The sequence below is a fragment of the Rhea pennata genome, chromosome 2 (genome assembly GCF_028389875.1).
Source record: "Rhea pennata isolate bPtePen1 chromosome 2, bPtePen1.pri, whole genome shotgun sequence".
In the NCBI taxonomy this organism is placed as follows: domain Eukaryota; kingdom Metazoa; phylum Chordata; class Aves; order Rheiformes; family Rheidae; genus Rhea; species Rhea pennata.
The window spans coordinates 1,093,587-2,230,045 of NC_084664.1; the positions used below are offsets into that span (position 1 = coordinate 1,093,587).

A 1,136,459-nucleotide genomic window follows, 5' to 3' on the forward strand; every position below is an offset into this window, starting at 1 on the left:
GCAGCTAGAACCGGCTGCGGACGCCGGGCTCCTTCCCGCTGGCTTTGCGCCGCGTGTTGCGCCCGCCCCGGCTTTTCCGCTGGCCGGACAGCCCGCCGCGGGACTCGTGCCCGAGGGTGGCCACCCTCGGCGCGCCCAGCACCGCCCAGGTTTGCTCCTCTGCCTGCCGTTCGTCCTCCTGCTCGTCTGTGAAACTCGGGGCTTCGGGAGAAGCCGGGAGTGAAACAGCCGTGCTGCTGTTCTTGTATTCTGCTGGATTAAAAAGGTGAAGCACGTTTCCTTGGTAGTGTTTACCTTTCGGAGGGTGCCGGAATTGTAAACCTCAGTTCTTCCCTTGCTTACGTTGCTCACTTACTGCTCACATACCACGCAGTCGGCTTGGCTTTGCCTCTTTGCAGTTCCCACCAGCAAATACTCGTGCTCTAAACCAGTACTGGCCACTCTCAGTGTTTTTAATTTTTTTTTTTTTTTGGCTGGTCATTAGGATTTTAATGTATTATGTTTACCTTCTACAGTAAGTGAGCCTGAGCTTCGGTCTGTAACTGCCCCGTCCCATGGAGCGAGACGGGGCTCAGTGGCATCGCGGGTCCCTGTGCACCTCAGAAATGTCAGTGTTGCAGTTCAGAGTTACGCTGGCTGGAACGCTAAATACTCTGCTTCACCACTTCACCCTGGCCGCTTCCAAGCGGCGCGAAGCAGCGGGGCACGAGAGCGCGGCGGGTGGCCGCCGGCTTCGCGTGTTGCCGCGCGGTTTCCGCGCGGCCCGTGTGTGGCTGGGCAGCGCGAGGTGGGCCTTGGTGGGCACCAGCCCGCCGGGCACGCTGCGATTTTACGGCCGTGGCTCTTCCAGACGCTGTGCGCTCAGCGGTCCTGAGCCGTTCGGTCGCCAGCTGCTATCGGTAGTAATACTGAATCGGTGATCACATCGGTCGGAGACGTTGGCAAGGAGTCACTCGTCATCCTGGAAGGTGATGTTGCCCTAGAAACTGGTGCGAGGGACTGCACAGAAACAATGGTGTTAGACTGAAAAAAGAACGAAAGAAAGGAAAAAGCAAAGGCATTGGAAAGGAGAAGCAATAGCTTCAGGAGCAAGGCAAAAATAGAAACACTAGGCTGATTCATCTGCTGAGGCTGGAAGCTTGCAGATTGGGTGCTAGGGCATGACGTGCTGATGTAGTGATCTCGGGCTGCTCCGGTTATTGGCACCGTCTCGGCCTGTGCGATCGTGTGTTTTACCTGCTGAAGTGGGTGTGATGCTCTGCAGCTTCTTCAGCACGTAGGTACCTCTTCCCTGGGAAAAGGCTTGCTTTCAGAGGTGCAGTATAAGCATCCAGCTGTACCTAAGCAGCTGGGGTAAACGACTGCAGAAGCATTTAATGTTTGTGCTGAAGTACACGCTGCACGCTCAGCCTCCTTGGCAGGCTGGCTTGTCCTTACTTTTAAGCAAATGCAGGATTTAGTAATGGCAAGAGGATGTGAATAGATGAAATACAGGCCTAACCAGACCTTCCTCCTTGTGAAATACGCTGCTGTCTTGGCCCTGAAAGGTTGCGAGGGGCTTCAGGCAATGGGCAGCGCTCTGCGTCCAGAAGGTGCACGGGCGTCTGACTCGCAGCGGCTTACAGTTGCTGTCCTCCAACACCGTCTCGGAAAGAAAGACGGCGGAGAGCCAAAAGAACTGTGAAACCCCAGATTGGATCTTTGAAGAGTGTTGCATCTTCCTCAAAGTTGAACGAAGGGTAGAAACGGTGGCTGGGCTTCCTTTCAGGGAGTTTCTTACTTGCCCTCGTAATCCAACTACTCCTCAGTGTGGGCCCTTCCCCGCTGGTATTCTCATAATCCCTCCCGATCCTCCTCTTTTCTGAACATCCTCCCGTTCTTTCCTGCTTATCTTTCGTTGATGAATGCTTCGTTCCTTATAATGACTTAGAAAATTAAAGCATACCCAGAGTCTAGAGGAGCGCCGGGCTGCCGCTCGGGCGTGCTGTGCCTCGGCGAGCTCTGCTCTCGCCGAGAGCTTAGCAGGACGGCGGCGGCGTGGTGTCGGAGGCAAAACGTTAGGAGGTTTCAAGGAGAAAATTGGGAAGGGGAGGGGAGGGGAGGCCAGGGCGCGGGAATTGCGGATGCGTGTCTTGGGTGCCGTCCCGCGTGTCGGATGGCGCTGGCCGGAGGCGCTCGGCGTACGCGCTCGGTGTACGCACCGCTGCTGCTCTTCCGAGGCCTTCGGTGCTGGAGGGCTGCAGAGGCGGTGACGGCTGAGCGCGCTCCTGCTCCTGAACAGCCCAGCACTGAGCGTGGTGCCGGGCCGTGAAGCGTCAGCCCCTAAATCAGTGTGGTTTTGTTGCTCTGACTTCTAAAACTGACAGCTATTTGCCTTAAAAAAATATATACATTATTCAAAACTGTCCTTCGATTGCTTCAGGCGACTCTGTAGCTTGCCCTAGCTGGGGCAGGGCAGAAAGTTATCTCTTGCAGCTTGAGACTTGCTGCTTAAGTCGTGTTTGGGAGCTGCCTGAGCGATAAAGGAGTAACAGCAATCACGTGGGATCAGATGGCTTCGAGCTCTGCCATTCTGGGGACCAAACTAAATACTGGCGGAATGAGCAAATGCTTGCAGACCTCAGTTCTCCCATCGGCTATGGGAGCAAAGGTGAGCGCTGAGCTAAGGTCCCATGTTCCACTAGCAAGACACCTACGAATATTTAAAGCACAAAAAATTATTGAGGCCTTTGGAGAAGTGAGGCTTGTGGGTGGAAATGTTCTGGTTAATTAGAGGGTGTCATGAAAGATTTGTATAATTTACAGTCCCTTAGTCATTGTTTTTAAATATAGCAACTTCTTAAACCAAGAACTTAAATACAAGCAGATAAATGTGTGGATTGTAGCATTTCTCAGCAGCAGGTTAAATTCTGGGGGCGTACTGTAGCTTGTGTGTCTCTGGGTATAAAAATATATTTATGCTCAGTTAAACTACAATAGGAAGTTGTTTCACTGCTTTCTAACCATAAGGACAAAATTTTCTCGTGGGCTGGAGTATGATGTCTGCAAGGCGGTGTAGCCCTGGCCGGAAGAGGAGAGCTGGCCGTAGTCAAGGATAACCTGTGTCAGGCATTTAAGATGAAAACAGCTCTACAGTTTGTAGCTAATGCAGTAGTATCAGTCCGGACGCCAGCGAGTGAGCAGTGGGGAGCAATCGGCTGCTCTTTAACCAGGGGGGCAACGTCCGAAGTGCGAGTGTCGGGTAGGAGAGCGTTGCCGCGGGCGCTGGAGGCAGGGGCTTCGCACGCTCATCGCCCGTCGAGACCCGTCCCGAGCAGCGCGACACGAACTGCCTGCTGCGTGTGGGATTTGTGCAATAGAAGTTGTGGAATAGAATAGAATATTATGTGGAATGGAATGGAATTCGGAATAGAAGGTGTGGATTTTGTGCAATAGAAAATCAGTTCAAAAATACTGCTCATGCTTAAAAAAAAAAAGGCAAAAATAAAGGTGACAGTGTTGAGAACTCGAGACCACCGCAGGCTTCTCCCCCCGCGCCTTCAGCGTTGTCCGCGTGCTCACGCAGCTTCTGGCCTGCGAGCGCGGCGGTGCTGCTGCTCGCTGCCGCCCCGCCGAGAGCGCCCTGCGCTCGGCGCTGGCCGCCCCGGGCGGGGGGCCGCTTTCAGCGCCGCGTTGTCCTTGTTTAGCGAGGAGGAGAGCGCGCAAGCTGCCTCCCGAGCGCGCTTAGGAAGTGGGTAATGGGCAGGAGTTAATACTTGCGAATGAACTAGCCGTGATACAGAGAGAAAGGAGACTGCGTGACTGCAGAAAGGCACGATTGCCTAAAACGGCTCCTCTGGGGGGAGACCACGTCACCGGGGCTTTCTGGAACCGCCCCGCGAGCATCCAGATCTGTCACAAAACGTGTTCCTCCCTTGGCCGGGGGATAAAAGCCGCCGTTTCCCAGGGCTGCTCGCTCGCTCGCGCGCGGCGGGCGGCCGGCAGGCAGGGGGTGGGGAGGAGGGGGCCGCGCCGGCGGCGCGGGGGCCGCGTGTCGTCACGGCCGGCGCGGCGGGCTGCCGCGGCGGCGGCGGCGGCGGCTCCGCCGGCGGCACTCGGCGACGTCTCCGGCCGGCGAGCAGCCGGCGCCGCGCTCCGGGTGCAGCCCGCCGAGCCGCATGGAGTCCCCGAAGGACTTCGGCGCGGCCGCGTTCGAGTGGCAGCTCGGCGGCGGCGGCCTGAGCGGCGGCGCGGGGGGGCCGCTGAAGGACGGGCTCGTGAAGAACGCCGGCTTCACCGACGAGGACAAGCTCTGCTTCTTTGAAGGGAAACTAGACAAAGAGCTGAAAACAGCTCAGAAAGACAGACGGGAGGCTGAGGGGCAAGGCATGAAGCACCCGGCAGGCGCGGGTCACCTTGAGAGCTGGCCTGCGCTCCCCGCGGCGCTCCCCGCGGCCGGAGGGCGCCTGGCGAACCCCAAGGCCACGGATTTCGCCCCGGGCCAGGCAGCGGCCGAAGACCCTCGTCGCGGGCCGGGCAAGGATGAAGCCATCACCGACCAGGAGAAGGCGGCCGGGAAGGGCGGCGCGGGGGGCAAGAGCCCGGCGGCCCCGAACCCGCCCGGCGCGGCCGCGTCGGAGGGCGGCCCCGGCCGAGCGCGGCCGGAGCGGGAGAGCGGCGCCGGCAGTCCCGGCTGCCAGCCCGACGGCCGCTTCCCTCCTCGCCTGCCGGCGCCCGAGCTGCCCACCACCACGGTGGAGCTCGCGCAAGACGACTCCAGGGGCGGTTCGTGGAGCGGCGCCCCCGAGGCGGAGGACGAGCCGGGCAGAGGCGCCCAGCAGCGGAAGGCGATGCGCCGCGCCATGTCCGAGTGCTCCCGCCTGTCCGTGCCCCTCGCCCTCCACCTGGCCGACGAGTACCCGCAGCCGGCGCTCCGCGAGGACGTGGCCACCGGCCTGCTGGCCCCCAACAGCAGCCTGACGCGGGGCTCCGGCCCCGGCGCCCCCGGGAAGAGGGCGGCCGCCGCCGCGTCGGAGCAGCAGCCGCCCAAGCGCGGAGAGGAGGCGGCCGCCGGCAGAGAGCCGGGCGCCGCGGGCTCCCGTCACGGCGTGCCGGAGCAAATCCCCGAGACCGGCAGCCGCGACGGAGGGAGGGAGGAGGCGGCGGCGAGGGGGGAGAGCAGGAATGCCGCCGAGGGCGCCGCGAGCCCCGGCTCTCCGAAGAGCCGCGGCGCCGAGATGGAAGCCGGCAAAACCGCTCCGCCGGAAAGGAAGGACGTCGTGGTCGGCGCCGGGCAGGGCGCTCCGTCTCCCCGGCCAGGGGACCTGCCGTGCGATGGTACGTGGCCGGTTTTCACCTCCGGAATGGGGCGGGGGGGGGGGGGACCAGAAAATAATTGCGCTTCCCGCAGCGCCAGCTGCGAGTCGTGCGCTGGGTGCCGGCGCCGGTGTTTTGTTGCGTCGGGAGCGCTGCGGGGCCTGAGGTCAGTCGTCCGCGAGGAGAGCGGTTAATCTTTGCTGCGGGCTGCAGCAGGACATCCCTGTCCTCCTCCAGCAGCATCTACCTGCTTTTGCCTGGACGTGGGGCCGGGGGGGCCGGGGGCTTGGTCTTTGTCGCCCGGCTCAGCGGGGGCGCTTTGCACGGGAAGAGCCGAGCGAACGCGGCGGGGAACAAGCCCAAAAGCCCCGCACGGGCGTTTTCGCGTTCAGCGACTCCTCCCGGAGCTGTCCGGTCTGCTCGTCCTGCGGCGGAGTAACGTGGAGCTGGAAAACGGCAGCGTCCCGGGAGGGGCGAAGAGGCGGCGGGGCGCGGGGCCGCGCTGCTCCCCCGGGGCTCGGCAGCCCTCGCCCGGGCCGCCCCGCGGCGTGCGGCGGGTGCTGCCCTCCGCTCGCGCCGGCCGAGAGCCGTCTCCTGCGGCTCGGTGGCGTGCTGGTGACACCCGATGGCCGGTCAGTCGGATCCCCGTGGTACGTCACGGTTTTCTTCCTAGCTACCGACAGTGGCTTTTGACAGCATCCTGCTCTGTCCCGCGTGTCTCACCTTTCCCCGAGGGTTTCCCTGAGATGCTCCGGTTCGGGAGACTCGCGGCCGGGGCCCTCGGCGGCGGGGCGCGGGGGCCGCCGTGCCCGCCCTCGGCCGCGCCGCGTTCTTCGCGGTCCGCTCGGCTCAGCGGCCGTAAGCGGCTCTGGCAGCCGGGAGGCGAGGAAGCGTCGGTTGTGGCGGCAGCGCGTCCTGGGTGGCAGACACCGGCCCGCTGGGGCCTCCGCGGAGGTGTCAGGTCCCTTCGCGCCAGCAGCAGGCATCGACTGGCCTGTCCGTAGGCGTCAGGGCAGTTCAGAGAGCTCCTTGGTAGGAGCCAGATTTGGGGGGGACACCTGGACATTTGTTTGCTTGGGGGAAAACGGGGGTGCGTGCTGCTGTGTTGGCCGGTTCTCCGTTCGGTGCGTAGCCTGCAAGTTTGATCGTGCCTCTTGACAGCTTAAACATGACGTGAGTAGCAGCGACGTAGGAAGCATCCAGCACATTGAGGGGAAAAGCCCGGAAAAGAAGAAATCTCACATTTAGGCGCACCTTCTGGTGTTGGGGCGTTTCCGTGGTGCCGGGGTTGGCAGCTCCCGCTCCGGCACCGAGGCGCGTTCGCGGCGCGGCGGGAGCCCCGGCGAGGCGTGCCGTGCCGTGCCGTGCTGTGCCGTGCCGTCAGCAAGGCGCTGAGCGCTTTGCGCAGCGAGGAGCCGTGTCCGGCCGGGTCTCCGGACTGTGTGTTGCTTAAGAGCAACCCCGTCAAAGCTCAGATAAGCAGCGGGGTTTGAAATTTTGCTCTTGCGATCTTTAAGTTTGTAGCGCTTGTGACAGTACGTCTGCCCGGGAGCTGATACGGTAACGACCGCGCTGGCAGGCAGCTCAGGTGCTTCCCTAGGCAAGCGAAAATAATTCTCCAAAACAAACCACCGGGAAAGGGTCAGGTTTGGGTGGCTGGTTCTGCTGCCTGCAGTGCCACGGCAAGAAACATAGCCTGGGCTTATTCAGTACGAGAAGCAAATATGGTAGCAGAAGCAATAAAATGTTTTCCTTGCTTGGGGTATGTCTACTTTAGTAAGAATTTTTGAAATGCAAAAGAAAACAGGCAAAAAGTCCTTGAATGTTCCTGAAATGCTTTCAGACTTTGTGACGAGCTTTTCCTTCCTCTCACCCGTTCGTGGGCGGAGAGGCAGTTGCAGTGAAAGTAAGTCAACCAGTCAGTCGGTCTTGGCTCTAAGTATAGAACTGAGCTAAATCTGTCCTTTGCATTTTATTTACAGCTAAATTACTCGTTCACATCCTAATCGACTTCCTCCTTTTCAGTCTTGATAGTCACCTTGCAAGTCTCCTTTCCCGTCCCAAGGCAGTACGTCCAAAACATGACAGCCAACAGTATCTATTTTATCTGATATAAATGTGTCTATTCCTCAGTTTTGCTGCTAGTTCTGTCTGGTGTGAACTTAGCCCTTGCATCAGGGCTCAGCAGTTCTTGTCACTTGACCCTTTCTTTCATCTTAAATAGTCTTGGAATAATTGTCCAACCTAATTTTAATTATTTGAGAAGCATCTAACTTCTGCCAGTGCAAACGTAGATCTCTTTGGTCCTGTTCAGCCAGAGATTTTCTTTTCTAAACCTCTTCCTCCTGTTTTTAAGGTGATGCAGAGCTTCAATACTTCATTCAGATAGTTGGATATTAGTTTGATTGCACAATTAGTTAAATTTCAGTCTGAAAATTTGCAAGAAAGAGCACCTGTTCAGATTTCTTGTGTACCCACAACAGGCATCCGCAGTAAAGAAACCGTAGCTGCAAACTAAAACCGATCAGAAGTGAACGGCAGACCCCGCCGGTGCCTTGTTTCACCAGTAACGGCTGCAGTGGCTCAGCAGAGCAGGCACCGGCGTTGTTTCCTGCCCGGAACAACAGATTTCGTTCATGTTCACGGTCTGCGTAAGCTGCTGCGTACCCTGTAGCACTACCTGGATTTGTCCGCTCCAGTGGCATCATTTATATAAGCTACATAAACTCACTGCTGCCTTTACATTCAGCCTGTTTCTCGGTTTCTTTAAACTTCCTTCAACTTGAAATATTTTCTGTTTTGAAGCACTGGGAGTTCCAGGCACCGCTGGACCAAACTCGGTCGGGACTGTCGCCTCCCGAATACCTGTTAGCTTAGGATGGCGTCCCTGAGCTGTCCTGGCTTTCTGACTCTTGCTTCTTTGGAAGCCTGTAAGCAGTGTGTGCAAGCCCGCGTCATTTCTGGCTCTCCCGCTGCTGCTGTTCGCAGCAGCCTGTTTCGTTCTCCTGTATTTTAGATCAAGGGAGAATCTCCGACTTCACGCGCTGATGAGCAAGGTTGCCACAGCCTGTCACCTGAGGTTTGAATAGGGATTAGTATGTGATTGGGAAGTGCCAGCCTGACTACACAGTAATGAAGTAATGATGCTTGTTGAAGTAAGGATGCTAGCACGGATGGTTACTAACAGGGTTCCTTGCCAGGCAAGATAATGTTTTTAATTAGAAGGAAGAGAAACCAAGGGTTGCAGGGTGCGAGGAGGAGGAGGAACAGAAGGGACCAGTGATAAATGGGACCCGAGAGCGATGGGGGACAGCTCGGTGAACGTTCTTGCTTGGTGTGCGCGTGTTCAGCCTGAGACGTAAAACAGACACTAGACCTTCCAGGGGCTGAGCTTGATGCTAGCAGTGCTGCGATGCCGTTGGGTAACTCAGGTGTGCTCCTTGCTCTGTCACCCGGGTGTGCTCCTGCGGAAGGAGCAAAAACCGGCGGGCACTGGAGACAGGAGACCAGGGAGCAGACGCCTGAACGTGCTCCGGAGCGGAGGTCGGAGAGGAGCCGGGCTGTGCTCAGAGCAGCGGCTCGCAGCGGGTGCCTATGCCTTCCCCTTCGAGCAAGGAACCAGCGGTACCTGGCTGTGCGCTCCCGCTGCCAGGGGTCCGTGTTCGGGACAGAAGGGAGCCGCGGTGTTGTGCTTACGGGGACCGCAGTAACCCTGCGGACGCCCTTGGCCAGCGGCAGCACTGCGCGAGCGCTTGGCTGCGGCAGGGCCTGGCCGCCAAATGCTCCGGGTCTTCCTCGTGCTGCCTGGCCCCAAGGCCAGCCTGAAATCCGGGATCCAGCCCTGCTGCTTCCCTTGTCCCCAGGTTGTCTGCCTTGATGTCCCTCCGGAGACCTCTCCTGAGCTCACGCTGTGTTCTTCCTTCTGTTCTTGCTTTGACTTGAGGTGTTGTATGCTGGGGAGGAGGATCCCCTCGCCTGGATTTTTCAGCAGAATTGACAAAATACAGAGCTGCTTGTTGGCTTTATGAACACTTCCACCTTTACCAATAGAAAGGGAAAGCTAATGATTTTTATTAGTTTTTCTTTACATCCAGCATCAAGTTTTTAGCACAGTGTAATAAACAGAATATATGTTAGTCACTCTAAATAGTCACTCTGATGTCAGGCTACGTCATGTCAGGAAACATGGCAAGATCAGGCTTTGTAGAGGAACAGGGTCTTCTGATTTAGTGCTTGCTTCGAGAGAAAAAACAGAGCGCCTCAACAGATCAGCCTGGGTTTGTCAGATGGAGGCGAAGAGGACATCTGCTTTATTCCCTGATTCTCAATAACGAGTCAAGATGTGCAAGTTGATTGAGTTACATTGTGTGCCAGCTAAAATGCTTAGCTATTCTGTATTTGGGTCAAGAAGGAGATGTTTTATTTAGCCTTTTCTTGAGGGGGAAAGGTTTAAGGCTTGTATTTCTACTTAAACTGAGGCTTGTTGTATTTGTAGATACTTTTATGTTAAGAGTCTTGGACGAAGAGGCTTTAATTGATGTTGATTTTGTGATGAAACAGCTCCTTCTGGAGGATGATGGATGAGCAAGTAAGAGCTCGTGCCTCTCTGCAGCATTTTTGTGACAAAAGCAGTATCTGACATGGTCCAGTTTTGTTTCTGAAATTGTTTACGTTTAAGAGGGAGAGTAAAGATGGTCATTGCCTTATTGCTTAATCTCACTCTCTTAGTGGATTTTCAGTTGATGACTCTAATCCCTATGAGAATTATGGAGCTGTTTGAGTGAATGATGCTTTAGTTCAGCTTAGCCCATGAATATCCCTCGCTGGGCTGCGGGCGACGAGAGAGCATGTGGCCTCATTCACAAGCACAAGTCCACCTCATGCTGAAGCACGTGAATGAGCCAACCTCAATTGGCGAAGAGATGCAGGACAGGTGAAATAAATAGACCCCATAAAATGGGAGCTCATACCCTGCCGAGTGTGAGGAGATAAGAAGATTTAGGTGATGAAATCTTGAGGACCCACTGACGTGCTCCGTTACCTAGTCAATAAAGGTGATAAAAAGGAGAATAGGACATGAGATTCTTAAAAACCTTCCAAGTGCACAGTATGTAATTGCTTCTCTGCTTTATGTTCACTTCAGCGTTTGAGCTTTTGCTTACCTCAGTAGTTCAGCCAGGCTCCTCCAGCTGCTGAAGCATTTCAGCTGAAAATAGAAATACTTGCTTTCAGCTTCTTAAGATGAGCTTAACATATGCTGCTATGTTGGAGTCTTCCTCTGCTCCTTTGACCTGGAGAATGAATTTGGGGGAATACTTACTCTTGGATAAGCTGCTGTGTGATATTTGAGAAATAGGGACACATCGGTGTGTTCTGTGCAGATTCCATGTTGATGAAGCGGTGCAGTGCCACGGTCTAGAGAAACCCCTGCTGGTACTTTCTTTTGCAGGAGAGTGAGGTTTTTCTTTTTGCTCTTAATAGTCAGGAGCACTGTATGAAGTTGCTCTGTTGATGTTCTGCAGACAGATGGTTAATTGGGGGTGGTGGGAGCCTCAGGAGGTTATCTAGCCCAACTCCTCGTTCAGAGCAGGTCCAACTAGACCCTCAGGGTCTTGGACAGTGTAATTTTCCAATGTAAGGAAAAACCTTTTCAGCGTGAGGGAGGTCAAACACTGGAACAGAGGTCCAAAAAGGCTGCACGATTTCCAGCCTTGGAGACACTCAGACCTTGAATGGACAAGGTCTTAGGACAAACCTGATGTAGCTGAACCTGGGTTTGATTGAGAGGTTGGGCCAGATAACCTCCGGAGGCCCCCGCTGCACCCAATTAACCGTGTGTCTTCAAGCCAGGCGATTGCTGAAGTCTCAGCGTAGCCCTGTGCCATAGGTATAACTGCATTTGACTAATGACTTCAAGCCTAAAATGATGAAGCATTCGTTATCTCAGCTTTCAATATGTGGGTTTGCAAACTTCCTTTGTGTTAGCTCGAAAGAATGGCACAGCAGTTTGTATCGTCCTACCTTCCCTGCTCGCGTTGTGTCCTCTCCTCAGCTTCATTCAGAAGTCTGAAGCTGAATGTCACCTCGGGTGTCATTTTTCTGTTGCCTAGTTGTTACATTTTCAAACAGATTCAGCATGCTTTTTCCCTGCTTGTTGCTGCTTTTGAGGACAAAGCTCCTGTTAGCACCTGCAAAACTCCTTCAGAATGTTGAACTTGATTTGTCTAGCTCCTTAATCTTTCCAAAAGGTACCCACGAGTCTAGATTGCAGAGCTTAAAATCAACCAAGCCCTACATCGTAATATATTAATTTCTTCTTGTGATAACTAACCTGCTGTTAGCTACCATAGAGGATCTGGCAGCATGTATGAAGAATGAGGCTGAGGATGAAATATGCTAAAATCTTCTCAGACACCTGGGTTCATGAGTAATTAAGCTTTTTATTATTACCAAAAATCAGGGTTAATCAAGAATTGTACAGAGAAGCTAAAATAGCTTCTGAGTTTCTTTGCTCTGAATATATAAAGATGGGCTAGGTGAAATACACAGCGTTGTGCTTCCCTGGAAGGATATAATATTAGGAGATGGAAAGAAAATGGCTTTGTCAACTTTGTTAGCTTAGCTACCTTCGTATCAGCTGGTAGATCAATGAAAAGTTGACTTGTTTTAAAACACAACATTCAGAAAACTGTTGTATGTGTACCTGAAGTCGAGTAATTTAAGCACCAAAAACGCGGGAGTCTCAAAGTTGTGCAGGCACTGGTAAGTTGGTCCTCTTGCGCTCGATCTGGTGTCCCCGCTGTTCGTGGATGGCCACCACACTTTATTTGCATCAGTGTGTTCAAACTTGGCTGTTGGAGGCAGAATTACAAATTTCCTCAGCAGTCTTTTTTTATGGCTTACCCTGATAATATAAGGACAAGCAAACAGTTGTCTTCCATCACTGTTACGATCTAAAGGAATAGTATTGGAGTTGATGCCTGGACTATGATTTTATGTTTCTGATCAATTCAGGATGTCAGTTTGGGCGCAGATTATCTTTTTACTAATTATTCTGGAAACTCAATGGTATTTAACGGATAAAGTTTTGCTCCCACTGACTTCATGTTTTCTGAGCATCCCATGGCCTCATTTGCTGGGTCCTTCATCCAGTCATGACAAATATCTGGTTTCTGATGATAAAATTATTCAAAAATAGGCTTTATAACTTGTTGGCCCCAGTGTGCCTTTGCCAAACGTAGCATCTGTGCTGTGGCTTCTGTGCCTAGGCTCAGCCGTGCGTCACCGCAGCTTAGAGATGGCCTCGGAGCAGGAGTGGCTTGACCAGCCTGCCACCATGGAAGCACCCTGGTAAGAGCATCGTGTGCAGGGGAGCCCGGCTGCTCCCTTGGCGCCCGTGGGTCTCAGCTCCCAGCTCCATCACCCCCAGCTTGCCGGGAGCCACCTGGCACCGCAGGCAGGACCGGGGAGGCTCTCAGCAGTTCCCAGCAAGGATGGTCTCACCTGAGACTTCAACCAGCGACTGAGTGTGTAAGCTGTGTTTTCAGTGGGATTATAACGTGAGTGGATTTTTATAAGAGGAAGGCACTTCCCTGGGAAGAGACGCTGTGCCAGCCGGTGCCAGGCTCCTTCTGAAGTGGATGAGAACGAAACCTAGTCAAAGAGAAGGCTGCAAATATCTTTGTGCAGGACAATTATTTTTCCTTAGCTCTTTTTTTGGAACTGGCCTGTTCTGCTAAGGTCACCTGGAGGCAGAGAGGTCCCACGAAGCTGAAGCACTGAGGCAGAGCCTGCAATGCAGCACGGCGGTGTTCGCCGGGCCCCCTCGTCCCCGCGGCTGCCGTGCAGAGCGTGTCTGAAGTGTCCTCAGCATCACCGTAGAGGGAACCCTAAGCACCGTGCATCAAGTTTGCTCTTTCATAGTTGTCTATAAAACCTCAGAGAGAAACCTGGAGTTTGGGGCTGGCTGGTTCAGCTGTTACTGTGGATGCACTTGGTGTCTTTGTACCTAGATTTGAGTCGTTTCTTCCAGTGTTGCTCTTGGAAATTGGGAAACAGGTGCATCAGGGTATTTTAACTGACAAATGCGAAAAATTTGCTTTCCTCATTAAAAACATGCTTATTGAGTGACAGGCGACGAGCACGGTGGCGGTGCGGGACAGCGCTCTCCGTTTGCCGTTGCGGTGAGCAGCGGCAGGGGCCCGTGGCTCATCTCGGGGTGATGCCCTTCAGCCTCTCCGCGGAAGCTGTCAGCGTGGAGTGTCCTTTTCGCTCTCCTTCAGGCCCCCGCCGTCTTCCCCCCGGGAGTAACCGGGTTCCCGAGGCCGAGGCAGCTGAGCCGAGCTGTTTGGCCGCCGGCGAGCGCTGGGCGAGCGGGAGCCGCTGCGCTGGAGGCACGGCTCTGGGCAGGTCAGGATAGCGATTGCTCTTTCGGCTGGGACCAAACGTCCTTGAAATACCTTTTGGAGGTTTGTTGACATGCTTGGAGGAACAAGCAAACTGAAAAGTCTCCTAAATAATTCTTGCAGCCTAATGAACAAAATTGATTGAAATTTGGCAGCTTTTCCTAATATTCCTTGTAAGTAGCAAATCTTCCCTGGCAGTTCTCCGCTCTGCATGGGAGAGCGAAGCCTCGTAATTAAACGATGAGTGAAAGCAAATGTCCTGACGAGCGCATTGGGTGGTTACTTAAATTGCTGTAGCACAAAACAAGACTATCCCTCTCTAATCCCTGGGGGTTATGTCCCCTGGCCGAGCAGAGGCTATAATAAATGCAACCTGAACAACGGTCCTGTCAACAGTGCCCCAGGAAATAGCTAAGTTCTCTACTCGAATATCCTGGGTTCATAATTATTACGTATTTTATTTATTTATTTACAAATATAACTTAACCTACACGTGGGTTATCCTGCCACGTGGCTCAGTCAGCTTGGTGATGCTGCGTTTCTTTTTTCTGTAAAAATACCTATTTGTTTTATGGAACCTAGGTAGTTTTTTACAGCACCTTTTAAGCCACTTTCATTTCATTTGCGTGATAGTGGAAGTCGTTCCCTTTGAAGGTTTCCCATATTGTAGTCTGTGTTTAATTAACCTGAAATTATGTGCAATGCCATCTCGTTACTTCAGAAGCATGTGAGCTGCCGGAGACGGCAAACTGTCGAGCTCGGGTTTTCTGAGAAGCTGCGTTAGGCTTCCTGAGCAGACCCACATCGATGCACACGTGCTCGGACGCCGTCCTCAAGCGAGAGGTGTAACGTTGCTGCTGAATTAGCTGAAATAATAGTAACGATTGGCTGCAGATGAAAGGTAGCTTCTACTTGATCCAAAGTCACCTTGATAGCTACAGTATCTGAGAGGAGGGGGTTCACGGTGAATCTCTAGGCACGGGAAGCAAAGAGCAGCAAACGCACAGACATGCACTGTTCACAAACAGGAGCTCTTGGCCACAGTCGCTTCTTCTAGTATTGCTGTAGATAAAATCAACAAACTAAACGAGGGAGAAAGTAAAGGCTGATCAAAACTCAGTGGAGAAAACTAGTCTGGAGGAGCCAATACAGATTAGCTGCAAAAGACGGACTGTCTAGATGCACGTGAAAGATCCTTGATTCTTAAGAATTTTGCATTAAAACAATATTGTCTAGCCCTGGCCCCTGGCCGAGCAGAGGCTATAATAAATGCAACCTGAACAACGGTCCTGTCAATGGTGCCCCAGGAAATAGCTAAGTTCTCTACCTGGATATCCTGGGTTCATAATTATTACGTATTTTATTTATTTATTTACAAATATAACTTAACCTACACGTGGGTTATCCTGCCATGTGGCTCAGTCAGCTTGGTGATGCTACGTTAAATTTCAGCGCTTGTTAAATTTAATGCTCTGTGACACTTAATATCATTTGGAAGCTGAGTGACTAGATAGAAGCTAAGACAACAGAAGGAAAAAAAATGCTAAAATTTATTATGGAGTCAAAAAATAAAAAGGAGGGGGGGAGAAAGAAAAGCAAAAAGCCCCAAGCACTGTGTGGTTGAGCATCCCCAAAATGGCAGAAGACACCAATTTATTTTGCTGGCTTCAGCAGAGGAATTTCTACCACAACTGGAATATTCTTTGAGACTCTCCCTTGAAGACTGACAAGCAAGAAAAAGTGAAATATAAATAGTAATCTTCAAAAGAGGTGGAAAACAACCTCTTTACTGTTGGAATTGCTACGCTATTGTCTGCGGGGCCCTTATCATGCGCTGCAGCATGACAAGCCTGTAGTGTTGTTATAAAAAGAAACATCCAATACAGATGCTCTTTATTTTAATCCCCAGATGACAAGGGGAAAATGAATACGCTTGTGATGGGTTGTTTGCGCCGTTTCCTTCGTACAATGCAAATAGCACAGGAATTGCAACAGAAAACAGCTCATAGCAAGTAGAGTTGTACAGTAACACCGCTGAGTTTCTGGGGAAGCTGGTGGTGCCTCTTAGGCATCTCACAGTGCGAAGAACCGTGACGGTTCTGTCGTTGGTCCTCAGGTGTCCTAAAGTTTTAGTGAAGTTGCTTCTAAATTGATGTTTCGTTATGTTGTTTATCTTGGTGGAGGACGTTATTTGTTCTCTTGCTGAAGGCTTTGCAATGCTTTAGAGTCTGTTGAATGTAGATGGTGGCTACCATCTACCATCAGAGCAAAGCAGGGGTGGTGGCTGCAGTGCTCCTATTAAGAGGAGAACATGTATATTCAGTTTTCCTGACTCATCGTAAAAACGTTTGGTGACGATGACAAAAATGAGCAATTGCAAAAATTGCAGTTGCGACAATCTGGCAGTCTTTGACTCTTGTAGCAGATGTACTTGCAGCTTTGGGCGCTGTGAAACTCTGTGTACAGCAGCATGACCTGTGCCGATTTCCATACGAACAAGTTGCAGTGTTGGAATGTTTCCGTATGACTCCTTTCCTTTTCAACCTTTCCTGGTGTTCGTCTAGCTCCTTTGGCTGCTGGGAATGTTCCTCATTCATGGTGGTACTTTACCGTTCATGGTAAAGTGTGGTCACGGGCAGTTGCTGTAGACTGAGATATGGGAGAAGAAAGGTCAAGAAGAAGCGGCAGTAACAAAAGAATAGATCCAAGGAGGGTTAGCTTGAAAATGTCCTACCTCAGGATAATGGTCAGAGTACAAAAGCTGAAGGAAGGCAGAACTTAAACATTAACACTCTGCCAACTTGATTTTTTAAGAACTTGAAAGATGGGAAAGTTTCTATGTTCATTAAAACAGATGTTTTCTGCATCTGCTGTCTCTTTTCTCACTGTGGCGTAATTGAAGTAATTGGATGCTGATGGCATCTGGATGACCTTGTGTTGGCGTGCCCCAGCGTAGCAGAAATCCTCCTTCTTGTACATGTTCTGACTCTTGGAGACTTTTCCAGAAACAGCCAACCTGTAACTGTCTCACTTCTGTCTTCTCCTGTTACTATGTTAAAAAAAAAAAAAGAAAAGAAAAAGAAAAGACCCCACCAAAACAGAAGAGCCTAAGCTTAAGAAATCGTCTTTCTTTATTTTGCCAGCAAAACCAGAAGAGACCAAACCGGCTGAAGTGGTGACAGGGAATGATATCACCACACCTCCAAACAAGGAGCTTCCCCCAAGCCCTGAGAAGAAAGCAAAGGTAGGCCCCGCTTCGTGGTCAGGCGCTCCCTTCCGTGGTTTTAATTTGCCAGCTTTTCCGCTGCTTAAGCCATGGTGACCCACGTTCTGTTTTCTGAGCTGCCACTTAGGAGCCGCTTTGCCCAAACGGAGGCGTTCGGTCGCAAAGATGGGGTGCTGGGGCAGGCTCCTGGCGCCCGGCCCCTGGAGTCCTGGCGCTTGCAGTCCTGGGCGCCTGTCCTGGGAAGCCGTGCCCTGCTCGTGGGACTGGGTGCCAGGAACACCCGATTACTGGTCCCGGCTGTACCAGCGACTCCTTCGGTTGCTTTGGCTGTCGCTGGAGTAACCCTTGTTCCGATTGGACTGAATGGCAAAAATCAGCCCTCTACTGCAGCTTCGCTTTGGATTTCCTTTTGCACTCAGAAAACAGAAAGCTAATTATTTTTTTTTCATTTGATTTTAAATATCATTTTTATGTTCTTACAGCTTGATCTTTTGGTTTACAATGCACTGTGTTTTGTTGTATTTTTTTTTTTTTTTTTTTGCTTTTGTACTGGATTTTGCTTTTTGAAAAAACGTAAAGCCTGCAGCATCCACACCATCAGCAAAGCCTGCCGCACCGAAAGCCAGGCCTCTGTCCGCTACCAGCCCCAAGCGGCCAGCCTCTGCTACGCCTGGCCAAAACAAAAAACCCACCAGCCCTACTGCAGGTCCCACTACGGCCGCCACTCCTAAGCGCCCGGCCACCACTACCACACGTCCCGCCACCTTAACTCCAAAGGAGGCTAAACCAAAGGTAAGAGACCATTTGCTTTTGCGTGGGAGCGCCGAGAACTTTTCACATTAACTTCCCAACCGTTTTACCCACAAATTAAAACGTAACTCTAGTGCTAATCATGGGAAAATAAGGTCGAGAACCTGATTCACTGTTATGAGAGCTACATCAGCTTCCCATAACCCTGTTGCAGCTTCAAGTCCCAAACGTTCAATTTTATGTGTCATCACAGAGGAGAGAATTAAACTTGACTGATTACCATGATTTTCCTTGTGAACTGCCACAAGGTAAACAGGGCGTTCTTTCCTTTTCTTGCTCCCTACTACAAAAGGGAGAATACAGATTTTTTAATAGATATATATATATATATACATACACAGATATATGTATATGCATACATATATATATATATAGAGAGAGAGAGAGAGAGAGAGAGATTGCAAACTTAGAGTAACTGCTAAAACCAGGGAAGAGTATGGGAAAACTGCATGGAGAGCTTCAGTATTGGTGGTTAGCACTCCATTTCTGGAAGAAAACAAACAAATAATATTGGTCAGATCAGTCTGATCAATTTTAAACACTATGGAAATGTTATAAAAAAGTTTTTGCCTGGAAACAGATTGAGCTGAATTTCAAAAATCTAGTGAATTTTCTGCTTTCATTCAGATTGATAGCTGAAATTATTCTACCTTTTTTTTACATCTGTTCTAAATGCATTTGACTACTTAAAATCTAATCTGTATGTTTATATCGCTTGAGTTTGAAGACGTTTCTGTTCATCATCCTTTGCACACAAGTTATCATATGCTAGTGGCATTCAGACTGGAAGGGAATGTTAACATCAGCTTCAGAAGTCTTCAGCTGATGTTTACGTGCCAGCGTTTGTACTACACTTTACACTTAAGGAACTGTATTTGAATGTGTGTATTAAAAAATACATATATATGAAAACACAGGCAGAAATCCATAGGTGTTAGGACAAAGTCAGCATATCTTTTTATGGAAATGCTGGCCCTTGGGTAGGTAATACTGAGCATGCTGTCCTGAGCTAAATTCCGAACAGACAGAGTGCACTGACTGGGCTGTTTTCAAGATAAATCAAAATGGCACAGATCTGTGGACTTTTTCGTGAACAAGTGTTTTCTGTTTTATTTAAGTTTTTGCATCTTTCTAAATTCCCCCCCCCCCTTTTTTTTGAGGTGATCAGTCTCATCTCATTTGTCTTCAAGTACTGAACTTCTAGGTTAAGCCAGGCACTGGATTGAGCAGTGTCCATGGTTCATTTTCCATTAGGAAAACTATTTCATGTTTGTCCCTGATGGGTCACTTGTTCATAAACTGTTTGATCTCTTATGTCCTGGGTGCTTTAAAAAATGCCTTTCTAACTTAGAAAATATTTTTCCTTGTGAAAGAAGGAACTCACTTCAAAAGTATTCCCAGAGGACGGATTTTGCCCCATGCACATCTGTAAATGGACTCTGCACATTAACTCTGGAGCAGATACAGATGAAGTCTTGTATTCAGCAGGATCTGCATTCTGTGTCCTGCGCTAAATATGATCAGCCACTTCTGCATAACTTAATTATATGTATATATTTTTTTATCTTTTGCATTATGTTGTTTCAACAGCACCTGGCTTATGTGCTAAAGAATTTAAACAATTTTACCTTTTCTATTAGAAAAATAAATTAATTTTATTTCTGACTTCTTGCTGGCAAACAGATTGACGTATACAAGTGAAGTATTGGCTTTAATGCAGCCTGTTCCTTTCCAGGTTACAGATGCAAAGAGCCCAGATAAGCGGACCTCACTGTCAAAGCCACCATCGTCTGTGACACCTCGAACTGCCGTCAAGACCAGCCCGGCTACTCCCAGGACAACTGCGGCATCTCCGGTCGCTGCAGCATCTGCTCTGAAAAACACTGCTGCGTCTCCACCGAAGAGGCCAACATGTAAGTGCTTGCTTTTCTCTTTCTGCTGCACATTTTTGTGCAAGTAGCACGTGCAGTTCTCAGGAAAGTATTTATGTATCACTTATTCCAGTGCATCTGAGCACTTGTTCCTGTGTCACTGTGGGGGAGTCACTGTGTTGCCATCTCCCTGTGGCCCCATCAGCTTGTTAAAGTCAGTCTCCCAATAAACAATCTTACAGATCTGCAGATCAAAACAGAACAAAACCTTGCAGTGTAGCCCCGTATGAGAAGACCAAGCTGCTCTGCAGCAGTAGTGCTGGGAGGTGTAAGCTGGCCTCTTTGTCAGAAGTTGATTGGAGGCATGATAATAGTTGAAATAACCTTTTTAATACAGCATAAGACAAGATCCTGTGTCAGGGCACAGAAACTGTAGGTTAGACTTCTTTTCTCCATAGGGTTTCCGCTTCCAAAAAGCAAGCCTGAATGATCTTGAAAGCCAGCTTGGATTACCAGCTGAACATGAGGTCTTGCTACAGCTCTGTGAGATTCAAGGCTAATGTACTTACTGGACATACTTGATTTAAGAATAAGGGAGCTACTGAGTCTGTACTTTGTAATAATAATAGTTAGAATAAGCTCTTGAAAACGATTTAAAACTTGGGGAAAACAAACCTACAGAATTAGACTTAAAGCATTCAATCTAGGTTACCCAAAAGAAAGTTGAACTGATATGGAGAAAATGCTTAAAAGTGTGTCACTTGCTGTTATAGCAGAAAAACAGCTGCTGATAAAGGCAGAATTGGAAATGAAGATGGTTAGCCATTGCAGCAGTTAATCTGGAAAAATGGTACACTTTGTTTTGGTACATTGCTAACTGGAATGGAAGTGTACTAGCTCACCTGTAAAGTTCTCCATACTGTAACTGTGAAATGAAATTCTCTAGGTTTTAGGCCTTAAAATAATTGTGCTTGCTGTTTATTTGATAGCAATTTCCACGTTTAGACCTGAAGTAAAGCCAGATTTAAATAACATTCAGGTGAGAAGACACTGGCTTGTATTTTAGATAACCTAGATTGTTTATGGGATTGAGCCATACCTTTATTTTCTGTCAGTTATTGTTATCATTAAGAAAACGTTTGCACTCAGGAGCAGCTTAGGGGAGCTTGAAGCAGAGTAGAGGGGCTCGGTTGCAGAATGGACACAAGTCTCACTTTCGATGCCATTGAAGCAGAGGACTTTTGACTGGACTCGTGTGCTGTGCTTGTTTGGTCGAAATACCCTTTCGCTTCACAAAGATGAATTTCCTTAGCTACCTGTAGCGGTAATGGAAACTTCTTAGAAATGGCTCCTAAAATGGATGCAGATAGCAGCTTTCATGAAGAAAGAGCTTCTTCACCTTCTTTTTGTAGCTGGAGAAAACCTTTTGGTTTTCCCCTCATGACTAATGCAGGAAGAATTTGGAGCGGAAACCACCTTCACTTTATCGGAAAGCTGTGCTGGCCCCTGCTCAGGGCACAGTTGCTGAAGAAGGCGCTTCCCATTTCTTTTACACAACCAGTGTGAAACATGAGCGTGAAAACACTATTTGCAGTCCCCATAATGGGGTTTAAGATATTTAATTTCTGATAAAAATGTAATTACATATTCTCAAGTCTTTTTACTGACTATATCTCATTAATCAATTATTAAAATTTGCCAGTAAGCATGCAGTAAGACTGATGCGTATTAGTTGTTCTATTCTAAGGGTCCCAAAGCACAAATTCATAACCTGTCTTTCCTAAGACAATAGTGTCTGTGTTTTAATGATGTTGAAATGTATTTGGCCAGATATATATCCCTTACTTTATGCTTTAGAGGAAAATATAATTAGTCCTGTACTGAGGAAGTGTATTGCACTTCCCAAGAGCCATGCACCTTAACTGATCCTGTGGACCTTCTTGTGCAATTCGTTCTGTGTAGTGCTCCATACAAACTGTAGCCTAGAATGCTTAACACATTTTAATGAGTTCAATTAAGTTAATTTCTCTTTCCAAAATTGAGCCCAAACAAAGGAGAAAGAAGTGTTTTCTGATGACATTTGAAAAGAGATGGAGTTAACGATGCAGAGATCCGAGAAGGTTGTTCCAAATGGCAAGATGCAGAGGGGAAGAGGCTTCTCCATCAACCGCCTGGGACATTGGCAAAGGGTGGTGAGGGAATAGGGTGGACAGTGGAGATGAGGTCAGCTGGTGAAATCCCATCAGCAGTTAGAGCACTTTTGTCTGGCTCTGGAAATGCGGAGGGGAGTCCTGAATGGCAGGAGAGGAGTCTTGTTTTGAAGAGGAGAAAGAAAGGGTGCGAAAGAGACTGAACAGTCTTCTAAACTGTCTGGAGTTGTGGAGGCTGTGAAGCCTGAAGGGGAACCAAAATGACTCAAACATTAACAAATTCAGATTAGGTGGTAGAGATGTAACTTCAGTCAGACACATAGATGTATGTGATGGAGAGCTGGTTCTCTTCTGATCTATGTATCATTGGCGATTCAGTTTCTCTGACCACCTACCACTGAGCCAGCTAATGTTCCTGGCTAAAGATGATGTTAAGACGTCTGCTCGTTCTTTCCATGTGTCAAAAGCAGCTCTGCTACTTTCTTGAGGTTGGCTCAAGTGTTTAGTCATTCCTGCTGTTTTACAATGTGTGTATAGTGGCTTGTTTTGAAGTTACCTGGTTTTATTTTTCCAGGTATTAGATCTTAATCACTTGTTTTACTAGATGACAGTCGTGAGCTGCATAGTGTTTTATTTTTCTCTCCCTGGGGAATTGACTTGTACCTTTTTATAAGATCACTTCTCTTTTTGACCAGTAGCTTTGTCATTCTCAAGATTTTCGGCATCACACACCAATGACATTAAAATGTTCCAGCATTTGACTCCCCACTGACATGAACAGAAATAACTACATCTCTTCTATATCTAAGTACCATATTAGTCCTTCTACCTTTATAAAAGCTAAGTACATTCCATCCATGCAATCAGTTTTCTCAACTAACAGTCTCATACAATAAGATTAGATTTGTTTGACAGGACCTATTTTTCAAGTGATTGGTATTAATTATATACCTGTCCTTAAAGACTAATTAATTCATCCCAGATCAACTTCTGTTTCATCTCATTAGCTAGTATCTCGTCAGAGGTGTTTAATTGAATGCTCTTGGTGAAGACTAGGTGGAATGCTCCAGACTGATTTGGCCTGTCATCTGTCTCTTTTTTGCTCTTTTCTGTATTGGCATTTTGTAAGTACCCTTCCAACTACTTGAATTTACCTAAAAATCTAAGAGAGTTGGAACTTATATTTTGGAAGGCAAGGATCTTGAGCATCGTTTTAGGACTCTCAGGTAGAAGTTATCTGCATGTGGATCTTTTATTTCTTTTCTTCCTTTTTTTTAATCAGTCATCAGTATCCTTTTTATCAATTTTCTGTAATCCATGATTTCTAACTTAATGAGTTTTCTGTAGCCATTTGGTTTTTGTTCTCAATGTCGCCTTCATTTGGCTGTTGAAGTGAAACAAATTTTAGCCCAAGTTCTCCATCACTGATAGTCCAAATGCTGCAATTTCATTATCAAGTGACCTATTTAGAAGTAAGGTTCTGTTTTTATTTTCTTTAGGCCATGCTTTTTCCTTGGTCACTTTTTGTATGTGGTTTTCTTCTGCTTTGCAAAGTATAAATTTATTCCTGCTTTAGACTGTCCCGTGCCTAGGTGGAATGTAATCAGATCGCTATTGCTAGTGTTTACCTAAAGGTGTATATTCAGTTTAGTGATGTTTAGTTTTATACAATTACAACAGAGACCAAAATATGTGCAATAACTTCCATGTGAGAAAAGTCAGCATTGGGTTAGAGTCGATCTAGCAATGGTATGCAGGTTATAAATGGACAAATGTGGTTTTGCTTTTGCAGTTTGGTAAAGAAAGGCTGTAAAATGTTTTACGAAATGTAATTGGGGCAGAATTAAAACAGCATTAGAGGAAGTGCTTTCAGATACAGAAAGTTGTTTTAAGAAAAAACAAGATGCAAATCTATGCCCGAGCTGTGTTGCAGCATCTTCTTAGCCTTCCTTTTGCCTAGAATTGATGCTTTTGCTGGAAGACACGAGCAAGTATCGCTGTTGTGATGTGGAGGCGTTCAGCCAGGTGCTCAGACAGAGCAGTCCGCCCTGGAGATGCTTTCTCTCAAAGAGCTTTTTAGAAATGGGTATCTTGGGTCCAGAGGAGCATCAGTATGTAAGGAGCTGGGGAGAGCCTGTGCTGGCCCTGCGGGGAAGCTGTGCCCGGGGCTGGGCAAACTCAGGGCCGGGCAAACTCGTGCTCTCTGAAGTGCTGATCAAACTGCTCATCGTGACACCGTGTCTTTTGTATTGGGCAGCTATTAAGACTGATGCAAAGCCGGCAGATGCCAAGAAGACAGCTACAAAGTCGCCATCAGGTAATTTTGTTCAGTTTCTGTCTAAATCAAATCCTGTTGTGTGTGGGTGTGTTTACTGGAAAGGCCGCTGTATGTCTTTAGGAGTCCAGGGAAGTTTGCGTTAGTGCCATCTGATCAGTCTTTTTCCCTCCCTCCACCTATCACTGATCATTGTAGCAGACGTGAGCCGCCCTAAGAGTGCTCCTGGAAACGCCGTGAAAAGTGGCGCCACCACTCCTTCCACTGCCACCTCAAGCACGCCCGCCCTACCTGGCGTGGCCACCAGTCGTCCCAAACCCAAGCCTGCTGCAGCCAAACCCACCACAACCTCGAGTGCAACAGCGGATGCTAAAAAACCTGCTGCAGCCAAACCCACCACAACCTCAAGCACAACAGCGGATGCTAAAAAACCAGCTGCTAAGGCCCCAACTAAACCCAGCACCGTTTCCAAGCCACCTCGCCCAACCAGCAGTGTTTCTGCTCCGGATCTGAAAAACGTACGTTCCAAAATTGGATCAACAGATAATATTAAGCATCAGCCTGGTGGAGGAAAGGTAAGTCTTTTCCGTCTCGAAAACCATGTGTGTTTTGAAACCATAGCTCTTAAGCATTATGGGTGCTCTTTGCTAATTTTGGTGGCTGTGTAATCACCGCTCTTCTCGTATTTATACTCTGCAGAGCTCCTCTTTGGGTTCTTGGTGTGTGCACAAGGCATTAACAAGGCAGTGATACTAGTGTGCAGAAGGAATCCACCTTAAGAGCCTTCATAGGGTTTCCTGGCATATGTACAGAAATCCAAAGCTGTGGTTCAGTTTCCCTGCCGTGTATTCCAGTGGAGAAACTAGTTAGTATTGAAAGCTCAAACCTTCTCTGTATTCCAAAACTTTGCCTGGAAATAGAGGAATTGAGCCTGCTGAAGGGTGTTGAATGTCAAATAATGCACTGCAGTGCAGGAAACCTGGATTCAGGCAAGTCCCCCGTGCCTAGGAGCCAGGGCTCTGCCCAACCCATCAGGCCTACAGCCAAAATGGAGCCGGTCTGCCTCTGCTGCTCTGGGATGATAACCTCTGGTGGCCACAAGAAAGGGAGACAATAACAGTGAAGGAGCTGTAGGATGGGGAAGAACATGTACACAGATGTAACTTGAGGCTCTTGATCAGTAATGGGCTTAAATTACTATTTCATTATGAATATTTACCATGTAAATGATAAAGGTTTGGGGATGTACCTGTAGCACTCCTATGAGGATTTGAAGTCATCTTGTAGGTCATAATATGGTACTTAGAGCTGAGAAGTCTAGAAGACAAACTTCTACTCTTCAAAGCAGAGAGCTTCTGGAAATGATGAACCAAATCTACTGAAAGATTTTTGAAGCTGGAGGAGGGTGACCCTTTCAAATACTATATAGCGCAACTTGAAAATAAATTGAAGCTCACAAATCCTTCAGCCATCTGGTCAAAACAAACACTTGAAATTGTCCTGTTTTAAACTGTGTTAGGGCTCTGAAGGATTGCAGAGCTTTTCAGCTTCCGGGTTGACTGTGCCAGTTTAAGGCAAATTATATTTATTTCTACTGTCCTTTATTCTGTAAATTTTTTTAATAGAAGTGATAAAACTTAACAACTATACATTTGAAGAAAAGTGTTGCCTTTTTCATAGTCTTCAAAGTTGTCTTACGTATGCTGGGATGTGTAAGAGTATGAGAATACCTTAGGACTGCTGGGGGTCTTTAGTTTACTGTTCTGTTTCTGGTAGGTTAGTGGAATATAGCATTTATGCTGGTCCAGGAAAATTCAGGTTCTTCTGCACTTATCTGGATCTAGATTAGAATGGATGTTCTCAGGTAGCTGCTGAGTTTTTCTAAAACCTGTAATTTTCATTCAATTTTCTGCTTTACTCACTTAATTAGGTTCACCTGCGTTTGTTGGGGTTTTTTTTTTAATAAAAGAAAGAAAAAGAAAAACAGCTGGTGATCTCAAAGCCTGAGTCAGATCAGTGTGTGGGTGAGAAACCAGAAACGGAAGCCGAGTGTATCTGCATCCAGCAGAGCACTTGGAGCGCAGAGGCGAAGGAAATCAGCCAGGAGATACGTTGGTCGCCAAGAACTGTGTAGCATCTTCAGCATGAAGAAAAGAGTCAGACACTGCTGTTGGGTTATTAAAAGATTGGGTTTATTATTTTGTTTTCCCGTGGGATATAGTATACTGTGTTCACAAGGAGACCTGCCACTGTGACAGTGGGAAGTGGTGACGTACTTGATGAAGGGCACCTACAAGCTTGTTGAGAAACGAAGAGCTTTCCCTCGTTACCGACGTAGGGACCGCAGAGCGCCCACTGCACGTCCGGGTGCAGCTGCTTCCCTTCCCCTCCCACGTCAGTCCTCCCTGGGCACGGGATCATACCTTGCCCGAGAGCTGGAGCCCGTGCGAAGTTATCCCGGGCTTGCCTGCTCCGCTGAGGTTGCCTGGGTGGCTTGTGCTCCATGCTTTCCTGCCCGCACTTCTGCTCTTTCTGGTTGAAATCATCCGTTTGTCTCCATCTAGGGGAAAGTAGAGAAAAAGCCAGACTCAACCGGTGCTGCGCGAAAGCCTGAACCCAATGCGGTCTCTAAAATGCCTCCTACTAAAACAGCTGTAACAAAAGAGGGTACCCCAAAGCAGCCCAATGGGAAAGTGAGTTTATTTCAGACTTTTATCTGTGGAAGATGAAGGAAAACATTTCCATTTTGAGTCACTTTCCCTTCTCTTTGCTCTTCTGCTTTCTTCTATCAGTGTCACTGTCCCTTGCACAGACACTTTTCCGTTTTTCTTGTAAACCCTACGATGCTCTCGGTTAAACACGTGTCGAGAGGCATCCTGGGTGATCCCCACTGTAGACAGTCTTTTCAATCAATGCCTGCCGTGAATGCTTTCAAAGCAGAGTCCTCCGTTTTCACTTTGAGACTTCATACATGACACGAGCTGGTAACAAGGGGGAGGGTTTTAGTTCAGCACTGCCTATTTCCGTTAAGGTTGCAGAACATTAACAGCTTAATTTTCCCAGCAATTTTCCCAGCGTAGCTGCATCGATGCTCTTGAAGTGCACATGGCAGAGGGTCCCCATTAGTTTACTCTGACGCTCTGTCGTGACGTCGTACTTCAGTACGTGAGCCAAGGGCTGTGGATGGGAAGCGAGGAGGCAGTGGCCGTAATGCTGGTGGAGCTCGGATATTATCAGGTAGAGCCCGTTAATCTGCACCTTAGAGAAGTCAGCAAGCCAGTGTAAAACCACACGGCAAGAGTGCGTTTCGGAACGGCTGTTGCACTGAATCCAGCCCTTCTAAACAGGCAAAGTAGCTTTTGGAAACCTGTTTAAAGTGAGGGAGTTCTGGTGGTTCCTTTTGAGCTTTGAATTGTCACCTCTTTTTAGAAATATGCCAGGATACAGCTTCTGCCACGTTCTGTGCTGTGTTAAATAACTCCTAGACTAAGCACTTGTTGTAACTAACCTTGTGTAGTAATGGACCTGTTGCTCTCGCTCAGTTACCACCTTTGCGAGTGAAAGCCAGCTCATTTAGCAGAGTCCTCTTGTATTTTTGAAAAAGTCAGAATCAGTTTAAAGGAGAAGCAGTGCATCCATTTAATTAACATTAGAGTAGTTCTGATAAAATTTGACTGGAGGTTTTACAGCCTTCAACAGAGAAGCTGTTTCTCACTCTGGGCTATGCTGTCCAGAGGTTTTGGAAGACATTACCAAAGACTGGAGTCAATCCAGACAAATGGAAATAGTTTAAAACGCGGAGAATAACCAATTAATCGGTTTGTTAGAAGCAGCGACTCCGCGGTTTCGGACCCATGCAGGGAAGGAGGCAGCTGAGCCAGTTCAGTGCTTGAACGCATGGCTCGGTGGGCCCTGGGGATGCTCCCACCAGAGGTCTCCTAGGAGGCTTCATGTGGGAACCACCAGCGCACACCAGACTGGTCCTTCAGGCAGGCGGGTGCTCGGGGAGCGCTAGCCGGGGTGTGGATGAGTGCTCGTTCACCGTAGTGCTTATGCTCTTGCACTAACACTGTCTGTGCAGCCTCTTGTCTCGTTCACTTTTTTTCTCACTCTCCTCCTCTATTGCTTTCACACCTAATACTGGCGTTGGGTCGAGTTTAACACACCTCCTTGTTTATCCATGTTAGAGCATCCGCTCCAGCCTGCCATATGACAGTTCTAACCAGTCCTCTTCCCTTGTGTTGTTTTCCCGTTCTGTAACGTTCCAGGTCCAGATAGTCTCCAAAAAAGCGAACTACAGCCATGTTCAGTCCAAGTGTGGGTCCAAGGACAATATTAAGCATGTCCCTGGAGGTGGGAATGTAAGTATGGGCTCTGGGCAAGCTGTCTTTCCACTAACTCCTTTTCTTGTACTACACTTTTATTTGTGGGTCTTAATACTGTGTTTCAGGCAGACAGGTATGGCAGGATCACAGGGCTGCTGAAAGGGCCGTAGGCTGGAGAGTGCTTTTCCAGGAGATGCTAGGTTGAATCTTTGGGTGTGTTTCGTTTCATTGTAGTAGCAGTGCACCTGACCTATTTCTCATGTGGCATCTGTGGTATTCATTGACCAAATGTGTGGTGTGCCCTGACCTCTGGAGTTCGTTCACCCTGAATTCCCTTTGTAGATGGAGGCACTTCATCAGTCCTCTGACCTGCTTTACATGTCTGATTTTAGGATGAAATGAATTGTGCCCTAGAAGTACCCATTACTCTTTACTGGCTAATAGAGCAAGCCTGAGGTCAGATTAATTTCCCTTCTTGTTCCATAAGAAGGGACACATTGAAAAAGGAGGAGGCAAATACTCTGGGACTTAATCTTTGAGCTGTGATTGATTTCTAAATTTAAAAGCTACTAGTGTCTCTGGTAACAGAGTTGAGCTTATTAAGACAGAGGGCTAATCCTTGATGTTTGTGGACCTGATCTGGAGTATTATACCCTGAGTCTTTCAAATGAAGGTAGATAGTAAAGGTTTTGAAAACATTGTGGTAGCTTGGCAGGCTTGTTTCCCTGTTGACACAATCCGTACTACTTTAGCGAATCTATGCTAGCCTGTTTGTACTAGTGACAGGTTGTAGAAGTACAAGTCTAGGATGATTTCAAAAAGGCAATGGAGTACTGAAGTGCAAGGGAGTTCTTCCATGCTGTTTATACGTGCGCGGCGACCAAAAGGAGAGCTGTCCAGCTAGCACATCTTCAGTGCTTTCCCTGTGCCCAGGGCACAAGAGCCAGTGTCGATGAGCTTCCTCGTGTCCTCGCTTTACGTCACGTTGGAGGCAGTTGGTGCCTTCTGCCTGTTCCCCTGGCTGGGCACGGTGGCAGGATTAGACCCTAACAAAAAAGGAAGAGCAGGTCCTTGCACCGCTGCTTCTCCAATGACCCCGGCAGGTCATTTGCATCTTCAGTCTGCAGATGCTCAATTTCTGGGGCTAGACTTGCCGTCACTCAGCAAGTTCTGTTAGCCGTGTCGTCCGGAGGGTGCGACTGCTGCGTGGGACGTGACTGTGGCACAAACTGCTGCGGCCGCTCTTCCTGGGAAATGTGTGTGTACTTGCCTAGCTGGCTGAATCTTTACATGACCAAATCTTGCTGAAATCCTTGCAAGAGGCTACCAAAGACTTTCTGGAGATTTTAACAAACTTGTTCTTTACAGATTGGTTGCAGCTTTTCTCCTGAGATGTTGAAGGGCAGAAGTTGCAATCATACATGCAATGGTCGCTTAAACTAGGCTTCGCTTCCTATTGGGAGTTGTTGGCTTACGACTGTCTGTGCTGTCCTTCTTGCCTTCCAGTGCGCTGGTACCCACCAGCGGTGGGATATTTACCGTTTGTACTTGATACCTCTGTGACTTACCTAAAGTTTACAGGGATGCGTGTGTATGTGCATGGAGCTTCTGCAGAAGCGCTCAGGCAGGAGAAATCTCTGCTTTGCAACACAGAAAGCAAAGCTGCGGCTGAGACTGTGTGAATTGGGTACCCTCATGATACAGTTTCTCTAGCTATACACATCTGTTCTAATGCATATTTCACTTCATTTTGTCACCCACATTTGGTTCAGACTGTTTATAGATAATCCCTGTTTTGTGGCAGAAGTCTCTTTGGCTGTGCTGTTAAAGAGCAGCTGTTGCAACTGAAGTGCTTGTGCCCTTAAAGGAGTTTTATAATCCACTTTATTTTTGCCATTCTTATGTTGTACAACCTTCTAACGGGCAAGGGGTCTCACGTGTACATTTCCTTTTTGGGGGCAGGAAAATGTACAGAAACGTGCTCTACATATGGGAGATGTTTTTCTTGTTATATTAACTACATTGATGAATTATTATTTCTTCTAATAGTTCGCCAAACCTGTCCCTTCCTCTTTGCATTTTGCTGTTCTTCTGTCCTGTCTTGGGGACATTTCCAACTCTAGGGGACAGGTGTCTGTGCCTGCTTTCTTTTTCTCTTCTTCCACACTCTCTTCTTACTGTTGCAGTTTTTCTCCTTGCTCCACTGCTTATGCTTTTTTCTTTAAGAATAAAGTGCGTGTTATTTTCAGGTTTCAAATGCCCCCAAAGCAGCTTCAGACAGTCGTTCTCAGCTATCCAACGCCCCCAAACCCAGCCCAGGCAGTACCAATGTGAGTAGAAGAGACACAGTGGCCAATCTGGCATCCTATAACAGCGTTTTCCTTTTATTCATTTTTATATCCACTCCATTGCTTTGGGGCACTGTAATGTTAGTGTCCTCTTCCAAAATGTTTTCTTGTTCAATAGTCACTTCTGAAAGATTTGCTGATGTTTTATTCCTGAAGCACCCTGCTGATGGGGATGTCTGGAAAGTCCATCATTCCAGGCTGTGGCTTCAGTAAAGGCTTTTAGGAATCATATGGACAAGAGATTTGGTTAGCAAGAAGTTCTGATTCAGCTGCAGGGTTGCTCTGGCAGAAGAGATTGACATCCTACCCAAGTGAACTAATTGGTGCTCGTCAGGTAAATTCCATATGGACATCCGTTTTGTCTTCTGTACATGGAGATAACTTCTCCCTCCTTCCCTCCAAGACACCTAAGAAGACATGTTCAAAAGCAGTAGATGTTGTTGCTACTTCCATTATATTTGATAGAAATATTTGACACAAACATCATTAGATTCCCTGGGCAAAAGCCTTTGTTGCACTTTATTTTTCCCCTCTCACTGTAAAGAAAATAACAGTAAGGATTTGAACAAGGTGATTTGGAATTTACATATGTTTCTCTACCCTGTGGCATTACTTGGGTTGTGAATGGTCAGAGATAGAAAACCTAAAAAGAAGTGAGGATCACACTTCCTGTCTGAACCTCTCTGACTTTTAAGTCTAAACGTTCTGGCACTTGAGTCTTAGTATCTGGCCCTGTAAAGGCAAGGTCAAACATTTAAATCAATCTGCCATTGCAGGCTAAACAAAACTTGTGTTGGAAATCATGCAAGCAATACACTTCTGTGCAGGTCTGTTTAGTTCCCCAGGTGAAATCACGCAGTCGTAACTGAGTCCGTCCACCCCGGCTGGTGACTAACGTTGCTACATTTTGAATGCACTTCTGTGAAACTAAACTCAGTTTTAGTCCAGTTCCAAGCAAACAATACTCTTATTATAAAAACTCTAGCAACTCTATTGGCAACCTCTAATGAAATCAAATGTAGTGGCTGTGATCTCACCTTCTCGGTGCGTCTGCCTTCTCCGAGTCAGGGTACAAAATGCATTAGCATGGAACTACGTAGCAGGAGGTTGAGCTATATTTGCCTGCTCTTGTGATTCTGAACAAACGAGATGTGAGAGCTTTGACTCTTCACTCTTCCCAAGTACAGGCAGGATTTATGCTTCCTGAGGAAAAATGTATTACAAATTATCGTGCTAATTCTCAGTAAGCTTTTAGAGTAGTTTGGAAGGGAAAGAACTCTTGCCGCATTCAAAAAGAATGAATTCCATTTTCTCTGAAAGAGAATCTGTAGCAGAACTTTGAGGCTAGCTGATGGGTGCAAACATGGGAGAGGCGATCCTCTTACTAGGAAAAAACTTGGGTTTTTTTCCTGCAAAAATGGTGGTACTAAGCATTTCCACCTGGCATTTCACAGCTTAGCGAAACAAGAATTGACCCTTAGGTTTCTGAAACTCAGCTTCCTGAGGAGTTTAAAAATACCAGAAGTAAGCCTCTATACAATGTACTTAGGCTGGGTGTCAGGGCTAAAATCTTTTTTTTTTTTTGAGGAAAAAGCATAAAATCTATGACATTGTGGCTTTGGCTTTGTCCTCAGAGATAACACCTTTCTCCAAATTCAAGCTGTTGTCCACAAACACCATGCTGGAACATTTGGCTGATTATTAGCTTGAAAGAAAATCACTTACTGAGTCACGAATATCATGATTTCAAGATTGCATCATTCTGTATTTTTCATAGAAGGTTTTCTGTACCAGTATCAAGTCACTGGTAGGATGAAATTAAATAATACTAGGACATAGTGTCCTCACTCTGAGTGTTTTGGCTCTGAGAAACAGCAAGGATAGCTTGTGAAAGCAGTTTGTTCCATCTGGGCATGATGACTCTACCTCATCTCCTATCCTTAGCTAGGAAGGACCATTGTGAGGAGGCTGCAAATGTATCTTAACAAATTACGCTTGGGTCAGTCCGCATCTTGCTTAAGGATGGTAGAGAGAAAAGGCTGGAGCTGATGGTGTGTCTATGACCCTATGGCACAAGAGTGTCTCTCTGAGTAGAAGCATGAGATGACATCTCTCCTGGTAACCATCTGAAGCTGCTCTGGCAGTGGTCTATATCTTCAGAGGCAGAGCTAGCCCTAGGCAGAAACAGTCTGGGGCACATGGCAATGGAATTGGTTTTTTGGTCCCTCTTCCAATGCTTTTGTATTCCGTGGCTGTGCCAGGAACTCAAGACTCTTGTTTCTGGTCACTATTCATCTCTGCTGGCTTTATCTGGTCTCATTTCTGTCCGTTCACATTAACCACATTTGGCTGGTGGAGGTCTTTAAATATTACTAAAGTCTACTATAACATTAGGCATACAGTGACCAGGAAATTAATAGGAAAAATTTATTCAGTGGAAAAGGGGCACAAGTTCACAACGTATGACCTGATATTTGAGGTGGCCTGTTGGCCTCGAGGTTCATAGGAAATGTTTCCTTGCATTGAGTTGTTTCCTTTTGTCTCTTTAGGTGCAGATACAGAACAAGAAAGTTGACCTTTCCAAAGTGTCCTCCAAGTGTGGCTCTAAAGCAAATATCAAGCATAAACCAGGTAGAAATTTTATCATCTTCTAATGATTTGTCTGTGTGTATTGCAAGTCACTTTAATATTATCCTGGATAGTAACTGGAATAGTTTAAAGGATTTGTTGCTTTCAGAGGGTGCTTCAAAGAGAACTGTCTAGATTGTTAGCAATGCCTAGTGGTTTCATGGATGGAAGAGGGGATTAGGAGATGTGGGGTTTCATCCCGGCTGAGAAGATAAACTATTGCTTTGATTCAGTTCTTCCTCCTCACTTGAAAAAAAAAAAAGTCAATACGTAGCATGACTCCATTACAGGAGCCTGGAAGCTTCATTCATACTTAAAGGCTTAGCAGCTCTGTCAATGTTGACACCGACACTGTGGAAGGTTAAAGAAACTTCCTTGCATTTCTTCAGAGTAAATACAAGGGACTTTCTAGCCTATAGTTCCGTATCAATTATTGTCTTAGGTAAAACACTTTCAGCTCTTTAATGACACATTGTGGAATGAGTATGCAGGAATTCATTGCTCCCTGCAGAGAACATAGCAATTATTCTGCATGAATTTCTGTGAATCTCAGGTTTTCTAACCAAGCAATGACCATCCCTTGGCTCAGCTGGAGCATAGGCAAGTCTGGAGTTCATGGTATTTTGGCTGTTGGTGGCTTGGCTAAATGATACTTTTGTAGGACCCTGAAGTATGGTCAGTTTACTGGTTTTTGCTGGTTGGTCTGTATCTGAGGGCACTTGCTCTGCACAGGGAAAGTCCTGGTGTTCAAACACTCATGCATGAGTGACAAAGTTCACTGGCCACAGCTGAAAACAAATACTACAGGCTTGTCTTTGCTTCTAGAAGGCTCCTGTACACGCTCTGTCGTCCTGTTAGGTTGAAAGCAGTTCAACCTTGTGCATAGAGCACCGTGGTTCAGTGCCTCGAAAACGCACTCCCGCTTTGAGAGCACAGTGCCAGAAACATGACCCTCCATTTATTCAGTACTCTCTAATAACAAGCCGTGCATGACAACAACTGCTCTTATCCAGGGCTGATTAAAGCAGAATAATCCATCCAGAATTATCTAGTGTCAGATGTTGTTTAGCTGCTTTTGTGTGACTGAAGCATTGGGCTTCCATCATCAGCCGTGTAAAGCTTCTGAAGTGCCTGAGGACTTCTTGTATTTAATGTTGTCACTGAGAAGCAAAGCTGTGTTCAGTAATATTTAAATGGCTTTATGAGAAAAGTATTAGAATATAGACTACACATAACCTCTTACTTGTTAACAGGACCTACAGTGCTCCAAATCCAGGAAAATCTTGCTAGAAATCTCCAGTAGTTCGTCTGACCTTCTTTAGGTTCTCCTGAAGAAATCACTAGGGTCCATCCAGGTTTCTCCCTGCAAGCACTGCTGCCTCCTGAGTAGCTCAAGCAGTGGCACATGGGTCTACATCTTGCATTGGTCAGGGAGACAGCTGTCAGTCAACCAACTGCCATGATGGAGTGGGAGTGGGAATGGGTAACGAGCAAAGGAACACAGTTAATGAAAAGGAGTGGGATCTACTAACACTAGCAACTGCTCAAGTGGCTTGAGCTACTAGAGAACTTGGCAGAGGATGCAGATACGAGTGGACAGTTGGTATGAAGCATCATAAATGCACTGATGTGAGATTGGGTTGAACTAGCATTTCACACCTCTGCAGGAGACAGATTTGGAAGCAGATCTAGTAAGACAGTTGGCTTGTATCTATCTTCCAGCTTGTCTGTCCTGACATGTGCCATTTCCTACCTGACGGCACCTCCAGGGCTTTGCTGTGCACCCCTGCTTGCTTGTACTGTGTCTTAGCCTACACAGACAGAGATCACTAGCTTTGACCTTGCCAGTTTTTAGGCTGGAGAGAGGCTGGACACAATGTGTTGGCTGCATCCCTCCTCCAAAATAAACAGGAATCCCAGGGGTGCCTTTGCGGTGTTGCAGGGAAGGGGAACAGATGTCAAATGTGACTGTTTCAGATTTGGTAGTAAGTTTGCCCCTATTCAATCTTGTTCTAGGAGGAGGAGATGTCAAAATTGAGAACCAGAAGCTGAACTTCAAGGAGAAGGCCCAGGCAAAAGTGGGTTCTCTGGATAACGTGGGACACTTGCCAGCAGGAGGAACAGTGAAGGTGCGTGCAGCAAGCGTGGGTTCATCGGGGCAAGGTTTCGATTTGCTGCTTCTCCTTGTCCTGTTGTTGATGTATTCCAGTCCCCCCTCAGCCTTTTACAGCCGTGTACTTATTATTTCTGTGGGCTCTGTCATGAACCTCAGGAATAAATAAGAGCTGAAGAGAGCCACGAACCACTTTGGTGGCCTGCCTGAACGTGCTCCCTGCTGTGTGTTACTTGGAGGCCTCATGCTGCCCATTTGCATCCTTCCTCTAAGAATCTGAGACCAGGGATTGCTCTGTAAGCTACAAGTTCAGTAGAGGAACTGCATGGCCTGCGGGCGCCTCTTCTCCCCTCTGCTGCCCTGGTAAAGCTGCTGAGATCAAGGTGCTCTGTGCTAGGAGACGGCACCTTGGGGCTGTCAGAAGCACTTTTCAGCCAGTAACAGTCCCTCGCGAGTAACGTCAGCTGCTGCCCAGCCAGGGCCCCTCTGCGCGCGGGTGGGAAAGGATGGCTGCTTTGCAGCCGGTGTGATTCAGCGCTTCTCCCCGTGAGAACATCGTAACTCAAACTGCCCCCAGCCTCCGTTCTGTGAACTGCAGGTCTCGCTGCGCCAGTGAGACATCTGCTCTTTAAGGGAGGGAAATTACCTCCGCTCGAATAACCTAATGATGAATGCGGAGGGCCGACCGATCACGCCACATGCTGATTAGAGCAGTGATGGAGATTATGTTTAGACAGTCGCTAGCACTGGGGCTTTTATTTGCAATACTGCTGCTTCTGAACTGGCTGGTAGCACACTGGGAGCTGGGAAAACTGCCTTGTTCCTGCATGAGAACTGCAAAACTGTGGCTTAGTCTTTGCCCGCAGTGGGATAAGAGTGAGGAAAAGAAACCTCTCCTAAAGGTTTTGAGTTCCCGGGGTTGTCTCAGTGCTGCTTTGTGTGAGCGCTTCTGTGTTGTGGAAGGGCCTGGAGTTCAGCTGGGGTGAGCCATTGTGGTAGGTGCTGCGTGAACTGGAAAGAAATCATCCCCATCCTAAAGAGCCGGTCACGCGGCAGAACTCCCCAGAGTGTTTAGTTTGTTTAATCATCCTGATTAAAATGAGGCAGGAGGTGACAGTTACTTGTTGGGGACGCATCAGGACTCTCCTGTCTTGAATTGTTTGTGTAAAATTCAGCCCTGCAAATCTGAGCTCAGCATGTGAAAGGCTGAAGGTAGCTATGAAAGTAGCTGCTGAGTTGGGAGGCACAGGCAACGCGCCGTAACTCTGTCCGGCTCTTCTGGGTTACTGGAGCGTTTGGTCCATGGCAGTTACACTGGTGCTATTTGCTGATAACTGGGATTTTCATTGAGGTTATTTGTTTGGAACGAGTCTGATTTCACCCCGTCTCCATGGTACAAAGAAAGAGTCTCGGTCCATGGCATTCTCATCCGACATGTTTTGTTGGCTCTGAAATCTCACCTAGTAATACAGAGGTTAAACCATGTCCCGGTGGCATCCTGCAGATCTTGGCTGTCCTCCGTGACTTGCTGGACGTGAGGGCATCTTCCAAGTTTCTGTAGAAGCACCAGGAGATCAGTGTTAGCCGTTCACGGGCTAGAAGGGAGGCCAGAAGCTGCTGCTTGCTGAGGCCACAGCAAGTAGGTGTGGAGCCACCATGCGCCGCTGGCTTGCGTTGCTACCTAGGCCACGAGGAGAGGACCTGAGCTAGTCTGAGCGGCGAGTGCAGCCCACGCGGTGGATAAGACTTTGGGTCAGGTTGGGAGCGGAGCCGCTGCGGGCCTGGGCGAGCCGCCCCGTGCTGTGCTCCTCCCCTGGCGCCAGGGCACGGCGGGCGCCCCTTCCGGCGGCAGGACGGGTCTTTCCCAGCAGCTCAGGCTGGCGGTGGGGGGCCGAGGGGCTGCCCGTCCGCTACTGACCGTGCGCGTTGTGCCCTCGCAGGCGGAGGGGAGCGAGGAGCCGGCGCAGCTGCCGCCGGCCCCGCAGAGCGCCGAGGCGCCGGCGGCCCGGGCGGGCGCCGCTCCGTGGGAGAACGGCGTGGGGCCGGCAGCGCCCGTCGCGGCGAGCGGGGCCGACCCGCGGGACACGCAGGCCTTCGAGGCTCGGATCCAAGAGACAAGTAAGTGCCGGGGCCGGGCCCGCGGGCGCCGCGCCGGGGAGCGAGCGCCCCGTCGAAGCGCCGGCTGCAGGGCTTTGTGCCTCTCTCCTCTTTTTTTTTTAATTCAGAAAATTGCCTTTTATTTTCCAGGCATCTAACGATGACATTCTGGTGTCGTCTTCCGTCCCCCTCCTCCCCTGCCCTCTCCCCCCCGCCCCTCCTGCCCTTGTGTCGCTGCAGATTGAGTCTCCCGAGGCGCCGTTCCGTGCGAGGGCCGAGGCTCGGACGGACCACGGAGCGGACGCCGCCGTCTCCGACCCCCCCTCCTTCCCAAGCAGCGCTTCCCCCCGCGCCGCCCGGCGCCCGGCCCCGGCCGCCGCCGCGCTCCCCCGCGGCGAGCGGGGCCGGCGTCCCGCTCGGGGGCTCCCCTCCCGCTCCCGGCCGGCTCCCGCGGCGTTTCGGGGCTCGCGGCCGGCCCGGGGCCACCTGGGGAGCGGACGGGGGATAAGCTGTGATCCCCCCTCTCTCTTTTTTTTTTCTTTATCTTCTCCTCCTCGCCGCTTGAGTTTCTGCTGACCCTGTTTGACGGTGATATATATTCTACACGCACGTTAGGGCTCTTTTAACCGTTGGCTTTGACCTTTTCTCCCTTGTGGCGATGTGGTGATAACTTACCGTGCTGCAAACCCACGCGAGGATCCTCCCGCGCCCCCGTCCCTGGTCGTAGGAGAGTAGCCGCGTTAACCGCTGCCGCGCTGCTGGCTTCTCACTGACATATCCAGCAATCGTAACTCTTCTTTTGTCGTCGTTGTTGTTGTTTTGTTTTGTTTTGTTTTTTAATATTTTAAAATGATGGAGCAAATTCATGGGATTAAGCCATGTGTGATGTGAGAGGCGCAGGGATGTGTTGAAGGAAACCTGGCTGTAGCAGAGCAGAGGAAGCCGGTGGCGCCGGGAGGAGTGCGGGCAGCTCGGCGAGCCCGCGGCGCTTTATTTATTTGCCGGGGCCCGGCGGGTGCCTCGGCCGGGGCTCCAGGAAAAAGGCAGGAGGCCGCTGCGCGCGCTGGAGCCGCCGGCTGCCGCACGCCGGCGCTTTTCTCGAAGGCCGAGGTGTCGGGTGTCCGCGCCGGGCGGCGCGGCTCTGGCGCGGGAGGAGGTTTACCTGCCGTCCGGGCTCGGGGCTCCTCGTTTCGCGTTGCGAAGGACACTAAAGAAATGAAATGTAAATAAAAAAGAAAAGAAAAAAAAAAAGAAAAAAGCGTTCTTGGGTCGTCAAACTAATTTAAAGCAAAAAGCCGAGTAACGAAACACTGGGATCAAACGGACGTGTGCTAAGGCGGGGCGGCTCGAAGGAGGGGCAGGGGGAAGCCTGCAGCTTCTCCTGCTTGCGGGAATGTTTCTTTTGGGAAGCCGACAGAGACACGATAACCCGGAATCTGTATTTACACACAAAGATTCTTATTGCACTTGTATTTTTTATATTAAAGTTTGCATGATTTCTAATAAAATGCATTAAAATGTACTAGTTTGCATCCAAGTCGTCTGCTAGTTTCATAAGTGCTTTTTTTTTTTTTTTTTTTTTCCTCCGAATACAAATTTGAATAAGCAATGCAGATTTGCACCTGAAAGGGGCGGTCATATATACCCCCAAATCCTCCCGCTTCTTCCCTTCCTCCTCCTCTTCCTCCTGCTCCCTGGCCTTCCCTGCCACTCCCGGGATATATCACTGCCCCTTGGCCACCGCTTGCGCTTGTTGCTGAATTTGAAGCACCAGCTCGAGCTTCTCCGGTTGCTGATGGGGTTGGTTGGTTTTTTTCTTTTCTTTTTTTTTTTTCCTTCCCCCCACTCAAGCACTTGAATTGAGGGGAAGTTTGGATGAGCAGGAACCGGAGAGCAGGTTCCTCCCCAGGGAAGGTCCCAGACTTTGCTTCGGGAAACAGAAAGGGACGGTGCCGCAGTGGCTCTGGTGTCGCTCTCGGGTGACCAAAGAGACAGTGGGAGCCGAGCTGTCGCCTTCTCCCTGCGTTTCTGCCTGGGAGCCGAAACGCCTGGAGAAGGGCAGTTCCCCGCGCACCTCCTGGGGCCGCGGCGGGAGGGAGAGCGGCAACGTTGCACTTCAGCTTCTGCGAGTGCAAAAAAAAAAAAAAAAAAAAAAAAAAAAGAGATCGAAAGCAAGAAAAGAAAAAGAAAAAAAAAAAAGCAAGCGACCTCCTGCAGGCAGCTTTGCAGAGGGGCCGGAGCGCCACCGGCCCCTGGCTTTGCCCAGCTGCCGCAGTTTGGCTCGGGGCGAAGCATCCTTGCTTCTGTGCCACGTTCTCTAACACTTGTTGTGCCTGTGTTTAGCTGACGTGAACTAAATCCAGATGCACTAGTTTGCTGTGGTTTTTCTAGGACAGTCTCAGTTTTAATAAGGATTTTTTTTTCCTTTTTTTTTTTTTTTTTTTTTGATTGTGTTTTAAGGAAGCAGCTGTATATATATATTGCTAGCCTGGGAAGTGATTGATGCGTGGCGAAAATGGCTTTAGTTTCCGATGCGGAGCAGTAGGAGCGAGCCGGCAATGGCCGAGACCTCACTTGGCCGGCACGGCCGGGCGCTGCCAGGGCCGCGGGAGCGGCGCGAGGCTGCCGGAGCCCTGCGGCTCCTCGCGGAGCGGTGGCAAATATGAGACTTCGGGGCTTTTTTTTTTTTTTTTTTTTTTTTTTTTTTAACTGTACAGCGGAGCACGGCAGCGCAGCGGGGCCACAGGAGCGGGCGGCTCGGCTGGCCCTCGCACCTCGGGGACCCTCCGCGGACTGAATGTAGTTTCCCCACGCGGGTGCGCGAGCGGGGCCCTCGCGCAGTCGCGGCCTGGTGTGTTTCTTTTTTTTCTCTCTTTTTTTTTCTTTTTTTTTCTTTTTCCCCTGGCAGATTTTCTAGTTTCCCTGGGCGGGGGCAGCAGCACAGCTTGGGCTGCCACCTCCCCGCCTGCCTCAGCCCCCCTGCCAGCGGAGGGGGCGGCTGCCCCTGCCCGCCGTGGGGCCGGCGCGAGGCGCGTGTGACGCGGTCGCGCCGGGTGACGTCCTGTTATCGCCGCGCTCGTGTCGGAGGATTGAGGCGCAGAGGCCCCGGCCCCTCTGGGTGCGGAGCCGGCCCGCGCGGGACCCCCCGGGGCCCCAGAGCGGCACCATCGCAGTCTGGGTTTTGCCTCTGCCTTTCTGTTTCACCTGCCTCTTCGGGGCTGTAGGACTGTCCCCCTTAGCTCAAAAAAAGAAAAAGAAAAAAAAAATCCCTGATGTGATGTTGTGATTCTTCCTCCTGTAAAGGGTTGAAATAAATAAAGCTTCTAGATGTTCCTCCTCCGCCTGGGCGTGAGTTTGTGGGGAGCTTGGGGCTGGGGGGGTGGTTTGGCAAGCAGAGGGGGCTGTTGGACACCCGGCCACGGGCTGCATCGATGAAGATGGGGGGGGGGGGGGGGGAACCAACTGTGGCCAGTTCCCTGGGGGCTCATGGTGGTGCTGGGCCTGCAGCCGGCGGGTGCTGGGGCCTGAGGTGGCTCCCGGCCCTGCCTCTGCCCCCCCCTTGGGTCAGCTGAGCCCAGGTGGGGTTTTAAACACCTCCCTCCCCCCAAAGCAGCCCCGAGCCGGCCCCGACCTCCGCAAAGGCCGAAGCAGCATCTTGCGCCCGTTGGGGAGCCCCCCGGACGCACGGGGGCAGCTGCTCCCTTGGCCGCTGCCGGCAACGCGGCTCAGGCCGCGCTCGGCACTGCACAGCCAAGTCCTCGCCCCCCCCTCTGGCAGCAGGGCCGTGGGGCAGGAGGCAGCCCCGGGGCACCTCCCTGCCCTCCCCTTGCTCCCCGCCTCACTCAGCCCTGCTTCTCCCAGCCCCAGGAAAAGCAATAAAACAAGCTTCAGCCTTTGCTCAAATAAAAAAAAAAAAAAAAAAAAGAGGAAGGGGGAAAAAGAAAAAAAGAGGCCAGAGGCGGTTACTACTCTATCCCTTTTTATTGTCTTTAATCTATGTTGTAAAAAGATCCAGTATCACATAACAGCCACTGAAGTATCCCAATATCACACTAGTTCTGAACCATTTAGACAATAGCTTAGTCTTTTTTTTTTCCTTTTTTTTTTTTTTTTTAACCTGCTGGAAAGGGGGAGGGGGGAAAAAAAATCAGAACAAAACCAAAACCCATACTGCCCCTTATACAGGCCAAAAGAAACAAACACTGGTCAAATAATAGTGACAACCTCAAGCAAGCGAAATGAAGATGAGAAGTTTTGAGTGACCACAGGCTGCAGGACGCCGCCGGGCGCCGTCTCTGCCGCCCTGAGTGCGGCCGCGGGGCGCCCGGCCCCGCCACTGGCCCCGCGCTCCCGCGTCCCTCCCTGCCACGGCGCCGCAGCCCGCGGCACCTAAATTAAACTGTCGTGGAGCTCGACCAGGAGAGCGACGCTGCAGCGGCCGCCGCGGGGCAGGAGCCCGCGCTGGGGCAGCTCCGCTGCGCGCGGGCGCCCGCGGCCTCGCTCGGCCCCTCCGCGGGCCGGCCGCGAGCTGCCCCGCTGCTGCCGTCGCCCTCGCCCTGCTTTCACATACAAAGAGCGTACGAAACGGTGAATAAAAACAACCGCGCGCCCGTCCCGCGCCCGCCTTCGGCCCCGCTGCTGGCGAAAGCGGCCGCGGCGGCAGCTCCCGCGGGCGCCCAGCTCCGCGCAGCGCCTGCGCCCCGAGGGGCAGCTCCGCGCCGCTGCGCCGCCTGCGCCCCAAGCGCTGGGGCCTCTCCCGGCCGCCGCGGCCCCGGCTCCCGCGCGCTTTGCCAACAGTACCGAAGCCTCACAACAGCCCTGTGAGGTAGGTCGCTGTCTTAATTTGACAGGGGATCCAAGGCCAAGCTGGGATTGAACTCCCGCTCTCTCCTTGAGCGCTGTGCCTGTCCCACTCCTCCTTCCACAGAAATATGGTCCCTGTTCATAGAAAACAAAGGATTTGGTGCCTATGCTCCTGGCCTCCTGCAGGAGAAAGCACTCACAGGCAGACTGGCATCTACAATCGCGTCCTGTGTTGCACAAGTTACAGGGATCCGGCCTCCTTGACGTAGGGAGAACAAGAAATAATAATAAAAAAAATAACAACGCAAGAGGACAAAAGTACAGGCAGATTAGGAAGGACAAGTCACATCTCATACTCGTAACGCCACGACTGCGCTCGCGCTGGGGGCGGCAGGGCCCTGCTGGGAGGCTCAGAGATCCCGCGTGGAGCAGTGTGTCCGGCGCCGCCGACGGTCCCACGGCGCCCGGTGCAGGGAGAATTAAAGACGACAAAAATCAGCGCCCAGCCCCGGAGTGGCCGGATCCCCGCTCTGCCTGGCCCTGGCCTCCGGAGCAGGCACAGCCACAAGCCGAGACTTCCATCCTCCTCTTGAGCGGAGAGCGGCTCTCCTGCCAGAGCTGCTCCGGCCCAGCCCTGTGGGGATGGGGCAGAGGACGGCAAGCGGCAGCTGTGTCCTTGCTTTCCAGTTCAGGGAGTGACGGTTCGAGCAGAGGAAGCAGCGTCCACGAAGCTCGCGGCAGGGTAAAATCGGCACTTTCAGTCCATTCCAGGCGGTGCTGCGCTGGTTCTTCCTATGCGGTGACCATGCACGGAGCCAACAGCAGGAGATTCAGACAACATTAATCTTCTAGGATGGAGAGAGATGACTTCACAAGGGATAAATAGAACTTTATTTAAATAAACATTTGTGAACATCTTTATACAAAATACAAGTCCCCACACAATCCTCCAGCTCTGCTTAAGCACCAAAGCTGCCAGGAGGGCCTTTGAGCAGATCCACCAGGATGTCGAGCAGCTGGCTGTGCTGGTGGTGCAGGTCCCCAGGGATGGCTGCCATCTCGTAGCACAGGCACGTCTCCACCATCTTGGAGAGCGACACGCGGAAATCACGCAGGAGGCGGATGGTGTAGGAGTCTCCCTCCAGCACCAGGAGATCACTGTCTGTCAGGGACACTGTTGCTCGCCAGCCATCATCTTAGTGGGAAGAAGAGAGCAGATGAGAAGCAGGAAGACTGCTGACCTGTTCCAGCCTCTGCTGTCCACTCAACTCTCTCCAGCACCATTTCAAGGAGCGATGTAGGTCCACCTCACACTCATTTTAGCTCAGATTCTGGATGCTCAGCTGGGTCAGAGAAGTCCCCACGAGGGCCAGCTAAGCGCTCTGACCCATCACATTGCGGTCCTCCCACTGTTTCCCCACATGAGACAACTCTGCACAGCCTGTCTGAGCTCTAGGGCTACAGCCTGACTGCAGCTTTGCCAAAACCCAAGACCTAAAGCAACATGTCCCTGGGAAGAGGAGCTCACTCCTCCACACACACCAGTTTCCTCCCCAGCCACAGCTGAATACTAGCCCAGTTCCTCATTCCCCAAGTACGAGTCTCCAGGCACAAGTCTGCTTGCTCAGTCTGCCTTTGGCTTGGTTGCCTTATCTCATTTGGAGATCTAAGGCCAAGAGCAGCTCACAAATCATTCCTTCTGTGGCCCCATTACAGCAGCACCCGGTTCAAAGCAAGAGGCTTGGAAAGCAGTTGGCCAAGGAGCAAGAGGCAAAACTATCTGAACTGATCAGAGGTAGCCAACGCGGAGCCCCTTGGACTGATGCGCTTCTGCAGGAACAGGGCACCCAGGGCACCAGCAGCTCCTCAGTGATGGGAGGGCACTGAGGGGAGAAGCCCGCAGCAGCGCAAAGGGAGATGGAGGCAGACACGTTAACCCTGCAGGTGCTGTAAACACTCACCTCGGACATGGATATCCGTGTCAGTCATGAGCAGTACAGCCAGCGGGTGGACCTGGGAGGAGTCCCGTACAAACACCCCACCGTTGGACTTCACCGCCATGAAGTACGTTAGCCAGCGGCTGTACAGTTTGGATGCTTCCCTGCACAGGGGAACAGGTTCATCAACCACAGGCAGAGAACTGTCATACTTAGGTACCAGCACGACTGTGAAAGGCAGCACCAAGGGTGCTGGTTCACCACCCTCCCACATTCACAGCCACACACAGATCACTCACCTGTTGATGGTTGACTTGTGGAGCAGAACGGTGCCAGCCTTTGTCCGATACGCATAGCTGTTGGGTTTGAACTTCCCCTGACGGGTCACTTTGCCTTGTCTCACCTGAAACAAGGACATCTCAGCAAATCCCCACGTATCTGGTAGGCACAGCCCACAAGCAGCCAGCCAAGGTTTCCCTGCAGCTGTGCCTCTCGACCACGTACGTGTGAGGGGGAAAAAATGCCCTTGTACTTCCAACAGCACCACTGGGTTAGCAGCATACGTATGTGGGGAATGACTCGAGCTGGCAGTCAAATGCCATGCAAGGGGCAGCAAACAGGAGGAGAGATGTGACCTCAATAGCCACAGACCAAGTGACGTGAGCCCAAGCACAGATGCGCGCAGGCAAGGACAGCGCAGGAGCAGCAGGCGGAAGAGCATACCGCAAGAGGAGCATGAGACTCCTGTCACAGGCCCCTTTTCACTACACACTTCCTTGCACTACCTGCAGTGACAGCAAGCCCAGGACAGTAGCTGTAGCGTGGGATGCCAGTACCTGGATGAGGTTGGGGTAGAGCCCAGCCATAAGGACTCCTTTGACCAGTTCTTCCTCTTCACTGTACTGGTTACACACAGATGAGGGCATGGTACAGTCAGATGGGGATGACACCAGGAAGGCTTCATAGAGGTTCTCAGAGAACTGCTTGACAAGGCCTGTGGGGAACAGACAGTCCCAGAGAGAGAGAGAGATTTGTACTTTACTTTATTTTACTGAAAATGAAGTGATCTTGGCAGGGAGGCACCAGCTCTGGCCTCAGAGGCCCTAGGACAAGTGACCTTTGCTGCCTGGGGCTGCCCTGGGAGCCAGAGCTACCTCTGCATTCTCTAGCTCCGACGCACCACCTCTATCCCATTACCTTACTGCACTTTTCCCAGGTGCTTCAGCCTTTTTGGGGGACAGAAGGGAGAAGCAAGCCTATGAGACTCACCATTGATGAACCGAAGGCTGGGGCCATAGAGATAATAGTCCTGCAGGTAGTTATCTCTGGCACGACTGTCTCTGCGTCTCAGCACTTCCTCCCAGCCTGCCACAGCTCTGACAAATGCCAGGTGATCACTCCCACTCTCTCGGCTCAGAACAGCCTTGGCCTAGGAGACAGAGACATGTAAGACAAATTAAAGTCCCTTCCCTACCCCCTTTCTACCTTCCTTCAGGAGAGGCTCTTCACCTTGTCCACCTCCGCACGGTTTTGCAGGCTGCTGCTGAAGGGGTCCCGAGTGAGGCAGGAAACGATGACGAGCAGAGGATGGAGGCAGCGGTAGATGGATGCCAAGACGATGGCTTTTGCCAGCCGAGGGTCCGTAGAGATCTGGGCAAGGCGTTTGCCTAGAGTGGTGAGGGCTTCTCGCTGGTCCAGCACTCCTGCAAAAGAGTCGCCCGCACAGGCGCATCCATCAGCTCTGAGCAGGGCCAAACGGGTGGTGGCCAGTGGCCTCAGGCAGCTGCCAGGAGAACTCTCCTGCTGGCTTGGAAGATCCGGCATCAGAAGAGGCACGCAGCACAGGTGCCTGCAATAACCACCCAGAACCATGCAGGGCTAACTGACCTGAGGCCTCTCTGAAAAGGCTGTAACAGCCAGACGACAGTCACCAAGACCCCAGCTATGAACTCCAAGTCACAGCTTTCCTTCCCTGCCTATCTTTAAAATGCAAAGTGCAGAGTTTTCCCCACTCCCTGAGCACAGTAGTGTGGCAAATAAAAAGGCACCACAACATGGGCAGTTGCAAAGTCCCTGTCAGCTGCCATCCCTATCTGTAGGCGGGGAAGCAGCCCTGCCCAGTCCGTCCCATACGATCCTGTGTCAACTCCTGCTTCCCATGTTAGGACAGCAAACACATTCCCCTCACTCTTGCCCCCAGGACAAAGCATTAGCTCACCAATCTCCTGCAGCAAGATCACTGCTTCATCCACAGCTTTAATGTCAGGGCTGTCCAGAGCTTTGGAGAGAAATTCAACTGCCTGCAACACACAGTGGAAAAAATAAGACGTTTCCCAAACAGGTGGGAGGGAGAGCCCTCAGGAGCCCACTACCCTGCACCAGGGCTACAGACTGCAACATCATTTCTTCCTTTATTTGGCTACAGGTATATGAACTCAGTCCACTCTATTCTTGCACAGAATCTTTTAGACATAGTCCGTGACCCTGGTGATCTGTACGCTTCCTGGGCTTAACTTCCCTCGATAACACTGCGGTTTACAAAAGCAAGAGCTAGAGTCATCAACATCTTGGATTTTTCCTAACTAAATCTGTGGTTAGATCACATCTGTGGAACTGGCAGCAGGCAGGCTGCATCCTGCTGCTTCAGTCCACTGCAGCCTTGTAAGCTTCTGCTTACCGTTTTCTCTGGCATGTGGATCTTGGCCTGAACCACCAGGTTCTCCAGTGGAGTGCGTAGGATCTCTGGGACCTGGTAAGTTGGCATCTTGTCCAGGCGGCTGCGAGGGAAGAGGTGATAGGCAAATCCCGACTGACAGCGGCCAGCACGCCCTCGCCTCTGTACGACATTTGACTTGGACACCCACACTGTTTCCAGGCAGGACACCTAGGAAAAGGAGTGTTAGATGTGAAAGCTCTCACAGCTGTCTAGCCTGCTTAAACTGGAGCTTTACATCCGGTCCAGGGACCCTGGAAACTTCTTGTGACCAACGAACCATCCTACTGAAGGATTAGCAAAACCCTTCCCGTTCTCCTGAATCCTGCAGTGCCAGTCTCTAGCAACAGCAGCACGAAGGCCTAAATGCAGGAGTGAGTCCCTGATGCCATCTGCTGGACACCTGCCTTGTCTCGAGTCACAGTGCTCACCAGGGCCCTGAGCACACAGTCCTGCTCCAAGCTGCCTGCCAGATGTGGTCCTGACCTCCCCCATGCTAATACTGCCTCCTGCCTTCTGCTACCGACAGGCGCTGTGGTCTCTGCTGTGAACTGCACGGGGAAATAAAACTGGGTTAAAACTGGGAACATATAAAAAGGGAGTTTTTAAAGTAGATCTTTCCTGAAGTGTGAATCACCACCGGGCCATGTAAAAAGATGTTCTAGAGGGGAAGGGAAACAGTAGCAGTAAATAGCCAGGATCTCTTCTAAGAGCAACAGTGGCACAGCTGCCTCGAGTTGCCAAGAAAGCACACTCAGGAAAGCCCTCCTAGGGCCCAGCAACACTAGAAACATGGCCTGGGAGCACCGCCCTCAGCTAATGAGCACTCCAAGCCCTGGTCTCTGCCTAGAAAACTAAGACATTGGGGCCAAAATGGCTTCAAACAACAGCAGTACCTAGTAAGGCAGAGCTGTCCTGCGGGACTCAACATGCTTTGGTTAGAAAGAGGCTTATGATGAGGACTGTAAAAAAAGGCAGAAAGCAAATGAAAAAGCTACAAAAGTTAGCACACAGAGAAGTTGGAAGTAACAAGATTTGCCTCAAGTTCCTTGGAAGACATCAGACTTCTGCCTGTGCAGCAAAAGCTGATAAGGAATCTGGCAGGGAACTGGCTAAACACAAACACTTCTCAAATAATCAGTCAGGAGCTCAGTCCACCAACGGGGACAAGGTCCTAGCACCTCAGGAGTCAAACAGGAAATGGCTCTGAATACACCATCCCATTAATGACTTCTCAAATGTTGCTCTAAAAATAACTCTCAGCTCCAGCATGTCCTAAATGCACTTAGCACAGGCAAGAAGGCATCGGTACCTTGGTCTTTAGATCATAGCGTTCCTCTTTGTGTGTGCCACTGTCCACCACATGGACAATGTCATTGATAGTGATGGAGGTCTCAGCGATGTTGGTGGCCAGGACAATCTTTCTGACACCAGGTGGAGGCCGCTGGAAGATGTTTTGTTGGTCCATCATGGGGATGTTGGAGTGCACTAGCAGATAAGGATAAAGTCAGTCCTGCCCTGCTGAGCTCCTTCACAACAACAGTACAGGACAGAGATACTCAGCTCCCCCGTACCATCCCTCCCATCTTTAGAAATGGAGGGCAGGGGTAGAGGTACCACTTGTAATACTGATTACTAGTGGTTACCTGACTCCTGCCTGACAGATCCCATGAAAAACTTCCACACATCACATAGAAAGGCCTCTTTCCAGTTGCTCTGACCTATGGCTCAATACTAGCAGGAGCTCTGACTTTCTCCTGCCCCACAGAGGCAAATGACACCACCAGAATATCCCTGGGCTCCAAGCAGAAATCCCACTCCCTTCCACAGTCCAGTTCTGCAGCTCCTCCTCTTCAAAAGGCCTGTGGGGCAGGGGAATTGGGCATCCCCATTGTCATTCGGTCTCTCTTGGTCAAGAATGGTTACTAACCAATGGGCCTAACCCTTTTATACCCCATATTTTCTGTATAACAGATCAGTGATGCAGGAGAAATTCCTGCTGGTAATGGTGATGTCCCTGTACACCAGCAAGGGAGCACAAGAACAAACATACAGTTTTCTGGAGAGAGCACCAGCATTTATTTGCAGCTGAGCTGTTCAAAGCTGTGCTCCTGGCTAGCCCTATTTGACATAAGGTAGGGAAGTCTGCTAATAAAAAAATAATAAATAAAAATTCACAAGCCTTGGAAAGTAATACTGGCCTTTTGTTTTAAATTTCCTCTTCAGATACAAAAAATTAAATTCACTAATCTAAGCTGAGCTATGAAGTACATCTCTATCCCACAACTGTACACCTCCTTCAAACAAAACAAATCTTTTCTATGTAGGTTCAGCACACAGCTACAGCAATGCACAATTTAGCAACTTCCTCCTCGCCTAATTTTGAATTGCTAGAGGCAGACAGAAAGTCAGGGGGTTTTTTGGTTACATACATTTTAGGATGGTCTCTACTATGAGTTGTGTTTTACATGCACAATTATGTGCATGTAAATATGCAACAAGCAGATACATCAGAACATACAAACTAGCTCTGCAACTGAGTGCAATAGCTGAAGGAGTCCATCAAGTCATTTGACCCAACCATTCTCCTGAATTCTGTGGAGAAAAGGGCTGGCACTGCCACCTCACCTGGTAAGACAAGGTACCGGCTGTTCTGAGAACCAAGCATCTCCAGCAGGCGCTGCTGCACCCCTTTGATTTCCTGCCAACCAGGAAGAAAACAGAGGATCCCGCCTACAACAGATCAAGAGCAAGACAAGTGACCCAGAAATGCAGGCACTCTTCCCCAGCCACAGACACTGAAATTGCTTCTACTGCACAGAAGGAAAACTCCAGGGTACCTATTATTTCTCCAAGTCCACAGCAACCTTTAGCCTAAAAGGCTCAAAGAAAGGACTAGCAGATTCCGAGTCCCTGGTACCCCCTGCCAACTGACCACTAATGAAACCTGCATCATACTTCATACTTATTGTGAACAGATGGCCAGATACAGCCATTACGGGAACTCAGACCCAAGGAAATGTCTGGACAGATTTCATACCTGCTGTACTGTGTCCACTTCTGCAAGCTGGTTAAGGCAAGAGTTTTATGCCAGAAATAAACCAGGATTCCTGTACTTTGAGAGTGAATAACTTCTCTTGGCTTTGAAGCATTTAAAACTCTTAGAAGTCACATGAGAATCAATCCTTCATCACAAAAATATCATCTCCTAGGGAAAGATGTTTGTGGGTATAGGCCTCAAACAGAGAAAAATAACCAAAGGTTCTGCCTGTTGCGCAGCAGAAGGTTACAGGGTGCTGGTACACAGACAACATTTGCACTTCATCCCAAGAACAGCTGTAAATCAGAGACACTAAGACTTTGAGACACTTACCAGCCCAGAAACCAGCATGCAATCAGATGTTTCCAGACATCTGTCCAAACTCCAGAAAAAAACAAGTGTGTACAGCTGTTTTAAGCACTGTTCACCTCAGCCTCCAGCTGAGGCAGAAGGACTCAGAAAATGTTGTCTTAGCCAAAGACTGAGAGCTAGGTCCTACCACACTGCTCAAGAGCACTCAGCTCAACAGGAACTCAAAGTGGCCTTGCAGAAGTCAACTGAACTCATATCTTCTCTACAAAGGTCTGGGTTCTGCAGCTATCTCTTTTTTCTCAGCAAAAGGAAAAAGGGAGGGGGCAATGCAGCACCTACCTGGTTCTCCATGAGCGTCAATCTGGAGTACAAGGTCAGTGATCAGATCAAGGTCAAGGACACACTCATCATCAGATTGCTAGATAACACAGGAAGACACATGCAGATAAATGAGAGGCAATCTAGCAGACAGCAGAAAGGGACACAGCTTCCCAAAGCATTTTCTGGAGAGATCAAATGCCTACTTGGACTAACTCCCCATTGCAGGAGCCATGAACCTAAGAGGCCTGGTTCTAGCTCCATCTGCAACCTGCTCTGGTCACAACTGCTGTCAGCTTCCTCTGTTGAGCAGTGAGAATACGGTCCCTTTCCTGTTCTCCAGACTTAGAAGCTACCTGAGGTTTGTGCACCTCTACTGAACAGCCTCTAACAAGTAACAAGAAGTTAAAATGAAACTTTTGGGGACAAAATCATGCTCTATGTGCCTAGGACTTCAAATCCACTCAGCACAGAACAGCAGCTTTTGTATCTCTCAGTCAGAACATACACATCAGGCCAGCAGAAAAAAAAGAGTAGAAAAAAAAACTTGGCACAACATAAACGGGAAGATTGTCCTTAAGGCAAATGGATACCGTCAGTGAGTCTGCAGAAAATATAGAACTGGGAAGAGAGGCTGAAACACCAGATGGGTACGCTGCCATTCAGAGGCACCTTGACAGCTGCAGAGATGAGCCAATGGGTATCTCATGAAGTTCAAAGGTAAGTGCAACGTCCTGCACTTGGGGAGGAATAACCCCATGCACCAGCAGTACACCCATGAGGCCAAGAAGGCCAATGGTATCCATGGCTGCGTTAGAAAGAGCGTTGTCAGCAGGTCAAGGGTGGTGATCCCTCCGCTCCATGCAGTGTTGGTGAGGCCACATCTGGAATGCCAGGTGCTGGGCTCCCCAGAATAAGACAGACATGGACCTGCTAGAGTCCAGTGAAGGACCACTAAGATGATTAAGAGACCGCAGCATCTGTCATATGAGGAGAAGCTGAGAGCGCTGACTGTTCAGCCTGGAGAAGAGAAAGCTCAGGGGAGATCTTATCAATGTGTATAAATATCTGATGGGGGGGGGTATAAAGAAGACTGAGCAAAACTCTTCTCAGTGGTGCCCAGTGACAGGACAAGAGGCAATGCAGAAAAATTAAAGATACAGGAAATTCTGTTTGAACATAAGATTTTTTTTTCCTCTGGGTGGTCAAATACTGGAGCAGGTTGCCTAGAGAGGCTGTGGAGTCCCCATCCTTGGGAAACATTTTAAACCTGACTGGACACAGTCCTGAGCAACCTGCTCTAACTGCACCTGCTTTGAGCAGGGAGGTTGGCCTGGACAACCTCTAGACATTCTTGCCAACCTCAAAAATTCTGTGACCTGTAACTGGAGGAAGATTACCCACAGCAAAGAGTAGAAGTTTGGGAGAGCACTTTGCAGAGGAACAGTTTGCGGCAGTAAGACTAGTTGCAAAAACCAGACACGAACAAGAGACATGCAAGTCTGCACATATATGTATATACACATGCATAGCAAGCCATTAGCTTACTCAAACGCAAACTTCATATTAAAGAGGAACAAAAGTAACTTAGACCCAAATCTGAAATCATCTTTATCCATAATTTAGTTAAAATACATGGGATTCTACTAAACCAATTTCAGCTGATCAGTTTGAATTGGAACTAAACCTAAGCACACAGAGCCCCAAAACTATAGGAAAGAGGGACCAATTCCAGTCCCAACCTCTCCCCTGATGAGGCACTCCCTCATCCAAAGGGGAACAGCTTAAACATCATGCTGCATACCTTGATCTCATAGTGCCGGTGTCGGTGTCGGCCCAGCTTGGCCAGAATCTCCTCCAGGTAGTACTCCTTCACTGGATACATGAAGCCTGGCACCTTGACCACAGGGCAATCCCCAAAGTAGTGCGAGAAGCGCTGGTTGTCTCCTGTCGCGCTCATCAAAACCAGGCGCAGGTCAGGGTTGAGCTTCTGGATGCCTTTCAGCAGGATGAGCAGGAAATCCGTGTTGACATCTCGCTCATGGACCTCATCAACTACAACGTGGCTGACACCCTCCAGGCTGGGATTCCCCTGCAGCTTCCGCAGCAGGATGCCCACCGTGCAGAAGAGCAGAGCGCCTCCCCTGGCAGGTGGCTTACTTTCCAGTCGCACCTGGTAGCCCACATTCTTCCTCATGTTGGTTCCCAATTCTTGTGCCACGCGCTGGGCGACCGAGATGGCGCTGATCCTCCTTGGCTGGGTGATCACTACATTGCAGCGAGCGCCACGACCCTCCAGGATATAGTGCTCCAGCAGGAGCTGAGGGATCCGTGTGGTTTTCCCACAGCCTGTGTCTCCTGCTATTACCACTACAGGGTTCTGCTCAATGGCTGATAGTATGGTGTCCTTGTGAGGATCCACTGGCAGTGGGTGACTCTCCTGCCACGAGGCTCCTCTCCTCTTCCAGAGGGCCAGGAGATTCTGACTAAGGCGCACTTCCTCGGCTTCCAACATAGGAATATACGTCTTCCCTGTGATTGCATCACTTATCGCACCAGACTCTTTGCTTAAGTTCATCATGTCATCAGCAATCCGAGGCCTGGATTCCCTGATGTCCACTGGATACTGAGAGAGACAGAGAAAGTTGGCAGGGACAAAAGGTTTAGGTAACAGTCCTCAGAAGGACAGAAAAAAACAAGTGCCTGAAAAGGACTCAGCCAAAATGGCTTTGCAGTGACCTCAAACCTTTGTCAAAGTCACCCTCAGATTTTAGGCAACTTAGCCTCTTAATCTTCCACTTGAAATGACCTTAATTCAGGACCTAATTTGGGCAGTTCTCTGCATTTTCCTCACTGCATCCCCTGAAGTTTGCAGTCTATTCTGTCAGAGATTTTAGAGCCCATACCTGAACTGACAGGTGCAAAACAATAACTTAAGCTTTCCAGGTCAGTGGCTACACCATATGGCAAGTGATGCAACAGTCTCTCAAAGACAACTTTTGGCAACTATCAAATAACACCACCACCCTTCTCTCTCTCAAGAAGTCAAGACATGCAACTTGCACAAAACATAAGTGTTCAGCTAAGCCAGAAATATTCCATCTTGGCACAAGAAAAAGAATTCCACATCCCACAGGAACTAAAAAAAGAACAATAGGTCAGGAATTGACTAAAACACAAATGAAAGTGTTAGCCCAGATGTTCACAGGATTAAAAGTTCTGCTACAAATCAGTTCTTTCAGATTCAGTCTTATTCAGAGTAAAAAACCAAGCCTTCCATGCACTGCGCAAGAGATTATTTCATCATTCACGTTTCATTATTCTCACTGATTTCAGTAAGCTACACATCTTGGTACCCTAGCTACGCTCAATCTCATCTCAGTAACTCTAACTCCTTCTTTCACAGCAAATGCTCCTAAGGAACCTTATCTTGGTGCTGCTTCCCATGCTCACTCATTCACCCCTGGCTTTCCCCACTCCAGAAAGAGAGATCTCCTGGGTGAAAGCACTGCCAGGTGGCCAAGGACTGTAAGGAGAGCTGCACCCAGCACTAACATACAATGGCTGCAAGAGGCACTCCCACAGGAAACCTGCAAGTACTGGCATCTGATCATTGTAAAACAATAAGGTGGAACTAGATTTTTATGAAAACAGTTCCTTCTGCAAGAGGCAGTAGTCATCAGCCTATCAAGCAGGCTGTAGGCAAGTCAAAACTACACTCCCCAATACCCCCAGGGGCCAAGCAACACAGACAAGCGTTCTGGACACAAACACTGAGGGCTCACGGCCCAGAAAGGGTCCCCTTTCCACAAGGGTCAGTAAAGATTGATCAATTTTGTGGGAAACTGCAGCCTTACATGATTCAGATAGTTCTCAATCTTGCGCAAGGTGGCTTCAGGGACTTTGATGTGGCAGGGTTTCCTCTGGTTCTCACCAAGCTCTCGAAGGGAAGTCATGTTGTACATAGCATGGCTGAGTGGGTTGTTGTTTTTGTCCACTAAGCCAAGGCTCTGCAAAGAAAAGAGGCAGGTGAGTATCAGACATTGGACTGCTGCAGATGAAGTGCTGATATACAGAAAATAGAGGCATAGAAAAGGACTGGAATTCTCGCACTTCCAGAGCCAAACTATACACAAGTCATGCTTTCCCACAGCACAGTTCAGATGGGCCAACTCCCTTCCCTGTTAATTCTCTTGCTTTAGTTCTGCTATGTTGTGACAATTCAGCAATAAACCCTATGCTGTTTTCTTGTACTTCTCTCTGCTGCCACAGTCTGCAGCAAAGCTAAAGCAGCAGTGTGGCTGGACCAGACCTCCCTACAGGAACAGGAAGATCACCTGTCTTATCAGGCAGCAGTGAGGTGGCCAAGAGATTACTTCCAGGGTGAGCCTTAAGCACACTTTGCTGAGGACACAAACAAGCACAGCAGTCTTTGAGGGGTCATCATGGCTTAGACACTAGAGGGATACAGTAACAGTTTGGACTGGATCCTGAGGTTCAGCAGTACAGGTCTGTTAAGCACGATGTCAAAGACCAGACAGGTTCAGGCATTAGCCCATTAGGGCTCAAACATGTTAAGTCTGCTGCAAGCAGCATTTATTCATAGACCAACAGGAAACGGGACACAGGAATCATGTACACTTACCTTAAGCTTCTGACATGCCAGTGCTGCTGCTTTGTTTTCTGCCTCCACCTTGCGACGGCCCTTGGCAGCAAAAGTCATTGGACAGGGCCAGCGAAGCGTGAGCTTGCAGATCTTGGTCTTGGTGCCTACTGTACGGAACTGCATGTATTCCTAAAAGGCATAAAAAACAACATTAGGTTTGTGGAGGGGAGTCTGCTTATGTAGGCAGATACTTTCAGATATGTCCCAATATTTCTAAGTAGAGTTTAAATTGGAACGCTCTGCACTAGAACAGGTTTACTGCACTAAATACCACTCCAAGCCCCAGCTCACAAGGCACAGGCTAAGCAGAAGTGAGAGGACACAGGCTGCTGTGCGAAGAACGTCACTGAGAACGTACGGGGTGGAGCAGTTAATGTTTGTTAAGCACATGAGGTCTGGAAAGGAGATGGGTGACACATACCAAGGAGGAGAATCACCGGATACTGGCAAGAATTGAGTTCTGGAAAGATTCTGTCAGCAGAGAAATTATACATTTGTCTGAGCAACACAAAAATGTGTTTCTAGTTTGTTGCAGACGTTAGGGGAAATACAAACTTAATCACCTTAAAAAATATACTCCTTCATTCACACAAAAGTTCCTCTATTGCTCTGCCCCAGGTAACAATATTTCTGGTGTTTGAGACTGCCTCAGTTCCCACACAGGAGTCTTTTTACTGCTCTTCAGGCTATTTTTTCTTGGTCTAGTTTTAACCTCCCTCTTCTCCCTGATTCTCAGCTGCCCAAAAGAGCAACCAGAGAGATTCCAGTTGGAGTCTGATCCTCATTCCCGGACGGCCCCTAGAGGAGCCAGTCAAAGAGCATCTTACCTTGACTGTGGAGGAAGAGGTTGCAATCTGAATCACTTGGGCCAGAAGGTTTTTGGGAAGCGGGAACTGTGTCAGAGCACGGATGGCAGTGTTGTCATCTGTCATTTCAATGGAACTCCCTCCCCTGCTAAATGGAAAGTAAGAACAGTTCATATATAAATACCCGTTCTGTCCATCTCCATGCTCAGATCTATCTCCCTTCAGTCTGCTGCCAGGGTCCAAAATGGGGCAATTAAAAGCACAGATTACTTAGGTCATCTGAAAATTCAAGCCTTATCTTGCTACTAAAACCTGTCAGTCACAGAATAATTACCCAGTCCAGTAAAGCCACCTACTAAAAAGCAATCCCACGTTTACACTAGCACAACAAACCAGAGAGCATCAACAGCTTTTACTGATTTTTCACAAGGCACAAAAAGCACCTCTAAATATATAATAGATCAGTAACGACTTGGTTATTATTCTTGCCTATTAAAAAAAAAAATCTTCTATTTGTGCCCATAAAAAATAAGTCAAGCAAGCCACTACAGTAATGGGAAGGGATAGACTTAATACGGCCCCTGAAACTGATTTAAAAAGGGACTGATAAATGCATGCGTGAGGCTTCCAGAGATGGAAATCCTTCCAGGCTCAGACAAATAAGGAAGGCAATAGACAAGTATGCTGCAGTCTATCCAAAGAGCAAGACTCCAGAGATGAAGCCTCTGCATTCCCTTGCGATGATAACCTGGTACAAGGGCAGGGTGCCCCACTATTGCTCACACAAGCACTGGCACAGCAGTCAGTGCTTGTCCCATCCACGGGGCAATGGTCCCATGTCAGAAGCTGCAGTTCAGCTCGGAGGAACTACAGGGATGCATCATCTGTGAAGAAGAATCCATCTTCATTACCACCCTGCATTAGTAGCTATCAGACCAGACTTACCTCGCATCTCTGCCCGGAGTTCGGGCATCTTGATGTGCCATAGGTAGATAATCAGAAACATCAATTGCTTCTTCTTCCAGCTCCCCTTCCTCCAGTTCCCCTTCCTCCAGCTCTCCTTCCTCCAGCTCTTCTCTCCTCATTGCTTTAGGCATCCTGCCTTGCTCCATGGGCTGGATGGAATCATCTGGCTCCATGCGTCGCCAGCAGGTCGACAAGTCCGCAAGAGAAGGTCCGGATTTGGAGCGCCACTTGCCCTCAGAGCACCACCTCTCATCAGGACAGCCAAGCTGGTCAGCCAGAAGCCGGTATTTTGCAGCATCAAACAGTTCATTTCTGGGCCCCAGCAAACCCCAGCCCTAAAATAGAGAAGGGCAGTGTTAGACAGCTGCAGAACAGAGACGGAACTAGGCATCTCTGCAGGAAAAACACACACCTGGTAAAGAAGAGAAATAGAGAAACCATTTTTTCATATCCCACAGACTAGGAGAGAAAGAAAATAAATCTGTTCACTAACTTCACTCAGCACATAGTTGTTTGGTACCATGTATCCTGTTACAAAGGAAAGACCAGGATCTACCGGTATTTTACAAAGTACGTTTTGAAGTTCTGAAACCTGCCTCAGAGCATGAAACGTCTCTTTTTGGAAAGCCTAAGTCTGAAAAACTATAATTTGGGATAACCTGAGATGCAAATTCTGTGAATGTTTCTTCTCTTTTTGTAAAGATAGTTGTTTGCATACGGAGTAACAAGAACTCCTAACCTAATAGTTCTTGAAACAGAAGAGTTCCTAATTACTGCTGGTCTACTACCTGCACTCAGGACTAAACACCTCCATGTAGCTTCGGACATAGCTAGAGTACAACACACGATGTCTCACCAAACCATTGCAAATAATTAAAACTTACATCCCGAAGCCTCTCAACAGTCCCATATTTGATAAGACTGTATTATTTTGTTTTGCAGGAGTGCTTAAGACAGCAGCAATTTGCTTTGCTAGCCACTACAGTCTAAGTGGCTCTATTTAGACAATCTCTGCCCCAGTTAGACACTACCATTTTTCTTGAATTGACGACCATTTACTTAAAGCAGCATCCACAGCTAGTTTGATAGCTAAGATTGCACAAGGCCTCCTATTATGAGGGCTTCTGTTGGTTACAGCTTCGTTCAGCAAGGCATCTGAGTTAAAATTTTTCAATGTTTAATCTCTACTTGCAGCTTTTTTGTTTTTCTATTTCTAAACAGAAAGTAGAGTTTAGCCATTTACTGAAAACTGGCAAAAGCATTTTTAAAATGTTGATAGGATTTTTTTTTTTGTTCTTCTAGACTCTCGAAGAAAGCAGAAAATAAGGCTTTCATTGCACACTGAATAGTGAGGATAAAACAAAAATATATTTTCAGTGAATGCTAACCGATATTTTCAGTGAATGCTAACTGAATGAGCACCATGCTTCAGATGAAATTAAGTCAATCTGTGGAACAAGCTTTGCTAATCTTGCAATTAAAGAAACTATCCTAAACACAGAGGTCAGCTGAAGAAACTGCTTACTTTAAGGCTGCATTGACTTCTGAAGGCTTAACAGCTACATTTTTAATGTAGCTTTTTTCATCTATAAACAGATCAAAAAAAATATCTTATTGCCAGAGCACCTGTGGCACTCTTTTTAGGCTCTTTACCAGGAAGTTATGACTGTTTGTACCTTACAGGTGAGAAAACAAAATTGCAAGAAGCAAACTCATTTGCTCAAGCTTATACAGCAAGTCAGCTGCAGAGCTGAGGACAGAACTGTATCTTATTCCCAATAGCTGCTATATAATACCGTCTCTTAAACAGCAGCCTTTATAATCTTGCTGTACTTGTTTGATACTGGTTGCACATATATATTGACCATTTCCAGTCATAAACAAGCGGCAGATTAGTGAAGTTTTAAAGCAGGCGCATTTAATTGCCACTCTTTGGTTTAATTGCAGGGGAAATGAGTGCAGAGCTAGAAGCTATTACACTTGCAAAGACATTCAGGGGAATGACAGAAAGGGCAAGTAAGTTAGTGAATAATGGCACCAAACACACTGGAGGAACGATCTACATCTCACCCCAGATGCTGAGACTAAGACAAAGGGATGGAGTGCCTCTTCAGCAAGTTTGCTGATGATACCAAGCTGGGAGGAGTGGCTGACACACCTGAGGGCTGTGCTGCCTTTCAGAGAGACCTGGACAGGCTGGAGAGCTGGGCAGAGAGGAACCTCCTGAGGTTCAACAGGGGCAAGTGCAGAGTCCTGCACCTAGGGAGAAATAACCCCAGGTACCAATACAAGCTGGGGGCTGACCTGCTGGAGAGCAGCTCTGCAGAGAAGGTCCTGGGAGTGCTGGTGGACGACAGGTTGACCATGCACCAGTAACGTGCCCCTGTGGCCAAGAAAGCCAATGGTCTCCTGGGCTGCATTGGGAAGAGTGTTGCCAGCAGGTGGAGGGAGGTGATCCTGCCCCTCTCCTCAGCCCTGGGGAGGCCTCATCTCGAGTCCTGTGTCCAGTTCTGGGCTCCCCAGAGCAAGAGAGACATGGAGGTACTGGAGAGAGTCCAGCGTAAGATGATCAGAGGACTGGAGCATCTACCCTATGAGGAACGGCCATGAAAACTGGGCCTGTTTAGTCCTGAGAAGACTGAGGGGGGATCTTATCAATGTCTATAAGTACCTAAAGAGAGGATGTCAAGAGGATGGGGACAAACTCTTTTCAATAGTCCCAAGCGACAGGACAAGAGGCAACAGGCACAAACTGAATCAAAGAAAGTTAAAGTTTTGCGTGAATATGAGGAGGAATTTCTTTACTATGAGAGTGACAGAGCACTGGAACAGGTCGCCCCGTTGTGGAGAGGTTGTGGAGTCTCCTTCTCTGGATATATTCAAAGCCTGGATGCAATCCTGTGCAATGCGCTCTAGATGATCCTGCTTGAGCAGGAAGGCTGGACTAGATGATCTCCAGAGGTCCCTTCCAACCTTACCCATTCTGTGATTCTGCGATTTCTTGCCTGGCTGGGGAAGTAAGTGGGCCTTAATGTCAAACTGATTTAGACAGCTGAAGACTTCACTCTTTATGCCTAATTATCAGATACACCAACTGAGAAAGTGAACAGGTAAAAAGCAGCATAAACAAAGTCATACCACCACAAAGAATAGGCCTGCACACGCGAAGGCTTGTTTCTTCAAGCCAGGGAAGAAGAGCAGAAGCTCACCTTGAAGAGCTGACATGCAGCAGCTGCTGCCTGCCTTTCAGCATCAATCTTCTTGGTCCCATAGCCTTCCACTTCCACATTCTTCGGCCACTTTATATGCAGAGTGACTTTCTGAAAAGCAAAGATAACCAGTAAGCTGAGACAATACACAACCTACTGTCTTCTCTACCAGGAGCATGGTCACTTCAAACATCTGAGTTCCAGGAAAAGAAAAGAGTATGAATAAAAATCCCAAACATTGCTCATTCAGTGGCTTTGTGATGAGGCTTTACAAAAGGCTCCATTTCAGTAACACAGAAAAAAAGGCCTGAAAAAAGGGATATGAGGTGCCCAGTCACATAGAAGCTGCATGGCAGAGCCAGGCCCAGAAAGCAGGCTGACTTTCAGCACAGTGCCACGTACTCTGGGCCAGAGCTTCCCTGACTGCAGGGTGTCACCTCAGAGAAATCAACTACCAAGAGCTCATTACAAAACAATTTAGTTTCAGAGTAACCGTTCCCATGTGCGCTGCACCCTACCAGACCATGCCTGAGTAGCAACATGCACTCTCCAACATGTTTACAGTTGCAATGGCAAGCAAATCTCTCTAAATGCTCCCTTACTGTAGTTCCAATTTGGAGCATACTGCACCACAATCACACAGGCAGGCACTGTACTCATCTGGCACAAGAGTCCCCAGCCTTCAGTTTGCACTGAGCTGCACAATGCAAGCTATTAACAGAACTAACATAACTATTAACAGTTCCATCAGAGCTCCTCTTACACCAGTTCAGTTGGCTCAAAGCAGCTGAAAACCTGCAGAAGCACAGAGCTGTGAAAGCTGAAACCTACCTCCTTTTAAAAAAAATCCTCCAAATCAAGAACTTGTTCTACTCCTGTCCCTGCAGATGCTGTTACTGAGTTTCTATAAGGCTCAAAGCAGGGAAATGCCTAAGGAATTCTCTCCTGTTTCTGCAGCAAAGATGAAAGATGGCATTTAGGTCTGCTGGGAAAACCCCACCTATAACGCTAGAGAAAAGGCTGACTTTCCAACTGCCTACATCTGGCTGGCTGGCTGCCATTTGCATCTCATCTTACCATAGGAAATTGCTACGTATTTTGCCTAGGGGCCCTGCACGAAAAAGGACAAACCTGCTGAGAAGAAAAGATGTCTCGCGGAGGCCGCCAAATTACTTGGTGCTCACAAAAAAGCCTCATCTCCTTCCCAACGAGGGTTTCTCCAGTCTGTGTCACCTGCCCTTTCATCCCCATACAATTCTTTTCCCTATTCCCCCCCCAACTCTCCTTTTCTCCAAGAGTGCCTCTATTTTTTATCTTATTTATTTATTTTTAAGAAATCTGAAGCTACTCTCAATGTTAATCTACATAAGTGCTAGCAAGAATTTCAGGAAACTGCACTACTGCTTGAGAAAAGCAAGGAAAACAAAAAAGGCAAATAATTAAGGAACTTTAAAGCAACCACTACTAACGTATTGCCTAAAACCCAGAGATGTGTAAAAGGATGTGGTAACAAGAACTGTCTGGGAACTTTTAGACAGAATGTTATTGGAAAATGTTAATCCATCAGAACTGAAGCTTTTCCTGGAATGTATGTTACAGTTAACCTTCAGCTGGAAAGGGTTTTCTGCTCTAGAATGGAACGTCTGGGGCTGGAGAGGTGGTGCGATAAAAGGAGGCAAGCCACTGAACGCAGAGCAGCCAGCAGTCAAGACACTCTGCTCAATTCGTAGCACAGATTTAGATCAAGGCCTCTGACATCCTACTAAATGCTCAAACAACTTGGCAAACTGGCTGCCTGGAGAAGAAAAAAAAAACAAAACAAAAAAGGTCTGTATTTCATTCTGCGTTGAAGTAGCATTAGAAGCCTCCCCCCGTTCCCTTCCCCACCCCTTTCTTGTTTTCTGATTTTTTTTGTTTCCTCAGGTACTTCTAGCATTTGTTCTTTTAGAATCTAGGCCTAAGGTCTAAAAAAATTGCACTTAAATTTTTAATATTTTAAGGTAATGAGGTACATAGACCAACACACTTGAGAGCAGACTGTGTGTTCTTCTGCTGAGAGAAACCACTCACAGCAAGCTACTTAGAAGGATGATTTTTTTTCCTCCCCTCTACAAACAAAAGGAAAGGGACAGAACCTAAAATGACATACTTATTAGTGCGTAAAATAAAGAGAAAATCAGAGAAAGGGGAAAATCTTCTGTTTAAAGGATTATCACACAATATGAATTTGGAATTATAACTCTGCTGCAGTTTTCTATATCAAAAGTTACATTCAGGTTTGGCAGTATTCTTGACTCATTTTCTACTCTGTGTAGAATATACCCACCCAGCACCCAGTTACAATATAATTACCTTTTTTCTTGGCCCATTTGTATGAATGTATACCAGTTTGTCCCTTGCATGAGAGATACCCAGGGCTCGTCCAATCACACTGTTGAGCAAGTTTTTTGGCTGTGGAAATTCCTTTAACAAGTCTCTGGAATCTGAAAAAACAACAGAAGAACTAAATGCCTTATAATTCTTGTGCAGTCCTGTTCAAAGGCATGTTATAACACCTGCTTCATTGCAGCTCTGTGAGCAGTAATATCGCTAAGTTACAGATAGAAAAGCAAGCAGAAGTATTAAGTGGTTCACCCAAAATGTCTCCAGGCATCAGCAAAATAGTATAGAGGAGCGTAAAATCTCCCAAGCTCCAAAAGCAAGACGACATTGCATTTCCAAAACGGCCAACAATACTGTATCTCCCATGCTTTTCCCGAAATACAGACCTTATTTGTTTCTACCTCTTTCAAAAGTCTGCATATGTTCCAGTCAGACTGCTTGAGTTCTGGAGTTCCTGGTTCCATGATTCAGTGACTCTAACAAATAGCAGCTTGAAAAGGCTTTTTTTTTAAACACAGTATCAACAGAAAAAACTTGCAGACTAAAAATATCCGATTGAATCTGACTACAGACTCAGCACAGAATTCAAAGTCCAGATTAATGCATGGAGATAGTGCTGCTTTCTAACTACGGAGATGGAAGTGGTTGCTTGTCATCCCTTGATATCAAAAAGCCAAATGAGCAATAACCATTGTGAACAGATTTTAGTACTTTCATCCCCCCCCCCCAACCAAGCATATCACCTCAGGGTCAAACCAACGGTCCTGAGAACAGAGAAGCTTCAAACAACATACAAGCTCCACATTAGATCCAGATATTGGGGATAAAGTTAAATAGCACCTTGGCATTTCCTACTTCATCTCTAGTCCCTTCTCTCTGAATTTTTTGTGATGGCTTGCAGAAAAGGACGAAATATGGGTTTGTATCAAATTGTTTAGAGAACTCCTTGGAAATAAGTCTGCCAATGCAGTCTTCAGAGATAAACCAGCCCAAGTATGAAGTGAAGAAGCAGTGCCTGAGGAAGCAGATACTGACAGCAGGAAGGTTCCCCTGTCCTGACAGATGAGAAATGCTGTTCAGGCTATGGCACATGCAGGAAGGGGATATTACCGATCAGCTGAAAGTGCTCCAAAATAAATAAATGAATTGCATTGTCCCCAGACAGAGTAATGCCATCCCATCTCTTGTTCAAACCTCCTCCCCAGTGCCAACCCCAGAAGTTTTACCAGGCAAGGAAGCTGCTCTAACTCACTCTCATATACATAATCTTCTTATCTGGCATAACAGGAGAGAGCTCTTACTTTAAGCAGCAGCCCAAGTGAGATCAGATTCAATTTAATGTGGTAACAATTATGGACAGTCACACTACACAGCTGAGCAGATCTAACAGCTCACCATTGCAGAAAGTGGCAGGTGCCACCACCTCCAGGCTCTAACACCATCACTGCTTCAGCTCTGGCACAGACCTGATCATACAGAGAGACGATTTACCACCCTAATCTGAGACACCTAACTCAGAAAAACAGAGCACAGTGCTTTTTTCTTGGGCTATGGAGGTAAATCAGCTCACTGCACAGTCATGCGGGTACCCAACACCAATGCAAGGGAATAGACAAGAGGAGTGGGATCAGCTATTCTGGCAGCAGCAAGCTCAGCTAAACCAGTTCAAGTGATCCTGCATTCAGCTAAGATCACAAACAAATCTTTCCCAGATGGTCAGAACTTCATTTATCACCTTCTTGCAAACCATCAATGGGTTTTGCAACTTCTGCTTAGAAGGCTTCTGACTCTCCAGTAGTGTTTGGGGGGAAGTTTCAGTAACTAGTAACAGGTAAGCAACGCATGATGATCTACGCTGCTAGAATCTGGATATCAAATTGAGCTACCAAAGCCGAGGAGGAGAAATGACCCATTTCAACACTTGAGTATCACCAATATCACCAATGTTTTGCTGAAAAACTCTGATTTCAGAGTTGCTACAATGAAGGTATATAGTAACTGGCTCCAGAAAGGAAGAAAGCATTTAAGAGAAAGGTTTTGTAATACAGACATTTTCAAGAGAGATTCTCAAAGAAGTTACTCAGCTAGGGAAGATGGAAGTTACCAGGAAGCATCATGAGTGTTCATCAGAAAATCAAACAATACATAAATCACAAGGGTTTTAGAGGAGGTGAAAGACTTCTGTTGTACCACTGCAGGCACAACATTTGTCACACTGTAGGTAACTGGGTGTCAGAAAGCAAAGAGCCCCACATTGCTGATCATATTACTCTCTCTAGACAAAACCAGCATTCTGCTCCAGAGTTCAGACCAAAAAACCTCCAACCAAACAAATAATAATAAAAAAAAACACTGCTAACACATAGGTTTGAAAGCTCTTCTGCCAAACCACAGAGCCAACAGAATCTCAAAAAAAAATGCTTTCAGAAGCCAAATGGACCAGATCTGCAAAGAATCTGGATTCTTTAACATACACAGACAGATAGTGAAATACAACCACCACAGCTTGTGATAAGGATGCCAAGAGCAGAATATCATCTGAAGATGGTACAACTGTAATCCAACAATTTCGACTGGCAGCTGAAAGTGGCTCAGTTTGGTGTTGCTTTTCAATCCACTATTTAGGGCAGAGAGCACCAAAATGAACAGACAGAAACTTCTACCTGCTCAAGGTCCTTTGACTACACCAATGTGCAGAAGACCATGGAACACACAACGGGCTTTTCAGCACTCACAGGCATGATGCATGGCAGCCAGACACAGTATCTGTCATTATAAAGAATAATAAAACACTCACATGTTGTTGTTTCTGACAAACGCTTGGGCAAAGTCTTGGACAATATACAGGGGAACACAGCAGGAACTCATGAATCTTCCATTCACTGCCCAGGAGAAAATGGCCTCAGTCTAACAAAGAACTACGAGCCAATTTTTAGTAATTACACAGTAAATGTGATGTACCTACCTACTCATACAGCAAGCACCACTATATGCAGACTTTGACCTGATCAAGAAAGCTGGAAAAGTGACTAAGGTTTTGGCACCTTCCACAGTTCTATTCCATTCCACATTGCTGGGATGCATGGAGGGAGGAGTAGGAAGACAATTCTCAAACAACCTATTAAATTCACGTAATAAATGAGAAATAAAAAAGAACTCTGAAAGCAGCATGTGCTATTCGGCTTTTAATTGCCTCCCCTTTCAAAAGCAATACCCTGAGAAATCTTCTGATAAGAAACAGGCAGAGGTAAGAAGTACCTTCTTTCTTAAACACCCGTAAAAATGCAAATATTGAACAACAGAGTCAATTTCTTAAATTCTAAGGTGATTTTACAGTCAAGTCTAAATATTTAATCCATTCTAGAGAAAAGAATAAGATCTCTGAATAACAAAGCCCAGTTCTGTCTCTGAATTACCAGCCGAGACACAATGTATTCTTCACAGCTGACAAAGCCATATTCAGCAGTAGCATCTGACGTATCAACAGCAACCCCAAGGCTTGATGGATTACCCTCAGTCCATTCTTACCCTGATTTTAAGAGCTGAAAGGATCTTATCTTGCATGAAGCCGTGCCTCACTAGTAATTTTTAAAGAAACAATCCTAAATTGCAGAACCGAATTTGCAGAATGTTTCCTTTCCTGTCAGATTGTATTTCTTGGCAACTTCATCCGAAGAATTTCTTAGTTCTCTGATGCTGAGAATGGATGTTTGGGTAAGAATTATATTAATGGTAGTTACAGCCCTGCAGAGGGAGCGAGTAGAACCCAATATTCCCCAAATAAAATAAACATGATTTTCCCTCCCAATCCCTTTCAAGCCAGAACTGTAAGCAATCTCTATGCTTAGCTCCAAGATCAAGAAGGAATATTAAAAGCTTATCTTGAATAGCAGACAATTCAGAGTGCGGTTATCAAGATCAGCCAATCTAGTGATTTCTGCTCTTCAAAGTCAGTGAGTGCCTGACTTTATTGTGAAAGTCAATGACAATTCCAAACAACTTGGGGGTGAGAAGGGGAACAGCTACTTCTATTAACCCCCAGAAATCTGACGAGTAAAAACACCATCAAGTCCGAAAAAAGGACAAAGAAAATGGCCTGCAGTCTTGCTTAAGAAAGACAGAAGAGCATTAGATCAACTTCAGCAGCTCCTATCTTCCCTCAAATCCTCTTCCCTGGAGATACAACAAACAAGCACCCCTGCAGAAGCTACAAAAGAGCAGCCAGGACCACATTATTAAATGCAAAACTCATCAAGATATAGGTCTCCACTGTAATAAATCTACTTCAGAGAATAATGTTTCTAATGCCTCAAAAATTCACAAGGAAGAAAGCCTTGTAGCTCCATAATCCTCATTTCATAAGGAGTTAGCCCAGGCATGTTTTACTGGGAGAAGAGAAAGAGAGAGAGTCAGTCTACCTGGCAGCTCATTTTAGAGTACACAAAAACATTTTTCCTTTTTTAAATGTCATCAAGGAACCCTATAAAAGCTCTTAAAAGTATAAACGTTAGTAGAAAAGCACATAGCTCTTGCCTAAACAAGAACAAACTTAAAAATAAATAAAACTGACAAGACTTCTTCAAACGCAAGTGAGATTATCACACCAGACAACTAAAATGACTTATGTCAAATCTTCATCCTTGGGGTTATTCAAAACTTGACTGGACACAGCCCTAATCAACCCAATTCAGACTGGCACTGCTCTGAGCAGAGGTTTAGACCAGATGTTGTCCAAAGGTCCACTCCAACCTAAATTCTTCTGTAACTCTACAGGTGGGCAAATTCAACCACCCGTGGACAAAGATTCCCTAGAGCAAAACATAGGTCAAGCTCACACAAATCTCAATGCGAGAAGTGCCCCAGACCTGACAGAGGAGGCAGAGAAGCTTATCTTCATCCCAGACTCTGCTCCAATATCCTACCACCAAGCTCAATGACAGCAAACCTTGGATGTAAATATCTATATCTACATAACTGCAATTTTTTAAGGTGGCCTCAGACAAGAGTTGATTTTTCAACATATGTAGTGGATCCAAGGCCAGTAACAAAAGTAATCAAAAGAGGCTACCTAACAGGACATCGGCTTACGAATCATCGGCTTTGTACATAAGTTCTTACTGTAACTTTTACGGTCTCCAAAGGCAGAGCAGACTTCCAAGAAGACCCTAAGGACACTCTACTCACTAACCTGAACGAACCTTTTGCTACAGCCGAACTTTCGCCAGAAGAGCCTTGCATGGACAATCCACAGTACAGAAATCGGAAGGATGAGGTCAATCCTAGCAGCCTCTCCCACACATTCCTCGCGCGGCTGCCGGGGCTCCGGGTGATGTCACAGAATGCATCAACCCGCTGCGGCAGAGCCGCAGTGCCGGACCATGCTGCGAGCCTCCGGACCGGATCCACCGATGAAAGCACGCTCTCAGAAAAGGTAACCGAGGCGCGGAGATAAAGTATTCAAGCACTCTCGGAAAATGCTTGCTAGAAAAAGTGCTATCTGAAGAAGGAAGTATAAAAGAGGAAAAAATCAAAGTTTACTACCTTTCTTAGCAATCACCTGAATCAGCTCGTTAAGCAGTAATTTGGGGTGCGTTGGAATTTACTTTAAAAGCAAGTGAATTTGCATCTGCACAGATTAACACAATAGTAGAAGACTACTGTGACTCTGAACTACAGGTTAAAGCACAGCAAGGCTTCTGAAAGGAAAACAGGACTCAGATCCCGAAGAGTTCAGAAACCACAGGAAAAAGAGAGAGAGGGGAAGAGGAAAAAAAAAAAAGTGGAGGACAGAGCACAGAACATGGAAGGAAAAAAAAAGTTTTTATGTCATACAGAAACCAAACTTTTAGGTGGAAGATGACAGCCTGACAAACAAAGCTCGCACTAGAGCCAGTTATTTTAGAATGGAAGAAAGCAGTAGCCCAAGCCATAGTCCAGAAACAGTAAGCACCAGCACAAAACTACACATGCCTTCCTAAGCTACAAGCGTTCCTCACGCTTCAAAAGCTAACCAAAGACAAGCACCGAAACACAACCTCACAACGCGTTTGCACATGCTCTTTCAAAGAAGCAGCAGCGATTCCTTTTTGAGCACAAGGGCATCAACCCTTCCGCTGTCGCGACTCGGCGCCCTTCCCGGCGCAACCAGCTCTTCTGCGCTGAAGGGCCGATGCCCAGCGAAGCCTTCAGGGCTTCACCATCCTCGACTGGGTTGCGAACACGGGCAATGGGAGAGTTTCTGCCAGTGACAGCTTTCACCGTGCACCTTCGCTCCGCGGGCAGCCCGAAGCCGCCGGGCCGCAGAGCGCCGCCGCCCCGCGCCCAGCGCGCCGCGGGCTCCGCGCCAGCGGGACCGGCCTCCGCCGGCGGCCGCTCGCCGGGCGCGCTCGGTGCCGCGGGATTTGGGGCAAAAGCTCTGGTTTCGCCTCTCCGCCGCGACCTTGAGGCCGCGGCGCCCGTTACCGGAGGGGCCGGCGCGCCGCTAACAAAGGGCGCCGCGGCGGCCGGCACCGGCCCTTTACCTGCGGCGGCGGCGGCGGCGGGCGGCTCCTCTCCCGCGCCGCGCATCCCGGCGCCGCCGCCCGCCCGCCCGCCCGCAGCGCCAGGAGGCCGCCGGCGGCGCGGGGAGCGAAGGGGCGGGACGGGGCGGGACGGGAGCCGACCCGCGCGGCGCGCACACGCTGCCTCCTCGCGGCCCGGGCCGCGGGGCTCGCTCCTCCCTTCCGCTGCGTGCGCTGCCCGCCGAGCGCCGCCGCGGCCTCCCGTCCGCCGCCCCCCCCCGGCTCACCCATCACCATGGCGCCCTCCTCCTCCTCCTCCTCGGCGCCCGGCTCCTCCGGCCGCGCCTCGTCGGCCCACTCCGGCAGCCGGGTGCAGAGCCCGCGCGCCTCCGGCGCTGCCCGGTAGCTGCGGCAGAGGCGCAGCGGCGCCGAGGAGCCGCACGCCGCGGCCGCCTGCAGCAGCAGCCCCAGCGCCGCCATCTTGCGACTGTGCCCGGCGCCGGGCTCCTGGCCGGGCAGCGACGACGACGGCGCGGCGGCAAGAGCGGCCCGCGCCCGCCGCAGCAGCGCCCCCGCGGCGCGGCGCAGGCCCGGAGGACCGGCCTGGAGGACCGGCGCGGCGGCAGCCGCTCTCCGCTCCGTCCCGGCCCCGGGACGCGGCGCCGCCGCCGCCGCCCCGCGCCCGCCGCCCCCCAAGCGCCTTTTCTTCCTCCTCCTCACGCCAGCCGCAGAGGCGATTTTCACGGGGCTTCCCCTCGCCTGCAGCTTCGCCCCCGCGCACAGAGGGGGCTCGCGCGCCTGCAGGCAAAGCCGATCTCGGGGCGCTTTTAGCAGAAAGCGCTGCAAACCCGCCGCAGCGGGGGGGATCCGGGGCCGGCGGGGCTGCCCGCTCGGCCGCAGCGGCACCCGCCGCAGCGGGGGGGATCCGGGGCCGGCGGGGGCCGGCGGGGCTGCCCGCTCGGCCGCAGCGGCACCCGCAGCCCGCGCACGCACGCCGACAGCGCGCGTTCAAGCCTGCCCCTAAGCGAAGCCTCTCGGCGGTGCACTGCCCCGCTCTAAGGTTTGGGATAAACCTCAGGACTCCTGAAATCCTTCGCGCAGCCGGGCGGCGCTTCGCCTGCCCCAAGCCAGACCCGGGCGCTCCGCGCCTCCAGCGCGGCCACGCGTGCGGGGCGCAGCCCCCGGCGCTGCGGAGCGGCTCCGCGGGAGCCTCGTTTGTGTGAAAAGCTGGGCTGTTTTAAAGCAATTAGAATATATATACACCATCCACTTCCGACTAGCATTAAGCTGCGAGAACGTCGCTGTTGGGGTAAATAAGCTATTCCCTGACTAACAGGTTGTGTGTAAGCCGAAGTTTTACGTGGTCACTTAAACATCGCGACGAAAGAAGAGTGAGGTCTTTTCTATATCAGAAAGAGAAGTCTCCAAGAAACCACAAAGATTAGCTAGCATAATTAGATAAGTTCTATGAAGTATATTCCACAAGAAGAGCTTTGAGAAGTTAAAAGTTAGCAAACTAAATCCTGTATAGGGGGAAAAAAAATCTTTGGAAGCAAACACTTGCACGAACACTTGAAAAATCTTCCTATATACATAATATTTGCCTTTTTCAATATATGCACCTTTTAGTACCTCTGTTGTCTCTGTACAGATATTTTTTGACTAAAACAAAACCAAACCAAAAGTCTTGAAGCAGCACCAGAAAAACCACAAGACAAATGCAGACATGTCTTTGAGAAAGGCAAAAATTATTCCAGCACTAAAATGACAAAGACTTAGATTACAAATATTAAGAGCATCCCTACACTAAAAAGGAAAACAATCTTACAAGACCAGTTGCCAATTTAAGGAAATGAATTGTATGTAAATCTTTGATAACATGTTGCATGAACTCTTACTTTCAAGAAAAAAATCCAATTGGTTTGTAAACAAAAGCTTCAAAGACGACTAAAATTAAAGTGTGGCTAGAGGTAATAGGTAAACATCAATATGCCCTTCTAAAAGATGCATCTGTTGTGAAACTACTTAACTCAATACAGTAACTTGTTTATTTAGCATTTTTCCCAAGACTGAGAGGAGGTAAGAGGCTATCCAATTGGGGGGGGGGGGGAAGCACAGCTACTAAGCTGTTTCAAGTTATGAACATCAGTGAAGAAACAGAAGTGATAACAAGAGCTTGAAGATGATGAAAACCATGGTTGTAGACCACAATGGTTAAAAGCAAAACAAACAAAAGCAGATAAATAAAGCACACATCTCTGGAAAACTCTTAGAAACACACAGTCAATGGGAAGGAGGTATCTGGGAGAAGATGATGCTGAAAGTCAGTGTGGTGATGCATACACAGTTAGACATGAGTAGGGCTAGTGGTTTGTCTCCGTAATTTATAAAAAATGATTTTTTGAAGGAAAAAAATAGGTAAGACTCAATTTATTAAAAAATTCCAAAAGTTGCAGGTTGCATAATTTTAATCCAAATATATTTCTTTTGCAGTGATGAGGGTTAAACAGCATATAAATAATAACTTAAGGCCACTTTTTTCCAGGCTTTGCCAATTCAGGCGCACTTCAGTGAGCTGTGGTAATCTCATTTTTACCCAAACCTTTGCAGAAGTAGCAGCGCTACACAGAAGCCTATTAACAAACTACAGTAGTTTAAAGATTTTCTTTCCCCCCCAAAGCAGAAGTGGTGCAGCACCCAAAGTCCCGAACCTAGTCTGGCTGTGACAAACCACTAGCCCTTGCAGGAGAAGTTCTCAGCTTCCCATCCAGACTACATTTTAACTGGCAGGTCAGAGGCTTTTTATTCCCAACTAAAATTGCTCTACACCTAATTAACACCCTGGACATATAAAGCATGTTTTGTTGTTGTTGTTGTTTTAAATATGGAACCCACAAGTCTGGTGACTCACTTCAGTAGCATGGCAGCAGTACAAGAATGGCTGGTGCACTGTTGTGCTTCCCAAGCACTGAGGCAGAAGCACGACTTTGCCAAAAAGGGACGTAGCGATCCCTCACTGTTTCAGCCATATCTGGAACATTTCATTCACTTCTAGGCATCTATTTTAAGGCCAAGTAACAGAGTTCAGAAAAGGATGTTAAAAAAAAAAACACAAACAAAAAACAAACAAGCAAGCAAAAAAAAAAAAATCCAACCAAACAGCAACCCCCCCAAAATCTACCAATGGTCAGTGACTGGAGGGACTTATTAAGAAAAATCTCAGAGGATCTAATAAAGAGGTTGGCAAAGCAATGACAGGAAAAGAGGACATGATAACAGATGACAAATATTTGAAGTATGCAAACACAAAGGAGAAAGCACTTGCTGAAGTGGTACAAAAGGATACAGCTATGTGTAGGAGGATGAAATTAAAGGGGAGGGGAACTACTTAAACCAGACTATTTAAAGCAAAACAATAGGGAGCAAATCTACCTTGTCATTAAGTTAGATCAGATGACACAACAGGTCCTTTCCCCTTTCTGAGCTCTACTGTTTGCCCCAAATTATCTCTTGTACTCAATGTAACAATGCTTTTATGCAACACTTATTCACCTGGTACACTAACCAAGACTGAATTGAGTTACATTGATTGTAACAACTGTAGCTTTACACATAAAATTAAGGGGCAAATTTTGAATGCAGCGTTCCTCTCGGAGATGAAGAATGTCTCACAAACATAAAATTTGGCATCACCTGTTACATAGCTATCACTAGTGCACGTATACTCATTTTTATATCCACTTCCTTTTGTCTCTAATGCATTGTGAATGAAGTCTGACAAATAAAGACGGTTGTAGAACAAACCTTTCGTTCACCTAGCATAGAAAAAGATAGTGCTATTTCTTAGAAATCTGTTTTCTTCATCAGTCTGCTAAAGTATTAAATCTCTGGACAAAACAACAAAAAATAGTAGTTGATTTAAAGATTCTCTCAGGTCCTTACCTTTAAGGGAATCCAACGAGAACATCTCCATTACAGCAAAAAGGTTTGATTCCTAGGAAAGCAAGAGGTAGCAAAAAGAAACAGGAAGTTAGAATTAGTATTTTCTTCATGATGTTTGAAGTGTTTAGTATTTCTGAAACTAACTGTCTTTAGACACACAAGACAAAGCTGAAAGCTCGCAACCACACTTCAGTTTGGGTGTTCATATCCTGCCAAGTTTCATTTGAATCCTGCAGGTATTATTTGCTAGTGTATTACAACTGGCTGCTCTACATCCAAAGGCAGGAAGCATATTCTCAAAGAGGAGTTTGTAGGTTTTAGAAATCCTTTTTTTTTCCATGAAGATAATGATTTAGGCACATTGTTTTTTAATCCTTTTAAATCAAAATGCCACATGTAGGTAGACCAATGGCATTATTCACCCCTTCCTTAAAACAAACTAAGAAAGATGCACATTTCTTTCCTGAAATCAAGTTAAACTTTCTATTTTTTAATAGCTTTCATTCAAATAAGAAAAAAATTAAAAAAAAGAAGACTGCTTTTGGGGTGTCTTAGCTGGCATGCCAAATATTTAATACACTTCAGGCATTTTTGATAATATAGTTACAGGGATTTTATAACAAGTTTGAAGCAGAGCTGCGAGGGTCCTTGTTTAGACAAAACTAGTATTAACTATCCATGTTAATGGCTACTGCAATGCATAAAAATAATGTCCTACAACTATTCTGCTTCCCAGTGATTCAATTTACTTTCACTGAAACTAATGACAAAATTACTGTTTACTTCAGTGACAGCAAACAGGACCTAAAACAGCACCAGTTTCAGAACACAACTGCGTGGAAATGACACCTCATTCAGTAAGTCAGTTCCCTGCAGTTACACAGGAACAAACCTCAGTTTTGCTACAAATTTATACTTTGTCTTTTTTAATGATTAAATAAATAAAAATGCCATTATTCAACTTGTTTAAAAATAAAAAAAATACATGCTGTAGTAATTAACACAAGATGTCTAAGGAAAACCTTCTTAGTACTAATAACTCACTGCATTGCACAAAGTTAGCAAGCTCTGTTGGGCAGTCAAGTGTGACTCTTGAGGCTGAAGTATTCAACTGTGGACCTAAGTTAAGGGAGTAATGCAGATTCAAAGGGCAAAGAGTGGACCACATAGCAGTCTTCTGCCACCTTCATGTAGGGACCATCTCAGTCCAAGCACAAACCGTATCACAAAGTGGCTGAGTTAGGCAGGGACCTTTGGAGACGATCTGGTCCACCCCCCTGCTCAAGCAGGGTCAACTTCAGCGGGTTACCCAGGCCCTGTTCAGTTGAGTTTTGAATATCTCCAGGGATGGAGACTCCATAACCTCTCTGAGTCACCTGTTCGTAATCGTAAAGTCAGTAGTATTTCTGCTAAACTATGGGACTCCACTCTTACTCCAACACAAAAGAACAAGTCTTTGAACACTTTGAAGTCATTGGAGAGAGACAAATCTTAGTATGACATGGAATATTGCAATATATTCTTAGATCTAAGTCATAGAGGTATCTGCAATATCTTCTTCCTCCCAAACTTTTAAACATGACAAAAACTGGCAAGCTGTTTGCTTGTAAGCAAACTAAGTGTATTCTCATGAACACAGGGAAGTTAGTGTACAACGTTTTCTGGAGTAATGTACCATTCATGCAGATAAACAGGCAAGGTTTACCTACATAGCACAAATTAGCGGAAAGAGGACAAAGAACATTTCACCTAAAGTGGGATGGGCAGAAGGGCACTGAGCCCAGAAGATCGAAAAATAAATGCAAGGCAAAAAAGTAGAAGAAAGGAGCCTTTTCTGTTCAAGGCCAAAGGAAAATAAAAAGGAACTACAACGATGAACTTGCAAGATTAACAAGAACCCCACTGGCAAGAAAATTCTAACAAAGCCATTATTTATAACAGTGCCTACATATCCCCAAATGAGATGGGGACTCTCACTGTGTAATCAATAGTAAGAAACAGCTCCTAGAGAGAAGGCCTAGAGTCAGATTGGATGGGAGCAAGAGGAAGGAGAATAAAAGCATAGACAGATAAAACAACCCAAGTGAGGTCCACAAAAAGAATCCTGCTCCTGCTGCCCCACTGATGAGGGACCCCTACTAAATAAAAGAGAGGAGCCAGAGTACTCATAACATCTAGTATGCACACAGTCAAGGCAGAGAGAAGACTTTGGATAGACATGCTTGGCTTTAAGGTCATCAAGAGATCACTGCCTGCTGCATAATCACTGGAGTAGTCAGCACCAGATCTAGCACAGCAGATCTTGAATCAAAAGTTGTTGGTTTTAGCACAGAAAGTAGCCACGTGGAAATACCGAATTTTGGATATTGACATTGCTGAAGGCATTTATACCAAAGATGATGTCCTATTATGGCAGCTGCTTCACCATTCACCAAAATTAATAGGATATTTGGAAAACATTGAAAGACGACGACTTTGGATGATCCATAACGTATTTGTTTAGGCCCTGAGGACAGCAGAGAAACATGGGGCCTTATAGGACACTGGTTTCACAGAGAACAGATGTATGACAACACAAGACTCTCGTTAGGAAAGTTGCTGATACATTTGGAATGAGAACTAACTGTGCAGGATGATGCAGGCAGGATGCAGAGCACTTTTATGCCTCATGTTTGGCAAAGTACTGAAATGCCAGGCAGCAAGAGATATTCATTATTTGTTTGCAATAGATTTCATGCCATTGCTGCAAAGGCAAAGAACGAAACCACCGAGTGTGGCACTGGAAATTATTATATAAATTCTTGAAGGCCCAGGAATTAGGTCTTCCTTTAAAAAACAAAAACAAAAAACAACAACAACAAAAAAAAAACCCACTTCTTTGATCCACTGGAAAACATATACACACATATGAGGAAAAAGCACCTCCCCAAGAAAAAGCTACATCAAGACAAAGAGATCACCTTAGAATTTCTGGTTATTGTCTAGCGTAATCAGAAGAAATAAAGCTGTGATCTTCCAGTGATGTATGAAGAGGTATAGCCCCAAATGGTTAGCCAGGAGAACAAAGGAGGAACCACACTGTCTTACTACGCATCTTCCAGTCTCAGGGCTCTCCATCACCTACACCGGGATCCATTCAGAGATAAGCAGGCTCACTTTCTGCCATTTGGGCCAAAAGAACAGTGGATCTTTGCAAGAAATCTCTCTTTATCAATCCTGATTTGGCAGGATTCCTGTTGCTGAACTCCGACCAGCTGGAAAAGGGGACGAAGAAAGTCCTAGAGGAAGGACTCAGAATAGGGTTTCCCTTGGGCTCCCGGGCACCCTCTAAATGGGCATCCCAGAGTCGCAGCTCCAACGACGACGGGGGAAAAAACAAAAAAGTGACAGTAACAACAGCACAGCGGGAAGCGGAGGAGGGAGACACGAAACTCGGCGAAGGGCTGCAGCCGCGCCAGGGAGCCGCTCCGCTCCGCCGCCGCGGCCGCCCGGGCGGCGCGGCCCGGGGAGCTGGGGAGAAGCGCAGCCCCCGGGCCGGTGTCCCGGGCGGGGCTCGGCCCCTCCGGCCGCGGCTTCCCGCTCCGGCGGCTGCTCGCGGCCGCCGGCGCCCGGCTGCCCGCGGCGGCCTCAGCATCCCGGCGCGGCCGCACAGGCCCCGCACGGCCGCTGCCGCCCGCGGGCCGGGCCCCCCCGCCCGCGCCGCTCCATCCCCGGGGCGGGTACCGCGCCCCGGCCGGCGGCCTCGCCCTCCGCCGCCGCCGCCCCGGGGCTCCGCGCCGCTCGGCCCCGCCGCCGCCGCCGCCCCCCCTTCCCGGCCCCCGGCTCGCAGCCATCCTCCCCGCTCCTTCCCCCTTCTCCCGCCGCTCGGCCGCGGCCGCCCCAGGCCTCGGCCCCGCGCCCCGCGCCGCGGCCCCGCGCCGCCGCGCGCGCGGCCCGCGCCTCCCCCGCCCGGCGCGGCGCCGGCCCCGGCTCCGCCGCCACCGACCTCCTCACAACTCTCTGGCGCCGGTCCGCCGCCGCTCGCACTACAACTCCCAGGAGCCTCCGCGGTCTGCTTCCGGGGCGCCCCTGCTCGCTGCGCCGTCTCTTCCGCCTCGCTCCCCCGGATATGAAACCTCGCACTCGCTCCCTTCCCCACCCCCCGCTCTCTCTTTCCTCCCCACGAGCCAGGCTTCGGCGGGAAGAGCGCGGCGGGGGGCGGGGCCTGTCGCCGCGGCAACGGCTGGCGCCAATGGGCGGCGCGGCGCGGCGCGGCGCGGCGCAGGTGGGCGCTGCGGCCGCCATTACGGGCGGTGGCCGCGGCGGTGGCGGCGCTGTGGCGGCGCGCCCGCGCCTCGGCTCGGCGCTTGCTAAAGACTCAGATGAGAAGAACCTATTGTAATAGTCTGGATGTGCTGATTTGCTGTCATATTGTTGGTCCTCTGGTAATACGAGCTTGTATAACAAGGCAAACGTTGAAAACAAGACTGAAAATTATGGAAAATGGCAGTGTTTTCAGTTCTGTGTGGTAATTTAACACTAAACCCAACACGGTTTTGATCCCGGCTTTGGCAGCTGCTGGCTTGCATGTGCAGCTCTTTGCTCATTTTCTGGCCATTTTCTGTTCACTCTTTCATCCACATACATTTACAACAAATTTTCCAAACTACTAATCCCAATAAAAGTTCTGTTTCTGAGCGACTGAAATGACATTTTAAAATATTCTTACTACCTGGAAGCTTTCTTCCCAGAGAAGTTTTGGGATGTCTGAAATACTTAAAATTACCCAAATTCTCCATTTTGTACTGTGGTCTGCAGGCCCTAGCTCTGTTAACATTAGTCGTGCAAAGGACAGGAGATAAAATACAATGCAAAGGAAGTCGCTTGAAAGAGTCAAAGTGGATTTTCCCCAAAATTTATCTGCCTGTCTTTAGAGCAGTAAGACCAGCACTATAGGCTGAAGAGTACATGTGGGACGGGAGGAAGCAATGAAGTATATTGAAAAGTCGCACCTGTAGCAGAGGATTAGGTATCTCTAGCTATTGCACCTCTGCTCTTGGTGGATGTATTCCTCAGCACTGTTCAGAAGATGAAGGATGAAGTCCAGTTAAGTGTGTAGACTGGAGGACGGCAGGAAGGTTAATCTGTAATCTTCATCACCCTGTAGTGTTTACAGACGGACTAGGCAAGAAGAGAAAGTGTTGATAAGGGGAACAACTTATGCCATTAGGACAAGCTTAGCTTAAAAACCCTGCACAATCATTCAAAAGTCATCTGGTAAATAAGTAATGCAATTAGTTTCAGCAGGCTTAGAATGGAAAATGTTTTAATATAATGACTTTGTAAAGAATATGACATGCCATCTAAAGCACGATCATTTAATATATAGTACTCACTACTTACTGATCACAATAATTTCATATTATCTTAGTCTTTTTCACAAGTAACTTAACAGATGCTGCAAAGACTGTTTTTAGACAAGATTTAAATGCAGCTGATCTCTCCTTGTAACTTGTAGAAAGGAAGATAAAACCACAACTAATGTTTTGATTTTTCCTTTTTTGTTCGCAACTGTCTTTGTCTAATAATTTATTTCTTGTTCTGAAAAATGTATTACTGAGCTATGGTAAGAAACTTTTTTTTCCAAAGATATTTGAATATATTGGGTCATACATGTAAAAAAGAAAATCCTTAAAAATATCACATGCAGCAGAACTAACTAAAAATTTTCTTGTCTATTGCTCCCTGCTTAAAGCAAATTGAAGTAACAGTTGTTACAGCCCCTGTCTCCCTGCCCCATGTCTCCCAACCCCTAAACAAGGGGAAACAACAGCACACCCTGTTACTTCACGAAATAGCTCATGGTCCACCACTCTAATATCTTCAGTTCTTCACTTAAACACTCTTGTATTTTCCCCAGCTGCATCCTCTGAACTCCCCCTCCATTAACCTTGTTCTGTCCATGTCCCTTCCTCATCAGCTGTACAACAGGCAGCAAGTGGTGTGAAAGCTGCGGCCATCACTATGGGACTGCTGGGCCAGGTTACTTGAGCTTACACTGCCACATGCGGATGGCAGGCTGATTTTACTCTCTTCCACAAAAGAATATCTGCATTTTATGTGCTAAATTTAACTGAAATTAGTCAGCAGGTTGAAAAGGTGCTAGAGAAGATGACAGGTAGACAGCACCATCTGAGGGACAGAATTTCTTTAGGAAAAAAAAAAGACACTCCTATTTTGCATCCTTAAATTAGAATAGTCAGGTTGATGTGTTTCTCTGCCATATTAAGTTCCTCACAAATAATGGAAATAGTGTATTAAAAAAAAATCCAAAACACTAAGATTCTGTTTTGGAGATGGAAAACTGTTCAGTTCTCAGTGAGTACAAGCAATGCAGACTTCTGGTAGTTCAGGTAAAATATGCTTTTTAATTTGAATTTCCTTTCCTGGAAAACCTTTACCCAGCTGTAGCTCTCATTCAGTGAATTGAGTAGCTGATACTCTTTTTGGAATCTGTTAGGATCTAAACCTTTACTATCCAGTTATATTATGTTAGACTTTCTTGTTGGCTTGCTCATACAGTTCTGCATGTGGTCATCCTTGGCTTTATTTTCTTTTTTCTTGTAGCAGTCTTAAAGACAAAGAAACTAATACTGTGTTAATGTAATTTTATAAAACATCATCACCAGGTAAGACTGATACTTTTTCTGACACAATATCCAAAGGATGCTGAAAAACATGGTACTACAGAGGAAAGTATTTCCATTTTATTTCAAGCTTTCCTAATCTTTTTCTATACTAAAAGACTAACATTTTTTTGGGGGGGGAGCTTTGAGGATTAACTTGAAAAGTTACTGTGAGTTTTAGCTTGAGAAGTCAGCTGTCATTAATGCAATTTTTGAGCTTATAATTATTCCTAGAAAGACATGAATCTTTTCATTTTTTTTCTTCCTTGGAATGCTACCAAAAACTGCTATTAAAGGGAATAATTATTCCCTTTATTATTAAAGGGAAACTGCAGCAATTTAGTAAACAGTCAAACACAAAATAAGATTATTGAAATTAGCACAATGATGAGTTAAGGAAACCGTAGTGTGAGACTGTCTGCATAAGAAGAGGCAGAGAAGCAAGTACCAGTCTAGCTACATAGTGAGGCTCAAGAGGTCATTTGAATCAGACTGAATTCTTTCGTAACTGGAAAGGCTAGTTTCTATTGGAGCCAAAAGAAAGGAACATAAGCTAACAAGCAATGCTTAAGAAATTAGAACTTCTGAGGTGAAGGTGGAATTTAAACAATAAATTATTGAAGCTGTTAAAACCAAAAAATGATTCTAAAAATACAAGAAGCAGAAAACTGGGGGAAAAAAGTCCCTGAACCCCAAAGCCGACCAAAGGAAAAATCTGTCTGGCCTCATACATCATCTGTAATCAATATAGCAAAAAAGAAAGATAATTTTCTTAACTCCTATGTTGGGAAAGAAAATGTTAGAATTCTCTGCTGTACCTTTTAAAACTTCTAATAATCTGGATAAATGTTTGATGTCAGGAAAGAAGGTACTGGAGCAAATGGATAAATTGCATTTTAAATTAAGTCCAAGAATTGTGAAAGCAAATTGTGTGATCGAGCTGCTAAGAACAATATAAAATGCGCCTCTAAGGGAAGTTTTTACACTGGGTTAATGGCTGATAAAACATAATGTCTTAAACTTTTATAATAAACCCTATCCTTTAATTTCCAATATAACTTCATGGCTCTCATGATGAGACCTGACTGGATGTGTATAGTTTTGGGGTATTAAAGCAGTTACGCAAACTGAGGTCCCTGCTAGTCAAGAAATAATGTATGACCACTGGATTCCCCCAAAGTCTCCCATTACAGAACAGCTACATCCAATAATATCTTACTGTAATTTTATAACCAGTTCCTATTTAAGCGTTAATATTAGAAATAGATAATCTTAGTTCCATGGCAGTGGTCAGGCCCATTAAGGATCTCAGGAAAACCATCTTTTTGATCTTACTTCCTTTCTTAAATCATTTTTTTCCTCCTCTTTTTCTGCCTTGCCTCAGGCACCTTTTCGTGGTTTAGTGTTTGTTACAAAAGATAGTTTTCTCTGAATTACATGGACCTGAAAATACGACGAATAAGACACTACCTCCTCAGCTGCAGCTGCACTATAAAATAAATCTTTGGGGATAGGCTTTGCATGGCCAAATTAAACAATTGTGAACATTAAATTCTTAAATGTTGCCTTTGGCTGATTACTTTGATAAAAATATTTAATCAAATATTAAATAACATTTCTACAAACCATGTTTTTAATCTGCTACATCAATAAGGAATGCTTGCCACAAACCTCTAATAAAACACTGCAGAGTACAATAGCTAACTCAGTAACCTTTTTCAATAGAACTTCAAATAAAAGTATTACTGTCTCTTCATGAAATAACATAGAAACGCCCATCTTCTGCTGAGCATGTGTGGAAACCCTGCTTCTTCAGTTCTAAAGTTTCTTTTGGTGGTTTATATGCTTCGGCTGCTCTCTGCAACTCCTTTATGTGGTTTTCAGTTGTTTTCTGAAGAACAGATTCCTCTTCCCCAGTAGAGTCATGCTAACTTTGTTTAATTGGTATTCTGCCTAGTGTCTACAGAAAACTGTAAAAGGGTGATTCAGAAAGATTTCAGCTAGGAGAGACCAGAGGAGCTAGCAGGCCATGATGTATCTTGAAGACACTGGCCTCGGTTGTGGTCCTGTTGCTGTGCTACGTTTCCCTGAGACCTCCGCGAATGCTTCAGAGGCTAAACTGTGGCTTTGCCCAACAGGCTTGACAGACCATTTGAAATCCACTCACATAAAGAGTTACAACATTAGCTTTTTCTGCTTAAAGCTCCCGAGTTTAATATTTCCATTGTGTCTGTTATTTTGGGTTAGTATACTGAGAACTCCTGTAGCAAGAGATCTTACTTTAGCTAGTTATCTGGTCTTTGAAGGCCTGTTTGCAATTGCTGATTGCCAACCTCTTGAATTGCTGTTACAGACTGTAGTTCCTGAGTGCATCTGTTCTGCATGCCCAGACAGGATGGAAAGCCCTCAGGGAGTTGGTTGAGCCCTGACTTTTTCATGACTTGGGCTGGAAGAATTGCAAGCTGACATGCTTTTAAATTGGATTAGCATGCAAAATGGGTTGGAGGCAGAGGAACAACTAAACGGCAAAACCTGCCCTGATAAAGGGGCCATGCTGTGCTGACAGGACCAGGGCTTTGTTTTGCTCTGCCTCGGGATATGCCATGCCGGTGTGCAGCCAAGCCCAGGAAAGCGCACCGGGGACGCCAGTGAGCTGTGATGATCACGGATAGCAACACAGCGTCGGCCCGGCCTCGTTCAGTGCTCGAGAAACGTCCGCTACCGCCACGGGACAAGATGGCGCCCCACCTCACAGAAAGCAGCACCTTTCCCCCTCAGCCCCCATCATTGCCTTATATAGACTGGGGGCGGGCTAACGGCCGCGATTGGCTCGCCAGCCCGCCTTCCTTCCCTCGCCGGCACGTGCTGGCAGAATTCACCCGTTCTGATTGGCGGGGAGCGTGCGGGAGTGTTCGTTATCCAGAGAGCGCGAGCGCTGGGAGCCAACCGGCGGCAGCGGTGGCGGCAGCAAGGACCAATCAATGGCCGGTCCGGGCGGGGAAGGGGCGGGTCCGCGCTTGCGCGCCGCGGGGCGGGTGTTGCGCGGGGCGCGCCCGGCCCCTTCCTGAGGGGAGGCGGCGGCCATGGCTCCCGCGCCGCGCCCGCCGCCGCCCGCCGCCGAGCTGCCCGCGGTGCGGGCGGCGGCGGCGCAGGGCCGCCAGGCCGCGCTGCGGAGCCGGGCGCGGCGTCTGTGCCGGCGGCTGCGGGCGCTGCAGGCGCGGCAGGTGGAGCGGCACGTCCGGCAGCAGCTGGCCGGGCTGGCGCGGTACCTGGGGCGGGCGGGCGGCGGCCTGTCCCCCGCCCTGGGGCCCGACCTGCGGCTCCTGGTGGCCAGCGCCACCGCCCGCCTCCGCGCCACGCAGGGCGCCTGCGACTCCGACGCCACCGACAGCAGCAGCAGCAGCGGCGGCGGCGGCGGCTCCGGCGACGACACTGAGACGGAGGGCGAGAGCGCGGGGCGGCGGCGCCCCGCCGCGGCCTCCCCGCGGTGAGTACCGGGGAGGTGCCGCCGCCGCCCCCCGCGCCTTCTCCGCCCCCCTGGCTGCTTTTCCGAGGGGAAAGGCTGGGAAGCGGGAAGGAAACGGATGGTGGTGCCGTGCCTGTGGTCTGGCCTGGTGCTGCGACAGCGTTTGGAGCCTCGTCCCGGAGAGCAGCGCTGGGGTGGTGATGTGGTAGGAGAAAAGAGGCTTGAGACGGTTCATGGCACGTTACGGGAGAAGATGTAGTGTTGGACAAGCCTTGGCATATGCTGTATACAAATATATACTCTATTTGCATGTACTACCAATATTTTTATTATTTCTTTGCTTGTGAAGTGGTTTGTTTAAACAGCTGTTGCAGTGCCTGCCTCTTTACAGTGTAATGCTGTTGTATTCATCCTTGTTTAAGGATGTGAGCTAAACCAGGTTTGAAAGAAGTGGTGACCTTCTGTTAGACTAGCTGATGTAACTGGGGAGGAAAAAAGGACAAGGTTTGGCCCCCGTCTACTAAATGAAGGTAGAGTAGGGCTGCTTGTGGTAACATAACATTTAGTGTGTCCAGTTCTGGGCTCCCCAGTCCAAGAGAGACATGGAGCTACTGGAGAGAGTCCAGCGTAGGGCTGCAAAGATGATCAGAGGGCTGCAGCACCTGCCCTGTGAGGAACGGCTGCGAGAGCTGGGCCTCTTCAGCCTGGGGAAGAGAAGACTGAGGGGGGATCTCATCAATGTGTACAAGTACCTGAAGGGAGGGTGTCAAGGGGACGGGGACAAACTCTCTTCACTTGTCCCGTGTGACAGGACAAGAGACAATGGGCAGAAATTGAAGCACAGGAAGTTCTGCCTGACCGTGAGGGGGGATTTCTTCCCAGGGAGAGTGACAGAGCACTGGGGCAGGTTGCCCCGAGAGGTTGTGGAGTCTCCTTCTCTGGAGATCTTCAAGGCCTGCCTGGATGCAACCCTGTCTGCCATGCTGTAGGTGACCCTGCTGAGCAGGGAGGTTGGACTAGATGATCTCCAGAGGTCCCTTCCAACCTTACTGATTCTGTGATAACATGGAGAGGCTAACCAAAAGGTAACTGATTGTGGAACAAGACATCCCAAATGGGGAGAAACAAATGATAACAGGAGAAGGTCTTCATCTTTCTGAAGGAAGAAAACATTCTGCTCACCTTTCTGGAGCCCAGTGTCTGCATTGATAGTGGTCTTTTATATTATTCCAAAACCATTTTAAAGTATTTTTGAAATACTAATGTTTCTGAAATGCTCTAGTTGTTATAGATGTTACAGAATTACTGATTTCAGTGGTGGGCTGTGTGTTGCTATAAACACACAGGGTTTTCGAATGATCAGTTTTGCTTTTTTTGTGTGAAGCGACCAGTAGTCTGAAAACTAGTCTGTGCTTAGAGCAGATAAGATCTTTATCTTTTTCTTAATGTTATTTCCAAAAACTGAATTTGTGTGATGCATTTAAGAATGTAATTTGCTGCAGCTAAGCCAGCTAGCTGCTGGCAGAAGGTGGCCCCCTCTCTGCCCCAACTCTGCGCTCTCCCTTTGGCATAGCTGTGCTGGCTCCCTGGGGAGGGACTAATGGTGTGACATTGTCAGAAAACCAGGTCTGTAGAAAAATGAACAGTTCTGTCACTTTTCTCTCTCAGCAAACACCTAAACTCATGACATCCAGTTTCAAGGAGGGGCTGTTGGACTGGAGGGTGGGGGGGGGCAGGACTACCTCTTTTGACTGCTGCTAAGCTCTTGGGAACACTAAACTGTTTTCTTAGGAAAGACCTGAACCAGCAATGGTTCTTTATAGTAATTTTAGTGATTAATACAGACTGTGAAGTCAGGTGACCTTTATTTCTGCCAGCTCTATGTGCTGAGTAGTTCGATTCACGTATCGGATCCTTTATCTAAATGATGTTCAAACCTCAAGAAGTTTCATTTGTGGAGTACTCTGAGATTGCTTTTTTTTTTTTTTTTTTTTTTTTTTTTCCCTTGAGGGGAGGGGATAATGAGCCTTAGACACATATGAAGAGACATATGTTAGAGAGACCTCTTTTTCTATCTGTTCTATTGAAATAACTATTCTCTCCACCCTCAGGTGACTTATTGAGTGGAAACTGGGGTGGCTAACTTGGGGAAGGAAAAAAGGGAAAGGGAAGGAAGGGAAAGGAGATGGCATCTTCTAGATTTATGTAGCCTATATTTTGCCATTCCAGCTGCCTAGTAAATTTTAGGTGCTATGTTTTTTCTTAGTGCTGCTGTTCCTGATATAACTTATCCTTTATTTGTCACTCTGAGATGAGTAAATGTTTTACATATTAGTTGTCCTTATTCTGCTTCAGAACCTGCAGGCTATTCAGGTGGAAATCTCTGGAGTTCTGCCACACTCTTCTTTCCACAGTTGCATTCCTGTCTCTGGTGATCCTTGCAGCTTTCCTAAGCATTAGCAAATTGGAAATGAACTATTTCTCCTTCCCTCAGGATTTTGACAGCAGCATTGAAAAATGATAAGAAGTTACAGCCACTTGGAGAGGTATTAGTATGAGGATAGAGGACGCAAAAAACTGGCTGAAAGGGTGTTTCTTGGAAAAATGTACCTACCAGGTGGCCGAGAAGGCATCAGATTAGAGGGCAGCAGCCAGGAAGTTATGTCTTTGTATGGATGTTTTTCTACTTCTCTCTCTTTGTTTAAAAGAAAGGAGAAGGTAGAGAGAAGTCCAAATTTATTACTTGTCATTCAGAAATAGATCCAAAAATTCTCATGAGTTCAAGGCAGCAGCTTCATAAAGTTATAATGTACTTAGCAGTTTTTACTCCTGCTTCAGTGGTGAAGGATGGGGCTGATCTTTTTTTTCTTTTCCTTTGGCTTGTATGTCCAGAAAATATCTCTCACTGCACATCTAGAAATAGGCAAAATTTGAAGATGCATTCCACATTCAGTTGCACAAATCCATAACAACAATATAGTTTCCTTTGAATGCAATTTTGTTTGGATTTTTATAAGAACTAAAGTGCTTCAAAGGGGTGTTATGTGTTTATTTTTAGTAAAGGTATTTAAAAACATAATTGTTTTAAAATATTTTTCCTGATTTTGGCATAATTCCACTCTTTTTTTTAAAAAAAAACAAAAACAAACAAAAAACCCCCTACAACATCAATGTTTCCAGGCTATTCCATCAGGAAATACTAGGATTGTGTAACTGCGTTTTTTTTTTTTTGGTGGTGTATATTACGATGGTTTTGGTTATGTTGCCATGTTTTTCCCAAGAACCCATACTTTGTTCAGTGAATGGGATGCTGATGGCTGAAGAGGCAGCTCTTCATTATTTTCTCTTTATATCGGTCTATGGCCTTGCCATATAAACTGTGTACTTCTGAAACATGGCTGTTAGGAAATGGTTATTTCTTAATTCTGAACTACAGCAGAAACACTTCTGCTGGATTTCAGGTGAGTATTTCCAGGAAAGCTTATCTAAATAACAGCTTCAATCCAAATGATTTGAGTGCTATAAACAAATGGAAATGACAATCAGTTGGAAAATGTTAGGCATCCTTAATTAAAGGGTGAATTGGTAGCACCAGCAAATCTCCGTTCAGTTATGTGATTTATAGTGATTTGTATAATGCCCTAAGGTGCAGTATGTGTCTGCTGATGTTTTTGAGCTTGCTCTGTTAACTGTATAGTTAATGTGCTGTTATTTAAACCTTTTAAAGGCACATATGGAGTGAGTGGTATAAAGACAAGGCTTTTCAGTTTTACCAGAGTTGGAGACTTTGATTGGTTAATGCTGAGTTGATTGAATACTTCTGTGAATCTCTTAATGCTGTTTCATAATTCAGCTATATAACAGAAATACTGATTTGGAGGAGGAGTGTTTGTATTTGGAATGTGTGGCTGTTCTAGTATAGATCTATGGAAAACATGGGACAGCCCCTAGCCTGTATTGACCTTATTTGCATCTTCCTCTCTAACCAATGCAACACATCATATTATGTTATTCAGGTGAGGCAGCGGTGCTGCCCATGTCCCTCTTGGCACTGGAGCCATGGTCGGTTGAACAAACGTATCCTCTTGCATTGAGGTTTTTAACTCATGTATATGTTTTTAGCATTCTAGTAAAACAAAGACATATGATTGTTGCTATGTCATATCTAACATTTAATTGTGATGATGTCATCTGTGTGTTCTTAAGGAAAGACTCTTCAGATGTAAAATTATAATGTAACTTGCAATGTAAAATGACACAAGTGTCTAGAAATTCTCCCGTTTATTTAGGGGTGAAGCCTTGTGATACTGCATTTATTTTCTCCTTGAACAATACTTCATCGGTAGTTATGCCTCTTTCATTTCTTTTCATGCTTTGAAGCTTTATTGTTAGGCTTTTGTTTTCCCTTTTTGAGGAGAAGGAGAGGAGAAAGGAAAGGTCACAGTCCACAAACAATACACAGGCTGTCATGTACTTTCTTGCCAAAGACATTAGTTGGTAAATTCTATTTAGGACAAAGAATGGATAGTTCTGTCTTCCATTTCATTAAAAAATTTAATGGGTGCTTCGTTTTTACTTGTCTCAGAGATACTAGGCTTGGATCTTGTTTAAGAAAAAAAAAAGTTTGTTTAAGGCTTATTTTGTATATTAGAATGCTAATTTTGCATTGATGTATCTCCTAGTTAAATGGTATGCAGCAAGTCCTAACATGGACATTACTGAAGAACTCAGGCTTTCATTGTGGGGTGGAGATTATGTTCTAATTTTACCCATGCATCATTTAAGATCATTCTCATTCCCCTGAGACTAATTCCGTTTAAGAGGGCTTTATTTCTAAATGGTGAGCCTGAGATTCAAAATTTAGTGCTAATTAATATATCTGACCGAGTTTTATCAGTGTAGAGAAGCTTAGACAAATAGGAAGTGGGGTGGGGGGATACTTTGTTTTTTTTCCCCTCTGGTCTAGTTCCTTGATTATGCATATTGTGAAAAGGACTGGCTTTCTGCTTGAGGCTACTTCTTCCTCTGCTGCTTAGTGTAGCTTGAAGGATAGAAGGTGGATTGTGCATTATAGGTGTGAAATTGCAAGCTTAATGTGTTTGGATTTCTTTTGAAAACTGTAAATCTCTCAGACCTCCTGCTGTTTTGGAGGTTTTGCAGTCCCATATATCTTCTTTAAAATTAAATAATCAGTTTTTGTGTCATAGGTGCATTATTTAATCTGCTCTCATGAAGCGGCCTATCTAAAGGAATTTTTGTTCCAACTTGTTTGTTAATGCAGAAATTGGATGAAATGTTAACTTTTGATATAAGTAATGACTTCAAGACTGAATAAGTAGAAGTTTTTTTTTTTGTACACTTCGGCTTCAAATTTCAATGCGCTATCAGCTGCTTTATGTTCTGTCTGAAGCAGCAGGAATAAGAAGATTGCTATGACTTTCAGGTTAAGCTCACTTTTTTGGGGGGGAGTGGAGGGTGGATTTACACATAAGCTTGCCTTTCTGTATGCCTTTGCATGTACTCTCATGCTGACATCCACTAATCTGCTGCAACAGATACTTCAGCTTAGTTTGTCTGAGTGAGATTTTATTTTAGTTTTTGTACATTATTGTACCTCACAGAAAGACGGCCTTATCTGGATACGTTCTTGAGTTCAGATTCTGAATCTGGAAAGCATCCACAGGTTTAGTACGAGATGAATGCTGTATTTTTTTTGTCCTTTTTTAACTTCAGAGTTTGTATGCACAGTTGTCTTACAAAGTTCACTGCAGTTTGATATCCAAGATTCTGTATGTATAATACATATTGCACAAAAAGCACCGTGCAATGTACAACTATTTATAGATAATGTTTGGACCTTGTGCAACTTGCTTTCTTTGATTTGGCATAGTTTTTATTCCATGTATATGTCAGCTAATTACATAAATACAAATACTAACTTAAAAAATGAAACTGAAATTTAGTTGGAGAGCACTGACAGGAGAGTGGGGGTGTCTGGGGCTAAAATGTTCAGTTCTTTAGAGAAAGACGATAAGGAGGCACCAGCTGGTGAGTGTTCCGTCTTTGAGAGGATTTGCTTAGGAAATGAGGCCTATGCTCTCCCTTGGTACTGTTCGTAATCCCTTTTGAACTTACTCTGGCAAAAGTAGAAGTTGAAGAATAAGTTGGTATAAGTTCTATGAAAACAGCAGTTCAAACTTGTGCTCGTAATTGCAGGAAGATGGTTGTTAGTGGCTGACAAGTCAAATGTGTGCCAATTACCATACGCTAGTTTTGGACTAGTCATTGCTTGTTGGTTGTGTTGAGGGAAGGCACAGCACAGGCAAGCAGGGAGAAGGCAGGCTTATCTGATGGGAAATGGAGTCTATAGAATACAGATCGGTTAGAAGTTAACTTCATTGATTCCATTGCTTGCAGGGTAATTTCTGAGAACGTTAAGCCCTTTAAAACCTTCAGGAATTGAGTTCTTGACCTTACCATTGTTAAGAGAAAATACTATGTTCTTAAGGAATTCCTGGTATTAAGAGCAGAATTTAGACTGTTCAGGAGCATTAATACTGTTTCCACTATATGGTGTGCGTGCTTAAAATGGCATTTCTAAACTATTAGGAATATATTTACTTCTGTAATTCATCACTAAAGAGTAAATGATCCTGATTTACAGGCTAAACTTATTTCTCTGTTGCTGTATTGTAGTTCTAGTGAAGATCTGAAAGTCATCAAAGTCTTAGATATATGCAGCGGGATGCCAGTGCTTCAGATGTCAAGGTGATTGGTAGAAATGTTATGTGTTTTAGGAATTGCACAGAATATTGGTATCAGATGAAAACACAGCAAGTTTGCCTCAGAAGCACTTGAAACTTTCCTCTGAAGGCAGGTCTTTTTTTGCAATGAGAAGTGGAGGTAAGACAAAATACTGTGGTATTATCATGAGCCCAGTGATAGCTGAAAGGCCTTCAGCCTTGTCTTGGGCTCTGGTGCGTGTCAAACTGTACTGCAGTCGGAAACTTGCATCTCCTAAACAATTTTGCAGACTGTTTGTTCTTTTTGATGGACAGGTAGAAATACTTGTTAAACTTTAGCACTGCTTTAGGGGACGAAGGGCTTTGGAAACGTTTGTCCTGCATAGTGATAAATGACTTGTTAATAGTTGGTCTCTCCCCTGCCTTATGCAGCTTCTGCCTTACTTAGGAGTAGTTTCTGCCAGGTTCTGAAGTAGAATGCCTCTTCCGGTGGAGGGAAGAGCTAGTTCACGTGGGAAAGGAGAAATCACGTGAAGTTTCTAGGACTCCATAATCTGCTTCTGCATGCGTGTCATGTCATGACTGCAGTTCATTGTGCAAATGAAATTCATCTGGGATGCTCAAATGATTTACCTCCTGCTTATGTTCTTTGAGGCAAGTGATTCTACTTGGAATCACTTCATCATATCACGAGGACTGCAGTACTCACAATTATTAAAAAAAAAAAAAAAAAAAAGTTCAGAAACCTTTCGCTGAAAAATATCACCAATGAGGAAGAAAAGGTATTGGTGTTTCCTCCTGGAATGGTGGCTTACCAATTTGAACTCACTTCCAGATTGTAGGGTGCACACCTGTTTAATTACAAGATGTCGTATCCATATTCTATTTTCTTGCAATACTGTTTAGTAATCTGAATGTGTATTTTTTGGAGGCTTATATAGATGCACAAAACCTAGCTTTAAAACCCCCCCATCTCATGCATGCAGTTGCAGATGAACAGCTATTTCTGTAACCCAAGGCTTTTGCAGTTCCTTTCATTTCATTTTAAAATTAGTATTTTTAATTCATTAGATCTGGTGAACTTTAAATCATTGCCAGGAGGAAGAGAGAAAGCTTCCTGAAAAACTACAGGCAAGGTAGACATCTCCAGAAAACAAAAGTCTAGTTTTCCAAGCTCAGCAAGAAGTCAGTAACAATTACTGCATCTTTGTGAATGGCCTTGTTCATCAAAATACTTAAAGAAGAGGTAATAATTTAAGGCATTGTTTTGGCTTGTTGTCTGTTCTTTATGCAACAGATTATTTTCCGTAGGTATTTTAAGACCTTAGTAGTGGCAGGTGTGTCACTTGGGAAGAAACTGCCTGGTATTCATTGTCAGGGTCATGCCGTCAGTAAGCACATTCTCTTGTCAATACTAGTGCAAAAATAGCTAGGGGAGAAGTGAACACAGCAGTTACTGCAGATGAGGGCTTTCAGAAGGGAAAAATTTAACTTCGTGTTTTGTGTATTGCCAGAGAAACTATTAGAGCTAACTGAGTGCATGGCTCCTCTGGCTGGGTCAGGTAGCTACAGCAGTACTGTGTGAATTGTTCTGTGAAAGCTTTAGAGGTGTCTGCCTGTAGATAAGCAAAGCTTGCTTAAAATGGGTGGTTTTATGCCTTTTCTGTGGCTGCTCATCTTGGTGATCTTAGGGTTTTCTGCTATAACTCTGACTTTCTGTGAAAATATCATTCTCGTTTACATAGCTACATATGTACACAAGATGATACTGATTGGATCCACCAATATTTTCTCTGATAAATGCTGTACTGTTAGCAACAGGAATGTCCCATGCGCCGAGTCATGAACTTACTGAAGTATATATGCATGGAGTGGGTAAACTTACTACATTGACTGGAATGTTTAAATGAGCCATTTCATTCCTCTGTGTGTTTTTTCTTCTGTGAAACTAAGTGATCCAACTCCAGAAACTTACTATCTGTTAATCCTTTGAAAAATTCTTCTGCAGTTTTATCAAATGGTAGACCTATACCATTTTACTTTACATTGATGACTAAATTCAACTTCTCTGTGATTTTCTTATTTCAGTACTTGTCTGTGTGCTACTCTTGCTCCAGAGAAAGATAGAAAAATCTATTTGACAGTCATTCAAGTTTTAACTGATTGGATACTAAAATATAACAGTTGGTATCAAGGCTGTGGAAAGCTGTGATATGCCAAGGATGGTGATGTCCTCATGATGATTGTGTAATGGTGGTAGTAAATGAAATATGAATGTCACCGATTATTCATATGAGTGCTTCACAAGTTTTGGAATTTTTTTTCAGAATGCTTATGTCTGATCTAATTAGTTTTACGAATTTCCCAAGGGCAATTTGTTACTAATAACTTGCTTCTGTTATAGACTCCTTTTCATATAATAGCATTTTTCTTTTCCTAATTCTCTGTACAAATAAATTCTGAAACATATTGATAGTACAGGAACTTGGATTTCAAAACTCTAATTGCAGCATACTGTTTTTTACTTTAGGTTTTCTAGGGACTGACCTGGATTTGAGAGAATTAATAAGGTGCATCTTAAGATTTTATTTGTTTACTGTATTTGTTGCAGTTAATTCTTAAAGCAATTGGAAGGGATTAACATGTATATTCAAGATGTTAACAGAAAAAGTAAAAGTAGTATAGCAGATTCCTTGGCAAAAAGACTAAAAATGGACTTTTGTAGAGAGAAGAGTGCCTAAACAACTGCAAGCTGAACAGGTGACCTGGTATCAGTTGCTTATCAATCTCCCATATTCATCTACACTATAATATAGCCAGCTGAGATGCAAAAAGTGAGACCACTCTATCCAGCACTAAATATTCAAGGATTGTATGGATATAGACCACTTCAATTATTACTTTTTTATATATATATTACACTGTGTACTGCTACTTCTATGGCTTCTTATGCTAAAGCAGCAATTCTGAGGAAGCTTTCAGACGAAAATTAGCTTTCCGTCTTTCTATAGACATGATAGCCTTAGAATTCTTTCCTATTTTTCTTTTTCTCAGCTTTTAGACATCTTTTTTTTGTAGAGATTTGATTTTTTTTTTTTTTACTAGCTGCTTTTGAACTATGCTTGCTTTTTGTCCTATAAAATAAGACTGTACGCCTTAAGCTTTCTGATATGTTGTACTGCCAATTTGAGAACAGGTTAGATGCTCTGGTGTGTTGAGGTATTTGAAACGATGTGGTCTCACCGTGTTGTATTTGAAAAACATAAAAAGACCCTGATCTTTGGAAGAGGAAAGTTGGAAAGGACCTCTGGAGATCATCTAGTCCAACCTCCCCGCTCAGCAGGGTCACCTACAGCATGGTAGACAGGGTTGCATCCAGGTGGGCCTTGAAGTTCTTCAGAGAAGGAGACTCCACAACCTCTCTGGGCAACCTGCTCCAGTGCTCCGTCACTCTCCCTGGGAAGAGGTTCCCCCTCATGGTCAGGTGGAACTTCCTGAAAACTAAACTTTTAGTTTAGATAAAAACTGTAGTTTTTATCAACTAAACTTTTCCCGAGGAAAATCTCATTACAAAGCACTTGGTCAGTTGAATTGTTGCTTAGCTTAATTTTGGCATGAACTTGTTAACGAGAAGACTGTAGTTCGTTAATCTGCTAACTGGACTCTGAAGCTGCATCATTAGGTTGAGGCCTCTTCTGAGTTTTATCTCTGATCACGTATTGATTCCTAATGTTTTCTAGAACCTTAAAATCCAAGGTTTCTTTTTATTTGAGAAAGTTGATATTTTCTTCTAGTCAGAACTTTGTTCTTAGGTTTGATGTGTTGTTCAAAATAACACAATTTCTTGATGCATTTATTAAAATTAGAATGCTTACACTGATCACAGCAGACCCTCCACATGGATGAAAAGGAATCTCTTCACAAAGTGGTTTTAGACCAAATTGTTATTTGTTCTTTGTTCTTTAGTCATGCTATTGATATAAAGTACAGCAGATGATGGAGTGAGTGGTCCTGAACTTAAAAACAAGAGATTAAACTTGAGCACGTTTTTTTCTCTGTCTTCCTGTGCAGGCAGATTCCTGCCTGCACTAACAGATTTTGAAGTAATTTTGTGAAAATTTGTGTAACTTCTATTACACACTATTGGTGATAGCAGAAGTAGACCCTTGTAAACACCAGAGCTTCTACAAATTTCTGCATGTCAAAAGGGATGTTTGCATTAGTCGTCGTTTTTAATCGTGTGTCTCTTCCTGTTTGTATAATGGTTGGGCTGAGTTTTACAATGAGTGCAGTGGGTTGTCGTTTGTGCTGGACACGATAAAATGACGTAGTGAGATCTGTCAGCCCTCGTCTCTCGGTACTCCAAAGGTTCTGATCTGCAAGCAGAGCTGCTGTGTAGGGGGTTGATAAGGTTACTGCACAGTGCTCAAATATTAGCTGCTGAACCCGCTACAGTCTATGGTGCAGTTCTCCAAGGTAGACCTTCATTCAACTGGTAACTTTGAATGAAGACAACAGTTACTCTTAATTTAAGTACTCTAAAAAAGAAAATAAAAAAGAACCACCAATAATTCTTTCTTTATGGTATCTGGTGTTCTTCCTATTGATAGAATGATCTGCTGTTACAGCAAAGGAAATTCCCTAAAAGTCTTCCAGCTGAGATGATAAAGCATTGGGGTACTTTCCTGAAGGGCATAGGGAATTTCTGTCAGTAGAGGTTTTTAAGAATGTTAGACAAAAAGCTATGAGGAATGTCACAAAAAACATTTAGTGCTGCTCTGTGGCAAGCAACACAGGCTAGGTGTATATCCCTAGGTGTCAGGGTGGGCTTTTTTTTTGTTTAAACTTACATGGAGGAGTGAAATCTTTCTATGCTTTTCTAGAGGGAAGTGGACTGTTGCCTTGGTTTGTGATAGTCAAAATCTGCTCCTCACTTTATATATTTTGTTGCACAGTTGAACTGAATTGACCATTCCATCTTGGATAGAGGCTGGTATCAAGGCTTGTTATTGATAGTATTTGTGGGGAAAAATTCATTGGTTCTGTATTGAACTCTGAAGTGATCTAAGAACAATGCATTATATCCAGTTTCTGTGATTTTTTTGTTGTTGTTGTCGATGCAACTAATTTACTTTAATGATAAGCACAGACAAACTGTTGCTTTTCAGACATCATCATGCAGAGTGTCAATGGGCAATGGAGAGAGCAGCCATTATCTGCCGTTGGACATGGCTGCAGGCACAAATTTCCGACTTAGAATATCGAATAAGACAGCAGACAGATATCTACAAGCAACTTCGTGCTAACAAGGTAATTTCAGCCATCTGTTTTGTGACTTGGAAAGTTCCCTCGACTGGTGGTGTAGAATATATTGCTTTTGCTATAGAAATAAAAGCAGATGGAAAAGCTGTTTGAGCTAGCCCATTTCCCTAGGAGATGTTACCTGTATCTTTTGAGGGCTGTGACTTTTGTCTGTTTCACTAAGACTGAAGTAAGAGCTCCCTGAGGGAATGGGAGGTGATTTCATCAGCAGGTCATTGATGATCATCATTCCATGACGGTTTAAGACACCAAGCACCACGTGCAAATGTCAGTTTAACTTGGCAGAGCACCAGTGCACCTTGTGGATGTTGCTGCTTCATAGCAGAGGTGTACACCTTGATGCCCACTGCAAAGTGTTATTTAAAACACACTAGTCTTTAAATCTCAGGTGTGTATACAAGCCCAGTGTTTTCCTTTTAGGATGTTACCTTTAAAGTTTCTTTTGAAGTATTATGATAGAACAAGGATAGGATGGATACTTAATTCTTGAGTAGAACGATACTTACATGTGAGTGGCTAGATTTTCTGGAGAGAAATTTAAACATGGCTTTCCATCTTCAAAACCTGAAATGCTCTTTGGGATTTCCCCCTTTTAAGAACCTCTCAGCCTATGGCAGAAGCCTCTGGAAACTCTTCAGTTATCCTTTCAAGGTACTTCTGAAGTCTTGAAGTCATTGGCATGTTCCAATCTGAAATAATAAGAATCTATTTGGCTCTCAGTGCAATGCTCACTTCCTTAGACTTTGGAAAGAACAGTGTGTGAGAATTTGTACTTGTCTTCAGTTTTATTTCTCCAGTCTTTTCTGGATGAGAAATTGGCAGGTTTTTTAAGTATTGACCTTATTATATATGTGTATATTTTCCCTGGATAAATGCATGTTCCTTTTGCATCAGCTTTATAAATCAAATATATTGAGCCACTTTTTGATAAACTTAAAACTTTACATTCTGCTGGGGTATAATGTGTCCATGAGAGAACAAAAGATAGAGTAGTGTCCCTGTACCTTTTTTCCTCTTTTGTAGGTGGTCCTGCAAGATTTCAAGAGAAGGAAGCCTGCAGTCAGATAACAGTAATGCAGTTTCTACAATTCTAGGCTTTTATCTGTTTCCTCTGAGAGATCACACCACCCAGCTTATCAAACAGCCATTGGATGGTTACAGCTTTGGTGTATTTCCAGAACAGACTAATTATAAATAGCAAATACTTTCTGGAAGCGTGTCCCATTAAGGGTCCTTTGTTGTCCCTTCAATTCAAAGCATGTCTGTGCTATTTTTTTCCCCACACGTATATGACAGGAATGATTGCTAATGTGACTATTGGGATTAGTGATATGTTAGTTGTAAGCCCTAATTTCTATTGCTGTTGTTCTGTGCATACAGGAGAGTATGTTATATCTGATCAATAAAAAAAGATGAGATTTAAAAAGGAAATAAAAGCTAGCTGAACTTCAGTGACAGGGACAGCTGTCTTGTGGTGATTTTTTTTTTCTATTGGAGATTGTTTAACTTTCCTGGTTTAAAAAAAAAAAAAGTGAAGCTGCTGCTTTATGGGCAAGTCTCTCTTTTTTCAGATCTTTGAGGGGGGAAAAACATGTCTTAAACTGACTTTGCTTATGGGACCACATCTGTAATCCAGTGTGTAGTTTTGGAGTTGCCAGTACATGAAAGACATTGATGGCCATCTGCTGAACTTGCTCCAGTGTGTCAAGATGGTTGGGGCTGGACCAGATGGTGTGCAAGGAGAGACTGAAAGAACTGGGTTTGGTCCTTCTTGAGAAGGTGAAGGGGAGATCTTGCTGCCCTACTTGATGGGGAAGTATAGAGAAGATAGAGCCAGACACTTCTCAGAGGCTCATGGTGCTAGGACAAGAGGCAACGGTTATAAATTTGAACATGGAAGCTTGCTATAAGGGTGATCAAATATTAGTAAAGGTGCCCAGAGTGGTAGTGTGAGCCCCATCTTTGGGGATACTCAAGGCTTGAGCGACCTGTTTTGAGGGGAGGCTTGGACCAGATGTCCTCCAGAGTTACCTTCCAACCTAAATTATGCTGCAGCTCTATGACAGATAATAGTTCCTAAGAGTCTGAGACTTTTTATGACATTAATCTCTAAACAGCACAATAACATGCAGAGGAATATCAACTTTTCAGATGTTTTGAAACACTTTTTTAAAAGTAACTGCAACTTGTCTTATCTATTTCAGCATTTCTTCAAATGAGCTTTGGTTTATCTTGAATTTACTATTAAGTAGCTACTGTTCTCAAGCAGTTACAATGGTTATGTTCCATGCGTTTATATTCATGTCAATAAGTTGATTGTTCTATGTAATACTTTCTTCCATTCACAAGCATGTGTTTAGTCTGCACTTCATAGCACCTGTGCTAAAACTACCTGGTGATTAACCTTAACTCTCCCTGAAGGAATGCTAACTTTCCAACTACTTCCAACCTGTATCTTTTACTAGGGAGATGTTTTGCTAGTACAGGAAATAATTTTCTCTGCACTCAACAGTAGTTTAATTATCAGGAGAAATGGGTTAGTGAGTTGAGCATTGCTTATGTGCCACAAGGCATACAGTAACTAAGGTAAGGGGGAGGGGATGACGTGTCTGGAGCAGTGGAGCTTGTGGACTGCGGAGTGGCTCTCTCTCCTCAACCATTGTAAAGAAAATGCGAAACTGTGAAGGGAAAATGGTAGTCCTTATCCTGATAACCCTTACCTTTGAGCTTTACTCATTAATTACTGCCCTGCTATTCCGAATGATCCAAATTTTCTGAAGAGTATAGACTAAAACAGCAGTCACCAGTCTCTGCTGGTCTATGGCCAATGACACCAAGCAAGTACCATTCTGAGGGTGCTGATGTGCCTTGATTTTTGTTTATACTGATTTCAGTTAAACCTTCCTGTTGTGAGCAGAGTTGGAGGACCTTGTAAGCAGCATGCTAAATGTGAGCCGTGAGTATGGACAGCTCTTCTAGGAAAAACAAAAGGTGCTGATACCAGTCTATTTACACTTCCTTTTTAAACTGCTTCATTTTGGAGGTCAACACTGTTAATTCAGAATTTATCAATGTTCTATAAAAACCTGACTCCTCATTGTTTACTTCCCTGTTAGAGCATTTTCAAGAAATAATTGATTGGGTTGTGGCATCTCTGAGTGAATTTGTGTGCCACTTTTTATTCCCAGGGTCCAGTAGTCCTTGGTGGTGACCAGCAGCCTGAAGACTTGATGAAGCAGCAGGGCCGACTGCGTTCTGTGTCACTGATGACCTCCAAAAAGAATAAGTGCCTCTTGCACTCTTCATCTTCCATCACAAAATGCCCTACAGGAGATACTCTTTCCTCCCATTTCTTGCGTAATATGGAAAAGCAGGTTAGTACTCAAGAAATACCTCTTGCAGTGACAGAAGGAAAGAAGAAAGCATCCATGCATTAAAGAGCATCTTAATTTAACAGCAGTATGATTTATAGAAGCTAGTTCGTAAATCACATCATATACTTCAATTTGGGTCTCTACTATTTTAATGTTTATATTTTTTAATTTTTCTCATATATAAATACCTCAGCTGATACCAGCAAACCAGTATTTTGTATTTGACATATGATAACTGAACTTGGTTCACCCTTTGCTTTTAGAAACCTCCTGCATTTTTTGCATATCCTTAAATTCTTGCTTTAGTCAAATTGAGTGGATAAATTAGTAAGGCTTTAAAATTCCATTTTTAATAATGTTTATCTCTGGAGCTTTAGAACATGATTATAAAGGCTCAGTTTTTATGTTGTTACTTTGTATGTTCACTGAGCAGAAGCCAGTGCCACAAGGAAAAGTGTGATGCAGGAAACTTGAACTCAGTTACCCAAGAGCAGTAGCAGAAGAAGATAAATTTCACTGAAATTCTGTGTGTCCAGTATGTATGTCTAAAACAATACTTGTTATGGCAAATTGACTGATAATTTTTAAAATTTATTAAATTGCTTTTCTTAGCAAAATACATGAGACAGCTGTGGTGATAGTACAGTCATGTTCATCTCTAGGTGTAGAGGGTAGGCAGAAGTGGAAGTTAGTCATAGTCTGAGGGTGGTAAACTGCTTTGACTGTTTTACTTGAGACCTAAAACTCCAGTGAGTTGACCACATACAAATTTCTGACTTGATTTCCCCACCCACCCAAGAAATCTGAAGATCAGCTGTAGTCATTTGGTAGATGATGGGAAAGTTGGAGTAAGGAATCATGGGTTTTACTTCCAAGCAGTTTTGGTGTAGTACCAGGAATGTAGTTGATTCTGTTAAAATCATGGTTAGAACAGCGGCTTCTTGTTGGGGGAGAGCTGAAAAGGGGATGATAGGGGCTAGATGTCTGAGAATCGCCCTTGCATTTCTGGCTTGGAAAACACGTTCCCTCCCTCTGACACCAAGTATCTGATGGATTAAATGAGTAATTTCCAACTAGCTAATAAATAGTGTAGAATTGGAGAGACTTTTTCTTTGTGATCAGTGATCCTTTCATCAGCTGCAGTTTTAAGTTGAGGTTCTCTAGGGAGTATCCTTTAGAGGTCTGTGAAAGTATAAAGATAAATTAAACTGAAACTGTCTTCGCAACAGCAGCCTTCAGCTGGATGTTATGAAAACCACATTGTGCTTAGCTGCCCAGTGTGTTTTCTCTCAGTGAGTAAAGTGGAACTTGCAAGGCTACTTTGTAAGACATGAATGATTTAAACAATGGAGCATAAGAGAAATAGCAACTTGATATTGCTGAAATCAAAAAGGAGATTAGGTTTCTCTCAAAAATGCTATAGCCACTTCATAATGATTTTTTTTAAATGTATATATGCAAGGGGGATGCAGCTGTGCTGAGGTGTGTGGTTAGTTTACTCTTATTTTCTGACTTTGGAGTCTGACCTTAATTCACTTATTCATAATTTGTGTGGAACAAGCCATGGAATTCCTTATTATTGGATATTATGGATGATAAATGGTTTTAAGGTGACCAGAGAAGATAAGAAATATGCTGAGAGGTGTTGCATAAAAGGCCATTACTTTTCATTCAAAAAGTCCTGGAACAGCAAGTTGCTGGAAATTGGCAGAGTCTTTGGGGGTTCTCAACACGTTTCCCCGTATGTTTAGACCTCAGTTATTTTCCATCCTTAAGACAATTTAATGGACTAATATGTCTTGGTGCAAATCAATTTGTCTCTCTTCTTGGTGGGCAGAAGACGGGGGATGGACTGCCTGAATTGCTGTTGGCAAATTTGTAATGCCTGCAGCCATGCACTGAGGCAGTTTATGGATCGTCCTGTGTGCCATACTGTTTTCCGAAAGATTGAAAGGAATCATTTCTTTTCCCCAGTATGTTTTTGATTTCTATCTGAAACGTGGACTACAGAGTTCAAAGACTAATGTTTTGGGGTGGCTCAGAAGATTGCTCAGGTATTTAGTAATGTGTTACTGGAGTTCAGCAATCAAAGTAAACCTGAGTGCTGAAGCCAGAGAGGAATTTCCTTCAAGATCATATTGACGTGGCCTTAGGTTTTTTGGCATCTCTTGTAGTGTTGGTCTTGGCTTGCCTGCTCAATTCAAAGGCCAGTAATTTTAAGCTTTTAATCCGTGAGTTTAGGGGTCTGCAGAAGACCCTCTAAAATAAAGAAAAACAAATCTACTGTGAAGCTTACATTTACTGTTCAGGGTTTGGAAAGTGCTCGAGCCTGCAAAGGCACAAGCTGAAAACCATGGTTTAGGAATATTTTACCTTCTGATCTTAAGATATTGCTTGTGTTTTGGTATTGATAGTACTTCTGACTCATGTTCTTTGTGTTTCATATTTTTAAGGACTTCTTTTTAAGGATTAAAATGCTTGATCTCTGAAAGTTTGGAACATTCTTGGATGGTGCTAGGTAGCTTGTGGTAGGTATGCAGATCATTAGACCAAGTGACTTAACAGTTGCTTTTAGCGTTAACTTCTGTGAATCTGTGAAATGGTCAGCTGTCACAAGCTGCAGCTGTAGGGCTAGGAGACTATTTGTGTTGCAAGGGATTTAAGGGAAAAACTTTCTTTTAACCCATCTTATCATTTTGAGTAGTAACTGGAGACACTTCTTTGTGGGAAGAAAGGCAAGAGCTTGTGCTCAGTAGATTCATGATGAATGTAGAATGATTTTTTTTTTCCCACTATACAATAAAAATCGGTGTCTACTGAAAGCAAGTACAGTGAATAATTACATTCAGAACTTAGAACATAGATTGTTAATCTATGGCAAAATTAAACTATTCAATAAGAGATTAAACAAGTTAATGGAGGTTCTATCCAAGGAATGCTATGGTCCAGATACAGTCTGACTCAAATCTCTGCATAAGTTCTTTGACAAGAAGATGGGAATAAAGAGAATGGATGAGGGCAAGGGTTATTCCATAGGTGCCATGTTTTCTTGCAGTGATGGCTGCTGCTGATGTGATGGCTGCACTAGCTGACCCTTTAGTCTGACCCATTTTGACACCATGTTTTTGGAGGAAGTCTTGCCTTTTTGGTACCGTTGTCTTAGTTGGACACGTTTCCTTAGAACAACATCTATCAAAAGAAGTTGAAACTAATGGGAGTCTCAGAATGATTTTGATGGGAGCCATAAAGCTCCAGTGAGTCTTTGTTTTTGAAACTCAACTATATAATGTGGAAGATGGGACAACTATAATCCTGTAAATCCATCTGGTTTTAAGTTGGATTTTTTAGAATAAGAAAGAGAAGTTCAGTGGGTAGCTCAGTATTGCATAGCAAACATAGCAGCTATAGAAACAGGATGCAAGATCTTTCTCTTAAGTGAGAGAACATAAGTATCCTAACTTCGAGTTGATCTTTCCTTCCAATGTTTAAGGAGCATCTTGACGAAAGGAATCGTATCTGTGGAAATGAATACAAAGTCTTTACAATGGGTCATGCAGTATTTATGTAGGTGTGGTTTATTGGTTGCAATATACTTTTTAATGCATTTCTAGACAAAATATCAAAGGAAAAAAAAAAAAGAAAAACCAAAAACCCCACACTTTAACTGTAAAGAGTAGCTCAAACTGTGCTTTCTCTTTTTAAAAAAAAATTTGTAGTGGTACTGTTTTACCAGGAAGGTTATTTAATGCACAAATAGTTTGGCACAGGACAGAACATTGAGTAAGAGGGAAGGGGGAAAACATTCATATCAACACTCTTATTTTTAGTTGGACCATAATGTTTTACATGTTTTTGTTGGTTTCTGTGCTGATTCCTTATTTTAGTTCAGGGGAATAGAAGCTTGCAGGAGCAGTATTAAGTACTGTGAAAACTGATTAAAACCTCATGCTTTCTCTGTAGGTAGAAAAATTGGCTTAATGGTTCCTTTTCTCCATTGGGATAGTGGGATATCTATACCCAAAAAGGTACGATTGCACTCGGCCAAGCACTGTACCTTGTACTTCTGGTGTTTCTGCATCGGATGGTAGTGTTGGTACTACGTGCTGAAGCTCTGAAAGAGAAAGCTGCAGGATCCTGCAGTAGTTGCAGCTGTTTGGGTAAATAGGAAGTTAGTAGCTGAATTGGTGGCTAATGAAAGCTAATGAAAATCCTTGCAGCAAGAGGCAAAATGGTCTTCTAAAACAGTAATAACCTTGAAGAATTCAAGGCCAGTTTCTAACTATAAGTCTGCCTAGGAAAAACTTGAAGAGTAATAAGGTGCTCAGTATTGGCTGCATCACTGGTGCTGCGGTACTTGTGCTGCTCTCAGCTGTCTCAAGCTTTTGTTTCCTGTGAATCTCATTAACTCTTGTGTAATTTCATCTGTGCTTCTCAGAAATCAAGGTGTTTGATACACATATGTAAGCAGAAACAGATAACTTATTTATGTGGATAAGCAATGAATGTTTTGATGGCATTTCATACCACCCTGGAAGTATCATTTTTGCATTTTTATATATGTGAATGTTAATCTGAGTTAGCCAGATTAGTTGTGGAAAGTCCAGGGGATTTTTCTCCTCATTTAAAAAAAAAAAAAAAAAAAGCTTTCATAAACCTCATGTTGCTTTTCAGTTTTTAAAAGTACTTAGTTGATGCAGATAGCTGATGCTGTCCCTGGACCAAATTGTGTGTGCTTTTTGAGAAGGTGTAATTTCATCTCAATGAGGCAAAATTGTAACCTTTTACAATTTAAAGTTTCTGAAAAATTTCAAGTTAAAAAGCTTTGCCTATAAACTTGCAAGATTTTAAGCAGTAGTTGTGAATGGGAAAAGTTTCCAAAAGCTCGATACAGTCAAAGCAGGTAAGTGCAAGTACCTTACAGGTGTAGGAATTCTTTCTAGAGAGGTCCGTTCCCATCCATCCTGATGACTGTTATCCCAGTATGAAAAGGTGTATACCATAACTTTCCCCCACACAAGAATTTGTGGTGAAATACAGTAAATGTCAATTAGCATTTTAAAATCTTTAAAAAGATGAAACTCGGTCACTGTCACTTATTTTTGTATAATTTTCATATTTGCTAACCTTGCCATATATGCTTGCTTTCTTTACTTCCCTGCACCACTTTCAATTTTAAGACATCCTGTTCCTACCCAGTGACTTTCTCAGTAAATTTAAGTAGTGCATTAATAAGTAACTGTTCCTTTTCTGCAATTTCATGTTCAGAAACAATTGCTTGTGAGCCCTACAAGAGCTACCTGCTTCCCTTTTCTGCCAGTTATGCCTGGCAACAATCTCCTGGATTTAACTGCTTTCTGTTCCTGTAAAAGTCATTTGGAACTTAGGTCTGTTCACTCTGTTAAAAACAGCCTGAAAAATATGGAGGTTCTTTGAAATCACAAGTGAAGGAGTTACTGTTTTGTTCCAGATGAGTGCTAGGGGCTCAGTTACCTAAGAAATTATCCATTCTGCCTTCTCTTGCCCTCATGTCCTCCAAATCACGTTAAGCACATTTTTCCCAGTTTGCCTTAAGCTTTTTTTAGTTTGTTTTCACTCAAGCAAGAAAGGAGTATTTAAGACTATTTACACACTGTATCCTGATGAAATGCCTGTTTGAAAGCCAGCTTTGCAAGCTCCAAATTCCATTATTTGAGTAAGCAGCTGAATATTACGAGAGATTGTTGTAACATTTTCAGTGTGTCTAGTGTTAAACAAAAATGTAATCCCAGTGAGTCAGGAAATCTAGATGTCTAAAATTCTAGTACTTTTTAAAAACTGTTTTATATAGCCTTGATTGGATAACCATCTCTGTTCCATATGTGTGCTATCTAAACAAGTAAGATTTAAGGACAATAGTAAACTGTTCTATGAGTGGAAGCTGAGCACAGGAATTAATTGGCTTACCAAGGTGGTATAAAGTTTGCAGAAGACTTGGCAGTTCAGGGGTCTGAATCCTGCTCAGTACCAATATGGCAGGAACTTTACATCTTTTTCAAATCTTAGGTCAAATGGATTTAGATGTAAAGTTTCTTTTATCTGGTAAATCTTACACTTGATCAGGGATTACTTTGTTAAATAGGAAAACTCAGTTTGTATTAATCTCTTGTGTGAAAAGTGATCTTAAACTTCAGAAAAAATGCATCAAACGTCGTTCTTAGAGTTAATGAAATATCTCACATTTTAGTAAGATTCCTTTTCTCGTTAACATTTTTCCCCTTCCTCTCAACAGTGAGAAATGTGCGGTTTTCAAAATGTTCACATGCATTAATTGAATTCTTCTGTTTCTAAAAGACTTTAAAGTTCTGTTCTTCCAAAATTTGTGGCAACTTCCTTATGAACATACAACCTGTGAACATAAGTGAAAACAGTTGGCTATTGCTAGAAGCTGAAAGATGTCAGTATGGTTGTAGACTATATCTAAACACAACCTCAACCTGATTGTGTAAAGTTGTCCTGAGTGTTAGAATGACGCTGGTATGTATACAGAAGTCTGTTCTGTCCACTTTCTCCTTTGTTCATTCCACAACTAAATCTGATTTCAGGGTGCCTCATATCAGATGTTGCAAACAGTGGGAAAGTATTCCGAAGGTGCAGAAGCGCTCTCAAATAGAAGTTATTAGCTCTTTAAAAGGCATGATATCTGATGTTGTGCTCTTTCCAAAAATCCAGTCTCCATCAGTTTACAGACTTCTGACTTGTTTTGCACTTCAAAACAGGCTCAAGCACACATACTTGGAAGCTAACAGGGCTTGGAAATTTCTGTGCCTTGTATAAGCTATCTCATCAGTCCATAGTTTCTCTCATTGGAGTGACAGTTTCATAAATCAAGAGCCAAATTCAGTATAATCAGCAGTCAGGTCGCCTGTGATTTGTAATCCATAGTGTCAGCTCAACACAGCAGAGTAGTAGTCCTTGAATTTGAGAGGGTAATCTCTGTGCAGAATTGTGGCAGGGAACTTGAGAAATTGTCATCTGTGGTGCTCCCTCTGTGCAAATGCATAACATGGATGTGTTAGGGATTGGGAACAACCTGGAATTAAGGCTGCATCTCTAGAACTATAAAGATTGCGTGGTTGTCTTAGCTGTAGGGCAGGATTCTTGACAGTGTCCAGACTGCTGCATCCAACTTGTGTAGAAAAGCCTATTAAGGTCTGGAACACAGTGGGCATCTCTGTGGGAGTAGCTGGGATGATCCTTAGTTCTATGGAAATTAGCCTCTTCTGAAAAGGATGATCCCAACCAAATTGTTCTGGGAGAGGCTCTCACTAGGGATTTGGAGAGATCTGAATAGCTCAGCTAAGATCTAGGAAGAGACTGGGATGCTGCTGTGGAAAGTTAGGTAAAGACAGCTGCTCATGTCCTTTGCAGCTTGAGTTTGTGTTTACATTTTTGTCCTGGGTACGTTGGTAGACTGAGACTGGCATGCCTCCAACAAGCAGTGTGCACCACGTCCAGAGTTGTTTCTCTGCTGCCCCTGCATCCTCAGCACCTGATACCTTGCTGACGTTCCTGTTTTTCTACACACTGCACAAGCGAGTTCAGGTAAAGTAAATGCAAGTACAGGCACTGACATTTTAAAAGCAATTTGTGCTACTTTGAATTTCTACTTGAGCCAAGTTAGGCAGAGCTGCTCCTAATCTCATGTCCATCTCTGAACAAAGGCTAATGGACAGTGCATCACGTCTTGGCTAATGCACTGGAGATATAAAATCAAATGTTAGCTCAGTATAACAGATTAGTCTCTTCCAAAACTACCTGAGAGTAGGTTTGTTTATTGATCATCATAGGATGCTCTCTGCAGCCAAGACTTCAGTGGGGACTGTATACAGTGAGATCTGTGACATGTTTGAATGAAGAGGATTTTCTTGTGTTTTTTTCCTGACTTGAATGATGCATGTCACTGTCATATTATGACATGAGAGCTGTCAGTAAAATCAGTGGAGTAATCATCCAATGATCTCCTCACCTCTTCCACCTGCCCTCTTCTACTCTCTTCCCTTCCTCCTGTTGTATCTTCTAGATCTGAGTCTAAAACTAATCTGTCCATTTACCCCTTCCCTTTTGAAAATCTCCAAGTATAGCTTAGTGTCACCCACAAGCAGCCTTTTCCTTTTTAACTCCTAAAAATTGTGTGTCACCATGAATCTGTTACTGATTTCGAGCTAACCCCACTTCTAGGAGGCTAAGACTTCTCCATTCCAGGAGCATGAAGAATGTATAATCAATGCTGTCGCAGGTGCAGAAGGGAGATTCCTGTGATAAGGCTCCTTAATACAGTGTTTTTCTTCCACTTCCTCTGAGGGCTTCCTGAATAAAAGATGGACACTGGAAGATAAAGCCGTGTTCTAAAGTGATAAGTTAAATGTGTCCTAGAAGAAAATGAGGTGAAAAGACAAGACTCTTGATGGGAGGATATGGCAAAGCAAGTGCTTGGGATTGAAGAGTGGATGAGAACAAACTTAACACAGTATCATTAGGCAAGTCGAACTCCTGATTTTTATCTCCTCTCAGAAGGGAGGAAGTAGGAGCCAGTGATGACTTGTACAAGCTCTGACCACTTTCTCAGATTTCGTTTGTCCAGCTTGTAGTAGAGCTTGTTTTTCACACTGGATAAAAACCCCTACTTTCCATTACCATCGGAGAGCTCCTTATTTCTCAAGAAGGACTTCGGGGGGCAGGTTTAGCTCAGTTGCTTAGAGCGTGGTGCTGTTAATGCCAAGGTCACGGGTTCAATCCCCCTATGGGCTATGCTGAGGGTTGGACTAGATGATCTCCGGAGCTCTCTTCCAACCTTATTATTCTGTGATTCTATGATCTGCAGCAGAAGACAGGCAGGACTCCCTGGCATGCAGAATTTCTTGCTTAGTTCCTCTGGTGTGTAACATTCTTGTTATGACCCAATCTTCTGATTTCTAGCCTGTAATGTTGCGATTTCTATGCAGTTGTGTATATCTCTATGTAGTTGTAGGTACACTCTGCAAATAGATGAGTTCTGTTTTCTTTACTGTTTGCACAACCTTTTCGGTAATGCTATGCAGAATACTTGGACCATTTTTCATTAGTTTCTAGTGAGAGCAAGGGTCTACAGACTTGAACGGACTGTGGCTGGGAGACTAGATGGTCAAGGGCTGCAGGCCGTCTTCAGGAAGTGGAGGATAGGCGCAGCATAACTTCATTGCTTTCAAGGCTGCAAGTGCAATGTTGCTGCAATCAAGAATTTTGCACAGACTAGTTTGTCACACTGTGACCAGACTCTCAGGGTTCACCCCAGCAAGAGGATGAGCTGTAGGTGGTGTTGATGGTAGCTGGAATAACGTCTTGAAGTCGTGCTCCAAGGCTTCTGCTGTGTCCTCTCCTGTGATGAGGCACTGTGCAGAAAGTAATGGGCTGTATCCTGAAAATCTGGAGGTTTGCTGCCCTCTCAGCAAGGAGAGTCTGTGCTTGAAGTGGGCAGGCTTCCGCTGTGCTGGTAGGGAGGAGAACCCAGGCACTGCACTGCAGCGCCGTGTAGTAGCGGTAGTAGGTGCTGTGTGCAGTGAGCACTAGAACTCCACGTTGCATGGTCTGACCAGGTATGTTTGTGCTGCATTTCGGACAAATGTGTTGCCAGGGCATGTGGTGGATGTGAACAAAGGGGAAACTGGTTTCCGGAGACTTAGCAGGATCAGTGTAGCCTTCAGGTAGGCATGCAAACTAGTTCCTCTGTTCCTTTAAAAAATATAATTCTTTTCTACATTTTTTCTTGTGTTCAGTAGCATACAGTGCTTAAAGAGGCAAGGAGCAACAACAAAGTTCTCCACTAAAAAAGGGCAAAAAAATCTAGATTTCACCTTGCCATGGGAACAGTTTTAGAGGTGTGAGACTCAGCCAGAATGTATCAGAATAATTAGTGGAACCAAAATTACTATTTTTTTTAATTCAAGTGTTTAGATGTATTAAAACTATTTCCAATAGTGATGATTTCTTGTCAGTAGTGCTCATGTAAATGAGTTTATACTTAGCTGTTATGTTTTAGCTTGTTCACAAATGGCCACTCTAGAAAGTGGGTTTTGTGCAGTAGAGACTGTTTTTTCAATCATGTTGCCGTGAATTCTAAGCACTTCTTGTTGTGGCTGATAAATATATTTATGTTGGTGTTTTTGGAAGAAAACCTCTCTTATTTTTGTCAGCTGTATGTGTGCCTGCTGAAAGAATTCTGTGCACCTGTAAAGACACTTCCTTCGAGTGAAGAAACTGTGATGTTGATAGTGCAGCATGAGGAAAGCTGTATGACTGTGAGCTAACGCTGCTCTTGTATCTGAGTTCTTTGTTGTTGTTTAACTAACATTAATATAGGCATATGCATGCAATAAACTGAAGGTACTGAGGTTTAGTGATGTGGAAATCTGAAGTATTTTAGCCTTGACACTTCAGATATGTCCAATGAGTTTATAATTGTGTGATCCGTCAAATATTTTTAAATAATCTTAGTGTTTCGTTAGAACTTCAGAAGTTTCTATGAAATTGGTGATTTTACTACAGCATAAGCTTTATTTATCCAGTTGAGAAGGTGAAATAGCTCAAAAATTAGGGGGTCTTGTTCTAAAAATAGATTCCAGCTTATAAAACAGAGAACTGAAAGCTCTTCTGTAACTTCTTGTGACATTTCATAATGTGTTTGAAATATGCACTTAGACTAACGTTAATTGAAATTAAGTTGTTTAATTGCAAACGATTACATTGGGCCTGCTCAAGTTCAATGTTATTTGTAATTGCAAAATGTTCCTTAGATTAATCTGCTTCTGGCATTCTCCCCTACTCACACTCTTCTTAGGAAAGCTTAAGGTGATAATGGATATTGAGTTTGAGATTTTTTTTCTCTTGCAGAGCTCTGGCCTTACGCAGTCTTTAGGAAACCCTATGTGTCAAAGTCCCTCTTGTACCCCCATCAGTGGGTCTCCAGGACCCCCCAAAGCCTGCACCGCGTCACCCCGCCAAGTCAACGGAGTGTTTAACCGGTCAGTTCTCCTTTTCCTATAGTTTGATCAAAATAACTTTGTATTTAAGGCACTGGTGATAGTGGCTAAGAATATGATCTTTTAGGTAAAAGATCTTTCTGTGTACAATTCATGTTGTGAAAAATGAAAATGAGTGTGCATGCCTGTTGGGAGGGATTCCAGTAGGGAATTTCTTTTTAAGGATGAATATTAAATTAGTAGCTGTGATCTGTTTTGTAAGGGGGGGGTAAAAACAACAAAGAATGGCAAATATGTATATGTTGCATGTCGTGTAGGCAGCCTATTGGAAGGTGTTAACCTTTTTACAAATGGATGGCCAAAATGTACTTTACTTGTCTAGGTTAGGATAGGAGGAGGATGCACAGCATCCTGGTGATACAATTTTCAAATTTCTTCTAATGACTGGATTTCTCAGCTTTTTCAGTCAGCTGTGCGCAGAATGTAGAACACCTCTTTGCTTATCAGTGTTTTGTATGTGAAGTAGTAAAGCTTATTGGTCTTGGTGGTGGTGGAGAATTACCAGGAATTCAGCTTTGTGACTTTTTAATGGAGAACTGAAAGTTGATTAGGAATCTCTCTAATAAACAGTTTACTCAATGTGTGTGTGTGTGGTGGGGGAGTAATTTTTAATTAGGAACTTCCCTTCTGTTGTCTAGTGTTCTCAAATACAATCACTCATTTCACTATCATTCTGTTTCATTCTTTGGGGTGTACATCCAACGTAAGCAGTCGGTGAACGTGCATCTCTAAATCTACAAAGTAACGTTAGTGAAGTTCTGTTCTTGAAAGGAGTAGTGTGTGTTTGCTGTGTGTGAACAGGTTGAAAAACCACTGCTTTGCTTTGTCTGTCCGGAGTGATCGGTCCCGTGGTGCGAAAGCAGGAGCTAATGACCAATAGACTAATAGCTGGGAAAATAGTGGGATTTAAGGCTAATGTTAGTATTGCAAACGCTTGTCGCTTCTGCAAATTGCAGGAAACTTCACGGTGCTTTTTTAAAACAGATGTACAGGGCACTTCAGGGCTGTTCTTGGTGGCTGTGTTTGGGAACAGAGAGTACAGACTGGCCGGTGAGGCAGTTCCCCCGCTGGGCCAGCATGCCCTGTGCTCTGCAGGGAGAGCTGCCGGAGGTCGGGAGCTGGAGGGACGTGCAATTCTTGTCTGTTCTATGCAAGACTAATCCTGCCCAAAGTCAGTCTTGTCACCTGGTTCAGTTGCTTGTTGTGATGGATCAGACAAATGCTCTTTGATTGCTGGTCTTTGTGATTTGGATTTAGTTCTGTTTGATTACTAGGCAAGTGTATTATTTACTTTTACATTAATGTAATCTTATATTTAATAATTTTATTAGGAATATGCCTGTCTAAATGACTAGCTTATTCTGTCAAAGTAAAGCCTGGATCATGCAATTCAGTATCATTCACTAAGACAACGCTTGTATGCTGCTTGTTCTATTTTCAAATGAATGTCTACAGTCTTTGCAGCATTTAAAGAAAACATTCCTTAATGTTCTTCCTTTCTAGAGGAAACATTTAGGGTTAGGGCTAAAAACTTTAGTTTTTAATGCAGCTAACATCAACCTTAATGCTTGAGGTGGAACCATTTTTATGCTTCTGCGCAATAAACTTTGCGAACATTTTGTTAGTTCTTGTGAAATAATAAATTACAAAACTCCATCAGGTATGACATTTGATGTGCCAGGGTTGATGGCACGTATTGGATGGAGCTGACAGGGATGACAAACTGACCATGTGTGATTTTGAGCCGTAGTAGCTGCTCAAGCCTCCTCTGCCTGTCCAGTCTCTTGAGTTAAAGATGTCATTCAGGAGATCAGGCCCCACTGAAGACTTGATGCACGACATCTTCAGTCCGAATATAGGGAAACAGCTGCATGTATTGTGTTCGAGCAATAGGGTTTGCATCATCGCAAGACAGAAGCGATGCTAAGGATCATTATCGAAGTATAAGATGTGTATTATACTAGGAAATCCTAGAAATTATAGCTGATTTGTAATGCAAATTATATTATGGCTCATCATTGGGCTAAAACTGCTTCCAAACTGTTGCTTGTGTTAGTATGGCTGGTATGTAGGGCTACAACCTATTCTGAAATGATAATTTTTTTCAGATTTTGGGATGGCCTATTTGTATAATGCAGGCATCAGTTCTTTCAGGCTTGGGAGTTAACGTCATGTTACAATAAGCCTTCCCTCCTCATTCCCTGTCCAAGCTATCTGTGTGGAAGTTACTCTGGTTTGTAATTGCTCACATACAAAATACATACAACAATCACTAATTTGCAACATAGAGCAGGGCAACAGGGAGAATGAGACTGTTGGGGGGGGAATAGTCTCATGCAATTCTGCTGCAAATTTTTAAGGGCTTTTCCTACCTTGTTTTATATAATTAGTTTGATTTCACTTATGGAACGTGAATGTGAAGTATTTCTCACACTTTCATTTGCATTGCTGCCTTTTTTTAATTGTCAATAAAACTTCATTGTTTTCCTAGTTTGTGCAGTTATGAGGTAACTGGAGGTGTTGTATTTAGAGTTTCAAATTTGCCCTTTTTCTACAAGTACATTCCCTCATGTATGCATGTAGTTAGATAGCATTTGGCTGATAAGTATGGAACTGAAAACAAATGGATGACGTTGTAGAAGGATCTAACTTTATATGTAAATCAGCAACTTCTCAGTGAAGAATTTGGGGACAAGTGTTTTTTGTTTTAAAGCCTCATTGCCAGCCAACACCTAGGTTGGCTGTTTGGTGACATTGATTTGTGACAGCGAGTCCTACAAGCTCAGCATGGAGTTGGAATACCCAGCTAGTCCTTTTTGCTCGCATAATAAAAATACAGATTTTACATTTGTAGTTTTAGTAGAGCTTTTGCTGTTCAAACCAGAAAAATAAAATTATCACGCTTGTATAGGACTAACAAAGATAATGAATAAATGAGCTTTCCTACCGCTACTATGAATGCATGACTAAGTACAATAGGAGAAGGTCTTTTAAGAAGGTGCTATTTTTACTGTTAGTTTTGTAGAAGAGTACGCTGAGGCAATAAAATTATATCTATTCATTGAATATAACTTATGGTTATAAGTTTTTATTTTTATTTTTATATATATATAATATAAACTTTTTTATTTATATATATATATATGGTTTTATATATATATAAGGATTTTTTTATATATAAGGTTTTTTAATATATATATATGTATATGTGTATATATATACATATATATATAAACCTTATAACCATGGTGAACAGAGAAATGGAATCATATTTGGCACTGTCTAAGTTTACAATCAGCAGCTTAATTTATTGCCCGATAACAGTACTTCACTTTCTATAAAAAGATAGCAGTTAAAAGGTCTGTGTCGGAGAAAGAATGTGTGTTATTAATGGCTACTGCCTCTGCTGTGAGAATTTCCGCATTTAACTAGCGAAAATATAGCTGTTAAGATCCTTTGTTATCTATTTCCGTGCTGACAGTGAAATATGCAGAAAGTTATATACTCTTAAACAGATACAGTTTAGCAAAGACTAAAAACCTGATGAGAACAAAATGAGAAGCACTAGCTGCTGTTGTAAATACTAAGGAGGCATCAGGCAGCACAGCCACAATCACAATACAGCGATTTACCTCTCTTGCTCTGCAGTAATGACAGTTGTTTTTCATTTACTTGCAGTTTGCACACTGGCTCCTCTGGCAGCAATTCTCAGATCAGCTTGAATGCTGAAGAGATGCTTGACAAACCAAAACAGCTTAATAGCCTTGTTCCTACATCATCTGTATCGGACAATACCTGCATTGCTGCTAGAATCCGCCCTATTTGCAAATACAAGAAGCGCAAGCTTGTCCGAGCTACCTCTGTGTCTCACTTGAGCAGGAAGGTAAGTGAAGGATTTGCCTTGTAGTTATGAAACTGTGTTTACTTAGAATGCATGCTTTTATTTTTTAGCAAAAAATGTCATAACATGGGATTCTGTTCTTAATCCAAAGTTTTCTGAGCTCTTTTTTAAAGCTCATATTCTGAGATAATATGCAAAGAATGGTGTGAGTTGTCCTCTGTTTAACTGTGGTTCAGAAACTGAATTTCAGTTCTTAAAAAAATTAGGCTGCTTTTCTGAGTCATGATGACCAGAGCATATCTGAAATTTTAGTCTGGGCAGCAGCCTTCTGCCATTTATTTCTTGGAGTTGATTACACTGGAACTGTCAAAATTAAAAAAAAAAAAAAGAAAAAGAAAAAAATCTGAAAAATTAAGACTTGGGAATTTGGTATGTGACTGAGTGTAAGTGGGTTGTGGTGATTTTACTTATCACTTACACACTGAGCTACCAGACCTGATCAGATAAGCACCTGTCAAACACCCAGCTGTGAAACAGTGAGTTACTGAAGCAGATATTTAAAAGATGTTTAAGCCAGTATGTTTAAATATATTAATTATGACAAATGAAGAACATGTGGTCAGATGCATCGGTTGACAAAACAGTTCATTATGCTGCTTATACCTTATTTGTTTGCCTTTAAAACTTCAAATACTGGTTTAAGAGTAACAGAAATTAATAGGCTGCAAATTTAAGATTAAAAATTATTTCCCCAGTCCCCAGGAGGAGTGCATTTTAGCAACTATGAGGGAAAAGAATAGTTGACCTAAGACAGGGCAATTTCAGCTGTAACTTACTGATACCTCAGCCTTAGACTGAAGCCAGCCACTGTACAGAACAAGCAGCACAGCTATGAAGAGTCTTTAAGGGAAAATGAGAAAGAACAGCAGGCGGAAAGGCGTGAAGAAATTTGAAATTTTAAAAAGAAAGTGATAGAGTATTACGGCTTTACTGGAGTTGCGAAGGAAGTATTTTGGCTTGGCAATATTAATAAAAGAGTAACATAAAATTGTGTTCCTTTCATATAATTAATTATTTTGATGGAGATAAGAGATGCAAGTATATCTACTGGATAAAATAGCAATTCATCCATAGCCAAAATGAGAGAGGGCCTGTTGTACTCTTACATAGTTTTCTAACATTGACCCTAGGTCTTCATTTTATTTTTCACCCTGCGGATCTGACTTTGGTTTCAGTGAATTGAAGACTAGTGTATCTATAAAAAGCAAACTGGAAATACTGAATCTCAGCTTCAATTTCATTTATTAAATCTAAAGTGCAAAATATTTTCCTTTTTAAATGTCTGATTTTCTCCTGCCAGCCGCTGAAACCTCTAACCATGAAGTGCAGCTGTGAATGGCCCAACTCTTGCATCCTGTGTAGCTGTAAAACCTCTGTCCAGACAGTCGACCCTGATACCATGTCATTAGGAGAGCGTATAGCACTACTGGATTCTGGCTTCCATCCCATACTCTCCTTATCTCACGGTCGGTGGATTACGTCTTCATAATGTGAAACAGGATCCGTTATTTTACCGTTGCTGACCTGCTTTACTCTTCACAAACAAGCAGGTTTAAAGTGCAAATTCTAAGCACGCTTCTGGAGAATAACAGAAAACTTTCACTGAAGTTCTGCAGTGCAGCCAGAGCCTCTTCATCCTTATACAAGGGTGCAGTCTGTGGAGATCCCTGAGCCCAGCAAAGCATGCGATCTTGGCTCATGTCTGAGGCAGTTGCCATCTGTAGTTTAGTGTAGAATAGATTATTTCCTTAGAACTGTTTCTCTGTGCCTCCTCCGAGGAGCACACCTTGTAAACTTGTAGCACACCTATTGTAAGTTCCTTTTAGATCTCTGCCCTGCAGAGCTATTTGACAGACTTCAAATCTCATGCTGATTTTGACATACAGTACGTTGATTATTTCATAGACCTCTGACACTGTTTTAAATGTGAAATTGCTGAGTTTTGACAGTTACTCTGTCACTCTTCATTTAAAACTCTGGCCTTCTAGATGTGCTCTGTGGTTATTTTGTGAAGTACACTCTCTAGCACATTAGAATCTTACAGGTTCAGTATCAGTTTGTGTAACTGAAGGATGGTAGTGACTGTAGCACCTCTAGTCCCATTAACCATGGAGGAGCAAAAATGTGTATTAAGGAGTTTATGAGCAAGTTAGGGAACCCAGAGGAATACACTTTATTTTCAGTATGTGTTTATGAAAGCATATTTTAAAAAATGTTTATTAAAAGGACAAGCAAGCATAAGATCACCTCTCAGCTCCCTTAAAGCTTCTCAGATAAAGATCCAGCCAGTGCCAAGTAATGTAGCTGCACAGGATTCAAGTCATAGTGCATGAGTGAGGAAGTTTCATGGCAGAGCGTCAGGTTCTGGTTTTCAGTTTGTAACAGAGCAGAGGGCCAGGACAGAGGCTACTGTTCTGGGGACAGGCACATCCCTGATCACTCTGTATTAAGGGGGAGAGAAAGCCTGCAATATACCATGCTTTTATTTTATTTTTTTTAATTGCTCATTTCATTGTTTTGTCTAAATACTGGCAGATGTTAATTGCTATTAATATTTGTGCAGCACTTTTTTGGTATGTAAAAATAAGAAATTTGTGCTTACCAGAATAACTTGTTCTTTTTACCTTCAGGCAACCCTCTCCACTTACACTTTCAAACCTTACTGAGAGAGGATAAACTGCATAGACTACTGAGCTGTAAATTCACGACTCTGAAGATGTCCTGTTTTGGAAAGCAAGAAGATCCAGCTAGCAGCCTGCTTCCAAAGCTACACTCTTCGCTTCTGTCTGCCCCTAGTAAGTTAAGCAAGACTTTGAGATGAGGTTGTAGAATTAAATACGAGTTTTTAACCAGTACTTGAGGGCAACCAATCAAGATGCAATGGAGTAAGTGGGTCCCTTTCTTCCAACAGAATATAATCTTGAACTCTGTCCTGTAATAATGCGCAAGTGACAGTCCGGCATCTTACAAACTAGAAATTCTGACCACCTTAAAAGAACACACAAATGCTTGCTTCAGGGAGATTTAAAACAAAGAAAACCTCACCATTCTCCGTGTTTCCTTTACAGGAACAAGCTAACCAAAAAGAAGCCTTTATGATGCTTTATTTTAAAATAGCATAGGTCAGTATTTGCCTGGAAAATTCTGGCATCTTTTTTCCTCTTGTGATAGCAATTGACTACTGTTGACAGTTGCATGCTGCTTTTATTCATTTGTAAGGTCTCATTTTCTTCAGCCTATTAGACTTGAAGCTGTTAAAATGCTCTACAGAATTTTAAGATGAGTAACAGAAGTCTCAAACCAGTTTCAAGTTAGCAAGAGGAAACTGCTAAAAATATCCTAATTCTTTAATGAACTAGAGTCGGTGTTTCATTTGCTTTCCTTATTTGGCACAAAAGCATGCCTTTTACTACTTTTTAAAAAGTTATATAAAGTGCAGACTGCCAGCTAGACATTTCTGATATGGGACATAAAACTGCAGTTTGAAATACCTGACCAACCCCAACCTGCTGGAAGTAAATCATTAGCATCAGGTTGTGTGCTTGTCAGTTGAGTCCTGAGCTGCAATTTGATTTAACAAGCTTTAATCAGGTTAAACTTGTTTAAAGCTGAGGCTTCTCTTGAATGGAGGAGGATATTATCCTCTAAGAGAGTAATTCTGGAGATATCATCCTTTCCATAATCAGCTTGAAATGAAATGAGGGAGTATAGAACAGATTAGTGTTGAACAAATATAAGGAACCTGCTAGAAGATGCCTAAATAACACAACAATATAAAGTCTATTGACTGCTCCTCCTGCCTTCAGTTCCTGTTACTTTTACTGTGGGCTGTAGAATCTTGTTTTCAATAATGTTCTAGTTTAGATTGTTCTTTTCAGAGATTAACCATGGCTCCTCTCCAGTGGTGCTGTGTTTTTCCTCCAGCAAAAGATTGTTTTGCCAAAGGTCTGCCTCCTGTATGCTTGCAACTGATAATTCAGTTTGAATCCGAGTTGGGAGAGCACATAGTTTTCCTTCTTATTTTAATTAAACAAGATGGCATACCTCTTTGTGTACTGAGGCCAAATAATTTTGATCTTCTGTTGAATGTCATCACTGAAGGATTGTTTGCGTTTCAGTATGGATTAAAAGATCAGATTTTGATTTTTTTGAAATAGTTTCAGCTGCAGCATCTGTTTGACATTTAACTAATTTGCCTTTCTATACCTCCTTCCTTTTCAAATATTTAGCCAGGAAACTGCACAAAAGCTATTACGGGCACTATGTTGTGTGAGTATGGGCACCTACTATGAAGAGCATGTTCTAGTGGCTGGTGCAGTAATGCAGGATAACTTTTATATACTTCTAAGTTACTAAGAGCCTCATAGAAGAGCTAGATCTTTTAGGAAAGATGTGAATGCTGAAGCATGGAGTGGTTTGGAAGATGGCTCCATTGTGGTATCCCGCATGGAAGAACCCAGTCACAAATGGGAGAAAGTGTAAGAAATTAACTGATGGGGGGGAAGTATGTCAAACTGCTATAGGACTTTGAAGAGAAGAGTATATTTGTCTTAAAATCAGTGTGAATTGCCACTGGAGTGGTGGTTAGAAATGGGACCAGCTTGACTATTTCTACATTGAAGGAAAGATTTTCATTGTTTTGTTGTTTTGGGGGTTGTTTTAAGTAGTTGTATTTTGGACTGAAGTCTTGTTTTGGTTTAAATTTTTATTTCCCCTTCCACCTCAGTTTGGGAACTCACAACAAAAGTAACGTTCTTGAGCTAATACATTCAGTGCTGTGTAGCCCTGACTCTTCATTTGCAGCTTCTGCATTTTGCATTACACTTATTCTCTGATGTCAGTATTCTGCACAGAAGGGTTTTAGTGTACTTACGGGTAGGAACTTCACCAAACAGTCTTAAGTCTGACTTCACCTTTGTTTTCTGTTCACATTTTATTAACAGCTTCATTATTTAAAGGGGAAAGGCAGCTTGAAGGAACATGCAGTCACAGCTTTCCTGTTTCCGGTCCTCAGGCCCAAAGATACAATCCTTTGCACCACTCGCCATCCTTGTACTTGGAGACTTCAACCCCTTCTTCCAGCCAAATCCCTTTCACCAGCAGCTCAACAATGGTGAGTCAAAACAAAAGCTGTGGCAAATGAATCTGAAAAGCAGGAGTAGCCTTAGAGGCACTGGCAAGCAGTGCTCTTATCCAGCATTGCATGGGGGCTGCAGACTTGCTGGGAATTCAGCTTGTGAATGGACTACCGGGAAGTGCATTTTGAGATGTTGGTGTTTTTATTTATAAAGGGTAATAACTACTAGCTTCATTTTTTCCTGAGGCAGCACCTGGCCGACTAGGTGCCTGCAGCACTGCTTCCCCAACCAGACTGGCTGGTTGTGAATTTAATACTGTATGATTGTTTGTTTTTGTTTTAAGTGCATAGCTTTAAACATACAATGTTACAGCTTTATTTTAGCTAAAAATAATAAGAGAACTCAATTGCTGTGGACTTCCTCAGATTAAGCAGGAACATCAGTCAAGAGATGATCTTTAATTTGCTTGTTTTTCTAAAAGTGGGAGAGGATTAAAAAATATATCTTGCAATAACCACTTAGGGAACCAGGAATTATTCAATGCATATAGAAGCATATTGTCAAAGGAGACCTTGAAGGCCAGCGGTTCAGACTTACTGTATTTGACAGTATTCCCTTCCTCTTTCTGCTAATACGTCATTGTCAGGTCCAGTGCGACAGAAGCGGACCTGTCCCAGCATAGAGGCTTTCTCTAGGTTTGACCAACTCCAGGCTTGCTTTGGACTTTAGCTGTTTCTCATGGGGGTTCACACAGTAGTTATGTGGACCTTCATGGACTCCTGCAGAAGCAGGGGACAGTGAGTCCTGTGTGGAGCCTACAGTCTCTGCAACACCTGTTTCACTGCCAGCAGCTACTCAGCTTCTGTTTTTACAGCTCCTGCATTATTAATGCCTTCTTTGCTGTTCTCCCTCTCTGTACAGAAATTTTAAGTCAACTCTGAGTTGGTTGCTTGCCTTGTTAGCTTTTCTTCCTTAAGGTACAGTCTCTGCAAAAGCTTCTATGAGTCTGTGATTCTAATCAGATTTTTAAGGCTGCCTCTGAGCATTTTCCTGTGTCTGTGGAGGCTTTTATATAAAACCACATCAGTAATAAATTACACCAGACCTTTTGGCTACTAACAATTTCATTTTGGGGTTGGCAAACATTAGGAAAGTGTTGTTCCTCCTACTGAAAGTGTTGGTTTTTTTCTACTTTCAGCCCTTGTTTCGCAAGGCAAACAAGTAAAGCTCCTTGATTTTACTTAAATAATGGGAATAAAGTGAACCTTGGAGGTTGTATGATGTGACCAAAAAATCGGAAGCCAGTGGAAGTGGTATAAAAAAAATCTACTGCACTTGCTGTTACGGAGAAGTTGCTTTTCGTGATACATTCAAATATACTTTTGTACTAACATCAGTATTCTGCCTCTAAGGGATTTCTCATCATTCTGTATTACAGCAGTCCTCAAAAAGAAGAAAAGTGGAATGTTCCTATGACATCAATAACATTGTGATCCCAGCATCAATGGCAGCAGCCACTCGGGTGGAGAAGCTTCAGTACAAAGAGATTGTGACACCAAGGTATTTACAAATTGAGCTTAATGATTTTCTTGTTTAGATGACATGAGGAAATTGCTCTAGTTGTGCGTAATGAAAGCTTGTTCCTCTTGGGCTAAAATTTGAAAGGGCATGAAGTAATTAATCCCAGTGGATTAAAAAAAAAAGTGATTAGTCTTTCCTGGATTTAAATGTAAGTACCAAACAGGTCTTTTCCTTTAAGTGACATCTAGTTCTTGATTCATTCTTAGGTATTTGTCAAGCTAGCCTGGGAAATGCAGTGCTTGCCTGTAGGGGAGGTTGAGGTTTTGTTTAACTGCCAGTGCGTACGTAGTCCAAGAAGTTAACTTTTTCTCATATTGGTGTTTCCAAGAGTGGTGTTCCCCATTCTGAAGACTGAAAGAACTGTGTATTGCTGGAGGTCAAGGGCAAAGACTACTGAAGCATATGTTGAGGAATGCAGTTCTCTGCTGTTCCCTGGCTGCTCGTGTAGCAGCTAGTATTCTGGAACGGCCAGCATGCAGTGAGTCTGGTTTTATGCAATAGGCTGGAGTATTTTTGTGGAAGAAGACACACTGTAGTGGCTAATGTGCCTAATTCCAGTTATGCAGAAATGACAAAGCTCATGAAGACACCAATGAGACTGCTTTGATCACTTTTTCTGGTATCATGCTGTTGGGTGGCACAGTTCTGGGGGGAAAGAAAATTTTTTTAAAAGATCTACATATGGTGAAGTATTAGGGTATCTACTAAGAAATTTTGAGAGTAAAGTAGATATTCAGTGGTTTCAGAATTGCTTTGGCTATTTAAACCCACTTCTGAGTTTGGGACACAGTCTAGGTCCAAATGAAAGCAAAATAGAGGCCAGAGGCCCTGGGCACTGGCCAGGCCAGATGCCAGCAAAGCAGATACTATTGTGCTGACGTGGAATGTTGTTTCTTGCAGCTGGAGGATAGTACAGCTCCGGGAACTGGAGCCTTTCAGTCAAATGGATTTTGAGGTAAGAACGCTGTTTTGTCAGTTTGTCTCAGAAGCATGTAGCCACTCTAAGAATGTGCAAATGGCACTTTAACAGGTTTATAGTCAGTCTTCACTATTTCTTAAAGCCTTTCTTAAGGCCCCAGTAAGCAAAGTCAGCACATCAAATACTGTTCAGCACTGCCCACACATGCACTGCAGTTGCAGCTTAAGTCAGTGAAGGGTGTCAGAGTTGAGGATCATAGTGGGATGCCAGCTGTTACGAGTCATCTGTGTGTCACTATTGCTAGCTGCAGGCAGAACAAATATTCTAATTGTAGATGATTTAATGGCACTGGCCATTTGTATGGCTCATAGAAGCGCCTGCCTCTGTCTCTGAGAATTTAGGCTGACAAGTTCCCAATTCAGTATGTAATGAAAAATAAAAGTAAAATAAAAATGAAGTAGTGATTCCAAATGTGCATGCTGGTTCCCAAATGGTTTGAATGTGTTAGGTATTGCCTACCCGTATTCTTAGAACAGTAGTCTTACCTTGCAGGCAAGATTTCATGCTCTAAGTACTCAGACAAAAACATCTTTTCCTAGTTGGAGGATACTTCTGATGAGATGTACTTGAGTCATCACTCCAAATATGAAGAACTTGAACGAGCCCAGTGGGATTCCTGGGCACCAGCCGCTTGCCATAAGCGAGGAAGCAGGTACAGTCTTGCTAGCAGACACAGAAGACAACTTTATTTGTTCTTCATTTTAAGTTGTACAGATATCCAGATTTCAGAGGTGGTTCTTAAGTGCCTGTCACTTTTTCATATAATTAGTCTGTTATGCAACAGAAAAACACTGATAAAATAGTCTAACCAGCAGAATAGAAACATAGCATGTAGTAATGATGTTGAACAGCTTCACAGAATCAGTAAGGTTGGAAGGGACCTCTGGGGATCATCTAGTCCGACCTCTCCACTCAGCAGGGTCACCTACAGCATGGTAGACAGGGTTGCAGCTAGGTGGGCCTTGAAGATCTCCAGAGAAGGAGACTCCACAACCTCTCGGGGCAACCTGTTCCAGTGCCCTGTCACTCTCACAGGGAAGAGATTCCGACTCATGGTCAGGCAGAACTTCCTGTGCTTCAATTTCTGCCCATTGCCTCTTGGCCTGTCACACAGGGCAACTGAAGAGAGTTTGTCCCTGTCCTCTTGACACCCTCCCTTCAGGTACTTGTACACATTGATAAGATCCCCCCTCAGTCTGCTCTTCCCCAGGCTGAACAGGCCCAGCTCTCGCAGCTGTTCCTCACAGGGCAGGTGCTCCAGCCCTCTGATCATCTTTGTAGCCCTGTGCTGGACTCTCTCCAGTAGCTCCATGTCTCTCTTGTTCTGGGGAGCCCAGAACTGGCCACAGGATTCAAGATGAGGCCTCCCCAGGGCTGAGCAGAGGGGCAGGATCACCTCCCTCCACCTGATGGCAACACTCTGCCCAATGCACCCCAGGAGACCATTGGCCTTCTTGGCCACAAGGGCACATTGCTGGCTCATGCTCAACCTGTCATCCACCAGCACTCCCAGGTCTTTCTCTGCAGAGCTGCTCTCCACAAGGTCAGTCCCCAGCTTGTACTGGTGCCTAGGGTTATTTCTTCCTTGGTTCAGGACTCCACTTGCCCTTGTTGAACCTCAGGAGGTTCCTCTCTGCCCAACTCTCCAGCCTGTCCAGGTCCCTCTGAATGGCAGCACAGCCCTCAGGTGTGTCAGCCACTCCTCCCAGCTTGGTGTCATCAGCAAACTTGCTGAGGAGGCACTCTGTCCCCTCGTCCAGGTCTTGGATGAAGAAGTTGAACAGGATGGGAACCAGTACTGAGCCCTGGGGGACACCACTAGCCACAGGCCTCCACCTGGACTCCATGCCACTGATGACGACCCTCTGAGCTCTGCTTTTCAGACAGGTTGCAATCCACCTCGCTGTCCACTCGTCTAACTCACACTTCCTGAGCTTCTCTAGGAGGATGTAATGGGAGACAGTGTCAAAGGCCTTGCTGAAGTCAAGGTACACAACGTCCACTGCTCTGCCCTCATCTACCCAGCCAGTCATTCCATCACAGAAGGCTATCAGACTGGTTAAGCAGGATTTCCCTCTTGATGAATCCATACTGCCTGCTCCTGATCACCTTCTCCTCCATATGTCTGGAGATGACATGCAGAAGGAGCTGTTTCATCACCTTTTCAGGGATGGAGGTGAGGCTTGACCGGCCTATAGTTGCCTGGGTCCTCCTCCTTGCCCTTCTTGAAGACTGAGTGACACTGGCTTTCTTCCAGTCCTCAGGCACCTCTGCAGTTCTCCAGCGCTTTTCAAAGATGGAGAGCGGCCTGGCAACAACATCTGCCAGCTCCCTTGGTACCTGTGTGTGCATCCCATCCGGGCCCACGGATTTGTGGATGTCTAGCCTGCCCAGAAGGTCTCTAATCCTTCATACTAACCTTAGTCTCTTGTGTTAAGAGCTATAACTTCCTAATTCTTTTTCCAAAGTTTTTTCCTCTGGCTTTATTAATACCTCTGATAGAACCTGTTCTGTGTACCCTGCATGGAAGTTGTTTTCCATTCACTTGCTATAACTCCTTACATTTTTTGCCTATTGTCTGGAAAAGGACAATTGGTTCTACATTGGTCCAAAAGTATATATGTGCTATATGGGTGGATAAAAGTAGAATTCCTCTCTGTTTTTCCTTCAGGAGGGCACTAGTACATGTGTGTGTGTGCTTTCATTAATTTCAGAATTAATTTCAGAATTTCATATTTTTGAGATTCTGGCCTCCCTGTCAAAGTTGAAATTGTCTGAAATTTTCACAAGTTGTTGGGCAGTTGGGTGGGGAGACAAAATGACACACAACCATTGGTAATTCTCACTTTTGAAAAAAGGGTAAAATATTGCAGTAACACAGAGAAAGAATGTTGGAGTACCCCCACGTAACTTCAGTTCCAGTGGTTCTGTCTCTGGTAGCTGGTGTGTCGGGGTTTTTTTGTCCGGTTTTTACCGAGATTTTAATCTATCTTAATGCTTAATTGTTCTATTCATGCTCAGCATCAGTGAAATGGACAATTATCCAAGAAGTCAGTGAGATGCTCTTTGAAGAGATGATAGAAGAAAAGGGGCAATTCAGCCAAAGCACTAGCTGGGCAATATAATAATCTTATTGTATAGATGTGACAGTGATTTTGTTCAAACTGTTTTTCTGCTTGTTTTTCACTGTACAGTGATCTTATTTTTGTTTGAGTTTCATGTTGGAACTAACTGTGCTCCTAATATTTCTTTGATTTAGGTCCTCCAACAAAGTAGATGGTCAATGGACTGGGCAGCCTCAGCCAGCATCTCCAGTTACTGGACTTAATTGCCTTAATGATCTGTATATGCACTCTTCTACTGGCTTGCACAGTCCTGAGACTTGCAACAATTTGCAGTCTCTCTCCATAAACAGTAGGACCAGAATAGTGCTGTCCTGCAATGAAGGCGCCAGATCTTGCCCGGATACGTTAGATGAAGCAATATGGGTGAGGTTCCTCTGGGAGAGCTTTGTTTATGTCTAGTCCCCTGGGTTTTGCAGAGTTAATCACATAAAACAATGACAGTGGTCATAACAGTATGATATTGTGGCTTTGGTATGCAAAAGCAATGCTAGGAAGAGCTGAAATTTGAAAACAAGTGTGAAATAGAATTACGTACAAGCAGGTTAACTGTTAAAGTTATGTCAATGTAAATGTTAGCTGGCTTCAGCTTCTGTGTTTTTCTAAAAACAGTTAGTTACATTTATACTGGCATATAAAGTAAGCTTTATAAAAACTACATGATGAGCTTCATACTACTCAAAGGATAGTTCAGTTTGTATCTCTGCAGAGACTTGAGTTAGTTAAATGATTCAGAGTGGAATAAAGAACTTCTTTATGTCATAGTTTAAATCATTCTAAAACAATATTGACCAGGAATTTGAGATTCCTCCTGGTGAGTGGGACTGGGTCACCTACATGACAATCAATCTGTTCAGACAGTTGTCTATATCATAGGCTACTACATTTTTTTTCACAGGAGGAGTCAACTTTGTTGCAGATTAAATTCTGAAGCTACCAGAGGACTTGAACTTCCTTCTTGTCCTTATGGATGGTCCTATGAAATCTTACAAGTATGGTCTTAACACTTACTTGTATTGTCATAAGACCATACAGGTGGTGGTAATGCAGTGTGCCAGATCTGTCCTCCATATGGACTTTCAGTATCGGGGGCGCAAGATTTGCTTTGGAAGCTTGTTCTGTTAGGGAGACTATACAAACTAATGGCTATAATTAGAACTGGCAAAGCAGTAGTCTTGATACAGGTGGAAAACCTGTCTGGGGATGCTGTGAATGGCTCACAATATTTGATCTTAAAATTGGGCTCTGCTTTGGGACCCTGATAAACTTAGAGCTAGCTTTCTAGATTGAATCTGCTGCTCTTTAAGGAGATGAGGGAAGAAATAGATGGCTATTTGATTCTAGGCTTTTACTGTCAGCAACACTGAAACTCTCCCTTTTCTCTTCTTTTCACTCCACAGAACGTACAACCTTGGGAGCCTCGCACGTTTCCGCTTTCAGATGCTGCATACCAAGCTCTTCTGCAGCAGTCAAAGGAAGATAGCTGTAAACAGGCTGGTTTTCAACCATGGGTGTCTAGCCATAAACAGGGCATCAGACCAACCTCTGTAGACACTGCTACATCCAACTTCAGGGAGATGCAATTTTCGAGTACACACCTGCAAACAGATGGCAATAAAAACATGGAGGAATTCACGGTCCAGCAGTGCAACCCAGGAAAGCTTGTCAACAAAGATAAACCTGACCTGAGGGGTGTATGAAGTGGTAGATGCTCATGCTTCAGTATCAAAAGGCTGGCTGCTGAACTGGTGCAGCAGAGCAGTAGCAGGGTGGCACTGCTGGGCATGAGACTTGGTTTCGGCAGGTGATGTTCCCAGATCCAGGAGGGGTTTAGGCACCAGAGCTGGCCCTCTGAGAGGGTGGTGCTGTTCAGAAAGACCAGTCTCTGATCAGCTCTGGAAAATAAGGCTCAACTGCCTTGTCAGAAGAAGGTTAGGTGCTGCTACAGACACAGCAATACTGGGCAATACACAGGAAAAGAGTTGGGTAAAAGGAATTCCAGTGACAGAAAGGAAACAGAATTGTTTGATCTTGAACACTTGAAAGTGTACTAAAGCGTACCAGTTGTTCATCGGATGCTTAGTGCCTAGAAGCAGGCATGTGAACAGGTTTCAGGTAGTGCTCACCCCCTTGGAGATCAATTTACAAATGCCACAGAAGGTCTAAGGAAGTCTTGCTGTGAATTAGGTATGAACTGAAGGCCTGATGAGGAAGAAGGAAGGAGAAAGCCTTTCACTAGTGCTGGTTACTGTTTATTCTTAAATACATGAAAATTGGGTTCCCCTTGCCTTGCACAATTGAAGTTTTGTATCAGCTTTCTTCAAAGAAACTGCAGGTCCATTTCATAATGGTTGTCTTACAGTATTCTTGCTGTAAAAAAAATGATAGCATGAATACAACTTTTTTGCAACTTTTTCAGAATTCCTTCTCTCTTGGGAGAGAAGCTATTGTCTCAGGGATTTTAGCAACAAGCCATAGAAAAGCAATACAGCTGGGGAAAAATATTCTGTAAAAGGGATGTAAAATTGTCCACTGCTTCAAGGTGAGCAGGGCAGTAAGCTGTTGTCAGGGAATGCTCTTGAATACTGGCAGGTGTGATAGGTGTCCTGTCAGAACGTGTCAAATTCAATACTGCTGTTTAAAAGGACTTGGAACTGTATTAAGTTAACCAGGAACAGTGATATGTTCCAGCATGACTAAATCTTTCCGCTGAAAATAATTCTTAAGCAAAGAATGTTTCTCTTGTACATTCTAGAGCTTAAAAAAAAATAAAAGTTCTTATTACCAGTTTGTTATGGAATATACTTGCCTTGCTGCCTTTAAATGGGATCTGTTAAGTTTAGATTTCTGGATGTTTGATTGGTCTCATCATTCTCTAATCTCTAGAAGTGTCCTTCCTTACAAGTATTTATTTCTGTGTTGGAGTGTTCAGGGGCCATGGAAATACCACAGAACAATTGTGAAGGCAGTGTACTGGTACTGAGATTCTGATGAGTGTTTTGGTTGCTGCCAGAATATTAAATAAATGTAGAATACACTGCTGTAGTGGTGCACTACCCAAAGCCTACAAATGGGTAGCTGCAGCCTGGCAGGCAGAAGTAATTATCTCATTTGTACTGCAACATGTATGCATGGAGCAAAATTATAGACACTTCAAAAAGAAAATAAAAAGCCTAAAACTAAGTGGGCACTGCCACACATGGGTGCACGTTCTTGTTACTGCTTGAGTGGACCAAGGACTTTGCTATTTTACGTTGATTTGAAAATGTGAAAATTGGAGAAACTCACCTTCATCTTTTTTTACTTTGCTAGAGTTAAATATAGGAGTGAAGCATATAAGTATACTAAATTTTCTTTTATATAAAAGTCTGGTGTAATTTATATAGATTTTTTTTGCCTGTCACTTTTGAATTTCTGCATTGTTTTGAATGGTTGAATTCGCAGATTAGCAGAGATTCAATCAAGGCTAGAGTGCTTTAAAAAGGGGATGTGGGAAAATTGCTTCATAATGACTCAAAAGTACATTGGACTAAATGTGATTATGAAATGATAAATAAAACTTTTAAATGTACCTAGCAGTGAACACTTGCTACAGATGTGTTCATTATTGTTGATTCATCTGATTTTGTACAGCTGCCCCAGTTTGTATAGGTCTTCAGTTGGTCTGCAGTATCTGAGGATACAACTAGATGTTAGCAGTTAAAACAGCTGGTTCTTGCCAAACTTTCCATCCCCCAGATATCAAAATACGAGACATTTGGCAAGTAAGCAGACAGCCTATCCAGCCCTGTTCAGAGGGGGAGATTTCTGCAGGAGATAAGAGCAGACAGTGAAGATTTCCATTTCTTGAACTATTCAGTTTAACACTATACTAGTCTACTACCACAGACTGCTGTTACATGCCCAAGTGTAGTGGCATTTGGCTAGTTGGCTCTTGTTGCTTTTAACTATTGAAACCTGAAGGCTGGGCTATAAATCTATTAAAGATTTTACCTGTTTTAAAGGTGAGCTGGTGTCATGCCTGGTGTCATAGGTGACAGCTGGTAGCAAAAAGTAGCATGTAGTTCAAGTTAAAATACTCAGATGTTCAGTGGCCCACTGAAACTGAATTTGTCAAAGCTAACGCTGGAGATGCTTTGTGAAGATTTTGAACTTACTCACTCTCAGTCCCACTGCAGAGATTATCCTGCAAACCTAGTTGTAAGAAGCCAGATCCGTAGCTCTTTTGCCACTCGGATGACGAATAACAACATATGTACAGGTGAAGAAGCACCCTTCCTCTAAGCTGTTCTTGCTGTGGGTGTCTTCATGACCACACTTCATGTGTCAGTCTACACTCAGATTTATCCCCTTTTCTGCCGTGTGAAGTGTATTGCACTAAATAGGCAGTTAAGCTGTCTTAGTAACTTAGTAACTTGGTGAGGTTGAACTTGCCCTCTGCCCTCAAGGCAGTAAGAGCTAGGTACTAATTATGCACTGCTAACTATCGGAATTTCATTTTTGTGTATTTGCGGGTTTCTATTAGTGTACTACTTTTTGAAAGCACTTACCATACAGTATGATTGATTACCCCTGTTAAATGAACACTTCCTTCCTAAACAGATAAATTAGTCTGGCTTCACATGGATAGAGTTAGACATATTTGGCAGTTAGTATTAGTCACATTCATATGAAAAATACTGAATAACTTTGAAGTTCTACCAGGTTCTTGAGTACAGCTGAAGAGGGTGAATTGTCTTAAGTAGTTTTGGTTCTATTTAGAAGCTCTAGTTTTATAGAATTATTCTAAAATCTATTTTTAATGACATCTAATCGTCATACGCATCAAACTTACATAATTGAACTGACTCTTTTGTCTAAGCCAGACTATTTGAAGTGTTAAAACTCTGGAAGGTTAATTTAAACCAAAGTACTTCATGCATAATGGAAAGCCAAGTTCTTGGATTTGATCCCAGGTTAAAAAACATCTCCATACAGTTGTGTTCTGGCTGAGTCCTGACATCTACTTGTTACTGGTAGTTTGTCAAAAACAGTTGTCCCCTCTTTTGTTAGGGCAACTCTAGATATTAACCTTGCTCTCCCTGAGCCTGTGTTTGAATGTTAGAACATGACCCCTACAGCCAAGAATCCAGTTTACATGTGTCTGACTGCTGGCTCAGTCGAGGTGCTGATTATGCAGTGAAGAGAGGGAAGATGGCATAGTGTTCAGAGGAGTATTATTGCTCTCTCATGTTTTCAAGTGTTTGCTGTCTTTAAATGCCTGATTAGAGCTAAGTATTACCCTCAAGTCCATGGCACTGACTCCCACTGAATTTTTAATGCATCTGAGACCAGACTGGAGTATCTGTTACATGACTGCCAGATAGTAAACTTTACCTGTTCTACAAAAATGCTTTAAAATAATGACTACATTAAAGATACCTTACAGATCAAAACAGGTTTTGATCATCCACCAATGCATTCCCTAAGCAACAGAAGTCTCCCTCTGCTTACCAGGTAAGAAAGAGATTTCCTGATGTTGCTGAAGTAGTACATCCACGTACCGCAGCAGCTAAGGGGAAGATAGTCCCTCCTTTGCAAGCGGAACAGGTAGTGGGACATCCTGGGAGTCTTGGGAACTTGGGGGTGGGCAAATTCAGAGATCCACATGGATCACGCTCTTTTAAGAGTTGCCCGATTCTCAGGATCATTTTGTGTTCATCTCTTAAAAGTCTAGGTCTTTGAGGCTTGGCAATACCTCTACTTACTTTAGCTTTTTTTGCTCCTTTATCTGTACCTTCCCAAAGAAGGGTTTCCTCATGAAATCATACAGTAGGGCAGCTGCTTCTGCTCAGTTTCCCTTATCTCTTTCTGTTCTGCTAGGGAAGTGTAGATTACACAGCGGCAGCTATACCTGTCTCATTTGGGAGGGAGGGGTTCATTCATAAATTAATTTATGCTAATGTGCCAGCTCTTGCTCAGGCCAACTGCAAGCTGCTTGGCCTATTCTTTCCTTAGCCTTTTCAGTCATAAAAAACAGAATCTTAACTCATTTCTTCTCAGAGTTTTTACAAAATATTAGTGAACATAAAGTTCACTGCTGTACAATTACTTCTTCCTTCTTACCCCCCCCCCCTTTTTTTTCCTGCTCACCTTCTCATCATCAGTTCTTCCCCCTTCATCACCAGGATTCCAAGATTTGAGGAACTTGATAGCAGTTATGACTTCAGGAATTTCTGCTCTCAAAAAGCTTTTCTACTCCTTTGCAGCAACTCATCCTCCTGAAGTTGCATGAATACGGTTTTCTCTAGGCCATGCTGTGAAGCAAACTGAAGTTCAAGTGACTCAGATTGCAAAAAACACATACTTCGTCTCCCTATAACTCATCTAATGACTTGCTCTGGATTATGGTATTTTCATTATTGTTTCCCTATGTACATGTAATTCTTTCCCCTTCCAGCAGGTCAAGGGACTCTGGAAACTCCTGCCCTTTCTAGCTGAGGTGCAGTAGTGAATTAGAACTAAGAGCTATCTGTAAACTTAGGGCTCGACAGCTTATCATCCTATACATGTTTTGTCATTTTCAGCAGTTATCATAATTGTGTGATGGGGAAGATCCGTCCTCAAGCCGTTTTGAAGGCTAAGGTGTTGATTTCCTGTCTTCCATTTCCTTTTTTCCCCCCAAAACATTACTCAACCGTAGTTCTTCTCTTCTATGTGAAGCTTTAGCCAGTGAAGGAACAACACATGCAACCACAGTGCCTGAGATTTCACTAGCACTAACACTCCACCACATCCTGCAGTAGCAATTAGAGAACAAGCAGCCTGGCCTGGTGTCTGAAGGCTGAGACTCATTTCAGCTCTGCTCAGGAATGCAAGAACTGTCCTTACAGCAGTGGGTCAACTGTCTTCAGAAATACAGAAGGGAAAAAAATAACAAATATGGCTGCATCTCTGCAGCTGTCCTTCAGCTATCTGGTATGGAGGTCGGGTGCTTTGCTGTCAGCTGCCCTTAAGCTGGAGTAGCAAATACAAAAGGGTAAATGGCTCCCCACCATTTCTTTCCACAGCAAGAGAATACAAACACTAAGAGCCACATAGATTTATTTACAGTATCAGCAGAAATCTGTTGCTATAATGGTATTATCAGGAATTTCAACTGCCACCAGCTAGCATGAGATGAGTGTCAGGGTGCATTTAACCGAACAAAATGAGTTTTCCACTCTACGTATCCAACTCTTCTCTACTAGGACGACATATATCGGATCAGAAAGGAGGTCACACCTGCAGTCTCCACAGCCCAGACCTACCGGGAGTAAGGCACTACAGGAGCGCAGCGTGAGGGCAGCAGAGGCTGAACCGCGGGCAAGCAGGCACACCACCCCCGCGAGGCCTCGCGGCCGCGCTGTGAGGGAGCGGCGGCGGCAGCGGCCGCGCTGAGGTGAGGGCGCGACGCCGCGGTAACGGCCGGCGCGAGCCGCCCTCCCCCTCAGGTGACGCGGCGCCAACGGCCGGCGTGAGCCGCCCCCCCCCCCCTTCCCCCTCAGGTGACGCGGCGCCAACGGCCGGCGCGAGGCCGCCACCGCGCTACGCGCACGCGCACTCGGGGCGACGGGGCTGCGCGCGCTCGCCGAGGCTATCCGGAGAGGGCGGGGGCAGGGCGGGAGGCAGAGCAGCGGGATCCCCCCTCCCGCTCCCGCCCCAGCCGCCGCCGCGCGCGCATGCGCCGGAGGCCGGCCAAGGCGCGCAGGGCGGGAGCGGCTCTCCGCGCATGCGCCGAGGCGGCGGCGGCGGCCCCGCCGTGGGGGAGGGGCGGCTGGGCGCAGGCGCTGACCGCCGCGGCGCGCGGACGCCCAGCGGCCGCCGCGGGGGGAGGGGGGGGAGCGGAGCGGACCGGCGCGCGCGCGGCGGCGGCGGCGGCGGCGGCGGCGGGCGGCGCGCGGCGGTATTCCCGAGCATGCCCGAAGGGGCGGGGCGTGCGGGGCTCGACGCATGCGCGGAGTGAGGCGAGTGGGAGGCGCAGGGCCGCGGTGGCGGCGCTCGGCGAGGGTAACAATGGCAGCGGCGGTGGCGGCGGGCGGCGGCGGCGCGGGGCCCGGAGCCGCGGCGGCGGCGGCGGCGGCAGGCGCCGGCGCGGGGCTGGCGGCGCTCTCGGTGGCGCGGCGGAAGGACGGCGGCCCCACGGGCAAGTTCTGGGAGAGCCCGGAGACGGTGTCCCAGCTCGACTCGGTCCGCGTCTGGCTCGGGAAGCACTACAAGAAGGTGCGGCCCGGCGGCGGCTGTGGGGAGGGGGGTCGCGACGGCGGCGGCCCGTGCGGCCTAACAAAGGCGCGAGGCGGCGGTTTAACGGTCCGGCGGCGCGCGGGAAAGTTCCCTCAGGGCGGGCCGGCGAGGGGACGCCCTGCTCCGCCGCCGGCCCTTTGTCAGCCCGGAGCGGGGCCCGGCCCTGCCGCGTGGGCCCTCGCGCCCCGCCGCTTGAGGCAGCGCTGCCGGGCGGGGGGAGGGAGGGAGGGAGGCGAGCGGCTTCAGCACCGAGCCACCGACCGCTTCCCACTCGCCTGAAAAAACAAAAAATAAGAACACCCCCCCCTTGCCCATCAGAGCTGTTTTCCCCTGCCTCGCACCCGTGTTCTTACAGAGCGCGGCTGCAGCGGTAACTTTCTTGTGCAGACAAGTCGCAGAGCGGTTTGCCAGGATATTATATAGGTTTCGTTTAAGCCACACCCCTTAAGCGTTAGTGGATTAAAAAAAAAAATACCCCAAACTTCTCATACTGTTCGTAACTGCGTTTTACCAAATCTGATGCGTGTGGGAAAGCTGAACGCGTGATGGTCTGGTTATGGCTGGTTCGCCCTTTCCCAGGAGTGCCGTTGCTCGCTGTGCGTTGTCCCTGCGCTCTTGCTCTTCCACACGATTAGTTTGTTGTGTTCTGCTTCTTGTCTTTTTCTTTTTTTTTTCCAGGTGTCTTTCCTCTGTGATGGTTCTCTAGCTTTCAGTATGATTTCTTATACATAGGCCTTGAATAAATTACCTGACAGAAATTTTCCCCAAGACACATGGGGGTATCTAGACAGCCTTGCAGAAATGCTAGGAAGAGTATTAGCAAGGGCAAAGCTGAAGAGGGACATCAAGAGGAAATACTATACAAACTAAATATGTGTTATTTTTTGTATTTACTTCAGATTTAGAAGACAGTGATCTGTGTGTGTTTTGTTTTGTCTTTTTTTCCCTCTTTCTCCTCCTGTTCTGGTAGGTCTAGTTTGAGTAACCTGTGGACCAGTTTGTCTCTCGTTGCTCCACTGGAGCTGTTGATTTGATTATTTGTGCGGCGGTGCTCTGAGATGGGTGTGTGAACTGATCTGGGCTTGAAAATGAAAACAAAACATGTTTAGAACTGTGTTCTGCTGGTCTTTCTGCATATCTGTTTAGAGTGCAGCCACATATAGCCAAATCAGTGCAATGGGGGGCAGGTAATAATTTGAGTGAGCAGCTTAAACTATGTATGTTGATAAAGAAATGGTAATGTAAAACTATCTTTGGTTTGACTTTTTATTGTTTTGACTGTGCCTTTTCTACTCCTTCTAGACTTCTGAGGAGGAACACTTTCATTTTGTTTTCATGATGGAATATCTACAAGATAAGAGGTTTATTAATTCTGAAATGACTTAGAACTGGCATCTGCTGTTTTGCTGATGAGCTTTTTAAAGTCACATTATTAAAAGCATTAATAGTTAAAGCATTAACTTGTCCCTTGCTGTTGTCAGCAAAAATTATCTAGATGAGTTAGTTCTCACCTTATTATAGCCTGGCCAGGGCTCTCATCTGTAGTTCGGGGGTGGGAGCTTCATTTCATAGATCAAAGCAGAACTCTCTGTATTATAATTATTTTGTGCTTATTGATATTGCTGATTAAAAAGACTAGATGCTTATATTTATTTCTTTAAGCTCTGGAAGGTAAATAGAATTGGGCTAAGAAGAAATCCTTAGTGGCAAGTGAATTTCAAAATTTTACTGTATAAATTCCTTGAAAAGTAAGAAGAAAAACTAAAAATCCTTCTTCTGTGAAAGAGGGAAACTGATAATTATTAGTGATGTTTAAAGATGTAGCTCCAAACTCTAAATGGAATTGCTGATTCTTTTTTGAACTGTAGTTAATATATTTTAATTCTTCTTGAGAAATGCTGCTTTATATAGTGGATACATAATCTTGTTTCCTGTGATTCAGGTGGCAATTTTGCTGTAGGTTTGTCATATTTCAGAAAAGTGTTTTATGTCCATCATACACTCTTAAAAAACGATGCATATGCATCTCTGCATACCTTAACCTGTGGTATTGTGTCCAGCTCTGGAAGTGCCAAGGAAGTTGTGACCCAGTTGGAGGGGATGCAGAGAAAAGCAAGCCTCATCAAAGATCCAGAAGTCGTAGTGGGCAAGGAGAGAATGGGAGAAAGGCGATTACATGTCTTTGCCCCCTTGTCTCTAGATTGCTGTCTTCCATTCCTGTATTTGAAGACTTGTCTAATGTTCTCCATGTCTCTAGAGTATAGCTCAAAAAATAGCAGGTTTAAATAGTAGCACGAAAGACTTGCACAGAGTATTAGAAACCCTCATTAACTGTGAGGAATGACTTTCCTAGGCAGTGTGTCGACTCTCTGTCAGTAGAGATCGTTGGTTATAAATTCTGTCAGATAATGATGTGGGTAGTGTAACCCTGCTTTACTCTTAGAAGATACATTTTCCTGAGAAACAAGCTTTTGAGGTCTAGCTAAAGTGTTGACAGTGAGGAAGGCCCTTCCACTAATGTACAGAAAGATGGGGTGCATTGAGAATTTGTGTTGCAGAGGGGAGAAACAGCTGGTTGAGTAGAGGATGCTTGCAAAGGTGGAAGGAATATTGGGAATGAATAGTAGTGACAGCAAGCATACTGACAAAATTAAGTTGCATATTCCAACCTTCTGTGTCCTCCTCTGTTTTTGTATGCGTAATGTACGTAATTCTCCTTGCACTGATTCCCTGTATTGAAAAGCATAGGTGGTCCTGTCCTTCTTCCCAGGCCTTGGACTGTAATTCAGATGTTCAGGCTTCTTTCTTGTGAGTTGCAAACTGTATTTCATGCTGTGGTTTTTAAGATCTGGAGGAGTCAATCTTTCATAGCATTTGGGAAGATCAGCTCTAGTGATGTAAGTGTCCATTGTAAGTGGAAATTTGCAGTTCAAAGATGAAGGAAAAACTGAGCAATTAACTTCATATGTATTGTGTCAACGCTTAGTGATTTCTAATATTATGTATTGTTTAGGTAATCCCTTGGGCTTTAAGCAATAGATTGTTTATATTAAAATGGCTTGTTATAAAGAGGAGTTACTTTTTGTATTTAAAATATTTTCCTAAAAGATAGTGGGTTTTTTTATTCATACTGGCAAGGTTGAAGAAAATAATTTTGATCTTTGTTGTGGTCCTTGAAGACAATTCCCAGAGTGTTAAGCACATCCAGTTCTGTATGTTAGTTGGTAGAAGCTGCAGTGTCTTGTTCTATTTATTTTTAAGAGTATGCACTGCCCTCACGGGGGTAAGCCAGAAGCACAGACAAAGTGTAGGCCTTGCGTACAGACATGAAACCGTATTGCTTGGAATTCTGAGTGGTTTGTTGAGGATATGGGAAGCAGTTTTACTACAACTAAATGTTCTACGTAAAATAATAAATTTTCTGTTTCTCTTTCACCATTAATAAAGAGTGCGATGCTATTGCAAGGTGTTAGATTGTTGTCAGTGGAGCACATGTTCTGCTTTGCTGCAAGACTTAATGATGGGTATGAGATTCCTTTATGCAATTCTATTAATATGCCTCAGCGCAGAGATTGAGGAGGTATGATCCGTTTCTTGGCAGCTGTTACGAAATGGCAGCTGTTACGGCTGTAGATATCTGGTTGGAGACCACCTGCTTGTTCACTACAAGCCAGGAGCTGGATTTAGACAATTTGTAATTATCTTTCTTCTAGCTCTGACTTCTCTTGTTGATGTCTTCCTTATCAAGTATTTCTTTACCGACTGACTTTGATTTTAATCTGTGGGAGGGATTTCTGTGCATATGTTTAGAGTTCTTTTGCCTTCATGCCTTTAAGAAGGAAATAAAAGGGAGTTATAGGCTAAATCAGAGTATTTTAATGCTGGTCTTCCTTTCTCTGTTATTTAGTGATCTGAGCCTAGATGTGCTTTGATTTGGGGGAAGGAAAGGATTTAGTCTGAGTGCTACATTATAGAGCCATAATGGGGTTATTTAAGGTCAGTAACCACATCAAAACTGGATACTCAAACCTTCCCTTATGTCCATGTGACAAAGGCTTTCCCAGTGCAGTTGTTATGGCAAATCTTGCTAGTGAAGATAAAGTGTTGTCTTCTGCTAGTAGTTAATCTCTTCCTGAATGATTTGAGTTAAAGACTTTTTTTCTTCTTCTTTTTTTTTTTTCTTTTTCCCTGCTTGATGCTAGTATAGCTTAAGGATATGCATTTTTTCTTGGTATTTCTAATTGTCAGAAAATCTTTACAATATAAATAGGGCTTTGGTATTTCAGCACTTAGCTTTGGCATAAATGAATTTTTTTATCTGGCTAGTAACAAGACATAATTTCTGTCTTTTAGAATTTACCATTTAAAAATCTTTTTTGCTACAGAATCACTTTCAGCTTCTATCTACTATGGAGAGTAGTGAAAAACTACAGCTATGTGTTGCAGGTGTGTCATGACTTCCATGTTCTGTGTTCCTCCAAAAACACTATATATCAACCAGGAAGTAATCCTACTAATTTTGCTGACTTAAAGCCTATAGCAAGATCCGTTTGCCTTGCTAGTTAGGGTACAGTGAGTGAATGAGAGGAGTCCTTGTGCTTCCTTTTGGAGTTCAAAGGTTTCTGTCCTTATTGTTCAGGAGAAACCTTGGGCAAAGAAATGACTTCACCTGTCTGAAGAAATTTGCAAGATACAATGTAAAATAAAGTCGGAGATTTCTAATGTTACCTTCCTTTCTGATAGCTGGCCAGCTGTCAGTTGCCTCCTGCGAGAGGTAAAAGCGAGATCTGCATATAAGGGAGTAAATGCCTGAAAATTTTCACGCTTCTAAGAAGAGTTTCCCAAGTATGTTGTCACGTAAATGTTTTTCTTCAGAAGAACATTTTAATTAAATACAGTAAGTCCCTGCAAGAATACTACCTCTTCTGAATTCAACTTTCAGCTGAGGTATCAATACTGTGTGCATTAAGTCATTATATGTGTACAGTAGTCTGCAGCAATGCTCTTCAGCTCTTAAATCAGATGCATTGCTTACCTTTGATTGTAATGTTGTCTCAATGACTTTCACTTACAATTGCCAAACAAACAAACCAACCCCGAAACCTTGTAACCTTGCAATATTTCTGCATTGATTTTCATTTTCTGTTTTTGTTGGCTTGTTTGTGTGAAAAGTGTAGTTCTCTGGTTATCTCCTCGTGAATTATCTTCCCAAGTTCTATGGGATCCGTAAACTATAGGTTGTGAGAGCTTAACTAGAGCTAGGCTCAAAGCAGGATATAATTTTCTTTCTAGGTGGCATAAAGAAACTGTGAGATTAAGTAGACTATATGGATTGAGACGTAGACTAGTTGAATTCAAAGTTTTCTTTGGGGGGTGGTGACTTTTTTTTAATAATGGTTTTAAGTACGGAAAGGCTTTGTTCTGTTTCACAAACTGCTAATGGGAGCCATCAATACTTGCTGTCTTGTTGCATTTTATGGTTAAGTCACTTTTCCATTCAATGATTTATTCATCTAGAATACTGTATTTAGAGCAAAAATTTAAAACTTTTACACTATATTAAAAAAGCAAATGTAACAGTGCTGAGTTAATTTTTCCATGTGAAATGAGTTATAATGGTCAAGGTCTTTTCTATTCAATAATGCTCTAAAAATGAAAGTTATATAGCATGAGAGAAGATACATGAAAGAACCTTTTGCATTTTTTATCTTCCTGGAGTATGCCTCCAGTGCAATCTAAAGATGCCGTACTACAGTGTACTCTGTTTAACCGAGAAAGCATTTTTATCTGTTAAGCTCTATACACGTTTAGACAAACTGCTACAGTTATGTGAGGAGTCAGTCTTAAATAACTGGTTTTAACTTAGCTCTAGCAGCTTTGCTTTTTGGACATACTTGTGAATGTGTTCAAGACCACGGCTGTCACTAGGAGTAGGGTTATTTGATACGAAGTCTGGCACTTGATTTGCTGTGCTTTTAGTTTCACTTTTGTATGTGTTATAGAAGTGCCTTAGGTAATTATCTGATTTGCTCGCATCTTGTAGCTTCTATTTGCTTTACTGCATAATAATAAGCATGACTGAACAGAAGGGTCAAGGTTTCAATCAGATATTAACATAAGGTGACGGTGCATCTGCAGTGCATCTGTTTGTGCATTCTGGGTGTGACTGTCACTTGCATTATTTTTCTTACTGTTCTTAAAAGTAAGGAATGTTTTGTATTAACGGCTTAAAGCACTCTAGGCATTTTAGTAATCATGTTTGGTTTAGCAAACCTTAAGACCCTGACAAAAAGAGTTCCGGCAAATTTAGCAATAGGAGTTTAAGTATTATTCTGTGCCTCCCTGGTGGAGAATTCTACCACCTGTAACAAAAACAAAGGAATGAGATGCTTCCTGTTGAGCTTCAGCACCTGGTAAGCTAATACAAAGGCTTTTTTTTAAGTAAAGATGCTGAATTGGCTAGGATACCTCAGTTAGTTACGTGCTCTATTTTGCCATCCTGTCTGAGAGCAGTAATTCCAACAAAAGACTACTTAAATTGTTCTGGTGATTTAAGCGGCAGCCAACTGAGAGCTTCTAGTCCCAAAATTATGAACACAATGGTGGTTAACTGAGAGGAGCATGTAATTCCAGAAGTTTCTTAAAAACTCTTGAGAGCAAAATTATTCAGGGATGCTCTACCAGGAGAAAAGACTGAGTGACTACTGCTATTTCATATCTCTGTATTCGCTGATGTGAATTGATAGGAATTGTTAATTAGGTAAAATTGTCACAGTGGCCTGCCTTTCATTGGGGTGAGGTAAGAAAAAGCTTTGGAAAATTTACCCAGATCTGGAAATACAACTCCAAAACAGAACAGAAAATTTTATGTGCGTAGTAGTACATCTGGCAGGTCTTTGGTGGTTCATTTGGGTCACTAAGATTTAATTTCTTGGCTATGTCTATCTGCCTCTTAGCAAGTACAGAAAGAACTTGCATCTTCAGATACTTGTACTGTAAAATCATCATAGAAAAGTCATGCTTTTTATTTTTATTTTTATTTTATAGTGTATTTCACTACTTAGATGGTGCTTTAGAAGGCTTAATTTGGTTTGAATGCTATTTAAAACAACAGATTTAAACTTCTGAAGATTCTGACTCGTAGATTTTTTACGGGGCTTTGGAAGAATCTGATTTGAAGGAGAAATGAAGGCCTTATGGTTCATATGGTTACCCAGCTAATTGGCTGTAGAATAGCTAGTACTAGTGTATTCTGTAATAACAAGTAATGTTTCTAACTCAATTCTGCCATTAGAAATCTTTTGATTGGTGAGAAGATTACATTCAGGAAGTGAATATTGTAGCATTAGGAATAACTAAAACTCTGCAGCCACTCCATTTTTGTGTATTCTAAGCTATCATTCTTTGCATGAATGTGTTTTCTTACACATATTACACATACACAGAAACAGTTTAGATTGTTGCAGAACATTGCAGATGTAGTTGTCTGGGTCAGTTTTGTTTGTGTGTGCATGCTGAATAGTAACAAAAGGATACTGTTGGGATTAACCTGTAGCAGTTCACTGCAGAAGGATCTTAAGTTGCTGTAGAAGACTTTGTGTATGTGTGGGCCCGAATTAGCCCGTTACTTTATTAGGATCTGGAAATCAGACCGAAGTTGTTAGTTCGTATCTATAGAACACCAGTGGCCATGACGAACTGATGATGATTCACAAGTACTTGATACATATTTTTCAGCTATAATCTTAAAATATTTGTGCTTGATGCCCCCACCCTCAGCACAGATAGCATCCTTTTATCTTAAACTGAACTCAACAGCTGATATAGTAGCCTATGGATTTGCTAAATCAGTCTTCATGTTTTATTATCCTCTGTCCCAACTAAGCGTGTGTGTTTGTTTTGTTTTGTTTTTCAGTATGTTCAAGCAGATGCTCCTACCAATAAAACTCTGGCTGGGCTGGTAGTGCAGCTGCTGCAATTCCAGGAAGATGCCTTTGGAAAACATGTCACCAATCCTGCCTTCACAAAGCTTCCTGTGAGTATTAGAGTTAACCACTGCTATTGTAATAGCATATTTCACTGTTTATCCAGTATCTGTGCTGCTGGCGTGCTTCCAGCTGTCTGGGAGGTCTGTGCTTGTTCTGATGCTTTTGTTACTGCATTCTGTGGAATGGGTGAAACAGAATAGCTCTTTTTTGTAAGGGCAGATTTTCAATTTAATATTCGCTCCACGTTTGCAAATAACTTCATGAATATTGTTGAAAGGTTTTAATATTTAGTGCATGTTCTTTGTCAATTGGTAAATCCTAAACAGACCAACTAACATACTGTTTCTAAAGCAAACAGGTTTTAAGCAACAATTATTCAATGACAACTTAAAACCTTTAATACTGTCAAGATTTAATGTGTGTGTTGATTGCGTGTAATTACCTAGTTAGTCTGGGTTAGTTTTTCAGTCATTCAGAATATTGATAAGTTTTATTATTAAATATACAGTATACAGAAGCAATATCAACATTTTGAGGGTTGCTTATGGTATTTAAACTTCAAACTTAGTACAGCTTTACCAGTACTGTTTCTAGTAATTCTGTTCAGAGATTAGCCCTGTTGTGCTTGGAACCCTTTGTACCGTAAAGATCATGTCCAAACATGCTGGAGGTCTAAATGTCTGATAGAGGAGAAAAAGCCCCCAGAACATTGAAACTTTGAATGCTGTGTACCTGCAGATGATTGAAGAGATCCTCAAATTGTGATTTTTTGCTCACAACTACCATTATTAAAGACCCTGGATAACAGTCCCTTCTTTGATGCTGATGACTGATTTCCATGAATATGCACTGCAGTTTCCCTTAGTAGTGCAATTTATTTCAGATTAAGTGTTGCTTTTTAGAACTGCAGTTGCTGCCAAGCACAGGGATGTGACTCTCTAGGAGCAGTTGCTAATGAGAGCATCAGTCCAAGGTGGTTGTTCCTTCAGCTCACATTAGAGTCCTTCTGCTTATTTTCCATGTACTAACTGGTCTCAGACCAGCATACCTCACACTTTTTCTCTTAACTGACTATTTCAACAGCAGAGCAGTCGATCACAAAGGGAAGCTGGTCTGTTCAGTTAGTATTCAAGGTATATTTCTGACTTGTACTGAATTAAAACCACCACAGTCTATGTTTATTGAAGTAAACTTCATACAATTTATTTAGTGCTTTGAATGAATGGAATAGTTAGAGCTTGCATCCCGTAGAGTGTTGTTAATTCTTTAAGTTCCTGTTCTTGGCAAGGATGCAGCCTATTACAGGATCTGTGAATGCATTTAAAGCAAATGGAAGACTGCTATGGTGGACTTCAGTGCCTGCCTCCTAATTACTGCATTTAAATGCGTATTACCCACCTTCAGTAATTCTCAAAAACAAAGATTCTGATTAATTTTCTTAGTTTTTCAGGTTTCAAATGAAGATTGTACTAAGATACTAACCCTTTAGACAGAAAGTTATGAGACCAGCTGATCTTAATTGCCTTGTTATAACAAGACTGGAGATTTCCAGAAGGATTATGTGAAGAATTTGGTGGGTAAAAATGTTGAAGAGAAGCTGGATTACTATCAGTTACCTGTTCTACAGAACAGGTTTTGTCTAATTGCTAAAAGCTAATTCCTTTTATTAAAACTGTAGTCATTGTTACAAGCATAAGAGGGTCTTGCTGAAGTCTGCAAGACAGCTTTAAAAAGTGACCTATGTCTGAGAGAAAAATTAGCCAATATTAAACTATGAAAAAGAGTGTACAATTTTCTGTGTTTGATAATAAAATCATAATTTGCCAAAGTCACTGTGACTACTGTCAGACTTGTTCCACCTGGGGTTCCTAGATTCCTGCATTCTGTGCCAGGCCACTGGACTGCGTTTCAGAATGCCAAGGTAAAGAATTGCCCCTTCAGTGCCTGGTGGTGTAGCCTTGTCACTGAAAGATTTAATGTAGCCTCTTTGGAAGCTCTTGTGGTCATTGATTACTTAATGTGCTGTCGGGTCTTATTGCTTAAAGCGAGTGTGCTACTCACAAGACAGTCAACTTGATGAGGGAGAAGCTGTAACAATCCCCCCCCCCCCCAAAAAAAAGAAAAAACACACCTTCAAGAAACAAACCCCAAAATTTGAAGAAGGGGAGAATTGGGTAGAACAGTTATGTCAACAGATCCTAAAGCACAGATGAGGCAGGCTTTGCTGCTGTGGTGCATTCAGTTGTGCGACCTGTCTAGGATGTCAGACAGACGGTGATTCTGGATGACCGTACATATGTAGCAGCCTAACTGAGTCAACAACAACCTACATAAGTGTCACAAAAGTATTGATTGCAAGGGTGTTTTTTGGTTTTGTTAGGGTGATTTTTTTTTTTTTTTAGGGCAGTGGAGTTTGCATGCATGTACATGCATAGCTGTGTTTGAAAACCAACCCTTGTATTCAGGGAGCCAAGTAATATGTCAGTAAAATCATTCTGCATGTTAAAACATCTTGTTTCCACTCAAGCTTCTGATCAGAGACCAGCCCTTGTATTCAGGGAGCCAAGTAGTATGTCAGTAAAATCATTCTGCGTGTTAAAGCATCTTGTTTCCATTCAAGCTTTGGATCAGAGACTATCTCCAGGGTTGAATTTCTGCTCCAGCTGTAAAGGACTTTAGTTTGCTAAGAATGAAGCTGAAATATATGGAACCCAAAGTTGGCAGGTAGACATATGGCAGCTTTGAAGTTTTTTTTTTTAATTGCTATTATTTTCTATGTACAGTAGGGTGCTGAACAGATGGCACACTAGGAACAGTTCTGTTCTTGTTGAATGGTTATGCAGGATCTTTTTTCTGGTGTTGTTATACATTGGTATATCTGATACCTTGCAGAACTGCTTTGCTTTCCATTGGCAGTTCTACAGCCTAGGAAAGGTATGTTTCATGTTAGTGCCCATGCTACTGTTTTAGTTTCCTGACTGAAGAACGAATTAACAACTCAGTTACAACTCTTAGTAGAGCTAAGACTGACTAACTTGATGGTCATTTTCCTTTAAGAAATATTCCTGAAGTATAATATAACTGAGTTTAAAGAAAATGACCTGTTCTTATCTAAAAAAAAATTAGCTGCAACCTAGATCAGAAGTGTTTCTAATGTGAGAAATGAATTGGAAAGCTGTTTTGTCTGTGCTATGTCTTCATCTTTGTGTTTTCTCTAGTTGGCTCCAGCTGAAGGCAGCTCACAGAAAACTAGTGGTAACTGGAGCCGGCCATTAAACCCTGTTTCCCCAGCAGTTGTTTTGTGCATTGCACAAGTTATTTTTACTGAAATACGCAAAATAGACTAGTCCTGGGCCATATGGTTAGGACACTTACGAAAAGATACAAGTTTCACTTCCTTTTCCAGTACATAGTTGGATATTGTATGCCAGATGGAGCAACATTAGAAAAGGTTAAGTGCAGTGTGCTGCTTGGCATGGAGCTCTTTATGGAGCTGGGAGCTGTGGGTGCGCATTCCTGTACGCGGGCCTCCTGATCAGTGAGGAGGCAGAGACATCTAGGCAGAATATCCGCGTCTGTTGTGGGGACATGTTTAAATGATGTGTCCAATTCTGTCATTTCAATTCTTGCTAGAGCAGCTTGCTTTAAGCATATCTGAAGTTGTCTGGGAAATGGACCTATTTCCCTAAATACATTTTTAAGTCACCTTGATTTTATATAAAAGTTGCAAAAGCAGTTAAATGCTGCAATTAATAGAAACAAGTTATTCAGAACACTCTTAATGCATGTTTGTAAATAAGTTTTACTTCTTACAAGAAATTAAACCAACTTGAGCCATACCACAAAAAAGAAAGGTGTTTTTTTTTAGTCACATGAGGAAACAACATGTAACTACGAAGAGAAGGCCTAGTTGACAGAAACAATTTGTTGTTACTTGCTCTATCATGATAATGTATGTAGCTTCCTCTGTAACTGGTTGGTTCATGAACACTCTTGCATGTTTTCCTTCTTCCTGTTCTCAGTCATACATGTGAGAGTGGCAAAGTAAATGCATGTCAGTAGTTGGAAAGCGTGGTTAAAATAAATCTTAGTGGTAGCGTGAAACTTTTTTCTTTTTCTTTTCTTTTTTTTTTTTTTATCCCAATGTCTTCCATTTCTCACCTTACCTGACAGGAGTTTGTTTCTTCCAAGCATGTACTGACTAAAGATATTAGCAAGATAAAACCCTCTGAAAAACATTCCAATCTAAAATCTGACAAATATGTACCGTTCTTATGCAGCAAACAGCCAAACATATATTTCTAGAGAATGGACTTGGCTGGAATCAATAGGGGTTTTTTTCAGTCTTTTAGTGGTGCTATTTGAATTCCGGTTCTTGACTTCTGAGGGCATGTTTACTAATACATGGCTCAGCTGTACTCTGAATAGTAAGGTAAAGAAATGAGTTGAATTTAGCATTTTAGGGTAGATCTGCACATTTTCAGATCGTCACAAACTGAATGGTTTATTACAGTGGAGGAGGGAAGTGAATGGAAATCTTTAAACTTGGATTCCATGTTCACTGTTGCTCTTAGTTCTTCATTTCTATGGATTTGTTTTTGTCTGTTTAATACAGATGAAGACATTCTTAACTGAGTGCTAAGATTCTCGTTTTAATTTACTGCAAAATGGATGTTGAAAGGGCAGCTCTGATTTCTTTAGCTGTGAAATTTTTTAAAAAATATTCATACAAGAAAGGACTAAAAGCTTCAGATGTATCAGGTTGATATCTGCTTCATGAAGAAATCCGCTTGAATATAATCTTGTTCTTGAAGCATTTTGAAAAGAGAACGTAAAACTATGAACTGATTCTCAGAAAATTAAACTATGCATTTGATAAGTCAGATGTCTAAAACTGCCAGCTAGCAAGTGTGTCTTCACATTGATTACAGTGATTACATAAAACTGAATGTCACTGTTTTTTCTGGTTTTAGGCAAAGTGCTTCATGGATTTCAAAGCTGGAGGTACATTATGTCACATTCTTGGTGCTGCTTACAAATATAAGAATGAACAGGGCTGGTAAGTTTTTACTTTGATTTATATGCTTTTTGCATGAAATTAAACACATGAAATGCCTATGCAAACTACTTAAAGTTTAGTACTTTCTGGAAAATTGGGTAGGCAAGGGAGTTGGAGATGGGAAGAGGAGAGTTTGTTTGTTTGTTTGTTTTTTTCCCTGTTTTGCTTGTGGTAGCTTTTTTTTGAGAGACACCACTCACTCCCAGATTTAAAGATAAGGTGTCCAAGTTTGAGGCCTTGAGCCTCCAGGTTGGAAATTAGATTACAAACTTGAGACTTTTTTGCCATTTATTTGCTGTATGGCTGAACAAATTAACCAGTATTTTAGAATCTCTGCTGTTTGTAAGATGGAAATTTTTGTTCTGTTATCAAGTATGGGAATATAGTGACTACTGGGAAAATATGAAGCACAGCATAGATGCTAGTAAATATTAAGTATTCAGTTGTTTATCGGCCTTCACAAACGAGGAATGTAAATAGTGTGGAAACATTGCCCATGTAACTACTGATGCTGATATTACAACTGCTCATGTAACATCCCAGTAGTGATGACTTGTGCATTTCTAAGTTATAAGCCTCTTCCTAAGAAGGCAGTAGCATAAATTACTGTATTTGAGAACACTGGGAAAAGTTTGAAGATGAAAAGTCATTAACTAAAAGTAAGCAGTGACTTCTAGTTCAGCTGTTTAAATAGTTCCTGATCTCATGTTGCTGATAACAACATTCCTGGAATTGGATATGTTTCTGTGATCCAGAAGAGCAAATTAAAAGGCAAAAATAAAGCTTCTTTTAGTATGATTGGGTTTTGGGGGTTTTTTGTTTTTGTTTTTTGAGTTATTTATACTCACGTCAGCTAATTGGATGTATGAGGTGGAAGTAATCAAAGAGCTAATATGAGTGATTGCAGTCAGAAGTCTTTTTCCTTATTCTGACACTGCTATCATCTGGGACGTGATACCTACCTGTAACATTCTGTTTGGCATATCGTTCATGAGTGGCTTGCTACCTCTTTGCTGTAAAGATAGCGGCGTTCAATGGGACCTACTTCATGATATTTAAATATTCTGTTTTTTTCCAAACAAATTCGAATTTCATCAAAACTTGAGAGCAAAGCTCAGATGTATGTCTGCCTCCTCTCTTCTCACTCTCTTGCTGATTGCTCAAAACTAGTGGGTAGTGTCTTGTGTTTGTGCATGTGGGATGTAGAGGGAAGTAATACACAAATTTAACTCTGAGGTTCAGACTTAGAACTTGGAATGTATCCTTCACTTACTCAAATAATATGTGGTGTTTTGCCTGAAACATGATTTTTTTTTTTAATGGTATGCATTGTCACTCTTGCTTAACCTGTTTGTGAATGATCTGTCTTATAGGAGAAGTACGTTTCCTCGTCATAATAGGTATGTCTGAAAAATGCACTTATCCAGTGCACCTGGACATACCTTGTTTATCACTGCAATTCAAATAGTTGTTTGCTTAAAACCTGTTAGAGGACATCAGTTAAACCAAGAACTGGAAGAGTTAGTGCTGTTGTTCTATCCAAATAGGCTACTACAAAGTGCTGTTTTCTAATACATTGACAAGTTTCTCTTAGATTATGGGATTCAAGAGCAGGCAAAAACGTGAGGGCATGTATAGCTGTATTTGCATGTATTTGGTGTTCTTATTCAGCCTTGAAACTTTATTATGTCTACTTGAGTAACATACATTTTGAACAGATTATAAAGCTATCAAAGTATGAATACTGGGGAGAGATCACTTGATCTTGGATGTTAAAATTCTATGTATTATAGATTGTAAAATACCTTAATAATGTATTAATATATATAAAATGTCTCTCTGTTGTGCAGTGAGCTGACAGACTTTTTGATGACTTGTCCTACTGCTAGAAGTCAATATAGAATCTTCAACATGCACGACCACTATTTAGAGAGATCATAACTTTCTTTTAAGAATTGAAAGATAATTCTAATAAATGCAGCAGAATATTACCTTGTTTGGGAGGTCATTAGGGTCGGGGGAGGAATCTAACACTGCTTAAAGATAGGGACCGCTAATTGCAGAAATGGCCATTTGTTGGTAGCAAATGATCCCAGTGATGCACAACACCAGAGCATATTTATGTAGAACATCTCTTCAGCATTTTCAAAACCAAGTTGCCCGGGGAGCCTCAGAAGAAGGAAAACATGGTCTCAACTGAAGTGCTTTTGTTCTACTTAGTAGTTAGTAATGTTAATGCGATACTACAGTTGTGTGGTAATAGGTTTTATGACTAAAAATCAATCTTGCTTTGATTTACCTTCATTGTATATTTATAAACTGTAAAAATTGATTTGGTATGTTACTGGAACAAGCATGTGTTTAAAAGAAATTATCGTTAAGATACAGGCACAGGAATAAATTCTTGCGGGTTAAGTTGAGGTGTTAACTTAAAGCACATCAGTCACTCCACGTAATTACATGCGTGTTCTTTCACTGTGTCGAATGTAAAGAGTGCTTGTTACTTTATATGCTGAAATTCTTTCTGCCTGTATTGCCACTCTTGAACACTGACTCAATGTCCCAGTTAAGAACATTAGTGAAGTATTTTGGCAGCTTTTTTTCAAAACTTCTGAGGTATGGAAGTACACAAGACAGTGTCTTCTAAGAGGCAGCAACTTGATTATCTAAACAGATCTTGCTGTGGAAAAGGCAGAGTCATTACAGTTCAGGACCATTTCCATTCTGGAGGTACCTACAGTGCTGTTTACCCTCTCTAGTGATCATGAAACAGATACCTGAATTTAGCACTGATGCCAGTCATTTACCATTTCTGTCGTAATCTTTCAGGTTCTTAAGGGATGTTACTCAAATTCTTAATCTGAGTTGATTCATCCATCACTTTTTCATGTTTGGCTTTCAGATGGATGTGGCAGGATGTTTTCTGGAGAGCTTTTGTCGTTCTCCATCCCCAGTAGAAAATCTGAAATGTTTTTTTTTTTTCCCCCAGTCATTCATGATAGACACTTAGACTTGTGTTGTTAGTTGGAAATTTTTTGTTACTCTTATCAGTGAAGAACTCATTAAAGTACCCAAGTCCAGCAAAGACAACTATAAAATGTGTATGTGGATAATTAGCTACATATATCCTGTGTGTGAATTGGCTTGTTCTTAAATATATATATATATATGTGTGTAGTTTAGAAAACCACAGGGGAAAATGCATTGCTGTGTTCTTCCTGGATTAGAATCTGGGACTGATGAATAGCTGTGACTAGTAACGAGAGAAACATGAGCACTTGCTCATGTGTGATTTCCTCTGGTTGTTGAAATCCATCTTGGGCATCTGAGTGTTTTCATTTAATTATCCTGTGTGACTGTTCTGAAGTGCACAGCCCTGCTACAGGGCTTTGTTGGAGAATTTCAACCTTCATTTTGCTAATTGACAAATTGGTTGCAGTTGTTGATTTGTATTGTGATAATTTTGCTTATGAGGGCTGTCAAGTGGAGTAAAAATATACTTGAGATTGTACTTTAAGTATTATAATGAATGTTTGTATGTAGCTACCACAATCAACTGCTTTTTATGTGAAACATGAAAGCTTCTTTACTATTGAATGTTGGAAAGTTGAATTCTTTAATATTTTTAAATCATTTTCCTCAACAGGCGGAGGTTTGACCTGCAGAATCCATCCCGAATGGATCGAAATGTGGAGATGTTCATGAACATTGAGAAAACACTAGTGCAGGCAAGAAACTTGTATCCAAAAACGTGGTTTCTCTCTCTCTTATGCCCTCCCCGCACATGCTCGGGGGAAATGATTTACTAGGTAGGATAATGCATTCCCAGTGTCTCAGTCTTACTTTGGCAGCACTACCTTCAGCGTTGAGTAACTGGTTCTGGATGTACCCATTCGGTTATTGACTTTCTAGAGACTTCCAGCTTTGTAGTGGATTTGACTGTTTTTTCTGCTTGGAAGACATTCTAGACTTGTTTTATCTGAACTATGGAATTATTACCAGAAGATAACAGGTAGCAGCTGAATGGAGTCTAAATTCAAGTTAAAATGTGGGGTTTTTTTTCTTACCTGTGTGTGTGAAAAACAATATTTTCCTCTGACTCTAAAACCAAGGTTGTTCAACATGAAACTTTCTGGTGCTTGTCCAAAGTGGAAATAGGAAGAAGGACAATGAAAGCAATAGTACTTTTTTAATTAAAAAAAAATTTTGTATGTGATCAAGCACATGTTAAGCCCCAAAATAAAATGAATGGATACCTGTCACTATTCAAGCAAGAATCTGTACATCAGTACAGTGGGACAATGCTGATTTGGACTTAGATTCCATTTCATGGGAAATCTCCTAGAACATGTCCAAAATACTTTGATTTCAAAGACATGATTTTTGTTAAAGAAGTTGTGAAAGCAAAAACGTAAGAACAGCTCTACTAGGTCAAGTTCCTTTCACTATTTATGATGTTTCTGGCAGCACTAATAGCAAATTTGTAGAGGCCATAAGGAACCACAGCATAAGACAATGTAATGGGGAGATGTGCAAGCAAAATGCTGTTGTCTTAGGGGTTTCTGGAGCCAGAAATAGTGTGCCATATCACAAGTTGGTATGTATAGTTCATTTTGAGCTTTTTCAAGCCTTGGTGGTGAATATAGTGGGGTTTTTTTTGTTTTTTTGTTTTTTTTTTTTTTGTTGGGTTTTTTTTTTTTTTTGATGAAGTCACAGGTGTTGTACTGGTTTCTTACTTAACTTCCTATTCTTTGCTCTAGAACAATTGTCTGAGTAGACCAACCATCTACCTCATTCCAGATATAGAATTGAAGTTGGCTAATAAATTGAAGGACATTGTCAAACGTCACCAGGTAACTGTTGTATACAAATACTTGGTTAGTTGCCTTCAGAGTAAGATAAAAGTGGATTTGTTTGCCTTCAGCATATTGATTGCACTTGGATTGTCTGACAACACAAGACAGCAGGAACAAATCACTTAAGAGCGGAAGTTCACCATTTCCAAAATGCCCTTTTTAGTTATCTTCACACGGAGATTGAAGCATAACTCTGTTCTGAAAGTAGATTTAAAATTGCTATTGAACTGTAAAGTAGTAATCAGAATGAGTTTTGTACTGTCTCAGTGAGTTGGTTTTAGGCCCTAGCTGATTTAATGCTGCAGAAGAATGCATGCTTATTTAAAACAAAGCTTAATCTGTCCAAATCTCGGACCAAAGAAGGTAGTGTGTAATACAGCTATTCCAGATATGTGGGAACAAGCTGCGTAAAGTAATTTTGTTCTTAAAATAATCACTAATTTTTTTACTTTGCTTTTTTTGTTCCTTATGTTGAACAGAAATCTCTTGCTTATTAGATGATGAGAATATTTATGGGAGAATCAACATCTTGCTATTATAATTTAATCTACCAGTGTTTTTAAGGGCTTATTTATTACTGAATAATATGAAGGACTGACCTGCTGGAGGGCAGCTCCAGTTACACCTGGAGTACTGGTTCCAGTTTTGGGCTCCCCAGTACGAGAGAGACATGGAGTGAGTCTGGTGAAGGGCTACTAAGATGATGAAGGGACTGGAGCATCTCTCATATGAGGAAAGGTTGAGAGAGCTGGAACTGTTGAGAGAAGACTGATTGGGGGAGTGGATTTTATCAGTGCAGGAGGATATAAAGGGGACGGGGCCAGACTCTTCTCGGTGGTGCCTAGTGACAGGACAAAAGTCAGTGAGCACAAACTGAAATACAAGAAGCTCCTTCTGAACATAAGAAAAAACCTTTTTTCCTCTGTGGGTGAGTAAGCACTGGCACAAGTTACCCAGAGAGATTGTGGAGCCTCTGTTCTTGGAAATACTGAAAAGCCATCTGGACAGGGTCCTGAGCAATGTGCTCTGTATGACCCTCGTGGAGCAGGGGGGTTGGACTGGATAATCTCTAAAGGTCCCTTCCTCAAATGTTTATGATGGCTTGAACAGGCTTAATAGCTTCCCCCTCTTAAAAATGTAAATGCTCCTTTTACTTGTTTTGATGGGTAAAACCAAGTCAACTGGCTTGGAATGAGAGCTGTGAAGTGATTACATGTTATAAGCTGTGTAAGAGCAAAAGCACAGAGAAAATTAAAGAAAACAGTGATGCAAGGAAAATGACAGCTATCTTGAAAAACCTGTAAACACTCAAAGCCTTTTTGTTTTCATGTTAACATTAATAGGTTGTAAAGTCTTTTACAGAAAATATACTAGATACTTTCTGTTTTCTTAAAGCTCTTCTAAGTAATGTTAATGATACCTTTTATATGTTTTTCACTGATCTGTGAATCTGTTGGTTCTCAGACAGATACCATCTGGTGACTTTTTTGTCACAGAATGTTATTTTCATCAAAGTGCAATGCAGCACTTGTCCTACAGCTGGCCATACAATGCTCATTTATTCCCCTTTATAAATCATGGAAACTACTTATCAAGTTACTGAGCAAGATAGTCTTGTAGCCTTTTCTGTTATAATAATTCACTGCTATAGCCAAAGCAAACAGTTTCTTTTCTAGGTTAGATGTTTTCTGTATTATGATTATGAACCATAAAAAATTACACAACTATAAAATTGAATAATCAAGTGTAGCTGATAATCTTATCAGATTAAGGATACTTACTATTGCTTAAATTATGGTTATTGATTCAGTTTTTCCTTCATAAATCTAGGAATTTTTTCTATAGCCAAAGCATGGTGTATCCATGAATGTTTTAAGAGACTTTAAAGACAAAACTACCTGTCTTAAAAGAGATATGAAGAATTGAAAATAAAAATCGTCCTTAACTCTGTTTTTTGTTTTGTTTTTTTCTCTCTTTATCCTGCCTCTGAATTCTCATCGTATACTTGCATTGATACCTATGCTAGCTCATTGTCTTAAATTTTTTACCCATTGTAATCTCTTCTTTATCCTACCAATGCCTAGTAACTGGAACATGCTTCTCTAGTGTTTCCAAGTCCTAGTGGTCCTGACTGCAATCTATGCAGAGGAGTAGAATATCTCTAACCTCAATACTGTGTCTAGTGTCGTCTTTGGACATACCTAAAAGTAAAAAAGGCCTGCAAGATGTTTGTTATTTCTGTACTCTCCACTGTTGAAGATGCTATTACTGTTTCTGCTTTTCTTTATTAATATTGAGAATTTCTTCTGAGAAGAGCCAGAACAATAATTTAGAAACGGGAGAGTGAGTAATAAGTGAGGTTAGCATTTATATATATTTGGATCAAGGAAAGTATTTTGATAGAGAACTCTTCTATCTTGTAATGCCTTTAGCTTCTGCTCACATTCAGTTTAGCAGAGGTAGGAAATCAGCCTTATATTTTGCTTAAATGTATATTAAAAAAGCTCTCTGGAAGATGTATCTGTACCATTGTCTTCAGTTGAGAGTATCTAGGAAGACTTCCTCCACAACTGTAGTTACAGGGTTTTTATTTTTAATCTGATAGTAAAGCAGATCAATAAATTTCAGCTATTTATAAAGATCAGATTAGTAGATCTGCAGAGGTGTCTTTGGTTCATAGAAAATGAAGAGAGAATTTCCATTATTGTTCCTTTAACAGTTCATAGGCTCTTCATTCATGCTGGGGCTCTTTTCCTGCATTTTGAATGTTTTTAAATCTTTCTCACTCTCCAACTTTATTTTTCCCTGTTCCTCAAAGAGCATCTCCTTTAATCTCCCTTTGTGCACTTCTGTAAGCTCATGTTGGTGTAAGAACTTTTGGCTTTCAATTGTCAAGAGTTTTCTCCAGATATTTCTAGCCTAATGTGTTGCTTTTCCCTGCCCCTCATTTTTCTTTTTTATTAACTTCCCTTCTTTGATGCTGGTGTCTTCTAAATAAGTTGTTCATAGAATGTTGTTCGATGAAATTCTTCTGTTCTTGAAAAAGACTCTGGGAATATCACTCTCCATTGTCTTTGAAAAGTCATGGAGAACTGGAGAGGTGCCTGAGGACTGGAAAAAAAGCCAGTGTCACTCCAGTCTTCAAGAAGGGCAAGAAGGAGGACCCAGGCAACTATAGGCTGGTCAGCCTCACCCCCATCCCTGGAAAGGGGATGGAACAGCTCCTTCTGCATGTCATCTCCAGACATATGGAGGAAAAGAAGGTGGTCAGGAGTAGTCAGCGTGGATTCACCAAGAGGGAAATCCTGCTTAACCAATCTGACAGCCTTCTCTGATGGAATGACTGGCTGGGTAGATAAGGGGAGAGCAGTGGACGTTGTGTACCTTGACTTCAGCAAGACCTTTGACACTGTCTCCCCTTAATATCCTCCTAGAGAAGCTCAGGAAATGTGAGTTAGATGAGTGGACAGTGAGGTGGATTGTGACCTGTCTGAAAGGCAGAGCTCAGAGGGTCGTCATCAGTGGCGTGGAGTCCAGGTGGAGGCCTGTGGCTAGTGGTGTCCCCCAGGGCTCAGTACTGGTTCCCATCCTGTTCAACTTCTTCATCAATGACCTGGATGAGGGGACAGAGTGCCTCCTCAGCAAGTTTGCTGACGATACCAAGCTGGGAGGAGTGGTTGACACACCTGAGGGCTGTGCTGCCATTCAGAGGGACCTGGACAGGCTGGAGAGCTGGGCAGAGAGGAACCTCCTGAGGTTCAGCAAGGGCAAGTGCAGGGTCCTGCACCTAGGGAGAAATAACCCTGGGCACCAGTACAAGCTGGGGTCTGATCTTGTGGAGAGCAGCTCTGCAGAGAAAGACCTGGGAGTGCTGGTGTACGACAGGTTGAGCATGAGCCAGCAATGTGGCCTTGTGGCCAAGAAGGCCAATGGTCTCCTGGGGTGCATTGGGCAGAGTGTTGCCAGTAGGTGGAGGGAGGTGATCCTGCCCCTCTGCTCAGCCTTGGGGAGGCCTCATCTCGAGTCTTGTGGCCAGTTCTGGGCTCCCCAGAACAAGAGAGAGACATGGAGCTACTGGAGAGAGTCCAGCGTAGGGCTACGAAGCTGATCAGAGGGCTGGAGCATCTGCCCTATGAGGAACATCTGCGAGAGCTGGGCCTGTTCAGCCTGGGAGAAGACTGAGGGGGGGATCTTATCAGTGTGTACAAGTACCTGAAGGGAGGGTGTCAAGGGGACAGGGACAAACTTTTCAGCTGTCTCGTGACAAGACAAGAGGCAATGGGCAGAAATTGAAGCACAGGAAGTTCTACCTGACCATGAGTCGGAATCTCTTCCCTGTGAGAGTGACGGAACACTGGAACAGGCTGCCCCGAGAGGTTGTGGAGTCTCCTTCTCTGGAGATCTTCAAGGCCCGCCTGGCTGCAACCCTGTCTACCATGCTGTAGGTGACCCTGCTGAGCAGGGAGGTTGGACTAGATGATCTCCAGAGGTCCCTTCCAACCATACTGATTCTGTGATTCTATCATGTAGAGACTAGAGGTCTCTCTGCAGCGTGTGGGAGTATTGTGATGGTTTTCAGTGGGAGGGAAGTACAGAGTGTTTTTGACTGACTACCTGAAGCAGTATTATGTACTTACTTAACAGGTATCTAATTGTAGCAGAATTTAATTCTATGATGACATAAGTCCAACCAGAATATAATTACGGCCTATATTGATATTTAAAGAAATTGCTTTATATACTGTTGTTTATAGAATCTACATAATCATGAAAAGTACACTTGTTGACTCTCATAAGTCAAAAAAAAAATGTTGTCCTAAACCAACCTGAACAAAAAGTATACTCTTACTCTAATATTTGACAGACAAACAGTTGTGTGATGTTAGTGTTTCTTTTCTTTTTTTTTTTTTTTTTGCCTTTATATAGGCTTTCTTAAGTACTAAAGATGTCCTATTCAGCACAGCCACTTCTAGTTAGGTTTTTATTAATTAGTCTTTATATTACATAGATTATAATATTTAGAAATTGTTTTGGATCAAACTCTGTACTTAGTGGAAAAGATGTTAGAGATGATTTCTTATGAAAGAAATATTTACCAGTAGACTTGGATGAACTGATAGTAAAGATGTACATAGAGAAATGGAGCAGAAGGAACCAGAGAGAGGAAGGATTTGAGCTTAAAAGGGCAAGAGAAGACAAAGTAGCTTGTGAGCAGTCTCTTAAAATAATTGCCTTTTTTCTGCCACTTTTTAGAGATGATATTCTCTGTTGCATTGAAAATCAACCTTGAATATTTTTAGGTTGCATGGGCTGTGGATGAAAAAGAGGAAGTTTAAGGGAATGTTCTTATGTGTTGAAGGTTTCTCATACAGTGTTTCTTCTTTAATCTTCCCTACAGGGAACAGTAACTGAAGAGAAGTCAAAGGCTACCCACCATGTTTATCCAAGTCCTACCTCACTGGATGATGGTAAAGTTGCTTTCTGTATTTTTCAGGTGGAAGTACTTTTGTAATTAAATTCCTTTAGCATTTATGGGAGCCTTCATGTAGTGTTCTCAGCCTGCTTCTGAGAGCCACTTAAAAAGTATTTCTAGGATTAACTACTGCAAATAAATTCACCTGCTTCTATCTATATAATATTCCAATTTTATTAAATACACATCTTTCAAAAAAGTGTTAAAACACTGAATATTGTTCAGTGGTTGGATGGGAGGTTGAGACACTAGTTTGTATTGCGGAATGGAGTTTTCAGCATTATACCAAGCCGATAGATAGCCCACATAACTAATAGGCTGAAGAGGAACAAAGTTAAAGATCTAATGAAAGTTAGGGTGCTTAAAACTGAAGTTTCCATTGTGGATTCTTTCTTCCTGTTTCTTCCTTGGTGTTCCTCAGTAATTTATATTAACCCCTTATTTTTAGGTATGCAAGCCTTAAAATTGGAATTGATACCAAGTTAAGCATGGGATTTCATGAGTGAGTTGAAGTAGCACAGTGATCATTTAAGAGTGAATTTCAAATGTGTAAGAATAGGTCAAAATGTTGAGTAGTGCAGCATTTGTCTTATTGAGAAACATTACTAGGAGTCAACTGGATGTATGATATGTAGCACAGATGCTAAAATAAATGAGAATGACAGTTCCTTCTGCCATACTCTGCCTTTCCAGGTGACAGATCGTGAAAGCTGGTCTATCTACCTTGTCAAACCTTAGGCAATGATGAATGTAATAAGTGGATTTGAAAAAGTGAGATTGTTGGTGTAATTATAATGAAATCTGCCTCTATATGAACTACATAGCTTCCACAAAAGCAGTTTAACAGCTACAACAAACAGCAGAGAAACTGAGCTGTTAAGCTGTTTGATCTTAAATATATTGTCTAGTGGATTATTGTTGCTGAGTCTGAACCTCACAGACATAATATAGATTTTTCTGTTACGCCCTGGCATCTGCTCTCCACTAGATGGAAGTATTCGCTTCCATATTGGAATGATGGTGGATGATTTGTCCTCTGGTGCCTGTCTGTATATGCTCTGTACTTTTGAGAATTTAACCACTTAATTTAATTTTAACCACTTCAACTTTTTGGAAAAAAATTAAATGCAGTGGGTCCTGTCTGTCTTATATTCAGTGAGCATGTGAGTGTGCTAGGCAGAGCTCTTTTTAATCCCTGATTATACTAGGATAAGAGAACAGCCATGAATTTAAGGAGTGTAATATTACACAGATTCAAATCCTCAGGATCTTTCTCTTCTAGTCCCACTTTGGGCATTACTGTCAAACTGTTCTCTTTCTCCTCTTTCACTGTTGTATTGAGGAAACATGAATTTGATTTGGAGAAGTAGGTTGTTGCATTATCTCAGAGGTGCAGTTTAAAAACAGAATCAACTTTAAAACACCAGTCAAACTGAACTTGCACCTTATTACAACATTAGCAAAATTAACTAGAGTTGCTCAGTAGGTCTATATTAACAGTGTTGTGACAGAAGACAGTTGAAATTTAAGTCTCACTAGGCCATTGATCTCTTAGGAGTGTTTTAATACTCAGTTTCACTCTCTTCTCTCTCCCCCTGAAGTTCTTCCTTCAAAACTTTATTTTGTCTTTTTAAATACCTGTTAAGAATAGAATTTAATGGTGGGGAAACGGTCCTGTGGAATAAGTATAAATCAACAAGAGAAGTTAATGAGGTGATTCAGAACTCTGACCAGAATACGAAGAGAAGGGAGAGACTTACCAGTTCACACGAAAATATTTTGGGATAAATTTAGACTTTTCAGATACACAGTGATTAAAAATATTTGTCCCGAAGGATTTGCTTTCCATGTTATTGTTGTCTTTACTGAACATCATCTTGGAGGATTTTCTTTACCTCATTACAAATTCCAGGCCCAAGGAGACAGACTATTTCGGAGATGCGATAGGACAACATGAGTTGATAGCAAATCAAAATGTTTCCCCTTGTCAGCCAGAAACTCTGCTTTTGCTTCTGGTTTTGGGTCCATTGAGAAATGGATGGCTGTTCCAAACCTCATTGGATTTTATTCTTCAGTAAATTAGATTATCAGTATATTTTAAGAATATAACATCTGTGCAGTATACTGACAGCTCATGCATGTTTTAGATGTGGCAAAAATAATGCAGACAAATTTCTCTTACTAAACAGGTCAGGCCACTAGTTTTGCTACAATAGACTCTAACAAAGATGATTACAATAACCTTGTGGTGTTTAACTATAGGAAAGGAAAATAGTGTTTAAATTGTTTCATAGTCTGCTAAACCTGATGCTAGATCTTTTTCCCCTTTGCAGATGAGTGGTTGAGACCTGTGATGAAAAAAGACAAGCAGGTGCTGGTACACTGGGGTTTTTTTCCAGACAGGTAAAGAAAGATGGGGGAAGAGAGCATATCTCAAATCTTGCTAAAGTTTGTTGAAGGAGAAGTGTTAACTAAGACTTGTAAGTAGGTCAATCCATATACTCAAAGAAGCTGCTGCTTTGGCTTATTGAGTCTTACCTGTTCTGATATCTGTGCTCTGCACTCTGCTTCATGTGCTCCTGGTGCTCTGTGGCCATCAGTAGTGAATCTGAATTGGGGATATTCTAACTGTATGGACTACAGTGATGCTCTTGTCTTGTTCTGTGGAATACAACAGGCTTGTTTTATTGTTGACTTTTCTAAAAATTTAACTCAAGTACGCACTACTGCATTCGTTTTGTTTCTGAATGATTGTATATCAGTGTTTATATTATGAAACGAGCAGAATTGATCTTACGGAATATAACCGCTGAGTGACTTAGTATTTTTTGTAGTATCCAAGACTTTGTGAAAGATTTAAGTCAGTGGCTTTGAAACTGAAATATTCATATCTGCGTATGATACTAGCAGGTGGGTGAGGTTAGAGAAGGAATGCACTTCTCTGGAGATCCACTAACAGGGCTGCAAACTGAACCAGACCTCTGAAGTTGAAGTGAACCTTGAGTTAATAAAACTTTAAAGCCAAAAAGGTAGTCTTTAATCATCTGGTTAAACTTTGTTCAGTGAAGGAGAGAGACTTCACTCTGCAAATTGCCTTCAGTCAAGTGCAAGTGATTGCTTCAAGCATATTTGAGAAAGATGTCGTTAGTTTTCTGAAGATGTTAAAAGGTATCTTATGTACCCTTAGTAATTTAAATGTATTTATAATAATTGGTTTCTGAGCCTTGACTATGAAAACAAAAAAGACTGGAAACTCAACATTCACTTCTATTTAAACAGTCTTTTTTGAGGGATAAAAATCTGCTCTGCTGCATATGCGCAGAATTCTTGGAAGTGGTATGTATTTTTCAGTGGAAGAGAGCAAACAGCAATCACGCTTAAGTTTCTCTAATCATATTGATGAATAACTAAATATTTTTCTATCATATCAGTTACCACATTTGTAAGTTGAATCTCTGTGTGTTTATGTATGTATTTATACATATCAATGAACAGAAAAAATGTTATATACACATCCTTTCTTGTTTATGACTTGATTAAGTCACTTAATACATGCCTGGAGTTGATTACAAGGTGTTTTGGCTCTTAATGTTACTGAGTGCAGATTCTTACTGTTTGTGGATAGGCTTTTGGAGGAATAGCATGTGGAAAAGTGAATGTAAATAATAGAGAGATTCTACAGCAGTAGGTTTGCAGGAGAGGATACATACTCCTTTCTTCTAAGAGCCCACTAGGTCTCACTTTACTCCCATAAGAATGAGAACAACTTGATTAACATGAAACTGGAGTTTGAAGAGGTAACCCAGAAATTGTGTGTGTACTGTGAAATCTAAAGACTAAATGTGTAATTTCAAGCTGGAGCTGGTTTCTCTAAGATGTTTTTGCTTTTCAGAACGTTACAATAGATGCTTTGGACCCCTCAATTTCAGTGTATTTATTAAAAACAAAGCCCAAACTATTCCTTTAGCAGAAAGTAGTGATTATTCCTTTATTTAACTCTCCACTGAGTGGAGAATAACTAGCTATTCTATCCCAGTGCTATGATCAGATCATGTTAAAACTGCTGAATGAATATTCCTGCTGGTGATCTGGATGAGCAACCAATGGTACCAATTTTGTTTTCTCATGACTTTTCTCTCAGCTATGACACTTGGGTTCATGCTAATGAAATAGATGCTGAAATTGAGGATCCTCCAATTCCTGAAAAGCCATGGAAGGTAAGTCTCTCTAACAGTCACCCAAAGTTACTGTGGTATATCTCATCCTCAGGTGATACTAGTAGATGTTTTAAAGTGCTACTGAATATCAATAGCTGTATTTCTGTATATACAGAAAAGTGGAATTATATTTTTAAGGGTATAATGAAAGTGTCTAAAACATTTCTTTGGATGGGGAAATTACACTGTTGAAAAACATTTATTCTGTCAGCAAAAAGGTGATCAATGACAAGATAATTGGTGATTGTTTTGGCTCAACTTGCATGTTTTGCGTTATAGGTAACTCCTTTCCCTACTGTTGAAAAGCAGCCATCTCTGAGATGAAACCTGGTAACCCATTGTTTGGGCAGGATGGCATTATACACTGTTTAAGGAGAGGAAGTGGGAAATGTACCATAGCTTTATAATATTTTTGAAACAATTTTATCAGAGAAAATAATCTAGTTAAGAAAAACAAAGATTACCACACAGGTATTACAGGGCTTAAAACATTTTTTTTTTCCTGCAGAAAGTTCATCTGTTTGAAAGGCTCATAAATCGGTATTTTTATCCTAAGCTAGCAGGCTGCCTTGCTAATGGAGGATGTATCCACTTTCTGGGCTCTTTTTTCAGGATATAGCATGTCAAGTACATCATGCAGCCAAAGTATATGCTGATTTCAGCCTGCCTGGGTCACCGTGGATTAAGGATGTTCTTCCCTGCACGTGGCAGGGCTGAGGGAGGGGCAGTCTGGAGCTCTTACCTGTCTGCTCCGTCCTGCTGTGATGTGACTTCTGAAGACTGGCAGTTCAAGCTGTTGAAGTTCGTAAAGGCTCTATTAGAACATTTTTGTTTTCTTTCCAAAGTTCTGAAGGAAGAATTATATTTGGTAGTCTACTGTCATGTTGACATCAATGCAGTATTTTGCTTACAACTTGAAGAGATGGCTTTTAGGATTACAAATCTTAATTTAATAGAAAATTTTAGGATCTGTTTTCTTTTTTTTTGTCATGGCAGTCCTAGGTTGAGCTGACCTTTGCTTACTGCTGTGGACTAATAGCTAGTGTCATCTAGCTTTTTGTTAAACCGCTTTTGTTGTTTGTTTGTTTTTTTTTTTTTTAATGGCTGCTTCAGTGATGAGAAATTGAATCACTTCATTGTTGAAGCTGTTAAATTCCATTTAAAAAGCGTGTAAATATTTTTTTTAAACAACACTTTCCTAGAAAGTAATATCTTTAAGGGGCAGGGCAAAATCTTGCTACAGTGTAGAAGTCAAGTATTAGCTGATTTAGAAAAATAAATCTTAATTTTTCAATCTATGGTAGAATTAAAATCTTGATATTCTCTTTGAAATACTATATCGGCCACTTATTGCCAATACTTTCAGGTATTGTCAGCCAAACCTTAGCTCAGTTTTGCTGCCAAATCCTGCCCGCTCACCTCATCCCAGCTCCATGTTCGCACTGTTTTGTGAAGCTCTTGAGTTCATTTTTCTTGGCTCAGTCCTCATGTAAAAGCCAGTTTCTGCATGCTCTTACTACAGTACACAGTTCAAATTTCTTAATTTGACTAAATTTGCCAAATGCACTGAGATTGCTCACAAAAGTAGTGTGTGAAAGGCAACTGTCACTAGGGTCATAACCAACGTGAATGCCTAAGAAAATCCGCAGGAGATTTCAGAATTCCAGGGTGTCATCGCTCACTTTTCTTATTTGGAAAGATTCAGTCCGAATGAGAACGCTGTTCTTAACTGATGCCATAATGATGAAAAAAGAATCAACATTTTTCTGTCTGTAGAATGCTTGAATGCTCAAACCAACAATAGCAGCTTTATTTAGATTCTTTACATGATTTATTTTCTTTGTGGCAGAATGGTTTGTCCTTTTGACTTAGTTCATTGCAAGAAAACAATAAAAAGTAGTTATCAAACAATATTAAATTTTACTTTATTTTCCTGTTACTGAACTTACTGTTTTATACATAACACACAATGTTGTTTAGCATCTCCATTGCTGATCTGAACAGGAGAGTTAAAAGGGCAATTCAGGGCAGAAAACAATGTGATTTCTGTTCAAAAGCTATTCATTCCAGGTAGCTGTTTATGAACAGCCAGAACACGTATGCTTTTTGTATATCTATAGTACTGAAGCTCAGGAATCAATTTTTCTTGTTCAGCTGTGTAAATGAGAACTTTATTTGGAGATGGATATTTTACTAAGTCAATATAGTAAATCCTTTCTTTTCAAGGCTTTCTTTTCTTTTTGTATATTTTGTTTGTATCAGCATATACTTGCTGAGGTGGTCTGTCTTGTACTTTAAAGATCTTGGTGGTAATTGGTGGTACACTTTTAATGCAGAGCCATTGTCCTGGCTGTGAGAACTAACATCATACTTCAGAAGGCTTAAAACAACTGAGGAACAGACGCAGAGTTAGTAGACGTGTTCTGAGTGTATTCATCCTTTAGTACATTGCCTTATAGGGACCTCATCTCACTTACTATATGTGAAACCATTTTGAGATTCTCAGAACTTCAGGCATTTGTAACCAAACTGCAAGTATTTTCTTCATCCTACAAGGTCTACTGTGGAGGTGTCCCCTCCCCCCCAAAAATATATGTATTTAAAAAATAACATGTTGATACAACCATCTGTTCTTAAGGTTCATGCCAAGTGGATTTTGGACACAGACATATTCAATGAGTGGATGAATGAAGAGGATTACGAGGTAGATGAGAACAGGAAATCAGTGAGTTTTCGGCAGAGAATCTCCATGAAGAATGAAGAGGTAAGATGCTTCTCTGCTTAATGTGTGACCTGTTGATAAATTAATATTCTTTGTCTCTACATAAGTCAATTCTGGGGCCCAAAGCTGCTAAAATTAGGCTAATTGAACAGTGTCTGAGGTACTCGTGATAACACAACCTACTTTAATTTTCTTCTGGCGTGTGTCTTTTATCCAGAAGCATAAAAAAGTGTCTTTTGATCCCCTCCTGTGCCCAACATGAGATAATACCCACTCTATGCTTTCTCACAAATGAAAGCATGTGGTATGTTAAACAGAAACAATTAATTTTTGATTTCCAAATTCTCTACCAAAATACTCGTTGAAACTAATTTTTGTATCCATCTCAATGCATAGAGTTAGTTAGGACTCTGAAAACACATTCATTTTTCCTTGGAGTCAGGGTACTCACTGGGAAATCTTGATAGATGGACTAAAGTCAGAAGTTAGCATCTGAATTACACCGTTTTAAGACCACAGTTTTTAAGTAGATAGAGCAACAGCTAAGGGATGGCTATAGAAAGCTTAAGGCATTTTGCGTTAACAAATGGGAGTATTCTGGAGCTGAATGTGGTGCTCAGTGTGAAATTATTGCATTTAGCTCCTTTTGTTGTTGGATGTGTTAAGAAAGACTGTAGTCTACTGAGTTTCCATAACTGTAGTATTTGGGATGGACTAATAACTTCTCTTCTCTAACAGCCTGTGCGTAGTCCAGAGAGGAGAGACAGGAAGGCAGCAGCAAGTACAAGGAAGAGAAAGCATTCTCCCTCTCCACCTCCCACTCCAGTGGAATCAAGAAAAAAGACAGGGAAGAAAGGGTGAGTGTCTAACTCATGGAAGATGAGGCTAATTTGACTTGAAAAAGTACTTGTGGAAGGGTCTGTCTCCTTTCTCACTTGCCACACTTTAGATTGCAGTACTATAATTATTTCTGCAACAGTTTGTGTGGGGTTTTTTTGCTAGTGCAGTATGCTTGATTTCTGTATTCTGCTCTAGAAATTTATTGCTTGCAGATGGAGAATTATCTGATGCAAGTCACCACATTACCTGTGTCTCAATGATAAGATTCTCTGCGAGTAGAGCTTGTGAAGTGAAAAGTTGCACTACTGCTTCTAAAATAGTTCAGACTCATTCATTTCTGTTAGTGTGAGCACGTTAGAGTGTGTACACCCTGTAAATCACTACATTTAATTGAAAAGGGTTTTTTACCTATATAATTAGGCATTTTTAAAGCCCGCTTTTCTGATGTGACTTCGTAATGGAGCAGCATTTATTAATTACAGGTGACCTAAGATAAGGTTTTTAGTCTTTTTTTTCATTCAGTGCTGGCTTGATCTTTAAAGGCTTGCAGATGATAGAGAAAACTGTAACAGTGTTTGTGTGTAGATACAGGGGAGCATATTTTCTAAAACTAAAAATCCAAGTATTGTTTAATGTGGTAGTTTGTGGGAACCTAATAAAATAGGACTGGAAATTCATCATTAGAATTAGTTGTCTTCCTCTCCTCCCCCCCCCCCCCAAAAAAAAAAAAATGTTAAGTCTTAGTTAGACTGTATTAGCAGAGGCTTAGGTAATTGTGCCTTTGTTCCCAGAATGGCCTACTTGGCAGACTAGACCTGAGTGTTTAAGGCAACTTTTTTTTAAAGAAAAGGCGTGTATTGAAATGGTCTGTTACCTCTTCCGTTTTATGCAGCAGGTGCCCTTACTGAAACTTTAAAAAGGACAAATGTAGGTGAATGATTAATCCATTGAATCTCATTAGAATGCAAGTGCTGCCAACATATTGGAGACAATTTTGAGTTGGAATTAAGAATTTATACAGTGTTGCTTCATGGTGTTGAAACAATCGGAAAACATTGTTTATTTGAAATTGAGAGGTATTTCTGTGTTGGAATCTAATGAGAGTGCAAAAGATGCTCACTAACCTTCTCTTAAATGTTACTTCATCTTAATATTCAGAGAAGCTGTTTCTTTAACTTGGCAGCACCATTTTCTACAGCACAGTTGCTGTCATAAAAGTATTTTGACCCAATTTTTTAAACTTGATCTGATGGAGACAGAAGTCAAGATGAGAACCTTGTGACAGTTGTAACTAATAGGGACTTTGTGTATTTATCTGTTTCAGACAAGCAGCCTTGTATGGAAAAAGGAGAGGGCAGAAAGAAGAAGATGAACAAGAAGATCTTACTAAGGATATGGAGGACCCTACACCAGTTCCCAACATAGAAGAAGTAGTACTTCCCAAAAATGGTAAAATATGTCTAGACTGCATTTTTTTTTTGAATGTTAAAACAATTGCTTAAACAGTGTAGTGAAAATACACATGTATTTTATCAAAGCCTTGGAATGCTCTGTGGCTTTGGGGTAGGATGATCTGTGACCATTTAAATTTTAGAATTAGAATTTGACCACTGTGCTAAGAAGGGTAACAGATTCACCTTCTTTTGTTTGTTTTTTGAAATACATTTGGGAAAATCCATTTAAATGTTCAGTTATGCCTATTTTTAGGATTGCTCTTGCTCAATATACTGAGATCATGCCATTTTGGAGTATGGAGTCTTCTGGAGCAAAAGGATAGCGTTGTCAAATACTCAAGATAACCAGATCATATTAGTGGAAACTCTGGCAACATGCCTAATGCATTCAATTCTTAATGCTCTTCAGAAAAGTGCGTGTCTATACCGCATCTGTTAAGTAAAGAGTAGATCGAAAGTATAATATAATTTTTTTGTTTGTCCCTGACACCACACTGTTTTGGGTGCCACACTGTTTAATTTTACCTGTTTTGAACTTGCATGCAAGATGTGTAGGAATTGTTAAATATTTTGCAAGTGGGAGGAGTACAGTACTTGGTTCACTAAATGAATGAATAAAGGCTGCCATGTGTTTAGAGATGAAGTTGCGGAGAAACCAAACAAATGATCTGTTGTACTGAGACAGCATAGATCAGATGAAATGCTTTGAACTGAAAAGATATGGCCAACAAAATAACCAACTGTTTATTTGTAAAATGGTCTACCTGCTGCGTGCTAGATTTTTTGATAATTGTATCTTGTTAGGTTACTCATCAGAATTTCACTCTTTCTTTCTTTTGTAGTGAACCCAAAGAAAGACAGTGAAAACACACCTGTGAAAGGAGGAACAGTAGCAGACCTAGGTAAAAGTGTCTTATAGTAAAGTCATGTTTCAGATAGATTTCAAAATATTTATTCTGTTATCTTAAAGGACTGGAATTACAGATTCTTTTTATTTAATTATTTCAGTTTCTATATGCATGCTAGGTGAAATTACTGACTCTGTTCCCTTTCTGAGGCTCTGTTTCTCCTTAGGCATCTTTATGTAGCATAAGCTCTTTTCCAGAAGACTCCTTCCCCCTCCCCCCTGCCAAACGCTCTGCAATACTGGGAGTCAGAGTAAATCACAGGTTCCCTGAGCTTTGCTAAGCTTTTGGCATAAGAGATCTAACCTAGTCTCCCATATCCTATTATCTAAGACTATATTTAGGGCACTCGGCCAGGCAGTAATTAATTATGGATTCCCAGGTGTTGAAAATTTCTAATTATCCTTGGTCTGTATTCCAGTTCTTACCTGTTTCCTTTTCTGGGATAGTTGAGTGCCTGTGTAAAGATGGGATTGTCTTAATGATGCGCTGTTCATTTTACTTCCCTTCTCACTTCCCTCTCAAGACAAATATCCTTTCTGGTTAAGCAGTTGTATTGCTAGAAATGCTTATGAGTAATCAAATGCGTTTTATTAGTTTAATTGTCTGTTTTTACCTTTCAGATGAACAGGATGAAGAGACAGTGACAACAGGAGGAAAGGTAACAACAGCCATTCAGTGCTGAGCTTGGTAGAAATTGAGATCATCTTGATTCAGAACCTTATAGGAGTAATGTTTGATAGTATTTAAGATTAAATTGGTCACTACTAGGAATGTTTTTTGTTATTATAAAAATTCTATCCTTTTTGTAGCTTAAAAGAGATTATTATGTATTTTTAGATCTAGTATATTAAAAATGAAGATGAGGAGACATGCAAAATATTTTGCTAGATGTTTTGAAAAGTTACTCTTTCTTTAGGTTTCAGGACTCAATCTAAACCCTAGGTAGGTTTCCTGATCATTTTAATAGAAATGCCTGTGTAGCTTCTGTATTCAATTGCATTGTTTGTATGTTAGGATCTATTTTTAACAGCTTGTATATTAAGGTGGCTTCCTGATAATGCAGATGAGAAAAGATCACATCTCTTAAGAAAATCTGACTTTCTCTTCATACCAACGTATGCGTAATTTTACTAGATTTCAGCTCATACATCAGATTTGCATATGTATTTTCAGAAATGTTCTATGCCAAACAGACTCTTTTTTTCCCCTATTCATCTATTTCTCTGTTTAGAAAATGTAGTTTGAGAGGAGAAGGGTGTTGGAAGTTAAGGGGGTTAAGAGAGGAAGGACTTTTATTAGTAGCTATTGTCAGCTCACTAGAGAGATTTAGAACAATTCCTTGTTGTCTTTAGGGGAATTCAGTTGCCCAAAACAATAGTTGGTTGCTATCAAAGACCCATAAGATCTTCCTTTAGGGACTGTGTTATTTTTAAGAGTCTTTTTTATTTCCCTTGAAGTCTGGCTAGATCAGTGATTGAATTGAAGGAAAACATTAAATGTTGAGTTACCTATGGTAGGCTACAGAGATCAAATGTTACTCTTTGTTAGAATTGCACAAAGAATCTGAGCCAGTGAAAGGTTTAAAAGTTGTCACTGCACACTGTTCAGAAGAATCTCTACTGATGCATTCTTACCTTTCAGTGAGCAAGGAATGACTTCTTTAAGCTATTAATGCATGTGACCCATTCATCAGTTTTGTCTGCTTTCATCTCAGAGCATCTTATGTTTAAGGTATTAGTAGCAGTCTTCCAAGTAAACATCTGCCTTCTCTGTTACAGCTTCTGTGATCTTTTAGTCGTATTTCTAGTATAAAAGGTTTGTCCACCTTGTATAAACAATGGAGCATGTCCATACTTGGTGTCCAAGCTTACATTTAGTCCTGCAGTCTGAAGGTAAAAACATTCATCGATGAATCGTAGTCAAATACTGTGAAAGCTATTTCAGGGATTTACCCTAAACATATGTTGAAAGCCTCTCAGAAGCCTTAATACCATTCTATGGGATAATACAGCTTCTTGCTGTCTATTTTTTGGAAATGCTTTTGTCTCCTGTCATTCCCCTTCAAAAAGAGAGCAGCTCAAATTCTCAGGTGAGGATTGTTACAAAACCAGGGCTCTTCAAATAGGTGAAGGTGTCTTATACAGTCTGTATCATGTCCTGACCCTACATCTATGTCTTTATCTTTTGGGATCTGGAAGAGAACTTGTGGTGGATCTCAAGTTGCAGAAGAACATGCAGAGAACAGTGAAGGCTTCTACTGCGAAGCAACAGAAGTGAACAAAGACTTGTTCTCTGCCTGGAAATCTTACAATATTTCATTCACTGGTTTCTTCACAGCCCTGATTGCTTTTTACTGAGGTTCTAGCTGTAGTAGCTGCTCGTTTGTACGTATTAATCTTTAGACTGGTTAAGTGGAAAACTCTCTATGTAGATTGTTACTGACTCTAAGATCACTCTTCACCTTCGTATCAACTCACTGACATAACAGACTGTTTTGAATTCTGTTAAAACCAGTATCAGATGTTGTACATGGACTTAGTTTTACTTCACTGGGACAGTTCACAAGTTAGCATCATCATCTCTCTGAAGATCTCTTCATCTGAGATGCTTGCAAAATTGAATCATTTGCTGCAGGAGCTTATTCAGTATAATAGAAGAATTTCTTTATGAGGATTACCTAACGATAGTTTCTACCATCTTGAACTGTCTCCTTTCCCTAGCTGTATGTAAAATGCTTACCTAGCAGCTACAACAGCACACTACCAGTCTGCTCAGATTTTTAACTATATTTATGCTCTTGATAGTATTGAAACTTAGGAACCTCATATTCTTTTCTTCTGCACCCACCACCAAATCTTTTCCTTGCTTAACAAAACACTCCTAAACACTGCTAAAACTGTTCCTTCTGTCATCCCTTTTGAAAGGATACCTCAGTATTACCTCTGCTAGAAGAGTTGATGACTTCAGACTTTGCATTCCATATAGGATATACGGACGACATCCATCAGTCTTTATCCAGTGTGATATTGGAACTTTTACCTCAGATATATAATACCTTCCAAATTCCTTCCTAAATCCCCATGCTGAACAAAAAGGAATCTCTTTAACTATTTTAAGAGTGTTATTCTTCCACTGAACTGAACAGAGAGACCGATTCTGAAGCTGTTCATGTATCTTAAGTAGTAATCATATTTAAGTCTTTTCTGCTTAACAGGCAAGTTTGAAAACAGACTCCCACAGGCCACCTCAGAGTGCACTTACATGGATAAAAATAAATCCATTTATTGCTTAATAGTACCTTTCTTGGCTGTCTTATTTTCCAGGTTTCAAACTTTTTTTTGTCCTTGAGTAAGTAGTGTCACTGGACTTCACTGCCTTATCAAGATTTTGGGACGTGTTTACTTCACACTTACTAAGCAAGGAGACAGTAACATTAACCTCCTAGTAGAATTTGAAGTGTTAGCTTTGGCAAGTGTGTTTTTTCTCACTCAAATTAGTGAATGGTGATTAAATACCCAATGATAACTACTGCCAATGTTTAAAATATGCAAAGACATACTTGTTTGGTTAGTGCATTTAATTTTACAAATGGGAGATGAAGCATGATCTAACTGTAGTTATACACATCCTTGAGGTCTGAAAAAAATGGCTACGTTAAAGAACTTCCTATTGACTTTACACTTACTTTAAGTTTTTCAGAACACAGATTACACTTTCTCTGATCCTTGAGGCTTTTCCAGCTGACCAGAGATTGTATAAAGAAAAACCTATTCTTCCCAGGATGGAAAAATATTTAGTTTTGAATTAAGTTTTTGGTGGTTGAGAGTTGTTAGGTGTCTGTCTTTGTTCTTGCAAACTTTTAACCATTATATTCCCCCAATGGTACAGGAAGATGAAGATCCTAACAAGGGTGATCAAAGTCGATCAATTGATCCAGGTGAAGATAACGTCACAGAACAGACCAACCACATCATTATTCCAAGCTATGCATCATGGTTTGACTACAACTGGTAAGACAATAGTTTGGAATCAGAGGAAGATGTAGTCTTAGAGGTTGATTGTTTCTTATACTCAAGCTGAAAGCTGAAAAAAAGTACCTTTTGGGTCTAGCTCCCATGTTGTATTTCTTCCATTTAAAAACCTTCTTGAGCAGACTTGAGGCATTTTTCAGGTACTAGGAGTGAGGAGGAGAATTTCCAGTAGCATAGTCAGTCTTATTTTCTCAGCAATTTATGCTTTTCACAGAGTAAGAATTCTTTTCTCTTTGCTGCTTCCCTAGTTCTTGCATGATCTTCCTGTGTTGCTATCTGCTTCTGAAATCTGATGACTTTTCTAATGTTGCTTCAGATTTTGACTTTGAGGATAAGCTATTGATTATACAGAATGCTTGTTTCATTTTGGGATCTTCCTTGGAATAAGTTCATGGCTTACTATCACCATATAATTGTAGTAACCATAATATTCACTATAGATGTAAGCATTTCTGATGGATAGCTTTTCATAGTAGTGAATTAGGATGGGATCTGAGCCGTTAGGTTAAGGCTTGGTTCAGTTTCTGTCTCTGGCAAACTGTTATTTGAGTCAGTTGCTTAGGCTATGTCTGTGCATTAGCATGACTTGACAGGAGGAGTTAGATGTCTGAGCCATTACAGGCTGTGATCTCAGTGGGATCATGGAGAAGTGGTGAGAGAGCTCACATGACTAGAATGCAGTGATGGATGAACATAGGCCCTTTAGGACGCCCTGATATCTGCTAGTGGACAACATGGCAGGGAATAAGAAATCTAGGAGATTTCTGGAGTGCATTGACAAATTCCTAACATAGGTAATCCAGGAACCAATGACAAGAGACACTCTGCTGAATCTCATACTTACAAATAAGGAGAAACTGATGGGAGATGAGAAAGTTGGGGGCAGCTTTGGCTGCAGTGACTGTGAGATGTTGGAGTTTGGGATCCTGCAAGGATGGAGCAGGGCAAAAAACAAGATCACAACAGTTGACTTCAGCAGAACAGCCTTCAGCCTCTTCAGGGACCTACTTGGAAGAATCCCATGGGGCATGGCCCTGAAGAGAAGTTCAAGAGATTGGTTGATAGTTAGGGCTAAGCTCAAGAATGGTCCATTCCAATGTGCAGAAAATCAAGTAAAGGCAACAGGAGGTCTGTATAAATGAACAAGGAGCTCCTGGCAAAACTCCAGCACTAAAAGGAAGCAGGAAACAAGGACAGGTGATCCAGGAGGAATATAGAGATGTTATCGGAATGTACAGAGGTGTGGTTAGGAAAGCCAAAGCCTTTTCTGGAGCCAGATATGGTGAGAGATGTGAAGGGCAGAAAGAAAAGTTTTTACAAGTACATCAGCAGCAAAAGGAAGTCCAGGGAAAATGTGGGCGTACTCCTGTATGTGTGGCAAAGGACTTGGTGACAAAGGACATGGAAAAGAATGAGGTGCTCAGTACCTTCTTACCTTCTGTCTTTACTGGTAAGACCAGTCCTCAGGCATTTGAGACCCCTGAGCCGTGGGGAAATGCTGGAGCAACGAAAACTTTCCCTTGGTGGAGGAGAATCATGTAAAAGACCATTTAAAGGAATTGAGATGCACCTGGGAGTGCTGAGGGAGCTGGACAGTGTTGTTGCAAGGCCACTTGTGATAAACTTCTGGAAGACTGTGGCAACTGGAGGTTCCTGAGGACTAGAAGAAAGTAAATATCACTCCTATCTTCAAGAAGGGCAAGAAGGATGATCTAGGAAACTACAGACCAGTCGGCCTCACCTCAGATTCCTAGGAAGGTGGTCAGGAGCAGCTCATCCTAGAAACTGTTTCCCAAAATGTGAAGGAAAAGAAGTTGTTCCAGAGTAGTCAGCATGGATTCACTAAGGGAAATTATGCTGAACTAACCCAAGAGCCTTCTCTAATGGAGTGACTGGTTGGATAGATGAGAGGAGAGCAGCAGGAAGGCTTTTGACACACAGTCCCATAACATCCCTACAGATACATGTCTTACCAATGCATATAGATATCTGAAGGGAAGATGTAAAGAGGATGACCAGATTCTTCTCAATAGTGCCCAAAGACAGGACAAGAGACAACAGGCACGAACTGAAACACAGGTAATTCCATCAGAACACAAGAAAATGTCTTCTCTGTGAGAACTGTTGAACATTGGAAGAGCTACCCAGAGAGGTGGTAGAATCTCCATCCTTGGAGATGTTCAAAACCTGAGTGAACATGATTCTGAGTAAAAATGTAAGCAACTCGCTGTCGGTAGCAGTCCCAAGCTCCAGTTGTTTCCTTAGTATGTCCACTCATAACTAATTTAATGCAAGCTGAACGATACTTCAAATAGTCTTTGGACTACCTCTTTTGCTTTGCTTATCTGATGAAAAAATACTTGAATTTCAAAGGGTCAGGTGAGAATATTAGGATATCTAAGAAGTAACCCTTACTTTAAATGTACTTCATAGAGATGTGCACTTTAAGGGTATGTAGAGTACTCTGGAAGATTGTATTAAGTATTGGTCATCTGACTTGTGTTTACAGTATTCATGTGATCGAACGTCGTGCTCTTCCTGAATTCTTCAATGGAAAAAACAAGTCCAAGACTCCAGAAATGTAAGTCAAACATGTAAATATAGGCATAAAATGGTTCTACAAGATAGATAAAGGAAACTTCACTTTCAGGAATCTTATAGTCACTTCAGTTGTGCATGTGTTAATCCGATACTGTCTCCTGGGGCATAAAAGAAGCAAAGAGCAACTGCAGAACCACTTCCTGTAAATTGATAATGGCTGTGTTCTACTGCTCTATAGATAAAACTTGTAGATAACGAAGTAATAGCTAGTAGTAGGTATCTAGCACAAACAAAACTATTTTCCTTCAACTAATATTGAAAAAATTCTTAAATTTTTTTGTAGTATGAGACATGGTAATCTTTTGTAGACATCTGAAAAATTCTTTGATAATGTAGAAACTTATGATCCTCCTTACTTTTCTTGCTCTCTTGTGATTGCACACTGTATTTTTGAGACTCAAAATTTAAAACAGCAAGTTTGTTATAGGAGGCTGTGGGAGAGCATCAAATGGATTTTCCAGTTATATGTGGGATAAATGACTATTAGATAGTCCCCTGGGCAGCTGATAGGTAATTCTGAATGAGCAGATGAGGACCAAAGAATCATTCTCAATTTATGCAGGCTTGAGATGTAGAAAAATACTAACTTGAGAAAAATGTTAACTTGACTTTCAAAGATTAGGTAGTTTGATTTGAATCAAAGAGCTGGAGTTGTACATTGCAGAAAGAAAAAAAATTTTATATATCCACAGTAAACCATCTAGTGACTTTTAATTCTGAACTTAATAATTAAGTCTGGCTGGAATTCTCTCAGCTGAATTTAGGTCAAGGTTTGTACCTGTGTAATCTCCTTATGGAACCTGGTATCTACTGCACAGCTTTAGCAATTCTTAATTCAAAATTATACAAACATGTTTGTTTAAACTGCTTCAGGAAAACTGTCAAAATGCTGAATACAGTCTTGAAATATTGCAGGCTTTTTCATACGTAGAATGATTAACTTTTGATCTGACTAAAAGATGTTACAAGGTAAGACAGTGATTTTTCACAATGCTTATCTTTGGAATCTTACAGCTTGCCCTGCAAGCCTAGAATGTGCATTAGTAAAAGTACATCTCATTCTCTGAAAATCTTATGTTATAACAGCAAACTTCATTATTCAGAGCAATTTTGAAATGTGGATTAAAGAAAGATTGTTCAAATGCCTAGTATTGCCTTTGTGTTATTTTTATTAAAACTACAATCACAAAACGGGATTGTAAATCTGAACACCATTGTATGTCTTCAATTTGTACTGTGGAACTAGGCTAACTATATTCAGTTTATTCTGATACCAAATCTTGGGCTAGTTGCGAAGCAGACTGGGGAATTTTAATCCTTTTTTTCTTTTTTTGAATGAACTGCTAAATTAACAATTTGTGATATCCAATACATTGTGTTAATATCTGCAAAGCTATGTATTTTTCATACATAAGTTTTTCAGACGAGTTCTTCATCAGTTTCTTAGTGACATCCTATGTTGCGCAGGCAGACTGCAAGTCTGCAAGGCAGACTTCAGAGTATTTTTGTGCTTGAATCTCATCTTCTCAAGCATGACTGATATTTTGTGAGGCTTCTGATTTGAATCTTGAGGCAGAAATTAAAAACTCAACTTCAGCCTGCTGAGGAGTGTGCTGTATCAGGTCATGTAGGAAGAGTGTTGTCAGCAAGTCGAGGGAGGTGATCCTGCCCCTCTCCTCAGCCCTGGGGAGGCCTCATCTCGAGTCCTGTGTCCAGTTCTGGGCTCCCCAGTGTGAGAGAGACATGGAGCTACTGGAGAGAGTCCAGCGTAGAGCTACGAAGATGATCAGAGGGCTGGAGCACCTGCCCTATGAGGAACGGCTGTGAGAGCTGGGCCTGTTTACCCTTGAGAAGACTGAGGGGAATCTTACCAATGTGGATAAGTGCCTGAAGGGAGGGTGTCAAGAGGACAGGGACAAACTCTTTTCAGTTGTCCCATGTGACAGGCCAAGAGGCAATGGGCAAAAACTGAACCACAGGAAGTTGCGCCTGACCGTGAGGGGAAATTTCTTCCCTGTGAGAGTGACGGAGCACTGGAACAGGTTGCCCAGAGAGGTGGTGGAGTTGTCTTCTCTGGAGATATTCAGCCCTGTCTTAACATGCTGTAGGTGACCCTGCTTGAGCAGGGAGGGTTGGTGTAGATGATCTCCAGAGGTCCCTTCCAACCTCAACCATTCTGTGATGTAGGAACCACTCAGTAAAAGTTAACTAAAACCAAGACAGCAAAAGCTCGCAAGCAAATAGCCTAGTCTCACTGTGTGCTCTCAATTCACATTTATTACAAGACACTCTTTTATTGATGCTTTTTTGCTATTTAAAAGGTCAAGTGTCTAGAAATTCTCTTAATATTGAATACAGCCTGCAGGAGGTTCAGTTTGGTTTTTGGTCCAATTTGTTTTCAGTATGCTACTTTCTTAGCATTTGGGGCTTGGGATGTAGAAAGTCTCATTGATTTCAAACAGTTACACTACTTGTAAAACAGTGCATAATACAGTAACAGAATTTGCTGTATCCTTGCACTGTGAAGTTGAAGGTTAAGCTAAAGAATGGGCCCTCTTTTGTATGAAGAACCCCTAAATTGGAGAAGCATGAATTTGATCAGCAGTGTATAAATTAGAGACTAATAAAGGAAGATATGGAGTAAAAATGTTGCTTTGTGGTGCTTGTGATTGCCCAGTATGCTCATCACTAACAACAGGAGCAGAGCCACCAGAATTAAGGAGAGTGATCTTTTTATTTTTTTCCCTACCCCAACCCCTACTTACTTAGCCCTTGGTAAACCGTATGGAATAGCAGATCCAGTCTGAAGCTCTCCAGTATAAGAAGGATGTTGATAAACATGTTCCAGTGTAGGACCACCAGGATGGTCAGGGGGCTGGATGACACATCTTCTGAAGGGGAGCTGAGGGAACTGAGCTTTTTCAGCCTGGAGAAGAGAATGACTGGAGGACTTAATAGTAGCCCCCCAGTACCCACAAGGATGTTTCTGAGAGAGTGGAGCCAGGCTCTTTACTAAGGTGCGTGGCAGGAGGATGAAAAATAAGTCATAAACTGAAACAAGGCCAGCTTGAAAAGGGAATTTGTTCACTCTGAGAATGATGAAGCACTGGATTGGGAGCCCTGGGAGGCTGAGCAATGTAGAGCGTTGGCCTTTTCAAGACCTAGCTAGACAAAGCCCGAAGCAACCTGGTCTGACTTCAGTGTTGACCCTGCTTTGAGCAGGAGGTTGACATAGAGACTGCTTGAGGTCTCTTGCACACTGAATGATTCTGAAGTCTGTGGCCTTTCCTTGCCACCTCTCTATCTGTTTAAGTGGCTGAGATAACTATAATTGCATCACAGTGATTCCAAAATGTTTGATACTATGCTCGAAAAGGTCGACTACTCAGCGTCTTTTCTCTTTCAGGGTTTTTAGAACCTGGTGTTTGAGGCTGGAAACATTGAATTGTGAAGGAACACATCTTTCAGGGGTTATCAGTCTTGTTTCTAAAGTTGCAAACTTGAATAAATATTAGATAGTGTGGTCTCTTAAAACGAGTGCCCTAAAAGGGGAAGGAGGGAGTGTCACTTCAGATATAGTTGCCTTGAAGTAGCCACTACCAGTGGGTGACCTGTCCCTGAACGAAGCAAATTAGAGATTCTTCTTTTTCCAACTTCTAGGTTATTTAGAGGTGCGTTTCTGCTGTTACGTAGGGATTGTAGGGGTAGCGCGTGTTCTTGGTTTTGGGTTTTCTTTTTAATAAAGTAAAAACTTACTTCTGTGTGAATACGCCTACAGCTCCAGCATTAGGCTAGACAAAATGCGTTACTTAAAAAGCTCACGGAGGTTCATTCTTATGATAGTAATGCCTGGAGGGGTTGAGAATGTCTCAGAAGGGATTTTATCTAAATACTAGTTGACTATCTTTCTTGCTGTTAACAGGTTTTAGCTGATGGGTCAGGTCATTGTTCAGAACAGATTCCCTTCAGGATAAACTTTAGATATATTTGTGTCTTAAGCTTCTCTCTTCACTTAGTAATGTTACCTTAACTAATAAGTATTAAATTCTCCGTTCCTGCAGCTAAGACCACATTAAGGTACCCATCCTCAAGCAGGTGGCAACATAATTCTTTGCTGGAGCGTTTTTAAAATGTAGCTGCATGTTCTTCTGAGGAAGCTGCTTTTTGTTCTTGCGTAACAAAGCAATGTTCAACATGGACCCTAGACCCATAAATTTCTTCTAGGAAGTTCCACATATAATTCGATCAGAACTGCAGATGTGTGGGATTTTGGCAATAGTGTGTTCTTGCAGTGTACATCTACTTACATTTTGCCTTTGAAAGACACGACATTTCATTATCTGTGTGTTTTATGTTCTTGTGTATTGGGTGCTGGCTGCTTTTGTACACTACATATGGCATTATCCCCATCTTCAATTTGTAAAAAGAGGAGGCAGAAATCTGGTTACAGTATGCTGTCCTGAGCATGCCCTTGCATAGAAACCTCATTTGTGCTTGTTGGTAGATTGATTTTGTTCTGTCTGAAGGACAATTCTAGCAATAATTTTGATTTTTTTTTCAATTTGCACTGAGAAGAACTGGTTAATTCCAGAAACTTAAAGAAAGAGATTGAGAAGTGTTGTCTGCCACCCAAGAAATGAGCAGGATCCCAAAACATGCTTATTTGGAACTGTTACGCACTGAAGTGTGGAGCTCTTAGGTGAGGTAGTTTCCACTTTGACTGTTCCCAGCTCAGTGGGTAGGAAGTGCTACGCTAACTTCTGAAGAGTCTTTATCTCTGCTTTTCAAAGAGCTTGTCTTCTCAATTTTTGTTTTTCTCACCTTTTGTTTTTCTCCACAGCAGCTAGCTGTCTGTGGAGCGAGTCCTGGTTAGTGTTCAAGGTACAACTGTAGTTGCAGAGTGTTTTGGAGTAATGTGAAAAAGACAATCTATATTTGGCTTATTTCCACTAAGGAGTGATGCCTGTCTTTTAGAAATTTGTTACCTATGTGTAATGAGGAGGTATATATTCTGTATATTCCTGATCTTGGCAAGTAGCATGCATAAATAGTAGAGCTGCAGAAAAGGCACAAGAGTAGGTGCTTGCTTTCCTCCTTGTACAGTCAGCACTGGAATAGCAGGTGTTTCAAGGAGTTTTCTTTAACCTTCTGACACATCTGGTACTAGATTTATTTCTGCCTCTTTTGGTTGTAACTTTCAAAAGTTGTCGTGGTAGCAATTTGAGGTCTTTAATTGTGAGTTTTACTTGCCCACAACTGTTTGTGATTTTTCAATTAAAGCGTTCTTCAATGTGCTGCTAATCCGATACCAATAAAATTCTGAATAGAACAATCTGAAAGGGATGGGTAGGGCTACAGCGTAGGGCTACAAAGATGATCAGAGAGCTGGAGCATCTGCCCTATGAGGAACAGCTGTGAGAGCTGGGCCTGTTCAGCCTGGGGAAGAGCAGACTGAGGGGGGATCTTATCAATGTGTACAAGTACCTGAAGGGAGAGTGTCAAGGGGATGGGGACAAACTCTTTTCAGTTGTTCCATGTGACAGGCCAAGAGGCAATGGGCAGAAATTGAAGCACAGGCAGTTCTGCCTGACCGTGAGGGGGGATTTCTTCCCTGTGAGAGTGATGGAGCACTGGAACAGGTTGCCCCGAGAGGTTGTGGAGTCTCCTTCTCTGGAGATCTTCAAGGCCTGCCTGGCTGCAACCCTGTCTTAACATGCTGTAGGTGACCCTGCTGAGCAGAGAGGTTGGACTAGATGATCTCCAGAGGTCCCTTCCAATCTTACTGATTCTATGATATTGAATGTTTTTTTAAAAAATCTGCTTGTTGCTTATAATAGTAGCTTGTTAATATATTTTGCCCTAAAAAATTTGCTGCAAGTGTCTGCTTGTTGTTAGTATAATAGGCATTTGGAAAGGAAGTGTCCTAAAATAGATACTTAAAAATTTTAGACATCAGTGTACAGCCTTAACTATGTATCAATTGTCTTTTCTTTCAGATATCTGGCTTACCGCAACTTCATGATTGATACCTATCGCTTAAACCCTCAAGAGTACTTGACCAGCACTGCCTGCAGAAGGAACCTGACTGGAGATGTGTGTGCTGTCATGAGGTAAAAAAAAACAAACCAAACCAAACAAACAATAAAACCCCACAAACATAGGTGTCTCAGCCACCACTTTTACTTCAGCAGAAAGTGCAGCCTCATTGTAAGTGAAAATACTCCACTACGTTAAGAAACGTTTTAGCAATAATCATTGTGCTTCTGACTAGCAGACCATTTTCCCCTTTTATGATAACCAGGTTGTTTTATACTATCCTTCATTTGTGTTATTCCATTTGCTCCCTGAACTGTACTAGCAGGGTTTGGATGTTAACTCATGCAGTGATGTTTGGAGTCTGCAGTTCACTTGATATGTGGAGTTTTCCTCCCAATTTCTTATTTTGCAATTCTGTTTTGTCTGTTCCATCTGTTCTGATAGTCTTAAATTGTGAGGTGCAACAGAGCCCTAGAATTTTGGAACTTGCTAAATGTATATTCAGTGAAGAACAGTTACAGATAGATGGGAGAAGCAAAAAAAAACTGTGTGACAGCCCTCATAATTCATGTATTGTCTGGAATGGTTTCATGTTTGCAGCCTTTTTTGCTTTGCGTGAATTAAGTAATGGTTCTGTTATCTGCAACTGAAAATGTTACGTTTTGTTTTATATAATATGAAATGAAACTAGCAAGTGTGCATAAAGCTCATATAATGTAACTTATATTCCTGTTTATGATTAGTGAAGGATTATAGGAGATTCTGGACTTATATTTGACCCAGAAGCTTGTTCTTAAAACTTTGTCTTTTGCTGTTTCCTTCCTGCAAGGTCAAGTACAAGCAAGGTGTTGGTTCATGTTGTCATGTTGTTTCACAGAGTACACGCTTTTCTGGAGCAGTGGGGTCTTATTAATTACCAAGTGGATCCAGAAAGCCGTCCCATGGCAATGGGCCCTCCCCCTACTCCTCACTTCAACGTGCTTGCTGATACACCCTCTGGACTTATGCCTCTCCATATCCGCACTCCACAGGTGAGCCCCGCAGATGACACTGCTGTACATTTGCTTAAGTTCTGGAAAGTTTGTAGGTCCAGCCAGTGTCATGTAACATCTCACTAGATTTTTTTTTTTTTTTTTTTTTTTGATGAAATAGTCCCTTCTTTCTTGTCCATCGAGGTTGAAAGTTTCAGGTAATCAGATTCTCTACTCTTTCTCCCTGTGGAGAATGATCATGCACTTACTACCCTCCAAGCACTGCTAGTATTGTGTGCAAGTAATCTTACGTAAGGATGTCTCCATAGAGTCATCTTCAGCTTTTTTGTTCAGTCTGTTCTATTTAACATTGGTGTGAAAACTGAATAACTTTCAGTTCCTGACCTTCCTCTTGTAATGTTTTTTCACAGATTCCAGCTGCTCAGCAGATGTTGAGTTTCCCAGAGAAAAACAAAGAGAAGCCTACTGATCTGCAGAACTTTGGGCTTCGCACAGACATTTATTCAAAAAAGACTTTAGCAAAGGCAAGAATGTTTCGATTCCACCCTCCCTCTCACCATGTGGCTGTTACTGAGGCTTCTTTCACAACTGTCCCCCGCTAGATGACAGTGACGTACTTGTGTTGCTCTTCTATCTCTGTTCTAGATTTCTTCGGTCTTACTGTAGGACACTAAGATAGTGCACTCGTAGTTGTGCTGATTACCTGCTTTACAGAAATAAAGACATATACTTATCCCATGGTACTCAATGCTATCAGTCTTCAGACAATGAACTCTTGTTATGGTATCACATGTTGTACTTGAATGCTTCAGAATCAACAAGCTGGCAAATGATTCAATGCAGAAACTGAGGTCTTTAAGCAGGTTCTTTAACTATCCTGCTTTCTCCGTCCAAACAGGATTTCCCTGACTGAGAACTAGAGAGTTACTTGATTTCAAGAGGTGTTACAAAACCTTTGCAAGGGACTTCTTAGTATTGTTATTGCGATGTATTCTGTAGTTACATGAAGTTGTGGGATACCATTGCAGTGATGTGAGTGATTTCCATAACCTGTTGCATTTGCTCCTGCTGCTGCGTGATAATGGCACATATATCTGATAGGCTTGGAGCTATTGCAGGAATACCCATTTACTACTGCAGTGCAGTGTACTGCTGCAGTGTAGTAGTTCCTTCAGTCTAGAAGTCTGCAGTGCTCTGCTGATTGCCTCTCCTGGGCTGACATGAGGCTAATTGTACATAAATGGTTTCTGCAATTACAGCGTGTATTGTCCTAAGAGGTCATGAGATAAACTGTTGCTTTATTTTTAATAGTTGAGAGATTAGCCTTTGTTTATAAAGGCTGATTCCGTATCACATTTCAGAGTGACTTTTTCGTTTAGTTTAGAAAGGATTTATATATTCACCAAATTCATAAATCTGTTATTGGTTCTAGACTTTCTGATTCTGCTTATAAGCATCTAAACAACAAATTGGAGCTCAAACTTGAGCTAATTTACTTCCAGAAGTTTACGTTTTTTTTTTTTTTTTTTTTTTTTTTTTTACATATAGCAATTCTATTTTGTCCATTCATGCCAGCCTGTTTGAGAATTGATCAGCTGGTGGATGGATCGCTTTTATTAATGTTCTCTATGGGTTAATAATCTATTTGAAATGCAGCTTGGGATTGAATATATTATTTATCCTAAATAACCCTTTTCCTTTTGAGGTGATTTTAAAACCAAGTTATCCAGTCCAGACAATGTTCCTTCATAAGCACGTGATACCGCTTATTGCCTTTTTTTTGCCATCTAATAAATTAGGGTGTTTTTAATCTCTGAGAGGAAATTTTCTCCAGGAGTTTTATAACTTGTAGGAAATTGAAGAGTCACTCACAAGCTGTAGATTTGGGAGAGGTAAGCTTTGGAGCACGTATTTACGAAATAGATTATCTTGTTGTACTTACGTTTGCCTTTTCAGAGAACTAAGCTCATCCATTAAGACCTTTTTCATTTTCTTGAAGTATTTTGCCTAAGTTACTGACTTTAGTCAAGATTAACCTTTTTGGGGGACCCAGTGTGCACTTCTGTGCAGTCTGTCTGCCTTAGAAGTAATACTAGAGGTTTGGTGGGTGCTGTATTTTTGTTGGCGTAAGTCCTATTCTGTTGAGAAAGGTGCCCTTTAGGCTGACAGAATCCCAGAATTGCCTCAGTTGAATAATAGCACGTTCCTGACTAAGAGAAGGCGCTCTCTCCTGCACAGCGACTGATGAAGGTAGCTAGATATTCCATTATTGATTAGCTGCTGCTGTCCCTCAGTGTGAATGTAGACTGTTCTGTGGAAATTGCCATGCTCTGGACTTTGTTTCACAGTCAAGCTGACCAGAAGCCTGTTAGCATTCCTCAGCATTTTTTATTATTTAGGAAAATTTCTGCTGGCTGTATGTGCAAGCAAAGATAGCTGGAAGCAAGGAGAAAAGGATACCAAAACACTTTGGTTTAGTTTGGAATAAAGAGGAGTCACAGGTTCCCCTAGACCTTTTGAGAAGATGGGATCTGTAACAACCCTAGAAAGCTGTAGGTATATGCTTCCATGCATGATTTAGCTATGTAGTAAATCATGTGAGTCAAACTGCTATATGAGATGACCAGATATGGATTAGCTGAAGTAGTAACATTGGGAAGAGTAACTGTTAGAGTGTACTAAATCACAACAGATTCTTTCCCTTTCTTTTTTAATGTGTTTTTTTTTTTAAGTACTGTGCAAAGAAAATTGAATTTCTTAATTTTTCTCCTATTTTTGTAGAGTAAAGGTGCAAGTGCCGGAAGAGAATGGACAGAACAAGAGACATTGCTGCTATTAGAAGTAAGTTGATGATAAAAAATGAAGGCTAGGAAACTGAAACATAGGATATTACACATTTTAAAAATCTGCACATAGGTTAGTCATTTTATTTGAAGCAGAATTGAATGGCATTCCCATGCTCTTACAGAAACTGGATAAGAGAAGCAAATTTATAAGGGGAGGTGACCTCTTGAGACCAGCTGATTTAAGTGGAGGAGAGCAGTGGCTGAGTATTTAGGTATGCACGACTGCTTGTTTGTCGTCTTTATGTTTGTTTTAAACTGGTAAAAGTTTGTAGGTGTCTCTGCAAACTCTATATCATTGTTCTCAGACAGTCATGGCCAGAAGAATGCAACTACTAAGAAGAGATGGCAGTAAACCCTGTATACTGAAGGGACTACATGAAAAGTCCCTTAGAGGTTCAATTCTATCTATTTTGTATCTGCAACCCAGAACTTATGTGTTTGTGTAAACTTGAGAATGGATCTTGCAGTGCAGAGAGGTCTTTCATCACACAGGAGATGCTAACATAACGTGAAATAAATGCCCTTCAAGTGATGAGTATTCTAATAATTTAACAAGAGGTTCTAATCTTCACAGGTTCCTGGCTTATGCCATAGGGTGTATGGGAAACTGCCAATATGTATTTTTGAAATTTATTTAAAAACAAATTAGTTTTATTTTCTGTCTCTTGCCATTTAATAAGGGAAGCTTGTTACTCAGTAGTCCTATACATGAATGGGATAATGGAGCTGTGAGCTTGTACTTTTTCTTGTTGCCACATAATTGTATTTGTGTTCTTTAAGTTTTTCCCTGAGGTCCATGAGAAATAGATGTGAGACGAATCAAATCATCTTGCCACTGTAAAAATGAGGTCAAAGAACTGGTAGCACACTAGATCAGGCCTTTTCTCCAGATTGCTTAATCCAAAGCTCTTGAATGACAGGATAATTCTCAGATGTGTTGAAACTTCAGTTTTGGATGAAAACCATTAGATGAGACGCAGAGCATAAATGTGTTCTAGCCTTTTTCACTGATATCAGGCCAACATTGTGCTTTGCAGCACTTTGTCAGAAGAAAAATCTAGGTGGCCTGAAATAATGTGCCACCACTTCTGGTAAGGGAGTTGTCTACTACCTAGCTGTTCTTCTACAGGAACATTTTCTTGGTGGAAAGGTGGGCTTTCTGCCCTTTTATGTAATTCAAGGTCCTAACAAAGTGGCAACCATTTTAGATTTAATAAGCACTACTTCATGCTGTATGTTGTGTTCAGTAATTAAAAAAAATTAAAATGGGTACACTTTTCTGTGCTTCATCATAAGCAAAAGCAGCTTGTACTCATTCATAGCAACAGATAAAATTTAAGCAAAGGAAAGGCTAAGATGCAATACTAAAATCATGATTTAAATGAAGTTTTATAGTCTTTAATTTATCTTTCTGGTAGGATCAACTTCATTCATTTCAACTTCATTCATTCTCTGAGTATACTGTGCTAATTGTACTTGCCTTGGGATAGTTAGTGGTACAATACTCTTCCTCTGTTAAAAGAACTCCAGATGTTTTTGTCCTTGCAGAGAGCATAAAGAAACTGGTGTGATTGTTCTGGCTTTTTTGACTTTACCTACATCAGTAAACCCATTCCATAGTTAACGAATTTCAAGAGGAAAAGCAAGGACAACAGATTGTGACATTTTTTGATGATATTCAACTTCTAATTTTACATACGGCTTTGCTTTTTTAAGGTAGCAGAAGTACCGAATCAGCAGCATACTTCTATTCAGGCTTCATGATATGGAAGTATGTTCATTAAATAGCCAAAACTGATTTTTTTTATTTATTTATCTTAGATTGATACATACTGTTTAGCCCACATTTTTATATTGGGATGTGGAAAAATTCTGCTTATAGAGTGAAAACAGTTTAGATGTGCACTGTGCTGTTCTTGTGTGGTGCAAACATAAGATGAATATCTCAACATGCTGATTTCTTTGCTTACTAGTACTGACTTAAGTTCATTCTTTTATATATTTGTAACTTACCACGGTATATATGGAAAGAAGTAGCCTAATGAAGTAATCCAAATACATTTTTTTAATTTAAAAAAATTGCCAAAGTCTTGAGCTTGCAAACTCATTTAATGTGAGTTTAAACTAACAACTTTTATTTGTTCTTCATTCTTCTTGGATTTAACTGATGAATAAATCAGTAAAGAGAGTACATCAGTTCAAGCATAAGTAATTCAACTATAATGAGCCAGCTCTGTCCAATTAAATCCTCAGAGTAGCTTTGGGCAAATATGTGCAGTGAAGTTCCAAAGAATAAATCTTATCTAAAGTAATTACTGTCCTTCTGCCTGTTGACTGAATGACTGGGGGGCAGGAATGGGGGGGAATCCTGTTTCTCTCCCAGAATCGTCTTCCTTGACACTACTACTCTGTATCTCCATGGATTACTATCCTTGCATACTCAAGAGCATTTTCAGCTATTTATAGTAAGGACAACTACTGTGAGACTTAGTTGTATAACAAAAAAAGTAACAAGTAATGAAGGAGAATGAGCAAAACCCACTACATTGCCATTAGAAAAGAAAGCAGCTAATCTAATGTGCTAGTGTAATTAAAAATAGATAGGCAGTGACACAGAACTGGTAGCACTGAGATAAAATTGGGGAAAGCAAAATGAGTGCTGAACAGATATTTCAGCATGAGTATGACCTAGTGAACTAAGTGGTTTCTCATTGCTTGAAAACCTTGCACAGGACCAGACGGAGGTCGGGAGAGCAGCTCCGTGAGCAGCTGGGGTGTGTCAGTCCCTAGGGTATGGGGGTAGACAGCCCAGTGTGGTTTGTCCTTTGTTCATTCCCCAAGTTTTTCTTTCCATTGAGCTTTTTAAACCTTTCATATTGTCTAGCTCATTTTCTATCCATTCAGCTAACCTCTGCGGAGCGTGGTGTCCCCTTAGCCTGGTACTTGCCCATCTAATCTGTGTTTTTAGAGAAAGGCAGGTACAGGGAACTAGCAGCATCTGGAGATTTGCTGGGGTTTCTTCCTTCTTCCTGCTGAATTTAAGCAGTGACGCTTAGTTTTGAAAAAGAAACTTAAACTTCAGCCAGGTAAAGCTGAAGCACCCAGATCAGGGTACCAAAGAACTCCACCCGCTGCAGGCAGCTTGTTTTTTTTCTCTAATCTGTTCATTACCTACTGGATCTCTTAACACGCTTGTGGGTGGGTTTTCTTTTTCTTTCTTTCTTTTATTTCGTTCTTTTTTTTTTTTTTTTTTTTTAAAAAAACCTTCTTTCCTTTCAGCTAGTTTTGTTTATGTTTTTGAAAATGCTTCACAACTTGCATTTTTCCTCAGTGAACTGTCAACAGCCTAGACATGCCATAGTGCCCTGTTTAGGTAGATAAGTTTTGTTTTGGAAGAGCTCTCGTAGCTTTTCAGCTGCAAAAACACTAAAACACTTTTCATGTAGGCTGGTGAAGTCAAGATTCCTGTGGAAAAAAAACAGTATGTTTTAGAACACTGGTGTGTGGGGTCTTTTGTTTCTTCTTGTTGTATGGATTTTGATTTTTCTATTAAGCTTTTAGTACTGATAAAAGACTGGTTTAAATGTAGTCCTGCAGGCAAGTGTCTTCTGAATGCGTAAGCATTATACATCTTGTAATATGTTTTGTGGAAATATTCACTCCCTGGTTGGGAGGCTCTTATCACATGAGACAGGCTTGGTTTCTGTGTTCTACTTGCCACAATTAACTTTGAAACATCCAACATGTTAATTTTTTGTGCTTGAAGGTACTATTCAAACATGTCTCTTATACCCTCATGATCTCTGACATAGTACAGCTGAGTAGCACTCTGCTTCAAATTCTACCTTTTATTGTATGAAAAGCTATGCATGTGCAAATTTAAGCCACTCTTGCATGTTGAAGAATATTTTCCTCTTTTTTTTTTCCTGGTGCATTGGTTTGTTGCTCTTGCATTTTTCTGAACATCTGTTGGATCTGAAAACTGGACTTCGCTGTGATAGGTAGTGCATATATGTGAAATAAATACTGATCTTGCCCTAAAAAGCCTAGCATGTTAGCACATAAATGAGGTAACATAGAGTACCCTCGGGGGGAGTAGATCAGAGAATTAAAAGAATTAGCAAGACTTGGTAAGATGAGCAAATTTATTTCTTAAAGCTCTTTTTTTGTGAAAACAGTGGGAAGACAATAACTATGCAAATGCTATTGATAGATTTAAAATCTTCTGACAATTTTTTTGATAAAGTAACAACATAAAACTTGCATAATGATCCCTGCAATTTAAATTTAACTGACATCCCAGTGAGACATTCATATTTCTTCTGCAGAACAATTTTGCTACCAGGAAAATCAGGATTAAAATAGTTGTCTGATTCTAATTTATTGTTCCATCGCCAAATAACTAGTATTGAAAATCTCTTTTACATAAAGAGGTTCTCCCTGTCCTGCTTCCCCAAGTGGTTGATGTATATACAGTAACCTTCATCTTTTGCAGGCTCTAGAGATGTACAAAGACGACTGGAACAAAGTCTCGGAGCATGTTGGGAGCCGCACTCAAGATGAGTGTATTCTACATTTTCTGAGACTTCCTATTGAAGACCCGTATTTGGAGAACTCTGATGCATCTCTTGGTCCACTGGCCTACCAACCTGTACCTTTCAGCCAGTCTGGAAATCCAGTGATGAGTACTGTTGCTTTTCTGGCATCTGTGGTGGATCCTCGGGTGGCATCAGCTGCAGCAAAGGCTGCATTAGGTATGAGATTGTCTCAGTGATTTTTTTTTTTTTTTAAACCTTGTCTTCACAAGTTGGAGCTCCATGTTAGCCTGCTCTTAAAATCAACTGCTTTGCAGAGCTTCTTCTGGAAGGGTAATAAATTGGGGGAGCAGGGCGGGGAAGCATGTAGAAGACAAGTCTGCTAATGTCCAGTTTTGTGTTTGCTTGTTACTGATACTGCCAATTTGCAGACAAGTTAGAATAGCTCTTAAAAGCCCTTGAATATCTAAAGATTGCTTCCATTTCCCTTTTGTGCTCATTAACTGTTAAGTGTTTGCAAGCACCACTGAAGTAGCTGGTGTTGCCTAGATTGATGTTGTTTTAGCTACGTGTAAATGCTCAGTACTAAGCTTCCAGTTGTCCAGTTTTGCTTGTTTACGTAATCAGACAGTTACGTATGACCTCCAAGAAACTTGCCAGAATAGTTCCCGTTACTTTTTTCTCTTTTTCCATGTAAAAGGCAAGTTTCTATAACTGGAAAGAGACTGTCTCCTACCACAATTGAGAGGAAAATTCACTAGCTAATGTGAAAAGAGGGAACTTAAATATATTTGAGATTTTTGTCATGAGATCTACCTGCACATTGATTTGAGAAAATTAAAAATTCTTTTAATTTGCTATGAAATACACACAACACAACATTTTCTGTGCAATTTTTAACAGAGGAGTTTTCTCGAGTCAGAGAGGAGGTACCCCTGGAACTAGTTGAAGCTCATGTAAAGAAAGTACAGGAGGCAGCAAGAGCCTCTGGGAAGGTGGATCCAACATACGGACTGGAGAGCAGCTGCATTGCTGGAACAGGTCCAGATGAGCCAGAGAAGATCGGTAGGCTGTTTATCAAAGTGCAGAAATATGTGCAAATCAGGTTTCTTAAACATTTCCTTCTGACTCATAATAAACCGTAAGTTCACCTCCAACAGAAAACAAAGATTGTGGTAAGGAGTGGTTGGGGCAGGTCGTTCAGCCTCTGCTTGCTACAGGCTTATTAGCTCTTGACACTGAATTAATGAATTTAGGAGCAGCTTTAGTTTTGACAGTTTATTTTCCTATTGTGACTCAGTGGAAATGCCATTGCTTGGGACGCGTAGAAGTTGAGTGGGCAAGAATATCAGAGGGGAAAATTTTTATACCGATTTTGTGGATATTACAGTGGTGTTAGAGCAGATAATGCTGCCTTTCTGACATTATGGTTACAATAAAGCACACTGGATTTTATTGGCTTCTCAAGCTCTTGATGGACCTACAATATTCTTTCACTGCTTTTGGTAACTTGTGTTCCGAGTACAGTGCCCACAGTGCTTGCAGCAGAAGAGCAATGGTAGACTGGTATACAATAATGACAAGAGTCATTGTCTACTCTTGTCCATTTATACTACTACACTAACAACCTCCCATTTTAGAGTTGATTTTCAATCAAATATTATGTATGGTAATACTTCAGTAGATACTGTAGTATAAAGTCCGTTTTACTAAACTTAGTTACAAGTTTATTCAGAGCTCTGGTGAGTAAAAGCATATTATTCTGCAACTCATATATAGAGTGAAATCGCTTAGTGAAACCTCTTTCCATTTGATTCCAATTTGTGTCACAACAGAACAGTGAGTACAGAGAAGGACAGTTGTACGTACCTGCTTAGCTTTCTCAGACTTTCCTGAGTTTGGTAAAGATCTACCAGTTGGCAGTAGATCTTTTAATATCACAAACATTTTGGTGAATGTAGCGCCTATGTGTTTAAAAGCTTGTATTGCTTTGGGTAAAACTGAAGAGAATGTGCTCTGGATTGACTAAAAAAATGTGGTTTGAGCTGTACTCGTGCATCCCATACTTGACCTGCTGTCACTCTCTCTATGGACATGACCAAAGTGCCAGATTGTGTGATGGGATCATAAGGGATCTGGGGTTTTGATTCTGTTGTTCAGCTGTTGACTGCTAAGCATACAGTTGAAGGTGTGGGTCTGCTATTTGTGGTGCTCTGTTCAATGCAAAAGCACACCTTTAAATCTGATTTAAAAATACTGCTTAACTGAATAAGACGTTTTTATAAAGAAATGAATTACAGGCCACTCAGCCCTTCTGTCATCTTTTGTCGCTCCCACACTCAGTGGGGCAGAGGTGATGTGAGGCATCTCAGAGCTTTGAAACAACATGTGGAGTATGTCCCAGAACGGGAACTCCTAGCATCAGTGACATCTGGAATATCTACTTCTCTGTGTCAGTGTGGTGCAAGAGTACTGCAAAACGAAGACAGCAAAGCTATTTCAAAACTATTGAAAGGGCAAATTTTTCAGTTTTACTTTCAAATGTGCTATAAAACAAATCTAAATGTTACTCCATCTGGGGCTGGGTTAAATTTGATGGTCAATTTAAAATAAAGCTTACCATAAGTTTTTTTTTTTTTTCCTAACTATGGGTTTATTTGCTTCTCCTTTTCATGTTCTCAAAGTACAGGCTTTATTGCAGTATGTACTTTGAGCCTAATTCTTAATCCTGCTGGACGAGTGTGGAAGTTTACCATTACCACACCATTGGTAGTACCGCTGCTCTGTCAGTTAGCCCTTTCGCTAGGATAATTTGCACGCAAGTTGCAAATAGACATTTTTGAAGTGCTTGTCACTTAGTAAGGAGAGTTGGAGAACAGATGACCATAACATGATTATTTCTGAATGAGCTCTGTGGCTAGTTCTATAACTAATACTGTCCTGTTGCAGTTAATGCGATTTGTATTGGGCTGTGACTAATGGAATAAATTAGGACAACAGCAGATGGTTCTCCCTGGGGGAGCTGCTCAGCAAGAGTGAACTGGGTCACTCAACAATCTGCAGTGCCTTCCACCTCCAAAACAGCTTTGCACTGGAGGGCATGGGGGAAGAATCCATAGTTTGCACTTGCAGAGGTGTGTTTAGTAAGTTGAAGAAGTTTGTGTTATACAGCTGCTGAAACCTTGCTATGTTCTGCATTACTAGACCTGAAGTATTGTATCTAAATGTCGCCCTGGAGATCTAAAAATATCTACTTAGGGTTCCACACTGTAATTAAAGTTCATCAGTTGGTATATGTTAGAAATAAAAATTATATTATAGTGCCATAGTCTTTTGAAAACTCTTCATATTGGTGAATTATATGTAATGTGTAAGGGGGAAATATGACTTGAACAGATTGCAGGCACTTATATTAATACTAGGAGTCTTTTCTTTAAGGGATTTTTATTGTTAGCTTTTTGTGAAAGCTGCTGATGGTTCCTTTTAAACTGGTGTAGTAAAGCCATAATAGAATTAAGAGCAGACTCAAGTGGTTCAGCTTGTATGGTAAGCATGGCAAACAGTGTCAGCCAAGGTCACCTAGAGCTCCTTTTCTCAGGCTGGGAGGATTATATCACTCTTAATAATTGATCATCATTGCTGTAAAAACTGAACCTAACCTCATCTTTCTGCACTGACGTTTTTTAATATAAGATAGAGATCTGCTACTTGTGTCTGTGAAATGTGCTCTGTGGTTGTAAGGCTAACTTTTCCCCAGCATTTGGGAAGGATTGTGTTATAATTTGCTGAAGGTAAGCAGCATCCAAATACTGCAGCCTGTATTATAATGTAGCCATCTCAATGCCCTCTGGATACAAGCTGTCCAGAAAAAATTTTCTTTAAACCAGCCTTCACTCTGTTGCTGTCTATTAAACTTTAGCTAATCACTTTATCTTTGAGTCCTTCAGACTATCCAAACATTCAAGCATATAACCTACATGTGTAGGCAGGAGGTGGTTTGTGTATCTCTTTCTAGTTGATGCTGTCCTTCACTTCTGTGCCAAGCCAACTGTCAAGGTAGCACTTCTGTATGGATTTTCTGCCTCTGTAATCCTCCATATAAAATTGTAGTTGTATAAGGGAGTTGTCATGTCTCTTCAAAATCATTTTGTCTAATGGACTTTGAGGCGATTGCTCAAGACTGTGAACTGTAGAAGTTTGGTCATCAGGACAGTAGTTTCGTAATCTTTGACTTCATTACATGATAGTGCTTGGATTCTGTCCAGCCAGGTAAGGCTACTGCCCTAAGATTTCAAATTACACAAGTGTTTATAAACATTATGCATTGTAAACATAGCTAAAGTAGCGATGCTTGGTCTTAATGAACATAAGTGTTCCTTGAGTTATTCATGACTTCTCTTCAAGTCTCAGGGACATTAATCAAACATTCAGCAGGTCTTTTGATGGCTGTTTTCTTTACCACGTCTCTTACTCTTCTTTTGTCTCTGATCTGTTTGCCCATTCTGGTAGGTGGTGAGATTGAGTGATATGAATAGGTTGTCATATGTGAGCTTGTGCTTAATTTCTGGTGTTTAAGGTCAAAGAAGTTACTTGAATATGGAGATGATCAGGAGCAGCAGCAGCTTTGGCCTTCAAGGTCCTGGGAAGATGTCTCTTCTAAAAGAAATCTTTAGCTTTGTCATAAAAGCTTCTTTGTATGTGAGGGGAGCATTGTCTAACCTGACTTTCCTTTTCAAGTGGTCATCTTTGTTCTAAGCCAGGATTCTTGAGTGCCTTGAAAGTAAGTGAGATTTAGGAATCTGTTTAGCATACTTTAAATACAATGTTGTGACATCATCTAATTTCAGTATAAATTGCAGCAACAAGATGCAGTGCGGAGAAGGGATGGGTGGCCTGTAACTGTAAGGGGAAGCTAGGGACATCGAATATACTGGCATGTGACAAGGACAAGGCTTGCCTTTGCTAGCTGAAGGGTTGAATATTTGCACAGGCAGCAGACTTGAAATCAGTTCTTTATTTAGTCTGAATGGTTTAAAACCTGTCTCTTACTTTTCAAGGTATTGCCCCAGCTGTAGGTTATAGAATATGATAGGTGAAGATACGCTGCATCTATTTTCATAAAAAAAGGAATCGAGGAGAGCTAGCAAGGAGCCAAACTCTCCAGGCCAATGATTAAGCCCCAGAGAAGGAAACATACAGTACATCTCTGATCCTGATGGATTTGTGTCGGCTTTTTACTGAGTATTTGGGCTTTCTTAATCACTTCCCAAACGTGATTTCCCTTGGCTGCATTTTTGTGCACTGAATGAGGCACAAGGCACACTCTGAAGTGCCCATGCTGGAGATGGTTACTTGGGCATTCCAGCTCTTACTCTAGTATTTTGCTAAAAGTATTTCCTCTGACACTGTATAGATGCTTCAAGCTGCAACTCATCTGCGATAGCAAGCATTCAGGGACTTGCATTCTGATTTACTGACTCTGCTGCAACCATGACTTAAATGGAAGATAAATTTTAACACTTTATGGATGATTTTGTATCATGTTCTCAAATACACATACTAGAAAGGTATACATAGAAGTATATGAACAGAGGGGCAGTTATTTCTGTTCACTTTTGGCATACTGATTTCTTGTATGGTCTCCAGGGTGTGATTCAACTCTGAAGTAATGCAAACATTGCTAAAATGAACAGTCTCTGAATACTTCATTCACTTCACGTGCATCCAGGTGCCTGTGAGCTAGTTCAGCACTGTCGGATGATTGAGCCCATTAATCCTCTTGTAATAACGTGGTGCAGCATGCACAAATGCTGCCCCAGCTTTCTGGGAGCTCTGTAGCCTTCTCTGGGGAAGCTCACCTGGTTATCATGCCATACGTGTACGAGCTCTGTAAAGCACAAACAGAGGAAGCTCTGGAGCCTGTGGAGTCCTGACTTACTGTGGGAAATAAAAATTACAGTATAGATAATAGCGTAATTATCATATTCAGACCCAGGGATTTTTCCATAGCTGTGGTATTTTCCTCCCAATTAAATCTTAATGTTGAGGCCTGGTTTCTGGTAAGCTGTGTGCGTGTGTTGCCTCTGTGAAAACAAAGGAGACAAGGGTGTCACGAGGGCATCTGTAAACTATTTGCTGAGTTGAAGCTTGTGCTAGTGATTCTGTGCATATATATTTGAGGTTTTGCTTTTAGTTCTTTTCATGACAGTGGAACTTAATTATCTGCTTATGCTGCAAGTGTCTCAGCTTGCTGATGATGCTGTAAATCATTTGAGTGGAAATACTTTATAGTTTTCCTTGCTGATCTAAAGTAAGTTTAACTTCTGTTTAGAGTCACTGGGCTTCCTTAGGAGTCAGTCATAAATTCTTTGTGTGTTGGAAAACAGAGCTCCCTATTCTTGGAGGTGATACCCAGAGCAGAATAGTTTCTGCAGAGGAAAAAATAGCTTTTTAAAAGACAGACATCTCATATCACTTAAAATTGTCCAAAGACTAGATGTTTTCCAACCTATTTCACACTTGATTTGGGATTTTCTATGAATCAGGACTTCAGACTTGCTCTGTTTCTCCCTGTGGTTAAGTTTTGGGCCTTTTATACAAAATTAGAGCAATTTCTTTTATTTATTTATTTTCTTTTTTTTAATTTTTCTTACATTCTACTATATCCCAGTACTAGAAATCTTGAATTTCAGTGTTTAGTCTAAACTGCACCAGAAAAATGTGTGTATTCCAGTGCAGTATCTCAGTATCTTCCTAGTGGGAGCTCATTAGCTTTACACTCGACTAAACCAACAGCACTGCACTTGGAGTGTTCTGCTCTTTCTCTCCTTTTTTTTTTTTTTTTTTTTTTTTTTTTTTTTTTTTGTTAAAGGGGAGACTGGAGAAGAAAATATAATCTAGATTTTTTTTTTTCCCCTACAGCATTTCTAGGTCACCAGATCCTAACTCATAGCTATAACTTCTGAGAAGATGTGTCCCTAGCCTCCATGAATTGAATTATGGTGGCAAATACTTCAGATAAGTAGGTTTATCGTCTTAAAAGAAGCTAAGAGGAAAATCTTTCTTTCAGTCATATATTTAAATACATTTTTCTTGTATATGGAAGGAACTTTGTAAAAGCTTAGCTTCTGTACAGAATTACTGCTATTAAAGGAAAACTCTCTGTACATCTGTTTTGCTTCAGTGTAACACATGGGAATTACCATTAAAATGAGGATTACAGAAAATGAGCACTGTATATCAACTAATGTCTTTAGAAGCTGTCTTAGAGGTGGATCAGGGCTTTTCTCCAGCAGTTTTATGTTTGTGTGACAGCATGTGTTGTATCCCATGGTCTAAGTAAGCTCTCTGTAATTCCCCTGTATATTTAATTTACTGGAGTTTCTGTTCTTGCAGCTCTAAGATACCTGATAGGATTTTAGTCAAGGGACGAGAGATTGTTCTGACGCTTCCTTCTTACCTGTCTTTATGGAGTGGGTAGGTGCTGCAAATTGATCAGTATTTCTTGGCCTTCTAAGCAATCTGTGCAGAATGCCAGGAAGAAATAATACATTATCAAGACACTTTAATGGTGTTCTCCATCAGTCCACTTGTTGTCCTCCTGTGCCAGAGAGGCCTGTCTTTACCCCTATCATTAATTGGAACATTTATTTAAGTGTTCTTTAAAAGAATAACCTAATGAATGAACCAGCGGTCAGCAGCAAGAGACTTTTTCTAAGGATATGAATGTGTAGCTGGGAATGAAACTAATTACTGTTAAAATACTTACTTTTGTTACTAGATACGTGCATCTAGCACATGGTAGCAATATTTCTGATACAGCACTGACAGAAGGTGGGTTTCTTCCCCCGCCATCTCATTTTGGTCTCACTTGTTTGTATACTGATTAGGCTGTTATCTAATCTGCCTTTGTAGATGCCAGAGCTGGATGGGATCACTGGTCAGCAGTTACTCAAGCAGCAAGCTGTAACTTGGAGGCAGAGGGTGGTCTGGCTGTAGGTTTAGGCAGGTGTCTCTGTGATAGCTATTTGAAGCTGAATAGTCCGTGAATAAATAAGAGGTGGTTAGCTTGAAGAGCTCGTTTGAGTTCGCCAAAAAATAAATGAGAAATAGCAGGAAGCACATGGTTGGATAATGAAGCTTAAAGGATGCAGTAGATGCTGCCCACACCCTATGTCCTCTTCATTCATGGTAGTGAAGGAACTTGCCAAGTGTCCAAGTAGTTCATATAATGTTTTTAATTTCTTATGAAAGTGTAGTAAATGATGTGTGCTCTTTTGTTTTGGCCTCTGAATAGAGGAGGCCTTTTTTGGTCAGACAGCAGGTAGAGAGGGTTGTGGGTTTTTTGACTAATTCAGAGGTTGCAGTGATGCGGGTGAGTTGCCTCTGCTCTCTGGATGAATCTTGCTCTGAGCACAAGCTCGGCATGCTGCTTTTCTCTGAGGAAATACTGCATGATTTCAGAGCGCACGTGGGAGCCTTTGCTCCAAGTCAGTCTTGGCAGAGGAGGTCTCATGTGCACATCGTTTTCTGAAAGTGCAGGTCACTGTGTAAAGTGGAAGCTTCACCACCTGGAGCAGTGAAGGAAATTTTTGCAGCTCACAAAACACAATCGTTACAGCTTTACAGAGAACCCTGCACGTCTTGCAGCATATGTCAGCAAGACCTCAGACCACTGGGGGGAAGTAAGAATTGACCCAATACAATTATCTTTAGTATCAGCACTGAAGGTGCAGCTCCAACTCTGCCTTTTTTAAAGCATCTTGGAAAGCTTTTTACAGCTGGGAATGAGCAGACTGTCCTGTGGCAACACTGTCAGATGTGTTCATTCAGCCTCAGTTCTGTTTCTTATTTGTTTGGATAAGTATTTTGGATGGAAATAAAACACTATGAGCTGGTAACTTATGTTGTTTTCTTGATTTATATCTAGCCAACATTATGCTCAAATGTGATTCATGTCTTGTTTAACACCTAATTAGGAAGTTTCAGTTGGACTCTCAAGGAGAAGCTGCCATAAGGCACTCTTTCTGTGGGAAAAAGCTCCAAGTGTTTGGGTTTAACTTGGAAAATTTCATTGATCCACTCTTAAGTAAAAACTCACAAATACTGGTATTGTTACAGCTGAGGAGGAAGCAAGGGAATGAGTGGTCTGAGTCTGAGTGAGGATGTTTTCCAAGAGCATGTATCAGAACTACATCTTCAGACTAATTTCTTCAAGCTTCATTGCTTGATTAAGATTCTGTGGGGTCTGTGGCTCTGTGTGGCTCTGTTTGACTGTTGAGACTGTGACATGTAGGACAGCAAGCACTAACGCATCATGGTCGGTAACAAGATACTTTGTCCGGCGTGCTCTGTGACGCTCTCCTTTTGGTAACTCATGTGATGCAGAAGTTCTAAAGCAACTGCTTTTTAAAAACCACGTCCTCTTTCAGTGTGTTTCTGATGGGCTAAATACAGTTCTGAGTGCTCTGGCAAGAAATGTTTTGAGGAGCAGCACAAAGAGTATTAAGGTACTTATGACCCAGTTAGTCATGAAGTTTATGCAGAATAACATGCACCAAGGCTATGAAATGAGGCACTGTGCAGGACCTTGTATCAAAACCAGTGAGGATAGTGGCTAACTACCTTGAAATCCAGTGATCTGGGGAGCAGGAAATAGTGAGAGGTCCTGAACACTTAAAAACAGAGTTAGTTAACAGATTAGCTAGAACTTAAGGTTACTTTGAATAATTATTTTGAAGTCTGCTTTGGAGAATGTTAACCTGGAACCCTGGTATTTGTGTAACCCACAAAATGGAATTTAAATCTTCGGTTGACCTGCAACGCGACGGCACTTCTGGGTAGACCTTTCAGCAAAAGCAGCTCAGGGGATCTGGTGCTAAGGAGGAATTACGAGTCTGGCAGCGCTATAATTGAGGTTAATCATGTAACTGACAACCATCTACAGAAACAAATTGGCTGTATTGGGAAGAACATTTTATAATACTGTGACTTACCAATGGGAATTACTGTATGACTTGAATACTGTAGAACTGGGCATTAAGCTGTTCTTTATACAGCTAAAATGGACAGATTTGGGGGATTTCTCTCTACAGGCAAATAGGGTGTTTCTGTAGAGGATAGGTAGTTGAATGCTTTGTCCTGCTTATCAGACTGAAAAGAGAAATGTGTTATCAAGTCTAAATGTAAATTTAAATCTTTTAAGTAGAGTAGTAGCCCTTTTGATCTTCCAGGAGTTTAGTGGTATGTGCTTTCCTTAAACCATTGTTAGTGTAGAAGAAGAAATTTTAGTTAACTCTAAAATATTGAGTATAATAAAGGGATATTGTGGCAATTCTAACTACTTTATTGATTTGTATTATCAGATGGGGTTGAAGAAGAAAAAATGGAAACGGACGCAGATGGCCAACAGTCTGAAAAGGTAAGCTTGCTTTGGTACGTTGGTTCTGAAGAGCTATTTTTGACACTTAGAAATCTGGATTATTATATTTTAAAATGTCTAATTAGAAAGGAAGCATTACAGTGCTGATCAGTGTATATATCCATAGTGAACAGTGTCCACAGAGTTTCAGTTTTCATAGTACTTCATTTTCTTAAGAGTGGTTTAGTCTTCTGTCATATGGAGATGTTTCTTTTGCTGGGTTAACTGAAATGAGCCATCATAGTGCTCAGTTTTCCAGTCCTGAGGGAAAAAGTTGTACCTGGGAGAAAATGTGAAAAGGGAGCTATCAAATTAGTTGTAGAGCCTTAAACTGCATGGCATGGTTCATGGCTTTTAGTGCTCTAAAGAAAACTTCACTTGGGAGCCTTGCTTGTCTGTTCTGTGCCAAATTGCCTTTTTCAAAGTTGAATACCGTTTCCAGGTCTGACAGGGTCACCAGAAAGAGATCAGGGCTTTCCAGGAAATTTGAGTAGTTTGGGTAACTCTCAGTATTTAGTAGCTGTTTGGGGGTATGCTGTGTGGAGCTGAACAGGCGACCTGAATGAGGCTATTGTCAGTAAGAGCTGTGACGTGGCTTTGGCAACGTGAGTTATGTATTTGCAAGGGATGTCAAGGACAACAGGCAGGGCTTTTTCAAATATATCAATAGCAAGAGGAGGACTAGGGAAAATGTGGGCCCGCTACTGAATGGGCGGGGGCCCTGGTGACAAGGGATACAGAGAAGGCAGAATTACTGAATGCCGCCTTTGCTTCAGTCTTCACTGCTAAGGGCAGCCCCCATGAATCCTGCAGCCTGGATGTGAAGGAGAAAGTCCACAGAAGGGAAGGCTTTCCTTTGGTTGAGAAGGATAGGATTAGAGACCTTCTGGGCAAGCTTGACGTTCACAAATCCATGGGCCCGGATGGGATGCATGCACGGGTACTGAGGGAGCTGGTGGATGTTGTTGCCAGGCCACTCTCCATCATCTTTGAAAAGTCCTGGAGAACTGGAGAGGTGCCTGAGGACTGGAAGAAAGCCAGTGTCACTCCAGTCTTCAAGAAGGGCAAGAAGGAGGACCCAGGCAACTATACGCTGGTCAGCCTCACCCCCATCCCTGGAAAGGGGATGGAACAGCTCATTCTGGATGTCATCTCCAGACATATGAAGGAGAAGGTGATCAGAAGCAGCCAGCATGGATTCACGAAGGGGAAATCCTGCTTAACCAATCTGATAGCCTTCTCTGATGGAATGACTGGCTGGGTAGATGAGGGCAGAGCAGTGGACGTTGTGTACCTTGACTTCAGCAAGACCTTTGACACTGTCTCCCCTTAACATCCTCCTAGAGAAGCTCAGGAAGTGTGGGTTAGACGAGTGGACAGTGAGGTGGATTGCGACCTGTCTGAAAGGCAGAGCTCAGAGGGTCGTCATCAGTGGCGTGGAGTCCAGGTGGAGGCCTGTGGCTAGTGGTGTCCCCCAGGGCTCAGTACTGGTTCCCATCCTGTTCAACTTCTTCATCAATGACCTGGATGAGGGGACAGAGTGCCTCCTCAGCAAGTTTGCTGACGATACCAAGCTGGGAGGAGTGGCTGACACACCTGAGGGCTGTGCTGCCATTCAGAGGGACCTGGACAGGCTGGAGAGCTGGGCAGAGAGGAACCTCCTGAGGTTCAACAAGGGCAAGTGCAGGGTCCTGAACCGAGGAAGAAATAACCCTGGGCACCAGTACAAGCTGGGGACTGATCTTGTGGAGAGCAGCTCTGCAGAGAAAGACCTGGGAGTGCTGGTGGATGACAGGTTGACCATGAGCCAGCAATGTGGCCTTGTGGCCAAGAAGGCTGATGGTCTCCTGGGGTGCATTGGGAAGAGTCTTGCGATCAGATGGAGGGAGGTGATCCTGCCCCTCTGCTCAGCCCTGGGGAGGCCTCATCTCGAGTCCTGTGTCCAGTTCTGAGCTTCCCACGACAAGAGAGACATGGAGCTACTGGAGAGAGTCCAGCGTAGGGCTACGAAGATGATCAGAGGGCTGGAGCATCTGTCTTATGAGGAACAGCTGTGAGAGCTGGGCCTGTTCAGCCTGGGGAAGAGAAGGCTGAGGGGGGATCTTATCAATGTGTACAAGTACCTGAAGGGAGGGCATCAAGGGGACAGGGACAAAGTCTTTTCAGTTGTCCCGTGTGACAGGCCAAGAGGCAATGGGCAGAAATTGAAGCACAGGAAGTTCTGCCTGACCATGAGTCGGAATCTCTTCCCTGTGAGAGTGACAGAGCACTGGAACAGGCTGCCCCGAGAGGTTGTGGAGTCTCCTTCTCTGGAGATCTTCAAGGCCCGCCTGGCTGCAACCCTGTCTAACATGCTGTAGGTGACCCTGCTGAGCAGGGAGGTTGGACTAGATGATCTCCAGAGGTCCCTTCCAACCTTACTGATTCTATGATTCTACCTGACTGGGGGATTTGCCTGGCTGGTTAAATGAAGGTATCTGTAGCTGAGCTAGTCAGTAAGACTCCTCCTTGTCATAATATTGAGAAAGCTGATGGGCTTTAGGGCACGAATCACCTCACTGTGTGTTCAGATGCTTTTTTTAAAAAAGGCTAATTGCGCCCTGAAGTGCGTGGGGTTTTTAAACCTCGCAAGGAGTGTGGGTTGACTCTTGACTATAGGTGTGCATAGTGGATACTTTTGATGTTAGGTGTGATGCATCCTGCCAGTAGAGATCAGATTTTTAGAAATGACTTCTTACATACTGAGTCTGCCTACCAGAAGGCAATTGTCTGAGGTTTTTTTTATAACACTATTTCCACAAACAGAGTGTAGGGTATCTCTTCTCAGATAGTCTACTGTAATGGCTGTGGCTGTGATTGCTTCAGACCTAAACTGCATTTAAGAGTTAGAACACCACTTAGCTAAATAATAATGATATGAGCTTAGTGTGTCTGCAGCAGCTGGTAATTGTTGCATGCTTAGTCAGGTGACTGAAAGACCAAAAGCCTAATGGTTGCTATGTATAGTTTTGATACTGCTTTTCACTCTGTTCTTAGATGGTTCTTATGCTACTTTTCAGATAAACAGTTAAATAAAGTTAGGTAGATGTAAGTATAAAAGACTTCTTGGTCAAAGCTTAAACAAAAAATATGCTCATGTAATACGCAATTCAGCTGTAGCATTTATTACCACAAGATGCTGTTGTGACCATGAGTTCTGCAGAGTTTAGAGAAAAGATGTGGATGAATGAATGCTATATAAACGTTTTGTTAACATAGCAAACAATAGAAAGGATATAAAACTTACGTGCAAGCTATTGGAATAAAACAACAGCGTAAGGGAGCAGAACGTGTTCTCATCTACCATTTTACTTGAGGATTTCTTGTACCTGCAGGTGAAGCATCTGGTTTGGATTACCAAATCTGATAGACTGCATGGTTTAGCAGTTAGTGTGTTTACTCGGGTTTTGGTTATGAATAATTGCTATTTAAGTTCATTTTGATAACCTTCAGCCTTTTATCTCTTCGTACTAATGAACTAATTTGAAAGCTATAAACCAAGTTAGCAGTGAATGTCTTTGATAGCTCCTCATTTTTCAAACAATCCTTCATCCCATTCAGGTTGAAAACAAAGGGGAAAGTGAAATTGAGGAAGGTGATAAAATACAAGAAGGAGAAAATGAGAGAAATCCAGAAAAAGAACAAGATAGTGAAGTGACTGCTGATGCCAAGCCAGGTAATGATTTCCAGCTGTTCCTCAAGCTGTGTTAGCTTTAATAGCCTGCCTCTAAACTGGTTGGAATAGACTATAAACTTAACTATGGCAGAAATATTTCCTCTTGCATATCAGGCTGTTTCATGGTTCAGTGATAAATATTCTGGTTTATTTTTGCTGCAAAACCTCAAGCACTAAATTCTTTCCTGAACTCATTTTGGACTGCAATTGGTCTGTCATGTTTTTTATAGTGACTGGGTGAGCAAATTGTCATATTAAAGTGAGTATAAGTCATACAAATTCTTTTCTTTACTCTGTATTACCACACCATTTGATCATTTCTGATGCAAAGAGATGGGATTGCTTGTTTTTATACTTAGAACCTAATCTGCCAACTCAGTTTCCCTATGAAGTGGTGCAGAGCCTTTCCTTTGATAGACTAAAGAGAATTGCTTTTTTCTACTTAAGACATTATTCTTGCTGTTTATTTTTAACATGTTCTACTTGTACCACATAGATATATTATTTTTGCCTGGAACTTACGTTCAGTATTTTAGCTACAGGTAAAACAAGACATGTCTAGTTTTACGTACAAAAATAGGTGCAGTAGTAAGGTTGATCTGAAATGCAGCTGAAATTGTTCTGACAGAGTAAGCTGATGGTAGAAGAAGAGTAGACAGGATGGAAACTAAAAGTTTTTGAAGTTACCATTTGTTGGACCAGATCCTCTTAGGATTGCTGTATCAGCGTTTGGACTATAGCAGTACCGTAACATAGGAATGTTACAGTGTGTGGATGAATAGCTTTGCTTGACTACAGTGTGTGCAGTGGAATTGCCCTGCAAGATGTGATAACTGTTGACAAAGGGAGAATGTAAGTAACAAATTTGGGGGTAATCTCTTTCAGAAGAGAAGGAGGCAGAAGAGAACAAGGAGAATGTTGATGCAAGCAAAGACAAAGAGAATGAGGCTGGGAAGAAGAAAGTGGAACATGAAATTTCAGAAGGAAATGTAGCTACAGCTGCAGCTGCAGCTCTTGCCTCAGCTGCCACCAAAGCAAAGGTTTGTTTTATGTGAATATCCAGTTCACATTTGAACTCTTTAAAATAGTCTTTTATTCCAGTCCTGTGGGATTTGATGTTCTAATCTGTAATACCTTGAAAGAGCATAAGTGCCATCTTCCATTTCTTCAGCTTGAACTCCTAAATGAAGTTATATATAATTTATTTTAGGCTACTTCTTGTAAGCTTATGCAGTCTGACCATCCCTAAGAAATGGCCCCAAACTATGTTCATAATTTTTTGGGGAAGGCTTCTCTGCTGTCTAAGTCTGGTTGTAATGCTGAAGGCATAGGTGGCAGAAGCCGTCTGTTCTCTTTCTGGCTGTGTCCATGGGCTGTTCTGTTATGAGCTTCAGCCAATCACAGAAACCATCTGTACTGGGACTCCTTCTGTAAAAACATTGTGATGCTCAATTCCAGTGTTACGATTAGAAGTGCTGTATATCTGGTAATGAGAGTAAGACAAGAACATGTTTTTGAATTTGTATTTGTTGTCTGTAGTCTCTTAAAGAGCTGTAATTTGAATCATTGTTCTGTCCAGCAGCTTTACTTACATTATTACTAATTGCATGTTCTGCTTCATTTTGGTTTTTGCTTCCTTCTGGTATCTTTTTTTTCCAAAATCTATTTCCTCTTTACATATTTGTTGGATTCACGTTCTAATTTGGGTTTTATACTACTCTCAATTTCACTGCTGTGTTGCATGTCATCTACTTTATAGCTAGCAAAAGCAAAGCATGGATGTGATTAATTTCCTGATAGTTTTTCAGGATGTAATGGTGGACATGATGAAGTATTGCATGTGTTGTACTGACTTTTCCAGTCTAATCTCTTTCAACTCGTAAGGATTTAACTTTTTGTGTATCTCGTAAGGATAGTGTGGTGACAGGTGTTGTCATAAGATGTAGGATCCCTTCTTTGTTAAACCATGAGATTTGAAACTATTTCTTGTCAAAATTATATTTCAAGCCAGATTCTAAACTCAAAAGTTATATGGGTTCAACATTGTGTAGTACCATAGCTAGGCACCCTAGCTACATTGTATTGCTACTGAAACATTAAAACCTGGAAATCCCACTTCGCAGGCAAACTTTGGTGTTGTTATTTCAGTGAAGTGCTGAACGCTAGCTGGCTTCCTTGTGAATCGCTTTGTCTATGTGCATCCGAACCTATGGTGTTCCAAGCATCAAGGTCTCTGACAAAGAGTAACTTTCTGCTCATCAGACTTGTAGGTATTTTCAGCCAAGTCTCTTCCCCGCCCCCTTCCTCCTCCCCAAAAAAAGACATGAAATTTAATCTGTATTTTATGGAAGGCTTTGAAGAATGTTGTTCTTCCATTGGTTATGAGGACTAGAGGGAGAAGGGGTTAATGGTAGTTTTTCATTATAATATTCTAGCAGAATTGTAGCTATATATTACTGAAATTAAGTTATAATTATGATGTTCATACTTCAGGCTTGAATTCAAGTTCAGCAGAAACTTCAGCTCTTCAGGTGACCAGAGTTGCAAGTCTGTTATAAAATCGCAATAAAACAACTTTGTATCAGAGGAATATTGCAGTTAGCCTAAGAAGATACGGGGGTTAAAGGCAGACAATTGAATTCCTTCTCCTGAGATAGGACAACTCATTGGCGGGGCCACTTGCTTATCTAAAAATGATGTCTAGGGGATGTGCTCATTTAGGGGAGAGCCTTGCTAATAAGTTCCTATGTGTAGAATGGAGCAGCAATTTCATGTGCATTTTTGCAGATTCTGTACAAACACAGTTGGTATTTTTAAGCCCCCTCACTTTTCCCCAATTTTTCTCAGGTTGTTAAGTCAGTTTAAGCTCACTTTTCCTCCTTATGCAATAGTGGCATATGATGGAAAATACAAGTCTTCTCTTCTGTAGATTGGTGTTACCTTTCGTCCCATTGTGTGGTTGAACTGCAGATCTGCTGGAGCTGTTGATCCATCATTTTTCATAATTTGACCTCCTGCGTAATGCTGACCATATAACTTCTCTGAATTTCTGTTTTAAGATAGTTGAGATTAAATACGTGTTTTCTAGAAGACGCTGATATTGATATCAAAACTACAGTTGTGAATCCCCTGTAATCCTCTAATTGTTCCATGGCTGTTTATCTCTCTTTAGTCTGAAATGCTTCAAATGCTAACCATTGCGTGGCTTTCTTTTGCCTACTGAATTAAAAATCCTTTGATTATCAACTCTTCCTTTCACATGTAGGAATGCAGAAATATAAAATTCAGGAATGAAAGGGGACCCTGTTGGTCAAATCATGTTTCTTCTTTTTACTGGCAGCTACATCCTGTCGTCTTTTTACAGGCTAATCAGATTGTTAGTTTGTGAGCTGCAAAGTTAGCAATGATTTGTGCTTTCTTCTTAAGAAAGTATTGGGTAGTGTCAGGCTATAGTTATTTTGGGTCTCTGCTGGAAAACTTCTTCCTTGATGATTTCCTTTATAATATATATCTTGAGACTTGTCTAGTTGTATGCCTTGTTGACTTTATATTAATCTGATTTTGTTATTAAAATACTGTATGTTAAGAAAGGCAAAGTGACCCTCAGAAGACTCTCTATATCACGAAAGATACTTCAGTTACTAACTTCTCGTACAGATGACATTTGTTATGCTAAATGATGTTCACTGACATTAAATTCTTTTAGGTCTATGTCCATTACTTCCCTCTAAATATCACAGAAGAATTGAGGTTGCTCAAGCAGAGTCACCTAGAGCAGATTGACAAGGAATCTGTCCGGATGACTTTTGAATATCCTCCAAGGATGGAGACTCCACAATCTCTCTGGGCAACTTCTGCCAGTGCTCAGTCTTTGTGTTCAGATGGAATTATCTGTGTTTCAGTTTGTACCTGTTGTCTCTTGTCCTGTCACTGGGCACCACTGAGAAGAGTCTGGCCCCATCCTCTTTATATCCTACCTTCAGATATCTGTACGCATTGGTAGGCTTCCCCCCACCGCCCCATCTTCTCCAGGCTCAACAGCCCCAGCTTTCTTGGCCTTTCCTCATATGAGCTCCAGTCCCTTCATCATCTCAGTGGCCCTTTGCTGAACTTGCTCCAGTAGCTCCATGTCTTGTCATGGGAAGCCCAGAACTGAACCCAGCACTCCAGGTGTAGCCTCACCAGGGCTGAGTAGAAGGGCAGGATCACCTCCCTCTAACTGCTGCTAGTGTTCTGCCTCGTGCAGCCCAGGATTGGCCACCTTAGCCACAAGGACACATTGCTGGATCATGGTGATGCACTTGTTGCCCACCTATACTCCCAGGTCCTTCTCCACAGAGCCGCTTTCTAGCAGATCAGCCTGCAGCCTGTACAAGTGCATGAGGTTATTTTTCCCCAGGGACATGACTTTATACTTCCCTTTATTGAACTTCATGGGGTTCCTCTCTGCCCATCTCTCCAGCCTGTCCAGGTCCCTCTGAAGTCCAGCACAACCATCTGGTGTGTAAACCTCTTCTCTCAGTTTTGTGTCATCTGCAAATTTCCTGAAGGTGACCTGTCCCATCATCCAGGCCATTGATGAATCAATTGAATGGGATTGGATCCAGTATTGACCCTTAGGGGCACTGCTAGCTACAGACCTCCAATGGGTCTTTGTGGCACTGATCACAGCCCTGTGAGCTCGGCCGTTCAGCCAGTTTTCAGTCCACCTCACTGTCCGCTCACCCAGCCCACGCTCCCTGAGCTTTCCCGTGGGGAAGTTATGGGAGTGTGTGTCAAAAGCCTTCTTGATGCCAAGGTAGTCAACAGGTGCTGCTCTCCTCTCATCCATGCTAACTACTCCTGATCACCTTTTCCTTCATGTTTTGGGAAGTAGTTCCCAGGATGAGCTGCTCCTGATCATCTTCCCAGGGATCTGAGATGAGGTTGACTGGCCTGTAGTTCCCTAGGTCATCCTTCTTGAAGATGGGAGTGACATTTGCTTTCTTCCAGTCCTTAGGCACCTCTCTTAATCACCACGACCTTTCAAAGATGATTGAGTGGCCTTGCAACAACATTGTTTGGCTCCCTCAGCACTCCTGGTTGCATCCCATCAAGGCCCATGGGCTTGTGGATCTCCAGTTTGCTTAATTGATCTCCAACCCATTCCTCTTCCACCAAGGGAACATCTTCCTTTCTCTAGACTTTCTCCCTGCTCTCCAAGGACAGATTCCTGAGAGCCAGTTTTACCTTTGAAGACTGAAGCAAAGAAGGCATTCAGGACTTCAGCCTCTTCTGCATCCGTTGTCACAAGGGCCCCTGCCCCATTCAGCACATTTCCCCTAGTCTTCCTTGTGTTACTGATGTATTTGAAGAAGCCCTTCTTGCTGTCCTTGACATCCCTTGCCAGACTAAACTCCCAATGGGCCTTCGCCTTCCTTGCCCCGTCCCTGCTTAGTGTTCTGCCTCGTGCAATACCCCTATCTTCCTCCCAGGTTACTTGTTCCTGCCTTTCGCCTTTTGCATGCTTCCTTCTTATCTTTAAGTTTTGCCAGGAGCTCCTTGTTCATCCATACAAGTCTCCTGCCCCCTTTGCTTGGCTTCTTGCTCACTGGGATGGGCTGTCCTTGAGCTTGGAGGATGTGATCCTTGAATATCAACCGGCTTTCCTGGATGCCTCTCCCTTTTAGGATCCTATCACATAGGCACACACTAATCACTTTGCTCAGTACTTACCAAAGTGCCGTTCCAGAAGGCTGTTCAGTATGCTCTTGGATAAACTTTGGGGATCATTCTAGTTCTCTAGAACTGTACCTTATTTTAAATGAAACTTAAATTTTGAGAGCTTCATATTAGTTTCTGAAGTCTTGAATTTGTTTTCTAGATCTGCTGATTTTTTCTAAAGACTTTGATTGTTGGTGTGTTACCAGAGGTGAATGCTCTCAAATGACAAAACATGTCAGTGATGGAAACGGAACACTGTAAACTTTTGAGAGAAATCCTGTTGATAATTAGTATTACCAGGGAGTTCTACAACACTTTGTTTCTCTAACTTGATATTTCTCCAAGTTCTGAGCCAAGGTTTGGGGCACAGCTTGTTTAGTGAGTCCTCATTTGCAGCTTGAGCTGCGAGAGATCCAGCATTTTGTTTTTTCCTTGTCTCACTCTGCCTTCACCCTTTCTGCTCTGAGAAGCCAATCCGTCTTCCCCCCCAACTCTTGAATGTGCCAGTAGGGCTTTACTTAGACATTGTGGGCAGGAAACTTCATTGAATTGTTTCTCTCTCTCTTAAGCGAGAGTCTCCAAACTCTTAAGCAGTGCACATGATGGGTATTACCTCCTGCCTGTATTTTCAGTTTGAGCAGTAAGCTTGTAACAAACACTAGCAGAGGGCATCATTAACATGCTTGTCTTTCACACTTGAAAACATGAAACACTGGCGGTTCTATCCTCCCCTCTCCCAAGTGAGAAGCAGCAAGCTGTGAGCCATTTTAGGGCTGTCTCATTTTTATATAGTATTTAAACAATTAATCCTCTCTAGGCTTGTATCTAATTATCTACAGGGTAAAGCTAATGCCTCACGAGGGGTCTTTGGTTGCCTTTATCTGCAGTTCATTTTTTCACTCTTTAAATACAGCTTTGTCTTTAGCTTTCTACTGAAATAGGACTACTGAGGGACCTTGTTATAAAAGGAAGCTGGAGGTGTGGGGTTTTTTTTTTGTTTTTTTTTTTTTTTTTTTTTTTTTTTTTAGTTACCTTTAAGAAATTCCTATACCACTAGACAGGCATAGCTATGTAAAGATTTCTCTGCCAGCTCTCTCCCAGCCTGAAGTGGAACAGCTGCTCTGAGAAGGCTTACAGTCTAGTGGTATGTTTGTGAATGCAATGGAAATATGCTTAATTAGATAGGTTCTAAATTAGTTAAGCAAAAACATTTTAATGGCAAAGGCATACAAGAGTCATCTCAATGCTTCTGTGGTTCATTCTCCTATGGGAGTGTTTTGGTGAAAGCATTCTGGATGGCTTTCAGCTGACTTGGTATGACCTAACGTTTGCTCCCTTGTTTGCATTTCTTCTTAGAGTACTGTCTGTGGCATAGTGTTCAGAAGGCTTTAAGGCAAAGCTGGATCACTTACAGGGAGCGAGCATACACAATGCCTTTTGTGTTAAAATTTGACACCTATGCATGTATTAAAAACTTAATCTTCCATGGGTTTCTGGTTTTGAGCATAAGATTGATGATGTGAAGTCTTATTTTCTCTTCGGAAGTGAAATACAATGGCTAAAGCTAGATGCAGGAATACTTGATTATTCATTCCCTTAAAGCAGTCTTTGCTTTACACAAATTTCACAAAATAATCTGTATTTTACCCTCAGCACCTAGCAGCAGTGGAAGAAAGAAAGATCAAGTCCCTTGTCGCTCTTTTGGTGGAAACACAGATGAAGAAACTGGAGATAAAACTTCGTCATTTTGAGGAGTTGGAAACCATTATGGACAGAGAGAAAGAGGCAGTAAGTAGAAGAATACTTCTCTGAAATTCTGGATTAAACCCCTATATGCTAGCAGCTGGCAAACTAGCAAATTCAGCTGTTCCTCACCTTTATGCAGTTCTTCATACCTCAGCTAGAATTCTTAATTACACCATACATTACAGTGTTTGACTCCTCTTTATCTGGAATCTTCCCTGAAAGACAAGGAGCAAACAAGTTGTATTTTGGGTTTGCTTCCTAATCCTAATTCCTCTGATCTAAGCATAAGCAGAGAACTGAGCATTTATGAGGTGTCGTCATGTGAGCAATATCTGACTTAATGTTTTTTTTCCCTGTAACGGGGATGAAGTGGATGTATATCTTACTGTCTACCTAGAAGGTTGGGAAACCAGGACTGTTTGCCTCCTGACCCAGTTTAAACTGGAGATTTGTTTTCAAATATGTAGTTCAGTTTTTAGAGGGTGTTCTAAGTAGCTCTTGGAAAAATCTTCAAAATGAGATGCAGCAGCAGAAGGATGCATGCTAAAGGTTCTCCTTTTGTTATAAAGAAATTGCCTGAATTGTAGAGGGAAATATCCGCTTGAAGAGAAGGGAGAGACACAGTAATATCAAGAGCTGAATAAAAGATGATTGCTCTTAGGGAAGAGAAAAGTATCAAACAGAACAAAGCCAGATTGGCAAATCTGAAAACAGTGAAGTGATATGGAGAGTAGAGAAGAGAAGAGGATCTGGGCAGGCAAAGCAAGTGAGACATTTATTAGCTGCTGTCTTCAGTCCAGTAAAGTAGTAAGCCAGGGCACAGGTTTTGATTGAGGTCTACCCAGCTGAAAGATAGTGACCCTAAAACATATATAGTGCATCTCAAACAGGACCTAATTTATAATGTAACACTGTTAGTGGCATTTCACTCAAGACTTGTCCAAAGCTAGAATTAGATTATAATATAGAAGAGATGCTGTCTTTGCTTGTCAGCAACTGGCTCATGCACCTATTGCTGAGTGTTCTTTTCCATATAGCACAGTTTCTCTGCCTCTACTGTAAAATGGCTTGAAACTTTAATTGGACACCAGGCAAATTTGGGGTTTCTGTGTTGTTTAGCAGATTTTTGTCAATACATTGTTACTGTAGATATATTGAGAAGATGGTGACTTATGATTCCAGGGGTTTTTCCCTGTGCCCTACCATGTGATTTTAATGGAACTTCCATCCTCACCTTGGCATTAATCATGTTGATAGTTTGACAATATGTGGTCCTTTGTTGTAGCAGAATGTCAGCAAGAATTTCTTCATTGCTCAGCACCCTCAGCCGTTTCAGTGTGGTGTCTGCTTCTGATGCTGATTGACAGCTCAAGAAATGGACCTAAATATTTTGAATAGGTTCTCTGCAGAATTCTTTACTTGGGGGCTGCATTTGGTTATAGTAACAGGGTTTTTTCTATTTTGAGGCATAGGATGTTTTGCCTTTTAAGAATGTACATACAGTTTTATTTTTTCCTTCTTAAAGAAAAGAGGCAACCATGGCTTCTGATGGCTAAAACTCAAGTCTTTTTTTCCTTTTCACTGTGGATATTTAGTGTACTTAATTAAACCAAAAACTTCCTTAGTGTTATTGCACACTTTGCATGTGTCCTTATTCCTACACTGATTGTCTTGCAGCAAAGGTAAGTTGGTCCTGTATTTAAAAAAAAAAAAAAAAAAAAAAAAAAGTACTGCAGACTGGAGTGTGTTAAGTATTAGGCAAAATATCTTTGCTTCAATTTATAATTTGAAACAGTTTCAGTGCTGCTAGTTCTGTGTGTAACCTGGAATTCTATTGATAGGCACCTTTTTGACCCAGAATTTGTAATAACGGAGGAATGAATGCAGTCTTCTGTTCCTATATAGGGAGGAATTATTTGCTGAAGATGGAGTTGTAGTACAATGATTGTTGCATAGGGATACATTAAGTGCCCATAATAGTCCCTTCTAATTGTGAATCACTTTGCAACAGCACAAAAACATGCTGTTGCAAATTTGGAAAAAGATGGTCAAGAGTGTAGTATTCATGAATGTGTACCTAAAAATTGACCAATTTTGTGATCAGAAAGAAGCAGGAATATAAAGCAATATAGAAAGTAGGGTGTGGCAGTACCTCTCTGGGTCATTTGCAATAATTCTTGTGTGAACTGCCTGCCACCTACTGAATCTGTTTTCATGCATGTGCAATTGCACCATTGCTGTATGTATCTCTTCATTGTACCAGGTTCCTCCCAGTAGCGTATCGGATTGGTCAAGGACAAAGGAAGCATGGCAGCATGAATAATCACACTGCAGTCCCTACATGCTGAAAAACAGCCCCCAACAAGGACTATGTATTATTCATCAGCTCTCTCCGTATCTGGTTCTGTTGATGAATGCATGCTCTGTAAGAGAATGCCGTTTTCATCCATGTTTTGTCAGCAGTCAAATTGCTAACACAAAGTATTGATGGAGCTTTCGGATTTTTGGAGAACTTCCACAAGATGGAAGTCTCCTTGGCAACCTGCCTTTCATGGTCTGTGTTTTAAAATACTTATTTGCAAATTGAAGGAAAAACATTAAAAAAGCACCATAGATTTGTTTGTACAATTGCTTAAGAGTAACACGTACAAATGAATTGTCAAATGGCATACATTTCCTTAACCGTGACAAAGTGATCATTCATATAAATGTTCAATAGTGAAACTTAAACTCTTTTGTGTTCATTTTATCATTGCTTTCCAACTTCATGCTTCATAATTAAACAGAAAATAACTTACGCAATTTAAGCCAGCTAACACAAAATAAGTTTTTTAATAGTACTCTTATTTGTTGCCCAAATCAATGATGTTTGGATACCATGTTGTTTGAGTCTTAGGCTTAAAAATGCAGATACAGAGTAGGATCTTACCTGCAGTCACTGAGCACGTACTGTTGCATGTTCTGGTTTGATTTCTCCTTAGAAAATTTCTTTAGTGATCCTGTTCTCCCCATCCCAACATGCAGGACAATATAAAGAAGGAAGGAAGCAGCTGCTTCAAGTGCATTAAGGCTGAATGTGCTGCACAGCTCTTGTGTCATGAGGCATCATGTTTTACTGAGGCATTGTTTAAGATAAAATAAGGTGAACTTATCTGTTCAAGCTAGAAAATACTGTTCCCTTTACTGAAGCCTCTTGCATATCAGATTGAGATGGGTGTCAGTAGGATAGCCAAGATTCCGTGTTATTGTTTATAGAAATATCATTTTAAATGTTTTGATGTTTTTAACTATTATCTTCATCTTGCCTTTTTTCCCATTTCTGACATAGTTAGAACAACAGAGACAGCAGCTGCTGACAGAACGCCAGAATTTTCATATGGAGCAACTGAAATACGCTGAATTAAGGGCTCGTCAGCAAATGGAGCAGCAGCACAGTCAGAACCCACAGCAGTCTCACCAGCATTCCAGTGGGCCTGGCATGAACCCCCTTGGAGCACCAGCACATCCAGGCTTACTGCCTCATCAGCAGCCCCCTCCATACCCAATGATGCACCACCAAATGCCACCACCTCACCCACCACAACCAGGTAGGAATTGGAAGGAGAAAATCCCCTCATGTTAGTCATCACCATTTATAATAGATTAAAAGAAGAGAAAGAGATGTCACCAGATAAAAATAGACAAAGCATGAGGGGCGTTCTGTGTTATGCAGTGTTTTATAATGGTGTTTCTTATGAAATGGGAACAGTTTAGTGCTAGAATGATTAGCTTTGATTGTATTGCAGCTTCATTTTTTAATTTTTGTTCTAATACGAGATGTATGAATGGAACTTGTTGCAGACAAGCCAGACTGCATGTGTCTTGTTTCTGTGTTAGTCCAGGTAATCTTGGAATATATGGCATCACAAGTTACATTGTATTACTTTTAGGCTGTTACCAAAAAGCCAGAAAGTTATGGTAAGCCGGCTTTTCGGCATTTTACTCCTCATAACCTGATACGTTGGATAGGCAAATCCAACGTCCAGTTATGGAAGTGAAATAGCTCTGAAACTTCTGATGTCAAAATCTGTATTACAAAAGTAGGAAAACTAAAAGGAATCAAGATTTTGCTACGTACGGTATAAAAATAGCAAGGCCTATCTCCTGTTCTGCCTCCAGCATAAAGAGCCATAAATGCTTTGTGTGAACCTATTGCTGATTAAAAAAAAAAAAAAAAAAAAAAAGTTTTGCTTTACAGAGAATATAATCTCAAAAGTCTTGTGATCAGTTAGAGAATGTCTGTGAACAGTGTGTGAATAGAAAATGAGAAAGAGATCATTGTTAAAATTGAGTTGAGAAAACTCTAGATACTGAAGCTAAGCAGAGGAAGGTCTGCACAAGGATGAAGCTGTGGTGGGAAGGGGTTTAGAAGGGAAGAATAAGAAACCTGTGATGTGGTAGAAGAGATGTTCCAGGCCCAGCATAGGAAATGATGTGAGAGCAACAATAAGAGGAAAAGAGCCAGCAAGAGCAACAAAGCAAGAATGAATAAAGCACAGCAAGGAGGGAAGAATGATAGGATTTAGCCAGAGGAAGAACAGAGCTATGCTGAGTTTGAAAGCGGTGATAAAAAGGTATGTATTGTTGTTTGCTTCCTCTTTGCACAAAGGAGAATGTCTCAAATAAAGCAAACAAAAAGCCCCTAAACTCCACTTTATTTGCATTAGAGCGGTAGAGCTAATCTGTCCTGGAGAGTGCTGTGACGAACAGGTAGGGTTATGGTTCCTGATAGATTGAAAGCAAGCAGCAGAGGGGTGGGGTTCCCCACTATTTCTGAAAGCCAGTAGCTAAGAAATGAGCAGGAAGAGAGATGAGGGTCTTCAGCAGACCTGTATTTATTCCTACTTTCTTTCAGATGAAAGGAATTTCTAGCCAAACAAGGAAAAAGGATAAGAAAAAAAAATCATCTCCAGGAAAGTAAATCACCTAAGTGGACATAAGCAAGAAGAACAGAAGGCTTGTGTGTTTTTTGTTTCTCTGAATCCTTTTCAGGCTTGGTTGTGTGTCTGAGGCTCTGATTCACTACTAAGGCAGTGTTTTCAGGCTTACGATTGGAATAGCAAGAGAGGTGAACCAAATTCAGGTGAAGACTAAGGGAGGATCAGTAAATGCTAAATACTCATAGACTACTTAATATTTCTTTAATATTTGAGTGAAATTAGTGGGATTTGATAGTGGAGCAAACAAGGAAAGGAGGAAATAAGACTCTAAAATAACATCAAACTAAAGCTACTGATACAGGGAAGATAGAGGAGTAATGGAATGATAAATCTAGGTAGTTTCTGTACTCCACTAGTCTTTCATTGCAGTTAAAAATCGGTGGTTTCTTCATCAGATGAACTGTCATATTAGTGGTTTAGGTAACTTTGAAGCTGAACCAAAATCATTTCTCAAGCGGTGAGCTTCTCCCCAGCCCCTAAAAGGAGCTGGTTCTGTTGGAGATTGCAGCCCACGACTGGAGACCAAGAAACATTTACAGCTTTGTGTGTTGTTAAAATCTGATTCCCTCTGAGCTATTCTTGCAAAACAGAGTTGTGCCATAGTAATTGCCCAAAATAAGAACTTTCTAAGAGTGACACTTGTAGTATTCAGGATGTTTCAATCTAAAGATGAAAAAGTTATTTGACCCAAAGTGAAATCTTTCAAACATACAGAATTAGATGTTGGTGAATCCAGAAAAGCAAAGAAACTACAACAAACAATAAAGTAGAAAAAAAGAAATAATCATCAATTCTGCTGCAAGAATAAGTGAAAGGAAACAGAGGAGAAGGGAAAAGAGGAAAAGTGGAGAAGTAGAAACTCTTTAAAAGCAGAAAATTCTTGAGAAATTGTCTGATCCCGTTTGTTTTAAAGGATCACCCAAAGGGAGATAACAGTAAGAAACTGAAAAGCTTGTTTGTATTAGTCTTTATTGCTAAAATGCTAGGGAGATTGTCTTCATCTGACAGTTGTTTTTTTTAATGTTGAGAAGTATTTCTTAAAAATCATCAAAAAAGATGTTAGAGCAAAATAATCTGCCATTCAGTAAGTCATACATTCTGGGTAAATATAAACTGTCACTGGGCTCTAAAGTAGAAAGCAGATTCCTGACAGTGTCATTTTCAAAGCAGATTTTTAGCTTGTTTTTATTTCCTTAGACTTTTAGTTGTCTGAGTAACCTCTGTTCCTGCAACAGCAATCACTTGCTTAGTTGTGTTAAGCACTGGAGAAATTAATGTTGTAATGAAAAGCTTAAGTGAAAGGACAAGAACAAGAAGCAGGAAGCGCCTTTAGCAATTCTCTTTGGCAGACCTAATCCTAGTATGCCCCTCTGCCCTATTTTGGATTTCCCTGTCTGGCTCTACCCTTTAGTTGTGCTTGATGCCAAATGAGAATCTGAGAACTGCGTTGGTTAGAAGGGACCTCTGAAAGTCTCTAGTCCAGCCTCTGGCTCAGACCAAGTCCAGTTCGATCAGATTGCTTGGGGACTTGTCCAGTTGAGACATTAGGTGGCCATGTAACGGTGTCTCACCTTCAGAAGAAGAACATCCCCTAGGAATAAAAAATATTTCTGCCATTTATTCAAAATAACTACTTATGTTTCAGGGGAAAGCTACCAGCCCTACTGTTAGGTAACAAAGTTGCTAACAATATTTGCAGGCTCACCTTAAAACCATTTAACTGTTAGAAAGGTTTGTGACTAGCAAATGCAGTTCTTTTCCTGTGAAGATATTTACAGGAATTGTATTTAAAGGCTTCGTTACACCTGCTAAATGTAATTAAAGGGGTAACTTAAAGTAGAATAGCACCACTTGGATTGTAATGACCGTGATTGGCTAGCTGTTACAGCAACAGACACTTTTTTTTTTTAATCAGTATTCAGCTACTTGACCAAAAACATGTCTATAAAATGACCTAATTGGTTATTAGCTGAAAATCTTTTGGAAGGTCCCATATAAGTTGCTGCTGAAGAAGCTGAAAAGTTTGGACATCATGATCAGAAGCAGACAGGGCAACCCAAAGCATTCAGTAGATCGAAATTTTGTCTCCATGAAAGCCTGAGGGAAGGGCAGTTTGTAAAAGATCCATGTTGAATGCATAATATTTGGAAAAGAGCAGAAGCGCATAGTGAACTAGCAGGATTTGCAGATGACTGTGAAAATGTCAGGCATCTAATCTCACTGTGTGAATCTTCACAGTAATAAAGCATAATTCGATCAACAGACGCAAAGTAATGCCCATCGGAGGAGAAAATAAGAGTTGTCTTGTGGTTCAGAAGCTCAAACTAACTTTTTCAAAGGATCAGGGTCAGTGAGCTCCTGGGTCTGTTGCACACTTCTGGTCAAAAAGTTAATGTTGAAAGTGTAGAAAAATAACTGGTGTAGGGAATGTTTTCAAGTATATTTTGTTTTGTGACTCAGAATAATGATATTGCAGCTTGATTTGTGTATTGTGTACTGTATTAACAACTCAGTTCTGTCCCCTAGCAGTAGAATGAAGAAATGTGAAATGGAGAAATGGCATATTCAAAACAGATTAAAGGGGAAAATACCATATTGCATATCATTAGACCGGCTCTTAGTTACAAGCTGCTATTGAGGCTGAAAATGTCACAAGATTAAATGCATTGCTGTATGCACTAGGGGACTAATAAGGGTTGATTTCTCACATACTCACATCCTCTCTTCATGTAATACCTTATTACCTCTGCCCCACCACAACCACCCAGGCTGTCTGTATCCCTCTGATCCCTTGCAGAGTGTATTACATGGAGTGTGGTACCGTGTTAATTAGCCAGTACATCCCTTTCAAATTGGATTAAAGTTAGTCAATAGATCAGTTTCCACTGCTTATACTCCCTGCCATTAGAGCATGGCAGGCAGATGGACGAGGAGCAGCACTTCCAGCTCCGGCTGACCAGGTAGCGTCTGGGGCTGCCTCCCCTCATGCAGAGGCTGCAGTGGGTGCATCTTGCCTCTTACCTAGTCTGATGTTCCTTGGGCTGGATGTTTCTCTGAAAGAGAGACTTCAGAGGTGTTTTAGGAGACTGAGAATTCAAAGGCAAAAGCCTTGATCTACCATGTTTTTGGCTGATCTTTCCCAGAAAGCAGTAAGTCTGTTATCCTCACTCTTCGGTGGCAGTCCCTAACTTTGTTAGAAAACCCTGGAAATCCTCAATTTCAGTAGCAAAAGCTCCTCAGCTTCAAAGTGAGCTGACTGTGGGCAGTAGAGGATGTTATTTAATTAGAGGGTAGGAAGGGGATGGGGACAAGTTCGCTTTCCCTCTGCAGTGTTCAGAGCTGAAACTCTGAGCCCATCCTAGGTGTGCGCATGCAGTGACTTAGGGAGTCTTCAGTCCCTGGCGACAGTGCCTCTCAATTTGACCTGACTTTCTGTCTCAGCAGATTAGGTTGCTCACTGTTTGACCTCTCTTTCCCTCACAAATAAGTACGTTGTGGCAGCTTCAATCTCTCACAACGAGACAGAGCACTTGACAGGCACGAAGCTACGATCGCCAGGAATCTTCCTGGAATGCCGAAGCAGCCTGCAATTGCCTTTCATATGCACATGCACACTGTAGGTTATATATATTTTTAAAACCTCCCTCACTGTCACATCATAGTGGTCATGTTAAATCTGTGATAAATACCACTCACCTTGTATCCTGCACTCCCCTCTCCCCCCCCCCCAGTCTTAGAGACTTTTGGTAGCTAGCATTCACCCATTTGGATCTTTGCTGACTTTTCAGACAAGACTTAATGCTGAGAACTTTGATACATTTGTTCCTTAAGGTTCTGTGGTGGCATTGCAGAGTAACTCTTCTATCTGGGAAACTCTCCAGATACAGTAATACCTTTCTGTTTTCCAAATTTCTGCAGTTTGACTTGAAAATATCTGTATTATTGCTAGCACAGGGTAGTGAGAATGGTTGTCCTCCATAACAGGTACTCTTTGGGAAGATACCTCTTCCCCCCAGAAGAGTCTCTAATCTCTATTTTACTTTACCAGTAATGCTGTTTTCCAGCTTTTTTTTTTCCCCCAGACATTTGCATGCAGCCAGTGCTGCTTGGTATCCTTTGGCATGCCGGTGCTTTACCAAATGGGAGAAGCTGGGGCTCTTCATACTTCCTATTTTGAAGCTAAGCTGCTCTCTATGTTCCCCTGCTTATTTTCAGAGCAGTCACTAAATACGTGACCAGAATCCAAGTGGATGAGGGCATTTTTTTTTAGTGCTCTTAGGGAACTTGGCCCACAGTTGCTAGTACGCATCAAGATAAGCTGAGGGCCTGCGTGATGTACTTTGCCTGTTTGCTAAACTGGCCACTATTAGATTGAGTAGCTCAGTCTTAAGATTAAGGATCCTATCTCTTTGCCTGTGATGGAGGACTTCTCATCTAAATAAAATACTGGTGCTTGCTTTTAGAGAGGTGCATTTTTTTTCCCACCTGTGGGGATAAGGCTTTAGTATTTCATATTAGTGAGTTATCTGAGAATCAGATGACTCTTGCAGCCAGTTACATGCTAAAACTTCTTCATAGTGGATCATCTCTAGCTAATGTCTCCTACAGATGTTTCAGATGAGACTTTACCACAGCCAGAAAGGAATTCTGTAACCCAGTTTCTTGGACTTAAGAGAAATAAATTCAAATATGGGAACAAACCATTAGGTCCTGTGTGCTTGTTTCCTTGGAGTATTTCACAGGATATGAGTCACTTTCCTAATTGGAGTGATCTCAGATTGAACTGCGGACAACACGTGGTTTTACAAGTCAAACAGAATAACTAAGTTTGAGGTATTCCTAACGGGTGCTCCATTTTCATTTCTTTTTTTTTTAATGAAAACATAAATCCATGGACAGCAAGAGTTTCCAGAGGAAACTAAGACATTTTTGAATAGGAGGACCATTTCAATCTGAAAGGTTATGTACCTCAAGGACTGTTTTTGAGACTGACCTTATCTTCATTAGTGACTGTCACCAAAAACAGTTCTGTACTGATACAATTTGGTTAGTCAAAGCTGGAAGTCATCATCAGTAGCAGATCCAAGTAGGAAAGAGGAAGGGTATTGTAAGAATTAGAATGATAGAAATGGGATGAAGTATATGATTTCCAAGTCAAAGAACATGCATTGGAATGGAAGAGTCCCATCAGCTGTAGTTTGACTCATCAGTTGGAAAAAAGGATGAGTAAGAATTGTGTTACTTGATCATGGGATGACTCAATCATATATGTGATGTGACTGAAAGACCAGTGCAATTCTAGATTGGATCAGGTGAGTGAATTGAAGAAGATAAGTGATTAAGGGTGTTAATGTCATTGTACAAGGTACAGATGAGACACATGGAACTATGGTGTGCATGTTTGATTACAGTATTCAGAACAAATTTGCAGGGCCATAGGGTGGTTTTTGAGTGGAGCTTGAATTGACTAGCCTTACAAATGAATGTAGAGTGCATTCAACTGTTTTCTATGAACAAATCCCAACAAATCCTCCAGAGTGAGGTATTTAAGGTAAGATGGAATAGCATAGAGCAACAGTGGAGGCAAACTGAGCTATTGGAGAATGTGCTTCTAGAGAAGCCTTGAACCTAGGCAATACAAAAAGGAGTTGCAAGTGATGGAATTTGAAGTTTGATAAACAAGGGATTTGTGAAGTAATTATTTGCTGTAGGAAGAAATGCTGCTTACTTCCAGTTGTACGTTTCTAAGCAGCCTGCCTAAATTCCACAACCAGTCATTAGTTCCAAGATTAGAAAATGGGTGGTTCTAGCAGTCATTTATGTGCTCTGTAACATGGGTTACTTGATTGGATCAGTTATTTTTATGACAGAAGAGCTGTTATACATATGCAAAGAAACCAATTTATTGTTCTAAAAAAAAAAAAAAAAAAAAAAGCAACAGCTACCTTGTTGATTGGTTCTGTGATTTTTAGGGTTCTGTTGACATTGCCAGATGCCTCTCAGTTACTGTCTTGGCCTTGCCTGCATGAGTCATTTGGTCGTTAACCAGGACTCTGCTGCCTTGATGGAGACTTTGGTGGTACATTCTTTTCCCAGCATCATGTTGTATGGATCTTTCCTTACCTGCACATTCCTAGACAAACTGCAATGTATTTATTGGGTTTGTAAGTCTTGAATTAATAATAAATCCTTTTAAGAGTCACCCACTCTTACACAGATCAGTAGCAGCTTTTGCTACTGAGTTGCTGATTTGTGATCCTTTGAAACAAACCAGTGAGCTTAATATGATGGACTACTCATCTATGCCATCAGTTGCATCAATGCATACATGCACACCAGTCTTTGGCAGTTTTGGCAGAGGTGCCAGAAATTGGAGGATTTGCATAGCTAGCAGAGGTAATCCCTGCTAGAGGGTGCCAACATGTACTTGTAGAAGAATTTTGTAGGCTGGGTTTTGCTGCCGGTAGTCCTATAGATGAACCTCAAGCTTAAGGACTGTTAATACACTACTTTTACTAGGGTGGAATTTGACCTGCTTTCATAAGAAGAATGAACAATTTCCTTACCTTGGTTCTCTGTGTCTGTTCAGTAATACAACCTGCATTCCCTAAAGTGACCAAGATCAGGGCACTTTAGTGGTAACTGAGAAGAGTAAATATTCATTCAAGTATAAAGAAACTATTGGAGTTTGATAAAGGACTCACTGCTTGCTGGTCCATCTAACAGAGCTCTACAGAAGATGTGACCCATTCAGTTTGCATTAGAGAAAAATCTTGGAACACTTTAGCAGTAACTGAGAACCACCACTGGTCAAGTTTTCAAAATACAGCCATGCACAGAAGTGAAGCAGCAAGGCCCTGAGAGAAAGCTGTAGATGGAATTAGCCATTTGTAGTTTCATATTCAGCTTCATCACTTTACCTCTGGACCTTACCTAGTTTTCTGATCTTAATAGTGACTGAAAGCATAACAGTTAATTCAGTAGACCATGAACCAGATGCTAAGTGGAATGGTGGAACGTCTGAAGTGATTGATGAAGACTGAAGAGATAGTAGGAAACAAAATAATGAAAAGATCTGAAAGGAAGAAAAAGTACCTGCTTACAACTTTTCTGCGTTCAGAGGGTAGCTGGTAAAACCCAGGCTAGAATGCAGAGTGTTTTCTCCCCTTGCCTGTGTAAAGCTCCAGCCTGAACAGGACCTAGGCAGATGCCTCCAGTTGCTTGGCAGAAGAGCCAGCTGCAGAGGGTTGTTGCTGCTGACTGTGCCTTAGGAATGCTGATTTTGGGGGTTAGCCCCTGTGCATCCTGGTTACAGCAGCTGCTGGGATGGTGTGACATCTCTCCTGCTGAATCCTAGTCCAGTTTAACTTGAGGAGAGAAAGTCTTGTGCCTTTCTCTCCAGATTCATCCCTAGTGCATTGAATTGAAGTATGAAGGTGACCCTAAATGATTTTACTTTTTCTTTGTCAAGAGAAATAGTTGCCTATTCTGCTTTTGAGAGGGTGAGGATTCACAGTACACCTGTCACTTAGCTCCTGAATGCCTTATCTGTAGGAGGAATGGATGGATAGGATGATACTGCTTCTACACTCAAATGTTTCAGCTAAAGCCAAATGTCTTTTCTGTTTTTTTATACACCACTTCTAAAATACCTCTCCAGAAAGGATGTGCAGGGTTCTCATGTCAGTATTATCTCGCTGAGAATATGAAGTGACTGAATAGAAACAGTTAAATATAGCAGTTGCTCTTACTGCCTTTGTATGGTAGCACAAGATGATCAACACGGGCAGTTCTGGATAAGTCAAAATCAGAACAGAGATACTCTGACCAGACAACAGATTATCATAGTTTTAAAGAGAAATCTATCAAGTCGGACAGAATCCTGAACCTGAGGGTAGGCATTCAGAGTGGCACCTGGACATGGACAGTAGCACGTGTTTCAGGCCAGCTTATATTACGGTTGTTCCTGTCCTGCTCCTGACCTGTCGCAGCTCAGATTTTACTAGTTTGTCAAGTCTGCTCATGTTTCAGTTAGAGTGATTCTGAAATGTGCTCCATCTCCGTCTTTCCAACCAGTTGCTCTTACGTAAGTGTAAGGAAAATGCATTGCCAAGCTTTGATAATGAGCAGAGAGAAGGCTTAGATGGGCTTGTTTTGAACTAATGGCAATTAAAGGTGGAAGGTGTTGAAGTAGGGTTCAGTGGTATTCAGAAGAACAAACAAACAGGCTTGTGGAAAGTAATTTGTTCTCTGGCAGAGCGGTTGGGCCGAATTTCTTAATTAAAAGTTATGGTGCAGCTTTGCCCAAAAAAGTTTGGTGGCTTTGATGTCAATCTTTGGAAACCACTGATGAACCATCAATCAAGAGTTAGTGTTTGCTGTGAGCTGCTTTTCATCAGTGTGGCCAAGTGTGCCTGATTCTGCTGGAGTGCATGATTTCTGAGACGTGCTGAAGAGCCGAAGCTTGTCCAGAGGCTGGCTGTTGTCACAGGTGGGCTCAGTGAGAGAGGGGAGAGACCATGGGAAATTGAGACCCGTCAGCCAGACCCTTCCTTAAAGGTGAACTGCTGGTGAGTTCTCCTTCAAGTTAAATCTCTGGAAGCAGACCACGTACAAGTGGCAGGCAGTGAGCTGCTTTCTAGAATCTTTGGCCTTTTCTCTCGCTGTAAGTCTGTGGTTCGAGTTGGTTTGTGTGTCCAGATCGTTGGCTGCCTTTAGTTTTGTGTGTCGGTGCATGGATGTGATGAGATGCCAGGCAGCTTGATGACCAAAGGTGAATTGCTGTTCGCAGGCCCAAGCACCCATTTCAGATAAGTCCTTCTAATAGCTCATTTCTCCCATGTTCGACTCTACCACAACTCTTAATTTTGTTTTGACTGAACTTACTCTTCTCTCTCCTTCCTCTTGGAATTAAGACATTTAAATCAGAAAAATGCAGTTGGATGCCGATTTCACTGTGAAAAGCTGAACCTTGTAATGGGAATGGAAAGTAAAGTTCCCAATTTTTGTTACCAGCTTTGCTGCTGGTTGAAGCACGTTACTGACTTCTTGTCATGTGCTGTTGTCAGCATTTTGTGGATAACTAGAATTGCATCACGCAAGTGATACTTAAGGTGCCTAATACGAGAAACATTTTGAAATCCTTGGAGGAAGAGCAAGAGATAAGTATTAATAGATCTCCCTAATTTTTCTGTTCAAAGTGGGATTTTCAGCTAGTAAATGTCATTTCTGAATCAACCCAGAAATAGAAGTAGGAGGTAAGAATGTGCACCTTCCCCTTCAGCTGGCTGAGTAACTTTGATTTCCCCCCACCACAATTAATTTTACATAGCTTTCTGATAGTTGAAATTTTCAAAAGAATGTTCTGTAAATGCTTAAAAGCAACAGCCGAAACTAAGTGCTGCACATACCCATTATTTAAAATTTGTGTTTTAAATTGAGCTGATACTCAATTTACTCTTTCCTATTGGACTGATTTGCAATTTTAGGACTTCTTTTTTCTTTTTTGGAGATGAAGATTTTGAATTTGTTTCCTTCCAGTAAATGTTTTCCAAGAGCTGTCAGTGCTTTCTTTTTAGCCATGGTAGGTAATGAACTTGCTGGCAAGAAACTTGCAGGGAGTCCTCACAAAGAGAGGAATGCAAAGTAATGAGTGGTGAATGGTTTTGTGGTATTCATCCTTAATGTCATAATACGTGCATAATTGTGGGTTTGTGAAGTGTTAGGGTGGTAATACACAAGTGGTATTAAATGCAGATTGGGGGCTATCTTGTGTATTTTTGACTGCCATGGCAAGGTGATTGGGTTAATTGCATTTTGACAGAATATAAGCATTAACTTCAGTTTCTTTACTGTGGTTTTACTGCTGAAGGCTGTTAACACAGTTGGGAAAGGGAGAATTTCTGTGTATGTATCTTCTTGCCCTGCTGGTAGTTTTGACAGGTAGAGGATTTTAAGTTCCTTCCATTAGCAGCTGGCCTCTGTGTTACCACCTGTGAAAACCTGGCCGTGCAAAAAGCACTATGGGGCTAGAACAGTAAAGAAGAGTTAGCTAGGGAACAGCCATTCCACTGAGGTTGCTGGATAATATTGTCATGAGTTGCACTGTACTGGCTTTTTATCTGCAGAGCTTCTCCAGTGAGCTTGAGCAACTCCAGACTCCTCACAAGCACGTATTATTGAAGGTGCGTTAATACTTGAAGGTTACCAGTGCCGCCCTGCGTAACGGTTGTCCTTTCTGGTAACACGCTGAGCAGCTTGCAGCCTCTTGAGAAAGCACCTTGCATCGTACGTGCTTTATTGTAGAAAAATAATGGTGAGCCCTCCGCCGGCGGTGTCCTGCCTGCCGGGGCCCCGCGAGGCCAAGCGCGGTGCGCCCTGGCGTTCGGAGCGGTGGCGGGCGCCAGCGTGCCCGTGCCTTTACCCTCAGCCCTGAATGAGTTACGCTGGAGGGAAGTGACAGAAATACAATATGCAAGTGAAGTGGAAATTCTGCCTCCCTCCTCCCGAGACTTGATGCTAAATGAGTTATTGTGGTTAATTATTCACAGTTCTTGGCGATGGGATTGTCTGCTGCAGTGCGTGTAGGGGGAGGACACGCGGAAAGAAAGGACGTGTTTGGAGGTTGGTTAGCTATATAGATTTCCAGCTCTCCTGAAAACCAGTCGGGATGGGAAGGGGCACATCCTGTAATACTGCAGAGCTGCTCTGCAGTGAAGCTAGCAGATGCTCCCTGAAATGGTGGCGTGCTTGTTCCCATCTCTGGATTTTGAAACAATTCAGGAATAGGAGAACAAGATTTCAGAAGGATGCATCCCTGGCAGAGATCCGAGGAACGTTGCGGTGCAGTCTGCTTTTCCCCTTTCTGAAGTCCTGGCCCGAAAGGGGGAACTCCCCTCACCTGGCACTCGCTGCTTATGCAACTCTTCTCTTTGGCTGAATGGAAAATAGTGAGAGGTGATCAGGAGGATTTGAATCAACACCAAGCTTTCTGCATTGTGCCCTGTTGGCTGCTACAGTAAAACAAAAATCTTTAAGCTGTACCATTCTATTGCCTCCCAAGTTGCTGATATAGTAGAGGTAGAGGCTAATTTAATATAGGTAAATAAACATCTTGGACATCCTCTAAAAACAATTCTTAAGTTTCATTAAAACGAGAATTTGCAGCTTTCTGTTTGTTACTAGTGGAATGCTTCAGAGCACGCATTAGAAAAATGTCAAAAACATCTAACATGTAAAGGCATTTTTTTTCAGTCTGCTAAATCTCATTTTGTTGAACCTTTTGGCTTTATCTCTTCCTGCATCTGCTGGTTTTAAGCTCTCCCCCTTATGTAGGTCACACTTTCACATTTTACGCTTCAGCCACTGTCTTGAAGCTGTATCTCTTGTAAAATGAAAAAGCATATGATCTTTGTAGAAATAGCACTCCATTTTTGTCATAGTGGTACTACTGATTTCCCCATGGTTAATTCCAGTTTCGTTGGGTATTGCTTGATTACTGCTCAACTTCAGCATTTTGGAGCTCTGTTAGGTGATAGGATTGTTCCTCTGCTAGTACCTTAAGCTGATTTTAAGATAAAATTGTTGCATACTACATCAAAAAGTCAAAGAATAGACATCCAACCCTGTTCTCAAACATAGAGAAGCTTCTTAGCTTATGGGTAGCTTCAGAAAAACTGCAGTGCCACTTAAAATCTTCAAGTATTAGGAGAATAACATTTTACAGATTCTGTGAGTTGAGTATAAAGTGCTTCCCACTGGTGTTATGATATTTGGCGAGATGACACATAATTTGAATTTTAAAAAAGCAAATTATAGTTGATTTAATTTGTTTTTAACAATAATTTTAACTGTGACCATGGTTGCTATAAACATAGCAAACAGTCGCATAATCTTTCTGTTACTTTGTGTTAAGTCTCTTTTCACTGAAGGAATCTTTGACCAGTGTTAAAGCTTAAGACTTTCACATGAAGCCATTCAGTGTATAGTAACTCTGAACCAGTTTTGGGTGTTTCAGAGGAGGTTTTCCTCAGTATTGGCCACTTCCTTGGGGCCTGGATGGGATCTTTTTCTTGCAGGCCTGTAACGTTAGAAAAAAGAACCAAATTACACTTGGAGAGTTTCAGGTTTGTGTCAAGTGGCTGCTCTCAGCCTGGGGATCTGTCACTTGCCAGCTTTCTGGATCTGCTGAAACTTGGTCAGAATTAAATCATCAGGAGCTAGGTAACGTTCCTCTCGGCTGTTCCAGTTTTTACCTCTTTGTTCCCCATCAACTCTTAACTGTGCTAGTGAGTAACATCTGTCATACCTGCAGATGTCTTGCCCTTTGGTTGCAAAGCCCTCTCCATCTTTGGACTATGCTTTGTTTCCAGTCTCTTACGTTAGCACAGGTTTAGCAGCCAGCTTTAGTTGCCCTGTATCTGCTGCTGTTGGTGGTCTTGTGTTTCTGAATGCTTATAGCTATGATTGGTTTTATTTTTCCTCTTCGTTTGGGTTTTTTTGTTGTTTCTTTTGTTTTAAATAAATGTTCATTAAAACTAAGATCTGCTCAAGCCAGAGTTCTGAAGTGTAATGTTGCCCTGATGCATCAAGTACCTGCTGTTCTTGTGCTATCCCCTTGGAGAGTACCATGTTTGTGGAAGCGTGAGGATGAGGACATGGGAGGAAGCAAAGATTCCAGTGCTCATCTTGTGTGTGTGAGCTAAGCTAGATTTGGACAGGTTTCTGCTGTTAAATCTTGGTGTGCTGGCTCCATTGCTCTGTTATCTGGCAAACTTCACTTTTCACAAATAGATTGTGCAAGCATGTATATACTGGGTGAGCCCAAAGGTCCATGTGGCCCTTGTCTGACCTCACAGAAAGCAGATACTTAGGGAAGACCGTAAGAAACAGGGTAAATATTGAACAAGCCTTCCATAGTTATACTCATCCAGCTTTTGACGGTGCTTAACACTTAATATCTGTATATTCATAACCACCGCTAGAGCTAGCTCTGCACACTAGTGAGTTCCATGGTATAGTTGTAAACTCTTCAAAAGCACCTCTTTTTCTTTTTTTTTTATTTTTTTTTAACCTTCAGGAAATAATTTCTAATTCTGTGGTAAAGGAAACAAATGCTACAATATTTGTTTTCTCTGTACTTCTTATCTTAGACCTATAACAAGATTTCATCCCTCCCTCCATGTTGAAATGACTTTGACAAAAGAATGGACTTCTTCCAAAGTATCCTGATGGGAATTAATTGTATACGTAGGTGTCTATGCTGAGTCCACTTATCTGTTTAAAAAAAAATTATCTTGAGTGCACTAGGAAAAACAGAAATTTTCAGACTTACCAGGAATGGGGAACCTATCAGGGCCATGAGGAGAATGCTCAAATCGCTCCTTACCTGTGAAAGAAAACCAGCCTTTACTGTTCTCTGAGGCCCAGGGGACAAACTGTATGTGCAGAAGCAGCCACTGAAGATTAAAGCCACTTGTGGAGGACTTCTTGGTATAAGATGAAGAAGCACTGATAAATGGAGCAGAGGAATAAAATTTACTCCTAAAAAGTAACTACTTTGAGTTGGAAGTTGCCAGGACATTTTGTAAGTGAAGAGAGCAGGCTTGTTACTGAAGTGGTCAGTCAGTCTCATTTTCTTCTACATAGATTTAGATCGCTTGTGATGTGGGGAGGGAGTTCATGCCTTTTTTAATATTTCACACTAGAGCTTAGTAAAAGAAATTCAAGCTGCTGTTTCATGTGCTATGACTTCAGTGCCACAGGCCACCACACATCACCAGGCATGTCAGAAGTTCCCACGTCTATCTCATGCAAATCAGAGGAAAATCCCAACTCTTGGAGCTTGACCAACTGACGTGCAGCCATGATCTCAAACAGACTGTGCTTCAGAGCTGATCCCCATCTCTGCATGTGAATAGCAGAGGCTGAGGGAGAGTAGTTGAGTTTATATTTGCCACCACTTTGGTTTCTGCATGTAAGCAGCCTTGCAAAAGGGAGAAGAGGTGTTTGCTGCTTATCTCTCTGCTGTACTCACCTGCTAGAAGCTGAAGTTTTCTAGAAGTTGACTGCTAGTGCAGAGCTGGTTACTAAATGTCCCTCAGTAACAGATGTTGCCTAATGCTGAATTATCTTTCTCTGGGAATATGGGCAACTCTGGGACTGTTCGCAAACCCAGCCACCCATCTCTGACAACGCTGATCCTGTAGCTCTTGACTCGCTTCTAATACTAATGGGTTATCATGTCTTTAAGTCTCAGGCTCTGCCTGGCTGTAGCTTCCCGTGACAGTGTTCTTGTGTTGCCTGCCCTGTTCTGCCTTGCCCTTTCTGCCCATTCCCTGTCTCAGAGTGAGCTGGACCAAAACAGATGAGTAGCTGCCAATGGCAGTAAATTCATGCTGTCTGCTTGAATCTTCAGCTATTGGAGCATTAAGCGTTGATATGCTTGCAGGCAGGGCCGCCGTTCAGGCGGGCTGGAGGAATGGGCTGACAGAAGCATTACAAAGTTCAGCTAGGACAAATGTGAAGTCCTGCACCTGGGAAGGACTAATCCTGCACACCAGTGGAGGAGGAGGCCTGGGGTGCAGCTCTGTGGCCTGATGGGCAGCAGGCTGAGTGTGAGCCCACAGCGTGCCCTGGCAGCAGCCAAGGCCAGCAGTATCTTTGGCTGGGTGAACAGGAGCACAGCCAGCAGAGATTGCGGGAAGTGATTAGCCCCCTGCACTTGGCGTTTGGACTGCATCTATAGTTCTGGGCCCCCAGTGCAAGCAGGACATCGACCAGCCGGCGCGAGTTCAGCAGAGGGCTGCTAAGGTGGTCAGGAGCCTGGAGCACTTGTTCAAGAGGAGACTGAGGGAACTGGGCTTTGTCAGCCTGGAGAGGAGAGGCTTTGTGGGGACCTAACAGCAGCCCCACACTACCTGTGAGGAGATCATCAAGAAGACAGACCCAGGCTCTTCAGCGATGTATAGTAGGAGGACAAGAGATAAGAGCCATAAGCTGGAACAAGAGAGGTCACAGCTGGGTAGGAGGAGGCCATGAGGACAGTCAGACAGTGCAACAGGTTACCCAAGGTGGGAAGGTTTACATTCCCAGGGGTTTTCAGAGTCTGGCTGGACAAAGGCCCGAGCAACTTGGTCTCACCACAGAGCCTTGAGCTCTGCTTTTGAGCAGGAGGTTGGGCAGGAGATCTCCTGAGGTTCCTCCAATCTGAAATATTTTGTGGTTCTTGGACGCAGGTAGTGCTTTAGTGCTCTTGCTGGCTGCTTGCTCCTGAGGAGGGAAGGTGGATGGGCCATTCTGAGGGACTTCTAGCTCAGCTTGCCAACAGAGGAGAAACCACAACCAGACATCAGAGCTCTTATTGATATGTACCGGCCTTGGTGACCTTGAGTTACCTATGAAAGCATGCTACATATATTCTTAGGAAGAGTCCCACCTTTCTTTTCTTTAAGCTGTTGACTGGAGCTGTGAGGGCTCCAAGATCAGGATTCTTTGAAGCAGCTACTCACCATCACAAAGGAGGGGTTTAGCGGCTCAAATCTATGCAGCTTTTCTGGTTAACTGCTGCTGCTCTTTAATATAGAGTGATGGAAATGCCATTGGGGTGCCCTGCAGCCACTGATCAGCAACTGTGTGCGCCAGGGATAAATGTACAAAATTCTTTTCCTGTGTAAATGTTTGTGAGAAAATTCATCTTTCTGTAGGGCTTCATATCTGCTGCTCGCAGATATGCGAGTCTTACTCCCGGGATGCAGTAGCATCAAGTCTTCCCTTGGGTCTTTCATTTGCGTGACTAGGAGCTCTAGGATTATGTTCTCAGAGTCCAGTTTTCCATGGGTCCAGGTGAATTTCTGCTGAGGTGGTTCAGCCCTTCTGCCACGGAGCTGTAGGGCTGTGTAAAGCCAGGATACTGGGAGTGCTGGGTTGCTTTGCACTAGGATTGTTGCTCAGGATGAGGGACACCTGTGACCTGCCTTGCCCTTCTGCAAGGCTCTCTTGATGGTCTTTTTCAAAGAGCAAGTTATTGCCTGTAGTCCCAGGTACTTTAAACTGGACACCAGCAACCAAGTGCTTTATATACTTAAAATTTGTATTCTGGAGGAAGGTGGCTGAGTGAGCGACACTTGCACAGTTGGCCCAGGCACCAAATGCTGAGAAAGAGGAGTAAACTATTCATCCTGGGTTTGTGGCATTTTTTCCCCTTATAACTAACGGTGAGGAGTTGATCATGCATGCCTGGAGTGCTCTTCAGGCCCCTGTTTTCCCTCTCTCTGCAGAAGGACAGTGATGGAGAAGGATTCAGGATGGATGGCTGATGGGCTCCACCTCTGTGAGGGCACAGGACACGGCCTGCAGGCAGGGGTGTCTATGCAGGCTCTCCGCTGTGGGCAGCGTTTCTGGGCAGCTTTGCAGCTTGGTGCTACAGGTGCCTAATCCCATCAGTGTGACCACGCAATGGCAGGTTGCAAAGAGCAGGGATTAGTTTTGGTAACCAGAGGTTGTTTTTTAAGTGCAGATAATTATTTTTCTAGGTTAGTAATTGCCCGTCATAAAGACCTAGACCAACCCACTGTTTCCCCTTTGTCCAAGCTGTATCTCAGGCTGCTTTGTCTCATCTCCATTGTGGCTGAACTAACTTGCTTAGGCTTCTGGGCCTGGAGGGCCCCGACGGCCTCACCTCTGGGCAGAGGATGCATGCTAAGAGCTGTTACCTACCTGTCTCGGTCACAGCTTGTGAGCCAGCATGATTTCCTGAAGGGCAGGCAATGCTGCCAGGCTGCCACCAGAATTCAGGTTCCTAGCAGTCTTCAAAATTCTAGGAATGAAAGCAACATGTCAATAAAAACTCACTGAAAGCCTCCTCCTCAAAAGCTGAGCGTAAGTAAGAGTTAACAGTGTTTGCGCTGAAGTGTTGACTCGGTCCCAAATGCAGAGCTTGCCCTTTCTTGGCTTGAACTGCCAGTATGGCTGTGATGCTCTTCATATATGTTGTCAGACCCTTTTCTGTTTGAGGCTTCTGTCATCACACTTTATTTCACATAATTGCCTGGGGTTTGAGGTGGAAGGAGCTTTTCTAAAGTAAGCCATTGCAATCCATGCCTAATAGCTGCTTTCCTAACTAAGATGCTGTACCTTTATGTATGCGTCTGCACACAGAGATTCTTGTAAAACTAAATGTAATTGGATTATGCAAAATAATCTCCTCAAATAATGTTTTAAAACATCAATCAGCAATTTGTACGTGTCCAAAATTGCAGAATTCAAACAGTTCCTTATATCTACGTAGTCTAATTCTTAGCTGATGATTTCAGTTCTCCCATTAAATTAATCCATTAGACTTTGTGCCTGGTCTTCTCCATTGAGCGCACTGTTACTTTGCCATGTTCTTCCAGGGCAGTTTGTTTCCCACAGCTTCATTTAGATTGCTAACATGGGTCCCTTTACTAAGGCTTCAGTCAAAAGTGAGTTTTGACTTTGAGTGTGATCTCTGCTTATTGTGCTGGTATTCTTGAGATAAGTGCCTAGCAGTTGTTCTTGGAAGGAATGTGTTGACATTTGGGGATGAAAAGGCTTTTCCTTTGGGGTGGACTCAGGTGGTATTTGGAGCTTGTACAGAGCTGGCTCTGTAACAAAACTGTCAATTTTTTTCTCATTGCTCAGAGAACAGCTAGACTCTCTCTTTTTTTTCTCTCTCCCTCCCTTCTGATCACTTGTGTTTCAAGTGTGTTTCATTACTGTGTCTTTTTAATGCTCTTGCAGGTCAGATACCAGGGCCAGGTTCGATAATACCTGGACAGCCAATGCCAGGCCGGATGATGCCAAGTGTGTCAGCCAACATCCATCCAGCTGGTAGCGGTCCTCCTCCACCTGGCATGTCACCGATGTCGGGAAACCTAATTGGACCTCGCGTTCCTTTAGCAGCTCCAAATGGCATGTGTAAGTGCATCTCCAGCATTAAGGATTTGAATATACATAGTGTGGCTTTTCCGTTGCTTGGCTTGTTGGAAAAGTCAGTGTAGCCGAAACCCCTTTATGTGCTCTAGCAATAAGATCTGTGTATCTTGGCAGCCAAAGATTGGTACCAGAGGTATGCTTGAAGCTTTAAGTGCTTGTCTCCCCTCTAGGCATCCAAACATATTCTCATGTCCTTTATTTTATTTATAACATCCCTTTTTTATTTATAATGACTCTAAGGCTCTGTGGTCATTGTCAAAAACATCTCTCAGCTTAATCTGAAGTAATGCATGTAGGGGTTCAAGAATCAACTGTAGTTAAATCCTCAAATAGTTGATATCAGAATATAATTCAGCCTCAGCAGTACCTTAGCAGAAACATAGCATTGTGAAATTAAGAAGAGGAGGTCCTAATTAGAAAAAAAAGATATGTAGGAATGTGCCTTATGTGATGTGCATACATACACCTCTGAGAATCAAGCTGATTTATGCCAGGCCTCCCATTCTAGCCCTATCCCCCACCCTAAAAAAAGACCAAAAACCTGAAGTCTGTACTCGCTGTGTGGATGCTACTTGAATGAGCACCACTATGTGGCCAGACCCAGAAAGCAGGAAAGCTAGAATGGCTGGTGCAAGATGCTCTGTAACGGTGACTTCCTTATTTAATATGTCCATCTTGCTGGTCTCTTTCAGTGCAGTGGTCTTAGCCCCCAAGATGTTAATCTACGTAACTGTCACTGCACAGGCAGGAAGTATAATCACTGGTAGACCTCTTGCAAAAAAGTAGTTGGGAAAAACTATCCCATCATGGCTACAGCTGAAAGGGAATTGCTGAGTACTACTGACTCACTGTGTTAACTAGCATAAGCATAAAATACCTTTTCTGATGCTGTTTTTGTTCACATATGTCCTCTCTGCTCTTCTGGTGCTTTAGCTTTCCTTAGTTTTCCTTCCCTTTTTTGAACCTTTACCACTGGGAATATCTTGTCAGGTTGTATTTCTGCTTGCTATTTTTCTTTATCTTGATTTCTCTTTTTCACCCCCTACTAAACAGGTTGATCATCTTCCATTAACATCTCCTCTGTGTACATGAAAGCTGGCCTTTTTTTATCCCTTGTTTCTTTCCTCCTACTTGCTACATCTACAGATGCCTCTGCTTTAACCTATATATACTATTTGGAGCTTAAGTGCAGGCTCTGTTTATAAAGTGTATTGTTACATCTATTTTAAATGGGCAAGAGCCATAACTTAAAGGCTTGAGCGCAGGACTCGGAGAGGAGCAATGTTAATTCTCAAAGTTGCTTGATGTGAATTTTGCCAGCTATGGAGCTCCTTGAGCATCTCCTGTTATGTCAAATAGGTGTTTTTTTCCTCTCTCACAGAGTCCAAGCAGTGCTTAATGGTTGAAAAGCATAAAAAATGTGCAGTGGAGCGTCACATGGAACTTAGAGAAAGGGAAGCCACAGTGATGGCGATTTCTGGGGGCTAGCTTGAAGAAACCCAAGTGACGGTCCTTCCTGCTTCCCCCTTGGACAGCTGTGTATCCCATGCGGTTATGGACAGTCTTGTGTTGGATTCCTTTACCACCTTCAGCCCTTCCCAGTTCTGCTCAGTGTTTTCCTCTGTTGTTCTTGCAGATCCCCCTCCTGCACAGCCACCTCCACCAGCAGAAGGGGTGACCCCACCTCCAGCAGGAGCCCCACCGGCTTCAGTAGCTCCTTAAGTGGTCAAGAAAGAAGGAACTTCTACAGCAGCATAGTGGTGACCAAAAAATGAATTCCTCAGTTACCTTCTGTTCCCTTTGGAGGTTTTTGCCTCTGGTTGGCCTGCCCCTGTCGTGTATGTGTGCGTATACATACACAAGTACAAGCACATGCACAGTGTCTCCCCTCACTGCCTCCACTACTCTTAGCTTGGCAATACCTGGCATTCCTTTGGGAAACCTTTGATCAAAGGTGCCAGTAATGCCTCCATATTGCTGGCAGGAAGTCCTTTATGCTTTGGTCTGCTTGCCTTTCAGAGTGTGCTTGACTCTGGTTTTCTTTCATCTTGGTGTTTTGAGCTTTGAGTTCTCCTGGGGAGGGTAAAAAAGTTTTTAAGGTGGAGGCATTAACTGAGCTTTTAGGATGTAGCAGATGCCCTCTCCACCTGTGATTTAATGTTTTAGGTTCTCCAGGTAAAGTGAGCAAAGCATCACGATTGAATGCCAAACCAGTGATTTGGGCAGAAAAGAAAAATAAGGGCATGCTGTAGCACAGAAGGTGCAGGAATGCCAGCTATATTCATTACAGATACCTGATCATTAAGGACAGTAGCTGAGTCCTGGGGCTGCCTCACTAACTTATTAAAGAAAATATTGATCCAGTGCGAATGAAGCCAGGAGTGAATCAATTGGAATAAAACCACTCAATGGTAGGAGTTTTCTTGCTCCAGTTTTTACTTTTTCTTTTTTCTTCTTCCTTTTTTTTTTTTTTTAATCCTTTGAAGGTGGTAGTTGAATCTTCCCTCTGAGTAGTTTGGTACAGTAGCCAACTGAGGGAAAAAAAAACAAACATGATTTTTAGACCCTCTTTTTGGAGCATATACTTTTTACTTTTAAAAAATGAACAAAAAAAGTAGATAGTGATGAAGTACTAGCATAAGGGATTGGGTTGGGATGGCTGGGGTGTGAATACCAGAACTACCTCCTGCAGACAGCCGAGGTGGGCAGGATTCAGTGAACGTGGTACGCTTCTTCTGGAATTGGAGGTGAGAGAGCTGCTCAATTCACACATCACCTTCCACTCACTGACCTCCATCAGCCAATTTATCTGTGGGGCTGTGCGTAAGGGAACGAGTTCAGCAGGCAAATCCAAGAGCACTCTTTGAGACCACCAGTGCACCAGTACTGCTAATACAGACATGTTCAGTACACCAAAAACTGCTTTGTTTGCTAGTTGTTAGTGGCTGCAAAAGAATCCTTTGCCAGCTGTATGGTTCAGATTCACTGCGTCCTTCCTAGGAGAAGAGGGTTTGACAGGTTTCCTCGCCAAAGCTCTGAAGACTGCTCACTCATTTAAGGGGTGGCTTTGAGTGACCGAGTGCAAGGTGGTGTTCTAAAGCTTGACCGGGGAGATGTCTCCCAAATAATCTGGAAACTTGCAAAACCACTTAAAATAAGGTGTAAAAGAAAAAAAAGAGAAGAAAAGAAGAAAAAGATTTGCTTTGAAGAGCACTCAGGTGTTTGACTCCTCCATGTTAATGATTGAACTTCCCAGATCCTGAGAGTGTATGTGTGGAGTAACCATTTCTGGGCTGTCTGCACATCAGCTGCGTGCTCAGACGGTTGTCTACGGCCTTGTTACTTCCAGTGCATAGGAATAACGCTTTCCACTGTCAAGCTCTAAGAATCCACAGTGCCTAGCAGAGAACGGTCAGGGCCTGCCTGCCTCCCACCTCTCATGAGGAATTCATGCCTAATGTTCCTTTTCCTTCCAGGGTCTTTGGGGTGAGCATGGAATTTGGGTTCAGACCGTAGTCTGGTTTAGAATAACCTCAGGTTGTTTTTAGTGTGATCAAATATAAAGGATCCAGATGGAGACTATTTTTTACTGTACTAGTGATGATCCTACAGAGTACCTGAATTCTTGACACTGTTGTGTTTCTGTATAAATAATACATGTGCTGACTTTTTCATCTGATCCTATGTATAGGGCCGATTTTATTCCTGCAACACAGCCACCCAATTTTGTGAAATAAAAAAAAAAAAGTGTTTTTTGTACAAAACTTGTGCCGGTTTGTCTGGAGTCTGTTTTCTCTCAATCTGAATTGTGGATTGGATGAAAACTGTTAATATGACACTGGTCTACTTTGGGGCTGCATCTTAGCTACAGTGGAGTAAATACAAAGCCTAAGCTTGTTAGCCAGTGAGGTAGGCAATAGCAAAGTAATGCAGGTAAGGGAAGACCCTTTACAATGCATGCAGTGATCCACTCCTTTAGAAAATGATATTTTAGATTATAAGAGCTTAATGAATGTGAAAAAGATCAGACAGAGATTTGAGGCCTAACAGGATTGCTCCAGTTCTTGTTTTCCCACTGCCTTGCTGTGCCAACTTGGACAATTGCTCGTGCTTGCATTCCCGGTTGAATCAAACACTTGAAAGAACTGCTCTGAGGTGGCATTTTTAATAGAGGAGGGCTGGACACGCTGACCTAGCAGATCCCCACCATTCCTGTATTCCTGTGCAGGCTTCACTGTTAATTGTTTAATTCAAAGGGCTGTTCAGATCTTTTGTCCTCTCCTGCAGGGCTCCAGAGGATGCCAGGGTGGTTTGCCTTTTGATTAAACTGTGGAACTCAAAATCCAATCTGTATTGTATTCTAAATGCTGCTACTACTTAACCAAATAACTGCTCTTTCTTCTCATGAAGCATAACAACGACATATTTTCCAGAGCATCCGCTTTCTGCGTGTAACATACTGTGTGTCCTAATTACCCGATGCTCGAATGAGAGGTGCAGGAGTGAAGAGGCGTGTGGGCAGCAGGCAAGTCTTGTGGTGTTGCTTGATCCTCTTGCTGGCCTTTACGGCAGGGTGCCGGGCTCCCCCGCTCTGTGGATCCCTTCTCCCAGGTGCTGATGCCCTGTGCTGCGAAGAGCGAGGCAGGCCAAGGCGTGTCAGGTCGCCGAGCACCAACTCGGCTTCGCGAGGCGTTACACGGTTTGAGATGTATTGGCAAGAAGGGAGTCAATCATGAGAAGATGCTCTTCATCTATTCAGGTAGGGATTCCTGCCTTGCTCCTTGAGCACTGCAGCTAGCGCAAGAGGCTGGCCCTTGGCCTGCCTGGGAAAGTCTCGGGTCCTGTGCTGAAGATCCCTGCCCACTGAAGGGCCTGTCTCTCTCCTGCTTGGGGCTGGCAAAGGAAAGCAAAGAGCTTTCGTGCCTCTGTCTTCACTCCAGATAGCGCCGTATCAACCGTTACAAATGTTTGTTCCTTGTGGTCACAGCGTTCTCATTCTGTGGTCCTGCGCGTAGTTGTCATTTTTCTTCTTATCCTCTTGAAGACATTTTAACAGAATCACAGATTGGTTGAGGTTGGAAGGGACCTCTGGAGATCATCTAGTCTAACCTCCCTGCTCAAGCAGGGTCACCTAGAGCATGTTAGACAGGGCCTTGAAGATCTCCAGAGCAGGAGACTCCACAACCTCTGTGGGCAACCTGTCCCACTGCCCTGTCACCCTCACAGGGAAGGAATTCCCCCTCACGGTCAGGCGGAACTTGCTGTGGTTCAGTGTGTGCCCATTGCCTCTTGTCCTACTGCTTGGCACCACTGAAGAGAGTCCGGTCCCATCCCCTTGACACCCTCCCTTCAGGTGTTTGTAGGTACTGATAAAATTCCTCCCTCAATCTTATCTTCTCCAGGCTGAACAGACCCAGCTCTCACCTGAGGAATGCAAAGGATGGTAGATTTTAGTGTCAGATTTTGAACAATCCGTTTTTCCTGTTTGAAAGCTTTGCAGGGGTTAAAGCCTGACGATCAATAGCAACGTGGCAGAAGCCTTGGAACGAGGTTGGTTGTAGTCTTGCCGGTAGGTGTAAACGAGGTTGAGTGGAGGTCTAGGTTTAGTTTGGGACAACGCTTCCCATTTGTGGCCAGTCAGCTCCCTGACGCAGGCCCCCGCGGCCTTGCACCTGGCCCGGGTGAGCGGGCTGAGGTTTCTCGGGCGGCTGTGACAAGGAGCATTTGCAAAATCACAGCTAGAGCAGGTGGCAGGAGGTGCAAGAGAGCAAATTCGTCCCTGTTTATGGCTTCGTAATATAAACGCAATGAGCCTGAAGGTAGGTTTAAAACAGCTGCTCTTAAATGGCTCAGTTTGCTGCGAGTCTCATTAGGGTAAATGGGGACTTAGCTTGAGAGCCAAACCCCTCTGTCTTACCCCCCCCCCGAAATTGCTGTCCCTCCCGTAGCAGCAGTTCGTTGTGAAAGGGTTTTGCACCTTCGTCTTAGGAGGCCGAGACCGCTGGGGACGGCGGCTGCTTGGCGGAGCCGTGGTGCTGCCGCCGTGCTGGCGGGAGGAGAGCGGTCACCTCCCCTCCCTGCCTTGAGTTACCTCCGTGGCCCCGCAGGGCGGGGGAGTCTCCGCCGTGGCTGTATCGCGGCTGGCAACGCCAGCTTCAGCGTGGGCTTCCTAAGAAGGTGCGTGGGCTGAAGCCAAAAGAGCGTGCTGGGACCCCCACGGGCTACCCGAGCCTGGGAGCGCGCGTCGTCCCCTCGCTATTCCCCTTCCTCACTCATGAGAAACTTTTCAAATGGATTGGGCAGCTCTGGAAGCTCATTTTCAAACTGGTGCAGCCTTCGTGTGCAGCGACCAGCACAGCGCAGCTCGGGACGACCGTGACGGATGTTGCGGGTGACCTGCCGGTGGCTGGGCCGCGTCGGCTCCGCAGGAGCGGCACTGTGCGGGCTTCTCCCTCCCTCGCTCTCCCTGCCTTCAGTGCCAAGCCGGGGGGCCAGAGGGGACCGGGACTTGTGCAGCGTCCCCAGGCATGGGGCGCCCACCCCGGCCCGCAGCTCCTTCCCGGGGACTGTCAGACTTCTCAAAGCGAAGGATAAGCGGTAGCAGAGGGGTTGGACGTCCAGCACCCTTCGCATGGCTTCTTGGCACCTTCCAGGAGACTTGGAAACGGGGCCGTCGGAGCCGCGAGAACCAGCCCCGTCCCGCTGCTTCCCTGCTCCGTGTTTCGCCTGCCCTGGGCTTGGCTCCGTCTGTCTGGGCCCGCAGCCTCCTGGAGCAGCTCCTGACGGAGGGATGGAGCCAGGGCGCCTTGCAGGCGCCCGCCGTGCCCACGGGCTCAGAAAGCATCAAACACCTAAAAAGCGAACGCTGCGCTCCAGCCGCTGGATGCCAGCAGCTCCGGAAGGGAACCGGGGGATGCCGGAGGCTCCCCCCCCGCCTCTTCCCGACCCCTTTCCCAGGCCCCTCGGCCCGTCCCCTGGGAAACGGCGTGCAGGGGCGGAAGCGCCGGGAATGTTAAGCAGGTGCAGCCCTGTCGATCCCGCTTGGAGCGGGGCTCGTTGGCGGCGCCGGCCGCCCCGGAGCGCGCCAGGAGCAAGCGCCAACTCCTGCGACCGGCAACGTTTCTGCAGCCGGCTGGTGCGTCGGGCGGGACGGTGCCCGCAGGAGCGTCGCGGTCCCCTTCTGCTTGCTGCGTCACGCAGGTGATCGAGGCCGGCGCGGCGCCCAGCGGCTTCCGCGCTCCGCTTTGAGACGAGGGAGTTTGGCGTCCCGCTGCCCTGGAGCTTCGCCTGCCCGGACCCCCGGCTGGGACCTGCCCCCGGGTGTCTTTGCTGCAGCAAGGTGCCATGGCCCGGCTCCCGCTGGGCCCAGCGCCCTGCCATCGCCCACCCCCGTGGTGCCACCCATCACCACACCATCACCCAGCGCCCTGCCATCGCCCAGCCCCGTGGTGCCACCCATCACCACACCATCACCCAGCGTCCTGCCATCGCCCAGCCCCATGGTGCCACCCATCACCACACCATCACCCAGTGTCCTGCCGTCGCCCGGCCCCGTGGTGCCACCCATCACCACACCATCATCCAGCATCCTGCCGTCACCCATCACCCAGTGTCCTGCCGTCACCCATCACCCAGCGCCCTGCCGTCGCCCAACCCCGTGGTGCCACCCATCACCATGCCATCACCCTTCACCATGCTGCTACCTAGTGTCCTGCTGTTGCCCAAAATCCTGCTGTCACCCAACACAATGCTGTTACCCAGGATCCTGTCACACAGCGCCCCGCCAGCACTCTACTCTTACCCCAGTCTTTGCTGTCACCCAGTGTCCTGCTGTCACCCAGCAACCCATCATCACCCAGTGCCCCATCAGCACCCTGCTGTCACCCAGCGTCCCACCACCACCCAGCCGAGCCCGGCTCCGGGAGCAGGGGCCTGCTGTGGGGCAGGGGGCAAGGATGGTGCCCCCGGCTGGGTGCTGTTCGGGGGGCAGAGAGGGTCCCCGGTGCCAGCTGGGGATGCAGGGGTGGGGGATTCCCCCGGGACCGGTGGGGGAATCCCGGGACGGGATCCCGGTGCCGGGAGGGATCCCGGTGCTGGAGGAGGGGCGGGGACGGGTCCCCCCGGAGCCGCTGGGGAATCCCGGCATGAGTCCTGCGGGCTCCGGGGGCAGCAGGGGGCCGGGGCTGCGGGCCCCCCGGGGCTGCGGGCCCCCCGGGGCCGGGGCCGGGTCCCCGGGGCCGGCGGCCGGCGGCGGCGCGGGCGGAGCCGCTCGGCCCGGCCCCCGGCCCGGCCCGGCCCCCCGGCGCGGCGGCGGCGGCGGCGGCGGGAGCGCGGGGCGCGGGCGGAGCCGCTGCCGGTGCCGGTGCCGGTGCCGGTGCCGCTGGCGCGGCGGAGCCGGAGGGTCCGTCCATGCCGCCATGGCCCCCGCGGCTCGCCGGCCCCGCGCCGCCCTCGCGCTGCTCCTGGCGCTCGCCGCCCTCGGCCCCGCCGCGCCCGGTACGAACCGGGGGAACCGGGCGGGAGGCACCGCGGGCGGGGGGTGGGGGGGACGGAGACGGGGGCGGGGGGGGAGGCGGCCCCGGTGCCGGCTCCGGCCCGGGGCCCCGCGGCGCCGCGTCCCGTGCGCGGCTGCAGCGGCCGGAGCCCCCGCCGGGCCGGCGGCGGCGGCGGGGCGGGGGACGCGGGGGGCCGGGGAGCGCGGCGGGGCCGGGGCCGGGGCCGGGGCCGGGGCCCACCTGTGGGGCTGGAGCCTCCCGCGGGGAGCGGCAGGACGCCGCATTCCCGCCGGGGCCGGGCCGGGGGAGCAGATGCCTTTGCTGGGCCGGGGCAGGGCTGGATCGCTTGGGGGGGCCTGGATCCCTTGACGGGGCCTGGGTCCCATTGCAGGGGGGCTGAGTCCCATGGCGGCGGGGGCTGAACCCCTTGGGCGGGGCTGGATCCCATTGCAGGGGGGCTGGGACCTATGGCAGGGGGCTGGGACCCATTGCAGGGGACTGGGACCCGTTGCAGGGGGGCTGGATCCTATGGTTGTGGGCCGGGACCCATTGCAGGGGGCTGGATCCCTTTCCTGGGAGCTGGGACCCTTTGCAGGGGACTGAGACTCCTTGTGAGGGGCTGGATCCCTTGGGGGGGGCTGGGACCCGTTGCGAGGGGTTGGATCCCATTGCAGGGGGGCTGGGTCCCTTTACAGGGGGTCTGGATCCCATTGCGGGGGGCTGGATCCCTTGGGGTGGGGGCTGGGACCCGTTGCGAGGGGTTGGATCCCATTGCAGGGGGTCTGGATCCTATTGCGGGGGGCTGGATCCCTTGGGGGGGGGCTGGGTCCCCTTGCAGGCCCCCGCTTGGCTTGCCGGGGGGCAGCGTCCCGGTGGGGTGTCGCAGGGGGGCTGCACGGGCGGCTCGCACCGGGCCTGGGGCGGGGGCCGGGGGGCACCGCAGCGACGCGGGGTGGCGTCGCGGGGGCCGAGCGCGGGGCTGCCGAGCTCCCGCCGCGAACCGGCCGCGGCCACGACCGGCACGAGGCCCGTGGGAGCCGCGGGCGCCGCCTCTCCAGGCCGCGGGGCCCCTCCGGACACGTCTCTGCCTTCCCGTGCGCCCGCAGCGTCCGCCTGGGCCCCCCGAAACGCCAGCGAGGGCTGGGCGGCGACGCCGGCGAGCAGCAGCCTGCAGCGGGCCCGCGGCGCCGCCGATGCCCCGGAGCCCGCTGACAACGGCACGCGGCCCCGGGGGCCGCCGGCGGCCAGCGCGGCCCCAGCGGGCTCCCGGCTAGACCCCGCCGGGGCCGCCACCGCCGCGCCGGGGCCGCCCGAGGCGCCGGAGCCTGCGGTCGGCGTCGTGCCGGGCGCGGGAAAAGCGGCGCCGCCGGTTCCCGCGGGGCCGAGCGGCGGCAGCGGCGGTGCCGAGGCGGCGCCGTGTTTCGGCTGCGCCGGCGAGGAGCCCGGCAGCGGCGAGCCGCCACCGCCCGGCCCCGCGGGGCCCCGTGCCGCCCTCGAGGGGCTCACGGCCGCCCCGCCGCCGCCCCCCGCCGCCGGGCCGCCCCGCGACCGGGCCGTCCCAGCGCCCGGCGCCACCGCCCCGGGCACGGCCGAGCCGCCCGCGGGCCGGACAGTCGCCGAAATCCTCGACGTCGACTACTATGAGCTGCTGGCGGGGGGCGAGGGGGCGGCGGGCGGCGCGGCCACGCCGTGGGGGCTGCGCGAGCTCTACGACGACTTCACGCCCTTCGACGAGGCCGATTTCTACCCCACGACGTCCTTCTACGCCGACGGCGACGAGGAGGGCGAGGAGGGCGAGGAGGACGAGGAAGACGAGGAGGCCGAGGCCGGGGGGCTGGAGGACGAGAACGGGCTGCGGGCGCCCACCGCGGCCGGGCCCGGCGTCCCCACCGCGGGCCCCGAGCCGCGGCCCACGGGGCGCCGTGCCGCGGCCCCGCTGCCGCCCGCCGTGGCAGCGCCGGGCCCGGGGAACGGCACCGGGTGCCGCAGCGGCTACGCGCGGCACAACGGCTCCTGCCGCTCCCTGTGCGACCTCGTCCCCGGCTACTGCCACAACGGCGGCCAGTGCTACCTGGTGGAGAGCCACGGGGCCTTCTGCAGGTGAGCGCCGGCGGGGCCGCGCCGGCCCCCCCTGGCCGCCGCCGGAGCGCGGGCACGGCACGGGGGCGCCGCCGCGGCCGCCGAGGCAGTGGGGCCGCGCACCGCGGGGGTCGGGGCGCCACGGCCGCATCGCACGGGTTGGGGTGCGGCGGTCGTGCTGCTGGGGTTGAGATACGACGGTTGTGTTGCACGGGTGGATGTGTGACGGTTGCATCCATTGAGGTGTGACGGTTGTGTTGCATGGGTCGGGGTGCGACGGTTGTGTTGCACGGGTGGATGTGTGACGGTTGCACCAATTAAGGTGTGACGGTTGTGTTGCACGGGTCGGGGTGCGACGGTTGTGTTGCATGGGTGGATGTGTGACGGTTGCACCAATTGAGGTGTGATGGTTGTGTTGCACGGGTCGGGGTGCGACGGTTGTGTTGCACGGGTGGATGTGTGACGGTTGCACCAATTGAGGTGTGACGGTTGTGTTGCACGGGTCGGGGTGCGACGGTTGTGTTGCACGGGTGGATGTGTGATGGTTGCACCAATTGAGGTGCGACGGTTGTGTTGCACGGGTCGGGGTGCAACGGTTGTGTTGCACGGGTGGATGTGTGATGGTTGCACCAATTGAGGTGTGACGGTTGTGCTGCATGGGTGGGGGTGTGATAGTTGTGTTGCACAGGTTGAGTCGCGGCAGTCGTGTCGCTCGGTTTGGGGTGCGCCGGTTGTGCTGCAGGGGCTGGGGTGTGGCGGTTGCCTCGCAGGGGTTGTTGCACGGGCTGAGTCGTGGCAGCGGTGTTGCACGGGCGCGGTGGCCGTCGCGTGGTGCAGGAGCGCTGGTTGCGGTGCGCAGCTCGGCGCGTGCCGGCCGTGCCGCACGGCTCCGCAGCAGCAGCCGGGGCTCCCGGCGGCGGCGGCGGCAGCACCCGGCCTCCCCCCCCCCTTCTCCCGGCGGCGCCGCGGCAGGAATTAGGTCAGGGCCGGCGGGCGGCCCCGCGCTGATCGGATTGCGCCGGCGCCCGCCGCGGTGCCGCCGGCCGGCCGCCCTCGCCGCCCAGGTGCAACACGCAGGCGTACACGTGGCACAAGGGCCCGCGCTGCGAGGCCGTCGTCACCGACTTCCAGGTGCTGTGCGTGGCCGTGGGCTCGGCCGCCCTGGCGCTGCTGCTGCTCCTCATGCTCGCCGTGTGCTTCGCCAAGCGGCTCTACCTGCTCAAGGCCGAGAACCGCCGGCTGCGCAGGAGCAAGTGAGCGGGACGCGCCGGGCGGGACGCGGCGGCGGCGGCGGCGGCGGCGGCGGCGGGACGGGGCGGCGGGACGGGGCCGCCCCGGGGGCTTCAGCGCCGCGCTCGCCGCCGGCAGGTACCGCGGCCCCGCCGAGCTGCACAACGACAACTTCTCGCTGTCCACCATCGCCGAGGGCTCGCACCCCACCGTAAGGGCGCGCGGGGCGGGCGCCGCCGGCTCCCCGCCACCGCCGCCGCCACCGCGTCCTCTCCCGCAGGACGGCGCCAAGCCGCCGGAGCCCCCGCCGCCCGGCGGGAAGGAGGCGGGCGACGACGACGAGGAGGAGGAGGACGGAGCCTTCGGCGCGCCCGGCGCCCCGGCGTCGCCCCAGCGCCCGGGCGGCAAAGGCGAGCGGGACGGCGCCGGGGCCAACTGCCTGCCCAACAGCGCGGCGTAGCCGCCCCCCCCCCCGCATGCTTTGCTGTGTTTTGTACAGAGGAAAACGTCAAAAAAAAAAAAAAAAAAACCCCAAAATTGCAACCCTCCCTGCCCCCCCCCCAGCGCCGGGCCGGGCCGCAGCTCCCTGCGCCCCGCTTGGGTTAGGTCGAGCCTGCGATTTCTGAACCTTTGCTGTTATGCGACCGACTGACTTTTTTTGTACTTTTACCCCAGTTTTTTTGAAATACAAGTTAAGGGGGAAAAGAAAAAAAAACACAATGAAAAAAAAAAAAGATCTTGAAATAAAACTTTTTCTTTTTTTTTTTTTAAATTTATTTTTTTAACTTCTTTATTCTTTTTTAATTTAAGCCTCTTGCCGGTGCCTGCGGTCCCCGCTCCCGCGGGCGGCCGGTCCCCGTCCCCGAAACCGGCGCGGAGGGGGGAACCAGAGCGCGGCGCGGCAGCTCCAGACCGTGCGGCAGCTCGGGGAGGGAGGGGGGAAAACCCCAAATCTCCTTTTATTTTCACCGCAGCCAACGCTGCAGTAACAGGGCGAGCGATGCCGCGGTACGAGCGCGGGTAACACCGGCTCTCCCGGCGCGATCCCGCCCCAGCCTCCACCGCGGCACCGACCCGGCCCCCGGCCGCGGTCCCGGCGCCCGCCGGTGCAGGTGTCGATGCGCGGCGGGATGATGCCGCCCTCCTGGCCTGCCTCGCGCCTCCCGGGCTGGTGGGACCATCCTGGAGGCCTCCTGAGCTGTCCGGGTCACCCTTGGGTGCCACCACCACCATTGCCACTGCCACCAGCACTGCCACCGCCACTGCCACCATCACCACCATTGCCACTGCCACCACCAGCACCATCACTGCTGCCACCACCACTGCCACTGCTACCACCATCACCACTGCTGCCGCTGCCACCGTTGCCACCACCACCATCACCACTGCCCCCACCACCACGCCAGGAGGCCAGGAGCACTCTTCCACAGCGACCGAAGGTGGCCGGTCGGGTCCTTCTGGGAGGTGACCCTTCTGGGGTGGGGGGGACACGCTTCGCACCTTGGGGTTTGCCTCTGCCTTCCCCCCCCCCCCGGGTGTCTCATCGCGGGACCGTCGCTCAGGAAGGGGGGGGGGGCCGGCAGCCCGGCCGTGGGGCAGACGGGGGCTGCGGAAGGGGGCTGGCGCGGCGCCGGCGGAGCGCCGAGCCCCGGCCCGTGACGCGGGACTGTCCCCTAAGCCGGGTGCCGGCTTGCCTGGGCGGGAAGCAAATTCAAGCACATGGGCAAAAAAATATCTCTAACCAGCCAGTCGCAGCTGCGGGCTGTAAATTAGCTGTTACGGCCCCGGAAAGGCCCCGGGAGCTGCTCGGGCTCGCACGGCGGAAGCGCCAGGTTAACGCTCAGCAGCAGCCAAACGTGCAACTAAGTATCAGGAAACCCGAGGCCCCCGCAGGCGGCGGCGCTGCGCGGAGCCGGAGCCGCGGCTTGGGGAGAGGCCGGGGCCGGGCCGGGCGCCCCACGGCCGCGGGGGCTGCGGGCAGCCGGGGGCTCGGCCTGCGCCGGCCCGGCCCCGCCGGCAGCTCGCGTGGGCGCGTGTGAAATTACCCCCTCCGGTGCATGGGGGGGGGGGGGGGGAATGTAAAACTACCCTTGGGGTGTGTGCGCATGTACATGTGTGCATGTGTGTGCATGTGTGTTTACATGTGCATTCATGTGTCTGTACGTGTGCATGTGTGCACACGTGTGTGTACATGCATGTGCACGCGTGTGTACACGTGTTCGTGTATGTGCACGTGCACACGTGTGTGTACATGCATGTGCACGCGTGTGCACACGTGCTCGTGTGTGTACACGTGTGTGTACATGCATGTGCACGCGTGTGTACACGTGCTCGTGTGTGTGCACGTGTACACGTGTGTGTACATGCATGTGCACGTGTGTGTACACGTGTTCGTGTATGTGCACGTGCACACGTGTGTGTACATGCATGTGCACGCGTGCGTACACGTGTTCGTGTGTGTGCACGTGTACACGTGTGTGTACATGCATGTGCACGCGTGTGTACACGTGCTCGTGTGTGTGCACGTGTACACGTGTGTGTACATGCATGTGCACGCGTGTGTACACGTGCTCGTGTGTGTGCACGTGCACACGTGTGTGTACATGCATGTGCACGCGTGTGTACACGTGTTTGTGTATGTGCACGTGCACACGTGTGTGTACATGCATGTGCACGTGTGTGTACACGTGCTCGTGTGTGTACGTGTACACGTGTGTGTACATGCATGTGCACGTGTGTGTACACGTGTTTGTGTATGTGCACGTGTACACGTGTGTGTACATGCATGTGCACGCGTGTGTACACGTGCTCGTGTGTGTGCACGTGTACACGTGTGTGTACATGCATGTGCACGCATGTGTACACGTGTTTGTGTATGTGCACGTGCACACGTGTGTGTACATGCATGTGCACGTGTGTGCACACGTGCTCGTGTGTGTGTGTGCACGTGTGCACACGTGCGTGCACACGCGCCCCCGCGCGCCCCGCCGCGCTGCCCCCCGCCACCAGGCGGCGCCCGGCGGCTCCGCCCGGGGGGGGAAGGGGGGGGCGGGGAGCGGCCGGCGCATGCGCGCTGCCTCCGCCGGCGCCGCCTTCCCCCACGCGCACGTGCCCGCGCGCCGAGCCTTTCGGCCCTGCGCGGCTGCCGTCGGGGCCGCGGCGAGGCCCGCGGCGGCGAGATGTTCGCGGAGCTGAACGAGCTGCTGAACGCCTCCCCGCAGCGGCCGGAGCAGGTGAGGCCGCCCCAGCGCCAGCGGCGGCGCCAGGCCGGGGCAGCGGCCGGCGGCGATGGCGGCAGAGGAGGCCCGCGCCCCGGGGGGAGGGGGGGGCGCGGGCGGTGCATGCTGGGAGTTGTAGTCTGAGCCCCGCGTGGCGCCTTGCGGCGCGGTGCATGCTGGGAGTTGCAGTCTGCGCGCCGCCTGGCGCCTTGCGGCGCGGTGCATGCTGGGAGTTGTAGTCTGAGCCCTGCGTGGCGCCTTGCGGCGCGGTGCATGCTGGGAGTTGCAGTCCTCGCCCCGTTGCACGGCGGGAGGGGCGCGGGGCGTGCCGGGAGCGGCGGGAGCCGCGGCGGCGCCATGGCGGGGGCTTCGCGCGGCGACGCCCGCCTTTGCGGGGCGCCCGGGCCCTCGTCGCGCGGAGGTGTCGTCCCTCCTTCGAGGTGTCGGCGCAGACGAGTGAAAGCGCATCTGCGGCCACAGCGGATTTTGCGGGAGCCGCGTTTCCTCAGTGGCTTTCTCGCGGGCGAGGCGAGGCGAGGCGAGGCGATGCCGTGTCGGCCGGAGCAGAAGGAGCCAGCGGGAGCGGGTTTTCCTTCCCTGCCCGCCCTCCGTGCGCCTTGTTCCCTCCATCCGTCCGTGCTGCGAAAGAACCAAACCCAGGCAGTTAACCTGAAGTGACTGCCGCTGCCGTGTCCGGGCGGATCCCCGGATCCCCGGAGTGCGGATCCCCTTGTGGGGACGTTGCCCTGCAGTAACACAAGCTCGCCTAGCACCTGGGAAATCCGCACCGCGAACCCCCGGCGTGAGCGGCAGCATGAGAACGGGGCCCGCCCCGGGTGCTGCCTGCAATCGCAGTGCTGCCCGCGGCCGTGCAGGCAGGGTGGTGATGTGACAGCTGGCCGCCCCTTGCCTGTGCCATTGCTTCCGCCGTGGGTCAAACAGCCAGTGGTATCACAACAGTCTGGGGAGCAAAAGCTCAGGACGATTCAACCACGAGATCCTGAGTTTTGACTCGGCACAGGCATAACCCCGCAGAGGAGCTGAACCAAAGGCTGCTCTGTGTTGGGAAATGGCTCAAAGTTGTGTAGACTTTTTCCTTCCCACCAACCAGGGGCTTGGGCTTTCTACCACACATTCCAGATTTCCCTGCTCCAAGTTGTCTGGCAAAGGCATAGCACCAGAATATTGCTGGCTGCAGAGCAGTGTTCCCTAATACCGGGGGTGGAAGGTGGAGTTCATACGCTGCTATGTGGCGTTACGTGCTAGCAGCTGGACTGTGTTCTTAGGCTCGTGCATGTAATCACACTCTGACAAACGTCTCGCACGCGGATATCCTCACCACAGTTCGGAAAACTGCAGATCTGACACGGTGGTAAACTGCAAGTATCCTTTTGTGACTCCCACTGTGTAGTTTCTGCAGGCTGTCAGTAGCGTGTCAGCTCAACGACGCTGGTCTCAGCACTGAGCCATGCAGTGTGGGGCATCTCACTGTCCTTGCAATGGGAGCTGAGCTCCCTCCGCTGGGGGACAGGCGCCACGGGCCGTGTCGGGATACCTGAGCAGAAGTTGGTGTGTCTTGCTGCTAAAAACCATCACCCTTTTGCAAATCTTTTGTTCCCATCTTGCCATCCCCATGAATAGTTTGAGCATTTTCAAAGCACTAACAGATCTTTTCACTTCAGGGCTGGTAGGTGGATATAGCTGCTCCTTGTGTGGGTGTATCTGACATGTCACCGCTGAATGCTTGTGACACCCGCTGCTGCCTTTCCAATTGGTTTTGGCAGTTTCTAAAGAGTAGCTGCAGCTTCTGCCTTGTAGCCTGCAGGTGGAAAGAATGCAAAAACAGAACGTAGGGGGAACAGGCTGGGGGCTGGGGCGGGGGAAGGCGGATTCAGAAGGTACTGCAAGAAGTACCTTCCTTTACTTTAGCTATGTTTCATCCTGAGCAGTGACTTTCTGGGCTTGAGAAGATCATGCAGGTGGGGGAAGAGGATCAGACCGCACGTCTGTAGTGGCGGGTCAGTGGCTGCAGAATTTCTGGGTGCTGACAAAGAAGTGATGTAACCAGGACTTACCCCGCTCCTCAGCAAGAGACTTGCTCTTGTCTGGCTGGAACAGGAGGCTGCTAGCTCTCAGGACCTCAAACGTCCCAGTTGCTTCCAGTCACTATTTGTGAAGGACTGCAGGAGCGATGGCGAAAGATGTATGGACCAGTAGGAAAATGGTGTGGCTGCAGTACTCTGCAGAACTTGAAAAGCCTCACAGATTACCACTGGCTTTGCGTGCTTTCCCTCTTGCGTTGACATCCCCGTAGAGCCCTGCTTCCTGCTATTTGTGCCCCATGCCCTGCTCCGGAGTTGGTGGAGATGTCAGGGTAGTTCTCTGGCCACCAGAGTCGATGTGGGTTGCTTGGGAAGCATGGAGGATGCCTGAGTTTCCAGGAACTGTTGCCAGCCTTCCTTCCAGCAAAACCAGGTGCACGTAAATGGTTTGGACATTTCCATCCCTTGCTAGCTGGGTGTGTAGATGTTGGAAATGCACAATTCTGAGTGGTGTCTAAGCAGCTGCAGGGTGACAGCAAAGCGAGGGCTGGCAAGACTGAAGGTTTTCAAAGAGGTCTGAGGAAGCCAGGTGACGCGTGCCCGGTACTGTAACATCCTGCTGTTCCGTGCAGCATCGGCAGGAGTGAAGGGGAGAGCCTTTCGGAGAGCCAGCAGGCCAAGGTGCCCGAGACCGTCCGGATGCACCGAGCAGCCAGGGGATGCCTCCCCCCCCCAATGGACAGCTGCTGGGGGCACATCAAGGATCTGCCTTGAAGGAGGAGCACAACTCTTTGCATGTGTGCAGAGAAACACCCTGCCTGGCTTTGTGAGTCGGCTGTATTAGGATGTGTTGGAACTTACCTGTTCTGCAGACTTTACTAGTTGAGAACACAGGAGTTTGCATCCCCAAAGGGCACAGGACTGGAGTATCATTGGTGCCTGGAGCTTTTTGAACTTCCTTTGTGCACTTTCATGATTGCTGAGTGTTTTGCTTTAGTGCGTGGACAGTTGGACTCAAAGGGCTCATTCCCTCAACGTGGGGATTCCCACAGCTATCAAGTAGATTCTTTCGCAGTAGCCAAGAAATCTTTACAGCTCTCCTGGAAGTGCAGATGGTGCCAGCAGAACAAACAGCAGTGGTAAGAAAGCTCAAAAATGTGGAGTTTTGCCTGGTTATGGAAAGACCCACTGTCCTTAACCTTTCCTTCCTGTGGTTGCTTGGGAGCATCTTGGGCTGGGGTAGCTGGGACTAATGTCATGTGTGGTTTGGAGCAGGTTTGGAGCTGGCATCTTTAGAGAAGACTCTTAGGTGACTGTAGGTCTTGCTGCCAGACTGCTGTTCCCAGCAGGACATGCTGTTCTCCTCCTCAGCCTCTTCTCCTCTGTCCTGAGAAGAGCTCAAGAGTGAGCACTTCTCTCCTTGGCCTGCTGGAGACACCAGCTGACTCTGTGAACGTAGTCCTTCTACCTTATTTGTTTTAAGCTCTGAAGTTCTAGCCTGTGGGTCGTGCTTGCCCTTTCCTTGAGGGACGGGTGGCTGAGAGGCGGCTTTGTAAAGTGAGGAAAGTACCTGACACTTGGAGCTCGCTGTTTAGCTTCCACAGTAGCAAATTCAGGGTTTGCCTACCTCCCTCCAGAAGTGCTGTTCCCAGAGCTCGCCCCCAGCCTCCGGGGGACTCTGGCAGCAGGAAGTCATTTTTTTTTATCCTGCCTGAGAGCAGAGTTTAAACTCTGCCCATCCGGGCTGCTCGTTGCACAGGGCATGCACCTGCGTGGCAGCTGGCTGTCCTTCGTTTCACCTTGCACCGGGGAGGTGGTGGGGGCCACATTCGCGCTGCTGCTCCGGCGAGGCCGCTGCATGGGAGAGGGGTCTCCAGGGGGATCCAACGGGTGATCCCGTGGAAGCTAAGCCAGCGATCACTTTTGATCTTGTGCTGTGTTAGCCCAGAGGCTCGCCCAGGCTTAGCCGGAGGATGCATCTCCAGCGAGATGCTCGCCAGGGTGGTACCTCCTGGTGCTGAAAAGGCCACACAGGCCATTTTGCGGGTGGAAAGCAGCGCTCTTGGCTGAGGCTGAGCAGCTTTTCTGCACCCTGAATTCTGCTTTGCATTCCTTGCGGACGTGTTCAATACTTGCCGTTCCATTTACATGGCTTTATAACACGTTTGAGGCGTTGGGGAGTTAACTCTGATGGGTGACTTGTGAATTGCCTGTGGGTAAATTGCTTGCTGCTGCAAAGGGCTTTTCCACTCCTACCCTTCTTTTTCCTTTTAGTAGACTGAAAATGATGCATTGATAAGTTCTTTGTGATTAAAAGCAGCCCTTCTCTGATTTGTATTGATTAAAGAAAAATCTTCACTAAGCTTTTAATGGAAACAAATGCCTTGATGAGACTGGTGCTGATAACAGGCGTGCACTGATGAACTGGATTAATTTCCCGTACAATCAAAACAAGGCGTATGCTTTGTGCAGAAAGCTCTGCTCCAGTAAACACATTTTGATCATCAGCTTTTCTGCTCTGAACGTGGCATGTTTGAGGTGAGCTTGCAACGGAGGGGAGGGAGGGCTGTTCGGGGCAGGCTGGGAGCTGGGGAAATAGCTGCAGCAGAGCTGCCACTTGACATGCACGAGCAGCGTTGGCCGAGGCGATGGGAGAGCAGACGGGAGTCGGGGTTGGCTGGTGGGCAGCTGCTGCCTCCGCGCTGTCTGTGCCAGCCTGGGCAGCTCTTGGAGGAGAGGGGCAGGGAGCTCGGAGGTGCAACTTGCTCACAGCTGCCCAGGACGATGGCCTCCCATGCTGGGAGCGTGCGCGCGTGCTCTGGCTTGTAACACATGACACAGAGGCACGGGAAAGCGCAGTGCTGCTCCTTGGTGCCTTCTGCTGCATTGGGTCTTCCCAGAGTGAGGAGAAGACCCTTGGTGGCATGGAACGTGGTGTCCAGGTGGGCTCTCAGTCCAGCTGGAGGATTTAGCTGGTGGGTATGTCTTTCAGGAATGACTCAGTTCCTTGTGACACCTTCCCCTGGACCATCCAGAGGAGGTCTGTGCTGACATCGCTTTGTAAACGGGACAGGTGGCTGAGGGGCAGCTTATGGTCTATTTTTTATTACTTGCCTTCCTGCAAACCTCCCTCGTATCCTTGGATTGACTAAGGCTTTCATGGGTGCCTGCTGTGATGCCACTTAGACATGGCCCTGGCAATTCCCTTGGACCTGCCTAGTGTCCAGAAGGCGAGATGATCCGGGCTCAGCACGGTCTCTAAGGAGCCAGTACAGCTCCGGGCTAGCAGCGGGCTGTAGGGGCATCCCAGGGATGTACCTGCGTGGCCCCCAGTGGTTTTGGAGCGTAGATATGAGCGTTTCCCCTGTGGAAGTTCCCAGCAGGGGTGAATGAAAGCAGTTGCCTGCTGGACTGGGAGAAGGAGGAGTCTGTCTAGATAGTGTTCTTTTCACATCATTTCAACCAATTTGCTCTGGTTTACCAAGCCCTGGCTAGAACTGGTAGAGAAGGCTAGCGTGAGACATGCTCAGGGATGTCATGCAGACGTGTCTAAACTACAGATGGCAGCAGGGTCAGTACTGTTAATGTCCAGCTCAAATTGGCCTGTGACGGTTGTCACAGCATACAAGAGTGTAAAAGAGGTGGAAGCAGGGACAGGTGACCCAGGAGGACTGTAGAGACACTGAGCCAGCAGGGATGCCCAGAGCCCACGGGGAGTAGCTCCTATGTTAATGGCAAAAGGAAGACCAGGGAAAATATGGGCCTGCTGCTGAATGGGGTAGAAGACCTGGTGACAGGGGACGTGGAAAAGGCTGAGGTACTCCATGTCTTCATTGCCTTGGTCTTTACTGGTAGGACTGGCCCTCAGTAATCTCAGCCCTCTGAGACCAATGGATAAGTCTGGAGCAATGAAGACTTACCTTCAGTAGAAGAGGATCAGGTTAGGGAACATCCGGAGAAACTGGATGTACACGAGTCCATGGGACAAGATGGGATGCACCCGTGAGCACTGAGGGAGCTGGCTGATGCTGTTGCAAGGTCTCTCTTGATACTTGTTGAAAGGTCGTGCTGATCCACAAGGGAGGTTCTTGAGGACTGGCGGAAAGCAAATGTCACTCCTGTCTTGAAGAAGCAGGGTCTGGAAATGACCGGCCAGTCAGCCTCACCTGGGAAGGCAGTGGAGCCACTAATTCTAGAAACCATTTTCAAGCGAGGAACGTGGCTGAGAGTAGTCAGCGTGGATTTGCAAAGGGGAAATTGTGCTTAACGAGTCTAATAGCCTTCTACAATGAGTAGCTTGGTGAATGATGGGAGAGCAGTGGATGTTGTTTATGTTGGCTTTAGTAAGGCTTTCAACCTTTCAACACTGTCTCTCCTAATGTCCTTGTAGACAAACTGATGAAGGCTAGATAAGTAGACGGCAAGGTGAACTGACAGCTGGCTGAGCTGCTGGGCTCAGAGGGTTATGATCAGAGGCATAAAGTCCAGTGGGAGGCCACTCACTAGTGGTGTCACCCAAGAGTTGGTACTGGGGCCAATGCTCTTCAACATCTTCTTTAGTGACCTGGGTGAAGGGACAGAGTGCCTCCTCAGCAAGCTTGCTGATAATCCAAATCTGGGAGGGGTGGCTCCTTTACAAGAAGGCTGTGCTGCCATTCAGGGGGACCTGGACAGGCTGGAGAGGTGGTCAGAGAAGAACCTCATGAAGGTCATCAAAGGCAAGTGCAGGGTCCTGCACCTAGGGAGGAATAACCCCAGGCACCAGTATGGGCTGGGGGCTGAGCTGCTGGAGAGCAGCTCTGCAGAGAAGGACCTGGGAGTGCTGGTGGACAAGTTCACCATGATCCAGCAATGTGCTCTTGTGGCTAAGGCAGCCAATCCTGGGCTGCAAGAGGCAGAGCACTAGCAGGAGGTCGAAGGTGATTTTGCCGCTCTACTCGGCCCTGGTGAGGCTACACCTGGTGTGCTGGGTCCGGTTCTGGGCTCCACAATGTAAGAGAGACATGGAGCTACTGCAGTGAGTCCAGTGAAAGGCCACTAAGGTGATGAATGAACTGGAGCATCTCTCCTATGAGGAAAGGCTGAGGGCTGGGACTGTTCAGACTGGAGAAGAGAAGTCTTGTCAGTGTGTGTAAATAAATACCTGACGGGGGACAGTGAGGTAGACAAAGCCAGACTCTTGTTCGGTGGTGCCCAGTGACAGGATGAGAAGCAATGGGCACGGACTGAAACACAGGAAATTCACTTTAAACCTGAATCACTTCTTAGAGCTATGCCTTGGCCTTGACCTCCACAGGGCACACGACCTGAAAACGTTCAACGTCATTGAGTTATGTGCAAACTGTGAGACCAACCCATGCTTAGAGTGACTGGGACTGTGAATGTTGGTGAGCTTATAAACCAGACAGGACCTCACTTTGTGCTTTGCATCTAAAGATTTAATGCTAGCTGGGAAGGACAAACGCATTAGGGTGGCATATAGCCTGAATCAAAGTCCCATTAGGTCATGTCCTTCCTTCTCTAATACCTTCAGTGTCCCCACTAGACACCAGCCTGAGCAGATGTCTTGTCTGCCAAGATGGAGCTGGGAGCAGTTTGTGTCCTCATCTTCCTCTGTTAAAGGTTTTCTGCTTCTTTTTTTCTAGGGTAAGTTCACACTGCTGCGAGACACCAGAACGGATGGCAGCTTCCTCGTGCACCATTTCCTCTCCTTCTATCTCAGAGGTACGTGAATGGCTGGACTCTGCAAGGCAGAGGTTCACCGTTGTCCACTCCTTGGAGGTTTCTTCTGCATGAAGTGGTTGAAAGCGAGCAGAGGCTGGTTTTGCAGAGCGAGGCGTCCTGTGATTAGTGCAAGGCACTGGGGTCAGGACTTGTGGGTCCCAGCCCTGACTTGTTCTTGGGATTTGCTCCGGTTCCTTGGGCACATCCCTTGATCTCTTTTCCACTTGTTTCATCATTAGTGCAATGAACACGGTAAATCGCTTGGGCATCCGAGAGTGAAGTGTTGAGTATAACCTGCTCACTAGCCAGACGTTTTCTAATGTGATTAAAAAAATATCAGGAAAACTGACAAATAGATAAGCTGTCAGTGAGTAAGGAAACAGCGGGACTGACAAGTTGCCTAATTGCTTTTCTGCTGATGGTTTCACCCATGAATAACCTGTCAGCCCCTGTCAAGTGGGCATCTCACTGGACTGTGTCAAGTATTGGTGTGGGGAGTCCTGGGCTCCCCCGGCAGGTGCTGACGGTGTGCACCACATTTCAAAGGGACAGCCCTGCCGGGCGCTTCCTTAGGCTCTGTCCGAGTGCCTGCATGGCTCTGCCGCCGTGCCGACCTGCGGCGCTGCCCGTCTGCCCGGGAGAAATCCCCCGTCCCCTGTGGTTACGCAGCACTGTGGGATTGCTATTGCAGCTCGGTGCGTGTCCGCTTGCTTTCAGCCTCTCCTCTCCATCCTGGGTCCTGCCTGTCTACCTCTGCCCGTGTCTGCAGCACATCCATGTTGTCCAAGTGTTTGCAGCATTCGGGAGCTCCCAGATGGTTCGTGGGGCTGTTGATTTCCTGCTGCTCATGTTCTGTGTCCTGCTCCCCGGCAGGGAGAAACAAATACATGGGTTTTGTCCCTACCCCAACCATGAGGCCAGGTGGTCGCGTGCTGGCTTTTCCCAAATCACATTCTACGGAGATGTCTTTGTCAAAATGGCTCGTTCTATTTGCCTTTCCAGGCAAGGTCCTTTAACCTGTGAGAGCCAAAACGGGCACTTTTGGCCCTCCAGTGATTTCAGTAACTTGTGTCATGGTTGGCCATTGGCCTCCTTGCAGTGAGATCTGCAAACTGCCAGATGATCCCAGGACACCACGGAATGAGGCAGAAAAGGGGTCTCCTGCTCCTGTTATGCCAGCCTTTCCTTACTCTCATTCCTTTTTTTCCCCGTCTGTTTAAAAAGAGAAATCCCCAAACTGAGGAAGACCCATGGAAACGTGAAAACCGACAGCCCAGCCAAGAGCAAGCGAGGGGCTCCCATCTCGCTTCAAGGCCTTTCAAGGATTTCTGACCTGGCTGCTGTGACTTAACAACGGCAGTTTGCAAAGTTGAAATGCTAACGTGTCTTTTATCTTCTCGCGCAGCTGGCTGTAAGGTGTGCTTTGTGGCCCTGCTCCAGTCCTTCAGCCACTACAACATCGTAGCGCAGAAGCTGGTAAGTCTCTGGGTTAACAGGTTCCAGCCGGGGTAGCGTCCATCAGGTAGAAAAGAGTGAAAATGGGGAATGGAGATTGCACGTGGGTAAATTCTCCCAGATATTGGTGGGGCTGATCAGGATTGGTGCTGGGTGCCTGCAGCAGGGGTGGAGAGCATTTCTCGCCCTAAAAGGGAGGATATGGGCGAGGATGCATTGCATGGCCCTGGAGGGGGCAGGTGCAAGGGGCTGGGGAGCAGTGCTACGAGCGCCAGCGGGGGTGACACACTGATGGATGATTTAGGGCACATTTGGAAGATTCTCTGCTGATCTACTCGCTCTTGTCGCTTGGAGAAACCTTCCCAGCACTGCTCTTGCTCCGAGGTATAGACCTTCATCAGGTGCTGGTCTGCCCCGCTCCGGCAGGACCCCCGGCTCGCCTTGCTGCCCGGGAGGCCCGAGGTGCCTTTTGTCCCCTGCCCCTGGGTGATGCCGTGGGCTGAGATACCTGGCAAGTTCAGGCTGATGCAGTGAGGTACCACATGCCTCTTCTAGCCTCCAGGCCAAGCCATGAGTCCCAGGTGTCTGAGGAGCCATGACGCTGGGTACGTACTGACACGTCTCCTTCCCGTCGAGAGTCAGGCAAGGATTATGTGTGCCTTCAAGTGAGGAGATTGAGAAACAAAGTAGGCTGGGTCATTCCCAGGGGCAGCAAAGCAGCCTCAGCTCTGACCTGCATCTCCTGGCCGTCCATGAGACGTGCAGCAGACATGAAACACTCCGGCGTGAAGTCCAGATGGGCTTCCAGAGATGAGTGCTCACACTGGTCATCCCTCCACTGCTTTTGTGTGAAATCCCAGCAGCACTTCTGCTTGTAAAGACACCAAGATGCTGGAGTACCAGGTGTTATAATAACGACGTATCCCCCACTGTAAGCCTGGTTTGAGTTTTGGTGCTTGCTGAAACAACTGTTTATTTCAGTACTCAGTTTTTAACTTTTAAAAGAGGTAAGTGGTCTGAGAGCTCAGACCTAAGGAAAATAAAAACAAACTGAGCAAACGCCGTGTTTCTGGGTGAGGTTTAACTCTTCCTCTCACTCAGAAGCTCAACATACTTTTCCCCTGCCGAGCAGATTTCCCACTGCCAAGAAGGTCTGTCTCTGGGGACATGGAACGGGTCTGGCCTTCATGCTGCGGAGAGGAGGAAACCTTGGAGGAAACCTGTGGACAGGAAATGGGACAGAGCAACTGGTGCAGGCAGCAGATTCAGCTGCTAGATTTGGGATCGCCGTCTGCTCTAAAAGCAGAGGCGTGTTTGTCGGCGTGCTCCCTGGCGCGGTGAAATTTCCCAGTGCTGAGCTCGCGTGTGTGCTTTTAATAGGTGGTGGTGTCACATCTGTCCTGGGAGCGTCTGAGGAACGAGAGAACAGGAGGATTAGCTGGGGCACACGTGCAACACCGCTTGAAGCGACCTCCTGCCTGACGCTTGGGGCAGAGAGGTTACTCTGCTGGAGAGGGGCGCTGAGCAGAACAGCACTGTTTGCCCAGGGGAGCGCCGAGGGGCGACTGCGTTTGCCTCCAGCAGCGAGTTGGCCCCGTGCCTTTGGTTTCAGGTCTCTGAGTCAGTCTTACATTATAACTTCACAAGTGTCTGTGCCGTTGCTGTTGCAAATTGCTCCTAAGCTCGGAGGAGTTGGAGGTTGTGGCATCAGTTATTTATATCTGCCTGAGTTTCCGTAAGAGCTCGCCTTTGCTTTAATTCTTTGCTTAAATGAACACAGCAAGCTTAGCAAAAGTGGTTTTTGGCAGGGCACTTTTGCTCTTAGACTTGCTTATGGTCAGAATTTGCTATGTTTACAGCGAGTGGTATAGCAGTGCTGCTGTAGATCCCTCGTCAGAGACCAGCGGAGATGTCGTTTGCACAAATGCAGCAAACCCTGATTTCCAGCACTGCTCCAAGCTGAGACATGCTGCGACTTGGTGTGCTGCCTGCTCCAGCACACGGCTGGCTGCTCCCACCCCACATCCTCTTCCTCAGTGGCAACCTTCAGATCAGCTGCCTGGCTCTCCGAGTTGGCCAGGAGAATTGCAGGGCGTCAGACTGTGGTTGCTCAAGGAAAAGGCAAGTGGTGGGAAGAATCTGGCCCATGGGCAGCCCCCTGGGCTAAGTTGTCCCATCTACAGGTCACATCTCCCATGCCTAATCATTGCTAGGAGCAGGTTGCCTGCTTATGAAGGTCCAAAGAGCTTCCTAACTTAGCGATTGCTCCTGTTTCTGCTGGGGATCGGTGGTCCCAGGTCCTGAGAAGCGTTTGCAGGTCATGCACCACCGTGGCACATGGTTTCTGCTCGTGTAAAGTTGGCCCGTTTCCACTGCCAAGTGAGGTCCTATCAGTGCAGACCGTCCCCACGGGTTGCAGAACAGCTTTGTCCGGCGCACAGGGGAGACGGCGTTTGCTCGGCGCGTTTGGAGCGCCGGCAGTGCAGAGCCCAGCCGGTTCCTGGTGCTGCCTGGCCAGCAGGCGCGGGGGCATCCGCTCACTCGCACAAGGAGGGATTGAATCCGGTTTGGTGAGCCTGAATATGGTCATTTGAGGCTGGAGAGGGAGCTCTGGCCTCCCCAGAGCAACGCTGCTGAAGCCAGGCTAGTATTATACAGTCTTTACGGCAGTATTTTTTGGATCCTGTCCTTGTAGCCTCTGATGTGTGGGGATACACTGAATATATATATGTATATGATTTCTCTGCCTACACTGGCTCTGCAATACTGGCTTCACACTTTTCCTTTCCTGTGAATCCCACTCTTTTCGTGGGGATCTGTGCTGAATTTTAAGGGACAGCAGGGGCTATTAATGTTACCGGTCACGACCTTCTAGAGAACATGCTGGGCTGGAGCAACGCTAATGGTACCGGGGCAGCTTGCCAGAGCGGTGTTCCCACCCTCGCTTATACAGTGTTTGTTTTGTTTGAAAGGAGAAAAAAATCTATTTGTCCCCGGCTGGCCTCCCTCTCGCCTGCTGCCCCGTGTGCTGCTGCAGCCCGGGGGTCGCAGACCGCAGAGCGTTGCCGGTCGCTTGTTCTCCCCGGCAGTAGATGGGCGAGAGGAGACCTGGGAGAGCTGCCCGGTCACAAATTGTCGCGCTCTGTCCACGGCCGTGTTCCCGTGTTCCCGAGTTAATAACCGCCCCCTCGCGAGCTCCGTTACTCGTTCTCTCCTGCAAACATTTTGCTTTCCCTGATGACACGGTGAGCAGCGAGTGGTGGTTTTGGTTTTAAGGAACGTCGCGGCTGCCAGGCAGAGGGGAGGCGACGGTGCTAGGCCGGGCGGACGCGAGCGATTGTGCCCCGTCGCGGAGCTTTCAGCCCTGGCCGTGCCGAGCTGCGATTTCAGAGGCGTTTTCCGGGCTTGAGGGATAAGGGGCAGATTGCCAAAGACAACGTCAACGTCTGCGTGCTGCGACCATGAGGCAGCGAGAGCTTCCGGGGCTGCTCTGCAACACGGGGATGGGGTTTTAGCGTCCCTCCCCGTGACGGGCTCGCTGTCAGCGAGGCAGGTCCCCTTCGCTGACACCCTTTCCCCCCATCTCCACGCTGTCCCGGTGCTTCCTCCGCCAGCCCCGGAGGTTACAGTCAGGTGGGCGCGTGCAGGCTCTTCCCTGGAAAATAAGCAGAAGTTTTCTGGGCCCAAACTGAGCTCAGAGCAAAGTTGTTTCCTCTTCATCCCTCCAGGCATTAACTCTTGATCCAAGGGGCGGATGCTAGGACTGGTGGGATTGGGTTCTCTGCAGCAGAGAGGGCCATCTCCAGAGGTTTGGGCTGCCGCAGGAGACTGTGGTGGGGTGGCAGGGGCCAGGTCTTCATCCAGCGCTGCGTCTGGTGAACCCCTCTGCCTGGTGGCACCCTTGCTTTGAGCAACACCTTCATGCATCCCCGTTAGGAAGGCATTGGAGCTTCTTGGGAGCTGCTGGTGTGGTCACCATCCCTCCCTGAAAAGCAGGAGCGCCCACGGGACCTCGTTCCCCTGCTGTAAAACGAGACTGGGCTTGCTGGGTCCACCCAGGTCCTGCATGGCCCAGAGGGGACCCAATTTCCTGCTGTCGCCCGCGAGCGCTGCGGCCCCTCGCCTGCCTCCCTCACGGGACACGGCTTGGCCGAGGCGAGAGCCAGCCACGTGGCGCCCTTGCGTGCCCGTAGGAAAAGCGGAAAAAACCACCGGCACGTCGATGACGGAGAGGTGGATAAGGGAGAGTTCACGCGTGAGACGCCCGCTTGGCATCGCCGCGTTGAGGTGTGCCCCAGGCAGGACGGGCTGCGGGCGCGCGCCGGTCCCTCCGACGCTGTCCGCTCCGCGACGGGACCTTTTCCCCTCTCTGCAGGGCGTCAGTCTGACGGCGGCCAAGGAGCGGGGCCAGCTGGTCTTCCTGGAAGGCCTGGGGTGCTGCCTCGATGTCCTCTTTGGTGACGAGGAGGAGCGGACCGGACAGCCCCGTCCTCTTCAGTTTATAAGGTAAAACCTCAGCGTTTGGAAGAGGGGGACCTACTCGCTGGAGGGGCCGGGGGGCTCGTGGCCAAAAAGTCCCTAGTGGAGAGGCCATGATAGGGAAGACAGGAGTCCTGGCTTTCCCCGGTGGGCTCGCTGCACAACTGCTCCTCCTCCTCCTCCTCCTCCTCCTCTTGCAGCGAGAGCGCCTCCGACCTCAGAGCCCTGTTCGAGTTCGTGCGGGCGGCGCTGGCTCCGGCCGCCGGTGACGCCTGGCCGGGCCGCGTGCTGCTGGTGGACGACCTGGGCGTCCTGCTCAGCCTGGGCGCCTCGCCGGTGGCCGTGCTGGACTTCGTGCACTACTGCCGCGTGGCCGTGTGCTCCCAGCTGCAGGTAGCCGCTCGCCGCCGTGGGGATGGGGACCGGCGTTTGGATGCCCAGGGGGACGGCGAGGAAGCAGCAGGGCTCCTCTGCGCGGGGTGTCCGAGGCGAAAGGGGGCCGCCCCGTTCCCCCGTGTCGTCCCCCTAACGCTGACCTCTTGGGAAGGAGGGATGGGACGGCAGGGCTGCGAGCGCGCTGGACGGAAGCGTGCAGGAGCCTCCGGAGCGCAGCCCGGGCTTCCCCTCCGCATCGCGCCTGCGCGCGAGGGGGTTTTGGAGGCTCTGCGAAGCTCAAGCCGCGGCTCTCAGGGCGGCGGCTTCGTCCCCGGAGCACCAGGGTCCTCCGCAGCCGGTGCTGCCCTGCGGCCCAAGATGGTTGGAAGTTTCAAAGCGCGTTGTAGCGGGCAGGGAGTTCGGCAGGAGGCGAAGCGCTTGGTGGCCCGCGCGGGCTGTGGCGGAAGCTCTCGGGGCGCGTTTGTCCCGGGGCTGGTTGGCGCTGGCGAGCTCTGCGCTGCTTGCCCCAGCCGCAAAGGCTTGTGCAGCAATGGCCCTGGCTGCGCCTTTAGCCGGCGGCCCGGGTTCGTTCGGAGAGCTGCCGCTTGCACGGCCTGACCGACCAGTTCGACTGGCAGGCTCCTAGCTGAGGCTTGAGGTATTTTTAGGCTGCGGATATATATATGCAGCTATATATATATAGAGAGAGAGCAAACTGTTTCGGATCTGTGCACACACATACGTGTTTGTGTGTGTTTGGGTATCCGCTGTTCAGTTCCCCAGCGGACTTGAGCGCAGAGCCAGCTGCCGTGCGAGGGGCTGCCCAAGCAGCTTGGTTGGCGCGAGCCCCGTCCCCGATCTCCCCCGTAGCCTGAGCCGATCAGGAGCGAGGCAGGCGCTAACCGCTGCCCGGGCTCTCCCCGCCAGGGCAATGTCGTGGTGCTGGCTCACAGCGGCGACGATTCGGAAGACGAGGAAAACGAGCTGCTCGTGACTTCCCTGTGCCATCACAGCGACCTGATCCTCTGGGCGGAGGGGCTGGCCACCGGCTTCTGCAAGGACGTGCACGGGCAGGTACCGCGCGCTCGTGCCGGCCGCGCTCGGCATGCTGCGGCTAGCGCGGCAGGGACCGACGCCAGCCCTGCTGCCGTCGCCCGTGTCCCCTCCGCTGCGGGGGCGAGCGAGCTGCGTCGGTGCCGTCCTGCTGCCGGCAGCCTCTCCCATCCCCAGGAGCGGGAAAGCAGCTGCGGCACGGGGCTGCGTCCCGCACCGCAGTGGCGGCATGCGAGCATCTCGTTGTGGGGAAGCTTCTGCAAGTGTCCTGCGTGGGCATCACCGCCCAGCTGCAGCCCAACAGTCCCTTTTATGCCTTTTCCTTTGCAGCTGAAAATAATTCGGAGAGCGTCCCTGCAGCTGGGAGGGGAGCAGGACGTCCTCCAGATCTACCAGTACAAGATCCAGGACAAGAACGTCACCTTTTTTGCCAGAGGGCTGTCGGCCGCCGTCCTGTGATGCTGCGGCGCGGCGCCCCGAGAGTGGCGCGGGGCCTGGCACGAAGGGCCGGGGAGCCGGTCCCGGGGGCTGCACGTGCCACCAAAGCGCCTCCGCGAGCAGCGCAGCGGATTGACCCCGGCGGGAGGCTTAAGCCTGTGCTGAGCCGCAGGGATTAGCTCGCCTGCAGCTCGCTGCGTCCCTTTGTCCTCCCGGCCCGGCTCCCGCCAAACGGCGGCCCGGAGCAAGAGCGCGGCTTGCAGCATCGACCGTCCGAGCATGTCCGCGCGAGTGGGGGGCTACACGCCGGGGCGCTGCGCCCGGGGCCACCCCACCCTCGCGCTGGCATTCAGCGAGATGACACAGGGCGGGCGGAGGCAGGGATGGTCCCGGAGCATGTTGCAATTCCTACCTTTCTCCCAGCTCTGGCACCGAACGGATTTGTTCAACTCCCAACTTGCCCAGAATTAAAAAAACTGTATAGTGATGTGCACCTAGTCCCTCGGCTCGCTGCGCCAAGACCCAGAGCTGCCTCGCTTTGTCGCTTCCGCGCTTTGTTGCCTCGTTTGCCCCGTTTTCCCGTGAAGCCCCGTGCCCCCTGGGTCCATGCGGCGGCAGCGTGCTGCGCACGCCCACGGCCGCGGGTTCTCACACCATCTGCCAGCCTGGCTGAGGGCTCGTAGCCGCTCGGGTTGGTTAGACGGAGGTCGCAGGCGAGCAGGAACCGCCACCGTTTGCGTCGAAGCACAGAGCCGCGGGCTGCGAGGAGCTGCTCTTGGCTGGGCCCCGGGGCACGCAAGCCAGAGCAGCAGAGCAGCCGCGCGTTTCCCGGCGGTTCAAGCCTTTCCGAACCGGCAGCGCTCCGCCTGCGCGAGAGCTGGAGCGAATCCCGCAGCTCTGGCGAGCCAAGGCCGCTCAGCGCGTCCGTGGCGAACCAAGGCCTCGCACCAGAGTGACCCCGAGGGAAGCCAGCGCGGAAAGCAGAGGTCAGGCTGGAGGCGATCGATGGTGGGACGCAGCGGCCTTGCACGGGGACGGCCCGTGTCTGCGTGCTCAGGGTCACCGCTGCTCACGGCCGCTCGCTTGCAAGCCACAGCGATAACACTGCAGTTGGCGCGTGGTCACAGCTCACCGCATAAAACGGCGAGGGGGTTGGGGGGGGCCTGGCCGAAGGTTGCACCTTCTCTGGTCCCTCGGTTGGAGCATCCCATGGTCTTAGCTGGGCAGCAGCAGTTGGAGCTGAGACCCAGCAGGGAAAGGGCCACCAAGCCGGGAATGCGGGAACAGGTCCCTTGGAAAGGGAGGCAGCTGGGAGGGATGTGATGGTATGGACAGCGCTGCCTGCAGCAGGGACCACCCCGAACCGCCAGAGCCTGATGGGGGCTGGAAAAAACCCTCTCCCTGCCTGCTTCCCCACCAGATCCTCTCCTCCCAGGGCTGCTCTGCTTTCCCATACGGACCCCGGCGTGGGGACGCCTGGCCCAGCACAGCACTGCCAGCCTCGATTTGTTGCCGTTAGCTCTCGCTCCGCTCAGCCAGGCCGGGCATCACGTCTGCAGCGCTGCGCCAGCGCGGCTCTCCCGGCCGGCGAGGAAAGCCCAGCCGCTGCCTCTGCCCGGCAAATCCGGCTCCGTGGGGCCGGGTGGCCTGGTGCTGCGCCCCGCCTGTGGGGGTGCCACTGGTCCCGGTGCCCCATCCGCTCCCGTTCCCCCAGTGCCCCAGAACTGCCAGGGTCTGGTCTGCCTCCGGCCCTGCCATGCCCTCTGCGCCCAGGGCCCCCGGTGCCCGCGTCGCCCCCGGCCCCTCTCCACGTGCTCCCGCGGCCGCCGAGCCGCTTCCGCCCTCCCACGTGCGCCGCACCCCGCGCGCGGGGGGGCGTGTCCCAGCGCGGTGGGCGTGTCCTATCTCGGGGGCGTGTCCTAGCGCGGCGGGCGAATCCCAGCGCGGCCCGCGTATCCCGGCGAGGGGGCGTGTCCCGGCGCGGTGGGCGTGTCCCGGCGCGGTGGGCGTGTCCCGGCGCGGACGCGCGCGCGCGCGCGCGGGGGGGGAGGGCGCGGTGCGGGCGGCGGCGCGGCCCCTGCCCCCGCGGCGGTGGGCGTGGCCGGCGGTGGGCGCTGCGCGCGCGTGGGCCCGGCGCGGCGGCGGGGACCGAGAGCGGGAGCGGCGGCAGCGGCCGGGGAGGGGGCGGGTCGAACGGAACGGGAGGTGTGTGTGTGGGGGGGAAATAAAGGAAAACCCGCGTCGGCCCCCGGCCGGCCAGCGAGCGGAGAGGCCAAGGGTCGGAGGCGCGGAGGAGCCGCCGCGCCGCGCCGGGACCGAGCGGCGCCGCTCCCCGCCGCGCAGGTGAGAGGCCGCGGCGAGCGCGCCGGTCCCCGCCGGACCCCCCCGCCCCCGCCGCCGGCCAGGCCTAGGCGCGCGCGCGCGGCCGCTCCTCACAGCGGGGGGCGCGCGCCCTTCCCTCCCCCCCCCCCCATCGGCCGTTTAACGGTCGCTCACGCTCCCCTGTGAGGGGCCGCGCGGCGGCAGCGGCCCCCGCCCGGCCTCCCCGCCGCCGCCGCCTCTAGGCCCTTCCCCGGCTAGGCCGCCGCCGCCGGGGATGGCGGCCTCCTCGCCCGGCCGTAACCGGCAGCGGGCCAGCGCTTCCCGTGGCCCCCTCGGAGGGGGCTGCCCGGCCCGCTGCGCGGCCAGCCGAGGCGGCGGGAAGCTTCGGGCGCCCCCCGGCCTCTGTGGCCGCGGTGTGTGTGTGGAGGGTGGCCGGTGCCCTCCCGGGGGTGCCGTGCCCTGCCTTGGGTCTTCTGGGGAGGATCTGGTAACTGGCCTTGGAGCGGGGGCGGGATGTGTGTGTGCATTAAACTGCCAAGGGACCAAAGATTAATTCTACCCGCTTTACCTGGTGGGCAGAGAAGGGGGGAGTGAGCTGCTAAGGTCTATGGAGATGCTGAGACCAGCTGTGCCCTCCTCACTTGGCACCTGGAGATAACGCAGGTGCTAGGGATGGGAAGGGAAGAAAGATCGCTTGGGTGCTTCTGCAGTGGACCTAGAAAAGAGGGACCTGAGAGAAATCCCCTTTTGAGGGCCTGGAATAGCCTCTGCTGTGCTTGTAGGAGGATACAGTAGGAACAGGACAGTCGCTGCTGCTGCCTGGGAAAGCAGGGAGCAATCACCTGAGGTGCTGCTACTTTGCAGGCAAGCAGGGAGCAGAGAGCACTGCTGAGGAAAGCATGAAGGAATGCCTTTTAAAGAAGGATGGAGTGGAAAGTTTGGTGGGGATGAAGGCACTAAGCTGGTGGAAGGGGAATCAAATAGTAAAGAGAGCGAGGTAAGGAAAAGAGATAATTACCTGTGCTACAAAACCAGGGAAATAAGCTTTATAGAAAGGAAGAGAAGGTGTGTGCATGAAGGGAAAACAGAACGAAATGTGTGTAAGCTGCTCTGTTTGACAGGTCTGCTTGGCAAAATGATAGCTAGTTTACTGCCCACTTCAGAGTCTGGAACTATTTTGCTGCTTTGATTTTTATGGGGACATTGTTTTGTGACGCTGGCACGGTGCTGCGAGTATTCTTCACTCTACCCAATGATGCTGGTCTTTGAAGTTTGTCTAAAAGCTAGGAATCAACTTCCTTATGAGACTTAGTGAGCATTTTCAGATTATAAGAAATAGCAAGAAAGCGGAGCTTTCAGCTTCAGTCCTGAGGTGATGCGGTTGTGTCTTTGCATTTGGGTGCATGCAATGCTGAGAAAAGGAGTACTGTCTTAATGCCAAAGTTCCTGAATGTAACTTCCACTTATTTTTGAGAACTTTAAAAATACAAATTAAGTTCCCCTTCATGGGAGAGATGAAGATGAAAGATAAGATATGATTTCATTCTTTGTGAAATGCGTAACTGTTATGACAGCATATTAGGGTGATAAATTTAGGATTACACTAACTATTGTGTAATGCAGAAAGGAGATTAGCTGACTCAAATTTAGAAGAATGGAAAACACCCTGGGATTTTCTTTGGATGTACAGCATGTAGAAAGCTGTGCTGTTAGCCTTTGAATCCTTCTGCCAAAAATATTTCCTTTTCAATAATTCAGCTTAATTGCTGATACTAACTCTGTTCAATATTTTCGGTTAGAAAGCTTAACTTGGTAGGATGCTTTTTATTTTTCTAAACGTGACTTTAAAATAATACTACAAAAAAGCAAAGAAGAATCAGGTTTTATGTCAGGACCATTTAAATAGTGTCAGAATCTCACCAACAAAAGAAACCTGTCAAACTTTCTCTGAAGGTAGCCGTTGAAAGTTACTCAATGGTGTTTTTTCTTTCAGTGGGTTCTAGGCCTCTGTCATCAGAGCTTATGTAATTGTGCGTAGAAGAGAAGTCATTTTCTCTCTCTCTCATGAGCAAAGAATTAAAAAAAATATAACTTGATAAAAATGATTGAAAATACTTTTAACTGTCTGTAGTGGAACTTCATAGGCAGTGAATGGAAAAGGGAGTAACAGTAGTTTAGTAATTTGAGCAGGTCTTGGGAGCTGGGGATCCTTGTTTATTTTCAGTGCTGCTAACTCTGTGCAGCACTTGGGGAATTTATAGAACCTTTTTGCCTGTCTTTATAGGGAGATGCAGGCAACTTCTTCCATTTTACAATTTTTTTTTTTTTTTTTTTTTTTTTTGGTAGTATGCATTGCTGTAGTAACTAGGAGGAAGCCCCAGTGGTGAGACCACAATTCCATTGTGCCAGGTGCTGTACAAATGCAAGATGAGCAAATGATTCTTGCCCTAAGGAAGTTAGTCTCAAGCTCAAACCAGGAACAAAGGTAGGTGTGGGCTAAGCATTTGAAATGCTCCTTAGCTGTAACTCCTTGTGTCATAGTTCCTTTGAAAGACAGAGAATAGGATGGCCAAAGAAAGGCTTAGCCTGAATATTAAGCAATGTTTTTATTGGTGAAATCTTTGGCCTCCCTGCCACTTCTTATTCTTTCATGAAAATATGGCAGAAAGGCAATATTTTGCCTTGCTTTGTGCTTATACTATGTCCTATTAATTTTAAACTCCTTCCTACCTGCTATTGCATTCAAAATGTGTTGTCATCAAAGGCCTGGCTTGTCCCTGAGCAGCATCTTACCCTCTTCTCTCTGGTCTGGTCAGCACAACTAGGTGCCTTTACCTGCCCCTATACAGTATGCTAAAGGGGAAGAAGGCAAAGTCTCAAGAAACATCAGGAGATTCTGTGCTTTTACAGCTTACAGACTCTGAAACACAAGGCTGAACTAGGAGGTGGATGAACAGGGAATTAAAGGTGACTGTACTCAAGTGAATCTTTTGGTTTGTGTCCTCCAGCTAAGACACAGTCCTTATTTCAGAATGGCCACTTTCGTTTTTGCACAGTTGGAATCCCTTGGGAAAAGCAATAAAATTCCAAGGCTCCTGCCAGTAAAACAGTGAAGGGAGAGAGCAGTGGTGAATGAGGAGAGGAGGAGGGCTGCATTTCTTTAGTAAAAACTGAATTAATCGTGTATGAACCATTGTGGTAAAGATGCCATAGGAATAATAGTTGGTTTGTTCTCAAAAGACAATCTCTAAGTCAGATTTTCAGACTTGTTATCTAACAAAGTAGTTCTAGGATTTGTTTCGCTGGTGGGAAGAAAGAGCTCAGTGATTTGCTGATACTGGGTTTCTAATTGGTGATTATTATAAAGAAAAATGATTAGTTTTGCATGATGTTAGAGATGATAGAAAGCTCCCTTTAACTGTTGCTGAGAGTCCTAGCAGTTTGGTTATTCAGGTTTGCCAAATGTTGCTTCTGTAATCTAGAACCTGTTGAAAAGCAATCTCATGCAAGTGAGTCACCTTACGGATACTTGCGTTTAGCAGTACCTTGTCAGCACCCTTTACAAGCTTGAAATACTTATTTTTCATAATTAAAGCTGTTCTGTTTAAAGTCTTTCTTGAGGAAATGTTGCAACATGTGTGTTGAAGTTTACTTCCCAATCTTTTCTTTCATGGACTTCATGGTCAGAGTTGTGTTCATTGTCTCTTATTTCTGTCATTGTTTAACATCCTGTCTGTGAGAAAATACCTGTTAATTACATGGCTGACACAGGCAAAACTTAGAGCATTCGAGAACCTAGGGTGGGCATACTGCTGAAGCTCTAACATTTATGAGTTGTAGCAAGGGTCTGTGTGGAATAGAAAGTAGGCTACTTGAGACAGGTAAGGGTAGTCGTTGTCGTCCTTTTTTTTTTTTTTTTTTTTTTTTTTTTTGCCTGATGTTTTAGAAAAATATCTTAAACCCTTTTCCAAACATCTGTTAGCCCAGTGACTAAAGTACTCATCTGGGATATGGAAGACAGAAATAAGCCCTTATTCTGAAACAGGCAAACTACTATATATATATATATATATATATATATATAATATTTCCACAGAATGATTTATTCTTGAGGAAAAGATAGAGCCTTAACTAATCTGATCCAGTTCTGATTACAGCTGGTCAGGAAACTTCTAACAGGGATAGCTGCATTTTGGGGTAGGGGTGTGTTTTTAATGTGTCTGATGCTAATCTAGGCTGGCTTATTCAAAATACTTTTAAGTCTTTTGGAAACTTTCTTTTAGGAGGAAAACCACGCAGTTGGAGCTATAGTCTTGGTAAACTAAAAGCTAATCAAAGCTAGTTGCTGAATTAAATGTAAAGGACTGCAGGAGCAATGGTGAAAAGGTTGGTGATGCAAAAGGTGCTTGAAACCTGTATACTGACAATGCAAACTTCAGCAGAAGACTGCTTCAGAAGGAAGGTACCCCAAAATGCTGTTCTGCCCTGTCTCTATTGAAATCACAGCCAGAACCAGTTTCTGAATGTCTAGATTCATGAAATTACCAATGTAAGCCGTCGTCATGTCCTTGTACCGCCTGTTTCACATGTGTTTATCCTTTGCCAGAGAAGTATTTTTTTTGAATTAATCACTTCATAACCCATCACACTTTTTTTTTTTAAGTACTTGTGCATCCTTGAACTTCTGTCTCTGAAGCAGAAGTAGCGCTTAACTAATTTCACCAGTAGATCTGGTGAAGATATGTGAATTTTCTGCTTGTAACAAATATCTTGCTCGTCTAGAAAAATGACTGTGGTGGTCCTGTTTAAAAAACATTAATCTTCTGCCCAAGCTTGTAGCTGCAGAAAATATCGGAGGCACCCTCTGCATCTATGTGGGAAGAGACTGTACTTTTGGGTGATGGAGTGGTGCAGTATGTGGAAAATCTAGGAGTCTGCTAGATGTATTCATATAGATGTGATTTACCTGGGAATGGTTTCAGAAACTCACTGTATGTGTAGCACCCAAAACTGAACTAGTGGCCCAAACATAAACAATAACGCAGTGGGCTACTAAATACATTTTACGGAAGGAAATGTAGTTTATTTGCCTGTTATGTATGCTGCTTTTTCTTTTTTTAAATGTACACTTTAACTTTCCATATCTTCAAAAAAAATGGCTGAAGTAAGGATGTTAAGCATTTATTTTGGAAGAATTTCTTAACAAAGTTGTTGCAGTAGGAGGTGGTATTCAGAAATGCAGACAAGACTTTTTGAGAAATAGAACCGAAAAACATACATTTTGAATTTATGAGCTTGAATTAAGTTCTGATTTTTTTCCTCTTCTTTTTAATATGATCAGTAAATATTAATTCTGACTTGTGTCCTGCTGAATCAGGAAAATTATCTTTGGATTGAAAGGAATCCCAACTATAGGTACAGAAGCAGGGTAGAATTTGTGCTGATTTCAGATACTCATTTCACAAGATAAATGAATAATTGCAACTGGAGAGGTGTAGAGGAAAAAATTAGTGAAATTGATGGGTGTGTTTGATAGTAAATGACTGCTGTAGGTATTTCTCACTTACATGAACACTTTTCAAAAGCGAGACTGGAGCTAAATAGAAATCCCATTCTTGCCTTTCTAGTGCTAGACATGAATGCTGCTTTCGTCACTTCTGCGATATGTGGGTTGTTCAAAACTAAAGGTGTTTTCATCTTTCACTTAAAGAGCAAAATCACATAATAACCCTTGCTGGTTGGTTTTGATTAATATCTTAATGCTTCTTAAGAGATACAAAAAATTATTCTATAAATGTGTTAATAGTAAGAAGATACGGAGAGAAGAACAGAGAAGAAAACTTGCTGTTCAGTGATGTCTAGGCTGAAGTGTGTGCTATTTTCTGTGGTTGACTCTTCGAAGACCAAAGCAACCAGCTGGCTAGCAACTAATGCTAGGGACAAATCAGAATAAAAAAAGAACAGGTTAGCAAACAGTCATCCAAGTTAGAGATTTTTATCTATGTACATAAAGTAGTGACTAAGAAAAACTTGAATTCTTTAGCAGGCGTCTTTTGAGAAATGGCAAATAAGTGATGATTTGAAACACTAGAAAAGAGCACACAGTTTATATAGGTAGAAGAGGAGAGTGGAGAACAGATACTCATCTAAAATTCTGGAACAAATAACCAAGTGATTTGATAGCACCTAAAACATTATGAAGAGCAAGTAACAGCCAACTGGTTAGCAACGTGTATTCTCTTGACAATGCGAGTTTACTTCTTTCCCTGATGGCAGGCCTGCTTCTGGATACAGAAGCAAAAGCTGTTGTGTATCTAGCATTCAGTAATGATTTTGATTTTCTTTCTTTCTTTCTTTTTTTTTTCCTTAATAAGATTCTCAAGCAGGTGGATATTTTTCTTTTTTAAAAAAGGAAAGCTTAAGATATTCCCACTGTATAATGGATACAAACTGGTTAAATATACATGTGAAAAGTACCAATAGAAATGTAATCTTTGAAGCGGATGGTGGTACTGAGGGATTCCTGTGGGTGCTACATGTTTTCCTTTATGGTTTCAGTGAGAGAATACACTGTATGTATTGAAGTTGTACATGGCTTGAAGCTGGGAAGGACTATAAATATGCAATGGGACAGGATTAAAAACTGAGAAATGTCTTTGATTTCAGTCTTGCCTGAAAAATACGATGCAGTCCAAAAAGGACAAACACAAGGTTTTTGTATTTAAGCAAAAAAAATCAGCTGCAGGGATCAGAATAATTGATTAGGTAATAAGCCAGTATAAAAGGCCCATACTGAACTGGTGAACAATCATCTATGGGTAAAGGAGTAGGGGAGGCATTTTTATTATTATTATTATTTTTTGATTTAAAAACCGGAAAATAAACTGCAGGTTATGATGTAATCCTTCCGTTCCACCCAGTGCCAATAAAGCTTTCTTTGGGCACCTTGTGACCTGTTTGGTATGATACTTGAAAAATGATGTGAACCACTTGGAGAGACCCCAAAGGGGAGCAGTCAGACTTTGGAAAGCACGGTGGAGGAAAACTACGTGCACTGAGGTTTGGAGCAGAGAAGACGGGGGGGAGACTTAAGGAATTTATTCTTGCACGCATTGCTGCAGAGAGGAAGGAAGTACGCTGTTTTCCACACCCACTGCAAACAGCACAGAAGTTAGTGGTTTGCATAGGAGGAAGGGACACAGATAAGAAGTTGTGAAAAGCTATCTAAAGCTGATTATTGGAAATGGATGCTTGGGTTGGTTGAAGAGTCTCCAACCAGCTGTTTAAGAACAAGTTGGATGAACATCTGCTGGGGATAATCTGGGCCTAACTGATAGGCTTTGAGTAAGGTTCATGAATTAGGCCCCCTCCAAGTCTCTTTAGCCCTATTTGTCTGTTGTAACTGCTTGGGTGGCCTGTCTTGCTCTAGCTGCACTGCGAGACTCTTATCACTTAACCAGTCATGAATCAGGCAGTATATACTGAATAGGTGAACAGCACGCTTCCTTTCAGTTAGTTCATTTTATTGCAAACAGAATGAGTCATGAGGCACTTGACCCAGAAAAAAAAATTCTATCCTTTCATGCAAAACTATCTTATGGCCTCAAGTATTTAATAGAAATCTGTTACTGTTATACTAAAATGTATATCTTGATTTTTGCAGTTAGCATGCATCAGTGGGGTGAGGGCTGTATTTGGGAGTTACCCCCCCTCCCCTGCTAGTCCATTTTGTAACTTTTGATAAGTGACATTGAGGGTGAATCTTGACAAAATTACCAATTTATGCAATGGAATCCAGAAGTGTTCTAGATCTTTCAAATAATGAAAGAAATATAATGAATGGAAGGCCTAGGCTTTGCCAGCTAAGATGTTAAACTTCATCTTGTAGAGGCGTGTTAGAAAACAGCATTATAGTACAAAGACAAACTTACTGCAGGTCCGTGCTGCGTGTGCTGGGTGAGCTGCTTGTTTACCCTCTCTGGGAGTGTTATATAAAGCTACAGTGATATGTGGACTGGAGTGATTGCTTGTTATGGAAAGAGCTGAGCAGATGATGTATTCAAAAAGAAATACAAATGTATGCACAACTGCTTTATTCTACAGAGCTTGGTTAAGGTCTACAAGAAGCTAAACAACGCTCATATTGACTTGAAGTGTTAATTAAAATATTTCTATGGAAATGATTTTTCTCCAACCTTTAGAAGTTTTAAATATGGGTTTAAAGTGCCTGATCAGTGCATCTCTGTAAATGAGGTATATCCTAGACGAGATCAGGGATTCTCTTTGTTGGTTGTTGTTTGCAGCCCTCAAATAACTCTTCTTTAGTTGGGGTCAGGAACTTTCTCCCCCTTGCTTCCAGTGAAAGTTGATTGAATGCCTCTGTTTGCTTTGCACCTGGCCACTGAGTAGGAAGAACATACTGAAACAGGCCTGTACATCCGCAGTCAGAGGGAGAGATGGCCCGGGTTCCTTTTCTCCAGTGAATTCTCAGTGTAGCCACATTTAATGTTAATGTTTACACATTTAATGTGTAAAACACCGATAGGTAATTGCATGTGGATGTTGCATCATTCTTTTGATATTTTTGAGAGAAAGTAATTCCCTAGCTGCTCGCTGTAAAGCGGCTGCATTGATAAACAAAAAGAAGCTGATTATTCCAAAAGTGGCCATGTGATATGCGTTGCATAAGAGCAGCCACTGGGTCAGACTAAAGGTCTCTTTGGGTTGGTATCTTGTTTCTGATCGTGAGCAGTATTCGGATATAGGGGAAGAGTGTAAGACAACGACAAATGTGTGGAGATACTGGCAGCTAGTACAGTGTCTGGGAAAGTGCCTTGTGGCTCAGGGGCTTTTCAGGCTGGGGAAATGCCCTGGCTTTGCATTTAGTTCTTCATTGCTTGCTCTTCTAAAAATTTGTCCAGTTGCTTTTTTAACCTGTGTGACACCAACAGTGTCCTGGGACAAGGACTTCCACAGCTTAGCTGTGTGTTTATTTTGAACTGCCTCTTTGTGGTTGCCTTTGATTTTTGCATTGTTCTTGCACTGGAAGCAGCAGTCCTTCCCTGTTTGGTTTCCTCAGATAATCTCTGATTTTAGAAATCTGTTATGTGTTGATAAAACCTTTCCAGACTTAAACTTTTTTTTTTTTTTTTTTAACGTATTTCTTTTGTTTCTTTCATGGAAGCTGTTCCATATCTTTGATCATCCTTGCTGAACTTCTCTGTACCTATCCTCATTCTACTGTATGTGCTTTTTGAGGAGAGGGGGAAGAGGAAAAATGACCAGAACTGTGTATAGCTCTTAATGTGTGCATAGCATAGATATTAATGTAATGATTTCTGTTTTATTCTCTAGTCAGTGCTTAATACTTTCTAATATGATATGCTTTTTTGACTGCACTGAGCTAATGTTTTCAGAGAATTAATAATTAGAAGCCCAGATCATGTTCATGAATGGCAATAGCTAGTTTAGAATGCATTCCTGTGTATTGAAAATTATTTTTCCTGTGTGCATCATTTTACATTCATTGGCATTGAATTTCATTTTAACTCCATACCCAGTGACTGGAGAATATTTCTGCCAACCTTTCAGTCAGCCTGATCTTTGCTACCTTGAATAAATAACACTTTCATTTGGCTATTATGTTAGTATTATACCTTTTTTTTTTTTCTTCTTCTTTTTCCAGGTAACTTATGAATATGTGAAACAGCACAGTTCCCTGTGGGACTCTATTGATCACTTTGCTCTCTATTAAAAGAACCAGACATTCTTTCTGATATTTTATTTTTAAACTCTTGTGTAACTAACTTTTATCTATATGAAGGCCCTTCCCCCCCCCCCCCCTTACTGCATGACAGCTTAGCTTCTTTAAACATCCCTGATAAGGGGGTTTGTTGCAAACATTTTTGAAAATATTGATGCACTTTCTAAACTGTATCTCTCAACTATATGCTTCTCCTTCAGAAAAGCCTGACAGATTCATGAAGTTGACGCTTCCTCAATGTGCCATAGCTATCCATATATCCAGAAATTCAGTTTGTTAGAGTAGTTTCTGCTGCTTTCTTTAAAATATCGATGTTAATGATCTGTAGTTTCCCAGATACTCCCTAGTAAAAATTGGCAGAATACCTCCCACTTTTCAGCAGTTGTGTTGGGACTAGAAGTTAGTTGTTATAGTTTAGCTATTTCATGTTTGAGTTTCTGTGCGTGGAGTAACGCCCTCTGGTCATGGACTCCAGTTACTGTAACATTTTCTTCTGTAGCCTCTTCTATTAACAAGTCAATCTGTGATGGATCCTTATGTCCCCATAACAGAGGATTTCAGCATGGAAGTTTACTTCATCCCTAACTTCTCCTCTCTACTTAGTAAAGATGAATACAAATTTTATTTTATTTTTTTAAATATATATATATCCTGCTCATCTGTTGGCCCTACAGACCCTCTGGCAGACATCCTGCTCCTGGAATCTGAATTAGGATTTAGTATTAGTTCTTATGGTGTTTTCCAGTTGTTCCTCAGACTTCTTTTTGACCTGCTTTATAGTGTTCTTACAGTGTGCAAGAATTTAATTCTCCTCATTTTCTTTATTGGACACAAGTTCAGCTCTTTGCCAGCCTTTTGGTAAATGCTGGGTGTTTCCCTGAGCTTACAATGTAATAACTTTAAATGGTCTCTGTCATCTGCAAACATTTTGCTCTTCCAGTTCCCATTAAGGTTTCTTTTAAACACACAGTCTCTTTAATAGATAGTTCTCCCACGCACATGTGATTTTCTTTTTTTTTTTTTTCCTTCCCAGTTATGAAAAATAGTGACTTTTTATTTTGGACTTGGCTTCTGGAAGGATGTAACTTCAGTTGTCCAGTGAGGCAAAGACTGCAAAAATATAATATAGTTGTAATTCTAAAATTTATAAGTAGCCGATGCATTGGAAATGTGGAAAAATACCTGGAAATCCTCTGAATAGTTCACTGACAGACAAAACAACTGATTTCTGGAGGGCTAGCAGACTTTATCTGACTGAGAACTACTTGACGTGCTCATTACAAAGACATATTCTGGTGAAACTGAAGGAAGTAAAAGCTATGTGATAGCTCATTGTATAGTTCCTTAATATTTACAGTAACCAGTTCTTGTATTGTGCTGTCTTTGTTTCATAGTCCTTTTCAAAATGGAGTCAGTGTAATTCACTTTCCTTTAACAGGTGAGGGAGAAATGAGTCTGAAAAGGTAAACCCTCTGTCTGAAATCTGCTGTGCAACCTTGTCTTCCCAAAATTGAATTTTTGGTTCTCTCTGTACCTTTTATATTCTGTGATACTCTCTATTTCAGTAATATGTATCCTGCATACTTTCTTCTCTAAATTCGACCTTTTCCAAATTAATTTTGCATTTTTTTCCTATCATACGTCTCCATCTGTTGTATTGCATGAAAAGGATAGTAGTAATATATCTGAAATGAAGTAAATGATGCTAAAGCAAACTAGAACCATAATCTAAGAGTGATGTTATTTTACATGATGATGTTTCTTTCTATATAGTGAATTTATAGTAGAGACTATGACATTGCTAACAAGAACTGGTTTAGGTAAGAACTTAGTGGTGAGGAAGAAAAGATTGGAAAATGTGTTCTTGTGTTTGGTAATCTAATCTTATTGAATTTAATAATTAAATTTAATAAATAATTAATCTTATTAAATTTCCTTTAGCTCAATGCAAAATGAGAAGTAAACTTGGAATGGGGTTGTGGGTTTTTTCTAAATTTTGAGACTTCGTATTTTTGTAACTAACCCAAACTTCATGGCTCTACCATTTCATGCATACCAACAAGCTCTTGATTAGTGCTGTTTGCAATATTCTTTGTTTTTTTTTTTTTTTAATTTTTTTCCTTTTTGAAGGAAAGGGACATTTCATAAACTAGATTTGATGAATTACTCTTCTTAAGCAGGACTTAGTTGAGACTCTTCTCTTGTAACATGAAGATCTAAAGCATGTACTGAAAATGTGTTTGGGAGCTTGTTTTGAATGCTGATCCTTTTTGATAGCAGATTAGGTTATCTACCAGATGTTAAGATGATTTGTCTAAGTGCTTTCTTTGAGCCTTTGTGGCACACTTTCTCCTGGATATTCTGTTTGTTACTACTCAAGCATTTTGAGACATGATGAATAATTTGTAAAATGAGTGAAATATCACTTGCAGAATGGGGTCTTTTTTTCAGATAACTTCTGGATTTTTAAACTGTCAAGACATAAATGAAGACTGGAGGGAGAGGGAACGGGCAGAAGGATGAGAATGGAATGAGTAGGTAGCCCTGAATACATATAGGATGTTTTATCAAGATATGTGCAACTCCTTGATATTTATATACTGTCTTATGTTCCTGACTCTTATTTGTGTTTTATTTGGTGGAGGAAAATGGCTTGACAAGCAAGTTTAGAGCATGAGTTCCAAACATTAGACTGGCAGGAAGAGCTGTGAGGCATTTTCAGAGAAGGAAAACAAGATGGCAAAGGTGTACTGGAAACATTTACTCCTTATAGCACAAGGAGATCGACCAGGTGATCAAAAATGGTAAGCACACTAGTTCAGCTTGCTGTGAATCTTTATTCGCTGTGAAATACGGTATGGTACTACTGGGAACTTGAAGGTTTTACTGCTGTTGAAACCAGCTTGTTTCTGACTACAAGTCCTACTGGAGGAAGGTGGGATTTGAACTGGGGATGTACCTAATCGTCTTGGGTTAGATGCACGTTTTGTGTGTTGAAGTCTGGTTTAAGCACTCAATTAAAATTTTTCTCTATTTGTCTTATGTCTGGAATGGAGGGGATGTAATTTGAAATTTGATTAACTGATGACTTTTAAATTTGGGTATGAAATGTAGCCTTCTGTAAAGAACATGCGAGTCAGAACATACAGGGTGCTCTGGAGCCTTGTTTCTCGGAGAGCTTACTCAGGATTAACCTATTCGACACATTGGCCTCCACAAGGTTAGTGTATTGGTCAGGATTTTCCCATAGGAAGTATTCGCTTGCCTTTGACCTTTGTGTCCTCTCGCAGTACAAAAGACTATTCTTTCCATGGGAATGTAATTGGAGAATAGCAACTTGGTGTTAGAGCTGACTGTGTAGCAGGCCTGTGAAGGGAAATTAGTCTTGAGCCCATTTTTTTTTTCCTGTCTCTGAAGTATTCAGAAGAATGCTTCTACTTCCCACTCAGGCCCTCATTGGAGGAGAATTTAAGCTTGGTTCAGCCAGACTTGCTGAAGAAAGGGAGATTTGGGTTCCCATGATCTAGTCCTCCCTTCTTTCCCCTTCTCCCTGTTGCTGCTACTAGAATGTTGTTCAGGCTGGGATATGAGAGCTCCTGCCACAGCTGAGATCACTGATTCTCAAGGATGTTTTATTGAAGGGGTCAGGATGGTGTCAGCATCTAGCATATCAAGGATGTGAGCCACCTCTACAGACCAACAAAAGGCAAGAAAATCTGCTTTCACGTCTCTGATGTGTGAATGATCTAGAGTTTGGCCATTTCCTGTATCTCTCTTGGCAGCAGGAGACAGAATTCTTTTGATGTTGCTTGTTTTCAGGGGGACACTTACGGTGCCAATTTCTGACATTGTTAAGGTAAAACCATTTCCATAGTGAGGACTGAAGAGAGATCAAGGAGACTGAAAATCCGTTAGTAGGCTTGATACCAGTGAACGCTCCTGTTTTTCTGCTCTGTGTGCCTAGGGTATATATAGCCCAGGATATGGAATGCCTGTAGCTATAAGCAACAAGCAGGTATGAACGTGTCCCTTTGGGATGTGGAAATGCCACATAAATTCTAGCATGTGAAGGAAGTAGCATAAGAATAGGAAGGAGATCTTGTCCTCTATAGAACCTCTATTCTGTGGATCAAGGTAGTAAAATAAGGTTTTGATTTGGACTCCAATTTAATTTGGCAGTGCAATTTTGAAGTGGTCTGGCTAATTTTATCTTGAGCAGTGTCTGTCCTGCTATCTTTACTTGTATCTTGTTTTTGTATAATGGTCTGATTCTTGCTGATATCTGGGGGTGGAAGCTGCTTGGGAAGCCCATACTGAGTTGATAAATACATGGGGTGAAAAATTATTGCTAATAGTCTGTATGCCTTCCTTGCCCTTGAGTGTTGAGAGTACAGCAGTCACCTTCATTTGCTTTCTCAGCAGCAGTAGAGAACTGAGTGACCTTTGTAAATCTTAATCTTTTTAGTAAGCTCTTACTTTTCCTTTTTTCCCCCTCCCCTCAGTATTTTACATGGAAATTGCTCAGTTAAAATTCACGTTTAGGTATAGGACTGCTTTAGGCAACAAGATTGAGCAAATTACTTTACATATTGAAGTGAGAGAAAAGATACTACAGAATAGTGATTTCCCGCCTCCCCTCACCCCACTAGCAGTAGTGTGTTTTGTTCTTACGGCTATTTAATAAGACTAATTCAAGAAAGCTTTATAGAAAACCTGGCTGGAGAATGTGCTTTTAAAAATAACCGCGTTATTGTTTATAATAAAGAAAAAACTTTCCTGAACTTGAATAGCGTTGTCCCTAAGTTTACCGTAGGCTAGCATAGTTTGAGCTGCTGTTATCTACATACAAGATTTCTGCATTCCCCTACATTTCATTGCTAAAGGGAGGCCTTTTATGAAGGCTATAAAAAAAGTTTCAATTGGAACTGTAAAGAATTTGGGATATAAAACTACTTTTAAGGGAGACAGAGGCTTTTGCCTCTGGAGAAGTATTATCATTCAGTATCTACTATTATTAGTTTATTCCTTCTGTAAGAAGAAACCTTGCATCTCTTACTTTCCTGGTCAGTCTTGGGCTTTTTGGTAAGTATTTTCAGTAGAGCCAGTGGACTACAGAAATAGTAGGAGCATTTCAAGAAAGTGTAACCATGCCAAGCATGCAGAATATTATGGAGTAGCAAATTCTTTCTTCTTGTGTTTGAACCATAGTTTTATATTAGCATGATTTGGACTCTTTTTGGCCAGATACTCATCTACTAAAGAAATATTGTTCTGCATGTGTGTGTGAGTATTTCAAGTCTCGTGCCAGCAGAGGTAGGGAGGAGAAAGCTACTGTCTGTATGTGGAGGCCTTATGCTGTATTTTTAAACTTAAGCCTTAGTGACACCCATAAGACCATGTAAAGGCCTAACAAAGTGTCATATTAAAACTAATTAGATGTGTGCTTACTGAGCACCACTGAGCCTGTGGAGTGCTGGTGCAACCCGTGCTATCTGCTGTCTTTCTACGAGATGCAGGGGGACTAACCTCTAAAGAACACCTCCAGACCTGCTTGCATTTCTAAAATGGAATAAACTTTAACTTTTTTTTTATGGGTCTATGAACAGGCAGTTTAGCTATTGTCATTTCTGCTCTGTACTGGAGTTGCAGCTGAGGAAACTATTCAGCACATGCTATTATAGATACATCTGCTTCAAAATTCAAGCATTATGAAGTAATACTTGAATTACTTATAATTCATACTTATAACACTTGAATTACTTATAATTCAAGTGTTATAATGTAACACGCTTTCTAATCAGGATAATGATCAGCTGGAAAAGGAAGGCCTTGGGGTTATAAGAGTGTGGGCACTCAATGTTCTCCTTGCCTGTGTTGCATTGTGAATGAGCAGCAAGTAAATGTTCGCTCTTGTTCTTGATGAGATGATAGAAGCCCTCCTTCTAGGCTTGTATTATTATGTACGAGAACTTCTTTTGTACCCTTGGGAAACTCCTTCGCAAGTGTGTGTCTGTATGTGTGGCAGAGGTGCGCTTGTACGCCAAAAAAAGTATGATGACATAGTATCTGAAAAGTTTCACTTTCTTTAGCTATATTTCTGTTCCTGTCTGTGGCTTAGGGAATGGGCTTTAGAGGGAAACTTTGTGGTTTTTTAAACTACATGGGAGCAGGTTTAGCTCAGCAGCACAACACTAACCGACTAATGCCAAGGTTCAATCCCCGCATGGGCTACACCTCGGCATAGTGGTTGGACTAGATGATCTCCAGAGGTCCCTTCCAACCTTACCAACCCAACCAATTCTATGATCTAAGAGCAAGGCTATCTGAAAACTCCCTGGAGAAGTTAGAATACTTCTGGTGGACATGGGGATGAGGAATACCACTAGGCAGTGGGGGAAGCTGGCTCTGGCATCTCTGTGTCCACGTGGTTCAGGCACTGAGCATTTCCAGTCTGCAGTGCTGCTAGGTGAGTGTCATGGGCTGGTGTAAAATTTGCAAAACTTTAAAATTTGCTAAATGTTTTTTTTCTCTTCATCTGACCTAGTGACTTATGCTGGGCTGCTCTGTGACAACGTAGCTGTGTTGTGGTCCCCTGCTACTAAAAGAACCAGTCACAAACTAGCAAGATTTTCATGATTACATTCAGTGTGTCTCACCAGCTGAGCTATGGTGCTGCTTACGTATACACATCTGCTACACACTGATTGTGAAGTAAATGTATTCCATTCTGTTATATAATGTAATCTGCATTATTTTGCAGCAAACTACTGATTAGATGATGGCAATCTGATTGTTTTGGCAACTGCTTTTTCTGCTCTTTGTAACATGAAAATGGGGAAAAAAAATTTGTTTACAATGTGGATTAATTCACTCTTCTGTAGCTATCCAGGTGTTGTGGATTGGCTATAATCAGAAGTCCCTTTTCCGTCTGCAAAACTGCTGCAACATTGAATTTTCGGTTTGTGACAAATAAGTAGCCTTAGCGTTGTACTGGCTCTTCGGAGATCTTTGTCAATACTGCTCTGAAGAATCCATTCACCAAGGCGTGCGTGGGTAACCACAGTGCAGGGTGGTCTTCCCAGGTGTGCACGCTCGCTGCATGCTCCTGGGCTTCCTCTCCCACCCCCAAAAAACTCTGTCCCAACCAGCCCCCAGATAACATTTACCATGGGAAGAGTTACCAGCTAATTCAGCATCAGAATTGGAGATGTGTAAGGGGGGGGAGGCATCTTAAGTGAAATCATACTGATGTGTAGTTGAATTTGTGTAATCCTAGTAATAGTGATGTCTTAGACGTCCCTAAATGGAAGGAACGGCAGGAAAGTCTAAATAACTGCTTAATGTGTACTTTAATTTGGAGGTTAAGAAACCTTAAAGCCGAACTTTGCTCTTTCAAGCCTGCTGTTTGCTTTTATTTCCTGTGCTATATTCATGAACTTCACTGTATATCTGCCTTTTACAGCTGAAGTGGACTGGGTGTCTTATCTTGCTATGATTTCAGTACACATCTCTGTTGTAATAGCTTCTTTAATGTATATGCTCCAGAGAAAGAACACACTGTTGCAGAGTTATAAAGAAACGTCCTATTGCCTGCTTACTTCCAGCCAAACTTCTTTCAAGACTGGTAATCCAGGACAGTAAAATCCTTATTGGCACAAAGGAATACTCTGAATGGATTCTACTTTAACAGTTGTCCTAAAATCAGAGGTTTTGTTTTGAGCTCTGTAACCTTTGTTTGGAAATGTAACTTTGCAAATGACCTGCTCCTACTTCTAACTTTCATGTGCACTGTAGCACAATAAAGCTAATGAAGAGTTCAGGTTTAAACATGTGACCTGCTCAAAACTAAGCAAGTGTAAGTGTTCCGAAGCTAACTTTTTTTTTTCTTAACGAATGCTGATGTTTCACATCATGTGAAGCAAGTGCGTACTAAGTTTCCCTCTTTGCAATAAGTAGAAAATGTTCCCAGTCAATAACCAAAATCACTGTTAGAAGATGAGACTGGTCAAAAACATAGTCATGACTTCTTTGTCACAGAAGTAGAATACATGTGTTGTTCCCAAGTTAGTCACAGAGTAAGGATTGGAAAGGACAGTCCAATCCTGACACCCAGCCCTAAAGCAACATCGGATTTTGTTCTGTCATGTCTTTCTTGACTGCAGCACCCAAATTTTTATGGATAAGGTAGTTCAGCAATTAATTACAGGAGGGAACTGTTGCCCTGGAGACCCATATTCATCAGAAGTAGTCGTAGTTTGTTTACATCTTAACATAGAGGTGGGGAAATCAAACACCTTGTCTGAACTGTGGGAATGAAGCAGCAGGGCATTCTTCGCGTGGAGCGTGAGGAAACTGGCTCTGGAGATCCGACTGGAGGGCCGGAGGCCAGCCGCCTGTAGAAGGCGGCCGCCGGAGGAGCAGTGGTGGCCCAGCTCCAGCACTGTGCCCATCCAGACTTTGTTTGTTTTGAATGTTGCTGTAGCAATGCTGTCTCTTACTGCTGAGAATGTATCTTCACGGTGCTGTGTGATTTATGTTGCATGTGTTACATATATGCCCTTGAATTTTTGATTTTTTTTTGCTCCCCCCCCCCCAAATTTCTGTGACTGTTTACTCCTTGAAACTTTTCTCATAATTATGTTTCTTGTATTTTTAATCTTCATAAACTTTATTGCTAATGTCAATTTGGCTGATGGGAAGCATATTTTCTCTTTTGCGTTCTGCTTGCTTAGACTGGCCAGTATGAAAAAAATAGATCATCGTAAATAGTTCTTTGGCCATTGAATAGAGTTTAACCTGAAGTTAAAAGCATAGTGGCTGTACTAAGGGTTTGTCTCCCCCAGTATTCTCTCTCTCTCAACCTGAAAGTGGATGTTCAAAAAAGAATAAAAGTGATACTTCCCTCCTCCTCTAAATATTTGAGGCTACAGAGATCTTAAGCTAGATACGTATTAATAACCATTAATGTATTTCTTGCCTGTGAACCTGTCCAACTTTCTCTTCTAGTATCCCTCCTGTGCAAGAGGGTGAGGGGTTCAAAACATTAAATGAGTAGCTGGTTTTAGCCTATGTGTAGGTCTTGTATTTAATTTTCTGGAGCAGTCATTAATGGCAGCTTCCTGCAGATAAAGTAGCTTTTTTGTATGCTTTGGGTCTCTTATTTGTCCTACTCCTATCCTAAACTAGTCAGGAGAAATCTCTTTATTTCCCCTCAGGTAAAAATCTTGGATAATAGTAGCTGTGAAAAATCGTCTTGCATTCAAGTCTTTTGCTTCTTAGCACACTGTTGTGAACCACTTGTGTTTGGCCTGAGTGTGTTGTTTTTTTCTTTTAGAAAAAGGTTTCTTCTGCCCATCTTTCCCAGCAATCTGGTTTTCACTGCATTTTCGTTCATTAATGTAACCATTTGTATGGACTTTTTATATTTGTTATGTTTTGTAAAACCAAATGGCAAGTTTAAGCAGACCAGTTCCAACATCCGCTTTTCAGTTTGCACTTGGTAACCTGCCTAATCTTACAGTCAAGTCAAAATACATTTGGACAACGAGCATCTGTGTTAGCTTATTTTTACTGTGTAGTGTACTCTGGCTTAGTTTTCTGAACTATGGCTACTTATATTCCCTCCCTCTTTCCCCAGGCAAAAATAACTTTCTTTAGATTGAGCTGTAAAGCCTATTCTAATCTCTTTCCGTTGTTACTGCTGTGTTGCTAATAGTTAAAGCCCTCAAAGTGAATGTGCTTCCGTCAGTGTCCAAGAGCACTTCCCTTAAGACTGCATTGCTGACAGCTAAGCTCAAGCCCTCTTCACTAATTGGCATTTTGGCATCTCCTCAGAGTACAGCTTAATTCTTTTAGTGCTAAGCTCCTTTGCTTCCTTCCTTTCAGACAATTTGGTTCTTAGCTCCATTCTTGTGTGTTTTCTCTGACCAGCAGCTCATGGCAGCAGTGCCTGATGTCTGTTCAGCTGGTGTTCATTATGTTTGGTTATGTTTTGTCCTTTCCCACTCCTAGGTGCATGCATGTGCTTAAAAAAAAAAAGTGATCACATTGCCTGTTGGTTTAGGACAAGTGCTATGTACGTGGTGTCTTTTTGGTCTTTCTGAGGAGGTGCAAAGCTGAATGTCTTAGTAAAACAAGTTGGCAGTGCTTATTTTCCTTTTTTTTTTTTTTTTTTTTCCCTTATTAACTTTCTGGTTTTTTTCCCCCCACTTCTAGCTGGATACAGTGCCTTGCTGAAGCATTGCACATGCTGGAATCGCCTAATCCCCTGATGCGTTCCGGGATGGCAGCTAGGTGACTGTTGAGGATGACCCTGACTGAAAAACTGCGCGAGAGGATATCGCGGGCGTTCTATAACCACGGACTGCTGTGTGCTTCCTACCCCATTCCAATCATCCTCTTCACTGGTCTCTGTATCTTGGCCTGCTGGTAAGTCCTGCTAAGTACTCATTTTCCCAGGTTGTTATTGGCTTCTAAGCTGTCTTAGCAACACAAATGTACTCAGGTTTCACTGAGTGTGCTATCCCAGAAGATACCATTTTTTGACAGGGTAGGTTGTTGTCATCTTTTTGTGTAGGATAAAAGGAAGGACAGGGATGAAGTATCTTGATACAGTTTATTCAGTAAAAAATAAAAAATAAATAAGTGAAACAAGTAAAACAATAAGTAAAATAAGTAATCCCCAGCCACCTAATGGTGAACTCCAAAACCATAAATTAAATATGGGGAGGAGGAAAGTTAATCTTTCTCTCCATTCTTGCATATTCTGTTCTCCCTGAAGCTTATACTCCTCTTTTTGAGCCCTTGCCGTGGTGTGCATTCTCTACTGATTTTCCTTATGGACTCTGCATTCATCTCCAACTTGTATGCGTATTATTGTTGCAGTCAGAAATGTTACTTGGTCCTCTTAATTATTTCCAGTGAGACATTATTACTAGTGGAATTGTGAAAGCTTTTGTGTTCAGATTTGTGTGCAGACACATGCATACCTGTGTGCCTGCAGGTTCTGTCTTCAGGGTTTTAAGTCTGTCTTATTTGGTCAAAATAAAACATGCTCTGATATACTCCTGTGCTTTTAGAGGAGCTCTAATAATGTTGGAATAGATACCTTGAGTGATGCTCAAAGAAATTTTTATGTTTGTAAGACACTTCTTTCTTCACATGTGTGGTAAAAGATGCAATGTTGGAAATCCGTGAGATCGCTTCTCAAGCATATGACTCTTGAAGGCTGTAAGCAGGAATAGAAGCATTGTTCTCCTGATTTTGCACAGCTGTGTATGATTCCATCTAAAAATTATTAATAGTTTTGTTTTCAGATCTTATGTTCTAGAGAAATAGGAAGTTTCTCTAAGGTCCAAGCAAATGTGTATAAGTTCTCTTTATCTAGGCTGATGTGGTTACAAGTAGCAGCTGTATCTCTTTGACTTTGGCTCTTGCTGGATGCTGCTTTCACATGTCAAGCCTGCACTAGCCAAAGTGCAGTTTCACTATGAGTCCTTAATCACCAGGCCACAGTGCTCTTGCTTGTTAACTGCTTCTTCAGAGCTTCCAGAAAAACTTGTTTTAGTAAGATATTCAGCTTTGTACCTCCTCAGAATTAAGTGCTGTTGCTGGGGTTAATTGCAGGAATGCAAGACAACTACTTTGGTTTAAAATGTTTATCAATACATATGTTGCAGTTCAGGAGGGATCAAAGTAATTCATGTTTACTGCCCTTCCTAAATTGAGGGTTTCCCTGACAATATGAGGGAATCTGATTTAGAATGGAGAGCTGGTGCCCTCCTTCTTGGAAACCTTATGCCCACTAGGTCAAAATTGGTACCTATCCTGTATTTTGGTCTTATGTTTGGAGAAATGTGAATTAAGGTCTCTCACTAAGTTCCTGAGGCTTCAGAGTAGGTCTTTCTTGGCAGATTAGTTACTTGTAACTGTGTATTTGTGGAGGTGCCTGCATTACTCAGTGCTGGCATTTGAGGATTCTGCAATTATTGGGTAGCTTTAAACTGCTGAAGGGAGTCTAAAACATGGTCAAACATACGGTTACCTTCATAAAGTGAATAGTTTGTTTTTCTGATGAGCTCCAGTACCTCATTAGCAAAACAAATAATGGCTCTAGGAGGGAAAGGATTTTTAAAATACTGTGACATCTTCTGTGAGCAGGAGTACCTTGGCAAAAGCTGAAGTGCTATAACCAACATGGCTAAAGTTCTCCCTCTTTAGAAGTTATTTTTTGAATGTTTCACTTCCTGTTCCCATCTGCTCTGTATTAACTGGTGTTAACTAGGTGCTAATTCTAGCTTGAGAAGTAGCAGTACTAATTAGGGCAGAACTATTCTGGAGTGCAACCCTTCTATGCTTGAGCATTTCAGTGTGGTAAAACTGGACCCTTCTAGGATATATACATGGGATACTCTGAGATATTTTCAGACTGGTCGCCTTGGGATACTCCATTCAACGGGCTACCTCCCTGCTGGGTAGACCAGGCAGTGGCTGTTGGAGTTCAGCTGCTGCTGTTGCATTTTGGTGGGAGAAGGGAGAGGTTGGTGTGCGTGGGTACAGCCTTGCATTTGGAAAAGACCGTCTTGTGTCAGTGACACCGTAAAAGTGGTCCAGTAATGAAGTTTGGCTGCTGTTGCTGCAGAGGCTGCTTGGCTCACTCTGAGTAAATGCAGTTGATCCGTGGGTTTTTTATCCAGGTTAAATAATCACAGGAAGGGTGTGCATATTGGCTAATAAATAGAACTTGCCTCTAAATGCCAGATTATCCTAGACATTCTTCAGAATGGTTTCTGGCCAAAAATTACTTCTTGGAAATCTGGTTTGGGGTTGAAGTCTGTATGCTCTTTAGTCTGTCTATGAAGCTTATAAACTGGAATGTAAATTATTTTGAAAAGATGTTTTTAAGCTAGTTCACAGTCCTTTTCTACTTTCTCTAATGTAAGCTGTTGTTTCTGGTGTTTTATTAAGGTGTTAGGAGTGTTCCTCCCTTCCACCCCACTTCCTTCCTGATAAATCTGCTTCTATTTCTTCTCAGGCTGAAACTCTAAGGAGCAGTGCTATTGGGAACACGCATCCTTGATATCAATTAATTTGAGAATAACTTCTGTTTTCTTGGGTCTGCATAGTTTTGCAGTTGCAGTCCTTACATTGTTTCTGCTTTTAAAACAGAAAATAAAACTCACTGTATGCAGGTACAGTACAATGAAGCTGTATTGTCAACTATGTTGTATTCCAGGTTCCTTGACTCGTGCCAGAATTTGGATATTTTCTTGCCAGAGCTCAAATTCAGGGGGTACTCTCTGCAGTTATGAGTATCCTTACAAGTCTGAGAGATGTCTGCTTTGTGTAGAGTAGTCTGATATCTGTGGTGTGTGGCAGCATGCGGTTGTATTACCTCTGTGGCTAGCATAGCTATGCCTGTTGGAAGCTAATCTTGTAATAAATGCATAGGGGGTATGGCAGTATAGACTTGAAGCAAGATATCTGGTAACTTCGCACTATATTGCACTAGAATCTTTCAAGTGTGGAAGTCTTTTTCTCCTTTACAGTAGCGTTTTATAGCTTGGGAGAGGGGGGTGCCAAGGCCAGAAAAAAGGCTTTATTTTTATTTTTTTAAGTCAGGATGATTGAATATATAAAATAGCATAACAGGAAGACAGATGTGATTGCCTGCAGTCATTGAAGTGACTGTTAATCTAAGAGGTGAGGCAGGAAACTTTGAAGTATTGTGATAATCAGTAGAATGAGTTTTAGGCTAATGTGTTAACTTGCTTTAGGCGGGAGTTCAGTCTTGGAACTGTGTCTGTTCGAGTTCATTTATTCATTACATACTTGCCGTGTTCTCCTACTTTTTGAGGCATCTGCTATCAGCCACAGTACGAAACAGGCTATTGGACCAGATGGACCATTGGTCTGACCCAGCTCAGCTAGCTCTGAATAGACCTGTTTTAAAACTCTGCCAACCTGACTATCATCCTAGAATGCAGAAATGGCAGCTGTGGGCATGTTCAGTATGGTGCCATGTGGACTGGATACTGTCTGCAAGAGCTGCTGTACTAGTTATGGGAATCATTGGGTGCAGCGGAAACTTGACGATGGGCACGAGGTGCTGTCTGCCTTTTTTCTTCAGTCATATGGTGAGGACTCTGAATAATGATCTTTGACGCCAACTTAATGCTGGAATTTCATTTGTTTTCTGCTCTTTAGAAGTGTTCCAGTTTCTTAGGACAAATCTTACTGATTCATCTCGTCCACCTGTGAAAAGAGGGAAGTGTGATGAAATTTGGAGAAAGGGGCTGATGGAGAAAAACAAGGCCCAGTTTCAAGACAGAACTTGATTTAGGCAGTGTTTCTGTCCAAGACAAATGGTAGAAGAGACCTTCAGCTCTGGTTGGATAGTAATGCAGATCAGTGTCTGAATCAAACGGGGCTAATGAAACAGTAGGAACTACAAGTCATTCTAATAAGGAAAGAAGATAGGCAAGTGATGTGATCCAGTGGTTTCTAAATGACTGTTATTAACAAGGAAGGAGCTGTATCCTCAGTCTTGTTAAAATATTAGTCCCTGGCCCTGAACAAAAGTGCAGTAAGAAAAGATGGTAGAGCAAAAGCGAAGCGTTCTGTATTCTTCAGTCCCACGTGTGGTTAACAAATGTAGCCTATGGTTAAAGCAAGCAGATGATAGATCCTGGGAGGGTAGATTCTGAATCCTGAAATGGGGAGGGAGAGGGAGAGAGATTCTCAGAATATGTACGCACCTAGATTCAAGGAAAGCTTGTAAAACCTTACTACAAAAGAAGTTAACTCAATTTGTTCCTCCCCCCTCCCCCAGCCAGACTCCTCAGTATAACAGGACTGTTTTTGTGCGTAGATAGTCAGCACTGAAGGACCAGGTAGCACAGCCAGCTTTGCAGTAACTCTCTTGCTACAGAATATCTCCAAAGCATCAGTTATAGGTTATCTGAATGTATTTACATCCTGTCTTTAACTTTTAAGTGTTCTGTGTAGACAGTTTTTAATGTCACCTATAGATGTAATGTATCTGTTTTTATTAATGAGTTAATATTCAAACTAAAAGCAGAAAGTGCCTATGATTCTTACTCTACAGTCTTAACCTGGATTATCAGATTTCAGTTGTGTTGGCTCTTACTTTAGAGTGAAGGTTTTCTGCTGAACTAGGTGCTGATAGGCCTTGCTAGTGAACTACTTGTTTTACTATACACTCTGTTGTGGGTGGCATTCATTTTGATCATCTCATTTAAATAGATTTTTTGTTAAGAAACATTCCTGTTCTTTGCAGGGACAAACCTATTAGGCTTTAGAGGCAGTCTCTTTTTACTGGAAAATAGTAAAATACTGTATCTGATAAGTAGTCCCTCCTTCCCAACTCTGAGAAGAACAAAAGTGGGTACATATTTATAAATCAACAATCGGGATAAATTTGAAATTGTTTTATAGTTCTGAAGAATATTTTTTATTTAAAGGAGGAGTTAAAAATCCAACAGTTGACTTTATGAAGCAGGTTTGGGAGCGTTAACAGGATGAGTCTCTGAGTGTTCATTCTTTGATTGACACATTAGGTTCTGCTTCTGAAGAGTCTTAGAGCTATCTGGAACCAGAGGCCCTTACATATGTTTGTGTGTGTGTATTGTATATTTTTTTCTAAAAACATTTTACTATCTTGCAGGCTTGTGTATATTGTGTGAACCAAAGGAGCTGTGTTTCTGTCAGCCTCTTCATGTTCCAAATGCATAGAGAATGGTCTCCTGTGGAAATGAATGATGAAACTAGATGCAAGCAAGTTCTGTGTGATGAGACCTCAATTCTGCTTTTTAGCAAAAGGAAACTGGCAGCACAGAGTGGGGGGAAGAATCTTTACTTTTGCAATGCAAATTTTTGAAGGTCCTGTCCACAGGAAACAGTGCAATGCGAATGCATCATTTATTCAGAAACAGGTATTGTTTATGCACTTAGTAAGACTAAACAGTGAATTGTTGCTGCCAAGTATCTGGCCTTCTCTACCCACTGGCAGTTACTCAAAAAAAAAAAAAAAAAAAAAAAGCTCTGTTAAATGGAAACTAAACACAAAATGCATCTTGCTTTCTCCTTAAGTACAACCTAAATTTCATGGGAAAATTAATGAAGTGAACTGCAAAGTAGAATTGCTGTATTACTTCCTTGTGCTGCAGAACAAACAAGAAGACCCTTTTCATCAAATTTTGGATATCTTATTAGCAGCGAGTTTTCAGGTTGTGATATTTAACTTTGGCTGGAAATGGGCTAAAAGCTTCTTCTAAAGTGTGCAAAATGAAGGTGGTACCTATTTTAAGGTAATGTATCACTACCCGCCCTGTTATCTAAGATCCGGCAGCTCTCTACTTTCCTCTGTGTTCACCAGTAGAGGACTCTTCTGGGACACTGGAGATCTCTGCTTTGATTCTACATTTGAATGAGGAATATGCAATTTCAGGATTTGCAGTCCTGTTGGATTGCCAGCTGCCTCAGGCTGACCTGGCAGTCCTCCATCTTGGCCATCTAAGCTGTCTTGAAAATATGTAAACTAGTTGGATGAACATTTTTGCCTGAACCCATGTCATGTTTGATAACAAAAATGTGTTCTTGCTTGAATTCAGCAGTAATAACTTGTAGATGATCAATTTTTCCTCACTTTTGAGTTTGCAGAAGGGTGTCAGGATGCGCTGACTGTCTGAAAAGAATTCATTTTCAAAACCAAATTTTCTTTTTGGACTTTCCTGTTACTGTTTTAGATCCTATTTTTCTCCTCTCCTTTCCCTTCCAGTGTTAAAGAACTTTGTCAAAAAAAAAAAAAAAAACTGTAACAAAAAGAAAACTGGTTTCTATCATTCATTTTTAATTGTCCTTTCCTGCAACTCAGTATGGAGTAATTCTCCATACTTGGTAGAAGTGCACTTAAAAATGAGCCTGGCTTGCCACGTCTCAGTCCTTGCAACGTCTAGCTCCTGTGGGGAGCTAGGAAGCTTCTGACAACTCAGCAAGCAGCTCTCGGTTTGTTCTTTAAGTATCTCTTAAAGGTGCTCTAACATTGCTTTCTGAAGCAGTAGATCTAGTGAGAAAACCCAATGATATTGAGAAATTCACTCCTTTTTTTTTTCCCCATTCTTGCTCTCAGTCTGTCTTAGTTATCAATGACTAGGTGAGTCATTATTGTCTGCCTGCATAAGGCTAAATAAACTCAAGAGCTAATGTTTTAATATTTTACTGGAAGTAGTTTAGAACAAATGAATAGTAGAATGTGTGCTTTGTGTTCTTCCATCAGACATTCTTAAAACTCTTCATAAACATGAGTCCTGTGATGTAAGTAGACTGTCTCCTTTCTCTTATTTGGACATATATTTATGTTGTAGTTGGTTCAAGATCAGGGAGTTTCTGTTAAGATTCCCAAGAATAAGTCTTGTTCCTGAGCTCTGCTGCAAGACAATAGCACAAGCAATATGAACTGTATTTAGATCATGTTGTCTTATATACCTATATTTAGCTCCTATAGTCCTTATCATAACTGCAGAACAGTCTATTTTAAGATAGAGGTTAAAGTGAATTTCCTGTGTGGCCTTTCCCCTGAAGGCGGTTGCTGAAAACACGGATTGTAATAAATTGTTGCAGCTTTTTGGTATGTCAGACAACCTGCTAGGAAGTACTGCTCCTTATGGATGCATGCTAATGTCTAATCTAATGCCACAGCTGTCTGCAGCATTTGTAGTTTCAGCAGAACATACAGGGAATATCAGCAAAGACAAAAGCTCTTGCTCCCAGTGAAGATATTACCTATGAGAGTGCTGCCATGCTCACATGGTAGATACTTGCACTGCAGTACTGGCTTCATGAACAAGATTGATTGATTTGATCCTGGCTGTTAACTGAGACTTGGTACATCTTACTTTTAACAATGATCAGTATGAAAATTAATACGCATAAGCAAGTAGGAAAATGAAGAGAATTGTGTTTAATCTTGGCAGTATGGCTTTCATTGATTTAGCAGCCTGGAAGAGTAAAGGCAGCTGAAGGAGCACATCAGTGTGACTGCATAAAACTGTAGACTAGGTAGGAAAATACCTAATGCTATTTAGTATCAAGTGAGGAAAAGGTGGATTTTCTGAGTAACCTGCAAATTAGATGCTGCTTTCTTCTTCCTTGTCTAGTGCAGTGATAGATTCAAAGTACATACTGGAGGGAGCATGTAGATCTCTCTATGCAGCATTAATCCTGTTCCATATTCATGATTTAAGCAATAGAATTGAAGGGAAATGCAGAAGTTGATTTGGATGTCAACAGGTCTAGACTGAGTGCAGGGCTGAAGAGGATGGATAGGAAAAGGAATCTTGGTTACCTTGGTTACACTGACAGCCACAGTAGGGTATAGTCCTTAGCAGTGCTCACAAATCTCTAATTTTTTTTCTTCTATCAAGAACTTTCCTCTTATTCTTCCCCTCATTCTCTTTGATAGTTTCAACAAAATGCCATTAACTCTTTCCTGCATTATATGTGCATGTGCTTTTGAACTTCTTGGACAACTGTTTGAAATCCAAAAATGAAAGGGGGAACCCCTCTCCCCTGCTCATTCAGGAACAGCTGTTAAGGAGCCATGAGTTGCTGTGCTAAAATGCCTGGTATTTTGGGAAGTGGCTGATTTTCATTCATGAATGTGTTGGCACTTTAGGATGCGAGTGGTTGCTTCTTCCGCTCTACAGAGAGTTAACCTTCCCCCCTCCCCCAACTCTTTTTAAAAACAAAACAAAACAAAAAAAGCTGAATTCTCAACTGATCTCTTTCATATTAGTGAAGGTGGAGTAGCTCGTCATATCTTGTGTCTTTGCCTGAGCCCTTGTGTTAACCTTACCCAGCTGGAAGTTGTATACAGCTGCCATGTTGGGTCAGAGCAGATGGTCAGGTGTGATTCCTCCTCCTCATTGTCACCTGCCCTAATGTCTCTCCTGCCACATCACTCTTCTCTCTTATTTTGACCATTGTCTTGTTTTGTCTTGCCAGTCATTTTATCTCAGTTTGAATATTTGATCTTCTTAGTTTCCAGTACACTTTAATCTGCAGTCCCTAATGGAGATATGACGATGTAGTTTCTGTGCATTTAGAAATCCAGTGGGGATTTATCTTCTCTGAAGTAGTCTGTCGGCTCCTGTGTGAGTTTCTTTAGCCTCCTTCAGCAAGGAGTTGCTGTGAACCTGTCTCCTATTAGGTTTGTTTGATGACCCCTAGCTATTGGAAAAGATAGCCAACAGTTCATTCTTATCTTTCCTGTCTATGCCGTTCATGCTTTTATTTACATCCGTTGCATCCCCTGCAGTTGTTGTTGTTTCATTTTTGTTTTTGTTTTTCCCCGAGATGAGGAATATTAGCCATTCTGCTTAAAAAAGATTAGTTCAACTCATCACACACAAAGAAGCAATCATCAGTGGTGCATACCCCTTCTGGAATAAGTCTATGTGAAGTCAGTCATAAGCAACTCCATGGCTTAATCACTGAGTCACTGTTTTTGCACTACTTGCCTATTTTTGGGGGCCTTCTGAGTGACTTAATACTTTACTCATCATTGCAGTCACCTGCAACAGGACTCCTAGCCACAGTCATATTTTAGTTTTTCTTCTTTTTCCCTTCTTGCTGGTGATAATGTCTGATTGCTTTCTTTAGTTGAACTTTATTCATTTCCAGTTTGTTGTACAGCTTCCATAGCAAAAGGCAGAGCTATTGTGAACAGCAGATAAGTGTGTAGGAAGAAAATTTTCAGTAGTAAAGGAGTTATGCCACACCTCCACTCCAGGATCTGGCAACAGGCATCCTCTTTGGAGAAGAAATGGTATTATTCAGACATAAATATGCTGGTGGTTAAGAACCAACATGGTGGAGCGTCTGAGAGCTATCTCCAGAGACTTTTTAAAAAAAAAAAAACACAAAACAAAAAAACGATAGAAATGTTTATTTTAGTAAGTTTCTGTGGTATGTTAGCTTGTTAGCTAGCATGTTAAGGCCCTTCTTCATGCTCTCAAGCAGAGAAAGGGTACAACAGAATCCAGAACTACTTTATGTGACATGCTAAATCCTGGCAAAACATCTGTGATTATGGCCAGGTTGTCATTTGCAGACAGCTGTGTAAATTTAGGTCACTAACCTTTCCCAGCTGTTTTCCTGGCCATGTATTGGAGGCTCCCACAACTTTGCCAGTAGTTTGTGTGAACACTCCCTAATTTACTTTAGGCAAAATAGAGTGGTTAATTATATTTAGGTCTTTTCTACTGACAGTTCAGGGGCAGTAATTGCTGCCAGAGGAATGATGCCAGCTTGGACAGGCTACCTTGTGATATCTGAGCTGCAAAATACAATATATTGTCCACTTATTTTAAGCTTGGTGCTATTGCTTGTTAACATTTTGCATAATAAGTGTAGCTTCTCTGCATACTATCTTGAAGATATGTATATTATATTGAACTTAAGATTAATTCTTTTTACAGAACAAGCAATTTGGGGTAGAGAGGATATAACCTGCACACAGATACAGCTTGCAATTCTACCATTACTGGGAATGGAATTGAGCATCTAATGTATTTTCTCTCTCCTTCCATTTGGTTAATGCTCTACTGAAGTGCATAGAGATGTACAGGAAGACAGGGTCCTAATTAAGAGTAGGTTCCTCAGAGTGCTGTCTGCTCCATTAGGGAGATGTGCTCATAAAACTCATGTTGGCCTATGGTGCTAATTCTAAACAGAAAATGAGTTCCCCTTGTATAATGGGCAGAGGAGGAAAGAGTGAAGGTGCTCTGTTGAATATAAGGATGATTTTAACAGTTCAGTTTCATGTCACTTCCAAAATTTTGTCATCTCTAACCATGCCATAGACTGACAATGTTGTATAGCTGCTTTTCTTCTCCAACTTCACCTCTAATTCCAGTCAGGGTAGGTCTGCAGAGCAAGATGCAGTGGAGCTTGCCCAAGTGGTTTGGGGAAAGCCCTATTTTGGAAGAATTGGGAATATATTTGTCATTCTATGCTTGCAGGCAGCGATTTCTAGAACTGTCATCCTTATTATTAAATCACTACTTTTTTTTTCTTGTACTTTTGCCTGGAAATAGAAATTGTGATGCTCTTCAGAGAGGGCAGCTTGCTACAGGGAAGAAGAAACTTTCAGAAATATTCTTGGGCCTGAATCAGTTGTCCCAAAGTGTTACGCCGAAGTGTCCTATTTTTTTGTACAGATCATATACTTGGAGCCAGAGTAGGACTATTTGAATCTTCACAAGTTTTTACTCATACTCTGCTACTAAACATCGAGTTTTGGAGTTCAGTCACCTGCAGCATGGGACAAACTATGAGAACAGTCAAGAGTCTATGGAATTAGCAGGGACAGAAGAAAGAGCAGCTTTTCTTTGTAAAGCAAAGAAAACTGTGTTCCAGCAGTCTGACCAATGTTAATTACAGGAACAGGCTGATCATTTAAGTTTGACTTGCAGCAGGAACTTCAACTCTCTCTAGAAGTTTATATTTTGCAAATACTGGGTAGGCGGTAGGTGCGTGTTCATTGCTTATACTGTGGAATATCTGGCTAGACTGTAAGCTTTCTGAACTCTTTCATCACAGGTCTGTAGATCGTGAATTCCTGTTGTAGGAGAGCAAGTATGGTACACTTTCCTAGGATCTCTCTCTACCTCTTTCTCTTTTATCTATGTGGTCTGCACTCTTAGATTTGAAAACTGTTTTCACCCTTGCATTAATGTTTTTCAGATTTGGTCCCTTCATCCAAATCCAAATGAGAGTGTGTGTGTGTATATATTTGACTAAAACTCGTTTATTGTTGAGGAAGAAGAAAATCCAAAATGACTGTATGGGATTCATCTTTGTCATTCTGTAAATTAAAGCCATAGAGTAACAGAGGGGACCAACCTGGAGTTCAGGAGAACAAATTTTGGCCCATTCAGTCATCCTCATGGCAGGATCCAAAGGGAAACCCCCTTGGATGGTGAAGGGGTCCAGGATGGCTGGTTAATCATCAAGGCAGCCTCCTTAAAGCACAAATCTGATTCATTCCAATGTGCAGAAAGCTGAGCATGCATGGCAGAAGGCCAGCATGGATAAATAGGGAGCCACAAACTAAGCTCAAATTCAAAAAAATAAGTACCTGGAAGATGGAAGCAGGGACAGACTACCTAGGAGGAATAGAGACATTGTCTGAACATGCAAGATGGAGTAGAAAACTCGGAGCTTAGCTGGAGTTGAAACTAGTGAGGGATGTGAACAGTAACAAGAAAGGCTTGTATACGTATTAGCTTCCCCTAAGAAAGAGAAGGCTAAGGAAAACAGGTTCACTGCTTGGTGGGGCAGGGGATCTATGGATGTAGAAAAAGAGATGCTACTTCCCCCCTTTCCTCCCACTCCTCACTTTTCATTGATAAGTTCTGGCACCGGAAGTCCCTGAGTCTATTAGCAGAGTCTGTGGGAATGGAGCATAGACAGGGATACAGTTAGAGGGCATGTAAATCAATTAAACATATGCAAATCCATGAAACCAGAAAGGATGCCTCTGCTGCAGGAGCAGGCCAATTGCTCATTGCAAGGCTGTTCTCTCGTCTTTAAAAGGTCATAGAAATTGGGAGAGGGTCTACAGGCTGGTCAGCCTTGCCTCACCTTCCTGGAAGCTGGTTCCAAGTGAATGAAGGAGAAGAATGTTTTTGGGAACAGCCGGTATGGATTTACCAATGGCAAATTATGCCGGACTAATCTGATCATCTGCTGTGATGAGATGACTGGTGCTGTGGACAAGGGGAAGAGCAGAGGATCTTGTATACTTTGAGTTTAATGAGGCCTTTGACATGATTTCCTATAGCTGAATTGGTAAGATATGGACTGGATAAGGGGATGATAAGGTGGGTGGAAAATTGGCTGGATCACAGATTCAGAAGGGAGGTGATCAATGGTACAGGGTCCAACTGGCGGTTGAATATTAGTGGCATCTGCCAGGGACAGATACTGGGACCAGGCCTGGTCAACATCGCTATTAATGACCTGTGTAGTGGGACAGAGCGCACTCTCACCAAGTCTGCTGCTGATACCAAATCAGTATCAAAAGGGGAGAGCAGGCAATATGGTGGAAGGCAAGGGTGCTGGTCAGAGACTGACAGGCTGGAAGGAGCCTCCTGCAGTTCAACAGAAACAAAAAGGCAAATGCCAAGTCCTGCATCTGGGACTGCAGGACGGAGCCCCTGCAGCAGGACAGGCTGGAAAGCAGCTTTACGGCCAAGGACCTGGGAGCCTTGGTGGACAAGCTGGACACGAGTCAGTACTGCGCCCTTGCAGCAAAGGTGGCCAACGGCATCCTGGGCTGTATTTGCAAGAGTGTAAGCAGCAGGGGGAAGGAAGGGATTCTTCCTATATGTTTGGCCTTTTTGAGACCGCACCTGGAGTCCTGTGTCCGGTTTGCTGCACTACAAGAAAGACATTGGTAGCTCTCTGCTGCACTCGTTCCAGTACATCAAAGTGATTGGGGGCTGGAGCACCTAGTGAGTGAGCAGAGGCTGAGGGAACTGAGTTTGCCTGGCCTTACATAGGCCTGGGGAGATCTTACTGCTGGTCTGCAGCTGCTTAATGGGAGGGTGTAGAGAAGGTGGAGCCTGACTCCTCTCAGAAGTCTGTAGTAGAAGGATACAAGTTGCAACATGGAAGCTTCTGAGTAGATGCAAGGAAAAAAATGTTCACTATGAGGAGTCAAATATTAGAACAAATGCCCAGAGAGGCTGTGGAACCTCAGTGCTTGAAGATATTCAGAACTTACCTGGATGTGACCTGGAACAAACTGGTCTCGTTGGGCCTGATCCAAGCAGGGTTTGCACTAGAGCCCTCTGGAGGTCTTTTCCTAACTCTAATAATTCTGTGATGCCTGGCAGCCATATGGTGCTGTCCCCCTGCTCAAGGCAGTGCTAACTTCATAGTTAGGCCTAGAGCCCTGACTTTAGAATATCTCTGAAGGTTGAGAGTCCACAAACTCTCTGGGTCCTCTTACAGTGTTTGACTGTTCCTACTGTGAAGAATGTTTTCCTTGCATCTAACTAGAATTTTCCTTGCTGCAGGTTGTGTACATTGTAAACATGTGTAATGTGCAGTGGTGATGGGGGAAGAGGAGAGAGAGACAGACTTGATTAACATTTGCAAGGCCTGAGATTCTGTAGGCAAGATCACTGTTGCAAGGCCAGGATGTACAGCTTGATATTCAGGCTAGATTTAGGGATGTATGTGTCTTATTTAAGAACTGGGTCCTACACTGAATAAGCAGGATGAAAAAGGATGGCTACCTGCTCCCTGAGCAAGGCATGGATCAATGGCAGGAAGGGAGGGATGCGGTCGTATTCCTAGGAGGCAGCAATTTGTTGCTTCTGTCAGCTGAGCTTGTTTTACCCACTTCAATTTCTTTCTTCTATGGCTAGTGAAAATAGTCTTCCTCTCCGTAGCAACTAATAAGAAGGCAAAATCCTTGCATCTCAGTAGGGCTTTAGGAGGTGGAAAAACGCCACATGCAAGTGAGCCCTCTGCCAGGATTTGTGGCATTTTTGCTCTGAAAGACAGGAACTGGTTGGAACACTTGTTCAGGTGTGGGGTTGCGTGCAGGGCTAGCTGAATTTTGCTGAACTGGGAAGGGGAAACTTGTGAAATGTTTAGCATCCCAAAGTGTTCAGCGTTTCTGTCACCCTTTACTTAGTGCTATAACTGTGAGCTCTGGTGGTGTTCAGGTCTTCAAAACTGACTGTGTGGATATGATAGTCTGCTAGATGGCTGTTGTCATTTCCTTCAGCTCTGCTGTATATGGAGGCTTCCTGTTCAGCTGCAGCACTGGTGATGATTTGCTTTGGGTTATCTGGTAATGTCCTGGTCCTACACAGCAAAGCTTCAACTAGAAAAGCAGCAAGATCACTTTTGAAACACCTGCTGCACCTTTGCAGTTGCTTATGAGGCAAAACCAATACACCCCGCTACTATTCTTATAAATCTGCTGACTGTTTTAGGTTCAGTGCCTTTATTTTTAAATATGTTCTTTAAAAGATTTTTGTTCTGACTTCTTAAAACTTAGAGGTGATTGCACAGGGAAATCTACATCTGGATAAACATGCAGTATGAATCAAAGATTTATTAGTTTTCTGGAGTTGGACCAAATGTTATGTCAGTGTCAGGTATCAGTGTCAAAATCATGTAGTGAAAAAATTTCATCTTCAGTCAGCTGCTCAACTCGTTCTGCTTTATCACCTTATTGATCTTTTTAAAATTTGTTTGTCTAAGTTTCAGTCAGACATTGATGTCTTTTTTTGTTGTTGTTCTCATCAAATAATCTGTGACAAGCAGGTGCTATGCGCCTTTTAGGGTTAAAGCGGCTGCTTGCTAGAGAAGAAAGGCTGTACTGTTTCTCCAGATTGTAATCCTTGTTGAATACTTTCACCTCTGATGTATCATGACATGTTTTTTATTATTTCTTTTTCTCTTCTCTCCCACTGCACAATCATTTGAGTATCATTATGATGCTGGATTTTTGTCAAACTAATAAAGTTGTAAATCTGATGTGTCTTGCTTTTGCTTTCATCCTTCTTTATAGCTTTTTGATGTTCAATCTGAAACTTCATTTTAACTATTGCGTGTTGTCACCCTGGCCTTTGATGATTCAAGCTACAGAAACTGCATTATTTTTATACTCCCAACAGATCAGTGAAGTGGGCAAAGTACTGCATGAAAACAGTTCCAAGGCCTTTACATCTGTTCAGAGAATATTGCTGGAAAAGATGAGTTAAACTGAAAAATACGTCAGAAATTTAAGGTCTGATGGATTGTGAAGCATCAGAGAGGCAAAAGACATAAGTTATATCATCAGAAAGGGTAGAAAAATGCAGTCTCTAGTTTGCTTTGGCTCTGGCAGTTCCATCCTGTTGGTCAAATAGCTCTGTAACAGCAGTCTTGCTTTTTCCCCCAGTTCAATTCTGATGTGATTTGTAGTGACTTCAGAGAAAACTTCAGTATATCAACTTTTCAAATAGTATGAAGCATTGATCTGTAATGCTGTGTTTATTGTGGGATAGCTGCTACAAGCACCTGAAGATTGTGGTAGAAAAGTAGCAAAAAGATGAGCATTTCATACTTACTTTGGTATCTCATTGCTACTAGTAAAAGTGCTTTGGGGACCGGTGAAGTTTGTCAAATGTTGGAAGTTGCTTGACTCTCAATGAGGAAAGCTAGGTGGTTAGTACGGAGCACAGGTTGGGAAACTAGCAATCTGAATGCAGCAATATCATTTTTGTGAAGGCTATGAATAATGGAGAGAGTGCTACTAAGTAGTGCTCTAAGACAGAGATTAACTTTTAGGTGATGGAAGGTTATTGAGCCAAGTTCTGCTGTGAAGAACTTTCCTTCTTCTCCTGGGATTTTTTTTTAGTTGTCTCTTTCCAAGGGTGAAATACCAAATAACTGTTACCTAGGGGAACTTGATAAAACAGTTTCTATGAGATCTCAAGTCCTGTATTGCAGCTGTGCCTCCTGTCCTGCAAAGGCTGGTTAAGATGGAGTGGGTATACCCTGCATGGCCCATTCATTCTTTGAGCTCTTCCAGGGAAACTGCCTAAAAGCCTGGTTTAAAAAAAGAAGTGCAATTTTTCTCACTTATGTCTTTGTCTTAGTTACCCACTGCTTAAGCTGCCATTACCTGGAACAGGACCTGTGGAGTACAGCACCTCCGTGAAGGATTACTTCCCACCTTCTCCAGACCCAGGCCTCCATCAAGGGGATCTCAGTGAGCGCCCCGATTGGGTAGGTCCCCTGCATTAGGGGTTGGTGGGTGTGCTGGGTGTATGTGAGGGACGGGGCAAGATGAGGTATTGAAACATCTCTTTTGTACTACCTATGCTTTACTGTAGTGAACTGAGAACACTTCTAGTCACTTGTTAATTTGTCTGACTGCTTAGCTTAGGCAATGTTGCCAGTAATATTTCCTGTTTTAGCCTTACTCTGTCAGAAAAAAAATAATACTAGGCACTTGCAAGAATTAGAATACTGTTTAAAAACCTAGATTCTGACCAAATAGCCAGCTTTATACTTCAGAGATTGCTAACTACCTATCAGAATAGAAACTAACAGTCATTTTAGCCTGAGTTATGATTAGACTTGTGATTTGGAGGTAGCAGACAGGGCATCTGGTTCCTTAAGCCTTACAGTTTTCTCTCCTTTGGCTCTAGAAAGAATCTTTAAAATGTCAGTACAAAAATGACAATACAACTAGCAGGCTTTTTTTCTGATAGTGTAGTTAGTCTAGGCTTACTTCTTAAGGTCTCAATCAAGAGTTTCATTTGAATTTGAATTGAGGCAGCCGCAGATCCTAGCTGTATAGCTAGCTGCTACAGTGTGGTCTAGAGATTGTAGGAATGTTTGGAAAACCTAATGAATTGAGTGTAGTTTAAAGGGTTTTTATTTATTTTATTGACTGGTAAATATTGTGAAGGTAAACTAGACTTATCCTCATGTTCAGAGTAAGAGGTTAACTTTCTTTTGCATAAGCAAACTGGAATCGTGGTGCTTTCCAAGAAGGCTGATAACGTTGTCTAGGACATCAAGAAACAATTATAAAATCATCCTTTATTTCCTGCATTGTTCTTCATCCCAGGGTCTTTCTTAAGCAAAGTAGCCTGTTGGGTTAATGTTTTTGATACCGTCAGCTCTTTACTCTTTTTGTGTGTGCTCTTCTCACTAATTGAAATCACTTTCTACTGCCTTCTACCCTCCCTAGCGTAACTGAGAACTTTGTGCACTCTGCTATTAACTCAAGGTGGTGCTGGCTAATTAAATTGTCCCTTGCACTTTGCCTAGTTCAGCTGCTAAAGCACAGAAGTTCTGCCTGTCACTGTGTGTCAGTGCTGCAGTTCCTAGAGCAGAGGCCAGCAACCTACGGCACAGGGACCAAGAAGGTTTAAATGGCACACAGCAGAGCCAGCACGAGTTGGGGGAACCACAGCACTGAGAGGTGTCTAGGAGAGGCAGTGATTCCTTGTTCCTGCCTTCCGTTCCAGGACCACATTCAGCAGGTGTTGAGAGTCTCTGCCTCACACAGAAGTGCAATATACTGATAATGAAATGGTCAGTGGCATTTTAGCCCTTTGAGAAACAGATGCCTTCTCTTCTTGCTAGCTTACTACTGTCATGTTTCACCTCTAATTTGGGAAAGAAAAATATATTTTGGTAAACCGCTCCCTGAAAAGTTGCCAGGCTGTGCTCTAATTCTGCTAAACAGCTTCCTACTCACCATGTGTCTTCATTCTCCCTTTTGTTTTCCCAACAGTATGTTGGTGCTCCAGTGGCCTACATCCAGCAGATCTTTGTGAAAGCTATCGTCTCCCCCTGGCAGAAGAACTTCCTTGCTGTTGATGTATTTCGTTCACCGCTGTCCCGTGTCTTCCAGCTAGTGGAGGAGATCAGAAACCATGCCCTGAGAGACAGGTAGTTACTGTTCATTAAAGTTTGTGTGGAAGGTGGACTGACCCACCATTGCATGCACCCATATTCTTAGTAAGTCTCATTGTTAGCCTTGAAATTCTAGGAGTTTTACAGTTTAAAGGCAAATGAAAGACAGTTGTTGATAAATAATGCACATAGAGTAATTCAGCTTTTGTGTTGGAGAACTTGCCTCTTATTTAGTCACTGACAGTTGTCAGGAACCTTGTAGTCAAAGGCTTGGGCAGAGAGGTCTGGGCAGAGAGATCTGGACAGATCCTTCCAGGTTATACCTGTTATGTGTTGTATAGTGCTTTCATAAACATGCAAGCTTTGTGTTAAAACAGGTTTGTTTATTTGACCCCACCATGCCTATTGTTAAGACCTTCTAGAATTTCAGATGGTCAGGATCCTTCTCCTGAGTTTTCACTTTGACTATGTGTATAACCAGTTGATACCTGCTTGTCTGCGTACTAACACAGAGTCTCTGTAAAAATAGCTCTCCTCTGTCTCCAGGTGCTTACAGGGAAAACTCATGCTCCCCTCCCCAAACTGTTGTTTATTAAGCTCTTAACTTTGATAAGGCAGGCTTTGTATTCAGGTTGTCATCCTGGTTGGTCTTCTCTGCACTATTCTTTTTCCTATATCTTTCCTGAATACGAGAGATTAGAATTGTAAGCAGTGTTCAAACTGAAATCTCATTTGTGCCTTATTCTCCCTGGCAATGCCTTTCCTGCAATTTAGTTGGATTGCTGATCCTTTCTTTATAGTCACTCATATCAATATTGCATACTTGTCAAATAACTGATTAATGTTTTCAGGTCTCTCTCCTTCTCTTATTTCCAGCTGGTGAGCTCCCACCTTTTCTGAGCTCTTCAAGTGCATGAGCTTGCACTTTGTACTGTTAATAGAAGTGAGATTAAGTTAATTCTAGTCTTTACATCATCCAATTCAGATACTCTGTTCCATTTCTGTATTAACAATGTTTCTCTCTCTCTCTCTGTGTGTGTGTGTGATTAGCAGGTGTCCCTATGTCTTATTCCAAAGTTACAGATGGGGGAAAAAAAAAAATCTTGTTTCTCCTACCTATCTGTGAGGAGTTCCACTTCTAGTGTAGTGGTTCCTCTTTCAGCAGCCCTGTAGTCAGCTTCCTGTTAGCTAGTTCTTTACAGCCTTGCAGTTTTTGTATCAACTCCTGTCTTGAATTAAGCAAGACATTTTCTATGGAGTACTACATCAAATGCTTTCCATAGCCCAAAGAAATGAGAGCTGTTGTGCTTTCTTTGTCCAGGAAGTCAGATATTTTAAAAGAGCAATCAGATTAGTCTGGCATATTCTACCTTTGTAAATGAAGAGTGCATTTTATACACATACTTTGCCTTTGTTCTTAAATGTGTTTTCCTTCTGGTTCCAGATTTTAATCTGCTGTCAAGTTCTTGGCTCACTTTACTTTCTAAACACAATAAGGCTTCTGTATGCTCAGTGAGAATTTTCTTCCTATGCTCAGTGAGAATAATGATGATGAGAGCTGTGGCCAAACATGGAGAAAAGCTGTGAGATCGGAGTTTTTAATCATCTAGTAGGTTTCTAGTGAGCTACCTTCTTCATTCCTTGACCTCTAATTTACATGGCTAGGGAACATTTACTATTTGTTCATATGTCCTTGACAGCATTCTCCATTGCTTCATTTTTGAGGATATTTGCTTTACTACTCTACATGATGATTTGGATTTGTCATTTTGATCATTCCTTATAAGCTATCTGTCTGCTCTGTTCCTGGTCACTTTTTAGTAGTGCCATTCATGCAGTTAAATATGGAGCGCCTTCCTACCAACTCATGAAGCCTTGGCACTGACATCCTTTCTACAGTGTTTTCGGCTTATTTGCTCCTTTAGTCATATATATAATTACAAGCTAGAAACGGCTTCCTTCTGGTAGATATGTTGTTTTCTCATTAACTCCCTTTGGTATGTTGCCCTTAATGTGTTACACTGGGTAGAAGCAAAAGTAAATTTACCTAGCCCTTTGCTTCTGTTGGCTCTGTAGTCGTGTATGCATTTAGACCTAAACCTCAGAAAAATGGCTCCCGTTTCAGTGGCAGGCTTGGATAATTTGGGGACAATCTAGCTTTGAGATTAATTCATAAATGACCTCAAAGTCATTATGTATTTCTTTGTAAGTTGCTTTTATCAATATCAAATTTTATTTACTTTTGTGTGATGTAAAAAGTGCAGCTTTTTTATATTAAAGCATATTTTTATACTACAGTAGTAAAGAAATAGCTGAAGATTTTTGACAACTGCATAGGAAACAAGGTGATTATATTTTCATCAACTCTAAAATTGTTGAAACTTTGAGCAGTCATCTTTGTACAAAATCAGAAGTGATGTGAGACTTCATTTTTAGTAGTGCAGCACACACTTACTCTTTTTTAATTCCTCTCTACATCCGGAAAATGCTGGTAAGCACATTGGCTGTATGTATTTGCTTCATGAATCAGAACTTACACAAGCTCATCTGCAGTTGTAAACTGTTGTCACTGTTGCTTTTTAGAATTAGCTAAAGCCGAAATATAAAATAAGTGTTCTTGCTCTTCCTGGAGCTGTTATCAGAGGCCTCACTGCATCAGTTCCACTAGATTCTATTTCAAAAAGCTGTCTGTGCTCATAAACACTAGACAGTATTTTCTGGAGTGAGAGCTGCCATTTTTCCTCATAGCTCTCCACATAGTGACAGAATATAGATTATGGAGGGAATGATCACAAAGACTTAACTTAAATCATTGTAGGTCATGTTCCGTGTTTTCTTTCTGCAGTCACTATAAGGAAAAAATGTCGAGAAGGCTTTCCAAAAGAGGACCCTAACTGACTTGTCTTCTAGAGGATCTGCCTTCTCTTTCTGTCATCTGTGGGAGGAGCCAGAGAAAACTGGTCTCTTATATCTTAACTTACCCTTTGTTAAATATACCATTTTCATGCAAAATCCCACCAGTCATCCTTATCACATTAAGAAAAATGTTCTCTTTTGGATCAGCAGTTCCTGTTTAGCCAAATGGCATACTGCCACTTTTTGTCACTAAGCCTTCACAGCTGGATGCTGTTGTAAGCCCAAGTTGACTCTTACTTGAATTATTAGTTGATAAAGATTATGTAAGTGTGTGAAGGTGAAGATTGGAAACATAACAAGTTTGGAAACATAAGTTCCAGTTCACACCCAGTTTTGGTGTTACATCTCCGTTAATTTCTGAGCCTGTAAGGCATTTTCTCTTCCATGCAATGCAGAGGAATTCTGTAAAGATTTTGCATGGTTGCAGGTATTGAACAATTTTGTCTCTGCTAGATCCTTTAAATATTTTAGAGCACTCTGTACAACTTTCTAAACCACCACAGGGAGGCTGATATGGACTTCTGTGTAGTATCCTGTTCAGCATATGTAGAAAGAGGGATAGAGAGTAGTTAAAGGTCTCTTTAAGAAGAATTTTGTGGAGCCAGCTTCTCTGACTCAGACGGGAGGTATCTTAATGGTGGCACCTAGGATTGGTGAGTGGTGAAAGCTGTGTGGCCAGACACTATGCAGAGTGATAGCGGGATTCTGGAGCTTGCGCCTCTATTATAGCGAGTGAGAACAGTAACATGGGGATGCAGCCCTTTGAGTATTCATCTCAGCTGCTTTGCCTTTTTGGTTTTTGAGTGTTGCAACAGACACCACAGTGTTTAATCTTTGCTTACGTTTCAGTTCTGGTGTCAAAAGCTTGGAGGAGGTTTGCCTTCAGGTGACAGATCTTCTGCCGGGCCTCAAGAAACTGCGGAATCTGCTCCCTGAACATGGCTGTCTGTTACTGTCTCCAGGGAACTTCTGGCAGAATGACCGAGAGCGCTTTAACGCTGACCCGGATATCATCAAAACTATTCATCAGCATGAACCAAAGACATTGCAAACATCAGCTACTCTCAAAGGTAGGAAGCTGAAGTGCCACTGAAGTGTTGAGAAATGTACCTGCAGATTGCTTACTGTTTTGTCTTCGTTATGTCCAATGTCTAGACTGCCAGCATTACCAAGATGGGTGGCATTTTGCTGCTCAACAGCTAGGATGAAATTACAAAATATATTTAATCTCTCATTTGTAACTATTAGAACTAAGATTTGAAGTTGCGGAAAGTCAATAATTCTGTTCCATCAGTCTCCATTCTGCAGATGTAAAAATAATAACTTGCCTAAGTCTCTGTGTTCCTATTCCCCTGCATACATACTCTATTCTGTCTTTCCCTGGTGCTCTCAGAACAGCACTGGCTGTGGTGTTCAAACTGTCTTGTTGTCACAAATGAACAAATATTCATCCTGCTCCCTTTTGTGCTTTCACTGATACTTGCCTGCATATACTACAAGTGGACACCAGATTTCATAAAAATATTTTTGGTCTTTTGGTTTAAAAAAAAAAGTCTGACTGCATCTGTCATCATGTTGTTTAGTAGTTCCATAGTGTCAGGGGAAAATATTGTCCCTTTGTTTTTAAAGGAAGCGTGTGGATTTTGGGAAACCTAGAATCCAACCTGTCTGAAAAAGGGTTTTGTAACCTTAAAGTGAGTTTGTTTTAAAGGTTATTTTTTGAGCATCCAAACTGTGTTCAGACTGTAGTTTGCAGCACCTGGTGTCTCTTTGACAGCTCATTTACAAACAAGATAGAGGTCCATAATATCCTAGAAAATCCTGAGAGTGATGGTAATGTTAATCATGCGTGATTTTAAAGTCTGCATCTTAATGTAAGAGCAAAAGTTTAACAGAGAAAACATTTAATAATCTTTGCAATGCAAAGTCTTCCCAGAACCTCTGTCTCAAATCACACACAAACATACACAAAAACACATGTATGAGGATTTATTTGGATGTGTCCTTAAGGATAATGCTTATCTCCTGAAGGGCAAATTAAGTGCCCATCTGAAGTGGCTGTGCACAAATGCACATAGCATGGCAGAGCAATGTGGGCAATGTTGTGGTGGGTGTCTGCTACAGACTGCCTAATCAGGGAGGAGATGAGGAGGACAGACATCTTAAGACAACAGGAGAAAGCCTCATGTCTTCAAGAAGGAGGATTCACAGAATGCCTGGCTGGTCACCTTCTCTGCAGTCCGTTGAGAAGGCAATGGAGCAAATAATTCTGGAGACCATTAAAAAAAATATTTAGGGCAAGAAGGTGATTGAGAGTAGTCATCATGCCTGACTGACTTGGTAGCCTTCTGTGGAAGAATGACTAGCTCACTGGACAAAGGAAGATATCCTGAGGCCCCTTCCAAACTCTCTAATTTTGTGATTCTGTGACCTCTGGAGGTCATTTAGTCCAACCCTCCTTCTCAAAGCAGGGTCAGCTAGCACAGGTTACTCAGGGCTGTGGCCAGTTGGGTTTTGAGCATCTCCAAGGTTGGAAACTCCATGACCTCTATGGGCAACCTGTTCCAATGTTTGACCATCCTCACAGGAAAAAAATAAAAGGCTGCTTTTCTAATATTTAAACAGAATTTCTTGTTTCGATTTGTGCCTGTTGCCTCACATTGTGTCACTAGAGATCACTGAGATGAGGCTGGCTCAGTCTTCTTACACTCCTGCCGTCAGGTATCTATACGCACTGATAAGACTCTATCTGAGCCTTCTACTCTGCAGTCTGACCAGTCGCAACTCAGTCTCTCCTCATATGAGAGATGCTCCAATCCTTTGATCATCTCTGGCCATTTACTGGACGTGGTCCACTGTACCCATGATGTTTTTGTACTGTGGAACTCAGCACCGGACACCACACATCCAAGTGAGGCCTCACTAGTGCTGTGTAGAGGGAGAGATCACCTCCCTTGACCTGCTAGCAATGCTCTGCTAATGCAATCTGGGATGCTATAGACCTTCTTTGCCACAAGGGCCCATCGTTGACTCATGGTCAACTTGTTGTCCACCAGCACCCCAAGTTCCTTCTCTGCAGAGCTGTTTTCTTCCAAACGCAACAGTTCTGTGGTTCTGTGAAAATGCTTCATATGAGAATAGTCATGCAACATTCTTAGCAGTGAACACTCATTTCTCATCTTTTATTTCTCATCTTTGTTTGTTTGTCTGTTATCTTAACGCTGTGGGGTTTCTTTCTTTTTTTTTTTTTCCTCCAGATCTCTTGTTTGGACTTCCTGGGAAGTACAGTGGGGTGAACCTTTATAATAGGAAGCGAGTGGTATCATACACTGTGACACTAGGTCTCCAGCGTTATGATTCTAGGTAAGGAGCTTTAGCTGTGGTATTTTTGTTAGGGGTTTGTTCTTCATTTCTTCGAAATTTTGCTGTTTTCTTTACTCCAATTACTATGTTTTTCTTTATCCATTTTTTATGTTTTAGTATATTTTGCTATAGAAAAGTAGAGTGCTATTTTGGGGAGAAAACTTACTGTGTTTAATTAAGATACATTACTCAATTCTCAATTTATTTTTAGAAAAGTATATATAATACTCAAAGCTGCTAGTGGGAGTTCCTCCGATCATGGCTTCTTCTGCCCACAGAGCTGTCATAACTGAAAGCCACAGGCAAAGCCCAGTAGGTCTGTTCTGACCCAGCTTCTGGTGCATGGAGTTTGAGTGTTTTCCTTTCCAGAAAGCACTAATTCAGCTGGCACCAACTGTGAAACCCCTTTAGCAATGCTGGCAAAGTTGGCTTGAATTGAACGGGTCTGAAGAGTAAGTGCTCTGCTCTTTGCTGCATGGAATTCCCCAAGGAATGCCTAGAATGAATTTGTAGCACAGTAGTTGAAACTTGCTCTGCTGCTGCCCATGCAAGAAACCTTCAGCCTCAAGGACTGTCACGTAGCACTTTTCATTAGCTGTACATATGTAAAACTTAGAGGATGTTAGAGGCTACACATTGAGCATGTTTGGTTCCCCAGAGCCAGAATTTTTGATGATGAGCTCTTGCTTTAAATAGTTTTGCTGAGTCTTTGTAATTTTTATCATTGATTCTTCTTGGAAATACAGGTCTGTGAGATTGTCACAGATGTGATGAATGTATTTTAAGCCAGAGAAGAACAGACTTAGCAGTCAGGCCTTAGAGAAAACTGTTTTTTAAGTCTATAAAAATCCACAGAACGTCTTGCTAGTTGTCCTATACCCATTGAGCTCCTCCTTGGAATTGCATGCTGATTGTTTGGTATATCATAAGTCATATCCTTCTACTTGCTTTCCATCTCAGGTTCCTCAGCAGCCTCCGTTCTCGCCTCAAGCTGCTGCATCCCAGTCCTAACTGCACACTGCGAGAGGAGAACATCATTCATGTGCACTTCAAGGAAGAGATTGGCATAGCTGAGCTGATTCCCCTTGTCACCACCTATATTATACTCTTTGCTTACATCTACTTCTCCACACGTAGGTTTGTGGGGAGGAGCACTTCAAGGGGAGAGCAGGCTTAATAAGCTATCTGTGTGCGTGCTCGTGGAACATGTGCAAGGACTCAGGGGTGGGTTGTCTCTGCTGCTGCCTGTAAGGGAAAGGGCTCAGTCCATAGTACTGCAGTTCCCTCCCCTTTCAGCAGGAAAGGTGATGCTGAAATATTGCCATGATAGAAAACTGTCATGGAAGGAATCAACAATCCTGTTTGTTTGATTTCAATTAATCTGTTCTTTTCAGCAAGTGCTGTATTATTCCTTGTGATTTCTTCTGTGGTGGTTTCTGTCTCCTGCATGTTTAAGTGCCATAGTAATGATGTTTTCTCCACTTTGAAGAGACAAGTTCATGCTCAGAAACATCAAGTACATGTTCTGACCTTGTGGTTTTAGTCCTTACTAGCCACATTTGAGTTCCTTTCATTCATGCTTCAACAATGCTGTGTATGGAACTAGTTGGAGCCACAAACCATGGGTTTTCCTGAGGCCTAGTCCTTGCTACAGTATCTCTTTAGCAATGTACTGTCACGTCAAAAGTGTTTGGGAGCTACATTTCAGACATTGAGACTGAACTACCATTATTTCTGGGCAGCAGTATAATAAGCTATCTGCTGAAATAAGGGAGATGAAGATCCCTTTCATTTTCACCTTTTATTTATTTATTTATTTATTTATTTTTATTTTTATTTTTTCTGTAATAGAGACTTTGTCTTCTCTTTTTCAGGGAAGATCGATATGGTGAAGTCGAAATGGGGCTTGGCCCTGGCAGCAGTCGTGACAGTGCTCAGCTCTCTGCTTATGTCAGTTGGCCTGTGCACGCTTTTTGGCTTGACTCCTACTCTTAATGGAGGGTATGTTTCCAGAACTGAACCTTTTTCCAAAGAAGGACAGATGAGGGTAAAATAACTTGAAAAAGTTGTTCAGTGCCTAGTGTTTAAAAACTAGTATTTTTCAAACAAACTTCCATAATGCCATGCAAAGTTTCATTGTCAGATTCCTCCTGAGCTGAAAGGCATTGTATTTCCCTGCTTGCTAGCGAATAGACTTGACTGGGCCACAGGCTTTTTGGGGATTTGTTATTGCTTAACCATTGTCCCTCTCTGCCTAGAGCTGAAAGAATTGTTGGGACAACCTTTTATTCATAAACTAGACTTCCTGGCAGCTATGTAGGCTTCCATATTCCTTCCTCCTTCAGTGACGTGTCTCAGCATCTGAAAGGAATTATCTTTCCTCTGGCTGACTGGGGTTCATTACATATTGCTGAGGCGGATCTTGGAAAGTGGCAGAGCTGACCTGTGGTATTGTGCCTGAGAGGCTAGCTTGATGCCTTTGCACTCATCGCTGGTATTTGTCAACTCTTCTTTTGGCTGGGGTTGTGAGGTTGCTGTGTATGTTACAGTTGGTGTTTGTGACTCTTGATGTAGTTACTACAATTCATTATGTTTGTGTTAAGCAGAAAATCCCTGAGAAAGCTATAGCTAGCACCTCTCCTCCACCAAGTTCCACACACTATTCGTTTCACAATGCTTAAATTGAATTTAGGATTGATCCTTATTTTTTTTTTCCCAGACCCGTTTCCTATATAGTTAAGGAAGCATCCCTCATTTCTCTTCCCGTCTTCCTCCCTCCAGCTATGTACTGTAGAAACAATAAATGTCTGACCCATGAGGGGGACTCTTGAATGTGGCAATAGTTTACCAGGAATCAGAACTAGACAGAGGAATTTCTCTTCTAGAAGCCAAGCAGGCCTATGAACAATTGAATTCAGAAACTAAAATATTTGTTGTTGTTTTTTGTGGTGCCTGTGAGCCTTAGTTATGGATCAAGACCATGTTATGCTGCGAGCTGTACAAATAAAACAGGGTCCATTTAGAGCTGACAGGTTTGATGCAAGAAAGCAGACAATATTTGGATGCAGATATATGGGGAACTGAAGGGAACGGTGGTGGTTAATACAGTGACCAAAGGTCTCTGTAGCATCAGCCTTATCACACAGGGCTAAACCAATCCAATTATTCTTCCTATAGGCTGCTGGAAAAAAAAGAATATTCAGTCCTTATTTCTAAAAGCAGTTCTCCTGCAGAATTTTTATGCCTTAAAATGATTGCATTGACAGTTTCCTTTGGGATAAAACCTTCATACTTGCAATACTTATAAATGCCGTCTGATTAGGCGGAAGACACTTGGATTCTGTGATGGTTGGGATCTGATGTTACTGCAAGCGAGGTCTCTGACTTCTGGTGAGTTTGGACAAGGGAGCACTTTTTTAGCAGGTTATTTCTGCTTTTTTAGACAAATACAATGTGATAGTGGTAGATACTCTTTCTGATGCAAGGACTGTCATATGGAAGGATCCCACAAGGCTTGGATCTTGCTCCTTTAAGTGCTGTATTGTATAAGGACACTGAGGGAGCAAGTGAGGCACCTAGAACTCTCCATTATCCAAAAGGTGCTGGGACCTGCCTTTTTATTTCCTCAAAGCTCATGTTTGTCCTCAACAACTGTCACCCTTGGGATCATGCTGAAAAATACATAGCCTGAGTGAAATGAAAATAGTATTAATATGTGAGCAAACTGTACAGAGAATAGTTGGGATTGCAGGTACCCAAGAGATCCTTTGAACTTTGTCTGATTCCCTAATGTCTGGCAAAGCATATTGTCTTTAGTTATCTGATACCGAACTCTTCCAGACATGGGGACAGTGTTCTTGGTGTAGCATGTACCCAGCATGCTAGGATTTGGCCAGATTCAGGTTGCAGCGTCAGATTTGTCTAGTTAAACTTTGATTTGCCTGTTAAAAATTTTTATTTTACAGCAGAGCTTTCTACATGTGGGTGTGTTTCTTTTAATGGTACTTCTATTCATGATAAGCCTTTTTTCCCTCACTGATTTTTGTAAGGTACTAAAATAAACTTGTTACTTAGAGATCAGTACTCGAGTACTATAGAGATATGTCGACTAGACCGGAGTCATTAGTCGTCATCTATCTTTCTTTGATAGCTTTCACTTATCTTAAAACATACTGCAAATACTAATGAAATAAAATAAGTATAAGAGATAATGTAATTATGTGTTATTACATAATGGAATTATACATTAGTCTTTACAGAAAAGAAAACTAAGTGAAGAGGGGGGACACGATCTAACCAAGATTTAAGAAAGACTAAACAGTGAAGTTGGGAAGAATGACTGGCATTAGAAGTGGGATTCTTGTGACCTGATGGATTGTGAAAATTTGTAGACCATTCTAGAGCACAAGTCACCTCACCAACAAGTTGGCATCTTGATAAGATCAGACGAATCACAATTTAAAATTGTGATCTTGTTGACCATAAAAAAAACTTAAAATGACTAGCTCAAATGTGAACATTTACATTTTAAATGATAGAAATTGATGAGATAAATCTTTAAACCTTTCATAAGTTTGTGTGTCTCTTTACAAATATATATTTACAAGATTTGGCTCTACGGACGTTAACAAGAGTGTTTCTGTTGACTCAGTTGGATACTGCATCGTGCTGTTATGCAACACCTGCTGACACTCAAGTAGGGAGTGAAGTATAAATGTTTCAGTAGATGGACATGAGCATGGCATCTGCCCTTGCTGCTCTTCCTATTTGAAGCCCTTTCTCAATGTTTCATTATGGCAGAAAATATTACAAAGATCTCATACTATCTGCCTCAACCTGAGTGTGGACAAGTGAACTTAAGTTTTTGAGTTGTTTGCAGGAGATGAGCAGCTTGTGTTTGTCCTGCACAGACTTGTCTCATAGTCACTTAAAAAAACAAAAAAACCTGCCTCTTCAGATGACTTAATCTCATAACTTATGACTACTAGTTAATTATCTTCTGCAGTAGAAACTACTGGTTAAGTAGGACATAGTTGATGAGAGAATTATGGGTTTTATTTTCCTTATTTCTACTGCCTTCTGAAAGCTTACTGAAGCTTATCTGGAAGTGGTGCTAGATAGTAAACTTTAATGTACTTTAGAAGACTGCATCTGTGCCTGATATTTGTCACATTCTCTTTCTTTAGCCATTTCCATCCCTAAGGATTCTAAAGGGTTTTTCTCACATCGTTCTTCTGTTCTGAATTACTATTTGGAGGAGTGAGACAGAAGTTACGTGCTGAAAATAGCACTAGATAAAGGCAGAACTGAGTTGTACTTGCTAGATTTTGGATTTTTTGACATGAGCACAAAGCTGCCTGTAAGTGTCCTATGTATTTCTTTATTTTATTCACTATAGAAATTCACTTCCTCTGCACAACACCTGCATGAGATGAGGAGAGTAGTGTGCTGCACTTTGTTAGAGCTAAACTTTGCTTAGGATACCACAGCTAACATTCATGTGATGGCTTGAGTGAATAGTAGGGAAACTTTAATCACAAGTCATCAGCACATGTAAGTTAGGACCTTGAATTTATATCCCATACCAAACCACAGTGTCTTACTAACATGTGAAGGGGATTTATCCTCTGTGATTCACAAAACTATAGAATAATTGATTTTGGAAGGAATCTTTACAGATCACCTAGTCCAATCTCCCTGCTCAAGCAGGGTCCCCTAGAGCAGACTGCCCCAGACCTATCCAGATGGCTTTTGACCATCTCTAGGGATGGAAACTCTACTATCTCTCTGGGCAACCTGTTCCATCCTCACTGTAAATCCTCACTGTAAAGATGTTTTTCCATATGTTCAGATGAAGCTTCCTGTGTTTCAGTTTGTGCCCATTACCTCTCATCCTGTCACTGGGCACCACTGAAAAGAGTCTGGCTCCATTCCCTTGGCTTACTTTCTCAAGGTATTTATATGCATTGGTAAGATCCCCCTGAGCCTTTGCTTTCCAAGGCTGAACAGACTCAGACCCTTCATCATCTTAGTGGCTCTTTGCTGGACTTGTTCCAGTACCTCCACATCTCTCTTGTACTGGGGACCCTAGAACTGGACCCAGCACTCCAGGTGTGGCCTCACTACAGCTGAGCAGGGGGCAGAATCAGCTCCCTCGACCTGCTGCTAGTGCTCTGCCTCATGCCCCCCAGAATACCAGTGGCTGCCTTGGCCACAAGGGCATGCTGCTGGCTCATAGTCAACTTGTTGTCCACCAGCACTCCCAGGTGCTTCTCTGCAGAGCTCCTCTCCAGCAGGTCAGCCCCCAACCCCAACCTGTACTGGTGCATGGGGTTATTTCTACCTAGGTACAGCACCCTGCACTTGCCCTTGTTGAGCTTCATGAGGTTCCTCTCTGCCCATCTCTCCAACCTGTCCAGGTCCCTCTGAATGGCAGCACAACCTTCTGGTGTATCAGCCACCCCTCCCAGTTTTGGATCATCAGCCAGCTTGTTGAGGGTGCACTCTGTCCTTTCATCCAGGTCATCGATGAATAAATTGAACAAGACTGGATACAGCATTGATCCGTGGGGGACACAAGTTCTAAGGAAAGATCTCTCGCACTCCAACTGAATCTTCAGCAGGATTTTTCCTTTTGGTTTTCCTTCTACTCTATTACTTACCTATCCCCTCTGATCAATTTTTTTCAGACTAAAAACTGAATGAGCAGGGCTGCAGTATGATAAAAATCTATGGCTTTTAGAACAGTCTGTGCAGGATGACTTTAGAAGATATATTTTAGGATCTGTGGTAGCTCAGGTTATTTATATTAAAAGAAAAACAAATACTCTGTTATCACTGCTCTTGTATTTTCTTTTTCTTCTCTGTAGCACTAGAGCTACTTGTGGTTCATGGAACTTACCATAGTCACTCGTCTATCCACAGCATCCACACTCTCGAAGTGCTCATTCAGTTTTCTTAAAGATATCTGCAGTACTCGTATTTATATAGATAACCAAAAAGAGCATAAACTAAATTTTACTGAGCCAGTGAAATTTGCTGGCGCTCAGTAAAAGTAGCTCCAAGAGGTGTGCACTGCTCATTCTGCAGCGGCTGAGCTGCAGAACTTGAGTATTCACAGTCCCAGAAGGGTTGAGGTTGGAAGAGACCTCTGGAGATCATCTAGTCCAACCTCCTACTCAAGCATATTGGAGATGTTCAAAACGAGCCTGAATATGATCCTGTGGAGCGAAGGAGACTCCACAGCCTCTCTGGGCAACCTGTTCCAGGGCTCTGTCACCCTCACAGTGGAGTAGTTTTTCCTTATATTCAAGTGGAACTTACTGTGTTTCAGTTTGTGCCCATTGCCTCTTGTCCTATCACTTGGCAGCACTGGAGAGCCTGGCCCCAGCCTCTTTACACTGTCCCTTCGGATACTTATACACGCTGATAAAATCTTGGTGTTCTTTTCTCCAGGCTAAACAGGCACTGCTCTTGCAGCCTTTTATCTTAGAGGAGATTATCCAGTCCCCTAATTGTTTATGTAGCCCTTTGCAGGACTCTCTCCAGTAGCTCCATGTCTCTCTTGCCCTGGGGAGCCCAGAACTGGACATAGCACTCCAGGTATGACTTCACCAGGGCTGAGTAGAGGGGCAGGATCACCTCCCTTGACCTGCTGGCAACACTCTTCCTAGTGCACACCAGGATACCATTGGCCTTCTTGGCCGCAAGGGCATGCTGCTGGCTCATGGTCAACTTGTCATCCACCAGCACTCCCAGGTGCTTCTCTGCAGATCTACTCTCCAGCAGGTCAGCCTCCAGCTTGTACTGGTGCCTGGGGTTATTTTTCCCTAGGTGCAGGACTCCACACTTGCCTTTGTTGACCTTCATGAGGTTCCTCTCCGCCCAGTTCTCAAGCCTGTCCAGGTCCCTCTGAATGGCAGCACAACCCTCTGGTGTATCAGCCACTCCTGCCAGCTTGGTGTCATCAGCCAACTTGCTGAGGAGGCACTCTGTCCCCTCATCCAGGTCACTGATGAAGTTGAACAGGATGGGACCCAGTCCTGAGCCCTGGGGGACACCGCTAGCTATAGGCCTCCAACTAGACTCTGCACCACTGATGACGACCCTCTGAGCTCAGCCATTCAGCTGGTTCTCAGTCCACCTCACTGTCCTCTCGTTATCCCACGCTTCCTGAGCTTGCCTATGTGGATGTTATGGGAGACAGTATCAAAAGCTTTGCTGAAGTCAAGGTGGTCAACATCTGCTGCTCCCTCCTTGTCTACCCAGCCAGTCGTTCCGTCATAGAGGCTATCAGATTGGTTGAGCATGATTTCCCCATGTTGAATCCATGCTGGCTATTCCTGATCACCTCTTTTTCTTCCACGTGCTTAGAGGTGACATGCAGGATGAGCTGTTCCATCCCCTTTCCAAGGACAATGTTACTGCACACAGATCACTTCTAGCTACTTCTTTGTCCAGATTTGCTTGCCAAGAGTGAAAGATCATAATTCCCTCATCTCAACAAGATGGGATGTGATCCCTGGCCATCTCTGACTGCTTTCTTGATCCAGCGATACCCCTGCTACAAAAATCTGTAGATTATTACAAAGTAGGATAGCATAAAACAATAGAATTCTCTGCAAAAATGAATGCAACCAACTCCTGAGCTATTTTTCACTTTCCATGCCGTAAAACCTGCATTTTATCTGAGGAGTGGTGCCACTGGATTTCAAGTGCACTTGTGCGCCATAAAGGTAGTGGGCATGACTTTGTGTTCCTTTGTGGGTTAGGACAGCGTGACGGTGTATCTCTGGTGTAACCTCGTTGGAGTGCTAGTCATGGTGGGAAGCTGGGCCATGCAGAAGGATACTCCACACTTCCTCCACAAGCTGGACGCGTGGCTCTGCTACGAGGGAAACATTAAGGAAATGACTCGCCGTTTGTTAGCAGTGTTAAATCATCGTATTGCTTTCTCAGACAGCGCTGTCTCGCTGGCCGGTGCTGCTGGGAATTCTCTGCAGTGACCTTCGTGCGGCAGAAGAGGCTGCTTGCTCTCATGGCATGCTCCGCCGAGTCTGGGCTGAGCACTGTGGCACAGTTCACTGGCCAATGGGTTACAGCTATTTGAATCGTACCACTCTTAAATTCAGTGTTTTCATTGGTTGTGGTCCTCATCCCCTCTTTACTGGGAGCAACCAGCAGGCAGCTGTGCCTGGGGAAGGGTGAGGTTTGTTTTTCTTTTTTCTTTTTTCTTTTTTGGGAGGGTGGGTGGGAAGGCTGTAATTTGTTTTTTTGAACAGAGCTCTTACTATTCCAGCTTGCTGTTTGTTCAAGAAATCAATTGGATCGAAATAGCTGAGTTAACAGTGATTCCAGACAGGTGTTTTTCCCCAGCTGAGCTTTTATGATACAGGTTGATGACAGTTACATGAGTTCAAATTTTGTTGAAGCCAATGTTAGATGGTTGTAGGTATTCAAAAGCAGCAGTTGGGAAGGTGGTCCTTGGGGCTTATGGCAGAAAACAAGAGGGTTTCTAGAGCTCTCTAATTTAACTCTCTTTACTGTTAGTGTTTTGCCAAGGGGTGTGTATATATGCATGCACACATGCTCTCTTGATGGATCTGTACAGACCAGCACAGCACAAATTCATTATCCCATGAAAAGAAAGGGTGATTATTTTTGCCTAAGTTTAGCTGGATGGAAAACAAGAGAATTGCTATCCTTGTTTCATGCCAGAGCAATTTCCAGCATTTTTTTTCTACTTGCTGATCTGGACTGTAAGTGTTTCAAAACAGGAAAAAAAGTTTAGGGGCAAGAAATGGAGTTGAATAAAGTCACAGTGGTGACCTTGACTACTCTTACTCTTCTTGGGAATGTCCTGGAATGCATTTCCATTTCAGTGTGTATTCTTGAGTCTTGGGTAGCAATTATCCTCAGCAGGATTTAGTTTATTGATGTATAGGGCATAGGTACGTTGCATGCTGTTTTCAGTGTCAGGGTTTCTGAACAAATGGGTGTACTGGAGGATATAGCTCCGTGCAGATTGATTTTTCTTCTTTCAGCTGAGAGGCTCCTTCAAATGTATCTCCTTCACTGCTTGAGACCTTGTTTAAAGTTGTGCAACTGCTTTTGCTACAGCCCTCTTTTTAGTCTGATTTTCAATGAAGTAACAGCCTTGAATTTTTGCATTCACTAAAAAGTGATGTTAAGCAAGTGAAGCAGGGATTTCTTCCAATGGAGAGAGTCTGTCTTAATGGCAAGGCTCTGCTGGGCTTTCAGTTCTATTTGTTCTCTACCCCTCCTTAAACTAACCGTTCAGTAGAGGCAAGTCATTCAGCTTTCCTCCTGCATCAGTCACGGTCTGAAATATGTTGCACTCGCCTGTAGGTAAAGGAATTCACATTTCATTTTGGGCTGTGTTTTACTGCAGATGTTTTGGGCTGGTTTGACTCTGCCGAAGCAGCTGCAGTGTGTGGTAACTTTTGCCTGCTGGATATCTGACCCAGGCACACTGTCCCTGCTCTTCACTTGAGAAACTTTTGGAAATGTTTTGTTTAATGTAATGTTTCACTGCAGCTTAGCAGGATTTTCACTGGTGGTGCCTGGACTTGATCGCTACCTTCATGTTCTGATCTTGCTTTGCTGCCTGATCACTACTGAGTGTGTTGCAATGGTGTTCAAAGTCCTCCTTTTTGAAGGACTGCACCTCTTTGTAGCAGATGCAGTAGAGACTCTTAGAGGGGTACTGTCCCAGTCCTGGGAAGCATAAAGCTGATTTAGTGGTGGTCTACAATGGCTTTTAGTCAGAAAAACATGTTGCTTTGCAGAAATACTAACATTTGTCCAGAGCAGATGGGACGCACAGCCCTCACCTCACCATAGGTTACTGTTGTATGAGAAGGGATGTGGCTAAGAGCAATGAACAGTTTCCTGGTCTTGACTCTAGAGTGTGTTTTTTTGCTTGATTTGTGTTCTTCCATTCTTTTTCATTAATGACCTAATTTTAAATTCTGATTCTATTTCCTCTAGAGAGATATTTCCGTACTTGGTTGTAGTGATTGGCCTAGAGAATGTGTTGGTCCTCACCAAGTCTGTTGTCTCTACACCAGTAGACCTGGAAGTGAAGCTACGCATTGCCCAAGGTATACAGCCCGCTCTGGAAAAACCTTGAGAGAAAGAGAGAAAACAAGGGGTAGCCTAAGAACTTGGAGATGGGGAATGATATGAATTCTGGCCTGCACAGGAAACCAAGGCTGTGTGTTGAATTGTAATGGGAATTGTATTCTGATAGTTTTCTTTGTATTGTTCTTTTGTTAATCTCAGGAATTAATATAAGGTTATAGTTGTAGGCAGAGCTTTTTAAGACTCTTGAATGAAAGAAGTTTTAAGAAGTGTTAGTGAAAGCTGCATCCTCTTCGTATAGTTATTTAGTACCTTGCAATAATGCAGTCTGTGGGTTACATGAAGTTCTGCAGAGTTTGTGGAAAAAATATCCTCTTTAGTATAGACACGCTCTACAGTTGCATAAGGATTTGATTATGCTCAAACCATGTATAAATGCAGTTTGTAAACTGAAAAAAAAAAAGTATCTCTAAACATCAGAGCAGAAAAACTCTGGAGTAATCCCCAGTGAACACAAAAATCTATCTAGTTTTAAAAAACTCCATACAATTTCTATCCCGGCAGAAAATGTGGCTCAGAAACTCAGCAGGCTCTTAAACCTCTGAATCCCTGTACTGTACCCTTAGACTGCTTAAACTAGGACAGTTTTGTGAGCTGAGAGAGTTGTCCTGAGCTCTCTTTAAAGTTGATGATAATCTGATATAGACAGTGGAGTCTCTAGGCTATTTGATTTGCTTAAAAATAGGCATCCAAAATAGATCAGATCAATTGTAGCTTGAAAATGCCTTTTTGTCAACAGTTAGCTGTAGATGTCTAATTCTAAGAAAGAAGTCCAGCGAGGAGTCCTTAGTGCTATCCTCATGCACTAGTGAACAGCCTCCTTTGACCTATCTTTGTGTGTTCTTTCTCTAGGCTTGAGTAATGAGAGCTGGTCGATTATGAAGAACATGGCCACGGAACTTGGGATCATCTTGATTGGCTATTTCACCCTTGTCCCAGCCATCCAGGTGAGTGTGGTCGATCACAGTGGGTGGATGTGCCAGATAGAGGCTTGTAGTCACTGCAGGACTGCAGTGCACAGTATCCTTCTGTGTCGCTTCTGGTGACAGCAGTCTTGAGCTGTTAAAAAGCACATGACTGCCTCTCAGGGCGTTATGCAAGGACGTGAGGAATCTTGTGTCTGCAGCTGCAGGGGAATCTTTGATACCTGCCTTCCTTCATGGCTTCTCTCCAAGGCTCTCAGGCACTGCAGGAACTTCAGGCTTACAATGCTGCTTGGGGTATTTCGCTGCTGTAACTGAGAGAGCTCAGAGGAATGCAAAAGGGAAGTGGTATGTACTTGATGTCAAGGTAGTGACAAATGTAGGACCAAACCTGGGCCTCTCACACCTGTGCTTTAACCTTGAGTTGCTGCCTCTTGAAGAGACAGAATGCTGTTAAAGTGAAAAGTGTGCCTTTCCCCCTGAGTTAGCTTTGACTAATGTCACAGTGCTTCTAGCAGGATCTGTAGTGGAAGAAACATCTCTAAAGTGAGAACTGGATACTTACAATCAGATTTATTAAGGAAGAGGTCTTGTTTGCAGCATCCTACTCAAGCTTCAGCTCGCCCTTAAGATCAAATTTTGCTTTGTTTATCTTTAGAGTAGGCTGTTTGTTTGTCTTTCAGGGGCTGTGGACTGCATACTTTTGGTAGCTGATGCTCATCTCCTGTGCGCCTTTTTATCCTCCCTGAAAAGGAGGAGGAAGCCCTGGACAGGAGCTTGTCTTGATGCTGACTTGTGGCAGTATTTTCCTGTGTGCTCTCACACACAGCAGAACTATAGCCTGCTTATTCTGGAGCAGTGGGAGTCAGGCTTCAGCAGGGCAGCAGTTCAGATGAACTGACATATTTCTGTGCCTTTGCTGTGTCTTTAATCATAGAACTGCTGCTGACTGGTTGTGCTGCTTCCCAGTGTTGTGTGTTAGCAGTACCCCACCTCTCTCTTAGGTATGGCAGTGCCTGCAAAGTGAGGAACATGAGCATATTCAGATTGCTATGGAGGTCTTGAGAGTGTCAGACTTAATGTGCTAGGAGTGTGTCTTCCCTTGAGAGCCACTACAGAAAAGGCAATGGTGCAGGAACTAACTCTGCCACCTCTCTTGAACATAGAGACCAAAAGAGAGGGCTCCTTGGTTAATCAGGTCACTAAGTTCAGTCCGTGCCAGGCACCTGCTTGCACTTTCCTGTGGCAGTTGCTTGCACACCAGCAGAATCATCTCAGGGCCTTGTCTGAACTCTAGGCTGCCACTTGGACCTTTCGTAGTTCTGAGCAGATCCAGCAAATGGTAGGTGGTGCAGCAAGGTGACTGACTTGGAGCTTTATTGCTCAAGCAGTGTGCAAAAGTGTTATGGAAGTATCAGTAGTAACGACGTGGTAATCTAAGAATATATGCAAAATAAGTTATATGGGAAGAAAGTGGTGATTTTATTTTTCAAGGCTAGTTATAACAAACCAGGAACCTTGTCCATTTTTTGTTTTTGTTCTTGGTCTAATGAAAGATACTATCTAACTCAGCAAAACTTGCTTTCTGTGTCTTAGCACTTAACTAAACTACTTAGCAGACTGAAGTAGTGGAAAAAAACTCAAGGAAAAATGGATTTTTGTTCTCTCTGTGTATGCGTGTCTGTATATAAATATGCCATGCCCCTTCCTATGTAGTCATCTGTGGTCAAGAGGACAGGCCAGTAATTCTTTGCAGAATTGCCCATGGCTGGAGCTCTGCCCTGTATTTGTTTTCACTTTTTTTCTTTCTACATGACATGCTCTGGTTTTTCTGACTATGTTCTGACATCTTTGAACTCTGAGACAGTGCTCTTTGTCTTGAATTACTCAGCTTAATCTTTCCTCTAGTTCATCCTCACTCAAGAATTCACTGTCTTTAAGGCACTAACCTGTGTAGGCAGTCTTAATGCTCAGTAAGTGCAAAGTGACTCACCTTTTGTCACAGAGAGGCCAGGGTTACATTACAAGGTTTTGTTAGCACAGTTTTGTGAAATGAGGGTCTGGGGAATCAGCAGGCTTTTGGAGACATTTCTATTAGGACATTTCTATCAACCAGCCTTTGCTGCCATAGCAGCGTTTATGATGGTGTGAAAGGAAGGTGTTGCTGTCTTGTCAGAGACCCTCCAGTTGGCCTGTTCTGTGTCTACAGCAGAGGCTGCTGCAGTGTGGACAAGCCTTCTGGGATGTCTTTGTGACAGATTAATGCTGAGTAGATAGTACACTGTGAATTTATGCCTTAGTTTACTTCTTGTTTGTGGCTGCTGAATCTGGTAGCTGAATCAGGTTGTCCCAACCCCACGCCCTCAGTTCTAACCAGTGGTGAGGTGAGCATGTGTTCCCAGTAGGCACATACACAAACATACACAACACAAAAGCATGCATAAACACACAGTCAGCCACACAGATCAACACAGACAAACACAGAGTACTTACACAAGCACCAACAGCACGCGCAGCCTCATCTTGTTGCCTCTCTGGCTAGTTGGGATGAAGATCCAGTAGTGGGAGATGTATACATATATACAGTGTGAATCCTCCAGTAGCAGAGCTTAGACACAGTCCATCCTGAGGCTGGCCCTGGATCTTTTCTCTCCCTAGTTGCCTCCTGCACAGACACGCACGTCCAAACAGGTCTCTCAGGCGACCCCCAGACCCCACAGTCTCACCGGCAGTTGGCCTGGACCCTCAGTCTCTCTCTAGTAGACAGTTCCTCCAGTTGCCTTACGCAGAGAGACACACATGTACACCTGGCTCCCAGGCCACTTATCCTACCTGCCAGCTAGCCTGACTTAATATCTGCTAGCAATCACACACTGGCATGCGTACCTTTCTGTGCTCCAGGTGCTGGTACCCCAGACACACAGGCCCCTGTAACCCATGATCCCATTCCAGTTGGTGGCATTTGATTTTCAGTCATTTCAGTCTCTCCAGTTGCTGGCACTCCAGACATGCAGGTCACTATCATCTTTGGACTGACTAACTTGCTGGCACATAGATCTCTGTACAGGCACTCATGCATGTAGGATGGAGAGTGCCCTCACCTAGGAACACAGTTAGAATGGGAGTCTAATGAGAAGACAGAAGAGAGTGTGCTCATCAGGCATAGGACATGGTGAGACAAGCATGCTGATCAGCAGCCGGTTTACACGAGTAGCCTCTTTTATCCCCTTATCCCTTTATTTCTCTACTCATGTTCCTCTCCAAACCACCTAGATACCTGCCTTTCCCTGTTTTTGATTTATCCACTAAATATCCCATAAGTCTTGTGCAATCCCGAAATGTTCTTCAGCTGCATCCCATAAGGTGTCCCATACCCCCTAGGCAGTCACCCCTCTCGGTCTGTGAGGTGAGCTGGAGAACCTCTCCTGTTGACCTATCATGATGTGTGTCACCCTTAACTCACAGCGCTGATGCTCTCTTGGGACAGCTGTGGGAGGAGCTGGGGCAGGGGCTTGTGTGTCTCAGCGGGTAATTGAAGTTCCCCTGCCTGCCGTTGTGCCTCTGGGTCCTTCCTGTGTGTGGAGATGAGCTTTTTAGCACATAGCATTGCCCAGTGCCTTTCCTGTAGGCATGCTTTTATTCCCATCTCAAAGTGTCTTTGTTGGGTTTGCTAATGCACTTTATAAGTAGGTGGAAAAGCATCCATAGTGCTGAATGCCTGCACAGAGAATGAGAGTGCACAGTCTGTTCAGGGCTATTTCACCAGGTTGGCAAGTCTGTAGGTTTTTATGACTAGGGATGTCACTCTTATCTGCTTCATAGGTGAGTAAACTGAAACATCAAGGTGAAACGATCTGTTGAGGTCATGCTGTTGGGTCTGTGTAGCTCTGAAAATAGCATCAAGGTCTTCTGCCTCTCAGTTTGTTACTTCGTCCATTGAACTGTCCTGGTTTCAGGACAGTGCTTGCTGAATTGCGCCATTGACAACTGCTTTCTGATCCTTGATCAGGCAGAGGTTGGGCCACCTCAGCTACATGAACAGAAGTACTGCCTAGATGAATCCTCACTACGCGTTCCACAGCAGCTCTGCTGCCAGACTTCAGAGAGATACCAGCCTGTTTTCTCTGGAGATTTCTGGTAGGCACAGCCGATAAACCAAGGCAGGAGTGCCTGAGCATCTGCACAGTTGAAGGCTCCTTTGGGACTTGTTAGGTGGCTAACAGGCCACCTGAGGCCTATGTGAACAGGAGTGGGCTGCATGTATCCTTCATTTAATGTTGAAGGTGTCATTGCTAGAGACTGCAGATTAAAGTGTGTTATAATTTGAGAAGGTTGAACATTCAGATTGAACTGAAGCATTGCAGGCTGAACTTCACAGTTCTCAGGTTAAATCAACCTAATTAGCTTTATTTTCAGATATAAGAGTAAGAGCATAACTATTTTGAAGCTGATGGTGAAAATTGCAGAGGTTGCTCAGCTGACATGAACTATCCTTTGGGTATAAATTAAGCTCATTGCTACAGCGTATTAGCACATTTTCCTGGCCACTGTTTTACTGCTGCACTATCTGACTTCAGGAGGTGCAATGAAGTGAAATTTGACAGTATCTGTGAAGTGAACTTAGTGCCAGCAGTTCTATCTTGCGGATGCTGCTGGGACAGTTCACGTTCTTTTTGCACTTTGCAATAGAGGAGCTTGCAGAGAGCACTTAGTACAAGGGATGAAGGAGTGCGAGAAAATGCTGAGGGATAGACTGGGAATGTAACTGTGTCAGTAGAACAGTGGTAAAAATGGACACTATACCCTGCACCTACGTGTTATTTTTAATAAAATACTATTGTTTATTAAAGTACTTTGATATGTGTGGTGACACCCATTCTCTGCTCTCTGTGTGATGCTGTCTTTCTTTGGGTGCTTGCTTTTTTCAAAGGAAGACTCTTGCAGTGATGCTGTCTTTAAAAGACTGGCGACGGTTCAATTGAAATCTGGTGTGTGCCCCTTATCTTTGTCCCTGAGAGTGAAGGACGCTGTACAGATAATGTTCTGCGCTGGTGTTGCAGAGTTCAAGGTATCCTTGAGATAGAGAGTGAGGCTGTGTAAATCTGGCAGGGGCCTTTGCTCCAGGCTGTCAGCGAGGGCTGTACAGCACTCAAGTTGTTCAGTTGCTATGTGGTATGGGGAAAAACAGAAGAAAAGAAGCATTTCTTTACTGAAGGTTGTTGTCTGCCTTGAAGGCTTGATCGGACCTTCTATTTTTTTCTCAGTTACTCCATGGCAGTGCAATTCCTTTCCCAGAAGGGGTTTGTCTATGTTTTCTGTAGCTCTCCTTGTCCTAAAATAGAGATTGGCTTGAGATGGAATTCATACTCAGTTTAAATCTCCACTCCTGTAATGGTGAGCAGGAATGAAATCCCCATGGCCTGTGTTGCAGGTAGAGACCCCCATTCTCCTGGCACTGTGGCCCTGTTGATGGCTCTGAGATGCTGCAGAGGTGTGTGCTGAGTGCTCGCACTATTTTCCATCTCGTACCCACTGTCTTACTCTGAAGTTCACGCTGAGAGCCCAGTCCTGTTCTCACTGATATCCATTAGGGTTTTGCCACATGGTGTGCGGTATCCATGTATAAGAAGATTTCCAGGGCAAGCACTCCCATTTCAGATGTTTCTAATCCTAAGTGGAATAAGAGGAGGTATTAACAGAATTAATCTCTCTATATGCAGAGCCTGCATTTATGAAGTCTGTTTGCTAGGGTATGGGTAAAATCCAGAGAGATATTGCTTTCCTTCTATTTTTACTCCCCGAGGAGGAACCTGTGTTGTGTTTTCATCCCTTCACTTCTAAAATCTCCAGTCATAGGCTGAGGAAGGAACTAAAGAGAAGTAGCCGATCAGAAGCTGCCTCTTTGTGCTGTTGTCGCTGGGAGGTTTGGAGACAGAGGGGCAACAGACCTGGTGGATTATCTCATTTTGTGCTACGCTAATCTTTAAATTCCAGGCGGTTGATAGCTTGTGTTTCAAGAACAGTTTGGACAGGATGGGGAGCTTCAAGGTTTTGTTGGAGGTTTTGGATAGCCTTTTGGATAGCCTGTTATCTCGGGCTCTTCTCATTTCACTATGCTTATACTGGCCTCTGGCCCTGTTCGAGAAGCTGGACAGACACAGGAAGAGGGGAGAGGAAAGAAAGGATTCTTTCTGGCACCTCTCCTTCCTCTTGAGTGGATTCATCCTGGCTTACTGCGCATGCAGCGAGGATGCCTGGGCCACCAGCTGCAGGCAGGCAGTGAACGGTGGTGGGTGTTTGCCAGGTCTGTTCTGTGAGTGAAAGCCCCAGTCTTTTATCTGCTGTTTAGCCTAAGGTTTTTACTTGCACGTATGTTGAGCTTTCCTGATCTTTCCATGTTTACCAGATCTTTCCTAGGTCCTGACAGGAATTCATACCCCTAAGAGAGGCAAAACTCCTTCTCAAAAATACTTGAATTTTCTACTACTGTAAGTTTGAAATGTAGTGTGGGAGAGGGGAAGACACTTGACACTGACGGGGATTAAAAGAGTGTGTGCGTTCTGTAGGGACGCTCTGGGAGTCAAGGGTGTTTCTATTGCCGATCATCTTTGCTGCAGTTTTCTTTCAATCCCTGTTTCTACAATGGCACCTGCTGGGCAAAGTGGAGCACGACAGGGAAATTTGGAGACAACAGCTTTTGTAAGAGTTATTTCCTACGTACTTGTGTGTAGAGATCTCTTAGAAAGAGTATGCGACTTTCTTTCCAGGGGCATAGGACTGAAAAATTTTGTTTGTTGGGCAGTGTGATTTGAACAGAAATGGTTTAGTTGGGGCCCTGGAGAATGGCTACAAATAGGAGCCGCATGTAAACAAAGCTACAGTGGCTCCCGTGGTCTGTCTTGATTAGGCAAGGGTTGACTGTACCCAGTTACTGAGCTCCCTGTATTCCTGGAGGAATTTTAAATTAGGGGTAAGGTTTACTGATAAGTGAAAGAGACTGTCACTGCTGGAGGTTGTTTGGTCATGAGATTTAAACGCATAGCCAGGAGGCTGGGAGTTCTGGTTCCAACCCTGCCTCTGCTTTGTGAACTGGTAAAACATCTTCTGTCTGCTTGTTCCCGTAGTGCTTTGATGTTTTATGGCTAAGAAGAGTGAAGAAGGTGTAGATGAGTAAATAAGCTCTTGGATTCTTAAATGATGTTTTTAAACACTAAACTCTGTAACTATTATGAAATATCAATAATAAGTATTGTCAGTAAATATCAATAATAAGTATTGTCAGTAAAATATAATCAGGCCTGCACTCTGGGAAAGATTTTGCTCAGCTGCTCTTTTTCTGAAGTTGAAATATTTCCTGTTACTTCAGCAGCTGCCATAGCTAATAAATGTGTGTGCTGTCTGCAGGAGTTCTGCCTCTTTGCTGTGGTTGGCCTGGTATCGGACTTCTTTCTGCAGATGTTTTTCTTCACTACTGTGCTGTCCATTGACATTCGCCGTATGGAGGTAAGGAAGGGCAGAGAACACAGGCTCATGCCTTGGATTTTTCTACTCTGCTATTGTAGAATGCTTAAGGGTAGCTTACCCTCTAATTTTCAGTCTTACACAGCTCAGTCTTCTCTGTTTCTAAGTTCCAGGGCAATTTTTGCTTGGTTACACATAGGGACAGGACACTTGAGCAAAAAAGGCACTCTCAGATACATAAGCAGGCAAATCTTGAATGTATGGTTTCTGGAAGGAGGCATGGTCACAAACAGGTCCAGTGTTCTGGGTAAAAAGGAGAATAAATGCCAGAAAGAAACCAGGCAGACTGACTTGAGCGTGAAGCCAGGAACTCAGACCTAAGCATGTATCAAAGGACAGATGTGCGCAGATAACTGACTGTGAGCGCAGTTCTCCTGAAGGACCTCGTCACCATGGCTTTCACACGTGCGCTTTTCTCTCGGCAGCTCGCTGATCTGAACAAACGGTTGCCAGCAGAAGCCTGCATGCCCCCAGCGAAGCCTGTCAACCGCGCTCAGCGCTATGAACGCCAGCCAGCTATGCGACCTGCCACCCCCCACACCATCACCCTGCAGCCGTCGTCTTTCAGGAATCTGCGCCTGCCCAAGAGGCTGCGGGTGATCTACTTCTTTGCCAGGACCCGGCTGGCCCAGAGACTCATCATGGTATGCCATTCGGTGCTATCTAGTGCCTCTTCCTGTTGGATGCTAATCCAATCCAAGTGCACTTCCAGAGAAAAGAAGTGTCCAAAGTTTTCATGCATCTTTGTTCCCCTACAAGGCTTATGCTGCCCTATAGTGAACACAGTTCAAGAGGTGCTTCCCTGAGAACTCCTCTCTGCATGTGTTAGCTCCAGAACTCTGCTGTTTACATGATGTTTGGATGGCGGTGGGAAATATTCTGATAATTGCTTTAAGGTATTTTTATACAAGCAGATTTTCAGGACTGTATGAGTGGAGAGAAAATATCTTTCTAGACCAGGAATTATATTTTGTTCCTGTAGAAAAGATGTGGAGATATTTCATTACATAGAAGACTCTAACTCTTGCCTGTTTGCAGGTGTAATTGCAGCATTTAAAGCATTTAGTCTCTCTGTTTGTCCTCCCCATCTCTGTTCTGGATGTTGCTGCTCTATAATGGAGGCAGAGGAATCTCTGTTCCTTGGCTTCTACAAATCACAGCTCATTCAGTTAACTGCTATCTAATGCTAGTGGCAGTCTAAGTTAGTACACTAGTCTGTGAACTGTGGCTGCTGCACTAAGTCCTGCAGAGTTCATGAATCAGAACCCTGAGTTAAACCTCTCTAGCACTGTTTAAGGATGGCAGACGTGCTGAGGAGTGGGGTTCTACCATCAGACTAAAGGGAGCCCACAGAAAAATAGTGTTCAGTTTTTGTGTGTGTTTTTTGTTTGTGCAAGCTCTCCCAGTCCTCTTAAAGAATAATTATCTATCTGGAGTAAGACTGTAACTGAAGGCAGGGTGTATCCTTCACAGGGATGCTGTTGATGTCTAGTTAGACTGCTGCCATGGTGTCTGAGGGGCAGAGTGCTGAAAACCGTGTACTAAATGGGCTTGTCGTTTTGCTCACCCTGTGTAGGCTGGGACGGTTATCTGGATTGGAATCCTGGTTTACACGGATCCTGCTGGTCTCCGCACCTACCTCACATCACAGGTCACTGAACAGAGTCCTCTGGGTGAAGCAGGTCTGCCTCCTATGCCTGTTCCTGGAGGGGTCCTACCTGCTGGGGACCCCAAGATTGATCTCTCAGTCTTCCCATCGGACCCTATACAGCTGTCAGAAAACCAGACACAGCAGCGTGAACAGAAACCAGGGCTGGAGTCCCTGAGCAGGCTGGAGACAAACCAGCACACATGGGCCCAAGGACCAGAGGGCAAAGGGAACGGGCAGCCAGAGCTTGGAACTGAAGCAGAGGTTACCTGGGGAGCAGAGGATGAAGAGATTTGGAGGAAGCTCTCCTTTCGACACTGGCCATCCCTCTTCAGCTATTATAATATCACTCTGGCCAAAAGGCAAGTGGGTTGATGTCAAGTGCCCAAGCACTTTGAATTCCCTGCAGAATTGACTCCAAGGGTTCTCTCCCCACCCCACAGACTTTTGTCCTTCTGAGAAAGATCATTTGCATTCCACATTCCTTACTACAAATGTGACTTCAGGAAACAGGCTCTTCTGCTATGCTGCAGAGATGCCAAACTCTCCAGGACTGTTTGTCTGAGAACAGGAGTTTGTGCTCCTCTCTTGTGTGTATTATATGTTTGTTGTCTTCCTTTATCCTAAAGATTACACTTTTTGGAGGTAACGTGTTTAGAAGTTTGTAAAACAAAGTACAATCGTTTGTAAGTGACAGGGATATAGAAAAGAGCAGTAGAAGTATCTGTGCTGAAGAAACTTCTTGGCTATATCCTCTGGTCTGCGGTATACAGGAAATAAGCTGGACTGCGGCGTTGTAAGGGTCCTTCCTCACTTACATCTGTGAAATTCATCTGATCTCATCAATAGCTCATTCTGCCATTGGCTGTTTTTACCTCTTCCACAGAGGTAGGGTTTAAGTTTAGCCTCGTTAGACTTGGGAAACATCTTCAGAGAAAGATATTCCAATGTAGGCATTTAGTTTAGAATACCTACAAATATTGGCCTGAAAATACCTACTGATACCAACCTTGTCTGCAGCTGGGAAGATGAGCTGGGTGTGAGCTATTAGGGTTTTCCTCTTTACCTACTGTTGTTTCTAAGCTATTCTCCTGTCTTTCCATTCCTTCAGATATATCAGCATCCTTCCAGCAATCCCTGTCACGCTGTATCTGAATCCACAAGAGGCCTTAGAAGTGCGGCATCCCCAGGAAGCTAACCGCTACCACCCTTTCTTATCCGCAAGCAGTGGGAAGCTGGATGCTGAAGCTCAGCCTGACCAAGCCCCACCCAAGCTGCAGGGGCACCGGGATGTCACCCTCTACAAGTAAGAGTCCTTGGTACAGCCCTCTGACCATGCCTTAACTCCCTTGGGGATATAGGTTGCTCTTTGGCTGTTTGGCTTTTGTCCCAGTGGGGAAAAAGGAGAAGAAGAATGTTTTTTAAGCTTCAATACAAAATCCTGTAAAGCTCAGGGCACTGCAGCTCAGCTTGCACAGCACTGAATTAGTCCTGCATGGCACTTCTGTTCTCAGCAGCGGAGTTCCCTGTCAGGAGACGGTGTGTGCAGCCCAGGTTGCTAGTACACGTTGCTGTTGGTGGTGTGAAGGGGAGCTGCTCGTCCAATATATATTGGTGACCATGGGCAAATGACACACAAACATATATTTGCATGTGTTCACTATCGTTTAGTGACCACTGTGCAATTAGTCACACATTTAGAAGATTAAGCCCTGATAGTTCAGAAATGCATTTTAATTGGATGACTTGGTAATGGTAAAACCATGTATTATTCCAGCAACCACGTATTGCAGGGCTTATCACTGGACAACAGGGATAGGAGTTCCTCTTTGGGAATAAATGTCATGGTTCCATAATACTTCACTGGGCATTCAGTGAAACTCTTAGGCAAACAAGGAACTTCCTTTCCTGCTGAGAGGACAGGCTCCCAACTTGCCGTCTGAATCTGCGTTCTTCATTGGTTTTGCTGAACATGCTTTGCATTACCCTGATCCCCATCTAGCCTTTTTCTTACTGCCTTAATTGCTACTGACTTTTCTTGTTGAAAAGTCTAAAAATCTTGTTGAAGTTGACATCTTCCTATTAAAAAAATAATTTTGCAGAGGTTACAATAGCTTATTGAAAACTTTCCTCAGTTGAAAAATTTAGAACAGCAGTGTAATATTTTCGATTTCAGTATTTTCAAGCACTAGCCATGAACTGGTGACTGAATCTCTATCTCCCCTTCTTTTCACCTCTGTTTTAAACAACTATTTAAACGGCAATGGTTTTCATGTTAAATTTGCAGAGGCATGGTCACCCTCCTGAGTGACAGGTACTGGCTCCTTTCAGGCAACCAGGTACTGTAAAAGCCTGCCTTTGCTGCTGAGGAGCAGAGCTGGGAGTCCTGGCAGCTCCCTCAGCTCAGCCTGGGAAGCAGCAGTGGAGACCAGCCCCGTGATGGCCAGGCAGTATGTGTCTCCTCTGCAGCGCTGTGCAGGGAGCAGGATGCAGTTCAGCTAACACGTGTCTGTTTGTCTCTCCCATCAGGGTGGCTGCTCTGGGTCTGGCCTCGGGCATTATCCTGGTCCTGCTGCTCTTCTGCCTGTACAGGCTGTTCTGCCCCAAGAACTACGGGCAGAACGGGCTCTCTCATAGCAGGAGGAAGAGAGGGGACCTGCCCTGTGATGATTACGGCTACTCCCCACCTGAGACTGAGATCGTCCCCTTAGTTCTTAGGGGTCACCTCATGGTAGGTTGGACAGATGCAGGCATTCTGCGGTCTTGCACCAGTTTGTCTTTTGCTTTGTTTACATAACAGCCCCCACAAAAGACCTGCCAGTTAAGCAGTCTTAGTGTAATGCAGCCTTGGAGGGCTAACGACTGATGAATGCTGTGCAGATGCAGCGTGGGGTACTGTGGCGCGAGGTTACCTGTAGGACTTTGTCATTTCTTCCTGTGACTTGCTCTGAGTTTTTTGCTGTTACTCCCCTCTGTGTAGCCAGCCGTTGCCTTTCATTAGCTAGGCTGATCCACTCTTCTTTGCTGGAGAGCTCTACATTTCTTTTTTTTTTTTAATGCCCAGTGGATTGTCCTTTTTTTTCCTGCTTCCCCAAAGTTAGTGCATAGGTTTGAGCTATTAAGTATTGTTTCCACTGTTAAAACCATCTTTGGGTGGCACAGAAGTATGCCACTGCTCAGCCTACTCATTTTTCTTGAGGAAAAGACATTCCTTATGTTTCTGAGGGAGGTGCAGCCCTTGGGAACCTTGTCAGATGGAGTTTCAAACACTGTGCCGTGACCTCCATATAAGCTGAACCTCTGTTCCTATGGTGACATTGACTACTGAATATCATTTTGGACAATGCTCATCCCACAGACTCCAGCATTTTGCTTCTGTTTTGACTGTCCCCAGTACTGTGTTCCCACTGGATAGTCTGTACTGCATGGCTGATCCTACAGTCTCTTTGGGCCATACTTTGTCAGGGAAACAGAAGGAAGATGGAGGCTATTTTATATGCAGCAATCAAGCACACTGTTGAGCCTCCGGACACACTGTTCTGTTCTCAGAGTGTCTATAGGTTGCTAAGTCAACCATGTAATTTTGACCTAAAGTTTATCACTTAGTTCTTCAGCCTTGGAGCACATGCAAGGTGACTGTCAGAGTCCAGAGGTCATCCTGGTGCTACGTGCTCAGCTGTGCTTGTTCTTTCTTGCCAGGACATTGAATGTCTTGCTAGTGATGGGATGCTGCTTGTTAGCTGCTGCCTGGTGGGCCAGATCCGTGTGTGGGATGCTCAGACTGGAGACTGCCTCACTGTTATTCCCAAACCAAGGTATGTGGTTTCTCTGCCAACTCATGCAAATATGTACTATTTTTTACATAACTGCTGCTCGCCCAGCTTGTGCAAACCCCACTGTGGAAAAATCAGTGATCACAGTCCTTTGTGCCTGTTCTTAATCCCCACCATCACCGTGCTCATGCAGACTGGGTAATAAGTAATTCCTGCTGTCTCTGTGGAGTCCTGACACTCCTACTGCTTTTGTGTTCCCAGGCAGCCCAGGCCATCTGAGTCAGTAAAGATGGGACAGTTGACCTTTTTTTTATTGTTTCAGGTTGCGAAGAGACAGCAGTGGCATATTTGATTACCAGGAAAGCTGGGATCAGAGTCCGGATGGCAAGAATAGTCTGGATGACTCTTTTGAGAATGGCCACCAGCTCAAGAGGATGCTCAGCCCTCCCCAGCCTCCACTTTTCTGTGACCAGCCAGACCTCACATCTCTCATTGACACAAACTTCTCTGAGCAGGTGAAGGTGGCAGAGTCAGAGACACGACTCCGTGCTGTGGCTGGTCGCCAGAAAGAGGCTGGCTATGATTTCAGCAGCCTGGTTAATAAGGTGTATGAAGAGCACAGCACATCAAACTGCATGAACTTTACTGGCCTTTCGGCCCCGCACGGACAGTCTGGGTTCTGCGTGGGGACTGGGAGTCCCCGATCCCTGAGCTGCGGGAATGAGGAGGGAGGTTGCAGCAGCCGCAGAAAGAGCCTGGGGGAAGAGTCTTTTACTGGATTTGACAAGTCCTCCCCCATTTCTTCCTGGGGAGGAGACTTTGAAAGCTCTGTGTGGAGCCTGGACCTGCAGGGGAACCTCATTGTGGCTGGCCGGAGTAACGGGAAGTTGGAGGTAAGGAGAAAGGCTCACTGCCAGTTCTGCTGCTGCACTGCACTGTGGCTCTGTGCAAGGATGGCACCTAATGTCTGTCACAGAAGCACAGGCATCAGGCACTTCAGAGCAGATCCTGGGGCAAAAGTTTCTCTTCTGCTCTGGAAACCCCAGCGCTTCAGCTTAGTTCCGTTTTAGAACAAAACAAGTGTTGGGTTGTAGTGTCTACTGTTAGCTAGCATCAGCTTTCTAATATGTTTGAAACAGCTTTTCCTTTGATCAGTACTTTGTTCATCTTCTTTTCTGGTTCTTGAGTGTCAAAATACTTCATTTCTTAGTGTAAGGAAAAAGATGTTTCAGTTGCTGCTGAATAGAAGCAGCTGTCTTTTAAGACTGAAGAAGCACAAAAATTCCTCCTGTCAGTAAGTAATGTTACTGCTGGTCAGTCATGAAATAAAGTGAATAGGAGATCTGTAGGAATTTAGATTTTCAAGTAAATTTTAATTGAACATTTAAATCTCTTCTGATCAGAAACTTCTGGCATTGATATAATTTTAATCTAATTTTCAGAAATTAAATTAGATTTTTTCACCTTAAAATGAATACATTTTTTTTTAAGTAAATATATTTTCAAATTAAATTTTTAATAATGTTTGGTCTGTTCTTGTGTTGCATGGAAGCAACTTTGATTCCTCCCAACAAGGACACAGGCAGGTGAGGTCATTGAGGTTTTTTTTTCCTTCCTTTAAACATGCTTTTGAGCTCAGAACTTTTCTTCTGGGCTGCTGTCTTAAAACACTGACTGAATCTTGTTTCCAGTGCACATCAGAATGCTGCTCCAAAATACAGTGCACTATATACTCTGAACAGGGGTGCACACGGGCCTGGCCGGACGTGGTGAGGGGTGCTGCAGAGCTGGGCCTGTGCTTACGCAGGTTGCAGGAAGAAAGGCACTCAGACTCTGTGAAGTGTTGATTAAAATATCATTTATTGGAGTGAACATCAGAAGATAAAAGATGATAGTATGGATGATCTTACATCCCTTCAGATGCTGGGAATCCCAAGTTTTGCAGCATCGGACGGACATCCAGTCGGGGTGCATGCGATACAGATCCCCTCCATGGAGGGGTTCACCAGCATTTTGGTCTTTAGAGCTCTTACGGGGTTTTCTGAGAGGAAAAACAGTTCTATTCATTGTTTCTACTGTCAAACAAAGGTGTTTGCATGAGAACATGCTGCTTCGCTTGGAAGATAAAAGCAAGGACACGTAGGCGGTGGAATCGCCGGTGCCAAGTGGGAGCAGCCTACGGGCTCCTTCGTTACGATTAGCCGGCTAAGCTTATCCTGCGGCCACGGGCTGTGCGCAGCACGGCACAGCAGGCCCGAGCCTTCTCCGGTTAGCTGTTAGTGCATCACTCACTCCCCTGAGTGCAGGGGTCTTGCAGGTAGGCTCACCGCAGCATGTAACCCTTCCTCTTTTCAGGTTTGGGATGCTATTGAGGGGACCCTCCGGAGCAGTAACGATGAAGGTCAATCTGGCATCACAGCGCTTGTGTTCCTGAACAAGAGGTAATTGCAGTTGTGCTTGGAGATCCCTGTGAGTGGAGGAGAATGTGTGGTGCAGGCTGGGAGCCCAGCTCTGACCCTTCTGCCATTATGATCAACCAACTCCAGGCGAGAAACAAGTCAGCTGGGAAGCCTCTTCCTTGCCCACATGTTCACCTCTCAAGCTGGGAATGGTGGAGTGAGATTTCCTGGGTCCTGTGCTTGAGGCCTGTTCCAGCAACCACATATTTTTCTTATACATATTCAGTCTTTCTAGTAGCTGAATATCGAGAATTACTCTAGACTGGGAGATGGAGCCTTTGGGTCACCATTCTCTGTTTGCTGCTATTCAAAAGACATTTCCATCTACTGGTTTGTTCTGTGATCTGAGCTCAGTATAATTTTCAAGCTCCTTCCCTCACCATCAGTAGTGCCCCATCACTGGGAGCCTCACCCTGGAGACCAGAATGTGTGCTCTGGACTGGGCTGGTTCCCCTTGGTGCAGGAGTGCACAGGAGCCTACGTCGTTTGTGATCTGCCTTGCAAGGTGCCTGGTCTCAGGGCTCCTCACCCTCTCTTCATGTGTGTGCATTTCTCTCTCAGGATTGTTGCTGCCCGGTTGAACGGCTCTTTAGATTTCTTCTCGCTAGAAACGCACACGTCCTTGAACCACCTACAGTTCCGAGGTGAGCAAGCATCTGAGCGTGCTGTGTGTGACTGAGCTCCACTGAGCCTTTTCCTCTTCCCTTGCCTTCTCGCAGCTGACTCTTCCTTAGTCCCATTTCATAAGTTTTACTAATAACATTCTGCTCCAAAAAATCCCTGTGTTGTAGAGTGCCAAACCAGATGCTGCAGAGACATGAGGAATATTTTGGGAGTCTCCTCTGGAGGGGAAGCATCTTGAGCGATGGTTTCTCCACTTCCCAACCTCTAGGTCTGGAAGTTGGGAAACATGGGTTCCAGAGTCAGCTCTGTCCTGTGCCACTTTGTTCTCTCAGTTCTCATTTTGTTGGGCGAGGTCTGTGTCTCACTTCTTTGCACATCATGTGTGCGCCACCACCATGGTGATGTTTGGGGCCTTGGCACAACTGTGACACATGCAAAACCAACCTGTGATGATAACTGTTTCACAGTGTGGTGGCTTCTGTGGTTCTGGAATGGCCTGCAGGGGTGAGGAGCTCTGGCCTTTCTCTGGGGGAGTGGTTGCATTCCTGAGGGAATGCCCCGGGGTCTGGATGTGGTAGATCAGGGCAGACTGGAAACGGAGCAAGCTTTGCGAGAAAGGGTTGGCGGCGGGGATGATGTTTCCCTGTAGGGCCGAGTGAGTTATGCCTGGCTCTCTGCACTGCTCTCAAGGCTATCTCAAGGGTAATCAGGGCACTCCTGGGCTTCAGGGAGCTCAGTCTTTCCAAAGACCTACTGCACAGGGACCACCGATCTGCAAAAAGGAATTCAGCTGTTGGGCCCTGTTTGAGACACTTACTGTAGTTTCTCAGGCATGCTGAGGACCAGCAGCTTCTGCTGGTGTCGACTGGAGCACTGAGTGTTCAGCACTTAGAAGAACTGGGCTCACATTCTCTTCCAGTTCAGCATCCAGGAATCCCTGGTTTGGCATTGCTGGGTGATGGTCACACTTTCTTGGAGCATAAGGCTGTGTATTCTACTGTGGTGGACTCACCTGTGTGTCTTGCTGCAGGAGCCCCGAGCAGAAGCAGCATCACGTCCTCCCCTGTGTTCAGCAGCAGCGACGTCATCCTGTGTCAGCTCACCCACACCGTGTCTTGCGCTCACCAGAAGCCGATCACAGCGCTGAAGGCTGCAGCTGGACGGCTGGTCACGGGGAGCCAGGACCACACTCTGAGAGTAAGGCTTCCTCTGCCGCCATCCTGCGGCTGTTGCCGCACTTCAGCGGAGGTTGTGTGCGGATGTGCCTGCTTTTGGGTGTTGTGGGATGTGAGCTCGTCTCATATGTGTGGGGACAAACCTGGCAGGTGTGTACATGCACTCAAGGAAACCAGCGTTTGGGATATTGTGGCTGGTGGAGTCCAGTCCAGTGCGCTCCTGAATCCCCTCGTGTGGCATTCGCCTGTCTGCCTGTGGCCCCTCAGCGTAGTTAGGAGGGCTAGCCTGACCTTAAGAAACCTTTATAAAAAGCATCTTACTCAACAGAGCATGAGATGCTCTTACCCTAGGGCTGGGTGAGTTCCTGACTAGCAGGGTCAGGCTCTGGGATGTCCCCTTTCTTCCCCTTGTCCTCGAGAGCAGCACCTGCCACCGGCTCCCTCTGCGGTGCAAGTCATTTCCCTGCTCCGTCAGTGCCAGATCGGCTGTACCCTCCTCCCTGGCCCTCAGCAGCAGCATCCACCGAGCTCCCCGTCCTGCATCTGTCGCAGGCTTCAACTCTGTCGTGGGAGTGAGGAGGTGTACTGGGACACGTACCGGGGAGAGGGGGGTCACCCTGGGCAGCATGTCAAGGCTGCTGCTGCCCGCCCAAGCCGGAGGCTGCGAGCACTGCCACCTGCTCTCTCCCATGCGAGCCTTTGACAGCCTTTGAGCCTTTGTCCACCTGAGTGTGCCAGGCTGGGAAGGTGGCACAGGATGGGGGCTTCGGTGGCTACGGGTGCGCTCGCTCCTCACACCACGGTTCCCCCTCTCTCCCAAGGAGCGGCAGGTCAGGTTGGCAGTGTCCTGCCCTTCGGAGCTGGCTCACAGTTGGCCCATGCTCTTCTTCCAAACGTGTAACTGGACGTGCTAGCAGTAGGTGTGAGACCACTCTGCTATATTTTTGCTGTGTGGCCTCCCACGGACTGTGTTCTGCCAGCTGACTGCATCCTGGAGGCACAGGAAATTCCTTCTGAACACAAGAAAACACTTTACCGTGAAGGCAGTTGAGCATTGGAACAGGTTGCCCAGAGAAGCTGTGGAGTCTCCATCCTTGCAGATACTCAAAACCCGGCTGGATACAGCCCTGGGCACGTGGCTCTGGCTGAGATCTGTTGCTTTATTACCAAGAGAGCAACAGCCCAGAAGGTGTCTCTGAGGCATGGCTGAGTGGAGGCTAACACCTGCCTCTGCTTTCCCTGCAGGTGTTTCGGCTAGAAGACTCGTGCTGTTTGTTCACGCTGCAGGGTCACTCAGGAGCAATCACAGCGGTGTACATAGATCAGGTAAGGAACACCAGGCGAGCCGTTCTGCCTGGGTCCCTCGAGGAGCACCCGAAGCCAGCGAGCCTCTGACGGCAGAGCCAGGCGCAGGAGGCTGAGGCTGGCCCAGCAGATGTTCCCCGTGGTGGGAATACCTGCCTTCCGGAGAACGGGCCGTTTCCTAACTTGATGTACAACTGTGCCGTCAGGGCAGGAGCGGCAGCCAGGGCCCAGCAGGCTGCTCTGTTCTGCTGCTCCCTCTCTGGGAGATCTTGTGTAGCAGCTTCCCAGGGAAGGCAGGGAGGAGATCATGCCTGCGTGCTTTGCCGCACAGCTTCAAGGAAGTTAGGTTTCTGTGCAGCCAGGAGGCCTGGAGGTGTTGGGGTTTGTTCCCTCCTGTGCAGCAGTAAAGAAACCGAGCTGGCAGTTCCAGGCTGTGCGTTCCTGTGACCTTTTACAGCCCAGGAGAGGGCCCTGAGTGCTGGGAAGTGCTTGCACGCAAAGGGTCCCGTGTCTGGCGAGTTGCCGTGCCTGTGGCGCTGCGAAGCCCTGGGGCGTGAGGGCAGGCTGTCCGGAAAGGGCGCTGGCCGCTCTCCTGCGACGTTCCTCACCGGCGCTGCCCCGTGTCCCTGCAGACGATGGTGCTCGCGAGCGGCGGCCAGGACGGTGCCATCTGCCTTTGGGACGTGCTGACGGGCAGCAAGGTCAGCCACATGTACGCCCACCGAGGGGACGTCACGTCCCTCACCTGCACGACGTCCTGCGTGATCAGCAGCGGCTTGGATGACATGATCAGCATCTGGGACCGAAGCTCGGGGATCAAGCTCTATTCTATCCAGCAGGTCGGTTGCCGGGCAGCAGGCAGGGGAAGCTCGCTCTGCGAGGGGTCTCCGGGGCTGCTCTGGGCCCCGCCAAACCCCACAAACCCGCAGGCTGCGTTTGTGAACGTGCGTGGGCAGAGCTCAGAAAAGGCCGGGTCTGGCGCTCCACCCGAGCTCCCTCGTCCGCAGCACGGCGGCCCCGTTGCTGGCACGTGCAGCGCCCTCCCGGCGGGCAGAGCTGCCTCGGGGGGCTGCGGGCTCTGCTGCGAGACGGCGAGGGCCGTCTGCAGGGGCGGCGTGGGCCACCGCGGGGCCGGACCTCGCCGCGAGCCGGGCCTCGCGCGCAGGAGGCGCCTGCTGACGCTCGCTCGCTTGTCCTGTGCAGGAGCTGGGCTGTGGGGCCAGCCTGGGCGTGATCTCCGACAACCTCCTGGTGACGGGAGGCCAGGGCTGCGTCTCCTTCTGGGACATCGGCTACGGCGACCTGCTGCAGACCGTCTACCTGGGGAAGAGCAACGAGTCGCAGCCCGCGCGCCAGATCCTCGTGCTGGAGAACGCTGCCATCGTCTGCAACTTCGGCAGCGAGCTCAGCCTGGTCTACGTGCCGTCGGTGCTGGAGAAACTGGACTGAGAGCTGGGGCCGGCGCTGGAGGCGGGGTGGGGAGCGAGGCCCGGGGCGTGGGCGGACGGGGTGCGCGCAGTGGGGCCCGGGAGCCGGGGTGCAGGCTCGGTCGCGCTCGGCGCGCCTCCTTGTAAACTGGACTCTTGTCACCCACCTGGTCGCAGGCGCCTGGGCCCTGCCTCTTCTTCCCCTGGACCTTCCGCGTGGGCTCTGCTGCAGCGCCCTGCTCGGCACGGGAGGGCTGCAGTGGGCGCTGGGGGACGCTGTGTCGGGGCGGTGGCTTGGGGGGGATGGGGGTGGGAACCGGGCAGCGCGGCGGGTGCTGGCGTGGGAGATGGAGCTGGGGCCGGGGCGCCGCTGCGCCTGCCCACGCGGCCCAGGTAAGCTGCACCCAGCCGCGGTGGGGGCAGAGCCCAGCCCCGCTCGCAGCCCGCCGGGCCGGAGCCCTCCACGCCGAGCCTGCGCGGCCCTGCCCGCCGGCGGGGCGGCAGCTCCCCTCGTTGCCCCCGGGGCTGGCGGGGTGGCAGCTCCGCTCGCCGCCCCCGGGGCTGGCCCCCCCCCGCCTCGGCCCTGGGCTCCATCTCCGCGTGCCTTAGTGCAGCGGCAGGGCCCGGCACGGCCTGGCCCCGGCGGCTCCTGCCCTATTTATTTATGTATGTGCTGTATATAGTTATTTATTGGGGCAGGCGAGCGGGGGGGCTCCCATCCCAGCAGCCTCCAGGCTCACCCCTTAGCCCGATATGCAGCAACAGCACCTTCCTCCTCCTCCTCCTCGTCCCGCGGTGGGCGAGGAGCCTTTTCTCAGGTTGGGATGGGACGAACAGCCGCGGCTGGGGGGGGGGGGGGGGTGGGGGGCACCCCGGGGTGGGGTGGGGGCAGGAGGGGAGAGGCGCTGCCCGGCCCCTGCGAGGCGCCCGCCCGCGGCTGTTAACGGAAGCCTGGTGATGGCAGCGGGGGGCGCGGGGGCGGCCCGGGTGCCCGCGGGGCCGCAGCCCTGCCGCACGCTTCGGCCCGTGCAGGGGAAGCTTTTTTTTGTACCGGATTGTGTTTTATAACGCGTGCGAGGACACAGTCATTAAACCAAACTAACAGGAGCGTGGCTGCGCTGCGGCTGAGCCCCCCCTGGCCCCGGCCCGTCCGTCCGTCCGTCCGTGCCGGCTGACGCGGCTCAGGTGACGCCACCTCCAGATCAAACTCTTTATTGTAGTAGCAAAGAGCTGAAAAAAGTCAGTTCTAAGTGGAGGCGAACGAGACTGGACAAGGATGATTGGGGGGGGAAGAACCCGCTGCAGCCCCCCCGACCCCAGCGGTGCCTCCCCCACCCGGGACGTGAGGCAGCTGCGGTGCTGCTGGGCACAGCAGCACCCAGGGGTGCCCCCCCCCCCCCGACGCGCTGCCCCTCATGTCTTGTTGAGCGTCCAGAGCGGGTCGAGCAGGCTGAGGGGGTCGTCGCTGGGCCGGGGCCCCCGCAGCCCCTCGCCCGGCTGCGCCTGCAGGAAGTTCTGCTTGTTCATGCGCTGCTTGCCCTTGAGCGAGGCGTCCAAGGTGAAGGCCTCGGGCGTCAGCGAGGCCAGCAGCTCCAGCGAGGAGGAGCAGGGGGCCGCGGGGGGCAGCGCCACCTCGCCCCGGGGCGCCGCCGGCGCCGCCGCCTCCTCCGCCGGGTTGCTGCTCTCGGGGGTGCTGGGCGCCTCAGGGAGGGGCGGCCCCGGCGCGGGGGGCTCGGGAACGGGGGGGGCCGACGCCATCCGGGGCGCTCTCCGGCAGCGCCGGCATCACCTCGCCGTCCAGGGCCTCGGGCGCCGCAGCGGGCTCCGGCGTCCAGCTCCCCCCCGGCTCGGCGCCAGCCCCCGCCGGCTTGATGCTCAGCTTGGCGATGGTGGCCTGGATGGAGCTGATGGGCATGTCCCCGCCCAGCACCAGGTCCTGGGGGTCCTGGTGGAAGTAGAGCTGCAAGAGAGGCGCCCGTGAGCCCCCCACCCCCCCACCCCGTCCCCCCTGCCGCCGCCACCGCCGCACCCACCTTGGGGGAGGTGTTGTTGGGGGGCTTGCAGGCGGCCGGCGCGCCGACGCCGTGGCGCTGCAGCAGCTGCTCCACGTGCTGCAGGACGGCTTCGTAGCAGAACTTGAGGTGGAGCTGCGGGGCGGAGGGCAGGGTGAGCGCTCGGCCAGCCCGCCGCGGCCCCCCCCCCCGCCCCGCCGCGGCCCCCCCACCTTCTCCTGCAGCATGTGCTTCCGCTGCTGCCGCATCCGCTTCACCAGCTGGGCCAGGTGCGGGATGCCGTTGCCGGCCTCCACCTCCTGCATGGCCGCGTAGAGCAGGCAGAAGGCCCCGGTGCGGCCCACGCCGGAGCTGCGGGGAAGAGCAGCGCCTGTCGGCGGGGGCCCCGAGCCCCCCACTGCCCCCCATCCGTGGGGCTGCCCCCCGCGCCGAGCCCCCGCTCACCTGCAGTGCACCACCACGGGCGTGTGCAGCGGGCGCTGGTGCAGGTAGTGGCCGTGCACCTCCTGGACGAAGCGGAGGAGGCTCCCCTTGCTGTCGGGCAGGCCCCTGCGGCGGGAGGCGGCGCGCTGCGGAGGGGGCCCTCGCCCCGGCCCCCCACCCAGCCTGGAGGTGGTGGTGGGGGGGGTGGGGGGGCAGCGCTGCCCCAAGCCCCCCGCCCTGCTGCCAGCAGCGAGGCAGCAGCAGGCCCTTGGGGAGGGGGCAGCAGCAGGCCCTTGGGGAGGGGGCAGCAGCAGGCCCCTCCCTCACCCCCCCCCCCCCGCCCTGGTCCCATCCCACACGCCCCACCTGCAGCAAGCCCCCCCCCGGCCCCCCGGTCCCATCCCATGCGCCCCACTCGCATCGAGCCCCCCCCCCCCGCCCCGTGCCATACAGCTCCGGCCAGGAGGTGAACTGCAGGTGGATGACGGTGCGCTTGAGGCTCTGGTCGCGGTACTGCAGCGTGATCATGCGCTCCACGTGCGTGGGGGTCGCCTTGAGGCTGGTGAGGACGAGGGTGACGGGCCCCTGCACCACGGGCTGGCCCCGCTCCGGCGGGAAGTACCGCAGCACCTTCTGCTGCGGCGACAGGATGGGGCAGGCGGTGGGGGCGCGGCTGTGGGGCCCACAACAGCACACCCTGCCCCCCCCACCCCCAGGACACCTCAGGGCCCTGGCACCGTGGGGAGGGCACGAGGGGCACCGAGACACCCAGGGACTCTCCTCGGAGGGCTCCAGCCCCAGGCCCGTGCGCCCTCGCGGGGCAGGGCGGGCAGGGAAAGCCCTACCTTGTCCAGCTCCTGCTCCGACACCAGCATGACGACGACGGAGACCTTCTGCTCGTAGATCATGAGCCAGAAGTCGGCGGCGGTGCCCAGGAGCGGGGCCTGCGTGGCGATGATGGTGGGGCAGTAGGGCGACAGGTCCTCCACCCTGCTGGCGTTGATGTAGTCGTCCTTGCCCGAGTGGAGCACTACGCGGTTCCTGTCGTAGGGCATGATGTCCTGGTGGCGGTTCTTCATGGAGTAGCAGCGGGCGATGGCGATGGAGAGCTGCCGCGCGTCCCGCTCCTGCGCGTCCTGCAGCTCCTTCCAGACGGCGTCGAGCTCGGTGGCGCCGCCGGGGCCCGGGCGCTCCAGCCGCTCCACCAGGCTCCGGAAACGGCCCAGCTCCGCCTGCAGCCGCAGGACGCGCTCGGGCTTCTCGTAGGGGTCGGTCTCGATGAGCTGCACCGCCTTGGGCTTCTGGCCCTCCTTGGCGTCGGCCTTGGTGGGCTGCAGCAGGGGCTGCCCCACGGCCGCCTTGGAGCCGCCGTGCTGGCTCTCGGGGCTGGAGGAGAGGAGGTCGTCGGTGGAGGAGCTCTGCCGCTGGAAGGGGGCCTCGCCGGGGCCCTGGGTGAGCGGGGCTGAGCCTGGCGTCAGCGAGGGTGGAGGTCTCTGCGGCAGCGCGCCGGAGCCGGGCGCCAGAGCCGGCGGCTGCACGGGCACCGGGGACGGCGCCAGCGGGCCCTGCACCACGCCGGGGCCCGGCAGCTGGCTCAGGCCAGGGCTGGGGGAGGGGGGCACGTGGTGGGGGCCGGGCTGGCTGGCGGGCGCCGGATGCCGTGGGGCAGGGCTGGGGCAGAAGGGTGGCACCGGGGAGCCGGCGGGCACTGGCTGCAGCCCACCCAGCGCCGGGTGCAGGGGTGGCGCGGGCGAGATGCTGGGCCCAGGGGGCCGCGGTACCGGTGCAGCGAAGGGCAGGGCGCTGGTGTGGGGCGCCAACCCGTGGGGTGGCAGCTTGTCCTGGCCTGGGAGCTGGTAGAGCTGTGGGCGCAGCGGGGGCTGGCTGGGCGCCGGTGGCGGCAGCTGCCCCCCGGGGCCGGCAAAGGGCTGGGTGAACTGCGCCGGCGGCTGGAAGGGCAGTGGGGCCGGGGGCCCGCTCGAGGGCAGGAAGGGGGCAGCCGGCGGGAAGGGCTGGGGGCCGCCGAGGCCCTGGGAGTGAGCCGGCAGCTCCAGGCCGGGCTGCAGCTGGGCTGCGGGGGGTGAAGGCGTGTGGGTGCTGCGCAGCGGGGAAAGGGTGCTGCGCCGGCTGCCCAAAGGGCTGCAGCCCGCCTTGGGCATAGGGAAAGGGGGCCGGGGGGCCGCCAGGGCGCTGCGGGGCCAGGAAGCCCCCTGGGGGCAGAGGAGGCCCGGGGAGCCGTGGGGGGCCGCCGCCGTGGGGGGCGGCACAGCTGGGGATGGGGGCCTGGACGCTGTCCACCGTGGTGGTGGCCGGGCGGACGCCCGGGGCTGGCTCGGGGGCCCCCGCCAGTGCTGGCCCCGGGGGGCGCAGGGGGCCGGGCGCCGGCACCCTGGGCTGAGCGGGGCCGTAGGAGGCACCGGGAGGCAGAGTGGGGCCGTGCTGCGGGGACGACGGCGGTGGAAGCACGTGGGGCCCGGTATAGCCGGGCTGCACCGGGCCTCGGACGATGGGGGTGGCCGGGAAGAGCTGGGGGGCAGAGGAGGGGGCCGAGCTGGGAGGGAGCCCGGCCGCCTGGGGGGCGGAGGGCTGCAGGAGCTGCGCCGGCAGCACCGGGGCGCCGGCGGGGAAGGGGCCTGGCGCAGAGGCGGCCGCTGCCGGCAGGCGGTAGTGGCCAGGCAGCGCCGGGGCGGCGGGGAAGGGGGCAGGGGCGAAGGGGCCGGGGAGGCGGCCCGGCGCGGGGGGCGGCTGCAGCGGGGCGCTTGCCAGCCTGGCGGCCGGCGGCAAGAGCTCGGGGCCGGCGGGTCGCAGCCCCGCGGCCAGGGCCGGGTCAAGGGCCAGCGCGGCCAGCGTGGCGGGCGGCAGGCGGGCCAGGTGGCCGGCCAGCACGTCCGGGGGCAGGCTGCGCAGGTCCTCCGGCAGGTCCGCCAGCCCCAGCGCGCCCAGCGGCGGCAGCTCGCCGGCGTCCAGCGCCCCGGCCCCCTCCAGGTCCAGCTCCGACGGCTTCTTCTGCAAGGCTGGTTTGGGGGCGGTGGGCCGAGGGGGCGGCTGCTTCTTCATCTCCCTGCCAGGAGGCAGCAGCAATCAACGTGGGGCAGCCTGGAGAGGACCCACCTCTGCTCGCGCTGGTCAGGGGTGTCCGTCTACCCCCTCGGGGACTGGAGCAGCCATAAAAGCGCTCAAGCCCAGCTCAGCCCCACCTCCCTGCATGGGGGGGACCAAGCCCATGCTGTGCCCCAAACAGTGCGAGCAGGGGCTTGGACCCCAACCCCAAGGCCAGCCTGGTGCTCCCTGGGGCCCAGGTCCCCTCGGGCCCACAGGATCCCTTCTCCCTCTGTGCCAGGCACCACCTACTTCTCCAAGATCTGCTGCCTGTTGGCTTCGGCAGCTTGGCAGGCCGCCCGGGCCTTCTCAAGCAGCTTGGCAGCTTTCCCCTCCAGGTCCGTGTAGAAGTCCTTCCCCTCCTGCGATTTCTTCATCAGGTCCTCATAGGCTTCGTATGAGGCCACCAAGGTCTGAACGGTGGTGTTCCACCTGAGGGGATGGGACACGGGGCTGAGCGGGGACAGAGGGCTGGCACGGAGTAATGCCTGACCAGGCATGTGGGTCACTGCCACCAGTGACCAGGGAACACCAGCACCCGCCTGGGAGGGACACCCAGTGCAGGAGAAGTACTAACATTCTGGTCCCCCAGCATTGGACCACGACAAGGGACAGACTAGAGAAGCCAGCAGTGACCCCACTCCCGTGCCAGGCAGCCTCACCCTGGGGGCGGGTGAGGGCTGTTCTCACACACCAAGACCCTGCTTGGGAACACCCTTCGCCCACCCGCTCACTCACTTGTGCTCCACCTCGGCCAGGGCCTTGCGCACAGCTGCATATTTGACATTGGCGTCTGTCAGGGCCTTCAGGACGTTTTCCTGGGCAGCCAGGTTCTGCTCCAGGTACACCTTGATCTGGTCATATTTCTTCAGCTGCTCCTCAAAGAGTTTCTGCCAAGAAAGAAGGATCTCAGGGACCATGGGTGCTTGATACCACCACAGGACCAGGGTGAGGGCTGGGATGGAGCAGAGCTTTTCCCATTGCCCTGACCAGGATGTACTGCACAAGCAGGGCCTAGGAGGGGCTTTCACAAGTGTTGCAGGTGGCACTGGGCTCCAGGCTGAAGTCTCGGCTCTGTCTGGCCCTGCTGTTGCTCAGGACCTACCTTCATCTCGGAGCGGTCGGTGGTGACCAGCGACGTGGTGATATCGTCCTTCTGGATCATTTCGCGCAGCTGCTGCTCCAGGGATGCCCGCTGATCCCGCATCTCCTGCACCTTGGCCAGGATCCGCTTCAGGTTCTGCAGCACCTGCTTGTCATCTGAGGAGACGGGCAGTGCTGAGCGGCCGCGCTGGACCCTGCCAGCTCTCACACGTGGTCCCCTGCCCGAGCCCGCTCACGGGACATGCCACAGCCACAGAGAGGGAATCACAGGCAGCAGGAGCCAGTCTGCGGCCTGCCCTGGGGCACCCAGCACCTGACAGCAGTGGTCAAGCCAAGTGTTCGCTGAGACAGTACCAGGTCTCTGCCATCTGTGCTGTCTCCTCCGTCCCCACACCAGGATCTCCAAGATTTTTTGTTTTCTCCAAAGAGAGGGACAAGCCCCCACCCCAGCCAGTGACGGATCATGCAGCAGGCTGATGCCATGATGGCTCTGTCTGAGCCTCGTTGTCCCGCACACAGGCAGGGCACCTAGGGGAGCCCTGGGGAACCACTGCAGTGAACACGGACCTGCCCCCCGGCAGCCCGCGAGGCTACGGCTGCAAGCGGAGCCAAGTGCCCCCTGTTCCCAGTGCGGTACGGCACGGCATGGCGTGGCTCACCTTCGGTCAGCGAGGGCGAGGGCAGCGCGGCCCGGACCTGCTCCAGGGGCCCGCTGAGCAGTCGGAGGTTGCCGATGTGCAGGTTCATCGCTTTGTGCAGCTCCGTGTTGGTGAAGCTGGCCTTCTCGTGCACCTCCATGTACTTGGAGCACTCCTTGCTGACCTCAGCCAGCCCCGGGGACAGAGAAGACGCCTGCGGTGGTGGGCTCTTCCCAAGCAGCTCCTGCAGCTTCCGCTCTTCAGCCTCGTCCTCCTCAAGAAGATCTCTGATCTCCTTCAGGGAGGCCTCCACGTCAGTGAAGACCCCAGAGAGCACTGGGGGCAGAGACACAGAGGTGGATTTGCAGGCCAATGGCCGAACCAACACCTGCCACAAGCCCTTTGGGCCCATCTCACATGCCCCCATCTGCTCCAGCCTTGAAGCCAGGCCTTGATGCAGCAGCCCATAGAGTAAATCTGGCCTGTGGGCCAGGGAGCACAGGCAGGCAAAGGTGTTGTGACCGGCATGCCACAAAGTCAGGCTCAGGGCCCGCTTGTGCTGAGGAGACCCAGCTCTGTGTGTGTCTGCCCTCCAGACGGCACCCAACCTGCTAGCTGCTGCAGATGCCTGCAGACTGCCAGCTGGCGGGGCTGGGCCAAGCACTCCCAGCACCCCCGCAGGTTCCCTTGCCCTTACCCTGCATGGACTGGACCAGGTTCTTGACAGTGTCCGGGCGCACACTCAGCGCGGCACACTTCTCCATCAGGATGGGGGGAATGTGGCTGTACATGTCCAGGTTGTCCACGGTCTCGGGGTCCAGCTGCATGGAGTCCATGAACTGGCTACAGGCAGAAAGCAGCCCCTGAGCGGTGGCAGAGCCTCCTCAGTGCACAAGGAGGCTCCCCAGGCTCCCCAGGTCCATGCAGCCCAAACGGCAGCCACCGCAGGGCAGAGCGCTGCTGCTGCTCCTCACCCCTGAGGGCTACCATGGCCAACAGACCAAACCACTGCAAGAGGAATTTGAGGAATGGTCGCTGCGGCTGGGCCCCAGCTGGTGGAAAGGCCCAACCGCTCCCCAGCCAGCCCAGGCCCTGGACGTGTCCAGCACGAGGGCGGAGGAATGGCAGAGATCAGAGATGTCTGCGCTCCCCTTAGCGCCACGAAGGCTCCCGTGCTGGTAACGGGACACGGGTGGGAAATCTGGCACGGGGGCAGGCAGGGTGCCCGCGTGCCAGGCTGCAGGAAGCACCGATCGCTGCCTCGTGCCGGGGCCCCTAGTAGGGAGGAAGGCACCTGGGCCCCGTTCAGGTACGGCTCACACTTACTCCAGCACTTCATTCTTGGCTTCGATCTTTGCCATCACATCTCTCAGCAGTTTTGCCTTCTCCTCACTACAACAGAGAAAAGAAAATCTTTTGGTGCTGGGAAGGTGCTTGGGAAGTCTCCTCTCACGAGTTACATGTGCTCTAAGCCCTACAGGAAGCAGCCAGAGCCTCGAAAGCCTTTGCTGGGCCTGCTGCATGTAGCCTTTTGGGACAGTGAGGACAAAGCTGCTCTTCTCCAGGTGCCAACAGACACACATTAGACAGGCGCTCGGCGCAATGGCTAGTGGATACCCCACAGGTGTCCCACAAGGAGCCTCCGAGCTTGGCCTCACCTTAAGGCAAGCTGCTCTGTGACAAGCTCTCCCTGACAACCTGCACCAGCCACCCCCAGGGGTGGCAATGGGGAAGCCGGAGATCCTCAGAGGGGATGTTCTGGGAGGTCGTTGGTCCTCCAGAAAAACTGATGAGGCTGCTTTGGCCCCCTTCAGCTCCCGCTGGCCTGCAGAAAGGCTGAGCTGGACACAGTCTCCATATGAGACTGGTACTGGAGACCTGCTGTCCCCAGCTCCATGATTGCTGGGGCAGGCAGCCAGCTGGGTGCCCTGCTCTGGCCAGAGCTGTGCCCTCCCACCACGTGGCCCAGGACACACCTGTACAGTGAAGACGCCTCATGGGCGGCCATGGGAACCAGCTTGGCAAATATATCAGGGCCAGTGACAGCCGGGTCCGTGGGGTTGACAGGGAGGGCTTTCACAAGCGGGGCACCTGGCGATCGAACACACAACACGCGCGCACAACGCTGTCTCAAATCTCTTCAGGGGAGCTGATCTCCCCTCTGTGCCAAAGGCAGGTCCTCCTGCCCAACACCTTCACTCCTGGCAGGTCCCAGGGAGGGCAGGACATCACGGCACAAGACCCCACCAGCCCAACGGTTCCACTGCTCACTACCACGTGCCCCTCTCCCACCAGGGACCACGGCTTTCGGGAGAGTGCACTGCCTGGGCTCACCTTTAACTGACTGCAGGGTGTCCAGGGCAGGCACAGCTTCGTGGTAGATAAAGTCATTGTCCTTCTTGGCTGAATTATACCTGGAAGCAAGAAGTGAACCTCCCACATTGGTGAGGAGCAGGCCCTGCCCCGAGCTTCCCAGCCTACTCCCAGTGGGGTCGGGCCCTGTCCCTCTTGGACTGGCTCAAGGGAGAGCAAAGAGCAATTCCCACAGCAGCCACATGTCCCAAAAGCCTCAGGCAGCAGCACATCAAGGGCACTGGGGATGTTGCCATGCCAAAGCTGTTCCCTCAGCTGCTCTGACCACGCAGATACCTCCGATCCCTGGAGAGAGGGGACAGCTACACCCAGGAATACCCTGTGCAGACTCACTTGCCACCAATCACGTCCATGGTGAATCTCAAGGCTTCTTGGACGGTTTCCGGCTGGCCCTAGAGAAGCGACAGAGTGAGTCAGCGCAGGCCAGGCAATAGGTACTGCTGCCCAAGCGGCCAACCCCAGCCCTGGGTGCAGTGGTCACAGCCCAGGCACGTCCTGGGCGCCAGCAGCCTGCCAACCAGCAAGGGCTCGTGGTCTGCTGGCACAGAGAGCGGCTCCCAGCACTGCGCTCGGCTTCGCATCCAAAGCTTTGACCTTCACTGGAGCAGCTGTTGACATGGGGAACCCTGAACTCCTGCTGAGGCAAGTGCTGCACCTTCTTCCCCAGCCACAGTGACATCCCCACAACGTCATTCCTACAATACCACATCGCTACCACCTGAGCCTGCCTGCTGCCCCCACTACCCAGGGCCAGTAAAGCCCTGGAGCTTTCAGCAAGACTTCAAGGAGAAAAGGTCAGCACAGGCTGTGCCAGTAAAGTGGCTGCAATTAATACAGAAACGGGTGCTCCCAGTGCTGCTCTGAGACACTGTGGCTTGAATTCTTCCCCCTTGTCCCTGTGAGCCAAACTGCACCTCCCTGGCCCCAAGCCAAGGCCCATGCAGCAGACGACGTGGTCTCCCCCAGTGCTTGCAGAGGAATGCTGTACTAACGGGACCTCCGAGGTCTTGCAAATCCAAGGGACTGTTGAGCAACAGGAGACCCGCAGCCCGAGGGAAAGGAGCTGAGCCCCGCTGCCCTGGGGGCTCAGGCAGCCTCCGGGGAGGAGACATGGAGGTTTCTATCGGTTCAAGCACTGGAGAGATTTAAATCAGGTTTTCCATGCCCCGGTGGGAGTGCTGCTGTCCCATGGAGCTACGGGATATGGGCAGCCCTCAGAGCGGCATTGGAAGGAAACACTCAATCGAGAATTTGAGGAGAGGGCAGTGAGCACAAACACAAGTGAGAGGTAACTTCTGCAGTGCCAAGCAAGGCATCAAGAGTCAGGAGAGACAGACACAAGGGACACCCTTGGGGACTGGTGCAGACTGCTCCCCACGCAGCTCCCAGGCCACATTATCCCAGTCCAATCTCTCCTCATGCCCCGTATGCTCCAGACACTGCAGTTATAGGGCAGACACCCAAACATCTCCAGGAGCCCTGACTCTTCAGTGCCCCCTGGTTTCACGTGCAGACCCCACTGCAGCACCATCCTCTGTATCCAGAGCACCACAGAGTTGACACCAAGGGCTCTGTGGGGGGTTTAGCAGCAAGACAAAGCTGAGCACTGCAGCCACAGAGCCCTTCTGGAGCTGCTCAAGTGCTCTCAGACAATTTTAAAAATACCTTAAGGAAGAGGTTGTGCCTGCCTCGGAGTAGCACAGTTGAGCATGCCCTACCCGCAGGCCTCTGCTCCTCCTGTCACATCAGCCCCTCACCCCAGAGACCCCGGACAGGCCTCCTCTATCATCTCTTTTGACAAAACCACCACTGCCAGCTCCCTAGGGCACAATGATCTTGGGGCAACATGGCTCTGAGACTGCCAGCAGCCTCAGTGCTCTTCCCTGGGTACCACTCCTAGAGTGGGGATGTGAGAGAGCTGTGCCCGAGGGCAGCTGCCAGAGTCAGTAACAGACTGAAGGGTTTTTAAAGCCAGGCCCCACTACCTGGTGGGGAAGCAATATACCTTTGCCAGTTTGATAGCTTCATTGAGCTTATCCAGAGCACTCTGGAAGTAGATGACCTGCAGAGAGAACAGAGATTAAGTCAAAGTTCTTTAGGGATGTGGGAGCTGGCACTGAAGCTGGTGCCCCTGCTTTGTGCAGGAACGTTGCCAGCCAGCCCCTGAGGACTGCAGCTCTGCTCAGTACAACGGGGCCTGCTGAGGTGGCCCAGGCAAATGGCACTTCCAAGCAAGCCCCAGTAGGGAACTGGCCCTCAGGATAGTCAAGAACTTTGAGAAAGGGACCAGGCAAACATGAACAGAGCTGCTTTGAAGTGGTGAGATATAGGTGCTGCAGCTCAGCTTCAACCCTGCGGCTGGCAGTGCCGGGTGAGCCTAGCAACTTCATTCCCCCATGGGAGCTGCATGGGAAATGGCAGCCCAGCAACAGAATCAGTAAGGTCGGAAGGGACCTCTGGAGATCATCTAGTCCAACCTCCCTGCTCAGCAGGGTCACCTACAGCATGTGTGCTCCCCAATTGCGAGGACTGGTAACTAGTAGGTGCCGATTTCCTAATTCCACCAGAGCCAGCACCAAACCGCTGGCGGTTCAGGAGATGTGTATCCGTTGGCTGTCTGCACACACAGTGTTGTGCCCCAGAGACACTGTGCTCCATCCATAAACACTCCCAAGAGGCAGGACACCACTAACACCACGGTCCTATAAACATTTCCAGGACTGAGGACACCCAAGGTCACTAGCATGACAATCTCTCCCAGGATTCAATTCTCCCAGGGCAGGGCCTCGATCCAGAGCCCAGACTAGACTGGACGAGTCAACACGGTTCTGCTTACCCTTTCCCCAAATTTCTGCTGCTCCTCAGCCTGTTTTCCCATGTGCAACTGCAACAAAACACGCATCAGCAACATCAGAACTTCTTATCTAGAAGGAGATCTTTGGAAAAGGCAGTAAAACTCCACAGAACAGCCAGAGCCTGCTTGTCAGCTGTATCGTGGTGAGACGCCACGGTGGGGGCGAGTAGCCCAAGCTGTCAGCCAGGGTGGGAGGCAAGGGCAGGTCCTGGTCACAGCCGAGCAGCACCCCAACACAGAGCCTGTTCTCTCCACTTACATGGGCCACAGCAGCAAAATAGTAGATCTTCATCTGAACCAACTTCTTCCAGTCTTTCTGGATCTTTCCCAGCAGTGAAGCAGTTTCTGAGTTTTCCAAAGCCCGGCAGGCCTCTTTGTAGTAATCTACAACCTATGACAGAGACATAGAGGAATTGCCAGGGTTCCTTGGTGTTTGGAAGCCCCAGAGAAAGCCTGATCCCAGTTCAAATCAAGAGCAGCGAGGCAAAGGAGGATTCCCTGGCAATAGTATTTGCGTCCAAGGCTTCAAGTCACCCAGTTTTCACAAAACCATTGCCAGATACTCCTGTCGATGAATTTTGAATCAGAACCAGGGAATACTTACATCACTGTGCTGAACTTGCCCCACATGGTGGGTTTAAAATGTGTGTTCTTCAAGGAAATTCAAAAGCTGGAACAAACCTAAAGCACAGGCTATGTAAGGAGGATCTCAGGCAGGCACAGCTTCAGGACTGCTATTAGCACAGTCCCTTGGGAGGGCTGAGCTTGAGGACCTCATCTGAACTAGGCCACAGACAAAGACTCTACTGTCTTTGCAACGCTTTCCTTTTTTCAGGAGCTCGTAGTTTGGTTCAGAGTGTGAGGAGACAGGGGCACCCTCATACTGCTGTTTAACTGGACTGACACAGCAGCGCTGCTGCGGTGCAGGGTTTGCACTCCCTGCCAAGCTCCCAAACCCGGGCGTCACTCCCGCACGCAGCAGGAACGGGCTCTTTCGGTAACAGGCAGCGTTCACGCAGCAGCAGCGAGAGGTTGGCGCAGCAGAGATTTATCCAGCAGCTCACCTGGGCGCTGATCCGGGCCACAAGGAAACTCTTCCTGTTGTCCAGCATGGACTTCTCCAGGAGACACTCCTGCGCCTGCCCCTGCCAGAGAGAGAGAAATTTTTCGCCTCCCCCACATCCACTTCCCCCGGGAAACCCCTCCTGTACCCAGCCTAGGCCTAGACCTCTGGCAGCATTCACCAGTTGTGGCCGCTTTCTTGAGAAGCTATGGGGCTTGGGAGAGAGCCACTGCCCCATGCCTACAGCAGCCTGGACTCCAGCAGACAGCAGCCCACGTGTGACACCAGGGCCAGACAGCCCTTGCTCCATGCGTAGCTTGGACAGGCAGCACAGCTCCTGGGAACGGGCACAGCCACGCAAAGGCAGCCCTTGACTGCAGGGCACCCTCCAAGACGGGGCAAAAACAGTAAAGGAAGGTCAAAGGGAAACGACTCTTATTTGACCACTTCCAGCTCCTGCCCAAGCCTTCTTCTCAGGAACGGCCACACTTCATTCCCCCGATCCAGACTCCTTTGCTTGCCCTTGCCACAGGCCTGCAAAGCTTCATGTCCACCTCCAAGCAGCTAGACTCCAATTTCAGTCAGTGAGGAACACCAAGTCCTAAATATGTCTCCTCTCCCATTCAGGTATCAGCTGTCCCTGAGGTATGCAAGGAGCCATCCCAGCATGACCAGTGCCCCAGCAGAGACAGAGCCCACTCCCTACCAGCATGAGGTTGATGTTGAGGTTGAGGATCTGATGACTCATGTCTACGCTGTAGGAGTGGGTGAAGTGATCCCTCAGGTACGTAAAAGCCCCAGCAGCACACTGGAAATGGGTGCACGAAACCTTCATGCCCTGAGTGGACAGAAGAACATGTTAGGACTGCACAGGCCACTTGCACACAAGCCAAGCAGCAGGCTTGTGCCCACCGCTGCCGAAAGCTTGGAGGTGGGTCCTGGGGCCTCTCAGGGTTGGTTTGAATCTAGAAAGCTCTGGATAGCTTGGTGCTTTCTCTAGGCTGCACACATCTGCAGCTGTGGCCAGACACTGTCCATGAGGAGCTACAGTATGTGAACGCTGTGCCAGATCTCTCTCCTCCTGGTCCTAAGTGGTGAGAGTGGGAGGAAGATCATGAGCAACAGCCTCTCATGACATTCTACATCAATACTTAAATCACAGTAGACACTCAGAGCTGGTCTCTGACAGAGAGGTTTGTAATTACACATTACAAAGAAGAAACTCTTAGTGCTCTCAGCTTGCAGCTATTAACTGCAAGGGAGAGAAGTCATCCAAGGAAGACAAGAAGGGCATTTTAGGCTCGTTACCTCCTCGGACACCCTCTTGTCCATGGCGCCCAGCATGGAGTGCAGCGCACCTGCGGAAACAGGAACAGAGTTGAGCTCATGCCCACCACCGCCCTCCGACCAGTCCAAAGCATGGTGTTGAAGCCCCTCTGCCAGTCCGCGGCTCCTATGACCAAGAGCGGACATCTTGTACAGGTAGAGCTTAAATCACTTAGGATTTCCAGAGACACCAACCATCTCCCAGCGAGGGGCAGGCGCTGTGGAATGGGGCTGCAGCAGCGCAGGCCACCGCAGAGCGGCTTAGAACAAAACCAAGAGGCTGGTACTCGCCAAAGGTGCCGACCTGGCCACAGACACCCCGGCAGAACCTGCTCTCGCACAAAGCCCCCAGGGTGCTGGGAACTGCAGCACTCATGACGTCCATCTCACATGGCACCCGTGTGCCACAGCACCTTGCAGAAAGGCTGCACACACAATTCATCCGACACATCAACACACAAAAGCTGCAGACAAACCCTCAGTACTGAAGAGCAAATATCCAACACCCCCTGGTTTAACGGGTGGGTTTCTACCAACTTCAGGGAGCTGGCCCTGGCACCGTGCTGGCCCACGCTGTCTCTGGCTGCCCAGCGTATGGCCCTGTGCTGCGCGGGGTTTAAGCTAATCAGCTTTGCTCCACACATTTTCAACTGGGAGAGCAGTCAGCTCCTCAGCTGCAGCAAAAGGCGTAGCTTCAATCCCACGGAGGGAGACATCTTCAGCTGCACTAACAGTGTCTGGGACCGAGTGTGGACTTGTTTTGGGACCTACCAAAAAAAAAAAAAACTGCTCCGAAGTGTGATTGTCAGAGGCTAGAGAGCACTGGGGCACAAGCATTACGTTTGCTGTTCTCACACCCACCACAGACGTTTGGGCAAGCAGGACGCTGGGAGAGATGGCCACAGCCTGACCCAGGCACAGACAAGGGCATCCCTCGTGCCCAGCCACACGCAGACCAACAGGGCAGCTGGTCTCCCGGAACCTTACCCAGGTTGTAGAGGATGCACGCCTGCTCATACTTGATGTCCTCGTGAGTCACCGTCTTACCCGAAAAGATCTCAGTCCTGTAAGGAAAGACACCTGGTTGCCAGCTATAGATGGAGTTAGCAGCGTTCCTATACATGGGCTACGTGCCAGGGAAGGAGCATTTTGGGAGAGCTCTGGAGAAGGGGGACAGGGCCAGAGCATTCAGAGTTACTGCACTGTGGCAGTATGGGCCCAGTCCTCACCTGGGAGCCCCATCAGCAAGGCAGGGTTTGCCAAGGAAGGTTTTGGCTTCACGTGCGTCTCTTAAAGGACTCCTTGGCAGTCCGAATTTCTCCCTCCAGCCTGACATTGCTGTGTGCAGACCTGGCAGGACTCTGCATCTCCATGCAGCAGGCTCCGCACAGGCTTTGTACATGCACAGAAACCCCATTTACACACATCTGAGCCACTCTGCCATGCGGGGGGGGACCACAGCACCCTCACCTTGCATGGTGACACTGCCCTGGCTTGGTCTTGCATCGCCTCAGAGCCAGCCACTGCCTCGTGTTGCCTTAGGGTTCAGCTTAGACTTCCCACCCCAACCTCCAGGGTAGGATGCCGCTTCCCTAAAGGGTCCCGTTACCAGGACATCCTTGTGCCAGTCAGCCAGCTGCATTTCAGCAGCAGGGAAATCTGCCACTGGCCAAAAAGCACCATTAAAAACAAACAAAATCCCCCAAAACAAAAACACCTCATCAGTTATTACACTGCTCTCAAACGGTTTCCTGGAGGCAGATTCTCCCCACCAGCCTCCAGGCCCGAGGGGCGCAGACCTGGCCGCTCTTGTCACAGACACGTGGGGCATTCTGCACAGCAGAGTCAGCTCTCCCCAAACGGGTTTTTGAAACGGATTAAGGGAAACATGTGGAGCAGGGACAGAATGTATCAGCTCCCGGGATGGACATGCAAGGTGAAGCAGGAGAAGCTGGTCCGGTTTGGGCCAGCTTCCTCATTTCAGCAGCAGGCTGAGGATGGGGAAGCTCTGACAGCTGGTGGCACAGAGCAGTTTCCCAGTGGGAAGGAGAGGATGGAGAATGCAGCAGGAACAAGCCACAGGCCAAGAGCAGCTACAAGGACCTGAACGGGCAGGTAAACGAGCACATAGGGACGAGGCACCTGCCTCAGCTCCCTGCAAGGCACTACGGCCAGCGGGCAAGCAGCAGACTGGCCCACCAGCCCACCTCCTAGGGGGCCGCGAGGAAGGGAATGGCAAGACAGGACTCCCCGAGGGCCTGCCGCAGGCCCACAGCCAAGAGGGAAGAGGCCCTCTCCGCCCCAGACCACTGCTGTCCTCACCACGCAATGGGAACTGCAGCCTCCTGCTCGGCGCCCATGGGGATCCGGCTCTGCAGGTAATGGAGCTGGCCGAAGTACTTCCTCAGCGTGCTGCAGCCTTCAAAGTCCCTGGGCACGTTCACGGCACTCTGCGGGAGCAGGAGAAGAATAATCAAGCCCAGGGACAAGATCAACACTTACAGGTCGCTCTCCAGGCCAGGCAGTGCAGTGCCTAGCACTCAGCCAGCCTGCAGCGAGGTCTCCAGGCAGGAGCAGGCGCCTCCTTGGAGGCTACCACTGCCTCTGCCCAACTGCACTAAGCAGTTCCTTCCACCTAACCCGGGACTCGCATTCAAGGGAAAGAAAAGCCACATTCAGGGAAGCAGATGAGGAACGGGATCTCCGATTCTAGAAGAAAGCTCCCATGACTGCCAATCCACAGGCCTGTCGGGGCCGAGATGGATTACAGTCTTCCTAGCCCTGCACAGCTCGTTGAAAGGGAAATATAGGGCTGCCCCATTAGTACCTGCCTGAGCATAAAGCCCTCTCCGACTGCCGGGCAAACAGCTCTGTCTCAGCGCTGTGCGTATTTCTCACCGTCACCTCTTCCCTGGAGGCTTTCCAAGGCCAAGAGCTCTTGCACAGAGGAGCCCTAACACTTAACCTCCGCGCACACCTTGAGAAGCCTGAATCAGCTCCAGGAATCCACGGGACAACTCGGCTGCTGAAAACCCTGTCCTCAGGCCACTGGTGTGATGCTGAGGAATGGGAGCAGCTACCACGGTGCTCCAGCATAGCTCTCAGCAACGGGAGCCAGCAGACGCGCCCGCAGCACCGGAGAGCACCTGCATCCCCCCTCGCTGCTCCAGAAGCGGCTACCAGCAGCTTCCCCGGTTCAGATGTCTCAGATCTTGCCAAGTGGGCTCTGTCCCGAATCGCTTGCAGTCCAGGCGAGAACGGGCACAGGGCCCTGTGCAGGCAGCGCCACGCTTACCTGCCGGAGCACCTCCAGCTTCCGTAGCTCCTCGTTGTAGTTCTCTGGGTTCTCCCCATAGTTCTTCAGGACAAACTGGAGGGAGAGAGAGTGGTGAGAGCCTGGCTCCATTGAACAGCATTACCAAGAGCCGTCTTCCCAGTCCCAAACTAAAACCACAGCCAGAGGCTCTCCAAGGACGATCAGGAGAAGTCCCTATAGCAGGTCCGGTAGATGCTTTCCCACGTATGTGTCTAGGCTGGCAGAGATACACTGCCCAGGGATGGCACATGCAGCTCCACACCAGCTCCCCCAGTTCCTTGTGCCCTAGGCAACTGACTGGCAGGAGTGGGGAAATCACAGGGGTCCCCAGGTTCAAAGTTGTTTTTTAGAAGAAAGAGTCACTATGGGCACCAGCCTGGTCTCCACCGAGCCGGACGGAGAGCTGAGGACAGCGTTAAGGAGCCTGACAGCATGGCTGGCTCAAGGCAGCGAAGGCACTTTGCAGAGAGAGAGCAGACGAGCCTGTGATGGACATGCTGTGCAGGACGTAACACACCATCCTACAGGATGCCAGGGGAAGACACGAAGCTACGGCCAACGTGGGAACCACGCTGACTCCTCTGGGAGAGGATGAGGAGAGAGGGGCCTCCGAGGGGAAGGAGCAGCTGAACAGCTAGCACCAAACAAGCTGCCTGGCAAGCAGCACACTGGCCCAGGAGCCAGGAGCTCTCCAAAGGTTGTATTTGTTATCAAATGTCTCCTAGAAGGCAAAGCTTGTGCAAGAAGGTTTCTGCTACCCTGGCTGGAGGATGGTCAGTAGAGGTCAGAGCCTCCAGACTGCATGGATCAGGGTTTGGTCCAGAAACACGGCCACTACCTCATGCACATGGGATGAGGTGGGCTCTGGCATGGAAATCAGCCACCAGCACATGCTTGGAAGAGTGTCGGTGCATGAGACTGGTTGTAGCAAGACCGAAAGGACGGAGCAAGGCCATAGCATACACACATCTTGTGGCAGCGGTGTAAAAAAGATGTCCCGAATGAAGAGCACCAGCCTTCCCCCAACCCAGCCCTCTGCCACGCTGCCTGAAGCCTCTCGGGAAACGTGAGGCCGAAGCCCTGTGCAAGGAGCACCGATCCGTCACGTGCTATGAGCTGACGGGGACTCCGGAGCTGTGGTGTAAAAGCTCATTTGTTTAAATGAACAAAACCTGAAGCAGTTGTATGGTCCTGAGAGGTCACTAGCAAACAGGATAGAGCTAATTTGAGGCTCGACCACAAAAAGTCATTCTGGATTCATGTCTCGCACCCGTCTGTGCCTGTCTTGCTTGGATTAAAGAAAAGCCCATTGCTGATCACCAGAGGCTGAATATCAAGCCGGCAGGTAGCCAGGAATAAGGCTTATCACGCTGAAGCCTAAAAGCAAAGGAAAATGAAAGAGGGTAGCATGTGCCTACTTGTAAAAGCACAGCGCGTAGGGCCCCCCACGGGAGCATCGGCAGGAAAATTACGGAGGAGGTGGAGCCAGGGCTAGGGCAAAACACTCATTAAAAAATAAAACTATTCCAGCATCTCTGAGCAAAGTGCTCAGCTCCACGTGGTAACGAGCTACATCTCCCCACCACCGCGCGAGGCGGCGTTATCCCCGTTTCCAGCTGCGGGAAGGGAGCTGATGCTGCCCAAAGCTGACTTCAGCGGGGCAGCCGGGCCTGGAGCTCGCAGCCGAAGCCCCGCGTGGCATCACGTGGGCCGCGTTTCCTACGCGCGTGAGGAAGGGCAAACACCACGAGGCAGCTTCTCTCATCTGCGTCCCCACGCAAGCTGGGGGCACAGAGCTCCCCAAGCCTGTCTCCAACAAGAGTTTTGTCATCCCCCGATGAAGGTGCTTTTGATGAGCTTAGCGCTTCCAGGCGGAAGGCAGCTTGTGCTGCTTTACCCAGTGCCTAAACCCTGCAAGCAACCGAACAGAAACGTACCCAACTTTCCCAGCTCTGCCGGCAAGGGGGGAAACTCAGAAATCAGCAGCCCCGCTCTGCCCCCCATCAGGCAGACGCCGAGGGTTTGATTTGCTCCCAGTGACCATCAGATTAAGGAAATTCAGGAGAATATGAAGGACTGCCAGCAGCCTGCTCCAGCCTAATGCAGTTCAGGGCTCAAGAGGAGAGGAAACTTTTCTCTCCTCCCTCACCTTCTCTGCACCTCACCTCGAGGAGCACAAGCAGCAGCACAGCAGATTTTTTATTCATCATCACTTTAGCTCTCACAAGCCAGCAAAACGGCTTTCTGGGCTGTCAACACAGCACAGAGGTACTTAGCTCAAACGGCAGCCCGGAAGCCTGCTCTTCAAAATGGATTTAAACCTGCTGCCATGTAAAAAGCATCTCTTTATTAAGGCGCAGTTCAAAGCGACCCCCCCCCACCCCGACCTACACGTCAGTCGCCCTCTCCTTCCTATCGGCTCCCCCCCACCGAGTGGCTCCAGGCCGCCGCGCGAGCCTGCGCCGGTTCCTCCAGCTTTCCCAAGCCAAGGGGAACAGCGAGCCCACACCCGGCTGAGCCGCCGCACCTCGTCCCAGCCTGCGAGGCATGACTCAGCTCCCGCAGCGGCCGCCGGCCGGGAAGGCGGCCGCTCCCCGGCTCGCTCCCGCGGCGCCGGCCTCCCCGCGCAGGTTCAGCAGGGCGCCGGCCCGCCTCTGCCGCGGCACCGCAAACACGGGTCACGCATCCCACCAACACGGGATAAAGCCGCTGCCTTTCGCCTGAGTTAGTCCGTTTGTGAATTGTGATTTTCATCCATAGGTGGCACTCCAAAACACTAGCGATAAGCGGAGCTTTTTGTTTATAGCTGTGTAATTAAGCACTTAATCTCCCTTCATTTTATAAAAACAAATCAAAAGACAGAAGGGCAGCATCCCCCGCCAAGACAGCTTGCACGTGCTACAGGCGCGGGAATACGCTCACCGTAGTGTAACACTTATCAGTTAGAAATCTCAAGGAACGGCAAGAATCTTCTACAGCAGCAAACATTACAGGGCCTAAAAAAATACCAAGGGGGAACAGAGCTCCTGAGGCACACAGATGAGCTCCAGTACGGAAGTTCAAAGTGAGGGAGGATCCCAGCTTCCCCAAAAGCTGGAGCAATAAGCAAAGGGCAGGGTTCAAGCCCCCATACCCAGCCTTGGTTTAAAGCAGCTTTTTCTTCTACTTGTTGCTCTGAGCAGCAAGGGAGACGGTTACACAGGCCAAACACAAAGTCTCCCAGAACGGCGAGAGACACCTGCCAATCTTTCGCTCGAGGTGGGCATCGCTCTTCCGCTTTATATTACTCCTTCGTGGGAAACGTCTAACACTAGACGCAGGCTGAGCAGTTTAGGCCAGTCCTACCGCCTTAGGGCGGTCGCCTTCAACACGCACGTTTGTTTCGGTCTCTTTCTGAGTGGCAAAACCAGGCCTCCAGCTCCAAACCCTCCCTGATCTACGAGGCCACGCACGCTGTGCCCTTTTCACAACGGCCTAATCTTTTGGCTTGACTGCTGTCTGTCCAACTCTGGCTGCAAAGGCCCTTGGCCAACAGCAGCCTTTACGAATTAAGGAGTCTGTCCAGCTTCCCCTAAAAATTGAGACCTGCTGAAGACAAACCTCTTCGGACACAGCCTTTCGGAGGCAATACCTCACGATCCTAGGGCAGCTCCCTTTGAAGGTCACTGTGGTGGCTCCACATTAGACTCTTAACTTCCCTCTGATAATGCCTTGAAGTGATCAGGGCTTTTAAGCAACTGCTGCTGAAAAAAAATCAAACTAAATAATGCTCCACACACAACAGGCTGCTAAGAATGGGAGAACTATATCACTCTTCCTTATTTTTCCCCCCTTTTCTTTCTTCTACAAAAATCCACAGGAACTGAATGAAATGGGAAGCCAGAGAAGAGGCACACATTGTAAAGGACACGACTTCTGAACTCAGACCTGAATTTTTTAGCACCACCAGATTGCAAATAACTGCTGCCAAAAAGCAGGGCCAGAGGAGTCCCGAACCGCCCTCGGGGCCGCAGCGAGCGCCCGCGGAGGGGGAGGCCGGTCACGCAGCAGGTCTCCGGCGGAAGAGAGGATGTGGCGTTCGGAGCCTGGAGCCGGCACAGTCACATGCTGTGGGGACAGACTTGCCAACTCACTCTGCCGGGCATCGCTCGCCCCCGAGGCCGGTCACACTCCAAACTCTGCCCCTCAGCCCGGGGCAGGCGCCTGCGAGCACAGCGCTACCAGGGACGCCCACTGACCGCGGGGGAAGGCCCCGCAGCGGCCAGGAGCTAGGGAGCAGCGCGTCCCAAGCAGGCTGGCAGCGAAACGGCCGGAGGCCGCCACGCACCGCTGCCCCAGCGCTCGCGGCCTCGCTCCAGCCCCTCCGCGCGCGCTAGGGCCCCGATGGGACGGCGTGCGGCAGGGGACCTGGCCGGCCCGCCGCAACCCACCCGTCCTGCCGGCTCTCTGGGCCGCGCTCTCCCACCCCAATCCCTTCTCCATCCCACACGGGAGTCCCCAGCCCCCCTGGGCCCTGACTGGGGCCTCGCAGCTCTTCCCCCTACCCCAGTGGGGTAACCCTCAGCCCCCCACTGCCTCCTGCAGCCCCAAACACACCCCTCTTTTCCCCAGCGTGAGACACTGCCCCCCAGCGTGAGAGGCTCTGCCCCACACCCCCCCATGGCACCCCAAACACATCCCTGCTCCGATCCTCCATATACTCCCCCAAACACCCCCAGACTTCCCACACACACCATGGAAAAACTCAAACCACCCCAAAGACCCTCCACACCCCCACAGAGACCCTCAAGTCCCCCCAAACGCCCCCATCCCCCACAGAACCCCCCAAACGCCCCCCACATCCCACAGAAAACCCCAAACACCCGCCATCCCCCACAGAACCCCCCAAACCACCCCAAACGTCCCTCATCCCCCACAGACATGCCCAATCCCCCCAAACGCCACCCCCCGTCACTCCAACCACCCCAAAGCCTCCCAGCCCCCACTCCAAACACTCCCTCTCCCCCCGCACCCCAAACACACCCCTCCCCCACTCTCTCTCCGCCTCCTCCCCCCACCCCGGGCCTCACCTTCTTGACGGCGGCGTTGAAGGCGAACTCGCCGGCCTCCTTGAGGTCCAGCCAGATCATGGGCATGCGGGGCACGGCCTCCATCCCGGCCCGGCACGGCCCGGCCCGGCCCGGCCCGCCGCGGCCCGCCGTCCTCGGCACCGCCCGCCCGCCGGAAGCGCGCGCGCCGCCCCACGGGAAACCGAGTCCTCCCGCCGCGGCCACGCCCACCAGCTTCCGGTGGCGGCGGGGTGGGCGGTTCCCATGGAGACGCCCTGCCCCTTAGGGGCAGTGAGGCGGGCGGTTCCCATGACGACGCCCCGCCTCCTGAGGGACCGTTCCTATAGCGACGCCCCGCCCCCTAGAGGCGGTGAGGCGGGCGGTTCCCATAGCGACGCCCCGCCCCCTGGGGGGTGGAGAGGGCTGTTCCCACGGCGGCGCCCCTCCCTCGGGGGGTGGGGAGGGCTGTTCCCCTGGCGGCGCCCCGCCCGCCGCCGCCACGGCCGGGGGCGCAGGGGCCCGCTCGGGGGTGTCGGGGGGCCCGAGGCAGCGAGGGAGGTGTGGGGTGGCCCCGGGGGGCCGTCGGGGGTCCCTCTCTCCCCGGATGAGCCCTCGGGCCCTGCCTGCCTTTCGCTGGCCTCAGCGAGGTGCCTGGGGGTCCCCGCTTGGCCAAGGCGCCAGGGCAGAAGGGTGGTCCAGGCGGCACAGCCCCACCTTCACACCCCACCCCATCCCACCCCATCCCCATCCATCCCTCCGTCCCATCCCATTCCATCTCCATCCCATCTCCATCCATCTCTTCTCATCCTGTACTATCCAACAACATCTCCATCTATCTCATCCCATCCCATCACATGCCATTCTATACCATCTCCATCCATCCTGCCCCACCTCATCCCATCCCATCTCATCACACCCCATCTTCAACCATCTTATCTCATCCCATCCCATCCCACATCGTATCCATCAATCCCATCCTACCCCACTCTATCCCATCTCCATCTCTCTCTTCTCATCGCATCCCATCCCATATCATCTCCATCTATCTCATTGCATCCCGTCACATCCCACCCTATACCATCTCCATCCACCCCACCACACTCCATCCCACCCCATCTCCATCCGCCCCACCCCACCCCATCCCTCCCCACACCAGTCCTGCCCCACTACAGCCAATTTTAGGACCCCACTGCTCAGCCATTGCCCTGGGCTAGCAGTGGCCTGAGCTGTGATGGGGGACTGCTGTGGGCACCCTGGTCACTGTGCCAGGGATGCTGCTGTGGGTCCCAGGTAGGGTCACTCCCATGCTCTCATCCTGGGATCTTTATTCCCACTCTGCACAAAGGCTTTGCCATGTCCCAGGGTGGGGGTGGGGGGACAAGGGGCCATGGGGCCAGGGCTATGCTGTCTCCAGCGCTGCAGTGGGACAAGGACGGTAGGACCCGGCCGTGTCACCGGCCCGGTGTGGGGGCCCCCGTGGCTCCCAGCTTGGGGCTGAGGACACCTCAGCCAAGCTCCTGGCCCACCCCGCCCTCCCTCATCTGCTGGGCCAGTAGAGCACGAAGCCATCTCGGCTCTTGCTGAAGTCAGGGGTGACCACGTCAGGACGGGTCTCCACGGCCAGCAGCCGCCTGCGGCCGCGCAGGCTCAGCTGGATGCAGTCGGACACGCGGACCTGCAGCTCCCGCTTGGTCCTGCAAGAGTCCGGGCTCAGCGTGGCACCACCGAGGGTGGCCACGTCCGTCCTGGGCACCTGCCAGCCCCCACGGCCCCACTCACGTGCGGCAGTGCTCCAGCAGGACGCCCACCAGCTCGCCCACACGGTTGTCCCCCGCCGGCTGCATCTTGTGCAGGCACACGGCCATGTCGTCATGGCCCTGCATGTGGAAGACCACGAGCTGCGCCTGGCAGCTCGTCACGCTCAGCCCCGTCACCTGTGGGCCGTGCGCGGGCGTCAGGGCCACAGTGTGCCCTGTGCTCCCAGACCCGGCTGTGGATGCCCACAGCACAGGGACCTGGGACATTGGGACCGTGGCAGGCAGGGGTCCCAGGGACCCAGGAGCTGGGACACCAGGACGTGGGACATCAGGAGCCAGAGATACAGGGACATAGGACACCAGGACCTGGGATACCGGGACACAGGACAGCAGGAGCCAGGGATACACGGAGCTGGGACACCAAGAGCTGGGACAGTGGGACACGGGACATCAGCAGCCAGGCACCCCAGGGACCTGGGACACTGGGAGCTGGGACTCCAAGACACCAAGAGCCAGGGACCCCAGGGACCCAGGAGCTGGGACACTGGGAATCAGGAACCCCAGAGACTCAGGAGCCAGGACACTGGAAGCCAGGGACACCAGGACACCAAGACATGGGGATCTGGGATGCAGGGATGTGGGAAGCCTGGGGTCCTGGGGACTCAGGAGTTGGGACACCAGGACCTGGGACAGAAGGAGCCAGAGATATAGGGAGCTGGGACAATGGGAGCTGGGACACTGGGACATGAGACACTGGGAGCCAGGGATACAGCGAGCTGAGACACCAAGAGCTGGGACAGTGAGATCCAGGGAGAGAGGAACATCAGGACAGCAAGACCCGGGACACAGGGACCTGGGCCACCAGGAGCGGGGACACGAAGACACCAGAAGTCAGGGACCCCCTGGAAGCCAGGACACTGGGAACCAGGATCCCCAGGGGCTCGGGAGCCAGGACACTGGGAGCCAGGGACACGGGGACACCAAGACACGGGGATCCGGGCCACGGGCCGCAGGGCCAGGCGCGGGGGGCCGCGTCTCACCGCGCCGAGGGGCAGCTCCCGCATCACCCGGTAGTGCTGCCGCGGGTCGAGCTTGTAGAGGTGCTGGTCGGTGAGCAGGATGGCGCGGTCGCGGCTCTTGTTGAAGCGGTTGATCTGCGGTGGCAGAGCGGGGCTCACCCGGAGTCGGGGAGCCGTGCCGCGCCGCGCCGCGCCGTGCCGGGCCGTGCCGGGCAGTGGAGCCCTCACCTTGCGGACGTGGCAGGAGAAGAGCACGGCGCCGAAGTGCACCTCGTCCCGCAGCGCCTGCACCCGGCGGGCGAAGGGCAGCGCCAGCCCCGGGTTCTCGGCGGCCTGCGGGGAGGCGGGCGGGCGGTCGGCACCTCGGCGCGGCCGCGTGCCCGGAGCTCGGCGCGGGGCGGGCCGCCGCCGGCCCTTACCGAGGAGAGGTAGTCGCGCGCCCAGCTCCGCCGGCAGCCCCAGTCCTTGCGCAGCCCTTGCAGCGCCCCCATGGCGGCCACCTTGGCGCGGATCTGGGCCGCGTCCGAGGGCGGGATGTTCTTGACGATCTGCCTCGCTCGCCACCTGCGAGCGCCAAGGAGCCGGGCTGGGAGGGCGGCGGCGGCACGCGGGCGCCCGCCCGTCTGCCCGCCCGCCCGCCGCCGGCGCCTACCTGCGGAAGAGCCGCTGGCAGTGGTCCTGGAAGCGGGCGAGCACGGCCGGCGGCGCGGGCCAGGCCACGCTCCCGCCGTAGTCGGCCGCGGCGCGCACGCCCTGGAAGCGCCGCGCCAGCTCCCGCAGGTAGGCCTTCACCTTGTGCCGCTTGTAGAAGCCCACGATGGCGGCGGCGGCGCGCAGGCGGCGGCAGCGCCTCCGCGCCAGGGCGCCGCGCCAGGCCTGCCGGGCGTTCGCTCGCTCGTTTGGTTGTCATTATTATTTTTTTTTTTTTTGTTAAGCCGCCCGGCGGCGGGACGGGCCCGAGGGCGACCCACCTTCTGCAGCAGCAGGACGATGATGGGGATGAGCTGCGCCCGGGCCCGCTCGAGGCAGACGAGGGTGCGCGGCGTGCGGACGAAGACCTTGGTGCGGCCGTAGGCCACGTCGCCCTGGAAGCCGTGCTGCTCCACGAGGGCGCGGGCGGCCTCCCGGTCGGTGGCCATGAGGTGGTTGGGCCACGTGTACTCGCAGGTCATCTTGTACCTGGGGAGGTGGCGGCGGTGGTGGGTCGGGCGGCCGAGCGGGTCCCCCCCTCGCCGCCCCGGCGCCGGCCCGGCCGTACCGCAGCAGGAAGCGGTCGTAGGGCTGGCGGTAGGCGAAGCCGGCGCGCCGCACCCGCACGTTCTCCAGCAGGCCCAGGTAGGCGACCTGGTGGCGGCAGCGCTCCTCGTCGAAGAGCTCCGGCGACTTGGCGTCGTTGGGCTTGATGCAGCGCACGTAGTAGGGCTCCTGCGGGCACGCGCCGGCCGCCGCTGTGCCCCGCTTCGGTGACCCCCCCCCAGCCCGGCTGGCTCGAGGACGGCTCGACCGGGATGGGGACACACTGGGGGTTGGGGGGAGGGGGCACTGGGACATGCCCAGGTGGCACACGGACACGCCAGCCTGACCCGGGGACGCTACCTTGGAGGCCAGGTTGTCCACCAGGGCCACGATGGAGTTCTTGAAGAGGGTGGCGGTGGTGAGCGGGCGCTTGGTGACCTCGGTGATGCTCTGCTCGCCGTCGGGCCACATGGCGCGCAGCACGGGGTCGGCGCTGGGGACGGGGCGCTGGCACACGGCTGGTGGCACTGGGCACCCCATGGCCACCCCAGGGCGGCAGAGGCTTGGCGGAGGCTGCACTCCCCCCTTGCCCCATTGCTGTACTCCTGCCCGATGGCTCTTCCCCCCTGCCCCAGAGCAGCCTCTTCCACCCCACAGTGGTGACCCCAGCCCCATGAGAGTATCTTCTGCCTCCCCCCCCCCACCCCATGTCCCCAGCCTCTGGCAGGGTCTGTCCCCAAACCTGTTGTAGAAGAGCCGCTTGAAGTCCTGGAAGAGCGTGTCCTTGTTCTTGTCCAGGAAACCCTCCACCGAGTACCTGCGGGGGGGGGGGGGGGGGGGGACACTGCGCTGGGGGCACTGCCAGCTGGCCCTGGGGTGAGCTGTGTCCCGAGGGACCCAGGTGTCCAGGCAGCCCTGCCTCCCCAGCCCGGGCCGCGGGGGGCTGAGAACCTCCTGTTGGGACATGGGCACCCAGCCTAGGCCAGCCCCATGGAGGGGGGCAAGGTGGGCGCCTGGGGAGCACCCACAGGAGCCTGGGGGAATCCCATGGCCCCTCATTCTGCCATGTTCCCCCATGGACCAAATGGCCCCTCCAAGGTCCCCCAGGACCCTCATAGTCCCCCATGGCTCCTGATGGCCCTCCACAGCCCCATGGCCACCCACAGACCCCCATCGTTCCCTGTGGCTCCATGACCCTCCATTGTCTGAAATGGCTCCCCACAGCCACCCAAGGTCCCCACGGCCCCCCATGATCCCTGCGTCTCCCCATGCCTCTCCCCATGGCCAGCCATGGACCCCTATAATCCCCCATGGTCCCCTACGATTCCCAATGGCTCCCCACAGCCCCATGGTCCTCCATGGTGCCATACAGTCCCCTGTGACCCCCCAGTAGTCTCTCATGGTCCCCCATGGCCCATCATGGTTTCTTACAGCTTCCTGTGGCCCCATGACACTCTTAGATGCTGTAGTCTCCCATGGCACCCTATGGCTCCCCATGACCCCTCGTAAATCCCTCATGCACCCTACAGTTCTGTGGCCCTTCCCCACAGCTCCATGGCCACTAACAGACACCCATAATTCCACATGGTCCCCTAAGGTCCCATGGCCCACCAAGGTGCCCTATGGCCCCCTCTACCCCCATAGTCCCTCATGGCTCCCCAGGCCCCCCTCACGTGACGTCTCCGGCGTAGTGCTTGATGCGGAAATCCCGGCCAAACTCCATGGTCTTGTCCATGGGGCAGAGCTGGGCAGACGGATCGGGGCATTAGACCCCATGCCCACAGCTGCTACATGCCCCTCACCCCACGTGCTGATCCCTCCCCTCCCAGCACCTTGCGGCTGGTGTAGTGGGGATGCCGGCCGAGGCGGGTGTCCATGGAGTCGAGGAAGAGGGTGTCGGTGACGGTGCCCGCCGCCAGGCAGGCCTCGTCCAGCAGCGCCAGGATGCCCCTGTGCGGCTGCTCCACCAGCTCCACGATGAGCTCGTTATTGAAGTACTCGATCTGCAGGGACAGGGTAAGGGGCGCCTGCGTCCCTCCACACCTCGCTCCACCAGGCGATGTCCCCCCTGGTGTCCCTCAACTCTCGCTCTGCCAGGCAATGTCCCCACCAGTGTCCCCCAAATTGCCCTTTGCCACGTGATGCTCTCCCCGGTGTCTCCAGAAATCATGTGTTGCCAGGTGATGTTTGGTGCCCCCCTAAATCTTGCTTTACCAGGTGACAATCCCACCACTGTCCCCAAAATCATGCTCCACCAGGTGATGCCCCTGGTGTTCCCCCCTCCAAATCTCTCTCTGCCAGCCAACATCCCCACCAATCTCCCCCAAATCTCGCTCTGCCATGTGATGCCCTCCCTGGTGTCCCCCCAAATCACACTCTGCCAGGCGATGCCCCCAGCGCCCCTGTGTCCCCATGTCCCCGCTCACGCTCTGCCAGGTGATGCCTTCGCGCTGGTACTCGGCCTGCTCCTGCCGCAGGATGAGCTCGATGAAGAGCTGCTGCAGCTTCTCGTTGCAGTAGTTGATGCAGAACTGCTCGAAGCTGGGGACCGCAGGGTCAGTCCCTGCCGTGCATGGCCCCATCCCCCCATGACCCTGTGCCCTGTCCCTTCCATGGCACCCGTGGGCATCCAGGCACCTGCTGTGCACCCCCATGGTGCAGATGTCCTGCCACATGTCCCTCCTGCAGCCCTGTCCCCTCCATGTGTCCTTTGGGGTCCAATGTCCTCTGTGTATCCCCTGTGGTCCTGTCTCCTCTGTGTGACTTGTCTCCACCACGTGTCTCTGCCGAGTCAGGTTCTCTCCACGTCTCCTGTGGCCCTGACCCCTCCATGTGTCCATTGCAGTCCTGTCCCCTCTGCATGTCCCTGTCCCCTCCCTCTGTCCCCTATGGTCCCATCCCTTCTTTGTATCCCTGTTCCCTCCACACATCCCTTGTGTCCTGTCCCCTCCATGTGTCTCTGCTGGGTCCTGTCCTTTCCACACGTCCCTCGTGGTCCTGCCCCCTCTGCACATCCCGTGAAGTCCCGTGCCCTCGGCACGTCCCACGTGGCACAGCCACACGCACGCTGACCCTGGGCAGCTCCCCGCATCCCACCCCGCCGCGGGGCACCTGTTGGTGTCGAAGATCTCGAAGCCGTAGATGTCGAGAACGCCGATGACGGTGCTCTTGCCGTGCCGGCGGGCGTCGTAGTCCCGTGCCGAGATGCCGGTGTTGACGCGCCTCACGATCCAGCCGAAGAGCCGCTCGTAGATGGCCTGGGCATGGTGGGGGACATCACCGGTGGCCTGGGGACATCAAGGTCCCCCGGGGGCACCCGGTCCCCGGGCTCACCTTGGCACAGGCGTCGCGGGCGTAGGCGGCCTCCTTGGCGCTGTGGCCCTTCTCGATGAGCTCACCACCGCCGGTGGCCACGGTGCGGGCCAGCAGCGCCTGCTGCAGCCGCTCCGGCGCCGTGGCCGTCAGCTCGGCCAGCACGGCCAGCAGCCCCTCGTCCGCCACCACCGCCGCCTCACCCTCGGCCACGAACGCCACGTTGCCCTGGGACCCCCGGGAGGCGCCGTTGGTGGCCGGACGCATGGACACCACAGCCCCCATGGCTCTGTGGGGACACCTGCATCACTGGGTCCCACGCCATCCCTTCCAGGATGCACTGGGCAGCCCCAGGCTGTACTGGTTTGTATGGGGTTGTGCTAGTTTGTGACGGGCTGTGGTGGTTTGTGTTGGGCTCCACTGGTTTGTATGGGGATGTACTGGTTTCTAGTAGTTGGCGCTAGCTGGGATGGGAAAAGATGGAAGTGGATGGGATGGGATGGGAAAGGACAGGACAGGATGAGATGGGATGGGGCCGGATGGGATGGGATGAGATGAGATGGGATGGGACAGGACGACATGGGACTGGAAGGGACGGGATGGGATGAGATGGAATGGGACAGGATGGGATGGGACAGGACAAGATAGGATGGGATGGGATAGGTCGAGATGGGATGGGATGGGATGGGATGGAATGGGTTGAGATTGGATGGGATGGGACACGATGGTACAGGATGGGATAGGACGAGATGGGATGGGATGGGATGGGATGGGATGGGATGGGATGGGATGGGATGAGATGGGATGGGATGGGATGGGATGGGGCAGGATGGGATGGGATGGGGCAGGATGGGACAAGATGGGACGGGATGGGACGGGATGCACTTCACCAGGTGCAGGATGGCAGCAAGGATCTTGTACACAGAGCTGATCTCCTCCGGGGTGAAGCCAATCACCGCCATGGCATCCTCCACCACCTTGTAGCTGGCTGCGTCGTCACCCCCAGCCTGGGTATGGAGGGGGTCAGGGCGGCAGGAGAGGCTCAGGGTGCCCGGGGATCCCCCGCTCCCCGGCACCCGGCAGGGCTGAGCCCCGACGCACTCGTCACGCTCGCCACGCAGCACAGCGCCGCGGCGCCCCCCGGCCGATTCCCCCGTCCTGCGGCCACTCACGCTGCCGGCGGTGCCCTCGCGGGTGTAGCGGTAGGCCCCGGGGTCGCGCTGGAGGCGCAGCGAGGCCAGCAGTGCGTCGGGGGCTCCCCACAGCAGCTGAGGGGAAGGGGAAGCCGTGGGGCCCGTCACCGCCCCCATGGCCACGGAGGGGGCACTGGGATGCGGACCCCTGCCTCCATCCCGCCCTGCCTGGCGTTCCCTGGCTTGGCTCACCCTGCCTGGACCCACCTGGTCCCATCCCATCCTGTTCTGTCCCATCCCACCACATCTTGGCCCAGTCCTGTCCAGCCTGTCCTGTCCCAGTCAGTCCCATCTCATCCATCCCCACCCCATCCCATCCCCTCTCATCTGTTCCCATCCCGTCCCATCCTGTCCCATCCCATCTATCCCATCTCAACCCATTCCATCCTACCCTGTTCCATCTCATCCCATCCTGTCCTATTCCATCCCATCTGATGCCATTCTGCCCTATCCCTTTTCATCCTGTCTTAGGTGTCTCATCCCACCCCATCCCATCCTGTCCCCTCACAACCCATCCCATCCTGTCACATCTCATTCCATCCAGTTCCATATGTCCCACACCATCTTACCTGTCCATATCCCATCCTGTCTGTCCCATCCCCATCCCATCCCATCCCATCCCATCGCACCCCCTCCCATCCCATCTGTCTCCATCCCACCCCATCCCGCCCGGCTGACCTGGTAGAAGGAGTGGAAGTTCCTCTCGCCTGGCTGCTGCTGGAGGACGCGGGACTGGAAGAGGGAGCAGGGGGTGGGTGCCCAGCGATGCCACAGCGGTCATACTGGGTGCACCCACCGGCCTATCCTTTGCAGCGCCCTGCTCCCGCACCTTCTCCAGGAGGTAGTTATGGATGTGGCCACCCATGGGGTCACCCTTGAAGTCGAAGTTGATGTCCATGTACTTGCCAAAGCGGCTCGAGTTGTCATTGCGGTTGGTCTTGGCGTTGCCGAAGGCCTCCAGGACGCAGTTGGACTTCAGCAGCACATTCTTCACCCTGCGTGGCACGGCGTGGCACATCACGTGTGGCATGCAGGCATGGCACAGCATGGCACGGCATGCAGGTGTGGCGCGGCACTGCACAGTCCCAAGGCATTGCCACACTGATGGACACAGGACACGGCACCCCAGGGACCCCAACATAACCCCAGCTGCCATGGGACACCCCTGGGACCTCACAACCACCCCTATGGGCATGGCGCACCACAAGTCTCCCCACACCACCTCTACAGGCATGGGGCATCCCAGGACTCTGCCTTGTCATGACCATGGGGCACCACAGAGACCCCTGCACCACCTCTATGGCCATGGGGCATCACAGGGGCTCCCCACATCTTGACTTGGCATGGGGCACCCAGGACTCACCCCAGGGCTCCCCACAACCACTCTACGGGCATGGGACACTGCAGGGACCCCTGCACTACCCCTATGGGCATGGGGAACTTCAGGAACCCCACACCACCTCTACGGGCTTGGAGGACCCCAAGAATTTCACACCACCGCTATGGGCATCGGGCACCCCAGGGACCCCAACACAACTGCTGTGGACATGGGGCACCCAAAGAACCTCACACCACCTCTATGAGCATGGGGCACCCTAAGAACCTCACACCACCCCTACGGGCATGGGGCATCCAGGGACCCCACACGGCCTCTATGGGCATCGGGCACCCTAAGAACCTTACTCCACCCCCATGGGCATGGGGCACCTCAGGACTCCCCACACCCTGCCATGGAGCACCCTAGAGACCCATGCACCACCCCTATGGGCATGGGAAACATCAGGACCCTCCTGACCACCCAGGCAAGGGCAGCAGCTCCCAAGGGGGCTGCGGGCAAGTGCCACGGGCGCTGACCCACCTCTCCACCTCGGCGCGCTGCGTGGGGTTGGTGATGGCGGCGATGTACTGCATGATGTACTTGCTGGCCTCCGTCTTGCCCGCCCCGCTCTCGCCTGGGGAGGCAGGCGGGGGGGGGGGCGGTGAGGCCGGCACCCACGGGCGCCCCCCACCCACCCGCCCCCTGGCGCACACCCTACCCGAGATGACGATGCAGGTGTCTTTGGCGCGGCGCTTCATGGCCTTGTAGGCGGCGTCGGCCACGGCGTAGAGGTGCGGCGGGCGCTCGTAGAGCTCGCGGCCCCGGTACCGCTCGACGGCGGCGGGGCCGTACAGCGGCAGCGCCCGGTACGGGTTCACCGCCACCACCACCTCCCCGATGTAGGTGTAGATGCGGCCCTGGGAGAACCTGCGCGCAACGGGGCCGGCCGTGGGGCAGGGCGCGCGGGGCGGCCGGCCGCTGGCTCTCCCCCTCCCCAGACACCGGCGCGGGAAGCCGGGCGGCTGACCCTAACCGACTGGCCCCGGCGAGCGTGCCTCGGTTTCCCTCTGCCGGCAGCAGGGCCCGGCGCTGGGGCGGATGCTTCCTGCAGGCGGCTTGGTGCCCGCGAGGCTTCCCGCCCCGCGCGAGGGTCCCGAGCGCTTCGCCGGGACGGGCAGAGCAGGGGCCTCGGCGAGCCGGGGGAGCTCCGGCAGGCACCACCCGCGCCGGCCCAGGGAGCACCCAAGGGACCCCGGCCTCCCCCAGAGCCCTCCCCGGCCGCGTCCCGCCGTACCGCAGGCGCAGGTTCTCCATGAAGTGCTCCATGGTGACCTCGTCGAGCAGGACGAAGTCGGCCTTGCCGAACTCGGGGCTCTCCTGCTCCGCCATGCTGCGCCCGCTGAGCCGCCAGGCACCGGGCCGAGGACTTCCCCGAGCCCTGCCGGCTTCCTGTGCCGCCGCCGCAGCGCAGGCGCCGTGCTTCGCGCGGGACGGTGGTGGCCCTGCCCCATCACCACCTCCCACGGGCGACCACGGGGTGGGGTGGCACTGTGGACCGACCAGAGCGGGCGCCTGCGGCGGTGACGTGTTTTGGGAGCGAGGGGCACCCTGAGGGTTGACCTTGCCCGCGATGCACTGGAGCCCCCCTGGTGCCCAGCCCCATGGAGGAGAGTGGACACCCCAGGGGCACCGGGGAGCAGGGACACGGGTGGGACCCAGGCTCTGGAGTGGGTCATGGGAAAGGGGTATGGGGAGGGGGGTGCAGGGTAGCGACCCCCTCTTCATCTCCCCAGACCGCGGCATCGGCTGCGGTTGCGCGGCGTCACTTCCCTCCGGAGGCAGCGGCGCTTGCGGCATGGTTGCACACGCCCGTTCCGGTGCCCGGCCGCATCCTGCCCCAGGGTGCTGAGCACCCGGTGGGGCTGGAGAGATCCCCAAGAGCTGGTTGGTTACTGGGGGGAAAGCAGCGCTACCCGCTTGCTCGCGCCCTCCCACCTGCCCCCCAAGGGCTGGGATTGGGATCAGGAAAGGCTGCGGAGGCAGAGAAACCCCAGGGAGCAGGGACAGCTCCGCAGGCATTTCCTCGCCCTGCCGGCCTGGAGCCGCAAGGCTCCGGCCACCCCGGAGGGCGGGAACCACCCACAGGGGAAGGGCCGGCTCCGAACTGCCCGAAGAAAAGCCCGGGAGCTGTGTGGGATCAGGGATCCGAGAGATGCGATCAGGACAGAGCCTGCGATAGCGCAGGGAACGCAGGACTGCAACGAGACACCAGGAATTCGTATTTATTCATTCGACCCGCGCTGCGGAGCATTAAACACGTCTCACCCAACCCCGGAACGACAACGCCCCAGCTGCCCCCGCTGTCCTCGGCGCCGGGCAGAGCGGCCACGCTGCCGAGCTAAGAGCATCCGCGCTCCAAGGACCCAGGCAGCCCCCATCCGAACCCCCTCGCTCCCAAACCATGACCGATGGGCTGGGCAGGAAACTGGTCCCGGGAATCTCCAGCGTCTCCCTTTGCTCACTGGGGCTTTTGCTGGTGTTAACTGGGGCACCAGCCCTCAGCAGGACCATCTGAAGGCACCTCCGCGTTGGGCGTGTCTGTTCCCAGTGCCGGGAGACCTCCAAGGCCAGGAATCGCCTCCCGCTGCCCGTCCACAGCGCGCACAGCTTCTCCGGAGCAGGGCCAGGCCTCCTCCGCCCAGTGCCGTGCCGGGCAGTGCCAAGGCCAACGAGAGCTGCAAGAGAACGCGCCAGCTGTTAGGAGCGCGCGGGCGGCAGCTACCGCAGTGCACCTGAGCCAGGGACCCCCCTCGATCTGCCCCGGGGGCTCCACAGGCAGCTCCCCCCCCCCAAGCACAGCAACGCCGAGGCACAAAAACACGCAGAGGGGCTGAACCACAAGCTGCTCAAGGGCTCCAACCTGGCGCTTCACGGCCACCGTTACAGCCATCGCTCTGCACGCAACGGGAAATGTGGCAATCCGCATTCACAGACATCCCCCATGGCAGAGGGCTTTGTTTTTAAAGAGCAGATTATTTCCCATTACATCAAATGACCATAAAACATCCTTACCTCCAAAACGAGGAGCAACGCAGAAAGGCTCCCAGGGTTTTCAGTTCCTGCGGTTTTCCTCAAGTCTCTCTGCAAACAGCTGCTGCATCCTCCCCAGAGAGGCCTGCAGCCTCACATCGGAGGCTGGGGCAAGAGGCAGAGGCGGCCCCTGCACATCCACCCTCCAGGGCAGGCCGCAAGATGGTTTCCTGAAGTTCAAGAGCAGCAACTGAAACGCTGTTTCACTGCCTGCAGCCTGCTAACGCGGGGCTCGGCAATGCAGACAACGAGCGAGATCAGGCAACGGGTTAAACCTTCCCCTACCAGCGCGTTTAACTGCTGCAGCCTCCCTGGCAGTACTGCCAGGGCTGTTGGTCCAGATGCTCTTTGCATTTCTCTTCCGTTAATGCTAAAATTTGACAGACTGCGCAGTCCCCATGCAGCCTAAAGGCTTGTCCCGTCCCCGGCGTGAGCCAGTGGAGCCCCGCTGCGGCTCCAAGCACTACCCGCCGCCTCACTTGCGGCTTTGGGGTTGCGAGGCAGCTCATGGATCCAGTGTGCGACCCGAGGAACTGCAGGCCTGTCGCAGGCAGCTCGGTGGGGTAGGTTGAAAACCACATTGCTGAGGCAGGGCGTGAGCAGAGAGCAGAGCAGCTGGGGCAGAAGGACGCCCAAGTCCTCCTTCCTCACAGTCCTGAGGTGCAGAGACCAGGACCTAAAGCTCTGCAGGAAATCCATTGGAGCAGGCCAGGGCTGTGGCAAAACTCTGCAGCCACGTGCAGAGACCACGTGCAGGGGCTCTGCTGGGGCTCAAGCTGCGTCAGACCTGCCCCGCTGGGAAGAGCTGATCCTCACCCACTTCCTCATCCTCCTCTGCTCGCATTCTTCTTCCATCTCCTGTCTGCAGGATGCCATCCCAGGTGAGACATGAAGGGAAACTCCATTCTCATCCTCTTGGCTCTGCAGGGCAGGAAGATGATGCTGGTCTGTGCACAGATGTTTGCAAGATCTACTCACGCCCCCAACCACCCCCACCACCCCACTGCCGGCTGCTCTTCCCCTCTGCCCCGGCCCTCCAGCCAGGGCTGTCCCCACCAGCCCCAGCCGTTCCCATCCGCGCGGCACTCAGGCACTCCTGCTGGCAGGGCCACGGCCCCGCTCCCCCCAGGCTGGCACAGCCCCTCGGAGCGCTGAGGGGGCAGCAGGACCTGCGGCGGGAGGCGAGGTCGCAGCCCCGTTAATGGCCGGGCACGCCGGTGCCTCCGCAGCACGCAGAGCCCTGGAGAGCCAGGCCAGCCGGCAGAGCACTTGTGCCTAGCGGCACGTCACCACTGGGCGTCTCGCGGGTGACCCACGGGGCCAGCACTCGGGGCGTGTCTGAGATGTCTATAGCCTCCCCCTGAGGAGGGCAGAGAGAGGCCTCAAACCACCTCAGGGCTGCTCTGGCAAGCGCTACAGGAATGAACGGGGTCACCCCAGACCCCGCCACGCTGGAAGGCTTGCGGCAAAGAATGGAGGCTGCCGGACTCCGGAGCACCGCAGGCGTCCGGTCTGCCAGTGCTCGAGCCCACACGATGAAGAGCCGTGGCCGGGCTGCCCGCCGGCCCCCCTAGAGCTGTGACCTACCGCAGCCAGCGCAGCATCAGCCCCAGCCCCAGCTGGATTAAGCAAGCAGGCTGTGACGTGCAGTGCAGCGGGCTCTGAGGCTCTCTATGCAGAGCCTCACGCTGACCACAGCAGCTCGGCTCTGGTCCCTGCCTGGATCACCGCATCCAGGGAAGGCGCAGACAGAGCAAGGGCTGAAACCATGGAGCACCATGCCTGGGAGTCGGAGCATCAGCCAGACCTTCCCGTTACCTGCAGGAACACAAGCCAACCTCTGCCCATCCACGAGTCACAGCCCTTCGGTGAGATTTCCACCCTACTAGGATTTTGTTTGCTAACTTAAGGGGGCCTCCGTGGCTGTGCTCAACAGTCGCCTGCACAGACAAATTGCAGTGACGAAGTGGAACAGAGAAGAAAATCCTCTCAGGACAGGCCTATTTCACGCACCTGCCCATTTCCAGCAGCTTCGTACATCCTTCCAGGCTGCCAGCAGAGAAGGAGGCTGTGAACTGCAGAGGAAAAAAAACTGGTTGTTATCAGAAGAAAAGCAGAGAAGGAAGCAACCAGTTCCGCTGCGCTCCACAAAGCCAGCTCAACTGTGCCCGAGGACAGCACAGCAAGACCAGCGCAGCCACCTGGACCGTCCGTAACAGCACACAACACCGTTTATAGTGCCAGAGGTTGGCACAGGGCTAGGAGTAAGTTAAAGAGAAGTAGCTGACTGACCAACACACAGCTCTGCCTGGGATGTGATGGGGCATGTCTGGGATTTCTATAGCTTCCCCCTGAGGAGAGCAGAGAGAGGCCTCAAACCATCCCAGGGCTGCTCTGGCAAGCGCTACAGGAATGAACGGGGTCACCCCAGACCCCGCCACGCTGGAAGGCTTGCTGAAAGGTGGCAGCAAGAGGAGCTGGCCACACCTAACCTCCCCTACCTCTGCGGCTGAGCAGCGTGACTCATTGCTGTAGCAGGAGATGGAAAGCAGCTCCAGATGGAGAGGAGCACCCAGCCCTGCAGAGACAGAAGAGCATGAGTCAGGACAGCGCTGGGTTTGCAGTGCATCACTCCGGAAAGCTTTGAAAACCACAAATAATAATAAAAAAAACCTACTCCCTCTAACGGCCGCAACGGTGTGGCAGCAGGGGTGCAGGAGACTGCAGAGACCGTGTAGTGCTAGCGAGCAAACCACAGAGCGTTTATAGCCAAACACAGATGCTCCCAAGGATCCCCACGTGCTGGCGGCTACACGAGAGCCCAGGCAATGCTGCACAGGCTTAAAACCCCATTTTTGAAGCCTGATTTGAGGGGAGAGAATCGGAGGGGACTGCTCTCCGGCAACTGCTAGCGGTGCAGCCGCTAACCGTGGCCCCTCACAGCCCTTGGGGTGCACCATCAGCACCCCCCTCACCCCGTTTTGCAGGGCGGCCCCAACCATGGGGTCGGGCAATGCGCAGCAGCTCACACGCAGCGCCCCGCGTGGGTGAGACCCCCACCCGACCCCCAGACTCAGATCCACTGCCCACCCGGGGGACCCCCAGCCCCGCTGAACTCCCCACCCCAGGCCTGGAGGGCAGAGAGCCCCCCCCCCGGCCTGCTTACCCCCCTCCCCCCGCACCCCTTCTCCAGACCCGGTGACCGTCCCCGTCCCCTCAGGGCGGGTGCAGCCCCCCCGGCACGGTGCCCCCCTCCCGCCTCACTCACCGGCCCGGGCCCACGCGGCCGCGCCGGAGGACTACCCTTCCCAGCGTGCACCGCGCCCAACGGCGCCTCACCGGCGCGGCGGCCGCCGCAGCTGGCCCCCGGCGGGGCGGCGGGGCAGCGCCGCCGGCCATGCCGGCCCCCGCCGTAGCCCCCGGCTCCTCTCCGGTCCCCCGGAGCGGCGCCAGCCGCAGATGGCGGCGGATGTTTCGGCGCCGGCCGCTCCACCCGCCTCCGCTGCCGCCGCCATGGCCGTAGGCGGAGCCTCGCCAGCGCGTGACGTCAGCGCGCTCCGCGCACCGCCCCTCCCGCGTGGGTGGTGGCGGCACCTGGCGGCCGGCGGCGGCGCAGCCGCCGCCGGAGGCGCCCGCGCATGCGCGGGGCGGCCCACACGGGCACCGCAGTCCGCGCTCCCGCTCCCGCTCCCCAGTCGCAGTTTCCCGTCCCAGTCCCAGTTCTTCCCCGTTCTCCAGCCCAGTCCCCTGTTCTGGCACCGAGCCCTAGCTCCCAGTCTCAGCTCCCCGCATCCTGGCGCCTCGTCCCAGTTCCCCGCTCCCCTCCCCTGGCTTCGCCGCCAGCTCGGCGCTCCCGGGGCCGCCCGCCCCGCCGGGGCAGGGGGGAACGTGGCGGCCGTGCCCGCTTCACCGTGCGGGCAGGCGAACGGGGCCGCCCGCGACCCCGCGCAGCGCCCGGCCGCCGCCGGGGCCGAGAGAGGGGGCGGGGCCAAGAGGCAGGGGCGGGGCCAAGAGGCAGCGGCGTGGCCACGCCCACAGACGGGGCAAGCCTGGAGGGGCGTGGCCTAACGAGCGCGGACTCCACGTGCAGGGGCGGGGCCAGCCTGATGTAGGCGGGGCCAGCCCACCTGCCCCCGCTGAGAGGAAAAGCGGAAGGTGGGCGGGGCTGAGCCGTGGGGGCGGGGATATCTCCGCGGTGGGCGGGGCTTCAGGGTCCGCCAGCGGAGCCGGCGGCTAGTGGCGTGCGTGGCGGGGGGGGGGGTCAGGGGCGCATGCGCCGCGCCGCGTTCCACCCCGCCCCCGTTCGCCCCTCGTGCCCGTGCCCGCGGAGGACTGACGTCAGTCCTCCGGGCGGGGCGCGGGGCACGCCGGGAAGCCGACGCCCAAGATGGCGGCAGGATTGAAAAGTTGTGGGTGCCGCTGAGGCGGCTCTGGGCGGGCTGCGGCCGGGAGCGGGAGCGGAGCCCCCAGCGGGCCGCGGCCGCCGCCGCGCGCTGAGGCCGGGCGCGCACGGCTGCTGCGGGGATGCCCCGGGGGGGGCCGGGGCCGCCGCCGCCTGAGACATGGAGGAGGAGGGCAAGAAAGGCAAGAAGGTGAGAGCGGGCCGCGCCGAGGCGGGGGTCCCGCCGCGGGGAGCCCCCGGGGCCGCTTTCCCTGGGGCGGCCGCAGCCGGCGCCGCTTCTTACGGCTCGTGCGGCGGCTCCTGGCTCGGCCCTGCCGGAGCCCGGCAGCGTGGCTCCCCGGGCGCTGCCCCTGGGGCCTTTCTTCCACCCCCCCCCCCCACCACCACCCCGCAGGTCTTGGGGGCGCCTTTTCCTCCGTCCGTGCGACCGACCGTAGCGTTTAGAGCGGCGCCGGCCCGGCCTCGCTGGAGACAGCAGCCTCTCCTGCTGTGGCCCGTGCTCTGCAACGGTGCGGGTCTCTCTTTGCTGCTCTCGGCAGCATCTCGGCACTGGCCTCGGGGCAGAAGTTAGTTTAGCATCCTGCTTCTTCTCCTGAAGCTGCTAGTGAGGCAGCTAGTTAATGACAGTTTAAGCGTCGTCTCTAACAGCACTGTGTTGTCCTGCCTATTGCTTGTGTTGCTGTATTAGAGGTGCAGTGTGTGTGTGTAGTGGGCTGCCCACAGTCAGGTCTGTTGTGCTGTAAGCCTTTTGGAGATCAGCAGGCTCTGTTTCCATTGACTGGAAGGGGGCTGCTTTAGTTCTTATTGCTTAAACCTTTTTTGTGTGATCTTCTAGAGTGTATGTGGGGGAGACAAAGCTCAGACTGAAGGCTAAGGCCAGACTAGGCCTCTTAGTGGTCCTTGAGCAGGTTGGTTTTGACTCTCTCTTCATGAAGAAAACTTATCTTCAATTTGATGATGATATAACTGTGGGGAAACAAGCTATTTTTAGTTCTTTCTTGATTGGAGACACCTGCAGTAACTATCTTCTCAGAAGGTGGCAGCAGAGTCTCCTACTGAAGCATTAAGATTTTAAGTGATGAGAATACTAATAAATTTTGAAATTCTGTGTATTTTCTGATCTACCATATGTGGTTACCATAGAATCAAATCCTGAAAGTTTGGCTTAACACTCTGTCCAGGAAAGAAACTTAAATAACAGTGGTAAAAGGCAAGCGTCAAGAGGGCTTTTGTAAAAACACTTAAGTTCCTTTGAGATGTCTAGCAATCTGTGAGGTGTTACAGAATCAATAGCATGGTTGGGAATAGAAATGACTTGGCTTAGAGTGGTGTGCTTTTAGATACATAACATTCCCTTAACTCAAAATACTTCTTGCTTCAAGAAGAAACAAATCTGGATGCAACTTTTGAGGTTGTGGATGACTACAGGATAACTTTAGAAGTAATATAAGAACAACTACAAGTAAATGCTTGTTGTCCACACTAAGCAGCAGGCTAAAAGTAATGCTCAAGTAAAGTACAGAGACAAGATCTGTTATGTATATAAAGTGGAATGATTTTTGTCTCCATAGAAAACCAGCTTTCTGGTATGTGCAAAAAAAAAGCAACTTTAAGGCAAAAAAAAATAAAGTGTGGTCTCTAGTCATGTTATTTGCTTGTGTGGTTACTTTGATTGAAAGCTGTAGGCTGAGGTCAGGGAAAGCTGAGGGGGTGGATAAGGGTGCAGGCACACAACTTGGGTCTGAGCAAGTGGAGGGTAGATACCTTCTCTCATATATATCTCCGAACTCCAACTTGGGAAGTAACTGTGCTACTGTCCAGGTGCTTTAGGAAAGGTGGCCAGCTACTGTGGTCACAGATTCACAGAATCAGAGTGGTTGAGATTGACATGGACCTCTGGAGATCATCTAGTCTAATCTCCCTGCTCAGAGCACAGGCAGCTAGAGCCGGTGGTCCAGGACTGTTTCCAGCTGGGTTCTAAATATCTGCTTGAAGGGAGACTTCACAGCTACTCTGGCCAACTCTTTGTTCACTCTCTAGCTGAACATAAAAACTTACTGTGAACTTTCCGTAGTTCAGTTTGTCCCACGGAGTCTTGGCCTTTCACTAGACACCACTGGAGAGCTGGTCTCCTTTACACCATACTATTGAGCATTTACACACACAGATATCTGCCTCTGCTTTTCCCAAACTGCCTCTTCTCCAGGCTAAACAGTTGCAGCACTCTCAGCCTATAATTGTATGAGATGTTCCTGTCTTTTAACCATCTTCATGGCCCTCCCCTGGACCTGCTCCTGCATGTTGCAGTCTCTTGTACTGATGGGCCCAGGAGTGATCACAGCATGTGTGTGATTGCAGTCCACCTTTTGCTGCCTTTTTAGTGATCACTGTGGACAAGAAGACATCAGCAGTAATTCTTTGAGACTGATGCGAGTTACTGTGGCACATAGCTGCAGCTGGAGGATTTGGTTTCATACTAGGGTACCAGTCTTTGGTGCTAAATGTTCATGGAGTCTTTCTCCTCAGTTCTGTATGTAGATACTCTCTGAAGTGGCTTGATGTAGAGACATGCCCTCAGTCTGTGATCAGCATGCCTGCAGAAGCTTGGCAACTTAAAGGAGGTTAGGTCCTTAAACAAGGACAGACTTGGCTTCACCCTGTTTTGTTGTGGATTGGGATTGTTACTTTAAAACTGCAGCGGCTTTGTTTTAGGGTTTGCAGTGCTTTGGGGCCAGGGCATAGGCTTAAAGAGTTTTCTCACTGTTTTCCCTCATAGTTCATCTAAAAGCCAAAGGCATAAACTCCAAAAACCAATTAACCACCACTATCTTTGATAGTTAGCTTGGCTGCTGAAACAGGTGTGTTCATCCACTGTGCATTAGCAGGTCACAGCTGCTGAGCCCCAGGGACTCCTAGGAAAATGCTCTCCTTCCCGTGTAACCCAATGTGAATCCTTCCAGAATGCAGGTGGCTGGCCCTCAGCCAGCAGGATTGTAGGTTGAAACATGGTAATTACATCTCCGTAGTACAAGCCATAGGTAGTAGTATGGCAGGTTTGGTCAAGATTTTTCCTAGAAGAGAAATCCTAGTACTGTGGTGAAGGCTACTCAAGCTCTAGACAAATGAGGTATTTACTGAAATTGGAGCCCTGGATATACTATTGAACAGTGGCGTACAGCAGCCCTTCTGCTGTCTGGTCATTCAGCTAAACCAGGTTATCCCAACCCAAAGACATAGTGGCAAGATGGAAGATACCTGGTCAAATGCAGACCTGACTGGGGATTGCTTTAGTAGTGGGAAAGTCCTATCTTAAACAGGCTTGGAGATAGAAATGTCCATCTCAAACTTCTTTGAAAGGAGTAGATCAATTCCAGAGCATGTCATCAGCTCTGGTTGCCTGTTCTTCTGGTATTGGCCATTGCATTAAAAGAGGAAATTCTTGTTGCAGTTAATTGTGTTGTGGGAATCTGTTTGGAGCTTGAACAGTTGTTCTTAGTCCTTGTGGAACAGTCATCCTAGCCAGAGTCCTAATGCTCTCTTTCTTGGAAAGAGAAGGGTGGAGGGAGGAAGGAGGCAAACTTCTTGGCATACCCTAATAGATGCCTTGGTCTATAGAGCAGGATTTTCCTGGGTCCTGTTGACCTCTTTGGTTGAGGCTCTTGTAACATCTCATCTCAGGAAATCTGTAAGATGGATGCAAGGCTTCCTCAGGCATTCAATGGCAAAATATTTGAATGTTTTTCTTAAAATAGTTCAGTGTGCTGCATCTAAGGTGCTAGTATAAAACTTCTAACTTTTCTGGTTCGGGTATGTCCTAGGCCTGACATACACTCGCTTTCTCTATGTCTAGAGACAGAAAAATTGATCTGCTTTTGTGTAAAATGTGAGGTCTCTTATTGCAACTGTTTTAATGATTGCCAGATCTTGCTTATAGAACTAATCACTTGGCATTTCAAACCAGATTTCAGTACCACAAATATTAAGGGCATTAGCTGCTCTAGTACTCGTTTTGTAGATCACTGGGAAATACCTGCCACAACTGAGAAAAGCTTCTAACCTCTGCTAAGTGTCATTCACTGTAAGCCAGAAATCTTCAGTAGTAAGGCTGTGTTCTTTGTTGGTGTGGGGTGTGTGTGGAAGGGAATGGGAGACTGAGAACCTTCTGAAGGGAAGCAAAAGAGTTAATGCCTTGACTAGAACTGATTCCTGCTGAAGTTGAATGGTGCAATGTGAACTCCCAGGCTTCATGCAGAATATATTAATGGATTGAGCTGAAAGACAAAGCTTTGTAGAAGGCTCTACTTAGAGGATGAGACTCCACTGGGCTTAAAAAGTTGCTTGAAGTTCCTGCAGTATCTTGAGTGTTGACTTTTTTTGCTGCAATAACTGTGAGCCCTTGACAAGGCACTTGCCTTACTCTTCAGTGAAGTAGCAGTCATATTTGAGAATCAATTGCTGTAGGAATGGTTATTCTGTGACTTCACTGTGAGATTATTTAGCCTGCTCAAGTGAACACAGTATCCTTATTTTTAGCTTGCTTGGATGCTTTTAGACTAATGAAAGCACACATCTACTCGGACTCCTGGATGGTTTTGGGTATGGAGGGCTCATTCTCATTTTGTAGTCTTCAGCTAATATAAAGCATGTGCAAAGTGTTCCTGTAAGCTGAGTTGTTGTGATTGCTCTTTCCTCTTCTAAGACTTATTGTAGTGGCCATGATTGGATCCCAAATTTCCAAGGGTGCTAGCTGTTATTCAAAATAAAGAAATTGGCTGGATAGGTGGTGATCCTTTGATAAAACTCCAGCTACTACAATTTGTTGTATTGGCTTGGTCACTTTATGCCTAGCTTTGAAGTGCTGCAGCACTTCCAGAAGGTTGTGTGAGGGGTGTGATAGGAGGTGTCTAGCCCCCTTTACTGCTCAAATACCCTGCACAGATCAGTATGGAGAACTTTCTTCCAGAATAACAGGTATGGCAGGCACCTGCTCTTCCATAGCAGAACATTAAAGTGAGAGCCCTGAGCTTCCCTCACTGGCAGGTCTATCTTGAAGTACTTATGCTGCTCACAACAGTGAGCCAAAACGTACTGCTTACTGGGGGTCCAACCTTCAGAAGTTAGACTCATTTCCTTCCCCATCTCTAGCCTCAGACCCCCAAAGGGAAACATTCAGAGCAGTTACGAACAGCTGGTCTGTACACTGCCTTTCTTGGTGTGTATTTAATTAAAATGCCCAGCTGCCACAAAGCTGAGTGAACTCAAGACAAACAGCACTTATTAGACTGTCCTTGGCTCTCCTGATCACAGAGCAGAGCCTCCAGTCTTGTTCTGCAGCTATAAGATCGTTCAGCATGTATCTTAGTCACTTCAGACAAGACTACTGTGCTGTCTGAAAACATCAGCTAGCATTTGATCTGTCTGCTGCACCACTTGATCTAAGCCAAGTAAAGCTCTTCTAGGTGAGAACAACTAAAGATACTTAATATGGCTCTTAGACCTCTTGATTTATGTTACTTGTTCTGTTAAACTTTAAAAGTTACAGCTACAAATCCTGTTGCTGGCTCTTCCAGATTCCTTGGGAAAACCGCAAGGTCAACTCAGCATTTCTCTAATCTCCCTTAAAATCTATATTCAGAAATTCAATAATAAGTAAGTTTGGCATCCCTTTTCCCTCTGAAGGAATGGCCTCAGGGTTGGGAAACATGCTTTTCAATTTATAAATGTCTATCAATCTCATGATCTAAGCCTTTGTAGGGAATCTGGAATACCCAATGAACTGGATTTTAGCAGCTTGTCTCCTTTGAACTGTCTGTGCTTGACTTGCTCTAGGGTGTGGAGCTCAGCAGGACAATCCTGTAGTTGCTGTTCTTGGCTGCTCTTGACATCTGTCCAGTTACTCAAGCAGAATGTGGAGCCTCTTGTGTTTGCAGTACTTCCTTCTACCTCCAGGCTGGATAGAAGAGGAAGCCAAAATCTCCTAAAGGAGGAAAAAGGAGTAGAATCTGGATTGAAGGTGGATCCTTTTGATTGTAGGCCTGAAGTCCAGAGTCAGATGTGGAGTAAAATGGGACTGGCAAGAGAACTGGAAGATAGGGAGGAAAGGGACAGGAGAGAGAGGGCTGCTGTTGTTGAATCTTTTACTTGACCAGGAGGTTTGAACAGCTCTGGTAAACCTTGTGATGTCTTAATATCCACACAACTGTACTTGTCCACCTTGCAGCAAGGAGCAATTGTAAAACAGCTCCTTCAAGGAGGAAATTTCCTGTGCTTTGAGGACTGTGAAAGCTGAGACTTGCCAAGCTGGATTTCTGTGCCACAGTGTCTCCTCATAGAGCATGTTTAGTCCCACAACGATATCTTAGTGGAGACCTCCTTGCTTTTCTGGGGACAGAGCAGGGAGTTGCAGTGTAATGAGGGAGGCTGGAGGACCCTTTGGGGGCGGGGGGGGGGGGGCTTGCTTAAGCCATCAGCTTTTGTTGCCCTGCGGAAGGAGATTTTGCCTCTCCCAGAGCCCTGGGGTGGTGGCAGGGCTCTTGCCTTGCGCAGTGGGTGACCTGTTCTTACCCAAGGTTCCTGGGTCCAGTTCAAATGCTAAGTGAATGTGCTGACAGTCAGAGCCAACCGTTGGTAGCATGGCAGCTCTAGCACTTTCCAGTGGATTCAGGGTCTAGACTCCCTAGCTGGGGGTGCCAAGGGTGGGAGCTGGGGGTGTAAATGGACATGGAGCTCTTGCCTTGTGCGCATGCTTGTTCATGAGGTGTTTACACTGAGGACAGCCTGAGCAGGGTGAGAGTGCTCTGGGAGGACTTGGCAACATTGCTGTCCACACTGCATCGCTCACATCTGGATGAACTTGTCTGTGCCTCCTGTGGCTTAGTGGTAGGGGTGATCATACTATTTAACTTGATGCTGCGCATCGAGCTGTGTGGAGGCGGGGCTCTGCTGTCCCTCTGGGGGACAGGGAGGAAATGCAGCTTTGGCAGGGTCTCAAACGTGTTGCAAGATCCCCAAAATAAGGATGTCGGAGGCTTGAGAAGTCATTTGAGACCTGGAGCTTGACTGAACAAAAGCCAGTGCCTCTAGCGTTTTTTTTGTGGTCCTCTACAGAGGGAGGAATTGCTGAGGGTGGTGATTTGATCCACAGTGGTTAGGCTGCTGGGAAGGGCAGCAGGCTTTCCTCCCACCCCAGCTCCTGCTGCTTCCTTGGCACTGGCCCTGGCACTTGTTTTCTGCCAGCCCAGCTTCCTGCACCACCTTGCTGTGGCGTGCAGCAGCGGAGGGAGCAGGGCGGCCCTTTCCTCTGGCAGCCAGCCATTAGATAAGATGCCTTGCTGTGAGAGCCTTGGCTCTGCCTTGAGACTCGAGGAGGCTGGTGCTGTCAGGGTGAAGGCCATCCCCAGCCACTCACGTGGGTGGGAACAGGGATGTGTTCCCTGCTTGTTTCCCCCCTCTGATCAAGGATATGCTGAACTGATGGTGCTGTCTCCGTAGCTGAGGTAGGTTTGCGAGCTGCTCTGCAGCCTAGGCTCCCAGCCTGCCCTGGCAATGCTCTCCTTGCATGCTGTTAGGCAGCAGCATGGCCTCTTTCCTCTGCTGACCCTGCCCGGGATGGCTGCGCTTCTCCTATTTTTGGTTCGAGAAAGGCATTGAATAGCTAATCCCAGTCAACCTTCTCTGTATCACTTCACAGGTCTACAAATAGCATCTCCTCAGGAGAGCTCCTTTCCTGGGCTGAAGGAGTCTTGATCAAGAGTTGCACAAACTATTCCAGACTTGTGGTAACCCTTTTCCTCCGTAGGACCTTCCTGGCTCTCCCAGTCTTCCCCCATTTGCTGTGGGATGAGCAGATCAGAGCTTCACATCAGGGCAGCAGTTCAAACAACTCTGGTTGTGGGTAGAAACGGATGAGACCCTACCTGGTGTGTGAGGCAGGGCTAGCACTGCATGTGCCCTGCTCCAGACACCACTGCAGCCTCTCTGCTCGGCTGCGGGTGAAGTGTTCGTGTTTTTGTCCTAGTCTCTACTTGATGTCTTCAGGAGATGTTGCTGCCTCACCAGTGACCCTCTTCTGGATGACTGGTGAATGCTGTCCAGTGTGGGCCTGTGCACAGGTTCCTGGGAGCTCTGTCCCTCCCAGCTGGAAAATGGGCTTTCTCTGATCCTGACCAGCTTTGGCTCTGCAGAAACTTCTTGGGCATGCTTCTTTCCCATTTCTCCTCTCTTCTGTTGTGTGTCTTTTCTCCTCCCTTGTCCTCCCTGGTGTGAGTTTAGCACCAGGATATGAATAACAGCTGTAACCAGAGGCAAGTTCACTGAAATGTTACCCACTGGAGTGGGGGAAGACAAAGCTCTGGTTCAGAGTCAGAGCGATATCCTGACTTCCAGCTATAGATCTCTATTCAGGAAATACCTTCCAGCTAGCCATGACCTGTGTAATCAGATGCTTTGCATTAACCACTCTGGCTCCAAACACTTACTGGAGGTGTATTTATTTTGTATTTGCTTTCATGGGCAAGGGTGTGCAGAAGTACCTGCCAAAATAGAGCACCAGCAGGGTAGTGAGATGCTCCCTGCCCAAGGCTAGGGAAGATATGTCAGAGCATCAGCTACGGTTTTCACAAGAGCTGAGACTTAAATATTCTTTTCCTCTGAGGGTGGTCGTGGGAGGTGGAGTGAGAGCATCCTGGATGCTGCTGCTGCTTGCTGTATAGATGGCTCTGCCTCTGCCACTTTCCACTTTGACATATGTCCTGGGCTTGGTTCCTCCCTCTGAGGGAGATGCAGCAGGAGGGAATCAGCTGGGCTGGTGGGAAGGGGCAGATGTGGGGCAGAACTGTGGAGCTGGCTGGAGCATGGGAAGAGCTGGGAGATCACTACTTGGGGAGCTCATCTGAGGCAGAGGAGACCCATGGCAGTGGGGGGATGAGGGGGGTCGCTTAGCCAGGGTTAAGGCTTCAGAGCCATGAAAATGGTCCCAGTTTTGATCTTTAGCCTCTTGGGCTTGGTAAGTAATGGTGTGTATCTGAATTGCTTGACAGCTGCATCTTGCCTGGAGCCTTCTTACCTGTTGGAGAATTCCCTTTATGGAAGCTTTCCTAGGGGTTATGTGAGATGGGGCTTTCCTCTCTCCTGCTCAAATGTCAGGCTAGATCTGGAACGTCTGGAGAGTTTACCTCTACACTGCAAATCAAAGCTATGGATGAAGAAGGTTGCTGCCAATATAGAACACAAGGAGTGCAAGAAGTGCTTGTAACTGTTCCAAGTGTCCCTACAGGCAGTCTAATGAGCAGTGTAACTCCTGTCAGCTCGCTGGTAAAAGCAGGTTAGTGACATCTCAACCCTGAGCCAATGCTCTGGGAAAGCTGCCTCCAGAGAGGGCAGTTGATAACAGGGGATGGGGCAGAACTGTGGGGGAAAAATTCAAAGCTAATAGGAGCAAGATGTTTTGTGCCAGCCATATTTTGTGGCTCAGGGAGGATCCTGCCTGCTACCATTAATACCTGTGCCATTAATGAGCACAGAAGCCTGTGCACTGGGCACTTACTGTCCTGGGAAGCAGACTGTGACGGAGTAAGCAGTGTAACCTTCATTTGTACACCTAACTGCTGCTTCGTTGCTGAGAATAGCATGGAAAAGGACAAATCCTGCAGTAACACTTAATCTAGCACAGATTTTTTTTTTCTTGGGCTCACATGCCTGTGTTGAAATAGTTTTGCTGTTGTGGGTTTGCTCAGTGCAAAATAGCTCTACCATGTAATTCAGTAAATGCATGCTTTGCTGCTCAGTAAAGAGGGGCAGACAGAGTTGAAGCTTCCTAAAGCAACATGGTTCACAAGTGACATTGGCTCAAGTAATGATACAAGCTTTCAAAAATGTAACTTGCACTCAATAAAACTTTCCATTATGGAAACCCTGACCCAACACATCATAAATCAGTGTTCTGGTTTCTAGGCCCAGATAAAAGCAGGAGGTATCCCCGACCTTGGAGCCCTCATAAGTTGTTGTGGTTTGCAGAGGAACTCTTAATACTGCATTTCAGCCTCTGCAGGTTCCCTTGCATGGATGTAACAACCAGAAAGCAGATAAACCGCCTGTACTTTTGAAAAAGGAGTTGTGTACTGATGAGAACCTGAAACCGCACAGAAGTAGCATTCTGGTACAAGATGATGCCTGTTTAGTTGAGAGAACTATTGAACTCAAGCAGTTACAGTATTTCTGGCACATTGCCTTGACACAGGGGTCTTATTTGAAGCATGCTGTCTTGAGGTAGGCCTGAGAGCTCTGCTCTGGGGGGTGGTTCTGGTCTGGGGCTCGTTTCCATGGCAGCCCACAGAGCAGTTTTCAGGGATGTTTTGAGGAAGCCCCCAGATTTCCCGTATGGCTAGTGCAGTTGCAAGTCTTAGTGATGGCTTAGCAGAGAGTTAGTAGCTCATTTCACCAGTACTCTGCAGAAGAGCAGCCTCCGATCCTTCCCCAGGCCTGGGGCACTCTGCTGTCAGGACAGTGTCTTGGTCCTGCACAGACTTCAGATCTCCATATTTTATCTTGCCTTTTGCAAGGTGTATTAGCCTCCAGGGCGTTTTGATCCTTTTGCCCTAGCACTGAGTTGCAGTGAATGTCAATCAGCAAGTGACAAATGTTCCTCCACAGCACCACACAGTTTCATGGAGGCTTCAGACCTGTGCTATGGGGGGGGGGGGATATGTGGGAGAGTTACTCCCAGGTCTTGTGGAGCTCTCAGTAACCAGAGAAATACTCACCTGTAATGCTGGCCAAGAAGGGAAAACAAGGTATGAAGTTGCACTTGTCATATCTGATCACTTCTGTTGCCCAAGAGCTGGTAGAAATGGGGGCAGTCCTACCCCAGATGTGGGAGTATCTTTTAAAAGAAGTTTAACAGTCAACAGCACAGCATATGAAATAGCTCTTCTTGACTCCAGTGTATTTCCTTTCTGTTGCTGTGAAGGAACATCTGACTTTCATTGCACCAAGAACAAAGCAGAGCAGCCCAATCAGCTGGGTGCTTCATCTTGGATACAGTAGGAACAACTGCTCTACCACACTCTGGTCCCTGGAGGTGATCAGCATGTATAAACAGGCAATGCAGCCAGCTTTGAAACTTCAGAAACCTCAGGCTTCATTTTCAGCAAAGGTCTTTAGCACTCATTCTCAGCCTACAGAACATACTAAAAATACAACCAGAAATGCTTGTTTTGTGAGAAGGTGTGTTACTATCTGTCAGGCAGCAGCTTGCTAGCTAGGGAGCCATCCACAGTGGTGAGTGCTCTCAAGAGCTGGGGTTTCAGCTGGAGTTTGCTGGAAGCAAAGCCTCTGCTAATGAGATAGCTATGACTTTTCTTTGGATATCTTGCATCTGGGTGTCAATGTTGCAGTGGCAATTGGAGTTCAGAGCAGAACCACTTTTATGAGCTTGTATGTTCATGTTTACAGTCAGTAACTATGGTCTGGTGGCTTCTCTTAGCTGGCCCCAGTGACAATATCTACTGTCAACCACCTCTTGGGTGTCTGCTAAGGCAGAAGAAGAGTAGTTGCAGAGGCTGACACATGCAGGTATCATCTAACCAAAGATGATGAACTCTATCACTGAAGGTCCGTGGATATAAAGTACAACAGGAACTGCCTTTACCCTCTCTGGTATCCCTGGCAGAGGTGAGAGGGGCAAAGCATTTGAAAACTAGCTCTACATCCCTTTTGAATTTTAATCCTCTGCTGTTATGTTTTGGGGAGTTCTTGGTCCATTTCTCGTCTTTCCCCAAAATCTTCGTGAAACTAATCTGCCTCTCCCAAGTCTGAGAATATGACTTGGTTCAGGAAGAAAAGATTATTGCCATGCTGTGGTGTATCTGTGTACCTAGAGCCTGCTGGTACCTGCAACAGATGCAGGCCACTGGCTGCTCCTCGAGGAAAGGAGATAGCTGTCAGCACCAAGCTGCTAAATGACATTACAAGGGAGATGGTGACAGGCTTGCAGCATTGCAGGCTGTGTTGAGGGTGCAGTATATAGTGCTCAATAAACCAACTATGAGAGGCTGGCAGAGCTTTGGGACTGCTAAGTGATAACTGCTGAAAATGAGATTTGAACCCACAACCCTATCGGATGAAGGAGAGAACCTTCAGTTTGGTACCTTAGAGCACTCACTCATCCTAGTTACTGAGCTGTGCTGATACCCCTGACTGCACAGAACTCCTGTTCTTTATGGGAGGAGAAAGGATGGGAATCAGATGCCTGGAGAAATGAGCTGCTTGCTGAGGCAGGATGGCATGAGGCTAACTTCTTCCCTCTGTGAATTAAGAGATTTAGTGCTGATGGGACCAGCCCAGGCATCTGTGCAGGACTTAACAGACCGGAGGGAGACTCGCATTGATTTTTTTCATCTTGTTTTCCATTTTTGGTATCAAACTACAGCTATTTCCTACCTTAATCTTTATTTTGGCACCTTGCTCTTAAGAGACTAAGGTTCCCCAGAGGAAAGGCAGGATGACCAAAATACAGTGCATCAGCTCTATTGGTACTTCCAAGGGAGGAGGGCAGTCTTCAGTAAAATTGGTGCAGTGGCACTGGACATCCAGGTGACCTTGGCTCCTATTAATGTATTATAGTACCTTAAGGGCAGGTAAAAGCCGAACTGGGGGCATATGTAATAAAAACCTGAGGGACTTTGGCTCAATTCTGCAGATCTGCCTACGATTTCCTTTACAGCAGTCTTATTTAAATAACTTCAAAATGTGCCTCACCTCCCACTCTCCAGAAGACCCTCTGCACTGGGCACGGGGTAGCTGGCTTCTCAGGTGAGTTGGTCTGTGTATTTACAGTGTGGCGAGCTGAAAAAACATCTGAAATAAATGAACTTTGGCAGCAAAACAAAGTGGAAGGGTTTAAGGAAACCTATGAAACTGCCAAGACTATGGCAGAAGCTGGAGTATGCAAAGCATAAAGGTCAAAGCCCAGCTGACCCATTTGTGGGCAGGGTGTAACCAGAGATTTTATTTCCCTCCCTGCCCTCTGCAGTTGCGTTCCTGTGGGCAGGAATGCCAATGGTAAAAAGATCCTTAAATCACTGGCTTCTCAAAGTCTTGGCAAAGCTTTTAAGTAAATATTCTTAAGCGGTTGGCTTATAACAGAGGAAATGTCAGAAGTCGGGCTGAGTGGTGGCTAAATTGCAGCCTGTAGGCTTTGACCTTGACCAGCGCTGAAGCATTTTTTTCTTTCTTTGTGTGTATGTGAGAGAGAGAGAGAGGTCAGGAAGCCTCGTGACACCTGAACCATCAATATCTTTTCATGGATCATGTTACCTCATCCAGAGACAAATGACTGATCCTGCTCCTGAGGAAGCGACCAACAGCGGGAGCATTTGCGATCGCAGAGTGTTACCAGGCTGCAGCTGGTCCAGGTGATGGCTCTTGCCCTAGGTTCTCACCTCCACCTCCCTGCTCCCATCTGCCAGTGTAGCTTGCAGGTAGTAGGTCCTCACTGAGTTTGCTGGTCTGCTAGCAGGTTTGGGTGCAGCAGCTATGCTGCTGTATTGGAGGGGGTAACCCCAGAGGAGGGTGGGTTGGGACAGTGCCCCATTGCCTTGCACACCCAGGCTCCAGGAATGTGTGGTTGTGTTTGAGAGCTGTTGTCTTGTGGTGTGTGTGCAGGCAGCGGGGTTTCTCTCCTGGTTCACTTGAAAATAGCTCAGGGGGTTGGTGCTAGTGGCACTTCTCTTGTCTGCTCACTGGATTGCTGTTTCACTGGCTCCAATATCGTTCAGAAGAGATATTTAAAAGCACTTTTCCATACAGTGCTTCAGATGTTTTGCTTTGTCTGACTATTGCAGACTTAGTCACAAACCTTTTAATAGGCTTTTCTTTGTTTCCTGAAGTATTTTTATTATATTTAACTGTAAGCGTAATACCAGATCCTCCGAGTGCTCATGTAGTGGACATTCACCAAACAGACTTCTCTTAACCAAAGCAAATACATTAAGTTCTAAGAACAAACATAGAAAGTTCACTCTGCGCCACTAGATGCAGACAACACACTGAGTGAACTTCAGGGCCTCCCTGTGTTTTTGTTTTCTAACCTTATTAGGTAAATAAAGCTTCTTTAAAAAGAATAGCCACCTTTCCTGGTTTAATTTTTCTTGAATAGCAGGAGATGTGGATCCTCCTGGAAGAGTGTTTTTTTTTATGGAAGACAGGAAGCGTGGGAAATCTCCAGAGACCGGCTGAGCTTGTGTTACGACCTGGCAGTGGTGGGATTCAGTCTTCAAGACCCATCATCCCAAGTGGCTCAGGTGCAGGCAGCCAAAGAGCAGTGGTGCAGTCAAACTGTTGGGTCACATCTATTGCTGTCTCGGAGAGCAGAGGAGGACCAGAGCTTTGAGGATCTCAGTTAGAAGAAGGGTTGGTGGAACAGTGTCGCCTGTGGAGAGGGGTGGATTAAAAAAAACTGTTTAAAAAGAAATTGCAGAGTGCTGTCTGTGTCCTGTAACAGTGTGGCTAACAGAGCTGGAAGGGGGTTATCTAGTCCATCTCCTTTCCACAGGAAGGATAACTGCTGAAAGCTTCTCCTAGATGTTGCATGCAGAAGCTGAAATGGCTCTGCTGTTAAAAGCAGATCTGGGACTTTACTTTCTAAAGCATTTCTTTCATTTCTATTTCTAAAGCATTTCTATTTCTAAAGTTTCTTTCAACCTCTCCTTAGAGGTGTTTTCCAGCCTCTTATTATTCACGTTGCTTTTCAGTGGGAGCATCCAGGGCTCAATGTCCTTTAGTTGCAGTAGCCAAAAGCTGAGGTCTCACTGGTACTGCTGTAGAAGTATGCATCAGTAATGTCACCAGTGCATTTGTGTAGCTCAAGGTGCAGATTGCCAGGCAGGTATGAAGAGGTGTTACCACCTTTGCTTCAGGTTGTGATCTCCTTCAACCCTGGGGTCCTCTCCTGCAAGCTGCAGCAGGTTCCTGCTTGTAGGATGCGTTTGGCAGTGGCTGAAGGTAAAGGTCAGGAGCTGAACTCAACAAACATGGCTTGTGTTCCTTCTGGAAATCCCCTCTGGACTGAGGCCTGTTGCCTTTTTTAAGCTCCTGTAAGTGTCTGTAAATCTGTAGCTTGGGAAATGTGGTGTGCCTAGGTGAACAGCGGGCTGCGCAAGAGGCAAAATCGGAGGGGTTGAGGACTCCTGTGCAGTGCTGAGCTTTTGATTTTGGAAGTCCCCTGGGGTGACTTGATGTGGTCTGGCAGCTCGGTGCTGCCTGGTGGGGCAGGTCTACCTTTCCTCTCCCCTTGCAAGGCATGCCAACCTGCTGGTCTGTTGGTGATGGCTCTGATGGGTGCGTTTCTGTGGATTTTGCTGTCAAACAAAGCTGGTGAAGCCTGTGGCTTTAGGGGGTGAGTGCTATGTGCCAACCAAACGCTCTTTTCCTAGGGAGGAAGGAAGCTCTGAACTTCAGCTTCTAGCTTGTAGATGAGTCTGCTCTGTGGGAGCTGCCAGGGTGGCTGAGGCTAGGCCTCTTCTCTGAGAAGGGTGTGAGATATTATTAACCTTCTAAAGCAATAGCTTAAAATACTGTCAAGTTTGGCAGCAGTGCACCTCCCTGGAAACTCCAGACAGCCCAGCGGTGCTGAAGGACCCGCATACGAAGTGGACACTTGAAAAACACTTGTGCAACTTAAATTTGCTAGTTGTCCTCCAAGATGCCATGGGATCTTGGGCCTGTGACATGAGAGAAAAGACTGAGGTGCCTCCTTGTGGGTAAAAGCTATTTTCTTGTTTTTACTGCTGGAAAAAAAACACCATCTGTCTGGACTGCTTGTTTCCACCTATAGAGGGAAGCTGTCTGCCTCAAGCGCAACAGGAGCGCCTGGCTGTGTGGACGCAGGCATGCTGCGAGCTTTTGGAAGTCTTGAAAACAAGATGAACTTGCCCCGGCAGCTGGAACAGCCTCGGATTTAAGGGAGCAATTCTGGCCTCTGCTCACAAGGAGGTGGATGTCACCCTGGGAGATGTTCCTGTCCTTGCAGGACCTGTGCAGGATGGTGCTCAGTTCCACTGCATTTTCAGCTGGCTTAGTTCCTGGAAAATACTGCTGGTTGAGATCATTATGCGCAGGGGGAGGTTAGTTTTAAGAGGAGATATTGGGGTATTTGAAAATAGTTTGTGTCCACATAGCTCAGCAATGACTACTTTAAGTTACCCCACGTTAGCTGCCTCTACTGAGCTGGAGGTGCTGTGAATTTTGAGTGACTGTCTCAGTGTGGTATTTGGCTAGGACGTCCTGAGGCTTTCTGTAGACCCTGCGTGTTCCCCGAGGCCTGAGCCATGCTCAGGAGAGCTTGTTTGCGAGTGGGCTGCTGGCAGCAAAGATCGCTGCATCCTGCATAGCTGCTTCTGAAGTTATGCAGGTATTAAAAGAGAATGGAAACCCTGCAGAAATCCATATAGCTGGGACAGCCTGTGAGAGCCTACCCCAGCTGGCTTTGGCCTGTCTTCTCAGCAGGACAGGGTTGATTAGTGTGCTGATTAAAATGATGGGCTCTAGAGCAAAATGTTTTACTGATTGCTGTTATAGTATTTTGCGTAAGTGCTTATTAGAGAAACTAGGAAGGAATATCCATAGCCTGACTTTAGGAAACAGTGCATTTGGCACTCTCTGGGCTTCCTTAAGAGACACCGATGTGAAAAAGCTGCTTAATCTCCTGCAGCTGTTGCATGGCAGTGGGCTGTGACCTCTGCCTGATGTGTACTTCTGAGCAGCCAGGTGAAGGCTGGCTTGCAGTGAACTTAGCATTGCCTGACTCTAGGCCTGTCTTTCACTGCATAGCCATCTCGAACTACCTTTTCTCTAAGTGTTTCTGTGTAAGAATATATAAAGTTTCCAACCCTACTGTGCTAGGGATAGTGTTAAAAGCAGTAGTTCGTAGGCAGCTTTTTCTCTGGAGTTCAAAAGATCTTCCATGGCATCCTCAATTTGAGGAACTTAAAGTTGAGTAATCCCAGGGTATCTCAGGCAGGAGGGGAGGCTTCCAGCAGCCCTCTTGCACCCAAAGAGGTTGGCATCCCTGTTGCACTCTGTTTTTAAGGCCCAGGAGGAGGTGGCTCCTCAGTGCCCTCAGCACTGCGATCTAGACACTTTATGTCTTGAGAAGGAAAGAAACACTTTAAGGTGCTCAAGCTGCAAACATTCATTCTTAATCCATGGATTTTTGGCTCCTGTTTCTAAATGCTGGAGTCCCAGGGAATGTGCTAAAACAAACCAGACCTGCTTTTGACTGCCAAAAACCTCCTGAGATTCTTTACCTGATAGTCAAGACAAAAACACGTCAGTCAACGTATGTCTAGACTGAGTCAATTCAGAGGTTATTTTCCTGTGAGACAATCCTCAAGACAGTCATAAACTACATGACTGCAGATCTGGGGATTTCGCCTTCACTTCTTAAGCATGCAAAGAATTGGAATAGTTTTCTGAAAGGCAGTAACTAAAGTGGATGTGCTCAAGGTTGGCCTCCAACTTGGTCAAGCACATGGAGCTTAGATGTTCCTGTGGCTGCTGCTTCCTTTCCTTCCCATGCCGCCTTGTCTTTTGGGGGCTTGAAGTGTTTGACATTGCCATGTGCTTGTTTTGTATGCTGCCTCAAAGGTTGAGCAGTCTCCTGGTTACACTAATGAAGAACTGTGTGGCTTTTGTCTCAGACTGGGCAAGAATATAAAGCCTTGTGTCGATCTTGAGTTGTAGGATGAAGTTACAGCAGCTAAAAGCAAGTAACGTGTGCTTTACAAGCATAGCTCAGGACAAATTTTACAAACTTTGTGTGCTGCCCTCAGCCAGGCAATTTTGACTGTCTAGGCCAGTAACATCAGTCCTGCAAACCTGTCTAAAAGCTGCTGCTTTCAATGGTGAAGTCTGCAGTCAGGTGGACCTCTTCCAATAGCTTCACTTCTGTGTTTATCTGTGGCTCAAACTCTGCCAGCAAACTCTTGCAACATAAATTCCCCCTGTTGGCAGTCAGAAAGATGCCAGAAAGCTGCTCCATTTTTAGGCACCAAACTATCTTTCTTCAGTTTCTCCAGAGCCAAAGCTCTGCTTTACTGGGGTCTTGGGTTGCCTCTAACTGTGAAGAGACCTTAAATGAGAAATGCAGGTAAATCACAACTTTACCTTGTCTGTAATTGCCTGATGTCTGTTCACCTGTGCCCTGGTGCCATGGTTCAGACAGGGTCTCTGTGCACTCAGTCTTGCTGCCTGACTCCACTGGATCTTTTGGGGGAGCCAGCTACCTCCTGGAGCTGGGGTATTGATCTTGTCAGCGTTGGTGGCCCTGACATCTGCTTCCGATGCTTGGAAGAGGCAGCTGGGCTGGGAACTGTGGTCTAGCAGGACTCCCCCTCCTCAAAATTGTTACTGCAACAGCATTTCCTTTGGAGGGTCCTGAGAAGAGCGGAAAGCAAGATGACGTGTGTGGGCTCACGGGAGCAGTTGTACTGAAGTGTTGGCTGGTGCTGACAGATCTCTGCAAGAGTCTGTTTATATGTTTTCCCACTCTGGTGGACTGAGGATTGTGAGTAATCGTACTGATCTAGCCAGGCTTGCTGGGAAGTTTCATCCAGGCTGTGTTCCCTAGCTTGGTTTTCATCCTGTGCCGCGGGACACCTTCCTAAGCAGTTCCCTGTTGTGCTGCTGGTGCGACCTTTGATTGCAGAACAAAAGCAGGGGAAGGCCTGTGAGCTGCAAACCTGCCCAGGAGATCACATTTCAGTGGCCACTTGGCATCGTCCTTGCCCTTGCAAGTACCAGCACTGAACTGGACTTAACACAGCGGAGGAGTAGAGCTCACCCCAGCTCCATCCTGGAGCGAGCCCGGTCCTGCTTGCGGTGGGAGGCAGGCGCGGAGCCGGCGGGGTCCGGCAGCACCTTCTGCCTTTTTTTCCCTCCCTGCTGTCAGGGTGGAGCTGGCCTTTATCTCTGCAGTCAGCTCCTGTCTGAGATTCTTGGGGGATTTAAAACGGTGCCTGGGATGGACAGTTCCTGAGAACGGCTTTTCCCTTTCTTCTTTAATAAGCAGTGGGAGGGTCTGGGAAATTGCTCTGCTTGACTAAAGCTGACCAAGCCCTGGGTGTTTCACTGGCTGCAGACAAAGAAGAGAGCAAGGGCTGCAGACTCGTGTGGCATGGGAACCTGCCAGGCACCGTGGCCCTCACCGTCATGGTATGTGCTGTTGTCACTGAGCTAGTTTTGCTGTGGTGCAGGGAATGGCTTGGTAAGCTCTGAGCTGGAAAACTTCAGCAGGGAGACTGTGTTAGCAGTTCCTTCCACTGAAGCAAATGCATCACCAGTTCTCTAAATGTAGCGTGAGCTGCCAGGCTCTGTGTGTGGAGCTGCTTTCCTTCCTTCTTTCTGGGACTGGCGGAGTGAAACCTTGCCCCATAATGTGAAAGAGCAGCTCTGTGGCCTTGCAAGGTCTGTGCCAGCCTTGCAGGGAAGGGGCAGGCCAAGAAGGCTTGTTGGGGAGGGATGCAGCTGCCTTGCCTAGGGGTGGTCTGTGCAGGGCTGGAGCTCTGATGGTTCAGACCGTGCTTCCTCGAGTGCTTCTTGGAGTCTATTTAACAAGAAAATGGTTGCTTCCATGATCTTGTTCACCACAAGGCTGCATGACCTGTTGTGCTGGCACAACTAAAGGGAGGCGCAGAAGTGGTGGGAGCTGAGTGGGACTTCCCTGAGTTGGCTCTGCTGGCAAATGCCTGCGCCTTGAGTCTTCTGGTATGTTGGGGAGGGGCGTGTGGCAGCCTCAGCTCTGGGGATTTCTTAGTGTGAGCCTCCAACTTCAGTGGGATTCTTGGAGCTGCAGTTAGGGGAGGATCCTGGTTGGTTGTTCTTGGACAAAAAAAAACCCTCTCGGAAATGTGAAGCAAATGGCTGAATTTGGAAATCAGGCAAGTGTTCAAAATCTTAGCTATCCAATGTAATCAGAAGTTACACCTCTGCACATGTTCCTTCTAAAAGGATGCTAGAGCTGAAGGTTTACTCTTTGGCATAAACACTTCTCTTGTAAGCAGCTTACATTAATAATACTGAATGGAAGATGACTTAATGCATCAACTGAAGCTACCTAGCAAGAGGATGAAAATCATGGCAGAGCACATCACTAAAAACTGGTGAAAGGGGGAAGAGAAGGATGAGTGAATGTTCTTGTCTTCCTGTCTCCCTGCTCGCCTGTGTGCAGCTGCGGTACTCCTTAAGGTAAGGACAGGGCAAAGCATCCCAAGGATCTGCCATCCGGCTTGGCAACTGGAGCCAGGCTGCAGCACAGCATAACTGGTCATCTTGCATTTCCTTTCTCCCAGCCAAAAATGGAATATATGGCTCTAACTGGAATTAATGGACTCATCTGTGGCCAGACAGCTTTAGCACTCTAGTTTTAAGGACTCTACTTTTCTTGGTTCCAGGCATTCAGACAGTTTAGCAGGCATCTTTTTTGATCTCCGAATTTTTGGCAGGACCCCTTGGAAAATGTGGAAAAATAGTATAGTAATTCTGTCTCCAAAGTGTGCTCCAAATACCAATTCCTGAAAGGCTGCAAATAAACTGGTCTTACCACATTTTTCTGCAAATGTCAATAAAGATCAAAAGCCCAGCTAGTACTTGCACTGCAGCAACACCTGGAAAACCCTGTTCTGGCCAGCTCTTCCTAGGTGTTGCTTATACTGGTCTCAGGCTATTTCCTACTGCTGCCATCTTGCAACTTGAGCATGTGCCAGATCCCCCCAAAAAAGATACAGCAGAGAAGCGGTGCCAATGTGGAAGTTCTGGGCTGTTTGGGCAAGAGTCAGCTCAGCTCCTCTTCTCATCCACAGGGCTCAAGCCCTACCTAGTCCTGCAGACTGATTTGTGAAATGGGAGAAGAGGCAGCTAGAGGTTGAGACCTGTGAGCTGTAGTTTCATGGGGTCGGAGGCCTGAGCCGCTTGTGCCGCAATGCGGGGTGCTCTGTGCTGACACCGAGGTCGAGAGGTGCTGCTCACCTTACCGCAGGGAACAAACCCAGGAGGAGGCTGTACTGATGCCTTCCTCTGTCAGCCTGCAGCTGCTTGCTCAGAGGAGCAGCTGAAAACTGTTTCTGCAAACTTTGAGGAAGACCTGCCATGTGTTTCTGCCTCTGGCTTGTTTGTCCAGATGCATCAGCTCAGCCTTGCTCCCATCTGCATCAGAACATGAAAGCTGTGGGTGGAGGTCTGAGCTGGAGCGCAGGAATCTCTTCAGGAGGAGAAACTGCTAAAAATAGCCAGGGAAAATTCCTTTCCTCTTGCCTTAAAGGAAAATCCTGTCAGCATAGCTGGAGCCCAGCTTAGCTGGCAAGGCAGCTTGAAATGGGAAAACACAGAGCTCAGCCTTGTTTTGTAAAGGGCTCTTGTGTAACTGTTGTGCGAGTCCTGAGCATGTCTTTTTTTTTTTTTTAACTGACTTGGGTGCTAGCTCACTTTCTTTAAGGAAATCATATGTTTCTGCATTACTTGGGTTTAATAATGTGCTTGTCTGTGGGAACAGCTTTGAAATCAAATATAGTCTGACTGAACTAAGAATTCTTCATTTCCTAATCTGCTGCTGCCTCTGCTGACCCCTGTGCATGCAAGTTGTGCCTGTCCCTGCTGGAGGCAGGGAAGAGGCCGAGAGGCCCCGGGGTCCACTTGCTCCAGACGATCCTCTAGGCACAAGCAGTACAGCCCAGCAGAGGTGAAGCTAGGTCTTGTGGGACCACAAGAGGACTTGGAGTGGCTGTCATAGCAGATGCCTGCTGGCCAGGGTGGTAAGATGACTATAAAAGCCTTCCCTACAGGAGTTAAGCTGATCAAAAGGGTCTCTCACTTACATGGGGGGCAGCCGAATGAGATCTATGCACTGGTTTGGTCTGAAGAAAGCAGTCAGAGTTAGAAGGGGATGGATGACTAAGGCAGTGTCTGCTGATTAAGCTGGAAAACTGCCAACAGGGTGGGGTGGGGAAGAACGGTAACCTAGAACAAAATCCTTCCTTTCACGCTCTCCTGAGCACAAAGCTATTTTTACCTGGCACTAAAATGCAAGGGTTGCATATTGCCTTTTGCTGCCTTTCCTATAAAATGAATTTGTAGCCTCCTTGTTGAAGGAAGTGAGCTTTATTCCATCTTCTCCCAACCTCCAACATACTGGGTAGTGGGATCGGATGTTCACCTCATCAGGAAGAGCAGAGATGACTGCTGGAACTGCCCTTAAGGATGGTCAGGTTGCAGTAAGATTTTGCCCTTGCACTAGAGAAACAACATGAAACAGATGCAGTCCCATGCAAAGCCTAGGGCCACTGGCTCCACAGCTCCCAGGATCTTTCCTTCTTGATCCATGAGGGAAAGTTGCCTTTTCTAAGAAGGCTGCTCACCAAAATGTAGGAAGAGCTGCAAGGTCCCCAGTGATCCCTTGCATCCTACCTGTGTGACTGTTCCTTTGGCTTCGGTGCCTGATCTAGGCTTTCGGGTGATGGATCCAAGCAGGTCCTCATCCATGAGGAAACTGCAGTCTGCAGGAGAAATGAGGACTACTTTGCCTAAATGACATACTCCCAGAGATGAAGTTTGCTCTGTTCTCTGCCTCAGACTGGGTCCCACTGGTTGGGATCTGCTCAAGTGCGTGCTTTCAAAACTACATGAGGACCCTGCCATATGTTTTCTTATTCAATGTACAAACCTGAGAATATGCAGTGGTAGGGTGTTGTCTGAGAAAGGCATTTGTGTTGAAAGATGTTCTTGCAGCGACATCATTTGGCTCAAGTAAATTACCAGCCTCAACAGAACTTAGGGCCTCACAGCTGCGAGCAGACCTGCCTGCTTTTTCTGCTCTGGCTGGAAAACACGGGATGTTGTGTTCCTGTTCCCTTGCCTAGGGTTGGTGGTGAGATTTAACTTAATCTGTAGTTTAAGACCCTTTAAAACACCATTCTGAATTTATGTTGCTCTTTTAGACCAGCCTGCTGGATATGAGGGAAGGAAACTGTGGATTGCCTTTAAGATTCCTCGCACCAAGCCTCTCAGTCCTGGCATGAGTGAGCTGACACTGGGCAGTGAGGCAAAGCAGGAGATGCTCTGCAGAATCCGTGCAGTGTGTTTGGTTGCGTGTGTTGCAGATCTAGGCTTAATGTCTGCTTAGTGTCGAGGGAAAAGGGTTTGTGGCTCTGACTCTTTGGTTTAGCAGAGGGATGAAAGTTGACAGAGGTCGGGAGGATGAACAGGATCCAGGACTGCAAAGCATCACCTTTCTTCTCAGCAGCTTTTGGCAGCGCGTCCTGGGCTGGATTAGTTTTGAACTTCTTGGCTGGCATTGTTTTCCAAAGCTGCCCCTCTTTAAAATCCTTTCTGTAATATTTTGCTAATGCTGGTAAAAATCAGAAGCAGTTTTTAGCTCTTAACTTCAAAGAGGAATTACTTGAAGAATGGTTTTACTTAAATATCTGGATGCTAAAGTGTTGTGGGGAGGAGAGCAGCTAACCGAACAAAACCAGCTCTTGGGCAGAGATGCCGGCGTGTCAAGTCCCAGCGATGAACCCAGAGCTGACTCGTCTGCAGTTTCTCAAACCAAATGCCGACACAGCCTTATCCCGCTGCGCCCGCGAGCCGCACAGCGGATATGGCCCAGGAACAAGCCCCCATGATGCCAGTTTACCGCTCGGGGGTGCTTGGAACGTGCAGCCCTCCTTGGCTGAAGGGCTTTAAGGAAGACGTCGGCAGCTGGTGTGCCGGGGCCTGAGCACCCCCTCGGCTCCGAGCCCAGCCGGCGGGCTGAGGGGGAGGCAGCAAGGGGGGTGGAACACATCTAACGGCTGGTTTTCAGTCTCCATCCGGCGTGTTTGAAGAGGGCTCCCGAGCTGGCCCGGTGACTCTCGAAGAGCTGCCGAGTTCTCCACCTGGTATTTCCTTGTAGTGGTGTCGTCTGAATGACGCGCTCAGCGGTGCCCTCAGCAGTGCTGCGGCACCGGCTTGTTCTGCTGCAAGCTCTTTTCATAACGAGCGTGGCAGCGGTGCTCCTGATCCAAACAGCATTCCCCGGCAAAACCACCACTGTGAAATTAATCATGTAAAGATAATCGGGGAAGGTCGTGCTCCTTGAGCAATACTGAAATATGCTGTAATAGCTCTGATCCGAGAGCCGGGGCAGAGACCGCTGGGTGCTGCTGCTAGCTAAACAGTTGGGAAACTGTTTGGCCTTGCTGCCTGCATTGCTGAGCTGCTTGCGGATCGTGGAGTTTGGCTTTTGCTCAGGCCTTTGCGTTGTAAACTGAAGTCAAGAGCTGCCTCCTGAGCAACTCGGTCAGCCATGTAGTGAGGGCAGGAGCAATTGCCTCTTTGACTCTTGCTCTGTTAGTTCAAATCTGTAGGCTGCTGCTTTGGGGAAGAGCTTGAGTACTGGCCAAGTCAAAATGTGGTGCTTTGCTGAGCAGTGGAATAAACCTAATTATAGGGACAGTATAAACTAGAAGAGGTCACATCTGCTTGGATGTCTGTACCTGCTCTTGGGACTTCTGTGTTGCTTTTTTTCTTCTAGTTCAGTAACATCTTCCTGAGCAGCCATGAGGGATCGTAGGGCATCAGCTGTTCCAGGGATGAGCTTCATGCTGCTGTCTGTGTTGCTTGGTCTCTTCTCCTCATGGAGTTGTGGTTCTAGAGTCCTGTTCTGGCCTGCCAGGAGGGGAGCCCTGACTGGGGTGTTTCATCAGCTATCAGAAGCTCAAGTGGCAGCTAAATGTGATGCAAACCACCTGCAAGGGCTCCCTGTTGTGTCAGCTGCACATGGTACATGTGCCCAGTTTGCTGGGGGACTGGGGCTCACTGGGTCAGGCTGGGCAGTTGTGATGTCCATGGTGGGTGGAGTTGTGGTAATCCACTTTGGAAAGGTCTGATCTAGCTATGCAGAGAAGAATCTAGGGGTCCTGGTGGACATCTGGCAAAGGCAACCAACAGCATCCTGGGCTACATTAGACAGAGCCTTGCCAGGAGGTCAAGGGAGGTGATCCTGCCCCTTGCTTAGCTGTAGTAAGGCCACATCTGGAGTGCTGGTTCCAGTACTGGGCTCCCCAGGATAAGAAGGACATGGGCCTGCTGGAGGGAGTCCTACAGAGAGCCACAAAGATGATGAAAAAAGACTGGAGCCTCTCACATGGAGAGGGTCAGAGAGCTGGTCCTGTTGAGCCTGGAGAAGAGAAGGCTTGGGGAGGGATCTTCTCAGTGTGTGTCAATAGGTGTTGATGGGAGAAGTGCAGAGGCTAGAACCAGACTCTTCTCAGTGGTGCCCAGTGACAGGATAAGGCAGTGGGCACAAACTGGAATTTAGAAATTCTGTTTAAACAGAAGAAACACTTTTACTGTAAGGATGGTCAAACACTGGAACAGGTTCCCAAAGAGGTTGTGGAGGCATCATCCCTGGAGATACTCAGTCTGTTCCAACTGCACCTGCTTGAGCAGAAGTTGGGCATGGTGGTCTCCAGAGGTCCCTGCCAGCCTCAAACTCTAATTCTGTGATTGCTCGGTCCAGTGGCCTGTGCACTTAAAACCCCCCCCCTGAAGCCCTGGTGTAACCAGAGCTGAGCTGGGAGGGGGAGGCCGATGGCGAGAAGCTGCTTGCAGCAGTGTTACTGCAGGCGCTGCTCTGCTCGCCCTTCTCCCAGCGCTGCCCCCGCCGTTGGGCCGGCGGGCAGCGCCTGTCCCTCGTGCGTGGCCTTGGGGAGCTGAGCCCGTAACGGTGAATCAAGCGGAGCGGGTGGCTTTTCAGAAGCGAGCTCTCTGAGGCGGTGTGCGTGGAGGCTTCCCGAATGCTGGGCGGGGGGAGATCGTCTTTCGTGGCAGTGCTGGTTTGTGGTGGCTTAAGCTGTACTTAACGATCTTTTCCTCAGCGCGGCAGTGTGCAACCCCAGGGGGCACCTTCCGCGATCTGCTGTGGATGAGCTTGGTGCAGACCTGGATTTGGTGACTGCTGGCAGAGCATCCCTGTGCGTAGATGTTTAATGCTGCCTTACCAAACTGCCTGTTAAAGATGAGATAGAAAAATGCAGTGAGCTGCAAGTTACGAGGTTTGCAGCCACAGCATGTTCCTGAGGCTGCAGAGCACTTGGTGGGAGCACATCTGCCTTGAAATGGGTTTTTGAGCAGCTGCCATGTTAATCGTAAACCTTGTGTTTTATTGTCTGAGCAACTTTTGGTTGCCCTAACCCAAAGAGCTGGAGAGAGCTTGTGAATAATTTGCCACCTGGAAACGGTGGACACCTCAGTCGCACAGAGCAAAACAAGGCTGGTAAGGCTTCCTTCTGTGAGCACACCAAGGAGTAGGAAGCAGGTTGGGAGTGAACCACCGACTGGCGCTCCTCATCAGGATGTACCGGAGATGGGTTGCAGCTTTCTTCGTGTTGACATAGCGTGACCCCATGATGGCAAATGTGAAGATCCACATAAAGCCAGGCTGTCTTCAGCTTCCGTGGAGCATGCTGAAGACTATAAATAACCCCCCACCCTGCTTCTGGCAGTGCTATACCTGTGGATTTTTACTTCAGGGGCTCCCAATTTTCCCTGTACATACTCATCTGTCTGTCCGTCCCAGGTTGTAACGTGTACGCAGTCCTGTCAGCCTCTGCTGGAGTGCCACTGCTCTCGCACGGGGCCTCCTCCCTCGGAGCAGCATCGGCTCCTAGCCGGGCTGATAGGCTTGGTTTCTGCAGCATCACCCTGCTGAAGGTTGATGCTGGTTTGTTTATTAGCAATTAGCTCTCTTCTCTAAAAATGTGAAGTGTACACTGTCATGCCTGGTTTCATATTTTGTTATTATGGGCAACTCCAGTGGCTTCTCTTCCTTCTTAGGTCCTTTCTGTAGTCCTTTCCTTCACTTACTGGCTTCCTCAGCTGATGGTAAGAGGGCTAGGAGCCCCCTTTTGCCTTGGTTGACTTCCTTGTACCTGTGCTGTCTTATCCTGTGATTCCTTTGAGACTGTAGAGGTGTTTGGCTGCACTGAATTGATTCTTGACATCTTCAGTCCATTCAAAGATACGTTTCTAATCTGCCCAGAAGCTGTGCCTGATCCTGGTGTGCTGTCAGTGGCTGTCTTGGGAAGCACTCTGGTTTCACGTTACCCTGTCCCTTGAAGAGCAAGATACCTGGATTTGGGGCCTAAGCTTTCGTGGGGGAGCATGCAGCGTGCTGGCCAGGAACGGTGCTGTGAGGCCCTGCGTGCTCCTGCATTTAGCCTGGGCTCCCCTAATCCCCATGCAGATGTGCTGGGGGCGAATTAGCTTTGCAAATCTGCATTTTAGATAAGCCACCCAAGTGGATAGAGAAACTCCCTCTGCCCCTCGTATGAGGCATGCCCAGCTGATGTTTGAGAGTGCATAACAACAGTGGAAGAGATGAAGTGTAAATCCTCCTCTTTTCCCAGAAACAGCTTGCTCGGGAATTCCAAAGGCACGTGGGAGCCAGGACCTGGAGACAGGCTGTGGGCCTGCCAGGGCCTGAGGCTGGCCGGGGGCTCACCTGGGGACGGCTGGGGGCTGTGGGAAGAGCCAAGTCAGATGAAGCACAGGCTGCTCCCTCAAACCCATCCAAAGGATCATGGTTTTCTTCCAGGAACGAGAGGAAGATGTACGTCATCGGTAATTATGGTTTTAATGTGATGTTGGACTGCCCTTCCTGTGTAGTTAGGGTCTCGGTCCTGCTGCCGGTTGCCCCTGGACTGTCTTTCAGGAGCCCTGCTGTGTCCCTCTGATGTCGGGCCTGGACTGCAGCGGGAAATGCAGTTGCCAGCTAATTCTGCTGCCCAACAAGGAGTTTTTCATAAAACCTGTGTGTCCTGTCTCACGTTTCCCTCCTGTAGCTCTAGTTCCAGACTTCACCAGAATAAACATGCAGAAGGGTGGGAGCTGCTTCCTATGGGACACCAAATAAAGCGTTTTCCAAAATCTGTGTTGTGAAATGCTGGGAAAGTGCAGCATGTTGTAAACCCTTCAGTGGGCTCTAATGATGTTGCAAACTGGTTTTGCCTCTTGTTCCCATTGGCCTCCAGAGCTTTGGAGGGGAGGAGAGCATTGAGCCTCCTGCTTGAATTGCTCCTTGAAAGTTTAATTATGGGTGAGGTTGCTTTACTTGAGATTACTGCTTGCTTAACTGCCTCCCCTGGGCCCTTCGTTACACCGAGAGCTTTCTGCAGCGCAGGCCAGGAGAGCGTGGGGTGCCCTGCTCTCCTCGAGCTCTGCTGGCGCTCCTTGCGGAGGACCAGCTTTGGCATCTGAGCCTTCTTCCTTAACCAGTGGCAGGTCTCCAGGAATGGAGAGAGGTAGATCATTTCCTCTGCTTTGGCGTGAGCCAGTGCTGAAGAGGGGTGTGGGGGCTGCTTCTGCGGGCAGGCTCCAGCCCTGCCGCGCCAGCGGGGCCCCTGCAGGGCTTGAGCCCCTGCTTTGGGCATTGCTGGAGCTCCCGGGGTGGGCTGGCCTTGGGCGTCCACTCAGGAAGCTGAAGGAGGCCGTCACCGCTGCAGCCTTGACGTCTGCCTGCGCTCTGTCAGCTGGACTGGGTGCTCTCAGAAAACTGGGAGAAGCTGTTTATAATATATTCCCATTTCTCACCAACACAGGCTATTTCTGATGCCCCTGGACTGCTTGCCAGTCTCCTCTTCCCAGTTCCACTTACGTGAGCGTGTGTCAAGTGAGCTGGGTCTTTTTTAAAAAATGCAACCTAACCGCAGCCGCCGTTCTTGATGGAGCAGGATCCCCTGCCTGCTCCTGTGCCTGTTTCCGGGTCTGCCTTAGTGGGCTAAGCCCATCAATGAGAGATTCTCTCTTGGTTAGTCAGGTCCTAAATGCTCCGTTAAGCAGACTGGGTTGCTGTTCAGTTTCTGAACGCGGTGTCAGCAGCGGAAGGCACGGGGAGGAGGTGACCGCACGTGCCTTGCTCTGCCCGGAGCTACGGGACTCCTCGGAGCGCTCGGTTGCGCTGGCCTCGTGCGTTTGGGCTTCTCGACCGTGTTCCTACCTTTAAAACGGGCAGGGGTTTGAACACCGACTGATGTGATGTGCTGCAGCGAGCTCGCTGGAGGCAGCTGCTCACGCGGGGCAGCACGCCCGGCACTGCCAGCGCCGGCTCTTTCCCTGGCCGGCAGCATCGGAGCCGGGATGCAGGGATGCACGGATCCTTTCGAAACAAGCTGCGTCACGTTGGCTGAGCCCTGGCTCCCCGTCCCAGCGCGGCAGACGCCTGACTTCTGTTGCAGCATGCCAGCTCGTCGCCAAACGAGAAGAAGGAACCTGACTTTGCTGTAGGGCTTTCGAGGAGAAATGAGATCCATCTCCCAGAACGTACTAACTTGTCAGAAACTCGGGGCTAGCTGTCTCCTGCAAGAGTCTAGGCTGCTTTCACGTCCTCTGCTGCTTACTGGTGGAAGGTTGGCAAACTTGCTTGCAAAAATAATCTCACTGGGCTGCTAGGGCTGGGTAGTCCCTAGCGATCAGCTGCTTTGCCTGTTTTAAGAGTGCTGTTGATGGGCGGCTGTCCGTCGCGGGAGCTGCCCGGTGGGAAGCCCACAGGAGGAGTTTGCTGGTTTAAAGCCCACTCTGCTCTGCACAAGCACCAAGGGGAACCTGGCAGACCTTCAAGCACTTCTTCTGTAGCTGACCTTCTTTTTGTCTCTGCCTAACGGGTGGATTTCATTGGGGAAATAACTGACTCTGGCTTTTTAATTTGATTCTCTGTCTGTGAAATTAGCAACTTGTTTTCATGAATCCTCTGAGTCTGACTCTTCAGCCTGTGTTTGAACCCTGCAAGGCTCATCCGAACGCGGCTCTCTTTCCCCGAGTGCCATCTGGGAGGCCTTGTGTCAGGCAGGAAGCTCTTAACCTCCTTTTCAAAGACTGACAGTCTTTCTTTTGCTTTTCTTTTCTAATGTGAACAAGAAGTTTAAGGACTAGAATTTTAGGCCTTGAAAAAACTGCACAGCCCTAGGCCCCAATAAGTTTAGTAGACCCTGAAGAACAAAGTAGTTACGAAACAGCTAAAAGTTGGAGGGGAAACCCCAGGTAGCCCCCCACCCTGCGATTTGGGATCGTTTCTACCGTTAGCGTGTCTATTTGCAAACGTGGAGTCTAGTAACGAAGAGTGCTGGCAGATTTGCATTGGTTTAGGGGTGCTGCTAGTGGGGACGTATGTGGCTGGTAGCTGGGAAAGGTGTTGAGCTGAGTGAAATTAGTCGGGCTTCTGTGTGTCACCTCGCCTTGTCCTTCACCCCATAAGGGAACGTTGCCCTTGTTGAATGAATATGGCCCTACTTGCTGAGCAGACATAAAAGTGAAGCTGCCTCTCCATAAACACTTCTCTTTTCTTTTCCCCCTCTCTTAAAACTTATTGGTTCTTACCAACAGCTTTATTTTTTGCTGTTACTGCATGCAGGCTTGTATAACATGAGGAAACTGTGGTTATTGCACTTCCTGGACATCTTCTTGTAGAGGAGTGAAAGCTAGGAGGTTTGCCGAGCTCTTCGACATGATTGGGGAGGTTCAGGAGTCCCTGAAAACAGAGTAGCAGCTTCTCTTTCACCTGGGGTTATCTTTGGTGAGCCACCGAAGGACCTGCACCAACAAGTTTTGCTTCTGCTCTCTCCAACTCGGTACTTACATGGAGAACGAGGTAGGTGTTGGGTTTGTATCGGCTCTGAGAACTATGGAAGCCACTTTGTCGTTTTTCTGCATTGGATCATGCTGTTTTATGCCTGCACTTGAATTTGGACCCTCAAAACTGCAGAATCTCGGCTGTTTCCAGCTTTGAGGAGAATCTGCAGTTTTCCTGGAAGGCCCAGGCAACCAGCTCTAGCCAGGGCACGCAGGTGAGCTGGGACCCAGGGCAGTTCTGGAGTGTCCCCCTAGCTCGAGGTGGGCTGCCGGAAGTCAGGAGAGAAAAGCTGGAGTTTCTTCTGGTTCGCTTTTGGTGGAGTGGATTGGATCTGTGCAGTCACGAAAAGGGAAGCAGAGCGCGTCGGGAGCCGTCGGCGTCCAGCCTGGGAGAGGGCACGTCTGAGACCGTTCGGGACGCACCTCTGGCACTGACGCTTTTCTGTGCCTCTCTGCTTCTGATTTTGATTTCTGAAAGATTCTTTGTACGACAGTAGTTGAGGTTTAGTCTTGGACAGTCTCATATTAGGGTTTTTATAGCGTCCTTGGACTTCTTGTCTTGCTGCCCCAGAGAGAAGTGACGGGAAGCCTGGTACGGTCCATCATGTTTTACCACTTCCGGCAGTCAGGGCTTGAGCGCTGCGCTCCGGACCGGGCAAAGAGGCCGGGTGCTTGCAGGGTTTTCTGCTCTCAGGAGGGATTGTACCGAGCCCCTTGCTAGGCACCGGGCGGATTTCGTGTCGCAGCGGGGTGGCGTTCCTCTTCCGGAGCCCGACTTACCGGAGGAGGGATGCACCGTCTTTAAAACCTGCAGTGCTTGGCAGTGCTGCTCTCTGGTCCTGCTGGTGTAAAAGCAGAGCTGGTTAACAAGGACAGGTACAGTATCGTGTAGCTGTTTTTTCTGTCCCTTTTGTCCTATAAACTCCCTCTATTTTTGTCTGCCCCGGCACACCCTGGTGGAAGGGAAGCTTTTCAGGGCAGGGCTGTCCCTGACGTCCTTGCGGTGCCTGGCTCAGTCTGGGAGCTGGGAAATAGTATTAAAACAGGAGGTTTTCTGTAACTTTTTGCAGTCCTAGTCTAATGTTTCAAATCATTTTGGTCGCTCTTTGATCTCTCTGTCCTGTAGATCTTTCATGCTTGTCTAAATTGAGAAAAGAAGCCTAATGAAACCAAGCTATCAGTCCCGCTCAGCACTTTTAGCCACAGGCTTTTTGCATCGGTAAACATGATAGGCAGGTGCTCGGGGACACGACTGGCTTCAAGAACTTAGAAAAGTGTCACGTGTCGGCGGAGCTGTGGGAAACTATCTGGCCGTGTCCTCTCAGCCTGCCTCAATTGAAGATAAAAAGCATTAGTGATAAAAGAGGTTTAAGCTCACGTTGTCTGGGGCTGGTCGGAAGCAGGCAGACAGTGCTGCCCGGGTGCTGGGCGGGAAGCTGCTGCAAGCAGACCACGTGCGGGTGGTGTTCCCCCACCAGCACCATGTGTTACAGCAAGGCTCGAGCTGCTCAGATGCACCAGCAGCTGATCGTGACCATGGTTTCCAAGGGAAGGTCCTACCTGGATGGACAGTCGCAAGAGATGGGGCTAGGTTGGTGGGGGGCATTTGAGGCTGTTTGAGGCTGCAAAGTATGTTACTGTTTTCTGTGGAGTAGGAGATCTGCGAGTGCTTTGGGTTTACGTTTAATCAGCTCAGCTTTCGGAGCATCCTTTCTGCCTCTGCAGATCTTACAGTCCAGTGTTTGCCTTTTACTGAAGTTAGGAAAGGCCAAGACCAAGCAGAAAGCTTCGCTGCTGGCCACCTTGCTGCCACGCTGAACTCACGGCTCCCCAAGGCACCAGGCCCTCGGATGGGCAGCGCCTGCCCGTGGGACGGGAAGCCAGAGCCGAGAGCGCGCGCTGTGCCAGAGCCGCGAACCTGGAGCTGCCGCAGCTGAGGAGCTCTTGCTTTCCCTTCGAGACTGCAGGATGCACGTTGCTGCTGATGTGGATCCCGAGCGCCGGATCCGCCTCTCCGTAAACGTCTGTCTAGGCTGCTCGACTTAGAAATGACGACGTTGATCCGCGCTGCTGGTCCTTCAGCAGTAGGAGAGGCTGAGGCAGAGCTTGGTGTGTATCTACCGCTCTTCAGCCTCTGCAGCAGCCTCTCGGGCACTGCGTGGGGCTGCAGCCGCCCGCCCTGTGCCATGGGAAGAAGGACGGTGACGATGCTCCCTCTATAGCTGGGAATCTGCGTGCGCGTGCTGCCGCCGGCTGGACGGCCGCGGGGGCTCGCAAGCTCCCGCTCTGGGCTGGGAATCGGCTCAGACGTTTTTGGAAACAGCACTCGCTGGTTTGGGAGCCACAGAGCCCTTTTCTCAGGCGGGTGGTCCTGTGCCCGAGTCCCCCCCGCCGCGACACTCGGGCCGCGCGCGCAGCTCGGTTGCCTCGCTCCGACGGATGCGCGGTCGCGGCCGGGCGATGCCCCCGGCGCCCTGGGACGGCCTCGAGTGCCCGAAGTCGCCTGGCTGCGAGGACGCCGGCTGATGCTTTCCGGCCCCGCCACGTTTCCTCGGAGCGCTGCTGCCGCCTTGGGCTCCCTTGCTGGATCCCGGCGGCAGCGTCCGTCTGTTGGGGATCGCTGGAGCCGCTGCGTGTGTGTGCTTTTCTGTGGCCGTGGAGGCGGTTACAGTAAGGTAGATGCGTGGGTGAAAGCAGTCAAATATGTAGACGAGATTCCTTCTCCAAACTATATTGACCAAGAAAGTGCATAGAGCTGTATGTTCTGCTATAAAATCCGGTAGGTCCCACACTGCACCACTGCGAGCGCGTGTTTTTAACGTGTAGGTTCAAGGCATCTGACGACTGCGCCGTTGTCTGCAGATTCGGATGTATTCTCCCGCTTCCTGCTCTTTGTGCAGGCTTTTTTAATAGAGTTTCTTTGCCTTTAGCCCTCTGACTGCAGTTTCGATTGCTCTGATTTTATGCTAGCTGCTCAGTGGAGAGCACGGACTAAAAAAATCCAGCTAAAGCAGATCGTGCAAGGAGCACGTCGCAGGCTGCGGAGGCAGCACCCGCTGCCGAGCAGTTCGGTGAAATCCCGCCTCGTGGCTCTGATTCTTGCGCCGCGTCCGTGAGTCAGCTCCGACCGTTTCCTCGGTACAAACAAGTCAGGGGCAGCGCGGTGCCAGGGCAGCGGCGGGAGAACAAGCGGGTTCTGTTCGGCTCTGCAAGCCGCCGGGACGCTCAGCGGCTGGCATGGCCGGGGATTTTAAAAAAGCCAGTCCCCTGTTTTGTTCTTAACTGGAAATATTCTAAATCATTGCTCTGGGGCGAAGAAAAACCAGTCTTGTTAACTGACACCTATCAACACTCGCGTTCCTGTGCCGCGTCACTGGAAGGGGGGGTTTCACCGGGCGATCGTGCAACTGTGGGTTCGTAGCCCCCAAACGAGGTCCCGTCTGGCCGCAGGGGTGGCTTTGGCTGGGCTGTGAGTTTGGAGCTAAGCTGTATCGGTATCGTGGCTCGTGGCCGTTAGGGAGCTGGCGGCGCGGCGCGGCCGGGCGTGCGGAGGCCGAAGGCCGCGCTCGGCCCGGCGCGTCCTTTGGCATCTCCATGGGTGGGTGCGCGTGCGCAGACCTTCACCCTAACCCCCCCGCAGACCTTCACCCTAACCCCCCCCGTTCCCGTTTCTGCCAGCAGCCTGGAATAGTGTCCCCTTTCAAGCGAGTCTTCCTGAAGGGTGAGAAAGGTCGGGATAAGAAGGCCCAGGAGAAGGTTACGGAAAGACGACCTCTTCATACCGTCGTGGTGTCCTTGCCGGACCGCGTTGAACCAGACGTGCTGTTGAACGACTACATTGAAAAGGAAGTGAAGGTAACTTCTGCCTGGGTGGCACTGGGCTCCCTCCCTCTCTTCCCTGTTCCTCCTCTTAGGGCTCGGAGTGTTAAGCTACATCACCCACTGCAAACGAGCTTCCACAGTATTTTTTTCGACTAAAGGTATTGAAATCGTATCCTGAACTCACTCGAAAAGGTCGCTGCTCTTTTCTGAGTGAGCGCGTTTTCCCCAGCCAGCAAAGGCCTGGTGCTGCGGTGTGCCTATGCCTGGAAAACGCAGGTCCTTCACTTTCTTTTTCGCCCTTGTGACGCTGCAGCTCCTTGCGGCTGTGCGCAGGGTGTTGCCAACCAGCGCAGTGCTGCTGCTGTCATCTTAGCCTGCCCCAGGGCTTCCCCTTCGTGTCAGAATCTAGATGAAAATGTTGGGTGCTCCCTGGGCTTTCTGACCTGCTGTTATGGTTTTCTATCCCTCTCTGTCTCCACCAGCTATTTGCCGTTGATAAATTACTTTTCTCCACAGTTTCTGGAGAACAGGCTCTGTGTGTGATTTTCTGCTTCCTGATTTCATCTCCTTTCAGGTATCAGTCTTAAAGAAATGCACTCGGCTGTTCGTAATGTTTTAGCTCCTGTAAAATGTTTTGTGATGTAGGAAAGATGCTGCATAGAGTCACTGTCTAATCCCACAGGCCTAATCCAAAGGGAGCGAATACTCGCTGGTAGCTGCCGAAGCTGAATGGACAATGCAGCTGTGTGTAAGCTCTGGATTCAGGGCATCTCCCTTCAGCTAGCAGTGGGAATAGATGGATTTAGATGTAGTGTTAGGCCTACTTAAAAGCATGAGAGATCTTTCATATTGAGGTGCCATCTAGCAGCTTCTAAAGAGGGGCTTAGGGCACCAGCCATTTGGTAGTGCCCTTTGCACTGAGTCGATGGTGGTCCTTCTTCCAGTAACTAACGTGTTTGGGGCCCTGCTTAGTGTGCATGCCGCATGATAATGGTTTGGTTCTTCTCTCCCAGTATTTAGGCCAACTAACGTCCATCCCAGGGTACCTGAATCCCTCCAGCCGCACTGAAATACTGCATCTGATAGATAATGCAAAGGTGAGTGCTCAGCCCTTTAGAGGGCCGTTGAATAAATTGCTGCAGTTCTCCCAGCAGTGTTATCTTTATCTGTGATATAGATGCAGCCCTGTGGAGGGGGGAGGCTGCTCTGAAGACCAAAAGCCTTGTGGAGCTTTTCCAGAGCTAGGTCCCGTCCTCCTTTGCAGTGTTACAAATGTGGCTTTGTGAACAGCCAGCGCTCTGTTATCTGGGGCAGTGGAGGGCTGGGGTCCCCTGGGCAATGGGAAAATCCAGGCACCTGCACACTGCTGGAGGTGGGAAATGAGGGGTGCAATGCAGAGAGAAGTGTGGGATAACCCAGGACGTCTGTAGGATGAAGCAGGGTGTACAGTGTGAGCCCCGCTGGGCCTACCTGCCTGCCACAGTGTTGCTTGGGTCTCCGAGCTGCCTCCTAGTTATGGGAGGGTGTTTTAGATCCAGAACAGCTTCCCAGGGAGCTGCCTGCATCTGGGGTTATAGACTCTGCAGAACTGAGCTGACTTCGTACCCATCCCTTCATTTTCAGTGGTTAACTGAGGTCGTGGGTATTTACCATTAGCAGGAAGCCCCAGAAAACATGATGTGGGTAAATGAAGGGGTGGGAGATGAACACAGAATCAGTAAGGTTGGAAGGGACCTCTGGAGATCATCTAGTCCAACCTCCCTGCTCAGCAGGGTCACCTAGAGCATGTTAGACAGGGTTGCAGCCAGGTGGGCCTTGAAGATCTCCAGAGAAGGAGACTCCACAACCTCTCTGGGCAACCTGTGCCAGTGCTCCGTCACTCTCACAGGGAAGAAATTCCCCCTCACGGTCAGGCGCAACTTCCTGTGCTTCAATTTCTGCCCATTGCCTCTTGTCCTGTCACACGGGACAGCTGAAAAGAGTTTGTCCCCATCCCCTTCACACCCTCCCTTCAGGTACTTGTACACATTGATGAGATCCCCCCTCAGCCTTCTCTTCCCCAGGCTGAAGAGGCCCAGCTCTCGCAGCTGTTCCTCACAGGGCAGGTGCTCCAGCCCTCTGATCATCGTTGTAGCCCTACACTGGACTCTCTCCAGTAGCTCCATGTCTCTCTTGGACTGGGGAGCTCAGAACTGGACAGAGGACTCGAGATGAGGCCTCCCCAGGGCTGAGTAGAGGGGCAGGATCACCTTCCTCGACCTACTGGCAACACTCTTCCCAGTGCACCCCAGGAGACCATTGGCCTTCTTGGCCACAAGGGCACGTTGCTGGCTCATGGTCAACTTGTCATCCACCAGCACTCCCAGGTCCTTCTTTGCAGAGCTGCTCTCCAGCAGGTCAGCCCCCAGCTTGTACTGGTGCCCAGGGTTATTTCTCCCTAGGTGCAGGACCCTGCACTTGCCCTTGCTGAACCTCAGGAGGTTCCTCTCCGCCCAGCTCTCCAGCCTGTCCAGGTCTCTCTGAATGGCAGCACAGCCCTCAGGTGTGTCAGCCACTCCTCCCAGCTTGGTGTCATCAGCAAACCTGCTGAGGAGGCACTCTGTCCCCTCATCCAGGTCATTGATGAAGAAGTTGAACAGGATAGGTCCCAGTACTGAGCCCTGGGGGACACCACTAGCCACAGACCTCCAACTAGACTCCATTCTCTATTCTCCTCCTTTTGAGAAGAGGGCCTCCTCCCTCTTGCCTGTCAGTTGCCAGAGAAGAAACAGTTCAGATTTTAATGGAAATGTCTTTGTTTTAGAGAGCACATCAACTCCCAGGGCAGCTGACTCAAGAACATGACGCTGTGATCAGTCTGTCTGCCTATAACATCAAGCTGGTGTGGAGGGATGGAGAAGACCTCATCCTCAGGGTCCCCATCCATGACATCGCATCCGTTTCCTACATCAGAGATGACTCCTCTCACTTGGTAGTGCTGAAAACAGGTAGATTGTGGCCAGTGTGGGCAGGCTGTAGCTGTGTGTTTTGGGGTTGTGTAAATGAGAACCGGGTCCTGGATGTCCTTGGCTTTCAGGGCTTGGGCGACAGTTGGCACTGTAGTGTTGGGAGCCAGAGATATTGGCAAGAGGGTATTTTGAGACATGAGGTGTGGGGTTGGTGTGTAGGTTTTAAAAAGCAGGTGACTGATTTGCTGTAGGACTGCTGGGGAACAGAGCCCTGTAGCAGCTAATACTGTGTCTAAGGCAGCAAACAACTTGACCAGCAACAGGATAAACTTGATGTTAGATGAGAAGAGACAAAAATAATTGGTGTCACTTCTCCTGCCTTGGGTTGTTTCAGCCCATTCTTTTCTAGAACATGTTATTAACTCCTTATGTATGGACTGGGCAAGGACTGGGCTTTACATGCATTTCCCAAGAGCACTGTGACTCGCAGAAGTAAGATCATGCTAGGAAAGATGCAGGGGGGTCAGAGCTGGGCCAAATGTTCAGCTGTGCCTGGAGATGAAGTGCAGGCCCCTGTATGGCTTAGAAGTTCCTGCCATGCTCCTGCACTCCAGCGACTATCAAACCCCAAATAAGAGCTGATGTTTAGACTCTTAGGGAAGTCTGATCTTAGAGTGTAATAGTTAATTCTGCATTGCCTGTACTGCTCCAGTCTGTGGGGTCATCTGTGGATGTCCCATCTTCTGCCTTGGACTGGGGAAGGCAAGGAGAGCAGCTAAAGACAACTCTGCTAGTTTGATCCCCACAGGAGTCTGACCTGTCCTGCTCTTTGCAGCACAGCGCCCTCGGAGTGGGTGGCTAGGGGAGTTCCTAGCTGTGTTGGGTGTTTAAATGCCCGTATTGAAAAACTATGATGACACCCAGCACTTTGGACAAACAAATGCAGGTGATTGGGTGACTGTGACATGAGATGTTGCTGCTTCTGAACTGAACCGTTGTATGGCACGGTCTGGGCTTGTTGCCGATGATTGCATTTTTTTTGCATCTGTGACAGGCTGAGAGTAGCCATGTAGTGAATTACCCAAACCCAGCTGATGAGCGGTTATTTGTGAGGGGCCTTGCAGGAGAACAGGATTTGTTGTGGGTCTCCAGTGAAAACTTGAGAGGACTGGGGAATCTGTCCCTAGCAGCTCTGCATATGTTAAACTCAAGTCATTTTTTGGCTAAAATGTTTGGAGAAGTCTGAGCTTCTTAGAGGATGTAATGGCAGAAACTCATCGGATTATAAACCCTGTGACAGCAAAGGACAGTCTATAGAATAAATGAATAACTGACTTGGAAGGTTGTAATTTTGTTGATGGATTTTTGTGGCTGTCTAAGCCATGAAAATGAAACCAGTGATTTATGAAGTTGTCAGAAACCATCTCTAAATTATAGCCTCTTAATTCAAAAGCTTTGGGCTTATGCAGCATTCATGGGGAATTCCCGGGTGCCTCGGAGCTCCAGGGTGTTTTCTCCTGGTTGTGGGGTCGAGTGCTCTTCTGTTCTCTAAGTGACAGCTGCCAGGAGAAGTGGGGTCGGGGTGAGACTCCCTGCTTGGCTTGGGCAACCTCAATGAACATGCGTTGCTTAGCCACCCTCTGAGCTGCAAGGATTGAGGAACCTTCTCAAGCCACGTCCGACATCTCTGGGCTTCTGAGTGGCTGCCTTGTGTATGCCAAGCCTGCCCCGAGCGATTCTGTTCACCTGACAGTTTTGGCTTTCAGTGCACAGAAACTTCTTGAGCAGGGGTCCAGGGCAGGCCCGTGAAGGAATAACATCAAGTCAGTCTGACGCGGCCACGCAGCCGCCTTGCTGGGCAGGTACAAAAGCAGCTTTGTGCTTGCTGGCTGTGAGCTGTTAGTGCTGCTCTGGGCTGTTCAGAAGGCAGCTCAGAGAGCTAGGATGCATTTCTGTTTTCTCCTCCACCTCAGCCTTTCCGTGACAACTTCTCTGTTTCTCAGCTCAGGACCCTGGGATCTCCCCAAGCCAGAGTCTTTGTGCCGAAAGCTCCAAAGCACTCACTTCGGGCTCGCTGTCTGAGAGTGGGGTAGTACCAGTCGAAGCTTGTTGCTTGGTGGTCCTGGCTACGGAGAACAAAGTAAGACTCAAACACTCAATTAACTCTCTCTGTCCCACATTTAGGTTGCATCCATAGTCACTTGGGAATTGCAGTGATGATGTGAATGGGATTGCAGGGAGGTTTTCTGACATTTGCTTAAACTGGGGTGGCCACAATCTCTTAGGGTGGCAGTGGAGAACCAGGAGCCCAAGGTTGGCCTCTCTCATGACTGACAGCCAGCACGCTCTAATCTTCACCTCACCAAGCGTCCCTCTCACATGACCAGAAGCATACTTGGCCACAGGTTGTGTGACAGACATAGGTCCAGTCGTGACAAGGAGACTCTGGGATATGGGGGAGCAGGCAAGCCATGCACTGCTAGGACAGCTCTTGTGGGCCTCAGGGGCAGAAGGTAAGTCAGAGCTGGCCTGTAGCCCATTGCTTGGATGCCTGTGGTGGAACAGTCTGTTGTTGGCCCTTGGTTGGTGACACAACACTAGGAGGGTGTCCCAGCTTTAGAGGAACTGCCCTGGTTTGTGGATGGCTTAGCTGAGGCCTGACGCTGTCTGAACTGCTGAACTGTACACAGGCTGTTCCACGTGTTTAGGCAGCCCCCAAGGAGGATAAGTCCAGGGCCCCGGAAACATGGAGTTCTGTAGCCCCTTCTCCCTGTGCCCAAAATCCTGTGTTTCATGGGAGAAACTTCCACTGCTGCCTGGAGCGTTCTCCCCCACCAAGAGGTGAGACGGGGCCCACTGACACGTGAGGTGCTCCAAGGAGGAAGAAGCTTGGTCCCTGTCCCAACCTCATGACCTAGTTCAGACAGGAGGAGGTATCAGAGGATGGTTTTCCTTTGTTTGTAGTGCTGACTGTCCAGCTTCTTCTCTGGCAGCAGGCGGTCTGTGAAGACAACTGAATCTCTTCGGCGTAGGGTTTGCTAAGCCGGGTGTTCCCCGGGTGCTGCTCTGGGAACTTGTTTTCTCCAGGGTCTGGATCCAGAGATTTTGATCTCAGTCTGTGTGCTCCCATTTCTACAGCAGGAGAAGACTTATGGGTGGAGTTTTGCACTCTTCGTTTTCAGTTTTATTATCTGTAGCACTGACTCTCTGGGGTGAGCACAGCTATTTGGGATGTAGGTTATAACCAGACAAATGTGGCGAAGTAGCTACAGTGCCAGGGAACTGAACGAAGGAAGGAGAATAGGACAGAGCATGGATGTGAAATTTTATTAGTTAATAGTTGTGAGTTGATTGTTCAGATGATGGAACGTCTGATCTCCTGTTGCCTCAGATTGCTTGGTGAAAGGTGTTTCTTGGCACTGTGGAAGGGTGATGAGGAGTGACTGTTTTGTGAGCTCATCTTCTTCTCTAGCACTGAGGGAAACCACTTGGGGCAAAGGAGCAGAGTAGCTAACAAGGCTGCCGTGAAGTCGTGGTGAGGGGAAGCTGGTAGCAGGCACCAAGATCCCAGACCTGTCACCTCCAGACCTAGCCACCCTGCAGCTAGGGCAGTGTCCTGGATGACACTTGGATGAGCGGGTTCCCTTTCCTTGCTGGAGAGACGACAGCCTAATAAATGCCAAGCACCCTGCTGTCCCGTGTGGTGTGTCCCCTTTAGAGAGCTGAAGAGAAAGCCATTGCATTAACATCTGCCTTGTACAGCCCTTTCTTTGCTCGCTCCCCAGGTGACTGCAGAGGAGCTGTGCTCACTTCTCAGCCAAGTCTTCCAGATTGTTTACACTGAGTCCACCATAGACTTCTTAGATAGAGCAATATTTGATGGGGCCTCCACGCCGACACGGCACATGTCCTTACACAGCGGTAAGTCCGTGCTCTTTCTGTTTGCCTGTCTCTTACCTGAGGCTCTCCTGCCTGGGAGTCTTTCCCATATGCACCAACGCCTGTTGCTTCTCTTCCTGCCACCCTCCGAAAGAAAATCCAGTCAGAATCAGCCTGGCCCAGCCTGCTGGCTTCCCCTCCTGCAAGGTCATCTCTGTATTGATTATCGGCCGTGATGCATCTCCGGTGGCATCAGCTCCGGGCCCACATGGGGCCTTCATTTCTAGTGAATCCTGCTCTAGTGAAGGTTGAGAGAGGCCAAGATAGTGCAAGGCTTTGAGAAAAGTCTCTCCTCTGCTTTAATTGCGTGTGAGGTAGAACGGCACAAAGGATTTCTCCTGCCCAAAGATGTATCCCAGGAGGGTTATGGGAAGCCTGAAGACATTAGATTTGGTAGGTCTGTCCTTTTCCTCCATACCCTTTGCCTTTCTCTGTTCGTACTGGATGGAAGCAGTTAATAAAATGGTGCTTTGTCCCTTTGCAGTTCTGCATCTCTGCTGAGTCTCTCTGTAACCAGCCCTGACACAGCGTTGTTCCCTCTTCCGGCACCATCTCAGCCCCAGTCCTGCAGTCTCTTTTTTGTTCCAGCTATGAACGCTGAGTCAGAAATCTGTGTGTACGTAGGTCACAGGCTAGGAAAAGCACTGCGTTTCTGCTTCTCAAAGTTTGTGTCTTGAATATCTTCCTTGCAGATGACTCTTCTACAAAAGTGGATGTTAAAGAACCTTACGAAACAGAAGAGAGCGGTTTGTAAGTTGAGAGCGAACGCTGTTTAATGTGATGGCTTGGCACTTAGGGGTAACACCTTATTCATACAGCTTCCCTGCCAGGTTTAGAACAGGAACTGCTGCAGTCTGCACATTAAAAAGCTTCTGATCAGCTTGGCCGAAACATTTGACAGCATTATTTCTGTCTGTGTGCGGTACCGTGGCCCCTGCTTCCTCAGCATCCTTTGCTGTATTGTTCTGTTACTACGGATTTTCAGGGAAGCTCATAGATATATTTGTGTTCAGTCCACGCATCGGCAGGAGTGGGGTTGTGCCTTTCACAAAACTGGTTTGCCTTGGTGGAGTCTAACTGGGGTTTGGAGAAATGTTTTCACCACCTTTTCCAAAACCCATTATTTTGAAAACATTTTCCCTCCTGAATCATGGTGAATGCTGAAAATGTTCAGAGCACACAAACCAATTGTCTCAAGTTGATTGACATTCTTGGAGAATTTCAGATTTAAAAGTGTCAAAATAAGATATTTTGAGATTTTTTTTTCTCAAAACAAATTTCTGAGGAAGCAATTGGAGAGAATATTTTCCTGTGTTAGGGCTTCATTTTCAGCAACTCTATTTCAGCAAAACTAATACGGTGAAACTCCCCTAGCTGTATTTGGATCCTTCATACGCCCTCTGGAATGGAAGGCTGCAGCTGAGGGCAGCCTTTACGTAGTGGGAGTGTGACTGTGCGTGACTGCTCTTCCAGCTTCCAGGCTCTCTGGTGCTGTGATCAGCAGTGGCTGCGATGCAGGTGCTGCCTGAGGAGTTCTGCACGGCTCACAATCTGTTTACCTTTCAGTTCCTTTCCAGAAACCTTGGATGTAGGTGACAACTCCCCCTCTTCTTTCTCGACACAACAATCTCCTCACATTAAAACAGTCAGTGAGAGTGAGCTCAGCACCACAGCGACAGAGCTGCTCCAGGACTACATGATGACGGTAGGGTGTCCTCAAGGCAGCGCCTGGTCACAGGGAAGGGTGGTGGGGTCTTCTTCTCTCTAGGATGTTCAAGAGTGAGCATGCTTGTGACTTTGGCAGAGACTGAGCTTCATGCTGGCTCCAGCTGCTTCCAGTCAGTATTGTCTGGGCCCTGCAGGTGATTTGGGTTTGTTGTCTCCTCGTGTATAAGTTGTGTCCATGTTAGTGCAGAAACTATAGTATCTCATCCTTGTCCTTTTTGGACAAATTCTGCTTGCAGCCTCCATGAGATCTGGACATGGGCTGACACTGTTCTCTTGCTGGACCAGCCCTACCCCGTTATCCCCGCTCACTGTGTTAGGGCATGTCACACCACACACAGTGCTCAAAGTCTATCACTTCATGAGTTACAGACTCTGCACCTGCTTGTAGCTTGTCCCAGTTTGAAAGCTGCCAGCTCAGTGGTGGGTTGCACCAGCCTGTCCTGCTTTCCTTTGGGGTGAGATGGTGATTACTGCAGCTTGTTGGCAGTTGACTCTTGTCAAATAGCAATAAATTGAGCTGCCATAAAGCCAGTTCCCAGGCTTCCTGTGCTCTTTTCCCCCTCCATTTTCATCAGAGTTGAACGAATGCTCCTAAAAATCAGTGATATTTGCAATGTTCTTCTCTTCCTCAGCTACGAACGAAACTCTCTTCCCAAGAGATCCAGCAGTTTGCAATGCTCTTACATGAGTATCGCAATGGGGCTTCGATACATGAGTTCTGCATCAACTTGAAGCAGCTCTATGGGGACAGTAGGAAGTTCCTGCTCTTAGGTGAGTTTCAGCTGCTGTGGATTCATTGTGGGTAACAAACCAGAGGGTGAGGGGTGGCCTCAGTCTGCTCCCGATGCCCTTGGCAGGGCAGGAAGCGCTTGGTACTGCTCTCGCTAAGGCATGGGCCTCTCACAAGGACAGTTTGAGCTGGTGAAAGGTTGTGAAGGCGAGAGGGTGAAAGATGCAAAGATCGCTCAGCCTTCTGTTGCTTGAGGTGTAGCCAAGCAAGAAGTAAATGCCGTGATTCACCTCTCCTTGGAGACACCTGCTTCCAGAGGGCAGTTCAGTCCCTCTAGCTCAACGCTCTGTCTCAGGGTGGCTTAAAGCATCCCTTGAGATACTGATCTCTCCCAACTGACTACAGAGGGAGCTGAGACACTTGGCTTTTATGTGGCGAAAGGTAATGAGGTAGATTGTCCTCTCTTTGTGTCTCTCTGCTTGCATCTGCGTCTCTCTACTGATTATCTTAAGGGCTCAGGATGAGCTCCTTGGGGACTGCGCACAGCAGCGGGATTCAGAGGGTGTTTGTTCCACCCTGCAGGGCCTGGTCTTTCTTTGACTGACCGTTGAGGTGAGGTGTCTGACGCCAGACATGTCATTCAAGCTGGCATGTTTAAGAGGGTGCCTTTGGGGCCTGCATTCTCTGGAAATGGTTTGCAGGCCTAGAGGGAAGGTTTGTACCCAAACAGTCCTGTGCAGTGTCAGCAGCCAGACGTGCCGGCACTGTTTCATTTCCCTCGGCTGAAAGGAGGCTGCCGGCTTTGGAGGCTCTTCAAGTCCCTCCTACCTCGAACTCCGTGTTTTGATTTGTCTTTAATAATCTGAAATAACGAGCCTTTGAAGGCCTCCCTCAGCACAGTTCTGTTGCTTTACACTCCCCTCCCCAGCCATCTGCTGTACTTGGTTGTTTGTTAATGCCTTTTAGCTTCATTGCATCTTGCAGCTCGGATGATACTGTGACTACATCACGGCCTCAGCAGGCTTGCCTGTATCATTCAGGAACGTGTCTGGGGAGCAGGCTATAAAGTAGACTCTGCTCGCGAGGAGCGGAGGACCATTCCCTCCTGCAGAGCTGGTTCCTGGGATCGGGAGGCCTTCCCCTTCGCCGTGTTTAACTGGGGTGTCTGGCACCAGCAGCCAGACCGCAAGGCAGGCACCGCTGCTTGTTAAGTAGCAGGTTTTGGAGAGCACATCGGTTTTGTACCGTCTTGCTGGCTGAAGATGGATGAGATTTGGATCCTCCTGAGCCTGGGACGCACCTGTCTCTAGTTACATCTCTCCCCTTGTGATGCTTTCCCAGTGGCAGACACCGAGGTGCTGGTGTGCCCTCTGCCCCGGGGTACACTAACTGGGGGCTGCCAGCAAGCCCTCCTGGCGTCCCTCAGCACAGGAGGTCGGGTCAGATCATCTCACAGCCCTGTCTGGCTTGGAAATCTTGGTAACCAAACGCTGCTCCCCACCCCATTCCGCTTCAGGCCGGGCCACTGCGAGGGTGGGTTTGTGGCTGGGTCTCTCAGCATTTATACAAGTAGGCACCAAAGCGCAGGGAGGGCTTTCAAGCAGAACAGGAAGCAAAAGGGAGATGCCTGTTGCTGCTGAAAAGGGATGCCGTGTTTTTTTAGCCCGATTTTAAAAGGAGGTCTGCCACGAGCACTCAGTTACTCAGTAGCCGTGGCAGGCCGCAGGGAGAGGGGCAGCTTTCAGGCGGCTTTCCCGGGAGCCCGGCTTCTGTTTCCTTTGTCCTCGGTGCCGCCGCGCGCAGTCCCGGCGGCTCCGCCAGCGCGGTGGCGGTCGCTCCTTCCACCAGCGCGCCCGCAAGCTCCGCGCTTTTAATGGCGCCGTTACCAAACCGATCGCAGCAACAAGGTCACTGTGCTCCGTGCCGGAGGCTGGCTTGATGTTGTGCACGCGTCGCTGAAAAGCAGATCCAATGGGCCTTTCCCGGTCTGGCGGTCAAGCTGGCACAACGCTGCGCAGCACACGGTGTGACCCCCTTACAGGGGGGCGCTGGGCTGAGCACCGGCTTTTGCCCCGCTTCGGGTGCAACCAGAGTGGCTCCAGCTGCATGACCGCAGGCTGCCAGCAATAGCCTGAGTCCTGGTCCCGTAAAACGAGGCTGAAAGCTCTGGGCAGCCAGCACATGGGTTTGATTTGGGAGGGCAGCGTGAAGATGATAGCAGAGCTGAGGAACCTTTCTCCCCGGTTCAGAGTAGTCTGGAAACCTCCTGTAAAAGGTTCGTTTCAAGTTTTCAAGTGCACAGAATTTCCTTCCAAGCAGGTGGGAGCAGCGTAGCCCTGAAGATAGGCTTGAATATGGGAAGTCATGGAGGGGTGCCTAGGTTTTGGCAGTAGCAAGAGCAGGAAAGGCAAGGATGTGCACCGTGGAGGGGACAGGGAGAAAGAAGGTGCTGAACATACAGGCTGCTCAGTGATTTCAGCTGGAGCAGGATGGGGCCTATCTGGAGGAAAAGGCAGGTTAAATAGCCTTGGCCTAAACAGGTGCTTTTGTAATTAGAGGTAAGGTCAGAATCCTCTCTAGCACAAAGAAAAGCGAGTTACTTAAACTCCTCGAAGAGCAGTTAGCAGTGCAGCAAGAAGCTGCCCCTCCGCTGAGCCCACGGCGAGGGGCGCTGCAAGGGAAGCGTGCTCTGGGAACCGGGACGTTTCGTCCCAGTTACGTTAGCTCTCGTAGTTGAAGCACTCGCTTCCGTAACGTTCGATTTAGCGCAGCGGTCAAGTGCCAGCTGTTAGCCCTGCCCTGCGGGCCGCGGCGGTGGAGCCTCGCCACGGGGTGCTGTGCCGTAGCCCTGCTGGCCTGCGCTGGGCTGGGAAGAGGGAGATGGGGACAGATGTTCTTGAAACCACCCTGTCTGTTCTCCTTTGGGCGCCTTAATCGCGTGCTGATACTGTTACAGTAATAAGATCAGCAAAGCTGAGCAATATGCCTCAGTGCTGAAGCAGCAGACAATCCTTCCGAGCTCTGGAGTCCTGCTCTGCCTCCCCTTCTGCCGTGCAGCGTCTTCAGCCCGCAGGAGGGCAGCGCCAGCGGTTCGCAGGGGGTCTGACCGTGACGTGCGGCCACGAGATGGAGTCCCCGGCGGCCCCGGAAGCGCCGCTGGCCCGCGCAGGGCAGCGTGGAGCAGACTGGGGCCTCGGGCGAGGTGCGCCGGGCCCGCGGGTCTGCCCGAAAGGGGCTCCTCCGCCGAGCTGCGCGTGGTTTCCTCGTGAGCCGCTCTGCTGGCGCGGGTTTCCGCGTGGACGGCTGAGCTAATAGGTGCGACCGGAGTCGGCGAGAGCTGGAAGGAAGAGCCCGGTGCAAGGTGCCGCTGTGAAGCTCAGATTGGACCGTGAGGCTGCGACCCGAACTGGCCGGGGGTGGCGGGGAGTCGAGGGCGAAGCCCTGCCGCCGCGCTGCGTGGCGGAGCAGGGGGAGGACGGCGCGCTGGGGAGCCACGGCGCGGCCTGCCTCGATAGCTGAGTGCTGCCGAGGGCGCGCGAACCGGAGCCGCCGTCTCAACCGGGACGTCTTCGGAGACGCACGGCGATGCTCCTCGGGGTCCCAGCGTGCTCTGTGGCCGTTTGCTCCTTCGGGTGCTGGAGCGGGTCTAACAGGGAGCTTTGCTCCGGTGGAGGGTGCTTCAGCCTGGCCCGGTGCCGTTGGGCCGCGTCGCCCTCGGAGGGGCAGTTTCTCCTCCGGGCCAGGTAGGAGCCTGGAAAACAAGCCTGACTCCCAGGCTATCGCTGGCCTCCCGCTTGAGGTGAAACGGCTCCGCTTAGGTTCAGAGTAGAGATGTTCCCCGGAATCGAATGCAGCTGAACAAATCCACTTTCAAATACGTTCAAATTCGGCTTCCCCGAACGTTCCCCTGCAGACAGGCCGGCCGGCCGGCGTCGAGCGCGCCGTTGCGTTGCGGTGTTAAATGCACGAGGTGGCTAATATTCTCCTCCTTGTGTTTTCTTTCCTGTGGAAGGCCTCAGACCGTTCATCCCCGAGAAGGACAGTCAACACTTCGAGAACTTCCTCGAAACCATCGGGGTGAAAGACGGCCGCGGCATCATCACAGACAGTTTCGGGAGGTACAGGCGGACTCTGAGCACCACCTCCAACTCAACGACCAACGGAAACGGAGCTGCCGGGAGCTCGGATGACCAGTCCGTGCCCTCAGAAGAAGATGAGTGGGACCGAATGATCTCTCACATCAGCAACGATATCGAAGCCCTCGGGTGCAGCATGGACCGCGATTCCTCTTGAGAGCGAGCAGGGGGAGGAAGGATGAGGCGGCTCGGTCCAGCTCCCTTCCGCCCTCTCGCAAAGAGACTGCGGCGGCGGTTTTGCGCCCGTCTTCCTGACCTTCGTTCTGGAAGAGGTTCTCGAGGTGGAGCAGGATGTAATTACTCGCCCATCCTTGTCAGCGGCCTCGCTGGCCCACGCGTCCGTCGGCGGGCGGCCGGGGCCCTCTCACCGGGAAGGCGCGTGCCGGACAGGAGCCTGGGGCCGGGCGAGGGAGCCGTCCCTCCCGCCGCCTGCCCTGGTGCGGGCTTGCCACCGCCGCCACGGCGGGCTGCAGCGCAGGGGAGCGAGGCTGGCGAGAGCCTCGTGCGGAGGCCTAACACTTAGCTACAACCCGGTTTACAGTTTTGCACATGATCCCCCCCGTTGTAACTGCTCTCGTTCTCCTCCTCCTTCCCCTCCCTGCCCCTTTTGGAATGAAGTTTACCACAATGTGAATTTATTTAAACCTATTGTCCGTGTTGTCGAAGCGCTCGGGAGCCAAACCTGAAGGTTGCCGGGCAAGAGGCGGCCGACGGGGAACGCTGTCCGCTGGCCCCCGCCGGCCCGGCGCGCACGGTGCGGCCCCTTCCCCGGCTGGCGGGGACGTTCGGTGCTTCGGGGTCCGCCCTGCCGCCGCTCGCACTTCCTCGCCGTCTTCGCTCGGGAACGGCGGCCGGCTCCCTCCGGCTCGCCCGAGCACCTAGAGGCGCCCGGCGCTTCTCCCTCCGGGCGGGAGCCCCGGTGCTTCCCGCCGCCCGTCCCCGACCCTCGCGGCGGTCTCCAGCGCCGCCGAACCGACGCCAGCCCCTCCGCTCCCCGAGGGGCGCCTGGCGGCGGCAGGGCTCGAGCCGGCCGCGGCTCGGCCGCGCAGGAGCGAACGCGCTCCCGGCCTCCGGCAGGTCGAGCAGCGGCCGCGGATCGGTCGCCCTTGGCACGTGGGAGGCGAGACGGGAGCAGCGGGGTCTATAGAGAGTGATGTACAGGCTGTGTATATATATATATATATATATATATGTATATATAATATTACGTGCAGTTATAAATGCACACCTATTTTTTTAATCCGTATTCCTCGCCCTAGTAGCTCTGCTGCTCGGAGGGAGGGACCCGCGGTTGAGGCCCCCCCCTCGGCCAAGGGACCGCGCGGGGCCGTTGCGGCAGCGCGGCGCTTTGCGCCCGGACGCTTGCTCAGCGGCTCGCGCGGCGGAGCCGGGCTGGGGAGGGGGGAGCCAGGCTGCTCCCCTCCGCCCGCGCGCAGCCGCTCCCCTCCTGCAGCCGCTGGTGCCTCGCGGGCCCCCTCCCCGGGAGGAGCGCTGGTATCAGTTTTCCTTTTCCAAAATAAATAAATAAAATAAAAAAATAAAAAAAAAAACCCACCCAGCTCACAACCTCACGGAACAACACTGACTCTGCAGGGCTCCCCGGAGCCGTTAGCCGAACCAGTAGTAATCTGAGCTCTTAGTGTCTATTTTTAAAAAAAAAAAAAAAAGAAAAAAAAAAAGAAAACCCACACATTCACAGCTCAACAAGGCATGCATATGTACATATGTACGTACACACACACACACTGAAGACAGTTGTGGGAGACTTCTAGAAATTTTGGGGGGGGGAAAACCCCTATTTTTAAAGCAACTGTATAATAAGATCTCTAAAAGGGAAGCTGGAACAGCTTGCGATATTTTTTTTTAAATACTTTGATCACTGCAAAAAACATGACTTAATTCTGGAAACTACTGTTCTATCGCAGCTTTGCGCGGTCTCGCCGACCCCCCCCCCACCCCGAGCCGCCGGCTGCCCCGCTGCTGCTCCCCGGGCCGTGAGCGGCCACGCTGGTGCCGCCGGCCCCCGTTTCGGGGAGTTTTGTACGTACGCTTCTCCGTAGGGAGCGTCCGCTCCGGGTAAATACAGCGCTGCACCCGAGGGTGCGCCGCGCCGGCCTCGCACGGGGGCGCGGAGCCCCGAAGGCCAAGCCTGGCCACCACCAAAACCAGACCCACCACCACCACCACCACCACCACCACCACCACGCAGAGGCCGGCGCGGAGCTGGGCGCCGCGGCGCGGCGCCGCCGAGCAGAGGCCGAGGCCGTTTGCGATCCAAGTGATACATGAGGCCGTTTATTGAGCATTACAGACGCGGACTGGGAGTAGTTGCGGGTCTCGAGTACGGGTAGGAGTAACTGCGCACCTCTACGGGGAGGGGAGGGGAGCGGAGACGCCGCTCGGCCGGCCGCTACATGGTCAGCTCCTGCGGGAGAGAGCGGGGCGTTAGGGCAGGGCCCCCGCCGGCGGCCCGGCCGGGAGCCCTCCCTCGGCACCCTCCCGGTGCACCGCCCCTGCCACGCGCCCGCGGTCGGCCCGGGAAGGGGCCGAGGGGCCCCGCGGCCTCCTCCGCCTCGGTTCCCCCCCCGGTGGGGGGAGGCGAGCTGGGCTGCCCCCCTCCCCAGCCACCGCCGGAGCCCGGACACTCACCATGATGGCGTTGACGATGTCGTTGTTGTTGTGCCTGAGCGCCCGCACGGCTTTGGGGCGCGAGACGTTGGCCTGAGCCATGACCAGCTCGATGTCCCTCACCTCCAGCCCTGTCTCATCCACCTGCGGGAAGGGCGGGCGAGGGGGCACCAGCGTCACTCCTCGCGGCGGTCGCCGAGCCCCACAGCCCAGAGCCACCCTGCTCCCGGGTGCTGCGACCCACCTCTTCCTCCTCCTCACTCTCCTCCTTGATGGTGAGAGTGGGGGCCGTCTCCGTGATCAGTGGAGAGTGCTCCATGGGCACCTTGAACTTCTCTGCCGCAGCCTTGTGCACTTGCTGCGACAGGTCCTCAATCTGTGGGGACAGAAGGGTCACATGCTGGTCCTCATGGGCCACCTGCCCCATGTCCCCATGGGGCCACCCACCCTGGAGACCTGCCCCGCATCCCTTGCCTCACCTTGGCTTCTCCGAAGACGATGTAGATGTCTGATGCGGGGCTCTTGAAGACGTCGGGCTTGGTGATGACGAAGAGGATGTTCTTGGACTTGCGGATGGTGATGCGGGTGACGCCGTGGATCTGCCTCAACCCCAGCTTGGACATGGCCTGGGAGGACACACGGCCGGGTGAGCGCGGCCCCGAGCAGCGCCATCCCCTAGCCCTGCTGGCGTCACCAAGCTTGCCGGCTTGGCTGTCGGGACGGCCGTAGCCGGCCGAGGGGGCCTCCAGCCCCCAGCAATGCCCTGAGCCCAGGACCTGCTCGCAGAGATGTGGGGCAAGCCAGGGGAGCCTTGGCCTCTCCTCCACCCCGATACGGCACGGCTCCCCGGCTCATCGCCCGGCAGGGATCCCCGAGCAGGACGCCAGCCCTCGGTCTTCCTCCCCCCCCCCCGGCCAGGTCAGCGTCCCTGGCGTGGTGACACCGAGCTGGCCCGGGAACCCATCCAAGAGACCCAGCCGTGATCCCGGAGCGGGGACCTGCCACCTGCCTCCCGGGAGCCCTTCAAGCCACGCCGGGGGCTGCCCCGTGCCAGAGGGCTTTAAGCCGGATTAACCCCTGCAGCCGATTTACCGCCCCTAATCCTCCCGGGCGCTCCGGGGACGGGCAGGGCTCGGCGTCCCCATCCCGGCGAGGACACGGGGGGCCGGCCGGCCCCAAGCCGAGAGGGGCCCCGAATCCCGCGCTGGCGGCGGGCTCCTCTCCTGCACCCACCTTCCGGGCCTTCTTCTCGCTGCGGCTCTGCTTCGCTTTGCTCATGCTCTCCTCCCCGGCGCCCATCGAGTGGGCGAGCTGAGCCTGCGAGACACCGAGCCGGTGAGCCGGGCCCGCGGCGCCCGGCCGAGGGCGCCCGCTTGGCTCGACCCGCTCCGAGCGCCCACCTGGGTCTGGGCCGGCCGCGGCTCCGAGAGGTCGGGCTCCTCCAGCTCCGGGATGGACTCGTCGTTGCTCTCCGAGTCATTGCAAGACCCTGCGGGAGGCGGGCGGGAGCCGTGAGCGGCCGGCGCGGCGCCCGCCGGACCCCGCGCCCGCCTCCGCCCCGCCGGCTCGCCTTTGTGGTTGGCCTCGCAGCGCCGCTGCGCCGCCGGCCGCTTCTCCTCGAGCAGGGCCATGCCGGCGGCTTCCCGCAGGTGCTCCATCTCCGGGCAGCGGTACGGCAGCTCCGCCTCGCTGGAGGAGCTCGACTCGGACTGCACGGAGCCGCGGGCCGCCCGCCGGCCCTCGGCCGACGCCGCCTCCTTGCTCCGCGGGCCTTTGCCGCCGGCGGGATGCTGCTTCCGGCCCCGCGGGTCTCTGGCGGCGCCGCCGCCGGGCGACTTGTCCTTGCGCGGGAACGGCGGCGGCGAGGCCTCGGGGGCTGCGGGGAGAAGGGGGGCGGTGAGAAATCCCGGCAGTCCGGTTCCGCCGTCCCAGTCCCACCCGAGCGCCTGCAGATCAACCCGCCCCGGAAGGGCCGAATCCACAGGGACCCCCCCGAGCAGGGCGCCGCTCGCTTCCCCCGCGGAGACCCAGCCCGGATGCCCCCCACCCCATCCCGGCCGGGAGGGTCGTTACCGTCGAGGCGCTTCCGAGACGCCGGCGGGACGGACGGCGGCTGCTCCTCTGGCTCCGAGCGGGGAGGCGGCGAGGACAGCGGAGGCACTTGGATGAGTTTGGAGAGTGGAGGGCAGGGGGCCGCCGGCGGCGTGCCGGGAGAGGCTGCCGGCGCCGCGGCGGGCTCGGCCGGCACCGGGGGCTCCGGCCGTCCTGCCTGCTCCGCGGGCACGGGAGAGCCGGGCCGGGGGCTCGGGCACGGCTCCGGAGACGGCGAGCGGGAGGCGGCATCCAAGGACGGAGAAGCCGGCGCCGGCACAGCCGTCTCCACGGGGCTCGGCGGAGCCTCTCCGCCTTCGGCTGCGCCCGAGGGGCCGCCGGTGGCCGGAGCGCCGGGCTCCGCCGCCCCTTCCTCATCCTCGCGGTCTTCCTGCCCGGATGGCGCCGGAGCCTCGGCACCGGGGCTCGAGGGCGGCGCGGATGCGCTCTCCGCCGGCACGGCAGTGCCGGCAGCGGGGACGCCTCCGGCCGCGGCGGTGGCCGTCTCCTCCTCCGGCGTCGCGGGCCGAGGAGGCTCCTCCGGCGCCGGAGCGGCCGGGCGGGCGCTCCCCGCTGGGGCTGGCTCCGGCGCCGGCGCGCCAGCTGGATCTTTGGGTCGCGGAGCGCCGGAGCCGCCTGCGAGCCGGGCGCCCGGCAGCTCCCCGAAGGAGCCCCGCAGCATGGCGGCGACCTGCCGCCGAGCCTCCAGCCGCTCGGCCGGCCGGCGGCTCTCCGAAAAGGCACCGGGTGGTGGGAGCAGTTCGAGGGGCGCCGGCGGGCCGGCTCCCACGTAGACTTCCCGCTCGGAAGCGGTGAAGCGGGCGAGCGGGGACGCCGGCTCCCGCGGGGGCGGCGAGCGGGGCGGCACGCGGCGGGCGCCGGGCGCCTCCGGGGAGGCGGCGCGGAGGCAGGACCCCGAGGCGGCCGGCCGCTCCGCGTCCTCCCGGGAAGCGGCAGCCGGGCGGCCGGCGGGAGCACCCGGCTCGCCGCCCGACAGCCGGGCCGGGGGCGCCGGCTCCTCCGCGCCGGGAGGCGTCGCGGATGCTTCCTCCGTCTCCTCCTCCTCGGCAGAGGCACCGGCTGCCTCCGGGACGCTCTCCTCCGGGCCGGGCTCTCCCGGGCACGGAGCCGGCGGCTCCGGGGGGCCGCTGCTCGCTGCCGCCAGCTGCTCCCCGGGCTCCTCCGCCGGCTCGAGGGCGGCGCTGAGCCCCGGCACGCTCGTCGCTCCGGTCTCCGTGTCCCCAGCATCCTCTTCCTCGGCGAGGAAGCACTCGACGGCTTCCTCGCCCGCCGCGGCGCCGAAGCTGGCATCCTCCTGCTCCGGGCGCTCAGCTTCCTCCGGCCGGGACGCCGGGTCCCGCTCGGCCGGGGAGACACTGCCGCTCCGCTCCGAGAGCTCTTCCTCGCCTGAGTCTTCCTCGCTTGGTGTCCCGGGGCCGGATGGAGGTGCTGCTGCATCTTCCTCTTCCTCCTCCGGGCGCTTGGCCTCCTCCAGCGGAGGCACCAGGTCCTGCTCCATGGGGGAGACGATGCCGCTCTGCTCCGAGAGCTCTTCCTCGCCCAGGTCTTCCTCACCCGGTGTCCTGGGGCCGGACGGAGGTGCCACCACACCTTCCTCCTCCTCCGGTGGGAATGCTGATGCCGGCAGGGATGCCAGGTCCTGCTTGGCAGGAGAGATGATGCTGCTCTGCTCAGAGAGCTCTTCCTCACCAATGTCTTCCTCATGCAGCATCCCAGGACCGGACGGAGGTGCCGCTGTATCTTCCTCTTCCTCCTCTGGGTACTTGGTCGGCTCCAGTGGAGATGCCAAGTCTTGCTCGGTGAGGGAGACGATGCCACTCTGCTCAGAGAGCTCTTCCTCATCTAAGTCTTCCTCATCCAGCATCCCGGGACCGGACGGAGGAGCCGCCAAGTCTTCCTCGCCCAGTGTCATGGGGCCGGATGGAGGTGCTGCTTCCTCTTCCTCTTCCTCCTCCGGCGGGGATGCTGATGCCGGCAGGGACGTCAGGTCCAGCTCAGCGGGAGAGATGATACCGCTCTGCTCGGAAAGCTCTTCCTCGCCTAAGTCGTCTTCATCCTGCATCCCAGGGCCGGATGGAGGCGCCGCTGTGTCTTCCTCTTCCTCCTCCTCTGGTGGAGATGCCAGTGCTGGCAGGGACACCGGGTGCCGCTCAGAGGGGGAGATCCTGCCATTCTGCTCGGAGAGCTCTTCCTCACCCAAGTCTTCCTCATCCAGCATCCCAGGGCCAGATGGAGGTGCTGCCACATCTTCCTCTTCCTCCTCTGGGTACTTGGTCGGCTCCAGTGGGGATGCCAAGTCTTGCTCGGTGAGGGAGACGATGCCACTCTGCTCGGAGAGCTCTTCCTCACCAAGGTCTTCCTCATCCAGCATGCTGGGGCTGGAGAGAGGTGCTGCCACATCCTCCTCCTCCTCCGGCGGGGACGCTGATACCGGCAGAGATGTCAGGTCCTGCTCTGTGGGGGAGACGATGCTGCACTGCTCGGAGAGTTCTTCCTCGCCCAAGTCTTCCTCGCCTGGTGTCCTGGGGCCGGACTGAGGTGCCACCACGTCTTCCCCTTCTGGCAGGGACACCGATGCCAGCAGGGACACTGGGTCCTGCTCTGTGGGGGAGATGATGCCACTCTGCTCAGAGAGCTCTTCCTCACTTGAGTCTTCCTCATCCAGCATCCCAGGGCTGGACAGAAGTGCCACCACATCTTCCTCTTCTTCCTCTGGTGGAGATGCTGATGCTGGCAAGGATGCCAGGTCCTGCTGGGTGGGGGAGATCCTGCTACTGCACTTGGAGAGCTCTTCCTCGCCCAAGTCTTCCTCGCCCGGTGTCATGGGGCCGGATGGAGGTGCTGCTTCCTCTTCCTCCTCTGTCGGGAATGCTGATGCTGGCAGGGATGTCACGTCCTTCTCAGTGGGGGAGACGATGCCACTCTGCTCAGAGTGCTCTTCCTCACCCGAGTCTTCCTCACCTGGTGTCCTGGGGCCGGATGGAGGTGCCACCACATCTTCCTCTTCCTCCTCCAGTGGCAACATGGATGCTGGCAGAGATGCCAGGTCCTGCTCAGCAGTGGAGACGATGCCATTCTGCTCAGAGAGCTCTTCCTCATCCAAGTCTTCCTCGCCTGGTGTCCTGGGGCCAGATAGAGGTGCCACCACATCTTTTTCCTCTTCCTCCAATGGAAGTCCTGCAGCTGGTAGGGATGCCAGGTCCTGCAGGGTGAGGGAGACGATGCCACTCTGCTCCAAGAGCTCTTCCTCACCCAGGTCTTCCTCGCCTGGTGTCCTGGGGCTGGACAGAGGTGCCACCACATCTTCTTCCTCATCCTCCAGTGGGAACATTGATGCTGGCAGGGACGTCAGGTCCTGCTTGGTGGAGGAGATGCTGCTGCTCTGCTCAGAGAGCTCTTCCTCACCAAGATCTTCCTCATCCAGCATTCTGGGGCCAGATGGAGGTGCTACCGTACCTTCCTCTTCCTCCTCTGGCAGGGATGCTGATGCCGGCAGGGATGTCAGGTCCTGCTCGGCGGGAGAGATGCTGCTGCTCTGCTCAGAGAGCTCCTCCTCGCCCAAGTCTTCCTCGCCTGGTGTCCTGGGGCCAGGTGGAGGTGCTGCCACATCTTCCTCCTCCTCTTCCAGTGCGAAGGCTGATGCCGGCAGGGATACCAGGTCTTGCTTGGTGAGAGAGATGATGACGCTGTGCTCGGAGAGCTCTTCCTCGCCCAAGCCTTCCTCGCCTGGTGCCCTGGGGCCGGATGAAGGCGCTGCCACATCTTCCTCCTCCTCCTCCGGTGGAAATGTTGATGCTGGCAGGGACACCAGGTCCCGCTCGGTGGGGGAGACGCTGTGGCTTTGCTCAGAGTGCTCTTCCTCGCCCAGGTCTTCCTCACCCAGCGTCCTGGCCGACAGAGGCACCACTGCATCCTCTTCCTCCTCCGGGGACGCAGTGGTGCCATCCAGGCGGAGCTCGATGCCGCCGGGCCGCTCGTCCTCGTCGCCGCCGGAGGACGAAGAGGAAGAGGAGGGGGCTGAGGAGGCCGAGGTGTCGTCATGGAAGGCGAAGGCCTCGTCCGCCCCCTCGGCCACCGAGCTCTCCGAGAGGGAGCGCGGGAAGGAGGCTGAGGCGCTGTCCTCGTCTTCGGCCTCCTCCTCCTCCTCCTCGCTGGCGGCGGCGGCGGGGCCCAGGGCGATCTCCACGGCTTCGGCCTCGAAGAGCAGGCTGCCGCGGAAGGGCAGCAGCGCCGCCGGCACCAGCCCGGCCTCGGCGGCGCCCAGCAGCCGCGCCAGCAGCGGCGTCGCCTGGCCTTCCTCCTCCTCTTCTTCCTCCTCCTCCTCCTCTTCTTCCTCCTCCGGCAAGGTGAAGGCGAGCCCGTCCTCTTCCTCGGCGCCGCGGAGGAAGGGCTCGCCGGGCGCCGCCTCGCCGTCGGCCACCAGGTTGGGCGAGCAGGAGGGCGAGGTGCTGGCGGTGCCCGACGAGCCCCAGCTGCCGCCCTCGGCCGTCATGTAGGAGCCCGACGGCGAGGTGGGCGGCGAGCCGGGGCCTTCGCTGCCGCCCTCCTCCTCCTCCTCCTCCTCCTCGCCGCCGGCCGCCAGCCGGGCGAAGGCCGCCTTGACGGGCGTCGAGGGCGCCGTGAAGAAGAGGTCGGGCTCCGGGGGCCGCCGCGTCTCCTCGCCCATGACGACGCGGGTGTCCAGCGGGGCGGCCGCCGGCACCCGCCGGCTTTTGCTCGGGGACGACGGTGGCGGCGGCGCCGCCGTGGGGCCGCGCTCGGCCAGGGCGGGGGCGGCCCCGGCACCGCCGGCCGCGTCGCTGCTGGCCCCCTCGGGCTGCGGCCGGTCCTCCTTCTCGGCCGCCGGCCGCGGCACGGCTGCTGCTGGGGGGGGGGGGGGGGGGGGAAGGGGTGCCGTCAGCCCGGCCCCGCGGCACCCATGGGTGCACTGAGCCAGGCGTCCTCAGCCTGGCCCCAGGGGCCCTGCAGCGCCCTGCACCCATCGACGCACCGAGCCGGGCGTCCTCGGCCCCCCCACCTCCAAACACCGAGGACCCAGCAGGCGGCAGCTCCCCCACCCCACCCTGCCCTCATCAATGCGCCAAGCTGGGCGTTCTCAGCACCCCCCCCAACCCAGCCCCAAGCACCCAGTCACCCCCTGCACCCATCAGGGCACCAAGCTGGGTGTCCTCAGCCCTGCTGCTGCCCAGCCCCAGGGACCCAGCAGCCTTCCCCCCCCCCCGCCCCAATCAATGCACTGAGCTGGGTGCTCTCAGCACCCCCCAACCCAGCCCCAAGCACCCATCAGTGCACTGAGCTGGCTGCTCTCAGCACCCCCCCCCCCCCCAGCCCCAATACCTGGGGTTGGCGGCAGCTCCATGGGGGCTCCCACCCCAGGACCCAACTCCACCACGAAGCCCAGCCCAGGCCCCCCATGCTGCCCCCACCGCGCTTTATATAGGGGCGAGGGGGGCGGGGTGAAGCCGCAAAGGCTTCTGGGAGGGGGGGCGGGGCCCAGGGCAGTGATTTAAGGGGCAGCAGCCCCCCCCCCCCCCGACCCCCCCCAGGTGGGAGATGCCCCAAAGGTGGCACCGGGCGCTGCCTCGGTCCCCTGCGCCGGGGGCTCATGCGGCGCCATCGAAGGGGTTAAACCCCCCCCCCCCCCCGGGGAGCACCGGGGGGGCGCTCGGGGCATCACCTTAACTCTGCCCCCGGCGTGGCCTCCGGCTCCCCTCAGCCCCGGCTGCTGGAGGGGGGTCCCGCCGCCCCCCCCTCCCCTCCCCGGGATAGAGCAGGGCGCCCCCGGGGCTGTGACCCCTTTTTCGGGGTGACCTTGGGCCTGTCCCAGGCCGGGGCGCGGGGGGGGGGGGGGCTCGGGCGAAGCCTCTGCCCGCGCTGCTGACTCAGCGCCCGCGGCCGGCGTGGGGGTGCTGGGGGGCTCGGGTCCCTCTGGGAGAGGGGGAACACGGCGGGGGGGGGGGGCTGGAGGGGGGATCCCCCAAAGTCACCTGGTGGTGCTGTGGGGTGGGGAGCCCTCGGCCTGCAGCATCCCGCTGCACCCCAGCACCCTGCACCCTGCTGCAGCTCCAGCATCCTGCTGCACCCCAGCACCCTGCATCCCGCTGCACCCCAGGGTCCCGCACCCCGCTGCACCCCGGGATCCCGCTGCACCCCAGCACCCTGCACCCCAGCACCCCGCACCCTGCCGCACGCCAGGCCCCCGCACCCCGCTGCACCCCAGGATCCCGCTGCACCCCAGCACCCTGCACCCCAGCACCCCGCACCCCGCTGCACCCCAGGATCCCGCTGCACCCCAGCACCCTACCCCGCTGCACCCCGGGATCCCGCTGCACCCCAGCACCCCGCACCCCGCTGCACCCCAGGATCCCGCTGCACCCCAGCACCCTACCCCGCTGCACCCCGGGATCCCGCTGCACCCCAGCACCCCGCACCCCGCTGCGCCCCAGCAGCGCGCCGCGGCGCGGCCTCACCTGCGGCGGGCGGCGGCGGCCCCGCGGCCGGGGCGGCCTCGCCGGGCATCGCGGCGGCTCCGGCTCCGGCGGCGGCTCCGGCGCGGGCCCCGGCGCGGCGCGGGCGGCTGCGCCGGGCGAGGCGGAGCGGCGGCGCGGGGGGGCGGCGCGGGGGGGCCCGGCGCGGCCCCGTCATCCCAGATGATGTCAGCAGGGCTTTTTTTTTTTTTTTTTTTTTTTCCCTGCCTTCCCTCCCCTCCCCCCTCCCCTCCCCCCCCCCCCCGCCGGTACCGGCCGCTGCGGCGCTGCTGCCGCTGGACCCGCCCCGGGGCAGCCGCAGCGGAGGGGGGGGGGGGCCCCCGGCCCTGCCTCAGTTTCCCCAGGCCTCGTTGCCCCCCCCAACACTCGTACCCAGGAGACTGGTACCCCCCTCCGCGGTTGCCATGGGAATGGCCCTTCTCCTCCTCTCGTCTCCATGGCGATGGTGAGGAGGATGGGGCCGGTTCCCCAGCAACCGGGGGGGGGGGAGAAGGGGCTGGTGTCCCCCCACCGCTGGGCCGGAGAAGGGGGGAACAGGCCCACACAGACGGACGGACAGGTTGGTGGATGGAAGGAAGGACAGGTTATATGGATGGATGGAAGGACAGACGAGTGGCTGGGCTCCCGCACGGGTATACGGCGGAAGGGACAGACACACGGACGGATGGGCAGACAGACGGCTCCTCTGGGGGCGGGGGGGTGCCCTGGCCAAGGGCACTGGCAGGGAGGGCGGGGGGGAGCGCAGGCCGGGCGCGGGCGAGCAGCGGGGCGCCGCGGAGGGGCTGCTGGCGCCCGCGGCCGGTCCCGCAGCGGCGCCGGCGGCCGCCCCGGTGCCAGCGAGGCCCCCCGCCAGCCTCGGTGACTCAGCAGAAAGCGGGACCGCTGAGTCAGCGTGGCGCAGCGAGCCGAGAGCCCCCCCATCCCCCCCTCCCCCTGGCGCGGAGCATCCCGGGGCGCGGAGGAAGGGGCCCCTCGGTGCGCCTGGCCCCCCGGCGCGGCGAGCAGGACGGGCACGAGCGGGGCCGTGCGGCAGGCGCTTTATTCAAACACGTTTCTAACACAGACGCGTGCGCGACGGCCCCTCGCCGCGGGCGAAGCGCTGCTGCTTCCTCCTCCTCGGCTCGGGCGCCACGCGCGGCCCCGGCCCTCGCCGCTAGTTCGCCATCTCTTGGGCCACGGCCTTGCTCAGCTTGTCCTTGAGGTAGGCTGTCCGCTGCCGGTCCGACTTCAAATCCAGGAATTCGTAGTAGGGAACCTGCGTCGGCGGGAGCAGAGAGCGGTGAGACACGGCCAGAGCCGGGCCGCAGGCTCCGACAGCCGCTCCGAGGACCGGGCAAGCCCGTCCGCAGCCCCCCGCCCGCCTTCTCCTCCGGCCAGCGTTTCGCAGCCTCTTTCCTTCCCTCTTCCACCTCCCGCCCCCCTCCCCAGCAACCCTTAGCCGAACGGGACAATTTATTTGGAGGGGAAGCGCTCGAAAACCCGCCTGCGGTGGAACGGGAGGCAACGCGGGCTGCAGGGGGGGAAGGGCCCTGAACCAGCACCCAGCATCCGCCCCAGCCCTCTGGGTCTTTCTCTGTGACCCCCCCAAAACTCCTCCCCCCCCCCCCAAGAAAAAGGGGATGCAGAAGCCAGAGGGGCGGCCCTCCCTTCCAGCCCCGTCAGCCGCCAGGAGCCAGGCCGCCGCGGCGCCCATCCCCACGAGCGAGCGGACTTGCCGCCCGGGGGGATCCCGCCGCCCACCCCTGCCTCTATATTTAGGTGCTGGGAGCCGAGGCTCAAGCTGCAGGAAGCGGCAGCTCCCTCCTCCTCCTCCTCTTCCTCCCGCCTCCCCCCCTGGGTCTCCCCCAGGCAGCGAGCGCGTGGGCTGCGGGGACGTTACGTAAGCGGCTGGGAAGAAACGGCGCCGGCGGAGCTCGCTCGGCCTCGGGGAGGGGGAAGGCGGCCGGCGACACGCAGCCTCCCTGTGGCGAGGGGCCCGAAGGAGCCGAGCACGAGCCTTGGCCACGGCCCCGCGAGAGGATCCCAGGAGCTGAGCGACTGCCGGCGGCGTCCGCTTCGGACAGGGGCGAAGGGACAGCTCCCGGCTCGCGCAGGCCACGGCGAGCAGCCCTCGGCGCCGAGATCGGCCTGCCCACAGGCGCTGCCAGGAGCCATAATTCCCTCCGGGCAGCTAACGAACGCGTGACGCCACGGGAGGCCGGGCTCCGGCACAGGGGATCAGCCACGGCGCGCTGACGGCTTTGCCTGCCGCTCTCCTTGACCGCCGGCTCCCCCCGTGCGCCGCCGGCCCGGCTAACAGGTGGCCCGGAGAGGATCACCGCGGCTAATCCCGGCGCGGGGCAGCAGGCGACTCGCGGAGCACGGGGCGCAGACGAGCTCTGCCCCAGGGCCACGAGCAGGGGAGGGCGTGTGTGCGCGGGCCCCCTCCGCCGACGGCCACAGCCGGCGGGGAGAACACACAGCCGAGAAGCAAGCTGGCATCTCTCCTCTCCGCTCCGGCGCGCTCCCCGAGCGGCAGCCCGCGCGCACCAGCCTCCAGGAGCGCCTCCGCGGGAGCCTCGGGCTGCGGGCCCCCGCACTCGGAGAAAAGCAGAGCCCGGAGGGGTTCAGTGGAGGACGCGGCACAAACCCAGCCGCCCCGGAGCGCTGGCTGCAGCCTCGCAGGAGGCCGAGGCCCCGCAGCCCCGCGGCGCAGACCGGGAGCAGGAGAAATCCGCGTGCCGCTCTCCTTGCCCCGGCTACTCACGTCTATGACGAGGAAGCCGGCCGCCTGGACGTGGCGCCGGCCCATGACGGAGCGGCCCAGCAGGTCCTTGCTTCTGTTGCTGAAGCTGGGGAACTCCCACCTGAGGAAGGCGACCCTGCGAGACACGCGCAGAGCATGGCGGGCCCTGAGGCTCGAGCCGCAGACCGGGCGGCCCCGCGGAGAGGGCGCAGACCCTGCCCGTGAGCTCCTGCCCGCCCGAACCGGGCCCAGCGAGGCAGCGAGCGGGCTCGGCCTCAGCTCGCCAGCGCAGCTGAGCCCAGACCCACCTCCTGGCACCCGGCGGCAGCGGCTGTGTCCCTTCCGAGTGGGGCAGGTGGGGAGCAGCAAAGCCCTTCAAGGGCAGAGGCTTGTTTTCGCTGTTCACCAACATTTCGGCATCTGCGCAAGGAGAGGAGGAAGGTGCGAGGCCCGCGCGGCCCCGCAGCTCCCCCTCGCTGCTCCATGGCCTCAGCCACGCTCCTTCCCCCCCACCGCAGCGGCCCATCTCCTCCCCAAACGTCTCCTCGGGCTGCGCAAGTGTCCGTGGCACGATTTTATCCCCAGGGTCCCACGGGAAGGGACGCGGGGCCCATGGACTACGGAAGTTGCTGTGGCAGCCGGCTGGCCAGTCCCCGCCACGGCGGAGGCGGGGACCGAATTTGACGGGGCTGCAGAGGTCCCGCTGGCGCCGGGGCAGGACGCGGTCTCCAGCGTGCTCACCGATCTGCCAGCCGTAGACGGTGCGTACGTCGAAGCGCCCGTTGTCCTTGCTCCCCAGCAGGCCCGCCAAGGCCTCCCGCAGGCTGCTCCGCAGCAGCGTGACCTTCTCCCCGCCTTGGCCCGCTGCGCTCAGCGCCTCCGTTGGCAGGAACGGCCCCTGGTAGTCAGGGCTTTCCAGCCTGGCAGCAGCATTGATGTGGACGAGTTTCAAGCGTAAGTTCTGGGCTTTGAGGGACTGATCGCCTGGCAGGAGAAGAGACGCAGCGCTAGAGACGTGGCCTGTTTCCTCCCCAAACGTCTCCTCGGGCTGAGCAAGTGTCCGTGGCACGATTTTATCCCCAGCGTCCCATGGGAAGGGGACGCGGGGCCCATGGACTACAGAAGTTGCTGTGGCAGCCGGCTGGCCAGTCCCCGCCACGGCGGAGGCGGGGACCGAATTTGACGGGGCTGCACATCCCGAGCACTTCGCCGTTTTGCAAGGAAACACCCAACCCTCCGACGCCTGCTCCGGGCCGCGGCGCCCAGGGGAAGCAGGCCGACAGCACAGGAGCGGAGCCGTGAGCTGTGCCTCGGAGCACGCAGCTCCCACAGCACGGTTTGGGATTCAGCTCAGGGCCGCGCAGGCAGGACTGCGCGGAGGAGCGTGGCTCAGCCTCGCCGCTGTCTTCCTCCCCTCTTCCCACACCGGGACGGAACGGGGCCAGACCGGACCCGAGTTCAGACGCGCCAGACCGTATTCCCGGCCCCAGGTCCGAGGCTCCTGGTCCCTGTCCCGCCGGTCGGGATGTCCACCTCACCTTGTATCTGAGCGTGGAAGTTGGGTGCCAGCACTTTCTGCAAGTAGGGAGCCTTGGCCTGCTGCAGCACGCACAGCGACCACACCAGGTCCGTCAGCAGGTGCGAGTCCAGGCTGTCCAGCTGGCCCTGGAGCTTCTCGTGGACCTGCAGAGAAGGGAACCGTCAGCTCAGCACAGCTGTGCTGGTGCCTCCGATGCCAACACGCGGGTCTGGCAGGGCGACCGGCCCGCGAGGTGCTAAGGCGCCCCGGCGGCGCTACGCCTTCTCTGCAGCAGGGCTGCTCTTCTGCTCGGGAACTGCAGCGAGAGCTGGGTGCTCCCCACCCACCGCACAGGACTTCCTCCTGTTAAACCCGCGCTCTCCGGAGAGCTCTTTCGTAATTCCTCAAAATTCAACAGCTTTGCACCGACCCCCCCCACAGCAGTGACCATGATTAATGTCAGCAAAGGGAATCCCGAGCCCCCTGGCTGACCTGGGGACGCGACTTCCAGGTCGCTCCCGGTGCTGCTGGCAGCTCCGGGGCGAGCCGGCGCTCGGCAGGGCCGCGCTCCCTCTGCTGGGTGCTCGGCGAACGCCCGCTGCCGCTCAGCGATAATGCGGCTCCTCTCTGCAAAACGCTGGCCTACATCTGTCCCCGAGGAGATCGAGGCAAAGTTGTGGGGCCTTCAGCAACGGCAGTCGTGATCTCAAGGTCACGTATGCAAGCTGACTCCTCCCTCTGCTCTTCTGGTCTCAATCGCCTCCAGCCACTGCCTAACAGGGACAGCGCTTTTCCCAAAATAGCCCGAGGGAATCTCTCCCTTCAAGTAGGGAGGGGAAGGGACCTGGTGCCGTTGTGGACTTGTTCCCTGACCCAGGGACACTGCGAAGGTCAGCACAGCCAGGGGAGGGACACTATAGGGATGCTCTGCGCCTTGCAGCATCCTGGCGCAACAAGGCTGCTCCCTGGGGAGCCAAAATCCCCGTGCACATCACTGCCCAGCGACACCTGCGCAGGACGGGCCTCCTCCACGGGCAGGGGACAGCAGGAGGATGCCAACGATGGTATCTACCCCACGCTCACCTGTGGAGGACTGCTGCAGCCTTGGCTACAGCATGATCACATTCCACTGCCTTTAATTTAACCCGTGTGCAGGACACCCTGCAGGGCGAGTGTCACCTGCCTCCTGTGACTTAGCAGGAAATTCAGCAGACAGGGTGCTACACGCCAAGAAGGCAAAGACAGAAACAGATCTGGCTCCCTTCCGCAAGCTTCCTGGAACGTGGAGACTTTGCAGCAAGTCCCCAGGCAAGCACAACTGCGTGGAACAGCCTGTATCTTTCTCGGGAGCTCCCTGGGGATGAGTGAGCAGTGTCAGCACTACCAGGCCCCGGGCTCAGCTAAGCTGGGAGAGTCACACAGCTCGGCCAAGAACGGGTGTGCGACTGCCAACCCGTGGCCTCGCTATAAAGAGTTAATTACAGCAATCAGAGTCCAGGAGGGCACAGAAAAACACTCACACGCTGCCTAGATCTGTTAGGCTAAGTAGCTTGTGGGGACTTTTGAGCTAGTTACAGACTAACTGGTTCAGCTACTGCCAGGCAGGCAGCCACGGGAGCTCTGGGTGGGTGTTGCAGTCTGGCCTGAGCTCTGGGGTATCCGTTTCCATCTCCCATATTGGCTGTTTAAAGCCAGCTTGAGACGTCCAGCACTCACGTTTGCATGGGGATAAGCGTGAGGAGGAGCTCTGCAGCCTTTCCACTGGCTCTGCAGAGGGACAGAGGAAAGCTCACACGGAGAGCAAGAAGAGGAAGGTTACCATGCTAAAGAAGTCCTCGCTTCCGCTGGGCTGGAAGTTCAGGCGGGCAAAAGACAGGATGATACTGCACAGATGGGGGACAGAGAGCTCTCTGGTGTTGTCCAGGGCATACTGGAAGACAGAAGTGTCAAAAACAGAGGTTTAGATCTCTCCCAAACGAGCACAGACAGGAAAAGATTGAAAATGCCAGTCAAGAACATGCCCAGCCCCATGGCAGGATGGGAACACACAAGCAAAAGATCCTCTTGTGTCTCCCTGGGATTCTGTTCTGGCACGAGGGAAAGCTGTGAGTGGATGCAGAGCTCTGTAACATTCCCACTTGTCTGGTGCAGACACAAAAGGGTAGGCACATAAAACTGGGTCAGGGCTGGGAAAAGGCTGGGGATGGGGCTCCCTCCCCAGGCTCTGCGGCTGCCTGGGGAGAGCAGCGGCTCTGGGGCTCAGGGGGTGGAGGCCAAAAAGGCACCCAAAATTGCCCTCCACTTCCCCCCTCCCCCCCCCCCAAAAAAATCAGCACAGATTCTGACTGTCCATTTTAGTGAAGCAGCAACAGCGAAGACCGTCAAACCCAACTACAGCCTCCGAGTAGGGAGGACAGTGACAACATGGCAAACGCTGTCTCTGCAGAGCAGGGGAAAACTGCCAAGTACGTCCCGGAAACTGGGGTGAACTGGAGTCGCACCGGCCCCAGCGGTGCTTCCTTTCTGCCTGGCCCCCCTCACCTGTGCAATGGCCTCAAACAGCGGCAGGTTGAGCCACTTGAGGAGGGCGAAGGATCTGATGCAGCGCGTCACCTCGAGGGGTGTCATCGTGGACACGTGGGGGTGCAGGTCAGTGGCTATCTTCTGGAAGACCTGGGGCTGGTGGAAATTCAGTTTTCCTTAAAGGGGCAAAAGAAAGCAGCAGCCACTTACAAGGAGCTGGTGTGGGAGCTATGCCTGGAGGGCTGGTGGCAGCACATGGGAAGGCTCGAAGCCGCTCGTGAGGATCGGAGGCACGCAGCGTCCAGGTGACCCACAGCACTGCCTGGGCCTGCAAGAGCCAGGCTCGCTCCCAGCAATCCCATCCAATCAATGTATTTATTTTATTTGTAGATTTTAAGGTGAGAGGAACTGTTGGAATTTTGTGCATGACACAGGCCTGCCAATACCGTCCAGTTTCCCCTTCTGAGCTGAAGGCCCTGCAGTACTGCCTCTGAGAAAGGCTGCCAGCATAGATTTGGAGGCCACAGCATGGAGAATCCACCACTTCCCTTGAAAATTATTCCAGATTAATCAACTCAATGGCAGGTAAGCTAATAATATCAACAAGAGAAGCATCAGCTCCCTCCAAGGCCAGGTCTACTGGGGCTATTCCTTCATTTTTGGAGTACAGCTAACCCACAAATGCTCCACTAGTGAATCAGAAGGGCAGTTCCCACTCAAACTGGCCATGAGCCAGCAATGTGCCCTTGTGGCCAGGAAGGCCAATGGTCTCCTGGGGTGCACTGGGAAGAGTGTTGCCAGCAGGTGGAGGGAGGTGATCCTGCCCCTCTCCTCAGCCCTGTTGAGGCCTCATCTCGAGTCCTCTGTCCAGTTCTGAGCTCCCCAGTCCAAGAGAGACATGGAGCTACTGGAGAGAGTCCAGCGTAGGGCTACAAAGCTGATCAGAGGGCTGCAGCACCTGCCCTGTGAGGAACAGCTGCGAGAGCTGGGCCTGTTCAGCCTGGGGAAGAGAAGACTGAGGGGGGGATCTTATCAATGTGTACAAGTACCTGAAGGGAGGGTGTGAAGGGGACAGGGACAAACTCTTTTCAGTTGTCCCGTGTGACAGGACAAGAGGCAATGGGCACAAACTGAACCACAGGAAGTTCTGCCTGACCGTGAGGGGGGATTTCTTCCCTGTGAGAGTGACGGAGCACTGGGACAGGTTGCCCAGAGAGGTTGTGGAGTCTCCTCCTCTGGAGATCTTCAAGGCCCACCTAGCTGCAACCCTGTCTACCATGCTCTAGGTGACCCTACTGAGCGGGGAGGTTGGACTAGATGATCTCCAGAGGTCCCTTCCAACCTTACTGATTCTGTGATTCTATGACTCTTGGAAGTTGGACGGGTTGAACCTCTAAGCTGCGCAGAAGGGCTCTTGCTCAGCACTGCTGGCTTCTTTTAACTCTATTTGTCCCTGTTTTCTGCAAGCTACTGACAGTAACGTAAGAGAATAAGACTACACAAAATATTACACAGAAAGAGGGGCTAGAGAACTAAGAAGCCCAGAAATACAATGCAGATCATCAATTACTGATAATCTGCTGTTTCTAGAGCTGTTTAACACAGGGTCTGTTACCATCAGCTACCTGGTGACTCTTGCCTACCCTGTGGCCAGAAACACAGTCAGGATGGCTGTTGCTGCCCTGCTGCTTTTACAAGCATTAGCAGACACTTCAGAGAATTTGCAAGTCATCCACTGAAGAGTATGAACTTGGCTGCCAGCGCTTCTCAAATATTAATCAGCTTGCCACCAGGATGTGTTGGGCAGAAAGAAACACTCTGGGAACTGCGCAGCTCCATCATGTTGGACACTTGGTCCAGCCTATCGTACCCTGCCAGCTCTTTTTCTTCACCAGGCTTCAACGCCCTGGTAGCAATGCTATCAAATCCCAGCTCCGCACAACGGGCCCAGCCTGAACGGGACTCTACCACACGCAGTGCTCAAGGAAGCAGCCGAGTCACTTACCATAGGCAAAAATCAGGTCTATCAAAACGCTGAGGCTGAGCTCTGAGTGCTTCTGAATCAGGTGGTATGACAAGGCCCGGAGCAGCGGCACAGAGCGCCGGTTCTGGTACGCTAAAGCCAGCGTTATTTTCCGGATATCATCAGGATTGAATTGTTCAGCAAGTTCCAGAGCCTGCCAATAAATGTTTTGAACTGAGATGTGAAGGGAAAGCACAAAGCAAGCAACAGATGTAGCCTTTATATGGAGCATGATGTGTCATCCCCAAGGATGGGACTAGCTGGGCCCTTCCAAGACTACGTGGACTGGATGTAGCCAGTGTTTAGCCTCGTCACGCGCTAGTGTCCGTAGCACTTATTTATCCCCAGAGTCGAGGCAGACAGACAGTGGGGCCCATGAGCTACAGGTGTTGCTGTGGCAGCTGTTTGGCCAGTCCCCAGCACAGGCCAGATGAGGACTGAATTTGACGCAGCTGCAGTCAAGCCACCCCAAGGTCCTTGCAGTGGTTCCTTCCCAAAGGACATTTCCCTCATCCTGGGGGTGAATAAACAGGGACCCCACTGAGCACTGACACAGTGAAGGGGACAAATCTTCCCCGGTCTTCAAAGGTGGTTGAAAGAGGGTGTCCAGAGGCAGCCTGAAAGCAAGGATGGTTCTAGCTCTCTGCTCTAGCTCCCATCACAGCCCCAACTTCTGCAGCGAAGCACAGGACAATTTGGGGCAGTCACCTTATGCCGGCTCCGTAAGTTACTGCTTGTCAACTGAGCCAAGGCAACTTCTGTGCGTTCTCTGCTAGCCTGCCACAGCAGCGAAATAAAACGCATCAGCTCAGTCAGCTCAGACTAGCGTGAGTCATCTCCTCGCACCAGCGCAGACCTGGGAGGCGCGTGCCAGCGTGCACGAGCTCCCTGGAAACTCTTCTTAAAGCATCTGTGCATGGAAAGCTGCTTGAACAGGAGCCCACAAGCACACACCAAAGGAGTCTGGCTTAGCAACGAATGCGGCCTGTAAGGAGCTTTTTAGTTTTCTACGTGAGAGAGCTTGAAGGAAACAGGTTGGTCAGACAGGTTCTGAGAGGGGCGCTCTCTCATATTTTTTTAATCACCTGCAGGAGACAGCCCAGCTGAAGGAAACAGAGCTGGGAAGGGAGAGCCCAACCCCATACCTTGTCCTCCAGCCGGTCCATTAGAGCTGGCGAGACGTGCCCGACCTTGGACATCAGTGTCACCACGGTTTTGGTGCCCTCAAGCTCTGTCCAACGCAGTTCCAGCTTCTTGATGACTTCGTTCAGCAGCTTGCTGTCTTTCCCCTGCTTGAGAGCCAGGAACTCTGCCAGGGAGGTGAGCTGCCTGAAGCTGAGGCGCCTGAGCCGCCAGAGCACCTCGTGCTCCACCGACTGCATCTCCCCTCTGCTGCTGCCCATGCCTAGGGAGTACAGGCTCTTTAAGAGGTTCACCAGGGTGTTATTCCACACCTGAGAAATCTGGGCAGCAAAGAGAAACACAGGAAAGACGTCAAGCAGAGAGCGCGCGAGAGTTACAGTGAGCTTGTACTCAAGCGCACCAATCACCCCGTTGTGGGCCACAACAAAACACCGGGCAAGGCTCTACCTCGGCATGGAGGCGAGAGAACTGCACGGTGTCGAGTGGGAGACGAGTCCTGCTCGGCTGCAGCGCAGTTAGCTCTCTCCCACCGCGACACAGGATCGCTGCTTAGCACTGCAGGTGTAAACGGCACCGTCAGGCACTGCAGACGCAAACCGGAGCGACCCAGAGCCGCACGCCTTCATCAGAAATCGAAGCCGTGCGCCCGAATAACGTGAAGACCACAGCCCTACTCAGGCCTGCAGGCTGCCAGCAGCGTGACTAAGTTTTAACAGTTTTAAGTTTTAACTAAGTTTTAACACATCATTATATTTATTTATACAGAGAGCTGCCACATACACTGTAAACTCTCTGCCCTGGACTGCTCAACGCACCAGAGAAGGAAGCTATGCAGATTTGCTAGTGGCTGGGTAAAAGGTTTGAGTAGACTCTGCCCTGCTCTGGAGGCGTATACACCTAAACATTCCATGGTGTGGCTGAGACACGACACCGGTGACTACGGAAACACGGAGTGGTGAGAAAGAAGGATAATTCAGGGCAAGAAACTTGAGCTCCGAGGCACAGGACCCCTCGTGTCCCCGGTGATGTAACAGACCACGTTCAGAGGCCTTGCCAGTTAGGCACCACAGAGTAAGAAGGTGCATTTCAGAGCGGTTCCTGTTGGGGCTAGAGCACAGGTCTCCCAGAGGCAGAGCATGAGGCTCATCTGACTCCACCCAGAAGCACAAGGAACAGATACTTCCACCTCAGTCAGTCACCTGGGCTCCCTTTACACTCACCTGAGACCTACTTGGTCATTGAGGATATGATTCACCTCATCGTGAAGTCAGCATCTTACAGAGGTCAGACAAAACACACCCTAAAAAGCACCCGTTTCTTTCCCATGTCTCTAAAAGGAAGCCCGCATCAGGCACGAATCTCACTGCCCCAGGCCTTGTCCGGTCCCACTCTCCACACACGCTGCGCAGCCACCACCTGCCTTAGTTTTCCAAGAGTGATCAGTCTTCAAGCTTTCACCTCCCACAGTGTCAGTCAATGCTTGTACCTCACCACGAGGCCATCAGCCTCTTCATTTCCAGACCAGGCTTCCCCATCTCCCATGTGTTCTGCAGTTGTTTTGTGATGCTGAAGTCAGAGGAGGCATGAGGTCTTCTCCAAAGAGAAGGCAACAGAAGGTCAAGGAGAAAATGGCTACTCTTAGGCCTCCAAATTTAGCCTGCATTCACATGCAAGACTCAGTGAGTGAAGGTTTCCCAGAGGCTGGGCAGTGTTTTACAGCTCAGCTCTGTGGTTAGGTTATTCTCTCCAGAACCCAAGGACACCTAAAGAGAATTTCCAATACAAAAGCTCTACTGACTTCTACAAACTAGATCCATAGGACAACATCAGTTCTGAAGGGTCCTTTCACAGCAGCGCTCAGAAAACACTGAGGATGAAATGAGCGGAGCTCACAAGTCACCCAGAAGGTCACAGACAGATCCAGAACCAGATTTCCCCTCTTCTGTTGTCTTTTTCACACATTCACTGAGACTCTATTTCCCTCCCCACCTGACAGCTCACTAGCACCTTATGGCCCATTAGGAGCTCTTCTCCTGAGGGCTGTTCACGTGAAGTCTCTGGCTTGTCTACACAAGGACACTGCAAGCTGATTAATTTGTTTTTACATCAGAACACCCCTGCATTTAGGTAACCACTTCTTCCATCAAATTACCTGAAATGGTACATTGTAGTAACAGCTCTCTGTGTTTCTAACAGGTCTGCTTGCTTTAAATCTCAAATAGTCACACTGCTAGCTACTCCTCGCTTCTCATGCTACTCAGCCAACGCACCAACATGGCTTCACCAGCTCTGGGATATCACCTTTTCAGTGAGACATCACGTGCACCCCTGTGTCACTTGGCAATGGTGACACAGAGCTATGCAGACTAGCCCAAGCAGTATCTTCGTTCAAAATGCAGCAGTTAGGGAAACATTTCAGCTCAGTTTAGCTAAGTCAGCACCCTCAGGACAAATCCCGCCTGCTCTCCTCAGGCAGACAGGTTTTAGGAAGCAGGTATTATAGCACAGATCGGGAGAAATATCAAAGTGTCTGCAGAATGCTTTCATCCCCAGAGCTCAGCCAGGGAGACCGGAGGCCCATGAACTACAGGTGTTTCTGTAGCAGCCAATTGGGCCAGTACCAACCACAGAGGATGGCAACTTCCCAAATCGCATTTTTCCCCCAAAACGTCTCTAACACGTGAGGGAACTTACCTGAGAATCAGTGATGACAATGAGCTGTCGGAACCGTTCGTCTTGCAAAATGCTACCAGTCTCCAGGTTTTTTTCTGCCGCAAGCCGCGAAAGTTGAGTAATTACTAGCGAGGCTTGGTTGCTATTTAGAGAGTGAAGTTCATTCAACTGCAAGAGTTCTTGAGGACTAGTAGCTGTTTCAATGAGTTCACTGATCACCTTGTGCTCTCGATTGCCGTTGTCTTCTACCCGCTCTTTGACTGAGAATCCATCTGCCCAGCTGGAGGGACTCGAAGCATGAAACGAAGCGAAAGGTGCTTGAGGCAGAGCTCTTGCTATCACTACCTTACCGGCCGACACGAGCAGGGAGGCTGGGACTGCCGACGGAGCAGAGACGACGGCAGCAAAGTGCCGCCAGCAGCAGCGCCGCACCAGCCGGGCTGCCATCGCGCAGCGACGTCTACAGGGAAAGAAGGACTGAGGCCGTCACGGACTGGAGGTCAGCGCCGCATCTCAAACGTGCTACGAAAGGAAAATCCACGCTTCAGAAAAAGGAACTTTTCAAAGTTAGAGGAGGAGGCAGCAGACTTCTGGTAACAGTTATCAGAAAAGGAGTTTTTCAGTCATTGATATTCAATTTGAATTGGTAACAAAAGCCTTCTGAAGATCAACAAAACACTGAAAGAGGAGGCATGAAATGCCTTTAAAAGAGGTTAAGCACTTCTCTGTTGGTGCTGATCTGGCTTCAGACTACCCTAGGGGCTGCAGTCTGGCTTTCCAAAGCAGCATGTACCTGCTCCAAAACAGAAGGCAGCTGGGCTGGAGCAGGGAACAACCACCTGCAACTCCACTCTTGCCCCTGAATCTGAGGTGTTACCTGGACCAAGAGAGTCTGCCAGCCCCAAAACTAAATAGCTTCCAGAGGGCCCTTCCAGTCATCTTCCCTATGACAGGCTAACATGGCTTACACCACTTCAAGGGCAAACTGGACAAACTGATGGAGAAGAAACCCACCGCACACAACAAAACCGCTCCCAGCTCCGGAAGCCTCAGAGCACCATGGGGCTTCCCTAGGCCTTCTGGAGATACGGATCTGGTCCAGAAGGGCCTCTAGCCTGGCCCTTTGTGGTCCCATGGCTGCAGTCACTCTAGAAATCTTTTGCCAGGCTCGCTGGTGCCAGGCGTGAGGCCAACAAAGCAGGTGACCTCAGGGAGTGTTTTGGGTCATTCTCGCTTGAAGGAATTTTGATCAATCGAGTGTGCCAAGACTCTCCCTAGTCCTCCCGAAAGCGTCTCCTGCATGGCAGGACCTACCACAGACCGAGAGCAGACCAGCCAGCTCAGACCCATCCCCACGGTGAGAAGCGGCAGCGGTTGCTGGGGCTGGTGCAGGCCTCTCCTCTTCACCAGCCCCAGCCTGTGCCCTGGAGCGCTCACACCTCCTTGCTGCCCTAGAGATCTGGGGTTGCTGCCCCCAGCTCATCTGCGGCACCTAAAGGGCCCAGCCAGGTCTAGCCCTGACCCCCGGATGCCTCCTCGTTCCCTGCCTCAGGCAGCTGCTCCTAATTCCCCCTTGCCCACCCTGCTTCCTCCCATCCTTCCAAGGCTCCTGCTCCAGTCCGTCCCCACTCAGAGCTTAGCCTGACCCGGTCCCTGCTCCAGGACCTCACCCGTTCCGGTCTCGCCTCACCCGGGCTGGCCCAGGCCTCTCTAAGGCCTCGCCAGGCCGGGCCGCGTCCCCCCTCCCGGGGCCTCGCTCGGCTCAGCCCCGCTCAGAGCCTCGCCACGGCCTGGCCCGGTGCCCCCCCCCCCGAGCCTGGCCGGGCCGGGCCGTGTCCCCCCTCCCGGGGCCTCGCTCGGCTCAGCCCCCCTCAGAGCCTCGCCACGGCCTGGCCCGGTGCCCCCCCCGGCCCATCACCCCCTAACTCGGCTCGGCTCGGCTCGGCTCGGCCCGGCTGACCCCCCCCCACCCCCCGCCACCGCCGGGAGGTCTCGTAAACCTCCCCAACCCCTCCAGGCCCCGCCCCCAAGGGCACCGCGTGCCCCCTCCCCCCCGCCGGGGGGGGCCCAGGCGTCCGAGCCGCCTCCCCCGCCGCCGCCGCCGCCGCCGCCGGGCCTGACCTCGGCCGCGCGCCCCGCCGCGCCGCGCCGCGAGGCAGGCGCCGTGCGCACGCGCGCCGGCGCGGCGCGACAACGTCAGCGCGCCGCGGCGAGCGCCTATTGGCGGAGAGTCGGCAGAGAGGCGGGGGAGTCGCGGCACTTCCGGCGCGTGCGCGCGCGCGCGGCGGGGGGGGAGTCGCGGCACTTCCGGCGCGCCGTGAGGGGAGCGGCGGCCGCGCCGCCCGCGCTGCCGCCGGGAGCCTCCGCGCGGCCTCCGCCTCCCCCGGGGCGGGGGGAGCGGGGCGGTGAAGGGACCCGCGGCCGCTCTTACCCCGCCTCGGGCGGCCTCGCGGGGGCCCGAGCCCCGCGCCCGTCGGGCTAGATCCGCCGGGCGCCGCGGCCGCCATTTTGTGGGGCCTGTGGGGCGGGCGGAGGGGTGCGGGGGGCAGGGCCGCTCCCGGCGCGCGGAGCTGCGGGGGCGTCGCTGCGCCTGCCCCGGGGGGCTCGGGGAGCCGCGCGGCAGAGGCGGGAACGGGGTTGGGGGCGGCGGGCGCCCGGGCTGGCCGCGCGAGCGCTCACCCGCTCCGCGTGCGTCGGCCTGGCTGCTGGCGGCGCCGCCGCCTCCTCCAGCCCACCGCGGTCCTGGCCGTCGGGCTGTTCTCTCGCCGTCCCGCAGTCGCTCTTTAACATCCCGTAAAGTCTCACGGAATCCCCCACGTCCCATAATGAATCCTGGCGGCGGCGCCCCCCCCCCCCCCCCCCGCCTTGTAGCCGCACGGCGTTCGGGGGTGCGGGTTGCCTCTTCCCTGAGCTCCTCGGGGAGAGCTGTGCTGATGGGCCGGCTGCGCTCGGGCACCTTGCGGAGGAGCCGGTGTGACGTGCTCCAGTTACTGCTGATGAGCTTTTTGCTGGCATAAGGGTATTTTTTGCTGCTCAGCCCTGTTGTTTTGGGAGGCGTCGGTAACTCCCTCTCTGTGGTAGGAAGTTTGCTCGTCCACAGCGTTAAGGATTTAACTGCTGTAACTGTTTTGTGCTTGGCATCGTGACCCCCGTGGTCCTGTCGCTGTGAATCGCCACATCTGGGGTGCGTTTCGCTCCTCACAGGACCGCGGCTGCCCAAAGCGCTGCCGAACCTCTCGCCTAGCTTTCCCTTCCTGCTGCTGGCAACGGCGTTCCAGGATTTTGTCTCAGCAGCTTGCTTGGGGAGAAGGGACAGCTTTGTGGGGTCACCTGGGAAGCCTATTTAGAGGACTTTGTATTGCTTTGAGGCAGTAGTAAAATACGAGCGCAAATGGCAAAAAAATTGAGCAAAAATCCTCCCTGGAGGCTTCCTCTGCCTTTGCATGGGACTCGGATCCTGGCTGCAGCACCCCGTGCTGCGTCCCCAGGGGACGCGCTCAGTACTGGGTTGGGTGTTTCTTTTTTGTCACCCACTGAACATGGCCAGCTCTGACTTCCTTGTCCTGACTTGATTTCAGAGCTGTTGCAAGGCCCGTCTGAAGGGCCTGCTCCTGCCCGTGGAGGTTTCAGCCCGCTCTAATGGGCAGCCATGCGTTTCCAGCAGCGTTGGTGCTTTTGGAAAAGCTCTGCAGCCTTTCAAGATTTCTTTCGTAACACGAGGCGGTCCTTGCAATAACCCTCTTGAAACACAGACTTCGGTTCTGTGGAGCCACAGAATCTCTGCCAGCAGCATTGCTGCCTGGTTGCTGCTTCTGCAGCTCTTTTGAGTCTGGACTCGCAGACGCACAGAGAATGGCTAAGGTTGGCAGGGACCTCTGGTGATCATCTAGTCCAACCCTCGGCTCAAGCAGGGTCCCCTAGAGCGTGTTGTCCAGGACTGCATCCGGACGGCTTTGGAACGTCTCCAAGGAAGGAGACTCCCCAACCTCTCTGGGCAACCTGTGCCAGTGCTCTGTCACCCTCACAGGAAAAAAATCTTCCTTACATTCAGAGAGCGCTTCCTGTGTTTCAGTGGGTGCCTCTTGCCTGTCAGTCTGGCCCCATCTTTATACCCTCCCTTCAGGTACCTACACACGTTGATAAGATCCCCCCTCTGCCTTCCCTTCTCCGGGCTAAACAGGTCCAGCTCTCACGGCCTTTCCTCACATGAGAAATGCTCCAGTCCTTTCATCATCTCAGTAGTGCTCTGCTGGACTCTCTCCAGTAGCTCCATGTCTCTCTTGTCCTGGGGAGCCCAGAACTGGACACAGGACTCGAGATGAGGCCTCCCCAGGGCTGAGCAGAGGGGCAGGATCACCTCCCTCCACCTGCTGGCACAGCTCTGCTTTCCTAATGCCCCCCCAGGATACCATGGCCACGAGGGCACGTTGCTGGCTCATGCTCAACCTGTCCCCCCCAGCACTCCCAGGTCCTTCTCTGCAGAGCTGCTCTCCAGCAGCTCAGCCCCCAGCTTGTACTGGTGCCTGGGGTTATTTCTCCCTAGGTGCAGGACCCTGCACTTGCCCTTGTTGAACCTCAGGAGGTTCCTCTCTGCCCAGCTCTCCAGCCTGTCCAGGTCTCTCTGAATGGCAGCACAACGCTCTGGGGTATCCATCCTTCATCCAGGTCACTGATGAGTAACTTGAAAAGACTGGACCCAGTCCTGAGCCCTGGGGGACACCACTAGCCACAGGCCTCCACCTGGACTCCATGCCACTGATGACGACCCTCTGAGCTCTGCCTTTCAGACAGGTCGCAATCCACCTCGCTGTCCACTCGTCTAACTCACACTTCCTGAGCTTCTCTAGGAGGATGTTAAGGGGAGACAGTGTCAAAGGTCTTGCTGAAGTCAAGGTACACAACGTCCACTGCTCCCCCCTCATCTACCCATCCAGTCATGCCATCACAGAAGGCTATCAGACTGGTTAAGCAGGATTTCCCCTTGGTGAATCCATGCTGGCTACTCCTGACCACCTTCTTTTCCTCCATATGTCTGGAGATGACATGCAGAAGGAGCTGTTCCATCCCCTTTCCAGGGATGGAGCTGAGGCTGACCAGCCTATAGTTGCCTGGGTCCTCCTCCTTGCCCTTCCTGAAGACTGCAGTGACACTGGCTTTCTTCCAGCCCTCAGGCTCCTCTCCAGTTCTCCAGGACCTTTCAAAGATGAAGGAAGGTGGCCTAGTGACACCATCGGCCAGCTCCCGCAGTGCCCGGGGTGCAGCCCGGCAGGGCCCACGGATTGGGGGCTGTCAAGTTTGCCTAAGTGATCCCTAACCCGACCTCCGCCGCCGAGGGGAGGTCTTCGCGGCTCCAGACTCGGTCTGGGGGTTTGAGGCTCAGGTGCCCTGTTAGGGTGCCGAGGTGCCGCACCGGGGAGCATCGCGGTGGGGCTAGATTTCATCTCACCTGAGCTTGGGCAATGGCTTGGGCGAGCAGGGGATTTTTTTTTCCCCTTCCCCCAAACAGCTTCCACCTCCTGCGACAGAGCGGGAAAAGCTTCGGGCGAAGCCCTTCGCGCGCGAGCGGCCGGAGCTGCAGAACTTCTCCAGAAGCCCTTTAAAGCCCTTTCACGTCTCCTGCCGCTTTCCTGCGGGTCCCCACACGCGAGCCCCCCCCCGGGAGCCCCGTACATAAATAGCGGGATAAGTACGACTGAGCCCGGCGAAAGGCCCGTCCGTCGCCCCCGCCCGTCGCGCCCTTCGGCTTTTGCAACGCAGCTCTCGCCAGGGCGGAGGAAGGACGGATCCGGTGGCCTCTCCCGGCCCCCTGAGTCTTTCCGGGGCCGGATGTGTAAAACTGATGTGTCTGAGCGGATGCCCAGGGAAAAGGGAATTTGCCGCCGGCACGGAGCTCAGCTCCTCCGCCCACGTCCCGGGAGATGCTGGGGGGGGGGGCGGCTGGGCCGATTTGGGGTGATCTCCAGCCGGGCCCCCCGCCTCGCCGCGGGAAGCGGCGGGGTCGGCTGGGCTTTATTCCGGCCGAGAGCGACTTCCCCGCGGGCGGGCGCGCGTGCGAACTCCGTGCCGGGATGCGGCCCCCCACCCGCCCCGGGGAACCGCGGCGCGGCGCGGGAGAGCGCCGGCCTCCAGGAACGCCCCGGCGGGCGCCCGGCCCCGGGGGCAGGACGCGGCCGCGCTGAGCGCCGCCGCAGCCCCGGACCGCGAGCTCCGCTCTGCCCCGCGGCGGGCGCAGCGCCGGCCCGTCTGGGCGAGCACCAAGCTGGGGCCTGACGCAGCGGTGATGGCCGCTGCCGCGGTCAGAGCCTGCGGTGCCGGCAGGAGCCCAGCTTTCTCGTGCAGGAGAGGACAGGCCGGGGCCTGGGTGGCGAGGCCCCTGCCTCCCGCGTCCCATCCGTCCCGTGTCATCCCCACGGCGTCCTCGGACGTCCCGCTCAGGCAGCGGTCCCACATCCCCTCCGGGCATCCTGCCTGGCTCCCGTCCCCGTGGCGGCCTCAGCTGTCCCCCCCCCCCCAGCATCCCCCTCAGTCCATGTCCCTCCCAGGTGGCCTCCCAGGGCATCTCACCTCGCCTGTGTCCCTATGGTGTCCCCCCCCCGAGGTGTCCCTCCTGGCCTGTGTCCCTACATCCTCCAGGTGACCCACCTGGCCCACATCCCCCCCAAGCCTGTGTCCTAGCATCACCTCTGGCATCCCACCCAAGCGTCCCACCAACCTGTGTCCTCACAGTGTCCCAACCAAACGTCCCACTGGTCCATGTCCCTACTGCAGCCCACTCAAGCATCCCCCTAACTCACGTCCTCACGGTGTCCCACCAGCCCGTGTCCCCACAGTGTCCTACCCGAGTGTCCAACCTGGCCCGTATCCCCACATCCCCCCCGCCCCCGGGCATTGCACCCAGCCGTAATCCTAGAGCACCCCCCGGCGTCCCACCCAGCTGGTGTCCCTGCATCCCCCATGTGTCCCACGTGGTTGATGCCCCCATCAGGTGTCCTCCACCAGGCAGTGTCCCCACGCGTCCCACCTGACCCCCCAGGCATCTCCCCCCAGCCTGCATCCCTTGGGGCTGCACCAGCCCCTCCCTCGCGACGCCCCGGGGAGCCAGCGTGGGAGCCCAGCTGGGGGGTCGTGGTGGGGGGAAGCCCCCGGTTTTATTGTCTCAGCCCAACCGGATGCTGCCGCGCGCGCGGATGTCGAAGCGGATGCTGGGCCGAAAGCGCCGCAGCCTGCCGAAGAAGCGGCCGATGCGGCCCCGCTGCACCAGCGCCGGCTGCGGGAGGAGAGCGGCGTCACGGAGGGCGCGGGGCCGCGCGCGCCCCCGGCTCCCCCAGCCCGCGGCTGGGCGGGATGGGGAGCGGGCGTGGGATGGGGGGGGGGGGAAATCCCGGGCGGGGGGCCCAGGCGTCCGGGGCAGCCTCCCCCCTGCCCACACTCACGTCGGAGGAGGCGTCCACGCAGCGCAGGTCGATCTCGGAGGAGCCCTGCAGCACCTGCACCGACCCCATGCAGTCCTTGATGACCTGGGGGGACGGAGACGGACGGGGGGCGTCAGGCGGGGACGGGGGAGTCGGAGGGGAGATATGGGGCACCATGGGGGGGACGCGGGGCCCCTGCTCACCCCGTTCTCCTTGAAGTCGCAGTCGTCGAGGCGGACGTGGGTCCCCGGCGTGCACTCCGTCTCCATCAGGGTGAAGTTGAGCCCCCGCAGGCTGCTCAGCTCCACGTCCTGCCGGACACGACAGCGTGAGGGTCCCCGGCCACCCGGGGGGGGGGGGCCGGTCCCATCCTGTCCCACCCCATCTCCGTCCATCCCATCCCAGTCCCATCCCGGTCCTGTCCCCGGGACTCACCAGTGCCGGCTCGGGGTCGGCGCTCAGCAGCCTGAAGATGTTTCGCACGTCGGGGCGCTGGTTGAAGGCGTCCACGGCCTGCGCCAGAGCCTGGGGGTAGGTGAGGACGGGCGACGTGGCCAGGCCCCCGGCCGCCCCCAGCCCCGCCAGCAGCAGCAGCGCCCAGCAGCCCGGCATCGCGGCGGTGTGGCACGGCACGGCACGGCACAGCACCTCGGCTCCTTTTATGCCCGCTGCCGCCGCGCTTGGGCAACGGCGGCTGCTTGGGCAACACCGCGCTTGCCCCACTCGCCCCACCGCCAACGGCTTCATTGCGCCAGGACGCCGAAGCTGGGGGCAGCTCCCGCGTTGCGCCAGGCTTGGGGACCCCCCCTCTCCTCGCCCCCAGGCCCTTCTCCTGTTTCAGTCCGGAAAGGATGGAGCAGAGGGAAGGAGCCGCCGCCGCTCAAGCCGATCGCGCCTCCCCGGCTCCGTGGGATGGTTCGCACGGGTGCGGTATCTACGCGGGATTTTCCAGAACTACCAAGTTTTGCTTTAACTAGAGGCCTCCCGCCCAGGCGTCCCCCCACCGCGAGTCGCGGCCAGAGAAGCGACTTCGTTTCGATTCCACCGTTCTTGTTTTTTTTTCTGGAAGAGCCTTAGCAGCACGGAAACCCCAAGTGAATCCAGCCTCGAGGGAGCCCAGCAAACACGTGTACACAGAGCGAACAGATACACACTGACAAATCACACATATATAACCAGATATGCTCATTATATATATATATACGTGTGTGTGTATACCTAAAATATACATAGTACCTGAATATATAGACATCCACATATACACCCGAAGTTCAAATCCCAAGCAATGCCGGGAGGCAGGTACGGACAAGAAGCGTGGGGTCTGGATGGGGGGAGCCCGCGGAGTGCTCCCTGCCGCCGCCGGCTCCGCGCAGGCCCGGGGCCGCCCCGGGGCCCCCCCCCCCCGGCAGAGACCCGCTCGCGGCGGGCTGAAGAGGTTAGTGTCGAGGAGGGGGCTCACAGCCCCGCCGCTCCTCCCGGCTGAGCTCGCGGCGACACCGGGCGCCTGCTTCTCCGGGCAGAAGGACGCGCGGCTTCGCTGGAGGAGCGCGCGGGAGGAGACGGGCGCGGGGGAGAGCCCTGAATGCAGCACAGCTCACGTTCATGCAGGAGCAATACCGAAGAGCTAACGCGCACGAGCGTTAACAGGCACGGAGGGAACGCGCACGAGTGTTTAACAGGCGCGGAGGGAACGCGCACGAGTGTTTAACAGGCGCGGAGGGCCGTCGTCTTGCCCGCTGCCGTTACCCACCGCCTTCCCGACAGCCACGTGCTGCTCTCCCGCCGCGGCAAAAGCGTCGACTGCTTTGGCTGTGCCACGGTTTGGCCCCAGGAAGCTCCCTCGCGTGGCCGCGTGAACCGAGCAACGGAGCACGTTGCAAAGACCTTTCCCAGTGTAGCAAAACAGAACAACACCACCAGAAACCCAAGACGTTGATCTCGCCTGGGCTACGGCGGTGCCAACTCCGCAGGCGTGCGCCTTGCAGAGACACTTATTGTCCGCCCTGCGCACGATGAAGATCCTGGTCACACCTTGCTCCGGCTGCTTCTTCACAGGAAGAGCTTCTGCATCTCACACAGCAGCTTTGAAAAAGCAAAGCCTAGCTTTTCTGCCAAAAGCACGTGAGTCAAAATGAAATTAAAGGGTCGTCTTCATAATTAACACCTTGGCTGACTCCCTATTTTGAAATCATTAGGATTGTTGCTTAGTGTCATTTACATTCAGTATTTTCCTCAAAGCCTTGCTAAAACTGTTCATGGTTTAACTGACTGTTTTTCCCTTCTTCCTAGTTTCTCCATCATGTGGCTCTTGTGGAGACGTTTTCCCCATCGAGCTTTCTCCATCGAGCTGACCCAAGTACGTCTCTGCTTTGAGAAGCTAACAGGGTCTTGTGCAAGGAGCGGAGCCCGCGCAGTTTCCACACGCTTGCCGGGATACCGTGCCCATGCTGGGGTTTTGTTGTTGTTGTTGTTTTGATAAACTGGGTAAGGTCCTACCGTGCCAAGCAGCACACTATCCAACACCATCACTAACCAAGCGCTCCCGGTGCCAGGGTCGCTCTGCCTGCTGACGGAAGGCGCACGAGCACTCTGCAAGTCATTAACGGGGCCGTTACGTGGCAATTAGGCTCGCCCCCCCACGGCCCACAACATCACTTCCCAAAGGCACAACCAGAAGCAGACCACATGCACACAGCTCACCGCTACAGCTAAGACAAACGGCAAGAGGAAGAATTTGCCTACCACAGGTCCGTGCAAAGGTTAAAGCAGGAGAGGGGGAGGTAGGGATGTCCTTGCTCACAGCAACCGTACACTCACTCGCACCAAATTTCAGATTGTTGATCTCTCTGGAGCCCCAGGGCAAAAGCCAAGGGTAGGGATTGTTCTGTCAAGTTTTTGTGTGTTTGTGAATGACACTTGAGCACCTGGAAATGTACCTCTCGGGCTATCACATTACGAAACGCTTTCTGAACCTCTCCCAAGATTGTCGTTCAAAAGACAGCCCCCAAACGCTTCCTTCTCAGATGGTCAGGAGCGGTATGCAGCCCACGCCAACCCCTCCCTCGTGGCACACCATTGGAGCCATGAACGTCCAGCGGTTTGTTTCCGGGTCATACATTTCTACTGAGCTGAGGTTGGACTGTCCATCGTAGCCCCCGACAGCATAGAGACGGCCACAGTTTGCTACAAGGGAGACCCGGCTCCGTCGAGTGTTCATCGGGACGATCAGGTACCACTGATCTGCCATGGAGCTGTAGACTTCAGCAATGCTGAGAAAGCCGGAGCCGTCGTACCCACCGCAGACGAACATCTTGCTGCCCAGGGAGGCTGCTCCGTGGCGACAGCGTTTGTTGAGCATGCTGGCGACTGGGTGCCACGTGGCCGTGTGATGGTTGTAATACTCCACCTGCAGCCACAGAAGCACCATAACGTTAAGAGGATTCTTGCATGAACTTTTCCACGCGCGTAGAGAGCTCAGGTGTTCTCCTTACACAATGGTAAGCAGACCAAGAAGCTTCTGCTTTGCTGCTTGATTTCGTACAACTAGATTTCATCAAGATGTTCTGACCTTTAGGATATCACCAGCCACTGCATTTCTGCCTGCTACTTCTGACCTGAGTGCAGCATCTCACTGGTGAGCGAGAGCAGGTAAATGGTGGGAGAGACCACTTTCCCCACCCAAGGCACTGCAGAGACCACAGGAAACAGTTTTGAAGATGTTCCCTCTACCTCTCTCACTTTTCATCAACCTCTGTATGGTGTTTGGAACAGGTATCTGAGGCTCAGCACCAAAAGGATTGAAAACCCTTCATTTAAAGTTCATAGAGATTTTAATCCTTTGCATTTCTTAAGACTGCATTAGATGAATTCCACCTGCAAGACCTCCAGCACTGCTCTAAACCTGTTAAACTCGGGAATGAATTTGGACTAGCAGACTGGTAGTTCCCTGGCCCACAGCTGGCTCTGGGGTGCGTCTGGTTGCAGACAATAACCTGCCTCTCATCTGATAAGGAAGGCAGAAATAATTACTGCTGCTTTCAACAAATCATTTATTACAACGGGCTTTGAGTGCCCTGCACCACTGACAAGGCCAGTGCAGATACTGCTTCCTGCATTCTCACCGCCAAGCGGATAAACGCGTCTTGTCTTTTCCACAATACACTCTTCTTTAGGGGACAAGCGGAGAATTGACACACTGAGCAGATGGAAGGGAGCACAGCAGGCCTGGTACTATAAGCTCCACCTGCTGCAAAACTTGTTTCAGAGACAACCAGCTTCTGAAACTGTATCCAAACAGGCAAAGAGAGTAGAGGTAAGTGCCTGACGTCTAGGATACTTCAGAGCTGTAAGGAACAGGGACACAACTACTGGCTCCAATGATTTAAAAAGTGAAGGAGGCAGAGAGACAACATGTATTTGCTCAGTCTTTGGTGTCGGGGAACAAGAGCCACAGTTTCAGTCCAGTTCTCAGGGGAACCTGGCTGGCTCACTTCTTCCCAAGGAGGAAGAAGAGTCCTGGATAACAACATAATTTGTTGGTGTAGATACTTACAGGCACACAGACTTTGAGCGCACAGAGAAAGGGCATGGCTCCTTCCCAGCCTGCCCTTTAGGCTGCCTCTAGCAGATTAATTTCTGCACCAGGTTTCTGGGAACCTGAACCCACATCATGCACACTTACACTGTTGAAGATTTGTAGGCCGTCATGCCCTCCGGACACGTAGATCCTGCCCTCGAAGACTGTGACTCCAGCAGCGCTGCGGTTGGAACTCATCGGGGTCACCACTGTCCACCTTAGCAAGGGAGAGGAGAAGTTAGCGCAGGGCTCCGGCAGGCACGGCACGTGCACGGCCCCATACAGCTCCACGGATTAATGCAGGTTTATCACATTTTCCAGGACTCTGTTTCAGTAATTCTCCTTTCACTGCCTATTGCATTTAAACCACTGGCTTTGCTCGCTTGCACCAAGGCAAACTCTTGCTCGAGGGGATACCACACAGCTATGAAGATATAAAGGCTTTTCCACTATTTCTCCATGTGCATTTTACAGCCAGGGCTCCCAGCAGCACGGCGCTACAGTAGCAGCAGAGCACTGGAAAAGCCGCGGGGCGTTAGGAGCTCTTACTTGTTCGTTTCTGGTGAATAGGACTCCACGGAGTTGAGAGATGAGTTTCCATCATACCCTCCACATACGTAGATCTGACCGTCCAGCACCACTGTGCCCATTGCACTGAAACAAAGAGCAGGACCCCGTCAGATGGCCTCACGGGCCGCCACGCGATCCGGAGTACGGCAAATCCCCACCACCTGCCTTGCTCTATTGCGTGCGTAATGGATTTCAGTACAGGGAACGGTCTACACAAGTCAGTGACAACCCGTTAGCTAATAGCTCCCCAAGAGGTCTCACAAGGGGGTTGTCTAGGTGCAACATGCCCCATTTGAGGGAAGAATAGTCTTAGGGCAGCATGATGCCTGACACAGTGGTTAAAATCTTCTTTAATCTGGCACAAATCTGTGTTGCTACTGAAGTGGGTGGTGTCGCTCAGCTGCCACTTACTCCTGTTTTTCCTCTGGTGTCAGCTGGACTAAGGAACAGATCCAGCTGAGAAAAATCTTGTCTGGACAGGGTTAATTTTCACTCCATTCAGTGTCCTGATTGCAGCTCACCAAGAACTTTGCTAGCACTGAAGGAAAGATTGAGAATGACCAGGGACAGGGTGAAACTTGGCCTTTCAACAACCGCCTGGACTGAGGCCTTGTCAAAGTAGCTGCACAGCCACAGCTTTCATCCAGCTTTTATCTTCATCCCTTTCTGAGACCATCAGCTGTGGACACTAACAAGGTTCTGCAAATCAGACAGCGACTGGAGATAATCAACGCAGCCAATGCAGACCTGAAAGAGTTGGCATCATGCCTGCAGCCTGTTCAGCTACTCGCTCTCACCTCGGCACTGGTTCTCCCAGGTAGCAAGTCATAAAAGACGTTTACAGCACAAAAATGCCCCTTTGTCCTGACCAAAGGAACTAACTAAACCAAAATGCAAGCAGAGACTGTGACCCAGAACATGGTAGAAATCCCAGCAGCCCTCTGGCTTCCTTGGAAACACCTCCCCACTGCTGCTGGTGGAAGGTGACCACAGAGCTACTAAAATGGGCACTACTATGCAGCCTCAGGAGACACACTCGTTGCTTTCATACATTAAATCGAGGTTTCCGACCCTGCCGTTACACCCCGTAAATCACATGCTTGGCCCAAAAGGCTATCAAATGGGAAGCTTTGAACAAGACTGGGATCCCACCCCGAAAGCGAAGCCATAAAAGGTTCCCATAAAAGCCCGGAACACATCCTCGATGATCAAACCACAGCACTACTACAGCAGCCAAGCAGCTTTGTATAATAAGTGATGTTTTTCTCTGCACAAGAGTATCCAACACCCGTTCTGCTTGGCTTCATGCAGAACAACCTGATCACGGAAGAAGAGCAACTGCCTCTCATTGTGGGAAAAGCTCGACGATCCAAGGAACCTCATTGCTATGGAAAAACTGAGCTTTTCTGCTACAAATAAAAAACGCAGATGACCTCACTGGCTAGAAATGGTTCCAGGAATTTATATGAGCTCTGCCTTTGAGCCAGACCTGAAGCTTTGGTCAAGAACCAAAACGACCTGGACTTATTTACATGACACACTCCTGTAAAAGGGCATGATGCCAGCAGTCAAAGAGACGCCGTCACTGTGAGCCTGTGCCTGGGATTTCGCGTACTTAGCCACTTGCAGTGCATTCTTCCCAAGCAATCAGTGTTTCAGACAAAAAACAAAACAAAAAACAAAAAAACCACCCACGGCCACAAATAAACCATTATGGTAAAGGCGTGCTGCAAAGCTTGCAGAAAAGTGAATAATTTAACAACTCCCAGTGACCAGGCACGAGTGCAAGGAAAACCACAGCAAAAACACTGGAAGCCAGGAATATGTTCAAACATGGAAGCAATTGCTGTGTTGTGGTGGGGAGGACTGGATGACCACACAGCTTAATAGGTGGGTTTTCAACACAACTCAGAATGTGCTTCCAAACATATGCTCCCTCTGGCTGGTCGCGAACTGCGGCAGCTCTGTTCGTCAAGCACAGACACCTTCTGCTTAGCTACACACTCCTCTCTCCAGGCCATAAAGATATTCTTCTCTTCTCCCCACTTATGAGTCTTTTACGCTTTCTGGTGAGAAAAGAAGATGACAACACCAGAGATGGAAAAATGGGTTTATTACAGCTCCTATCAGTACAGGAGAGTTTCCTATGTCATTCTTGCCAGTGCTTTATCTACCTTCTAGTATGACAATATAAAGACATGGGGCTCTGACCGCTTCCTATGGAACTGCAGTACAAACCTTTGCAGATCTCTTCAGCACAATGTTAACACTCTTAGTTTGATTTTACTCCATGGTGCCACCAAAAATAAGAGATCTCTGTAATTTACAGCCCACACTCAGTCACTTCTCAGCTGCTTTTTACATACCAAGATCTTAACGTCTTTCCTCATAAATCTATGCCTTGATACACGAGTATACTTTGCAACAGTCTCCCCACCTTACTCAGCAGCGGTGCCCAGGTTCAGTGCAAGTGCCCCAAATGTGATTAGATAAAGCTTATCTCCTTCCACATAAATCCACTCTTCTGCATATTCATCCCAGAAGGGGTGCTGGCCTTTTTTGCTACTTTCTCACACAGGAAACTCATCTGGTATCCAGCATCACCCAACGCCTGCTCGGCTTTCTACGATGTAATTTTTTCCCCCCACCTGCTCCGAAGGCCCCCTCCTTACCGAGCGGGCCACACATACCTTCGTTTGCTGTTCATACTTTCCACTTTGGACCAGGAGTCCATTTCTGGGTTGTAAACCTCGACAGTACTCAGCCTTAACTGTCCGTCGTATCCGCCGATGGCATACAACAGTCCATTCACCACAGCTACACCGACGCGGCTCCGAGCCGTTGTCATCGGCTGGCACTTCTCCCAGCGGTTGGCAATGGGATCAAAGACTTCCACCACGTTCAGCGAGTCACCTGCATAAAAATTTGCTACTCAAATTAAAAGGGGGAGACCAATTCTTCAGTCTCTGCTGAATACACAGATCGCCTTCTAGCAAAACTGCCCTTGTGAGAGGGACATGAGGGATAAACAGCCGCTGCTCAGACCCTCCAGAAAGGGCTGACGCATGGACGTTACCGTCCATTCCCCGGGGAAAAGGCTGAGCTCTCACACTTCCTATTCCAGCCTCCCCACTCCTACACAAAAGTCAGGTCAGGGGCATTTCCCAGTTGCATCTCTACTCACCCACCAAAAAAACCTGCCCAATATTCATTGAAAAATTCATAAAAATTGCACTCTGCAATACAAAATGGTTACAGAGTGCTTCAAATCTTGCCCATACCCTGTACAGTAAGACTCTAGAAGTCCTAGACTGTGGAAGTGAGGCCTTTTACAACCTCAGAAGGGGCAGGAGGCTTGAGACTTACTCAGTCACATCTACTGGTATTGCCATTTTCTTGGTATCACAGCATGTCTATCAGGGAAGATGTTAATCAACAGGCAGGGCCACCCTGAGCATTTTAGCATCCCTTTGGAAGAGTGGAAGCGCTGTACAGGGAGGGGAAACTGCTCAATAGTTTACATGGGGGCAGAGAAGGGAAGTTAATGATTCTGTCACCTTAGCTGGCAAACTACATTGCTCTCTCCACTGCAGGGAGTGGATATGCAAGGTACCTGCTGAGTTAAGCCCTCCAACAGCATAGATCAGTCCTGCAATGGACGTACAGCACCGAGGACGGGTTTTGAACGCTGGGAGGTGCGGCCGGCGCTCTGGCATGAGGTGATAATCTTTTGCCTCATCAACAAGATCCCTGAAATCAAAGGCAAATATTTGAAGAGAGTTTGGTTGAGTCTGAGTTTCACTATGATGAAATCTGACTGTCTTGAACTAGAGGCAGATTCAGGTAACAGGCTTTTCCCTCCTGAAAAGGTCAGATTCTGCTGAAAGGGCTGATTTCCCTCCAGGAACAGCCAGAAGGCAATCTAGCCCTGCTGCTAGGTTACAAACAGGGACACTGCTTTGTTTTCCACTGTGTGAGATGCTCTAGCCATGGAGAGAGAGCTTCAGTTTCCAGGACTGCTGAACTACATTCCTGCTACCTACAAACCGTGGTTTTCCAATGCCTCACCTGCATTTGTGGCAGCAGCGGACAAGGTCATCTTGTTGTACACGGTCAGTGAGAAACTGAGGTCGACAAAGGGGCAGGCGGATTTTGGACAGGAGCTCTGGTAAGAACGACTCTCTCTGATCCCGGTCATACCGTATCCAGGCTAATGCAGCTTCAAACACCTGCCAGGAAGAGAGGCAAAGAAAGCTAAAGTTGTTTTTCCTTCTTTTTTTAACTGCTATTGCCAGTTGTCTCATGGGAAAGGAACCACAAATTGACACTGATCTTCCCCTGATCTCTGATGACATGGTTTCAGGACAGAATGAAGATGCTCTACATCGTACCAGAGGGCTCTGCCGGTCTGATACTGATCTACCGTCCTGTGGGGCAGGATGTTTAGTACAACCATTTGTAGAGAGATGAGGGAGCTGGGAAGAGAGCTTTTTAGAGAAGGTAGGTCAGAATGCAAAACTTTGGCTTTTAGAGTCAAAAATCAGCAAATTTGAGAAGAAAAGAGCTGCTGCTGCTCTACTAGGATCAGAAAAAAATGGTGGTAGGGTTCCATTCTTTAACTTTGGACAACTATATACTAGACGTCCACACGGAACGGGTCTCCCTAGCCCCCCTCCATGGTCACCGAAGAGACAGACCTTCTCAAAGCATAGTTTATCTGCCCTGTTTTGGATGGCTACTTTACAACAAGATGAATTGTGCCCTTGGCTCCAGATTGCAAAGGGAGCCTGCTGCCTAGTTTCATTGAAGATACACCCTCTGGTTCACCTGGCTCCTATGCTTAACGCTTGGGCTCGTTCGTCCTCCTCTACTACTACATTTATGTCCAGATGAGGGCACCCAAGCTAACGCTCTGCCCACCGCCCTTATCCTGCCACTGCTGTTGGAGGCAGAGAGCCCTCTAGGCATAGAGTAGTGGCCACAATGTCCCCAGCAGTAGCGCTGACCATCAGGCACACTTCAAGGCCACCACACTTCACACACAGCAGCCTCGATTCTATGTGCAAGTTGTGCTCACGGAGATCAAAACCCCCGAGCAGCCTCCCCACAGCTGCAGGAGTGCTGGTCACAGTGGTTGTGGCTGCCACCTTGTGGGACAGTCATCTGGTTCAGAGTAAAGCTAAACGCCACGTGCATGCACCCGCTTTGGGTGGTCTTTTATTGCAACCCAGGGTTGCAGAGAAAAGTTCAGCAGTACTGTAGACTGGAACAAAATTATAAAGCCTTTCATTTACGGTGGGGAGAGCCAGAACCTCCTGCATCACCTCTCCTGAGGCCTTCAGTGCAAAGACACAGAAGGATGGTTGTGATTAAGAAAACAATACTTCCATTCTACCACGTTCCTCAGGTGCTGTACAAGCTGCACACAGGCTGCACTGTGCTAGAATACAGCCCTTTCTGAAGAGGGGGGTGGCAGCTGTCCAGGTGAGGAAATGTCACCAGGGACAGAACTCTACACCCAGACTCTTTGGACTCCTCTGTGCCCCACGAAGGATCTATCAAGGACTTGGAAGAACTGGCAAGACGCAGTTCTGCGGCACGGTATTGCGACGTGGCTGGAATGTGAGGCAGGATCCCCTGCCTCCCCACTCCAGGACCACTTCAGACAGCCTGATTACAAAGCGCTCTCTTACCCTACATGGAGACAGCTGCAGGTCTGCTTTTTGTTAGTCACCTCCTCAGAAAGAGCAGGACAGACTTGCTGGCTCAAGGACAAGTTCTCTCTCTCCTGCGGACTGTCAGCCCAGGCTTTCGACAAATCAGCAGTGATAGGTTCTCATGGCTGTTCAGGCGCCCTAAAGTGGTTCAGCCCTGTTTCATGGTTATTCTAGGAATCACCCTGTTAAAGGAGCCCTCTTGATGGCAAATTCAGTGGAATATTCATTACAAAAGTCATGTTAAAGGCCATAACACTCGCAGCAAATTCTTTCCGTCTCAAGAGCACTCCTCTGGATTGGGGTTGGAACACATCTATCGAGCTCTGGGAGGAAGGGCTCCCTGCTGGTGCCTATGCCCTCAGCATCTCTTCCCAGGACCAGCACCTAACTGACTATAAGGGACACAGCTGCTAGTCTTCAGAACACAAGAGGCTCCACCTCTGTCAGCTGTGATCCAAAACACCTCAGTGCAGTGTTCTGCAAAATGTGTAGCCCAAGAGACCCAGGTAGGTCTCAGATCAAGGAACATCCAGGCATCACAGACAAGAGGCAGGGCTCCGAGTCAGCAGGGCTCTGCCTGGCACCTCTGGAGATCATCTAGTCCAACCTCCCTGCTCAGGCAGTGTCACCTAGAGCATGTGAGACAGGATTGCATCCAGGTGGGTTTTGAATATCTCCAGAGAAGGAGACTCCTCAACCTCTCTGGGCAACTTGTGCCAGTACTCTGTCACTCTCACAGGGAAGAAATTCCCCCTCACGGTCAGGCAGAACTTCCTGTGGTTCAGTTTTTGCCCATTGCCTCTTGTCCTGTCACATGGGACAACTGAGAAAAGAGTTTGGCCCCGTCCTCTTGATGCCATCCCTTCAGGTATTTGTACACATTGATGAGATCCCCCCTCACCTCAGTCTGCTCTTCCCCAGGCTGAAGAGGCCCAGCTCTCACAGCCGTTCCTCACAGGGCAGGTGCTGCAGCCCTGTGATCATCTTTGCAGCCCTATGCTGGGCTCTCTCCAGTAGCTCCATGTCTCTCTTGGACTGGGAAGCCCAGAACTGGACGCAGTACTTGAGATGAGGCCTCCCCACGCCACAGCATTACCTCCCTTGACCTGCTGGCAACACTCTTCCCAATGCACCCCAGGATACCTATTGGCCTCCCTGGCCATGAGGGCACATTGCTGGTTCAGTCACCTTGTTGTCCACCAGCACTCCCAGGTGTGGTGGTCCCAGGTCCCTCTTCTCCACAGAGCTGCTTTCCAGCAGGTCAGCCCCCAGCCTATACTGGTGCATGGAGTTATTCCTCCCTCAGTGCAGGACTCTGCACTTGCCCTTATTGAATCTCATTAGGTTTCTAACCTAATAGGTTTCTCCCACGCAACTGAAAGTTCTCCAAGGCAAAAGCCTCTTCTGCCAAATCCCATAGCAGCTGCACATATATACCTGCTCTTCAGACTTCACATTGAGCTCATCCCTAGAAACGAGCTCCAGGACATCTTCAAATGGCAGCGCCAGGAACTCTTCTGACATGGATACCTCCACGAAGTGCTGATGAATGAAGCTGTTGGCAGCGTCATAGAGCACTGCACACATCATGGTTTCTGCAAACTGACGCACTCCCAGGCAGTTCTTAGGGTGAAGCCTGGGCAAGGGGGAAGAGGAGAGCAAAAGTAACATCAGCTTAATAGCAGGACAGCATTGCAAACAGCCCCAGCGAAGCGCTGTATGTGAACAGGAGTCACACACCACGGCAAGTGTCAGAGGATATGAGATGCAGTGAGATGTTGTGAAAACCACAGCTGTGCCCACTTCAAAGTCTAACCTTTCTGTTAGAACAACAGATGGCAGATTCCAGCTAACGAATGTATCTACCCAGAGATCTGAAGGTGGATGCACAACAGAGCCAGAGGATGGAAATCACAACCTAAACTCTCCTCTCAGGTGGGCCCTGCACAGACTGCTGGGTCTGCTCTTCGGTTGTGAGTTTTCAGTTGAGGGGAGACTTGAGGCTCTGCACAGCAGTCATCTCCCGCATCTGTGGGTCCCTGGGCTTTGTATCTGGCACTTTTTCTTAACTCCAGCACTGGACAAAGCTGGATTCAAGCACATTGTGTAAACACCAACAATCCCTCTCTGTTTTTCATCCTGCATCTTTTGGAGCGCTCCAGGACAGCATCTGTGTTACAGCTTCACAAAGCCATTTCCTGAGATTAAGGAGGCTTTATCACCAAAGATGCTTTTGCAATTAGAGGTTAGGCAACGAGAAGTACTGCTGCAGATCTGAGCCCTCTCCAGTCCAGCCAAACACCCACTGCATCAAGGCTGTTCAGTGTCATAAAGAAGCTGGAAAAGAGTATTCACCACAAACATGTGCCAGCTCCAAATGACTCTTGCAGATACAGAAACAGGTACGTGCCTTGGACACTCCCATCCAAACAAGCAGCCTTGCCCAATATAGGCACGTTGCTGTCCAACAAGAGCTATTAGTTCTGTTCCATGGTGTTAACCATCCATCATCATTTAGGGTTTTAAGAAAACAACAACTGCCCAACATATTTGATTTATTTACTAGGTACATTTAATATCACATCATGGAATACACCAAACAGCTGCAAAGAAATAAAAGGGTCTCTCTCTCTCTCTCTCTGGGGGAAAGAAAATAAAATAAAAAATAAGAATCAAACAAGTCTCCCTAGCACTATCTAAAGATACGTGTGGTATGTTTCCAAAGAATAACCTAGCTTCTCAGTTTCCAGATCATGCTGCTGGAACAGTCCTACAGCCAAATGCCAGCTAAGAAATTGAGAGGAAAAAAAAAAAAGAAAAGATTATTTAAAGCTCTGCTACAGCTTCCCTTCCAGCACCTTGGTAACAGTCCTTTTGTTCCTTCCCTCCCACAAGTAGGGGGTAACTGCAGTGGGTTTGTTAATGGTAGAGGCAGTTGTACACCACTGTAATGGGTAACTAGCCTGCTAGAAAGCTGGGGCAAAGCTGTTTCAGTAGCTCCGTCCCCAAAGAACAGTTTCTAAAGGTCCAAAAGACACTGAAGCGCCCTCACTGGGACTCGGTATCATCGCACTGACTCTAGTGAGACAGGTGAAATGGAAAAAGGGAAATGTTCCGTCAGTTGCGCTCTTGGTATTAATTCCCACGGCCAGCCAAGGCCTTGTAGTGTGCCCTACCTGCAGCATCTCATAAGCCAGGCAACCTATTTTGAAGGGAATGACGAGTCTCAGGAGATGCCGACCCCACTACCATGCTGGCAGGAGAAATCCCACTTCCCCCAGGCCAGCCACAGATGACTGAAGCTTTGTTGCCATCTTTCCTTCTGCCCTAGTCCCCAAACCAGGGCACACCACACTATCTTACCACAAAATCCTCCCTCTGGGCGCTTGCTGTAGCAGCTGAGCAGTAAGCACAGGGGAAACACAAGCCCCTTACCTCTCTCGGAGAAAAGTGCAGCAGGCATCCTTGATATTTTGCAGCTGAAGGAAACTTGCCCCCATCAGCAAAGACTGGACGTTCTGCTGGTCTATCGCTAGGTGACCATTGTAGGCAAAGTTGATCAGAGCCTCCAGTGCACTAAACGAGGGGGAAAGGGCAGAAAACCCATTGCATTCAAGCCAATTCAATTAACCTAGTGTGACACTACTAACAGGAAAATCCTGTCTAGTGCCATTCATATTAGGATGGAAAGCTTTTAAGCCTGCAGACTTGCACAGACAACGCAGAGGCCCACAACACACTCACAGCCCGTCAGCATATCCTCTTTGGGATGCCTTGGAAGTTACCTGGGATCCATCCCTTGCATGACAATCTCATCCTGTTTGCACTCCATCATGTCATTGGTGAACATGGCATGGAAGTACGGGATGGAAGCAGCCAGCACAATCCGGTGAGCACTGAATTTATGGTCCCCTACCTGAAAGGGAACAAAAGGGAAAGGAGGAAAGATCAGCACCACCCACCACTAACCACACAGTCCAGATTTACTGCAATACAGCTCTATCAGCCCAGCAGTAACTGAGCACTGAAAGGTAGATCATTTCCATTTGTGAACATGGCAGCAGCCTGTGTCTTCAGAAATAAATCCAGCCTTCCGAATCTAGCTTGAGCCTCTTTATAAGCTACCATGACAGCTCAACTGAGCAAAGATGAGACAATATTGCAGGCTAACAGCAGGCCATCTCCAGACTGCTAATAAAGAAGAGCCAGGTTCACTGAACCACGTGTTTACCCAAATTAACTCGCTATTCCACTGTGCGCAGAAGTTTCAAGCCTAGATTTACTTCCCCCCAGTAGAAGAGTAGAACTCACCCTGCCCAGGAAACATTCACCCGTGGCCCTGCTTCAGATAACACCCATCCCACAACATCCGACAGTCAGGCTTTCCACGTCACCTACCTGTTCCCAAGACACCCTCGACACAGGAAAACAGCCGCGAAGGCCAGGCACTCAGCGTGCGTCATGGCTGTGGTTATTCTGCTGAACTAAAAGCTGGGCTAATCAACTGCTATTTCCTTTTCCTTAGGTATTCCCTCACACCGATGACCAGCTTACCAGTTAAAGCCCTTTTCTTGTCGGGTGTCCATTTTGCATCTTCAGCTTATGCTTAGCATCAGTCACCTTCGTTAAAACCTGGAGGCTCATTAATTCATCTCCTTCAGATCTACGTGGGCTCACTTTCACCTGCTCTACTAAACCAGCTCACATTTATACCCTCTAAAGAGCCTGCCTGAGCTATAAGGAGTGGGGCCCGGAAGGGGCTTCTTGGGTCTCCAACTCCCGTTCTCACTCTTGCAGGCACCAGACAGTAATTTATCCTCTTAGAATTATCCAAGCTCTTGCAGCCTAACTACATTCATATCAGTTTATTCCTATCTGAGTTTGGGGCAAACCTGCCCTCTCCCCCCGCTTAAGCGAGATTTTCCCTTTTGATCTTGTTTGTCCCAACGAAACTAAGGTGAGTGCAGCAGTTTCCCTGACTCTCCAGGTCATCCTAGAAGCCCTTCCCTTTTCTTCTCTGCACTTCTCCACAAAAAGCTTCATCAACCTTTCACGTCTAGACAGCTTATTAACAAAAACGTTTGCATTCGGGGTTTTCATGGTTACCAGCTGCGCCTTGCCTCTCCCTCTAGCCCAGAGCTATCAACCTCACAAAACTAAAACTTGCTGGGTATTTAGAGAGCAAAGTGCCCAACACACACAAACACACACATACACACACACACACACACACACACAAATTAAAAAAAAAAGAGGAAAGAAAGGAAAAGCATTAAGTGCTTTATTAAAAAAAAAAAAGAATACTGTCACATAGGCTGCCAATATTTTCTTAATCTGCTTGACCACTCAGCTGTTGCCTGTGCACGTCCGCCTGCACGACTAGGACATGCAGACGTCTGGGAATTGCTTACTTCCAGCGTGCGGCCAGCTTGCAGCGCTGCATGCCTCAGGTGTAGGGACAAGTCAGCTCAGGCAGGGCTTTCCAATTTAAAATAGTGCTTCTAAGGCTTGCTCCGGCCTGGCAATAGCACAGCCAATTTCCGAGAGCCTTGGCTCAGCCCAGGTGTGCCCAGAGCTTGCTCCTTGCTGCCTGCCCCAGTGCCTGTATTACACTGTACAAATCCTACTGCCCTGGGTATTGCAGAGTTCGCAACACCCAGCCCAAAAGCGTCAGGTGAAATGGTACGTGCTCTAACAGTCGTGCAAAAAAGTCACATACACACTTGCATGGTGATTCGATAGCTCAAGATTATTAAAGCTCAATACCAGTCTTTTCTACTAACATAAAAAAAAACACACGTAAAACATCTCAAAGGCTCCAGGGCTTCAGAGAACTGTGCCACAGATGCCAGCACACGAGGCAGAGCTGAAAAATCCCTTCCCCTTCTATCACTTTTCTCTTTTCTGCTTCGGTGCTCTGCTCCCTTCGCCGCTAACGTGGTTGCTAATCTATCGTACTTCACTTCCACCTCCTGCCCTCACCAGCTGGCCTTGAGACAAGCTCCAAACAGCAGCCAGAGCATGGTGGAGGACGCGGAAGGTGTGAACAAGACTTGCTTGGGAAAAAAAGAAAAAAACAAAACAAAACAAAAAAAACAAAAGGAAAGAAAGAGAGAGAGAGAGAGAGAGAGAGATGGAGGAAGCAGAATGGAATAAGCTAATCAGAGCAAGAGGATACATGTTTTCTAGCGGTGGAGATGGTAAGGCCAAGCATAGAAGTTATAGAAGGGCAGTAAGACTTCAACAGCTCTACAAGAGCAAGAACTGGACCACAGTGTGAGCGCAGCCCACCAGCCCACACGATGCAAAACAGCCCCAGCTTTCTCATATGCATGTGACAGAGGTGGTGATCTCTGGCGAAAGGAGGTGATGCTCCGACGGCTCGCAAAGGAGCCCGTGGTCAGGGGGCACGGAGGTCAACGCCGCAAGCTCCGGCTCTGCTCGAGCAATGAATTTTGTCCGTGCCTCTCACAACAGGGTTTTCACTCTAATTTTAAACAGCCACTTGTAAGGGAACACAAACGCTGTCCTGGCCTCTTTAGCATAAGATATTTAAGAACACTTATAAATACACTGTTTGATGAGGAAAAAAAAAAAAGTAAAACACGTAAGAGGAAGGAAACTTAATTCAAGAACCTCTGCACCTCTGAAAGCTAATGAAACTTCACTGCGTCCATGGGCGCTTGGTTTTCATTTCCTTTCTCTTCACGGCCAGTTGCCAAGTTCAACGCATGTTCGTACCAAGGACTGTGCTGCTCTTTGTATCTTTGTGTAAGCTAGGGTCCAAAGCGCTGCTCACGGGAAAAACAAGAACTACAGCATTAAGGCACATGAACAAAGAGGCCTACGCAATGTGTTACGAAAGACTGCAAGTGTTCACCAAGAGTGAAGGCGGTTGATCCTGTTCTGGGATGGCAGACAGACTAGTTGGCCTCCTGGGGTCCCTTCCAGGTCATTCTGTAGGCTAGGAATGCTAAGCACTTGCTGCACAAGTGCTGACTTCCACACAGTTTCACTACTCTCTTGCTGTAGGCTACAGAAGAAAACTAACATTACAGCAGAGCACAAACAGCTCAATCAGTAAATAAAAGCATCATAGCTTCGGTATTCAGTCTGCCTCCGTGAGACTTCGGGGCTGAAGCTCTCATTTGGGGACTTTTCTTGCTGGTTTAGCTGTGACCAGCTGCAACCCGGAGGATCCAGGTTACCGCTTTGCTGCTCTGCCCGTCCATATTCCAGACGAGAGGCTCGGAAACGCCCGACCTGTTTAGCAAGCTCCGCGTGCTTGTGGGTTCTCCAGCCCCTTCCTACCCTGCGGACGGAGCTACTCTGCCAGCCAGGCCCACACCAGCTGCTGTCGGTCCCGTCTGCCTGCTACTGATGGGAGGGATGAAACCTCTGTGAAATACATCCTAACAGCATTACACACACCATCCGTCGGGCTGCGGCATCACGCTTGCAAAAGGCAGAAGCTGCAGGGAAGACTTGGGGAGCTCAGCAGTGCAGCTGCATCTTTGCTGCTTCCCCAATGCCAAGCCATCATGTGCAGAGAAAGGTCTAAGCGTTACCACCCTTGTTTTAGGTCTGGAGGACTGCCAAGGCTGCCAAAACTACAGGTAAATGCCCACAAAAGAAATCTGCAGCCTGAGAGAGGCTTGTCCTTTGGTGAAGGGCAAAGCACTGAGAAACACCAGCCTTTTTTTTTTCCCCCTCCATCCTCTATACTGTATAGATTTCTTCTTTGAAATATACTTTGCTGAAAATGCTTTAAACTAAGTCAGATGACTGCAGTGGTGGGAGTTCAAGACTGCAGCTCCAGACCTCCGCCTCCTACCCGCAGCACAGGCGTTTTCTTTGACCTCACCTCTCTAACACGCATATTAAACTACACCTCCTTTGCCTGCATTTCTCCCCAGGAAAGGCAGCAACGGACCAAAACCCCGACAGATGCTTTACCCTCCAGTGGGATGAATCTGTATACAACAGATTTTAGCGCTGTCCAAGAGCCCATGCAAAGCAGAGGCTTTCCAACGTAAGCGCTGTTCTCCTCTCCCGGAAAGGCTGCACAGCTTCGGGGATGCCTCGCAGCGATCTTGGCTCACGATGGGCTGCCATCAGACAGCCTCGTTAGAAATAACGCGTCTGCTTATTGCAAAAGCAATCGTTCATAGTCATTCTGCAAGAGTCCAAGCAGGTTAACGAGAGCTGTATCATCACAGGGTAGGAAAAACCCCGCACCCGGCAGCACCACCCTTTTGGCTCCGAGCCGCGCAGTATCTCAAAGGGACGGTCTCGCTTCCCCCCCATCTCTCTGTTATTCCCCCTTCTTTGGGGGAAAAGATTTCACACTGGGGAGTTACGGCATAACTGCTCCGGGGAGAGCCCTGTGCAGGCAAGGCAGGGTTTGCACCCGGCCCGCCCGCAGCCAGAAGGCTCAACCAGCTGCCCGAGCGGGGCTGAACGCCCCAGCCGGGCGCGCTGCCCAGCCACGCGTGGGGCACAGCGGGCCGACGCAGCCGAGGCCGCGCGGAGGGGCAGGCCCTCTCACCGACAGCGAGCTGCTTCCCTTGCGCCGCTGCTAACGTTTGCCTGACCTTGCGATCGGCCAGTTCTGGGAAATAAAACAGAAACGAGCTGTACAAAAAAGGGAATAATCTTCTGCTGGCTTAGCAGGGGAGGGAGGAGGACTGGGACCGGCCTCCGGGCTCGACAGCTGGATCAGCGTAGCCTGTATCGGCAAACGGCCGATGCAGCTGCGCGGCGTGACTGCTGCCAGCTGGAGGGAAGCGGCTCCCTGGTACACGGCAGCACGAAACCTGCCGTTTTCATTTATTTATTTTTATTTTAACTTGCTCTTGTGATGATAGAGGGCCCTCAGGGAGATTTATAAAGTGGGGATCTCTGGTCTAAAAACTATCGTTATGTTCATCCCACAAACACTTATCGGCGAGTCCTGAAGGAACAACTAAACTCCTCACTGCTGGCAAATTAAAGTTCCTGGTTTTCCTGCACAAGACAAAAGACACTTCTGAAGATGAACACACACAGTGCATGTCACCAAAGTTCGTCCTTGCATCTTAGGATCCATATCTCTGGAGCCAAGTGACCTTTTCTTTCGATCACATAACTATACTTCCCCGTGCTTGCAGCCTGATCGGGTCAAGCTACAAAAGTTCAATGCTAAAGTGATAGCGAACTCATGCTCTTCTTGGTATCAGTTCCACTCCACGCCTGATAGGCTTTCATTTGCCTAAAATCAGTTGCAGGCTTGCCCATGAACTGCAAAAGCATCAGCAGAACATAAGAAAAAAAAGCAGAAGTTTTGCCTGCTTGAGTAAAATCCCACTTTTGCACTCTCTGAGCAACAGTGCAGCCAGCAGGGACGTCCTGTTCAGCTCTTGTTTGGTTTTTGCAGAGCAGCTCTAACACAGCAGTGCGACGCTTGGAACCGACCGCCCTTTTCAGCCACATTCAGAAGATCTCTCAAAGGAAGGAATTCCCCTTTTATTTTACATTTAGATACAACAGCATACACTCCAGGGCTGAAGTATCCAGAGGCCAGGATCATTCAACACGGAATTTCATAGAATCACAGAATCAGTAAGGTTGGAAGGGACCTCTGGAGATCATCTAGCCCAACCTCCCTGCTCAGCAGAGTCACCTAGAGCATGTTAGACAGGGTTGCAGCCAGGTGGGCCTTGAAGATCTCCAGAGAAGGAGACTCCACAACCTCTCTGGGCAACCTGCTCCAGGGCTCTGTCACTCTCACAAGGAAGAAATTCCCCCTCATGGTCAGGCAGAACTGCCTGTGCTTCAATTTCTGCCCATTGCCTCTTGGCCTGTCACACGGGACAACTGGAAAGAGTGTGTCCCCGTCCCCCTGACACCCTCCCTTCAGGTACCTGCACACATTGATGAGATCCCCCCTCAGCCTGCTCTCCCCCGGGCTGAAGAGGCCCAGCTCTCTGTCCTTTAAAGCAGCTCATCACCGAAGGCGGGACGCAGCCAGCCTCGAGCTCGGGCAACTTCCGCAGCAGCAGCTCCCTCCCGACAGCAGGGTTTTATTGCATTTCTAGTGCCATGAGGCAAACTGCTGAGATGCTTCTGTAGGCCGGGACGGTGTTCAGCATTTGGCCTCTCCCGCTCTGGGTCCTCACAGGACACACACGTGAGCCAGAATCATGGCTGGGGATTTCAGCTCGCAGCTGAAGGTGGAAGCTCCCATTTGCAGTTTCCTGGCAACATCTGCAAAGCTACAGAAATCAGGCACTCTCGGCGAGTCAAACGCAGTTCAGTACATCCACCTCTCACTTTCTACAGCCCGGAATTCAAGACTATCTCTGGGCACAAATGAAATTATCATAGACTTAACCACATCCATATCACTACACCAGAATTAGCAAGACTCTTAAAGCTCCATTTAGACAACGCCCAGAATGAGAAATACCCCAGAACTCCCCATCAGGACTGGCAAAGGCACTGGGAAGAGGCTTGAGGATAAGCCCTTCAGGCAGCTTAGCTTTCAGAAGATTTCTACCTTTACGCAAGGATATCTTATCTTACAATACATAACAGTAGTATGCTTTAACTCAAGAGAGAGTTTACCAGAAACACGAACAAAACCATCGCTTGCAAAGCAGCATTTCTGCCCATGAATATCGCAGAATGCTCCTCTAATGTGTTCTCTAGCTGATTAATGAAAAGCACGTTCTCCATTACACTCCCACATCCACAAAATGTTAATAAGTTCCAGGGCACAATGAAGCTTTCTCTATAGAAAAATGATGTAGGTGTAATAAAGACACCTATTATTTTTGTAACATCACTACGCTGCATAGCTGAGACGTCTCGAGTTCTCTGTTGCAAAGAACTTTAAAAATTCTTTCTTAACGCAAACACTGGCATCCAAGTGGCAGAGAAGCCACGCTGGAAATTAAGCTAGTGTCCAACACATTGTAGCAAAATTTTGCTGGGAGGAAGATAACAGAACACCAGTTTAAGGGATCTTGTATCAGAATTCAGGCATTCAAATAACATCCATCCTTCACACCCAACTAATAGCTGAAAGAGATTAGGTCAAACCTGGCATTTGCAAACCAAGAGGTTGATCCCATTAAGTCATGGCTTCCTCTGGTCTAGACTAATTACGAGTCCTGCTGACATAATGGTAACTAATTTTTGAACCAGAAGAGATATCCCTTCTGCAAGTACAACACCAACACGTATTTGTGGGTAATTCACTTTCAATTCAAAGGAGCCAAGCTACTTTTTCGGACTCCAATCTCCATTTCCCGGAAAGCGAGAGGATCCTGGAAATCCAGAGGATTGCCTCCAACTCTGCACTCTTGTAAGCTCCTGAAGGACCAACTAAAAGGCAATCCTTAGCTATCTCACAGTGTCCCCTACTTCCAGCTGGGCAAGGAGCAACACATGCCATTGCTCAGACACAAGAACGTGCTCACCCGCCGTGTGGCCAGCCATCAGCTTAAATACCCAGGCCACTGAAGGGTACCTCAGGCTGTAGGACAAGTTTTGGTTTCTCTCCTCTACTCAACTACCAATTCTCACAATTTTCCTTTGAGATCAGCTAGCTCGAAGGGACAGAGATGAAACAAGACTAACAGAAAATCGAGATCTGTGTGATGTTCATCAGCTGTTCTAAGGAAAGCAAACTAAAACCAGCGCAAATGAGTTTGGAAGTCAGATAGCATGCCTCTCCACCATGTTTGAAGAAGCCAGGTAAAAACCCTAGCACAGAAATGCCTGGTTTCTACTAATGCTTCAGGTTTAATGTCTATTTAAAGCACCAGAAATACTTGTCTTAATATTAGGTGAATAGCACTTAGACTAACTGAGACATGGAGCTGAAAGAACAAGTCCGATTACCACCCAAGGCAGCTTGTTACTTCTGTACGACATGATTTAAACAAGACTCTTAACCAAGAGGTCTCACGTGCAGAAAAGATCACTTGTTCCTGTCACTTGCCATTCGGCCTAATAAAGAGATATCCTCTCTCCTACAAAGTTTGTTTTGCTTAAGGATCTCGCAGACGCGCTTTTACGTCTGCAGTCAGGCGTGGGGTTTTTCCACAGCCCCCGATGCCATCACGCACGCAGCGTAAGCTGTCTGGAATTCCACTTATCTGCCTCGCAGGGACAAAGGGAGGTCCTTCCACCTCTGCGGCAGCCTGGCAGCAGCAGCCCTCTCCCCTGCATCTGTTCGGGTTGGGAGGGTTTCAAGTTAGCAGCATATTTCAGGAAAAACACGATTAGAACAGTCCCTTTACAGGGCGAAAAGCCAACAGGACTATCACCTGTCAGTCTGATTAGCCTTGGGTATGAAACGAATGATACAAGCCCTCCACTGCTTGGAAACACTCTATCTTGCCAGGCTTACATCATTTTTAGAGACTTTTCTAATTAGTCATAGAGTTACTCACGGAATTATGGCATGCAAGCTATTCAAAACCAAACGAGCAGCAGCAAGAGGAGCTCGCATTAACTCAGCTCTTTGAGGGTCAAGAAAACACGAACTGCCCCTCTTTTGACAGGGATTTATCTAAGATCAGTACCGGTGCCAGCCTGGCACTCAGTTCTGCTCCGTCTCAGACTGGCATGAGCAGGAGCTATAAAGATATCTGCTCCCCCAGAATTTATCAATGAAAAACACTGCTGGCATTCCTTCCCTGCTTTACGAAGCGGTGGAGGCCACAGGCTTCCAGCAAACTGTTAACGCGTCCCCGGAGAGCGTTTGTACCTTGGACTAAAACGGAGGAGCAAACTCCCGAAAACAAAACGGCCCAAACAGCTTTCATCCCAACAGGATACTTGCATGCAAAAACAATGCTCAGGAAAAAACACAAAATACCGAGCTGATACTTTTATGCAATTAAAAAGCAGACGAATCTCCAAATCAGGGACAAATATCCACAAGTTTCTCCACTCTCCAGTGGACAGGAAGTCTTTCTACCTTTGCGGTATTTTTCATTCGAGGGCTCTAAAATGCTTGGAGAACACTAAAAAAATGTCTCAAGTCCACTGTAAAATAGGTGAGAGAGTTTCTATCATGCCATTTGTGCACATCGTGCACAGGAAACGGAAGCAATGATACCCCAAAATTTTAAAGCAGAGCTTTGCTAATCCAATTAGTTAAGTAAATAGCCAATTGATTTTTTTTTTTACCAACAAGGTAATGGCAGAGAAAATAACCGAATACCAGGTTTATGTTTAGACAGGAATTGATTCTGCTCAGACAGTGCCGTCTTCTATGGAGCGATGTGAATCACAGCAACATGGTTTCTCAGAAACGAGAACAAATTCTGCCACATGGGTCTCTTACACGGGATGAATTGATGCTCATCTTGCTTTACAAGGGTAATAATTAAAACAAACAAGCAGGGAGCACCAGCGCTTCCTGACAATCTGAGGTCTGTTTGTACAGCAAACACTGCTGTAGGCCGGGAGAATCATTTACAGCCATTGATCCCAGCGCTGATATTGGTGAAGAGGCCAATTTACTGAACTGCGCTATGAGCAGATTGCTTGCTCCCGTTTCGGCTGTGAGGCTGGACACCAGTCACACCGTGAGGAACCAAATTTCTAGCTCTGGCCCAAGGCAGCATAATGAAGTTTTTACTTTATGCAGGAGATAGTCTGAAAATATGATAAACTTGCTTAAATGGTGCAACATGCATTGGGATCCACTACGCTCTGTTTCAGGTATTGACTTGAGGCGTTTCTCGATCCAGTTCCTTCCTCAGTTTTGAGCAGTGAGCATTCAAATGCCATCCCTGCTGGACAACTCACTCTGTAGGCTCCTTGTACAGCCAGACACGTCACTGGATTTACAGCCTCATCAACGTATGCAGAAAGCGTTTGCGAACAAGGTCAAGGAAAAGCATGTTTTACGTCAGCTCCGTGTTCATGGTGGCTAACTGATTCAAAGAAGCCAAAGTGAAGCTAATAAAAAATCACCTCTCATTCAGCAGAGCATACTAAGTAAGTTAGAGAAGACACCTTGTACGGAACAACTGGGAAGAAAAGGCTTGGCTCAGATACAACAGACAGAATTAATTCAATTGCTGTGGGACACAGGCTGGTGCACAGAAATCAGATGTCAAGAGGCAGAAGTAGCAAACAAGTAGGAAATTTTGACGTTATGATTTAATACTACAAGAGGAATCAAACTAACAAAGGACTTTGGATTCTGAGGCTGTGAATCCACAAGGAAAAGCTAGGCAATTTATCTGGACCAATGTGAAAATACATTGTCACTCCTCTGTTAAATGTATCAGTTGAAATTGGGATCTTTCTTATACAAGGGAATACCCAAGTAATAGAGAAAAAGATAAGATTTAAGAATAATAGGGACATCTTTTTTTTAAACAGATATTAAAACTTCGTAGAGATGACAGACTCCACACTATGCTCTCCAGGTAATGTTTTGCTTCAGTGATTCTCGATACAAAACAAAAAGGAAAAAAGAAAATGGGGACAATGTGGTGTCTTCATCCAGAAAGCTGCCAGCACTATCAGAGCGCACGTTATGACAACTGCACTAGAGATCCCTTTCAGCCCTCAAGACTTCAAACGTTTTCCAACTCTGCAGTGGAAGAAAGATAAAAATAAACTAAATAAGACTAAAACCAGGACTTGGGTATGATAGGAAAGGAATTCAGAGCCAGTTTGGCAGAACAACGTCAGGGCACTTATTTGAGATGAGGTAAACTCATAACCTCCGCTTCTACCGTCTTCATCCCGACAACGCCAAACACTTCCAGGCAGAGGACTCTTGCCCTGGGACAGCCCATCGCCAGGTGACTACGGTGTTTGCCAGAGATGTGGGAGACTCAGCCAGCTCCAGGATCTTTATCTGAAAGATGAAGCCATCTCAGATGCATCAACGCAGGCGAGAAATGGTGTTTTCCAGAACAAACCATTTTTGTCAAAAAAAATTTCTCTGGGCTACACCAGGATCACTGGTGTACCGAAACACTCTCACAACTACAATGTCTCAGAAGCTACAACGCTGGACAATAAGGAACAGCAAATGGCTGTACTCTTAATAACAAGCATTTTTTTGCCTACAAAGCAGTCACTCATTCCAGGGGACCACGGCAAACGCTGATCCACAGGCACCGAACGGCGTATCGCCAAGATGCGCACCAGCCGCACGTTCTGCGGCCTCCACAACAAGGACAATCCCGGCAGGCTTTTCCTCAAACAGCAGGAGGTAGGTGAAAGGTTTCACGATGAGTAGGCTGGGAAGCACCTTCACATTCAATTAAACTTAAGAGTGAATTCTGTAATGACTCAACCAATCCTATGCATTGTGTACTGCACACACCCCACAACAAACTCCTCTCCCTACTAGCTCCCAGTCTGCAGATCCCGGTTTCAACGACCCCAAGGCTTAGTGGTCACCCTGGGCCACACTCAAAGGTCTCACCAACGCAGACTACCCCTCCAACCCGGACCTCAAGTTGGAGGATTTACCAAAGCTGGGCAGAGTGTTTATTTGTAAAAAGAAAGTGAAGGCAACGTGCTTAAGAAAGAATGGCTCCTACCCAAAAGGACTGAGTTCATCTCAGTTCTCCCCTGGGATAAAACACTGGCTGGAGCAGAGCAGAAGTTGGTCCATAAACCTCCACCAACTCTGACTCAGAGTTCGACACCCCAAATTCCTCCTCAGTGCCCAGAGCATCTGCACCTCGGCCACTGCTGGAGCTAACTGAATCGTTGTTTCTTCCCCAAACAGGACTTCAAGCCAAATGGCTCGACGCAGGTACAACGGCTGGAGCTACAGGAGCAGCCTGGGAACCAGAGGCTCCATCTCCTGCCGGCAGCAGAGCGCCTGCAGCGGGGCGTCACCAGCACCAGCGCCCACCCCCGCCGGTGTTCAGCATCCTCGTCGCCCAGCACGGTGCCTCACAAAGTCCCCCAAACCAGGGCTGGAGGGGAAGGCCGAGCTCCCCTTCCCTGCCCCCTGCGAGGAGAGTTTCGGGTGGGGGGGGCTCAGTTCCCCCCTCCTTCCCCACCGAAGAGGGCTGGGGGGGGGGGGGGATTCAGCTCTCTCTTTCTGGCCTACAAAGGAGGCTGGAAAGGGGGGCCCTCAGCTCCCCCCTTTTTGCCTCCCAAAAGGGATTGGGGGGGACTTCTGCTCCCTCCCTCCCTGCCAAAGAGGCTGGGGGGGGGGGGGCTCGGCTCCTCCCTTTCTGCCCCTCTAAAGGGCATTGGGGAGCCTCAGCTCCCTCTCTCCCTCCCACCTCCCTAAAGGGGCCCGGGGGGGCCCTCAGCTGCCCCCTCCCTGCCCCCTCCAAATGGGATCGGGGGGGCCCTCAGCTGCCCCTCCAAAGGGGGCCCCGGGAGGGCCCTCAGCTGCCCCCTTCCTGCCCCCTCCAAATGGGATCGGGGGGGCCCTCAGCTGCCCCTCCAAAGGGGGCCCCGGGAGGGCCCTCAGCTGCCCCCTTCCTGCCCCCCCACAGGGGGCCCCAGGGACCCCTCAGCTGCCCCTCCAAAGGGACCCGGGGGGGGGGCAGCTGCCCCCCAAAGGGGGCTGACCGGGGGGGGCTCACCCCCCCGAGCGCCTCCAGCCCCGCTCCCAGCACCCCCGTGTCCCCCCCGCCCTCCGAGCCGCCGCGCCCCCCGCCGCCATTTCGGGGGCGCCGCGCCGCGCCGCACCTTGAGGGTCACGTCGCAGAGCTTGCCCTGCCGCCGGATCTCGCCCATCACGCCGTAGCCGCGGCTCGGCAAGTCGCCGACCGAGAAGTGCACCAGGTCCTCGGGGTCCAGCTCCGGCTCGGCCGCCGCCGCCTCCAGCATCTTCCCGGCCGCCGCCGCCGCCGCACGCCGCCTTCGCCTCCCGCACGCCCTGTCCCCGCCCGGCCGCCGTAGCGCCTCCCCCGCGTTCGGGCGGAAACACCCCCCTCCCACACCCCCACTTCCGCCTGCCTTCACTTCCGGCGGGCGCCATGGCAACGGCGTCGCCAGCCGCGGGGGCGGGCGGTGCTGCGGGCGGCCCCGGCCCTGGTCGCGGTCCCGGTCCCGGTCCCGGCCCCGGCCCCGGCCCAGGCCCAGGTAGGTGCGGGGCCGGGGCCGCCCTCGCTGCCCGGAGCCTCCTTCTCCAGGCGGCGTCGTTCCCCCCCCCCGCCGCGGCCCCTCCGCAAGGCCTTGAACCCTCGCTAGGGCCCGTTGCCCCCTGAGGCCTCCCCCCGGCGCCATGGCCTCGCTCGTCTGCCCCCATCAGGGCTTCATCGCCCCGCCACGGGCTCCTCTTCCCCCCCCCCCCCCCCCCGTGGCCTCGGCCGCCCCCGTCCCCGCCCAGGGCCCTGCCCTCCCCTTCCTCAGGGCCTTGCCCCCCTCCTCAGGCCCTGTTGTCTCCTTGGGCCTTGTTCTCCCCTCACTCCTTCACCTCCCTCCACTCCACCGTTGCTCCTCCCTTGTCCCCTGCTCAAGGCCTTTTTTCTGTCCCCCCACCCCCAGCCCTGTTATCTCCTTAGTTCTCATTCCTCCCTGCCTTCCTACATCCCATTTCTCCTTTCTCCCCTGCCCATCAGGCCTCTCTGCCTCATGAAGGCCTTATTTCCCTCCTCAGGCCTTGTGCGCTCCCCCCCAACACCAGTCTGCCAAACCACAGCTGGTCCCTTACCCTGTCCTCTTAGCCCCTTTCCTTCCCCAGCCACTTTCCAGACTACCTCCTGTTGCCAGCTGTCTGTGGCACTCCTCCCCCTTGCCCTGTCATGCCAGGCATCCTCATCCCACCTTTGGCGCTCTCTCATAACTCATGGACCCCCATTACCTGTGTGCCTCTTTCCAGTCCCCTCACATCCCACACTGTCCAGTCCTTTTGCCCCCTCTCTGGGTAAGCAGCGGGTAATTTGGGGCTGTTTTCTCCCCCTGTTCCCCTGGGGGTGGAGGTGGCACTGTGAGTATCATCCCCTTGGCATTGAGATGTGCTGGGGAGGAACTGGGCTTCTGGTGTCTTTCACTGAATGGATTCAACTCTGGAATTGTCACAGGAATTCAAATTCTAGCAGCCCCCTCAGGGTCACCCCCAAAGCAGATTTGACCTCTCAGTTTACCTTTTGATTTGGCCCAAGCTTCTGTCCTCCTGTGGTGGGTAAACTCAGTTCTCTTGGACAGAACGGAAAACCACCCTCCTGCTGCTCTGTGTACCTGTTAGCAGTCTCACAATGCTTTCTGTGCCAGTCAGCCCCCAAATCTCCACCTGAGCCTTCCCTTTGGCCCTCCTGTACTGAGTAGGCATCTGCTTCTGCTCTGAAGAGATGCATGAAGAGAGTGGAAGTAATTTCCATTACTTCCAAGCATATGTAGTCTGTTAATCTTGAGACTACCAGAGGGGGAGTCCTACTGTTTTCAGCTGCTCTGTAAGAACTGACTGAGGAACATAGATCTGCCACCTTGTTGTAAATAGCTCCAAAATTAATGGCCTGATTTAAGTGCAGGTGTGTGCTACACTGCTAGTGTTACAATTCTGTGTTATTTCTGTAGCACTGGAAATAAATGCGGCATTACTCCAGGTGAAAAACAAAGCCTTTTGTCTCCTTTTGCTGTGTATTGTGATGGAAATTGGTTTCTTTTTTCTTCTTTGCTTGCAATATGTTACAGATGCTGAATGATCACTTATGGTGATGGCAAACCCTGCTGTTGTCCTTTAGACATTTATGGTTCAGATGGGCGAGGAGGTTTTTAGAGGTGAGACAACCATTGGCGTTTTTGGTTAACTGGCCAATAAATACGCAGTTTTCTTTACAGTGAAGTAAAAATTCCACTGCAGACAAAAAAAAAATTAAAAATCAGATTGGTTGGATTCTTGGGGTATTACTGGTGAGTTGGAGAGCTTTTCTTTTCTACGTTATTGGTTAAGAGTCTGTCAGAGGGGTGAAATTAGAAACTTTACTGAGTAATCTTTATGAATCTCAGTTCACAGCACAAAAATCAGTGATCAGAACTGATCCTGAATGCCATTCCTGTAGACAGAGACAGCAGGAGGGCTGGGGATTTTGGGGCTTGGGAGGCTGAATACCTCTACTTAACCATAGCTCTATCCTTCCCATCTTCTGTTAATAAATAATCCCATGAGTAATGGCTTTCTCCTAGTGCTGAACAATGGGCATTGTCACAGTGAGGAAATCTGCACTGATTCTGAATTTGTTCTGTCTCTCTCTGATTCATATTAGAGGTTTTGCCCAAATCTTTCCCTGCTCCTTTCTCCTGCTTTGCTTCTGGCTGCAGCTTTAAAGAAATAAGGGACATGTCCTTCTAACACTGGAGTGTTTTCGTGTAGCATAGAAGAGTCTTGTTGTTTATAAAAAAATCTCAATAACCAGATGAGCAGCATTTGCAAGGGGTTTGCTAAATTTAGAACCTGGTGGCTCTCTTTCCATTTTGTTTGTACATATTCTGCTACTACTTTTACTTGCACGGTGTTGGCAAATATTTTTGCAACTTTCTGTGCGTGTCATTTAGTGGCAAGGCTCATGATGGCATCTGTACCACTCTTCATCATCATTCCTTTTCACAAATCATCTGTCTGTCTGGCTCAGTTACCACGGAGAAGATGACGGAAGCCTTGCCTCACTGCGTATTCTTTGCATTTTTATAGTGGACGTTGTGCTGGTATTGCTCTGATGAAGGGGGCAAGGCACCACATCTGAATTCCTCACATGCAATGGTTCCCTCAATCTTTGCATATTCAAAAACAGTTAAGCTACACTTGCTGTTTGCTGTTCTGCTGTGTACCTAGGGTACATTTACCAGTTAGCTATTCAAATGCTGACCTCTTTTTTAAATAAAGAGAAATCTTCGTATAGACAATGTTTCTACATTTCTTTTTAGAGCAGTCACAGCAGATAAGGTGATGGAGGAGATCATAAATGCAAATACTTAGTATGCAAGTCTAAACCAGACATTGTTGATAGCTAACTTTGAGCACAGGAGTCTGTAAGAAACAGTCAAGAGAAAACACAGGATCTGCATATTCCAAGGATTAAAAATACTCAGTATTTGTTGCTCAAGAGAGGCTTTAACAGCTGGATGTATGCAGTGAGCCCTCTTCCCGTGGATCTTAGCTGATTGTCCAGCCCTGCCAGAGGTTGACAGTAACTTACCAAATTTGCATAGACCAGAAAAGCAACACAAGAATTTTACCAAAAGTTGTCAGGCATGTGACTGTTTTTCTTCTGGAAACTTTAAAACCAGATGTTGAATAGGAACTTAGAAATATTTTTGCAAATCGATGCACAGAAGAGGTTGCAAAGATATAAGAAATACATATTCAATGCGGACTGTAAACAAGAAGACTTGTTCAGAGAGTAGAAATGTTGACATACCACCTAAAATCCCATTTTTAACATTGACAATGTTGTATGGATGGTTACAGAAAAGCAAGATACTCTTGGGGGCAGGGAATGTAAAATGGGAAATCTGCTGAACTGGGTCTTGTGCCATATGTCTTTACTGCTTATGAAACATGTCTGGTCTGAAGAAGGAACAGGATAACAAGACATTCGCTGAGCTGGCAAACTGTTGGCCTTATCACAGCATAAATGTGCAGATAGTCAAGTTACAGGGTCAAGCTCCGTGGCAAAATTTTCTGATTTTTTTTTTCTGAGATTCCTTCTGTGTCAGAGGTTTAATCAGAGGTCACTGTGAGAAAATCAAACTTCTTAAATCATGTCATAGGGAGATGCATATAGGGCCGTTGTAATCACTGCTAAAAACACAAGTATCTTTAGGCTCAGTTTCACCTATAATACGTCTTCCTCAAAGCATTAGAAGTTTGAAACACAATTCTGGATGGACTGACATTAGAAAAGAGCAGGCTCCCGAATGACTGTCTTCACACACAGAAAACATTAGACAAAAGAAAATCCGTCTCATATTCCTGCAGTTGTTTGGCTCTGCAAGGGTAAGAGGAAGAGAAGCTTTGTTAAACAGTAACATGCCAGATACACAAGAAGAAATTACAATCAGTAAGACAACCATTCTCTTTTTACATGCTCAGTTTTATGAGCAGAGCAATGCTGGAAAAAAATTTCAGCATAGGCCAGTTTGCCCACAGTTGCTTTCAGTAAAGGATAGAAACTTCTACTTAATTTTTATCAGCACTTTATATTTGACTACTCTGTAGCTTGTCTTCCAGTAACAAATAACATTTCTTTTTAGCGAATACAATATTATTACATATGTGATTTTTCATTTTTCCCCCTTTAGTTAAAATGGATACAGTACAAAAGAGAGTCCAGGCATTTGTGCGAGTCAAGCCGACAGCTGATTTTGCTCAAGGCATGATCAAGTTTGGACGAGACAACAAGGTAGAGAAAAAGAGATTGCAAGCATGAAAGGTTTGGAATTTTATTTCAATTTTTCCCATGGAAAAGCAGAATTCTTCCATTCCTCAAGGCCATGCATGACCTCTTAGTGCATGTTGGTTCATGTGTTTCTGCTTGGTGTAGGATTGAACCTCATGCCTCATGATTTTGTATCAGCAAGTGTCGCTACGGTAAACATAGTCCTTGTGATAAAGTCACTAAAGAAAATCTTTAAAAAGATTGAGGATCTGACTGATCTTGGAGGAATTCTCAGTGGTAAACACCATTCTGACCTAAGAGGTCTCCTTAGGATACAGTCTATTTCTGTCTCCCCTCAGGCAAGTTCCTTACTTCACCTTATAACCCCTGTGTTGTTAATACCTACCTTCTCTTGCTTAACTAATAGTTTCCCTAGACACCAAATCACACACATCACTGAAATGTAAACAGATGAACTCAGCCATATTTCCTCCTTCTAGAACATCTACTACCAGAAAATACCATGAAGGTCAGTAAAACCAATAACATTATTTAGGCTCTGTTTTCTCCTTACTTTCAGGTCTTCAGTGGATGGCTGTATTTTTTGAGAAAATGAGTGTTGAAACTCTTCCTAGCTATTGAAGTCATCTTCATCTTTGTTTCTTTTCTGGTTTCAGAGCATAGACATATACATCAAAAAAGATGTCAAGAAAGGAGTTGTGAATAACAGGCAGACTGACTGGTCCTTTAGGCTGGATGGTGTCCTTCACAATGCCTCTCAGGAACTGACTTACGAGACCGTAGCTGAGAAATTGGTGTCTGAAGCTTTGAGTGGCTATAATGGTAATTTGTTGTTGTTTTGATTATTTTGACTATAAATGGAGCTTTGATTGGAGGAACAGATCCTTCTGATGTTGCATTTGAGAAATTCAGACATTCCCTCCTGAGTTTATTCTTTGTTTTGAAACTTTTCTAGGCACTATAATGTGCTATGGGCAAACCGGGGCTGGTAAAACTTATACGATGACAGGAACAACTGCAGACTACAAGCATCGAGGAATCATACCCCGAGCTATACAACAGGTACTAACGATCTGAGTGAGGAAAGAGGATAGAAGAAATAGCAAAGGCATCTCTTGCACCTGCTATTGCTGATAATCAAGAAAGTGTATTAACACAGTGAATGTGTTTTGTGCGCTCTCCACCAGTCCGTTTTTTTTCCCATTTTATCTGGCTGATGTTCATTAAAGAAATAAGGGAGCCTATAAAACATAGTTATTTGTACCTTCATTTTACTACTCTGTGTCTTTGCATGTTGATGATGATGACATTTCAGAGCACTGGGGTGGTTTTGCTTTGAAACATGGTGGTCTGTGTACACATGCCACTGTCTAGAGTCTGCTGCTTCATTAGACAGTGATGACTGTGCATGTCAGAATGCTGCCTGCTCCACAGGGACAGCTGACAGGCACAGTGTGGGGCTGGCATAACCCATACAAACTGAAGCAAAGGTGGGAGGCCTTCTTTTGCTGTGCTTTATTGTCATTTACAGAGATTGTCCCTGTTTACCTCTATCTCACATAATATACCAGCTGCTTCCCAAATGTAAGAGTGCCTAGTTCTTGCCTCAAAGGCCTGTTCTTAATAGCCTGTTTTTAATTATCCATATTTTCTTCCTGAATAATTCTCTACCAGTTATATTTTGGCACAAGTGCTGTTAGGGTAAAGCAAATTAGCCAGTATATGAAGAAATCTTTTATTAAGTTTTCAGGGAGAGCAAAGTCATCAACACTTATTTAATATTCCCACCCAACCTTGTTATTTTAAAGATATAGTGCTTTCAAAAGTGTTTTCAAGGCGATCATTTTAAGAAATCATATTAAAAATGTTGACTGCACCCAGTCAGCCCTCAGGCAACCACCATTGAGAATTAGCTGCACACATGCAGGTGAATTTATGGCTATTCAGAAAGTCATAAATAGCTTCTCTGAAAAGCCATAAATAGCTAATAGTTCTGTTTGTGAACTAAGATGTCACTGACAAACCCTTGATCTTTGTGTAGGTTCTCAAGGCAACTGCACATTGTGTTGATCGATTCGTCACTGTCCGAGTATCCTACCTGGAAATCTACAATGAGACCTTGTTTGACCTTCTGTCCACCATGACAAGCAGTGGGACCAGTGACGTGCAGATGGCTGTAGTGGACTGCCCACAGGGTGTCTATGTGAAGGGCTTATCTATACATAGAGTTAGCCATGAGGAAGATGCTCTAAATCTCCTGTTTGAGGCAAGAAGAAACAAATATTGCACCTCATCTGATTGTTTTGTTTACTGGCTTAGCTGAGGGAAGAGGCAGTGAAGCAGGAGGTGGGTGGTCAGGCCTGCTAGGGGGAGATCCAACCCTCTTTGTTCTCGTTATAGTGGTAGAAGAACTGGTAACTCTTTGTAGCCTGTGTTCTTGCAAGGAGAATGCCCCTGGCCCAGAGATCCTGGAAGATCCCCATGGTGAAACCCTGGTTTTAGTGTATGCCAGAGCAAGGCAAGTGATTGGAAAAAATATATTAGGGCTGAGACTACAGAACATAGAGATTCCAACAAACGCGAAAATACTTAAGGTAGTCACAGAGTATGCTGTCATTTTAAAAGGCTTGTCTGTAGTATGAGCCACCTCACCAGCCCCTTCAGCAGACCAAGGTTCCAGGCAGCTGGAGAGACTTGTTTTCCTTACCCTGGTTATCACACAGGGATGTCAGTGAGTGGTTTGCACGAAGTGTAGGATATTTGGTATCCTCTTAGAGCCGTCAGCTGACCTGCAGTGGATTTTTTTTTCCTGAAAACACACTGCTTGTTCTCAGTATGTTAGTACTCCAAGAAAAGATTCCTACTAGTGACATCTTTGGCAGATAGTTTGGGATAGCCATGGCACATGTGTAGTACTGTTAGGTAAGTTTTATGGCAGGAATATTCGCATAGTTGGTTAGCTTTGTGCAGGGAGCTGGCTTACCTCTGCATCCTTATTTTACCATTGGGTGCTTTAATTTGTAAGGAAGACATGAATAAATCATTGGTTCTGTATGCAGGAAGCATATTCTTATCAAGAGCCATCCAGTGCCCATAAAAGCTTCGGCTTGCCTTTTTTTAATGGGACTATAGTGTCCTAAGTTAGCCCCTCTGATTCGCAGAAGCTCCTGCTCTCCCTTTAAACAGTAGAAGGATGATAGCAGTACAGCTGAACTTGAGATCTGCTGACAGAACAAGTACAGGTGATACCTGGGGATCCATTCAGGCCCTTAGATGAGCTCAGCTTCCAGTTCTGGGTACACAGGGGAAGCTCTAGGCTTTGAGGAGTCCACCTGCTACTGTGCGACTCTTGTTTCTTCGTCTATGAAGTGAGCTCATAGTATCTCATAGTATTTACCTAGTATCTTCACTTTCATTCTCGTTCTTGGATCTGAGTCCCTTAGTATGGAGCCAGTCGCTGACCTTCCAGCTCGCAAAGATCATCGGCCCTTGAGTCCCAGGCGGATCAGCCGCCCATGAAACACACATCAAGTGCATTTCTATGTGACAGAGCCTTGACCATTTCCTTTTCTGCCTTGCTAGGCCTGGCTGCACAGCTCTCTAATAGACTGGCTGTCCTAACGAGCAGTCCCAACACCCTTTCCAATGATTGCTTTGTTTTCCTGTTAATCATCATTGCAAGTTCGTGGCTATCATATGTTTGTGAGTTATCTATGACATTTAAGGCTTGGGGAGCTCTTTGGTTTTCTGCTCATTGAGAAACTGAAGCAGACAGGCAGGTATTGCTTCTGAAGAAGACTTGCCTGACTGTTCCTCAAAAAGCCACAGTTCTGTGAGCTGAGCCCTGAAAGTGGAAATGCAGATAATGTGGTCTCCGCTATAGGGCACTGTTACAGTAAACAGTGACCTTTACCGGCTGCACTGTAATGTGCTTTAAGAATCTTATGAGTAAGAAAGTGAGACAAATATGAGGAGCTCCTGTGCAGTCTGCTTTAACCAAGTTGTGTTACAGTCTCTGCAGAGTGAAGATTGAACTATTTGTTTAATTGTGTGGATCTGTAATTTCTCCTTTGTTCTACCAGTGTATGATTGTAAAAATACTCTCCCCAATTTTGACTTCCTTTGCAGGGTGAGACCAATAGAGTAATAGCAGAACATACATTGAATAAAAATTCATCCAGATCCCACTGCATTTTTACTATCTATATTGAGGTAAGTGCTCGAGCAGTTTTCCTGAGGATGCAAATGGAGGATGATTGTTAAATGCCTATATTTATCCCTCTGTTTTAGTTTTGTCCAGTGTTAAGTAGAACTTTTATTCTCTCTCTCACCCCTGCCCCAGTCTCATTTCAGAGTTTTCTCAGATGTCAAACGGATTTCTTCAAAAATCAACTTAATAGATCTGGCAGGCTCAGAGAGACTGGGTAAGACTGGGGTAAGTCATGGAAGAAGTATCTGAGTCCTTGGTGACGAGCCCAGTAATCGACATGGTGGAAGTGAAATTACAGGGTTTTCCCACAACGGAATTTAAGTTCGTAATAAATGCGAGGCTGTAAGAAATCGTGACTCATGTTAACACATCAGAGAGTGCTTGGTTGCTTGCAGGTGCTGCATATCTTTTCTAAGTTGTATGTGGCTCCCATCCTCCATGTGCCTTCCAAGCTAACCCAGTTCCAGTGCGTTCATCTGACACTGTGGTCTGTCAGCAAAGGAAATGGTCTGAGCAACCAGCTGTATTAAGACAAAGAACCTCTGATTTTTCTCTTTATTCCATGACTGACAGTGCGAGTTCTTAGCTTCTAGTGGCAGTGTGCACATCTTACAACACTAGGGCTCAGCAGCTGAGACCTTCACAGGTCCCATGTGAATTTCTGTATTGATCAAAATAGAAATCCCATCGGCCCTGTGACAAATACATAGTTTTCCCTTTTTTGAGAGAAAGACAGTGGTCCTGTTAGACTTTTAATGAAGTTTTTACTATTTTTAAACTGTAAGGAGTTCTGAATTTACTGAATCTCAATTAGATCCTTAGTTTCACAGTCAGGCAGAGTTGTACCCTCAGTAAGAAATGTTTTTTTTTGTGGTTCATCCAAAAACACATGTTGTCGAAGCTTTGCCTTTTGATCTTCATTACAGTCTGAAGGGCAGGTTCTGAAGGAAGCCACGTACATCAACAAGTCTCTGTCATTCCTTGAGCAAATCATCATTGCCCTGGGTGATCCTAAGAGGGACCACATCCCCTTCCGGCAGAGCAAGCTCACTCATGTTCTCAAGGACTCACTTGGTAAGGGCTTCGGGTTGGAATAGCCGCAGAGTGCGCAGAAAATACTGTGGTTTCAAGGAGTGTATCAAGTCCTAATGCCTGTACGGTTAAACACACGGAACTAATCATTGTTCAAAGGATGTCTGTTTTCCCTCGTCAAATAAAACAGCAGGCACAAAGGCAGCACAAAGGCCATGCTGGTCAGGCCGATAGAGACGCACTAAACTTTTCTCAGTTAGGATACTTTAAAAAACTACGCCCCCCCCCCCCAGCATGTTACAAGCCTTTTCGGATGGTCATGCTTTAGCAGCAAGCTACGGATGCTCAGTCCAAAGCTGTGGTGCATCTGGAATCATATGCTATTGGAATGCAGACTGGCAGCACGTAGGTGGAGAAAGCAGCTGAAGGTAAGCTGCAGACAATTATATGGGGTAGCCGAAGTCGTCAAAACTGAGAGTGAGATCTGAGGAAGTTCTAGCACAAGTCTTGCACTAAGTCGCTCTTAGGAAAGACGGTGACAAATTCCTGTTGGCTTCCCTAGTATTGGAGTTAGGCCAAAGGCTTTTCAAATTGTCTGCTCTGATTTTATCCTATTTCAGACTTTTACAATTAGCATTGCCATCTTTCTACTACATGATTACCAGATGAGAAACACATTTGAGCTTTATTCTTAAGTCCACTTACGCCACTGTGTTTATGTATTCACAGGACACTTAAAGGGACAATTGCAAACTAGTTATGTTCTTTGTTGCATCTTCTCCTCTATTTTAGTCATTATATAATATTTTCCAGGAAAGAAAATAACAAAAAACAAATCGTATTCCTTGCTTTTCTTGTGTCATTCCCAGGGGGAAACTGCAATACTGTCCTGGTGGCAAATATCTGTGGGGAAGCTGTGCATGTAGATGAGACTGTAAGTTGAACTGATTTCTACAGAATTTAAGTCTTGTCCCCACTACTGTTGCAATTATGTTGGCCGTAACCAGATTTAAATCATAGTCTCTGCAGCTCAGTGGCAGGAGTCCCAGAGAAGCATCCTGTCTAATTCATCAGAAACATCTCAGAGACTCTGAATACAAAATGCTTTGGCCAATCTATTTTCTAATGCAAATATTAGAGTAGTAGCCTGCTCTACTTAAAAATGAGAGCCTGGATTAGAACAGGCCCAAACAGCTAAGATCTAAGCATACTGAATACTTTTAATTGTTATTATTGATTCAGCTCTAAAAATATGTTATGAATGGTGTATTACATAATTAAGTCAGTGGAATGGCACCAGTTTACCTCAGAGCTGAGCTGGCCAGTTTGGGATACCGGCATCAGGAGAACCTGCTAACAGTAACTTATTTTAAGCCATGAAATGATAAAATTGATGGAAACATTACTCTGTGAACTGGATCATCTTCACCACTTCTGTAACAGAAGTGGTATGTGATTCAGAATTATTAGGGTGTGTTATTTTGATCAGATATGAGAGTGGTCATTTTGGGGATCACAGCCCTGCTACACAAAGAGCTGCCACAGGTATAACAGAAAAGACAAAAACATCACCTGAAGCTGACTAATCACATGGAAACAAATAAGCAGTAGAAGACACTTCTGGAATGAGAAACTCTACAGTGCTTGCTGTTGTTAAATAGCTTTTGTATTTCTACCTAGTAGTATACGATACGAATAAGTAGCGACAGATTATGCAAATTATATCCTTCCCAGTATCTCTTTCAACTACTATAAAAACAAAATTGTTTTTCAGTTGTCTTCTCTTCGTTTTGCTACCAGAATGAAATGGATCACAGCAGAGCCAGTCATCAATGAGACATGTGATGCAGGGGTACGTAGAGGAGGGGAGTGGAAGAAGGTGTGTTTTCTCAGGTTCATTAATATTTAGGATAATAACCTTAAAAACCTGAGGGAGATACTGCAATTTAATGAATTACAACTAGTCAGCCAAGCTGACACTTACTGAATGCAAGTATATAATAAATCAAGACTACTATTAAGCTTTGGGATTTATTTGGAATTATCTTGAGTGTGCTACAGGGTACAGTCATACAGGTGGTCACATTTTTCATAGCATGAAGTAATTTTTTCAACTCCAGTCCTATCTGCAGCCTCACACAGCATTATCCCTGTTGCTGCTGGTAACCTAGCATTTTTGCCACAACTACAATGCCTGTTTGAACAAGGAAATAATTTAAAGAAAGTGATAGTTGTGTTTTAGATGTCTTGTGTGCACTTTCACAACTGGAACAGCGCAGACAGCAGCAAATGCTCTATGAACTACTGATAGGCCAAAGAGTGAGTTCAGGATTATCTGATCCATAACACAGGTAGTGTGAGAGAGCCCTGCTGTACTTCATGCTCTGATTTCACTGGTAAGCAGAGAAACAGCTGGACAGTTTCTTCCAACAGTTTCCAGAAGAGGCTTGGAGCTGTGCAACAAACTCTTCCTCTTCAGTTCCCTTTCATTTGTGTTGGGATGTGTGGAGTGGAAAAGAGCAGTCAAAATGTATTTAAGGAAGTTACTGTGCTTTGATACTCAACAGGTCACTTAAAAAGCAGCTCAGCATCCAATTTTCACTGAATCCCAAGGAGATTTGGGTACTTACACCTTTTCGGCAGCTTATTCTAAATAGTGAATGCTTGAAGATATTCCAGATTACGGAGCAAATCAATCACAGATACACCACAAGAGATTCTGGCCTTTATTGAAGTGAATGCCAGAACTCCTGCTGAGTTCTATAGGGATGAGAGTGGAGCCTAGCATACTTCTTTGCTTTCAAGGTAATACCTTGTGGTCCAGAATCTGATGGCCCCTAGGGTGCCACATCAGGACTGCATCAAATCACAAAACAGGTGACCCTTCTTTTGATGGCTTAGGCTGACTCTGCAGGCAGTAGATCCAGGACAGAACAGAAGCTGTCCTGTTGGAAGCTAATCAAAATGATTTCCAGACTCACCATTGTACTAATGCAAATCCGACAGCAGATCCTGGGGGAGCTGGTACACAGCTTTGATGTTATCTAGCTGCCAGTTTAATGCTGCCTTTCAGCAGTTCTTCCACTGATAGTATTTGATCATTTGCTCACCTTTTTGTTTTCCTGCTAGTGGATCGTGAAGACTTTGGAGAAGGAGATTATTTTTCTTAAGCGGGAGCTGGCCATGCATGACAGCTTGGTAAGGAATAAGCTAAGCCATTTCAGAACAGATCTGGTTAAGGCTTTACCATGGTCTTTGTTTAGCAGTAGGAATGGTCAAATCATTGCCCAACATGCTCGTACTTTTCCCCTCTGCTTTCAGCACAGTCTTTTCAAGATTAGTCAAAGCTCTGAAAATCTCTTGCTATTGAGATTGCTGTAGCTTCAGTCCCTGTCTGCTGAAAAGGTGCCTTTCAGAGCCGTGAAGCCCTTCCCTTATTCAACTGAAAAGCGGAAAGGAATGTCCACTTCCAGCATGGTCCCTAGTCCTGTGCCCTGTCAACTCAGATGATGAGAAGCCTCAATCAGAAATTAAGCATTCCAGGGGCCTAGTAGAGAAATATCAGGCATTCACCAGAGTACCAGTTGCTTAGATTTTTATAATTTACTCATACTCAATTTTCACTTTTTTATCCTAGGTAAATCGTTCTTTGGTGACTTATGACCCTCTCACTGAAATCCAGATAGCAGATATTAAGTCTCAAGTCCTAAAATACCTAGAAGGATCCATTGATGAAATCGATGTAAGTAGCTTTTCAGTGGAGAAGGACTTACACACTGATTTTATCCAGTTTTGTTTCGTATTAGAAGAAATGAAAATGTCTTCTGAAGTAGCTGCTTTTAACCTAAAAGGTGTTATGGAATTGTATTTTATTTTGACTTGTTAAGGAGACACTTTTCATCCCATTTTTGCCTTTTGGAAGCTTAAGAGGACTTATCCTCTGGCTTGAAACCCCCAAATTGCTGTATTTTGAGCCTCTTTAAAAAAAGTATTTTGCCTTGCCAACGTGAAACTAGATCTTTGCAAGATGTGTTCCCAAGGCATCCCTCAAAATACATCCAGTCTCTTAGAGCAAGGTGTACTAGGGCAGAGTTTCTCAACTGGAACTACCTATTGATTGCAAAATGATTTTAAAAAGAAATGGCAGAAGTCTCTCATATACAAAAGTTCCTGTGTAGGCAAGCAAGAGAAAAACAAAATGAAAGCAAATGAAACTCCTAAATGAGCACAGTTAGATAACTCATCGGTTCAAAAGAAACACTGCTCGAGACACTCCCTCTCCTTTCATGTTATCATTACACTTCTCTTGAAGTCCCCGTGTGTTCCCTCCAGCAGGCAGGAGTGGAGCAGAAAAAGGGTTTATGTGAAGGTTTGCTTTATGTGGGCTGCAAAATGTGATGTGGGCTGATGTGGAGCAGGGAAGGCAGAGGACGGGGGACAGCTTGGTCCACTATCTCAGACCTTGGGACACCTGAGTGCAGATTTTTCCTCAGCTACAGACCCCCATTACGTGTCTGTCCATGCCTCTGTTCATCATCTCCAAACCAGAGGTAGCAGCATGGCTGTACATCACTGATTTGATTGCATGGGTAAGTAGCCTAAAGATAGTGCTCAGGCAGTAGTGTCAAAGTCTGCAAGGTCGGGATATGCCATCTACGTTGTTTGTAAAAGATTTGGTATTGCATTAGTGTAAATCATTATCTTCATGGCTGTGTGCTTTGTGGAGTTCACCCCAGTCTGTCAGATTCCTCTCTCTTTAAAAGTCACTTCAAAGTGAGCGGTGGTTCCCCTTCCTGCCTGACTCTCCAGGTGCAGGAAACAAGTACCTCTCCTCAAGTGCTGATGTCTAATTGTTGGAAAGCATCTGATGGCAGCATAGAAATGCCTGCCTGTGTCTTCACCATACGCATCTCTTCCCCAGATAGTGAACATCAGGCAAATCCAGGAAGTTTTTAAGCAGTTCAAACTACTTTTAAGGTAAGATATCCAGGCTTGATGCATTTTGCCATAAGGTTTAGAAATTCCATCAAGTTTTCTTCTCTGATATTATACTTGCTATAACATTGGTGATGCATCATTATGAAATACAGGGAATAAATTGTAACTGAAAAGTCAGTACAATTTTTGCTGGCCTTTCCATGACAGGACTATTGCTTTTATAGCCTTCCAGTGCTCATAAATCATGTGCAAGGTCCATTTGTGATAAGCCTCACTGGTTAATAAGGCGGCTCAGTAGCTACATTGTCACTGAGCGTATACTGTGGTTAGGATCCCTAGTTAACAGAGTGAATTTCCATTGTGCAAGGCATTCTGCAAACACATCAAAAGAAAAATGAAACTCCATAGGAGGAGATTATATGCAATGGGCTTAGCATACCAGCATCTAGATGTTATCAGATGTTTTTTGTAGGGGTCATGGCAAAAGTTATAAAGAAATAAGGAGGAGCGTGAAAAGAAGGCTTTGTGGCTATTTCCAGGGAAGCTCTCCTTGGTGTGGTGTGGGGTGGGAGAAAGCATGAAAGTGCTTTTTGGAAAATGTCACCAGTGGATGATGAAAGTTGTTTTTGAGCTGAATGAGGGGAGGCAAAGAGCAGGCTAGGAAAAATCCAAAAAAATGAAGACAAGCAGCTTCTGTGTCATGAAACAGAGGAGAGCAAAGAAGAAGAGTATTATGGCAACCGCCTGCCAACCTTTTGACTTGGAAAATGTCCTTTGCAGCAATGGCCTGGCTAGGCAGTAGAGGTTGCTGCTCCCAAGAGCGGCTTTGAGATAATCATTGCAGAAAATCTGCCTGCCCTTGAGAAACTTGTTTGAGCACAAGCATCTGTGGTATGTCATCAGACCAGGCAGTCATGCTGGACAGGAACCCAAATCAAAATGGGTTTCTTGGTAACTATCTTCACATTTTGCCTGATTATTATTATTTTTTTAACTTAAGACTCCTTTTATTGGACTGAAACAGTGAGTTTTGGTCTTTTTAATTTGCAGATTCCCTGACAATTTTCAGTTTCCTGTAGTGTATTTAAGCTGATTGATAATGCTTCACTTGTTCCCTTTCAGTGAAAAAAATTGACAGTTCAAAAACCAATAGGCTAAAGTAAGATTTGATCTTTCCATGGCAAAACTGAACAGATGTGATATTATTTGATTTGGACCATTAAAAGGTTATGTTAAGTATTTAAATAGCCATTAAAAAGCTTCCATGTCTGAGATACTGAAAGGGACATTGTAGAAAAAGAAGAGGAAAATGGAAAAAGGCTAAAACCTTGTGAAGAATACAGGGAGCAAGGTGCGGTGTACAGAAATGACATCCTATGTGAAAGATAGCTTTCTTTGGAAATCTGGTATGTTTACAGGTTTTGGCATATGGAATAGTCCTCCCTGAACACAATCCTGAGGGCCTTTTTCTTCCCTAGTCAACAGGAGCAGGAAGTGGAGGCCAGATTACGAAGCAAGTATGCTCTCATAGACAAAAATGACTTTGCTGCTGTTGCTGCTGCTCAAAAGGTAATGCCTGGGGTTTGAGCCCTGCCCAGAATCCATCGCTGAATCGTCTGCTTGAGGTGCCCCGCTGAAATCTGAAGCTCAGAAAGATGAATGTGATGGGCACGTCAAAGAGCCTTACGCAGAGCGGAGCTGCATCAGTTAACAAAGCAACACCCATTCGTGTCAGCAGAGAACTTGGCCCAGTATCTGAACAGAATAATTTATTAAATGGGAATGAGGAAAATATAAACTAATATAAGAAGGTGACCTAACTGTCAGTCAGTCAATTGTAGAAGGCAGGGTCAGGTCACCTACCTCTGCTGAAGTCCTCCTTATACTTTCTGTAGCAAAGTAAAGGTGTCATATGTAAACCATAAAGTTACATATGGATCAATGCCTCAAGAATTTAATGTATTTTTCTTTACCCATTTCAGTTTATGAATTGGTCATTTCCATGCCTTGGTTTTACCCAGTAAAGTGATTAAAATAATTATCTGCTATGCAGAGCCATATTCTTGTCCTATGGCTTAATTGAAGATGCTTTGAAGTTTTTGGAAGGCAAAAGGGAAAAACAAATTTTTTGTAGAACAGAAAAACACTCTCAAATAGGTCTCTAACAGGCCTATTCAAATCTTTATTTAAAACTGAACTGAAAAACAAAAACAAAACCTGAATTGAACAGATTATAGTGCGGAATGGCCCCTCCTGTTACGTGGTTGAAGCAATAAGAGGAAATGTATTGAGCAGGGCTCTTACATATCCCCCTTCACTAAATGAAGACTTCTGAGTATGCTTTTCCATTGCCACCCTTACTGATGTCATGATGGAGTAAGAGTTTGCTATTAGTGCTATGCTCTGGGACATTACCAGTAAAACACTATCAGAATTAGCAGGAGTTTGGGGAGGAATTTACAAAAAAAGCTTCAACTCATTTCTCTGACATTAGACCCGAGTTATACCCAGCCTAAGTGGCTGGAACATTCAGCGTATGAATTTCAAGGTAACTTTGGCTCTAGTTTTAATGTTCATTTTTAATAGATGCATTTCCCTGGAATGCCTGGTGGTGAGTACAGATTTCCAGAATAGATTGTACAACAGCTGTGGAACAGCTGCTAGTGCTTCCCAGTTCATGTGTTACTTCTTCCTGTTTCCAGGTGGGCGTAGTTGATGTGGATGGCCATGTGGTGGGAGAAATAGATGGGCAGGATTTTGGGACTGGAGCTGCTCCTTTTTCATCCAAACATAGTGGGAAGAAGATGAAACCCAGGAAAACCAAAGAGCAGGGCAGGTGAGTTGAGTGGTCCTTTTTTTCTGATAGTATCATCACACAGACCGGTTCCAGTCCAGGTGTGAAGAGCAGCCCGTGGAAGATGGTGGAAATGAAGCTGGCCTAATAGGTGCGTCGAAGTTTTGTGTTTCCTCAAAGATGTCATCCCAGCATAGCTTTGTAAGTGTCTGTAGTATCTGCATGGCCACCAAGCCATACCATCAAGATGGTATGGCAGGGCAAAGTGTGTGGCAGCAAACAGATCCTGTAGGATAGAAATCCGTTAAAGGGAATGTTTAGTGCAAACAGTCTGTGTACATGTGTGTCTGTTATGGATGAATCAAGACTGCAGAGCACTGTGCAGGAGATGTGCTGTGGACCTGGAGGGTGGACAGGCTTTTGGCTGAACAGCTTGCAGCCAGCACCAACAGGGTTGGCCCATGGTGAGAGGAGGGGAAGTGAACACACAGCCCGGGGGGACTAGCCTGTGATGGCATCAGATGAGATGGTAAACCTGCAATTTTTCTTTGAACTTCTTAGGTAGAAGGAGATCTGCTGAGCAAAAAGGGAAGAAGGGTCAGTGAGCAGAGGGAGCAGATATGGAATGAAGCTGAGAAGAGATTGTGAGGGGGAAGGGCGAAAAAGCAATCAGTACAGGCTAGAAAAAAGTCTTTCAAACTGTAGAAGTGAGGTGTCTGCTCTGGCATCTTCTGCAGCTACTTCTATGGCCTAGCGCATCTGCATGGTTCCTCCCTGACCTTGCCCCCAAGACCGTGGGTTAGAGAGGAGAGGATCCACCAAGGCTCTGTGTCCATCTGTCTGTGTCCATGGGGGCTCCTCTGTGCAGTTCTTCGTTTGGAGAAATGGAACAAGATGTGGTGGGCACTTTTCTCTATCTCTTTGAAGTCAGGGTAACTATCATTTGAAAACTAGGCTGGTGTTGTTCATGGAAGAGAGCTGAGGGGGGAAGAACACTCTCAATTTTGACATGAGGTTAGATCAACCTGTTTGTAATTTGCTCTGAAGGCAAATAGGGATCTGTTGTCTACTGATATGTGCCCCAAACAGACATTTGTGTACTGGCACTCCAGCTGGTGTGCCCCAGAGCAGGCAGGGTGTGACTGTTATCCCTGTGAGTCTTCACATGATATTCTACAGTATTTGCTAGTTAAGGCAATCTTTTAGTTTAGGAAGCAAGCATTTGTGAGAATAAGGCCCAGAGTCATTCCTTTTCAATAGACATTTCACCCTATACTTTGGCAGACACAATGTCAGACTGCTAGTTTTTTAATCGGAAAAGCTAGCACTTGCAGCATGTTTTGGTTCCAGTTTCATATTATATGAATAAATTAAATCTAGTTCCTCTTACTGGCCCTGTCAGGAAGGAAGGAATTGGGACCTCTCTTTCTGGGAAAGATCTGGATGTTCTTCTACAATCAAAAAGTCAGATAATTTCCACCAAGGATTTGGATGCGAAAGAGGGAGCAAGAAACCAGGATGCAGCAAGTATTGACACACAGCCCCCAAAGCTAGCCCCTGTGAGGGACTCCCAGCAGCCCAGGTAAGTCTTTCCTGTAAGGGAGTGCTTCCCATTCGCCAGAAGGTGATTTGGATCTGAGTGGTTGTGTTGTGTTCCCCTCTATAACTACCTGCTTCAGAGTAAAGCAGGAGAAATTTAGAAATTTTCATTGCTTAGATGCAGAAATTTGTTGTAGGATAGCAGGATTCATATGGGCGCCCTATGTACCTAAGTATGTTGGTGGCAGTCATCTTCATCTGCTTTGAGCTCTATCCTGACCTATTCTCTATACGTGAAGCTTCTGTTGGTCTACAGTCACTAACCTGTTTAAACTCTGGCAGATGGTTTCTCTTTCTCTCTGTATTCTAGAGCAAATGTCTCCCTAGCATACCTGCAGGATTTTCCTTCTGCCTCTGAGCTATGCCAATTCATTATGTTTCCAGCTGGTCCCATATGGAAATTGTAGCATTCTTCACCCTTTGTGCAGAAGCAAAAGTGTAGCAAGACCTCATGTACAGCCATAAAACCCAAGATTCTCATGAAGAGGGGTCATAGCTGCACAAGATCGTGGCAGGAAGTGTTATATCAAGACAGAAGAGTGGAGCATGGCCAAAAATCCAGCGAAGTGCCAGTCACCTGCTTGTACTACATAGAGAATTTGGCACAGGAAGGCAGTGCTGAATTGTATTCCATTCTGGACAGGGTTGATGGGGTAGAAAATGCTAATGATACAAAGATTAAGGGATCTTTCCAGGAAGATACGGAGGAGCTCAGCAAGGCGCCCACAAAACCAACCTGGACACCCCATTCTCCATTACACATAGGCAACTATCTTCTGCTGCTGAGCTCTTTCAAGTGACAGCACAGGAAAAGTTGTGAGCACCTCTGATGCTGGTGGTGTAGGCAACATGTCCTTGCTTGCTCCTGCAGCCCTGAGAGAGCATTGCAAGATGAAACTGTCCCAGGAGAAGTGTCTTGTGAAGCACCTTCACAAGTTACTGTGTTCCTCCATGCCCTCTAAAACCATTTTAGTGTTCCTCTAAAAGCCCAGTAGTTGGCTGAGTAAGGCACAACCCAAACTGCTTAGCAGCCCAGTAGCTGGCTGTGAAAGCTGTAGCTATGGCAGTCTGCCCAAAGGTCATCAGGTACACTACTTTGCCAGCAGTGTGGCATGGAAAGCAGTCTCATGGAGCCTGTGGGGAGTTTGAAAATGCCCCGAAGAGGTCAATCAAGGGAATGTTAGCAGTAGAGTTTTGTTTTGAGGAGTATGGAGACTTAGAGCTACCTTCTGCTACCAGATCCATTGCACTCCCGGGGCAACATTACGCAGCACAGAGCAGTCTGTTGAAGTATGGCATTCCTCCCACAGCGCTGAGGGTATTCTGAGAGACCATCTCCTTTTGCCCAGTGTGGTGTGTGGTGAAGTGAGGGGCATGTTCGTGTCAAAGCCATTTCATAGAAAAATCAAGACTGACACATGCCACTTTGAATTCAATCTTCCTAGAGAGGCGAGCCTTTAAGGCCATGGGTGGCAGCACTGTAAAGCCAGCCAATGCACACATCTATGGGCTGGCTGGCAGAAGTCATTGGTCTGTGCTGGGAACCCCGTGAGGAAACGGCAAAGGCATTTATGTTTAGTAATAGAGAGGTACAGCATTAATTATCTTTCTGAAGATTCAGTCCTTTAAAGCTCCAGTTTCCAGGAAAGACTCAGTTCTGAAGCATCTCTTAGGGAACTTGATTCCTGCATAAATAACTTTGGGAATACTACAGATGGGGGGGAAAGGGGCATGAAGGTTGGTGCAGAGACAGTACCAGGATGCAGCTAGCACAGTGAGATTCTCAGTGGACCCATTGAAATACCATCCACAAACCTCAGCTGTGACTGCTCCCGTGAACTGTGTCACACTCAATGCTAGAACAAACTGACCTCCCCTCTGTCTGTCATTTTCTTTGAACTCGGTTGGCAGCTCCCCTCCATCCAAGCTGGTGGCATTTGAGCAATTTAAGAAGGAGTGCGGCAGTGAGATCAACCGCATCTTTAAAGAGAACAAAAGCATCCTCCTCGCCAGAAAGAAGAGAAGCAGTACAATAGCGCAGAGGCTCAACCTGATCAAGCGTGAGATGGAGGGCATCAAAGAGGCTCTGGGGGCTCAGAAACGGGAGCGGTGGCAACAGGGTAAGTCACAGTGTGGAGACTGGCCAGCAAGAATCTGTCAGAAGAGGAGAGCCACTGCTTTCTTTAGTTCCTGAGCAGTTCTAGTGGTGAGACTGCTACATGCCACCGCTGCTGCTTGCCAGGGCAGTGGCCCAGCTCTGTGCCTGCCATTGCAGTTTGCCACCTGATTTCTCCATCTGAGTCCTCCATGCTCCAGTCTTGCAGACTTCTGCTACTCAGGCTTTACACTAGCAAAGTGAGCTGCGGTCAGACCGATGCCTCACCCCACACTTTGGTGGATCAGGCTGTGCACTGCAGACAGACGCAGGTCGGTACAGTTCAGAAACCATTGGTAGCAGGCTTGCTCTTACTGTAGTGGAAACATAGTGCACTCCTGCAATTTGAATCGATTCATCTAGATCAGGGTCTGGCATATGAAAGTCAAAATCCCAAAGTGCAAGGTACAGCAAGAGATTGGGTAACTGCCTTGCTACTTTTTTGTGTCAAGAGGTTTGTTAGGTAGGATATGCCTGGAAGTGTCTTATGCCTCCTGCTCCCTGCAGCAGGACTCCCAACAGCCAGTGTGACTGCATTCTGCACAGGAGTGGAAAAGAAACACAGGCTGGGGAAAAATCTGCAACAAGTGACTTGAATAAAAGTGCTCTGGAGCGCTCTGCATGTGGCAATAGGAAATGCCAGTGGTGGTGTTCCTTGGATGCAGAAAGGGCAGCAAAACTACTCAATTCTGTGAAACAACTGTGATCTGTGAAACTAGCCTAAACTATTTCCAGGCAATGAGCAAGGAATAAGAGGGAGTGAGAGAGAAAGTGAATATTGGAAAGTAAGCAGGCCCTGACCAGAGAATGTTGAGGGGAGATCTTAGTGATTGAGACCATGAAGACGCTCTTGCTTCCTGAGATGCTTTCTGCTTCCTCAGCCATCCCAGTGGAGCCACACTGGTGGCACAAGTATGAGTCTCAGTACCTGAGGGGCTGAGAATTAGACTCAGCATGAACGCTGCTTTGCTGGTTTTTATTTTTCTTCCCGTGGAAGACTTTTATGACCACCCTTTATAAGTGGCCTCTTCCCACAGGGTCCAGTCCTGCAAGGTCCTGGCTTGCTTTGGACCTTTGCTCTTTATGATGACATCTGCTAACTGGTAGTTTATTGTGGATGCTCGAAACCACAGGAATAAGCCAATTTTGGGGAAACCAAGAACAAGGGATGTTTATTATAGGGAAGCAGCATTGGTCTCCAAAGGGCTGACCAGCCTGTCTCAAAGACTCTCACCTTGACAGTCCAGTCCTGGCCCAGGGACTTTGAGAGCTTTACAGTAGGAACTGTGAAAGCCCTAAGAGATATCTTCCAGAAGGCTGTTGTGTGGGCTGTTGTGTGGGTGTCTTTCTGGGGAGTCCAGGCCATCCTCTTCATCTGCACACGTCCCAGCTCAGGGAGGACTGATGTCTAAGCAGGTTCAGGAATTCGACAGTGATTTTTGCCCCACACCAGTGCAACAAGTATTTGTAGAAAGCATGTCTAAGGAAATGTCAGTTGTGTGGTTAACCTCAGTATAACTGAGTAACTACTGTGTGGTTCCAAGTATAATGACTGTTCTTTGGTCCTCTCCACCCTCACGATAAACCTTCGTTTCCTTCTCTTACCCTTCAGGAGAGTATGCTGATGAGAAAGGACAGATCATAATTGATGAAGAGGAGTTTCTACTCATTATGAAGCTTAAGGACTTGAAGAAAGAGTACAGGTCTGATTATGCTGAACTTCAGGATCTGAAGGCTGAAGTCCAGTACTGCCAGCATCTGGTGGACCAGTGCCGGAACAAACTCGTCTCAGGTACTGACTTACCAGGGCAGTTTCCAAACAGCATCCAGTTTAGCTTGGGTGCTTGACAGAAACTCAATACTTATGCACTTCACAGACATGTTGCATAAAACCTCTATTATAAACCTCTGTTGTTCTTTGTTACGATTTTTCTTGTTGCCTCCCAGACCTGATTTTTATTGATGTTTGGTATTTTTTTTTTGACATGATGCTGAATTGCTGCAGATTCTCTCAAAGGTAATGACATGCTGCTCCTTGATCAGGCCACTAGATGCACCTAGCAAAACTGTGGAGTAAGAGCCTTTCACAGTGAAGTTTGACTTGGGGTGGCCTTGGTTCTCACCCTCCATTTTATTTAATAAAAGCGATGGCTAAGGAACTGTACAAGGCCAGGCCTTCAGTTCTGGGCTGCAGATATCTCCTCTGTGTCAAAGCCCCTGTGAGATGAGCTTTATTCAGGCTCCAGCGTTTCAGCGAGGCTGCCCTGGCAGGAAGGAGGGTCCTTCAGGAGCACCACCCTCGTGGTGATGGGTCACACCTCTGCTCAGAGTGATGCATGGTGCACTCCATCGCAGGCCACACAGTTTGAGGCTGCGGTAACAGGAACTGTGGTCCAGGTCTATCCCGGGATTTGACCTGTACAATGGACAGACAGTAGATGTATAAATCCCAAGCGTTTGGATGCTGTGTGCATGGCAACACTTTATTTTCCACAAACTTGCCAAAGCACAACTTGCATCCATCAGGACAGTCACCCACTGCAAGACATACCCGATTTGTTCCAGGAGGTACACGGGCCAAATCCTAATTGTGCTGAAACATTGCCACTGGTTTCAGCTGGATCTGAGCTTGGCATTTTTGGACGCTCCAGAGGTTTGCTCTTTGTTCAAACATACAGGCATGAACTCACTCAAATAAATGTGTGTTATCCCAGAGTGAACAGGTCATCTCGGAGTTAAAGGCAGGGTATAATGTCAGCGCTGTTGCGTCACGTTCGTAGTGCCTAGTAAAAGCAGAGCTCTGCATTGGACTGTCGTTGTTCTTCCCATGACTTAAAGCAGACCCAGTCTTGGGGTCGTTCCTGGGGAATACGGGCTGCTTCGGGGCGCTCCGGCTCGGTGGGGAAGTGTGCCGGAGGAACGGAGCGCAGCGCAGCAGCTTCGCCACGGGGCCCTGGGAAACGCTCCGTACTAAGAAGAACGCACATTCCCGCAGCACCTGTTGTGTGCTATCACTGGCTATTATGGGATGGTCAGTGGCTGGGCTCCCGTAGCATTTGGAGTTGAAATCTGACCCCCAAATGTGCTGACCGCTCAAAAGCTGCTGCCCCCGGGTTCCTGGTGCGGCCAGGACGGTGGCGGAGGATGCCTGTGCGTGTTGGGGATGCAGGAGCAGTGCCATCTCGTGGCCAGCCGTCTCTCCGGCTGCCCAAGCCCGGGGGACTGTCCCCAGGGCCAGGCCTGCTCCCCAGCCAGCTCTCAGGCACCAAGGACAGGCTGCAGCCTGACTCAGCGCAGCCCATGGCAGCTGATGGTAACCTCTGCTTTTTCACTAACTGCTCTACTAGTTTGAAACGTAGAGCCGGGGGAGTGCTGCGGCCCTGTCTGATCCCTGGGCAGAGAGCCAGCAGAAATCCACCCTCTTCTCTTTGATCGTTACAGCCCTGTTTATTGTCCTCCGCTTTGCTTGCAGAGTTTGAGATCTGGTACAATGAGTCCTTCCTTATCCCCAAGGATGTGCAGGATACTCTGAAGCCTGGTGGCAACATCAGACCTGGAATGATTCCCATAAACAGAGTCATGTGCCTGGTGAGTTGTCCTGGAAGCTCTGCTTGTTCTCCACGGTAGCCACATGTTGCATGGTAATGAGGGCACAACTAAGCCTGTGGGAGGAGAGGGCATGGTAACTCTGCCCCTTTCTCTAAACAGAGTGGCTGGCATTGAAATGCCATCTGATATGATGCAGAGAGCAACTATCTGAAGATGCATCTTGCTTTCAGATTAGCCTTACCATTAAGGGGCTAAAATAGGACAGAGTGGTTGAAGTACCCAGTCATCTGCTGACTATCAGTAATCAGGCAAACTGCCACCAGTGCAAGGGATAGTTGGGAGTCTTGTTTCCAGTCTGTATGATCTGATCTGTAATGTTTACAACTAAACTATTGTGTTTCGTGTTGTGGCAACTGGTGCTTAGCCAGCCCTCTGTTTAGAAACTATCACTTCGGGGTATCCGGGCTCCTTTGTCATCCCTGACAAAGGACGTTTTTCTTACACGTCTTATTTACCAGACTTGTTCTTTGCATTATTCTCCTCTGAAGTCATTCCAGGTTTTGTCCTTTATCGTTAAATGTCAGACTCAAAACCTTAATGCTGTTTGATAGGGAAGTGGGGGGGGGGAGTGCTTCACGCTCCCTACGACGTGATGAAGTGATAAATGGCAAGGAGGGAGATCCCACCCTGGCTGCAGGAGGGGATTAGTCCTTTCTTAGTACTCATTTGCCTTATTGCTGCTTCACCTCTGCAGGTCCCTGAGAACGGCTTGTGGGGACAGATCATAGATCCATCTCCCCCAAGAGCTCATCCCCGCCAGGGGCCAGCAGCAGATTTTTGGGAAAGAGCATATATAAGCAGGGCTTGAGCAGCGTGACTCCTTCCCGAAATGTTCTGTCCCATTTCTAGCCAGTTTGTAGGGAGGGATAGGATGGCTTTAGGTCTTTAAAAGGAAAGCCAAGAACGAGTTTGTCTCCAGTTGTCTGATTATTTTGACTGTAAATCTCAAGGTTAAGCATTTTCTTTATTCCTTTTAAGAGTTTTAAAGCTGATCATAGACAGGTTCTTTTCTCCCTACTACTGAATTAGCTCCCTTGAGAGTATAAATAGCAGATATTAGGTGAGGGGAAAAAATGTAATAAGTTTGTTTTTAAACAGAATGTTTTGATATGCCAGACTGTGAAAGATTTCAGAAACAGACTCTTTACAGGAAAGAGGAAAAGAAAAAAAATCCTTTGGGTTATGTGGTGGGCCTGATGAAGTCAACAGACAAACTGACTGAGCGCATTCATCCAGGGTGTTACTCCTTGGGGACGGAAGGAAATCCATCACTAGTCACTTTTACTAAACCAAGCTACTCACAAGTTACTGTATCCACAGAAACTCTCTCAATGGTTTCCAGCCCTGGATTTCTTGTCATCGCATCAATTATAGCCCAAAAGATGAATGAAACATGTTAGTGTGCTTTGCAGCTATGTCAAGTTGCTGATGTTACAGGGAGAAATCCTGAGGAAGAGGATAAACACTGCCCTATGCGACATTGCTCAGCGCTAGCCGCTCCTCCGCCTCTCACCGGGCAATGCCGTGCACCTTCCCAGCCAGTATCGCTGCCCGTGCTGAGCCCCCACGCTGCCTCTGGCAGGCACCACCTAGTCTTTCAATGGAGGTGTTTCTTCCTACTTTGAACCATTTTGCCCTTTTCTAGACTTTTCATTTACTATTCTAACACATTTCTCCTGTATCGGTCTTTTACTATTGGCTTGTTTGCTTTGGCATTCAGCCTTTTACCACCCAGAAATTGTAGGCACCTTCTCCAGGCTACCCATGAAGAGTCGCAGGTGACCTTCAAGAATCTGCTAGCGGTACCTTGAAATCTGGCACGAAAACATTATGACAGAGTGGTGTCTTAAAAAATGGTACTTCCATTCAAACCAGTATCTTCTTCAGTGTGCTCACCCCTTCCAGCTGTTCCCTGGGAAAGGGTGGGCACGGAGGGTACTGCCGGGGCTCGGGGGAGAACAGGCAGCTTAGACTTTTCCACGGTGTGAGGAAAAGTCACGCTTTGAGTATCCTGCGGGATCCTCAGTGATCGATGTGGCAAGTGGGATCAGCGGAGCGCGAGGTCTCAACGAGTCCTTTTGCTGTTCATATGCAGTGGCTTCTGTCTTCCTCCTGGCAGGAGGAAGATGTGCAGGACAGGTTTGAGCGGATGCAGGAAGCAACGCTGCCAGCCTGTCCGGATTCGGTCTCGTTCTACAACGCGAAAATGAAGGCTGATCAAAAGGTAATCACAGCTGGGCCCAGCTCCAGGTAGCCCTGTGGATGCACGGACGAAGGGCAGTTGTGCGCCTCGCTCCTCTGCGGGGTGTAGGACTGTTCTGGGCCTGATGCAGGTTTGGCCGTAGCCTTTTGAGAGATCTGGCTTGGCTATCACAGGTCCAAAGTATAAATTTGTCCTTTCATAAATTCTCCTGGCTCCAGGCGGTGCTAGCTGAGCAAAAGAGAATAAACGAGCGAGATTGTGAGCTGCTGTGTATGGCATCCACCTTGCTGGCTTTGCTGAAAGCACTCTGCTTAGCACCAGCTGAAGCTCCGGCTGATGAAAAGGCTCCATCCTGTGCCAGTCCTATGCGAAAAACTAGTCTCAGCACTTCTCATTTGTATTTCCTTCCCGGCAAGGGATCACCATAAAACATCGCTGAGGCCCTGAGCTTTGCAGGGCTTCAGAAAGATTGGGTGTTAATGTGAGTAACAGGGCTGCGCAGTTTTATCGTGAGGCAATTTAAAGAAAACATCTCAAAACCAGCCCTTCAGTGCTTGGGGGCGAGGAGAATTTCCCAGGCTGAGGTTTGAGGGCGGCTTGTGCCTTCCTCCGAGCCTGTGGGGAGCTGCTCGCGGTAAAGTGATACTGGTGTGATGGGGTTGTACTCTGGTGGTGCTTGTTTGGGCAGCTCTTCCCAACACTGCTCAGGAAAGCTAGGAAGGCGATTTATTTTAGCTGGCAAAATGCCTTTTCTGGTGAGCGTTCTGCTCTGAAAGCAGAGGTCGCATTAATAACTGCGCTTTTGGTTTCTGTTGTCAGCACACGTACGCTAGGACTATGTTGTCCCTCGAGCAAATGCGCAAGAAACCTGGGCTCATCACAGCTACCATGAAGAACAAACCCCTGTCATTTCTGCGTGTCACATAGCAGATACGGACTCAGCCCGGATCCCGGCATTCAGTGCAAGCGGGGAAAAGCAGCTTGGCCTCAGGAAGTGTCCCACGTGTGTTTTCAGAGTAGATTTATCAAAAATAAACACCAGTAGAAACAAAACCTTGCTTTTGTACGGCTAGACTGAGAGTTACGGCTAATCAAAACAGTTGTTCAGACAGGAAGCAAGCTAGGGAGTTTGAACAGAAGGGCTCCTTTCTCTGAGGGTTCCTGGGAAATGCAGTGCTGTGGCAGAGAGACGTGTTAGAGGCTTGTGCCTTGCAGACGCCGGAGGTGAAGCCCTCCTGGGCTTGCTCCAGCCTTGGCAGCTGCAACAACATCAGGTTGCATCATTGCTAGTGTGATGCTCTCAGGCTGGGTCTCAAGAAGCCAGATCTCCTCTCTGGGCGAGATCCCCTTCCTCCTGTATCCTCCGGATCCGAGCGACCCCGGCGAGTAAAAGGGGTCCTGTTGCCCCCACGGCGCGTCCTGGGGAGAGGGGCCGGAGAGCGTTTCTATCGGTTGCCCAGTATTACTTACCGCAGTATTGATCTGTGTAGACTGCCCCGCTCCAGTGCGGTACAGCCCCAACAGGAGACCGGGTCAGCGCCCGCCCGGCGTTCTCCGGGAGGGAGAGTCAGACCCAGATCACAGCGCCCAGCAGCTGGAAAGCACCAGAGCAGCGAGTGCTGCTTCACCGGGCTGCTGTAGCCTTCGCCCGGGGAGCAGAGCGTGCCGAAAGCCTGCCGGAGGTGCGCTTCCTCGCGGCCGTGGCCCCCGGGCGCCGCGGCGGCGGGCGCTGCTCTGGCCCGTCGCTCGCGCTCTCGCTGCCTGCTGCCGCGGGTGGCACAGTCGGCGAGGGGCTGCTGCGCCCCGGCTCCGTGGCGTCGCGAGAGCCTGGAGAAGGAAGACGTTCCCCGCCCGTGCTAACGGTGCGCTCGGCGGCTGGCTGGGCCTCCGCTCGCCCTGAGGCCCGGCGCGCGGGGACCTGCCTCCCGCGGCCGAGACGGGGCAGCTGGACGCGGGAACGGCTGTCCTACCCGCCTGGGCCGGGCTGACGCCGTCGCTTCCTTGGGGTTTCCGCTTCTGGTCTCCGGGCAAGGAATAAAGGTCTCCCAGTCACGAATAATGCTGCCAGTACCGGGTGTTTTTTCTTGCTCTGCCTCTGCGGCGAGCGATGCCGCAGGAGGTCCTGCAGCTGAGCGCCGGCCGCGGTGCTGCTGAGCGTCAGGAGCCGACGGACCTCGCGGCTGCCGTTCGGGGCGGGGGGGGGGGGATCGTAACGGGGTGGCTGGGAGCGGGGATCTCCCCTTCCCCTCCCTCGCCCCCCGCAGCGCCGATCTCGCGTGGGATGAGAGATGCTCCGGCGGCGCGAGCGCGGCCCAGCCCGGTCCGTAGGAGCCGGGTGCGTGTTCCCGCTCCTCCGGCCTGTTTCGCGCCGGGCAGCAGCGACGGCTGCTGCGGCGATCCGTCCTCTCGCCCCGGCTCTGGGGCGCCGCTCGCCCGAGCGGCGAGCGCCCAGCGGTCTGATGCGCTTTCAGGGATCGCTGCGGGCGCAGGTCACTTCGTTGCGGGTCCCGGGGCCCTGAGAGCTCTCAAAAGCGCTCGGAGAGTTGGAAGAGTCGAGGCCGGGGGCCGGCCGAGGCGTCGGGACGCGCAGCCGCGCCGCGAGCACTCCGCAGCGCCCGCGCTCGCCGTGCCTTGAATCTCCTCTCCCAGCTTGCCGCCCCCTCCCTGGCGCGGAGGGGAGTTGCCCCTGATTTATCCGGGCACACGTGGGAAGAAAGTCCCGTATTTCTTTTTAGAAAAAGCTGCTGCACCCACAGCACCCGCGCGCTCGCCGCAGCGCCCGCGGGCACCCGACACTCGTTTCCCACCGCCTAATTATTTGATCTTTCATCGCGGCCAATTAATTGCACCTGGGTGGTGACGGGTGCCGCACGCCTGCGCGTCCGCCTGGCCTGCGGAGTACAGTCCCTCGTCTGAAAAGCTTTGTAAAGAGGTCGCTGCGCACGTCCAGAGCGCGCTTCACCTCCGCCCCTGCCCGTTAACGCCGACTGCCTTCTCCTCCCGCGGGGAGTTTTTAGCCGGGGCGAAGGCACCGGTGTAACCGCTCGGCCGCCCCCGCGCCAGCTCCCCGCGGTGGTGTCCGCACCGTCGGCTTCAACTTGACGGGCCCAAGTCTGGAGGGGGGAAAAAAATCTCTATTTTTTTTTTTTACCCCGCGAATGTCATTTTAAGTCGAGCCTCCCGCGTGGCAGCTTGCTTTGCTGCGGCCACCTGCTCAAAAGCAGAACAGCTATAGAAACTTTAAAATTTTTCTTATTATGTTATCTTAGCAAGTTATATTATTCTATTTCCATTTTTTTCTTCTTGTCCTCCTCAAATTCAGAAAGATCCTAAGACTTGGAAAGCACCATACTGGAGCCGCCGAAGCTTGAGACGAGTCCTGGGCGCTTTGGGTGCCGGTGAATCTGAGAAACTCTGTGAGATTTAAAAATTTGGTGATCATCCTGATCAACGTTAGCTTGAATTACGCAAGTGAAATATTCCGGCCTTTGGAAAGGACATTCTTTTAGCACTCTCTGGGCACGATGGGGATTCCAGGGGGGTCCTGAGGAGGATGCTGGTGTCCCAGGGCTGGGTGCGTGGGGGGAATACTGGGGGTCCAGGGCTGGGGGCCTGCTGGGGGTCCAGGGGGTGCTGAGGTCCCAGTGGGGGTCGTGGAGGTGCTGAGGTCCCAGTATCCCAGGGTTGGGTGGCCAGAGGGTATCCTGGAGATGCCAAGGTCCTGGTGCCCAGCAGGGGTTCCGGGGGTGCTGAGGTCCCAGTGGAGGTGCTGAGGTCCTGGCGTCCCATGGCTGGTTGGTCAGTAGGTGTCCTGGAGATGCCAAGGTCCTAGTGCCCAGCGGGGGACCTGGGGGTGCTGAGGTCCCAGTGGAGGTGCTGAGGTCCTGGCGTCCCATGGCTGGTTGGTCAGTAGGTGTCCTGGAGATGCCAAGGTCCTAGTGCCCAGCGGGGGACCTGGGGGTGCTGAGGTCCCAGTGGAGGTGCTGAGGTCCTGGCATCCTATGGCTGGTTGGTCAGTAGGTGTCCTGGAGATGCCAAGGTCCTGGTGCCCAGCGGGGGACCTGGGGGTGCTGAGGTCCCAGTGGAGGATCTGGGGGTGCTGAGGCATTGGTGTCCCAGGTCCGGGCACCTGGTGAAGGCTGCAGGGGTGCTGGTGTCTTGGAGCTGGGAGCCCAGTGGGGGTCCAGAGGGTGCCGAAATCCCAGTGCCCAGTGGGGGTCCTGGTGCTGGGTGCAGGTTGCCGAGGTTGCAGCGCTGGTGGGGTCCTCGAGGTGCTGAGGTCCCAGCGGAGGATCTGGGCGTGCTGAGGTCCTGCTGCTGGTGGAGTCCTGGGGGTGCTGGTGTCCCTGGGCCGGGCGCCTGGCGAGGGTGCTGGGGTGCTGAGATCCCAGTGGGGGTCCGAGGTCCTGGTGCCCAGTGCCTGCTGGTGTCCAGGTCCTGGATGGGATCCAGGGGGTCCCAGTGTCTCAGGGTGCCAGTGCTGGGGGCAGGGGTCTGGGGGTGGGGAGGGTCCTGGGGGGGGGCCCAGGGCTGGGGAGGGATCCTGGGGGAGATCCCAGTGTCTGGCACTGGGGGGGTCCTGGGGGGTCCTGGCGTGGTGCTGGGGGCAGGGTCCCAGGGTGCTGATACCCGGGGGTGGGGAGTTCCCGGGGCGCTATCCCAGAGGGGGCCTGGGGGGTCCCGGTGCTGGGGGGGTCCCGAGGTGCCAACAGCTGGGGGGGGTCCCAGAGCTGGCGTGGTCTTGGGGTGCTGATACCGGGGGGGGGGATCCCAGAGGGGGCCTGGGGGGGTTCCTGGTGCCTGAGGGGTCCCAGGTTGCCGATTCCCAGGGGGGTCCTGGGGTGCTGATACTGGGGGGGGGGTCCCGGTGCCGGGGGGGGATCCCGGGGGGTCCCGGTGCTGGGGGGAGGGCCCGGTCTGCTGGTGCCGGGGGGGGGGTCCCGGTGCCGGGGTGGGGTCCCGGGGTGCGGATACCGGGTGGGTCCTGGTTCCGGGGGGGGGTCCCGGTGCCGGGGGGGGATCCCGGGGGGTCCCGGTGCTGGGGGGAGGGCCCGGTCTGCCGGTGCCGGGGGGGGGGGTCCCGGTGCCGGGAGGGTCCCGGGGTGCGGATACCGGGTGGGTCCTGGTTCCGGGGGGGGGGTCCCGGGGTGCCGTTCCGGGGGGGTCCCGGTGCCGGGGGGGGTCCCGGGGTGCCGTTCCGGGGGGTCCCGGTGCCGGGGGGGTCCCGGGGTGCCGTTCCGGGGGGGTCCCGGTGCCGGGGGGGGGTCCCGGGGTGCCGTTCCGGGGGGGTCCCGGTGCCGGGGGGGGTCCCGGTGCCGGGGGGGGTCCCGGGGTGCCGTTCCGGGGGGGTCCCGGTGCCGGGGGGGTCCCGGGGTGCAGATACCGGGTGGGTCCTGGTTCCGGGGGGGGGGTCCCGGGGTGCCGTTCCGGGGGGTCCCGGTGCCGGGGGGGTCCCGGGGTGCCGTTCCGGGGGGTCCCGGTGCCGGGGGGGTCCCGGGGTGCCGTTCCGGGGGGTCCCGGTGCCGGGGGGGTCCCGGTGCCGGGGGGGGGTCCCGGGGTGCCGTTCCGGGGGGCTCCCGGTGCGCGGGGCGGGGCCGGGCCGGGCCGGGCCGGGCCGGGCGGCGGGGGGAGGCAGCGCGGCGCGGCGCGGCGCGGCTGGCGAGGCCCCGGCGGGCGGCGGCGGCGGCGGCCCGCGGCCGCTGCTGAGCGGCGAGGGGATGTGAGACGGCGGCGGCGGCGGCGGGAGCCGAGCGGAGGAGGAGGCGGAGGAGAAGGCGGCGGCGGAGGGCGGAGCGGCGCGGCGCGGCGCGGCGCGGCCCTGCCCTGCCTGCGGGGAGGGGGCTGCGCGGGCCCCGCCGCCGCCGCCGCCGCCGCCGATGGAGAGCGGGAGGCCGAAGATGGGCGATTTCTACGACCCGGAGCATCCCACGGCCGAGTAAGCGCGGCCCGCGGGCCGCCCTGCGCCGCCCGCCGCCCGCCGCCGCGCCTAGGCCGCGCATCCCCGGCCTCGCGTGAGCGCCGCGCCCGGGCGCCGGGCGCCGCAGGCCGGGCCGCCGCCGCGGGGGGGTGGGGGGGAGCCGAGCCGAGCGCCCAGCGCGGCCCGGCCTCGGCGAGGAGGAGGAGGAGGAGGAGGAAGAGGGGGCGGAGGAGGAGGGGGGGGGCGCTGTGGACGTGTCCCAGTTTTCCCCAGGGGGCCATTTTTCCGCACTTTTACATATATATATTTTCAATCATTCCCCCCCCCCCCCTCCCCCGTGGAGGACTCGATGCGAGTTGCTGCCTTTTATTTTATTTTTATTTCCACCTCCTCCTTCCCTCCGCTCCCCCCGCCTCCCCCCCCCCCAGGCCTCCTCCACGTCCCCTTCCCCGCAGGGACGCGCCGAGGCCCAGCCGGGCCGGGCTCGCGCCCCGCTTCCCCGCGCCACGAAGGAGCCGCCGAAGCGGAGGCACAACCGCCCCGGTGCCCGGCGCCTTCTGCCTCTCGCCCTGCGCCGGGGGCCTTCGCCCAGCCCGCGCGGCACGCCGGGGCCGCCCGTTTTACCGCTGCCTCCCAGAAAGCCGCTGCATAGTTGCTGGCAGCGCCTTTCTATCGTTTTTATTAACGATCGTCAATCTTTACCGTTATTTGGACGGTCGGCGCCACCCCCTCGCCGTGTGCCGAGCGGGATTTTGCGCCTTTTCGAGACTCGCCCTCTCCCCGCGGGGTCGGGGCGCTGGGTAAACTTTGCGCGCGCGGCGTCGGTGGCGGGCGGCCCGGCCCGCGCCGGCGTGCAAGGAGGCTCGCGGCCGGCGCGTCGCGCCCCGACGCAGCGCTTGGACCGGAACCCGAGCCAAAATTAGGAAAAAAAAATATATATATATTTATTTACATGGCACCTTTTGGGCCAGGACAGCAGAGCTTTTGAGCGAAGCGCCGCGAGTTGCCTGTGGGCTGCCGCCGCCGCCCGCCTTCGAGCCTCCTCGAGCTGGCGACGTCGCGGAGGGTTTCGGCTCGGGTTTTGCCGAGCCTCGCCGCTGCGTTCCTGCTGGCGCGCGGCGGGAGGAGCGAGGGCCGAAGCGCGGGGCGCCCCGGGCTTACGCGGGCGAGGGAGCGAGGAGCGCCGCCGCGGTCGCCTCCTCCGGCTGCCCGGGCGTCCCGAATCCGGGCAGGTTTGGCTAGGTGAGAGTTGCCGCCTCGCTGGGTGCGCTGCTTTAAGATGGCTCTGCCGCCAGACCAAAAGTTCTAGTCCGATTTAGGTGTTTATACATTTTAGATGAATTTAAAGTGAAACGAGCCTTGTCCTAGGGGCTGGAGCAACGTGTGACACTGGGCGTCAAAATAAGAGCGTCGTGTTAAGCTCAAAATTCAAAAGTGTATTAATGATCTAACTCTGCTTGTTGTTTTTTTTTTCAAAAAAAAAAAAAAAAACTCCAAGTGTCACAAACCCGATCGGTTTAAAGAAACTGGAGCAATTTGGTTAACCGCTTTATTTTAAAGAAGTGCCTCTAACTAAACTCTCTCGTTTGGAAGCTTTCTTAGTGTATCCGTTCGGGGTGGGACTTCATCAGGAAGTCCCTGTCAGAAGCCATCAGGAGGTGTTTTTGGATATTTTTAGGCGCCCAGTTTCCACGCGCCCTATCTCAGAGCCCTGCTGACTCGTCGTACGCCTGAGCGATGTTTGCCGCTTCGTTCGAGCAAGCGTCGCCCCTTATTTAGGAGCGTGCGCTTTGTGACTGGATTTTTTTGGGTAGTGCAGTGGTGCCCATCTTCGGAGGCCTGGAGCACCTGGTGGCCAACGAGCTCCCTTCGTCTGAATGCCCGCGTCTTGGAAACGCGACGCTTAGCACGTCCCAGCACCGGTTGAATTATTTTTTGAAGCCCCATCAAGCTCCCGTGCTGGAGAACAGGGTGTCAAGCCAGGCCCGGAGGGCTTTAAATCTGTAGCGGAGCTGTAGGCAAGGGAATGAACTTGAACATGTGCTAATGGCGTCTACTGGAGTTTCCCTCGCAGTGAAGATAGTCCAGCAAGCTTTCGCCTGACCTGCGTCCCAGTTGTTTTACAAAGTTTTGTGACCAGGAAGTCACAGAATGGTTGAGGTTGGAGGGGACCTCTGGAGATCATCCAGTCCAACCTGCGTGCTCAAGCAGGGTCACCTAGAGCACGTTGCCCTGGACCGCGTCTGGGTGGCTTTCGAACATCTCCAAGGATGGAGACTCCACAACCTCTCTGGGCAACCTGTGCCAGTGCTGTGTTTCCCTCGCAGGAAAGAAATCCTGTTCCTCTTGTCTCTGTGGAGCAAGGCCGCCGGCCCGGCAGCGAGCACGGCTCTCGTGTTGCGAGCCGACGGCGGGCGGCACGTGAGCTCGCGCGGCTCCCGTAGGGCTGCGCCGTGCTGGCTTTGACCTACTTGCCAAACGTTTGTGTGTTGTGCTTGAAGAGACTGCGAGAGGAGGAAATGCAACCTCGCAGAAGCTGCTTCCTTCTCTTCTCTTTCTTCTAGGGAAGAAACGCAGATGATTTTTCACTTGGGAGCATGTCTGTGCTCTGTGGAAACCGGTAGGAAGCTCGCAGCCGCGGCCCGTTCAAGCTGACATGTTGGGGGAGTTTTAGGTTTTTTGGTCGGCTGTTATTATTATTATTTCATAAGTGCTGCAGTTGTAGAGCCTCTTGGGCGATTGTTTGTGGGAGAGCATCGCTTGGGGATTTGATTGCTTTTTCTTTTCCTCTGCTGTAGGCATCTGGCTTCTGTTTTGTGCTTTTCTCGAGGGAAAATTATCTGCGGCTTTAGTATCCTCAGCACAAGGCATAAGTCCTTGGCAAACACATTACAGGTGGATCTGGCTAAATACCCAAATTTGCTTCCTCGAGTACATTGTTGTAATGCATCGGGGGACAATAAGGGAACTGAAAGACTTGTTTTTACACCTGCGTTTCCCTTTGCACACTTCTCCCCTTTAATAAAGAGGCTAACGATGGTCTCGTAGGGCACGAAACGGAGAGCGGCGAGGGAGAAACATGGCTCTCGCTGCCTCAGCGTACGGGAGGGTTTTTAAGCTACGCCCTTCAGAATCGCTACGTTACATGCGTCTCTGAAAACCCAGTTTATTTACAGAAAAAAGCTCTTGACGTGTCAGAATTTGCCACCATGTAGCTGAGTGCTGAGCCTGCCGCCTGTTCAAAAGACCAGTACCGGAGCCGCGTGCCTTGCCCGTCTTTTGGGGCAATATAAAACGGAGAAGTGTAGATCTCCCCAGTGCGGGAGTGTAGATCTCGCCTGCTCGCGTGGCCGACCAGTGAGTTTGACGGCTTTCTTGCTCGGATTCGTTTTTTTTGGAGACGTCTTATGAAAAATCCTGGCTACGTCCGAACTTCTTGGAATCGGTTCCATACAGTCTACTTCTAGAGGGACGTTTCGATGGGTAGCAGTGCTCTTTAACTAGGTAGTCCGCCTGGATTTTGCTGCTGCGTCCCAGGAATAATTAGTGTGGTGAAGAAGGAGGTGGACAGAGTTAAATAAAGCTGTTTTACTTCCATTTTTGCACCCGCCATCAGGAAACGTTTATACCGTGCAGTGCCTGCGGCACTCTTCTCTTGCCTTCTCGCATCTTGACGCGTTTTCATTTTTGGTGACGTTGCCCAGTTCTCTAAAAACGAAGCCTGAGTTTTGTAGTGTTGCTAGCAGACACGTCTTCCTTCCCTTGCTTTTGCTACCTAACTTCAAGGATTTTTATTGTTTTCTTTCCTGGTCTAGGAGACCTTTGGGCTCGGGGCTTGTCCTTCTTCCCAGCGTTCTTATGCAGCTTCCACCCACCGCTCTGTCATTCCTCCCTTTCCATCTGCTTGTGGCCCAGAAACACTGCCTGCAGCACAGGCAGAGCAGATTTGCAGTGTTTCAACTTCAGAGGAAATTAAACAAACAGAAAAAGTACATTTTAGCTTCAGGTAGCTGATACACCTGTGCTTTTTGCAGATTCAGATGCCTATAAATAGGAAAATGAACTTTGTGATTTTGCAGCGATTTGCAGAGGGCGCGTAGTGGGAATAATTTTCTCCTTTAGTTTTCAAATCAGGCTATTTTTGGCCTGCAGATTAGTGGTGCTACTCTAATAGAGAGTAGCTGAAGATGTAATGATGCAGCTGAACGGGATGGATCAAGCTGGAGCCACCGCACGCTTTCATATGGAAATTTGCCTGTCGAATAGGTGGCTTTCTCAAAAATGAGAAATTTTAGCTGCTCTGGGCTACTCAGGTGGTGCATCGCCCAGGATCACTTAAAGAAACTTCTGTTACCTGTTCAAATAAACGCGCATCAGAAACGGGCTGCTGCGTGAGTGCCCCCAGCAAGCGCTTTGCAGCCTCTACCAACGCAGAGCTATTGTAACGGCTGAGAAATCCCTGCTCTTTGGAGAGAATCGCTTTCAGATAGTTCTGTTGTCTTATTTTTCCCTCTTTGCAATTTAATATTTTCTTTGCACCATGTCAAGGAAGGCAAAAAGGATAGACGGTCTTGGAATGTCTGGTGTTAGAGATCCGTTAGCATAATTCTAAATATATTCTGTTTGTGTGTGTATCTGGCTATATATACAAGCAGAGAGAGACAGAGGATTTATAAACAGCTATTTTTAATAACGTGCATTTAGAAAACGGCTATTTTTAATAACGTGCATTTAGCAACGTAACTAATAAAGATTGATGTTCTCTCTGCGGTGTGTTCTTGGACGGACACGGCAGCAGACCACTGCGAGCGTTCAGAAGGCGGCCGGCCTTGCCGAGGAACGGGGGCAGGAGGGGCCAGAAGGGAGGATTTGGACTGTTTCTTAAGTGCCACCTTATAACCATATTAATGCCTTTTCGTTTGAAATTCAGCAGAGGAAGGTTTGCAGCTAGAAACGCCGCGTGTCTAATTCGGAGTCGTCGGAGGGGCTTTTCTCCTTGCAAGCCTTCCGTAGCCCCGGCGCCCCGCAGAGGAGCTCCCCGGCCTGGCGTCTGGCGTTTGCTCGCCCAGCCTGTTTCCACCTCGTGCTTCTATTGCGGATTTCTGTTACGGCGGAGGAAGAGGGGGCCGAGTTTACCTGCTCCTACGTTACTTTGGCGGCCCGATAGCAGCTTGTGTTTATCATTGCCACAGCAACCGGCGGCGAAGTTGCAGCAAGTGGAGGGTGGCAGCGTGCTGGGTATTTGATCACAGGCAACGTCTTTCCTCTTGCTGAGTCTGGCTCAGTTTAAGCTTAATCAAATAGCTTGGTTGAAAGCGTTCAAGTCTTCAGAAGTCAGTGCTGCTTGGCGTTTGCTGTTATTTTCTTTCGTTGAATTTACAGCTCCTGGTAGGGCAGGAGTGACTTCTGAGATGTCTCCCACTGCTGACTTAACCTGCTGGGCAGGTTTTGTAATAGAAGATTAAACTTCATCCATAACCGCGTGAGAAATAAGTGTGTTAAGGATTCTGTATGAAAGTAGCAGCCTCGAAATTGGCTTGGGCATCGCCATGTTTCATAAATGATGATGGGACGACGCAGAGTTTCAGGAAACACCCTGAGCGTTGCGGTTTTTAATCTTTCGAACCTTGTCTTCAGTTGGAATATTTCTGCTGGGGAAAGGCAGGTATTCCAGAAGTATCAGGAGAGCTGGAAAAATAAGTAGGGAAATGTGAGGGCCAGCGTAGGTTGGAGTAAGGCAGTGACCGGTGCCACGCGTTGAAGTGGACAGTAACAGGCAGGAGTCAAGCTGAAGTGGCTTTCAGCACAAATACTTGCTATTTGTTTTAGTACCAAACAAATAATATTGGATGTGCTGGATCCCTCAGGAAGAAGCATGCCAATCGGGATACGGAGTTCTGCGTTTAAGGACATCTGCTGATGGGAAAACATCTTCTCGTTAAACTTGGTGTTAATTTGGAATAAGCGGAGAGATTTCTAAAGAGAGGCTGCAGAAAGTGTGTGTGTTTCAAGATTATCGGGCAGCAACCTGTTAGGTGGCAATCCCTCGAGTACTTAGATAACTGATGGCCCAGAACTCAGTGCAGAAGTGTCAACAGGCAGGGATGGCGTTGTGGTCGGCTCTTTAGCTTTTCCTATCTAGACATTAGTTAGCAAAAGGATCTGCTCAATACGGCTGAATTTTCGGAGCATTTCTCCCAATCGGGGTGCCTGTGCGTTTGCAATTTATAAGGTAATCGTCCTGTGACTCGATGTGAAAAATACAGTAGAGCATAAGAGTGAGCTAATGTTTTTACTTTCTGTACGACGCTTGCAGGATACTCCCTGTGCTTAATACGTGCCATGCTAAGTGCATGTTGCTTTGAGCTGAGCAGTTTAGATTTCTCCTTTGTTTTAGGTCCTTGGAGACATGTTTGGTAGTTTGGGGAGTGGGAATAGCTGTGGATTTTGGCAGGTGTGGCCTGCTCACAAGCAGAGATAAATATTTGTTTAGAAGGTGCTCAGAAGGCAAAGGTGCCTTGCCTTTCTCTTGCCTGCAAACTTGGGGCTGGTTGATGCCTTGTTGGTAGAAAACTTGGCAATGTTAAACTGGGAATCGCTTATCCCAGCCGCCTCTCCAAAAGCAGGGCTTTTGCATGGGAAAATACCTGCAGGTGAAGTACGTGCCTCGGAAACGGGGGATCTCCATGCCTGGAAATACCTATTTAACGGCTCCTTCCCCCCTCCGCTGCCTTGGGCAGGCCGCATATTGTTGTAAAGTGCTGCCATGGATATAGGAAGCGCCGGCCTCCGAGGGAGGAGCCTTTCCTTTCCCTTATACCCAGACCTAATTGCAGAGAGCCGGTGCTCCTGGCCGGAGGAAGCCCTGGAGTCTCCGTGCGTGAGTAGCCCTCGACACAGTGGGCGCCCAAGCCGATGCCTTTGCCGCCTCTGAACCGGCAGAGAACCAAGCCCGGTGCTGTTTGCCGCTGGTGATGACTGTAAGTGAGCATAAATTTTGCTGATTTTTTTAATACTCTGGTTCCTCATCTTCCTCTGCTTCCTCTTTTGCTGGCAGAGGAAAGCTTTCGGGATGTGTTAATGTGGCCTGGGCCTGTAAGCAGGATCTACGTGCTGAAGTTTCTTCCCTGATGCTGAACATCTTCTAACCAGATCAGAGCAGGCTTTGGGTCAGCACGGGCCGCAAGTCGGACTTCCTTTGCGGTTGGCTCCTCGCTCCTCTGCGGGCAAGGGAGGCGCCCGGAGCGAAAGCGGAGAAAACGGTCGCTCTGATACCCTCCTGCCTAGAAACGTTATCGGCTCTTATCCGGCGATAGCAGCCCATCCGTCGTGGGGGGGTGTCTGGCCGAGGGGGTGTCTGCCCGCCTCTCGGCGGCGGCGGGAGACGGCTTTCGGCTCGCGCGGGCGCGACGGGAGCTCAGCGGGCGCGCGGGTTGCTTTGCACGGGCGGAGGAAGCGCGTTCCTGGTCGCGGCAGGGGGGATGCCGCCGCCGCAAGCGTCGCGCGCAGACGTAGCGCGAAGGCGTCCGCGTCCCGAAAGGCCTGCGCTGTCCACAGCAGAGACGGGACGAGAGAGAGGGAAGAGGGAAAAAGTTGGGGTCATCGTGGGAACCAGCAGAGCCACGTCAGTGGCTCAGTCAAGGTCGCGCAGAGACTTGCGGAGGGAGGAAGCGACCGTGGGCTTCTTCCGTCTGGGTCTGCTTCGGCCACGGGTGCTTGCTTGCAGATGGACCTGGCCTCAGCCACGTGCGGGGACATCTCCAACACAGCGTGGACGAGGCTCGGGGCGGAGAGATCTGCACAAATGTTTTAGGAGTTGATTGCATCAGGCGTGCAAAATGCTATTTAAGAGCCTTCTGCGTGCTTAAAACGCTTCCTTTCGTTGCTGGCTAGAGGAAGTGATTTTGATGTAGCAATCACCAAAATGGAAATCCTATCTTGTTGTTGATGGGAAGACGCTAGCTCCAAGAGCTGCTAACAAAATCTCTTTTTTCTGCTTGCAGAGGGCCTTATCCAGGGAGTTTCTGGGTTTGCGGTCCCGCGTCCGCAACGTTACTGCGCCGCGAGCCTTGCTGGAGCGTTGCGCTGCGGGCTCGCGCCGGCTCGTCCTGGCCGGCGGCGCCGGCTCGCCGTTGCGGCCGCCTCGTGCTGTAGCTCTTCCACTCACCGCCTCTCGTTAGCCGGTGCCCGTGCAGCGCTTAATTCCCTCGCCGCCTTGCAGTAATCCTTTACGCCGCTGCCATGGTGACAGCATTGCTCGTGCGGGTGGCTGTCGTGGTTTAAAACTTAAGCGCTTAACTTTGATTTCTTCTTCGGACGTGTCCTGGCGCCGCACGGGAAGGTGGAGCGAGCTGAGCCCCCGCGGGCGCCCGGCGGGCTGGGGTGGCCCGGGCGCCGCGGGGAAGCAGCGGGCACGCCGCTGCGAGCGGGTTCCTGTGTGAGACTACGTCGTTTTCCTGCAGCAGATGATGCGAGCCGCTCTAAAACGCTGATGTTATTAACGCGCAGAGAGCTAAACAGTAAGCAAATGAGACTTTGCCCCACTCGCAGCCCTGAGCCCGCGGCTTTTGGCGGGCCTCGGTCCGATTTGTTTGACTGGCTTTGCGAGAGAAGCAGTAGCAAAAGCGAGTGTTTTTCAGAAAGAATCCTCTGTATTTTATTGTTTTCCTCGCCCCCCCCATCTGTTTCCTCCCCTTCTCCGCAGGGCTCGGTCGCTGCCCGGCGAGCCTGCCGCCGCGGAGGCCGGCACGAGCCGGGCCCGCGGCTCCGCGCGCCTCCCGGCGCCAGGGCACGCTTTGCTGCTCGGGCAGGAGGCCCTTGGCTAGCGCCGCTCGGAGGCTGCCAGCTGGCAGAGGCCGGGCGCTTCAGCCTGTCTTTTTTTAGCCTATATTTGCCCCAGCTGCGGAGAACGGAGTGTAAAAGCTCGTAATAAAAAAAAAAATGTATGTATACGTAGCGCCGTTTTGCGCGTGGTGTCGCGGTGCCTCCTTCCTGGCTGTCGCCCGGCGAGCCCGCGTGCGGGGTGCTGCGCCTGTCCGAGGCGGAGGCCGGGTCACGGTAGTTCCTGAGTCTTCCTCGTGTCTGCTCTTGGGCTAGCCCGTGGCCGGGGGCTTTTCCTGGCACGCCAAGCCCGTTCGAGGGACGGGGCGCGTCAAAGCCGATGACTGCCGGTGACAACGCGCAGCAGTGACGCGAGATGTGTAGTGAAAGAGGAATCCTTCGCTCGCATACCTGGGGCTGGCGCGGTGTCGCTCAGCCCTTCTTATTGAGTCTCGGAAAGGAGAGAAGGAAGGAGAAAACAGCTTTCAGGCCGCGGGTTACCTGTCTCTTGTTCTCCTGGCGTGTTCAGGGGACGGAGAGCTGGATGTGGGGAGCGTGATTCAGAGACAAGTATGTACTTCCAGCTACGCTGACCTCATTTTCTGGAGAATTTGGCTTCGTTTCAAGCTTCTGTTTAAATAAAATGTTTGACGCTGATTTATTTATTCTTTTCCCCGTTCCTCCTTTCTGCCGGGGCTGTAGCCTTTCCTCTCCGTGTGGCTCATTTGGGGAGGGAGCGGGGTTGTCTATTAACTTCCCTGCTTTTTCTTCCCCCACCGTCCTACAATATCCAGTTGTAGTTCATTATTCTCGGCAGCAAGGACGCGTTAGGGAATTGAGAGCCCGGCACTATGCACAAAACAGCTCGCGGTAATTTAGCGCCACGGTTATTGCAGTTCGTCACGGGGAACTGGTAGTAATTTGTCCCAGTTTTTAACGTCTAGCCGGTCACATTAGAGATTAAGAAACCAAGCGTGCGCTAGAACTTCAGACCTGTCGCTATTTCGTCGAATCGTTTGCTTTTATAAAACAGGATCGTGTGGTTTCGGTAAGCCGACCGAAGTGGGGGTTGAGGGACGGCCGCAGTAAAAGCGCGTTCCCCCGTGCCTGCGGGTGACTTTTCAGCGCTGTTAAACGCTGCCCCGTCGTAATCCGGCCGCGCGTTCTGCTTGGGCGTCGCGCAAAAAGCGGCGCGCGCCTCGGCGTGGACGGCAGCACCGCGAGCGCGGCGCTGACGGGCTGTGTCTGCCGGGCCGCGTGTCCGGCGCGTCGCGAGCCTCGGCCGCCGGACCGCGTGCGTGCTGTGTGCCGGGTAGTCTTGCCTCGGCGAAGTCTTTCTGGATGAAATCTCTCCAGGTATTTCCTCTTTGGCTTTAGGGTTTTGCTGGAACTCTAAGAGTTTCCACCTAGGATCGTACTCGGTTAAGCTGCCTATGCTTTCTGGTTCGCTTAGCCCCGATTTTGTGAATTAAATTGGTTTTAATTGGCGTGTCCTGTAGATCCCAAGTCCAGAGCAGCTATGGAAATCATCCGCCTAGCCAGCAGCATACTGCAATTACGGCTACGTGGCTCTGCGCAGATGGACGAAAGCGGCTGCAGGTTGCGATTTCCTCCCGCTGAGCACCCAGTTTGGAGACTTCAGGTTTTGTATTTTGTTTCCTCTCCCAAGAAAGCAGGCCGATTGCCCGAGTCGGGACGCCCTAGGGCAGGCTTTCAGATGGAGCGATGCTAATGCCTGCCTAGCGTGGCTCCATCAGCTCACAAGGAGGTGTGCCGAATGCTGTGGCGGGGCTTTCTTCAGTCTCCTAGGGTCCTTAGTCTTGCAGATGTTTAGCTATAGAGAGCTTTAGGCTTCCAGATTTTTATCTCTTAAAATAAGGAGAGAAGAAAAAAAAAAAAGAAAAGGGCATATGGGAGACACTTAAGGATGCCACAAGTCAAAGTTTTGTCTTGGTGTAGACCGGCATTTGTCATTCAGAGCCTCTGGGCGTTTTTTGTGTTCGCTTTTTTAGCATAAGCAAAGCCTGCATAAAGTTTGGATGATGCTGTGGAGCGCATCTTAAAAAGGAGAGAAGTCTGCTATTTAAGCAGTTTAAGCATCCAGACTGTTTAAGCATCCAGGAAGTGCTGGAACTAAGGAGAAAAAAAATACTCCTTTTTGCTTTATTAAGGTACCTGTGGGAGGCAAGGGGAGTCGGGGCTTTTTGGCTGCTCTGAGGGTCTTGGAAGCCGACCACACATTCGGATGCGTGCGCCAGTGCTCATCCTGCCATGTGTACGTATAGAGTTGCCACAGTCAAATAAAAGATGGTCCAAATTCCTGAATGCCATTCAGGTGTTTGCAACCATCACTTTGAGTTTTATTTTTGGTTTTATCAAGGCCTTTCTCTTGAAATTCACTAAACAAAGACATTAAAAGTGCATGAATCGAATGCTGATTTATTTTATTTATTTTAACTTAATTTTATTTTTTTAAAGAACAGTATGTCTGAAGATAGCAAATGCAACCGCAGGACAACAGCTGATGTTGCTCTAGCTGGAGCCCTGCTATGAAACGCCGTAGTTTTGTGTTTTGAGGATGTCCTCATCTCTAGTACGTTCGTGTTGTGCTCGATCTTCTCTGTGCCAGCCATGCCACTCCTTCCCCAGGAAGGATGCTCGTAACGCGGAGATTTATGTAACTTCCAACCTGGTGTGGGAGGAATTTGCCAAACCGTTTGCGGGCGAACAACAGTGAATTAAGTAATTGTGGGAATCTATTTATACCTCTAATCTGGGCCGGAGGACGAGGTTCTCAGCTGAAACGTTTTGGCTAGCCTAAGCCATTTATCTCCTTTATTAAGGTTAACCGGCGCGAGAACGGCCCTGGCGAGGGGGAGCTTGCTGCTGACTTCTGTGTTCAGCTGGTGGTGAAGGAGTTGTTCAGGAGGAGACTGCTTTGGGGGCATAACCGACTGAAATACTGTCTCCGGGGAGAAGAGTATTTCTCTCTCCAATAGAAATTAAATTATTTGTATAGGCTTCCAGGACGATGCGAGATACATTACCACGAACCCTTGAGCCGAGCGGCGCATAGCCAGTCGGGCGTGCTGGGACTCCCGCGGCTTGGCAGACCTGCCCTCCTTGAGGTGCTGAAGAGCTTTTGAGGACTTCGTTCTTAGCTTTCAGCTTTTGGAGACTTCTGGCTGCTTGATTTACCTGCCACCGTTTTGCGTTAATACTGCTTTTGTGTAACATTTTAACAGCAACAAACAAGAACGGATTGTTAAGAGAGATAAAAGTTGCTTTTCGTCCTCCTACAGCAGAATGTCACTTAGAAATACTACACTTCCTTACCTGTGTCCGCATATGTAACTCCTTACCCCTGTGGTTTTACGTGTAAAGAGACACTTACTTCCTTTTGGTTCAGGACGGCCAGCTGCTGTTGGCTCTGTGCCACGTCACGTGGTGGATGCGCTGGAAGTTTTCGTGTTGGGTCTTGACTGTCCTGACCTCCATGCTTTTCGGACCCCTTATAAGCTTCTGCTTCTGACACTCGCAGTGTATGACTCTCAAGGATGAGGGCATTCTGGCAGTCTGAAACTCCATGCTCTTAAAAATAAAACCTCCTTCTAGGCACTAATTTGCGCCGTAGAGCTGTAGAAGAATTCATAGCTTTCTTAACCCCCTTAAATCACGTGCGTATCCTTCGGCTAAGCCCACAGCTTACTGAAACTCATAGGTCTTGTGTCCTCAACAGAAGCAAAGCCTGTTATTGCCATCATGAGAGTAATTTATGAGGTATTAATGCAGCTTTGTCATTTGGAAGTGAGCCTTCAGAGAGGCAGCAGTACATCTCTCGTGGTGGCAGGGCTTCCCAGCAGGTTGCTCCTAGTGCTTCACCGATGATTGTTTCAATGGAGAAATGGGTCGTGATGGCTGAGCCTTTCTCTACGATGGATCTTTTGCCCCGTCCCTGTTGCATCAGAGTGAAAAACTTAATGAAGGAAACTACTTGGAAAGGTGGGCTTTCCTTTTGGCTCGGAGTGTTGACAGGTTTGGGTGGCATCAAGGTAATGATGCACAAAACGATTTTGTTGCCAAGAGGGTAAACGCTGAAGCGCTTCATTCTTGGATCCTGAGCACCGGGTTAAACAGGCAGGGCCGTAAATTCCTCTCAGGCAGTACAAAAATAAGATGTTGGTTAGCATTTTTGTTTTAATTTCTGGTGATGAGAGAGGCAAATGCTTTCACTGCTTTTAGGCTGCTGAGGAAAATTCTAATTCAGATTTCTGTATCTTCATTGCAAGACTTTTTTATCTGGGAATCCACTGCAGTATCTTTGCAGTATCATCTCTGTTGAAAGAAGTTCTGGCTGGTTTTGTGAATTGTCAGAGGACCACATCAAGGCAGCAGCTGAATCTACAAAGGTTTGCTCTGTCCAAGCCCTTGCAGACCTTTCAGTGTTCAAATCATCAAGCTTCAAAACTTTGCGGGGCTCCTCTTCCAAAGTGGCTGGCATATGTGGTTTACTACTAGGCGTCTTCTGTAGGAATCGGTGGTAAAAACCTTAGGTTTGTTGCTGCGGGACTATTTGTAGTGTTGATGCCTCCGTGGCACAGAGTACCGGCACCTTGCCTGCTTTCAGCGGTAGGGATTTCTCGTTTCTTGCTTCTGCTTGATGTTTACACCTTATTTTTCTGTTTCCTTTTGCATGTTTTCTCGGCTGGATTGCAACAGAGAAGAAGAAAATGAGGTGAGTAAAATTGATTCCTTTTTTTCTATTACTTTTGAGAAATGCTTTGGCCCAACTTGGTTATTCTGATCTACAGATTTCTTGAGTGTTTGTGATTTCTGTACGTGGCTCAGCAAATGTAATGAGGAAGGAGAAAACTCTCTGAGATTAGAACTTTTTATAACTTCCCCGCATAGGAATGATTACTGCTAGTAATCTTTGATGCTTTAGGATCACAGTCTGCGTTGGGTGTGTTGTGCGTGGACTGCTCGTGGTGACCCGAGAGCTGCAGGAGTAACGCCTCCCGCTGCGCCAGCAGTCGCTCACCTCTGCTGAACTCTGCGCAGAGCGATGCTTGTACCACCCTTCGCCTTCTGCAAAATACCCGCAGTTCTGGGGCACATGCAGTTTTGGTAAAACATTGGAGAAAGGAGCAGAATGCCTTTTCTGTTAGAGAGCTTCGCCAGGAGTTGCTACCTATTAGATTTCAAAAGCTACCTGTAGCATTTTTAAATTATGTAAGTCCTTTTTTTTTTTTTCCCTAAACTTGGTATTCTTTAAGAAAAAACTCCCTAGAAAGGTGAACATATGAGGGTGAAATATTTGTTCTGGAACACGTAGTCTGTACTAAATAGACTACGAAAACTAGGGGAGCGTAACCATAGGAGCGCCTTTCTCCCCTTCACGTCCTGTGTTTCGTGTAAAGGTGGCCGTATCCAAACCACAGCATTCAAGCGTGAGCTCAGATTTCAGTTCTGTTGTACTGGGAGTTAGCAAGTTTTTCATCAAAACACTAACATATATTTCTGTAACTGTGAATTTTTGTTCATAAAAAACTTTCACAAAAGTTTTCATAAAAGTCTTGAATGCTGATGGACTGTATTTACAATTTTCATTATTTTTGTATTGACTATGTAGCTGTTATAGTAGGGAAATGCAATTTATGGCTTGGTTTGGATTCAGAAGTGCATTTGTGTTGAGATTTGGAGAGCTTCCATCCAGATACGTGGGAAGATAGAAACCTGATCTCTTACTGCTGCATTGTTCCAAGAACTATGCACAGATTGAGAGTAAAAAAAAGTGTGAATTTCTTGTCACATGAAGATGGTAAGTGACCCAGCAAAGTGGGGCTCCCGCGCTCTTGGGAAAGCTGAGCCCAGCGTCCGGCGGGGGAGTGGTGCCGGTAGCATTCAGACTTCCAGGAACCATAACCAAACAGGGGCTGAACACTTGGTTTTGTCCTTAGTGCTTCAGCGAAGACCCTTGTGCGTTAGTTAAGATTAAAAACTGATTCACTTCTGGTACGTGCATCCTGTTGAAAACAGATACAGTATTTCCAGAGAAGGCTGTGAGACAGCAGTGAAGGAGAGGTGTGTTTTCGAAGGTCTCAATGTGCACTTTTTTCAAAGTCGCTATTTGGTCTGTGGGTGCCCGTTAAGAAATGCCTAAAAGGAGTCAGATTTCTTTTCCTTCCCAAGAATGCAGCTAATCATCTGTTCCTGAAGATCAGATGTGTGTGATACTGGATTTGTTGGCCAGAACTGAGTCACATGCAGACCATGACACGTTTTTTTTCCAATTTAAATAATAAAACCAGACATTTACCCCTCTTCCCCCCCACCAAACTTACCTTATATAAAAGGTGTCTGAGGTTGCAAATAGAACGGGATGGGATTTCAGTTCCGCCAACGTCTTATTTAATAATTTACCACAGTGCCTTTAGCCTTGGCTGCTATGCATTGTTTTACAGAAGTTAAAGGATAACAAAGTACATAATAATTCACAATAAGTTGCAGGAAACCACTGTTGCTGCCAAGGATGTGTTCATGCAATAATTATGAGCCCAAAGCCCTACTCCATACAGTTTTTATACTGTTACAACTGTTTTCATTAAGAGTATGCTTCTTAGGCAAAGTGTAATTACACTAATGCAGTTTGGATTTATAGGAATAAAGAGTATTGACAAAAACACCTTTTTACAACACTGACTACATTCATCCTTAAGAATTTTATTCTTGCTCTGCTGTTGTAGATGATGATAAAGCTTTTGCATGGACAAGTCTTAAGCTTTAAAACAGTTGGACAAATGCCAAGTCAAATAAATACAGTGCTTCATGCTCTGAAAGTTGCTAATCTCAGGCTTTGATAAACACTTTCCATAAGGTAAGAGGTTCCTGCATTGGAAGAGCCTTGCTGCTCTTGACTTGCTCCGTTTCCAAAGCGAGGGCACCTCAGTGGTGGAGAGCCACTTTCTCATTTAAGGTCCTGAGCTCCTAAGTCTTATAGAGAATATGATGTCCAGCTTTATAACACCGAAAATGAATGGAATTTTGGAAAGTACAAACTTCACTGCAAGACAGTGAGCGGGAATCTGAGCAGCGCCATGGGCAGCTGTCAGAGGGAGATGCAGGTGTACCCTTCTTCAGCCAGTTTCTTGGAGGTGACAAGGTTGTCGTACGTGACAGCGTGTGTATGGAACCTCTTGGAGGCCATTGTATTAAAACTGATCAATTTGTTAGCATAGAGACCAACTAGGAATTGCTAATGACGGAGATGAGCCTATCGGCAGTGAGTGGGGGAGAATGGGACTTAGAACTGCGGTTGTAATTCCTGATGGTCCGATTCCCTCTAAAACAAATGCATCCAGCTAGTCATCAAATATGTGAAAACAAATCTACATAAAGCTTAAAAATGTGGGATTTTTTCTAGTTTAAGACCGTGGAAACAGAACAAAGAGAAGTGGTGCCCTCTTTTCAACCAGCTTCATATGTTGATGTGTTGAACCTGCCCCCTCCTTCTTTTAAAAAGAATTAAACTGAAAAAGAAATTTTAGTACAGCATCAGGAAAGGGTCTTAGCTGAAATCCTGAAGGAGGTTTTGCTCAAAGCCTGAAATGACTGTATGATTGATTTCATAAGGGAGAGAGGCACAGAAGGTAGTGTGGCTGTGCTATCCCTGACTTCAGCCATGGTATCAATTTCTATTTTATCATCACAAAAAATTGACCAGGTAGAAAAAAATTGTTCAATGCTTCTGCAGAACAGAGTTAAAAAAACCCCAATTCTTCTAACAGCATCTTTTTCTTTTTTATTGCAGATCAAGACTGAAACCGTGCAGAAGGCTGGCTTTATCAAAGGCCCGGTGTTCAAAGGTGTTGCTTCCAGTCGCTTTTTGCCCAAAGGCACCAAAACGAAGGTTAACCTAGAGGAGCAAGGAAGACAAAAGGTGTCTTTCAGCTTTAGTTCAACCAAGAAACCCTTGACAAATAGGTTTCTGTCTGGTCTCGGAAATGAGAAACAAAATGAAACTCAGAACTCCCCAGCAGCACCCCATCAAACTGACTTTAACCCCAAAATTAAAATGGTCCTTGGGGATGCTTCTGGTCCAGCTGAAGAATCTTCACCTCCAAAACCGAAGGTAGAGCTAGGGAAGACCCATTTTAAGAAACCTTTGCTTAACGTTACAGCAAAACCGCTTCTAGCTGCTGCTGCAGCAGCAACGCTACCACCACCGCCGCCGCCGCCGGCTGTGGCACCAGTGACAGAACTGGTGGCAGTGGCCGCAGAATTTCCGTCAACACCACCACCTCCACCTCTGCTGACAGTGTCATCACCAGCATCCATACCAGTTCCTGCCACAGCAGCCGTGCCACAACTGCCAGTGACATTGCTGTCGACACTGTTGCTGTCGCCACCTGTAGAAACTGAAGTCCCCGCTTCAAAGGAGCCATGTCGTGCAGTACCTAAGGAAGCTTTGGAACTGAATGTTAGACAGGATGCTGTATCACACAGTTCTGAGGAACATGTAACTCAAAATGCGCTTGAGCAGACGGAAATAACTCCACAGAAGGAAGATTCCCATATTGGGAAAGAGGATGAAGTTTCAGACAGCTCGAAGGGTGCTTCCCTGTGCTCTAGGAAACAGGGTTCGAAGAGGAAGTTCTCCCAGTCTGATGGCACCTTCCTGGGTTCCGAATCTGATGAGGATTCTGTGAGGACTTCTTCCAGCCAGCGGTCACATGAGCTAAAAATATCAAGCACAGAAAAAGAGAGAGATGCCAGAAGAAGTTCTACATCTCTCAGAGGTGAAGAACTATTGAAGTCTTCCTCACGATCTAAGTCGGACAGAGATGAAAAATATTCTAGTTATTCAAAATCAGAAAGAGATTCGCGGTATAGTTCCTCCCGATCTAGATCAGACAGAGAAAGAAGGCGGAGCCGGTCTCGTTCTCGTTCCCGATCTGATCGGAGCTCTAGAACCAGCTCTTCCTATTCGAGGTCAGAGCGCTCGCATTACTATGAATCCGACCGGAGATACCATCGGAGCTCCCCTTACAGAGAAAGGACAAGATATTCTCGCTCATATGCAGATAACAGGGCGCGAGAAAGTTCTGATTCAGAAGATGAATACAGGAGGACACATTCCAGATCGAGTGACTCCAGGCGGACGTCATCCCATTCTTCCTCATACAGAGATTCTAGGACTTCTTACTCTAAATCGGACAGGGACAGCAAAATAGAGTCATCTCATGCTGAAATGGAGAGGAGAGGAAAGTCTTCTTCAAAAGCAGATAGAGATTCAAAAAGGACTTCCGAAAGTGAAGTTACCAAAAGGTGCTCTCCCCTTGATGAGCTAGGGTATCGAAAGGGGACATCCCATTCTAAACCTGACAGTAATGTGAATTCTTCCCGTTATAAGTCCACCCCTTCAAAGACCCCTGCACCAAAGTCTGATAAATTTAAAAGTTCTTTCTGTTGTACAGAATCAATTGAAGAAATAAAGCAGCAGTCTAATTCTCTAGATTTAGAGACCTCTTGTCTAAAAAGCAGTGAAATGAGAATGTCCGTTGCAAAAAAATTTGAAAGGGAAAAGACACTTTCTCCATTAAATCAATTAAATGAGTCACCCACTTTTAAAAAGATAGATGAGTCAAAAGTAGGTTTTTCTAACTCAAAATCTGATGAACTTACAGGAAATGAATGCCATGACAGTGTTAAGGAACAAGAAACTTTAATAAAGCATGACCAGTTAAGAACTTGTTTCCCTATGGAGTTGAATATAAATGGGTCCCCGGAAGGTAGGTCTGACGAATTGGCTGCTTTCAGTGCCTCCAAAACGGAGGTTGTGGCAGCGTCTTCTGACGATAGTCTGTGTAGGTCAGAAGCATCACCTGTACTAAAAACGAGTAAGTTGTATGCGTTGCCATCTAATGGATTTGAAAGCGTGTGTGCATCTAGAGAACAAGAGCTAGATGATTCTCATGTGCAGTCCAGTGAGTGTAACAGTTTGTTTAAAGAAACGGAGGCTCCAGTTGCAGAGCAGCAAGGGGAAGCTGTGTCTTTGCCTGTCGTGAATGTAGATCATTCAAAAACTTTACTTAAGAAGCTGGATGATCAGGCCACTCCGTGTGACAAAACCAAAGAATCAGTTTTTTGCTACATTTCAGATGATGCTACCCCGTCTTTGTGTCATTCAGAAGTTGAAATTGAAGTTGAACCAGCACATTTAAAAGTTACTTCAGAAACTTTTCTGGACATTCAGGTAGAACCACAAACAGTTACATGCGATTATGAAAGCATGGAGGATCAAAACTTAAAGTCTACATGTGAAGATGAGCAGTATCATATTAATCCTTCCCATAAAATTAGCTTAACTGTGGATAGCTCAAGCAGAGATTCCTCCCAGGATGAGTATTCCCTGAGAGTCAAATTAGACAATCCCATCATTTCACAGCAGCTGGACGAAATTGTCACTTCCAAGTGGGATAGCGCCCAGCTGGATAAAGGTGAGAAGCTGCTGCAGCTTTCTGAAACTGAAGAGATGCAGGAATTAGATAGTCAGCACGTCGATCTTCATTTAGCAAAAGGAAAATCATCGTTTCAAGATGAACACTCGTATTATTCAGAAGTACCTCTGGAACACCGGAGCAGAGAGAAAGCAGCAGCAGAAAGTGCTGTTTCTACGGAAGGAATTGGGTCCGATGATCAGTGTCTTGGATTATCAGCTGAGAGGGATGAAGAAAATGAGTCCTTGGTGGCTTCTGCTTTTTCAGAAGCTTTGTTTCCATCCTGTGATGTTGTTGTCACGGCAGAAGAAACAGAAACTGTAACTCAAGCCCCGACGTGTGATAGCAGCGGAAATGCTTCCGAATTTGTTCCCACTCGCAATGATGACTATTCGGACACGGCTGAAAGTGACAGTGATCCGGGCAGTGAAGAAAGCGACACAGAAGACTCTGATTCTGACGACGGCATGCCGCGGAAACGGCTCCAGTCCATCGTGGTGGTGCCAAAAAACTCAACCATCCCGATGGAGGAAAGCAGCCCGTGCTCGTCTCGGAGCAGCCAAGGGACTAGGCGCTACTCTGACCACTGGGATGATGAGAGACCGGAGTCCAGCAGGCCTTATTATGAGGAGAGGTCAGAGAATCTGGCAAGTAAAAATGGGCCACAAATGGAGAGCAGATGTTCCCCTAGAGGAATGGACAAGAGTCCGGCAACATCTACTGAGCTTAGCAGAAAGGAAATGGAAGAGCTGCGCCCGGATGCTTCCCAGCCTCAGAGTGATGGTGTTGACAGTACGAGTCAGGCAGAGTTGACGGCAGATTCCATCAGCAAATCCAATCTGGAGCAGAGAATGATACTGAAGGAGCTGGTCTCCACGGGTAGACCAGTTGGCCAGCAGGAAGCGCAGATGTTTTGTCTGCCTGAGAGTTTTGAAGGTGCTGATAAATCTCAACACCAAACAAATTCTTCCAAGCCAGACAGTAGGCAAGGGAAGGGTGGGCTTAATCAGTCTGGCCTTGGAGACTTTTCCAGGGTGGACGGTTTTCATACGACAGAGGATTTGGGTGGTCTGGGCTGGGACTTTTCCCAGCCGGAGAAGCCCAGTAGTACATATCAGCAGCCTGATAGCAGTTTTGGAGTCTACTCGGGTTATGTTTACCAGCCCGGTTCGGGAGTGTACAGTGGCTCTCAGAGTTACTGGCAAGGCAATGGTTATTGGGATGCCAGATCTGCTAGCCGGCCGTCTGGAATGACTTATGAACGAGTTCAGGGACAAGTACCAGATTCCTTGACGGAGGATCATGAGGAGTACGAAGAGGATGACCGCTGGGATGATGACTGTAAGGCTCATTTTCCCAGCCAGTCGAGCAAATTTCATGTTCCTGAACAGAAAGAAAAAGGTTCTGTGCAGGCACATGAGATCAGCAGCAATTCCACCAAGGAGCCCGTATCCATTGGTGAGAAGAAGGAGGAGGTGAAGGTTTTGGAAAAGAATGATGTGAAAGAGCGAGGACCACCCAAAAAAAGACGCCAGGAGTTGGAAAGTGACTCTGAGAGTGATGGAGACTCAAGAGAGAGGAAGAAAGTAAAAATGGAGGGGGAGCAAGTCGACTCATTGCCGCAGGATTCCTCCATGGTTGGTCGGTTGTGTATTATGGAAGACTTCAGAGACCCGCAGCGCTGGAAGGAGTTTGCCAAGCAAGGAAAAATGCCCTGCTACTTCGACCTTATTGAGGAAAACGTGTACTTGACAGAAAGGTAACTGATGAGTTTTTATATTTATTTTTTTTACTATTTTTTATTTTTCTTGTCTGTAGCAATTCTAGATTTTAGCTTATATTTGCTTCTGTACTAGCTTTTTTTTTTTTTTTTTTTTTTTTTTAATTGCCAAATTGGCAATTAGTAGAGCAGCGAGGAACAGGGAGGGAAGAATGTTGTATTGCCCACATATACTACAGCTGTCCATAGAGGAGAAGATGCTGGGCAAGCAGCATAATTTCCACTGGGTCTCGGCTCCTGAACGTGCAAGGGAGAAGAGGTGATAGATGGGAGGACACGGGAGGGTATTAGCCTTTTCCCTTTTCCAAAGGAATATTGAATGGGATATGATCCTTTGGGATAAACAGCAGTATTTTTTTGAGCTTTAAGAATGACTACAAAGTGTATTGCTTCAGAAGTCAACAACCTTCACCCTTGCCAAAAACATACAAACACTTTAAAGCCAGAGTGAGTAAGAGCTCCTTACTAGCTTGTAAGCAATTCTTATTCCTCGCTCGGTTTATGCTAGGGCCTTCTGATAAGTATTGGTAAGTTATGCAAATTTAAAATCTTGACGTTTCATTTAAGCTTAATGGTCTTTATTTTATCTCTTGTGGCTCCTTGCTCTCACAGCCTGAGAAAGGATAAAGCTTGGTTTTGTTTTTCTCAGACCTAAATAAATGCATCCCCCCTGAACCTTTGTAGCAAGAACAGTCCTGGACACCGGTGCTTTGGCGTGTGTCGAGGTCTGCACTCACAAACCTTGATCACTTCTTCTGGCTGCTCTGCATTATGTTCTTTAATTTTGCTTGAAAAACAAGCGAAAATGTTTTACAGTTTTACATATATACATACATACATATATATATATATATATATATATATATATATATAGACTTTTTAAAAGATATTCCTGATTTGAAGTCTATATATAGACCACGTACCCCTTTGTTTTATAAACAAAATGCAATTTTCAAATTATATGTGTGCTCAATTAAGGGTTTATGTGTTAATATTTTAGAATATAGGTTTTCTCCTGGCCTGTGAATCAGAGAAATAAGTGGCATGTTAAGGAATAGTTGAGGTGGAAGGTACCTCTGGAGTTTGTCTCCATATGTTGTTATATGCTATTATAGCATATAGTATTTCAAGAGAGGATAATCAAAGTTTATCCTTTTAAATTGTTCATAGCTGGTACTATGTGGTGAGAAATCCTTTCTCTGTAAAAATTAGGACTTTCTTTTCTGGAAATTGGATTCTTTGCTCATATGACAAAATGAAGGGATTCTGATCCTTACTCTGTGTGTATTTATGGGCACATCTATGTGGACAGTAAAATTGGATTGTGTACACCAAGGAGAAGGTGGCTAGTTTCTCTGGCAAGTCTTTCTAAGAAATAATCTTTTGTCATCAGAAAGTCATCACTTCCTCCTCCAAAGAAGTAAACTCTCCTTGGTTGCCCTTGGACCTTCTTGTGTGGTTGTCCAAAGATAATCCATACGCCCGGTTTCCAAAGACTAGCTGAATTTCCTCCAGTAACAACTGATAGACAGGCGGGTATTTCTCTATGCAAATACTGTCTTAAACTGTATCCCAACGACTTACCTTCAATAGGAAGAAGAACAAATCTCACCGGGATATTAAGCGAATGCTGTGTGAATGCCCTCCTCTTTCCAAAGAAGAACGAGCTCAGGGGGAGGTTGCTTGTGGCGAAGACTGTCTCAATCGCCTGCTTATGATAGAGTGGTAAGTGCTACATCACGAGTTGCCAGGACTCGGCAGTGTTGTGTGCAAGGTGACCTGTGAGCCCTTAAATGAATTCTCTCTTTCCCGGACAGTGGCATCAAGCTGTCTTTGCACCTTTGTTTGCACTGGCTCTCCAGTATGGCTTGACCTTCAGAGGTGGGCATGTGTGGCTGGGCTTAATGGTCACAGCAACAGATGTGCTCCCTGGCAGGAGGATTGGTACCAGCTGGGGTGGAGGGAAAGGAGTTACTTGGCAGAAACCCTGCACTTTGTCTTCTGCTTAGCCCGGGCAGTAGATGCAGAGGAAGGGGAGATCTCCTGGGAAGAAACCATAGAAACGTGAAGAGAAGAGGCCAAGTTCAGTCTGTTTTAGTTTTATGACATAGAAGTACGGTGGCATTCAGACTGAAAGTGTTTTATCTTCTTTCCTGAAATAAACTGTCTGCATTTGCATGTTGACAGTCAGATGGTTATACTTTTTATAGCAAAACATGTTTGAAGGTTTTAACACTGAATTTATAATTGTTACTTCATCTCTGTTTCCCATCTGAGCTGTTCCTGTTACTCCTGGGAATTGATTTGTTCCCTTTCTTTCACTTAGTTCTTCCAGGTGCCCAAATGGCGACTACTGTTCCAACAGACGGTTCCAGAAGAAACAGCATGCAGATGTTGAAGTGATCCTCACTGAGAAGAAAGGTTGGGGGCTCAGAGCTGCCAAAGATCTCCCATCGTAAGCCTTTGCTCTTCAAATGACCTTCTAGTTGTGCTATTGTACTCCCTCATGAATGGAAAATAAGTTGCTTGCATTTTCTCAATTTCATTGACATGTGTAGATTAGCTGAATTTCCTCCAATTTTATATGTTCTCCTCATGCTCTTACCAGGCATCCCTCTTAACTGTCTGCACGTATGTGTCCACTAATTGTGTATTAAGCCTCCCACCTTAGTTTTACTCTCTTCCACCAAACCTGCTCTCAGTAGGGTTGGTAGGGGTCTTGCCTTAGCTTCAGCTTGGGCTTAATCTGTGTTCTTTTCTTTTTGTGTTTGTCTCTGTGCTTTGTTCTTCTGAAGCCAGATAATATGTTTTTGTGTGCCTTCTTCTCTTCCATCTCTAAAATCTACCCTCTTTTTGGAGCCTTCTTCCTCCCCTGTTGATGAAGAGCCCATGGGGGTCTTTCCTCCCTCATTAGTGTGTCATTAGGTAACTATTTTGCTGCTAACTGGCAGTATTATATCTGTAACGCTTACAGATTTGAGTCTGTTCTTGACTCATCTCCATTTAGCTAAACCAAGTATTACATGCCTGTTGTGCCATCTACTTAGCGTAACTGCCAAAATCAAGCACCTGATTGCCTTTTTTCCCTGGTTGTGGAGTGCACTGCATTCCTGTGTGTTGCTACAGCACGTAGCCCTAGGCAGCTTTGACCTCTGTAAGAGAGCTGCCCGACTGCATCCTGCAGATCTTTCTTTTGCACCCCACCTCTGCTGTAATGCCTTTGAAATCCCATCATTTGGGCTTCCAGTGCTTCGAAGAGTACTAAGGGACCCAGACAGCAATCACCATCTATATTTTAAAAACGTATGTATGCGTTTATGCAAAAAAGTGTAGGTAAATTAAACTATTCTGTCCTCCTTTAATACTCAGTTTGCAAGGTCTTCAGGCCTGGCTCAGCACTTTTGTGTTTGGGATATAAGGGAGCTGACTGGCCCAGACACAAGAGCTGCACCATGTTAGAGCCTGTAGGCCTCCTCCTAGGTCGGCGACAGCATGGATGCCAATCTTTTTGGAGTTATAGTCCTGTCCTGAAACTGTTTTACTCAGAAAGTGAGTGTCACCGTGAAGGAAAATCATAACAGGGAAATTGTGCTACGTAGAGGAGGCGTGAGCAGGACTGAAGACGGGAATGCCTTCTCAATAGGCAGGGTAAACCGCGGAACTGCTGAGGCCCCTCTGCCCAGCTGACAAGTTGGCATTTTCTCCTAGTTGCACTGGTGAAAAGAGCCTTGACTGGGACCTTGAGAGAAGAGATAGCAGTGTGTACCTTACTTCAAAGCAGGCTGTTCAGGGCGCAAAGGTGCAGCGGGGAGGAGCAGGGCGAGCAGGGGGCAGAGATAGGGGCTTGCTGGGAGAGGGCGACACAGGAGGCTTTGCCGGGCAAGTGGGGCTGGGCTGAGCTGAAAGTTTAGCTGAATGCTGAACTGCAGTGCTCTTACTGATGGTTATCTGGATAGATGTTTTTTTCCCCAACTTCGGACGGCATCGTTTGTTTTCCAGATAGTCTGAGTCTGGGTGTCCTCTCAGATCCGCCCAGGGCACGCAGGAATCGGTTATGATGCTCTGCAGATGAACAGCAAGGGACTTTGTATGAGAAACTGTGGAAGGGTCTCGCTGTGACGCTGTGCACCGGCAGTTTCACCAGGCGCTGTGATTTACATTTCAAAAGGCTGTGGGAGGGGAGCGGTGGGTCTGTTCAGCCTCAAGGGCGTGAAACTCTGTGAGGTTTAAGACAATCTGGCTAGAATTTTATTGTGCAAAGATCTGGATTTTTCAGTGAGTTTCCTTGGAAACTCAGATTTTTTTCTTCAGATGAAGACAAAAATTTCTGTTGAGGAATCCGACAAGTTTTTTTGACACTCTTAAGAGTAGGTTTGTGGGTCTTAAGGCGGAGTATTTTACTGCTACATCCAATATATGGGATTTATTCGTAGAGAGATGGAAAAGCATCTTGGCATTCCTCTCCAAAAGAATCAAAACATATAAAATGAGAGGAGAGCAATTCTGCATATTTAACCCAATATATTTAATTGTGAGAATCTCTGCACTATGTTTATGTAAAAGATAACTATGTTAAGAATTATTAAAAGACGTGATTGCATCCTGTTGCTGTTCTGTAGCGCAACAACTGTAACAAAGAAGAGGGCAAGAATCGTGGCATTTTCTGGCTCCTAATTTTCCAGATTTGCCAGATATTTGAGGGAGCCCCCTAGCACTCTGCATTCGCAGAGTAACCAACCTGTGTAAGAGCAGGATCCTGTTGTTTTACAAAATAGCGCATAGCTAGCAAAGCAGAGGTCCTGCGAAGCAACAGTGCTGCTGACTGAAGCATATGGACTTGTATGGACTTGTCAGGTCCAGTTTTATTCGAAGTTGTAGGTATTGCTCTGGAAAGCAAGGTGTGCAGGTTGTATTAAAGATATGGCCGATAGCGAACAACTCACCGTAGCAAGCGTAACGTCTCCTGAACATGCTAGGTTCAAGAGCACTGAGAAAGACGGGAAGGAAATAACCACATGAAAACAACCGCGTGAAGACCGCATGGAGCAGAAAGGGAAATAAATCAACTGAAATAAGAGCAGCAAAACTATCTACTGAATTTGGCCTGTGTTTGTCAAGGGATTTGGATATAGTTCCCCAACAGCTTGATATGGAGAGTTAAGCCTGATGTTGGCTGGAATATTGCTTTTGTTTCTCCATGTGCTGTTGTGAAAATCTGTCATTTTGAAAGAGGTTTAGAGAGCAGCAGAAAACTGCTGAGGAGCTAAAACTTGTTTTAGGAGAGGACAGCCTTACTGGTCATCCTGCCACGAGAAAGTCAAAAAGACCAACGGAGGGTGGAGAAACTGTATGCCCAGAAGGTTGATCCCCTCTGATGTGTTCAGGGTATTTCTAGCTCAGCGCTCCTCTCTCCTTGCTGTTGTACTGTTCCACTACTATATCCCAGATGTGGAGTTTTGCAGTCAAGGCTTTGAGGCAGACAGAGGGGCTAACACCCCCCCCCCCCAAGCAACAGCTCATCCAGAAAGTGTTGTTGACACCTTTATGTTTATGCTTGCTAAATGCAGGCTAGGGAAGGATCCATCTACTTCACGAAAGATGGCACGAGAAAGCTGAGACTCTGTTATAACCTGAAGGAGCAGCTTAGCCTGCTGTCTGCCTGCCTTGGTGGGTATGGAGACAGAGGAAGACGGGTATAATTCATAAACGTGGGCTGCAGGGAGTGGGCTACAAGGCAAGCAGGACACTGCAAGGGGCTGAATGTAATGTAGAAGGTGCTTTGCTGTGTCTTGAGTGTGTGTTGGGGAACTAGATCTCTTCCATCTCTGGTTTAAGATTCATCTTTCCTAGGATTAAAAAGGATACCTTATTGATTCCTCATTTTACCTATCAGCTCAGCAAGATGCAGACAGGCTTTCCATACCAGTTTAGGAAAACAACTTGCTAGCACATGTTCTCTTTATGCTCCTTATTTTTCTCTTGACATCGCCCCAAAGTCTTGTTCTTTTACAAAACAAACACTGCTTGAAAGGAAGCTTTATCCTTGTGTCTGGGCCTTTCGCTGGTAGGTACCTAGCCATGTGATAGTGTCAGAAAAGAAGTTAATCTTAATTGCCTGAGATTAAAGCGATTAAGGAATGCTGTGCTAAGTGTAAAAATCGGGGCTGTAACAAAAGGGTGGACAGCTGCAACGCTGTATTCTGAGAGCTCCACTCAATACCAGTCGTTTTCTCTTTCCTCAACATTTACTGCATATTGCTAAGTTGACTAAATGCTCTTTGCCCTTGGGCTTTGCAGGAACACTTTTGTGTTGGAGTATTGTGGAGAAGTGCTGGACCACAAAGAATTCAAGGCCCGGGTGAAGGAGTACGCTCGGAACAAGAACATTCATTATTACTTCATGGCCCTGAAAAACGATGAGGTGAGCAGAGTTCCAAGCCAGTTGAACAGAAGTCTTGTAGACGTTCAGCTGTGTCCTGCTCTTCCTTAAAGTAAGTGGCCTGGTAGAGGAGACATGGGGTCAGTGTTCCTCAGCAAGGGAAGGGATGTAGCACGGACCCGTTCTTTCCACACAAGCGAACCCACGTGGCAGCAAAAACGTGTCTGTGTCCCAGCTGGGCGAGATGTTTCACGCTGAACTCGCCATTCTTGGACACCGAAGTAAACCAGAACACGGATCAACGAGAAACCAAATTTCCTTTACTACCTTTGCTCACAGAACTACATTAAATTGGGCTGGTGGAATCACTATGTGCGGTATTACTGTTGTCGAAATATTTATATATTAGAAGTTCTTAATTATTTATCTCTGCTTAAGCTAATCAGCTATTTCAGACCTGTGGAATTATGTAGCCTCAAGTGCAGAGATGTGTGGAGTTGCTTACCTTGAGCGGTGGGTACTAACGCACTGAGAACCGTGTGTATAAACAGAAATTTAATACCACCTTCTGCTTGATTTTTTGGGGAGTCTTAGTAGCTTTACAGTAAGTCTCCTAAAAATACTCTGGCTGACTTTTCTTTTTTTTTTCCCCACAAGTAAGCAATTTCTGCAGCTGCCATGGGATTGTTGTGCAATTGTAAGGGAGCACAGGGGAATATTTTACCCAGTTGTAAAAGGGAGGGCAAAGTGATCCCAGGCACAATCTTTCTGTTTGAGTATGATCTACGTGGCAAAAGTGTTTAGCTTCACCATATTTGTTGTATCTAAGAGATGAAAATTGATATTAAAAAGTCAAGATCCGCCCCCAAATTGAGGAACCCTGTACTAACGTGTAACAAAAACAGAGACCTGCACAACGGTTTCATGGCGTTTCCCTTTCTTGGGGGCACTTTTGTCACTGTAAAACCCATTCCTTCCAAACCAAATAAAGCTGATAGCTGAGGCCGGAAAGCATGATGACTTCTTGGCAATCGTGTTCTCCCTCACCTTGTTCCTACAAACCTAGAGTGCACGTGGATGTCCTGCTTAGTGTTGCTGCCCGGTGCAGAGGGAGGGAGGGCAAAGAAAGGCTGTTTTGCTGTATTTGCTGTTTCTTTTCTCTTTAGATAATAGATGCTACCCAGAAAGGAAACTGCTCTCGTTTTATGAACCACAGCTGTGAACCAAACTGCGAGACACAAAAGGTAATCTGCTGGATCAAAGCTGTTGCTGCTGGCTGCTCATTTCCACTGCCTTGTGACTTTGCAAGCTCAGAGTGAAAAGCATTGCTCCTTTATCTTTGTGTCTTGTGTTTTTTCTTTTTTTTTACTTGTTAGTCAAATGTAAACATCTGCCTTTGAAATGGGCAAGTATTGTTGATTCAATTTGCAAATTTTAAATTTGTCAGTGCTGCTTTTTGAAGGCTTGGTCTCGTTAATTTAACACGCACGTGTGGTCAAGTCTGGCTGTGGTAATAACTGTTGTCACCTTGTTTTTCCTTGCCTTAGTGGACTGTGAACGGACAGCTCAGAGTTGGATTTTTCACCACCAAATTAGTCCCGTCTGGCTCAGAGCTGACGTTTGACTACCAGTTTCAGAGATACGGGTAGGTTTCATCTCCTTCTGCTGAAGCTGCTGGAAGTGGGCTTTTTGTGAGCATTGATACAATGAAGAAGTCCTGCTGCAAAACTAACCATTGGAAAGCCTCATCTAACACACCGCAACTGTAAATGAACTGGAATTCAACTATATAAAAAAACTATCTGGATAAATTTATTCTGTTTCTGACACAAGGGACTGGGAGAGGAGATTTCTGTTGATTTTGCACATCTTTTCCAGTTTCATTTTACGTTTTTCTTCCACTTCCTACAATCTCTCCCCTGTGGAAATTTCCCAGATAATTATCTTGAGTATTTCTTCCCTCTGTCTAATTATTAATTGCCCCAGCTCCACACTTTGTAGCGCTCTTAAGTAACCTCTTTTTTCTTCTGCGCCCACTAGGATTTTACAACTTTTCAAATAGTTGCGGAGTTGTAAAACCTAGCAGATAGGATGTTGTTTCTTCCTGTCTAACTGCAGAACTTGCACATGTGCAGGCTACGGTGGGGGTTTTCTAACTCTTTTAAGTTTTTTTTTTCTTGAGCAGTGGTCCCTTAGCTGTCTTCTCTGAACTTAAGCATGGAATGTTTTATACTACTGCTTGTTCAGGTGTACAGTGAAATATTTCACTCTTTTTCATTGATTAGCACAAAATAGATCCTGACAGTCAGAAGCAACCTACAGTTAAGAGTTTAATTCTAGAGCCATTTTATAATCATTAAGCATTTTTACTGAATACCATGGTTTAATGAGTGTTCTCACTTCCCTTTCCTTCTGGATCTTGCCTTGTCCAAAAGTGTGGCTCTTTCTGTAGACTGAATAATTGGAAATGAATTTTTAGTTGTGTTATAAAATTACTTGTATTAACATGTCAGATGCTCTCGTGTAATTTTATGTCACAAATATTAATAGGGCACAGATCTTCTAAAATGTTGTTATTTTTTTTTAAATAACTGAGAGGGCATCTGACCTGTCAGTTTGTCCCCTGAGTGGGAATTGTCTGCCTGAATTTGGGCATCAGAACATTAGCGGCCTCAGTCCAAGCAGCTTTTCTTAGGTCCCTCTGCTTTTGACTGAGAGACTGAGGTCCCTCTGGAAGCTGATTATCTCACCCAAGACCGGTGGCCATGGTAGATCAGTTCAGCCTCGAAATGGCTGCTTTAGAGCAGACTCATCTAACACGTGGTCTTCTAGTAAAAAGCTGCTTATGGTTCCTTGTTCAATTTACTGTAACTTCAGAGATGCATTTCAGCATCTGAGTTGATACTGAGGTTTCAATCGATTTATTGTTGTGAGCTGCTCTCCAAAATGTCAATGTGGAAGGGGTGCTACTATGGTTTTTTAATAGAAGATCAAGCACAGTCCCTGGTCTGAGGTGAAGACAGACAGTCAGGAAGGAGGTAGATCTGCTTTGCTGCTTCTGAGATATCGTTCTAGTTGCTCTTACTGCAAGGCCTGTTTGATTTTTAGGGGTGTGGGAATATTTTTAAAGCTGAAGAAAGTAATATGCAGTCTTACGCCCATAAATTCACTTGTGTCTAGATATACTTTGGCTTAGTCAAAATCATTAGGGTTTGGCATTATTTAACATTAGGCCTGTTAGGAGCCTCTCCAACAGAGAATCATTTTGCAATATTAGTTCACTTTGCAATGTTAGTTCACTTTGATATCTCATATACTCGAGTTTGAGTGAATGTATTCCCTGTCTCGCTGGAGTTTTACAGCTCTTGCCTCTCCCCCAGGTGTCCCTTGGTGTAAAATGGTAAAAAAAAATGGTAAAAGAAAAAAAAGAAAGCCTTCCACCTCAATCTTTTATTACTTCGATGAATCTACAGCACTTTCTTTCTTCTGTGTTTTGAGCAATAAGATGCAGGCCGCTTTCCAAACGATTATGTAATCTTGGTTGTTTGCGAAACGCGGTGAGGTTAATGCTCCCCCCAATAACAACAACAACAGAACAGACAGCAAAACCCAAGAAACCTTCTAGGTAGCTTTAGCGTGACTCTGCAATGAATGACTTAAAGTTTCCTTTCTGGCTCTTGACCTAGAGAGAGCCTGGAACTGAACCAGATTTTGGTTTCCTGCTGTGAAAATGTGGGCTCACACTAGCCGTTTAAGAAATGAAGGATTTGTTTGAATTTTCAGTGGCCAGAATTAAAGGCCTTGCCATGCAAAGACATTTCTCTCCCTGCCCTCTGAATACTGGAAAAAAGTTAGTGGAATACTCTGTTTGCTGTCCCGTCTCTGCATTTTGGGCAGCGTTGCTTTGCGACAAAGTGGGGGGAAGACTCCAGGACAGTCCGAATCACCTAACAAAATGGTGATATGAGCGTTTTCCGTATTTTTTTGCTACCGCTTAGCAGGCGTTTGAGAAATGATGCTAAAGGAAAGGAAGGAGAACGGGAGGCGGTTGTGCAATGCAGTAGTGGTCTTTTCCCATTGTGAAACCATGATACTCTTAAGAGTTTGATAAAAACAGCTTTCTGTGAATGCGGTTGATGTGTTATTAAACTGGTATGTTACTTATGCCCACGAACAGCAAGGAAGCTCAGAAGTGCTTCTGTGGCTCGGCTAACTGCCGAGGTTACCTTGGAGGAGAGAACAGGGTCAGCATCCGAGCTGCAGGAGGCAAAATGAAAAAGGAGCGCTCCCGCAAGAAAGACTCGGTGAGTGTGATCGTCCCGTGTTTTTGAGGGTAGCATCCGCAAAAGCCGACTCGGACGTGGTCTTTGTACTAGTCTCAAGGTCACCTTCGTAGAACAGCCTCCATCTAGGATCCGTGGTTTATAATAACCTCGACGGTTTGATCTTCTTCATTAATGTGTTTATATCATTTTATTTCATATTGGACCTGACCACGGGTTTTCTTGGAGTTTTAGTTAAATATACATTCCCAGTAAGAGCATAATAAATTGTATAGGGATTTTTTTTTGCTAGTTTTGCATGTTTTTTAAACTTCAGGGAAAGACAAGAAATACAGGCTTTCTTTTTTTTAGGATATCACCAAAAATTTGACAGCTCAAATGGTGCAGATGTTTGCCATCTTCAAGCTGGGATGTGAAATTTGAATCTCTAATTGCTTTGGCCTAGAGGCAAGACAGCTTCAAGGAACTTGCATGAGCATGTGTTGCATTTGCTTTGACTTCAGTTTCAGTTGTGTTTGCAGATGGATGTGAATGAAATATGTAACATAAATCCAGACTTTTTTTTAGCGTTTTTTATAGCTCTTCAGCCATATAATCCTTTTCAAATGGTTTTGCGAACCTGCTCCCTACATTGCATTGCAGTGATGGATTTACATAATACATACTGTAGGAGACTTTGCAGAGCTGTATGAGAAAAGTAATCAAAAGCAGTTCTTCCTGAACGCAGGTTGCTGCTAAGAAGTTAGATGGATTCCTTTTACGTCCTACAAAATGGAATTGTTCTCAGGTTAAAGAAGTAATTCCTTATTCCTACAAATAAGCTGTGTTACCCGCTCTTCTGGCAGGAGCTACCCTTGGAAATACCAGCTTTATTTTCATTTACTGTATCTCTTAACCAAGACATTCAAGCCTTGGAAGTGCACCTTTATTTTTAAAAGCTTTTTTTCAGAGAAGTGTTGTATTCTTCTTACGTGTCGATTATATCTGACCACCTGAATACTAGCCCTTTTCAGTAAACTTCCTTAGACTTTTCTGCGTTAAGTGACATATCACCAAGAGAGAAACCTCGTGGGTCTTGAGAACGGTTAGTTACCTGGAGAAATTGCAACGACACAGATTTGAGATTAGACAGCTCTACTCCTGTGTTGCACATTAATTTGAAAGCTTTTTTTGAGGTTGTTTCTACCTTTCATTTGGAGCAGGAAAGATTCTCTCTGATTTGAAATTGGTCAAATCTGTCTTGGTCAAATGATATGTTGCCATTTATCGTTGGATTTAAAGTACTAATTGATGCCGCCAATCAGTAGGCTATATTGTGAACGTTGATATTCCAGCATCCTCGTGGAGAGAGATGCGCCTCTGTTTCTCAAGATTGTAAATGAGAGTATTTACAGAAGCAACTTTTTCTGCAGTTAAAACAGAGATAATCTGCTTTCCTATGTGAAAAAATACATTTCTGACTGGTAGTATTTGCAGCTGGGAGTATTTTGGTGCCTGCAGCTGGAATTTCCTCTGCAGAGCACATGGTACAAATGTGTACTTCTGAAAGATGCTGCTCATTAGATGAAGTTTGTGTTAGAGATGGAGGACTCCTTCATGCTGAATGTATATCAGCCACTAATGGGCTACGGTTAGAGGACACGCTGCCCTCCATACCTTCCACTTCTGCAGGCGTAAACACAGCTAGCGTGAACGATGCACTTTTGTACAATATTTGAGGTCTAAACAATGTTGAGGGAAAACTATAATATACCAGATACAAGAAATCCAAGCAAACCCAGTCAGATTAAAACCAAGCTTTTTTCCTTCCAATATGTGAGATTTTTTCAAGGGAGGCTTGTTCTGCCTCCCAAAGCCAGAGAACAAATTATCTTCAACATCTTACAGGGTGGCATTTTGTGAGCCTGGTATGATCTGAAAATTGCATGACCGTTGCCTTTTGCCGCGGTAGGTGGATGGAGAACTGGAAGCACTGCTGGAGAATGGAGAGGGCCTCTCGGATAAGAACCAGGTTCTCAGTTTATCCCGCTTGATGGTTCGGATCGAGACTCTGGAGCAGAAGCTTACCTGCCTCAAGCTCATTCAGGTGAGGAGATCCCGGCTGCAGGGGCGAGCGAATCGCGTGCCGTTTAAGCAAGAGTCTTTTAACCCTCCTTAGAAGAAGAGAGAGAAACAGCGAAAGGATTTGAGGGTTGTGCCAGCATACCAAGGGCGAGATGAGTCACGGCAGAGAAACTTCTGGTTCTGCTCGGTTTATAGACCACGCGTAATCCTGGCCCTTCGCTTGGTCTGTGTTTGGTGGAACGAATGTGCCTGGGAGGTGCTTTAAAAATGTTGATTCCTACAAGAGCACGAAAGGACTGAATGATCGTTTTTATCCATATATACTGAGCTCCTTAGTTTCACAGAAGAAATTTAAAAAGTAGATGTTTTTTCAGCTTAGACTCATAGCTAGCTTATCTCCAAGATTATCCTGATTTTTTTTTTTTTTTAACCTTTGACTTGGTGCAGATTAGTTGCAGCCAGTTTTCCGTGCAGTCTATTCTTTCATTAAGTTTTATTCTGTAATACGAGCTGTCCACCAGGTATGCTTACGGCCTTTCTGCTGTACGCATTATTGCTCTGAAAATAGCTGTTATGCCCACTAAAATTACGTGCTAATCTTGGCAGATACCTGGTTCTGGCTCTCTGCTTTGTGTGCTTTTTCGATAGCAGTGAGTTTTATGGATAACATATACCTGATACAGTAGTTAGCCATGTAGAAACCAAAGTTGTTTTTTTTTTTAATTTTATTGTTATTACTTTTTGCCTGTTCCCATGGACTTTCTGTAACTTTGGCTCATCTAGAACACGCACTCGCAGTCCTGCCTGAAGTCCTTCCTCGAGTGTCATGGCTTGTCCCTCCTCTGGATTTGGATGACGGAGCTGGGCGATGGGAGGGGAAGCACCGCTAACAACCTGAAGCTGCAGCTGGAGGTCAGTAATTCCCTCGGGACTGCTGGGTCGCTCTTTGTGTGCATGAAGCTTTTGAAGCAGCTTTACTAATTGCTTACAGGAAGCATGTTGATTTTATTTAGTTTTTTTCTTTGGGTGTAAGTATTACGTCGCGTGTTCGTGAAAATGAGCTGCAGGTACTGTTAGAACTGCAGTCTTAAATTTCTACTTTAAGAGAGGCTCTAAATACAGGGAAGGAATTTGCTTTTGTGGTTTTTCTCAGATTTCTGGGTTAGTGACATGAGCCAGACTTAAAGAAAGATCATTGCCATTACTGCTTATTCAGGACTGAACTGCATAGGGAGTTTGAGGTATTGCTTTGACAGTCTCAAGCAGAACTTGAATTTCTGTTTTCTGTATGCACTTCAGCATTTCATGCAAAGATCATCTGGTAGTTCCTTTAATAAAGATACTTCTGCAAGAACTTGGCTATATGTTTTAAAGAGATTTTCCCTGTCCTGAACAGGAAAGCATAAGCTGCAAGAGCTTTAGAGTTCAGGTGTCTATTCTCTTACTGATTTCTGCTTTGTTTTTCCCAGCGGTGACAGAGCAACATACTGACAGTGCTGCTTCCTTAGCTCAAGACAGGTTTTCTCCAAGCTGTGATGTAGCATTGCCGAATGACTTTCGTTGTACTCACCTCTCCCCAACCCCAAGTGAGAAGCTGTTTGACAACCCCATAATCCAGCTACTTTAAAAAGTAGCTTGGAAGAGGGTAATCCAGCCTCTCGCAGTCCTGCCTTTCTCCTCTTTAGCTGTTCTGAGTTTACTGACTCGTGTGTTTTTGTAAGCCTACGAGATAAGTCTCCAGCGCAGTGTTTTTAGATGTTCCCTCTGCTCAGGTGTGAGAAGCAGATGCTGCTGGTGTCAGAAGACTGAGAATTGACTCCCTTTATCTCCACGTACTTCTGTGAGCCCTCTGCTTTTGGGGTCAGATGAGGACACCGGAAGATTTGTGTAACCCAGCTTGCCATCAGGCGTTGTGCAGGTGTAGCAGGACAGTTCCTACTCTCCTGGCAAGGAGCCTGTGTGGTGGTGAAGGGATGGCAGGGTTGTCTGCTCAGGCCACTGGCTCCACCATCTAGTCCTCACCTATCCTGATTTAGACAAAACTTTGACTACATATGCCTGGAAAACTTGTTCTAGTTGGTCGGAGGTCTCAGATATAAGTTGTAGCTTGCTAATTTAGGAGGTTTGATCAGGCTTACTGTACCATGAGCTGTGTGCTCTGCAGAGAATGTTGTTGCTTATGGGCCATGTACATCGTGTAGAAGGCAGAGATTCAACAGATGCCTCAGGTTTTCTCTCCTGCTAATCTGATGTGGTTTTTCAGTACTTGCAACCGAAGCAGACGTGCGTGACACCTGCTGAGTCAACGTTCCTGTTACTTGTGATATATCAGCCTGATGTTACTGTTTAGGGAGACTCACTAGGTTGCATGAAGATCTCTTGAGACTGACTCTGCTGGGACTGAATTAATCATGAATCCTCCTGCAGTAACCACACTTAGGAGGATCTGAGCTGTTGCCTTTTATAACTGCAGTATTTTCTTCTTTGGGACAGACAGAATTCATCCCACGTCACTAATATCGCAGCTATCGCTCTGAGGGAGCCTCAAGCCTGAAATTATTTGTTACTTCCCTCCTTGCTCCCTGAGGTACAAGGGCCACAGCATTGCAGAGCTACTAGGTAGCTCAGTTCTGAGTGGGAAGTTGCTGATATTTGACCTCCAGTTTCAACTGGAGAAATCAATGCTTAGGTTAGACTTTGGCTTTTCTCTGTTTCATTTGGACTGGATTCAGACACTCAACTTTGTTGATACCAGACCCAGAGTCCCCACCTCAGGGTCTAAGAGGATAACTTTGAAACTTTGAATACCTGTGATAGTGGTGGCTTTGTCTCCGCTCTCCCACTCCACACACTACTTTTTTTTAAGCTGTCACTGTTTTAGGAGGATTGATCTTTGGCCATCAGATGCCCCTGGCAGAAGATAGCACAGTGCTGTAAAACCATCTGCTGTCCCTCAGTCCTGGAGGACTGTTTTTTAAGAAAGGAACATGATGAAAACTGGGGAACTCCCGATCCTCTAAAAAGCGACGGCTGTTTCTTACTTGAAAAAGTAATCCCCTGCCAAGCGTCTGGGCTCTGCTCTTGAGAGGGAGGTTGCTGAAGTGACCTGCTGGATTTTAGGAATGAGAAGGGTTGCGCTCTCATTTCATTTCTGGTGCTTCAGTAGCTGCTTATGCGGCTTTCTGTGCCAGAGCGATACCCATTATCACTAACAAGTTTCCTGAAAGGGATTTTAAGATCTTTTCAATAAAGAGACATACTTGCCTCATTTGGGAGGCACGTTGGGAGGATCGAAGGAGGCTCCGCAGCTGTCCGTATCTCTTTGCATGTAAGTTTTAACTTTACAAACAGCAGACTGCTGCTTCGAGTCCTTTTATATTCTTTAACTACTTACATGCATTCAAAATCCCAAATAAGTCCATCCTGTAATCCCCGACTCCCACTCTCTGTTGAGGGTCTTTCCATGGATGAAGAGATCCCCCAGAATAGTTCTCATGCTGGAAGGCAGACCAAAAGGTACATGCAGGGATCACCAACCATACACAATAGATCACTGCTTCATTCTTACTGTTTTGAATCATTTGAAAAAAAGTATATAATGGTTAGTGGTGCTGGACCTTTGCTGACGACTTTCAGTCCTTTCATTAGGTGATTTAATGACTTAAAAATGTGAAACAGTAGGGGCTGAGAGCATCGGGCGAGGGTCTGGAAAGTAATTTATACAAGAGATATGTGGAATGATTTTTTTTCTTTCATCCTCAAAGGTGCAAGTCATACCATAAAATTAAGTCTAACTCTTGTGCAAGCATCGTGATAAATTCTAGGATCCTACTTACTGTTTTTTTTTTTAGCATAGAATTTCTCTGTTGCTAGCTTAAAAGACAGTTAAAATATGCTGAATTTTGTAGTAGTATATGATTTTTTTTTAATGCAGTGGCCTATTAAACTCCTGAGTGTATAATCATGGGAGCTATAGATAGCTACTGCTAAGATTACTTGGCATGCTTGTCAAGCAATGCTGGTACTCCACAGCGTGATTTTCTTGCGTTGTAGCTGGTGTTGCTGGCTGCCTACCCATTGCCCTGTGCCCCCTCCTGCTGGGCCCAGCTGAGTCACCACTCAGCTCATGCGGTTAATGCTCTGACTTCCACGGGAGATGTTCACAAGGCACCTCTGTCAAGTAAAGGAAAAGCTTTCCTGCTGTTAGTTCGCAAATTCATACTGATATTTCAGAAGTTACCTCTTGTTGACAAAGAGAAACTGTTCCCAGTTGGAGGCAGTGTTGAATTCTAACAGCTCTGGTTTTGTCTTTGCAATCAGATTATGAAGACGCTTGAGCTCCTGCCTATACCTAATAAGAACATGTTGGAGGAGAGCAAAGTGCTTGGGATTATTCAGCGCTGGGCTCAGACCAAGACCGCTGTCCCGCAGCTCAGTGAGGGCGATGGCTACTCGAGCGAGAATACGTCGCGGGCTCATACGCCGCTTAACACACCAGATCTTTCCACCAAGCAGAGTGCAGAAGGTGACACGGATACCCCCAAGAAGCTGGTGTTTCGAAGGCTCAAAATTATCAGTGAAAACAGCATGGACAGTGCAATCTCAGATACAACCAGCGAGCTGGAAGGAAAAGAAGGCAAAGAGGACCTGGACCAGCTGGAGGGTGCCACCACGGAGGGATCAGAGGAGCAGCCCCAGCAGCCGGAGATTAAAGCTGCCATTGACATTCCGGTGGAGAGCAGCAAGCCCCAGGCACTGGAGCTGGAGGCTGAGCCTGAAGCTGAGGTCAAAGAGAGCAATGGTGTAAAGCTGGAAGAGCCCATTACCATGGAAACGCCATCTCAAGATGAAGAGGAAGGCGTCTCTGACGTTGAGAGCGAGAGAAGCCAAGAGCAAACTGACAAAATTGTGGATGTGAGCGATTTGGCTACCAGGCTGCTTGATGTCTGGAAAGACCTGAAGGTAAGAGGCACCCTGTGGTACCCCACAGCTACGGCACCTCTGCTGTCGTTACGGAAGATGCAGAGGTGTGTGTAGTCCAGTACAAATGAGGCTGAGTTGTTGCCCTCTTGGTAATTGCTTGACCGCCTAAGACTGCCTTTTCTACAGAAAGGGCTCTCCAGGTGCTTTCCATATACATCCTTTCATTGCAAACTGAATCTGCAACTTGCAGCAGGTTTCTAGGTGCTGATGTGTTGCACACTGAAAGGAGCAGATAACGCAGGTTGATCACCACAAAGACAACTTAGCCATCCAGTTTTTTAGGCCCTTCAGGGGAAGGGTGACTCTTAAGTGGTTGAGGTTCACTTCTCAACTGGTCAGAAAATAAGAGCTAGTGACAATGTGGCAAAGAGTTCTGGTTGAAGCGGCCTAGTATCTGTGAGTGTTGAAACAAATTGATTGACCATCTTCTCTTAAATTCAGTTATTACAAGATTGTCAATATTTCCTGTTCTGTGAACATTTGCTTTTCATCGCAATGTATCCAGAAACTGGTCTGTTGACAGTATTGCAGTCTCTTCATACTACTTGTGGTGCTGGGTTAACCTCTAAATGTTGGCAGTCCATGTTTAGATCAGGTAAACATCCGGGTTTGTGGGTGCTAATCTGAACCTTTAAAGCTAACTAGAGTATGCAGCAACTTCATGTATGAACATAGTTTCATGTTTTGCTTCCATCAAGGTCTTTCTAGAGTTCATAACTTCTTTAGGAAAAGGATTTGGTATTTTCTCTACTCCAGTATCAGGCAGGTGTATTCTTGAGCAGTGCAGGTGGCCTACTTGGGCAGCTGATCTTTGGCCATCAACTTGCTTTGAAATATAGGACATGCCACTTGAAAGCTTAAGGCATTTTCTGGTGTTTTTTTAGGACCTGTGAAACTCTTCACCCATCTGCCATTCCTAGAAGAGGTCTAGCTCATGCTGGAGTGAGAAGGGAGGGAGCTTTGCTTTTAAAATGTAGGAGTAGCATTTGCTAAGGATCCATCAGTGGAATCAGGGGCACCACCTGGTCCTGGGAAGGTGCCGAATTTGTGTGTTGAAGGACCTGTCCCTCATGCTTTCCATCGCCAAGATAACAAAAGTCCTGGGGGAGAAGAAGGGGAGGGATCGTTGTAACTTCTCCCTGCCACTTCCCTACAGAGAAGATACAATCATGTCGTTATCAGAGTCTTGGGCTTCCAAACAATGCGAGCTTGGTGAAAACAATAGCGGAGGTCTTGCGCCCTTCTCTTATCCTGTGCTGCATCCTGTGGCTGAAGAGTGGGTGTTCCCCTTAAAGCAGCCAGTGAGTAATGCTTTAGAGGAAGCCGTTAATAACGGGTAATACACCTAGTGCAGTGCCTTGCACCAGTGGAGGGGACCACGGTGAGCTTTGAGTCCATGAAACTTCCCTTGTATCATTTCAACTACCATAGCTGTAAACATTCACATTCATAAAATGTATCTAGAGATTTATGTAAGACTTGATAAGACTTGAATTCTTACTTTTGTCTCTAAATTGTTCAGAAGAGTCTGATACCCTTGAGCGTTTGTAGAATTGTTTGACCGTAATCATTTGTGCCTTAAAATCTTAGTGGGAGGAGAGGTGAGACTTTGCCATATAAACGGTGAACTAAAATATCTTTCTATATAAAGAGTTAGGTTGTGTTGCTTGTTTTTACCCCTTCATCCCTTTACCAAGTAGATCTGTGATACGTTAGTTACTAGGTTTTAATTTGTAGATTTTTAAAATTTGTGTGGGCCTTAGGATTTTCTTTTATTTATGGGACACTGTCAGGTTGAATTTATGGTTAAACTGAAACAAAGTCCTTTTCCATACATTACTAATACCTTGGATTGTTTGAACTGAAAGCTAAACTAATTCTTCATCTGATACCGCTTTTGAGTTATGCTTGCTTTGGACTGCGAGGGTTAACTCTTCTATTTGTAACTAGACATTTTTGCTTTCAGGATCCCATGTTGCAGTGTTTAAGCTTCAAAACAGCGCAGGAAAAAGTGTTTAATAACAAAAAGTGCGAAGCTTTGTGAAACGTGCGACTTTTCTAAAATGCGGGTCTGGCGCCAAATTTGATCTGACAGTGTCATGTTAACACCAGGCGCTGACTCCCAGAATGCTGGTGTGTCCTCTTGAGCTTGCAGAAGCTGAGATTTGGGCGCTAAAGGCATTTGCTGGAGCCTGTGGTTAGCTATGGAGTCATTACCCATCATGAGCTGCCAGGCAAGATGCGGATTCACGTGGTCTCTCGTTCCGACTGTTGGTCTGCTGGAGCGTGCTTCACCTCCTGTAACTGAAAGGAGGCTAGTCGCCGTCCGCAGCGCGGTTCTGGTCTCAGGGACGTGGGCATTTATCACAACAACTAGCTTTGTAATCCCACGTGTCTGAGATCAGGATCGTGCTCTAGGTGGGTGAAAAGTTGTTTTTCTCCTGCAGAGTGTCCTTGGGGAAACTGTGACCTCGGGGCGCATTCTGTCCCGTACCGTATTGAGGGCACTAAAGAGTTAACTGCTTCTGTCCGATTTTCACCCGCTAAGATACTGGCTTCTGGGTTAATTTGCCAGGCCACCGTAATGTACAGCCCTGAAATGGCTGATTTTTTCAAATGAAAAGACTAAGCTAGCAGGACGGAGACTGCTGCACCTAACGGCACTGTGCTTGAGCTCAAAGGGGGTCGGATAGTCACCGGAGCTCTTAAAACACCATGGGAGGACTTAAGTCACCCAAGTGGAAAGAGATCAAGGTGCATTTTCCAGCACTGCCAAGCTTTTTACAAGCTGGTTTTGGTTTGAGTTGTGGAACGCTGAGCATCTACCTGCAGTAGCAGTGGCATTGGACGGGCGGGCGGGAGGGTCTGAAACCTCGTAACTTAAGCTATGTCCTCCCTGGTCTTGGTGATGACCCCCTTGTAATTTCAACCATTTCCATCCAGCTTCTCAGGGCAGCAAGGAGCTTGTTAACATCACCAGCTGACCATGTGTCTCCTTTTCTCAACTCCATTTTCAACTCCGTGCTGAAGAAGGGAGAGAACATAGCGTGCGTACTGTGAAGAAACAGGAAGATGGTTGGGAAGCTGGATGGTACATGAGAAATATAATAGGTGAAAAGAGGACAGAGGTGGTTAACTCGGTGATGCCGACGTTATTTTGGTGCGTCCATTGCCGGCAATGGACGTCGCTCTGGGAAAATCACAGCTCCTGGCGTGAAAGGATTAAGTGAGCTATCTTTTTATATACCTCTACACACAGGACCACAGCCCTGGCTCGCGGGGCTGCGCGCCCTGACTCCTCTGCCCACGAGGAGCGGTGGCCGCTGACACATCCCCACTGCGCCGCGCACACACACACACTGCCCGCCGGGGTAAGTTTTCAGCCTGGGCTCGTGCACGCAGTTGCTGCTCTCTGAAGAACTGGTGCACCTCTTTCCCCGGGCTGAAAACGGACTCTGCGGGGCAAAGGCTGGGGAGCACCCAGCAGGCGAAGCGGTTCAGTGCGGCTCCCCCGTGCGCCTTAGCCCGCCCCATGCCGAGGACCGCGGCAGGTAAGGCCCCTGTGGACGGACGCAATATGTGCTGCGATGGCTAATGATTCCAGTGCTTTCCCCTGTTGGCATCTCCGGAGTGAGTGTGTTTTAGGAGACACCCTCCAGACCGAGCGTGGTAAGGGGCATGTGCAAACCGCTGATGTTCCAGATGTCCAGATGTGAATGCTGTCAGGAAGCTGCGGTGAAACTTCTCTCAACAAACCCTTTTGGTGGCTTGTGTGTCTGTAGCTAGGACTGAGAGGAAGAGAAGTGTGCTTGGCTTCAACTTAGAGGGGGCTTTAAGAGCGTCGGCGTTTTGAGGGCAGTCTGGCCATTGAGCTTTCCTTGCCATTTGCCTAAAACTAGGCCTGCAGATCCTGCAGCTCCACCACCCAAACCAGAGGCTTTAAACCATCTTGGGTTATTTAGACGCCTAAAGCTTGTCACCTAGAGAAGCTGCGTGCTCTAGAGAGTATCGCCACTGGAACGGGATCGGCAACGGCAGCTCTGTCCACAACCTTGCAGTGAAGCGCTCGTCCATGGTTTGGGCACTGTGTGGTACAGGTGGGACTGAGCTTTTGTCATCTTGCTTCACTCCTGGGTGGGCAGATCATGTCCTCACCTTTCTGGGGAAGAGATAGGTGTAAAACTGTGGCTGTGAGGGTCCACAAAGCCTGTCCTGCTAATTGGAAGGTGTATTTTAAGGAAAAGCTTTTGAAGGAGGCAGGTGTTTTGGATTAAAAAGGTTTTAGCTGGGCACTTCTGACCTGAGAATTATTTAGCAGTGACTTAGAATTCAAGCCTGAGATATTATCCTAGTTATTTGGCTTAGGCAAGGTGGACTTTCTCTTTTGCAATCAAAACAGCCTTTCTTTGAGGTTAATCATTAGCCTGGACAGGGGATAGTAGGACTGGGATGACCCAGACAAACTGAACTTTCTTCTTGCCCCGAGATCAGTCACGTTTGATGCATCTCAATAAGGCAGCATTGTGAAACTGTTCTTGTGCAGGCAAGCTGTCCCAGAACGACTGACTCCTGCTCCGGTACACGCATCCCATGCTCGTGTTAGGACATTTATAATTTGTATAATAGCAAACAACAGTTTGTGAAAACAATAGGCACCGGTGAGTGGCCAGGCTGCTGTTCATAGTGAGGTTTACTGGCGTTTACGTGAGGCTGTCGTGGTCTTCTTCTCCCTTCCATACCTTGGCATCATTTCTGCGTGTGTGGCAGAGCTGGAGGGAGGTACGGTGGGAAGCTGTTAAGAGGAAAGGAAGAAAAAGGAAAAACAGCCGTGAGCACAGACACACCACCTGATAGGAGACAGATTTAGTTGTGTCATGTTATTTCAACAAAACAATCCAAGGGGTTTGGAGCACTTCAGAATGAGCAGGGTTAGGTAGGGGGGGGAAGATGGCCTGGAGCCTGAGGAAAGGAGCTACCTCTTGATTTGCTCGCTGAAGTGAACTCCAGATGTGGTATTTGCTTCTGCAGCTTTCCTTCAGAGTGGCTTTTGCTTGTGTTTGAAGTTTGGAGGTCATCACCTAACATAGCTGTTGAGGTCGTGCAACTTGATTCAAGTCACATCTTACTCCTGGCTTGGTAATTAGGTGCACATGGGGTTTTGAAATGCAGTCTGCAGGTAGCCTTTGCTTTGAATCCATCAGCCCGGCCAGACGGTGCGAACCTCAAAGGGCTGCAGGTAGCTCTGCAGCTGAGCATCCAGCAGTGCGATCCGTTCCTGCTGCTATCCCGGGAGAAAAGTGGCCGTTTCCCCTCCGATCGCCCCCTTTGCCGGTCCTGCTCGCGTGCCGGCGTCGGCCCCTCCGCACCCTAACCCGGCACGAGCCTCTTCCCTGCTCAGCAGCTTCTGCCCTGTGGTGCTGTTGTTTCCCTGCTTCGGTCTTTGGGGTCGTGCAAGTCCATGCCATTGCTCTTCCACTTTTCTCCCATTAAGTGAGAAATAGTTGGGGGTTAATAGGCAGATTTCCAGAGAGGATTTCACTACGTGCACTCTCGCTTTCCTTCTCCTACTGTTATGTCCTCTGAGTCTTGAGATCACTCTGCAGTTCTCCTGCCTTTCTTGTGTCAAGGTTTTGTACGTGCAGCTGCACAGCCTAAATTCAGTACTTCCTTTGTTTGCAAGAGACTTCTTCCCATCACTCTTCTTTTTATATTTAATTTTCTGTGTAACTCATTAAAAATTGCTCTCAAAGGTAGAGAAGCATTTGGACTTTGTTAGGGGCACTTGCGTTGATTTAGCGGTTGTGCATGTTCAAGCTAGCAGCTTCCGTTTCCAAAAATAAAATAGGCTTTTGGAATTCTCCCTGGCTTGCATTTAATTTGACCAGCATCTGGTTTCCATAGGACACTTTGACATATTCTTCTAGAATATGTTCTCTGCTGTTTCCAAAGACTCGGCTGCCTCCATTCCTTACCAGTCCGATCCTGGCAGTTCTGAATCCGGTAGATGTATGCGTAAATCCTGTCCAACAAGAGTTTGCTCCCAGGCAGCAGTTCGTAATTATCTTTTATTTCATGCTGCCCGGTTCTTAGCTCAGGTCGTTTAATTTGATGAGACAGATCTTGCCACGGGTTCACTGGTTTCCCACTGCGGTGTCTCCTTAACTGTGGTCACGGCCTCATACCGCAGGAGAAGGCGTTTTCCCCCATCAAGGGAGGGCAGATGCTTTCTTGCAAGTTCAGCCATCTTTGACCTTGACGCTTAGAGTCAATTATCTCTATTTAGTCGGACTAGCTATAAATACTTGAGTGGCAATAAAAATGTCACTTTATTTCTTTGGTTCAGTGGCTGATAGCAGCGTGTTGCAGGAGTGGGTGATAAGTTGCATGCAGTGCTCTGCCTTTTGCTTGGTCTGTGTTTGCCAGGTCCATTTGTGTTAGGTGGCCCCTGGCCTCCCCCGTTCCCATTAACCATTCTTCCAGGAGTTTCCCATAGCATGTTCTACTGTTTAATGAGAAAGTCATTTTTGGAGCTGGGAAGTCCAGTCTAGTTTATGCCTTCCCACCTCTTGCATGCTGCTTTATCCTTTAGCCACCCTAGTTGGTTCATCCATACTCTTGGGCTTCTGCAGCCACTCGTCACAGCTTCTCGCCTCCCCTACAAAACGTAGAGTCCAAGCGGGCACAGCAGGGAACTGGAGGCGGTGGAGGTACCTCTTTATTTGCTTTGTGGTTTATATGACAATAATTTGTCGGAGGAGAAATGACGTAGGAGAGAGAAAATAGCAGCAGAGAAGGTCGGTTGCTGATGGCTGTCTTTGGGTCTGCAGGAACAATGTTTTCGCAGCTCCTTCCACCTTCAGATAGTAAAGGATAAAATCATCCCGGCCACTCGATGGCAAATAAATAATATGCCCCTGCAATTCAGCTTTTAAAAGAATTCTCCAGTTTCCTTTTAAGAGCTATCTCTGATGCTGCTGTTCTGCATCTTTAGCCTGTCGAAAGACATCACCTCTCTACCTGATGGAGATTTTCCTTGGCTGGGACAGATTGATAGTATTACATAGGTTTTCCTGTCCCCGCAAGTTCTTCCTGCATCTGCCCCGAGGCTGAACAGTGAGTCACATCGCTTCTTTAGATTACATTAAAAACACACTGAGGACCTCATTCTTTTTCGCCCATTGTGATATTGTGAAAATGTGGGAGAAAGAACATTAAAAAGGGCGTACTTACCGAGCCTTCGTGCCTCCGATCGCTGGAGGAGGTCCCGACAAATGTTGCATTTTGTCTGGCAGAGTGCTGAACGGGAGAAAAGGACCGCGGAGGAGGTATCCTAGTCCTCGTGCTGCTTGCTCCCCGTCCTCCCTTCTTCCTTGGGGCCGTTCCTTCCCGGCCTGCCCCGCGGTGGGCTTCCGCCGATGCAGGAGTATTTTCAAATATTTTCTCAGCCCCCGGGGCACGTACGTTTTCTTGAACAGTAAAATCAGGCCGGGTGACTTTTAAACCTGAGCTCCCTCGTTTAATGTAGCGCTGGAAGCATGCGCGTTGCTAAAAGGTGACGTGAGGCTGTACAACCGGAAATTAATTTCCTGCCAGCTTTCAAAAATAAAGTTTAATATTTAATATTTTAAGAGAAAATACTTTGTTTTCCTGGGTGGTTTTCTTCTGACTACTTAAGTTGGGAATAAAGCAGGCTGGAAGCTAGCAGTGCTCCAGCCTCTTCTTTTTTTTTCCCTGCCAGCCTCAGAAATGACCTTGCTCCCCTCAAAAGCCGACTTTGCCACCTCCTGCGGTAGAGTGGAAAAAAACAGAAGCAAATTTACTCCTCTGGAAACTGTTGTAGGTCACTGAGGCATCAAGTGCTTTTGCTTTGCATCAAGCGCGATGGGATGATGCTGTTCAAAGGCACTGACACAACACAGCGGTCCGTAGGGTCCATCCTTGTTGGCTTTCGGCACAAGCACTTGGGTTGCTCCGTCTGCAGCCCTAGGAAAGCCCAAATCCTAACCAGTCCGGCCCTCCGAGCGGGGTTCACCACGCTGAAATAGCGTCTTTGTGCAAGTACGGTAGCGCAGCTCTTACGAACTCGTCTTCGAGCGCCGCCGTTTCGGGACGCGGCAGCGTGCCGCTGCAGCCTCCGTCGGGGCCCCGTCCTCTGCCACGGGCAGAGCGTTTCTCCCTGTGGCTTTTCGTGGATGGTTTCCTTGATCTTATTTCCTTTCACCTGACCCTGTCGTTGTATTCAGCCAAAAAACAGCTAGCTCAGCCCGTGCTGCTCTCCAGTGACAAGATATTTGTGTTTAACTACGGTAGTTATTTTGGGAGGAGAGCAGATAGCGAGGGCTTGACGCACACTGGAGTTAGAATAACTTTTTTCTGAGCTAACAGAACTTGGATAGCCTGCACCACTGTAAAATCTCTGTATGCAGGACACATTTTAATCAACTGTTAGCTACTGTAGGTCACTAGCATTCCTAATACAGTAAAATATTGTTTTCACTTCAAATGTCAGAGTATTTAAGTTAAAACTAGAATTGAGAACATGCTGGTACTTACAAAGCTCATTTTGTAACGTGCAGTGACGCACAGTTGTTTAACATGTCGTCTAAGTCCCCGTCGCTACGCATCTCGCGGTGCTTAACGGGAGCGCTGCGCGCTGCGTGGTCATCGCGGTCTCGTGCTGCGTGGTCATCGCGGTCTCGGCGTTTGCAAGACCAGCACCCTCGGCAAGCTTTAATCTGGGTTTCCTGAGCCGTATCCCGTTTACTGCACGGAGGAACTCAGCGAAGCCACCCAGGGGAGCGCAGGTGCTGCCAGGGCCAGGGCCAGGGTCAGAACGAGATCCTGGATCTTGGCAGCTACGGAGAGGACACCTTGCCGTCTCCAGTGCTGCGTGCGCTGTAGAAGATGCTCTAAGGTTTGAGCTTCCGAGGTAGCCAAGTACAGTCATGGCGCGCCAGGTCTTTCTCCTGCCTGTGAAGACCAGAGTAGCATTAAGCTCCTGTGCTTCGCGTGGGTTTTGTAGTAAACCCAAAGCAGATAGCGTGCTGCCCATGTGTGGTGGTTTCTGTCTCACCTAGCTTGAAGTCTTAAAGTGCATTTCAGGTTAGCAGAATGCACTGACGTTTCTTCATTTGAGGCACTTTTCCTTCCCTCTCTTTCTTGTGCGAGGCCTTTACATGAAGTTGCAAAGGGAGCGTTGGAGGAGCCTGGGACCAGTCGGGTATCAGAGAAGCAATAAAGTATTAAACATGGTGCAGCACCTCTTTCTGTCCCGCTTCTCTTCAGTGGTCGTGGACAGGAGTGGCTCTAACTCTGGTAGATCTAGACTCGGAGAAGGGTATTGGTTTTAGTGAGGCAGCCAGCAGAGGCCGCGGAATGAGCCGTAGCTGAGGGTGACCCCCGTGCTCCTGGGGAGAAGGACCAGTGCACCACGCTGTCTGGAACAGCAGACGCTTCTGCCACCTGCATCAGAACGTGGCAAGGACCCAACTCAGATACAGCTCCTCTTCTGCGGGGCTTTGGGTGGCCATGAAGGGAGCCTGGTCACGCCGGTGCTGTCGGACCTGCTCCCCATCGAACGTGCAGTCAGAGCACGGGCACAGGCAAAATTGCGGTGGTGGGTGGCATGAGATGCCCTACGTCTGCAGCCGAGCGGTAGTGGAGAAAAAGGATGGAAAGTAAATACGGGTTTTTTCCTAATGGAACACATTTAAAGATCCCGCAGGATAATTAAGGACGTGGTTAGAGGACGTACTAAAAAAAAAAAAAAAAAAAAAAAAAAAAAAAAAAAAAAAAAATCCAACCCTTACGGGCATACAAAACCTAGTTAAAAAACGAGCCGCCTAACGTTAGTCGCCGGTTCAGCAGACACCTCCTGCCGGCTCAGGCCTGTTCTGCCAGGAGGCTTAGAGCAGAAAGAGATGGTGCCGAGACTTTTAAAATGTGGTCTGCCTTGAGATGCATAAAGCAATAAACACTTTTTTTTGTTCTAAATGCGTGACACAGTCCCAGTCCTATTAGCACTCAGATACTAGAAGGTCCAAAAAATACCTTAAGTTGTGAGTGACGGCCTTCAGTCTTGGCTCTGTTGAAGAAGCGATGGAAGGGTGGAAGGGAGGGAGCGTCGAGGTGGCAGCTGACCCAAACTCAAGCCAGGAGTTTCGGTGGCAAACCAAGGACTCGACCTCTGGGATCTTGGCACTGGGCTTAGACAGCAGCACGTTGATTTTGCGGGGCGGGCGCTGAAGAGCTGCGAGGGCCGGGAGCCCGTCTGCTTTGCTTCGGATTCCCCGTGCTTACTTCAGCATTAAGGGCAACCAAACGCTGTGCGTGGGGCCAGGCGATCGTCTGCACTCACCGCTCGGTGCGTTATCGGGAACGTGTTTGTTACTGGAAGGTGCCCAGGGAAGGGCTGGTGACCACTGTGGAGGTCCTGGTGATAGATCAGCTCGGCCGCCTGTCCGGGAGGTCTGGCTCTAACCCAGCTGTCGAGGCCTCTGCCTCCCTGCGTCGTTTAGGCAGATTCAGGCTCAAAATGAGTTTGCAAGGGCACGGAGCTTCATGAGAGCTCTGCTGTGGGTATATGAGCAGCAAGCTTGGTCTTCAGAAAATAAAGCAACCGCCAGGAGAGGGGAGCTTCGAGACTAGTGAGGTGGCTACCATGTCGTGCTTCTTCCCTCTTTTAACTTTGGACTTTCCTGATCTTCTTGAACCCTTTTTTTTTCTTCCTCTTGCCTCTAGTTAGAAGCAGGATGTAAAAAGTCGCTGGACGTTAGATGATCCCAGAATGGTTGAGGTTGGAAGGGACCTCTGGAGATCGTCTAGTCCAGAGGTCCCTTCCACCCTCAACCATTCTGTGATCCTGGGACACCGTGGGGCTGCTTAGTACACGAAGCTAAGGAGCAAGCGCGTTTCCTTAGTAGGAATACCGGATAGCCAGGCATCGACCGCTCTTCGAGGGAGCACGTGGAGCTGCGGCAGGCGATGCGATGGCAGCATGCGCTCCCAGCTCTTCTCAGCAGTGGGGAATGCTCGAGTGCAAGGCTTTGCTCCGGTCTGACTCTGCACCAGCAATATTAAGAGCAAGCTTAGTCATCTGGAAACGTGTTGCATGTTTTGTGGCTGCAGCCCGATGGTGCTGCTCTCCCAACAACTCCTGCCTGGGCCCGGAGCTCATGGCAGGCGAGCTCCTGCGGTGGAGACTGTCTCCTCCTCGTTTCCCCAGGTCCCTCAAACACCAAGCGTCAAAGCCAGGGAGCGTCTCGAGAAGTGTAGGTGCTTCCAGCTTTCTTCACAGTCCCTGACGGGCAGCTCAGGGCTGGTCCCGGAAGGCCCACGAGGCGGATGAGCTTTGCAGCGGTAGCTGAGGACGTAAGGATGGAGCAGGCCGTGTTCCTCCGGAGCAGCAGCGTTGCAGTGTTGTGCGTCGGGTCAGAACGGGTGCAGCCATGGGTCTCCACGCCTTCGCAGCGCGCAGGCACGTTCACGCGGTGTTCATTAGGCAGCAGCTGGGATGTGTGCGTCTGCAGTTCTGTTCACAAGGGCAGGGTTCGGCGGCCGTAGACGCCCTTTCGGAATGAGGGTGTTTTCTTGGGAAGAGCCTCTGCAAAGTGCTTTTGCTTTTAGCCGTGCTGGGGTGGTGCAGCCACTGGAGACTGAACTGGAATCTGTGCTGGCTTCAGCATCCTCCACTGTATTTCCCCTAAATCCTGACTGCAAGTACACCAGGACTGACGATAAATAAGAGGCAGGAAAGCGTGCTTTTGCTTCTGGACCGTAGCTCTTGCACTTGCAAAAATCATTCCTTTCTCCCACCGAGCTCTGCGCAGAGGTGTTGAGAGCCCCCGAGGAGGGCGGCGCTGTTGCCGGCGTGCTTGGGTTCCTGAAACAGGGACCGGAGCACCTGGTACAAAAGCCACATCAACCGCTCGAATGGGAAATGCTGATGAGAGATAATATATAGAAAGCACCACAACGATATGTTTAAAGACCGAACTTAGCTTCAGGAAACCACTTTTTTTTTTGTTTGTTTTTAAATTGTGAGTAAAGTGCTGGAGTTCCTAGAGTAGCATGTTACGGCCCTTCCAGCCCCATAGACGGTGGGAATGTGCTCATGTGCGTGCCTGAAAATCTGACTCTGGGTTGTGGATTGTTTTGCAGGAGGTGTACCGAATCCCGAAGAAGAGTCAAGCAGAAAAGGAGAACAGCGGTACGTAGTCAATGCTTTTTCGCTTATCACTCTGCTCCTACAGAACAGATTAATTTTCCTGGTGCATCCCATCGAGCGAGGTTGTCCACTTGGAGCTCGATATTTACCGTCTCAGAGCCCGAAGACCGGCGCTGACGCTCCGCTGCTGTTTGTAGTGCGGCGGCGTATGGCTGAGCTCGTTCCGTTGGGGGCTGCGCGTATCTGCTAGAGGCAGCAGCTCCCGCCGTAATGGGCGAAGTGTGAACAGAGAAGGTGACTAAGCAGTGGGTGGGGTGAAGCGGTGGGTGGCATCTCAGACGGGAGGGTGGGAGAAGTTTTTTCCCCTCTTAGTCAGGCTCTCTGCAGTACTGCAGGGGCTGAGCTCGATCTCCTGGAGCCTGTAGCCTCGTCGTGAATCCAGCATATGACAGTATAGGCGATGCCTGAGCAGCTCCTGGTGGGAGAGATCAGATTTCCTTGTAGGAGGAGAAGAGCATGCTTTAAATCGGAGTTTCATACTCAGTGCAACGTCTCTTTTCATCACAGTGTATAGATGCTCTTATCACGCCCCAAGTTCAGATCTTAACATCTCTGGTTGCATATGTTGAGCCACATTAAAATCTCATCTGGCCAATGTAGTTAGGACCAGAAGATCATGTAAAGCAGCTCTGGTGGCAGCACTGGGACCTGGGGCAGGGCCCGGGCTGGGACAGTGTTTCCCAGCTCCGTTTTCCCTTCCGACGTATGGAAACCACGCAGGCCGCCAGGGCAGCTGCGGTGGGGAGGACTCGCGAGAGGCTCTGCAGGGCGCCACGGTTGCCTTGGACGCTCCGATGTCCACACCGTGCGCGTTTCAGGGGTTTCTGGCGCCAGCCCAGCTGTGGTCTGGTGCCACGGGCTGAAAGCGCTTTTGGGAAGACGGGACTCTAAGGAGGTCTGCTGCAAAGGCCCGCTCCTCATCCAAAGGAAAACCTGGGGACCTGCGTCCGGTTGCTGAGGGTGTTATGGGCGCAGCACGGTGGCGTTTCACGTGTGCACCCGTGCAGCGACCGTTAAGGGAACCTGGAGGTGAATTCCTGGTGTCACGAAGCACTCCCTAGCCTGCTCGCTTCCGGGCCGTTTCTCCAACTTCAGAATTTTCCTTGGAGCATCTCTCTTTCTGTCTACGCGACAGCGTGTTCACGTGAGCAGGGAACATCAGTGTGTTATCAGAAACGGGATGAAACGAGTGCTGGAAGCTCAGCTGCTGCGGACAGCTCCTGCTCTGGGCGAGAGCGGCTCGGACCCGGGCGTAACGAACCGACCTTCTGCGTTTCGGCCGTTAACTGCAGCTCTCGCTCCCTTTCCCGCTTGCTCTTTCCCCTCACCCCAAATTACCTCCGAGGCTGGAAAGCGAGAGGACGAGGGACTGCTTGGGCTTTTTAAGCGACCGAAAGGCTCCTTTCGCAAAGGAGGGTTTGCAGAAGGCTCCGGGGCTGCGTCCGCCCCGAGGAGGCGAGCGGGGGAAGAGCTCTGCTGTCCCGTCCACGTGGCCGAGTGCCCGGCAGCACCGCCTCGTCTTAGAAGGGGATTTCGCGGTACTAGCTGTGTTCACATTATACCCGAAAGCGCACGCGGTGCCAAAATACGTGCTGCTCGAGGGCGGTCGCGGCAGGCTTGAGCGCTGTCGGGACGTGCTCCGCGTTGGCCGCAGCGTGCTGGCGGAAGGTTTGGGTTCCAAATCAATTTTTTTCCAGTGGAAAAGTGCTCCGCATCGTTTGTGTTCAGATTATTTAGTGGCAGCGATGTCCTCCTGAAGGAACAGGAAAAATAAGCCTGATGCATGTTAATCCATTAGGTAGCAGTTCAAGAGTGGGAGAAATATCTAAAAAACAAACTTAAAATGGAAGTTTCATCCCAACCGTACTGCAGCCCTGAGGCTGATAGCGAGCTATAATTTGTTTGACTGGAGGCTCTTTTGGCTAATATAGGGCAGAGCTAGAAATACACTGAATTGTAACAATTTTTCCCCGTCTTCCTTAACAGCGGACCGCGGGAGGGAGGCAGCAGGCCACAGGGATCAGACCCCTACTCCCAAGAATCCCGTCCTGAGCCGCGAGCGCGAGCCCGAGAGGCAGAGCCAGAGCAAAGAGAAGAAGAGGCGGCGAGATTCGTTGTCGCCGCCGTCTTCGGCGTACGAGCGGGGAACGAAGAGGCCAGAAGACAGGCAAGTTGGAAAACACTCTTGGAACACGCACTCTTGGAAAACATACAGGGACAGGGGGAGAAAGGTTTCTCCTGGTTGCATACCGTGCGCGCGGTGAGTTGTATTCCCCGGACGGTAACGATCACAGAGTCACCGAGTCGGTAAGGTTGGGTGATGCAAGTGGGGAGGCGTCTCAGTTCCTGAGCTGCTTCCATCCTTCATGGCGATTTTAAAATCGCAAAGCTCTTTCTAAGCATTGCCTTTGCAAGCACGCCGGCAACCGGATAGGGAAAACTTTCCTAGTGTGGAGCTTATGAATAATACAGAGATCGGAGATGCTGTCAGCCTCCTTTTATCTTTTTTCCCCCATGATTGTAAACTAGCTTTAGCTTCTGCACTTTCATTTCCCAAAAGTATACAGATGAGAATGTGGATGTCAAGTTTACTTACATCTTAAAAAAAAAAGTATTTTTAACTACAGGGAAACAAAGCACTAGATGCATAGACTAAAGTGAAGACATAAACATACTTTCAGTTACGGTGTTCACAGACATTGAAAGTGTTAGATAAAGTACAAAAAGAAAGCAGCCTACCTCTGCTGCACCAGCACGAGCTGTGCTTCTGCGCGTGAAATACTGTTGCCGACCAGCAAAGGCGAAATGGGCATGTACAAGAGCTGGGAGCCGTGTGATAAATAACTGCATTATAGGAGTCATCTTTCACCTTAAAGCCAGCCAATTCCTCCTGAGGAATCACGCAGAAGGAGAAAATACTAATTACTGGAGGAGCCTTTCCTTGCTACGGGGTGTAAGCTGCTCAGAGGGTTAGGACACGCTCCCTTCAAATAGGAACTGTGAAACTTGCTTGTTTGTACTGCCATTTGGTGCCACTACTAATTACATTTTTTTTGAAAAAAAAATAGGTACCACCTTTTTAATCACACTAGCAGCACTTCCACTATAATGTTTTTTCATTGTTTCTCTTGTATGTAGGCTGCCAGGTTTTCTTACTCAAAAGTTCCCTGTTAATTAAGAGAAGGAAAATGCTGTCTTTTGTTTCAGGGAGACGTTAGACCGTATTAGAGGCAGTAAGATTACCAACAAGTCACTGGTTTAGAAAACAGTCGGTTTTCTATTGTCTCTATTAAATAGGATCTAAAGCAACTCGGTAATTACAGAGCAGTTGGTGGTGAATCAGCCAGCCGAGCATGCTTCTGTGCTTGTGGTGAGCTCTGCTGGAAAAGTTTGAAATGTCTGCCTAGAAAATAAGACGTAGATCGGTAATACTGTACTTGTCCGTTCGGAGGATGGAAATGTCGCGGATGACTGGGGGCAGGAGAGAGAGAGGAGTAACTGCATAAAGAGATAGGAAAAAGGAGGCAATAAATAGCGTGAAACAGGCCGTGTGGACGCTAAAAAATTTTCTGATAGATTTGAAATCATGAGATTTCATAAGAACATATGTTTTTGGCCTTCTTGTTGTTTCGGGCTTGTAGCTTTTGCCATCTCCTCGTTTCCCAGCGGAAGGTGCTTAACGAAAGCTGCTGGGAGTCCTGCTGCGGTGCCGTTCCTGCTTGCGGCGCCACGCTCCGAGGTCGCGCTGCCCGGTGCGTCGGATTAGCACCGTGAAGCGCGCGTGGCTGAACGTCGCGGGAGGAGAGGCCAGCTCTTCCCCCTCGCCCAGTTCCCCGTGGTTTTCAGGCCTTTGCAGTCGCACCGTTCCCGCCTGCCTGGGACCCGTCTCGGAGCTGGGGCCGTCGGTGCGTCAGCAGTGGGAAGCCCTCACCCGCTTCTCCCCGGTCCCTGCCGTGCTGGGGTGGCCGTGCGTGAAGCGAGGTGAACCGTCCGCCCCGCTGAGCTGCTCTGGGCGTTCAGTCAGGCCGATTCCCACCTTCTGCACGTCGTTTAAGGCCACAGCGGGCTGCAGGCAAGCAGCTTTCCCGAGGAGGAGCGTCCGTGTTCCCTTTGGGTGCGTGTGCAGTAAGGTTTCCTTGGTTCTCCGTTAGATAAATCTGTTGGTTGAGAAGATCTGAACTTTTTGTAGAGGAGTAAGAGAGATGCGTTAATTTGGGCACAGTGGTTAGAGGTGGAAGAAGAATACGAAAGATTGGACGGGCCAAAAAATAAAGGTGGCGAGAGGGACAGAGCAAACGCCAAAGCATTGCCAGCGCAGCCAGAGGACAGGGTGCAAGTGAGGTGAGTGGATTTCAGACAGCCCCGAAGGCAGAAAGCAAGGAAAAGCATGTTTGATGGTGACGCTGAACAGTCAAATTCGGAGAGTCACAGTCACCACCATCCTCAGCGCAAAGATGGGGGACAGGAGGGGCCAAGCTGGCTGGGGATTTCCTCCGAGGAGGCTTTGCGTGCGTTCCTGTCCTCTTGCCTTTCTTTCCTGCCTTGCCACCACTTGCTTTTCAGCGAAGACTTTCTCCGCAGAGATGCAAGCTCTGGTGGGCTGCAGCCTGCTGTGCCTTGGCTGCGCTCGAGGCTGGAGCCCCGATGTTCCTGCCTGTCCCTTCGCACAAGCAGCCCCTCTTGTAAGCTCCCAAGGCAAGTGCCCAGAAGGACTGGAATTATTTAAATGGAACTCTTCATGTCAGGAAGGTTTGTATTAACAGATCCTTACAGCTACTCTGGGAATGTGACCGAGGAACCGAAGGAACATCTTAAGTGTATGTATTGGTAGCAGTGTGCGTTTGATATGTAAATTGAACACATGAACATGAAGTTAGTGTATTAAGAGTATACTGGATGCTTTGTAGAATCCATTATACTTACGGCTGCAAAGCATTTCTGCTTGTAATCCCTGTTTTACCACACTCATAACTTCTCAAAATATCCACCTTTCATCTGAAATTTTCCATGGTTGAGGAGGCCTGATCAAAGTTCTCCAGCTTTTTTTTTTCTTTTAACTCCTTGGAAAAATCCCTCCAGCTGCTCTGCATCTCGGGGTAAAAATTCTTACTCTTAAAAAGAATCCATCCACGTTGTTAATTTTTTTTTAAAGCTAGAGCTGTGGTCTAGTAAGTAGCGTAACTCTAAACAGAAATGTGTTGTTTGTAATTCCATTGTTCTTAGTAACGTCTGCGAGCGGGTCTGGAGCGCAGCGCTCGGGAAGGGGCGTCCGGAAGGCTTCGGCGCGCGGGGGCTGCTCCGAGGCTCTGCCTGCGCGGCCCGTTTCCTTAAAGCAGGAGGGACGGGGTGTTCGCACCCGGCGCGGCTCAAAATTCAGCGAATGGTTTTCACTCGCTGAAAGCCAAACCAAATCCCTGCAGCCCACCAAGCCCAGAAATACCAGCCGAAGGAGATGCTGTCGGTGGGCAATTTGCTGCAATCTCGCTCTAGCGTTGACTGAGGTGCTCCTGCCTGGGCAGCTCAGTGCAGCATGGTTTCCATGTAGATTTTCCTGCTTGGGTTTCCTTTGTGTCGCTCAAACTTGCCCGCGTAAAACGCGGCACGCGGGCGTTGTTGTTAGCCGGGCCGCTCTGCCAAAACCCTGAGGCTCCGCGTAAAAGCCGTGCTGCAGCTCTGAATGGGGACGTGCCGCCGGGACGAGCGTTACGGCAGCGGGGGGGTTCCTCGACGCGTTCCTGCACGCTGCCCTGCGCGGGTGGGAGCTGCATCCCTGTTCAGGGACCCGTGAGGCTCTTGGAAGCTGCTTCCTGCTCCTGCTCGCGTGCGGTGGGGCAGAGACGCCCCGACGCAGGCTGGTCGAGTTGCACAGCCAACGCGGAGGGATGCTTGCTCATTCTGCCCTCTCCCTTTGGGTTCCCGTTGGCCCTTGGCGTAGCCCTGGTTCCTCCGTCTCTTGGGTATCACTCGGCGCTGCCCTGCGGTCTTGCAGACTCTCTGCGGTCTGGATCTCTGTTAGCTCCTGTGGTGCCAGCGTTGAACCTGAGTTAGTTAGTCCAGCGGAGCTTCTTCCACGACCGCCAGCGCCGTGGGCTTCTTGCTCCTGAGTGAGCTGGGCCGAAGGATGTGTCTCTTCTCTGTGAGTGGCCAGGCTGGGTCAGAACTCAAAGCAAATGAATCATTTTAGCAACTCACCCTGCTCTTGCGCGTCGTGCCCGGGTGGCTCTGAATGCCTTACCTTGCCGCTGGAGGACGTCTCGGTGCCCCATAGCTGCGTGTTTCCGGGCAAGTCTCACAAAGTGTTCTCCTTTCTTTCTGTTCCAGGTATGACACGCCAGCTTCTTCGAAGAAGAAAGTCCGGCTTAAAGATCGCAACAAGCTGTCCACCGAGGAGCGGCGGAAGCTCTTTGAGCAGGAGGTGGCCCAGCGGGAGGCTCAGAAGCAGCAGCAGCAGCTGCAGAACCTGGGCATGGCGTCCCCCCTTCCGTACGACTCCATGGGCTACGGCACGCCCCACCACAGCTTCATCGGCTACCCGCCCGGCTACCCCATGCAGGCCTACGTGGACCCCAGCAACCCCAACGCCGGCAAGGTGCTGCTGCCCACGCCGAGCATGGATTCGATGTGCTCGCCGGCGGCCTACGAGCACCCGCAGACTTTGGTTGGGCACACGGTGGAGCCAACCTTAACAACACCCCAGCCTGTACCAGTAGTCCAACATGTAGCAACGACGATGGAGGTTACAACTCCGCAGTATGTAGCACAAAGCGACACCGTAGTCCATCAGGAACCGAACGTGGCCGTCTTGCCCGTGCCAGCCCCGGGGCCGGTGCAGGGCCAGAGCTACGGGGTCTGGGACTCCAGCCAGCAGACTGTCGCTGTACAACAGCAGTACTCGCCAGCCCAGTCCCAGCCAGCCATATATTACCAGGGACAGACCTGTCAGACTGTTTATGGTGTGACGTCCCCTTACTCGCAGACGACCCCACCAATCGTACAGGTAATACCCATGAGAAAGCGCACCGCGACATCTCGAACGCAGCGTGTCACAACCGCCCCGTGAAGCAGCCTGCAACCTGGAAAGCAGCTGTTTGTGCCTGTCACTGGGGTCCGTCCTGGTACATAAGGCTGCCTAGAACCGTCCTACTTTACACCGATATTAAGCTGTAATAGTGCTGCTCAGATCATTTTCCATCTAAGATGCTGAGAAAAGCACATTTATGTAGGTTATTTGCTGTGCCCAAACTGCAATACATCTTAGTCAGTGGGACTAAGCAGAAGGTAACAGCTGGGCAGAGATTATTTTTGAATGGGTAGGAGCTTCTGCCCGCACAGAATACAGTAAAACGTGAAGGTATTAGCCTTCAGTAGGTGTTCAGAAACGGGCTGGAGCTATCAGTTCTTGTAAATGCAGCTTGATTCCTCAGTTGTGAAAAGAAAATCTGTGCCTGGAGAGGTCTGCAGTAAAATGAGCCTCTTTAGGGGATCTGCTGCCCGAGACTGATGGCAAAGCGAGAGTGGTGAGTAACAGCAGCGGTGCGGGGTATGGGTTCAGGCCGTTCGTTGCAGCTGAGTGGTCCAAGTTCTCACACCTATCATCTTGAGATGACTTGAAAAACCAAACCAGTTTTCTGTGTTGGTTCCCTTTGAATTACACATCCCCTTTGGCCAGGCTCAGCCTGGAGCTCAGAGAAGTCATGCTTCAATTCTTTCTTTGTGTGCTTCACCTTCATTAGCAAGGGTGTAAGCGTTTAGCTGGACGCTATATTGCTGATGCTTAGCTCTTCCTGAAAGTGAGATGTAGGCAATATTATGACTCTTGGGAGAGCAAATAGGCCAATCATATGTGAAGATCGTGTGCTAGAATCCAGCATGTGTGTCAATGGTTTGTGCTGTTTGGTTTTGACGTTACCTTCCTTTAGGTCTCAAGGACGTTAAGGTTTTTTCCTCTTAATGTAGCAGTCAACTTTGTTTCCCTTACTTTCCATAAAACATGAGGTTACACACAGGTGAGCAAGGGCTCTTGGTGTCAGGGCTGGTGCTCTCAGGTGGTGCAGAGATGATCCAATCCTTTTTTTTTTTAATGTCTGGCTGCTGTGCCTTGCTTCAGGGTCAGGCTGCTTGCCAGACATAGAGCCTACCAGGCAGAGACTCCTCCAGCATGTCTCCGCTAGGTTGTGGCACTGGTAGCACCTTGGTCTCTTCTGTGGCGCGCAGATCTTCCAAGGACTGATATGTTGTTGTGTTGGCAGTGTTTGTGTTTGATGTAGACTCTCCAGTCTGTGTACTGTTTGAATTTTGGACAACGGAGAGCAGACCAAGATGTGTTGCAGTGAGGCCAGGGGGAGCCATAAAAACCTTCAGGTCTAGTTTCTCTTGCCCTCCCTGCACATCTGATGATTCGGTCAGTCTTGGTGGACTCATTATTTTGTTCATTATTGCTCTGCTTTTTCTTCTGGAATTTATTGCTTATTGTAAATAAGTAAGGATGGATTTCATCCAGAGTGGTAAAGGATGGTATTTACCCAAAGGATAATGTAGGACTTCACCAAATATCCTTTTTTATGTGTCAAGAAGACAATTTTGTGACTGGTATTTCTTTCTTTGGTGCCAGAAAGTCTTTTTACTACATACTTTGTCATTGTATGTGGTCTTCTCTGTCTCCACGAATGGACTAGATTGCAGATGTTTAATTGTCCTGAAGAAAAGGTTCAGGGATCGAGAACAGAGGAGCAAGGTATTATGCCTTGATGGATCTATGCGTCCCTGAAGAACTGCTGTTTTTCTAGATTTTGTGTTGGACATGGGAGACGGTGCTGGAAGCGAAAGTCGCTGAGGGTAGCAGCTGTCTCATAATTTGAAATAGAGGGAGAAATCCGGCATGTGGGTCCTGCTCTGAAGATGTCCTGATCTGCAGTGATAAGGTGTTGGCTATACAAGTGTATCAGTTTGAGAAACACTGATGCTCTTTTGCTGTGCAGGCTCTGAAATACCTGCTGCCATTTGATCTATTGGAAATTTTACTCATGATAAACATGCTGGGGGCAAGAAATAAGGTGGCTTTGCTCAGTGTTGCACTTTTTTTGAGTAATGAGGGGATAACTGGCCTGAACCAGGAGTTTCAGTATTTTCACAGAATCACAGAATTGTTGAGGTTGGAAGGGGCCTCTGGAGATCATCTAGTCCAATTCTCCTGCTCAAGCAGGGTCACCTAGGGCATGTTGAGAGTCTACATGAAAGTCTTAGATCGCTGCCGTTCAAGAAGATATGAAGATAAGCTAACTAAAGCCCTTCCACAATTTAAACCTGAAGTGATTTATTTCTCTTGCTCCATTTCAGAGTTATGCACAGCCAGGTCTTCAGTACATCCAGGGCCAGCAGATTTACACAGCTCATCCGCAGGGAGTAATAGTGCAGCCACCGACAGCAGTGACGACTATTGTAGCAGCCGGGCAGCCTCAGCCCATCCAGCAGGTAAGGCTCAGCGCACAGGCTGGTTGGGGTGCTGGTTTGCTGTTGCTTTGCTTGATGCCTGGTGATGACAGGAGGTGATGGTGACTCCTGGACGACACGAAAGCATTGGCAATACCAGCGTGCTGGTATCATTCAATCTCTGGACTGGTTGGGGGCATCACATCCTAGATAACAAATTTTGGAGGTTCTGAGCCCAGATCAGTTCCCACCCATGTGCAGATCTCTATCCACCAGCGCTTCTGCCAGCACTCCAAGAGGGGTATATATGGGTGACGCAGTGATATATTGGTTTATAGAGCTGGTTTTCCCACTGAAACCCTTCTGTCATAAGCGATGGCCTCTGGTGTTTGCTCTGTGTGTGCTACTGTGAAGGGTTTAAGAGCAGCGGTGCCAAAGCAGCGTGTTCATAAGTTCAGGATGTGAACAGGTGACGAAGAGCAAGTGAGAGACGTAGCGCTTGCCACTTCCTCGGACAGCTCTGGTGTTGTTTTCGTTTTACCTTGAAGGGAAAGATTGGTCAATGCTACTCTGATCAGCCCTCTGAGCAACACTACTGCTTATGGGCTCCCTTGAACTCTGGTGGATCAGAGGCAAGGGAAGGAGAGGCAGGCTGGGGTGCCGGGTCACACGTGCACGCCAGCACTCTGCGTAACGGAGCTCTCTCCTGCACCCCAAAATGCTGATTTTGTTCACTTCTTTTATGGTACGTTTAGCCAGAGCTTGTGGTGACCAATAACCTCCTGGACTTGCCACCACCATCCCCTCCAAAACCCAAAACGATCGTCCTCCCACCCAACTGGAAAACAGCCCGAGATCCAGAGGGAAAGATCTACTATTACCACGTGATAACAAGGTAAGGTTACAGCTGACTTGAGGCGGGAACTGGATTTCTCAAGTGTGGAAGTGCGTAGGGGAGAAATAGGGGTAGCTGCAGCGGTAGCTGCTGGGGCTCAGCCCTCAGCATCTCACCGTGTACCGCAGAACACATCGCCGGCAGAGTGGTGCTGATTAGCACAGCGGATGGGAGGCTACCATAGCTCGAAACTTGTCCCTCGCCCCAGTAAATCTGGCCTGAGGTCAGAGCTCTTGTTTTCTGTGGGAGCAGAAGTGCAACATGTTGCACTGATGCATTGCAAATGATGACTTCAGCCTCCCACATTTCCGAAACGGTCAAATGCATTGAAGACTTCTAAAAAGTGCAACGCTTTCGGCCCTGAGATGTAGCTCAGTGTTACAACTCGGTGGCAACGGGCTCTGCTTCTGCACATGCCACTGTAAAAATCCCACCAGAGTATCCCTGCAAGCAGCAGCTTTCTCACCAGCATCTTGCTCGAGCTCAGTTTAGTTTCTAATCTGTTGTTCTCATTGCTCTTTTGGCTTCAAAGTGTTGTTCCTTTTTTCTTCCTTGTCCCACGGTGCTCCCTGCCACGGGCGCTGCCGAAACAGCACTTCCCTCCCCAGCCTGGAACGCGCTCGGAGCATTAACAGATAGAAGCCTTGTAAGACTCTCGCTCCGTAAAATACCTATGTGGCTTTGGCAACAGCGCCGGACAAATAAGCCCAGTCTAAGGAGTCTTTTAAAGCGCTTGAGAGCGTTGTGGATGGAACGGCGCATGAATGCGAGGTCTTTGGCAGCTTACGCTTGCTGTGATTAGTGGTGTGCGGCATCAAAGACTTTCCTCCCCCCAACCTCACTTTTTCCATCTGTAAGCCTCTGGTCTATTCTTGAGCAAGAAAGAAGAAGAAATTCAGTTTCCTAGCTGAGTGCTAAGTGCTTTACCCCTACTTTTGTGATCTGTTCTTTAAGGTATGCTGGTTTTGGATCAGTGCCTATGAACGTATCTAAAAGGAATAGCATGAATTTTACACCATTAAAAAGGATGTTTTTTGATTTTATTTTCAAACTTCAAGAGAGATCTGTGTGGGAGCTCACCTTCTTGAAGGGTTAAGCTTGAGTTTCATACAAATCCTGACAGTGTCTTGATGTGGCTTAAAAAGTATTATTGCTTATATTCGTTTTCTCTGCATCGACTGACCTTTTCCATTTCCTGTTAGCTAATAGTTTGCCCTGCTACCTTAAAAGTCAAAGTTGCAGCAGCAGCAAAACAAGAGACCTTCCAAGCCCCAGAAAAGGAAGAAAACATTGACGCTGAGCAGGGATTTGTGCTGTGGTTTGGCAGTCTCCCTATAAAACAAGGAGACGTGACTGAGCCTTACCTGTCGCTGAGGAACACCTCCTTCGTGAATCTTCCCCCGTGACACGAGAAGCTATTAACTGAGTGTGCTTCATCTTGAACTTTTTAGAGGTGTTCCTGCTAGAAGATGTTGATAAATGCATCTTCTAATTGCATGTCTTGAGACAGGACAGTGCAGCAGTTTCTGACCGTGGGTCAAAACCCCTGAGAAACTCAAAGAAGCGAGTGCTTCTGAAGCAGGCGTTCAGGTTTTCTTTGTATTGAAGGGAAAGCCCTGGCTCTCTGCAGCCACCGAGTTCGAGATGGAAAATAGTTGCTGCGTTAGGTCACCTCTGGTGAGGATCAGCTCTTTGCATCCCTGTTGTTTAGTCTGCTTTTCAGCGAGTCCCGCTGTCTCCTGGGAAGTCCTGTACTGGCCCTGCAGGACCATGCCAAAGTCGTGCAAAGACAGCGATCTCTCCTGCTGTTCCTAATTTGCCCTGGCTTGTGTTCCTCCCCGATGACCAGTCCTGCTCCCTGGCACCAGCCCGTGTTTGCTCTCCATGCTGATGGCTGCCCGTTCTCCTCGTTTCAGCAGCTGTCCTGTCCTCACCTCCAGGTTTAGTAGGACAAACACCTTTGCTGGCTTCTTTTTCTTACCAGCTTGAGAGAATTTAGACCAAATCCCTTCAGCCTTTCCCTGTTTGGCTGTAGTTTGTCTCTTCCTTGCTTGTTGGCTTGCGAGTCTAAGCAAGGTATGTTGGCTTCATCCATGTCATCTGAGATGGTGGCGCTGGACTGGCACCTCCCTTGTGCTGTGCGCTTTGCCAAGGAGAGCTCTGCTAAGCTCCCAGCTTGCTACTAGAACAATGTTCAGCCTCGTTTAAGGTATGGATGAGCTTCACGTCATCAGTCCGATGATCCTTTCAGGCAGTTGCTCATTCTGGTTGCTGATGAGCTGCTGAATGGTTTGAGGTGCATGCGAGCATACTTTGGTAGGGAAGAAAGCGCTTGCTCCAAGGTCTGTGAGGTGATGTCTCCCATCTTTCCACATCAAGAACATGCTAGAGATAGTTGAAATGACTGTTGTAGACCACTTGGATCAGTCTGTGGTGTGAGCGCTGCAAAGCAGCCTGGCTTCAGCGAAAAGCGGCAGCACGCCCCGAAGCACATCTCTTCTCCGCTGTATCAGCACAGCAGCTTGGGAGATGAATCCCACGTGGGTGCTGATCCAGCTAGCAAATTAGCAGGTGCTTGTATGGTTACTTCTAAGTGGGTGACAGCGGTGTGTCTTTCTCCAGGCAAACCCAGTGGGATCCACCTACCTGGGACAGCCCCGGAGACGACGCTAGCCTGGAACATGAAGCTGAAATGGACCTGGGGACCCCAACGTACGATGAGAATCCGATGAAGGTAAGTGCGGCGTCACCGTTGGTGTCCTTATGGCAGGCCGAGCGGACAGGTGGGCATCAGAGTTTGCACGCTTTGGGATCGGCGCGGATGGAGGGGGTGACAGAGGGGCTGCGGTGACCTGAAATAAGCCCTAAGGGCTGAATCAACCATTTGGCCGTTGGCTCTTTGTGCTTCAGTAGTGGTAAAGGGTTAACAGAGTTGTTGTTCTCTTGGCACGGTGAAGTATCTGATGCTTTTTGTGGTGGGTGAGGGTTCCCTGGAGGTCTGGGGAGCCCCTGTATTCCCCACGCTGCCTGGTGGCCGCTTCACAAGAGCTGCTCCTCGTTGCTGCCAGCGTTTCCCTGGGACAGCTCTGCTGGCAGAGAGAGCTGCGCAGAGCTCTCTGCGCCGCTGCCACCTCCTCTTCCTCCCAGGACATAGTGACCTGCGCTGAATAGAGACCCTCACGCCCCTTACGCGGGGCAGCAGGTACCTACCCACCCAGGAGCTCTTACTGGAGGCACCGGGGCTTTCAGCCCCCGGGGCAGTTGCTTGCTGGGGGTTGTCTGGTGCACGCCCAGGGCTGAGCTGGTTAAAAAGAAGCCGCGAAGTAACACCGAGAGAGTCTGTTCCTGCTGAGGAAACGGTGTGAGCAAGGAAAAGCGGCAGGGAGCAGGCAGGGAGCGGGCAGGGAGCAAGCAAGGAGCAGGCAGGGAGCAGGCAAGGAGCAAGCAAGGAGCAGGCAGGGAGCAGGCAGGGAGCAGGCAGGGAGCAGGGAAGGAGCAGGCAGGGAGCAGGCAAGGAGCAGGCAGGGAGCAGGCAGGGAGCGGGCAGGGAGCGGGCAGGGAGCGGGCAAGGAGCAAGCAAGGAGCAGGCAGGGAGCAGGCAGGGAGCAGGCAAGGAGCAGGCAGGGAGCAGGCAGGGAGCAGGCAAGGAGCAAGCAAGGAGCAGGCAGGGAGCAGGCAGGGAGCAGGCAAGGAGCAAGCAAGGAGCAGGCAGGGAGCAGGCAGGGAGCAGGCAGGGAGCAGGCAAGGAGCAAGCAAGGAGCAGGCAGGGAGCAGGCAGGGAGCAGGCAGGGAGCAGGCAGGGAGCGGGCAGGGAGCAGGCAGGGAGCAGGCAGGGAGCAAGCAAGGAGCAGGCAGGGAGCAGGCAAGGAGCAAGCAAGGAGCAGGCAGGGAGCAGGCAGGGAGCAGGCAGGGAGCAGGCAAGGAGCAAGCAAGGAGCAGGCAGGGAGCAGGCAAGGAGCAAGCAAGGAGCAGGCAGGGAGCAGGCAGGGAGCAGGCAGGGAGCAGGCAAGGAGCAAGCAAGGAGCAGGCAGGGAGCAGGCAAGGAGCAAGCAAGGAGCAGGCAGGGAGCAGGCAGGGAGCAGGCAGGGAGCAGGCAAGGAGCAAGCAAGGAGCAGGCAAGGAGCAGGCAGGGAGCAGGCAGGGAGCAGGCAGGGAGCAGGCTCGTTCCGCAGGCTGCAGGGTTTGTCCGAGGTCACGCGCCTGGAAACGTTAGCTCAGCTCAGCGCTCTCACCTCCCACGGTCGTTGCGAGGAGGGAGGCCTCGGCCCGGGACCGCGGAAGGCGAGCGCCCCGCTCCCTCCCGACGGCAGACGCGGCGCGGGCCGGGCTCCGGCGCGGCCTCGCTGGCAAGGAGCTCGCCGAACCTCAGCCCCCCGGGGGCGGCTTCCCGCATCGTTTTGGGTTATTATTATTTTTTTTCTTTTTCCATGGCAAAGAAAAGGAATCCTGCCTCCGGCGGCTGGAAAAATGCTGACGCCCGGCATTTCCATCAAAGCGCAGAACAAACATTTTTCAATATATTATTACTATTTTTTTTTTTTTAGGAAACATGCCATTGAGCTCTGCTTAAGCGAGCTACAGGGTGCTTCCAGCATCCTCCTCCGAACCAGAAGGGCCAGGAGCGCCCGGCTGGCTGCGGCTCCACCAGCGCTCAGAGCAGAAGGCGGCGAGCCGTGCCGCTTCCTCCGTCCTTTGGCTCTGGGGGGGGGGTTTGAGCCCGCAGCAACGCCGGCGGCTCCGTAATCCGCCCCCGCCGCTCCGTCTTCCGGGGCAGCGCGCGGCGGCGTGCCCGGAGGGCGTTCGGGAGCCGGGAGAGCCGCGGCGGCGGAGCAGCTTAGGAGAAAGCTAGTAACGGGAGCCGTGGGGCTCAACGTCTCCCTCTGATTTTTTTCCTTTTTCTTTTTTTTTTTTTTTTTTTGTTTCCTCTCCTCCAGTCTTCCAAAAAGCCCAAAACGGCGGAAGCGGACACGTCGAGCGAGCTGGCGAAGAAGAGCAAAGAGGTCTTCAGGAAAGAAGTGAGTGTCCCCGGGGCTGGGCGGGGGCGGCGGCGGGGCAAGGGCGGCCCGCGGGCTCACGCGCCTCTCGCCGCCTCCGCAGATGTCGCAGTTCATCGTGCAGTGCCTGAACCCCTACCGCAAGCCCGACTGCAAGGTGGGAAGGATCACCACCACGGAGGACTTCAAGCACTTGGCGCGCAAGGTAGGGCGCCCCGGCTCGGCCTTGGCGGCGGGCGCGCGCCGTGCCCCGGCGTGGGGGTCGTCCTCTCGCTGGCTCTCCCCTTGCCTGGGCGATCTCCTTTTACGCCGCAGGGCAGAAAAGAGCGATTTTCTGAAACTTAAATGGATGCGCCAGGAGCAGGAAGAGCCGAGTGTCATCTCGCGCATGGGGCAGAAATCCCTGCCGGGACGTGGCCAGGACCTTGGCCTGCAGTGGCCAGCCTGGTGGTCAGAACCTCGGCCCATGGTGGCCAGGATCTCGGCCCATGGTGGCTGGTGTGGGGGCCAGCACCTCAGCCTGTGGCAGTCAGGACCTTGGCCTGCAGTGGCCAGCATGGTGGCCAGACCCTCGGTCCGTGGTGGCCAGCCTGGTGGCCAGGACCTCAGCCCACAGAGGCCAGCACAATGGCCGGGACCTTGGTCCTCGGTGGCTGGTGTGGTAGCTAGGATGTTGGCCTGTGGTGGCCAGGACCTTGATTCACCGTAGCCAGCATAGTGGCCAGAACCTTGGCCCACGGTGGCCAGGAGCTTGGTCCATGGTAGCCAGCCCAGTGGCCAGGACCTCAGCTCATGGTGGTCAGCCTGGTGGTCAGGACCTCTGCCTACAGTGGCTAGTGTGGTGGCCAGGATCTTGGCCCAAAGTGGCCAGGACCTCAGCCCTGGTGGCCACTATGGTGGCCAGGACTTTGGCCTGTGGTGGCTGGCATGGTGGTCAGGACCTTGGCTCATGATGGCCAGCCTGGTGGCCAGGATCTAAGCCCACAGTGGTGGTGTAGTGGCCAAAACTTCAGCCCGTAGGGGCCAGGACCTTGGCCCATGGTGGCCATGACCTCAGCCCTTTGGGGCCAGCATGATGGCCAGAGCTTCAGCCCATGGTGGCCAGGACCTTGGCCTGCAGTGGCCAGCACGATGGCTGGTCTCAGCCCACAGTGGCCAGGACCAGGACAGTGGCCTGCAGGGGCCAGTGTGGTGGCCAGGATCTTGGCCCATGGTGGCCAGGAGTTCTGCCTACGATGGCTAGTTTGTTGCCCAGGATTTTGGCTCGGGGAGGGGGGGCAGTGCAATGGCCAGGACTTCGGCCCATGGTGGCCAAGACCTTGATGTGTGGTGACCAGCATGGTGGCCAGCACCTCAACCCACGGTGGCTGGCATGGCGGCCAGCACCTCAGCCCGTGGTGTCCAGGCCCTTGGCGCGTGGTGGCCAGGCCCTCGGCGCCGGCGCCTTGACCTCGCTCTCCCTTCGCAGCTCACCCACGGCGTCATGAACAAGGAGCTGAAATACTGCAAGAACCCCGAGGACCTGGAGTGCAACGAGAACGTGAAGCACAAAACGAAGGAGTACATCAAGAAGTACATGCAGAAATTTGGGGTCATCTACAAACCCAAAGAGGACACGGACTTGGAGTAACCCTCCCGGCGGCCGCGAGGACCGAGCCCTCCGGCGGCGGCGGCCGAATCCTGCCCCGCGCCCCGGCGGACGCCACCAACCTGTGAATTTGGCCGGGGCCGCGGGCGCTCGGCCGAGGAGCGGGGCCGGGCCGCGGGCGCCGGCGGTGCTGCGGGACGCGCTCGTCCCCTCCCGCCTCCCCCAGATCTGTATTATATTTTAACGTATATGTGAATATATTGATAACTTTTTTTGGTTTTTTTTTCCGTTTCGTTTTGTTGTTTTCTGCTTTTAGCCCAACACCGGTATCACGGGAACACTTTGTAAGGATAGTTTCGGTTTTCCGTATTTTTTTTCCCCCTTTCCCTCCCCGTTTTTGTTTTCGTTCTGCAAGGTTTAATCTGTTATCATGTAAATATTCAGGAACGGGCTGCCCCTGGATTTCCGGCAGGCCTTGTGCTATGTTGATAAGATTGATTTTACTGCTTAAATCATTTTACTTTATCCAATTTTTACTGGAACTTTTTATGTAAAAAAAAAAAAAACTGAAAAAAAAAATAATAAAATGAAATCGAGACAGTACCGGGCCCGGCAGGCGCTTCGGGCACCTGGGCCGAGCCGCGCGCCCGGGCGCGAGCGGCCCCGTCGCCCCCCTCCACCCGACCCCTCCCCTAAATTCCTAAAAAAGAGTAACAGTACAAAACCAGCGGGGTTTTTTTTTTTAGAAAAAAAGCAGCGAGCGAAGGCGGCTCAGACGAGGGAGCTGGCGTCGGCGGGGGCGGCCAGGCGCTCGGCGGCGTCGGGCCGGCCGATGGCGGCCAGCGCCTGGCCCAGCGCCTCCACGGTGGCGCCGTCGGCGGCGGCCCAGGCGGCGAGCAGGGTGCGGGCGGGCGCCTGGCCCCGGGCGAAGGCGCCCACGGCCTCGGCCTCGTAGCCCAGGCGGGCGGCCAGCGCGCGCCACTCGCCGCCGCTCTCCAGCAGCCGCTCGAGCTCCTCGCGCCGCGCCGGCGGCACGGCGCTGTAGGGCCGGGGCGCTGCGGGGTGGGAGAGATGCGGGGGCGCCCGTGGGACCGGGCCGCGCCGACGGCTGCTCTGGGTTTTCCCCCCCCCCCAAGGATGTGGGTGCTCCCCAATCTCATCCAGATGCTCCCTGGGACTTGTGTGCTCCCTGGGACATGGGTGCTCCCCAACCCCATGCAGATGCACCCCAGGACCTGGATGATCCCCCAACCCCATCCAGATGCTCCCCGGGACATGGATGATCCCCCAACCCCATCCAGATGCTCCCCAGGACGTGGGTGCTCCCTCGGACATGGGTGCTCCCCGGGACATGGGTGCTCCCCAACCCCATCCAGATGCACCGCAGGACATGGCTGCTCCCCAACACCCCATGCAGATGCTCCCCAGGACATGGGTGCTCCCTGGGACACGGATGCTCCCCAGCCCCATCCAGATGCACCCTAGTGCATGGATGCTCCCCAACCCCATCCAGATTGTCCTTAGGACAGGGGTGTTTCCTGGGACATGGGTGCTCCCCAACCCCATCCAGATGTTTTCCCCGGATGTGGGTGCTGCCCAGGACATGGCTGCTCCCCAGCCCCATGCAGACGCTCCCCAGGACATGGGTGCCCCCTAAGCCCATCCAAATGCTTCCCAGGCCACGGGTGCTCCCCAACCCCATCCGGACGCTCCCTCCCGCCCCGAAACGGGTGCCGGCGCTACGGCTCACCCTTGCTGAGCTGGTGGGACTCCTGCAGGCTGTGGGTGTCGAGGAAGACGCCGCTGTCGCTGTGCAGCTTCTCGCCCTCGGGCGCCGGCGCCAGCTCCCCGGCCCGCGCTTTGGCCAGCTGCTGCTTCTGCTTGCAGGTGTGCCAGCTGCGGGGACCGCGGCGTCACCGGCGCCGTCGCCCACGCCACCAGCGCCCGCGCCGCCGCCGTTGGGGGGCACCTACCACTTGAAGGCCACGTAGGCCAGCAGCCCCACCACCACGGCGGCCAGGATGGAGCAGTAGACGGGGATGATGTTCCTGCCGGCGTCCTCGGGCGGCGCGAACTCGGAGGCGTTGCGTGCGGCGGAGGGCGCCACGCCGGGCGCCGCGGGACCCCCGGCGATCGGCAGCTCCTCGGCCGCCGGCAGGTGCCCGGCGGCCGCCGGTGCCTCGGTCTCCCCGGGTCCCCGCTTGTCCACGCAGAGGGGGTCGGAGCGGTCACCGCAGGGGTGCAGCGTCGCCTCGCCGGGGCGCCGCGCCGGCACCTGCGGCACACGGGAGCGGGGGAGTCAGCGAGGGGGGCATGGACCGGGTGCCGGGGAAACTGAGGCACGGGCCGTGCATCTGCAGCTGCACGCACCGGGAAAAAGGGGAGGGAGAAAAACAAACAAACAAAAAAAAGGCAAAAAAAAAAAAAAAAAACAAACCAACAACAACAAAAAAAACCCTAAGAAAATGACACGTTTGCCTCGCACGTCATCCCGCGCCCCCGGCCCCCGGCGGCTCGGAAAGCGTCGCGCCTGTGGCGAGCGTTTCGGCTCTGCGGCCTGAAGAGAAGGGGGAAAGGAAAAAAAAAAGAAATAATAATAAAAAAAATCCCCCCCAAGCCACAACTAATTGGAATACAAAGGAAAAACTCCTCCAAAACCCCAAAAAATTCCAGCGCGAAGGCATGCCACGTTAATTAGCTCCCCAGGAAACGGGGGGATAAATGCAGCTTTCATACGGCCTGGCCGCGTAATTACAGAGCCTGGCTGCCTTGACGAGGGGAAAACAGAAAAAAGGAAGGAAAAGCAGGAAAAAGGAGAAAAAAAAAAGTTTTAAAAAAGGAGAGGGGGGAGGAAAGTTAACGCCAGCCCGGGAAACGTGCCCCGCATTAGCCCCCGCGCGAAGCTCACGGCGCTTCGCCCCGCGCCTGGGGCCGCGCGGGGCCGGGCCGGGCCGAGCCGGGCCGAGCCGAGCCGGGCCGGGCCGGGCCCCCCCCGGCGCACTGACCTGCGCGGGGCAGAGCTGCAGCACCACGAGGAGGCAGAGCGGGGCCGGGCCCCGCCGCATCGCGGCGCCGCTTCCCGCGCGGGGCAGCGCCCGGCACCGGCACCAGCACCGGCACCGGCACCGGGTCCGGGCCGGTTCGGCTCCGCTCGGCTCCTCTCGGCCCCGCTCGGCTTGGTTCGGCTCCGCTCGGCTCGGTTCGGTTCGGTTCCGCTCGGTTCGGCCCCGCCGCGCCGCTCTGGGCACGGCACGGCTCGGCGCGGCTCGGCTCGGCGCGGCTCGGCGCGGCCCCGCAGCGCAGCGCAGCCGGGCGCGGCTCGCTCCGGGCCGGCGGGGGCGGTGCGGCGCCGCCATTGGCTGCGGGGAGGGGGGCGGGGCCCCGATAAGTCCCGCCCCCTCCCCTCCCGCCCCTCCCCGCCTCGGCTCGGCTCGGCTCGGTTCGGTTCGGAGCGGGTCGGGTCCGTTCGGTTCCGGCCCGAGCTGCTTTGGGTCACATCGGATCGGCTCGGTTCAGCTTGGACCAGATCGGTTCAGATCAGACTGGGCCCGGTGCAGACCGGACTGGATCCACTCGGTTCAGATTGGCTCAGTTTGGACCAGATTGGCTCGGTTCAGTTCACACTGGGTCAGTTCAGATTGGGTCACATTGGTTCCCCCTGAGCCAGCTCAGATTGGTGCGGGTCAGACCCGGGTTCAGTCCGGTTTGCTTTGGATCAGGTCAGATTGGATCGGTTCGGTTCAGCTGGGATCAGCCGGGACTGGGTCAAACCAGTTCACTTTGGGTCAGATTGGGTCAGTTTGGTTGGTTCAGGGCTGATGGTTAATTTTGCTTCGGTTCGGTTCAGAGCGGATTGGATTCGCTCGGGTCAGTTCTGCTCCGACCGGATCGCGCCCCACAAACCCCCCTCGGGTTGTTCGTCCCCCCCCCAAAAAAAAAAGTCCAAAAGAGCCCGGAAACGGGAGCAGCAGCAGCAGCTTTATTGCGCGGCGGCGGCGCGAGGCCCCGGCGCTGCGCGGTGGGGCGGGCGCAGCCGCTTGGCTCCTACCAGCCGCGCACGGGGTGCCACAGAGCCACCACCTTGCCCTCGGCGTGCACGTAGTAGACGGGGTGCATGGCGGCGGTGGCGCAGGCCTGCGGGGCGGGAGAGGTGTTGGCGCCGGCGCGGCGCGGGGTCCGCGGCGGCGTGGGTGTACGGCCTGCTGCAGGTGCAGGGTGCACGGTGCAGGGTGCGCGGTGCGGTGCACGGTGCGGGGTGGGTGCACAGTGCCGGTGCATGGTGCAGGGTGGGTGCACAGTGCCAGTGCACGGTGCAGGGTGCGTGGTGCGGTGCACGGCACGGCATGGGTGCGCAGTGCTGGTGTAGGGTGGGTGCGCAGTGCCAGTGCACGGTGCAGGGTGCATGGTGCACGGTGCAGGGTGCATGGTGTGGTGCACGGTGCAGGGAGCGCGGTGTGGTGCACAGTGCGGGGTGCGCGGTGCGGTGCACGGTGTGGGGTGCGCGGTGTGGTGCACGGTGCAGGGTGAGTGCACAGTGCCGGCGCACGGTGCAGGGTGCACGGTGCGGTGCATGGCACGGCATGGGTGCGCAGTGCCGGTGCACAGTGCAGGGTGCGCGGTGTGGTGCACGGTACGGGATGCGCGGTGCGGTGCACGGTGCAGGGTGGGTGCACAGTGCCGGCGCACGGTGCAGGGTGCGCGGTGCGGTGCACGGCACGGCATGGGTGCGCAGTGCCGGTGCACGGTGCCGGGTGCACGGCGCGGGGCGTGCGGTGCCGCCGCGGGCGCCTACTCACGTGGAAGGGGATGAGCGCCAGGACGGTGCCGACGGGGAAGCGGCCGAAGTCGAGCGGGCCGGCGGCGGGCTCCAGCTGCCCGTGCTCCTGCGTCAGCCCCACCAGCCTGCCCACGGCACCCGTCAGCGCCCCGCCGCCGCCGCGGCCCCGCGGCCCCGCGCCCCCGCCGCTCACCTGAGCTCGGGGTGGCCCTCGACGGCGGCGAAGCCCGTGGGCAGCTGGCCCTGGCCGTGGAGGCTCAGCGCCGTCCAGCCGCAGTCCACCAGCAGCTGGTTGCGGCGCGGGTAGTGGCCGACGACGCGGGTGAGGACGCGCAGCGCCACGTCCTCCGGCCGGCAGCAGCCCAGCAGCGTCTGCTGCAGGTCTGGGGGGGGGGGGGGCAGAGGCAGCGGGGTTGGGGGGGCGCACGCCGGCGCCCCGGAGCCCCCTCCCCGCCGCCGCCGCGCCGCCCGCCTCACCGTAGAAGATGTAGTTGCCCGGGTGCAGCTCGGTGAGCCGGGCCATCTCCGGCACCGGGTGGCTGCAGGACGGCGTGGAGCCGATGCTGGCCTCGGGACAGGGCACGCCGGCCTGCCGCAGCCTGCGGGGGACACCAGACCCCCCAGCCCGTCCGAGGTGGCCGGGCAGCGCCGCCGGCGCGGCGCCTCGGCCACGGGGGAGCCGGCTTCGGGGCCGCCCCGCGCCCGACGGGTCCCGGCGTCGCCGGAAGTGGGACGCGGGAACCACCGGGCGTGGGAACCTCTGGGGTCGGGGGGACCCTGCTGTATCGGCTCAGCCCCGAGGACCTGGCTTTGGGTCTGCCCTGCACCCCTGGTCCCCCCCAGAGCAGGACGTGGGAACCCCACCAGGGTCAGAGTGTGGGACCCACTGGAGTTCGGGACGCGGGAACAAGCATGATCGGCACGTGGGAACTGCCATGATCGGGGTTTGGGAACCACCGTGATGGGGGTGCGGGAACCACCATGATCAGGGTGTGAGAACCACCACGATCATCGGGGTGCAGGAACCACCGCGACTGGGGTGTGGGAACCTCCATGATCAGGGTGCAGAAACCACCATGGTTGGGGTGCAGGAACCACCACAGCTGGGGGATGGGAACCTCCATGATCATGGTGCAGGAACCACCATGGTTGGGGTGCAGGAACCACCACAGCTGGGGGGGGTGGGAACCTCCATGATCAGGGTGCAGAAACCACCATGGTTGGGGTGCAGGAACCACCACAGCTGGGGGGTGGGAACCTCCATGATCATTGGGGTGCGGGAACCACCACAGCTGGGGGGTGGGAACCTCCATGATCATGGTGCAGGAACCACCATGGTTGGGGTGCAGGAACCACCACGACTGGGGTGTGGGAACCTCCATGATCAGGGTGCAGGAACCACCATGGTTGGGGTGCAGGAACCACCACAGCTGGGGGGGTGGGAACCTCCATGATCAGGGTGCAGAAACCACCATGGTTGGGGTGCAGGAACCACCACAGCTGGGGGGTGGGAACCTCCATGATCATTGGGGTGCGGGAACCACCACAGCTGGGGGGTGGGAACCTCCATGATCATTGGGGTGCAGGAACCACCACAGCTGGGGGGGTGGGAACCTCCATGATCAGGGTGCAGAAACCACCATGGTTGGGGTGCAGGAACCACCACAGCTGGGGGGGTGGGAACCTCCATGATCAGTGGGGTGCGGGAACCACCACAGCTGGGGTGTGGGAACCTCCATGATCATGGTGCAGGAACCACCATGGTTGGGGTGCAGGAACCACCACGACTGGGGTGTGGGAACCACTGTGATCGGGATGTGGGAACCTCCATGATCAGTGGGGTGCGGGAACCACCACAACTGGGGTGTGGGAACCTCCATGATCGGGGTGCAGGACCTGCCATGATTGGGGTGCAGGAACCACCATGACTGTGGTGTGGGAACCACCATGATCATCAGGGTGCGGGAACCACCACGATGGGGGGGGGGGGGGGCCTGGGACCCAACGGGGAGCCCCGTCGTGGGGCCGGCAGGGCGCTGGTCACCGCGCCGCGGGAGCACTCACGTGGCCACGAAGTCGAGCACGGCGGTGGTGGTGGCGCGGGCGACGGCCTGGATCTCAGGCACGCTGCCGCAGCGGTAGGTGTCCCCGCAGTGCGCGTACACCCCGACCAGCGTCACCTCGTCGGGCGCCTCCTCCGCGATGGCCCGCGCCAGCTCCAGGGCGCCGGGGTCGCTGGGCTGCACGCCGGCTGTGAGATGCGCGGGGAGAAACGGCCCTTTGGGGCTCAGAGCTGCCCCCTCGCCGGCCGCCGGCGGCAAGTTGGGCGTTGGCGGACGTGGGGCACCTTCCAGTGGGGCATCCTTGCCATGGAGGGGCGAAGTAGGAGGTCTTGGGAACACAAGGGCCCCACGAGATTTGGTCATGACCCATGAGCCTCTGAGAGGGTGGAGCTGGAGGGACATGGGCATCTCCCTCCTATGGCGTGTGCTTGCAGGAGGTGGGGGGGGGGAAAAAGGGGGCTTTTGGGGGCTCAAAATCCCTTGCCCACGTTGGCTGAGATGTTGGGGTTGGAGGCCATGGGGCACCTGCCTATGGAGCATCCTTGCAGGGAGTGGGAGAAAAATGGGATGTTGGGGCTGGAACGGCGCATGTAGGTGGAGCTGCTGGGGCCGTGGGCTTCAGGGTTGGGGGGGTCCATGGGGCATTGCTCCCGGTGGAGCACCCACGCATCAGAGACGTGAAATACGGGGGTTTTGAGGCTCAGACGACCCACGTTGGCTGGGATGCTGGAACTGGGGGCTTTGGGGGCTGGGGGGGAGGGGGACATGGGCATCTCTCCCCTATAGATCATGCTTGCAGCAGGTGGGTAAAAAAAAAAAAGGTTTGGGCGGCCCCCTCCAACATCCCCCATGGCCACCGCGATGCCCGGCTGCGGCAGGTGGGTAGAAGCTCGCGGTCCTACCTACCCCGGCCGTTGCCGCAGTCCAGCTTGAGCCAGGCGAGCCAGCGCTTGCCGGGGCCCAGCGGGCGCCGGCGCAGCAGGGCCAGCCCGGCGGGGCTGTCGAGCAGCACCTGGAAGGCGCGGAGGCGCCGGGCCAGCGCCGCGCACTCCCGGAGGCGCGCGCCGGGCACCGGGTACGCGTAGAGGATGTCGTCGAAGCCGGCGGCGGCGAAGAAGCGCGCCTCGGCCAGCGTGGAGACGGCGATGCCGCGGCGCGTGCCGCCGGTGGCCAGCGCGGCGCCCTCGCTGCGGGGCGGGCGCCGGGTGAGCCGGGGGGGGGGGGGGGGCACACGGGGAGGTGGGGTGGGGTGTGGGGGGGGGGCGCTCACAGCGTCTTGTGGGTCTTGACGTGGGGCCGGAGGCGGACGCCCAGGGCCCGGCAGCGCTCCCGCATGCGCTCGGCGTTGCGCCGCGCCGTCGCCTCCGCCACGGCCAGCGCCGGCGTGGGCAGCTCCTCCAGGCGCCGGCCGAGCCACGCGCTGCCCTGCGGCGGGGGGCGGGCGGGGGGCACGGGGGTGGGGGGCACGGGGGGGGGGGGGGCTCGTGCTGGGCACCCGGCACGGCGCCCCGCGTGCACCCGGCGCTGCTCCGAACCCTGCCGGGCCCCCTGCCCCGCTGCCAGGCCCCCTCCCTGCCCCACACCCTGCAATGCACCCTGCCGGGCCCCCTGCCCCGCTGCCAGGCCCCCTCCCTGCCCCACACCCTGCAATGCACCCTGCCGGGCCCCCTGCCCCGCTGCCAGGCCCCCTCCCTGCCCCACACCCTGCAATGCACCCTGCCAGGCCCCCTGCCCCGCTGCCAGGCCCCCTCCCTGCCCCACACCCTGTGTGCACCCTGCCGGGCCCCCTGCCCCGCTGCCAGGCCCCCTCCCTGCCCCACACCCTGCAATGCACCCTGCCCCGCTGCCAGGCCCCCTCCCTGCCCCACACCCTGCCCCGCTCCCAGGCCCCCCCCCCACCCCACACCCTCCATGCACCCAGCCCTGCCCCACTCCCAGGCCTCCCCCCCCTGCCCCACACCCTGCATGCACCCAGCCCTGCACCCTGCCCCGCTGCCAGGCTCCACCTCCCTGCCCCACACCCTGTGCGCACCCAGCCCTGCTCCCTGCCGTGCACCCTGCCCCAATGCCAGGCCCCCCGTCCCCGCCCCACACCCTACATGCACCCTGCCCTGTGCCCTGCATGCACCCAGCAATGCACCCTGCCCCACACCCAGCCCTGCACCCTGCATGCACCCAGCAGTGCACCCAGCCCCACAACCAGCCCCACAACCAGCCCTGCACCCTGCCCTGCACCCTGCCCTGCGCCCTGCATGCACCCTGCCCTGCACCCTGCATGCACCCAGCCCCACAACCAGCCCCACAACCAGCCCTGCACCCTGCCCTGCGCCCTGCATGCACCCTGCCCTGCTCCCCACCTTGCACCCTCCCCTTCTCCCAGGCCCCCTCTCTGACCCACACTCAGCAGTGCACCCTGCATGCACCCAGCAGTGCACCCAGCCCCACAACCAGCCCCCCCGCCCCACACCCTGCATGCACCCAGCCCTGCACCCAGCTCCGCGCCCTGCATGCACCCAGCAGCGCTCCCTGCCCTGCACCTTGCCCCGCTCCTGGCTCTGCTCCCGCTCCGCTCCCTGCCCTGCTCCCGGCCCCCTCCCCATCCCGCTCCCATCCCGCTCCCGCCCCCCAGACCCCGCTCCCGTCCCCGCTGCCGCCCCGCTCCCCCTTCGCAGCAGGCACCGGTCGCGGCTCGCTGGCGACTGCCTCAGTTTCCCCGCTGAGCGCCGCGGCGTCTGCCGGCGAGGAGGCCCCCGGCGCGGCTCCCGGCGCCTGCGGGGCTCCCAGCCCGCCGTCGCCCGCTGCGTCCATCCGTCTGCCCGTCCGTCTGTCCGTCTGTCCGCTGCCGCCCGCCGGGCTCCCGCGGCCCGTCTGGCCGGCGGCCGGGAGCGAAGCTGGCGCGGCGGCAGCCGCCGGCGCCACGTGACGGCCCGGGCACCGGGGACAGAGGGCGCAGGCGGCCGCGGGGCCCCACGGCGGGTGGCCGGGGCACGGGAGGACACGGGCGGTGGGGGTGGGGGGCAGCCGGTGGCGCGGAGGGGACGTCCTCCCCGTGAGGGGGGGGGACGACGACAGACGGACAGACGGAGGCGCCCGCCGAGACCCGCCGCGCTCGTGACACGGGTGCCGAGACCCGCCGCGCTCGTGACACGGGCGCCCGGCCGCAGAGACGGGCCGCGGGAGACGACGGCCTTGCGCACCTTTATTTCCGAGGGCGATATATATATATAGACATATATATATATATATATATATATTTATATCTTTCTGTAAAAGAGCTATAAATCGATAGAAAACAGGGCGGCGGGCAGCTCCTCCGCGGCGCGGTGCAAGGGCGGCGGCGGCGGCGGCGGGGGCGGGCGGCGCGCCGGGGGCCGGCGGGTCGCCGCGTCCCGCGCCGGCGCCGCCGGGCGCCCCGCCGGGCTACGACCTGCCCTCGGCGGCGTTGTACTCCGTCTCGCCGGCCGACACCTGGGAGATGCGCCGCGCCGAGCGCCACAGGCGGCGCGGGAACTGGCCCGTCCTCACCTGGCCGAGCGAAAGGGGCGGGATGCGGCGCGGCCCCGTCCCGGTCCCCGTCCCTATCCCATCCGATGCCCATCCCTATGCCCTTCCCCATCCTCACCACCAGCTCCTCCTCCCCATCTCATCCCATCCCATCCCATCCCATCCCATCCCATCCCATCCCTCTCCCCATCCCCTCTCCTGTCCCACCTCCATCCCTGTCCCTGTCCCCATCTCCTTCCCCTTCTTCACCCTCATCCTCTTCCCTATCCCCTTCCCCATCCCACCCCCATCTTCTCCTGTTCCCAGTTCCCTTCCCTTCCCCATCCAGCTCCCCATCCCCATCCCCTCCCCTCTGGTCCCTCCCTGCCCTGTAGAGCAGGAGAGTGAGTCCACCTACATGCACAGAGGACAGGGACATGCAAGGCCACCACCACCTTCTCCTGGCCCTGCTGAGGGCCTGTGCCGAGCCCCTGGGGGCAGTGGCAGGCCAGGCTGAGCCACCTTTACCTCTGTGGGCTGTCCTGCCCCCACCACGATGAGCTTGCCGTCCTCCAGCCCCACCAGGATGTGGCTCTTCTCCTTGGTGACGGACACGCTGTGGACGGGCACCCGCATGGGCACAGTTGGCACTGCCGCCTGGAGGCTGGAAGGGCAAGAGGATGGGTGCGTGGAACCCCTCCGACGTCACCACCAGCGCGGTGCCCACATGCCAGCCCCGGATGAAGCCGGACTGGGAGCCGGTGCGAGCTTCTACCTCTGCAGGTCACGGATCTCCAGCCCGCACTGCATGGTCCCCAGCACCACAAAGTCCTCCGTGATGCACATGGCCGTCACCTGCTCGTCCAATGGGACGGAGGAGAGGTGCTTCCCATTGACTGAGTAGAGGTGCAGGGCAAACTTATCCTGAAGGAAAAGGAAAGGGGGACTGGGAGACCAGTGGGGACGGACTGAGGACCAATGTGCAGATCCTGCATTGCGGAGCATGGGCGAGGCACGCGGGAAGATGATAGAAAAGGAGGACAAAGCTGCAATGGAGGTGGCATCTCGCTCGGGCTCATGAAGGAACGGGGGACTCGACACTGCCCTCTCCTGGGAGAGGACTCCCCCAGAGCGACATGCCACCAGGCATATTTAGGGTGGAGGCCCTCCATCATGCTAGAGGACTCACCTTCAGGGAGGACCGCTCACCCACGGCAGTCTGGGCGACGATCTGGCCTTCCAGCCCCACGGCAAGGCTGGAGACGGTGGTGGGCAGTGAGGTCTCGCTGGGTGGCCGCAGTGACTTCATGAAGAGGCCCCGGCGCACAGTGTGGATGATGATGGTGCCGTCCTGCGAAGGAGGGCAATGTGGCTCTGGCGCTTTGCTGGGAGGGGGAAAAGCCCGGAGGGATGAGCCGTGCCACCCACCCCCAACTCACCTTGGAGCCCGACACGGCCATGTCCAGCTCGGTGCTGATGGCGACGCACGTCACCTCGTCGTCGTGGCCGTAGAGGACCTGGATGGGTTTGGGGGCCAGGCCACTGGAAAAGCCACCCTGGCCAAGGAGAAACGGAGACCTCAGAGGTCCAGATTTTGAACTGGAGCTGGCCAGGAGCCACCCGTCAGGAGTGAGGGACCATGAAGGGCTTGGGGCACAGAGCCGCCCAGTGTGGGAGGAAGGACTGGCGCTGGCACGGGCTTCCTGGTACCTGCTGCAGGACCTGCCACACCATGCAGGTGGTGTCGCGGGAGCCAGAAATGAGGTAGATACCGCACAGGTCGAGCGCCAGGCAGGTGACGATGTCTGCAGGGTCATCCGAGAGACGAGGGGTGAGCCGTGAGCCCCGTCCCACTGCGGCCAGGGACCTCGCTGGGTCTCCAGGACCAGAAACCCCGCAGACACAGCCCCGTCGCGACTCCCCAAGCCCCCGCGCCGCAGCGGATGCCGAGTGAAGGTTGTCACCGCCGTGCTGTACCTATGTGCCGGGTGATGTGGCCGACCACCTTTCCCTTGGCCAACGCTGTGACGCGGAGGCTGTTGTCCCAGTGGCCCCCACTGAAGAGCAGCTTGCCGTCGGGTGACACGGCCAACGTGCGGGAGGACAGGTCTGCACCGGGGGCGAAGGGGCCCTGCAGGAAGCGCTGGGTCCTGCCGAGAAGGACAACGGGTGATGGTGGCAGAGCCAGCATCAGTATCTGCTCCTTGCCCATGTGCCCTGTGGACCTAGGGCACCTGGAGAGCTCATATGGCCTGGCCAGCATCTGCAGAACACCAGATCCACCCAGGAAAGGGATGATGGGCTGACCCCGCTGGGCACACGTTGGACTCACTTGGCGTTGGAGACGGTGGGGTCTTTGGTGAAGCTGAAGTAGTTGGAGATGTTTTTGTCGTAGGGCAGCCAGTTGTGGGTCCCCAGCAAGCCGTTGGCACTCACGGTGACCTGGGGAGAGGTGGCGAAGGAGGTTGCATGGGATGGGACTCCTGCTGCATCCAGGAGCTGGGCATTTGGTTCCTGAATCCCTCGGGGTCAGCAGCTTGTATCCATGCCTCAGTTTCCCTGCAGGGTGCAGGACTGAGCCATGGCCTCGGAGTCAGCCTAGCACTTACCAGGACGTCGGGGGATCCCTGAGTGATGAAGGAATGGGCCTGGTTCTTGGGGACCACGGCTTGCACCAGCGCCACTCCATCGCTGATGCCCTGCGGGGAAACCATAGCCGGTTGGCGCCCTCCTCGCTGCCAGTCCCCCAGGTCTGTCCTCCTGCCCAGAGGACTATCTATGGTCCAGCATTTCATGCTGTGTTGCCCAGGGTGGTCCTCACCTCCACAAAGAAGGACTTGAGCTGGCCAAGGTTCTCGAAGACGTTGGGTGAGTGGGTGTCAAGGCGGGCCAGGCGACGGGCTGCATTCTCGGCCGAGAGGCGTGCTGGATGGGGCTCCTGCCAGGGCGAGAGGGCGCCTGTGAAGACGGGGACATCCTGTGGCCCAGGATGGTCATCTGGATGCCTGCCCTCCCCATCGCTACCTTGAGCAGCTGACAGGGTGTCTGCCCAAAGTTGCTAATGATGCCCTCCAGAGCCTTCCTCTGCGTCTCATCGGCAATGGCGTCCAGGTCCACAGCCCCTGGGGATGGGGATGAGGACGGGGATGAGGGTGAGGATGGGGACAGGGATGCTGGTGTGCGCCCCCCTGCCTGCCCCGGCCCTGTGGCTCACCCTCGTAGGTGCAGTAGTAGAAGACGTTAAGGGCCTCCACGGCAGCTGGGCCCCGCTGCTTGTAGCCGAAGATGAGGTCGATCCACTCGTGGAGGTGGGCCGAGACGTACTCTGACTCCTGTCCAGAGGCAGGGTGTCAAGGGGCATGGTGCTGCCTCCCCCAAAATTCCCTCTGATGGGGCAAGCCAAGGAAAGGGGACGCTGGGAGAAGGTCATCTCACCAAGGCTTTCCGGTGCTGGTAGATGAAGTCCTCGCGGGAGCGGGCCCACCGCGGGAGCACCACGTCGTTCACCTTGTCGTTGGACATCTGCAGGCAGCCCAGGTCGAAGCCTGCAGGAAGAGCCAGCAGCGGTGGGATCACTGCGGTGCCGGGGCAGAGGTAAAGGCATCTCGCATTGGTTCTGGGGCTGCCCCGTACCATTTTGGTTCTCCAGGAATTCAGGGAAGTAGAAGAACTCAGGGATGAGCTCTTTGACGTCCACGGGGTTCTCCATGCGGGCTTGCCATGCTGCCGGCACCGAGTGGAACTGGCGGTCCGAGCAGTCAAACCTGTTGGCGCAGGGAGGCTGCTGGCACCCGGTGGGCCCCCGCAAGCGGCTCTGGGGCACCGTGGGGCCGCGCGGTGCTCACCGGCCGCTCTGCAGTTGGATGTGCAGCGTGGTGAAGGGCTCGGTGCGGATCAGGTAGTGCATGACGCCGGCGGCATTGGAGTAGTGGGTGCCGTAGTGAAACTTGTCAATCATGCCCGTGGGGTCCTCAAAGCTCTCGTACCTGGGGGGCGATGCAAAGAGTCAGGCGGGAGCCAACAAGGGTGCTCCTGCCCCGGCCGTGCCCGCCCTCGCCCCCTCCTCCTCCGTGGTGACGGGGCGGGTGCTCACTTCTCCTTCACGTCCTTGGCATGCCTCTCGTTGGCCACCCCGATGGGCTTGGACAGGTCCCGAAACACGGCTGGGTTGCTGAGGTCTAACGTTTCTGAGACATAGTCGCGCAGGATCCAGGGGAACTGGGGAGCAGAAAGAACGTGCGTGACCACCCTGGCCAGCAGAGGAGCACTGGCGGTGGCCGTGGTGAAGGGTCCTTACCACGGGGTACTGCGAGAGGTCGTTGTAGGTGCGCCCTGCGATGGTGTTCAGCTGCATGAGGTACTCAAAGTTGGAGATCTCCCGTAAAACCCATTTCTGGACCAAAAAGAGAATGGCTGAGGGGCAGGGCATGCCTGGGAATGGCATCCAGCAGTGAAGGATGCTCTGGCTTGTCCCGTGAGGACATCACTCTACGCCCCCTGCTGCCCCTGGTGTCATGCCACGGGGGACATGGTGCACAGGGCCACCCCTCCTCTTTGCACAGGCACCACTGAGGAACATGGTGGTGACGCTGGTACCTGGGTGAGCCCTGAGGCCTTCAGCAGCTCCTGGGGCGAGCGGCTGTTGCAGTAGATCTGGTTGGGCGGGCGCAGGCTGAGGATGCTGGAGTACACCTTGTTCCTCACCTGGGGGATGGAGGTAAGAGCATGAAGTGCTCCCAGCTCGTGGCCCCCATCCTGACATCCCCCCAAGGCCCTGGGGCTCAGAAGGGTAGGCTTTCGGGCAACACACTGCCCTCACCTTTTTCTTGAAGTTGACGAAGTAGTTGGCCTGGTCGATGAAGAAGAACTCGAGTGCGGAGCGGCGCAGGTTGTAGCGGCGCAGGTGGACCTCACGGAGGTGTGACAAGGGCCGCTTGAAGTCGTAGCCGATCCCTGCCAGGGCAGAAGCACAAAACCACACTATGTTCACCGTCCACCCTGCCCACGCGCCTGGCTGGGATGGTACAGGGAGATATGGGACCAGCCAGGAGATGGAGCTTCACTGCAGTGACTCGGGTGCTGGGACAAGCCTGCTCCAAGCCGAGCCACCACAAAAAGGTGAGCACCCCAGGGGAACAGGGATGGGAGTTTCATCACCCTCTTTGCTGCAGGGATCTGCTCCCATCCCCACGTGTTCCCATGCTTCTGGGACCAGCGATGAGCACTAGCAGAGATTTGGGCTTTTGCAACCCTGTCCTTGTTCCTAACCCACTGTGGCCAGGTGCTCTCCTGGGATAAAAGCGCCCCTGGTGTGTGCCAGTACCTTCCTCTGTCTCCTCTTTCTCGCTGCTGCCATCGTAGAAGTAGATGTGCTGGGTGGTGACCTCCAGGCGGCCAGTGATGACAGCCACTGTTGTGATGAGCTCGCAGTCCTCCGAGATCACCAGCTTCTCCCGTTGGCTCTGCTCCTTGGGCTCAGTCCTGGGCAACACAGGGTGACCCTGGGGGTGAGGAGCCCCTGGCCTCACATCCCACCACGCCCCATAACTTGCCGGTGCAAGCATCCCAAGGCTCTAGGTGGCCAGAGCCAAAGGACATGACCATCTTCAAGATGGTGACATGGTCCGAAAACCACGATGTGGATGGAGCGGGCTGGAGGGAGCAGTCACAGGGCGGCCGTGCTCTCCGCTGGCCTCACGGCAGGGGACAGAGACACTCACTGGCTGTCCAAGACGGGGAGGTCCTCCTCAGCCAGCTGGTCGTCTTTCAACTCACTCACCTTGGCCTCCTTGGCCACGGCGAGCGGGAGGGACTCGGTGGGGTTGTGGAGGTGATCGGCTCCTGCAATGAGCGGGGCCAGCTCAGCCTGCACCAGACATGTTACCCTCCACCACAGCACCCCATGGCCTGTCCCTGCAGGCCTCCCTTACCCAGGTTGTCCCGCAGAGCGCTGGCCTCCAGGTGCTGGTCGAAATTGAGGTTGGGCACCAGCTTCAGCCGCATGCGGGAGTAAGTCTCAGCACTGGAGAGCTTCCAGCGGGTCTCTGGTGGGTTCCTGGGGGAGCAGAGGGTGTGAGCCAGCCTGTGACCCCTGTCTGGGGTGGACACATGGGGTTGGTGGGCCCTCACCGGTCAGCCCACGCCGAGCGTGGCGAGGCGAGCAGGCGGCTCAGGCAGCGCCACTGCTTGAGCACGGTGCTGTGGTGGTTGGTGGCCTGCTTGAGGACGTTGGCATGACGGGTATTCTCGGCCTTGGCTCGCTTGGCCGCTGGCTCCAGGACCACTTCCTGTGGAGAGAGCAGCGGGAGTGAGATGCCCAGTAGCTGTCAGCCAGGAGCCCGGTCCCAGGGCACCCATGGCACCTGGAACATCTGCCGGCTCGCTGCCTTGTCGCGCTCCCGCCGCAGCGCACTGCTCATCATGGTGTCGTAGCAGGCATTCCAGAAGTTGGACATGTGGTCGTGGCTCTTGGCGAACGTGTCCATCTCGAACTGGGCCATGGTGGGCTGCACCTGCCAGGGGAGACAGGATGAGAGTCGAGATGTTTCTGTGGCATTCAGCAAGGCACCGGTGACAGTCCTTCCCCATCGTCACTGGGACACCCACATGCTTCTCGATGAAGCCCCTCCACTCGGCGGTCCTGCAGAAGAGCTGGAAATCCTCATAGAAAGTGGGGCTGCCGTTGGTGGGGGGCAGCGAGGGCAAGAAGTGCTGCAGCTGCAGGCTCTCGTAGCACTGGTCCATGAGTGTGCGGATGATGGGCACCAGCCAGGAGAAGGTCTCTGACTTGGCGTCCAGTGAGCGCTGCAGTGGGGTCTCCAGCTTGCCCAGGAGGTAGCAGGCTGTGTCCCTGCGGGGTGCTGAGGCTGTCTGCAGCAGGCTGTGCAGCTTCACGTATGCCAGCGAGTGCAGCTGGGGAGGGGACACAGGCTGAGGTATCAGCAAGGGACCGTCACGCCCACCTGGTGTCCCCCCATCCCCAGGGGATGCCCCTGGCTGGTGCGGCACACCTGGGGGTCCTGCAGCGTGATGTAGCCCACGAGGATGCGCAGGCCCGTCTGGGCCATCTCCTTGAGGTCAGAGGTGCCGTTGGCCAGGTGGTACCACACACTTAGCTTGTCCAGCAAGCTGCTCACTCCCTCGTAGATCTGGGGTGACAGAGGGACGGGCAGAGTGAGCTCCGGGCCGTGGCACGCAGGGCCGCCGGCTCTGCGGTCAGCCGGGCGCATAGCCAGCAGGTCTCTCCTGATCACCCATGGTCTGTTGGCTTCCTCCAGCAGCCAGGAGCCCTGCTTTGCTTGGAGTGTGTTAGGGTAGTGTGTTGGGCTTAGGGCTGGGGTTTAAGGTTCAAGTTAGGGTTTAAGATCTGGGCTGGGGGTTAGGTTTAGTGTTAGGGTTTCAGGTTAGGACTTAGGGTTTAGAGTTAGATTTAGGGTTGGGCGAGGGATAGGGTTTAGGGTTATAGGTTGGTTTTAAGGTTTAGATTTAGGTTTAAGATGTAGGATAGGATTTAGGGTTAGGGTTGGGCTTAGGGCTTAGAGTTAAGGTGTAAGGATACGGTTTAGAGTTAGGGTTAGGGTTTAACGTTACATCTTTAGGGCTAGGGCTTAGCATTATAGGTTTAGGGTTAGGCTTAGAGATCAGGGTTAAGGTTAGAGTTAGGACTGTGTCACCTTCTCGCTCCACAGGGCCTGGTTGTTGTGTCCCTCAGAGAACAAGAAGTCCTGGAGCAGCCGCAGCAGCTTGAGGGTGTTCTGGATGAGGCCAGGTAGGGCGGCCGGCGCTGACTCCTTCAGGTCTGTGAATGCTGACTCCAGCATCATTTCCAGGAGGCTGTGGGAGAGCTGGTGGCTCAACAGGGCAGCCCAGACACCCACACCCTCTGAGCAGTCGCGAGGGGACCGTGTCTCTCTCTTCACCCCCATCCAGCTCTTCCCAGATGGGTGAAGAGGAGCAGCATCATCCCCTTGGGCGCTGGGGTAGAGGTGGCACCCAATAGCCGCTCACCTGCGTTTGATCTCGTCGGGGGGCCTCACCAGCTCGCAGGCTGTGCCCAGCTTGGTGAGCACCGAGAAGACTTGTCCGCGCTCCTTCCAGGCTGCATCGTCCCAGCCCTCCACCCCGCGCCATGTCACCGAGAAGATGATGTTTGTCAGAAGGTTGCACAGCTCCTCCTCTGGTGTTTGCTGCCAGCAAAGAGAACGTGAACCCAAGGCACTGGGGGGGACCGAGCTTGGCGAGTGCCTGGGTCAGGTGGCAGACCTTCAGGTCCCGGTGAGATGTTTTGGGCTACTCTGTGGCAGTGGCTTACCTGGGGGTTGCTGGTGTTGGAGATGTTATCGCAGGGCAGCGTGTCCTGGTAGCTGCTCTCATCCAGAACATTTGAGAGACTTGAGCTCTTGCGAGCTCGCAGTCCTGGAAAGGGCTTGAAGGTCTCCAGAGGTGATGGGGTGCCGGGGCCGCTGGCTGGAGTCTGGTTCCCGCTCTCCGCTGTGGCGATGGAACTAGTGCTGGCAAGGTCCAGCCCCAGGTCAAATGGTGAGGTGGAAAATGGTGAGAGTGGCTGGTAGACGCTGTCGAACGGGAGGCTGTCCCCGGTGGGACCTTCCCCGTGGTCCCCGGGATTGGAGGAAGAGCGGCTGGCCCGGTCCGAGGAGTCAAAGGACTTGAAGTTGTAGGAATGGAAGGACTTGATGCGGCCAGTTGGTGAGATAGAGTGGTCGGAGAAGCCCTCTGAGAGCTCGTGGTCCGAGGCCTCATAGCCTAGTGGCAGGAAGACATCCAGCTCCTGCAGGTCGGTGGGCGGCGGGCTGGTGTCTCCTGGCACCTCCTTGCTGGCCTCCTTGCCAGGGGAATCCGCGAGCCGGAGGAGCTCGAGGCAGCCGCCGTTGCCTGAATTGCTGAGGCTGTGCTGACGGGACTCGTAGGACTCCTTGACGTAGAGCTTGGTGAGTGTGTCCTGCCAGCCCGCCAGCTTCGCCAGCTGCTTCACCATGTCGTGCTGGGAGTAGATCAAGTGGAAGAGCTGCAGGCGGAGGGGGGAGAGAAAACAGACGATGTCATTACAGCTCTGGGCAGCCCCTCGGGTACATGGGGTACCCTCTGAGGGATGGCAGGAGCATGCTCCTGCCCGGCACCCGTGGGCTCCTCTCACCTTACGGCAAATATCGAGCCGGACAGTCAGCTCAGCGCGGTGGGACAGGTAAACCACAGCCATCAGGTCCTTGTAGTTGGGGGGGTCTGTGGGCAAGGAGAGAGAGTGGTAGTAGGTCCTCCTGTCCCCCAAAGCCACCAGACTGCCTTGGATCTCCTCTGAACAGCTCAGCTGGGGCACTAGCTGCAAGATCGGCTGAGCACATTCAAAAACTGAGTGGTGGACCCACAGCAACCACCCCACCATGGCACACGTTTCAGATGGTGCGGGGGGCTGCAGTCAGGGTGCCTGCTGTGGGGCATGAGGTACCTGCACCAAGGACCTGTTCTGAGAGGCAGCGGAAGAGCAGCATGGAGCTGGGGATGTCACCGAGGCAGGCGATGAGCCCCTGGTAGCCGATGTCCTTCAGCTTCAGGCGGTTCTTGCTGCGCTCGGGGACCTTTTCGTACTTGAGCATCTTGTAGAGGATCTGGAGAGATGGAGAAGGATGGAAGGACATGAAATCCCACTGGTACAAAGACCATGGCCACATGGCTGCTGCAAAGGACCCTGCTCACCTTGAAGACCCTTTCTCGCACTTCATCCGAGAACTTCTTCTGCACCAGCAGTGAGAAGAAGACCTCCACATTGCCCGGCTCGAAGAGGAAGGTGAAGAGCTGCTCCTGGGCAGGCGAGCCTTTCAGCAGGCTGTGGATCACCTCCAGGGCCCCACACACCTGTAAGCAACAGGGCCAGCTGCAGAACACCACCACACGCCCAGCTGTCGGCGGGGGCACAACCATGTGGTGCCAGCCTGGCATCTCGGCCGCTTTGACCAGGATGGGCTCACATGGCTGCCAGGCCTGCAGAGGCGGCTCTGGACCAGCTGTGCAGTGAGCCCATCAGTTCTCTGCACGCGCTGCCTGCTCGCTGGGGTTTTATCTCCTCTGCCTGGTCATGACAACAAGAGGGGCACAGCCAGCTCGGTGGGGGTGGCTCGGCGCCGTACCTGCTGCTCGTCCTGTGCCGCAGCCACGTAGCTCATCAAGCTCTGCATCTCCTCCGCGGAGAAGCTCCTGCAGAAGAAGTCCTTCACCAGGCTGAAGAGGGATGTCTGCACTGTCTTGACGTTGTCGGCTGCTGTCGGCTTCTCCTTGGGGGCACTAGGGATGAGACACGGCAGGGCTGGGGATGGGCACAACCATCCACCCTTCCTCGGGTCCCTCCTCCCTGGGCTCTTCCTGTCACTCGGAGCCAACGCGATCCCAAATCCTGCTACAGGACCCTGAGGAGCTGGGGCAACACCAGGCCAGCCAGCGTGACCGTCCCCTGGTAGCACCCACCCCCACGAGTCTGGGTCTTCTGCAGTGCACCAGCATCCCAGTGCTCACCGCGGGAACGCACAGCATCAGGCAGGAAAAGCCACGAGCTTGTTGCAGAAACTATGATTTTTGAAGCTGTAAAATTCTCTAAGCTAGGGAGAATTCAACCAGGTTAGGGCTTGCCGGGGTCCGAGCAAACGAGCGAGATGGGTCCCCGTGCAGCTGACGGGGGGATCCTTGCTGCAGGATATTTTGGCTCTGAAATATTTGTGCAATTTTGGAAAAAAAAAAAGAAAAGCGGCGGAGAGACAAACGCACAGGTGGAAAAAACCCGTAACAACTACCAAATGCAACCGCATCGCTTTTGGGTCAGGCCACCACAGAGCTGCAGATCGCTGAGGGGCTGGAGGACTATTCTGGGGAAGCAGCGTGAGGGTCTGGCTCTATCCTTCCCCGGACGTGGGGGAGGATTCTGGCGCCGCCGGGTTGCAGCTCTCGGGGTGTTAAGATGCTGAGCGGTATTTAGGGATGGGCTTGGGGCCATGGGGCACAAAAGGTCCTTTGGCCGTCTTCGCTGGCTCTGTGGAGCCCAACGCGCCCAAGCCTGGTGTGCCGCCACCTGCTCACCCGTAGTACGTCCGGATGGAGTCCAGGATGTACTGCACGCCGTATTTCTTGCGGATTCGCTGCTTGTGGTCCTTGATGATGTTGGCCAGGTATTGGATGTGACCTGTGGGCAGAGACGATGGAGCAGACCCCAAGCTGTGGGTCATGTGGGTGGCGTGGGGAGCATGGTGGGTGCTGGCAGGCAGCCCGGGGCTCTCACCCAAGCGCACGGCAAAGTCACTGTTGCTCCAGATGCGGAAGTCGAAGAGGAGGTGCTGGTAGAGGAGGTGGAGCAGGAGGCCGCTGCCCTCAGAGGCCACCTGCTCCATGAGGATCTGCGAGGCCATCAGCAGGCTCATATCCAGCCGCAGACTGGAGACCTGGTGAGGGCGAGAGAGGAGGCTGCAGCCCGGCCACGGCACCCCGCGGCTTCGCAACGCCCGGCCCCATGCTGCCCACGCACCTTCTGCAGCAGGGCCCCGATGATGGCTGGCCCATGGCACTGCACCAGGCTCTCCTGGTTCACTGGGTGGTTCTGAATGAAGTTCTTGACCAGCAGCAGGAAGGCGGCCACACTATTCCTCTCCAGTCGGCTCTCTGCAAGGCACGGGGAGTGGGCAAAATCCGTCGGGGAGCTGCAAATGCAGCTTCCAGGCGGTTCCCGCAGCACTGCCGAGCATACCCTCACACAGGACGTCCTGGCGACCCCGGGTGTTATCCTGGATTTCGCCAAGTTTTACAAGGAACTGCGCATTCAGTCCTCTCCACAAACTTTTCTGCTTGTTCACCTATTTCCCTCTAACTTGACTAGAAACCTCGGTTGCTACGAGCTGCCTAAAAATAAGCTGCTAGGTAACAGGAGAGGGCCCCTTTCTCCCCTGAAGGGGCAGGTGCTTGCACGAGCCCAGCCTTCTACAAGACACTGGAGACTCCACACAAAGGCAAGCCAGAAGAAAACCGCTTGCTTAGGACTAACTGGCCCGTACCAGCATGGAAAGATGTCAGCAAGGGGCTCACCTGAGGACTTGCCCAGGGGGATGAGCATGCCCTGGGCATTCCTGGAGGACGTCAGCTCGGGACCCACCAGGTCGTTGGTCTCCGGCTCGTCTCCGGACTCCTCCGGCTCGGCCACCACTTGCTCGAGCAGGGGCAGCAGCACGCCCATGCCGCCAACGCAGTTGACCACATCCTGCGGGAGGCAGGCGAGAGGCACGGCTTTGTGCCTTCGGCCTCGCACGGCAGCGGAGAGGAGGAGGTTGTACGTGTGCCAGAAGCCAGGGACCCCCCGAGCCCTCCCTCGGGCTCGTTGCCCCACGCTCCCGGCCCCAGGGACACCTGGGCTCAGCAGCCAGCAGAGGCTCTGAGCCATCCCATACGATGAACGCAGAGCGGGTTCCCTGAAAAGCACCCGTTTTCCTGCACCGCTGCAGCCCGGCTCGGTGAAGAGGGCAAGGAGCGCACAAAACCTCCCTGAAGCCCAACCAGGCAGGTCCTCGGGGGAGCCAGCGCCGCGTAGCAGAGGTCCTGGTGGGACCAGGGGACCTGTCACAGCCACTCGCCCCCCGGGGAGCACCTGTGGCCAACGCACAGGGCCACCCCGTGTACCTTGACATCCCAGTTCACCACCCGGTGTCCCGTGAGCCGCCCATCGAAGCTGTGGTTGGGAGAGAGGTCCAGGCAGATGTTGTTCCTGCAGGCCTGCAAGAAGAAACAGGCGCCCCGCGAGGACACGGCACGCGGCGATGGGGACCGGCCCCGCCACGCTGCCGCGGCCCCGTGCCGCGGGCGCCCCTCACCTGCGGGGTGTAGTAAAGCAACAGCTTGCTGCTGAGCTCCCCGAAATCACCTTCCAGCTTCAGCAGCGACGTGACGTTCGGCCCTGGAGGGAGGAGAGCGGGCGTCAGCCGGCGTGCCGAGCCCTCGGCCGTGCCCCGGCGCCGCGGCTCTCCCGCCCCGACGTACCCGCCGAGAAGAGCGCCTTGACCTGGGTCTGCTGCAGAGCTTCGAAGAAGATGGCCACGGAGCCCAGGTGGCCCTCCAGGGAGGTGGGGGTGCCCCACTCGGTGTCCTGGCTGCCGGCCGCCGCCGTGGACACCACCCCCTCGGTGGGCGGCTGCATGGGCGTCCAGGCGCGGGCGCCCAGCGAGGCGGGGAAGGACTGCGAGCGGCAGAGCGTGGGGTGCGGGGCGAAGGCCAGCTCGGGCGCGTGGCAGGGCGGCGGGTGGGAGGCCGCCGCCGTGGTCGTGGTCGTGGTCCGGTGCCCCGCGGAGCCGATGCAGCAGGAGGTGAAGGACTGCAAAAGGCAGCGGTGCCGCGAGTGCGGCCGGATTTCCCCCCGCCGCTCCCCCCCGGACCGGCACCGCCGGCACCGCCGCGCGCTCACCTCGTGCAAGGACGGGAAGCGGAGCTGAGCCGTCTTCCGCAGGTGCCCGTCCACGGAGATGTTGACCACGTTGTGGCCGAAGGGCCGGCGCCCGGCCACGTGGACGACGTCGACGCAGTGCTGCGGGCGCACGGGCACGGCGTCAAGCGGCGCGGACGCCGCCGGCCGGCCGGCCGGCCCGTCGCCCGCCGCCGTCGCGCCGCGCTCACCCAAGCCGAGTCGTTGAAGGCGAACTCCGGCAGCGCCACCGTCATGTAGTCCCGCTTGGTGCAGACGGCCACCACCAGCACGCCGTCGGCGGTGAAGAACGCCTCGAAGCCCGTGCCGCCGGCCGTGAAGAAGCTGCGGGCGGGCAGGGGCGGGGGAAACGCGCCGTCCTCATCCTCGGCGGGGCGACCGCGGCCGGCCGGCCGGCCGGCCCGAGCCCGCGGGGACGGCGGACCGGGCGGTCACCTCCGTGTCCACCGACCTCACCTGTAGAGCTGCCTCCTCTTGGGCCTCGGCGGGCGCTCGGCCTCGGGACCAGGCTCCTCGCTGAGGCACAGCCAGGCGTGGAAGGCGAAGGCGCCGCCGGGCCACTTCTGGATGGCGGGCACCATGATGCCGGCCATGCTGGGCGTCAGGTCGAAGGACCGCAGCGCCCGCGCCGGCCCCTCGGCCCGCGCCATGCCCGCCAGCGCCCGGATCGCCGGCGCCGTGTAGGCGCGGGCGCCCCGGCCCGGCTCGGCCCGCAGCAGCTTGAGCAGCTGGCGCAGCTCGCCGGGCCGCAGCGAGAGGCTGCCCAGCGCCTGCAGCAGCTCCAGCAGGATTTGGGCGCAGGCCGGCGCCGGCGCGGCGCCCAGGGCGGACAGGAGGCGGCCCACCATGCCCGCCTTGACGCAGGTGAGGCGGCTGGGCAGCGAGGCGGCGCAGAGCCGCCGCAGCCGCCCCGCCACGAAGACCTGCAGCTCCGGCGAGGCCAGCTCCGGCAGCCACGTCACCAGCACCAGCAGCGGCTGCTCGTTGCGGATGGGCCGCGCCGGGAAGGAGCCGTGGTCGCCCTCCACCGCCTGCGGAAGACGCCGAGGTCGCCCTTGCAGGAAAGCGCCCGGAGCGCGAGCGGAGGCCCCCGCTCCGTCCCCGCGCGCGCCCGGCCTCACCATGTCCAGCAGCTCCTGCAGCAGGCGCTGGCTGGGCTGGCCCTGGCTCTTCAGCACCTCGTAGAGGTGCGAGTAGCCGATGCGCTCCTTGAACACCTCCTGCAAGCGAGCGGCGTTAAAAAAAAAAAAAATAATAATAATAAAAAAAAGCAAAGAGCCCCCCCCAAACCGTAGCGAGCCGGCTGCGCCCCCCCGAGCAGCCCGGCTCGCGCTCCCACCTTCGCGGACGGCGAGTTGCTCATGATGGAGGTGAGCACGCGGACGGCGTGCACCGCGACGGCGTCGGCGCCGCCCTCGGAGACCTGCGCGCCGGCGAGAGAGGGGCTCAGCGCGCCGGCCCGAGCCCGCCGCGGCCCCGGCGCCGGCGCCGACGCTGCAGTACCTCCGGGGGCTGCGCCGGCGCCCCGAGCTCGCCCCGGCTTTCGTCCGCCTGCCGCTCGCCGCCGAGGTAGAGCTGCCCCAGACGGGCGCCGTCGGGGGAAGCGGAAAGTGAGGAGCGCGCCGCGGGCTCGCGCCTCCCGGGAGCGGCGCGGCCCCGCGGCGGCGGGACGGCGGCGGCGGTACCTTGCTGTTCTGGACGAGGCGGATGATGTGCTCGAAGCAGTTGTTGCTGAGGAAGACGGCTTGCAGGACGGGCCGGTCGTCGCAGCGCAGCATGGCGGGGATGGCGTCTGCGGGGGGGACGGGGGACGGGGGGAAGCGGGTGGCGGGCCGGGTGCCGCGGGGCGACGCCGAGCCCCCTCCCCAACCCCTTCCACCCCCCCCCCCACCCCATCCCGAGGCACCTACCCAGCATGCGGACGCGGCGGGCCAGGAGGGCGGCGGCGCGGCGCGGGCAGGCGGCCGGCTGGTCGGCGTTGAGCACGGTGAAGTAGCCGTGGAGCAAGGCGCGGAGGGGGCCGGCGCGGGCGGCAGCGTGCAGCGCCTGCGCCGCCGCCACCGCCCCGCGCAGCGTCAGCTCCAGCAGCCGCCGGCCCGCCGGGGCCCCCGCGCCCCAGCGCCGCAGCACCAGCAGCAGCACCTCCACCGAAGCCGGCGTCGCCGCCGCCAGCGCGTTGAGCTATGGCGGGGGGAAAAAAAAGCGAAACAAAAAACGGGGAGGAAACCGCGAGAAATGGGCACGCTGCTCCGCGCCGCCTCCCCGAACGCCCTCGTTTCGCCCCGCTCGGCCAACGCAGCGAGCTGCTCCGGGCCGGGGCGGCGGGGCTAACGAAGCCCGCGCGGCCGCCCCGCGGCCCCCACCTTGGCTCCGGAGAGGATGGCCCCGAAGAGGTGCATGAGCCGGAGCTGCAGGGCTTCGGGGAGCTGCACGCCGCCCTGGAAGCTCTCTGCGAGGACGGGAGAGGGGAGAGTCAGGGCGGGCGGAAAAATCCGAGCGCCCCGATCGCCCCGCGCCCCCGGTCCGGCCCGGCCCGGCCCGGCTGCGCCGCTGCGGCCTCTTTCGGGGCAGCCCGCGCCGGGCGGCTCTGGGAGAGCAGAGCGCTCCTAACGCGAGGGGTTCGGGCGTTGAGCTCCGGAGGAGTCCCGGAAAAGAGGAGTCGCGGGGAGTCCCGGGAAAGCGGGCTGTGAACGCCACAAAATCCATATACTTGTCCCCTGGGGCCACATACCTGCCCGGGGCCATATACCTGCCCCTGGGGCCACATACCTGCCCCTGGGACCATATACCTGCCCCTGGGCCATATACCTGCCCCTGGGGCCATATACTTGCCCCCAGGGCCACATACCTGCCCCTGGGCCATATACCTGCCCCTGGGGCCATATACTTGCCCCCAGGGCCACATACCTGCCCCTGGGCCATATACCTGCCCCTGGGGCCATATACCTGCCCCTGGGCCATATACCTGCCCCTGGGGCCATATACTTGCCCCCAGGGCCACATACCTGCCCCTGGGCCATATACCTGCCCCTGGGGCCATATACCTGCCCCTGGGGCCACATACCTGCCCCTGGGGCCATATACCTGCCCCTGGGCCATATACCTGCTCCTGGGCCACATACCTGCTCCTGGGCCATATACCTGCCCCTGGGGCCATATACTTGCCCCCGGGCCACATACCTGCCCCGGGGCCGCCCAGCCGCCCCAGGTCCTGCCTGCAGGAGCAGAAACCCCACCCGGAACGGGCACCGCCGCGCAAACCGCCCCGCGCCGGCACCCACCTTGGAAGAAGGCATCGAAGTCGGGGGGCAGCGCGGCCGGGGCGAACTTGTACTTGCTCTTCTCCGTGCCGCTGACCACTTCCCTGGCAGCAGAGGAGCGGCGGGGCGGGCCGTGAGCGGGGCGCCGGCGGTGCCGGCGGGCCCCGGCGCCCCGCCGCCGCTCTCACCCGCTCAGCTGCCGCCTCCACGTCTGGTAGGGGTCCAGCAGGCACTCGCAGAGGTGCAGCCCGTAGACCATGACGTCCTCCAGCGGCGGCCCGGCGCCACGCTCCGGGGCGCTTTGCAGCTGCGGAAAACGGGGGAAAATAATAACAATAAAACAAAAGCACGGCTGAAACGCGCGCCGGGAGCACCGGCGGCCGGGTTTCGGCGGCGGCTCACCTTGTGCGTGCAGGCGCGCAGCAGGCCGAGCACCTCCGGGACCAAGCCGGGCGTCTTGTCGCTCTGGACGTTTTCGAGATTCCTGAGAGGCGGAAAAACGGGAAAAGCGGGAAGGGGCGAGCGCGGCAAAAGCGAACCACCGCCGAGGCTTTCCCGGCGCGGCGGCTCCCGTCGGGAAAAGGCGCCGAAAATCGCGTCTCCGTTCTCCGTCCTCCTGGCTCCTGCCAAAGAGGAGGAAAATCCCGAGGGCCGCAGCGGAGCCGGGCGGTTTCCAAACCAGCCCTTTTCCGGGGCTAAATACGAAGGCGGCGCTGGGAAGGGGACGAGCCCCGGTTCGGCGGCGCGAGCGGGGGCGTCCGGCCCGGCCCGTTCCCCGAGAGCCCCCGCGGCGCGGAGGCGATGCCCGGGAAGCGCCTGGGATGGGGGTGGTGGGAAATCCCAGGCCCCGGAACAGCGGAAAAAGCTCCGGCGGGTGGGAACGGGGAGGGGGCGGGCCGGGGTTTCGTCGTTGGAGGGGAGGAAGGTGGTGGTGGCGGTGGTGGTGGTGGAGACGTCCTACCTGGAGATGATGATGAAGAACTTGAGGAGGAGGAGGGCCTGGGCCAGGGGGGCGGCGAGCGGCTCGGCGCCCCGCACCCGGGCGGCGCACTGGCCCAGCTGCTGGCTCAGCGCCCGCAGCACGTCGGCCGGCAGCAGCGGGATCTCCGACGCCGAGTCCTCGGGCCTGCCGGCGGGAGCGGCGCCCGGTGAGAGCCGCGGCGTCCCCCACCCCGTCTCCGTCCCACGTCCCCCTCCCCTCCGGCTCACCTCCGGGGCTCCAGCGAGTGCACGCCGATGACCTTCTCGAAGCTCGTCACGAAGGCCTCCAGCCACTGCTGCAGGTAGCCCAGGTCCTTCTGCAAGGGCAGCGCCAGGTGGCCCTGAGCCTCCGTTTCAGGGTCCTCCACCGCCACCACCACCTCCTCCACCACCTCCACCGCCACCACCTCCTCCTCCACCACCACCACCATCACCACCACCTCCTCCTCCTCCATCACCACCGCCTCCACCTCCTCCACCACCATCACCTCCACCACCAACACCACCACCTCCTCCTTCTCCACCACTACCACCACCACCACCTCCACCTCCACCTTCACCTCCTCCTCCTCCTCCACCACTTCCACCTCCGCCTCCACCTCCACCACCTGGGGCCAGTACCCAGGGTGCGAAGGTGGTGGCCAATCGGAGCGTCCCTCCCCTCCCCGCCCAGCTGCCAGCCAACGGGCATGCAGAGCATCCATCCTGCCTTGCACCACCAGCCAATCAGCATCAAGCATCCTCCTTCACCCTCACCCATAGTCCCGAGGCGGTGGCCAATCAGCAGCCAGGGCAGCCCGCCGCCTGGGCGGCCCCCAGCCAATCGGCGCACAGAGAATCCTGCCCCCTACAGGCGGGTGATGGCCAATCAGCAATGAGTGTGGCACAACTGTGCCTCCCCCCCCCAGCTGCTGACCAATCAGCACCTAGCAACAGACCAGCACCCAAAAAACTGGCCAATCAGCACGCAGAGCAGTCCAACCTCCCTCCCTTAAGAAACTGCTGGCCGATCAGCATGCAGAGTGGCCTGGGACACTGACCAATCAGCACCTAGAATAGCCCAACCCCCTGAAGTTCCTGACCAATCAGCCCCCAGAGCAGCCCAAGCCCCTGGAGCTGCTGACCAATCAGCACCCAGAGCAGCTCACCCTTTCCCACCCCCCCCTTGGAGCTGCTGACCAATCAGCACTCAGAGTGGCTCAACTCCACCCCTGGAACTCTCGACCAATCAGCACCCAGAGTGGCCTAACCCTCTGGAGCTCTCAACCAATCAGCACTCAGAGCACCTGCCCCACAAACAAGCCCCAGCCAACCAGCAGCCAGCGTGCCGGCCGGCCGGGGACCCCCGGGCGCCAGCACCCAGCCCCGTTTCACAACCGCGAGGCCGTGCGGGTTGTGCAACACCGTGATTCACACCCGGCCTCCGCCGCGCACGCACAGCCGCACCGCCCTGTGCGCCCCACGCAGCACCCCGGGGCGACCCACATCCCCCCACGGCACCCCGGGGCCACCCATGTCCTCCACGCAAGCACCCCGAGGCAACCCACATCCCCCGTGCAGCACCTCGGGGCCACCTGCGTCCCCCATGCAGCACCTCGAGGTGACCCACTTCCCCCCACAGCACCCCAGGGCCACCCACATCCCCCATGCAGCACCCCGGGGTGACCCACATCCCCCCACGGCACCCCGGGGCCACCCATGTCCTCCACGCAAGCACCCCGAGGCAACCCACATCCCCCGTGCAGCACCTCGGGGCCACCTGCGTCCCCCATGCAGCACCTCGAGGTGACCCACTTCCCCCCACAGCACCCCAGGGCCACCCACATCCCCCATGCAGCACCCCGGGGTGACCCACATCCCCCGTGCAGCACCCCGGGGCCACCTGTGTCCCCCACGCAGCACCTCGAGGCGACCCACGTTCCCCCCTGCAGCATCATGGGGCCACCTGCGTCCCCCAAGCAGCACCCTGAGGTGACCCACATCTCCCTTGCAGCACCCTGGGGTGACCCATGTCCCCCATATGGCATGCTAGGGCCACCTGTGCCCCCTGCGCAGCACCCTGGGGTGACCCACCTCCCCCATGCAGCACCCTGGGGCCACCTGTGACCCCCGTGCAGCATCCTGCAGCCACCCACATCTCCCTTGCAGCACCCTGGGGTGACCTGTGCCCCACGTGCAGCACCCCGAGGTGACCCACGTCCCCCGTGCGGCGCCCTGGGGCCACCTGTGTCCCCCCCCTGCAGCACCGTGGGGCCACCCGGGCGCCCGCCGGCCCCGGCCCCTCTCCGGGGCTGCCCCAGAGCAGCCACCCGCGTCCCCCCCCCCCACCCCGCCCCGATTCCAGCCCCGGCTCCATCACCGCTCCCGGCGGATCCAGAACCGAAGCCGCGAGGCCAAGCCCGGCCCCGGGGGCCGGACCCGCTCCCGAAATTCCCCGCGCGCCCCGGAGCGGCGCTCGCATCCCGCCCGGCCCCATCGCACACCTGCCCGCTCCGGCCGCTCCCCCCACCCCCCGCGCCCCGTCCCGTCCCGCTCCCGCCCCGATGCCAAATCCCGAGGGATTGGGACCTGCCGGCGCGGCGGCTCCATCGCCCGCCGCCGCAGGTGGACGCGCGGCGCCTCCGGCCGCGCCGGTGCCGCTCGGGGAAGAGGCCGGAGAAGGGGAGGGGAAACGCGAGCGGCGAGAGCGAGCGGCAAAACCGCGGCGGCGTGGTGGGGTGGGGGGGGTTGTTATTTTCTTTTTTTCCGTTTTTTTTTTTTTTTTAAGGTCTTGGGTTAAAAAAAAAAATAATAAGCGAGAGTCAGGAAATGCCAAGTCACTCGGAGCCCCAACGACATTTCCTCCCGCGCCGCCTCGCGAGGGGCCGCTCGCTTCCGAGCCCGGCTTCCCGCGGCGCCCGCCCGGCGCGAGCGTCCTCGGGGCTGGAGGCCTCGCGGCCCGGTGGAGCCCCGCAGCCTTCCCGGGGCGCTCCCAGCCCGGGGTCCCATCCTGGTGACGCTGTCTTCCCGCGCGCTCCCAGCCCGGTGCTCCATCCCGGTGCCGCCGTCTTCCCGCGCGCTCCCAGCCCGGTGCTCCATCCCGGTGCCGCCGTCTTCCCGCGCGCTCCCAGCCCGGTGCTCCATCCCGGTGCCGCCGTCTTCCTGCGTGCTCCCAGCCCGGTGCTCCATCCCGGTGCCGCCGTCTTCCCGTGCGATCCCAGCCCGGGGTCCCATCCCGGTGCTGCCATCTTCCCATGCGATCCAAGCCCGGGGTCCCATTCCAGTGCCGCCGTCTTCCCGTGCTCCCAGCCCGGTGCTCCATCCCGGTGCCGCCGTCTTCCCGCATGCTCCCAGCCAAGTGTCCCACTCCAGTGCCGTCGTCTTCCCGCATGCTCCCAGCCTGGTGCTCCATCCCAGTGCCGCTGTCTTTCCGCATGCTCCCAGTCCAGTGTTCCATCCCAGTGCTACCATCTTCCCACATGCTCCCAGTCCGGTGTCCCATCCCGGTGCCGCCGTCTTCCCGCGCGCTCCCAGCCCGGTGTCCCACCCTGGCGCCGGGTGTCCGGCCCATCCCGGCTGCCGGCTCGCAGAGCCTGTTGGGCGGCTTCCGGGCTCGCCGGGAACGGGATCGGCCCTCCGATTCCGCCCTGTTTCAGCACTGCGGGAGGCGACGCATCCGAAACGCTGATCGGATGCGGCGCGCCGGCTGGAAGGCAGGAACGGGACCGCGGGTTTTCCACCAGGGAAAACTTTTGGCGCTTCCCAGTGCTCGCGTGGTGCCGCGGGAGCTCCTCGAGCAGAAGCCATCCCGCGCCGAGGTGGCCACTGGAGGAGTTTACGGACATTGAGCTACTCCGACGCCGTTCCCCGGCTTTTGCCGGCTCCCGGTCCTCTAACTCCCGCTGACGAGCAATCAGGAATTAACGGCGGGGAATTAATTAACTCCCGGGCCGGCCGGTTTCATCGCTGGCGCTTCCGCGGATTAACACGGGGCCATGGAAAAGGGGAGCAAAACCCGATGCAAAGCCAGTGCCCCCCATTCCCAGCCGGGAATCCCGCCGGGAAGCGGGGCCCGCGGCTCCCGTCTCTGGGATGACGGAGGGGGGGCGGATTTGGGAGGGACAGAGCAGGATACGGCGGAGTGAGCCAGGCAGGGGGGAAGACGCAAGGTCGGGACGCGAGGCGGAAAGGCGACGGGATCCCGGCCGGCGGAGACGGGATGCGGGGAGGGAAAAGCCCGCTCCGGTGGGGAGACGCCGCCGCGCATCCCCGCGATGCCGTTTCCCAGGCTACGGGGCCCGGCACGTGCCTGGCGCTACCCGCCGGAGTCGGGAAGGAGAAACGGGAGGGGGGAAAAAAAAAAAGAAATCAAGCAAGATCACCTTGAGCTGGGGGAAAAAAAATATCCCAACCCACCGGAGCGTGGCGGTGGCGGGGGTTAACCCCGCGGCGATCCCAGCGCGCATCCCGGGATGCGCCGCAGCCCCCTCCGTCTTGCTCCTCCGTCCCGCTCCGGGCTGGTTATCCCAGTGAAGATAATTAAGCGGAGCGACCCCCTCGGTGAGCCCTCAAAATCGCTTTTTTTATGGAAAAAAACCCCCAAAACCCCAACGACACCGTTCCCGCGGAGCGCGGGCGAGGCGGATTACGTTTTCCCGGGAAAGAGCCGGTCTGGGGGAGCGTCCCCGCCCCGCTCCCCCCTCCCCGAAGCGACACGAAGCCGCGGGGAGGCGGCGGGAAGCCCGGGCGCGGGGGGCGAGCGGCGCCTCCCTGCCCCGCTCCGGCGGGTCCGGACCGCGGCCGCCCGCGGGGCGCAGCGGCTCGGCTCGGCTCGGCTCGGCTCGGCTCGGCGCCGGGCCCCGGGGTCGCTTCTGCGGCACCTGCGCCGGCTCGGAGCCTCCCGGCGGGGCGGGCTGTGCCGAACCGGGCCGTGCTGGGTTATAACTGTGCCGTACCGTGCCGTACCAGGCTGTAACCGTGCCATACCGTGCTATAACCGTGCCATACCGTGCTATAACCGTGCCATGCTGTGCTGTGCCAGGCTGTGCCATGCCATACCGTGCCATATCGTGCCATCGCCGTGCCAAATCATGCCATGAGCATGTCGTACCGTGCCATGCCATGCTATAACCGTGGCATATCGGGCTACAACCGTGCCATACCATGCCGTGCTGGGCTATACCATGCCACACTGTGCCATACTGTGCCACACTAGGCTATAACCACGCCATAACTGTGCCCTACTGGGGCATATCGTGCCATAACTGTGCCACACCGGGCTATAACCGTGCCATACTGTGCCGTGCCAGGCTACACCGTGCCATACTGTGCCACATCGGGCCATACGGGGCTATAACCGTGCCGTATCGTGCCGCAGCCGTGCCACACCGTGCCGTGCCGGGTCGTAGCCGTGCCCCACCGTGCCGCGCCGGGCTCACCTTGGCGAAGTAGAGCATCCAGAGCTCGTAGAGGCGCTCGCGGGAAGCCATGCTCCGCCGGGGCCCGGGCTCACGCGGCTCGGCCCTGCCGCCCCCGCGGGGCCATGGCCGGGGCGCGGAGCGCGGCGCGGCTCGGCTCGGCTCGGCTCGGCTCGGCCCGGCCCGGCCCGGCTCGGCGCGACTCGCTGCGCGGCGCGGCCCGGGCACCTGCGCGGCCCCCGCCCCTCCCCCGGCTGCCGCGGCCCCGCCCCCGGCCCCGCCCCCGGCCCCGCCCCCTCTCCCCCGCCCCCCCCCGACCTCGCCGCTTCTTTCCCATCGATGCGCTCGGCGCTCGCTGCGCACGCGCGGTCGAAGGGGGAGGCGGCGGGAGCGCTGCGCGCAGGCGCGGTGCAAGATGGCGGCGCCCGCGGGCGGCGGGGAGGCGGTGGCGGCGGCCGACCCGGTCCCGGCCTCGGCGGCCCCGGCGCTGGGGCGGCTGGAGGAGGAGGCGCGGCGCCGCCAGGAGCGGCTGCGGGCCCTGCGGCAGCGCACGCTGCAGGTCGGCCCCCGGCGCGGCGCGCTTCGTTGGGGGGGGGGGGGAGCCGGGCCTGAGGCAGGCTGGGCCTGGTGGGGGGGGGAGGAGGATGAGGAGGAGGAGGCCGAGGCCTCTCCTCCCCACCCCCAACCCCGGGGGTCGTCGCGGTTGGGGGGGTGGGAGCGGGGCCTCTGGGGGTGCTGGGCCCTTGGGGATGCCGGACCCGGCGAAGGGGCTGGGGGGGAGGCGGCGAAGGGCTGTGTGTATGTGCGGAGGGGGGCATCGTGTCTGAAATCAGCCCGTAAATGCTCATTTTGTGCCGTTACGTGCAATTATACAACCTGTATCGGATGGAGTCCGCAAAGGTGCGAGGCAGGAGCCAGCCTCAAAACCCGGGCTGCAGGTGGGGGTTTGTGGTGAGGATGAAAACACGGGCTCCTCCCTGGGTTGCAGGGAGCGTGTTACTTCTCGGTGGTGCTTCCTCCCGGCTGGGGTCTTAACCTCCGTTTAACAGAGCCTGTGAGACCTGATTATCCTTAGTGCAGAGTCACGGAAACTGAGGCGGAGGTTGTGTCGCCTGAGCAAAGCCAGGATCGAACGGGCCTGTAACCTGGGAGCTTTTGTGTCTTGTGCTTGCTGCTGGACCCCCTGGATTTGGAGGTTATCTCCGTGGAGGGTACGGAGGATGGCTAATAAGAACAAGGAGAAGCGTGAGAGATTGGAGAAGGACCCACAACAATGATCCCAAGGCTCCATCGAGGCATCTGCTGTTCTCTCCGCAGTCCCTCTGGAGTGACCGATGCAGGTGGAGCGAGTTCAAAGCACAATGCTTACCAACGCCATTTGCTTCTTCCTAGCCCTCAGAGTGAAATTTAGGGGTCTCCTTAAAATGTTCCTTGTGGTAAAAAGCCCTTTTCTGCTGGAGCTGCTCCTGCAGTAAGTGCCTGCGGCACATCCCTGCCCGTGGGGACACGCGCAGTGGTTTGCGGCAGGCTGCTCAGTGAAGAGGGATGTTTACTGTGAGCTCAGTGTGGCTGCGGGATGGCGCGAGCGAGTTGAGCCGGGGTTGCGGTCGCCCTGGTTGCCCCGCGGATTGGCAGCTGCGTGCGTATGGCCCTCGCGGCTGCGCGTGCCCTGGGTAGTGCGGCAGGCTCCTGGCTCAGGCTCTGCCTCGGAGGATTTCCCTGCAATTAGTGTAGATCTTGCGTCAAGCGCTACTGGCAGCAAAACATCCGGGCTCCATTTGTAAGGAGTTTTTCCGAAAAGGTTTAAGAGGAGTTGAATCCTCACCAAGAAAAGTTGAGCTATTTTGACTGGTGGTTCTTGTTGCTTTTGCGAATGATGAGCTTGGTGAAGGTGAAATTCTTATTGATGGTGAAAGAATGAAATAAACTTGAGAAACCTGGCAACTTGAGAAACTTAAGCATCTCTGTAACATGACCTATGTCAGTCTTGATTCATTTTTTTTCGGTGTATTTCTAGTAAGTGTAAGCTAAACTGACTTATCGTTGTCTTCACTGATGGGGACTAGTTGGTGGCTAACTGTGGATGATTGAGATCACTGTGAGCTGTTTCAGAAGAATCCAAAACATTGGTCACATTCAATCAGTAAAACCAAAAAGAAAAGCAAGTCAAAATTCAGCTCCTAAAAATAGGAATTATCACTTGGGATCTAAAATAGCAAGTGGTTGTGGAGGGTGCAGCACAGAGTGTGTTGTTTTCACCTAGTTTACTGCTTTTTTTTTTTAATTTTGGTTGAGATCTTCTGACTTGATCCCTATGAGTGCAAAAGCTGTTTTTAATTCCTTTCCACAAGCAGTATGTTATACACCGTACCAGTGTACTATGCTCTCAGAGGAAATACCAATTTTTTACCTAGTGCAAAACTGATACGTTCTTGGCTCAGCCTTGGACTGACCTGTTCGTGGCTCTGCAAGAAAGAAAAATGACAAAACTAGGCTTTATTTGGGCAGTTTCTCAGAAATTCAGAAAGAATTTGTAACTGACTGCTATGAAATTATTTCTTTCAGTGAGTGTGAATATAGAACGGAAATAGGCCTTGTAACTTGTAGAATTAACGATGCCTTTAGCCTGGGTGTTTTAGTGCTTCAAAAAATCTTACTCATCTGTATTTAAAAACTCTTTAACTGATATCAGATCAGTTAAAGCAAGAACCCGTGCTCTTGCATCTCATCTGGAAGTCCTAACAGTTATGCTGGGCCTGATCGAAGACTTCCTAGCCCTCTGCTCTCTGATAGCTCAGCAAGTGCTTGCAGGAAGATGCTGTGGTAGTAGCGCACCTGCATGGAGATTTCTTCCGTGTCGACAGCCAGCACGGCAGGGGCGGGGAGGGAAGGGTGAGAGCACGGTGCGCTCGCGGGGAGCAGGAGAGAGCGCCTGAGCCGCTCCTGTTGAGTCTCAGGTTAAAGTAAAAACTCTCGATATGAGATACCCTTTTGAAGAGAGGGTGTCTAGTGCTGCATGTGTTGCTCAGGATGTGGGAGACTCGTGGGCTTATAGCACTGACCTAGTATTTCCTGTTTTTTTTTTTTTCTGTTTTTTTCACTTTGGCCGTGTCAGCCTTTTTCAGCTTTCAAAGCTTGTCTACTTTTTCTAGTTCTGTATATAAAGGAAACCACCTTTCCTTCCACACTGTTTTGCTCGTTTTTTAGACTGTCATGACTGCACAGCTACTAATGCTAGTTACTAATTTTATGTATTTTCCCTGGCTCCTGCTCTGAGCTGACGCTTGCAACGAACTCCTCAGCCATCCCGAGATCTTTCCGGAGCGGCAGCACTCACTAGGAACCCATTCGCTGTGCACGTGTGGTTAGAGTTGTTCTTCTCCGATGTGCGTTGCTTCACATGACAGTGCCTTATTGCTCAGTTATGCAGGACTGTAAAATCCTCCTGTGAGACTTCCATCCTCGCTAGATTTCGTTTTGAAGGATCCCATCTGCAAACATTGTTGCCTAACTAGTCATGGCTTTCCCAAGTCTTGCAACAGCCCAGCCCCTGGCAGAAGGTGTGGGAAGCAGGGGAGAGGGAGGGGACTAGCTGGTGTTCTCCTGCCGCTGCGAAAACTGACCATGTGGTTTTGGAGATACCCAACTTTCAGCAGCAGTTGTGTGTGTTTAGGAGACCAGTTCCTGACGTCTGACGAGGAGCCTCCTTCAGTCCAGAACTTCTGTGCAGAGTGCATTTGCGATGTGCTCGATTTTGGCCTGAAGGTGATGTTCATCTCTTCCCAATTAGTGAGGAAATGAGTGAGGTAATATCCAAACACATAAAAAGTTGATGTATTATCTTGTGCCCTCTCTGAGCTTGCTGGACCTGTTACGCTGCCTTTCGGTGATCACCAGCGAATAGGAGTTTTACTCAAAAATGTGTGATTGTTTGAGTTCCAGACATAGTTTACATCTGAGAAGTGTCAGTCAACATTTGATTATACAAATGTGCTTAAAATAGTATGTAAGCCAACACTGGATTCCCAGGTTAAATCTATGGCCCTGGAACCAGCAAAGTTTGCAATTTCAAGGCCATTGTAAAGAATCAGAGAGAGGTTATTTCCCTCCTAAATTCAAATTAAATTGCCTTTCAGCAGCAAGTTATCAAATTGTGTCTTGTTTTATTACAAATGCTACTCTAACTTGTTGGCATATTGAATATTGCTTCCTGTTCTGGCAAAAAACTCCATGTTTTTGAATTGTCTAACTGTAATCTTTAGGTTGCAAGTTTTCCTCTCTTAAAAAACAAGCAAAAAAACCCAAACCAAAATGTCTTGCAGCAGCTGCTACTAAGCTTACAAGGCCCTACGGGTTGTTGCACGGCCTCTTTCAGCGTGGCCGGAAAGTTAAACAGCTGCTTGCCTTTGAATTGCCAGCTTGCAGTTGAAATGCCCTCCTTAGTCTGTATGCCTCCTCGGCTTAGCACGTGATTCACCCTTCTGAGTGGTTTTTGCTCGGTGAGAAGGAAGCTCTTGGTTTTTAAAACCTGTTCGGAAAGCGCTGAGGCGCTACTTGGTGCTTTTAAGCAATAAGATTCTTCCCTGTATGTCAGGTTATTATTTGAGACTGTTTTTACTTCCTTGGAATAAGTCTGATCTGTGTAGAGTCAGCTGGTATGGATAGGAGAGCTTCTTTTATTTCGTTTCTGTGAGAGTCTTGCTAACTGAAAGATCGTTTTTCTCTCCCAAAAGATCTGTCTGTAGCAGGGGAAGCAAATCTGAAAAAAATCAGCAGCCTGTTACATGGAAGCCTTCAGAAATTCGTGTGAAAAGGTGGCGGGAGTAGTCTTTGAGGTAGACCTCGCTGCTGGGCCGCCGGAGAGGAAATGCACAGGGAAGTACTTCGTGTTTTAATCGGTCTGTGCACATTTTCTGCCAGCTTAAGTAATTAAAAAAAAAAAACACCTCTGAAAGTGTCTGATTATGTAACTGGCCCTTAGCTAATGTTATTGCTGCCATGTCCAATTAACAGGAAAACCCCACCAGTTTTTGCAAAGAGCAGCCTTGTGAAAGGTCACGTAATGACGTAGGTCTTTTCCACTTCAGGCGTTTTTAATTTTGAAGTAGTCAGGGAGTAGCAAATGGCTCCAGCTCTTGGGATTCTGCTTTGGGAAAAATCGAGGCAACGTTTTCCTCGATAGCTCACTCTAGAGTGGTGACACCCGTAAACAAGGCAGACCTCTCCCACAAGAAAACATTTATGGAGTTAGGGACAGAAGTGGACATCTCATACGCTTCATACGGCTTGTGTTTTTTCATATGATTGAATAGTGACAGTAAAAGTTACGTGAGTGTTGAAATGGTCTGCAGCGCTCTGTCTGCTTAAGCCTCGTCGTACTGATAGTAATGACTGAAGTGGTATTGCGCAGTAAAGTCCTTCATTATCTGCTTGCTTCCTGTTTCTTTTTTTTTTCTTGCCTAACAGCTTAAAATAAGATAGAAAAATCATTTTTGTGCTTCTCATGAAGGCTTTTTTTGCTGAAGAATAACTGTTTAACTGTTGCTCAATTTAAGCTTTAACTTAGCATGATTGTATTTAATGTCTTTAGGTACACTGCTAAACTATTACCTCGCTATGTATTTTGAAGCAAAACGAGAGAGAGCACGGTTTCCTGACTCCATTTAAAGCTACTGGCTGTGTGCTACCTGGCTTGAGGTGGCTCCCTGTTCCTGTAGGCCTAAGCCTTGCAAACACTTTCCAGAGCGAGGTGGAGTCGTTTGGCTGGCAGTGGGACAGCTTGCATATCCAGAACTGTTGAGTGTTTTCAGGATGGGGACCTTACAGTCTGAGTTGCAATACTGCTTTGCAATTTTCTGGGATTAACAAAGGAGTGCAGCTGTGTGTCGTGTCCCATGAAAAGCAGAAAGCCCTTGCACTACATCAACTCTAAAGCTGTTGTGCTACAGATTATACTGAAGCTGTTGGGGAAGCTTGCCTGCTTAATGCAGGATTCGGTCCAAAATGGTGTTTGGAGTAGAAGTTTGTCTGTGGATCAGAAGTTGCGAGATGACTCTGGTAAGAACCTGGGTGGCCAGCTGAAGGAAAACTTGCGCCTGTGAATCTAAGCAGTTGAATGTTTTTGCAAGTCCTTAACATGCAAGGAGCTAAATCCCCATAACCACAACCTTCTGCTAAGCAAGTTGATAATTAACTGCAGTTACCTGTATTTATAAATGCTTGCCTGCAGGTTGCCCTTGAAACCATTTTTCTGATGCATTCACATCTGCCTCTTTTCGAGTTAGATGAGTGCTTTTCTCAGGTGCAGCATGCTGGTCTCCAAAATTTACGATGCTTCAAACCCAGAAAATAGCCGTGGGATGTTGATTCTTCCAGTAGATGCTTTACAGCCCTGTCCTGTGATTTGTCTGTAAGCGCCAAGTAAATCAGAGCTTGCATCTGTTAAATATTGAGGCCTCTGTGAAAGATAACCAGATTTTTGGATCATCTGTTATATGGAAAACTGCTTGTAAAAGGCAAGGGAAAAATTTAGGCCTTTTGTTTGGTTTAGATAACCTGATAGAGTGATTGTGTCGCAAACAAATGCTTTTTTGCCTTAGGGAGGAATTTTGGTTTTAGTTAAAAATACGTACCTATCTTTAACAAAGGACTTGATAGCTCATTCCCCTGGATAGCACCCACAGAGGCAACGAAATAGTCAAAGAAGCCAGCAAGTTGTTATTGTTCTTACAAGAAGTTAAGTACTTTTCCCACAGCTACTTATTTTTAGTAACAGATACTTGAGTAGTATAGAGGAACTGTTGTCTCGCGCGCTGCTTGTAACATGGGTTTGCTCCTTTGGCTCAAGTGTTGAAAGAATTTTGCATGTGACTGCCCTTGAAATGAGAGGAAATAGTTTCTGGCTACTAGTGGCATGACAAGGCTGTGGCATGCTGCCTCTGTGTTAATTTGGACTACTGGGGAGAGGAAGATGTTCTTTTTTCATTTTCCAAGGAAACTTGACTATATCGGACTGAGGCAGCCCTGCTGGTAGTGAATTATCAAGCCTTCAAAAATGATTCCTGTTAGTGCTTGCAGTGTTATATAGTTCCACCATTGTCAGAGAATATGAGAAAATCAGCTCCAGCTCTCTTGCAGATGCACAGAAGGAAGAGCATGTTGCTTGTACAACACCGCTCACCAGAACCAGTGCGAAGTGTCAAAGCAGTTCAGAAGAAATGTCCTAAATTTGGCTTTGTGCAAGTGCGAGCAGAGAGGTTTAAGATGTCCTGGGACCTGGGTCAGGTTGCCGTCCAGTGAGTTTAATTAAAGTGTTGAGAGCAGCTGTGGTTGCACTTCTGCCCTTTCCTCTGCGTTTCTCTGTGGGTTTCTAGGTTTCACAGTAATCTTCCTTGATTCTAAAATTACTGGCCACGCAGCAGTGCTCCAGAAGAGGACTCGGGTGGTGGTAGATTGGAGACGGTGGTAGCTGTGTGGGACTAATCTAAAGGAGCAGCTCTATTTTAGGAAGCAGGAGGGCTGTGAAGCAATCCTCCTGTTTCCTTGGTCCTTCGGCGGTGTGCTGTGTCCTGTTTGAAGCTCTGCAGTTCAGGATGGATATGCCACTTTGCTCAAAACGGCAAGGAGACTTAGCAGAGAGTGAGAAAGCATGACCTGCAGGGAAAGGTAAAGCAAATTGGACTCCTTAAACTGAAGGAAGAGGAGCTTGTGGGGAGGTATGGCCATGGCTTTTATGTATGTAAAAGTAGCTATGAAAGGAAAGGAAACAAATGCTTTTTCCTGTCCAGAGGAGGACAAGATAAGGGATAAGGAAAGGCCTTATGTTCAGAAGGGGAGAGTTGGGCTAAATATTAGGAGGAAGTGTAGCAGGAGGCATCTCCCTGGTGTCACCTAGATGAAGCTGATCTTGCCTTTGGCAGGGAGGTGGACAAGATAATTTCTCAAGCTTTTTTCCCATCTTACTTTCTGTAACAGCAGGCTGGAAGATTCACCTTGCGTTTTGCTGACCTATGCAAAGTAGCTTTTCTTCTTGGGAAATTGTTCTGAAGTTGGAGAGTATGGACCCAGAAAACCTGAGGGGCAGCTCAGCAGCTTTCCTAGCGATGGACAGACTGTGGGGACAAGGAGTTGGGGCTGGCTGGCAGTAGGGGCCCAGAAGTCCTTAGCTCTGGTCCCATGTTGAGACTTCACACGTGTTCCTCTTCAGTTTGGCTAGCGCCTACCTGTCGCTCACCCACTGCACGTGTTACTGCTTGGCTTTTTCACTGCTGGGGCAGCTCCTCGGGTGTCTGGGGTGCTGTTCCTTAGGCCAAAGCTAATACAAGCAAATGCTAACGGCAAAGCAAGCTTGACTTGGACACACTTTGGCCATGTGGGTATTTTTCCTCCTCTTTAGTATGAAACCACTGTCATAAAATAAGCCCTTTTGGGAGCCTCACACTTGTAAATGGAGGATTAACCTCATACAAGAAACTGTCAGAAAGTTTGCAATTTGATTTTTTTTTTTCCCTGATGCTCATTAATCTTGACTTATTTTTGCATTGCCATGGTAATGGACAGAGGGTTTTCACATAGTTTTTCTCTTTTCATCTGTACCAATAAAAAAAAAAGGTGAACTGCTGCATTTCCACACAAACCATACTGCGCTAAAACCTCGGCTCCTTCAGTCTGCGCGGACCGGCTGCGCGGTCCGAGTTGTCTTCTTGCGGGAGCTGTTGAATGGGCTCCATGGAAATCATGAGTGACATGAAGCGTCTTTTCATCCATAGCAGAGAGCACACTCGCGCTGAAGGAGAAGGAGCTCCAAAGCGTAATGCGTAATCAGATGGAGAAGTGGTGGTGGTGACATGAAATATGGGCTGGAGGATTCTCCTTTGGGGACTCTCAGTTAGCCTTTTGCTTCAAATGAATACATTTGTCTAATTTGTTCTTTTTCTTATTTAAATAATTTTTAGGGATAGCTCTTTTCTTTCTTTTTGTTTAGAGAGAGAGAGAAAAAAAACCTGAGGCTGTATATAGGAGGATATAGGAGAAGATCTTCTTTTCCTGCCCTGCCAAAGGAGAAGCTGCAGTGTGAGCTCAGCTGTTACCAGCTATCAGGGAACCACCTGGGGAGAGATGTGAGGCTGAACTGCTGAAAATGTTTTGACTGGAGCTGCCACTTTATTAAACACCAGAGAACATAACCACAAGTCAAATCCACGGGAAACCAGGCCTGCTTGGGTCTGCTGATCGTAAAACTACAGTAATTCCTGCGGGAATTTCACTTAGCGTCCCTTCTGGAAGGAAATGCCTGATGGTTGTTCCTGGGAAGGCAACATCAGTGGGGTCCTGAGCTCTTAGGCTTATAACTTGTGGTTAAATTCAAGATGTTTGTTGAGAAGTAACATAGTTAAAGGTCTGTCTGAAACTTCTATTCCTGTGCAAGTGCTTTCTAACTTTCGGATTATTTTTGAAGCTTTAAAAGCTTTTTCTTTATTCAGTTTTGAAAACTCCCAGTACTACTTATTTTTTAACTCGGGCTTGACGTTGTTTTCCTTGTGCCCTTACTTCCATAAACACAACAAATGCAAATTGTTCTGCTCTTCACATCGTCTAGGGTAAAGTGTGAACGTTTCAAGGGTAATGTATTTCATCTGCAAGAAAGTAATTTGAAATACAGATACCGACTGGAAAAGCAGCATAGATGTGAACTTTCAGACACACTCCCGTGAGCATCCAGAGCTGTTCTAAGCAGCACATACATTCCTGAGTGGATTTAAGACAGCTTCAAAGAGCATTTTTTTAATAAGCAATCATCAAGTGACTTTTCATAGGGTTTGGGGGGCAGTTAAGGGTAAGAAAGCAACATGAAGGTGCAGTGAAGGCTGATAGCGAAGTACCTAAGGCCAGCGGTTCTTTGCCAAAAAATTAGGGACAAAGGGATGAGCTGAAATAAGAAAATATAGCATGTAAATATTCAGATTTTAGACCTTTCTTGCAGCTGGTGCAGATGGCTGTCTTCTGCTTGAGCTTGTGCAGCACATACAACAAGATAAGTTATTCGTTTCTTCCTTTAGTTCTGCTATCAGTCCCGTGTCCCTCAGGGCACCCGTGGCGTTGTGCCTAAAACTGCTGCATGTTGCAGCTTCAGGTTATTCCCACTGCTGTGTGGAAAGCAAAGCACATAAGTAAGCAGCAGGAACGCCTCTTGGTCCATGGAGAAAATGGTGTTTAGCCCTGGCCTTAAATCCTAGATTGTGCTGTTAAAAATCCAGGTGGCTTGGGACTGTTTGGGGATTTCTGGCCAAGGCGAGTGTTAGAAGCAAAGAGAAGATGCAAAAAGTGGATGTAGTCTTTCTGCTTGCTCACCTTTTGTGTCAAAAGCAAACAGCTTAAGGAGAGCTCTCCAAAAATGCTTAATTTTTAGTGCTTGTGCTTCTAGGCGTAAAGGGAACGGGCCTGGCTCACAGCTGAAGATGCGGCAGTCGAGCCGTAGACTGAGCCGAGAGCTAGAGGAAAGAAAAGGCGCAGGGTGCGCGTGGGAGACCTCGGGTTTGCTTTAGCCGAGGCAAAGCCCCGGTATGTGACAGCCACCCATTTGCTGTGTAAAAATAACGTGAGAAAGTAGTAAACTGGACGAATAATGCGAAATAATCCTCTCTCGAACGCTGCGAAACCAGCAAACGACGTGGCCTTTCCAGCGAGGGGAAGGAAAAAGCAGCTTAACAGGCGTCCTTTGTCTGCAGCGTCTGATTGCCTTTGCCCAGGAGCGAGGCAGATGGTCGTGCTTTTAGCGTCTGTGGAAGTGCTTGTACACGTGTAGCTCAGCATTTTGTGTATACTGCAAGCAGGCGCGTGGCTTTTGGGCTGGAGTTCCTGGGTTCGCATTCCAGTTTACTTTCTTGTAGCCGTGCCTTGGTTTCCTCACTTGCAATGCCTGGTGCAATGCTTTCTCCAGCGCTTGTGTGGAAAGAAACCTCTGTGCTAACTTGTAATGAAAGCAATATTTAGTATTTGCAACTATAAATAGGCCTTACTGTGCAGGCATATTCCATATGTATATGTATTTGTCTTTTAGGCTTGGTATTACTATGATTAAATTTATTTGGGGCAGTGTTTGATTATTGTCGGAGCTAAATAACAGGATGCACAGTTAGCCGGTTACCCGGGAAAACGAGGAGCCTCTTCCCCTCGCCGAGGTCTTATCGTTGGACTCTGACCCAAGCAACCGAACCGTCTCACGGGTCTTGACGCTCGAGTCTAGCGCGTGGCCTGGCAGCTTGGCTCTCCGCCGTCCGCCGACGCGGGTTTTCGGCTTAGTTTTTTTCTTTTCCTCTAGCAAGCAGCCTGTGTTCCCGAAAGCAAAGTACGAAAGGGCTGAGAGAATAGTTGCTGTGGTAACAGAGCATAGTAAAGTTATTACGGCGAGAATAAAACGCGCGCTTGGGGCTCCAAAGGCTTGATTTCTATTCAGGGTTTATTAAAAAAGTAATAAACCATCGCTGCGGTGCCCAAGCCTGCGGACAAAGCGACCGCGCTTTCCCCAGCGCCGCGCAAATACACAGCCGAAAGCAGCTGGTTTGGGAGAGGCCTGGGGGAAGGGGGCTCGGACCTGAACCAGGGTCTGGAGTTTGGTGGGCTGCTGGGGTGTTTCTTGGTGTCTGCAAGGAGTTTCTTGCCCGGACAAACTCCGGGGTGGTGTCGCTCGATGAGTATGTGCAAATAAAACTTCTACCGCCTGGAACGCGGCACGCTCTCCAGCAGCCTTTCGTTTTGCTTGTCTTGCTTGCTCTGGCTTGGAAGTGGACTGCGAGAAGTACACTTTGGTTTGCTTTTCTCCTCTGAAGACCCTTTTGCAGCCTTTGGGTTAGAAAACGTTGAGGAGTAGGGTTGCAGAGCTGCTCGCGGTGCGTTGGGAGCTCACCAGTATATCGAGTTAAAACAGCGCCGCCGGCGATGCGAATAGAAGGAGGGAAATAAAAGCCGAGTAGTGTTTTGCCTGCACATCTCTGGGCTGGTGACAGCCCTGTGAAGTAAGGAGGGACGTTACCCTTCGTGGGAAGGAAGATCTTTGTTTCCCTTAAGGATCCTCAAAGTTGATATTTATAGTCAAAGTAAAATGCAGGTCTGCCTGTCGGCAGCTCCTTGCTGCGCTCGCTGGCGACGGTGACAGTAGCAGCTGTCTCCTGCGTGAGCTGTTTGACAGGTTTTCTGCAAGGGAGAAAAATAAATAGGCGGCTTTCGTTGTTGCTTACGCCGCTCTGCCCACGGTGCCTCTCCGCAGGCGTTCGCCAGCGCTGCCGCGGGATCGGGTGCTCGTTGCCTGCTTTTTGCCGCGCTCGCTGCCCTGCCTCCAGTGACCTGAAGAACGGCGCTTCACACTGAGCGGACAGGTTCAGACTGAGCCGGCGGGGAGCGGGAACCGCTCGGGTTTTGCCTGCTTGGCCTCGCGGCTCTGGTTCACCGGGCGGCCTCGCGGGCGCCGGCGGGGAGAGCGGGGATGGTGCGAGAGGGCTGGGGAAGGCACCTGGCTTGAGAAGGGCGGCAAGACTTCTGCCTAAGCGCTGGTTGACGTGGGCTTGGCGTGCTTGCCCGGCTGAGGGTGGAGCACGCCGATCTTGCACGCCCGGCCGAGTTGATACCGCGGTGGCCACGTCCTGCCTGTAGCTGCCTGTGCTGGCACATGCCTGACCCTGCCGTGGAACAGGTTCAGGAAGCTAACCTGGCTTTTCTTCCTGATTTGGCTGTGTATAATAAAAGGCAGTGCTGGCACAGAGGCATCTTGGATGACTGATTTAATGAATTTTAAAGACACTCGAGGCTGAGGTCTTCCAGCAAGCTTTCTCCGCAGCGCAGTGCTCCCATTTTTCCTTTGGCTGCCAGGACCCCCCCAACTTGCTTTTTCCGCTGAGCGGCCTCCCCGCGTCGGAGCGACGCAGCTCCCGGCCCCCCAGCTCTGCCGCGACAGCACCTGGGGGCCTTGCAGATGGACAAAACGCGGCAGGGAGGCCAATAACCCGCTCGAAGTAGCGATGGGGAACCGCTCCTGTCTCGGAACGAGCGCTGCGGCGCCCGGGCGGCGATTAGCACCGGTGGCACAAAAGCTATTGAATCTCGTAAGGCGAAGCTCTCGCCTCCCCGAGCGAGCGGGCGGCCTGGTTGAGCTCGTAGGCGGAAGCAGGAAGGGTCGCGCGGGCGGCGGTGCTCGGTGTGGACGGGCCGTGGGGCCTCGGGGCGAGCGAGGCGTTTTGTTCATCAGCCCGTGCCCGGTTTTGGGAATCCCGGGGTGCTGGTTGCCTCCCACGGTCCCGCGCTTGGGTTGGTGCAGGGGGAAGAGGAGTCTTTCTTGCTTCCTTTGTAATTTCTGCTCTTTTGTGGCTGCATGAGGAATTGGGCAAAACGTAACTTCTGCTGGCCTTGTCTCCGTGGGACCTTTTTTTGCAAGGAAACATGCGGGGCTTTTTTTTCCCCCCCTTTCCCCACTAAAGCGACGCCGTGTTCCTTCCTGCCTGGCAGAAGGGTGGGCCTTAGCTCCCGACCTGGGAGAACGTGCCCGTGGGAGCTGCAGCGCGCGCCCGCCGAGCGCCTCCAGCTCGTCCTGCCCCGCGTAACGCGGCGCTGCTGTGCCTGCGCCTGGGGGGGAGCAGCGCTGGCGAAGCGCGCGGGCCGAGGCAGCCTTTCCTGGGGGCACTCGCAGCAGGTCCTGCCCGGCACCGGGGCTTTCGGGCTTTCTCAGGGTGGCTTTCCCGCGAGCCAAACATCTGAGGCTCTTGCTGGCCTCGTCTTACAGAGTCCATGGCGCTCTTTCTGTTTAGTTCTCTGCTTTACCGTTTTGTCCGGTTTTCCGTGTCGGGCGCTTCTGCTGCGTTTCCGTGCTGCTTGCTCAGGGCCGCGTTCCCGTCTCGGTCCGCGGTGCGTGAGCGTTGGTGTGCGCTCCCGCTCTGCGGCAGGTGTTCACAGCAGCTCAGGGGGCGTCCGAATCCACAATTAAATGTGCATAAAGCACGTTAGACTCTAAAAAAAATTAAAGAAGAAAAGCCGGAGTGCGAAGCTTTGCTTGTCACCAAAAGCGTGTGCCCCCGAACTGAATTTTCATCCGAATCCTGCAATGGGAGGTGTTGCCCCTTCTTCTCGAGGCTGGACTTCCCACGCTGTGCCGCGGTCCGGCGGAGGATAGAGACGCGACGAAGAGTGAGCTCCTGCGGCTTTGGAGCAATGTTCCTGCAAAGAGCTATTCCACTTTTCAGTTAAACATTTTGTTTTTGGCCGGTATCCGGTGTGTCTTAAAAGCCCCCTTTGGCTGTGACCTCGCGTGAATCATGTAGGTGAGAACTTCAGCTGTTAAAATCTCGTCTCCTTGCAACGCGCAATTACTTTGGTAACTGGCTGTAAATACTGTGGTTGCAACTTCTATAAAATTCTCAAGTTATTTGGTGGCTCTGCGTTCACTTAGCCTCCTGGCATCCTTCAGCTATCCCAGTTGCACGGATGGGGAATTAAGCTGCTGTCGCTGAAATAACGTGAGTGTCGTAAAAAGCCTAAGCGAGCGGCCGGCTCCGTGTTCCCGAGCCGCCGTTCGGCTACGCAAGCGTAAGGCTGCTCGCAGTCACGGGGGCGTTTTCTTTAAAGTCGAGCTCCCCGGTAGCCTCAAAGCAAATCGTTCTGATAAGGAAGATGAGAAGGTCCTAGCTATTTCCGTGAGGCTGCGAGTTTCCCCAGGATCTTTCTGCCTGGAAGAACAAAGTCAAATGCAAAGAAAAATCCACGGCCGGGTGGCTGGGGAGCTGCGCTTGTGTTACTGCCTGGCCGCCTGGCGTTGCTTTTCAACGGGCTTTTTTGTTTAATTTATGAAGGGGAAAAATAGACTCCAGAAAATAGGTTAATCATCAGCTCCAAAAGTGCAGAGTTAGAGCCGGCTCGCACCCGAGCAGCACTGCTTAATTGGCACGGGCAGAACTGTGGTTTGCGTTTGTGGAATCTCTCCCTGGGTAGTTTATCTAACTTTTTTTTTTTTTTTTTTTTTTCTTTAAATAAATACGGAGTTGGAGAAGCCTCGTGCATGGAGGCTTCTGGCTTCAGTGAACATTTCACCTTTCAGCAAGGTCTTTGTGTATAAACACAAACCTAGCGGTAGTCGCTGTTTTTCTCCCTTCCCTCCCTCCCTCCCGGAGAAGCGGAACCGGCCATGTGTGGCATTCGGTTTTGTTTCTGCTTTTGTCCCGGAGCCACAAAGGTGACAGATTAACCCGCTTAGTTATTTCTAAAACTCCAGCGAGCCCACATGGCCCCCTCTTCCCTCCCGCCCTCGAGAAAAACGGTTTTCCTTTGCGAAGATGGGAAACGTTGCCCCAGTTTGCTAAAGGTTTTTTGACTTGAAAAGAACAGACTTTTTTTTTTTTTTTTTTGTTCCTTTTTGGGTAGTAAAAAGGGATTATGTGACTTAAGAAAAATGGGCTGGGGGTTAAAACAGGCATGCTGTCTGGCAGAGCCAGCTTTAACTCTTGGGTTTAAACAGTCTTTTGAGAGATTCGGATGGTTCCCCGACGTAAGGTACTGTAAGTCAACGGCTTTTTATTGGAAGGGGGTGAATCTGGCACATTACCCCGTCGCGTTCAAGTAAATAAAGTTTCGTTGCCAGTGGAAGAAATCGCGATGGTCTCCTCTGCGCGGCGGCTGCTTCGCACGCAGCCTACGAAACCCACGGAGCTGTTAGGGTCCCCGCCGTGAGCGGGTGTTAGGGCGCACGGGTGTTGGGCTGTCCCGAAGAGCCGGGGCGACGCGGAGCAGATCCACGTGCTCCAGGTCTCCGGCAGCTCCCCGAGTGATGCCCTTGTTCTGTACAACTCGGGTTTTTGCTGTGACGATGCCCTGCTTGGAAGGGGGCAGAGATGTTTCTCCAGGGCTGGGTTGGAGAAGTTTATTAGTGGCTTTTATAACTCTCCGTGGCCTGAAGTACTGCTTTGACTGTGAAATATCCTGTCCTTCCCACCCAGAAACGCCTATTTTTTTCCCCCTGAGACTTTCTGCACCTAATTGAAACATGCATATTTTCACTGTAGTTTCTTCAGTAAAAAGTCAGTAGTTTTGATCTCGGGGTGAGGGACATCTGTGCCACCGCTTTCAGTGGGGACGGCAGCTCGCTGCCAGCTGCCGAACGCGTGCGCCGGTCCTTGCTAGTTAACTGCTGTGGTAGAAATCCAAACACTCGGGTCCTGAAATCACTATTACAGGTGTACTAGAAAAACAGCAAACCACTGCTGTTTAGGAGTTATTTAGGATTATCTGAAGGGAAGAAATATTTGTACTTGTTTACTATATAATCAACACCATTAGAAAAGAAATAAAAAATATCTTTCATTTTGGAAATGCAAGATTATGTTTGGAAGCGCTGACATAAAAACAAGGTGTTTAATTTTCAGAGGCTATTTTGCTCCTTGTGTTTGCTTCTTAGGTGAAGTCACACTGTTCAATCTCCGATTTAACAATTTCCATAGCAACCGGCTCTAACTGAACCGGGATTATGACTTCAATAAGGAAAAAGCAGCAGGGACACAGAAGCTCTGGCTCTTAAAAATCGTTTTTATACAATTACTGCAAGGGTTGCTATGAGCAAATGGCTCCCAAATAGCTTTTGGAAAATATCAGTGGATCTCAGGTCCTGAGTACACTTTAATGATATTTTTATGTTCAGAACTTCTTGCTGTAAAATTTTACAGCACATTCTTCTTTTTTGGCCACTTGTAATAGAATTAAATCTGGGGCTGGTTTTAAGGCATGTTTTATTGCCAGTAGAAACCTGCAGCTACTCAAAGCTGTAAAGAGGCATTTCGTGACTCTTTAACATTTTGGGGTTTTTTGGTGCTTTCTTGGGGCTGCTGAAATTCAACAGAACTGAGGTGGATGGTCAAAACATCACAACTTGGTAACTGCCACTTTGGAGAAAGGCCAGCCCCGATCAGAGGGGAAACAGTTCTTCAGATAGAAATCCTTAGAAGATGATGGAGAAGACAAAGAAACACAAGCTTCAATTGATAAAGTGTATTTGGGAAGAAGTTAAGTGACACATTTGCGTCGTATGGGAATGATGAGCTGCTTTTCAGGCCAACAGTGACGGGACGATATTAGACATCTAGCAAAAACACTTAAAATCAGCAATGGCAGGTAATTTGCGCCCTGGAATCCTAAAATAATCAGCTGAAGAGTTTGCTAGCCTGCTGCGTTTTGGTTTAAATCTCTCCTGAATACTGGATAAATTCCAAAGGACTGGACGGATGTGGCTGAAATACCACTATTTTAAAAATAAAGGTAAGAGGGGAAACTTTGGTGAAGCCCGTTAGGCTGTCAGTCAGCACTGAGCACAACGGTTAAAAGGTTGATTTGCAATTCATTTGCTGAAGAGTGAGAAGAAGGGAGCGTAGCTCTTGTCACGTGAATTTGATTTAGAGAAAGGCTCACGTTGCGCAGTCTGCTGGCTGAAAAGTAGTCGTCTAACGCTGCTACTAAGGAAGCAGCAAAGGAGGTGAAAAGGTGATTGAGAGTTTAGCTGGTGTCAGTGGAGCATCATCATCCAACGGAAGTGTTTGTGGGGGCCTGTGACTCTTGCACGCCCAGTGTTTCCATCAGTCATTTGGAAATATGTTTGAATTTTCTGCTTTCGTGCGAGCAGATGACTCAAAGCCTAAAGGCCGGGGGAGCTCCAGGTGACAACCTGAGCCTGCCTGATGGAGGGAGCTCTCTGAAACGAAGCGGGGCCGCGATGCCTGCAGACACGTGCTCCTGCCTCCTCGCACGACTTATCAGCAAAACCAGTTCTCCTCCTGGAAACCGGCGGGGCTGAAAAGGACTTCAGGGTTGCTGAGCTCGGAGTCACGAGACGAAAGGGCCGGTGCTGATTCCTAGGTTTGTGTGCAAGGTGAGGTGGGCCCAGCTTTTCCCCCACTGTTGCCAGGGCGAGACCCTTGCTGGTGTGCTGCCTGCTATTCCAGCATCAGCATTTTAAGACATCTTAAAATTCAGTGTGAGGGTAAGGAGAGCACGCCTCGGTGCCTGAGCCTCGCAGCTCGGCCTGGTAGTTTCTCCAGTCTGTGTGCTAAGTGCTCCTGTCTTGACAAGTGCACAAACAGTCTCACCCTTTGAAGATGTCGTGTACGAAAACACTCTTTAATAGGGAATGATGACAGGAACCAACAACTGGAAGTGAACTGTTTCACTGTACAGGCTTCAAGTCAAGCTGTTAAAGGAATGGATCCTGCATCTGCCGTCTTCAGGACAAGATTTTCTCGTTTTGCTTTTCTTGGAAAAGATGCTTTACTTGGATGTGAATGGACCCAATATAGGGATAACTGGGTGAGACTTCACAGAATGGTTGAGGATGGAAGGGACCTCTGGAGATCATCTAGTCCAACCACCCCTGCTCAGGCAGGGTCACCTAGAGACTTCTCAGATCGTAGCTGCTTCTGTTAAGTCAGACGAGATGATTTAAACAACCCTTTCTGCCTTAAATCTTTGGATGCAATGCAAAGGGACAACCTGCTTTCCTTGTCCTTATGGTGGAAGGCATTGAATAGCTGGGCAGGATCCTACCAAGAAGAAAAGTCATGATAATGTACAGGAGCCTGGGGGAAAGTTTTTAGTATTTGTCCAAATATTGTCTGTATGCCCCAGAGCAGGCACTCGTCTTGCTGGTAACCAAGGCTTGTTCGCACACGCAGCGCTGAGCAGGCCTGGGAAGCAAAGGATGGGTAGGAGGGTTTACCTTATTGAAGAAAAAAGTGGTCTATGTTTTGTAGTTTCATATACAAACTTCTGCTGTATGCTGGGAGACAAGGGGATAGAAATGACTGCATACCCTCTGCCCTGCTGAAGAATGTGAAACCTGGTGAACCTGGCGCTTTGCCTGAAATGCAGTAGGAGCATGATATTTTCAGTGGGAGCCCCATAAAATCCAGTTGTTGCAGGACCACAGGTTGTGGGTGGTGATGGGATGTGGGCTCCTCTCCCTAGTGAAGACCCAGTAGCCTTGTTCTTCACTGCCCTCCTGATACACATAAATCCTTGGTTGTGCTTGCAAAGTGTTTTTGCCATGTTGTCCATCTTGACTGAATGTTGCATGGACAAAGATACTCTTCTGTGCTTGGTGCTGGCTAGGGAAGAGCAACCCAGTGTATCGATGCTGACCAAATAACCTGACTTGTGGCCAATGTTTTGCAAGTTCTAAATCTCACAGGTGGCATGCAACTCCCCATATATATTTGGCCAAGAACATAGGCTATTACCTGATCCTGCATAAAGTTTGCTAAGGGCCTTGCAGGTGTTGCAGAGAGGCAGCTGACACCCTTCTTTGAACAATTTGATGCAAATATTCTTGGACTCGTGCCTTGAATAGGCAGCAGTTTAGACTTTTCATCTCAGACCTCTTTGTAAAGAGTGGGAGTCAGTAAAGCAGAAGTCTTCACGTTGGAACTACAGGCCAAGGGCACAGGTTGCCAGCTCAGATGTCTGAGAATTAAATAGCTAGTAGACTATAAATGAGCAAGCTTTTTCATGTTGGCAGCTTATCTTTGTGCTGTCTCCTTCTAGGAGACGAAAGGATGGGAATGACTTTGTTTGCAGGCAGTTGGCCAAGTGTCTTGTAGACTGGAGCTGTATGTGTGTCTCCAGTCTGATGGCTTAGAGCTAACAACAAACACCTCACCACAGGGAGCCTTGAAAAGAGGAATTGCTAGAGTGAAAGTGGAATGGCAAAGGGTTATTTTTGGCTCCTTTTGTGGCATTAGGTTTTTAAATGTGAGAAGAGGAAGCTGAACCGAAAAGCAAAAAGAGTTGAATTACTGCTGCACACCTGGGGAAAGTGGCCACCAGCAAGCGAAGGGAAGCAAAACACTTGAAAGACGACCCAATAGTTAGGCCAAGCGCTGTCTTGGGGAGGAATGCTTCCTGCGCTGACGAAATGAAAGTTGTGACATGGCTGTTGCAAAGAAATATTTGAAGAGGATGATGTGATATTGAAGGGCAGATCTTGAGCCAAAAAGGCCAAGCAAAGCGGAGAACCCCGAGACACCACTGCTGTATCAAGGTGCTGTTGAGTGATGGAATAAATCCAGTGTGGGAAGATGGTTGGAACGAGAAGAGAAACGAGGCTGAGGTAAAACATGGAGATAAGTTGTGCGTTTAAGAGACTGTCTCCATATCAATAAATGATCATGGTAATGAGAGCTGACCCCACCACATGGCTGCAGAGAGCTCGCAGCACTGTGAGGTGTTTCTCACTTGGCTTAGTTGGCCTGAGCACTCCCTGCCTCTCTCCGCTCACTGTGAAGAGTGGCTCTGACCTCCTAGGACCTTCACGACTGTTCCCAAGGAGGTGCCGCATCCTGGCTGCAAGCTCCGTGTAGTCCCGTGCCTGCAGGAGCTGCTGGAGAGGGAACATCCTCCACGTCCCTGTAGCCCAAGGTGGCCACCAGTAGAGATGCCAACGCTGTTGCCTGTGCAGCAGGATATGCGCAGGAGGAAAGAGATGGTGTTTGAAAACACGCATTGCCTCCTTGTGCAAGGGCAGGTAGTCACCCGTTTCCGGAGTAAGCAGAGCGTCAAGGGAAAGTGGTGTGAGTTGTAAATGCGATGCGAGTTTTAAGTAAGTCCAGGGAACGCGCTGAGCAATCCCCTGGAGAGCACCGCGGGGCTGCGTGAAGCATGCCCTGCTGAACGGTTTCCATCCGTAGCCAAGGCTATGGCCGTTGTCAGGCTGTGGAGCACGTCTCCTGCGTTCACGGAGGACGGACGATCTCTGCCTAAGGTGAAGTACGGATCAAGCGGCTGTGAGCGCTGAAATAATTGAATTAAGTTCAGCTTTGCTGTACAGCGAGGTCTGGAAACTCCTGCCTTCTGGAGGGGCTTTTTGGGTGAGGAAGCGTGGAAAGCAGAGGAGGGATGTTCTCCAAAGCCTGCCCCGTTGGGTACTGCTGGTCACACCGTCCTGCTCGCCCCAGCCCTGTGACATGCTGCGGTGCAGAAATGACGAGGTTTGGAGCCTCAGTTTATATATATATATTTAAAAGTCATGACAGCTCCTTCCCTACGGCATCTAGCGTAACCCGCTCTTATCTTTCTACCTTTGTCTTTTCTCAGCTCGCGTGTATTTAAGCTCTTCAGAGCAGCGCAGGAAGCGCTCGCGGTAAGCTGGGGCTGGGGAGGGGGAAACGCAGAGCTTCTCGCCTGCAGTCTGAAGCGGAGCAGCGATCCTCCTGCCCTGCTGCGCTGATCGCGTTTTCCTGCGGCTCCAGAAACAGCCTGCAAGCCCTCCCCCTCTTTCTCATCTTCTTTCTTTTCTTTCTTTTTTTCCTTTTTTTTTTTTTTTCCCTTTGGTGCGTGTGCAATCGGTGAGGAGCGGTCTCTTTGGAGAGCTGCGGTCTCTTTGCAGAGCTGCGACCGTTTCTGACGCTGCTGGGGCTGACGGGCTGCTCGCCGCGTGCTGCCGCTGCCCTGTGACTTACTGCTGGGTTTTAGTCACCGCGCTCATGAAACTCGAATCTTGTTTACAGACCAATTTTGCAAACAGGGAACTGGCATTAATTTCGCTTGCAGGGGTTGGCGATAAACTGCAGTGGGGATTTTGGGCTAAAGCTCTAGAAGTGTGGTAGGTTTCCAATATCAAGTTAGTTCAAGGTATGGAAAAATAAAGATTTGGAGTGGGGCAAAAAATACAGTCTTATGGGAAGAATAGCCACAGCTTAACCTGAATATTTCTGCAATATTATTTTGCAATAATATTATTAATACTATTATTAATAATATATATATTTTTTAGTATTGCAGAACCTGCTCATAACCACCACAGATAAAATTCTAGCAAGAGGAAAGTGCGAGCTGAGGCTGAACGAGAAATGAACTCTTTCCTGGCTTGGCTCTGGTGGCACATCACCTAGATTTTCCTAGAACGGAGAGTTTTAAAGCTGGACACTCAAGAAATGCACCTTAAGCAAGCTGTTTGCTTGGGAAACCTTTCTGATCCTTTCGGGGGCTAGAAATAGGTTTCTCTGGTAAATAGTTTAGGTTCCTTATTACCATATTACGTGTCTGAACTCTCCAGCTAAGCTGGTTAACGCAGCTAGTAACTAGTGCAGATTATTTCTGCTTGATGTTGGTCATGCTCTGGTCATAATCAATTAATATTTGCAATTTTCAAGCTGAGAGGTCTCCACTTGTATGAGGTTTGAAGAAAGAATTTGAACAGATTGCCCTGGTTCAAAAACCCATTTTATTTAATTTGGTTTTTGAATTAGGCGTGCAGAAGGGACTGGTGACCTTTGGAGCGCCGCGCAAGGACGTTTCTTTGAAGTTGCACCGGCGTCTTAGCCGTTCCCGTTAAAAGATAGAGATCGGTGTTGGCGTAAGAAGCCTTTTTTGCGTGTGCTGGTTTGAATTCCACCGTGTGATTTGCAGCCGGCTGTTACAGACGCCGTGTGTTTATTACCAGGTAACTGGGGTAATGCTCCTCCCGCAACGGCCACGCTCGAGGAAATGAAGACTTAATCTGCCACCTGCTAGTAGCTGCCACGTTTAACTTTTCCATTTGGGCACGGCAGGAGAGTTCAATCGTAAAAGAAACCTCTCGCGAGGAAGCGGCTCAGTCGTTGCCTTTTCCATGTTTTGCAGCCTGTTAAAACCTCCTAAATGGCCCTGAGCGCGTGGTGCGATCCCGGATCGCTGCGCTGCCCCGGGGACGTGGTGGAGGCGTCTGTGGCTGCTGCCCGTCTGGCTTCGTTCTGCTCGGTTCCCGCAGTGCCCCCGTTCCCTTTTGCTCTGCTGTTTAACGTGTTAGTGTTGTAATTCGCCTCTGGGACGGGGTTTTCTGGGCTTTGTTGTGCTTTGCAACTTGCTGTTTGCTCTCTGAGTTGATGCAGTTATCGGTAATAAGGAGAAATCCCGGTGCTGAGTGATACGATTGCCTTTGAGGAGCAAATTTAATTTGCCTTGCCGGTTCTTGCATTTGTTTATCGTGCTATCTGTACAAGCAGCCTGCTGAAAGGAGAAAAGGGAGAGCAGGCTTCGTTTAAGGGTGTTTGTAATTTAAAGGCAATTTCAAACAGCCTGTTGGTGTTTATCTGCCCTGTGCCCTCTGGGAAGGTGTCCGCACTGGGTTTTTGTTTGCTCTAGCTGATTTCCAGAAAGGCTGAGGCCTCACAGATCAACTTTTGTCTCTTCCAGAACAAGGACGGTGGTGAACGTGAGAAGAAGCAGTTCAGAGAAGACGAGGAAGAGGAGGCTGTCAGGCATAAGTAATTATTTATTTATTCCAGCTTGTCTCCCTTGTAGGTATTGTTCCGGTGCTGGTCTCTTGTTTGCTAATTAGGCTCTTTCCTCGGCTTCTAACATGCAAAAGCTTTTGATGCCTGTGTGAATTGAATTTCTTGGTGTAAATGAACTGAAATGGGAGCAATAAAGAGAAAAACCCTGTGGCGGACTTGCAGCGTTCCTGGGGGTAGTGCTGAGCAGAGCTGCGTGGAGAACAAATGCAATTTAGGCTCCCTTGAATTTGGCAGCCCTTGCTTGGTCTTTGTCATCTCCGCGTGTATCGTTTTACGCGTGGAGTTCGTTTTTCACGAGCGGAGGCCCGAGGGCTGCACGGGGTCCGTGCGGTTATTTATTTGTGGCCTGCTGCGGTTGTTTTTTGTCGCTGGAAGGTGCAAAGACAAAACTAATCAACGCAGGGTGCTGCTCCTGGCAGGGCCAGCTGACTGCCGCCCTCAAGGGCCCTTTGGAAACGACAGCGGAGAAAAGCGGGATAAAACCCTCACGTGCCCGCGTGTTTTCAGTTCGGCTCCTTCCGAGGAATAACGCTTGGCAGAAGCTGCCTGCGTTCTTGAGAGCTGCCTGTTTTAATTTGGGGGCTGGGAGCGGCTCTCGAGAACGATCAGTGAGGCTAAAAGTTGTTCATAAGCTCTGTCGCTGCGTTTTGTGCCGGGAGAGGTATGAGGTCCGGGCTGAAGCTGAAACAAGAGTTGGAGATCTTGGGCGCGATGAATAATGAATGAGCAGCTCTTGCGATCCTGTCCTGCCACCTGATCCGCCGCCTCGCAAGCGGATGCAGAGCGCTGCGGCCCACTGGCAAGGAGCATCAGCCCTGTGCTGCCTTCGCCGCGGGATGGACCGGCATCACTGGGCTCTCAGCGATGCATCCGTATTCCAAAACTGGAATTCTGGTCAGCTAAATCCCTGAAAAACCCTTCTGCAACCTTGACTGACCTTCAGGCTGGAGATTGCTGCTTTTCAACCAGTGCTGAGCAGCCTGGAGCTTGCCAGAGGTGATGCCGTTTCGCAGCAAGTCTCCAGTCTGGCTGCTCTTGAGTTGGCAAATCACCTTTCTTCCCCAAGGGCTTATTAGCAATCGCTTATCTTGCGGGCAGTGGCGGGATCAGCGAAGCCCTCTTGGGCTTACAGCTGATGTCCTTGAAACGTCCCTGAGGTTATGAGAGAGCAGCGTCGAGTAGGAACTCCTGTCTCGAGTCGATTTTTGTAGTGATGCGCGAAACTGCCCCCAAATGTGGGCATGAGGCTTTTCCTGAAATGCGGAGGAGTAATGCCTGCGGGGAGGCAGGTTTTGAGGCGAAAAGAAAGCTTTGCTTTCCAGACTGATTCCTCTGCGGTATCCTGTAGATCTTTGTCCAGATCCAAATACTGCATGTTTTGTTGTGTAACTTTGCAAAGCAAATGAGAGTGAGATCTGCTCTGCTTGAATCACAGATCCGGCCGCAGTGCTGCTTGGCGTTGTAGTTAGACGGCAGTCCATCTAGGGATTTTGCTGCTTTCTACCTGCTGAATGTCCTTTCTCTGCAGCTGAAATCAGATGTGTGGTTTTAATGTGACCTAGAATGCCAGGAAAGTACTTGGTTTCTTCTTAGATTTTCATTTTCCGGCAACACAGCTGAACTTTCTCAGCCGTTGAAAAAGAAATCGCCTCGTGCTCGTGCTTTGCTGGCTGATAGGAAACAGCGGCTGAAATGATCTACTGGCGCTTCTCCTAAATCTGAAAAGCGAGAGGTCCCGTTAACTGCTCCCTCGCCCAGAAGCAAGTGCTTCACTAGGTCTGCTGCTTTCTCAATCCACGACCCACCAGAAACCACGGTACGGTGAATACTCCCGTGGCCCGCACGCGGGGTTTGGGTGCGCCGCTTGACAACTGCTGGCACCGGCTTGAGGGACGAACCCTTTGGGGATGTGATGCTTGAGGACGGGAGTGCCGTCGCCCGCAACGCCGCTTCGGCGGGCGCGGGACGGCGGGGGCCTTGCAGCGCAGGACTGACGCCCTGGCCGGACCTCCGGAGCGGGCCTGCGTTTCGTACTGCGTAGCAAAGGCGCAGCCCTCGGGCGCCTGCTTTTATTGCGCTTGCTCGCTGCCGCTGTGACCGCACGTTTTTGGCAGCTTCCTGTTTTTGCTGGTCAACTCCCGGCCCCTTTTTGTTCCTTATTTTATTTATTTATTTTATTTATTTTATTTTATTTTTTTAATCTCTCATGCTGCAAGATACCACCAGCAGGAACAAGTGCTGACAAGGTCCTCCCTGAAAAACGTGATACCCTTGCAGCAGTTTCTCCTCCGGGTATCTCTAATTACCCGATCGGGGCTCTCAAAGGAGTTTATAACTGCTAAGAACTCGTGTGGTTTCTTTGTTTGCTTTTACGAGTTACGCTCGGCCCGCTGACCAGGAAATCCCTCCCGCGCCGGAGCCGTCCGCGATGGCTCTTTGCAGTTGCAAAGAGCAGGGTGTGGGTGGACTTTGGCCCTTCCGCCCTGCTCCTGTTGGGAAAAGCAGCCTGCCGCGTTCAGGGGCCTGGAGCCCGAGCCCTGCCGCGCCGCCCCTGTCCGCAGGGTTACGTTGCCGCCCGGCAGGGAACAGAGAGGCGTTCAGCTTTGAAGTTTGGCCGCGATCCTGCAAGCTAAGCTTGTAAGGAATGCTGAAAGTATAAACAGAAATCCAAGGTAGGGCTCTGGAGAGGGAGGTGGGGGGGCGGGGAGAAACCCAGCTTTGACTTATCTAGAAATTAAGCTTTAGCAAGCTGCTGTTAATCAGCTGCTGGTATTTCAATGCTTAGTCATCCTTTAAAATTACAGCTCCGCGCTGCGCTGCTTGCGGAGACGAAGTTTGGGGAGGAGCAGGGAGAGGCAGGGGCTGGGGACCACGGTCTCTCCCCTCGCTGTGGGGACGTGTCAGGGTCAGGTCAAAACTCCTCCTTTCCCAGCGCTGCACGACAAACGCAGCGTCGGATCTGCCCGGCGCTGGGTTTGCTCAGCCGGGAGAGCCGAGGTAGCAGCGAGGATAACTGCCCGGCGGCCGTGCTTGCGTACGTCCTGGAGCACGGCGATGTGTAAGAGTAAAAAAAAAAAAAAAAAAAAAAAAAAAAAAAATCTGATTCGGGGGGACACCAGTGTTTGTATGCAGGCCACGCTTGGTGCTCATCGTGATGTTGTGTGTTTGATGGACGTCTACGTGGGCAGCCAAACCTGCTGCTGCTGCTCGTTCGGCCTAACGTGGCAGTGGTGGGATGAGCCCGGCTGCATGTTCACCTGGTGTCGCCCGGGGCCAAAGCCGCCGGAAGGAGATCAGCCTCGGTTTCACGGGGAGGGCCCTGCAGAGCTTCACCTGGTCTCAAGCCTGCTGGTTCAGCCGGTGTCCTGTGATCCCAAATCTGCCCTGGGCAGCCTGAGGGCCCCTCCATTACCCCACTTTCTGTACTGAGCGGGGGTTAGTGGTCGTGCAGTGGATCCAGATGCAGTTACTGAAGTGCAGAGCTTAACGATGCAGAGAAATGGTGGTTGGTCCTGTTTGGAGGCCAGCTAGAGGAAGGTCAAATCCAGGTGCTACCAAGGCACCTTCAGAGCTGCTTTTTGGCATGAGCCTGGAGGATGACGATTGTTTGGTGACGGGTCAGAAAGGAGGAAGCTAGAGAAAGCTCAGAAAGCTCAGGCAAACGTGTTGCTCTGGTGCTGGCAAGAGGAGGGGGCGCTGCTGGGTGCCCTAGGTAAGTTCGGGGTTTGGACGTCACCCGTCAGCCAGCTTGCGGCGTGGGGTCACCCGACTGGGTCCTGCTCTGCAGATCAAGCGTAGGTTTTGTCCCGGTCCTGTCTGCTGATGCTGAAGTTGCTCGTGTCTGTTTGGAAGAAGCTCGCTTGTCTGGCAAAACTGGACACGTTTGGCGTTTGGCATTCCCCGAGTGCCTCTGAGCAGCTCGGGGAGGGAGAGCGTGCTCCGACACGCTCAGCTGTTCGAGCAGGAGCAGCGCCTGGCTGCGGACTGCCGGCAGGCGAGATTGCCTTTCGGAGGGAGGGTGCTGGTGGGAGCTGCCCCTCCGTGCCTCTGCTTGTTGCTTGTTCCTTTTCTGCCCCGGGTGGAGAATTCAGAAATGAAGGGAAGGACTGCACCTTCTTGATCAAACAACAGTTTCTAGACGTCTGTGTTAATTCCTGTAGAGATGTCTCCATCTCACTGCAAGAGGGCACGAGCAGAGCCTTGAGTAGTATGGTACGTGTTTGGGACTTGGAAGTGGTTTCTTGATTACTAAGTCAGAGCAGATGCAAAGCGTCTCGATGTCTCTCGAATGTATGAAAGGTCGCTGTGCAAAATAAAGCAGCTGGGGAAATGTATGGGTCTCGCTTTGGAGCCAGTGCAGCTGCAGGAAGGCTTCCCGGAAGGGTGCAGCTGTAGGTGGTGCACCCTGATGTCAAAGCACAGATGTCAAAATCATCTGCAGGAGACAAGTTAGTTAGAGAACTGAAGTGCAAAAAGGAATTTGTGAAATTGAATTTTGATCAGGATTGATGGGTGTTGTACAGCAAGTCTTGCGGTACCCCCAGAAGGTGACAACACTGTAGGATTCCCTCAGCACCTGTGAGTAGTCACCTAGCACCCTATACCCGCTGGGCAGTTTTCCAAAGAAATGCGGTATGTCGGTGGGAGTTGAGCAAGGGGAGCAAAGAGGGTTCGAGCATGAAATCTCTGTCCAAATGACCAGTACTCAATGCATGGGAAGCCCTGGCTCTCAATGCGATTCCAGCTTGGGCATCTGCAGACTGTAGAAAAGAGAAGTAAGCTTAACCGACTGGTAAGTTCACTGTATGGGGAGTTTTCCCTTGGCGGGGGAATGTTAGGGGGCTTAGAAATCTTGAAAATGACGGCTGCTGTGTGGGTAGCAGTTGGAAACAGGAAAAGGAAGAAGCACTTTGAGGAGAAGTGTTTTATGCCACTGAGGAGCATCTAAGCTCTGCCGTTGGGCACCTTCGTGGTGTGGCCCTGCAGTTCCCCTGCTTCTTTGCCTCATTCAGGTCCTTCAGGGAGGAGGGCACAAGGCTTGGAGCCCAGGTGCGCCAACGGCCCACATGTGGTATGAGATCACATCTTCTGAGGCCATCGCTCTGCAGGCTGCAGCTCTTGGCACGTCTGCTGCACGTTTCACCACATCCTTGCCTGTCCTGTGCCAGGAAGTGAGGGGCTGGCCCCGAGCAAGGGAGCTGAGACAGCTTCCTGCCCTTGCAAATCGGGCGCGAAATCTGGATTGGTGCTGAAGTCTCCTTCTTTGCGGTCCTTGATTGTCTGGCCCGCTTGTCTGTGCTCCTTCAAACCTCCATGCCTTCACAGGGCACGTCATGTAGCAGGGAAGAGGTTACTTGGGACCTCCCTAGTGTCTTTGGTAACAGTAACTCCTTTACATGTTTGAGTGTCACTTCCTGGGACCACCTCGGAGTAAGTGAATTTTGGAGAGGCAGAGAGATGAAAAGAAGTTCTTGCGCTGGTTTCTCTTTTAAAGGGCAATGTGGAAATTATTGTCAAGGACATTTGGTTTCAAACAAGTTGGAGTGGCTGTCACAGAAATTGAAGGCTCTTAAAACAGGGGCTCTGGAGCAGCTTGAGAAGGTTGAAGGGCAGTAAATTCTCAAACCAGATGGTATTTCTCTGGGGCTTTGGAAGGAAATTGCCTGAAACAGCTGAGATAGAGATGAGAACACCCAGGATTTCCCTAAACTGCTTCCAAAGAATGGAAAGTCTCTAAAAGGGCACTTTAAAAATGATCTACTGGGATCTAGGTGTAAGAAACCACTCAGTTTTAATGATGCTTCCTTTGCTGCAACCCACATTTTCTTCTTTTTTCTTCTAGTTTTTATCAGATGCCTAGAGCAGGCACCAAGGACCATGGAGAGGCATTTCAGCAGGGAGGTCTGAGAGCCTCAGAGCTTGCAGGCTCATGGGGTGACTGAGCGGTGAAGAGCCAGGAAGAACTCGTGGCCTCTGATTCTGGGCAGAGCAAGCGAGGGCTCTAGATGCAGCAGGACTCCTGCCATCTCCAGCTAGTGTCTGTCCTCCAGAGGCCTGCTTGCCTGACTCCTGGCACGCTCATGTATTGAGGTGCTAAACAAGCATTACCATATAGACAGACGACAGCTTGGGCTTGAGAGCTGTACTGGTGTGTTGTAGTGGGTTTTCCTTGGCCCCTAGCCTTGTCCTCAGAGACATGAAAATAGGAAACGGCACTTGAAGCACTCTAGTTGGTGCAAGTCCAACGACTGTTTTGTAATAGTAACTGCTGGAGCATGGATGGTCTGACATCTGAAGAAATAACTGTTGTGGGGTTTCTTGGCAAACTTATCCATGCTACTGACACAACTGATGGGACAGCAGCATGCAGATGCTTCACCAGAAGACTTAAGAAGTCCATTCATTAATTGAAAAACAATGTTTCTCCATAAAGCCCTTGAGGCTGGAGGGGTAAAGCGAAAACAACCTTGAAGATGGTTTTGAGTACTTGGAGTAGCCTTTGTTTTGTGTCGAGATAGCTTTTCCCATTCTGTATGCGTCCTACATGCCGAGGCGTTTCCAGCTGTCCCGCTTCGGAGGAAGGCTCGCATCTTCTCCATCCCCAGCCAGATGCTCCACGCCTGTGACGGCAAGCAGATTTGTGACTGTCTCCACAAAATGAGGAACGTGTTGCCCACTGATGGGCTCTCAGGAGCTGCAGGGGGGCTCGTGTGTCCATGCGGTCGCTGGAGAGGCAGTTACCTGAGTGCATGCGGTCCTAGCAGCACTGGAGCTTGCCCACACATCCCGAGCGCAGCCTCCGCGGAGCAAGCTGCCCCGTGGCGCGCATTTCTGTTGCGTTTGCGTGCTGTGGTGGGATGAGATCTGCTGCACATTGTCTGCCAGTGGTGCTGACTGTCACCTTATAGCCACCTCCATCCCCAGCCATCCTGGCTTGTCCACACTGAAGTAGACTAGGGAGGAAGGGGCAGGAGAACGTTTGGCTTTGGCAAGACCATCACTTGCAAAGAGATGCCCATAAATTCTGCTGATAACCGAGCCTGAGCTAGGTCCTACCCTTGAAATGAAGCGTGAGTCCTCGTTCCAAACTAGAACATGTCCGGGTGAGCGTGGGTCGAGCTCTGCCCTCAACGCTTGGGCATCAGCAGGGTTTTCTCCGTTTCCCCACGAGCATCGAGCGTGCACGCTAGCGCCTGTGTGTCGCTGCGATGTGCCTGGCCTTCCCCCCTCCGGGGAGCTGCTCTCCATAAACCGGCTCCTCCGTGCTACAGAGCCTCTTGCCAACAACCCTGTTTTCTCTGTTGTTGTGGGAACTTGGATAATTCATCACTCGGAAAGGGCTCCGGGCTGTCTTTCTGGAATGCGGCACTAGAGGAACCGCTGACACCTGAACTTTATTTAACCCGCTCCCATGGAGGATGAGCAATTTCTTGTTTCACATATATGTGTGTGTGTATGTTTGCATATGTGTATATATATATGTATATGCATGCATGATGAGAAATATATGTATGTATTTATACACGCATACACTTTTCTTATATGTTCTTTTTTTTAAACTCAACTTTCTCAGAGTTACTTAGAGGGGGACCTCTGTGCACCTTTACAGACCTGGTCATGTACAGGAAAAAGAGGATGAAGGCAGCGACTTCCGCTCCTGGCGAGTGCAGCACTGCTGGGGTTTGCGCGTGCCGTAATCCCCGAGCCCTCCTTGGAGGCAGCTTTGGGGAGCGCTGAGCACTGCGGGAGGCAGGTGCATCGAACAGTTAATTAAAAGGATGAATTTTTGTTTAGTTTTGGTTGAGTTCCCCCCCTGCCCCGGTGCAGTTGTGCATGGATTTAATAGGGATCAGAAAGCACTGGTGGGATCTGAGCTAGTGCATCGCCAGGGGAGCTTCTGGGCATGGCCCCAAGCGCTTCTCTTCTCCCCTGGATAAATCTCCGGCAAGCGCGAGCAGTACGGCGCGGCAGCGCTTGTGTGTGTGGACGGAGCTGGGGCTGCAAAACAGCTTCTCCGGGTGGAAAGGGTGCTGGGGGACAGGTTTAAGCTCTCGCCTCTCTCCCGTGCGTGTTCCCCGGCCGGCACCGATGCCCCGTAGCAACGTAACGCGGGGCTGCTGGGGCACGGTGGTTTAAAAACACCGCTTGTCGAGGTGTGATGGTAACATCTTGCTGACCCCAAGGAAACAGCTTGCTTAGCTCGGAGCTCTCTTGTTTTTCGGCTCTCTGACCTTAGGGAGCCTGTGTTCGGATCCCCCTCAGCTGCGAGTAAATCCTTCCGAGCCAGAGCTGGAGAGGCCAGAAAGCCTGGCGAGGATTGAAAGTTTGCGTTTTGCAGAGGCTGCGGCTGCCACTTAGATAAATCCTCTCCTGTGAGCCTGAGGCAGCCTGTGGCCAGATGTCTAACATCACGGACCGACCTCCTATTACCTCCTGGATGAATCAGTTGCTTCTCTTTCCCCTCCCGCAGGCTAGCAACAAAATTTTGCGAAGCGGAGGTGGTTCATTAAAAAAAAAAAAATCACAAAACAGTGCTGATTTGTGTGTGCGTGCCTGGAGCCGGCGTCTTGTTCTGCGAAAAATAATCGGCCCGTCGTCATCTGAGATCGGACGGGCTGTGCCAGCTGGGAGTCGCTGCGAAGAGCCGCTTTCCTGGCTGGGGCTCGGCAGTTATCAGCGCTGCTTAATTTAATTTTGAAGAACTTCCTCCTCCGAGGGTGCGCGTGCATAAAAACACGCGTTGCCCCGCGCGCCGCGGCTCGTCTTCGGTGCTGCGGCTCGCTGCGCCGGGCGCAGGCAGGGCGCCTTTCACCCGGGTCTCTGCCGGCAGACGGTCCTTTCGGGCGTCCTCCCTCGCGGCGGTGGGAAGGTTGGACCTGCTCCGTGGCGTTGTGTTGACGAAAGGGCTCGGGAGACCCGTGTTTGATTATCGGTTATGGGAGAAGTCTCTGGGAATCTCTTAACCTGCCGGGGCCTCGCTAGTCCTATTTATCTCATTTAGGGCTTGCTGAGCCCCTTGCAGGGGGACCGAAGGAAGAGCCCGCGAGATGATTTTTCTTCCCTTGGGCGCAGCCAGGCAACCGCAGCAAAGCCAAATTTGCAGGGGACAGAGCGATCTGCAGCCTCGCTGCCCGGAGGAGGAGGAGGAGGGACCGTGTGCTCCGCCGTGGATCGGACCCTGCGGAAGTAGATTCGGCTTGCTGTCCCAGCAGCCTGGGTGGTTTCTTGCCCCGGCGAGCGAGGGCAGTGCGGCGGAGGGTGCCGGAGAAGGGTCGGGATCGTGTAGTGGGAAGGGTAGGACCTACCCGCTCCGCACTCGGGGCTGAAATAATTCATGTCAAGTGTCACGCGCTTTGGGCGCCGAATACCCATGATATTTGAAAAAGACAACAAGAACAAAACCCCCACCCTTTCTGCTTCTCCATCTGTAGAATCTAGTGGAGAGGTGGCTGAAGTTGTCTGTTTGTTGAATCAAGGCTTAAATTATTGGTGAGAGATGTAGCAAGAACAACTTTTAAATGGGCGAGACCTGGCGTCTGGATGCTGGGGAGGAGTTTATGCACCAAGGGAGGGATTGACTCCTGTCTTTTGAGATCTCCTGGAAGGAAGCTACAGGATGGATGAATTTCTGGGTGTTCTCAGCCTCGTGGTCACCACCGGCTCTTCCACCTACTTGCTTAAAATCCTGATTTTTTTTTCTCCCCTGCTTTATGCCACTTGCTGAGCCATATCCCTGTTTGTGGCACTTCCAGAAGCAGCTCTGGTAACTGCTTAACCATCTTTACCCTGAGCTGATCCAGGGGTCTTTGTTCCTTCCTTCTTGTGTAGACTTCTGGGGTCCTTTTGGCCCTAACCCGCTGTGCTTGCAGTGCTTCTGTTGGCATCAGCCTATTGCTCCTCTCCCTCCTGATTGGCAGTGTCTTATTAAGAAGTATCTCGTGGGCTTCTTGCAAAGAAATGCTTGAACAGATGCCTCTTCTGTGGGAGTGTCGCAATCCCAGCTGGGAAGTTCGGTCCTAGTTGTCTCTTCCTAATTGAGAATCCCCTCTGGCCTTTCTGTCCTGGGGATGCTGGTGAGCCTGGACCTAAAAGGGAGCTGGGCTGAAGTTCAGAGCCCCTGCAGGGGAGCTCAGGTCTCGCTGTAGGCTGCCTTCGCTTGGCCTGCCGAGGTGCAGCCTTTTCTCGTGACCAGCTCCTGGCTGACCCGGTGTTTTCTGACTAACCACGTGGGTTGCTGAGCGCGGCCCATGGTGCAGATGCGTCCCTGGCTAGCGACGGTGCTGGCTGGCACGTGCCGTTGGCACGGACCGGGGCAGCCTGCGTGCCTTTTATTTTGTGCTCTTTTCCTTCCTTCCCAGGGAGCTCAAACTGCGAAACTACGAGCCTGAAGATGAGGAGCTGAAGAAGAGGAAGGTGCCCCAAGCCAAGCCAGCCTCAGGTGGGTGCAGGCTGCGTCTTGGGAGATGAAACCAGGGAGTGTGAAAGCTGCTGGGATGATGGAGCTTGGACGTGGAGCTGGAGCAGAGACAGCAAGAGCAGGGCCAGCCATGGCGTGAGCTTCCCCCTACCTCTGAGCTCGGCCGGGGATGCGCTTTTAAAGTTATCAGAGCGCTTCTGAGACGCTGCCTGGTGCGGTTTGACCTCAGCAGCGCTCTTGAGCGTCCCCTTCTCCCTTGGTTTGCTGCTGTGTGTACGGACTGGCTTCTGCTGCTTCCGTGCTGCAGGGGGAGGGGAGCTGTTTGTAACCCAGTGCAGCACCCAAATTTCTTTTTTCAATTCAGCTTCCATTTGTGGAGCTTGCAAGCTGTGCTTGCTTCGTCATCTGCGTTCAGCTGTGGGCGTTGCACACCCTGGCTTGCACAAGTGGGGTGTGTGTTTGAGCCCATAGTCCAGCCCACATGGATGGGTTGATATTCAGAGGAGCAGAGCTCTCACTAGAGGATTCTCAAGGAGATTCAGGCTGTTTTGTTTGAACTGCCTTTAAACAAATATTAGCTGTGAGTCCAGGGCAGTCAGTCTGCTGTTTCCTAGCACTAAACCTCTGCACACCTTTGAGAGGAAGGCAAAGGGTAGACGTTCCCTTGATCTTGAAATATTAAGTCCTCCTGGAACAGATCTCTTTAAAATGCCCTAAATAAAAAGGCTGCCTTTGGAAGCATGGCAAAGATCCTCTAGGAAGGAATGCTGACTGTGTACTTTCTTTATCCTTTTGTAAAAGTTTAAAACCTCCTCCTGTTCTTCCCCCACATGTGGTTTGGAATTGGGAACAGCCTTTTTGAGTGTTTTCAGTAAAACCCACACCCTCTGCCAGCCCCTCTCAGGAGCTGCGTTGCCCGTTAGATGCAATTCCCGTATCTGGAGTAACCAGACTGTCCTTGGGCACTTCATGCTGGGGAATAGGGATTGTGCTGTGGTGGGGAACTGGGACTGAAGGTAGATTTGCTTTAAATATGCCTTGTTCTGTATCTGCCTTTGCTGGGGCAGAATTCATCTGGACCCTGTTGCCCACCCCCACCCTTGCACAGACACCCAGGAAGGATGAAGGATTCCCTTTTTCAGCGCATGCTTTGCCATTAGCTTCCCATTATCCTTAGGCCTTTCTGTAAGACCTGAGCTGGAGTTTGGTTACTGCAAGGTGTCTCAGCCTCGTAAATGAATTGAGTCACAGTGAGTCAAATTCCAGTTAAAAAATTGTCAGACTGACAGTGCAAACAGAAAAATCCTCTTCCCTGCAGTGGGAGTTCCTGCTGTCGCCTGCTCTCGCTTCGGGGGCTGAGCCTGCTCGTCTGTGCAGTGGCTCTAGCAAACGTACTCCGTGGCTATCCCTCGCCCTTGTTTTGCCCTCACGCTGCGTTTCCGAGCCATGAGCTGTGCCTTTGATGGATCTCTGGTTTTAGAGCATTTATTCTTGATAATAACATTACAGGGAGGAAGGGTTTTAGCCTCTGTAATTGCGATTTCTGTGGATCAGGCAAGCCATTCGCAACAGGGAGTTTAAAAATAACATGCTAGTGTGGAGTGAGAAGCTGCCTCCTTATATGTGTAGTAATAGATGCTTTGGAGAATGCAACTCCTTCAGGAAAATGCCAGGTTGCTGTCCATGAAGAGATGAAAAACTTGCCTTTAGGACATGCTCAGCACCACCAGGCACCGTGGACTTTAAAATATGGGGATTTGAACCCAGCATGCTTTTTGCTGATATTGCTATTTGTGCCTCTGAATGGTTGTTGTTTTTGCATCATTTTTGGCTGATTTTAGAAGTCTCCAAAAGGCGGGCTTCGGGTGGTGGAGGGATGTGTGCGCTCACGTGCACGCCCACAGCGTGCGTGTACTGCGCTCCCAGGGCAATGCCGTTCAAATGAGCTTCTTTAAAAGCTTTTCTGAAACAGTCCCAGAGCTCTGTTGGGTTTCTTCCTTGCTTTGTCCCCACGGTGTCCTGCTGCCGCACCCTGCTCTGATGCTGGTCCTGTTTCCCCATCTAGTGGAAGACAAGGTGAAGGACCAGCTGGAGGCTGCCAAGCCCGAGCCCATCATCGATGAGGTGGTACGTATATTCGGAGCCGTTCGGTGCCCAGCACGCATCTCTGTGTCCAGACTTGAATCCTGTCTGCATCCGCTTCACCTGCAGCTCTTACTGGGTGTCTTCTCTTCCTCCCTAGGACCTGGCAAACCTGGCCCCCAGGAAGCCAGACTGGTGAGTGCCTACAGAGCCCTGCTCCTGGGGAAGAAGTGTTAGTGGTGTGTTACCATCACCTTGAAGTTGTGTGGGTTGGACTGGGAGAGTAAGAAATGGAAAACCCAGTCCTACTGTTGAGGGAGATGCAAGGCATGGGGTGTTCTAGACTCCCCTCATCCTCCTTATGCTGACTAGCACCCCCGTTCCCTTTGGGGTGCACGTCACTGTGGTAGCCTTGGTGACAAGAGATGCTCTGTTCATCGGGTTGATTTGCCCGTGAGCTGCCCTGATGGCAGAGTAGCTGGTCTGTGTAAGACATGCTCTACTCTGTGGTCTTCATAGGAGAGAAAAGGGGGTTGTCTGCCCCTCTATGAAAGGTGTAACGTGGCCTCCACATTCGTGCCTGTGTGTGTGGGAGGATTTATTATGGCCTTATTGTTCTCCTCCCCAGGGATTTAAAGCGAGACGTAGCCAAGAAACTGGAAAAGCTGGAGAAGAGGACGCAGAGAGCCATCGCTGAGTTGATACGTGCGTTGTGGTGCTGCAGGGGTGGCGTATAGGGGCCAGCTGTTCTTGAGGGATTACACAAGCAATCCTTGTTGGGAGCTCGGCGCCTTACTGTTGGGCAAGGGGGGGAACTGGTGGAGCAGGATTCTCTTCTCCTGGAGCTTGGTTCCCCTCCTAAAAGGGCAGGGAAGCGTCTCTGGCTTTGTATCTGTAGGGAGAAAACTTCTCTGTGTGTGATATGGCAGGACCCTGGTGCGAGTGATGCGGCCATCCTCCAGCTGAGGCAATTGAGGGACATTAGTTTTGTCGCTGTAAGAACAGGAGCTTTGTAGCAGGGCCAGTGCTGATGGGTGGCATGGTTTAGAGGCACAGGCATTGCAGTTCAGATCCTCCACCTCACCGTATGGGTTCCCCAGTATGGTAACCTATTGCTAAGCAGCTGCTCTGTTCTCCCTTGCAGGAGAGAGGTTGAAAGGGCAGGAAGAGGAGCTGGCATCAGCAGTCGGGTCAGCAAAGCAGGATGGAAGCGACTCCGACTGAGGAGCTCCGTACAGCAGCCTCAGGCATGAGCTCTGCCCAGGGCTTCTGTAGATCAGCCTTTGCCAGCAATGCCAGTCCCCTGCTTGCAGGTAGAGACGCACATCTCGTCGGGACTCACTGCTGATGAATGCTTTGCCAGAAGTCCAGGGAGCCCTGATGTGCCTGAAGGAGAGGGACAGATACAAGGAGCTCTGAGATCGTGGCTGGCTTTTGAGGAGCAATTCACAGGTATCTTCTTGGGACCAATTGCAGTGCCAGCAGGAGCTGATGTGAGCCGGACAGACACCCATGTTAGCTTGAACCTAGACCGGCAGGACTCAGAGCAAGGAAAATGTTAGCAAAAGGACTGGTGCCAGAGAAGATGCTGACATCCCCGGCCAAACTCTGAAACCAACCCTATACTCATGTTATCCAAGGCTAGGCTAGATCCAGGCTAACTTGCCTCTCGTTTGCTGGGTAAGCAACACACGACCACACAGCCTACAGCAGCCCTTAGAGAGACGCTGCTCTTTCCCAGAGGACTGACAACCCTGTTTCTGTGCGGAGAGATCCCTGCCTTGAGGTGATGCTCTCTGCGGAATAGCTGGCCTAACCTGCACAAGCGACGTCTCGCCTTTGGCTGTGAGTACTTGAGAGCCTTTCGTTCACGGTTGGGCCCATCATGTGCGGTGCAGCTGTGCTGGAAACGACCGTACGGCTCAGGACCTGTTGTCATTCTGCATCAGGAAGAGGGCTCCCATGGTCCAGCTGAGAATAACGTGCAGTTTGTTCTGTTCCCTCCAGTTTCCAGATCCTTCAGGCTGTGCAGCCAGTACCACCTCTCTGTGTTTTATAATTGACAAAAGCTTGGTTGTAAGTTTATTATTTTCATAATAAAATGGTCCCGCAGTGGTAAAAACCATCATTTGTTCTGTCTGCAGAGGTCTTTGTAGAGGTGGGGGAACTTCAGGCCACTGTGTTCACTAGGCTCTCGCCCCTGGTGGGATGCTGCAGGGCTGCTGTTGGCTTTCGGCAGTGGGGAGCTCTGAGATCTTGGGGGCTGGGTAGCTTGGCCAGGCCTGTGCTGGCTTGACCACAGAGCTGCTCTAGCAGGGGCCATGTGGGCTCCTGAATCCTCCTGGATTTGGTTCTAAAGCGTTTTTGTCCTGAGGGAAAACATCTGCTGCCTACAGACTTGACAGCAATATTTAGAGAAGGGTTCACCTGTGATAAAAATAACTTGTTAGTGCACACATCCTGCCGCTTTTTAAAAGCCGGTTGAAAAGGGCTGCTGGGGGAAGAGGTCCTAACCCAGCTCTCGCACTGAATAGTGCCTGATGGCATTCCTGGCCTTCGTGCCCTGATAGCCGGTTCTGCCATCTCCGATCTCCACCTGGATCTGCTGCTGCTAACTGCTCTGTGCTTGCGTGGGGGAGGAAACCTCCCAAGGGGATTCCCGGCTGCCAGAGCCGGTTCCTGCTTCCGGATGAGGAGTTTTTAGCAAAGATCTGGTTAACCTCTCTCTCGCTCTTCCAGCCTGGTGGGAGGGGGACTGAGGGGACGGGGTCGGTATAGAGTGGGGAGGTCCCAGCATGGCTCTGCCGATGGGGAGACAGTCCTGCAGCGCTTTGCCAGCGCTTTGCACCCAGGGGCATCCCTGCTCCCTATCCCCCTTGCAGCAACTGTCCCCAGGGCTGCCGTGGAAGTGGCCGCTGCTGCAGGAAGGTATTTGCCAGGGAAGGGGTGTTGGGATCCCCCTGCACCTGCGTCCTGTGGGTGCAGCAGGCACCCTGGGGTGCCTGACTGGTCTGCTTGGGGCTGAGATGCCTATGGCATGAGGAGAGCCCTGTACCCTCTTGGGCCAGCTCCTGGAGCTACCACAGAACATCCTGAAGGGCACCTGCAGCCATGCAATGGAGCATCTGGACAGGTTTGGGATGCCTCCAGGGTGGATCTGCTGCTTCGGGGGCATCCTCGGCGCTGGAGGGAGCAGGCGGTGGTGCTTCGAGGAGCCTGAACTTCCTCCAGGGCAGCAGGAGGACCCACGGACTTGTGACAGCACTGGCTTCTCTGTCACCAAAGGGGAGCTGTCTGCTGAGCCTGTGAACTTTCTGCACTGATGAACGAGACAAGTGTCTAGGGATTACTCCAGCAGATGCGCATATTTATGGGTTATTACTATTATTAATTGTCTGTGCTGTCACATATGTTAATGTTCTTTTCCCTCACTGGCAGCTGGGTTTTTCTTGTGGTTTCTCCTGCAGAAGCCTTGAATTCTTCCTCACTTCGGCTCCCCGGAATAGCAGATTTTTGCAGGCTTCGCCAGTGTCTGCAGCACTTACATTTGGAGGAAAAAAGAGGCCGGGGTTATTTGCTAGGAGTGAAGCTCTCCTTCTCCTTGCAGAGGTGAAGCAGCGGGGATCGGACCTGCGCAGGGATGCTGGTGTGGAGCACGACCTCACGTCCTCCATGGAGCTATGGCCTCGTCAGTAAAACGTCCTGTAGATGTCACCAAATCTCCGCGCACGAACCCGCGCTTGCGTCCCACCTAACCCCGGCAGCTGGACCGCTGCGGATGCTGCCCAGGTCCGGCGAGCCTTCGTCCCCTCGGAGCACGTTCACGCCTGCCCCTTCCTCCCCATCCGTGGCCGGAGCCGACTCGAGATGTTTCCATCAGCCCAGAACCTCAGTTTGGCAAAACATGTCGAAGCACTTGGAAATATAGATATAAACCAGTTTGGACAAGAGCGCAGTTACCTGGAGATAAACCCTGCACCCGCTCAGGGCACGACGCTCTGCTGGGCGCTGGGGTAAAGCAGGAGAGAGTTCGGCCTTGTGGACTTTAAAGGGAGATAAATTCCCTCTAAACTGCTTTATTCCCCGGTGAGTTTGCAAATAGCAGCTTTTTGCAGAGCAAATCCGTGCTGCCTTTGTGCTTCAGAAATGCCCTTTTCACCCTCCTGCTCCTGTGCGTGGTGCAGAACAATCCCGAAGTCCTGCCCTAAGTGAGAGTGCGGGATGAAGCAGGTTTGACTTTTTTTTTTGAGCCTATTTGACGTAATATTTTCTTTCCTCCCCAACAAAATGGAAACAATTTAAAATCGCCTTTCTAGTCAAAGGAAACATACTCAAAATATTAGTTTTTTTTCTTTTAGCTCTCCATGAAAATGTCATTTGGAAATAAAAAATCAAAACATTTGTTTTTATAAAATGCCAAAATGAAACACTCTGACTTTCACTTTTCCACGTGCTTTCTCCTTTTATTTCAGACTGAAATGATGCCACGATCAGGCGCCGATTCCTAGGCCGCCCTGGTGGTGCTGGCAGCGTGGATGTCTGTGCTGACGGAGAGTAGTCCCAGCCCTGGTGGGGAGCCTGGACCTGCTTCTGGCCCTGCCCAGGGCCTCCTGTCCCTGCGTGTGGCTTTGGGGACCCTCCCTGCAGGTGGGACAAACCCAGGAGAGCCGGGAATGGAAATGATGGAGCTGCTCACAGGGCTGCTGCTTTGCCCGCTGCAGGTACACGGCAGCTCGGAGGTGATGACCCAAAAGGTCTCTCTTTTTGCTGGAAAACACCTACTGGGAGTCTTGGCTTGCAAGGTCTGTGACTAGTTCCTCCCTGAGAGCCAGTGGGAGCTGCTGCTTTTCTGCCTATTAAATGGCAGGCTGGGGGAGCCCTGTGCGACATTCTGGTGCTTTGGGGAGCCAGGGGGGTCCTGGTGTGGGGCTGAGGTCCTGATGTGGAGCTGAGGTCCTGGCATGGGACCATGGTCGAGGTGTTGGACGGGGTTCCCTGCATGGGACTGGGACCCACCTGCAGCCCCTTGGAGGTGGCAGGGGCTGCACCAATGTCCTTTGGTGAAGCCCCTGCAGTCAGCAAGAAACTCATGGAGGAAGGCTGGAAGGACTGGAGCAATCACTGGCGTGCCCCACCAGTAATGAATAAATAACCCACTGAGAATGTGTCTGTGCGGGGCTTGAGGGAACCTCAGCTCAAGCCATAAGAGGTGGCTGGTGGAGAAAAGTCTCAAGACATCCTCCAAATGGTTTCCAGGCTGCACTTACCTTCCCTTCCACTGTTCATAAGGCCAGGCCTGCTCTCCTAGCTGCTTCGGGTCAGGTCACAAGTCCCAGGTTCAAGCCAGGGGCAGGATGTGAAGCAGGGCACAAATGCATCTCTGGTCAGGCTAAGCTCCAGCGTAGACCAGGCTATCCCGGGGATTTCCCCAGCACTGGTGCGGTCTTTACAGCATTCAGAAAGAGGATCATCCTGGTCGCTTTTGCACTGGGGCAGCAGTGGGTTTGATGCTTGGGAAGATGGTGCTGCAACTGGGATGCTGAGGCCTCCTCCAGCAGTTGCAGATTGAACTTCTCCTGCTTTGATTTCCCTAGAGCTGGCTGAGAAGTATCAGCCAGAAGCTTGTGACAGTGACCAGTGCATCTCTTGAAGCTGGTGAGAGTTAATTAGACATGCAAGCATAAGTCACAGAATTCAACTGTGCATGGCCTGAAGGAAAACTGAATTTCTGAGCTGGAGATGCTGAAAGAGAAAAAAAATCCCCAACTGTTTCTAGCATCCCGGATCTGGAACTGAACACATCTGTTAACGCAATGAAATTTAACAGCTCAGGCTCTTTCTGCTGGCAGGCAGTCTCAACCATGACTTAATATTTTATAGGCCATATATATCTAAATATATATATGTATGTATTCATGAAAGAGAATGAACAAGGCTCAAGCACAGATGGAGTTGGAGAGATGGCTTCTGAGACCTGCGCGCTCAGCTCGGGAGCGCAGCGGGCTGTCTGGGGGCTCTTCGTCCCAGCTCAGTGCTGATCTGAGCCCCGCCAGCCAGAGGTGGTTGTATGCTGGACTTGTGCAAGGCCAAAGCAAGGGTCTCTTCATGGGTGTCCAACTTGGTGATGGCTTAATTCTCCCCGGTGTTGGCCTGTCTTCACAGGGAACTGGCGTTTGTTTCCCAGCATGGATTTCTGGCCAGCCAAGTTTACTACACTGGAACATTCCTCAGTGTTTATTTTCTAGTTGTTTGTGGTTAGTTTTATAAATATATTTGTGTGCATATGTGTATATGTGTGATTTCTGTTCTTATTTGCAAAGGTTTCCTTAACTGCAGAGGCAGGCACAGGTCCCAGAGCAAGACTTGGCTCTCAGCATAGAGAGCTTTGCTCTGTCTCCACTGTGCTTGGGTCTTGGTGAGGTGCTGGATGATGCCCTCTGCAAATGCAGCCCCCCCCTCCAGTTCTCCTCCTTCTATCTATCTGCTCTGTTCTTGGGTTACTTCTTCCCGTATTTCTCTTCTCTTGGTCCCGTGGCATGGTCTTCCTGATTTACCTTCAAGGACTCAATACTCCTTTCCGTGAATGATCTCGGGCACTTTTGGCAGCTCCCGTAGGAGTGGTCGCATGCAAAGGGCGTCCCAGGCTTTGTGTGTAGCTCAGCAAAGGCATTGCTGATGCTGATGTAGCTTTCTCATTGACTCCTTTCTATGAACATGATCCCACCACGCTGGCCCAACTTCTGAGAAGCTTGGACATAGATTTTGGTGGAGGTTGAGCGAGAGAGAACTGGAGCTGGGAGAGAAGGAGAGAGCAAACAGGAAGTGACTGGTATTTTAAAACTGCTCCACCACCTGCTTCTTGGGTTGGTTCTTTACCAAGCTATCTCAGGAGCTATTTGAGCTACTGTCTGTTGATGCAATGTCCTGTGTCAGCATAAGGCCACAGCCTCATCACTCATGGGTTCACATCCTGGGAGCTTCTGACTCCATCTCTGCTCCATGGTGTGGCAAATTCAAGGTCTTGGAGATCACCTTTTAACAAGGGTAATGAATGTCTTACAGTCTAAGAAGTTGATTGAAATTGTCACATCCTGCATCAGGAGGTTCCACAGGTGATGGGGAAAAAAAGAAATCAAACCAGAGCCTTTCTGCCTCCACAGCTGGCCAGATATGATCATTAGGACAGCCTTGTGTAGCAGCTGCTGTAGCTGCTCTTGACCGCAAAGTTAAACAGTAGCTGTCTTCTAAATGACATGCTCTTCCAGTTGTGGCTCTTGTCACTTGGGCAAGTCAGCATTTTTCACTCCTTGCCACCGCCTGGCTTTGCAAGGAAGCCAGAGTTAAGTTTGCTCACATGTGGTGGCCCATATGCTTTGATTGCTTTGGTTTGAACCCACTGGCTGTAACTGTCATGATTCACACCAACAAAACAAGGTCCCCTGCTGGTGATCGCAGCTTTGTTTTGAGACCAGAAATCAAGCTGCCACCTAATATGCTTATTATATAGCATGGAAAATGGAGGTGTTTTGGAATAATCTGGCAAGGATCTTGATGAGCTGTTAAGAGTCCTCCAGAAAGAACAGAAGAAGAATTTCCATGTGCAATGGCCCATTTTCATGCTGACTTTTCATTTCTATTTGTGGCCAACACTAGGTCTTGCTAATCGAAAGCCAGAATTGGACCTAAGCCCCGAGGGATGGGGGCTTTTCTCCCTTCTTCCCGAGCTGTTCAGCGAGCTGTGCTTTCCAAGAGGGCTCTCCCCTGCTGCAGCGAAGTCGAACCTTGGCTGGTTCTCACTGGGACCTTGCTCCGGAGGTGGAGCGGCCTTTGGCATCCCCTGCACCAGCTGCAGTGTGCAAAACTGTGAGTTCAGTGTGAAAATTTACCCACAAAGTGCTTGCAGTTTGCAGGCCATTTCAGATGTCACATTTCTGCCTTTCAGCAATAAGCTTTTGAATAAGCTGTGAATACTTTACGGACAAATTTTCAAACAAGCCCAAGATCCTTCAAAAACAGTCTTTCATGGAGAAATGATAGAAGTGGGTAGGAAGCAGATTTTTTTTCTGTTTTGTGGGAAATCTCATGATTTTGAATTCTTTTCTCCAAACAAAACCAAATTCAAAGCTCTCTGCAAGATGAAAATAAGTTAAAAAATCATGCCAGGCCGATCGAAATGCCAGCTGGAAGCAAAGGTGCACCTTTGTGATTTGCAAATGCCAAAAGCCATCTTTATCAAAGTGCTTCATTTAGGTTTTGCTTTTTCAAAAAGCTGTTTAGTCATAACCAGGGAGAATTGGGAAAACTGTGATTTCAAACCCAAAGCATGTTATTTCTTTTTGTCAAAGAAAATGCAAACCACTCTCTCAGAAAATTCTGCACAGCTAGACTCGTGAACGATGGAAAGCTTGTGTACTGCAATTCTCTTAAGTCGGGGCAGACGCTGAATGCAAATTCCTCTGCATGCCTTTCTTGCTGTGACGCCAGCCTTCGCCCTGAGAAATGCAGCGTGACGATGAAGAGTCCGTGTCTCTGTGTGCACGCCGAGGGTTCAGACGTGATCGCACTCACCTCCGTACCAAGGCAGCGTGCCGCTGCTTTGCCCTTCCCCTTGGGTAAGCTCCCTGGAGCCGTAGTCACCCTCCGAGCTTTCAGCTGGGCTGGTCCCGCTGCAGGCTCCCGTTGCATTTGGGACCTTCTGAGACATCCTCTTCCCAGCGCTCAGGGCAACCCGCTCCATGGTAGAGCCACGACCATTGGCTTCTACTGCTCCTGGAAGGAGACCAGGTAGTTTTGCTGGAGGTGCCCCGGAGAATTAGCTGCCCCACGCCTGCCTTGTGCTGTCAGCCCTCTTCAGCCCTTACTGAAGAACATACTCCCAACAGGAGGGCGAGGGGCTCCTCGTGGCAGTCTGAGGCTGCAAATCCTACAGGTGGTTCGAGCACCATTTGCTCTTTGCACCTGTTGGTGAAAGTGTTGGTGGGGCCTCCAAACATGGTGAGACAAAACCCTGCGAAACTGGTGTGAATCGCAGCGTCCCAGTCTCAGGAGAACTGGGAGTCTTGGTGCACGTGTTTGAATGTGGCAGCATTAGATGGACGTAGGTTCGGGAAAGCTGAGTGTTATTCAAAAGACAGTCTGCAGAAAGCATCGTTCTCCCACTTGCCATGGAAAGATGAAGGCTATTTCTTACAGTGTCTGCCCAGCACAGTTTTTTCATGAATATTTTAAGCATCCAATTTACTATTTCTTTTGAAAGCCCTTAGTGACAATCATTCGATGTGCTAGCAGCACTCCAACAACGAGGCCAATTCCAATATCAATGAGGAGAGAGGATTACAGGCTAGAAAGTGGAGATAATTACATCTTTTAAGGCACGGTCTGAATAGCACTCTCGGCACGGGCAGTATGCTATGCCAGAAGGATTAAACACGAAGTAGATTTATGCAGCATGTAGCCTGAGCCAAGGCTGTGAATGTATTTTGGAGAAAGAAGATCTGCGCTCACTAAGGGGTGATAAGCCAGATACCTGCCTCAGATAACCACTCGTTTTTGCTGTTAGTTGAAGGATGCTCTTTTTCAGTTTGCATGTGTGGGCACTGGGGGGCCTGGGACCCGGTTCTGCTCCTGATCGGATGTGACATCCAGTCCTGACGTGTGACAGTGCCAGAGGAGCCCCGGCTGGCAATGGGACGGGGTGGTGTCACGTCATCCCACCAACGTCCGGGGTGACTCATCTGAGAGAGGGTGATGGGCTCCTGGGTGCTAAGTGATTTGTGACGTTCCAGGTCCGTGGAGATTGCCTGACACCTTGGTAGTTGTTTATGGGGGGAGTGTTTGAGCGGTAGCAGAACGTTGATGCTTCCATTGATGCTGGTGGGCTTATTGCCCTTATTGCTTGATTTCTGTTTCACTTGGAGAAGGCTTTGCATCTTTAAAGTTCACAAATTAACAGAAAAAAAAGATAAATTAGTGTTTTAAAAGTCTGCTTATTTGTCTTGGAGATAATATTTCTGCTTCCTCCACCACTGGAGATCTATATCCCTGGTTAAGGTACCCCATCTATCAAGTATTATTCTCCCAAATGGGGCACTCTTTTCTTAAATAATTAAGCAATTCTTGCCTGATTTACTGTGTTATGGCTTGCTTGGTACCATGTATTATTCTCTGTTTTGTTTCCTGGGTTGCAGGCTGTACCTCAAAGTCATTATAGAAATAGCTATACATCCTTCTTATGACACAGGAAACTCATTTCTTTCTCTTTTATATCCTAAGAAACAGGGAAAAAAAAGTGAATCTCTATTGTGGATTCTGCTATTGCATGCTCCATGCCTCATACCCAAAAGTATATCCCAGGTTTTGGGCTACACTGGTGGTAAAATGGGACCATGGTACATGAGTCGCTGAATCAGGGAAGTTCTGCCAGACAGATGAGGTCCATTCAATGGCACGTCCCTTACGCCTCCATTCGTGGCATGCACTTGTGTTATTTATTAAAGGGTTTCTTTGTGTATTTGTGCGTGTGTGTGTTTTTCCCATTTCTTCTTGTAAATCCCCTTTGCTCTGTGGTTTTGTTTGGAGACTAGTCCATTTTTGAAAGCTCTATTTGAACTTGCATTTTATGCATGGTGCCCAGAGGCTGGGAGAAATTAGACATTTCAAAGGCGGTCCAGTATGACTGAGACACGAAGGAAATGAGAAGGATCCTGTGGCTCAGATCCTCTGATGATAATTCTGCATGTTTCTCCTGTTGACATCTTGTACTAGGAAGGACCCTGCAGGACAGCAGGAAACAGCTGCTGGAAGGTAACACCTTCCTGTGAATTGGGGCGCTTTTCACTTTGCAGAATATCTGAGCCCAGCAGTTTTGTGTTTGAGAGGTGAAGGAGGTTTTTCAAGGGTGGCATTAACCACTTTGACCAGCCCAGGATGGTGCTCTGGATGCAAGGAGATGGATGCCCTAAGCCTTGGGACAGCAAGGATGAATCTCCAAGAGAGCTGCTGTTCAAAGGGGAGACACTGTCTTGGCGAGGGCCTGAGCAGATGCCTGGAAGAAGGGATCAGACTCCAATATGTGGCCTTTTTGGAGGCAATCACTCCACCCGCCTCGAGGATTGCACCCAGGAATGATGTCCCTTCTGGGGAAGGAGGAGTCGCTCTGTGGCACCAACCCAGGAATCGGGAGAAAGAAGGAGCATAGAGAAGCAGCTGAAGGAGGGATGGAGAAGGAAGATCCATGGGGAAAGGTGAAAGAAACCCACTTGGAAGGGGGAGCGACCTTTTTTTTTTTTTTTTTTAGCTTTCTTGAGGTCTCTGCACAAGGGTGAGCCTGGGCCGGCGATGGGAGCAGCACGGCCGGCGATGGGAGCAGCACTGCCAGCTCGCTGTGGGGGAATGCTCTTTGATTTCCTGGGTATTTACTATGTTTGTTCTGCCTCCTCTCTGTGATTTATTTGGGGACATCTTGTTCTGGTTAAGGTTCTTGGGCTCTGGGCCACGCAGAGCTGATTGCAAAGCACTCGAAGGCCGTCACGGCGTGCAGTGGATGAGAACTGCTGATTGGCAAGACACCCATGTTCGTAGCTATATCTCACGCCTTGGCTACCTGGAGCACTTGAGAAACAACCTCTCACTGGACTGTGGACTAAATCAGCTTACCTCCTTGCACACCTCAGCAGCATCACTGCCGAGCAGCGCTAGCCCTGTATGCCTAATTAAGTGCGTCTTGATTTACTGCCAGTGTGCTTATTGTAGACTTTGGAAGTGAATTTAGCTAAATCAAATTAAGCCACTTGAGTTCTGAGTAAGAATGTCCTCGCAGGGTTTTAATGCAGTTTAACTAATCTACTGTGGATGTTAACTCTGATTAATTTTCCCTAGTGTCTCTGGGTAGATGAGCCCTCTGAATCAAAGAGGTCTGACTTTGTTTTAGCTTAATTTGTTTTAGATGTGAGTTGCATAAATCAAAATAAAGCCCCTTAAAATCTTGGGCAGGAGTAAGGAGTTAATGTGTTATAGACTGAGTCACTTTGAACATGCACCTTGGGCTAATTTGCACTAACTCTCTTGAGCGTACTGATCTCTAAGTCCAAATTCCTACAAAAGTGGACAGCATTGCGTTGTCGAACCAACCGCTGCAGCCAAAGAGCTGCCCTGTTTCCATCAAGGGAGCTGCAGGTCTCTGAGTGAGACCGGACTGGGCCAAGAAGAGGTGGGAAAATGACCACGGAGCCTGGGGGTCCATGGAGACCTGTTTGCACAGCTGTGTGTGCGCTTGTGTGTGTGCTGGATATGTGTGTTTGCGTGCGCCTACTGGGAGCACAGGCTCAGCCTTGCCACAGGGCCAGCCGGGGTGCACGGAGCTGTGGCAGCCTCCCCTCCACCAGATTTGGCAGCCCCCAAAACATGCCTGTCTTTGGATTGCACTGGCCAGTATCCTTATTAATTATTACTTCTGGTAAAATGATGGAGAAACTTGTGCAGGTCTTGCTTGTGCTGATTTTCCTTTCTGCGTGTTTTTTGACCTGATGGACAAGGCTGGGTCTTGGGGTTGAGACATGGGGACTCTCTTTCCTCCTGTGCTGCTGGTCAGCAGTGGAGCCCTGAGTACATGGTTTTCCTGGTTTGTGCCAGACTGTGGTAATGGTACCTTTGTTACCCATATGAAATGATTTATACCCTCCTGAAGGCCAGTTGTGCTGCCTAGGTAGTGTAAGGGGCTTGCACAGCACAGGGATACTTGTGCTCAGTCACCGGGCATCAGAGGCAGCGTGCAGAGCTGACGTGCTCTGCAGAGTTCAGCGCTGCTGCGTCCTGAGAGCGGTGCAGGTGTGAGGAGTTGGTGTCACCCTTGGTGTCGCCACGTGACATCTCACCATCTTCAGAAGCAGCGCGTGTTGGGTTTGGCACAGGAGTTTAGATGTGGGTGGATTCAGCATTTAATAAGTTTTGGAGCAAAGTGTGTGTCTATGAAGGTGCGTTTATCTATCTGCATCTACCCATCTATCTCTATAGGTAGATATATACATGAGGTGGGTGCATCTATCTCTGTCTATAGATATATATATATATGAGGTGGATGCACAAGGGGAACAGGACAGCAGTATGTGTCTGACTGCTGTATTCAAGCTGCACAGGGGCTGAAATCCCCTCTTTTGCTCAGGCTAGGATAGTGTTCAGGTCATTCGTAAAAGCAATAAGGAAGAGGGTGCAATGGATGGCTGGGAGAAGGATTTCCTTGGCCACAGAAAGCACCTTCCACACCGAAGATTGAGAAATCTGCTTTCTGCTTAGGGACTGGAAGTGTGTCTGCTCTTCCTAGCACAGCTGCAAGCTGAAAACACAGGAGAAACCATCAGCTGTGGCCTTGGGTCCAGAGCATGAAATCTCTGTAGGGCTAGCTGCCAGGTGGTGTGTGCAAGTGAGCAGACCAAATTGTGCTTTCCCAATGAAGGACACCTTGGGGAATGTAGTGCCTCGATTTGCTCTGTATAGGCTGGAATTTGGCTTCCTTTAGCTGTGGGGAAAAAGGCTCTGTGTCCTTTGAGCATCAGTCTTGCCCTCCCGTCCAGTAGGTCCCAAGTCCTTGTTTCATGGATGGCTGAATTCAGGGTAGACACTAGCGCTGAGAGTAGGGTTGGGCCTTGCAGCCATGGATGCTGAGGATATTCAAAGAGCTTTGCCTTTCTGGTGAGCCCAGCTGAAAGACTTCATCCCTGGCTGGCCGGGGGGTTTATAACTCATGAGACGGCTCCATCGTAGCTGGGAGCTGGGTCGCAGCCGTGTTAGAGACTCTTCTGCTTTCCTCCCTGTGATGTGACGTCGTTGCAGAGATTCAGCCCCATTTCTGTATCTGTCTTATTAGCTGTGACACCTCCGTTAGAGGTGACTGTTTCACCTCTCCTGGCTCCTGTTTTTGGCCTTGACTCTGGAGGAAATGAGACAAATGAGATGAGTCCCAGGAGAAACAGGCCACTCTTCCACGAACGACTGCCTTGTGCTTGGCAAATTACAGCAGATCAGGAATCCTGGTTGTCTTAACTGCTGCAGAAACCATGCCCCGTGCTGCCCTGTGACTGCTTAGTGTTGGTGACACGTCAGAGCTGGTGCAGGGATCCAGGTCTCTTGGTTGGTGTACTCATCCCTGGACTGCAACCTGCTTTTCTAGTTTCTTGATATCGGTTGTCTGTGGATGGCACTGGGCCTTGTTTGCAGCACTGCTAGCTAAAAACTGCTTCAGAAATCAGCTGTGTGGTGTTGAGGGACCTGAGAGAGAGAGAGCGGGTGCTGGGGACTGTGATAAAGCTCTCAGTAACAACTGTCTCATGAAAGCCATCTCCCCCATCTTGAGCTCCTCCACACCTTAAATCTTCTCAAGGATGGAGGAGCCCGAGTTGCATGCGAAAGTGATGCCAAGGGTCCAAGCCTCAGAAGCAGCTAGAGCGTGGCTGAGCCGTGATACCGGGCTCCTGGCCTGCAGTAGCAGTCAGGACTGCCCCTGAGGGTGTGAGCTTGATTTTGGGCAAGCTGGGCAGGCAGAGTAGGAGGCTGAGGAGGCATTGGGTTGTCTACCTTCCTTGCTTGCTCAAAGAAGAGACACAAAGCATAAAATTTCCCGTTTAGTGGATATGAACCGTTTTGTGCTTTGAGCTGTTGCTGGGCTTTCTGCAGCCACATGATGGGCTAATGCACTTATATTGGTTAAAAAAATGAAACTGAGCCAGCCAGCCCATGTCTTTTCCTATTCCTGCTGTCTCCACGTTCTCGTTCGTTGCTCTGTCTTGTGTCAGGCAAGTCTGGCTCCTCTTTGCAAATACCATCTGCTGCTGCTGCTACTCTCCCAAACTTTCTCTTTAATAACTTGTGGCTGTACCACAGACTGTTTTTCTTTGGTAGATTTGGAGCGTGACTGCTTTATTGCCTTTTATCAACAAGTCTAGAAAGCGCTGATACTCTACAGAATTGACAACAATGTAAAATACATCCCAGCAGGACTCTCCTTGTCACTTGATCTGGTTTGTCCTCAGCCAATATAATGCCCTTTTATGAATTTATTATGTTTCTTCCCACTCTCGTTAGAAATGCCACCTCCTGCATCTTTTAATTGGATTCACTTCTGTGCTCTTTGCGGTTCAGCACTGACGAGTGCCTGAGTCGGCAGTTGTGTTGACACCAACCTGTTTGTCTTATGAAACACTGGGCGTTAACATGTGCTTGGTCAGACTGAAACACAGCAGGGTGGGCCAGAGTTTGAAGGAGATTTTGATGACTGCGTGCCACGGAGCAGCAGTGATCCTGGTGTGACCAAGTATCGAGCCAAGTGCACTGGCATGGGATTCCTGAGTCAGCAGATCCCGGGGGGAGGATGGATGGTGAGGAGGATGGATGAGGATCCAACCTGCTGGGATGAGGGGTAGTGTCATCGCAAGTCCTCAGCCTGCCGAGCCGTTCTTCAGTGGTCTGCACCCACAGATGTGGTCAAGCTTTCAAGCACCCAGCTGTTACAGAAACATGAAAGAGAAGGCCCAGTTTTTTTCAGTTGCTGAAAATCCCTTTGTGACATCCCTGGCCAGACCTTTGCCAAGATGAGAGCTTCTGCTGGCTACCCTACAAGCTAACCTCACTGGAGAATGAGGACCATCGTTGCTTCTGGTAAAGGAAAGAAAAATCCCTCTTCTGGGCTGTCGTCATGACTTGGCAGGTATCTGTCTCTCCAAAACAGGATTTTGCAAAAATATATTTTTTTGTGCTTGTGGCATAATCATCTTGCAAAGTAGAGCAGAGACTATAGGGCAGGATTCTGTTTCTGAAGCATTTCCTACTCTTTGGAAATGCTTGGGTACTTCTTAGGGCTGTTTGAGATGCGCCAGACATGGCTGGCAGATGCGACCCAGGACCTCTGGGAAACCTGTGGCCCTCTGCAATGGCAGGTGGAGATGTGGAGGGATCCCACAGAGTATTTACATGACATTTTCACATGCCGTGAGGCATTAGTCCTACTGAACTATTGCTGAAGTAGGTTTAGGCACTAGTGGGCATTTGATGAACTGGGCTGAAGTGATCAAGTGACATGCACCCCTTGATTTTTATGTTTTGGTAGGAACACAAGCACTTCTGAAAACGGGGAAAAGGCTCCTCTAGCTGCTGTTAAAATCATAAGCTCTCTGCAGTGTGAAAGCTCTCCTTCAGGAGATGCTCGAGGTCCATTTCCCAAAATCTCATGATGGCTAAAGTGACCTGAGACAGCTGTCACTGAAATTTGTGGTTGTGTCCCCGTAGAGTTCATTGGGCATTAATTATGGTGATGGCCATGAGCAGAGGAGGGGACACCTACCTCTAACTGCCCCAGCTCTAGCTTGTGGCTTTCTCTGGGATTTCAGTGGAGTGACAGAGGCAGAAAAGCAGGTGAGAGGAGCCAACAGGAAACAGTTTTGTATTCAGGACTTTTCACTGCTGCAATCTCTGACCTCATCTGTGCCTTCCCCTGCCTGGGGCTTGTTGCCGTGTCTGGGAATTTGGAGCAGGTGCCTGGCACAAATCCCGCAGCAGGGATTACAGTGCGATGTGCTCCACTGCCCTTGCTGGCGATTTTCCATTTCCTACTCATGGAGGTGTGTGAAAACTTGCTGAGACAGTTCCTACAATGTTGGTGAACAGGGACAAACAATGAAAGAAAGATGTAGGGGGAAAAGGGGTGGTGAAATCCCAATATAATTTTCCTGTCTAGAAGTTCATTGGTCTCTGCTGGCTGCAGACAACCCTCGAGCCTATTTGCATCACACTCTGCTGAGGTGCCAGATGGGTTTTTAAGGTGTTTCGGGCAGAGCAGGGTAGTGAGTGGAGCCAAGGTGGTGGGGGGGAGGTTCCTAAGCAGGGCTTTGCAGGAAAGCCCTGGCTGGGTCATGCCACCGCTAGAAGTCTCTGCAAGTGCAACGCCTAGGCTGATCATGAGTCAGGACCAAGGTGCACTGGCAGGGATCAGATTTTGGTTTTGCAGCTAGCACCAGTTTTTCTCCCCTTCTTCCCTTCCTTTCCCTCTCCCTGGGTAACACACTGTGGAGAAAGGAAGACAGAGATAATGTCTAAGTGGTGGTTCTTGCTCTCATGAACTCTTGTGACTTTTTGTCATGAATCTTGTGATGGTGGTGGGGTTTGCTCCCAAGCTGCCCTTTCTGGAGTCGCACAAAGATCTTGGTTTTCACTGGAGAGAAATGAGGGAGAAAATCGCTACCCTCATGCCGAGGTGGGGAGGATGGACACCTGCAAATACAAATTCCTAAAGGCCTCTGAAACCTGGGAGACAGATGAAAAAGATGAAGCAACGTGGAGCATATCGATTTAGGAATCAGGAGGCTGAAAATGAAGTGGCACTGTGTGACATGTCTATGGGGTGGCTCACAACTGGCTCCCGTGGTGGCTGGGGGTAGCTGGCCAGGAGAGCCGCTGCTACACCAGGCAGGACTCCAGAGAGCATCACTGGATTTTTGGCCGTTTTCCAGCCCTGGCAAGTTGTGAGGGACGAGATCTAAGGGATGGGGCAATTCTATGGCCCAAATTATTGCTGGCCAGGAGCAGTGTCACAGATATGTCCCTCAAGGCATCTGGCAACTGAGTCAAGGCAGCAGCTTGGAGGTGCCCTACGAGAGAGGAGGCTCAAACCTCACCTGTGCGCTGCCCATGATTTCCTTGCCCGGGTTGCTGCTCTGATTATAAGGGCCTGAGAGTGGAGCAAACCCACTGACAAGACAGTGTTCGCGTTAACGGTCCGCCTGATCACTCGGTTTGCTTTGGCTTCCATTTCCCCACCTGCCTTGTGAGCTTCCCTTTCCTGGAAGATCCAGTCTTTCCCTTTCTTCTCTCCTTGACCTTTCCATATATTGGCTATTCCATCCTTTGGGTTGGGGGCAGGTGTGGAGTCTTTCCAACAGCAAAGTCTGCATGTGCCAAAGGGTTCCCTGAACCTTGCATTTTTCCCACGTTGCAGTGAAATCAGTCGTACTGTAGCATGGAAGAATTTGCATGAGGTCCATCAATGTTGGTAAGTCCATACAGGGGCGTGTATTTCCAGCTATAGTATAGCCACATATGTAAATCTATTTGTGCATCTATTTACATTTCCTTCCATTAACTTGGAGTTAAGCTGAAATTCAGGAAGACCCACAGGAGGCATAACCTGGTCAGAGATTTGCTCTGGTAAATGTGTGTGCTGAAGAGAAATTTTTCTGTAGCTCTTCTACAGGATACATTGCTGACTTTGGCAGTAAGAGGAATCCAGAGCAACTGAGCAGTTAAAGAAGTTCTCTGCTGATTTTCTGGGAGAAAATGAAGTCCAATGGAGGAGTTTAAGTTCAGAAAAATCTCAGCAGCGCGCTCTCTGTCCCAGATCCTTACGTGGTGTCAGACAGCTTTGGTCTATTGAAGGCATGCTGTGATGATTTGTGCCAGCTGAAAGTCTGGGTCTGTTTCTCTAACTGCTCCAGTTTTTGACATATAATTTAGGGAAGAGAAATAAAAAAATCCAAGTGACTAGAGGGGAGCAGGTTACTCGCTTCTCTTGGTTACTCTCCCATAGCTGTGGGGAGCTGTGATAATACACTGCTGATGGTTGATGGTGGAGTGTGAAACAGGAACTGGTGGCTGTCTCTGGTTCCATGGAAGCTAGGGGTGAAACAATCCAGGAGATGATTTCCCTCTTCCTTGGGGTGCTGCAAACCAGGAGTAACAACAAAATACAATGATCACATTCTGCTCCTCTTTGCTAGGACCCTCATACACTCTCCTATCACGCCACAAATTGATAGATGAATCATGACTTTTCTTTATTGAGGATTAAGTAATTGCCACACTTGCTGGGTGGTGCAGATGTTTTTCCTGACTTCAGAGCTCCCCAGAACCGAGTGGTGCATGAGAAAGTAATTCCTTAGAGCTTTTTTTCCCAGTGTCTTGAGGACTTAAGGACATAGAAATATTCACATGCAGTCAGAATAACATCTCTTCCATCAAAATATCATGTTTTAACCAATGACAAGTAGGTGATATTTAAAGGGTAAGGATAGAATGGGCAAGTATAGAGCGATCCTTCTGGCTGTCACTAAGTTAAGCTACCTGAGCCTGAGGTTACATCTGGGCCACTGTGCTTAAACACAGTTCATGTCTCCTCCATGAATATATCCAATTCCCAGACTCCTGTGACTGTATTTCTTCAGTCTTTTGTGGCATAACATAATTATGGACCGGGAGGTAAAGAGTGCTGCTTTTTCTGGGTTATGTTGGTACAAACATAACAATAACCCTCCCCACTCCAAGAGCTAAAGAGCATCTCCATGCCTCACTGCCCCTGTGTGAAGGGCAACAAACTAAGCGAGGGGAGAGGAGAGGGATGCTAGAGTACATGAGGAATTCAACTGGAAAGGTGGGAACGAATTGGCAAACACGACTAGAATACGCCATGAAGCATTTGAAGCCGATCTTGCTGAACCAGATTTGTGGTACAGCTACTAAATATACTGCACTTTTCTCCTAAAGGCCTGGGAGTGGTGCTCCGTCTCCATTCCTCCTCCGTGAGGTGTGTGAGTTTTGAAATTGGGAGTCTGAATAGTTGGACCCTCTTTGAACCAAACTCTGCTTAGACTGATCATTTCACTGTGGTGGTCTGGCCCAGCTTGGTTCAGCTGGGGTAGAGAATGTGAGAGTTTGCTGTGCTGCACGTGGCCTGCTGGGGCACTGTGCAGCCCCAGGATGGACCCAGGTGTCCATACCATGAGGGTCTCACACAGATTGGCCTCACCTGTTAGGTTAAGATTGCAACTTAAAGTAGTTTCCAACCCAGAACTCATTCTGCTTCAAGTCTAGGCTTATCTGGCTGCAGAAAACCCACACAGAGAAGCCCGTAGTTTTACTTGTAACATCAAACTATCTAATGTCTGATGGGAATGGGACATTTCCAACAGAGAGGTACCATGAGGCTTCAACTCCTCTAAGCTGTCACAGAGAGCTCACAAATGAGAAATATGTTCACTTTAGCTATCTCTGCTTTTGAAGGAAATTTCAAAAACCCCAAGGCATTCCTGGACTCCTTCATGAACCTTTTGCAGTAAACTGACAGGCTTTTTGAAGGGTGAACAAACAAACTGGCTTCTGGTAACGATTTTGTGAGTGCCATATGGAGACAACTTGCCTCTCCATTAAGCTTCTTCGGACCTCCAAGTCCTCTTTTTTTTTTGCCTGTGTTTTGCCAAGCTTTTCTCAGTGACTGAAATTACCTAGAAATGCATCACACAAAATCCAACAGGCAGAGTAAAATCCTGGAAATGTATTATGCAAAAGAAACACCTCTCTTTCGTAGGAAGACACTAAGGAGAACAAAATCCATTTCACTTGGCCAAGTCAGAAAGTTCCTAAATGGTGCTTGTCATCTTGTTTTAAACTGCTCTCCCTTTTAAATAGTTCGTTAAATAAGAGGGCCAGGAAGCCCTTCAAGCTTTGTATGATTTTTTTTCTTCAAATTATGATATTTGCAAGAAAACTGTCTCCAGAGTTTTAATAAAACTCCTGCTGAATTTATTATGTTATTGTTAGAGAGCAGCAAATGCCCAGTAAAAAGTGATTTTCAACAAGGGGCTAACCTACCACAGCTCTTCATAGACAGTATCTGCGGTAAATAAAGCTGTATTAAATAAAACAACATCTTGCAGGCATTTGGATATTGTAAATGTAACTAATAATAGTTAAACCATACTATTATTAATGACTTTTTCCTCTGGTGTATCTGAAGAATTGAGGAAAATTGAAGGTTGTATGAGATCTTTCCACCTGAGCACCGTCTGTAAAGGTTTGACTCGATTTTTTGTGAGTGTTTCAGTCACAACTGCCTGGCTATCGGCTTTTGACCTATTTTTTTTGCTAAAATAATGAAAAAAACAAAACAAAAAAAAAAAAAAAAAAAGAAAAAAAGAGAAGGACTTACTGTTCATCTGTGTTTAATGGAGAATTATAGCATGTTTGTAAGCTGAGGGTGGTTCATGTCCTGGGAATGCTTGGCAGAAGTTATCACGGCTTGATGTTTTGCAAAATGGTTGCTTGAGGCGTTGGTGCTACTGGGACTTTCTCCTTCAGAAAGCTGAAGAACAGCTAATGTGCAGAGTTCCTTAAGGACCTGTTCCTCTCTTTGCATGATGCGTGACTCCTCAGAGCGCCAAGAACTTTTGGCCAACATTCCTCATGGAGATGTGAGGATAGGGGTCTTCCCATGTCTGTCAACACTTTGGTTTAAGAAAGAGAAAAGCTTTTCAGCTGGTCTCCGTTGGAGCCGTGACCAACGTTTGCCAAATACAGAGGCAGTCCAGAGAGTTTATTAATGGAAATGCATGAAAGTCTCAGGGAGACCTGAAGCACTGTTAAATGTTTTTCTTCCTATGTGAACCAGGGATTTTTGGGGTACAGTTACTCACGACTAGCAGAAGTGGGACAGATAGGCCTGTGTTAATGTTAAATAGTCTGGATGGTTCCTCTGAATATGATGGAGTTTGTGCAGGAAGGCAGTTTTACACTTAAATCCCATGCAAATTCTGCTCTCCTTTATAGTTGTGCTGGCTAAGCCTTGCTGAAGTCAGTAGGAGTTTGGCTGATGAAGGACCTTCAGGTTTGGCAGAAGAACATTCACATGCCCCAATGAGCAGATGTAGGTGGCTTTATTGCCTCCAGTGAGGATATGAATCTGTTTTCGTTCTGTGGAAATAATAAAACCAGAAAGAATATTAACCTTCTCGCAGCTTTTTAACCACTGTTGGCGTTTCAGAGGTGGAGACTGCAGCCAGGCATCTTACTGCAGAGCGATAAAGAGGCCAGAGCCAGAGCTTTTTGAAATTCATGGAAAAAACTTCATTGACTTTAATGAGGTTTGAATTAAACTCTGAAATGCTGTCCATCTGGATCCCATTTCCAAACAGTATGAGAGCTGGGGTAGAAGGTAAATTAACCTAATAGCAAGCTTACTTTAAAATACAGCTTAATCAATGTGAAAAGAGTTAAAGGGAAAGCTCCATTTTTAACGAATAGGTATTACCATTTTCTTATGTGATTGAATAGCCAAGATTGGGAGAAATAGAGTTGCTGGAGCCTTTATGAACTCCAGGTACAAAGATCTGCTGCTTTCAGACTGTTTTAGAGTATTTAACTTGTGACTGAATGTGATTTTTGAGGATCAGGAAGCCCATGGCTCTATTGAAATGGCCTGTTCAAAACACTTTAAAAGTTATTAACAACCTACTATAAGCTTTGGTATCTATCCTTAAGCTCTCCTTGATATCAAGGTAGAAAACCATCCCTTGTTTTGCCCCAAGTTCACTTGCTGGTATCTGTATTAGAGTTGTTTCATCATTATTTTACCTCAGCATTTCATTTCTGGACTTTTCCTTGAAATTAGCCTAGATAAAAGTCAATGACCGGTTCTCCCAGGTTCTCAGGGACCTGATCGTAGTTTCGTGCTGAGATAGCCCAGGGATGGAGAGCTACCTCACACCACAGAACAGAACCGCTTTTAGAGGTGACGAGGCCTCCAACAGTCCCTTCAGAAGTGGTGGATGCTGAGGTCAGTGGACTTGCTTCCAACTTATGTTAGTATATAAAGTGAAAGCAAATTCAAAACTCTTGATTTTATTTGATACTGTTTTAAAAATAGATCTACTGTTCAATCAATGGCTGTTGATTAAGGGAAGTTCTTTTTGGTGGGGGACTGCAATTATGCCTTTTCCTTGGGTAAAGTGCAGATTTCCTTTACTTTAATCCAGCAGACAGTGAAGCGGTGTTTTGAACACTATGATGGTTTGCAGAGGGAGAACATAAAAATTAAAGGGTAAAATTATTGCTTATTAAGATAACGTAAGACAGTAGTGAAAGATTTAAGTTTCCCAGGCAAATGCCAGTTTTCTTCTGTAACCAGCATTTGAAAGCGGCCGACGTTTCTGCAGCGCTGCATTTTGAGCGATGGTGTAAGAATGACCCTCATAGAGCTTAACCATGAGTGCCGCTGGAGACCGACCTCAGACGCCGGGTACACAGACTTCGCTGCTACGGGAGCCAAAATGCAGAGGGTATGAACCATTTTAGTGCCAGCTGTTACAGATAATCTGTGTTTTCCAGGGTGAGTTTTTAGGGGTTTTGGCTAAAAACTGATTCTAAAGACCATATTCGTTGTACTCTTGGGCTCTGTGGTTGTCATTTGAGATGGTTTCCTTTCCAAAAATGTGCCATCCCTTCTTTCAGAGAAGCCGTTCTGTCAGGGTCAGTCAAACTGCTCTAAACACCTCTCTCCACGGGAATAGTATCACCTGTGTTTTATAAGTGGAAATGCAAAGAGCTTGATGATTCTCCCCTCTTCCGCTGCGCTTCCCTCCGTGGCGTGCCCATGACAGCATTATAGACAGGACCCCTGGGAGTCTGTGCAAAGAGTCCCCCCTTCCTGTTGTAACCTCTTCAAACAAGCCCTAGATAATAAATAAAACAAACCCCAAGTCCTCCTTGCAGGCGTGCACACACGCACACATACTCTCAGTCGCCAGCCAAAAAGAGCCAGCTCCACTAATGCCATAACTGCTAATTTATGCAAAGTGCCTTGTTTTGCCATCGGAGTCTTTTCATTCTTGACTATAGTCCAAGCAAAATCCCGTTAGGTCCTAAAAATTAATTTAAGGCACATTTCCCCAGTTGTTTACAATTACCCTCCACACTAATTCAAGCAGCATGCTGATCCCCTCCTGCTGGCTTTAATTTATTTATTTCAACCTAATTTCCCACCTCCCCACAGTCACTCTGTGTATACTGGAAAAGCAGAAGATTCCAGTGCTAGCTGCATTGCAAAGGACAGAAACCTTATGCTCAGATTCCCAAAAGAGCTGCAAGGCAATCTGGGATGTGGCTCCTGAGAGATGTGTTCAGCTCACTGCTATAGTTTAACTTTATAGCAACGAGAAGATGAGAGTTGAGGACGACGTGGAACAAATCCCGGAGCAAGCTCTATTTCACCATGGTCCTGGATACAAAGCAACCACAAAGCACAGAGTCTTCTTTCACACCAAAATAATCTCCCTCCTTGCTTCTAACCCCTTGGCTCACCTTCAGGGCCAGGAGGTGGTGGAGGAAAGGAGCTCAGCTTGCAGGATGAGAGTGCAAGAAGAAAGTTGAGAGGAGGTGAGGGAACTTGCTAGGCTTGGAGGTTTGGGCTGAGATGTTTGGGCTTGGTGAGGGTGACGTAGGGAGGAGAGGAAGCCTTTGATGTTATCTTTGCTGAATCTCAGAAGTGGCTGCAGGAGGAAAATCTACTCAGTGGATAAGGTCTTGGCCTGGGTGTCAGCTGGTGACCCGAATTACTGAAGCACAGACCTATGGATGAGCTGAGAGATCTGAGGGGGAAACCTAGATAGAACATGTAGCCTACGTGCCAGGCTGAAGTCCCCACGCATCTCCAGGTTTGCAAGAAGAGGTTCCCAGCTAACCTGCAGCCAGGCAGCACTGCCTTGGTCCTATTAGAGCACATTCCTTCATTAGTGCCTTCTAACAAGGAAGGGGACCTTCCCAGCACGTGTTTCTCAGCCCTAGTGACCTCATTCCTAGGCATGACCAGAGTGTCTAACAGTCCTCACTCATTCTGCACAGCTGAACTGCCACATGTGCTGTCTTGTCCCCACAGAGCCTCTGCATTGCTCAGGCAAAGCTGCTCCACTACGAAGTGTGATCACTCTACCTGGCATTGCCCCAGTGATTCCATGGGGCTTTGCAGAGGACTGAGGTCAACCTGCTGTCTTTGACAGTCAGTTGCCTTATCTGGAAGGCTCGTATGCCCCCAGCATCACTGCAGCTTTATTTCACGTTACCTAAAGCTCAGGATGGGTATTCTGGTCTTCCTGCTGCCAGCTGAGGTTTGTAGCTGCTGGCTACAGTTGTGATCTGTTGCTCTAGCCTGATGAATCCTGAAAGCTTTTCTACACAGTGAAACCCAAAGGTTTTGAAGAACCAGGAGAGCAAGGGACTGCTCTGAAGGCTGAGCTATAGCAAGTGAGCTTGCTATATATCTATCAGGCTTTTCTTTCTGCTCCCTGACTACCAAATCCCCAGGGTGTCGTGGTTTTCCTGCACTTAGTGGCAAGCAGTCAGCAGTGGAGCATCTCCCTTGAGAAGTGCCCCAGGCCATTTTATTATCTGGGACACTTGAACCAATTAATTGATTGTATTATTTGAAGGAGGGCTGTTGCTCTAGAAGGATGTGGATTTCCTATAGGGTCTGTGTCATATCTGCCAGCCCCACAGGGATGTCCTGAACTCTCTATGGTCTAGGTCTGTGACACAGACCTGAACCAGAGGGGAGATGTGTGGAATGATTCAGAGACCACCAATAGACTTCCAGCGCCATTTGAGATACCTGTGGGGTATTTGAGACTTCCACACAGTGTGATCACATAGGACCATTAGAGACCTACTCTCCTCTGGATGGTGCTTGGAAGCTCAGCAGGATAGATTCATTCAATAATTTAGGTTGGAAGGGACCTCTTTAGGTTATATGGTCCAATCCCAGACGTCTCATATGGTGCTAGACACTTCTAGATGCTCCTCTCCATTCCTTCCAAGCAATGTCCCCCAACGCTCATTAGTCTGCCTGTTCTCCTGTTCAGAATCATGACCACAGTGATCTCCTCACCTGCAGCTTGCCTTCACTGTCAGCTGAGAGCGCAGCAGCCTCCTGCAGAGGAAGCCCAGAGGCCTCATCCAGCTCTTGTGCCTACTGATTTTCAGTAGAGGCAGAACTGGGCTGGGCTGTGCCAGGCGTGAGCTGAGCAGCTCCTCACCTTCCCTGCTGCCTGCACTACTGGCCCCAGCCAGCAGCTCCCTCCTTGCTCAGCTGTTTTGTCTATAACAGCTTCAGCTCTCACGTTGAAGCTGTCAATCTCATCTCTGATTCATGCCAGGCCTCTGATGTATGGGCTCTCCAAGATATGCAACCAAGGCCGTTTCAATGGGACAATTTATCTTGCTCCAGCTCCCTTCATGCTATGGCTTGCTGTGCAGCAGGGGAGAGGGAGGAAGCGTGGTTTCTGCTGGCTCTGCAGTGTGTTCCCCGAGCAGGCAGCAGAGCTGCTGAGTGTCCACGGGGGCAGTTTGTGTTAACTGAGGGAGCTGCTGTTGAACGGGCTGTTCCTGGCTGTCCTCGCTTTCCAGCAGCAAGGACTCCTGCTGAGCTACCCAGCCAGAAGCCAGCCCTTTGAAGTCTTTAAAGGCTTGCTTTTCAGCAGCAAGGCTTGAACTAATTTGTCTGCGAGGCTCTCCAGAGGCACCATCGCACCCGCTGAGATAAGTGGTAGTAATTTAAACACCTACAAGTTGTCCTACTTTTTTCAAAACCTTGCACCGCTTTCCTCATGAGAAGGTAGTGTGCTGCACAAAGAGGTTTTAATCAAACCAAAGTATACATAATCCTTTTCTCCTGCTTTAATTGAATTTCCACCGATGGAAGCCAAGAGTATTTGGAAAAACAGGGCCTGGATTTGTCTTCTACATCTTCTGATACCAGAGACATCTCAGGATGGAGATGAAACTCTACCTTCAACAGGAAAAGGGGGAGAGGCATGCCTGAGATCTGTATTTCCTCTAGAGATGTATTTTCTCTCTCCACTGAGAAACTCCTGCCACTTTAGTGCTGAAGCCTGCTGTGACTTAGAGCCTATTTTAAGAGCAGTTGTGATCTGCCTAAAATAGACGAGCCCTGTGTGTGTGTGTGTGTGTGTGTGTGTGTGTGTGTTGTGCATGCAAGCCTACCAAGTGGATAGTTCAATGTCCTTTGATTTTGTCAGTGTCTAGGGGAGGTTAATTCCGAAGAGGTTTCGTTAGGGCTGATAAGAGAGGCACCAAGCTGTGCGCGCTGCTCCAGGCTGATTCCATGACGGCAAACTTTCTGCCAGTTAATGAAAGGGAACACTTTACTCTTGTTTTTTCTTTGAGAGGGTCTGGCCTCATTGCTGATAGGTGACCCATGCTTGCTATAGTGATTAAATTAACTTTACAGTGTCCTAATTTTGTTGCCTGATGGCTAAAAAGAAGAGCAAGATGGGGACGGGGGGGCTCTTCCTCTCCTCTGAGCCTGATGTACCTGCCCTAGGGTGGGAGAAGGAGACATAAGTGGTCCTGAAGTGTACAGGAGGGGAAAAGAGTCCACAAGCAGCAAGGAAGGGAACGAAGCTTCAACATCTCCATTTTTTCTCATGTGAAATGCAACTATTTAAAGGTTGGGCAACAAACCCTGATCTAGTCTTTTTGCCTGCAAATATCCAAGCCAGAGTGCTGCAGACGAGCGATTCCAGCATGAGACTGAACTAGGCAAAGGATGCTTCATCCTGACGTAAAGATGTCCAAGACCAGGAGACCTGCTCTGTCTCGTCGTCTCCACCCTCCATTTCAGACACTGTCCGGGGTTTTGTAGCCATGTTCACCAAGATCTCCTCTTGCCAACATTTTTGAACTGGGCTCCAAACAGTATCTTTGTCCCTCTCCTCCTCAGTCACAAGATTTGCCCAACAGATCTCCTTTTCTTTTACAGAGTCAAGTCTCTGGGTGGCGTGACACTTCCCTTTCAGAAGGCTGGTTGACTGCTGAGCAAATTTTGTTTCCTGTTTTCTTACTTGACTTTAATAATTTGATGCTACTTGTTCCAAGCAATCGCAGTGTTCTTGCCGTCAGCCGTTTGGACAGCCCTCAGTAATTGGAGTGGAAGTGCTGCTGTTCTCATGAAATCAATATGAGTGCGTCAAAAATGACCTTCAGTGAGAACACCTTAGCCACATGGAAAGTGCTCTATAGCAGTGTAATGACATTTTCTGGTGGTACAAAGCATTATATAAAGAAAATTTCAATTATTTCTTGAATTTTTCTTGTAGTCAGACAAGAAGTACATTTTTATGTTGCGAACTGAATTGAGAGTGAAGTGAGCCGCTGACAGAAGCGTATATAGCGGTGGCTTGAGTGAGACGAGAGCATTATTTTTGGGTGAGTGTTTTACCTATTCTTTCACTTGAGTTTTGTCTAGAGTCAGAAATTTCAGCTGTTCTTCAGTCTGCTGAATGCTTTGGCAGGAAGAAGCTGACTTAATCTCTATTTATTATTAATACAGTGTAATAGCAGAATTAAATCAACAAGGGTCAAACCGCAGAGTTCTCCTTATGAAATTAATCCCTTGTAAATCCCTGCAGAGCATATCAGACACCCAGAGACGTATAAACTATGAACACTTATGCTCAAGATCAGCCAAAGAAAGGCAATCCTGGCAATGAAGTTTTCATTCTGCTTCTGTCATTTTAATTAATATTAGCTGAAATAATCTTAACAAACTCAGCTATTAATCTTTTTTTTTAACCTGGCCCCAGATGCTTTGCTGTTAATCAGCTCTGTGTTAGCTGGTTTTCCAGTCGCTATTCCCAGGATATCAGACTAAGGTGAGTAGTTGGCTCACCTCTTCCATTGGAATAGAAGTCATCGATGACAACAAGCCCTCTGAGCCATCGAGCAAATGTATCAAAACCAATCTAAAAACCCGTTAGTTTTTTTTTTCTCAGTTCCCTGATGGGAAAGTCTTACAGGCTTTCTCTCCTCTGATAGCTCAAAATCTTCTCTTGCTCTCTGATCTAGAGGCATCCATGGCTGATTTATGGCCCTTCTCCATCCTTGCTGTATTTTGGGATTGCCTTCTCATGTTCCCTCCCAGACACCATTCAAAGGCTCAGAGACTGCAGGGGCACCCAGTTTGAGGTGATGCTCACAGATGGCTGGGACATGGCCGGAGGGGCAGGGAACAGCCACGGCCCCTGACCTTTTTATCCCTCTGAGGAAAAGCGAGATCATGAAGAAGCCAATGGGCACCATGTTTAAGGGCTTTAGTTCCTCCATTTTTCATACAAATGCTTGTAGTTCAAAAAGGAAATTTCTGTGGGATGCTTGTTTCTTTACAACACAGATTTTTCCTTTTTTTTGAGCTGACTAATATTTTGAAAATTTCCGGATGGCCAAAATCAAAAGAAATGGGCCAAATATCATATTTTTAATCTTATTTTTAGTAATCCCCCCAAAAACCCAAACTCAGATCAATCACTCCAATATATCATCTCACATATGGTTTTTACAATCAACTTCTTTGATAAAGTTCATAAGCAAAAAATTCGACTTTCACTTTTTCCACCACTTTTTCATGAGAACAAAAGACAGCCAGACTTTCTGCTTAGAAAATCTGACAGACTCAGAGCCTCCTCTCTTATTATAGAGCATCTTTTTGGAGCTGTAGGAACAGCTGAGGAGACAGTAGGAAAGGAAAAGCAATCTTTTTAAAAAGTCTGATATAAATAACACAGTCTTTTGGCTTTCCTGAGCTCGGTGACAGTGGTGGGATTACAGGCCTCGGTGTGTCAGAAATGGTGCTCGTAAAAGAGCTTCCTGTCTTTAATACGTTTCCCTCCTTCTAGGGCTTCTGTGTTCAGTCCTTCCTGGATCTGGAGTTTGGTTTGAACCCTAGGTGCAACTAAACCTCTAAACAGTGGTAATGCAACCATCAGAAAATCAGTCAGGTCTACTCGTCTGCTTCTAACTTGAAAATTAGACTCACACCAGATATGGACAATAAACATCAGTCTACTGATTACTGAAGACCATGCTATCAAGAAATGGATCCACAATGTTCTAGAGACAACAACAACAACAAAAAATCAGTTAAATTACATATGCCCCAATGAAGAAATCCTCTGAGTTCTCCACTCCCTCTGTCATCTCCCTGCTTAATGTGGGCTCCAGCTCCAGCATGCAAAAGCCCTCCATGTCTTTGACGTGAAATAACTCGCCCTCCACAAGCTCTCAGTGCAACCAGTACCAGGGACTGGCAAGGCTGGGCACTGTGCGTGGGAGGCAGAGTGTGACGGGGTGCGCAATGCAGTTCCTCTCCTCCCCGCTCCTCCTTGCTAGGCCTGTGACCCATGGGAGAGTCTGGAGGCTACCTTTGAAGCTCAGATTCCTGCATAAAGAAAGGGCCCAGAAAGTGGCATGTTCTCAAAAATGAGCACTGTAAAAAGCAAGCATGCCTCATGTAGCCCCTGGACTGCACCTTTTCTCAGAAAGGTCTCCAGTGGCAGGATACACATGCCAGCAAGTTCAGGTCCATATTGCACTCTCACACGGCCCATTCTGCCACCCAGCAGCTGCACCTTGGGATCCAACCTGATGACAACAACATCTCCCGCAGTTCCCTGGTGATTTTCTTTCCAGGATGCAGCTAGTATTTCCTGGCTGGATCATACTTCAACATGACTGAATCCCTCTTCTTCACTAAACCTGGCAGTGTGAAAAAGCTGAGCATCAATCTTGTATTTCAATTATACATGTGCCAAGCTATCAGAGAAATGGATCAGAAACAGCAGCTCCAGTAATCACAGCTGATATTTATTTATACTCAAGAGGAGGGAGCTCTGAACTGCCTCTGTAGCACCTATAGAAAAGCTGCTTCCCACGTAGCTTATTGACCTCTGTGGTTGTTCCTCAATCAGTGTACGTACCATACTCTATCTCGCCAAAGCTCTAATGTTTTAAACTCTTCCAAGTAAAGGTGTTGTCTGACCTCCATTTTAGAGATGGAGAGCTGTCAGAGAGAAAGTTGAGTCTGGCTTAGACCTCTAGGGACACTTAATTTCTATGGGCTTTAGTGGGACGTTGGCACCCCCTTAACTCTGAGAATCTCTCTTGGACAACATGAAAGAGCCAGTGGCAGAGTGGGGAATCCAACAAAGACCTTCTGAGTCCTGTCTCAACACCCTAACCATGAGCTCAGCCTGCCTCTGGGTCATATGTCCTCCTGTTGTGTGGTTTGGTAGCAACTATATCTTCCTCCACTCATTCCTGTGGCTTGTTTGAAGTCAATGGTTTGGCCTCAGCGTGATGAACAAGCAGCCACACTGCTGGACCTCAGTCAGCTGCATAAGCATCTACTACCACATCAGGACTTTTCATGGAGTCAGTACAACATAGCTCAGCCATTCTCCTTCGATCTGGGTAAAAGTGCCATATCCCTCAGAGACCTGCAAGAGGTTTGAATGGCCAATGTGGGGGGCATCCAAGATTGCTGTGTCGAGTAGAATGGCTCTGTATCTAGGATCCTCATGGAAATGACTGGGACCAGGATGTTATTTGAATGGGGTGAAAGGATGATGGGAGGTTTCAATGTCTGACCTGCGTAGGATATCTGCAGCCTGTGTCAGAGATAGTGACTGAGGACTGTTTCATCCCACCACCTTTAGCTGTCTAAAACGAAAGCTTCTACTCTATGCAAGTTATTTCATGTCTCTTTTTCTAGCAGCGCTAGAAACCAACAGGAAGTGTCTACATGGCAAATTGTATCTACAAAAACTTATGTGAAATGTGCCCATTGGTAAGGTGCACACTTTGTACACAGCTGCCCTCAAACATCTGCCCAAAACGGGCTGAATTGTGCTTCTGCAGATGCTGATCTTGCCTTGCATTAACCACAGGGGTAACCAAGATAGTCGTCATAGATCAAACACTTGGCTCTTAGGTAAGCTGACCCCAACCCAAAGAGACTGAGTAGTTTGATTTCTCAGCAATGCTTGGCTGAAAACACATTGTGTCCTCCCCACTGCTGTAGTAACATCACTCTTGGACACCTCCTCTTGGACACTGGCAAGATCTGAATCCCCATGGGGTGACTGGGTGAGAAACCCTCGGAGCAGGGCAGTTTGGTCCACTGTCTCTCCACTGCACAAACCTTCTCCTATGGATCCATCCACTATGTGGAGGCAAAGCACGGTTTAATGTGTTCCATGGTAACAGAGACAAATCCAGAATGTAAATATCCTCTCCTCCATGCTCTCTGTCAAAAAGCAGGACTCCAGGGCATCACCTACTGTGAGTAAAGAACGGGGACAGATCACCAGTCTCTGCTTGGCTACATAAGAGCAAAGTGGCAGGAGGCAAAGCCTTTTCATCTGAGTTATGACTTGCAAGGAGCTGCCCAAAGATGCGTTACCCTGAGGCAAAGGCTTGGAGCAGAAGGATCCATAAGTGATCTCCAGTAAACTAGCAGGACAGGTGACCCAGCAAGCAGGTGGGGAGAAGGAGAGTCCCATGCTTTTGTCTCACACCATCCATCAAGCACCAGCTGACGTCAGGGGAAGGCCTGAGCTGTCAAGTACAGATGTCTTTTGGGTCACCCTGAGAGGCTTCATAGCTCTATATGCGCTGGAGATGATGGGGACAGGAGATGGGATCATTCAGGATCCCAGTATGGAGATAGAATGTGGCATTCACACCACATCTCCCTTCAGGCTCTAAAGTCCCCTCCTTTTAAACTGCCCTTATATGACAAGCCACAAATCACTCAGGAGACCTGAGAATTGAACCTGGGGAATTTCTAGGCTTTGTACAGAGGGTTGTTCTCCCCAGAAAACTGTTATACTCTTACATCTGCAGTGAGTCTCCCTGGATGGTCCTCATCACAAGGCTCTCGCTACCAGTGTGCACAGCCCCATGCTAAGTGGTCCAACTGCAACTCAGTAGCAGATACAATGCTTATCATTTCTTGTCGGCTGTGGGACACCTCAGTTGACAGTCGATCAAACACATGAATGGGTGCTTTTGTATAATTAACTAATTAGCAGGTGTAGTGGTTTAAATTGACCTGGGGAAAGGGTTTATTACGCTCTAGCACTTTAATGAGGGATTAAGTGGCTGCACAGTTGCGTGGCTGTCAAATGCTCAGCTTTGAGCAAGTCTATCCCTCTGCTGTTGGAGACAGAACTAACAAATGCATTTAACTAACTGTAAACTAACTTAGCTGGCTCTTCTGTGCTCCATGGACTGGAAGACTTCAAATTCTGAAATGAGAAAGACTGGGAAGGCTGTGCCATCCACTGAACAAGTGCCAGCCAATGGAGAATATCTTGTGTTGTCTGAAGCCCTGGACCTTCTGGTCCTGCTGACCCCCTGCTGCGGGGTGGGATGATGCTGTCTGGGGTTGAGCGCTGGGCCAGGCTGCCGTGAACGGTCAGCAAGGCAGGGCAGAGGCTAGGGGAACACATTGCAAAGGGAAAACAACTTGCTGGCAGCTGAGCTAAAAATTTCATGTGAGTAAATGAATTTAGCCAACAATCTGTAGAGGGCTGTCTCCACACGCCAACTAAGTGACAAGCTGTACTGAGCAATCCTGGACTTAGTCCCAGGAATTCAGCAGGGTAAAATAAAGAAAGCTGAGGCTGCGATCAGCAGCTGGGGTTTTATGATCACGGAGTAATAAAATTTGAGGCATTAATATGCAAGTGAAACATTAGCACTAAATATTAGAGTATGCTTTAAAAGAGTCTAAGGAAGATGTGCTGAGGCTCAGATATTAGCAATGAGCTGTGTGGGAGAAGACACAGCCAGTTCCTGCAGCTCGTGCTAGTTTGGGGAAGGAGTGAGATGAGATGATTGAAACACTTTGGGCTGGCCTTGGACAAATAAAATTCGTAGCAGTAAGATGATAAAGCCTATTAGAAAAATCAATTTGTCAAGGTGGAAAATATGTTTCTTTACAGTGAGAAAAACTGCTTAATAGAATGAGCCCATGTGCTTGAGTTAAGTAACTCTGTAGTCATCCAGTCCACCATGAAACTAGCTTCACCAGATAAACGTGGTGGCCTGACGTGGAGAGAAACGGCTCCTGTTTAGTTTTCTCATCTCTGGGACACAGGTTTTTCTCTCTTAAGGTTCCCTCTTAGAGTGACAGATCCCAATACAAGTCAACACTTGCTGGTTTGTGCCCGCATGAAGTGTAAAGAGGAAATAAATGACATAAGCAGATAAAGCAGATCATATTTCAGTATATATTTCAGCTGCATTGTTGCCAAGCTCAGGAGACAAAAATCCCAAACCTGGCACTGGAAATAACAATGTAAATAGCTGTCATAGGGATTCTTTCTCTTTGCTGTAGGGATTTTTTTTTTAATTAAGCATTTGAGTGCTTGGATGCATCTTCTCACCATTTCCTGTGACAGCTAATAGCACTTGCTGTTGATCCAAACCTGTGTGTGATTTCCCCGTAGTCAGGGAATCCAGGAGATGTCCTCTGACACAGCCATGTCCTGCAACATGATAAAGTCTCTGGGGCTGATCACGTTGTCCTATCCTTGTTATTTATGCACTCTGGTCCCAAAGTGCTAAGTGATGGAGGGAGAGACACACTCTTTCAGATGAAGGAAATATGAAATTGCAGAGCCCACCGCCAGAAAACTGCTCCGTGAATGAGCTGGTTTCTTCTGATCTTCTTCTGATCAAACTCCTTGTTCAGTCAGAGAAGAAAATGAACATCCCTCTGACTCTTCCATGCTGGCACACGAAAGGGTGCTGAGCAGCCTCAGGTGTCTTCTGAAGCAGCACCAATAAGGAGAAAGCAACCTCCTCCACGGTGATCGGTTTGATAACACCTGGAGTAGCTTCAGGTGGAGGAGTGTTAAGACAGATGGAAAGCTTCAGATAAATGTAATAAAAAGAGATGCAGACACCCAGTCACTTCATTTGCAGTGCCAAGGGATTCATGGAAAATATGATACCAATCATTTGCATTTGCTGTGACAGGAGGTAAAACTGCAAAGACGTCGTTTGGAAGCCTGTGCAGCGCCTCGTCCGTGGACCCAGGACCAGGTATGCTCCTGCTTTGCGAAGAAGTGTTGCAAAGCTTCCAATAGCCTTTTCATGAGCCATCAACTCTGAGCAGCTTTGGTATCAGTGAGGAAAAATAGCAATTGATTTTCTAGGATGAAAATCATCTGTTTTCAGACTCTGAACAGGTATCATCAAAAAGACAAGCAAACGTTTAATACCTAACTAAAGAAAACAAAAAAATCCATGGATCTCTTTCTCTTCTGGTGATGCTTTTCGTGTGTCTTTTGAGTCTAAATTTCTTGTGTTTTCTCCCCAGATAAGGGGATGAAAAGGTAGAGTCTCTTTCATGGGATAGCCTAGGAAGGGATCTATCCATTTTCGGAACTGCAGCTTTGCAAGATTTCATCAAGCGAGTGACCAAGGCATGAGCAAGCCATGAAAAACAGGTTTTGAGATCCTGACAGACATGACTGCCTGCTCTTTCTGAGACCATCCTGCTACGTGGCCACCTGGGAAGGCAGGACACGGACACTGGTCTTGTTGGCTGTCCTCCCAGGTGGAGCGCAAACCAAGAGGGCTGCCCAGGAAAACCCACCGTCCGCCTGGGCTCCTGGGGACCTGCCTGGTTTTCTCTGGAGTAGCATTTCAGTCGCTGTTCCCTGAGCCACGGGGATTTTGGCAGTTCAACAGGAAAATAAAATCCTGGGCTGAAAATCTTTCATGCAGCTTTATCAAAGGGCTCTGTTAATGGGCTCTTGCTTGATAGCGGAGTTGTCGAGTCCTGGTGAGGCTCTCCCGTGCACAGTGGAGCCTGCTGAATTCTGACACACCAAAAGAGGCTGAAAAATCCTTCAAAAAAAAAAAATAATTCCAGTTCCCAACGTTTATCTTAACTGTAAAGAAGAGGACGAAATGTGGGCTAGCATCTCACAATTTGCCCCACTTGTTTGTCATCTGTAACCCAAACTGCACTTTTATCCATATAAAACCTCCTCCTGCTACAGCTTGGTAATAAAGTTTAGTCGCTACACCAGTAAACTTATACGCTAGAAGTCCTAATCGGCTTTCTCACGGACATTAAGGAAGCAACAGTTCCCACACGGAGCCACCAAGTGCTTCGTTTCTCCAAACCCTCAGTGTCAGTGGTCAAATATTGAGTGCATTAACAGCCCTGCATTTGGCAGCAAGGTTTCCTGGGACAAATCAGCCCTTAGATTTAGTGCGGGGACAAACAGGGATATGTTAATTTTTTTGTCCTCTCAGATCGTTTTTTTTAATAAATAAAAACAGTCTCTGTTAAGATGATCTGTTAAGGCACCTCTGGCTGTCTGACGCCTGCAGACCGAGAAGGAGGGAGCTGTTCGGGCCGTAGGAGAGGAATGGGACAGACTGGAGCTGAACCGAAGGGAAAGAAGGCGAGGGAGAGGAAAGGACGGAGGGAGAAGGAGGGAGGCAGGGAGCTTTCCGCCCTGCGGCTGGAATGTGGAATATGTTTAGCTGAATTTACAGCAGGCAGAAGTTATTGAATTTTCCATCTTCACCGCGGAATTAGCATCAGAGAGCATTAAACGCTGCACTTTTCAAGCTGCGGTGGCGGGCTGGTGGGGGGGGGGTACCCACCAAAGTTTTATGGCTGAAACACAAACCCCTGTCGATGTGCTCCGAGGGCGGCGATGCTGCACGTCCCGAGAAGCGCTGGGCTCTGCAGGGGCTGCGCTGGAGGAGCCGGGGCCGCCTGGGCGTGCAGATGCTTTTGCAATCCAGCAGCCTTGGGCTGGTCAGATAAAAAGACCCTTGAGGAGTTGGGAGAGGAGCTGCCAAGTGCCCATAATTGCATTTTCAGTAGCATTCAGAAACCTCAGGAGAGAGAGGGGGGCTGTTCTGCCAGATGCTCTGCGTGCCTACGGTGAGGCACGCGGTCGGAGGAGTTACAGCCTGTTGGGGCAGGACAGATAAAGTGTAGGAGGGACAGAGCAAAACTGTGCAGTGGGGTAAAATCAGGCCTCTATCCTGCATGCAGACACCGGAGCTGGACTCCTGGGTGTTTCCCGCTGCTGCCTCACACCTGACAGTCCTGTCACCCTGAGGAGGAGACAAGTGGATTCTGCCTTCGAAATCCTCGGCACAGCAGTGGCCTTGACACCTTGCACTGCCCCTGCTTGTGTGTCTCAGTTTATCTCCCTGCAAATTCCCCCCCCCCCCAAAACAACAAAAAAACCCACCCCCAAAAGTTGTAAAATAGTAAAATAATGGAGATTTTTCAGTGCACCGAGGTCCCACAGACCTCTGTCACGGTAACGCTTGAGCTCCCACGGCATCAGAGTGTGCCTGGATCTGGGGGGAAAACTGACCCCGTTGAACTGCTGAGGGAAGTTTTCATCCCTCTGAATTTCTGAATTTTCTGTATTTTGACTTTCGGTCTCTGAAGCATGCCAGATCCTCTTGGATTTTTCTTCTTGATAGACAGGTCAAGACAATTGTTATGTATATTATATATACATAAATACAGTGGAATCAGTGATAATTACAATGCCTTTGGCTCCTGGCTGTGCTCTGACTATAACTGAAAGGAGATGTGTAAAATACATTTAGTGGATGTAGAAATGAAGCCTCCTGGGGGTAGAAGTGCTTTGGCAGGAAATAGCATTAATACTTCTGCGCAAGCGCTGAAAGGAGGTGACAAAAGACTGAGAGGCAGAGACCGCCCTTGTCGGAGGAGCCTGAGCGGATGCACCTTTGTGCCTTCCCGAAGAGCCTGACGTGGCTTTGGCTGCCTCTTTCCCAGTTGTCTCCTCCTTGTGCCTCAGTGGAGTTGGCCCTCTAGTCTCCTTGGATGTCTCGCTTTACCCTTACATCCTCTACGTCCTCCAGAGGTGAGTCTTCCTCCTTGCCAGAATAGCTGCCTCCTCCACCTTGTCTGCACCAGATGTCACTCCCTTTCCCTGGTTGTGGGAATTGCTGGTTTATCCTTTCCCTAACCCTCGAGTGCCTGCATATCTGCTCTTTCTGTCTGAGCAAATCCTTGCCCTCTCTTCTGCTGTTTCTCCCACTGGATCTCCCCTCCGTTCTCCTCTTCAGCTCTGTGACCATCTTTCCTTCACTGCAGCTCGGCCCCTGCCGCCTCCCCAGCTCCTGTCCATGATGCAGAGCCTTTACGTGTGCCAAGAGCCAGCCTGTGCAGAGACGCTCAGGAAGCTGGCGGAAACTCACCGGAGGCACAAAAGTAAGTGATTTATCGTATCATAGTCTTGAGGGTCCATTCAGAATTAAAGTCCCCTTCATCTGGTTTAACACAATTTCACAGTAGAAGTTAATTTGATTCAAGTTCCCTTTGCTTCTCAACAGATGTCCTTTTGAAGGTGGAATGTACTATAGCCAATTTTAGGAACTCATTTTTTGGGTGTCTCTGCAAAGAGCTTCTGGAAGATGATGGGCACCAAACATCCCACAAGTCAGAGCTGCTGACGTCCATGGAGATCAGCTGATTTCTGGTCACAGCTCACTGGAACAAGCCCTGAACAGGCTTTTTGGTTACTACAGCGTTTATTGGGCAGAATTTCGTAAAAGACATACGAGACTTTAAAATGTTGCTGTCTCATGATGACTTTTTTGTGCTAGGAGTAGTAGATGTCAATGAACCTCTCAAGATACTCTTGTTTTTGGGACTACTTGTTACAATCTCAGGAATACTAAAAGTCTGTGAATATCCGAAATATCATGGTGTCCATAAAACAGAGGTGGGGGAAAGTTTCCCCAGATGACCTCATGTGAATTTTAAATTCTTCACCTTAGTGCCATTTGGGTCCTCTCACGGTGGGTTGCTGACACACATCGCTCCACTCTCCTGGGCACTGGCAGGCTATGAGATGGGCGGGGCGGTGATTTGAGGTTCAGACCGTCACAGTTCATCCTGGTGACCTTTCCTTCCTGGGCATATACATCAACTACTGCCATGAGACCAGATGGGAAACTCTTAAGTACTACTGTAATCCTGGCTGCAGAAATGAGACTGCTTTGAGCATCACAAATAACAGAAGCTGGTTTCCTGCAGCTTTCTAGCTCGTCATTCGGTATTCAAGTGTCTAGCAGGGCACAAGTGGGGTCTGAAGCTTCTCCTAGCTTTGAGGCCTTCATAGCATCCTTTTTGTGTGTGAATTTCCTGATACCTGCTGAATTTTTGCCTCAGCCTTTTCCTTCCTAGTAATCAGCAAAAGTCTCCTCAGTGGCCAGTTCTTATATCTTGATAACTTAATATCTTTGAGAGCTTCCCTTCTATCTACCACCAGAACTGCCAAGCTTTTATTAGAGGAGGATGGACAGGTGGGTAGATATGCACCTCTGCAGAGATGTTGCAAGTCCCCATGAGCCTTCCCACTTCAAGAAAATAGACCAAAATAGAAAATAGACATTATTATTAAGCAGTCTTCAGTTCCGCAGTCCCATAAATATAATCTTTTCTTTCTAGCCACTCCATGAACTTCAACATCCCTCTTCTGTAGACTACTGCAGAACGCAATCCCTCTCCTAAAGCACAACACTGTTCTGAGCCCCAGTGCCCTAAGGCTGCCACAATCCAACGGATCCTTTGGCAGGGCTGAGAAAGGTCCATGGGAATATCCTGCAACACCTCACTTTCTCCAACCTCCCTTGCTCCCAAGGCCGAACCTAGGCTGGAGGATGTAGGAACCTATATGAAACCTGGGCTGAAACCAGCAGGTGGGATCTTTGCAAGGAGCTGGTGTATAGGGATAAAGCTGGGTGAAAAGGGGATATTGTAATATCGCAGCTGAACCTCCACTGTCACCAAAGTGCAAAAGGAATTCAGCATGGGTTATTCAAAGTAGGTTTCTTTCTCCAAGATGAGAAGGAAACCAACTCCCAAAATGTTTAATTTTGGATTAGCTTGAAATATTTCACTCTGTCTGAAATAAAACATTTTGTTCTATGTTAGCAGTACTTTATAATCCACAGCTCACTTTTTAAAACAAAAATTAAATAAATACCATTTCAGAAGCAGAAAGTGGAAAATTTTGTTTCAAAATTATTTCAGTAAAAATTCTCTCCTCAGCTCCCCTCACCCCATTTAGAAATAAGATATTTTGACATTTTCAGGGTTTTCCACACTGTTTTTTAAAACTAAATCACTCACAAATGCAAGCCATTCCACCAGGGTTTCCTTTTCTTTTCTGGCAAATTTAGGACTCTCTGGAAAATATCACCCATGCCTACTTGGAAAGAGGCCTGGAAAGGCTAGAGAAGGGGTTACTGCAGCATAGGCTGGTCATGCTGTCCATGTGATAGCAGTTCCCACAGCCATGCCAAGAGAGACTCCCAGCCTGTTGTAGGCCAGTAGAAAAAAAATGGATAGCCCAATGTAGCAGCGAAACTTTCTCTGGCAACAAGCATCAATTCCCCATGTCTAGTTTAGAGGAAAATCCACCTGTACCCAGGTAAGCCTGGCTAGCACCTCCTCATACGTGGTCTATCCATGTCCTGCTGTGGAGTCAAGATTGGCCCTGGGATCTGCACAGTGGAAGGGAGAGGGCCAGCTAATTTCCTGAACCTCTAAGCACTCATTTCTCTCTAATACCTCTTCTGCAAGAAGGTTTCACAACACACTAAAGCCACCTGAAACCAAGAGAGGGCAGCAATCAACCTCTCCCTGCCCGAGCTCAGCTCATGGTGTTTATCAGGCCAACCCTGTGCTCCCTGCAATCAGGAATATTCCCTGAGGAGAGGGATTTGTGAACAGTGAGTAGTTTCATGTTTGGAAAGAGCAACTATTAGGGAGAAGGAGACCATTTGAATGGTTCTTTGCCTTCCTTTGTGCGGTGAGGAGCTGATGCTCAGCAGATAATGCTCTCTGGACTCTATTTTTCCCCAAGCTCCCTCATTACCTTGAAAAGGAATCGGTGGAGAGAGGAGTCCCAGCGAACAGAGCAGCAAGAAGAGCTGGTTTCTTGACCTACATCCACTTTCAGGGGTGTAATTCAAGATTGAGGTGGGGTGACACCAGCCCATCCCTGCTTGCTGAGGGTGTGTGCAAGCTGCTCATAAGCTATGCAGAACAAGGCAAGTGTGGACAGGCTTCAGTAAAAAATCCAAGAGAGGGTGGTTAAAGCCTTTACTGGTTTTGCAGCCAGCTCTTGGTTATCTTTAGGCAGCTTTTCCAGGCTGTGGGTGAATGAGCCATTTGTGCAGAGCCCCCCGAGCAGGCTCCAGGTCAGGGACTGCCCTGGTGATCACAGGATCCTGGAGGTGTTCATTCATACCTTCTACAGTGCATAGCAAATGCACTTATTATCATGTCTTTTCAATACCAGGGCTTTTATGTTATCCCAGAGAGATCTGCAATTACAACCTCTGAACGGTGCTGTGCAGTCTTTCTCGGTACAGATACTACTCTTTGGAGGCTGTTGTTGTCTGGGTGCTAGGTAAAAGAAGTCATTGACTCATTTCTAACACCAAAACCGTGATTTGCTCAAAGCCACCTATCTACATCCCCGCTGTCCAAAGTTTCTGCAAACCTTCCCCAAACCTCAGTGCTACCATAGCAGCGACAAGAACAAAGAGTCTACAGAGCAGGGATGAGGAGGGCGAAGGTGATCTAGATGATGCTGGGGAAGAAGAAAGGGAATCTGGTCTTGTGGCTGTCAAGAACCAGACGTAGTTCCTCCCTGTGCCAGATGCTTCCCAGGCAGTGCTGAGACGTCCCACCTGGAGGATGCTTTGTCTGAGTTGTGCTCCTAGACTGACTTTGAGCCATTACCCTCTCTGAGTGGCCGTCAAATTACAGTCTAGTCCCATGACAATAATCAGGACTGGACCTGCATGTGTTGGCAGAGAGAAAGGGGCTTCTGCCCCCTGTGCGAACCATACAGCCCATACAGCACCCAGTCCTGAAGGAGCTATTTCACCTGGCCTCTTTGCTCGTGTGTTTGACTTTGAGTACAGGGAAGAGTGTGACGACAGGGCCTCCAGACACAAGCGTTGCAAAGGGGGATTAAACTGCCTTCGGACGTTTGAAGAGCAGTGAATGAGGACTGCAGCTAGGACTTGGAATGAAACAGAAGGTAAGTGGGTGAGCTTTGCTCTACGAAGAAGATGCTACATCAGAAGGACTTCCCAAGAAAAGCTTGGTATTTGACTAAAATATACAGGCTAAAAATACTTGCAGAGGCGGAGGAGGAGTATGCTGAGCACAGACAGTGTGAGACAGTGTGGCTGGGGGACACAGCTGCTGTCTGAATTTCCAGGACACCTGGGTTGTACTTCTACTCCTTCCCTTCCTGGCAATGAAGTCCCCGTCTGCCGTGGCTCTGCGTACTGGTTTACACCCCACTCAATGTGATGATCGCCTGATCCCACTGGAGCACCTTAGGCACAAATGTAGTGAAAATAGTGAGCCAGTACCACTCTGGCAAGAGTGTTGGCTGGGAGCTGACGTTTCCAGAAGTGTCTTGTAATTGTTTGTGCAAATCCTGCAGGTGACTCTGCAGTCAGAGACGTTAAGCATATATTAGGAGCAGCATGGTGAGAGGTAGTGTGATAGTGTCTTTACAGACATCAGTGGCATGATCTCTCAGCTTGTACTGCTTTATAGTACAGATCCGCCATCTCCAAGGCATGGGTGAATGGTGGGGCTAAAAACAGCATCAGCAAATGCCCATCTTTATTATCGTATCATGCTGGAAAGGAATAGCTCACACAGCAGGACACCACTGTGTGCAGAACAGAACACAAGCAGCACCGGTATTCAGGCTAAATACTTGCAACAAGTTAAATTAGAAAGCTCTTTTTTAACAGAGATATATATTTTTGACTCTAATAATCCCCTGCATAGAGCTCTATTCTCCAAAATACATCTTTTTTTATTGTCCATATTATAGAATTACCACTGTCAAATTGAGTATTACTGAATGCTAGATTTCTTCTTTCTGTCTTGCTCTCTCTTTTGAACTCCTCAAACTACTGAAGTATCTTATTAAGCTGAAATGTTGCAGGCAGTAGTTCAACACTGAATTGCACCTTTGGGCATTTGGCAAATAAATCCCTTATTCTTCTTGGAGTGGAAATGTATTTTCCAGGAACGCAGAAGAGCTTGATTAAAACAGAAACCTGAGAGACTTTCATGCAATGACTGCGTCTGGTGCTGCCACTTAGAAAATGTAGCATCTTGCATTTGGAAAGCTGTGAAGTTTTCCAAATATTGACAGCTATGGCAAGTGGTCCTGTAGGGAGGGAAAACCAGAAGGAATGAAACCCATCACATGCAAAGTGCATGTGCAAACTCCTAGCAGCACTGGGCAATGTCAGGGCTTTTATGTACTCCGAAAGCAACTCTGTGCTTTCAGCATGAAGGACTTTGATTTACCTGGGGCGAGATAAGAATGAACATTGTGGATCTGACCTGTGTTTCCAGACTTCTGTCTCTGACAGCTGGCAGGCTGTGAGGCGCTGGAAGAAGAAGCAGCAAAATAGTTTGCCTCTTGGATTAAGTCTCATCCTGGCTTCTAAAATTCAAAGACTGATGCAAGATCTGATGCGCAGAGCATTATATCTCTTCCAGCGTGTTCATCCTTAATTGGTGTTCTTTACAATCTAGTGTGTGTGTGGGGGGGAGGGAAAGAGAGATATGGTTGTTCTGAAGGAAACAGCTTGTGTAAATCTTCTGTGATGATCTGTGTGCAACCAACCTCACCTCTCCTGAGACCTCTACAAGGCAGATATGTCTAGTTGAGCTAGTCACCCTGGGTTCTGCTTACAGAACAGAGAAAAATGAGAAATATTAAGGTGTAATTCATCTGACCTATTTTAGACTTCAGTTTGAAGAAGGATGAGTTATTTCAAGGATCCCACCAACTCTATCGTCTACATCTCTGTTGACTGTAGTGAAGGCCCAGGGTGGTTGCCTGAGATGTCTGCTAATACTGAATCCCATTCTATGCATCAAAATGAGGTTAGAATGGGCCGACATGGCTGCTGGTGTAGACCAAAGCAGGAGTAGTTGACTTCCCTCTGGGCAGAGTCTCTATCTCTTTCCCTCTCTGGAAAGAGAGGACTGTAAGTGAGGACACTGATATGAAACTTGTGACAGCTTTAAGGGCATTCCTCCACTCTCAGGACAAAAATCTGATGCCAGGTTGTGTCTGGCTTGTTTGGGCCTATGTATTTTTAATCCTGACATTGCCTGAGCATCACTATAGTCCAAGTGCTTCCAGTCTAGGCAGGCTTGGGCAGGACTGGTCACTGTAGTGCTCAAGGTTTTTATTAATTTTCTGTCCCTCTGGTGGGTACCACAGTCCTGCATGGTGTTTTTCAAAATTGCTGAAAGAGAGGGAAAAAGGCATTGGCATGACCCTGAATATAGATTTCCTTTTTACTAAATAGAGTTCTGAATATAGGCTTTTTCTTCACAAGAAAGCTGCCAAGCTGGGTATCTTCTGTGCAATAACTGTCATCTACCTGCCCTGAACTTCAGCATTACTATACTAATATTGCTTTGCATTGCCCCTGAGGCATTATAACTCACTCTCACCAGTCAGGTGGAGACTTTAGGAAAGTCTTGATAGTGGAGGAAAAGGAGAAACAGTTTTGGGCAGGAAGGAGAGTGTGGAAGGACTGAAGGATGCTTCCCAAACTTTTGAAAGTCAAGTCACCGAAGGGGCTGTTATTTCCACTCCCTCCTGGCTCTTCCCTGCCAGAGGCTTTGAATCTCTGAGGTATTCAGAAGACGGGAAAGGTTAGGACAAGAAATCATGGGTTAAATTGCAGTAAGGCAAGTGAAGCTAAACTTCAGAGAAGAGGTTTGGTTGTCTCAGCATGGGTGCCCAGAGGCATTTAGGATGTGCTGGGGCATCTCCACCAGCTTCCTTCTCCTAGCTCAGAAAGCAAGTCTCATGTGTCATGCCAGCCAGCTCTGTAAGGATGCTTGGGGATCAGAGGGTCACCAGGGGCACCTGTTTCAGCAACTGGATCTCACCTTTGTCGATGATCAGTTGAACATTTCTTTAGATACTCAAAAGGTAGCAGAAGAACCCCTCTTAATGAAGTTCAGAGGAGTGAATGCGCTGATCCAGCCAGCTGGAAAAATCCTTACAAGCCCTTAGAACACCATGGAACGTGTCAGGAGACAGAAGTAGACTCCAGAAATGCCTCAGTGATGTTTTGACTCCAATTTAATTTTAATGACTCTTTCACAGGGGACTTAAGGCTTAGATTATTTTATTCTTTCCACTCCATTGTCATTGACAAAAGTCTGTGCAGACCAGCTGTATATCTGAATACCTTATATCTTAGTTATCTAAAGGGCAAAACACACATAGTTAAACACTGATGTCCAAAGTTAGAACTTCATAGTCATTCACATCGAAGCTGGCAGGTTGGAAGGGACTCTACTGCGCTGAAAAGGCCCTGCAAACTGTCTCCAGACATCACCACCGTCAGTGTGTCTCCGCACACATAACTGAGATATCTGTAAATCAAAGAATGCACGTGCTGGTATGTGCCTACGCAGACATGGACAGGACCAAAATAATCTGACCTTCCCTTGTACTTGCAATGGATTGGTGACTCCAAGATAAAGCTGGCAGCCTCTCTTTCTGTTTGGAGTGTGTCTTTTTGACGAACGACTTTGGAGTTGGAAAATGCATGAAAACATTCACTCTTTCTGTCAAGAGAGGTTTTAAATAGCCCCTGTAAGGTATATTACTCTCTCTAATCTCGTCAGTGGGAGTGAAAGAATGCGGCTGCTCTCGGTGGATGGGAAGTTACAGCAACACCAGAGAGGTTTTCCTTTTTAATCTGTGGGCTCACGCCAAGCTTGCTGAAGTTGTGCATGGGAGTTTTTCCTGTGGCTTTTCCTCCCTTTTGGATCAGATCCTAAATCATGCACTGAACTATACGTTGGAAACCACATCCACCAAATAATATCCTTCAAGTAGCAAAGACGATTGCAGATCGAGTTTCACTTGGAAAAGCAGAAAAGGCAAAGCAAAGCCCGAGCGGGAACCTTTGCCAGGAACTGCTTCCTGTACTAAAATTCAGTCACGCTTTCAGGACAAAAGGATGCTGAGTTCAGACCATTACAACATCCCTAAAAATGGGAGTAAGAAGACAGTACACACTACTAGTGCAGTTCGTAAAGTATGCCCATTAGCTTGAACTGAAACGCTAGTGTGACTCAGTGTGTCATTAAAATATTGTGGGAAACCAAACCAGCGTTTTGGCACTGCTCTGCATGCCTTGTGCAGTATATTATTATTTTTAGAATAATATAGTATACAATGGTGTACTAAGTCGTATGATATTGTTGTAAGGATATACCTCATTAGAATCACAACTGGCAGCGATGGTCTCCAGACAAGATCGGGGCCCTGTTGTTGCTAGAATGTGCGGCCTAAAGTGGCATAAAGTCTAAACAGGAAAAGGAGAATAAAGGCAGGGAGAGAAACCGAGGCACAGAGAGGTGACCTGAGTTTTCTGTGGGGATGCAACAGGCAAATGTTAGAGACCCTGAGTCTATCACGTCACTGCCATGACTTCTGGACCATGTCTCATGCCTGGATTATATTATAATCCTTTTACCTATCTCATTGGTGTGAAAATTGTTGGTGGTAGGGGTAATTAATTACAATTCCTAGAGAGCTAAATAAGTCTGGAGCCATTTCTTAGGCTGCCTGGGGATGACTGCATGCATCTTAGCTTGACTCCTGCCCTGAGCCATCAGCAATACCAATAGCTATGTAGAAAATGTAGCGGCATGGGGCCTGATTTTCAACTGCATGAACTCCACAAACTGCTATTTAAACTACTAAATTTATCTCACCAAGCACTCAGCTGAGGCAAGAAAGGAAGGCAAAATATCTCTCAGCAAAAAGCAAATAGCTGTGCACGTGTTTGATGCCTAGCTGCACTTGAGCCTTATCAGCAGCTGAATTGCAATTACTCAGATGTGTGGCCTGTGACACTGGCAGTCAGGTACTTAATTTACTTGCAGAGCAGCAACGGTGCCAACCTGCTGGGCTGAGCTGCAATGGCTTGATGCAGTCTTTTGGTGGGAGCACTTTGCCATTCCTTTTCTCTGCTTGCAGCATACCGAGATGCTCTGCTGCTCGTTGGCCCGTCAGGCAGAGGAAGGAACTGAGCATGGAGGAGATGGTGGGCTCTCCATGCCTTGGTGAAGGAGGTCCTTGGAGGGGACATCCACAGGACAACTGCAGCTGAGTGGATGCGGTTCGTCTCCTTTTCTGGATGACTCCGTAGTAGGGCTCCGCTCACTGATTCTGAAAAATTGTTGTATGAGTCGATAACAACTTCATTGACAGACCATTTTAAGCCAGTGATTACTAAAAATTAGATTGTTCAGTCTTTTCAGTCAGCCACAGCTAAGGCCCTGGATACATGGCAGGTTATGCAAGTGATCAAACCACCGCAGAGAGGTCTCAGAGAGCAGGCAGCAGTGCTTTGCACCTCTGTTAGTTATCCTGGCTTTAAATGTCTGTATGTAGATGATGTGCAGAGCAGTTCTGTGCACTGCAGTTGGAGCTGGGCTTCTTTCACAAGTCGTTTGTTTTTCAAGCATAAATAAGACTTTTTTTTTTTTTCTGTGACATTTGTTGTTGTCTGTAACACACTGGACTACTTGCAAATGTTATCATGAGGGTTTCGGTTGCAGCAGTTGATCCATCAAGTTATTAGTAAGTTAACTTCTCTTTTCAGTTCTTCTAAAGTTCAATCACTCTGTTCTGATCCCTCCAAATAAGCCTATTTTCAGGTCTGCAATGATTTAAGAACTGTAGAGAGTGGACTATATAAGTGTTCTCCTTTATGCCAAATGTGACATCTTTACGGGCAATGGGGAGTGAGTGTTATATCACACTGTGAGGCAGGCATGTAAAATAAGTCATGTGAAACATACCATAGCAGAATCTTTTTTTTCCCTCAGTGACTATAAAGGGAGTAAGAAAAAAAATAGTGCAGACACAGAGGTCTGCCCTATAAAAGTCTAAATTTGGACAAGAATATCCCATTTGGTATGCGTGGAAAAATAACTCATCGCAGGCTACTACAGATGTTATGAAGATCAAAATGAATACTCAGAACAACAGGTAAATATACATGAACTAAATGTTTGGAAGCTCTTAAGATAAAATGCTAATACATCTCCTCTAGCACGAATCACACTTAGCTTTGAGAACTGGGTGCCCTACTGAGGCACAGAAAAACTAGACTGTCAAACAGTTGTATTTATGAACATGATTTCTCCACATCACCCCATGTTGTCATGGCTTGACATTGTTTGAATTACACCAATTGCAAAGTCAAATTTTCATCCATGTCTTTAACTGAGAGTTTTTGTCTACCCAGGATTGGGCAAGTTATGACAACCTACCAGAGCAGGTTTGAGACAAGTCTGACAATGTGGCAGACCAGAGGATGAATTGTCCTCTTCTGAGGCCCAGCCTCGTCACATCTGACTTTAGTCACCTAAACAGTGCTGGGGACTGCAGGTAGTAGAGCTCTGCTTATGACTGTGGTAATACTTATGGGATATGCCCAGTATTCAGACATTGCCTCCAAATCCATGGTGAGATTCTCTTTGAGGGATTCTCTTTGGATATATCTGTCCTTACTGACTTGATGGTCAACCATCTGGCTGTGGCCAGGACTTTGTTTTGCATCAGCAATTTTAGGTCGTCGTGTGGTAATAATAAGTAAGACCCCAGACCATTCCAGTCATGTAGGATACATTAATTTATTGCCACATTAAATAAAACGGGGTAATGAAATAATATACATTACATACGGAATGAGCAGTTTCTTGCTCGTGACCTTGCTGGCCAGACTCCAGCTGCCAGACAAGGGGGACTATTATAACTGGCTTAAAGGTTATTCAGTCTCCAGTTTCTACTTGTTCTCAGCTTCTCATTTTATTGCATTTTTGCATTGAGTTTGCAATATAGTCCAACAGACTATATTTAAAAGTCCCTGTTGCTGAAGAATGAATAGAAAATGTTTTTGTCCGCTTCTTGAGAGATTCTGTATGTGTGATGCCTGTTTCTTGTGTGTCATGGTAGCACTCACATCTTCATTTTACGCTGTCATATAATCATAGCCCAGCAGAGCTTGGAAGGCACGTTGGGATGTCATCTGACCCATCTCCCCATTCATTTCACACCTCTTCGTTTACAGTGTTGTGTCCCCAGTAATTATGGTCTGACTGAATTTATGTGTCCTCATATGGCTACGTGAGGGATAAGAAAGACAGACTATGTGACCTGCTCAGCAAAGCAAAACGCACTCCATGCAAGCAAGATGGTAGCACATTAGCTATAGTCAGGCCCAAAGAAACTGCTATATTTTTGCATTAGCAGTATGGGGTAAGGACGAGAAAGAGAAATTGAAATGCACAGTGGCCACATCTGGTCTACATATTCTCCCCTCTCCTCTCCTTTCCAATCTCTTGGCAGAGCCAACATGACAAGGAGGTTTGTCTGGAGCTTCTGGAGACTTAGATGGATCTGGAGGCCTTTGACATTAGTCAAATTGCTGTGCCATCCTCCTCATGGCTTGACTTTCACATGTGGGTTCTCCACCAGCCCTGACCATATAGCCTGGCACAAGATGTGAAGGGCCCTGCCCTTGATATCTCCTAGAGCACCAAGGACACAGCTCTCACTAAAAATGATGATCTCTGCTACAGGAAGGAACGTGACACAGTCGCTCACAAACATTCAAAGATAAAAGTAACCTGGTAAAGACTGTTAATATCAGGAGTGTGTGTTAACACTGTCCAGGGACAGTGTTACTGGACCTTGTAAGTCTATATCTTAAAAAATAGAAAATACTTAGTCCAGATATTCAACACAAACCAGTGCCTTTTCGGGGAGTAATCTGGGATATCTTGAATTCAGAATCATTGCCAGGCAATAGATGAAGGGGTGGACTGTAGGATCAGATTACTTTTAACACATGTGCTTTCCCATATACATATATTAATGTGCAAAAATCCAAATGAATTAGTATATACCAGATTGCTATGCAACACTTAAAACTCGTTTGCTGGCACTTTCACAGTGTGGATTACAGGATGAATAGATCGGGTAGCATCTGTCATACTGGACTTCTGATTTTTCCTTTTCAGTCCTATACTCTTGTGCAAACATGTACATGTATGTGTATGCACACATACACATAGATTGAGGAGGAATTTAAGTGGATAAGCTTCCTGCGAGGAGAGGACCTACTTCAGATCTCATTTATATTGCTGTAAATCAGGAATAATTCCCCTGAAATCAGTAGTGCTGGGCCACTCTAAGAAAAACCAAAATCAGGCTCCTTGCCTGCATTTGTGCAGAGGGTTTCTCCCGCCAGCCCGCTTCAATGCTCTCTTGTCCACTTCCCATTTCAATTTATCCCCCAAATCCTCATTTCCTTATGCTCCTTTCCCTTCGAGCAGCCCGTCATTCCCATGGGCAGGGTCTGCTACAAGCTCTGCAGCAAAGGCTGGAGGGTTTAACCCACTCCAGGTCGGACACAGGACAAAGAGTCCACACAAGCTCCAGGAGAGCCAGGGACACAGATACAAGTATAAAGGCATTCCCCAGCTCTCTTCGACATGAGGAGGGTCTTCTCTGTCGGAGAGACTTTCCCTGTGGTTTATAGCACGCGTATAATTTTTGATGAACGAGGCCCCGGGGCATTGGCTGCAGACGGAGGGCTGTTTTGATTGTAACAGGCTTTGATTCAGAGGAGCCAGAAATTATTTATTTTCGTTTAGCTTTCCTCCTCCCCTTCATTCCGAGTTGGGATTGAGAAACTCTGTTTGCAAACCTCAGGGACTCCAGTCGCCTTGCTACCTGCTTGCTTGGTCAAGCAGCAAGCTCCTGGTGAAGCAAGGCACCAAACACCTGGACTAGAGATGCTCCGAAACTCGCTCCCACTTCAAATCCCCTGTGATTTATGCAGAAACGACAACCCTGATGAGCTGCTCACTTTGATAGAAATTTCCTTCCAAGGAAATTTGTTGCCCAGCTCTCAGGCTTGGATCATGTTTGTTTAAGTCACACTGTTGTGACCTCTCTGCTTGGTTATGGAACTCTTTGCTTGCTCCAGGTGGGCTGGCTAATGGGATCCAGTGCACAAAGTGTGTTAAACTTAGGTCAGATGTAAACTTGTTTTATATCTGCCCTTGGTATTTACTGAAGTTGGGATACTCACCTTAACAGAAGTTTGGTGTGATGCACTATGACTGCTCTTGGTTTTAATCCTCAGAGAAGTTTGTAAATGGATCCAAAGCTTATTGAAATCACTTTTAGATCAATGGTTACAAATAATTAGCCAATTAAGTCACTAAATCATCTGATTACCTCAGGCTGTGTCATCATCTAATGGATGTTAGACAAGGAATCTGACCATGGGTCTGTATCATGGTATTACCGGTAACTTTTCTGGCCTGCTCAGAGCACCGATGAAGTAGAATGCAGATATGCTGAAGGGTCATAGCACTGCATTTCCAGTCCTGGAGACTGGTATTTTGGCTGAATAGGGAAATGCACCTGGTATAGTGCTGTGCCACTTGGATGCTGGTGTTACTTCTGCTGCTGTAGTGTCAGGATGCCTCTTCTTCTAATGTGCTATATTGACATATACGCTGTTGGAGAGCCAGTGATGTAATTCACATAATATATACCAAGAAATGAGAGCACTGGGCTTCCTGGTTTCTGGTGCTGATGGTAATGTCGCCTAGCAGTTTAAGACAGTTGGGGAAGCGGATGTCAGGACATCTTGGTTCCATTCCCAGCCAAAGTTCATCGACTAGAAAATGAAATGACTTGCCTGAGATCAGCTGGGAAACCTGTGACAGAGTGGGGATCTGGAGCAGCATCCTTACACCTGGACCATCCTTCCCTGTAATCCAAATTGACAGTGCTCCTGTTTTGCATGTGCTAAACATAAATGTGAAAGACAAGATGGAGAGGAATGGGCACCTACCATCCATCCTGGCAACTCTACCACAAACAACTCATTTTTGTGCAAACCATTCTCCTCCATGGGTGAGATGTCCTGCACAAGGGCCAAAACCTAGCCTCTTCTCCCATGTAGATGATGTTTTTCATGTATGGCCCTTGGCAGAGATATTGGGGAAGTTGTTCTGCAGTGCCTTTTCTGCAGAGGTGTCTAGATGATCCTCCTCTGCACTGGAGTATAAAGTCATAGGGACAAATTTGTAGTGTGATGGGCCAGGAAAGAACTACTGGGTTTACATCAGACAATCCAAAGAAAAATGCTGGAGCAGGCCAGCTACATGGAGGAAAAGGAGAATTCTGTCTCTTTATCAGGTCAACAGTCTGAAGACAATCTCCAGACTTGAACCACAGTGCCATGAATTTGTGCCAGAGCTACTGTCCAGGGGTAGCTCTGGAAACTCTACTTTAAGTTGAAGAGATGTATGGGAGTCTCCCCTAACCTTAGATATCGACTGTGTGCTGATGGAAGTGCCTCTGTCAAGATACTCCCCCCTTCCCCTCATGTTCTCTTTTATTTAATAAAGAGGAACAGGGACTGTAAAGACCTATTCCTTTGACGTAATTTAGGTACCTAGTTTAAGCCAAGATGAGTTGCACAGTGTAAATGATGAACAACCAGCTCAGGTGAGATTGACTGCCTTTTATCAGAGGAATCCCACCTGAGGCTCTGGAGATTGGTGTTTCCCCTGTGGAAAGTCCAGAGAGCAGAAAGCCGTGAGGGCTGGATGCAAGTAGCCTCACTGCGTGCTGGTGAAACGCAGCTCTGTTCAGGACGGAGTGGGCTGCTTGCAAGCACTTCAGCACCATGCCTGTAAGAGCTGAAGAGCAAAGAGCCCTTCCACACCTCCTTTGTGTTCTCCACCTTCAGTGCTGCCCAGGACTCTGCTCTGCTCCAAGGGCTAACCAAGGCTGGGACCCCATTACCACCTCGACTTGATGCTGGGGATTTCGAGTACTCAAAAGGTAGGACAGAAGAAGGAGCGGGGGGGGGGGGGGGAACATGGATAGTATGGTTTGTTTGCACAAGTCTGGTTTCCTGGATTGATTATCTCATCCAAAAAAACAACAAACCCAAAACACATGAGAAAAAGTTGTTTCTGCCCAGTACTAAATTTCTGTCTACTTTTTACATGACTGACGAATATTGTGGGTGGCTAGGACTGTATTTGATTGTTGGCCCATATTTTTGGAAGATCAGAGCTTGAGTTCTGGATTTCCATTTTAACTGACCTTTAGCAGGGAGTGACAAGTGCTAGGCACTTTCTGCAGCCCAAGACTGGGATAAGTGTGTCGATATTGCCAGTTGTACACAAATGCTGAGTCTTTGCTGTCAAAACATTTTTTGATGGAACATTGTATTTTCTCCAAATCCCCCTGCCTCTTCCAGATCCACTCAGGGAAGAGAAGTTATACAGCTTTGGTCCAATCTGAGTTGAATCTGCATTGATATTTCTTGGAACTGTCACTTTTATGGCTCATTCCTCTGTTCTCTTGGATGGGTATATATTATCTGTGATGCACTGCTGTCTCTTCTCTGGCTGAGATGCTATAATTCATGACTGGAATGATAGTCAGAAAAAGCCAAGACCAACTTGAACTCTGTGGTTCGCAAAGTATGAGACTCATCCGTTACCCCAGGAGTTTAAGCTCATCCAGATCAGTTCTGGTTTTCCCTTAAAACTGTACTGCTGAGATGTCTCGGCAGAAGTTTCTGACCTCCTCAGGAATGGAAAACTCCATTATTCCAATTCTTCCTCCTGCTGAGACAGGAACAAACACTGTGAGAACCGAATTTGGCCATTCTCATTTCCATGGCCACCGGTCAATATCTTGGGGAGGGCTGTCTGTGAGGCACCTTGCACCATCCCTAGCCGCAGTTTAGCAGCTGGGTGAAGACTCAGAGAGGATCCTGGGAAGGTGACTTTGGATCTGCCTCCTGCAGAGTCTGTGCCGAGACTTCTTACAGTGAAACCTCTTAGGCTTGTCACCCTTGTCCACGGCAGTACAGGGAAGAGTAGGCAGTGATACACAGTGCTGCCACCCCTGACACATCCCACCAGCTAGACACTCATAACAACAGCAAATCCTCATTGGGGAGAGCTTTTTTCACTGTTCCACTTTGCCAGATGGGCTTCATTTTGGCATATTGTAAATGTCTGTAATCTTGAGATCCATTTAAATCCAGTCTATATTCAGGCTTTGCATGACGTTGATGATTGGCGGTGATTTTTAATGATGAATTAACAAGGTTACAAAGGAAAAGAACCCCTCTTTTGAATTTTGCCAACTTGAAAAGGAAGAATATATTTACTTAGCGGTCAGGATGGTGGTGCTTTTGGCTACTCCTGATCTCACTGGATCTCAGAACTCATCAATGAAAAAATATTGTTGAGTCACTTCTCTTTCCATTGAGACCAAGGCTGGCATTCTTTACTGATTTATCTGCCCAGTTTTATAGCTCATATGTTGTGAGTTAATTTAGGATTGTGACAAATACTTAAAAATTGTGCATTTGGAAAAAAAATTACTTGCTATTAGAAGAACACAAAATCATTTCTGCTCTATACATTCAGAATGACAAGGACCCTCATAAATGTCAAACTTTTTTTTCTGATTCTGATCTAGCTATTAGGTCATTTTTCTTGTAACCATGGCTGAAGACTCTAATGTAGTAAAAAAGAGGCTTTTAAGTGATGGTTCCTGAGTTGAATACCGTTTGTTTATGTGTCTGATAGTGGGACAGGACAGATATGGTGTCTTAGGCTGCCACCACTGTACTGTCTGCAGGATCATTGCCAACCTGGCCAACCATTGCAAATGGCTCTGGGGCATGTGAGGAGTTTGATGTGGAGATAGGGAGGTTAGCCACTCACAGCACAAGCTCTGAGCACTTCCACAGAGCTACTCTGGTGAGAGTAGACCTGCCAAAAGTAAGGAATGAAGAGCTGCCTTTGCACCCTGACCAGTGTGACGTGGCATCTACTCAGCCATGGGCCACAGTATTGCCTTTGTCACCTCTAAGGTCCTCTTCCCCATCACTGCCAGAGTGGCAGCCACTGGAGGATCAGACTACTCAAGCACTTTTCCATAAGCTCTCTGAGGCCCAGGACACCCTGGGATGCTAATAGATATTCAGTTACTGGTGATTTTGTGGGGTTTCTCATCTTTTTCTCTCCTCTCTTCATTGCGGCTTTTCTGTTTATGACATGCTTTTTTTTTACTGATTGCCTTCATGCCTTGGCTGCTGTTCTTTAAGTTTGCCCTGCAGCTTGTTTTCATTTGTCACTTTATCTGTTTTCTGTTGACATTGCTTGGCTTACGTGGACGCTCTACGATAGTCCTTTTGCTTGTTTGAATACCTTGGACATGCCATTTAAACATTCTGGTTATTTAATTATTTGTCTCTCAGCTTTCTTTTTGTTTAGGGCTCTCTAAATCTTCAATGACGCTGGTTTTCACTGTACTTTAACTGCCTCCACACCAAAGGTAAAGGAATGCATTTTTATTATCTTCTAACTTCTTTGCAATTCTCTTTTTCCCTTCTGAGACTCTCTGAAGATGACAGAATCACAGAATGGTTGAGGTTGGCAGGGACCTCTGGAGATCATCTAGTCCAACCTCCCTGCTCAAGCAGGGTCACCTAGAACATGTTGGACAGGGTTGCATCCAGGTGGGTTTTGAATGTCTCCAGAGAAGGAGACTCCACAACCTCTCTGGGCAACCTGTTCCAATGCTCAGTCTTGGATGCCTTTGTTCATTTCACTCAGATTTTGCTCCTTTCAGGCTGGTGGCTTTGTGTGCTACAGATCTGGAAGAGTAGTTTCTGGGCCAACCATGAACCTGATGTAATCTGATTGCCACCTGCCACCCTGCCACATAAAGAGTAACGAACACTGTGGGGTATGCACAGCTCACATCTGAGCCAGAGCATCATGGTCTGAACACCCTGGGGCTTTGAACAGGACATCAAGGCAGAAATCAAGTTTGGGGCCACATATCAAATTTTGCTACATAAAAATGACTTTATTAGAATGTGGTCTGCAGACAGTAGAGCTCTGCTTGTGGTAATGCTTGTGGGCAATGCCCAGTGTTCAGATCTCAGCTGTTATCTGACATTTAGAGGAATGTCTTTCACCTTTATGTTTTGAGCTATTTAGATGCCTATTGATGCAGTTGCTGGATATTCTCAGCCTACTTCTGCACTGTGGGAATGACAGCCCAGGTGCCCATTTCTATGGTACCTTGCCTCTGTCAGGACAAGAGATTCCCCAAGCATCTTGCTTTCCACGAGCCAGTTTGTACAGTTTGGGAACCTGCTCTGTGGGGCTCAGGCTCTGAGTGGTCCCAATAGCCCCTCTTTGGATCTTGCTGAACCTACATTCCTGCTCCCCTGAGTGCAGCACTGCTCTAGAAGGCAGAAATGCCAGGTGAGATGATGCGTGCTTTATTAGATACAAACTACAATACCATGTAAGCATAAAATTCAGTGGAATTTTCACATTTCTGTGCATAGACACTCTGGAGTGAGGAGTCTCATCAGGCAGATCTATGGTAGGAAAAATGCATCTGGACATCTTGATATCAGCAAAGTGTCTACAACTTGAAAGGATATCATGGGAAAAGCACTAGAGAAAGTGCCAAAAGGACTTCTCCAGCGCTTAGGATAAATGAAAATAACAAAGCTTGTTAAGTTTATTAAACATCACTGTGGATGTTTTCTGGCAATTTTTCATAACTGTATGAAATATATTAAGAGGAAAATATATGTCAAGAAAGTTGGTAATCAGGATCAAGTAGCAGTTGACATTTCAGTTTGCGAGGTTACTTTCATGAGCATAGAACTAATAAAAATAGAACAAATATCTGATGTGGAACATGCCAACACATGCTGATTAGTTCTTAAGGGATATTGGAATGCATCTATCATAACAGTGATGGGTTTTCCTGAAGCACGTGTATCATTTAGATTGCTCATAAGCCTTAAGCAAGATATAAGTAGTATCTGGTAGTATCTCGATCTTAAGAGAAACCTCTGGTCTGGGACTGGAAAAATGGACTGTAAACAATTAGATCTCATTCTAAATGGCATGTTTTTATACAATCATGAATTCTGGAAGTGAGAAAATTCTCCTAGGTCAGATAATCTCTCCCCTTGCTCTGATGTGGGTTAGATTCTGAAAGCAGAATTGCAGTTATGCCGCAGTCTGTCTGCAATAGCCCAAGGGTACAGTTTTTGTCTCCTGCTCCTACCTTGGTATTTGGGCAGGAGGGAGAATATCTGGGCCCTGCTGGGGAGAATCAGGTCTGATTCCTGGTTGGTCCTCTCTGATGGGTCTCCAGCAACTTTACTGGACACAGAATAGTTACAATACATGGCAATCTGGCCTAGTGATTTTACTGAGCTCTCTGTTTGGGTTTCTTTTTTTGCTTATTCCTGGACCCTTCCAGAATCCCAGTAGATAGATGGTGATCATACATCTTTTTAATTGGTTTAGTCACATTTTGAGCAATCTGAAAAAGGCACCATTCATGACAATAAAAGTCACATGCTTCCCTGCAATGAGGAGATTTAAATTAAACATTGAAAACTCCATCCTAAAGGGTTTTTTCTTCTATCGTAAAGATAGTGAAGCACTGGTGTAGATGGCTTGCTCTAGTTCTTGTTCTGGATGAGAAAAATGCACCATCCACTTTTCTGTGCCAATTTTGACTTTGTAGACATCTCTCACGATTCCCATAATTCATCGCTTTGTGGGTTGAAGAGTGCCAGCCTGTGCAGACATTCCCTGTACGGAGTCAGATTCACACGGCTGATCATCCTTGTGGCCCTTCTCCGAGCTTCAGACCCTGGCTCTTCTGAATCCAGGACCTAGTCCTTGCAGAATAAGCGAAAGCAGGACTAATCGTGCTGTTAAATAACTGGAAAATGTAATTTTGATGTAGCTAGTAGAAAGGAGATAATAGATGCTCGCAGCTGACAAAACACATCTCAGACCTGTGGGCAACTTCAGTGAAAAGAGGAAATGGGAGGAGAAACCATACTGCCAACAGTGAGATACAATTAGCAATCCAGCGTAACGAGGCTGTGCCTGAGCAAAGCCTTTGCTAAAATGCAATCATTAGGAGAACGGTCACATTTTTTAAGGGTGGAGAAGCAGCCCAGTTTCCACACGAGGCTGCACGATCACAATATAACTCAGCAGTATGAAGTCTATTGCCTGGTGCTATGTGGGGGTATTTGATGGAAACTTACTGCTTTCTTTTCGCCTTCTTTTGTCATGCTGCTAAATCTGTGCCCGGCTTTCAAACCACGAGTTCAGAGGATAGAAAAAAATTGCTCTGGGTCTCACCCAGTTTTGTTCAAACATTCCCAGTACCTTTGAAGCTACCCCAGAAAGGACTGGGTGTGGGATGTTTCCATGCCTGTGGATTTAGCCTTGCAAATTCCCTTGATTTTTTTCAGCAGTCTCTTATTATGCTGATTAATTGGAATTTTGCTGTGGGTGGAAGCTGATGCTAATGCCTTTGAAGGTGCAAGTGTTCTCTCCGTGAAAAGTGAGGACTACTTTCAAACTTCCATGCAAATCATGAAAATTGACTGGACCGTTTCATGACAGATAACTCACAGCTGTGAATGTTATGCACAGGTTCTTACGCTTGCGTGAGGAAAATGAAAGATGAGGTGGTGATGTGGCAGTTCCACAGACTTGGAGTAGCACTGGGAGAAGACTCTAAAGTCCCCGACTTAGGCTCACTACTCTAGGCTGTCTTTCTTAGATTAAAGTCTTGCTGCCTCCTAGGATCTCTGCAAGAACTGGATTGAAACCACCGACTCTTTTTCAGCTTCAGTTCTCTGTCATGGGCTGAATTTGAACATTTGCTCCACAAAGAAGCTGCTGCACACCCTGGCACATGGATAAAGGAGGCAGAGCTTCAGGGTGGTCATTGCCCCTTAGGTGGCTCTTAGGATTATACCCAAGTGATCCTTAATGGAAAGGATCAAATCGTTTTGGAAACAGGGACCAACACCCATAACTCTCACCAGGCAAGTGCTTTAACAAGCAGGTTAAACCACACTCTATTCCATGGGGCTCTTTGCTGCATTAAGACACAATTTCAACACACCCGGGTAGAGAGCTCTTCTAATTTGCTTCTCAGGGACCTCTTGCGAAGTGGGCTGAGATGTCTGCATGCTCCAGTTCTTAGAGAGGCGTGCACTCTATGCAGGGCAGCACAGGCAAGTCCTTCTCTCCGTGGACTGAAGAGAAAATTTAGATTATTAACTTTGACCTTAACTTTAGACAGCTTTAGCTGGGGTGACAGATTTTACCTCTCTAAAGCGTCAAATGGGTTGCCCAGCCCTGGGTCTCCTGGGTGCCCCCTTTGCTATACTTGTAGTGCTAATAATATTTGCATGCCTGAAAATGTAACTGAGACATTTAGGGGATGCCTCTCACATTCCTGCCCTGTGTCACAGAGACGCTTTCAGCTATTCAGGCAGAAACATAAGCCTCACTATTGTGGACTGTGGGGCGTGCACTGGAGTTTTTGCTTAGCTATGTTATTGGCCATTAAATTCTCCGCTCCCTTTCTAAATCTAGCCACAGAACTCGACTTTGCAAACTTTGGCAGGGGTGAATTCCACAGGATGTGGGTCCATTTCCTCTAATTTCTTTTAAATATGTCCACTAGTTAACTTTACTGACTGTTTTTCTGTTCTTATTTAGGAGAGCGGGGGTGAAGCGTGAGGGGACGGACCAGCTCACATCCCTCCTGCTGCAGCTGGATGTTCACCTCCCAGTTATCTTGTCTGACCATGGCACTTGACTGGGATGTCCAAGTCAGAAGCCTCCTTAACCCAAGCTCCTTCTACAATCACGACGGAGGGTTCAGCTCCTCTAAAGAGAGCAAGTCCACTTATCCCAAGGTCTAACGCACCCTCTGGATAAGTGCATCCTACTCCCCAGGTGCAGGGACTTAGATGGATGAGGCCGTGACGTGCAAAGCTGGAGGAACATCATTTCTTCTAATCCCTTGCCCTATGGCTTGGTTTGAGTCTACTCTTCCCATGTCATCATGAGCCAGCCCCGGGGCAGGGAGAGAAGGGGAAGCACAGAGGAACCCCCCAGCATGGGGGCTCCTTTTACTGAATACTTCAATTAACTAATTCATTTTAGTGGGGGAGGTGAGTATGGGTCCTTAAAAATGCACTCTTCCTGACTGCAGCAGTTCTCATCTATCTCCTGAAGTTAGGATATCGAAGGAATTTGAAACCATTCTGGCAGATTATTATTTCCTTTTGCTCCCCACATCTACATTATTGTGAGTTGGTCTATATTTCCTTAAATTGCCACTGATTATTTACGAGACCTGACTGAGAAAGGGAATATTGTATTTATTGTGATTTTGAAAAAAAATTTGCCTTTGGTTTCTGTTCTAAAGAGAAACATTTCTTACAGGAAAGAAATTCTAAAATGCTGATCTCAGAGAGTATCTAAATGTTTCATTTTCATAGAATCATGGAATCAGTAAGGTTGGAAGGGACCTCTGGAGATCATCTAGTCCAACCTCCCTGCTCAAGCAGGGTCACCTAGAGCATGGTAGACAGGGTTGCATCCAGGCGGGCCTTGAAGATCTCCAGAGAAGGAGACTCCACAACCTCTCTGGGCAACCTGGTCCAGTGCTCCGTCACTCTCACAGGGAAGAAATTCCCCCTCACGGTCAGGAGGAACTTCCTGTGCTTCAATTTCTGCCCATTGCCTCTTGTCCTGTCACACGGGACAACTGAAAAGAGTTTGTCCCCGTCCCCTTGACACCCTCCCTTCAGGTACCTGCACACATTGATAAGATCCCCCCTCAGTCTTCTCTTCCCCAGGCTGAAGAGGCCCAGCTCTCGCAGCCGTTCCTCACAGGGCAGGTGCTCCAGCCCTCTGATCAGCTTCGTAGCCCTACGCTGGACTCTCTCCAGTAGCTCCATGTTTCTCTTGGACTGGGGAGCCCAGAACTGGACAGAGGACTCGAGATGAGGCCTCCCCAGGGCTGAGGAGAGGGGCAGGATCACCTCCCTTGACCTACTGGCAACAGTCTTCCCAACGCAGCCCAGGAGACCATTGGCCTTCTTGGCCACAAGGGCACATTGCTGGCTCAAATGTGAGCCAGGATGATTATACTGATCTAGTTTGTTATGACAATGTTGAATTTATTCACTTTGGTAACACAGAATGGGTTCATTCTGAAAAAAAATCACAACAATATAATTTGTCATAAAGAGAAATATAATGTAAGAAATGTAGCAAGATACTAAAAGCAGCAGCTTGTAGAATAAAAGTCAAAGCTAAACGAATCAAAATAATAAAGTGGATAGATGCATTTACTTTATCAAAAGGAAATATTTAAACCTCATTGAAATGAAATGAGAAAATAGAAGCAATCTGTTTCAGCACTGTCTTGGTGATATCGTCCAGTGTTCTTGCAAAATGTGATTGCTGCTCCAGCTATAAAACAGTATTATCTAGAACTTCTTATTACTCTACTCTGATATTTTTAGGGAGGTGGCACACTGCAGAAGTCTCCTATAATTTATTTAAGGTGGGATTTATTCTTAATTTCACAGTCTGGAACATAGATATCTATTCTGAACAAATGACGTGGGCACCTTCAATCATAAGGAGAGAAAGAGAGGAACCTCCAGTCGTTCATCTCATCCTAAAAGGGCGTTTGGATGCCTGGGGTGAATCACCTAATATAGGGCTGCTCCTACTCCTCTATAGCTGCTTCAGTTTGCCTGGGTGACCTTGTCTTGCTGACGTTAATGGAACAGCCCTCCCAAAGGTGATCATTTTTTGTGGACTGGACTAGAGCGATTCTTTCGGCTGACTTGAAAACAGCAGGGCATAGCAGGGCTGCAGCAGGACCAAGCACTAGAACAGGTCTCGCAGAGAGGTGATGGAGTCTCCATCCTTGGAGACCTTCAAAAATGGTATGGACACAGTCCTTGGCAGCCTGCTCTAGGGGACCTTGCTGGAGCAGGATTGGAATAGATGATTTGCAGAGGTCCCTCTCAATCTCAACCATTCTGCAAATGCCTCCTGATAACACAGCAACATAGCTTGAAATGGACATCTGACCTGGCTGATGGGCTCTGTGGAACATCCCACAGGTTAATTATTTTCACCAGGAGAATTTGGGGTTGAATGCAGGAGTCACTGGGTGAAAGCCTGTAACTTTCATGAGCTCAGAGCAGACTGTCTTCACCCCCTTCTAGCAATCTGTGGTGTTCACTGAGTCAACTACTTCCAGGAAACTCAAGGGAACCTGAGCAAACTGGTTGGAATAAGAAGTAATCTTCACTGAGATGTTTCTTCTCTGAGCACAGGATAGTTCTGTGACATGACTTTGGTTTTGAGGCATTACGGTAACAGCAAAAGATAGCAGTAGTGGCCTATAACGATTTTGGAAAAACATTAATAACATAACACACTCAACATTTGAGACTATGAATGCTCAGTTTTAATCTGCATTTTTTTCTTTCTGGAAAAATCAGTGGCAGATCTTGAGCAACGGCAGTACTACGAAGTAACAACCTTCATAAAATTCATAGGCTGGAAGGGGACTGAAGAAAAAACACTCTGCAAAGGTTACTGGGCCAAAGCCCTGGGGCAACTGAAAGCTAAATTAAAAGGGGAAGAAAATGAATATCCCATACTAAACCAAAAACCAAAACCCTAATGAAAACACTAAAAGCAATGATTAATATGACAACTGGGCAGCTTTCCCCAAAGACATGAATTCCCACCAGGGTAATCAAATTTGTCTTAAAAATGATAAATAGTGCTACCACTAACCTAAAAATGTACCTTGATCCCACCAAGCTCAATCTCTTCAAACACTAGCTGCTTCATTTTTTAAAAAAGTATTTAAATAAACAAATAATATAAAACAAAACCCACAGTCCCAACACAGATTTTTTCAAAGTTACCTCAGTCTTTTTTGGCTGTTCAATCCACTCCCTGGTGTCCAGGTGTAAACAATTCCCAAAAAGAGACGTCTGTATCCTTGAATTCCAGAAAAGGTAGCGCTTTGTCTTTCTTTCCCAAAAAGGCTGTCTTTATGCTGAGTTTCTCAACCAAACCAGGGATGTTTAGGCCTTTTGATTATTTTTCCCCTCCAATTTTTTTTTAAACATTCCTCTCTGTTCCTATTGGTGGTCCTTTATTTCTTAATGATATTCTTCTTCCTCTTGCACAAGGTTATCTCATCTTCTTTTCCACTGCTTGCTCCCCACAAATCCCACATTCCCTGGCAACTTGTCGTGCTTCATACCAATGCTCACTGCCCGCCTTGGCCCCTTAGAAATGGACTGGTACTAACACAACTTTCCAGATTGGGATGAAAAGGGATATTTATGAGCATGGTAATACAGGACGGGTCAAACACCACGTACATCCTCAACAAGAAAATCATGCCCTTAGCTTTCAATCTTCAGTCTTTTCTCTTGCTCTTAATTGCAAATTTTCATCCCTACAAGCCCAGACTTGTGGCAATTTGTGGCTTTATCTTTGCTATGATGTCGCTTTATATTGATTATGTATATGCATATGTATGTGATAGGTATTATGTAATAAATGTATTGATTAGTTAGTTGAGAGTAAGGCTAGGAAATTCTACCTTGAATCAAAGAGGGTTGGTTATATTTAGGTTGACTTTAAGGCCTTTTTTTTCTCTGCCTCTCCCTTTCTCTCTTTGTTTCTATATCAGCCAGGAACACTAATCATGACACTATTAAGCTTTGTGTTTATGTCAAGAGGCACATTAATCATTTTATGGATGGTCTGTGGCAAGTTTTCCCTTTTCTTGCTAAAAATGAATAGTTTAAAATGCGTCATGGAAGCAGGGAGAAACAAATGAGTAGGTACCATCTTTCAACCTCAGTTGTTCTGGGCTCTTAGTAAGGGCCAGTAAAAGAAATCCTTATGCATCTTCATCAGAGTGCTGCTGAGGATAATCAACAGATAAGGGCAAGTCTAGTTCCTTGAGAATTATCCTAGGACAGTGGATTCAGAGCAAACTAGTCAAAATTTTGGATGTTTTTGTGCCATCCTGTTGTTTTCTTTGCCTGTTTTTGAGGCAAACAGAAATGTTATTGCATTAGTCATCCTTGTATTCATCCTCCTTCCCAGAGATCCTCTCTTTTCAGATCTGCTTTTTTGTTCATCTTCAGAGCTCTTAAATATCTTCTCCCAGACTGGGATAAGGACAGCACTTACAGCCACGGAGCTACAGTCATGGCTGGGATTCCTGACTGCTGTGTTATCAGTATTACTATGGCTGCTATGTACGGTAAAAGCTTTGTTACTGAGCTTTGCACACCAGCAAATCTTCCCACTGTGGCTTCAGCTATAGCAGGAAAAATCATTGTAGTTCATACTGATACTGTCCTCCTGGAAAAGAAAAAATATTTTGCTCTTTCTATACTTTGCTATCGTACTGATCCCCTAGGATCAGGATCAGGCCATGTTCACCCTGACCTGAGCTAGCAGTTGAGGTTCTTTGCTCAGAAAAAGCAGTTGTGTCCCTGCTGGGTTCACTGCGGCTGAGCTGGCTAACGCTAGCCCAAGGTCTAGCACTGTTGTCCTCACTGCAGTAGCTCACTTTGGGAGCGCGTTCACAGTTTGACAGGATGAACTGGCCTCCTGCGCTATTTGTTTGAGGGCTCCTGCCCCTGTTGTGTCCTTCAGTGGAGACAAATGGCCCTGAATAGTAATAAGAAAGCAATGCTGCATCACCTTCCTGCAAAGGTATAAACACATAGACAAGAAAAGCTCTTAGTTATTGCCCTCCAACCAGGAGTTTTGCTGGTGGAGCTGTTCAAACTAGGCACGGTAGTTTTTCTACATCCTGCCAAACAAAGCAATGTTGGCTGAGCGTTGTGGTGCAGACCTGGCCATATATAAATCCTGGATGCCCTGCTGATGTGTCAAGCATGATTAGAGGATTGGTATGACTTTGAGAAGTTGCATGCAGAAAAAAGGAGTGTGGGAAACCTTGTATTTCCTGGAATTTATCCCTAAGAAATAGACTTGGAGAATGATGAAGTCCTACTTCAAGAACTCTTTTGATCTCTGGTTGACTCCAGGCTGGATTCATCCAACTAAATAAAGATGTCTGTATGATACATGCCAACCACTGGACTGGTCACCCTGGGCTCTCCTCCTTGCCAGTGAGATCACGTTGATATCATCAGTGGGGATTAGGGTACATATCCTCATCCCGAAGCAGACATCTCAGATAAATCATAAGCCTGCTTGTTTTTCACCTTTATCTGTAAAGGGTGTCTCAGATGACTATCTCAGCTTGGAGACTTTCCTAGATGAGATGTCTGACGTAAAGAGAAATGAGCCACGCTCCATCTCTGTAGCCAGATAAAACAACAGTCTTTTATTACTTGCAAAACTTGCATTTCTCTGAAGTCCACAGCTGAAAACTGAACTTGCTCCTCTTCTCCAGCCACACACACCTCCCTTTATAAGCGTTGTATAAATCATGTCCTTCAGCCGCACTTTGGCACTGCGAGACTTTTCATTCAATGCAAGTGGTAGTATATTACAGTGCAATCAGCATAACATTTTTCATAGGAGCAATAACATTAAAACATTTTAGTCTGAACAATGCCTCGTATTCAGGGAGATGAGTCATTCATAGATAGTAATAATGTTGTCCAGAGCCACAAATAGATTCAAAAGAGACTAATCCAAATGATTGAGTCTCCTTGGTCTCTTATTGCAAAAAGAAGATCAAATAAGATTTTGGAGTGGTGGGTGATTGAAGGTAAGGCTGTGATGGATATGGTTTGTGATAATGCCTGAATTTGATGGAGTAGAAATCCCCCAGGGTGAATGAACTGCCATTTCCCTGACTGGTAACATTTATTTCCACCCTGCTGTGCTTGCTATATTTATTCTCTTATTTTCCAAGTGGTTAAAATAATTAGGTGAAGCCAGGAGCAATTGTTTATCACCTCAATTTCATGTAGAGTCTTTGCCTTCTTCATCAGACCTGATAAAATGATTATGTAGTTGAAAGCTTGATATATCAGTAAGTCTAATTAAGGAAATTACCTCTCCCAGTAGTCTCTGAGTCTCTAAACATTTGCGACCTTGTTAACTATGGTAGGATCTATTGGGATGTTCCAGTATTTACTGGAGGCATATGTTGATTTAGTTTAATATCAGCAAGATACCGTACAGACAGCAGATAAAAATCCTTCTGGAACACGTAGTATGATTCATGAAGAGCTGGTGCCTGCACTAGTGCCTAGGAAGCTATTATTGATAGGCACCTCCAAGCTTAGAAGACTTGTTCAGGCAAAGCTGTGAAATCAAAGAGGTGAAAAGAAAAATAAAAGAACACTTAAAAAAATCCACTTTTTGGAAGGAAGGAGAAGCTGATAACAAGGGGTACTTTGAGCAAAGAAAACTAACATAGTGAGAGGCTCCATGGGGGAGTGTGATGAAGCGACAGACCTGACCTTCTGCAGTTGGCTAGTAGGCTTCTTGTTAAGAGAGACACAGTGTAAATCTGTGATCTTTTTGTTTCTCTCTCGCACAATGGAATCTTCTTCCTATTAAGATTAATAATATTTTGCCCACCTCTGTCACATGCTTCTGAAGAGCAGGACACTAGCATCTGAAAACTGAACAAAGATGAATTATGGGGTGAGATGACCCTCAACAGAATTAACAATATCATGGGATTATCCCCTGGCAGAAGAAAAGATGTTGGCCTTATGGCTGGGTATACACTCACAGGCCCAGCAGAGGGGATGGGGCACAGATAACCATGTTTTTGATACCAAGAAGAAGCAGACTGTTGTTCAGTTTTAGGGGTAAAGTGGATAATTGTGACTAAGCAGTCCATTCCTGTATAACCCTGGCCATAGAATTTCATCCCACAATTTTCCTTGTATTAGCCAAGCAGTGTAGTCCAGAGAGGCTGCACAGTTTCCATCCCTGGAGGTTTTCAAGATGCAGCTGAACAAAACCCTGAGTAACCCAGTCTGATCTCGTTGCTGATGCTACTCTGAGGAGGAGGTTGGACTAGAGACCTCCTGATGTCCATTCTGACCTGAATTATTTTGTGATGCTATGATCATCATATGCTATGATCATCACTCAGCTCCATAACTTGGAACTGGGCCACAGCACATCTCCTGAAAAAGCATCTGCTTCTGATTTAAGCTATGAAAGCAAGTTCATGTTTTGCATAGCAGCTGAACCACCCCATAACTAACCTCTCATCAAATTTACAAGAACCGTATGTAAAGACATGTGCTAACTGAACGGGATTGAGGAGGTTATTACATCCTCTTTCAGGATAAATCTTCTTGGATGGAGAATCTGTATTTCCTTAGTGAAGTTGTTCTGTCGATTAAATTATGCTTGCCAATAAAAGAACAATTCTGTGCATTATTATTACTTTGGACATTTTTGTTTTTCACTACCATTAGGGTTTGTGCTCTTTGCCTGTCACATGATAGAGTCTCTGATATCTTCTACCAGACACCTTCTGTCCTTGTAAATCTTTCTCAACTAGGAGGTAATCATCTCAGCCTTCTCCACAACACATTTGAATTCCTTAATGTGCTCACCTTGAGCCTTGGCAGGGATTTAACACCCGACAGGTTGAGAAAGGCTGTGCTCTGTTACAACAGCCCCACAAAGATCAAAGTGGCCTGTTATGGTTCACAAATGATTCAAGCAAGCCAATGCCCAACACTAAGTGTTCCTCACTTGATTTATAGATTTGCTTTCAGAAAAAGGGAAGAGAAGACAATGTGATAGTGGCTTCTAATTATTATTTCAGAGCAAAAACACCTGAGAAAAGACGAAAGCAACCTCCACTGTGTTATTTGGAAGGGAAAAAAATCAGAGAAAACCTCAAGACACTGTGACAGTCATAGATATGAACTACCCTGTCACAGAATTCAGTTACCAAAGGATAGAAGAAGCTTAGTGAAGAACATATATTTCTCCTGCAGGAATCTCAGGTCTCTCAATACAGGCTGAACTGATAACACAGACTGAACAGTTTCCACCACTGTCAGCCCCTCCGGTCAATGGAGAGAGCATGAGAGATGAGCAGCCTTGAACTAGTACCTGGAGATGCTTTTCTCTTTCCACACAGAGAGAAAGGAAAATGACTCCTGACCTGGATTTTCATCTGTTGGGATGAAGCCAGACCCTAGGTCTATAGGTACTTTAGCTCCTTTGGATCTGATGGGCATGAGTGGAAGAGTCAGCAAAGGCACTCGCTTATGCATTTAGTCATTAATGCCTTTTTGACAGCTAAAGATCAACCAGAGCTCAATATTCTCATTCCAGTTTCTGGGGAGAAGTGGGTATTTCCAGGAAGCCATTCACTTCACATGAGAATATGTGTTTAAGACAGCTCACATCAGTTTCTCTCCAGAGACATCAGCATCTATGGAGTACCTACCTTGCTCAGATGTCAATACCTAACTTTTAGACATTCAGTGCTCAAAGAAGACAAATCCTACCTGATATTCTTTTGAAATCACTGGGAGATAGCATTCCTAAAACTCCACTGACTCTGAGATAGGTGACTAAGTACCTATGTGAATCTAATGGGATCCCAGTTTTCCCAGTGTAATAATTGTTTGACTCCGTGTCTTGATGCCAGGACAGCTTCCTGAGTCTGGACACTGATGCTTGCTCTTTCCCCAGAAAATCGTTTCCCCTCCGTTTGAGAAGCTCACATATCTCACTCTACCTTGGCTGTGTGCATGACATTAGAGCATTACATAGCTTACACAGATACTTGGGGTGGGGAAAGATGTTTGAGAAGGCTAATTCTAAATATTTATGATTTTATACTACTCATATTCCCCCATATATCAAGGCAATGAGGAGCTGAACTTCAGAGCTGCCTTTTCTTCAGAAGCTGTTCTTCTTCCTTCCCTGAAGAACACAAGCCTATGTCTGCCACGCACAGCTTGCGTGACTGCAGTGTCCCCAGAGATGCCACCCTGCGCACTGCATAAGGCACAGTGCTACCAGCCACAGCATAAAACCCATTTCCTCTGCCCCCTCTATGGACTATGGTCACTTGCTCCTGAAGCCAGCCCTGCTCTCCCTCTCATCACATCCTTCACTATCCCCTCCCTAGCTTTTTGCTGGGATTTTTAGCCCTTTGCTGACCTAGGTGATTCCTGCCCCAGGTGTGTTAGGACAATGTTTCAAGGCACCAGCAGAGTGCCCATTCTGGGAGACCATGAGACTATGACATGCTCAGTGCATGACAGAGTACCAATGCAGTTGTACACTCCAGGGCCAGAACAAACCAAAACGGTGGCAAATTCACACTCCTAGCTCTTGATTCTGCTGCAGAAAAGCATACAACTGCGCATGACAAGAGCATTGCAAGCTCTGACCTCCCTTGCTGCCTTCAGTTCAGGACTCCCTCCCTCCGACTTTGGATGGCTCTTTCCGTGTGCTTGCTCTGACTGTTCTCCGACTCTAGTTTTCCAGTCCAGTAATAAGTGGGATACAACTGAGATAACAGATATGTCTTCCTTCACTCATTGCCGATATCACCAAAATGATTTTTCCCAAATGAGACCAAGAAACTCCAAGCCCCAATACAAGAAAAAAGGTTGTAGCCACCGAGAGAAATAGAGAACCAAAACAGAAAGGGCAAGACAATCTTCCCCACTCCACACTCAGTCTTTCAGCTGGGCTCAGCCATTCAGTCACCCATCACTGAAGCTCAGGAGAGTTTCCCGTGCACCTCCCTGAGTTTAGGATTGGGTCCTTCTGGCAAAGTCGTACATACTTTTCCTGCTCCAGGACTCCCAAACGTTAAGTCAACAGGATTGGGCTGTCCCTGTACTGGGAGGGGGAGATCAATTTTCCTGCCCGTGGCATGCCATGACATGGCATGAATGTATTTCCAGTATGAGCCAGCAAAGCAGTCTATGGATGATTTTATAGAGAGGTCCAACAGAGTGCCTAAAATCATGTTCGGCGTTGAATATTATCCTCTACTGAACACAGAATGCACTTGTGGTTGGGTTATTCCCTCTCAAGCAACACTCCTGCCACTCCCTGTCCAGGCTGGAGGAGTCAAGATCTTGTGAAAGCCCTACAGCTTTGCCCTGTGTATTAGGAGACCACAGTCAGAAGATGCTGTTTGCCCCAGAAATTTTAAAAACGTAGAGATGACTTTGACAGGCCTCTCGCCTGAATACAAGACTGCTATTTAGAGAGAATAGCTTGTAAATAACTGCACTGGGGCAGGTTACCATAGCCTTGTCTCCATGATTCATACTTCCTTCCACGTCAAGAAAAGCAAGGAGATTTCCATCCCCCCCCCCACCTCTCAGTGATCTGGATATAGTTGAGACTGCTTTGATGACAGATGATGTTTGAGATGTGGCAGGCGCTCTAAAACGGCTTCTCCTCAGCAGGAGATTTCAACTTTTGTTTTAATCAGCTGCAAACATCACGGTTTTATATATCTGTCTTTCCCAGGCTTTTTTTCAGCTCTGACTTTATAACTCAATTTATACCCCTTCTCACCCAGATGCAAGGGAGCATATTTCTCTTTCAAAAGAGAAATCCCCAAGATGAAAGACAGGCAACAACCAAAATCACTGGTGACAGCTGCTACTCATGTAGTCTGACCCTCTTGGTGGAAGCTGAATGGATATTGCAGGGGGTAAAAGAACCAGAATCAATCAGAATTGCTTGAAGAATTGCTCCTAATATCTACCATGCTTCTGCTTGACGGTGCATCTGAAATGCATAGCACTGTGTCAGCAAAGAAATTGCCACAGCTGGATCTGAGGCCATTTTGTGCCTTGATTTACCCAGGGGAGATGGGTTGAGCCAGGACCTTAAGTGTGGATTTGATTCATTTTTCAAAATACCCGTTGCTTTGCCCAGAATGGCAAACTGCAGAAGGTCATCCCCACCCTCCACCTTCATTCTCTCCCCTTCCGTGAATACATCTGAGAAGCAATCAGATCTAAGGGGAGCCCCAGGCTTAACCATCCTTCATGAACTGGCATTTCTGTGACAGACCTGCTGAATGCTGACATTTTAATTAAAGTCGTTTTCATTTTTTATACATATTTTTCTCTGATAAGCCTGTCACTGCTCTAAAACCACTCACAGCTCCTCATGTGGTTTGTCCTAAATACTCTACTCTCTGGAGCACCTTTCATCTTCCACAGACCTATCTTCCCTTTCCACATTATTTCTGCTCAGCAATGACACTCTTATCGAATTAGGATATCTACTTAGCAATTTCCTCCCTTTTGCTGTGTGCTGTTGGCTCTGTGGGGTTTTTCCAAAGCTGCTGGTTTATACGTCAAGGTGAATGCACTAAACTTTGTTCCAGAGCTGAGGATGCGGAGTCCTGAGTGGGCAGGATGAACCCAAGGCAGCAAGGGAACAGCTGAACATGAGGCAGGGAGTAGGCAGGCTGAATGCGCTGGCAATAGTTGTCCTCAGTGAGGGATGGCACCTCTGACCCTTCCTGGGTGGAGAGCCTTATGGTGACAGTCTATCTCCTCTCTTGACAATTTGCTGTCCTCCTAGGTGTTCACTGGAGGCAGTTTTGATGTTATGCTGCGGAAGGGAACAAGTTGTTCCTCCCTCATGATAACCTGATGACAGAAATACTTCCCTCTTCCGCTCCTTGATTTTTCATGGAGTTTAGGTTGGAGAGGCTCAGGCTGAGCATTGGTTTTGGCCTTACGTTCATCATTAGCAGTGGAAACATCTCTGGGTAGCCCAGAGCCACACACCAGCAAGCCAAGAGGTAGGTGCTCCAAGGGTTTCCCAGAAGTGATGATCCCAGGACATCCCAGGGGGTGCAGACCTGCACTGGGGGCCATTCAGGGCATCTAACTGGGCCTGGGCTTTTCCCTGTCCCTCCTGTGACCATGAATTTGGCCCTGCTTTCCCTGTTATTTGTGATAGCTCTGGCAAAAGAGCTACATAGGACAGTGTATAGGCTGCATGTGGTGCTCTGCAAGAGGGTGTGCTACCAGGAACAAGGGTGTCTGCTAGGGTAGAGTGATGAAGGCCACCACATGCAATCTTGCATAGACCATGCTGCCTTTTTTTTTTTTTTTTTTTCCTTTCTTTTTTTTATCTATAGCAACTTTTCCTGATTATGTACAGGCTTCCAGGCCCAAACTGTTCCCTGCTAGGGCTGGAGATCCTTTTTTATCTTAGTTGCAGATATTTCCCTATACGATCTCCTGCACAGTCATTTGCTCTTATCTTTTCTCTCTATTTTTAAAGAAAATAAATCTGATAAAACTGCCTGGTTTGCTACGGATTTGAACAGCATGTTTAAATTCTTTGCTACTCTCTGATGTTTAACAAGGGCTGAGCCCCACTGTGGACCTTCCTTCCAGGGGACTTTAATTGTCTCTCTGCTTGACCTGACCATTTATTCTCAGAAATGTTGCAGGAACCCAATATCTTTGAGAGCTTCAGCCCCTTTTTTGAAAGCATCTGGAATTGGCCGGTATATTGCAGAGTTATGACAGAAATACACACAGCCAGTGGTAAAAGAAGGATCATTTTCTTAAGCGCCAGATGAAAACATATCCCTCTGAGGTGCACTGTTAAAGGATTGGATTGTTCCATCAGGCCCCATAATGAAACATTTAGAGACTTGAGGCTAAACTTAGGCATGTTAACTCTTTCTATTTTAATATCCTGGAGCTGGCTTAGATCCCAGTGCTGAATGTCAGTCTGAGAAGGCAGTTCTACATTCTCCTTCTTTGAATTCCTCTGTCCCAGCCCCTTTCAAGACTCCTGCCTTGACGATGGCTCTCGTTATTACAAGCCTGCCCATTCCTTGCCAGTCTAATATGGTTGGGAGGTTTGACTGAATTTTATGTGTGGTGATGAAAACCAAAAGCAAGACTGGTGCATGATGTTCAGTGGAACGTGATTTTTTTTGAGGCTGCGAGAAAAAGGCCTGATTCTTCATGGCTTCATACATTTCAGCTGAGGTTGTCGAAACTGGGATACTGCTCACTTCAGGTCCTTTCCATGGGCAACAGGGAAGTACGTTTAGCTCTCGCTTTTGCGGAAAAGATGCTTTTGGCTCTGTACAGAGTTGTGCAGCGCACGTGTGCTGCAGACACAGTGGTGGGGTCTGAAATGAGACCATTCCTATGCCTGGATGTGTGTGAAGCTATTGCTTTGGGCGAACAACGCCTTCGTCCTCAGGCCCTGTAAGACCCTCTCGAACTGTCTAGTGAAAGGAAAGGCTGACTGAGGCCTGTGAACCTGCTGCTTTAGAAATAGCAATAATAATCATGGTCTGGCCGTGGTATTTCCTGACTTTCCAGTGCTTAGCCAAGCAAACTTACTCTTAACACAGGATATCTTATGGAAACTTGTATCTATTGGATCCTAAGGAGGCTGTTGGTGTGTGATGGCTCCTGATAAAACAACCAGAGTTAGCACACTGTAGCATGGAGGTGTTACACCGCAGACTACAACCTGCATTTAGAATAAGAAATAACAGTTGTTTCTTCTTTTAAGAACATAATGGAAAGCAAACACATTTATTTTTTTTTCTCTGTCTTTTTTCAGTATGAATAATGTCTCTGATGTATTTTATGCCTGTTGCTGTCATGAGCCAGGACAGAGCTCTGTTTCCAAGGCATCCAGAATTTCCCATCTAACTCCATCCGCCCTATGGTGGAAGGCCCATGCTTGGCTTTGATCAGTAGCTGTGTCCTCCCTGTGACCTCCCGAGGCTCCTACTGTGCATTTTCATTGATCCCCCTTATTACAGTCCTCTTGACCTTCATTTGATAGTCCTGTTTGTTTCTGCTGCTGTCTCCAGGTGCCGGGTCTGCAGCGAGGAGGCGTCTGTTGGTGGTGGAATTTTTCCACTGGAAGACAGCAGCTCAGTGGTGATGTTATCGGGAAGTGAGCACAGCAGCTCAGAGCACTGACTCATGCAGTTGCACTTAAAAAGTAATTCAAAGGCACTGTTTGTAGCTTTGTGGTCTATGAGGTAAGTATTGATTTCCTTTTGTTCTTGGTTTCTTTCTTCCCAGATCAAGGATGAAATTAGTTTCTGGAAGGAAGGCTCAACCGTGTTGAAGATCTTCCTGCTTTAAGATGAAGGTGTTTGTGTGCTCATTATGTCATAACAGGCTTATTTTATGCTTTCTTTCAATCCTGCCTGTTGAAGGTTTCCAAACACTTCACAAGGATCTTCTCCTCCTCTTCAAAGCCTTCCAAAAGTTTGGCCTAAACTGGAGAGGAGATATTTTGCCCTGTGTATGGATTGCTTGTCCTGGTTGCTCTCTTTGCTGCAGAGAGAGAAGAGTCAGCCCTAGGAGCAGGACGTTGGTTTGCAGAGGCTGCAGCAGTATCATGGGGTATCTCAGAAACCATGAAGTGAGGCTAGCTCATCTTTTCAGCCCTGTTGGGCCAGTATCTGTGTGGTGGGCTGAGCAAGACTGATGGGAAGACCCAAGAACAGAGACAGTTGTAAAGTGGCATAGCTCTGGAAGAGAAAATCCTACCTGGGATTAATCATCCAGGAGCAGATAGAGAGGATACAAGTTTGGGCAGCAATACAATTCTGGGGTCTTTTAGGGGTAAAAACTGATCTCTTTAAGGAGAGAGCAGAGCATCCATGATCCTAAGCATGAAGTCCCCTTATACCTTAATGGCAGAGGAGAGTGTGATAGTGGTGTCCAAGAGTCTCATTGTGGCTCAGGTTAATTACCTTCACCTGAAGACTGGTGATGTCCACATGCTGTCACATAGGCACTTCCCAGATGCAGGCAAGTATTGAGAACTCCCTTTCACAACCACAGGAAATAATGCACAGCTGCCTGAAGTGACTTCCCCAAGGCATGTCAGACTTTCTTAAAACAAACAGCATTCCCTCCGTTTCTGTGCTGTGCAGTCCCATTCCTGCTCCATTGCACCTTTCCAACCTCCTTTGCTATTGCAATGTTATCCTCACTCTTGTCTGAGAGTCCTTACGGGAACAGCAGGGATAAAGATTAAAGAGAAATAATTATTCTGGTGCCAGATTATGTTTTGTGTATTGCTGAGAACCTTCACTAGCTTCTGTGCAACTTCATCCCATGGCAAGTCTAGAAGTTATTTCCATTACCTTTACCTCAGCTTATTTTCATAGGTGATTTTATAGAGGTCATCCAAAAATAGCCTGGATTTTAAAATATTTTTATTCCTAAGAAATTCTGTTTCTTGGTTTTCTCTTTTTTCAGTTATGTCAAACATAAAAAACACCCAATGTCTAGAGACAAGTAAAGCAAAAAGAGAAACAGAGGAAAGCAAAAAGCAGTATGAAATGAAAACATCACTGTTCTGTCATTCCTTCACCTCATAAAGTCTTAAATTGCAACAGGAAATGTAAACAGAAAGAAAATAAAGGAAAGTAGCAGTAAAAACAGTGAGTAAAGACAGCTTTCGGTAGTGTGGCACATGTTTTAAATGGAGTGTGCTATTGTTGCCAAAGAATTTAATGTGCAGAGCTCATGCAGTAAGAGGATGTTAGTAGAGAAAACCAAACCCTACCCTCTCCAAACTTCGATAGTCACACTTTTCTCTTCCTAATTGAGATATAACACTTGCTGTGAGTGCTACCAGCAAGAGTGTTGGTTTGGGCAGAATTCCATTTTTATTTATTTAGAAAGAAAAGCAATGGGGTGAGAACAGAGGCTGTTTTTCAAATGTTGCATAGACTCAGACTGGGACTGGGACTGGGAGGGACCTTCAGCAGTTGTCTGCGCCAACTTTTAACCTCAAGGCATGCTGAGATCTCTGTGAACCTTTCCTGACAGATATCTGTTTAACATGTTCCCGGGACCTCCAGCCATGAGATCATGAACTCCAAACACCACCATAAATTTCAGCTAAATTGTTGTTACTAAATAGAAAAATTTGATAAAGATATTCAGGTCTTTATGGACAGAACCTCAAGTTATGATTTATTCCAGGCTTCTGAAGGGTTATCTGTATGTTTAATTGCAATGTTTTTGGCATTTGTGTCATCTGGTCAAAGCAAAACTTTCTGTTCAGGTACACCTCAGGTTTGCATTTGGTGCCCTGTTTGAAATCAGCCATCAAAAATGACTCAGACTGCAAATGAAGGAGGAAGGGACTAGGGGATGAGGTTAGTGAAACACAGGAAGAGTCGGTGGATGGTTTAAATCCCACGAAATGAATGATCCATGACCCTATTTTTGTTAATAGTCTTTGTGTTAGCTCCTGAGTCTTATCTCCAGGCAAGGCAAAGTGGAGGCTCCTGTGCAGGTTTTAGAAGGCCAAGAGTATGACCTGGACACTTTCCATCTACTTAGTCATTAATGGGGTTAAGAGCATCCTATGTGATACTTGGGTATTGGCTGACACAATGCCTGTGCTTTGACTCTCCTCCTCCAGAAACTTGCTAATATCCAAACAAGTTCTTGTGCCAAAACAGGCGGGAGAGTTTAATCTTGTAGACAACTCCCAAGGTCCCATGAAGACTCAGGCACAGCTGGGAAATGAGCCCTCACTTCCAGATCCCAAGTAAGCTTTGCAGGGAATGCTTCAGATGATCTTTTCATCCTTCGAAAGCTGCTTGGCACCTGGAGTTGGTGGGAATGTAGCAGCTGAATTACTGAGCAAGGCATCAGTGCAGAGCACATCATCCTTCCTGCGGAGCCTGCCAACACTTCTCAGTGCTAATTATTCTTTGGGGAGTGACACAAGCCAGTAGTGGGCCTGGAAGGTCTCTTTTTCAAGGAATTGTTCAAAAAGCGCTCCCAAGCGTGTATGAAATCTCAGAGAAATCTACGCTGATCTCAGTTGAAGTATGCCAATGTATTTCCCCAGTTCAAGAGCTTTTTATCTAATACTAAGATGACTCGCTGGCCTGTTTGAAGGACATTTTCATCAACTTGGGAGGCTAAGCAAGCTGCAATATTTCCGTTTACTTTTTTGAGACTCTTAAAGGAAAAGTTTCAGGAAAAGTAAACAAAGAATTCTCACTAAAATTGAAAAAAATCCCTTATTTCTGCTGATGTCTAATCACCTTTGACTCATCCCAGGTCAAACACTCGAGCCTGGCTCCTACAATTTTGCTCTACTTGGTGGAAAAACCTTCTTCTCTCATCCCCAGGCTTTGCTACCTCAGCAAAAATTTTGTTGATTTTTTTTTTCATTCCTGCAACTTCTTTCTCTCTCCTCCCAGTCTTTCTTTCATGTGTTGTTCGACTTTAAGCTCTGATAACCTTCTGCAGTGTGGATTGCTCTTCCTCTTGGCTTAGTGGGGGCCCGAGGTCCGACTCAATGCTGCTTCTTTCCCTGCTCAGCGTGTTATAGCTGTGCATGCTTTTCTTGTTTGCATTTTTCTGGAAAAGGCCCCAGTGGGAAGGCTGAGTCTTGTGGCACATGGCAAGCATTTCACTCTGCAATTATCTATCGGCGCTGCTAATCTGCTTCGAGTGGAGCTGGCCGTGCTCGAAACGTGCTTGTGGCTTTCCTCATCTTTGGCTCTTTGCTGTGGTTTAGGCCCTTTCTGAATCCTCTAGTGTTCAGGAAGGAGCAGCTCTCACACTCTGTTTCTTCTCCTCCTACACTCTTTCCCTGGTTCCTTGGCACTCTCCAGGTTTTTGCTTGTAGCCCACGTTGTTTTTTAAATGCACATTGAAAACCTTATGCTCTCCAGGTTTCCTTTTCACTAGGTGTGAAAGGAAGATTGTCTCTCTATAAAATCTGTTCCTTCTTCTTTCTCTCCTTCCCCTTGTCCTTTATCTCTTCCTGCAGATCTGTTGTTTCCAGACTTCTCTGCTTCTGTCTACTTCCTAAAAACCTTCAACTACAGGTCAGATACGCATCAGCAGGTCTGGGTCTCATCACCACAAGGAACTTTCCAGTAGAGGCACAAACCCAGTCAGAAACCTATGTGAAATGCTGCGTGTAAAGGACTGCCAGAAGGAGTTTGGTTACAGAAGCACAGAGGCAGCACAGGCTCTGCTGGATTTGATTCTTTGCTTTGTATAATCATTTGTGTTTTTGCAAAGTAAATGCAAAATGTACCATGCTAGCAGTAGGAACATTTCTCATCCTCTCTGCACAAACAGAAAAGAGCAGATAATCAGGATGCTGTACCAGCTGACTTTGGTTTGTAAGGTCATAAATGACCAATAACATCATCTGGACTGCTGCAGAATACAAGCTCAAGACTCATTCAATGAATCTGGCACTGCACTGTATAATGTGGGGATTATTTTAAATAGGGAAATTATCTTGATTTCAAGGTCCTAAATCTCATTTCTGTGCATCTTTTTCCCAATAGCAATATTTTAAAATGGACTCAGAGGGAAGGACAAAAGACACCCAAAGTCCACATTTCTAGAGATAACCTGCCACCTTTCCAGAGGATTATTTGCCATCACAGTGAAAAAGGTGCATTGAATGGCTACCTTGAATTTATCTAAATTCATCTTCCACTTCCACACACTACTGGACCTTACTTGTAACTTCTTATCCTAAATCTTGTTCCTGTTGCAGATACTTGTAAACTATGCTTGATTCTCCAGGAGTCTTGCCCATGCCAGGAGAAGTATGTGACCCAAGAGGGCTCTTTTATTTTGAGCATGGTGTGATCCTCCACAACAATCACGTTGTCTGTTGTCCCAGATTCCACCACATCAGGCATGATTGATTTGCCTGCTTTCTACTTTGCTCAGTTATTTGTTATCTCTATTTGGGCACCATTGTGTTCAAATCAATGAAGTCATCTGTTCAGCGTTCAATGTCTGTGAAAAATAAAGAAAGAGTCGGCAGACAGTTATTTTGAGATCAGACACATTTATGCTTGTTTGGCTGTTGGCCAGGAGGTCATAAATGTAAAATGGGACGGTATAGTCTTCCCTTGAAAAGTACATTCTGACTTTAACTCCAAAAAACCACAGCAGAAATAGAAAAGGTCTAGACTTGAAGCAAAAGAAATGTTACAGCATTTCTGTAGCAAATGACTACAAAATTGATCCTAATCAGGCTCCAGCAGCTTTCCAGAGTTGTGTCCCTGTTGAACTTCCCTGGAACTATGCTTAAATTACAGTAACAAGAGAGGAGAATGAGGCCTGGTGACTGGATGTGAGGCTGCTGTGATAATAAGCAGCCCAAGCCCAGGATAACTGCCATTTTGCACAAGCGCACCTTTTGTTAGTTGGTAATAAAAACAAAGGCAAATGGCTCATGTCTGCAGAGGAACCAGCCAGTGCTTATTCCAATTTGAGTATTCCCACATCTCCATCTCCCTTCTACAGGTTCATCTTGTTTTAAGTCTTGATTCGTTAAAGTTTTCCACACCCCTGACATTGTGCTGGTGAAGGAGATGATGACCCTTACATGGTCAATGTCGAGCACAGAGCCATCGTCAAATATTTTGTCATTTGGGCTTTCCTTACACCTCTTCTCTTTTAGCCTCTTCAGAGCCCAGGACTGCTGCCCATTTACCCAAAGCTCTGCTCAACTCTGGAGCCTCCCTGTGGGACTAGAACCTTTCTTACTGACAGATGGAAGATTCTTCAAGGAAAAGTGGAAGAGCACTCTTAGGAAGAGCATAAGCAGGAACAGCAGGTCAAGGGAGATGATCCTTCCCCTCTACTCAGCCCTGGTGAGGCTGCACTGGGAGTGCTGTGTCCAGTGCTGGGCTCCCCATACAAGAGAGACATGGAACTACTGGAGCAATTCTAGTGAAGGGCCACTAAGATGATTAAGGGACTGGGGCATCCCTCATATGAGGAAAGATGGAGAGATACTGGGCCTGTTCCACCTGGAGAAGAGAAGGCTGAGGGTGGATCTTATCAATGTGTATAAGTATCTGAAGGGAGGGTGTAAAGGGGACAGGGTTGGACTCTTTTTGGTGGTGCCTAGTGATAGGACAAGAGGCAATGGGCACAAGCTGAAACATGGGAAGTTCTGTGTGAACATAAGGAAAAACTTTACTATGAGGGTGACAGAGCACTGGAACAGGTTGCCCAAAGAGGTTGTGAAGTCTCCATCGTTAGAGATATTCAAAAGCCATCTAGACATGATCCTGGGCAATGTGCTCTACGTAACTCTGCTTGAGCAGGATGGTTGGACTAGGTGATCTCCAGAGGTCCCTGCCAACCCTAACCATTCTGTGATTCTGTGATTCTGTGATAATAAAAGTTGTAAGTTCAATAAGGCCAACCAGCTGTCCCTGAAATAGATGGCTCTCATGAATGTCCTGGAACTCCTAGCCCTCACAAGCCTTGGTGGCTCCTGGGAAAATCTTTCTGGGTCTTTTTTCTCTCCTGTAGTCTGCTAATTACACAGCAATGTTTACTGGCTTTCCAAAGGTGAGAGGTGGTAAAGTATTTCAGTAAGTTTTGCCAGAAAAATGAAGCCTTTCCCTATAGAAGGACTTTGTCTGCCCTAAACCGACTGGCACATTCTTTGGCTCAAGGAATCGCGCTTCCTGCTGGATTTTACTTTACCTTGGATAAGTTAGTGTCTGAAGATAGGGGAACAGAATGTGTTCCCGCTGCCAACATATTCAGACCACTGCTGCCAAGAGTGAAAGGTTGCAGAAGCGATCTGCAAAGAGCCTGTGTAATTGTCTGTGAACCTGGGGTCAGATGAGACAGACACTGTTTGATACGGGGCTTGTTGCTTTCGTACACGCTAACCTTCTAGCCTCTTTCAGCCCAGACTGAAATAAAGGCTCCTTGATACGAGTAGTGCCAAGTGTACATATAGCCCGAGTATCATAAATACACTCCTTGGGGATACATCATCACAAAGGTTACAGAGACGCCTTGTCAGCATGCCGGCAGCTTGAGAACAGGTACGGCCAAGAACAGCACATGTTCAGTCCTAGATACAGACAGGATCATGCTTTCATTTTGTTCCTTCCTCCTCTCTCTCTATCTTTCAGGACTTGCAGAGACAGGCCTGTTCCGAAGGGTGCTGTCCTCCCCAGGCATCCTTTCTCTTTGCTCTCTTTGGGCTTGGGCTGAGCTGTGTGGGGTCCTGGACCAGTTGCTGGGGAGAAGTGAAGCTGTGGCTGCCTGGACCAGTGCTCAGCCTGACCGCTGCAGGCTGGAGGGGAGAGCCTGAAAGCTTTGGTTAACTGGAAATAAGCTTCTCTCTGGTTATTTTTTTCCCCTCCTGCCTTCAGACTCTGCAGGCTTAGCAAAGGGAGCAACAGAAACTGTTAGATTCAGGTTTTCGATGATTTAGACCATCCAGAGCATGACCCTGCTTTACCTCTAGGGTGATCTTATGATGCTACAGGCTTTTACACTCACATGCCAACCCCCAGTGGCCTGCTACTGTGCAGTTCTCCAGCAAGGGGATGTCTCCAGCTGAGATGTTGGGTTTTGCCCATGACTGTGATGCAACAGAGAGAGGTCTGGACAGAAGTGGTGAGGGACCCCAGAGAAGGAACCAGCGGGTTAGTCTCCATGGGTAAGATTTATTTGCATTAACTGCAGCGGTCTAAATGAGGGGCATCTAGTCAACAGCAGCTGTTTAGACTGTCTTTAATGTCAATAGAGAGAGCTCAGGACCTCCAGAGAGTGGTTCATTCTGACCTAAGATTGATGTGTAGCGAAGATGGCCTGAATTGCTTTCTGAAGGCAAATTATGGTGGAGTGCTAGAAAGGTAAGCTCAGACGAGATGCCAGCTTTTAATGCTGAAACTGCCTGAGATGAATCCCATCCCCTTTAAATCCAGCCTCCGTTTGTGGATGCCAAAGTTGATTGTCATTCCTGTGGATAGTAGAGATGATCTGATTGGGCAAGAGCATTGAGATTTCTCCCAAACTTGACGTTGTTGGCAAGATGTGACAACCTTTTTCTCCCTCCTCTTAGGTATTATTTCACATAACATGGTATTATTTCAAACAACTTGCATTCTTTTTATTTTTTTCTCTCACTGGAGATTTCCCACTCCAAATAGCCTAAATGAAAATTCAAAACACATAGTAATGCACAATGAGCAAAATCTTGCCTTGACATTTGTTGACTTCTTTGGCTTTAGACCCTGAAAGAATCCCCAGAAAATTCACTAGTACTATTCAAATACTGAAGCGTAAAATCTTTTGGTAACAACAGCTACTTACAGATACTTGTAAACTAAACAAAACCATGAACTGTCTGTGATGTTTGATAATTAGCATGAACTGCAGCATTGCTTTGACCTGTGCTAACTTGTCTCCTAGACAAGCTCCGTTAATTGCTTCTGCATGGAGAAGAACATAGCGTATGCTAAGAACTCCCTCATATGTGATATAGAACAGGCCACCCTTAATGGAGGGAAAAAGATGACTTAGCTTACCGTTATGAGCAATGCTGCATCACTTGTCACCAGGGTGAGAGACTGAGCTGTGACCTGCTTTATTTATCAGCAGAGCTACTGTCAGCGAGACCTTTCCGTGAGCCAGGGCACACACTAGTTAGCGTGTGACCTATGCTAGTGACTTAATTGTCAGGCAACATCCCTTGGCCCTGGGGCACGACTGTCTATACTGTTAAATTGTTGGAGTACTGTCTGCTCTGGTTCTAGCTCAGGCCAAGTAGAGTTTTCCCAAGCAACTCCCAGACATGGTTTCATGGGGTTCATGTGGGACAAGAACAATTTCCAGTGTGTGGTCAGTGTGTAGCCAGCATCTTCTGTGGCTGAAAATAGTGTCCTAGGGAGGATATGTCATGTCATCTGGCCACTGTGGTGGAGCGCACACAAGAGCAAAGACTGCCCAGGCACATTTCATTTGCTAGTGCAGGCACAGCCATGGACAGTTCAACCTCCTGGTTCTGGCTGAGTAGAGCACTTAAGCCAGAGATTTCCAAACAGTGTATTACTGGTGGTATGCGAAGCACTTCCAAGTCAGGGGAAAATCCAGTGCTAAATGTCATTTTTGCTTTCTAAGCACACAGGTTCATGCCCAGTGCAGTGAGTTTAGTGGACTTTCACTTCAGAGCCTGTAGATGACTTTTTTGACTAATTAGGTGCATCGATACAGTTCAGGAGCATCCAAAACAGCAGCAATGCAGTGACAGTAAACCTAGCAATAACTTTCCACTGTTGCTTTCCCAGCCTCTCCATGGATATCCTTCATACTTGAGCAGCTTTATAAACTAAATATTCACAGCTCATTGATTGCCACCTGGATGTTTATAGGACCTGGGCAAAGCTGCTGTAATGGAGGGAAGGATAAGACAGGAAAAGAATAACAGCAGTTGCCTCAGTGAGGATTCATGTGCAGACTTGGACTTGAAGAATTGTCTGCCTCTTTCTTAGCCAGGAAAGTGGTTGTTCAAAATGACATCATGGGATGCCCCATTAAATTTGTCTCTCTGTATGCTTCCAGATCAGATTTCACTCAGCAGATTTCACTTGCCAAGAAGCACGCACTTAGAGTGAGACCGGGTTGTTTCTCTCCTGCCCCTTGCCACAGTATCTGTGTCTCATGGGAAAATCCCTAGAAAGAGTCTAGTGTTGCTTTTCTCCCCTTTCATGCCATCAGTCATGGCAGGATTATAATGTCCCTAATAGCGTAACCATGCACTGAAAACAAGACTGCAGTCTTGAAAGGCTGCACACGTCCAGCTCTCTTTTGGTAGCCCTGGGTATACTGGTCTCTACCGGCACAGCTTGTCTGACCATGTGAAAATTCTCCAATGAGTTTTGTCTCATTGGACTTCAGACATTTATAAAGTGGACCTCTGCACTGGCACTAGTCAGTGTCCCCTCCACAGTCTGGAGTGGGACTGGTTTCATCCTAAAACAGAGGTGTAATGGGTCAGATAGATCACTCATCAGCAGTGTCCATGTCGCTCCATGGGCTGTAAAAGGAGGCTGGGCTGTCCTGATGCAACGTGGATGTTTGTGGTGATGTGAGGTTAAGCCTATCTCTTCATTCTATTCCCCCTCCCACCATCCACTGACTCTGTTTTTTCAGGACATGCCAGAATGGGCAGTTTTTGTAAGCTGTAATCTATCCCCACCCACAGGATTTGTTATCTAAAACTCAATTAAAGAAACAGAATCAGGAAATGCAGAGGGAATGAGAATACAACAGTGCTAAGTCTGAACACATACATATATTTGGGGTAAGAACCTCAGCTTCAGGACATGCTGTGACCTCCTTTATTCTCTCCTCTATCCATAAAGCCATGTCAGTTTGCTGTAATGTAGGATGCTTCTCTACTGGTCTATTTATTTGTGTGAAATCTACAGCATGATGTACAAAAGCTAGTCAGGCCTGTGTTAGTCTGCTGATTGACTTCTCTGGAGGAATGGAAATACTACTAGGACATGTAATTGATCTTTCTTTTTTCCATTCTCACCTAGTGGTGATGGCTGTTCTGCTCAGCTGATGAGAACATATTCCCTCCTGCAGCATTTATCTGCTACAGAGGTTGTCTTTATCTCTCCATCTCCTCTGATCTTTACCCCATTTCAAAACTCTTCTGGAAATATATCTTTTCCTCTTCCAAGGACTCCAGAATTTCCATCGCTTTTTTTCTCTTTCACTTGACCATTTCCATGTCTGATGGAACATCTGGGTAGCTTTTCTTGCCTAAAGATGTGTGAGGTCTCAGTTGATAGCTAAGTCAGTCTAACAGCTGGCTGCCACTGAAAAGGATGATTTCCTCCCACTGTTTCAGGTTATGTACTTCCCAGTCCTTGTGCTGGAGTTGACCATTAGCATGGCTATTGCCTGAATCAGTTCACCCCACTAATTTGGTGGACAACTTCTCTTCTTCTTTCTTCTTTAATTTTCTGTCCCATCAGTGACTCACTGTTTGGTTGCACGATTGCTAGATCCAGTATAAGGAACTGATGGGATGAGAGGAAGGTGGGGAGAGAGACCGTGCTGTTCAGCTTTAGTGAGTTAGATTTCATTATGCTGGAATGTGAAATCTCATACTTTACAACATAGCCTAGACTGGAAAGATTTATTGCCTAGAAATGTCTATTACTTGGCTCTGGAGCTACCTCTAGTTTTTTTCCTTATGCAGGCTGATGAACATTGCTGCCCCTTGTTAAGCAGCTCTTGATAGCTGGAGATTATAGAGCAGTGTTTCAACCTGATCAACCACCTTCTTTTGCCAAGGCTCAGCTGATGTACACTATGTTAACTATTTGTCTGAAGTGATTTAACTACAAGATGTACCTGGCTGTTACTTGGGCATTTTTAGGGTATTGAGAGCTTTAATCTGCGAGCATAGTTGGAGAAAAAGAAAGAGCAAGATTTACCTTTGAAATGGTGGAGTCTTACCGTTGAAGGGAGGTGCTGATTCATGGCTTTATTTTCATGGAAACTTGGTGCCAATCAGCGGAACGGTTGAAATGATGCAAAAGTAGAATTACAAGTATATATACTCTTAACGCACTGACTCAGATTTAGTTTAGGGTGGTTTTCTCTTTGTGGCTTGCAAATATTTGCAGGACTGCTGATACTTCTGAAAATGTTTGTCAACCCTGAAAAGATTGTAATTTAGTCACAAAATCTGTGTGTTCATTTACATAATCTCTGCATTTGTATGGACACTTCTCCAGTTATCCTCAGTGGATTATCAGGGGTGTGCTTAGTGGTTTTATGTGTTTAGTTCTCTCTTGATAGACTTTAAAGGCCTGGCCACAGACTGGCATCACTGGGTGCTAGGTGCTGAGCAAATAAGGAATGGAGAAAAACTCCAAACCGAAAATAATGTGACATGATTCTTCTTGCACTGAAACCATGCAGTTTTCATGACTGGCTGGGTAGATGAGGGCAGAGCAGTGGACATTGTGTACCTTGACTTCAGCAAGGCTTTTGACACTGTCTCCTGTAACATCCTCCTAGATAAGCTCAGGAAGTGTGGGTTAGACGAGTGGACAGTGAGGTAGATTGAGACCAGGCTGAAAGGCAGAGCTCAGAGGGTCGTCATCAGTGGCGTAGAGTCCAGTCGGAGGCCTGTGGCTAGTGGCGTCCCCCACGGCTCAGTACTGGTTCCCATCCTGTTCAACCTTTTCATCAATGACCTGGATGAGGGGACAGAGTGCCTCCTCAGAAAATTTGCTGATGATACCAAGCTGGGAGGAGTGGCTGACACACCTGAGGGCTGTGCTGCCATTCAGAGAGACCTGGACAGGCTGGAGAGTTGGGCGGAGAGGAACCTCCTGAGGTTCAGCAAGGGCAAGTGCAGAGTCCTGAACCAAAGAAGAAATAACCCTAGGCACTAGTACAAGCTGGGGGCTGACCTGCTGGAGAGCAGCTCTGCAGAGAAGGACCTGGGAGTGCTGGTGGATGACAAGTTGACCATAAGCCAGCAATGTGCCCTTGTGGCCAGGAAGGCCAATGGTCTCCCAGGCTGCGTTGGGAAGACTGTTGCCAGCAGGTCGAGGGAGGTGATCCTGCTCCTCTACTCAGCCCTGGGGAGGCCTCATCTTGAGTCCTGTGTCCAGTTCTGGTCTCCCCAGTCCAAGAGAAACATGGAGCTACTGGAGAGAGTCCAGTGTAGGGCTACAAAGCTGATCAGAGGGCTGGAGCACCTGCCCTATGAGGAACGGCTGTGAGAGCTGGGCCTCTTCAGCCTGGGGAAGAGAAGACTCATCGATGTGTATATAAGTACCTGAAGGGAGGGTGTCAAGGGGACGGGGCCAAACTCTTTTCAGTTGTCCCGTGTGACAGGACAAGAGGCAATGGGCATAAATTGAAGCACAGGAAGTTCCTCCTGACCGTGAGGGGGGATTTCTTCCCTGTGAGAGTGACAGAGCACTGGGACAGGCTGCCCAGAGAGGTTGTGGAGTCTCCTTCTCTGGAGATCTTCAAGGCCCGCCTGGATGCAACCCTGTCTACCATGTGCTAGATGACCCTGCTGAGCGGGGAGGTTGGATTAGATGATCTCCAGAGGTCCCTTCCAACCTTACTGATTCTATGGGGATTTAGTTCTTATTCACATGCTTTAGAGAGGTGGTTCACAGTTAGAGTAATTGTATGTCCTTATTTCATATCCATTCTGTGTTCTTATTTTATTCCTATCACTTAGTCTTATCTTTTGGAAAGTTAAAAGCAAATGCAAACTCTCTGATCATGATAAAGTGTTTCGTGATGTGCTATACCCACCACAGATTTGTAGTGATCTGCTTCTTATTATAACTGATGAGCAACGGGAGCCTGTAATTGTTAGCATTCAAATAAGTGATCCTAGTGAATTGAGATATGGAAGATTGCAACTTGCGTTTCAGATTCTCTTAACAACATTGTACCATTTTAGACTTTATTGATAATAACATTATTGTTCCCATTACCTTTCAAAATGATATTATTTGAACCTGCTCTTGTTCTCTATTATCTCCAGTTCCATTAAATAGGAAGATGCATTAAGCACACGAATTGATGTTTCCCTGCCATTAGCACAGCTCCCACTGGTAGAATCGCTCCTGTCCATTGCCTTTTTTCTCCCACTAACATCAAACAATTCAATTCTCCTCACTGTAATCAGAAACAGGCTCATATGAGGAGCACATGAAAACGATTCTGCGTATTAGATGCAATTTAGGAGATGCCGAGTAGTCTGGCTGTCAAGTCAAGGGGATGTTGCTTCTCTTCTGGCTGTTTCCGGGACTTATGACAGAGTTTGCAGGGCAGTCGGTGTAAATTTGCATCACCCTCTTCATGTCAATAGAGTTATGTTTGTTTAAACAAGCTAGCTAAGGATCTGGCTTATGGTGTGTTTGCACATTCATTTTCTTTTCCTGTGTAATTTAGTTTTTTTTTCGGCCTATGCCTCTCATCCTCTTTTCTGGGCTCACTCTACTCAGGTTAGAGATCACTCAGAGCCAAAAAGTGCAGATCATCAAGTGTGGCTCAAATGTGGCAGTTTGAGCTGTCAGTATGATCTTAAAGTGCTGCATAACAGCCCTGTATCTAGAATGAATCTTTCTGGAGAGAATTAAAGGCAAAAATCACTTTATCCTCCTCCCATCATTGTTACTCTGTAATAATAGCAGTTTATGATCAATGGTAATAAGAAACACAATTGCATTTAGGTAACCTCTGACTTAGGCACATTCAGACCTCTTAAATGACCATAATAAACATCTGTCTTCAACTGGCTTAATCACCACCTGGAGTGACCATCACCTCTTCAGTGATTCTAGATCATATGGCATCTAGATAATCTTCAGGCATCTAGAGATTTCTGGTTTCTAAACATCTGAATCCCCAAAATATTGACTAAGAAATGTGGCTGAGTAGTTCTTTTGGTCATTGGTCCATTTCCAGCACTACTGAGGGAGCCACAGGACTAGTTGAGGCTATATTCCCTACTTCTAGAAAGCTGAAAATTGGGAAGAAGAATCCAGGCCAAGTGTCTCATTTGCTTTCAATCTATTTTTCCTTTCTTAAACCACTATATGATGTTTCCTTGGAGAAGTAACCACTGAAATAGGGCTAGAAGGACCCTTGAGAAATTGGGTCATTCATTCATGGTCCCAGGGCAGGAGCTGCTCCACCTAAATCATTTCTGACAGAGGTTTAACTAACCGGTTCTTAAAAACCTTCAACAAATACAATTCTGGAAAACATAAGCACACCAATATTGCATTTGCCTCTTTCCTAATGTCTGATAGTACCACTGCCATCTTGTTTGCCATACTTTTCTGACATATCCAGCCCCCCAAGAGATATAATCAATGCAGATCTTGCATCAATGTTGGCCACTGTCTTGTCTTGCGTTGTTTGTCACACATGTTTTTTGTGCAAATAAGTACACATCTATTTTCATCTGATTTTTTTTCCGTTTGTCTTGAAGAATTTTGAGATCTATCCAATGTCTGTCATACGATAGTGCTGCTTCCACAAACATGGAAACCAGAGTGAAGACGTTTTTGCTTGCAGTTTCTAATTGTTTTTTCAAAGGCTAATTCTGAGTTTTCCAAGAATCCTTCTCCAGGTCTTTGCCTCCATCTTTTCTCATACACTAATTTGTATAAAACTTATCATTTAAAATCTTGTCAAAATCTTTCTTTCTTTTCTTTTTTTTTTTTTTTTTAAAAAAAAACAAAGATAAAAGTTGTAGCGTTCAGTGCTCGTATGCTTTATTCTTCACTTTCTGTTTGATTTTCACAGTTAGCTTCCACTGCTTGGGTTCAATAAACTACTGAAAGTCTCAGATGCTTCAGTGTCATCTATTTCTGGAAATAAGTCTGTTTTTCTATCGTTTTCCTTTGTGACAAAATGGAGGCTTCTGCTCTACAAAGAAGACTGCAATCATGAACAATGTTCGCAAAGCAAAATTAAATTCAGAATTTGACACAGACATTTTCCCTTAAACCATTGTAGTGATGACAGGAATATTAGCCTCTCAGCTGCTAACTAGCAAAACATGCTCTAAGAAAGATAAGCTCATTTCCTGAAGCATTTTGAAAGAAATACTTTTTTTCCACACAATTTAACATCTTTTCTTGTGATGATTTGAACTTCTTCATGAAAGTTTGCCCATGAATTTTAGGAGAGAATTTAACCCCATGACTCCCCTTTCTCCAAATGTGTTTGGAGAAAAATGTTTTCATTGTCTTATATTGGTGGAAGATCGGGAATATGTCTGTCCAGCAGAACAACTTCAACTTTTTTTTTTTTTTTTTTTTTTTTCAGAAAAGCCTGGAATTTCCATTAAAAGAAAAAATATTTGTGAAAATGCTCTTCTTAATATTAGACATTAAAAAAGGCAGAAACAACTAACCAGCTCTCAGAAAAACCTACCTGTTACCAGAGACCCTGTATTTCAGAGTCAGCAAAGTCAGCAATATGAAATGCTGGTTTGGGAGCTTCTTCCCAGGCCTTTCTTCTTCCCCCTGGCTTTCATTCCTACCTGCTCAGGCAACAAATCTGCATCATATTGACTTTAAAGCTCAGGGAAAAATCAGATAAATAAAATGTCATAGTAGTTTGAATGTCAACAGCCATGATCAGATAATGGGGACTCTGAAGTTGGAGGATGACTAGCCTTCAAAACAAGAAGAGAGGAACAAATCTAGATGTCTTCAGTGTTGTTTGCCAAAATGGGGCAAAGTGACTATGAACAGAAGCTGATGGTGTGTAGTGACATCATCACACTGTTTAGATGAGACATTTTTGTTTTTAATGTCAGTAATTTCAGAGCATACAATTAGCTTAGAAAAAAGTAGCCAGCTATCATTAAAAATGATGGTTCGCTCAGGTGCAAAAGAGCTGTTGAATGGAAACGATCAGTGTTTCTCCACCCTTGATGAAGCAGACCAAAATCAGTGGACAGAAAGATTTTTTTCTTTTTCTTTTTTTTTTTTTTTTACAGTCAGCTCAAATTCTTAAAATCTTCATAGGCAGACATGGTAATTATGGACAAGGATGGGTGAGGTTACTTGGTTTGCATATCAGAGCTTGCTGAGTCACCTTTGTGGAATCATTTTCTCACCCCTAAAAAAGCTCTCTGGTGGTGATTCATGGATTAGAGTCAAATTTAGTGACCTATTCCTGAGGAGAAAAAAAGCCTACAAAATGTAATACAAAAATATCATAGGTCATTCCTGGCACACAGTGTAAAAGTTTGTTTGTAGTGACTGATGATTTAATTCCTTGCCATGTGGAGAGGGCTCAGTCCTGCTAGTCTCTGAGCTGATTTACTTCCCATTAACCTTGGGCTAATGTCGGAAAATTTGTTACTCCTCTGCACTTTGGGTTAGCAAGGAAGAGTATGTGCTGTATGGCACATCCCTGTGCTTAAGGATGCCTTCCAGAGGTGATGTCAGAGAGCTTATCAGATTAAAAACAGTTTATATAAACGAGTTATCTTGAATCTATAACATGCTAGGTACATTAAGAGTTGGAGGTGTAACTGGCAGATTGGCAGAGTAGGTTCACCTTTCCTCAGATCAGCTGGTGAAAAGTGTGGTGCAAATCCAGGCTGTCTGCCCTCAGATCCGTGCAGCCAAGGAGAGAAGAGGGCATCTGCAGAGGGTGATCCCTCCGCTCTAGGATGAGTGGTCACCCAGCGGTGCCTGTATCACACTGTGTAGGCTGCAATGAATGCATCTAGCTTTGAACTGGGGCACACAGTCCTCACTTGTGATACCTCCTTCCATAGCCTGTCTCGAACTGCTGTGCTGTAGTCTACACTAAACCTAGAAGAGCATCTCTGTCCAAGCACAACCCAGCTCCTTCCTTGCTGAGTGACAATCATGCGACACGAGGGCTCTTACATAGCTGACTTCAGCCAACTTAATGGTCCCTCCCTCTGGAGAACACTCTATTTGAAGACACTATAGCTTCAGGAATAGTAGACCTCAGGGACTTTGCTCAGATGCTGGATTATTATTATAGCTATGGAAAATTATATAGTATTATAGTTTGGCAAAATCTGAAAGGACTTGGTGTGCATTTCAATGGGAAGCGGGTTTGGACTGACCTCCAGGTTATTTTGGACTGCTGCTTTGATACAGGCAGTTGTAAAGATTATATCAATGCTGGGTTTCCAGGGCAAGCAGAATGAGGCAGATTGTGCCACTTCTGGACTTGAAATAAACAATCTGTCAGGCTGATTCAAACAAGCCAGCCAATCTTTCTTCTTTATACTTTATGTTTTCTTCCCCTGTCAATCCTTGAGTCAATTAATCTGTCATGGGGAGATTTCCCCAACTGTATTAGACAAGGGATAGTCTTTGTCAAAGCACTTCCATGGTTTGACATGAACATCTGTGGAAAATGTATGGTGCTCTTGTTAACAGTAAATACCAAACATGCACCTTTCTGAAAGTTTGACTGCAGGGGAGTTTAGGGTGTTTTAAAAGTCCCTCATGCTTTCTGAATAGGTCTTGTTTCCTCCCTCTGTCTCTCAGCTGGTATTCTTTGCATGATAGACTAAACCCTGAGTCCTGTTTTTGGATGTAGATCTAGATTTTTTTTTAATATATTCTGCACAAAAATGTCAGGTATCTCCCACAAACAGTAATGTTAAAAAAGCATGTAGCTGTGACACCCAGGTGTCTGTAGTAGCTGAGCTCTTCACAATCCCCCACCTAAAAGCTGAGTGTCCACTCTCAGAGGTTCATTCTACAGTCAACGGAAAAAGGGAGAGGTGTCTTCCTATTTTGGGAAGCTGGAAGGGTTGGGTTTCCACTGAGTCAGACCAAATGTTCGTTTGGCCAGGATCTTCTTTGACCCTGGTCATGGGGTCATGGGAAGATCAGTGATCAGAGCAGATGCTTCTGTACATTCCTAGAGACTCACCCTACTCTCAGCAGTCTGCAGTTCATGGTACCCCTGAGCCAAATGCATCTTTAGCTTTGTTCCCACTTACACCAGACGCTGAATGTCAGTGAGATGACCTGCTTTCTGGGAAGGCCTCTCCTGTCTGTGGATGGAGCCTACAAGAACAACTTAGACAAGCTGCTTAGGGTGAGAACCTTCCCACCTATCTTTATCTTCAGTGCCCCCACCCCCTCTTTTTAGACTTCTCCTTTAGGATGAGATGAATTGTAGCTGAGAAGTGCTGATTATGTTTACTCACCAAAAAGGGAGTGTAGACGAAGTTGTCTGGAAGCATCTACGCTCTCAAAGTCTCCTCTTGACTACAAGAGTTTCACCTTTAATGTTTAGATAGTTTAAGTTACTAAAATGGTCTCGGCCAAAGGAGAAAGAAGATCCGATGTAGGTAAGAATGAAGACACCTACATATATGAAGATGCAAACAGACACACATGTGCCTTCCCAGGTACCTGTAATCAAAAGCTGAGTGCTTAAAAACTTGTCCAAAGCCACATGGCAAAGTTCTGACAGGAACGGGAACCAGGCAAATGTTTCAGAGGAGCATATTCCCACAAGGCCAGCTAAATCCAGGAGAATATAAGAAAGTACATGGAAGAAGAGGTACTATGGCCAGTCTTTATGAGGGACTACCTGCCTGAAACATCCTGTTAGTGCTCATCAAGAGTTGCCAATCAGTGCCTGTAACTGTGCTGAATTTAACATTGCTTGTTTAGTTGATGCTTGCTGGTTGGATCTGGATAATTGCAAACGAGCAGATGAAAGACCATAGGTGCCATAACTGGAAGGTCAATGACAGGGCTTGCATCACTGGGACATGGCTGTGGTACCACTCATTCCTGCCGCATTCTTTTAAGGCATGGGACAATCCTGATACCATCTGTGTGAGTGACTTTGCCAATTGCCTTTGCCAAGCACAAAGAAGCTGGTGGAAGGAAGAAAAACACGGTTCTGGAACCGTTACATTTGATCTCTGCTCCTGCTTGCATCCAAAACCAACAAAAAAGGAGAAGATTTTGAATCTGATAATAGATACAGGCTGCAAGGGGTAGAGAAATCCTCCAACTGCAGCAGATTTTTATTTCTGAAAAGTCATCTGCATTGGATGTGAAGTATCCTGGTTCTAACACAAAAAATTTGAAGGCAAGATGTATTCTCCAACTGGTGCTCTGTGCCTTGCAGAGAAAAGAAATGATGAATGTGTGTGAATGATACCTCAGACTAGCAAATGCCTCCTGCATGACAGGCTCCTCGTACTTTTGGACCAGGACCTCATGGGTGGTGCCTGGGACAATTCTACTTTCCCCATCTTGCCCCCCTGCCTCTTCATAAATGCCAAATGGGAGGAATGTCTGCACCACAAAGCAAATAGCAGGCTTAAGAGAGGGTATCTGCCTGCTGAGTCCTGCAGTCCATATGCTTTCACTCTACACTTTTGACTCTAGCTCAAACAGTGTGGGTGAGATTTGTCTACACTAAAGCTGAATGTTTACAGGATAGAGATCTCTGCCTGAGCTAGCCACCTTGCCACCCATTTACTGAAATTTAATCAATATATTTGATGGTACTGAGGTTTCATTCTAACACAGACTCTTCAAGTAGAATAGGTGAATCATGTCCCTAAAGATTCTGCTTCTCTCCAATTGCTATGGACATAGCATCTACACGGCATCTACACCAGAGTCATTCAGAACTGAACCCCTCCTGTGGTGCCCATGACATGCTCAGGTAGTGGAGTGGGATGCGACACAGTGAGTTTCTCCTGTAATTGATTTGTGCTGACTGCACTGGGCTTTTCTGGAGAGCTGGGCTTTTGGCAAAGTGATGTGCAGATTCTTGCTCACTTGCTGCCAGAGGGCTCAAGCTAACCCTGTGCCTGACCATGATGATCTATATAAAGATTATGGGTAATGGATGAGCTCAAATCTGGACTCACCTTGATGTTTTGAGAGCTCCCAGAAGGACAGACAGTTTACTAAATGGGTTTCCAAGTAGTGTAGTCTAAATCACCTTGAAAAACTTGTCTGACTATAAAGGAAAACTGAAATGCCTACACTTAACTGCATTGGTTATTTCAAGAATATGGTGTTAATAGAGAAGGAAGATGTTGGGAAGGCTGGAGCATCATCCCCATCATCATCAGATGAATTCTGCTGAGGCAATGACATCTGAGCTGGTTCCCCTGCTCTGCCTGGACTTTCACAGGTTGCAATCAACTCTCACAACCTTTCAGAAAAAGCCAGCGAGGATTACCTCCATTTGACAGAAAGGAGGCACTGAGCAAGCCACGGATGCAGCGAAGAGCAGAGCTCCCTCCTCCCTGTCCTGTGTCTTTGCCACTGGTCTCTGGCCACCCAGTTGGCAGAGCTCTCAGCCAGGAAAACACATGTTGCAGGATGGATTTCCGAAAAGACGGGCCTCACAGCTTCTTCACGCAGCTGGGCCATTGTGAGCAGATGCCGGGAGAAGAAGAGAGGTGGCATGACAATTAGTTCTGTGGGGCACAGTACAAGCTATATATATTAAGAGCAGATCTGCTTGGAAAGCTTTTAAACAGAAATGAAACATTCCTCTTTGGCAAAGTGTTCAGCGGAAAATTTCAACTTGTCAGTTAGACCTTCCCCCTCTCCGCCCTCCCCAGTTTCTTTTTTCCTCAGCTTTTGGCTAAAATCCTTTTGGTTTCCAGCTACATAGAGGAGAAGATTTCAGTTGTTAATTTTTGGTAGAAAAGAGATGAAAAATATTTTGATCAAAATGGATATTTTCCAGAGCATTTTTCACTGAGTTCGAGAGAAAGGCTTATAGATAAAATCTTACCTGATTTTTGTCTAATAAAAGAAACTACCTCTTTGTGTGAAATTTGTCCTGTCCTGTATTTCTTGATCATCATTGCTAGAACAACACAGCTAATAAGAGCATCAATAGGAAATTTGTGTCTACTTTTAACTAAAAATGAGATTTTCATAAGCAATCACTACCGGCTGAATTCTGCTTCAGTGGAGTCGACCACTTATGCTGGAGGGCAGAGAAGTGCCTAACTCCAGACTGTGTGGTCTTGGTCAAACTGCTTTCCCACTCTGCCTCAGTTTCTTGGTCTCTCTCACATGCTACATGTCTTCCTCCAGGCCGTTCTGTGGGTTGAACAAAGCTTTGCAGAGTTAATGATTATTATTAACACATGACTGTTCTGCTTGTCTGCATTGTGAAATCCTCAGTGCTGTTCAGCATGACAGCCACCCTCCCAAAATAAATGCAGTTGTTTTTAAACATAGCTGTATTTTTACCCACATATTTCTGAGTCATTTGGGGTCAGAGTATTGATTCCATTTGTCACCCAGCTTTATCTTGGCCAGCGAATGTGTTTGCAAATAAATAATCAGCAAGAAGGAATTCATGGGATGTGATGTAATTACTCCACTTTCCTGCAGGCCAAAGCATCTTGTGAATTGTAATCACACTGTTCCCTCTCTCTTTCAACTGGCTCTCTCATTTGTAGTGCTTCTGAGTCAATATTTCAGTATTTCACAATAGGTATACTAATGTGTCCCCTCTTCTCTCTTCTCCACCTCCTTCTAGAAGAAAACAAAGCAGAACACAATTGATGTGTTTAAAGCTGGGATGAGCAGAAGGGATCTGGCAGCCATGCTACAGCATGCTGAGCAGGAAGCATTTACCACTCCTTTGACTGCCTGAGAATCTCAGCCCAGAGAGAAAGAGGCAAACAGTGAAGTCTGTGAGCTTGGCTGGACATAGGAAGATGGTCTCCACAACCAGATCGTGATCCAGATGCGGGTTCTTTCTTTAACTTCTATGTTTTCATTTCTCCAGCTAGGATTGAATTTGTCTGTCCCAATGGGCTGCTCTACTACACGAATGATTTCATTGCGTGCTTCTTCAACCATGCAGTTAGTGTTTGCTTTACAAACACCACTGGCTTTACAAACACAAGCTGCAATTGCATTGCTGTATCCAACCAGAGACCCTTCTTGTCTGTGCTGGGTCTCCAGAGATCCTTTGGACAGACAATTTGGGGGAAAAGAGGTGCAACAGGTCTGGAAATAGGCTGTCAAGGTCTTGCCTGGATCCAGGAAAAGGTATTCCCCCTTTGAATATCTAAAGGTATTCAAGACAGAATATCTAGGGAGGTCTAGTCCCTGAAATGAAAGATGTTTCAGCATTCCTTGAGTTGACACAACTTTGCAGGCAGTTGCCCTCTACAAGTGCTCTCGAGGGTTGCTTGAGCCTGTAGCCTGACTCTCCTAAATGCTGCTCTGACCTTGGCCCCTCTGGTGGTATGGATGAATCCAGAGCCAGAAGAGGTGAGGGTGTCACAGCAGGATGGAAACCCTGCACTGGACTGTCTTTGTGCAACAGCTTCCAGAATTAGGAGATCGCCCTGTATACACTCAGCAGGGACACTTAGATCACCCGGACATCACACTTATTTCTTCCTTTGGCTACATTCCTCTGCCTCATTGGACACCTCTGGAAGGTAGACCTCTCCACTGCTCTCTGATAAAGAGGGATACAAGGCCGCAGCTCCTGACAGTTTTTCTCGTGAGCTCAGCTCCTAGGCTTTGCTATGTCACGTGAATGTCCTGGAGCAAGGGCTGCTCGGCGTGTTTGCAACCCAGCAGTGAGAAGGAAGGAGACAGCTGTGGTGTCTGCATCCCTGTTCAGCCCAGCCATATCCTCCTAGTGAACGGAGTGGGGAGACACCGCCATCTTCAGCAGCAGCTACTCCTGTGAGGACACCATGAACAGCCTATGTCAGAGGTAAACATTTGGTCATGGTAGGGGTCAGAAAGCTTTCCCTGATGGAAGCATTGCAGAAGGAAAAAGGTACATGATAGAGGCGTTTTACCATCTACTGAAGCATGAAGCATGTGGGAGGCAAGCAATCCAGGCCAGGGCCATCAGCGGGCTGATAAATACAGCATTCCTATCCCCACCCTTCCTTGTAAACCAAAAAATTAAACTTTAATGGCAAACAGACAATCAAGCTGTCCTCAGCTTTCTGGTTATGAGGTGTCTTCTGTTCCAGATGGCTCACATGATTGCCAGGAAATATTATTATTAGACTTGATACAAATGGGGGAATCATTGCAAGGTGTAGCATTTCGCTAGGTTTTAGGTTTCATTTCAATATTTCCAAGATTTTTGGAAAGGGGGAAATGTGATAGCAGATGAGGACCCAGAGTTCCCAGGGCTGGACAAGGTGGTGAGGAGAGATGAGGTGTGACAGGAGGTTCAAGACTTCCTAGGCCAAAGGCTGGAATTGTCTTTACAGGTGTGCCACGTGTGTAGCTGTGTGTATTAGAGCGCTCTTACAAACAAAGAAACACACAAAACCAATGAGCCCCAGAGCATTCAATGATTGAACCCATGGAGAGTGAGAAATGAGAGTTCCCATGAACTAAAACAGATGCCTTCACACGGTACTGATCTATTGTTTCCATGTGATAGAGAACATCGCTTTTCATGTCACAGAGGCTCATTCTCTCCTAACATGTGTGACATCCTAGTGTACCCTGCCCTTACTCTTTCACGATGAAAGTGCTGTTTTTCCAGGTTAAGACCTCATGGCCCTGCCTCCCTTTGACCTTTTGTTCCGTAAAAAGATGACTATTCACTTGTTTGGGTCTGCTTAGGTGATCACGTGGTGTCTTCCGGTTTTTTGGGAGTCATTCACTGTATTGTGGCTGCAAAAATATTTATCACCATTGCTGTCCAGCCCTGGAAGGAAATCCCCCTCCAGAGGCTGAATGTCTTTCCAACAGTGATCTAAGCTTTGTGATGCCCTTCTTTGAGACCTTCTTGTAGGGAAGACAATTCCCTAAAGGTTTCCAGCTCTTACAGATGTCAAAGAGGAGTGGAACTGCCTGAGTCTTCCTGGCTTGGCCATGTGGTCATGTGTGAAATGCATTATGAAGTGCACAGAGCCAAATCCCTACAGCCCAGTGCCCATATGCATGGCACAATGCCATGGTCCTAAGGGAGGCAGAACGGCCGCGAGAAGGCAGAGTGCCTTCGGAGCATGGGCAGTGACAAGTAGGGGGATGAGCAAGGTGACAAGCTGAACTCCATCAAAAGAGGATGGAAACAACCCTCCACCAGTAAGGGGACATTTCTCACAAAAGGGTGCATTGTACTCTGATCTTTGTCCTGAGCCTCGAAATAAAACAACTTCTCATGAAGAATCTGGATATGAAGCTTTATAAGCTGACATATAATCCGTTCTGCCTTCTTCAAACTCTCTTTTTCCCATGTGCTATAAATTCCTTGTGTCTTCCTTTCCCATAGATAATAACCAGCTATCAACTGTCCCCATCAAGCTACCCTCCCCTCTACTCTGCAAGTACTATCTTTTCTGTCAGATGGTCTCAGCGTACAGCTCATTAAGCTGAGCTGTCATTTTGAATATAGCTCTGACATTTGCTGCTTCTTTTCCAGATCTGAAAAGGGGCTTTCTGTGTCTGTAAATTCTCCTTCTTTTTCTAGGTCTAATAAAATATATTACCTTTACCTACAAAGTTGTCCTTATTTATGTAATGAAAGGTTCTGGCTTTGTTCCAGCCCCATATCTCCTGCATGACAAAGAGGGAATTTGAAGCTAAGGTGCTGCACCAGCATTGCCCTTGCAGATGGCCAGTGGTCCTGCAGGCAGGTCTGAATGTTAGTCTGCCAGTTCCTGCTCTGCGTAAAGTGGAGGATGCTTTCTTCCCTCCTTCACTATCTAAACTACCTAAAGAAGGAGCTTACTCTTTGGAGTAAGAATTGTTGATTGAGACATATTTTTTATCATGCTCTGCTTGGAGCAGGGGGGTGGATTAGGTGACCTCCAGAGGTCCTTTCTGTGATTCTATGATACGTCTTGACATTTCTTCATGTAAAAACACACTGGTCTTATGATGGGTTAAGACAGTATGAATAAGGATATGGTGATACCACACCTTAAACTGATACTTGTGTGTATGTGTGTATACATACATATATGCTAACATACATAAAATACCTAGTAGGCTTATGAATTTAAGCTCCCAGGCTTATTTTAAAAGAATATTTGTAGGTCACCCTTGAGAATCAGCACAGGGAGGTGAGAGATGGAATGACTTACTAAATACACCCAAAGGCTGGAAAAGCCATTGATTCAAGTGGTGATCACCCTGTAGATACCTGAGAAATACCCATAGTTGCTAGGCTGTACCAGTTGGGGAAGGGGACTGATATCCTATTACCTCTGTCTCATTTATTGCAGGAGATGGATGAACAAGCCAAAATAGTCTTGTTGAAAGTGGAGAGATGATCCTGGGTTACACTGAATACTCCCATATCTGTGCCCAGTAATGGTAGATAAATCTTAAATAGGCACAAAGTGCTGGACTCATTTCACCTGATGTTAAGCACCTAACCATGGCAACTAAGAAATCTAAATGCTTGATCTGAAATAAACTGCTTTGCAGAGGTGCTGAGGGCTTGCACCTGCAGCTGGTGGGAGCAGCGCCTTGAAATCAAATAACGTTATGCAGGGCTAAGTGCTCTAAAAAAGCAGATCTGAAGGGAGGGTGTTCGTCATCACTCAGATGTCCAAGCTGGACATTTGAATCTGAGCTAGGCTTCCTCTGGCCGTGTCACTGGAGAGAAATAGGCATGTCCTGAGGTCATTCAGCTCATCAGAAGATATGTTTCTCATAGAAATGGTGTGAATTGTCACCTGGACTAGCTGGCTGACTACAGAGAGAGCCCAAATGTAGATGCCTAATTTTAAGATATCTAAATTTCAGAGAAAGGAATCTCTCCCGAAGCATCTCTAGAGTTCCCTTTCTCATGTCCAACAAACTAGCAGGGACTCTCAGGCTTACCATATTGGTATCACCTTTGTAGGATACTGCAGTGCCACCATCTCTGCTTCTGGGTGTTGTGATGATCTTTAAAAAGTGCCTGGGTATCAACGCAATAAGTGCTGTAGGGAAGCCAGGAAAAATAAATTATTCAGTCTTCAGAGCGGGGTTGGCTGGTGACAAAAATATGGACCACAAAGCAAGCAAGGTGAAGAAATTAGACCTTTGACAGCTTCATTTCTAGCAAGCCCTATCCATCCTATGCAATGAGTGGGTGATGAGCCCCAAAAGCTAGACCAGAGGAGCATGCAGTCATCTCATTCAATTAAGCTGTGTTGCATACTCACACAAAAGATAAATGAAGGCAATTAAAAACAAATGTCTTTGCAATAGAAATAGCAAATTGATTGGAAATTGCACACTTTGTGGGTGTACATGAGTGAATGAAAGATGAGGCATGGGAATCATCTTGGATACATAAATAAAAAAATCTTGAAGTCATCTCAAACAGAAAATGCCAGGAGAAAATAGTGTTTCATTTTCGAAACTGCATCAAGACATCATTTTGAGAAGATTCAATAACTTGGCCATATGCTCATTTTTGTTCCAAGCTGATCCCAAATAAAGTGTTTAGGATTTTTATTTTTAATCTCATTAATCTATTTCATTTCAAGGGATTGATTTCAATTCCTTCCCTCTGTCAAATAATAATCTGTTTTCATTTGAACCTAAATGTTTTTTTTTTTAACTTTGGCAAGCAAACCAAAAAAAAAAAAAAAAAAAAAATCCCTATTTGCCCAGCATTATTGCACAGCAGTCTTAATTCTGGTATTTCCTAATTTTTAAGTGTTTGATCCTGCAGCTCTAATGTTTTTTGAAGGCAGGTGTTTCAATATAATTAGAATGGCTTAAGGGTTTCCACAACAGGCCTTTGTCCCATGGGGCCAACCTGTGACTCTACCAAGCTCCGTTTCATAAAATGAAACCAAGAAGCCTCCCAAACACGGAGTTTATCCTAAGATTTATGTAACAAATTAATTTCTCTTTGAGTTCCAATGAAAGATTTGTGGGCCTGCAAAAGTGTTTAGGAAATCCAACCGATTTGACGTCCCCCATTTGGAGCTGTGCTAATTCTTGTGGCAGAATTAATCAGGGAGCAGAATGACAATTCAAAGAGCAGAACGGCAGAGCCACGACCGGTGCCAGTGGAAAGCATGTGAGGCTTTGTGAAAATAATTAACTTCTTGTAAAGGAGTATGTCATCATTTTGCCATGTGGGGATTGAAATCAACCCCCCCTTCCTGCTTATCCCCTATAAAAAAAGGCCTCTCTGTTACCACTTGGATGAAAATAACACTAGATGGGGCTCATTATTTTGGCTAGCGGCAGGTGAACCTGATGCCTTCACCCTGAGCTCTCCCTCCCCAGCAACCCCTTCAGGTCTTTAGAGATCAGAGTCGCTTTCAAGTGAACCTGGGCCAAAACCTGAGCCAGCCAGGGCCCGTTTGTACAGTTCCACATTAATCTGGTCAAGTCCCAGGCAGAACTGGATTGAATTTCAAACAAACCTGGGCTGGGTGTGGAGTGAATCCAGGCTGAATTTCTGAGCAGGCATGACACAAATGTAGGCCAAGTTTCAAATGAACCTGGGCTGATTTTTATCGCTGCAGTCAATCATGACTCTTTCTTCTCTCTCTTTCCTTTTTATTTTGCTTTTATTCTGAATTTTGATACTTGGAGCAACACCCTATCTGCCAACACAAGTGTGGGCCCAATCTTTCTCGCTTCTGTTTCCCCTTCAGTGATGGAGGCAAAATAACTTCTACTTCCAGCTACAGGTTTGTTTCTCATGTCACATCCTTGATGTTAGAATATAACTGCTTTTGCAGCAACCTTGATGGTTGCTAGAGTACTAACAGCATAGGGCATGTGGACAGTGAACATAGAACAACATCATGAACTTGAACACAGTTAAACAACATCAACTGACCGAGCCCTGCAGAGGCTGGAGATTATGATACATCTGGAAAACTGAAGAGCCAGGCTGTGTTTGGATAATCCATCGTAGCATCCTTATTTGGGAGTTTCAGCTATTTCTCTGAAGTAGTGTGGGATTTCAGGACATGGCAGATTGACATAGGAGGTGGGCAAACTTGCCCTTGACTCACCTTGCCTTAGACATAGCTCATGCTTTAGAGACCTGTAGCCAGCTATAGGTGGTCTTTTTATGGTCCCCAGAGCTACAGCCGTCTGTGAGATGCTCCATACAGGGCAGGCCATGGGGCATAAAAAAAAATCTCTCTGCTGGATTCTATTCTTGTTTATCTTTATTTGGTTTGCCTACCTCATTCTCAGGGTTTTCAGCATAAGGACTATTTGCATTGAAGGAAAGGTGCATTTTGTGAGATCTTTGGGATTTGCGACCACAAAGTGAGGGAACATGTGCAGTATGTGTAGATGTGAACATCACTGACAACCCAAAGTCTAGACGCTAGGCTTGCTTTCAGCAAAAGCACCATCAGTACAGAATTATGTTTTTAAAGCTCCATACATATTCATCATCCATACCTCCCAGCTATGTTTGCAATAAAATTATTGACCTCTGCTCTACCATGTGCCCAAACCACTGAATCATTTAGAGAGATGGCTCTGTGTTGACACTTTTAGTATACGCAGTGCTCTTCCCCTGTGCTAAGAAGACCTGCAATTGCCCTCTTGGTGTCATAGAGGAATTCAGAATAAAGTGATTATTGCTGGAGTTTCAAATAACCCTTTTCAAGATGGTTGTTTCTCTCTGGACTAATCAGTTCCACAAGTGCAATAAATTGGACAAGGGTTGCATAGAGTGAGCTGATGGAAAGACAAGGCTCACAAGCTAAAGCACTGCCTGTAGCTCTGATTCCTACTCTAGGGAAAGAGTGACCGAGGCTCTCTGGGGAAGGTCTGGCTGATCATGTTTCCCCTTCCTTCTCCATCAAGTCTCCCTTTCTTTCCTGTTCTGACTTTCTCTCCTTTCTTTCCCTATTATCAATTTTTTTTTAGAAGTATTTTCCCTGCTTCCTTACAAACTTAGTTCACGACCATCTTTCTCCACCTAACTTCACACTTTATATAAATTAAGGTAAAGCCTGAAAAGATCAGCGTGATTTCCTCTGCAGTCTGGATATTACTTTTATTGTTGCAGTAGCTGAGAAAGCTAAGAGCATAAGGGCAGAGGAATATTAACCCCATCCAAAGCATGTTGAAATTGTCTTCCGTTGATTTTCTTTCAAAACACCACTCTGCATATAATAACAAGGCATCTGAATTCAAAGACCTGTAAATCCATCTTTCAGTCTGGATTTGAGCTATACACAAAGCAAAGATTGCTTTGTAAATAGTGTAATGGAGCAATGATCAGGGGTATTACAGAAAACGCGTCTTGTGAAAGATATAGATCTGACATCTCATCTGAGCCTGCCTCAGGCTTCCTGTGTGAGCTACTGCATGTCACTTAGGATACATTTATATTGCATGGTAAGTGCTGGTGAAGATTAGGGGTTCAAGTTTTAGCTTGTTTGATGTGTAAATTGTTAAAACTCTGAATTCAGGTTTGAGTCTGAAAGCTCTCAGCTCTTTTAGAGCTAGCCCAGAAGGGCAAAGAGTACCTTGGTCTACCCATAATGTAGATGGATCCTTACCTCTTGGAGGCTGAAGAAGTCAGGCAGAAGTTTCCCAGCTGAAAATGTATATTTTTTTCTGCTGTTAACAGTTCAGACACCCATCTGATCAGGAACTTGCAGCAGTGGGTCCACATACTCCCTACATAAAAATCCAGATTAGTCTTAAAAAGCAATATAAACACAGCTTTCATGTGCCTTTTTTCTTTATTATTGGCCCATGAAAAGGTAAGGATGTATTGCCATTCCCACCAGATGGATGGAGACTGTCTCTCACTATTAGACTTGTACGTGGAAATTCCAGGCAGGAGTTTGTATCAGAAGCTGAAAATTTGTTGAAATGAGTCGAAGGAAAGTTCGGCTTTCCTTGAAAGTGAGGATTTGGAGGGACCTGAACAAAAGGAAAGCTTAATTTGAAATATCTCTTTAACTTTTCAGCATGTCTTCTCATTCTAGAACTGAAACAAAAGGTTCGTCTGACACAGGCTTGTTAAAGCTTTCAGTAGTGACCTTCTCTTCCAAATCTGACATGGGAAGCCCATGACCCCGCTGCTTGCATTCCTAGTGTTCTGTACCAGATTTTAGGTTTATTGAGAGCCTTGTTGTACCAAGGCGTTTAAGCCTTACTACGATGCAGATAAATAAGCAAGGAACAAGAGTGCTAAGGTAAAGTTGCAAGGTGAAAAGGGACAAGAGAAGAGCCATTTTAAAATGCTAAATGTGGATGTTCCTCCAGGTACTGACCTCTGCGCTCATTGGCTAAAAGCTGGGATGTTTTCAAATACTTCCTTTCTTAGCAATGACTTATATTTACATAGCACTTCACAGTTTCACCATCAGGACACCATGCTACTCACATGCAACTCACAATGGGAGGGAAAAGGAGCCTGATACCTTTTTCGAAAACCACTCTCTTTATAGAGAAAGAGGTGAACAAACCCAGTCAGATAGTCTTGAAGTTCAATGACCCTTGAATCAAGACTTCTCTCTCGCCTTGATGGAATGAAGGTGAAAAACACCCTTAAAAGTGACTAGAGTCTTTAATGCAAGAGAAAGAAATATTCATGTAATCATGTAATCAGTGGCTCCAGAAATTAGGTCTTTGGGAGAACATGCAGTAGTCTCACACTGAGGTTAATGCTATGTGATTTGGGAACACTGGCCTTTCTAACTGCATACTCACTCAGTCACTCCCTACTTGCTCATCAGCCCTTTGAGCGTTTGAACCAAGCTGGCTGAGGATAGAAACAAACCAGATCATAAAAAAATCACATAAATATTCCTGTTTTTAGTCTTGATCTTCAGACAGAAGACCAGCTGAAATAAAACACCATCATGTAGGGCTTACAGGAGACACTCATCTTTCTGCAACAGGAGCTGGAGGCAAAGCAGGATACCCCAGGTCATCTTAAACAGTACTAGACCCTTCCTGTAGGTGATGGAAACCCTTCCCTACAGTTAGGTAGGAAGTTTGACATGTTTTCTGCTTTGTACCAGGGGAAGCTGAGTTGGGAAAGAGGAGATGATGAAGAAAAGAGGAGAGTCCAAACTTCAGAGGAAAATTGGGACATGCAAGTAGGAGTGAGAGAAGAGCTGGCTGAAATGGCTGAGTGAATGGTAAGTAAGTGAACTGAAATAGGGAGAAATCTGAGTGGGAACGGGCAGAAGGAACTGAAGAAGGAAGGAGAGTTAGAGCCAGAACATGTTCATTCAATTGAGTGATACTGCCTTGCTGTGATTGCATTACCCTATCCATAACAGGACAAGTTCCTATAGCTTCAGGGAGGAAGGACAGATGGCTGCCTTAACATGTGAGATTAAAAATATTGGCTGCTCTGAATGCCACAGATAGCTGCTTAATTAATTGGAGAGGAAGAAAACAAATTGAGAGCTTGTCAAAATGCCTAAGGGTTTCTCCAGCAGCAGGAGTGCCAGGATCTCCACTATCAGCTATAAGTAGATGCATGGGCTGATGGCAACCATCTGAATGTCTTCCCTGCCCACTACTAACTGGGTGTGTTAAAGTTTATGCTCACTGATACCCCTGCAGCATGGTGCCAGATGGGAGTTGGAAGGAAGCCAAACACTTCTGTTTGACAAATTGGTACATTAAATGAGAACACAGGCCCACTGCTGACCCCCAAAATGTCTAAAAATAGGACACATGGACAGTGAGAAGAATTGGTCTTGAGATCTTTGCTCTAGATTTGGTGCACCTAAATAGATGGTCTGGAATAGATGTCCCTCAGTACATTTTCTTATTTTTTTTTCCATGATAGATTAGGCATGATTTCCATGCCTAATCATGGGGGATATCTTAAATGACAAATCCAATACAGAGTCACAGTAATAATTATTTTTAATAGTGGAGGCAATAAAAGGCAAAGAAAAGTGAGAAATACATGTGCATTATTTACCTTGGTTCATTTAGAGAGTGGGCAACAGCCTCTTCCATTGATTATTTCTCTCCGAAAACTTTAAACACAACTGATGGAAAGGCACAATGGGCTAGTCAGGAGTTTTTCATAAAGTGCCTCCTGGTGTGAAGGTACAACAAGCTGCTTGATAGAGTGGGGAAGCTATAAAACATAGCCTCACTGCTGCGATTGCTGACCGTGGGTAGCCCGAGAACAAGGAAGTTTGGAAATTAGATTGAAATAGCTCTGTAGCTTTCCGCTCTGCTGCCCCTATTGCAAACACAGCTCCCTGCTCCCCATCTCCTGGGCTTTCTCCCTGCTGCTTTTAAAGAGCTCATTGAAGGGGGAAACTATGGCACAGCCTGTCTTTTCACCTCTCCAAAGCTGTGTCTGTGATCATAGGATCCAGGATATGGGCTCCACAACTGCCCTGGGATGGGCAATACTACTAAATTGTTAATTAATACCAGAAATAGTGTGCCTCTGGCATGGCTTTGGCTTGGGCCAATTAACATTTTCCTGGACAATTCCCAGGCAGAATTTGAGGTTAGCATGAGTAGCAACTGGTTATCCTCAGGGCCAGTGGTCCTCGGATCACTTTACAGTGTAAATGTCACTCCAGGGTCCTCTGATGAGTCTTTGTAAGACCAGTGCAATCAAGAGGGCATAGGTCTTTTCTCCTCCTGGGCATCATCCTGTCTATTACTGCTGTTTTCCTATGGTTTTATCTCAGTGTTTTGAGGCTAATACTTTTGTCTTCAAGCTTTGATGACCACCAGAAATCCTTCAAAGTAATTATTTATCCAAGAGGCATTAGCCTAGAGACAATCCCCTTAAAAGGGATGGAAGGCCCACTGGAGATTAGATGCCACCAGAGCTTCCTGCTAAACAGCAGCTCCTTGCTTACCTTTTGCAACCTTTGGCCCCACCTCTACTAGTGAAGAGCCCTGGCCTATGGCATGGCGTAGTCACATGCATTGAGGGTTCAGCACGGTGTGGTAGATGTGCAGCCAGAGGGTGTGTTACATAACAAGATATCTAAAAATCAAGACTATGTTGCTTCATGTAGGTATTTTTTAAAGTGGCTTTTTTTGTTTGTTTGCTTTTTGTTAAGTTTAGTTTTATCTGAGTGGTTCAGGAGAGCATACCCTTCATTAACCTGTTTTCTCACCCGGTGATTACTATGACATTTGGGCCAAAGAGTTTGAGGGAAGAGGCTGATTTCTGGCTCTTGTTAGAGCAGCCTGGATGTGCACTCTGGAGGGACTGAGGTACTTTTATTCAAACTTGATTGATCTGATTTTTTTTTAACTGTTGTATTTATTTAATTGCCTGTAGAGAATGAAGTAAGTGCTTGGAACAGGAGAAGTCATTTCCCAGAAGGTCTCGAGTCCAAAAGAAATTTGTCCTTTTTATGAATGAGTGAAAATGTTCAGTGGTTTCCACATCAAGACAGATTTTTGAAAGATTTTTGGCTTCTATTTAGAAGAATGCAGCAACTTCAAGTCAAGCCTTGCTCAATACATTCACTCTTTACTCAACCACTTTTTTTTTTTCAAGCTAAACATTTTCTTAGAACAGCTGTTATATGTTACAGACATTGCCTGGCCAGGTCTTCATCCATATGCAGAACCTGGTATGTTCACTGAAGACCTGTGTATCTCTGAAGTAACATTATTGACTTTCATCTGGGTTGAATACAGCTCCATATGAATATAACTGTTTATATGGCTAATTCTGCACCAGTTCTGGTCTCCTCCCTCCAAAACCAGCTGCATTAACTTTGGTGGGCCAGTACAGTGAAAAAGATGCTACTTACCATGAAGAATTGTGTTAAAGCCAGATTTTTTTTCTAAGTTTCTGCTAAAGTAGTAGAGGTTATGACGTGGTGGAAGACATTCTCAAAATGTGGCAATCCGATCTTAGGGCAATCAAAAAGTTAAAATGCAAATAACTGGCTGTTAGTTTCTTTACAACAACAGGACGGAGTCTCAACCGTTTGCTAAGGTTTAATGAACAACCATTGCAATCTCATCAGAGTATAAATACTAACACTTGCTAATTGCAAGTGCAGAGTTGATATGATCAGGTCAACAATGCCAGTTAAAGCAGGTCAAATGCTGAATACTCTTCATGAAGTAACACTAGAAAGACACTCTATGGCTATGAATCTTGTACTCGTATTTCTTTTTGTGATTAACTAGATAAACTGATAGATTTTGATGTGTTTTCTGATCGTTTCTCAGTGGAGAAAGGGATTAAATCTCGCAAATAAATGGTCTATCTTTGCTCAGTTGTATTTCAGATACATATTTCAGATAAAGGATTGTTTATAATGGTTGATATTTATTACAGATATGGCATGCTTGGGCTTTTATTTATATGCAGAGCATAGCACTTGCCTCTTCACTGAAGAGTTCTGTGAAAATGATGGGAGCTGATGAGAGCAGCCGTCAAATAATTCAAGGCTTGTGCACACTGTGATTAAGCCAATGATCATTGTAAGAAGTCTGTGGTCACCTTGGACCTTGCAGCTGTTGTTGTGCTGTTCATCAGAGCAACCACAACAAGGAAATGCAGAGACGAGCCTGCTGCTCAGAGGATTTTTATCACCTACTGCTCAACATGGGGGAGCTTCTCCACTAATTCCCCTAAGGATCCGAGGCACGACTGAGCCCTTTTCCTGCCTTCCAGCAGAGGATGTGACACATGAGATCATGCTACCTGAAAGCCTTTTCAAAACTTAAACGTACCACCAAAACCTCTCTCTTTACCCAGTAAGTTCTCGCTTGCTTCAACCTCCCTGTTCTATCAGTCACTCCATTAATATTTGTGTAATAATATGAAGACAGAAATTACTATAAAAATGCAAAATGCTAGGATGAGGAATTGGGCAGAATAAGGAAATAAATTTACTACTGTCTCCTCTTTTGGAAGAAAGTTGATGAATTTGCTATTTTGTTCTCCTAAGAGAGTACTTTTCTTACTCTCCCTTGGATGTTTACAGGTCTAAGCAAATTATTTAGGCTGTCTTTAGAGGTAGTGGAGAGAATGTATGCCCATAATATAGCCCCCGTGTTGGGCTCCAGGCCCATCACATGTCCCTTATGTCCTGCTGGCACAGAGGTGTTTTTCTTAAATATTTACAAAGGGTTCCCTTCAGTTTGGCTAGCTGTAAAAGGGGCTAAAGGACCCTGTGATGGGAGCCAAATGAGACCATGCAGGCTCTGGGTCCAGAGCTCTGTTAGGCAGTTTCTCTGTGTTGCTCTGACTCAAATATACTCTTATTCTGCACTAGTTATGCCTCTGCCTGGTGCTTGTGTACTGGTAGCATACCCTCTCCCAGCTCACTAAGCAGCAGCTTTCCCCTAGTACAGTCAGCCCAAGTCTTTGTATTCTTTTCCTGTGCCCTCCAAAAGACACAATCTGGGGGTTTGCAACCAGGATTTCCTCTGCCCCCCACAGTGGAGAAGTCTTTATGCTGCATTGCAGTTAGTGTATGTGTGTGTTTGTGTGTGAGTAGAGGGAAATGTGAATGGGGTGTCTCCAGGATGTGGGGTTGTAAGATGCTTTTCTCTGTGGGACATGAAAGGTGTATGGTGTAGAAAAACTCAGGAAAAAATCAGTTCTAAAGAAAACGTCTGCCTGAGCAAAGTGAAAGCAAGGACCTCATCCTGCTCCCAGCCATACTCCTTCTGCCTCTCACATGCCCTTAAAAGCTGTGCAAAGTCCTGTCCCCAGTCCTCCCTTTGAGAGTTTGACAGGCTCCTCCAGATAGCTGTCCTGCAAGCTGGACCTGTGGGTTTGCTTGTGCATGTAAATAACCTCACTGTCTCAAGAAAACCTCTCCAGATTCAGACTGGTCGGGCAGGGAGGGACTGCTCCCCGCCGTAGGAACAAGGAAGGAAGCTCCAGTAAGAATCTGGCACAGAACAGTGCTGAAAAAGCCGCTTCTTGTGACACTTCCAGCCCACTGAGAGAATCAGCACTTTGGTCTCCCGCAGGCAGACACCTGCTCTTGGAAGGTTGACTTCACCCTACAATCATTATAATGGGCCACCCTCTCAAGGGTGAATCAGCTGCATGAGGTTGTATTGATGTAGAGTAATGTTGATGCTCTTCTCCAGTGGTGATGCCAATCTGGGCTTAATGCCACTGCTGTGGTGTGTAGGGACAACACTGCTTCTTGAGCTGCATCATCTGGAGGTAGTGAAGAAAGGTCTAAAATGTCACACTCTTATGTAAGATGTCCTGGCATCTGATCACTTGGTTTTCAAAGGGACTGTTGCAGATCTTTCGTTACTGCCAAATGCCTTATTTACAAGATAAAAAATTAAATGCGTCAGAAATCTTCCAGCATTAAAACAGCAGGAAACAAAATAAATTATTCCTGCTGTGGATTTCTCAGGAGAGGCGGGAAACTCCACAGGGGAGGTGATGGGAAAACACTCCCAAAGTCTAATCATGAAAGAGAAGACGTGGTTTATTTTCTTTCTGAAGTCAACAGATGCTGAAATAACAATAAATCATGAGCCTCTGTCATTCTTCTACCTCCGTGGTCTGCTCAGCAAAGCTCTTCTCTTGTGGCCAGGCTGATAGTTTAGCTGTCTCTGTGCTGCAAGTCATTCTGGACCAGCCCCAGTGCCCTGTTCCTGCCATGCTCACTCATTGCCTCTTGGCTTTGCAGTTAGGACATCAACTCTTTGGGGCAAGAGCCACTATCTGGGGGCATATTGTATCTTCAGCCTTGTGGATGCTTTCCCTTATGTAGCTGATGTCTCCAGCTCTAAGGTGGCTGGGGCCTGGATCTTCCAGTGGATGTATAGAGCATGCAGAAGAGAAGCCCTGCCTGGTGCACCTGAGCTTCAGCTGGCTGGTTAACAGAGGTAGGTTTCCTCCTGCCTGCTGGCTCGTTTTCTGCTTTCTGCACTGCCCTACACCAGTCGCTATAATTCTAGAAACTGAGTGTAAAATTGTTTATATTACTGCAATTTTACTCTATTTTACTTTTATTTTTTGTCTTGGAGCAAGCATACACTTAAAATGTAAAACTAAGCAGAAGGAAGCATGGAAATTATTTTCCAATATCTGAGATGCAGCTACAAAGGAGAAAGGAATGAACTGATGTTTTCTGGGTAGGGATGATCCCAAATTCCAGAGAAGAGGACATCAGGCACACTCTAGAAAACATTTCATAGCAATGAATAAGTGAAATCTTGGGAGCTGATTAGCTGGGGAAACAAAAAACCTCCATCACTGTAGGCTTTCATGTTTATGTTCGACAGATGGGATAGAAATGGCAAAACGAAGTCTGCCTTCTGCAGAAGGTGCATTAGATGTCTCCCACTACTACTATTAGATATCCTACTAATACCACTGTGGACTGTTCTGGTCTCCACAGGTGGAGCAGAGCATATCTAGATGTACTATAATTAGAGGAAGTTCAGAGAAGAGCGGCTACGATGATCAAGAGGATGGAAGCATTTCCTTATGAGCAGAGACTAAAAAGGCTGGGACTCTTCAATTTAGGGAGCAGAGGAAAGAGGAAGATGCAATTCAGGTTTCCATCATCCTGAAGGCAGAACTCAGAAATCCTGCAATGCCAGAGCAAGGGCACTTGAATTCACACAGAGGTTGGTTTAAAATACATAAAAGAGAGTACTTTTCAGAGCTGGGAGCAAATCTCTGGCATGTGCTGCTCCAGGATGCTATGGAGGCTGGTGGGAATAACAGGAGCAAAAAGGAACAGGACAAATGGGCTGCTGGTGGCAGCCAGGCTCACATGCTCTCCCTGGAAACACTCTCCAACTGCTGGTAGGGCATTTCTTATGTTCGTATGTCCCATTGGTCTCTGAGCCACAGTGGAAGATGTGCAGGACTTTTGTGTCTAGCTGTAGCACCTGCCTCTGCTTCCCCCATGCCTAAAGCTAAGGGACTGATACTTCTAAAGTCACTGTGAGAATTCTGGTTAAATTGCTTTAGCAACACTGACTTCACAGCCTTTAGTGACCAGCAGGGCAGAAAGATGAGCAATTAGTTGTTCAAGTGTTGGGAGTGAGAACCAGCCAGCAAACATTTAAGCAGACATCTCTGTATACCATCTCACTTCTTTTCTTTTCTTTTCCTCTGTGCAACTATTTGCCAAAATAAATCTGTTGTAGGCTGAGATTATTTTCCTTTGGCGGGTGAGAGTAAAAGTTCTTCTCCTGCTTTTAATTGTTTTCTGTCTCTGGAGAAGCCTGCTCTGTTTTATGGTGGTACAGCAGCCTCTACTGTGGAGCTGACATTTGAGAAGTTTTGGGCAAATTTTTTTCTTTTTAATTTCTATTACAGGGAACAAAAGTCTGTTCATATACATTCCTAGCAACAGGCTTTTCCGTCTTAGCACCAGGTATGCCATTGTCATTGACTTCAGGGTAAAATGCCGGACGGACAAGGCTACACGAGTTGCTTATTCTGGTGGAGAATTCCCCAGGTTGTGGACATGTTTTCATCTGGAAATGTGAGTCATGCTAAATTAAATTCAAAATTTCTGGCAATAAAAATAAATAAGTAAATAAATAAAAATCACCCTCATCTCTCCTCCCCCCACTTTCTCCCAATGCCAACACAGAACAAAAGATTTTCTTCTTCCTCAAACAAACTGTGACATTTGGGAGAACTGTAAAACAAACCTTGGAGTGGGAGGATTGTGAAGAAGTTGCTGTCTGGGGTGGAGGAAATACGAATGCCACTCCAGACATCATCTACTCAGCAGCTCTGGAAATCAGCCTTGTCCTGTGTGAGTACCTATCACACAGGATGATACAGAATTAAGGGTAAGTGGGGTTCTTCTTTGAGAACTGGGTTTGAGAAGTCTGGAGTGGTGTTTTTTGGAGTAAAGGCAGATGTGTGCAATAGGGACATCTCCATCAGTGCTGATGAGCCCTGCTCCCTTTTGAGTTCACAGTGTTCAACTCAGTGGGATCAGCAGTGTGGAGAGGGTGATTTGTCTCATGCAAGAGTCAACAACTAAAACAGGATTGATTAACCACGCTCTAAATTGCCTATTTTCATCCACTGATATTAGCAGGAGGCCAGCTTAACTAGCAGAAAGATGTTACCCTACAGATGTACAAGGCTTGATTCAGTTGTCAAAACAAGACATCCAGAGCCATTTGAGATATCCAAGTACCTTATCTCTCCTGGCCTCCAGCTGTAATTCCCAAAGGATATCCCTAGTATCCTAGTATCCCTAGGTCTTGTTCTACTTTTGCAATCCCGTGTAGATGTTCCAAAAATCCCAACACGTCACACATGGCACTAGGTGCCTCTGTTTAGGTGATTGCATCCTTCCATTAAAGGCAAGTGAGACAAATCCCATTTTTTGTGTCCAAAATGGTAAGTTCTGGGCAAGCACCAGTCCCTATCATGTGGATAGACAGTATCATCTTTGGATGAAGGGTGTCCTGTGCGGGAGCTCAGGATATATGGGCATGATGTGCCACCAAGAGCGGGTGCAGTCTTTACAGGCTACTTTGGCTGTAGCAGAAGTGCCTGACTGGACAACGGATGATGGTGTTGCTGCAGGTAAAAACAGGTAGAAATGGGCTGTACCTGTTAGGGGAACTCTAGAAAAGCCCATCAAAGTTTGAAGAGGGACTCCTAAATAAATAACAGTGTGTTGGTCTGCCTTGATCACTCGATGAAGGACACAAAATGGAGAGAGAACACAGAGCAGACTGCCTTGGTCAATGATCATACAGGAATGGGATGTCCTAACACTATTGCTGTATCTCTGCGCATTGAGGAAGGTGAGGTAAAAGAAGCTGCTGAATGGCCCATCTATTTTCATCTTGCATAGCATGTCATGGGCTTTCACTGGCAGTTAGTATTTGTGGATGATTTAGCAGAATATGTTGTTGAGCACCTGATGCTGCAGCTATGTAGTCTTTGATAAGGACTCTTTGAGCCTCCTGCAGCAGGCAACATCAGACTTTCTACTTCTTTTGTTTTCTCTGGCTTAAAATCTGATCCTCACTCTAATTTCCTTGGCTTCCCCCTTTCCATGCCGTGGATGCAGGATGAAATGCACCAGTCCAGGAATCATGGCACCCTTTGTAGGGTGCCACAAAATCCAGGCCACCATCCTGTTGGGTAGTAAACTTTCCAGTCACTGCTCTCATGTCTGGGACTCAGGCCAAGACCTAGAGGGGAGCCCTGCTTTTGAGTGAATTCCTTTGAGACTATGTAGCTTTCTCTCCAGTCTTTCTTTCCTTTTTTTTTTTTTTTTTTTTTTTGGTTTCTTTCAAACAATTATTTCCCTCTTTGAGAGAAGAACAATATTTATATGGGCTTCGGTGACTGATAGCTTGCAGAGCTGATGGGAAATTAGTGCAGCCTTAAAATCCACATGGGTGGCTCTCAGTCAGAGCAAAATGAAAGAGGATGGTGTTGACTAATCTCCCCTCTCCCCCTGATGACAAGCTACACATTGGCTGTTGCCATATGATGCTAAAGGGAATATGTAAAAGAAATGTCAAAGCAGAAAGCAGCTGTGAGGGCAAAGCTGGCTTCTTGTGTGCTTCACAGCCTTATTTAGGAGGCAGCCTGACTAAGAGATGGCTCACTAGAGGGAACACGTGAAGCACAGAGTGCAGAATGAGTGAATAGCTCCAGGTATAAAAAGGATGAGCATCACAGGGCACAGGATGGAGGCAACTGGGCAGGTTGAAAGAGGCTTTTAATGACTGCTGACTTGATGCCTCTTGTGAGCTCTGTGGTATGTGCGCTGCTGGACTTCAGACACTGGCTAGTGGGTGGGAATATCAAGAGCAGACGGCTAGCTTGGATCAATGCTTAGCTGGCTTTGGGGATAGGCAAATAACAGATGAGACCCAAAATGGAATGTGATGTTCCTGGTTTGGAGGCTTCCTAGTGCTACCCTATGGCAGAAGAAGCCCTGAGCTCTTCATAAACTCTGAACATCACTGTTTTAGATAAAGCATGCCAAAAAGGAGAGGAACACATATCAAAATCACATTGTGAAGGTATAGTGTGTGGTCTGGCTTGTGGTCAGCTCTGCTGTGGTTGCAGCTTGCCTACTGTCTGTGCAGAAGCCAGGCAATTAGGCTCTGCATGGAAACAGGATGGTATCCCAGCATCCTGGATCCGTGAGACGTGCTAGCTTCTCCACTGCCAAGTCCCTGTAATAACTTCTCCCTCTCTGCAGAGCGCTATCACTCAGTGGGACAAGGACAGTGACCATCATCTGCAGAACTGACTAAGAAGAACCTGGAGGCTGCAGCCCACTCCCTGTTTGCAGACCTTGCAGGAGATGGCTGAGATTTGAGTCAACTCTGGAGACAGAAGAGAAGGATGAAGAGCCTCAGCCCAAAGCACACTTCAGAGGTTTTCATTCAATTTAGGTTCTGCATCCTGCTGCCCATGAGCAATACATCCACCTTTCCCTGGGATTCTGGCCATGGAGCTAGGTATGTCAATTCTTGCATCTCCAGTGAAGCAGGCATGTGTGTTGCACCACTGTTTTTTTATGAACCTAATCAGTACCACTGCTGTAATAAATCCCATCTACCCAGCACATAAATTCAGCTGGCATGTGCATTCATCACAGAAGCTTCAACAGCTTCCTGTAGAGTCTGTGTTTTCCAAAGCTTGGCAGCTTTTCTTTTTATGGGTTACTCTGCCTTACAGGGGGGGACCACCCACAAACTCTCCTGCTATTGTTCCATTTGAGCACAGAGCAATGGTGTGGAAGATGCTGATTCTGCAGGTAGATGCCACCCTGGCTGCTGAACCCAGCTGCAACAGAGAGAAAAAATGATCTGACTATTACAGATTTCCTAACTACCCCCATAAAGAACTGGTCATTTGAGACCAAATGTGTCACCTCTACTATCTGAGCAAAAGAGGGAATCCTGGGGGCTAGCTCCTTCCCTTCATTTACCAACCCTTGTAATGGACTGTGGCACTGGTCCTTCAGGTTTCATTCTTGCATGGGGGAGAGAAAGCCAAAAGAGAAGCCAGGTGTTGTTGGGACAAGGGACTTGATGGAGGTTTCCTGGGGGGAACATTCACAGAGCAAGAGCGTAGAGAATCACAGCAATTCAGACAGACAGGGACCTCAAAATGAGGTCTCTAGTCCAACCTCCTGCTCCAAGCAGGGTCAGCTCTGAGGTCAGACTAGATTGCTCAGGGCTTTACCCAGCTGGGTCTTGAAACTTGAGAATGCATAGCCTCTCTGTGCAACCTCTTCCAGTGCTTGGCTGTCCTCATGGTCAAAAAATGCGTTACTGAAAGGAAAGACGTCTCTGAAGGGAAAGGGGAATCAGGTTAGATTTCACAGCTCTCAATATTTTAAAAGAAGTGGGGAAAAATACTTGAGGTACCCTGAGGAAGGACAGATCTCCACAGGGTAAATGGACTTGCTCTGCTGAAGAGCTGAGCCTGGTTGCACCACCTGATCAGACTGTTACTATAAATATGTCTTCATTAACCCCCTGCAGGAGGAAATCCTCACACTGAAAGCAATTGTAGTTAAAGCTAGCTAATGTACATATTGCAGCAGATGATAAAGCAATCAGTTCAGGTTGGGGAAAAATAATTCTGAGAGATTTAAGAATCACAAATGCAATTTGAGATAATCAAAATACAATCATGAAACTAGTTATCCCTCCAACTGCACTTTAAGGTATTGTATTTATCATCTGCAACAAACAGATAGGTTTCCACCAAGCTTGCATGCTGCTGTCTCTCAGAAGCATCAAAGAGGAGCCAGCAGGAGAGAAAAATGATTCCCAGCTCACTCTGTTGCTGAGGATAGTGCTTGAAGATTTTGTGGCTGAGTAGAGCAGAATATGTGATTTTTTTCTCACGACTATGACAGTTTAATTGGAGTGCATGAAATTGTTTTCCTTTCACAGTAAATAACATTAAGTTTGACTATGCCTTCTCTGCATCCATGTCAAAGCTCTCAGCGATTGGTTTTATTAGGGATATGCATCATTTAAAGAACAGTGGAGGCAGTAAACCAAGCTGGGTGCTTAGTCATGTGGTGCAAAAATAGATAAATCTTTAATTGAGTGAATGGGGCCTGTACTAAAGGTGTTAGTGCCAAAGCAGCAATGGGGGAGGACACCGGGTACAAATCTCTGCAAGTCAGAAGATGTCAGGGGTTAACAGACCTGTAGTACATTTTACAATAGTTAACAGGGGTTAACAGACCGCAGAGACTGTCACATGAGGCGGGTTTCAGCTCCTGCTTCAGACACCAGATGGATGCTGATCTCCCACCACAGTCTGTAGAGATCGAGGGCTCATCTCAGTTGTCCACACACAGGCCACAAGAGGCATATGAGATGCCCTGAGATATCTTGGACATCTACACGGGCCCAGCAAATATGACATAAGATCTTTGAGAGGTCTCTGGCTCTTACAATGGTTGATGGAGGCTGAAAAGGAAGTGCAAAAATGTGTCAAATGGCACTGGATGTACATCTGTAGGCAACTGAATCCCTCCCGGTAAATGCAGTCAGTAAAACCTGAAAAATAATTTGGCTCACTCTAGGTCACCCCCAAGAGGAACTGGAGCTGATGCATACATCAGTAAACAGGACTTGTTCTCTGATGTGCTGTAGAGTAACCGCAAGGTGGCTATATATTTGCTCTTCAAAAGCAGCAGTTCTTTGCATGCTGCACACGAGAGTCAACACATGGACCACTGGGCATCCCAGCCTACCTCCTTTGGCAGAATCATCTGAGATATAGGCTACAGGGAAAAGAAGAGGACAAACACTACATTTAGAAGAGCACAAACAGGTCAGCTCAAGATTTGAGTCTGCAATAGCCAGTTGAGAAGGTGAGGAGAGAGAGAAAATATCAGTGATACAGATCAAGAACTACACAACGGATTTTTCCTGAGGTATATGCAGATATGACTTGTCGTAAGTAGGGCTTTGAGGTCTGGATCTCTGCATTCATCTTCAGGGTCCATAAGAGACCAGCCATTGTGGTGCTGAGTCCATATGCGTGCATGTGTTCAGCACAGGTGAACAGTGCAGTGAGCTGGTTTGCAGATTAACAGCATGGATCTGGCCAATACAGCAGCCTTGATCCTTCTCACCTGAATGCTCTCTCATGTTGCAACGGTCGAGGTTTTCACAGTCTTGCTGTGCTGCCCTGGGGAGGATGTGCTGCTGCCTTCTCTCTGTGGCTCAAAGGCTCCTTTGCTTTCAGAAAGGACTTTTATTTATTTTATTTTATTTTTTTTTTGCTAAGAGACTTCATTGCTCATACATTTCATTTGGGCGTGTGAATACATGGCAGTGCCAGGATCTTTTCCCAATGGTGACAGGCAGCCTGAGAATAAATTCAGGAGCAGTGACGTACTGCATGCTCTGTGGTAGCACTGGAGCACCAGATCTTTGCAATATACAGTACGAACAAAATGGTGGGCCCTGCTCCAGAAGTTTTCAGCTGAGTCATATTGTTTGGTGGGCAGAGCCAAGTGAATTTCCAAAGTCATGTGAATAACCAAGGCTGGGATGAAGAAATCAGACTTGAAAAGGATGGTAGGAACTTTGCTCAAGGGACCATTGCCATGATAGGATTCATATATCCCAAATCTTCTTAGCTGTGTTATTAATTACATACTGGGTTATTAAATTGTATCTCTACTCTGGGGAAGAAGGAGGTTGAAGAAAACGAACACAACAAAGAATTGAGTGAAATCCTGGTAACTGGAGAACTGAAAGATATTTTAAATCTGTGTCCCATCTGTCATGGAGATTGAGTGTGCTGCCTCTTTCAACCACAAATTGTTGGGTTTGGAGCATTACTGACAGAGAACCACCCTCCAGGGTGTGTTGTGTGAACATGTAGGCACAAATTCAGAAAGCAGGACACCCCATGAAATCAAGAGATACATTTCTTTTCCAAGGGATACCACAAGCATATGCACTTTTATAACTCCTTTTATGATTCTAAATGTACTGCCATAATAACGCAAAGATCTGGGAGACAGCTGGTTCTTTATTCTGTGGTGCAGAAGAAATATTGATGGATGATGTTGGTAAGGATGAAGTGCCCTTTTTGTATCAATCTTTCCTAAAAATATAAGCTGTGACCAAAGAATAGGAGGGATAAGGGGGTGACATCTCAGCCTGGAATGGGAAAGGAGCCAGTTTCAACACTCAAATGTATGAAAGGATTTCAAATTGGCTGCCCTAGATTCATCCTTAAATGTTTTAAGAGACATCCAGTGGAATTTCAAAGCTTGTAATTACTGTTCAAGCAAGTTCATGGAAGATGGATGAGGTGTTTGAAGACAGGAAGAGGAATGATGTAGTATATATCTTTAAAAGGAGAATGAAAGAGGAATCAAGGAGCTACACTGATGAGCCAATTAAACTAAAATTTCTGAGGAAAGAAATGGAATAAGCGTTCATACTATTTGTAATACCAAAAAGCATGGGCAGAGTGCCAGCTGTGCTGGAAAAAAAAACTTTGCAGGAAAGGGCTGGGGGATCCTGATGGAAAGGAAGGTGAATGTAAGTCTGCAGTGTGCCCATATGGTGAAGAAGGCCAACCCTTACTTATTTACTGTGCTACACTAGCAAGACTGCGGCCAGCAGCTGCAGGAGTGATCCTTCCCCTCTATGTGGCATTGGTGTGACCACATTTGGGGTGCTGTGTCCAGTCTGGGGCTCACTGGTACATAAAGGACATGAGCCTACTGGAGCCAGTCTGGTGAAGGGCTACCAAAATCTCTGGGGGTGCTGAAGCACAGGGTTTAGAAGGAGAGGCTGAGGTAGCTCGGTTTGTTCAGCCTGGAGAAAAGAAGGCCAAAGGTAGATCTTCTTACTGTCCTGCAGCTACCTGATAGGAGAGTGTAGAGATGATGGAGCCAGACTCTTCTAGAAAGTGTGTAGTGGATGGACAAGAGGCAATGGACTCAAGCTGCAGCAAGGAAAATTCTGATTAGATAGTAGGAAAAAATTTAACACCATGAGAGCAGTCAAATATTGCAATACGGGCCCAAGGAGGTTTTGGGATGTCCATCTCTGGAGATATTCAAAACAAGCTGAGGCTGATCAAAGCCCTGAGCAACCTGTTCTACTCTGAGCAGAGGGCTGAACCAGAGACATCCACAGATCCTTCCTGTACTACTCTGTGGATCTGAGAAGTTTAGGTTTCCAGAGCATGGGACAGTTTGGGTTTGTTGAGCTCTGCTGAGAGTGGAGGAGTGTTCACGACAAATCTCAAAGTGCAGCACAAACGCAAAGTAAGATACATCAGTCATTTCAGCTGACTTGTTTTAACCTGCTGACAGTGACTGTGAAAGCCAGAGCACAAATATCCTGGGAGGTTTATAAATGCTGCAGTCCTGGTTTTGCTCAATGAAAATAGCAATTAGTTCAGTATTAGAGACGTAGCAGTTTAGGACAGTCCAAGAATATGCACTCGATGGACAAATTCAGCAGCTGACCATAAGAATGTGGACTTCCATGCTAGAAAGAGAAGTTTGATTCCTCATGTTTCCATTCGTAACCCTAATCTTAATTTGTTATGTTATTGAACTAGCCCATTGGATGCCAGTTTTCTTACAAATAACATAGCCTTAACTGCAATCTTCTTTTCCAAGTAGCTCTGTTCTTCATCTCACAGACAAAAGAACTCTTGCAGATTATCTGGAGAAAACTCAGTTCCTATCAGATATTGATTGTGGGAGATTTCCATCACTTATAATGATGACTTAATAAGGGTCCATTACAGGAAAAAAATAACACAATAGGCTGGCTGGAGGCTACTGAATGTCTCAAAGGATATTTTACCCGGGCTACAACAGTGTGTAGCAATTCTGTGAGTTGTTTGTGGCTGCTTGATTGTTAGGTAATTTCTCAACTGAGTTGATTAATCTGCTCTGATGACAGGGGACATACTGCAGACTAAAAAAAAAGTCTACTGTAAAATTCCAACAATGAGGTTTCAATGGGCCTCGAAACCATCTGGTCCAGTCGCTCATCTGAGGCAGGCATAAATGGACTTGAATATGTGTATGGAAGCTGCATGTATCCTGGAAGATAAACAGGGTCTATTCATTAGACCTGATGCTCTTCTCTCTTGCAGAATAAACCAGCCCCATGCACACTGCCCATTGGATACAGTCCTTGGTTTGTGCTGTCCTCTGCTAGTTAGCTTGAGCAAAAACTGTGCCAGTCTGACACTTAAACGCAGCTGTTGTGAGATGGTACTTGAGGCTGTGCTCTGGCCAGTTTCCTGGCATAGTCACATACCCCCAGTTCATCCCACCTAGCTGCAGGTGGGAGGCATCTCACCTACCCTGGTCAGCTCCTTCAAGGCTCGACCCTGCCTGGGATGACTCTGGGTTACGAGGCAATGCTGAAAAACATTGCGTGGCTCCCATTAAGTGTATTTGGCTCCCATTAAGTGTGTTTGCAGACTCTGGACGACTGATGGCATTGCTCTGGTTGTGTCACTGCAAGATGAATAGGCAGGAATCCCTGAGGCCTGGTTTCAGATCTAGAAGTACCCTATTTTTGTGTGAGTTTGGCAGCTTTACTTAAGCGATGAGTGTCAGGAAAAATATTAAGAAGAGGTAAAGTAAGGCTCAGGAATAACTTACAGAGCAAATTTTGCTACCTTTCCTGTCTGTAAATCATTTTCGTGAAGGTCTTTGGTGTTTTCAGCCAAGTGACCTGGTAATCACTTGCACATAGGTCTTTTTTCTGAGAAATATTAAGAAGATTCAGTACCAGTTCGAGCTGCACATGTTAGAAAAGCTGGTCAGTGAAATTTGGAAGACACAGCTTTTCCTCCAGCTCTGCTGATGCATCAGTTTTGACCAATTTCTCTGCAAACTGAGTTTATTGGTGTATGGGCTGGCTTCGCTATTCATCTTTGCATCTGCTATTCTCGGATTCCTGCCTTTTCAAAGTCCTCTGGAAGTAGGTTTCTCTGTTGCAGATAATTTCTAAATTTGGAGAGTTTTATCCAAGAGAAGTATAGGAATTCAGAAATACTGATGTTTTCTGGAAAAAATGACTGCTGGATATTTTCCCCCCACTTTTCACCTGTGTCCTCATGCCTGTTTGGATCACATGAGGCACATGGCTGAGTGATGTGCTCTATATATGCTGCCTCCTCTTATGGAAGATGATGACCTCTCAGTGAAGAAATGTGTGCTTTTTCAGTGGGGCTGCACTGGTGATGCCCCTATCTATACGTCATGATGCGTGTGAGTGTTACGTGGGCAGGGTAAACTCTTCTTGTGCTCAGGTTGCACATTTGTATCTGTTGGCTGACAGCAGATCTGTGGAGCAAATTTGACCTCCCTATCTGCAGGCTCCAGTTCCCTGGAAAACATATGTGGGGAGATGGTTTAATGGGAATTTAACCACTACTGCGGAAGTAGTTTTTTTTCTCCCTTCCTGATAGCATGGTCAGTATTGGTAATGCAAAAAGACCAGTCTGGTATTGAAATGCTTATAACAGTTTTGCTTCTCTTGGATCTAGTCACAAATATTAATATAAATGAGTTAATGTATGCTGGTCTGTCCTTACTGAGCATCAGGACATTTGTCCAGTAAGTCAGAACTGGTCTGACTGGTTGGTTTACAGGGTAGGAACAACTACCAGCATCAGCTAAAGTCTAACTACTGCTTTTCATGACCTCATGTCTCAAAGAGGTCAGAAGAAACTACCTACAGGAAAGGAATATAACCTATGGTCATCTGGGCTTTAGTCTTCACTGAGACTCTGCAAGCAAGCTGAGATTAGTTTTGATGATAGTGATTTAAGAAAAGGACAATTATCTCCAAGGATTTGACTGAGATATTACAAACTTCAGGCTTGACTTAAGGCTTTTGAAATGACACCTCTTAATTTCAGTACATTTTGGAATCTTTCTTGTGTAAGTTGAAGGCTATTTGATATGCTTTAAGAACTTCTGAGAAATAAAGCCTTGGAGTAGCTCTGATTTAGCAAGATGTGCTCTCTGAGTTAGAGAAATTGTGATTTATCACTCTCAGACTTCTTTGCTGGCATGGGATTTTCCATGAGAAAGAGTTAAAGTTTCCACTGAAAGCTTGACATGAACCTCCTTTCTTCATAGAATCACAGAATGGTTGAGGTTGGAAGTGAGGTTGGAGTCATCTAGTCCACCCCTCCCCCCCCCCCAGTAGGGTCACCTACAGCAGGTTCCCCAAGACCCTGTCCAGGCAGCTTTTGAATATCTCCAAGGAAGCAGACTCCACAGTCTCTCTGGGCAACCTGTTCCAGTGCTCAGTCCATTGAGAGAAAGTGCTGGCTGCTTTCCCTTTTCCCCTTTCCCTTTTCCCTTTTCCCTTTTCCCTTTTTCCTTTTCCATTTCCATTTCCCTTGAATGAAACTTCAGAAACTGCCCCTCTCACTCTTTTCCTAAAAGTTTGTGTGTCTGCAGGGTCTTACCCTAAGCCCTTGGGCATGGAGACAGCTGAAGCAAGCTCAGCACCTTCTTCTGGGTCCATGCTGGTGCTCCTGAAAGACTGCATTCACAAAAGCAGACTTGCATGGTCTCAGTCATCCTAGATGCATGCATTTCAGAGAAAACAGCAGCTTTCCCTGTAGGATGGCTTGCCTGCTCCAGGAGGAGCCTGTAATAGGCCTTCATTAGCACAACACAGATGTCAGGCTCCTGAGAAGCATGTGGTCCACCACGGAGTGACAGTGAGCAGGTTATGAGCTCACATTTCATGTAACTGGGGTCCTTAGCTTGTAGATAGGAGTCTACTATGGAGACAGCTCTCCCCAGGTTTCCCTACAGACCATGGACATCACAGGTCATTCCAGTTTGTGGCTGCAACTCATGTCATCCTAAAGCTGATGTCCATCATTTGTTGAATAACCTCAACAGCACTTCCTTCCTTCCATCAGTTATAAGGGAATCTCAGCCACTAGTTCCACTGGAGTGTGCTGTACTGGTTGCATCTAGGGAGCTGACATGTTCCAACGTTTATACCTCAATTCTCTGCCTGTACAAGTAGGATAACAGAATTTCCTCATTTTATCTGAGAGTGCGTGTCCGTGTAGGGCAGGAGGGGTGATGGGCACACTGGGTGGGAGATCACAAGGCCCTCACCAGACTAGTGGTGGGCTGAAACAGAAGATCTGCTTCTGAGCAGCATGAGAGATGTAATTGTGGTTTCTGGTATGCTTCCAACTTCTGGTCTCTGAGTTCAAAGCCCTACACTATTGATGATAGTAAGTACATTTGAAGAGAATCTAAAAGAATTTCTTTTTCTTTTCTTGCTTTGAGGCCAGGCTTTTGTAGGTGTCAGCTTTTAAACAAAAGGAGAAAATGAAATTTTTGATATGTGCCAGTGACCCTTGAGGCAGGTCATATTCCTTTCATATTTCACATTTCTCTCTTTTTTGCTATGAAGGAGTCAGGCACGGTCCTGCTTGTCTCTGCTGACTGAGAGGGAGAGATGGGGACTTTTAGCCTTGCTCCTGTCAAGCACAGGCCTAAGGCTGCTCCGAATCGTCTGTTCTGCCTCAGACTAAGTGCCAGTCACCAACATTACTACCATCCTGAATTGCTTCAAAAAGCAACACTCTCTCCTATTTTTTTGCTTTTTGTCTCCTTTCCTCACTCAAGAAGGCACAGCAAGCCAGGCTGTAGACCTGCAAGTCAGCATCTTTGAATAGTCCCAGGAAGGAAAAAGACAGGCACTTTCTTTTACTGACAAAAAGACCCAGATGGGATTTCTAAATGGAGAGTGCTCAGCATACCAGGCTGTAAATTAAGCGTTTGCAGGGCCATGGGCAAAAAGAAAATGGGCAATAAAATATAAAAGAGTCAGCCTTTATTTAACTTCGTTTTGACAACCTGCCGTGATATTCTCTCAAGGAACGGTCTAGCTTCATCCCCTGAGGCCAGCAAAGGGCTGGTGTGGGGAAGGAAGAGGAAATGCCATCGCTATGAACCCCAAGGGTCTCATAAAAAAAGTTACTGTATGTGTTTGCAGAGCAGCAGCCAGTTTTCTTCCTCACCTCTCACCTCACCAAACGATGGTCCTGCATCAGCCTGTCCTCCGACGACAGGAAATCTGCTGGGGGAGGTGCACTGGGCGGTGGGGTGGCCTCGTGCGTGTGTGGCCAGGCCTGAGCAAGTGGGTCATATGGCCCATCAGTGTCCGCTGGGGCTTGCCGCCACAAGCAGGTTTCACATGCTCCGAGAGGATGTGCTGGCAATTTGTGGAATGCTTCACTTTGCTGAAAGTAAAACATTTTGCTTCCACCGTCTTTTGAGTGCTTTATTCCAGAAAAGCTATATCCTACATAAAATGGCAGTTAAAATAAACGTTTGCACACTAACACCATGGAATATTTCCAGCATATTCCTGTTCTTGCAATGAATTATTGGCTTTTTTTCCCTTCTTTGGGCCAAAACTAGATAATAAAATCTTATATTTTTTCAGTATAAGGATGAGGAATGTCATGCAGTTCTTGCATTTTAGGACATGGTCAGATGTCCTCTTGTCAATTCATCTAGAACAACTCATTGCCTTGCTGTGTCTTTCCTCACATTACTGTCCCAGACCTGAGCGACATTACTGGGCCAAGTGAGCAGTCTTCACACACTTCAGTGCATTCAGCCAAATATCTTAAATGCCCACAGAAGGCAATTTGAGCCAACACAGCTGATTTTGCACTGAGGAGGATCAAGTGGTGCTCAGAGGACTCTTTCCTCTGAGGCTGACCTCTGTTTGGGACTGTAACTCAAAGTTGCACGTGGTGACTTCCTGAACCAGCTTTTTCTCTTCCCTGTTCTTCCTCTGCTCCCCTGTTTCTGCAATATGAGTATGGCTTGTGCAACATGGTTATTTCTGTTTTTGAAGGGAACAGTAGGATTACCAGAATGTGTGAAGTCAGGCAATTTTCTCTGCATAAGCCTGCCAGATACCCAGCCCCAGTGGCTCTCTGTCATTGACACGGAGAGATAGGCACAGCCCGGTGATCAGTTATTCCACTCTGTTCACACTGTTATGTGGATTAGGATAAAACAGCTCCTGGAAGCACCTCTCCATCTCTGCTGGGTGTGATTCAGTCCCAATTGCAGACATCTGAATTTAGGTGTCAGCAGTACAGTTGTCTACCCGGGCATGGGCTATCAATGAGAACTAGCACATGATGCAGCTCCTAAGCATCACTGGCTAATGATGTCTGAGATGCTCTATGGTATCTGTGACATCTCCTGACAAATAAATGCAGGACCAAGGCACAAGACACTTCTATCCAGATAAACTGATGGTGCCTTTGCTCTTCATTGACTGGAACAGGACTTTAGACTGCCAGAATATAATTCAGTTATCAAAATATAGCTCCTTAGTGTCATTTGAGACTCCTTGGGATAATTCAATACCTGTGGGCGCTGGCAGGCAGTCTCTAAATAAAGAGATCTGAAATGGTGAGCTGAATCGTGGATGAGATGCCTCTCTTTTAGAAAGTTCAAGTTAAATAAGATAAACTCGATACTCCATAACTTGTATCCAACCACAGAAGAGCAATGATGAACCTAGATTTGCCAAGACCAAAACTGGACCTCTTACTATGATTCTAGTGGAGGCAGATCCAGTATGCATAAACCAAATGAGAGTTGGGGAGAGAGAGGACACATTCAAACCTCCTTGTGATGGGTGGACAGTCTGGAGATAACACATCCTTCTTTGCTCCAGTGACCTGACTTTCAGCCCATGGCTAAGAACTACCACAGTGTTTTATCTGTAAAAGCAGTGTTCTCTCCCTTCCTCATCGGCCTTGGTGCTGTCCTGGTGTTTAACAGAGAGGCTGTGTTACTACAGAGACCTGCAGATATAAGTCAGTCCGTATGTCCGCCCCTGTCCCTCTTGATGTACCATTCTCTGATGCTGCTTGTGAGTGACTAGGGACTTCATATTCCTTCAACATGTTGCTCCATCTTAGGATGCCTTGGAGGTGGCTTGGTCAAACTGGTAGTTAACATCAGAGCTAGCATCTAAACCACCTCCTAGAAATGATGCCTGCCCTCCAGCCTTGCCTTTCTGACTGCCTGGCTCCTTTTACGGGTGCCAAAATGCTCTGTTAGTAATTGCTGAGCTTTTCCAGCAGCTTTCTGTCATGCAGGAGCGTGGGTACTGCTATCTCACCTTGCTTTTGACCACGAGTTTTCCATGCTAAAGGGTGTGCTGCCTTTGATGATAAGCTATAAATCTTGCACTTTTGTGACCTATTTTTTGTCAGGATAAGAAAGAGAGGCAAGGGCAAACAGAAATCTTGGTCTCAGGAAACTGGGACACATTGTCAACTTTGTGAGATTTAGACAAAGTTCTAAATCTTGCTGTTACACTCTAAATGGGGACAGTAGTGCACATTCATTAATGTCTACATATCACTGAAACTGTGGGGTCTTTGGGAAAAAGAGACACTCCTACACGTATGGAGAGTTCCCAGTGCTCAGCTGGATGCCCTGAATATCACTGCAACAAGTTATTTATGTTTCATGACATCCTTCTGAAGTAACTGAGGGAGAAACGGAGATCACTTCACCTGTCCTGAATACAACCGCATCCGGGTTAGAGCACGGCTGCTGCTCGGCAGCGTCGAAGGGCAGCACAGAGTGACAGCGTGGGAGGAGGAATCTCGGAGCCATGCATTACCAGGGAAGGACATCACATCCCTGTGAAATGGCAAAGTGTTGGGGGGGGGGGAGGATTTAGCCAGGATGAATGAAATTGCTCTGCCTGGAAAGTAGCCAGGAGAGTGGGGTTAACACCTCTTCTCTTACAAAAAATGCCAGGGGATTTCTAATGACTGCAAGTGGTCAGGCCCTCAGTTTTGCACGTCATTTGAAAGATGAGGGATAAAAAAAAACAAAGGATGCCTTCTGAAGCAATGCACATGAGAAAATATCTCAGTAGGGTTCACCTGTAAGCTGGAAAGTACTCAGCTAGTCCCATAGCTGGTACTCCAGTGCCATTTTTTTTCCTCATGCTCCATTAACTCTATCTTGTTGATCCTTGGCTTTTTACTTACTTTGTTTTTTGATCTGAGGATCTTCCACATGAAAATTAACAGTCAGAAGGAACTATCTGGGAGGCTGTATGATGTCACGGTGAAAAATCTCCTGGGAAGTTTTTATTTGACTGTCGAGTTTGCCACAGAGTCTCTCTGTGTGCTTGTCGTGTTGGAGGAGGTTGTCTAAACGAACAGGAAGTGTGCTGTCGAAGATGCTACTTTTAATGTGATAGAAAATAAAGTGTATGGGCTTTTCTCCCTGTGCACTTTACCTTGGGTTTAAAAAGTGACCACATATCAGTTACTCTGAAATGAGCTTCAATGGCCATGGGCCTTCTCCAGGCTTGTGTGGTGGAGATGAGGTGATTTCTCACGCTTTCTTTGAGAGAGGGGCTGCACAGAATTGCTTCATATTTGCAAAAGGGTGAGACCACTGTTTGGACAGGTATTGAAAAGCAGCTAACATCTGTGAACCAAAGACTTTTGGCAACAGCAGGTGTGTCTGGGTCTCTCTGGAAGTTTGCTCTGTGCCTGGATTACCCGAATATTTTGTACTGATTTCATCAAATCCATCCTCAAATTTCTTCTAAGCCTTGGTACAAAATAAATAAATAAAAAAATAAATAAAGCAGCTGGCCTGCAGGCATGAGAAACTAAATGCTGCCTTTGATGTTAACTAACAGCTTCTTGTAGCTTCTTTGATACATCTGCTTTTTGTAGAGTCTGTCTTTCTAATCCATATTTGTACACTGCCGAGCTCAGTGGAAGTTCACTCCACTAAAAGTCTCATAAAAACCTCCTTGGCCTGTGCATTTCGCGCTTTCACACAGCGGTATTTTGGTTCATTCATTGGGCGTTTGATTTCCGCTGGTCCCTTCACACATGTGGAGCAGTTCACATGTGCACAGGCTCAGTAGCGCCTGCATGGAAACACACTCAGGGTCCAAGCTGAAGTGTTAATGATGCTGAAGCAGAGGATCAGCACTTTTTTGGAGTGTACTGGAAAGGGAGAGTCATTACTTCTCAGCAGGGAAACGTGCAGACCAGTTGCTAGACCTGGAAAGGAAAAAAAATTGGAGTGACTGAGACTCCAGCTAGCATGCTAGACTTGCAATTACATCCCCAGCAGCAAGATGAGGTGTGAAGTTGGTTTCTATGGATGATTTAGTGGTTGGCAGGGACTGGAGGTGGTAATTGGTACCATTTGTGTTAATTTTGTCAGCATTTTTCCCCTTGCCTGATTGGCTCATGTGTCAGCTTTTTAATTTTCTTGTTTTTGTTTTTTCAGTTTAGAGGAACAGAGCTGTGGTTTCACATTCTTGTTAAAGACTAGGGTTGTGATTTATTCTGGATGGAGGTTAGGGGGAGAGCACAGGGAAGGAGGTTATAATTGGACTTGAGTTTCATATTAGGTTTAAAAAAATAAATAAATTGGCCAGAATGGCAGTGGAGCCAAATGATTCTATTTCACTTCACACCAGATTTAGTAAGATCAGAGTGGGGAGGAGCTCACATTCACCAAGACCTTGGCATATTCTTCTTTTCACCTTAAGTCTTCCTCTCCTTTCTTCGGTTCATATCTACCAAAAAGAGCACACACAGCCATTAGCTTCCCTGGTTTCTAGCTTTAAAAACAAAAAGCTTTTTATAGCACTGAAAAGTTTATGGGAATAGCAATGAGTCTTTTTCTGTAAGGTCAGGTGTTCAAGTCCTCCCTCCTAACATTACTAGCAAAATTTCTGTAGCCTTGTAAAGGCTCTTGCTTGCAGGGACAACCTCAAGAGGTCAGACGGTGTCACCAGGTTTATTTTATCAGTGAAGTGTCTAGGAACGCTAATGAGGCGATATTTTTATCCAGTGGATTCCCTGATGTTTGATAAGAAGTGGACTGAGATCTGCCATCCTGCTTTGCTTCAAAAGCTGCTGCACAGGAATGAATTTTAATCAGCCAGGGCTTACCTGCATACTTGGAAAGAAAGGTGGATTGTCCTTTGGCTGGCACAGTGTGAAGGCTCTCAGAGGCATAAGGTTGCAAAGAGAGCAAATCTTCTGTGCCCTCCAGCTGCCCTAGGTAGAGCCCATGTGAACCAGTATATTGGTGGCATTTAATTGCTTGGATCAGATTGATCTCATCTCATTTTAGACATTTCCAGTTGAGCTCATCAGCCTGATCTCCTTCGACAGTCAACAGCAATGCAGGCACTTTTAGGATTGTGCCATTCATTCGACCTATTTTCAATGTCTGCCTTGAGTGAGATGAACCGTAGCCACGGCTGAGTAAATATCCCTTCAAGAATAAAGGGAGCCCAAGGCAGCCAGCTCTAATGGAGAGGTCCAAATTTGGTTAGGTAAGCTCTGTTTTCCTCACTAGGGGCAGTGATTTTCTTGGAAAGAGGTTAGGAAGAAATCCCCCTGGAAACAACTGGAGAGGAAGTTGTCTGCCCAGGAAGACAGACTCCACTCTTCCAGTGGTGCCCCAGCTTGCAGAAGAGGTAGGGCTATTGTATTGTACTTGATTTGCCTCGCTGTGTCCTCTTTTTTTCCGTTGGGACAGCCTCTCTCCTTTGGAGAAGCATAAGCTCAACCGAGCAGACATGGCCTGGGAACTTGCTTGGAGCATGTACAGAAAGTCCTGCAGGTCCACAAGCTGATGGGTCGACTGCGTGTGCATACCTATTTCCGCGCAGGGAGCCCGCTGCTCTCCGTGCGAGACTGTTCAGGAAGTACTGCCAGCCAGTGAGCACAGGTGTGAGTAAAGACCTAGATAGTACAGTTCACTCACTCTGCGGGCAAAGATTTGCCTTAAGCTTTTGGTCTGTGGGAAGGAACACGCACTCTATAGTACTTTCCAGCAGCACATCTGACTACTTTACAGGTCAGAGAACTGAGGCTTAGGGAAGGAAGTGACCTGCTCAAACTCACATGTCCTGTGTCTCCACTAAGGCACAAGCCACTTTACCAGCTCCTCCATCCTGCTTCCTGTCATTCTTTTTTCCAAGGTCTTCCCATTTCAGAGGTCTGGAAGTGGGAATCTCTAAGGGTCTCCACATTTCAGACAGGAAGAGCCCAATCCAGCCTGCTGAAACAGGGGCCTGAGCAAAGGTTTCCTACCTGCCTAACTCACCCTAGGAGTTAGGGTTGGGTGGGTGGAGAGAGGGAAGGAAACCACTGGTACGTACTTGTTGCTCACTCCGCATCCCTTCCCCTCTAAACCCCATCAGAGGTAGACTTCAGCTGCTCTCTAGAGTGGGAGGCAAACTGGGCTTGTTGGATAGTCACTGCGGTTGTCACAGCCATGGACAGGAGCAGAGGAAAGAGGCAAAGCTGCAAGGAGGTATGACCCTGCTCCACACTGACACGTGTGATGTTACTTGACAGCCAAACTAGTGTTCCACCAAGACGCTCTTTTCTCTTGCTAGAATACCTGCTTAAATAATCGGCATCCTTCCCTTCTGTTATGCAGAGAAGGCCCATTTTCCAACCTGTCTCAGGACTTCCACGTTTGTAAAATCATCCCTGGACTCACATTTATAAGAGCTCACTGGTGCTCTGGTCTCAGTCAGCCAGACAGCCTACTTCAGTCTGTGAACTCCATATGCTTCCCTGGTTATAACACTCCTTGTGTCACGGCTTGCGTGATTTTATTGCCGTAAAATAATGTATCCACTCTAGTTTCCACTGCTCCACCTGGCAAGAAGGGTTTAAGGAATTTCTGCTGTTGTCATTTAGGGCTGCCCATCTTTTCTCTCTTTCATTCTGTGTGTTTAAGTTGTGGCTACTAAGGGTAAACACAATCAATAGTGACACCTACCTGAGCCTGCAAATAAGCTGAAAGATAAAGTGCAGGAGGAGAGAACTGACCCATTCATCTTCACGAAATTCTGCTACTGTGGGGTATTTGGGGCATGTAACGATGAGACTCTGTATATGACAGCCTCGGATTGGGGTGGAGGCATCCTTCTTTCACTGCAACAGACCTTGGGTCATCTTGAGGCTGGAACAACCACCCCGCATGGACAAAGACCCAGGTTATTCATGGCAAGGGGAGGCGTGCCAGCATCCCCGAGGCAGAGGCACTTTTGAAATAATGACAAAGATAAGCTGCAAGCCTTGAATGGCTTTGCTCTGACATAGGCCAGGTTGGATGGAGCTGAAGAAGAGCAAGACCACTGGAATTGGGTCATGAACAGTATTGGAGTTAATTTAATTTAACTTAATTTATTTTTGGGGGAGGAGAAAAACACTATGTTTCTTTCGATAGGTTTTACATAGATATAGTTACAAATCCACAAACATACCTATAAAATTGGGCCTTTTAGGTGAAATTATTGCATAAACAGAACTGTTTGTAGAGAAATTAATCTGGCTGAACTGCTGTCTGTCTGGGTCAGGAGCCTGCACCCTCCCCTCCTGCCAGCGCACGTCACCTTGTGAGCACCATGAACAGTGTGCTCTGCCTTTCTCGTCAGCTTGAGCTGTTCAGGACGGAGCAGTTAACACAAGGACTAGAGGTTTTCTCAGAGTGGATGGGTAGGGAAAGAGCAGTAGAAGCAGTAGTGAGGATGGAGCAGGTAACTCTCCACTCGTCTCCTTAAGTGACTGGATAACGAGGATTCTTTTGGACATATTTGCCCACTTAATAGGGAGGCACGCGAATGGATTTCATCCCCTCTTCCTCCCTGCACTCCTCTGGTCAGATAAATTACCAACATGTCAGATGCTGCTGTAGTTTTTTCTGAGGACAATATCCAGCTGTGAATGATGTGGTCTGAAACTCACCTATTTGGAGGCTGCTGTCAAAAGGCCACGACTTGTCCTTCCCCTCAGCTGTTCCTGCCTCATCTTTCTGGAAGATCTGGTGTGTGTGGAGCCACAGGAGAATTGCTCCCTCAATTAGCTCTGCCAAGAAATATTTTTTTTCCCCTCTCAATTAATGTTCAGTCAGATCATCAGCTGATGTGGTGCGATCTGGAGCTGCATCAAAAGCCAGAGCTGAAGCAAACGAGAAGTTGGCGGTGCATGGTTGTGCAGAAAGAAGGAGCAGAAATAGCAGGATCATGCTTTAGGTAGCAGCAGGTCTCTGATGGATTTTCCATTCTTGACCCTCCTAGTATTGCTCAGCTCCCTTTTCAAGTAGGAACATGAACTCCAGTTAGATTTCCCAAAGAAAATCTAAGCTGCCATTTGAACAGTTCTCAAAGCTGAAGTAAGGAGGGTGTTTTTCCTCTTGGAGGGGGGCTTAAAATGTGCTAAGGAGGGGAGGCCCCTTGGAAACGCACTCAGGAGGCAGAGGAGAGGTGCTGTCTGCACTGCAGGACATGCTCTCTGCACCTGCAGGACATCCTCTCAAGCTCATCTCAGGATGTGGTCATGTTTGGGTACCAATTCAGCCAAGCTGCAGGTGGGGGACCACTGAAGGAGGGCATGGGTGAGTATGCAGAGGAGAGTAGGAGGAGAGAGACTGGGGTGAAACTGAGGGGATAGAATATGTGTATATGGGCATCCAGTGAGACTAAGGAAGGCCTGGACCCACAGCCAAGGTGATGTTACACGCAAGCAGGAGCTAATGCTTCAAGCTGATTATTGGCATTTTGGTGTTTTTATGTCCTCCTGCTTCAATTCCTCCTTGTGATTGGAAACCAGCATGAGCAATGCTGTTTCCCATTTGTCCTGGACAGTGCACCAGTGTCTTGAAGTCCCACTTTGAAGTTTACTGAAAACAAAGTGGGCTTTTGCTTTGCTGGAAGCAAGTGCTAGAGCAGGCCTTTGGGGGGTTCAGTCCACTGTCCAAGCCAAGGCTCTAAAAACGGATTTTCTGACTGTTTGCCACAGCCTTTTATTGTGCTTGGCCTGTGTCACAGATTACTCTGGGTTATTTTCGTGCTCTGTCTCTCCTTCACCCACACCCACGTGCACACCAACCTCCTTATTCTTCGTGCACATGCATCAAAGCCCACAGATGACATCATGGTGACTACAAGAGGAAAACCCCTGAGATGTGCGTGTGCAGTGTCAGTCAGGCTGTCTGTGCTGTGCATGAGGAACTTGATAGATCCCTCAAGACTTTAAATCAGAATACAAGCATGTTTGTTTTTGCTTTTGTTTATTTATATATCTCTATTCTGGTGCTGGATGGGGGATGGGGATTTGGGAGAGGAGTAATGATCTGTTTCTAAAGCAGGAGCAGTTGAGATGTTTTGAAATCCCAACTCCTGAAAAAAACCCTAAAATACACTTGAAATAGTAAAATAGAAATGTAAATAAATGTAAATAAATAAACAAATGTAAATGTGAATAAATGCAGAGGCAGATTAATTTATACCTCCACCTCTGGTTAGTTATGGTAGGATTTTTCATAAGAATGAGACATCCAGACTAAAATGACCAAACCAACTTTTAGAGGGGTACCTGACAGGAGGGTGTGTGTGTGAGACATATGTGAGGATCTATATTTAAAGGAATGCATCTTATCTGCAGGTACGAACTGGGTCTCTGCAAGAGCTAACAGAGTGACCTTACATAGAGTGCAACTACAAAAGAGTGTAATCTGATTCCGAGAATATTCCACACTTGAGAACTAAGTGGTAGGAGTTGCTTGGCATGTACAGACTGTGGGAAAATGCACTTGTTTGAGCTGCTCATGGGGAGTAGGACTTGTCTAACCTTGCCAAGTCACTGGCTAGTCATATGGATGAAGACTGCCCAACCTCTTCTTCATCCCTACTGTTGATGCTCCCAACTCATATTGCCCTAAACCAGGAAAAATCCAGGAGCGTCTGTCCTGACACAGCCCATCAGTGAGGGGAGCTGAGCAGGCACTGGAGGAGCAGCAGGAGCAGGAAGCACAGAGAAATCTGGATGATATGGGACCAGTTTTTACCCTGTCATCCCTGTCCCATTGACAGGGATCAAATGCGTATTCTGCTTTCCAATACTTTAAAAAGCGACATGTCCTGGAAAGAAGCACAGCCCTCTTATTGAGTCTGATTCTTCCTAAGAAGCCTGACCAGCCTTGGTGATCCCTTGCCAGTTTTAAGCAAGTCAGGAGCTGAAGAGACTATCACACTTTTTTCTCTCTGCTGGCTTCAGCTCTGATGGTTCTTCTCCCTTTTGCATCAGTCCAAAGGGTCCCTGTGATATGCTTGTGAGTGGGAATTGTTGCTTCAGCCACTTTAACCCAAATCTGGCGTCATGGCCCCAACTTCTGATTTATGCTTCACTCAGGACAAGGAGCTCTTTGAGATCTACCCTTGTCCTCTGTAGCACAGGAAGTGAAAGCAATGGCCTGTCCTTTGACATATGGGACTCAGTTTCCCCATCTACAGCTCCCTTTCTTGACAGGTGGCTGGTGGGACGTAGCCTACTGCCAAAAGCCATGCTGTCAATACCGAGAATGACTTGCTGCATTTCTATGAGCCATTGCTCAGGACTAGAGAGAAGCAGAAACTTCGAAGGGTCCAAGGTGAGGGGATTCTTGAGCAGAAGTGGGGAACAAGCAAAAAGGGTCTAACAACAAGACAAGAGAGCTGAGAGAGGACTTTGCAGGTAGGACAGCTGAGGCAGAGAGAGAGATCAGGTAGCCTGTCGTAAATCACCTTAATCACCTGGCGAGACAGGGGAAGGACTGAGAATAACCCCTTAGTGTGAGTACAAACACAGGGACCTTTGTTCATTCTCTCTCGCTGCTGGAGGATAGTCCTGGCCAGAAATGAGGAGGCAGATTTTAACATAAGTGCATTTAACTATTCAGGTAATTCACCAAAACTTGTGACAGAGTCTCTGTCCTTAAGCGCTTTTTTAGGCAAGATTGGTTTTGGAAACATACTTTGGAAAAAGCCACATTTCCATCTGAACAGGAATGAATTTGGGACTGTAGCAGAGATCATTATGCAGGAGGTAAGACCAGAGGACCACAGCAGACATCAGGGTCTATAATCTATGCAACTATGTCCTACTTCTCAGGCCAGTGTTTAACCACAAACCCATCCTTCCCCTCATACACAGGGACAAAATTTCTTATTTGAAAGTCCATAGAAAACTGGACCAAAACCTTCCACTCATTTTATGCAGATTATGTTCAATATCGGTTTAGAGAAAGACCTGATCTACCCAGTTCTGGCCGCATCATCCAACTGCCTCCTCCCTTATTTTGATTTCTACTTGGAGATTTTGCACTGTTATGCCTTAACAGAAGATTTGTGGAGGATCATGTGCTGACACAGTCAGCAACATCTGCTCTATTGTGCTTGTTTACAATGGTGCCTATGTCCTATTAATATGCAGTAGTTAGCATGGAAGAAGTCTAGCTGGAAGCCTTTATGAGCACTTACTTTGCTCGGGGTCAGAGATTGCTATTACAGCTTGAGGAGATCTCTCCAGGACAACTGTGCACAAGGAGGGTTTTTTCCACACAGTGAGCAGCGATATAAGTGTTCACGTGAGGGTCACATACAGTCCTCTTTCTATGATCCATTCACAATATGGACACAAAATTGTGAAACTGAGAAACTCCAGGAATTAATTTCATGAGGAGCCAGGAGAATAACCCAGCTCCTCTTCCCTTTGTACTCTGGACTATGAGGCATTGGTCTCTTTATTACTTTCCATCAACAGTTCCAATAAAACGTTGCCCAGTGAGAACCTGTGGAGGAACTTGCACCTTCTCAACTCAGTGCTACTAACTGTGTCCCGTCAAATGTGATGGAGACAAAAGACCAGAAAGCAGTGGAGGAATTTTCTTGAGAAAAGAAGCCAGAAGGTGGGAAATTGGGAAAGGGTTTAATACCAGGACATTAACTCGGACTTATACTTCCCAGGAGAGCTTGCAATGCAGCAAAGACGATCTTGTGAAAGAAACGTAACCAGCCCAGGCTGGACTTTAGCAATGGCTGCAGCTCACTCAGCTTGAGCAGTGAAGCAGAATGGGGATGGTATGCTATTGAGTGGCTCTTCTGTAGCTGCCATCTTAGCTGCTGAGCCATAAATTCAAATCTCAGTGAGGGATAGGGCATATCCCAGTGCATCTCTGAACGCCATGTTAACCCCAAAGGTATGAAAAGGGATGTCGTAACAGGATGTGACTAGGCTCAAACTAAGGAACCAAAGCTGATTGATAAACTCAGAGCAGGGGCTGGTTAATTCAACTGCAATGGATGCCAACTTACCCTTTGCAAGAATATCCCAGTGGCATTCCCATAGCTGCCCAGTCATTAAAAGAAGTCAGTAGAGGTGCTCTTCATGCATGTCTGGAATTTTCATTTGCATTACCAGAAACTCCCCATTCCCTTCACAGATGAAATACAGAAAAGTCAGGGACCGGATCCCTTTACAAACAGTAGTGAAAGACAGTTAAATATTATCCCTATTAAAACGATATCGCTATTAAAACAGGATATTAACGCCAGAGAGAGTCTAAGGATGAGTTCTTTGGGTTTCACTCCTTTCTTTTGCATGTCTCCCATTTTGTAACCAGGAACATGACCCTTTGCCTATGTAAAACTTGTTGTTTCTGTTCTATGCTTGCCCAATACATGGACTGAATTCAGCTGAATCTGAGCTACCCCTCCTTTTCACTGAGCTGCCAAACCCTCAGTGCTGCAAAAGTGTCCTCTGGGGATCCAGAAGTCCAGGCAAGTCTGGGAATTGGAGGGGTCTGTTTCACAGTCCTCAGCAAGGATTACTAATGGGATTAGCTATGTTAAATACTAGCAAAAGGAGAATCTCTCCCAGGAAGCATTAAGCAGGGCCTCTCTGACAAGAAACAGACAGGAGGGAGTCAACTGATTGCTGAAGGAAAACCCCATATTGTGGCAATGTCAATGGGGAGTCGACCTCAAATGATGTAATGGTCCCTTGTGGCCTTAAAAAAAAAAAGAGTCTATTAATTGGTTCCAGTTAGCTGCTCATGTAAGAGAAATTGTAAAGGAAAGAAGCCGGGAGAAAGAAAAAGAGATACTAAAAGGTAGTTGCTTTTTGCAGGGTAAGTAGTTTTTTAAGAGCACTTTGGAGGAAGTGCTAGTAGCGACAAAACTCTGCAACTTCATGAACGGGAACTTTCTGCTTTGAAAATTTGCTTGTGTGATCTCTCCTAAACTGTCACGTCCCTTTAAATCTGGAGGAGGTGGATGATCAATGTAAGTTAGGGAGGCCCTTTGGCTGTGCATGGGTGGGCATTGCCAGCACAGATGGCCAAAGTTGGGTTGCACATTTAGACTCAGGGAAGAATATCTGCATGAGAATGTCTGGGCTAACAGTTGAGGGCCTTTGGTTTTGCAAGGTAGGGAGAAGGTCCTTCAGTACCAGCAGGTCTAGGCAGCCCCTGCTCCTCTGTGGCTTGGTGTCCCTGGTCTGTATAATGCAGGTGGAAATTCCTCATGCCTTGGGCTGTAGCAGCTCTTGATGGGAGGCGGACAGTCAGTGTCTAGGCCAGCAAGAGGCATAGCAAAAAACACTGAATAAATCAGCCCAGAATGACTTTTTATGGAGAGGTGGAAGCTGAGCTGTTCCTAATCTTTACTTGCACCCAAGCTGCCTGCTTTACACGTACATCAGATGTGCTCCTCACAACTATGTGCTTTCCTCATGTGAAATGGTAAGCAGAGGCGAGTCATGTTTGCTGCCTGGGCTCACTTGCTGGTGGACTGGGTATCGTGTCAGACCTTGTCCACGTGATGTATTATCTCCTGTGGATCCTTTAGCTTCACAGTCCTCCTGGGTAGCTCAAACTCACTAGTAGCTTCTCGCCATGGCCTCTCCTTTACTCTGGAACCTCAAGCTGTAGGTGTGAGGGCTTGGTGATCCCATACCAAGCTGGCCAGCTGTGTCATGGGGTAAGAGAAGACACAGCTTGCAGTCTATATGTGAAGGAAGGGTCTAGCTGAAAGGCAGCAGAGAGGCATAAATCAGGTCTGGGAGTGAGATACAGAGTGTTAGACTGGATGTGTCTGCAAAATCCTGACATTAATAACAAATTGTGACATTCTGGTGCTCAGCGCTTTAAAGCTAAGCATCCCAAACAATCCCTCGCCTTTGCAGCCAAGCACGTGCTTAAATCCTCCAGCGAAGAGCATGTACTGGGCTGAATCGGGGCCTGATGCCTGGAACCACAGGACCTCAGTGGGGAAGCATATTAGCTCTTCCTGCCTCTGCTGCCTTTTAATTCCTCACAGCTGACTTCTAACCAGTGCTAAAATCTCCCCAGCCATGGAGTCCATCCCCCGTGAATTCAAAGACAATGCTGCTCTTAAGGAGCAGGAGGGATAATGACAGGATTAACAATTGACCTTCCCCCATGTGTTTGTGTGTACACGTGTGTCTCCAAGGACAGAATTTGTACTTTTTGTCCTGTTTACAAAAACAGACTTGACCCCTCCCCCCTCCTTTTTTTAATGAACTGGTGTAGGTTTCGCCAAGAGAAAAGAATGAAGCAGAGTGTCCTTGAAGCTGTAAACAGGGGAGGAGCAGATGTTTCTTCCCTTCTGCAGGGAATATGAAGCAAAGAAGAGAGAAGGAAAGCAGGAGAGAGCCAGGACTGCCTAGGAGGGAGGAACAGAGGGTGGTGTGACTTATTTGGAAGGGGTTGAGAAGATTCTGACTACTTAAATTAAACTACAACTTGATAGCTCTTAAGTGTGCCTGTTTTCTGTGTGGTGCCCCTGGAAATCCTCTGGACAGGACAGAGCAAAAGAGAGCTAGCAAATCTAATATGGCAGAAAAGGAAAGAAAAAATAGGAAAATTATTTTCCACAAAACAGAGCATTGATAGGTGCTGGCTGACTTGACTTGCATGCCCTGAGCAGTTGTACTGTCATCAGTGGGCCACGCTTGGCTCTGTGGAGGTAGATATGGGCTAAAGCACTCAGCGTGTAAAGGCTGAGTGAGCAGCTGAGGCTCTGCAGGGAGGCCCTACTTGAATGTACTTGTTGGTACTTCTCACCCAAGTCTGGATGGAAAACCACGAGATAGCCTTCTCTGAGCTGCCAAAACACCCGGTAAGTGTGGCAAAGAGTCCTTCTGCTAGACTGCATCTTGGTTTGACATGGTGATAATGCAGCCTTGTGGATGTCTTTGTGCTTGATACACCTCTGCATTTTTTGTGAAGATGATGGGACATAAAAAAATTGACGTAAACCTGGTTCTGTCTGATCCTCAGAGATTCACCTTACCTAGTAAGGGCTGGACTGCATCCCTTTTTTGAAGACGTACCTTGCAAGAGAAAGAAGTGAATCCATTTGGGATTCCTGTGCCTTGTCCTAGCTTTCTGCTGTGGTTAAGGAAGATGCTTTTCAAGTTGGAATGTTGCACAGAGTTGACAATGCAAGAACTGGTAACGGAGGACTGGTCATTGATCTGTTTTGCATAGCAAAACCAGTGCAGAGTGGGGATATGACTGCTGTGGTTTTTAATACAGAAGTCTGTGAGGGGGAAGAGTAATTTAAGCTCAAGGGCAATATCACAACAAGGACAAATAAAGACAAACTGAACACAAATCAATTCAGAGAGGAAATCAGAAGTTTTCTAAAAGGTGGAAAATGGATGTTTTGGAACAGGTTCAGAGAGAAGAAACCAAAGTAGAGATCCTGGTCACTTTATCCGTGGAACTCAGTCAGCTGGGGTAAAGATGGTAGGTACTTCTGCTTGCGACCAGAGGGGACTGGACTCTGGGGGCTTGTTCACCAATTCCACTCTCTACTACCTCTGCAGAGGGACCAAACTCTAGGTCAGGTGGTTCTTGGATGATGCTGGATCCTATACATTGAAGAACAACGGTTAGCAAAAGACTTCTTCATAGTTCCCGTTTCCGTCTGCATTACCAGAATCACATCCACGCCCTGAATCTGTGCACATTCGCTTGGTGAAATCACACCTGGCAAATAAGGGGCTACCAGTACTGCAACATGCTAATTTTCTGCTTCCTTTCGGGAAAACAAAATGAAAGAGATTGAAAAAATCTTTGACTCAGATAGGCATAACTGTAATCCTTGGCACAAACAGTAGCAAAGACCTAAAAAGAGCAGGAACGCCAAAACAAAAGGCCCCCAGAAACTGACTGAATTAAAAAAAGTACCCCAGAAAACACCAGTGAGTACAACAGCAGCAAGTACCAGAGTGTGCAATGTGCGAAATGTGTTGAGCATAGCACCCTGTCCATAAAGGAACAGGTAGTATCCCCATGTCAAGTGCAGATCTGCCAGAGAAAAGAAGGTTTTGCAGTTGTCCAACCTGCCTTCCACAACCTCATGATGGTTTGGGGAAGCTGAAGCTTCTCCCTGGCAGTCCTCAGCCTCAACACTGATAGTTGACTGATACCTTTAGACAACCTGCCTAGTCAGATAGGACTCTACAGAAGCCATGAAGAACATGAACATCAAGTTCCCACTCTGAATTACCTTCTGGAGACATTCAGACAGCATGCATATGGAAATTCACTGGGTGAATTAGATCCCTCTTTGTGCAGATGCCACTACAAAATGGCATCAGGTGTGTTCAGCAAGGTGAGGAAGTCTCCAGAAGAGTGAGGTTTAGTCTTGGAAATATGCAGCTTATACACTGACCGCCTGGACTTCTCTCTGTGGCCTCAGAGAGGACCTGTTTTGTCTTCCTATTGCCATGACTAATGAACAACAGCTCTTAAATCAATGGAAAAATTAAAGGGGATCTTGTAATGACTTGTAATGAATGGCCTGGATGCTGAAATGCAGATATATGACTCATCATGCTCATTAAATACTAACGGGCAGATGGTTTAGATATTATAGCTCATTGCACGAGACGACTTTATCTGGTAATTCAATAATCTTTATTATATTATTCTGATAATAAACAGCGAGGCAAATACAAGGGAGGCAAAGGGTAAGGACTGCAGTGGCTGTCTGAACGGCCTCCCATTTGTTATGTATTACATAATTTTTAATCACATTATCATACCAGCACTGGATTCTTAGTTCAGGATAAACCAACGCAGCTTTACCGAAGCCAATGTAACTTGGTCAATTTTCTTCTACTTTGAGTATCTAGTCTGAACTGGTTAATGCTGCTTAAGTTGTAATACTCATTTTAACAGTGTGAGTCATGAAAGCTGTGATTCCAGTAAAAGGCTAGGTTCACCTCACAGCTAATCAAGTAATTGTGTGTAACTGCAGATAATCAGAAGTTGCAGATCTAGAATGCAAAGCAGTAAAACAGCTTGCATTTTAAAAAGCCTGCCTATTAAATATGACTACTGAATGAAAGAGTTTTTTTTTTTTCTTTTGTAGGGTTAATTGCAAGAAAGAAGCCCACTCTTAGAATCACAGAATCCGTAAGGTTGGAAGGGACCTCTGGGGATCATCTAGTCCAACCTCCCTGCTCAGCAGGGTCACCTAGAGCATGTTAGACAGGGTTGCATCCAGGTGGGCCTTGAAGATCTCCAGAGAAGGAGACTCCACAGCCTCTCTGGGCAACCTGCTCCAGGGCTCCGTCACTCTCACAGGGAAGAAATTCCCCCTCACGGTCAGGCAGAACTGCCTGTGCTTCAATTTCTGCCCGTTGCCTCTTGTCCTGTCACACGGGACAGCTGAGAAGAGTTTGTCCCCATCCCCCTGACACCCTCCCTTCAGGTACTTCAGATACTTAGGTGAGACTGTGTTGTATATTAAGCTTTTAATTACCTGAAAGTGTTCATCCTCCAGCAGAAAAACTTCTGCATGTGCATTTTTTTTGAGACCAGATATGGCATTTTACATTCATGACCTTTTTTTAGTCCTTATTCACAGGCAAACATAAACAAGCTGAATCAGAAAGAAGCACTCTCATTTCAAAACAATGCCATGAATACACAAGATACGGCAAAACCAGTTCGATCAGCGGTGGAAACAAGAGACCTGACTGCAGAAACGGCAACTTTTTCTGAACAAAGCTCTCTCTTTTATTTTGAAGTCCTAGTGGTGAAACGACACAGGTTGCTTTTCACCTTAGAGTACCTGAGATAATAAAGTTGTTTCTTTTTTTCTTTCCTTCCTTTTTTCTTTTTTTTGGTTTTTTGTTTTTGGTACAGCAGCAATGTTTCCACCATGTAGCTGTACTGCTACAGCCATAGTTCTTGCACAGAATGGCTCCATCAAATCTGAAGTGACATCACTGATGTAATTTGCAGCAGAGACAGAGTTTCTGGAGGCTGAAGCTTGGAGGTTTAAGAAATTATTGACCCATGAAGCCCTCCCACATCTCTCTTGAATTACTATGCCTGCAGGAGTTCAGCCAGGGTGGTACTTGAACCTGCAGCCAAGGAATCTCAGGTCAAACCAGCCTCTTTGCCGAAGATGAGTTTGTACTAAGGTGTCAAGCTGTAGATGAAGCAGTGTGGACATTTACAAAGACACACTGATCTCTTGCAAAGACAGATGGAAACAGAGACTACTTCAAAATCAGTGCAAGAGAGATCTTTTAACACTGGTGGTCTTAAAAAAAAAAAAAAATTATTTCTGTACCTCCCTTTCTTCCAAGCTCATTTCCACTTTATAGATAGAGGAATGTCATGTTTTTCAATCTTCCCTCCAAATTCGTATTTTTTCAGACTGATTCGTAAAATCCTCTGCTGGTCTCACTTCACTTGACCCTGAGAGCTGACTCTCTCTTGCTTCCTTGTGGACTATTCTCAGTCAAATGGGGAACCACCAGAAGAGCAGCCTGGAGCTCAGCAGAGAGTCCAGCCCAGCTCTGCACACAGCCATTTTCTGGCCATTGATCACGTAATGCGCCCTGTTTCGACAGGCTCATGCGGCACACTAACATGCTCCACCAGCGTGATTTCCTTCTGAGATAAGCCCGCATGTTGCTAGCTGCCTTACCCTCTGCAACGGGAATGCCTCGTCCAGGGTGAATGTCAAAGTGGCTGCAGAAGTTCACTTGAAATATTGAACTGATCTGAAAGGAAGGCTAACAATTCTCTCAAATCATTTCAGATGTGGGATACCTGTCAAAAAAAAGTTTGATTGACTTGTGCTGGTAAGAAGTTCTCATAAGGAGGTTGCTTTTAGAGACACTGTAGGTTTTTGCCAGTCATTCTGGGGTGAAATGTGGTGTTTCACAGTGCACACAGAGGAGAGCAACTAATATAACTTCTTAACCTGTGGGGTCATTTTAGGCTAATTGTTGTTAACAAAATTCAAATAAAGACAATGATTTTTGAAAAAAAAAAGAAAAAGGATGCAGTGAAATGGTAAGAATAGTCAAAAATTGTGTTTTATAGTTGTACCAAGGGAAAGATCCGCCCAGCTTCATATTATTTTTCCCTTTTGTGATCATTAATCCCAGGGAGTTTTGAGGAAAGGGATTATACTCACTGGATTAGTAACACTATGCTTCCCAAATCAGCACTCACAAACCCAGGTGGATGCTTATGGTATCATTAAAGTAGAGGAAATTCAGCTGTGGAAGTGAGGTTTGCAATTGCAAATGAGAATCCGAGGTCATAAATCTGGAGGTGAAAATGCAAACAGGCCCTAACTTTTTGGGGGGTCTGAATGGTTTGTTGAGACCCTGGGGAAATGCAAACATCTTGCCTGTACGTGGCTTATTCTTACAAGGGGAAAACTGTGCAAGTTACATACCCTGTGTGGAAATAGGGCAAAGCTGAGGGATCTGCACCAAATAGGCATGAAATTTGCTTTCCTTAGTATTCAACTTTTCCTACCGTGCAAGCTCTCAGCTTGTATTCTTTTGTCACTATAATTGCTCATTCAATCTCTTTTGTTTCAGTACTTTTCCTCACTAAGAGGCATTTGTTTCTGACTGCTGGTCTTACATCTAACAACTCATGCTTGTCACTTTGGGGTGCTTCTTGCTGGGGGTGTAACAAATGTCTTCAGGAAGTGCTGCTGCTTTACCAGACTCTGGCAACGTGTCAAGAGGGTAGAGCCAACAGTCAGGGAAGAAGCATGTTGGCTGCTGACGGACGTTATGCTTGAGTTCAAGCCAAGAGTCTGAGCCCGGTAAGTCTCCTGATTTAAACAGCAAAATGTGTCTTTGGGGCGTCGTGCAACTTGTCATCATGGAAGGGGCCTGGGAAAGTTAATAGAGTGGGAGAGGAAATGCATGCAGAGCCAAGAATCTTTACAGTAAGGGCATATCAATAGGGTGGAAAAACGAGAGGCCTAGAGGTTATAATACCCATGTTCCTACCTACTTAATTGTATTATCACCAAGGCATTAGGCTGTTGGAGTGGTACCTTTCTTCTCTGGGTTCATGCAACTTCTGGTCCAGGAATTATGTGAGAACATGAAGGATTCAGTTTATGCATGCAGCTCCAGGACCAAATATATGTGTGTGTATATATATATATATATATATATTTGTATATGTATATATATATAAATAATAAAATTAGAAAATAGCATTTTCATGCCTTGAGGAACAAGCAGTGGAGACCAGACGGGCCCAGGCAGAAGGGTTATCTTGGAGATGGAGACTTCAGATGGCTTCAAAAGGTACTTCAAAAACATTTCTATGCCACTTTCCTGTCTTTGATAGTGGTCAAAAGCAGGTGCCCAGGGAAGTATACAATACCTCCAAAGAAGACAAATGAATTGCTCTCATTTTAACTCCACTGATTTCACTCAAATCCTGCTAATGGATCCATAGGACACAGTTTGTCTCCTTCTGAAGTAGACGTTTGAGACAGTTCAGATGATTAGTACCCTACTGGAAGCTGAGCATGTGGGAAACTGCCCTGTGGTTGTAAGACAGGTAAAATGAGTTGCTCCCTGTCTGCCTTTGTGTGCAGCGGGGAATTCAACCCTAGGATGAATCCTAGGATCTCAGGAGGAGATCTGTATTCAACAAGCAGACCTGTTTTCCTTTTGCCTCCTGATGGATAAAGAAGTTGTCAGGCAAGGTAAAGTTAGGGACACAAACCTGTGATATCCCTTTCTGTAGAGTAATGGAAAACGCATGAGATTTAGACAAAGAAAAGTTTTTCTGTTTACATGTGTGAGAACTAGTCCTGGGCTCCCCTTATATTGGCATCCTCCAGGTGCCCAGCAGGGTTTGCCAAATGCTGCAAACAAATTAGTGAATAATTAGCTTTTCATTTGCATTGAGATTTTTCTCAGTTCTTTGTCTGAAAATCCACCAACTGCATGGGGTCCTGTAATTATTCCTTCTTCTTTTTTGGTGAAGATATTTCTATAATGAAAGAGTACTAACATTTCCCCACTGGATGGGAGGGGGGGGGAATGCTATCCCTGGCCTTGGCAAGGTGAGTTGTTATTAAACTTCCTATATGAGTCCTTAAACCACCTTGCTCTGCCATAGCACTTTTTATTAGCTCTTTGTAAAGTGTTTTGCCATGAACATTAGGCTTATTATCTCAGTTTCACAGGCAGAGAAACTGAGGCATAAAGAGTGGCTGCAGATTACATAAGGGGAAGGTGTCTCAAGTCCTAACTGGCTGCTCTGGTCAGCATAGACATAATTACACTCATGTCTGGTGTTGCTGTGGTTAACAGTGCAGAAAACAAAGCTAGAAGAGGGTCCTTAGCACTGTCTCGTGTTCCTCTATACTATGCATTTTTTAGCATGTTCTATGGCATGGTTTTGGCCCAGGCCAGCTAGCACTGTCCCAGACAATGCAAAGGCAATGTTCTGGGCACAGTTCTGGGCATTAGCCAGAAGATGCTGCCTCTAAAGTGACAAAAAGGTGGTAGTCTCCCTGGAGGAGTCATCTTGCCTCCAGGTCTAACCTCTGTTATGTAGGGATTGAACTGAGAGCATTTTCTAGAGTTCAGTTCCTGACTGAGAAGAAATAATAATCCAGACTTGGTTTGGGTCTGAGTCACCTGTTGAGCTAACCTAGCTTGTCTTGATGGAAGCAGAGTGCTCATGCAAGCAGCTTGGCTGGCTGATGTAGGTGATGAGGAGGACTGGGGAATGCCATCAGGGAAAACTTCTCTGGGGAAATTTCATTTCAGTAAGAACCCAACTTCCAGAGACTTTCATTGGGATTTAGGGCTTTAAATGTGCCCAGGTTTTGGAAATCTCCCTTATGAATTCAACTTTATGTAAACATGGTAGGGACAGAGAAATGCATTTATTAGAAAAAAAAAGAAAAGGAGAAATACACACAGTGGGGCTATTTGGAAAGATCTTTGGATATACAAAGCAATAAAAATCATGACAAAATCAGAGAGCACAATTTCTTGGCATCTACTTAAAAGCTGGAGGGTGGACAAGTGTCTTCTGGCCTCTGCAAAGCTAATGAGGCTGAAGATATATATAAATATATACAATCTACCAGGGAAGAGGACGTTAGTTGAGGAAATGAATAATATCAGAGAGTATAAACTAATCAGAGATGTTTGGAGAAGGAAGATGCTCATGTAATTGGATTTGATCCAAAGGGTAATGCAATCAAATGGTAACGAGGGCTGGTTGTTTATCACCTGTGTAAAAGAGTTGTCTGGGAAGTGAATAAAGAAAGAAATAGTGTTGTCTCTAAATGAGAACCTCCCAATAGACTCTTACTGATTTGTAGGGTTTAAAGTGAGATAGCATAATAAGATCTTCAGATTTGACCTCATGTATGTCATTTTCCTTCCAGTTTCACAGCCATCTCTACTCTGACTCCATTATCTTGTGTTTGATGATAATAAATCTGCTGGAAGAGTATCGAATATTATTAAAATCTGTGAGTCAATTTTGCAGCTGAAGTTCTCAGAATTACACTAAGTTAAAGTCACAGAGAGCTTGATGTTATATCTAAGATAATAATAATAATAATAATGAAAAAAACCCCTCATTTATCTATAGTACTGTATGACCTCATTAAAATCAAACCTCTGTTAGGAACCATCCTGGCCTTTAACTAAGTGCACTGTCTACGGTCTGTTTAGAGGTTGGAAAAAAAGACAAGCCTTATCTTCTGATCAAATTGTTCGTGCGCACTAGTAGGGCTTGTAGTTTGTAGCTTTTTGCATCTTTCAAAAAAAACCTCTCCTGGGTTTATTATTAATATTACTTGGGATTTTGGAACCCTTGAGGACCCATTTTCCAGCCGGCAGAACATAGAAGGGCTGGGATCTTCATCTGATTTCTCTTAACCCTTAAAACCAAGCTGGATGCTTTCAGTAAAGCTGCTAGATTTTTACCTTCACAGTGAGACTCATTGGATTCTCTCCATTGCCTGGACCTGGCATCTTTAGCTGGTGAGTGATATAATAAAAAATGCTATTGGTCTGCAATGCAGCACACCTTGGCAGCATTCAGTCTTCACATAGACTTAACTCACAGGAAGGCTGTGGAAGGAATTACTGAATGACCCACGAACGCAGTTGCATTGGCAATAATCCCTGTGGTTGTAGCTTTGAATCACACTAGAAACAGCTCATCCTTCTGAGGTAAAATAAGTTTGTTACTCTGTAAAAAATATGGAGAAAGAAATTTAAAGGGAGGTTGACTGTTGCTTTCCATAATATACGAGGACTGTTGGTACCTTTCTCCTCCTCTTTGCCAGAGTTGGGACTCACTGGTGCAAAGTGCTTGGAAGATAAGCTGGAGATGGTTCTTATGCCAAAGAGTGCCTCCTCCATGCCTGCTTGCCCTAGAGCTCATTCTACCAATGAGGAACTGAGCCATAGGAGAAGAAAGTCACCTGCGGAGTCTGTGGCAGAACCAGGAACAGAATTCAGATCCTCCAAACTTGTGGCTGGGCCTCTTACCATTATATTTTTTTCTTCTCAGCAAATAGATCTCCTGAAGAAGGAACAAAGAGATTGTGCTGTCCCAAAGGGATGCTGAGACGTGTAATGGCGTGGAACTTCATTTTTCAATGGCCAGACATTCCTTTGTCTAGGATGCAATAGTCTTAGGGTAGGTTTTTGTTGGAATAGGGGAACCATCTAGAAGCTAAAGAAATGCGATGTGAATATAGAAAGAGGAAACTTTTAGTTTCCTAAAAAACAGAGAAAGAAAAGAAGTGGCAGACGGGGTCTGGAAGTATTTAGGGTACCAGGGCTTTACAACATGTGCACATGTGGTGGGTGGTGGGAGAGACATCCCAAACCTTCCTGTTCCATACAGAGTGCATGTGAGATGGCAAGGCATATGTGCTCCACAGTTGATGCACGGGGGATCCTTGGAGCTGATGCAAGAGTGAATGCGAGGGAGCCAGGAGGTGCTGGAGCAAAGGAGGGCCATACTGGTGTGGGTGGGAACCAGTGCATAGGGCAATGTGTCTGCAAGACTGGAGTGTTCTGTAAGGAGCTCTGAGATTGATTCAGCCATGTTGGCTGGAGGTCAACAGAGACCTGACTACCTGGATCAACACAGATGTGGTCCTGGGAACCATGGGCACCACAACCCCATGTTGACATCTGTAGATCCCTCTGCAACATAGCTGATAGAGATGAAACCTCCTCTACTGTTTTTAGGGAGTTCTGATGCCAGAGGCATGGTAGCACTTCCCACCTACTCTGATCATCACACCAGCAAATCCTTGTGAAACTGGTGACTGGCATCTCTAGATTCTACACTGCCCTCCAGAATCTGTGAACAGCACCCAGGCAAGTGAAACTTTGCTCAAGGAACTCACCCTAGCAGGAAATATTCTGGGACAGACACAATAAATAACAGATGCGTGCCCTTTTTTGCCTCTTTAGGATTGTGCAGTAAGGATTATTGCATGGGGATATGGGACATTGGATGACTCAAGTCACAAGGAAAATGAACAGTGGTTGTGTTGAGGGCAGTCACAGTGAAGAGCAGAACCGGACATCAACGACCAGTGGTTTTCTGTAACCCTGCTACCTCCTGGCTTGGGACTACTAAAGGAACAAGGTAATTAATGGCTGTTTGAGCTGAAGCCCAGAGCAGGTCAGGACAGCTGTTCTGTAAGCAGTGCTCAGGGATGCTGTTATTTCACAGTTTATTCCTTTAAGGAGTTGATTGGGCAGGTTTGTACTGTGCTATTGTACTATCTGCCTTGTTAGACAACAGGCAGATGCTAGGAGAATTTCACTAATGGAGAAATAGAATAGTTGGGTTTCATGGCTTTTGAGAACCTGTCGGTCCACACCTTATTTTGCAGAAGGCATGCAAACGGTCTGGGGGCTGCTCTTCACAACAGACTTGATCAGAAGTTGGTATCTCTGCTGTTTGCTCAGGCAAGGGGAACTCCATGGCAACTGGTGGCAAGCCACAGTGAGGAGGAGCAGGAGCAGAGGATCTCTTCCTCAAAAGGGCTAATGTGAAAGAACTCTCTCTTGCTCTGTTCTCACCCCCACGGGGTTAAATTCTGACATTAGGTTTCAGCAGGCAGGAGCAGGTGACTAGAGACTGGAGAAGGGAAACCTCATCCCTCAGCACAAGTGTCTGGGGAAAAGCTTGAGCTTGTCAGACATATCCAAGTTAATTAAAGGCTCTCATTCAAAGTTGCTCCCAGATGTGATGCCCAGGATCAGGCTCTGTGTAGACGAAGAAGACATATTCAAAGGCACAGATTTTAGCTAGAGCCTTAGTCCTGCCTGACCAACAGAGCTGGAAGGATTTACAGGAATCACCTGTAACTTCAGGCTAAGATAGGAGGCACAGGAATAGATTTCACTGTGTGATTTGTTCTGCAGTGCTGTTTAGAAGAGGATACATTTCAAGAGGATTTCTCATTTTACCTACGGAGACCAGGATCATGAGCCATTTATGTGCTGCAGGCTAGCTCCCAGCAATCAGCTTCTGCTTAGAAGGGCGCAGGTCTTCTATAAGATCTGTTTTATTTATGCCAGCACTAGTGGAGGTCTCATACCGTGGGTATCCAAAGAGGCAGTATGCACCCTATCTGCCCTCCTGAGTTCCTATGGGTCAGGTTTGTCACTGTATTTAGACACTGAGATGTTGGTGTCTGCATATCTCAGTGTGTGCCGGGTGTCTAAACTCCCAACTGCAGACGGTGGTGATTTACTCAGAGCAGTTGATGGAGTCTGGAGGATGATTCAGCTCATGCTAAGGTGATGCCTACATGTCAGTGTCTGAGTCTCTCTCTAGGCTCTACTGTTCATGCTGATGAGGGTTTGAGTCAGTTTGCACCTGAGTCAGAGCATGGGAAAATGCCACTAGCCACTATTTTGCTTGCTGCTGCATGTGCTGATTCTGGCAAAGGAAAAACATCGATGGATTTTCCATTAGTATTTGGGGATGTTTTAGCATGGTCTCAGCAACCACAAGGCTTTGTTTTTACCTGGGTACCTCACCCAAATCGTTTCATGTCAGAGGAATGAAGTGGAGAAGACACCCTCATAGAACACGTATCCCTACTCCAGCCCACACGTGGTTATGAAGAGATTCCAGTAGGAGCTGCCCTTTCATCTCTCTCTTGGCCCCAAGGATGTCCAGGACTATGTAGGTGGCCTCCATCCTCTTCTGCCCAGCTCAGAGCTCTGTGGCAGCCACTGCTGTAGTGGGAGGACCTGTTGGGAATGTGTCAGAGGGAAAACACAATGGGAGCAGACATGGCCTTGAGGATGTGTTGTGTATCTTGCGAAGTGTCATCTGACAGCAACAGATTTGGCATAGACCTGCAGCGCCTTGGCAGGCATTGCACACCCACGCCAACTCATGTCATATCGCAAGTCACAAGACACATGCCCACAGGTTCGTGCTATAAACATACTACTTGGGCAGATGATGGTACAGCCATCTGCTGTATCAGACACCCCAACTGGGAAAAAAACCCATACATTAATAAAATTGTCTTTTATCACAGAGACACCACACGGGGTGAGGGCAAAGTATAGTGCACCCTGAAATTCAAAAACAGAACTTTTCAGCCTTTGCCTTTTAGAAGAGAATTTCTCCATTATAGAATGATCTTAAATGCAAAATGTAGGCATCAGCAATAGGGCTAAATAAGAATGAAAAGAAATATTTAATTTGGGGTCCACAAAATTTCTCAGGTTCACCCAAAATGGAAAGTTCAGAATTAGTTAACTGGAAAAAAAAAAACGTTTTTTTTTCTGGTTTGCTGAATTATATCCTCCCTCTTCCTTCCTCTTTTCCCTCGGTTTTCTTCTTGATCACTGAACCAAAACTCACAATATTCATCCAGCTCCATGCCAACATTTGCAGAGGGCTTGCAGCAACAGTCTGTGCAGAGAGGGGCCACCCAGCCCATTCTTCTTAGCAGTGCATTAACATGACTCTCTCGGGTGATAATGTGTTTGTTAGCATAGCCAACTCTTTCTTCAGATGCTCAAAGGCAGTGTGGAAAGGGCAGGGTTATGTTTTAGAGGTCTGCACTGTATGTCTGGAGTGAGAACACACTGTGTTTCAATATCGTGAGAGGCAATTTTAGAAACTCATCCCACACATAATTACAGGCAAAAGCATGTTCAGTACAAAGAGGAAAACAGGATTAGGTCAAAGGGAGCTAAATATCAGACTTAGCAGCTAGGAAACCAATTAGAACATAATCTAAATAAGATTGTGTGACTGTGGAGATAGTACAGATATGAGCATGTGTTGTAACATCCTGTAGCAGGGGAATTTGGTCAGCTAGGAACAGCCACAAGAGTGGGTTAAGGTGGTTTGAGTCAAAAGAAGTGATGGATGTTGCCTGAAAAACGTGCCTATGAAGAGAAATTGCCTGACTCAAGGCACAGCACTCTGTAAAGCTGGTTGACCTAAAATTGTTAACGCTGTGACCTTGGCTGGTTCTTGCATTTGTATTTGCACAAGTGGAACCAGAGATAGGATACTTGATGCTGAATGAAGCTAGCTTTTGTAATGGCATAGTGATTCAAGAGTAGAAGTAATCGATGGCTCAGTTTCCACAACTGTTGTCTGTCCCTTAATAAACTGAGGCACTGAGTGTCCTCAGATCTGACTTCCTCGTGAAGAAAAAAGTCTACAGAAATCTAGCAGGATCCTTCAAGGACTACAGCGTGTGCATTCCCAGAGCCCAGTGGCACTCAGAGGTAAAGCCCAACCCCTGGAGCAGTGACAAACCCATGGATGGACCTTGAAGGACGCACTTTGGGTGGCATCTCTTTCTGATGACTTACAAGAAGGGAGGTTGATTTTAAGGCAGAAGTGCTTTCTCTGTCCCCCGATACATGGTTTGTATTCCACCTGAAACTTTCCTAAAATAATTCCTCCTCTGTGATCCTTGCCTCTCTTAGTCTGTGTCAGACTGCTACTCTTTTTGTGTCTTCACTGTGAAGCAGAGGAAGGAAAGGAGCCCTTACTCAATAATAACAGTCATTGCACCGATCAGACTTGGTAAGTATTTTGGTAAGAAGAATTTTAAGCACTGTATGGATAAGACCTCTCCAGTCATTTATACTGCACATCAATGACTCAGTGTGTTGAAGACTTCTGATGTAATCTCATCCCAACAAACAAAGTCTATCCTTAACAGCTCCCTGTCAAAATGAGTAAGAAAGAGTGAAAGCTGCAGGGGAACTGAAGGTTGAGAGGCAATGGTTTTGAGCTGCAACCAGGGAAATTTCTGATTATATACTGGGGAAAAAAAAAAAAAAAAAGGCAAGTCAGAGGCATCAGCCAAAGAAATAAGGGTCCAGAGGGCTTGTGGAAACATGTGTTCTTGGAATATTCAAAACTCAACAGGAAATGACCATGAACAACCTCCGAGGTTGGATCTGATACTAAAGTTGGCTCTGCTTAGAGCCAACTAAGTTGGACAAGAGCTGGACAAGATGACCTCCAGAAGTGCCTTCCAACTCAAATGATTCTGCAATTTTACAAGAATGTGATAAACCTAAAGACATACAAGTTTCTCACAGACTTGCCACCATGTACCATACTATCCTGTTGGACTGATTGTCTGGATCATGGGCTTCTTGGAGTGAAATGTCATTTCTGGTTTGGGTTAGGGTAGTGGTGACTGTAGCCCTATATGCACCCCTGTATCACTACACCAGGAAGAACTCCTAAGTCCAACAGTATGGACACACTCAGTGTGCAAGGCCTAGGAAGAAATATAGAGTATATGTACATACGTACATAAGCATACACAAACATATCTGTATATGTACACAGAGAGAGGAGGATGCATCAATGGAAGCTATGTTTTCTTGCTAAAGAGGCACCAGGCCTTGTGTCCTAGAGAGAAGACTTTATGTTTTTTCATCCTGGTCAATGTTTCCTAAGGCTTCTAGGGACAACGTATTTGCAAAGTGTGGACACTCTGAACATCAACCTCACTGTCTAATCCCCTCAGCCTTCGCTGTGCCATCTGGCTGGAAATTACCCTGGTCCCAGCTGATCAGTTTTGGGGAAGCCCTCAAGATAAAATAGACCTTTCTTACCCTGAGGATCACTGGGGATTTGGCAGTTTTAGTTCACTTTGGAACAAATTTTGGTGTAATTTCTACTTTTAGGCGGCAAGCAAGGAACATTTCAGTTGCATGTGAAGATTTATAAAATCATCTTTTCCCCAAACACCTACCAACATATGGGAAGATGTCAGTGAAGCTGTGCAAGAACAAGGAAGGACTCTGAGCTAAATACAAGAGAAGGCAAAACCATTGACTATCACTATAATTGGATGAGGAACTGAGGGAAAGATATATTTTCAGCAAGCCTTTTGCAGCATTCCAGATACTTGACTTTTTTTTTTTCTTTGAAGAAACTCCATTTCCAAAAGTACCGGATACTTTTGCCTATGGAAATGATTCAGAGTACAACAATATGTTTTCTAACTGTGCAGATTAGGATTCAGTGGCATCAGGCCAGCAGGTAGAAGCCTACCAAAAGTATTAGTGAAATAATAAACAAAAATAATTGTGTTGGATTGGCTTAATCCCTCTGGATTAGACATGTGTCTTCTTTTCCTTAACTTTTTTCCTTGCCAAGGACTCCCCCAAAATAACTCACACTCTCCATCAGAGCAAGTTGCCAGTTCTTATAAGTTTATCACAGGTTTCCTCTCAGGACTCCACTCCTGAAGTCCTGCGGTTACCAGAGAAGCCAGCTTTCTTTCAAAACCAAAATTAAATTTCCAGTCCTCATGGCTGTGGAGAAAAACTAAACATGGCCCAAGTCTAAACTGAAGTCAAATATAATATAATATGATATTTTTATTCCTGTCCTCCCAAAAGTAAAATATAGGATCATGTTTTACAGACTTGATTCCAGACTGTTGATCCAAAGTAGTTATCAAGAGCACAGGAAACCTATTAAGTTTTTGAATAGTGTTTGGTGAGTTCATGAGTGAATTTACACTTACAGCAGCCTTGAATATACCCTATGCTCTCTGTTCCTGTGTCAGTACAGAACACCGTCCTCTCTCCCAGGTTTCTTTAATTCCAGTGCAGACTGCTCGAATTTGCAGCAGTCACTACTGCTTCTGTGTCAGTAACCAGAGAGCAACACCAAAAGCAGCATCCTCCTACACTCAGGAAAACGAGGTTTTGTGATGGAGATACAGATCAGAGAAGTTCAGATAGCATCAGTATCCAGATATGACATTATATAAGAAGTCAAAATTAAAAAAAAAAAAAAAAGATATTTAAATAATGAAATGACAGCTATTTTCTTATTAGTGCAAAATGTAACATGCTGCTTATTTCTCCAAACCTTTCATGGTCCCTATGTACAGTAGGTAGCTGTACAACCACTTTGCCTAGGTGATTCAGGATAACGAGCAAGGAGGCCCAGGATTTTGCTAGACTTGGAGAAGGGAACAAAGTGGGACCAGGGACAAAGATCACCATCATGGAGTTGCACACAGAAGACCTGCAGGGTATTGAAGCCCAGGTGGGAACAGAGAACGAGGGACCTGTGAAACGCCGCAGATGGCAATGAAGGGTCATAGACCTCTTCTAGCACTCAAGCTAGAGGAAATCAAACATCATTATGAAGGTGCAGACTGAAAACGAACAGAAGGTGGTAGAATTTCAGTCAATGTCTTGTCAGGCTGCAGACCTCACTGCCACAGGACGTGTGGGAGGTATGTCCAGAACAACAGTGACAAGGAAGTGACAAGCAGGAAGGAAAATCCTGTCAAGAGCTATGAAACTCACTGGCACTGCTTGTGGACCTATGAGCTCCAGTAACCTGGTGACTGGTTCTGGGTAGCAGAAGGGTTTTGGGTCAGGGAGGCACCTGCTCCATATTGCAAAATGCAAGAACAACTCCCATAATGTATTATGGAGCTGATGACATGTTGACCATAGCAAAGGGAAGAGAGAAGTGTTTCAGCAAGGTTCCACTTAGCCTCTCTTACCATGATGACATGCACCAACACGGACCCTTGCTTCATGCCACAGACCTTTTCCACCTTGTGGTCCCTGTAAATCTCTCTCTTTTTCTGTACCATATCCTGACTGGTAGCCTGAGTGCCTTATTATCAACTGAAGATGTGACTTACTTGTATAAATCAGTATCAGCTTTGGAGTTTAGTGGCATTATGCTGATTTATTTGTGTGCAGGGTCTGGCCCTGCAGTTGTGTGTGATTTAAACAAGCTGTTCCTCAGTCTTAGGCATAAGTTAATATGACACTTGACATTTTGGGGAAGCATTTCTTGTTCTAGCAGACTCAGCCTGGTCATTTATTCAGCTCTGTCCTGTAATTCTTCTGCAAGTCTCCCAACCAGAGATTTTATTTTGCATGTGAGCTAAATCTTTCTTGATTCCCTCTCAAAGTTCCTTCTGCACTTTCTCTGCAAGTATATTCTTCTAACTTAACTCTCAATGTATCTTTGATTATTTACTGCTAGGTAGGACCAAAGCCTTCAGGAAGAGCCATCAGGATTGGCATCTGGATAGTGACATTTCTCCCACTGAGATGTGGCTCCCTTCTTTCTATTGGGAAGACCAGTATCTCATGCATTTTCAGCATCACAGTCTGCTTCCTGTTCGGTGAACCCAAGTGCCTTGTTCAGCTCACTGATCTTGAAGTTTAAGGGGACTTTCTATATAGTTCCTTTTGAAACTAGTAGGAATTGTTCATCAAATAGGAATGAACAACCTTTAGGAATGAACAACCTTTACAAATCTGAGTTTCAGGCCCCTACATTACAATGGTGATTTTACTACTTTGCTATCTCTCAGCCAGGCCATAAAGCACATTCAACAAACATCGCGTGAGAAATTCCAGCACTGGGACCAATACGTATGCTTCAGATAGACTCACTGAGTAGCCTGATTGGCTCAGAGCATAGGCTACATCCTGCTGCATAGGTGGTCATGATTTACCAGTCAATGCACCCCATTGCCCCCCCCCCGACAACACAGCTTGAAATGCAGCTTGCAATACACCTGCTGCTTCAAATAAATCATCCACCATTGTTACACCCAGTATTCCTCCTGCAGAAAATTTATATAGTACTGCATATAAAAAAACATCTGTTAGCACTTTAGCAGATATCAATCCTTCCTCCTCTCCAAATGAGTATTGCTTCCAAACAGACATAGTTTGGGCTTAATTTCTTTCTCTCTTTTTTTTTTCTTTTTCCCTCAAAGTTTGGCTGCCTAAATGTCCTCTGTTTTCCATGAGCAGATGAAGGTACTTCAGTGGAGCTAATATTACTTGTTAATCTTTGTGGCATTCAGTGAAGCGCAGAGAAATGGAAAATTCTTTGCAGTTTTTGTTCTTTAAGAGAGGACTGAAGTGATTCGGAACTGCCAATTTGCTCAGCCAGCTGCAAAATGAGATTTCTATTTCTCATGGGAAAAAAAGGAACATGTTTTTGTGTCAATCTAGATCTCTCCTGTTTAGCTCTCTTTGATTCAGTATCCCTATCTCCCTTTCCCAGGCTCACCTAGATTGCATCAAAGGGCATTTGAGGTCTAATCTGTCCAAGGTGGGTTGAACCATTGGCTCAAAGTGAAGAAAAGAGTTCAAGGGGAGAAACCATCTCAACAGTGAGCCTTCTGTATTCTCTTACTATGCCTTGGCATCGACGGGTGTAGAATGGTTCATCCCATTCTTGGACACACTCAGAGACTACCCCTGACTGGGCAGAGACAAAGCTGTTTCCTTTAGCCCTGCAAGCTCCCCCTGAAGACAGAAGATGTCCAAGCTAGGAACATGCTTAGGTGCTCACTAGAAGATAGTGACATCTACGGGTCAACCTTCTCAAGGCAGAATGCACCTAACGCACCTCTGCTCTTCCAGCTCTTCGCACCACCAGTCCATTGCGAGAAAACTTCCCATGCTGCTGGTTATCTTCCTTTCTGCTTCATAGGCAAGGCAGGTGCCCTACACGCCTAAGCAGTTATCTTGCATATGATCAACAAGGAACTTACACCTGTGCTAGTCCAGCTTCACCCATTAACACTAATAATGCTGCCCATCAGCAGCCTAATATAGTAGGCTAGCCCAGAAACTTTTGGGATAGTGTGAAAAGTCACACTTCCTCTGGCTGACAGGGCCTGGGAAGGAAGTGGCCAGAATGCTGAACCACCAATGCATGATGTGGGCCGTGGGTTTCAGCTGGTTTAATGCACGCAGTTTGTTTGTAGCAGACAGAAGGGCCAGATCTGAGGCAAGACTACAGTAGGGAAGAGCCACCACCATTAATTTCAGCATGACATAACAAGATAATTCCATAAATAACAAAAATTGAGAACTTAGGTGCAGAATTTGCCACACTATTTAATTCTGGAATAAATATATATATATTTTGGGAGACAGGGAAAGCAATAGGGGGAGGCCCAAAGAGAGCTTGAAACTACTGAGAAGTCTAGCTAGTGGGCATGGCATTCAGTAAAGGTCCCTGCAAGTTAGATTTTACTGTGATTATATTTCATACTCATGAAGAGTGGCATTTTCTCATGCCTGGTTAAAGGTCTTGCGCTCTGCCAGGGCAGTGGTCCAGGGAACCACCCTGCATGGTTTGTGCCATGCTTAACGACGGCATCGCATAGCTGTGAGTGGAATGAGGAGCTCCTCATGACATTGATACTGTGCATGTATCAGGTGGCATGAGAGCATCCTTCAAAATAGCTACCGCAACCACATTAGGGCACTACGCTTTGGGTCAGGGCTATGGGCTAGAGAGGAAGGGGTGGTTTGTCCATTTTGCTTTTTCCCACTGCATTATTTCTTTATCTGCAGTTATCTGTTGCCTTCTCCTTGACATGTAAGGACAGGGTCAGAGGTATTTCACCCTCCTAATCCAGTGAAAGGATTCATTAATGCAAATGAAGTTGGGAAAAACTCAGTTTTAATGTGAGAAGGACACGGTTAGACTTACTGAACTGCAATACCCAAGCAATTTTATCCACATGACTGGTCACTTACCTGTTTATATTGGGGCTCAAATCCTCCATGCTGTGTTTGAGAAGAACTGAGGCCAGGACATCTGGAGATAGATGGGCTGCACTATGCTCAGCCTTGTTCCTATCCATTCAGGTGAATGAAAGCTTGGCTGAAAGCAAAGGTTTGGGCTATACCCGGCCTATCTCTGGGAACTCCAGAGTTCAGATTTAAATCTTTGAGCAGAACTTGCTTGTGTGTAGAAAAATGGGAGTGGAATGGCAGTCAGGAGCAAGTCTGATACCAAATCACACTGTGTGGCACTGTCGACAACCCCTGGCATAAGTGTGAGGAAGTCTGTAAGGGCGAACACATTCTGTGACATGGGTGCTCTACCCAGGGGAACCTTGTTATTGGGTTTCACTTGAAAAATGTAAGGAAATAAGGGCTGCCAGGTTAGTGCTACTTGTTTGTAAGTGTGAGAGCAACTGGGACGAAGTTTGCTGTACTCTGTTTCTCTCTCCTGGATATTATCAAGTGGGATCAAGACACTCAATTTGTATAGTAACCCATCTCATTCACAGCCAAAACCCATGGAGCTCCACCTGGAACAAGTGTTTGTGCAACTGCCTTTGGTCAGCAGTGTTCCCACTCCTTGCTGCTGGGATCTGAGCACTTTCTGAAACCAGGCCAATCATTCAATGTTTATCTAAAAAAGCAGAAAGTGGTTACTCCTCTGTAGTTGCTGGCTGGTTAGCCAGGACAGGAACACCAGCATGCCTGCATGAGCAGCATGGCATTTTTCTGAAAGTATTACTGGAGCAAAACTGCTACTGGGGTGGTGCTACACAACTGGGCTTTTTTGCCCAGTTCTTCCTCCTGTGCAAAGCATAGTGTTTCATCAAAATAAATGCCATTGTCTGAGCTCGACTCTTGGAGCAATGGCCTTAAACTTCAGCTGCTGTAAATCAGCTTAATTCTTTTGGAGCAGTTAGAGCTAAACTGTCTGTATAGGAGATGTTTTTCAGCAATTGAATTAGCATGTTTCCAGAAGCTGCCATCCAGAAGGAGGTAGAGATGTGAAGCAACCTGTTTTGTTCCTAACTCTCCTGAAAACTACTAAGTTAAGTAGGTTATTTAAGCCACCTTGTGTAAGGTCTCTGCAAGGAGCTTCCCGAGACATGCTGGCAGCATGGCTCACAGCCATCCTTCTGTATCCTTAATGGGTGGGAGGATCTCATGAAGCCCCTTTCTCATGCACCTATAGGAATATGTATCCCATGTCCATCTAAGTGTGCCCCTGAAAGTATCTGGATGCATTGAGGCCCATAGGTAGGGAATGACACGAAATAAATATTTGCCAGTTTGTGAGAATCAGTAAAGGTTTCTTTTTATTTTAATTCCCTTTTTACATACACCTGTGGTTTGTTGTTTTCCATTCATTTCTTTGGTCCACACAGAAAGCAGAAGTGGAGGAATGTAAACCAAATGCCTGCTTGACGACACACACAAGGCAATGTCCCCATAACACACAGAAAGAAATCACAGTTTTGTCCTTCAGTTTTTCAGTTTTGTTCCTCTTCTGAAGTGAAACAAGATCTTAAAACCACTTCAGTGAAAGCACTCGTGTGGGAGGGAGAAGAACACACCCCAGCTCCTTTTCCTCTGCTCAGACTAGGAAAAAAGGAGCCAATACCTTGAAAGCAGACTCACTGGACAGAGCCTAGTGGACTGCTGGGAATGGCTGAGTCTTTCCTCTAATGCCCAGACTTCTTCACTTCTGGTGCCCATCATGGCTTGGTCACTCTGAAGCTAATGAGAAGAAGCAATGAGTTTTAGCAGCAGTTCTCTTTCTTCATGCATGTCCCCAGCTCAGGAAAATGGCGAGAGATTAACATTGTGTTTCCAAACATGGGATGGTCTGATGAGACAGGCTGGGATTATGGTATTGGCTGTACTTCTCCTGCCACCAAATAAGTGATTTTCCCTCGCTGCCAGCTCTACTTCACAAAACCTGTCTTTTGGGACATAAGTTACCTCTTGCTCATCCTCCCCTGCAGCCCCCAAGGAAGAGTGATTAAATTAGACAGAGAAAAACAAAAAGATAAAAGTGTAGTCTAGCAGGAAACATCCAGCTCCATATTTAGAAGGGCTCATGCCTGTTGTAATGCTCTGGTTTAAATAGATGTTGCTTCCCTGGTGAAGTCATTGTTTTCCTTTTCTGCACTAGGTACCTAATGTTTGCACTGTTTGGAGAACATCCTTCATTTATTTATTTATTTTTTTTCTAAGCAGCCTTCCACATGGACATTGTAGCTCTGATTTGGAGGAGGCAGACACAGGCATTTGGAAACCCAGTGGACAGGAACTAATTCTATCCATCTCAAACATTTTAATCTCATGCCTTTTCCTATCCAAATATCTACCATGTCCTAAATCACCACATCTAGAAGCTGACCCCAGTATGAAGGCCATAACTTTGTCACCCATGAAACATTTCAGTAGAGGAGATTGCTATTCAGATCATCTCATCCCTTTTTGTCTCTTTTTTCTGGTTCTGCAGTACTATTTTTCAAAGGCAAAAAGCCACCCTGGAAAATATGGGTGACAAGTAAGGTTTCGGAGATGAAGGGAGGGTGAGGTTAGTTATCTGAATCACTACCCTTTTCAGAATTTATGGGTGAATGCCACTCCATGGAAATCAACAGACATTTTGGTGTCAATTTTCATGGGACGGGGTTTCATTCCATATTGATGCCAACACATCTGTGTTGTTGTACTCCCCATCACTAGCCCAGAATGATTAACCCTCAGTCGCAGGAAGATAATCAAATGCCATCAAATTCCTCAGTTCATATGCCAGGAAAACAATTGCTGCAGTCACAGGGAGAAGCTGCTCTGTGGGAACCAAGAGAAATGTATCTGAATCCCAGGTTCTCGTGCTGAGGTTGCTCTAATGTGCCCCTTTTCATCTGGTAAGAAAAGGAAGGAAAAAAGTGCCGATGAGGATGAAGAAAGAAGAGAAAGTTGTACAGATTTTGTTAAAACACTCATTTGCTTTTTCTAGGCATACCCTGTTTAGAAGAGAGCGTTACTGTGCCTTAGAGCCCACCTCTGTCAAATCTGTGCTGGACAGGGAGGCCTGCCTGAAAAGTAGCCAGATTTTAAGACCCGCTCCCTACTAATGCTCATCTGGGGCAGCTCTTCCCTAACTTTTTCTTTTGTTCCTGCTCCCCGTGCTCTTTGCTAGACTTGGAGCTGATTTCCAGCCCTGCCCTGCCTCAGTGGAGCTTTGCAAATCTATTCTGAATTCGGACAAACCCTTTGCACTCCATTCTTGCAAACACTGCCTTTTGGCTCCCTTACAAAACAGTGTCGCTGCCCATCACTACTGAATGCTATCGAGAGAGACGTTCAGGCAGCCCCAGACAGGTGCAGCAGCTGGGACACACCATAGATGGAAAAGGCTATTCAGGGGACAGTTGTGCTCGTGTGCCCTGGAGCAGCTCTGGTGTATCAACCTAGAGAAGGACATACAAAACACTTCAGCAGATCAGAACATTAAACTTTGGCTATTGCCACCTGCAGCCCTTGCTCTGGGAACAACCTATTTAATTAGAGCCGTGTACCAGCTCTAATCCCAAACCCTCTGAAGCCAGCAGAAAGGCATTGCTTGAGCTTTGCAGGTCATCTCGAATGACTCAGGCTCTTCTGTGAGACAAAACATGAGCAAGTTCAGTTTGAGGCTGAAGTGCCGTGCCAAGATTTGCAAACCTTTCCCTGGTCTGTGGGAAAGGTTTCACAGGAACCTTGTTTGATTTTTATTTTAATGCTCCCCTGTGACTTGCGTTAGCTTCTCATGTTCTTCTTCCCGCTTGCCTCTCAAATCCTGGCAAAATGTTGAGATATTATCTTGAACTTTGTAAACTGTGGGGCTTGCTCAACCCTAGAAGCCAGCATGAAAATTTGGAGGATCTTAATTCACATGCAAACAGGACAGGAAAAAAAAAGAAAAAAGAGGTTAAGTAAAATTCCTACTAACTGAAACAGCTGAGTGGCCATAGTGTAAGACAGTGATGAAAACAGATTAATCCGGACAGGAACAGAAAAAATGGAATTGTTTTATGTGATGGATGATGCCTTGCTTGTCCCTTTGTTTAATCCCAAACAGCAAGCCCAGTCTCTAACTCTCTGTAGAGCATTTCTGCAGCTAGAGTTAGAAGCTTTATTTTAATTCCATTATGCAAATTGTACATGAGTCCTGAAGATTCATATTTATTTTGTTCTGGCATCAGACCTAGTTAATTCGATTAACTTCACCGGAGTAGCTCCTGCCTTCTGCCAATGAATATAAAATCAATATCAGGTCTATTTCTAACTGTCCTGCCCTAGAGACCAGCTTTGAATCACTACATCTGCTTATTTTATCCATTCTGTCCATCACAAAGAACTCTTTCCGCTCCAGAGAAATCAGAACGCCAGATACTACACAGAAACCATCAGAGCACACAGCAGAACCTGATGAAATAAACAAAGAATAACTCATTATTACTGATTTATTGTTTATAATCATCTGTAAGTGTGGCTTAAAGGCAGCAGTCCCTTTTCTTATTCGCTATGCTTTTTCCTCATAGATACACTAAAGCTAAGGACTAGCAGCCTCAACCAGGATATCCGCCCTCTGAAGCCGGTGTGATGGATACTGTGTGCCTAAAGAACTGTGCAGCTGATCCAAACATATTATGTTCCCGTTCTGATGCTCTGGATTGTCTTTGTATTGAAGAGCTGAGATTGGCTTCTACTAATAGAGCTCTTTAAATAGTTTTTTGGCGGTTGTTTTGTAGGGCTAGTTTGGAAAAAAAGAAGTTAAGTGTACAGAAGGCACTCCAACCAACCTGAGTCTGGAATAGATGTGTGTGTGTGTCCACACTGCTGCTGTTCTTAGGCTCCCACCCATTGGAGAGAGGAGCCTTAAATGGTTTCTGGTCCTTTCTCCTCTATATTTCTGGGCTGCCACCCAGCCTAGTGCTACAGGTGGACTAGGGGCATAGAAAAGTCTACCAGCACCGCAAAAAGACTAGCTGAAACAGCTGGACTCTCAGTAGGATAATCCTGTTCTTAAATCTCCAGAACAACTTGAAGACCAAAGAAATAGACCATCAATGAAGATGTCTATCAGCACTGCATAAAGAAGCACTCTGATTAGAAGATCCTTTGCCCATCACAAAAATAGAGACAGTAAATTAACTCAGGGCTAATAGCTAAGTGAAGCACATTAGCAGTATTTCTAGCTAAGACTTTCAGCACAAGACTGTTGGTTTTGATTCAGTTGGACTTGATATTTCTGAGCTTTACTGGAGAGTAGAAGCTGGTCGTGCTCAGGCAGATGTGAAGTGCCCATGCATGTCTCTTCTTCCCAACTCATCCAAAATGGCTGCTGGACAGTTTGCTGCAAAGATGCAAGCGTCACTGGGAAAGGCCACAGAAACTAGACTGCTAGCCAACTGAGCGCTACCCAAAACCGAAAAAGGGCCAACAACTCATATATGCTTTCTTTTGCTATCGCAACGTTTGCTAAGAGCTAAGCTTGAGTTTTGATTCTATGGGAGGCCAAGGTTTGGGTGGAACAGGATAAGGCCAATATCTTTTATAACTTTTTTTTTAACTATATAAAAGTAGGCAAGATTTGCTGCTTCAAATCAGGATGTTAATTTTGGCTAACAGTCTTTGCTGTCCAGTAGGTTCAAGCTTTCAAGTCTACGGGTAAAATCAGGAAAACTGCCTTCAAGTGAATGTCCACACAGATGGACTCTATTTTATTTGCACAACTTATGAACCATCATGTTTTCCAGGCAAATTTAGACAGCCCTGGCCAACATGATCGAAATTTATTTATAGGGTCTTTCACAGACTCATTTCCTTTACAATTTAATGTTCTTCTCATTTCAAGATACCCTAGAGGAATGGGATATAAAATCTACTCTGCCTGGAGAGTTGCACTGTATGCTTGAAAAGTTCTGTAGCTGGTGAGGGATATCATACATACTCTCCACATACTCTGCAGAAAATGGCAACCCATCAGCCGTAGCGGTTAATTTTTTTTTTTTTTTTAAATCAATCAGTAAATCTGTTCTAGCATGAAACTCATTCAAGAAAGTCTGTTCCCCTTGACATGTCTTTGGGTGCAACATGATTTCTCCCCCAGAAGGCTCTGTGAGAATATCTGCATTAATCTGCTCAGGGTTCGGAAACAGAACTTCACCTGCCAAGCAGTTTACAGCTTGCCGCCATCCGTGTGGTGTCCATTTGTGACACAGAATACATGGCTGAGGAAGAAGATATCAAACCTTTGCAGCTTACCCCAAGGAGTTGGAAAATACTGCCCCATTTTTTTTTTCTTTTGTTTCCTGTTACAGCTAAAATGGCATTCAGCTAAAACGAATTCAGGGTCAAGGCAGAGAGGGCGTTCATTTGCATCAGGAGAGAATACTAATAAAAAGAAATCAGTTTTGCTTTATCTCAGAAGGCTCTGGGCTCTTCTTTCTTTGGCTCTCTGATTCTGAAACTCAGATACTCAGACTGCCTTACGAAGAAAACTCTCTCCTGTTACAGCCCCAGAGATGGCCTTTTGCCAGTGGTTGTATCACCTGATGCTGCCCATGGACATAAAACTGAGACCATTAGAAAACGGCAGAATCCAAGGCAAAACAATGCAACACCTCACAATATACGTTACTGCAACAGGTCTTTTCATGACAAGGGGCAGATAGCCCTTCAGCCAACGTATGGGCACCAACAGGTAGAAAAATGGGCATATGCCAGTGGGAAGTGGTATTGTATATGAAAATACTTTGCAGATTCATGCAACCTCTTCTTTAAAGGTCAACACTTAAAGTGCTTTCTCTCAACTTTCTCTCATTTCATATAGTCCTATCTCAGCTGAAAGAGCCATTGACCAGAGAGACTCAGCTGAGTTAAGGGACAGTGATAGTTCTCATTTTGTTTTTTTGTTTTTTGTTTTTTTTTTTTTGGTTGACTTCACTGGGCTTTGGATCAGGCCCTAACTTGAGAGATTGTGTAAAGAAGACATGGGATACAGAAAGCAGAGCCAAGATTCCAACTGCTCTTCCTGGTCTCCTCCAGAACTTTGGGGAAGTTAGACCTTAATTTGCGCTTGGAAAAATAGCTTTGCAAAGCTGGTTCCTATGACTGGGTATGTCTCAGGAGTGCTGGCTGCTGTGACCCACCAGCTGGCTCTAAGGGATCAGGATAGACACTAGCTTTTCCAATAGCCCCCAATCACATGCTAAAGGGCTTTTGCAAACTTGCACAATACCTCTTTCTGATTGCATTTACAAACAACCAGGTGGGGTCAAGAATGTTTCAGATACTGGAAATTTGACAAAAAGGAAAAAAAAGAATAGAAAAAGAGCATCACAAGCAGCTGACTTTCAAACAACAGTAAGGCAATAGCAGAGTTTTGAAAGGGGCTCAAGAGGGGATTCAGGCTGGCTCAGCCAGAGTCCTTCTTCTGCGGAAACACATGCTGGAGTAGGACGTTTGGTCGCTGTTCCTAATTGCCCATCTCTAGGCAATTCTGAATCTTGCTTGAAAATTGGCAAAGACCCATTGCTAGATGCTCAGCTTGTGTGAAATGCCTTCAATACAGAGCGCTGCTTTGTCAGCCAGCAAGGGCTAAACCTCTTTGATGCAGCTGAACATGAAGTGTGTCAGAAAATGACCTTTTGGCATACCTTGCCAAAACCACCAGCAAGGGAAATGCCGCACAGTGATAAAATATTCCTGGTCTTTTCTTCTTGTAGGAAGCAGGCATTTCATTATGCTTGTCCCTTTTGAGGCAACTGCAACAGCAATTCCACAACTGAACATCTCAGCAAGCTTGGTGACTTTGGTTGAAGCTACATGTTCACACCAGCTGAGAATCTGGCCCAGTGTACATGTGTGACTCATCTGACGACCAAACCACAAAGAAGGAAAAGTTAAAAAGATGTTTAGGAGATGACCATCCATGAGCAATCCCTATGCTTTTGTTCAGCAAATTGGCCTTCAGATCTCATGAAATTGCCTATTTTTCTGGCAGATCATGCTTCTGGGTGAAATGGGAAAACTTCCAAAGAAGTCTTTCTCTTCACGAGGGTTTGGACCAGTGAGAAAGAAGAAATTTGGAGAGGAGAATGAAAACAATTTAAAGGTTTTTAAAAAAAAGACTGAAGGTTTTTTTCATGTGCATCCGCAAGAAAGGAGGGCTGAGTTAGCAATCCTGATTTTAGCCACACGCATACACATGCACACACATGCTGAAGGTCTGCTGACTTCCCTCCTTGCCTCAACTCACTTTGGAGCAAACAGGGTGGGCCCGTCTCCGCTGTTAAATCTGGAAGAACAAAAATGTCACACATTCTGATGACCACATTTTCCATCCTAAAATTCCACTAGTTTCTGGCTTCCTAGTGGGGCTCAGGTTAGGGAAAGGAGAACTTAGTTTTCTGCCTGCATCCATCAACTGTGAGCTGCTAATCCTGCTCACCCTGGAGGAGCGTAGTTTTGATAACAAATGATATTGCCTATGGGAAGAACATGCCCCAAGTGATCAGCCATACCAGGCTGCCTACGCTGTGTGTTAGGCTGCACAAACAGGCAGCTATGGCTCCTGGCAGTCACGTGTGTGTTATCAGACAGACTTTAAAAGGAAAGAGCAAACCGAATCGGAGCGGTGATGCCCGAGGTGGCTTGTACCCTTGCAAGAAGATGGCACTGTACAATCCCCACTAGACTCTTGCTCTACTGGGTGAGACTCTCTTCCTCCTCAGCTGCCAGTGGTCTGCAAGAAGTAAAAGGACCGTGTGCTGCTGGGCAACCCTCCCTTGCAAACTCTCAGTATCTCTGTTGTTCGGCGGGTAGCAAGGCCTGCAGGTCTGGATAGCCATGCCTCCATCAACATCAAGGAGACTTAGACCACTGAGTATAAGTATGTGATCAACAGCTGGCCACATTGGTGGTTCACTTTTTTTTCCCATATAACTTAACCTCTTGTTCCACAGAACAGAGAAACTGTATGGAAATCCTTGGCATCCGATGCGTGGCCTGATATTCTTTGCTGACTAAATGCTCTCCAGGAACCTTTTTCATCCTTTTTGCTTCTTCCTCTTCTCCTCCTCTCTTTACATCACTGTCTCTCTTTCTTCTTCAACAAGTACTGTAGGTCTGTCTCCATCATAAAGCCCAGAGCCATTCAGGTACTCCTCATCTTTGTTGTACTGCTCTGGTCCAGAAGAAGGCATGGAGTTCTCAGAAATTGAGCCATTTTTTACATAACCTGGCAAATTCCGGTGTCCATTGAGGGTCCCTGGTATAAGTCTCGTATTGAGGTGGAGGGCAAGTGCCCCTCTCGTGGCTACATTTGTGATGCTGGTGTGGGAAACCATTGGTCCATAACTGTAGGTTGTGCTCCCACTTCGTGCTTTCCTTTTAAAGTCAAGTGCTAATGTCCATCTGCTCCATGACTTCTTTATTTCTGCTTGGACCTGAAAAGGGGGAGAGACAAGAGTGGGGGAGAAAAAGATGAATGAGAGGAAAGAAGCACAGAGAGTCATCAGCATGAAGTAGTATCCACAGACCAAATGTGTGCAGAACTTTCTGGAGAATGAAATTGGAAGGAACGGTAAATTCATGTTAGATCCTGACAAATGCCCTGATGAAAACTGTGAAAGCTTCACTGGAGAAATTTAGGAAAGAGAAAGTTAAGATGAAATCTGTTTCCCATATGGCATGGATTTCACCTTGGGGTTATGCTTAAGGGCCTAAGCAACCTGTCTGTGATTGCATTTCCCCTTAAAACAGGCATTTATAAAGTTAGGTCAAAGCAGGCTTATGCTGGGCCGTGCAAGTAGCTCTGCTCTTTCCCAGTACACTAGTGCTGATCATCTAGCTTTTTAGTTTGCAAACATAGAGAGAATTAAAATAAACAGACATAGCTTGTTGACTGTTTGAAAACTAAAGCATGTCACTCTTGAAATTAAAAAAAAAAAATCAACAAAGCTTAGAGAGACAAGAGTTTGCTAATTAAGTAGATATTCTATTAATCCACTTTTATTCTTGCCACTGGTCAGAAATTAAGCAGTACTTAGCAGCATTTGGGCTGGGAAAAAGAAAAACAACTTTTTTCTTTTTTTTTACTTTTTTTCCAGTAGCCACTTCCAGTAGCTCCTTTAATGGAGACAGATGGTCCTGGGTGTTTTGTATCACCCAAAATGAGCATGTGGACTTTCTACATGGACCAAAAGCTTCTTCAGGGAGTGAAAAACAGGGTTGCTTCTCTAGAATAAGTGGGGTTACATTGAAGTGCATCCACCTAACCATCAAGATTTGAGAATAATCTATCAGAGAAAGGAAATAATGAAGAAGCTGATGACTTACCTCTCCATTGCAAAAACAGTATATGATGGCAACAAAAAATCCCTGGAAGGAAAAAGAGACAACACATAAATATTAATCTTGCTGCACCTGAGTATTTCTTTCCTGATGCTTCTGCCCAGAATCCCTGTGTTCCTGAGACATTAACATTTATAATTATCTGAATATGAGTAAGAAACCTCTTAGTGTTCAGTATTGTGCAGGACAGACAGATGAACATAGCCATTTTCCTGCAGACTATCTACAAAGTAGATAGATAAATCTTCTTGGTCATGCCTTAGCTAAAATATTTGTTTGCCTTTCACTCTCCCACTGAATTTTGCAAAAGTTCTGAGATAGTAAATGGGTGCCTGGAAAGGTGGTGGGTTTATGAATACACCCAATGAACATTTCCAATGGTTAACATGTAAGTGATTCTGTATGTCTGGAAGATGGAAGATGGCCCCGATGGGACTCTTCCAGCCCTGGCTGCCACTGGAGTAACCTCAGCTCAGGGCAGAGCTGGCTGAGTGGAACCAGTAAGAGAATTCAGGTATGAGAAAACCATCCATATCATTCTGCAATATTTTAATGAGATTTTCATGCTTTAACCCATTATGTTATTCCATCAGCACCCAGTAGAAGTTGCTGAAGTGTGTGAACATGTTTGACTCCCACTTCCCTTATAGTTTCTCTAAGCTTTCAACAAACCAATCCCACTGTCTGCCTTTTGTCACCCATCCCAGGCATCCTCAGTGATAGGTAGTGAGGCAAAAGTTAATCTCTCAGGCAAGGGTGTGCAGCGACTATAAAGCACAGCTTGTAATGAGGTCTTAATTTTTCCTGTAGTGTCTTCTATAGAACCAGTCCTGGAACTGAATCTGCATTATGCCCAAACCCAGAACTGGGGGATCTATTTACAGGACTAAAACAGAACTTGAGACAAGCAAGCAGCAAGGTGATTTAAAACAGCATGTCTCTGTGGAGCTCTACCAGCTTAACTCTAACCTTAATCTAAAAGGGATTTATGGGGCAAGTTATCTTTCAACAGGAAAACATTTTTTGTTGGACACACTGACCCTTTTTTACCTTGTGTTTTGCAAATGTAAAACATGCTCAATGTGAAAACAGTGTCAAATCACCTTGTGAATGAAACCTGACATACTGAAAAAACAACTCTGCTTCCAAAGAGAACACCTTGCACTCTGATTTCCCTCTTTTCTGCATTGAAAATCTCATAGTTTAGTCCCCTAATTTAACAGTTATGGTACCTGGAAAGAGTTGAACAGCATTTCATAGTGCATTTGAACTTGCCAAAGAATCCCTGACACATCTGTGTATGGCATAGCCATGAAAACAATATAGTGAACGCCAAACAGAGGCATAAGGACGAGGGTGGATTTCAGCAGCTTCCTGTAGGAACAAGGAAAGGGAGAGAAAGACAGAGGAAGTCAGGAGATGGAGCAGAGCAAACCTTCCAGTCTGGTGGATCCACCTCATACCTTGCTTTTGTGTCACACACAATTTTTTTCGCGCTCATATACCCACCCTGGCTGGGCCTGGATATTTTACCAATGTGGTCCATCCCCAACATGCGCTAGTCTGACCCTTTCCAGGTTAGAGCAGTGGTAGGGCACTGGTCTTAGGGGGCATTTGGGGTTTCACTAGTTCCTGGAAATCCCCTGTTTGGAGGAGCAGCTCCATCTCGGCATAAGAAGAGCAGGGCAGCGAGAACATGTACGATGCGGCCCCCAATACTTGGCAGAATTTGTCCCCGAGGGAACCTGCCTTGCCTGGAAGTGAGCTAACCGAGGGATTAAACTCTCTGCCAACTCTCTGCGAAGAGTTACAGCAAGTCCCCAAGTGCAGGCAATTATTGGGAAGGGTGGACATCACTAGCAGAAAGACCTGGTACCTCTATCCAGCAACTGGCAGTCACCAAGGGAATTAAAAACATTAAAGGAGCAGGGCCCATCCAAACCATAATTAATATCAAACTTGAGCCAGAGAGAAATAAATAGACAAGTCAGAGCCCTGACATGGCAGTAGGAAAAAAAAAAGAGGGGGAGAGAGAGGGGGGGGGGAGAGAGAGAGAGGGGGGGGGAGAGAGAGAGGGGGGGGGAGAGAGAGAGGGGGGGGAGAGAGAGAGGGGGGGGAGAGAGAGAGGGGGGGGAGAGAGAGAGGGGGGGGAGAGAGAGAGGGGGGGGAGAGAGAGAGGGGGGGGAGAGAGAGAGGGGGGGGAGAGAGAGAGGGGGGGGAGAGAGAGAGGGGGGGAGAGAGAGAGGGGGGGGAGAGAGAGAGGGGGGGGAGAGAGAGAGGGGGGGGAGAGAGAGAGGGGGGGGAGAGAGAGAGGGGGGGGAGAGAGAGAGGGGGGGGAGAGAGAGAGGGGGGGAGAGAGAGAGGGGGGGGAGAGAGAGAGGGGGGGGAGAGAGAGAGGGGGGGGAGAGAGAGAGGGGGGGGAGAGAGAGAGGGGGGGGAGAGAGAGAGGGGGGGGAGAGAGAGAGGGGGGGGAGAGAGAGAGGGGGGGAGAGAGAGAGGGGGGGAGAGAGAGAGGGGGGGAGAGAGAGAGGGGGGGAGAGAGAGAGGGGGGGGAGAGAGAGAGGGGGGGGAGAGAGAGAGGGGGGGGAGAGAGAGAGGGGGGGGAGAGAGAGAGGGGGGGGAGAGAGAGAGGGGGGGAGAGAGAGAGGGGGGGGAGAGAGAGAGGGGGGGAGAGAGAGAGGGGGGGGAGAGAGAGAGGGGGGAGAGAGAGAGGGGGGGGAGAGAGAGGGGGGGAGAGAGAGGGGGGGGAGAGAGAGGGGGGGGAGAGAGAGGGGGGGGGAGAGAGAGGGGGGGGGAGAGAGAGGGGGGGGGAGAGAGAGGGGGGGGGAGAGAGAGGGGGGGGGAGAGAGAGGGGGGGGGAGAGAGAGGGGGGGGGGGGGAGAGAGAGAGGTGTTCTCCAGCCAAATCCCATTCCAACTTCAAATTAAACTTTTTGTGTGTGGAGAGTGAGATGGTAGCAATGAGCTCATGGCTGGCAGATGAGCTCACTCTGCCCTCCCCTCCTCAGGCTTGAGGCTAATCAGTCCAGATTGAGAGACTGTGAAAAGCCTGAGAAGCTCTCGTAAAGCTGAAGTGTCTTAGCAATCTACTTTTTCTGTCCAGTTTTGCCTATGCTACAAATATCCTAAGTTATCGAGGGAGAAGACCTGGCAGAGCAAAGGAAAATAAAACAAATGAGAAATGTCAGATTTCCTGTGAAGAGTCAGAAATCTTTTTTTTTTTTAATTTTAGCAAAAGTACTGAAACATTAGCTGAAGGGCAGGTTTAACAAGTAGACCAAGTTTTACAAAGCATAGAGGGAAATAAATAAATTGGTTAAGGTTTGGGAGCTTCAACAGTATAAGCATGACTTTTTTTTTTGCACTGTTGGTCCAAAGCTGACAATGATGCAAAATCTCTAGGGTGAATGAATATTTGGGCATAGCAGTTCACAAAGTCTCCAGCTCAAGAAAGGGTCCAGCTGCTGTCTCAACACAGCTTGTAGGTGATAAACAGGCAGAGGGCACCTGAGGAGACAAGGTCCGAGTGAAGGATTTTAACAAGACTGGGATTAGCAGAGAATGCAGGACTCATATCTCCTGTGTTAGAGTCCTACCATTGGTCCAGGCTGCCTTTTGCTGCTCCGTAGTGGAAGGCTCTCCTTTAGGTGCAGAGACCAACCTTTTGAGTACCACCAATGTGGGTACGCAGAAGAACAGTCACACCCAAACTGGCCTAGGAGACTGAAGTATTCTCTTAAACCTTTGAGGCAGGTCTCTTATGTTGGGTTTGAAAGGTTGGGGGTGAGAGTGGGCTTCTACACTGCTGCTGATTCACTCTGACATGGTAGGTGGATTCTTCTCACCTCATTTTAGATGTCTAAAGTCATCTCCAACTGAACTTATCACCCTGGGCTTCCTGTGCAACTAGTGGGGAGAAACAGGGATTTTGACATCTCCCAGAAAAGTGGTGAGGGAATGTGGCTTACCTGTACTGTTGTCTTGAATCACACCTCCCTGCATTTGTCTCCCGTAGCTTGGTTGCTAGGACTCTGATAATATTGATAAAAAGAATAAAATTTACCTGGAAGAGGGAAAAAAAAACAACAAAGAAAGGATAACTCTTAAAAAAGATGCCAGCCAGTCAGTGCTTTCCCCACAACAGGTGAGTCAGGGGACTGTAGTATGCGGTCACCTTCTGATCCTGCTGTGTGCCTAGCTCCTCCTGGGAGAGCTTCTGCTATGGTCTAAACTGAAAATCAGCCTGGAAACACCCACCCTTTCAACTTAGCAGATAAATCCTTCCAACCTTGTGTCAAAGCATACTCGCAGGACAGAAGAGGAGGGCTGTGGCTGGGTGGACTTTCTCTGCCTTTGCTGAAATCACTGTTTGCCACACGAATTGCGGTAGTCACTGCCTGCTCAGCACCTTTCAGCAACATTTAAAAGCAAGTTGAGAGAGGCAAAAGGAACAGGCTTTCTCTGAGAAAGTGTGGTCATCCCAAATGAAAATACGTTTATACGAGCTAGCCAGCCTGGGCACCCTTTTGCATGAGATTAGGTTGAGTCCCTTACCAAGAAAGGCTGCAGGATAGGAAGAGATTGAAAGAAAACGTGGAGGTGGGTGAACAGACTCCTAACTGGATATTATCACAGCATATAAGACAGTGTTTACCACGCATTTTGAGGTGTGGACCACAGCCAGCCCTCAGCATTTTTCACATTGTCTTTGCCACCAGGTTTAAAACTCTGTACAATGATATGAATCATTTTCATGGCCTCATGAACCTCCAGTGACTTCTAGAACTTAGTCTGGGGTCCAGGAAGCACAGTAAAATTGGGCTATAATTGAGGGGACAGAGGCAGAAAAGCTATCTACTTTCTATCCAGCGAACCACCTCTAACGGCCCACATCTTGTGCCTGGCTGCTGAAAAGAGCCTACGCAGTCTTAGAAGAACACGTCCGTGGTGACCCTTGGCAGCACAATGTAACAATGATCTCTCATGGTTATAACGCCACTTAACGGGGTGAAAAACTGGGAGACTTGTGAGGAATACCGGGCCCCTTCGAGGACCTTGGAGGTTGGTTTCACTGGGGCCAAGATTGCACCTGCGGAGGTCCCAGACAAACCCATTGGTGGAGACACAGCGAGGCTCCATGCAGTAGCATCAGTGGAACTGCCTGTCCTGGGCAGAACCAAATTGCTGGGCTAATGCTGATGCCTATGGGCTTCTCTGGAGGCCTGCGGCTGTCATTTGACTTCCCAGATGCCAGTATAGCAGTATTTTAAGGAAACAAATTACCATGCCACACAGGCTTATAGTTTTATGCCAGAAGGGACCATTGTGAACCTCTAGTTTGATCTCCTGCAAAACACACTCCATAAGACCTCCTTGTATTCATTTTCATTTGAGCTACTGGAGATTTGGATTTCAATATTTCCATGACAGAGATCCTACCACAACCATTGGTAAGTTGTTCCAATGTTTAATTATCCTCATTGTTAAAACAAGTAGTTCCCTGAGCAGCTGAATGAACATGGCCCAGTTTGCTATGGCTTTGTCTTCTGTGGTTGGATTCTTTCTCTTTTAATGAGGTGCAAGTTCATTTGGAACAGCTGGCCCCAGGGTAAAAAAGGGGTAAGTCTGCACTACGCCCTTTTCCTCAAAGGGGCGTTAGTAGAACTTCTCTTCTGTATCTATTTGACTGTTTTCATGAGGTTTGCGGGAATTTAACATCTATGCAACCCAAGTCCCTCAGTTACGTTTGGTCGGAATTTATTGACTGGCACAAAAGTTACAAGGGAGGGATGGATAGACCAAAAGGCAAGGAAGCCCACTGCCTAGGGGTACATAATTCATTTTTGTTGGAAAGCAATCTGAAAGAAAATGCAGGCTTTGTTTCTTGTATGAGCTTTTCTAGCTTCAAAGTCTCAACAACAGGATTTTGTTCCATGTTTGTCAGCTAAATTGAAGATGTCCAACCTTATCACAGTCAGAAGGGAAACTCCCCTGACTTTTCCTAAAACATGTGCTAGGTTTTAAAAGAAATCCAGACAATTGAATGACATCAAAGTTAGCAGTAGAGTGGAGTGATTTAAAACCCCTTAGACTTCAAATTCTCTGCAAACACATTCAGAAAATGCATAACTTCATCCAGCAACATATGACTGGTTAGTATGGGAATTGGAAAGGCAGCCAAGTGAACAATATGAACCCACAGAAATTAAACAACCCGCAGAATATTTTTGCATGATAAATAGCTGCATTTGCAAATAGTCAGGGTACAGGCACAGCAGAGCTTCGTGAAGAAACATTATTTTTACGAGCACAAGCCTCAATTGAGCTCTTTCTCCTCTGCTAATTGGGCCTTAAATTAAATGCAATGGGGTTGCTGGCATTCATCTGTTTGAACTATATGAACTTTCTCTTCTATCCTACTACTTCATTTCCAGTGGCCATGATGTGGCCTTGGTGATTTGTTTCTTCCAAGGTACAGATGTAATTACTAGAGCCAAGTTGAGAATTTCTATCAAAATGAATTTTTGATGAAGAAAAAAGAACCCTTAAAGTCCAAAGCAGCTCACCTAATTGCACATAACAGAACATTCACCTAAAAACCTTTCCTGCTGTTTATAGGCAAATGGTCTGGTTTTCTTCTCACCCACACTGATTGCCTTCCAAGATCTCCTGATTTACAAGTCAGAACAAGGTATATACGGCCTGATGTAAAACCCCCTAAAGGCTACAGAAAGATTCTTGTTGACTCCACTCAGGTGTTTATGGGTGCATGTACAAATGGACTAAGACATGTGACTGTGGAAAAGCTTTTTCACATGCTCTCATATACCCATCAGAAGATGTAGTGAGGGAAAACCATAGAGAAAAGACAGAGAGAGGATAATTAATGAAAAGCCTTATAACAGGTTCCCTAGCTAACTGGGACCTGCTCAACTAAGCGTATAACTACCCACTGTATTCCCCTTACACATAAGTTATGGAGCCCCAGTTCTAAGCCTCAGAACTGGAAATGCTGCATGGGAACATACAGTGGTGCCTGTCACCACATGGGATGGCAACATTGGCTTGAATGTTTGTTTCATTAACAGTTTTAGGGTGCCGTCTTGTGCCAACTCCCTTTCCTAAGCAAGGCTTGGTTTTGCTAGTAAACCCGTCAACCATGTCAAACTTCAGACAGCACAAACATAAGGCCCTTGAAATGCAAGTTCCCAGACTCTACACTATTAAGGCAGGAACTATGTTAGCAGGGTAATCAGAGCAAGGCTGCCCTGCTCCATTCTCCACACTGAGCCCAAACAAAATCACTGCCTCCCACCCACTGCAATGAGCCAGTACTCACCACAATAGCTGCCAGAATGGGCACCTGAATAATCCATTTTAAATTGCCAGCACTCAAGTCCCAACACCTGCGAAGAGATTGACATCCCATCAGGAAGTCATTGGTTACACACGGAAACAGACTCACTCTCCTGTTTGCTAAATCCACCCCAGAAAGACAGATTCTTCCAAAGCCTGCTATGTTGGAAGGGCCTAGCTCTAACTGTACTTTCAGTCAGCATAGCTTCAAAGTAGCCCTCTTCCTGTTTGCTTACCATTCCCAACTGAAACTTGTATTAAATCCATTTAGAGTCATATTTTCCAGATTTCAAGGATATTCCCTACATGCTGTCTTGAAGACTTGTCCCTTCTAGGCAGGAACACACCCTTTTCTGCTTCAGCTGATCTGACCTTGGTAATGGGTGATTAGATGACCTCTTCATGGTCCTTCCAGATATATATATATTTTAGGGTCGTTTATAACCCCAGCCTATGATTGGGTTGCTTACAGAAGAACAATGTGTTGGAAGGCATGAGGCTCACAGAAGTCCCTAAGCCCCAAGCCCAGAGGGGGCTGGAAGGGTTTTCCTGTGGAGGTATAGGCTAGTACAGGCTTGCCCTGCACTTAAGTCTTTCCCAGCATCCACTCTTGGAGCCAGGATGCTGAGCTAGAAGGACTTCTATCTTGAACTGCTATGGTCATTTTTTTCTCATGCCTCATCTACATGATGAGAAACCAGTTTAGTTAAATCCACGATCATCCTTGTGTGTGGACATGTTTACCTTGAAATTACTGCCCAGCAGAATACTTTGGCTACTGAATTATTGTTCAGCAGCTACAGAGGTAGCCTTTTTCCGTTTGCATACATTACTTTGAGCAGACTTAAAGCGAGTTTCAGCATACAGCTTATATCCACACGTGGGCTGGCCAGCTGTGGGTACATTGGCAGATAGGCCTCAGCAATAGTGAGATATCCTATAAAGATCCAGTAGCACATCCGTCTAAGCTCATCTTACCAGAAAAAGCTGCAATGAAAGTAATCAAGTTTTTGGGAAAACAAGAGAAGTCATGCTGGGGCTTTCTGAATTGGCCTTATATTATCCCCTGGAAAAAGCCAGCAGAGATTTGCATCGGGACTAGTCCTGTTCAAGTAAAGGGCAGAGGCATGCATGATTGTGTGCTTTCAGTTACTGTGCTTCCTTCAGCCCTACTTTCAAGGTGAAAGCCAGCCATGCCCCACAAAGTCTTTATCATCTCTACATCTTCAGCCCTTATCCTCTCCTCCTAGCAGCAGTAAGGATGGGAAGGGTGAACTGTTGGTGGCCATGGATGTTCGTCTACGGTCATCTGGCTTCTGAGAATGGGCTGAACATTGCTTCCTCCCAGGCATTTCCAACAGCTATTGAATAAGGTCACTCAGTGTTAATCACTCTGAATTCTCTCCAACCACAGGGAGAGAAGAGTGCCGCAGGCCTTTCTTTATTTGTGCCAGCCAGCCCCACATGGGACTGCAGTTTTCATGTTACGGGCCAAGTTCTGCCCAGGCAGCTATTCAAGGAAGGTGAGAGACAGAGGCAGAGAAACCACCAGTGCTGACTGAAAAGCTCTGCAGTGATGAACCTTTGCCAACACAGATGTGTCATTCTTTAATGGCTCTGCTACTAGTTTCTTCCAAGCCTAGAACTGAAACTCCATTTGGAAAACAGTCTCCTTCCTAGGCAAAGCCATTTGAAAAGTTGCCTGGGGAACTCCATGCTCTTGCTAGGAGACCATTGGCAGATGAACGCTGTTGTGAGGTCAAGCCTGGGCTGTGCTTTGCTGGGGGCAAACGTGATTTGGTGGGGGGGGAGAGAGGATTTTGGTAGGGGGGAGGGAGGGTGTCATACAGATAGGGAAAACAACAAAACACAAGTTGGGTTGGGGGGCCTCCAATGGATGCATGCAGCTGGGGATGTGCATTCGGGACATGCCTATAGGCGATCCCCGTACACCCTCCCTGGGAAACCTGCAGGCATGACCACCTCTCCAAAATGCCTGTACACCAATGCACGCAGCATGGGGAACAAACAGGAGGAGCTGGAGATCTGTGTGCGATCGCAGGGCCATGATCTCGTTGCAATCACGGAGACATGGTGGAATAGCTCACATCACTGCAACGCTGCCGTGGATGGCTATGTGCTTTTTAGGAGAGACAGGCCAGGAAGGCGAGGTGGTGGAGTTGCTCTTTATGTGAGAGAGCAACTGGAATGCATCGAGCTCTGCCTAGGAGGGGAGGAGGAGGAGGCAGCTGAGAGCTTATGGGTAAAGACCAAAGGGCAGGCCAACATGGGGGACACTGTTGTGGGTGTCTACTACAGGCCACCTGACCAGGAAGAGAAAGTTGTTGAGGCCTTCTATAGACAGCTGGAGGTAGCGTCATGATCACAGGCCCTGACTCTCATGGGGAACTTCAACCACCCTGACATCTGCTGGAGGGACTACAGGGCAAGGCACAAACAACCCAGGAGGCTCCTGCAATGCATTGATGATAACTTCTTGTCACAAATGGTGGAGGAGCCTACGAGGAAGGGTGTCCTGCTGGACCTTGTCCTTACCAACAGGGAGGGACTGGTTAGAGATGTGAAGATTGGGGGCAGCCTTGGCTGCAGTGACCATGAGATGGTGGAGTTCAGGATCCTGCAGGAAAGAAGTAAGGCAACAAACAGGATTGTAACCCTGGACTTCAGGAGAGTGGACTTTGGGCTCTTCAGAGACCTAATTGGAAGTATCCCATGGGTTAAGGCCCTAGAAGGAAGGGGGGTCTGTGAGAGCTAGCTAATATTCAAACATCGCTTCCTCCAAGCTCAAGAGTGGTGCATCCCTATGAGTAAGAAGCACAGCATAAGGGGCAGGAGACCTGCATGGGTGAGCAAGGAGCTCCTGGCCAAATTCAGACAGAAGAAGGAAGTACACAGAATGTGGAAGAGGGGACAGGCTACCTGGGAGAAGTATAGGAATTCAGTCAGAGTAGGTAGAGATGAGGCGAGGAAGGCTAAGGCCCAGCTGGAATTGAGTCTGGCAAGGGATGTCAAGGACAACAGGAAGGGCTTCTTCAAATACATCAGCAGCAAGAGCAGGACTAGGGAAAATGTGGGCCTGCTACTGAACGGGACGGGGGCCCTGGTGACAAGGGATACGGAGAAGGCAGAATTACTGAATGCCTTCTTTGCTCCAGCCTTCACTGCTAAGGGCAGCCCTCGGGAATCCTGCAACCTGGATGTGAGGGAAAAAGTCTGGAGAAGGGAAGACTTTCCTTTGGTTGAGGAGGAAAGGATTATAGACCTTCTGGGCAAGCCTGACATCCACAAATCCATGGGCCCAGAACGGATGCACCCATGGGTACTGAGGGAGCTGGTGGATGTTATTGCCAAGCCACTCTCCATCATCTTTGAAAGGTCCTGGAGAACTGGAGAGGTGCCTGAGGACTGGAAGAAAGCCAGTGTCACTCCAGTCTTCAAGAAGAGCAAGAAGGAGGACCCAGGCAACTACAGGCCGGTCAGCCTCACCTCCATCCCTGGAAAGGGGATGGAACAGCTCATTCTGGATGTCATCTCCAGGCATATGGAGGAGAAGGTGATCAGGAGTAGCCAGCATGGATTCACCAAGGGGAAATCCTGCTTAACCAATCTGATAGCCTTCTCTGATGGAATGACTGGCTGGGTAGATGAGGGCAGAGCAGTGGACGTTGTGTACCTTGACTTTAGCAAGGCCTTTGACACTGTCTCCCCTAACATCCTCCTAGATAAGCTCAGGAAGTGTGGATTAGACGAGTGGACAGTGAGGAAGATTGAGAACTGGCTGAAAGGCAGAGCTCAGAGGGTCGTCATCAGTGGCGTGGAGTCTAGTTGGAGGCCTGTGGCTAGTGGCATCCCCCATGGCTCAGGACTGGGTCACATCCTGTTCAACTTTTTCATCAATGACCTGGATGAGGGGACAGAGTGCCTCCTCAGCAAGTTTGCTGATGATACCAAGCTGGGAGGAGTGGCTGACACACCTGAGGGCTGTGCTGCCATTCAGAGAGACCTGGACAGGCTGGAGAGCTGGGCAGAGAGGAACCTCATGAGGTTCAACAAGGGCAAGTGCCGAGTCCTGCACCTAGGGAGAAATAACCCTAGGCACCAGTACAAGCTGGGGGCTGACCTGCTGGAGAGCAGCTCTGCAGAGAAAGACCTGGGAGTGCTGGTGGACGACAGGTTGACCATGAGCCAGCAATGTGCCCTTGTGGCCAAGAAGGCCAATGGTCTCCTGGGGTGCATTAGGAAAAGTGTTGCCAGCAGGTCAAGGGAGGTGATCCTGCCCCTCTACTCAGCCCTAGGGAGGCCTCATCTCAAGTATTGTGTCCAGTTCTGGGCTCCCCACGACAAGAGAGACATGGAGCTACTGGAGAGACTCCAGCATAGGGCTACAAAGATGATCAGAGGGCTGGAGCACCTGCCCTGTGAGGAACGGCTACGAGAGCTGGGCCTGTTTAGCCTGGGGAAGAGAAGACTGAGGGGGGATCTTATCAATGTGTACAAGTACCTGAAGGGAGGGTGTCAAGGGGACAGGGACAAACTCTTTCCAGTTGTCCCGTGTGACAGGACAAGAGGCAATGGGCATAAATTGAAGCACAGGAAGTTCTGCCTGACCATGAGGGGGAATTTCTTCCCTGTGAGAGTGACGGAGCACTGGAGCAGGTTGCCCAGAGAGGTTATGGAGTCTCCTTCTCTGGAGATCTTCAAGGCCTGCCTGGCTGCAACCCTGTCTACCATGCTCTAGGTGACCCTGCTGAGCGGGGAGGTTGGACTAGATGATCTCCAGAGGTCCCTTCCAACCTTACTGATTCCATGATTCTATGATTCTGTGATTCTATGATTCTATGATTGTATTGGAGTGTGAAGATTGGGTGCTGTGGATGCTTCATTCAACATAACATGAGAACATGAGGACATCATGGTGGCTGTACTGGCCCAGACCAAAGAACCAGCTAGTGCAGCATCTTGTTTCAGACGGTAACCAGAAAGTGATGTCTAGAGAGGAATAGGCAAGCAGGTAGTAGTATTTGTGCTGAATATTCTTCCAACTATCTGCAATTCAGGAGAACTTTCTGAGCCAGAACATTGCCTTAGTATTTAATACTTCTGGAGGAATTCATCTTTGCAGGTGCTCTACCTGGCCAGTGACGAACCACTTTCTTTTGACCATGCTGAATCTACTACTTCCCAGCTTCATATAATGCTTTCTAGTTCAGCCACTGGAAGAGTCAGTGAACAAGTGGTCTCTATCCATGCTATGCAGGCCATTCAGGATTTTATGGAGCTCTGTCCTGTCCTTGCCTAGCTATGAACAAGTGATATGGTGCCTGTGCTGGTGGGATGAAAATGCTGTAGTTTTACCTCTATCACCCCTGTGGCTATCCAAGGGATGCTGATACATCAGCTGCAGGTGTTCATTTCTGTCAAATTCTGTGAAATGAAAGGAAAGCTGCACCCATGCTATCCCTCTCTGCCACACACACCTTGTAGGTTTGCTGCCTTCATAGTGGAAGTGACTTCTGGCCTTGCCTTCTTCCTTTTTTCCTTTCTGTTCACCCACAAAGTCACCTGTGCTAAAAGCCCCACAAAGGCGTCACATGCAAAACGGAAAAAGAAAACCTGACTGAGACTTACTCTGTGTCGGCTAGAGTGGCTCTCACGCTGGCCCACGCTGTAACAAATACAGCAGGGAGTCCTGCAAAGACATAGAAATTCAAATTGAGTGAGTAAGCTGGAGCTAGAGGGCTCCATTCTGCACAAACCCTGGTGGAGAGGGCTAGTGGTGGGGTGGAAGACAGAGTTTTAAAATATTCAAGCATAATTTGGACTTTGGTCTTGCATATCTTCAGTGGTCCAAGCATAGTAAACTAAGCAGTGGCAGGAACCATATTCTGAGGCCAAACGGTATGACTTGGACATATCGACCACACTAAACTCTCTCAGCTTTAAAAACAGAGCATGCTGTTTTCCCAAGCTGTCTACCAGGAGTGGGTCTGGCTTATGCTACCTTATGAATCATGCTTAGGAACTTTGTAGGAGATGCCCAGCTGTCCTGGACCTGAAGTGTATAGTGGACTTAGAATAAATCTTCATGTATGACTAAAGACATAGCCTGTAGGATCTCAATGAACACGGGCCAGCAATTTCTGCTCTAGCCAACAGGTCCAACTTGAAGTAGAGATGGGTTTCATGGAACACATCATTCCCAAGATATTTCTTCCCTTCCACTGACTTCAAGGGAAGACAGATGTGGAGTCAGGCTTGGACCTGTATCGCCCAGGGCAGGGACTTGAATACACTGGAAAGTTGTGTTCCAAAATGCTTGGTGGCAGCTGTACTAGCAATGAAACAGGGTCTGGCCATAGCCTTGGCGACTTCCAATGATCACATGCTGCTAACCAAGTCCTAACACAGTTTTGGACCAGGCCAGCTGTCACCAGGCCAGCTGTCACCATCCCAGATATCCCTGGGCAAGGGTCAGGCCCTCCTTTTTTTGGAGAGAAGAGAGAGGATGAAGAAATAACTCAGCTGTATAGTTGTGAGCTGTGCCATGCCAGCTGGTCTGAAGACTGCCAAATAAATCTTGACTGATTCAATTTACAGGAAAAGATGTGGCATGTAGGGCAAGCTCACCTATGCACTAACTTAACTGAACTACTATAATAATTGCACTACACTATGTGCTGCGGATACATCAGCTAATCCTACATGGGGCACCATGGTAGTGCCTGACTTATAACTTGATAAGGACAATAAGTGGTAGCAATGAGATGAAGGAGGAAATTTTGGAGGGTGAAGTTGATGGCCAAAGATTTTGGTATAAAAGGTCAAGGACCCTTTCATTGATTCTAACTCTCCTCAAGATTTTCTTGACCCAATTCTGATCTTCTCAGCCTGGGTGGATTAAAGAAAGAGAGACTTGCTGCATAAAAAAATAATTAGTGAAATTCAGGGTAATACTTGCAAAATAATTTAGCTCATGATTCACTCCTGAATGAACCATCCTTATTTCAGCACAGTTACGTTGGGCATCATCTTTTCCCTGTAAAAAGTAACAGAGCTGCCAATATCCAAAAGGAATCTTTTATTTATTTTTTTAGGGTCCAGTTCTGCTTTATTTGTACAACTGAGTCCCCTACTGGCTTCCCTTAAAAAGTAGGATCAAATCCACAGTAGCTTCCACAAATTTGAGAAGAATAACCCCTTTCAGGTAAAAAAAAAATAAAAAATAAATAAAGGCGACATTTATCACCGATGACTGTAAATATGCTGTTCGCAGTCTAAGCTCATTGGAGCTCGGCATGCATAAGCACACGCTTAACTTTCAGCATGCACTTAAGTCTCATTAGAGTGCTTAAAGGCTTTCCTGACCATGGGCGCTTTCCTGAGCTGGGGTGTGGAGCGGGGACGCCTGTCTCATATACACGTGGACAACGGGGCCGTTATCTTGGTTGGAACCTTTAAATGCCATGGTAATATAAGAAAGCATAAATAATTAAACACAGAGCCTCTCTCAAGACCAGCGGAGCACCACTGCCTACAAAGATACATTTATAAGGAAGGTATCCTGCTGTACAGTCCCATGTGATGGCTGGCACTAGAAAGAAAATACTTAACCTATTGCACTGGAAACTTGTGAGCATGTTGGAGCGATGAGGGGGAGCGTGACGATTTGTTGTAACGTTGGCCGTCTATTTCCTCCTCAGTGTTAATCACCCATCTATGAAAAATACGTGCATGGTCTGAACTACTGGCTGAATTAGCAAAGGCTTAAACTACTATAACTTTGCTGATATGGTTGGTGATATTCCAGTTTAGACCAGCTGAGAAACTGGCCTTATTCAGAGGCTCAGATGCCTGCCTGCCTGGCTGCGAGATGGTGGATGTTCACTCTGATTTTGGAAAACCGACTGCCTCGGAGATCTGTGCACGTTTGACACAGACTTGTTCATCCTTAGCCTGCCTTGTACTTCGGAAAAGTTACTGTTCTCATTCCTGCTAATCCTGTGCTGTGTTCAAGGTTCCTAGCAACAATAAAATATGCAGGACAAAATGCTTATATCTGAGAAACCCTATGAGTAGATTTATCATGCCCTATGTTCTGCTACGTCACTCCATTCAGGCAAGTTTAGGAAAAGGCTCCTTGACATTTTCTGCAAAATGCACGGAGTGGATTCCTGGCACCAGTTTTATTGCTACATTTGTCTTTCTGCATTTCCAGCATCATTCTGTTTATTTTTTTTTTACTCTGTGAACAATTGTAGATATTCTTAACTTTACAAGAAGTGGTATGATTCTTGCTGCTCCCTTTCCTTTGCCCCATTTTTAGACTAAATCTGTGTCAACATAACATACACAGTTTGGGCTGTTAGGTAATTTCCAGTGTTGACTCCTTCCTTCTCATTCTGGCAAGCTAGTCTTTAAACTTGAAGAGTATGTAAGCTTAGCTTTGCCTCTAGTATCCCTTTTAATTTTGTACGGTGAGCTCTGACTTTTCAGTGCCCTGATGTGAAAGCTGTGGCTTTTGATGCCCTGAGACAGGCAATTCCTCATGCCGAACACTCACAGTGCCTGCTAATGGGAGAGCCATCAACCTGGACATCACCACTGAGATCCTCAAAGCTAGAAATGTAAAGATACCCAAAAAGGAAAGAAGAAGATAGCCAGGAGGATGCAGCTCTGCAAGCACAAAAGTCACACGTGATTAAATGCATCTGGCCAACGTGCTAAGCCATGCGAGTCTCCAAAAAGCTCATGATCTCCTGGGCAGCTGTGCGCACGGATGCAGGCACAGACGAATGCACACACGTGTCCCGCTGCGTGTGTGTGCCCTGCATGCATGGCTAGAGTGACATGGGCAGATCCCCGCCGGGCGGCGATGCCGTCAGTGACTTCTACAGAATCCACATTGTATGCGCTGTGCGTTTCCAGTTAATACACACAGTGTGTACAATGCAGGTGCTATAAAGTCAGGAGTCTCCACAGCAGCCGGGAAAGGTGCAAACCTGTCAAGCTGGGCAATGTCTTTTGACTACCCCAATTTCCTGCTCTCCTCTTTTCTTTCCTTGTGCAGAGAACAAGTAACAGCCAGGAACACGCATGCAGCAAGCACATCATGCACGTGTCTCCAACACTTGGAAAAGTGGCTTTCAAGCACATGTCAAAGCTATGAGTAAGAGAGACGGTTGCAAAGCTACTGCTAGGAGAAGAAAGCTTATGAATAAAGCCCATACACAGGTCTGGGAAACTCTAGACTCAGTTCCCTGCTTCATAAAAACCTCTCTGAGTAACAATGCAAGTGTTTTTCAACCCCTCTGTGTCACCATTTCCTCTCATCAAGTGGCGCTAATAATGCTTTCTTAAACCTCTTGCCCTATCAGGTACGAATAGTTTGCGACTAAGCTAGTTTCTGCTTCGATAAAGATCCAGGGCTTACCATCAAGGGCTTTTGAATCTGGTAGGAGCCTTGTTACACACCTCTAACAATAAGATACGCGGATCTCAGGTCCCCCTGCAACACTCATTTCCATGTAGTTGAAAACCAGAGCTGTCTAGTCAGGGAGGAATTAACATTGTGTGAAGGAAAAATGCCACTGGAATCAGCTTGGATTTTCTAGCTATTGGTCATACTTCTTAGAATTCCTTCATAAAACAGCAGCAGGGGACTTGAAGTTTGCTGGGGAATTTATTGTTGCCCATAATATAATTGTTTATTTATTTTTGTCAGGTATTGGCAAAAAAAAGGTTCCTTTCTTTCATCAGTGATTCCCTCGTGACTACCAGGGTGCTGTGGACTTCCGTGGAGCTGTGCTCTGTTGTGCCACTGAGGATGTGGACTGAAAAGACTCAACCGAAATCTTTGGGTCCATCATCAAAGAATAACTAGGTGCTCTGTTTTTTTCACCAGTCTAGATACAAGTTGTTGTAGGGTGATTTTTGCTCCCCTTACTCCCCCCTTGGAAATTTCCAGACAGGATAAATGCTCAGCTGTTTATGGTTACACAAGGAAGAGATCCCAGTTTTGGGGGCAAACATGTCTTTTCTGTACCTATGCGGAATGTCGTAATTATTTATCACTGACTCCGTGTCATTCATTGCTGTGGTATGGGCAGGATCCAGTGCCCACTGCAGGGAACTGGAGTTTTTCCACCGATTCCAGTGGGTCTTGGATTGGTTTACCCTTTCCTGTTCCCAAAAGCTATCAAAGCAATACGTCTGTGCGGGTGCGTGTGTGTACATTATCATGCTAATCAAAACAAAGCAAAAACAAATGCAACTGGAGGGATCCTATGTTCTCATTCCAAAGGAATTTAAATTAAGCAGCCTCAGACTTTTGGAAGCACATAGATGATTGGTGTTGTGACAGGTGTGACTTTAGCTTTGTGGTTGCTCTGATAAAATTATTATACTTTGGCAGTGGTTGGAAGAATTAATGAAAAGAACCCATGCCTGTTAGACTGTTTTCCTCTGGCTGCACTATGAGCAGCATCAAGTTGATTTTTCTCGTTAAACGTCAGGCGTTATTTTTCAGCTGCTTTTCCTTCTTCCAGAGTTTGCTTGAGGGAATTGCTTCTTTAAGTCTGCTGTGTACAATTTAATGCCGTTCTCTGGGAAGCAAATTTTACCTAGTGTGAAGGCTTTGAAGAGGGTTTTTTTTTGTGGCTTTTATTTTTTATTTTTTTTTAAGAGATGACATTTCAAGGCTTCCCTGTCTTGCAGCAGCTGGGGTAAGAAATGCCTCACTCTCAAAGGATCTCTCTTAATTAATTAATTTATTTTTCTAAAAACCTACTGTCGGGCAGGGATTCAACTTTATCGGTGCTGAGACATGGGTGCCCACTTTGGGACTCACATTGCACCTTTATCATGTGAAAGCGCCAGCAGTTTGTGGCCTATGCACCAGCCGAACAGGGAAGCAGTAACAGGGGGCATTTGGCTTTCGGGCTCCTTCTCCCTCCTGGGACATGGGGGGATGAAGGAGGCTGGAGAGAGCTGTCCTGCTGGCAGGAATGTATGCGAGTGAATCACTTGCATACACTCACAAAGGAAAAAATGTGTCTTTCATAAGCTCAAATTTGCCCAATCTCACCAGCTCAGAGTGCCACTGTTAGAGATAGCAGCTCTACGGGACGGCAAAGCAAAATGGTAGCTTGCCATGTATTTTCTGGAGTCATGCAATATGCCTTACATTTATTTCTAAGCTATGCCCACAGGCTCTTCCCAGCCTGTAAGTACCCAGGCCCTGATTCTCCAAATCTTTTGTTATGCTATGGTTCACTCAACATCCAGGAGCTCAAGTCCTGGAACAGGGATGGGATGGTGCACGTATTAGTCTTGTTCTAAAATGCAGTCAGGATGTGGCTAGGTGCATTTTGGACCTGGGAGCTGGGAAGTGGTCCTGTACCATCGAATTTAGATGTAACCACAGGCACCTCTTAAGAGATTTTTTTCCTGCTGTAGGCTCCTGTGTGGACTTACACTCTGTTATTCTTAGTTATGTCCTCAAGGATCATCTAATGTTTCCTGTTCTCCCTTACAATCCACACGCTTTAAGACAACTGTGGGCAGTTGTTTTATTGTCCTCAGACTACCAGCACCTCATTACTCCTTGCAAGCCAAAGCTAATGCCAGAAGTGAACAAAAAGCACATTCTCTTCTGAAATGCCTGTGTTCACAACACCTTCCCCTAATTAGCACCCCCTCTGCACCCTCATCCCTCCTCTTTTGCCTCACTCCAAGAAAAGATGCCTATATAAAAAGAAGGAAAAAATGGCTTCCCCACAAATTGCAGGTTTCTGCTGGTGCTCCAATGCTCAAGAAACCTCGAGATCTTTTTAAAGCAATGGAGATCAGAGGTAGGAAACCAGAGCTTAGGCCTGGCACGGGGAGGAGATGCTCGCAGCCTCGCACAACTTTCCGACCCCTTCAGGCCAGCACTAGTTTCCCAGTGGGATCCCAGCTCAGCTGTGAAACCAGGTCCCTCTTGCCTTTAGAGGTTTCACAGGATAAAAGTTTCACTTTACAAAGGTTTCACAGAAGCAGTCACCTGTCCTTGCAATAGCTGTTGTGTCTCAGACATTCACCCTACCCCTGTCCCCCCTCTATATTTACGTACTCCAAAACTACCCACAACAGGCTTCCTACAGGCCAGCAGTAAGGAGCAACCGTGACTTACCCCAGCCAAATAATGTGAATCCCCAAAGATATTTCTTCTCTGAGAAAAATGCCATGAAGATGAGGCTGTGGAGATAGAGCCCTTCCACTAGAATCCAGTAGTAATTGGTTGCCAGGAAGTAAAGGAAGAAGGTAACTGCCACTTTACAGCCCACCTGCAATGACCACAGGAAGACACGGTTATGTTAGAAACACAATGTGAAATTCTTGTTCTGCCTAAAGTCTTAATATTTGCCATGAGGAACTGGAAAACAAGATGGAGAAGAGTTAAAAATGAGAAAACTCTGTTGAAGGACATTAACGTGGCGGGAGAATTAGTTCAAGCATAGAAGAGATGATACACAATTTGGAAGAAAGTTGTCCCTAGCCTGACATTGTACCTCCAACAGTAGATGACTAGGGAGGTGTAGAAGGACCTTGACTCTGACTTGAAGCTTCCCTGCCCTTCCAGCATAGGTGTAGTGAAGATATCCTTGTTCCAACATTTCCCATCCCAAATAGAAGAGAAAGGCCACAAAGTGAGGACATCATGTGGGATTAATTGGTACAAACGGGTACATAGTGCCATATCCTGTCAATGTGGGATGGATCCTAATAATGCAGACTCTGGACAGTCCTGATTTCACAGAAACCTATGACTGCCACACACATCCTACAGCAGCAGCATGTAGCAGCTCCAACCAAAGACTTGCCAAAATAATGAAATAGGTCCCTGAAAGAGGAAGAAAACATGATAGCAGAATTGCATTTTGGGGGACATGGACACACAGTGAGACATTCTGCACATGCTGACTTTATACCAAGACATGATTCACAACTTAGAATAACCTTTGGGGATACTACAAAGCAGAACTTAACTGGCCACGAAGGGGGAAAGGTGTCTACATAATAGAAGGTGATCCTAGTTGGCTATTTCCAGAGTGGTGTCCTAAACTGATACAGCTCACTGAGTTGCTCAGTGCTGTGACAGCTGTCCGTAGAGGATAAGTTATGGCATGTCTACCTTAAGACAGCTGTGATATTACTTCCACTCTACAAAAAACAGATAACAGGTACTGATGGCCAGATCCCTGGTGGTTCTGCAGTACAGCAAGCTGTGAAAGACACATGAGAATATGAATAAGTACTCAGGCAGAAAGTTCGTATTGCACGCTGTGTTGCCACAAGCACGTTGCTGGCTCCACTACTGTGTTAGAGCTAGCTCAGATTTTTCTGTGCATTGGAGGTAAACTTGATCTTAGAGTCTAAAATTTTGAGAGTAGAGGCAGTCCCTCCTTCTCTGTCTGTGCAGTATCCAATAATATGTAGATGACAATTATATCATATCTGGCATCCTCCATGAGAAATCTGTGATGAAACCAATGACAAGAGGGGCAGACAGCTTCAATTAATGGGGAGTGGTTTGGAACCTGAGTCTGGCTTCATTCCCACAAACACACGGACATTGCATTGTCCTCCATCTGAGCTTTCCATGCAGTGAAAATGATCATGCATTTCTGGAGTCAAGTTCACCTAATCTCACTTCAGCTTTTACTTTAGGACATTGAGAGTCATGCCATTGACTCAACTGACTGTGATGTCTAGATCTCTTCTGACCACAGAGGAAACCTGAGGTGACTAGACTGAATGGAGATGTCTCCCTTGTAGACATCTATTTTTGTTCAGATAAACCCTGTCCTTTCTGTTCTTAGTACAAATTCCTCCATAGTCCCTGCTAAAATGAATTTCACCAGAGAAGAGGGAGAGAAAACATAACAGGAGTAATCAGCTGTGGTTTGCTGCAAAATTACAGTGAGGCAAGATGTCTACTGCTGGCCTCCTTCAAAATCTACTGCTGCTGCAGCTCTGGAGTCAGGGCCAAGTGTCTTCCAAGAAACACTGAGCCAAGGTTTTGCTGTGTCTGAAGCAGCAGTCAGGTGGCACAGATGTTGTAGCACAGTAATGCTTCCACAGTTCGTACAGAGAAGAGGCCAAGTTGGAAAAACCATCAGTTACACATTGAGGTGGGAAAAGTACACCTTGTGAAACATGAGCACTGATGTGCCTTGCGCAGGAACAGCCTGAGATGTTTCCAGAGCCACTAGCTTTATGGAGCACCAGGGGAGCTGTTTAAAATGGTAGCTGTAGGTGCGATCCAAGACCTCAGCCCTGTCTTTACCTTTGGCTGCCATAGGGAAGGATTCTTCTTTAGTTCAAGGGCTGTGCATTTCCTCTGGGCCAGCGAATTGAGGGGGACTGGGAAGGGATGCGGGAGAAGCTGAGGAGGGTGAAGAAAGGGAGCATCTCAATAGGGCAGAAAGTTCCTGTGAAAGAGGTAATGTGATGAACAGAAGGGACAAGACAACGAGAACTGCAAGGACCAACTGCTCTGGTAATACTCACGAATTGTGACTTGTCTGCTGGAGGTGCTTCAGTAATGGACTTCAGGTCTTCCTCTGAGATCCGCTCCATCTCCTCCAAAGCTGACCCGGAGTACAAGACCGCATCCTTCACGAAGATACTCACAGCTCTCAGCATGAAGGAAACAAAGAGGTGCATGTGGATGTAGTTTCTAGTGCAGTGCAAACGCCTGGCATGCAGGGGACAGAGAAAGATTGAAGTAGTTTAGACTGCCTGTCGGGCAGATTCAGGGTTACCGCTGACTCCTACAGGCCTCAGCTTCTCTCAGTGATAATGTCACCATGGGACAGCGCTGCTAGTGCCACAGCTGCCCTGAGCTCCCAGTTCACCCGTAGGTTGGTAAGTGCCTGCTCCGGGGTTTTGGTCAAGGCACAGTGCTGTTGATTTCGTATTAGGACATTTAGGCTCTTTTATTCCTGCAGCAAGCATGCATCCAGTGGGCAGTGAGCACAGCGAATTTCTGTCTGGAGGATGATGTGTGTGCTGTGAACATGCGTCCGGAGGTTGCACAGAGTACTTCTGAGACACACTTTCTGTGCAATACGTACATACTAGGAGTGAGTGTGCATGTAATGTGCATCTGGAAGATAGCATGCGTGCAGTGCACATGCAGCTGGAGCCAGTGTGAGATGCATTTAGCATGAAGTACATGCAGAGCGTATGCACTTCTGAAATGCAGGAAGAACGCAGTGAACGCGCAGCCAGTGTTCAGGGAACACACACGCGGTGTGCCATGTATGCGCAGCGAGCCAACGTCGCCTGCGCAGCGTGTGCAGGATGCGCATCCGCACGTGCAGGGTGCGTACAATAAGCATCTCCCCAGTGTTCAGCGCACGTGCGTTGGGCGTGTGTCAGGTGTGGAGTGTGCACACAGTGCATGTGTGAACCCTCTTTGCAAGGCGCGTGCAGTGAGTCTGTGGGGGGAAGGGAGCGTGCAGGAGCCTTTCGGGGTACGTTCATGCAGTGTGCATTCGCTGCGCAGTACATGAGCAGCACGGATGGCTCTACTGCATGGTAGGTGCAGCCACAGTGACGTGCACATCCCGTGAGCCGCGTTCAGCGGGTAGCGCGGCTGCAGGGCAGGCCTCTGCTCTGCAGCAGGCGTAGGGAGCGTGCACTCAGTGTGCACACACTGTTCACTCAGCCTGCAGAAGCAGAATACATGCACAGCACCCACTGATACTGAAGCGCGCGTGTCCCTTTCACTGTTAAATCCCTCCCCCCAACAAATAGATCCCCTCTAACAGAGACAAAATCTGCACGCTTATCTGCACTTTGTGCAGAGGAATTGGAGTACAAAGCCTAAAGAGCTGGGGGCCTCTAAAAACTTGCACTGTTTCAGATATGATAAATTGCTTGCCTTTGTACCCGCTCCAGATTTCAGCCTGAGCTTAGCAACTGCAGTGTGCTGGGCTGTTTTATCTATTTCCCATCAGAAAATATCTGTTGCTTGCTCAGGCTGAGCAGTTGCTGGCCTCCACCCTAGCAATTGCTGCATTGCAGCTGCAGGTGATATGACCCAACAAATGATGATTGTAAAGCGCTTTAAGATCCTTTTTGGAGAAAAGCTGGATGATAAGGTGCGAATGTGTTAAACCTAGGTCTATGAGGTGAGTTTTGGGAACAATGATCCTGCTGCCTCTGGAGAGAAGAAGGAATTAACTGACCTGCCAGGGTCCCTTTTTGTCTTTTTTTTTCCTATGGCTCTGTTACCTGATTAGCCAAGCATGAACCAGACCATGGATTTATACCCTTTTAAATCCCTGGCTCCAATAATGGAAATAAAAATATAGTTGTACAAAAAAAAAGCGGGGGGGGGGGGGGTCTCCTTTGGATGAGCTTGTCGCAGAAATAATAGTTGTTTCCTGTTTTATTATAGTACAAATCATGCAAAGTGGAACTGTTGAAATATAAATTAAGATGGGCTTTGTTCCCTGCATGTGAAATGTGATGTGAAATGTATAATCTCTGGCTTATATATACCCGGAACAAAACCTGGCCCAGTTTTCACAGCTGCTTTGAATCCTTGGGGCAAAGATGGGCTAGTACAGCCACTCATGTCACCTGGGCTGTATGTGATGTGCTCTGACTGCATGAGGAAAGAGAGAACATGTCTCCCCAAAAAGAGAGAGAGCTCTTTCTAAAGACTACACATTTTACTCCCAGTGGAGTATGTCTGAGCCTAAGCCTGAGCTTGCGTGGTGGGAGCTGCTGAGCTCATTTGCAGACACCACTTGGCTGTTTGCCGCATGGAGGATTTATCCCCACAGCTGTCGTCTGGGTCCCACTGTTTGCTATGAGAAGTTACCGCCAGCAACTGAAGGGCTTATCGCCCCGTGCTCTGGTGGTCTGGGGTCAGCACCCTACTCTACCACTACGATTTCCCAAAGGAAAACTAGCACAGAGTCTACCAGAGAAGGATGTCTTCTCCTCCCATGGTCGTAACTGCAACAGAGAGGTGTACCAGTGAGTTGTGTGGGCTGGACAGAGCAAGTTCATAATGGTATTTAGGGGCCTACGTCCTTTGGAGGGCTCGTGGAGAAGGAGGGCAGAAAAACTGTGAGTAAGGAGGGACAGTGGTGATTTCTGGCTCCCTAGATGCAGGAACAGCACAGGGAGTTAGAGGAGTCATTTCGGCACTTTTGCTCCACGTTCCTCCATGATTATTCAGGGTTAGAGTGGAGCTTCTCTCAGAAAATTTTAGCTGTCCAGAACCTAGCCATCTAAATCTAAGCCTGTCATGTAAAGGGGCAACAGGGACAGAAAAATCTAGATAGAAGGAGGTGACACAAACCCCGGGAGGTGCCTCTCTCTGCGTTCACTATAAAGAGGGTCTAGAAAATTCCACTGCAACCCTGGGGAAGAAGTTCAAACATTCCCCCCATCATCACCCAAGGACTTTTACTAAGTGGCACTAACACAGCCCAAAGCACAAATGCCACCCTTCGTGGCTTGCTGAAGAAGCACATGCCACCCCAGTTTTATCCTTTGGGAAAGCCCAAGGCTTTTCCGGTCCAGCGATTACTCGCTTAGGTAAAAACAGAGCCGCCTACCTGAAGTATCCCAGGATAAGGACAGCAACTGTGAGGGATCCCAGAGAGATGGAGTATCCAACAGTATAAATCAAATAGAGGCGATCAAAGACCTCCTGCAGTACAAATGATGGAAAAAATAGCGCCACATTAGAACGCATCCTACTGTATCGTAACACAACCACGGTAGCAGCATAGAGATTGAGGCTATCACACCTGCTGGGGAGGTAAAGCTCTGGGCCCAGGAAACCTTTGGCAATCACACCTAATGTCATCTCTTCAACATAAAAGCAGCCTGGAAGGTGACATTTCTCTTTCCTAATGACCTAGGGGAGCTGGGACTTTTGCAAGGGGATAGTGATGGAGTTGGGTAAATCCCATACCCCAGAGTTTTGCAGCATTTTTTCATCCCAAAGGAACCCAAAGCGCTTTACAAACTCTCAGCCAATCCAGAAATCATTTGGAAGCTTTTGCTCAAGCAAAATGCCCACTGTCCTGGGATTTTTGCTGTAACTGTAAAATTTGGCAGTTAGGTTATGCCATACCATTGCTGAATGACTGATGCCCAGACTGGGGATTGCCAACCCACAATAGAAAACATGAGGACAATATATTTTGGCTAAGGGATGTGGGAGGAAAGCACCTGTTTTTGTTTTTCTTTTTTAAATTCAAAAGTACCCTATGACTGTGGTTATCCAATCCAGACACAACTTTAGCTTGCCAAAGTCCAATTGGAAAAGGTCCTGTCACCGGAGAGCTCATAGTCATTAATCAGGTCACAAGAACAAGGTCTTAGTTCTCTTGGCCCTCTGTATTTTAAGGAGTTGGCTTAGAAACTCTGAGCTTTCCTTTAAATATTGAGATGCTTTTCTTCATCCTGGAGCTGGGGAGTGTGGCTTAATTCAGGGTTTACCAATATCTACTTGAAAAGGGTTAAAACATCTGCCACAGTTTGTATGCCTTTCATCATCTGAATTAAACTCTGTAGAAACCAACCAATTCAGCATCTTTCTCTTGTTCCCTCCTCCTGTTGTCTCCCGCGTTTCCCTCTCCCCACCCGCTGAGTTTCATTAACATTAGTAACGCTGAGCTCTGAATGACAGCTCTGATTTTGATTTGAGGCTAGAAATGCTGTCCTGGAATGTGAAACCTCAGCCCCATTACATCAGAATACCCAAATATGTGAATGTTTCTTTGCGGTTTCCATTGGTAGAGCGGTGTGCTTGCCAATATTAATCTAATGTGTGTGTATGTGTGTGTGTGTGTGTGTGTGTGTATTTTAAATGTATATATAATGTATGTATGTATGTATCTGTGGGGGCAGCAGGCACTGAACAGCCAATGTGAGCAGACTGCAGAGCTTTAGGAGAAAAAAAATAAAAAAGCTGATTCCCTTCAAGGCCTGGTGCACTTTTCCCACAGCCAAGCTGGGATCCTCTTTGAACTGAAAAACATTTACCTCCATGGTAAAAGTAAAAAGTTAAAAAAAAAAAAAAAAAAAGGCCTGCTCCAAACTTTGGATTCTTGATAATTTGGCAACTCTGAAGCATTACTACACCAAGCTGAACAAAAACATTCCTGAGTCCCATTCAGAATTTTAACCATAAAGATCCACGTTCCTATCAGACAACGACACCATTGTAGCAGCAATGGTCTTGGGAAGGGCCTGCTGATTGGCTGGCAGGACATTTTAGGAGGTTGTGGTTAATTCCTCTGATTAACCACAGGGCCCCTTTTTGAAAGGATGTTGAGTCAGAACTGCCAAGACATACACATACACACATGCATGCGTGCATGCTGATGTGCTGTCTCGCAAATATAGGTGCTACAAATCCCACACAGCAACACAATGGGGAGTCTCCAGGGAATATTGTTTTTTAGATAGGGTGTGAAAGCCCTCAGGGAAACTCTCAGGAGTGAAAGTATCAGGATCTCAAAATGTTTGCAGGGGTGGGCCTCAAAAGTGCATCTCGTGCTTGTTGGTTCCCAGCAGTGTTTGTACTTAGGGATGGTAAGACTTGGAATTACCGAGGGAAAAAGGGCTCAAAGAGCAATTGCAGAGCTCACACATCTCCCAGTCCAAGGGAGGTCCCAGCTCTGTGGAAACCACAGTGCTGAATCAGGAAAGGTCCTCCAGGTAACAAAATACTGAATCATCTGCCAGCTGAAATAACTACCTCCATGGTCTAAGAACTCTCTTTTTGGAGCAGAACTGGAGGACAGTCTAAATAATCCACAGAAAACTGCATAGGTCATGCATGGGCAAGGCATAGATACCACCTGACCTCTAAAGTCACAGGACAGTGCACTAGACCATCCTGCTACAGCTGAAGCTCTACTTGATGTTTATTATAACCCTGCCATGAACACACGCTGACCACTAGGGGTTGGAATAGATAATCTGTCCTTCAAAAATCTGGCCTTGCTAGACCATAAGACCCTGTTTTAAAGGGAGTGATACTCAACCAGTGTCATTTAACTGGACTTCTGGTATAATCGTTCACTGTTTCAACTGTTGATGCATCTAAACTGAAAAAAAGAAAAGCTGTAAAGGAAGAAAAAGAAAACAGAAAAGCAAACCAAAAGGGTAAAAGAAAACCCCAGTATCTATGAGACTAGGAGCAGAGATTATCAGCAAAATATTGTAAAACTCTCAGTGCAATATGAAAATTGGGGAATATCAGTTTTACAGCTGGTGCCCTTGAAAGTTACCCTCTACAAACTCCATCACATGCTCGGCTGAGATGAGATAATTATTTCATGCCTTAATGTCAGTCAGCTCACAGAATCACAGAATCGCAGAATAGGTAAAGTTGGAAGGGGCCTCTGGAGAGCATCTAGTCCAACCCCCCTGCTCAAACAAGGTCACCTAGAGCATGGTAGACAGGGTTGCAGCCAGGCGGGCCTTGAAGATCTCCAGAGAAGGAGACTCCACAACCTCTCTGGGCAACCTGCTCCAGTGCTCCGTCACTCTCACAGGGAAGAAATTCCCCCTCACGGTCAGGAGGAACTTCCTGTGCTTCAGTTGCTGCCCATTGCCTCTTGTCCTCTCACACGGGACAACTGAAAAGAGTTTGTCCCTGTCCCCTTGACACCCTCCCTTCAGGTACTTGTACACAGTGATCAGATCCCCCCTCAGTCTTCTCTTCCCCAGGCTGAACAGGCCCAGCTCTCGCAGCCGTTCCTCACAGGGCAGGTGCTCCAGCCCTCTGATCATCTTTGTAGCCCTACGCTGGACTCTGTCCAGTAGCTCCATGTCTCTCTTGCACTGGGGAGCCCAGAACTGGACACAGGACTCGAGATGAGGCCTCTCCAGGGCTGAGGAGAGGAGCAGGATCATCTCCCTCGACCTGCTGGCAACAGTCTTCCCAATGCACCCCGGGAGACCATTGGCCTTCCTGGCCACAAGGGCACATTGCTGGCTCATGGTCAACTTGTTATCCACCAGCACTCCCAGGTCCTTCTCTGCAGAGCTGCTCTCCAGCAGGTCAGCCCCCAGCTTGTACTAGTGCCTAGGGTTATTTCTCCCTAAGTGAAGAACCCTGCACTCTCAAGCACCACGAAGCATAAGGGCCTTTCCTTTCCCCCATCCTCTCTGGCCACGCATTGCAAATTTCCAATAAACCACAGCCATCTTTCTTGTCTAGTCGGGTAAGTAGATCTGTACTCAACGAGCCAACCCACCTGATCCTTCTCTCCCCATCTTACTCCACCCATAACTCAGGGAATGAAAAAAGGATGAACCACGAAGTATGTAAGTACTGTTTCAGATGTGTTGTCTGCTATACCTGTAACAAGGTCTCCTTTTCCCCCTCCCTATTCATTTTCGGAAGCTTCTTCTCCATCCCTTTTGTATCTCAATTTTCTGCCAGCCTGACCTCAACGCAGAAACTTCATGGCAGCCTAAATCCTTTGGGAGAACAAGAAAGCAAAACAAGGCTGGAGATGGCCTCTGTGTGAACTCACAGGATGCATGGATGCCACCATGGGCATGCATGGGATGGCTCTGGCCTCCTCTCACAAAGGTCTCTGCATGCCCTGCTCTATCGGTTTGGACATCTTCAGGGTGTGCGACTCTCATGGCAGCTGGCTATTACATTTTTGTATGGTGCTCAAGGCCTAACTTGACTCCTAGTCTGTCCACTTCCTCCAACAGGGATGTAATTTGAATTGACCTGAATCCAGAGGCAGACTGCTCCTTCTACAAGACAACTCAGAGCTATACTGGACAGAGCCCTGGGTGTCAGGTGTGAGGCCCTATCCTGTGCAAAGCCGCTGTAGGCTTTCACTGTTACATTGCAGCCAGCAGCAATACAAAAAGTCCTTCTGCTCCTTCAAATTCCAGTGCAGCTGTGTGGAGTTTTTTTGTAGTGGATGGTTCTTTAATGTGACATTATCTGTCTCTGATATGGCTGGCTCCATCAGAGCTGGCCACCCAAGGTCCACACAGAAGGAAAAAATGGGTGCTTTAGTTGCAATATATCTGATAATTTTAATCACAGGATGGTTCTCTGAGCTACCTCTTGGGTTGTCACTGGCTGTAAAGAGAGGCAAGAGTAACTGCCCATATAGGGGGATCTCTGTTTCATATAAGGATATGCACCCATTTGGATCCCAGGTAAGAGGTCCTGACACTCTCAGGACTCAATCCAGTTGTTCTTGCCTAGGTGTCTCAACATTTTAGGTCCTGTTTGGCTTCCAGACACTTTTATGGAGGGGAATGATTTCCTGTGGATCCCACGTCCTATCTGCCAGTCCTGTGCTGATGCCTCAGATACCCTAGGATATCTCAGTTAACTCTAGCATAAATACTACCTACATTCAGGCAAGTGGATGGAGCCTTCAGGACTTCAGTGTTTGCGTGTTTTAATTTGTGTGTTTATCTAAAGGCAGGATGCCTAATTCTGAGCTGGTCTACTTGACTGTCTTGATAGTTATTGGAAGGGAATCAGTGCCTGTGTCAGACACTTCTTTTAGGCTGAGATAAAACATCCTACGAAGAGGCCTGTTTCTTTCCAGTGACACAGAGAAAGCTGAGGGTGACTGGCTCAGACTGAAATGTTTATTTTCTAGGTATTTGGAAGCAACCCCCATTCTAAATATCATTACACTGTGCCTTTCATCCAGCTTTCTTCTTTTAGCCTTTTTATTTCCTACTACATAAGATTCCCACACATCAGGTCCCATGAAAGGAGCATGACCATGTGTGGGAATGTGTGATGAGGTGCCTCCATTTGCAGTATTAGTAAAGAGCTTCACAGTCAGCTGTGGCTTTGGAGCTGGCCTCCCAGCAGAGCTACTCAGACCCCCCAAACTCTGGGTGTATGTAAATACTTTGATCCTTGTATAGGATCCTTGGGAGATATGTGGGTAGAATTGCTCCAAGGATGGAAGCGTGACTCTGTCTGTGGCTTTACAATGGCAATAGTCTACAACACTCACGTCACGAAACTAAAACGGATCCAGTGGCCTTTTGTGGGGTTGGCAGGCTGTGCTGATGGGTGAGATCAGCAGCGTATGATGTCAGCAGTGTGTGTAAGGGCCTTCTAGATCAAGTATCTGCAGAGTTTCTGAAAGCTGCTGATTCAGAGGTTGCTAATAACATGTTTGAAATCAGCAGGGGCAGCATTTTACTGTTCTGAATGATAAGCAATGATAAGCAATGCCAGATAGCCACTGTCACTAGTTCTAGTCATTGAGGATATTTTTGAAAGTCGCTGATTTACAAAGCTTAAGCTTCCAAATCATTAAGCACTGAACACTGCTTTTTGCTACATAACTGCCTTCTCCCACATAACTCTGTTCCCTTCACTTAAGGAGGTACTGAGCGCTTCAGACCTCCACAGTCTGGGCAAGAACAGTGGTGAAAGTCAGCTCTCAAAGACACTTAAATTTAGCTGTGTAAATTTGTGTTTCTGCACGTGTTGAGTGGCTCCTTCATCTAGCGTTCTGTGGGCACCAGTCTATTGCTCTAGAATAGAGCAGGGGAAAAGTTACATGTCTCAGAAGCCAGCTGAGCATCTTGAGTGCCCCATAGAAGAACATTCTCATGAAAAGCAGCACTTTTTTCACTCCATGCCTGCTTAACCATCGAAACTTATTGCTGTAGGACATCTAGGAGGCCGCAGCCAAAATGGGCCCCAAATACGCTGTTCAAATTAACAGAAGTTCTCCAAATCCTATCTTCACGATGTGCCATGGCTGCAGACTGTTGGAGAGCTGTAACTAAGGACAATAATTCTCTTGGTTTATCAACTTTAATAAGCTGTCCCTAAACACCCGCTGTAGGACTGCAATGGTTAAAGGTGGGTTAAAGGTGATCAGATCTGACATTTGCCTAGCCATTCTTGTATTCTCATATGTCGTAAGTATTATTGCTATTGTCATCCATCAGACTTTCTCAGCAGACTCTAGGCATAAACTATTATCAGCAGCACCTCAGTAAAAGGTACTCAGTGTTCACAGGAACAAACTAGACTTTACAGGCATGAACTGAGAACTAATGACAGAGCTGCTTGCAAGAACAAAGAACAGGTCTTGGTGAAGCAATTTTTATTCCTACACATATTTTAAAACATCTGCCCATCTTCTATGACGCAAATGCACAGCACTCTGATGGTATTTCATCTGTATCACTCAGCATACTTTGTTTAAACATATTTTATGCAATCCGTTTGAGGCTATGAAAAGTTACTGTTTCTTGAAAGGACCCCAAAGAGCTCCAAGAACAAAGACCAAGAGTATGAGATCTTTGGTCTGAACAATGGAGTCTAGACAAAGCAGCCCTGGAACATGTTGTGCCTTTCCCATTGTGTTTGGTAGTGATGGCTTCCCGAGGCCTCTCTGATTTCTTTGGGAGCCGTAAAACCACCATGATATAAACAAGCAGTACCAGATGAAGACAGGATTGGTGAGTGGAGATTAGATCTTTGGATGGTCTATCTCTCTAGGCTAGTGGTTTCGAAGCTGGGCTAACCTCCCAAGTTACTGGCTCATATTCACCTTCCCCATGATTTCAGTAGATGTAGGTACATTTACCCTTAACTTGTCCTTGAAAGCAGGATGGGTTTGTCCTACTTTAAAGCAAGATATGCTTGGAATCAGTGCTATTTTGGGGGAGATGAAAATGAAGGAAACTTCTGCTTACTGATCAAAACAAGCCATTACCTCTGCCAATATCTGAGAGGGTGAACAGAAAAATGGTGATGCTGAAGGTGCTGCTCCTGGTGCCTGTGCAAAATGAAAGGGGACTGTGCTCAAAGTGCTACTACACTTGACAGAGAGAAATTGCCTAAAATGCTGTTTACTAATTGAAGGGCCAAATAAAGACTGCCTATGTGTTCTGTGTTTTATTTAAAGACTAAGGAGCTCCAGTGAGTCAGGCCACACTACTTCCTATGCCTAAGAGAACTTCAGAAAGTTGCAAGGAGAATGGTCAATGTTGGTTGGACTCAATGTCCTTTTAACCCTCTGCCCTGTCTCTTACATGCCCCAAAACACCTAAAGAAGAGCGTAGGAACAGGAAAAATATACAGTGATTTAAATATACATGTATATATATACACCCCCCTATATATATATATATACACACACATACGTATATATAGATATGTGTCCATAGAACATCTAGTAAATACATGGCAGTGCTGAATACACTCTCCTGACACTGAGCCACCTGTGGCTCAGTGACTTGAAACACACGGCAGACAGACAAACAGCTGGTGTTTAACCACATTGCCTTCCTCGGAGGATGAACACTGGCCAATCTATTCCCCTTCCTTCCCTTGTCCTCCTGTCTCGCTAAACACTGGCTGGAAAATTAACAAAATAAGGCTGCCTGGTCAGGGCTCTGGGGTGGGAAGCCACAGGTCTCTCAGTCTATCTGCTTAGAGGCAGGGAGATATTTGGGGACAGCCAGTGTGCAACTGGAGATGGGGGCTGTCCATGCATGGCTCAGGGGGAAGGAGTGCAAGAACAAAATTTTCTGTGGTCTCTGTTGCATCCATGAGTGGTTGACTCATCTCTTAAAAGCAGAATACAAGAATTCAGGAAAGCACTCAATAGTGTAGTGGTGGTTTTCGGCACAGCCCCAAACGCACAAAGAAAACCACTATATCTTCCCCTTGATGTGCTGCTTGGACACCTTTCCATGAAACTCTTTCCTCCCTTTTGCTAAGTGATTGCCTTCTACGGACCTGCCATGTCCAGGAGATGGCTGTTCATGGCAGGATTAATGCTATGCCTGCAAGGTATTTAGGGAAACATGCTCTGACAGCTAGCCACAGTCTACCTGCTTCCCTGGCTGAAGAAGGGACATCAATCTTCAGAGCTGTCAATCCAGCATCCTTCAGCAGTACTAATTTTCCCTTAGAAAACAACCCAAAAGCAATTGCTCACTGGGCAGTTACGAGCTGTTAATTCTCCTGGCTCTGATGGCTTTAGCATACTTTGCTAATTTCAGAAAGCGGTTTCCTTACTTCTCTGTGTGAAATAATCCTATTTATATGTTTCAGGAAAAGGTAGCGAAAGACACAAACTTTCTCTGGGGCCCTCTGTATGCTGCTTTAGTCAATCTTATAATTATCCCACAGTGGCTAAAAGGAGAAAACTGCACACCTAAGCAAACACACATGAACATATATATGCTCGTGTGTGTACATGCACGTGGATGTTTTTTAAGGTGTGTGTATCTATATGTACATATATAGCTAGCTGTAGATATATTCCTGTTTCTAGAGACAGAAATAGCAAGATATACATATACATATATGTGTGTGTGTGTATATCTAAAGTCACAGACAGATTTTTTTCCTAATGCTTTCTAATGCATGGTTCCTTAAAAATTTCTTTGGTTACATCTGTTAAGATGCTGTATTGCTCAGAATCAGCCCACGACCTCCTTTCAAAATGTTGGTTAAATGCAGCTGTTACTGGGGATGCAAAGATGTTGTTCCACAGATTGAAGGGGGGGAAATAACAATAGAAAACAATCTCTCCAAAGATCACTAGTCTATCTTGCCAAATCCCCTGATTCTGACATCTCAAGACATATCTACTTAAAGAAAAAAAAATCAAAGGAAAAATTTATTAATATTGGTGCTTCAGAGCCACTCTTGGGTGTGAAAGACAAGAGGTCTTGTTCTCTGCAAGTTGCCACTCAGCTGAGAGAAATAGGGTCATTCCTCTTTTTTATTTCCACATTGCTTTCCATACTGGAAGGCCCAAGGGACCCGCAGTGGATGTATATGCGTTATTTCCCGTCTCACCAAAATGCAGCCACCTCTGCACTGCAAAGCACGGCATAACTGTGTGCAGTATCAGCCTATGAGGTGAGTGCAGGGCTGGACAGAGAAAAATAACCTTGTGCAAATACAAGGTTGTTAATAATAATGATAATAATTAATAATATATGATGTTGAAAAGCATTTGGTCATCAAAATACTATTCCAAGGTTGGAGGAAACTACTATTTTTTTCCTGCTGTTTTTTGCACTGAGCAATCATTGCTTAAACACTACCAAGTAGTCCGTTTAATCTCAGCAGCAAAGATGAATTTATTTTTCTTATAACTAAATATCATTACATTCACCTCTGTATAGCTAGAACAGCAACAACAAAAAAACACTTGTGGTAAAAAATGACTAGGGCAAATCTACAGAATAATTAGGATGACAAGCCTCAGAGCTGAGAACAGAAATCCAGTCCCTATGCTGTGACACCTCATCTAATGCTTCCCTCATTAGGAATCACTGACCAAGTTCCCCTTCTGCGAACCGAACATCTCTGCACTCAGGGGATGCACACTGACACACAGACACGCATAAAATGCAGGACAGAGGGCTTCGCTTCCAGCCTTCCTTGCCAGCCTAGGGTCAGAAGGTCTCTGTTTCTTCCTTCTGCTGGTAACCAAAGGGCAACCTTCTCTTCTCTGTACACTTCCTCTGATAATTTCCCTTGACCATGTCCTGGCTGAGAGCGTGGGAGGTTTAAAAGAAAGAGCTGCCTTTCCTAGGAATTGTAGGAGACTTGCTCAGGTGGAGAGGCCTGCAGCAGATGACTCTCACCAGAGGGCACTACTGAGGGAGGTGAGACAGAGGAGAAGACTTCTAAGAGGTCAAGAAACTGATGCCACTTAGTAAAGCCCTCTTGGTGTAAGTGAGATACTGAAGGACTCCATGACATGTTCCAGAAACCTTCTAGAAACCCCTAGGAATAAAACAGTTCTTTCTACCACATGGATTGGGTACAAGTCCCACTATACTTGTTCTAAAAGTAAACATCTTCCACGATAACGCACTTTGTTTTTAAATAGTCAGAACTGTGCCTGCGCCCTGTAACCTTGTCTGCCTGAGAGGGGGTGATAACACATGCAGATGCCTCTTCCTCACCAAACTACCTCATTCAAATGTTGCTTCACCATAGAAGGGGGGAAAAAAAAAAGAAACCTTTAACTGCAAAAAGCTACGCTGTGGCTGGATTTAAAATTAGGAACATTAATACCAAAGGGAGCGTGTTTCATCTTCAAGCCTGCTTCCCATTGTGAAGTTTTTGTTAGATATTTATCTCCAACCATCTGAAAACAATCATTACTGCAGAATATCGGCCGCTGATGCCGTACTCCATATCCAAGGAGGACATTTTCCAGGTACCACTGAGAAACAAGAAATTTCTGCTAAATAGTTTGAAAACTGCAGATAAAGAACAGCAACTATGTGTGATTGGAAGTGTCTTTCTCTGTGAATGATGAAGGTCACATCCCCTCAGGTGACTGTTGACAGCAGAGGAACTGCTTCTGCAGTAAGGAGTGATGCACTCAGACATTCAGAAGCACTACTGACACTTAGCTGGACTCAAACCCAGATAGACAGGTAAGAACTTTCTACCTTAGTATATGCCAGCTATTCCTTTGGAAATCGTTTAAATTTATGTAAAAATAAGGCTTATAGTCTGGTATATAGACACTTTTTTGGCCCAGGAGCATAGCAAACCCTCTCCATTTTCAAGTGTTTGTTAATTCCTTTTCTAAATCCGGATGGTGTCGTTGCCTCAAGATTGTAACTACACCAGAACTAGATCTGTACTTAAGTGCTATTTTGCATTAACAAAGGGCTTTGTCCCCACTCATCTGCAATGAAAAGACTGCAAAAAAAGCTGTGGGTCTGTGGCTTATACCTTTCAATCCAGAAGTTCTGGATACCTACAGAAACAGGATTGCTACTGGCTTGATAGACATTTTTGCTCTGTGTTTGTGCATCCCCTAGCAGAAACAAGTGCATAGGCTCTGAAATAATTAACAATAACCTGAAAGTAAAATTGTTGAATGAGGGGGAAGAGGGAATCTCTGTGGCATCAAGCACAACCTTCAGCAACTTCTAAGTGCCCCGAGCCCTTTCCAATTTTCTCCCAGCTCTCTATACAAATAAGATCATGGAAATTGGAAGAAACCTTCCTGCCTTGAGGACAATTTCCCATTCAAATAATTCTGCATCAAAATGAATGTGTACCTTTGGCAAGCTTGGCTATGGTTTCAAACAGGAGGCAGTAAGCTAGAGCTCATCAAGGGTTTAAAATGAGACTGTGCTCCTTAGGCTAGCCCCAGATGAGACCAATGCTTCATGCTGCAGGCGCAAATGCATTGCCTACCCTTTCCCTCGTTTCATTGGTGAGAAACTTGGCACATTCACTGTAGTTTGCCCAGGTGCGGTTGTTGCCCGGGACCAGCTCCCAGCTCCCATTCAAGTCACACCGACGATAAGCATGGCCTACAAGAAGGAGAAGAGAGACAGAGTATAAATACGAATATGGAAGAGCCATTTTTCCATACTGGGTCAGATCTGGCAGAAAAAGAGAAATCCCTTCCAAGGGTGGAACCCATCTCTGCACCATCAACCCTAATGCCTCCTGCCTGCTTTGAAGCTCAGCTGCAGGAACACAGTTTCCGTCTCATTAGCAACCTTATCAGTTTTCTAACTGAGAAAATCCAGGGAGTTAGTAACAATTTACACTTCAGTTTGCATCAGGATATTGGATTTAAAATCTAAGGATAGAAGTTTTGCGAAGTTCCAAAGAGCAGAAATATCCTCATAGTCACAGCCCTTCCTATGAAAATAAACAGTGATCTTTTTTATGCTTCTCCTGCTTTACATATCCAATGCATAGATTTTTGTGTGGCTACCATCCTCATCACAATGGAGAAAAAAGAGAACTCATGGCTTAATCTTGCAATTTATCTTGCAGAGGAAAACGTCCATGTTCCAATGTCTATGTGCTGGTAGGATTAACTGGGTTGTGTGCTAAAAGTCCCTTTACTGTTAATGGATGCTAAATCAGTCAATAGATCTAGTGATATAGAAGGAGCCTTCCTAAAGATATCTACATTTAAGAGTTTCGGCCTGACTGCCATCCTAGGCAACTTGATTAGTAAACATCAGTGAGGTGGGGAATCCATGCCTTTTTGAGTTATGGAGGAACAAGGGATGGATCACCTGTTCCTCCTGACCTCTAAAGTGAAATGCATGCACATGGTGTCTCTGCAAAAGATCATCAATCAGGGATTGTGCTGGCTTGGCTCACAATCTTTTACAGAAAAAGCAGGACTGACTGTGTGTAAACAGAACACACTGAAATGTCATTTCTTTCTTTCTCTGAAAATGGTGGCAGTGCTCTGTTGGGAGCATTTAAACTTAATTCTCTGATTTTTTGGTGTCTGGGTGCACAGCTTTGTCTGAGAAAAGATAAAGCTTTAGCTTTGAAAATACACTAAGGAGCACGTGTACTTCAATTACATTTAAAAATATGCACAGACTTTGCGGCACCAGAAGCAAGCCAAGAAATGCACGGCCTGAGGGTAAGTGAGATATGGAGGAATGCACATGTTCTGCTTACCAGTGCTGTTCTCAGATACCCACCATAGGGGGCTGGACAGAGATCAGAGGTTAGAAAGACAATACTAGCAACAAACTGGTTGAGTAAAGAATACAAATTGGAAGAGTATGTTGCAGATTTCTATTGCTACCCAAAGTTTGTTGTGGCACATTAATAGGGGTTTGTAACCACGCAAGACTACTCTGTTGTAAACCTGTAATTGGTGCCTATAATGCCTACCTATGGTCTGAGGGCTGTAGGTGGAATATTTGTGACTGCTGGGGTAAAAACAGAGCTTTGCTTTTCTCTCAGCATGTGATATACCGAGCACAGGACGAGCAGACGGAGCAGGAAGGCGATGAGCAGAGCAGAGTCCATTTTGAGACTGAGAAGGAGTGATACAGTTGTCATTAAACAACAGTAATGGCTGTTTCTTTACTTCCTTTTCTCTAACTTTGCTCCGAGCTTGAATGAGAATCAACATGTGAGGAAAAGGAAGGATTCTAAAGAGGGTTTTCAACCATTTCAGACTCTCAGCTCCCTCCTAACTGCAGCTCACAAGGCTTGGCTGACATTTGGGACAGTGTCTTACCTTTGTGATTGAAGTCATAGATGTACTCTGGACATGGCATAGCCACCACTTTGCCTGGCACACCTTCAGGCCAACAGACAATGCCATCCCACTCAGGAAGACAAAAGCCATCTGTGAAAGAGACACAAATACGAGAAGAAGTCACTTAACTGCAGAGGTAAAGGCCTGGCAGTAACTCCTCTGCCACACCATTATGAGAGGGATCTCCATGAAAAAGCCAAAAACACAATTACTCAATTCAAGAAAACTGCTCTTGGGCATCATTGTAATTTGTGTCTCAGTGCTTAGCTCTGAACAGTACTTGTACTTTTGGAGAATGTATTGCTTCTCCTAGGTTTTATTTCAGAAAGACATGGTTGGACACAGGATGAACACTCTCTGACAGAGACCAATACTTCTGGAAAGGCACTTCCACTTGAGGGCTGGAGGAAAGAGAAATGGAGCAGGAGAGAGGAGTGGAGAGCTGGAGGACCTGAATGTTGTAGGGCTCCAGACTTGGCAGTCAGAATTCTGTAGTCTACAGAGCAACTTGAAGATACCCAAGGAGAGTTTGACCCATTTTCAACACCAAAGAGGGAAATCATACCCAGTTCCCCCCCCCCCCCCCCCCGGCCCATATCCTCTCAGCTTGTCAACAGACACATTTCTGCAGCTTTTGATTTATAAGTTCCCAGTTGCATGAGGGGAACACATTCATGTTCAGACATACATGTTCAAGCATAGCCTGCATTTCCCGTCCTTGAAGAGTTCAACGGGTAAAATTCACCAGAATTTAACCATGTGCTACCTTCATCTTCAGATTGAGCTGCACTAAGTCCTCCCTGGTAAAAATCCAGCTTCAGTAACATATCTGAATGAAAAGCAAACACTAGTGAAGCTTCCCCAGCTCTGCTTTAAGAACAGTCTTTTCCCTCCATACCAATGGCATCCCGTCAAGGAATTTATCAGCAGTCTATAAAGCGTCTGATGGAGAGAAATGGCCTGGGAATCAAAATAAAATGGAATTGCCTGCTCTTACCTGCAAGAATTCCACTATTAAAGAAATGATAAATACCATCAAGATCTCAGGACGTTTCATTAGTATCAAAGCTAGCGCCTTAGCAATCTTTCAAAGAAACTGTAATTTATCCTTTACAATGCATATGTTTTCACAAGATTAAATAACAAGCCAGGATTATTTTAAGGACCTTTAGTTAGTGTGGTTGCCCTCAAGATTTGGGGCTGACTGTGCTCAGTTCAATTTGCTGGTATTTTAGGACACTAAAAACAACAGAAAAGTCCATCATTTGTCAGCTGATTTCTTATCTTTAATTTAGTGTTGATGAAAAGGACCAAATTAACCACTACCTATCTTCTAAAGTATTAACTGGGAGTGGGGGCAGTGGGGCTCAAAATCCCTGGTAGTGGTGCGATAGAAAGGAGGAAATCGTTTATTGTGCGTTCCCTTTTTTGAGTCACATTAGGGGAAGAATGACAGTAAATTTCCTATTCATGAAAATTCCTGCACTTGGCTCATTATATTGTAGGATAACTTACACCCTGAAAAACAATTTATTTGTTTTTTAGTTCTCTGGAAAGATCAAAAGAGAAAGAAGAAAAGCCCCACAAGACTCAGACTGTTACAAAAAAATGTTATTATCTCCAAGTTCCTTTTGTAGACAAAAAAGATAAATAAAGATTTAATTCGACCCTCTCTTACTTAAAATAAAACCAATTATTTTTAATAAATAATTATAGGAAGAAAATGAAGGCTGCTTTGAAACAACATTGAGAAAAAAATCCATAGAGAGGCCATACTCTGAAAATGCTGAGATAAAAACCTTCCGCATTTCTAAGATTTCCAGAATGGTTTGCAAAGCTTGGTGTTCATTTTTAAGTAGTTACATTCAACATGGTAGTGCAAATTTTGTCCAGAAAATATTAATTTCAAAAAACATCTCTTGGTACTTCTTCCTCACGCTGCACATGCACACCCCCCCACAAATTTGCCATGCACTCATTCAAAAGAAAACTGATGCTTACTGGCTAATAGTGTAGGCAGTTATTACATTTTGGGTACTTTAACCAAAAAAGCCCCCCGAAACAAGACAAGACAAAACAAAACAAAACAAAACCCAGCGGGCTGAACACACTGAGAAGGAAACACACTGAAATCCAGAACCTCTGCATTTTTCACATGAGCAATCTGGGGAGCCATCAGCTGCCCCAGAAATCCGAAAAAGATTCTCTTTGTTGCCTCTCATTATATCTGAAATCTTCCAATGTCCCAGTTTATCTATCCGTCGCATTGGTTCACTAAGGTCATATGAGGATCTGGCGGGATACAATCTTCAGAAAGCATCCAGATCTCCCCGGAGAAGGCAAAAATGAATTTATCGCCATTGCCACGAACTGTCACAAACTACAGAACCATCTTTAACCTGTTTCCCATGTCTCCTTCATCCTTTACATTCCTCTCCTTGCTCTGTGCTTGGTAGAACTATTGCCCCATTTCAGCTAGTTTCGAAAGGGGGTTAAAAATCTCAGTCATCGCTTCCCTGCAGATTTCATTGAGGTTGATGGTAGAGGCAGATGTTGAAGGGCTGGGGCACATTTGGCAGCTGCCACCCAGCCACCAGACTTTATGGTCCAGCCAGTGCGCTGGCACGTACAGAGCATACAACTGGGCAGAGTCTGGCATTTTCTTGCCCATCTGGGGCAGCCTAGGAGCATGAGGAGGGAATGCACTGAAAGAAAGGTTTTTACCTTGCACGGAGGGAGCTGGGGAGACGTGCGCAGAGCAAGCCAGGTGCTCCCGGACCTGCCGGTGGCAGAGCAGCTCGTGGAGCTCTTGCGCTGGCTGCAGCACTGAGACACTCAGAAAACATTTTTCAAATGGAAATATTAACTGAAGCCAGGACCAGCCACACTTGCTGACAGCTAGAGCCACATTCCTCATTTTTCATGCAGCCAAAAGCTGTTCCTTCCTCTGGATCCAACATGTTGTCCCCAACACGAACCCCACTGCCACTGCCCTCCTTTCACTCCTACCCTTACTGCCCCCATCCTTCAGGCCTACAAACCCTACACCTTTCCCATATTCCTCCCTTCCCACCTCACCCCACTGTCCCTTCTGATCTGCACAGCCATGCGTGACTTTTATCATCACTTTCACTGAGCTAAGCTCATTGATGTGACACTTGGACTGAATTCTGCTTCTTCTTCCTCTGAAATTCTCGGCAAAAAATGGGGAGGAAAAATATTGTATATGCCATTGGTAGTGTGCTGGAATCAAAACAAGACCTTTTTTTTTGTTTTCTCAAATATTTCTTCCAAAAATTTTTCCTTGGTTTATAATAATATTAACAGTACTAACAACTTGGCTTCACTCTGCTATTTTCCCTTTCTCCTGGTCAATTCGCAAAAGAAATCTACACTCAGTTACAAGAAGAAATCTGAAAAATGGTGAAGAGTTTCAGGAAAACAATAAAAAAATCCACAGGTTGACAACTTTTCCTGATGGTTTTTCCTTTTTTTTTTTTTTTTTTTTAAAAAAGGGAATCTTCTTTTACAACTTTTTAATAACTTAACACAATAAAAATAAATCCACCACCTGCAAGCAGTGTGTTTTTGGCATACTAAAAATAAACAAGTCTCTCCTGGGACACTGTTAATGATATTAAGTAAGCATGGATAACCAGAAGGGGTCCATTTTATCGTAAATGTGGACTGAAAAGCTCTTTAAGACATTTTTAATAAAAATTAGTTTGAGGGTTCAAATATACTGTTTGGATTGATGCAGGTGGGCAGGTTTGGGATGCAAGGCTGCATGTTCCAAGAGAGCTGGAAATGCTAAAAACTTCTTTCTTTGGAAGAAATAGTAGAAGTCACTGAAGATGTAAGTCAAAAGGAATGCATAAACTTTAAGAAAACCAGTAAATCTCATACATATCCCACATCCTAAGTGTATCTTGGATGTGCCCAGCAGGTATCAGTAGTCTTTTAGGCAACACTGAACTGAGGACATGGATATAATCTGTGTCTCCGGGTAGCTGCATGTGTGTCAGAGTAGCTCCTCGGAGTTCAGAGCAGTAGCTGCGAACACGCATGGGTGACGAGGTTGATGACAGGGAGGGTGGGAATTGCACTGGAGCTTCTTCATGTTTAGAGGACATCTCTGACCATCTCAGTGCGGAAGAAAGGAGTTGTGAAGGATATCTCAGGGCCTGGAAGTGAGACAGGGCACAACCGTACTGGGGGCATCATGGGCAGTATGCTGCTCCAACGTTATTAAATCAAGTGACAAGCGGCTGCAGTCATCGCAGAGCCCTGTACTACTTCCCAGGGCAATCCTGACAGATCTCCAGAGGCAGCCCAGTCTGCACCCCAGCCTGAGGAGGGGATGAGCCACATTTGTGTTGGTTTTGCCAATACTGATGATACCCTTTTTCTTCTCTGGAGGCTCTGTAAGTGCCTTGCACCTCCTTTTGTGTTTTATTAGTCTGATACAAGTTCGGGGAGACATAGTGATTGTACTCATGAAGAAAGTGAGGATTGGTGATCTGCCCTGGAGACTGCACTGGCATGCAGACACCATGTGTTGACTGTTCCTTGCCCTGCTTGAGTTCAAACTCTGTTACCAAAGCAGCCAGGGGCTGGGACCCATGCCTCGAGAGAAATTCTAGGCTCCCTATTAGACAAGAAGCTTAAGCTTTTCTAAAAGGGCTCAGCAATCCCATCTGGCTAAGGAGCTTACTGAGTCCAACCAGAAGATGTTCTATGTGGCTATCTCAAAGGGAAGACAGGTTCATGGGGGCTTTGCAGTCCTGTGGTCCCTACTGCTGCCAGCCCCCAAAACCCTGCAGGGGATGGGGAGAGAATGATGTTTCTCTCACTAGGTTTCAATCACTAATCTATACAAGTCCTAAACTATGTGCTTTGCCAACACTTCCAGACTACACAGTAATCAAAAACACTATAGGAAGGGAAATGAGATTGGTAGAAGTCAGCTACAGAGGCAAGAATTGAACCTGTGTCTGCTAAAATTTATTCTGCTTCCTCACCCCCTCATATTTTGGTAGAAGAGGTGTCATAAGTCCTGAGACCTCCTTGTTACTGGTGAGAGAAAATCACCTCTCTGTGACAAGGTTCATGCATTCCTTTGTAGAAGAGGAACAGAAAGAAAAAAAAATCCTCCAGCAGTAGTGAAGGACTAATAGTGTTGGAAGATTTCTCTGGTGGCCCTGGAGGACACTAAGGAGCTTGGTTTACTTTCTGGCATGAAAGAACGAGAAAGGTTTTCTTCATCCTATTGGTAAACCTTATGCATGGAAATGAGCTACAAAAGTGTAGGATGATGCAAAAATAAACTGATGTAAACTGTCAGGGATCAAAGCTTATGTCAGAAATTTGGAGAAATTTTCTGTGCTTCAGGTGGGTCATGTTTGGGATGAGACCCCTAAGAAGAGAACAGCATTCATGTGCCTAAGTGATTTTAAGATGGCATCTTGTTAGAGGAAAACAAGGCTATGCCATTAGAGGGGCTAGGAGGAGAGCACTGTATCAGACACAAATTCTTCTTCTAGTTTAACTCTTTGAGCTCTATTGCCATCCTGGACAGGACGGTGTATCTTGATCTTACCTTGCAATATCCTGTGTGTTGCTGTCTCAAACATTTGCATAACAGTAATATAAAAATAAATATTCTAATGTGAGTCCCATTAGCAGTCACTCACATTTGCCAAAGACACGTCAGGTGACTGTATGCCTGTCCTCCAGATCTCAGAAATTATCTTACTTACTCGTCTTACCAGGGTTTACTACCAAACAGTCCAAATTACTCCTTCCTTCTGTTCCTAGGTACAAAATGCTGACGTAGCTCCTGTATGCACTTGCAATCCTCTCCTCTCTTGCTCTTAAGACACTCAACTCACTACTTCCACAAGATAAGCTGAGTGACAGTAGAGCTCAGCTTCTATTTCTGCCATGGCATCCCTGCACCACAAAAGGATCACCTCCTCTAGTTTCTTGATGCATTTCCTATAAGGCTATTTCTTGTTTTCCCTTCTCAGCCTGTCTTCCCAGCTTGCACAAGGCCTCAGACTTGCAAACCTATTTCAGCCAGGTTCTTCCTGGATAACCTGATCCCTGTATCAAACAACATCCTTGGGTTCCCCATCACTTCTTGGTCTTCATGTTCATGGAAGGCTGTTTTCTGGATAGCAAAGTTAATACTATATATTTCTTATACCTTATATAAATACATACATAGAAACTTCAACCAAAACTTCAGCTGATGTCAATCATAAGGATTCAGGGAACAAGGTCCTCACACCAGCTTCAGTCTAAGGTACGTATGCTTGGAGATATGGTGCTAAATGATACTTTCATTCGCTGTCTTGTTGGGGTGGAGCAGAGACTAGAAATCAGGTCTCCAGCAGACAGCTCCTCCTCATCCAGCTCTGCAGAGGAGATACAACCACCACTAAATAAGCACTTTGAGAAGAAGAGGCATTTGGAGATTTCTCAGTTTGCTGTCTAACTAGAAGTTACCAGCATCTCAGTGAAATGCACGGAATAACATGGTTCTCCACTTCCAAATGCAATGCACTGGGCAGGGATAATGCTTTAAGTCAAAAATTTGGTTTATTTTACTGCTTCTACATGCCATTTTATTACAGTCAATCTTTGCCCATTTTCCCTGGCTAGACTGTAAACTCTTCTGTGAGCCTCAGTACCTGAGGCGTATGAAGGTTACTATTATAGTGTATCCATTCATCTTACAGTTGCCTGGGCTGCCACGAATACCTTCGTACAGTAGTACAGTCCTACAGAGTACTTAGAGAAGTACAGATTACCGTAGTTTTAGAACAGATGTACCTAGCAGCTCTTCTAACTCCTTGAAGGTTGAAATATCAGGGCATGGAAATTATAGCCATTATTACAAGCTAATATGGTATTCAGGAGGGAGTAAGCAAACACTCTGTTTGATGTCACTTCCATGGGACTTGTCTTCTAGAAGCAGAAAGGCCAGCCACAGAGTGCTTTGTGAAAGGGCTGCATCACATATATATCACATTTTGCACTACACAGCCCCTTTCTTCATATCTCCTTGCCCACCTGTGCCTAGTCAAAAAACTCAGCATGATGCAGGTTGCTCCAGTTGAGGAGAGAGAGGCCTTTTTGGGCTATGCCTGATCATTGCTCAGTCTGCATTGCCAGGGTGCAATGAGGGCTATTCTCTTCTGCCTGCTATGTTTCCCATGCCTCCTTCCTCCTTTCCTTCCCCTGAGTCTCAATTCCAATTTCTATGCAAGCAGTGCATGCATGTGGAGAACACATTAAAACCATCTGTGAGGCTGCTTGGCAGCTGAGTAAATGTGAACATGGTCTAGAGGTGTTTATCTAGGGGTATGGAATATAAATCAGCCCAACTTATTCTGGCACCATGTGAGGCACCAGGGAGACCACATTTGGAATACGGTGTGCAATTGTGGTCACTCTATTACGGGAAGGACATTTGGTGGATTGGAAACAGGCAGGGAGGAGCAACCAAAAAAATGACCTAGCATTTTGGGGCAGAAGTGGGGAGGAGGGAAGGAAGGGAGGGCTGGACAGACTGTGCCTCTATATGGGGGTGTTTTTCTGGCACAGCAGATGTATTTCAAGTCTGACTGTCAGAGCTTGTGTGCATATCTGCATGTATATATGTATAGATCTGTAGGTGGGAGTATATGTAGGAAGGAGACTAATGTTTGTTGCCCTGCATTGTGCAATGCAGGTGGAGTGCATGCCTGTTCTGGGAAAGATGTTCTACGTGGGTTCCAGGGTGTCTGGATGGAGAGCTGAGGACATAGTGCTGCAGCCCCTTTTGGTGGACTTGTGTGTGCGTGGTGCCCCCTGTGTCAGGGCATGCATCTGTGAACACCTCTATGTGTGTACGGGTACTCTGTGCTGGCCAGCATGAGGAGAGGGCAAGGAGAGGGGAGGGATGTATGTAAGTCCTACCTGTTATTACTCAGAGTCCTTTGCTGGTCTACACACCATGGCTTAATGCAAAATATGTCCCCTGCATATTCAGCCCTGAAGGAACTGGTCCTCAAAGAGGAAAGGTGCATATGGCAGCAGGGGCTGTTCCAAGTCATACATTGTCCTGAGGCAGAATGGGAAAGCCACAAGATTATGAGTGGTACCGGCCAATTGCCAACATGACGCAGCCACTCAACCATCACTGGCTCATTCCACATGCAGCTTGTCCCTTCTCTGTCCTTGCAACCCAAAGATGAAACATCATCTTAACATCTCTGCTGATGACACCTGACATGCCAATACTAGTCTGGCTCAGCTCAGGCACCTCCCTTTTCTCATTCCAGTGTGCCCAATTCTTCTAAAACCCTCTAGAGCTCCCTTTTAGAGGTGATAATGCTGGTCATATTGACCTATAAAAGTAAGCATGGAAATAAGCATGATAATTAGGATTGCAAATTCGCTGCTCCTGCATACTATTCATTCACTCTTTCTCTGCATTACTACACATATCTCTCAAATGGTGCATTTACAACTGCTATAAGTAAACATATATATATTTACAACTGTTCCTCTTGTGCATTGCAAGACTTGTATACTTGCTTGGCAGACATTCTTCAATGGGATGGGAAGGCCTTGGCCCATAAATTTTTTGCAGGAAGTGGCCAACTGTTGATATTTCTTGTCTCTTGCTAGCTCTAATTCAGGCACAGGATGGCAAGTAGCCAAATGTGAAGAGTTATAAGTGGTTGCAAGTCATGAAGGCCTGTTGACCTGAATACTAACTGTAGCAGATGGGTGTGGTGGGAGAAGGCACCTCTCCGTAGGACTTCATCTCACTTTTGACCCATCCCAGAGCCACAAGTGTAACAGAAAAAAAGACCTGAGTAAGACTCACTGATTACATCATTAGTAGTTAACAAAATAGGCCATAGCCTGTTCTCAGGCCCTGCAGGCTGAGAGGCACAGCATGGCTCACATCCACATGTCCAAGCTGGCAGGAAGGTCTTGTCTGTGCTGCCAGCTGAAAATGACTTCTGGTCTGTGCTGGCCCCCAAGCAGTGTCCACTGGGGCAGTGACAGCTCTCCCAAGCCAAAATCGTTCCAGGAGCATGCTAACAAGAGGCAGTTCAGTAAACTACAGGACAATATTTGAGCCCGTGTCCTGGCCCTGCCTCACTGAGACACTTGAACTGAAAGTAAAAACAGGGAGAAGCTAGAGAGAGAGGAAGGACATACGAGATATTTACAGGTCTGGGGTCTGTAGGGCAAATCCCGAGGGCCCTGGATGCCTTTGATTCGTCTTGACTTCCAAGGCACCTGAGGCTACTCACATCCTCTGCAGGCTGGATGGTCAGGGGATGGTGCTTGAGCATCCAGAGAGAAAATCTGGAGCAGACTCTGAACTTCTGCAAGCCCAAAGAGAGCGTAGGCTTGCGGATGGGTTCTTTAGGGACAATGGAGCCATAAACTTAGGAGAGCAACTCACATACCTTGGATAAATATGCACAGCTTCTTAACTAAAAATAACCCCTTTCCCTAGCAAATAAGAGGTTTATTTATTAAAAAAACAAGCCATTTTAAAGCAAGTTGCAATACCTAGGACTCTAAGAAAGGACTGCCGATGGCCTTCGCTAATAACAGGTTTGTGTAAAAATCTCTCTTCCCCCACAAAATGTCCCATCTCCTTTTCCAAACCAGGGTAAGACAGGCTTTTAATTCATGGATGAAAAAAAAAAAAATCAGGTCTGATGGCTTATGGCTGGGAATTTCACTTTATCCTTTTCCAGGTTTAACTTTGGGGTGGCATCAGCCTGCCCACCATGGCTGAAATGTAATATTTATGTACGTAGAAGAGAAATTTTAGGGTTTCCTGTTCTTTCTGAAAGGCTTTCATCTGGAGACTAAAATTAAAAAAAAAAGGAAAAAAAAGAGAAAAGAAGAAAGGAAGCCAAGTGCTTGCGGCGACAGTTGTATGTGTGAGTTTTTTTTTTTTCCTTTTTTTGTGGGGGTCTCCCTCCCCCAGCACTTTAGCCAAAAATGACAAATGAAGAACATATTTTGAAGCAGGGCTGCGTGGAAGTATGCTGGACTGGTGTACGGTTGTGCTTCACCCAGCATCCTCGTGGACAGGTCCACATGTAGCTGCATCCATGTCACCCCCAGTTCAGTTTGGATTAAATCCCATGGCAGCTCCTCAGGCTCAGAAATACACTGGGAGGTATCTAGGCGTAGATGACATTGTCTGCACAGTCTAACCTAGGAGGACCACCAGGCTCTCATCCTGTATTAGGTACCATATAATAACTAGCAAAAGATAATGTTCTTAAGGAAAAAAAAGGAGGCAGATTTGAAATTTTTACTCATAAATAGAGGCTCATTACTTCTGAGGGAATCTTAAATTTATATCATTTTTTTTACCATTTTAGTTATGATTTTCCTCTGGGCTATCTATGTGGTAGCAATCACACATCTAGAAGCCATATGTTCCCCACACTCCAGAAATGAGTGAGTCTATGCCGCTGTCTTGGTAAGAGTCAGAGGAACTGACGCTGCTCAGTCCCTAAGACTTTTCTCAGAACAGAACTTAGGTATGGCTATAGATAAATTTAATCTAGTTTATTCCAACTGAACAAGATTTTACTAAGCCATGGTAGCAGAGGTTAGAAGATAATATATTTGAATCCTCCAGTTTACAGCTGTTTGTCTGGTCTCTTAGAGGCTAGGTCAGGGATAAAAGGAAAGTTAAACCCAAGAAAGACGACGAACAGCCCTTCCACTCTCTATAGGAAGGATGGATACCTGTATTCTTCATGCTCCCATCCACTTTTCCTTTTTTTCACAACATCAAGTTCTAGGCCTAGTAGCCAATTTTAAAGGCCATTTTTAGCAGCTGCTACTACACTAAAATTAGTCCTGGCATAAAGATGAAACTGGTGTTGGTCAGGCCTATGAGGATACAGGTTGATCGGGAGAACTATGTAACCACTCACTGGTCATGTTCTTGCTCCTTGTATGGACTTTTTATTTCATGGATGTGGGATCAGGAGAAGTATTTCAGCAGCCCTGGAGCCTATTGCCATTTGGCACTGCGCCAAGAGGCACATGACACTTGCAAATAATGCCTAATCATGCAGACTGAAGAAATCAGTGTCTTTAATAACACGGAACCAGTAAAACTAGCAAAGGGAAAAGGTTAATGCTAAAAGGAACAGACCAGTGCCTGCTTCAAGAGGATGGCAGAGCTTGATTCAAGATACTTATCTCTACCGGGCTGGCTGCTTCTTAGGGAAGAGCTAAAGAAGTCCATGCATAGGCAGGATCACATTTTCCAGTCAAAGAGCCAGCGCTGCTGTTTCTTTGAGTCTCCGTGCTGAATCCAAGCCTATGCTGGAACAGTGATGCACAAAAACCTGCTCCTGGAAAACTCTTTCTTGTTCAGGTTTCTCAGGGGCAACAGTGATGCTTGACTCACAGATCTCTCCATAGCACATTTTCTTTGCTACTGTTTTTTCAGGTTGCCATTTCAAATCTGTGATTAGCAGGCAAACCCATTAGGAGTGGGCAGCTGCAAGGTGAGAGAAGGAACAGCAGAGACCAGCCCGAAATGAAGGCTCTTCACTGATCCAGGCTACCTCTCGCCTCATTTCTCTGAAATTCTGATTTTCCTCGGTGCCTGCTGATAAACATTGATCTAAATGAATATCAGACTGGAAAAAAGTAAGTCAACGTGCTGAACTAGAGGAGAGATCAATAAATCTAAGATAAATCAATGTTCTCACTAAACTGAATGGGGATTCTGCCTGTTTGTACCAGGCAAAGAGCTGGTCCATGAAGTGCACTCAAGGATGAAATGAGGAAAAAAGAGGAAGAATCCATTGCACTGCAAGAAATTTCAAATGTCTTTTCCTCATTTCAAAACAAAACTGGAGGCTTTAAAGCTGTGATGATGAAAGTTTTGGGTTTCAGTCAACTGGGGTTTGTCCAAACATTTTCATCAATTTCTGTCCACCTGGACTCAAATCTGTGCAGTCTCACCTTGAATTCCAGGACAAAAGGAAATGTGGTTTGTGGTCGGTGCCCTGGCTGAAGAGTAAGGAGATGAGAATCCAAATCTTGGCTCTGCCACAGACTCTCCTTTGAGATCGGAGGTGAGGCGTTGAATATCCCTGTGCGTCAGCTCTCAAGAATGAGCCCTACCAAACCTTCATGCCAGGTTACGTGATATTTCTTTCTATCTAAAAAAAAAGTCAGGAAAATTGAGGTGTCCCAAATTCCCTCACTGCTTCTGAAAACACAGATCATTGACTATTACAGAGTGGAGTAAATCACAACACTATGCTGCAATCATGCCCAGACAGAGGCAGGATCCAAACAGCCCTCTGCCAGGTGGTATTGGCAACTTCTGTTGAAGGGACATAGGAAGGCATCAAGAATGATCACAGGACAGGCCTGTCAGCACTGAATGGGTGCATATTTCCCTTGATGAGGAGCTGAATGAGAGTAAGCAGATAAAGCAATGGGGGAGAGGTCATCCAGGGTTTCCCTCAGCAGTTTATGTTAAATGCAGTACTGCTTACATCAACACCTTTCCTTCCTAGTACTGCTCCTTTCCCTCTGATGTCCCTGGTGTTTGTGTGGCTGCATGATGAATGCAGATCTTGCATGTGGCTAGAGATCAGGGAGCAGACAGTGCTGAAAACCAAACCTTCTCTGGAAAGACTATCAGGTGGATCAGATCTGCCATCTGGTTTGCCATTTGGCCCTGTCCATACTTGCATGCAAAGGGGATTCTGCAATAGTAAATGAAGTGGTGCTCTCCCTGCATGCACACAGCATCTCTGTGCATGATCCAAATCTGCTCATTCCTTGCTAGCCAAGTTGTCTCATCAAGGACATATATGTGTACTGAAATCACCTGTTCTCCTTGCTGTAGAGATGTCTAGTTCCACTGTCTGCTGTAGAGAGGACCAGATCCAGACAGGATATGCAGGTAGTAGCTTATGGGACTCCCTCTTTTCCTTGTCTAAGAGATGAGATCTTACTGCTGCCCCCTCATACCTTCTAACTACAGGCCACTTGGCTGCCTATGAGCTGGCAGCAAATAGCAGTGCTTCATCTAGTCTGGTTCAAATGTGGGTATGAAGTCAAGGTGTTGAGGAGGGCAGGTTTGCAGGAAGAGATACTGGGAAAGTTCCTTGGAGAAGCAGAGCCTATCTGCAGAGATGCACGCTGCTCTTCCCCACAGCTTAGGGAACCCCAACAGGGAAGTGTCCATGTATGCCCATGGCAATGGGTGCATCTCTTGAAGTGCTCTTCTGGGTCCATTCCACAGATTTTAACATTGAATACTCAGAGCTACAGGACTAAACCCCACAGCAGACACGTGTAAGCCAGCCATCAGGCTGCAAAGCATCCTTTGCTTGTCACAGAGATTTCATAAGTGTCCAGTGCAAAGCAGATTTATGACAGCCATGAGGTTGCCTTTCCTGCAACTTCTAATGATAAGAATTTCCCTGGAGATATGGGAGTCTCAAGTTCAGAACCAGTCACTGTTGATTCAGGCAGAGATTTTAAGCAGGATTGCTCTCCTCTCTCAAGCCTCCTATAACCACTGGGCTACCCAGAATTTGCTGCTGGGATGTCCCTGCAGTTAGAGCTGCTGTCTGCTGAAAGGCCTTCTACAGTGGTCATGGAGTGATACTGGCCCTACAAGCAGGTCATAAGTTGAGCTGTTGAGATCCAGTTCTTGCTCCAGTGCCTTTGCTTGATGCTTTCAGACAAATGAAGCTGAACTAATGGAAGAGATTTCAATCTCCTCTTTCAAGGCTAATGGTAGAATCATAGAGATTCTGGCTGGCAGGGATCTCTGGACATCTCTTGTAAAGACTTCCACTCAAAGCCAGCACCAGATCGGGTCAGTCACAGCTTTATCTAGATAAGTCTTGAGAACCTCTACAGATGGAAATCCCACCACCTGTCCAGGTAACCTGTAGCAGTGCTGCACTGCCGCCCTAGTGAACAATAATGAAGTCATACTACTGCCTAAGTGGTAAGTGATTCATCTAAACAGCAATCCTAGACTCAATCTTTGATCAATGGCTGGAGACACCTGGAAGGCAGATGTTACCCCAGAAGGTGTCCTCTGTCCACTGAATCTAGAAGAAGTTCAGAAGTTTGAACTCTAAATTTCGGATGACTAAGTGTGAGTGAAAAGACTCCTACCCATAAGTGTTTCAAAAATGCCATTTGGGTCTTAAGGAGCATCTCAAATGATACAGGATGAATAAACATTGCATATGGGATCTGATTCTATATAGGAACTACTGCTTTTGCCATAGAAGTGCAGCCACTTCTGGGGTGTAGTAAAGGAGTTGCGTAACCATACACAGCAACACCATCCACTGGTATAAATAACAGCAAAAAAAGGCACTAACTGCATGTACTCAAAAGCACAAAATTTGCAGAAGCCAGATGCAATCATTCTAGCTGAAACCTAGTCAACTCATCAGTAATCCATCTCATCACCAATGCCATGACTTCCTCAACTCAAATTTGTAATGGCCCCAGACAGCCTCAACTTTTACTTTATCGGTCAATTCTTTAGCTGAAGCTCACTGGGCCGCTCTCAGTTACATCAGCTGAAACTGTACCCCCGAACCCTCCAAACCATTTGCAAGACAGATCATATGGCCTCACAGTCCTCTGGGATGCCAAGGAGGGCTGCCACACACCACATGGCAGATTGCGCAAGCTTTCCACGGTTTCGTATATGAATCTCATGTCCGTCTACTGACTATGTGGTATAGCTTCTCCCATTTACAAGACTTCCAGAAACTAAATGTAACACAGGTAGAATGAACCAGGACTGTATGCTGCCTCCTGTATTGCACACGTTGAGCCTAGATAGATTTGTTTCTTTTTGTGGTCACTTGTGTTTTTTTTTTTAGGTTAGACTGTACCTGTTCTCTGCAGTCCTTTGAATACCAAATGGATCAATAAATCATTCCAGGCCAAGGAGTGCCTTGCTCCCCGCAATCTGAAAACATGCCTCTCAGCTAGGCTTGCCCCAAATCAAAGATAAAAGTGAGTCCTTGGCTGCTCCATCAGAAGCAGCCTTGGGAGTGGGGCCCATTCATCACACTGATGAAGAGAAATAGAAACCAGAGGCATAGACCCAGCCTCCATCCTGGCCTTCAGAAGGTGCTGGGAGCTGTGAGGGCAGGAAAGGAGTGTGGCTGGCTCTCCTGCGGGAGATCTTGCAAGGGAATAAAGCACTTTGTATGTCTGAAGTGGGGACCATTTTTGTTGCTGGTAGGTAGAGTCTGGATTATCCCTGGTGTGGAAATAGTGCCTCGTAGCTGCCACGGGCTGTCATTATCCTCAAATAGAGGGTCAGATGGGCATGGGTCCAGCCTGCCTACAGCATCACTCTTGGATTTGAGGAGCCAGAATGCAAACACATGGTGAGAGACAAACTCTGCCCCACACTGCTGAAAATCCAAAAATAGGGCAGAGAGGAGACCTGGAGGCATGATAATGCAACCTAAATCCTCCCAGGTAGTTAGAAGAGACAGCTCTCCTGCCACCCATGAGTGCTCTTCAGAAATGCTCCACATAGTATCACAGGAGACTGCCTGAAGGTGTAGCGTGGCCACTCAGGATTCATGTCGTCCGAATCAGGGTCACTGTGCTCCCATACATTCTGTCTGCAAGTGGGGGCTGGTGCTTCTTATGAATAGAAAAATGTGTTGCCTTTCCCAGGCCTTTCCCTCTGGTACTTCAGTGAGGGAACAGGCAATGGAGTTAGGTCCTCCACCAGGCGGAGAAGGGCACAGCCTGAGGTGTCCTCGGGTGATTAGTTTCCGTATCATCAAAAGAGGAACAGGTTTAAACACTTTTTAACCCTGAGTTCTGAAGCCTGTGCACAGAGGCTAAGCTTATAAGCCTTAGCTAAGCAACTAATTGCAGTAAAGTTAACACAGTGGAGATTGCGACCTTTTGTTCTGTCACCCCTCACCTCGCAAGAGCATCTAAAATCATCCATCTTCTCAGGATCTTAGAGCAGGAGGGAATGGGCATACCACAAAATGGAGATTCAGTTAGCCTGTCCACAAACCAGCCCTTGGCTTTGTCATGTCTTGTGCCCGAGGGTGCATCTGTAGCCTAAAATCTCTGAATGGAGGCTCTTTTGCAAGGTCAGAAAATCTTTTCTAGACTGCAGAGTCTGCAAGTATCAACTCTTCCGCAAATCAGAGATACTCTGACAACTTACTGCCTTGTTTGTAGTATTTTTCTTGGAGAACGTTTGGTTAGGATCTATTCTGCCTTTAGATTACAGGATCTCTTGCTGACTAATTTGAGTGAACTACCTATTGCTAATGATTCTACTGATTCTTTAAAGCCTTGAATATACTGCCATGGGTACCAACATCACAATAATAATGATTCCCCCTTTCGGCTGCACTATCTGCACTTGAATAGATATTTTCTACAGGGGATGGAGCAGGCAATCTGAATTTTATTGCCCAAGCAGCTCTGAATAGTGTTTTCCAGAGCCAGGAGTTAGCATGGATTCCTGAGATATCTAAGTGATAATGAATTTAGATTCCTTTTTGTGCAGTCAGTGGAAGAGCCTTGTAGTTGCCGAATCAGGCCTCAAAACTGGACCAAGGGGATGTTTGCAAAGCCTTGTGGTTTGGTTCCTTTGCTCTGCTAAATTGACTGTGGTGAAGAGTCCAGCATCTGCTCACTTGTTCCTATGGAGTCACTGTTTCCCCAGCCCTATCAACACCACTGTTGATAATCAAAGAGACAGATCAATACTAAATGCTCATGGTCTCATAGAAAAGGCCTAGAAAATAGGGTATGAGAGCAAGACCAGCTGGTTGATATCACCAAATCCCAAGGTAGACAGGTGGTCTAAAGCACAACGGAAGGACATGCACATGTGTTTTTTAATGAGGCATTAGCTGAGCACTGTGTGAAGAAGATAAAGAAGCACAGCGGATATGGCTTGAGGTTTTGGATAATATAAAGCTGGAGACCTGGAAGAAAATGAAAGCTGGGCTTTTATGGTCCCTTGCTGTGATTTCCAAGAGCAGAGAGATGCCAAGTGGGCAGGCACCTCTGCTCCAAAATCACAGCTGGCTTTGGGGAGCTTTCTCTTGGGTGGTGATGCAGTCTCCAGGCACTCTAGACAATGATAACTGTGGAAAGGGGGATCGAGTGAGATGTAAGGGTGAAGATGGGAGACAGCCTGGCTTGTTCCCTCCTCTCAGTCAAAAGAGGAAGAGAGTGCAGGACTCTCTCAGTCAGGACTTCCTATTGGTGCAGGATGACTGAGCTTACAGCCTCAGTCCCAATAATTAACAGCTGTGAAAAGGATGAAAGAAACTGAGGGGAGATGACCACTTTGCTCCCCACATAAGAGAACTTTCTCCCCTTCTCCCCCACTCTCGCATCTGGTAACGATTTAGCAGCTTGAAATAGAAAGGAAGTGGAAGAGAGGAACTAAACCAAGCTCTGACTCATTTAACGAGAATACATATAGAGTATTTTAGAGAGAAATGGGGGAAGGGGTGTTGGAGGGTTGCTTTGTCTCCCATACTACCAGTGTCTTACTGAAAAGGATCTTGATGAGAACAGATGATTGATGGTATCTCCCATGCATTGCCTGGATATTGGGTATAGGGCTGTAAGCTCACGATCATAGTTGTTGCATCCTCTTGACTCCTTGAATATGGTATCTGAAGTTTTGGAGCAGCAAAAAGAGGCTGTGACAATGTTGCTTTTTAGCACTTTGAGCTGTAAGGTCTTACTAATAGCCTAACTGAAACACCATTTTTTTGGCCCTTCACATGCTCTGCATACTGGACTAAGTGGAAGGACTGGGGTCTAGCAGAAGGGGGCCCAGTATTGCCTTCCCAGCCATGCAATCTAGTTTGCTGCAGGAGCACTCACCATGCACCTTGGGCACCTTGGCTTTCAGATGTCGTTCACACTTGGCCTTGGCTTTTAGGAGTAGGAAGATCTGCTCCTCTTTGGTGATGACATCATCAGCATCCACCTGTAGTGATGAGGAGAAATGACATTAAACCCCAGTGTGAGAAGAGTAGCAGGACACTGATGTCTTAGATAATATTTCCTATCAGCAGTTTTATCTATCAGCCTTGCTCCAGGTATCTCAGTTTGCTAAGCAATTAGTGTGCCAAGCAGTACCCCTTCCAAGACGTCACATGGAAACATCTGTGTACATGACAGAGGAAGGGCACAATGCAATTGTCCACATCACAAATTCACGCGTGCACACAGGAAGGGAGAGAGATCTAGAGCAGTATTGCAAGATTGCAGCTTGGCTATTATCCAATGGAGGGAAAAAATATTGATACAGTCTAAAAAATGGTCCCATTGGGATATAGGAACATTGATAAACATAGCACTCAGGGAATGGCAGAGCAATGCTGTGTCTCCTGACATCCATCTTGTTCTCTTTGAAAATACTAACAGGGGTTAGAAGTACCAAGACCTCCTCTTCCTTTAATAATCTTAACCTGCCATCATTAATGCAGTGCTATTTCCAGTTCCTCATGCAGGCCCTCGGTCACACGGCATCAAACTCTATCAGCATCTCATCTACATCCAAAAACATAGACAGGGCTGCCTGAGGCAGGGCTGTGACCTGACTGTGTCTGCCCCCCAGAGTATGAGGACTCAGGAAAAGAAGGCTGCAAACATCAAACCAGGAAGATTAGGTTCCTTCTCCCATGTGCACTAGGCATAACATCTCCAGAGGACAAGGTAAAAGAGGAGTAGAGACAAGAAGGAGAATATGGTTATGCAGGGGAGCAGTCTTGGGGTGGAAGGAGCATAGGATATTTTCCATACTCCTAGGTTTGAGTTTGCCTTCCTCTGCGCACACAGATAACAGTGCAAATATGAGATGAGAAAAAGCAAAAATCGCTTGCTGTTTAGCCGGACTCCTGTGTCACAATGTCCCACCAGGACACTGCAGTCCCCAGAACCTGCTTTAGCCTCTTCCATTTGCAGCTTGCTGATACATAAGACACTTGCTGGCCTTAAAAGAACATTTTTCTTCACAAAGCCAGCACGTTCGTATTAGCATTGCTGGCCTTGGGAAGCTGGGGGTAAAACAGGGAGGAAGGCTTGTTCTATAAATGCTTTGGTTGTTATACTGGACCGACCCTTGGTCTTGAGCCGTATAGCCATTAATACTTTTTGATGTTCCTCTTGGGTACTTAGCTTGTGCATACTGCTCAGATATTCAGGACCAGTCCCACTTGCCAGATAAGGCTGGAAATTAGGAGGAACTTTCCTCCAGGTCAGTGTGGCAGGAATGAGTAGAGAGTTCACCATGCCTATCCCAGCTACACTGGAATCACACTGCCTTTGTCCTCTCATGTGTTTTTTTTTCTAAACGTATATTATATTGAGCCTTTTCCTATAGCCTGTACATTTCATTTTCTGCCCCAGATTTGAATGGGTGATGCAGATCTTATGCTCTAGGGGCTTTGTGATTTGCAATGTAGGCATAAGGAGTAGATGTGCAGCTTTCTGCACTATATCCGTCTCGTGGCAAGCCTCTTGTGTTTGATGTGTGCAGGATCTAACAACCCTTGTGAAACCAAAGAGGTTTAAGTTCTTCGTTGGTACTTTGCCACTTGTGGCAGAAGAGTCTCAGAGTTAGGAGGAATCTTCATTCAGGAGATCACACCAAAGTGGGTTCAAAGCACAGAAAAGCCACATGCTGTGCCCCAAAATGCTCTTGAATTCAGGTTGTTGGTTGAGGCACCAGCCTGAAAGAATTAGGTGATGTTTTAACCTGGGTTAAATCATTGCTGCTCTCATTGCCTCTGTTTCCTTAATATTTGGCTGATTAATCATACTACAAATGCAATGAGAGCAGAGGCTGCCTTTCTCTGGATTTGTACACCACTTAGTACTCACTTATAATAGTGTAATGTAAGAAAGATGGGCTGCAATGCTCTTTTATAGAAAACAGAAACTTTTTATTTTATTTTATTTTATTTTTTACTTATATCTTATTGTAGACTGTGCTGGTGAGTCTAGCCACAGTTAATTTGTCATGAGAAATCTAGAGCAGCATGACACATCTGGATAGCTGGAGCTGCACTGAACATCAGTGTATAGAGCAGGCAGGCAAAGGATAAGAATATAAAAATCTATGAAGCCAGTAGTGACCTTAACATGAGAAGGAAACCTGTAGATAGGTTGTGGAACCTGCCTGCAGAGGGGACTCCTTGTCTGCACTCCTCTGAAGCATGGACTAAAGGCGAGTAGTGACATATCATTGTACTTATAAAACACTGCTATTTGGAATTAAGGTGCCTTTGCTCATTATAACTTAATTCACTTTAAAAAGCAAGTGCGATGAATCAGCTGAAGGCTGACCAGTTTTTGAGTAAGAGTTACTACACATGACATATTGAGGGTTAATGAAATTCAATGTAGAAGTAAATTCAGATTAAATTTCCCATATGTTCCTACGGAGAGAAAAAACAGTGGATGTTTGAGTGGATGCTGATGTGCTAATAGGCACACAGATGGATAGCTAGATCTGATAAGGGAATTTTGAGTAGAACAGAAGTTAGTTTTTCTTGCCCCTGGAAGAAATCCACACTAAAATCCTCCTTCAGAAGTGAGAGATGGTTTAAAAACCGCGTTAACGTTAATGCAAAATAAAGCCATCCCTTTCCAGATGTTTGGCCAGTCCACATTTAAGGCAACATCCAACATTTCAACTCTTTCACTGGAAACATAAAACTCAGGGGTCAGATCCTGCTGTCATTTATAGCTGCGCAAATCCTGAGTGATTCTACCAAAGCTGGAGGAGTTAGTGTGGATTTATACTGGCCAAATGGAGCAGAATCTGACCTCAGGCATTTCAGATGATTCATCCCTTGTGTGCTTCTTCGTCCGGCTCCTTTGGCCGTGCTCTGAAAGGGGGCAGCGAGAAGCAACTCCTGGCCAACAGGATGTATGGTCTCCTCTCCAGGCACAGAAAAGAAGCTTTGTTTTCCAGAAGAGGAGCTAAGGCACTGAGCAGCGTGCCCAGAGCTGGGCAGCATGGCTGGGGCAGAGCTCTGAAATGAACCCAGATTTTATGCTTTCCTGAGCCAACCTTAAACTTCCAAACCTGTCGGATCCTTAAAATGTCTCCCTATTCTGTCCCTTCTCCCTCAAAAACTGGTATAAATATTGAGAGATATTATCAGGATATGTTTTTCTGTGTTTCTCCTCGGTCAAGGAGGCCAAAACATATATAAAACTATACATATGAATGAGAATGGAAGTCTTTATGCAGTTCCGTGACTTGAATAAGACACCTATTCTCAAGAGACTCATGGGAAAACTATGCAGACTGGAACTGCTGCTGCCTTATTGCTGAATCACCTGAGAAGGAAAACTGAAGTTGTTCCAGGACAGCCTAATCTCATCTAATTGCAGGTGGCTCTGAACCTGTTTTCCCCTCTGATCAGGACTGCACATTCCCATGCATTCACACTCTTCACCTCTAGCCCTTGTCAAACCTTTGCTGAGACATTTCACATGTCTGCCTGGCTGGAAGTTCACCAGGAACAAGGGAAAAAACAGCTTCTGCTGTATCAGGGCACTGAAATGGCTCATGTTTGGGTTCAAAAGCTGGTATGTGGGATGAGGCAGAAATCCACAGTTGGAAACTGGACAAAGCAGTTGAGGCTCCTGCCAGCTGTTAGAGCACTTTTACCTGTTCAATTCCTCTTATGCTTGTGTGTCTAATTTTCACGCTTTGAGTCTTTTGTTCTTCAGATAATGCTGCAGTGCTCATCTTTCTAGCCTAGTTGTCAAAGATCAAAAGAAATCAATAGGAATATCTTCTTTGCAACATAGGTGCATTAGACATTTGGATCAGGTTTGGCAAAACTTCCTCTTTGACAAACAATCTTGATACCTGATCCAAAAATATCGTGGAATGGCCTTGCTGAAGCCATTAGCAGATGCTTATGCCAACTTTTTTAATGTGAATATTCCTAGACAACTAAATAAGTGGCTTTATTTTCAGAAGTACTGAGGTATGGGCTGCAGAAGTTTTTAACAAGTGGAAGCTGCTGCTGGCAAAGCAATCACTTGTCTGGAGTGCATTTGGGTCCCTGAGGTTGGGAGAAACACAGGGCTGGATGTATGGGTATGAGAGAGGTCTGTAAAATACGGAATAGTGCAGAGAAAGAGAAAGAGAAACAATTAGCCCCAATTTTGCAAAATTTGAGTCCTGCAAGGCACATGATGAAGAGAAGGATGGTTCATGTAGGCAAATTGCAACAGTGAACTCAAAGCAGAAGTAGACAAATTCACAGGGGACAAATCCATCAGTGGCTACTAAACACTGTAGCCTGGATACAGATTATGATGCAGGAAGGTCTTAAACTTGATCACCAAAACCTGGAAGGTAATAACCAGTCTATAAGAAATGTTTCTTTCTCTAAATATCCTAAGTTGGCACCTCCTGCACATGGTCTGTTAGAATAGAAGGTTGACCCAGAAAGGCCATTTTTATATTCCCATAAGCCTTTTATTTTGCCAAGATCCTACAGAAACCTTATGCCCTGTTGAGTATCCGGGAACATGTATGTGCATTCAGGACGTGCTCTAGTTTGATGTGATCATCGCAATCTACTTTTGGTTATTCTGTGCACCTTTTCTTTAGGACCACTGGAAAAGCTGGTTAAGAGGAGATCTTGGAAATGTTTTTTCCAAGCACACATTGTGGCTCCAACTTACCAAGACTATCATTTTCAGCATCACACTCACACTTTGGATCTCTTATTGAGAACCACTGCAGCCAGTCTAGAGCTCACTCATATGCAACCAAGTACCTCTTATTCTCATTCTCTGGAAACCCATCAGCCAGCAGAAAGCAACAAATGCCACATGCTCTTGCCAATACAGCACTCGCCTTTTTGGCCAACTGGGGGACCTTGAGGGTGGGATTTACCCATCTGAGATGCCTCCACCTGAGGTATTCATCTAAGGTTTACCTTACAGTCATTGGAGACTTAGATATGGTGGAGTTCAGTTAAGATTCATTCCATCCTCAAACTGCCATCTAAAATAGGTCAGATAACTGTGCTTTTTCCTTTTTTCCCCCTTCCAATAAAGGGAAATGAATCCAGCAGAGATATTTACATATTATGTGTCTGAAATTAGGAAAAAAATCCACTCCCAGAACTTATCCAGCTGAGTCATGGTGTCCTCACAGCTCCTTGTGACTAGTACCAGCCATAGGTTGCTTACATTGCTGCTCCTCTCTATATAGATGTAACACCTCGTTCTACCTGGACAATATTTCCTCAGTACCCTTCCCAGAACGGGATGAAGGAAGCGAAAAAGATCATCTTTAGAACCACTCAGAATGTCTTTCTCATGGGGGAATTTAGACTGTTACTTAACACTAGCTAGGTTTCATGATGAAGTGTAGTTTCTTGAGAAGGAAAGAGAAGGAAAATGATACAAAAAACCCCAATAAAAACAAACAATCCTGGTAAAAATTTTCACTGCAGTAAAATTTCACATGAGGAGAGAGAATTTCAGAATTACTACCAGTCCTATTAGGTTGATAAGAAATGGAGTTCAACAACTGAATGCTGAGAACTCTGGGCACCCAGCATAGCCACCCAAAGTCTTAGGGTCCCCTACTCCAATGCAAGCTATGCAATAGGAGTAACCACAGCTGGTTCTTTCTGAAATCCCTGGAAGCTGTTTAAGAAGCTTGAAGGAACTTTGCCCGTTGTTTACAGGAATTTCACTGAAGACATGCTTCCTCAAGCTCTCATTACCTCTATCATATAATGGTGAAACTCAAGAGCTTAGAAAGACCTAAACATGGTCAACTGTTGAATCAAGGTCAAAGTCAAGTACAGAAACCAGGACCTTCCCCTCCCTGTCTGACCATTCAGCCATGCTGTCTCTCGTTTGCATGACAAGCTGCAAAACTCAGCCACTCTCAGAGTCCTATCTTCTCTCACACAGGACATTAATTCCTGCTGTTAAGGAAGCCAGAACTTACTTTGTGAGTCTTCATTCATCACAGAAAGGACCCCAAGATGTGTGTCCTTGCCTATACCACAGAATTATATCCTTTGATGACCAAGCAACACACATCACTGCAGCTTTAGATGAGGGATTAAGCTGAGTTGTTTGGGGACGGTCAGAGTCCGTAAGAGGGCAGATTGCCAAGTTCTAAGGAGCAACTTTGGTTTTTCCTCCCAGGGTATCTTGCACAAAGTATATTTGCTCTGAATGATGTGAAGCCTTTGAGCAGCTTGAGCCTGCAGTAGGTCACTTGAGTAAAGCTGACAGGATCTGCAGAATTTAAGAGCAGAGCTTTTTCTGGTGTGAACTCTGGGGACAAGAGAGGGACTTGAGAGAAGTCAGAAATGGTGTCACAGACCTCTCTCAAATGCAACTATTTGAAAAGGCTAGGTCATCACACTCCTGCAAAAGATAATCACTGTTAAAAGATCTGACAGCAAATCCCTTTCCAAGAGCTCTCCCTAACTTGCTTCGGCATAAATCCTGGCACTGAGCTTATTGGCATCAAATTTATACAAGTTCAAGACTACAGAAAGGTGTTGCACAGGTAGGTTTAGAAAGACAGCTTTGCCCTTGACTCCTACAATTATGACCTGCGTGCAGCTGGGCTGGGAGGCAACGGGGTTGCTCCCTGGCCTCCCCAGATTTGCAGTCAAAACACATCTGCTACTCTTTCTCAATAGTTCTTACCTCTTGGATTCCCAGCACTGATTTTTGCCAGAAAAGGTTCCTTGTGGGGAAAGGTTCTAGGAATGTTTTTTCTCCCTCTTGTTAAGAGAAAGCAGAAATGCAGAGCAGGAGGCAGGCCAAGCAGAGACGGGTGAAGTGACAATGCTATCCAGAGCCTGTTAAATCAGTTTCATTTCTTTCTTTTTTTCTTCTTTTTTTCCCTTACCCCCAGAGGAGACCATGGGGTAATTATGATAATGTTTTCTGGTATTTCCATTTCATTGGCTGATCTCCCAGCCACTAAAGTAAACCCCAAATCTCAACGGGCAGGTCATATTCATCCTTGTTTATGGGACTCATTTTCAGAAATAACACTATCCTTTTTGTGAAACTTCCCTGGCAGCAGCTCAAAAAACAGCTAAAGGCAAACAGATTCCTTGGTCGAGGTTGAGAACATCACAGCCGCTCAGCAGGCCACGGCTGGTGATCACCATCTTGGAAGGCAGTAGACTGGGTAATTGCTGGTCTGAGTGAGTTGGGGGGTGCAGGCAGAAGTGGTGGCTATGAGAAAGGTGAGAAGAAAGTAAGTATGAAAACCGAAGCACCAGTGCTAGTGATCTGGAGGAAAAAGGGAGGTGGATTCCAGGAGTGCATGAACTAGGTGGGCAAGAGGTGGAGCCAGCTGTGCAGAGCCTACCTCAAAACAGCCCTTCTGGTTTTGGTGATTTTCAGACAGCAGTGCCTCTGGAAAGATGATCACAGTGCTATCTTTTTGTGCAGAGTGAATACAGGTGCTGATGGAGGAGAATACAGAGACCAACAGTTAATCAGCTCTAAGGAGTGTGACAGTGCATTTCTAAGTTGCCTTAACGATGCCTTAGGAGATCCGGGTGAAGGGTGTCATGGAAACAGCAGACCAAGGAATATAAGGTCAAACACTGTGTCCTTTTCTGCAACGTAGTTTGCAATTGGGCTGATGACATCAATGGGAAGGAAGGAAAGTTCAGATTAGAGATTCATTTCAGCATTACTAGGGGAATAGGTTGCTCTCCCAAGCTCTGTAAAGGTCAAGATAGCTGTTAGAGTTAGGACTGCTTCAGTCTTCACTCAGAGAGACAGATGTAACTTTCTGGAGAGCTTTATGCTTCCTAAGCAGCTTTGCCCAGGTCTAACCTGAGGCCAGAGCTGTGGCTGCTGTAGATAAGCATGCCTCTACCGGGATCAGAGCATCAGGCTGGACTGATAGCAATAGAGTGGTGAAGCCAGGCAGTGCCAACAGGGTTGGCACATCAGATTAATGCCTCAGAGTAGGGTTTCAGCTGCTTTTTGCAGGAGCCGATACAGCCTTCGTCATGGAGAGAGGCAAAACAGCACTAGTGGGGAGTTCATGACAGCATGGAAGAGGCCTGAAACAGGAATAGGTAGTGGTGTGGAAACAGTTGGGAACACAAGGAATTACGTGAGATTGGTCAGTAGTGGCATGGCAACACGCACAAGAACTGAAGTCCTAATGCCTACATATTATAAATTGAACTGTACTCCTTTAGGTGAGAGGAAATTGATTCCTTTGGTTATTTTGTGATTTGGTTTAGCTTTCTAGTTTGTCATCTCTCTGTTTTCCTACACTTCTGCAAGCATGTGCATTAGCCTTGCATCTCCTGGCCACTGGGCCCTGCTGGTTTACTCAGGTCCAGGTGAACCCTGGCAAGTATGGAAGGGCCATGGATTTGTATATGCTATCTTGGACAAAATGTACCGAGTGCAGTCTCTATTACTGAGGATGCTGCCAGCCCTATGCTAAGTTAGGATCTGCCAGACTGTAGCTGATCTAGTGCTTAACAGTGCCCCATGTCCAGCCATGCTTCACACAAGATGTTAAAGCTGGAGAAATAGAGGTGTGTTTGTGATTTTTGGGGATTTTCATGCCAGTTTTTGCAGTCACTCAGGGCTCGTGTTTCCTGGCAAGCAAAATCCCGTATTGGGTTCGGAAGGAGTACTGAAATTGTGACCCAATCACTTGACTCTGGAAGCTGGCACTTCAAGCAAAACAAGTCCCTCACCCCCTGAAAACTACTCTGGACTCATGCATGAACTGTGAAGCTCTGGCACTTCATATTTTAGTGGCAGCTTACAGTGTCTTCCTCATGGAGAGACCGACCAAGGCAAATACAGATAAACTGAGTCCAGTTTGGGCAATATAGGCTTTGCCTACTACCCAGGCAATTTAATTCTCTTTCTACCCCATACTTCCTCCCCTCTGCCTGCCCACGTGTGTCATCTGTGCCTTGGCACAAATCTATTCAGCGACAACAACAAAAAATTAATAATCCATTGAGAGCAATTTGTTGCAAACAGAGGCTACCCTGGGGGGAGAGCATGGAGTGGGATTTGTTCTGCCCTGAGGGATTTAGTTTTAACTGAATAGGCATTATTTCCAACATTAGGGGAAAAAAATGTGGTTTGCAACCTATTTCCTGTCAGGTTAATACTGGAAAGATTTAAAAATAAATAAAGTCGGAGTGCCAGTTGGCTCAGCCAGAGATACAGTAGCAAAAACAGCAGAGGCATGATCTACTGCCAGGAGCTAATGGCAAAAACTATAGGAGTGGAGCTGTAGTTTGCTCAGGATGCAGCAGTGGCAAGGAGGATGGTGGGAGGAAGGTCGGATGATAGCGTGATATCCTAGACTCCTGAATAGGGCAGGTCCAGGCACTAGAAAGCATACTTGAACCCCCCCTCCCGCCCCCCGCTGGGTCTGCAGCTCGTGTGAGTGAGTGCACTGGACTGGCTCTTTCTACCCCTTTACCAGCTGCAGCCATTCAGCTCAGTGCACGTAAAGGGCGGGCCACTGGGGTTCGGCAGCAAGAAAGCGCATGTCTCAGGTGGGGCTGAGCATCAGACACATCCACCTGTCACATTAGCAGATGTGGGCCTAGAGCAGGACCCCTGTTTTTATCCATGAACTCTGCAGTGCTACATGACGGACAAACACCCATCTCGCTCTCCCCTTGCTAAATCTCACCTGTAGCGGTTTTGCAATGACAGCAGAACTTCAGATTTAAGAGACTAGGCAGCTAGGTGATGAGCTGAGCTTTCTGCATTGCCATCCTACTAGGTGAAGCAGTGTGCGTTTGTGTCTGCCCATCCCTCAGCCCACTCCACTTATAGGAAAGGAAGTATCTTAGCAAGGTGGATTTCTTAGTCTTAGTCCTTTTAAAGACTGAGATTATAAAGACAGAACTGGGACAATGAAGTCAAGAGGGAGAGAGGAGTGAAAAGGAAGGAGAGAGCCAAGACAGAAGGAAGGTCCAGCTGAAGAAGTGTTTGGGGAGAAAGGGAGTTGATATAAGGAGGAAAGAAAGGCTTGTTGAATCCTGATGAAACAGGACTCTGGCCAGGAGCAGAGGAAGCTCTGAGAGGTTAGTGCACAAGCTGCTCTGCCCTCTACCTGTTTTTCCCAGTCTCCCAGAGGGTAAATGAATTTGTTGTTTTTGCCTTAATCCCTTGACCACATCACCCAAACCACTGCCTGCTCCAGAACAGCAGGAGGTCTCTGCTCCAGCTGACTGGCCACAGGGACCCTGCGCTGCAGCTGCAGAAAGCTGAACGACCTCATGCTATGCTCAGAGCTGTCACAGCCACCCTCGCCAGACTGCTTTTTGTCCTACCGGGAGAGCCTTTCCACAAGCAGTCCCAGGAAAAGAAGCCACTCCAGTAAGACAAGCATCGGGCAGACATCTCAGGAGCCCTGGACCCAGCAAGGGCAGAGGTTGTGAGGAGGATATGGTGCTGCAGGAGCTGCTGTTACACACACAGAGACAATACTCCTTGCATTTAATCTATCAAGGCTAGGCTCAGGAGGTCCTGACTGAGCTCCTGCTGAGTCCTTGCCTTTCTAGGCAATGCTGCACAAGACTCATACTCATGTCTTCATTCTAAGAACAAATGAAGTTGTCTAACTGTAACTAACAATGTCTAACAAAGACGTCACCAAGTGAGGGTACCACAAATTCTTGAGCTTCTCCCAAGAAAGAGAACTCACCCTATGGGAATCCACTTCTCATGTCATACCATATGCCATCAGCACTAATCAGTGGACTGCATTTGTGTATGCTACATGGGTACATGTAATTTGTCATCACTGGGATGAACTGAAGACACATCTGGTCCTAAAGCACATGAGTATGTCTGATGGAACTGATGTTCCCTGGAGGGGAACTTCTGGTGGAGCTGGTCTACTTGCTGCCCTTCTAATCCTACTTACTCTCACTTTGCTTTGAAAAAGTCTCATCCTTCAAGTAACAAAGTGAAAAGAAAACCTGCTTGGATGAAGTACAACTTATTGGCTCATCATAACTTATATCAAATGCAATTAGCAGATCCCAACATAGATATCCACTATGTTTATGACCATAATGCTGAAAGATTTCTTTGGGATGGGGCGATAACATGACAGCAATAGAAGAGGACCTTTGTCATTCTTGCCACCTCGAAACTCTTGAAGATGATGAGCTCTATGGACCTCCTTTCTTAGCTATTCTGCCATGCAAATGCCTCTCTTACTAAGTGATCTTGTGATTTACATTTAGCATGTGTCATTTATCAAGAGGAACTGCCATTTACGGTACATTTCCGGTACCTGAAGCTGCAGAAGAACATCTGTTTCTCCAAAACAATTAATTATTGCCTGCATTCCTGCTATACATCCCTGGAGCAAATGAAGTGTAACCCAAAAGGCTGAGCTATGAAACAGTTCAGTACAACTGCTTATCAATTCTGCCCAAAAAGAGATGAGGTCCTCCATAATTAGATGATGGAGCTGGTGTAAAGAGGGCAATAGTGGGTTGAGTTATATTCTTGGATCATGAGTAAAACACATTAAACCCTGCACTTGTGCACTGTGGCTCAAGATCACAATCTGGTAAGGCAACAGAGGAGAGCAGTCTTCTACTGCCAGGAGGAACAGGAGAAATGCTTCTCATTTGACTAAATATAGATCTCAAATGAACATGACTCTGTCTGAGCTAGTTGCTGTGGCTCCCTTTTTATTTGGGGAGAGCTAGTCAGCAGAATTACTGTAGTCAAGAATGATTTATCCCAGCCTAAAGCTAAAGTCTAAAATATTTGAATGAATCATATTATAGAAGTGTCTGCTCCCATCACTGACTACTGTGGGTCCACAGATGAACGAACTCAGCTGGAGGCATCCATCTGTCTCCAGATATCTCAAGTGAGGTGAGATAAACCTAGCCTGAGCATCTCAGATGGGTGTCCAAGCCTGATGGCAACCCAGCCTGAGAACTGTTCCCTTCACAAAAACTGAGGCAGGGCCTACAGGCTTAAATCCAAGCTTGAAAGTGGCATTTGTGCCCTCCAGGAAGCCAGAACGATAAAGGACTGCCCCTCGGTGCTTTCCTAACAAACATCAAACTGAAAGTGATACCTGACCCTCATGTAATTGGGATGCCCTTGCTTGCTGATAATAGAGCCCCACATCTGTGCCCGAGTGCCGGAAACATCAGGAGGGCCGTACAAGAAAGTGAAGGTCACCCCGACATTACATACTGATTTATCTTGGCTCACACTGATACTTTCCTCTTGTCTTCAAGGGATGACAAAAGGAAGTGTCCTGTGAAGCCCCCCGACCCCACCATTTCCCAGCACGTATGCTATGTGCTTAGTTACAGTGCGCAATGCTAGCTTCTCTCTCTCTCTTTTTTTTTCTTCTCACTCTTTGAAAGCAGATGGTTTATTTTGGGTTCATGCCTTGTTGTTTACAACCATTTTTCCACACCTGTCAAGATTATGAGGGAACAGGCAGTGATTTCTTCCTTTTCTTTTTCCTTTTATATTTTATCTTGTCAGTCTTTCAAAACAAGAGTGGAGTCTGATGGACTGTGGGAAGAGGGAATCACTTGCGAACGTGCAGACATCTTTCTTCTTTCCCATGTTCCTCCTACAGACGTGAGGAGGATCATTAGAATATAGATTTAGGTGTCCAAATAGACATTCCTATGACCTTTCAAATTTTACAGACTCCACACACCCTGCAGTCCAGAAATCATTTAAGGAAAGTCACTAATAGTGTCACTTTGAACAGAGCATTCAAAGAGATGGTTTTCCCTTGATTCTTAATGACAAAGTCTGTTTTCTTCTTCCCTTGAACCTGTCAAAAATGGTTCCTTTTCTTGGCTTTCTCTCCTGATTCTCTAAGCCTTAGGCACTGACTTTTTAAATAAATCCTTTCTAAGAATATCCTCCCCAAGTGAGGGAGATGGAGTTCAGTCTTTCTGCTCAAGCATTTGGAGGTGTCCTCAGACAAGACAGATGGTTGTAGTCAGCTGGGCCAGGGATGCAAATAGAGCTGTCTTAACACCCTCTGACATACATTCCCTTGTTATCCTCCCATGGTGGAAGGTACTGATAAGAACTGCAGGAGAAACATCTGTATTAAACCATGAGATTAGATCTTTAGAAAAAAGGCACTTTTTCTTTCCTTTCTCATATCATCGGTAGAGGAACTGGGGGTTATAAAGCACAATATGCCCTGTGGGAGTGTGTTTGGAAGAAGGATGCCAACAGCCTTTACTTAGTTCTCCAAACTGCACAGAAATTAGTTCTTTCCATTTCACAACTCACTGCTGTTGCTTGTCTGAAATCAGGTCAATGCCATTACTGCCTAAGAATGAAAGACTCACAGTAGTGTCTAACTGAAGGCCACTTAAGAAAACAATTAAAAGAAAAGCCTAGGAGGAAACACCTGCTTTTTAAATAGTAATAGTAGCAGATCACATTCTGATGGCTCTGATGGCTCCACCGGTGATAATAATAGGATTCCTGCCACTGTAAACCTCATCAGTCTCTAGGGTATTAATTGCTCAAAATTAGAATCGGCCAAAATACAGGTTCATATAAACAAATATAAAACAATTGCATATGCTGATCCAACTGCATGCACACTCACAAAACACATTTGCTTTTCTTTCAGATGAAGATAAAATCAATCTTTTCATACACTGCTTGTGAAATAGTAGCTTGAACATTGGCTACAACGTTATAAAATGTGAAAGCACAGCTGTGGAGGGAAAACTATATTGTTTCTATTATTTGCACAAAAGTGATGGGAATTCCAGTTTTGCTGAGCAGTGCAGCAATAAGAAAACTGGACACCTCCTGCTTTGCAGGGCTTCTGGGGTCTCTACTGAAGGTGAGAGCAGGACACTGCTGTTCTACTCTTCTTCAGGGCTTTGACATTGGGATGAGATGACTATATTGGCAGTTTCAGTGACTACACAAGGTGCCCAGGGTGACCAGGTCAGCTGAATTTAACCTGAAGAATCCACTCCACATCCCTTCCAAGCTACACAAGTCTATACAATAATAGTCATTCTCTCCAAGAGGGGTGACTGCTAAGGAAACGGTTCAAATAGTCAGCACCAACAGAAAAAGGACTCTCAGGGTCTTGAGAAAGACAAAATTCAGTATTTATTTAGATAAATACCTTACTTACTGGTGTCAAATTTGGCCTTTGCTTCTGAGGACCTAAAGATTTATTACATACATGTATCTTTATATATATGGGATATATATATGTATATATACATACACATATATCTATGTATGGCATACACATATATATTTATATATGTATACACACACACAAACATGTTAATAAAAAGGAAAAAAAGCATTCATCTTTCCAAGGCTTCCAGACTTGCAGAGAAATGAAGACAGTAGAGCCCCCCTCGCAGTCAGATCTCTCTTCCCATGCAGAATGCCTTGAAAGGCAGGAATGAGCTCATATCACAGCTCATTCAAGGTGACCGGTGCTTCTCCATCCCCTGCGTTTCACCTAGTGACTACATGGCCACAGGGGTGAGTCAGACTGGCAGGCTGCTCTGATAGAAAGGTCTTATTTTTGGGGAAGGGTTTGGTTATTTTCTTATGATAAGGCCTTCATTTGGTTATTTTCTTATGATAAGGCCTTCAGCATCAACTTGTGGTTGTGTCCAGTTAAGTATCACAAGCAACTGCATGTCTTTGGATGACTGCCCTAAAAGTGCTCGTGTATTGCCTAGGAAAACCTGACACTTCTGTCCTGAGATCCACCTTGAGACAGCTCTTCTCCCTACCTCAGTCTCCCTCCCTTGGGACTGTGATGATACTAATCAGCTCTATGGGGTCTAATGGAATTCCACATCTGATGAATACAGTATTGGAAGTTTGTTTGATTAAAGGGATCTCCCAGAAACAGTGTGCAGAGCTGCAGTGTCTGTTCTTTGAGTAATATCAGCAGAGCTGTCATCTGGAGTTGAACAAGAAGCAAAGTGAAGAGCCAGCATGTGCTCAAGTCCCTGATCTGTCACTTTTCTCCTTCTCTCATGAAAGCATTTTGCTGCTACCCTAACCAAAATCCTTTCAGCTACCTGAGATGTGGAATTTACAGACAAGTCATGGGTAAAAACATAGTATTAAGTCAACATCCCAAAGGACCTGGTGCCTACTTCCTTTCCACCTGGCCAGCGCTCTCACTGCTGTCCCCCTGTCTCCTTCTCCTGTGATGGCCCAGCTGCCTGACCCAAGATCCTAGCAAGGAACATCTCAATGTTGCCTGTCCAGGAAACCAAACTAATGCCATGGGATTTGTCTCTCTAGGATAAACAATTCTGTTTTCCAGAATAAATGTCCCTGTCACATGAAATGCTGGGACTTTCAGCAGGTCCCGGAGGGAGCTGGAAACTAGGACCAGTGCTTTCCATTGCCAGCAATGACCCCAATTACTTGTTTTTGTGACCCATGAGCAGAGTTAAAAGGAATATCTGTGAAGCAGCACAGATATTGGAGTCTATCACCAGCACACCGTCCATGGTGCCAACCCCGCCTCACAGCAGTCCTGCTAACAACAGCTGCTGAATCCTCAAGGCAGGCTGAATGAATCTGGTTGAATGCCAACTGGAGTTTCCTCTTTGGCATGTGTGATCTGAGCCATGGAGCTATTTTAGCAAAGCGGTCAGGTGCTGGTTCAAAGACAGCCCTGACAACACAAAGCCATCTCATTTTCGAATGCATTCATCAAACAAACTTCTCGTGATCAGACATTTCAAAGCCCAGCTGCTGCTGATCACCCGGCTTGGCTTTCAGGTAGAGGCTAGACAGTGGTGCATCAGCTGCCTCTGTCTTTTATGGATTCCCAGACATGTGAAACAATACTATTGCATTTCCACAGTACTATTGGGATGCCACTTCACCTTTTCCCACTCACACTTCAACTTTTCCCACTGCACACTCCCACTCAGACTTTCTCAGCACAACCAAGCAGTTAGAAAGTATGTAAGGCAGTCAGCTTTTTGTCGGGACATCTCAGGGCTGCATTTGACCTGAAAACATGGATTCTGGCTGTTGTTTGTCTGGGAGCTCAATGCTACTAGCTTGCAGGACATGGAGTTCAGCTCCTGTTTGAACACAAGGTCTTGTTTCTGGCTCTGTCAAGGGGAAACTTGAAATCCTGACCACTGTTGCAGCAGCCTCAGGCTGAAGAGAACCTCAGAGTCTGGGAGAGGGGTGAAGTGTCCCATTAGGGCTTTGGCTTTGCCAGCCCTAAATTTGTCAGCCAAGCTCAGCTGGCAAAATTTCTCCAACTGTGCTGTACAGGATCTAGATTCCCAGGTTTGGGGCTACTCTTGTCTTTTACCATCTCAGATTTCAATCCACAGACAAAGCTGAGGGGTTCTTCTAAAGAGATCTGTGAGGACTTCTCAGGACACAGTTTTGTGTACGCGGCTGCTCACCTCAAGAGAAGAGAAAGGCCCAGCTGGATATGCATTCATGTAATACCGCCCTTGGCACACCTGAAGCAGAGCATCACCTTTGAGCCACTGAACAACTCAAGGCAAAGCTGAGGGCATCTTGGAGGGAGGTTGCTCTGAGCAAGAGAGGCAGTAATAGGGCTGGAGGCTGGAGGGCAGGAGGTGAGTGAGATGAAGGTCTAGAGAACTGGTATCTAGGTACCTACATGCATTTTTTTCACTGGGAGTGAGTGTCTTTGAAAAGCAAGTGCAGGTGATAGCTTTTTATACCTCAGTTTCCTCTGGACATAATAAAACCTCACTTTTCCTTTCCTCATCTTTTTTGACTACCTCTAACTTTTTGTGCATACATATCCAACTGGGACAGGGAACAGTGGGAAGAAAAGAAGCTACACATTTTGGAGCAGACCCTTATAATGAACAGTAATGTGAAACAGAAGCATTCAATTTTCTTCTGTTGATATCTGAGAGAGCTCTGCTTGCAAAGGAAACAGAGAAAGAAGGCCTGGATTGCTCTGTGGCCTTCAGATGGGCAAATTAACAGCCCTTTTGCTCAAAGGCCTGACTGCTTTTCCTGGAGCAGCTGCTTCAGGCCTTACTATGACTGACGTTTTTATCATTGGCTTTTTATTACCTTTTTCTTTCTGTTTTCCTTTCCAGCATATCACCTCTCCCTACAGAAGCAGGCTGTTGAGCCCTGATCAGTAAGCAAGAACAGGATCACACAACGGCCCCACGCAGCCCATGGTTTTTGCAAGGGAAGCAAAGTCTTGGCACATCTTCGTTACCGCAGCTTGGAAAGTTGGGACACTAAAGCCTCCAGGTCAGGCTAACCTGCTCTCTTCCAGAGCCCTGTGTGCATTTTGCTCTCTCAGTGCCAGACATCCAGATGTGTCCAACCTCCAATCCTAGCAGCTCCCCAGCCAGAAGCCACACACAGATGTAACAGAGACACAACACTGAGACAGCTTGGTCTGGCCCCCTCTCTACGAGAAGACAACTTGAAACTACGTTTGTTCCTCTCATCTTATGTGTCCGTAAAGAGGGTCAGTGGATGCTCTTAAGATGCTTCTGCCACAAATGATCACCCCTGCATGCCTCAGCCTGCTGCCTCAACACTAGGGCTTGGGACCCAGCAATGCCAGACCTGTCCCTACTGTGGAGGGTGCTGAGCAGGACATGTCTGCTGATGTAATGCTGCCGCACATGGACTGCGGAGAGACTAGGAATCAGTGCCCTGCACATGCTGTGCCAAGGCTACGGGCCAGGTAGGTGTGGGCTGAATGCCCTTTCCCCCTCTGCGCTGCGTGTGCCAGGAGCCACAAGACAGAAAAACCTCAGTGGCTCAGAGAGCTCACGGTGTAGAAGCAGTATCTGTCTGAACTGAGGTGCACCCCTGTGTACACGTGTGTGGGACATGCGGAGCGCTATGGCCAGTAGCTGAGGTAATGGCAGCATGAATGAGTATGAGTGACAGATGGCAACATAGGGCTAGGCTACAGCAAGGGAAGATGCTAACATCAGTTTTATTGGGCAAATAGTGCCTTGCTGGGGATAGCTGCTGTGGCAGGGATCAGACCTCTGTGACTATACAGTGCTCACAAAAGTGCTTCAGTGGGATTCATGTCACCTAAGCGCAGAGATCAGCAAGGAGAAATAGACATTTCCAGGTTGCAAATGATCTCCTGCTGAAACAGGTATCACCTGAATAATGTCTACAAGTGCCTGCTTGTCTTCACTGGCTGTTGGCTATTCAGCTGTGCCTGAGCATCTCTGCAACCACGAGAAGGATCTTGGTTATGAATGTTGCACAGAGCAGAAAGCGTTGTCTCAGCCAAGTAGCAGAGACTCACACTTTGCCAAGATACCATGGGCCTGCATGGGTGAACCAAATGTGTCTGGGACCATTCTCTGCCCCTGAGGCCTATTACCATGGGACAATCCACATCTATGCTATTAAACATTTATGCCCTCCAAAAAAAGATGGCTGCGTCCAAATTGCCTCTTGCGAATGGTCCTTGATATCTGATGGTTCGCAAGCTGTGTCTGGGAGAGGGCTAGTAGGTCCAGGTGAAAAGCATGCTGGAGAGTATGCTGGTCACTTAATCTTAGACCTAGCTGTAAACTCAGAACCAGCAACTTTTCCTACCTATATACAACTTGTACAGTTAATCAGAGGGTATCAGAGTTACTGCTTTTCCAGGGCTGAAATCAGAACTGAAGGGTCCAGAGGCAGGAAGCTATAAAAGAGCTAGACTGGGCTAGGCTGATCTGGTCTCTGGATGGAGCTCCTGCCATTTTGCTCTGCAGCGGGTGGCATGGAAGAGTGGACTTGGTGGGATCTCTGGGTTGGCTGCAACTGCCTTGGTGTTCAGGCAGAGCAGTACAGTGTACGTATTCTCTGCAGCACTGGAGCATGTGGCACCATTAATAGCTCCAGAGAAGCCAGCGTGCCAGCATTGCTCAACCAGTGCCAGAAAAGCCACACTGAGTACACAGTGAGTTGGCTCTGCTCCGTAATTGCATTAAAGGCACTCTCAGGTCTTTCTAGCTTTCACTGATGATGCGCCGCAGTAATACATCATCAGCTTCGATGGCCAAGGGAGGAATTGCAAACAGCGTGAGAAATGGGAGGAGACTCTTATCATGGCCAACATAGACAACTTTATACCATCGGGGGAATAAACCCCTGCAACATGTCAGTGCATCAGCCCACTGTACCTTGCCTGGCTGCTGCTGAGAGTATCTGAGTAGACTGCACTGGGTGCATTAAGCCCACCAATTGAGAGCCATCCTACATTAGCCCACCAGAGATGTTGTTTCTATTCCTTGTTGTACTGGGTGACCTTCTCCAATTTTTCCCACTTGCACACTAGGGATTATGAAATTAGCCTGAGAGTGCTAAGTAAAGCCTACAAGTTCCTACTGGCCTTGCAAAAATCATTTATTTTCAGTAATTTCAGTAATTTTAGTAATTGTTTAAGGCTCTGTGATAGTTATCTAGTCTATATCTCATCTCCTGCCTAAGATGGGCCAGAAGGATTGTCTGCTATAATGGAAAGAGAGATCTCAAACAGAAATTAATATGCATGCCAGAGTTTTACCTAAATAGCTAAATACTTCCTCATCACAGCACATAACAGTGTCTCCTGTTAGCATCCCTGGGGACAAAGGTATCAGGCAGAAAGATACAACAAGCAAAGGAAATCTCCTGCTAACAAACCTCAGCAGCCTGACCTCAGCATGCCTCAGAAATGTCTGCAGCGTTGAAACCGCAGAGCTAGAAATAGCTCTGTGACTGCAGAAGCACAGATTTCTTTAGGACCCTAGGAGGTCCTGGAGAATGGGTCCATTCTGTATCATAGTTCAAGAATGGAAGGAGAAATACACCACTAAGTATGTGTGTCCCCTCAGCATCCTGCCTCTGATACTGTCCAGTACCAAATGCCTAGGAAGCACGTACAAGAACAGGGAAAACATTCCAGCCCACATTCAGGTTTCTGCAGAAATGGCTTTTTGTATGAAGAACATTTCTGCCTGGAAGAAGGAATTTATCTGGGAGCGTAGATGCTCCTCCAGGACTTCTGAATATTCAGCTGATCTGTTAGACTCAGTCAAAGCTGCATATTGCCCTGGCGTGTACTAGAGAAGACAGTGATGGGCAGATCCTGCTTGCTGTGAGTCAGTGAGATGAGCACAAGCAGCGAAATACAGCTGCATCCAGCAACCGCCACCCTATGGGTTCCTGAGCTGTTGTGTCAGAGGGGAGCCAACACCAGCTAGTGCCATAACTGGAGAGCCACCTGCAGAGTGCTCTCGTTGCACTCAGCTTTCCAGGAAAACCAAGTTTCACTAACAACAACGTGTGTGCACGCTGTATTAACAGAGACCACAGTGCCATTAAAAACCCTACAGATCAAGGCAGTTTGCAGCAGAAAGAAAACAAACAAACAAAACACCCCAAACGCTTGTTCTTATTTTGAAAGTATAGTCTCCCCATAGGTGATTAAAAGCAGTATCAACAAAAGCTTGTCACATTGGCAGCAGGTCTGTGACCAGCAATGTAACAAGCCTCTGCAGCCAAGACAGCAGCAGCACTTGGTGTGTATATGCAAGCTGAGGTTAAATAATATGCCTCTACTAAATCCCACACATATCTGATAGAACAGAACAGGGGCACTCAACAAATCCTGTACTGTAAAGGCCACTGAAACTTGGCCCATCTAAAGAATCATCCCATAACAATTGATTTTCAGAAAAGAAAATAATCAGCTGATTCAGCAACTTCTTGAGATCCTAAGGTTAGGTCAAAAAAAGTGGACGGATGTAAACGCTTATGGTGCCTCTTATGGCTATTTCTGCACCACGGGGCAAAGAGCAAGCTCATCAATATGTGGTCATACTACCCCCAGCATTGTCTGGCTGTCAACCTCACTGCAGCTTCACCTCAGAATGTCCACGCTATGCCTACGTGGAGCAAAGCTTGGGACACCTACCATTGGAGTGGACTACGGCATAGGAGGCCCAACCTGTGTCCAGATGTACACACTGTGAAGAAGAGAGCTTTGGATTTGTGCCAGGATATCTGGCATAGGATAAAAAAAACAAAAACAGAAAACCACAGGAGTCCATTTCTGAGCACACTGGTGAGACCTCTGAGGTGATGGTTGAGTGCAGACCTCAACTTTCCCTGCATGTATGGCTCAAACTTTTGGTCCCTACAGGTGTTGATTATGTTCTTTCCAAGGAGATCATTTCTCCCCTTGCTTTTAGGCTCTCCCTTGCCTTAGTGAGACCCTCATTCACTTGAGGTTAGCGTAAACAAGGTTGCTGGTGACTCAGTCTGCACCTCCTCCGGCATCGTGCAAACAAGCTGGCAGGTCAGGGGAAAACAGAGATGAAATCTATCATAGAAGAGGAACATATTAGCACTATGATGACTTCCACATGTCTCAGCCTCCTGGATTCTCCTACCCTCTTCACTGCAGCTTCCCACAGCTCTGACACACTGGTCCATCTCTGAAAGGTTGCTACGCTCTTGCCTGCCTGCTAGGGCCTGCTGCCCTGCCTGTGAGTCAGGTGGATGCAGCAGAAGGCCCTGCCGGCACTGAGCCGCTGCAGGCGTAGAGCCATCAGGCCTATTTTTGTTGAATTGCATCCTAAATCAGGGGCTCGGTAACGCCTGGTCTTGTGTACCCTTCTTTACTGGACGAGAATGCGATGCTGTCTATTTGGCGGTAATGATTTGTGACAGTCAGACAGCTGCCTGGCTTGCTGCCTTCTGGGGAAGAGAGCGAGTCTCTCCTCTCCCTGTTCTGGGGCCAGAAAACTCTTTTCTTGCTATTTGTCAGATAAGTTGAAGAAGTCTGCCCAGCTGGTTCAGAGGAGCAGGCTGGGGGTGACAGACCCTTTGCTGTCCTAAATGCCCCTTGGCCTTGCAGTACAGCAGGGCCAAAAAGCATGACTATCTCCTAAGACGCTTTTGCCTGGTGAGACCCATGAAACACAGAAATCACTAAAGAGCGTGCATGACTGGAAGTGGACAGTGCTGTTGCAGACAAACCACAAACGGAGGCAAAAATAGGCTTAGGAAAGATTTCCATGAAAGGCACAGGAAGTGGGATAGAGGAGAGTATCCCAGGAAATTATATAGCCTACTACTTCAGCCACAGTGGGGCAAACACAAAGGATCTCCACAAGCTGAATTCTCACAGGGAGCAAGCAATGGTGTAAGTTACCTAATAGGTGGATTTTGGACAGACCAATACAATTACACAGTTAGCAGGCAAAGATAAGAGCCTGGATTTGAGAAGTGTGCAAGGGATTTAAGAAATAAGTCAGATACAGCAATCTGGATCTGTTCCTGCACACCCAAGCTGTGCTCAGTTCTGCTGTCCATCAACAGCAGTTTCAAATCAAAGCTCCAGAACACAAATAAAGTTCAAGTTAAAGCTACTGGTTAAAAGTTTGGTTCAAATATTGCTTGGCAAAACACAGGAGTAGCATTTTTTCGGTCATACCTTCCTTGTTACTGTCTACATGTCTAGGATGAAGAAGTCCTTTTGTATGAAGTTGTTTGAAAATATCAAAGCAGTGATAGCAAGGGTAGGCATCAGCAGCTGGTGGGACACATCACAGAAAGGAAAGTAGATATTCTGAGTCTAGGTCTCTGTAGGACATTGCAGGAGAGATTCAGACCATGTAACTCTGCACATCTACATCTCGGATGCCTAAATTCATGCTCTGCATTCCCTTCTTAGCCATCAAGGAGAAGCAGACACTTTATAGCCATAATTGATCAATTCAGTTTTAAATGTCTTTAGGTGAGATGAACCTGAATAATACCTCCCCTACTTTGACAGAATTAACTAGATCTCCATTATCTGGAAAGATAAAAAAGTATTCCTGCACTGTGGGCATCTACATGAATCCTGTAGTGAGACTCTTTGCATCTTCAGTCTCTTTCCTACAAAAAAAAAGTCAATAATAATATTAACATTGGCATGCTTTTTTGTATTCAACAGCAATTCTGTGTGCTTGAAGACAACAGCTTTAGAAATAGATTCCCAAGAGAAAGCCCAGTCAGAAGGATGCCAAACTATTATGTCACTCTTAGGAATCACAAGGTCAGACCACAGGGAACCACTGGTTTGGGTCTAGGTATAGTACTTTAACACACAGGACTTGCTGCCAGGACTCATGGGTCCCTCTCCCTTTTCCTTTGCTAGTGGGGCTGTGCTTTTTGGCCTTAGGAAAAAATGCACGGAGTTAGTTGAAGAGCAATTTGTTCTGCAATAAAAGAAATTGGTGCCATTAAGAATGTTGCTATTTCTTTGTACTTTTGTAGATTTTCATTACAAAAAAATATATATACATATATTTATTGGACTAGGAAATCTATTTGCTGTGAACTGTTGATTTGCTTTATGTTTCAATTTCCTTCCTCTATGAGGAGAGAGAAGATTTCTTTCATGCTTTTACAGAAAAAAGAAAAAAAGGAAAAAAGCCAAACCTTTTCTATGAAAACAGTTTTTCAATGAACATTCCTGTTTCATCAAGAAGCCATTTCCCATTGGGAAAAAAATACGGAGGAAAATGTTACATGAATGACCAACTGTTACAATGCATTTGCCACCTCAGCAGAGTGCTTCCAACTTTAATTAGTGGTTAGTATAGTAATGTGCTACATGATTCTCTGATGTGAAATGCTAGGAAATCATTAATCCATCTGCCTGTTGGATTCCAGCTTTTCCTCTGTTGCTTCTGTGACGTGCAGAGGCTTAATAATCTCTTGAGATCTGCAGGCTTTTAATCATGGTGACTAGCAATGGGCTTTTGATCTACAGCAAAGCAGTACTATGTGTGAAGACAAAATCAATTAGCAGATTGCTTTCCTCTCTCCTGTTCTACCTAGCAGAGCTTCTGAAAAGGATGCAGAGCAGTGCATACATGTCATGATATGGAGGAAAAAATGCTATTGAAAGACCAGACTTGGCCATTCCCAAGCACTGAGGCTCACCTAGTTGGCTTCTTCTGTGTTTTGCTGCATTTAGGTTTGGATCTCATTCATCTGTAGCTGAGCACCATGATCTCTTCCTCCTATGGGATCATTGTGTGCCACAGCTGGTAGGTCACTGTGACCTGCAATTGGCCAAGAGGTTGCAACTTACAGCCCGGAGAAGAAATGAGGCTGTACTGAGTTTGGTATGATTCAGTGATTAAATGTTTCAGATGATAAATGGGGAAGAGACTTATTAGCCAGGCAAGCAACACCTGTGTAAGAGGGGCTGAATCACACTGAAAGAATAAAACAAAACCATCTGAAAAGTGTAAAGAAAGCAACATGAGATGAGATATGCACTTGTCCCAGGGTGAGAGTGCAAAAGAATTCAGCTAAATGGTCCACTGCCCAGCCATAGACTGCTCTCAGGATGGCCCCCATTACGTATCCCAGCACATGGAGAGTTTCAAGAGGTGCTTGTTCAAATACAAAAAGGAAGAATCTCAGAATCGCTCATGCCCTTCAAGAAACAACCAGTGCATTTTTTTGCGTGGTAATAGATCATTGGTCCAATGGCACAAGGTAATGAATCAGACAACCTTGCCCCTGAAATCAAGATTAGACTTTAAAATATTCTGTGCCAATGTAAGTGCATACAAATTCTCAGGCCTCTCCTCAAAACAGCATTGGAAAGCATCTCTTGCTCTCCCTTCATCAGCACAAGAACTATTTGAAAATATTTATTTGTGTTGGTACTTAATGGCAATGTTCACAATGAAATTTAGGATTTAATCAGAAATCAAACAAGTGATTGTAAATGGGTTTGGTCTCCAACTTCAACCAGAAAAAAAAAAAAGACAATAGAAACTCAGCAAAAATAAAATTAATCCTGATCAGAAACTTATAGAAGTACTCCAGCTCTAGCGCACTGGTGAGTCAGCTAGATTTGAGCTGAAGTCCCCCTCTTCTCACTGACAGCCCCATTCTGCAAGGCAGCAGCAGTAATCCGGGGGGCTTGCTGTATCCAGGGTTCTCTGGAGCTCCCCAACCCATCTCTCACAAAAGGGAGGCACGTTAAGAATTTTCCACCTACACACCTGAAAGAGCAGCTAGAACCTCACTGATTTGCAGGCTGCGCAATCACAAAGGTCCCAGTGACTGGTAAGGGACAGTAAGGTCTCACCCAGCTGGATCTGCAAGCCCTGAGAGCAATTCCCTGCTTCCCTGGCCACCTTTTGGGAAGAAGCGTGTGTGGTGCTGAAAGCATGCTTTTCCTCTGCTCTTTCTCAGCCAGCCCAGCTGCTCTGACAGCTCCCATCGTCATGGTTGTACAGCACTGACCCTGTTCCTCGGGTCGGGTGACTTCCGGATGGATGTAAGTAGCCCGGGGCAGGGAGTTGGGGCCTGTGCCGAGGAGAGAGCTCCTTCCTCCAGCACAGCGCACACGTCGGAGGCTTCGCCGGAGCATCATGAGGTTTCTATTTCTGGGCTGATGTCCAGCTTTCAGAAGAAGAAAGTCACTCTCGTTTTGCCAGCATTAAAACAAACCGTACGAGGACAGAAATAGAATTGCCCTAATCGAGTCAGCTTTTCTCCCAGTTCCCTGCAGCCCAGGGATATTAGTTCTTTGCTGTCTGCTATTTACTCTCTCTTCTTCTGATTTTCCCCAGTCGTTTCTCGCTTTGCTTTTTATGGGTGATTTCCCCTGGAATTTTAGATCTCCCCTGGAGTTTTAGATCAGAGCCTAGATCCTCTGTCTGCATGTGTGTGTGTGTGTGTTTGTGCGCACGACTCTGTGGGTGTATGCCCTTGCACACCTCTGTATGTGAGCTGGTGTGGTGGGAATCCCTTCCAGGTTCAGTCCCTGCAAAGGCTTCTGAGTCCAGAGTAAGGTTGGGCACAGGCTGCCCAATCAAAGCCTCCATTCTCTGTACAGGTGTGGTAAAAAAAAATGTAGCATCTCTTCTGATGCATGAGGAAACAAGATAGCGACAAACGCTGAAATCAGGGCAAACTGGGTACTGAGAGAACTTTGTGGTGTTCACGTCTGATCGCTGGCTAGCCCAGGCATACCGAGGCATATCATCGATTACAGAAATCAGTCACACTATTTTAGGTTTCATTCCTGTGGGCCTTTACTGGAAGGTTTTTGGCAGCTTTTGTACCCTTCTTACAGCCTCCCCCCCTTCGAATTTCAAGCCTAAAGGTGTTCCTACACACACTTTTTGTCCCAGTGTCAATAATACGTAGTCTAATAATGTTCAGGGGTCGACTGGTCAGATTCTTTTGGGGACTGGCTGCCTCACCCTTGCTTGGGACATTGCTGGTCTTTGAGGGAGTGCGAAAGTGCGTCTTGACTGTGCAGAACACTTAAAAACGCTGTTCAACCTCTTTGCACCAAGCAGGCTTGAGCTGCCCCACACCTGCAGTGAAAGTGCTGGTAATGATGGTAGGGAAATGTAGTTCGTGTAATTTTGAGTGAGCTCAGTATACTGAATGCTATCCTCTTGGAAAAATCTAGCCAGGGATCCAGCAATGGAAATTTTTGCATTCTGATAGCAAATTTTACTGAAGTGATGAGCCAAAGACTGGGCTCATCTAAAATCTGAGTCTTGAAGCTGCCTTGAAAAATCAGAATAAATTCATCTTGATATTCCGGCCTGATGCTTTTCAAAAAAAAATCTACCTCAAAGTGCCTTTGAGGGTGCACAAACCATAGGCAAGTGTGTGTGTGTGAATGCATGTGTATATTATTTTCCTCTATTTGCTTTCACACTTGTCTTCCCAGTTGTTACTGTGCTTTGGAAAAAAAATCAGACAAATATAAATTGCTAGCAGCCTTTTAAAATAACATTTAGAAAGGATTCAGCTGACTAAATGCAGATGTCCCCACTGGAACTGGTCACCTTGCACTCTCTTCAGAGAGAGAGCTAGTTAAAATAGCCTGCATTTACATTAATCAAAATAGCCTGCACCTGCATAATTATTTCCAGGGAACTTCCTCTTTGTGGGATGCTATAGTATATAATGTCTTTGGCATGTGCTTGGTTCAGGTCTTATCCAAGAGTTTCTGAGTATGGGTTAAGAATGAGCTGTAGGATAGACCCTGCTCCCAGTATGCTGCTGGGATGTGGCCACCCTACTCTGGAAGTCAAGAGAGTTTAGCATTCACTGGAGTGCCAGGCATGATTTATCTCCTTCTAAGGTAGACACTTAAACAGGGCACATGAATCATGCCTTAAAAGTGCGTGTTTCTCCTCAATGGCTATAAAGGGAGCCTGGGATATGAGCTCAGAGGTATGGGTGGCTCCCACTGTTGTCATCCAGAGTGAGGTGGGTGAATTTCTCTCCTTCCTGCACCATCTCCATGTGCCTTTCTCAGAATAACAGTTCAAAATAGTGATTTTTTTATTTTGTTTTTGTTTTTAACCACCACTGTCAGGATTTATAAAGTCACCTGGTAAGACTTACGCAGGGACAGGTGTTCCAGATAAGCTATAGCCTCATTAACAAATGTTCTAACAAAGTTCTCATTCCAGTACTGTTACTGCTGGAACCAGAGCTGTGCGTGGGGCATAGCAGATCACCTGTCTAGATCTGCTATTTTTTAATGTTGCGGCTTGTCCAGTGCAAAATCAGCTTTGCTAATCACCATATTGTCCAGTGCAACATACGCTTTCCTAATCTCCACGTTCTCCTGAAAGTCATAGTCGAACCTGAAACCCTGTCGCTTTTCCTGGGTAAAATGACTTGCTGATCTCTCTATCATAGTCAAACTTCCCTGCAACACTGTCATCTCCCTGTGATCTTTTCAGCAGATACAAAGGCAGATTATTGTTAATTATGAGGGGGGGAAAAAACCTAAAAATATTCCAGTGTATTAAACTGCACCAGTTCTCTACATCTGAAAGTTTTGCCAGAAGTTCACTTTGGTTTCTGAAACAAATGAGCCATCAACATGCAACAACAAGCCTGTAAATCAGCTAATGGGTTTATATCTGTTTGAAAATAGATTCTTTGTGCGGTGAGGTTGGTGGAAAGATGCTGACTAACAGGACTTGTTTACTGCCTGATTTTCAGTCTACATTCTTGTGTCAACAAGAAGAAGAAAAGCAAAAGGAATTTTGTTTCAACTGGGATATTGGAGAGCTGTGAAAAAGTGCAGGTAAGTGAGATTGAAGCAGGACTCTGGGGTAATGCATATTTTCAAATGGAAAATAAAACTGTGAAGGAAAACCTGAAGACAAAGTGTTTCAGCCTTCGTTTATACCCAGCGGGTGAACTGGGATTGTCTGGAGGTAAGACAAGAGAGGGAAAGTTTCTATTGGAGATGAATAACTTTTTCTGACTCTAGAAATCCTCCCTCACTGCTATCAGAGAATATTCTTGATCTTGTCTTTTCTGACATTTCATTAAAAATGCTGCCAAAAGCTCTGGGTTCAATATTGCACTTGATCATCAAGCCATTGCTTTTTTTTTTTTTTTTTTTTTTTTAAAAAAAAAAAAAAAAGGATATATACATCTTACCATTGGTCTAAGACCGTTTCCTCTCCATCTTTGTCTTCACTGACTAAATTCCTTCTGCTGCTTTCAATAGTTTCTTTCCCAAGAATCACAAGGTGATACATTCAATTTATGTTTGGGGGGGGGGTACTCCTTTTACTTCTCTGCATTGGCCATGTGAAATCCAATGCCCAGAGACTATCATCTTTTACCCAGGAGAAATTTTACACAGCAGGATAACTAGGAATAACAGTGGATTGCCTACCAGAGCTGTCATGTGTATGTCTAAAGCCAAGGTCATCTGGAACAGAGCTGTGAAGGTAGGTGCTTTACTTCCTCTCATACAGAAAATATCTTATCTGCATCAGCCACAGAATGGGAGCTGCTGATGAAAAGGAAAAAACCTTGCTGAGAGCTCAGCCTCCAGTTTCTTTCCACGTAGTCTGGCAAAAACTTTAGGCCTGAGTATGTCAGCATTGCCACCAAAGCTGTAGTCTCATGTTGCTGCTGACCTTTCATGGTAGTTATTCAGGTTGGATTCATCATACGTATCTCCAGAGATGTAACTGAGACACCACGACAACCAGATAGTCACTCTAAGCCGATTTCATCATTGAGGAGAGGGTCTTTTCAGCAAGCCATCAGTCCACCCAAGATCTGGGGGTTCCTCTCAATCCATTGGTCATATGCAGGGCCTAGAGCACACAGACCCCCAATTTAGTCACCTCAGATACTCCTGAAGTTGGACTATCTGCCACGCATCAGAGAAAAAAGGATATTTATCCACTGCATTTCAATGGGCTGATTCTAGTGCTACCCGAACCCCAGCTCACATCATCCATTTGCATCTTCTCTTTGCTGCGTCTTATCCCGAAGCTGGGAAAACTGGTGCTGCATTTCCTTGAGTCCTTCATGCATTTTTTCAGTGCCTGTTAAAAAATACTGTTGAGCTGAATGGCTCAAATTCTTCCATCACTGGTTTATTACTAAACAAAAAAAAATCCAGAATTTCAGCTGATGTAAATCGAGCCATCCCACTGACGTCAACCAAACTGTGCTGGAATAGGATCTCCTACTGAAAGATTCATTCAGAATACCAATGCTGTCACGATCACAATACGCAATTTGTATCCACTAATATCTAGACAGATACGGATATCAGCACATGCGAGTATCAAATTGCTATTTCCCCAGTTAGAAATACTCAGGGGAGAACTGGGCATTTTGGTGCACACTCTGACCTGTGACTTGTTGTCTGATGCATATATGTGTCTAGGCCTTAAATTTAGCACAAGACACGGATGATTCTCCATCTGAAAACCCGGCTTAGATGCTGTTTGAAAAAAGATATAGCCCAGCTCAACTGTGAGAAATGGGCTTTATGCAGGAATAACCGAGTGAAATTCTCTGTCTCATGTTATACAGGAAAGCCTTTTGGCTTTTGTGTCTAGGAATAGCTCATGCTAACAGATCATCAGATAGATGGTGGACCTAGTTTCTTACGGTCTGACATCTGAGGGATTCTGGATTACCTGCTAATATGACTGAATCCAAATTTCAGCTGCCTTTTTTCAGAGTTTAGCAGAGTTCTACAGCTTTCCATTAACTGATGCCCCATTTTCACAAAACCATTAACCTCTGGCTGGCTTAGGATGTCAATCAAAAGTCAGATATGTTTAAAATGTTCCAAAAGATTCGAAAGCTGCTTAGGAAGGGGTGAGAGTTACAGATACACAGGAAACCACATGCGTGCACACACATACACAAACACAGTACGTGAGAAAATAAGTCTTACTTTCTTAGAGGACCAAATTTAAAAAGCATTTTTGGAAGGCTTAAACACTCCTTATGATTCAGGCTTTTAGTCTGGAATTAGAGATTACCGAAGAGAAAAAAAAAAATCCCAACAACCCCCCCCCAATAGGTGTGGGGAGAGATTACACCACATATATTTAGCACGGTGTTTCTTCTACCTTTTCTGAAACACACAGTGTTGGCCACTTTGGAGACAGGAATTAAGGTAAAAAGACCCCAGCTGGATTCAGTTGAGTGATCCCTCAGTTGTCCTTGTGAGAGTTGCACAGCAAGAGCAACAACCTCCCATGATTACTGCCACCAGACCTTCAGCACTAAAGTCACGGTCTCCTGTCTCCCAGTTCAGTTCTACCAATGGCTAATGAGTCCTAATTAGCAGGTAGAAGGAAGGGAAAACAGTCTTCGGAAGGAGAAAAGGGGAAATGTAGCTTTTGCTCTCTGGAAAGCCAGTCACTCAAAAAACGAGGACCTGCAAAGGAAACCTCTTCTACCAACAAGGTCGACAGCCTGAGACAGAAGCCGAACATTTCTAGTTATAAGCAGGGTCAAACCTAGTAAAGCACGTGGAAGAGGGATGAAATCAAAACCGAACAGCTTTCAGTCTTCATGCTGTAGAGCACTCAGCTAAGGTTTCTAGGAAATAGGAGGCACCTGCTAAACGTTTACTCAAAATCTCATTATGTTTGCATAATACCTGAGTGGAAAATGGCCCTGTTTCCTGCCCCACTTATCACTCCCCACACCCCTGCCCCCAACTCCTTCACCAATCTTGTGTTGCTAGCAAACAGCTTATGCTTCTCAGCAGTAGAGGGAAACAGAAACTGAGATTGAGAACAACCCTTTTCACTTCAGGCAGAGGTCCAAGGGCACTTTGCTTCTCCAGGCCAAATGTGATGGTGATTCAATCCATGCTGAAGGATTTAGGCTCTTCTTGAAGCCCCATAAGAGGATCATGCTATGAGATCATCTTTCTCGGTGGTCTCAGCACACCTGATTGGCATGTGCCATGCTAATGAGAAGGGTCCCGCATTGAGAGAGCTACTTTCATCCAAGGTACTTGGCAAGATTTTCTGAATGATTTGTTATGGCAGAAGACTGGTGTCATGACGATGCTGCTGTGTGGGGGAAATTTGAGACCATGGTGTGCAGCAGATAGCACAGGAGGTGAGAAAGAGTAATCCAAGGCCTTGGGAGAACTTAAGAAGGATTTACTGGTGGGAGACATAATTCTCCTGAATAATTTTGGCCTTTTGGCTTGCATACGACTTTAATGACAAGCCATCAAGATCTAGGGTTTGAGTTTCCTTTTAAAAACATTAATGCCTTAATTCGGACTCCTGTCAGCTAACTTTACCTACCACAGCACCTAAATTAGAAACACTGTTTTGTGGCAGCCCTCATCCGTGACCGATGGGAAGGGACAAGTATCTCTGGAGGATGATTCAGCCTATTCCAAGGCATGACTTTTTCCAGAGGAAAATACACTGACTACTGAGAAAGGCTGAGCTGACTAGATCCTAATTTAAGCCTCCTGGATTCCTCTCTACATTACAGAGTAGAATGTCTTTATGTCCAGAAATGCCCTTTAAGTGGATGGCTTAAATGGAAAAGCCTTCTTTGGTAAAACCCCACTGGCATTCTTTGGTATATCCCAATACCTCCCATTTAGGAGGTAGGCCAGCTGGAGGACTAACCACTTCAGGTCATAATGATATAGCCCTATGTCAGTGAAGACATCAGTCTAATGGCCAAGAGTGACATCTTGTCAGAAATTCCTCTCAAGAAGGCGTACTTGTGAACACGACTCCCACTAATGGTTGTCCTTGCAAACCAACAACTTGTTCAATGTTTTTGCAGCTAAGGAAGTGCTCAGAGGACTGTGATGTCTATCATTGTGGGTTTATGTGCATGCAATAACATATGCTAGCAGAAACCCAGAACTCAGGAGAGATGCATGCAATTTTCATTCCAGAAATTCTGAGCTGAAAATAAACTGATCATCTCTTGTCCTTACCCACATCCCTGCCTCCAGAGTGGACAGTATTATCTACAAAGCATTCTTAATATGTTCCTGACTAGTCCTGTGAAAAAACAACACCAATATTGCCTGCGATGGGGCAACTGAGAAAACCCATCAGGATTCAAACAGGACTTTCTCTCCAAGGGCAGCTATGAAATTCCCTCTTCACCTTTGGGCTTTCTGTTGGTATTTGCATGCAAATAAAATTAACAGCTTGAACTTAAAGTCAGACGAAAGCAATCTGAGACGGACCTTCTGGGGATACAATTCAAACCATCACCACTGGAGTGAGGGGAACCAGCCTGGAGATTATGAGCTCGTGTCTTGCCTGGATTAGGGAGGAATCCTTGAGGAGACACTGAGTTTTGAATGGCATCCTCCTATTTTGTCTTTTGCTCTTTACATGACAGAAATAACATGAAGCAACTGCACAGACTCCTCCGGGCCCCAAATAGACTTGCTTGCTGACTCCGCACTGACCTGCCAGGCCCAGACATGCACGCTGCTTTTCCATACCATTCTCCAGTGGCTTCTAAAACAAAGTACGATAAGTGCCACAGTTACAAGCTATTTAAAAAGATACTACCCATCCTCTGTTCTCCCACGTGTTGTCTTCTAATGAGCACAAAATGTTAAGGGAAGTAGGAAAATGTTTCAGTGAACCTGGCTGGAGTTTAGAGTTTGTAACAGAACCTGAAGACGAGTGAGCTGCCCGGGTTGGATTTTGTTCCAAACGGCTGCATATGGTTCCCCGGTGCTGGGACATGACATCAAATGTCTCGTCTGATTCTGGGAAGATATCCTGCTGAGCTGGAGGCGTTTCAGTGCAAAGCTGATTCCTGTGCTTTAAAGGGCAACATCTTACTTGAGCTACAACCTCAGAGGCTTTGGCCCTGGCATATATGAGTCTTAGTCCTCTGTAAACAGTACAAAGGTCTGAGGTATACCAGCAGCCAGCTGCCCAAGAGCAAAAATCAAGGTTGAGACAATCACACTATTGTCTCCTGCTGGGGGGGGGGTAGAGGGAGTAGGAGTGTCTAATTTTGGGACCTAGTATTTTCAACTCTCCCTGAGCCAACCGCACCATCTATCAGCCAGAAACACTCACCATCCCAGAAAGAAAAGCAATACCAACACAAAACATGAACAGAGGTTGCACCTCCTGGCAATGTAAAGGGACTGTTCAGCCCCTGATGTAATTGGGGACAGAAAAAGTGTAAAAAGGAAAAGTGTGATGGGAAAGAAGAGAGGATAACAATAATGAGGAGCACTGGGATAAGGGAGGAAAGCCATAAAGCCAGGAAAGAGGATTATTAAATGAAGATAGAGGAAGGCATGAGGGCAAGAAACATTCTGTATAGATCCACAGTTTAGGAAAACAGCTAGGAACCAGAATTGCCTCTCTCCTCTGACATAGACTCGCTGCATGGCCTTGGGCACCTCCCTCCTTCTCCCTGGAGCCTGCTTTCCCAGTCTTTTGCCTGCCTTAGCTTTTAAGTCTGTAAACCCTCCAGAATAAAAAGAGCATGCAAAACTGGCCAGCTCTGGGGAGCTCAGCCTTCTCTGGAAATGCTAATTGGGAGAAGATGTGGAGGAGGAGAATAAGTAAATAAATAAATAGAGTAGCCAAATAAAGAGGAGGTGAGGCAGAGAAGTTTTGATTTGAGTTCTGACACTGTGCCCTGAGCCCTTGATATCTCTCTCTGTATCTTGAGAAGGCAATGGATTTGTCACAGCTGTATATTCACTACTCTCTCCTGGTTTCGTTTAGCCATGAGTGAGTATGCGTGTGTGTGCAAGAGGTGGAGCTGCAGACCAACCTTAACCCTGTATTTTTCTCAATTGGAAACAAATGGAAGCTCTCCGTTTTCCATTCACTGGTTTTATAACAGTTTGAAATTAGATGGTGAGGTGTTTCCTTGCCAGTACCATCTATCTTGGGCTAATTATACAGGCGATGCTAACTGCAGGAGCCATCCTATAGAACCACAGCATTCCTCTTCTGTACTTCTAGGGGTAAACGTAGGGTGGAACTCATGTTCCTGCTCACTCCATCTCTACTTCTTACTTTCTGTCTCTCTCTGGGTGATTATGATCCTGAAATTATAATTAAAGGATTGCAAAGAGAAGGGGACCTGGCAGAGAAAGAGCATTCCAGACTGGAAAAGAGCCATAGGTCTGGAGCTTGGCTAAAAAAGCAGCACACAGGGAAAAAAATGCTAGAGAGAGAGAGAAAAAAAAAAAACAAAAAAAACAAAAAAAAAAAAAACAATCTAGCGAAATCAAGTCAAAGTGAGAAGCAGCAGGTCTTGCAGTGCTTTCTCCTGGTTGGTGAAACAACCAGGAAGGCATTCACTTCTCTAACGTATTTTGAAACACTAGGGGCCGTGAGAGGCACAATACATCCAGCTCCAGCAAAGATGTCTCCAGGGGCAAAGCAGAGTTAGGTCCCCCCTCTTACAGCAAAGCAACTGAAGTGCAGAGAGAGGGTAAGTGACACCACCGAGCCTATACAGAAAGCTTGGCCGAGGCAGGAATCTTAACCCCCATTTAAACCTGAAGTTTGAGCTTGATAGTGGGGACCCAGCCCACCTCCCTCCTTCCCAGCTAATCCCACATCTGCATAGGATGCAGAAGGACAGATAGACAGGCTCCAGCTGTGTCCTTACTTCCCTCCTTGAGACTGCCGTGGGAAATAGGGTCTGTTATTGGCCTGAGGTGTATGCAACCCAAAGGAAAAGGACAGCTCCAGCCTGCAAACAAGACACCTATAAAACTCCTGCTATTATAAATAATAACTGAATGGAGGAATGGCTGTGAAACCCTGTGAAGCTTCATGCGAGCTCCAGAGCTGTGGGTCCTAGGGTGGTAGGTGACCAGTAATGTAGGTAGGAAAAGAAGGAAGGATCATTCACAAATTTCCATTTTTTATTCCTTTTCCTAACCATCTGCTCTTAGCTACTATGGGAAAATGGCCTGGGGCAGGATAAACTTTTTTTTGTCTGATCCTGGCAGGCTTTTCTTAAGTTCCTCTACAACCAGAGTAATTGTGGTATCCCAGCTGAAAAATAAGGTTAGTAAAGTCAAAGTTGCTTGATAAAGAGGTGGATATATAGATCTACAGATTGAAAACCTTCGGATGTGTCTCATCCTTCTACTCCTGAACTCAATGGCTACATTTATGTTGGCAAAATGAAACCAGTTAGGGCCCTTTCTTGGTCTCTGACACTTCTGCTCTGCCCCAGGACCTTTCCCATCCCAGGGCTGTGATTATCCCCACTGCAGAGTGATGAGCACTCTTCCCAGCTACCTCAGTCCTACTAGCTCCATTAGAGACAGGTACGCAAGACCTGACTCCCTCCAGTCCCTCAGGTCATCCCAGCACCCAGAGGCATGGGAGCCTAGAGGAGATCCAGGGCTATTCTATCAGTGGCCACAATCCCTAAGCCAGTAACACGGCTCCGTTGGAGACTGCTAGCCCTAGTTGGGAGCCACACAATGGTCCCACCTCATCGCACCTCTTTTCTTTTGGAGAATGGGCCATGGCCATGCAGCAAAGGAATGGAGGAATTTCCCTGGCTTGTGCATCTGCTCCTGTGGCTCCCAGCTGCAGCCAGCCAACATAGCAGGACAGATTGAGATGTTTGCTGCCATCTATGGCCAATAATAAATAATGCAAAAGCAGGTAGATTGCTGGGGCCTGGCTGTAGCCTGGACTTCCCTCAGAGCTGTGTCTCTTCAGGGATGCTTCTCTCCTGTGGGGCCAGCGGGGAGGCTACAGAGGGCAAAGGGAGATGCTGTTCAAAACAGACTGTCCTTACGCTGATGCTTCTTGTGCTTTTCCAGCAGTCACTCCACAAAGGGGAGAAGAGCTTCTGTCCTGGGATTCACGTGAGACTGGAACTCTGGCAGCTATTTGACTAAGAGCCCAGTAGTAATGGCCACCAAATGCCAGAGGCAGAGAGGAAGTGCAGGAACTCATCGTGACAGCCTGGCATCTGGGAATGATGCTGCACAGCTGCCCGACAGCCAGGCACTTCCTTCAGCCAAGAGAAGCAGCACATGTACGCACATGCATACACACATGCACATTCTTCTCAGTGCAGAAAGCCTTTGGTTGTCATTTCTGCCCTTTCCTCCTTTCTTACTCTCTCTCGATTTTTCAATCTGGTTTCTCCAGAATGGATGTCTGGAGAATAGCCAATGCCAGTTTTTGGGACTCCCTTTGCCTCAGCACCCCAAAAGCCTCGGATAGATATTTCAAATGTGTGTGCAAGGTTTTAAGATGGTGATTTTGTCCTGATGGGCTTGACACCAGATCCCATATCATCTCTACACCCTCTTTGTGTTCCTACTGGATCAGTTGTATCCAGTGTTTTGGCACAAACCCCTGTTTTCTATGCTCTAACTAGTGCAGAAATGCAGGTGCTTAGTCCTCCTTGGCTGTTTCAGTGTGCTGAAAGTTGTAGATCTAGGATTAATGATTCTGGCATGCCTAGGAGAGACCTGGTTGTTCAGAATGGTTTGCACTTTTGCAGCAATTGTTTAGCAAATATTGCTTCGATCCTTTAACCTGTGCAACACAAAGGAGGTGCCCACTACTCAGTGCGTTTTCTTTGGCAGCAAGCTGGGCACATCCAAACAGTGGGCCTTGGAGCATGGGATGTGTGTTTGGGTCACAGAAAGGAATTGCTGGGGATCTGGACCTTCTAGCAAGCCCCTCTGAACATCAGACCATATATCCTCAGTTGAACCTCAGTACTGAAGTGTCAGGACACCATACACCAAATGCAGCTGATTGAAGGTTTGCTGTCCATTGAAACTTAAGAGATGCAAGTGATCCCAACAGTGCTGCGGATCTGCTCAAGATCTCACAGGCAACTTAGGGCAAAGCAATAATGCAAAGCAAATAAAGGCTTCACCAGGCCATTACTTGAGCATCGAGGACAAACTCCCTTTCTGAATTGCAGCACAAAGCAGAGGTCAGGCTAGCCCCCATGCTGTATCCCACTTTCTATGTCTTATCTTACTGCAAGTCCTTAGTGTATTCTATGTTTCCCAATGCAAACTATATAAAACCCATCAGGTCTCACATCTGACATCAGTGCACTCCCTGGGATGGTGTATGACCTGGAGGATGATGCAAGGCACCAGTGCAGGAAAGATACACACTGGGTGAGGATCGTCACCAGACTAATTGGAGACAATCAGATCAAGAAACAGGCACTTTTAGGAGAGGATTCCTGTGATCTATTTTATATATCTCCTTTTAACTGCACCTAGATGAGGCTGGTGATATCCTCGTTGATAAGGGGAACCAAACTGGTGCAAGTGGAAATATCTGCAATGTAGACACATGGGGATGTGAGCCTGAGGCACCGCCACTCAGAAATACGTTACATCAAGCCAGCAAGGCTGATGATACGAAATCCAGTGAATGATGGAGGGCGTCTGCAGCAGTGAGCTGGTGGCCATTTCTCAGACACACCCTGTAAGTGGCCCTGCAACCAGAAGACCCCTTAACTGCCTTACTTCAGCAGTTCCTGGATTTTGTGAGCACTGGAGAAAAAGCCTGGGAGGGTGACTTGCTGATATATTCCTTCTGCCTGGCTGTCGAGCGCTTCCCTTCTGGCTTCTGTGACTTTCCAAAAATGCCCTTGGGCTAGAAGAGTTGACAACAAGATGAACCAAGCACTCCTATCTAAGCATCATTTTCCTTAGACAATACAACAAAAAGGTGACAGGCAAGTATAAAAGATGGAGAGGACCAACCACTGTTATATGCTGGGCTCTGGATAAACCATGGGGCTACCTGGCTTTCTGAGGGAAAGACAAATGCTTCTGCTAGGAAAGAATAGATCACAGGGGACCATGGACACCTTTGGGCAGGTTGTAAGAGCCTGTGTGGGTACAAGGTGCTTGACCTACATCTCATTCTTTGCTTGACTTTGGATTGTCCTTGTGTTTAACATTGGAAAAATGAGAGTTTCCTTAGCATTTGAGCTAGTTACTTGAAATTGTATACACCGAGTCCTTAGGCACTCAGTGTCCTAGCTTCTTGGGCTGTAAGAGATAAAGGAGATGGATCAGACGGTGCTATTAACACCTACAGGTCGTCTACTGGGAAAATGGAAAGAAGTTTTTGGTATCTGTTCACATGAAGCCTGATGGTTTATGACTGGCATGCCATGAACTGGCCAGTAACTCAGGACTACAAAGCACACCTCCTTTGGCAGCAGGGTGCAGAGCAGCTGTGGGCCAGTGCCTAGAGTGCACCTCACTTTGCTTTAGGCATCAATAATGAAGATGCCTCCAGCTTAGCTGGTCTCCCCGGGCTCCTCTAAAGCTTGTGGCAGGAACAAGTGTGTTCTGCGCTATTTTCAGTGCTGAGAATAGGTTGAACTGAGCAAGATACTGGACTATACTTGCTCTGCTGACTACATCTGTACTGTAGTTAGGGCTTTTTCTGACTCTTAAGCTGGCTATAGGTTAGGAGGCCCCATGTAGATTAATGGAAGCACTGGGCTGCATTAGCTGTTCGTGGCTTCACTACTGCCACCTGAGTTTTCTCTGTCACTGTGTGAACACTAAATACATCCAAGTAACTATAAGTCCAGTCTTTCTAGGAGTTATCCACACTAGCATCTCAGGGCCCTACAACACAGCAAGCATATACAGTGGTTTTGTCTGTACAGGCTATGGACCTATGTGGGTCATACACAATCATTCTGTGATTCTGTGAACCATTCTGTGACTTCCAAGAACCTTCTCAGTCTCTCCTTAAGCCCATGTAAACTTCTAGCACCCACAAAATCCTGCAGAAAGGAGTTCCACAGATTAAGTACACACTGGTTGAAGAATGTCCTTCTTTTGTTTCTTTCCTAATTTCATTTTGTTCTTGTACTTTGAGATAATGAACACCTCACCACCCCCGAGCCACATAGGACTTCATAACTGCACCCAAGACTCATTCAAGTGATGCCCACATCTCGCTTCACTCCTGCATCTCAGAGCCATCACCTCTCTGTGTTGCATTCTGTCCCAAACTACTTACTGCAGCTAAGACAGAGGATCCTTGGACAGCCTAGGTTCAACTCATATAATTCATCCCATAGACCCATGGAATGAGAGAGAGGCTGCACACTGCAGTACAGACACGGGGCCTTGGGGATGGGTGGAGGTCCCACCAGAAGATACCTCCTCCTGCATAGCATTCATCTCATATTTCTCTTCCCCACATATGGAAAGCATCTTCTACCAGGTACCTGACTGCCTCAAACACTGACAAAGAAGGTTTGGGTCAGACCTGGCTTTTCACACACCAAGGACTTGCTATGGCTGTGTCCCCAGGCTGCTGGTTGTGGGTGCTTATCCAAGATAGTTTGAATGTCCTAGTCTGTGCATGGGTGTCTGAACATATGCTAGTCTGCTGTATCCACGCATTGCTCAGGGTACTTGAATCCTCCTATGCCTGAAACACATAGCTGGAGTGAGTGCCAATGTGCCAGCGAGCACACACATGCTGTGTGAGTGGTGGGCTGCCTGCGAGCATCTGGAAGCTGAGAGAACAAGCACCGGGTGCCTCCCTCCTCCCTATGAGGCAGGAGAAAGCATTCCTAGTGTGAATGGCCACTGCTAATGGCCCAGGAATCCTCAATGCAGCTGTTTGTTCTGGCATGGGCACAGGGAGGTCCTGAAGTCAGTTGAACCGCATCGACTTCCCTGCCAGAGTCAAATTTCAGAGGTATGTGATTGGGGATGCCCCCACTGAATGGTTCCAGCACCTGGCCTCCGCCCCCTTCCCTGAGTTTGCAATCCTTCCTGAGTGAGGGAAATTTAAGCCTTTTCAACACAGGAGGGAGAGCGTGGCCACAGGACAAAGTGATTTACAGCCCTGTGAAATCCCATCATCCAGCCAGCCCACAAGGCAACAGTGCTCCTATTGTAGTAGCTGTTTTGGTGATAACAGTGAACCACTGGGCCAGTCTCTCTTCCTCTGATCCCTTCCTCCACTTCCCCTCCTCAAATCCTGAGTCCCATGGCCCTGTGACCCTCATCTGTGGCACTTGTGTGGCAAAACGCGTCAATGAGATCCCCAACGAGATGCCATGGTCCAGCCAGCAGGAAACAGGTTTGTCTTGATCTCTCAGAGCCAGCTCCAAAGTGTGCATGGTGAGGAACACACTGTTTCTCTCCAGAGATCAGAGAAATAGAAACTGGAATTGGGTGGCAGGTTTAACAAATCCAGCCCTTCACAGCCCCAAGAAACACACTGAGCAGTCTCACTCTGCAGCCATTCTAGCTCTGTTTAGCCCATGTAGTGGAGAAGTCTGAGTCAAGAATATAGTTGGTGGAGAAAGATGGGCTTTTCCGGAGGACCACTGAGTCCTTCTTACAACATTCCATAGCAAGGAATCTCATACGTTATCTCCCCACTCTGTCAAGTTTTGTATATCAAGCTTCAAACAGTGACATCTACCCACACCTCAGAGCTTAGAAGAGCTGAAAGATCATTTGGTGGTGCCCTGCTCTCTGGTCTAACCGCTGAAGCATCCTGGTGTGCCCAGATTCCTGTCAGCTGTCTCATTCTTCTCTCCAGGTGAAATGAATTTGAGCTGTTTAGTCTCAGAAGTCAAATGGACCTCAGCGACAAATCTGGGCACAACAGGATATGTACTGAGAAATGAAATAGCTGAAAAACTGTCTCTACTGGGGACAACCAGGAATGACAGTATGTTTCCAGAGCTCACATACATATGACTTTGAACAGAGATGCCCTAGCTACCTAGGGAAGACAAGTGCATACTGAGGAGCCCCTAGTAGATCTGTGGCAAAGTTAGACACTCCACTGACCCGACTTGATGCTTGGTACGCAAAGCTTTGCATGAGGTGTAGTAAAGCTGGTGAACTTCTCACTGAAAATCATTGTAGATGCTAAAAGTTGAAGACAAAGCTGGGCAGATTAAAATACAGACAAAATCCACTCAGGTTCAGTGAGTACATGGAAACTAAGTCTTGCTCAGGAAGGTCCTAAATTGCATGTGGTTGGGGTACTGGAGGGAAACAGATTGATATGATTGCTCTGTCACGTTTCCAAAGCCATCTATGCTTGGCCACCTGCAGGCAGGAGACACAGGAACCTGTGCTTTGAGCCTTAGGGCTCCACTTCATAAAGAGGCTGTGCTGGTTAGTTTTCCTACAAGCTACTCTCTAGGGCATGACTTTTCCCTCTCCAGAAACCTGGGGCAAAAATATCTGTGGTATTTTATTGAGCAGAGTAAGTGGTTATTGTGATTTCTGTGTGTTTTGGGAGGGCCCAGTGAAGGATCATGGTGCTGTTGTGCTGAGCACTGCGTAAACACAGCAAGGAGTTGTGAGTGATTGAGCAGATAACTCAGTCCGAGTGCTGTACAGTCTGAGCGTCTGTAGGCTCATTTCAGTCAGGGAGAAATCCGTGCCTGCTGGGGGCAAGTCAGTTTAGAAGAGGATTTGATAGCTAGATATTCTCTCCATGGCCTACGGATGTGCGGGCCAGGGTGACTGGCTTAGACAGAGATGCCCATCTTTTTGACATCTACAGTGAGAGAAGTGCCTTAGCTTGAAAGACAATTTCACACGAGATTGAAGCATGGAGAGACATAGGGAGCCTCTGGTGTCACAGGGATTGTACAGTGGATTGCAGGATGAGTAAAGAGCCAAAAAAAAAACCCATCCCAAAACAAAACAAAAAGCCCCCCAAAACTCCAAATAATTTTGCACTACAAAGAGAGACAGATCTCCTGCCAGACACAAGCCAGGGGTAGCTCCTTGCAATCTGACAGACTGTCCCTTGCATCTTACCTGCTAAGGTCTGCTGGGCTGCCCTGCTCTGCTGGGCTGGTGCTCTAGGTCCCCACACTGCTGTTTGGGGTCATTACTGAAATAGGTACTTCTTATTTAACCACATACCAGATGCACAGTGAATCCGTCCTCTGGGCCAGGTTGGGTTCGAACCGTTAAGTTTTCTCTAGTGTCTGGGCCGCCCACGTGCATGCGGGAGCTTTCCTGTTTACAAGAAAACATTTCATGGAGGGTTTGAAGGTGTATTTCAGTTAGAAACTGCAGCAGCCTCTGCAACTGTACTGCTCCCTCTCCTTTCTTCTCCTCCCCTGCCCTCCCTGCCCTCATTTTGGGTGTGCATTACAGGCCTCAGAAGGCCTGCAGAGTGGATCAATTCTCCTTCATAAATATTTTACTGACGACCTAAATATGTATTGAAGAGACTCTTGTCAACAGATCAGAATCCTGTGGCCAGACAATAATGTTGTGCGGTGAGAGTGATGCCAGACAAAGCTCCTGAGACACTGTCCAGGGAGCAAGAGACAGCCTTTCTGCAGCGGTGACTTGATGTCTATTTATTACATCGTGGAGGGAGGAGAAGTGAAGTGGCTTGTGGCGAAGAAGGATTGCAACTAATGGGGCCAGGTCACTTCCTGCCACCACTGTTAGTTGTCACTGCACAGTCAGGGCTTGTCACCCTTTCTCAGTAGATTTAACCCAACTCTCTTTCTGTCGATAGGGAAATGCAGGAAGGGATGAGGAGGCTGGTGAAAGGTGCAGCAAGGCTTTAAGTCCAGCTGACGCTATGTCCTACACCTCTTGTCACTTGAGAGGGGCTAAAGAAACTTACATCTCTCCATCCTTTCCTCCCCAACCTGCCCTCACTAGCTCCTCCTCCAGCAAGACCTGGACCTTAACAGTGTGGTGGGTTTGAATGGAGAGGGAAAGATTTACGAGCTGAACTACAAGTCTGGGCTGGGGTGATCGGATCGCTCTTGGGGCGTCAGGTTCAACATGCACCCTCCTCTGCAGAGGAGACTGATGCCCTAGACATGGCCCATCCTCAGTCTGTTCTTGTCACCTGATGCATGGGACATCACTGTGTGAGAGAGAAGGAACTTGCATGGGCTACATCTCCCGAGTTCCAGTCATAGCCCATAACCACTGACTGAATTATCTCTTCTACTTCTGGCCTGCTGACCAGTAAGTGCTCCCAATAACTGCAGTTGTGTTTTTTACATTGGTTAACAACTGTAAGATGAAGAAAGACTCTTTCTGAGCCTTTCCACCAGGCTTCCCCAGATGACACTGTCTTTGTCTTTGAAGTAAGCCCCAGACATTGTCCTCCCAGGTACCTCCAGAATGAGAAGGAAAAGATCCAGCCTGAGACACAGTCACTGCAAAACTCAGCCTTTCCTGTTGAACCCACCACAGGATATTATTTCTGGTCCTGGTATTGCTGAAGCTCTATATAAGCCTGTGACTGAAACATTCTGCATGAAGGGAACTGCTTGCCAAGTACACTTGTTTCACTGATCCTTCCAGTCTGCCAGTTACGCCATCTGAGCTGAGTATTGATTATGGGCTGCTAGTCTTGCACGCTGCATAGAGCACACTTGCACGCTTGCAGCAGATTGTCTTTGCGTGGTGGTGAATTGCTCCCTAAGCACTTCATGAGACAGTAGGAAATCCCAAGGGTTGTTGGGTGACCATGAATTTTTGGTGATTGCAGACCTAGCAGGAAAGCATTTGCCCCACTTCTTCCTGTAGCTGACAAAAACTGTTTGCAGAGTTGCACAGAATTTTAAGGTGCAAGACATGAAAACATCACTGCAACACAAAAAGGTGTGACTTTATTGCTCCATCTCTGCTTCAGGGCCAATTCCATTTATGAACTTGGTGATTTTTACAAGAAAATAATATACTTTTTTTGCTGCAAGGCAGACAGAAAAATATGATATCAGGGCTGTCATCATTTTCTTCCCTTCCGGGTATTGGCAAATGAGTATGTGTCTTTCCAGTTCTCTGCCTCTTTTAGGTTTGCACTATTAGATAAACCCATGGTAGAAGGAAGGGAAATTGAATTAAAAATTGATCTGTTCTGTCTCCTAGGAGCTCTATGAAAGGCAGAGTCCCAACATTTCCTGGGTGGAACAGGAGGAAGGAGAAATAATAACCCTTAAAAAGGAAGAAAAGAGAGGTGGGAGCATTAATTGGTCTGTAAAGATATACGGGTCACACTATCTACTTACTTAGTGGATAATAAGACAGACAGTGCATAGGACTATCCAGAAACATGACAGGTGACATTTCAAAAAGATACTAGTGATTCAAGGAGCAGGAATGGTTTCAGAAGGGGCTGATTCTCAGGAGTTAAGTGGCTCAGTCATGTAGATTCACACATAGGCAATAATGGCCCACATTTTTAAAAAATAGCTAGTATTTTGGGGTCTGAACTTGCACCACCGAGGGCCCAAATCTCTGAGGATCCATGGGTACATATGAAGGATCCAGATCAGCATATTCTGAAATTAAGCCCAAATCTGGAGAATACAAATGTCCTGGCTGTCCTCTTCAGACCATCTGCCTCTAAGTGCAAACTGAGGTTGAACCTAGCCATTGCTGTGTTGATGCATCCAGCTCCCACAGGCCAGTCTTCTGCAGTGACATTATGTGCTGACACAGAAATTCAGAGCATGGAGCATATATAAACACTCTGTAAAACACCACCGGTACAGTAAACATAGCGAAGATTATAGCAAGTGATTCGGTTGGCCTGTGTTAGCTGCTTTGCAATGCTCCTGTGATGCAAAGCAGCTGTCAGCTTCGTTTATTCTTGTGAACAACTGTCTCGTATTAGCCAAGCCTTGCCTTTGGGTCTGAGCATACTTGGGAATCTGCTCCATTGAGTGCACCAAAGATGCACATGTATATACCCAGGACACAGAAGGATGTCTTCAAGGTATAGGCATGCTGTGCAAGTGCTGGCTATGAATGAGAAACCTGTTGAACTGAAGCCAGCTATGGAGAATGTAATTACACAGTTACACTCAGAGGCCACAGACGGTTACATAACAAAAGAAGCCCAGCCTTGCTGGAGGCAAATTGCTTTAGTTCTGCTTGAGAAAAAAGGTTTTGTTGACAGCTTGGATATCTTCTTTTAGCCAGGAACACTTAGACTGAGTCACCCGGGTAAATGACAATGTCTTAAACAACTTCTTACTCCATTCCAATCTTTCTAGATTGAAGGACTTCCCTGTCCTAAAGGGCTGCCATTCTGGGTTGGGCCATTAAAACAGCAAGTTAGCTTATCCTATCCTCAGGTCATCACTATCATCAGCAAGAAAATGCCAGGAGGAATACATTAAAAATGCAATGATTCACTATTTGTTTCCTCCTTTCCTTCCTGGAAGGAAAAATGTGTGCACCAGAGCTGACTGATATACAGTTTCTGAATATCCTGATCATCAGATTCATTTAATCTATCCTCTGTTGCGAAGTTACTTTACAGAAGGCAGATAAAAATAAAGTCTAGGGTACAGAGAGGTAAATGAAAGTAATGGAGTGGATCATCTTGGGAAATCCAGGTCATCACAAAACTTAGAAAAAAGAAGAAAGATCTGCTGAAAATGACCATGTCTATTTTCTTACTCAAATGCAGAATTAGCTCTTTGAAATTGCTCTGGAGAGGTGTTGTCCAAGCTGTTTTAAAAACTCTTAGTGACAGAGAATATCTCCTTCCTGGAGACACTTTATTCCATTGCCCTACTGCCTTCAGTCAGAAAGCTTCTCCTGATGGTTAATGTGATCTACTTTGCTGTAATCTAAGGTCATAACCTCCTATCCCAGCAGGACATGAGGAACATATTTTTTTTTCCTTTCCTCTGTGCAGAAGCCTTTTATGTCTTGAAAGACTGTAATCATGTGTCCCCTCGATTTTCTCCAGACTAGACGCCTTCTCTCCTTCTGCATTGCCTCAAAGATCATGTGTTCTCCATCACTCTTGGCCAGCTCAGGACAGAGCTGTGTGTCTGCTCAGATGACCTTTGCACTTGTTAGAAAGAGTTTTATAGAATCCAAAGAATGTTATTATTATTAAGGTCTTCATCCAAAGTTAAAGATTTTGCCCAGATTCTGGGCCAAGGCTTTGGAACCTCCAGGAGGAAAGGATCAAGATTTTGAATTTGAATCCAGGCAGGCAACATAAAAAGCAGAGAACCTGTGCTTTAACCAGCCTTTGATGCCAAGGACAACCTTGCCTTGTTCTTCAGTAGCTGGAGTTTCACTCAGATGCTGGAAGGATTTCTCCAAACTGTAGACATGTGCAAGTGTATGGCAGCTATGGACTGTGAACATGAACCTCCCTGAACTGAGGGCAACTGCAGTAGCTTTATGGTACTTCATGGACTTGCGGAAATCTGGCTAAGCAATGGTTTGAGAAGTCTTCTCCTGCCTGCTGAGTCTTTTCAGGGAAGGAGAAAGACCATTCTTAATAGCACTTGGTTGTGTGTGGCTGTGTACACTGTGGAGTGATGAAGGAGTTGTGAGGCACCAGCTGATGATAGGAGGTGGCAAGTTGGAGACATTCTTCACACAACTTGTAGTTAGTCCATGGAATTTATTGCTGCAGGATGTTGTAGGCATTAAAAACTTACACGGATTAAAAATCCTGCTAGGAAAGAGTTCCTTATGGAAGAACAATCCACCGAGGTTTATTAAAAACAGAGACCACAATGCTAACTCAGGAGTGTATTGTATCGGTGGAGGGGAACTGATACATAATACCTAGGTTTTGACTCTTTCTCCTGTGAGTGGAGCATTCTTTTTCCTTTGAAGAGCCCTGGAAGTTGCTGGAGCCTGTAAACCCTCATGACTAAATCGTAGTAACCACTCTGCTTTGTTGTCTGAGAGTTGGCAGATCTCTGACATCTGCCTGAAGGAGCTGCAAAATTATAGTTGGTTGTCATGTCCTTGATCTTGAATTCTAGTACACTATTTTTGATTCTGGCCAACTCCACCTGCTTCAGATAAAGGTAGAAGAAATTCTGTGATAAATAATTATAAATAATCTTCTCTTGGAAGAAACTGCTTCCTGGTCTTTTTTAAGAGGAGACTTGGCCATAAGCCCAAAGCATTGTGATATAGATCACTTCCCGAAGACGTTTCAATGTTACATACTAATGGTATTTCTGCTCATTTTTATGCCCAAACTTGAATCCTTCTGCACTTCTGGTCATAAGGCAGTCTTACATCAAAGAGTACCACAGATATAAAATGTGCATTGGCTTAGAACTAAGTAGCATGAGAGAGGGATGTTTTATCCAAACACTACCCTTCCTAAAAGTTCAGAAGTGTCATAGCCTTTTTCATGAGAAATGAGAAGAGACAGGATAACAGTTCTGGACAAACCAAAGAGATAAGTTACGTGAACTCAGCATGTCCTGCTCAACCGACAGAGAGCCTTAAACAATATCTATGAGCATTCACATGTACGGGCAGAAGGAAAGTAGTTATTTCAGAGATGCTACTGAAACCACAAAGCTGTCCTGCACATTTCCTGTTTTAATGATCCCTCAAATCCATTAACTGAGATTATCTCACCTCCTCAAGGTTGATTTGCAGCAGAGACCATGAGAAAGCAGAAAATTCTCTGGCTCGACTCCATTCTCTATGGGGGTGAGCAGACAATGGAGCACGACAGCCCCCATCCTCACTCCCCCCCAAATCCTCTGCTGGTACCTAACTGCTTTGAATGAGAGCTAGCATAACCAGAGTGCCTGTGAGATGCACATCTCTCTGTATATGAGTCCCTCCCACCAAAATCCTTTGCAACTAAAAATAAAGAAGTCTCCTCTGAAATGTCACTAGGAGAAATGTCTTCACGCAACAGATTTTGGAGAAGAAGGACAGGAAGATGTTATCTTTGGATGCTTGCCTACAGCAAAACCAGCCACCGCTCCAAGGCCGATAGATCCGTATCAGTGAATCTTGTGGGAGTCATAGGCTACAGATCTACATCATTTTTAGTAAGACAATCACATTTTGAGGCCACAGATAGCAGTTTGTTACTATTAGACTTAACGTTATGCAGGCTTGCAGCAAAATGCATCTCTTCTCCAAGGAACTTGTGGCCCACGGCCCAGAACTTAGGGTGTAAAGCTGTTTCAGTGATAACTCCTTTTGATTTCACCCTGAGCTAAGTGCCTTGACACCTTCAGAGCCAAGCCTAAACAAGTAGGACTGATAAAGAATAGGAGAGAAACCAAAAAAGGAAGTGCCTTCTCAAAGTCAACTCAGGGTGAATGGCAGAGCCAGAAATAGCGCACAGATTATTTCACTGTGGAACCATCTCCATCTTCAGCCGTCTAAAGTTTAAGCATCTAATTTAGTGTGTTGGTCAAGACTCTTTCTACAGAACATGGGAAAAAACAGGAAAAACAGTGGGAGATATATAACACTTTATGTAGGATGAGAAGAGCTGTCTGACAGTGGTAGCTGTCTCTCTCCATTGACTACAGAAGTATAAACAAACAATTTTTGAAGGGCTAGGTAAGGTGAGATTAATCCCACCAATTAGTCTGCAATTCAGCAGAGGCCAGCAGCACACTTGCTTTCCATCTAGGCTGGTGTTCCCGTACCACAGCCTAGTTGACAAGGTCTTGATAAGTAATCCCCAATTTCTCTACAGAACCATAATAAACAGTAGTATTTTTAACTGAAAGTCAGATGATTCAGTTCACGGTGGTCCAAAAGAAATACTGGAGGCTAATGGTGGTCCCTTGGCCAAAACATTGTGGAAGCTATTGAGTGAGCTGTGCTTTTCAACCTTTTTCTGTCAGTTTTGAGTCCTTCACCATTTCTAAGTGGAGATATGGACCTTACATCAACAATGTTAGATTGTTAGACTCAGAGATTTTTATCTACCTTTCACAAACTTCACAGGAGTGTCTGTGGCTGCCAGTGAAGCTGGAAACTGCAGACTGAAAACCAGGGAAGTGAATCCTGAAATAGTAGGTATTATTTGTGATTCAAGATGTTTTTGAAGAATATGAAGATCTGAGGTGTAACTGTACCAGCAGTATTCCTCAGCATTATGCAAAAATTCAGAGAAGAAACGGCATGGACAGGGGTTTGTCATTATTTTCTCAGGAGTCCCTCTCAAGTGAGAATTTTCCTTATAGTATTTGAAATTTGTAGGTTTATTTTCAGCCAGGTAAACAAACAGCTGTTTTATATCCTTTTTTCCAACAAAAGCAAATTTAATTTTATTCAAAACACCCAATTTGATTTGAAGCCCAATATTCTGGACAGGAAGGATGAAAATTCTCAGCCTCATTGTAGTCTTAGAGGGATTTTTATTGCTGATAACTGCTTTACTAACTGCATTACTACAGCAGCTGCAGATTTTAAATGGGAATGGGAACTGTCCAGAAATTGCTACAGTATAATCACAGAGGCAAAAATCCACCTTGTCTACCCAAGCCATGTTAGCGTGAGTGCCTCCAGCTTAGTCACCATAGAAAGACAAAGTTCTGCTTGTGATTTAATTTATGCCCAAAGATCTTTCCAAAGATACATTTCCCAAATTAAAATATACAAATTTCCACTTCAAGACCTGCTAGGTCTGAATACCACAGATGCAACAAAACCCCAAACACTGAACAAATGAAACCAATTTTCTTTCAAAGAATTTGCAGAAGACCGTGTACTCATAAACAAACAAAGCAGTAGCAATAAACCCCAGAGGAATAAAAACACAAAGGATTATTATTTTCTTTTAATTTCCCCTGGCACTTTCCTCTATCATACAGTGAACAGATGATGACCGTGAAAGCCAGCAAAATATCTTTTCCTTTGAAACTCCAAAATTCTTTAGATGTCTCCTTCCTCCGACTTTGACAACTTTCTCCATGGGGTGACTTGCTGAAGGACACTCGGGAAGGATATAGTAATATTTTCTTATTTATTCTTCCCCTACCCCTCAAGGGTATGCGTAACCAGTCATGCAGCAGGACTACCACTTCTCATGGATTTATCTGGTGTTTTATAAGTAAGTTTTTCTTCACACCTTAGGTTCCTGAGTCATGTGTTAGGGGATGCTCAGCGTGTATTTAGAATAAAAGCAAGTGTTTACCCTCCTTGGCAGCAGAGAAAAACTGGAGACGATTGCTTCTAGAGTTCCAAAACAAGACAAGGAAAAAGAAAAGCAATCAAAACTTCTGCTTTTTGAGGAGCTCATGATATTTTAAGCAGCTCTCATGACTTTGGAAATAGTGTCCAGGTGTAACCACTCAAACGGGCTGGTAAGGCACGGTGTCCCTTCACCACAGCACCGAGTTATTGCTACCTGCAACTTTCTTTGATTAGGAGCATGGAAAGATGTGCATTGTACTGCAGAGGTACAACTGCAACACTGTAACACCTGATAGCACCCACGAGCCAAAGGCAGCTAAGGACTTAATTCATCTCTGACCCTCGCTGGAAAGCAAAGCAGCCTAGATCAAGGGACAACAGATAAAGAAGAAGGGGCCCGGTCTCCCCAGATGTGCTTTTCCCAGAAATACAAATCTCATGTATTTCTCTCCCATCTTCCTGGCCTAGCTGGAGGGTCTGCCTTTCCACCCTCGCCTGCCAGTTCTCCTGCCTGGTTGGTGTCATTCATTTTGCATGCTCTTATACCCCCACTTTTTTGCAGCACGGGTAACACTGCAGCAAATTCCCTGCACAGGAGATGGGTGAGATAAAGCAAAGGATCACCAGATGGGTTATAAAGCTGACAGCCTTCACCTCTCACACTTACGCAAGGCAGAGTGGCCAGGAAATCCATGGAGAGGACTTCTTCCTTTCTTTCTATTTTTTCCCCTCTTTCCTTTGCTTTCCCTTTCCCTCCCCCACCAGCGCTTGCCTCCAGAGCCTGCCACCGGTCCCTCCCAGCACTATGCCTCCTGGAACATCGCAGATCTGCTCTTTCATGAGCAATGTGTGGTATTATGACTCTGGCAATGCTGAGCTCTGCCAGCATGCCTCAAACCACAGGTATCTGACCCTGTCCCAAACCCCATAACATTGATTAATGTCCTGATTCAGGAGCCGATAGGGCCAGCATCATCTGTGGCCGAGGTGGGACATCACCTCACTCCCCACTCTCTCCCTTCTTCCTGCACCCTCCCAGCAAACCCCTCTCCCTTCACTCAGGGGGATCCATTCCAAAAAAACCCACCTCGTGGCAACTGCGGGAAAAGAGCTAGGGAGCTGCCAGCGGAGGCTGGGAGCCGTGCTCTGATGGGGTGCAGTTACAACAAGGCCAGCTCTGTGATTACGGCACATTAAACCTCACTGCGGTGCAGCCAGCTCCGGGGCATGACGTCTTCCCTGCTCCAGCCAGTCAGCTCAGGCATCCCCCACTCCCCCCCTCCGCCTGCCCCGGGAGAGGACGCGGGGGTAAACACGCAGTAGAGGGGAGACACTGGACGACTTGACACGCTGTTCACCTGGTGCTGAGGGCAGCCAGGGCCTCGGCTCTGTGGCTGGGAGTGGGGAAAGGCATGCCGGGGAAGAGCAGGGCTGGGCCTGCCGTGCTGCAAGGAGCTGCAGTGGCTGCGGCCGTGCTGCACTCCCTGGCTGTAGCTGGAGAGCAAGGAGAAGAACTGGTCCCTGGAGCCAAAAGCAGAGCCTGTCACCACTGCAGGAGGCCGTGGGACCAAAACGTGCCCTGGAACACATTGCAATGAGGTGCCTGATTGTCATCCTGCAGAGACAAGAGACATCCCCGTGCTCCAGGACCACCATCCAACAAATGGGAGCTGGAGTCCCGGTGCAGCCACATCTCAGTGTTGTTGACACCTCTGATGCTTCTGTAGCAGTGATCAAATTGGGCACTTGTGGAAGGGGACCTGCTGCAGCACTGGACTGCAATTGATCTGTTCCCATGGGACAACATGCATGTGCTAAGCCTGTACAAGGAAATAAATCCTCTGAGGCCTGCTCCCTATTCCCTTGATTCTGCCTGCAGCTGTATAGCTATTTTCCAAAGCTATGTAGCCTCATCCACACTACCTCCTGCGGTGCACAGTACCCCTTAATTGTGCACTGGTTGGGGTCATGCAAACTAGCAAGGGCTAAAAATATGTCAAAGAGAACATAAGACATTATAGACAACTGCAGGACAGCACTTTAGCCCACGACCTGACTATTTTTACTTACCGGTGAAGGCTAAGTCTTGTCAGCTGGGAGCTTCTTTAGGTAGTGCCAAAGTGTTGTCTATCCCATGTGTCAGGGTCTGTGATGGGTTGGAGGAAGAGAGGAGGGAAAGGTCCCATGGGACTGCTCAGAGTGTTGGGTCCCTGAGCCATAGCACAAGTCATACAGCTGTTTCCACCCTGCAATGGCAGGACCCCAAGGGTGCTTGGACAGGGAGAGAGCTGTGGAGCCACATAACAGCAAGAGACAGATGCTTCCTTCCAGGCGGGACCACAGATATGCCTCCCTCTCTCTGCAGGGTGAGAATAATCAGCAGCTGAGTGCAACAGAGGGAGGTGAGAAGACAAAGACAAGGTACGGATAGTCCTCCCTGGCCTGGCTAAAAGCATCCCAACTCCATCCATCTCTTTCACTTCACAAAGCAACTTGTCTGTCTTTCTCCCTGGGCTGGAGGAGGAGCCCTGGTCCTCACATCCCTCTCTTCCTTGGCCAGTTTGGTAAGAGCCTTCTGCCCCAAAAAGGGCATGGCCACCCTTGGGATGAGACATGTTCTCCCTCCACACACTTGCACACACTTCAGCCTTGCTCCAGGGTTCAAATATTAAACCTAGACCTTGAACTAAAGTCCGGGATCTTCTCCCAAAATGCTCTTATCTCCTGCCAACCCATGGCCTGTGAGTGCTAGAGATGCTATCTTTGTAGCCCATCATGCCAGAGAGATCTGCTTTGCCCTCTTCGACACCATTTCTTTCCAGCTGGGGACAGAGTGATTTATAGGAGGTATATAGGGTGCTGTTCCAGCAACTGCTGGGCTCCCTTTCCTCCACCTCATAGCATCAAGGCTGGCAGAGGAGACAAAAATGCCAGGACTTTGAGGAGTCAAAAATCCCCTCTTTTCCCCTTTGCCGCACCCCTCCCTTGCCTTCCATCTGTTCACTCAGTTCGTTCTGCTTCACTTTGCAACAGTCTTCATGAGAAAGGTGGGACTGCCTTCCTGGAGCCTCCAGAGGCTACTTTCCAACAGGGCATCCTCTCATTACCTTAGAAAGCCAGGCCAAAAAGACTGTGGTTTGGCAGTGGCACTAACCCAGTTTGATGGCTAGCTGGTGCCAGTTTACCCATCCCCTTTACTCTCTGAACTGCAACAAAGGCCTCCCAAAACAACCAGAAGAAAAAAAAACTGAAGCAAATGTCCCACTTCTGTGGAGTATTCTTCCTCCCATTTCATTTTATATGTCCAGTTCAGCAGCTGGTAGTTTAGGGCCAGTGGTGTGATAAGGAGCAATGGTGCTACCACGAGGCAAAGCAGAAGGTGGTAGAGCAAGGAAAGAGAAGCAAAGGCTACCACCATAGTAGCGAGCACAATGTATAATTAGTTTTATTTGGACTAACTGAGCTGACATTGAAGGCTGGCACTGTCAGTTGAATATAAGGGAGTTAGGCACCCAGGTGGGGAGAAGGAGTTTTGTGACCAAGTCTGTTAGGTCTCCCTGCCCTCCCTACAGGCCCTCATCCATGTGTTATCCCAGCAACAGCACTGACAGCTGTAACATCATGGAATTTTCTGCATTTCAATTGGAGGAGGGATAGCTGATTCACATCCGTGATACCAGAAAAAGAAGGAAACCTGTCAAATAGAAGGAAACAGGCATCTACCTGGACAGGCTATGAAGGCTAAACTCTCTGCTTCTATCTCACCTCAGGCCTCTCCTTTACCCAGCTCTGTCTATGGGTTGGTAGTCAATCAGCATTTTTGGCTGGCACTCATTCTGCTTATCTGATTATACTAGAAGCCCTTGTTGTCCCAGGAAACGCTGAGTCAGGCCAGTTTGCCTCAAGCCAAGCATATGCCCACATGACCCCTATGGAGATCCGTACCTCACTTTCAGACTCATTGGCCCAGAATCTGGGCCAAATCCTTACCAAGATACAAAAAAGGAGAGCTGATTTCATCTTCGCCAGCTGCAGTTTTCTCCTCTTCCCCCTGCTTCTCCAGAAATCTGAGTTATCTTTCACTGATAACAGAGTAAATTAGGAATTTACATTTTTAGTGATTTTGAAAGGCCTGATTTCCATTTACAACCCTACAAATATGTGCAAAAGGCACCTCAAGTTCAACATGTCAATCACACTGACACTGTCAATGACACCAAGGAATGCTATAGCAAAATCAGTCTCAAAGCTGGGATGGGAGAGAAGTAAAAATGATCATCTATTGCCAAGTCTGCTTTAAACACTGATGCTCAATTTGCTCAGATCTCTTAGGATCAGACATCAGCCCACATCATGATTTGGCATCCTCTTATAATGGACCCAAATCCACAGCTGAATTCAGCCCTGTCCTGTGGTTTGAAACCTCCTGCCTGGCAGCAAGCTCATCCTCCTTCCTCACCACCACCATAGCCATAAACTAAAGCGACACTCCCTTCTGCTTCACATCCCCCCCTAGATTGCTCATGTTTAAATACTTTCAAGAAGGTATTCATGGCACAAGGCAACCAGCCACAAAAGAAGCTACTGAAGTATAGCTGAATATGGATTGGAGAAGCTGGAAACTGGGGACTTGTCATTTGACCCAGATCTCTAAACTTGTAGAATCTTCTCCTTTCCCCTCCCTACGCAACCCAGGGCCAGGAGGCCAGTATCTGAATGTGCCAGCTGGACTGATAAACTCTGGTTTATGCCCTAGTTCTCTGCAATGACACTCATTGACATCAGCAGAGATTCTCCTGGCCCTTCTGTACTTCACAGAAACAACACTGATTTATGCCAGAAGAAGGCTCTGGCCCCTTGAGCTTTGTGGTTTCTGTGATGAGGTTAAGGCAAATCACAAAGAAAATCTGAACCCAGGAATGAAACAAAAAACAACAAATACACTTTACTGTGGTGGTGAAAGGCTGACAAAGAAACACCAGTGATGTTGGGAAATGGATTGGAAATGAAGCTGGTGCTCTGCAGTGGAATCTGATGGTGGGCTACTTGAAGACTGTTTAGCAGTGCTGTGGTGTGAGTCAGCAGCACAGCTGTACCCACATGTTCAAATGTATGTAAATATACACGCTACAGTTTTGGACCAACTCTGTGCCTTTCACCAGCTAAGGAAATGAGGAGAGACCTCCAGAGCCACCTAGGATCTTTGGGGTGCTGTCTCAGAGGAACTGCTGTGGTATGCTCTGCAGCTGAGTGGTCCTTGGAAGATATGGGGCAACTCTGAGATGCAAGAACATATACTGCTGGTATCTGAAGTCAGGCAAGGGAATTCAACCCCATACTGTTTTGCCCCCATCAACAGTTAGCCTGGGTAAACATTTCTAGGTCCACCACAGTTGTAATAATTTAGCACCAGTTAAAAGAAGACACTTCTGCATTAGACATGGTGCATCAGACCCTCTGACCACACACAAGCGTATGCCTTATTACCATGGCTATTCACAACAGAAAAACTTTTCCTTTTCCATGCCTACAGAGCAATCTCTCTCTCTCTTTTACCCTTCTGTGGGAAGAACAATGAAAGTAACCTGCATTTCCAGATGCACAGGCTCCATCTTCACCCCTCAGAAGTCCTCTGTGCACCTATTGCACACGCAGAGCAACAAATGCCAGAAAACATGCAGATAATCAATGGGAGAGTTAAATCTCCTACTCTCCTTTCTTAACTGAAGAGGCCATTTTAGAGCAAGAAATTCAGTGAATGTAACCTAGAGTCACCTGGAAGTAAAGACAAGTTCTGAGAAAACCTTGAGGAAGTCAACTCTAAGAGGCAGAAAGGCCTTGTAAACTGATGATTCCTGATAAACCAGCAGATTGTCTGTGTTGGTCATCTCTTAGAAGCCCCATCTATTATCAGCTCCCTTCCTACTTCATATTTCTACTGAACTTAGTGAAATTGCTAACCATGAAATAGATATGCTAGGTAATATTGCTTTATTGATCTTACTTTTTGAACGTGACCAGGAGAAACATGTCATTTATTTGCAACTACTCTTCATAGCTGGTGTCCCAAAGCTGCTTTAATTCTGATTGCTCAGAGTCTGAAAGAAGTGGTTTATGCCCTAAGCCAGTCGTTTGTCATGTAGCAGTTGAGGAGAAAGTAAAGGTGACACCAAGGGAAAGCAGGCACTTGGACATAGAAGTGGGATAGATGGAAATAACACACAAAGTCCATGGAAATCAGGTTTCACTGAACTTTGGAATTTGATTTATAACCTTTAGAAGCAAAAGATCATTTGCTCCTGGAGGTGACCAGCTATTTCCTAAAGAGCTTTAAACCAAAGGATCAATGATTGAATCACCCTGCGGTGCAGCCTATGGCTTCCCACATCTGAGCTGTCTGAGGAGCCAAAGGCCCCATCTGTGTCACTAAATGAAATGCACTGGCGACCAGTCTTGGGTATGGGGGGTAAAGAGCAGAGGTGCTGTAATTTTTTTTCTGTAATCAATATACCTATAGTAAGTGGTCTGAATACAACCCTGTGTGTCTGCTAGATCGAACAAACACATTGTTTTCTCCCTTGTTCTGTGAAAGAAAAGTCAAAGACTGGCAGAAATGACAGAGAAGGCTGCCATCATGGAGGAGACAAGAAACAGAGGGACAGCGCAGTGTGAGGCAGTGTACAAAATCATGTACCATCAATGCCCCCAAGTCCAGTGGTCCTTGCTTTCTTAGATGGAGCAAGGCCTCCAGCTTCTGAAACCCTCCTTTTCCTCCTCATCCACTGTCTAAGAAATGCCTCCCAGCTTGTCTGCTTCTGCTGACTTGGCCTCTGTGCCTAGCATGCAGGATGGGCCCTAAACTCTCCTGGTGTGCTGGATTCCCTGGGGTGCCCAAGACCACCAGCTGCCTAAGTGAAGGCAGTGAGATGACAACTAAATGACTTACCAGTGGCCTGAAAAAGTGGCAAGTCCCCCGAGCTCCCCACTGGGCCTCAGTTCTCAGATCATTTGTCCTCTGCTAAATGCCCAAGAAATGGTACTTCTCTACTAGCTGTTCTGCCTTTCAAACTTATCTTAACCCTTGGCAAGCATTACCTGGATTTCGCATACAACTCACTTTTCTGTTCTAACATACAGGAAAAAAAAAAAATAAAGATCAGGTCCCAATACAAAGTTCAGTGAAGGCAAGATAAAGTTTTCTAAGGACTTTTAAAACCTGCCTTTACAGGTGCAATTAAGCTTGTTTCTTTCTCTCAGTGTGACAAGACTAAGCAAATAAATAAAAACATTGAAATGCTTGGAGAGAGGAGGAAACTAAAGATAACATCAAGGAACCCTGATCAGCAGCAGAACAGCCACATGAAAAGTAAGATAACCAGCCTGCCTGGGGTGCTGAGACAGCAGCTCCTGCCTCCAGCCCTTGCCCCAGACACTGATTTAGGAGCCGATCTTTTTCAAGCGGGTCAAGTCTCCTTTTGAAGAGCTGTCCTTATCTAACAGGCAGCTGATATTTGAGGTCATTACAGTAGAAAGCCTCGAAGACACCAAAAACCTTTGGACTTTGAAAACTCATTTATTCTGCACTTTGATAGAGTCAAAGAGGTTAGCATGGGTAGGATGGCTGTGCTGCTGAGTCCTGCCTGGCACACACCTACCTCAATGTGATGTAGGTGGAAAGATTTGACCTAACCACTTCACTGTCCCCACAAGCTGCAGACCCTGGAGTATCATCTGTGTTGTACCTCAGCTTGTCCATGCCTCTTCTGAATCTTGGGAGCCCTTGTTTACCTCTGTACTGCTAAATAAGAGGGCCAGATCCTGAAGCCAAGTAGCACAGCACCTCTCACGTCTATGAGCCTAAATACTATTCCTTTTTCCCCTGAAAGCAAAGTGGCTGTATGCAATCCCTCCAGCTTGTGTTATCCAGAACCATATCTAGGCATTATCTGAAGTACTGCTTATCTACTCAGACAAAAACTCTGCCAATGAGTGTGCTAATGATTAAATAGCCTGGATGACCGAAGGGAAATTCAGAAGTAGTGGTGGAGTCCGTGCTGAGGTCACCTGCAGGACCCATGGCTCCCATTGCCATTCATGCATTTATTGCTTAGGAGGAGGAGGTATAATAGGGTGCATGGCAGGCCTGATAAGGTATGTGGGCCTGTCAAGGAGGATGTAGAGGGAACAACAAGAAAGAAACAGGATAGCGATCATTCTGAGGCACTTATGAGCTGAAAGGACATGTAACTCAAGAGGAAAAGAGTGGTTATCTTGATGAACAGGGAAGGATAAATACAGTGGAGAGAGGTAGAGCCAACATCCTACATTGAGGGTGGGGAGCTATGGGCAGAGGAGTACTTGATCTGGGACACACAGGGCCTAGGGCAGTTGTGGGGGTCCCAGACTGTGGGTTTGACCTGGGAATGGCAGCAGGTGTATGTGTGCCATTTGGGTGGTGTAAACCCTGCAGCATCTCTGCACATTCAGTCCAGGTCTCCCCACATCTGACTGATCAGCTCAGAAGGGTGTTTGAGGAGCTGCTGGTGAGACAGTGGGAAGGAGAATGAATGAGTGTGTGTGTGGCAGCCAAGCTGAGCACTGACTTCAGAGCAGCATGGATAACAGGGGTTCCTGAAGTCTCTCTCCTTCAATACAGGAATGAGGTGGACAAGAGAAGGCAGTTACCTCCAAAGGAACTGGACTCTGAGGCTGAACGTGCTTCTTGAGGTTTGCTTCAGCTCCAGGGCCCTCCTTACCCTGATGGCTGTCATGATGCAATTCAGAGACCCAGCAACGACTGTATCCTACATTTATTTTCTCTTTTCCATGCTGTGATAGATTCCTGCCAGCTCAGTGGGTTGAATCAGCTCATGGAGGAGTACATATGGTCAGGAGTGTGGTGGGAAGGGGGAGAGCTGAGGCTAAGTAGGAACACAATTTTCTGAGCTATTATACCATCTTACTTTTAATGTGCCGCAGCAGCAGGCAACCACAATCCTGCTGCCTGTATTCTGCGTTCTGTCCAGTCCCAAAACAGAGGGCTGTTTCAGCAGCGGATAGAGATAACAGAGAAATGGATACTGCTAAGGGGTTAATGTAAAGCCAGGTACATCAGACAGAGATTTAGTGTTTTTTTCCTGTGGTATAGGACAAGAAAACTTAGGGCCAGATCTGGGCAGGATATTCTGCCAGGTTCCAGCACAGTGGAAGTTCCAGCACAGTCTGCTCGCAACCTCACATATGCTAGTGAAGATGGCCTGACTGCAGGCTGTAGGACATGAACACCTGCAGGCCTCAGATAGCATCCCAGCTAAGCTAGCTTCTGCTGCCCAGGTGCTTTCTCTATGTCCCCATGAGATGCTTGGTGTCACTCGCTGCGCTGCTGGTGCATGATCCAAGAGTCTCTGTGTCTCCAGAAGCTGCACTTGTGGTAGGACCTGAGCAGACAGGCTATGCTTGTTCTTTTGCAGAGAAATAGCCCACCCAAAAGGGCAGGAAATTTCCGCTGGCCTCCCCGGTCCTATCCATGTCAGAGGGTGAAGAGGGTCAGAGGAATCAGAGTTCAAAAGACTGGAACAAGCCCTCTGATAGTCGTGGGAAAGGGGGAACTGCACAGTCTAGTGAGTAGGTAAACACTGGACTTCATTCCCCTCTCCCAGCAGTGTGGGATGAGGATGGAGCCGCTCTGCACCGGGGAGCTGTGTCCATGAAATGCCGATGCAGAGCTCTCTGGAAGGGGAACCAGATCTGGTGAGAGATTTGACTCAGAGGGAGCCAGAGTCCAGCTCTTCTGTTCTTTCCTCCTGCTTGTTAATTAAAATTCAATGCATTGAGAGTTTAGCTGAAGTCAGAAGTCAGTGGCAGCTCTGCCACTGACTGTAGAGGGCCAGGATTTCACCAACCTTATATATTTCAGTGCCAGATCATGAGTTCAGAATCCCTTTCCAAGCAGAAAATCACTTCTGTACTCTGCTCGGGGGACAGTGGGAAGGATGGTGAGTTTTCCTTTTGACCAGAGCAAGAAGTTAGATGATTCCTTCTGCTTTTAGTCTGATTCCTAAGAAACCGAAGCCTCCGGATTTGTACGATAGGTGTATTCCATATGCCTCCTACTCAAATAACTCCAGAATTAGCCCAAACAGCTCCAGAAATCAGGGGCTGACCGCAACTGAATTTCATCAAGGGAGTTGAGCAGCACATTCCCAAGGGAGCAGGAGATGGCAGGGACAGCAGCTGTCTCCATTTGAGCTGTCTGGGCCAGGGGTGCCCCTCGAGGAGGGCTACAGGCAGGCTGCCACAGCCACATAATCCTGCTAATTTCAAAGCACCACTTAAGAGGCTATTTCTAGGAGTCCAAAAACCAAACAACTGTCTGGGCCTGAAAAGCACACCTCAGATTTCACTTCCTCCGGCCCTGACCCTCTTTTCACACAGTTGATCCGTCCCTGTTCCTATTCCCAGCATAAGGAGCAATCACTCGCACCAAACCCGGGGTGCACAGGTCAGATTTGCCACCAGGCTGCTGAACTTTTTTGGCTTGTGTGGGATGAAATCACAGCCCATGCATTAGTGTGACACGGAGGCTTGTTTGCTTTATAATTTGTGGTTGAGTATTTTATAGTCCAGGGATATCTGCTAATCCCAAAGTACAATAACAAAAATCGTATCTTTCATAAATACACGGGGCAGGGATGGGCACGCTCCCAAGCGTGTGCGGAGAAAGAAACATTTCAGGCATTGTTTTCCTGCACTTGGAGCCTGCCTTTATCTAACGAAGTTAGACAGCTCGTTAGGATTTGCAGGATCTCTATACAGAATTATTTTATTGTTATTACTCTTTTTATTATTGGCTGTGCTCTGAGACAGAATATGATTATCTTTGCCTTCCAGCTATAAATTATTCAACTTCATATCCTTCCCATTTCCAGATCCGTTAAGATGTGGTTCTGGCCAGAGAACCGACAAGACACAAATCGAAGAACAAAGCACTGAGCAGGACCACCTTTAATCATCTGCTTTGCCCCATCTAAGTGCACAGGTCTCAGCTGGTAGTTGGAGTATCATCCTGGCATGAGCTAGGAGAGCTTCCTAATTTATCCCATCGGAGATTAATCCCCTGCCAGAGATTTACACCAGTTCTGGTGTGGACACAGCTCCCTTGAGAATCAGGGCTCAGACCTTTCTGTGGGCTACCTGGCTTATCTTGTCCCTGTTTCAGTTTATGCCTGCAAGAAGGAATATTATTAACACCCTTTGAATTGCTGGGGGAGCATTACAGCTTCTTAGTAAAACCAGAGGAAAAGTGCAGCGTCGCCCAAGCAGTTTGAGAGGGGCCACAGCTGGGGAACCACAGTCTGCTGCTAGTAGGAAGGTAGAACCCATCCTGCTTGTCTAAACACAACCCCCACTAAGATGCAGCACCTCCTGCAAGGCATTGAACACTGTTAAAATGCAAAATCAAATACAGAAACTAACTCAAACCAGCTCCAGGCTAGTGAAGTGGAGTCCGTTTTGCTACCTATTTCGTGTCCACATATGGACCCACTTATCCTGGCTGGATAGTCCATGAGGAACTCAGCTGTCTGCAGCCAGCTCAGGCTGTTACCTGTGTCTCGAAATGGACCTATTTCGACCCAAAGCCCTGTTGCAGCATCTCAGTGGGCTGTAGTTTGTTTTTTGTTTTTTGTTTTTTGTTTTTTTTTTTAGTTTTATTCTGCAGAGTATCTCCTCCAGTGACAACTGGGTTGGGAGCTGCCAGGTGTAGACTGGCAGAGCAGGGAACAGGTTACAAACTGAACTGATGACAAAAAAAAAGCCACGGGGTTTTTTTGGCTGAGAAGTGGGACATGGAGAGGTCTTTCTGCAAGGTTTCACAGCACCTTTCAGATAAAAATATAGTGCATACATCTGAACTTTTCCTGTACTCTACTGATGCAGGACTTTCTGGCTTAGGCCAGTTGTGCATACTTCCTTGGACCTTGGACCAGGTAGTAGAAGTAACCCAAATTTGCCCGTCTCTGCCAGATTTCAGAAATAAAACACTCAATCAACAGCACAAATCAACAACACTCAATCTGCATTCAGGCAGGTGTTAATGAGCAATATTTCCATGGAAATGGGGTGGGGGGAGGACTTCTCTGGATTGCTGGGGAGTTGGAGGTGAACAGATCTTCACCCAGTGCTTCACTCCATGTCAAAGAGAGCAGATTTGGTCCCTCCCTGCTGCTACTTGAAAGGATGTAGTTATGGGGGTTTGGTGGGGCTACAGGCTCACGAGGGGCACAATGTCCTTGCAGACAAAGGTGCCTCTTGAAAAATGAGGATCTGGATGGATGATGGCGTGAAAAGCAAGCGAGAGGGATGCAGTCGTCTCTGAGAGGACCCACTCCTACAGCATTTTATCGTGTGCTAAATGTACCACTGTTGCTTTACAGTTAAAGCAGAGACGTGCAGTCTGCATACTGCTCGGAAAGTGATTCATCTCACAATGTATCGCCCCGTGATGTAGCAAGAGATCAAAGAGACCATTTCCCACCCCTGCTTCAGTGCTCTCGCTGCATGTAGTACCTTTATTATTATCTTTAGCCACTGACAAAAAATAAAATAAAAGAACAGCATGGGGTGGTTCAGCAGTGACAGCATCAGCACACATCATGCTTTGACTGATCGCAGGTTCCACAACTACCGTAGGCAAAACAACCTAGCTGCTAACAGACCAGCGATTAGGGCCAGGGCTCTGGAGACTCACGTCTTGCAGCCTCAGACAGACGAATTGTGCCCTGAAGCTCTGAGCGGTCAGCTGCCCCTGTCTGCGGGAATCTGCCTGGTCCAATCCCAGTAACAGAGGGCTGGTTTTCTGCTGGGGGTGTGTTTGTGTGTGTGAAAAATCAAGTGCCACTTTTTGCTCAGTTCAAACTTGCCACCGAGCCTGTCTCTGAAATAACTCCTTGACCCCCCGTCCTTCTGCAGTTATCCTCATTGATTTTTGCTTATTGCCTCAAGAGGCATTTAGTGACTGCCATTGACAATAAAACCTGCTCAGACCTGCTAGCCAAATATCAAGTGTATATACAACTTTCTAGTGAAGCAGGCAGGAAATCACTGTGCTGAAACATGTAGTCAATAGCGTCCAGTGTTTTTAAAGTTATTTCAAAAATCAAGAACACGTTAATTTGGGTGGGGGGAACAAACAAACAGGCTCTAGATACCCTGTAATTTGTTCTCTGCCTCACAAGTTGTTATACAGTAGGACGACATACATGGGTCTGACCACCTTTTTCTGCCTAAGTGCATGCCAGAAGGGACACAGAATATCTTTGCAGCCCCTGAATTTTAAGGGTAACTTTTCAAACCATCTGGTATCTCCCTTAGCTGTTGACGGCAACAGGTTTGAAAAGCAAAGGAGGTGACTGGAAAGTGCACTTTGGCCTTGGCCTAAATAAACCAAATGGGATCTCTGGTGGCAGAACCCTAAACCGGTATAGTAGGGAATCACACTTTTTAGAAGCATGACAGAGCAAACAGCACTGCAAATTCCTCACCCTCCTTTCCCAGTGAATTTGACCACATTTATGCCCCTCTTTGATTTTGGTGGAGCTCTTCCCGATGCATTTTGAACCTAGGCTCAACCTGAGCAGGAGCATGAGGTGATCACAGCAGCTGCTCCAAGCATGAGCTTCTCTCGCCTGTCAGCACTGCCGAGCAGATCGCAGAGCTTGTGATCCGAAATTGTCTGTTAGGTGAGGGGTTATTGCTCTTTTCTCTAGCTCTGGAAAGCACACAGGTTAAAACCTGTGTGCTTTTAACTGTGTTAATACAGCCGCTGAAAACACAAGACAGCGGAGACTTGGCTCACTGACTCCGATCCTCTGCACGTTCTGGATGTACTAGAATAGTACAAGGACAGCAGAGCAAATAGGCGATAAGACCGGAGATGAGCAGCTCAGTGGTCTCCTGTCTTTCCTGTCTCCTGAAGTTTTCCCAGCTCTGATTTGGCTGTCCCAAATCCCTGATTTTCAGTGATGCCCATAGAGATGTTGAAGCTGACGAGTACTTTGCTGCTGACTTCAGCACCAGCAGGTCTGTGAAGGAGAGGGCTAGCAGGTGACACATATCCCTGAGAGCTGCATGATGATACAACCCCAAAGTCAACTACAGTCAGAGGAGATGCTAATCCAACCCCAGAACAGGGGAGAAACCTCAAACATCGCTGAACCCTCAGAGACTCTACAGTTGGCCTCCTCAGTATCTCCTGATTTTATTTGGGCTTTAAAAGGTTTATCCATGCTTGGAGATGGACAGTGGTAGGGATGGGCTGCAATAGCAACTCTTCCCAAGGGGCTGCTTCTTCTTGTTTATCAGTAAGATGTTTTCCTCCAGTATGATACTGGAGGTGTTGGGGAAATACCCACTCTAGACCTGCACAAAGTCTTGAACAACTCCTACCAAACCCAAGGGAATGAGGCAAGTCTGATGGTCCCTGGAGCATCAGGAAGGACCTGGCTGGAGCTAGGATCGGGGTTAGCCTGCTCCCTTCCAAATGCATCTCCATCCTCTGTGGACAGCAAACACCATCCCAGGTGATGGTCATGCCACTTGCTACGCCAGAAGATACTGAGATAGGGCAGCAATGCTGCTGATACTAGGGACGGAAAAAGAAACTGAAGTGCACATCAAAGTAGTATATGCATCATAGATTAAAATCTGATGGCTGGTTTTGTATGACATTTGCCTTCACTCCTGCAGAAGGGCTTAAGAAATCACCCAAGGCTGCAGAGAGGGTCTGTAGAGCTTAATCCCTTCCTATCACCGCCATCAAGAGAGTTTTAACAGAGTTTAGTCCTTCTTACAACATTTGTCTCCCTCTCTATCAGTGTGTGCAGGAACAGGTGAAAACAGCCCCAGGAAGCAAAGGGTTAATACTACTTTCATTCTCTTGAGTGTAAATTGTCTGCCATCCACTCACCGAGGTCTGCACACTAAGGTTCTCTCCAAAGTTAATCCCGGGGAGAAAGGCACTATTTTGCTGAGATTAAGCAGATTTGTAGATTAAAGAGATTAAATTAAAATTAAAATTGTCATGCTGGTGGGTGGACCATAAAAAGACTAAAAAAGTTCCCCTTTGCTTACTGATAGGTGTCTTTTAAATTGTTCCCCAAACGCTTTCATTCTGCCTCCTCTCCCTGTCAAACTGCACACGTTTCTCTTTGGAGGGTTTTAGAAGTAATTCAAACTCTTCTGGAAGCACAGACATTTTAATTTCATCTAGTGGAGCAACTCTGAGACCAGCTACACACACTATCTGCCAACGAAATAAACCATTGGTCTGAAAAACCAACGCTCTGCCTTCTAAATCCCTGATACAGTAAATTACTCATCAAGGAAACAGCCGAACAGCTTGTTCAAGTATGTGAAGGGAAAAGATTCAGCGACTCACCAGAGCATAGACGGAACTCAGTACGGAGCAGCAGAGGATCAAACCCAGACTGTGATAAACCAGATATGATCCCATATCCAAGAGGCTTCTTCCAGCATCCAAGATCTCTCAGGGAAGTAGGAGGACGAGAGGTCTTCCAGCTCTCCAGTTGCAGATGATTTCTCCTTCTCCTTCCCTCCCGTCCCCCCCTCCCCTCCAGAATTTGTGTTTGTTTGATTGTTTGTTTCCACAGTTTTAGCCAGAAAGGCACATGACAAGAAACCCCGGTCCTTTGCTTCGCTTTCTCATGGCTGGAGATCTGGGCAGCTCCTTAAACGCAGTGAAGGAACCCATGTGAAGCGGAGGAGCAACTTCGCTCCCTCAGAGCTGCAGCCCCTGGTGCTGTTTGTTTTCCGCGTGCATCTGTCTCAGAGCAGAAAAATCACATCCATATGTCAAAACTGCTATTCTGTTTCCTTTTTATGAGGCAGTGGGAAGTTCAAATAATTTCTTTGTCAAACGCAAACACACAGAAAGAGGGAGAGAGAGAGAGAGGGAGGGAGAAGGAGCGAGAGAGGGGTGGAAGGGGTGGGAGATTGAAGAGGGTGGGGGAGGCTTTTAACCACTGCTTTATTTTTAGATCCAGTAATTTTATCTTTTAGGATTCAGGGAGGTTTGGAAAAAAAAAAGGCTTTTTCTCTTCTTTTTTTTTCGGCATGCAAACAAATCGCAAAGTTGAAAGTTAAAAAAAAAGCGAAAACTTGGAAATATTTTCACTTAGCAATTACCTTTTTACAAACAGTAGTACTCTTGGGGATTTTTGCTTGTATATTCCAGTGCATTTCAGCGCTCCACAATAGGTTTATTCTGCCAGCCTTCCAGGTTGCAGTGTGTTTTAGTTACAAATAGGGATTTTTGCTTCTCTCTCCCTCTCTGTCTCAAAGGATCTGCAGTTTCAAAAAGCCAATTGAGTACGGCACGAAAGCGTGGGGCTGCAAGATCGCTTCCACCCCCACCCTCGCCGCCCGCTTTAAGTAGTTTATTTTAGATTCTCGCTGCTAAAAAAAATAGAAATGAATAAAAATCTCTTTTCACTTACTCCGCGGAGTTTTGTGAAATCCTCGCTTTTCCATTCGCCCGAGTGCGCGCTCACACACACACACACACGCGTGCGCGCGCACAGAGACACAGTCCCAGTCCCGCGTCCCCAGCGCCGGTGTCACCGAAACGCGGCCAGGGAAGGCGCTGCCCTGCGCGGTTCGCTCCGCGCCGCCGCCGCCGCCGCCCCGGGCTGGCCGCGGAGCGGGCGCGCCGGCGGGCTGCGCGCTCCCGCCCGCCGCCGCCGCTTACGGAAAGGAGGTAGCAGCATGGCTCTTTTTAAAATTAATTAATTATTATTCTTTTTTTTTTTTTTTTGGAGGGGGGATGTAAAAAAAAAAAATAACCTTTCGGGGGTAGTAGGGAGGGGGGAGGTCTGGGTAAGCCGCCGGTTTTGGGAGCGCATCGTTCCGCCGGGTGCGGAGCCGCCGCGTCCCGATTCCCCCCCTCCCCCCCCGCCCAAGCTCCGCTCCCCAAACCCCTCTATCCCGCAGGAGGCTCCTGAAATCGGCCAGCTTGTCAGTTTCACGATGTTACTCCCGGTTTCATTCATAAAAACGGCAAGGCAAAATAAAAAAAAAAAAAAGAAAAGAAAGAAAAGAAAAAAAAAAAAAGGGCAAGACCCCCCCACCTCTTTCCACCTCCCACCTCCAGCCAAGCTTTTATTTTTTTATTTTTTTTTTTTTGGGGGGGGTGTTTCTGTAGAAGTCGCGAGCAGCTTCCATCATTGTTTATCTTTCTTTTCTTTTATTTTTTTCTTTTCTTTTTTTTTTTTTTTTTTGGCGTGGGAGGAGTGTTGAGCAGGGGAGGGGGCTGGTAATCGTGACAGCGACGCGACACGCGCTCAAACACGCACACGCCGCGCTGGGCTGAGGGCTGACTCATGGGCGAACTCTGGAAATCAAGCCCTCCGCTTGCCTCCGGTTTCTCTCTCTCTCTCTCTCTCTTTTTCCTCCGTGTTTTTCTTGCAGAAGCAGCGGATTTCTGCCGAGCGTTTGTGATTTAGAAGAAGCTGAACGGCCGTAAGTAGGGGAAAAGAAAAAAAAAACAACAAAAAACAAACCGAAATAAAAATCCTCTCTAGATGTGTCGGACAGTAGACGGTAAAAACATCAGGTTTTCGCAGAGTGGAGCTGTGTGCATTTCTCTTTTATTTTTTGGAGCTAAGGGGGGGGGGGAAGAGAGAGAAAGAGAGAGAGAAAAACTCTACAGTCGGTTTGTTGCCTTTTTTTTTTTTTCAGCCCCGTGGCTGTGAATAGGTGCCTTCAGCTAATTTTATGAAAAGGGGCTCTTTCCAAGGCTAAGGTAGAGTAGGGCTTCCTGTAAGAGAGAGAGAGAGAGAGAGAAAAAAAAAGAGTTCAGCTCTTGATGCAATCTTTTTCTCCTCCTCCTTGCAAGCTCTCTGCCTCTCTCTGCCAGCCTCGGCGGACCTCGGCGGCTGCGTGCAGCTCGGGGGTGGGGTGGGGGGGGGGAGCGAGGCAGGTATAAAACCCCCCTACCCGGGCAGGACCCCATTGGTTGCCCCTATCCAGCCTGTGACCGGCCGGCTGGGAACCACGAGGTCGTGCGTGCACCGCTCCCACCTCATCCCACCCCCTTCCCCACCCTCCTTCCCCTCCGCCGCGCAGGGAGCCCCGCTCGCAGCCCGCATGGGCAGCTCCAAAGCCTGCGGGCTGGGAGGCCGGGGGAGACCTTGGGGGGGTGTCTCCACTTGGGGACACGCTGAACAGCAATGGCAATAAAATAAAATAAAATAAAGCTCCCCCACCTCAATCTGCAGAATATTTCTAAGGATATTTTTCAAGCTCTTGCGCTGTGGATTAAAAATCTATTTTTTTTGGGGGGGGGAGGGGCAATAAGGAGGGTGGATTGGTTTGTTTTAAGAGTGGTTCCTCAGAGAATCCCAGCACAGGTATTTTCACCTCTCTCCGGGTTTGGTTTTGGGGTCTGGCTCCCCTTCTGCCCACTAGGCTCAGCTGAGGCTGGGTGTCAGGGGTGGGAGAGCCTGTGCCCCTTGGGGAAGCCAAGCATCTGTGTGTGTTTAAGTATGGGGCAGACTGAGCAAATATGTACTTAGGGCTCTATAGTCTTTCTGAGAAAAACAAAAACAACAACAACAAATTCACCACAATTCAGGGGCCCTGTTATGGTTTCTGTTCTTTCTGGGAGGGAGGGGAGAAACGGGCAAGCATCGTGTATTAAATTACCCCCATTCCTGCACCACTCTGCCACCACGAGGGAAAGGAGGCAGTGTAAATAAACCAGGATCTGATCCGGTTTTGGGGACAGTTACATCCATCCTGTGGTCCCCCTTCCATAACACATCCCCATGTGCTGGGTGTGGGACAAGACCAGAGATGCCTCCAGGCTGATACTTCTTCCCCATATCATTTAATGATTAAAGACAGATACTACTGAACTGCTGAAGCTGCACAAGAAGGAAGTTGTTACCTCCTTCCAGCTCTAGTTTAAAGCCTGCCCAAGAAACACAGCAAGGAAATCTGACTGTCTGTATCTTACTCTCATAGTCACTATTATTACGGGGCATGTTTTCCTCAATCCCCATTATCCACAAGCAAAATAAACCTACAGCTCAGGAGGCCCTGGAGCCAAAGCTGGCCTCTTGCCAGATATAGTAGTTAGGGCCTGATTCATTTCTCCCTGTCTGTTCTCTTCTGGGTTATCCTAGGAGGATGGAAAGTGCAAGAGCTATAGCTCTTCTTTGGAGAGCTGAGAATCAAACACATTGCCGCTGAATCTAAAGGTAGCTTTCCCTGCATGATAGCCATATCCCTTCTTCCAAACCACCTTGTGCAAAATGTATTTGAAGAGAGAAGAGAGGCTTCTCCATAGCCTGCCCCCCCCCAATCCCTATCTCTCTTTCAGATGTAGCCACAAGAATAAATCTAAGGTTCTGTTCACAGCTCACTAGTACTCAGGTAGACTACCTCCACTGTTGTGGATGAGCTCAGATGAGCACAGGAAAGGTCTCCTTGGATGCTGCTCTGTTTATCTCATGACCTTCTTCACTCTTCTCCGGACAGAGTAGGTGAGCAGGAGGGCAGACCTGACCAGTAGGACTATATGGGTCGTTGATGACAGATGTCCTCTAAAGTCACAGCAAATCATGTCCAGGGACTCCCGGTCAGGTACTAGAGTTGGAAATGTGAACAACTCCACCATGCTCATGAACTTAGTACGGCTCTGCCCCAAAACAGCGTGTCAGTTCTTTGTCCCCATAAAGGAGTCCCTATCTGAGTCACGGGGTTCCAAGGATCACGCCCTGCAGTTTTCAGGCCCCTAGCATCCTTGGAACCCTGTGAGGTATGCAAGGTAAGACCAGAAGCAAAGAGTGGAAAACAAACTCATTTGCTGTCTTCTGGATTGTAAATCTTCAATGCAAATAGGGCCACTGTGAGCAGAGCAGGAAGAATGCAAGAGCATTTCTACGGGCTCATAAAGGTTGTGGACCCAGCCCGTTTAGTGTTTTTTCTCTGACAGTCCATAGCAGTGCATGCTATGGGAAGAAGATAAACTTATGGAGGTGCTTCTGCCACCCCTCTCCCCTAGACTGATCAAGGGATCTGCAGTTCAGGGTCTTCCTCTGAGAATCCACAAGATCCTGTGGCAAGGCATTCCACAGCTTAACTACAGGCACATGAAGAGCTCCCTCCTTTTATTCGTGCCGGATTTGCAACCTGCTAACTTCATGTGATGAATTTTTAGTTCCTGTTCTGGATAAAACAATGAGCAACCAGTCACTGTTCACCTTCTCCTGTACACTCAGGAGTTCATAGACCTCTGCTATATTGCTCCTCTACCATTTTTCATCCTTGAGAATCCAACCTTCTTTGTCATTACTTATACAGAAGCTGGTCCCTTGTCCTAGATCACTTGTTCTGCCTTTCTTTGAGAAGTTGGAACAAAGCCGCCTGAACATACTGCTATCCCTTGTCCTCTGCACCACGTCCCCCAGCCACATGCAACTGTTCCACCTCTGCCTTTGGTGGCTGTCTCCATGTGTGGGTGGTAGAGAACAGGTCCTGTGCTTTACTGCTCTAGTTCATTTTATCAGCAGATCAACACCAGCTACCCAGGAAATGGTTTTGTTATCTTCCTTCATTCCCAGATGCTGTGTGTTTCTCATCCCTGGTTATAAGAGGATCCTTCCCTTCTCTATGAACTTTTGAAGGGGGGATATAATTTATTCTGCATGCCTGAGTGTCTACTTTTATTTAGGATGATGTATGTCAGTGTGTGAGCTCCCTGCTTGGACTGTGAAGGATGACCTCTTCCCACCATGAGAAACAGGACTCCTTTCTCCTTGGTAGATCTTTTCCAGGCTAGTGGTCCTATCAAGGCAAAGGTAATTTGGACACTTAAGTTTTTTTTCTTTCCAGTTAGGAGAATGCCTCTTCTCTGTAGGAGCTGAAGTCCCATCCTAGATAAAAAAATCTCTGACCCCTTCTCCCCTAGGTAACCCAGGTTAAGTGAAACATGCACGGTTTGCATCAGCTAAAGTCATTGATCAGAGGTCTGACAAAAATGGGGTTGGCAGCCACTCTGCAAAAATCCTATATTGTGTAAGAAGCCGGTCCAGTGATCAAATGTCACTGAGAGAAAGCTGGCCTTTCCTGCTCTTTTTCCACTTGGCTATTGCTGGTGTTTTGTATGTAAAGTCAAGGCCAAAATAGACAAGAATGAGCTTTGGCCAGTCAGGTTTGTGCATTTGGCCAAATGATATGCATGGATTTGTGGCCATAATCATCATATGTGTTGCAAAAAAAGAGTTTTGATGTCAATGCTTTCCTTTGACATGGGCAAGGAAGAGAAAGAGGAAAATGAAATGAATACTTCAGGCCTTATACTGTTTGCGCAAAGCTGGAGTCATACCTCTTGGCTGAGATGAGTGTGAAAATGTTGAGTGATGGCTTCTTTGCTGGCTTTCAAATGAAACATCTGGTGTGTGTCTTATGGACAAAATCCAAGGTGAAAAGCTCTATCAAAGCAAAAGGAAAAGCCATATGAAGGGCCTGAGGGTAAGTCCTGGGCTACTCCATTGGTTTTGTTCTTGGTGTCTCATATCAGCTCTGAAACAAGACTGAATATTTTTTACCCTATTATTTTTTAGCATAGAGGAGTTTTACCGTAGAGAACAGTCCATACTGATACAGCCAGTGGAGGCCATGACTGAGACCTCCACAGCCTTGCCATCAAGCAGCTCTGTGATCTTGGTGAGATTCTCCTGCTTCACTACTCCTTGTGCTTTGGATCGTCTTGCGTGATGAACTAATCTGTGGAAAAGGAAAAGCAAGGCTAACATGCAGGTCAAATGCCAATGCTCAGTTGAACTCCTTTTCAAAGAGACAGTGACTTTCATGTTTTTGGCAAGCAGATGCGAGAAAGCAGGTGGGATAGATGAAGTTGTGGAGGATGAGTTATTTCATAGAGATGGTCTCAAGACCAGTTACATCTAAGAGGTAAATGCATTGAGAACGTTATCAGAGATGTTGTTCTCACTCAGTAGTTTCCAGACAAAAGACAGACTCAATTTGCTAAACTGAAGAAGAGGTTGCTTTTTTATCTAGCAGTTTCCGCTGCAGATGCAATACTTGGCTTCGCACCAGGCCAGGCATGCATCTGCCCCTCATTATCACCAGCATGAATGATGCAGTCAGATGGAGCTTTTATTGTATGGTGTATCAAGCAGAAAGGAATCCCTCTGAATATCAGGGTGGGTAAATTGTAAGGCCTAAATGGGCCATTATGTCGGTTGTTCTGCTCTCTGCTATCACTCTACCCACAGCCTTTCAGACAGTTACCAGTACTCTGAGCCCTCTAAGTGGGATTTCCCTGAGGGATCTCCTCCAGAAAACCATCCCTTCTTCATGTTGAGGATTCTAGGGATAGCAAATTACTTTCTCCTTGCCTTTCCTTGAAATCCAGCACCAAGCAATGGTTAATCACCTGAAACATTAAAATAACAAACAAACAAACAAACAACAAAAAACCTTTTTTTCTAAGGGGTTTGAGGGTCACCTGGCTTGAATGTACAACCACTGGTCCCTGAGTTGACTTTCTCCAACAACATCCCAAATTCAAGGAACAAGAGTGTCCTGAAAGTGAGTGACAGGACCTCTCCTCTTCCAGGCAGCCTGGGAATGACAGTCTTTGGCTAACTGATGAGCAGGTGAGGCTGATATTCTCCCCTTGTTGTTTGCTCTTCTTGATCTAGGCCTGATCTGAGCAGAAGATGTGAGCCCAGACTGATGTGAGTGGAACCGACACGCGAGTCTGGGCTCTGTAGAATGACTGACCAGTTCCCAGAGGTCCCAGCTTCTTTGCTGAAAACAAAATCACAGCTCCCCTCTGTATCAGAGTGCAGAAGTCACACACATCAATGTCAGCTGAAGACATGCCAGTCTGCAACAGCGCTGGGCCGAGGTCCACAGGACAGCGTGGGTAGGACTGGGGAAATGTAACTCTAACTTGCACCAGTTTGAACTGATCCCTTAGACTTTGTGTTGGGTGGAAATCACCAGCCTGTCTTCTGCTAGTTCTTCATCATTCTACGGTGGGAACAAAGCGGTGAGTAGGTGAGCACAGAAAGGAGCAAGGTGAGCATAGCAAGTTCATCTCTTTCCCAGGTGAGGTTTCCCCCATGCTAGCGACTGATCTGCATTTCAGCTCATTTCACCATGGCTTTATCTTCCCTGCAGAGCAGCAACTGATGCCACGTTTAGTTTGTTCTCTTTTCATCCTTCCTACAAAGGGTCTTCTGTGGTTTATCATCTTTTGAAACAACATCCTGACTTGAGAGAGATGTTTCCGTAGATTTTACATGTGGTTATCCTGCCTGTTGCTCATCACATTTTAGCTATTCTGGCAATTTCTGCACACCACTGAACAACCTCATTTTCACCGTAGGGCAGGATTGCATGTCTCAAGCCTGTATACTTCCCTCCGTATGCCCAAGGGTCTATTACCCCAAATTTTCTCCTCCTCCTCCAGGTGCATGACGGACTGATGATATCTCTGGTTGCATACATGGTTTGAAATCATCTTGTCCTTTTTTTTGCACTGCCATCCAAGCCACAGTCAGAATTGAGGAAGACTCCAGTTCAGAGGTAAGCAAGAAAAACCCTGCTGAAACGCCAGAGGCTGAAATAATTTGGCAAGCTTTAGAGAAGAAAACTGCCAGCATGAAATGACAAGATGGGAGCATTACTTCAGCAGGAGAAGCTCTGATTAGCAGATTATCGCTTAAGTGATGTTGATCCCAGCCACGCTGCCTTCCAAATGAACCCTTTTACAGCTGCCAGCTGCACCATGGAGTCATGCATGTAAATAAGTGGGCCAGATCCTTTGCTGGCATCAATTGAGGCAGCTTTGATGGACCGTAGTTGAGTTACAACAGCTGGAGAAGTCTGGCTATAACAAGGAGTCTGACTCGCCTCTCAGACTTGTTCGAGAGCTTGTGAGTGAGACGGCCTGAAACAGGCTGTGTACTGCAGGAGGGGACAGCTTCTCTGAATCCAACAGCATCAAAAACGTAGCGTGCTACAGCTGCAGGGATTCTGTAAACTTCAATTGTGTCCAGTTGCTACTGGACAAGACCTTCTCTGTATGTGATGGTTATTTTTTATTACAGATACGAGATCAAACTTGCAGACTCTACAGTGGGCGGCTGTAATGTGCTCCAAGCCAGCTGAAACCAGTGTGCAAAAGACCTGTGCAAGTAGGGTGGCAGTAGCTGGAGTCACCTTATCGCTAGCTTGAGGAAAGATCCTTGCTGAGTCAGATAGGGGAATGATGAGGGATTTTTTTTTACAGTTGCTCAGTTTGTAACCTGTTCCCTGGGACCATAAACCAGTATAGAGCGTCTTGCCCTCATAAAGCTCTATTTATCTCTGATGAGCTTGTCTGGCTGAGCGTGTGGGGAGCATGTGAGAGACTCTCATGAGTCTGCCTCACAATCTCAGAGCTGTGCTATTGCCCCAGGGTGAGCTTTCCCCGGAGTTCACAGTCCATTTCAGCTCTGATAAGCGTTCAAAGGTGATGCCTTGAAACCTGCAGAGCCAGCGGCGAGGGGGGGAACAAGCTCTCTTTGTGAGGCTGCGCTAGCTGGTTGCTGCATGCTGGAAATAACGCAAATCCGTGACTTGCCTGGATGCATGTGCTAAAGTATGTGCATGTGGGGCATGTGTTTGCAGCCATAAAAAAGCCTGCACGTTTCCTCAGTGACGGTTCATTCTGTACGGATAGAAGATATTGCAGGGAGGAGGATCAGGGAAGTCACACAGCTCTTTGTTACATGTTACACATGTTAATACATATTACATGTTACAGCACACAGCATACAAGGAATTTCTAAAGGGGTTGGAGGTAGCTACAATTCTCTAAAATCCACCATTAAATCCAGCTCTGCCTTAATGTAAGTGTGTTGTGGGGAATTCAAGGAACTTGAGTTTGAAGTTCAGCCAGCCTTAGCTTTCTCCCAGGTTTTTCTTTCTGGGTAGATCTCTGCTTCTCTAGGAAGTGTGGATACAAGCTCAGCTGCAAATACTGACATAGCCTGGAGTTGATGCCATCTCTGTGTTCAGTGGAATGAATTGAATCTTTCATTCAGTTCCCCAGATGATCTAGGAAGGTCTTCAGCCTTTGTCCTGAATGGGATTGCAGCCCAGTACAAGAGAACTTTGACCAAAGATGTCAGTGCCTTCAAGCCCTGGTAATTTTTAGGCCATTGAATTGAATGCTGGTTTGTCAGCATAACCTTGCTGTAGACTTGGACTTTTTAACCTAGAAAAGAGGTTACTGAAGAAGAGAAAGGTGATAGATAGGAGAAAGATCTGTGAAAATCATGAAGAAGGTAGTTGAAAAGCGGTTCTTCAGTATTCCTCCTAACAGAGCGACTAGGAACACTGAATGGAAAATTTGGGGGCAAGTTCAAAATAACAAAAGCATGTGGTGAAGCTGCGAAACTCCTTGCACAGGATCTTGTTTGCATGGATTAAAAATGTAAGTAGATGAATTCATGGAAGGAGAACAGTCATTTAGAACTGTTAAATGCTGATATAACACTTTTGCTTTAGGAGTTCTCTGGGTCAGGGATTACTGAGGGTTGGAAGGTTATATCGCGAAACATTAGTACATGTTCAGATTGTTCTTACAGCAGTTATCAGTAGTAATGGTACTGCTAATAGTTATGAGTGCAGTAGCCTGTTCTTCAGTAGTCCTTCAGTATGAGCACTACCAGAGGTAGGATATTATGGTAGGCTGGTAGGCTGATCTGGATCAGTCTTTCTGGGACAAAAAAAAAAAAAAAAAAAAAAAAAAAAAAAAAAAAAAAATGGAAAGATGATCTTTCACTTGCTCAGGCAGCAAATTCAGCCCTTGGCCAAGTTCATCCCACTCTGAAAAACTGGTTCTTGGAGAACTGTAAGCAATGACATGTCCAGGTCCCCCAAACCTCTTGTCTACCCGCACCACTGTGTCTTCAGTGGCATGTGGGCCGTACACATCCAGTTCCTTTGGGTGTGCCCCAGCCGACGTGAGATCTCCTTGGCTGCAAGTCAGGACTTGGAGGTGTGATTGTGCAACCTATGACAATGAGGGCAAGGATGACCTATGATCTGAAGCCAGGGCCAGGCTTCAGGACAGGCTCCTGCTCTGGATGAGACTGGCTGCTGCCATGGGCAGCAGCGTGCAATGGGCCATCCATGTGATTATTGCCCTGAGTCACCTGCCAGTGGTGAGCCAGGGGATGGAACAGTGGTGATGTAACAGCTGATTAGGGTGTTGGAAAACCTGGAGGTAGAGAGCTTTTCCAGCAGCAGTCTACAGGCAACCTGTATCCCATGCCTCCTAGTGATATAAATGCTAGAGCTTTACCTTTCTCCCCTCTCCATGTATTTTGGCAGGACTGGTTTGGTTCTGGCTCCTGCTCTTTGAGACCTGTAATCTTGACATTGTCTCTGCTCCCACAAAGCCTGGAGTTGGTCTTGCCAGGTGTTTCAAGAGCCCTGGGGTATACTTACGTTGCCTAATCAGCCTACCTCTTTTATCCAAGCCTGAAGTATTTTCTCCCAGTTATCACAGCCCTGAACACCCAGGACAAGACTTTCCCTCTTTATTTGGAGGTTTCAGAATTTGCAAATCTGCTGTTTTTCCTGGTTGTCTTACTGCTAAAAAAGGTTGTGCCACATTTCAGTGTTCCACTCACAGGGCTTTTGTTTCCAGCTCCTGAGTCTACTCGTGCCTTTCTTTCATGCACAGAGAAAAGGCTTGGGTGGTCTTTCAGTCCTTACAAGCCCTCCTTTATCAAAATGCATGGCTTTTAAAAGTCATCTCTAGTTGATCCTTCCAGCCTACATCAGGCAATTTTGAAAAAAAAATATTTTTTTTCATTGTCAGTCACTGAAGATTCAATGAAGTATTTGATTACTTCAGGCAGCACATGATTATGGGCTATTTTCCTACTGTCTTGCAACATGAACCTTGGAAAGAAAGCATCCTGGGAAGTTCAAACAAAATAAAAGTACCTGCATTTATATATTAGAAGAAGCATAATAAAATCCAGGCTAGCCCTACAGAAGTGAACATAAAATCCTTCTTTCTTTATGATTTATTAGAGCTCTATACCCGTATTTTATTTTTAATTGGAAATAAAAAACTAAAGCACAGAAGAAATGCCACCAGCTGTTTGGGTCCAATTTTTAAATATAATTTACACCGTAAAATCAGTGCAAGTTTTAATGAGCAGTTTCTGATATCTTTTTTGTCATGGGGATTCAGACAAAGTGAAATACAATGTCATTTCCCCTTCGAGCATAGGGGTCAAGTGTGACGACTTTGCATTGCCACGTGGGTAGGACTTGCAACAGGACTTGGCTGGGGGGAGGTCCAAGTTGGGGTATGGGAAATGAGCTGAAATCATTGCATGCTGCGTATTCCCAGTTCACACAGCTCACTGGGAGCTGCTGGAAGTTGCTCAAAGTGTTATTGGGACCAGATAGCACACGGACAAGCTGCCTTTACCACCAGAGTCCGCAGAGAATGATGAAGCCAGAAAACTGGCTCAGGAAGGATACCCCATAGTGTGGAGTGTCCACACCATAGTGTCCACACATAGGTGGACAACCTATGTGACTCCATGGAATTGCTGTGTCCCATATCACAAGCCCTATTTGTGATGGTGTCTCCAGGGTGCAAACAAGGAAGTGGCTCTGTAGGCTATGGTCCCTCCATGAACATGGTTTACACTTTGTAAGCTCTTAGACCTAAGCTTTTCCTTATCTTCTCAATCACTGAAGCAACAAAATCAGCTGCTCTTTTACAGAAACCGACTGTCCATGATGTTGCTTGTGAATGTCCCACATCTTACCTCTTGTCCTTGTAAAACCTGTCTCACTTGCCAACCTAGTGGGTTGTTCCTCATTCCCACCCATTTTCCAGGCCTGAAGAAGTTATATCTCATGCCCCAGCTCTGTCCTTATTCACACATACAACCAGAATTGCCTGTGAGAAACTAATTTCACCTATTGGGAAGTTTTGTAACAGCCACTGGTGCAGGACTGGTGCAAGAGGGATGGTCCAAGGTTATAAACAAGGCGGATTTGCGCAGAGACATGATCTCTTTCCTTAGGCCATAGATAGAGCTGGAAAAACATGAGAGTAATTCAGCATAAAAGTCTTGAAAGAGGAGGTGGAAAAACAAGGCTGAAAGCAGTGCATGTGGGTTGAAAACTTTTGTCTATTCTCTGTGTATTATGTATTTTTGTAAGAGAGATCTCCTTTTCTGCAAGCCTCATATTTATCAAAATGATGCTCCATGTTTTTGAGCGATTATGACAACAGTTTCTCTGAAGCAGGAAACATGAGAGGATCTGTTTAGGCACAGACACTTTCTGCCAGCTCTTGGATGTTGCATTGTCACTGGGTCTTCTTCTGCACAGAAATATTGTAGTTAGGTCATTATTTTGATCATTTGTAATGAACCAAGAGCAGCTGCTTCATTCATAGCTCTTTGAAAGGACTTTCTTGGTGTCTTTCATTTCTGAAACATTCATGAACTGACCCACTAATTTAATTCATAAAGAGAGGAAGAGTTCACATGAAGAGATGTTGCTGTATTGTCATGGTTCTAATGAAGAAATGGTGCAGAGGGATTAAGTGACATATTTTGTATGTCTTGAGAGTAACAGATGATCTGAAAGAACATGGTAACCCTGTCTCCTGGTCTGTTCTCCCTGTTCTTCGTTAGCTAATTTTTCCTGAGATGTAGGGGAAAAAAGAACTATGTCAAGCAGTGAAGAATGGCATTTCTCTAAGCCAAATTTAGTGAGCAGAATATGACATTTCTGCTGAAATAATAATAATAAAAATGTGTACATCTCTCATTGAGAAAGAATAGATTATGACCTAGAAGTGATCTCTATGGTGATATCTTAAATTTCTCTTCTGTCAGTGGATGGCACAGGAAATAGGTCCTGCAATGCACAGGGGGAAGGATACCATGTCACTGGGAAGTGCTGCATGTGCATTTCAGAATGAGGTCCTGCTCATTAGCCTCTCTGCCATTGCTCTTCACTGCAATGCTTCTCCATCTCCATAACCTGGTCAGAAGCTGTCAGAAAAGGCCAGCCTGTTGCCTTGGGGAAATGGGGCTATGATGCTGAGGAAAGATGTGCCTGCAGGTGCAATTCAGGATGGGCTGGGGGGAATGGGATGGCATGGAGGCAGGAACAAGAAATGGGACCTTTCTTTCCATGGCACACAGCAGGTCACTCTTTGGCGAATGGCTTTTGGCTAGAAACCACCAGGTGACCCTATTTCAGTACAGTAGTGTGGTAATGGCATGATATCAAGAATGTCTTAAGGGACATCTGAGTGCTCTGGGCTTCCTATACATGATTACCGAGTGCTTGTGTCCTGCTGTGTGCACACAAGACAAATCTGTTCCTCTTTACTATCGGATGTGAGCCCGGCACTCAGGGCCTGAAGGAAACGGCATGCTATTACTGCAGGATCGCCCCTCATTTAGCTATCTGTGAGGGAGAGACGGCGGATGTCTGAAGCACCCTTCAAGATATCATTAGCTAAGTGACATACCAAAGCTGGTCTCAAGGGCCTTTGAATTTTCATCTGAGTGGAGTGCCTGCTCTTAGGGAAAGACTGTGGAATAACGCTTAAGCAAACTGGAAAATGCCTTGAGGAAAGTCAGCAGAAAACAATAAGAGATTTCAAACATGGCCTGGGAGAAGAAGGTGAAATTTTTTCAGTCTTCAAGACTGAAAAATAGTAACAATCTCCTCTTCAGTTTACAGAGGGTAATAACTGATTTCTCTAGGACCACATGATGGACTCAGAGGAGGGCACTCATAGCAGGAAAGAGATGCTTGCAGTTAGACACTTGAATTTCCTCTACCTCAGTTCAACATCTTTAAATTACGGAGAATGTTAGCTGATTTGGTCTTGTGCAATAGAAAAATAATGTCATGTGTGCAGTGTCTTTCTGCCTAGCTCTACTATACCTTATAATATGACTGTTAGGACCCTAATATACCAGTGTAATATAAAGCTACTATTGCACTCTTCAGTTTCGTTAAATCATTGACAAGCGGACTTACTGAGCAAAAATCCAATCTGAGTGCAGTGCAATATCTGCCATGCTGTTCTTGATTTCTGCAAATCTCTGCAGCCAGCTATCATGTGAGATAGTTTTAAGATAATGAAAATAGTTCTGAGCTGCAGTAGAAAGTTTGTAGTTGAAGTTTTTTTTTCCCTTTCTGCTTTGAAAATTTTTAGTATGGGAATTAAATTGTCTCCAGAGATGCTCACAGTGGGAACAAAGGTACATGACTGAACATAATAGTTATGCAAGTATTTTAGGCTACAAATGGAAAAAGCTGAAAAGTTAGTTACAAGTGATCTAGGTCCCAGTGCTCCCCCCCAACCCCCCGCAAAAACAACAACAAAAAACAATAAAACAAAAAACCCAATCAGTTAGAAAAGAATCTCCGAAAATGTGAGAAATAAGAAAATAAGAAGTTAGGATAAACTCAGTAGAATGAGACTACAGAAGACAAATATTCTGAAGTTTCTTTTATCTGCATGAAAAAGTTTTTTTTTTTTTTTTTTCCTAACAAGATGCTTGAAATAATAAAATTTACCTAGAAGAGTGGAAGAAAAGACAGTGGAAGAAGAAAGTTAGATAAAGAGTACCTCAGTAGATTAGTTATGGTCAGTTCAGCTGGAAATGATACGATTCCCCTTGAGTACCAATGAATTAGCAGAAACGGTCCCTGTACTGTAAATAATTCTAGGTATGAGAGCTTTGGGAGGGAAAGGATGTCTCAGGCAACTGGAGGAAGGCAGAGATACCACCTATTTTCATACAGATAAAAAAAGGAGGATGAGGACAATTATAGATGAAGTGACCTGCTTCTTGATGGATGCTGGAGTTAGGTAGTTACCCATAAATTCATAAGCACCTGGAAGTACTACGATGGTGATGAAAAACAGCTAGTATAGATTTGTCAAGAACAAATCATACTTAATCACTGTCTTCCAAGTTTTGACAGGATAATGGGGTAAGGAAGCAGTAAGAATATTTTATGTCTTGGCTTTGACAAAGCATTTGGCACTGTCTCATGTGATACTGTCTTAAATAAACTAGGAAATATTAAGGTAGGAATCATCTCTCCTACATCAGATGTGTGCTAGGTATCTGATCTCAGGCAGTCGCCCTGATGCATGCAAATAAAGATGCTTCCACAGGGTAATTCGTCTCATCTATCTTAGACACCTATCTTATGATGGGACACATTGCACCCTGCAGGTGCCCATTTCTCTCCTCTGACTGTAAAAGGAGTCTAGATTTACTAGCTCAGAATTTTTAATGTCGTTTAGACACCCGACTTAGGGCATATGAATCTTAGTCAGAGTTTAAATCAGTGGTAGATCTTTCTTAATTCAGGTCCTCTTAAATAATTCCCTTTGGAGGGAAAATAACTATCATGACTAGCTAGTACAGATTTGCTACCAGCTAGGAAGGAAGATCAAACGGTCTACTTGGGGTGGGGGTCTTAGTGTTATATACCTTTCTTAAAAATTGAAATTACTAAGGAGAATGTTAAATGAGACCCCCCACCCCAAGAAGACCGTTTGATCTTCCTTCCTTGCTGGTAGCAAATCTGTACTAAGTTTGGAAAGGAAGGACTGGAAGAAGAGTTCAGAATAAGATTGATCTCCTGGAAGGACTGTCTCTAAGCAACGGGATCAGATGTAATGATGGTAAATGAGAAAAAGAAGCACATAGCAAAACGAAAAGAGGGAGATCTCACACGCTTGCTTTGCAACGAAACAACGTGGGCACATGACAAAGAAAGGTGAAAATTAATGATCTCATATAACAGGCCAGGAATCTGCCAAACACACAGACACTTACAACAACAGATAAGAAGACTCAGCAAAGTAAAGGACTTAGGTTAAGTTTTGTGGGTCTAAGTTTACTGCGTTGATCCGAAGACTATTTTTGTTTTCTGCAATAGGAATTTTTATTAGCTGGGTCCAAAACACACACAGGATTATACGTTAAGCTTTCAGTAAATAGTTCTTTTTTCTCCTTTCATCCCCTCACCCTTTCCCTTCCTTCTCTCATGTACCTTATTACATCCTATTCTCACTAAAACAACGTCCCTGGATCCCTTTGCTCTGTGCAGGATCCTGATGAGACCCTGTAGTATCTAAGACTTCACATGGTATAACATAGCAGAGGAATCCAGTGCATTCAGCAAGATTTCACCAGAGAATAAAGTTTGTAATAAGAATAAAATGCACTTAAACACCAGACCCTTCTCCCTTCCTCCAAAAGCTCATCCCAGTCCTCTGACATGGTAAAAACTCTATTTTTTTTATTGCAACCAATTTTTTAGCTCTTCTTCCTCCAAGAAGCTCTTTTTAGTTCCTGGTCTAGAATGCTATATAGAAATAAACTTTTGCTTCATGTGGGACCATGAAGTATAGCTAGACTCTGACACTCACTGTTCCTTTGAGTATTTTTCTTTCTTCTTTTTTATATATTTTTTGCTAATTTATTTTAAATTCAAAATTGCTACTGTAAAAGACACACTGTAGTAAGAGATTTCCTGTGGGACTTGCACCAAATTGCTTAGGGTAGAACATATCTTATTCAACCTGAGCTTCGTGAAAGTCAGCTATGTAGTTTAAGATAAGTGTCTAGGCTTATATGGGGTGCATAGGAGCTTCCTAAGGGCAATTCTTAGATACTTAGGATGTATGAATCAGCCTATAAGGTGCTGATACTGTTCCATAAATTAGAGAGGGAATGTAAAGCTAAAATCTGTTTTCTCAGACCCAAAAGTTGGCAACCAAAATAAATCAGTCAAATTTTCTGTCTGTTTAGCATTTAAAGCAGTGTTTCTCAGCCTTTTTTTTTTTTTTTTTTTTAAACTAAAGATCTGTGTAGCCTTCTAAGATAGAGAGACAGACAGAAGATTGGTTCATCCCATATTCCCTTATTGTTTGCTAGTTGGGAAAGTGAGAAATGTGATGGATAAACAAGTTACTGAGTTCCTTTAGCCAAAATAAATATAGCCATTACAAAATCATTATGTTACTGATTAACTGGAAATGTTTAAATTAAAAAAAGCCAGCAGCCCAAAAGCTCAGATGTCTTTCTGGCTGTGTGCATGTACTGACACACGCCTGTCAGCTGCATAGGAATTTCCAAAGGAGAAATTTCATGTGTTTCCTGGGATCTTGCTAATCTTTTCAGGGCTACAGATGCTTTGGGGAGCATCTACTGAACAGCTCTGTGGGCACTTTTTTTTCACTTAATGAGACAGCAGCTTATATCTCAGCTGAATAACTATACCAGAACATCCCTATCCATTTGTCTTTTATGTCTCTTAGCTGTTTCTGCTGTGATAAGCCAGGGGTAGTAAAAGTGAGTTCCCTGAAAAGCGAGCACAGCCTCCAACACCCCCCACCCATCCCAATATATTATTTTATTACATTTATAGCTTTTCCATTTGTGCCTGAGGAGTCATTTTCACAGCACTTGCGACCTTTTGAAAGGAGGAAACTGAACAGGGGATTTGTTAGCACCTAAGGCACAGAAAGTTGGGGAAATACATTGTAAGAGTGTGTATATGCTTTTCAATGACCTACATTATGAAGCCAAGCTTCTGAGTCAACGCCCACAAGAATTAGGTGCTCCATAAACCTGCAGTGGAAATAACTCTGTGTGTGTGTGTGTGTGTGTGTGTGTGTGTGTATGCACCAGAGCGTTTCTTCCTATCTGTACGTATACAGGTTCTGCACAAGGACGAAGCAAGGACAAGTTACAGATCTTTGTAGGAAGGAAGACGCCGTTTCCCACCAAAAATGACAGCCTGGAGAGGACTATGCATTACTATGTGTTACTAGAAAAGCTCCAAAGCAGTTCCAGTCATTTGCCCATACTAGTCTACAAGATTAAAACGTATGATCTGCACCATAAAAGAAGCCAAGAATTCTATCTTCTTCAGTGGATATAAAAAGTAGTTAATCATCAGTTACGATGGTAAGATTTTACCATTAAATTGCTTTTGCTGGCAAAAGTGATTTCTTTAAAATGAAACTCTGAAAGGTAATAACCGCTTCTTATTGTTCCTTGAGGTTTTTTTGAAGCTTTTCACTACTTTAAAAAGTTTTTGTTAAAAAATAATCAGGTTTTGGAGTAATTCTTGAATATGTTTGTAGGTTGAAAACACGTTTTGATGAAGTTGTGGTTTTTTTCACAGACTCACAGAATGGTTGATGTTGGAAGGGACCTCTGGAGATCATCTAGTCCAACCTCCCTGCTCAAGCAGGGTCACCTAGAGCACGTTGCACAGGATTGCATCCAGGTGGGTTTTGAATATCTCCAGAGAAGGAGACTCCACAACCTCTCTGGGCAACCTGTTCCAGTGCTCCGTCACTCTCACAGGGAAGAAATTTTTCCTTATATTCAGGCGGAACTTCCTGTGTTTCAGTTTGTGCCCATTGCCTCTTGTCCTGTCCCTGGGCAGCACTGAAAATAGTCCAGTCCTCTTGAAACCTTCCCTTAAGATATTTGTAGACATTGATAAGATCTGCCCGCCCCCCCAGTCTCCTCTTCTGCAGGCTAAAGAGACCCATCTCTTGTGGCCTTTCCTTCCATTGAAAAGAAATAGAAGTGCTACAAGATAATTCATGAGAAATAGAAAGCAGGTTTCCCACTACCTGTGAAATGCCAGTGTCTTTAATATTTCCCTCAAAGCTTCTCCTTCTTTTTCAGCTCTAGCAGCCATGAAATAGGGTTACCCTCAAATTTTCTTTCTTTAGACAGCATTGGGAGACATCACCATGCCCCTTTAGCTAGTGCTACACTTCCATGAACTGAGTTCCTAAAGACCATCTATGAAACACACCAGAGTATAGTACAGTTACACCCCATAAATGTTTTTTTGCAGCATGAGGAAATGGCAGAAGTTGGCTCTAGCACATTTCAACACCATTATTCAGCCAAGCATAAGAATAAGGGAGCAGAATGGAAAAATGAAAGAAAAGAAAAGAAAAGAAAAGAAAAGAAAAGAAAAGAAAAGAAAAGAAAAGAAAAGAAAAGAAAACGCATCAGTCTTTGGAACATTTACTTTTTTCCAGGATTTGAGGTACTTTCAGATTAGGAACATTTTCCAGCTTCCCTATTAAAAGCCTTTTCTTAGTTATAAATAGTGCTAGTTAAGCAGCAGTGAGTGGCAAGTGAAATTACATTTGATAATAAAATTTCCAAATCAGAGATCCCTGCTCTTTCAGCATGTGTATAGCCATGAACAATGAGGTCCTATCTTTCAAGGAGATGAGATCTTTGAACTGAAACAATTCTCACAGAGATGTCTTTGGCAGCATGTTCTTCTGGTCTCTCTTACTATACAGGAATTGTGAAAAGAATGAAATTCTTTATTATGTCGGAAGAACCAGACTCTTGCTGTTTTAACTAAGCATGTGGATACTAGTGGGGAGTTAGTCTTTCTCTTTCTTCCTTACCTCCATTTTTCTTCCTGTGATCCTAGCTGAGAGATAATGTTCGAGATTCTCACCTGGTAGAAATGCATCCACTGTGGCTTAAGGAACAAATGGTATTCCCACTTCTGATTGTTACAGAGAAACACTAAATAAAAATGTTGAGGATGAGTGAGACAGGACTGTTCTTAGCTTGAAGCAAGGGAGTGGAATAGGTGATGTCTTGAGATCCCTTTTGTAGATATGTGTCTATGACTCAGTGGTGCTAGAGAGTAGGTGGGGAACCAAGTCTGTGGCCAGCAGTCTGATTTGCTCATTTTTTGGATCCCTTGAATGCCAGATTATATTTTACTGTGCAACTTGATTTAAAAATACATAGTAGCAGGAGACTATTTCCATAACAATCTTAGCCTCTCTCCGTAGAATTTTCACTTGGTTGATTACCTTTTCATTTTTTATGTTTGTGTCTTTGCAGGTTTAGACAGGAAAATCATGTTTTCCCCTAGCCCAGGACTTCTGTAAGTCAATAAAATTTCCTAGTTTCCCTTGACTGAAGTGAGGGCTACATAAAGTATTTAATCTTCTTCAAGAGCTTTTTACTGGCAGGAAGTCCTTCAGGTGATGTTTTTCCAAGTCCCATGAAGGTCTGTGAAAAAAACTGGATGCCTAGCTCTGACTGGGGGATAAATGAGTCTGGTAAAAGCTGTTTACAGTACCCCAGCCTGTGCCTGGTCAAGGCCTAGTGAACAAAGCAGTAAAATACCTTCTAATTTCAGTGCTTCAGGATGCACTTCGTGTATCAGAGCGGGGATGGAAGAGTGGATGAAGAGACTGAAACAAGTTGCAGGTGTTAAGGGAGCAGGAGTTAGTGAGCCAATTAGTTATACTCTTATCTCCGAAGAGGTGGAGATGAATCAATGATCATTTAATTCAGAGCATCTCCCAGTGAGCTAAAAGAGGTGGAATTTGTTGGCCCTGGCCTGCAAGAAACAATGAGACAGAAACTGAGTTCCTATCCATCTGTGTCGATAAAAAGACAAATGGCTTCTTTATTGGAGAAGTATGGTGAACAAGGGAACTAGTCACAAGAGATTTATGCAGTTGCAGGTGAGATCATTATTTTTTTTATCACCTCTAAACCTTATTTTCTCCATACTTGTTTAGAACAGGTCTCATTTGTTGCCTTCCTCAATAATATCCCTTCACATCAGGAAACTGAAATGCTTCGCTCCAGGAAAGTTTAAATATTTTGACTTTGTTCCAGTTTGAGAGGGCAACAAATGTCAGAATACCTGTCTCCTTGTGCAAGAGCGATGTCATTGCCCCATGACTGCGCAGTTGCATTTATTGCTTTGTTTATTCATCTCGTCTGATATTTTTCAGTGGAAAATTTTAAATGGAGATGTTTGGGATTGGTTTTGAAGACTGGAACAAGACCGAACATATTTCTTTGAGATTTCTTCTCTTTTTCTCCTAGTTTTTCAAATAATATGATAAATTAAATCATGTCTAGATTCCACATGCACATGTCTAGACTTCATGTGCACATATGCATGTATTTGTATACAGTCACACACATGCTGTGGCAAAGTGGCAAGAAGATAACAAACATGAACAGAACCTTGTTGGTTCCATCTAATGACAGTAAGGAGAACGGAATAGGGAGAAAATTCAAAAAACAGAATGCCAGAAATGTAGGGGGGAAGGTGTCAAAGAGGAAAGGGAGAGCTGATTGCAGCATTCTTATATCTTTCAAGTAGAAACAAACCAAAAAATTGCCAGCCAATATGCAGACAAGTAGTACTTTATTCTACACTAGAACCGGAGAGTAAGTCAATCCTTGGACTTTCTACACATTGTATATCTTTAGCTGAGAGGTAAGAGAATTTCTGAAGTACGTTAAAAATATAATGAATATCCAACATAGCAGCAGTATTAATATTCTTAATGTTAGCTATTTAAAAATATGACTTTTAGAGCATCTCAGATACATATCTTTGGGTGGCCAAAAAAACTAGCGTTGTCTTCTTTCGCTAATGACTCTAGAGGGAGCTTACACGATTAATTTAAGCTAGACAACTTACTTTCAGATGGCTAAAGTTAGGTAAAATTAATCCCATTTTTGCTGTTCATCCCCTGCTGCTGCTCAGTCTCCAGTTGAGACACTGCATACTCATTAACTCCAGGACAGCTTCTGGTGAGCTAATAAAGGAAAGAATTTATGATTTCAGAAGGGGATAAACATCAAGATCCTTACTCCTGATAAATGCCCTTGAAAAAAACAGAAGGCAGGCAGTGGGGGAGATGCTATATAGACAGAAGAGTCTTGAAATAGAAAGCTGGTCCGGTATTTCTGTGAGATGTCAGCAATTTTTAACTGAGCTTTGCCTGCAGATATTCAACCAGTTGGAACTAATCCATTTCCAAAAGAGGTGAATCAGTGTCTAGCAATTCACTAAGCCAGTTGCCCAAGTGTTATTTGCTAGAAATCTGTATTTCATTGCCTTCATGAGGGTAGAGTCCATTGGCATGCACAAGTGCATCCAAGGAGGCAGCCCCAAGGTCTTGTCTGAGCTGATAGGAACAGGAGCCATGGTTGTCAAGCAGAACATCTCAGGACAGGCCCTAAACCTTTGTCAGTGTGAGATGAAACACCAGTATAGGTGAGGGGGAGAGAGGGAAAAATGTTGTCTAAACTAAAGAACAGTGTTGTTACTGAGGTAGTGAGTATAAACTGGCCCTGAGTATGTTTAAGCTGCAAAGGAAAAGATGATCTCTGCCCATCCAAGGGGAGAAGTTCCCAAATGAATTGCTATACTGAGGGCAGAAGCTGAGGTAGTTATTTGAATGTAGAACCAGATACATTTCCTTGTGTGTTATATAATATTTTTTTTTCTGAAATAAGAAGGAGCTGAATTAAAAATAAAAGAAAAATTTGTTTTGTATTGGCTCATGTTATGGTCAGAGACTGCAATGATTTGCCACCAAATGACTGCATGTGCTTGGCGGGTTATTCAGGTCTCTGCCTGCAGAATGAGGTAATACATTTATCTTCACAGGACACAAAGGATGGCCAAGAACTTAAACCTCTTGTTTAGGATTTGAACAACTTTAAATCTCAATAAACTAAAAATCTCTTCCTGTGAGACTTTCTGAAGGACAGTTACTTCAGGTGAGATTCAACTTCCATATTGAGAAAGCTAAAGTTAGAGGTGAGATTCAAGCTCAAAAGTGGGGGTGTAGTCACTGCATGTATTGCCGTGTTTACCTGGGATCAAGCAGAAACAAAAATCTCCTTTTGAAAAGACCATGATGAGATCTTTGTCACGCAACAGCCACAGCATTCCCAAAGACAGAAGAGAAGGTATTATGTTCAGCATTAAAGGCAACATGATAAGGAGCCTTATGGTCTTCATTCATTGATGGGGCACTACTTAAACACAGAGTAGTCTATCTCATCCAAGGGTACGTGTCCAAAAGTTCAATGTCTGGTCAGAGTGGTCTAGGCTCCTTCTAGAGTCAGTGGAGAGAGGCAGGCATTTCCAGAAGGTGAACTGATGATCACCTTTTGGAAGTGCCTCTGATCAGGCAGACTGCATGACTTGCAGAGAGCAAAATCTTACATTTTCAATAGTCAATGTCTGCTTTGGCAAATCCCATGTGACAGCTTGTGTGCAACCTGTTTTGTTTTGTATGCCAGCTCTTATCTGTCCTACCTTTGAACCTGGTTCTTAAAGTGATGACTCTGATCTGGAAAACCCTATCACAAACCCCAGCATTCCCTGATACCCATGTTGACCATCTCAGCACAACACCTATTTTTGACTTTGGTATCCAGTGAGATAGTGTTCGGGAATGTTTCTCTCAGATGAGGCTGCTACATGCCAGTGGACAATGACTCATTTTCCTTCACAAAATCTAATCAAGGAAGGCTTTTAGTGCTGGAGATTCTGGCAGTCAGTTCCTTTGGATGGACTGTGGTTCCTGAAAAACTAACATGACACCTCTCTCTGCCCTATCTGAGAGAAAGAGCTATGGTCAAGTCCCCAGTGACTTGTTATTGTAAAGATGAAATATGCTGGCAGGGTTGAGTAAGGCAGGAATGCTATCCTGACATCGCTCTTAACCTATTCTTTAAATACATAAATTAATCTGACCCTGCTGTTGTACGGCCTTCAAGAAACTATCTATGACTTCTAGCTTCCCTGAGGATAGATCATTTTGTGATTAAGGCACCAGGCTGAATCCAGAAAATGCTCTAGGCTGATCACTGAGGGTCATATTGGGACTGACTACTCAAGTACGCAGTGTAGATGTGCCAGCTATTTCTCTACCCTTTTCTGAATAAGGTATGGGCCTGGATAGTGGGTTGGTCAAATCACTCGTTGATTGCTTGAGCTTAGGTTTTATAATATTTGTGAGACACCAGTTTTATATGGTCTAACTACAGCCTTGTCCTGTAATAAGTGGGATTCAATGCACTTAAATTTAAGCATTTAAAATTTGGCTTCTATTCTAAACTAGTTACGTAGGTACTGGGCCAGAGATTGATTCACCTCTCCTAGTGCAGGCTAAGCTACTCTCTCGGCAGGAGAAGCTGATCTCTCTTTGTGGACTCTAGAGGGAGCCTGGACGACTGCTTTAGAGTAGACACGCAATTTCTAGATAGCTAAAATGAGGTGATATAAAACCTGACATCTCTGTTTCTTATCTAGCAATCAGCATTGTATTTCACTACCTTGGCAAAATGCAACATTCAGCCTTAGACTCTGTCTGCTGTTCCAGTTGTCTTGTATGTATGTACACTTCGAGGAGAGACTGCTAGGAAGCAATATAAGGTACCATAAGCAAAACCCAAGGATGGTGGGGAACTTTAAGCACTGATGAAAGACTCCTATTGCCATTAATTTGCTGGTAGATAGAAAAAATAATGGAAAACTCTGGTAAATATTGTAGTTCTGCATAAGGAAAAATTCCTTAGCCATTGAAGAATGTAAGAAATTGTAAGTATCAGTCACACTTAATTCTATCCTTCCTCATCAAAATGATGAAGTTTATCACTATTATTTTACAGCATTAACACTTTCTTTTTTTTTTTTTTTTTTTTTTTTTTTTCCCCAGACTTGTTTTGCTTCTGTCCTTGTCTGTCTGTCTGTCAGGACTCTCAGGCCATATCTCTGTAACTTTTGAACCTGTTGCTCAATTTTAAATAAATTTAACAGACGGATGAAAGTCCTGTAAATATTAAGTTACTGCAAGTTTTGTGAAAATAGGTTGCTAGGTGGAGAAAAAATGTTCCAGAAAAGAACTGCCCCCAAGGGAGAGGTTGCAGTGTGAACTCAGTCATCAAAGAAACTGTAGGATGGAGCCACAGGAAACAGATTTGTAAGTTCTTCTGTTCACAGAACTGCTTTTCTTTTTCTTTCTCTTTTGGCTACAGCATAAATTATTTCCTTACATCCTTCCCAAAGTTAAATAAAATTCATTTATTTTGAAGGATGAGTAAGCTGTAATCATGCCATGACATTGTGGTCTGCTGAGTATGAGTGGACAAAGCCTAATTTAGAACTATGCTATAAAAAGAAAACTAGAGATAAAATAGCTTCTGCCAAAAATCCCAGCCATATATTAAAGCTCTCTTTGCACATTTTTAGTGTTTTTCTTAAGTGGCCACCTACTTTTGCAATGTTGATTTCAGCAACACAAGTTCACCTGGGGGATGTTATCAGACAGAGCTTCACACTGAGTGTTATTGGAAGTGTCTCGATAAAACCTAGTTGTAGAAGGTTTTTGAAAGGAGGAAAAGGAACAGAGAAAATAGAGAAAAGGGGGAAAGAGGAGGAGAAAGGATGGGAGGAGAGGAGAAGACAGGAGAGGATAAAGGGAAGATAATAAAAGGGGGAAGAAACAGCATATCCAAACATCCTGATGCTGACCATTTTTTTTTGTTTCGTTTTCTTGAAATCAGCATAAACAGTAATGACACTGGAGGCTGGGAGGGAAGTGCATGATGCAACTAGGTTTGCTCTAGATACCCAGTTCTTCTTGCTGGGGAGTACATAAAAACTAGAGAAAGCTCTATCAAATCTGGGAACTGTGTTACAACAGCTCCTACCAAGACCAGCATGTTCTGCTCGGCACTGCATTTATGATAATATAAATGGCTCCTACTGCAAGTCTTTAGCTTCTCAGCAGATGAGTCAGGGAAGAAAGTCTTGCTCACAGATGGTGGACAGAATCATGGAGAAATTAAGTGGCTTGAGCGATCTCAAAAAAGCAGGCAGATATAGAGCCGGGAATTGATCCCAAACCCTATGAATTCTTACTGTATAACTTAGAATACTGCTTTCAGTGAACTTTAGTCATGTGCATGTAGGGCAACAAGTTTAAGTTAGTTTTCTGGATTCCTAATTCCCATAACAGAGAGTGACTAGTAGCTCCATGCGTTTTGTTCCATCTACCTCAGTCATCTGTCTTAAGACAGAATTAGCAGCCTTGGACTGGTGCTTCTTCAGTGCCTATTTGGAAAAATTTACTCAAAAGTTTTGGACAATATGCAACACACACAAAACCAAACTAGTAAGTTTGCCTTGTAGTGACTTCTTGCCATGGAACAATCTTTATTTCTTTAACATGTTATTCTCTACATAGGGGTTTTTAGACAGCCAAATCACGTCTCCCAGCACGGTGGGCAGCTTATTGCAGCTAAATTATTAATGGCTCAATAGACACCTTGGGATGGGATTGATCTCAACTAATATTAGTTCTCTTTTTGTCAGGCACTCAGTCTTAACCTCCCTCTGCACACAAAGGAGATTGACACTTTCTCAGTGATTGATATTAAGACACATAGATGTCTAAAATGCCTTCACCTCTTAGCTGGCTCTGGAGGAGTTTAAATCCTTCCTTTGACTCTAAAGGGGACTTAGAAAATTGATTCAAGCTAGACTCCTTGATTTTAGGTATACATGAAGATCACTTTTCTTTAAAGCCAGTCATTGCTGTTATGACGCTGGTGTGATGCGCCACACATAGCTTTGCAAACAATTTTAGATTGATTCTGTTGCTAGCAGGAATGAACCCATACTTACCTCCAAGCCTTTCTCTGCCACATTTTCTGTTGAGCCATCATGTTCATGCAGGTTTCTTGAACCAGGCTTGGGAGTCGATCCAGACTAAAACTAATCACATTATTGGTTGGGTTAGTTTTAATCCAAGATGGTTGGGTTAGTTTTAATCCGAGAGGTTCCTTGAGAGGTTCCAAATAGGTTCCAGCCTATTTGGTAGGCAAAGGAATTCCTGTGGCATTACTTAGAAGAACATGATATGGGAAGACTGGCACGAGCAGGCAGGTAAGCAGAGGGACTGAGACTACCTCTTTGGTGAGACTACCTCTTTTGGATGTCAGTGAAACTTATGCAGGCTTCAACAGACTGGGGAGTAAAGGCCTAGAGATACTCTTGTCTATGCTGGTAGAGTTCAAGTTTTCTGTAATTTGCAAAGAAAATTGCTACCTATGCTGCACCCGCAAGTGCAAATATATGCTTAATTCTCCGTGACAAAGTTTAACCAAAGTGCAAACAAAAAAACTGGGTTAGACAGAATAATATACATTTTTTTTTTTTGTGTGGGTCTGGACGTTCCACCCTCCACACTGTCAGCATCAAGTCACGAGGAAAAGTAAGTTTTCCACTTCTGTGTGCTCTGAGAGGCCAAACCAGTGGGAGCTGCAGGGCTGGGTCTATATGACTTGTATAAAATTGGAATTGTTCGCTAGATCCAATTGCTCATGTGTAAATTGTTTGAAGGCAGAGAAAAAGTATAGAAGTCACCATGCATAACTGGAAAGAGTGAGGGAGAGGCTAGTTTGGGGAATTTTTCTGCATTCAATGCTTTTCTATAGAGTTTTAATAGGCCTTAAGCAAATGATTTATCTAACTTCAGCTGTTGAAAAAAACGAGCATTTAGTCACGCAAGCTCCTTCATCTGTAAGGGGAAAGAAACAGGATTTACTAGAACACAATTCATCCCAAATACCTTGGGTACTTACTTTAGAATGGGAAGATTTGTCCTCTGGAAGCATTAATCTGTTTCTTCGTTAATGGAGGGTGTAACTACATTTCAACACATTTAGTTTTCAGATGACTCAGAGTAGGTGAGACAAATTGTGCTCATGACTGTTCATATCCAAGTTTCTTCACTAGTAAAAAGGGTATTTCAGGAGATGTAACCAAACCGTGTTCTTAAGGATATGCGCCCCCTTGCTGGTATTAATCCAAATCTCTTATGACACTTCCACTAGGAAACAGTTTGTACTGGGTTAGTCTAGATCTATTCCCGGGCTGAATGGCTTCTCCGTATGGGTTAGACTGGCTGTACATTCGTGCTGACTGGCTAGCTGGTGGCTACTAAACTCATGTATGAGTGAATTTGGCCTGCCCATCTTGCTTTAGGGCACTGATTTTTTTTTTTTCCCATCAGATATCCAATCCTGTTTCCCAGAAAATAAGAAGGGACCTTCACAAATCCCAGTCATCTCCAAAAGAAGACCAAGTCTGTGACGCCCTTCCTTTTTCCTCTGCTCAGCCACTGGTTTTCGTGACTCTTGTAAGAACTTTGATATCTTTGTGACTCCCAGCCCCCTTTCAGTTGAACTTGGACAGAGGTTTCCAACATTATTATAGAAGGAACTTGCAGCCAAATGGGAAAACAGCTCAAGTGCATAAGCTTCAGTTCTTAGGAAATTAAGCTAATAATGCAGCCTGTTCTTTTACAGTTTGGAGAAAGAAAGAAAGAAAAAGAAAAGAAAATCCTGGAGTCCATTTTTGAAGTCAGCTTTATCTTATCTGGAAATACACTTTACATATAAATAAATGCTTACTGCTTATATGATTACCAGACAGAATTAAGGCTGTTTAGGTGATACAATTTAATATGCTATATATTAACAGTTAAGGTATTTTTAGAGCTTAACCCTGAAACACCAAAAGTCACTTGGTTGATACTATCTGTTTTTCTAATAAATTTAGTATTGCTGTGATTTGTTTTGCATTAAAATACTTCAGTACACTGTTGGCCTGAGCAAGGGTTTTAGTTTTGGTTGAATACAGAGGAACATGTAAATATTTAAATAATATGTTTGAAACGATGCCATCACTATGTTTCTCAACACAAAAAAGGGATCATGGACTTTAAATGAAATAAAGGGGACTTACATTTGGTGTGTTTGGCACTAGGAAAACTTTCTAATAAGAAGTATAATGAAATACCAAAATTCATTGCCAGAAGAGGAGCACATGGACTTTTTCACTGAAGGTTTTAAGAACAAAGATGTACATGACAGGAAAGGTTTCACAGAGTTTGTCTTCATTTGGAAATGACCATGTGACTTTGGAAGGTGTTTTCTAACCATTCTTTTCTAGAAAGCAAGATTGGCTATCTCATGGGGGGGGAGGGGGAATGGTCAACACAAGCTAATAATGTCTCCAAGTCAAACTGTAGTGTGGGATGCATGTTTCCAGAGTCACAAAACAGGATTTTTTTCATAAGGTTAGTATGAAGCATAATTAAAATAATTGTGCTTTTCAGTCTTTTGGAAATGATGTAGAAGGCCTTTCAGTGAGGAAGGGTAGGCATCTGATGCCCAGAATTGCCTAGTCATGGCTGTGTATGTGTTGGCTGGAGATGATTCTGTAAGGCCAGTGAGAGAGGTCTTTCAGTTCAGTAAGTATGCTGAGAGACTATTTTCCCTTGGATAGATTGTGATTTGTTCTTATCAATGGTATTTTCTCAAGCTAGACTCTAGGAACCTCAAGTGGCACCCTTCAGTCACTATAACCAGGGACACCAGCTTCCTCCCCCTGTGGTCAAGTCCCAGAAACCCCAGAAAATGCCAAATTTTAATAAACTCAATCACTGCTGTTGAAAAGGGATTAAAGCAGAGACCACTAGAAGCCACTAGAAGAAGTCAGGTGGTGTATAACAGGCTGCAGGCCTGGTTTAGACCTTCAAAAATGACTTGCCTTTGAGGTGAGCTTTGTTGACTTTACAAGAAAGCCATCAGCAGAGATGCTGAGATGAACCCAACAAGGGAGTAAAGGTGATGTTATTGCAGCAACCCTTGCCCCTCTCCACCTCACTCTCATATCACCTGCACCTTCTGTGTAATGGCAAGGATTGAGGATAACGTTGCCAAAGCTAAACACTGAAAACTGATAAAAAGAAATTGCTTTTCCATCCACTTTGGTTCATGGAGTTCAATGCCAGAAAGAATCACAGATATGAATTTCTCAGTCTGGAGTAGAAGGAGCCCTCACTGGTGAAACAATTTGAAAATATCTGAGCTTGTAGTAAGGCTAAAACATAGTCTAGAAGGAAACAACCACAGTTTTAGGGAAAGACATCAATCTTAAACTGCCTTAAGATATCTGCCTTAGTACTTAAGCTTCCTTCCTAGGAAGTTCAGAGGTTGCATTTTCTGGGAGGGAGCATACCCAAATATGAGGATCTTTCCATCTTTTCTGGAGTAAATGCTGTGGAAGCTACCTAACTGTTAGATACGTAGTCAGTTTTACCTTAGATTTGGCCATTGCAGCTGAAGGGAGTATCTATGCTCCCTACATGTGGCAAATGTAGTTAGACCTGATTTAGCACTGCCTGTGGTAAAACTAAACAGATTTGCATCATTTGGCATCCTGAAGGCCTGAGAGACCATGTCTAAATGTATTCTACAATAGTCTGTGTGTCTGTGTCCTCAGTCACCAGCAGCTAAGGTCCTGGATGGGCTATTGGCTAGGTGGACCATATACCCTGATCAGATCTCATAGCAATTGTGCCTGAAGTTAAATGACAAATTTTCTTGAGCAGATTTGAAGGACAGAGCTTTAAAAGATATTTAAGCATATGACTTCTATATTCACTGAGAATCACCCCCTGCCTCTGTTCTGGGAATTATACAGCCAGCTTTTGGAATAACCTGCATGCTGCCATAAATAATCTGCAAGAACTCCTTAAACTCGCTCTTTCCTCTAGTATTGGTAATATTTTTTTTAGCTCTGTCAACAAATTATCTTTCTTCCTGTCACCTCATAACACTCCTTAGGCCTGAGGCAGAAAGCCATAATTGCAGATTACAGTTTTGGTGGATATACCACGAAGTTGCTCGGCTTACCTGATGAAACACATGTGTGTGTATATGTCTGTGCACCTGCAACCATCCCCTACGAGGAAGAATCAGAACTGTTCAGTCATCGTTTTGGCCCAAACCGTATAAGGTCTACAGGTTAATGTGAGTGTGAGGAGGGAAGTTTGAAGGGCAGAAGGAAGAAGCAAGCCTTTCTGCAGCCCTGAGGAATCAGAAATTTCTCTCTCTGTAGCCATGAGTATTTCTGCCTGGTCACCATCTGAGGAGTGCAAAGCTTTGCCATAGCTACAAAGCTGTTACAATATCGTGACAAGCTGTTCTCAAATCCCTGGGTCCTTGTGAAATGCTAGGAAGTTCATGGTCCACAGTGTTCCCTTCCCTGCTTAGCAGGATGAAGAAGAAAGAGCTCGGTCACCTTATCAGAAATGAATGAATGGACAGTCTGTTACTAGCTAATGGTCCCAAAGGCAAGAAGCAGTTAACAGCCAGCAAACTCCTACCACGAGCATGGGAATGGCTAATGCCCTCGTGATATATACATATATTTTTCTCTTTAAACAAAATTAATTGTGCAGAACTGAAATACTTGGCACTCCTACTTTGATTACACAGACAAAGAAGAATGAAACAAAGGTTCAGCAGAGTTCTAATGCCATTTTCTGTGTTTCTAGGGGAGTGGTAGAAATCTCTCCTTAAAAGCAGTTAAAAATAGAGTGCTTTTCTATTTTCTAGTCATTTGGCAAAGAGCTGAGTCTCAGCCACCTGAACCTGAGGCAGGAAGTTTAGCCATGGCTGCAGGATCACAGGAGCCCACAGTAGGTATGAGCTGGTCCCAAGGGGCTCAGCTGCAGGTCCCTTTTGGAAGAGGGCAGCCATGGCCTGGTAGATTTACTGAGGCAATTACTCCACCTTCTTTTAACCTCTGGTACACGGATGAGTAGTTCTTGGTGTAAGCTAATATGCATGTGAATGTAATACCTGAAAACCAGAGGAGAACTTCCCTGGAGCACTTGGAGGGTGAGGATAGGGGCAGTGGGGACCCAACACTTGTCAACTTAGCCCTGTTGTTAGCTGCTCCTCACTCCATGATTCCTGTTGCCCTTGCTTTCTACATTACTTAGGAATATTGTCCTCCCTGCCTGATCTGTGGGATCAACACTTCAAACCTCTTTCCCAAAGATGTTAGCTTTGCCATTTATTGACACCAAGACAGACTTCCTCAGAATCAACTATTTCTTAAAAAAATATACAGATTTTAGTATGTATCCTTCTACCTCTTTTTTTTTTTTAACCTAAATCTCGCTATGGGCCATTAGAGAAATTGAGCTCATGCCCTTTGACCTGAAGCATAGAGGTCAACTGCTGGAACTGTGATCTGTTAGTGGGAATACGTTGCTACCCTGCTGCAGATATGTCTTGTGCAATGTCAAGCATATCGTGGACTCATAAAGTGTGCACTCTGACCAAGCGTTATAAAAAAATATCCTGATATGTTTGGGAAGGCTATCTGTCACACTTTATCCTTTTAATTAGCATTACTTTCCAACAAACCCCAAGCCATCAGAATTGCTGTAACATTACACTGCTATTGGATATCTACTCTAAAATGTGTGTCTATGCCCTGGAGGCAATAAATCCAGAAAGTCAAAGAAGAAAATGTTTATCTCATCCATTTGGCACCATGGGAAGGGAAATTTCCTTCGTCACATTCACTAGCGAGTTGAAGTCCATCTGGAGGGCTTTATACTGGTGCTATTTCAAATATTGTGAACAACTCCTCTGTTGCACTAATTGCATTACTTGCAGGTTGATTTTAAAAACAAGCTGTAGAAAAAAAATCATGCAGCAAAGTTCAGCTTGGAAGTGTTTCCCACTCTTTGTAAATGCAGTGGAGGCAGGCACTCTCAAAAAAAGCTCTCTGTCTCTGAGCCTGCTGGGTGTCTTGAGTGACTTGCTCTCCTTTCATTCACTCAAATACTCTACAAAGCCTGCACGCAGTAAGCTTCATCCAGACTTAGTTAAATGCCTTCTTATTCATCCTACAGTCCAACTACCTTTTGCTGTGGGCACAATTTTGTTACGGACTACCAAAAGGGCATGGATAGCAAAGAAAATGTATTGTAACTACTATTTGTGTCAGTGTTTTAACAGCCTAACTGTAATATACTAATAGGTTATTTTTAGTTACATTACAATGATTCTAACATTTACAGTCAAAATTATCTATTTATTGCTAATTCCTATTAATAATACACCAATGCATCAATCACCTTTTATTTACCCCTTTCTCTGGCCCTATGTTCACCAGAAAGTCATCAGCATGCCAAGTTCTTTATAAGAAGGAGTACTACGCTGATCGTCTGGGTTTCTTCTCCCCCAGTCTTGGCTATACTCAGAGTTGATTTTACATATTTGAAAATGTTTATTGCTAATACTTTTTTTCTGATTGCCTTAAAAAATTTATTTATACAAGATTGTGCACATTTATTTGTTCTTCCACATATATGTAATGATTTCTTTCAGGATAAAAACCACACAACTGCACAAATTTAAGCAAACTGTAAGTTAAAAACGTATTAAAAATAGTTACACAATTTACTAAAACAAACATAAAACCGCATGGTAGGAAACGAACACCTGACCAATGGGTAATTTTCCCATTATGGCTAGGACAAATTAGGCAAGGATCATCTGATACTAAAGCAAGTTGCAAGCACAGCACAGGTTTCTTAAATAATTATGGAAATAGAGCTAAAATCAAGATAAATGGATTCAAATCCAGACAAGCCCAGATAAGGCCTGAGAAGTCTGGAAGTGAATAGTGAATTACAGTCTTAAAGCCTGTTAATAGCACTTGGCTACAGCAAATTGACTAGGCTCTGAAATTCAGCTTGTAGCTGTGAGTAAAGAAAACTATGTCATCTAGAGAGAGTCTAAGGTGGCGTCATGGCATTACTGGCACCCTAGGATAGTCAAAGAGGCATATCACATGGAAAACAGCCAATGGAAAGATGATAGGTGGTGGGTACTAAATATCCACCTGGTTTACTTCATGCAGCATCTGCCTTTTCCCTTAGTGTTTGTCTCCACTGTGTATGCAGAGGTTTTGAGAGGCGCAGGTCAGTCTTTCCGGGATCTCAGAGAAGCTTCTTCTGTTTTTGGTTAAATTCACAGATGTCAATTATCCAAAGCAAATATTTCTGAGAACAACAAAAGCTGCACCTTGCAGTTGAATTTTATTCATCAACAGCTCTTTGTAAAGAGAGCTGTAAATAGGCATAAGCTCCTACAGTGTTCCTCGTATCATCAGGAAGAGAGGAAGATAAAATTCTTACCTAGAGAAGATGGAAATCTTAATCAGACAGATGACACAATTGCACAGGCGGAGCAGGGGATGACAGAATAATATATATTTGTATTTGTGACTACAATTAAATTTTGCAAATTCTGGAATTTCATTTCAAGAATGTTAATTTTCCTAAGAATGAAATGGTCTTTGAAAGGAGGCCCAATAATAGAACCATCCAATGGTCAACCGTTGTCAACTGGAGATGCTCCGTTGACTTCAGTGAAGCTCTTCCTGCCAGTACACTCTGGCTATCTGTGAAGGCTTTATTCATAACAGTCATGTTAGCAAGACGTTTGTGAAAGCTTTAGCCTGTTTTTTCCCCTACTTTTTACAAATATAAAATTGGAGTCTGTGCATAGAGGAAGGAAATATGTGTGTGCTCTGCAATAATGTCTCAAAAGAGGCATTAGCTGGAAGTGCAGGTAGGTACTGAATCAAGATGATAGGGATTTGCTGACCAAGTGTCAACAAAGGGTTGTGTCAGGCCCATTTGTACGAGAGGCCAAGATTCCTGAGCTCTGCTGTTACTCCAGCGAGAGCTAAGCATGCTAAGTACCTTGCAGAATTAGACCTGGTGTATCTTCCACTTATTTCTTCCTGGCAGCACGTACTCAGTACAGTCTGTCTCAGTCCCAGCACTGCATCCTGCCTTTTCCATGATAATCTAGGATTAGCTCCATCAGCCACTTCTGTTCCTTTTCTTGTGACCAGACTGCGTACATACTTCTTTTTCTACTCAGGAGGTTGGAAGTGAAATGTAGGGGAATCATGGAAAACAGGCTGGGTAAACTTCAAAGGAATTTCTCTGTCTTTAGAAACCACAAATTGCAGGGAATTCAGCTCAGTATGAAGTTGGTTTTTTTTTAGGAACAGCTTCCCCAGAGGAGAAGAGCACAGGAGAAGATCCTATACAGCCTATACAGGTCCTGTGCTCACTTGTGCATATAATGAAGGCCCAAGCACACCAATGAATTCACATCTTGACTGAAAGGTAATTGGCCTCTTAGCCAAAGACAACAGACAGAAAATCACCCTTAATACATTGATGGATTTGGGGCCTCACAGGTTTTACTTTCGCTTTGAGTGTTTGGTTCACTAGAGGACAACAGTCTACATCAGTTCTGGTGAGCAGTGTCACTCTTTCTGGGACAGCTAGTAATCTTTGAACTGGCAGCTCACAACAGGAGAGCTGCAAGAGGTGCATTCCTCCACGGACTTGGAGAACATTAAGTTGCAGGAGGGAAAAGAGCTTTGCTATAAACAGTGCTTAGCAAAGGGAAATGAGAGACAAGCTTGCCGCAGGGCTGAGGTTAAGATACTGATGGTAAAAGGCAGGTGCGAAGAACCCCAGAGCATGACTACTTTCACTTTTCTCAAGATTCTTCTCATTAATTACAAAAAGAATTGCTATGACTTGGTCAGTCTGGGTGCTTCACTTTTACCTGGCTCAAGCAGTTATGATAAATTCCACATTTACCTTATCATTCTGAATTAGCAAGGATAAAAAGTGTGGCTTTCAAGGTAAGTGCAATCAAATCCTACTGCTGCAGCTATTCATAGTAGTAGGTGTGACTGCAATCTAATTTAAAGAAGGGGCTGAATATGCAACCACACAGCCTGAGCTTCATCATGCAAAGCTGGAAAGTTCACTAAGGATTCCTACGCTTTCATCTGCAAAATCTGCTGTGGAAATATGGGAGGCTGTTGCAATTAATATGTGTTGAACCTCGTGTTCATATGTACTGCTTGCATGTGACTAATACCAGTGGTCCAGAACATCCAGCCCTGATGTTGAACATTCAGAAACCACAGGCAAATGCATTTTTCCAGATTGAGTAAAGAAAGGCAGAATGGAAGGGGAGGGTGGCTTAAGTCCCTCTAATCCACCATGATTAAGTCGCACTGAACACAAGAGCAGTTCTGGAGACCCTCTCTTGTTACAATCTCATGTAGGCAAGACCTGCCGGCTCCAACTGCCTTAATAAAGAACCTGACATACTCGTTGCTACAGTGTTCTGTTTTATGTTTGTCTTTTCCCCAAAGAACTGAAGCTCAGTTCTCTTTTGCAGCTAAAGTTTAACTATCCTTGCAGTAAAGCAGCTTTTGAAAAATCTTGTTGGAAGGGATTGAGAGCAGTGGAAAGCAATTTAAAAATTAATAGTGTTTTTTTTCCTTAATTGAACTATAAATGCTATTTTAATGGGTATCCAGTAATGTGAAAATTGAGTCACAAATTCATCTAGAAGACTGAGAACCAGCCATAGGATCACAAAATGGTCCATTCTCAGAATAAGTATGAAATATAACTCGTATTTCCTGTGGGTGGCGGTTTCATAATGTACAAAGCTACCAACAGTTTTGCCCTTCCTCCAATATCTCATTATTTTGGACCACTTTTTAAAATGCAACAGTGAAAAAAGAATCTTTCAAGCAAAACATTCCCAGTCATAAGTTTTCCCCTTGTCTTGGCTCGGTTATTTGAGCATGATTCAATGCTTTCATGGGTTCTGGTGAGGGTTTTGTTTTTACTTGCTTGGTTGTTTTTTTCCTTTTATCTTCAAAAAGTAGACATCTAACAGGTCAGACAAATCGTGCCTAGAAGTTCTGATTTCCCACCAATGACAACAAAAAATTGTAGTGAGGAGCCTGAACTTGATCCAAGGACCAGGAGCTGAAGACCAGCCTAGCTGTCTGATGTAAGGTGTGGTGAATCTTACCTATAGATTTGGACAAAATGGATGTTTACCTTTCTGTTTTGCCTTGGTCTCTTGGCTTTTCTGAAATAGCGTGAGCCATGTATGCTCCCCTTTGCTATCGCAGTGAACAGCCACATGAGAGCTTCTTGTCTTTCCAACTCACCATTTAGATGTGCCCCAGGTTCTCTTGCAAGGAGACACGACAGAGTCCTTAAGTGCATTAGCTTTGTCTCTCCCTTCAGGTATATGTCTATTCCAGGACAATGCAGAAAGAAAGTAAAGTGCAGCAGGGCATACCAAGTTTTCTGCATGCCTGGAGAAAATTTCAAATACAGAAAAGTGTTACAGATAGTGTGCAGCTGGAACTGCACTAGGATCACAAAACGGCATTCAGAAGATTTCTCTGCAGTAAACTGACAGTCAGCATAACTAACCAGATGTGTGGATTTGTGTGCACTTTGTTTTAACTCTTATCAGTAAAAAAAATGGCCAAAAGGGAAGCAGAAAGATGTGTTCTCCAAGACCTGTCCATACCTATCCAGCTTCCCTGGACTTGAGGACATAGCCCTTTGAGGACAAGCTTCAAATATTTCTAAAAATGTTGACTTGTTTCTTACTTCTGGGTATAGCTGCACAGGTAGATAAGATTGATAACATTGATCAAAGGCAGAAGGGACTTGCACAAGGACACAAAGGAATCCAGAGTTATGACAAAGATTTATATCTGGGTCTGCTGAGCTATGGGCTAAGCTCTTCTGTACCCTTTCCTACAGAGAGCAGGAATGTACTTAAAGACACCTAAATGTGTGATACTCTTCAGTCCTTGCGGTTAAATAAGACCTGAAGCAGCTAGAAGAGAAGGACAAAGATCCTTTTTCTTGGTGACGTTGCAAAAGAATTTCTTAATCAACCTTATATAACTTGGGTATTATTTCTGATGCATGGATCTCCAAAAGTCTTAATGAAACAAAATAAAATGTATACCTGTCCCAAATATGTCACCCAAATGCTCTCAAGATCCTGTTTTAGATGCAGGAGGTTATTCATTGGTCATGTTGTAACTCAGTGTCACCTAGACTGGAACCAGACTGCTCCAGGCACTCAAAACTGCTTTCTGATTTCCATCCTAAGTCCATTCTGGGTCAATCTTTAACCTCCCTTCCTGTGCCAGTAATGACCTTCAGCATAAATGAGTAACTCCTTCCCTGGTGGGAGTTCTCTCATGTGTTTATGTCCCCACTCAGTGTTCATTTGGCTGGGCTAAGCATGATAAATTCTTTGTGTGTGCCTATCCTGATACATTGGCACGCTCTTTGTTTTGCTCTTGTGTCCTTGTCTCCTCATAGTGCACAGGGTTCACATGTTGTTTTGCTCTGGGGTGATTATCCAGTTATTTGTCTGGGACACTATATCTTAAGATTTACATCATGCCCCTTGGTACGGAAACCACAGGGCATTCATTGGTGTAAAGGCAAAGATAATATATTCATAGTTTTGATCACCCCTGACCATACAGGTTTTCCCTGCCCATGGTCATCCCAGGAGCCTTTTTATGCAGTCATTCCTGCATTTCTTCATCTTTCTTGAGCATGAGTTTGTAGCATGGGGAAAGTACCCAGGGCAGGCAGCCCACCACTAGAGTGGTCCAAGCAGCTGTTTACTCTGAGACTTTGAGATACGTGCAAAAACTCTCTTATCAGTCAATGCCAGAGAGGTACCTCTGGAAGGGATTCATCCTGCTGTAACATAGGTGTTTAAGACAAATCAGGGGAATTGCTTGGTCAAAGAGGCCTTTCTTTCTCCCTTGATGCTCAAGATTGTCCACATGGTTGAGACTATAGGTGGAATTCATCTCACCTAACTTCAGATATCTATATTGACTCTTTTTCATCTGAGATAATGGCTGAGACTACTTTATAGTCAATAGGGAGAAATAAGAATCTGTAAGGCATGATTCATCTTTCCTATTTCTGTCCATGGACTATGAGGAGTACGCAGTATGAATAGCTCAAGTGTAGCTATTACTGTAGATTGTATATCTACATTTTCTTAGAAAAATCGTATTTGAAATCTCATCGAGAGCAAAGAAAATAGCTGCAGGTGAGGAACAGTGTACATTTCACTCCTTGAATACAGTTGCCAGGTCTCTTGCAATCACCATGAGATTCCTTCCTCTCGTGTTCTCCGAGCAGCGCTGCAGAGCAACTCCATATCCCTGACCTGTGCTATATTGACCAATTCTGACTGGCCCATGATACTGCTGAGTTGGAGAGAGGCTATGCCATGGCAGAAAGAGAGAGAGGAAAGGAGAGTGTCATCTAGTAGGACTGCGTGCTGAAAGGGATTCAGTAAAAAGATGACCCTGACTCCCTGCGGCTACTCAGAGCTAAAAGACATCTCTTATTGTATGGACATAGATGTCTTCATGTGTCCAGCAAATGCCCCTGAAAGGAAATATAATGTGGAGAGGATCTTACATGTTGGGAAAAATATATTTTGCAAGGTCAGCTAGATCTTTGATTTGTACCAACTTTTCACACTAATAAATGTTTTTTTTTCCTTCATGACTTCAAGGTTTGCCAGGAAAGCCAGGGAGAAGTTTCATCACTACTGATTGTGCCATGCTTATGCAGAAAGAGTAGCAGAGATCAGGAATGTCCAAAACTGTCTTTGCAATGGTTATCTCCAAGAGAGTTATGGATCTGTTGCTACACAGCAGGTCTCACTTGATAATGTTTCTCACTTTTAGGCTTACAAGACCATGATTTTGTATCACTCACCTAGTTTTGGAAAGCTATAGCAGATATGAAGAAGTTGTTCAAATGAATTATTTTGCATGGTAGGACATCAAGACTGGGATTCATCTTACCTAATTTTATAATAATCTAAACCAGAAATAGGCATTTCTATTCCTCTGACCATAAACCATATTCCTCTGACCATAACCTAAAGTCATTGACTTTAAAATGCGACAGATTAAATTCTCAACTCTATTGATCCACCTCTAACTGTGAAGGTGTCCTGAGGTAATTAGTTCAAATGGAAACATGTCCATTTTCTCAAGTGAATCCTATATGAGAATAAAGAGAAAGGCTGAAAAGAGAGTTGGTGGGTAGGAATCCACTCATATGCACTTATCTCACAGGGAAGATCGAAAGGAAAATAGGAAATTTCTGAACAGAGAAAACAGTTTCATAGGATCACTGAAAGAGGAGAACAAAGGCTGAACTATTTGGAAAGAGAGGGGAAACATTTTTCAGGAGAAGCCCTGTCCAAAGGAAAATGGTCGAGGAGGAGAATGAATTAACTGAGTTTTTCAGAGAAGAAATCCTTACAGTAGCCTTGTCAACAAGATTTGAGCATTTTGTTAGTCAGGATGTCTTCTTCACAGTCTTCTAACTCACTGCACTTACTACTTAACAAACCCACATCTGTTACTGGTGACCAGTAGATGGTCTGAATTGCTGACCACCATCCTAATCTTTGCTGCCTTTGTGAGACTTCGGATTACAGCCAGAGTGACAATCAGAAAACCTGAGATACCTTCCAACTCTTAGTCACTATTAACTCATATCGAAAAATGTGCAAGGCCCTTGCTGGCTTGAAGGCAAATGCAACACTATGACATTAGTCCTGTGTCTAGGCTTGGGAGGCTTGCCTGTATATGTAAATACACATATGTATTGAGAGCAGCTTGTAGACTATGCTATTCTGCTAGCTGTGCATGGGCCAGGGACTATTTCCAAAGTCTGTTTGGAAGCAAAAAGTCCTTTCTGAGGAGTACCAGACCTTTAAAATATTCACAAAGAGCATTTACTGGCAGTTGGCCTCAGTGTATGGTCCATACCTGATTAACTTATTACTATGGACACAGCCAGTGTGAGCAGAGCTCTGCAGGAGCTGAGAGCCACTTCTCCACTCAGAGGCTGTTTATTGGTGGTATCTGTGCTTCTGTGATTCCTGGAAAAAACGATTAGCCATATTCTTCCTTTGTGAAAGGCAATGCCTTCTGATGATTCCTGCTGGGGTGCTCAAAAAGCAGTCATTGTCTAAAATTAAAATAAAAAAATGGTGGCAAGGTGCACAAAAAAAGCACAAGTTTGGCTTACCAATGAATCCCACTCTGATTTCATCAGTGACTGACAGCTGAGACAGGCACTGGTTGCAGCTTGAAATGGCTATCTGAGCTGTAAGCGCATAGGACAACTCAATGCTTTAGCACTGAAAGAAAAAATGAATGATTGGATGTTGCTGGGGGAAGGGGAGATAGATCAGCAAGTCAGTTTACTAGAGTTGCATATGCAATCGTAGCTTCCCCAAATAATTCTTAATGCAAGACTTGTTCTGGTTGCTAATTAAAGCTATCTTGTTGAGAGAACACTGACCTTCAGGCTGCAAACAGCTGGTGGATTCATAGCTTCTAGGAGGGAAAGGCTTAGGAGTCCACGTTCTTTTGGATTTACTGAAAAAGTCATAGTGGAAAAGAGGTATTGAAGGCAGTGGGACAGTTTGAAGATGTAGTCTTATGATCCAAGTATGTACTACTACTGAAGAAAAAAATGACCTCACCCTCTCCCCTCTGCTTAACTAGTGTTCCTGCTCGTCTCTCTTGTACCCTCACCAGTCCGTGCACTGCTGCATAGTGAGATGGACCAAGTGTGCATGTTGGTCTTCAGCCAGAGCAATTTCCTGATCTGGTTCACTGTATTGTAATACTAATGACACAAGAACGTGAGCGGAGACCATGTCCTCTGACAGTGCTGTCGTCTGGTTGACTTCATGTGTCTATTAGACTGCAGCCTTAGAATGATGGAAATAAATGGCCTTCTCTCTATAAAAATAGATGGAGTTCAAGGGTCAGGCTAAGGCTAAGATCTCAGCAGGACTGCCTTTAAGACTGAAGGAAAAATGCAGCCAGTGAGTTCAGAGTGGAGAGATCTTCCCAGGAAGACAGGAACAGTGTTTGCTGTTGCAAACTGAATGAAACAGCTGAATGGTGGAACGTTATGGAAATAAAAATCAGAAATGAGATAAAAGGGGATTAGCGAAATCCTCAAACACAAAACCATTGGCTTAGAAGGTCCTAAGCTACTGATCTCTTAAAACTGGTAGGATACAGCCATGGGAAATGCAGCTCTATCCTTGTCTTTTTTCTTCTGCTCTTCTCTTACAGCCTATTGCCAGAGAAAGGGCACTGAACTGGGCAGACCCTTGGCCTGCACCAGCATGACTGTGCTTACCTGGGAACATGCTGTGTAACAGAACTCAATCACTTGCCTTGACTGAGTTTGCCTGGTTTCAGGTTGAAGATCTGTGACAAATCCTTGAATAGAGAAATAAATATGTACGGCACGTGGTGCACTCTGATAGACACAAAGTTTGGCACTTGCACTTCAAAACATAGGGTCTCTGTCAGTGGAATTACTTTGCAGATGCTCTGAGCCTGTTTGTAATCACAGCCTGCTTGCACACCTGCTTCACCCCTACCTCATCTGCCTAAAGAGAGAATGCTAACCAAGTATTATACTGCCAAAACTAGTCAAATTTCAAGCAGGGTATTTTTAGTGCACCTGATATGATGAGCAGCGTAACGTGTGTGCAGATGTTCAGGCTACTGGAAATCGCTGAGGAGTCCCTTCTTGAATCTGAAGGTTTCTGAGCTATCTCAATCCACGTCAAATCTCCATCCCAGGAATGAGGAAACCAGGAATCATAGAATCAGTAAGGTTAGAAGGGACCTCTGGAGATCATCTAGTCCAACCTCCCTGCTCAAGCAGGGTTATCTAGAGCATGGTAGACAGGGTTGCAGCTAGGTGGGCCTTGAAGATCTCCAGAGGAGGAGACTCCACAACCTCTCTGGGCAACCTGTCCCAGTGCTCCGTCACTCTCACAGGGAAGAAATTCCCCGTCATGGTCAGGAGGAACTTCCTGTGCTTCAATTTCTGCCCATTGCCTCTTGTCCTGTCACATGGGACAACTGAAAAGAGTTTGTCCCCATCCCCTTGACACCCTCCCTTCAGGTATTTGTAGACAGTGATAAGATTCCCCCCTCAGTCTTCTCTTCCCCAGGCTGAAGAGGCCCAGCTCTCGCAGCTGTTCCTCATAGGGCAGATGCTCCAGCCCTCTGATCATCTTTGTAGCCCTACGCTGGAGTCTCTCCAGTAGCTCCCTGTCTCTCTTGTCGTGGTGAGCCCAGAACTGGACACAGTAGTTGAGATGAGGCCTCCCCAGGTCTGAGTAAAGGGGCAGGATCATCTCCCTTGACCGGCTGGCAACAGTCTTCCCAATGCACCCCAGGAGACCATTGGCCTTCTTGGCCACAAGGCCACATTGCTGGCTCATGCTCAACTTGTCATCCACCAGCACTCCCAGGTTCTTCTGTGCAGAGCTGCTCTCCAGAAGGTCAGCCCCCAGCTTGTACTGGTGCCTAGGGTTATTTCTCCCTAGGTGCAGGACTCGGCACTTGCCCTTGTTGAACCTCATGAGGTTCCTCTCCGCCCAGCTCTCCAGCCTGTCCAGGTCCCTCTGAATGGCAGCACAGCCCTCAGGTGTGTCAGCCACTCCTCCCAGCTTGGTGTCATCAGCAAACTTGCTGAGGAGGCACTCTGTCCCCTCATCCAGGTCATTGATGAAAAAGTTGAACAGGATGTGACCCAGTCCTGAGCCGTGGGGGATGCCACTAGCCACAGGCCTCCACCTGGACTCTACGCCACCGATGACGACTCCCTGAGCTCTGCCTTTCAGCTAATTCTCAATTCACCTCACTGTCCGCTCATCTAGTCCCACACTTCCTGAGCTACTGCTTTTCTTTTGTAGCACTCAGAATCCTCAACCTATATTTTCTATGTGATCCTGCGATAGATAGGCTTTGCGCCTTTTTTTTTTTTCTGAAGATCATCAGGAAAAGACAAAAATATCAGTTGTTCATTGCATTTTTGCCTTTCTGGACACTGAAGAATTAAAAAATGTGGTACTATGGTGGACTCCATCTCCATTTAAAGTTAATATGAGGTCATGGTGTATCTTGCTGGATCTGAAATTGTAAACACATCTAGCTTAAACAAAAGACTTTGTTCAATTTGTTCTTGCTTTCTGTGGACAGTGGGAACAGAGTTTATTTGAATGAAGCAAGCGGTGTAAAAAGTCAGCATTTGTTATTTCCTGTTTGTACGCATAATGGGGTCAAAGTCATGAAGAGGTGTTCCTGTAAGTGTAACAACTTAATCATAGTTATTTATCGTCAGCACGTTTGGTAAAAATTGTCATTGCAGCCTTCCACCTTCTGCTGTGGTCTAAAGCAATTTCCTCATCTAACCCTGTTAAGATTTGTATAGCTTATCTTGATCAGGAGAAAAACTCTGCTTCAACAAAGCATTTTCCTAATTTCACATCTGTGCTTAAACATCACCATCTTCTGTTGGACCTCTGCACGAATCTGTTTACTTAATCAGTTCTCTTTAGGTTGTGTTTGGCTCAAAGAGTGAAGATAGAGTTGCTCCAAGCTGGCGCAATTCCAGCATGTTCTGGATTGCAGTGAGTCAGGGAGTGAATTTACAGGTTCTGGGACAGAAAACACAGTCTAAGTGCTTAAGTCTATCTTCCCCACATATATTTGCCTTCAGCTGTTCCATAGCTCAAGCAGTGGGAGGGCAGGTCTGCAGTTTCAAAGACGTTAAGTTCAGTGGCTGGTAGCTGTGGCTGTATGGATGTGGTCATGGTTCACTATGCAGCTATGTCTTAGCTATGGTAAAGAATGGAGTCTGGCAGAGGGTCAGGCTGTGGGATAAATACACCCACACAGCTCAGTAATCCCAGTGACCAGAGCGCTTGCTCCATCCCTGTCATATAAGGCCTCGGAAGAATTGTTCCAGGGAGTTCAGGAAAGAAAACACTCCTCCGTCTCTGCAAGCTGCCTTGAATGAGGCTGTTACCCACACCATGGACTCCCCCACTGGCAGGACAAATACAGTTGTGTTTTCTTAACTCCAGCTTCCTTGCTGCCTGGGAGGAGCCATATGATTTGGAATTGATTTGCAACAACTTTCATTTTTCATTTTCTGACAGCAGTGTCAAATGATGTGTTTTTTTAATCCATGATGGATGTTTGTAAGAGTATCGTACCTTTGGAAATCTCTGACCATCTTGGACTTATCTTTGTCATCCTGAACCCTCTTGGGAGGCTCTTTTCTACCTAATATATTCAAGTCAAAAAAAAAAAAAAAAAAGATTTTTTAAAACTTTCATGACATTGTATTAATAAGGATCTTTTTGATGAGGTGTGGCAGTGTTTCAGTGAGAAGGGAATGAAACCAAAGAGGAATAAGGGGTATGTTCACATGATTGCAAGAGGTATAGTTCATCGTGCAAAATAGCACCATCATGTGAGATTTTGTAACAGCTTGTATGTATTTACACGTATTTCTAACTCAATGCAAATTCACTATAAGCTACCAATGGATAGCCACAAAAAGTGATAACTTCTGAAAACATCCTGTATTGATGACGGTCAGGGTTCACAGTAATGCTCACTCAAAACCAGGACCAAGTATTTTCCATTGCAACAGTTAGAAAGAGGACAATAATCAATTATTCACGTTTCTGACCCCAGTCTGAGATCTGTGGCAGAGATAAGGAAAGCACAATTCAGAGAGAACCTAGAGTGTCTGGCTGAAGGAAATCCATGAGAGAGAATTTCATTTCATTAAGGAATTCTATAGGGAGAAACATCTCTCATGAAAGCTTAAGAATCGGTAATTCTTCAGTGCTTTGACTCAGAATCAAACTGTCAAAAGTCCACACATGCTCTTATGCCTGGTGTTACCCTCTGGCTGGTGCTAGGTCTTTGGAGGTGTGTCGGCAGTGGGACAGACTGAGTCATAGACCTTGGAGGAATTTAGGTCACTGGCTTTCTTGGCATGGTGCTTCATACTAAGATAATAAAACACCTTATATAGAAAGTCCAAATATGAAATCACTTAGAGTGAATGAACTCTTAAAAACACTGATCACAACATTTCCTTTCTTTGGATTATTTTTAAGCTTGCTATTTGCTGCCTGAATTCTCACTGCTCAGCATGTAATGCTTACACAGGCAGTAGGGCAATACACTGCTGTCCACAGCTGGGGAGCCATTTCTGTATTAAATTCCCTAGCCTTGTGGCACAAACTGCCACCCATAATTAGCTAGACCATCATCACAGGACCTTTTCCCAATGCTTGGCAAAATTATCTTCTAGGGAATCATTCCACAGCCTCAGCCCATCTTCAAGGGCTGTTTCTTTACATCCTTGTAGTACGAGGCTCTACCTAAAGAGCTATCACATCCAAGAAAGGAGACACATTTGCTCATCCAATTTATTACAGTAGTGTAGCTTGTTCTGAAACATTCTGGCTCTTAGTACTAGTAGTAAATGTAGTAAAGATGGTGTGCAGACTATGAAATTGAATGCAAGATGCCCATGGATGTGTTTGGTGATCTTGTACATGCATGTGCACGCATGCTTTTGAGATTTTGCTGATCCAGAATCAAATCTAGGCCACTGTGTTTACTCTTATGTTATCTGCACCAATTAGTGTAAAGATTGCTGTAATATTTAGTCTTAGCAATCGCTGTATTGATTTCTACAGTCTTCTATTCCTCGTCTGAAATGCACATGCACTGTGATTGAAAACTTCCATTACTTTGCAGTAATGTTACTCTCAGTAACTGAGAGTGACGGAGCACTGGCACAGGTTGCCCAGAGAGGTTGTGGAGTCTCCTTCTCTGGAGATCTTCAAGGCCCACCTGGATGCAACCCTGTCTACCATGCTCTAGGTGACCCTGCTGAGCAGGGAGGTTGGACTAGATGATCCCCAGAGGTCCCTTCCAACCTTACTGATTCTATGATTCTATGATACTTTTGCCATGGCTTTCATTTTCAGATAGCACATCTGCCTAGCTGAAATACAGTTTGTACTCCATGCTGTCAGCTGTGAAGGAATAAAAGGGAATATTGGATACGAAACCTGAACACTTTCTTAAAGAAAAAAAGAATATTTCCCAAGGCAGTGTAAATATTATGTCAGGCAAAACTGATCTGAAGAAAAAAAAAGAGGCAGGTAAACTGCTAATGGATGAAGAAGGGAAGGATGATCTAGTCGGTGAGGTATCATTTAGGACCCTGGGGATAGCCAGAGAGCTACAAAAGAAAGTGTTGTTAGTGTATTTTAAGATATTGTCACTGCTCATCTGAGACAGGACAATTGATTGCATGTGTTGTCTGGGTCTGGTCATTGGAAGTGTGAGCGGCTACCTTAATTCTCTCTTATACAGGGGCTTTGCTCTTTTCATGAGACTTTTGTGGGTAACTTAAATGAACCCATTCTATTCTCTATGCACAACACATTAGGAGCATGCAAACAGTTTCTGCTTCTTATATGAGGGCAAACACCTTCAGGCTGTATAATAGAAACCCCTGAAGGAAGCATGAGCTCAAACAGCTGAAATTGTCCAACCATTCACTTGGTCAACCCAGTTCTACTTCCTTATGTGGAAACAGTTCCCTGCATATATTCAGGCACTGTGGTGTGGGAAAAGCTCAGCTAGCTTTAGCTGCAGGAAAAGTAGGCATGTGTTATAAACTAGTTGTCTAGTCTCCTGCTTGTCATTTGAAATAGACTGACACATCCAGACATTTATCCTCCTTCGAGTCTCATCTACAGATTGCAAGAGCTTTCTAGGTGTGACTCTGTTTTCAGTTTGTAAAGCAGTTTTGGTCACTGTAGGCTGCAATCTGCCAGAGGGTTTAAAGTTGAGGGAACCCCTAGATCAGCTCATCCAAACTCTTCAGCACTGGCCACAGAAATTCTCTTGGTTAATGCTGCACTGAGTTCAGGGGCAGCTTTGTGACCGCCTTGCCGAATGGCGTTTCATTCTGAGCTGAAAATTCAATGGTCCTCCACTTTCCTTAAAACCAACGCAAACTCTTAATTGCTCTCACTTTTAAAAACATTTACCTACTATTTCAGCCAAACTTACACTACTCTATTTTCCAGCCATTCGAAGATCTTTCTTTCTCTGCTGGCCTAAACAACCATTTGGCACATGGTATTTTCTTCTTGGGTCTGTACTTATTCTGAAGTAATGGAGTCACCTCTCAATCTTGTTCTTGGCAAAATGAAGAGGTTAAGCTCTTTTACTCCCTCACAATATAAAATATTTTCTAACTTTTTCCTCAATTCTACTGAACAGCTTTCTGTATCATTTGGGATAGTTTTACGGGCGCCACCAAGACAATTTGCTTCAGATGTGCTTTAAAAGCTCCTTCAAATAGGCCCTGTTAGACAGGAATCCTCCAGATTCTTAACCTGTACCTGTACGTCCAGGTACATCTTCCGTTATGTGCCTCTGTGCAGCTCAAAATCTTCCACTTCTATCTTTGCTTTTGTTTTTCCATTAATTTTTCACTGATTTTCTGACTCTTTTGTTCTGTTTTCACTTTGCCATCTACCCTTGTGAAATCACACCTTTTCAGATATCTAATAAAAAGACTCCCTGAGTTCATACACATTTTTCATCTGTTCTTCCTCCACTGAATTGATTTTACTCATTATTCATCTCAAGTTGGAGACAAGAGGCCTTTCAGAAGTGCCTAGGACATAAATGGCTAGTTGTGACACTTCCATTTTCCTATATGGAGTGTTATCAGGCTGTGACCACTGATCCCTCAGAAACCACCAAATTACATTTCTATGAGTAATTCATAATTCATCTTTGTTTCATAATGAGTTCCAAAACAGCCAGCTTATGTTGCGTGTGTGACCTTCTCATTCTACCAAGTGACCAGAAGAAACACTAGTGACTTTTTGTCAGGGTTCCTACTTTTCATTAAGGACCATATAGAGTAGCTGATATCCTTACTCCATTTAGGTGGTATTGTGATATAAGAAAGGCCGTCTACTCTTTGATGGGTATTTGGCTGTCATTCCTGAATTGGTGGGTCACAGCTCCAACTAGGAGGAGATCATAGCTGTCTTAAACACACACACAAACAGTTACCATGAGTCTCACTGACATATGGCATGGGATTTTGGTTGCCCACATATGAGCACCATGAGTCCCAAGCGCATATGCCCAAGGTACACAGAAGGCTATAAGCTATGATCCAGGACCTGGAGAAGACTTGTACCAAACAAAGTCAGCAAACAACGAGTGAAGTTGAGAACTCAGAGTGCCTCACTTCATCCTGGTAATGACTCAAAGGTACAAACTTTCATTTAAGGAAGAACAGCCCTGTGCCTACCGTAGGGGAAGAACTGCCTGGCACTCTCTTCCCTGAACAGCCAGCAGGCTGCAGGCTCTGGCCTGCATTTCAGAGTTTGTCCATATCTCCAAACATTTCTCTTGTGATCCCATGGGATAAAGTTGCCTCCTGATTAGGAAATGCTCAGCGTCTGCATTTGAACTCCATATTTCTCCACTCTCCTCACATTTCTTTCAACATGTCATTTTTGTTTTCTTTGGGAAAATTGTAAAACAGCTGATCCAAAACCCAGGAAAGTCAACAGGAGTCTTTGAACAGCCTTTGATACATTTTGGATTAATCCTGAAGTGAGAAATAACGATAGACTGGCAGATTGAGCTTTGGCATTAATCCTTTTGGTTGAAATGACCGAGTGACTCTTACTGTAATATGCCTGCTGCTTGTTTTAAGTTCTTACTTAACTACTCAGAATTCAATAAGCCACTTTCAGAAGGGGCAGAGAGGAAGATAACAAACCAGTTATTATTCTTTATTGTAAGTATGTGTTTGCATTGCGTGGCACCATTACCTGATAGCCTTGTGCTGTGCAGACATGAACTCTGAAACATCATCTCTGATGAATTCTTGAAAAAAGGATGTAGCACTACTCTCAGTATCCAACTGGGGACCTGAAACAGAGGAATCAAGTCACTTTTCTTCAGGTAGATACTGGCTTAAGTCTCTTAAGCAAGAAAGCTGGTGGAAATCCAATAATAACAACAGTCAGTTTGGGAAGAATAGGGGCTCCTCTTTCTACAAAATAGTTTCTCAGAGGCTGGTGACTCAGCCAAGGGCAAGTTCAGTCTTTCTAGATGCTTATGAACACGTAAAGACTGTGTAGTTGTTGAGTATAATTTCCAAGTCTATCCTAGGAAAAGCAAACAGCATAGGGTCAGCAGTGAACAACCAGCCATTCAAACACAGTTGGACATATTGTCCATGACATGGAGGTGTCACATTGTTTGCATTGTTTTGTTCCCTGGCCTTTTTATTAAGAGTGTGATAGTAGCAAGTTGATGATAAATTTGTGAGCAGTCAGCTGACAGCCCTTGAACTATCTGGGTATCTAAGACACAGCCTTTATTTTGCTTTTCTCCTGATGCTTCCATTCTTACTCTGACCAGCTGGAAGGTTGATGGTGCCAGGTCTGGGAGACACTTCCTAGGCTGAAACAAGATCAAGCAGATCTTGGCCAGATTTACAAAGGCACTTCACTACAGAATTAGGATTCGTGTTTATTTCAAGGAAAAGCTGAATGCCTGAAAAGATCCATTCCTCTTTTTATCTCAACTGCTGTAGGTTTCAACTGATGAACCTACAGAAAAGCTGAGATGTTGCTGATAACTCCAAAGGCTTTACCAGTACTTAAAGCAGTAAAAAGGAGCAATCCTGGAGCTAAGAACCATTTGCACCCTGGCCTTTACTCTTGTGTGAAATTCATATCATAGAATCATAGAATCAGTAAGGTTGGAAGGGACCTCTGGAGATCATCTAGTCCAACCTCGCTGCTTAGCAGGGTCACCTAGAGCATGGTAGACAGGGTTGTGTCCAGGCAGGCCTTGAAGATCTCCAGAGAAGGAGACTCCACAACCTCTCTGGGCAACCTGCTCCAGTGCTCCGTACTCTTACAGGGAAGAAATTCCCCCTCACGGTCAAGCGGAACTTCCTGTGCTTCAATTTCTGCCCATTGCCTCTTGTCCTGTCACATGGGACAGCTGAAAAGAGTTTGTCCCCATCCCCTTGACACCCTCCCTTCAGATGCTTGTACACATTGATAAGATCCCCCCTCAGTCTTCTCTTCCCCAGGCTGAACAGGCCCAGCTCTCACAGCCGTTCCTCATAGGGCAGGTGCTCCAGCCCTCTGATCATCTTTGTAGCCCTACGCTGGAGTCTCTCCAGTAGCTCCCTGTCTCTCTTGTCGTGGTGAGCCCAGAACTGGACACAGTAGTTGAGATGAGGCCTCCCCAGGTCTGAGTAGAGGGGCAGGATCATCTCCCTTGACCGGCTGGCAACAGTCTTCCCAATGCACCCCGGGAGACCATTGGCCTTCTTGGCCACAAGGCCACATTGCTGGCTCATGCTCAACCTGTCATCCACCAGCACTCCCAGGTCCTTCTGTGCAGAGCTGCTCTCCAGAAGGTCAGCCCCCAGCTTGTACTGGTGCCTAGGGTTATTTCTCCCTAGGTGCAGGACTCGGCACTTGCCCTTGTTGAACCTCAGGAGGTTCCTCTCTGCCCAGCTCTCCAGCCTGTCCAGGTCTCTCTGAATGGCAGCACAGCCCTCAGGTGTGTCAGCCACTCCTCCCAGCTTGGGATCATCAGCAAACTTGCTGAGGAGGCACTCTGTCCCCTCATCCAGGTCATTGATGAAAAAGTTGAACAGGATGTGACCCAGTCCTGAGCCGTGGGGGATGCCACTAGCCACAGGCCTCCAACTGGACTCCACGCCACCGATGACGACTCTCTGAGCTCTGCCTTTCAGCTAATTCTCAATCCACCTCACTGTCCACTCGTCTAACCCACACTTCCTGAGCTTATCTAGGAGGATGTTATGGGAGACAGTGTCAAAAAACTTGCTGAAGTCAAGGGACACAACTTCCACTGTTCTGCCCTCATCTACTCAGCCAGTCATTCCATCACAGAGGGCTGTCAGAGTGGTAAAGCAGGATTTCCCCTTGGTGAATCCATGCTGGCTACTCCTGATCACCTTCTTTTCCTCCATATGCCTGGAGATGACATCCAGAATGAGCTGTTCTATCACCTTTCCAGGGATGGAGGGGAGGCTAACTGGCCTATAGTTGCCTGGGTCCTCCTTCTTGCCCTTCTTGAAGACTGGAGTGACACTGGCTTTCTTCCAGTCCTCAGGCACCTCTCCAGTTCTCTAGGACCTTTCAAAGATGATGGAGAGTGGCCTGGCAACAACATCAGCCAGCTCCCTCAGTACCCGTGGGTGCATCTGTTCTGGGCCCATGGATTTGTGGATGTCTAGCCTGCCCAGAAGGTCTATCATCCTTTCCTCCTCAACCAAAGGAAAGTCTTCCCTTCTCCAGAATTTCTCCCTCATGTCCAGGCTCTGGGATTCCCGAGGGCTGCCCTTAGCAGTGAAGACTGAAGCACAGAAGGCATTCAGTAATTCTGCCTTCTCCGTATCCCTTGTCACCAGGGCCCCTGTCCCGTTCAGTAGTGGGCCCACATTTTCCCTAGTCCTCCTCTTGCTGCTGATGCATTTGAAGAAGCCCTTCCTGTTGTCCTTGACATCCCTTGCCAGACTCAATTCCAGCTGGGCCTTAGCCTTCCTCGCAGCATCTCTACATACTCTGACTGCACTCCTATAATTCTCCCAGGTAGCCTGTCCCCTCTTCCACATTCTGTGTACTTCCTTCTTCTGTCTGAATTTGGCCAGGAGCTCCTTGCTCACCCATGCAGGTCTCCTGTCCCTTTTGCGGCACTTCTTACTCATAGGGATGCACCGCTCTTGAGCTTGGAGGAAGTGATGTTTGAATACTAGCCAGCTCTGCTGGACTCCCCTTCCTTCTAGGGCCTTAACCCATGAGATTCCTCCAATTAGGTCTCTGAAGAGCCCAAAGTTTGCTCTCCTGAAGTCCAGGGTTGCAATCCTGCTTGTTGCCTTACTTCTTTCCTGCATGATCCTGAACTCCACCATCTCGTGGTCACTGCAGCCAAGGTTGCCTCCAGCCTTCACATCTCTAACCAGTCCCTCTCTGTTGGTAAGGGCTAGGTCCAGGAGGACACCCTTCCTCGTAGGCTCCTCCACCATTTGCGACAAGAAGTTATCACCAATGCAATGTGGGAGCGTCCTGGACTGTTTGTGCCTTGCTGTGTAGTCCTAAGTTATTTCTTGTTGTCAAAGAATGTGCATTATAATAATAAAAAATATATAAAATGTATTCAACAGATAATATTTAAGACATTAATATTTATTAGCATAATATTATAAAAATATATTGAAATATAGCAATAACATTGACAATGGAGAGTGTTACTTTCTTCTCTTCATTTCCACTGCAAATTTATTCCATATTACACATTCTTTACTTTCAGGCTTTAATTTATCTGATCTATTGTAGACAGCTACAGTAGAATAAAAGACTTTCAGTGATGACTTCATTAATGACTTTGACTAATTCTTCACTGTTCATCAAGAAAGCTTAGATGTAGATGATGTAGATGTCATTGTATGGTGGGGGGGCATCTAAGAGTTAATGCAGTTCTCTAAATACAGGTATTAATTGGTGTTTGAACATTTCCTAGGGAATGTGAGACCTTCACATGGAGCTGGCAGATGTGACAAAGTAGTTACGAAAGCCTTATGTTCCTTTGGAACAGCAGCTGGAAGTGAGGTGGGGCACCCTTGGGCATCTCTGGTATCACTAGATATCTCAGGATAGGTAACTGAAATAAGCACTTAGGCAACAGAGCAGGTATGACCGGGTGCTCCTAAACTCCTGCTTCTACAAGTAGGTTGCCATGTGCCCCTAAAGTAGATAGCTGAATTAAGAGTTTGTCCTACTTTTCTTTGTTGACTGTGAAGGAAGTCCAAGAGGTGACCAACTCTAATTGCTCACCACAGGGAGAATAATCTTCTCTTTGCTCCTGGAGGGCCATATGCACAGTGAAGTGGTTCAGCGTTCCCAGTATCATTGCCGTAATAGTCATGATTATCAGATGGAATGTTTCACACGGATTTACGTTTGAGCTGTGGTGACAACTGACTTTATTAGTTCTGGAGGGTACCATAAGGATGTACAGGTCCAAAGAACATGTACATGCTGTACAACATGTACAAAGAAGTGCTGTCATTGTCGGAAGATATTTGGCGTTCTTACCCCATCCCTTTAAAGTGATAACAATGCCAGGGTCCATCTGTAGCAACATGAATGGCTTCAAAGGGTTCCCAATAAAAACCACAGCCTCATGTGGGGTTGCTGCATATTTTTGTGGGAGGTCTGGAAGAAATACGATCCCCTCATCTTAGACTGCTAATTGCCATACCCTGAAGATTATAGATAGGGATATTGTTGGCAGTTCTTGTCTGTCCAATAGACCTACAGCTATTTTGCAATTTTCCTTTGCTGTAGGTTAAATTTGTTCTCTCATAGAAACAGAGGGAGCTTTTCTACCGCATGCTTAAAGGAGCAAAGTTGTCAGCAGCTAGCCTCCCATGCACAGTACTCAACCATGGATATGTGGGAGAAGAAAACTGCTTGTAGTGAGAATATAAAGTGCAGCAAAATTTTCTATCCAGGCAATGCTACCCTGGAAAGTGCCCATTCACCAAAGTTGGCATGATTTGTTCCGAACATCTCAAGGTTGATGAACTTCTGCTGAAACTGTAGGACCTAGAAGTTAACAAATCAGAGGGTACAGCCCAGCCCCAAAACTGACATCTTTGATTCTGAAAAGACTGGATAATCCCAGTGTAATTTCAAGAGCTGTCGGAGAGACTAAAGAGTCACTATGAATATGAAATATCATTTAAATAAATAAAAAAAAGACTGTTTGCCTAAGTCCCCCCATTCAATGCTTCCATCACTTCTTTATAGCCTAAGTAGCTCCTTTTTGAGTATTGTGGGACAATTCTGGGGGGAAAAGTCAGCTTCTCCTTCCTTCTAAGTTAACCTCCTCTCTTTTTATGCTAAATGGGATGAACTTTGTTCATGATGATTAGAAATTACTAAAGCAATGGCAGCTTCTGTATCAGGGTACAAACTAGAAGCTGAAGTTCTTTTTCCAACTTTACTCATATGAGAATGGGTCTCTATGAGACTTCTGCCTGCTTAAAACCTTCAGGATTTGGCCTCTATGCATTAAAAGGAGTGTTAAAAATGGGTGAGCATTTTATTACCTATTTGTGTGTGCGCTAGTGTGTTATTGACTAATATCCTTAAGCTCTTTCTGTCCCTTTCTGTAGTGGGAAACTAGATAAAGGCTAGTAAAAAGAAAAATCCTGTATTTTTAATATAAACATACGCTCTGTATGAACTATCCACATATTTCAACCTTTTGCATCAAAATCTTGAAGGGTAGTTTCAAACAAACACAAAAACCCCACCAACCGCAAAGCAAAACAACAACACAGAGACCCGTTTTCTTTTCATCCAGTTTCCTCCCCTCCAGCCACAGAAGGAATCTAAATTAATTTATCGCATCATTGATTTCATAACACAAGACGAGAAGTCTGCATGTATCTGACATCTGAAAAATAATCTCCACCCACTGGAGGGGGATCCAGCAGTCCAGCCACTGATGTGGTGAGGATAACAGGGAAAAGGAGGCAAGAACTTGAGATACTGCCATAAATTTTTAAGAGGACAGAATTCCTGCTCTAAATGGAATCCATGCATGGAAGTCCTACGTACTTTTGAACCTCAGACTACTTTTTCCAAGCACTCAAGTCAATGTAAATTTGATTTTGAGCTCAGAGGGGTGAAGAGCTAGCCATAAATGAGTTATCGTGCTTTTTCCAACAGTGGCTATTTCTATTCTCTCAGTCAAAACCCGGAGATATTCTCAAGTCGAAGTCTCTCTGCTTTCCATACTGGCTTTCTGCAAATATAGCCTTAGTCTCAGCCAGAATGTGCCCTCCAGAGTAGGAGTTTCTTTGCACCTAAGTATGACCTATTTACTAGGATACCATTAAACATACTCAGCGAAGATGCCTATGAGCTAGCTGGGCGATGGAAAGTTGGGCAAGGTGTGGATTTCATTGTACTTGAACCTGCTGCAGGAGCTTCTCTTTTGTAGGTCAATAAAATCCTGAATGGTATGGGGAAGATGATTAGGAAACTATTAGTCATTGCCTTTTGCAGTACAAGTCCTTCTGAAATCAGATAAAATTGCTGGGTATCAGGTTCAGAAGAAGTCAAAGGAGATGATTTTTCATATAGAGTATAATTAAGCTATGGAATTTCCTGTCAAAGATGGTGTGGGTGCTAAAAATTCATAAAGGTTCAACAGGTAATTAGACAAGCCTGGGGAAGGGCTGTTATATACAAAGGCACTACATGGAGCTTAGGATGGATGCAGTCTTCCACTGAACTGCAGTCTTTCACCTTGTGCTCACCCTGCTCCTATAGCTTCCTGACAGCATATGTTTCTGACTGTTGTCCAAGATAAGATATTATGCCATTTCTATTTAGAGGGTTGACTTACCTTATGTGGTCTGAGTAGAAAGTCCACATGTCCCTAAACAGATTGTTGGTGCACAGATATCATGTGCGGTCAGAGAGCATTTAGCACAGTATCTTCTCTCTTCAAGTTGATGCTAGTTTTAAAGTTGGGGATGTGCTTAACTCCCCCCCTCCATTTCCTATTATCTTTCATCACTGCATTAGAAGAACATTCATGCTCATGTGAACTCCACATTCACAGTTCAGCTGGGTTGTTCCATCTCATTGCAAATATCTTGCAAGACATGCTGTTTCCTCTCTTTCTACACCAGTCCCTAGTAGTACCCCAATGACACCACAAGCACTGTCACTGCTTCTGCTTTTCTTCTTCTGCCTTTCCTGCAGAATTGAGTGTTTCAAAATAATCTTTGTCCCCTCAGTGTTTCCTTTGAACTTTTTTCCTAGTTGAAGGTCCCCTTGCTTTTTTTGTGCCAGTCTTTGTGCTGGATGGTTTTTGTATGGAAATGAATAATAGACTTCTTTTGGAGGGAATCAGTTGCTCTGTGCTTTAGCATAGAGGTGATTAGCACCTGCTGGACATTCCCTTTGATTTCAGGTAGTAGGAGGCTCCACTGAATATTTTTTTCCAAGATTTTTTGCTCTATTCCTGCTGCTTTATCATGGACCTAAGGGTGCCACACACATGTTCAATGTGAAACTTATATTCGCCTGAGACTGGGCCTGGATCTCACTTATCTGCAGCTTTGTCCCTTCCATGGTGTTTCTATCTGTGGCCTATGATGAAGACGAAGTTGGATGGGTCAGCCTAGTGGCTCCACTGACTTTAAACCCTCTGGGTATTTTGTAACCTACACTGACCAAAACTGCTTTATATATTAAATACAAAGAAATAGGCACACCTAGATGTCAGGTCATGCAATCTATATATGAACCTTGAAGGAAGATGCATGGTGCCCCAGGTATCAGATGCAGCTCTGATTTCTGATTTGATATCTTTACCTAGTAAGAGCTGTGTTGCACTGTGTTATGGTGTGACTGCACATCTCGAAAGAACTATACTTGAAGGTTACAGCCAGTAAACTAGTTTCCTCATGCTGCCATAGCCCAGGGCTACCTCTCCTCTCCCACCACAGGGCTCCATGCATGCTCTTCAGCTTGGGTGAATGCCCATCCTTGCCTCATGACATGGAGTTTTTGTCTGGCCTTGAAGATGTACTAGAGAAAATCTGTGTGGGAAGTGCATTTGTTTGGTGTTTTCTCTCTCTTAGCTTTTCAACCAGTCCCTCTCTTAGCTTCCTGCTACTTTTCTTCCCCACCTCCTTGCATCTTATCTCTTACTTGGCAACTGTCTGGGTTGAATAACTGGCCAACAGGGCACACTGCTGGAGAGTCTGGAGAGGAGGAATGTTGTTTTACCACCTGATGGGAGACAGACCACTCGCTGATCTTCAAGGAAAGGAAGTTCAAGAGATTCCCTGTTCATGGGGAAACTCAGAAAACTATGCTATCTAACTGGTTACAGAAACTGATTTTAACCAAGAACTATTAACAGTAGAGGCTCAGGCTCTATTTTCTCATTTGCTTTATGCTATGCTCATGCTATTACTGAAAAGAATAATCCTGCCCTCCTTGTGATCCCCCACCATGCATTTCAGAATCATCCCTTACGTTAGTCCTTGCGAGATCACACAGATAACTAATCACTTTCATTCGAATCAGTTCCCCAGCTGAATCACTGCATAACAATACAGGCACCAATGCTAGTGTAAGGGCAAGGGCTGGGACCTGTGGCTAGAAAAAAGCCCCTATGGCAAAAGTAAAACTGTCCTTTTCAGCACTTGAATGCATGTGGCTCATGTTCTGTGGTCATAGGATGCCAGCACTGGAAGTTACATTGAAGATAAGATCCCTTTCAGCTAAAGTTGTACGTATAAAGTAGATGTCTCTATCTGAAGAAGTTGCGCTTGCTTTTCCTTTGTTTTTTAATGGCAAAAAGCAGAGCCTTCTAGAGTGGGTGAAATTCAGTTGCTGATGTGTAGGAATATTGTATGGTTTGAGATCCCTCCGCACTAGGTTGGTAGGTGGAAGATGGAACTGGAAGACATGGATATCCTTGAGGAGAAGAAGCTTGAAGTCAGGCATGCTCCCTCTCAATGCCTAAAAATAACACTGCACATCTCTCAGTTAAAGGAATCATTCCCTCAAAGGGTCTATTTATGTCCCAGAATAGCTGTGGGTATCTGCAGTGCCAAAGATTCAGGTTAAGTGAGCTGAAACTTACCTAGTCTGTATTAGACTTCAGAATATTTGTGCCAGGAGTCACACAATTGATTTCTGCTTCACAGAGCCGCCCTTCTTCTGCTCTGCGATGCCTCTCTAGACATATCAGCACAGTGTGATGCATGACCAGCTGTGCAAGGAAGACAGGCATAGCCTTTGCTGGGATAAAGTCCTAATAGAAGCCTTCATACGAGAGAGGAAGATATCCTCGCAGAGTAGCCTGGTGCAGATGCTTTTCCTGCACAGAGTTTATAGACAGGGATGGAAGCTGAGAGGTCTCTGCATTGTGCAGGCGTATCGCTTCCTAGCTCGAGACCCAAACATGCAAGATCAGTAAACCTGAAAGGTTTGAACTAGGATTGACTCTAAACTTCTCAGCTAAGGTCACGTCTTTAGTAGAGCCAAAACTCAAACCTTGCTCTCCTGAGTTCTTATCTTGGGCCTAGACCTCCAGAATGCTTCACTTTTCATGTCCGTAGCTTATCTGTTTTCCCTTGGTCTCCCCTTTCCCTTGCTCTTACTCAAACCAGCAAATGCCAGAGCTATTAGGAAGAGAAAGACTTTCTACAAGAAATTCTCCATCAATAAATTAGCAGGTCGTAGATTCAAAATAGATGAAAAGCTCTGGTTCTTTATCTCATATACAGTTAAACTGTGGAACTCAGTGTCACAGGACGTGATAAAGAACAAATCTTTACATGAGTTCAAAAATAGAAACTTACTGAAGACTGAGAGACTGTTATATGAGTATACTTGTCTAATGTGTCTTCCCAGCTACTCACTTCAGGTCATCAGAGAATATCAGATACTGGGTCTCCATCCTTGGTATGGCCCACTTGATTTTACTGTACATTCATGGAAGGACTCAGAATATGGCATTGCAGAGGAATGATCGGGACACTTTTACTTCCTCATATCTGCCATTCTGCCTCTCAAAGAGCAATTCAGATGCAAACCAGGGAACATTCTAATCCTCAGAAACTTGAGTACTGCTGCAGAACTTGATTGGGATAATGCCAGAAGTCATTCTTCCTGCACTGAAACAAATCTGACTGCTACCAAGACCTGAGAAGACTTCCACCTGCCTCCAATTCATGATTTGAAGCTCAAGGATCACTGAATTCAGAGATAATAATATAGTCTATAATATCATCCTCTCCATGAATGTATCAAGCTGCATCTTTCACCAGATGGAGTTTTTTTTTCGCTTTTTGTTGCCTCCACAGTTCTTCTAGATAAAACATGACCCAATTTCATCATTAGACATTGATAGACATTCTGATTTCAAGCCACATTGGATATCTGTTGTAAAGCAGTTAGTAGGACAATGGCTGAGGCAGGATACTGGAATGACTTGTCCAAGGAGCTGATCACAATCATTGGTGTATTCCTTTTTTTATTTAGGATTGCCATTAGTAAATATGAAAAAAGCCCCTGACATTCATATGTGTGGCTTCTTGTGAAGCTGGAGGGAAAATAAAGAATGTCCCCAAATGAAAGAGATGCCACAGAAACATATACTACCATCTTCAGAAGGAATTTTGCACTAAAATAAACCCCAGTGAGATGCAAAATTTAGTGTTTTGCCCTTTCTCCCTCCCTTCATTCCTTTCTTCCTTGCTTTTGTCTTTCCTCCAAAGTACCTAAATCAATGCAGATTCATTATATAAGTAAAAGGAGGAAAAACAGGTTTTATGAAGAATATTTTAAAAATCTGATACCCCAAGGCTTCTTTTAAGAGACAGTCCTGGTAAATTCAAAGGACTATAGTTCTCTGCCCCAAGTAGGATAGGGAGTGCAAAGGGGTAGCTGGTTTAACTGCTTGTATATATGGGGGTTTTCCAAGGAGCGGAAACTGTTGTGTGCAGACATCCGAGAATCTCTACAGGGGAATAAAAGCCCTGAAAACCAATTTTGAGAAAAAGGAGTACTTTTGGACTCCTCTACAGAAAACACTCCCAAATTAATTCTATTAAAAGCATTTTGTTTTCAAGGTTAGCCTTGATTTTCTTTCTGACCCAGCACTACTGGCGAGGTTTACTAGGAGATGCTCCAAGAGGATGCTGAACTTTAATAGCAGCCAAAGCAAGACAGAGGTTTGAGAGATATTAAGTCAGACTCCTGTTGCCATAAATCAGCAAAATGCTTTGGAGAAGACAGAGTTGTTCAGCTGGTACCTATCAGCTTACTGCTTTTGAGGTCAAAGGAGGTAAATTGATTTAGTTTTGCTGAGAATCTGTCCCATGATATTGCTTGTGAGTTACGGGAAACAGAGACATCTTTACGATTGGACTGCAGTGTTGGTCAAATATGGATAAAAAAGGCATCAGACACTCTAAAGGGTTGTTTACAACTGCCCAGGGAGCGTCAATTCCTCTGAGAAACAAATAGCTCATGTTTTTGGCAACTTTCTGGAAAAAGAATCTGTATCTCCACTCCTTTTGATGAAGAAGAGTAATATATGAACAATTGTGTGGAATGGTTAAAGAGACTAAATCAATCCCAGACTTATGGTGGATGGAGAAGCATTTTTGATGGAGCTTGAACATACTGCAAGTACTTTGCTTTGAGACAGAGCTGGATCCAGAACTGCTAGTTCCTGGCCAGTGGTGAACACTCTAGGCCCTATTTGAAAATTGTCAGAGGGCTAGTGTCTACTTTTGTATAGATGTCTTGGCTCTTTTTCAGGGTGTGATAGGACTGTGCAACTGCTAGAGGAGTCTACATTCGGGTTCAAAGTTTGGAAGCAAAGTTTGGAGTTTCAATATAGATCATAAGAGAAGTCGTACAGGGAAAGATTTCTTTCTCCTACTTTTAGCGACTTAAAAGTTGGATAAGACCCATCCCTTCTTAATATAGGTGCTTGCAGAACTATTTCCATTTTCCTAGTCTGCTAAAACTGGCTGAATTTTTAAGTGTCTGAAAATCTTTCAAGATCCATCTGGAGGGTCTAAATAAGTGTTTAGTCTAAGCTAGGCTCCCTTCCAGCCAATAGAAAGGTCCTAACATTTGATGATGGCATTTCCGATTATTTTTCATTTTATGTGTGGTCTCACAAAAGTTAAATGTGTGTTCCTTACAAAAGTTATTTGTGTTCATTGCTACCAAGTCTAATGCGTCATCCTTTATTCTATGCAGCACACTGCCTGTGCAGGGAGAAGTTCTGTTCTCAGACATTAATTTATTGGAGTTTTTCTCAACCCAAAGCCAAAATATCTGGCAGAGTCACCTTGATGGGTCTGAATTTTACCTCTCCCGCATTGCACAGTATGAGCTCTGACTAATGGAACAGTGTGGGTTATGCCAAAGCCTGTTAAAAGAATAATTCCCACAATCTGCCCTTTCCAGCCTGACATAACAATAATTGACAATTTAGATTAATATGGTTTAGAATTGCAGCTTCTTATGACAGTATTATTAGCTTAAGTAACGAACAATGTTCAGTGTTCATGTAGTTCGTGAGGTGTGATAGGCCACCGCATAAACTTGTGTCTCCTCTTCTGGCACTTCTAGCACTCTGGTCTAGTGATGGTTAGGTCTAGGGACCCAGAAACGTCAACTTTCCCTTGTTTTATTTGAATGAAGCCTATGTGGACGAAAGAAACAATTCCATGCCTTTGTGAGACAGGGACAGGTTTCCTTTATGTTCCACTCTGAGTAGGAAAAGGATTATAGATCTGGACCTAGTTAAGCAGAAATGAAAAGTAGGAATTAATACTCATTATTACCAAAAGCAAAGAAATAGTCATAAGCTAGCAATCTTATTACTTTTTCTATAATCTAACCCTCTTTTCCTGACAGAGGAGAGCAATCAAAAGAATTAGAGAAATTATGTGCAGGAGAATGACAGAGGACTGTTATTATAACATGTTTTTATACTCCAAAGTGTATTATTTACATATTCCCTTGCATTCATTTCACCAGCCTTTGGTGTCAAGTCTACTATGGTGTCAAGTTCACTTCTATCATATCACAAATTCATCATCATCCAATGCCTGAGCATCGACAGCTCCCTCTGAACCCAGTTCCATCTAACAGGTTGACACAGCAAAAGGCTTTCCTGGTTTTTTCCTTTTTCCTAGGTTAAAAGTGAATAGTTCCTACTTCTTTTTCATCAGCTAAAAGAGTTTCTATCTGGTTTGTCCTCTGAAGACCATGATTCTTTCCTACTTTTACCATGTCGAAAGTCTTCGGATGGCAACAAAGTTGTCTCATGGGACATCACAGATGTTCCTGTTGTTTCACATTGTAGCCTCTGTGAAATGGTGGCAGCTCCTAGGACTTCAGACAGAGCCTTGTTCTACACCAAGAATAAAAAAGTGTTTTCTCCCAGAATTTCATTTCTTCTAAATAATAGGATTTTTTTCCTTTCCTCGTATATATTGAGTTCCCATGGGACTTATGAATAAGCACAAGGTTCTAGCTCTCTCTCTTTCTCTCTCTCCTTTCTGTCTCTTTTTTCTTTTTTTCTTGACAAGAATAAGTGATCTTATCTACATTGTTGATTTTTCTGCTCTTTCTTTGATTCCCAGGGCAACAAAGTCATCAAGGTCCTCTTCCAGACTCTGCCCTTTGCTTAATGGGAAATCTTCAAAAACCATCAATCATCAAGTGGTATTCCATAGTGTATTGGGAAATTCTCTATTCTCAGAAAAAAAATCCTCAAATGCTTCCTCAATTGCTTTGATCTTTTGGCACTTCTGACAAATACCCTTTGTGAACAGATCAAGAGCCTAACAGATTATTAATAAGTGCTTTTCCCCAGGTACTGTTACTCAATTTATTATTGACTTACGCATTTACCTTACGCACTCCTCTTGCAAGTTTAGCTTTTGGCAAATGCCAAATTCTACCCAGTTAGCTTCAATTACATGTGGTTTTTGGTTTCTTTTACCATTAGGATCACTGTTTCTGGCACCTCTGTAGCTCCTGTCAGTCTGTTGAACTTGAAATTACTACATGTTCCCATTTATTTCCAGTCTGCTGCAGTACCATATGTTGTACCTACAACACTTTTTGTTGCTCCATTCTTCCACTGAGCTCATTTTCAAAATGCATTTTATGCATTTTGGCATTGTGTAGTTCAGTTATCACTCAGAGCCAAGCAAGTTGACAGCACTCTGGTATGTTCGTTGCCAGAGTTCTGGGAGAAAATAAGGGCTTTTGTACAACATAATGCTGTAGTTCATTCCAACTGACTCATATGAAGCTGAGGTAAAGACTGCACCACACACAGATGATCTAAAATTAATGACCATGAGAATCTCCAACAAATCAGTCATGCAATTTCCACCGTCAGTTCCTGGGGCCTCAGAACTTTGGCCCGGAAGGTGCAATAATGGTCCAGGCTCATTAAAAATTATTCCTAAGGTCAAACTTCAAATGGACAAACTTTCTCTTACCAGTCACCCCTCTCTGACAGTTTTACGCAGGCAGAGTTTGGTTTCTTGAACAAAATATCGCAATCGGAGCTCTGCCATGGAGAGCTGTTCTTCCACCTTCTCATATCTCAGCGCAGCTGCAGTGAAGAGTTCCCCCTCTGAATGGCCTGACCTGGCAGAGTATATTTTGGCACAGGCCAAACTCTTTGTCAGGCACCTGGCAGGAGCCTGGGTTTCCCTTTTCCCCCCTACTGATGTCCTCTCAACACTTTCAGCCAGACCTCTCCGCTTTGCCACGGTACACCCACCACGTGCTGCGGGCAGTATAGACGCTCCCCTTGTACGGTCTCCAAATCCTGCTGGACACTTTTTGACAGTTGGAGCCCCCATATCGGGTCGAAATCTATCCTACTTGACCTGAAATGTCATCTGCAATCCTGGCGACATCTGTGTCCACCTGGCCTCTCTCTGCTCATACAGAAATGGGCAGAAGGCAGTGAAAGAGTTTTTGTTATTTTGAGCAGTTGTTTTGGGGTACAGGCAACCAGCAGAGAGCAGAGTAGCCTCTGCACCCACCCACTGTAAGACTAGATCTGTTTTCTCCATTCAAAGAAGGCTTTGCAATAACACCAATTGTGCATCAAGTTCTTTGCCCTTCTGTTGCTTAATTTCACTCTAACAGAAGTAAGATCAGGGCTCTGTAATTTGGCCAGAAATCTCCCTTTAGGTTCCTATCTATATAGTTTTAATGGATTGCTGAGTTTTTGATTTATTATCCCAAATGTCTGGCCAATATAAATGTTTCCTTTCCTTAAAGCCAGCAAAGATTTGTAATAGGCCTACAAATAATCCTCCAATCTGACCACATCACTGAGAGGACAGTAAATTATACAGAGAAACATACAATCCAGTCACTGGTATATGTTGTTGCACATAATTCTATGGTGCTTGTATAACTCACAGTCCAGCCTTTATCTGAGCCTGAGAATGGCTATACCGTCCAAGCACTTCTCCTCCTTTTAATGATGAAAGCCAACTCTTATTCATCCCTCTGCTACAATCTAAGCTTTTTAATACACGAACAGAGGAGTTATCTAATCAGATAGCCAAAGGCTGTCACTGTCAAAAACATGAAATCTCTCCTGAGGACAGCATGTTTGACATCTCCAAGAGGTTATCTCTACAGCGCTCAATTTTGCAGCTGGCTCATATCCTGAGAAATATTTTCATGGAAAAGTTTACAGGAATCTCTTGCCCCTTGATGGCTGTTTAATGTTTTCAGCAGAAGCTGATCTTCTGACAGACTGCTAGCCATACACCACAGAAATCCAGTTGAACTTATGTTGGGGAGAAGAGGGTTATACCTGTCAGTGCTTGCAATGATCTTTATTTTAAGACTGAATTGACAGTGAATGCTGGCAATTCACTGAGGTCAAATTGGTAAATTTAACTTTCTTCAAATGCTGGATCCTAGAGTTAAGTGATTATATAGTCATCTTATCCTTCTTTCCTCCCTTTTCCTCTTTTTTTCCTCTTTTCCTACCTCTTTGTTTCCCTTCTCTTTTCTCCCCATTTTTTAACTAACATTCTTCTAGCTAAAAAGATTTTAATCTCTCCAAGATGCAAGGAAAATGTCTGAGAATGTGTCACCAGCAGTTTCATATCTCCAAAACGTCTGCTGACTAAAGAAACACCCGACACAAACAAAATAAAGCACTGTGGAAACCAGAACATCTGATCTGCAATGTGCTTCAATGTTGGTTGATTTTTTTCACTGAATTATGCGGGAGGGCCTGTGTGAGTTTGTATCTTGCAAAGCGCCAGAGATTTCTCTCTGACCAGGGAGCCGATTCTTCCAGCTAAGAAGACCAGTTTCTCTAATTTACAGCTTTTGAGAGTCTTCCTCCACATGATCTCTCTGGTCATTAATAAAGTTGGAGCTCTCACCATACTGTTTCTCTAGACAAGAGAAATTGTGAAGTCCTTTGTCTCTATTTGGATGCTGATTTTCATTAAGGCCTGCAGAAACTTGTAGAAATTTTTATCAGATTTAGTTGACACTGGCACAAGGATTAAAAGCTGTGAAGGGGATGCAGCAGGAGACAGGCAGGTGTTCCTGTGTGCACACACCTGCACAAAATCACAGAATACCCTGTGCTTAGAGAACCAAGCAAAAACAAACTCAGCAAGGCTGCAAGTTCACATCACATGAAATCAATCCCCAAAAGCACATGGGCCCAGTTTGATTTGCTCTCCAGCTAAGCCTCACTGGCTTTAATCATTGCAAGGCTGTTTATTTCTTGCATTGAGAGGGATCAGCTTGGTTCAACAGGTGTGGAATTACACATATGTGTAATAATTACCTTATTACAGATGTAGAATGAACATCTTTTCAATGAACAGACCTTTTGTAGGACACCTAATAATGGGAACATGTCTGGTGAGCTGGGTGCATGCTCAGCATGTAAGGCTACATCACAGGGTGACTTAAGGTCTTTGCGAAGTCAGGTTGCAGATGTGAGGAGGGCCAGGTGACAGATTGTGGGTCAAAGCTAACTGTGCAATGTATGGTCTTTCTCCATCCAGAACTTCAGGAAATGGACTGAGGAGATCTAAGCTTTATCTGACACATATGGTTGTTGAGTAGAAGCACAACTGTGCCCTGTAAATACATGATGTCCCAGACTAGCCGCAGAGGAGAGTGAGATTGGAGTTAGCTCAGAGTGGTGTGTTGGACATGTCAGTTAAAAAGTCTGCTAATGTAAGTGTGACCTTTATGGAGTAATTTAAGGTGGGGGAAAATATAAGATCACCCCTATGGGGAAGGGGGTTACACCCATGGCCTGGTTAGTGTTTTAGGGATATCTCTGAGGCATGTTTTCCCTTAGCAACTCATAATAACTCATTCCTATTTCTGGGCCAGGAGAAACTCCTAGACTGCATCTGGTCCAATAACTTAGGGCCTGTGGGTGTCCTTTCTGGAGCTTCTCTTTCTTTCATCTGTACTCCAAATCAAACTCACTGAACATCTCCCAGAGGGAGCCAACTTCTACTCTCAGTGCCCAGACCTCAGTTATCCCTTTGGTTCCAACTGGTGACAAAGGTAAATGACCCATGGGCTGCCAGTTCTTTATAGAAAACAGATTTTTCTACAAGGAGGAGTGACTCAGAGTATCCGCCTCAGTATTGAACAGTGGGGCCAGTCACCCAGCAGAGCCTCACAAAGCAAACAGCACTGAAAGCAGAACGCGGTGTCCTACCCCGTGTCAGCAGAAATATTATTACAGTGGTGGGTCCACTAGCGTCAAAGGGACAATTGTAAAGGACCTTATATTAAAGGGAACAGTTAAACTCATTTATGGCATCTGGATACTGTTGGGAGCAAGAGGCAGAATGATATAATTTTGTTCAGGGTGGTGGAGCAGGAACTACTGATTTTCTCTCTATATTATCAGAATTCTGTTATGAATTGCAAAGCCAAGTAAAATACTGGCTGCTTTACTGACCTTTAAGAATTATGAGCCACATTTTTCAAACTTGGACATCTAATCTGGGCTGGATTATCAGTCTAGGGAGAGACTGTTCTGAGACTGTTTCTGTACTGTATGGGAGATAGCATAACCTCTTCTTTCATGTTGTGATATCAATCTTTTGTGGAAGAACTGTGATATCCCCATCCCTAAGTATTTAAGGAGTAGACAGCTTGGCAGCTGATAGGTATGGTTGGGATCTGACTGATCTTTGGGAGTGAGGAATGGTTCTCTTACCTCTGCATTACTCCTACTGTGTAAGTACCATGACCCTGAATTTTACTATCCATAGTAGATTGTAATTTTAATAATTATTCCTTAAAAGAACTAGGAATGTAAATGGGGAGGTATGATACTGCTATTGGAAGCTGAGAACACAAGGCTTGAAAAGCTTCTCACGCAAATGGCAATGCTTTTATTGCATTTAGTTAGAAGGGGCAGGAGTTATCTATATTGCAAAAAAGCCATGTATACTGTCTCTGCTCTGTGTCTACAATTGTGGTAATGACATGGGTGCAATCCCAGCATCATTCGGGAGTGTGGTTTTTGGGTGTGTGCTAGAAAATGCAAGTCTTAGGTTATAGCACAGGAATGAAAGGCTCCCTAAAGGAGTGTTCAGGAGGCTGAAAGTATGACTCTGGTGTTTCCAAAACCATTCTTTTTAGGCTTGACAGCAGAAACTACATGTCTTCCCTTTGACATCATGATAACTTCAATCCCATCCATCTTTTCACATGTGCCAGTTATCTCCTAGCCTCAGGGGAGGCAGGACTTGAAACCATGTCTTAGTGTCCCATTATTCAGTGCCTTTACTTCTGCACCATCAAGGGACATTAATTTATTTCACCTCAAACTTTGTGAAAATTCTGGCTACTTGCTGTAAATTCGGATGCTGACACTGCTTTGATGCTGACTCTGCTTTGCTCAGCCATGCAGCTGGATTTGTGAGCCACACAACAACTCAGATTTATTTCGTGGACCTGAATGCTATACACTGAGAAAATCCCTGTCATCATCAAGCAGTAGACTGGATGTGATCTACCTCTCACTAATGATGAACTTCTGTTTTCCTTAAAATGTGTTGGTTCTTTTGCAGGAATCATATGTTATGGCAGCCCATTAGGAAGCACCCTTCCATCCGCTGTCTAGCCTACATGCCCTCTTCATCTGCCTTTCTTAATTGTGCATCAGTTCTTCCTTTTCCAACCCAGTTATTATTATTTTTTTTCAAGTTTGTACGTACACACAGTTAATTGCATCAAGCACTTTCTGATATTCTGTCCCACTGATACGGGTATCTAGTATATGTTAGACAGTGTTGACCACTATTGAATTCCTAATTTTCTAGTCTTTTAAGCTCATATGGACATTCATCAACAACTTTGCCCTGGCCTGGGGGAGACTGTGAATGGTGCTTTGAGTTGTTCATTATTTTTGTTCCTCCAGACATCATCCAGGTTGAATAAGTGAAGCCAATCAGATGAAAGTTACCTGTAAGATTTTGAGACATCAGATAATTTTTCCAGGCACGCAATAAGCTGTTTAACAGACAAAGAGGAGTGAGTACAGGACCACTGAAACTTGCTGTGCAGGTAGTTCATAATTATACTAGTTAATCTAATAAAGAGATTTCTTCTAGTCATAGATCATCATTTAGCTCTTTCTAGGGTAAATGAATGGTATGGACACCTTATGAGAGTGATTCATCTCACTGAGCTTAGATGGCTGTCTGGGGATATCATAACTTGCCTCATGGATATACCACTAATGACAATGGATACTGAGGTACCACAGGTGATTGCATGCAGGTGCCTAAAATTAGAAGAGAGTCCCTTTGGAGAAAGAAAGTTTAGAAATATCCATTAAGGAATACTGTTCACCTGCCTCTGACTCTACTGACCTATAGCCCAGATCCTGACCTTATTTTCAGCCTAGATGATTCCTTTCAAGACAGTGGAGGTGCTTAGGATGGGAGGGTAAAAATTAGCTGTTCTTTGACGATCATTGCTAGAATAAGGATTAACACATGTCTGGATGTCCCCAGAACTAGCTTCTCTTTCTGTCTGGAACATACCTCCAGGAAGGGTTCATGAAGCTTGTACATTTTTGTAGCTGAGTTATGAATTACTGAAAACTGAAATTACGGAAAAAATGTCTAATATGCCCAGGCAAAACAAATCTTCAGTATGTCCAGTCTCGGACAGAAATAGTGGGCTTCATCTCACCTAACCTTAGTTATCTAAATACGAAGAGTATCAGCTATTCACTGATATTCCGTATATAGTTGATAGGAATAGATGGGTTGCTTCGTTGATCCTGCCTGGTTTAGTCATCAGAGGACAGCATCCTCCACAAATGTTGACTTCAGCGATATTACAGCCTGAGGCCTTGCTTTTAGCAGTCTGATACCAGGTAAAAATGTCCTGCTTTGAACAGTGTCAATGATTCATTAGTTTTTTGCCCTTCAATGCCATAGTAGTCAAGTTGTGTGTGTGCTGGGCAGATGACCAAAATATGGTCTTCACAGCTTGTATGTTGCCTAGCAAAATGGGTTCTGGTCTTGGCTGGGGCTTTAGGAAACTAAAACAGTAGTATTATTAATAGTAGTAATACAAACATTAATGTGCTTATTGTCACTTAGAGCCTGCTATCAGGCTGTTTCTTGAGGTCAGTGAACTAAGACATCTGGAAACAGCTGTGGGAACTGAGTGGGGCCTTGCATGGGCTGTTTATTACTTTAATGTTCGTTGTTGGAAGCAATGAGCCTTACAGAAAGGAAAAAAAATGCTGTGGGTCTGGTCCCCCCTCACTCTGTTTTCCCCTTCCTCCCTCTCATGCCATTGCTGGATGCGAAGTAAACAAGCGTAACTGCAGAGAGCGTGGTTGGAGTGATAGGAACTGCAAAAGGGAGTAACTGGATAAAAGCAATTCCTGTAACTATGGGGTTCTTTTGTCCCAAAGCCCAACCATAGCGGCTTTGCCATACTCTGTTCTTGGAGAGCTTGATGGCTGTATGAAATAAACTGTCAGCTAAGATCATCTTTAGGAGTTTGTTTCAACTGTAGTAGAGGGGACGGCTCTTGGCTTGCAAGGAGCTCTGTGGTCTGGCCAAGGCAATCAAAGAACATGGTAATTGCCAGGCCTAGCTATCTCGCATTGCTGGGTAATGCAAAATGCCATTACCCATTTTGTTAGCTGCAAATGGCCTTTATTTACATTTTCACTTAGGTAGGTAGTTTCCTCAAGACTCCGAGAATTCAAGACACAGCCTTGATATTAAGACATTTAAAACAGCCTCATGTTTAATGAAAACGTCCGATGGGATTGAATGGGATCGAAAGCCTTTGAATTTTTTCTTTCCCTTCCTCCTTCTTTTTAATTAAAAATAAGCAAATAAAAGTATAAAGCTTTTGCATAAATGCAAAGTCTCTGAGTATAGATTTTCTTCCAGGGGGCATTTAAGCAGCCTGTACAATTACTTTTTTATTGTTATTGTTTTAAGAGAATATTTGATGTTTTGGATTTTTGGGGGTCATCCTGCTGGGAGGAAGCCAGAGCTATGATAGTTGGCAAAATATACATCTGCAGGGCAAAGAGGAAAGGATCTCAAGCGGGTATTTCTTCTTCCCTTCTGTATTTGTTCTTGGTTGACCTCCAAAAACTCTATCCTTGTGTTTTTTTTGTTGTCATTGACTGTTTTGGGGTTGTGCAGATGAGCAAAGAGACAGACAGGTCTGGAGAAAATTGAGTGTTGAATTCAGTCTACTCTACTTGAGCAGCCACCGCTACTCCAAGCTCAGCGAGCAGGTACCTTAATGATCCTACATAGCCTGAAAAGTACATTTAGGGCTACCAGTGACTACATGGGGCCAGGTTATGGGGCAAATGCTGCCTGATGATTACTTACGCTGCTTAACTGTTAACACTCTTCTTCGCATGCTTTTTACTCATACCATCTTGCTGTGTTGCAGAAAATATCTAGTTCTGGTGTAGCGGTATCTGGGTAAGGCCAAATTGCTGTTTTGGGGAGGTAAGATGGGTAGTTTAGGTGTACTGAGCTGTGCCCCTTGTCCTCAGGGCCAGAAACTGGGCTCTGGCCCTATTTATTTTACTAGTGTAGGTGCCACTACTTACATAATTGCTTCTACTCCAAGCTAGTCTTTGGAGCCCCTGACATTTTATTGTTCAAAGCCTTCAAAATTCCCCAGTCTCTCCTTTTTCTGGGTTGGTGTCCATGTGGCAGTGGGTGCAGAGAAAGCCTTGAGCCACTTGGACCCAACTCTTCCCCAGCTGCTGGAGTTTTGCAGACTCTGCCCGAAACCCAGATCAAGGGCTGCCATGTCCTCACCAAGCTCTCTGTATCCATGGCATGCAGATGCTGTACTTTCTCATCTGGAACTTGGTGTGCTCGCATCTGGCACAGCCCTTCTCTATCTGCTTTGCAGAAGGTGAGCAAGTGAGAAATACAAGCAGGTGCTGCAGAAAAGATGCTGAGAAAGGCTGATATGCAGAAGGATTTATTTGCACCTACATATACTCAGAAAGAGCATCAGACAGAGAATTGCACTGTCTCTCTGGAGGCTGAAAGATGATCCATTGTAACTGCTTCTAATGACCCTCCTCCCCGTTACAGGTTTAAATCCCTTCATCAGTACATGTGCATACACTGGCCGCTGCCTAGGCTGTGCATTGAGACAACGAAACCTCCACAAAACTTGAACAGCCCCAAGAGTTCCCAAAACAGAAGGATAGAGCTGCTGCAGAAAGCTTCCAAAACAGAAGGTGAACCAGAAAAGCAAAACAAAATCCAAGCCTAAAACATTAAAATGAAACAACAACAGCCACCAAAAAAAATGCAGCCAACAGCACAAAAAGGAAGCCATGCTGTGCCCTCACCAACTCCCGCTCTGTAATTTAGTGAAAATGATGAAGGTTTGGTATTTTTAAAACTGTTCTTTGGTTTCTTCAGGAGAGAGGGAGAAAAAAAAAAGCCTTGTGTTTTTTTCCTGAGTAAACACAGAGCAGAAGTTCAGGGGATTAGTTCTCCCAGCTCAGCTGGAGCTGGGGGATGCTTTTCCTCTGTTATTTTTTTTTCCTTCTGTGACTTCTAATTTTGTCACTGGTTGGACTGTTCCTCATGAGGCTAGAAACTTGATGTGGCATACAAAAGGGATAATTCAGCTTTAGCTGATCAGGAGGAAAAAAGCTTGGTGTGTTGTATGAGAAACCACTCAAATTTGAGTGGCAAGGAGGAAAGGGTTCTCCTTTAATCATGTCAGGGCTTCTGGTCCTGAGGCACTGCCTGTGCAGAGGAATTTTCCTATTCAAAAGGTTAAGAGTAAGGAAAAACAGATTTTTTTTTTGATTCTGTGGAGAATTTTATTAAGAGCGATAACAAATGAACTTTTCCTCAGGAAAATGGAAGGGGAAATGGTATCTTGTTTTGCTTGTCAGAAACTCAAATTCCAAATACCAGAATACTCTGACCAAGAACCAAATGCGACTGCAGAGCCCCAGGGACACTGGTGCTCAGATAGTCCCGTTCTCCTCCATCAGCTGGACCTGCTGTTAGACATCATTTCCCATGATGCACTACAGCAACACATGCAAATGAAGACAGCTGCATCCTGGAAAATGTAGTTTCACTTTGGGGCCTGTCCATGGAGGAAATTGAGACTAATTTTCTTTTGCCAGAAATTACAGTGTCAGTGTCTCCAGATAAAGATATGTTGGTGCTTGGCCAAAACACTACTTTATCTGAAAAATAGATATCTAAATTTTGTGCTAAAAGCAGGAAGACCGCCTGAAATGATCATTGTTTAAGCAAATTTCCAATGATAACAAGTTTCAGTGGAAAAGTTTGAAGACCTGCCCATGCCATTCTTAATTCCTTTAAAGACACTTTGTTTACCTTGTCCTGGAGCCAATACTATGTCACCCAGCTAGTGGGGTTATTCTCTTAAAAACATGCAGACCAGTCTTAACTTCCCTTCGTGTTTGTATTTGTCATAATTTTCTTCTCTATAGAAGATGGAAGAAGAGTAGAGTGTTGAGGTAGAGGAAGAGGCGGCTCTGAATCTACATCCCATGTCTGTTGTGAAACACTGTCTTGTACTCACAGTTTCATTTAAAAGTCCAAAGAAGGATTTGGCTTAACAGGGAGGATGGGAAATGGATGGGAATGAAGGAAATACAGGGAAGAGATTGGCTGACTCAACCCCCTTTCCGTGACTGGAGATTTGTTGCTCAGCAGTTGCGTACAAGCTAATATATCATCTGCATTCCCAGGCTGAACTCCCTGGTGTTATTTTGCATGAGTTTAAGCCATTTTGGTTTCAGGGTAGGCACCCTGTAATACTGAGTGGTGCTTTGATGTCCTATGCAGCTATTTTGTGGAGAACTGAGAACGTCTCCCGGAGTCCCGCAGAGCTGTGAGAGAGCAGGGACCGGTCCCATGGTTCCTCCTAATATATGAGGGATGGAAATAGGCCTTGGGTTTTCCTGTTCTTTGTATGATTGTGCTACACCAGACACTATGAAAGAGAAGAATAGCAGGAGAAACGACACCTAAAGTCACCGCTTCTTTTACATAAACATTCTCTATTCAAGTAGTCTACACAAATACCTTTAAAAATGTCCCAGGGGATCAGGGACACCTAATATATCACAGTATCATCTGGAAGAGCATCATGGAGACAGAGATAACATCCTTAAAATGGACAAAGACTGGGAAGGGAGTCAGAGGCTCTAGCTCAAGGGCTCATCAAGCAGGACACTAGCAGAGAGGAAAAGATGTCTTAGTCCCAGGGACCTTCCCATTGACCTGGTGCCTCTCTGAAGGAGTATTCCGAATTTACACTGGTGTCAGCAAGGTCAGAGTCTAGTTTTAAAGACTCATCTTGCTCCTCTAAGTCATGTTTTACTTTTAAAAAATTGCATTTTTTTTTCAACGACTAAGTCAATACATCAAAACAAATCTGTGTTTCATGGACACAATACCTACCAGAAGACATTGAGAAATGAAAAGTTGAACCAGGAAAACATTATGTACATTTAGCAAGGTGTAGCAATATTGCATCATATATTAAAGAAGAATAAGACCAGACCAATGGACAGATACTTGAACCTCTATGGGCCAAAACTCATTAAGGTCAGAATGAGTCATTTTTTTAAAATTTTATTTATTTTTACTTTTAAAAATAGTGGAAACATCAAGTTTATTTCAAAACAGCTTATACTCTTTGTCATACTAACAACTTAAATATCCATTAGGATCTGTTATTCCAGAGCATGAGAGCTGTAAAGTGAACTTGATTAGAAAGAAGAGCTGTTTCCATTTTGAGAAATAGCAGAGATACCAGAAAAAATGCTGAAGATGATTTTTTAAATAAATACATAATTGAATGAAGGCTGGAAATTTTCTCATAGAAAAAGGAATTTAAAAGGCATAATTTTATCATTTGAAATCTTGGTCATCTTATTCTACCTCCTCCCCCTTTTAAAATTATTTCTGTTTTTATTTCCACAGGGAGGGAAATCATCATAAACCTGTATGTGTGTCTGTAGACGGACCGTGTAGATATATATATTTACAGATAGAGAAGGAAGTGTCTGTGAGTGGACCAGCATATGTACTTAGATATACAGAAATACCTATGTATACATGTGTGTACATGTGTGCTCCTCCATGTATGTGCCTGTGTATGTATAGATTTTAATTAGATGAACCTCAGCCATGTTCCTATGCTACCTGACATTATACAGTGCAAGACTAGGCATACAATAAGGAGAAGGGTAAATCGGTACAATATTACTTGACTAAATATGGTATGTGCATTTTTATCAAGGAACTTGCATGCAGAAGTAAATGCATATAGACACCAATCTGAACGTACTCCTCTACATCTGACTATTTAAATACGTAGGCATTACTGAGTATGCATGTGCACATTTGTCAGGTGTGCTTGCATGTACATTTGTAGGTATGTTAAGATATTCCTGTCTGGATACAGGTCTTTTATGTCTGACCTGTAAGATGGGACCGAATTCCCACTCTGTTGTCCGGGCTGGCACGTATGCCAATATCCCATGCTTCAGATACAGATATTCCTTTCGGGGAGGACTGAGAAAGGCACTTAAGCAGTGCAATGAACTATACCAGGCCTTTCTAAGAGGAAAATATTCCATTATTTACTGGCCCTTGGAACAGTAGGAGTGGTCTGGCTGTTTTGTTGAAAGCCAGTGGGAAATAACTAATGCTCCAAAGTGCAACTTACACCGGTTGTGGAAGTCGCTTCTTTCCCGTATCTTTTTATCTTCTTGAGGAGAAATGGACACACACACACACACACACACACACACACACACACACACACCATCTGCTTCAACTCCGCAGAGTTGGCACAGCTGCACCCTTATCTTCTGTATCAGCATCCCAGACCTTTTATTGCTGACAAAAGAGAAATATTTATGCAAGGAGGCTGTGGGAACACAGCTTTCTTGCTGGCACGTTCTCCCATGCCTTGTTTGGAGTCACAAATAAATAACGCCATGGATAGCTTGTCTGTATCATTTAGGCAGTGGCTAAAAACATAAAGCTCTCTTGATCCGAAGGTCAGACCTTGGGCTGCTATTCATAGCTGACATAGTGAGGTGGAGTGCTTATTCCAATAAACTTGTTATATACCCAGGGCCCCAGCCCCTAGCTGTGAGTCCTGGTGCTGGGTGGATTATTCAAAGTAAATGATGTGCTGCTTAACAGCTGGCATTAGTTGGTATAGCTGTCTTAATGGCAGTTATATTTACATTATTTCAGATAAGATGAGATTGCTGCTTGGTTAAGACAGATTTTATATTTCTTCTCAGTGTGACCTAATAGCCCTTAGGTCTTATATTTAAATGATCACTTAAAGGCACTTAATGAGACCTGAAAGTTCTAAAAATCCATCCTTGAAAAGTTAAAACTCTTTCAAGTGTCTGTAGTGTGAATTTCAAAAGGAAATAATAAGCAATCACTTTGGGAAAATGTGTCTGAAGCCTTTTTTCCTATCCTATCAACGGATTATTCTTGTTCTCCTTATTGCATGAGTTTACGGATGTGGCCCCAGGGAACACTTGGGGATGCAGATTTAAGCCTGGAGTTTAGGAAAAATCAAGGACGTTGGTGTCCATGGAGGGGGATGCACATGAGCACTCACTCCAAGGTCCGTTATAGATGCCTAGAAAAGAGGATAAGTTTCATGGTGTTCCCTGAGCTCTTGAGCTGGCCCAGAGACACCTCCACTGGCTCCATAGTCAGTCGTCGTGGCTCCAAGAGCAACATAACGACATTAGCACAGCAGGGCACGAATATGGCCGCAGCGTTTCTAGGTCCAGGCTTGCTAGCCCAGATGATGCCAGACTGTGATGAGTGGGTCTCTGCTGACTTGATGATCTCTGCATTATCAAAGTATCGATATGTCCTAACAACATAATCCTGCATTTACTGAATCCAGCAGGAAACTTTCCATTAATTTTAACAAGAAAAGTGTAGCGCTCCCCAGCAGAAGATTACTCTAGTATTTTACCTTATTCCTTGCTGTTTTTAAGGAGCATCTGGAAGGCTGTGATTTTTCCAAAGAAATGTATTTTTTACTTGAAGATACTAACTTGTTTAAAGCAAGTGCTTTAGTGACTCTGTAGTACTTGTCCAAAACTTTGCAGGGGGGAGAGGGAGAAAAGGTTTCTCAGGATAGGATGAAATTTCAGGTTAGTGCAGGAGCAGATCAGAATAATAATGCCAGACAGTAGCTGGCGATCAATGGACCCACATAGGATAAAATTTCAGTCTGTCTTTCACAACATTTTTCAGTGTTGTGATGACTGTTCAGAGATGAGTTTCTACTACCGCAAAGTTTCATTCAGTGGAGGCAATTTGGTGTTTTTTAGAAGATGGGCTTGAACATGGATGTCGTGCAACATGACCATGCAAGTATCTTCCGTCGCCTCCCTTTGGCTGTTTGTGGATTGAGGTGGGAAAGGAACATTTTCTTGAGCTCTGCTTTCTCTGTTTCCTGTCCATATAGCATGATAGTCTCTGCCACTCTGGGAAAAATCTGTTAGTACGGAAGGATGTGCAGTATGTATACCTGCTCTGTGTGCTCGAAATTGATGCGATGATATTTCGCTGCGCTTGCGCCTGGCAGACAGCAATGGCAGTGATCTCAGGGCGAAGCAGCTGCTCTGCTGCCTTTATAATATATTATAACCTTTTACATGGTTAGTGAAGGATTAGATTTTTTTTTTTTTTTTCGGGAACTCCTCTCCCCGTATTAAAAACACTTCTGTGTTTTACCTTCAGCCTCAGTAGGTCTTTTGAGTTCACTCGTTTCAAGATAACTAGTTAACAAAAACCCTTAATAGGTGTAGAATTGGATGACTGGATAAGAATACAGTAAACATGTTGCCCACAGACTTCATCCTTAGCCTCATTAACAACAGAGAAACCTCCATGAATTCCTTCCTGTCCAAAGTCTAGGAACAGTGAAGCAGAACAGGGAAGGAAAGAGTCTGGCAACACTCTGGTCACAGGGGCATCAACTGCTGCTGATGTGCTTAGCAACGCTATCTCACTGTTTTAGTGCCTTCTCTTAGACTTTGGCAGTGTGCTCTTTAGCATAAGTCCCGAGTTTTTGTCCTGTGTGTCCTACATGTGCTCCAGGACTAGAAGTAAACTGACATTATCATTATGGAAATAATAATACCTAAAACAATGAAAATAACAAGAATAATAATGATATTTTCATAATATTAAAGACGAGATATTTTGCCTGTCTGACAGTGAAATCATTATGGGAGCTGTTGAATCTACTCTCTAGACTTGAACCTTCATTTATATCTAATTCAGATACAGACCCAGGCAGGGCACAGCTTGCATTCTGGATACGACTGGAACAATAAGAAAAATATTTGATTTTTTTGGGAGCTATTTTGAACATGGTAGACTTGATTAAACACAGAAGTCTGGAAAGATGACAACAGGACAAATCCACTTTGTGTCAGTACTAATCTCTGAGTGCAACTTTTCTTGTCTAGCATTGGCTGTCTCAAAGTTATGGAAGACCTCTAAAGTGGTCATTTTCAGCGCATTTACAATTACTCACAAGAGTCTCCCCACAGACAGTTGCCATTAGAAGGCAATTGTTTCTCTTAAATACTGCTTTTAAGATAGATTTAATTGTTCTCCAGGAATGCCTGGCTGTCTTTGCCTTGATGCTAGAGGAGACTAGATCTCTAGGTGCGTCACCTTTACACAGCTTGTGGGTGAAATCCACTCAGGACTACAATTTAGGGAGGCAACCTGTTCTACTGAGGGTGAAAGAGGATCAGCTTGAGGAGAAGGCAGTTGTTAGGATGTGGTTAGGCTGACATGAGTCCTCTAGACTGTTCTGTGCCTATCACCGTCTCCACCAGCTATGATTGCAAGAGTGAATTTCTGAGACAGGAGCACAGGTAGCCAAAACTTGGTTTGGTATAGTTCATTCATTCTTCCCTTCCTGTGTGGTAATTGTTCTGGAGTAATGAGAGCCAGTTCTTTATTCATTTGGAGTCCTCTTGATCTAAGGGTGAAGGTCTTCAGCATTATGATCCCTCTGCCTTCGAGTTCATTTTAGCTAGTGCAGATAATTTGTGGTTAAAAGACAGATGCTTTGAAAGTCAGTGGCCAAGTGGGAAAAACATAGAAACATTTTCTTCCAATCTAATCTTCTGAGGCACTTTGGGAACAACGCAGGACAAAGATTTACTGTGCCAGGTCTTTCCCTGTATGGAAATTTCCTTAGAGACATGAAAGTTGTGCCTATAGATACCAGTGAACTGGCTAGCCAAGACCATTATCTTTACAATTTACAGAAGTCAGCTGTCCCTAAATGGGGAGGATCACACCTGGAAAAGTATAGGTAGCCAGAACAACTCTGAGGAAGAAATGCACTCCTGAACAAATGATGGAGCTTCTCTCATCCTTACATGCAAACCACCTTTCTGATAATTAAAAACAGTTGCATGGTTAGTTATTCTGCCTGAAGCAATAATATGTAACCAAGCATTACTGGTACAGTATTGATGTGTAAGGTAGAAAACATTAGCCTCAAGTGGCAGACAGACAGCAAGAGTACCAATGCTGTTCATTTTTCATATTTGGATACCTGATCATAATCATGGAGTGTTAAGGTTTTAATTAAACAGAAGCAAATATTGATGTAGCAAATTAGAAGATGAGCCTTGCACATAAGAAGCCTGGATTATTCTACAGTACAAACCATACCTCAGAAGTTATAGATGAAACTGGTTCCATTAGGAGATTTATTATAGTGGCTCTGCATCCCTAAGCACTTTGCCTGATCCAGGCATCAAATCATTATTCTTCTACATGATGGGCAGGCTTTAGGATTTGTTTTCAGACACAGAAATTTCATTTCACTGCTGCACCAGACTGGTGCAGTATGCCTTTTTCCAGATCCTCTCCCTTCATTTCTGTCATCCATTCTTCCTTCTTCACTCTTTTTGTTTTCATTTGTATTCAGTCTTAACTACTACAGCTAGATGCTCACAGTAGAATCATGGGTCAAAATAAACTTACGTCTTGTGGTTTGCATTTACTTAAATGATGAGCTCTTGGGAGCGGTGGCTGCTTTTTGTTCTGTATCTGTCTAGCAGTATGCATGGTGGGGACCTGGTTAGTCCCTATGCCTCTGTGTGGAATTACACTACTAAGGACAGCTTGCAATTACTCAGTGTTCGTGTGCAATCTTTAGAGTCTAAAGAGTAAATATATTGTCACCAGTCCCATGTACTAACCCCTTACTGATGCTGTTTACCTCTACAGCACATACTGTTTGGGATCTTGCCCCTGAATTCTGGGTTACAGTTAGCATGATTCTCACTGGCAGTTATAATCAGGAAAGTTTGTATGAGGTCCCTTAGCTTACTGAGAACCTGTAGAGATGGTTCATTCCAAGTGGCTTTTGGAGCAAGAACTGACTTCTGTCACCACTGTCTTTGTCAATCTCCTACTACCCTCTCTGAAGCTCATGGAGAACTTGCATTTCAGCTAGCAGATAGAACTCATTTAACTAAATGTAGAGACTGACATCTAATCTAGTCATACCAGGCTCTCCTTAAAGTCCCTAGAGACTTGATCTCCATTCATCTTATCCTAAGCCAGACATTTGCAAAAGGCCACACAAACTGTGACCCCAAAATATCACTTTCCTTTTGTCAACAGAGGAGCCTGAGTTCTCCAGCTCAGATGGAGATATTGACATTGTAGATATGGATGAAATCAAGGTCACAAAGTCGGATTTACCAGCCAGATTTTCCTAGTCAGAGGAGAGAACGGGCCTATGCTAAGACACTGGCTTCAGGAGGCCAATTGTGCCTTTGGCTGGATTGTGTAGGTGGACTAAACCTCCACTGACTACACAGAACCCTGGAAGAACTCAATGAGCTGGAGAAGATTTCAAGGACTGAAGAGAATTCCATCCTTAATAACTTTCAAAGCTGCTACATTCATCTGAGATATCACCTCTCCTTCTACTTATTACAGCTTCATCAGCTAAACCGTGTACATAAACTCTTCTGAACCATAGGAGTGCAAAGTCAATCAATTCTCACATTCAGCTACAGTTTAAACTAAACTGGGTGTGTGCTAAGCAGTAGACTAGAATCCTTTAATGTAAGACAGCTGTGTGGCAGTACCTTGTAGCTGAGAGAAGAATAGGAAACAGCTGGAAGTGATAATGCAGCCACATGCTCCTGCTAGATCCAAAAAAGCATGGCTCTGCCTATAATCATATTTGAAAGAACTGTGAGGATCACCTTAATTAGATTCTTATTAGGCTTCCGTTCCTCCACTTGAGACCGTATTGCATTAAACGAAATTACTGCAAGCCAGGTTTCAGTTAACTTAAGAACAATTACACACTGTTCCATACCAATTACATATTTTATATGTATGCAAAAATTAAAGTCTGGGTCTTGATTTTGGGAAGAGTCAATAGCTTTGATTTAGGACATATTTTAAAATCAAACATATGAGTAAGGGTAGAGCTTACTATGATTCCCAAAATAGAAGCGCAAAGTAGGGAGAGTCCATCCTTTGGGCTCACCATAGATGGTTTTGTTGCTGCAACATGGAATTTAAGGCATGCTTTAGCATGGGTAAAGCAGCCATTGACTTAGGGCAATGGATTGCCAAAGGGAGAAAGAAGACCAATGCACCTACTTTGTCTACCTGGGGCCTTTACAAGGCTGACTGGCTGCAGCTGCTGGAAATAATGAGGTGTGAAGGAGAAGATGAGCAACAAAACAGGAGCACATAAATGGGCAACCTTAATCTCTATTACTCAAGGCAGAAGATTCACTTTGAACTTTCTTTTTCAGTGTGTGCTTTCTGATGATAAAACCAGCACTGAAACATCATTAAAATGAACTGCTCCCATGCAAGCATGGGTTTTCCTCTTGAAGAGAGGAGAGTAAACCTCTGAGGTTAGGGCTTAGGTATGTTATACAGGGTGAGACTCCCTTCATCTCACCTGACTTTTTTTGTAGACAAAAGATTGAAGAGGCACTTTTGGGGTGTGATTCATCTGACCTATTCTAGATGATCCCAGATCTTTCAAACTAAGATGAGCAGTTGCCAAGTTTGCTCACATATAGAGCAGTGTGTTCACCTACCTGAGGATGGATTTACTGGAAAAGTAATTGAAGAAAGTTGCAGCCTTCACCTTCTTCTACAAGCACCACCCAGGCCACGTGAGAAAGAGGTGCTGTGTTCATGGGTACCCAGGAATGACCTGGGCAAAGGAGGGACTACCAGGGAATAGAACAAAATTTTACATTAGAGTTAAGGTGGCAGAAGGAGGGATGATAGTGCTCTTCAGAGTGTATCTTTGAAGCTATATACCATGTCCCTCAGCTGTCCAGAGGAGCAAGTGTGTGATATTTATCTTGTCCCAGAACATAAGTAGTTTTAAATACAGATGAGCCATACCCTAATGAAGTTAATAATGCTGAAAGTGATAAAGACATAAAGTCATAAACATTAAAAATGAGCAAAGAAAGTAAGAATATTTAATTTTTTCCCATGATGGGGGCAAAATTTTTAAATAACATTCAAATGCAGCATGTTGATAATCCATCTCTGGCCATTCACCTGTCTTTGCTTTTTCTTTGCAGTGCCAAAACTAATACATGCCAGTGAAGTAAAAACAGCAAAGGAACAAATACCCAGGCTCATGACTGGGGACCTAGGGATTCTTTATGTTTTTCTCTTTTGTGTTTTTGTCTCAGAGAGTGAATAGTAAAAAAGGAAATGAAAAAGGTGCAGGACCTGTGAATGAGAGGTGAACAGAAGCCCAGTTTGTGATTGGAGTCCAAAGAACAGTTCACTTGCAAAGTGTAAGAGAGGCTTGGAAGCCAGAGAAGGAAAAATATTGCTAGATTGCTCAAAAAGATTAATAGCTTCCGTGCCAATTTAGGGTTATTCCCTCTTTATCATCTCCATGAATTTTTTCCCCCTTGAAGGCAAAGTGGAAAACAAGACAAATAGCTGCCAATGCATATCCACCCCTAGATATTGCATGCTTGCACACATATGTGCACACACTTACCTGTGTGTGCCTCTGTGTGCATAAAATGCCTGGGAGGGGCGACAGGTTTAGACTGATCTTCTCAGGCAAAGTGTTATGTGAACTTAGGAGCTCAGTTGTGTGGCTAGAGGTGTCCATGTTCCCCCCCAAAACTTATGAACTTTTTTTGCACAATTTCAGCTCATTCTGACAAATCCAAAGAAGTCTTAATCATAGTAAGGTCCTAACACTTTGTGCAAATAATAAGCAAGAGATATTACAAGTGCTGTCATTGAGAGAAAATCCTACAGAATGAGCTTAACACATACTATATTATCATAGTATCTTAACATACATTAGACCCCAGAGATACCCATAGGAGGTTCTCTATGGTAGATATATACATGTGTCATGGGAGTCACAATGACTCTTCAGTCACCAGTCAAACTCTTCATTCAGTCATTAGGACCAATTAAATCCCTGATGTTTCTAGAGAAGGTGGCGATAGTGATTATGTTCCCCTCCTATGTTACTTCTGGCTCATGTTGAGGGGGCAGGTCCATGGCATAGGAATTAGTTTGGAGGAGAGTTTCTCCTTCTTTCTCATCCGTCTCCTTTTGAACTACCCTCATTCTGGTATGACCTGCATTGCCCAAGGAGGAACGGACCTTCTGTTAGGGGCATTAAGTGTCATACGTATGGTAGCAGGAGAGTGGAAGATGAAAGCTAAGAGGGTAAGTAAATCCAGTAAACCAGTAAATTTGTACTTGATCACAGATATTAGTTTTCATGCCAGATCTCATGAGTTCCTGAGCAAGGCAATGGGACCTGCAAGTCATTGAGTGTAGAGGGAAAAGAGCAAGGAGATGCGATGACAGGTGTGGTAGAAAACACGTCTGGGAGCCTTGAAAACTCCATGGTCTGACTAAGAATCTTCCCCCACCAGAAGAGGGGACGAGATCAGAACATGAATGTGTAGGGATGTCTATTTGGGAGCCTGAGAAAAGAGCAATTAGCATGAGTCTGCTGGGCATAATTAAATCTTTTTGTTATCACATCAGCGAACTGATACTGGAAGGAAAGGGAGGTGTGTTCAGCAGAAAATGAAAAGGGAGGTTTTGGTGCAAGCACGAGTGAAAACCAGAGCCACACAAGGTGGCAGTGCAGATTGTCAGCAGGGGTTTCCGGACATTAGGAAAAGGCTAAAAATAGCCCTGTGGATGCAGACACAACAGGAGAAACTAGACACCCACCCATGATGTAGCTCCGTTGACTTTACTGGAGCTTTACCTGTGTGACTCGGCTGTGTATAGGATCCATAGCTAGCGTACAGACTGCTTACTAATTTTTCTCATGGTTTAAAAATTATTGTTCTGTTTCTATCCTGAATTGATCTGGCTTTTCCATTGTCTTTCTTTCGGTGTTATCCTCCAGAACAGGCTGAGGGTAATTGGTACCTCAAAGATCACAGACTTCTTCCAGTGCATTTGTGAGACCATGGTTTCAGTACCATAAGTACCCATCAAGTTTGTGATTTAAACTTCTCCCTGTTGGGAGGGTTTTATCTCAGTGGGAAAAAGAGGTCAGGTCAGGCTGTAAGGCAAACAATAGCTCCTTGCTCATTTTATCTTTTTCTCCAAGTGATACTATCACAGAGCTCAAACACTGCCTGTGGTGTTCATAATATGGGCTATTTCCCACTGAGAACAGGACTGAATATTCATTTCATGCAAATCACCAGACAGATGCCATGTGGGAAACATTTTTGGTTCTTCCTAAGATTTGAACCTGCACCACATGCTGTGCTACCTGTAATTTATCTAAGCATTTCTTTTTGGTGTACCAGATAGTGACTGAACACTGCGGCTTTTTGGAGGAATAGTTTTGGAGTTCTACTGAAAAGAGAGTTTAGACAAGCTCTGTAATCTTGTGTTGAGGATGCGTTTGCGAGCAGAGCATAGTGTTCCTGTGTAGTCCATAAAGAGAGGCAATCACATCTCCAGCCGTGGGTGCAGCTATTCCTCAGCTGGTTGTATTTGGACTAGAGTCTGGCAGTTCTGGGTGGTACTTGGTCCTTAGACAGCACTGCAAGTCCTCCTGGCAGTATTTAGTTGTTGACAGGTTGCAGTTGAGATGGATGCAAAAGTTCCTTTCCTCCAGCTCATGGTCATTGCTCCTTTGTGTCTTCTAGCACAGCTGCACTGGTGGTCAGCCCCTCACCCAGGCCAAAATTATCTAAGTTAACTTAGAAACGTTAGACAATAATTCTGCTATTGTGCTGCTATTAGACAAAATCCAGGTGATTTTGTCAGGAGTGGGTTGGGAGGCAATTAGTGCACAGATATGCCAACACACCTGATGATGCAATAACTTATAGTGGGAAGAAGGAGAAAGGGGTTGTGGGTAAGTGAGAAAGGATTGATAGTAATAACTTCTGAGTAAGTGAAAGCCCAAGCAGCAGAGATGATCACGGGCTAGGTGGTGTAAATACACTGTCAGGTGCTCTGGCAAATTCTACACACTGTATGTTTCAATGACCTTTTTGGTTATAATTGCCATTTCTTTAAAGCTCAGCTCCCACGGAACTACCTAACTGAAGAATGTCACCGAATGAAGAATCTTCCATTCCTGATCACCTCCTAAATATTGAAAGGTTGGACAAGATATATGGATTATGACAATCGGTAACAACACTGCAACAGGTAGGCTGCTGTCATGAACGTGTCACTGATGCCGTTATCTTGTCATACCGTGTGCGTGGGCTACAGAAGAGGCTGTGAGCAGAAGAAGTGTGCATGGGCTGCAGAAGAGGCTTCTTATGGAGGCAATACCAGGAGCTTCGATCTTTAAAACATGGCTCCTGAAAGCCACAAAAGATACCAAACACAGAATAAAAAATTGGAAGAAAGCTTGGGGGCAGGAAACCACTTTTACTTCTGAGACTTGTCTCAGCTTTTGAAATCAAGAGCTAAGGATTACCTCAGGACTGTTTTCCTCAGATTCCTATTCCTTCGCTCTTAGGAGAAATCCCTAATTTGTTGAAAGGCAGATAGATAAATAGGATCAGCAGCACAAGTTTAGAGTTTACTGTGGAGACTGTGAAACCTCTAACCAACAGCCCCAGGAGATTAAAATGTTTATGCTCAGCTTCTTCAAGTGTAAGTTAATTTTTGGTTGCTTGTTCCTGATTTTACTGCCAAAAATACAATAATAGTAAAGAGGCAAAACAACTTTTGCTTAGAGTGCTTTCTGGCAACCAGTCAATTTTGCATAAACCTTTTTGATTCTGTATCGTTCTTTGGTTCGGGGCCATGCTTCGTGCTCTGAGAGGGAGTTGAGAGCTGAGAGCGTTTCTCCAGCAGTGTCCCCTGAACAGCTGAGGTGGAGACAGCAACAGCGAACGGCAGAAAGCTGAATTTATTAGGTGACTAGGCTGCTGAAAAGTAGGAAAATGGCATTCCAGTGAACTCTCATGCTCTGCCAACAACAGGAGATGGTAACAGCAGAAGAGCCGTCTTGGCCTTGGAAGCTTATGCACTCTTTTCCATCTGATAATAAAATAGAATAGAGAAAAATGAAATTTATTAAGGTAAAAATAGAAATTAATAGATTTCTGTCAGGGGAATCAAGTTCAAGTGCTGTAATAAGGAGGGTGTTTCTGGAAGCACTTGCACATTTCAGCGAGATGCAGACGTAAGCACTGCAAAGACGGATGAAGCGAGACGTGCCTCGAGCACAGAAGCAGCAGGCGTTCTCAGTGGTAGCGGTGTGGGGAAGTGCAGAAAGATTGCACCCAGAGGCTGGAGATCTGCTATACTGGGTGCAGGTTGACCCTGTGGATAAAACTTCCCATCTGTCTACCAGATATTTCATAAAGAGTCCATGGGAGCAGCATGGAAGGAGGAATTATCTGCAAAGACCTGCTCAACCTCACAAAATATTCAGCAACTACTGTTTTCCCGGTCTGTTTAATGTGAAATGCCTTGGATCAAGCTCGTGATCGGTGGTGTCTTTTTACACCACCACAGATTTGGGGCATGTTTTCCTGCGTTGCATGCTGTCATTTGGTTACTCTGTTTTGTACCAGGGCCATTGAGATCTATACTTATAAATAAAACATCCCAGGGGCTGATCCTCTAACACTGATGTCAGAGGGCAGGATCAAGCCATTTCCATATCATTAGCCTCTCTTGGTCTCCAACAAACATACTGGCTCCCTCCGAGACTTTGCTCCAGAGTATGCTCCCTACAATCTGTATGGTTCTAGCTTTCTACAGTGTGGGTGCAGACAAGCTTTGTGGGCAGGAGTCCCATTGTGTAGACCAGGAAAACAGAATGAACAAATGAGTGGGGGGAAGGAAAAAAAGCAACACAAAAGGAAAAATGTTTGAGATTCCAGATGTGCTTATCAGCATCGGTATTTTTTCCTCTTTGAAAGCTATCCTGCAATGATGCTTTCACTCTTCCAGCTCATCTACCTCTTTTTTTTTCTGCACAAAGACAAAACAAATTAGTTTTAGTAAAAATATATTTTAAGAAAATATGAAAATATATTTTAAGAAAATATGATTACAAAATAATCCTATGAAAGGAAAGGTAAATATGTGCACATTGAATAAAAGTAAACAACAACAACAACATCTACAATAGAATCGGTAGAATTGTTAAATAAAGTGCTAATGCTATTACTATTTGTAACAGTGGAAGGGGGTCATATTCTCAGTAGCAAATATTCTCCTGCAGTTCTTCAGCTCACACAGTCTCTAAGACAAGGACTGTAAAGGATGAACATTTTAACAGTTACTGGAGCCCCCCAATTGGCTTAAGATGTGCCCAGCTATCAAATTTGTCTTAGAGCGAAATGCTTAAGCAGGTGTCTCAGTCCTCCTGGTTCTGGGCAGGTGCAGAGGGGGCCACGGCAGAGTTCAGTAGACTGGTTTGGTAGACGGAGAGAAAAGCGAAGGGCAGGGCACTTGCATGAGGCTGGGAACCTGAACTAGGGAGATTTCGGGGTGTTGAATATGTCGTGGGGGTGAGAAAAACAAGAGAACTTAAAACTTCTATGTAATAATCCTTTTTTTCTTTTCCCCCTCTATTCCCATTGTTCTACCATCAACCAAAAATTAATTAGCACACCTAGTACTGGTGAGGACTCAAAAGTGAGTATGTCTGGAGGCTGTATATCTACCTGAGTGTTCTAGTTCATTTTCTTCAAATGATACGAGAGTGATAAACTGCACAAATCATATAATTGGCAAGGGTGGAAGGGACCTCTGGAGATCTTCTAGTCCAACCCTACTCAAGCAGGGTCACCTAGCGAATATTAGACAGGGTTGCAGCAACAAGGGACCCCCCTTGCTGAAGCCCAGGCTTGAACCAGGGACCTTTAGATCTTCAGTCTAACACTCTTCCAGCTGAGCTATTTCAGCCCCTGATATGATGTTATAGGACTTTTAATAATATCATTCATTTGCCTCCAGCCAGGAGGGACATTCCTTTCTGTTGGCTCCCGGTCCATTTTCCAAGTGCATGTTTAATTGCTACTTTAGAGGTCTCTAGGGAGTCTAAGTAAGATCAGGTGAAACATTTAGATTCTTATTTTACAGAAACTTCCGAATCAGGACTTTCCTGCTTCCAGATTTGACTCATGCCTGGAAGATAATGGTTATTGCTATCATAATAATAATAATAATAATAATAATAATAATAATCCCCAGTGTCCCTTCGTGCCTGGTTCTGTAAACATAGACACAGGATGGGAGATTGTCAACACAGGACAAAGCAGGGAGGAATATTCTCCTTCTGCATCACTTCAGAGGAGACACGTTCCCAAGGCCTCCCAGAGAAGCCGTGTCGGACCTGAGTATCAGCCCCTAAGCTCCCAAGTCTCCACCCAGTGTATTTGTTTCATTTTCCCTGTTTTAGTCATCTACTAGTGGCTCACACCAGCGTACATGATTCTGGCAGCGGAAGCAGCTTAGTTATGATTCGGTAGCAAAATATTTGGACAACGGAGCTTCCAAGTAGAAAACTTTCCAGGGCAGAAACCTGCTTCATCTCTCTTTGTCGCTGTCCCTGGGCTACTTTGACATCTCCCAATCCCAGATCACAGAGAAATTGTGCTCTAATCTTTTTCCATTTGAGCTCTGAGGATCAGGCCCTTCTTAATTGGCCCCAGCTTCCGCTTCAAATTGGGTAATGTCTGGGCCATTAATATTAATGGAAAGAGGAGATGCTTTTGTTTGTTCTATTTTGAAGTGGTTTCTGGAGGCCATCTTCCAGATAGCTGAGCTTGAAACCACACTGCTTGAAACACAGACAGCGCAGGCAGCACACGCACACCTGCTCAGCTGTAGAGTTTTTCCAGATGTTGATTTCCCCATTAACGGTAATAACTGTGTTACCTTAATTCCTGGACAACCCTTACAGTCTTTTTTTTGTTGCCCAAGCTGAAAGCCGTTACTAGACATAACTATATCTGATTGTGCTAAAAACAACTGTCAGACAAATGTTTTGAAACCTCTGGCTGGGCTTTCTGAGATAGAGAGATGTTTTTGCTGGGATATTCCTGAGTAATGATGGACAAAATCACACAACTCCCTCAAAACCAGATGTAGTCTCAGAAGATTTTAGCATGCCTGGTAATTGCTTTTGCCTTTACTGCTGAAGGAGATCTCTCCCACCACTTAGCCAGTGCAAAGGGTTGTGGGTAGTGCCTCCTTTTCTTGTGTGCACGGTCAGATAAACTACTTTAGGAAACTTTAAACCACACAGAGGCACTGATACAATTAGTATTAACCCCATATTAATCTCCAACAGAAAGACAGAAGTGAAAACGGGAAGCAGTAGCAGAACAGGACTAGTTGTCTCCAATGGCTGTGCACATCTACCCTTACTCTTTGATTTCTGGTATATTTGTTAAGTAGAAGTCTTCTGCTCTAGGGTGTTCCACACACTTTATAGGGCAGAATGCAGCATGTTCCTGTGGCTGAAACCTCAACTTGCATTTCAGTAGTGCTGGGACTGGGCTGACCTAAAAGCTTCACTGGCTTGGTTGTATTTCCCTGTGTTAGTATGAGGCTCAGCTCCCCTACCTTACTGGCTGAGCAACCTGGAGAGACCAAATCTGCAAAATGGAGGCACAGTGAGGAGAAATAATTTGTTTTAGTGGTTTGCTGAAAGCGTCTGAGATTATTCCCATGCTTAGAGAAAAGCAAGGGTTTAGTGGCATTATAGAAGAGATGCCTGGCTCTGTCAATACAAAATACTGTGAAGACGTGGGCCTAGGAGCCCTTCATGTACCATTTACAAAGCACTATGCTGGAGTCTGACCATGCTTATCTCTGCTCTTCCCCCCCGGGGTCTCTGAACTCCAACCCCTGACCCGTGAAATTCCCCCACTCCTGAGCTCTGCGGCCGGACAATAGACTTTCCACGAGTGCGTTTCAGTTTGGGGAAAACAGTCCACTCATCCTCAAAGTTATTTATAGAAAGTGGTGGCTTAATAATTACATGGAATGATCCTTTTGGGTCATATCCATTACCTATTTTTGACAAAAGGGGAAAATGGAAAAACTTTATTAACTGGAGCTAGTTAGTGTAGATGGCAATGAGGTGAAAGGACACAGGATCCAATCACTCAGTTACTTGAAATGGGTTAAAAAGTGTCTTTGCATTGCCTGCGTATGGCATTATGGAAAAACAGAATTGTTCTCTGACTTATTAACGGCTCAAATACTTGGGGACATGCAAAAATATACTCACATGCCTATGAAGAAACTCCCAGTCTCCAGTTACTCTGGGAAAATGACTCAGACTCCAGGCTTTTGTCTCCCCAGAAAGGACATATCTGACTATTACCCCTCATTCTGAAAAGCGTATTGGTAATGCTACTCAGCAGAGCCAGGAGGACCTTTGCAAATGTGGTCTGAGACCCTAACGTCTCACATGACTTCAGATACCCTTGTAGTGTTCAAAAAAAACCTCCCCCAAACCAGAAAAGCAGTGAATCTCATGTACTAACAACTGCAAAGATTCAGAGATCATTAATGAGCTCCCTCAAATATGAGCTGCTGGAAGATGGGAGAGTAAAACAAGGAAAGATTTATGATGTATTTTTCCTTTTTTCTCCCCTCCTTGCCTTATCATTTGGCAATAGGCACTGCTGAAGGCAAAACGCAGAAACAGAGGAGACTGACCCTGCTCTCTGACGCTAGTCATGCTTTTATAACTGCCTTCTGCCAAGACTTAAGGCTCCATCACTGATCTAGTGCTTATCAAGGATTTTTTTCAAGTGTTATTCAGAAGGAGCTGTTGGAGCATTTTCTCACATTTCTCATTCTTGTGGCTGTTCTGATTGCTTCCAAAACAGACAAAGTAGTGGGACTTTCAAGTCATAACTAGTTTTCTCTTCCCCAGAAGCCAGAGTGAGAGCAAGCCATCCAGACCCTGATCTTCCAGCTCAGCTGGGAAGTATAAGAGTGATACAGAGTTTGGAAGGAGCATTAATAAGGAAGAAATGTCCAAGGGATTTGGATACATAAAGAGCAACAAAAAGAGTCAATAGACACCTGTGCAAGATATCATGAGGCCACAGAAAAAGATGTTGTCCTGGGGACCCTGCAGATGCAATCAATCTTTTTTTTTTCTTTTTTTTTTTTTGATTCTTTTTTGGGGGGGGGGGTTCTTTTTTTTTTTGTGCTTCCTGTTCCATGCTCCCTACTGAATTTGGACAATTTCTTGTCTGCTCTTGGGTGGTGTGTATGCAAAATGGATTAAATAAATGACCATGGCGACAAGGTGGGGAGCAAGACCATTAACTGTCTTTTTCAACAGTATTAGACAACATATGCCATTGAGCAAGATGTTTCAGTACCTGTCTCTTTTACTCTAATACATTTTTTTGTTTCACTCCCATCTACAGCTCTGTGTTATTGCTTGTGCAAGTTCAGCTGTTGGTCTTGTTGCCTCAGGATGTTATGGATGGAAGAAATGTCTAGTCCAAAACAGGAGCTAGGCAGGTTGATGGAAGAAAAAGATCTGTTTAATAAAAGTTGAGATTCTATAGAAGGAGAAAGCGGCTTCGACAAGATACCAGAATAATGCATGGACAGTGGAGTGGAGAGTGGGGAGGAAGGGAAAAGGAAGGAAAACGTTATTCTAAGCCCAGATATAATATTTTTCATCAAAGGAACAATGGTGATGGGCAGACTTAAGTTAAAAGCTAGTAATAAACGAATTAATCATATAATAAAAATAAATAAATGTTGTCTGGAAAATTCAAATGTGGCATTATTCTGTGGATGCTGTCAGCTCCTGGGCAGACCACAGACATGACTGGCCCCGCAAAGAGATGGATGCAGAGTGACAGTACCACGTCCCTGCCAGACGATCACACAGGAGTAGTCTGTGAATTCATGTCACCATAGGAATGTACTTGGAAAGAGGTCTGGCCACTCAATTCCAGGCTGATCTATTTAAAAAGACACTGAATGGCCTGTTTTTCTTACCCTCGTTGTTCCTTGTGTTTTCTTTTCATGTCTGAAGTATTTATTAGGTTTGAGGGCTGTACAAATGAAAACAGACAAACAGCCATCAGTTGGCAGTGGAGCAGTTTAGCCAAGCAGAGGCTATTTTGGAGATTCACCATTCTGTCTTTCACCACTGCCTGGAATACAGATGTGCAGCGGCTAAATTGCACGCTTCATTTTTAACTTGTCCTCGCAGTCCTGGGGGACGATGTGTGGGGATTATTTGCACAGGTGGAACACTGAGGCTTTGGAGAGCTGCAGAAGGGCTGAAGAAGGGTCTACCCTCTGACCACAGAGAAGGGCATGGATAGGGCTAGGCATGATGGGAGGCGTTCTTTGTGGACATCTGAATTCTGTTACTAGAAAAAATGCTGGAGTATTGTGTGACTTAAGGGGGACTGAGGATGGGGGTGACCTGCTCTGATCTTGCTGGTCAAGAGGTTTTGGGGGGAAGGAAGGGCTTTATACTTGAGTGGAATCTGCTGTGCAAGGTGGCATTGAAAATATCCAGCCCTCTTTCTTCCACTACAGCTTCTCACTCCTCTCTCTTAAGCTTCACACGCTCTGCTCTGCACCAGTGCTTGGTTGCAAAATGGGAGAAGACAGAGGAATGCAAAGCGGAGAAAAACCCTGCCTCAGGCTTCCTTCTCCCCTCCCTAGATGCTGAAGATGACTGTTCAAGTAGCACTCACCCCTCTAGGTTGGTAAAAGGAGATGAAGGCAGAGACTTACTGTACCTCTGTTGTCTTCACCACAAGGTCCTTGGGCAAGCTTCCTTGGCCCTCCCTGCCTCATTTTCCCCTCTAATCATCTATCTATTTTCCATATTCAGGCTGTTAACTTTGGCAGCCCTTAATTCACTATGGGCTGCCTGAAGAAAAGTTTTTGCCTGAAGAGCATCTCATGCGAGAAGGACATGTGAAGTATCTCTGAAAGGTGCCATCCTTCATGGCTAACTGGAAAGAAGAGCTATGAGATTCCTGAAAATACAGCAGTTCTGGTCCCAGGACTTCTGCAGCAACATGCCGTGCACCTGGGAATCCCTGTACAGGCAGTCTCACATAGTGAAAAGTGACACAAGAACCTTATTCACTGAAGGCTTCTGCCTGCCCTTCTTTATGAGATGTGCCACTTACCTGCATAGAGCTTCTACTCAAGCCCCATGTAGCTCCTCTCTCATCTTCATCTTCTTCTTCATAAGCAGTCATTCCTTCCTATCTGTAGGGTGCCTATTTGTTGTTTGCTGAGAGTTTTTTTAAGGGTGAAGGTTTAAACCATATTCCACCACACAATAGGATAAGGGAATAGGGGAATGAAAGACATTTCTCTCGGCCTAAAGCTCAGCCCAGGGTGGCAGGAGATAAGAAAGTGGGTTTAGTGCTCTGAAACTTTGCAAACTGGAAGGCCTTTGATGTACCACGGATCAGGAAGACAGCATGGGGGAAGTCATCCTAGCTCCAGCCTCATCTTCCAATCTGTACCTGTTTCCTGAGGGGACTGATGTCCAGGGGTGTAGTTCCCATCACTCCTGCAGTAAGCCTCCAGGTAGAGAGAAAGATCAAAGAAGCAGCTTGCAAGATGCAAGATCTGAATCCCTAATTTGAACTGAGGGAAGTTCTTGGTGAGACAGGAAAAAATGGAGACTCCAGTTCCGGTCCCTGTATACCTGCTGGAGCAGGAGTTTCTTCAACATGTAGGAGCTGGAAACAAAGCCAGAATGGTGTAGTTTTCATTTACGTGCATTTCTGGTGGCACTAGTGACCTGCCTAGTTCATTTTTCCTTCCTCTGGCTCCTCAAAATAAGATGACACAAGAAAAATGCTAGGGATTTCCGAAAACAAATGACTGGAAACTATTTGCTCCTCAAACCAGCCCTGACATAAATCTCCAGTGATACAATGAATCTTACAAGCAACTGGCAAGAAATCAGAGGAGAAGCCCTCTAGCTATGAGTGTGGCTGAATACTTGTAGTAGTAGTAGCACCCAGTAGCACCGAGGGGCAAAGCAATTAGTGTCTAAAATCTGAGTGTTTTAGTACTATCTGCTAACATAATGAAGGCAGGCATAATGTATGCATCTGCTGTCTGTGTCTTTATGAAGCCCAGAGGGGACACAGCCACGTAACTACGAAATGCAAGAAGATGTTCATGAAACATCTTTCCCAGCCCCTCTAAAGGAGAGTTTGGCTGGGAACATCTCTTTCTGGAGCTCAGGCCAGGTAAAAGACCTTTGAATTAACCTTTATGCAATGTCGTTTTTAAGAGAGTCACTCTGCTGAGTGTAACCACAGGGTAAGGAGAAAGTTTACCCAACCTGGAAGGGGAGGGAAGGCCCCAAGCTGGCTCTAAAGAGCAGATACTGTTCCTCCCCAGCGCTATTTCTGGAATGCCTTGGAAGCACCCTGGCTTGTGCTAAAATAGCGTGCAGGCCTCGACTTACCTCATGTTGTGAGAAAAGGCAAGTGGTTTGAGGTGAGTCTGGAGAAAGGCATGCAGGCTGTGCCAGGGCTGAAGGCACACACAGTCCTTTTGATTCCCAGAAAATTAAATAAGGGGAAAAGATCCGCAAGGCTGGAGGTGCACAAGTATGTGTGAATTGGTTACTCTGCTCCAGGGGGAGGTCACCTGGGCAAGAGGTCGCACAGTGCTGAGGCTTTGCAGCAGCGCTGGCAATGACTCCTGGCAGGGGGTGATAGGTTTCGAGCCTCTGTACCCCCTCTGTAAGCACTAGAGATATTCCTGGCCTTTTTTTTTGGGGGGGAGAGAAAGTACAGCATGAAATGACATAGAAGAGCACAGAGTTTGCAGAGAGGAGGATTTGGTAGGTGGGTGCTGGCACAGGTGCTGAGTAGTGTGAGCATGTGTTTGCACGGACCACCCTGGAGATGCACAACCTCAGCAAAAACAAATGGGCGCACCAGGTTTGCACAGTCCCCCAGCTGTTACAAAGAAAAACTTCAGGCCTGGACAGGTTATAAATTCCTCAGATTCACCTTTTTTTACACTGTTTTAAGAGAATCAATCTACTGACCATAACCAAATGACTTTCTTTCGGTGTTGCATAAAGGGGAAGCAGGCCAGATCTGCCCTGCTTCTCTCTGAACCTATGATGATGGAGCTTGTGATGTCTCCTAAAAATTAAGGCCATGCTTTCCATTATCTGCCACTTTACAGATAATGTATCTATATGTGTGTATCTGTATAGCTGCTGTATATAGCATCAAGTCTGGATTAAAGCTAACAAGCGTACCCTAACAACTTTACCCAGGACTCCACATCCCTCTCCCCTGTACATAGCCACTTCAGAAGCTGCTGGTGTGATGTGTTTGCTAGATGCATTGGCCATGCTGACTTTGTCTACTTGTAGCTTTTGGCAGCACTTCATTTGTTCAGGCCAATGGTGCTGCACATATGTAATTTGGACACCAACCCATGTGTGACTGTGACCTCAGTTTGTGGCTCCATGGCTCCTGGGATGAGCTGTGGGACATGGCCTGTCCCCCTCGCTGGGTGCATTGGCTCCAGATGAAACTTCTGTTACTCTCAGAGGAGTTTTTATCTGAGTAACAGGCAAACTCAAAGAAGAACTTCACAGCAACAAATATCAATTAATCTCCTTCATGGGGCATGAATAAATACAATGTATATAAACAACTGTTTCACACTCCCTCCCATCTTTCTGTGAAAATGGCACAAAATCCCCCTCCCCCAAAAACTGTCAGAAAAGGAAATAGATGTACCTCTCAATCAGTGAGAGCGAACTGGTAGACCTGTGACATTCCTTACAATCTAGATTATGAAGTAAACATTCTTTCAAAGATGCAATGATTCCCCATATAAATAACAGGATTTGGGGAGACAGCAATATAGGAGTCTAAGCTCGTATTTGGGAACTTGCCCAAGTATGATGTATGTGATCTCCCACTGGAGAAGGGATGCCAGGCACGTTATAGTGACCATGGATGGATGGCCCTTGATTTCATATCTCCTGTGAAAATCGAGACCTCCAGGATAAGGAAGGGACAGAGGTGATAGGGTTGGATTCGTGCTGAGCTGTCCCACCTCCTGCCTGAATCCAGATGTCACAGAGACTAAATCATGAAAACCACTTTGCTTGGAGAGCTCTACTCAAACTGTGGTTAACCCCATTTTGTCACTGGTAGAACACGTCCTAAATCACACAGTCCGAAAGTAATCCCGTGGAGTGGCCAGCTGTCCTCCTGCAGACCTTCCAATTTAGGTAGTAACCTAGCTCCTATGCACTCTCTTGCCTAACTTGGCTTATCTTTATTAAATCATAACTGATAGTGTCACTATCTTCCTCTATTTCCTAGAGGAAGGAAGATCCTTTAAGAAAGGCTGATTCAGCTAAGTAAATAAGATAGTCTTGGAAAAAAAGAAAAAAAGAACTGAGTCAGTAGCTTTCCCAAGATCACTGCATTATATCTGTGCTGCTAAAGACACCAACTCCAAGGGACAGTCCCTGGTCATAAGGGATGCTGAATGACTCACTCTCCTTCCTGTTCAAGGCCAGCCCTTTCTAGAGCAGTTTGGCTGTGTGCACACTTCATAGCACTTGGCCTTGGCTCTTTCAGTTCCCCATACAGTGATCTTAAGACATAATTTGGGTTTTTGTGAGGATCATGTCACCATTCACTAGAGAAGTGTGTTTCTAGCATTGAGGAGCATGTGTGCTGTGTGATGTAGGACGGGAAGTAAGTCTCCACAGAGGTGTTCAAAGGTGAAAAACAGTACTTAAGTTTCCTCTTAAAGGGAGTTGGTAGATTCATGCCAAAAGAGAGACTGGAAATTAATTTGCATGTATGCTGTATGGATGACCTGAGGATGGGGAGCCAGATGTAGTAAAGTGCTGAGTTATTTGGCACCTTAGAGGCTTACGCAGGAACCTCGGTGCTGTGACACACCAGTTACCCAGCCACTGGAAGGCAGTCTGACCTTCCTGCTTCTTAGGCTAGCGTGGTTACATCTATAATAGTAAATTAAATATTCCTGGAGTCATTTTCTGGCTGGGTGGCCAATGGGCATGGAACAGCACGTGCATGCCGTTAAATTCCAGTGCCTTTCAAAACAGTATGGCCACATCCAAAATGTCTATGGGAAACTACTCCTGGCCCTGCTAACCCCAACCATTGCCCAGGAACCATCCGGGAAAGTGTTGGGTAGTGCAGGACAAAAAAGATGCCAGAGCCCATGCTGACAAGGGTGTAGTCAAGCAAAAGCCAGTGCTTAGTTTTTTTTGCTTTTTTATTCACCAGTACAGATGTAGCTGATGTGACTGGGGACAGGTCCATACACCTGCACGTGCTGCTGTGTCACTGGTCTGGAACACAGGCAATGAGCGTCCCATGTGAGTAATGATAAAGGTGGGCTGGGGAGGGTATTACAGCTGCCCTCCCCAAGGTAAAATTCTCTCTAGGACTCTGTCTTTCTCCACTGAGTTTTGGACCATTTTTTTTAAAAAAAACAACTCAATACCACATTTTAGGTACTGGTGAGAAAATAATACTGTAGTTCAGACCTCGTTTTGGATCAGAAACAGAGGTGTTCAATGTCCTGGCTAATCTCTGGTTTGTGTTTGGTATTAATCATTAAATCATCCAGCGTTACTGGCCTGATGGCCAACTACTGGGTTATGATATGGCTCCTATTGCCCACGGCAGAGAGCATTTATTAGCTATTACCCCACCATTACATACATCAGCCCTCCAGATACACTTCTCCCCTTATGTATGCTGTCCTCCCCAGCACGTATCAAACAGGAAAGGAATTTGGTAGACTGTGGGGGAGGAGAAAAGCAGGGGACGCCTTGTTTCAAAAATGAAAGATGCAGCTTCAACTGTTTGTTTTGAATATGTGGCGATGGAGCTGAAATAAAGGTTATTTTGGATAGATGGAGAGCTTTACAGAACCTTCATTCACTCCCTTTGACTGGCTTGCATAAAGGGCTACTGAGCAGATAAACTTTTAATGAATGTGAATTCCTCTCTTAATTAAATTACAGGAAATTAAAAAAAGATGCATTTCATGGTGGGGGAAAAAAAGAAAAAAAAAGTAGTATTTGTTCTCTGAAAAGAGGTCAGGTTTCCAGTCTGTTTAGTTCTGGATTTCTTTTTCCCTCCTCCAGTCTACACAGGGGAAACACGTAGATGCCTGCGTTTGCCTAGAGATCAAGAGACAGGTCTGTTCTCTAAGGCACAGAGGAGACTTTCTCACCAGGGCCACGGGGTATATTCCCTCAACGAATGTGTGTCAGGAAGAGCTACAGTATATTTGGGAAGCCTGTCACTCTCCAGGAGCCCTTTGCATCTTGTGCTAGGAAGCCATAGGGCATCCCTAGCATGAGAAATCTGCAGTCTCAACAGACTAGAAGGAATTCATTAAAACCTTTATTGGAAATTAGGCTCGTGACTGACAATCAAATGACTCAGTATGGAAAGAGCAACTTGTCCTGGTATGCCGAGCAGCTCTTAAGGAGAGGCTCTGTGTTTTGGCGTTCAAAGCTTGAAGGCACCTTCCCCAGCCGCAGACAAGGCAGGGCCCCTTCCAGTGTCACCCTTCATGCGTGCCCTCTCACGCTGAATGATGCTGGCAGTGCTCTGCTGAGGGCTCCTTCTCTTTCCACGTTTGACACACCATGTCTCCTGTGCTGGGAGGTGAGAAATGCTCCTGCGCAGAACCAGCCCGGCCTGACCCAAACTTTGTGATGTGTTGTGTTTTTCAGTGCAGCCAAGAGCCTTGTGGTATGACATTCCTGACTCTTCAGGAGTCCTTGTAGTTGCAAACACAAGCATCCAGGTCCAAAGAACATTCCTCATGCCTAATCTGTAGAGGTGCCCCTGGAAAAGAGTGTGTTTCTATATATAACACTCTGAAAAGCCATGGGGTTATTCCGCCAGGGTGAAGGGGATCTGTTCTCTGCAGCATAATCCAAGCCTTGTTAATATATATGAGGGGAAAAAAAGAGGGAGAAAGAAAAAAAAAGGTCTCCTTTGTAAGGAGCGTGTTTATAAAGCAGGGAATGGCTGGGTGTGTGTGTCAAAACCTCTAGAAGACTCAGTTTATTTTGGAGCCTCCTGAGATTAGATATAATCAGCTCAGAACACATAGTTTCACTCTTAATATGGCATTGATTTTCTCTGTTAGCTGAAAGATGCCTTGATACTTAATGGGGGATTGTCCTTTCCCCATGTCCACAACCAAGGACACATCTCGTGTCTCTGGCCCCTTCCAGGTTGTTTGAATAGGAGGGCAGAACCACAGGCCATGGCTGGAGCGAGGGTCTGTTTTTGATAGGACCATAAATACGGTTGCTGTATCTGACAGGGGACTTGCAAAAGATGCCACTTCAAAGAGGCTTGTGCTTTGTCTGGGGGGACGTACGAATATTTAGCTACAAGGCTGGATTCCTTTTAGTTACATCCCTTCCTTTTCTTTTCCCATTTACACTTTCCATTTGCAATTTCTGTTGCATTTTTGGGTGGTGGTTTTCAGGCCTTGTATTCAATTAGCATTGAAGCCTCACATGCATCAAGTGAACCAAAAGACAACGAGGCCAACCTGAAAGAACTGCTTCCTCTTACCATCCCAGAGCACGCCCAGTACCTAAATATATTATGCTTTAATACTGGGTATGATTAGGCACTGAACCCCTGGCCACGACAAAAATTGCTCTAGTAGCAGTAGCAAGCCTATAGCTTGTCTGATCTGGTCACCAGAGGGACCCCACATATATTCTGGCATCATCCCATTTAATTAAAGGTTGAATGCCAGCTCTGCAATGCCACTGTGAAAACTCTGGAAAAGATGATTTCAAAGAAGGTTATGTGAACTCATTTATTCAATTTTGGGACATTATAATTTTATAACCTAGGATACCTCTCACAAGAATATTCTGCAGTGCTTTCTAGGCTAAGATGTGGGCATAATAACAAAATTCTACTTTAAAGTAATAAATAATGAAGACTATAATTTTTAGGTCCTACATTTTTTAAATATTTAATAGAGCTTCATGAATAAGGAACATTTTTGATTCCCTTGATGAATAATAAATAAATGAACAAATAAAAGAACAGTCAGAAACCAGAGAAAAACAAAATGTATTTGTTTCATGGGATTTCTTCATAAAATAAGAATAAAAACACATTAACATATTTTGGAGTTCTAGGAACCATTTTGTTGTATTTTGGAGTTTTCCAGCCATTTCTTAATCCTTGAAAATGTTGGACTGAAAAGTCTGGCTTCTCTGAAGTACATAATTTGGCTGAAGCTGCAAAAGGATGCAAATAATCCGCTCCAGGGCAGAGGCTGAGCTGTGTGCAAGGATTTGAATCAATACTTGACTTAGCTGTTCGGTTAAAGGGGAAGAAAAGATCCATGCTTCTCACAAATGAATATTTCCAGGAGGATGTGAAGATTCCCAATGACCCAAAGATGGATGTTTCCACGTCAGGGCTTTTAGCAATGACTTTTCTCACTGTGTGCTACACTTAGCTTTATTTCTGGGTAGCTATTTTAAGTGTCAACAGTGTCGTAGGGATCAAAGATTTCTGGAGCTTGACGGGATCCAGCATGTATTTTAGGACACTGCAACCTTAAAACGTGACCTTAGTTCTTCATTTTCAGGCTTGTCATTGTTGGCCTGAGCCAGGAAGCTGAAGCATGAGAAGGGAGTTTCATGGACCTCCCTGAATTTGTGCCCAGGGACTGGGCACTACCTGCTTTGTACTGAAACAGTGAGGCCCAACTTTACCTTGTCATCTGGCCATAGAAATCTTGCAGAGATGGCAAGAGGTTGTAGATGGTGACCTTACCCAGCTCTCATCACCAGAGAAAGATCTGTTGTCAGATGCAGCACCATGTATTAGTGTGTGCCAACAGGGTCAGTGGTGCTCTTCAGGAATCACCTCATGTTGCAGAGAAGGGAATTTCTTACCATTTATGCAGTTCAAGAACTTTGAAAATAGACATTTGATAAGAGGAAAGAGACACTGCCATTCCCAGTTCTGTGAGCACTCTATAATTTAATCAAGGAGGTTATACCTAACAGCTGTACCAGTCTTAGCTGTTCAGTATGGGTGTGAAGAGCCCAAGCTGAACCATTTCAGATTCATTCTCTGTGTTGCAATCTGTGCACACTCTTAGCTCTTCCAGGATAAAAGACTCATCTTCCTCAACCACATGGCCTTTAGGCACATGAGGGACATACATTTGAGATGCTGTGATAAGGCGTTCCAGAAGAAAGATTACTCTAGCAGAAACCCATCATCTTGATGAATCTACCAGTTCAGACCCCCCCCCCCAAAAAAAAAGAAAAAAAAAAAAAAAAAAAAAGAGAGAGGTGTAACAGAACCAGAAAAAGTTCAGAGATTACCAAGGATTACCAAATGCAAGAAACAATTTCTGCAGGAGGAATGGTTGAGTTAGACCTCTACAGGCTGAAAAACATGATGTCTGAAGTCTGTAAAGAAGTGTGACTGGGAGACAGTAACTCATTCACTGTCTCTTGTGCCAGAAATAGAGGTCAATAAATGAATGGAGTAGGCAACAGTTTCTAAGGAAACCAAGGGGAGTGAAGGGGTTACACACCACTCCGTCAAACTGTGGAGCTCCTTGAGATGCAAAGATATGGATGATAAAGTTTGTCTGCCTAACAGAGAAAAACAAATCAGAAGAAAATAATTGGAGAAGAAATGAACAGCATCAACAACTAGGAAAAGTCAAGAATTGCCACTTGCTCAGGTAATCCCTTTCCTGTAATCTAATGGAGGCTGAGAAACTGTTGAGCTACTTCACCACAATATGCTTGCCCTGTTCTTGTACTCTTTCCTAGGCATCTGCAGTCACACAGACGGATTTTGGAAACAGTGTCTTCTGGTTTGGTCCAGCAATATCATAAAAATTTTTGTGCCAGGCATGCTGTGCCAGATGTGAAGGTAAGGCACTGTAAGGGGAGGAGAGAGAGGAGGAAGATGGGAGAAAAGCAGGAAAGGATGCCTAAAGGATGGAGTTTCAGGCTCAGAGCATGAGTGTCTGCTTATGACCAGAGGAAATCCAAATGAAGGTGTGATCAGCTCATTTTGCACCAAAAAAAAAAAAAAAAAAAAAAAAAAAAAAAAAAAAAAGTTTTACAAAGGCATTAGAGGTCTGGGTCCTGTAAGACCTGTTCTGTCCTGTACTTGGTGCACAATGTGAGCTAAGTTTTAAAAATGGGAGAGAAGGGAGAAAATCAATAATGTGAACTCAAGGAAAGACAGAAATACATGTCCAAGATCTTGGGACTTATTACTAATGAATTAACTCCTTAAGTCTGCTATATTCTTGCAAAATCCCACTGATGCAGCCAAAGTATGTGGATCTTTTGGGCTTTTTGATTGAGTCTCCATGAAGAAGAGTTGAAAGATGCTACTAAATATAGCTCTGTTTTTTTCTGCTTTGCTGCAGGACATGGTGCTGCCTTAGGTCATGAAGGGGTTGGGGGTTCATCTGCATGTGAGAAGAATGCCCCCTGGTCTGCACTGTTTAAATGCAGGGTCCTGTTAGATGATGCCATAAGTCTTCAGAGTGCAAAGGCATGGGCTCACCCATAGCTTCATGAGCCCTCTAGAACAGGCTGAGCCAATGAGAAGTTTAAAAGGACTGCCAACCAATTTTGTTAGTTCACAGAATGGGGCCAAGTCTGTGACAATGCTCTCTGGAGATGACTTTGGGGGAGATGGGTGTGAACCCTGAGTCTTACATTCAGCACATGTATGACAATGCTGATAGCGCAGAAGAACATGGAGGGCAGTGGAGGAGCTGAGCCACCCATCTCATGGCCTTTGAACCTGGACTTGATGCAAAGCCAGGGCCAGCTGCATGTTATCAAGCCATTTTGGTTTTAGGAGCACATTTGCTAAAGATTAGTGGCAAATCTGGCTTCTGTGTAACCCGAGGGCAGCAGGGGAAATTAATGTAAGGGAGGAAAGACACTGAGAGCTGTGGGTCCTAAGAGAGGGAGGAGAAGAAACATGCTTTACAAATGGAAGAGGCTTTCTGCTTCCTCCCACCCCTCCCATAATGGGGCAGCCACAGACCACTTTGAAGTCCTGTCCTTCAGGCTCTTTGCCATCATTTTTGCTCAGCACTTCCAACAAAAGCACAGTCTCTTGGTGGCAAGAGGCTTGGCCAAGGAGCAGAAGGCAGGCTTTTTACATCAAGAGAAGGACTGTGAACAATTTTGCCTTTATCACCACAAAAGGGACTGTAAATCCCTCAGAATTATGGATTTTGATCCTGCAACTTGATCCCCCAAACCAGTCATTTAACTTAGGATAAATCTTTTCATTATTATTATTATATGGTTTGTTGTTTTGTTTTAAAAGACAGTGAGAGAGAGAAGGGATAAATTGGCTCCCACACGGTTTGAAAACAACACTTGCAGCCAAAGTGTTATTTTATGTATACTGCTTTACCTAAGTGTACTCCATAAGGATATGAAAGGACCAAAAATCTCAGACCAGATTGCTCCATTTAGAGATGGAGCTTAGTCCATTTCTTGGCACCAGTTAGAAAGTCAATATTTTCTCCTTCTTTCCTGGCTGAATTTAGTGGAGCAGAGGGGCAGTTTGGGATCCAGGCAGGCAGGCTGGCAGGCATTTCGCCCTACAAAACTATGTCCTGCACAAATTTGGTTCTGGCTGCTCCCAGCTCTTTCACACTCCCTCATCCGATTCCTGTCTCAGTCTGTTGTAATTTTCGGAATGAGTCTGTAGAATCAGTCCTTCTCTAGGACCCAAGGGGCAACTGCACTGCGTATCCTGCTTTGCGATCTGCTTGCCTGGTGTTTGAGGTCCTGGGGAGGAAGACGCTCTGGATGACCGTGAAGGCTCTCCTCAAGTCCCCAAGGAGCCTAAAGACAGCAAAATCTTCAAATGCCAAAGAATCTGCCCTTCTCATGTGCTTCAACAAGCACATGGACAGAAAAAAGCTGGACATACTGCATGTGCTAATAATACAAACAGGCCAACAAAAGACAGTCGTCTCTGAGGCATTTTAAAAGATGTTTTGACAAATGACAGAGTTCCTTGATGATGCCCACCGCCAAATGTGCTTTACAAAGCATCCCTGGTCACTGCCACCCATACCAGCTTGCATCTCCACTGGTGCTGGTGCCAGTGTTTTGCCATCATTGTTTTGCACAATAATGTGTGGTCTGGGGCCACTTTCTGTCTACATCCTGGCAACTTCATTAACTAGCTGTTTGCGACCAATGTGCTGGAATGGAGAGGGGCATGTGAGTCACCAGCCTCTTGCCTCAGTACTTCAGTGAGGAATTTTCCTTCTAAAAACACAGATTCTGTGCAGTGACCCGAGAAGTATCAACGCCCCCAGCTGCTCAGGGCCCATCAGTACAGTACTGCTATTCCCAAAGGGTTAAAAAGCCACAACTTAGATTCCCTAAATCATGAGGTTGCCTCTTAATCACCATGAATTAAGAAATAGAGCTATGAAGATCTTTTTCTGTACAGAGATAATAAATTACATGGACAAATTATATGGAAACTACATATGTGATCTTTATTATCTATATGTATATATCTGTGATTTTTATGTGTGTTTATTTGTTTATGTGATAGATACCAACTTATTTGGTCTTTGACTTTTGAACCATTCCCCCCCTTCAAACTGTGTATATGTACAAAGTCATTTCTTTCCTGCTCAGAAGTTTTAGCTCCCTAAAGTCTACTGGCATAACGGAATGTTCTGCTTTCTCAGATGGGTTCTGTCACAGTGTTTTGGGTGAGGGAAGCCTGGTATTTAAATTGTTGAAATGATCCCAGGGCATTTTGAGAAAACTGTGGTCAGGAGGTTATGCTGGCAGGCTGAGGCCCTCAGATGTGGCACGAGGCCACAATAATCTTTCAGTCACACTGCAGTCTTAATAACTTGCCCAAGTTCTGTAGGAGGGGCAAGAACTGAATCCAGATATGGTGGGACCCACTTGAATTCTTGAGCCATGAGATCTCCTGGTTTGAGAACCAGGAAGGATAAAGATTTGCAGCACACAGCCTCAGCTGGACTATTCCTGCAGCATCAAATGGATACTTGGACTCATCCAAAGCCAGAAATAATATCATAATGTTCTCTTCCGGCTCCTAGTCAATTGTTTAGTCTCTAAACAATAACCTATGCTCTGCCAGAAATTAATAGCATTTTGAATTAACTAATGATGACCAGAATGTACTAGCAGATGTTATGGATCTATGGATCTTACGGAGCTTCTGGTTATACCACTGTTCCATGAACCAGAACCACGGAAGGGGACTTTGGTCCCTAGAAGTAACATGTTGCAACCAGTCATGGATTTATGGAAGGGGCTAAGAAGTTACTCTTCCTCCTTCCCTCTTAAACCACCTGGCACAATGTGTGCCAGACCATGAGATGAGGTAACAGCCATAGTTGTCTGCATGGCCACAGCTCCTGTGATGTGCTTGGTACCCATTCAACATTTAGGTATCTTTTTCTACAGATCTTGAATCCCTACTTGACCTCATATACCTAAGTTTTATCAGGCTAAATTTGCTGGAAATGTGTCCTATCCCTTGTTCCTCAGCTCCACACCTAGGAAGATAAAGTTGTGTCTATGTCTTTATATTATAGAGTCACTTTATTTATAGAGTCATTTCTGCTGCCAGTTCTTGTGCATCTCTGTGGGAGATGGCACCAGCACAGAGGCATTATGGAGACCTTAGCCCATCCTTATGTCCGAGTTACCATGTTACACTGCCCTTCCGAGGCGGTTAGGATGGACACAGCACCATGTCACAGAGCATGCTAAGACTGTGATACCCACCTTATGGACCACTGATGTTTTCCAGATGTGAGGAATGTTACACTTGGGTCTCCCTGCACCCACCTGCATGGGCTCCCCTTCACTCTCTTTGGAGCTGTCCTAGCATATTGCAGGGTTAACAGCGAGAACCTTGTCCTCAGCCAGTACTGTCTGCCATTCGCTGTCTGATTTCCCCAAATGCTTCACTCTTACTGGCTTACTGGCAAGGGTTTCACTTCCAAGAAAACAAGTCAAATCTTGAGATAGGAGAGAAAGAAATTGATTTCCAAGGCATTATGTGTTTCAACACGGAAGGAGTATCTCCTAAAAAAGTAACTTAAATCCCAGAGGTGTAACTCGCTGGGAAAAAAATAAGGCTATTTTCCTCTATTTTATGTTCTTAAATTCACTTTTAATTGTGCAGCTGGGCACATCTTTGAAGCAGCAGACTTCAGTCTGAGTGGGAAGCTATTTTTGCCCTTGTTCTCAGGAAACAACTACTATGTAAATGCAGTTATCCGCTCCTCCATGACCATCTCAGTAAACAAAGTGAACACACACACATACACACGTGCACACTCAGATGCACAGAATTGCGTACCACAGTTCAATATTTTTTTTATGATTTTTATTGCGCCCTTCAACTAAATAATCGTTTCTACCTTGCAATAATGATACGTGGCTGAAAGAGAGCTCCTCTCTATTTATATTATATAGCTGACCATTTGCCCACCCCAATCACTTATAATAAATAAATAAATAAAATTCTCTAGAGGGATAAGATATTTATACAGATGGCAAGAAGATTCCCAGATCACAGAAGTAAATATTCAAATCCTAAAACTTTTAGATGGGCTATAACCCTCAGACTCCAGTATATCTGCCAATTTTAACTGATGAGGTCAAAAAGAGATCAGGGGAATATGTTATCTTCAGGTAAATGAAGTAGAAAAGTGGGGTAGTGGGAAAAAGGAACTAATTTTGGCTTCATCTAAAATAAAATATTTTCGCTATATTCCCCCCTCCATTTTTTTTTTTTTTTTTTTTTGTAAAAACATACTGGTGAAAAAGGAAATACTGGAAAAAGATAAGCTTGAAGTGAAACATTTCATTAAGCACTGAAAATATTTAACACTTCTCTTAAGTCTTACATTTTAAAAAGTCACATTGCAGTTAACCATCAAAACCTTTGACTTAAAATTTGATAAAACAATTTCAGTTTTTATTTTTCCCAAATATTTTATCCTTCTTCCTCTTTTAAAAAAATTATTTTTATCCTTTTTTTCTCTAGATGAAACGGCTGGATTTGAAATAAGCTTGAGATCCATTCCTATTCCTTTAGAAGTGTCTTCCTCAGCAAAGACATTATTCTCACAAAACTGGTCAGGTTTTATTCAAAGTGGTTTGTTCAAAATGGTTACTGCCTCCTCCAGGCAAATTATCTCCTAACTTCTCAGTACGGTTTCTGTCATTGTTTTTTTTTTTTTTTTTTTTTTTTTTTTTTTTTTCAGAATGGTTGGCCATAACTGAGGAGAGCAAATGCTGACTACTCATTTTCAGATGGACTAAACCTCTTCTCTTCTCATATATGGCCATTGTTTTCTCTGCCTAAAAACTGCAAGCACATTAAAACTTTTTTGTTGACCCATCTGTTAGCAGAAATGACTTTGTGAATTCCATGTGAACCACTGATATATGGTGCTCTATTAAATAGCCAAGCCATGCTGATTATTTGTTATTCATTGTTTAGATTTATAGCAATGTTAATAGAAAAAACATTTATTACGAAGTCCCTTGTTGTCGAGGACACAGTTATAAAGCAAGCAGAGAACAGCTTAAGGGAAAGACCATCCTTCCTTCTAAAAACCTGCCTGGACTGTGGTTGGATTCCATGTCTCCATCTCTTGATGGTGTGATGAAAATTATTACAACAGATTTGCAGGGTGATTTACAGTGAAAAACAAAGCCATTTCCCAGATTTTTTAAAGTGACACTGAGAAAAAAAAAAAAAGAGAGAAGATGTAGTAGAAAGAATTATTCTTTTAGAAATCTCTGTTTTGTTTCTTTCTATTTTTAGGGGTGGGCTTACTGGGGGTTTTAGGGAGCTGAAATCCTCATCGATGCCTATCATTTTCATAGCACTGAGGTTGCACCACCAGCCCAAGAGTCATTACCTCCTGCCCTGACCACACGGGGATCAAAGATACGTGACCAACATGTGTGCAGGTGCATGGGGGACCTGTATTGACTGAGTTTGTCTGACACTAGCAGCAGGTTGGGGGGATGCTGGAGACCCTATGAGCACTGGGCGGCCCGAATGCCTACATACCAACGACAGCTTTTATTCATGCCGGGAAAATTCACTGACTTCAGCAGAAGTGACCCCAGACTGAGGAGGACGTAATTGGACTGGCGGTGGCATTCAAATACCCCCATGTGGCAACCCAGGTCCATCTCTGTGCTTCATGTACCTATCTATTTATTTTTTAATGTGACCTGTTTAATTTACAGACCTGGTTCAAATTTGTAAGTGTCAGTAGCAATGCTCTCAGTGAGACCAAGGGTTTATTGCTTAGGCTGTGGGGTGGTTGTGATGGATCATTCATGTATTATTTGTTATATTATTTGTTCTGTTACTTGCATTTAGTATAGTAGGATTCAATCCAGCTGGGATATTGCAAATTGCCTTTTCAAGGCAAATCAGCCTTTTTTTGACTTCAAAGTGCCAAAATCCCTGCCTTCGTCTGCCCTCCCCTATGTCTGCAACTCCCTCCTCCCTCATGCTCTTTAAGAAAAAATTCAGCATCGTTCTTTCTAGCATTTGATGAGCCTGAGCAAACAGGATCCAGAGCTGTGCTTTCATAACTGGTTCTTGTTAGAGGCACCATGACAGGTTGGGAAAGGAGCCCAGCACAGGCAGGCAGAGAGGTCCCAGCCAAGCAGAGCTGGCTCCTGGGATGTGCTACGCAGGAGCTCACATCTTTGCAGAAGCTCTTGGGCTTTTCCCTCGGCTCAGCGCTCTCTTGGCCTTTGCTTTATTTTTAGCCTGTCTCCATCTGATGTTGGTCTTTCCACCTATACCAAAGTCTTGGGATCAGGGCCTGTCTCCAAACTTCATCCTTCCGCGGGTGCAAGGATGGGGCGCCAAGATGTGGAAACCTTAGAGGAATGGCACATCTGGCAAAACCCTAAAGAACCACCTTAGGAACAGTGGGGGGTTAAGGAAGGAGGACTGACAGAGCCTACCCTCCATCACAGCGCTCCCCACCTCCTCTCCAGTGTCTCCTCGAATCTCATCACAGTGCCCTCACCATATCCTCCGGTTCTCAAAATACCTCGCCGTCCTTACATACCGCCTAGGCTCGTTTTCCCAAACACCTCCCTGCATACTCCCCCATGGCTGCAGTAATGCTAATAACTCCTACCCTCATCCTTTATGCTCAGCCCTTTTCCAAAACCATACACCTATATGTCTTGCCAGCGGCAGGATAACTGGTGGAGGAACCACTGGGCTGAACCGATCAGTGTTGTATGATCTGCTGCTGAGCGGAGCTGCCACCTTCCTTCCCAACACCTGTTAAATTGGAATCAAGCTGGCAAAGGGGGCAACAGGAGAGACAATAACACGAATCCAGGACACTGGATGACTCTGATTTATCCGCCTAGTGCTGACCAAGGGTCCAGATTTCCAAATGTGTCCAGCATGCTCCAGGGAAACTTGTGGTCTTAAATGAGCTGTGTGTGACCAGCAGCCTCTGAACTTGGTTCTCCTTGTTCCTGCAGCTTAGAAAGAAGGGAGCGATCTTCTGCAGCCCCTGCCCCTTCCCAGAGCGCGGAGCTGCTTGGAGGAATCACAGAAACCAGCAAAATTGTCTGCCAAAATGCTGATGATTTAAGACATTGCTTTAAACCATATTGTAGCTAGGAAGCTTGTCTTTGCCTTGGAAACTATTTCTTTCCTACACAAAAGCAGATCAGAGCAAATTCACTGAGAGCAGACTGAAAAAAAGAAAGAAATAAAAGAGGAGGGTATACAGGAGACCATCCAGACCTAGTACATCTGAGATGGGAAAGTCAAACCTCAGTCCAGGCAGCTGTGAAATATGGAGGTTATAACGTGGCTATGGATTCGGCCATGGGAAACTGCTGGAATTTGTCCTGACATCTCTACCAGCTCACATCCCTGGTTTATTAAATACTGCTTTGTATTTAAAGATTTGGTGAATCTTTTCAATTCTTTCTTCCAACATTTTTTTTTATGTATGCATTATTTGCACTTTTCTGCTCAGACATTTTTACATTAAACCCAGAAATGTTCCACTCCTGTGGTATTTGAGGTTGCTAGTCTTCAGATAGCCATGACTCACGCCACCAGCTAGGTTTACCTGTATTTACCTTCTGCTGATGGAGTCTTTAGGTAAAACTGAAGGCAAGTTTTCAGGCCTTTTCCACCGTCATGAAGTATGAAGTTACTATACTACCTTTTTTTTGGCCTTTTTTTTTTTTTAATGAAGCATGATCTATTTAAGTAGTTGCAGGAATCCAGGAGCTGGAACTATTGGGAGAAAAAAAGCCAGACTTGCAATAATAAATTGGCAGTTATGGAAAAGCAGGCCTGTGGTTTGCTATTTATACTCGTGTCTGATCTGTTTGGCTCTTGTCTGAACTAGATCATTGAGGGGATTACTGCTTTATTTGCAATGCAGCAAACATATCTTCGGTATGAAAATTATAATCATACAGATGTGTTCCTTGGGCTTCATCCTGCACACACATACCTCCTAGTAAATGAGAAACAGCTTTGTGCAAGGAAACAGATTTACATGGAAGTAAAAGTGGAGTCTATCTTTGCGCCCACTGTACATAATTCGATCAGACGCTGAGATTTGTTTGACTTCTTCTGATTGACTACTGAGCTAGTGTTGATATTAGAGCTGCTGCGGACAGAATATCGCCAGAGCTGCTGCCAACTTACGTTTAACCAAGGATGATTGCTGCTGAGGTGGGATTCACCTCGGCTAATTTTATACTTCTGTATTTTAGTTAGCCCCAGACTCGACAGAGGACTCGCACTCCTTTCAGTGATACAAAGCAGAGGGGAGAAGATCCCTCATTAATTTTCCTCTCTTTCCACCAGTCATTTTTTTTTTTCATTAAATTGACCAGTTCAGCTGAACTCTCAAAAGTCAGACTTTTAGCATCTTTCTGTGGATGGAAGGTAGGAAAAATAGAAAGGATGAAAATGCATTGAAATTTCTGTTAGTTCCTTTGCTGGTAAAGCACTTTCTGTGCGGGAGAGTGACAAGACGGCTGACCGTATTTGGGCAATCTGGTGGTAGTGGAGTCCTTATCTTCACCAGACAGATTTGGTGTGCTCTTTTTAAAAAGGGCTAGTGATTAGGCGAAGAGGTCTGTTTGCGATCTTAGCCAGGGTCCAGCGTGACAGGGAATATAGATATTTATGCTTTTAAATCGTCTTTGAAAATGCCTCGGTTTGCCAGAATTTGTGAAAATTCTCGTGAGGTGCTTTATCAGCTCGCGTGACTAACTCTTCTTCCTGAAGCTAGAGCTGGCAGACGTCTTTCAGCACAGAACTGCTATTTTTGATTGAGATAAAATATTTTACAGAGACTTCACTTTTGTTAAGTTATCAGAGGGGAAATTTTTAAAGCAAATTCTTATTTTGCGCACTTTGTGTAAACTCTTTCTTTTTCCCTAAATTTCAAAACATTTCATGAAATGTCATCAGTATTACCTTACTATTGCTGGTTGAAATACTGTATTTTTTATTTTAAAAAATCAAGGATAGCTACTTCTTAGCACTTGCTCAAGCTTCTAATCTTTTCTGGATCGTAGTGGCTTCTGTTTGTGTTAAAATGAGGCAGCATGACACTTTTCCCAGTTTGTGAGAAACTTCGAAAGCTTGTTTCGGTTCAGAACAAAGTATGTATTTGTTAATGTCAATTCCCCATAAAATAGAAATGTTGAGTTTCAACCAGCTGGATTTGAAATGGTGAACACTTATCTCTGTTCGTCGAGCCACGTTTGTAAAGGGACTGACTGACTTTTCCAGCAACAGAACTTCAGCACCTTAGCTTACTAATGTGTTAATCTCTTCTGGATCCATTATGCATTGATTTTTTTTTTAATTACATAACACCTTTTTCCCCCCAATATTAACCTTAATGCGATAAGCTTTATGTGACGAAAGGTTCCAAAGGAGAAGGAAGATGGGGAAGACTTCGTGCTTCAAGGACTCATGATTTGATTTGTTGTTCTAAATACAAAAGCAGTTTAAGGGAATACAGTTGGAGTGTCTCATTTAACAACGCTATAGCGAGCAGGCTTTAAAGTCATGCGCCACACATTTTCGATAGTTTTGCAGAGCCTAACATTTTACCAGGTGAATGTATATCACTTCTATTAAGAACACATCAGTGGATTGATTTGCCAAAGAAAACATACTCATCCTTTGGGACAGAAATAAAGGTGTTGTGTGGATATGTTTATTCAGATCAATCTTAAAAAGCCGGTGAAGCATGGCAGGAGAAGCCAGTTTAATATAAAAGGTTTTCCATCTGTCACCAACAAGCATGCCTCCTGCTGTATTTACTGCTTTACAGCTGTTCAGATACATGGGATGGGATTTATTTTATCTAAATTTAGACACCAAAATGTTAGACAGGTGGAATCTCAGCTATTTGAGTGATTAGCATAGACAAATTTTCTGTGATCGATGCTTTAGATAGGGAAAACTTCCTGGGATGATTCCTAACCATCGTGTAGGATCTGAAGCTTCAGACTTCTAATCAACACAGGCAGAGAGAAGAGTTGTCCCATACTGTTGCATACCAGAGAAAGTTTCTTGGTATTGTATGAAAATCATCTAGTGATCTACAGTTTGTTTTGGCAGATCACAGATCTCATTTCCCATCCTCATTCCCAGTCAGGCAACATAAAAAATCCTGCTCTTTTCATACACAACCTGCCAAAGAAATAGGTGAGTAAACAAACAAAACTCACTCTTCTTTCACCGCAGCAGCAAGACAAAAAGAAAAAGAAAATATCCATTGACCAAAATAGCATTTTGGTTCTTTTTAGACTATTTTTTTTCTTTCTTTACCCACAAGAAAATGAGGAATTGAAGTTAAGCAAAAACACTTGGTTGACATCTGTCTGAGTGGATCGGAAAATAAAAGCTTCAGCTGGGAATTTCATCGGAGTCTAATCACACTGCAATGTGTATATTGCTAATGACAGTGAATTAGCAAGAATTTATTTGCCTTTGCAAGTATTCGATGCTGCATGGAGTGAGAAAACCCCTAAAGTGGCAATAGGATTGGCACAGCGATCTCACCTCAGATACCACCTGACTAGCAGGCAGTAAGGTATTTTACCCTCTGGTTCCCATTTATATGAATACAAATTAGTCACTCATGTTTAAGGATGAAGGCTAAAATGTTCTTAAATTGCCTTATCCCTAGGATGGCCCCAGTCCCCAGCTGTTCTGAGACCTTTTGTATTATAATGTGAAAGAGTAATCAATAAATAAAGCTCTCTGCCTTTCTCCCTGTTCTTATGGGAACATTAATCCTTGCGCTAATATTAGCCATGCTCTTTCATGCTGAGGAATATGTGAAAAAAATACTTTTAATTAAAACAGCTGTTGTTTCTTCTTCCCACATAAGAAAATGTGGTCCCTGCCCATTAGCTTGTTATAGTTACAGGAGACACAGAAAGAGGAGATTCTTCACCCACCCACCATGAACTCTGGGTAGACTTAATGAAATGTAAGCTCCCCTCTCTCCTGGTTACCTCATGGACCCTATACTCTACTTGCACACTAACTTGAGGTCTCACGGCCTGGGCGACATCTTTTCACCAACCTAATTTTCATATGTCGAGCTCTGTTCTCTACCTCATCCTTCCCTTCCCCGCACAGGTTTCTTTTAGGAGCTGGTTTAAATGGGTAAGTAGTACAGTGAACAAGTCAGCATCCCTGCAGGTGGGACCCCAGACTGACCTTACTAACCCAAGGTGAGTGGGGGCGTCTGAGTAGGTGGCACCAGAAGGTCCCTGAAAAAGGGAAGACAGAGAAGGTCCTTGGTCAAAGCAGAGGATGGTCTCCTCTTCCTTGCAGATCTGTTTTCCAAACCAGGAGCTTTACTCCAGATTTATTGCTTATTGGAAGCCAGTGTTAGTGAGAAACCATCTGCTTCTCCCATTGACCTGAGACTTCGCTATGTTTTGCTTCTTGAAACCCCAGACTTATTTCAAGAGTGACTAATCTCCGAGGGTCAGGCAGCTTTGTGAAGAGCAACCAGAGCAGAGAGGCACCACCACATGATTTACATCGTGGGCTCAGCTATTCAACAGCCTAAATTAAAGGACATGATGCCAGTATCCCCTTGTAAACAGCTAATTATGTTCTTTACATCTCTATATTTCTTTTTCCCAACAGCTTCTCCCTCCTACACTCCCAGACTAACTAATTACTTTTATCACAGGCTAAGTAGGCAGTCATCCAGTTGCCATTTTTAAACCTTCACAGCTGACATGCCATTTTAAATGCCAGACTGGCTTATCCTCAGCCTTCATAACTTTGCATAACCTGTGGCAGGCAGGCATAAAGATGAAGGGAGAAAGAATGATTTAGCCCAGCAGAGTCCAGACCAGTGGGAGACTTGGGTTGGGTCCAGTAGCAATGGCAGGGAGGAGAAGGTCATGAAAACTTAACTCTGGAGGTGCAGGAGGGAATCCATCCCAGGAAGAGTGATGCGAGAAGGAAGAACGGGAATAGGGCCTAAAGATTATCTGATGAAGATCAAGAGAAGCACGACTCAGCTGGAGGAACAGAAATAGCTTTTATGTAGTAAAGAAATCACATTTCTAGCTTTCTCTTGCTCTTGTGCATTTTCTTCTGCATCTGCTGCTGGTCTGGTTCGGCTGGGCCTCATGGTTGTCCTCACTGGAGGCAGTTATTTACCTGTTATGGCTAGGTAGCAGGACTGTCCTACCTCTGGACATAAGCCCTGCTTTGAAACTGGAGTAGCATCCTGATACTCCCTTTCCCATTTTCATATCCTCACCGTTGTCCACCAAAATATTTTGAATTCAGTTTTTTTCCTCTAAGCTTTCCTCTTCAGCTTTTCTTCCTAAGGGCTACCCTTAAAGAAGACTGCTCATTGCTCCACCCCTCCCTTCGATTTTAGTTTAATTTTCCTCAAACATTTATGCCAGAAAAGATATAACCTAGGAACCTCTGTGCATCCTAAACACAGACCAGGTGAAGATACGTGACTGAGACCTGGATGATCTATTCCTCACACAAGAGAATTAAGAGGAAGGTTGGCTTGTTTCCTTGACCCTCGTGTTAACCAGAGACCAAATTTTCTCCCACTGTTTCTTCCTGCTTTGCTCTTTTGTTTCATATGTGACCCCGGAGAGAAGATGAAGCACTGCCTCCTGAAACTCATTATGACTTTATGCGACACACCACAACTTTTGAAGAGAGATGGTGAAGTAGTGATACAGTCAAGTCCGTGGTAAGGTCAAATCCATCAATCTTTCCTCACAAATGCCCTTTAATGCCATTAGTGTTAATTCTATCTGCTTGTTGATTATTTGTATTGCAACATACCTGAGGTAAAGAACTTCTGTGTTTGTACAGCCCAAGGTACAACAGCATGGCAGTTAAGACTGGGAGATTTTAGTTGCTTTAACAATCATTGCAATGTCCAAATACTCTTGCAGGCTAAAAGAGGCTCTCCAGAAGTATAAGCACTGATGCCACTGACAGCTTTGAATGTGGGTGTGTGTGATGACATCTGCAGCAGCTCTCCTCTGGGATATGAATAATCCAGCAGGTTTTCAGTAGCTTTCAGTCACTGTGCTTCTGTCTGAATTTAAACGAGGGCCCAGAGGTTTGTGCTTCACTGCCTTCCAGAGCTGCCTGGGGTTTTTCAGTATTGTGCGTTTTATGTGCGAAAACTGCATATTCGAAGTGGCTTATGAGCTTTCGTGTGCACAGCTCATTCTGTCTGCAATGGAAATAATGCACCTTTTAAAAGCTAAGTGTCACTTAAATAACCACCCACTAGATTATAGTAGTTCCTATCAGGAACTAATTTCTAAAAACTGCTGAAGAAAACACTGACGTACTAAAAAAATGACTTTAAGATAATACTGTTAAGATTTTTTATTTTTATATTCTTTCTTTTAATGAGGTAATAGTTGAGAATATTACACAGATAAAACTGCCTTGGCTAATTTCGTTTGTGTCTTACCTCATCATTTTTCTTTCTTTAGGATTTCCTTCCTGGATTCTGGGGAATTTATACTATGCAAAATGTTTTCTTAGTATGGAAAGCAGGACAGCTGGTGAAGATGTGTTTTGTCTTGGCTATAAGAACAAAGTTGTGGTGAGCACACAAGCTTGGTGACGTTCTGTTTGTATGCAGTATGCCTAACAATCTGAAATTCCTCCACGTGCAACCAGATGTGTTTCTGGTTGCTTTGGACTATTTGAGATGACAAGGACAAATTTAGAGGTTGCTTTTCTTTAGGTAAAGCATATCATGTAATCATAATAGCTCGGGGACATTTCACATGCAGCTGTTATGGCAGAAAGCAGAACAAATGAATGCAATACACCAGAACACTAAGTATTTGCAGAGGGGAAAGAGCACAGTTGCAACATCCTCTCCATTTTCTGGTCTGCAAAAAAATTCCCTGTATGTCCAAGTACACAGAAAGCGTTCATAATTGCTAAGCTCCCTCCTTAGTTCATGCAGAGAAATAGATACAATCAGAATGGATTTCACCCAGTCTTAAAATCAGAACATAAGGACAGTCACAATTAGCCAAGCCAAGCCACCTAGGCAGTTTTGGGAATGGGCTGGTCACTGCTCTAAGATACCTGTTTATCCAGACCACTGGAATCACTTTAGCAATGGACTTTGCACATAGTTCTAATACACTCCTGAGAGGGATCTACCTCTCTCTAGGTAGCTGCTGGTCTTGGGTCTGTGGATTATGCTTCCTCATTTTCTTCCTTTTCTTCAGCACTTTGGTGCCAAGTTGTCTGTGCCAAGGACCTGGGATTTCCTTTCTGGGAATCTGTTCAGTAATTTTGCCGTTATTGACCAGAGAGAATCTGTCACAGTGCATCTAGTACTGAAGGAAATGATAGTACCTACTGGGATTATTTGTAAACTCCTATGAGAGGGCTAAGGTCATACCGTCAGGTGCAAAACATGGTCATCTAGGCACCTTAGAGTGGGAGAAAGCCAAGTACTCTCTGAGAATGGATCACTTAGCTTAGACATTTGTGTCAATACATGTTCAGTTATGCTAAATGTTTACATGGATTCAAAACATGAAGACGTTAATTGCAGAAAAAAGAATTGGAGGTTACTGAATATGAAGATATCCACTCTGGGTCAGCAAGTCCCTGAGGCAGAAATGTTTGGAATGTATTTTGAGGATGTATACTTGTCTTGATCTTATATTCTTCCTCGACATTTACTGTTCACTAATTTCCTGGAAAGACTGAAGCAGATGGACCCGTGATCCTCTGTGGTTACTCTTACATTCTTATTTCTTTTAGGTGGGATGAAGCACCCTTTGGAGGTGCCTGTCTGTCTTAATGGGTAGAGAGAGCCTGGATCTGCTGTGGATCTTACCTTTCATGCCCTTGTTAGTTCTGAACAGATTTAAGTAGCTTGTTTCATGTTTTTTTTTCTCACGGAAAGAACTGTTTGTGTTGTCTAGACTACATGTAGTCTACCTTTGACTAGTAATTTGGTGCTCCTGCCCAGCACAGCTGTTCCATGTGATGTTCTCTGAGATGCTCTGCCATGGAGATACAGGTCTCCTTTGTTTGTTGAACTGTCCCAAATACTGCTATAAGGCACCGCTCTCCCCACAGCTCACCTCATGGTGAACTGGAAAGGCTTTGCCATATTGACACTGGGTGGTTTCCCTGGCATCTGATTAACCTGTGAAGGCTTTTCCTCCTCTTGGTGGGTAGATAGTGGAAGACACAGTATTCCAAAGAGTGATACTCCAGGCTGAGCCATGGGGTGAGATTTTCTTGTATAGGTCTTGCAGGAGATAACAGTGACCCTGAAAGGCCTTTCTGCTTCTTTCAGGTTTTCACTTGATCCAAAAGGACAAAATACAGTATTTTTCTGGGCTGTCTTTTTAATGACTAAACCTCAGATCCATTATACTCACAGGCAATCATTTCTACCCATGAGCATGATACTACCCAATGTCCTTGATCAGAAATATCTATTCCTTTACATAAAATAGCAAGATCTCTACCAGTCTCAAGACAAAAATGCCACATTAACTAGTAATATAATACCAAGGCGACAAGCCTGAGACTCTAAAGCTTTCTGCAGCATGTACTTGCCACATTGCAACACAGCAGCCCTTGTTCCTTCTGAGCAATTTCTTTTACTCACCCAACAAAATCTCCTGTATAAGTGGGATGGTGGAGCATGCTGTTAAATGTTTATTACTGAAAATTTGAGGGAAACCACATGGATTTGCTAGACAAGACTTACAAAAACAAGTTGCAGTAAAAAGCTTTATAGCATCTCCCCCAGCACCCAAACATAGACTTCCTTTTTGTTTATGAAACATATGCACACACTGATAGGCAAAATTTGCCTCTGTAAGCTACATGACAAAAATCCATTTCTTACTCTGTTCAGATGCACCGGATGAAGGGCTTTTCTGTTGCCACTACATCCGAAAAATTAACATTCGACATGCAACAGAGTTTTTCACTGCATGGTGCACAGTTGCAGCAGGAAACAGAAAAGAAATGTAATATTGCTAGCATAAATTCCTTAATTTTACTTCCACATCTTTTCCCTTCGAAAATTTACTCAGAAAATCAGTAGATTTGATTCTGATATCATATTGAACAATTATAAATGGTCAGATTATCACAACTTAGTGACTTACTAGTGACAGACCTGATAACTTATTTCACATGCCAAACAAGGTGCACTGAGTAAAGGAATTTTATTTTGCATGGTGATAGATTGGAGCATGGGCAAATATAGTAATTTCTTCACTTACATTGTCCTTTCAATCTCATTTACATTTGGACTAATACTAGTCAAGTCTGCGCATGAAGAGACATATTATTTGATTTTTTTGGGGGGGGGTATTACAATATTGTATTTGATTGGAAGCATACTCTATTGTGCTTCTTGTTGTATAAACTTGAAATAGTTGAAAGTTCCTAAGAAAAAATGAAGAGAACCTGCAGTGTTAAAAAAAAAAATCTCCCTATCCCCAAACTGGGTAATGACATGGGGAAGGAAACATTCTGTGTATTACCTGGGAAGACAGAATTCCCCATTCCTGTGAATTTTAGGCACATCACTGCCTGGAATGACAAGTAGACTCAATCCTGTCTTGGCACAGGAGAGATAAAGGAGATGATTTCCTGAGTTTTCAACCAACTATTCAGCTGCACAGAAATGGTTAGTTTTGTAAATATTTTGTTAATTCTACATTTGCTTTTCTTGGCGTAGGCAGGAAAACTAAGCTTAGTTAGGATGGAGATTTATAAACAAGATTAAGATCAGGCCTAATGGAGCAAAAGGGACTCTAGTAGCTTTGCTATTTGACAGGTCCCATCCAGTTTTCTCCCATATATTATGTAGTGCTAATAAAGAATTTCCTGTTGGAAGAACACTCTCAGCAAGTACGGCTTGAAGCAAACCTAAACAGGATAAATATTGATGTTGTTGTCCTTTAGGGGAAAGATGAATTCTTGTAAAATACATTTTAATTCCATATGATCACTTTAATTTCTGTGTCCATGTATGTGCAATGATTTACTTTTTACTTGATGGAGAACAAGAGAAAATGCTAGTCAGAAGTGCAGGAAAATGGTTTTGCAACTGCATAAGTAGGTAATTCCTATGACAAGATGGGTAGTGCTGAAGCAACCTCCATGGGAGCAAGAGGAGAGGACAGATGGAGTAAGAAGGAGATTGAGTCTTCTCTCTTTGATCATTCATAATGAAGACTAAAACTTTTCTTGCTCTTTATCTGCTTCCACCTTCTATCCTGTCCTGGCTGTTTGCTGCAGTTCTTTCACTGAGGTTAACTCATAGTTTTGCGAGTGGAACAGTTCAGGAGAGTGTTAACTTTCACTACAAAGTTATTTTTAAGCTAAAGTGGGTCGAAGACTGCTCACAACTACCTCAATGATGCTAACAGCAAAAATTGGAGGTTCCCTGTGGGGACAGGGAAGAACGGATATCTGGGGCAGTCCGAAATGACATCAGCTACTTACTCAACTAAGCCTTCATCAGCAGTCCTGAATGACTTTGCCTGAAGTACATAATGAATGTTAATGCTGTCCTATCTGCTAGCTAGACAACAGGGAAACCAGACTTTGAGGTATTATGTCCTTGCAGTGAGTTACAAAATTGAGTCCATGACTGGTATGGGCCACTGGAGATCACACATCTCTTGCCCCGTGAGCTGGAGTCCAGGGTTCACTTGTGTGCTTTGTGCAAGGGTACGTAAGCCTTGACGTGCTTTCAGACATCCCCTTGGGATCCTGACAGAGATACCCAGTGAGTCTTCAACTGCTGTTGAATGCCAACTCTTGGTGATAAATTAATATTTTTTAGGGCAGAGAGAATTGTCCTCCTGTGTCCCAGACGCAGGATTTCCTAGAGATAACGCTCAAGGGCTGTGACTCATTAGCTGCCTCTGAAGTAGATGGATATCCCCTATGGGTATCACATTGCAGAGAGGCACATACCCCACTGTCTCCTCAGGCACTGTGGGTTCAACTTCGTGTTTCCCATGTTCTCTCCCAAAAACATCCTTTGGCCTTCTTCTGTACAGTATCATCTCTGGAGAAACTTTTGGAATGGAAACTGGACAGGATCAGGCTATCTATTTTATGTCTTTTTATTTTATTATATCCCTATTTGTTAGAGAGATCTAGGATCTTCTTTTTGGAGGTGACACTGTTCATTTTAACTTTTGATTTCACCTGCTTCCCCTAAAAAACTTAGAGCAGGTTTGTGTCTTGGTGGGAGGATGGACTATTAAATTTATCCTACACAAACCAGTGCAATCCCATAAGCTCCAGGCACCCTTGGCATCTTTTTAAACAAAAAGCTGGAGGAGTAAGAAAACCTAAGACTGGAACATCAGTCCCCCTGTTTCCCACATGTGTTCTAATAACCCAGTCATAGGACCAACACAACTTGGTCACCACCTACATTAGTTTTCCTACTACAAAGCAGAGTCATTTTGGTCTCTTAGGCCAAGACAGACAGGCAGGCTTGGCAGATGCCTGGCAGGTCAACATACTAAAGCCACTTGCGACAAATTTATGAGGATTATATCAAAAGGGGAAAAGAGTCTCATAAATGCATTCTCTGGGAGGAAGGGTATCCATCATTAGCTCTTGTCTGAGATCAGCAGAGCACGATGTCAAAGGAAAAGTCTGTAGGGTAAAGTGACACGTCAGATGTCAGTGATATGTACTGCCCTCACTAGAGAATAATGCATGTTAAAGAGAACAGACTGACTGATGGCAAAGAGATTTCCAGGTGCCGAAATCTGTCCCTCTCTTATTTCACATGTAATTCAGTGCATGTTAACAATGGACCAGCTAAACAATAGTAGGTCCCCTAGTCTTTAGTCATTAGCTTCTTCAGTTTGTATATGTGAAGTCTTGCCTGGCACAAGAAAAAGGTAGGATAAGGAGAGGGCAGAGTACAAGGAAAAGGAAAAAAATAGGATAATTTTTGAAGTTGAAGGAAGATTCAGTTAGATGTCAAAACCGAAAAGATGTGCATAGTGCACATCTTTTTAAAAATGTCTCAATCTTCTTAAAAAATATGACTGATGATCAACAAAGAGGTTAATAATAGGATAACGTGACAACCAAGGCACAGCAAGAAATGCAACTAGGAAATATATCTGGGGCAAGTCCTGGATATCAATGCTGCCCAGGTTATCATGGGATCATATTCCATGTTCGCAGGTTGAACTGTGTTTATAGATATCAAACTGACCAATCGGTAGATCCAAGTCTCCAGGTGCCTTGCATATACTTGAACACTAACTTGGCTGCCTGAACTCAGCTCTTTCCACACCTTCTTGGCTTCTTGAGCCACGCAGTGCCTGTTGGAGGGTCCCCACATCTCCTTGAGCATGGAGCAGAGCTACCCGAGAATCCTTCCATTTTGGGACATTCTCAGCATCCCTTTGCCAGTCGACACTATGTGACTATTGTTCCCAAGCTGTCGCTTCAGATTGGGTTACAGCCCTTAACAGGGCAGATTGAATTTCACAACCAGGCCAGAAATTCCACTGCGTAAAAAAGGAAGCCGAGTATTTTGGGAGTGGCATTAATGTTACACATGTGACATCACAAGAAAAGACTCCATGTTCCCTGTTAGTACCCCATCTACTTGTTAAAAAAAACAACAACAAAAAAGAGCATGAACACCAGATAAATTATTTTCTGTTGAAAGATTGCTGTATATGATTCCTCAGATATTTCCCTGTCATATATTCTCCATGCTTTCTGTAGGAGCCCTATTCAGCTCCCAGAATGTACAGTGAAGGGTGGAAACATCATGAGAAATGTATTTAGTTACTAATTCTGCTTGACCCTGGTCATATCTCTTCTCTTTCCCTGAAGAAATAAGTGTATATAGGATAACATCCTCTCTCCCCCAATCTAACATACATATGCTCTGAATTTTTCTTTCTCTGTGTCTGTAACTAGAAAGTTGGGATTGTGGTTTTGGCTGGGACCTCAAGATATTCATGTGACTCAAATGATAATGATAAATGATAACAAGATATAAATTACTTCAGTCATTACTGCAAAAGTTGCTTATATGTTGTGGCCCAGAATTTTGGATTGCTCTACTAATAAGAAAGAAATAGAGGGATGACAAGAAGGGCTAAATTATGAGTCTTTATTATTCATTTGATGTTAATAGTGCTCATCTCCAAGGAGGATTAGGCCTACAGGAAGCAGAAATGAGATAAGGCTGGTACATCTGTTTTTGGTGCCTGCACAGAAAGTTCCAAGAGAGACCTGGCTTGATGAAGGCTGTTTCTTATGATGTGGGATTTCCGCCTTCATCTCCTGTCACATCAAGAGATAATATGAACTCAGAGCTTCCCAAAGCTATGCTTAATGCTATAGCTGTGTATGTCCTGGGAACATCCTCTTAAGAAAGCAGGGCTAGGATTTAGGAAACAACTGGAGTGGAGACAGGTCTCCAGAAAGTTCATGCTCTTGTGTGTCACTCCTAGAGACCAGGAACAGGACTATGGGAGTCCCAGGCTTAGATTGTGACCCTTAGTAACTCAAAAGTTTTTGAATCTACAGCAATAGAATGACACTTACTACAATTTTACAGCCTGAAATACAATTTTATTTGCCTGGAACTAATTCCATACTAGCTATCCTGGTAAGCCTTCCAGGCTCCTGTCCAGTTAATGAAGAGATGTAGATGTCTTCAAAGAGCAATTAAGATAGATTTCCAAGATTTACGAGACAATGTGCTGAATTGCTCTTTTTCCATTGAATCCTTTCTATTAGGAAACTCAATGAATAATAGTGCAAAAGACTGCATATATCTAGGGGAGGGAGGAAGGAGAAAAGGGCCACTTGTTGATCCAGTGTGGAAGCAAGCTTGGCTTTCACATTAATATGCTCCCTTTTGACCTTTCGCTGGAACAAAGGCAGTGTCCATTGCAGGCCCTGAAATGATTTTTCTCAAGGTTGAGAGTAGGAGTCTTAATTGCATGAGGTGAATAACATGGCCAGCAGTCAGATTCTGTAGGTGCCTGGGAAGCTTCAGTTGCTGACTTTGCTCTCAGAAGTATGACCTACAAGCATGATTCAATCACTTTAGGACAAATATCCGTATTTGATGATGGGCCTAGGTGAACAAGCTTCCCAAAATACTTTTTGCATTCCCCTCTAGTGTGTAATAGACAGTAGAAATCCTCTTTTTAGTTTAAGTGGTACTAATTTATGCTACATATTTATTTGCATGTATACATGCAGAAAGGAGTGAGATGTTTGACCTCTTATTGATGATCCCTTTAAGGCACAATTAAATTAAAGGTTTAATCTTTAAATTAAAGATTAAAGGTGCAATTAATTATCTCCTGTGTTCAATACTAGGTCAGAGAAGTCTGCTGAAATGACTCTTCTCAGACTTTGCTGTGAATCCAGATAAATTGGTGGTTCTCCTGCATCCATCAGTGGGTCCTGTTGAGTTGCTTTCCTAGTATAGAGCTAGATCTTTGTGAATTCATTTCAGGTTGCTGGATGAGGGCACCTGTTACTTTTATAGTCCCTGGGATTGTTTCTCAGTTAACGCCACTGCAAACAACACAGCCTGAGAGAAAGGAAGAAATTCACCTTTGCACTGCAGCTGTCTCTGGTAGTGGTTTAGCAGGAACTTGAAATGCTCAGCTTTGAAATTTACAGCGGCCACATTGCAGTACAAGTACAAGCAGGGACAGTCAAAGGCTGTAAAAATAGTTGCATTGCCATATGAGCTGCTGATCTCATCCAGTACCCAAAAAGAGAGAGCAAAGGAGCAGAAAGGAGAAGAGTAAAATGCCGCAGCTCCGATGAAATCAGTTGTGTGTAGCTAGTTTTCCTTCCGATAGTCTTCTAATAGAGACTTCTAATTGAAAACACAAGGAAATTAGGAAATGGGATTGTAAGGACTTCTTGATAAATTGTCTTGTCTCTACCTCTTCTGCCTTTAGCAGCAGCTCTAGGGTCTGCAAAGTCACCCTGAAGAGAAATATTTAGTTGTCTGTTAAGTAATCAGTGATCAGGTTATGGGTAGAAGCCTGTTGTCAATTGTCATCTCATTTTACTTTGTCTCTGAGAAGATCATGAGCTGACTTGCTCATAGTCAATAAGTTTTCAAAAAAGGAGAATTTTCAGAAAACTTACAGGCTGTTTAGTCCAAGAAACAAAAGCATAAAAACCTGCTAAGGGTGGAGGCTGAGGGTAGATATATTCCCATTTAGAAATAAAGGAATACATTATTTTTGTTCCTTTCCCAGAAGAAAATTAAAAATTTTAATCTCCTACTGGGGATGAAAATGGCTGTACAAGTTTGGATTCTCACTTTAGTCATCTAAAACACAGGCTTCCAGTCTAAACTAGCGTGACTTCATTTGTTAATTGGAAAATAGACATAAATCTAGAAGGATATTAATCCTACCTGTTGTAAACACCAAAAGTTAGGAGTTGCTCTCTGGCAGTTCTTCTATTTGACAAAGAAAAATAAAAACTAGCTGATTGCCTATCTAAAAGCCAGATAGTTCATCTCTGCTAAAGTCAAATAATGGAACTGTCCCCTAATGCCTGTAATAGAAACTAGATGATATTCTGCAAAAAAAAAAAAAAAAATTATATATATTTCAAAGAAGCAGGCTATCCTATAGCCTCTAAAATAACTGTTTGTTAAGCCTTTTAATTGACCACTAAGACTTTTCTCATCACCAGGTCAACAAACTACTGAAGGACTGTGTTGATTTTCACAGGCTTTTACAGTCTTTGGAGCAGGACTGTGGAAGTTTTCTAAATCTATAATGCACAAAGCATTTCACTTGTGCTGCGTGCCTGGTGGTACTTAAATAATCACAAGGTACATTATTTACCAGTTTCCCACCAAATCCCACATCTCTTCAGCAACAGGCACACGTTTCCACTGAATTTTGTGTCACCAGCGCTGCTTTGTACTTTCAGTGTTATATTTTCTGTACAAAAGATATAGCCATTCTATTTTTTTTTCTGTGATGAACAGCAAACATGTGTTTGCTTGATCCCAATAGTCAAAAAGTAAATGATGGTTAATGCCAGACAATCTACTATTCTGGTCCATATCCACAGCTGGTATAAATCAGCATAGTTGCCTTGAAGTCAGTGGAACTCACTGATTTATAGCAGCTGAAGAGCTGGTCCAAAGACAGGCGTTTACTCTTTGCTCAAGCTGATGCTCCTATAGGGAGTGGTGGTAATAAAGGTCAGGCAAATCATCCAAAAAAGTGGGAGTGGAGGGAGTAATCTCAAAGCAAACTTTACCTTCGTGTAAATCTTATTTACCTTCAATTTCACTCGTAGCAGCTTCCCTTCAGATAAACGTCTGCTCAGGTTGTGCTTAGACTCCCTCTGTCTCTACAACCGCTGCTCTTGCAGACACAATCTGTTGTGTTCCTTCTTCTCATAACTTGTATAGTTTTAGCCCTTTGGGTCTTAAGGTGTAGATGGGAAAACTGACCAGCTCTACAGTTTACCAAATATATATAGAGAAACAGAGATTTCTTGGAAATTCTCTGTCTGGGATATTTTGGTTATTTTTCATTAATTACTTTTGAAATGCTATTGCAATTTGAAATATTTGACTTTCTGTTTATAACTTTGTTATAAAACTACAGAGGTTGACTAGCCATACGAGCAGATGTGGTTTAGAACTTCCCTCGTCCAACAGCTAACAAGACATCTGCTGTGTTGGGGATTGAAGAAGTAAAAAAATAAATCGTCTTCTAAAAATGCTATTCCTCTGCTCTCTGGGGAAGACACTCAAGCTGTGGCCATCTTATAATTTTAAGGACGGCATTCCTTATTGGGAAAAGTTGCACAACAACTTTTGGTTGAGGAGAGAACATCTTTGACGTGCTCTCAACCTCTCAGTTAAAGATGTCTGGAGGATTTCCATTAATGGTTGTTTTTCAAGAGATAATTGAAGTTTTAGCTCAAAGATTGATCTTATTTTTATTTGTAACAGGAAAAAAAAAAACCTTTGGGGGGAGGAGGGGAATATACTTTTGTTGAGAAGCCAAGTATCCGGAAGCTGATATGTTTCCGCCCCAAATAGTTCAGTTCAAACATCTCACAGCATTATTTCATGCAAGTTGTTTGCTTTACTTAGGTTCTCATTTTCCTTGGAAAGCTGGGGTTCACCCCCCAACTGTACAATTTCCTTTCCTTGCTCTGAAAGAAACTGTAGCAAATTGTAGTAAATGTTGTAAAACTGAGGAGACAGACATACCAAGGGGAAGGGAATCATAAGACACCACGGCAGTATTCTCAAAATAAAATGATTCAGATTTTGGCTAGAATATTTAATATTTACTTGTATTTTATTTTTTTAGTAGTTAAGTCCAAATTTTTTGTGGGAAATTGCTTGATGAGCTCTGCTCTCTTTGAAGATTATCCCAATTCTTCTCTCAGAAGATACTTATCATACCCCAATGATCAAGAGAATTTTAGAAAATTCACAGCTAACCTAACCTCTCATATAGGACTCTAGGGCAACGCTGGAACAGCTTTTTGGCACTGAGATCTGCCACTAACATCTGTCATGAGCATGCCTGAAAAACTGAAGAACACATTTTTTTTCCCCCTTCAAAACCTATTAATAGGAAGACAGATTTCTGGTCTTTTTTTTTTTTTTTTTTTTTTTTTTTTTTTTTTTTTTGCAGCTGCTGAGACTCTAGCGATCCTCATGAAGGCATGAACAGGAGAATTTGAGGCAGGATTAACTGTACTGATTTGGATGTTTACAGTAGTATTAACAGGGCATTTGAGTATCTTTAATTCATGTAACCGATCCAAGACGTTCACCTGACAGTGCTTTGCCAGCCCCAGGTATCTTCCTGCTTTGCTTTAACATTGCATAGTTAAACAAACACATGGGCATGTATACATGCAGAAATCACATAGATGGGTCTATTGCCTCCCACCCATGCTCCGTCGTGCTGAAAAAATAAAGCAAAGAAATACCTACAGGTCTGAGAAAGTGCTGACCTGCAAGGGTATTCTGATGCCTGTACAGCTAAACCAAATCAGAGATCAGGGCAGGGGCTGCAGCATTGGCTCTTCCCAGATAATATCCAGGTATGGTTCAAGAGACAGCACAGACCAGGGACTGTTCCCAGTAGTCATTTGGGTTGTAACCATCCCGCTAAAATTTAACCAAAATGGCATGAGATTTACCCTCAGGGCCGAAGAGCAAGCTCTGACCCATTTTATTTGTGTTTAGTGAAGTTCGGTTATTGAGTCCTGATCAGGTCACGCTAACCATCATTATTGCCATCCAAACCACTTGGTAAGCAGTGCAGAACATTTGGCAGAGCACTCCTGCAACACGGAGAGATGCAGTAACTGCAAGTGATGCCTATTCATGTTTCCTACCTCACTGGAGAATCTCCTACCATTCTCCTAACCAGTGGTCTACCAGAGGGTTAATCATGCCCAAACAGGGTTGGTGTACAGCCAGAAATTAGTAGAAGTACGCAAAAGAATACCAATATAGCACAGGAATTAAAGTTCTTATCCAGCAGGGTCCAGACCAATATTATCATCCCTTCTGAAAACAAATTGTGTTGTTCACAGGAAGTATTTCATTTATCCAGATGTTTCAGGAAAAATAAAAATAGTGTGGGAAGCTGGAAATGTATCTCCGATCCTTCCCAAATTCAAGTCCTAGCCACCGGGCTGCAGTTAGTCTCCTGCATGTCTGCTCCTCTTCTAGCTCTGTGGCACTTACCTTCCTGGCTTACTGGTGGCTTGGATGGGTGGTGCAGACATGAAATAGATGTTGGCATGTTCTGTAGAAACCTGAGTTGGATACTTACAGTCCAGAGGAAGGCAAAAGTTAGATATTTTCGCTGGGCTCAGCATTCTTGGTTGTTGAAAGAGGAAACAGTCAGATTTCAGCTGTGACATTCGGAGTCCTCTGAGTCCTCTGTATCACCCCAGACACTGAATTGTATACCGAGCCCTGATGCTTAGTGTCAGTCTCAAAATCACCATTTTGAGGCTCTGTTGGATCTGTTCCTGCTTATAAAGGAATTAGAAAAGCTGAAGTCGGAAGATGGAACTATTGGTTCTCCTCCTAGCTCTACAGGCTCTCCTCTCCCTACTCTGGATGATCCCCCCTTTTTTCCTGTTCAGTTAACATCTATTACCCTCCAAACATTACAAAAATACAGGGAGATCTGATAGGAGTGGACCCCAGAATAGTGTGAAGCAGAGAAAGTGCTTTCGTTTATTAGAAAGCCTTGGGCAGTCCAGACGAGAAATTACTAACTTGTACAAATATGCTACAGCATAGATTGGTTAGAAGGCCAAAGAAATCAATGGAATAATATTAATTGGACCAGCCCCAAATTGAATAAAATTTAGCCTTTTCCACCCCCTCTAGTCAGATCTCGGTCCTTATTGCTACAAGTCTTCTGTGTTGTAACTTGTAGCACGCTCATTACAACCTGTCAGAAAACGAATATTCTGTTTTATAAAGAAGTGTGATTTCAAATGTTGTCATTATTTTTGAATGAGAACAAACCCCTCAATTGTGTACCTTCTTCCTGAAGGAAGCTTTGGAGAGAAATAGTGTATTTTGATATTTATTTATTGATTACATTATAATATTTGATACAGCTACACACAAATAGCTTTGTATTAAACCTCCAAATATTTAATGGATGTTATTGGTGTTGTCAGAAGCCTCCTCTCCAAACATTTTTTTTTTAGTAAAACTTACAATTTACAGAAAGCAGTAGGATGCTGCAGATTGTTTTGGTTTTGAGCAGTGGAGAGTGTATTTTTCTGAAGTGCATCCAGCCAGCTGTATTATGAATACACTTTATCACGAATATATACAGCACATAGATAATCTTTGTATGGCAGTTTGACTCCTGACTTTTATGAGCTTTGGCTGAGAATCAAAATCAGATTAAGGTGGGCTTTCAGCCACCTTTCTATATCTTCCATCTTTACTATTATTTCTCTAATGCCTTTTTGTTAGTGGACAGCTGAGGAAGGAACTTGTGACTCATTTGGGGAATGCGGAAGAGAAAGTGAGATATGACCTTCCTTGTTATCATAATCTTGTCTTATCTTGTAAAGGTGGACGTGATAGGATCCCAAGCTGTTGTTGAACTGCTGCTGACATCTTAATTGCCTGGTATTTTCCAGTGCTGTTTTCAGTTCAAGAAAAAGATCTGATGGCCCCTTCACATGCTGTGTGAAACACACTGGTGAGCTTAAGCTGGTGCCTACTCAAATGCTATCCTTGTGGTCACAGCTGCTCTAGGAGTACGTGCTAATTTGCACTGCAGTTTTGCTCTGTTGAATGAACAGAATCCAAAATTTCCTGGGTCTGCTGAACCCTGCTAGGTCAATTAAGTTTTTAGTGGGGGAACTTGGAGAAATTACTCACTCACATTTCTTTGGATCTGAAGAAAGATCCGACTATCCTCCAACCATGACTCACTTCAATGCAGAAATAAATAAACCAAAACTTTTTACCAGGCATAAAATCAAAGCAGGACTTCAGTTACTCCTTTGTAGAAATATTCACAACTTACAGGGATCGCTTAGTCTTATTAGCACAGCCTATTGGACACTTCCACACTTATTTCTTGTTTGCTTGTGAAGAACGTGGGCAAAGCTGTGCAAATGAGAAACGGAAACCTGAAGATATGTTGTTACTCTGTGGTGTTGCAATAGTAAGGAAAGATGGCATTTAGCCCAGGTAGGGTTCCTCTTAAATTTTAGGTGTCTGCAATGTAGATGTTCCCTGTTCATATGAGCTGGGGGCTTGTGCTCCCTTAAAATTAATGCAGATCTTCTCCATAGATTCAATGGGTGGTGCATCACTTCTTTCAACTGTAGATGCCTACGGCTTCACTCAGTTACTTGAGTGTGAGAATCTGATGTTATCTGAGTTGTCTCTGCCTAGCCTACATTTGTCTCTCTGGAAGGGTATGGGTGTCCTACAGGTTAATCATTTGCAGAGATGGGATTAGTTTGCCTACGTAAGTGTTTGTAGACACATTTCTGATATCCTACAGAATCCAGTACATCTATATGAGAGTGACAGATCTGGCACAGACCCTATTGGAGATTGATGTCCTTCAGGAACGGCAGCTGGAGGCCAGGTTGGATCATCTAGTGCATCTCTGTTGCATGTCGAATGCAAACAAACCCCACTCTCTAGCCCAGAAACCAAATGTAGGTTTCTATCTTAAGGATATACCCCAGGCTGCACCAGTGGGGTCAATGCATCGATAGGCAGCTCTCAGAAAGTTCTGCCTCCAGATGACCATGTAAACCCATGTGGATTGGGATTCATGGGCTCCATTGGAGCAGGGCTCTGGCTGCGATCAACAGCAATGAGGGTGCAATTCTCTAGGCTATCCTTGAAACACAGAAATATCTTCTCAGAGTGAACCTACAGCTTTGGTTGGCTCTACTTTGCAGAAGGCTTTTGTCTGGTCCCTTTTCCTACTCCACCAATCTGCCTCAATCTCCATCAGGCTTTTAGTGTCCTCCTTGGCATGTGGGAAGCTGTGGGCACTGGAGACATGATTAGTGTCAGTGCTCTACTCTTAGATGAGAGAACTAAGCTGAGCCTTGCTCCAAGCTCATTGAGGTGCCCTTTCCTGCTCTGGCAGGTGTCTGTGAGGAGCAGAATGGCAGAAGGAAGGACCTTTGTCTGAGCTTGTCAGTCAGCGTTTGCCTCTGTTGCTTCTCATCTTGCCTTTCCTGCACTGAAGAGAGGTCAACTGCAGACAAAATGGAGTGATGAAGGGCAGTGGGGACAGGGTCCTCCAGCAGGATCAAACAGGAGGAAGAAATGGGAAAGGCTGGCAGCTTTGGAATTCAGCCTGGACAAGAAGAACTGGCTCACAGGGTGCTTTTCCCCTCCTTCAGCCAGCCAGCAGCTTAAATCCCTTTCACCCTCTCTGCAGGGACAGAGGGGAATACATGTCAGGGGAGGGGGCTACAGGGACCATTAGCCAGGAATTTAATTTATATATCAGAGGACAGAAAAGAAGTCCATTGAACAGTATGTGAAGCTGCATGGGGATCTCCAGGTGAAGAAGGTATGAAGATCATATTGGTTAAACTGAAAGTTAGGGTAAAAGACTACCAGGAAGATCTAGGAGAATTACAGCTGGAAAGCTCAGAATGAGTCCTGCTTTTTTAGCTCAGAGCATCCCTGATATATTCGTTTCGAGATATAATGGTCAGCAGCAACTCAGGATTGCTGTTATAGTCAACGTGCCCTAAAGGTCCCCTTTGATTAGAGGAGTGAGATTACTCCCCCCCCCCCACCACCATTGTCCATAAAACACAAAGAAAAAGATTAATTACCATTGCCATATCATGTTACTGTAGCCATGTATTTATTTCTAATACGGTGGCATTACCTAAAACCTCCATCCAGAAAGCAGGCCCTGATTCAAGAACTGAAACTACAGTGTATAAACCCATAGTCAGTGTCCGTCCCGTCTCTCCAGGATTCCTGAACTGTTTGCGCTTGCTAAAGTTGTGGTAGAGACAGCAACGAGCCGAGGGCTTAAGGCGGGTGGCCAGCTTTCTGTGCAGTATTCATGATCCGCTTTAAAGCTCTGTGTGTACTGCCAGTAATGGATGTACCACAATTTAGGGACAGCTGGGCAGGATAAAGCACAAGCAGTCACCCAGCAGAGCTGTTCGTATAGTACAGCGATGCAGATGGACAGGTACTTAGGGGTCAAGCTAACAGTGCTTTCACACAAAGCAGGACTCAAAGGGTTTTGAGTGGTAGATTACCAGGGTGACGTATTAAAGAAGCAGAGGTTTGTGGTTTAACTGATATTTATTCGAAACATCAGCGCAGATCCTCTTGTTATACACATTTCCATTAGAGGTTTGGTTGTCTTGTTACAAAGGACAACACATTTTTTGGGAAAAATCCTAGGAAATGTGGAAACAACCTTGAAGGGAATTTGTAGACTGGGATCCCTTGATTTAGAAAAATGATATAAACAAACAAAGATCTGAAAATTATTAACTCCATTTTGCTTTTGGGAATTTGGATAAATCAAAATAAAGCTGAGATTAGAAAAACCTCAAATAGATATCTTGATCTTAGCTATTTTACTTGGAATTTTGCATTCAAGTCCCTGAAATGATCTGGAGAATCTCAGCTATAAGGATCTACTCACAGACACCCAGGATTATCCCTGATTTTATGTATGTGCATATGTGTGAGTGCTCCCATATGTACGTATCCCTGCTGCGTGCTGAATGCAGGCTGCTAGGAGCAACAGTGATTCGTTGCACTTTCCTAGGAAAAGACCAGTGAGCATATGGGGTGTGAACTGCCCTCCACACCAGTTGGGATGATGATGGTTGGCTTCACATATTGCACCGTCCTCATGCTTAAACCAATGCTTGTCTTTTAGTGCACCCTGTCACGGCAAAGGCCACGACTGAAGATACTCAGCAATATGTGAGCTGGGAAGGTAAGCGGCAGCACGGCCCTGGGGAGCACAAAAAACCACCGATGGGCCACGGAGCGTAACCCAACCTGCCCCTTGTTCACGTATGCACATACACACTAAAAAATGTTTGACGCAGCGCCAGCCTCAGCCCTAAAATCCCCAAACTCTTTTTCCATTTAAGTGCTAATTCGTAGCAGTGCCCTATCTGACTGCTCCAAAATAGCCGGGTAAATGTCTTGTCCTTTTATAGCAGTGGCCCTATTGTAAGCCCTGGCATGTGACAGGTCTGGGAGTGACACAATGTGTGACTTTAAGAGACCGGACAGGGATAAAGACCGGCACTAGTGATTTATCCCGTAGCAGCCACCTCTTTTCTGTCTCTCTGTCTGTCTGCTTCTCTCCCTTTCTAAAACAGCTCACCAACATGCCCCCAAAGAAGCCTGAACCTAAGAAGGCTGAACCTAAGAAAGAAGAACCCAAACCAGCACCAAAACCAGCAGAACCAGAGCCCCGAAAAGAAGTTGAATTTAACCCAGCTTCTATCAAAGTATGTATGTCTTAACCTGGTACAAGAGGGAGCAGCCAGGGCTGGTGGGGCTTGGGTTGGTGGTGGTTCTAGCCATGGTGCATTGAATGTTGAGATGACTCTGTCTGAAAATAGCACTTGTTTTTTAGCAGAGCAAGGAGCAAAGGGGATTGCCCAGTTTGTCCCTTCTCATCCTCAAAGTGACCAATTCCATTTCCTGCAAGCGTCACTGACCACAGCGGGACATTTAAAGGTGCTGTGCAGAGAATATTGCAGGTTTTTTATGTTTCATCAGGAAGCCTGGACTGTAGTTTCAGCCAGCTGATGACTAGCTAACAGCCAAGGCCACGTGGTAGGCTAGCAGTGGGCTCAGAGCATGGTTTGCATCTCTCGTGCTTGCCTGCAATGCACTAGGTAGATCTCACTTCAATATCACGGGGTTTGTTCTGCGAAGAAACAAGCCTGAGACTTCCTTAACAAGTGCCAGTGAGATTGCCTGTGGTTTTCCAGAAAATCCAAATGGACTGTCAAAGGGACTGTGTGTGAGTGTGTTTTGGAAAGCAGAGGGAAGCTCAGGAAAAAAAATCTAGGCTTCCTGAATGATCTCTTGCTTTCAGGGTCCCTTCCAAGGATTCCCCCAAGAGATAGTACCCCTCTCCTGCTCCTTCTTCCTTACAACAGTCTCCACTGGAAAGAGCCACTATTGGCCTAAGCAGGGTTTGCTGAAGTCTTGTTCATAAGCATAAGGGAAGGAATACATCTACAAGGCGTATTTTCAGAAGTGCTCCTTATGAAATAGGTTTTGAGTGAATTTGGGCCACTACTCTTGGCCATAGAAATCAGAGTCCTTGAATTGCCTGACTGACATCATGTTGTCCTCAGAACAAACCATCTGACTGACAGGGAAATGGTCACTGTTTTGAAGTTGTGAAGTAGGTAATTCCAGTGAAATTATATTGGAAATCTGTTTTCCCTTCAAATGTTTTTATTCACGGGAGTTGACTCTCCAGCAGATATTTCAGGTTGACTTTTCTTATATCAAAAGAGATTTCCCTCAAATAATGAGGAAGAGAAAGATAATATATTCCTACAAAATTGACCATAAAATGGACTATCAGAGACTGGCTTCTTGACTTACAAAAATGATGCATGCAAATAAAGATCTAAAAATGACTAGCTCCATGTTGCTCTTTCTGTACTATACACATTCACAGGGAATGTCAGAAACCCCTGCACAAATCTTTAGGAACGAGTTGGGGAAAAGAAGGGGAGCTCTGCAGCATCTCACATGCTTTTCTCACATGGTGATTTGGGCCAGGTAATTACCTGATATAAGTAAACATAATTATCTTAATCAATTTACACCAGCTGAATTCTATCCCATAGCCTATAAGAAAATGGGTAACGAAGAGGTGAGTCCTGCTCTGGGTTTATGAGGAGCCTGAGAAGATAAGAAAAGAGCAGACAAAGCCTAAGAGATGGATTAGGAAAAGCAATAGAGCTCCCTGGCCATTAGTGGGACCAGCTCTTCAGAGCTTATGCAAGGGAGGAGTGTCTTGATGAGCCTCTCCTGCTAGCTTAAAAAATAGTTCCTCCTTCACATGGGTAGAGGAACTACCTGGGAAAGTAAGTTGTTCTGTCTCTTCAGTACAAGTGCCTCACAGGTAGCTAGTAAATCACAAGGGTTACTGAAACTTTTTTTTTATTTATTTATTTATTTATTTTTTTTTTTGAGAGAGAGAGGTTCATTCTTGTAACTGGGATTTTCTAACAAGGGAAGCACAGAGAGGGCTTTTTCCAGGTCTTGAACCATGAAAAATCCTCCAATTTTTCACTTTAAATAGTGATGCAAAAAAGCAATTATTTGTTACTATATCAAGAAGTAGAAGTCTGTGTATAAGGAACTAACTATTGCTGTAGTGTTTAGACTATTCACATCAGTGTTCGTGCCGTGCTCTGAGAAAGACTTCGTCTATGACCTTGGGCAAGTGGTTTGTGGTGGGATTCAGCTCTCTGTTAATGCCTCTGTACTTAAAATTCCTGCACTGTAAGAGGAGGAGAGGGCAATTGCAATGACCTCTCTTAGAGGACACAGATACGTCCATCTGCATATTATGCCCTTGTGGTATGAAGGGTGGCTAAGTGCAGCAGCAAGATGAGTTGTAATGAGGTGGGAGAAAAAAACAGCCAGCCCCCACCAGAATCACTAGAAAAAAAAAAAAAGTATATATACTTGTAGACCCCACAATTTCAAAAATCATCAAATACATTTTTGCTCAAATAAGATTTTAGATCAATTCACTTCTGCACTCTTTTAAAACTATTTGTTCTGCATGCTTCTCCATCCAAGTTATTACTTTTCCTTCCAGTACACTTTAAAATTATGGACTTTTGAGTCACTTAAAAATAAGACAGAGTTTCTAAAAAGTACGTAAATCCAGTGCTTTAATGGTAAAATCTCTTGGTCTTTTCGGAGAACATTTTGTTGTCTGATAGATGCAAAGCAGTAGTAGGTATCTGGTTGGGGTCTGTGGTGGTTTGCTTCCCAAAACTCATAGCAAAGGGAGACGATGTTCTCTAGAGAAGTTTTCCTGGGAATTTTTCAATTAAATGTTTTTCATCAGAAGTGCATTTGTCAAAATTAAAGCTATTTGCGCACAAGGGCTGGGTCTGGCAAATATACTGCTTCCTGTTTCATAAACCTAGCTCTGGTGGAGCTCAGGCCATCTGGTGTAGATCAGAATACCTCCCCAGATCATTGTACAACATTTGAAAAAAAAATGCGTTAATGAGTTTTGAAATTCTCCAAACATCCCATTTCAGCATTCCAGGATGAAACTGGTTTTGGTTTTCATGCAAAAGATAATATATAGTTAAAAACTGGGACGAAAACAAACTTTTATCAAAACAAAATGTTAAAAATCGTTGAAATGCCATGTTCTTTTGGAAATGTCTCAAATTATCAATATTTATTCTCAAATCTCATTATGCAGTTTTGTATTTGGGCTTTTTAAGTTTTGCAATCCAATTTTAGTAAAAAGAGAAATCTCAAAATGAAAACATTTATGTGAAAAGGATAATTACTTCTCATTTTGTTTTCCCTGATTGCTATATTCTACTTGCACAATAATGGTCCAAAATTATATCAGATTTTTCCTGTTGTCTTTCTCTGGCTGCTTCAGGGTCAGGATCTATATTTGATTCTCAGCTACAGTGGCTTAAATGTGGGTTTTACCCCCTCCCTGCCCTTAAGTAATTGAGTTATTCTAAAGTTTTGAAGTTACCGTCTAAAGTTTTAATGATGCATATACATCCACATCCTTGCAGGATTTTTCCCAATACTTAGAAATTTGCAAAAGAGATTGGATGGGATTCAATATTGCTTGAAATTCACAGAAAAGGTGCTGTTTTTATTTCTGTAGTTGTATGGCTCAGCCTTTTTTTTTTTTTTTTTTTTTTTTTTTTTAGAAAAAAAAGAAAGTTTCACTGGAAATTGAACTTGATCTTCTTCCCTTTGGGGAAGAAATGGTCCTAAAAGAGATTCTGGAACAAGGAGATTCTTTTTCATATATCCAGCTTTTAATATGGGAAATATTTTGCCAAAAATAAACTTTGCCCTCATGAAAAATAATGTTGATGCTAAACAGGAATAATCTTTTAATCCGATGGACACAGAAAGTGGGATCAACTCACATAGCCTTTGGAAAGCTGGTCACTGCTCCTAAACAGATCATCTATAATCAGCAGGAAAACTCTCTTGAAGGTTATTCAATGCAGCAGTGCTGGACAACCTATATGGGGATGGATCAAATAATCCTTGGGAGATGCCAATCTGTTGATTAAAGTGGGAGATGAGACAACTATTTGAGTGACAATATTTCAGCAGCTAAAGTTAGCTGAGATGATGTGTACCCAAAGACCAGTGAACTCTGGGTTTAGAAAGGCCGTGTGGAGACCGTTGGCATATGTGAGAACTTGGAAGGGACACCACTTACCATATACAGTTATCCTTAATAACTACATTTTCCTGGGTTGTCACTTGAGAAGCTTATTGTGGCAGTATGCAGTCATACAGGTTCCTTGGGGTGGGGGGAATTAAAGCAAGCATAGTTTATTTTTTGGAGTACTGCGATCTGGGAGTCTTGTGAAACCTGTTCTCCTCAGAAAGCCTGCAGGCTTCTGAACATCTTCAGGGGTACAAAAAATAAAAGCTCCTTCCCCTTTTCTCACAAGATAAGATGTGGAAGCAGCCATGAGTGGAAGGTGCAGGCACCAATACCAATGGGGTCCTGCCCGGCTTAGGTCTTCAGCCCTGGAACTGCGGTGTGGTTGTGGTGCTGCAGCAGGGTAGTGTGGAGGTGGATGTGCAGGAATGTCACCTCTGTGCAAGTAAGAAGCAAGATGGTGCAGAGATTTTTGGCTAGTCATTAGGGTAAGAAAAGCAAATGTTCTTTTAGGGGAGGGGAGCTGATTGATTTTTCAGAGAGATCGATCCTAAAAGCCTCTCTCTAAGAAGATGACTATGTTTAAGGATATCAAACACCCTGCTAGCGGGGATTGTTGGCATGGTTTTAGGTGCCTACACGAAGAATTCATTTCAGGCTGAAGTGACTGAAATGATATTTTCAGAGGTAGTTGGGAGGGCTTGAACATGGGAAAAAACTGTATGAGTTAACAACAGGTGTGTGGGTGAGAAGGTCTTAGGGTGGTGAATGACAGAGCGGGTGTTATTTTGTGGGCAGAAAGGATTTTATTTGCGAGGTGAATGTGAATGCATTGTATAAGCGCACGTGGGAATGAAGAAAGAAGGGCTGTCATTAAGAAAATCAGTTTATGGAAATAATGAAAGTCTGAATGCGTGATACTCTGTGTGACAATATTGCATTTCTGTGTGTGGAGAGGCATGTGAGTGAGACGGGGGTGTCGTAACCACGTGTTTGAGGAGTTGGTGTGTGGGGGAGCTGGTGTGTGTTCCCCAATCTCTAGAGGTTTTGCAGGTGCATGAGATGTTTGGGGCACACCTCCAGAGGGTGAATTATGGTTTGTGTGTGACAGGGAGAAGTATTTTGCTGCATCTTTTTCTTCTGTAAGATGTCTCTCTGTGTGTGTGTGGAGAGGTAAGGAGCTAGGTGAAAAGGGTGTCGAGTGTATAAGGAAGCGGATGTATTGGCCCATTTGGGAGAGTTTTTGAGTGTGAAAAAGTTGTATCTGAATGTGTAAAGGCAGCAGTCTGTGCACAAGCTGATGGATGTGTGTCTATGCCGGCATGCAAAATTTGGCATTTGGCAGTGGTTAACCTGGCAGCTGGCTGGTGAGAGGTGCGCAGAGCCCCTGGGAAAGCGCAGTGGAACAGGGGTTGCATAGGAAAGAGGGTGCATTTTCTTGGGGGGAGAGAGAAAAAGATCTGTTGGAGCAGAGATGAAGACATCCCGACACAGACATGATTTGAATCTCAGTGCATTGATGAAAGGAGACAGATTAGGACCCCTTCCCTCCGATGCAGAGACAATTGGAGCAGGATAAGTGTGGGATACAAGTTCAGCTGGAAGAAGACTTCATGTTATATTCTAGCAAGGTGTGGGGTAGATGCAGGCCTTAGCCTGCTTGGAAACCCTTCAGATCTGGCCAAATCTTTCCTGAGGATGAAGTGGGAAGTCTTTATGCTGGTACCACAAGCTTCCAAAGACCAGACCAGAAGGCAGTTGGACGTGGCTACGGTATGGGTTTGACCTCCCACTGCCCTCTCACCTTTTTCTCTCTCCAACCTATTTTTCCCCTCGATTTCATTTCCCCCAGGTGTTACATATTCCCATCATCATTACCATTATTATTATTGGCCTACACTGCATCTCCTGAGAAATACTTTTAGAAAGCAATTTCCCTCCTGTACTCATATATTTGCCAGTTTCTGAAGTGGGCAGGCACCTGTCAGGTTAAAATGAGCTCAAGCTGGACCTCTGTCTCTCAGTGATTTCTTCATGAGACTCTCAAGCGTAGAGAAATTTGAGCACTGAGTCTTTGAGGATGCCTCAGGCAAAAATGACTGAAAGCTTGGCAAAGACAGGGGACCCTGCTGCAAACTTATGGGAGTCAGTGGGAAATTTACCCCTTTGATTTTTATGAGATTCACCTCAGAGTCACCATTCTTGCTGTGGACTTGTACTCTGGCAAGCTGTGAAAACTTTTATAAGCTTAGTGTGGTTTATTTTTGATTTAGCAAGCTGCAAAGGCCTTTGAGGTATGTGCTTAAAAATTGGTTTGGTTGGTAGAATATCTTCAAATGCTTACAGAAAGAAAACAACAGTGTAATAATGGTAGGGATTCCTCTAACTCCAGAGGAAGATTTTAGATGCCACCTATTTTAGGTACTAGATACTTGTCTTAGACTACAGGAAATGGAAATATGGGGATGAGTGGTGGATGCCAAAGGTTCCTGCAGGAGCAGATGGCATTTCATGTCATTTAGTGGCTGGTGCTTGTTTCATAAGGCTTAAGTCTATTTGATCATTTAATCTCATGTCATATATGTGGGTTTTGACCCATTCATGCTCTGTTGAGCTCAAAGATTTTGGTTAGGGAAAAGGATTTCAGGCCTGATGAGAAAGAAAAAGAAAAGTGAGGTTCACCTGTCATATTTCAATTATCTTCACTTTAGATATTCAAAGCTGAGCTAGTCTCTTTGGGCTCCCACTAGTGTCACTAAAGAGAAGAAGTTGCTTTTAGAAGTTTATTCATTCCACCCTAAGACAAGCACCTAAGCTACATGAAATAAAGTGGCAATAGCGAAGAGGGTGCGTTGAGGTGTAGGGACATTTAAGTCGTGATCTGCACGCAGTTCAAGAGCCTTGCCAGCTTGTTTTTGTGTCCCAACTAACAAGAACTACAAATAATTGGTGCTCATCGGTAAAGCACTGACACAGCTGGACAGTCCCTGGACCCAAGCCAGTAAAAACACATGGTTTTTACTATGCTGTGTAGCTCTACCAACTTGGATTTCTGCTAGCCTTTTTTCCCCCCCCCCCATGGTATAGATACTAGCTGAATGTTAGCTGTTCTGCCCAAGGCCCTGCTAATACTCTAACACAAACAGCTACAGCTGCCAGTGGAGGAGATCAGACCTTCAAGATCCTAGATCTGAACTCTCTCTACCAAGTTTGGAAGAAGGCTCCACAACCTATCTGCCCCTGGACCCCATGAAGTTGTGGGGGACCTGGCTCCCCTTCTAGGAATGATCTGATCTCAGGACTTCAGGCTACGGTGAGCAGTGATTGCTTGGGAGGGGAGCTGAAAGAGAATCACCCCACTAGTGTCAGGCCCTCCTGGAAGAGTCCTTCTCCAAATAGGTGTCCACTGAGTTCTGCCTCACCTCCACTGCAATGCGCTTTTCTTCTGTAAATGGCATTGCTCTCTCCCACTCTGTCTTGCTCCCAATATGTAATGGGAGGGGTGGAAGGAGTTACACAAATTGCATGTACACACGTGCATGGGGAGGGGAACCACAGCTGGAGGAATTTGTCAAGGGTGTCAGCCTCTCTGAAACCTCCCCACCTATGACGCTGTTGTCTTCATTTACCGCAGGTCTTTTCTCAGAAGTCAGTGCCTGAGATGGGCTGTATTGCACATAAAATCCAGGCGATGGTCATGCTCTGAATACCTCATCAGCAATTTGCTCCAGGGTTTCTGGACGGATCCCAGTGATAAGCATAGTTAAAATGCCAAGCTGCTGTAACACGTTTCTAAAGGCAGCTCTGCTCTTTTATTCTCTCCTTTATTTATCGCAGTCCACGTCAGTCCAGCAGTCCAGCACATTCCCTGCCAAGCTGGCCATTGTGGGACAGCTTTTAATAGCAGAGAAAGCACCTTTCCTTCTCCCTTTCCTCTCTCTCGAGCAGCTGGCCCAGGTTGACATGAATTTGGCAGCTCGCTTCGCAGAAATGAATCAGCGCTGGGAGGGTAAAGAGTATTTCAGCTTTAGGAAACAACATGTGGCTCAGCCTTGACCCAGTGAAGCTTTTCATCTGAGAGGGGATGAAGGATGCTGGCAACCCCCAGGGCTGGGAGCATCCCCTGGGAGAAGCACGAGGTCCAGAGCTGTATCTTGATGTGTTTGAAAAGACAAAGATGGGGAAACAAGAAAAACAGGATTGGGTTGGATGAAGGAGAGGACTGCGAGACCAAAAAGCTGAGGGGAAAGGTTGAACCGAGTCTTTCTCCTTAAGACAACTTCGGGTTTTGCTGCAGGCCATCATGATTCAGTCATCTGATATCTGTTTATGCCTCAGTTCCCCTCTTGGGAACCGGAGGATGGTAAAACAGTTTGTTTCTCCTGGTTATTCAGACTAGGCAGTGGCTGCTGTTGATGCTGAAGAAATAGTAGCACATTAGGCAAGCTCATATCAAAATACAGCAAAAGGGTTTCTTTGTGGTATACGCTGCTTGTTCTTAGGGCCAAAACCAAACAGCACTGGAAATCAGAGGAGCTTTCCAGATGAATTTCTGGGGGCCAAAGAAAATCTGGCTATCTTCGTATATCTCTCGTGTTCTTAGAGCAGGGTGACATTTTTCATAAAAATACTTTTTTTAGGGGGAGATTTGAGAAGTGCATTTGGTGACACCAGAGTGTTTTGCAAACACGCACGGATTTTGCTAAGGATTTTGTTTTGAAAAAAAATCTGAAAAGGATAAAGAAAATTACCAGCATCAGCTTTTTTACCTAGTTCCATTTCTTATTTTTTTTGTAAGGTTTTTTCCTTCTTGCATAAAAAAAGACCCAGAAACTTTTAGTAGTTAAACATTTTCAATTTGGGCAATCTTTTCCCTTCAAAATTTTAAAATTGTTCAATGCATCCCTAAAATGCGTAATAGTAAAAAAAATTTTTTTTCCTCTTCTCAAATCATTTCTTTTCTGGGCAGTTTCCACTCCCAAGTCTTCATTATTCAGCTGCAAAAAACAAACAAAAAACCCCACCTCCCCTGCAGTGTCTGAAATCCGCAGAGCAGAGACACTCGAACACAAACCTAAAACCAGCTCACCCTGGTCAGAGAGGTGTAGAGATGAAAACATGTCTAGTTTTCTATGTTCTTTTCTATTTAGAATAACTCAGTTTGAGCTGCAGCATTGCTGGTTCTTCAGCCCTAGACGCAAGGCAAAAATCTGGAGCTTTCTGAGTCCGTCACTGGATGTCTGGAAGCCAGGAGTGTAGCAGGATTTTCTGAACATGGTTTTTCAGAGTCTGTCATGGACAGAAGATTCGTTCTGTAGAGGAGAGGGAAAGGTCTTAAATGCCATTTTCTCTCAACTTTGTTTCACCAATGCAGGAAAAAAAAAAAAAAAAAAAAAAAAAGCTGCAGCACAGAGGCACTGAGTTAGACCTTGGCCAAGAGCAGCCCAGCTTTACTGAGTTATTTGAAATCATCTGAAGTGAGTTTTTCTGCAAACCTGGCTTTCATCTCCCTCCATATTTCCTCTTGTACAGCTGTATTTATCACATCTTTATCTGTCTGTCTTCACCTTTATAGGGCACTCATCTCTATGCAGTGTTTCTCAGCTAGCTTTTTACGTTGGTAGAAAGCTCAGAGGGCCACTTGCCTTCAGAATTTTGCACACCAACGACCTGGTTCCAGAGGATTTGCACTGCCCTCAGCAGGCTGATTTTGAAGCACTTTATCATTTTCCTGGTTCATTTTCTCTCCTCAGTCGTTGTCTCAGACAAATCAGGACATGAAAGACAGGACATATTTCTGCTTAGCCACAGAATGAACTCAGTAGGGTTTATAAAAAGGGGGATGAGAGCATGATGAGCACACCCTGTTTGGGCAGCTTCTGGGGTTTTCAAGTGTGTCTGCTGCAGGTCCTGACCTAGAAAGCCCTTACGGCAATATGTCCCGCAGAGAAATTTGTCTTTTGAGATCTCGGCCAGCGTGTTTGGCTGCTCCTCCACCACAAGGTGTGAATGTTGGTCTCGATGGGCTTGTTGGCATGTCTGCCGCTGTGTGCAAGGTAGGTCTGCTTTGATTTATAGCTGGGAACTAAGCAACGTATCAATGTGCAGGTCTCATGGTATGGGTGCGCATGCCAGAGGTGGAAAATAAGTGAAAGCCACCTGAAACCTCAGTCCTATGATCTTTCTGACTGACTGTGCTTCCCCATCTGGCCTTTTGCTCTCCATTCCTTTTCCTCTCTCCAGTCTGTTCCTTGATGAGCAGCAAGTTATTAAAAGCACACTCTGGATATGGCGCAGCTCTGTAAGAAGATCTACATTTCTCACATAGCTGCTAAACCTCAATCAATGTGGTTTTAATCACCATTTGTGTAACATGCAATAACTATTAAATTTAAATTAAATGCACAGCTTAGAGCATGCAGAAGGCCCTGACCAAAGTGCTAACTTTCCCCAAGCTGCTGGAAAGCTGGACTGTAGAGACAGATTATTTATTTCTCTCATAAACCAGCCAATTCTTAACTTGGAAGAAAGAGAAAAAAAGTCAAAAGTAGACATAGGGACAGAGATGGGGAGGTTCTTAGCAGAAACAGAAACATGGTGCTTCCCCCAACTTTTGTGAAGACGTTAGCATTTGGGCAGAGGTACGTTGGTACCCCCATCCTTTAATGCTGGCCAAGAGCAGTAGTATCTGTATAAAATTATCATATACTAGACAGTGTAAAGATGTGGGAAGAAATATGGGAAAGGAAATGGGAGTAATATTAGTAGAGAGGCATTGCCAATATAATCCTCAGATTTTTTTTTCCCTCCTAAGAAAATTTCCTTCTTGAGTTTAATTTCACATCTCGTTGTACGCGTGCATCTTATATGGCATCATTCCCTCCCTTCTCTCCTCTATCTGCAATCTGAATCCTAAAAAAGCAGTCAGGGAGAACAGACACTTGATTAAATTTAAATGGAAAGCATTATGCTATGTGCGGGGTATGCGGACAGCTCACAGCCCAGCTCTCGATGATGAGCTGGTTGCGTCCCTGAATCCTGGCCTGAGCTAGGAGTAACTGCCACCGGTATTAGCACACAGGAGAGTTTAGGATTTGGGGTTGTTTTTTTGTTTTTCGTTATTGTTTATTTTTTTTCCCTGTGAATGCTAAGAGTCTGGGGCTGACTCTTCGTGGGTGTCAATCAGCACAACCACCTTCAGCCGCATGATCAGCCTGTGTCCAGCAGCTCCCGCATGGGCAAAACCACCCTGTTCTGCCTCCGGTGAGGATCTGGGCCCGCTCGTGTCAAGGCACTCGTGCTGATTTATCCCAGAAAATACCTGGGGCCCCAGTTTTCAAAAGGTCTGCGCTGACTTCTCCTCGTTGAGGAGTTTGGCTTATTTCTCCATAGGCAACTGAACCAAAGTTTGTTGGGGGAGATCCAAGCCTCTACAGTGGCTCGGTGTATGACTGTGAAAGTGTGGCTTGTGCTGACATATATTATACATGCATACATAAATATATATATATATTTGAGAGAGAGAGTTTCTATATATACACATATATACATAAAATGTGTGTATGCGCATGCATATCTTTGTGTCTCCATATGTTCACATGATATGCACGTGTGCATGCACATATATGTGGATGTGTCAACATCTTCACCCCTACTTGCCCACCTGCAGCTCATTCTCTTTATGTAAATGCCTGGTGCATGTATAAATACACACAGACCTCTGGAGAGGCACCCGAACAGCAGACCCCCAGACCCATGCCCCCTCCACAGCCCCCCGGCAGGCTCCGGGTGCCCAAATGCCGTACCCAGCCCTGGGCCTTGGAAGGAGCGTGAAATCCAGCCCTTGACCCATCCAGAGCCAGCACAGCCTTCAGCCTGCAAAAGCCAGTCAGCTCCAGCACGCTTACGCAGCCGGAGCCTAGAACAGTGGTGGTGACAATCCACCGACTGTATTTTCTGGGAAGCTGCAGGACATCGCGGTCACCGGGCAGATGTGGCTCGGTGAGGCTGCTCTGAGGAGCAACCTTGCAAAAGCAAGCTGGTTTGTGACCCACCAAGCGTTAGGAAGCAATGCTGAGGAAGAGTGTAATGAAATAAGACTTAGAGGGAACTCAGCTCTGGTTGACAGCAGCCTGGCAATAATCGCTGAATGCTTGAAAAAAAAAGAAAAAAATAGAGATAAAACATTTGGAAGGAAAATAGCTTAGACTTTTCAGCGTTTGTGGTTAGTGCTGACTGATAGGTAATGGCCGCAGACTGGCAGGGGTAGAAATGTTTTCTCTCTTTGATTTACTGATTCAAAAAAACCCAAACAAACGCAACCCTTCTAGAGATGAAATGTCATCAAGTGTCATGCTGCTCGGTGACCGCGCTTCATAAACACTGTGAATCACGCGCAGTTTTGAATCTGCCTCCAACATCATCATATATGGGAGATGATAGCCAGGAAATAGCTGTAATGAGTCTGGAAGGGTGCTTGGTGCTGAGGCTGTGGGATGTGACAAAATCCTGGGCTTTTCGCCTTTACTCCCAAGTGAAACTTGTTTTTCGGTGTCCTGTTGCAGGCTCCATTGAAAGCACAGGCTGAATAAACAGTCTTGGACCAGAGCACTTGTTAACATCACCCAATTTGGGACCTTGACACCACTTTAAGTGGACCAAAAAGGCAAAACAAAACTCTGAAACATCAGTTTCAATTGTGTTCTTAAGAAACCTCAGATTTATCTTCTTTTTACATAAATAAATAACCTTCATAGAGTGAATCAAGCAAAAGGCACCCAGCAGACTGTACTGAATTGAGAGTAAAAACTCCTGGTGGTGTTTCCCAAGACAGGGAAACTTTTTTTTTTTTTTTTTTTTTTTTCCTATTTTCTTCAATCAAACATCTGAAATTTTGATAAAAGGGCAACATTTGAAGTTTCCATCATCTTGACCAATTCTCCAGCGGGTGCTAAGCTCTTCACATCTGAACTCCTGGGTGATTCTGGGGCGGGTGGGAGCATTCGGTACAGCGAGATCAGAGCAGAGGTATCTCAGTTAATGGTAAATAATCTCCAACTTTGAAAAATAATTAAAAAGGAAATAAAGCAATTCTCACAGCGGGATGCCGAGTGGATCCCAACAGCAGATGAGTTTATACTTTTGCATTTGCTATGGGGAACAGTTTGGTCCGCATGAAACCGGGGCTGAGTTACAGCGTGATTATTTTGGGAGAGGCATGCGTGCTCGGCCTGCCAGCTCTGCAAAACAAAAGCAGAGCTCTCCCGGCTGCCAGCACCTTATCGCAGTGGCTCTTTGGAAGAAGCAGCATAGTCCCCCACCCCCCTTTTTTTTCCAAGGCATTTGCAGGGTGAGCGGTGCGACATTTTAAATCACACAGCTCTGACTGGTGCTGCTACCAGGAGCTGCAAGTGCGTGGAGAAGGACTAAATCTGCTGGGGGTGGCGGAGGTCAGTGTTGTCCCATCCCTGGGAGGGTTGCTCCGCTGAGATGCCAGCCCCACATTTGGGATGGTGGTGGCTGCAATGCAGATGGCAGAAAAATAAAGCTTTGGCAGCACTGTCTACACCGTATTGCTGCGTGAATTGTAGCATTAGTGTGGCCGCGACGTGGGGCTGTGCTGGCACGTGTCTCATGTTAGCCTGAAATTTTCTATGCGAGACACCAAAGCTCTTCTGTGCGTGGGACCTCATTGAATACGAGCAGTAGTTTCAGCTCCAACATCCAAAACCTGCTCCGGTGGTTTCAGGAGATTTTGTGTGGCAGGGACCTTTCTACTAGAACTTGCCGGAGACCTGTCAAGCTCATTTCACATCAGCCGACCAAGAGCCTTTCACAGTCTCATTCACTAGCAGCGTGACCAACATGTCACTCAGTGACCTGGAGTCATTATGCAACTGTGCCATTCGAGACCAGAATTAGTTCAGCAAAGGGTAGTTGTTTCTAGACTTGGTGGGAGAATTAAAATATTAGAAGAAATCAGCTTGAATTTTCAGGATGAGGTTTCAGTGACACAGAAAAGCCCACAAAAATTCTTTTTTGGCAACTCAGAATGGTTTTGTTCAGTCTGAAAAGAATTGTTTTGGTATGCTTTGGAGTGATCTAATGTGCAGGGAGTGGGATTCTTTAAGTCAATTTTACATGAAAAATATCCACTGCAATATAAAAATGTTTGAATTTAAAAAATGATAAAACCGCGAGTATTTACACAAGAAAACATCTGATTTTGGAAAGCTAATGGGAAAGGCTTTTGTGTCAAGATGGCAATAATAATAATAACAACTAATAATATAATAATATTAGTGCCTCCATTTTTTTCTCTCTAAAGCAGTTCACCAAATTATAAAAGTGTTTCACTTTTCCTTGTGCGCTTTCCAGCATATTTCATCCAGCAAATACGTTGTCTGGTGACTAATTTTCCTTGTCCTGTTTGAAATCTCTCTTAGAATGACCTGACTCCAAAGGGCACAACTCTACTGCTGACTTAAGGATAGCAAAGAGTCTTCCTCTCCGTATGCATGTTGGATTGAGACCTAGAGCCTTTTTACTGGTTAGTACCCATGTAGCAGGACCCATAAGCCCCCAGGAAGAGTTGTAGTGAAGTCCTCATGCTGCATCCTTGGGGTTCTTCTTGTCCACTTCAGAGACCCAACCCAGGAGCTGACAATTGTCTACTTTAGGCAGACAGCACACGCAATGTCTGACCTCCCCTATACCCTAGGCTTCCATCCAGGATTTTACAGAGAGTATTTTTTTAAATTTTATGATTTCCTCAGTGGCTGCAAACATCTGAACAAACATCTGCTGGTGAGGCTGGTGAAGGAGGGGCCTGCAGAGAAACGGGAAGCCAACCATCAATAAATGGTTGGAGAATCCAAAACCATGTTGCTACAGGGAGAACAGTCAGTGTTTTATATTTCTGGTGCTGGCTGTTGCCAGAAACCATCTCAGTTCTCCAGAGTAACTCTGTCATTCTCATGTTGAGGCTGTGGAATTTCCCTTTGTGCTCTGGAAAATTATGGCAACATGTTCTCCATCCAAGAAAGAGAGCTATCAGTTTATGGGCTGCAGCCCTGCCAGCATTGGGAAAGCATCAGGACCTAGAAGCCCACTGCTCCTTCGACCCCAGAAGGTATTTACAAGAAAGAAAGAAGCAAGGGGATGAAAAGTCCTGCTGACGGGACTGCCATCCAGCTCTCTGGCTCAGGCTGAGAGCACAGAGCATCAGTGCCAACCACGAAGCTGCTCTGAAGACCACGCTGCTCTGAACCCATGCCCTGAAGATTTATCAGGCTGTGATTCACAGCTAAGCAGGGATTTACAGAACTGTGCTATGGCTGAGCAGATTTACTTTGAGGTATTTCAGGGTTGTGTTGCAACCGCTTACTTGGGCAAAGAACACAGCTGTTCCTCGTGAAGTCTAGGTGGTGCAACTTGTAGTGTCATAGGTCACAGCCCGTGTCCCAGTCAAGTGTCTGTATGCTGTACAGTGCCTTCCTACATCAGATCATGAGCTGAACTAGAAATAACCATAATGTCTCTAGGGCAATGCTGAGAATAAAATATAGATGTATCAAAAGAGTTTCAGAAGGCAGAAGGCCTGGGAAGTCACGAGCGACTATGAGACTGTAGTGAGGCGATGGAGGTGAATGGGACTTGACTGTGTGCCCATGGGCAGTGGAGTAGTTTATGTGCATCACAGTTGTTTTGCATAAAAAGTGATGGGAGACGAGATAGTGTGTATTAACAGATTTTAACAAGTCTTTGTTTTGGGGGGAATGCTTGTGGAATACAAATGCAGCCTCAACACAGCGATACCAGTCTTGATGGCCTCTTTCCATTTGCCGCATTTCTGCTTCCTAAGTCGGTCTCTGAAGAAAATCCCTTTCCTTCTTCAAAACTAGCCCTTCCGTGACTGAGTAAAAAAATCTTGCTATTTATATTGGGATTCCATAGAGTATTATGAAATAAGAAAAATACTTTTATTCTGGGGGTGGAGTGGGGTGGTCCTTGCTTGTGTTGTCTAAATGCTTCCCCTCACACAACATCCTAGTTGCTGCTTAGGAACAGCTTTATTAATAGGACTTCTTTCTGACTAAGTTATGGTTGTATTACCATGCACAGTGTTATGTGCTTGACTAGATACTATAGATTTATAAAAAACAAAAATTCCCTGAGATAAGAAGCTGTGAATGACATAACAGCTCCAAGAGGTGCGTCTCTCCAGGTCTTTCTGGGATAAAACCTGTGCAATACCATGGTTTAGGCAAGGGAACAGTAGCATTAGAGCCACAGCTGATGCCACTGGCTGGCCAGGTGATAATCCCCTGAAACCAAGATTGCTAAAACAGCAGGGAAGCTGGCATAACACTTCCCCTTTGCTATGGAAAGTATTTTACTCAGACGCCTAGTGGCTGCAAGGAACATATAGCACAACCAGCACATCAGGACGCAAGAAAAGAGGCAAGTCAGAGTCAAAGGCTGATTTAGCAGTCAGCAGCTCTGTCTCTCATATGGGTTTGTAGCAAATACAGCCACCTTGAGCCTTGGTGCTCTAAATACGTGGCATTTGCAAAAATGCTCTGGTCCTAAAATCTCGGTGGCCAAGAGAAAAAATGCCAGGGGAAATTGAAGTCTTCTGAAGTGTCAGTATATTAAAAACAGATGAACAAACAAAACCTCGAGGGAAATCATCCTCACTTACTTCCAAGGAACTGGAGAATGCAAGACTGAATCTGTGAAAAGAAATTTACTTTTAACACTGTAGGTTTTGCACCCACTGGCTTTGGGCAATGAGGGCTGCTCTGTTGACTGAGCTCCCCGTAGTGCAGATACTGCTGGTGTGCCAGGGGTATGTGCCCAGGAGCAGGCCTGGTCTTTGGAGCTGCCTTTGGAGGCTTTTATTCCCTTGGATGCTGATTGCAAAGGAGAAGCAGAAGGCCTAGATATGGGGCCACCATTTACAGCTATAATGTCTCTGCCTTCAGTGCCTATGACAGACAGATGTGAGTCACCCCAGCTCCACTGAACAGTCTGTTGGTGTGATACTTCTGGCATAGACCCCAGGCTCCAGAGGCAGACTCCTTTGCCTTCAGCTTGTCACAGTTGTACCCCATTTTTATATCGTGAACCCCTCTGCTTGGGGCTGCTGGGATGTTTGCACTGCCGTCTTCCTGGGCAGCTGCACTCTGGCTCATTTTGCTCAGAGATGGCTTTGGTTTTATGTGCTCCATGCTGTTCTAAGAGAGAGCAGAAGGGAAACAAAACCTCAACCCTCTTTAATCTAAATATAGTCCAGAGGCAGAGCTCGTTCCACCCACCTTCAATGATACCTTGTGGCCGGGTGAATGATGACTCGCCTTTCCTTACCGCTCCATGGTGGTATGTGTGGAGAGGGAAGAAAATAGCAGCAGCTGCCACCCACACATCTGTGCTGCCTTCCTGAGAGGAAGCCGTGCCTGGGCGGCAGGTCTGGTCAAATCGTCCGTCACCGCCTTGCCAGCTGTCATGCAGAGTCCTCCACTACTGGGTGGTGTTTTTGTAGGGGCCATGATTAGAAGTGAGGCACGCTCAGCCTTTCAGCTCAAGCCTCCCCTTTGATCTGGCTGTGGGAATTTGCAGTCATCCTATTTTACTTTGGCCTGGTTTATCCTGGGCTGCCATCTGCTGAAGGGCTAATTCAGGCTTTCTGGGTGGGATTTGACACACTGGAAAAGGACATCTACATCTGTGCTAGTCACCCAAGCTCCTTTTATTGTCAGTGTAGAATCAGTTAATTGATCCGTTCAATGAAGATGAGGCCATAATTCATCTCTTCCTCAAGCACAGACCTTAAACAAGCTAAATCGTGCCCTAGAAGTGCCCACTCCCTTCTGCTGCCATGGCGTGGCTGGCACATCTAGATTTTTGTTTACATATAAGTGTAGCTGAGATAAATCTTTCCCCAAGAACAATCCATCTTAGTGATTTAAACACAACCTGCCAGCAGCTCTGGTCTCATTTCACCCAGTCTGCCTATCGATGACTAGATAAACTCCATATGCAATTGGCTTAGGTAAAGTCCGCAAAGCTTGATATAATTAGACACACTGAGCATACGGCTCTATGCTGACAGTGCACCTGTATAAATGTGTTCCTTGAAGGGAATTAATCTGAGGTACGTGGATTTGGGATAGGACCCAATCTATATGATTATAATCTTCATGACAAGGATGTGTTTGGATTCCTCAGCTTGTTAGAAAAGGGAAGAGCATTACTATTCTTTCAGAGCTCCTTGCTTGCATTCTCTAAATTCTTCCTCCCAAACAACCTGTTGGCTGCCTGGTTAGCAACTTTTTTGTTGATCATCTTTCAAGATATCTTTCAAGATATCAGGATATCTTTCAAGATAAGTTATAACTGAGAATTGCAACACAGTGGTAAACCCCTGAATGACCTCGTTCAGATAAGGATTGAACAGTTCAGACACAAATACAGGGACCCAGTTTTCAACACTTACAGAGTTAGTGTTGGATCCTCTCTTCTGAGTCCACCAAATGTTTTCTGATTCCCCGTTATCCTATGCCAGAAGATACCTAAAGTTACTGGGAAGCTTCTTTTTGGGATGCCTACAGGCACCTTAGAAAGACACCTTATATTCTCAGAAACACTTTGGTAGTGAGAGATAGGCAGGGAACTGGCAGGAAGCATGTGAAGATAAATGCTTGGTCTGATCGATTAGGGAGACTTCAGTGCTCAAATGAACAAGCTGATCTTTTGGCATTTTCTGCCAAGGCAGCCTAAGCCAGGAAGCCATCAAAGAATCTTGTCTTCAAGATTGGCCAGTACTAGTTACTTCTGAAGCTGATGCAGAATACCCTACAAGGGAGGTTTGGGAATCACCTTCCCTCAGGGACATTCTCAGCCACCCATCATTATGGGTCTGGACAGATAATTAGAGTTGCCTGGAAGGAGTTACCTATCAGAGCAGGCAATGTAAAGGCTATGACATTGCATCAAGCATAATAGAGGCCAGTGGAAAGAGCAGTGAATGAGTCCTTTAATTTTCTGCTGGCAAGTGATTTTCCCTTCCCACGACTTGACTGTCCTGTCTGAGAAGTGGTAACGCTAATAGTAATGATTATCATTGCTCTCAAACATGTACACAATCTACATTGGGTTAGAAGCTGGTATTTTCTTGAGGGACAGGAGGCAGAGAGGTACAAATTCTTCAAGGATTATCTACACTAGGAAGTGAAAGACCCTGGAGTGAATTTACAGGGTACTTATTATGGAGCCAAGTGCTGTGATCAACAAGATACACTGCTAATGTTTGCCAGGAGCTGGTTTGCAATGAAGCATCTATAAGCATAGGTAGAGTCAATTTTAGTCTGGCTGTATCTACCCCAAAGGCGTGTGTCCTATGAATGCTGCTAGTGCTGTTCATGGTATTTTGAGGCAGAAAGCCAGCTGGGAGCTATCCACCAAGTTCTAGGTAGAGAAAAGGACCTGGAATTGTACACACAGTTGTCCTGGCTGCAGAGTTAAAGGAGTTATCTACAGAGGGTCTAGACTGCTTATGGGGTTAGATAATAGCTCAGTTATTTAACAGATGATGAAGGACCATGTCATGTCATATTTCAGCTTGAAACAAAGAAGATGAGAGTTTACTTTTGTGGGTCTCATGATGCCTTTGCTCTATTTTAAGCCTTTGGTTGCTATACTACTAAGGAGCAAAGCATAGTATTAAGGAAGTAATGAGAGATGATCATCTTCATAAGGTAATTTGACCCCAAACATATGCAGCTGTGCATATGTTTTGGGGAAGAGGATTGTATGTGTCCACAGCAGAATGCTTCCAAGGGTACTTGTTCAAGTATTGCCAAGTCTGTACCTATTGTAGCTTGCATGCATGTATTTGCACATCTGTGCATACAAACACAAGATATGTTTTCTCTTTATTAATGCATTCACTCTAATTGCAATCTGCAAATCTTCCTGCATTGCTGGAATGTCCCCATCAGCAGAGACATCCAAGAGCAAAGAACCACATCCCTCACTTTGCTTTGAGCCTGAGTCCTGCTATCTTTGCTTGATACGTCCTAGTTCTTGTGCTGGAAAAAAATGGAAAGTAGGTCCCAGGCTATCTTCAACAATCCTCTTTCAGCTAAGCAACCCAAGATTTACCATGGTGCTGTCATAGTCATCTCAGGGAAGGACATCAGTGGCATAGGATGAACTTGGGATAGGAGAAAGAAAATACAGCAGGGAAATAGGTGCAGCAGAAGGATGGGCAAAGGGCATCTCCAGCCTTGTGGTTGGGGCAGAGGTCCTAAAGGTGGGGCTAGCTGAAAAGGGAAGGTGGAGGAGGAAAGAAGAGGCATCTACAGGCTCCATAAAATATTTTTCTTGGGTTTGTGAGCCACTGTAGTATCTTCTATGGACATCAAGAGCACCCAGAATCATAACACAGAGACTAACCTAGAACTTTTCCTTTTTTAATTTTCCTGTTTTTATCTGTCTGTTATTATTTCTCTTTTCTAGGTTGAATTCACCCCTGATCAGATTGAAGGTGAGGAAGTTCTGTTTCTCTTCCCGGCGTTGTAAATACCATCATGGGGAGGTGCTGGCAAGTGTTGGAGTATTATTGGTGTGATACTTAGTGCTCTTTTGAGGAAGTTGTTCATAGTCTTGCTATGCTGTCCACTTTTATGAGTGTCCCTAACACGTCTAGACCCCTCCTGAGATCTTAAATCAGTAAAGAACCATACATATTTAGAGAGCTTCTGTCCTTGCCTTTATTGCCTAATTAGGGAAGGAAAACAGAGGAAGAAGTGATGTTATGATGAAAGATCATCTATCTTTCTATGTTAGCAGCAACTGATAATACGTATCTCCTAAGCAAGAAGTAGACCCTAGTAGTCTTTACTACAGGAGGAGGTTTCTTTGCTTTACCCACATGGACAGATATAAAATCCAAAATTTCAGGTTGCAGCAAAGAAGATAGTTGTACAGAAGAAGTTGGGATATAGACCTCTTCCTCAAATCATCCCCAAAGCAGGTTGGCACTCTGGTGCTTGATGCACGTATAGTCCCTGAGCTCTCTCGCCTCTGTCCTGACCCTGGAAGTAATCTTCTGGAGGATGAGGAGGACCTTCGTTTACTCTGTTAAGCCAGGATCAGTCACTCTCCTGCCTCATCCCTGCTTCAAACACTATTTAGTTGATCAATGGAAAAGTCACGTAGCATAGAGATTAAACCCAAGTAAAGCTTATTTATTTCATTGCAGGCAACACCAGGTCCAGTGAGAGAAAAACAAAAAACATAAAAACCCTCAGTACAAGCATATATTCTTTCTTTAAAATAGCCTACCAACATAATACTTTACCAGAAAGTCTCCCAGCCCTATCTTTGGGAACTTTTACCCTATATTCAATCGGAACTTAATCTGTTGCAGTTTTCTGTCAGCTCTCCAGGAACCAGCAAATAATGACAGTAATGATTTTTTTTTTTTTAATTTCAAACAAAAACATCAGCTTCAGTTTCCGAACCTTTTGTCCCAGCCCAGGAAACTGATACTGAAACCTCATGCATGTTGTCCTGGGAACACTACCCACTGCAGCTGTCCCCTTTTTTTGTCAATTGGCAGGCTGCTTTTTACTTTAAGGATAATTGATAGATGGGGTTGAACATCTGGTATAATTTTGCTTTGGTCTTTGAAAGCTTGGCAGAGCTTGGCAGAGCCTATCAAAGTTGGTATCAGAAAATGGGTTAACAAGAACAGATGAAAAAAATCACAGCTCACCCATCCTGGTCACTGGTTCTAGACCTATTGCAAGGCTTTAGTTTTTGTTTTCTACCAATAAATTAAAAAAAATGACTCATGATTTGCGACAACGACTTATTTTGGGGAATCTATGCCTTGCCAGTCTATGCCAAAGCCATGGGAGAACCATGGAAAGGTGAGGAAAGGCTCACTTTTGAGCCGCAAACCTTTGAATCATTTCAGCAGCACAGAGCAGCTGAATCTACTAACACCTAATGCCTTGGGGATTAGACAGGGCACACCTAGTTTCCATGCCTTGTTTCTCTCTCCCTCCCAACCACAACTAGCCCTAGTGGGGATATCAGAGAATGGAAAAAAGAAGGCCTATTCAGAGCACAGTGGGTGCCTACCTGTCCATCATCCAGGCATGGCTAGGAAATGGCCAACTCAGACCAAACCCAGCGCTGTCCTAAGCAGCAGAGCTAGAGTTGGTGTAGACCATCTCTAGAAGCAGCAAGTTGCATCTTCCTTCTTTACACCAGCTGCCTTCTGGTCTAGCTGTACTCATTGCATACCAGGAATAGAGCTGGTAATCCTGAACTTGTGGAACAGAGTCTTCCTGAAATATCAAAGAAAAAGCCACGAGGCAGAAAACAGACAACATGCATGTGAGAAATACTATGAGACTTTCATGTTAGCCAGAGTAGGATAACAGAAAATTATGCTGTGAGCCAGCATTGTAATAAGATGCTAAACCCATGCAAGCTTCATCGCATGGCTGGTTCATCAGTTCTGCCATGATTTGGAAGGAGTGCCTAGTGGGGACTGAGCAGGAAAATATTGCGTTTCTTTCAGTTCCTTGATATCTTTCCTTGGCTCTTCTGGCCCTTTTGTACTCTCTTTTTTCTTCATCTGATCTTTAGAATGTTCTCAGGTTTTTAGATGAGTAGATAGATAGACAGGCAGACAGACAGACAGATAGTGGATAGATAAATACCCTTTGGTAGAGCTTAGACAAACCAGGAGTAGAATTATGCCTACTTCATGGTCCAGGGTTGTCCCTGGCACTGTCATTGCCACTGGCTGCCCTCTATACTCATGTGCATAGGTTAAAACCTTGCCAGTTCAACAATGCTACCAGTATAAAAGCGTGGATGATCAATGGTCCAGTGCTTGAGACTATTTTACTTTGCATTAAAAATATTGGTTAGAGACCTAGCACCACTTACCATACTGCTTTACTGGCCATTGGCACAGCATGAGAGCCGGGACTCTTACGAACTCTGGATTAATATGTCTTTTAGATTTTCTCCTTCCAGTTCTATCCTGTCTCTCACAAACTTCCAAGATTGTCAGCTCTCATTTGCCTGTGGTTTGAACTGAACCTGTTTTCTTGGTTCTTTTTTCAGACCTGTGTTTTACTGTTAAGCCTGTCAAACTCTCTTTCAGAAAGTCATAACGAGGTCAAGGTCACTTGCCACACCTTTTTTTTTTTTTTTGTAGAATTAAAATAAAACAGACCTCTGATGTATAATAATCACCTCTCTTTCTTTCTCTCTCTCATCATTGACCAGAAGGGACCTAGCTGTCTCACTGAGACTAGATGCTTCCCTGTTAGTGGACTGAAATTAGGTCAATATCCTCCATCCTGCATCCTATGTGTCAGATATCCCCTGTTAAGGAAAAGACTTTGCTGTGTCAGACTCACTTCCACTGCCTGGAGACAGTGTAATGCCAGCCCCTAAAATGCTAAACTCAGAGGGGGTAGAATGGTCTGCGGGTGAAGCCATGTGTTACACACCCATCTTTTCATGTTCTCCTGCCTTGACTGCCAGTAAATTCTTTGGTGGTGGCAATGTATATTTATGAAACTAGATTTCTGGCCCTTCTCTCCACCGCTCCATGGATGAAAAGAAGAGAAGAACATGAACTGTTCAAGATGGGAAAATAGGTAGCAATTAGTCATATAAAAATATACATTGCTCCTGCCAGTGGTTTTACAGCTAACAGAAGGACAAAGGAGACCATAGCCATGTTGGTTTCATTGCTTTGGTGGAAACTTGCATTAAACCATCAAATGACAAAAAGAAAAAAAAAAGGAATAAAAATAGACTGCTTCTGCATATTAACAAAACGGAGCTTCCAAACCCACAGGCCACTCTCTGGTAAGAGATGGTTAAATCTAAATTAAAACAAAAAGGGGAAAAAATGTAAAATGTAAGCTGTCAGTGCCTATGGCAAACTGCGAGCCTTTAGGACATGGCATGAAGGGTGTTCAGGCAACTTGGTCTCAAGGACTAACTAGGTGGCAGGTGGTGGCATAGCTTGGGGAAATAGGTGGATTTCCCCTCCATCTGGGATGCTGAGACCCCTAGAAAAGAAGCGGAGTAGAGGACAACCTGGCATGGGGCCCTTGCCCACTCCTCTTGTTCTCAAGGAGCCCATGGAAATCCACTATTGCCCTCTGCTGGAGATGGTATGTGGGCTCTGGCTGGCCACGAAGGAGGCAAGCAGAGAGGAGCAGGCAGGGAGGGAAAGCAAGAGAGACGGAAAAAGAGACAATGCAGAGAAGAAAACAAGGGAAGTGTTAATTAGCCCATAATGAGAAAGTGAGTTGAAAATGTTGGATGACGAAGGAAATGAGTGAGATGTAAGTGGAAAGCTAAAGATGAGAAGAGAGAGTGAAAGGAGGAGGAGAGGCAAAGAGCAACAATGGAAGAAGGAAGGAGAGAGGGAAATATACCAAGGAGAAGAAAGAAAAAAAAAAAAAAAAAGAAAAGAGGGAATGGGAATAAAGGGGAGGAGAAGGTATTGAGAAGGAAAAGGTGGAGAAAACCTGGAATGCAGAATGAACGGCTGAATGACTGAATAAATCAGGATCGAGGGAAGAAAGATAGCCTTGCCTTTCAGTAAAGGATAACTACCTATTACTTTTACTTGCACGCTGAGATACTCCTCTGTCTCTGTGATGTGTCTGTAACCCCAGCAGGAGAATGAGCCCTGGTAATTAGATTTCTGTGCTGAGCCCGTTAAGTGGTGGTAGAAGTAAAACGTAGAAGTGAGGGATGCACTCCCATGGAATGCGCTTATCAAAATACTGCTATTAGCACTTGTAGGGGACTCACCCTCATCTCTCTGATAAAGAGAAAACATAGGATATGTTCACAAGGATGCAGGAGAGAGGAGCAGTCTGTCTTGCAAGGGGAAGAGCTCTGCTTGGGAGCAAAAGGGAAATCAGGCAGATGTGAAACCGAGGGAATCGTTGTGTATCCACACATGAGATCTGGTTGACATCAGTAGATTATGGCATACCAAACCTGACTTCTGCAGAGGTAATTTGATCTGATGTTAGGAAGAAAAAAAAAATAAAACAGAGGATCCTTCTAAATCTTCTCCTTGAAACTGTTAATTATGATGATTGTTTAATTAAAAGGTTTTCTACACACCTTCAACCTTTCCCACCAATGTGATCATTCTGGTAGGAGATCACAGCTTATCTCATTACCTGCTAATGGAAATGCTTCTTTGTCTCAGTGGGTTATGTCAGTGCTCTCTAAATGTTAAACGATCAATACAATATCCAGTTAGCTACTGAGCAGAGCTGCTATCGAATTCTATGCCGTCATGGATGCTCTTGCTGAGCTGGAAAGCTCTCAAGGCCAACCTTTTGGATGAGGTTTTCTGTACGTCCTGATGCTAGTTGAGCCGGAAATACCACAAGAAGAGCATTTGACCTCCCTGATTCTACTCCCTGACTGAACCGGAAAATGCAGGGGAGGAGGAATACAAACATTGCAGATAACAGCAACAAAGCTCATCAAACTTGTTCCCAAACTGCAAAATAAAAGGGTCAGGCTGAGTTAATTAGAGCGAAGGACTTAGCTTGCTTTGACTTTATCTGAGGAAGTATGATATATATTTCTTTCCTTCCTTTTTTTTTCTTTTTGTCTTCCAGAATTTAAGGAAGCATTCTCACTCTTCGACCGAACTCCGAAATCTGAGATGAAAATCACGTATGCACAATGCGGAGATGTCTTGAGAGCTTTGGGGCAGAATCCAACCCAAGCTGAGGTCATGAAGGTGCTTGGCAGACCCAAACCAGAAGGTTGGTGGCCTGCTCTGTGTTTGTTTTGAAAAAGAGCACTTAAAAATTAATCATCAGGCCAACCAGATAAGGTCTCCATTTTCTGATGGAAAGATTTAATGTGGAGTGACTGAGGACATGGAACAGCCCCCCTGCAAATTTCCGGCAGAACTGTAATTGAGGGAAAAACTTGTCTTCATTCAGTATAATTGACTCAAATATACGAGACTGAATTAATTTAACAGCCCTGTATTTTACGGTGATAATTTCATACCTTTTAAAATTGTTTTGATGACAGGCCTTCACTGGTGTTTAGTAAAGACATAGGGTTTTTGAAGAGGTCTACAGAACCTGAGTACACAGCTTGCTCTACAGAAATACATATCAGAGGGTCTGTAATGATTGTAGTGGGATCTCCCTTAAAAGTTTGCCGTATGCAGGATATCTGTTCAGAACTTTTTGAAAAGTATAAAGTTAGGGAAATGGGATACACAGCCCCAGTCCTGCCAGGGTAAGGTCATTTCTCTAATCACTCTGAAATTCCTCTTTCAGTTTGTTTTTTAGTATCTCTGTATTATATGACTGCAGATGAAAGCTGGTTTCATGCCAGTGATGAACTCCTCTTATTCTCTGTCTTCTGCTTAGTTTCATCTTTTTACACTGCACCAAACAGCCTAGGGACTCTAACAGTATTTGCTCTCCTTGACATTTGCATGTGTCAGATACAATACAGGTATAGATTAGCCTATTCAAAAACATACTTCTCTCTCTTTCCCAGAGCTCTTGTTCCCTCGCTGGCTGGCTGTTCCTCCATCTGTACTTACAATATTCCTATGCTCTACTCATTCCCTTTAGCCAGCATTTTTTGCCAAGTTTCTCCTTACCCTCTACACCAATCCACTGTGGCTGTCCCATGGTTAGTTCTCAGCTCTCCCAGAACTCACCCAAACTTCCATTTCAATCTGTGTCTTTGCAGAAATGAACTCCAAGATGCTCGACTTTGAGACCTTCCTGCCTATGCTCCAGCATATTGCCAAGACGAAAGACACAGGCACCTACGAGGACTTTGTGGAGGGTCTGCGCGTGTTTGACAAGGAGGGAAATGGGACTGTGATGGGGGCTGAGCTCCGCCACGTTTTGGCTACGCTGGGTAAGGTGAACCTTCATGCAATGTCATTGCTGAAGTCTTTCCCATAGAGCGTGTAGCATGTTGGATGGTGTAAAACACGTTTATGGAGAGAATGACTAGGCAAAATTCAATCATCACATTGTTCTTGCTAATCAGGACAAAAAAAATTTCCTTAATAATGAAGCTAAAGATCCCTGACCTATAGCTCAAATAATGTTTGTCTTTTCTTCCTTCCCTGCCTTTTTCCTTCCTTTCTTCTGTTCTTGTTCTAGCACTTCATTTCTGCAATAGATACTATATTTCTGTGACCAGAATATTATTCAAACAGTGGAAACCCCATCTATCTCTTCAATATTTGCCTTCAGTTTTTCTGAATCTTCAAGAAAAGTTTTAAGATGAAGCACTTTTTGAGTAATCACTTGTATAACAGAAGTGTCTCTGAAATGGATAAACTCTGTTTTAAAGGAGGAATCAATATTTTTCCCTCCTCTCAAATTCTGACTTGAGAAGCTCAGTGTTTCACAGAGAGTGATGACAACAGTACGAATGTTGAACAGAAAATCTGGCTGTAGCTGAATGACAGGTTTCCAATTTGGATCATAAGACACTGACATCTCATCATCTGAATCCAGTAAGCATTTCTCAAGATCAGCCTTTTCTACTAGTGCTTGTCCACTGTTATAAAAAGTGAGATTTGATTTAGACCAAAGGAGTGCAATGGTGGGTTTTGACCTGGGATATTGTTTTCAAAAATCCAAACCTTTTATGCCCAGAGGTTTCTGTTCCATAACTCATCCATCTCTGTTAATGACACATGAAAAATGATGCTAAGTACCTATTTTCACTGATGCTTTTGGATCAGTTTGGGAACCAAATTCAGTGATGACACAAACACACACAAAGTCAGGATTGATGGATCTTCTAACGTTATCTTGAGCAATGAAACTGCACCGATCAGTTTTGTCAGTGTCACCATACTACAAAAAACAATTTTTATATTTATTCTTTTGCTTCATATAACCCAGACCACTGTGTCAATGACTGATTTTCAAGCACTCATAGGAAGTACTTAAATCCGAAGAGTTAGCACTGCTATTTAGATTAGTATTTCTAAATACTGGCCAAATCCTAGGCACAGCCAAATATTCTGTAAATTGGCATACTTTTCTGTTGACTTTCAAAAAACCAGTTGAATTGTCACAGGTTCACATCAGCCGAGGACTTGCCCATGTATGAGAAGTGACTGATGAAGAAGTGGAACCATATCAGTAGCAGGGTGCAACAGATACTGTTCTTTTTTATTTTTAAATGATTTCAATTGATATCACCTTAAAATTTCTCCCACTCATTTCTGAAAGGAGATTAATCGCATTAATGCCAGTGCATAGAACATGGGGCTGGGCTGGGTTGCCTCACAGACAAAGAAGTGCCTAATATGTAGATAATTAAATTAAATGCAGTGGATCACATCCTAAGCAGAGATTCTAAGTTTGATCTTAAATTTTTCCTGAGTCTGAAGAAGCAAACTATAGGGTAACTTCACAGAGAGTTTGCTTAGTGGTGACTTGGTCAAAAGTGACTAAAGCCTTCAAGATTTGGCACTTAGAGTAAGCTTATTTTTAGAAGAATGATTATGTGAACATGATATCATGCGGGTTTCCGTATTTATTCTCTCTTCATGGTTTTCAGATCAAATTTTCTCAGTTTGCAAGTTCAAAAGTCACTTTCTTAGCAGTCAGCACCACAAATTGAACTGAAGAGCAAATCTTTCTCTCTCCTCTCTTCCCTCTCACTTTCTTTGACATTCTTGTATTCTCTGACCTGTGCTTCATAAATTCTCTTTTTTTTTAAAAAAAAAGTTCAGGTACTAAGGTACTGAAAAGGTATTTTGCTTTCCTTGTAGGTGAGAGGTTGACTGAAGAGGAAGTTGATAAGCTAATGGCTGGTCAGGAAGATGCCAATGGTTGTATCAACTATGAAGGTAACTATGAGCAGTCCAGTCCACGCAGTGATCATGTGCTTGAAGACTTTGTTCAAGTTATTCTGTGAAAGTTTAAGTCCAAGGAAAATCTTACTCCCAAAGATCAGAATGTGATTATTTTTTTTCAAATTTTAGAGCAATTCAGATTCTGTAATCCACCTGAGACTCCTTATCTGTAATCAGGTTATTTGTACTTTCCACAGCTGATAATGGCCATGGGCCTTTCAAAGAGGCTGGTCGGGTCATTCTTATCTTGTTCTGGATATTTATTTTTATTTTTGCCTTATTTTTTCTATCTACATCCACCGCTCCTTGTCCCCTCAAAAAGTGAGAGATCCCTTTTGGGACATCCATGTTAGAAATCACTGTTTTACTTTAAAAAACTCAGCAAGTATTATCCTTAGGATCCTTATTGGAGTCCTAAGAATCCTACAAGCACTGAACAAAATCTCCCAGTCTATCCCATGACCATTGCAAAAAGCCAGAGTAAAGGGGATTGGTTATGAATAAATGGACCACAGTTTTCTCAGGCGTCTTCCAAACTTGCACACTTTATGCTCTTCAGGAAAGCCACAGTATGTTCCTACAGATCATGAACACACATTATCACAGACAGCTGAGTCCTTCTTTGAAGGCGATATTGTGACTGACTTTTGTATCATCTTCACTGAGCCTTTTATGTTTGTTCTTCTACTTTCAAATGCTGTGCTAGCAATCTGAGTTCAAGGAAATCTTTCTTTCCTGTAGTTTATTGGTGATAACCTGTACAGAGAAATTCGTAGTATGGAGGATCAATGGGAAGGAAAAGATATTTCTTACTAATGAATATATTTTTCCATTTTCTTTTGAATTCAAAATTATGTTTAAAAAATATGGTTTTAAGATGGAGAAGAAGGAAACCCCAAACGTTTTGAAACAAAAGCTTAATTATCAAGTTTGTTTCTAAACCAGAAGTCACTGGAGAGACGCAGTCATGGTAGTGAACTGGTTATCTAACATGGGTTCTGGAGATTCACTCCAGAAGCACTTTCAGTAGCCCTTGACTTCAGTAAAAATGTGGTGAAGTCTTGAGGACCTTTCTAGGTGAGGATCCAGAGTTTCTCCTGCCTGTATGCTTTGGAAAGGCAGTTCTGTATGGCAGCCAGGGGTAAGGATTAAGCAAGCTATGGATTGACTAACATATGTGTTCATTTCCATTGCCTACCTAGACTGATGGCTACACTACACTGTGTATGTATTATTTTAAGGATTTACAGAGCTTTTAGCACTGAAGTATTATATTAGAGTTTTATTTACAAAGTGATATTGTCTTCATTGTATCAGACGAGGCAGGAGGAATGAATTTAAATAGCAGCCAAGATAAACAGAGGTACTGAGACATTACTGAGTTAAATGCAGGGAAATTGATAAATGATCCCTTTTTTCCTATTCTTTCTAGCTTTTGTGAAACATATCATGGCTAACTGAATACCAGGTAAGTCTCTTCTGTCCTCCTTGCTTGCTTATCCTATTATTTTGGTTTTGATTTCTGAGATCAGCTTGGGGAAAGTGTAAATGATTAATCAGGGAAAGGGAGAATTTTCAGCAGGCTGTACAAAGAATAGGCCAAGAATGAGTAAAGCATTATCTTCATCCTATCAAGTGCACAGTAGATCAGTGACCTTTCTGCAAGTGTCCAGTGATTCTGGATGTTTTCATCTTTGTGAGTCCAACAGTGTGTAATGTTTTGATTTCCAAAGAGCAAAGGTTAATTCCTTTTTGATAACTGGAAACATTAAAGGATGCACATTTTGGATGCCCACTTAGAAGTCTCTGTTCCTAAACGTTTTTTTTAAAAAAAGCAAAAAGATAGAATTGAGCTGATTGGAGAAAGAGTGGACAAGAAATACAAGGGGGAGTAGATAAGGAGTAATGCTTGACTATGTTACTGAACCTACAATTGGAAGTTAATTATTGTCCCAACTTATCCTGACAAACAGAATGATTTTCCAGGAAAAGACATGAGCTTTGTCCTGCATGTCTTCTTTGACTTTATTCAGTAGTGTTCTCCAAGCCACAGTACCATTAAGGGTATCTCAGTCTCGCCATTGCAAATGAGCTGAATTTCATTTCCAGTATTCACTGGTCATGTTTTATTTTGTATTCCTGGAAAAGGTGCCAGATGTTTTGAACTGGTATTCACCACTACTTATCTCTGTTCAGCTCTTGGGGAAGGTCTGACCTGAGAGTTAACCAACTCTATCTATTCTGCAAAGTATCTGATAAACTGGGAAAGACATTGTCTTTCTTTGGGTTTGTTCTGTTGTTATTGCTGTTGGGTTTTTCTTTCCCCTGCTTTTGCTTTGGTTTATTTTTCTACTCTGTCCTGACCAGGCCTGGTTTTGTTTGCTTTCGGAGCTGACATTATTCCAGCCCACAAGACCTGTCTGCTGTGTGGTGACTTTTGATTATGTACACTGGCACCCTAGGGAGTGAGTTAAGCAGGAGTCAAATCCAGGTCTTTGGGACTTTTATTCCAAGATAAAATTGACCAAAATGTAAAACGGCTAAAATGCTGGTTGCTGTTATTATTATGATTGAGTTTTCTTTCTACAGACATTTATCTTCTCTGAACACACTGGCTCCCAGTGTCAGATTCCAAAGATTTGGACTGGCCCACAGCCAAAGTTGTAATCCCACAGCTACCGTGATTCTTACTTCTTGTTTAGAGATGGTCTCAAGCTTTAATCCCATCCTAAACCTGCTGCTATGGGAAATTCCCATTCTGATGCCAAAGGTATTTCAAGTCCCCTGAAGCAGGGTCAGCCACCAAAGGAGACAACTGAGCAGTGATATGTTGTAGAGCTGGCACAGAGCTGGGAGCTGCAGCATATGGGCTAGAAACTGTGTCTTTGTTTCTGGTGGGTTTGGAAAGGGCTCTGAGAGCTCTCAACTCACAGAAAATCTATCTGCCACTGATTCACCAATTAACCATGATGGGCTTCTTTCAGCAGTGGCATCTTCTACTCCCTGCAGAGTTTCTGTCAGCATGTTTAAAAAAAGACAAACGGTGGCTGGCTATATCACTGCTCTGTATCACCACTTCCCAAGCTTTGCCCATCACTTACACACCGAGTGTAAGATTGCAAGATTGGGACTGATCAAGGTTTTTCATCATGTTGTGTCACTGGTCTCTGATCTCAGCTGGCATTTTCACAGTGGAGAAATATGCAGCTGGAGGTCTTGTTGCCAACAGGCTGAGTACAGAGGCATGAGAATGACTGAAGCTGATTCCTGATGATGTTGTTTGTTTCTGCTTTCTTCCTCTAATACTTAAAAATAATTTTATTTTTAGGACAAGAGAGGCGCCGAGAACCCTAGATGATGGCCTTGAATTTTGATGTAATGGAATGTCTTCTCATTTTACAGCCCAGATTCCCATTACACAGCTACAGAATGTGCTGTCCCTGAAGTTATTTGGATAAATGTTTTTTGTTTGTTTTGTCTTCTTTCTTCATGGGAAGAGGATGGCCTTTGTACGCTCAGGAAACTGAAGAAATTGAAATGTGAACTATGAATACCTGGGCATTATCTATTTCCTTGTCTTCTTTCTGATACAGGATATAAAACAGCAACAGAATATTGTGAAGAGAGAAGGGAGAAAAGGAGGGTAACTTATTTCATGACTAAGCCAAGCAAAAACGTATTTTCATTTAGCAGTATCCTTCTCTCACCTCCCCTCTTTCTTCCGAAACAACTAGACCCATTTTTTTTTGTTCATTACATCTGTCAAAATATCTGTTTCAAAATCAATTCAGAAATCTTGAGTAATTTGAGAAAGTAAAGGAGAAATGAAACTAAATCAATTGTGTAAATCTCATATATGTAAAGTATGTTCTTAGTTGTTGGTGAAACACCATCAAAGCAGAATACCCAGCAATGAACTAACAAGTGCACTTATTCATATGTTTCTCAGTTTTGGAAGATACCACCTTTAATGTAGGAGATTTAAAGGAGAAAAAAGAAAAAAACAAAGAAGAATATTCCATGCTTGCAAATTTGCTAGATTTGCATCCCTTCCCTCCCTTTCCCACCCAAGTAACTTCCCCCTCCAACAGTCTCACCTGTGAAATAAGTAAAATGCCTTTCTGAATGAAAACTGGAACTTGTTCTAATATATATGTCCTGTAGCTTTTCTCAATAAAACATGGAATTCTTTGTCTCCTGGTTTCAATGTTGTTTCTGTGTCTGTGAGAGGAGAGAGTAAAAAAAAGGGAAGGGGAAGTTCAGAAAAAGCTCAGTAGAGGCAAAGGAAAAACCGAGAAGCATGAAAAAGCACACAAATTAAGTTGATTCATCTTCTGGGGAGAAATCACAAAAAAAAGAAAAATAAACTATATTTTAGGGTCGAGGTGAACGGGAGGAAGAGGAGAACACAGAAGCTGCTACAGCTCACATAGGAAATACAAGACAATCTAAGCGAGTGACACTCCATTTAAGCAAGAAGTATTGCTAGAAAGGACATCTTAGAAGCTTAGCAGAGGGAAGCTAATCAGTGGAACATTATAATATCAGGATACCAATTGCACAGGAATGACAGAATTGGTCGTCTCCATGGAGAACAACTGCTGTGAATGAGCGAACACAAACAATCAGATTACATCAATATACGAGCTGTAACAAATGAACCGTTGAATAGCCATAAGTGAAAATCCACAGTTAGAGAGCTAAATGTAGTATTAAGTTAATGGCAAAAGCAATAAAATGCTAAAGGAAGTTCAAAAGGCTAGTGGAGTGGAAGGAGTAGAAAGATGCTAGTAATGACAGAATTCTGTTTTCTCCAGGCTGGATTTATTGAATATAAAGAGGCAAGTAAGAGACAAGAAAATCTATTGCTATGGATGACTTGTTTTGGAGTGTCCATTCTGAAGCATCAGCCCCCAACAGAGTGACAGGTTCAACAGGCCACTGATGAGGCAATGAGATTAGCAAGTAGGCCTGCTGTACTATGCCAAAGATAGATGTCAGCAGCGGGCTGTTTCCTTCTTGCGGTTCACTTTGTGGGTATCTGATTTCATTCTCATTTCGACACTTGTTTTTTCTGTCCCTCCTTGTGCTATCAGTCTGATGCCTTCTAAGGAGACACCACCCCAAATCTGGAAACCACTTTCTTAGGACCTTCATGTCTCTTGCCTTGAAAGCCACTGGAGAACTCCTTCCCCTTTGGCTCTACCATACTGTGATCCATTAGATTCTTTTTGCTCCTGTGATTTCTTAGAGCCAGGTTTGAATTGGCCTTCTAACAGACATCTTGCCCTCATCCTCTTGGAAATATATAGTTGTACTCCAAGGATAGCTTAATGTTTTCTTGGATCTTGGGACATAAGCAGTTAGAAGGTGCAATCCTTGCTGTCTTTCCTGCTGGTGTCATTTGGGAATGTCTCATACGAGCTTCACCAGGTGGTTTGAAAATCACCTGGACTGGGAGAGGTTGGTGCAGGTGCACTTTGCTAACAGGTGACATCAGAAATTTGCTATATTATCTCAATGCATTGGCCAATTGGACTGTCGCTGATACATAATGTATTCTACATGGCCCAGTCTAGGCCAGACCTGTCAAAATTTCTATCAAAATCAAAACTTCTCTGATAGTTCTTTTCAGAGATATTTGGCTACTAGATCCATGCAGTTTAGTTGAAGCAGAACTATTAGTCTCTCCAGTGGGCTGCCAGCTGCTTCTCTGCTTTCATCCTCAGTTATTAAACACAACATCACCATCCTACCTGCCTCTCAGACTCCTGAAGAGGTGCCACATTAACATGTTATACTTAAATCTGAAAGAATATTTCACCCCATGTTCCCAAAGCCACATCTGTCCTCATCCACAGGCAAGGTGAACTGTGCTTCTGGGCACATGGGTGCAGTTCATCCAGGTGAGTGCTGATACGCAGAGCTGGTGTCTTCATCTGCGCTTGGTCTGTGCTGTGTTCAGTAATCTTATCGGCACAGACGGTATCTATACATCAAGGATTTCACATTATTACTACTATTGCTACTGTATTTGTTATTGCTGTTATTAGAATGAGAACTGAAAGCAAATTTAGCCATGTCAGTCCAGGAGCTGGGACTTACACAAGGCTCACAGCTGTCCAAGAAACTCTTCAAGAGCTGACAATGCTGCAAGTGAGAAAGCAAATTCTTTGGTGGAGCAGTAAGATAGAGAGAGACCAACAGGCTAAGCACAACCACTAGCTGGGCTGAGATACACCAACAAAAAGAACTAGACCACAGGACTGCAAAGGACAGCCTTTGAGGCAAGCTGGGGCCGCCAGCAGTCCAGAGAAGCAGAAGAGGCTAAAACCGCTAATATTTCACCCCAAGTGCATGGGCAGGGCTTTTTATGGAAGGATCTGTGGGTCAGTCCAAGGTGCATAAGAAAAGCTGTGTGCGGGAGAAGGCTGGAAGAGCGCCTATTGCCTTCTGTACTAGGTGTATCACAGAACACGTTATTGCCAGATTTTGTTTTCTTAAGCAGAAAACTCACTCACAAGCTAACCGGAATAAATAGGCGATATCTTCCCCTTCCTTTCAACTGCCCCACTCCCCTCCCCCAAACTCAAATTAGGAAAAATAACCTCCTATCTAGAGAATATTTCTTAAAAAAAAATGTGGCCAGGAGACATGCCAAGTTTCTAGAAGATCTTTTTATAGCAGTAGCATCTGGCTCTTGGGGAGACTCCGTAGGGAGTTTTGTTGGTGACTTTACATCTGCTGTGGTTAAGCTGCTAATGGACTGACTGTCTGGGCTGCTGCCTGCTCCGCTGATTTTTTAGTGCCATGCTTTGGTTATTTAAGGAGCTTGCGCCTGTTGACTTCTTGCCAGAATTACATAGTATGTTCCAGCAGCGATTTGCATTGCGACACCCAATCGTGCAGAAGGGGCTTTCAGATGGAGCAAGAATATTGGCTGGCATTTTGTTACCCTCTCCTTAAACAACTCACTCAAGCCTGGATTAGACCAGAGGTGAAATATGGATTTTTTTTTTAAGTTGATAAAGTTTTTTTTTAAGTTGATAACGGGAAAGTGAATACTGTGAATTCAGTGATGTCCACAAGGAGATAAATACATCAATAGCTTCATTTTGGGGTCAATTAAAAATGCTTAACCCCCCCGCCCAGTGTTGTGTTGCATCTAATTTTTAGACTTATTCAATGCTCTCTAAAACATATTTTTAAAAAAGTCTTTTACTTCTTTTGGAGTGTAAAATCAAAAAGCTCCAGTTGCATCTTGTCAAAACGAAACTTTTCACATTTTCAATATTTTGCTCTATGACTGGATTTTTTTTCCCAATCTAAACTTGTTTTCAGAATTACACCTGATTTTAAGGATGCATTTCCTCCCTAATACCATTTTTCCAGAAAATTTTCAGTTTTGCCCAGATCTAGCTGCAGTGGGTAGGAGTCATTTTTCTCAGCTTATTCATTTGGCTTTTCTCTTGATTGAGATTGATTGCACCCTGGAAACACCTTTTTCTGCTGTGCTGAGAAGAGAAGGACCCTGAACAACTGCTTTTAGAGCTCCATTCGATGGCCTGAATAGTAGCGTCTCTTGCCATTTAGGATACTTTAGGACAATCCACCCAGGCTCTACCTGTTGCTCAAAAATATGCATATCTCCTCTGCATCCTGATTGAGCTTTTTTGCGCATGAGATTCACCTTATTCATCTCAGGAGCTCAATGGATTTGCTCTCAAACAGGGGCAATTGCTTCATAGATCTCACTGATGTAGTAATTCACTCTTTCCTCACACCATCAAGATAAGTGAAAAAGATACATTTTTTTTCTGATTCTAGCAGCATTGCTTTTGGAAATGGAATGACAAGAAGCTATCTGTATTTACAATTTTGCAGATAGAATTAATATCTGATTATATGGTACTGATCTTAAATATATGTATGTGCATGTATGTGTATAGAAGTAACAACACTGTGCAGTGTCAATCATATGACCCTTGAATTTCCAAATACTTTGTGATACAGCCTGGTTATTTTTCCCCAGTTTTCTTTAAATGGGAAATTCTTTGGATTCCGTAAAAGTTCTGATGTAGCCTGTGTCCATCTATCCTTCCTCTCCCATTTATCTGGCAAAGTTGTTGAAATATGTCGAAAGCCTGGCAAAACAGCAAAATGAATGTTTTCATTTATAAAGCCAAAAGTGCCTGTGTTTCTGCGCTAGCTGTTCTGTGAATTCCTTCACTTTCCTGTAATAAAAGTGCCATGGGAGAGTTATGATGCATGCCAAAGATAAAAGACAGCAGAAATAAAGAGAGAAAAGTATATATGTGTGTAGGTAGACCTATACTGAATTGAAGCAGCCGTGTGTCATTTGGGACAGCATTAGTATTGGAAGTAGTGCTTCTTTTTTCACCAGGAAGGATCAATGGTTGTGCAGGAATATGCACACAAATGCATAGCTACACAGACGCACACAGAGTCTCTCAAGAGGTGGTTTGACTTTTCTGGAATGGAGATTCTGGTTGGATGATACTAGGCTTTGGGAGCCTAGGATCAGATCAAAAAAATAAAAATAAAGAAAATAAAAGGTCATATAACATAAAGTACTTCTCCAGTGTAAACTTACTCTGTGTCTTTAAATTTACTCAAAACTTCTTAACAAATTTGCTTGGTTTAGGTAGACTTTTTACATTGGGTAAATATGTTAACCATGGAGATACGGTTGAAATATCTCCTCATGTCTGTTCCAAATCTTCTAGGCACATGAGGATGCCCTTGCACACAGAATAAACCAAATTTCTCTCCTGAAAGTTTCAAATACAGATGGCTTTGGAGCACTAGACAAGAGTGAAAAAGAGTATCTTTAGATGAAGTGAAAAAGATGTGCTTTAGGGCCAGAAGAAATGCAGAAGTGAAGCCAGAAATCCAGGTTTAGTCTGCATAGCTGATTTACTGTCTCCAGAGCAAAGTATTCCAAAGCAAACTTCAGTCCAGCTTCAGATCTTGAGTAAATTTTGTAAAGCTCTCTCCAAGGTCCCAGATATACATCATCTCCTATATTCCTGTAAGAAATCCTGGAAGTTCCTAAGATGTTCTGATGACATTTTGGCCTTGTGGATTGAGTAAAGTGCTTATTTCATGTGATGAGGTAGGGTTTGGTGTGCTGCTGAATGTGCAGAGGAGCCTGGCTCATGGGTGTATGTGTGCATGGCCCCAACTCTAAGAGGCAAATTTTAGAACAGTAATGTAGTTTTAGGATAAAAAAGTGGATTTCGGCATAAACTGAGTAGCCTTGGGGACATCTCTAGGGGATTCTTGTACCCGTGTAGCTATTCTGGCATTTCTGAGCATTTCTGAAGCTTAAGCAGTAACAATACCATGTTAAAAAAAAACATCTTCAGGCAAATGTCTACATATTTTACTAAAAAAACACACAGTGTTGGACTTGGAGGTGTCCAAAATTTCCTTCAGGATGTCTTCATATTCTTAGTTTTCACTAAATGATTCAAATCATGATCTTATTAGTCAAGTCATCCTTGCTGAACGTGAAATTCATTCTTTTGATTCCAGCGCTCTGATGTCACGCAGGCAGCCTTGAAACTCTCTTGGTTTTAGCTCAGCCTTAAAGCACCCCCGCTTCTTATAACACCACTATACACACACCAACTGCAGATAATTTGAGTGGAAAAACAAGAAGTAGCAGAAACACCATGGCAGTGGGTTGCAGCAAATTGTGTGTCACATGCAGAGACCTCTGCCTTGGTGAAGTCCTCTTAGAAGATTCATTTCTCTTCTCTGGTCTGGCAATTCAAGCTTCTCCAAAAGACCAGGAGGCCACTAACTGTTCTACCATCCAAAATATGGAGCCCTATGTTTTTTGAAGAAAGAAAGCTGTGAGAGAAGGCTGATGTACTTATGTGGGAGGCAGCTAGCAAAATGCAAAATATTTAATTAATATGCTGCAGCATCATGTGCATGATGGGCAAAGAACAGAATGAACAGAGGCACTGTTAGGAATTGTTAATTGCTATTAATTTACAAATTACTAATGATTATTATTATTTCCAGTGATGGTAGTTGTTAATCAGAACCTCACCTTGCTTAATGCTAGACCAAAGTAAAATGAAAAGACAATTCCTTCAGCGTGGCATTTGCAATCTAGTTTCTTTCAAAACTGCCGTTTTCATCAAATTGAATGTTTGCGATGTTTACCCAGTGATTCATGATATCATCATTCAGAAAAGTGAGTAGCTGGCAAAAATTGCCACCCTAAACAACCTTAAGGTATGCAGGAACTAGGCGAAAAGTGACTGGAAAAGTTTTTTAAAAAATAAAATCCAAATCTCCCTGAGTTTATGAGGCCAAATTACAATGAAAAGTGGCAGAGTAATTTCTCATTTCTGTTTTGCAGAAGTGTCGGAGGATGAATTCAGATTGGGAAGAGCTGTCAAACCTCCCGCATCTGCTGGGAGTTCTGCTTTTGGGGATTTTTCTTCACTTTTCTCCTCCGCTTTCACGTTAAGGCTGAACCTCCTTCTCATGCCTCGCCCGGTGACGTATGAGCCTGTCTGCTGTGCGACTATTTCATCCCGTTGCCACAAAGGGATGGAAACCTTGGATCGTGTGCCGAGAGTCTCTATTTAGAGGCAATCCAAGACAACGACTGTCCCTGCTCCAAGGCTCTGCTGCCATCCCTTAGTGGCCTGGAGTCCACTGCTTCCGAGCACCCTGCGGACAGTGGTTCGATTGGTTTCCGTGCTTGCTACCAGCAAAATGCTGGAGAATTTCACTCTTGGGAAACGAGCGTGATCACTGGATTGAAGTGAACTGATTCAAATCATGAGTAAATGCAGTTAAGTGTATTTATGCTTCATGTTTCTCCCTTTTTATATATTGTTTTAGGACCATAAAGAGATGTGAGAGTGTCTGATACACCTCTGCCAGCTGAAGCTGTGAAGATAATTACCCAGCAAAACCCACTTATTTTACTGATATAGTCTATGACAGTGATGCAGCTGCCTGAGAAAGTGCTCTGACTATAACCTTGTTTTAGCTGATGGACGCAGGGCTTCAGACATGAATGAAAATTAGATTAAGTATCAAGACAGTGAATTTAAGATGCATCAAGCTCTTTGGCCAGGTTCAATTAGGGAATGATGTGTCTAGAATCATGTCTAGCTGCTTTTAACTCCCTTTACTAAATGGCGAGTTGCAGACAGATTGTTCTCCGACACCAGGTCTGACACAGGGATGGTTTTGCCAGTTGAAAGGCAGCTGACCAAATGGCTCTTTTGGGAAGGGAGTAAGTGGCTTTATAGCTCTAGTGTTTGGACCAGTGCTGAAAGCCATGGGGCATCTGAGATCATGGTGAAGTTCTCTTCCTGCTTAGGAGACAGACTGCTTCTGCAAAAGTGCTCTCTGCCCGCAGCTAATGATATAGTGCTTGTGATAAACAGGTTTGGGAGTATCTGCTGTAGGGCACTGACACATGCATATGAGCCAACTCCCCATTGCTGCTCTGTAGAGAAGGGGAATATTCATTACTGATGCTTCCCACGGTCACAAGTGGAGCCTGTTTCCAAGCCCGGGTAAAGATTTAAGCTCTGACAGCTAAACTACAGTCCAGACCCCATCTTTATGTACACCAGCACTGCAAAACAAATGCAAAGCATTAAGAAATAATACAGAAATAATGTAGAAATGCCAAACTGTGCTCTCCTGCCCAGCTAGCCTTAAAAGCAAAGATTTGAAACATAAAGCCCCAGAAGAGGAGTGAAAATCTGTGGTATAGGGTACTGGTTTGTATTTCTAGTAGAAACTGAAAACACAGTCTTAGCAAGGTTCAAGGTAAGATTTGGTTCAGAGCATACAGATTTGTGGGTAGCAAAGGCTGTGGTCCAGGCTGTGCTGGGAATTTTGTACTGCTCCCGTGCAGGGCTTAAAATACAGCAGCCCTCTAGAAAGCTAAATAGGTTTCTCTTGGGATGAAAATAGAGCCACAAGTTGTGGGAATGCATCAGAGTAATTTGAGCCGCATGGGTTTTGCATAGAGCAACTTTGACTAAGATCACCTCAGAGAACTAATGAACTACTCGTCCTCATGAAAACCACAGTGAAAATGGACTCGATAAAGAAAGGAATCAAAATCAGTGGATGCTTTGCTCCAAGAATAAAATCATAAGAAATTGGAGATGGCAGTTCTGGGGATGAGAGGGATTGTACCAGGTAGCCCACCACCATGTGATGGACCTTTCCCACTTTAGTTTATAGAGGACTTCAGTAACTGGAGGCCTCACAGGGAGGTAGGTTTATATGGGAAGCCTGAGAATCACTTCTTCCCCCTTCTCTTTTCCTCTTTTGCTGACTACAGCAAGAAGTGATTTCCCGAGTGGGAAAGAAAAGTGAACCTCAAGTCAGATACAGATACTCCATGAAACAACAAAACCTCAGAAAGACAGGAAGCGTCTAGAGACGTGGCAACGTAGCCAAAGATAACAGCTCCTGAAGGCAACCAAAAAATGCTCCGCATCCCCTCCCCACTCCCGCCATTAAATATATATTGGCTCCACTTTGACTGGATTTGTTTCCAAGAGGGCAAGATGTACAGACTGTCCCCTACTTGCCTGAACTTGCATAAACAAAAGGCGGGCCCTTCTTCTTCGGCTCTACCCTCCCCAGGGTATGACCTCTCTCATAAATCCCTTTGGGGGAAAACAAAACAAGAAAAGTAAAATAAATCAATCAATAAATAAATAAATAAAGGATGTGGGGAAGTGTGACCAGACAGACAAGCTCAAAGTTTCCCCAAGGACAGACAAATGTTTCAGACTTGCAGGGACTTACTGCAATCTCGGCCCCCGGTCTTCTTTTACCCAGGAAATGTTCCCTAGATGCAAAAAGCTCTGAAATCCCACTGTGCAGGGCTCCAGTGGCATACACACACACACATGTTCATGCAGCTCTCACTGCCTAGACCTTGCCCCTGGCCTGCTAAATGATTGTATAGGCTTCCCAGCTACATCCACAGTGCCCAATGTGCACGTCATGGGCTCCTGTCTCACCTTGCCCACACCCAGACTTTTATTTCAGGTTTTTATTTCAGCTTTGCTGCTGTTTCAGCAACATAGCCTGGTGGCCCTATCTCCTTCTACAACACTTACAAGCAGCAAGTGCAGTTGGTCTGGCTTTTGGAGCCCAAGGGCTTCAGAGAAACAACTGCTTTGTGCCATATTTGACCTCAGGGTAGGTGCTGGTGAGCACCATGTTCACAGAGTCCTTCTTGCAGGCTAATTTGCAGTGTGGAACTTCATGTCGGGGAATTATTTCTGCCAGGTTGAGACATGCATCAAGGGAGAAAGTATCTGAGATGTCTACAGAGCACAGAAAGACTTGTGACTTGGGTATGATACTGAGTCTCTCTGTGCCTTGGTTCTCCACTGGAGGAAGGAAACTAGCAGTTTTTAGCTCAATTAAATGAAAGATTGTTCAAGACAGGGCCGTTTCTTCTTGTGTTTGGAGTCTCATCCAAATGCAAGGACAAAAATAAGAATTCCTGTTACTGATCCGACAATGCTTTAACCCAGAAGAGAGTCTCCCATTAATGCTTTTCTGATTTTTTCTACCTGGACTTCTGGCATTGTTAATATCTGGACTCCCTCCAATTTTTTTCTCATGGTACATTTTCTTTGTTAAGGCTCTTAAGTATAGTTTCTAGGGACCCTGGATTTGACACAGAAATTTGTGTGAGGGGGATATTTTATGGCTTTTTCTGCATGTGGACATAGGGAGTAGGTATATCATAGAGCTTTCTCAATTAAACGTATATTTTCTGGGACCATGATCTGGGGTCAGTTTCTGTAAGAGTCACTTCCTTCATATGACTCTGAAGGCTTGATCTCACTACTATGAATAAGAATCTAAATATAAACCATTATTGACTTAATTGCAAGTGTAAGTTTGTGCTATTGAAACAAGTGATTTATTACTGGCTTTATTGAGGGGCCTCTATTGTCAGAGATCTGAGGAAATTGGCACAACTATGTGCTGCTGAAAACTGGTTTATACTCCTGTTTTCCCTTGCCGTGTTCTTTCCAAAACTATGCTTTTCTCCCCACCTCCCATCTCCCATAGATCCCCCAGGATGTGGATTGATTTAGGGATTTGGTCATTTTTCCATCATTCTTTGTTATCTAACTTTGTTCAATGAAAGTGATTGCAATCAGCATCTCACAGACAGTTGGCTGAACGAAAAAAAGACATAACGAGGAATTGCTGAGGTACTGCTCATACACGGGAATGAATGTCCCCTTACACAGAGGTGGAGATTTCTGAAAAATAACATTTTTTTGTAATGTTTTGCAGATTTCATTTGTTGTGCCTACAACAGGATAATAAAGCACAGAAGAAATACGCTTGGACAGACTTTTGTAGGACAGCAGAACGTAATACCTGCCATGCAGCATTTGCTATGGGATTTACATGGCTAAGTGTCAATATTTCCACCTCAGTTAGATTCCTTGAGTTCCTCTAATCGTCTTTGAAGACCTGGTCAATATAGTTAATAAACAGCAGTGTGATTCTTCTCATCTTAAAGTATATGTTGAAGGGTAGTTCAGAAGAATCGTTCCCTAAAATGCCTATTCCTTTTGGCTGACTATAAACAGAGAGGAGGGTGACTATCTCAGCTGTACATGTTGACATTGCAGACATCTAGGGCTCCATTCACCATCTGCTGCTCATTATGAGCTGAATGTGGGCATGTATTTCCCCAATAATCCAGTTGTGCTTGGCAGCTGGTGTAGCTCTCTGTTGCAGCAAAGGCACAAGTAGCAGCCAGAAGTCACTTAGAGCTAGCCATGCTGACCTCTTAGATTACTTTCCTCCTCGTTTTTGGTGGCTCTGCCCATTGGGTCACGTCTCTGACAGGACTCATGATGATGGGCTGCAGCAGGGTATAACCCAGAGTTTTCTTCCAAACGTCCTGTCCTGCTTGATGGGTGTCCCCTGCTGCTGCTACATGGCATTGTCACAGCTTCTCTCTGGTTTATGACCCCACATGCCAGACGGAGGCACATGGGTGAGGCCAACCAGTTGAGTCTAGCTTCTTTACTGTAAAAATTACTGGTTTGCTGAGTCTCCCCTAACTGCTGACAGATTTCCATAGCCTTTGGCCACCTGGTGCTCACTTACTTGACCTCTGAAAAACCTCTGCATCTGAACTTGCCAGTATTTTCACAGCCTTGTTTGGCTTGTTTCCAGAAATAACCCTCCTATTTTACTTAGTTGTTTTTTTTCTTCTAAATACTGAAACCTAAATTTGTTTTACATACACGTACATACAGATACATCCACACTGATATAAATTTTCAGTACAATCTACATAAAGGAAATTCTGTCAACAGGAGGAAAGCCATTCAGAGATTTGAGAGACTGGGGGATGTATAAATTCCCCTGTATTTAAATCTGAATGAAAAAAAGCAGCCATTTTATAACAACATATCCAAATGTACAGGGCCCTGCTTTGGTGGAGTTTCCTTTTTTTCATTGAGCTTTTCTGCTTTTTCTAGGAGGTGTTGAGTATGAAGGTATGTAAGGGAAGGAGGCTGCTGGGCATTAATTTGGAAGCATATTTGGGGTCCCATTTGAAGCTTGTATAAAGCTGGCATATAACAATATTATAAGGGTATTTACGTGCAAGTTCCCAGGCTTTCCAGTTTGCCATAGGATGTCATTATCTGCAGACATTTTCATAGCTTCTAATGTAGGTTAGAACATTCATTGCAACAATTTACTGCCTTCTCCTTGTTCCAAAGTATTTATAGGTGATTGAGTATTATGGGTGAGGGTTATCATCAGTAATTTTAGACAACTAAAGGTGATCCACCTAAATGTGGTTCCTCTTAGATGGGGACCTAATAGTAGCCTATAAGGAGATTATTAAGGGGATAGATCCAGGCTCTGCATAGAGGTGCAAGACAGGAGGGTTATGGGACCCTTCCTTCTCTTAACCTTCCTTCACTGCTTGTCCCTACCCTTTGAATGGATGAGATATTCAAGCCTCTCTTTAGTAACTTCCTTCTAAAAGAGGTCATTGCTACCTTCTTCACCTCTGCCATCACTTCTGGTTTAAGGTCTGTTGTACTGACATCTGCTGAGAGGTATATTTGTGGAGAAAAGGTGTGCTGTGGATTTCACAGCTGCAGGAGTTGCACAGTGGGAAGGATGAGGGAAAATGCCTAAGGATTTCTTGTGGTTTGTTAATTTGGTTTTTTACAAAATATTTTCCCTTATTTTGACATCACGGTTGGAGGACCAGGAAAAAAAGTCCTCAGAGTTATATATTTACCCTCAAACCACTAAATTCAGGCATGAAAATATATTAGGCCATTTCAATGCACACAGGAAAACTATTGTTGAGCAAAATTATTCCTTGGTTTTACTACTGTAATATAGGGGCATGTGTTAGAATTTAGAGACTCCCTAAAGAGCAGCTGTGGGCCTGTAGCAATTTACTGAGAATGTAGCTATGGCTAGCTGATTATATTTCTAAATACGTCTTTGGCTTTCTTCCTCTTTATCTTTGATCTTTGAGGTCTGATCCAAAGGCCACCCTAGTCAGTGGGGGCACAAAGGTTGCAGTAAAGCACGTACTTAGTTTTATACCTCAACTTTGCAGTGGGTGGGAACAAAACTAAAATAACAACAGAACTTTCCATTCCCCAGGGAGAGAAACTGGTGGAGAATTTCCTAAGCACGCGCGTGTCAGTTGGGAGATTACTTATGTAGCAATGAGCCCCCAAAGGTAAGAGATCTAAATTAGGGCCAGCAGTAAGAAGCTAGGTACTCTAACCTTCCCCTGTAGTCAATGGAGAGAGGCAGAGTGATTTAGAGGAAGGATCTAATGGTTCTGAGTTGCCATCTCAGGGCAATTTTTCTCTATTACTTATAGAGGGACCTCAGAAAGAGCAGTTTCCTACTGCAGATATCTGGGTGAGAGCCAGATCTAGACACCCACTTTTAGGTGCCTGCCTGTGACACGGTGTCCTAGCTCCCATCGCAGTCAAGAGAGAGATGAGGCTCAGTTCATTTTCCTCTATATAGGTATGTGGTGCCATTTGAGATTCCCTGGGCCAAGCATGCTATCTCCTACAGGACCAACAAAAAGCCTACCTCTTGGCACCTGATTTTAGCCCTAGATCTGCATAGACCCTGTTGGGAACCAGAACACTTAGTTCATATCAACACACTCTATATAGACACTTGAATTAAGATGCCTCAGTCTGCAAGGTAAGTACCACCCTTAAAATTAGGCAATGTCACTATCACCTTCTCTAGCTCCTGGACCTGTCAAGTTCCTAATCTTCCCGATAAACATCAGCCCTAAAAGCATGATGGAAGGGAGTCTGATTGGATGTCTGCTGGTGTTTAAAGCCACGATTTACGAGGGAAGCAAATGGAGCAAGATGATCCTGAGCCTCCCTGATGGTTTCACTGAAAGCCAGTGGGTTACTAGGCATGTTGTCAGCATAAGAATGAGCATCTGAAGTGACCCTTGAACTAACACCTTGCTATAGTGTGGAGCTGGATAGTGGCCTGCATCCCAAAGCATTGTAGATATATTATCTAAAGATTATTCCCCCATTAAGAGACCCTGTGTCTCAAAAAAACAGAGAGTGCTTCTAGACAGGACTTCTCCTCCTCTCCTGAGTGCCCCATCCAGTAGCTTCCACTGTTTCTTAGGCTCTGCGAACTCAGTCTCTGTTGACTGTAAGGGTAGCAAGGATTTACTGTCTCCAGTGGAGACACCTGCATTTATTCAAATGAAACCAGAATCCCTGCATCTGAGCCCACTGCAAAACACACGCTGGTCTGGGTGTCAGGTAGGATGTCCTGTGCCTTAGCTGAGAAACCAGTATTCTTGTCTTTGGGCAAGTTTAAGACAGATGGGAGAAGAGAAGGGATGGTGTATTTATAGGTTGACAAATGTTGTCTTTGTAGAGCTTAGGTATTAGGCTACTTGTAACTTTACTGTCAGTCCACAATTGGCATATGCACATTTTAGGCAGTTTGCTGGGTTCTTTATTGCACTATGTCTCTTTGGTTCTTACATCTACTAAAACCACGGATGGTGATTAGGAAAAAGGTCACAATAACATCTTGTTGCTAGTAGGTAATGCTTGGCTGGGATATTGCTGCTTTTAACTATGCAAGCAATTTACTGAACTTGTGCAAGACCTGAGTCTCATCAGTGCAGACAAATCGATTCAGCTTTTAATAGTTGACTCCCTGCTATGGCTTTTAATAAGAAAGAGATCAGGAAAGGGAAGAAAAACAGCAAATAAACCATTTAGAACAACTTTCTTTATAAAGAACTTGGGAAAATATAGGTCAGCATGTCAAAATCAGCAACAGAAGAAAGTTTTATACAGTGGTTCCTATTAAAACCTCTACAAATGCCTTTGCAATTACCCTGGCCACAGTGTTTCCCAGATATTCCTGAGGCTGAACATGTATATTTGATACTAATTACAGGGAATATCATGAGGAAGGTTAATTGCTAACCCCAAAATTGCAAGGAACCACACGAACTTGTCCATAAAGGAGATAAACAGCATTTACGTAGGACATATTAGCCAAACTATGAGCCCTATTCAGACTACTCACTATGATACTCAAGGTAAGTTTATGCACTTATAGTAGTATCTTGGATTTTGGATACAGGTTCGTGATTTATTTGGAGATGCTTGTGCCTTACTCTGATCCCTGTTTAGTCAATAGAGGGAAATCATGGTTAGGTATAAGTAAGGCCCTTACAAATTGAGTTGAATATGACCCTTTTTCTGAATATAAATAGGAATTTATTGTCAGTGACCTCAACTTTTTGTGCTTGAGCTGTAGAACTGACCTTCAAAACCTTGGCCAAACCACGAGTGAGAATCTTAAATGTTATACATTTGACACCTGACTTTACTGGAAAATTCATTGCTGATGCTGGATATGGCACATTCTTTTTCTGGGCCTTTCCTCTCCAGAGAAGAAACAAAGACCATAAAACCAGAGTGTTTTTGTGTGTAAAACACAGGCCATAAAAATTGCTTCATCTACTGAAGAGTGACTCATTTATTTAGTTCGGGAAGGCTAGTTACATTTTATGTGACTAAAATTATCCCACTAGGCCCCAGTAGCAAAGTCAGAAGATTGTGGGCTTCCCATATGTCTTATGTCCCATCCATCAGCCCTGTGCAAGTATCTTGGATATCAAAAGGTGTCTTAAATGTCACTACACACTGATAGGGGCAGGTTTAGCTCAGTTGGTTAAAGCGTGGTGCTGCTAATGCCAAGGTCACGGGTTCAATCCCTGTATGGGCTGCGCTGAGGGTTGGATTAGATGACCTCCAGAGGTCCCTTCCAACCTTACTGTTCTATGATTATCTGTGTCTGGATACCCAAATTGTTCTACTGATGTCTATCGGTGATGTATCAGACGATACATCGAGTTGGTCTTGAACTTACTTAGCATCTGTTGAGAAAGTTATTGGAAGTAGGCACATCTGTTATCTTAAACAGAAGAAGGCTTAAATGGGAAAAGTATAAGGGCAGCAATATAGAATTGTAGAATCAGTAAGGTTGGAAGGGACCTCCGGAGATCATCTAGGCCAACCTCCCTGCTCAGCAGGGTCACCTAGCGCATGGTAGACAGGATTGCATCCAGGCAGGCCTTGAAGATCTCCAGAGAAGGAGACTCCACAACCTCTGTGGGCAACCTGTCCCAGTGCTCCGTCACTCTCACAGGGAAGAAATTCCCCCTCACGCTCAGGCAGAACTTCCTGTGCTTCAGTTGCTGCCCATTTCCTCTTGTCCTGTCACACGGGACAGCTGAAAAGAGTTTGTCCCTGTCCCCTTGACACCCTCCCTTCAGGTACTTGTACACAGTGATCAGATCCCCCCTCAGTCTTCTCTTCCCCAGGCTGAAGAGGCCCAGCTCTCGCAGCCGTTCCTCACAGGGCAGGTGCTCCAGCCCTCTGATCATCTTTGTAGCCCTGCGCTGGACTCTGTCCAGTAGCGCCATGTCTCTCTTGTACTGGGGAGCCCAGAACTGGACACAGCACTCAAGATGAGGCCTCCCCAGGGCTGAGTAGAGGGGCAGGATCACCTCCCTCGACCTGCTGGCAGCAGTCTTCCTAATGCACCCCAGGAGACCATTGGCTTTTGTGGCCACAAGGGCACATTGCTGGCTCATAGTCAAAATATATCAGTTTTCTGAGATATAGCAAACAAGTTTTTAGGAAAGTTTCAGGGATCAACTGTTCTCTGAGCCCAGTGTGTGAAGGAAAATAAGTTGTTGGCTTTCTCACAGTAAAATAAAATTTAAGTCTCGAATACTAAGATTTAGGTGCAGGTCATTTAAAAATGTTATGGATTTCCTTCTGGGGAACTTACTAGGAACTATTTAGGGAAAAAAACAGGAAAATCTGAAAATCCTGAGTCAATGAGTGAATTAGGGAAGTACATTAGGTGAGGTTCCTTCTACATGTACATTGCTGGCGTCTGCTTGATTGTTTACAGATGGAGTACCCCAAAGATGTTCAAATTACATTTACCTACCAGAGCGCATTTTTTTTGTTGCAGTTCCATCAGAAATCCAGCTCTGTAAATTTTCCTGTAATCCCAGAGGCTGATCCTCACATGCTGATAGGTTGGAAGTCTTTTTGGTTAATGGGCTGTATATGAATAACTGGCTATGAAGGTTATAAGCTACAGCTCAGAGGTTTGTGACCTTGGGCAGCAATTTCTGAGTGTAGAAGGATGTGTGCATCTTCTAGGCCCTGTGCTATGTTCACCTGTGAATATCTTTGATAACCAAAGCATCACAGATGGCAACAATTGCCTATATTTAAGAAAATAAACCATGTCCCTACTAGATGCTCAGAAGAATTGTCAGCTAAATTTCACTGAATATATCAACTGCTTTTCCACCAACTACACTGAGAGCTTACATATCCATTTCACATATAGGAGCGTGCAGGTTTTCATATAAAATCTCAAGTTTGAGTCTACAAGCTGAAACTGCCCTGGGGTTCTGCATAACGCAGTGAATGTTTTGGTGTACGTGCTTACTGTCTCTCAGCTGCTCTGCAGTATCCCACAGGAGACATAATTTTAAGCTGTATCTTCCTGACTGTGGGGTAAATTGCCTTCACTTAAGCAATTTTATGGTATTAATATAGACACTAATATAATGTCTCAGGTGACATGTTGTTTTAGAGCTGGGACAAGTTAAGAGCATGCATGTCTACTACCATGTTCAGTGACCAGGCATAACTTGTTGAAGTGTAACTTGTTTAATAATTTAATTGCTTGCAGTCATATGAATGCATTCAGGAACTTTGCCAGTGATGATGTTCTGCTCATTGCTGACAGAATTAGAGGATGCTGTCTCCAGAAAAGATAGTGGTTCTTTTTGGATGAAATACAATGCAAATCTCACTGCTTCTGGCCCTTGAAAAATCTCCTGTCATTTTTACAGGAGCAGCTATGTAAACTCCAGCAGTCTGATTCTCTTCCCACTTGGTGGTTAGTATGTTCTTTTTATCTAGGTAATTGAATTTAATTAGAATTTTCTTTCTTCTTCTTCTTCTTCTTTTTTAATGATTATGCCCTGCAGTGGGACAAACGTTTTGCTTACTGGAAGTCCTCCCCAAGGAGTACAAATATAGGTGGCAGGCCATCTTAAACTTGTACAGAGAAAAAACGTTTTTCCAGCATATTCACCACCCGCGTACCATGTTTTCAAAAAAGAGAATTGAGCAGTTGGATCTTGTTTATTCCAGCTTATTCAAAACCCACTGCAGTCAATAACTTGATCAGAAGCCTGACATGGTTCCTCCTGCTGCAAACTTAAAGGCTCAGCTGCAGCCTCAGCCCCAATTCAGCACAATTCAGCACGTGCTGAAGCTTGCAGGTCCTATGTCCTCCTCACAGCTGGGTGCGCTTTATGTTCTCTTTCAGAATTTTATTTTCCACATTTTGCCTTTTCTAGTGGAAAATAACTCTGAAGGCACCTTTTGAGCAAGCAACAACCATTAAAAAAAACCCCAACTGTTTCCAAGGGTGTAACCCGACAGCCTTGAGTTTG

General features: G+C 47.2%; 23 protein-coding genes and 6 non-coding genes across 54 annotated transcripts in view; 11 read left to right on the forward strand and 18 right to left on the reverse strand.

Annotated features, from left to right (window-relative positions):
- MAP4 (microtubule associated protein 4) overlaps nt 1-40,876 on the forward strand; it is a 142,685-nt gene extending 101,809 nt beyond the window's left edge. For 7 of the 12 annotated variants that reach the window (XM_062568638.1, XM_062568637.1, XM_062568650.1 and 4 more), the window contains 11 exons: nt 16,844-16,944; nt 17,506-17,718; nt 19,472-19,649; nt 24,015-24,074; nt 24,231-24,607; nt 26,597-26,725; nt 28,301-28,393; nt 33,255-33,336; nt 35,350-35,462; nt 37,387-37,564; nt 37,694-37,777. In XM_062568638.1, coding sequence (XP_062424622.1) covers nt 16,844-16,944; nt 17,506-17,718; nt 19,472-19,649; nt 24,015-24,074; nt 24,231-24,607; nt 26,597-26,725; nt 28,301-28,393; nt 33,255-33,336; nt 35,350-35,462; nt 37,387-37,564; nt 37,694-37,701 — 1,532 coding nt within the window. In that variant the 3' untranslated portion in view covers nt 37,702-37,777. The other 5 variants (XM_062568641.1, XM_062568644.1, XM_062568645.1 and 2 more) reach the window with 5 other exon arrangements.
- Nucleotides 40,877-41,509: 633 nt separating this feature from the next.
- On the reverse strand, nt 41,510-77,203 carry DHX30 (DExH-box helicase 30). 3 transcript variants are annotated; one of them, XM_062568653.1, is made up of 20 exons: nt 77,123-77,203; nt 73,138-73,189; nt 62,666-62,796; nt 60,314-60,424; nt 57,084-57,439; nt 56,160-56,283; nt 55,312-55,461; nt 54,524-54,676; nt 52,471-53,292; nt 50,688-50,766; nt 49,625-49,729; nt 48,309-48,484; nt 46,961-47,167; nt 46,502-46,583; nt 45,793-45,986; nt 45,553-45,712; nt 45,120-45,277; nt 44,583-44,686; nt 44,308-44,447; nt 41,510-43,541 (listed from the first exon to the last, which is right to left on the reverse strand). In XM_062568653.1, the coding sequence occupies exons 2-20, from the start codon at nt 73,166-73,168 to the stop codon at nt 43,306-43,308; spliced, it is 3,519 nt and encodes a 1,172-aa protein (XP_062424637.1). In that variant the 5' UTR covers nt 73,169-73,189; nt 77,123-77,203; the 3' UTR covers nt 41,510-43,305. The 3 variants fall into 3 exon arrangements, with proteins under 3 accessions (XP_062424637.1, XP_062424636.1, XP_062424635.1); XM_062568652.1 differs by having other exon boundaries at nt 56,160-56,286; XM_062568651.1 differs by lacking the exons at nt 73,138-73,189; nt 77,123-77,203 and adding an exon at nt 69,483-69,675 and having other exon boundaries at nt 56,160-56,286.
- Nucleotides 77,204-82,885: 5,682 nt separating this feature from the next.
- Nucleotides 82,886-128,005, forward strand: LOC134137625 (KAT8 regulatory NSL complex subunit 1-like). The gene is made up of 13 exons (XM_062570841.1): nt 82,886-83,289; nt 95,180-95,321; nt 98,522-98,707; nt 109,613-109,743; nt 113,440-113,644; nt 114,963-115,128; nt 116,293-116,457; nt 118,606-118,775; nt 120,179-120,300; nt 121,222-121,276; nt 121,840-121,952; nt 124,560-124,788; nt 125,823-128,005. Exons 1-13 carry the CDS (start codon nt 82,886-82,888, stop codon nt 126,120-126,122), a joined length of 2,388 nt encoding a protein of 795 aa, XP_062426825.1. The 3' UTR covers nt 126,123-128,005.
- Nucleotides 128,006-132,420: 4,415 nt separating this feature from the next.
- On the forward strand, nt 132,421-235,524 carry SMARCC1 (SWI/SNF related, matrix associated, actin dependent regulator of chromatin subfamily c member 1). Of its 2 annotated transcripts, XM_062568655.1 has the most exons (28): nt 132,421-132,663; nt 140,600-140,719; nt 145,646-145,731; nt 149,378-149,459; nt 150,492-150,584; nt 155,986-156,055; nt 158,394-158,463; nt 160,202-160,277; nt 162,916-163,041; nt 163,738-163,856; nt 165,164-165,288; nt 166,136-166,195; nt 166,822-166,859; nt 170,090-170,211; nt 172,742-172,813; nt 178,830-178,943; nt 179,747-179,900; nt 180,272-180,385; nt 182,643-182,702; nt 187,203-187,461; nt 188,146-188,307; nt 197,607-197,662; nt 201,263-201,377; nt 202,263-202,417; nt 208,734-208,868; nt 212,155-212,413; nt 231,566-231,742; nt 233,397-235,524. In XM_062568655.1, the coding sequence occupies exons 1-28, from the start codon at nt 132,457-132,459 to the stop codon at nt 233,480-233,482; spliced, it is 3,312 nt and encodes a 1,103-aa protein (XP_062424639.1). In that variant the 5' UTR covers nt 132,421-132,456; the 3' UTR covers nt 233,483-235,524. The 2 variants fall into 2 exon arrangements, with proteins under 2 accessions (XP_062424639.1, XP_062424638.1); XM_062568654.1 differs by lacking the exon at nt 132,421-132,663 and having other exon boundaries at nt 140,642-140,719; nt 202,266-202,417.
- Nucleotides 235,525-240,177: 4,653 nt separating this feature from the next.
- On the forward strand, nt 240,178-244,024 carry CSPG5 (chondroitin sulfate proteoglycan 5). The gene is made up of 5 exons (XM_062570842.1): nt 240,178-240,256; nt 241,362-242,355; nt 243,399-243,587; nt 243,703-243,775; nt 243,845-244,024. Exons 1-5 carry the CDS (start codon nt 240,178-240,180, stop codon nt 244,022-244,024), a joined length of 1,515 nt encoding a protein of 504 aa, XP_062426826.1.
- A 2,632-nt stretch (nt 244,025-246,656) lies between these two features.
- ELP6 (elongator acetyltransferase complex subunit 6) lies at nt 246,657-262,835 on the forward strand. 4 transcript variants are annotated; one of them, XM_062567626.1, is made up of 7 exons: nt 246,657-246,797; nt 254,470-254,548; nt 255,954-256,024; nt 260,379-260,509; nt 260,683-260,875; nt 261,785-261,931; nt 262,241-262,835. In XM_062567626.1, the coding sequence occupies exons 1-7, from the start codon at nt 246,744-246,746 to the stop codon at nt 262,367-262,369; spliced, it is 804 nt and encodes a 267-aa protein (XP_062423610.1). In that variant the 5' UTR covers nt 246,657-246,743; the 3' UTR covers nt 262,370-262,835. The 4 variants fall into 4 exon arrangements, with proteins under 4 accessions (XP_062423610.1, XP_062423612.1, XP_062423613.1 ...); XM_062567628.1 differs by having other exon boundaries at nt 261,785-261,927; nt 262,241-262,330; XM_062567627.1 differs by lacking the exon at nt 246,657-246,797 and adding an exon at nt 249,886-249,963.
- A 1,737-nt stretch (nt 262,836-264,572) lies between these two features.
- Nucleotides 264,573-341,472, forward strand: SCAP (SREBF chaperone). Of its 2 annotated transcripts, XM_062568657.1 has the most exons (24): nt 264,573-264,691; nt 267,017-267,155; nt 284,649-284,861; nt 301,121-301,250; nt 302,773-302,930; nt 306,660-306,880; nt 309,068-309,173; nt 310,134-310,306; nt 311,048-311,174; nt 320,184-320,296; nt 321,189-321,283; nt 328,664-328,762; nt 329,206-329,424; nt 330,357-330,790; nt 331,540-331,734; nt 332,958-333,159; nt 334,128-334,243; nt 334,524-335,094; nt 336,557-336,642; nt 337,222-337,304; nt 338,315-338,481; nt 339,705-339,785; nt 340,397-340,603; nt 340,968-341,472. In XM_062568657.1, exons 3-24 carry the CDS (start codon nt 284,740-284,742, stop codon nt 341,211-341,213), a joined length of 3,951 nt encoding a protein of 1,316 aa, XP_062424641.1. In that variant the 5' UTR covers nt 264,573-264,691; nt 267,017-267,155; nt 284,649-284,739; the 3' UTR covers nt 341,214-341,472. The 2 variants fall into 2 exon arrangements, with proteins under 2 accessions (XP_062424641.1, XP_062424640.1); XM_062568656.1 differs by lacking the exon at nt 267,017-267,155.
- A 1,055-nt stretch (nt 341,473-342,527) lies between these two features.
- On the reverse strand, nt 342,528-364,601 carry PTPN23 (protein tyrosine phosphatase non-receptor type 23). Its single transcript, XM_062568659.1, is given in 27 exon segments — nt 342,528-342,937; nt 342,939-343,151; nt 343,225-343,338; nt 343,416-343,554; nt 343,648-343,752; nt 344,078-344,262; nt 344,472-345,677; nt 345,679-346,687; nt 346,978-347,157; nt 347,464-347,615; nt 347,831-347,985; nt 348,489-348,803; nt 349,165-349,310; nt 349,794-349,859; nt 350,444-350,558; nt 350,802-350,881; nt 351,174-351,232; nt 352,846-352,902; nt 353,677-353,724; nt 353,954-354,085; nt 354,759-354,839; nt 355,464-355,595; nt 356,066-356,115; nt 357,071-357,147; nt 358,406-358,533; nt 359,379-359,453; nt 364,469-364,601. Coding segments are annotated over 27 exon segments (5,436 nt in total). The 5' UTR covers nt 364,553-364,601; the 3' UTR covers nt 342,528-342,604.
- Nucleotides 364,602-365,755: 1,154 nt separating this feature from the next.
- Nucleotides 365,756-375,671, reverse strand: MYO1G (myosin IG). Its single transcript, XM_062567630.1, has 22 exons — nt 375,577-375,671; nt 375,001-375,209; nt 374,823-374,916; nt 373,794-373,959; nt 373,643-373,696; nt 372,944-373,039; nt 372,662-372,778; nt 371,793-371,999; nt 371,571-371,716; nt 370,886-371,000; nt 370,292-370,462; nt 370,133-370,203; nt 369,202-369,276; nt 368,820-368,952; nt 368,482-368,648; nt 368,195-368,402; nt 367,876-368,099; nt 367,643-367,787; nt 367,452-367,556; nt 367,245-367,358; nt 366,227-366,381; nt 365,756-366,141 (listed from the first exon to the last, which is right to left on the reverse strand). The coding sequence occupies exons 1-22, from the start codon at nt 375,669-375,671 to the stop codon at nt 365,985-365,987; spliced, it is 3,024 nt and encodes a 1,007-aa protein (XP_062423614.1). The 3' UTR covers nt 365,756-365,984.
- A 3,033-nt stretch (nt 375,672-378,704) lies between these two features.
- On the reverse strand, nt 378,705-378,838 carry LOC134137651 (small nucleolar RNA SNORA9). Its single transcript, XR_009957739.1, has one exon. It is a non-coding gene; the product is annotated as a small nucleolar RNA SNORA9 (small nucleolar RNA).
- An 857-nt stretch (nt 378,839-379,695) lies between these two features.
- On the reverse strand, nt 379,696-379,829 carry LOC134137650 (small nucleolar RNA SNORA9). Its single transcript, XR_009957738.1, has one exon. It is a non-coding gene; the product is annotated as a small nucleolar RNA SNORA9 (small nucleolar RNA).
- A 1,919-nt stretch (nt 379,830-381,748) lies between these two features.
- CCM2 (CCM2 scaffold protein) lies at nt 381,749-430,375 on the forward strand. 3 transcript variants are annotated; one of them, XM_062568660.1, is made up of 10 exons: nt 381,749-381,964; nt 416,107-416,283; nt 417,264-417,347; nt 419,054-419,237; nt 421,202-421,338; nt 422,984-423,119; nt 423,830-423,887; nt 424,704-424,842; nt 425,498-425,636; nt 429,608-430,375. In XM_062568660.1, the coding sequence occupies exons 1-10, from the start codon at nt 381,935-381,937 to the stop codon at nt 429,886-429,888; spliced, it is 1,365 nt and encodes a 454-aa protein (XP_062424644.1). In that variant the 5' UTR covers nt 381,749-381,934; the 3' UTR covers nt 429,889-430,375. The 3 variants fall into 3 exon arrangements, with proteins under 3 accessions (XP_062424644.1, XP_062424645.1, XP_062424646.1); XM_062568661.1 differs by having other exon boundaries at nt 416,110-416,283; XM_062568662.1 differs by lacking the exon at nt 381,749-381,964 and adding an exon at nt 412,321-412,447 and having other exon boundaries at nt 416,110-416,283.
- Nucleotides 430,376-431,997: 1,622 nt separating this feature from the next.
- LOC134137628 (NAC-alpha domain-containing protein 1-like) lies at nt 431,998-439,213 on the reverse strand. Its single transcript, XM_062570843.1, has 9 exons — nt 435,365-439,213; nt 434,433-435,307; nt 433,930-434,235; nt 433,760-433,848; nt 433,593-433,676; nt 432,839-432,985; nt 432,604-432,735; nt 432,381-432,503; nt 431,998-432,156 (listed from the first exon to the last, which is right to left on the reverse strand). The coding sequence occupies exons 1-9, from the start codon at nt 439,135-439,137 to the stop codon at nt 432,142-432,144; spliced, it is 5,544 nt and encodes a 1,847-aa protein (XP_062426827.1). The 5' UTR covers nt 439,138-439,213; the 3' UTR covers nt 431,998-432,141.
- Nucleotides 439,214-441,980: 2,767 nt separating this feature from the next.
- On the reverse strand, nt 441,981-455,744 carry TBRG4 (transforming growth factor beta regulator 4). Its single transcript, XM_062568663.1, has 11 exons — nt 455,687-455,744; nt 453,587-454,087; nt 450,895-451,212; nt 449,732-449,903; nt 447,745-447,902; nt 447,023-447,133; nt 445,223-445,367; nt 444,426-444,668; nt 443,993-444,104; nt 443,706-443,820; nt 441,981-442,214 (listed from the first exon to the last, which is right to left on the reverse strand). Exons 2-11 carry the CDS (start codon nt 454,010-454,012, stop codon nt 442,113-442,115), a joined length of 1,902 nt encoding a protein of 633 aa, XP_062424647.1. The 5' UTR covers nt 454,013-454,087; nt 455,687-455,744; the 3' UTR covers nt 441,981-442,112.
- Nucleotides 444,241-444,378, reverse strand: LOC134137648 (small nucleolar RNA SNORA5). Its single transcript, XR_009957736.1, has one exon. It is a non-coding gene; the product is annotated as a small nucleolar RNA SNORA5 (small nucleolar RNA).
- Nucleotides 444,739-444,877, reverse strand: LOC134137647 (small nucleolar RNA SNORA5). Its single transcript, XR_009957735.1, has one exon. It is a non-coding gene; the product is annotated as a small nucleolar RNA SNORA5 (small nucleolar RNA).
- On the reverse strand, nt 450,069-450,206 carry LOC134137646 (small nucleolar RNA SNORA5). The gene has a single exon (XR_009957734.1). It is a non-coding gene; the product is annotated as a small nucleolar RNA SNORA5 (small nucleolar RNA).
- LOC134137649 (small nucleolar RNA SNORA5) lies at nt 453,417-453,546 on the reverse strand. Its single transcript, XR_009957737.1, has one exon. It is a non-coding gene; the product is annotated as a small nucleolar RNA SNORA5 (small nucleolar RNA).
- A 4,892-nt stretch (nt 455,745-460,636) lies between the features above and the next one.
- CAMP (cathelicidin antimicrobial peptide) lies at nt 460,637-461,724 on the reverse strand. Its single transcript, XM_062568671.1, has 4 exons — nt 461,413-461,724; nt 461,181-461,288; nt 460,999-461,082; nt 460,637-460,832 (listed from the first exon to the last, which is right to left on the reverse strand). The coding sequence occupies exons 1-4, from the start codon at nt 461,722-461,724 to the stop codon at nt 460,722-460,724; spliced, it is 615 nt and encodes a 204-aa protein (XP_062424655.1). The 3' UTR covers nt 460,637-460,721.
- A 62-nt stretch (nt 461,725-461,786) lies between these two features.
- Nucleotides 461,787-488,724, reverse strand: KLHL18 (kelch like family member 18). 2 transcript variants are annotated; one of them, XM_062568669.1, is made up of 10 exons: nt 488,521-488,724; nt 475,626-475,756; nt 475,276-475,416; nt 473,278-473,476; nt 470,192-470,352; nt 469,737-469,873; nt 468,814-469,051; nt 466,103-466,207; nt 465,659-465,770; nt 461,787-464,383 (listed from the first exon to the last, which is right to left on the reverse strand). In XM_062568669.1, the coding sequence occupies exons 1-10, from the start codon at nt 488,659-488,661 to the stop codon at nt 463,997-463,999; spliced, it is 1,752 nt and encodes a 583-aa protein (XP_062424653.1). In that variant the 5' UTR covers nt 488,662-488,724; the 3' UTR covers nt 461,787-463,996. The 2 variants fall into 2 exon arrangements, with proteins under 2 accessions (XP_062424653.1, XP_062424654.1); XM_062568670.1 differs by having other exon boundaries at nt 461,796-464,383; nt 468,814-469,036.
- Nucleotides 488,725-488,818: 94 nt separating this feature from the next.
- KIF9 (kinesin family member 9) lies at nt 488,819-516,765 on the forward strand. 4 transcript variants are annotated; one of them, XM_062568664.1, is made up of 23 exons: nt 488,819-488,916; nt 490,468-490,554; nt 493,075-493,175; nt 493,829-493,994; nt 494,128-494,234; nt 495,214-495,438; nt 497,301-497,384; nt 497,515-497,607; nt 498,309-498,456; nt 499,284-499,348; nt 500,189-500,266; nt 501,544-501,612; nt 502,052-502,156; nt 503,336-503,391; nt 504,831-504,921; nt 506,055-506,188; nt 506,884-507,045; nt 507,549-507,728; nt 509,657-509,865; nt 511,513-511,692; nt 513,373-513,488; nt 515,629-515,733; nt 516,532-516,765. In XM_062568664.1, exons 2-23 carry the CDS (start codon nt 490,524-490,526, stop codon nt 516,637-516,639), a joined length of 2,613 nt encoding a protein of 870 aa, XP_062424648.1. In that variant the 5' UTR covers nt 488,819-488,916; nt 490,468-490,523; the 3' UTR covers nt 516,640-516,765. The 4 variants fall into 4 exon arrangements, with proteins under 4 accessions (XP_062424648.1, XP_062424649.1, XP_062424650.1 ...); XM_062568665.1 differs by lacking the exon at nt 506,884-507,045; XM_062568666.1 differs by lacking the exons at nt 515,629-515,733; nt 516,532-516,765 and adding an exon at nt 515,230-515,345.
- Nucleotides 516,766-518,809: 2,044 nt separating this feature from the next.
- LOC134137629 (basic proline-rich protein-like) lies at nt 518,810-528,317 on the reverse strand. Its single transcript, XM_062570844.1, has 4 exons — nt 528,277-528,317; nt 522,791-522,914; nt 520,687-520,834; nt 518,810-520,149 (listed from the first exon to the last, which is right to left on the reverse strand). Exons 1-4 carry the CDS (start codon nt 528,315-528,317, stop codon nt 519,512-519,514), a joined length of 951 nt encoding a protein of 316 aa, XP_062426828.1. The 3' UTR covers nt 518,810-519,511.
- Nucleotides 528,318-535,090: 6,773 nt separating this feature from the next.
- SETD2 (SET domain containing 2, histone lysine methyltransferase) lies at nt 535,091-590,170 on the forward strand. Its single transcript, XM_062568672.1, has 20 exons — nt 535,091-535,184; nt 538,260-542,707; nt 544,322-544,453; nt 545,055-545,183; nt 549,026-549,149; nt 550,274-550,351; nt 550,655-550,752; nt 553,285-553,411; nt 555,342-555,476; nt 556,238-556,366; nt 559,775-560,416; nt 572,597-572,645; nt 574,650-574,830; nt 578,985-579,660; nt 582,000-582,134; nt 582,848-582,987; nt 585,610-585,721; nt 587,922-588,002; nt 588,085-588,186; nt 589,450-590,170. The coding sequence occupies exons 1-20, from the start codon at nt 535,110-535,112 to the stop codon at nt 589,609-589,611; spliced, it is 7,755 nt and encodes a 2,584-aa protein (XP_062424656.1). The 5' UTR covers nt 535,091-535,109; the 3' UTR covers nt 589,612-590,170.
- Nucleotides 589,981-592,854, reverse strand: LOC134136712 (death domain-containing membrane protein NRADD-like). Its single transcript, XM_062568673.1, has 4 exons — nt 592,575-592,854; nt 591,543-591,844; nt 591,320-591,465; nt 589,981-590,624 (listed from the first exon to the last, which is right to left on the reverse strand). The coding sequence occupies exons 1-4, from the start codon at nt 592,632-592,634 to the stop codon at nt 590,341-590,343; spliced, it is 792 nt and encodes a 263-aa protein (XP_062424657.1). The 5' UTR covers nt 592,635-592,854; the 3' UTR covers nt 589,981-590,340.
- A 672-nt stretch (nt 592,855-593,526) lies between these two features.
- LOC134135943 (D-serine dehydratase-like) lies at nt 593,527-599,284 on the reverse strand. Its single transcript, XM_062567631.1, has 8 exons — nt 599,089-599,284; nt 597,680-597,834; nt 597,316-597,596; nt 596,411-596,597; nt 594,824-594,945; nt 594,540-594,729; nt 594,366-594,471; nt 593,527-593,703 (listed from the first exon to the last, which is right to left on the reverse strand). Exons 1-8 carry the CDS (start codon nt 599,215-599,217, stop codon nt 593,614-593,616), a joined length of 1,260 nt encoding a protein of 419 aa, XP_062423615.1. The 5' UTR covers nt 599,218-599,284; the 3' UTR covers nt 593,527-593,613.
- A 536-nt stretch (nt 599,285-599,820) lies between these two features.
- On the reverse strand, nt 599,821-623,080 carry NBEAL2 (neurobeachin like 2). Its single transcript, XM_062568674.1, has 55 exons — nt 623,013-623,080; nt 617,824-617,912; nt 617,576-617,740; nt 617,017-617,098; nt 616,803-616,921; nt 616,636-616,718; nt 615,718-615,803; nt 615,265-615,535; nt 615,040-615,146; nt 614,858-614,929; nt 614,694-614,777; nt 614,476-614,574; nt 613,811-614,385; nt 613,546-613,678; nt 613,337-613,456; nt 612,916-613,246; nt 612,750-612,832; nt 612,559-612,651; nt 611,971-612,142; nt 611,417-611,550; nt 611,174-611,333; nt 610,975-611,077; nt 610,035-610,188; nt 609,604-609,762; nt 609,356-609,515; nt 609,047-609,132; nt 608,204-608,917; nt 607,900-608,078; nt 607,566-607,725; nt 606,903-607,040; nt 606,499-606,804; nt 606,255-606,404; nt 606,022-606,179; nt 605,823-605,947; nt 605,613-605,733; nt 605,216-605,373; nt 604,712-604,845; nt 604,489-604,596; nt 604,190-604,285; nt 603,986-604,110; nt 603,738-603,878; nt 603,526-603,656; nt 603,328-603,437; nt 603,107-603,224; nt 602,917-603,014; nt 602,714-602,830; nt 602,502-602,591; nt 602,225-602,334; nt 601,870-602,042; nt 601,603-601,697; nt 601,332-601,448; nt 601,082-601,243; nt 600,668-600,816; nt 600,421-600,556; nt 599,821-599,934 (listed from the first exon to the last, which is right to left on the reverse strand). The coding sequence occupies exons 1-55, from the start codon at nt 623,061-623,063 to the stop codon at nt 599,830-599,832; spliced, it is 8,295 nt and encodes a 2,764-aa protein (XP_062424658.1). The 5' UTR covers nt 623,064-623,080; the 3' UTR covers nt 599,821-599,829.
- Nucleotides 623,081-623,372: 292 nt separating this feature from the next.
- On the forward strand, nt 623,373-660,906 carry CCDC12 (coiled-coil domain containing 12). Its single transcript, XM_062567632.1, has 7 exons — nt 623,373-623,550; nt 646,179-646,249; nt 656,638-656,717; nt 658,762-658,823; nt 658,939-658,973; nt 659,407-659,483; nt 659,923-660,906. The coding sequence occupies exons 1-7, from the start codon at nt 623,407-623,409 to the stop codon at nt 660,000-660,002; spliced, it is 549 nt and encodes a 182-aa protein (XP_062423616.1). The 5' UTR covers nt 623,373-623,406; the 3' UTR covers nt 660,003-660,906.
- A 166,264-nt stretch (nt 660,907-827,170) lies between these two features.
- PTH1R (parathyroid hormone 1 receptor) lies at nt 827,171-951,209 on the reverse strand. 2 transcript variants are annotated; one of them, XM_062567633.1, is made up of 17 exons: nt 950,681-951,209; nt 936,246-936,261; nt 927,062-927,102; nt 925,586-925,601; nt 885,327-885,358; nt 884,839-884,946; nt 866,872-866,982; nt 865,059-865,177; nt 853,438-853,532; nt 850,367-850,553; nt 847,986-848,139; nt 841,445-841,505; nt 835,779-835,845; nt 832,408-832,502; nt 829,673-829,814; nt 828,426-828,467; nt 827,171-827,533 (listed from the first exon to the last, which is right to left on the reverse strand). In XM_062567633.1, exons 1-17 carry the CDS (start codon nt 950,760-950,762, stop codon nt 827,171-827,173), a joined length of 1,731 nt encoding a protein of 576 aa, XP_062423617.1. In that variant the 5' UTR covers nt 950,763-951,209. The 2 variants fall into 2 exon arrangements, with proteins under 2 accessions (XP_062423617.1, XP_062423618.1); XM_062567634.1 differs by lacking the exons at nt 885,327-885,358; nt 925,586-925,601; nt 927,062-927,102; nt 936,246-936,261 and having other exon boundaries at nt 884,839-884,944; nt 950,688-951,209.
- Nucleotides 951,210-1,085,249: 134,040 nt separating this feature from the next.
- MYL3 (myosin light chain 3) lies at nt 1,085,250-1,118,531 on the forward strand. Its single transcript, XM_062568690.1, has 7 exons — nt 1,085,250-1,085,470; nt 1,105,915-1,105,942; nt 1,111,092-1,111,241; nt 1,112,197-1,112,370; nt 1,114,253-1,114,330; nt 1,115,769-1,115,804; nt 1,117,665-1,118,531. Exons 1-6 carry the CDS (start codon nt 1,085,348-1,085,350, stop codon nt 1,115,795-1,115,797), a joined length of 582 nt encoding a protein of 193 aa, XP_062424674.1. The 5' UTR covers nt 1,085,250-1,085,347; the 3' UTR covers nt 1,115,798-1,115,804; nt 1,117,665-1,118,531.
- Nucleotides 1,118,532-1,136,459: the final 17,928 nt, after the last annotated feature.

Coding starts and splice junctions, on each gene's coding strand:
- PTH1R (XM_062567633.1), bottom strand. CDS start 950,762: ATGGGATCATATCTGGTTTATCACAGTCTGGGTTTGATCCTCTGCTGC. Junction 850,554..853,437: donor CTTATCCTGGGATACTTCAG/GTAGGCGGCTCT, acceptor CCTGCATGCCAG/GCGTTTGCACTGCACTAGAA. Junction 841,506..847,985: donor ATTCACATTATTTGGCTGGG/GTAAGTCACGGT, acceptor ATGTCTTTGCAG/GACTCCCTGCTGTATTTGTT.
- DHX30 (XM_062568651.1), bottom strand. CDS start 69,675: ATGGCGGCGCTGGGGCTGCTGCTGCAGGCGGCCGCGGCGTGCGGCTCC. Junction 57,440..60,313: donor CTGCATGTCAGCTCTTCAAG/GTGAGCTTCTGC, acceptor TCTCTATTTTAG/GGCTGGGGTTTGCTGGGGCC. Junction 54,677..55,311: donor TGGCATGTCAGAAGCTTAAG/GTAAGTGTACAT, acceptor TTTTCTTTGCAG/AGCCTTGGCTTAGTGGACAA.
- ELP6 (XM_062567626.1), top strand. CDS start 246,744: ATGTTCGCGGAGCTGAACGAGCTGCTGAACGCCTCCCCGCAGCGGCCG. Junction 260,876..261,784: donor CCGTGTGCTCCCAGCTGCAG/GTAGCCGCTCGC, acceptor TCTCCCCGCCAG/GGCAATGTCGTGGTGCTGGC. Junction 261,932..262,240: donor GCAAGGACGTGCACGGGCAG/GTACCGCGCGCT, acceptor TTTCCTTTGCAG/CTGAAAATAATTCGGAGAGC.
- LOC134137628 (XM_062570843.1), bottom strand. CDS start 439,137: ATGGGCGAGGAGACGCGGCGGCCCCCGGAGCCCGACCTCTTCTTCACG. Junction 433,849..433,929: donor CTGCGAGGCCAACCACAAAG/GCGAGCCGGCGG, acceptor CGCCTCCCGCAG/GGTCTTGCAATGACTCGGAG. Junction 432,986..433,592: donor GCGAGAAGAAGGCCCGGAAG/GTGGGTGCAGGA, acceptor GTGTCCTCCCAG/GCCATGTCCAAGCTGGGGTT.
- KLHL18 (XM_062568669.1), bottom strand. CDS start 488,661: ATGCTGGAGGCGGCGGCGGCCGAGCCGGAGCTGGACCCCGAGGACCTG. Junction 475,417..475,625: donor ATGCAAGGGATGGATCCCAG/GTAACTTCCAAG, acceptor CCCCTCGTTTAG/TGCACTGGAGGCTCTGATCA. Junction 464,384..465,658: donor GCCTACAAATCTTCAACAGT/GTAAGTGTGCAT, acceptor CTGTGGCTGCAG/GTGGAGTATTACAACCATCA.
- MYL3 (XM_062568690.1), top strand. CDS start 1,085,348: ATGCCCCCAAAGAAGCCTGAACCTAAGAAGGCTGAACCTAAGAAAGAA. Junction 1,111,242..1,112,196: donor TGGCAGACCCAAACCAGAAG/GTTGGTGGCCTG, acceptor GTGTCTTTGCAG/AAATGAACTCCAAGATGCTC. Junction 1,112,371..1,114,252: donor CCACGTTTTGGCTACGCTGG/GTAAGGTGAACC, acceptor CTTTCCTTGTAG/GTGAGAGGTTGACTGAAGAG.
- SMARCC1 (XM_062568655.1), top strand. CDS start 132,457: ATGGCAGCGGCGGTGGCGGCGGGCGGCGGCGGCGCGGGGCCCGGAGCC. Junction 208,869..212,154: donor TGGACAGAGAGAAAGAGGCA/GTAAGTAGAAGA, acceptor TTTCTGACATAG/TTAGAACAACAGAGACAGCA. Junction 212,414..231,565: donor ACCTCACCCACCACAACCAG/GTAGGAATTGGA, acceptor ATGCTCTTGCAG/GTCAGATACCAGGGCCAGGT.
- NBEAL2 (XM_062568674.1), bottom strand. CDS start 623,063: ATGGCTTCCCGCGAGCGCCTCTACGAGCTCTGGATGCTCTACTTCGCC. Junction 611,551..611,970: donor CCCCCTGGGCAAGTCCTCAG/GTGAGCCCCTTG, acceptor CGTGCCTTGCAG/AGAGCCGACTGGAGAGGAAT. Junction 603,879..603,985: donor GCCAAGGACGTGAAGGAGAA/GTGAGCACCCGC, acceptor ATCGCCCCCCAG/GTACGAGAGCTTTGAGGACC.
- KIF9 (XM_062568664.1), top strand. CDS start 490,524: ATGGTTCAGATGGGCGAGGAGGTTTTTAGAG. Junction 498,457..499,283: donor TGTTCTCAAGGACTCACTTG/GTAAGGGCTTCG, acceptor TGTCATTCCCAG/GGGGAAACTGCAATACTGTC. Junction 515,734..516,531: donor AAATGAAGGCTGATCAAAAG/GTAATCACAGCT, acceptor TTCTGTTGTCAG/CACACGTACGCTAGGACTAT.
- CAMP (XM_062568671.1), bottom strand. CDS start 461,724: ATGAAGCCGTTGGCGGTGGGGCGAGTGGGGCAAGCGCGGTGTTGCCCA. Junction 461,083..461,180: donor GCGACTTCAAGGAGAACGGG/GTGAGCAGGGGC, acceptor CCGTCCCCCCAG/GTCATCAAGGACTGCATGGG. Junction 460,833..460,998: donor GCGTGGACGCCTCCTCCGAC/GTGAGTGTGGGC, acceptor CTCCTCCCGCAG/CCGGCGCTGGTGCAGCGGGG.
- SETD2 (XM_062568672.1), top strand. CDS start 535,110: ATGTTTACACCTTATTTTTCTGTTTCCTTTTGCATGTTTTCTCGGCTG. Junction 535,185..538,259: donor ACAGAGAAGAAGAAAATGAG/GTGAGTAAAATT, acceptor TTTTTATTGCAG/ATCAAGACTGAAACCGTGCA. Junction 553,412..555,341: donor GCTCCCGCAAGAAAGACTCG/GTGAGTGTGATC, acceptor TTGCCGCGGTAG/GTGGATGGAGAACTGGAAGC.
- CCM2 (XM_062568660.1), top strand. CDS start 381,935: ATGGAGGAGGAGGGCAAGAAAGGCAAGAAG. Junction 419,238..421,201: donor CTTGGTAGTGCTGAAAACAG/GTAGATTGTGGC, acceptor TCTGTTTCTCAG/CTCAGGACCCTGGGATCTCC. Junction 423,888..424,703: donor GAAACAGAAGAGAGCGGTTT/GTAAGTTGAGAG, acceptor TTTACCTTTCAG/TTCCTTTCCAGAAACCTTGG.
- SCAP (XM_062568657.1), top strand. CDS start 284,740: ATGACCCTGACTGAAAAACTGCGCGAGAGGATATCGCGGGCGTTCTAT. Junction 302,931..306,659: donor AACCATGCCCTGAGAGACAG/GTAGTTACTGTT, acceptor CTTACGTTTCAG/TTCTGGTGTCAAAAGCTTGG. Junction 336,643..337,221: donor CTTGTGTTCCTGAACAAGAG/GTAATTGCAGTT, acceptor TTTCTCTCTCAG/GATTGTTGCTGCCCGGTTGA.
- LOC134137625 (XM_062570841.1), top strand. CDS start 82,886: ATGGCTCCCGCGCCGCGCCCGCCGCCGCCCGCCGCCGAGCTGCCCGCG. Junction 95,322..98,521: donor AGCAACTTCGTGCTAACAAG/GTAATTTCAGCC, acceptor TTTTATTCCCAG/GGTCCAGTAGTCCTTGGTGG. Junction 120,301..121,221: donor AAAGAGATTGTGACACCAAG/GTATTTACAAAT, acceptor TGTTTCTTGCAG/CTGGAGGATAGTACAGCTCC.
- MYO1G (XM_062567630.1), bottom strand. CDS start 375,671: ATGGCGGAGCAGGAGAGCCCCGAGTTCGGCAAGGCCGACTTCGTCCTG. Junction 374,917..375,000: donor CACCTGCATCGTCATCTCGG/GTAGGGTGTGCG, acceptor CTGCCTCCCCAG/GCGAGAGCGGGGCGGGCAAG. Junction 367,557..367,642: donor CGCGCGACTACCTCTCCTCG/GTAAGGGCCGGC, acceptor GCCTCCCCGCAG/GCCGCCGAGAACCCGGGGCT.
- LOC134137629 (XM_062570844.1), bottom strand. CDS start 528,317: ATGGAGATCCCCCGTTTCCGAGGCACGTACTTCACCTGCAG. Junction 522,915..528,276: donor GGCACGTACTTCACCTGCAG/GTATTTTCCCAT, acceptor GTCTGGCGGCAG/AGCCATCTTAAAGCAGCGCA. Junction 520,150..520,686: donor CCGGAACCAGGACCCACCCG/GTATCCGCACCC, acceptor GATCCCATCCAG/GACCTGGACACCAGCAGGCA.
- CSPG5 (XM_062570842.1), top strand. CDS start 240,178: ATGGCCCCCGCGGCTCGCCGGCCCCGCGCCGCCCTCGCGCTGCTCCTG. Junction 240,257..241,361: donor CCTCGGCCCCGCCGCGCCCG/GTACGAACCGGG, acceptor GTGCGCCCGCAG/CGTCCGCCTGGGCCCCCCGA. Junction 243,588..243,702: donor CGCCGGCTGCGCAGGAGCAA/GTGAGCGGGACG, acceptor CGCCGCCGGCAG/GTACCGCGGCCCCGCCGAGC.
- LOC134135943 (XM_062567631.1), bottom strand. CDS start 599,217: ATGGACGCAGCGGGCGACGGCGGGCTGGGAGCCCCGCAGGCGCCGGGA. Junction 597,835..599,088: donor TCGCCAGCGAGCCGCGACCG/GTGCCTGCTGCG, acceptor CCCCCGCCGCAG/GGCAGCGCGTGGCTCGGCCG. Junction 593,704..594,365: donor TGGCGCTCATCCCCTTCCAC/GTGAGTAGGCGC, acceptor CCCGCCCCGCAG/GCCTGCGCCACCGCCGCCAT.
- TBRG4 (XM_062568663.1), bottom strand. CDS start 454,012: ATGGCAGCCCGGCTGGTGCGGCGCTGCTGCTGGCGGCACTTTGCTGCC. Junction 447,903..449,731: donor AGACCTGATTTTTGCCTATG/GTAAGTGACTCG, acceptor TGCCCCTTTAAG/GAAAACTGAATTTCCACCAG. Junction 443,821..443,992: donor CTGCCGCCGGGTGCCAGGAG/GTGGGTCTGGGC, acceptor CGTGTCTCGCAG/GGTCGCCTTCCTCAGGTGGG.
- LOC134136712 (XM_062568673.1), bottom strand. CDS start 592,634: ATGCGGCGGGGCCCGGCCCCGCTCTGCCTCCTCGTGGTGCTGCAGCTC. Junction 591,466..591,542: donor GCCTACGTGGCCTTCAAGTG/GTAGGTGCCCCC, acceptor CGGTCCCCGCAG/CTGGCACACCTGCAAGCAGA. Junction 590,625..591,319: donor GTCCCACCAGCTCAGCAAGG/GTGAGCCGTAGC, acceptor CCCACCCCGCAG/CGCCCCGGCCCTACAGCGCC.
- CCDC12 (XM_062567632.1), top strand. CDS start 623,407: ATGGCGGCGCCCGCGGGCGGCGGGGAGGCGGTGGCGGCGGCCGACCCG. Junction 646,250..656,637: donor GAGGAGGCTGTCAGGCATAA/GTAATTATTTAT, acceptor CTTCCTTCCCAG/GGAGCTCAAACTGCGAAACT. Junction 659,484..659,922: donor AGCCATCGCTGAGTTGATAC/GTGCGTTGTGGT, acceptor TCTCCCTTGCAG/GAGAGAGGTTGAAAGGGCAG.